The following is a 1,146,753-nucleotide window of genomic DNA, read 5'->3' as shown; positions in this document are numbered from 1 at the left end:
TTTTTTTTTTGTGAGGGCATCTCTCATATTTATTGATCAAATGGTTGTTAACGACAATAAAATTCTGTATAGGGGAGTCAATGCTCAATGCACAATCATTAATCCACCCCAAGCCTAATTTTCGTCAGTCTCCAATCTTCTGAGGCATAACAAACAAGTTCTTACATGTAGAACAAATTCTTACATAATGAATAAGTTACATAGTGAACAGTACAAGGGCAGTCATCACAGAAACTTTCGGTTTTGCTCATGCATTATGAACTATAAACAGTTCAAATATGAATACTCATTTGGTTTTTATACTTGATTTATATGTGGATACCACATTTCTCTCTTTATTATTATTATTTTTAATAAAATGCTGAAGTGGTAGGTAGATACAAGATTAAGGTAGAAAACATAGTTTAGTGTTGTAAGAGAGCAAATGTAGATGATCAGGTGTGTGCCTGTCGACTATGTGTTAATCCAAGCTAGACCAGGGCAATAAAACATCCACGTATGCAGAAGATTTCTCTCAGAACAGGGGGGGTGAGGTTCTAAGCCTCACCTCTGTTGATCCCCAATTTCTCACCTGATGGCCCCCCTGCGACTGTGCCTGTCTTAGGTTGTTCCTCCCTTGAGGAATCTTACCCGTCTCTGGCTAACCAGTCATCTTCCGGGGCCATACAGGGAAATGTGAAGTTGGTAAGTGAGAGGGAAGCCTTATTGTTTGAAAAGGTTAGCTTTTTACTTCTTTGCATATTTATGCCCTGTGGCTTCTATGCCCAGCATTTGTCTTGAGGTATCTTTACCACTTGGAGGAGCTTTGATACTCGGTAAATTTGATATGAGGCACGAATTCTATTTAAGGGTTGTAATTAGGAAGGAAGAAGAAAAGCTATAGAAGTAGCAGACGGAAGAAAACATGGGAAGATTGATTATTTCTTTGACATATCTTCTTGTAGAGTTACTTCAGCATATATAGGTTTTAAGCTACTACTTAAATTGCACACACACATTAACATAATAGGAGTATAGTTACATAACCAAAGCATATCTGTAATTACCAGCCATCTCCAGTGAAACCAAGAAAACCATTAAGGCACCTTAGGCATTTGTGAAAACTTATCTATGATATGGTGGATATTGTCCAACTGAACTTGAACAGTCTGAGAGAAATCAGACAAATTAAAACAACCCATTCCTGGGGACTGTTCACATGCCATATGTTCTTTTAACAGTAAATAGTCTGTAGTTGTAAGAGTTTGGAGCGCTACAATTTGCACTTCTCCAAATTCTTGGTTGAGTTCCAACAGTATAGATCCAGTCAAATTTGTTGTTTTACTGTATGCACAGGCCAGCTTAGATATCTCCTTCCTCATTCCCATGGCAAGTCCAGGAACTGGTGGGATGAGTGCATCTACAGCTGTAGCAGTGCGTGGATCTTTGTTGGGGTTTTTTGATGATCATCTTCTGGCATGAGTCTTCCAGAGAGTGCAGATGTTGGAAGTTCTTTTTCATATCGTATCTTAGTTCATTTTCGGGGTAGCCTAATTAGGCTTTGATCCTCTGTATAAACACAAACAGACCCTTTGCCTACACTTTTATATGCCCTTTATACCCTTGTGTAGAACTCGTTGGAGGTTACCACACAGGAACTGCCCTTTTTTTTTTTTTTGCTTTGTTTTTGGTATCACTAATCTACACTTACATGACGAATATTATGTTTACTAGGCTCTCCCCTATACCAGGTCTCCCCTATAAACCCCTTTACAGTCACTGTCCATCAGCATAGCAAAATGTAGAATCACTATTTGCCTTCTCTGTGTTGTACAGCCCTCCCTTTTCTCCTACCCCCACATGCATGTTAATCTTAATACCCCCCTACTTCCCCCTCCTTATCCCTCCCTACCCACCCATCCTCCCCAGTCCCTTTCCCTTTGGTACCTGTTAGTCCATTCTTGAGTTCTGTGATTCTGCTGCTGTTTTGTTGCTTCAGTTTTTCCTTTGTTCTTATATTCCACAGATAAGTGAAATCATTTGGTATTTCTCTTTCTCCGCTTGGCTTGTTTCACTGAGCATAATACCCTCCAGCTCCATCCATGTTGCTGCAAATGGTTGGATTTGCCCTTTTCTTATGGCTGAGTAGTATTCCATTGTGTATATGTACCACATCTTCTTTATCCATTCATCTATCGATGGACATTTAGGTTGCTTCCAATTCTTGGCTATTGTAAATAGTGCTGCAATAAACATAGGGGTGCATCTGTCTTTCTCAAACTTGATTGCTGCGTTCTTAGGGTAAATTCCTAGGAGTGCAATTCCTGGGTCAAATGGTAAGTCTGTTTTGAGCATTTTGATATACCTCCATACTGCTTTCCACAATGGTTGAACTAGTTTACATTCCCACCAGCAGTGTAGGAGGGTTCCCCTTTCTCCACAGCCTCGCCAACATTTGTTGTTGTTTGTCTTTTGGATGGCAGCCATCCTTACTGGTGTGAGGTGATAACCTCATTGTAGTTTTAATTTGCATTTCTCTGATAATTAGCGATGTGGAGCATCTTTTCATGTGTCTGTTGGCCATCTGTATTTCTTTTTTGGAGAACTGTCTGTTCAGTTCCTCTGCCCATTTTTTAATTGGGTTATTTGTTTTTTGTTTGTTGAGGTGTGTGAGCTCCTTATATATTCTGGACGTCAAGCCTTTATCGGATGTGTCATTTTCAAATATATTCTCCCATACTGTAGGGATCCTTCTTGTTCTATTGATGGTGTCTTTTGCTGTACAGAAGCTTTTCAGCTTAATATAGTCCCACTTACTCATTTTTGCTGTTGTTTTCCTTGCCCGGGGAGATAAGTTCAAGAAGAGGTCACTCATGTTTATGTCTAAGAGGTTTTCGCCTATGTTTTCTTCCAAGAGTTTAATGGTTTCATGGCTTACATTCAGGTCTTTGATCCATTTTGAGTTTACTTTTGTATATGGGGTTAGACAATGGTCCAGTTTCATTCTCCTACATGTAGCTGTCCAGTTTTGCCAGCACCACCTGTTGAAGAGACTGTCATTTCGCCATTGTATGTCCATGGCTCCTTTATCAAATATTAATTGACCATATATGTCTGGGTTAATGTCTGGATTCTCTAGTCTGTTCCATTGGTCTGTGGCTCTGCTCTTGTGCCAGTACCAAATTGTCTTGATTACTATGGCTTTATAGTAGAGCTTGAAGTTGGGGAGTGAGATCCCCCCTACTTTATTCTTCTTTCTCAGGATTGCTTTGGCTATTCGGGGTCTTTTGTGTTTCCATATGAATTTTTGAATTATTTGTTCCAGTTCATTGAAGAATGTTGCTGGTAGTTTCATAGGGATTGCATCAAATCTGTATATTGCTTTGGGCAGGATGGCCATTTTGACGATATTAATTCTTCCTAGCCACGAGCATGGGATGAGTTTCCATCTGTTAGTGTCCCCTTTAATTTCTCTTAAGAGTGACTTGTAGTTTTCAGAGTATAAGTCTTTCACTTCTTTGGTTAGGTTTATTCCTAGGTATTTTATTTTTTTTGATGCAATTGTGAATGGAGTTGTTTTCCTGATTTCTCTTTCTGTTGGTTCATTGTTAGTATATAGGAAAGCCACAGATTTCTGTGTGTTGATTTTGTATCCTGCAACTTTGCTGTATTCCGATATCAGTTCTAGTAGTTTTGGGGTGGAGTCTTTAGGGTTTTTTATGTACAGTATCATGTCATCTGCAAATAGTGACAGTTTAACTTCTTCTTTACCAATCTGGATTCCTTGTATTTCTTTATTTTGTCTGATTGCCATGGCTAGGACCTCCAGTACTATGTTAAATAACAGTGGAGAGAGTGGGCATCCCTGTCTAGTTCCCGATCTCAGAGGAAATGCTTTCAGCTTCTCGCTGTTCAATATAATGTTGGCTGTGGGTTTATCATAGATGGCCTTTATTATGTTGAGGTACTTGCCCTCTATTCCCATTTTGCTGAGAGTTTTTAACATGAATGGATGTTGAACTTTGTCAAATGCTTTTTCAGCATCTATGGAGATGATCATGTGGTTTTTGTCTTTCTTTTTGTTGATGTGGTGGATGATGTTGATGGACTTTCGAATGTTGTACCATCCTTGCATCCCTGGGATGAATCCCACTTGGTCATGGTGTATGATCCTTTTGATGTATTTTTGAATTCGGTTTGCTAATATTTTGTTGAGTATTTTTGCATCTACGTTCATCAGGGTTATTGGTCTGTAGTTTTCTTTTTTGGTGGGGTCTTTGCCTGGTTTTGGTATTAGGGTGATGTTAGCTTCATAGAATGAGTTTGGGAGTATCCCCTCCTCCTCTATTTTTTGGAAAACTTTAAGGAGAATGGGTATTATGTCTTCCCTCTATGTCTGATAAAATTCCGAGGTAAATCCATCTGGCCCGGGGGTTTTGTTCTTTGGTAGTTTTTTGATTACCGCTTCAATTTCGTTGCTGGTAATTGGTCTGTTTAGATTTTCTGTTTCTTCCTGGGTCAATCTTGGAAGGTTATATTTTTCTAGGAAGTTGTCCATTTCTCCTAGGTTTCCCAGCTTGTTAGCATATAGGTTTTCATAGTATTCTCCAATAATTCTTTGCATTTCCGTGGGGTCCGTCGTGATTTTTCCTTTCTCGTTTCTGATACTGTTGATTTGTGTTGACTCTCTTTTCTTCTTAATAAGTCTGGCTAGAGGCTTATCTATTTTGTTTATTTTCTCAAAGAACCAGCTCTTGGTTTCATTGATTTTTGCTATTGTTTTATTCTTCTCAATTTTATTTATTTCTTCTCTGATCTTTATTATGTCCCTCCTTCTGCTGACCTTAGGCCTCATCTGTTCTTCTTTTTCCAATTTCGATAATTGTGACATTAGACCATTCATTTGGGATTGCTCTTCCTTTTTTAAATATGCTTGGATTGCTATATACTTTCCTCTTAAGACTGCTTTTGCTGTGTCCCACAGAAGTTGGGGCTTAGTGTTGTTGTTGTCATTTGTTTCCATATATTGCTGGATCTCCATTTTGATTTGGTCATTGATCCATTGATTATTTAGGAGCGTGTTGTTAAGCCTCCATGTGTTTGTGAGCCTCTTTGCTTTCTTTGTACAGTTTATTTCTAGTTTTATGCCTTTGTGGTCTGAAAAGTTGGTTGGTAGGATTTCAATCTTTTTGAATTTTCTGAGGCTCTTTTTGTGGCCTAGTATGTGGTCTATTCTGGAGAATGTTCCATGTGCACTTGAGAAGAATGTATATCCCGCTGCTTTTGGATGTAGAGTTCTATAGATGTCTATTAGGTCCATCTGCTCTACTGTGTTGTTCAGTGCTTCCGTGTCCTTACTTATTTTCTGCCCAGTGGATCTATCCTTTGGGGTGAGTGGTGTGTTGAAGTCTCCTAGAATGAATGCATTGCAGTCTATATCCCCCTTTAGTTCTATTAGTATTTGTTTGACATATGCTGGTGCTCCTGTGTTGGGTGCATATATATTTAGAATGGTTATATCCTCTTGTTTGACTGAGCCCTTTATCATTATGGAGTGTCCTTCTTTATCTCTTGTTACTTTCTTTGTTTTGAAGTCTATTTTGTCTGATATTAGTACTGCAACCCCTGCTTTCTTCTCACTGTTTTTGCTTGAAATATGTTTTTCCATCCCTTGACTTTTAGTCTGTACATGTCTTTGGGTTTGAGGTGAGTTTCTTGTAAGCAGCATATAGATGGGTCTTGCTTTTTTATCCATTCTGTTACTCTGTCTCTTTTGATTGGTGCATTCAACCCATTAACATTTAGGGTGACTATTGAAAGATATGTACTTATTGCCATTGCAGGCTTTAAATTCGTGGTTACCAAAGGTTCAAGGTTAGCCTCTTTAGTATCTTACTGCCTAACTTAGCTCGCTTATTGAGCTGTTATATACACTACCTGGAGATTCTTTTCTTCTCTCCCTTCTTGTTCCTCCTCCTCGATTCTTCATATGTTGGGTGTTTTGTGCTGTGCTCTTCCTAGGAGTGCTCCCATCTAGAGCAGTCCCTGTAAGATGTTCTGTAGAGGTGGTTTGTGGAAAGCAAATTCCCTCAGCTTTTGTTTGTCTGGGAATTGTTTAATCCCACCGTCATATTTGAATGATAGTCGTGCTGGATACAGTATCCTTGGTTCAAGGCCCTTCTGTTTCATTGTATTAAATATATCATGCCATTCTCTTCTGGCCTGTAGGGTTTCTGTTGAGAAATCTGACGTTAGCCTGATGGGTTTCCCTTTATAGGTGACCTTTTTCTCTCTAGCTGCCTTTAACACTCTTTCCTTGTCCTTGATCTTTGCCATTTTAATTATTATGTGTCTTGGTGTTGCCCTTCTTGGATCCTTTCTGTTGGGGGTTCTGTGTATTTCCGTGGTCTGTTCGATTACTTCCTCCCCCAGTGTGGGGAAGTTTTCAGCAATTATTTCTTCTAAGATACTTTCCATCTCTTTTCCTCTCTCTTCTTCTTCTGGGACCCCTATAATACAGATATTGTTCCTTTTGGATTGGTCACACAGTTCTCTTAATATTGTTTCATTCCTGGAGATCCTTTTGTCTCTCTCTATGTCAGCTTCTATGCGTTCCTGTTCTCTGATTTCAATTCCATCAATGGCCTCTTGCATCCTATCCATTCTGCTTATAAACCCTTCCAGAGTTTGTTTCATTTCTGCGATCTCCTTTCTGGCATCTGTGATCTCCTTCCGGACTTCATCCCATTTCTCTTGCGTATTTCTCTGCATCTCTGTCAGCATGTTTATGATTCTTATTTTGAATTCTTTTTCAGGGAGACTGGTTAGGTCTGTCTCCTTCTCTGGTGTTGTCTCTGTGATCTTTGTCTGCCTGTAGCTTTGCCTTTTCATGGTGATAGGAATAGTCTGCAGAACTGGGACGAGTGACGGCTGTAAGGACTTCCTTTCTTGTTGGTTTGTGGCCCTCCTCTCCTGGGGGAACAGCGGCCTCTAGTGGCTTGTGCTGCGCAGCTGCGCGCAGACAGGGCTTCTGCTTTCTGCCCGGCTGCTATGGAGTTAATCTCCGCTGTTGCTGTGGGCGTGGCCTGGCTCGGGCAGCTACTCCAAAATGGTGGAGTCGCGTTGGAGCAGGAGCTGCTGGGAGGCTATTTATCTCCGTAAGGGGCCTCCCTGCTCCCTGCAGCCCAGGGGTTAGGGTGCCCAGAGGTCCCGGATTCCCTACCTCTGGATTAAGTGACCCGCCCTGCCCCTTTAAGACTTCCAAAAAGCACCCGCCAAAACAAAACAACGACCACCAAAAAAAAAAGAAAAAAAATTTTTTTTAATTAAAAAAAAAAAAAAAGTTTTTAATTAAAAAAAAAAAAAAAAAGGTGGTCGTTCGTTTTTCTTTATTCTGCGGTGCCAGCCTCAGGCCTCTGCTCACCGGTCTTTCTGCCCTGTTTCCCTAGTATTGGGGTCCCTATCCCTTTAAGACTTCCAAAAAGCGCTCGCCAAAACAAAACAGCAAAAAAGCAAAAAAAAAAATGGTCACGTGCTTTTCTTATACCCTCTGTCGCCCAGCCTCCAGTGCCTGCTCACTGTTCTTGCTGCCCTGTTTTCCTAGTATCGAGCGCCCTGCACTCTGGCCCGGGTGGCTGGGGCTAGGTGTTCGGCAGTCCTGGGCTCCGTCTCCCTCCCGCTCTGCCTGCTCTTCTCCCTCCGGGAGCTGGGGGGAGGGGCGCTCAGCTCCCGCGGGGCCGGGGCTTGTATCTTACCCCCTTCGCGAGTCGCTGGGTTCTCTCAGGTGCGGATGTGGTCTGGATATTGTCCTGTGTCCTCTGGTCTTTATTCTAGGAAGGGTTGTCTTTGTTATATTTTCATAGATATATGTTGTTTTGTGAGGAGATTTCCGCTGCTCTACTCACGCCGCCATCTTCTGCCCCTCCCTGAACTCTTCTTTACATATATTCTGGATACAAGTCCTTGTTAGATCTATGACTTGCAAATTTTCTCACATTCTATGTGTTGTCTTCACTTCCCTAATGGTGTCTTTTGATATACAAAAGTATTTAGTTTTTATGAAGTCCAATTTTTAAATTATTTGTGCTTTTGTCCTATCTGGGATTCTTTTGTCCAATCCAAGGTCATAAAGATTTACTCCTATGTTTTCTTTTATACTTTTATATTTAAGTCATTGGTCCATTTTCAGTTAATTTTTGTGTATGGTATGAGGTGAATAAGGGTCCAAGCTCATTCTTTTTGCATGAGGCTATGGTGTTTTCCCGGCACTATTTGTAGCGAAGCCTATTGTTTCCCATTTTGGCAGGCTTGTTGCAAATCGGTAGACCATAGTTGTCTGGGGTTCTTTCTGGATTCTCAATTCCATTACCTTAGTATAGAATTTATGTATGTCTATCATGGTGCCAGAACCACCACACTGCCTTGATCAGTGTATGGTTTGTACCAACTTGTGAAATAAGGAAATACGAATCCCACTTTTTTCTTGTTTTTCAAGATTTTTTTGGCTATTCTGGGTGCCTGGCAATTCCATGATTTTTACAATTGGCTTGTCAGTTTATATGAAAGTCTGGTGGGATTCTGATAGAGATTTCATTGAATCTGTACATCAATTTTGGGAGTATTACCATCTTAACAATGCGAAGTCTTACGATCTATGGACATGGGATGTTTTTCCAGTTTTTAGATAGTTTCAAGGATGTTTTGTAGTCATAGTATATGTTTTGCACATTTTTTGTTAACATGAAAAAGAACAGAATACTTAGGAATAGAGTTATTTATAAATGGAATTGTATTTTCTTAATCTTATTTCCAGATTGTTTCAAATGTAGAGAAATAGGATTGATTTTTGTAACTTGATCTTGTATCCTGCAACCTTACTGAACTCATTTATTCTAGTAGTTTTTTTAGTGGATTCCTTAGGATTTTCTATATACACGATCATGTCATCTGCAAATAGAGATTGTTTTCCTTCTTCCTTTTACTTCTTTTTTCTGCCTAATTGCCCTGGCTAGAGCCTTCAATGCAATATTGAATCAAAGTATCAAGAACAGGAATCCTTGTCTTCTTCCTGATCTTAGAGCAACAGTCTTGACCACTAAGTATATTATTCATGGGTTTTTCATAGATGCTCTTTATCAGATTGATGAAATAACACTCTATTCTTAATTTGTTCAGTATTTTTACTCAGATCAGTAGACCACAGCTATCTGAGTTTATTTCTGGATTCTCAATTCCATCACATTAATACAGAATTTATGTATGTCTATCATTGTGCCAGTACCACACTGTAACCTTACTGAACTCATTGATTCTAATAGTTTTTTAGTGGATTCCTTAGGATTTTCTATATACAAAATCATGAGCTAGTGTTGAATTTTGTCAAATGCATTTTTTGCATCTATTGAAATATGTGATTTTTAGTTTTCATTCTCCTGATAGAATGTATTATATTAAATCATTCTTGTAAAGTACACCCAAGATTTGTTTTAATCAGGTATAGGAAGGTGACAGAGACAACTGCCTTACAAGTCCTAAGAGAGTGGCGCATGCTCCATGGAGCCACATGGGGAAATATTAAAGTTGGTTAGAAGACAGGAGAAATAGGGTCTACAGTCTTATTTTGGTTTCTGCCGAAAGAATGGGCTAGACATGGTAGGCAAGTTTGCACTATCATAGGATTGGATACTTTGAGTAATTTCAGTAGGCTGTAGGCTAGAGGTAGTCTCTAGCTGTCAGGGTACCTGGCCTTGGGATGATGTAGGGTAGGTATTAGCTTGGTATGAGTTAGATAAAAGGAGGTGTTTGGGATATGGACTTTTGGTTGGTTGGTTTGCATGAAAGGCAAGTTGTTGGCTATCTAGGATTTATTAGACCTGGGGGTGGGGGTGGGGCAGTCCTTCCAGGCCCCAGGATGTCAAAACTTCATAAAATATAGGAAATAAAAAACAATACATTTTTGGATCTTCATGTGCTTATTGCCCATTAGAAACATCTACTTAGATCCTTTGCTTACCTTTAATTGGATTACTTATCTTTTCATACTGAACTCTTCTTTACATGTAATCTAGATACAATTCCCTATTAGATCTATGATATGCAAATTTTCTCCCATTCTGTTGAACTAACCTTGCATCCGTAGGATAAATCCCATTTGGCTATGATGTATAATTCTTTTTATATGCTGCTGGATTCAGTTTGCTGATGATTTGTTGAGGATTCTTGCATCCATAATAACAGATACTGGCTTTATTTTCTTTTGCTGTATTTTTCTAGATATGGTATTGGGAATACTGGCTTCATAAAAAAAGGGGAGTGTTCCCTCTTCTATTTTGGGGAAGAGTTTATGAAAAATTGATGTTCTTTAAATGTTTGGTAGAATACATCAGTCAAGTCATTTCAGGTTTTATAAGTTTTTTTATTGCTACTTCAATCTTCAGTTGTCATAGATCTATTCAGATTGTCTATTTCTTGAGTCAATTTCAGTAGCTTGTGGCTAAGAATTTGTCCACCTCATCTAAATTATCTAATTTTTTCTTGGTAGTTCACAATATTCCTTCATAATCCTTTACTTCTTTAACCATGGTTTCCTATATATAGTTCTGTGAATATGTTTAAGATGGTTCCTTTAAAATTTTTTTCTGGTAAGTCCAGCAGGTGATCATTCTCATAGATACCTTCTGTTGCTTGCTTTTTTCCTAGGGTGGGAGTCTTACTTTCCTGTTTCTTTGCATACCTATAATTTTTTATCAGAAACTGGACAGTTTAGATAATATATTGTAGCAAATCTGGGTACTGAGCCACCCCTCCCATAGCTTTTTAGTTGCTTCTCTAGTGATTCCCACCCTTGTTACTTTTCAGGAAGGCACAACTTTGGGTATGCCCCCTCGCCCTGGGACAAGAGATTCTGGTAGGGCCCTCTTCCTCACTTGACCACACCTAGCTGCTAATTTCCACTACTTGCTGACTGATTGCTGTTTACAACAATGTACTAAGGACATAAATTACTGTACAAACTAATTCAAATTCTGGTTCCTTTAAAAGGAACAGTTTCTGAGATTAGTGATTGATACCTTTGCTGACCCCAGGTGGGTTCCTCCCAGCTGTCTTATATCCCCTGTTCCTCCCTTCAAACCAGTGGGCCTATAATTTTACCCATATCGTGAATCTTTTCCCATTACAACCTCCTCCTCCATCACAACCTCTGCTCTCAAGAATGCCCTTAGGATTCAACTTCTCTGAGGAGACATTTGAAGTCAGTTCCTTTGAAAGAGATTGGGTGCTGTCCTGCTAGGCAAGATCTCTAAAACAAGGGCTCTGGATTTGGGGGTGGGGACAACAGCAAACTGCTCCTAGTGACATTCTGCTCTAGAAGCCTGGGCAGCACTGGGTGAATGTGGAAGAACAGCCTGAGGTCCCCTCAGCAGCTCTCCTGGTGTGGAACCACCACCTCAGGAGCTGGCGAGGTGATTGGCACCCCAGTATTCTCAGCATACTGCAACAAGAGGAGAGCCTCCATTCCATGCATGGGAACTGGGTGGAAGAGAGAATCTCTACCTCTCACCCACTCTCTCCTAGAGCTCAGCTTCGGCAAGTAGATGGGAGCAGGTTGACAAATTTGGTATCCTGTTCTTCCCAGGAAGAAAGCCTCTGGGATCTGGGGAGAGAGGGAGCCCTGTGTTTTCAGCACTAGCAGCCTGGAGTAGTCTCCGCTGGGCTCCGCTAGCAGGGGACAGGGAGGGAATGGTCTTGCTTCAAATACCACAGACTCCTTTTCTTACTTGATTTTGATAGATTTTCTTGCATATATTTTCTTGATTGTCTGCTTACCCTTAGAACCATTTCCAGAGGCTTTAAGTGGTCTTTTTTTTTTTTTTTCGTTTTCATTTTTCCTTAATCATTTTCACCCATTTCACTGGGGAGTGGCACAGTGGAGCCCCTCACTTTGCCATGATAGAAACGGACCTCTCTGCTGCTCGGGTTACTGCTGTTAGGATGGCTGGGTATTGGATAGGCTCTCTTCAGAATATTAATATAACTAGAGAGGCCTTTCAAAAATTCTGAGGGAGAATATGAGCACCTGCTTGTCATAACAGCTGTTAAGAGTAACACAGCTAGAGAACAAAATGAATGAATGGTAAGTTCCTGGCTTAGTTTCTTACTAGATATAATGCCTTGCAGAACAATTAACTTGGAAGACAAAGAACTAAATGTATATGATTGACTCTGGATTTGTAATTTGACTGTAGAGCAAGAATAATTTTGGGAGCAAATGTGTGATTTCTATGCCTTCCAGGACCACGACCACTATACAAGACCCTAAGAATCCAAAACTTAGGATGATATTTACTTTTGACCTGGCATATTGGTCTCACATATTTCAAAAGGATAAAGATGGTGTGTTTATTTCAGCTGATCCTAGCAGTAATTTTGCTGGCCAGGTGAATTGCTTTAAAAGACAACTGCAGTGAAAGGTTTTTTATTTTTTATGTAAAGAGTATAATAATTTTTTATTCAGGCCTGCTGCAATAAATAAAAGTTATAGAGTTTGATTTAAAATTCCTTTTTCATGCCAAACTTGAGATTTAAAAGTGCAGCTATTGCCCACATAATTTTTAGACACTCAGGTCAATTGATTACCCTATGTATAGACATATTTTGAGAAAGGAATGTCAGTCAAATCAATGAAATTTTGCCTGAGATAAGCAAAATATGTGAGGCACTCAGCATTTGAGAACTTCAGTTTTATCAAGTATTTATCATGTGTCTTGCACCATTCTGCTCTAAAGTTGCTCAAAATTTGGTAGGGTGAGACAGGCAAATAAGGGCATTCAAGTGTTACAGGCTCTGATAAGATGGGATACAATGGGGTACAAAAGGGAGGGGGTCATTTCAATATGGACAGACCTCACTGGGCTTCTTGGATCTTTGGGTTTATTGTTTCCATTACATTTGGAAAATTCTCACCCATGATTTCTTCAAGTATGTTTTGTCCCCCCTTATTCCTTCTGTGATTCCAATTGCATGTGCCTGAGGTTATCCAACAGGTCACCGAGCCTCTGTTCATTTCCCCAGCCTTTGCTCACTGTTCTTGTCTGCCTACTCATCCTTCAAAACTCAACTGAAAAATCAGAGTCTTTGTTAAACCACTTTTAAAAATACCCTCTGTCAAACAGTTCTGACTTCACAAATTCACACTGAAAGCCTCTTGTGAGCCCTGAAGTGCACTTTGAGAACCACTGCTCTAAAGCAATCAATTAAAAAATCAAGAGATGTATAACTTATTCATAAATCAATTATGGAGAAATGGAGTTATGAAACATTCGATCCAAAAGAAGGCAGGAAGGGGAGGGAGAAGAGGAGAGGGAATAAATCCAAGACAAATAGGAAAATGATAGATTTAGTTCCAGCCAATTATCAATTATTACATCTAATGTAAATAAACATACCAATTAGAAGGCAGAGATTATCAGATTTGATAAGAAAAACAAGATTCAACTATATCAACAGAAATCCAATCTGAACATAAATAGATGCCTATCAGGTTAAACACTAAGAAAAAAACTAGAGAATATATTCACATCATACAAAGTAGGCCAGAAAAAGGACTATTTCATAATGATAATCAATGCATTAAGAAAACATGCCATCCTAAGTGGGGATGTACCTAATAGCAGAACTTCAAGTGCATGAAGCAGAAACTGATAGAAATTGAACAAAAAATAGACAAATGTGCAACTGTGACTGGTGATTTCATCACTTTTCTCTGAGTAATGGATAGAACAAATAACCAAAAATCAGTAATAATCTAGAAGACCAGAACGCTATCAACCTAACAATTGTATTACAGAACACCTCTGCCACACCTGACCCACCACCACACTGCACACTCCTTTCAAGTGGACACAGAACTTTGTAATAGACCATGTTCCAGGTCATTAAACTTGCTACCATAAATGTAAGATAACTGAAATCATACAAAGTATATTCTCTGACCACAGTGGAATTAAAAGAGAAAGAAAAAGATACCAGGAAAATTCACAACTATTTAGAAAATAACAGACTTCTAAATAATCTGTAGGTCGAGGAATAAACTGCAAGGAAAATTAGCAAGTACTTTGAGTGAAAAATCAAAACCTCTCAAAATTTGTGGGATGCAGCTGAAGCAGGCTTAGAGGAATTTTATAGCATTAATGATTAAAGGAGAACAATTTCAAATCAACATTCTAGGCTTCCACCTAAGGATTTAGTAAAAGCAGATAAAATTAAACACAAAGGGAACAGAGGAATAATTAAGAAAAATAAAAGCAATAATCAAAGTAAAGCAAATAATAGAGAAAAATCAATGAAAGAAAAGCTGGTTCTTTGGAAAGATCAATAAAATTGATAAATCTCTAGCCAAACTGAACAAGAAAAAGAGAAACCAAGTACCAAAATGAGAAATGAGAGACATTACTACAGATACTAGAAACATTTAAAAAAATACGGGAACATTATGAACAAGTTAATGCCAATAAATTCAACAAGAAAAATGAAGTGGGACACAAGTTACTGAAGTTCACACAAAAAGAAAAAGATAAGTCAGCCCTAAATTATTTAAAAATTGAATTTGTAGTTGAACATCTTCTCACAAAGAAAACTCTAGGCCCAGATGTCTTTGCTGGGAATTCTACCAAAGGAAGAAATAATGAGAATTCTATTTTCTAAAAATTTGCAGATGATGGAGAAAGAAGAAACATTCAGTTTTTTGAGGACAGCGTTGCACCAAAACCAGCCAGAGATACTAAAAAAATGCCATAGATCAATATCCTTCATGAACATAGACACAAAAATTTAGCAAATAGAATCAAATAATATATTTTTAAAAATACATCACTACCAAGTGGGACCTTTCCTGGGAATACAAGATTGGTTTAACATTTGAGAATCAGTGAAATTCATCATATGGACAAGATATAGGGGGAAAAATAAATGATCAGAAGCTGAAAAAGCAGTTGACAAAAGTTCAATACTCAGTCATGATTAAAACTCTCAAGCAAACAAATAAGAGAAAGCTTCCTAGAAATAGAATGTCCCTGAAATACATAGGTAACATCACATTTGATGGTGAAACACGGAATGTGTTCCCCCTAAGACTGGGAACAAGGCAAAAAATTCCAATCTCATCATTTCCATACAACATTTATTGCAGGTCATCACTAGGGCAATAAGGCAATTAATGGGAAGTAAATGAAATACAGATTTAAAAGGAAGAAGTAAAATTATTTGTAGATGACATGACTGTCTATGTAAAAAAACCCTCAGAAACCAAAAAGCTATTAATAAGGTTAATAAGTGTATTTAGCAACATCAATATACAAAAAAATCAATAACATTTCTCTATGCTAGCAGTGAACAATTAGAAACTGATATTTTAAAATATCAAACAGGAAATTCTTTAAGGATAAATTTAACAAAATATGTGCAAAAAGTTGAACACTATAAAATATTACTGAAAGGAAGACAATATTATTAAGAAGTCAAATTGATCAATAGGTTGAAAGCAATCCCAATCAAAATTCCAGCAGTAATTTTTTTGTAGCAACTGATACATTATTTCAGTAATTTACATGAGGTTGTAAGTCTTAGAATAGCCAAAATTATTTTGAAAAAGAATAAAGTTGAAGAACTTAAAACCCACTATAGGACTACAGTAATCAAGACAATGTGGGAGGATCACAGGGAGAACAGTGTAGCACAGAGAAGGCAAATAATGGATCTGTGGCATCTTACTACACTAATGGACAGTGACCGCATTGGGGTTTCGGGGGGACTTGATAATATGGGTAAATGTAGTAACCACATTGTTTTTTCATGTGAAACCATCATAAAAGTGTATATCAATCATACCTTAATAAAAAAAAAAAAGACAATGTGGTATATTGGCTAAAAAGTAGATAAATAGATCAATGAAACAGAATAAAGTGTCCAGAAATAGGTTCTCATATATGGTCAAATGTTTCTAGTCTTTATGAAAGTGCTGTAATGGTTGAATAATATACCCAGAACCTTAGAATGTGACCTTATTTGGCAATAGGGTATTGGCAGATGTAATTTGTTAAGATGAGGACACACTGGATTAGAGTGGGCCCAAAGTCTAATCCCTGTGAGATGAGAGAAATCTGGACACACAGACACACAGGGAGGAGGCCATGTGATGATGGGTGCAGAGCCTGGAGTGATGCAGCTATCAGCCAGGGGGGCCCACAAACTGCTGGGGCCACCAGAAGACAGAGGAGGCAAAGAAGGACTCTTCCCCAGAGCCTTCAGAGAGAGCATGACCTTGCCTATCCCTTGATTTTGTACTTCTAGCCTCCAGCATTGTAAAACAATACATTTCACTGGGATTTTTGTCACTCAGTTTGTGGTAATTTTGCTATAGCAACCCTATTAGCAAGTTAATACAGGTGACAAGATTCTTCAAAATTAAGGCCTTTCAACAAATGGTGCTGGAGATATTCATTACCCATATGAAGAAATATGAACTTTGATCCCTTCCTTGCATCATATGCAAAATGAACTCAAACTGGATCATAGATCTAACTGCTAAAGCTAAAATTATAAAACCTCTAAAAGATAAATTAGGAGAAAATTGATGTGATCTCAGATTTGGCAAAGATGTCTTAGGACAGAAACCATAAAGAAAATATTTGATAAGTGGGACTCATTTTTTTAAAAAAAGAAAAAACTTTGCTATTTAAGAGATTCCACTAAGAACATTAAAAGTCAAACCACAAAGAAAGGAAATATTTGCAACACATATACCTGATAAAGTATCAAAATATATAATGAATTCTTACAATTTTATATAAAAAAAGACAAGTCGATTTTTTAAATGGCAAAAGAGTTTTTCAGAGCCTTCACCAAAGATATATAAATTACCTAAAACCAATGAAAAAGTGCCCAACTTCATTCATCATAAGGGAAATACAAATTAATACCACAATGAGATAATGCTGTACATAAGAATGACAGATTAAAAACTGATAATACCTAGTATTGACATGCATATAAAACAACTGGAACTCTAATACAGTGCTTATGGCAATGCATAAAGATTCAGTTATTTTGGAAAGCAGGCAATTTCATTAACATTTAAGCACACACTTAATCATACAATCCCACAGTGCCAAGAGATAAAATATATGTCTTCACAGACACCTATATGCAAATATCCATAGCAACTTTACATATAATAGTCCCAAACTAGAAACTCAAATGCCCATTGAGTTGTGAAAGGATAAAAAATAAAAGGATAATAAAATTGTGCACATTTGTAAAATAGAATACTATTCATCAAAAAAAGGATTGCAAAGGAACGTATTTGCAACAACATGGGTGAATCTCAAAGCATTATACTAAGTGAAGGAAGCCATATACCAAAGACTACACACTGTTCAATCCATTTAGATGACAATTCTAGGAAAAACAAAACTATAGTTACAGAAAATAAATCACTGGTGGCCAGGGTTGGAAGGTGGGAGGAAGGGCCTATGGGAACTTCTTGAAATGATTAAAATTTTTTTAAATCTTGATTGTGATGGTGATCACATGGCCAAATTCATATGTCAAAACTCGTGAGACAGTATACTTTAAACAGATGAATTTAGTGAATATTAATTTTACTTCAATAAAGAATTAAACTCAATACAAGTTATTTCAAAAGAATAAAATACCAAAGAATAAATTTAACCAAGGAAGTTAAAGACCTGTACCTTAAACACTATGACATTGATGGAAAAACTGAAGAAGACACAAATGAAAAGATATTCCATGTTCACAGATTGGAAGAATATTGTTATGTTCATACTACCCAAAAGAAATCTACAGATTCAATCCAATCTGTATCAAAATTCCAATGGCATTTTCCACAGAAATAGAACAAATAATCCCAAAATTTGTATGGAATCACAAAAGATCCCAAATGGCCAAACAGGTAAAGCTGAGAAAGAAAAACAAAGCTGGTGGCATCACATGGCCCAATTTTAAACTATATTACAAAGCTATACTAATCAAAACAGGATAGTATTAGCCCAAAAAAGATACACAGATCAATCAATAAGCATAGAGCACCCAGAAATAAACCCATGCCTATGGTCAATTACTTTACAACAAAGGAGTCAAAAATAAATAATGGGGAAAGGATAGTTTTTTCAATAAATGATGCTGGGAAAACTGGACAGCTATATACAAAAGAATGAAACTGGACCACTATCTTACATCATACACAAAATTTAACTTGAAATGGATTAAAGACTTGAACAGAAGACCTGAAACCATCAAACTCCTAGAAGAAAACATAGGCAGTAAGCTCCTTGACATAAGTTTTGGCAATAAATTTCTGATTTGACACCAAAAACAAAAATAAGCAAGCGGGACTACATCAAAGTAAAAAGCTTCTGCACAGCAAAGGAAACGATCAACAGGATAAAAAGTATAAATATGAAAGTAGATATAAATACATTTTATGTAAAAGCGTAGTCACAGTGTTCTGGGAAACCACTGGTCAACTTTCACATTTTTTGCCTGAAGCTTCCCTAACCCATATAGTGTAATAATTTTTATTCCTTCTTAATGAGAAATGAACAGTATAAGAAAATTTGTTATTGTCTATTGTAATTACATACATCATACAACGTTGGTATGTGCACCTTTTCCAGAAATAATGACTATATAAATTATACAAATGTATATACTGCAACAAATAGAATATGCAATGCTTACTATTAGAGCCTAAAGAATACTGTACTCTTTGAAACAGCCTTGAATAAGAGAATGATTGTTGGTGATGACCATGGCCCAGATAATGAAAGAGCCAGACCACACCCTCTCTTTCAAGCAATAGTGGGTACAAGCATCTGTGTCTCCCACTTTAAAAAAAAAAAACAAATGGGGCCCAATGTCCTGTGTGTTGAAGAAATGCTTCAGAACCACCTAGGCGTGAAAAATAGTTCACCAGCAGAGGTCAAAAATTAGTGTGGGACTTTTGTGATCTTGTTATTTGGGTTAAGGAATAAAGAGAAATTAGAGAATGCTTTGGCTGGTCTCTGTCCCCTGAAACCTTGAAATTTTTGCTAATTCCTGGATTTTAAAGATCTAGTCTGTGTTTTGGCAAGGCTGTAAAATACACAAATTCATCAGTGATGGATACTAGCTTGTTCAAGATCCATGGTGATCAGTGTTTTCCAAACTGACAATCCCATTTTGGTTCCAGCCAGATTCCATGGGCTCCTAAGACAGCATCTGAAATCCATTTCATGTAGGTTTTATGATACTAATTAAGGTAGAATTCATCAAAACCAGAATATTTATTAGATTTTAAGGGTGTGTGAGAAGTCTGCACTGACCATCACACCTGCAATCTTATTTTCAGAGAGATGTTTTCCCTGACCTTGGCAGGGGGATTCTGGACACTGCTTGTCAAGGCTACAATGATACTCTCCTGGCCTATGGACAAACTGGCCCTGGAAAAAGCCATTCCATGATTGGGTTTGGTGCAAACAAGGGTATCATTCCAAATGTGTGTGAAGAGCTCTTACAAGCCATTGAGAACCAGGTAGGACATCAAGAATACCAGGTATGTATCATTCTAGAACACCTTCTTTAAGAAATCTTTTTCTCCATTTTGTAAATCTCCCACCCCAAATGAAAGTCATCACCATCTCTATTTTAGGATAATGTTAATTTTCCATACCAAAATCTTTACAGGACTACAAAATCAAATTGCAGCTAAATAAATGTTGAATTTTACTGGTTCTATGGAGGCAAATCCAAGGAAGTATTTTAAAAGTCATTTTGAGTATCCTAGAAGCTGACTTCTTAAATGCTAACACTAACAAGGGGCTATTGTGGAGACTTATAAAACAAACTTCAGCTGACTCAAATCTAGGGTTTCCTTTCGTCCCTTCTACCAAGGTTGTGGGTGTTCTCACCTTAACTTAGTGATTTTTATTTCTAAATAAATAATGTTATTTTGCTTCTTACTTGTCTTAGTATAGAAGGCCAAGACTAAATTTTAAATCCATTGAAGGCTGATGACATTTTCAAGATGAAGAGTAACCATTAACATCATTAACTTTAAACAATGACAGTAAAATGTCAACAAATACCTCCTGTAAGCATAATCTGTGTTTTTGCTTCTAAATGACAGAAGAGACTAAATTTGTGTTATGAAAATTCAACAAAGTATCATCTTTTTTTCTTAATTTCCTCCCCTAAATTTAAAAGTAATCCACTCACATTGTAAGTGCAGATGGGAGAAGGGTCAGTGTGCACACAATAGCTCCAGGCTTATCCAAAGCCATCTCCTGGACCCCACCTACATACAAACACACCTGCCAGAGGTCCAGTAGTCCCACCAAGGTGGCACAGTGCGCTGCCCATGTGATTCACCCAACCTGTACCCCTTCCATCTCCAGCTGCCTTGTTAGCACAGCCCCACTGGCTCCCACCCAGAGATTCCCCACTGCTACCCCCTCCATCCCCAGCCACACTTCCAGTGCAGTACCCAGCAGACACTTGGACTGCACCCCTCCATCCTTGGCTGCCCCATCAAGATGGGGCCTTATCAGCACAGCTGGCACCCACTCAGGAGACCCCCAGACCATGGCCTGGGAGCCCCAGCCCATGACTGCTTGTCCCCCAGCCAGCAAAACCACCAAGCACATGCAGTCTACAGGATATTCCTACGTAAGGACATGCCTCCAAGATAGGAGAGGTAGCCCTTTCATCTGATCTATAGAAACAGACACAGAAAGTTAAACAAATGAGGAGACAGGGGAATATGCTTGAAACAAAAGAACAAGAAAAGACTTGTGAAAAAAACTAACTGAAATGGAATTAAGCAGTCTGCCTGATAAAGAGTTCAAAGCAAGAGTTATAAAGATGCCCACCAAACTTGAGAGGAGAGTGGATGAACTCAGTGAGAAACTCAACAAAGAGATAGAAAATGTAAAAAAGAACAAAACAGAGCTGAAGAAGACAATAACTTAAATGATAAATACACTAATCAACAGCAGGGAATCAACAGCAGATTAGAGGATGCAAAAGAATGTATCAGTGATCTGAAAGATGGAGTAATGGAAAGCACTCAAGCTTAATAGCAGAAAAGAAAAAATAATGAAAATAAATGAGTATAGGTTAAGAGACCTATAGAACAACACCAAACATCCTATCATTCACAGCATAGGAGTTCCAGAAGAAGAGAGAAAGGAGTGGAAACCTTATGTGAAGAAATAATACCTGAAAACTCCCCTAACCCAGGAAAGGAAATAAACATCCAGGTCCAGGAAGCACAGACAGTCCCAAATAAGATGAACCCAAGGAGGTCCACACCAAGACACATAATAATTAAAATGTCAAAGATCAAAGACAAAGAATCTTGAAAGAAGTTAGACAAAAGCAAGGTGTTATCTACAAGGGAAGCCCCATAAAGCTATTAGCTGATTTTTTTTCCAGTAGAAACTCCTCAGGCCAGAAGGAGTAGCAGGATGTATTCAAAATGCTGAAAGGAAAAAACCTCCAACCAAAAATAGTCTACCCAGCAAGGGACGAACAAAAAAGGTCACATATAAAGAACTGGGAACCAGAATGGCACCAGACTTCTCAGCTGCAACAATGGAAGTTAAAGGAGATTGGAATAATGTCTTCAATATTCTCAGAGATCTAGAATTCTATTCCAGATCAATTTCAGTCAAAAATATTCAAGCCATATTGTACTAGAGCTGGGGGACCTCCAAGATCATGGGCTCCTCTCCCTAATACAAAAAGAGATGCTTTCACCTATGCAAAGATGCAAACAATATACTTTTGATGCACCTTTTCTGAGGGAGTTTCAGCAAGAGGAGAGAGTAAACCAAGGAAGAGAAATATACTGGGTCTAGCAGTCTGAGCAGGCAACAAAGAATAATGCTGAGATGAAGTTCCAGAATGACAGTTTTGCAGTAGCCTGGGAGAAATGACTCTTCAAACTGAGGCAGGAAGATACAAGACCCTTGCTGAAGGTAATCCAAGAAAAACAATGAAAGTAATAAATTTGAGTATATGGAAAATATTAACAGGCAGGTAAAGGTGATTTGGAGCATTTACAAAAACATGTAGAGTCCATCAGTGTTTTCCTCCTTACATCAACAAGAAAAAATATCCGTCTGTTTCTTATATGCTTCCATGAGTCATTTATTACTAACTGACAGTAAATTCAAAATTAAATGCAAAGGCCTCTGATCAAATTTCTGTTTATTTCAAGTTGCTGAACTTGAAAGACAGGTGGCTCCCTTTTCCATACCAATAACTTTAGGAAGACAGTTTAATTACCTTTACAAGTTCTTGTGGAGGAATGGGGAGAATGGCATCTTGTTGTGTCCCGGTACTGTCATCTGTCTGGGACAGGGACCTCTCTGGGATTCTGTGTCCTCATCTCTAAGAATGGTGGACATCCTCAGAACCTTCTCCTTTCTCATGTCCTATGAGTCTCTGGTATTTTTTGTGAGGTACTTTGCAGACATTCAAGTGAAGTTTACTAGATACCTTTGAGGTTTCAGCCATCATATTAGACTCGGGATGAATTAAACCTAAGACCTGGTTCCCACTGTGTTTGGTGGAAGACATGGCACATACTCCAGACTGTATGTGCAGTTGCTGTATGAATGGTGGAACCAAAGGGCTGTAGAGGAACCACTCAGGGATACCACCAGGGCTGTCTGGGGTGTTTGCCAACAGAGGAGTTCGACTCAACGTGAAAGGTGCTCAGGAGTTTGGTGAGGCAGTGGGAGGGTGGGGGCATGCAAACAGGACACCAGGCAGCAGGGTTAGTGCGAACGAATCCAGGAACACACAGAAGGGCACGTCCTTGAAGGGAACAGTGAGTGTGTGGTAAGATACCAGGGGAAGGTGGAGCATCAGGAGCCGAAGCCAGACATTGGGTGCCAAACAGTAAAGGGCCTTTGTTTACTTGGCAATGGAGAATCAATTGGGGATTGTAAGTAGGGAAATAAGGACACCAGATGGGGGTTTTAGAAGGTTTCTCTAAGCAGCAGAGTGAAGGTGGATTTGAAGTAGTGCCAAACAGAGGCAGAATTAGGACATTCTCACTGTGGCCCAGGTGAGTGATGGAGTTCTTGCAATAATCATCAATTTTGATCTCCAGGTACAACCTAGAGGGTCCTGGGGCCGGGAACTGCCCTTGTTTCTGGGCCCCGACACTTCCATTCCATCCAGATAAACCTAGTTTCCTTTTTTCTATAAGCCTCCATCACTTATGCATGTCACTTCCTACAATTTATATGACTCAGTGGAAGTCAGAGAAAAGGCATCCCAGCTAAAGCAGAAGCTGTCTCCACTTTGATGACTTCTGATCTCCAGCACCCATGCCCACTGTCCTACTTTTGCTTCCCTGAACTTCAATCTACAATCTTGTCTTGGCTGCAGGACTTCAAGCCATATTGTACTAGAGCTGGGGGACCTCCGAGATCATGGGATCCTCTCCCTAATACAAAGAGGAAAGTGGGAACGTGGGACATTTTCCAAAGATCTCACAGTTTGGAGGCAGAAGCAGGACTAAGAACCTAGGCCTTCTGATGCCTGGCCCAGAGCCCTCTACACCATGTAACTACTGCCCCAGAGGGCCTCTGGCTGGACCACACTCCCATAGCATGCCCCTACTTTGCCTTGTCAGAAGTGGCTTTCTGGGTGAGAGGTGACACGGGCTTGCACCCAGGGCCGTGGTCTCAGTGAGGGACCACACGGACCTCCCAAGAAGATCCAAAGAACACCCATAGTCTCCTGTTAGGTTTAACTTGTGGCAGTGCTGTTCAAATTGGATTAGATTCCCTGGAAGTAGAGATTTCAGGGTGGTAACGGTCGTGGTAGCGTGATTTGGCTCAGGCAGAACACGCCTTCTGCCTACAATAGGCACTTTGTCGCTAATTTCTGATTTTTACTCTCATTTATCACTGTGCTCAGTAAAGTAAGACTTTATTACTTTGTAACAGACAGTTGGTGGCAATTCAGAAAGGGACCAGGATGATTTATTTTTATATTGTCCACAAAGGAATTGCTAATCAAGTAAAAGAGTTAACACAATTACAAAAATAGTTATATTAATAAAAGAACAATGTTTTCAAGCACAAAAGCTTTAGGAGCTCCTTAACGTCAGGCAACTGTGGACAACTACTCGGATGTATTGTCATGATACAGAAGCTGCTCCTCCCAGTGGCCTCTATGCAGGGTATTGACCACTATCTGTTATCCTTGCTCAGGTTACACTGTTCTGTCAAAAAGCATTCACTAAGTGCCTACTACGTGTCAGCCGCTCTGTTAGGATCTACCAGTAAGAAGACATGGGCCCACCCTAGCTGGGTTCCCAGTCTGTTGGGATTGCCCTAGGTACCTGAAAATGACAAAACTGGATCTCTCACTTCACTAATTACAACAGGTTTCCCTATTTTCGCTTGCCATTTCCCCATTTCTCACTTAGCTAAACTATGTCTTTTTCATCTGGTTTCATTCACTAGGATCTGTGTCCATGAGACAAAGCCATGTTGTTTCACATAGCAATTATTAATTAGTTCTTTCTCACTACTATATAGTATTTCATTGTAGGAATATACTTCAATTTTATCCATTCTCCTATCGATGAACATTTAACTTGTTTCTAGGTTTCGAATACTATGAATAAAGTTGCTATGAACATTCTTGGACATGTACTTTGGGGAAAATAATTATTCATTCCTTTTAAGTACATACCTGGGAGTAGAAATGCTGAGATTTGCTTTTAGATTAACAGTATCTATCCACGGCATGTGTGGCTAGTTAATCTGCTTTCTGTGCTTCCACTACACATTGTGTCTCTGAGATTCCTTGTTTGCTGTATAGTAGCAGTTGTTACTCCCATTGTGGGAATTTGCCATGGTTTTCCCTGCTGGTGGACGTTGGGTTGTCCCAGGTTTTTGTGTGTTGCTGTTAGAAACAGTGCTGGGAACCTTGCAGTACAAATCACTGGGTATCGATATATTAAAATATCTTTGGAGTATAGACAAAAACCTGAAATTGGTGGGTTATGTATAAGGTGTGTGAATACCTAATGCTTCAAGATGGTGACAAACTGTTTTCCAAAGTAATTGGAAACTGACCAATTGACATTCCCAGAAGTAATGTATAAGATACCCCTATGATTTACTTGTTTTCTAAGGCTTGGTAGTAGTGTCTAATTTCTTGATACTTACCAATTTAATGGATGTAAATTTATCTTATTGTGGTCTTGATATTCCTAGTTACTTGCAAATCTGAGCATCATTTGGTATATTTATTGGCAATGTTTCCTCTCAAAATACATGTTCTTTTGCTTTTCCCATTACTCTACTGAGTTACTGTCTTTTTTAAATTTGAGGCACCCTTTACATGTTTATTACTCTTTTCTCAGGTATATGTTATTATACACATCTTTTCTAAGTTGGCAATTTTTTTCACTTTAAGGCAACTATTGAGCAGAAATTACAGTTATGATTTATGTTTTGCATTTTTATGTCTTAAGAAAATTACAATCAGAAAGATATTTACTTACACTACACTTATGTTCCTATTTCTCTGGAATGGAAAGTGCCCTTTTTTATTACTTTACCCAGTTAATTTGGTTGACTAATCTCTTCTTTCCCCCATGATCTTTCATGGTAACTGCCATATCCCCCAAATCAATATAAGCTTGACTTTTTTATCAGTACTGGAATATTCTCAGCCATTATCTCCCACATACTGTCTGTGTCCCCCTCTTCCCCACACCCCGTTCTCTCCTGGAACTTCAACTGGACCCTGTGGATCTTCTCGCTCTGCCTTCCGTGTCTCTTAACCTTCATGTTTCCCATTTCTGTGGCTCTGGGCTGCAATCTGGTAATTTCTTATGAACTACCTAGTTCACTATTCCAGTTATAGCAGTGTCTAATTTGCTGTTAAACCTACCCACCGTGTTTTAAATCTCAATTATTGTATTCATTCCTCTAGAAGATCATTTTGTTTCTTTTCCAAATCTGCTACATTAGCTTTCTACTTTCTTTGCCTGTGATCATAATTTCTCATAGATGGGACTGCCTCCCTCCTCTTCAGCAGTCTCTTTGGTGCCAACGCTGCTGTTTATGTAGCACCTGGGGTGGGGTGGGGACTGAGACGTCTACTTCTCATTCACTCCCACTCTGACGCTGTGGTAAGATTGAGGGGCTCCTCTTAAGGCAGCATGAGAGAACAGCAAGGACCCAGCCCACTCCCCACATTGACCCTCACACTACGGCACACTATCCCTCAGATCACAGCTCTTCTCTACAGAATCTACAATAGCCTGCAGGCTTTGGGGGACCTCCTAACAAGGTCTAATGTGTTAGCTCCTCAGATCTGGGCTACCCTCTCTCTGCTACGATTTCTCCAGGGTTGCCTGAGGACAGGGAGCCATTGCCTGTGCTTAGCTTTCCTGATCCAGCACCTTGGTACAGAAGGTCCCAACTACCAGATATTACCGAGAGTGCTTGAGACGTAAGAAAGGGGATTTGAGGGGTGTTTCTGACTTTTCCCCAGAGAGGCAGATTTCTTCTTAATACATTTTTTAAATTTGTTGTTCTCTATTTTCTTTTATTTTTTATTTTTTGTTTTTTATTGAAGGGTAGTTGACACACAGTATTACATTAGTTTCAGGTGTACAACACAGTGATTCAACATTTATATACATGATAATTCTAGCTACCAGCTATCACCATACAAAGTTGTTACAATATTTTGACTATATTCCTTATGCTATACATTACATCCTGGTTACTTATTTATTTTACAATTGGAAGTCTGTACTTTTTTTTTTTTTTGAGAGGGCATCTCTCATATTTATTGATCAAATGGTTGTTAACAACAATAAAATTCTGTATAGGGGAATCAATGCTCAATGCACAATCATTAATCCACCCCAAGCCTAATTTTCATCAGTCTCCAATCTTCTAAAGCATAGCGAACAAGTTCTTACATGGAGAACAAATTCTTACATAGTGAATAAGTTACATGGTGAACAGTACAAGGGCAGCCATCACAGAAACTTCCAGTTTTGCTCATGCATTATGAACTATAAACAATCAGTTCAAATATGAATATTCATTTGATTTTTATACTTGATTTATATGTGGATACGACATTTCTCTCTTTATTATTATTATTTTTAATAAAATGCTGAAGTGGTAGGTAGATGCAAGATAAAGGTAGAAAACATAGTTTAGTGTTGTAAGAGAGCAAATGTAGATGATCAGGTGTGTGCCTGTAGACTATGTGTTAATCCAAGCTAGACAAGGGCAATAAAACATCCACGTATGCAGAAGATTTCTCTCAGAACGGGGGGGGGTGAGGTTCTAAGCCTCACCTCTGTTGATCCCCAATTTCTCACCTGATGACCCCCCTGCGACTGTGCCTGTCTTAGGTTGTTCCTCCCTTGAGGAATCTTACCCGTCTCTGGCTAACCAGTCACCTTCCGGGGCCATACAGGGAAATGTAAAGTTGGTAAGTGAGAGAGAAGCCTTATTGTTTGAAATGGTTAGCTTTTTATTTCTTTGCAGATTTATGCCCTGTAGCTTCTATGCCCAGCATTTGTCTTGAGGTATCTTTACAACTTGGAAGAATTATGATACTCGGTAAATTCGATATGAGGCACGAATTCTATTTAAGGGTTGTAATTAGGAAGGAAGAAGAAAAGCTATAGAAGTAGCAGGCGGAAGAAAACATGGGAAGATTGATTATTTCTTTGACATATCTTCTTGTAGAGTAACTTCAGCATGTATAGGTTTTAAACTACTACTTAAATTGCGCACACACATTAACATAATAGGAGTATAGTTACATAACCAAAGCAGACCTGTAATTACCAGCCATCTCCAGTGAAACCAAGAAAACCAGTTAGGCACCTTAGGCATTTGTGAAAACTTATCTATGATATGGTGGATATTGTCCAACTGAACTTGAACAGTCTGAGAGAAATCAGACAAATTAAAACAACCCATTCCTGGGGACTGTTCACATCCCATATGTTCTTTTAACAGTAAATAGTCCGTGGTTGTAAGATTTTGGAGTGCTACAATTTGCACTTCTCCTAATTCTTGGTTGAGTTCCAACAGTATAGATCCAGTCAAATTTGTTGTTTTACTGTATGCACAGGCCAGCTTAGATATCTCCTTCTTCATTCCCATGGCAAGTCCAGGAACTGGTGGGATGAGTGCATCTACAGCTGTAGCAGCGCATGGATCTTTGTTGGGGTATATTTTCTTTTTTATTCAGTGCTCTGGCTGACACAGCCATGGGGAAGAAAGCCTTGCACATTCCCTACAGAGATTCTGTTCTGACCAAATTGCTCCAGTCAGCTCTGGGTGGGAACAGCAGAACTACGTTGGTAAAATGACATTCTTACAACTTTACTGACTGAGCTATTGTCATTGCTATTAAGACTGTTCTCAGTATACCACTAATATACTCCTTTCATCCACACAGCACATTCTTTTACAAAGGAGCTCAGACTCCTGGAGCTCTTTCTACTATAGCACTCAAATAGAGTTTCTATTCTGCTCATTTTAATGCTTTATGTATTCTTTTCTGTAGTTTTCAGGTTCTCTACAAGGAAGATATTACTTTTATTATTAGGAAAAACTAATACAGTTTTTACAGTAACACTAACAATGTCATGTTATTCTGAATCAGCAGTCATTTCATTACAAGACTGGAAATCAGTTTGGCTGTTAGACATAAGGCAAGGGTTTAATCTAGAGAGGAGCTGAATTGTGTCATCTCAGCAAAGGCTACAAACTCTTATTAAATGTTGGCCAAGTGTGTGCAATGTGCGATGTGTTCAGGGGGCAGGAATGAACAAAACTGGGTGGACTCCGCCCCAGCCTCCTGCTGGCCTCCAGGCTGCTGTGCTGGTTAGGAGAGAAATGCTCACTGCCAGGCCTATGATATGTGCCTCTAAAATTCACCACAAAACACATCTTACTCTTTATCATTTACTCTTACCTAACCACTTTTAAATATTTCATTTTAAAGATTTTCTGGTTGTCAGAACCTGTGCATCTCAGTGAGGTATCCCCCAGGAACCTAGAGGGAAGGAAGGCCCATAGATGCCTTGTGAATGTTAGACTCCAAAACCAAATCTAACGGTCTGAGATGTGAGTGAAAACCTTACAAAGCAGAGGGCGTGCGGATCTGTGAGCTCAGGCCCTGGGGAGGCGTCCTGGGGCCTTCACAGCAAATGCACACCAGGTCGGTGGGGGGCTGGGCAGGCGGCGAGTGAAAAAGAGAATCTGCTGAGTCAGCCTCTGAGCTCTGGAGTCTCTACAGCTCCCATCCCATTTTCGGCAGTTATCTTAAAACCTCGTTTTCTTTAGCTCTAAAGTGGAGATAACAATACCCACTGGAAAATGTTGCTTGAGGTGATAAAAATGAGCAGCCTTTAAAACCTGCAGAGCTAAGCAAAGGTAAAGGATGACACCCAGCTCGTGTGCTCTGGGTCATGGCCTCCAGGCCCATAGGTTATGTGCCACCACAGAGGCAGGTATGCACTGTCCTGTCCCTTCTCAGTGGCCCTACCACCTCCGGTTCATCAAAATGTTTCTCTCATTTGAAGTCTAGAACAATGAATCCAAAGTCAACAGCTAGACTTGAAACCACGCAAGTGGCTACCCAGGAATGAGCAACTTTTATTGGTCCCTGAACAGCCAGCTGGGATTTCAGTCCCTGAGAAAACCTGCTGAGGGCAGCATGGTGCGGAGAGCAGCAGCCAGGCTTCAGAGTTCCGGGCTGGTTCGTGTCCCGGCCCTGCCAGTTATTACCCGGGTGACCTTGGGCATATGATTTTTCTCTAAGCCTTAGTCTTCTGGGTTGTGAAGTTTGAACAATACTGTAAAATCCCATGATAGTCTCTGATAGCTGTGTGATAGGAATAACAGTAGTAAGCCCCTGTGTGAATAACAGAATCTGATACTGCTTACGGATAGCAGCCGTAAGTCCAGCTGACATCCGCTATGAGGAAACTTTATCCACATTAAGATATGCTGAAAGGTACAGTTATGAATACTTACTATCTGTGTTGGTTCTAAATTGTAAATCTGGCAGATTCATCCAGCACCCTACTTGATGGGCTGGCATTTGGGAAAGGCATCCAGGAGAAGCAGAGCAAAACTATTTGTGGGAGAGAGGAGTGAGGGAAATAGAACTAATAAGGGGAGGAAGAACTGGGGCTCAGCCCCCTGAGCCTGTCTTCTGTCGCTCCGGTCTGGGTGGGAGAGGAGCTGCGGGCTTGAAGCGGAGCAAGCGCAGATCCCAGCCCTGATGAGGTCGGTCGTGTCCTGCATTTCCCCCGAACAGCGTGGCCCCTCAGAGATTTCTCCTTTTGTGGGTGGGCCACAGGCACACACTGCCTGGTGGGGGACTTTTGTGCCCGGAGCAGAAGAGATGAGCCTGGAGGGGTGGTCCTGAGGATGGCAACAGGCATAAGCTCTGCAGCTTCCCCTGCATTGGTCCTTAGGTGTCCTTTGGAGGAGGCCGGAAGGCCCTGGTATGTCTTCCCAGGGAGGGGCTGCCATCCCAGGCTCCTTCCCGGCCACCCAGCTGGAAAACAAGCCCATGTAGTCAACCCTGGCCAGAGGCTGTGGCTAGACTTGTTCCTGCTTTTCGAGGCAGGTGCCTGGACGCTGCTTGCCCTGACCCTTCTGGGAAAGGCGAGAGCACAGGGAGATGGAGCCCGGCCCAGACACAAGTCACACGCCCGGCCCACTCCCTGCATGGCCAGGCAGACATGAGAGCCGGGCACCCGCGGGGCCGGCACTGGGGCTGCGTGTGGGGCATCCTCTTCACTCCTCAGGTGTGCGCTGTCAGGTCTGCAGGCTTGCACGGGACAGAGTCCAGCCCCCCACCTACGTGAGACCCTGAGCTCCAGCGTTGCCCACACTGGCACAGCCGCGGGACCCAGGAGGGCCTGAGGAACCGCTTCCGCCAGACGGTTGGCGCTCAGAAAGGGTAACAGTGGACGCGGCCAAGCCAGGGCCCCTCCTCCTGGTCACCCACCACCCTCTCCTCAGGGACAGGCTCCTGAGCTGGCTGGCGCTCAGGCCCCCGGGCACCTTCTTCCAGCACCTGCGCCCCACGCGGACTGAGGGTGGAGCTGTCCTTAGTGGCCGCTGTCTTCTCTGCTCATCAGACGCAGATCTGGTGCCGCAGTGCCTACGTGAGGGACTGTGGGATGCAGCCGGCCTGCCGCTGACGGTGCGGCCAGCCTTGTAAACGCCGCTCCCAGAGAAAGGAGTTAGGCTGCAGATTAGCAAATAAAAACGCAGGACCGCACCTCACTTCGGATTTCAGATAGAAAACAGTTGCAGTGTAAGTATGCTGCCAGCCATATTTTCTCTGGCAGACCCAGAAGGGAAACCCTGAGCCCCCTCGGAGGCAGGGCAGTGGCGGACGGCCTCCGGGTTCCGGCTCTCACAGGAGCAGCAGTGAAAGAACAGGGTCTTCATGACCTGCGCCAGCCCAGCTGACTGAGTGCGTTCAGGGCCCAGGGCCCTGGCTGAGCTGCTCATGGTTACTTGAACCATGGAAGTCACGGAAGCCCCCTCGGCTGTCGTGCTTTCCTGGAGCCCGATATGGGGGGCCTCGCATCCCCGGGGGTGGAGGGCTCCGGCGGTGGCCCTCTGAGAGCAGAGCAGGCGCGGGTTCCGGCGGCGCTCTGGAGGTGTGGCCCCAGCTGAGGAGCAGCCCGTGGCCTGGGCGTGATCTTTGAACACAAAGGGTGAAGAAGATCCGGAACCAGGCTGTGGTGAACGCCTTGACACTGGCGAGCGAGTCAAGGGCAGAGCCCAGCAAGCTGCTGCTCAGGCGCAGAGACTCCAGAACGGCAGGTAAGCTGGGTCGGCAGTCAGTCAGCGCCGAGTCCAAGCCAGCAGCAGGAAGGCTGCGAGCAGAGGGCCGGGTCTCCTGCAGGCTCAGCGTGGGGAGACCTGGTCAGAATCCGAGGGGAATCCCGGGCCGGGCAAGGGTGCCCTCGGGGCCTTTGTCTAGGACATTTTGACGTAAGTGTAGATTCACACGCAGTTGAACCTACCCTGCCCCTGGCCCTTTTAGTCTCAATTTTGTTGCCATTTTTTATCTGGAGCCCTCTTCCCTGCCACTGGACATCATTCAGCTGGTGGCCTCAGGCGGTATGTGGCGTTTGAAGTTTAGGGAGCCTAAGCAACCATACTCTCTCCTAAGACCCTGCTCAGCCCTGGCTGCACATTAAGGTCACCTGGCACCTGGCACCACCCAAGCCAATCAACCCATCTTGGGGGCAGCAATGTTGGTTCAGGTGCCCAGGTGACCACGCTGTGCGATTGCCGAGAGCCACTGCCTGGGGAACGCCTCAGATCTCAGTTTGCAAGCATGGGGGTATATATAAATTTATGTCCACTGATGATTTAGAATGGGACGGACAAAAAGGCAAAATAAAAAACCATGGAAGTAAAGTTGGTTAAGTTTTCGGCGTCAGAACAAGATACAGAAGGTCCAAACCTGCGCTCATTGCTCATTCACGCAGCATGAGCTCCACAGGCACCACCCAGCCGCTCCCCCAGGGAGGCTTCCCCGGCCAGGGGCCCCTCTGACCACGGCAGCCCCACCCGAGCCAGTCCTGCACCCACGCACACACCCGCTGGGCTGCCGCCACGGACTCTGGCTCCCACGGCCAGTCGCCCGCCGCCCCAGCACACCTCCAGGTTCCCGCCTCCTGACTCACCAAGACCTCAGCCTCAACAAAGCCCTTCCTAAATGAGTCCAGGCCTGCGCGGTCTAGGCCTGGCCCTGCTTAGTCACAAATCTCTTCCATCAAACACTGGAGGCACAGGATGAACCCAAATCCAGCAGCTGATTCCTACTGTGCATAAGCACACTCACAGAAGATGAGAAAAATACCCCGAGTGCGCTGGCCTTCCAGGATCCCCTGGCAACCGTGGTGTGAACGAAACACGCGCACAAATACAAAATAGAGTATTGAGATTCACGCCTCCTCACATAAAGGACCTTGTCGCTCTGGCTGTCTATGAATTAAAGTAGTGCTCTTTAGAACTCACCACGTGATTTCTTCTCCACTCAGAAGTACAGTTCAATGTTCCCCCCTGCTGCTGAGAGTCCTGTTAAGTGGAGACCTACAGCAGGTATTCTGGGCCTCACCTTTGACACGCAGACTTGTTGCTTAAAGTACCTCCCTCCTCCGAGAGCAGCAGGCCTGTTGGAGGCAGAGCACTGGCCCAGGGCTCATGCTCCTCAGCAGAGCTGGACGCAGCACCTGGAGCAGGCGTGGGATGCATGGCTGCGGCACTGTGCGGCCCTTGCCCAGATGAGCTTCACTGCCTCCCCCTGTGGGCAAGGCAGCTCCAGCAGCCTCACACCTTACGCAGCCTGCTCTGCTCTCTGGGCAGCTGTCAGCCGGATGGTTGGGGTGAGGGTGTTTCAGCAAATGTGTAACATGTGAGCTGTGGCACATGCCTTACAATGGTGTTACTGGCAGGGCTGGGAGAGAATGGCAGGGCATGAAGTCGAAGGAAGCTGAGAGGCCTTGGTGCATACTGGCGAGTGAGGCTGAGGACAGAATTCAAGGCAGCTGATAATTAGGGCTTGGGAGAATTTGAGGAATACACAGTATGACCCTGAACCCTATGTACCCACATTCACTGCCAATAGCAGATCATAACTGAGCTGTGATGTGAGTTTTGTACATGGTCTGGGAAATGCCTCTCTGCTTCACCTCAACACCACACCTGCTATGACCTTCCTGTCCAAGGCCACGAGGCTCTGGACAAACCCCACAGTCATGTGCCAGACTTGGAACACTTTGGGGGTGGAAGGCACAGTCCAGTCTAGCTTCTGAAAGGCTCACGATTCCTAGAAATGGTGTGAGCCTCTGGCGGAGGGGGTGCAGTAGGATGGGGGTCTGCGGGATCAGGAGGCAAGGCCAAGTAAGGGTCCAAGGATTCTAGATGTATGGGCATAGCATGGGGTGCACATGGCAGCCAGAAGCTCTATTCAAGTATTAACATCCTATTTACATCCGATGTAAATCTGGGCTTGAGACTCAGCAGCAGGGTGAAGGAGGAATGCAGAGCACGGAACACAAGATTTTGTTCTGCGTCAACAGTAACAAGGGGAAGGATCTTTATCCTCTTTACTCTTTATCAAGAGTTTCAAAATTTAAAAGCTTTCCTCGCGCCTGCAGTTTATTCCTGTTCTGTTTGACTCTCAGCCCCCAGCACAATACCAACCAAAACTATATGAAAGAATTAAGTGCATTTAGGCAACCAGGAGAGGGTAATGCAACATTGCTCATTTGTGGTCAACATCTAATTATGAGTGGCAGGGCCTGGGGACAGTGAGATGTAGGGCAGCAGGTTTAGAGGGGACCCAGGGAAGGACTACCCAGGGGGGTACCAGAGTGGGGCATCCGGACAGCTGGGTTGGCAGGGAGCCTGATATGAGGGTAAAAGAGGACAGCACAAGGGCTGCTGGGAGGAGGAGAGATGGGAGCTGGCACGCTTTGCAGGGTCCTGTGCAGGGGAGCTCAGGCCATTGACAGCTGACTGTCTGCAAAGTCCCCAGCCTGCTCTGCTTTCCTCCTCTGGGTTCCCTTTACAAAGCCGGTCAGTGTGACAGGATGCACAGGCCAATGGCTTGGGAGAGAGTGGGTAGAAGGAACAGTGTCCTGCTGGGTGTGCCAGCCCTGTCTGGTGACAGGACTCTCTCGGCTTCCCCTCCAGGAGCGGCAGATGTTGAAGACCTTCCTGCACCTTGTCAACGTCAATGAGGACCCACAGCTCACTGGGGTCCTCAGGTACTTCATTCCGGCCAGTACTCCACCCTGGTGGCTTATTCTGGTCCTGCTCATGCCCCCTGACCTCTACGTTTCCTTTTTAATTGTTCCTGTTGTGGTAAAATATATCTAACACACAAGTCACCATGTTAACCACTGTTAAGTGGACAGTTCAGTGGCATTAAGTGTACTCATTGTCAGCCATCACCTCCATCCTTTTCCAGAACATTCTCATCTTCCCAAACAGAAACTCTGCCGCCCGCCTGAAACACTAACTCCCCATCCCCGCTGCAGCCTTGCACCCCCATCCATGAATCTGACTACTCAAGACACCGTGTCTAAGTGGAATCATAGAGTATTTGCCCTTTTATTAATTAGCACTTTTCACTCAGCATAATGTCCTCAAGGCTGTAGCAGGTGTCAGAGTTTCCTTCCTTTTTAAGGCTGAATGATACTTCATTTATGTGTAGACCACATTTTGTTTGTTCATCCAGCTGTTGGGATAATGGCGCCAGTACTGTAGTAACATCTGGCTTTCCCCACCCCAGCCCTACACACACCCGAGACAGGAGAGGCTCCCTCAGGCTGGCGTGGGGTCTGGGTCACTGCACAGTCCCCGGGGTCAGTCACTGCGCAAAACAGAGCTGCACAGACCAGGACCTTCTCTGGGGCCAGGCTTCAACATGCCTCCAAAGGCCCAGACTCAACCTTTCTTCCTCCGGAATTCCCATGAAGAAGGTGGAACTTTAAAAAAGTGAAGAATCCCATAGAAAAGGCAGACAGTAAAACAATTACCCCTAAGGCAAGATGATGTCCATGTACCACTATTATTGAAAATCCCAGTGGGAAAACCCCTTCACATGATCCTACAGGAGAGGAAATGGCAGGCGGCCATGGTAACTTCTTAAGGTCAAAACCTGTAACATAAGTTCTCCTAATTCTTCTCAGGTTCATGTGATGTCAGTCAGGCTGCTTTGAACATGGTCAGTCTTCAAGGTTTGGGGTAAGTTTACATGAACCATCTTTGTCCAGCATCAGAGAACTGTGACCACTCAATCCAGAGGAGATCTCAAAATACTCCTGTCATTCGTGGCCAGGCCACAAATCCTGCTGGACCACCAAGAGTAAGAAAGTGCCAGGCCCTCCTGAGTGGCCCTTCTCCTGCCTGTGGAAGGCTTTGGGATGGGCTTCCAAGCTCTCACTGAAATCCCTGCCGCCAATCTTGTGTCTCCTTGGCTCTGACCTTGGGAGGAAAGGGAAAGTTGGTTGCTAGACTCTGAGTAATTTTCCACAAAGAGATATAAGTAGATCTGGCCAGGAAATGGGGAGTCAACAGGCAGACCCACTATCGGTGGCCCACATCTTCCATGGTGTCATCGCTGAAGGCAACAGCACCCTCAGGTCTCTGTGCTCGAGAGGCAAGCCCCTCCTCTGCCCTGCTTCCCTCTCCTTCCAGGACATGTCCTGACTGCCTGCAGATTTCCAGGCAATAGACTTGACCAGCTCTTACAGAGAGAGGCCTCACTGACCAGTGCCCTGACATCCCTCAGCAAGGCACCTGGGCCCCCAGGGGAGGGGCGGGGACCGTGCTGGCTGAGGGGCCGGTTGGCACCCCCACCTGCACCCCCAGCCTCCAGGCCCCTCCTCCTGATTTCTTCTCGGGGGCTCCCCTAATCTTCTTTGCAGATCATTTCCCATGGGAACCCCTCATCCGACACACAGATAAGCTGAGGTTAAAACCTTTCCTGCAGGATCCTGGAGCCCCAAGAATGCAAGGGATATATATGGATGTACCTGTGTCTCAACATCTAGAAATTTCCATGACAACCAAGGAGTCCAGCAATATTCTAGAACAGTTAGGAAGCTGGTCACTCAGGACACACAGATAGTATCTAGGGGGCAGCCAACCTGACACCAACATCCATCCCCAAATCTCGTAACATATGAAGTCTGGATTTGTAATAATAAAGGCCCAGAAACGGATGCACCCTTCCCCATTGTGTTAGCCGTCTCCTCATTCCCCACTACTCAACCTTCCTGGCCTGTGAGTTTTGAGGACTCTAGGGGAGACCCCCGTGTCCGCAGGCTCCATGCAGCTATCGGCACCGAGGTGGCGGTGGTGCCATTAAAGGAAATGCTTTGGTGTCTCCCAGCTCTGTGTAGGGCCTTCTGCCCCCGCTGTGAGCTGCCGCACAGGGGTGCCCCGCACACTAAAGTGGGCAAATAAGAACATCTTGTTCATGAAAATCGTAATTTTGCGGGGACTTAGATGACCTCTTGTCTTTTTAGAATTTCAAGTAAACATGCTTCCTTCACAAATTTGGATGGCAAAGTGGCAGTCACTCCGCACAACAAATGCCAGGTTGTTAACGGGGTGCCCATCACGACCAAGGCAAAGCTGCAGCGTTTGGTAAACTTTCCTGCCCAGCCACGGGATTTCCCAGCTACTATCCAAGAGCTGGGAGAGGGGGCTCTGAGGTGCCCAGGGGCAGCAGCCGCAGTGAGGCCAGGCACTGACCACCTTGTGCCCCCTTGCTGCAGCACCGCAAGAATGACCCAGGATCTCATGCACACTCGCTGTGTGTTCTTGTGCAAGTCACTTCACTTCTCTGGACCTCACCTATGAAACAGAGAGGGGTGGACTAGAAGTTCACCAAAACCCCTTCCAGCTCTAGCATTTTATGACATTTTTAATTTTTTTAAAAACCTGTCACTCAGGGGGACTGCACAGTATCTTGCCAACATCAGGCCTCCATCCCCCTGGCTGAACTGCAGGGGCTCTGACCAGCCTCCCTGTGGACCAGTCCCCTGTTCTCCACTGTCTTCCAGGCCCTTCTGGAAATCCTTTGTGGCCTCCCTGTCAGGACACCATACTTTCACCCATTCTATCATCCTTTGATCTTTGCTGAGATTCATTATTACTATGATTTTTGTCAAATGATGTATTTTAAGATCCACCATCTCTTCTACATTTAGTTGAAAGGTTCAACTAAAAGAAAGAAGTTTTCTCCCCTATTTATTTGTTCATTCATTTATGTACATCAGTATGAACTCATAGAGTTCTATTTTACTCAATAGGTCATGATTAAACGCTTGCAATTTTAAAATGTAGATATTTGATGAACAATTGGATAATGACTGGAGGAAGGATGAGCATGCAAACTTCTCCAAGGCTGAAAAGTATCCCAGAAAGAGTGACTGCCTGTCACTTGCATCCCAATTTTTCCCTAGGTGCTGTGAACAACAAGGATGGGAAGGCTGACCCTGGTGTCCTGGCTGTGTTCCAGGACTACACCAAACTGATGCCACTTGTTGCAGAAGCAAATCAAATGAGTGAAGAGCTGAAAAAGGTAAGAGCTAGAAGACGGGGTAACATCAGTCCCATTAAGGAGCACAAGGCCTTCACTCCCACTGCCCCAAACTGGCTTGGTGGTATAGACCAGACACAGGCATGGAGAGGGGAGGTGCTTTGCCCCAGACCCTGCAGTAAGCTAGTGACAGGGCCTCAGCCTACACCCAGGCCTTACCATCTCAGGCCTTGGCACCATTTCCTGAAATGTACAGAAAAGTTTTGAGAGTAGTGCACAGAACTCTCATATGCAATGCTGGCCCACCACAGACCCCAGGACCCAGGACCCCAGAACAATACTTGCTTGCCAAACCACCCCATCCCAGATTGTCCTCCAGAGGGGCTTTCCTAGGTCCAGGCACCTTGATGGCTTTTATGCCAGAGGCTGGAGTCAGTGCCTGTAGACACAGGATCCAGTCATCAGAGAACAATCAATGAGGTTCCAGGGTGTTGCTGAGCCGTACTGGGGCTTGTCATTTCTCTTGGTGGGAATTCCAAGGAGCCAGAATAGGAGCATCTTTTAGAAAGCCTGGGTGTGGAGAGAATGGAAAAGACGTGGAAAGATGAGATAGGCCTAGTAATGCAGGATTGTGTAGTGAGGTTTTCTCTCACCAGGAGCTAAAAATGGAATTGAAAGTGAAGAATTTGACATTGTCGGATTCCAGGGGCTGTGACCTACGGAAGGAGGTCATGGTGAAGGTGACCAACCAGAGGACTCAGCGGGTGAGGCTGCCCGGGAGTGTGGCCTCCGCAGTGAGAGACAGAGCGAGAGAGCGAGCGAGAGAGCGAGCGAGAGAGCCCAGTGCTGTTCTGAAGCAGGAGGTCTTCCCCTTTCCTCTCCTCCTGCGTGACAGCGTGTCTGTCCTTGGCGTCCTGACTTGTGCGGCGGCTGGGGCCTCTCAGAGTGCTGGCTGCGCCCAGCGCCCCGCTGTGAGCCGCCCGCAGAGGCGATGCCCCCAACCTCCCAGCGACCGGCCTCTCACTGAGCCAGGCGGCTGGGGCACGTTCGCCCACTGGACGATCTGCTCTGCTGAGTGACTCGACTCACTGAGACTTCTCTGGTTTAACTTTTCTGCTCATTGCCCTCAAGTTGCCAGGATTTTCTGTATCCAGTTTTTAACAACGTTTTTTAAATTGTGAAATACGACAGAGAAAAGACTACAAACCTCTATGCTCATGTGGTACTGTAAACACCTGGGTACTCACCATCCAGGTCAAGGGGCTTTGTTCGCATCTGCTGGGGACGGGCTGTGAGTTTAACTGGCCACAGGCCTCGAGGGCCCGGGTTGCAAACCTGGCCAGGACCCTTCTGGAACTCACATGCCGGAGGCGGCTTCCCCTCCTTTCCCTCTGACCAGGGTGGAGGAAACGGGGGGCATTCTTAGTCCATTCAGATTGCTATAGCAAAATACCAAAAACAGGGGTTTAAATAACAGGTGTTTATTTCTTACAATTTCTGGAGGCTGACAAGATCATGATCATGGCCTAGACAGATCCGGTGTCTGCTGAGGGCCTCTTCCTGGTTCATAGGCATCGTCCAGCTGTGTCCTCACGTGTGGAAGGGGCAGGGAGCTCTCTATGGCCCCTTTATAAGGCCACTGATCCCACCACGAGGGGCACCCTCAGGACCTTAATCCCCCACAAAAGCCCACCTCCAAACACCATCACATTGAGGGTTAGGTTCCAACCCGTGAATTTTGGGGAACACACATACCAAGCAGCATGTTTGATTCTGGCTCACCTCACACACCCAGAATAGCTCCCAAAGGTCTCAGGGTGATGGGGGAGGGCCTCCTGTGACACCCGCCCCCCAACTCTGGGGAGTCAGCCTTAATATCTGTGCCATGTCCTATGAGATCTCTGGAACTGAACCCTCAATGTATGTGTGATTTTTTTTTTTTTTGGCAAATGCCAAGAGAGCAAAGCTCTGGTGACCCAGTATTCCACATGCATCTCTGGGGTCACATGTTGGACAGTTTCCTACTGTCTTGTCATACCTTACTTTAAGGAGATTTTTTAAAACTGCTTTCCATGTCACTTTTTTTATTGTTTATTTTGTATTATAGCTTAAGTTGATTTGAAAAATAGTTTATTCAGCCTTTTTATTGTTAGCAAAAGGGTTACCTGAATAACACAGCCTGGCATTACCAGAAACAGAAAGCAGGCTTGTGTTCTCAGCTGTTTTTGTTAGATGTGTCATGTGGGAGAGCCGAGGACTGCTCCAGGATAGGCCCACTGGGCTCTCTTCTAAGAGATTGTACATGAACAGATTTTATGGTGATTTTTTTTCTATTTTTCTTTATCATGCAGAAATTAATTTTACTGATCTGCCACTTGCAAGTAGTCTGTTTTTACCTTTTCAAAGTGATCTTCTATACTCTGGTTTCTCTTCAGACTGCATAAATCTTTCACCTTTCAAAGTGACCTTCCTCTGAAATGCTGTTGGTAACTTCTGGTAGTTTCCTGGACCATTTGTGTATGAACTTGAAGGCTGTAGAATAGATCGCAGATAGTGGAAGTGGGTCTGAGGCAGACACGAAAGGCTCTTTCTTGGTGGAGGGTCTTGTACATGTTCGCCTGGGCTGCATGGACTGTGAATGCTGCCACAGTCCTGGAGGAGGCAGCACCCACGGGTGGCTATGTGGCTGTCAGGAGCAGGCAGGGCCCTTGTGAGGCCTGGGCAGGGCATTCCCACCTGGCTATGCTGCCAGCTTGCAGCTACTTTTCAGCAGTGCCTGCTTACCACCCGTTGCCTCAGCTGGATGGCACCTGCCGGGCATGCAGCCCCCTAGGGTGTGTCAGCACCGTTGTCCCAGCCTGACCCACAGCGCCTCGTTGACCTGCCAAGGGTGACATCAGTTTCACCTGCCACAGCCCGGGTTGGACTGGTTTCATTCCCAGATTCCCATTATCCTAGTTCCCTGGCCTAAAGGCCTTAAAAACGCTATCTGACCAGGATTCCTGCCCCATTTGGCTGCTGTACATGCCCCAGCCAGGCTCCCATCCATTTTTACAGCCCGCTGGCAGTAGAGTACTGAATTCTCCACTCTGCTTGAGGCAAACAGAAAAAGAGCGACATATTTTACTGTCTGGAGAATGTCCTTCTTGTGCAGACACATGGCACTCAGAATGCCCTGCCTCGGTTCTTGTCCAAGTTGCTCAGTGGAGTTGCCTGTTTTACCTGGTAACCACTTCTGATGTGACATTGAGGGCCAGGACATTTTCTGTCTCACTGAGTCCCTCTATGTGACTTATGCTGAGGAACTCATGGAGAAATTGCTAGAGCAGCATTTGAAATCAAAGATTAGTGACCTACCTCTGTGTTTTCAGGTGTGGATTTGGTCAAAAGCCATGTTTATCAATAGGAAATTCCTAACAGAGGAACTTTACCAGCGCTTCCTCAATGAAGAAGACAGCCAAGAGAAGATAGCTCAGGAAGACGGTCCATTCTGGGACCCTGTCGAGGTCATCCACCTGGGCTCAGCTCACCTCTGGCTCCAGTCACTAGCCTACCATGAAGTTGGAGGAGCAGGTGGAGTTTCCGGACTGGGATCAGCTGGAGTCCAGTGCTGCATATCCACATGGCGCCCTGCTCCCCGACGGGGCTATGCGGGTTCCCCTCCCTCCATCATTCTGGGTCTGTCAACCATAGAAAACTCATAGCAAGCCTGAGTTCTCCTGGAGGGGTGGTCAACTTGGCACCCTCGGAAGGTCATTATGAGACAAATGAAAGAGCTCACTCATGAGTGATTTGGCCTCATCAAATCTGATTTTTTGCCATAGCAGCCAAATCAGCTGACCTGGGGTATTTAAAATGCCTGCTGATGAGGCCTGAGAACCAGAAGCAGAAAGCTGATTTTCTGGCTCAACCTTTCTCCATCCTTGGTACAGGTGCTGACCATTTCTTTGTTCCTTTTCTCGAGGTAGGGACTGAGGTGTCTTTGTTTCCTTATCTGGCCTTATTCCGTGTTGTCATCTGACTTCTGCGCGAACAGGTTCTTTTTTAACTCTACTCCATTACCTTCTACCTCCCAGGATATCTCATCTGTTTTCTCTCTTTAGGCCAAAGGCAGTTCAGGCAGTTTTTTACAGAAGCTAATGTCTCTTAGCAATTCTAAGCAAAGAGGCCATTCAGGGGGGCGAGGATGGGGGTTGGGGGTGTCCTGGTCTGGATGCCAGGGTCCTCGTAGGCACCCAGGGCAAACTTTTCATCTTTCTGAAGAGGAAATAGGCTCAAGAAGGAGGAGAACTGCAAGGTCCTATGACCAAGAGGCCAAGCTGACCACCAACTCATCTTTACTGAGAGACTCTAAGCAACTTTCTGATCACTTGGCCCCCTCAGGCTTCTAGGCACCTGAAGGTCATATTTCCCTCTGAAAATTAATAAAGTGACATTCTAGTTTGTAGGTTTCAGCCTTTGTGAGTTTGGTTGATATGGCAGAGGTCACCTGTTAGAAAGCTGTCCACATTAGTTTCTGAGCTTGTAGGCTTGAGGGCTGACTCTGGACTATGAAGAATTCACTTTTTTCTTGGTGCTTCTGGGCATCCAGCTGGCTTTCTCTGGGTGACAGTCCCTCTGTCCTCCTGGGAACCTACTTGAACTGTCAGTGCTAGTTTTTATTTATTGCATGAAGCTATTATAATTCTATCTCCTCCTTGAGAAGGCCGCATGCTTCTTCAGTGAATTCTATAGCTGGTAATATTCCCTATCCTTCCTCAGTGGGCTTGGCAATCTCATAAGGAGTCTATTTTGATACCACCAAATATCCCAAGTTGCTTGGGCCCAGGCAAACCTGTGATCAGTTTTTACCTCCTCCATTTGTAGAGCGTGTGGTGAGGAGGATGTGGTTACTGACCCTTTGGAGCTGCTGGGCAAGGGGATGGATTTCCAGATGCACATTGTGCAGTGCCTTGGCACCAAGTGGCTAAAGGAAGATCCAGAGTGAGGCATGCAGATGGGGCATCAGCCTGCTCTGCAAGGCTGCTATGCACAAACCACCTATCTCCTGGGTGCTCGTGCGAGGGAGTCTGTCCTTATTTTAAAAAGGGGTTTATTATGGAATTTCGTTTCTCTGCTAGCTCAACCCGAAAATAACTATTTCCCCCGAAATGTTTAATAGAGAGAAGCCACACCTCCCTCCAGGTTGCTGGACTCTGATCAATGTGTATTGATCCTTCTAAGTGACTGAAGCAGTAGAGTCAGCAATTTCCTTATCAGAAGGAATATCCAGTAAACTATATTATCTAAGTAGAATGATGGTTGCTGGTTTTTTCCTTTGAGTTGGAAATAAAAGAACTGTAGTACAATGTGGCAGAGGCAACTTAAAATAAGTAGGCTAAAAGGATATTGAGATAAAGCAAAAAAGAAGACTTTGAAGGACAAAACCCAAAATATCACACATGGAAAATGAACAATTTTAGATTATTTGAGGAGAAAGTACATATCAAAATACATTTTTCTTTTTGTTAGACAGTTAATATTATTCATTAGTGATGAGACTCATGTTAATAACACATGTTGGAAGCAGCAATCATGAGAATCAGTTACAGGTCATCTTTTATCCACTAACCAGTTCAGGCTGTAATTCTTTGGCTCATCTGATCCTTTTCTTCACAAATATGTCCCTTCTGGTTTTAAGCTGTGTTTTATGTTCTTTTCTCAGGTACAGAATGTATGATCTTCTAAAAACTTTATATACCAAGTGTGTATGGAAAATTCTGAATCCCCCATTGAAGAGACTGTCCAATTTACAGCCTTACATGCATCTCAGGAGTTTCTGAATTATTTACAGACAAATACTCTCATTGTTGACTTATGAGGTCTTCAAGGTAATGTGCTGACTTCCTCTTTTGCATGGTACATTCTTTAATCAGATCTCATGTCACTCTATCTAGGATGCAGAGGGAGTTGCAGAGGGAGGTGGTCTTAACAGCCAAGAGCAGTCTTCCCTGGGGTCCCTGGGTTCTCGTCCACAGGTGATGACCTGGTTTGAATCTCCTCACACACATGGGGGCTGGGCAACTGAGGTGTTTTTCCCTGATGTCTCCCCCACACCACGGGAGGCTGTGCCAGACAGAGCTGCTCCCAGGCAGACTTCATGTTCACAGGTGAAGGCCATGTCATGGTGGACACCAAGAACATTTCCAGGATACAGGTCAGGTGTCCTTAACATGGTGACATTAACATGGACATCACAGATAACTAAAAAATCTCAAGAGGCCAGCTGCCTGCAGATCATCAGTGTTCCTTCCCCATAACACATGTTTTCTTAATTTACTCCTGTGTACACTTCAGGGCTTAAACCTTGCTCACCACACCCCCACACCATCTACTTTTCTTGGGATATGTAAAAATTGCCAGTCTCAAAGGATATGCAAATAATACAGCAAAAGGCTAAAACTGATGTGTTTTTTTGTAGATTACTCAACCCAGATACCAGAACTTTATCTGAAGCAGCTCAAGTTAGAACAGGAGACGGAACTGCTCAGAAATATTAACAGGGAGATTTTGGGAAGATGGCAGTGTGAGTAGAGCAGTGGAAATCTCCTCCCAAAACCATATATATTTTTGAAAATACAACAAATAAAACTACACCTAACAGAGAGACCAGAGGATACAGTACAACAGCCAGGCTACATCTACATTTGCGAGAACTCAGCATCACATGAAGGGGGTAAGATACAAGCTGTGGCCCGGCAGGACCCAAGCGCTCCCCACACCCCAGCCGACCAGTGGGAGGAGAGGACTTGGAGCAGGGAGGGAGAGGGAGCCCAGGACTGCTAAATACCCAGCCCTAGTCATCCACACCGGGAGCGCAGACACACATTGCATGGTGTGTTGGATATTAGGAAAATGGAAAACTAAAATCTGAAAGCGGGTCCCCACAGCTGGCTCCCCCAGGATGAAGGAAAAGCAAGTGCTTTTTGAAAGTCTTAAAGGGACAGGGGCCTCACAGCTGTGCCCCAGCCCCTGGGCAGGCAATGCAGCCCTGCAGCCCCTCACGGTGATAAGCAACCTGCCATTCATTCCCCCTCCCACGTGGCCCCAGCAGAGCAGCCTGGGCACATCTGCGCCCACAGCAGCTGCTCAGAGCCTCCTCCCAGCGCACAGCCACCCGGGCCAGACCTGGGGCTGCCACCGGCGTGCAGCTGGCAGGGGCAGGGCGCAAAGGGGCGTTATTCACGCAGGAGCGCACAACCGGCATGCCTGCCTCTCCCCGCTCTGGGCTGCCCTGAGTGCTGCTCCCAATGTGCGGGTAACTGGCACAGGCAGCAGAGAAGGGCAGGGCAACCAGCAAGCAGGAAAGGAACTTTGTTCTCCCAGCTAACACATGCGCTACCTGCCTATGACAACCTCTATCACCATGAAAAGGCAGAAGAATTTGGTCCAATCCAGAATCACCCAGACAACCCCTGAGAGAGGCCCTGGGGAGACAGATTTAACAATTCCTCCTGAAAAAGAATTCAAAATAAAGGTCATAACCATGCTGATAGACCTACAGAGAAATATGCAAGAGCTAAAGAATCAAGTTGGGAGAGAGAATACAGAAATAAAACAATCTCTGGAAGGACTTAAGAGCAGACTGGATGAGGTGCAAGAGGGCATTAATGGAATAGAAATCACAGAACAGGAATACAGAGAAGCTGAGGCAGAAAGAAATAAAAGGATCTCCAGGAATGAGAGAATATTAAGAGAACTGTGTGACCAATTCAAACAGAACAATATTCGCATTATAGGGGTACCAGAAGAAGAAGAAGAAGAGAGAGAGAAAGGGATAGAAAGTGTCTTTGAAGAAATAATTGCTAAAAACTTCCTCAAACTGGGGAAGGAAATAGTCTTTCAGATCATGGAAGCCCACAGATCTCCCAACACAAGGGATGCAAGGAGGACAACAACAAGACACATAATAATTAAAATGGCAAATATCAAGGACAAGGACAGAGTATTAAAGGCAGCCAGAGAGAGAAAAAAGGCCACCTACAAAGGAAAACCCATCAGGTTATCATCAGACTTCTCAACAGAAACCTTACAGGCCAGAAGAGAATGGCATGATATATTTAATGTAATGAAACAGAAGGGCCTTGAACCAAGAATACTGTATCTAGCACAATTATCATTTAAATATGAAGGAGGGATTAAACAAATCTGAGACAAGCAAAAGTTGAGGAATTTGCCTCCCACAAACCACCTCTACAGGATATTTTAAAGGGACTGCTCTAGATGGAAGCAGTCCTAAGGCTAAATAGATGTCACCAGAGAAAACAAAACTACACCAAAGAAAGCAGACCAACCAAATACTAACTAAAGGCAAAAAATAAAATCAACTATGCACAAAAGCAATCAAAGGAAACACAAAAGAGTACAGAGTAAAACACCTAACATATAAAGAATGGAGGAGGAGGAATAAGAAGGGAGAAAAATAAAGAATCATCAGACTGTGTTTATAATAGCTTAATAAGTGAGTTAAGCCAGATGATTAGATAGTAAAGAAGCTACTCTTAAACCTTTCATAACCACGAATCTAAAGCCTGCAATGGCAATAAGTACATCTTTCAATAATCACCCTTAATGTAAATGGACTGAATGCACCAATAAAAGGACACAGAGTAACAGAAAGGATAAAAAAGCAAGACCCATCTATATGCTGCTTACAAGAGACTCACCTCAAACCCAAAGACACACACAGACTAAAAGAAAAGGGATGTAAAAAGATATTTCATGCAAACAATAGGGAGAAAAAAGCAGGTGTTGCAGTAATTGTATCAGACAAAATAGACTTCAAGAAAAGAAAGTAACAAGAGATAAAGAAGGACATTACATAATGATAAAGGGCTCAGTCCAACAAGATAATATAATCATTATAAATATATATGCACCCAATACAGGAGCACCAACATATGTGAAACAAATACTAACAGAATTAAAGGAGGAAATAGAATGCAATGCATTCGTTCTAGGAGACTTCAACACACCACTCATTCCAAAGGACAGATCCACCAGACAAAAAATAAGAAAGGACACAAGAGGCACTGAACAACACACTAGAACAGATGGACCTAATAGACATCTACAGAACTCTACACCCAAAAGCAGCAGGATACACATTCTTCTCAAGTGCACATGGAACATTCTCCAGAATAGACCACATACTAGGCCATAAAAAGAGCCTCAGTAAATTCAAAAAGATTGAAATTCTACCAACCAACTTCTCAGACCACAAAAGTATAAAACTAGAAATAAATTGTACAGAGAAAACAAAAAGGCTCACAAACACATGGAGGCTTAACAACATGCTCCTTAATAAGCAATGGATCAATGACCAAGTTAAAATAGAGAACAAGCAATAAATGGAGACAAATGACAATAACAGCACAAAGCCCAATATTCTGTGGGATGCAGCAAAGGCAGTTCTAAGAGAAAGTATATAGCAATCCAGGCATATTTAAAGAAGGAAGAACAATCACAATTATTGAGATTGGAAAAAGAAGAACAAATGAGGCCCAAAGTCAGCAGAAGGAGGGACATAATAAAAATCAGAAAATAAATAAATAAAATTGAGAAGAATAAAACAATAGAAAAAAATCAATGAAACCAAGAGCTGGTTCTTTGAGAAAATAAACAAAATAGATAAGCCCCTAGTCAGAATTATTAAGAGAAAAAGAGTATCTACACACATAAACAGAATCAGAAATGAGAAAGGAAAAATCACGATGGACCCCACAGAAATACAAAGAATTATGAGAGAATAGTATGAGAATCGCTAAGCTAACAAACTGGGAAACCTAGAAGAAATGGACAACTTCCTATAAAAATACAACCTTCCAAGACTGACCCAGAAAGAAACAGAAAATCTAAACAGACCAATTACCAGCAACAAAATTGAATCAATAATCAAAAAACTACCCAAGAACAAAACCCCCGGGCCAGATGGATTTACCGCTAAATTTTATTAGACATATAGAGAAGACATAATACCCATTCCCCTTAAAGTTTTCCTAAAAATAGAAGAGGAGGGAATACTTCCAAACTCATTCTATGAAGCCAGCATCACTCTAATACCAAAACCAGGCAAAGACCTCACCAAAAAAGAAAATTATAGACCAATATCCCTGAAGAACATAGATGCAAAAATACTCAACAAAATATTAGCAAACTGAATTAAAAAATACATCAAGAAGATCATACACATGACCAAGTGGGATTCATCCCAGGGATGCAAGGATGGTACAACATTCGAAAATCCATCCACATCATCTGCCACATCAACAAAAAGAAAGACAAAAAACACATGATCATCTCCAAAGATGCTGAAAAATCATTTGACAAAATTCAACATCCATTCATGATAAAAACTCTCAACAAAATGGGTATAGAAGGCAAGTACCTCAACATAATAAAGGCCATATATGACAAACCCACAGCCAATGTCATACTTAACAGCAAGAAGCTGAAAGCCTTTCCTCTAAGTTCGGGAACAAGACAGGGATGCCCACTCTCCCCACTGTTATTCAACATAGTACTGAAGGTCCTAGCCATGGCAATCAGACAAAACAAAGAAATACAAGGCATCCAGATTTGTAAAGAAGAAGTCAAACTGTCACTATTTGCAGATGACATGATATTGTGCATAAAAAACCCTAAAGACTCCACTCCAAAACTACTAGAACAAATATCTGAATTCAGCAAAGTTACAGGATACAAATTAATACACAGAAATCTGTTGCTTTCCTATACACTAATGATGAACTAGCAGAAAGAGAAATCAGGAAAACAATTCCATTCACAATTGCATCAAAAAGAATAAAATACCTAGGAATAAACCTAACCACGGAAGTGAAAGACCTATACCCTGAAGACTACAAGACACTCTTAAGAGAAATTAAAGAGGACACTAACAGATAGAAACTGATCCCATGCTCTTGTCTAGGAAGAATTAATATTGTCAAAATGGCCATCCTGCCTAAAGCAATCTACAGATTTAATACAATCCCTATCAAAATACCAACAGCATTCTTCAACGAACTGCAACAAATAGTTTTAAAATTCATATGGAACCACAAAAGACACCGAATAGCCAAAGCAATGCTGAGAAGGAAGAATAAAGCGGTAGGGATCTCGCTTCCTAACTTCAAACTCTACTACAAAGCCACAGTAATCAAGACAATTTGGTACTGGCACAAGAACAGAGCCACAGACCAGTGGAACAGAATAGAGACTCCAGACATTAACCCAAACATATGTGGTCAATTAATATACAATAAAGGAGCCATGGACATACGATGGAGAAATGACAGCCTCTTCAAAGCTGGTGTTGGCAAAACTGGACAGCTACATGTAAGAGAATGAAACTGGATCATTGTCTAACCCCATACACAAAAGTAAATTCGAAATGGATCAAAGACCTGAATTCAAGTCATGAAACCATAAAACTCTTAGAAAAAACATAGGCAAAAAAAATGTCTTGGGCATAAACATGAACAATTTCTTCATGAACACATCTCCCTGGGCAAGGGAAATGAAAGCAAAAATGAACAAGTGGGACTATATTAAGTTGAAAAGATTCTGTACAACAAAGGACACCATCAATAGAACAAAAAGGCATCCTACAGTATGAGAGAATATATTCATAAATGACAGATCTGATAAAGGGTTAACATCCAAAATATATAAAGAACTCATGCACCTCAACAAAAAGCAAATAATCCAATAAAAAAATGGTCAGAGGAGCTGAACAGACAGTTCTCCAAAGAATAAATTCAGATGGCCAACAGACACATGAAAAGATGCTCCACATCGTTAGTCATCAGAGAAATGTAAATTAAAACCACAATGAGATATCACCTCACGCCAGTAAGGACGGCCACCATCCAAAAGACAAACAACAACAAATGTTGGCGAGGTTGTGGAGAAAGGGGAACCCTCCTACACTGCTGTTGGGAATGTAAATTAGTTCAACCATTGTGGAAAGCAGTATGGAGGTTCCTCAAAAAGCCCAAAATAGAAATACCATTTGACCCAGGAATTCCATTTCTAGGAATTTACCCTAAGAATGCAGCAGCCCAGTTTGAAAAAGACAGATGCACCCCTATGTTTTTTGCAGCACTACTTACAATAGCCAAGAAATGGAAGCAACCTAAGTGTCCATCAGTAGATGAATGGATAAAGAAGATGTGGTACATATACACAATGGAATATTATTCAGCCTTAGGAAGAAAACAAATCTTACCATTTGCAACAACATGGATGGAGCTAGAGGGTATTATGCTCAGTGAAATAAGCCAGGCAGAGAAAGACAAGTATCAAATGATTTCACTCATATGTGGAGTATAAGAACAAAGAAAAAACTGAAGAAGCAAAACAGCAGCAGACACATAGAACCCAAGAATGGACTAACAGTTACCAAAGAGAAAGAGACTGGGGAGGATGGGCGGGAAGGGAGGGATAAGGGTGGGGGGGAAGAAAGGGGGCATTATGAATAGCATGTATAGCATGTATAATGTGTGTGGGGGGCACAGGGAGGGCTGTGCAACACAAAGAAGACAAGTAGTGACTCTATAGGATCTTACTACGGTGATGGACAGAGACTGTAATGGGGTATGTGGGGGGGACTTGGTGACGGGGGGAATCTAGTAAACATAATGTTCCTCATGTAATTGTAGATTAATGATACCAAAAAGAAAAGTGAAAAAAAGAAATATTAACAGAGTCCTGAGGGAGGAAAACGTGCTTCTCAGAGAACCACTTAAGAAAATTGGTTCTAGTCATCAAGGTGAGAGGCCACTGAAGTCTGGGTTGTTTAGTTTTCCTCTAAACTCCTACATTTGGGATGTGTATTTGTCTAATGTGTATTACTTCTTAATGAGTTCATCTATATTTTGTTTCATTTAAAAAACAAGGCAAAAACCTTGGCCTTCTAAGATTTTTGGATAGGTCTGAATTGATGCGTGATAAAGGTTGACATAATAGATTGTCACTGAAGTAAATAAAAATATAGATACCTGGATAAATAGATGAAATAAATATTATCTTTTCTTGCTACATCAGCACATAAGTGCCCTGAAGGTAACCGGGATGACAGCTTAACTTCCAGCAGCCAGACAGCTTAACCAAGTGCGCCCTCAGCAAGCCAGCTGGGACAGAGTTTGCCAGAGCTCTTAAGGTGCTCTACCAAAGTGTGAACATGGCAAGAGATCAGTTTCTCAGACTGAGGCATTGTAAACCTCCTGTAAGTAGCCAGAATCCAGGGAGTGAAAGGAATCTCCACTAGGTTTAGGCATTTGCTGTAACTGCCTTCCCTGAGTTGGGGGTGGGGGGTGCTGAAGCAGAAGAGCAGGCCGAGGCTGTAACAGTGAGTCTATCTCTGGGCACCCATCTTTCCTCCCACTTTTTTATTTTGATGTACAGCTGGCTGGTTCCAGGCAGCCATGGCCATTGCTGATTGATGTTCATGAACTCTGTGGCACAGAATATCCCAGAAATGCAAGTTTGGTTTATTGTGATAAAATGAAATAAATGTAATTCATGACATTAAGATCTTATAGGAGAAAAATCATGATTCCTGCCATAGATGCAGAAAAAGCATGTGATAAAATTCAGCATCCTACCATAGTAAAAACTCTTAGCAAACTTGGAATAAAATGGACATTCCTTGGTAAACAAATAAACAGTGAACATAATGCTTAATGGTTGATCACGTCACACTTTCCCGCTCACACGAGCAAGAAGCTGGGGATGTCAACTTGCTTCCCTTCTGTTTGACGTTGTACTTCAGGTTCTAGCCAATGCAGCATGGCAAAAAAAGACAAGGTATAAAGATTGGAAAGGTAATAGCAATAATAGTTTATATTTATATGACTTACTAGTGCTTTACAGTCAGTTACTGATTCAGTTCTGACAGCAACTCAGTGTGGTGGGCACTATCCTTAGCCTTATCTCACAGTTGATTGGTCTAAGGCACAAGGCAGGTTAAGTAACTTGTGTGAGGGTACACAGCTAGTAAGTGCAGCGAAGCTCTAAGCCCAGCAGGGTTGCTCCACTGTATTCTTTCCCACTGCACCATGCTGCTTCTGTTACTCCCACATGACTGTTTATTCCAAGAGAAAATCCAGAAGAATTTATAAATAAATAGAATTACAAATTTGCTGGCTACAAAACCAATATTTAAAAATTAACTGCACTTGAATATAATAGCAATAAGAAAAAATTTTAAATACGATACCATTTGGGGGGCATAGGGAGGGATGTGCAACACAGAGAAGACAAGTAGTGAGTCTACAGCATCTTACTACACTGATGGACAGTGACTGTAATGGAGTTTGTGGGGAGGGACTTGGTGAAGGGGGGAGTCTAGTAACCATAATGTTCTTCATGTAATTGTAGATTAATGATAATAAAATGAATTTTAAAAAAGATACCATTTATAATTATATCGAGTATATGAAGTACTTAGGCCTACAGCTAACAGAAAACTATGGACTTCTATGGAGCACATTTTAAAACTTGCCGAGAGGGATTAAAGACAATCTAACTGAACAGAGAAAGATGCCATGTCTCCATGATTTGGAAGATTTGCTGTTATAAATCTGTCACGTCTCCTTGAAATTCAATGTAATCCCAGTCCAATGTAATGGAACCTGACAAGGTGACTCTATAATTTAGATGGAATTACAAAAGTTACAAAAGATAAGACCAAAGCCCCAAAACAAGCTAAGAGGACTTGCCCTACCTGATATCAAGGTTTATTTTAAAGCTATTGCAACAGAAAGTTACTGGCCCAAATACAGATAAGATAACCAAAGGAAAAGACCAGAAAGGCCCAGAATTAGATTCACTCAAGACTAGAAACTTGACCAAGAGAGACCCACAGTTGAGTGTGGCAATGATGGATTTATCAATAAACAGTGCTAGAATTAAGAATACCTATGAGGAAAAATGAACTTGGGTCTTATCTAAACTATACATATATAGAAGCTTCAGATGAGCTGGCATCATAGAAATAGATTCCAGGGCCCATTCCCAGCCTGTGAAATCAGGACCTCTGGGCATGGGGCCCAGTAATCTGTTTTACAAACCCTCCAGATGAATCTGCCTTAATCTGAAGCATGGGAACCACCTCCCAAGGTATCTGATGTATGTAATGAATTAACTTCTCTCCTACCCATCTAGAATGGCACTAGTATACACTATTCTTGAGAGAACTGAGAAATAGTCCCTCAAATCACTTTTTGTTTCATGGTTCAGATGAGGGACCAGCTAAACACTTTTGCAGAAGCCGGTGCACTCACACCATCTTCCGTAAGGGTCCCAGCCTGGAAGCACCCTGATGTATGTCCACAGTGACAGGTAAATTATGGCTCCTCGGTACTGCGGAACACGGCACTGCTGAGAAAGTGAACTACAGTCACACACAACTGGGTGACTCACCGCCAACAGTAGGGAGTGAAACCTTCTAGTCACAAAAGACGCCGTCCAGTATGATTCCAGAAATGGTCAAAGACAAGCAAAAAAAAAAAAAATGCTGTTTTGGGCTGCAGTATAGGTGGTAAGAAAATGATTATCATATATGTCAGGCTAGTGGTTGCTCCTGGGGGACACAGAGAGGGTGTGGCCAGGACCTGGAAAGGGAGATTCTTGAGCAGGTGTGTTCACTGTAACTCTACCTATGGAAAAAACAGCCAAAGTAACAGAGCAGGTATTTCCCTAGCAACCAGGGAAACAGAAACTAAGCAAGACGCTGTGACCTGCCCTCTGCCCTCTGCCCATCGCTCAGGGGCACGCCGCCCACTTCTCCCGTCCGCCTCCCCCATGCCTCCCTACAGGCATCTCTGCAATCTTCTCTCCAGGGGACCTGCTTACAGGAGGCAGGGATACATCAGTCAAGCCTAGTCCTCCAAAGTGAGGATCCCTGCCCCCACGTGGAACCCTAGAACTTTTACGGTAAAGTATACACACCAGTCCACTCTGAAATATCTGGTTATCTCATCAGGTCTCCCTATCAGTGGTAACTAAAGGCCATTCAGGCCACTCTCCTGGAACTGAACATGCTCCTAGGTGACTTATGGTCTCTGCTGGCAACTTCCAAAGGCAGCTTTCCAGCCAGAGGGAGAACCACCGGGCACTGCTTCATGCACACACATTTTATGCCAATGATGTGAGTCTACTAGTAACTATCTTTCTTATTTTTTAGGAAGATTATCAAATGCTTTGACAATTTGTGCATCAACAGTCACAAATGTTAAAGGACTTTGGGGACCTACTTGAATCCAGCTTGTGGAAACTGAAAAATGTTGTGGCTCAGATAGTGAAAAAGAAGAGAATGTTTACTGCATATGAACAGCTAGGGTGTGTTGCTGACACACTTGAGCTTTGAGTGGCAAACATCTGTGCAGTAATGAGCTTAATTAACATGGATACCAGAGCTGAATTGTGGACTCAATTTACTAGACCCACTTCCCACTAAATCTATTTCTTCTACCATTGTAAAGCAAAACTTATCTCCAATTTGATTTGAAATCATGTAAAAATGGGTCTGTATCCAGGCTGAAGGTGAGGTGGGAGATATCCGGCAGCTCTGAGCTCTGTGGGAATGGGAATAGTACTTATGGCAGATGGTTAACAAATATAAAGGAATATAAAGTGGTTAGAACACTGCCTGGCACATAGAAGCAACTGATAAGCATTTGCCATTGATATTTTTACAGTAAACTGACTTCAAATAAACTTCTTGCTGTCAGACTTGAGACAATGGTTATTTCATGCCCTTCATTTTGTATCCTTGCTCTGAACAAATTTGATATCCTATCTCCACTTACTTTCTGTCCTCACAGGTTTATTTGAGATGCATGCAATGCCCCAGGCAGTGCTAGTGCCTGTACCCTGGCACCCAGTTGGGTACAGGCTGTTGAGATCACCAGGAGTTAGTCCATCTCAAAGGATCTTGATTCCACAAAGCATTGATGAAGGGGCCTCAGTTATGGACTGACAAGCAGTGAATACTCTGGTGGGGAAAGGCTGTAAAGAAACCTTTTGTGGCTAAAGACAGACTCCTAATAGCAAAATAGTGGTAATAGTAATACTACTTACTAATCTAAGTGCTTAACATCTGTTAGCTCATTTACTTCTCACCGTGTTTTTGAGTTTGGCACTAGTATTTCCCCCATTTTGAGGCTTTAGAGATTAAATAAACAGGGTTTGTCTAGGCCACTGAGTAAGCAGCGCGCTGACTTAGAAACCGAATTCCTAACACTGGGGGCCTGCTGCCTTCGTGCAGCACTGCCCCAGGGAAAGGCTGGACTGATATGTGTAAGAAACCAGAAGGAGGAAACAGAGGGGACAACACCAATCCTTGCTCCCTAAAATGTGAATTCAGGGAAATCAAATGGGAAGACACTGAAATTCTACTGCAGGAGAGGCTACCAATGTTCCAAAAGGTAGTCTCCCTGGGAAGGTGGGGAATCTGGACTGATGATTTCAGCTTAATACCAGGGCCTGAGGGCTTAAGCAGGAGGCCTGGGTTTTGCATGCAGCTCAGGTCCTGATGGAGCATACAAACATGCCCGAACAACCACCTGCAAGCCGGAGCCCAGATGTGGAGCTCTGCCTGGCAATGGCAGGGACAAGGGTTAGTGAAGCAGCATGGAATCCTGTAAAACGTGTCAGGGAGGCTGCAGGAGACAAGAAGGGCTTCTTCCTCTTTGAGCCTCAAAGTTCTTAGACAATTTGCAGAAAGAGTATTACTTGCCTCAAGTGGGTAATATATTTTCTGAAAATGAGAGCAGGTGGAGATTTGTGAGGTTTAAAAGACAATTAGTGTGAGACATCAGCTGTGTTTCAAACTGGAGGCAGGGTCATGCAGGCTGTAGACATCAGTGGCAATGGTAGAGCAGAGTACAGCAGACATGGCAAAGCTGGAAAGAACACTTCCACAACATGCGGCCTCCCTGGTGGCTCCCAGATGCTGAACCAGGACTCCTGGCCCCAACCTCCAGCCTCCTGAAGGCACGCTGCTGGGCCTGCTGGGGAACATGTTGTCTTGTGATTCTGATTTGCAGCTGGCCATGACATCTGTTGCTCCTGTACATTTTTCTGATTTTAGTAATGACAAAAACTTCTCTAAGTCTCCACAAATGAGCGCACAGCTGAGACCAGATCTCAACTGCGCCAGGACAGAGGAAGCAAAGTTAGGATGAATGGCACTACCACCATGAATTGCCCTCTTCAATTAGATGCCCTCTGTCTTCTGCACAGGCAGTATAGAACCGTCCGCCAACACAAGTAACATTTCTATCTGTCAGGCTCCTCTCTGAGGAACAGAAATTTCTTTAATGCAGTAAAGAGGCTGTCCTCTTTACATATAAACAGCACAGAGCACGACATGTATGTTTATTACAGGCTTATTACAGAAGGAAAAGTCCTTTGCCTTATTTTAGGGCGTCAGTAGAAAACCTAGTTAAAATACAAAAAATAAAATTAGAGAAAAATTCTGCTGAGGCAGTAAAAAATCAACAGAAATTTCCAGTTGTATCCTTCAAGCTAATCTCAGGTAGAGAGCATGGGAGGACAACAGCAAGCCCAATTATTAGCAGTACAGAGGTCAGACCACTGGGGAAGCACATTCCTACCACCACTCAAATACCCAGGCAGGTCCAAACACAAAAGCACCATCTGACAATCCTTTATTATTCAATTTAGGTAAACAGTCCAAAAGCAGTCAGTGTAGATGGGTAAAAAACTAGGCTAAAATGGCAAAAAATGCTATTTCATTTGGCAAAGGCCCACACAGTACACAGAGAAAGTGAGAGTCCCATCAACTGCATTGCAGGGCAAGAGCGGCTCCCACCTCACCTGGATGCCTCACCAAGGAACCCGTTAGCGACACAGACCTACACCCACCTCCCCTCTGATCTGCAAGTTCGCTTATGAAAATTGACCATGAATTCTTCAGTGAAAACATCAAATATTAGTTCTCTCTCACAAGCAATAAAATTACAAAATCAGCAAAGATTTGAAATTTAGGGTTAAGCTAGTACAATTTCCTGCTTTTAATGTGTACACTTTTTAGTTTTGACAATCTTTCCCACATATAATCAGACAGGTTTATAGAAGAATTTCAAATAGCAAATAAAAAAGCTGTTGATTCATGCATTTTATGACTTCAGTTAATTCTTCAAATGTTTAGACTTCAGAGCTGCTAACGACACAAAATTCAATGCCACGTTGGTTGAGTCTGTCAATCAACTTTGTTCTGGAGAAGGCTGCTCCAGGTGTGAAGACCCCGCCACTGTAAGACAGTAAGATAAAACAGTACACAAAACCAATCTGCAGCCCTTTCTTCTATTAGCACAATTTGGACTAGCTACCAAGTCACTGCAGAACTTAAGAAAACCTAATTCTTGATTCTATCATTAACTAAAGTTGGCTCCATTCCTAAAATAAGCCATTTGAGCAAGGAGCTATTTATTATTCAGGAAGAAACCAGTACTCCAGCAAACCCATCAAGACTGGTTCAGCTCCTGGCAAGACATTTCCACCACACTAGTGTGTTTGAGGGTTCCCCCGAGGGTCACTGGCTTGAGTAACTGTTGCTGTTTATAAAGGCAGTCCTCAGGCTCAGGAGGATAAAAAAGACCCGAGTGAAATAAATTTATGTAATCAATTATTACTAAGGCATGAACAGGACAAACTGCATGAAAAAGAAGTTTCTTTAAATATAGGGGCTAACATAAAATGCTAAATATTCTCAAAGGGCATACAAGTATTTGAAAAAAATTTACTTAGGTTTCACTTTACACAATCTTTGTTTACTGTTTACTATTGTTTTGGGTCACATGCCTAAATTTATTTACTTGTAAGCTCATTTGTAAAGTTGGTGTACTTTCAACTGAAAACAGCTAAATGTTCCAGTAAGATAGTTCATTTTATAATCATCTAGCCAGGATGCTGTGAACCAATCACACTTGGTATCAGGGCCCCCACTGACAGGTGGGTATCATTCAGCGATGACCAGAAGTTCCAGGTAATACCACTTAACAAGAGGGACCTTTTTTGAGTAACTAACTCACAATGGATTTGAGCTATTTTTATGAGGAACTAGAACCAACTCACATGTTTCTCAGAGTTTATGTCTCATTTGCCTCTGCATTGTCCCCAGGGGCCATAAGGAACTGCCCTTCTGACAATATTAACTTACCTCTCTCTCTGGAGCAAAGGAACTATAAACAGTATGAGCAAACCCAATACTGAAAACTGAATCAAAATAAAGTATAGCATAGATGAAGAAATCTTTGAATCAGAAGAAAACCAGACTTACGCCTTAGGAAGATCAGAGGCGTCGTTCAGAAGGGTCATGGCCGCCTGGACCATCGCTATGGAGGTGGCCGCATAGCCAGCTTCTGCATCACACCACAGGTCAAAGGAAGCATTTGTGGAACACATACCCAACAACACCCAAAAATTAAACGGTATGTTTTATATCTAAGTCTAGGTATACAGGATTTTTTCAATAAACACTCTGTTCACTTAATAACAAAAATTATAATTAACATTTATATCATACTTGAGTGTTAGGAACTATATTAAGTGCTTTATATCTATTAAGCTCATTTAATTCTCCTAGCAATTATATGAATGTAGTCCTATTTTTATCCCCATTTTACACATGAAGAAACTGAGGCATGGAGAGACTAAGCGACTTGTCCAAACTCACAAAGTTAGGCAGTGGCTGGGCCAGAATCACACAGGGGGCCGGCTCAAGTCCACATTCTTCCCCCTACACTGCACTGCTTCTTGACAATAACTGAAGCCAATGATCCTAGGTTTTTTTGTTTCTCAATTAGTGTACTAAACTTCACTTTTAAAAGACACTCAATTTCTTTTTTTTTTTATTAAGGTATCATTGATATATAATCTTATGAAGGTTTCACATGAGCAACATTGTGGTTACTACATTCCCCCCTATTATCAAGTCCCCCGCAGATACCCCACTGCAGTCACTGCCCATAGATACTCAATTTCTTAAAGAAAAACAAATAACTTAAAAAAAGTCTAACTTTAAGATGAAGTAACTTTAAAAGAAGTCTACAAGCCTCACAGACACTGAGAAGTGACTGGTGGTTACCTGAAGGAAGGGCTGAGGTGGGTAGGTGGGGAGGGGGAGAAAGGGGCACAAAAGTCCTCAATCATAATATAAGTTGGTCACAGGGATGGTAGTACAGCATGGGGAATATAGCCAATGGTTCTGTAACATCTTCCTAGGTTGACAGATAGTAACTGCACCTGAGGGGGTGAGGATTTAATAATATGGGTAACTGTTGAACCACTGTGTTGTACATTTGAAACCAATGAAGATCAATGACACTTCAGTAAAAAGAAAAGTCTATAAGCAAGCAGGACATTAGCATTTACATTTCTGTCAAATAATAAAAACATAGTCACTTTATGTTAAAAAGTCAGATGGGAATTTGGAAAGAAGGTAAAGATATCTTCACCATCTGGCTTGATTAAAACTGCAAAATAGACCCCATGTCATCTATCAGGGATGACAGAAATTCAGCTTATAATTACAATTCACAAGTAGGACTGTCTTTGCATGGTTCTCTCAAATTTATAGTAAAAGTTCTTAAACTGTTTGGGTGACAGATCTTTTTTAACAACCTATCAAAAGCCTTTACTCTCCTCAGAAAAATGCACAAGTACACTCATATTTTACAAACAATATCAGAGTGTTTACAGACTCCAAGGAAACCTTGACCCGCAGCTTTGATTTATAATTATTCTACTTTAAAATTAACCTTGAGTATGAGAATAAAACAAACATCAAACAGCCTCTGTTCTTCTTAATATTAAAATCTGCCATTCAGAATTACTGAATCACAGTGAAAAAGCAAACCAGAGGGAGGGCTAACTAATAAAACTGGATTATAACAATAATTTCAATCATTCTTTGACATAATAATTTTAAATTATTACTTAAATAATTTGTGCAAATTCATTTCTAAAATAATTAAGGTTTAAGAAGACTATATTGTAATCGCAGACCACTTTATAGCCTAGGACACCCCCCAAGCATTCCTAAAGTCATATGTGAAATACCTGGTCCTTTCACCTGAGTACAAATTCTGATATTTGGTTTGTTCTTATCAGGACCAAAGCCTTGACTGTATCCTTGACCAAAGAAGGTCATTGTAAATGATGAGGCATCAATCTGAGAGAGAGAAAGCAAAGGCCTTAGTCAGTAAAAGTATCATTCCTCGCTGAACACAATAAAACTAACTCTTCTACTTCATTTGAGACATTTTCAATAGATAAAAACATCAATGTTTTGCCAGAATGTCCTGTCATCCTCTAAGCATGAGACAAAGATTAATTCTTTGAAGATGCAAGGAGACAAAGATTAATTCTTTGAAGATGCAAGTTTTGATGACTGGGAGAGGGGGATAGTGAGAGAGAGAGAGGTGAGATAAGCATGACTCTGAATGTGGCTTAAAGAAGGACACTACAGATAAAACAAGCAGTTTCAGAGGAAAAGCTGCAAGTTGCTTTTATTTTAGTGTGGTGGTGGGATAATCTGGTCTTAGATATCTGTTTGAGGTGACAAGACAAAAATAGCCCCCAAGTAACAGAAATATGGGCCAAGGACATAGATATATAATTGCTCCACTTAGAGATATAAAAATTTGACTGAAAAAATTAAATTCCAGAACACTTATCCAAGGATCTTTTACGATCACTAAATTTAGAAATTTGGAAACAAAGAATTCAGTCATGGTCAACAAATTTTTATTAAGTGAGAAATAAAATACAGTCCCTGCCTTTCCTGGAGCTGACAGTTTATAGAGGGAGCGATACATAAAAACAGACCATGAATTAAAAGATGCAAGACTAGTTCAGAGGAAGGCATTATTAAATCTACTGGGGAGGATGGCAGGGTTCTGGAATGTGTGTACACACACACACACAGTCTAACAGTTTCACAGAACAGGAAGGTGGGTACCAGAAGGAGAACCACCACTTAAAGGCAAGAAGAGATATGGTAGCATGGACTGCAGTCTAACAGGCTAGAACATACAATTCAAGAGGAACGGGGTGTTGCTAATGCATCGGAGGTGGGGACAAGGTCAGACATATGAGCTAGCACCTATCTCCTCCCTCCCTGTCCTGAAGCACATGTGCTACCTGATCATAATCCTCTAAGGCCAGACACAGCTTCTGAGCAATTTTCAACAGCCTGTCTGACCCATGACTCGATCACAGAGGGCCTCACACCTCCAGAAATGGGCCTCCAGCCAGTGGTGCTCTAGAGTATGAACCAAAATCACCAAACCTGACCTGGAATCTTCCTACCTCTGTATCAGCCATTCACAACCTTGGCAGTGCATCTGCATCCCTGGGAGCTTTACAAAAGCCCACTGTCCAGGCTACATTCCACACCAGTTAAACCCGAGTCTCTGGTCATGAGTTTTGGGCTGTCTCCCAAAGTTGAGAACCATTGATCTAGACTTCCAGACCCCACTCCACACCTGGATCAATCAGAATGTCCAGCTATAAGGTCAGGACATGTACTGGAGAAAAGCTCTGGGTGATTCTAACACATAAAGTCCCAGGTGAGAATCACTACCAATGAAGTGAGCCTGAAAACCCTTTAAAGGAAGCAACGACAAGGTCAGACTGTGGCTTAGGTCTCTTGCACAGCAGTAGGAAGATGGATTAAAAAGAAATCACTGGAAGGCAATGAGCAGTTCAGTGAAGAAATGGGCCCACACTATCAACAGATCAAAAAGCCAATCCACAGAGGAGAGAAAATATTTGCAAATTATACATCAGATAAGGGATTAATACCCAGAATATATACAGAACTCCTAAAACTCAAAAACAAAAACACAAACAATCCAATTAAAAATGGGCAAAGGACTTGAACAGACATTTCTCTAAAGAACATACACAGATGTCCAATAAGCATATGAAAAGATGCTCAATATCACTAATCACTGGGAAACACAAAACCACAATGAGATACCACCTCACGCCTGTTAGAATGGCTACTATTAAAAAAACACACAGGAAATAAAAAGTGTTGGTGAGGATGTGAAGAAACTGGCACCCTTGTGCACTGCTGATGGGAACGTAAAATGGTGCAGCCACAGTGGAAAACAGTTTAGTGGTTCCTCAAGAAGTTAAACACAGGATCAAAACAAGAAGTTAAACACAGGATTAACAGAGGATCCAGCCACTCCACTTCAGGTATGTAAGAGCTGAAAGCAGGGTCTCAAAGAGATACCTGAATGCCCGTATTCATAGTATCATTATTCAAAAGAGCCACAAGGTAGAGGTAACCCAAGCGTCCATGGACAGATGGATGAACAAGCAAAACCAAGGTGGCATATATACAACGGGATATTTTCAGCCTTAAAGAGGAAGAAAACCCTGACATGACACCTGCCACATGGGCGCACCTTGAGGACATCACACTACATGAAACAAGCCAGTCACGGGAAGGCAATTCCTGCATGACAGCTCCCATGCGCCGTCCCGAGTCCAAGTCGTAGAAACAGAAAGCCAAATGGTGGGTTTGTGGAGGAGCAGGGACACCGGGCAGCGGGAGACAGGAGGGAAGTGGGGAGAGATAATGTGGAGGAAAATGGAACATGGAAAACTACAACTTTTTGAGATCGCTATGAAGTAAAGAGAATACGATTTTTGGAGCCAGATGACTGACTTTCACCCAGCTTGACCATTTACTTGCTGTAAGAACTTGAGCAAGTTTCTTAGCCTCTCAGTGCTTCAGTTTCCTCATTTGTAAAAGGGAAATAATACTGCCTCAAGGGGCATTTGAAAAGATTAATTTATGTAAAGAATGTAAAATAGCATCAGGAACATAGGAAGTGCTTCGTCAAGTCTTCGCTGTTCCTGTAACTGCACTGAGGCAGAGTGAAAACAAAATACACACACAGATTGTGTTAGAGACCCAGATACAAATGAAAAGGTTACCTGTTTTTGTGTTGGACCCTGTTTTGAAAAGTAACCAAAGGAGAAGAGCCATGGGAACTACAGGGGAAAAAAAACACTCAGTGATATTTTTTAAAACTGACAGAAAATACTTTTAAAGATCTAATTTAATAAAAATATTACTTACTTTTACGAGAAGTTGCCTTCCAATGCCAAACCTCACAAAGAATAAAAAAAATAGTCCTGCGAACATCAGCTTCATGACAGAAGTGATGCCTCCCACAGTTACATAAGCAGCATACTGGACCTGGATGAAGGGTAAAAGTCAGTGTCACTCCCTGCTTTTTTAGACCAAGAAATACAGGAATGTTAGCTGCTTACAAATTACTCTGTAGTCATAAATACCAAACAAAAGCAGTTCCCATTTTATGAAGTGTTATGTTCTTAAAGCTTGTTCAGAACCCAGAGACTGGGGGATGTTTAGTAAAGAAAATGTTGCAAATGGTAATTAGCTTCCCCCACCTGAACACAAAAGTCCACCATGATCCATATATAAGTCCACAAAAATATACCTGAGCTTAGTGATGACACACTAACATATGCAGACTCCACTTACAACTTCTGCTAGGAGAAAAACGCTTAACTTTTAACTGGAGATACCATTTCTCTACAATGGGAGCAGTTATTTCCCTCACTAAAAGGAGCAGGATGTTACCCCAGAGACAGCAAGGAGAGAAGAAAGGAGAACTCAGACATCTCCACAAGCAACAGAAAGACCGTAACACAGTCTAGGAGCTGAAAGTCTAAAACAGGGATTGTTATACCACGATTTTCTGTACTGAATTTCCTGTTGTGTTAGAAAGGCATTCAGCAGGCCAGATCTGAGTTATGGAGGGCAGCCTATTACCACCCCATAAAATGCAAAATCCTCTACACTACTGATTTTGTATCCTTCCAGAAACTTAAACACACATAATTTAACACTTCTTCTTTTGCTTTATAAACATAAAATCCCTACATTAAACAGGCGAGCTACAACAAACACAGAATACTCCTTATTAAAAAATAAATCATATACACTTACAGGTGATTGCTCTAAATTTTCGTACAAGTAACGCTGAGTGCGCTTCACAACAGACACATCCGCTCCCAAGAAAGGGATGGAGTACCCGTTGAGCTCTCTGCAGTATGAGATTGGCCACCTGCAAGACAGACCCGTGAGTATCTGCACTTCACCACTTATAGTGACCACAGCTTTACCTGGTGAATTTCTGAATAAAAATTCTAACTTTCTTGAGGCAGTAATAACAATAAAGATGGCAGATCTTCTCTTAATTAAAATTTATTTCAATATTTATCCTTTGTTCTTTACACCTACACCCAAACAGGCGACAAGGACAGACTAGTATTCTTCACACCATGGGCTCTTAACACATAGATGACTTAACCGTCTCACCCCATCAGTTTCCCTAGACAATGATAGAAAGAACACTCGTTTCACCAGCCTGACTCTAATGAATTTAGAGTTCTCACACCTAAGTGCTATCAACTGATTAATCTACATAAGATCATCACACTTTAAGATAGTTTTGCTTCATAAAATTTAACTGATGTTTAATTTTGATATTGATAGTGAAAAGTCATAAAATTCATTTTTCCCAGGGTCCAAATGTATTATTAAACATGAAGTACTTAAGCTTAGGGTAATTTTTTATTATATTTTATTTGTCTTTGAAAACAATCCTGAACTTACTTACTACAAAATAGTCTCCAGGTTTTTCTTTGTTGCATACGTTATTAAGAGTCAAATCAACAACAGTCTTAGACTAGATATATTAAAGAACAGATTTTGAGTTAATATACCTTCTTTTCAACTTTGGACCAACAGTTGGGACAGGTTTCAGATTTGACTCATTTCGTAGTTTTTTTAAATGACTCTTATCTCCAAAACCATAAACTGCTGACTTCCAGGTACCATCGTGAATGCACAATCCCTAAAAAGATAATTCAAGAGTTGAAGAAACATGACTTGAGATGATTACTAAAATGTAAAATGAAGTAACTTATAATTATTACAAAGAACATTTCACCTCCATCCGAACAAGACCTAATCCCTAATAACAATCGCGATCATGACTGGCCAGGGAGCAGCAGCACTAGCTTGATCACTTTCAAAGTTTACACCAACATATGCTCTTTCTTCCTCCTTCCTGCCATTTATGCTCTTTTTAATTAGCCACTGAGTTTCACTTCATCATTTTCACTCAACTAACTGAGCACATTCCTTCAAAATTAGCCTAATTCCTATCCCTTTGAAATTCCTCAACATTTCAAGATATGTTCATGAGCACATTTATGTACACATTAACACGCACAGTCCATCAACCCCTTCTCTGTGGTGCTCCATGCCTCTCCTGCCCCAACACCTCTTATTCTAGCCAAAATTACAGAAATGTTCTCCACAGAAGTCTTGTTAAAACTTTAAGGTTCATTAATATGATTTATATTTTAATTTCTTTCTAGAACTGTACCCAGCGAAGAATCCTTGTTTGATCCTACCCAGACTCTCATTCACCCACTTATTTGTTATCTCTTTTATGAGACTCTTGGCTGTCCGTGCCCTCCATCTTCCAGTATGATTACACCCTTCAAACCCTTATCTCCAACTCCAAGTAGAAATGAGTGGCAGGAGAGCCCAGGTGAGGACGTGACCTTGGAACCAACCATGTCTTAGTGCTGAGCCTTCTTTGCCTAACTTCTAGGTGGGCCTTTTGATTCTCTACTAGGTAAATATTTTAAACTTCACTTATAACTTTGATTGTACATAACTGTACTATGTCCTGCTTATATATGGTTTAACTTGTTTGAATGAACAAAGTCATTTAAAAACATTTAAAACCAACGTTGTCACAAGATTTTGAAGGAGGACTATCAGTAAGGCTGTATGAAGATATCATTGGTGGTTAATAAGCAAAATAGGAGAAATAATAAAGGCATCGGAAGACTTATGTTTTTATATCAGAGCTTTGAAGACACAGATCAGAGAGACATCAAATCTGACTTCCATTTTCATATAGATTAATTTTTTCTGTTTCGTTAAAACTAAAACAGAGCTTAAACTCCTAAGGGTTTGATTTGTGAAACCACTCTATCTGAGCCTAACCAATGTGACCAATTTGCAAACATAAAGATTTCCAAACACCAGAAAAAAGCAAATTTTTTAAAAACTAAGAATATCTTCTTATAAAAGTAAGCCATCAAAAAGGCAAAAATTACATTTTTTTATTTCATTTCACTGATAAGTATAACAAAGTATACAAAACATAAATGTACAATTTAAGGAAATTATGAAGCAAACACCCATGTAGTCCAGAAGGCCATCCTCTGTCTTTCCTTTATGGTAATAAAGAAAAATCCCTGCTTTTCCTTAGGGCTTTATCACCTAAGTATTCATTTCTAAAAAGTACAGTGAATTATGCCCTTTTCTAAACTTCATGGAAAAGGAATCATATGGTGTATATTCCTTTGAGTTTGGCTTCTTTTGCTCAAAAATCATCTTAGAAATAACTCATTTTGTAGCTGGCCTTCCCATTTTCTTCATAGTGTCTTTTGATAAACAGACATTCTCAATTTCAAATGTATTCTTTATATTTAATGCCTTCTCTGTCTCTTTTTAAAGAGCTATTTCCTGCACAGCACGGTGATTATAGTTAAAAATACAGATTACATATTTGAAAGTCTGTAAGAAAGATCTTAAAAGTTCTCATTACAGGGTGGATTAATGATTGTGCATTGAGTCCCCTGTACAGAATTTTATTGTTGTTAACCATTTGATCAATAAATATGAGAGATGCCCTCTCAAAAAAAAAAAAAAGTTCTCATTACCAGAAAAAAAATTCTTAACTGTGTGTGGTGACAGATGTTACCTAGACTTGTTGCTATGATCATTTTGCAACATCTACAAATATCCAATCATTTGTTATACAACCAAAATCGTATAATGTCATTGAGTTACACCTCAATTTAAAAAGTAAGAAAATTAATTTCTGGGGAAAAAAAGAAGTCATTCCTGACCTTGCGGCCATAAAATGCACATCACCTTCTAAAAGCTTTTCTAGTCTGCCTTTCATATTTAGATCTATAATTTACTCAAACTTGATTTTTGTATACAATGCAAAGTATGAGTCCAATTTCATATTTTCTTCATATAGACACCCATTGTCCCAGGATCAACTTTACCATAAAGCAAGTGTTCACATGTGCATGAACTACTCTGAGCTCTTTATTCTGTTCCACTCGCCTATTGATATCCCTCTGCCAATGTAACACATTGACGTCATAGTAAGTCTTGATATCCAAAAGCATCTTTCTACCTTATTCTCCCTCAAGAATGTCCTGGCTATTCTCAGCCCTCTGCATTTCCATATACATTTTAGAATTAGCTTGTCAATTTGCACACTAAAACAAAACAAAAAAACCTGTTTGAGATTTTGATTGCGATTTTATGGGATTACAAATCAGTTTGAGGAAAACTGACAACTGAACAACTTGAGTATTCCAATGGAGGACTATTTATGGAAATGCAGTGGATTCTTCCATTTATTTGTCTTACTTAAGGTCTCTCAGTAATGCTTTAGTTTTCTTCATAGAAATCTTGTATGTTTTTCTATTAGTCAGTCTTAGGTAATTGATTTTTTTAATTGAGGTACATACAATGAAATGAGAAATCTTAGTGTACAGCTTGATGAATTCTGACATGTACATATATACTCATTTGACCATTGCCCAGATCAAGAAACCAAACCTTCTAACTTTTTTCCTTTTCACCTATTTCATTCATTCCCCAATCAGGTATTTGACTTTTTTATGCTATTATAAATAGTCTTTTTCAAAAATCCATTTTCTAAATTTTGATGGTATACAAAAATTAGTATGATTTAATGCAAAACAACTGATATCCCTATAGAATAGAGAAATTTGGATATAGACATTCATACAGAAAGTATATCGTGTGGAGATGAAGGCAGAGATCAGGGTAACACACTGACAAGACAGTGAAACCCAAAGATTGCCAGCACCCCACTAGGAGCCAGGACAGATATATAGAACAGATGCTCCCCACCAGCTCTTAGAAGGAACCAACCCTGCTGTACCTTGGTTTCAGACTTCTAGCATACAGAATTGTGAGAACAATAAATTTATGTTAAGTAAGCCAGTTTGTGGCACTTTGTTACAGTAATCCATGGAAACTAATAGACATAAACTATCAAAATTGACTTAAGAGGAAAAAGAAAATCCTAATAAAGTAAAGAAAATCCTATTAGAAGTAAAGAGGTTGAACTGGTAACTAAAAACTATGCACAAAGAAAATCTTAATCCCAGTTAACTTCACTGATAAATTCTACCAAATATTTAAAGAAGAATTAACACCAATTCTTCACCAACTCTTCACAAAAAGGCCATTATTAATTACCAATACCCAAAACAGACAAGGATATCACTAGAAAACTACCAACTGATATTCCTTATGAATGCAAAAATCATCAACATAATACAAGCAAACTAAATCCAGCAATATATAAAAAAGGGATCATATACTATGACCAAGTGGGATTTAGCCCAATAATGCAAAGTTGGTTCAACATATGAAAGTCAAGTGTCGTATCTGTAAGAATAGAATAAAAAACAAAAATGATCAGATCATCTCAAAAGATATCAAGAAGGCATTTAATAAAATATAATACCCTTCACATTAAGACAACTCAAAAAACCAGAAATAGAAGGAAACTTCCTCAACCTCATAAAGAGCATCTATAAAAACCCACAGCTATACTAACAGTGTTCTTCGATGAACTAGAATAGTGCTAAAATTCATACAGAACCACAAAAGACCCCAAATAGGCAAATCAATTATGAGAAAGAAGAACAGAGCTGTGGGGGATTATACTCCCTGATTTCAAGCTCTACTACAAAGCCACAGTAATCAAAACAATTTGGTACTGGCACAAGAACAGACCCATGGATCAATGGAACAAAATAGAGAGCCCAGATATAAACCCACACATATATATAGTCAATTAATATATGACAAAGCAGCCATGAATATACAATGGGGAAAAGGAAGCCTCTTCAACAACTGTTATTGGCAAAACTGGACAGTTACATGTAAGAGAACGAAACTGGATTATTTTCTAACTCCATACACAAAAGTAAACTCAAAATGGATCAAGGACCTGAATGTAAGTCATGAAAACATAAAACTCTTAGAAGAAAACATGGGCAAAAATCTCTTGAATATAAACATGAACAACTTTTTCCTGAACACATCTCCTCAGGCAAGGGAAACAAAAGCAAAAATGAACAAATGAGACTACATCAAACTAAAAAGCTTCTGTACAGCAAAGGGCACCATCATCAGAACAAAAAGGCATCCTACAGTATGGGAGAATATATCTGTCAATGACTTAGTCGATAAGGGGTTAAATCCAAAATATTAATGAGCTCACACGCCTCAACACCCAAAAAACAAATAATCTGATTAAACAATGGGCCTCAAACCAGGCATATTAAATGCCTTCTCAATATCTATTGAGATGATCTTGTCTTTTTTTTTTTATTCTATTCTTAAAAAATCACCTCATACCAGTTAGGATGACCAACATCAAAAAGACTAGGAACAACAAATGCTAGTGAGGATGCCAAGAAAGGTGAACCCTCCTACACTGTTGGTGGGAATGTAAATTGGTTCAACCATTGTGGAAAGCAGTATGGAGGTTCCTCATAAAACTAAAAATGGAAATACCATTTGACCCAGGAATTCCACTCCTAGGAATTTACCCTAAGAAAACAAGATCCCAGATTCAAAAAGATATATGCACTCCTATGTTTATCACAGCACTATTTACAATAGCCAAGAAATGGAAGCAACCTAAGTGTCCATCAGTAGATGAATGGATAAAGAAGAGGTGGTACATATATACAATGGAATATTATTCAACCATAAGAAGAAAACAAATCCTACCATTTGCAACAACATGGATGGAGCTAAGAGGGTATTATGCTCAGTGAAATAAGCCAGGTGGAGAAAGACAAGTACCAAATGATTTCACTCATCTGTGGAGCATAAGAACAAAGCAAAAATGAAGGAACAAAATAGCAGCAGACTCACAGAACTCAAAAATGGACTAACAGTTACCAAAGGGAAAGGGGCTGGGAAGGGTTGGTGGGAAGGGAGGGAGAAGGGGAATAAGGGGCATTACGATTAGCACACATAACATGGGGGGGGCAGGGGAAAGGCAGTATAGCACAGAGAAGACAAGTAGTGACTCTATAGCATCTTACTACACTGATGGACAGTGACTGTAATGGGGTATGTGGTGGCGACTTGATAATGGGGGGAATCTAGTTACCACAATGTTGCTCATGTGATTGTATATTAATGATACCAAAAAAATAATAACATTACAGTCCAAAAATAAAAATAAATAAAATGATGAATACAAAAAAAACCCCAAAAAAACAAAAACTGAAGAAACAAAATAGCAGCAGTGTCACAGACTCTGAGAAGGGATTAGTAGTAACCAAAGGGGAGCAGTTGAGAAGGGTTAGTGGGGATGGAGAAGGGGATTAAGGGGCATTATAATTAGCAATCACAATATAGGCAGGTCACTGGGAAGGCAGTACAGCACAGAGAAAACAAGTAATGACTCCACAAGATCTTACTATGCTGATGGACAGTGACTGCAATGGGGTGGGTGAGGACTTGATAATATGGGTGAATTTGAACTGTGTTGTACATGTGAAACAATCATAAGATTGTATATCAATGATATTTTAATTTAAAAAACTCACAGCTAATATTATACTTAATGGCAAAAGTCTGAACTATTTCTAAGTTCAGGACCAGGACAAGGATGTTATCTCTTGCTACTTCCTGCTCACCACTGTACTAGACGGTCTACTCCCAGCAATCAGGTAAGGAAAAGAATTTTCCCAGCAATTTAGGAAACTATTTTATTGATTCTATTACTATGGCCTGTAAATTCTTTTGAAATTTCTATATTTACAATTATATAATCTGCCAAAAATAGTTGTTTCTTCATTTCTAATCTATACAGTTTCTTTTTTCCTGCTTTACTACTCTAGCTAGGAACTGGATGAAGAATGATAATAGGTACCCAAGTCTTACTCTTAAGCTCAGAGCAGAAAATTTCAATGTTAAACCTTGGGTATCATTTTTGTTATAGCTTTTTAAAAAAATAAATAATCTTCCTTTTTACTCCTAGTTTGCTGTAAATGTTAATTATGAATTGGTACCATATTTTATCAAATGCTTTTTCTCTATGAGATGATAATATGATTTTCCTGTTGTAACCTGTTAATGAGGTGAATTACAGTGATTGTCCAGTGTTCAGCCATGCACTCCTTCTCTAAAACTAACTTAGTCAAAAAGCACTCTTTTTATATATTACTCCTTCCAATTTGCTAGTATTTTGTTAAGGATTTTTACATCTATGTTCCTATGAAACTGGACTGTACTTTTCCATTCTGGAATTGTTCGTGTAGGGTTTTGGAATCAAGGTTAAGTTTGCCTTGTCCACTCAATTCATTCAACAAACACTTACTGAGTTGCTGTTATGTGACCAGTACTGCTCTAAGGGCTTGGTAAATTAAACACAGGAAGATCCATCTTTCTGTGGTGCTCACATTCCAGATAGAGTAATAAAATCAATAAAAAACATAGAATTAAGAAGGTGAGAAGTACTATAGGAAAAAAGAAAAAGAAGAGTAGGTAAAATGAATTGGAAATGAGAGGCAAAGTAATTAATTTGCAATTTCAAATAGGGTGGTCTGGATAGGCTTCATCAGGAAACTGGTGTTTGAGAAAAGACCAAGGAAGGTGGGGGAGTTAGTCATGCAAATATCTTTGAGTACTATTTTCAAGCAAATAATACAGCCAGTACAAAAGCATGAAGCAGAAGTGTGCTGGCATGTTCAAGAAGTGGCAGAGAGGTCAGTGTAACTGGAGAACGAGCAAGTGTGTACAGGCAACAAGGTTGCCAATCTTATTGAGCAGTTACTAAGTGCCATCCACTGTTCTGAAATCTATTCACTGACTAATTTAATTCTCATAGCACCACATGAAGTAGATACTATTATCATCTCCTTTTATAGATGAAAGAAATGAAGAACACAGAGGCTAAGTAAACTTGCCCATGGTCACATAGCTGGTAAGTAGCAGAGTCAGAATTCAAGCTCAGGCAATCCAGTTTCAAAATATGTACCCTTAACCATTCAAGGAAAGATTTTGGACTTGACTCAGTAAGACCTATCCACTCAATGGCCTTTTTACTGCTTTTAGTAAAGGATAAAGACCTTCATTAGCTTTAACTAGTTTTTCCAATTACATCTCCTGTTACTCTCTCAAAAGAAGACTCTTTTGTAGCTCTATCAATTTTCTCACTGTCTCCCTGTAGTAGGCATCTGCTTTCTGTCAGTCCTGCACTAATTCCCTGCAACCCCCTACTACTCCATCTTCTGCTTATAAAACTCCTTTCTATTTGGAATTTGTTCCATGTTGTTCTTGACCCTATGATTTCCCACCAGAAGCCCATAACTCAGGCCTTGGCAATCTGACTACACCATTACCCAGGTCACACTGGCTCAAGAATGGCCAAATGACACAGCAGTTGGCTAATCTTCCCTAGCATTTGGCATATAAACTCTGGTAGCTGTTCCTGGGAAATCATGAACCTTAAAGATGACATATACCTGGGGCTGCCAGCAGCTTCCCTGACATGTCAAGAGCCTATACAGGGACAGAAAGAGAGAAAACGGGGGAAAAAGAGCTCTGATAATACCTTTGAACATCTAGATTCAGTTGTACTATTTACTTGCCGAGGTTTGGTTATATGAATCAGTAAGTTCCTTTTTGTTTTGTTGTTTTAAATCAGGTCGAGTTGGATTTCTAACACATGCTACATGGAGTTCCAAGCACATCTTCGTTCCTGTTTTCTGAGCTTCTGTTCAGATTGCTGCCTCTCACCTTTCAAATGCTCCTCACTCTCAAGGCTAACCATGGGCATCTCTGAGGCCTTTCCAAATCACTTGGGCCCACTTTATCAAAGCTGTTTATTCTGACACTAGTGGATATTCTCTGCAGCCACAAATTCTGGCATGTCTCGTATGGTTCTTTGTGTTTATTAATCTGAACCCACAATCTAGACAAGTTTTCTTGTCTAGATTTTTCTCACTTAAAACATGACCCAGGGATGCCCACACTCCCCACTGCTATTTAACATAGTACTGGAGGTCCTAGCCATGGCAATCAGACAAAACAAAGAAATACAAGGAATCCAGATTGGTAAAGAAGAACTTAAACTGTCACTATTTGCAGATGACATGATAGTGTACATAAAAAACCCTAAAGACTCCACCACAAAACTACTAGAACTGATATCGGAATACAGCAAAGTTGCAGGAAACAAAATTAACACACAGAAATCTGTAGCTTTCCTACACACTAACAATGAACCAATAGAAAGAGAAATCAGGAAAACAATTCTATTCACAATTGCATCAAAAAGAATAAAATGCCTAGGAATAAATCTAACCAAAGAAGTGAATGACCTATACTCTAAAAACTACAAGTCACTCTTAAGAGAAATTAAAGGGGACACTAACAAATGGAAACTCATCCCATGCTCGTGGCTAGGAAGAATTAATATCGTCAAAATGGCCATCCTGCCCAAAGCAATATACAGATTTGATGCAATCCCTATCAAATTACCAGCAACATTCTTCAATGAACTGGAACAAATTATTCAAAAATTCATATGGAAACACCAAAGACCCCGAATAGCCAAAGCAATCCTGAGAAAGAAGAATAAAGTAGGGGGATCTCACTCCCCAACTTCAAGCTCTACTATAAAGCCACAGTAATCAAGACAATTTGGTACTGGCACAAGAACAGAGCCACAGACCAGTGGAACAGACTAGAGACTCCAGACATTAACCCAAACATATATGGTCAATTAATATTTGATAAAGGAGTCATAGACATACAATGGCGAAATGACAGTCTCTTCAACAGACAGTGCTGGCAAAACTGGACAGCTATATGTAGGAAAATTAAACTGGACCATTGTCTAACCCCATACATACACAAAAGTAAATTCAAAATGTATCAAAGACCTGAATGTAAGTCATGAAGCCATTAAACTCGTGGAAAAAAACATAGGCAAAAACCTCTTAGACATAAACATGAGTGACCTCTTCTTGAACTTATCTCCCCGGGCAAGGAAAACAACAGCAAAAATGAACAAGTGGGACTATATTAAGCTGAAAAGCTTCTGTACAGCAAAAGACATCATCAATAAAACAAAAAGGAACCCTACAGTATGGGAGAATATATTTGTAAATGACAGATCCGATAAAGGCTTGACGTCCAAAATATATAAAGAGCTCACATGCCTCAACAAATAATCCAATTAAAAAATGGGCAGAGGAACTGAACAGACAGTTCTCCAAAAAAGAATGAAGAAGGAGATATCTAAGCTGGCCTGTGCATACAGTAAAACAACAAATTTGACTGGATCTATACTGTTGGAACTCAACCAAGAATTAGGAGAAGGGCAAGTTGTAGCACTCCAAAATCTTACGACTACAGACTATCTACTGTTAAAAGAACATATGGGATGTGAACAGTCCCCAAGAATGGGTTGTTTCAATTTGTCTGATTTCTCTCAGACTGTTCAAGTTCAGTTGGACAATGTCCACCATATCATAGATAAGTTTTCACAAATGCCTAAGGTGCCTAACTGGTTTTCTTGGTTTCACTGGAGATGGCTGGTAATTACAGGTATGCTTTGGATATGTAACTGTATTCCTATTATGTTAATGTGTGTGCACAATTTAATTAGTAGTTTAAAACCTATACATGCTTAAGTTACACTACAAGAAGATATATCAAAGAAATAATCAATCTTCCCATGTTTTCTTCCATCTGCTACTCCTATAGCTTTTCTTCTTCCTTCCGAATTACAACCCTTAAATAGAATTCGTGCCTCAAATCGAATTTACCGAGTATGATAATTCTTCCAAGTGGTAAAGATACCTCAAGGGGGCAGAGCCAACATGGCGGCATGAATAGGACAGTGGAAATCTCCTCCCAAAAACATATACATTTTTGAAAATACAACAAATACAACTAATCCTAAAAGAGAGACCAGAAGACACAGGACAACAGCCTGACTACATCCACACGCGCGAGAGCCCAGAGCCTGGTCAAAGGGGTAAGATACAACCCCTGGCCCGGCGGGACCCAAGCACACCTCCCCCCAGCTCCCAGCAGGAGGGAGAGGGAGCCCAGGACTGCTAAACACCCAGCCCCAGCCACCTGCACCAGAGCGCCGACACAGTGCATGCGTGGAGGGCTGGAAACTAGGGAAATAGGGCAGCAAGACCTCTGAGCGGATACCGAAGCTGATGCCCCTGTGACAAAGCAAAGTGAGTGCTTTTTGAAAGTCTTAAAGGGACAGGAATTTAACAGCTAGACGGAAACAACACAGGTCACAGCCCAGTGGCTGGAAATTACAGGGAAAACGGGGTACACTAACCCCCTGGGCAACATCTCTGAGACCCCTCACAGAGGTAAACAGTCAAACAGTACCCCCTGTCCATTACCTCTCCGGGCACTGCGAAAGCAGAGAAACAGCCTAAGGCAAAACGCGTACAGAAAGGAAAATTCTTATACTTCGGCAGGGCAAGACACAAAGACCCAATCTACACGCAATTACCCAACAGAAGCCACTAGGGGTCGCAGTTGTCCCAGTAAAGAAAGGCCAGAAGCAAGTGAAAAGTTTGGCCCTCCCAGCTGACAGTCAATAGCACCTGTCAACATGAAAAGGCAAAAAAATATGATCCAGACAAGATTAACCCAGACAGCTTCAGCGTCTGCTACATCTTCCCCTGAGAAGGAACCTGGGGGGATAGATTTAGCCAGTCTTCCTGAAAAAGAATTCAAAACAAAAGTCATAACCATGCTGATGGACTTGCAGAGAAATATGCAAGAACTAGGGAAGGAGAATTCAGAAATAAAACAAGCTCTGGAAGGACTTCAAAACAGAATGGACGAGATGCAAGAGGCCATTAATGGACTAGAAAACAGAGAACAGGAACGCAGAGAAGCTGATGCAGAGAGAGACAAAAGGATCTCCAGGAATGAAAGAATTTTAAGAGAGCTGAGTGACCAATCGAAAAGGAACAATATACACATTATGGGGATACCAGAAGACGTAGAGAGAGAAAAAGGGATAGAAAGTGTCTTTAAAGAAATAATTGCCGAAAACTTACCCAAACTAGGGGAAGAAATGGCCTCTCAGACCACAGAGGTACACAGAACTCCCATGACGAGGGATCCAAGGAGGGCAACACCAAGACACATAATAATTAAAATGGCAAAGATCAAAGACAAGGACAAAGTATTACAGGCAGCCAGAGAGAAAAAAAAGGTTACCTACAAAGGAAAACCCATCAGGCAATCATCAGACTTCTCAACAGAAACCCTACAGGCCAGAAGAGAATGGCATGATATACTTAATGCAATGAAACAGAAGGGCCTCGAACCAAGACTACTGTGTCCAGCACGAATATCATTTAAATATGAAGGAGGGATTAAACAATTCCCAGACAAGCAAAAGTTGAGGGAATTTGCCTCCCACAAACAACCTCTACAGGGCATCCTACAGGGACTCCTTTAGATGGGAGCACTCCTAAAAAGAGCACAGAACAAAACACCCAACATATGAAGAAGGGAGGAGGAGGAGTAAGAAGGGAGAGAAATAAAGAATCATCAGACTGCGTTTATAATAGCTCAACAAGCGAGTTAAGTTAGACAGTAAGATAGTAAAGACGCTAACCCTGAACCTTTGGTAACCACAAACTTAAAGCCTGCAATGGCAATAAGTTCATACCTTTCAATAATCACCCTAAATGTAAATGGACTGAATGCACCAATCAAAAGACACAGAGTAATAGAATGGATAAAAAAGCAAGATCCATCCATATGCTGCTTACAAGAGACTCACCTCAAACCCAAAGACATGGACAGACTCAAGGGATGGAAAAAGATATTTCATGCAAACAATAAAGAGAAGAAAGCAGGTGTGGCAATTCTGGTATCAGACAAAACAGACTTCAAAATAAAGAAAGTAACAAAAGACAAAGAAGGACATTACATAATGATAAAGGGCTCAGTCCAACAAGAGAATATAATCATTATAAATATATATGCACCCAATACAGAAGCACCAACATACCTGAAACAAATATTAACAGAACTAAAGGAGGAAACAGAATGCAATGCATTCATTCTAGGAGACTTCAACACACAACTCACTCCAAAGGACAGATCCACCAGACAGAAAATAAGTAACGACACAGAGACACTGAACAACACACTAGAACAGATGGACCTAATAGACATCTACAGAACTCTACATCCAAAAGCAACAGGATACAAATTCTTCTCAAGTGCACATGGAACATTCTCCAGAATAGACCACATACTAGGCCACAAAAAGAGCCTCAGTAAATTCAAAAAGATTGAAATCCTACCAACCAACTTTTCAGACCACAAAGGCATAAAACTAGAAATAAATTGTACAAAGAAAGCAAAAAGGCTCACAAACACATGAGGCTTAACAACACTCTGCTAAATAATCAATGGATCAATGACCAAATCAAAATGGAGATCCAGCAATATATGGAAACAACCGACAACAACAACACTAAGCACCAACTTCTGTGGCACACAGCAAAAGCAGTCTTAAGAGGAAAGTATATAGCAATCCAAGCATATTTAAAAAAGGAAGAACAATCCCAAATGAATGGTCTAATGTCACAATTATTGAAATTGGAAAAAGAAGAACAAATGAGGCCTAAGGTCAGCAGAAGGAGGGACATAATAAAGATCAGAGAAGAAATAAATAAAATTGAGAAGAATAAAACAATAGCAAAAATCAATGAAACCAAGAGCTGGTTCTTCGAGAAAATAAACAAAATAGACAAGCCTCTAGCCAGACTTATTAAGAGGAAAAGAGAGTCAACACAAATCAACAGTATCAGAAACAAGAAAGGAAAAATCACGACGGACCCCACAGAAATACAAAGAATTATTAGAGACTACTATGAAAACCTATATGCTAACAAGCTGGGAAACCTAGGAGAAATGGACAACTTCCTAGAAAAATACAACCTTCCAAGACTGACCCAGAAAGAAACAGAAAATCTAAACAGACCAATTATCAGCAAAAAAATTGAAGTGGTAATCAAAAAACTACTAAAGAACAAAACCCCCGGGAGAGATGGATTTACCTCGGAATTTTGTCAGACATACAGGGAAGACATAATACCCATTCTCCTTAAAGTTTTCCAAAAAATAGAAGAGGAGGGGATACTCCCAAACTCATTATATGAAGCTAACACCACCCTAATACCAAAACCAGGCAAAGACCCCACCAAAAAAGAAAACTACAGACCAATATCCCGGATGAACGTAGATGCAAAAATACTCAACAAAATATTAGCAAACCGAATTCAAAAATACATCAAAAGGATTGTACACCATGACCAAGTGGGATTCATCCCAGGGATGCAAGGATGGTACAACATTCGCAAGTCCATCAACATCATCCACCACATCAACAAAAAGAAAGACGAAAACCACATGATCATCTCCATAGATGCTGAAAAAGCATTTGACAAAGTTCAACATCCATTCATGATAAAAACTCTCAGCAAAATGGGAACAGAGGGCAAGTACCTCAACATAATAAAGGCCATCTATGAAAAACCCACAGCCAACATTATATTGAACAGCGAGAAGCTGAAAGCTTTTCCTCTGATATCGGGAACTAGACAGGGATGCCCACTCTCCCCACTGTTATTTAACATAGTACTGGAGGTCCTAGCCACGGCAATCAGACAAAACAAAAAAATACAAGGAATCCAGATTGGTAAAGAAGAAGTTAAACTGTCACTATTTGCAGATGACATGATAGTGTACATAAAAAACCCTAAAGACTCCACCACAAAACTACTAGAACTGATATCGGAATACAGCAAAGTTGCAGGATACAAAATCAACACACAGAAATCTGTGGCTTTCCTATACACTAACAATGAACCAACAGAAAGAGAAATCAGGAAAACAACTCCATTCATAATTGCATCAAAAAAAATAAAATACCTAGGAATAAACCTAACCAAAGAAGTGAAAGACTTATACTCTGAAAACTACAAGTCACTCTTAAGAGAAATTAAAGGGGACACTGACAGATGGAAACGCATCCCATGCTCATGGCTAGGAAGAATTAATATCGTCAAAATGGCCATCCTGCCCAAAGCAATATACAGATTTGATGCAATCCCTATGAAACTACCAGCAACATTCTTCAATGAACTGGAACAAATACTTCAAAAATTCATATGGAAACACCAAAGACCCCGAATAGCCAAAGCAATCCTGAGAAAGAAGAATAAAGTAGGCGGGATCTCACTCCCCAACTTCAAGCTCTATTATAAAGCCATAGTAATCAAGACAATTTGGTACTGGCACAAGAACAGAGCCACAGACCAATGAAACAGACTAGAGAATCCAGACATTAACCCAGACATATATGGTCAATTAATATTTGATAAAGGAGCCATGGACATACAATGGCAAAATGACAGTCTCTTCAACACATGGTGCTGGCAAAACTGGACAGCTACATGTAGGAGGATGAAACTGGACCATTGTGTAACCCCATATACAAAAGTAAACTCAAAATGGATCAAAGACCTGAATGTAAGTTATGAAACCATTAAACGCTTGGTAAAAAACATAGGCAAAACCTCTTAGACATAAACATGAGTGACCTCTTCTTGAACTTATCTTCCCGGGCAAGGAAAACAACAGCAAAAATGAATAAGTGGGACTATATTAAGCTGAAAAGCTTCTGTACAGCAAAAGACACCATCAATAGAACAAAAAGGAACCCTACAGTATGGGGGAATATATTTGAAAATGACACATCCGATAAAGGCTTGACGTCCAGAATATATAAAGAGCTCACACGCCTCAACAAACAAAAAACAACTAATCCAATTAAAAAATGGGCAGAGGAACTGAACAGACGGTTTTCCAAAAAAGAAATACAGATGGCCAACAGACACATGAAAAGATGCTCCACATCGCTAATTATCAGAGAAATGCAAATTAAAACTACAATGAGGTATTACCTCACACAAGTAAGAATGGCTGCCATCCAAAAGACAAACAACAAATGTTGGCGAGGCTGTGGAGAAAGGGGAACCCTCCTGCACTGCTGGTGGGAATGTAAATTAGTTCAACCACTGTGGAAAGCAGTATGGAGGTACATCAAAATGCTCAAAACAGACTTACCATTTGACCCAGGAATTGCACTCCTAGGAATTTACCCTAAGAATGCAGCAATCAAGTATGAGAAAGACCAATGTATCCCTATGTTTATCGCAGCAATATTTACAATAGCCAAGAATTGGAAGCAACCTAAATGTCCATCGATAGATGAATGGATAAAGAAGATGTGGTACATATACACAATAGAATACTACTCAGCCATAAGAAAAGGGCAAATCCTACCATTTGCAGCAACATGGATGGAGCTGGAGGGTATTATGCTCAGTGAAACAAGCCAAGCAGAGAAAGAGAAATACCAAATGATTTCACTCATCTGTGGAGTATAAGAACAAGGAAAAACTGAAGGAACAAAACAGCAGCAGAATCACAGAACTCAAGAATGGACTAACAGGTGCCAAAGGGAAAGGGACTGGGGAGGATGGGTGGGTAGGGAGGGATAAGGGGGTGTAGAAAAAGGGGGGTATTAAGATTAGCATCCATAGGGGGGTGGGAAAAAGCGGAGGGCTGTACAACACAGAGAAGACAAGTAGTGATTCTATAACATTTTGCTACACTGATGGGCAGTGACTGTAAAGGAGTATATAGGGGGGACCTGGTACAGAGGAGAGCCAAGTAAACAAAGTATTCATCATGTAAGTGTAGATTAATGATTAAAAAAAAAACAAAAAACAGTTCCTGTGTGGTGACCTCCAATGAGTTCTACACAATGATATAAAGGGCATATAAAAGTGTAGGCAAAGGGTCTGTTTGTGTTTATACAGAGGATCAAAGCCTAATTTGGCTACCCCGAAAATGAACTAAGATACAATATGAAAAAGAACTTCCAACATCAGCACTCTCTGGAAGACTCATGCCAGAAGATGATCATCAAAAAACCCCAACAAAGATCCACGCACTGCTACAGCTGTAGATGCACTCATCCCACCAGTTCCTGGACTTGCCATGGGAATGAAGAAGGAGATATCTAAGCTGGCCTGTGCATACAGTAAAACAACAAATTTGACTGGATCTATACTGTTGGAACTCAACCAAGAATTAGGAGAAGTGCAAATTGTAGCTCTCCAAAATCTTCCAACTACAGACCATTTACTGTTAAAAGAACATATGGGATGTGAACAGTCCCCAGGAATGGACTGTTTTAATTTGTCTGATTTCTCTCAGACTGTTCAAGTTCAGTTGGACAATGTCCACCATATCATAGATAAGTTTTCACAAATGCCTAAGGTGCCTAACTGGTTTTCTTGGTTTCACTGGAGATGGCTGGTAATTACAGGTATGCTTTGGTTATGTAACTATACTCCTATTATGTTAATGTGTGTGCGCAATTTAAGTAGTAGCTTAAAACCTATCCATGCTGAAGTTACTCTACAAGAAGATATGTCAAAGAAATAATCAATCTTCCCATGTTTTCTTCCGCCTGCTACTTCTATAGCTTTTCTTCTTTCTTCCTAATTACAACCCTTAAATAGAATTCGTGCCTCATATCAAATTTACCGAGTATCATAATTCTTCCAAGTGGTAAAGATACCTCAAGGCAAATGCTGGGCATAGAAGCCACAGGGCATAAATATGCAAAGAAGTAAAAAGCTAATCTTTTCAAACAATAAGCCTTCTCTCTCACTTACCAACTTAACATTTCCCTGTATGGCCCCGGAAGATGACTGGTTAGCAAGAGACGGGTAAGATTCCTCAAGGGAGGAACAACCTAAGACAGGCACAGTCGCAGGGGGGCCATCAGGTGAGAAAAAGGGGGATCAACAGAGGTGAGGCTTAGAACCTCCCCCCCCCGTTCTGAGAGAAATCTTCTGCATACGTGGATGTTTTATGGCCCTTGTCTAGCTTGGATTAACACATAGTCTACAGGCACACACCTGATCATCTACATTTGCTCTCTTACAACACTAAACTATGTTTTCTACCTTTATCTTGTATCTACCTACCACTTCAGCATTTTATTAAAAATAATAATAATGAGAGAAATGTGGTATCCACATACAAATCAAGTATAAAAATCAAATGAGTATTCATATTTGAACTGACTGTTTATAGTTCATAATGCATGAGCAAAACCGAAAGTTTCTGTGATGACTGCCCTTGTACTGTTCACCATGTAACTTATTCACTATGTAAGAATTTGTTCTCCATGTAAGAACTTGTTCGTTATGCCTCAGAAGATTGGAGACTGACGAAAATTAGGCTTGGGGTGGATTAATGATTGTGCATTGAGCATTGACCCCCCTATACAGAATTTTATTGTTGTTAACAACCATTTGATCAATAAATATGAGAGATGCCCTCACAAAAAAAAATATATATATATATATATATATATATACACACACACTTCCAATTGTAAAATAAATAAGTAACCGGGATGTAATGTATAGCATAAGGAATATAGTCAAAATATTGTAACAACTTGGTATGGTGATAGCTGGTACCTAGAATTATCATGTATACAAATGTTGAATCACTGTGTTGCAAAAAAAAAAAGATACCTCAAGACAAATACTGGGCATAAAGCCACAGGGCATACTATCTGCAAAGAAGTAAAAAGCTAACCTTTTCAAACAATATTGCCTCTCTCTCACTTACCAACTTTACATTTCCCTGTATGGCCCCGGAAGATGACTGGTTAGCCAGAGACGGGTAAGATTCCTCAAGGGAGGAACAACCTAAGACAGGCACAGTTGCAGGGTGGCCATCAGGTGAGAAATTGGGGATCAACAGAGGTGAGCCTTAGAACCTCACACCCTGTTTTGAGAGAAATCTTCTGCATCCGTGGATGTTTTATTGCCCTTGTCTAGCTTGGATTAATACTTAGTCTACAGGCACACACCTGATCATCTACATGTGCTCTCTTACAGCACTAAACTATGTTTTCTACCTTGATCTTGCATCTACCTACCACTTCAGCATTTTATTAAAAATAATAATAATAATAATAATAAGGGATAAATGTGGGATTCACATATAAATCAAGTATAAAAATCAAACAAATATTCATATTTGACCTGACTGTTTATAGTTCATAATGCGTGATCAAAACTGAAAGTTTCTGTGATGACTGCCCTTGTACTGTTCACCATGTAAGAACTTATTCACTATGTAAGAATTTGTTCACCATGTAAGAACTTGTTCGTTATGCTTCAGAAGATTGGAGACTGACGAGAATTAGGCTTGGGGTGGATTAATGATTGTGCATTGAGCATTGAGTCCCCTATACAGAATTTTATTGTTGTTAACAACCATCTGATCAATAAATATGAGAGATGCCCTCTCAAAAAAAAAAAAACATGACCCACACCATCCCACAGTTATATTACACTGTTTCCTCTCCCTTATTCACATCTCCACAGCAACAGCCTTTGATATTAAGCCCATATTCTAGCCTGAAAGTTCTTGATCTCTGGCCTCCCAGATAGACTTACTCTCCATTCTCAGAATCCTACAGTATTTCATCTGATCTCTTTAACAACGAACACTTTATGTCTCCTGTCAAGCTAAATTATTATCTCCTTAAGGACATCCTATTCATTTATGCGTCATACTATGCTACATTACTACATACACTTGTACTACTATACACTGTTTGTTAAATGAATATATTTTAAAGAAAACTAATACTTATGAAACCTCAATATAGACCTACAACATAGACAACACTGGCAATAAAAGTACTATCATAAAACATGGTCCTCCTCCCAGACACACAACTGTTTTATGTTCCCAAATAGAATACAAATTCAGTAAAGTTACATTTACAGCACACATTTCTTTTATGGTCACAACAGCACCAAACTCCAAGTTAGGTGCATAATCAAAGTGCACTGTCTTACACTAAGGTGATAATTTTCTTGGCTAACAACATTTACCACACAACAACGATAGGTATGTTAGTGTTGGGTTCATGGCAATTCATTCTAATATAATGAATTGTGCAGTTTTTAAAAATAAATTCATTTTAAGTCAAAGTAATTCTCAGCAACCTAGTGCCTTTACTTTTTAAAATTAAATGTAGTGCCTTTTATGCAATAGAAATTACAAATAAATATTAAATTTAGTTAAACTAAATATTTTTTAAGAGGCATGTATCATTTCCAAAATGTTTTTTAATATTAACTTTAAAAAACATTTGATAAATAGAAAAACTAACCCCAGGTCCTGAATGTATAGTCAGGAAACTTTCCACAGCAGTCAAAGTACCTAAAAGAGTAAGAGAAAGGTAAAAGTAAAATCAAATAAAATCTGTTATCCAGGACCAGTAATAATAAATTATTCTATTCACTTAGAGACCATTTCTGCTGTACTGATAAAAAGTTTTATTATGTTATTATAAACAGACTTAAGAAACCAGGTAGAATGGTAGGAACTCTAACTGCTAGTACTGACAAAATCTTTTCTAGTATTCCAACTCACAATACTAAAAGTCTCTCCCAACAAGGCAGCATTTGAGCTCACTCATTCTGATTAAAATTACATCTATGGGATTTATTCTGTTCCAATATGACGGCTTTCAAGATGGCTTATTAGTAATGACTTACTGTGAATGTACAGAAAACCTATCAAAATGGTCTTTGTGATGGTTTATAAAATACTTAAAATAAGGTTGTTAAAATGAAATAAAAATATAATAAATATAAAAGAAAAAATAGAAAACCAAAGCTGGGAAAAAGGGACAATATCAATTATATTAACCATGATGATTAGGAATTTAATCTTTCAGTTTCTCAAGAGCTGAAAGAACAAAGGAAAACATCATGGACTGCCATTTTCTTAAGAAAAACTTAAGAAAATGAAATACATCTATTTCTTAAGAAATAGTGTTCTTAGTTTCAGTTCAAGAGAAGATTAAAACATGGAGCCTTAGAAAGCTGACATTGAGAAAGATAAAGAATAACCATGAGAACATCAGTAATGATATTACAGCAGAAGAGAACTTGGCCAGACAATGTCAGAAGTCTGACATCTGACAAAAACCAGCCACAGCCCACTGAAGTGTAACTAACTCCCTGGAGATGGTTCTGAGGCTGTGAAGAGCATTGAGCCTGGATCTATGACTGTGATCTAACCCTATCTATCCACAGAAAGAACATGGATCCTGAATATGGTATGTAATAAAATATGAACCACCTTCATCAAAAATCAGCAGGGGACTTGTTAAAAGCTGACTCCTAAGCTTTAGTATTTAAAAAAAAAAATTTTTTTAAACCTTAAAGTAATATATTTCTCCCTTAAAAAGAAAAAAAAAAAAGACCTAGTCTAGATAACAAAAATGATTAAATATTCTAGACTGACCTCAGTAAGGAATACGTAGGACTATCATGAAGAAAACATCTAAACTTTACAGACTTAAAAATCTTTTTAATAAATGGAGACACTCTGGGTCCTGGATTGGAAGACTAAATATTTTAAATATGATCAGTTCATGTTCTTCCTTTTATTGGGAATAGTTCTAGTATTTCATCAAGTATGATGTTGGTATTGCTTTCTGACATTTATTATGTTAAGGAAGTTTTCTATCCTCAATTCCTGAAATTCTGATATCAATAAATGGCATGAATTTTCAAAAAATTTACTGAGATAGGCATAAACTTTTTGCCTTTGATATTCTGATTGATGATTATGAAAATTCCTAATAAATGCTGATCTTGATATGTTCTTTTAAAACGCCACAGGATGTTTATTAAAGTTTTATGTAGCATTTTCTTTTTACTACTAATTTCACACACAGGATTGATTTGTAGCTTTTTTTTTTTGGTGCTACCTTTGTTGGGCTTTGGTTTCAGAATCATGTTAACTTTTTATTTATTTTTACAATCCCACCACAGAATTACTTTTTTTATTTTGGTATCAATCTTAACTTTTTAATATAAACTGAATCTCTTTCTTTCTAGGCTCTAGAAGAGTTTATATGGCATGGGAGTTACCAGTTTCAGGTTATTCCCTAAATGTAAACTTTTAAATTACACATGATATTAGTAACTTTCATTGTTTTATGATAATATTGATTTTTTTCCATTCATAAATTATTGTCTCCATTTTGTAAATGGGGTATAATTATATAGGTGCCCAGAACTGTACAATGTTTTCTAGCTTTGTTGCTTAGAAATTTAAAACCTTTCAATTATAATATCTATATAAATCATAATTTCCATTAATTACCAAACAAAGCAAGTTTGAATTTATAAGGGGTGCCAAAATTTCTTTTTCCAGGAATTTTACAGCTCTAGCCATGAGTAAATCAGACAATGGATAATTTCTCACTTTAGAGCATTTATAGTACTATCCACATCTAAAAAAACAATAGTGTCAATAGCATTTGTAACAAGTATAGCTTATGAAAAGCAAAGCATGTCTTTTAACATTACCCATTTATAACTGTTTCTTTTCCCAACTAGATTTTAGTTCATTGCAATTATAAACATGAAGTCTTTCTATTGTTATATTCAATTATTGCTCATTGATCATTAATTACCATTCATTTTATTTCTGGTATATATTACTCCCAGATCTGCTGGAATGGAGTCAAAGCCACTGCTTCCAATAACATAAACCCCTTTTTCTGCAGCTTTCTCATGATACTTCCGATATATTAGTTCCAGAAACTAAAAAATTCAGGAAAAAAATCTGAATCAGAGCTATATAGAAACATCTAGACCAATATGAAATGATTAAGCTTTAAGGGCAAAGCAATTAAAGTTTGAAATTATTAACCAATGCGGCTCTGTAATGAAATACTAATTATCAAAATATTTTTCTCTTACTCAGCAAATATTTACTGTATACTTACCATGTGCCAGGTGGTATAGGAGATATGCTGATCAGACTTAATGACACTATTAATTTTTTAGAATGACTTTTAAGTGTAAAATACCTATTATGAAAAATGTAGAAAAATACAAAGAAAGAAAAAAATTATCCCATATTACCCTCATGAACATCATTACATATATCTATGCATATATATAGTTAGAAAGATAGAGTGGTAAGAAAGGGGTGGGATGGGAGAGGGAACTAGTCTGTTCCAATCCTTTGCCTGTTTTTAACAATATTTTCTTCCTTTTGGAACAGTTTTAGATTTACAGAAAAAAATGAGTAGTAGAGAGTTCCCATGTACCCTGACCCAGTTTCCCCATTATATCGTTTATATTAACATTTGTTACAATTAATGAACCAACACTGATACATCATCATTAACTAATGGCCATACTTTATTTAGATTTCCTTAGTTTTTACCTACTGTCCTTCTGCTGCAGGATCCCATCTAGGATCCTATATTACATTTAGTTGACATGTCTCCTTAGGCTCCTGTTGGCTGTGACAGTTTCTGACTTCCTTTGTTTTTCGTGACCTTAACAGTTTTGAGAACTGGTCAGGTATTTTGTAGAATGCCCCTCTATTGGGATTTTTCTTATGATGAGACTGGGGTTATAATTTCTGGGAGAAAGACCCTGGGGTAAAATGTCATTTCATGACATCATTTCAAGGGTACATACTATCAACAGTTACAAAGTGAGATTCTGAGAATTACTGTTGATGTTGACCTTGATTACCTGGCTGAGGTGTTTGTCATATTTCCCCATTGTAAAGTTGCTCTTTCTCCCCCTTTTCCATACTGTACTCTTGGGAAGGCAGTCACTACATGCAGCCCACAAATAAGGAGTGGGGAGTTATGCTCCCCCTCCTTGAGGATGGAATAGCTCTATAAATTACATGAAATTCTTCTGCACAGGACATTTGGCTCTTCTTATCTCTTTGCCAATATCCAATTGTATTATTTGAATCTGCCTTGTTGATGTATAAGAGTTCTTTATATATTCTGGCTCTTTATTAGGTTTTGATATCACTTGTATGATAGTTTTATAACTTTCACCATTTTTTTTGCTCTTGAGTATTTAAAATAAAATAGGAATTGTTTTTTGTTTTATCATGTTTCCCACCTCTTCTTGAATCAATTTTGCTAATATAGACTTCCCTTGTATTTTCCAGTATACACTGTCAATTGATAAGCTCTGAGTGCATATAACATTGGTGACAGCAATCAGAAGAGGCTACAGGGAGGGACACACAGGTGGAGTAGCTTAGCGCTTACTGATACCACTTCCTGCAGTCAGGCAAACCTGGGCTCGAGGCCCCATCCTCCTGCTTACTGACTGGCTGACTCTGAGCAAGTCACTTGACCTTCCTAGGCTTCAATTTCATCTGTGCAATAGGCAAGATGATTCCTACTTTAGAAGAATGTTGAAAAAGTTACTTAAAATGCTTAGCAGTGTTGGGCACGTGCTAAGCATTCAGTAAATGTTTTTAGGTTGAGAGGATTTTACATTCACTTTTCTGTAATGTTGTAAAGGTGTCTGACTTTAAAGAAGGAATTCATAAAGGCAGTTACAAAGTGAGATTCTGAGAATTACACATACCACACTATTTTAATTAATTCCATTCACAGCTGCAGTAGCTATAAAAATCAGCACATCCTATATACCAAGGACTTTAAATGCATAAGGTTTAGAGGAGAAAAAAATTTAAGAAAACTAAAGCTAAGACCTTATCATAGTGCTCTCCTTTAGGCTATCTACGGAATACCATCTCTAATCACCAGGGAGCGGGTCATCGACTTCCAAAATGTCTGCAAAATTGCACTAAATGTTTTTCACTTTAATAGAAAATTATGTTTTTCTGTTTTCTTTCTCATTTTACATACCTGAGGCTCTCCACAGATGTCAATATAGCTAGTTCCATTTTCAACACACGCTTTTACTATAGGTTCTCCATAAAATCGATACTGGAGGATAAAGAAAACCAAGTTTACTCTTACCTTGAAAACTTAAATGAATGAAATACTATTGAGTTATGGAAGTCTGGTCTTGGTTATTAAGAATCAAATAAAGAAGCCAAAAGGTAAACTGAGAAAACATAACTGCACCACACCACCTCTCAGTGTAAATAACAGCAAGATGGAATTACAGAGGAAAGTGTGCTCACCTCTAACAGAAGACAACATGGAAGTTTTACATTAATGATTCATTTCAGTTGAATTCTGAAGAGTAGGAATTTGCCAGGAAGAAGAAAAATCCAGATAAAGGAAAAAGCATATGTAATGGAGTAAGAAAGAGGGCTGTATAAGACTCCAAGAAGGGACTAGAGGTTACCAAAGGGAAAGGGTTGAGGAGGGTGGATGGGGAGAGAGGGAGAAGGGGATTAAGGGACACTATAATTCACAATCACAATATAGGTAGGTCATGGGGAAGGCAGCACAGCATGGAGAAGACAAGTAATGACTCTATAGCATCTTACTATGCTGACAGTGCCTGCAATGGGGTGGGTCTCCCAAATTATTTGTTTGCTCAAATTCAAGGAATTAAAACAAAAATTTTAATGTGTAATAGTTATTACATCAGGATCAGGCCTGTTTCAAAGGAAGCTTTGCTAATTTTTCCCTTTGTGAAGATAGAACAGGGAGAAACACAAAGTCCTCTGTTTTTCTCATTCTTGGCAGCAGAAGATGGAGAAAGGACATCGTCTTTTTCTCGTAGCCTCAATAAACAGGCAAAGGAACACGTATAAGATGGGGCAATACGCTGTTGCAGTTGTAGCTGCATTCATCCCACCGGTTCCTGGACTTGCCATTGGAATAAAGAAGGAGATATCTAAGCTGGCCTGTGCATACAGTAAAACAACAAATTTGACTGGATCTGTACTGTCAGAACTCAACCAAAAATTAGGAGAAGTGCAAGTTGCAGTGCTCCAAAATCATACGACTCTAGACTATCTACTGTTAAAAGAACATATGGGATGTGAACAGTTCCCAGGAATGTGTTGTTTTAATTTGTCTGATTTTTCTCAAACTATTCAAATTCAGTTAGACAATATCCATCATATCATTGATAAGTTTTCACAAATGCTTAGGGTACCTAACTGGTTTTCTTGGTTTCACTGGATATGGCTGGTAATTGTAGGTCTGCTTTTGTTATGTAGCTGTATTCCTATTATGCTAATGTGTGTACGCAATTTAATTAGTAGTTTGTTAAAACCTATACATGTTTATGTTACTCTACATGAAGATATGTCAGAGAAATAATCAATCTTCCCATGTTTTCTTCCGTCTGCTACTTCTATAGCTTTTCTTCTTCCTTCCTAACTACAACCCTTTAGTAGAATTCATGCCTCATATTGAAAATTACCGAGTATCATAATTCTTCCAAGTGGTAAAGATACCTTAAGACAAATGCTGGGCATAGAAGCCACAGGGCATAAATCTGCAAAGAAGTAAAAAGCTAACCTTTTCAAACAATATTGCTTCTCTCTCACTTACCAACTCTACATTTTCCTGTATGGCCCCGGAAGATGACTGGTTTGCCAGAGACGGGTAAGATTCCTCAAGGGAGGAACAACCTAAGACAGGCACAGTCGCAGGGGGGCCATCAGGTGAGAAATTGGGGATCAACAGAGGTGAGGCTTAGAACCTCACACCCTGTTTTGAGAGAAATCTTCTGCATCCATGGATGTTTTGTTGCCCTTGTCTAGCTTGGATTAATACTTAGTCTATAGGCACAGACCTGATCATCTACATTTGCCCTCTTACAGCACTAAATTATGTTTTCTACCTTGATCTTGCATCTACCTACCACTTCAGCGTTTTATTTAAAAATAATAATAATAATAATAAGGGATAAATGTGGGATTCACATATAAATCAAGTATAAAAATCGAACGAATAATCATATCTGACTTGATTGTTTATAGTTCATGATGCGTGATCAAAACCGAAAGTTTCTGTGATATGACTGCCCTTGCACTGTTCACCATGTAAGAACTTATTCACTATGTAAGAACTTGTTCACCATGTAAGAACTTGTTTGTTATGCTTCAGAAGATTGGCGACTGTTGAGAGTTAGGCTTGGGGTTGATTAATGATTGTGCATTGAGTCCCCTATACAGAATTTTATTGTTGTTAACAACCATTTGATCAATAAATATGAGATGCCCTCTCAAAAAAAAAAAAAAAAGATGGGGCAATACAAGGATTGCCCTTTACAAGTAAGTCAAATAGGCGGTCCTCTTGACCTGACTCCATAGCCTCATCCCCACCACCCCTCCTCCTCCTTAAGAATAGCAAATGATATTTAAATTATTGGGCTGGGAAGTTCTTTTTCCTCCTCTGCCATTAGCCATGTAAAATTACTGAAGCACTTAACTTCTGAAGCGCCATGGTATGGAGCAATCAAGGGCTTTCAAGGGAGGAACATCTAAGTTTACACCCTGAATCCATCTTCTACTAGCTGTGTGAATTTATTTATAAATCACTTAAATGGACTATGCTAATATACATTCTAAAATAAATAAAGTTGAGATTAAACAGAAGTCAAGGCTCTTTTTCTTTCTGTAACCAAGGATCAACTTGGATAATCCTTAAAATTTACACACATCCACTTTGAAACTCATTTAAAGGCCTTCTTGACTTTCTCTTGGTTATTTTACCCCAGTTTCCTCAGTTGGCCAGTAGTCCACCTGTGTGAGGATCACCTGGGTCACTTGGTAAACATGCTGGTCGCTCAGTTCCACCCCAGATCCCTCCTGATCAGGTTTTCTGGAGTAGACTCCTGTAACACACAATAAATAAGCCTCCCTGATTCTTGCATACATTAGAGGAGGACAATCTCCCCCAAAAATCTCTGGACTATTCCCTGGACTTCAACCACATGCACAGGCTGGTGATTTCCAGCCTCATCTCCAGAGCTGCTCACTGATAAGGTTTCCTCATTTGTGGTTTCTGTTTGAAAGCTCAGGACCAGCAAGGCACAGAATGTGTGGCATGATTCATACATAAACTAATTCTACTCTGGTTTCATTTTCTTGCCTTCATTTTCTCTTCACCCTGATGTCCTCATTGACTTAAAAAAAAAATCCACTATATTGTATGTATTTCCTGTCTTAATTCAAGAATATTTAGCAAACTCCTCTGTTTCAGTATGTCCAAAGTCAAATTCATCATCTTTCTCTCAAAGCCTGTTTCTCCTCCTCTACTTCCTAGCATCAGAAACAGTAAAGCATAAGGCTCAAAAGTGTAGGCTCTGGTTCAGACTGCCAGGGTTCCACCTACGATTATCTTTTCAGGAAGACTCTGAGAGAGTATTGTGAAAGTGGCTGAACAGCACAGGGATCTAGAGCATAGGCTTTTGGAGTTACGCCTCATTTAAATCCAGGCTCTGCATTCACTAGTTATGTGCTCTTGGGCAAGTGATTTTATCTCTCTAAGCTTTAATTTCTTAATCAGAAAAATGGGTAACAGCACCTACTTCACTGGGTTGTAGTCAGAGTGAAATAAGGTAATACAAAGAGCTTAGCTTAGCACAGTGCTGAGCACACAGCACTCAGTAAATGTCAGACTTATTCTTTTTTGTTACTATTAATGGCATCACTCTCAGGTGAGAACCCTGGAAGCTGTTTTTGACTCTGCCTGACCTGGAAGTCACTAAGCTTTATTAAATAGTTTCCTAATAATATCTCAAGTAAGTCCCCTTCTTCTATACATCCAAATCTGAGTTCATACCCTTGTCACTTCTCATCTAATTTGCTACAGTAACTGGTTTCACTGCAGCCTGCCTAGCCCCATCTCCAAAGAAATAACAAACTATTATTCTAGAATAAAAATCTGATGTCACCTTTGTTTCTGTCAACTAGATAGACAGTTGTTAAAATCCACCACTAGCTCTCCAGACTATACAGTATAAAGTCCAAAGTTCTTAGCATGTCCCCAAAACATCAGGATGTACCACATGCCCCGTCCCCATGACCTGGCATTTCTAAACCTCCTACAATTTCCTGAACATACTGTTCCTTCACACACAGGTGTTTTTGCTTCTACTCCCTGAACTCACCTGCATTCTGTGACTGGCTAACTCCCAACTCCATGGTCTCAGCCTCCTGGCAGTAGGTTAACTTCTCAAGCCTCAACTAGTTAGCTACAGGCCATTCGGCTATTCAGTTTATCTGTAAGTGTTACCAACTACACTAAAGCACTAATGAGCTCTTTAAAATAATAACAGCGCCTGTAGGAAAAGTATGCATTTTCCTACGCACACAGTCCCCTGTTCCTTACTGTGTTCTATCCTGTCTGGCCCACTTCTCCTTTGGGTAATCTGAGGTTAAGCCTTCTAAACTAACATCTGTGTGCTATTATGTTTTTAGAAGTTTACTTAGGACCTTTGCGCTTTTATAAGATAAATGTACAGAGTGATAGTAGCAATCTATGATCTCAGAGTAGACATTGCTCCCCCTTAAAAAGCCAATTAGCTTCCATGTCAAACTGCAGTCCTGCTCTCAATGTCTCCTGTTCTAACCCAGTGAGCTCCTGAGTCAGTGTGCTTAACTCAAGGGGGTACACAAAAAATCTTGAGTGTTAATCGAGTATTATTCAGCCATAAGAAGAAAACAAATCCTACCATTTGCAACAACATGGATGAAGCTAGAGGGTATGATGCGCAGTGAAATAAGCCAGGCGGAAAAAGACAAGTATCAAATGATTTCACTCATCTGTGGAGTATAAGAACAAAGAAAAGCCTGAAGGAACAAAACAGCAGCAGACTCACAAAACCCAAGAATGGACTAACAGTTACCAAAGGGAAAGGGACTGGGGAGGATGGGTGGGAAGGGAGGGATAAGGGGGGAAAAAGGGGCATTACTATTAGCAGATATAATGTAGGGGGGGCATGGGGAGGGCTGTACAACACAGAGAAGACAAGTAGTGATTCTACGGCATCTTACTACGCTGATGGACAGTGACTGTAATGGGGTATGTGGGGGGACTTGGTGATGGGGGGAGTCTAGTAAACATAATGTTCCTCATGCAATTGCAGATTAATGATACCAAAATAAAAATAAAAATAAAAATCTTGAGTGCTGAAGTAAATATTAACACTCTTACTCATATGAATTTTTATAGGACACACAAAGAAAAAAATAAGGTGTTAATAATAGTTAATACATGAATTGACTAAAGCATGTCAATGGTCATGTGTAGAATATAGGATATAAAAGGTATCGTTAGGGCAGCATGGAAGAATTCCACAACACAGAGAAAGTGACAGTGGACACCCGCATTCATTCAGTCATTTTCAGTACTTTCAACCAAATGCTTGAATACATGTCTGAGTAGTTTTACAGATATCACTGGGTTTTAACTAAATAAATCCTCACAAAATAGACAAGTTAGTAAAAAAATACCTGCAAAGAAACAAGTTATGACCCCAAACTGGCAAAGTTGACACTTCTATCCCTGGGAGTACCAATTCTGTAACTTATACAACAAACTGAAAATGAAAACCCAAGTAGAGCTGAGGGAGGAGCAGGTTTTGGGGATAGAAACCTAGAGACTGAGATGCCCACAAACATCAAGAAAGCAATTAGCTCTGCCAGTCTGGAGTTTAAGGCGGAGACCCTCACTGGAAACAATGTGGGCATCATCAGCATTTGGGTGATATTAAAGCCATGGCTCTTAAACCATTTGATCACAACCCATGCTAAGTCATTCATTTCACATACCAGTTCCAGACACAAATATTTCTAACTGAAAAAAAAAGTTTCAAGAACAAGTATTTACCTGTATTATGGACAATTCACACTATTTTCTATTCTAGTCTATCCGATTTTTTTCTTTTTAATGCTGAACTTCAACCCATTAAATTGATTTCACAATACATTGTTAAAAAATACTGGCCCAGTTAGAGTTTCTGTTTGGAATGATCAAAAAGTTCTGGAAATAAGATGGTGATGGTTACACGACATTGTGAATGTACTTAAAGCCAATGAAGGGTACACTTAAAAATGGTTAAAATATTTTTTTTATTTGTGTATTTTACCACAATAATAGTAATTTTTAAAAACAGAGTGTAAACAGAGAAGAGTTTCCAAGGCTTGTGCTTGGAGACCTCTGGCACTTGGAGGAGGATAAAAAGATCCAACAGAGACTGAGACACAGGTGGTAAGAGAGGGAAGCTAGGAGAGGGCAAGAATTCAGAAGCCGGACAAAGAAAGGAAAAGTGACCACCCAGAACAAATGCTGTGAGGTTTGATTAAGATGAAGACAGAGAATTGATGACTGGATTTGATAGGATGGAGAGTGTAACAGAGTAGTTCCACTGAAGCAGTAAGATGTATAAAAGCCTGACAAAAGTAGTCTAGGACAGAGTAGGGGGAAGGAAGAAGGGAGAAAGGAAAGAGAATTATTTCAAAGAACTCTCGCTAAAAATGGGGCACAGAAAAATGGAGGGGTTGGAGAGGTATGTGGAACTAAGGGTAGTTTTTTTTCTTAAGGTGGGAGATATAATCATGTATTTGTACATCCACGGAAGTAATCCAGTAAAGAGGGAAATTCTGATAACAAGAACATGTGTAACTGTAAGCATTAAATCTGTGAGTACCATGCCCTGAAGGAGCGGGGGCAGTTTTTCCTTAGACTGAGGGAAGGCAGGGTCAGGGTAACGCAGGTAGACAGCCAGGTAGTTCTGGTGGTATGAAGATGAAGAACTTCTCTTTTGACAGCTTATATTATCATAGTAAAAGAAAATAAAATCATCAGATAAGCGTGAGGAACAAGGGATGGGATGCCAAAAGCATGAGGAAAAAGATGTGGAACTGCTGCTTCAGAGAGGAGGAGAGAGAACAGCCTGGGGAAACAGTGAACGGCTGAAGGCAGAGGTTCCCACGAGCTCTGCAACCCATGGGAAGTAGGACCAGTCAGCACTTCTCTACAGACACATGGGGTGACTCATGTTCAGGCAGAGAGTAAGCAGAAGACCTGGACTAACCAGGGTTGGGGTCTTTTCAGAGTACTGGGCAGGGGAGGGCAAGGGGCTTGGCTGGGCGTGTGTGGAAGAGAGTGACTAGCAACAGACCACAGAATCAAAGGCAGTTGAGAATGAGATAAATCTAATACATAATTTAAACACATTTTTCTTGATAATCAATAAAACATTCTACTTTCATTTAATTCTAGGTGCTTAGTTTTGCCAATCATGGTGACTTCCTCAGATCAGTATATGTCACCCTGTTACTCTAGCCAAAAGCTTCTCTCTCACATCTAGTACAATAGCAAAAGCTGGTGGTTCTCCTCTCGAAGTACACTCTGAACTCACTTCTCACCAACTCTACTATTCCCCTATTTGTCTCTTTTCCCTCTCAGATGCTGAAGAACTTCAAGAAACTGTAAACCTGATAAAAACTGAAATCTTGCTTTCAACCATTCAATGACTGTCATATTTAGGCAAAAACCCAAACCCTGACTTTGACCTGCCAAAACCTACGACCTAACTCCCACAAAGCTCTCTAGTCTAACTTCCCACCTCTCTGCCCTGCTCGCGGCCCAGCCCACTGCCTTCTCTCACATTCTTCAGTCTCCACAAGCACAAGCTCATCTCGGGGCTTTTGCATCTATTCTTCCCTGGCGCTTCTCTTCAAACACTCATGTGGTTCACCCCCAACTTCACCCAGGTCTCTACACAGATGTCAGTTCCTCAGAGACCTTCCCTGACTATTTAATAGAGCGGTGTGCCAATCTCTTTACTTCCTTAACCTGCTTTATTTTTCTTCAAAGCACTTATCACTACCTACTATTAAAACTGTATTTTTCTGTCTCTCCCACTGGACTGTAAGCTCCACAAGGAATTTTCTGTTTTACCACTATGTCGCAGACATCTAGACTACTGCTTATATATAATAAACATTCAATAAATATTTATTGAATAAATGAATGGATCCTTTGTAAGTCTATTTTTGTGCAGTAATACAGGAATCTAATTTATAAATAAATGATATATTAGTGGTACATACTCAAATACTTTTGACTTACGAAGCATACAGTAAAAAAACAAAAACAAAAGGCTTGGCAATTACAGCTGTAATTAATAAACTAGCACACATTTCCTGAGCATGGTGTCACTAGACCATCTGTCACTCTCTGTCTCAGGAGATTTTGGTCACATCCAAACTGCGCTTCTCACAAGAAGTGAAAATTCCCCAGATAGGGTTAAGGCCCTGAACCAACTCTTCTGTCCTCTGACCTTATGTTCCCTGGGAATATGAAACACCAGATTCTGCTAGAAATGAATAGATTGCTTGTTCTGACACAGAAAGGGCTGATTACTTACTGGTCCCACACAGTTGAGGACAACTGTTGCCTGTTGAGCCATTTCATCAAGTGAGGCTGGATTAGTGATATCACAAATTATTATTCCAACTTCAGATGTAAGTGTTGGTCTTCCTGAAAAAAAAACAAATCATTTAAAGAGAATCCTGACACAGTGTTAGATCTTTCAGATATTTTTATAGTAATGAGTGATGGCAAATTTACTGGATACAGGGAAAGCTAACTCCCTCTGAAACAAAAGATAAGATTGTTTTTAACCAATTAATTTTTAAAAGGCTATAAGGAAAATGTAGTTAATACTAAGGGTTACTGAAAAAATTACAAACAAACCTAAAGTAAGCAATGTGTAACTGACAACCCTGTGTAAAATGAGAGGTTAGTTACTGAGTAGATGATTTCCTGACGTCCTCTCACCAAGGATTATACTATGAAAATAGTTTATCATCAACTGCTAAACAACTACATCTGATAAAACTACTGGGGTAGAGGAAGGCTGCTGACATCAAAGTCATGAGGACAAAAAGACTGGGGTGAAAAGCCATCTAGGTAAGAATACTGACTCATAGTAAATAATTGGAATTAACTGAATCAATAGTGTAATGCAGGTTCCAATGGGTAAGGTGTATTCCCACAAAAATCTGATCTGGGCATTGTGAATGGTAGGTAACTAGGCTGTACTGTACAATCTTATTGCGCAGGAAAAAGAAATGGTGAAGAATATATTTTAATAGTAAAAATACTTCTTTCGGAAAAGTAAAGAAAGGCCAAAATACTGTTAGTTGGCAGCAGGAAGAGCTGCAGGAGAGTCTGGCCAACACGGTGTCTTTTATACATATCCATAAACAAAACAGATTCCACACTCCCCCCCATAACAGGGCTCTACGTGGAATTAGGAGGTGAAATGCCCAGACCCCCAACCGGTGCTATTGTGCGCCTAAGGGGAGACTCGGGCGTAAAATTAATAACCAATGTAAAGGCTCCTGCGTCCTCAATGAGACGTTTCCACGACCGTGAGGGCCGGGTCTGTGTGTCCCAAAACTGGCACAGAAAAGGCCACCGGGGAGATACGGGGAACGAACGCTGAAAGAATAAGCGAGGCCCAACGAGCAGCACAGACCGCGGGTGGAGAGCGGGTCAAGAGAAAACCTGCGGGACGACTCGCCCAGGCAAGAACCCGTTCAGCAAGCATTTCCAGAAACGAAAAGGCGGGCGCCCCGCAGCTTATCAGCACGGCTCTCAGGCGTCCCCTCCCAGCTCCAAACCCGGGGCGCAGGGCAGCCTCCCCGGGAAACCCGAGCTCCGCTCTTCGTGCACACCGGGCCAGGGCGGGCGGAGACGCCACAAACTGAGCTCTGCCTGCTTCCCTCTCGGATCTGGGGAAGGGGCCTTGGTTCTTGAATTTGGGGAGCACAGCGAAGCCGGGACTCCTCCGCCCCTTTACCCAGCTTCAGGGCCGCCCTCTCCAGCACGCGTTGCAGCTTCTCCCGAGAGCGGCCCGCCACGGCCCAGGGCAGGCGGGGACCCCGATCCGGGACCAGCTGCTCCCGGGCAACCTCCTCGGTCACGAACTGGCCGGTGAAGCCGGAGGCGCCGACCACCACCAGGTGGAAAGGCCTCTGGTTGGTCGCCATAACTAGCCCACAGCAAGCCGCCGTCCGGGAAGGGCTGAGTCCAGGGCGCCTGCGCCTCAGGCAGCGGCTCCAGCTCCGCTCGCAGCAACCGCCGCCGCCTAGACCGCCGCGCTCCTGAAGGCCCGCGCGCCCACGCCCCGCCTCGCACCCACGCCTCGCCCCGCCCCGAGGCCCGCCCACACGCCCAGGCCCCGCCCACCGTCCTGGGCCGCCCGGGGTTATCGCGGCTCAGAGGAGGCGCGGGGAAAACCTTTGCGACACAGCTCCTGTGAGCAGAGGGTTGCGCACGCTTCGAGACCTGTTGCTTGTTCTCCGGATGCGTCGGCCGCCGGCCGGGTCGGGGCCAACGGCTCATCCCGTCGCAGGCCCTCGCCCCGCGCCGCCCTCGGTGCTGGCGACACCTGGTCACCGTGGGCAGCAAGAACTCAGAGCCAGCCTGGCGTTTGAGCCGTGAGGCAACGGGACTGGTGGGCCAGGAAACCCTCAAATGCAAAAGAAAATCAAAGTTTCTTGAGCAGTGTTGTTCTTATGCCCAAACACTTTAAGTGACTGAATTAGTAAATACATAAATGAGTGGGGAGAAGAGACAGATCTGCCGGGACAGCGGAATTCCAAATAATTACGTAGTGACTGCCGCCTCCGCGAGAGGAGCTTAACTCCCTCCCTTTTGAATACACGCTTTGCTTAGAGACTTGTTTCCAGAGAGGACTCTGTGAAGAGGGGGAAGGAGACAGCTTTACAGTGGAGAACCTGGCAAACACTACCTCAACCCAGTGATCAAGGCGCCATCATCAATGAGAAGTCATGGTGAAAGCATCTGCCCTTGATGCGGTGGGATGAGGATGACACTTCAGCTCTGCGGTCTTCCTCCCAGCACCCATAACCTCAGTCTAGCCATGACAAGTGTTCTACAAAACACCTGATCAATACTCCTCAAAACTGTCAGGGTCATTGAAAACAAGGATGGTCTGAAACCATCACAGAGGAGAGGAGCCTAAAGAGCTATGCTGATGTATTAGTTAATGATAATGAAACAGCATTTGTTTCTTCGTTGAGACAAAGGCACCATGGTGTATTGATGTTAACAATAGGCAAAACTGGTGAGGGGTGAAAGGAAATGCTCTGTACTAAGTCTAAAACTATTCTAAAATAAAAAATATTTTAAAAACCATGTGTGGATAAAAACAACTTTCTATTAAAGATGGCAGCGCGAGAGGAGAGACAGAGGCTTCCTCCTAAAACTGGATACAATTATAAAATACAGTTGGCACAACTAATCCTGAGAGAGAAACAGGAAAGAGGACAGCGCCAGACTGCATACACCTGGAGAAAAGAGCAGACCTCACCAAATGGGGTAACTTACCAGAGCTGTGGCTTGGAGGGACCTGAGCCCTTCCCCAACCCCAGCTCACCGCCTGGAGGAAGAAGAACTGAGCAGGGAGGGAGTGGAAGGCTTGGGACTGCTGAATACCTAGCTCCAGAGATCTGCTCTGGGAGCACAAACCTACATTTCATGGTGCTTTCATCATCCTCTTCTGATTACAGGGTTGGAAAGCTGGGACAGGCGGAGTTCCTGGGGAGACTGGGATTCTGGCCGCTTGTGGAAAGCAGGGATCCATACCCGGCTGCTCTGGGACAAAAGTTTATATCTGTCTGCTTGGCCCACTGGTTCAGGCAGTGAAGACAGGCACAGCAGCCGGGAAGCAGGGAACAGCTCTTTCCTCCCCCCAGGCACCAATACTGCTCCCCTGCGACCCCTGACATTGCTTCAGGGGCTGAGCAGCTCCAGAATAGAGATTTTGGACACTAGAGTGTGCCATATACAAATATGAAAGGCCAAAGAAACCTGGTCCAGAGTAAAATTATTAATACAACTCCCGAGGAAGATTTAAATGATATGGACCTTGTGACTTATCCTGAAAGGGAGTTCAAAATAAAAATCATCAACATGCTAATGGAGGTACAGAAAGATATCCAAGAACTCAGGAATGAATTCAGGTTGGAGATCCAATCATTGAAGAGCATGATGGAGGGTATTAAAAGCAGGTTGGATACGGTGGAGGAGATGATAAATGAAATAGAAACTAGAGAGAAGGAATAGAAAGAAGCTGAGGCACAGAGAGAAAAAAGGATCACTAAGAATGAAAGAATATTGAGAGAACTGTGTGACCAATCCAAACGGACAAATATTCACATTATAGGGATACCAGAAGAAGAAGAAGAGAGAGAAAGGGACAGAAAGTGTCTTTGAGGAGGTAGTTGCTGAAAACTTCCCTAACCTGGGGAAGGAGATAGTCTCTCAGGCCATGGAGATCCATAGATCTCCCAACACAAGGATCCAAGGAAGACAACACCAAGACATATAGTAATTAAAATGGCAAAGATCAAGGATAAGAACAGACTGCTAAAAGCAGCCAGAGACAGAAATAAGATCACATACAAAGGAAAGCCCATCAGGCTAACATCAGACTTCTCAGCAGAAACCTTACAGGCCAGAAGGGAGTGGCATGATGTATTTAATGCCATGAAGCAGAAGGGCCGGGAAACAAGATTACTTTATCTGGCAAGATTATCATTTAAATTTAAAGGAGGGATTAAAAAATTTACAGATAAACAAAAGCTGAGAGAATTTACCTCACACAGACCATCTCTACAGTCTATTTTGGAGGGACTGCTGTAGACGGAAGTGTTCCTAAGGTTGAATAGCTGTCACCAGAAGTAATAAAACCACAGTTAAGAAAGTAGAACAGCTAATTACTAAGCAAATGTAAAATTAAATAAACTATCCCCAAAGTCAATCAAGGGATAGACAAAAGAGTACAGAATATGATACCTAATATATAAAGAATGGAGGAGGAAGAAACAGGAGGAGAAACAGAAAAGAACCTTTAGATTGTGTTTGTAACAGCATACTAAGTGAGATAAGTTAGACCCTTAGATACTAAGGAAATTAACCTTGAACCTTTGGTAACCATGACTCTAAAGCCAGCAATGGCAATAAGTACATACCTATCAATAATCACCCTAAATGTAAATGGACTGAATGCACCAATCAAAATACATAGTCACTGAATGGATAAAAAAACAAGACCCATCTATATGCTGCTTACAAGAGACTCACCTCAAACCCAAAGACATGCACAAACTAAAAGACAAGGGATGGAAAAAGATATTTCATGCAAACAACAGGGAGAGAAAAGCAGGTGTAGCAGTACTAGTATCACACAAAATAGACTTCAAAACAAAGAAAGTCACTAGAGATAAAGAAGGACATCACATAATGATAAAGGGGCCAGTCCAACAAGAGGATATAACCATTATAAATATATATGCACCCAATACAGGAGCACCAACATATGTGAAACAAATACTAACAGAATTAAAGGAGGAAACAGAATCCGATGCATTCGTTCTAGGAGACTTCAACACACCACTCACTTCAAAGGACAGATCCACCAGACAGAAAATAAGTAAGGACACAGAGGCACTACACAAAACACTAGAACAGATGGACCTAATAGACATCTATAGAACTCTACATCCAAAGGCAACAGGATACACATTCTTCTCAAGTGCACATGGAACATTCTTCAGAATAGACCACATACTAGGCCATAAAAAGAGCCTCAATAAATTCCAAAAGATTGAAATACTAGCAACCAACTTTTCAGACCACAAAGGTATAAAACTAGAACTAAATTTTACAAAGAAAGCAAAAAGGCCCACAAACACATGGAGGCTTAACAATATGCTCCTAAATAATCAATGGATCAATGACCAAATTAAAATAGAGATCAAGCAATATATGGAGACAAATGACAACAGCACAAATCCCCAACTGCTGTGGGATGCAGCGAAGGCAGTTCTAAGAGGAAAGTATATAGCAATCCAGGCCTATTTAAAGAAAGAAGAACAATCCCAAATGAATAGTCTAACATCACAATTATCGAAATTGGAAAAAGAAGAACAAATGAGGCATAAAGTCAGCAGAAGGAGGGGCATAATAAAGATCAGAGAAGAAATAAATAAAATTGAGAAGAATAAAACAATAGCAAGAATCAATGAAACCAAGAGCTGGTTCTTTGAGAAAATAAACAAAATAGATAGGCCTCTAGCCAAACTTATTAAGAGAAAAAGAGAATCAACACACATCAACAGAATCAGAAACAAGAAAGGAAACATCACTACAGACCCCACAGAAATACAAAGAATTATTAGAGACTACTATGAAAACCTACAAGCTAACAAACTGGAAAACCTAGAAGAAATGGACTACTTACTAGAAAAAACAACCTTCCAAGACTGACCAAGGAAGAAACACAAAATCTAAACAAACCAATTACCAGCAAAGAAATTGAAGTGGTAATAAAAAAACTACCCAAGAACAAAACCCCCGGGCCAGATGGATTTACCTCGGAATTTTATCAGACATACAGAGAAGACATAATATTCATTCTCCTTACTGACACAAGAACAGAGCCACAGACCAGTGGAACAGAATAGAGACTCCACACATTTACCCAAACATATATGGTCAATTAATATATGATAATGGAGCCATGGACATACAATGGGGAAATGACAGTCTCTTCAGCAGATGGTGCTGGCAAAACTGGACAGCTACATATAAGAGAATGAAACTGGACCATTGTCTAACCCCATACACAAAAGTAAATTCGAAATGGATCAAGGACCTGAATGTAAGTCATGAAACCATAAAACTCTTAGAAAAAAACATAGGCAAAAATCTCTTGGACATAAACATGAACAACTTCTTCCTGAACATATCTCCCCGGGCAAGGGAAACAAAAGCAAAAATGAACAAGTGGGACTATATCAAGCTGCAAAGCTTCCGTACAGCAAAGGACACCATAAAAAGAACAAAAAGGTACCCTACAGTATGGGAGAATATATTCATAAATGACAGATCCGATAAAGGGTTGGCATCCAAAATATATACAAAGAGCTCACTCAACTCAACAAACAAAAAGCAAATAATACAATTAAAAAATGGGCAGAGGAGCTGAACAGACAGTTCTACAAAGAAGAAATTCAAATGGCCAACAGACACATGAAAAGGTGCTCCACATCTCTAGTCATCAGAGAAATGCAAATTAAAACCACAGTGAGATATCACCTCACACCAGTAAGGATTGCCACCATCCAAAAGACAAACAACAACAAATGTTGGTGAGGTTGTGGAGAAAGGGGAACCCTCCTACACTGCTGGTGGGAATGTAAATTAGTTCAACCATTGTGGAAAGCAGTATGAAGGTTCCTCAAAAAGCCCAAAATAGAAATACCATTTGACCCAGAATTCCACTTCTAGGAATTTACCCTAAGAATGCAGCAGCCCAGTTTGAAAAAGACAGATGTACCCCTATGTTTATCACAGCATTATTTACAATAGCCAAGAATTAGAAGCAAACTAAGTTCCCATCAGTAGATGAATGGATAAAGAAGAGGTGGTACATATACACAATGGAATATTATTCAGTCTTAGGAAGAAAACAAATCTTACCATTTACAACAACATAGATGGAGCTAGGGGGTATTATGCTCAGTGAAATAAGCCAGGCAGGGAAAGACAAGTACCAAATGATTTCACTCATATGTGGAGTATGAGAACAGAAAAACTGAAGGAACAAAACAGCAGCAGAATCACAGAACCCACGAATGGACTAACAGTTACCAAAGGGAAAGGGACTGGGGAGGATGGGTGGGAAGGGAGGGATAAGGGTGGAGGAAAAAGAAATGGGGCCTTACAATTAGCATGTATAATGTGGGGGTGGGGCATAGGGAGAGATGTGCAACACAGGAAAGACAAATAGTGATTCTACAGCATCTTACTACACTGATGGACAGTGACTGTAATGGGGTTTGTAGTGAGGACTTGGTGAAGGGGGGAGTCTAGTAAATATAATGTTCTTCATGAAATTATAGATTAATAATAACAAAATGAATAAAAAAAGACATGTGTGCATTTCTATCAAGACTGTAAATATGCTGTCTCATTTAATGCCGTTCAGCAAGCATTTCCAGAAAGCCTATTAGGTGTCAAGCCCTGAAATAGATCTTGAGACTACAGTGATTAATAAGACAAGGCCTTCAACCTCTCTAATTGAGCAATAAATAGTTTAATTGTAGAACATGTGGCAGATAAGGAGAGGAACTATCTCTGGGGTAAAAGAAACAAGATAAGACATTTGTCCTATGTTAGACTGAGTGGTGATGCCCAGCACACCTGCCTGTGTGGTACCACGTACAGCTGACTGAAGAACTTGGCCTTCACTTAAACTAATAGGGCTTAGGTATAAGAGGTTTGAGGGAAGGGTATTCATTTATTCATCGCATAAGCATTTATCAAGTGTGTCAAATGCACCTGGTGCAAAAACTAGGGACAGATTTTTTTAAATTCATTTTGTTATCATTAATCTACAATTACATGAAGAACATTATGTTTACTAGACTCCCCCCTTCACCAAGTCCTCACTACAAACCCCATTACAGTCACTGTCCATCAGTGTAGTAAGATGCTGTAGAATCACTACTTGTCTTCTCTGTGTTGCACATCCCTCCCTATGCCCCACCCCCCACATTATACATGCTAATCATAATGCCTCCTTTCTTTTTCCCCGCCCTTATCCCTCCCTTCCCACCCATCCTCCCCAGTCCCTTTCCCTTTGGTAACTGTTAGTCCATTCTTGGGTTCTATGTGTCTGCTGCTATTTTTTTCCTTCAGTTTTCTTTTGTTCTTATAATCCACATATGAGTGAAATCATTTGGTACTTGTCTTTCTCCACCTGGCTTATTTCACTGAGCATAATACCCTCACGCTCCATCCATGTTGTTGCAAATTGTAGGATTTGTTTTCTTCTTATGGCTGAATAATATTCCATTGTGTATATGTACCACATCTTCTTTATCCATTCGTCTACTGATGGACATTTAGGTTGCTTCCATTTCTTGGCTATTGTAAATAGTGCTGCCATAAACATAGGGGTGCATCTGTCTTTTTCAAACTGGGCTGCTGCATTCTTAGGGTAAATTCCTAGAAGTGGATTTCCTGGGTCAAATGGTATTTCTATTTTGAGCTTTTTGAGGAACCTCCATACTGCTTTCCACAATGGTTGAACTAATTTACATTCACTAGGGACAGATTTTTAAGTGATATTTTAAAACAAGAAGAAGTCACTTGTTAAGATTCAACGTCCACTCCTGATTTTTAAAACTCTCATTAAAGTAGGAAAGATAGTCGACTTCTGGACACCCATCCCTGAGCAATTTCCTTCCCTATTACCTAGGTAGGTTGCCACCTAGGGCAAATTGGGTTGCCTAAATTTGTTGTTTTTATCATTCCTGCTCTTGTCTTTTTATTTCTGCTATGTATTTATGTATTTCTAAACATTATAGTATTGGTTTACATGTTGGCTTTTTTTTATAAATGCTAATCCTTCCACAACTTTACTTGGTCATAGTTCTTCAGCTTATTCTCAAATGGTTCAGCACAAAAAATGATGTGTCATATGCACGTGTAGTGGGAGAGAGTAATATACAATGCTATAATGCTTTTCTACAATTTCATATGCTGCTTTTATACAATAAGAAATGCTATAATGAAATTCTTGTGCATGTCTCCTTGAGCACTTGGTCAAACTTAATTTTTGTCCATCTGGTGGATGCAAAATGGTAGGCGTTTGAGTGTTTATTGAACACCTAGGTGCTAGGAATAAAATGCTTGAGATGCTACAATAAATAGAGCCCCTGCCCTCATGAAATGTATATTCTAATGTAGAAAAAGTAAAAATAATCTTACAGATACGAATGCAAAAATATTTATGCAATAATGCTCATTGCAGTATCAATAAACTAGAAATAACTGAAATGTGCTTCGTCAGAGGACTTGTTATAAAGTGTGGTTTCGTATCCATTCAATAGAGATTATGCAGTTAAAAAGAATGAGGCAGGTCTGTGTGCAGTGACATGGAAAATTGTCCAACATACATTGTAAATAGACAAGTTTCCTAACAATATGGAAGCATAAGTCCTTTATTTAGGATGAAAAGAATGTCTGTATATGCATACAAAATATTGGGGAAAATACTTGGTAAATTTTAATAAAACAATAGCTGTAAAATGCTTAGAAACATGGCTTATGCATAGTAATTGCTCAGTAATTTTAATTATTAGGAATAGTAATAGTGATTATCATTGCGAAGTGGGTTTGTAGGAATTCCACAGGAAGAAAGGAACTTGTACTTTTTACTTCTTAACCTTTCTGTACTCTTCAATCTTCTGGGTTTTATTAAAAGGTATGTACTATACTTTTAAAATAATTTTAAGAAAGAAACAGGGGCTGACTTTGCAGAAGGGGCTGAAGAGCAGCTGTGGGAATAACCCCTCATCATCTGCAGTCCTGCCATGGAGGCCAGGTCCTGTTGCAACCAGGGCATGTGTTTTGGTGTGGTGAGCAGGAAGACCCCTCACTGAACACACACGCGCATGCATGCACACACACATCGCAACTGGGTCCAGGAACCCAAAAGGAGTTCACACCCTGAAGTGTCTGCCTAAGAAAACTCAAGGCTGCCAAAAGAGCTGTTTGTTCCATCCAGCCTTGAAGCCAGGAGCCCCTGTCTGCCAGCCTCTGTGAGAGAGGAGGAGCCTAGCTTTGGTAAGCACTATTTAGCAAACCCAGGTGAGGTTCACGTGGGTCATCCCACATTTGTAAGTTTCCACTCCCTGACTCTGCTGCACCCCTGCTTACTTCCCTCCCTGCTCCTCACCCTCTCTTTAAAATGCCCAGTCACCTCTGCTGAGTTCAATTCATACTAGACCCTGTTTCCTTATATCAGCAATAATATATTTCTAAGTAAAATCTGCCCTTATCACTTTAACTAGTGTCTGGCTTTGTTTATCTTTGAAATACTAAGTCAGAAAGAGATAAATAAAGGAACATGGAGGTAATTGTAAGGGTCCATTTCAAGCCAAAAGAAAGAACTATACTTGGAATGTGTATGGTGTGTGTGTATGAAACCCAGGAGGCAGAAGGCAGGCGTGGGCAAGCCCCACATTCGGAAATGGTATGGAAATTACGGCTAAATGTGAAGGGAGAAAGTAATGGGGAGTCCCTTATAAGCTTTTCTGATCTCAGAACTATTTGCTGACCTCTAATGGATAATGCCATGCCTCTAAATGTAAACAGCAGGAAAGTAGCTACAAGTCAGAGATTCCCTAACGTGCTGCCAACTTTAGAGCACGTCGTTGGTCTCAGCAGACTCAAGCTGCAGAACAGCTCAACACAGGTGCATCTCCCAACAGCCAGTCTTTCTATCAACATCTGCTGAAAATGCTAAAATTACTCCATGAAAGGGAATTAGTCTGGGTTGATCTATTAGGAGAGTAACAAACACTAAATCTTTTTTAGGTCTCTTTCCATTTTTCCTTCCCTTCTCTTTTATGTACCATTTTCTCCTTTTTTCTAACTAAAAATATTTGTTAATTAAAATTGCTTTGTACAAATCCTCAGAAATCAACACATTATTTTTAATGTTTTTATCTTTAAGAAACGAGGTATCCATGGTGCAATGAGGCCACTCTCACTGGCTCATGAGATCCAACTGTTAAATTTGCAGGAATTTTGTGAGCCTTTTGAAGTAGCACTGGTAACTTGAAACCTGCTGTGGTGGGAGTGTTTAGTATTGTAGACCACACAGGTTAAGGGCTTGTTCCCAAAGACAGACCCCCCCCACTTCAGATGCCAGTGGTGGGTCGTGGGCCTCCTGTACTTCTTACCTACTGGCTATAAACTGGGGGTTCCCCGATACCCTCCTCAGGTTCAATAATTTGCCATAATGTTCCCAGAACTCAGGAAAACACTGTACTTGCTATTACCAGTTTACTGTAACAGAGATTATAAAGGATACAAATGAACAGCAAGATGAAGAGGTATATGGAATGCCGTCAGGAAGGGTCCAACTCAGGGGCTTCTGTCCCTATGGAGCTGGTGTGTGTCACCCTCTTGGCATGTGAATGCACTCGCTAACATGGAAGCATACATAATTGATGAAATCATTGGCCATTCATGGTGGGACTGAAAGTTCCAACTCTCTAATGACAAGGTTGGATCCTCTGGCAACCAGGCCCCATCCAGAAGAAGCTACCTAGGAGCCCTCCAGTCACCTCATTAGCATAAACTTAGGTTGGGCTGAAAGGTGCTTATTACTAATAACAAAAGATGCAAACTTCTGTCTCTCTGGAAATTACCAACGTTTTAGGAGCTCTGCCAGGAACCAGGGATGTAGTCCAAACATTAATCACTTATTGTATCAGAAGACCACATGTCAGAGGCACCTTCTGAAGTGCCAAGACCAGGATTAGGGGCTCTCTTGGCCTTGAATGCAAAAATGTAAGGAGCCAGGAAAAAAGTTATCAAGATAAATAATATTTTTAAAAATAAAAATTAATGTAAAAAATTCATGACAAACAAAATATGAACATTTCAAATAAAGATAGGGCCAGTGTTACTGATTTTTTCCTTTGCTTCAGGCTCCAGAATGGCTCAGCTCAGCACTGTCGCTGATGCAGCCTCCAAAACACACCTGATGGTACAAACATCAATTGTTGCACCCCAGGTCTCCTGCCTGCCTTTCCTTCTTTCTTTCCTTCCTTCCTTCCTTTCTAATAAAGGCATCAAGCCCTGTTGTAGGCCCTGGGAATACAGAGATGACCAAGACAGTCATAGCTCCTGATGGCATGGAGCTCTAATCTAACAGAGGAAACAGTAACAGTAAATTTTTTAATTATCAAAAGAATTATGCCTACCATCCCACCAAAGATTAACAGTAGTAGATCTTTATCCACACATGCATAGTTTATGTGGTCAGAAGTAGAATGTGAATACAATTTTGAGTTCTACATTTTTCTCCTTATGTTTTTGATGAGCATTTTTTCTGATTTCATAAGGTAGGGAAGGAATTTGGTTTGGAGGAGCAGGGAAGTCAGAATGAAAGATAAGGAAGGAATTCATTAAGGCGAGAATAGCAGGGAATGGCAGCTGCCTTGGCGAAAGGAAGAACAGAGGGAGGAAAGGGAAGCTCATTGAACTCCTGCTCAGCACAGGACAAATACCTTGCCAACTCCTGAAGCCAGGGTCACCTGGCATCCAATGTCCACTTGAATCTGCCCAGTGTGAGAACTAAGCCCCCATGGGTAAAACTACAACATTTCCATAATCTCTTGCCTGGCCTTAGTGTGTCTCCGCATCAATAGGTGTTTCCAAGGGGTGGAGAGAAGTAGTCCATCTCCATATCAATATGTAATTACAAGGGCAAGGGAGGGCTTATCTGGACCAGAGAGCTTGGGTGGGGCTCTTCTGCAGCCAGGTCACGAGAGATGCCGGACGACTGCTTGCAAGAAATAAATGTGTTTCTCCCACTTTCTCCCTTTGACTGATTTTGATTTCAAAGGTACTTTACTCTGGGATTTTCCCCCTGGAGTTATAGCCCCTAATACCCCAGTATTTGGGGGAGCCATAGAGCACTGGATGGAGTGAGATTATGTTCTGAGAACTTCCCAAAGGCAAAGAAAGGAGATTTTCAGGCAGGCTACTAAAGAGCATGAGCATTCAGCTGCAGTCCTGTCTGAGTCACCCAGGTGATGGAAACTTGCAAGCCCAAATTAGAGACCTCAGTAGCTCCTCCCTACTTATCTGAAGTAGGTCAGAGAGAGTGAAGACTTGTGCTTAAGTCTAGAAAATAAAATGAAATAGCAAAGTAACAAAGAAGCTTACTACTGGAAGAGCACAGAGACAGAGCATAATAATTTGAGCAGTAAGAAGTCTTCATTTAAGGCAAAAGGTACACAGTTGAAGAAAGGGGAGTGTGGGTGTAAGTCCAGGGAAAGGAAATCCCAGGGCAAAATATCTCTAAAACCAAAATCAGTCAAAGGGAGAAATAGTTTAAAACCCATTTATTGCTTACAAACTGCAGTCTGGGCTGTATTTCTTTCCTGCCCCAGCAGAAGCAAAACCAGCATTCCTCCTCACCTCTCAGGTTCAGATAAGCCCTCCATTGCCCAGGTAATCACCCACTGATATGAGATGAACTTTTCTCCACCCCTGAGGAATGCCTATTGATATGCAGATGCACTAAAGCCATACTTCTCTCCACCCCTAAGGATGTAGATGCACTAAAGCCAGGTGAGATATTCTGGAAATATTACAATTTTAGCCACAGTGGGAAATCTTAGGAGGCACTGAGGTAGGACAGGGACATGGGACAAGCACCATGATTAATTTTTCCTGCCTATGATGAAAAATGCTGAGATATAAACCGTATAGTAAAAACATGAGGGACCGCCATAGTAAGGCTAAGATTCCATTTTAGAAAGCAGAGAGTTAAGAAGTAAAATTTTTAACATATTCTTTAGCAAATAGACAATAATTCAGCTCACCTTGGGGGCAGGGCCGGCAGTCTTGATTGATATGTTCCCAGAGGGAACCTGCTGTCCTGGGAAGGAACCAGATCAGTATATTTCTTGTGTTCATTTTGCAGAATTACCCAGAGGACTGATAAATAGAGGAAAGAAGACATGGTGTCTCTCACCAGAGATAAGCATCTTGAGACCATAAGTCAAGCCTATGCCCAACAACAACCTCCTGCCCTTTGCCCCATTCTTGAAAGCCTTAAAAGCCAGAATCACCAACCTTTCTGTGTGCTTCCTCCACTCTAAGGACACCCGCACTCTCCTATCTCTAAGTGCATACTTTCAAATAAAGCTTCTCACTGCTAAGATTATTGTGCTTTCTCTCTTTTATATTTCATTTTATTTCGAAGTCTTCGCTCTGTCTCTGCTTTACTCCTAATAAGTAGGAAGAGGCTGCTAAGAGTTCAGATTTGGACCTGCATGTTTCTGTTGCCTGGGTGACCCAGATGAAACTGCAGCTGTGAGATCTGCTCTTAGTAGCTTACCTGAAAATCTCCTTCCTTTGGGAAGTTCTCAGAACATAACCTCACTCCATCCTGTCCTCCATGGCTCCCCCGAAATCCTGGGGTAGTCCCCAATGCTATGCAGATCCAAGCGGACACAGGATGCCAGGAGACCCTGACTTCAGGAATTGGCAAGGGAATCTGTCCTAGGCCAAGGACTTTCCCTCTGCACTTACCTGTTCTCGGCTGCCTGCAAGGCAGCTGCCATTCCCTGATGCTCTTGCTTTAATGAATTCCTTCCTTACCTACACTCGCCTGACCTGTTTGAGAATTCTTTCTCGTCCAGAGTCAAGAACCCTCCTCCATCCAGGTTGAAGTTTCTCGTCCTGATTCACATAGTGCACAGGGAGAGACCTCCCCAGATGCAGCTGCCCAGCAACAGTGCCCTTAAGGGTGTAGGGTTTGGGGTTCTATAGGGCCTTTTGGTAGGGTTCGGCATAAGGCATGATGTATACAGGGGATTAATAATTCCTTTGAAGTCTTGTCTTAAGAATAGGGTTATTTAAGTGACTGTTGGCCCAGATCTCCATGTTCTTTAACCACATAGGTTCATTTATACTTCAAAAGTCTATCTCCTGTCCTGGTTACAAAGTTGCTTAATTGATTAAGGAGCTGGAAGAAGAGGAAGATCAGCATATAGATTAAGTTAAAGTATAAACTGAGCCTTTTCCTCAGGCTAAGTAGATTTTACAATGGTATGACCCTTGTCCCACTTCATGGGGTAGGGCAAAGAAGTCCTTGATTGACGACCTTTGTCCTTGGCAGTGTGATCTAATTGGTACAATGAAGACATGGGCTGTACTCTGATGTTTTTCTTTATTTGGGGAATTGTTTTTCATCTGGGGAATATCTGGACATTCCAAACCACTCCTGACCTTTGAAACTTCAACTACTTAACTAATTAACTCTGTGAGTCCCTTCTGGCTCTCTGGTTTTATCTGGTTAATTCTTTGAGGCCCTTTTAGTGGGCTTTACTGGCTTGATTCTCTCTTCACCCTGCTTATGTCTATCTTTTTGCCTAACAGTAGTATATTCAGATTTATGAAAAAATTCCACATAATACTGATAGACATAATTTAAATACAGTACTCTGTAGATATGCACTTAGAGTGTTTCCGTTTGTTGCTATTATAAATAATGGCCCTATGCACATCTTTACAGATAAAACTTTTACATTCTTTTAAATAATTTTATTAGGGTAAATTCCCAGACCTGAGATTACTGAGTCAAAAGCTCTTGATAGATATTTTCTGCCTGTGCTGCATAATTAAGGGTCCCTACTGGGAATGGCTAGAACTTATCTACACATATCAGTACTATACGAACCTGAGTTGCTTTGTATAGCCTATGCAAAAGATAAGGTCTGCCCAAAAGCACAATCTTGGTGAATGTACACTGTTTCCTGAATTAGGAGAGGGTTTCTTTGCATATGAATTTTAGCAATGAGGAATTGACTATTTAGCTTTGCTAAGCAGAAAAAAAGATTCTGATTCATGCTTTATGTAGGGGAGAAGGATTCCCACAAAAGACTCAAGTATTGTTTGACATTGTTTAACTCACCAGTGCTTCGTTCAGTGCTGCATTATTAGAAAAAGCTATTTTTTAATAAATCTTTTTTATTAAAGAAGGAGGGCGGAAAAGTCATATTATTAAGATATTTTTACATTAAATTATTCTTCCCCAAACACTTATTTTTTGGAATCTTTCAAACCTGCTGAAAAACAGTAATACAGTAAATAACCATATACCTTCTTCATTCATAAATTAACATTCTGCCACTTTTTCTATCCTCACATATGTGTATTTTTGCTGAATCATTTGAAAGTAAGTTGCAGACATAGCAAACTTCATCCCTAAATTTTCCAGCATTTATTTCCCAAGAACTAAGACCATGTTCTCCAACATAACCATACACTATTATCACACCCAATAAATTAGGATAGTTACATAATATTAGCTAATATTTGGGACCTACGCAAATTTCAAATTGTCCCCAAAATGTCTCATAGGGTGTTTTAAACTTAAGATCCAGTTGAGGATCATGCCCTGCCTTTGGTTGTCATATTCTCTGTAACCTCCTTGATCTAGAAGGGTCACCTCGCCTTTTTAAAAAATCTTTCATGACTTTGACATTTTTGAAGAGTTCAGGCCAGTTATCATGTAGAATGTCACACAATCTGGATTTGTCCGAGTATGTCCTCAGGCCTGGATACAGGTTTTTGGCAAGAATATTATGTTGGTGATTTTGGCAGGCAGAATTCTAAGATGATCCTCACGTGACTCTTGCCCTTGTGTCATTACTGCCTCTTGAGTGTGGGCAGAACCTGTGAATATGAATACCTATCTCTCCTTTGATTATATTATCTTATGTGGTGAGAAGGATTTTGCAGATGTAACTATGGTTCTAAATAGTTGACTTTAAAACACAGAGATCATTCAAGTGGGTCCTGATCTAATCACATGAGACCTTTGAAACTGAGATGGGGAAACCAAAGATGTACATCACTTGGTTTTTTGTTTTTTGTTTTTTTTAAATAATTATTTTTTATTGAAGGGTAGTTGACGCACAGTATTACATTACATTAGTTTCAAGTGTACAACACAGTGATAAAACATTTATATACATAATTCTAGGTTCCAGCTATCACCTTACCAAGCTGTTACAATATCTTGACTATATTCCTTATGCTATACATTACATCCTGGTTACTTATTTATTTTACCATTGGAAGTCTGTCCTTTTTTTTTTTTTTTTTTGTGAGGGCATCTCTCATATTTATTGATCAAATGGTTGTTAACGACAGTAAAATTCTGTATAGGGGAGTCAATGCTCAATGCACAATCATTAATCCACCCCAAGCCCAATTTTCGTCAGTCTCCAATCTTCTGAGGCATAACAAACAAGTTCTTACATGGAGAACAAATTCTTACATAATGAATAAGTTACATAGTGAACAGTACAAGGGCAGTCATCACAGAAACTTTCGGTTTTGCTCATGCATTATGAACTATAAACAGTCAGTTCAAATATGAATACTCATTTGGTTTTTATACTTGATTTATATGTGGATACCACATTTCTCTCTTTATTCTTATTATTTTTAATAAAATGCTGAAGTGGTAGGTAGATACAAGATAAAGGTAGAAAACATAGTTTAGTGTTGTAAGAGAGCAAATGTAGATGATCAGGTGTGTGCCTGTAGACTATGTGTTAATCCAAGCTAGACCAGGGCAATAAAACATCCCATCACTTGGTTTTAATGCTGAAATTGGCCAGTGCAAGCCTCTTGAAGCTACTTCTATACCTTCTTATTTTAATGAGGCAAATGTTATATAGAGTGAAATGTATACATCTTAAGTGTACAATTTGAAGTTTAAAAAAAATTTTTTGAAATTAAAAAAAAAATAACCAACACCCAAACAAGGCACAGAACATTTCTGTCATCCCGGAAACTTCCTAATTGCCCTTGGTCAGTCAGCCCCTTCCTCAGTAGGTAGTCCTATTGTGATTTCTTACACCATGAATTAGTTTGGCTTGTTCCTCCTGTCTGTTCACATGTCCCCATTAGTGTTTGAGCATTTCCTTCATTCTGGCTAGAGATGTTTCAGGCTCACCTTGCATTTTTCTCCATCCCAGCCCTGTAATCAGCCATTTCTCCACGGATCCCTGTTTGTTTTAGAGAGAAAAATTAAAGATCTGAATATTTTCCTTGTTATTGGGACAACATTGCCCGTAAGCCTATTCAATGGAAAGACTTAGGAAAAAGCACTTATAGAAGAATGAGAAGTACATTACAAAACCAATTGAAAATAAGTTGCTGCTTGATGTTGCATTACCCTGAATATTTTTGTGTGTGTTTTCTGCAAATGAGAACGTTCTTCTATATAACTCTACAACCCATTAAAATCAGGAAAGTGACACTGATTCATCACTACTGTCTAATCCTTAGATCCCATTCAAATTTGGTTACAAGTCAAAAACCACCAGAAGCTGGAAGCGGGAAAGAACAGAAATATCACAAGATATTTATGTGTGTATGTGTGTATATATATATATATACACACATTCATATGACAAGTTCATGCTGATACTTCCACTTAGAATCCAATATCACAGGGGTTTCCATCTGTGAAGGGTTAACTGCTATGGGAATTGTTCTCATGCCATAAGCAACTAGGAAACAGGACAAAATACACTAAATAATTGCTCTTGGACTCTGGAAAACAGACAGGACAGGACTATGAACCCTGAGAGAAGGGGAACAAACAAGGCAAGCCAGACCACTGCCTTGGCGCACTGCCTGGGAGCAGCTTCCAGGCTGCAGCAGAGGGCAGGGGACTTGTCTTGCCAGTGGGTTTCAGCCCCGAGCAAGTTCACTATGGATCCAGTGAGATCAAGAAATGACAGTGGAATGTTCTTGGGGTTAAAGGGCTTATACCCAACTTTATTCCCATGGTGGTAGGTCAGTCACTAGAATCTGGTCCACTCAGAGCAGGTCTGCATGCAGCAAGCTGTCTCTGCCTCTGGGCCTCTCTGCCCCCATAGCTGTCTCAGTCTCGTCACTGCCACTCCTCGAGTCTTGTCTCTGCTCTCCTGCAGCTTTACGGCCATGCCACTGTGTCGTCCAGAGCACTGGGCAGAGCTCTTTATATAGAGTCGATAACGATGTGTTGCCCACACGTGTGCAGTGAGCCAGCCGACCAGGGCCAAGTGAGAATTCTGGCCACAGGAACCTTCACTTTCTCCACAGGACTACACACAGAGAAGGGAGCTCAGGGGGCTGGGCTTAGACACAAACACAGTTCATTGTGTTAGCTATTTCTGATAGTAGCTGCCTCATCACAGTAACTCCAAATAATACACTTATACCATTATGTCTTCATTTATTAATTTTGATCATTATCTATTATCCTCCTGCTATGGCATAAAAATTAACTTACACCTTTTTCTCTCCTCCAGCCCTCCAACATATAGAATCCTTTTAAATCCCTCAATTGGTTAACATATCTGTTTATTTATATAACATCTACGTATGATTTAAGGAATTACAAAATTTATACCCACGTACTTATCATGGAGCTAAAGAATAGAATATCACCACGGTCTTCGAAGCTCTTCCTGATGACGTCCATAGATGCTTTGGTGTGTAACTCTAGTAGTTAGAGATTGTCAGGAAAGGTGCAGGGAAGAGTAAAATGTAAAGGGTCTCTACATACCTTTTACCCAGATTCACCAAATATTCACATTTTCCCTCATTTTCTTTATTATCCTCTCCTTCAATAGCTATACATATTTTTCTCCTGAAGCATCTGAGAGTAAATTGCAATATATTCCTTTAACCCTAAGTATTTCAGTGTCGATTTCCAAAGGATTAGAATATTCTCTGACATAATCACAGTATAAAAGTCAAAGTGAGGACATTTATACTGGTGCAATAGTATTGGCTCATCAATCAACTGTATTCAAATTTTGCTAACTGTCTCAGTAATGTCCCTATAAGTAGAGAAAATGAAATCCAGAATCACAAGCCCATTCTGCAGTTCCTCTTTGGTCCCCTCTAATGTGAAACAGTCTGTCAGTCTGTCCTTGTTGTTTGTAACCCTGACATCTGTGACGAGTACAGGCAAATTACTGTGTAGAATATCCATCAGTAAGTGTTTGTCTGGTGTTTCCCGAATAATAGATTTAGGTTATGCATATTGTCAAAAAGACCCCTGAATGATGTTCCATTGATTTTTAGGCCTTGGTTTGTCCTACTCTGGGCACCTTTGGGCTCTCACAGATACACACAGGCACTCACACAGGTGCCAAAACATGAACTTCATTTCCAAAGTAGTATTTATTCCTTTTTCTATATTTTGCATTGTCTCTGAATCCAGTGATATTCTTTTGAACAAGACCTTTTGTGAATTCTGGAAAGAAAAAACCCACAATTACTTCAAACAGGAACATTTCAAATAATAAATATTCTATAACTACAGAGATGATATGACTTACCAAAGTGATAAATACATTAGCACATAATATGTCACATAATATGGCTTTGTGTAGAAAAACTGAAGGTTCCTGTGGCCAGAATTCTCACCTGGCTCTGGTTGGCTGGCTACTGACTCTATATAAAGAGCCCCGCCCAGTGCTCTGAGCTGCAAGGCCGCAGGAGAGCAGAGGGTGGAGTGGTGGCAGCACCAGGGACAGAGACTGAGGCAGCTGCAGGGGCAGAGAGGCCCAGAGACAGAGACCGGCTTGCTGCATGCAGACTTGCTCTGAGTGGACAGGATCCTAGTGACTGACCTGCCACTGTGGGAATAAAGCCCTTTCACCCCAAGAGCATTCCACTGTCATTTTTTCAGTCTCATTGAATCCATAGTGAACTTGTCTGGGGCTGAAACCCACTGGCAAGACACTCGGGATTCCTAAATTAATGGAGATTATTTAATTGCCACTTTTGTTTTATGAACACAAAACGTTTCATTTAAGGAACATGATTCATTTAATTACCAGCACTTTGTGGGTGATTAAAAAGGATTAAAAGGCAATAACTCATTTAAACTAGCAGCACCTTGCGGGTTGGGCACTCGGATCTCTGTTTTACACCTGCCTAAGGCCCCTTGGACTGTCCCCCGGCACTTCGTGTTTCATGTCCAAAGCCTTGGGTTTCTTTCTGGCTCTCTCCCATGAGAAGTGGTTCTTGATTTCTCATGACTGACTAAACAGTTTCGTCAGAATCAGAACTGGTGGTGGTGGTGGTGGCCAGGTGGTGCTTTTGGGTTCCTCTTGCCCAGAGGCTGCGTGTTCTGATGGGCTTGTGTGCTCCCTGGATAAAAGCACCCCTGGGCATTCTCGTAACTCTTCCCACTGTTCTGGCTATAAACAGTGGCTCTGCACACCGCAGCAGCCTTAGTCGGGTTTGAATCCTAGGAAATCTGTGTTTCATTCTCTTCCAGAAATCATTCTTGTAAACATAAAAACAATCATTTTTAGAGCAGCAGAAACATTTACCAAAGATGAGATCTTGCTAGCCTTCCCCATGTGTTTAGTTTGATACCGCGGAAACGCACGTCGGGGCTGTAGGAAGACAGCGCAGCGCTGCAGCCTCACGTGCGTTTTTGTTACCGTTGCGTCTCCCTTGCTTGTCCTACATCATTGCAGGAGGAGCACAGGTGGCCTGCCCTGTCTTCACCCCAGTGGGATGGGGTCTCCTAGCAGTGTAAAAACCCTTATTAATATCTAGCAGTCAACAGTAACATGAAGAGGTTTATTTGTCCTCTCTCTCTGCTCCCCTCTGAATAGCGAGGGTCAGGCAAGCAGGGAAGAGTCTGCCGGAATGCCTGGAATGCAGCAGGCCATGGGAGGTGAAGCTGGTAGGCAGAGAGGAGGAAAGGAAGGGGGGCTTCCTGGTGCCCATCCACAGTGGTCTGAGCACAGGGTAGAAGGTCATCTCAAAGGAATAATAGAGAAATATTTGCACCATCCTCTAGCCCTTGAGTGTGTCCTTGGTCATCAACAGGTAAGAATGAGTTCTGAGTGCTTTGCCAGGAGTACGGGGACACAGTAATACTGAGGGGTAACTGCCATTCTCCTTGGCTGACATTCTACCAGACCGGTCTCCTGCAAATTCCCTCTCTCTCCAGCCACACTGCTTGGAATCAAGACCGAGAAACTGATATGAGTGGCAAAATCTAGGTGAGACATCTTCAAACACATTTCTGAGTTATCTGGAGACCCAAATCATCCATACTAGGCAGAAGAAATCTGTTTGTATATATGACTTAAGTAAGGACAAGAATAAACCTGCGGAGGAGTGACCTCATCCAGATGGAGACATAGATGGCTCAGGACTTCAGTCCCCCTCAAAAGAACACCAGCTGGCAACTAACCATGGACAAGACACAATTGTGGAAATCTCAGCCTGGGGCTGAAGCACCCTCCAGACCACAGACACCAGGGGGTCACATTAGAAGGGTAAGGGATGCAGCCACACTCTAACCATACCACCTCCACAACCGGCACAGCCTGCACCAGAGGGTCCTCTGGACCTGTTGTTTCTCCAAGCCTAAGGTGGGTATCCAACTCTCCTGGGGAGAGGGGAGGCTTCTGGGGAGGCCCCTTTGGGTCTTCCCTCAGAGGGATCACTGGGGGAACCTGTGGAGCTCGACCAGGGCATCAGATAAAGAGGAAGAAGGAGGCAGGGCTTACAGCAGCCAGTGCTTCTAGCTGGAGAACCTCACGCCTGCTCTGGCAAAGAAACCTCTGCCCATCTGCAGGGTGGTAACCCAGTAGGCATTTCTGACTGATTTGGATCCTCCATCACTTGGACTGTAGCAGACATGAAACACATCCTACCACCCTGTCTGGGCAGAAGCAAATTCACAGTCCCACCCAACTGCTCAGCATGGCCCAGTCTTGCCCTTCTGGGAAGCATGGCCACAGATGCCTGGCAGCCTTGGTGGACATTCTGCAGCCCACTGGGGCAGGGAGCCAAGCCAGCGGCCCTACCCAATGGCAGAGCACAGCCAACAGCCTACCCGACTGTGAAGCCCAGCCAGTGGCCTCACCTGACTTTGGGGCACAGCCTATGGCTCTGTGACCTGAATGCAGAGCTGGGCCAGCAGCAGCCAGGCAGAGAGCACAGTCTGAGACCCACTAGGAGTGATACAGGATCTGAACCACAGCTCTGCCCTGTAGTGGAGTCCAACCAGGGCACGGCCACGCCAGGACACAGTGTGGGACCTCACCTGACCTGAGGGGATTGCAGAGCCCAGGTGAAAGCCCCACATGACCTGAGAGCCCAGCCTGCAGCCCTGTCCAGTCAGGGAGTCCATCCACTTGAATGTGGAACTCAGCCTCAGAACATGGCCAGTGGCCTTGCCCAGTGAGACATCCCTGTAGTCCCACCTGCCGTGAATGCTCCCAGCGGACCCATTCAGCACACCTGAGCTGACAGGAGAAGATCCTTCCCTGCTGAAACAAACCTGTAAAATCTAGAAAAGGAGAGTATGTACTCAGATGCACAGATACCAGTGCAGGCATAAAAGGATCAGAAGAATCAGGGAAATGATCCCACCAGAGGAAACTATTGAAGTCCTAATAACTGACCCAAAGAAATGGAGATCTGTTAGCTGTCTGACAAAGAATTCAGAATAGCCCTCTTAAAGAGGTCAGCAAACTACAGGAACACAGACAACTAAACAAAATTAGGAAAGCAATGCATGAGCAAAATGAGAAGTTCCACAGAGAGAACCACTAAACAAAAAAGTAAAAATAACCCCCCCAAAAATCCTAGAGTTGAAGACTAGAAGCACTGAATTGGAGAACTTAATAGAGAGAGTGGCTTTGAGGCTGAGCCAGAAAGGGACTTTCCATATGACTGTGGGGCTCCTAGTGTTCTTGGAGAAGGTGGCTCATTTCCTCTCAGCCATGTCCTCACCTCTGGTTCCAGGGCCGTGTTCTGCCTGTCCTTGAGCCCTCCTGCCCTCACCCTAGGCCTGCCTCCTCCTAATTTCTGAAGGAGATGGAGAGGTGAGGCTGGGCAGGATTGTGGGCATGAGGAGCATTGCTGTGTGTGTGTCTGTGTCCATCCTTACTCATCAGTGCCAACAAATGTGGGGTTTGTCCCAGTCTCACATGATTAGTTAATGAAAATGCAGCCAGAGGATCTCATCTGTTTAACAACAATAAGGTTTCCTGGTTTATAATTTCCATTTGCATTTTTCACAGGATTCTCCCCATTCCCTGTGGGGATGGGACCATCTTTTTTGTTAACTTGGCATTGTTTTCCTCCTGTGAGGCCGGGAACCTCCGTAAAGTAGACAGGTAAATCACCAAGGTGCTAAGGCCCTAGGAGAAGTCTGCAAAGCAGCCGCACTGTTCCTAAGTGAGCCCTCCTCCAGCCCCCCGCCCCGGGTCATCCAGGACCCGAGCCTCTGAGCCCCACCCCGTGAAGTTCCCCTGGGAAACCAGCAGGTGGCGCCGCTGAGCTTCAAGGCCGGAGCGCGCCCCCACCCCACTGCCTGCGCTAAGGCCTCACTCAGCACAGCCTCTTCTGGCTGCCGGCTGCTGCTGTTCCGGGTAATTCCTTGATTTTTCCATCTCTTCTAACAAACGTTTGCAGAGTGCCGCTGGGGACCAAGTACTGGAATCTGACGGTAATTAACAGTGGTATGTTACCTGACCACTTACAAACCCTTTCTTGGTAGCTACCAGTCCTGCAGGCAGAGCAGGAGAAGTTAGGAAAACTAGATTTTGAGGCATGAGCATGTTTTATAGGCTGGTGGGAATACGGGAGGCTTGTGGGTGAGAGGCAGCCAAGCCACGGCAAAAGGTGGGACTGAGAGTGAGAGTGGCCCAGAAGGAGCTTCTCTGGGCCTCAGTGTCCTCGTCTGTAAAATGAGGGCTGGCTCTCCTCAGGAGCCCCAGCAGGTGCCTCTGTGCAGACCCACAGCCTTCACTAAATTGAGGGCAACAGCCAAGATGCCCAAGTCTTTAGAAGCTTCACATGTGTTTGCCTTTCTCTGGTAGGATGAAAGGTGCCTGGGACAGGTTCTCAGGTGTGATGGGAATGCCTGAGATCATGGCACGGAGGGACCAGCATTTAAATCCCAGCTCAGCCAGAAGACAAGTCACTTACCTTCTCTGACCGGCAGCTTCCTCTTCTAGAAGATGGCATTGATGATACTTGCTTTTATTTGGGAGGAGCTATTCTGCAGGGTTTAAGAGCCTGGAGGTCTGGGTTTAAGTTCTGTCTCAGCCACTCACTGACAGTGTGTCCTTGGGAAGTCACAGAGTTGAGTCAGGGTTTCTTCCTCTCTAATATGGGGATGTAAGATCGACCTCATAGGATGGATGGAAATTTAAATAAGGCAATGTTTTTCATCCAGGACCTAGAACACAGTGGGTGCTCAAGCAGTTACTTTTCCCCACTCAACACAACACTTCTACCAGGAACACAGCTTAGCAATAGAACCTGTCTTGCATTGCTCACAAACATCAGGCTTGTACGATTTTGAGCTTTATGAGGTCATGGATCGTGTTGCCCAGCACTGCGCCCAGCACACAGTAAGTGCAGAATAAACAAACCTCCCTGCCAAGTACCTGTGTGGGATACTCAGGCTTTGGCCCTTTGACTTAACCAGCCATTATTTGAGGAGCTACTGTGTTCAGGCTTATAAATTCTGAAACTTTTCCTTTTTGGGACTTAAAGTTTCTCTGGAACGATACTCTGTTATAGAAGATGCTGTTGGGATCAGAGTAGTTCTGTGGCTGCTACTGCTATCACTATTACTACTAACAATAACAGTAATACTAGCTAACCTTTACTGAATGTTTACTGAGTACCAGACAATGCGGTTTATATGCATTAATCCTCATAACATAAGATTAGGTGATTTATTATTATTCCCATTCTTCGACAGGAACACTGAGGCTCAGGAAGGGTAAGTAACAACCTGAGGTCACAAAGGTGTGAGGCCTGGGATTCAAGTCCAGGCCTTCCTGGCACTGGAGCTTTGCGCATGGCTGCTCTGCCACAGAGCCTCCCAGGCAATCTGCATACATGTAAGCACCTCACAGAGTGCTGGGCATATAATAGGCACACAATAAAAGCTGGCTCTCTTCCTTCAAACATGGAGTGTACACATCGACTCTAGGATGACGCAGGCTCTGTGGTGAATAGGGTGGGGATGAAACCCCATCCCTGCCCTCAGGTGATACCCTATCAAGTTGTGAGTTCTAACCTGCTGCAGAAAAGCTCAGCTCATTGGAATTTTTCAGCCGAGTGTCTGGAAGAAGGCTTTGCTTTGGCCAAGATGGGAGAGGGGTCATGCTGTTCACATCCAAGCATGCGTGTGGCACACAGTGGTGTCGTCATTAGGTGCAGCCTTCCCGGGAGGACTGCTTCCCAGAGGAGTACCCGGGGAGGTGAGGAGAAGTCAGAAGGGTCCCATGAGGATTTGGGAGCTAGGCTGGGGTCCTCTGTCCCAACCTGAAACCCAAAGCCTATGAGCCATATGTTGGTATTTGGAACCTCTTCTTTGGGAAAACTAATGCGTGCCTGTCACAAACTTGTTTACAAAACAAACGCAGAGCTATTTTGAGCAACTATCCCCAAGGGTCATTATAGCCCAACTGTGGAACTGGAGCTAGGTCACCCTGTAATCTCACCAGTCAGAAGGACTGCATCTGGGAGGGAGAACACAAACTCAGGGAGGGGAGAGGGAGCCCTTCAAGCGCCCTTATTAATCTGTCCACATGACTGGGGAAACCCAAGGATGGGAGAGAGACAGGCGCTAAATGGACTGAGCATTTTCTTTTACAATTGGCCATAATCTGACCACAAAATAGGTAAAATCTACCAAGTCCTCTGGTTTTTGTCTTGGTGTTATCATGGCTGCTGAGGGTAGTCATGGAAACCAGCAGAGGTGTTAAATCACAACAGCTTTGAGAGAACCTGAATTACTCTGATAGGAGATTTGTAAAAATAGAAACTGTCTTGAACCTGGATGAACAGACCTCAAAATTCTCCCTTTGCCTAACTTGAAATGTTGGTTCTGTTTCTCTTTTCTGGTCACACAGAATCTAATGATGTATCAAGAACTGGCTCTGGTGAGATCTATAAAATGTTAATTTAGGTCTCTTTTCAGTCACCAGAGGAAGAAACCTAAGTCAGCCTAGGTTATGTAAGAAAAAGGGGTGAGGAAAGGATTAAGCTGTCCTGAAAGGGCTGGAGGCCCAAAGGTGGGGCCTCCCATCCTGCTGCCTCTTCTCAGCGCCATCTGTGCGGACCTCAGGCTCAGGCTCAGGCTCAGGCTCCTCCTTGGCAGGGCTGGGACGGCGAGCAGTTCTGACATCACACCCTCACGTTCCTCCTATTTCTGTTCAAGGGGGAGACAGTAGCTGCAGGATGAAAAATATCTGTGTTGGCTCAGGTTGGGCTGGCCCGCTCCTGGGCCAATTGCCACCAGACACGTGCATGTGGTGGGACCAGTCGGGTCCTGGGATGAGGTCAGCCCTCAAAACCATGCCAGTGGAGTGAGAAGGGCCACTCCCCACCCAAGGCTGATCAGCCTTGTCCCCGAGATCTCTCAGGCAGCCTATGCTGTGAAGCATCTAAAGAACTAGTTTGTCTAAGGTGTGTGTGTGGATGGGGGAGCTAGCATCATCCATGTCCAGTCAGGAGAAATCACACGGTGACGGAAACAGGAAACATTCGATGTCAAATTACTCACCATACCGGGTCCAAGGTAATGAGGGAGTGGCTAGTGAGAAACCAGAGAACTCCAGTGAATGTAGAAACAGGAGATGAAAGGACCAGCCTTTTCCCATAGGACCAAAAGAGACCCCTGGGAGACCCCACTTCCACCCTGGCTGAGATTCCGCCTGTGCAGCTGCGACTGCCTGAATGGTGGCATTATGGTGGGGGCTGCAGTGAAGGGCATGGGAGTGTGCTGTCCACAGTGTGGAGGATAGCAGCTCTCTGGGCATGGACCCATCACTGGGACACTGCTCTGACACTGCAGGGCTGGGCTGGGCGGGTGCTGTTGGCTGCCATGCACCACCCAAACTGGAGCCGAGGAAGCTGCCAGCGTGGGAGCCTGGTGCCCACACCGCAGGAACCCTGCAGCCAGCACGCTGGAACTGGGATGCAAAGAAACCTTTCCTTCTACAATGCCTGGAGCCAGATGCTGACAAAACTTCAGTGCCAGCTCTGCAGGTCCAATATGTAAAGGCCAGATACATTTCACAGTCCAAAAGAGTGAATAATTTGGAGCTAGAGTCGATAAACTGATAAGCTGCACAACTGCAGATAATGACTCTCTGTTGGGGACATATTTACTTAGATTTAGATTTAGAACCCACAAAGCAACTAATAAATATTTAATACCTTTTATGTGCTATGTTTAGATTTGAGTCAAATGAGAACAGGGCACTGTAGGTCATTTTGACCATAGCGTGATATGGTGACTGTAGCTCTACCACATGAAGACTCTTTTTAGATATTTAAAATTATCATATAGGAAAGTGTGCTTCCTCCCTGGTAAAAGAAACAAAGTTTAATATTACTTCATTGTACCATTTTTACATCTACTGGCAAACATAACTAATATGTGAAATCCAGTGGTGGGCAGAGACTGAACAGACACAGACACACACTGCTGGCACCTTCAGTTTACTGCAGATGTACAGTCTTTTGGAGGAAAATAACAAAATAGCTTAAAAATAACCACGTCCCTATCTTTTTTCAGTAACCCAACACTTTGAATATGACATATTCCCAAGGAAGTGGTTCAAACTAAGGATTTATCTATATAATAATGTTTATAGTACTATATTAATTCTTTTAACTAACTCTATAATGTATTATATATTAAAATTATTCCTATTGTGATGACTACTGTAATTATATTATACTTACTTATATCATAAATATGATTAATAATTATAGTAGGAAGCCCAAATGTCCAATGAACAGAAAATGGTTATATAAGTGAAGGTATATTGACATGATAGACTGTTGTCTCCCCAATTTAAAATAAATGTGACAACTTCATGGAACCAGGAATATGAGGATACGGTCAGGCAAAATGAAGAAAATAGAGCAAAAAAATGCTTACATATCATGATTATAACTATGGGGAAAATTTTATGTGAACTTTTATACCTGCTAAATGAATATACTAAAACCCGCTCTACTGTACAGTTTAAATGATTAATGATATGTGAATTTTCTTTCCATTAAAAGAAATGCTAAATGAGGCTGCAGAGATAGTTAAAACATTTCTGTGATAAGGTAAGGAGATACTTTAATGTTTTCATCCAAAGTTGTTTAAATGTAAATTTTTTTTAAGTTAAAAGTTTGACTCCTTAGTCTCTGTCCTGGTGCTTGTATTGTGTCAGAGATGTCCTCCTCACCTCACAGCCCTAGTAGGGTCACTCTGAGAGGATAAGGGGTCTTCTCCTCTGGTATAAGAAGTCAGGTGGCAGACGCTGAGCCCAGATCCCAGCTGATGAGCAGTGTTCCCTCAGCCTGAGTCTGAAGCTCATATGGGCAGAGTGGCTCTTCACACCGGGAAGGGTTCCTTTCATTCCTGGGGTCTGTCTGATGCATGCAGCGAGGAGCCTGGAGCCATACTTGCGCAGAGCCGGTCGCTGCACTGGGAGAGCTCAGCAGGCAGAGAGAACCGAAGGTCCCCTCACAAGATACCCCATATTTGCACATAACGGGCAGATATGTTTACAGAGACTTCTGGGGACAGGGACCCTTTGGCTGGGTTGTACTATTCCCCTGAAGGGCTGCACATCTACGTCTGAAACCTTACAAATCCCTTTTTGCAGTGCTCCTGCTTCTCTGCCAGGGACAACGTGAGGAGGGATGAGATGGTAATGGTGATTGAGAGCTGTCAGTCCCTGGAGAAAAGCTATTCCACAGGCTCAGGGTTTACAGACAACACCCTCCCTCCTGTTCCAGGCTTGCAGGCTGTCATGAACACTTTGAAGGCCCCCAGAGCCACTCCTGGGCAAATGAACTGCCCTAGTCACAGACTTGCGAGGTTTCTGCCTCCCTCCAAACATCCATTTTCTCTTCTCCAGACCCTTGGGCTCATTAGTAGGGTGACCGTATGTGCCAGTTTACCTGGGAAAACCCCCGTTTACATCTATACTGTCCTAGTGTAAGTGTGCCAGCTCAAAAGAATCCTGGTTTGTATGATAAGCTCTAGGCCTCCCCACCTAGAACTTACCATGGAGTCAGTCATAGCCGTGCTTCGAGTTAAGTCTGCCCTCTGGTGCTTAGGGATGCGCATTACACATGCTCCAGGCACAGATGGCCCTGGAAGACGCCCCCAGGGGCCCCAAGCTTGTGGGGTAACGTCTGAGGTTGACTGCAGGGGTATGAAGGACAGGTGGGAGGAGAGGAGGTGCTGGCTTGGGGAATGGAGCGAGGGCCTGCTCCCTCGGAAAGCCCGTGATCACCAACAGGCAGCCCCGAGAAGGCAGAGCGCAGGCACAAAGGCAGGCCGTGGAGGACACAAACAGCCGGGACGGCGTGCGCCAGGTCCACGTAGGCGTACATTATTGTTTATTCACTCAGCCAACCCCGAATGAAGTATCCGGGACCAGCTGCCGGGGATATGCCGCCTTGTGTGAGTTACACTCCGGTTGGTAGGCACAGTAAGCCAGAGCTGTGCGGGGCTCACCGGGTCGCACTCCAAAACTGCCTCACAAAGTTCTCACAAAACCCATTCCATTAATTTTCACACGAGAGTGAAAAGCATTCAACCCAACCTCCTGGCCCGGGTGTTGGAAAGGAATGAACCCTCACGGGTTTGATCGGGGAGCGGGGCTCTGGGCGATGAGGCGGGCCGGGGTGGGGGTGCGGGCGGCGCAGGGATGGCGCCGGAGCGCGGGACTCCTTTCCAGGGAAGTTTCGTTGCCAGGGAAGCCCAGCCTGGCAACTCCTTCAGGGAGCTCCACGTTTTGCGATCTCTGAACGTCCAAATGCTGGGAAATAGTAATAATTTCTCAGTAAATGGGTAAATGAAAAGCCCCACGACCCCAAAGCGTCAACTAAACTGTCCTCTGCCACCTGTGAACATTAGGAGGCAAAGGGGCAAACAGCAGGGCCTGGTCTGGCTGCCAGGACGTGCGGAGGCCTCACTGCTGGCCGTTTGCTCCACCACAGGTGGAGGGCAGCTGGCCACGCAGGGTGCGCTGCGGCTCAGCGCCCAGGGCCGCGTGTTTGTTCTGACCCTGAACCCCTGGCACGCACAGCCGGTCCCTGCGCTCAGCTAGACAGAGCGGAGCCCATTCGGAGATGCCCCAGTGGAGAGCAGAGCTTAATGAGAGACGACATCTCAGGAAGACAAAGATCCACTGGAAGGGGTTCACACGGAAATGACAATGAGCCTCTGTCGAATTTAAAACGCTGTGAGCTCGCAGAGCTGACTGGTGAGTGGAGGAGATTCCAAGACCAAGCGTGTTCCCTGGGGTGGTGACCCTTCTCCTGGTGGATACTCAGATCAGGAATTTGCACAACTGGGTCTACTTGTTTCCTTCAGGGTTTGAGGATCCCTCTGAGCCATCCCACTTCTCTTCCCTGGCAGTGACCTGTCCAGCCACTCGCTTGGTGGAGATCAGGGCTGCCTAAAATGACCACAGGCATCTTCTGACCCTTCCTCTCTGTCCCCTTGACCTCACTGCGCTTCTCCACCAGGTCCGCGCTTCCCCCAACCCGTGCCTCTCTCCCTCCTTCCTCCCTGCCCATCACCCTCAACCCCTGTCCCACATCCCTTCTCTCATCCCATGCTTCTCTCAACTCTGCTATTACCAAGTTACTTCCTCTATTTTAACCCCACACTTGAGTTTTTTACTATTTAAAAAGTATTGTTCATTGGAGAATTTTGGAAAACACAAAAGGGAAGGAAAAAATATCTATAATCCATTATCATAAGACAACCACTTTTAAATTAATAGTTCTTTTAATGCCTAAATTCGTGTGTGTGTGCATGTGTTTACAATATACATCTTCATAAAATTGGTAGCAAGTTGCATTTGAGCACCCCCTCAGTATCCCCCTGCTTTTCCAAACACCCTCTGAGGACCTCCATCCAAACTGGGCCTTATCATTAAAAAAAATAGCTGCTAATTTAGTTCTATCCCCATGTTCTCACCTATTTTTTCTTTATCTCTTGTCATTTGACAAGATCTCAAAGCTTTCCTAATCTAAAACTCCTTTTTAGTCCTGACCCTCCCAAGCCTTTGATGAGCTTTTGTTGGCCTCCTGGAGCTCCTCACCCCACCCTGACTGGTGCCCTAAAGTTAACACCCTGCTCGGAATCCCTGTAGCCCTGCAGAGGGCCTCATTGTCAGCCTCCCCCATGTGCTTGACTTCTGGATGGCTGAGGCAGATCTAATACACCCCGTGTCTGGATGGATGATCAATCTGTGTGCTCTGTCTCTGGCCTTTCCTACACCCTCTGCAGCCCTGCACTGACTACATGTGCACCCCTCCCCAGCATGCTCCTCCTTGGCCCCATTTTGGCGCTCACATCTCTGGGTCTCACTCCCAAGTCACATCTCTAGCCAGGGACTCAACCTGAGGCCTGGAGAATTTCCATGTCTGCCGAACATCTCTCTTTGGATGTGGGGCCACTTTGTCCATTCCTGTCAACAACTCTGATATCAAATTCAAGGACTCCCTCTTCCTCCAGGCCCCTTGGTGGGTAAAATTGCATTATCTCCAGAATCTCTCTCCTGGCCTTAGTTCATCTCCATATCAATAGGTGTTTACACAGGGCGGGTGAAAAGGCAAGCAGGCTCTGACAGGAGAGGTTTGTTGGTGTCCCAGCCAAAAATGGGAGAGAAATGGGGAGCAAGAGTGGCAGCCGGAGAAACGGGTGATGGGGAGTAGACGGAAGGAGCCAGGATTCTTGGCTCCTTCTCCCATCTAGTTTTTACCTCAACTGATTTCGGTTTCAGTGGTTTGTGTTTTATTTGCTCCAGCCTGGGAACACATTTCCCCCCGAGTTACACCCTCTTTATTCTTTCTGTACTTCTGTTTGAGGCTAAGTGGCCACGACATATCTGACTGACTCCTGTGCCCTCTTGTTTTCTACCACCAACTGAGAAGAGCACCTTGCTGTGGGTCCCTCCATCCACAGCCCCTTGCCAGCCCCTTGGCCACTGCCTGAGCTCAGGTCCTCATCCTCTCTCTTCTGGTCAGTTTATCTGCTGCCTTCCTGCTGGCCTTCTCCCTGCCCTCTCCCCGCTCCAGGTCAGCCCATCCTCCTAAGGGTACTAAACTGGCTCCTGAACGGCCTCCTTGAAGGCCCTCTGATGCTCTCACTTGGCAGTAGTTCCTCACTGACTCCACACCAGCTACCTCCTCTTCAGCTCATCTTGTAAAGATGCTTCATGTCTTAGCTCCAACCTTGTCTTCTAGTCCTAACAGCCGCTGCACCCCAGCCAAAGACCCCATTCCGCCAGGGCACCTTCCTGCGGAATGAGCATGCCTTGTGGCCGGCTTTCCCCACGTCCTTGTTTACCTCATTCCTTTCACTCGGACTTGCTGTCCTGCAGGAACCAGATTAAATCTTAACGTCTTCCACAAAATCATTCCTCATTCTTAAAAAAAGAAAGTGACCCTTTCTCCTGCGGAATCCCTATGTCACTTACATGAATATCCTTTAACATCCTGATGTAGGTTTTCCAGTACAGAGTGTTGTCCTGAGATGGAGGAGGGGAAACTGGGATCTGTTGGTCTCCGTGCCCTCCGGGTAGGTACCCACACACTGCCTTACTAACAGCTAACACTCATTGCGCATTTACAGGAGAAAACGTGTTGCCTGCATCCACTCATTTAATTTTCACAGCCTAGAAGGCAAACTGGTACTTTGGAGATTTCTGGGTAGGAGGGCCTTAAGGGCTGCCATCTGATATGGAAGAGGGGTATGTGAACGCCAAGTAAACATGCTGTTTTTCCATAGATTCCATACTTATGCAGGCAGCTGTGGAGGGGGTGCAAATGGCAGTTACGGAAGATGGGGAAAAGCTTCCCCAAGACACCATTTGAGGGTGCCAACCGATAAGGTAAGTGTTACTATTATCTCCACTGCATGAAGGAGGAAACAGAGGCTTTTAAAGAGGCTGGGTGATTTGGTCAAGGCCACACAGCTGACTCAGGAAGGAACCTGTCCTCATGACAATGAAGCCCATACTTTAGGCATCATTATGGCAGCTCAGCTTGTCTGACCCAAATGTTCCCTTTGGGGGTGGGATTTTGATTTTTACAAGGTTGGTTTTCCCAAATCAATTAGCACGATGCTTTCCATGTAATTGGAACCCAAGGAATATTGTTTGAATGGATGAGTAAATGAATACTGAATGAATCCAAAAGGTGAAGCCATAACAGCCTTTTTCTTTCTGTACTCAGATGCTATCCCCGGAAAACCCAGTTATCTCATTGTATCTACAAAGTCCTTGTCCCTTGGGTATGGAGTCTGCGTTTGCATGAACATACATTGGTGCAAATGTGTGTGATTGCTTTGACTCCCCTGGCCAATGTTAAGCCTACCTAGATAAAGTACTGTAATATAATGGTAGCCATAGCTACTAGACCCAGGAAGCCAGCATTATTTCAAAGGTTACTAAGTGACTACTTGTTTAGCGGTTAAAATTCTGTAACTGTATGATTACACCTTCAAACACAATTTTGGCCAACCCTGTCTTGTGTAGTTAAATACTGAATTTGATCTTTTATAACAACACTGGGCAGGATGTGTGCTAAAGAGTACTATGTGTCTGGGATACAATAAAACCCTGGAATATTGTTAGGGGCTGAACGGTGCCCCTTTCCCCATCCTCCATTCACATGTTGAAGTCCTAAGTCCTAGTACCTCAGAATGTGACTATGTTTGGAAATAGTGCCTTTGAAGAGGTAATTAGGGTAAAATGAGGTTATATGAGTGGACCCTCATCTATTACAACTGGTGTCCTTAGAAAAGGTGAGGACTCAGGGACAGGTAGCATCTGCAAGCCCAGGGGAGAGGCCTCAGAAGAAGCCACCTTGCCAACACCTTGACCTTGGACTTTCAGTCTCCAGACCTGTGGGAATACTCATGTCTGTTGTTTAGGCCATGCTGATCGTGTATTTTGTTTTGGCAGTTCTAGCAAACTGATAACACATGTTAAGGTGTTGATGTAGGAAAGGGCCTTGTCCAGTCCCTCCACTTAGTTTTTTTCATTTTACCCATTCACTCATCCCTCACCTATCCAATAGCATTTTTCTTGACGATCTCCTCACCCTCACAGGATGACTATTTAATTTCAGGCAGCTTTGAAAAATAGAAAGCACTGCAGATTGAGTAGAATCTTTGTCCCAATCAATCCTGGACAGCACTGCACATGTGATCTAACTAATGCAGAACAGAGAACCGGCATGATTTATTTGCAGGCTGGGTTCCTGGGAGGCAGACTCTGAAGTGCTGTTTTGGTTGCTGGATGTTTATGAAGCAGTGTCCCGGAGTTCAGCCCCTGTGGGAGAGGGGACCAAAGCAGGAGTGGGCAGAGGGACATGCTTGGCCGACCCACAGGCACCTGCAGGCTGGGATGCTCTCCAGGGATGTCCTGATTTGGGCTGAGATGGCCAGGTCTTCATACCCTGGCTTTGATCCATCACTGTGTGTGGGAAGCTCTGAGGAGAGGGTGGTCCTGGAGAGGCAACGCTTGGAAGCTAAGACAGTTCTGGAAGCCTACAACCAGCATGCAGCAGAGCAAGATCTCAGTCAAGGCCTGGTTTTGGAATCTCCCATTTGAGGAAAAACAATGAGCTTGTCACAGAGTTTATTTATGAAATAAACCTTTAGAGCTATCTTGAGTGACTGTGCCTAGGAATCCTCGTTCCCATGGAACTAGCTGAGTCACCGAGTAATCTCACCATGTCCACAAACCCAGCTGTTGAGGCAGCAAGTCTTTCCTCCAGTGTACAATCCTGGCTTTATAAAGTTAAGTTTTTATTAATGCAGCCTAAATCACGTCATTGGCATATGGAGTCATGTATCATTATTGGCTTTTGATGGCTGTCCTTTTAATGCCTAATTCTTTTTCACACATGCAGATCTCCACCTAAGCATAAGTCCTAGAAGCCAAAGCAGTTGTAAGACTTACTTTCTTGGAATAAAAATTATAATTTTCTTTATAAAATTTATAACCTGCACATGTATCTCCCCTTTTCTCATCAAACTCCCCCAAACTAAAACTTCAATTGTACACCAATATTATTGGCAATGACTTAGGGCCTTTAAATGTGGGCAGCAGTAGACAATTTTTTTTTTGATTCGAGATTTCCATTTCAAGGGGAAATAAATTCTACTCACTGAACGGGATTAGGAACAATTTTCTTGCAATATCAGGAGTCTCATGAACATCTAAGTTAGTGTCATTTTTTTCAATTAATGTGCCTTCTTATACAGTGTGCAGGATGGGAGGGGTGATTCCCACCTGCCTCTCTCCACCCTGTACTTTGTACTCTAAACACACAGAGAATTAAAAACAAAACAGAAACAGCCCTGTTAAATTTAAACTCTAAAGATTGTCCTACCTTGCCCTGCTCTCCTCTCTCTGCTCTCCTCTCTCCTCTAAACAACAGGAACCTAGTGACAGAGACCTGCAGGCCCAACTTTCCAGGCAGGGATGTACCGTCCAGCTAGAGGATGCAGTGAATCCACGTGGGCTTTGATGACATCATTCTTTGTCTGAAGCCTTGATTGGTGAGTAGTGGGAAGCTTGTCTCTGGCCTGGGCAGGGCAGGGGGGAAGGGCATGGTGGTGCAAGCCTTGATTGGTGGAGAGGAGGGGAGTCAGGCTCTGATTGGCTGGGAGTTCTCCAGGCAGCCAGGTGCATCTCTGTGCCTCTGGATGAGAATTCTCCTTCCTCTTCCAAGCATCCTCTCTCCGACTCCCCATACCTCCAGCATGGGGTCCACCTTGGACGCGGTCTGGGTGCCGGTTCCTCCCCATCCCAGAGGCGCACTGCAGGACCCTCTCCTGCCCTGTTCCTTCACTCAAGGAGGACTGGCTACGAGACGCCAGGCCTGCACCTGCTCAAGGATGAAGGCCCAGCTTGCCCCCAGAGATCAGCCACAACTGCCCAAGGCGACTCAGTGACCACAGGAAAGATGACGAGCATTAAAATGGCATGTCAATAAATCTGGTGGCAACATATTAGAAAATACGAAAAATAACACACATTCTTCCTCATCATAGGTGGTCTCCAGATTTTAGAAACACTGCTGAGGAAGACAAAAGAGTCTCCAGTGCCTGGCTTCTCACTGGTTTAACGGACGTTTGGACAATGCAGCAGGAATTGTTGCAGGCAGGCTCTGTAGCCTCTCCAGCCACCAGCTCCAGTCCCTCCTCCTCCAGCAGGCCACGTGCTTGCAAGGGGTCTCCCGTTCAGACTGGTACAAAACATTCCTCCTTGTAATTTTGTGAGGCAAGAGCTTAAGAAGGGCATCCAGGAATTTAAGATGGGGGTTCTCTGTTGCTAAAATTTCCTGAGGCTTCTGATTGTCCCGATTAGTCCTTACTTGAATAAGAAAAAACACTTCATTTTTACCATATTATCCCACCAAAAAGTCCTATTGAGTAGTAAGTTAAGGAGGGAAGGACAAGGGCCCAAATCTGGCAACCCCAGAACTCACACGGTGGCTGGCTGTGCATTCCACTCCTGCAGCTAAGACAGCACTCAGCTAGGGAGGCCACGGGAAGGTTGCTGTGGAAGCTTCCCTGGAGAAGTGCCTCTGGGCTCTGGCGAAGGGCAACCCAGGCAAAGGCCGTGGCCACGTGTGCAACTTCTGGAGGGAGGCTTTTGCAGACAGGTGTGTTTCTCATCCCCCAAGACCCTGCCCCCTCTCAGGCCTGCATTTGGTGAGTTTTGTTGTTTCACCATTTCAGCGTTTCCCTTGAGCAGTGTTATTTAAATTATTGATCCCAACTCAGTAGTAGCTAGTTAGATGGGAACAAAAATGTATCCACACACACTCATCAATATACATAATTTCTAAAGTTCTGTTATCTTTTATTGCCTTTCCTGCTCTTCTTTCATGCTTTTTCCTGACAAATCCAGGATGTTTTGCAGATGTGCAGGCACACACAGCATTTCCTGCGTCCTGTATTAAAATCTGCAGTGGCCAAGCAGCTCTGGGGAGGGTTCTTTCCAGGACACACAGAAGCTCACTCTGCACAAGGAGCCTGGCATCTGCGCACACAGGCTGTGGCTCTGCAGGGACAGGCTGCCCTGACCCTTCTCTTCCTGCCCTTTCACCAGTTTATCACTCTGCACAGAAGGGAAGATGGCTTTGGCCACAGCTAACACTAATGCACTTCTATTTATGAGTAATCATTTTTAATAGAAAATGGGGTTTGCTGTCCTGAAGACGTCAGACAGAAAGACTACAGCTGTCATCCTGAGAAGCTGGTCTCACTTTTGAGAACAAATAGAGTAGAAAATCCTTCTTGAGCTGTGAACAAAAAGGCAGAGGGGCTAATGGTTGCTGGTGAAAAGCAGGAGCAATCGAAAGCTAAGCCTAGGAATACATCAAATGAAAAATTTATCTTTTTTCACGAAAGGAGGAAAAGAATAATTTAATTTTGGCGAGGTGCAGCGAGCAATCTTTTATCTGGAACAAGGCCTGAATGAAAACCAGATGACCTAAGAGCTAAAATAAAGTGGGTATTATAGGTCATGTCGCATGTTTGTGGTATTAGCTGGTGCTAACTGAAAACTGGGAGTACATCCAATGTGGACGGTGGAGTGAGATGGACACTAGGGCACACAGCATGCAGATCGGCATTTGGGATATTTTTCACTTCAGGTGAGGTACTATGTTAATTTTCTGCATTACATTCTAAGCTCTAAAGGCTCACTTTTGCAAAACACTACCAGCTTAAATTCTACAGACCCAGAGTTTTGAGTAGCACAAATGCCATCAAATTCTGGCCCCATTCTGCCCTTTGCAGATTTACTGATCTCACAGCTGTGCTAATGCCAGGCCTTTGGCTTACAGACCCAGACATTACAATGCTTAGCAAATCCAGAAAGGGGAGCGGAGCTGAGAGCTGCTCCCAGAGCTCCTTGTGTGCAATCAACCCCTTCTACCTCTCACTCTGATGAACCCCTCCCTCTGGTCCTGTATCTGTACCCACTTGAGCATTGATAGGACTGCCACGTGCAGCAAGAAAAATATGGGATGCCCAATTTGAATTTGAGATAAACAAGTACTTTTTTAGTATAAGTGTGTCTCATGCACTAACTGGGCATACTGTATTTACCTGTCATCCCTAGGCACTGAGTGGGGACGTCAGGGAAGCCCTCTGCCTTGCTGTTAGGACCTCCCAAGTCACTCACACAAGCAATGGAAGGGTTACACACCAACCGCCCCAGTCCTGTGGCTTGCAGATGTGGAGAAACTGCCTCTGCTGTCTTTTCTGTATGTAAGACCCAGAGGAATGGTGAACCAGGCACAACAGTATAACAGAAGAGCAGTAGGAGGAGGATGTAGTGGCAAATCCAGAGAAATACCTTATTTCCAACTTCTTGTTTAGAAGTAGAAAATCCTTGTTTAGCTGTGAACAAAAAGGTAGAGGGGCTAATGGTTGCTGGTGAAAAGCAGGAGCAATCAAAAGCTAAGCCTAGGAATACAGCGACTTACTGAGAAGGAACCGCACTGGCAGTCTCTTCCTCGGAAGGGGCTTTGGGCACAAAGCACAAAGGGATCCTGACCTTAAGGAAGTCATGAAAACTCCCTGGATCCCAGCTTCATTTCTGAAACAACTAAATTAGTGTCCATACTGGCTAGTAGCTCTAAGAGAACATGGATTTAAACAGCCAGGCAATAATTACACACAAGATCTGCTATGTAGCTGGCCTCTTGATTTGTAGGAAATAAATCCTTTCCCAGGCCACCTCCTGTAATCAAGGATAATCCCCCAGTGCCAGGCCGCCCGGAACTCTGTTTGGGACATAGGTCTTGGTGTCTCTTAAGGGTCAGACTTTCCAGCTCCATTCTAGAGGCTCTGCTGTTTGTGGGACTCCATGCTTAGCTATCTCCTGGTGTCCCCTGGACATTTCCTCCTTCCTACTGCTAGGATTGGGTGCAGACTCTGCCCAAAATGCAAATGATCTGAGAGAGGGCTTGCTTGAGCAGATACTATTTACTAAAATTCCCAATTCTACATTGTTTTGGAGACTCAGACCTCTCCAAAGAACCTGTTCTTGTCCAGGTCACTTTCCTCCCTCATGTTCAGGTTCAAGGAGTGCATCAGGTGAGGCTTAGGCAACTTACCGAGAAGGAACCACATGTGGCAGTCTCTTCCTCAGGAGGGGCTTTGGGCACAAAGCACAAAGGGAGCTTCGAAGTCTATGGTGTTTTCCACCTCTTACCTCTATGTACAGGTTCAAAGAGCCCCCATGCAACTAATCTGATGATTGCATTTACCCACCAAGTTGTCTTTTCTCAGTGATGGAAAGTAGAATGCTTTTGGATATTCAAAAAATTGGAGAATTTTAATGTTTGAAGTACTCTTAGAAATTACATAGATGAGGAAACTGAAGTCCAGAGAGGCTGAACAGCTAGTTAATGTGGTCTCATTCACCACTGAGATTCCAACTCTAAGGACTTGCCTCCTTTGTTGGCTCTTATGTACCTCCTAACTTTCCCATATCCTTGGTCTCTTCTCCAAGATTGACCAAATTACTATTCCTGTTCCAGTAACTTAGTTTTTTCAATCAAGAAAAAAATGAAATGGAAAAACAAAAAAGCAGATTGCCTATATTTACAGCCACTTTGGGACGAAGTTCCTATCTAGAACAGAAGCTTAGCCAAGCCTATATTTACAGCCACTTTGGGACGAAGTTCCTATCTAGAACAGAAGCTTAGCCAAGTACTTTTTTCTTCTTTGTTTAATTTGTATGATCTTGTCAACCCCCAATCTTGTACTTGGAAAAATAAGAACCAGCCTTTTATGGGCTGTTGTCATTCCCTTGAATGATGTGAGCTTCTCTGCTCCCTAAGTGCCTATCTCCTTCCTGACCCTTGATCTAAAGCAATTAAGAAAGGCAATAAAATCACAAAACTTCACTTTTGATCAATGCATTCCAGCCAGAGGGAGACTGGGTTGTTCTTACAGAATATCTATAATTAGATTGGTTTTGGAATTTGAACTGTTATATTGAATAAAGTATAGTTTTAAATCATCATCTCAGTATGTCAGAAGGAACTAGAGGGATGTAAAAGCTTTGCACAGAATTAGGAGTGAAATCAAGGCATTCTGAACTAGCGACCTTATTACAAGACTTTACTAAGAAACAATAACAGAGGCATAAGGCATTATGAAAGACACTAGACCTTTGCCCCTCATAATACCTTGATGATGTCATGTAGCTACAAACTGAACATTTTTTTCTTCTTGTGGTATAATTTATGTACATAACTGCATCTATGTAATGTGTATAACTTAATGCATTTTGAAAGACGTATACACCCATGAAATTATGACCTCAGTCAAGATATATAACATTTCTATCAATCCCAAAAGTTGTTGTGATCTTTGAAGTCCAACATCCTGCCATCCTTTGCCCTTCAAGGAACCCCTGATCTGTTACTGTCATACAGATTATTTTGCACTTTCTAAAATTTTATAAAAATGGACACATATGATACATACTCTCTTGTTGCTGGTTTCTTTCATTCAGAATAATTACTTTGAGATTCATCCATGTCACTGTGTATCCATCAGTTTGTTCTTTTCCATTGCTGAATAGTATTCTATTGGATTAGTGATGGAAATTGGGGTTCTTCCACATTTGGGCTATTACAGATAAAGTTCTATGAACATTTGTGGAAAAGTTTTTGTGTGGACACATTTTCATTTCTCTTAAGAAACCAGGTTTGGAATTGCTGGGTCACGCAGTAGATGTGTACTTTATAAGAAACTGCTAAGTTTCTTATATAAAATTATATTCCTGCTAGTCATATAATTCGGTTGTTCCATATCCTCACCAACACTTGGTGTGTCAATCTTTTGGTGTGTAACATAAGATTTGCCATTTTAGTGATCTTTAAGCATACAATTCAGTGGCATTAAGTATAGTCACAATGTTGTGCAACCGTCACCACTTTTTCAAAACTTTTTCATCACCCTAAAGAGAAACACTGTAAAAATTAACAACTCTCCATTTCCCCCTTCCCTCAGCCCCTGGTGACCATTGTTCTACTTTCTGTCTCTTTGAATTTGCCTATTACAGATATTTCATAAAAATGTAGTCACACATTATCTGTTCTTTTGTGCCTGGATTATTTCATATAGCACAATGTTTTCAAGGTTCATCCACGTTGTAGTATGTATATGTATTCCATTCATCGTATTATGGTTTTGATACTAAATTTTCCTAATGATCAATTATGTTAAGCATCTTTTCATGTGCTTATTGGCCACTTGTGTATTTTTTGGAGAAATGTGTATTTAAGTCCTTTGCCCATTTCTTCATTGGGTTTTTATTTTTTGTTGAATTGTAGATGTTACTTATATATTCTGGATACTAAGCCCTTATTAGATACTTGATTTGCAAATATTTTCTCCCACTCTGTGGGCTGTCTTTTCATTTTATTGGTAATTTCCTTTGATGCACAAATTTTTAAGTTTTGGTGAAGTCCAATTTATCTTTTCCTTTGTTGCTTGTGCTTTTGGTGCTATATCAAAGACTCCATTGCCAACCATAATCATTAAGATTTACCCTTATATTTTCTTCTAAGAGTTTTATGGTCTAGCTCATATTTAGGTCATTGATTAATTTTGCATTAATTTTTGTATACGGTATGAGTTAGGGGTCTAATTTCATTCTTTTGCATGTGGAAATCCAGTTGTCCCAGAACCATCTGTTGCAGAGAATATTCTTTCCTTATTGAATGGACCTGATATCCTCATCAAAAAATAACTGGCCAAAGATGAGTATTTCTGGATTCTCAATTCTACTCCACTGGTCTATATCTATCATTATGCCAAGATTACACTATTTTGATTCATGTGGCTTTGTAATAATAACCTTTGAAATTGGGAAATATTTGAGTCTTCTAATTTTGTCATTTCTTTTTTTAAGACCATTTTGGCTATTTGGGTCCCCTTGCAAAGCAATATAAATTTGGTAACTGGATTTTCCATTTCTGGAAAATAAAAAAAAAAGACTGGATTTTTATAGGGATTGCATTGAATTCGTGGATCATCTTGGGTAGTATTGGCAACAATACTGTCTTCCTATCCATGAACATAGGAAAACTTTCCATTTTTCTTGATATTAATTTCTTTCAGCAATACTTTGTAGTTTTCAGTGTCCTAGTCTTCTCCTCCTTGGTTAAATTTAGGTATTTTATTATTTCAGATTCTATTGTAAATCAAATTGCTTTAATTTCCTTTTTGGAATGTTAATTTCTGGTGTTAAGAAACACAACTGATTTTTGTGTGTTCATCTTGTACCCTGAAACTTGTTTTAATTCATTTATTTGCTCTAGTAGGTTTTTTGTGGGTCTCTGGGATAATACATATATGTAGTCATCTGCAAACAGAGAGTGTTACTTCTTTTTTATTTAGGATGCCTTTTTTTTTTTTGGTCTGATTCTGGCTAGAACTTCTGGTACTGTGTTGAATAGCAATGCTTAAAGTAGCATCCTTGTTTTGTTCCTGACCTTCAGGGAAGAGCTTTCAGTCTTTCACCTTACTCACTGTGGGTTTATCCTTCTTCATGTTAACTAGATGCCCTTTTATCATCTTAAGTTCCCTTCTATTTCTGAAAAGTTGGAGGGTTTTTACCATGAAAGAATGTTGGATTTTGTCAAATGCCTTTTCTGCATCAATTTATATAATCAGGTCATTTTCTCCCTCTTACTCTGTTAATGGGATGTACTACATTGATTTTCTCATGCTGAACCACCATTGCATTCCTGGGGGTAGTGTCAGTTTAATTTTAGTCATTCCAGCAGGTGTATGATGGTATCTCCTTGTTTTAAATTTCATTTTCTGGATTACTAGTGATACTCAGCATCTTTTCATGTGCTCATTAGTCATTTGTATGTTTTCTTTTGTAGAGGGTGTTCAAAGTTGACTGGGTTGTCAAAATATCAAGTTGAAAGAAAATTTTCATATTCTGAATACAAGGCCTTTAGCAGAATAAATGTATTATGGATATTTTTCTCCAATCTTCAGGTTGCTTTTCCATTTTCTTAGTCATGTTCAAAGACCACAAGTTTTTAAAGTCCAGTTAATTTTCTTTTATGCTTTGTGTATTTTGTGTTCTAAGAAATCTTTACTTACCCAGAGGTTACAAATATTTTCTATTTTCTTTTACACATTTTAATTTTACCTTTTATATTTAGATCCATTTATCCCAAGTTAATTTTAATGTGTTGTGAGGTAATGTTCTAGGCTTATTTTATTCCCATTGGGATATGCAGTTGTTCCAGCAACATCTGTTAAAGACTCCCTTTTCCCCAGTGAATTACTGTGGCACTTTTGTAGAAGATCATTTGAACATATGCATGTGGATCTACTTCTGGATTATCCTTTTGCCACACCACAGTTTGATTACTGTAGCATTCAATCTGGAAATCAAAAAGTGAAAGTCCACCAATTTTGTTCTAACAGTTTCACTGACTATCTTCCAGGTCACTTACATCTCCACACAAACTTTAAAGTCCACCTGTCAATTTCTAGAAATTGATGGAAATATCAGGATTATGTCAGGTCTATCTATGGAACAATTCTGGGAGAACTGACATCATAGTAATACTGAGTTTTCCCATCCATGAACAGATCACATCTCTCCATTTATTTAGTCATTTTTTTCTTTTAGCAATGTCTGATAGATTTTATTGTACAGATTGTGCATATACTTTGTTAAATTTAGAAGTCTTTCATGTTTTTTATGTTAAGTGGAATAAATCTTTATTCATTTATTCATGAATTTTCAATTTCATGTTCAAGTTGTTCATTGCTGGTATACAGAAATACTACTGATTTTTTGTATATTGACCTTGCATCCTATGACCTTGCTAAACTCACTTTTTCTAACAGCATTTTATAGATTCCTTAGGATTTTCTTTATTACAGTCATATAGTTTGCAAAAAGTTTTACTTCTTCCATTCTAATTGCTATGCATTTCTTTCTTTTACTTGCTATATATAGGACATCCAGTATAACATTGAGCAGAAGTGGAGTGCCTTGTTGGAAGAAAAGCATTTGGTCTTTCTCCATTAAGTATTTGACATTATCTGTGATTTTTTTCGGAAATGCCTCGACCAAGTTGAAGAAGTCCTAATTTGCTGAATTTTTATCATGAATCAGGTATGAATTTTATGCATCTACTGGCATGACAATATGCTTTTTTCTTTTTTCATTGGTTAAAATAGTGAATTACATTGAGTGATTTTTGAATGTTAAAACGATTATATTCCTGGGATAAATCTCTGGGTCATGATTGGTGTATTATCCTTTTTGTATTTTGCTAGATTGCATCTACTAATATATTTTAAGGATTTTTGTGCCTGAGTTCATGAGTGATATTGGTCTTTAGTTATCTTTCCTTATTGTCTTTGTCTGGCTTTGATATCTGAGTAATATTGGCCTCATGAAATGAATTGGCAAGTATACTCTCTGAAAGAGTGTTTTGTAGGATGGGTGTTATTTCTTTCTTTCTTTTTTTTTTTTTTTTTGTGAGGGCATCTCTCATATTTATTGATCAAATAGTTGTTAACAACAATAAATTTCTGTATAGGGTGGTCAATACTCAATGTACAATCATTAATCCACCCCAAGCCTAATTTTCGTCAGTCTCCAATCTTCTGATGCATAACGAACAAATTCTTACATGGAGTACAAATTCTTACATAGTGAATAAGTTACATGGTGAACAGTGCAAGGGCAGTCATCACAGAAGCTTTCGGTTTTGCTCATGCATTATGAACTATACACAGTCAGTTCAAATATGAATATTCATTTGATTTTTAAACTTGATTTATATGTGGATACCACATTTCTCTATTATTATTATTTTTAATAAAATGCTGAAGTGGTAGGTAGATATGAGATAAAGGTAGAAAACAGAGTTTAGTGTTGTAAGAGAGCAAATGTAGATGATCAGGTGTGTGCCTGTAGACTATGTGTTAATCCGAGCTAGACGAGGGCAATAAACATCCATGTATGCAGAAGATTTCTCTCAGAACATGAGGGGGGAGGTTCTAACCCTCACCTCTGCTACTCCCCATTTTCTCACCAGATGGCCCCCTGCGACTGTGCCTGTCTTAGGTTGTTCCTCCCTTGAGGAATCTTACCCGTCTCTGGCTAACCAGTCATCTTCCGGGGCCATACAGGGAAATGTTAAGTTGGTAAGTGAGAGAGAAGCCTTATTGTTTGAAAAGGTTAGCTTTTTACTTCTTTGCATATTTATGCCCTGTGGCTTCATTGCCCAGCATTTGTCTTGAGGTGTCTTTACCACTTGGAAGAATTATGATACTCGGTAAATTCGACATGTGGCACGAGTTCTATTTAAAGGTTGTGATTAGGTAGGAAGAAGAAAAGCTATAGAAGTAGCAGGCAGAAGAAAACCTGGGAAGATTGATTATTTCTTTGACATATCTTCTTGTAGAGTAACTTCAGCATGGATAGGTTTTAAACTACTAATTAAATTGTGCACACACTTTAACATAATAGGAATATAGTTACCTAACCAAAGCATACCTGTAATTACCAGCCATCTCCAGTGAAACCAAGAAAACCAGTTAGGCACCTTAGGCATTTGTGAAAACGTATCTATGATATGGTGGATATTGTCCGACTGAACTTAAACAGTCTGAGAGAATTCAGATAAACTAGAACAACCCATTCCTGGGGACAGTTCATATCCCATATGTTCTTTTAACAATAAATAGTCTGTGGTTGTAAGATTTTGGAGTGCTACAATTTGCACTTCTCCTAATTCTTGGTTGAGTTCCAACAGTATAGATCCAGTCCGATTTTTTGTTTTACTGTATGCACAGGCCAGCTTAGATATCTCCTTCATCATTCCCATGGCAAGTCCAGGAACTGGTGGGATGAGTGCATCTACACCTGTGGCAGTGTGTGGATCTTTGTTGGATTTTTTTTTTTTTGCTGATCATCTTCTGTCATGAGTCTTCCCGAGAGTGCTGATGTTGGAAGTTCTTTTTCATATCTTATCTTAGTTCATTTTCGGGGTAGCCAAATTAGGCTTTGATCCTCTGTATAAACACAAACAGACCCTTTGCCTACACTTTTATATGCCCTTTATATCATTGTGTAGAACTCATTAGAGGTCACCACATAGGAACTGCTTTTTTTTTTTTTTTTTAATCATTAATCTACACTTACATGACGGATACTTTGTTTACTAGGCTCTCCCCTATACCAGGTCCCCCCTATGTACTCCTTTACATTCACTGTCCATCAGCGTAGCAAACTGTTGTAGAATCACTACTTGTCTTCCTGTGTGTTGTACAGCCCTCCCCTTTCTCCCACCCCGCTATGGATGCTAATCTTAATACCCCTCTTTTTCTGCCCCCCCTTATCCCTCCCTACCCACCCATCCTCCCCAGTCCCTTTCCCTTTGGTACCTGTTAGTCCATTCTTGAGTTCTGTGATTCTGCTGCTGTTTTGTTCCTTCAGTTTTTCCTTTGTTCTTATATTCCACAGATGAGTGAAATCATTTGGTATTTCTCTTTCTCTGCTTGGCTTGTTTCACTGAGCATAATACCCTCCAGCTCCATCCATGTTGCTGCAAATGGTTGGATTTGCCCTTTTCTTATGGCTGAGTAGTATTCCATTGTGTATATGTACCACATCTTCTTTATCCATTCATCTATCGATGGACATTTAGGTTGCTTCCAATTCTTGGCTATTGTAAATAGTGCTGCGATAAACATAGGGGTACATTGGTCTTTCTCAAACTTGATTGCTGCATTCTTAGGGTAAATTCCTAGGAGTGCAATTCCTGGGTCAAATGGTATGTCTGTTTTGAGCATTTTGATGTACCTCCATACTGCTTTCCACAATGGTTGAACAAATTTACATTCCCACCAGCAGTGTAGGAGGGTTCCCCTTTCTCCACAGCCTCGCCAACATTTGTTGTTGTTTGTCTTTTGGATGGCAGCCATCCTTACTGGTGTGAGGTGATACCTCATTGTAGTTTTAATTTGCATTTCTCTGATAATTAGCGATGTGGAGCATCTTTTCATGTGTCTGTTGGCCATCTGTATTTCTTTTTTGGAGAACCGTCTGTTCAGTTCCTGTGCCCATTTTTTAATTGGGTTATTTGCTTTTTGTTTGTTGAGGCGTGTGAGCTCTTTATATATTCTGAACGTCAAGCCTTTATCGGATGTGTCATTTTCAAATATATTCTCCCATACTGTAGGGATCCTTTTTGTTCTATTGATGGTGTCTTTTGCTGTACAGAAGCTTTTCAGCTTAATATAGTCCCACTTGTTCATTTTTGCTGTTGTTTTCCTTGCCCGGGGAGATATGTTCAAGAAGAGGTCACTCATGTTTATGTCTAAGAGGTTTTTGCCTATGTTTTCTTCCAAGAGTTTAATGGTTTCGTGACTTACATTCAGGTCTTTGATCCATTTTGAGTTTACTTTTGTATATGGGGTTAGACAATGGTCCAGTTTCATTCTCCTACATGTAGCTGTCCAGTTTCGCCAGCACCATCTGTTGAAGAGACTGTCATTTCGCCATTCTATGTCCATGGCTCCTTTATCAAATATTAATTGACCATATATGTCTGGGTTAATGTCTGGATTGTCTAGTCTGTTCCATTGGTCTGTGGCTCTGTTCTTGTGCCAGTACCAAATTGTCTTGATTACTATGGCTTTATAATAGAGCTTGAAGTTGGGGAGTGAGATCCCCCCTACTTTATTCTTTCTCAGGATTGCTTTGGCTATTCAGGGTCTTTGGTGTTTCCATATGAATTTTTGAATTATTTGTTCCAGTTCATTGAAGAATGTTGCTGGTAGTGTCATAGGGATTGCATCAAATCTGTATATTGCTTTGGGCAGGATGGCCATTTTGACGATATTAATTCTTCCTAGCCACGAGCATGGGATGAGTTTCCATCTGTTAGTGTCCCCTTTAATTTCTCTTAAGAGTGACTTGTAGTTTTCAGAGTATAAGTCTTTCACTTCTTTGGTTAGGTGTATTCCTAGGTATTTTATTTTTTTTGATGCAATTGTGAATGGAGTTGTTTTCCTGATTTCTCTTTCTGTTGGTTCATTGTTAGTATATAGGAAAGCCACAGATTTCTGTGTGTTGATTTTGTATCCTGCAACTTTGCTGTATTCCGATATCAGTTCTAGTAGTTTTGGGGTGGAGTCTTTAGGGTTTTTTATGTACAGTAGCATGTCATCTGCAAATAGTGACAGTTTAACTTCTTCTTTACCAATCTGGATTCCTTGTATTTCTTTATTTTGTCTGATTGCTTTGGCTAGGACCTCCAGTACTATGTTAAATAACAGTGGAGAGAGTGGGCATCCCTGTCTTGTTCCCGATCTCAGAGGAAATGCTTTCAGCTTCTCGCTGTTCAATATAATGTTGGCTGTGGGTTTTTCATAGATGGCCTTTATTATGTTGAGGTACTTGCCCTCTATTCCCATTTTGCTGAGAGTTTTTATCATGAATGGATGTTGAACTTTGTCAAATGCTTTTTCAGCATCTATGGAGATGATCATGTGGTTTTTGTCTTTCTTTTTGTTGATGTGGTGGATGATATTGATGGACTTTCGAATGTTGTGCCATCCTTGCATCCCTGGGATGAATCCCACTTGGTCATGGTGTACGATGGTTTTGATGTATTTTTGAATTCGGTTTGCTAAAATTTTGTTGAGTATTTTTGCGTCTACGTTCATCAGGGATATTGGTCTGTAGTTTTCTTTTTTGGTGGTGTCTTTGCCTGGTTTTGGTATCAGGGTGATGTTAGCTTCATACAATGAGTTTGGGAGTATCCCCACCTCTTCTATTTCTTGGAAAACTTTAAGGAGAATGGGTATTATGTCTTCCCTGTATGTCTGATAAAATTCCGAGGTAAATCCATCTGGCCCGGGGGTTTTGTTCTTTGGTAGTTTTTTTATTACCGCTTCAATTTCGTTGCTGGTAATTGGTCTGTTTAGATTTTCTGTTTCTTCCTGGGTCAATCTTGGAAGGTTATATTTTTCTAGGAAGTTGTCCATTTCTCCTAGGTTTCCCAGCTTGTTAGCATATAGGTTTTCATAGTAGTCTCTAATAATTCTTTGTATTTCTGCGGGGTCCGTCGTGATTTTTCCTTTCTCGTTTCTGATACTGTTGATTTGTGTTGACTCTCTTTTTCTCTTAATAAGTCTGGCTAGAGGCTTATCTATTTTGTTTATTTTCTCAAAGAACCAGCTCTTGGTTTCATTGATTTTTGCTATTGTTTTATTCTTCTCAATTTTATTTATTTCTTCTCTGATCTTTATTATGTCCCTCCTTCTGCTGACCTTAGGCCTCATCTGTTCTTCTTTTTCCAATTTCGATAGTTGTGACATTAGACCGTTCATTTGGGATTGCTCTTCCTTTTTTAAATATGCTTGGATTGCTATATACTTTCCTCTTAAGACTGCTTTTGCTGTGTCCCACAGAAGTTGGGGCTTAGTGTTGTTGTTGTCATTTGTTTCCATATATTGCTGGATCTCCATTTTGATTTGGTCATTGATCCATTGATTATTTAGGAGCGTGTTGTTTAGCCTCCATGTGTTTGTGAGCCTTTTTGCTTTCTTTGTACAGTTTATTTCTAGTTTAATGCCTTTGTGGTCTGAAAAGTTGGTTGGTAGGGTTTCAATCTTTTGGAATTTACTGAGGCTCTTTTTGTGTCCTAGTATGTGGTCTATTTTGGAGAATGTTCCATGTGCACTTGAGAAGAATGTGTATCCTGTTGCTTTTGGATGTAGAGTTCTGTAGATGTCTATTAGGTTCATCTGTTCTAGTGTGTTGTTCAGTGCCTCTGTGTCCTCACTTATTTTCTGTCTGGTGGATCTGTCCTTTGGAGTGAGTGGTGTGTTGAAGTCTCCTAGAATGAATGCATTGCATTCTATTTCCTCCTTTAGTTCTATTAATATTTGTTTCAGGTATGTTGGTGCTCCTGTATTGGGTGCATATATATTTATAATGGTTATATCCTCTTGATGGACTGAGGCCTTTATCATTATGTAATGTCCTTCTTTGTCTTTTGTTACTTTCTTTATTTTGAAGTCTGTTTTGTCTGATACCAGAATTGCAACACCTGCTTTCTTCTCTCTGTTGTTTGCTTGAAATATCTTTTTCCATCCCTTGACTTTAAGTCTGTGCGCGTCTTTGGGTTTGAGGTGAGTCTCTTGTAAGCTGCATATGGATGGATCTTGCTTTTTTATCCATTCTATTACTCTGTGTCTTTTGATTGGTGCATTCAGTCTATTTACATTTAGGGTGATTATTGAAAGGTATGAATTTATTGCCATTGCAGGCTTTAAGTTTGTGGTTACCAAAGGTTTAGGGTTAGCTTCTTTACTATCTTACTGTCTAACTTAACTCGCTTGTTGAGCTATTATAAACACAGTCTGATGATTCTTTATTTCTCTCCCTTCTTATTCCTCCTCCTCCCTTCTTCATATGTTGGGTGTTTTGTTGTGTGCTCTTTTTAGGAGTGCTCCCATCTAGAGCAGTCCCTGTAGGATGCCCTGTAGAGGTGGTTTGTGGGAGGCAAATTCCCTCAACTTTTGCTTGTCTGGGAATTGTTTAATCCCTCCTTCATATTTAAATGATATTCGTGCTGGACACAGTAGTCTTGGTTTGAGGCCCTTCTGTTTCATTGCATTAAGTATATCATGCCATTCTCTTCTGGTCTGTAGGGTTTCTGTTGAGAAGTCTGACGATAGCCTGATGGGTTTTCCTTTGTAGGTAACCTTTTTTTTCTCTCTGGCTGCCTGTAATACTTTGTCCTTGTCTTTGATCTTTGCCATTTTAGTTATTATGTGTCTTGGTGTTGCCCTCCTTGGATCCCTTGTCATGGGAGTTCTGTGTACCTCTGTGGTCTGAGAGGCCATTTCTTCCCCTAGTTTGGGGAAGTTTTCAGCAATTATTTCTTCAAAGACATTTTCTATCCCCTTTTCTCTCTACTTCTTCTGGAATACCTATAATTCTTATATTGTTCCTTTTTGATTGGTCACTCAGCTCTCTTAAAATTCTTTCATTCCTGGATATCCTTTTATCTCTCTCTGCATCAGCTTCTCTGCGTTCCTGTTCTCTGTTTTCTAGTCCATTAATGGTCTCTTGCATCTCGTCCATTCTGTTTTGAAGTCCTTCCAGAGCTTGTTTTATTTCTGAATTCTCCTTCCTTAGTTCTTGCATATTTCTCTGCAAGTCCATCAGCATGGTTATGACTTTTGTTTTGAATTCTTTTTCAGGAAGACTGGCTAAATCTATCTCCCCAGATTCCTTCTCAGGGGAAGATGTAGCAGATGCCGAAGCTGTCTGGGTTAGTCTTGTCTGGATCATATTTTTTTGCCTTTTCATGTTGACAGGTGCTATTGACTGTCAGCTGGGAGGGCCAAAATTTTCACTTGCTACTGGCCTTTCTTTACTGGGGCAACTGCGACCCCTAGTGGCTTGTGTTGGGTAATTGCGTGTAGAGTGGGTCTTTGTGTCTTGCCTGGCCGGGAGGGAGAAATTTCCCTTTCTGTGGGCGGAATTTGTCTCAGGCTGCTTCTCTGCTTTCACAGCGCCCGGTGGGGTAATGGATGGGGGGGCTGCTTGACTGTCTGCCTCCGTGAGGGGTCTCAGAGCTGTTGCCCAGGGGGTTAGTGCACCCGGTTTTCCCTGTAATTTCCAGCTGCTGTACTGTGACCTGGGTTGTTTCCGTCAAGCTGTTAAGTCCCTGTCCCTTTAAGACTTTCAAAAAGCCCCCGCTTTTCTTTGTCACAGGGGCATCAGCTTCGGCACCCACTCAGAGGTCTTACTCCCTGTTCCCCCAGTATCCAGGGCCCCCTGGGCACGCACTGTGTCTGCGCTCTGGCTCGGATGGCATGGCTGGGGCTGGGTGTTCAGCAGCCCTGTGCTCCGTCTCCCTCCCGCTCTGCCTATTATTCTCCCGCCGGGAGCTGGGGGGAGGGGCGCTCGGGTCCCGCCGGGCCGGGGCTTCTATCTTACCCCTTTCACCAGTCGCTGGGTTCTCGCTGGTGTAGCTGCAGTCTGGCCACTGTCCTGCGTCTTCTGGTCTCTCTTTTAGGGCTAGTTGTGTTTGTTGTATTTTCAAAAGTCTATATGTTTTTGGGAGGAGATTCCCACTGTCCTACTCACGCCGCCATGTTGGCTCCGCCTCCGGGTGTTATTTCTTAAGTGATTGATTAGAATTTTTACTGGGGAAACATCTGGAGTTTTGTCAGAAGGTTTTCAATTGTTCTCTTCAGAATTTCAATTTTGAAGAAGGCTTTTGCTGAGAAGCTTTTCACTGCTGGAGTGCCCACCAGCTTTGCCATAAATGCTAACTTGATGCGGAAACTAAATTACTAGAACTCTGGCTGTGAGAAAATATTCCTATCAATCTGCTATACAGGTGGCCTAGATAGTATTTTACTTTTATTCCTAATAGTGCATGGCACCCGGTAAGACAGAATGAACTTGTCCACTCCACTGGTAGCATGATCCTTGATTTCTTCATTTTTATTCCACCTTCATATACATTCACCTCACCAGACACTTCTTTAAACTGGTACCATTTCTTGCTTCTCGAGCCCCAGCAATGATCTCAAGGCAACAGATAAACAGCTGAGTTTAGGAGTAACTCTTAGAAACAGGGAGAAGAGAGGCCCTGTGTAACCACACCTGTTTGCTCAGTAGCCTAAACCCAGGGAGATTTAAATTGTTCTAGAATTCCTCAAGGAGAATTTTAACTCACTGTAGCTTTTACAGGGTTAGTACATGAGGCTTGATAAATGTTTATCTTTGAGGTTGTTAAAATAGCAGAGAGCACTAGAATTTGTGCCATGAAAAATGAAATCATTCATTTTGAAGATGCTTTGAAGCAATATGACAGAATGGAAAGTATACTAGATTTGGGAATTTAAGACCTGGACTTGTGGGATGTGTGTTTACTGAACTAAGCATCAAACAAATAAATATGAAACACTATGTATACTGCATAGAACGTATACAAGGGTGAGTTAATACTAACTGAGCCCATAGAAATGAATAGAGTCAGTGGGAAGACAAAAATTCAGTCTGTCTCTGGATTGGAAGTAAATGTCAAAATCCAAGCTTCAGAAAAACAAGTTAGTAGCTAAAGGATTTCTATGTTCTTTTCCCACCTTCCTTTGTTTAATTCTCAATTCCTACCCTTTCTCCATCCTGCCTCTCCAACCTCACATCCTTCTGCCACTTCAGAAGTTCTTTCACTTCACATCTGTTCTTTCAAAATAAGGCCTACCTTCAAATTTCAAATCTTCTCAGCATAATACACAAATTCACAGCTCCCAGTGGATTTTGATTTTTAAATAGAATTTTTAGAGCAAATTTCAGTTACTACATCAGGCAGACAAGGGAGGTATTTAGAAGCAGAGGAGCCTTTATGTAGAGATCAATTAGACTTCCTAAAATAGATAGCTATCTACTTGAGGGACCAGACCAACTTTTGAAAGTATTTTATTTTCACTTTAGAGCAGTTTTTCTCAACACCCCAGTTTCAAATGAACTCTCTGAGACATTTTGTTGATGTAGATTTTAAATTATGAGCTTGATCTGTTACCCTCAAATACAGTTCTTAAAGATGTTAGTTACAAATAGTTGTCAGTACTTTCAAATGACAGAAAAAATTACATTATAGTAAAATTGGATGAACTTTTTATGTGTGAGATAACAATTCTTTCTTCACCAGATGGAATTACCCCAATTCATGCAATAAATGACTGTTACACTTTTAAAAGTTGCCCTAATTTTTCTAGTTGAGATTTCATGCCTATTTTAAGTCAAGAGATCAATATGCTCCTGAGCTCACCTTACCCACCCTGGGGAGTGGTGTGGACACACATGGTTTTTCTGAGACTTAACTGGGCCCCTGAGTACATACAAAGGTATTATCTCAATCCTTTCATCTCAGTGTGAAACCAGGAAATCATCTGTTACAGAAGTAGTGGCTCTGGTGGCCTATAAGCAAATATGACACTACAGACTATTTGATCTTCAATAGTGATACTAAAGCAGGAGGGAAATTTTGACTTATCTTGACAGAAAACCAGCAGGTAGGGACATCATCAGATTCCTATAACTAGAAATCATGAGGGTAAAACAGAAGACTTTGTCTAGATGGGGATACCCCTCATAGAGGACTTTGTGAATGTCTTTTCTAGAACCACGTAAGTTAGTACCATCAACATTTTATATACAATTTAAGTACAAATTCTTAAAATTTATAGTAGAACATTAAAATAATCTTCTAATTGTAAGTATAAGGAATCTAAATTTCAGTATCTTGTATACTTCTAAATAAATATCTTTGATCTATAATCCTTGAAAATATTACAGTTTACGGTGACATGACAGAGACAAGACAAACAGTATTATAAGTGAAAATAAAACATCAACTTACAAACTAACAAGCCTAAAAACACACTGAATTGAAATTATAGAATATCAAACAGTATGGACATAGTAATTAAATATCTAGCATTGGGATAACCAAATGTATGCCGAACAACACACTGTCAACTTATGTAAAAAGCCCTTTAAAAATTCATAGAACCTACATAAATAAGCAGAAACGCAAAGGGAGGTACTGTACCAGCCAGTAACAACTAGAAAACAATTTCTCCCTTTTTCTTTCAAATGATCCTAACAGAAAACTATGAAATAATGACCACTTGCTAAAAAACTATAATTCATGTGTTTTGTTTCTTTTAAAATGCTGCCTGTGATATAAAAAGCCAAAGCAAGGCCTCCTAAATGCTGGACAACTGTATTTAAGAAAAGGAAATTCCACCTAACTAGCAGATTAAAACAAAAATCAGACATTTGCCTGTTTAAGATATGATTGAACTTTTGCTTAATGACCCCGCAAATAGGTATAAATCAAGTCCATGATATGAATGCATATTCAAAATCTGAGTGCATGATCTGTTAATACTGAATCATATGTGGTGATTTAATTCATGCACCCAAGTATCAGTTTATTTTATATAAGACCAGAATTAAAACATCTAGAGCAGGAACTAGCATCTTATTTCTCAGTGTATTCTGGTTCTGAGCGGCTCAGAGCGTAACAGGTGCACAGTGTTCGATGAGCCGAGCTGAGTCCAGCACTCATCATGCTCCAGGAAGCACCAAACCCCTGATGACACGGTTGCCTGAGACTCAGAGGGAGCTCTGTAATTTTACCTCTAGGCTATGATTAATTTCTGGCTAGTTAATTGAGTTAATTGTCACAGATCTCTCACCATTTCTCTTTTCAGGACCATGATTTGTGAAATTTGTCCATTCCACCATTAAGCCTTTTTTCAAAATTTGTGCCTGCACATCTATAATCAAATTACAAGAATAATCTTTGCCATTTTATGTTGGGGATTTGCTTATAACTGAAACACACATGCACGCATGCACACACACATATGCACACACCCACACATAACCATTTCACAAATGGAGAACAGAATCTGGAAATAATGCACAAACCCTATATTACAGTCTCCAAGGTTAACTAGAAAAAGACACAGAAACCGTAAGGTACCTCCTTTTGATTATACACAAACTTATTGCGTGATGGCTGGAAGCAATGTCTTTGGGCCAACACATGTAAACCAAAAGTGTCTTTTAACCATTAGCTTGACAAGATAGCTAAGAATTGTGTGGCTCCAACACTGCCCTGCTCAGTTCTGCTTGGTGTAGCTCACTACACCAGGAAGCAGCGAGGAGATGGACATGCTCCCCAAAGATCATTCCCTCCATCCACAGTGCTCAGACTAGTATTTGCCTCATTATGTGGATTATTCTAAAAGTTCCTCTGGATTGCCATTTAAAGTTGCTGTTTCTGATATCTGAGGTTCGTCACTGGGGGAAGGGGATGCATGTTACAGAACTCCTAAAATAAAAGCTGTTTAGAAAGTCTGACTCTTTGATTCTTACCGGCAGCGTGCCTGTCCCTCTTGCACGCTGCTAGGAGAGGTAGACCCAGTGTTTAAGTTCTGCCATTCCCTGCAGTAACTTAGTGTAGTAGAAGTCCATGTTGTCTGCAAAGTCTGTACAAACAGGTGAATCCATATCACCAAAAGTGCAGTATAATGCAGTTCCTCCCACACTAAGGAAAACCGTTGCTATGCACAGCAGGACCAGTAAAACACAGGAACCACCTCCAACTTCATCTGCAAACATGAGAACAGAGTAAGGTTAAATTGCACAAAATGGAAATCCTAGCATCTGCTGCCTTCTCACTGATTGAGCCAAGTATGCATTTCTGGTGTGAGTCATCTGGGGATAGGAGTCATCCCTGGGAAGCCAGGACACCTCAAGACTCTGCAAGGACCTGCCTGATTTTTACAAAGCACATTCTTGTGAAGCCTGTTCAATGCTTAAAGTAAAACTAGCTCATTTATACGGTGAATATAATCACTTCCATAAAAAAATGAAGAAAGACATAGACAGTACTTCTCTGATGTGCTCATAGCGTGGTTTTAGGGCACAAATTACAACTTATTATAGTATCTTTGGTGTTCATACCAGGGGACCTTAAAGCAAAATTAATTTGATATTAAACAATAAAAACTGTGGGTGAGATCACTCTTACTTCTTAAGTCTCAATTTTACTCATCACTTAGTGGAATAGTCAAGTTCTAGCTAGCACAGTGACTTCTTTTTATTTTGCTTAACAACTCTGCCCAGTTTGATTTTTAATAAAAATGTCCACATCAATCTTTCTATACTGAAGAAAATAACTACTCTCTGGTTGAAAGTCTTAATGATAATTCAAAATTAAAGAAAAAAGGTATTTAGAAAAGGCAAAAAAGTTTTGTGATCAACACAATGAGGGTGTACCAAAACCTTGGAAAGTACTGACATATTAATTTAATTTATCCTGTTAGCATTTTATTCTCTTGACTGTGACACTTTTGAAAGTGTAACTGACACAATGTTGAGACAATGGGTGTAGAACAGGCCTGCCTCAGCTGGTACCTACCGTTTAGCCCAGAAAACCTAGCTTCAGGAATTAGCCTACAGATTACACAATGTATTTACAAGCATTTTCACTGCAGCAAAGCTCATTATAAGAAAAGCTGAGAATAACTTAGTTATTCTAGTTATGGAATAGCTAAATAATTATGAGACACTTATATAATGGAACACTATGCAATTGTTTAACAGAATGAAGTAAATTTAATGTTTTCTCATAGGAAGATATCCAAGACCAATGGTTAAATTAAAAAGTGACCTAACAATGTATAATGAACCCATTTGTGTTTAAGAAAAAAAGGCACATAGCAAAAAAATTAAAAGGCACAGGATGGAACAGTGCAGGCAGATACACACACACACACACATAAATATATACAAAATGTGCCTTTAAAAGACAATAAGAATCTCCAATCAATAACAGGGAAACTCTCAAGGGAGGGTTGAAGGGCTTACGCTTTTTTGTTTCATTACTGTTTTGAGTTTTTTCATGATTTGCATAATTTACTTTTATGATAAAGAAACATTTTCTAAAACTTAGGAAACATCAAATAGACTTTATTTGGAAGATTTTACAGTAATATGTTGATATATTCTTCCTATGAAAATTCAAACACAAAAGTATCTGAGATTCTAAGGTACTCTCCCTTTTCTGCCTACCCAGTCACATCCCCCTGCCACCCCAGAGGCAAATACTGTTAAATTTGGAGTGCATCCTTCCAGATCAAATGTGTATGGTTTCAGGATTTTTATATAAATGGATTATGCCATCATATTCTTTTGTGATTTACTAATTTATAGTTTAATAGTTAATAGGTGCAAGTTTACATGTATGTACGCACATATATTTTTTATACAAATGAATAAATATGATAATATCATTCATGTTGTGTTTTTTGGGTTTTTTTGTTTGTTTCTTAGTTTGTTTCTGTTTTGGGCCAGTTCAGTATTTTCACCATCTTTTCTTTTTTTGGCATGATTCCTTCCCACCTCCATCTATATTAATAATCTAGTTTATGTAGCTTCCTATACTTTTCTTCAGAATCATATATTTATATACAAACTCTTAAATACAGTTTACTTTAAAATACCTATTTTGTTTGTTTATCTGCATGCGTCGAAACTGTTGAGAGCTGCACTGCCCTATGTGGAAGCTGCAAGGCACAGGTGGCTCCTGAGCACAGGTAGAAGGACTTGGCTTAAGATGAGGTGGTTACTAATCAAAATAGGACTGTCAATTCTAAATCCAGGGTTCCTTCTAGTAAGCCACAATTCGATGTCAATTACTTCAAACAAACAATTGACCATTTTTTCTGGAGAAGACTGTGATAGCAAGGTGCAGAGGTAAAACAATGGGTGGGAACAGATTATTTCCAAGTCTCCTTTGTAACTGTAAAAACTTAGAAACCTCAACTGCAATCACTTTATGACACACTTAGAAAGCATGTCTACTCTTTACAGTGTTGCTGTGGGTAAAATTGTAATATTTCCAGAATATCTCTCCTGGCTTTAGTGCATCTGCATATCAACAGGCATTCCTCAGGGGGTGGAGTGAAGTAGTTCATCTCCATATCAATGGGTAGTTACCTGGGCCACAGAGGGCTTATCTGAACCTGAGAGGTTACAGGGAGGGCTGGCTTGCTTCTGTTGGAGCAGGAAAGAGAAATGGCCTCGGACTGCAGTTTGTAAGCAACAAATGGGTTTTCAACTTTATTTCTCCCTTTGATTTCAGTTTTAGAGGTATTTTGCCCTGGAATTCCCTTTCCCCAGAGTTACATTGCTTAACAATGCAGTTGTTATATAAACACAAGAGACAGACAAACAGGTTCTTGGCTACATTTATACTCACCCTTGTTTACCTAAGCCTCAGGTAAACCTAGCAACCACATTGAATATAGACCCAAGAGGGGAGAGTCAAACAATAGCAACAGTGTTAAATTGCTGCTCTTGAAAGACAGATACTTTCTTCTACAGAGTCAAGAAGAAATCACCAAAGATAACAGATTTGTAATGGTAAAAAGGCTAATTCAACTCAAAGATAAATATTTCCACACCTGTAAAGAAGGAGTATTAATTGCCACTGAAAAGATGACAAAGAGAACCTTAAACAAGGAAACTGAGCTACAGAAATTGAGGACTATCTGTTCTCAACAGGGGCAGGGAGGCCATGAGTTGAATTCTGCAACTTGCTTGCTTATTTGAGCAAACAAAAACCTTAGGAATAATTTAAGAGCTGATAACAGTGTGATTCTATGTATTTCTTTATAGAAGATAAAGAACGCCCATGTGTTTTTTACAAATCCCATTACCAAACATCTATCATACATTAATTCATTCTTTAGCAAAACACTGAGAATCAACTCTGGGTCAAAGTTTACCTTGATCTAAGGTATCATCTATTTCTTGGAATCTCACTCTTCGCTTAGATGGTTTCTGTTGCATCTGGGCAGAATGATCTCCTACAGTATCATTCCTCTTCTTTAATATAGAGACCAATCCCTCAGCAGGAACAACCTGTCAGAGAGTGTAAGAACCATCTGTCACCTTGTGGTGGGATGTAGCAATATTTCACATTAATGGTAAAAAGGCTAATTCAACTCAATGGTTAGTTGAATTTCTATTATAGGTTACCCAATTCCTGCAGGAAAAACATTACAATTAACCATCAACATCTAACAGAATAATGCTTTTACTTCTAGGCAGATGACTGCCAAAAACACACATCTAAAACTTTAACTCCTTTCCTAGAGCCATGAATGTGTGACATGGCATGCAGTAGGCTGGAAACCAGGCGTCTTTTAACCACCTTGCTTTGTAGCACCACTTCCCTGGAAGTCATCTGTAAAATGATCACTTATGGCTCCACTTTGCTTAATTGTTAATGCTGGGTTTTGCTTTATAAGAGAGGCTGATAATCCACCACTGCTTTTATCATTCACCACCAATTTCTAAGCAACGAACATGTGAGACTTAAAATACTTGAAACCAATTTTTAACATCAAAGTGAGTGCTGCCCTCAGTTCCTCTGAGAAACTATGATTTACTAAATAATGTTCTGCTGCACTGAACAGTTGAAGGACTCCTCTGCTAGAACCTCTCTCAGAGCCAGTTTACTAGGGACATATTACTTTGTAGGATGTGGAGGTCAGCAGACTATGGCTGGTAGATCTAAGGCTCAATGTCTAGTTCTGTAAATAAAATGTAACTGGAACACAGCTCAAGCCCATTCATCTACTGACTGCATATGGCAGCTACAGTGGCATAAACTGAACAGCTGCAACAGTCCAAAAATCCAAAATACTTAATTCTTGGCCCTTCACAGGAAAAGTGTGCTGTCTAATGTCTCTTTAGTCCCCCACTTCTACCCATTCCTATACTGTGTTCTGGTTTTCAATTGAGACACCTCTCTCCTGCCTCTGCCCTAGCCCTTATTAGGAACAAAGACAAAAACAAAAACCCTTGCCATTGAGAAGTTAAAAGACTCCAAGATGTAGGAAGAGAAGAGGATCAGGTGGTAGGGCCAGTCTGGAAGCAGGGGGCCTTACCAAAGGCCCTCCCTGCCCCATACAGGAGACTGACTCTCAGAAGCTAACTTGGGAGTTGCCTTGCTTGGCTGAGCTGTAAGTGATGACACAGGTGAGCACTGTGGGTCTAACAGTGGAGATGCCAGTGATTTGCTGTATCAGCTACTGTCAGGCGGAAGACTGCCTGTAATGTCATCTATCTGATCGATGGAATAAAATACTTAATATCATTTCCAGTGCCACTCAGCCATCTCCGATAATGTGCTATGCATAAATATTACATATCTATTAGTTCTTTTTATAACTCAAGGCTTTTAGGGCCAAATAACTCTATATTAGTCTTTTTCTGGGCTTCCCTAAACATGAGTCCATAGAAAACCATTATCTCAAACAAAACAAAATGTCAGCAATTTATTCTTTTTATAGGAAATGTGTATCTGAGATGATGTCCTTCTTCTGAGAAAACAAAAGTACTTTAGTCACATTGAGACGGTAAGTGCAAATATGCAAAGGAATAATCTTCCAAATCTTTCTTTAAAAGCAATAATATTAAAGAGCTCTTTCACAAAACAAAGAAAAATTATTTTATAAGTGCCTTGCTGAAACTGGGAGGGAAAGAAGTCCTGATAATATTCTCAAGAACAAGAGATGGAAAATAGAAATCTTAATGAATCTATTACTACTAAAGATGTATCACTGACATTTCTATTCTCAGTAAATGTAAAAAAAAGAAGGGGGGGCTAGTTTTCACAGACTCATTCGCTATTTTCTCCATAAAATAAAGTCATATATGTACATTTACCAACAGTGAATTCACCTACCACAGGCACTTTCAAGTTGCTTTAACTACTTAGAAAAAAACCAATCCTATTAAGAATAGTTCTGAGGATGAGCCCCAGAAAGGCATTATTGTATATCTTTGTGATATGAATATCTGTATATCTTTGTGATATGAATTTTGACCCAAGTCATAAAAACACATTGCAAATAAAAATAAATGGAATTTGAAAGGCTGAGAGAAATTCCCAAAGTCATTTGGAAAGGCACGGAATGTGCTTCTAAGACCTGGAAGACAGTTCTGGTGCAGCAGTGGTCATCCTCACCTCAGCTTCTGCTTGGCCTCATCTGGGGTGTTTGGCTGTGAAAGTAATGTGGTTAAGGGGTACAAGCCTTCCCAAGTGGCTCCACCTTATTTACTTTGGTTGGCAATGAACTTTGGCAAATTCTTGAAAGAGGGAAGAAGTAGAGGAGAAATTACAGTTGTGTGGGATGGACCAATAATTTGTTTTGACACCCTGTCCTGCCCCACCCTAAACCCTTGGCCCCAAATCTAGTCACACTTACACTTTGCCTCTTCCTCTCCCACCAAACCCTTCTGTTTCAGAGGTCTGCACCAGTGTCTGAAGCAGAGGACCTTGCTCTTTTCCATTATTCCCTTTCAGTCTGGCCCAGGGATCTTTTTTAATTGCCTCCTGGTTCGAAAGTCTGGAGACAAAGAACAAGGGATGGCAGGACTGAGTGTCGGCACAGGAGGTGCAAGCCAAGTGGTAAACTCTCAGAACACAGGTGGGTGTGGTCCTTTCTGTTTTGGCAAGAGTCTGGTCAAAGGTCATAAAATCTACTTCTAGCATAGAAATTCCTACTTACCACACCCAAAGCAGTCAAACATAAAAAGCTTAAGAAATTACTTTGGAAGAGTTGACCTGAATTTCTACGATAAACAGGCAAGTCAAAACAAGGGCATGGTTTTAGTTTGGGGTCTCACGCAAAAGACGGCCAAATGTTTCTAAATAGTTTGGGAAGCTGATTTGGGACACAAAGAAATTTGTCTAGAATTTTTTTTTTTTTTTACCATAATGTTGGTATTAAAAGCTTAAGAATGTTTAAGCTTTAAAAACTAAATTTAGTTTCCCACCTCAATTAACAAATTTCTTTCCTATCCAAACAAAATATACCAAGCCTTTCCACTGGGAACAAAAAGAATCTCTAAGCTATAATTAATGTAATTGTTCCTGGTGGTACTCTATGAATGACTGCAGAAATAAAAACCACCACAGAAACAGCTACTGGCCTAGGCCTGTGTATTTGCAAATAAATAGTTCTTTTGCACTTCCCTTCAAACATCAATTATCATCTCAAATAGCATTTTAAGAATGACCTGGTTCAAAAGGGAAATTATTTTGCAGTTCTACTGGCATAGTAAATGCTAATGTGATGGAAAACTGAGGTAGGGCAGGGACATGGGACAAGCATCATGATTGACTTTTCCTGCCTATGATGAAAAATGCCGAGATACAGGAGGGACTCCATCTTAAGGCTAAGACTCTATTTTAAAAACGAGGGAGTTAGGAGGTAAGACCCCTAACAGATTCTTTGTTAATCAAACAATAATTAACCCTATCTTAAGGCAGGGCAGCAGTCCTAATTGCTATGTTCCCAGTGCTTGAGGGAAACACTATCTTGGAGAGGAATCAGAGCAGTAAGTTCCTTTTGTTAAGTTTATTTTACAGAATTATCTATAGGACTGACTGTGGATGGTAACATAATGTCTCTCATCAGAGAAAGACATCATGAGACCACATGTCAAGCCTACACCACCCACCCCACTTCATCCCCCCACCCCTGCCCTTTGCCCTATTCTTGAAAGCCTTAAAAGACAAAATCCTAAGCCCTTAAGGGCGCCTCCTCTCTGAGGTTGCCCATATTCCCCTTTCTTCAAATGTGTACTTTTAAAATAAAGCCTTTTCACTGCTAGACTTACTGCATTTTGTCTGTGCTCTTCCAGTGGTGTGTCTTTGTTACTTCATAATTTCAGTCTATGTTCTAAGCTTAAGTGCAAGTCTTCACCCTCTCTTTCCTACTATAGCTTCCTTGATCTCTGCTGCCTACAAGGCAGTCATTCCCTGCTACTCTTGCTTTAATGAATTCCTTCCTTACCTACACTCTTCCAACCTGCTCGAGAGTTCTTTCTCATTCAGAGCCAAGAACCCTCTCCCGTCCACACTGAGGGTTCACCTGGTGCGCAGAGAGAGACCTCCCTAGATGCAGCTGTCCGGCAACAGAACCATTCAGAAAGGTCTTGCTGTCATAACTGCCTCCTCACAAAGTTAAAGGAGAAAGTAGACACTAAATATTACTCTTTTAATAATGATGTAGGCTTTACTCAATCCAGAATTGATAAATTGGTTTTATCTTACCTCAAAATTGGTAAACTTTGAACAAGAACATATGGTTTCCAACTAACTTGAGAATTAACATTCATAAATCATATTAGTGTATCATAAATAACTTAAATGCCAGTGATTTCACTGTAGAAGCACATGTCAAACCTATCACTATTGTTCTTCACTGATGGGACAAGTTATGTTGTCTGCCTGCTCCTTTAGATTTTGGTTCCATAATAAGAACTATAATTTGGTGAATCTATATACTTTATGTAAAGACATTCACATAATAAGTCATGTTTAATCTTCACAACTCTATTACACAGGTATACCAGTCCTATTTTACAGATGAAGAAGCCAAGCTTAGAAAACTTAAATAACATGATTACATTTGTAGCACCAGTTACCGGTAGAGGTTAAATACAAACTCTAGATTAAACCTCTTGCCATTTCCCTAATTTAAAAATATTTTATTTCCTATGACTATTAAAATTTTGTTTAGTGCCATCTATTGTAATATATATTACAACTACAGTGAGATGAACAGTTCATTAAACATAATACATGTCTTTTCCAAAGTACTTTGTATCTCCAGCAACAATCCTTACCTGATAGACAGCATAGACAGTGTGGAAGATAGCATATGTGTCCTATAATAACATGGGAAGATTACCCCTGGACAGGACTCTGGGAGGAATGATGCTCAAGCCCCTCCCTCATCTGAAGTTCAGAGGAGTAGTTTGAAAGGACTAAACATTATGGACTTCAGTGATCAGGGGAAAATGGCAGCAGCTCGTGTTTACTGAGTATTGCTTGTAAGTCAGGCTTTGGGGCTGGCACTCCTCATGCTCAAAGGTATGACCTATTATCTTGAGGGTTGAGAAGAAATATGTATGTGGAAAGGAGGCCCATCACTCCAGAGCAGACGAACAGAGAAGTTAAGATCAGAGGGGACAGTATGTAAGGTGTATCTGGGAGGCAGCAAGGAGGCCAGGTTGACTACAGCACAGGCTGAGAACAAAGGGACAGGAGATGATGTTGGAAAAGTAGAGTGGGCCAGATTACCAAGTGTCCTGAATAGCAAGCCTCTGAATACCAGATTACCAAGCCCCTGAATATAGTCTTTATCCTGGAGCCAAATGGACTCTCAGAAGAGAATGACAAGGCAAAAATATTTTATGGCAGAGGTTTAATCTAATAGTCTATGTGTTAGACCAGACCATCAGGTGTGTTTGTTTCATCTATATTTCATATTTTAAAAGCTGAATACCTCTAGACAAGGTGTGGGAGTCTTCTTCCTAGCATTCTACAACTAAGTCATTTCATTTACTTTTATTACCTAATTGGCCCCATTGCATATCAGTTGGAGACCTGAAGTTTATATAGTACTAATGTAAGAGCATTTGGATGGGGAGAAGATGGTACAGCAGATGGGGAAACTTGTTAAGTAACTATTGTAAAAGTCCAAGAAAAGGCAGTAAAGATGTAAGTTAAAAGAATGATTAAATGGAAAAGAAAAGGAGCTGAGCACAATCAAGAGAAGCATTAATTAATTACAAAATTTAGAGGACAGAATAAAAAAGAAAGGCAAAGATGAGACTATCTGGCACAAAGAAAAATTGGGTAATTCCTAGATAACCCTTTGGGGGCTCTTTAGACATGAGCATAAATCCTGGGTCAGCCATTTTCCACGAACCCTATGCTATTGGAAGCCTGCATTTGCTCTATTCAAAGGAAGCTGGATGGACTTCCCCTGCTCTCCTCAAAAGAGCTATTCTGGGAAGATCAATCACGGCTGCTGTTTCTAAGACCCCCTCCTTTGTCTGAGATCAACAGAACAGCTACCTACATGATTTCATAATCCTGCTACTTAGTCTCAAGCCTCCCATCTCTTGGTAAGGGAGTCCCACAGTGTCTAGTCTTAATGTAACTTTACCTCTCTAATCCCAGCGATCTAGATAAGAGACAGGGATGAAGCCTGTCCAGAAGTCACTTAGATTCTTTGAAGACAAACCCAACAGCAATTTTGGGCTGTCATCTTTCTCCCTATCAGAAAGTTCTACCTGTAACACAGGTAGACCTGAAAATATCTAAGTAAATGTTGCCAACATAGATGGAGGGTGCCATGTTTTGCCCTCCTTCAGATTAGAAGCTTTCTAAAGACTCAAGCAGAGGCAAATCACCTGATGACATTATTTCCAAATACAAAAGACACTTGTATCTGAAGCATTTAATACATATGACAACTCCACAAAAAGATTACACACGTGTATGTTAATGAAGAGAAATGAATGGTTCATCTCTATATGGCATACCTTCTTGCTAAACCATGCTCACAAAGTAGATCTCTGAATTACATACTAAGATTATTTTCAACGTGAAAAGATACATTTCCGTAAAATTTACCCAACATTTGATGTGTCATTAATTTAGAGAACAAAACAACTCCCCTCCTCCCACGCACGTAACAGTCCACTGAGTGGACTTTTATTAGCATTATGGGGTTAGATTATAAAGCCACCTTGAATTTGCAGAGCGTATTTCTTCTCCCAGGTTTTCGTGCTAAGAACATCTGAGGAATTCAGAGACAATAATGCAACCCTTCCAAGTTCCAGAACCAAGGAAGTCAATGATTTATTAGTATTACCAGGTTCCTGGGTAAAGGGGTTTGAATTCTCATTAATCATGTCAGCATATTATGGGTATTGCAATAAAATGTAGTCTTTTTTCAAAAATCAAGATACTCAGATTCAGCAAACAGAAAACACTTGCAGTCAGATGTGTTAGACTGTAGGCTTTATACACATGTGATTATGTGTGTGTGATTAAGTGATTATGACCTTACTTTTTAATCACTGTATCTGTAATGTTGTGACACACACACAGAAGCTACTCAAATAAAATTTAATGAATAAGGGCATAAATGAGTGAATCTTTCTAATTTGCTATCTGACACTGCACATGTTATACCCTCTTTTTCTTAAAAATCTGTGAAATGAGCATGTTTTTGATGCTTTTTTTAAAGCAGTGGAGGTATACTTTTGATGATAGTGTGTCAATGCTTTTCTTACATAAGGAAGAACAGCCGTGCTTCAGATACTGAGCTATCATTCTACTTGGCAAAATTGTTCTGGATTTGAAAAAGCTTCCCAAACCTAGAAAAGTTTCATTTATACATGCCTCTGTATTAATGAATTAAATTAGTACAGACACTTTTAGGTCTCTGTAGATTTTGCATGAATTATTTCAGTTTATGTGATGAATCTAATTGTTTAAAAAAAGACACACAACAAATGCTTCCACTGGGCTGATGATGGTTATCAAAGCCAAGTTCCAATGAACCCAGACCTGAGCGATGAAAAATACTTTAAAAACAATTCTGGTAAAATTAGCCAATGGTGGCAGCACAGAGTCCCCAAAAGGCCAAAACTTCACCTGCTTCCTCACTGTATCTTCAGCACCAGACACACGGAAGATTTCTTTAATAAAGTTTTACTGAAAGCATGAAACAAACAGTGTTTGGCTTAAAATAAATTTGCACTTATAAGCAAACCCACTATTACTTGGACATTTTGCTTAATCCCAAACCTCATTCTTAAGGTATTCAGAAAGTACTTCTGAAACTTTAAAAACTCTTCCTGACAAAGTTTGGCATATTTTATTACAGTATATTTCTCAGAATGCTGAAGGAAGTATTCAGAAACAACCTGTTCAGCACTATCATAGGAAGGCAAGTAAGTTTTATTAATCATATGTAGCTTTTGGGGTTCTTAACACAACAGACCAACATTTTAGGAAAAGGGATCACTGCATATGAAAAATAACCTCACAGGAAAGATAACTTTAAAATGTAACTACACATAGTTTTCACCACTAGGTACTACCTAGTAGGAAAAACTGACATTATGAGTTTGGGGAAGGGTATTCCACCTACTTGGGATACAGTGTTAATTCAACAGTAATCCCCAACAGAAATGGTCTTTAAGGGAGGGAAACTCAACAGGAGCTAGATGATCCTTCCAAACAGTTTATGCACAAAAAGGTGGAACCACATGTCTTTCCTACAAGGCCAACTGGGTTATTGGTGTGAAAGATGCATCGGATAATGGTAGTCTTTTGGTATTACAGGTAGATTTGAATATGGGTGTGACTTGCTTGGATAATTCCCCATACCAGAGGTCTGCCGAAAATAAGAGAAGGAATATTGGGTCTGATGCTATTCTATTAGCTTAATTTAACCTTTTTTTTTTTTTTTGACAATTTTTAGGACATGGGGTAAAATACATCACATAAAATTGCCATTTTAACCATTCTCAAATGCACAATTCCATGGCGTTAATTACACTTGCAATGTAATCACCATCACCACTATCTATTTTTAAAGTTTTCATTACTCAAAACAGAAACCCTGTACTCATTAAGTGCTGTTAAATAATTTTAAGAAAGAAATTTAGAAGAAAAATCACAGTTGATGGAGAATTGCCTCTAAGTGGCAACAGAGGAAGCCAAGGATGGAACAGATATTTCAGAAAGCTCTCAGGATTCTGTTTTCATGCATATTTTATTGTCTATTTTGGCTTTATTACTTTCCCATTTTCCACTGAGGTGTTTTTTTTTTTCCCAATGAAAATGCAAAATTAGAAAACATGGATATAAATGGAACTTAGAACCTCACTTAGATAAAAATATAAGATGAAGAAGAAGAAAGTTAATTAGGATTCTAATTTTCAGAGGAGAAAACAGGGACTTAGGTAAAATGGTACCTCCATAAAGCTAGTAACTTGTGGAGTCAGTGTGTGAATTAAGACTATAACACTCTGCTCTTTGCACTCTACTAGCCTCCTTCCTGAGCAGGTATAGATTTGGTATGGCTTTTATCTTTTTTTCTTGAAATTTAAAAAACTGTAGTATCAAACAAAAGAGGATGGATATCTTGAGCCTCTCTTTTTTTAACCTTGGTTCTGATTAGCTTCATTACTGTTAAGAGAAACTTTATAAGTTTGAATTATTTATAGTACTTGACTTAAACAAGTAGTAAGCATTAAGTTTGTTCAAACCTAAAGCATACAAATGAACACTGAAAGAGAAGACTCACAACATACAACTTAATGGCTTAAAAATCCATCCAATATCTCCTAGTCTTATTGTATTTTAAAATGTTTCCTTTACTCTGTTATGCTGTTTTAAAGATAGAAAACATATTAATAATAAGAAATAGTGAGCATATATTATATTTTATCTTCTAAATGTATGAGAAGAAAAATGAGATTTCCTTACCAGCATGTAACTAATCTTGTCTTGATCATAATTGCCAGGACTGCCAAATAAAAGTCACAGGAATATAAAAAGTGGTGTTCATAATGCTTACTGTACCCACAAGAATGCAATATAACTTCCTGAAGTATAAACATCACGAACATGATGAATATAAATAAAAAAGCCATTTTATTCAGTACATGTAAATAAATAAAACTGCTAATGATTAAAAGCTTATGTTAACTAAAATTTCCCCCCATGTTTGAGATCTGGGAAAATTAAAAAAAAAAACGCAATATTTAGCATACATGTACTTAATAAATTTTCACTTTAATTTTAGCTGTGCTTTTATGAAATCTCAAATTTACCTCTGCAATCTCTATCCTTTTTGCAAGATCATCGAGAGAAAGACAGCTATCATCGGAAGGCAGATTCTCCTGCAGACTGTAGGATGCTTCTTCAGGGGAAAGATCTTGAAGGAGATCAGAGTCTTCCTCTTGGTTATCTTCACAGGAAAGGGACTCTTCAGTATCTTTTAAGCATCCTTCTAGAAGGCTGTTCAAATAGTCTTCGGTTTCTTTGCTGACGTGTTCCTCAGCTCCCTTTTCCTCTGGGGCCATATACACCTCTGGAAGCAGTGTACTTAACTCAGATAGTTCATTATTTCCACAAAGCACACCCTCAGAGCACTCTGAGTCAGCCTGCCCCTGTGGTGATTTTCCATCACAGTCTGTGAGGCCAGGTTGCTGCAGCTCATTTATTTCATTGTTCTCAAGCTGGTCCGTGGGCCATGCCTCAGAAGCACCCTGAAGTGGCAAGTGGAGTTCCTTTCTTTGAGCCTGTGAGTATTTACCATCAGAAATCAACACAGAAGATACGAGGTGAGAGGCTGGTAAAGTCAATGGCTCTAACATGGACCCCCTGGAAAGCGACGCCTCAGGGTCCTCAGCAATGCCCTCTCTTTTGGCTACATTGTGGCAGGCCTCCGTCTGAGCCAGCTGCAAGCTGCTGTCATCCTCACAAGCATTATCGGAAGAGTGTGGCACAGCCCTGCTCCCAGCAGTCTCCAAGGGCTGGGCGTGGAGCTCTGGGGTGGCTCCGGTGCTGCAGAGCAGCTCCTCCGTGTGGCGCTTCCCTGCAGTTCCCAGAAGGCTGCGGAGACCTGCCTGCCCGTCTGTCTGCTGACAGCAGGGGCTGCTCTCCAGGGTCTCCTCTCTGTGTTGGCTTTCTTTACTTGGTTCCATGCCAAGACAAGCTTCACTCTCTGAAGATGAGGAAAAACAAGTTGTTTTAAGATCCAAAACAATACTTTCTACAGGAGGGGAGAAAGAACCTAGGAACAATATGTGTGACATAACAATGTTCTAAACATCTCAAGTAGAAATTCTATCTGGATGACAGGGTCTTCAGGTAGAGGAAATACCGTAAATATTCAGTAAATAGTCCTTTACATATAAAAATTAACAGAGATTATTTGAAAATATGTTAAGAGTATATATACATAGTCTTCATTAATACTGAAAAACATTTTTCAAGGGTTTAAGAGATTCTCCTGAGCTTTATTGACCTTCTATATTTAAATGGGTATTTTGAAGTACAGAAAAATTATTGAGCATATCTATGAAATGGCATATTAAACATTTTCACATAATGAACCTTTGTCATATATTTATGTACTTTAAAGTGTAAGAAAAGCAATATTGGTTATGACCTATTAAGACTAACCTAAGGAACACACATCTGTCCTGTTCAAATTTATTTAAACATGATATCCTTAATAACAACATCCTTAATTAATGTGTTTGAAAATTACTTGCGATTTCTTAAAGGGAGGAAGCATAAAGCAGTGGTATAAAGCATAAGTTTTGGCACCAGGCAGAAACAGGTTTGAATTTTGATCTTTCAGCTTCTATTTTATATAAAATCAATTTTTTTTTTTTTTTTAAATAATTATTTTTTATTGAAGGGTAGTTGACACACAGTATTACATTACATGAGTTTCAAGTGTACAACACAGTGGTAGAACATTTATATACATAATTCTAGGTTCCAGCTATCACCCTACCAAGCTGTTACAGTATCTTGACTATATTCCTTATGCTATACATTACATCCCGGTTACTTATTTATTTTACCATTGGAAGTCTGTCCTTTTTTTTTTTTTTTTTTTTGTGAGGGCATCTCTCATATTTATTGATCAAATGGTTGTTAACGACAATAAAATTCTGTATAGGGGAGTCAATGCTCAATGCACAATCATTATTCCACCCCAAGCCTAATTTTCATCAGTCTCCAATCTTCTGAGGCATAACAAACAAGTTCTTACATGTAGAACAAATTCTTACATAATGAATAAGTTACATAGTGAACAGTACAAGGGCAGTCATCACAGAAACTTTCGGTTTTGCTCATGCATTATGAACTATAAACAGTCAGTTCAAATATGAATACTGATTTGGTTTTTATACTTGATTTATATGTGGATACCACATTTCTCTCTTTATTATTATTATTTTTAATAAAATGCTGAAGTGGTAGGTAGATACAAGATAAAGGTAGAAAACATAGTTTAGTGTTGTATGAGAGCACATGTAGATGATCAGGTGTGTGCCTGTAGACTATGTGTTAATCCAAGCTAGACCAGGGCAATAAAACATCCACGTATGCAGAAGATTTCTCTCAGAACGGGGGGGTGAGGTTCTAAGCCTCACCTCTGTTGATCCCCAATTTCTCACCTGATGGCCCCCCTGCGACTGTGCCTGTCTTAGGTTGTTCCTCCCTTGAGGAATCTTACCCGTCTCTGGCTAACCAGTCATCTTCCAGGGCCATACAGGGAAATGTAAAGTTGGTAAGTGAGAGAGAAGCCTTATTGTTTGAAAAGGTTAGCTTTTTACTTCTTTGCATATTTATGCCCTGTGGCTTCTATGCCCAGCATTTGTCTTGAAGTATCTTTACCACTTGGAAGAATTATGATACTCGGTAAATTTGATATGAGGCACAAATTCTATTTAAGGGTTGTAATTAGGAAGGAAGAAGAAAAGCTATAGAAGTAGCAGGCGGAAGAAAACATGGGAAGATTGATTATTTCTTTGATATATCTTCTTGTAGAGTAACTTCAGCATGTATAGGTTTTAAGCTACTACTTAAATTGCACACACACATTAACATAATAGGAGTATAGTTACATAACCAAAGCATATCTGTAATTACCAGCCATCTGCAGTGAAACCAAGAAAACCAGTTAGGCACCTTAGGCATTTGTGAAAACTTATCTATGATATGGTGGATATTGTCCAAATGAACTTGAACAGTCTGAGAGAAATCAGACAAATTAAAACAACCCATTCCTGGGGACTGTTCACATGCCATATGTTCTTTTAACAATAAATAGTTTGTAATTGTAAGACTTTGGAGCGCTACAATTTGCACTTCTCCAAATTCTTGGTTGAGTTCCAACAGTATAGATCCAGTCCAAATTTGTTGTTTTACTGTATGCACAGGCCAGCTTAGATATCTCCTTCCTCATTCCCATGGCAGGTCCAGGAACTGGTGGGATGAGTGCATCTACAGCTGTAGCAGTGCGTGGATCTTTGTTGGGGTTTTTTGATGATCATCTTCTGGCATGAGTCTTCCAGAGGGTGCAGATGTTGGAAGTTCTTTTTCATATCGTATCTTAGTTCATTTTCGGGGTAGCCCAATTAGGCTTTGATGCTCTGTATAAACACAAACAGACCCTTTGCCTACACTTTTATATGCCCTTTATACCCTTGTGTAGAACTCGTTGGAGGTTACCACACAGGAACTGCCTTTTTTTTTTTTTTTTGCTATCCCTAATCTACACTTACATGACGAATATTATGTTTACTAGGCTCTCCCCTATACCAGGTCTCCCCTATAAACCCCTTTACAGTCACTGTCCATCAGCATAGCAAAATGTTGTAGAATCACTACTTGCCTTCTCTGTGTTGTACAGCCCTCCCTTTTCTCCTACCCCCCCATGCATGTTAATCTTAATACCCCCCTACTTCTCCCCCCCTTATCCCTCCCTACCCACCCATCCTCCCCAGTCCCTTTCCCTTTGGTACCTGTTAGTCCATTCTTGAGTTCTGTGATTCTGCTGCTGTTTTGTTCCTTCAGTTTTTCCTTTGTTCTTATATTCCACAGATAAGTGAAATCATTTGGTATTTCTCTTTCTCCGCTTGGCTTGTTTCACTGAGCATAATACCCTCCAGCTCCATCCATGTTGCTGCAAATGATTGGATTTGCCCTTTTCTTATAGCTGAGTAGTATTCCATTGTGTATATGTACCACACCTTCTTTATCCATTCATCTATGGATGGACATTTAGGTTGCTTCCAATTCTTGGCTATTGTAAATAGTGCTGCAATAAACATAGGGGTGCATCTGTCTTTCTCAAACTTGATTGCTGCATTCTTAGGGTAAATTCCTAGGAGTGGAATTCCTGGTTCAATGGTAAGTCTGTTTTGAGCATTTTGATGTACCTCCATACTGCTTTCCACAATGGTTGAACTAACTTACATTCCCACCAGCAGTGTAGGAGGGTTCCCCTTTCTCCACAGCCTCGCCAACATTTGTTGTTGTTTGTCTTTTGGATGGCAGCCATCCTTACTGGTGTGAGGTGATACCTCATTGTAGTTTTAATTTGCATTTCTCTGATAATTAGCGATGTGGAGCATCTTTTCATGTGTCGTTGGCCATCTGTATTTCTTTTTTGGAGAACTGTCTGTTCAGTTCCTCTGCCCATTTTTTAATTGGGTTATTTGTTTTTTGTTTGTTGAGGCGTGAGAGCTCCTTATATATTCTGGACGTCAAGCCTTTATCGGATGTGTCATTTTCAAATATATTCTCCCATACTGTAGGGATCCTTCTTGTTCTATTGATGGTGTCTTTTGCTGTACAGAAGCTTTTCAGCTTAATATAGTCCCACTTACTCATTTTTGCTGTTGTTTTCCTTGCCCGGGGAGATATGTTCAAGAAGAGGTCACTCATGTTTATGTCTAAGAGGTTTTCGCCTATGTTTTCTTCCAGGAGTTTAATGGTTTCATGGCTTACATTCAGGTCTTTGATCCATTTTGAGTTTACTTTTGTATATGGGGTTAGACAATGGTCCAGTTTCATTCTCCTACATGTAGCTGTCCAGTTTTGCCAGCACCACCTGTTGAAGAGACTGTCATTTCGCCATTGTATGTCCATGGCTCCTTTATCAAATATTAATTGACCATATATGTCTGGGTTAATGTCTGGATTCTCTAGTCTGTTCCATTGGTCTGTGGCTCTGCTCTTGTGCCAGTACCAAATTGTCTTGATTACTATGGCTTTATAGTAGAGCTTGAAGTTGGGGAGTGAGATCCCCCCTACTTTATTCTTCTTTCTCAGGATTGCTTTGGCTATTCGGGGTCTTTGGTGTTTCCATATGAATTTTTGAATTATTTGTTCCAGTTCATTGAAGAATGTTGCTGGTAGTTTCATAGGGATTGCATCAAATCTGTATATTGCTTTGGGCAGGATGGGCATTTTGACGATATTAATTCTTCCTAGCCACGAGCATGGGATGAGTTTCCATCTGTTAGTGTCCCCTTTAATTTCTCTTAAGAGTGACTTGTAGTTTTCAGAGTATAAGTCTTTCACTTCTTTGGTTAGGTTTATTCCTAGGTATTTTATTTTTTTTGATGCAATTGTGAATGGAGTTGTTTTCCTGATTTCTCTCTCTGTTGGTTCATTGTTAGTATATAGGAAAGCCACAGATTTCTGTGTGTTGATTTTGTATCCTGCAACTTTGCTGTATTTCGATATCAGTTCTAGTAGTTTTGGGGTGGAGTCTTTAGGGTTTTTTATGTACAGTATCATGTCATCTGCAAATAGTGACAGTTTAACTTCTTCTTTACCAATCTGGATTCCTTGTATTTCTTTATTTTGTCTGATTGCCGTGGCTAGGACCTCCAGTACTATGTTAAATAACAGTGGAGAGAGTGGGCATCCCCGTCTAGTTCCCGATCTCAGAGGAAATGCTTTCAGCTTCTCGCTGTTCAATATAATGTTGGCTGTGGGTTTATCATAGATGGCCTTTATTATGTTGAGGTACTTGCCCTCTATTCCCATTTTGCTGAGAGTTTTTAACATGAATGGATGTTGAACTTTGTCAAATGCTTTTTCAGCATCTATGGAGATGATCATGTGGTTTTTGTCTTTCTTTTTGTTGATGTGGTGGATGATGTTGATGGACTTTCGAATGTTGTACCATCCTTGCATCCCTGGAATGAATCCCACTTGGTCATGGTGTATGATCCTTTTGATGTATTTTTGAATTCGGTTTGCTAATATTTTGTTGAGTATTTTTGCATCTACGTTCATCAGGGATATTGGTCTGTAGTTTTCTTTTTTGGTGGGGTCTTTGCCTGGTTTTGGTATTAGGGTGATGTTAGCTTCATAGAATGAGTTTGGGAGTATCCCCTCCTCCTCTATTTTTTGGAAAACTTTAAGGAGAATGGGTATTATGTCTTCCCTGTATGTCTGATAAAATTCCGAGGTAAATCCATCTGGCCCGGGGGTTTTGTTCTTTGGTAGTTTTTTGATTACCTCTTCAATTTCGTTGCTGGTAATTGGTCTGTTTAGATTTTCTGTTTCTTCCTGGGTCAATCTTGGAAGGTTATATTTTTCTAGGAAGTTGTCCATTTCTCCTAGGTTTCCCAGCTTGTTAGCATATAGGTTTTCATAGTATTCTCCAATAATTCTTTGCATTTCCGTGGGGTCCGTTGTGATTTTTCCTTTCTCGTTTCTGATACTGTTGATTTGTGTTGACTCTCTTTTCTTCTTAATAAGTCTGTCTAGAGGCTTATCTATTTTGTTTATTTTCTCGAAGAACCAGCTCTTGGTTTCATTGATTTTTGCTATTGTTTTATTCTTCTCAATTTTATTTATTTCTTCTCTGATCTTTATTATGTCCCTCCTTCTGCTGACCTTAGGCCTCATCTGTTCTTCTTTTTCCAATTTCGATAATTGTGACATTAGACCATTCATTTGGGATTGCTCTTCCTTTTTTAAATATGCTTGGATTGCTATATACTTTCCTCTTAAGACTGCTTTTGCTGTGTCCCACAGAAGTTGGGGCTTAGTGTTGTTGTTGTCATTTGTTTCCATATATTGCTGGATCTCCATTTTGATTTGGTCATTGATCCATTGATTATTTAGGAGCGTGTTGTTAAGCCTCCATGTGTTCGTGAGCCTCTTTGCTTTCTTTGTACAGTTTATTTCTAGTTTTATGCCTTTGTGGTCTGAAAAGTTGGTTGGTAGGATTTCAATCTTTTGGAATTTTCTGAGGCTCTTTTTGTGGCCTAGTATGTGGTCTATTCTGGAGAATGTTCCATGTGCACTTGAGAAGAATGTATATCCCGCTGCTTTTGGATGTAGAGTTCTATAGATGTCTATTAGGTCCATCTGCTCTACTGTGTTGTTCAGTGCTTCCGTGTCCTTACTTATTTTCTGCCCAGTGGATCTATCCTTTGGGGTGAGTGGTGTGTTGAAGTCTCCTAGAATGAATGCATTGCAGTCTATATCCCCCTTTAGTTCTGTTAGTATTTGTTTCACATATGCTGGTGCTCCTGTGTTGGGTGCATATATATTTAGAATGGTTATATCCTCTTGTTTGACTGAGCCCTTTATCATTATGTAGTGTCCTTCTTTATCTCTTGTTACTTTCTTTGTTTTGAAGTCTATTTTGTCTGATATTAGTACTGCAACCCCTGCTTTCTTCTCACTGTTGTTTGCTTGAAATATGTTTTTCCATCCCTTGACTTTTAGTCTGTGCATGTCTTTGGGTTTGAGGTGAGTTTCTTGTAAGCAGCATATAGATGGGTCTTGCTTTTTTATCCATTCTGTTACTCTGTCTCTTTTGATTGGTGCATTCAACCCATTAACATTTAGGGTGACTATTGAAAGATATGTACTTATTGCCATTGCAGGCTTTAAATTCGTGGTTACCAAAGGTTCAAGGTTAGCCTCTTTAGTATCTTACTGCCTAACTTAGCTCGCTTATTGAGCTGTTATATACACTGTCTGGAGATTCTTTTCTTCTCTCCCTTCTTGTTCCTCCTCCTCGATTCTTCATATGTTGGGTGTTTTGTGCTGTGCTCTTTCTAGGAGTGCTCCCATCTAGAGCAGTCCCTGTAAGATGTTCTGTAGAGGTGGTTTGTGGAAAGCAAATTCCCTCAGCTTTTGTTTGTCTGGGAATTGTTTAATCCCACCGTCATATTTGAATGATAGTCGTGCTGGATACAGTATCCTTGGTTCAAGGCCCTTCTGTTTCATTGTATTAAATATATCATGCCATTCTCTTCTGGCCTGTAGGGTTTCTGTTGAGAAATCTGACGTTAGCCTGATGGGTTTCCCTTTATAGGTGAACTTTTTCTCTCTAGCTGCCTTTAACACTCTTTCCTTGTCCTTGATCTTTGCCATTTTAATTATTATGTGTCTTGGTGTTGCCCTTCTTGGATCCTTTCTGTTGGGGGTTCTGTGTATTTCCGTGGTCTGTTTACTTCCTCCCCCAGTGTGGGGAAGTTTTCAGCAATTATTTCTTCTAAGATACTTTCCATCTCTTTGCCTCTCTCTTCTTCTTCTGGGACCCCTATAATACGGATATTGCTCCTTTTAGATTGGTCACACAGTTCTCTTAATATTGTTTCATTCCTGGAGATCCTTTTGTCTCTCTCTATGTCAGCTTCCATGCGTTCCTGTTCTCTGATTTCAATTCCATCAATGGCCTCTTGCATTCTATCCATTCTGCTTATAAACCCTTCCAGAGTTTGTTTCATTTCTGCGATCTCCTTTCTGGCATCTGTGATCTCTTTCCGGACTTCATCCCATTTTTCTTGCGTATTTCTCTGCATCTCTGTCAGCATGTTTATGATTCTTATTTTGAATTCTTTGTCAGGAAGACTGGTTAGGTCTGTCTCCTTCTCTGGTGTTGTCTCTGTGATCTTTGTCTGCCTGTAGCTTTGCCTTTTCATGGTGATAGGAATAGTCTGCAGAACTGGGACGAGTGACGGCTGGAAGGACTTCCTTTCTTGTTGGTTTGTGGCCCTCCTCTCCTGGGAGAACAGCGGCCTCTAGTGGCTTGTGCTGCGCAGCTGCGCGCAGACAGGGTTTCTGCTTCCTGCCCGGCTGCTATGGAGTTAATCTCCGCTGTTGCTGTGGGTGTGGCCTGGCTCGGGCAGCTACTCCAAAATGGTGGAGTCGCGTTGGAGCAGGAGCTGCTGGGAGGCTATTTATCTCCGTAAGGGGCCTCCCTGCTCCCTGCAGCCCAGGGGTTAGGGTGCCCAGAGATTCCGGATTCCCTACCTCTGGATTAAGTGGCCCGCCCTGCCCCTTTAAGACTTCCAAAAAGCACCCGCCAAAACAAAACAACGACCACAAAAAAAAACAAGAAAAAAAATTTTTTTAATTAAAAAAAAAAAAAAAATTTTTAATTAAAAAAAAAAAGGTGGTCGTTCGTTTTTCTTTATTCTCCGGTGCCAGCCTCAGGCCTCTGCTCACCAGTCTTTCTGCCCTGTTTCCCTAATATTGGGGTCCCTGTCCCTTTAAGACTTCCAAAAAGCGCTCGCCAAAACAAAGCAGCAAAAAAGCAAAAAAAAAAAAATGGTCGCGCGCTTTTCTTATGTCCTCTGTCGCCCAGCCTCCAGTGCCTGCTCACTGTTCTTGCTGCCCTGTTTTCCCAGTATCGGGGGCCCTGCACTCTGGCCCGGATGGCTGGGGCTGGGTGTTCGGCAGCCCTGGGCTCCGTCTCCCTCCCGCTCTGCCTGCTCTTCTCCCGCCGGGAGCTGGGGGGAGGGGCGCTCGGCTCCCGCGGGGCCGGGGCTTGTATCTTACCCCCTTCGCGAGGCGCTGGGTTCTCTCAGGTGTGGATGTGGTCTGGATATTGTCCTGTGTTCTCTGGTCTTTATTCTAGGAAGGGTTGTCTTTGTTATATTTTCATAGATATATGTTGTTTTGGGAGGAGATTTCCGTTGCTCTACTCACGCCGCCATCTTCCGCCCCCTCATATATAAAATCAATTTTAACTATTTTTCTTTCACTGTAAAACTAAACAGTTAAGAACCTTCCCACATACACTAGTGTATAGAGTGGCAGGTAACAGAGAAGCTTGTTCATGATTCAGCTAGTTTATTGGTCCATTTAAGCATTCCTTACTACCATGGAACTTGTAACTTTTTAAAAACAGTCACCTTTGATTAGTTTTTGTTTTACTCTTTAATTTATATGAATAATGGGCCAACGTTAAAGACAAAGATGAAATATAGAGATAATTACATTCTACTTGGGCTTTTCATTTATTGGTACTTCCATAATTACCAATGGACAACGGAGGCACATACCAGACCAAAGAAAAGGCAGTACTTCAACACCACCTTCTGATTTTGATGCTGGGGTTCTTGTTTGTGGAGCCGAAGAATGAGCTTCACAAACAGTCAAGGTAGGAGAGCAAGGTACAGGCTTTTATTTAGAGATAAAGTGAAAGGACAGAGCTCCTGGCTCACGCCAGGAGGGGACAAGAGAGTCCGTAGTGGTGCGTTGTCTAGGGGGTTTTATAGGCAGCTGAGGATTTTTCGAGAACATGAAAAAACTTAGGGGTGTGGACTTGTTAAGTGGTCCCTGAATATTTAGAATTAACTTAATACAAGTAACTTCCTCGATGATTTCTCCCTGAGATACCAGCATCTTGGTCTGGGAGCATATGAAACAAGGCCACCTGCTCAGGCCCCAAGGTGGGCCGAGGTATTGTTTGCTAAAGAGTAAGTTAAGAATATCTAACGTCTTAACTTCTTGGGTATTAAAATGCAATCTTATCTTTAAGGTGGAATCCTTCCTGCCTTTTACTGTGTTGTTTATGCCTGGGCTTACTTGCTAAATTAGTTGCCCAGTTTGCAAAATCTGAAGGAGGAAAGACAGCACATAGGCCTGGGCCTTTTAGTATGCTAAAAAGAACCTTACACATGATTATAAATGGTTAGCATAATAAAATATGTGCTGCTCTTCTTTATTTGAGGAACATTAACTGATTTCACTGAAGAATGATTCTAGAGCTCAATGTTTAACATAGACTTTCAACAGGGGGGTTTCCTTGCATGTAGTTACATTGCTCTGACTGGAAATATCTCGCCCTGCCCCCTCTGGAGGCCCTCACCCTACTCTGACTACCTCCACGGTCCCTGTCTCAATTTGAGAGTCAGATGGAGGACAGTCACCTGTACTCTGGACTGCCAAGTTTGGAGGGTTTGTATTACCGTCTTGCATACCTTGACTTAAATATCAGAGGAAGAGAGGACAAGGAGAGAAAGCTCACATTTGGGACAATACCACATTCCTTCTCTCTTCTTACTCCAAAGAATCACAAAGTTTGGGAGACTAAGAAATCATGGGGACATTTTACCCCCTAGTTGGCTGCTTCTCCACCGAGCTTGCTGGTCTGCCTCTGTCTGAATGGGGGAGGGAGAGCAAACAGCACCACAGCCAGAGGAAAAGGCCAACCCCTTGTCTACAAGTTGCCTGTGCTGACAGAAGATGGCCCTCAAAACATACAGGAGGCAGAGAGTAAATGAGATGGAGAGCCGTGGTCTCATAGATACTTTGTTAAAGCCCAGGAAAAGAGAAGATGGGCACGCTGTCTCCAGCTGAGGGTCAGTTACCTAAGGGACTGCAAGTATCTAGGACAGCGAAGTGGAAACAAGCTCCTCTTCAGCTGGTCCTGCTGGAGCCACAACACATCCCCAAAGAACAACCTGGTTTTAGTCTCATGCGCTAGTCTCGCTAGCTCCACTGAGAGAAGACTGTGCTCCCAGTTCCTGTGGAGCTGGAGGGCAGAGAAGAGCTTTGAATAAAATGAGATTTACGTGTTAAGATGAAGTTAGGAACTGAAAATGACTGAGTCTTAAGGAATCAGAACAAAAGTATTTAACAGCTATGAGAGAATGAAAAGCTGCAAAGTCAGCCTGAGATTTCATGTATGAGTGGAAAAGTGAGGTGTTTGATGGCAGTTACTACACAAAATACAATCATTTTAAGTACTGTTTCTTATGAACCAAGACACCCTTTAAGTGGTAAGTAATAAAGACTGCATGGGTACAATGTATTGTTTACAAAATACCAGCCTGAAAACAGTTGCTTTATTCCATTATTAGGAACAATACAAACTATGGAAAACAAGGTACTAATTAAAAGGCAAAGGGCAAGAGTTCCATAGTTAGATCAGAGTAGTTCCAGTTCATGTTTGATGCCATATAAAATCTAAGTTATTACCATTTACAACAACATGGATGGAGCTAGAGGGGTATTATGCTCAGTGAAATAAGCCAGGCAGAGAAAGACAAGTATCAAATTATTTCACTCTTCTGTGGAGTATAAGAACAAAGAAAAAACTGAAGGAACAAAACAGCAGCAGACTCACAGAACCCAAGAATGGACTAACAGTTACCAAAGGGAAAGGGATTGGGGAGGATGGGTGGGAAGGGAAGGATAAGGGGGAAAAAGGGGCATTATGATTAGCAGACATAATGTAGTGAGGGGGCACGGGGAAGGCAGTATAACCCAGAGAAGACAAGTAGTGATTCTATAGCATCTTATTATGCTGATGGACAATGACTGTAATGGGGTATGTGGTGGGGACTTGATAATGGGGGAGTCTAGTAACCACAATGTTGCTCATGTAATTGTATATTAATGATACCAAGAAAAAAATCTAAGTTATTTTTAATACATATTCAGTCTCCAAGTCAAACATGATGTATACATTTTATAATTGTGTCAAATTATGCTTTTGGAGAAAAGTTAAAATTTGTTTTTATAGATAAGGAAAACAGTCCCCTGCCTTACCCTCCCATCTGTATGATTCCTGTTCTCTAGGGGCAGCCACTTTTCAATTCTTTTAGCAGTTCCCTCTCATTTTTACCTCCCTTTCTAGATAAGACTGACACTGTTATCTATTGATTTTTAAGTTTCAGAAACCACCTACTGACTTTCTCCTATGGAAAAAATAATTAGTTCTCTTAGTTCTTTTTATCCCTTTCCTCCCATTATATATTATTTCAACACAATTCTGGGCAAATCAATATTCAAATTGATTTGATATATTACTATGGCTTTATAAAGATTATTCACAGCTGACCCATACTGTATATTATAATACATTTTCCTTTCTCATTTGTTTTATTTTCCTTGTTGTTAGTAACTGTCTCATTACTTCATTAAAAAATGTATCTTTACTTACCTATGTATCTCTAAACTCTGACAGATATATACAACTATGGCACATATACCAACAGAGCTATCAGTTTTAAAACATATCCTTCTTCAACCCTGATGGGGAGCTGCTCTCCAGGCCTGCCATGCAGGTATTGCCCTGGAACTCCCCTTCCCCGTGATGCTAGGAATTCCCCTTGGCTCTGTGTTGGAAATCTTGTTTTCTGAATCCCAGGTCTTCCTCTTTGCTTATTCTCTCTTACTAGAACATTCCCTAAGAAAAGGTACATAGAGGGTAAACTTTCTAAGACTGTTCACATGTGAAAGTCTTTATTCCTTCCTCCATGACTAAACCTTTGGTTGTAAGGTTTCCTAGGTTAGGAATCACTCACTCTCACAATTTTGAAGGCAGTGCTCTATCATGTCTAGTTTTCAGCAGGGCTATAAAGAGTCTGTCACCATTTTGAATACAAATCCCTTAAAAGTTCGATTTTTGTCGTCGAAGATTTTGGTTCTTTATTTCTAGTGTCCTGAAACTCTGACAAGTTTCTCATTCTCTATGTTGGGTACTTGGTTAAATTTTCAATCTGGAAACTTATGACCTTCAACTCTGGGACATCTTCATGCATTATTTCTTTGATAATTTGTCCCTTGCAATTTTTGTTCTCTCCTTTAGAATGCCTGTGCTTGGATTTTGGGTCTCATGGACTGATCACCTAGACCTTTTCTGTCAAACTGTTCATCTCTTTGTCTTTGGATGGTCTTTGTGGGATACAGCCTCAGTTTTATCCTTCAACGGTTGTAATTGATTTTTTATTTTGGCCATCACATTTTTTAATTCCTAGGAGTTATTTTTAATTCTCTGAATGTTCCTTTATTTAACAGCATCTTATCCTTGTTTTCATACATACAATATTTTCTCAATTCTCTGTGATAATATTGTTGAATCATTAAAAAGTTTTTATTTATTTATTATTTTTTATTTTGGCATCATTAATCTACAGATACGTAAAGAACATTATGTTTACTAGGCTTCCCCCTTCACCAAGTGCCCCCCACATACCCCTTACCCCTTCACAGTCACTGTCCATCAGCGCAGTTAGATGCTGTAAAATCACTACTTGTCTTCTCTGTGTTGCACAGCCCTCCCCGTGCCCCCCCCACTATATATGCTAATCATAATGCCCCCCCCTTTTCCCCGCCCTTATCCATCCCTTCCCACCCATCCTCCCCAGTCCCTTTCCCTTTGGTAACTGTTAGTCCATTCTTGGGTTCTGTGATTCTGCTGCTGTTTTTTTCCTTCAGTTTTCCTTTGTTCTTATACTCCACATATGAGTGAAATCATTTGGTACTTGTCTTTCTCCGCCTGGCTTCTTTCACTGAGCATAATACCCTCTAGCTCCATCCATGTTGTTGCAAATGGTAGGATCTGTTTTTTTCTTATAGCTGAGTAATATTCCATTGTGTATATGTACCACATCTTCTTTATGCATTCATCTACTGGTGGACATTTAGGTGGCCTCTGTATCTTGGCTATTGTAAATAGTGCAGTGATAAACATAGGGGTGCATCTGTCTTTTTCAAACTGGAGTGCTGCATTCTTAGGGTGAATTCCTAGAAGTGGAATTCCTGGGTCAAATGGTATTTCTATTTTGAGCATTTTGAGGAACCTCCATACTGCTTTACACAATGGTTGAACTAATTTACACTCCCACCAGCAGTGTAGGAGGGTTCCCCTTTCTCCACAACCTTGCCAACATTTGTTGTTGTTTGTCTTTTTGATGATGGCAATCCTTACTAGTGTGAGGTGATATCTCATTGTGGTTTTAATTTGCATTTCTCCGATGACAAGCGATGTGGAGCATCTTTTCATGTGTCTCTTGGCCATCTGAATTTCTTCTTTAGAGAACTGTCTATTCAGCTCCTTTGCCCATTTTTTTAATTGGATTATTTGCTTTTTGTTTGTTGAGGTACCTGAGCTCTTTATATATTTTGGATGTCAACCCTTTATCGTATCTGTCATTTATGAATATATTCTCCCATACTGTAGGATACCTTTTTGTTCTATTGATGGTGTCCTTTGCTGTACAGAAGCTTTTCAGCTTGATATAGTCCCACTTGTTCATTTTTGCTTTTGTTTCCCTTGCCCGGGGAGATATGTTCATGAAGAAGTCACTCATGTTTATGTCCATGAGATTTTTGCCTAAGTGTTTTATGGTTTCATGACTTACATTCAGGTCTTTGATCCATTCTGAATTTACTTTTGTGTATGGGGTTAGATAGTGATCCAGTTTCATTCTCTTACATGTAGCTGTTCAGTTTTGCCTGCACCATCTGTTGAAGAAACTGTCATTTCCCCATTGTATGTCCAGGGCTCCTTTATCAAATATTAATTGGCCATCTATGTTTGGGTTAATGTTTGGAGTCTCTATTCTGTTCCACTGGTCTGTGGCTCTGTTCTTGTGCCAGTACCAAATTGTCTTGATTACTGTGGCTTTGTAGTAGAGCTTGAAGTTGGGGAGTGAGACCCCCCTCCCCACTTTATTCTTCCTTCTCAGGATTGCTTTGGCTATTCGGGGTCTTTGGTGGCTCCAAATGAATTTTTGAACTATTTGTTCCAGTTCATTGAAGAATGCTGCTGGTAATTTGATAGGGATTGAATCGAATCTGTATATTGCTTTGGGCAGGATGGCCATTTTGACGATATTAATTCTTCCTAGCCAGGAGCATGGGATGAGTTTCCATTTGTTAGTGTCCTCTTTAATTTCTCTTAAGAGTGTCTTGTAGTTTTCAGGGTATAGGTCTTTCACTTCCTTGGTTAGGTTTATTCCTAGGTATTTTATTCTTTTTGATGCTATTGTGAATGGAACTGTTTTCCTGATTTCTCTTTCTATTAGTTCATTGTTAGTGTATAGGAAAGCCACAGATTTCTGTGTGTTAATTTTGTATCCTGCAACTTCGCTGAGTTCCGATATTAGTTCTAGTAGTTTTGGAGTGGAGTCTTTAGGTTTTTTATGTACAATATTATGTCATCTGCAAATAGTGACAGTTTGACTTCTTCTTTACCAATCTGAATTCCTTGTATTTTTTTGTTTTGTCTGATTGCCGTATCTAGGACCTCCAGTACTATGTTGAATAACAGTGGGGAGAGTGGGCATCCCTGTCTAGTTCCCGATCTCAGAGGAAAAGCTTTCAGCCTCTTGCTGTTCAGTGTGATGTTAGCTGTGGGTTTATGATATATGGCCTTTATTATGTTGAGGTACTTGCCCTCTATGCCCATTTTGTTGAGAGTTTTTATCATGAATGGATGTTGAATTTTGTCTAATGCTTTTTCAGCATCTATGGAGGTGATAATGTGGTTTTTGTCCTTCTTTTTGTTGATGTGGTGGATGATGTTGGTGGATTTTCGAATGTTGTACCATCCTTGCATCCCTGGGATGAATCCCACTTGGTCATGGTGTATGATCCTTTTGATGTATTTTTGAATTCGGTTTGCTAATATTTTGTTGAGTATTTTTGCATCTATGTTCATCAGGGATATTGGTCTGCAGTTTTCTTTTTTGGTGGGGTCTTTGCCTGGTTTTGGTATTAGGGTGATGTTGGCTTCATAGACTGCGTTTGGGAGTATTCCCTCCTCTTCTAATTTTTGGAAAACTTTAAGGAGAATGGGTATCATGTCTTTTCTGTATGTCTGATAAAATTCCGAGGTAAATCCATCTGGCCCGGGGGTTTTGTTCTTGGGTAGTTTTATGATTACTGCTTCAATTTCACTGCTCGTAATTGGTCTGTTTAGATTTTCTGTTTCTTTTTGGATCAGTCTTGGAAGGTTGTATTTTTCTAGGAAGTTGTCCATTTCTCCTAGGTTTTCCAGCTTGTTAGCATATAGGTTTTTCATAGTATTCTCTAATAATTCTTGGTATTTTTGTGGGGTCCGTCGTGATTTTTCCTTTCTTGTTTCTGATTCTGTTGATGTGTGTTGACTCTCTTTTTCTCTTAATAAGTCTGGCTAGAGGCTTATCTATTTTGTTTATTTTCTCAAAGAACCAGATCTTGGTTTCATTGATTTTTTTCTACTGTTTTATTCTTCTCAATTTTATTTATTTCTTCTCTCATCTTTATTATGTCCGTCCTTCTGCTGACCTTAGGCCTCATTTGTTCCTTTTTTTCCAATTTTGATAATTGTGACATTAGACTATTCATTTGGGATTGTTCCTTCTTCTTTAAATATGCCTGAATTGCTATATACTTTCTTCTTAAGACTGCTTTCGCTGCATCCCACAGAAGTTGGGGCTTTGTGTTGTTGTCATTTGTTTCCATATATTGCTTGATCTCTATTTTAATTTGGTCGTTGATCCATTGATTATTTAGAAGCATGTTGTTAAGCCTCCATGTGTTTGTGGGCCTTTTTGCTTTCTTTGTACAATTTATTTCTAGTTTTATACCTTTGTGGTCTGAAAAGTTGATTGGTAGGATTTCAATATTTTGGAATTTACTGAGGCTCTTTTTGTGGCCTAGTATGTGGTCTATTCTTGAGAATGTTCCATGTGCACTTGAGAAGAATGTGTATCCTGTTGCTTTTGGAAGTAGAGTTCTATAGATGTCTGTTAGGTCCATCTGTTCTAGTGTGTTGTTCAGTGCCTGTGTGTCCTTACTTATTTTCTGTCTGGTGGATCTGTCCTTTGGAGTGAGTGGTATGTTAAAGTCTCCCAAAATGAATGTATTGCATTCTATTTCCTCCTTTAATTCTGTTAGTATATGTTTCACATATGCTGGTGCTCCTGTATTGGGTGCATATGTTTATAATGGTTATATCCTCTTGTTGGATTGAGCCCTTTATCATTACATAATGTCCTTCTTTATCTCTTGTTACTTTCTTTGTTTTGAAGTCTATTTTGTCTGATACTAGTATTGCAACACCTGCTTTTTTCTCCCTGTTGTTTGCATGAAATATCTTTTTCCATCCCTTGACTTTTAATCTGTGCATGTCTTTGGGTTTGAGGTGAGTCTCTTGTAAGCAGCATATAGATGGGTCTTGCTTTTTTATCCATTCTATTACTCTGTGTCTTTTGATTGGTGCACTCAGTCCATTTACATTTAGGGTGATTACTGAAAATATGTACTTATTGCCATTGCAGGCTTTAGATTTGTGGTTACCATAGTTCAAGGTTAGCTTCTTTATTACCTTACTGTCTAACTTAACTCACTTATTGAGCTATTATAAACACAGTCTGATGATTATTTCTCTCCCTTCTTACTCCTCCTCCTCCATTCTTCATATGTTGGGTGTTTTGTTCTGTGCTCTTTTTAGGAGTGCTCCCATCTAGAGCAGTCCCTCTAAAATACCCTGTAGAGGTGGTTTGTGGGAGGCAAATTCCCTCAACTTTGGTTGTCTGGGAATTGTTTAATCCCTCCTTCATATTTAAATGATAATTGTGCTGGATACAGTATCTTTGGTTCAAGGCCCTTCTGTTTCATTGCATTAAATATATCATGCCATCCTCTTCTGGCCTGTAAGGTTTCTGTTGAGAAGTCTGATGATAGCCTGATGGGTTTTCCTTTGTAGGTGACCTTTTTTCTCTCTTTGGCTGCCTTTAATACTCTGTCCTTGTCCTTTACCTTTGCCATTTTAATTATCATGTGCCTTGGTGTTGTCCTCTTTGGGTCCCTTCTGTTGGGATTTCTGTGTGCTTCCGTAGTCTGAGCAACTATTTCCTCCCCCAGTTTGGGGAAGTTCTCAGCAATTATTCCTTCAAAGACACTTTCTCTCCCTTTTTTCCTCTCTTCTTCTTCTAGTACCCCTATAATGCGGATATTGCTCCTTTTGGGTTGGTCACACAGTTCTCTTAATATTGTTTCATTCCTGGAGATCCTTTTATCTCTCTCTGCGTCAGCTTCTATGCGTTCCTGTTCTCTGGTTTCTATTCCATCAATGGCCTCTTGTATCTTATTCATTCTGCTTATAAATCCTTCCAGAGATTGTTTCATTTCTGTAATCTCCCTCCCGACATCATCCCTTAGCTCTTGCATATTTCTCTGCAGCTCTGTCAGCATGTTTATGATTTTTATTTTGAATTATTTTTCAGGGAGACTGGTTAGGTCTGTCTCTGCAGATCCTCTCTGTGGGGTTGTCTGAACTATCTTGGACTGGACTAAATTTTTTTGCCTTTTCATGGTGATAGTGGTGGCTGTAGGCAGGTTGCGGGTGTGTCAGCTGGGAGAAGAAAGTCCTTTCCTGCTTGCTGGATGCCTTGCACTTCTCCGCTGCCTGTGTCGTTTACCTGCACTCCTGGAGCAGCCATCGGGTTAGTCCCCTAAGCTACTGTGGGCGGGGTCTCCATCAGAGCAGCACGGAGCCCTGCGGGGAGTGGCAGGCATGTCAGGTGCGCTCCTCTGTGATAGCAGCGCCCCTGCCAGGAAGCTGTGTGCCAGCAGTGGCCTTTGGGTCTGGCCCGGGTGGCTGTGTGTCGGGCTGGGATTTCGGTTGGCTGCTGGGAGTGCGGCTGCTCCCTTTGGCACTGGTGCAGGTGCGCGCGGGCCTCTCCTGTGCCCCTCTGGCGCTGCCGCCACTGGCACGCACAGGCCGCTCCCAGGCTGCTTGGTCGCCGCCGCTGCAGGCTTGTGTGGACCTCTCCTGGGCTCCTATGGCATCACTGCTGCCAGTGCGTGTGGGCCGCTCCCGGACTGCTCAGTTGCCGCCATGGTGGGCTCGCACGAGCTGCTCCTGGTTCCCTCTAGTGCCACCGGTGCACATAGGCCGCTCCCTGTCCCCTCTGGCACCGCTGCCCCGGCACATGCTGCTACTCTCCCACTACTGGGCCAGTGTTTCAGGGTCTGCGCCAGTTGGGGGAATGACTGGCAGGCTGCTTAGTGCCGTGAGGGGCTTCAGAGCTGTGCTGCTGCCCAGGGGTTTAGGGTGCCTAAAGTTCCCTGGGATTCCCAGCTGCTGGCTAAGTGTGCCGGGACGACTTTGGCCAGCTGTGGGGTCCCTGTCTCTTTAAGACTTGCAAAAAGCACTTGCTTTTCTTTCGCCTCAGGGGCACTGGTTGCGGGCACCTGCCCGCAGGTTTTGCTTTTCCATTTCTCTAATATCCAGCACCCTGTGCACCTTGTGTCTGCACTCTGGGTGCGGATTTCTAGAGCTGGTTGTTTAGCAGTCCTGGGCTTTCACTCCCTCCCCGTTCTGACTCCTTTCTTCCCGCCAGGATGGGGTGTGGCGGAGCATTCAGGTCCCGCCTGGTCGCGGCTTGTATCTTACCCCGTTCGTGTGATGTTGAGTTCTCGCAGATGTAGATGTATCCTGGTTGTTGTACTGTATCCACTGGTGTCTCTTTTAGGAATAGTTGTATTTACTGTATTTTCATAAATATATCTGTTTTTGGGAGGAGATTTCCACTGAACTACTCACGCCACCATCTTCCCATGATCCTCTATTAAAAAGTTTTTGATCTGTTCTCTGCATTTTATTTCCTTCGAGTTTCTTTTGGTTTGTCCGATTTGTTCTCTGTCTTTTTTATTTGAGGTTTTCTTAAATGAAGCAACAAGCTGCTCTGTGTTTAAAGGCAAGCCTTCTCCAGAGGTAGTCCTTGTCAATGTGGGACAAAAAGGGCTTGGACCATTTGTTGGGAGGCTTTTAATGTGTGTATCTGGAGGTTTTTTTCTCCTAGACTAGTACCCAGTTTTCCAGAGAGGAGGAGAGAGACTTAGCTGCCAGAGTTCTAGATGCTAAATGTGGGAAACAGAATAAGGGTTTCGCCTTTCAGTTGGTAAGGTTTTCATTCAATCCTCATTTTCTATATAATACCTCCTCCTTGAGTTATGCCTGATCCCTGAGTCCACAATTCCTCTAGTTCAAGTTCTCTAAAAAATAAACCTTCAGCCTGTTGCTTGGTAGGGAGGGAATATAAAGGCATAAATCCTTCTTGTATAGGCTTCCAGCCCAACCTCCTGTTTCCAGTCCAACCCTACATCCTCGACTTTAGAGGGACCATCTGTGCTTCCAACTCACAAACCAGGCAGGAATCAGTATTTTCCCTGTAGACATTTAGCTTTCAGCTTTCTCTGGTGTGTTAAGCCAGTTGCCACCCATCCATCTGCTTTCCAGCTTCCAAACTGTCTGGCTGTCACATCTGCTGCTGTTTCCTTGCCTGTTCTATCCTTGTGAGTTTCTGCCTTTTAAGAATCCCTTTGACATTCTAATGGTGTCCTAAGAAAAACAACACTATGTTTAACCAAAAATATTTTCTGAATTTTCTACAAGTATGTATTATATCATAAAACATACTACTGCTAATGTTTCTGTTAATCTTAACATGAATTTATTTTAACTGGCTCCTCTAATCCCAAAGATCTAGTGAGGTAAGTGTGCTACTCCCTACTGCATTAGCTTCACCCATAGAACAAAAACAACTCTGATGAAATAACAATAGAATAACAGCTGAGTGTGTGACAAATACTTAATAAATACCGAATGAAAGAAGTGGCTCTCAAATGGGAAGTTGAACTTAACTGAAGTTTTAGCACATGCTCCACAGAAAAGGATATGCCTTTGAGTTACTCTTTCATCTCCCAATTTCTCCATGAATTCTCTTAGGGGAAAATCTCACACAAAATTCATGATATGAAACTAAAGCATTCATGAATTAATATATTTCTTATATGTTCAGAGTATCTCACTAATTAAGTATCAACATATGAGTAGTATCAGGCTTGAAAAACATTTTCACAGTTATTTATTTTAGCAGACTGAAAAAAACACTTAAGCTAAGTCTGAAATGTTGATAAGTGTATAAATTAGTACAGTTTCTACCGAGGTTAATTCAAAACTAAAAATGTACATACCCAGTCATCCTAAGTTAAAACCACAATGACATTCATACCCACTAAAATGACTAAAATAAAAAACTGTAAAGAGGACTGGGAGGAAGATTCTGGGTTGCGGAGTATGTTCTGTATCTTGATTGGGGTAGTATTTACATGAGTGTATACAATAGTCAAAACATATCACATTACATACTTAAAATAGGTAAATTTTGTTGCATGGAAATTGTACTTCAGTAAAGGTGATAAACTGTGGAAGGAAATGACAAATTTAAAACTCAGGAGAATCATTACCTCAGGGGTGAGGGGGAAACAGGGATGGGACAGAAAGGAACATAAAAGCAGTTGTAATAGAACTGACAACAATTTAATCCTTAGTTGGGTATTAGGTTCCAACTAATGATAAATTTTGTTATCATTTATTATAATGTATGTATATAACATTATTTTTACATATAAAATGTTACTTAATAAGAATAAATAAAAATATGAATTAATAAAAATACATGGATTTCAGGGTCAGAAATGCAGGATCTGGATTTAAGTTCTAATTAGGTCTCTTCCTGAGTAAGTCACTTAGCTTCGTTGAGCTTCTTAAAATTATTCAGCCTATATTATACTGGTTGCTAAGAGGAACAGATGAAACAATACACATAAGAGCATTTTGAAAATATAAAATACTCTGTAGATTACTTGCAGACTTTAATAATGGTGGGTTAATTAGAAAAGTTGCAGCCATATATAGAGAATATTGAAACATTGATAGAACACTACTGTAGGGGTAGTTATGACAAAAGGCAGAGGAGGGAGAGCAATGAGTCTATACTGAGCTCTCACCTTGTGCCAGGGACTGGTCTAAACTTTTAACATGAAATTACTTATTTAATACTCCTAAGAATTCTATGAGCTAGGTACTACTACTGTCCATATTTTGGAGCTGAAGAATGGGAGGCACAGAGAAGTCAGGCAACTTGCCTAAGGTCACACAGCTTTAAGTGGTAGAGATAGGATTCAGATAAGTTTGGCTCCAGAAACAATTTCTTTAACCCCCTCACAAAAAAATAGCAAGTTACATATAATATAAGGAGCTTAAGACCAAGGAATGTAGAAAGAAAGAAAAAGGACAGGAAAGTCTAGATTGCACTACATGTCAGATTATTAGACATGAGGGATATGAGGTAAAACAAGAAAAAATACATTGAATACAAATCATTTCAAACAGTATTTTCATATTTCTTTTTCTCATGTTCTAACATTTCTATGTATTTATTCACAGAATAACCAATCTGAGGAGACTAATTCTGAGAGCTTTGACCTTTTTCTTTAAAAGATACTGTCTTAACAGACTTGGCAAGATTTCTTTCCCCACAATGTAGTCCCCACACTCCTCACAGAAAATGGCTATCAGTGAGATGTCTGCATCGTTGAAGTCTCTGATAATCCATCAAGTTACTTAGCAGAAGCATGCTGTATGCAACCAGAAACGCACCAAGTAAGGGACTTAAACATGGTGTCTCAGTTTCTCCATCTGTACCACCTACTTCATAGCAGAGGCCAAGGTAGTAGTGCTGAGCTGGTGCAAAGTGTCAAATCAATCAGCATGTGACTGCCCCTCCCTATGTACATAAGGAGACACACCCACACCCAAACTAGATGGATATTTTGTGACTTTTCCCTCCTTAAGATTTTTATGAAGGTCATTTTATTCTGATTTCCAATACAAAAATGACTGGAAATGAGGCAGGGAGAACAGAGTATTATAGCAGGCTTGACAGAAAGCAACATCTCAAATTTGCCTCTTAAGAGAAGATAGGAAAAAGTAAGATTTTGGAAAAAGAAAAAGACTTTGCAAAGAGAAAAGGGCAAATAAAATGAAGGAATCACCACCACCTTAACTCTTCAGGTGAGAACACCTGTTGATCCTAATAGGTACCAGGGCTCTCAGGCCCAGGAAAACAAGCTCAGAAATGGAAGCACTACAATCACATGGGGGAAAAATATACAACCTAAAATGTACTTATTTAGCTTTATTTTCTAAGTTTTTATAATGAACGTACTACTAGTATAAGAAAAAAAGTTTCTAAATGTTTTTAACTTTTGACATAAGACACAAGTGGCATAAAATATATCAAAAGCTTTAGAATTGTATATATGCAAATTAAAGCACATCCCATGTTTGTCAACAAAAAAGGGGAAAGAAAACAGTAAATTGCTGTAGTATATTATCAAGATACACAGCTTTAAAATATCAAGGTTTACAGAGCAAATTTCTGGTAAAGAACATATAGTAATTTTTGATTTTTAAACAGAAAAGGAAGTCTGAATACACCAAAACTAATTCTATTTCAAAGCATTTTTGTACAGTCTTGTCATATTTTGTTAGATACATATTACCACCTACTGAAAACACAGAAAATAACTATGTTTTTATAAGAATTTAGATTTTATAACTTCTATTACTAGATACCTAACAATAGAGTATATAAAAAAACCTCACTTTGCTATTTGTCTAGGAGAGGTATATGCAAAACTGTACATAGAGAGCAATTCCTTCACAGCAATTCAGATATGGCATTTGTAGTATTATCAGAGGCATCTTACATCCCTTTCTAATTTAAAAACATACCCGGCTCTTTGGCTGTAGCTCCTCTTTCCTTTGGATCTTCAGACAATATTAACTGCAGAAGGCATTTCCTTCCCAGGGACTTTTCTACAGCTGCTATCTAAAAAGTTAAAAAAAAACTTTTGGGGAAACTTTGCATTAAATTAGGAAACTGAAAACAATTTGAGAAAGGTCTCATTACTTTCTAAAACAGTTCATACAATGGACTTATACTTACCATTTTTCTTATAAATATTTTCAAAGAAACAATCTCTTACCTTACGTTTGGATAAAAGAGGACTGTAAAAAAAAAATGAGAGGAAAAAAGAATTTAAAAAAATCACAGCAGCAATATGCTTCCAAACAAATGTTACTAAAATGGCTGTGAAAAAAAATACAGCTTCTCTGGATTCTAATATTAGCACAGAACATTTCCACTGCTGAAACATTACCACTGGTTCACACAGTTCAAAGTGCAGCTATATCATGTGTTAATCTCCTTAGATAGCCAATTATTACTGAGAACCCCCAAAGAAGCTACAATTGCTGAGATCCAGAAAAAAAGGATGTTGACCTTTTGGTAATAATATACTTAAAAAGTATTTCACACACACATATTTTTTAAATTTTGGTTTATGTCATTATAGTCTAAAATAGATTATGGGAAAAAATAATTATACTGGCATTAGCCATGGAAACAGATAACAAAAAAGTAACTTTTTGAATATTTTATTTCAAAGAATGCCCAAGATAACACAGAATGTATATACTCACCAAAAGGCATATACAAATTGTTCACAGCCACTTTATGCATAATATTTAAAAACTGGAAACAATTTAAATGTCTATGAACAATATAATGGGTAAATAAATTGCTATACATTCATATAATGAATGGAACAGCAAATTACCATTACATGCAACATGTAACACAGACATAATGATGGACAAAAGAAACTAGATACAGAAATGTGCATTCTATGTCATCAGTCATATGAAATTACAAAACAGGTAAACACACTGTTATAGAACTTAGCTGGTGGTTACTCTGGGGGTGGGCACTGACTTGGTACATGTGTGAGGGAGCTTTCTGAAGCGCAGGACTATTCTGTTTCTTGGTTACAGTGTAGTAACATAGACATACGTGTATGTTAAAATTCATCAAGCTTGTGTACTTCATGTATAACTCAAAATTATTTTTTATATTAAAAAAAACCCAGGAATAATAGTTTGGAAGAATTATCCAAATTTAAAGCATAAAAATGCTATGCTCACATTAGCTCAGTAAATATTTTTAAATAATTAAAACATTTGTAACACATTAAAAAATTATTAGTTCCATGGAAAAGGCAGGGAAAGTGTCTATACTGAATATTTTGCAATTAAGAAACAATCTCCTTTAACTATTTGACAACAGTCCATTAGTTTAAAACTCTATGAAATTGAAAGTTAACCTATTTAACATGCTAAGAAATTAGGTTATAATGTGGAATCCCTAAAAAACACCATTTTAAAGGTTCAAATTGATTAACACAGGAAAACTGTCATCATGAGAGCTGAATGAGTCACCACTTCTGAAACCAGAATCATTCTTCAAAGGCTGGTCTCTAAAATAACCAGACCCAAAAACAATGAGCTAAGCAACATTACTTGAGTCTGTTTCACTGTTAACAGATAGAGCTTAGTTTAGTCTTTGTGATTCTGAAGGAAAAGGAAAAAAGTTATTAACAGAATGGAGTCTTTTAGCTTCTGTGCTGAAGACTCAAGTTGTACATCCCAGAAACCTGCACAAGTTTAACCCTCTCACCTTCAGAATTCTGAGTCTTCAATCATGAATTCAAAAAATAAATATAAGTGCTTTATTATTACTATAATTTAGTTTAGAAATCCAACTCTCGATAACAAATCAAACAATTAAAAATTATCTGGTAAATGGAGTTTTCCTTCTGTAGCATTTTGGTTAAATACAATACTGTGTTTGTTTTTCAGTATTAGACTACTCTTAAAAATATGTTTCAAAACAACATACAAACACTGGCAAATGAATACAATAAAAAATCTTAATACACAACTTTTTCCATTTGAATTGCCTGATCTCTTACCCAAAAAGAGATCAAAATTAGAAGATACATTTAAAAATTTCCAATTAGAAGTTCCAATTTGGACTTACGTAAAGTTGACCATTTACTAATAAGTTCAGCGTAAGAAACAGATAAAAACTGACACAGGAACGTAGTCATTTTATTTTATCCATTTTAACTTCACCAGTAGAAAACATGAACAGAACAAAGAAATGGACCTTGCATTTTAAATATTCAATGCTACAATGCTTTTCAATATTCTATTACGACTCATTCTAAACAATTACTGATGTACTTACTATTGATGTGTTGAACAAAATTTAGTAAGCCGTTCAAAATCTTCACCATTAAAGCCTTTTTCTGAATTCCTTAGAGATGTAACTGTATGTGGTTGTACAGTCTTCCATTTTGTTTCTAAATTTAAAAGATCTGTTAGTCACTGGCTATTACAAAACATATTTAGGAGGGAAAAAATAGTTAACTGGCACCACTGACAAAGATCAGCATCCAAATTATCTTTTCCAACAGACCAAGCTACCACAGAATTAGCTCTGTGATTACTTTTCAATACAAGTAAATATCACCCCAGAGGCTCAATGAGCTAGCAGAGCATGCAAAGAGGAAACACAAATAGTTGGCTTTGATATGAAGAGCAAAAGACAGAGAGAAAATTTTTCTCACAATGATATGGACTTGTGGTAAAAATTCTACTTTCTTTGCAACATTAACTTGACTGTAGGAACATCTACTTCCTGACTTACAAAACCAGGTCAAAGACATTAGTTTCTAGATAGCACTTGTTAGATTACTGATAATTCCATATTCTAACATAGAATACTCACCCCACTGTTCCTGAATGGTAGAAAGATTTACAAGCAATTGCTCATGATACAGTCGTTCAAGCTGAATGAATTTCATTGCTCTCTCATCTGAACAGAAACTTTCAGGAAAATAGAAATCCAGACTATTTACATTTAGCCTCAGTTTTGAAGAAGAATGTCCTATATAAATTGAGAAATTTGAAGCTTACCAAAAACTGAGAGGACTCTAAATATCTTTAAACTTAAACAAATCTTATGTAAGTTTTCTTGAAGTACATAAGTCTTAATGTGGCATATTATTCAGTAGCTACTTGGCTTCCATTCTATCAGCAAATAGTAGAAACTAGAAGAAGGGTTTAATGCTCAAGGAATGCCTGCTTGCTAATATATCTCTAGCAAATGTAACTTAATTGGATGGAAATAGGACTCACATGGAATCCTGGAATCTAAGTGTTCCCCTTTTTTTCCTCTCCTTAAATTATTTTCTGTCAAGCAACTCTGTCACCCTCAAGTCAAATGTTTCTGATTTCAATTCATATTGATCCTTGACTTGTTTCTCACAGCATTTCTCTCACAAGACCAAAGGATTACATGCCTAAAGAAGGACAGAGCAAAACATTTTATCACGCTTTGGTAAAAATTTAATTAACTCACCACAGTGATTTTCATAATTATGTGATTTCACTTTTTTTGTAGATTTTCTTAAAAACTTCTGCTTTCTCCATCTGTATCACATATTTTGCATCAGATGAGGTCATGATAAATTGTCCAACTGTCTACCTTCCTTTGGGCCATGTCCTAAATGTTGACCCATTTAGAAAGAAGGAAAAGAAAAAACTTGCTGTTTAATGCTTTGTCCTTCACATGCTGTCCCCATGTCCTTCCCAGCACTCAGAGGCTCAGTCCTCTCTCTTCATTTGTAGTCTTAAAGTCATGCCAGGGATCACAAAATAGGCCCAGAAGAAACAGGGACAATTCCATTTCCCTCTGCCCAAAACTTAAAGTACACCAATGTTTCTCAAACTTTAGGGAAGACAAAAGTTATCTGAAAAACTTGCTGAAATACAGGTCATGGGTGCACCCCCCAGGAGCTCCGATTCCAAGGGATTTCTAAGAAGCTCCCTAGGATGCTGATGCTGGCCTGCACCACACCATATTCAGTATTTGCTTAGAAAAAAAATAATACAGTTCTAGCTTCACGTCCACAAGAATTAGATCTCATACAAACTCAGGAGTGAACTGCCTTTGTTTGAAGCTGTTAACCACAGTGTGCTTGACAGAGTTTAGGATAGTAACTGCTTATCTCTCGCTCTGCTCAGAGATGTGGTAAAATTCATCAAGGTTAAGAGGAAAAAGAAGTCACAAAAATGGGGAAATACAGGTGTTTAGGACACTTTCTACAAAGCATATATTGGGCTAACCCTGAAAAAGAAAAGCAATTTTTAAAAAGGGTAATTGAAAAACTATGGAAAGAAATCTCACCTTTACAAAAGTTAATATGCAGTCTCACTTGACAGCATTTATTCTGTTTACTACTGGTGAAGAATGCAATCTTCCCTTTGCAGACAGATAGCTGTCACAAGACAGTTGCCAGATTTACTAGTGTAATATGCTTGATAGCCTCTACTGAATGAATATTACTCAACTCACACTTCTGTTTAATTCAGAAGAAAGAAAGTCCAATGGATTAAAACTATTTTTTTTGGCAACATGTTTTTTTCCCCTCTCATAAACATACAGATACTTAGATCTGATAAAATTAGGGCTTATTTATGGAAGGTCAAATTTGGTGGTTCCAGAGAATTTTCTGGAGTGACAAAAATTCCCTACATCTTGCTTTCTGAGGTGGTTACACGGTGCACACAGCTGTTAAAACCCATTGAAAACAGCAGATTTATATATTTCATTGTGTGTAAACCTCAATTTTTAAAAATGGGCAGTTCTCTAAGAGTTCTATGAATTTCTTCTCATAATTAAGAAAAGGATACAGTCCTCCTCCTGGAAATAGGACTCTGCTATCTGTTAAACAAAAAAACAGATTAAATTAAATTAGCATTTGGATGAAAAGACAAATTTGGAATAAGCAACACCTTTAAACTCTCAAAGCTTTGATATCAAACTAAGAAAACCCTTACTTAACTACATTCACCAGTTCAGAAGCAATCTGACTGTAGGCATGGGACACATTTCAGAAGCCACTTATATCATGTAAAGCAAACACAGACCCTCTTTGCTCTTTTTACAGCCTCATTCTTCCTATTGTATTTCAAGTCAAAGCAAATGTCACTGGTTCGTCAGAATTGAGAACTCTAAAGAATGAAGGAAATGCTGAAGAGGTTTATAAAGGTATAACATGAGTGAAAGTATGACTGGTTACTGTAAAAAGTTGAAATAAGTCACGTTACATGAGACCTTAAAACCCCACTCATTTCATTTCTGTTTCACAAACTACCTCATGGGGCAATGACTTCTGGTACTCTTTTGATATTCCAGAAAAAAACAAGTGTTAATAATTCAGCAATAATGTCTGGAATATATATAATGTGCTGCACAGTATAAAGGGCATTGGATGGGGATCCAGAAACTCAGGATCTATTTCCTGTCGAGGCTTATCACTTATCAGATTCATTCTAAGGCTCATTTAAATTTAAAAATTCTTTGATTCTAAAAAATTTGACACCTTTCACTTAGATATTTTAGATATAACATTTATAAATATCGCAGTAAAACTGAAAGTGTTCACTGAGAAATATTTGCATAAGTTAACTGTTATCATATTCAGAATATTTCATATTGTAATCTACACTTCTAAAAGTTTCCAAGGGTTCTGGCTAAGTGTCTAGTAAAAGAGACGTTCCATTTATAGATCTCCATTTTCCAGGTAGCTGCCAATGCAAAGAGCAATAAAGTGCTTGTCAAACCTACCAGCTAGAAATAAAATGGAATAGTTTTCCCAAGTCCCACAGTGGAAACAGCACACTTTTAAAGGAAACTATTAGCTTAAAATTTATCCTACAGATCTATCATTTTTCTATGAGCAATATAGATAACTGGACTTAATTACCTCTTTTTAAACTTTTAGTTTGAGTCCATACTGATTTTCTATTCTGAGGACAGGACAGAAAGGATAAATTTCATGATTCTGATTGTCTTTTATCATCTCATTGTTCTAAAAGTATGTGATAATAATACTAGTTTGAACCAAATCCAATTGCTGACCACTTTTTTTACTTACAAAATGAGAACTTCATATACTGCAAGGAGAGTGTTGATAAATATTTGGGGTGAGCTCTGATTTGTAGCATTTGTTCATTTCTGTGGTGTTGATACTCCCTTCATAGCCAATTTCAAGCTACCAATGTGACAGACATCCCTGAATACGGTTCTCACAAGCTAGTACTAGCAGTTTCCAGCACACCACTGGATCACATGTCTGGCTCTTCAAAGCCATTGTCCTTGCCTTTCTGTGTCTGCGTGCCATTGGCACAGAGTCATTTATCAATAGCTCTCACTGAAGGAGTATTGATGGGATCTATACCTATTATGAACCACATTTTCTGGCCCTACAGAAATAGAAACTTCAGTTACCATAAAGACAGGATTATGAAACCCAATGCCTCATAAGCAGTAAAAGCCATTTCCAGGTGAAAGAGCAGCTTAAAAAATAAATATAAAAACCTATCCCTGGCAAGTCTGGCAGGGCAAGGGATGTGATTATCTTTGACATCTCATTACTCTAAATCTGGGAGGGAGCCTCGTGGAGCAGAAAGAACATGGGGTGTGGAGGTGAATAACCTGACTACTCCTGTTCAAACTTGGCGACTACCAGCTGTGTGACTTTGGACACATCATTTCACATCACAAGCCTCAGCTTCCTTATCTGTAAAATAGGGACAATACTGCTGACAATTCCATGAGGCTGCTGTAGGTATTAAGTGAGGGAATGTGTATTGAGCACAGAGCCCAGCACATGGCAGCAAGTGCTTAAAATCGTTTTTGAGTCTGAGTCTGAATGAGAAGCACAAGATGCAGAGTAGAATCACGTGAAGATGTTATATTGAAAATCACTTCATTAAGGCAAAGCTTGAAGGGTATCCTGACTTCAGGATTCTTTTACCCACCAGGAACCAAACATAGGGAGTTAGGAAGGCATATTTTGCAGCCACAGTCTTACAGAGTTGTTTTGAGGATCCCAGGGGACCCATTTCCTGCCTTCGGACGCTTGCTTCTGTGTGAGCTCACCAAGCAGCGGAGGACAGCGCTTGGTGGTGTTCCTACCTGTGTGTGAAAAGCATCCAAGTTGATGACTTCAGCTACACACTTCATGCTGACCTGTAGTCATGTGAGATAAATTGGTGTACGAAAGACTACTCATACCTACAAACAGGATTCTTAAATGGAATCCTCAAGAGTTCCAAGAGCTAAAAATACAAGGATTTACTTAAAGTGACTGTAGGCTTACTTCCAACCACCTTTAGCACATATTCATCCACATAATATCACTTCAAAAAACACTGTCCTCAAATTGACTATTCCTAATTCCTTAGTTCTGTCATTGGTACTACCAGTCCTTTGAACAGGACATCCTAGAGGCATCTCTGCTGCTTCTCATCCCCTCTTTACTATCTACATCAAGTCCCAGCGTGCTTCCTTTGAGATGGCAGACTCCCTCTCCATTTCCACTGCCATCAATGGAACCTTGATGCTTTTCTGACCTTATGCTTGAGTTATAAATGTCTTCTTTCTTATCTTTATTAAAATTACACATGTACTTGGTCTAAGGAGTTAAACAGTTCTCTAAGGTGTGTAAAGGAAGCCCCAGCCCTCTTAACCCATTCTCCTTCAGGGGCAAGCACTTAGATTTCTTTCACATGTTCATTTTTTTTTAACTTCCATACCTCTAAACATTATGCTTTTATTGACTATTTCTTGGTTTTTCAATTTTAGAAGACAAGGGTTGAGTCTTTTGCTCCCCCTGCCCCAGCCCTACAAACACACACCACATACACTTCCTGTCACACACACACTGACCCCTTACACTCTAGTAATGGGTAGACAAACATTTAATGTTTCCCTTATTAGGAGCCAAGCCATGTAGAAAAATCATTTATACAATCCCAAAAATACCACCAAGAGTCTAAATCTTCTCAATACATTCAGACACAGTAAATATTAGAAACAGGAAAGTGATATAAAAGTTTCTCCTCAGACTCTTTTGATCAGTTCTAAACAAAAGTGGATACTCTTGCCTGTTGGCACAGAGAGCTCTCCTACCTTCCTGCCCTTTGGTTTACTCCTTTCTTTTGGTGGCTTCTTGAGAAAGGGCAGAAAGGAAATACCAAAGGCCCTAAAGTAGGAACATCCTTGATATATCTGAGTGTACCTGGAAAGGATGAGTTAAGGAGAGTTTTAGGAATTAAGCTCTAAGAGGTAACAGCACCAGATCATGTAGGGTCTTCAGGCCATGGTATGGATTTTGGCTTTTACTCCGGATGAGAAGAGAAGCCACCAGAGGGCTTTGAGAAGAGAAGTGACATGATCTGCCTTTTTATCTGGACCACGATGACTGCTGGATAGAGGGAAACAACTAAATGTCAGTAAGAGTGAAAGCAGGGAGGTTTCTACAGTGAAGTTTACTGCAAGAATCCAGGTGAGATTTGGTGGTGCCTCGTTCTGAGATGGTGGCAATGAAGGAGGTGAGAAGAAGTCATATTCTGGATATATTTTGAAGTGGATCTGCAGGACTTGCTGATTGGAATTAGATGTGGAGAAAAGTAACTAAAGGATTAGTGTTTGGTCTCAGCTATCAGAGGGATAGAGTTGCCACTTAACAAAGGGGGAAGATTAGGAAACAGCTGATTGCGATGAAAAACCAAAGTTTGATTTTAGACATCTTAAGTTTGAAATGCCCATTAGACAGCTTGGAAGCTGGATATTTAAGTCTGGAGTTCAGGATGAACCCTGAAGCACTCCAATGTTCAAAAATTAGTAATATTTGGAGGACTCAACAAATGAGTCAGACAATTCATAGCTAGTGAGGTAAGACATAAAAGCCAAGAATGAGGAATCCCAAAAGGAAATAAAGAAATTGCCTCAAAATAGAGTATGTGATCAACTTGTCAAAGCTTCTAATACCTCCAGGAAGATGACTGAGGACTGAGTACTGGATTCATACGGATGGGCAACAGGAAGGTCACTTGGGACCCTGACAATGAAATTTTGGTGGCTTAACAGGGGCAAAAGACAAACTAGAGCGCATACAAGAGAGAACTAGGTATGGAATGTTACCTAAGTGGAATTCTTACCCAAAATGTTTTAACCTGAATCAAATCACAAAGACATACTCAGACAAATCTTAATTATGAGACATTCTTCAAGAATTCTTTGGCTCTTCATAAGTGTCAATGTTATGAAAGTTAAAAAAAAAAAAGGGAGGGGATTATTTTGGATTACAAAAGACTCAAGAATCTTGACTTGACAGCCAAATGCAATGTATGATTCTTCACTGGGTCCTGGATTAGGGGAACATTTGAGGAACAACTAGAGGGAATTTTAAATATAGGCTGTGTATTAAATAACATTATTGTACCAATGTCTCATTGCTTAGAGTTCATAATGCATTTTAGGTTATGTAGGAGCATGACCTTGTTCTTGGGAAACACATGTGCAAATATTTAGGGGGAAGTGATAAAGTAATTTTTCTTTAAGATGTTTCGATGGAAAATATGCATCTGGAGGTGGGGAGGACACAGAAATTTGGCACAATGCCAACAACTGGCAAAATCCAGGTGAAAGGCACAATGTGAGATGTTGGGAATTCTAAAGTGAATAAAATGGCACTCCATCGCTCCCTGATTTGGGTCTTCCTTGGGAAGTGACAGGATATTTTGTATTCTTGGTCTGAGGAGGGCAACCATCAGTTGACTACTATTGCCCCGGTGTCTCAGTGTACTGCAGGCTTCAGCATCTCTTTGGTGACCCCAGCCTTCATCTCTAACAAGCAATCTTTGCGTTAGCAACAGTGAGGAAACAGTTACAATGCTTCATATTTATTTGGCTTTTTTCTGTGTACCAAGTGAAGGGCCCCCACCCATAAGATGGCGAAATTCCTGCTTCTCTTGCGGGTCCTCGGTTCCTGCCAGCGCCATCTGAACCCCAATCACCCCTTGCCCCCCTAATTCCAGCACCTAGCCAATAGCCACCAGCCCCGTAGAAGTGACACCACAATCACCCCATGCCCCTTCCTATATAACCCAGCACCTTTCCCTAATAAAGCGGAATTCTCCGGTGAATTGCTGCTGTGTCGCTCCTTTCCTTTCACCAAGCCCTATGTTAAGTGCTTTTACATGCATTATTTCACTTAGTCCTCTACAACTTAAGAGAAGAAACTGAAAGCCACTTAGCTTGTTAGTGGTAGGGCCAAAGCTCTCACTTCTAAACCACCACTATACTCCCTAAGCTCCTTTGTCAGGAGAGGACAGATTGCAGAGATATTTAAGAAGCATGACCTATAGAACTTGGCAAATTGGTATGTTCCTGGAGAGTGGAGGTGGAATTTTGTTTTGAAAAATAAAAAAATTAAATGATCTACAGGCCTGTTCAAGATTGTTATCATCTTCCTGCTTAAAATGTGATTTTCTACTAAATATGCTTTCGCTAGAGGATCCCTGCCAGTGGAAAGAGCATTCTTCTTATCTTTAATGTAACAACAGCGCAGAGACATAAATCCCTTGAAAATGTCTGACCACATGTGCTCTTTCCATCTTTACTCCAAATGCCCTTTTTCCCAACTTTTCATTGAAAGTCTACAGAATAATTGGAAGAACAGCACAACCAACAGCCATATACCTTTCACCTAGATTCCTCAATTGTTGATGTGACAAATTTGCTTTCTCTCTCTTGCCTGTCTTACATTTTTTTCCCCTCTGCAATACTTTAAGTTGTAGGCATTATGTCACTTCACTTCCAAATACTTGCATATGTATCTCCCAAGAACAAGGGTTCTCTCCTATATAACACACAATTTCGTTATCAATCCCAAGAGACTGGACATTCATGCAGCAACACTATTTAATGTATAGCCCATATTCAAATTTTGCCCAAGTTGTTCCAAAAGCAGGTGCACTGAACAGAATAAACAAATTCTAGCCCCAGAATTATGAGGAACTTGCTTTGCAAGGGAGTCTTAGTTTCCCCATTTGTAGACAGATGATGGTAATACTTGTCTAGGTTTTTTGGAGGATGAATGAACAATAAATGTGAATACCCTTTGCAAACTCAATTCACTGTATGAATCCAAGGAAGGCTGAAAGATCAGAAAGCTACCCGGGTGCTGGTGCTTTCTTAACTATGGCAAAGGTAGTGTATTTTAGAGGTCAAAACACAGTACACATTTTCTCAAAGGCATTCCTCAAGTCCACAAAGGAGGTATCGTAAACTTGTCAGAACATAAAATTTTCTTGCCTTGGAACAAAAATTATTTTACTTCTTAAAAACTGAAAGTGACTGCGCACTACAAAAGTTAAAATGAGACAGAAGTCAATGAAATAAAAAGTGAAGCTTTTCCCATTTCCATATATCAATTATTTTCAATTTAAGGGAAAATAAAATGCAGCTCATAAATATCTTAATTTTTTCTGAATTCAGTCTTGTATAGAAAAGCTTCCTCATCACGGTCCTAAATGCCTCTTAGTCTCAGGCTCTCCATTTCATAATTTACCCCCCAATCATCAGAAGAGCACATTTCTAAAATTTAAATCTGATTTGACACTCCCATAATTAAAAACTCCTAGACCCTACAAGTAAGGCCTTAATGTCTGTCACCAGCTATTCAATCTCAATGCCCACCTATTTTCCATCTTAATGTCCAACAATATCCCCGCCATGCTTTGAGAGGCAGGTCTTTCCTTTTGTAGCAACTTACTTTGTTCATACAATAAGTGCCTATACATCTTGCAATACCCAGCTCAAGGGTCACCTTCTCTCTCCCTAATGCCCACAGAACAGAGTTAATCATACATTACATGCTTTTGCTGAGCTTAAACATAGGTCTACTCTAACACTTAATACAGACTTCCATAATCATTTATCTATACAACTATTTCTCCTATTCCACAGTGACTCTCCTAAGGACATATGTTTTAAAGTAATCTTTGTTTCCCCGGGGTCTAGCATAATTTTTGGCATCTAGATGGTATTTACTAAGTGCTTGCTACACTGACTCTTATCCATGCACAGCTCTTCACTAAATAAAAGAAGTTAGGTTATTGCTTGAACCACAGATTGATTATTCAAGGCCAATGTGTGGCCACGAGTCAGTAATATGCCAAACTTCCCACAGCCACTGATTCAGGGTCACCTCCTGGGCTCACCAATGACAGGTGAGGAGAATCAATTACAGAGAATTGGATTTTAGATTATTATAAACACTGGTTCCACAACTTTAGTGGGGCTGAAAGAGAAGGGTTTAACAGTACCTGATGAAGGCAAAGGGGAAGGGCTCTTGAATCCAACTGCTCAACTTCACCTCGTGTAAGTGAGAACAGAGATTGAAGAACTAGCTTTGGGGCTTCTGGCCGATCATTAGCATTTACTTCTGCAGACTCTTCATCACTAACTGCATGTGTGGCTGCATTTAGTATATTTTCTTTCATTAAAGGTGTGGCATCTCCTGAAGAAAGGCCTTTAAGAAATAAAATAACTATGTTAGGATAAATTTCCATCATGATGGAATACCTTAAAACAATTATGCCTGTTAGCCATAAAATTTTCAAATAAAACTATGTGGAAAAAAAAATCCCAGAAACCACAAGTTATTGTCTTCATTAAATTAAGATTTTGCTGACATCTAATTGCTTCTATTAGCACACACATAAACTGTTTTTCTTTTTTTGCAAATAATTAAGAGTATTAATAAAAAGAGAGCTAAAGAAAAGTATGCAGGTTAAAATTTGATTCTCCTAAAGGAAAATGGATTAGCTGCAATTTGAAGTCCTGGCTTGCCCCAAATAAAACAGAATTGAACAGGAAGGGTAAATGCATTTATTATACGAAACAACTGAAGAAATTAAGCCTTCCTATTTAAACTATGGTCTGATAACTTTAGAAATACTTCTGGATCACAGGAGACCAGCAGGAATTCAGATGCCAAAGCTAATGGCCACAGAAACTTTTCTCCTAATGAAAGGAAGTAACACAAATTTCTTAAAAAAAAAAAATCAGTGAATAAATGATTAGCCCATTTGTCTGAAATAACACTCTGAACTTAAAAAATGTATTCATTGTGCATTTTAACTCCACCCTTTGCTGAAACCTCAGTATCAGTTCTAATTTTCATATTCAAATTTAAAAGCTGTCAGCATCTATATATACATTCAGCCAAAATGCCTCAGAAAGGATCTTTCTCAGTAATTTAGTGTATGTACAACAATAGAGGATACCTGCTGCAAGCCCTCCAGAGTGTGCCCAGAACTCGGTCTTCCACTGCCTTCTAAATAAACCCACTGCTCTAGCCAGAGTGGCTAGTCCTTCATAACTCTAGTAAAGTACTCTGTACTTTTCTGAGCAATTACAGATTCTAACAGGTGGAATATTTTTCTCCCATCTATGCCTATTTATGTTTTACTCTAACAAAATCTTTGTATTTCTCTATAATATGAGCCTGAAGTAAACTTACTTTTCTCTGAATCCTGTATATATTATATTAAGCTGGATTGCATGACAGTAATTGGTGAAAGGTCTTATCTTTAATTAGATCATAACTCCTGCAGCACAGGGATTAATTTATGTTCTTTGGTTGCAATTCTATCCAGCAGTATCTTTAACATTAAAATTCCAAGTGCTGTGCTTTCTAAAAATGATCATCTACAGTGATTTCTTATATTTTAGAAAATCATCTTCTATGAATATTATCACTTGGGCTCTGAAGGTACAAGGCCTGGTGATGGCCTGCTATTTTGCAGGGACAGTATTTGTGAAAACATAGATGGTTCTTCTGCTTTCTAATTTTCTAACCACAATTGTAGTAGTGCCAGTGTGGGAAGAGAAGCTTTCCACAGAGGACTACAAAGAAACTAAGAGAACCACTGCTTTTCTTTCCCTTTTCCCCAGCCATGATACTATCCCCAAGACATTTCATCTCATACAGACTATGATAACACTAGCCTCCCAAATTCTATACTTGATTAACTTCTTCCCACATAGTTATCAAATATTATTCCATGCTCTTCCTTCAAAAAAGGTGAAATTTTATAATGCTTATTTTCAGTAAAGGGAAGTTAAATAAAATTCTTGAAGAATATTACCAAAGAACAGAATTATCAAGGGTCAGGAAAAAGGACAGAATTTATGATTCCCTTATCTAAAGGGACCTTGTTTTAAAACTTAGCAAGGTCAATCAAATTAGCTCTGTATGTCCCTAACAGTGGATTTGGAGTTCTACGAATTTTTAAAAAATGCACAACATAAAACTTACTATTTTAACCATTTTGAAATGTATAATTCAGTGATATTAATTATATTCACAATGTTGTGCAACCATCACACCCATCCAGCTCCAGAACTTTTTTTTGAGAGGGCATCTCTCATATTTATTGATCAAATGGTTGTTAACAACAATAAAATTCTGTATAGGGGACTCAATGCACAATCATTAATCAACCCCAAGCCTAATTCTCAACAGTCTCCAATCTTCTGAAGCATAACGAACAAGTTCTTACATGGTGAACAAGTTCTTACATAGTGAATAGGTTCTTACATGGTGAACAGTGCAAGGGCAGTCATATCACAGAAACTTTCGGTTTTGATCACGCATCATGAACTATAAACAATCAAGTCAGATATGATTATTCATTTGATTTTTATACTTGATTTATATGTGAATCCCACATTTCTCCCTTATTATTATTATTATTATTATTATTATTATTTTAAATAAAATGTTGAAGTGGTAGGTAGATGCAAGATAAAGGTAGAAAACATAATTTAGTCAGCTCCAGAACTTTTCATTACCGCAGACAGAAACTGCTCCCATTAAACACTAACTCTCCCCCCACCAACGTTCTCCTCCTGCTTCAGCCACTGGGATCCTCTATTCTACTCTCAAACTCAATGAATTTGCCTATTCTACATACCTCACAGAGTATTCCTCAGGGCTGTACAATTTAATTCCATACCTCTGGGTATAAGTTCTTGTTAATGGGAAACCTAAAGTTAAAAGGCCTTGAGTGACAAAAGCAAAATCATAGAGTAAGCCACACCAAACTCCCATCCTTCCAGAAACATAAAAAAAAAAAAGCCAGAACGACCAAAGTCAATTTTGTCAAAACTCAGGAAAAATAGCCATAGGTATACAGCCACACAGTAAATGCTGAATCAAGAGAAGGGCAATGTGAAACTGGTAGGGAATCTTTGTGGCATTTTAAAATCCTTGCCTTAGCCTCAGCCCCTCTCCAGCTCAACAACAGCCTTTACGACACCAGCACATGCTCCCCATGTGGGACCCTGGTCTCTGGTTCCAAAGGGAGAAGAGCAGACTTTACTTGCAAATGATTGAGTTTGTAAACTAAACTGTATGCTTAAAATGGCAAATTTAAGTTATATATTTTACTTTAATAAAAAAAAAGAAAAATGCCTTCATTTCTGTAATTTCATGTTATGATTCTCTAAGCTACTGTATAACTGAATTCTTCAAACTGCCTTACTCGTTTATGCTTATGGAGTATCTTGGCCATAATTCTGGAAGATGGATCAGAACTAAATTTTAATAATAGTTTATGTAGTTCATATGCCAGACTCTCTGGGCTTTGCTCCTAGTTTTCCTGCCAAATCTCCTCACTCTAAGATTCTGGTTAGTGACATGCAAGTAGACAGGAACTTACCATTTAGTTGGCTGAACACAGTTAAGTAGTAAAAAGGAAATATTCCTTCCCCTTCCCCTCTTCCTCAACACTTAAGCACTAATATTATGGGTGAGATAAATCTGAAATGAGCCTACATCCTTCTGACCTGACCTGGGGTCAAAGGCATACCTTATGTAATAATAGGGCATAACTTGCCCTTTGCTTCACAAGGCATGGTCTCCTCTTGTGCCCTCTGGTGGCAGCCTCTGCCTTCAGAGGAGCAGCACACTTAGGAGCTCTGGCTGCAGTCAAGCTGGCCCAAGGCTTAAGGTAAGTGACCTGACTATTCTCACCCTGGCTGTTCATGGATTAATGGTGAAGGTGAAGTACACCTGCACACACAGTGCAGTCAGCGCTGGGAGGCACTCAGAGCGGCGGCACTGATCTCTCCACTGAGCACTGGGTAAGTGGTTTCTATGTCAGTACAGGTATGGAAAGACTTAGAACAGCCCCTGGACTTTATTTTAGGCAGCTTCTTAACAATTACTATTACTATTTCAGGACTGGTTGGAGGGACACAACTCAAACAAGGCTGAAGGACCACCCCTTTTATTAACTAAGGCATCTATGTTTAAGTGCTTTAGGAGAAATGTGCCATCACAGCAGACTCTGAAGGATAGCAACATATAAACCTTCAAAAGAATATTCTTATTTTCCTATCAGGTAGATGCCACGAAAGGCATCTTTCTTGAGTGGAAGGAGTGGCCCATTTCATAGCTTGTTTGCTTTGCTGAGCTCTAATTACTCATTAGAAATTTTAATGAACCACACTCAACCTCTGTCTAGATCTAGAAGCCTACATTTAAGCACCTCTGCCTCCAGCCACAGTGTCTAGAACTCAAAGACCATAATTTATTTTCTCCTTTCATATAAAAGGCTCACTAAGGATACACACTGAGTATCCTAAACTCAATATTTAGATTTACGGATACACAGTGGATCTGAAAAAGCACTTCAAAAAATGAACTTGGTGAAACACAAAGGGAATTTAGCAAACACATGCCCATAAGTGCTCCCCAGGCCTGTTTAAGGCCAGAGTCTGCATGTGTATCACTCTAAGTGGTAAAAGTGGCCACTCCCAAGGGCAGTTATCCCCTTTCTATCACAGTGCTTATAGCTACTCCCTCAGGTTTGACCACTGCCTAGAGTTGCTCCAGGCTGTTTTCAATTCATATGCAAGGCACAGTTGGCACACAGAAATACTGCTGGGATTTAGGCTCTAAATTATGTGTAATATGTCAAGTGGCATCAATGTTCGGATTCCCTAATTTTCCTCTTAGAAGTTTGACTAGACCTGATACACTTTAACACATTTTATTAAAAACTAAAAATATGCAAAGGATTCCCTTAAGTATGCAATTGATTATGTTAAACTTCTCATCCAAATCTACAGACAGCTCGAGCACCAAAGTTTCCAATCCAATTAATACATTAGTTTTCCACGAGAAGTGCTGCTAAAACCCAAATGGCTGAATTTTACTTTAGCTTCCGGTTCATTCCAAGCATACTGAATCTATCAGCTATCAAATACAATATACTTCTTGGTTCTTCAGGACAAATAAAAAGATAAATAAAATTACCAATTTGATGTGACCTTATAAGAAACCTATCTTCTTATAAATTGAATTACACATACTTTGTTTAACAAATATAAAGGCATACACTTAAATTCAAAACTTAAAAATAGTGTCTATCTTTGGAAAAAGGGGAAGAATCTACATATCCAAAGCGTAAGGTTAAAGGCACCAGAGGGAGGAGTGAGCACGTGGGACACTGATGACGTGCCGAAGTCCCCAGCTGCTGCCCCCTCCCAACCTGAAAAACGTGCCTTAGGTTAGCTAATTCTCGCACCGCTAATAAATTTAAGCTCTGCCTCCTCCTACCTTCTTTAAAAACTCGCTGCCTGCCCTGCTGAGTGTGACTTCCCCAGCCTCCATTTCCGTAGACTGGGGAACATCACCCGGGAATTGTGCTCAAATAAACTGCCTGGCCCTCTGTTGCCGCTCATCGCCTGCTTTTTTCAGCTAGAATTTATCTTACATTTGGTGCCGAAACCCAGGAAGGAGCGTGAGCATGTGGACCTGACCAGCCATCGGCAGCCCTGTCCCCTCCTTCCCTGACCCAGGACCTCAGCCTGCTCTCTGCTGCGTGGACTATTTTCCAGTGAGTCCCTCAGTTTTCCCCAGTCTGTCTCCCTTCCTAACTCTGTTTCACCTGGTCTGTTCAAAATCATAGCTACGTCCAGGTTAGGGCATTCGGCCCACCCTCTGCGGGCATCCAGCCTGCCCCTGGCCCTGCGATGTGGGAGATGTCCCTCACCCAGGCTCCAAGGACGTCTCCCTTGACTTGGTGCACTTGGGACGCTGGGCGCTCTTCTCAGCGGGATTAGTTGGGAGGGTGACACAGACATGGGGAACCAGCCCTCAAAAGCAGAGGCTCAGACCCCACTGCGGTGTCTCATTTCTAATCTGGCTACTCTATATTTGTCCCGGGAAGCTCGCAAATGGAAGCTAGTCTTTCTTTGCTCTGAGGCCTGGCCTCAGTATCCCTTGGACAACCAATCTCACTGACACCCTGAGGGAACTTTCAATTTCGGCCTCCTCACCGACTTGACTAATTATTGCCACCGAAGCGGAGAGTGGAGTGAAATCCCATATGTGCAGGCTTTTTGGACTTTGCGCTCCCGCCCAGACCTTTATGTTAAGTGTTCAACACCTAACGTTCTCCTGGCCTGATATCCAGTTAAATATTTTCAGCCCCTACTCTGCCCAGTCCTTCTTCCTTTTCAGAACCACCAGAAGACCTTAGCAAAGCACATTTTAAAAATCCCATGTAATCAATTACTCTTCTTGCTGTACTTATGCAAATAATCAAGCCAACTGTTAATTATTCTCTTAATCTAGCTACTTCTAATAAAAAGAGGGTGATTTTAGAAGTATTGTTTCAATAATGCAGTCTTATCTATACTAAATCCTAATACTAGTCATTGAGATGTAAACTCGATCCAGAATTCTAGTTTCCCCGTGATACCTGGCTATGATTCTCAATTAGACTCTTCATATTTCTAGTTCTCATATTTAGCCATGCATTCTTAATCTCATCAAATTTGTTCTTCCAGAATAGAAGCGCCAACCTTCCGAAGCCCTCTCAACTAACTGACCAGTGATAGAAACCTAGCTGCACCCTTTACTGCGCCCCCTCTCAGCATGAAGCAGCCAGAGCAGTCGTTGCCCCTTTTCCCTAGCAGCAGCTAGAGTCTCTATTTTTAAAAGAGAAAATGAGACAAAAACTGTGGGCTAAGACAGAGTGAAGTGAAAGCCTCTAAAAAAGGCAGAGCAAGATGTTTGCAGTCAGAGCAATGTAACTACATGCTAAGAAACCACCCCCCCTCACGACGCCCCTTGTCAGCTGGAAGTAGCCAGATCAAGTCATCGCCCATTATGACCAAAAGGCTGGAATGTAAGGTTAGAGGTACCAGAGGGAGGAGTGAGCATGTCAGACACTGATGACATGCCAAAGTCCCCGGCTGCTGCTCCCTCCCAACCTGAAAAATGTGCCTTAGGCTAGCCAATCCTTGCGCTGCTGTAAATCTAAGCTCTGCCTCCCCCTACCTTCTTTAAAAACTTGCTGCCTGTCCTGCTGAGTGTGACTTCCCCGGCCTCCATTTCTGTAGACTGGGGAACATCGCCTGGGAATTGCGCTCCAATAAACTGCCTGGCACTTTGTTGCCTCTTGTCACCTGCTTATTTTGGCTAGAATTTATCTTACACAAAGGAAATCAAATTGCTAAATTTTCCTTACAGCCACCCCCCCTTAATATTCTATAATCTCCCAAAAGCTACTAACCCCATAAATTCTCTTTGCATTAGTGGAATCATAAGGAAGATTAAGAAAACTAGTAGTTAACTCTGAACTTGCAATAAGTTAAAACACAGAGAAACATGCTAAATGGCATTTAATTATTACATCAGTGTAATTCCAATACAAATTCCATTACATCAGTAATCTTTCAATTTTGCAAAGACAAAAGACTATATCCCAACTGTTTATCACCAAGCCAAATACCACCTCTAGTTGTGAAACAGTTTTATGGAGATATAGTACACATAAATGCAATTTACCCACTTAAGGTGTACACACGGTTCAACTAGCATACTCAGTGCTGTGCACCCATTCCCACAATCATGGTTAGACTCTCTTCACTACTAAGAAAGAGACCCTGCACTCCCTTCAGTATCACCTCAATCTATTTCCGCCAACTTCCCCAGCCTGAGGCAGCCACAAATCTCCTTCCTGTCTCTACTGACTTGTCTCTGGGCACCTCATTCCAATGGAAGCATATAAAATGTGGCCTTTTGTGACTGCCTTCTTTGACTTGTGAAGTGCTTTCACATTGTAGTATGTATCAGCTTTATTCATTTTTACTGCCAAATAAGATTCTATTGTATAGCTGTACTCTCTACCTGCTCTTGATTTGTGTCGTTACATTTTTCACATATTTACTTATGTGCTTTTTTCAAAATTAGGGAGTCAGATGTATATAATAACTTCATGGAAAATAAAACAATAAGGGAAAAATACTTTTAATGAATTATAGCTCTGATTCTAGGAATGATGTTTAGAAACTATTATTTTAAATAAATAAAGAAGATATCCACTCTTCATAGAAATCATGATCAAGCAAAAAGTTGCAGTTAAAAAAAAAACCCAAAAGGAGACTAATCAGAAAATTATTTAACATGGGAAAGCTGAACTTTAACAGTATAGAATTGAGAATCTCAGCTAAAGTCCCTAAACATCCCACGTAAATTTATGCTTCCATTAAGCTGAGTTCCATGAGATCAATAACAAAATATTCTCGATTTTTAAATAAAATTAAGACAAAGCCTTCATTCATGCCTGTGTTAATATATATTTAACTGTACTAATACTGAAATTTTTGGAGGTGCATTATTTCTTAAATTTTTAATATAAATATCACCTTTCTATATAGGCATCACATTTAAGCGCATGACTGAACTCATGAAAAAATAACTAGGCAAGGAGCAGAAAACTGTCTGACTGTCCTGCCTATACCACCATATGTCCTGGGTTCCACCAGGCACTCTTGAGAAAAATAATGTGACGAGAGCTACTGTTACCTTCTCTCAGGGTGCTTGTCACACTCTGAGACATGGCCAGGCCAGCTGCGGTAGGCAGCCTCTGTGGTGCCCCTGGGACCCCTGCCTCTTGTATTCATGCCCTTGTAAAACCTTCTTCCAGTAAGTACGTACTGGACTTAGTTACCTGTTCTAACTGATGGAATATGGCAGAAGTGATGGGATGTCACTTTGAAAACTACATTGTGAAAACAGTGTGGCCTTTAACTGGAATGCCCTCTCTCGGATTGCTAGTCCTGGGGAAAACTACCTACCTTGCTGTAAAGCACGGTAAGGTATTGTGAGGCCAGCCACATGGGGAGGGACTGAGGCCTGCCAAGTGCCATGTGAGTGAGCTGAGAAGCACAGTCCCCAGGCCCAGTATAGCCTTGAGATGACAGCAGGCCTGGCCAGCAGCTTGGCCACAACCTCAAGAGATACGTGGGACAGAGGCACCAAGCTAAGCCATGCCCAGATTCCTGACACATGGGAATCATAAAATAATAAATGCTTGTTGTTTGTTGCTGCTCAATTTTTGGGAAATTTATTATGCAACAATAGATAGGTAATGTGAGATAAATAATATATAAAACAACTAATACACAGACCATGCAAAATTCTTCAATCTTCTGCTTTTTGATTTTATTCTCTTCTTCCCTTTCCCTACATGGTTGTGTTTTACTCACAATGAACAGCATGCCAGGAGTCCTGAAACGGAGTGGTCTACTGCAAAGAGCTAGAGAATATGAAATTCCACCATTCCAGCTATCAAGCTGGGATCATTCTGAAAAGTAGGTGATATGTTACCCCAAACTATTAAGCCTTAACTGAGCTTTCCAGTTTTCTGGAAAATAGGGTTTTCTTTCTTTAGCAGTCAGAACACCCAGGAGATCATATTTCAAGTTCATCTCCACCATCCTCCAAATTCTTCTCTCTGGTCCACACACAATGACCTGGTGTCCATTCTACAAGCAAGTGGTGCTCCCTCCTGCCCCAAGGCACACCTCTCAGAACTGACTGAAAAGTATTTTGCACCACTGTAATGTTATTGTTTAATGCCTGCCTTCCCCCTAAACTCCATGAATAGTACATAGGGTTAAGGCAAGATCTGTCTTGTCAGATTCAAACATTTGCAACAGTAGAAACTCAGTGAAAGTTAGTGAATCACCATCATCATTATTATTAATCTTATCAAGAGAACCTCACTGCATAGCAGAAGTGGCACAGAAAACACATTTGGCTCATCAGGAGTCCTGGATTCACATCCTAATTCTTACCCTCTCCTCTGCAAAGAAGGGCAAGTCTCCTTCTGGATTAAAACCTTAACTTTCTCATCTGTAAAACTTATAGGGTTAAAGTAGGTCAACTTTAAGATCCTTTCTAGCTTTCTGAAATCTACATCTTTAGCCAAAATCACAGTCCTGAGATCTAAACCAACTGTCTGTCCACATGTCCACTTGGGTGCTAAAGGACCTCAAACACCTTACCTCAAATCAATGCCTTCTGCCCTCTTCTCCCCAGACGTACTCCTTGTCTCCCTGTATTCCCACCTTCAATAAAAGGCATTAACATGCATCTGGGCATACACTAGACAACTGGAGATTATCCCAGACTTTTTTTTTCATACCTAATCTATGATTCAGTCCAGTCAATTCTACCTTTTTAACAACTCTGAGTTCACTTACTTCTTTCCAGCTCCATAGCCTACTCCCTTGGTGCAGATCACCAGCATCCCTTGTTTTTACAAAGGGATTTTTTACAAAAAAAAATCCACTGATTATTACAAAAGCCCCTTAACCTGTTCCACTGCCTCTGATCTATTTCCCCTAGATTCATCCTTACCTTTTATTCTGCTCCAGCCAAACTGCATGCTGACAGTTCCAAAACCCAGGGTCTCTCCTTGTTTTCTGGGTTTTAGTCCATGGTATGCCTGCTAATCTCTTATGTCCTTCCTCTCCTTGTTATCCCCAGCTCCTACACTTGGTTAGCACTTATTTGTCCTATCTCAGCTTAGATATCGATTCCTCCTAGAGCCTTCCATAACCCTTCTTAGCATGTGTTTCCACAGCCATGTGCTTACTTGGTGCCAGTCATGATTCCCATCTTGAGACTCTTATACTTAAGCATACAAAACTCAAAGTCAGGATCAGCAACAGTTTAAAAGTGCCTGGCATACATTTCTCAACCACTGTCTATTGACTTAGTAACCCTGTATGGTTATACAAAATAATATATGAAAAAATTTTATAAGGGGAAGAATTCTTCTGTTATGTAAAGTCATCATCTAGTCTGTTCTAATAAAATCTTTTTGTGCTAGGAAGAACAATGGACCCCAAAGACATCCATGTCCCATTCCCCAGAACCTATAAATATGCTATATTTTTACATCACAAAGGGGAATTAATGTTGCAGATGGATTTAAGTTTGCTAATCAGTTGACCTTTAAAAAGGGAGATTATACTAAATTATCTGGGTTAAACCCACTGTAATCACAAGGGTCCTTAAACGTGGAAGACTTCAACATGCATCTGCTGGCTTTGAAGATGGAGAAAGGTGCCACAGGCTGAGGAAGGCAGGCAGCCTTGAGCTGTAAAGGGCAAAGAGGCTGATTCTCCTCTGGAGTACTCATGTAGGAATACAGCCCTACTGACACCTTGATTTTAGCTAGTGAGACCATGTCAGATTCCTGACCTATAATGGTGTAAGGCACATCTGTGTTGGTTTTAAGCCAATAAATTTGTGGTAATTTATTACGGCAGAAATAGAAACCTAATACACTTCTGATACTGGGGCTTTTAATTTTAAAGAGAATTTTAGCTAGTTAGCTTAAGTCCCTTCTGATTCTAAAGTTTTTTGAATCTATGTAAATCAGAAATTCTTTTATTCTATTCTTACAGAGGGAACAGCTACCCTTCAGAGGATATATGATTTGTCTTTACTGATTAATTCCTTTAATGATTAATTTCTAAAGAGTAAAGAGAGGCTACTGTTTTAGCAGGTAATTTTCCAAAGAAATTTTAGTCTAGAAGAGCTAGAACGTCTACTAGGAGGAGAGATAAGGTAAACCAGGACTTCAGAGTTACAGAAGTTTAGTGTATAGTCTGTTAAGAGTTAAATTATCCACTTTACCTACTTAATGAACAGAATGGGTTACAATCCCAAAATACCAATCCCAGCACCTTCATTCTTCCTACAGGAGTTTAGCCAGGCTTTTACATTTTTTAATTTGAATGCACTTAGGTAAGGTCTGCACAATTCTATCCATCAAAGCCCACATCAATCCCAGCAATCTTAATTCTGGCCAGAACTACCAGTGTATAATTTACTGGACTGACTCCACTAGGACTTCAGTTTAGAGGCCATATATAAAAGTTTTACTGTGGTTGAAGTCAGGTATGTAAAAATGCAAATATGCCTCGAGGTTTCATACTTTATGGCATTACCAGCTATTACTTTAGATACCAGTCAGCATGCCAGCAGGCATGTTATACCAGAAATTCTACTAGGATGGCACTGGAAATACGTTTTTAGGAATACACATTAGGCGAGAGGGGCAGGAATAGGTAAGCCTGAAAACAGAGTATTAAAAAGTTCCCAGGAGATAAGAAAGATCCTAACAGAAGAGGTAAGATGGACTTAAAATCAAATTGAATAAATTTCTTAATTTTGCTGAATATTGCTCCTAGCCACGCCATTCAAAAATCACTTTGTGACCAAGTGCTTGGGCACATGACAAAGTGCTTTATGTAAAGGATTACTCACTGTAAGGACAGTCTTTGCAAGACATGTAGAATCAGCTCTCCTACAGACAAGGAAAAAAAGGCTCACGGAAATGGAATTACTTTTCTAAGGTCACATACATAGGAGATGCAGAGTCAATATTTAAAACCAAAGTCCTCACTCTTCTCACAAGCCTGACTGACTCCAGGCCACAGATCCACTGCCCTTGTTTTCCTCCAGCTCTCATGCTCTCTCTGGCACCTCCCTGCTGCCACATTGTGAAAGCCTCCCAGGAACAAGTCAGGGCACTGAATAGCATCTGGAAGGGTCTTCCTTTCTCAATTTGCATCTGCAGCCTATCTCTGGCTTCCTGCCACTTGGTGAGCTGTTAGGTCAAATGCTTAGATACTATGGTAACTAAATAAATAACTGAAGTATGTTGTTATGGCAACCACCAGACACTTAATCTGAACTTGTCTCTTCCCACCACACAGAATGTAAGGGCTAGTGGTTGCCAGGAGCTGGCGGGGGGGGGGGAAGGGAGGAATGGCGAGTGGCTGCTAATGGGTACAGGGTTTCGTTGTAGGGAAATAAAAAGTTGTAGAATTAAATACTGGTGATGGTTGTACAACTTTGTGAATACACCAAAATCAGTAAATTGTTTACTTTATATCAATGAATTTTATGGCATGTAAATTACATATCAATAAAAAATTGTAGCTAATAAAGAAATCAGATTTTAACAAGTGTCAGAGATGTAGAAGAATTGTAACCCTCATATATTTGCTGATGGGAATGTAAAACAGCATAGACACTTTGGAAAACAGTTTGGTAGGTCCTCAAAAAGTTAAAAATAGAGTACTTATGACCCAGCAATTCTACTCCCAGGCATATAGAGCCAAAAAGCCCCACATATGTCCATATGAAAATTGTCTGCAAATGTTCATAGGAGGACTGTTCATTATAGTCAAAAATAGATACAGTCCAAATGCACATAAGGTAATGAATAGATAAATGAAACGTATATCTATGTAATGGAACATTATTCAACTATAGGAAAGAATAAAGTACTGTCGCATGCTACAACTTGGGTGAACTTGAAAACATGTTAAATGAAAGAAGCCAGTCATAAAAGACCATATTATATGATTCCATTTATATGAAATGTCTTGAGTAAGCAAACCTATAGAGAAAGAAAGTAGATCACAGGTTGTCTACAGCTGGGTTGACTTGGTGGTGAATGGGGAATGATGACAAATGGGTATGGAGTGGTATGAAACATTCTAAAACTGATTGCAGTAATGGTTGCACAGCTTTGTGAATTACTAAAAATCACTCCATTGTACATTTTAAGTGTATGAATTGTATGATATGTGAATTATATTTCAATAAGGCTGCTAAAAACTTATAGACTCATTTTCATTTGTTTTTAGGATAATATTTACCTAAAGCAATGCCAGATTTAACTATAAGGCAAACTTGACATAATGCAGCTTGAGACCCTGCTTAGTCTATATCAAAGGGATTTAATTCTCTTAAGGAAAAAGAAAATCTCATAATATAATGACAACTGGACATCCCTGGGGCCCAGTTCATGGTTATAGTAGGTCTACAGAAATTCTGCCTCCAGAAAACCTGTAAATAATGACATGTCTTCTAATACTATTGTTCAAAATTTTTCCAAGAACCATCTTTTGGACACATGAAAAATTACTACAAATTAAAGTAAGCAAGCATAAAAGTAAATAAATTCACTAAATGTGTGTTTCAAAAAAAGTTTTGAGAGAGCATTTACCTATAAAAAACTAATTTCTGGTTTGGAATTGATTATCATGCTTTATATTTCATTTCACATTTGACAATCTATTTTATTATCACAAACGTACTCATCTGCAAAAGTCTGAAACTTTATTTGCTTAGGATCACAGAATTTCACAATAAAAAGAAGAGTAAATATGCCCATGTTTAGACCTATAAGCATAAAGTCTGCACTGTTAGTTTGGATTCAGATAATGGATTAGGGAGAAACAAGATGGAAGACATCTTTAGGGGGCTTTTGTAGTACTCCAGCTAAAGATCATGATGCTGAAGAGTGGCAACAGAGATGGACAGAAATCGACCAACTAGAGAGATCACAGGAAGATACAATCACTTGGACTTGGTGATTGGCTATGTACTGAGAAAAGACAGGCTTCAGTGATCTCTTGGGATAAACTGAGGAAAACTCCCCAGGCAATCCTAAAGCTTCCATTCTGGGTCTAGAAAGGGTAGTTCACTCTCAAAAGAATCCTTCTACTCACTTTAAAATTCTTTTGCTCACCCAAACCTACTTTCTTTTAATTTAACAACATAAGTTAAAGTACAAATAAAAATGTACCCCTTACATATTAAAAAACCCTACAGATATAAAAGTGAATTATCAAATAGTAATAAAGTTTACACTCTACCATCTCTATTCAGAAATTGAAGAAATTCACAGCTCAGAAAGGAATTTAATAAATAAATGAAGATGAACATCATCATTATACAGATGAGGAAACAAATACAGAATAGTTTAGTCTCACCAAGTGACCCAGAACCAGAAATAAAATTTGAACTTAGGTTTTACAACTCCTAATTCAGTTTTGTTATACTCTTAAACTCACTTTATATAAGACACATAAAATAATTTTTAAAATATTCTGTATAAAGACTATCCCTAAGTTATATAAATCAAGTATTTCAAATATACTAGGGTAAAGTAATTCTATAACTGCCTGCTCATGGGATTATAAATACTAAATAACTAAATTATATAAGCACACCTAAGGAAACTGGAATATGGTCACAAGAGGAATGAATAAAAGGAGCCATAATCTTGATGCTATGACAGACCCTAATACATATGCAACTAGGTTTCAGGTATTATAAACATCACAAAAATAAATCAGATAGGCACAAATTGTCCTTGAATTAGTTATTGAATAAATTAATTTATATATAAATAGCACTATATACAACATCTGTTTACCTCTGAGTCTTTTTAAGAAAATGTTTTCATATCCTGTCAAAAATTATTTTAATTTTCAGTTCATAAGGGAGAGCAAAGACAAAGGGATAAGTTAACTGGAAAGCCAAATTACAAGACACATTAAAAGTTATCAAATTACCTTACTGAATAAATAAGGATTTATCTGTAGAAACTGTAAATTCTCACCTTTTACATCAAATTAAAAAATACAAAGAAGATTCTCAAGATGGCGGTGTGAGCAGGGTGGCAGAAATCTCCTCCCAAAACCATATACATTTTGAAAATACAGTAAATACAACTATTCCTAAAAGAGTGACCAGAAGATACAGTACACCAGCCAGGCTACATCTACATCGGTGAGAACTCAACATCCCAAGGAAAAGGGTAAGATACAAAGCTGTGACCCTGCGGGACCCGAGCACTCCTCCGATCTCAGCTTAGCAGCGGGAGGAAAAGAATCAGAGTGGGGAGGGAGTGGAAGCACAGGACTGCTAAATAACCAGCCCTAGTAATCTGCACCAGGAGCACAGACACACATTGCATGGTGTATTGGATATTAGAGGAATGGAAAAGCAAAATCCGAGACAGACTGTGAACAGGTTCCCACAGACAGCTGCCCTGGGACAAAAGAAAAGTAGGCGCTTTAAAAGTCTTAAAGGGACAAGGGTTTAACAGGTGGACAAAATCATACTGGCACACTCAACCCAGGAGGCTGGGAACTTTAAGGAACTTCAGGCACCCTAACCCCTGGGTGGTACCACAGCTCCAAAGCCCCTCATGTCAATAAGCAGCATGCCATTCATTACCCCACACGGGCATTGCAAGCAAACCGGCTGACCCGGCATTGCTGGGGAACAGCAGGGGAGCAGCCCTGCCCACAGAAACCACATAGAGGCTTCTCCCTGCGCATGCACCCAGCCCAAACCCAGAAGCTGTACCCTGAGTGCGGTGGACCGGCACAGGCAGTGGAGACCAGCGCAGAGTCTGGGAGACACAAAGGGGCTTTGTTCCCACAGGGAACACATGTTGCTCCCTGCCAACACCCACCAGTGCCCTAGATCATCCCAAGGGCTACCCCGCCCGCAGCAGCTCAGTGCATTAACCCAGAGGTGGCCCCCTGCACGAGGTTCACTGGCACAGGCAGCGGAGAAGGGCAAGGCGACCAGCAAGCAGGAAGGATCTTTGTTTTCCCAGTTGACACATATGCCGCTTGCCAGCAACCACTCCCATCAGCATGAAAAGACAGAAGAACCTTGTTCAGTACAAAATCCCCCAAACACCAGAGAGAGGGCCTGGTGAGACTGAAATCACCAATCTTCCTGAGAAAGAACTCAAAATAAAAGTCATAAGTATGCTGATGGAGCTACATAGAAACATCTACGAGCTAAGAGATGAATTCCAGAGGGTGATAACAAATATGAAACAATGGAATGACTTAAGAGCAGACTGGATGAGGTGGAAGAAATTGTTAATGGAATAGAATTCAGAGAACAGGAATACAGAGAAACTGAGGCAGAGAGAGATAAAAGGATCTCTAAGAATGAAAGAATATTAAGAGAACAGTGTGACCAATCCAAACAGAACAATATTCACATTATAGGGGTATAAGAAGAAGAAGAGAAAAAGGGATAGAAAGTGTCTTTGAAGAAATAATTGCTGAAAACTTGCACAATCTGGGGAAGGAAATAGTCTCTCAGGCTATGGAAGTCCACAGATCTCCCAACACAAGGGACCCAAGGAAGACAACACCAGGACACATAATAATTAAAATGGCAAAGATCAAAGACAAGGACAGAATATTAAAACCAGCCAGAGAGGGAAAAAAGATCACCTACAAAGGAAAACTCTTCAGGCTATCATCAGACTTCTCAGCAGAAACCTTACAGGCCAGAAGGGAATGGCATGATATACTCAATGCAATGAAAAAGAAGGATGTCAAACCAAGAATACTGTATCCAGCAAGATTATCATTTAAATATAAAGGAGGGATTAAACAATTCCTAGATAAGCAAAAGTTGAGGGAATTTACCTCCCAGAAACCATCTCTACAATGTACTTTAAAGGGACTGCACTAGATGGAAGTAAGCCTAAGGCTACATAGCTGTCACCAGAGAAAATAAACCACAGCAAAGAAAGCAGATGAACAAAATACTACTCAATACAAAATAAAATCAACTACCCAAAAAATTAGTCAAGGGAAACACAAAGAGTACAGAATAAAACACCTAACGTATAAAGAGAGGAGGAGGAAGAAAAAGAAGGGAGAGAAATAAAGAATCATCAGACTGTGTTTATAATAGTGTAATAAGTGAGTTAAGTCAGATGGTTAGATAGTAAAGAAGCTAACTGAACCTTTGGTAACCACAAGTCCAAAGCTTGCAATGGCAATAAGTACATATCTTTCGATAATCACCCTAAATGTAAATGGTCTGAATGCCCCAATCAAAAGACACAGAGTAATAGAATGGATAAAAAAGCAAGAACCATCTATAGGTTCTCGTCAAGACACTAACTTCAAACACAAAGACATACACAGACTATAAGTGAAGGGAGGGAAAAAGATATTTCATGCAAACAATAGGGAGAAAAAGCAGGTATCGCAGTACTTGTATCACACAAAATGGACTTCAAAACAAAGAAAGTAACAAGAGATAAAGAAGGACATTACACAATGATAAAGGGCTCAGTCCAAAAAGAGGATATAACCATTATAAATATATATGCACCCAATACAGGAGCACTGACATATGTGAAACAAATACTACCAGAATTAAAGGAGGAAATAGAATGCAATGCATTCATTTTAGGAGACTTCTACACACCACTCACTCCAAAGGACAGATCCTCCAGACAGAAAATAAGTAAGGACACACAGGCACTGAACAGCACACTAGAACAGATGGAACTAACAGACATCTATAGAACTCTATACCCAAAAGCAGCAGGATACACATTCTTCTCAAGTGCACATGGAATATTTTCCAGAATAGACTACATACTAGGCCACAAAAAGAGCCTCAGTAAAGTCAAAAGACTGAAATTCTACCAACCAACTTCTTGGACCACAAAGGTATAAAACTAGAAATAAATTGTACAAAGAAAACAAAAAGGCTCACAAACACATGGAGGCTTAACAACATGCTCCTAAATAAGTAATGGATCAATGACCAAATTAAAATAGAGATCAAGCAATATAAGGAGACAAATGAAAATAACACAATGCCTCAACTTCTGTGGGACGCAGCAAAGGCAATTCTAACAGGAAAGTACATAGCAATTCAGGCCTATTTAAAGAAGGAAAAACAATCACAAATAAAGAGTCTAAATTCACAATTACTGAAACTGGAAAAAGAAGAACAAATGAGGCACAAAGTCAGCAGAAGGAGGAACATAATAAAGATCACAGAAGAAATAAATAAAATAGAGAAGAATAAAACAATAGAAAAAAAATCAATGAAACCAAGAGCTGGTTCTTTGAGAAAATAAACAAAATAGATAAACCCCTAGCCAGACTTACTAAGAGTAAAAGAGAATCTAAACACATAAAGAGAATCAGAAATGAGAAAGGAAAAATCACGATGGACACCCCAGAACTACAAAGGATTATTAGAGAGTACTATGAAAATCTGTATGCTAACAAACTGGATAACCTTGAAGAAATGGACAACTTTCTAGAAAAATACAACCTTCCAAGACTGACCAAGGAAGAAACAGAAAATCTAAACAGACCAATTACCAGCAACGAAATTGAATCAGTAATCAAAAACCTATCCAAGAACAGAACCGGAACAGATGGATTCACCACTGAATTTTATCAGACATTCAGAGAAGACATAGTACCCATTCTCCTTAAAGTTTTCCAAAAAATGGAAGAGGAGGGAGGAGCCAAGATGGCGGCATGAGAAGGGCGGAAGAAATCTCCTCCCAAAACCATACATACTTTTTGAAAATACAACAGATGCAACTGTTCCTGAGGGAGAGACCAGAGGATGCAGTACAACAGCCAGGCTACATCTACATCTGCGAAAGCCCAGCATCTCACGAAGGGGGTAAGATGCAAGTCGTGGCTGGGAGGGACCCGAGCACTCCCCTTGCCCCAGCTCACCAGCAGGAGGATAGGAGTGGAAGTGGGGAGGGAGTGAAAGTGAAGGACTGCTAAATAACCAGCCCTAGTAGTCTGAACTGGGAGTGCAGACACACATTGCACGGTGTGCTGAATATTGGGCAAATGGAAAAGTAAAATCCGTGAGCGGGTCCCCACAGCCGGCTCCCCTGGGACAAAAGAAAAGCGAGTGCTTTTGGAAAGTCTTAAGCGGACAGGGACTGCACAGCTGGAAGGAACTGTTCCTGAGGAACTTCAGGTGCCCCAGCCCCCTGGGTGGCAACGCAGTTCTTAGGCCCCTCACCACAATAAGCAACCTGCCATTCGGTCCCCCCAGATGGCATGGACCTGCCCACAGCGGCAAAGCAACTGGAGAGCAGCCCCACCCATAGCAGCAGAGCAGCAGGAGAGGAGCTCCGCTCACAGCAGCCGCCTAGAGTCCCCTCCCAGTATGCAGCTGCCCAGGCCAGACCCAGAGGCCGCCCCAAGCACCCAGCTGCCCGGCACAGGCAGAGGAAGCTGGGGCATGGCGCAAAGGGGCACCATTCTCGCAAGAGAGCACACCCAGTGCTCCTGCCACTTCTCACAGGGCTCTGAGCTACCCTGATGGCAGGCCTGCCCATGGAAGCTTGGGGGATTGACCCGGAGGCTGCTCCAGGTGTGCGGGTAACCGACACAGGCAGCGGAGAAGGGCAGGGTGACTGGCAAGTAGGGACTTTGTTCTCCTAGCTGACACTCGTGCTACCTGCCTACAACTAACTACCTCATCACCAAGAAAAGGCAGAAGAATTTGGTCCAGTCCAGAATTACTCAGACAACCCCCAAGAGACGGCCTGGGGAGATAGATTTAACCAATCTTCCTGAAAAAGAATTCAAAATAAATGTCACAACCATGCTGATGGAACTGCAGAGAAGTATGGAAGAGCTAAGGGATGAAGTCCGGAGGCAGAATACAGAAATAAAACGATCTCTGGAAGGCCTTAAGAACAGACTGGACGAGGTGCAAGAGACCGTTAATGGAATAGAAATCAGAGAACAGGAATACAGAGAAGCTGAGGCAGAGAGAGATAAATGGATCTCCAGGAATGAAAGAATATTAAGAGAACTGTGTGACCAATGCAAATGGAACAATATTTGCATTATAGGAGTACCAGAAGAAAAAGAGAAAAAGGGATAGAAATTGTCTTTGAAGTAATAATTGCTGAAAACTTTCCCAAACTGGGGGAGGAAATAGTCTCTCAGATCATGGAAGCCCAAAGACCTCCCAACACAAGGGACCCAAGGACGACAACACCAAGACATATAATAATTAAAATGGCAAAGATCAAAGACAAGGAAAGAGTATTAAAGGCAGCCAGAGAGAGAAAAAAGGTCACCTACAAAGGAAAACCCATCAGGCTATCATGAGACTTCTCAACAGAAACCTTACAGGCCAGAAGAGAATGGCATGACATATTTAATGCAATGAAACAGAAGGGCCTTGAATCAAGAATACTGTATCCAGCATGATTATCATTTAAATATAAAGGAGGGATTAAACAAATCCCAGACAAGCAAAAGTTGAAGGAATTTGCCTCCCCCAAACCACCTCTACGGGATATTTTAAAGGGACTGCTCTAGATGGAAGCACTCCTAAGGCAAAATAGATGTCACCAGAGAAAATAAAATCACAACAAAGAAAGCAGACAAACCAAATACTAATTAACAGCAAAAAATAAAATCAACTATTCACAAAAGCAGTCAAAGGAAACACAAAAGAGTACAGAATAAAATATCTAACATATAAAGAATGGAGGAGGAAAAAGAAGGGAGAGAAATAAAGATTCATCACACTCTGTTTATAATAGCTTAATAAGGGAGTTAAGTTAGATGGTTAGATAGTAAAGAACCTACCCTTAAACCTTTCATAACCACGAATCTAAAGCCTGCAATGGCAATAAGTACATATCTTTCAATAATCACCCTAAACATAAAGGGACTGAATGCACCAACCAAAAGACACAGAGTAATAGAATGGATAAAAATGCAAGACCCATCTATATGCTGCCTACAAGAGACTCACCTCAAACCCAAAGACATACACAGACTAAAAGTGAAGGGAGGGAAAAAGATATTTCATGCAACAATAGGGAGAAAAAAGCAGGTGTTGCAGTACTTGTATCAGACAAAATAGACTTCAAGAAAAGAAAGTAACAAGAGATAAAGAAGGACATTACATAATAAAGGGATTAGTCCAAGAAGAGGATATAACCATTCTAAATATATATGCACCCAATACAGGAGCACTGACATATGTGAAACAAATAGTAACTGAATTAAAGGAGGAAACAGAATGCAATGCATTCATTTTAGGAGACTTCTACACACCACTCACTCCAAAGGACAGATCCTCCAGACAGAAAATAAGTAAGGACACACAGGCACTGAACAGCACACTAGAACAGATGGAACTAACAGACATCTATAGAACTCTACACCCAAAAGCAGGAAGATACACATTCTTCTCAAGTGCACATGGAATATTTTCCAGAATAGACCACATACTAGGCCACAAAAAGAGCCTCAATAAATTCAAAAAGATTGAAATTCTACCAACCAACTTCTCGGATCACAAAGGTATAAAACTAGAAATAAATTGTACAAAGAAAACAAAAAGGCTCACAAACACATGGAGGCTTAATAACATGCCCCTAAATAAGCAATGGATCAATGACCAAATTAAAATAAGAGATCAAGCAATATATGGAAACAAATGACAACAACAACACAAAGCCCCAACTTCTGTGGGACGCAGCGAAGGCGGTTCTAAGAGGAAAGTATATAGCAATTCAGGCCTATTTAAAGAAGGAAGAACAATCGCAAATGAATAGTCTAAAGTCACAATTATTAAAACTGGGAAAAGAGGAACAAATGAAGCCCAAAGTCAGCAGAAGGACGGACATAATAAAGAGCAGAGAAGAAATAAATAAAATTGAGAAGAATAAAACAATAGAAAAAAATCAATGAAACCAAGAGCTGGTTCTTTGAGAAAATAAACAAAACAGAAAAGCCCCTCGCCAGACTTATTAAGAGAAAAAGAGAATTTACACACATCAACAGAATCAGAAACGGGAAAGGAAAAATCACAATGGACCCCACAGAAATACAAAGAATTATTAGAGAATAGTATGAGAATCTATATGCTAACAAGCTGGAAAACCTGGAAGAAATGGACAACTTTCTAGAAAAATACAACCTTCCAAGACTGACCAAGGAAGAAACAGAAAATCTAAACAGACCAATTACTAGCAATGAAATTGAAGTGGTAATCATGAAACTACCCAAGAACAAAACCCCTGGGCCAGATGGATTCACCAATGAATTTTATCAGACATAGAGAGAATACATAATACCCATTCTCCTTAAAGTTTTCCAAAAAAATAGAAGAGGAGCTCACTGACCTGAATGAAATAAAGGCAAATAATCCCATTAAAAAATGGGCAGAGAATCTGAAGAGACACTTCTCTAAAGAAGAAATTCAGATGGCCAACAGACACATGAAAAGATGCTACACATCGCTAATCATCAGAGAAATGCAAATTAACACCACAATGAGATATCACCTCACACCAGTAAGGATCGCCACCATCCAAAAGACAAACAACAAATGAACATGTTGGTGAGGATGTGGAGAAAGAGGAACCCTCCTCCTGTACTGCTGGTGGGAATCTAAATTAGTTCAACCATTGTGGAAAGCAGTATGGAGGTTTCTCAAAAAATGAAAAATAGAAATACCATTTGACCCAGGAATTCCACTCCTAGGAATTTACCCTAAGAATTGCAGGAGCCAAGTTTGAAAAAGACATATGCACACCTATGTTTATTGCAGCACTATTTACAATAGCCAAGAAATGGAAGCAACCTAAGTGTTCATCAGTAGATGAATGGATAAAGAAGAGGTGGTACATATGCACAATGGAATATTATTCAGCCATAAGAAAAAAATAAATCCTACCATTTGTAACAACATGGATGGAGCGAGAGGGTATTATGCTCAGTGAAATAAGCCAGGTGGAGAAAGACTAGTATCAAATGATTTCAACTCATCTGTGGAGTATAAGAACAAAGAAAAACCTGAAGGAACAAAACAGCAGCAGACTCATGGAACCCAAGAATGGACTAACAGTTACCAAAGGGAAAGGGACTGGGGAGGATGGGTGGGAAGGGAGGGATAAGGGGAAAAAGAGGTATTATAATTAGCACACATAATGTCGGCGGGGGGGCATGGGGAAGGCAGTATTGCACAGAGAAGACAAGTAGTGATTCTATAGCATCTTACTATGCTGATGGATAGTGACTATAATGGGGTATTTGGTGGGGACTTGATAATGGGGGGAATCTAGGAACCACAATGTTGCTCAAGTAAATGTATATTAATGATACCAAAAAAAAATACAACAAAAAAACAGGCTATGGATAGAATGACTATATTCCTAATCAGCCAAAGCAGCAGAAAAGAGCAGAAGATGCGAGGAGGCACTCTGTGTCGGTCGGGGAAGGCGGTGGTGCTACACTACAGGGTCTCAGTCCAGGATGTACCAGAACACTCCAGTTCAACATGCTTCTAATCCAAAATAACCAGGCTGCCTTTTCCTAAGGTTGCCCTGTGATTTAGGCAAAAAATCCATAGCTCCAAACTTTAATTGCCAAACTATTTACCAAATGATAACTACTCTGAATTACTTTGCAACCGAAGTGATATAGTGGCAACTAAAGGTAGATGTCTTATTCAACATTAGCGTCAGATGTATATTAATATATGTTAATATATGTTATTCACCTACTAAGTGAGATGGAATATCTTATAAAGAGTTGAGTAACACTGTAGTATCACAAAAATTCACGGGTTAGAGATCAAAGGCACAGTAATGACAGAAGGACAGTTTTAAGGCCAATATTGGTAGAAAGTGGTCTAATTTATAGAGGAAAGAGAGTGTACATTTGAAGTATCCAGTGTGAAAACATGCACAAAGAGTATCAATTTCAGCACATCTGCTATAGCAAAATATTGGGAACAGCCATAAAGAGGTGGTTAAATAAATGGTGGTGCACCCATTCAATAAACACTGTGCAAAGACATCACATGCATGGCACAGCACATGGCTGGAGCCATATGTGCTACTTTAGAACCAGCTCCAGAATGTATTCAGAGAAGCAAAACAAGATGCAGGACAGTGTACAGGGTATAGATGGAAAGACCATTTACTTTTCGTAAAAGAACAGCATAAATGGTAATTTTCTAAAAGCACCTGCTGGTGTCTTCTTGGCAGCACCCCTTTTGCTTTTTGCACTTTTCTTTCCAGGTATTACTCTGTCCTTTTCCAAAAAGGCCTGTCCATCTCCGGGGCCTTCACGAGAAATGCCTTTCGAATTCTCTCCCGCAGCCACCTCACAGGGTGGTGTGCAGCCATCATTATTGTTGAGACTGTCCTGTGCAAACACTTCAGGCCTGCCCATGGCACTGTCGCTGCCGGTCAGAGGCTCACGCCCATCCCCACCAAGCTGATTCTCATTTTCGTCTGATGCAGAGGGTAAGTGTGTTACTCTACTTTCCACGCCGTCACCAGGATAACACCCATCTTGTGGTTCTATCTGCAGATTATATGTAGGCGTTTCGCTGTCATCCATTAGAGCATCTTTTGTTGAACCATTTACGTTTCATTAGAGTCCTTCAATGTCTACAATGACAAAAAGAAAAAAAGCAACTTCATTTCCTAAACCCTAGACTCTCAGTGATCTTTCATTTCCCTTTTCTCTTGGGTTGTCCTGCTCTAAGTAGGGAAGAGATGGAAATGACCTAGGCTCTTTCCCACTGGCAACCCTACCCAACCACACCTAGTTCTTGCTCAAATACGGTTGTTCTCAAACCTGGCTGCAGGCTTATTACTTGTGGAGCACATCCAGATTCTCTCCTAGACCAATTAAGCCAGAATCTCTGGGGACTGAGCCCAGGTATGGATATATTTTTTTAAGTTCTCTAGGTTATTTTTACGTGCATTATGTTGGAACCACTGTCTTAACGGAAGAAATTACTGACTAAATAAGCTTATCTCCTAAAATCAATCACTCATGTTATCCCTGAGGACGTATCGGGCAAGTGAAAGTTGTATAAATCCTTGTCTGGAGCAATATTTGCAAATGAAGACATTTAAAGATATTTTTAAATAAATTGCAAAAAGGCATGTGGGGGAAAATTTAGGTAACATATATTATTTATACCATATTCTCATTATATCTTTCACTTCCTAAAAATAAGCCCTGGAAAGTAACTTAGAATTGTCAGTGAATTCCTTTCATACAACAAAAAGGGGTGGAGGTGGTGGGAACATGGTAAACCCTAGGCTATGGACTTTAAGACTTAGAAGAATCTAAATCTGAAAAGATATAAATAGATTCTAGGGACTTTATCAGTCATCTTTTATCCCCTTTTATCATCCCAAAGTATGTTACTATTTTAAGGAAAATTCCAGCAGCCAGATTTAGAAATATTTTGCTTGCCAAACATTGTTTTGGATTTGAATAAAATATAATGTTCCAGTAATTCTGATAAAAACCTCAGTGATAGAACTTTTTAAGTTCTCCAAGTTAATAAACAGAAATGCTTGTTTGTTCTTAAGAACATGTAAATAAGGTACAATTCTTTAAAAACATGAAAACAAAAGTATAAAATAAACATTAGCTCTGCACTGATTTTATCATATGCTTTCAATATATTTTGTAACTGAAATATGTTACTTGATTCAGACATAAAAGTACTACTTGGTAAACATTAAAAAAGTATATAAATCTAGCTGGTTTAATTTTCTTTAAACTATATACCACCTACCTCTACTAATAGGCATGTAATATAAAAAGTAAAATGATTTAACTTGAGCAGAATAACTTAGTTTAGCCCTAAAATAAATTCTTAATAGAGTATATATTTTAATTTTAAAAAATAGCTATTATTTTAATGAAGTGTCTTCAAGATCACTATCATGAGAGAATCAAACTCAAATGATTTTTAAAGTGCATGAGGCTAATATGGTGCTAACAACCCAAATGTACAATAATGGATGACCAAATAAAATGTGGTCTATTCATATAATGGAATATCATTTGGCCACGAAAAGGAATGGAGTTCTGATACATGCCACAACATGGGAGAACCTTGAAAATATCATGCTAAGTGAAAGGAGCCAGATACCAAAGGAGAAGCGCTGTATGATTCTGCTGCACAGATGAAAGAGCTGTAACCGGCAGAGGTAGGAAGTAGACTAGGGGGTGAGAAGAAAGGGAGTAACTTCATTAATGGTTGCGGACAGTTTGCTCAGGGCGATGGAAAGATTTGGAAACTGGTGATGGTTGCACAACAGTGTCAATGTAATTAAAGCCACTTAATTATATACTTAAAAATTGCTAAAATGGCATTTTTTTGTTATGTTATCACAATAAAATAGTGAAAAGAAATTTCTGGCTATACAGGACAAATGTCAGCCCTTAAAACTGGTAACAGTTTTCTAATTTTTAAATCAAGTTATATTCTAATATGTATTGGCAGTTGAAAGGATAAAGGTTTTACTTTTACCTAAAAATGACACAGAGGTCACTTGGCAAAAGGGATAGTGGGAAGTAGAAAGCCATCCAGAGAGCCCCAAACAATGACAATTACTTCTTGTTGACTCTCTAACATGCCGTAGAGACTGTGCCAGGCCAGGCCTTTTATATATTTTATTTCTAATCCTCCAAACAAGCCTACATGGGAAGTATTCACACTGTGTTTTAGATGAAGAATCTGAGTCTCGGAGAGGCCAAAATAACTTGTGTAATATCATATTCCAGGGAAGAAGCAGAACTGGATCTGAAACCAGGTCTCCCTGATCTGAATTCTGTGCAGTAGAGAGTAATGGCTGAGAGCACAGGCACACTGAGGCTCAGTCTGGCTCCAGCATTTGTAACAAACAGTGTGTCTGGCCTTAGGCAAGTTACCTAGAGTCTCTGAGGCCCAGTTTTCTCATTTATAAAAGCACAGACCTGTAATACCTACCTTGGAAGAGTCATTTGTGAGTAGGAAAAGGACTTAACAGAGTATGTGGCCCATAGAAATTGATCAATAAAAGTCAGCCATTACTACTTCCCAAGAAATCACACAGTTTGGCATTAAACACTGGTAGGTTTATACAAGCAGGCCCACAGCCTTATTGCAGGTTCAGAAACAGAGCTATTCCAGAACTCCTGGAAATGCTTAGGGTCTCGATGATGGACTAATGCTAACCCGCATCATTTGAGAATGCTTAAGTATTAATTTATGATGAGGAATATCTCATTCATTTCTGGAATCCTTAAGCATCTGTTCTATGCACTGTTTCAGATGATTAATATAACTAGAAATAAGTGATTAAAATTACAGATCATATTTCACAGCTTTGTTGTGCATCATGTACCAGGAACTGAGTTAAACTTCAGACCAATATTCACATTCAATCCTTAATTACCCTAGCAGATCAGTAATTTTTAGTCCCTTTATACTAATGAAGAAACCATGTCTCCTATCTTGTCAAAAGTTATTCAGCTAGTAAGCTTAGCAATGGACTATGGTTCTAAGGCTGTACTCTTAATCACTATACCTTAAGGATGACAGAGAGAAGGCAAGTCAAAGAATATTTCGGTCCAGCTGTGGGATACCTCAAAGAAAAATCACCCTACAGCAGAAGACACATCTCAAATGACCACAATGTTTAAGTTCTTTTAAGTTCTTTCCTTCCCTGGGAACTGCTAGATCCACGATACACTTTTCCTGCATGATCCACCTTACTCTGCTGAGAACTTTTATAAAAAAGATATACCAGTATACTATTTATGTAGCTATTATCAGTAAAGTAGGTATTCCTTCCTTTGGTCCCTAAAACATTTTGCCTTCTACTATTTTGTGATGATATAATTAGTTTAATTCTTCAAAGGTATCTATCTTTGTAAACTACTTTCTAATACTGACTCTTATGGTCTTTCCAAGGTGTAAATGTCCTGTAATTATTCTTACAAGACACCTACCAATTCTTGCAGGCCTAGCTTAAAAATCACTCCAGTCTGCCTTTCCTACCTTCTCCATTCCAAAAGACCTATACATAAAGAATCCTTCTGCAATACTCTACCACATACAGAGTCCTTCCCAATACCGAGCTGCGCTGTGCATTTTTGAATTTAAACCATTTGAATACCCTAAACCCAGCCAAAGACAATTTTTATTCTTCACAATGTCTAGTCCTAGGCCTTGTGATACATAAAACAGACACAAAAAGTAGTAATAAGGGAACAAATTTTCTTCAATTTCTGAAAAGGGGAAAGCTAGGCATATGGATTCTCATCCACTCCTCCACTCCTACTCGGAGAAATAAAGGACCAATTACATAACATTTCTATCTACATATTCCTACCACATTTCAACTGGAATACATTAGGCAATAGGGTGACTTTCTTTTTTTTTTTTTTTTTGTAGATAATTATTTTTCATTGAAGGGTAGTTGACACACAGTATTACATTAGTTTCAGGTGTACAACACAGTGATTCAACATTTATATACATGATAATTCGAGCTACCAGCTATCACCATACAATGTTGTTACAATATTTTGACTATATTCCTTATGCTATATATTACATCCCGGTTACTTATTTATTTTACAATTGGAAGTATGCACTTTTTTATTGTAGAGAGGGCATCTCTCATATTTATTGATCAAATGGTTGTTAACAACAATAAAATTCTATATAGGGGATTCAATGCTCAATGCACAATCATTAATCCACCCCAAGCCTAATTTTCGTCAGTCTCCAATCTTCTGAAGCATAACGAACAAGTTCTTACATGGAGAACAAATTCTTCCATAGTGAATAAGTTACATGGTGAACAGTACAAGGGCAGTCATCACAGAAACTTTTGGTCTTGCTTATGCATTATGAACTATAAACAATCAGTTCAAATATGAATATTCGTTTGATTTTTTTTTTTGAGAGGGCATATCTTATATTTATTGATCAAATGGTTGTTAACAACAATAAAATTCTGTATAGGGGACTCAATGCACAAACATTAATCAACCCCAAGCCTAATTCTCAACAGTCTCCAATCTTCTAAAGTATAACAAACAAGTTCTTACACGGTGAACAAATTCTTACATAGTGAATAAGTTCTTAACATGGTGAACAGTACAAGAGCAGTCATCACAGAAACTTTCGGTTTTGATCACGCATTATGAACTATAAACAATCAGGTCAAATATGAATATTCGTTTGATTTTTATACTTGATTTATATGTGGATCCCACATTTCTCCCTTTATTATTATTATTATTATTATTTTTAATAAAACGCTGAAGTGGTAGGTAGATGTAAGATAAAGGTAGAAAACATAGTTTAGTGTTGTAAGAGAGCAAATGTAGACGATCAGGTGTGTGCCTGTAGACTATGTGTTAATCCAAGCTATACAAGGGCAATAAAACATCCACGGATGCAAAATATTTTTCTCAAAACAGGGGGGGGAGAGGTTCTAAGCCTCACCTCTGTTGATCCCCAATTTCTCACCTGATGGCCCCCCTGCGACTGTGCCTGTCTTAGGTTGTTCCTCCCTTGAGGAATCTTACCCGTCTCTGGCTAACCAGTCATCTTCTGGGGCCATACAGGGAGATGTGAAGTTGGTAAGTGAGAGAGAAGCCATATTGTTTGAAAAGGTTAACTTTTTACTTCTTTGCATATTTATGCCCTGTGCTTCTATGCCCAGCATTTGTCTTGAGTATCTTTAGCACTTGGAGGAATTATGATACTCGGTAAATTCGATATGAGGCACGAATTCTATTTAAGGGTTGTAATTAGGTAGGAAGAAGAAAAGCTATAGAGGTAGCAGACGGAAGAAAACATGGGAAGATAGATTACTTCTTTGACATATCTTCTTGTAGAGTAATTTAAGCATGTATAGGTTTTAAACGACTAATTAAATTGCACACACACATTAACATAATAGGAATACAGTTACATAACCAAAGCAGATCTATAATTACCAGCCATCTCCAGTGAGGCCAAGAAAACCAGTTAGGCACCCTAGGCATTTGTGAAAATTTGTCTATGATATGATGGATATTGTCCAACTGTACTTGAACAGTCTGAGAGAAATCAGACAAATTAAAACAGCCCGTTCCTGGGAACTGTTCACATCCCATATGTTCTTTTAACAGTAGATATTCTGTAGTTGTAAGATTTTGGAGCACTACAACTTGCACTTCTCCTAATTCTTGGTTGAGTTCCAACAGTGTAGATCCAGTCAAATATGTTGTTTTACTGTATGCACAGGCCAGCTTAGATATCTCCTTCTTCATTCCCATGGCAAGTCCAGGAACCGGTGGGATGAATGCAGCTACAACTGCAGTATCGCGTGGATCTTTGTTGAGGTTTTTTGATGATCATCTTCTGGTATGACTCTTCCAGAGAGTGCTGATGTTGGAAGTTCTTCTTCATATCGTATCTTAGTTCATTTTCGGGGTAGCCAAATTAGGCTTTGATCCTCTGTATAAACACGAACAGACCCTTTGCCCACACTTTGATATGCCCTTTATACCATTGTGTAGAACTCACTGGAGGTCACCACACAGGAACTGCTTTTTTTTTTTAAGAGGAAGGAATATTATCAGAAAAGTGTACCTCCATAGCCGATCATCTGACACCCTTTAGGTGATCAAAGTTAAGGATATTTAAAGCATGCATTAATTGTTGATTTACAGTTAGTTTTATCCTATCATGGAGTAATCCCCCTTTTCTTTCTTTCTTTCTTTTTTTTTTTGTTATCTTTAATCTACACTTACATGAACAATATTATGTTTACTAGGCTCTCCCCGATACCAGGTCCCCGCTATAAACCCCTTTACAGTCACTGTCCATCAGCATAGCTAAATGTTGTAGAATCACTACTTGTCTTCTCTGTGTTGTAGAGCCCTCCCCTTTCTCCCACCCCTCCATGCATGCTGATCTTAATACCCCCCTTCTTCCTCCCCCCCATACCTCCCTACCCACCCATCCTCCCCGGTCCCTTTCCCTTTGATATCTGTTAGTCCATTCTTAGGTTCTGTGATTCCGCTGCTGTTTTGTTCCTTCAGTTTTTCCTTTGTTCTTATACTCCACAGATAAGTGAAATCATTTGGTATTTCTCTTTCTCTGCTTGGCTTATTTCACTGAGCATAATACCCTCCAGCTCCATCCATGTTGCTGCAAATGGTAGGATTTGCCCTCTTCTTATGGCTGAGTAGTATTCCATTGTGTATATGTACCACATCTTCTTTATCCATTCATATACCGATGGACATTTAGGTTGTTTCCAATTCTTGGCTATTGTAAATAGTGCTGCGATAAACATAGGGGTGCACTGGTCTTTCTCAAACTTGATTGCTGCGTTCTTAGGGTAAATTCCCAGGAGTGGAATTCCTGGGTCAAATGGTAAGTCTATTTTGAGCATTTTGATGAACCTCCATACTGCTTTCCACAATGGTTGAACTAGTTTACATTCCCACCAGCAGTGTAGGACGGTTCCCCTTTCTCCACAGCCTCGCCAACATTTGTTGTTGTTTGTCTCTTGGATGGCAGCCATCCTTACCTGGTGTGAGGTGATACCTCATTGTAGTTTTAATTTGCATTTCTCTGATAATTAGTGATGTGGAGCATCTTTTCATGTGTCTGTTGGCTATCTGTATTTCTTTTATGGAGAACTGTCTGTTCAGTTCCTCCGCCCATTTTTTAATTGGATTACTTGATTTTTGTTTGTTGAGGCGTGTGAGCTCTTTCTATATTTTGGACGTCAAGCCTTTATCAGATCTGTCATTTACAAATATATTCTCCCATACTGTAGGGTTCCTTTTTGTTCTATTGATGGTGTCTTTTGCTGTACAGAAGCTTTTCAGCTTAACATAGTCCCACCTGTTCATTTTTGCTGTGGTTTTCCTTGCCCGGGGAGATATGTTCAAGAAGAGGTCACTCATGTTTATGTCTAAGAGGTTTTTGCCTATGTTTTTTTCCAAGAGTTTAATGGTTTCATGGCTTATATTCAGGTCTTTGATACATTTTGAATTTACTTTTGTATATGGAGTTAGACAATGGTCCAGTTTCATTCTCTTACATGTAGCTGTCCAGTTTTGCCAGCACCATCTGTTGAAGAGACTGTCATTTCGCCATTGTATGTCCATGGCTCCTTTATCAAATATTAATTGACCATATATGTTTGGGTTAATGTCTGGAGTCTCTAGTCTGTTCCACTGGTCTGCAGCTCTGTTCTTGTGCCAGTACCAGATTGTCTTGATTACTATGGCTTTATAGTAGAGCTTGAAATTGGGGAATGAGATCCCCCCTACTTTATTCTTCTTTCTCAGGATTGCTTTGGCTATTTGGGGTCTTTGGTGTTTCCATATGAATTTTTGACTTGTTTGTTCCAGTTCATTGAAGAATGTTGCTGGTAATTTGATAGGGATTGCATCAAATCTGTATATTGCTTTGGGCAGCATGGCCATTTTGACGATATTAATTCTTCCTAGCCAGGAGCATGGGATGAGTTTCCATTTGTTAGTGCCCTCTTTAATTTCTCTTAAGAGTGACTTGTAGTTTTCAGAGTATAGGTCATTCACTTCTTTGGTTAGATTTATTCCTAGGTATTTTATTTTTTTTGATGCAATTGTGAATGGAATTGTTTTCCTGATTTCTCTTTCTATTGGTTCATTGTTAGTGTATAGGAAAGCTACAGATTTGTGTGTGTTAATTTTGTATCCTGCAACTTTGCTGTATTCCGATATCAGTTCTAGTAGTTTTGGGGTGGAGTCTTTAGGGTTTTTTATGTACAATATCATGTCATCTGCAAATAGTGACAGTTTGACTTCTTCTTTACCATTCTGGATTCCTTGTATTTCTTTGTTTTGTCTGATTGCCGTGGCTAGGACCTCCAGTACTATGTTAAATAGCAGTGGGGAGAGTGGGCATCCCTGTCTAGTTCCCGATCTCAGAGGAAAAGCTTTCAGCTTCTCGCTGTTCAGTATAATGTTGGCTGTGGGTGTATGATATATGGCCTTTATTATGTTGAGGTACTTGCCCTCTATGCCCATTTTGTTGAGAGTTTTTATCATGAATGGATGTTGAATTTTGTCAAATGCTTTTTCAGCATCTATGGAGGTGATAATGTGGTTTTTGTCCTTCTTTTTGTTGATGTGGTGGATGATGTTGGTGGATTTTCGAATGTTGTACCATCCTTGCATCCCTGGGATGAATCCCACTTGGTCATGGTGTACGATCCTTTTGATGTATTTTTGAATTCGGTTTGCTAATATTTTGTTGAGTATTTTTGCATCTATGTTCATCAGGGATATTGGTCTGTAGTTTTCTTTTTTGGTGGGGTCTTTGCCTGGTTTTGGTATTAGGGTGATGTTGGCTTCATAGAATGAGTTTGGGAGTATTCCATCCTCTTCTATTTTTTGGAAAACTTTAAGGAGAATGGGTGTTATGTCTTCTCTGTGTGTCTGATAAAATTCCGAGGTAAATCCTGCCGGCCTGGGTGTTTTGTTCTTGGGTAGTTTTTTGATTACCGTTTCAATTTCTTTGCTCGTAATTGGTTTGTTTAACTTTTGTGTTTCTTCTTTGGTCAGTCTTGGAAGGTTGTATTTTTCTAGGAAGTTGTCCATTTCTTCTAGGTTTTCCAGCTTGTTGGCATATAGGTTTTCATAGTAGTCTTTAATAGTTCTTTGTATTTCTGTGCAGTCTGTCGTGATTTTTCTGTTCTCTTTTCTGATTCTGTTGATGTGTGTTGATTCTCTTTTTCTCTTAATAAGTTTGGCTAGAGGCTTATCTATTTTGTTTATTTTCTCAAAGAACCAGCTCTTGGTTTCATTGATTTTTTCTATTGTTTTATTCTTCTCAATTTTGTTTATTTCTTCTCTGATCTTTATTATGTCCCTCCTTCTCCTGACTTTAGGCCTCATTTGTTCTTCTTTTTCCAATTTCGATAATTGTGATGTTAGACTATTCATTTGGGATTATTCTTGCTTCTTCAAGTGTGCCTGGATCGCCATATACTTTCTTCTTAAGACTGCTTTCGCTGCGTCCCACAGAAGTTGGGGCTTTGTGTTATTGTTGTCATTTGTTTCTATATATTCCTTGATCTCTATTTTAATTTGTTCGTTGATCCCTTGATTATTTAGGAGCATGTTGTTTAGCCTCCATGTGTTTGTGAGCCTTTTTTGTTTTCTTTGTAGAATTTATTTCTAGTTTTATACCTTTGTGGTCTGAAAAGTTGGTTGGTAGAATTTCAACATTTTGGATTTTGCTGAGGCTCTTTTTGTGGGCTAGTATGTGGTCTATTCTCGAGAATGTTCCATGTGCGCTTGAGAAGAATGTATATCCTGTTGCTTTTGGATGTAGAGTTCTATAGATGTCTATTAGGTCCATCTGTTCTACTGCGTTGTTCAGTGCTTCCATGTCCTTACTTATTTTCTGCCTGGTGGATCTATCCTTTGGGGTGAGTGGTGTGTTGAAGTCTCCTAGAATGAATGCATTGCAGTCTATATCCCCCTTTAGTTCTGTTAGTATTTGTTTCACATATGCTGGTGCTCCTGTGTTGGGTGCATATATATTTAGAATGGTTATATTCTCTTCTTGGACTGAGCCCTTTATTATTATGTAGTGTCCTTCTTTATCTCTTGTTACTTTCTTTGTTTTGAAGTCTATTTTGTCTGATATTAGTACTGCAACCCCTGCTTTCTTCTTGCTGTTGTTTGCCTGAAATATGTTTTTCCATCCCTTGCCTTTTAGTCTGTACATGAGTTTGGGTTTGAGGTGAATTTCTTGTAAGCAGGATATAGATGGGTCTTGCTTTTTTATCCATTCTATTACTCTGTGTCTTTTGATTGGTGCATTCAGTCCATTTACATTTAGGGTGACTATTGAAAGATATGCACTTATTGCCATTGCAGGCTTTAAATTCGTGGTTACCAAAGGTTCAAGGTTAGCCTCTTTAGTATCTTACTGCCTAACTTAGCTCGCTTATTGAGCTGTTATATACACTGTCTGGAGATTCTTTTCTTCTCTCCCTTCTTGTTCCTCCTCCTCGATTCTTCATATGTTGGGTGTTTTGTGCTGTGCTCTTTCTAGGAGTGCTCCCATCTAGAGCAGTCCCTGTAAGATGTCCTGTAGAGGTGGTTTGTGGGAAGCAAATTCCCGCAGCTTTTGCTTGTCTGGGAATTGTTTAATCCCGCCATCATATTTAAATGATAGTCGTGCTGGATACAGTATCCTTGGTTCAAGGCCCTTCTGTTTCATTGCATTAAATATATCATGCCATTCTCTTCTGGCCTGTAGGTTTTCTGTTGAGAAGTCTGATGTTAGCCTGATGGGTTTTCCTTTATAAGTGACCGTTTTCTCTCTAGCTGCCTTTAACACTCTTTCCTTGTCCTTGATCTTTGCCATTTCAATTATTATATGTCTTGGTGTTGTCCTTCTTGGATCCTTTCTGTTGGGGGTTCTGCGTATTTCTGTGGTGTGTTCGATTATTTCCTCCCCCAGTTTGGGGAAGTTTTCAGCAATTATTTCTTCCAAGATACTTTCCATCCCTTTTCCTCTCTCTTCTTCTCGTTCCCCTATAATACAGATATTGTTCCTTTTGGATTGGTCACACAGTTCTCTTAGTATTGTTTCATTCCTGGAGATCCTTTTATCTCTCTCTATGTGTGCTTCTATGTGTTCCTGTTCTCTGGTTTCAATTCCATCAATGGCCTCTTGCATCTTATCCATTCTGCTTATAAACCCTTACAGAGTTTGTTTCATTTCTGTAGTCTCCTTTCTGGCATCTGGGATCTCCCTCCGGACTTCATACCTTATCTCTTGCGTATTTCTCTGCATCTCTGTCAGCATGTTTATGATTTTTATTTTGAATTCTTTGTCAGGAAGACTGGTTAGGTCTGTCTCCTTCTCTGGAGTCTCTGTTATCTTGGTTTGCCTGTAATTTTGTCTTTTCATGCTGATAGGAATAGTTTGCAGAGGTGGGATGAGTGACGGCTGGAAGAACTTCCCTTCTTGTCGGTTTGTGGCCCTCGTCTCCTGGGAAAACAGTGACCTCTAGTGGCTTGTGCTGGGCAGCTGCGCGCAGACAGGGCTTCTGCTTTCTTCCCGGCTGCTATGGAGTTTGTCTCTGCTGTTGCTGTGGGCGTGGCCTGGCTCGGGCTGCTGCTCCAAAGTGGTGGAGTCATTGGAGAGGGAGCTGCCCGGAGGCTATTTATCTCTGTAAGGGGCCTCCCTGCTCCCTGCAGCCCAGGGGATTAGGGTGCCCAGAGATCCCGGATTCCCTACCTCTGGATTAAGTGTCCCGCCCTGCCCCTTTAAGACTTCCCAAAAGCACTTGCCAAAACAAAACAAAAACCACACACACAAAAAAATTAAAAATAAATAAATAAATAAATAAATAATGGCCGCTCGTTTTTCTTTATTCTCCGGCGCCAGTCTCAGGCATCTGCTTACTGGTCTTGCTGCCCTGTTTCCCTAGTATTGGGGTCCCTATCCCTTTAATACTTCCAAGAAGCGCTTACCAAAACAAAACAACAACAAGAAAAAAACAACAATTGGCCACTCACTTTTCTTTTGTTCTCTGGCGCCGGCGTCAGATACCCGCTCTCCGGTCTTGCTGCCCTGTTTCCCTAGTATTGGGTTCCCTGTCCCTTTAAGACTTCCAGAAAGCACTCACCTCAACAAAACAAGAACAACAAAAAAAAAAAAAAAAAGAAAAGAAAAGAAAAAATGTCCGCTCGCTTTTCTTATCTCCTCTGGCACCAGGCGTCCAGTACCTGCTCACCATTCTTGCTGCTCTGTTTCCCTAGTATCCAGGGCCCCATGCACGCACTGTGTCTGCGCTCTGGTCCAGATGGCTGGGGCTGGGTGTTCGGCAGTCCTGGGCTCCGTCTCCCTCCCGCTCTGACTCCTCTTCTCCCGCCAGGAGCTGGGGGGAGGGTTGCTCAGTTCCCGCCAGGTCGGAGCTTGTATCTTACCCCCTTCGCAAGGCGCTGGGTTCTCACAGGTGTGGATGTGGTCTGGATGTTGTCCTGTGTCCTCTGGTCTTTATTCTAGGAAGAGTTGTCTTTTGTTATATTTTCATAGATATATGTGGTTTTGGGAGGAGATTTCCGCTGTTCTACTCACGCCGCCATCTTGGTTCCGCCTCGTTTGATTTTTATACTTGATTTATATGTGGATACCACAGTTCTCTCTTTATTATTATTATTTTTAATATAATGCTGAAGTGGTAGGTAGATACAAGATAAAGGTAGAAAACATAGTTTAGTGTTGTAAGAGAGCAAATGTAGATGATTAGGTGTGTGTCTGTAGACTATGTGTTAATCCAAGCTAGACAAGGACAATAAAACATCCACGGATGCAAAAGATTTCTCTCAGAACAGGGGGGGGTTAGGTTCTAAGCCTCACCTCTGTTGATCCCCAATTTCTCACCTGATGGCCCCCTTGCGACTGTGCCTGTCTTAGGTTGTTCCTCCCTTGAGGAATCTTAACCAAGGATGACTTTCTTAATGGGCTTTCTAAACAGTATGTATTTAATGCTTTTGGAAATGATTGCTATTCTTGTCTCTTCTTCCTCCTCTTTCCTTTCCTTCAATGCTACAACAATAGCATTTCAAAAGGATGATCTTTCAGTAGACCCCTATCTCCTTATATAAAAGCACTTGGGCAAGAGAAGGAGGCCCAGCTGATACACAGTATTTTTAAATATATCCCTACATTGCATGGGACCCTACAGGTTAGAAGTATAGTTGAAATGACATCGAAAGTCATTAGCTGTATCTCACTGTATGTCTACTCTGTACGAGTCCTTAGTCAATACCAACTCTCATGAAAGAATCAGCAACACACTGCAGTCACTGCTCAGCACTGACTCTGTCATATTTTGCCTTTCAAAAGAATGAGAGTGAATGTTGCCCAAGTTCCCAGCCTCTGGTGGCAAAACAGCATTCCAAGTATGTACAGTGTATACAAGTTATTTGGCATGTTGACTCTGTATAGATGAAGAATTTCAAGCAAACATATTCAAGTGAGGTTTATACAAAACCAAAAACCCACAATACTTTGAGAAAGAAGGTTTAAATAAACAAATAACTTAAGAGTAGCTGGACTAACAAAAAGAAATCTATATTTTGTCAAAAACATAATCTCAATCCCAAGTATGATTTGACTTCATTTTTAGATATATCTTAATAGACATCTGATGAGATTAAACATCAGGTGTTACTAAAATTAAAAATGTATAGGAATGGTTAAATGTATAATATTATTCAATTATCTTATTAAATGCCTTAAGGAGATACTGAGTGCTATTTTTCTGCAATCCACACAAATCAGGCCATTTTTACTTTTGAAAGAAGCCAAGATTCTTAAGAACTAAGATGTAACCCCAAGTTTAAATTGATGATGTATAGCCAACCCAAAACTTAGAGGAAGAACAGTTACCAAACCAGTAAGTTATTCTATTAACCCCAAATTCAAATTTGGCTACGGCTACTCACAGTCCACTTAGAGTTAAAGAAGCAAGTCACCATACCCCTATGTTGTTTATTATGGTGATTATACATGACTTTACATTTTACCATCTTACTCACTACACGTTTTAGTACCACTTACATCTCATCACAGGTCTACTGTTTTCTGTGATTAATGCTTTGTTTAGATAGATGTACCTGTAGGTAATATTCAGAATATTAGGAATCAAAAGTATGCCTAAGAAGAATGATTCTCAAAAATTTACAACCCAAAAGAAGAAACTCATTTTTCATTGAGATCTTGTACACACAAAATACATATATATAACTGAAAACAAAGGTTTCTCAAAACTTAAACACACATGATACATTCCCTTATTCAATATTGTTTCATATTTTTATAAAAATGCTTATCAAGGTATAACAACAAAGCAAAACTGAAGGAACAAAACAGCAGGAGACTCACAGATGCCATGGTTACCAAAGGGAAGGGGTTGGGGAGGGTGGGTGGGAGGGAGGATGAAGGGGATTAAGCAGCATTATAATTAGCACACATAATATAGGTAGGTCACTGCTTATGTGAAACCTTTGTAAGATTGTATATCAATGATACCTTAATTAAAAAAATGCTTTACAAGATCCACTAGGTTGACTTCATACCCTGCTAATAATAAGCATTGGCACAGCAATATGTTATAAGGCTTTAAGGGAACAGCAAAACAATTTCTAGTATCTTGAAATGTTTTTCAGAAACATGTTTTTTAGAAAATAGGTTGTGGCAAAATAAAATAAAACCACAAGTAAGACTATTTTTGCTGTATTCCTTAAGTGTGATTAACTAATTTCCTTTTTTTTTTTTCCTCGATAATTATTTTTTATTGAAGGGTAGTTGACACACAGTATTACATTAGTTTCAGGTGTACAACACAGTGATTCAACATTTATATACATGATAATTCTAGGTACCAGCTATCACCATACCAAGTTGTTACAATATTTTGACTATATTCCTTATGCTATACATTACATCCCGGTTACTTATTTATTTTACAATTGGAAGTGTGTTTATATATATATATATATATATTTGTGTGTGTGTGTGTGTGTGAGGGCATCTCTCATATTTATTGATCAAATGGTTGTTAACAACAATAAAATTCTGTATAGGGGGGTCAATACTCAATGCACAATCATTAATCCACCCCAAGCCTAATTTTCGTCAGTCTCCAATCTTCTGATGCATAATGAACAAGTTCTTACATAGTGAATAAGTTACACGGTGAACATTACAAGGGCAGTCATCACAGAAGCTTTCGGTTTTGTTCATGCATTATGAACTATAAACAGTCAGTTCAAATATGAATATTCATTTGATTTTTATACTTGATTTATATGTGGATACCACATTTCTCTCTTTATTATTATTATTTTTAATAAAATGCTGAAGTGGTAGGTAGATACAAGATAAAGGTAGAAAACATAGTTTAGTGTTGTAAGAGAGCAAATGAAGATGATCAGGTGTGTGCCTGTAGACTGTGTTAATCCAAGCTAGACAAGGGCAATAAAACATCCACGTATGCAGAAGATTTCTCTCAGAACATGAGGGGGGAGGTTTTAAGCCTCACCTCTGCTGATCCGCATTTTCTCACCAGATGGCCCCCTGCGACTGTGCCTGTCTTAGGTTGTTCCTCCCTTGAGGAATCTTACCCGTTTCTGGCTAACCAGTCATCTTCCGGGGCCATACAGGGAAATGTTAAGTTGGTAAGTGAGAGAGAAGCCTTATTGTTTGAAAAGGTTAGCTTTTTACTTCTTTGCATATTTATGCCCTGTGGATTCTATGCCCAGCATTTGTCTTGAGGTGTCTTTACCACTTGGAAGAATTATGATACTCAGTAAATTCGACATGTGGCACGAATTCTATTTAAGGGTTGTAATTAGGTAGGAAGAAGAAAAGCTATAGAAGTAGCAGGCAGCAGAAAACATGGGAAGATTGATTATTTCTTTGACATATCTTCTTGTAGAGTAACTTCAGCATGGATAGGTTTTAAGCTACTACTTAAATTGCGCACACACATTAACATAATAGGAATATAGTTACCTAACCAAGCATACCTGTAATTACCAGCCATCTCCAGTGAAACCAAGAAAACCAGTTAGGCACCTTAGGCATTTGTGAAAACTTATCTATGATATGGTGGATATTGTCCAACTGAACTTGAACAGTCTGAGAGAATTCAGATAAATTAAAACAACCCATTCCTGGGGACTGTTCACATCCCATATGTTCTTTTAACAGTAAATAGTCTGTGGTTGTAAGATTTTGGAGTGTTACAATTTGCACTTCTCCTAATTCTTGGTTGAGTTCCAACAGTATAGATCCAGTCAAATTTGTTGTTTTACTGTATGCACAGGCCAGCTTAGATATCTCCTTCCTCATTCCCATGGCAAGTCCAGGAATTGGTGGGGTGAGTGCATCTACACCTGTGGCAGTGCGTGGATCTTTGTTGGGGTTTTTTTTTGCTGATCATCTTCTGTCATGAGTCTCCCGAGAGTGCTGATGTTGGAAGTTCTTTTTCATATCGTATCTTAGTTCATTTTCGGGGTAGCCAAATTAGGCTTTGATCCTCTATATAAACACAAACAGACCCTTTGCCTACAGTTTTATATGCCCTTTATACTCTTGTGTAGAACTCATTGGAGGTTACCACACAGGAACTGCCCTTTTTTTTTTTCTTGGTATCACTGATCTACATTTACATGACGAATATTATGTTTACTAGGCTCTCCCCTATACCAGGATCCCCCTATAGACTCCTTTACAGTCACTGTCCATCAGCATAGCAAAATGTTGTAGAATCACTACTTGTCTTCTCTGTGTTGTACAGCCCTCCCTTTTCTCCTACCCCCCATGCATGTTAATCTTAATACCTCCCTACTTCTCCCCCCCCCTTATCCCTCCCTACCCACCCATCCTCCCCAGTCCCTTTCCCTTTGGTACCTGTTAGTCCATTCTTGATGATTAACTCATTTCTTTAGGTTTAGACATTATTCTATGTAACATCCTTGTTAGACATCATCCTGAAGAATTTTACATGTACCTTCATACACACAGAATGATTTCTACTAGGCAGATCACAGCTCCAGAAGGGGAAATAAAGAGCAAGAGTCTCCATACTTTGAAAGTACCGCTAATGAACAAAGAAGTTGATAATGCATATACCATTTTATGTGAACTTGTTCATAATTTATATGGACACATTCTAGACTAATACATATGTATATATTCATTTTTAAACATATGAATAATAAATATTAAGAAAAGATTGAAGAGTCCTACCTCTGGCAAGGGCTAACTAGTTCACTTCAAACAAACCCCCCTACTGATAAAACTAGAAAAGCTGGCAATTTGAAGGCCAAAAAAGTTGAATAGAGCTTTCAGCAGATGTTCAGAGCTTGTGGAAAAACAAGTATGGGGCTTGCCAAGAAGGAGGTAACCTTGGCTTTCAAGTGGGACCTAAAAGGGCTACTTCCTAGTGGTAAAGGTAAGTCAAAACAGACCAGTCTTCATAGGGAGAAAGCCCAGTAGAGTCATCTTCATCTCTGGTTGAATTAAAGTGATCTGCCTTAACTTGGTTGCCCACCAGCAATTTATTTTTTATTTTTTATTAATTTTGCTATCATTAATGTACAATTACATGAGCACATTATGGTTACTAGACTCCCCCTATTATCAAGTCCCCACCACATACCCCATTACAGTCATTGTCCATCAGCGTAGTAAGATGCTATAGAATCACTACTTGTCTTCTTTGTGTTATACTGCCTTCCTCATGTGCCCCCCACTACATTATGTCTGCTAATCATAATGCCTCTTTTTCCCCCTTATCCCTGTCTTCCCACCCATCCTCCCCAATCCCTTTCCCTTTGGTAACTGCTGGTCCATTCTTGGGTTCTGTGAGTCTGTTGCTATTTTGTTCCTTCAGGTTTTTCTTTGTTCTTATACTCCACATATGAGTGAAATCATTTGAGACTTGTCTTTCTCCGCCTGGGTTATTTCACTGAGCATAATACCCTCTAGCTCCATCCATGTTGTTGAAAATGGTAGGATTTGTTTTTTTTCTTATGGCTGAATAATATTCCACTGTGTATATGTACCACATCTTCTTTATCCATTCATCTACTGATGGATAGTTAGGTTGTTTCCAATTCTTGGCTATTGTAAATAGTGCTGCGATAAATATAGGGGTGCATATGTCTCTTTCAAACTGGGCTCCTGCATTCTTAGGGTCAATTCCTAGGAGTTGAATTCCTGGGTCAAATGGTATTTCTATTTTTTGTTTTTTGAGGAACCTCCATTCTGCTTTCTACAATGGTTGAACTATTTTACATTCCCACCAACAGTGTAGGAGGGTTCCCCCCATCAGCAATTTAAATAAATCCTTGCTGGAAGAAGAAATCCAAAAAGATTCAAATTTTCTCCTTAAGTTTTCCTCTATAAGGCTCAGTACATAAATCCAAAATAACCAGGCATATACGAGATCAAGATTTTACAAAAAACTGGAGGAACTTAGAGGATTTTATGCTAAGTAAAATGAGTCAGGCAGAGAGATACAAATACCACATTGATTTCACTTCTACGTGGAATCTAAAAAACAAAACAAATAAATAAAACTGACTCACAAACACAACAGACTGGTAGTTGCCATAGAAGAGGGGCTTGGGGAATAGGTTAAGTAGATTAAGGGGGAAAAAATTAGTGAGAACATTTGATATCTTAATCTGCGCGATGGTCAAAAGAGTGTATACACATGTCAAAATCCATCAAGTTGTGCACTAAGATGTATGCACTTTACTGTATATACCTTAATATAAAAAAAAATTTTTTTAAGGGAAAAAAAAAAACTGGGAGGAAAAGCAGTTTCCAGAAACAAACTTATGAGATCCATATATTGGAGTTAACTTATGGGAACTTTAAAATAACTGTTATTAAAGTGTTCAAAGATTTAAAATGGATAGGAGAAAAGTTTTCAGAAGAGAACTAGAATTTATAATATAGTGGCAATATCAAATAGTTTATTTTGTTTTTTAATAAAATCACTAGATTTTATTTTATTTAAATCACTAGGTTTTTTCTAGATTTAAAAAAATACAACTGAAATTACTCTAGATATAGAGCTCAAGAGTAACATTTATTAATTTCTAGAAGATTTTAGAATAATGAGATTAGTGCATGACTTTTGAAATCATTCAAAATGGTGTCTAATAACTTTTTACTCAATTTGAGAAACTTTATTTAAATGAGTTGCTAAGGGGAAAAAAACAAGAAGTAACTTTTCTAAACTTTCTTCTATTTTTTGAATCTAATCTCTGATATGCATGAGGCCTAGCTTTAAGCACACTGTACAATCATATGCACATTTTTGCCTATAATATCTATTTCTTGTCATACACTGATTTATGAATATTTTCTCTCCGAGGTAGTTTTAGAATAAATGTGAGACTTAATGAGAATTTATACTCCTAAACTTCTAAGCTATAACTAAATTAATGTGAGTTTAATACCAAATGCAGTCGTTTAACACAGACACAACAACCTATATATTTGTACTACTGCCACCAGGCCTGATATATAAGAGCTGATACACTGCTAAAAGGCCCAGCTGTCTTGTTTGTTTACTTATTTCAAATCTCTTAGGTATTTTAAAGTGCTATCTTTCAATCTCATGGTTTATTTTGCAGGTACTAAGAAACAGAACTAACACTGAATTCAATGATAGCAATGGATAGCATGGCATTATATTCAAAATAGCTGAAAAAATTTTTTTCACTACATTTAACTTCTAACAAATAAATAAATGTGGTGCTGTACTTTATAGGGAGAGAAAGCAAGACAAAAAGAAGTTGGCTAATGGCTACAATAAAACCATACCTCCAAATCATTAATCATTAGTGGTAATCATTAAACATATTAGTAGGGATACTCTGAAAGATTTTAAATCAGAGGAGTGATATGATCAGCTTTACTTATTAGAAAAATCACTAAGTTGATCTTTAATAATATGAGGTTCCTTTTTCTCTTTCCAGGATGAGACCTAAGATGCTGACAGGAAAGGAAAAAGCCAATTGAGAGAGAGAAAGTTAAGGGTACAGGAGAAAGAACACTAAAAAAAGGGTGGTGCAAAGACTTGAGGAGGTGGGATGGCATGCTGGAACCAGGCAGAGGGTCAACCCTTAAACAGGAGAAGGGGTGAAGGGCCCCCACCCATAAGATGGCGAAATTCCTGCTTCTCTTCCGGGTCCTCGGTTCCCGCCGGCGCCACCTGAACCCCAATCACCCCTCACCCCCCTAATCCCAGCACCTAGCCAATAGCCACCAGCCCCGTAGAAGTGACACCACAATCACTCCATGCCCCTTCCTATATAACCCAGCACCTTTCCCTAATAAAGTGGAATTCTCCGGTGAATTGCTGCTGTGTGTCGCTCCTTTCCTTTCAAGGGGTTTGCTACCCACTGTGACCCACTGGAGTTAAACTGGAGGCACTTCCATTTTATAATGTATTTTTCTCAGGGAGTAGGGAGTAGGATAACTGCTGAAGGGGAAGGGAGGGAAAGCTGAACCTTGGGAAGCAAAGAGGTTTTAAATAGCCAGTGGAAGATTACAAGGCTGCTCTGAGCTGGCACTGAAATTAGTTCCACTGTAAATCCAGTTTCCATTCTACCTACCTATATACACTGTCTTCAAATCAATCTCAAATGTCTATTTTGTTGCAAATAGACAAAAAATAGCAGCTAAAAGAAGACTTTCACCATAACCTTCTACATGCATACAAAGTATCAACAGAATGCTGGGATTTTCTCAGTGTAATGGAGAGAGAGATTTCTTCAGTCTGTCTCAACATCAATTTTCACTTGTACTCATGTTCTTTGTTCTGCACAATCCTGCCATTCTTCTTCCTGCCTTCTTAGGGAATGTAGGAACAAACAAGGGAATGGTGTTTGTAAAATCCTTGCCTCTGGTTTATTTCAGTTAAAGGAAATGAATTCTTAAAATCCTGACCTATCACAATTTTAAAAAAATGTAGTGCCTCATTTTAACCTGTCACTTAGATTTCAGATGCTGTTCACTAAACTTCTCTGTTTTGCAGTTTACAGATGCCATAATTCTAACATGTAACTTCTTTTGTTAAAGTTAGTTTCAAATTTCATTTTATTTCTTTTTAGCAATTTGGAGTTTTTCTAACACAGATAAAAGACTAAATTCTTACCTACATAAGAAAGTCAACATACTGATTTAGTGAATCAGAAAACCTGAGTTCTGATATTATCTCATTTCCTGGGATGTAAATTTCCTCTATGATTCCTCTAAACTTTAAAATTTGATGATTCTGGCTATTTCCCAAGTTCTGTGTTATGTGTATTTACCACTTCAAGTCTACAACAAGAACACTTTCTAGTTCATTATTACATGAACTGAAATCACTTATCTACTCAAAAAGTATAGTTACAGGGACAGGCAAACTCACACTTTCTTCTGTCACTTTTATTGTTTACCTTTACTTATCTTGAAAAAGAATGATATAAAGTTGCTCTCTGAATAGGAATATGATGCTCCTGCCCCACACCAAGAGAATACTAGTTTTAACCTTCTTATACAATACAGGTGCTAATTCTTTGCTTTTTATCCAGTGCTCTTTGTAACCAAAAGCACATATTTGGCCAGCATCAACAGTTTAGTATCAGGACATGAAACAAAGCAAATAAATCTCACATAGAGACTGAACTTGGACTTTGGAAATGGAGTGCTTTAACTGAGCTAATCTGATGTTAATATAATCAATCATACTGTCTACTATGAACAAGATATACTTAACTAGATCTAGTGGGGGAAACAGAGAACAGATGAGATACAACCTGCCCTTAAGAGTTTATAGTCTAAAGGATTAGTATCCAAAATATATAAGGAACACATACAACTCAATAGCAAAAAAAAACACAAACAAATAACAACCCAATTTAAAAATGGTCAACAGAACCTGAATAGACAATTTTCCAAAGAAGGTTTATGAAAGGCCAAAGTACATGAAAAGCTGCTCAACATTACTAATCATCAGGGAAATGTAAATCACAATGAGATATCACCTTGCACCTGTTAAACAGTGTTATAAAAAGGCAAGAGATAGGGAGAGGGGAGGAAGATGGCGGCATGAGTAGAGCAGTGGAAATCTCCTCCCAAAACAACATATATCTAAGAAAATATAACAAAGACGACCCTTCCTAGAATAAAGACCAGAGGACACAGGACAATATCCAGACCACATCCGCACCTGAGAGAACGCAACGCCTCCCGAAGGGGGTAAGATACAAGCCCCGGCCCGGCGGGAGCCGAGCGCCCCTCCCCCCAGCTCCCAGCGGGAGAAGAGCAGGCAGAGCGGGAGGGAGATGGAGCCCAGGACTGCCGAACACCCAGCCCCAGCCATCCGGGCCAGAGTGCAGGGCCCTGGATACTAGGAAAACAGGACAGCAAGAACAGTGAGTGGGCACTGGAGGCCGGGTGCCGGAGGACATAAGAAAAGCGCGCGACCATTTTTTTTTTCTTTTTTGCTGTTTTGTTTTGGCGAGCGCTTTTTGGAAGTCTTAAAGGGATAGGGACCCCAATACTAGGGAAATGGCAGCAAGACCGGTGAGTAGAGGCCTGAGGCTGGCACCGGAGGATAAAGAAAAACCAGCGACCACCTTTTTTTTTTTTTTTTAATTAAAAATTATTATTATTATTATTATTTTTTGGTTGTCGTTATTTTGTTTTGACGGGTGCTTTTTGGAAGTCTTAAAGGGGCAGGGCGGGACACTTAATCCAGAGGTAGGGAATCCGGGGATCTCTGGGCACCCTAACCCCTGGGCTGCAGGGAGCAGGGAGGCCCCTTACGGAGATAAATAGCCTCCCAGCCGCTCCTGCTCCAACGCGACTCCACCATTTTGGAGTAGCTGCCTGAGCCAGGCCACGCCCACAGCAACAGCGGAGATTAACTCCATAGCAGCCGGGCAGGAAGCAGAAACCCTGTCTGCGCACAGCTACCGAGCACAAGCCACTAGAGGTCGCTATTCTCCCAGGAGAGGAGGGCCAAAAACCAACAAGAAAGGAAGTCCTTCCAGCCATCACTCGTCCCAGCTCTGCAAACTATTCGTATCACCATGAAAAGGCAAAGCTACAGGCCGACAAAGATCACAGAGACAACACCAGAGAAGGAGACAGACCTAACCAGTCTTCCTCAAAAAGAATTCAAAATAAGAATCATAAACATGCTGACAGAGATGCAGAGAAATACGCAACAGAAATGGGATGAAGTCCAGAGGGAGATCACAGATGCCAGAAAGGAGATCGCAGAAATGAAACAAACTCTGTAAGGGTTTATAAGCAGAATGGATAAGATGCAAGAGGCCATTGATGGAATTGAAACCAGAGAACAGGAACACATAGAAGCACACATAGAGAGAGATAAAAGGATCTCCAGGAATGAAACAATACTAAGAGAACTGTGTGACCAATCCAAAAGGAACAATATCCGTATTATAGGGGAACGAGAAGAAGAGAGAGGAAAAGGGATGGAAAGTATCTTGGAAGAAATAATTGCTGAAAACTTCCCCAAACTGGGGGAGGAAGTAATCGAACAGACCACGGAAATACACAGAACCCCCAACAGAAAGGATCCAAGAAGGACAACACCAAGACACATAATAATTAAAATGGCAAAGATCAAGGACAAGGAAAGAGTGTTAAAGGCAGCTAGAGAGAAAAAGGTCACCTATAAAGGGAAACCCATCAGGCTAATGTCAGATTTCTCAACAGAAACTTTACATGCCAGAAGAGAATGGCATGATATATTTAATACAATGAAACAGAAGGGCCTTGAACCAAGGATACTGTATCCAGCACGACTATCATTCAAATATGACGGTGGGATTAAACAATTCCCAGACAAACAAAAGCTGAGGGAATTTGCTTTCCACAAACCACCTCTACGGAACATCTTACAGGGACTGCTCTAGATGGGAGCACTCCTAGAAAGAGCACATCACAAAACACCCAACATATGAAGAATCGAGGAGGAGGAACAAGAAGGGAGAGAAGAAAAGAATCTCCAGACAGTGTATATAACAGCTCAATAAGCGAGCTAAGTTAGGCAGTAAGATGCTAAAGAGGCTAACCTTGAACCTTTGGTAACCATGAATTTAAAGCCCGCAATGGCAATAAGTACATATCATTCAATAGTCACCCTAAATGTTAATGGGTTGAATGCGCCAATCAAAAGACACAGAGTAACAGAATGGATAAAAAAGCAAGACCCATCTATATCCTGCTTACAAGAAACTCATCTCAAACCCAAAGACATGTACAGACTAAAAGTCATGGGATGGAAAAACATATTTCAAGCAAACAACAGTGAGAAGAAAGCAGGGGTTGCAGTACTAATATCAGACAAAATAGACTTCAAAACAAAGAAAGTAACAAGAGATAAAGAAGGACACTCCATAATGATAAAGGGCTCAGTCCAACAAGAGGATATAACCATTCTAAATATATATGCACCCAGCACAGGAGCACCAGCATATGTGAAACAAATACTAACAGAACTAAAGGGGGATATAGACTGCAATGCATTCATTCTAGGAGACTTCAACACACCACTCACCCCAAAGGATAGATCCACTGGGCAGAAAATAAGTAAGGACACGGAAGCACTGAACAACACAGTAGAGCAGATGGACCTAATAGACATCTACAGAACTCTACATCCAAAAGCAACAGGATATACATTCTTCTCAAGTGCACATGGAACATTCCGAGAATAGACCACATACTAGGCCACAAAAAGAGCCTCAGAAAATTCCAAAAGATTGAAATCCTACCAACCAACTTTTCAGACCACAAAGGCATAAAACTAGAAATAAACTGTACAAAGAAAGCAAAGAGGCGCACAAACACATGGAGGCTTAACAACACGCTCCTAAATAATCAATGGATCAATGACCAAATCAAAATGGAGATCCAGCAATATATGGAAACAAATGACAACAACAACACTAAGCCCCAACTTCTGTGGGACACAGCAAAAGCAGTCTTAAGAGGAAAGTATATAGCAATCCAAGCATATTTTAAAAAGGAAGAGCAATCCCAAATGAATGGTCTAATATCACAATTATCGAAATTGGAAAAAGAAGAACAGATGAGGCCTAAGGTCAGCAGAAGGAGGGACATAATAAAGATCAGAGAAGAAATAAAATTGAGAAGAATAAAACAATAGCAAAAATCAATGAAACCAAGAGCTGGTTCTTCGAGAAAATAAACAAAATAGATAAGCCTCTAGCCAGACTTATTAAGAGGAAAAAAGAGTCAACACAAATCAACAGTATCAGAAATGAGAAAGGAAAAATCACGACGGACCCCACAGAAATACAAAGAATTATTAGAGAATACTATGAAAACCTATATGCTAACAAGCTGGGAAACCTAGGAGAAATGGACAACTTCCTAGAAAAATACAACCTTCCAAGATTGATCCAGAAAGAAACAGAAAATCTAAACAGACCAATTACCAGCAACGAAATTGAAGCGGTAATCAAAAAACTACCAAAGAACAAAACCCCCGGGCCAGATGGATTTACCTCGGAATTTTATCAGACATACAGGGAAGACATAATACCCATTCTCCTTAAAGTTTTCCAAAAAATAGAGGAGGAGGGGATACTCCCAAACTCATTCTATGAAGCTAACATCACCCTAATACCGAAACCAGGCAAAGACACCACCAAAAAAGAAAACTACAGACCAATATCCCTGATGAACGTAGATGCAAAAATACTCAACAAAATATTAGCAAACCGAATTCAAAAATACATCAAAAGGATCATACACCATGACCAAGTGGGATTCATCCCAGGGATGCAAGGATGGTACAACATTCGAAAGTCCATCAACATCATCCACCACATCAACAAAAAGAAAGACGAAAACCACATGATCATCTCCATAGATGCTGAAAAAGCATTTGACAAAGTTCAACATCCATTCATGATAAAAACTCTCAGCAAAATGGGAATAGAGGCCAAGTACCTCAACATAATAAAGGCCATCTATGATAAACCCAAAGCCAACATTATATTGAACAGCGAGAAGCTGAAAGCATTTCCTCTGAGATCGGGAACTAGACAGGGATGCCCACTCTCTCCACTGTTATTTAACATAGTACTGGAGGTCCTAGCCACGGCAATCAGACAAAACAAAGAAATACAAGGAATTCAGATTGGTAAAGAAGAAGTTAAACTGTCACTATTTGCAGATGACATGATACTGTACATAAAAAACCCTAAAGACTCCACCCCAAAACTACTAGAACTGATATCGGAATACAGCAAAGTTGCAGGATACAAAATCAACACACAGAAATCTGTGGCTTTCCTATACACCAACAATGAACCAACAGAAAGAGAAATCAGGAAAACAACTCCATTCACAATTGCATCAAAAAAAATAAAATACCTAGGAATAAACCTAACCAAAGAAGTGAAAGACTTATACTCTGAAAACTACAAGTCACTCTTAAGAGAAATTAAAGGGGACACTAACAGATGGAAACTCATCCCATGCTCATGGCTAGGAAGAATTAATATCGTCAAAATGGCCATCCTGCCCAAAGCAATATACAGATTTGATGCAATCCCTATGAAACTACCAGCAACATTCTTCAATGAACTGGAACAAATAATTCAAAAATTCATATGGAAACACCAAAGACCCCGAATAGCCAAAGCAATCCTGAGAAAGAAGAATAAAGTAGGGGGGATCTCACTCCCCAACTTCAAGCTCTACTATAAAGCCATAGTAATCAAGACAATTTGGTACTGGCACAAGAGCAGAGCCACAGACCAATGGAACAGACTAGAGAATCCAGACATTAACCCAGACATATATGGTCAATTAATATTTGATAAAGGAGCCATGGACATACAATGGCGAAATGACAGTCTCTTCAACAGATGGTGCTGGCGAAACTGGACAGCTACATGTAGGAGAATGAAACTGGACCATTGTCTAACCCCATATACAAAAGTAAACTCCAAATGGATCAAAGACCTGAATGTAAGTCATGAAACCATTAAACTCTTGGAAGAAAACATAGGCAAAAACCTCTTAGACATAAACATGAGTGACCTCTTCTTGAACATATCTCCCCGGGCAAAGAAAACAACAGCAAAAATGAACAAGTGGCACTATATAAAGCTGAAAAGCTTCTGTACAGCAAAAGACACCATCAATAGAACAAAAAGGCACCCTACAGTATGGGAGAATACATTTGAAAATGACACATCCGATAAAGGCTTGACGTCCAGAATATATAAAGAGCTCACACGCCTCAACAAACAAAAAACAAATAACCCAATTAAAAAATGGGCAGAGGAACTGAACAGACAGTTCTCCAAAAAAGAAATACAGATGGCCAACAGACACATGAAAAGATGCTCCACATCGCTAATTATCAGAGAAATGCAAATTAAAACTACAATGAGGTATCACCTCACACCAGTAAGGATGGCTGCCATCCAAAAGACAAACAACAACAAATGTTGGCGAGGCTGTGGAGAAAGGGGAACCCTCCTACACTGCTGGTGGGAATGTAAACTAGTTCAACCATTGTGGAAAGCAGTATGGAGGTACATCAAAATGCTCAAAACAGACTTACCATTTGACCCAGGAATTGCACTCCTAGGAATTTACCCTAAGAATGCAGCAATCAAGTATGAGAAAGATCAGTGCACCCCTATGTTTATCGCAGCACTATTTACAATAGCCAAGAATTGGAAGCAACCTAAATGTCCATCGATAGATGAATGGATAAAGAAGATGTGGTACATATACACAATGGAATACTACTCAGCCATAAGAAAAGGGCAAATCCAACCATTTGCAGCAACATGGATGGAGCTGGAGGGTATTATGCTCAGTGAAACAAGCGAAGTGGAGAAAGAGAAATACCAAATGATTTCACTTATCTGTGGAATATAAGAACAAAGGAAAAACTGAAGGAACAAACAGCACCAGAATCACAGAACTCAAGAATGGACTAACAGGTACCAAAGGGAAAGGGACTGGGGAGGATCGGTGGGTAGGGAGGGATAAGGGGGGGGGAGAAGTAGGGAGGTATTAAGATTAACATGCATGGGGGGTAGGAGAAAAGGGAGGGCTGTACAACACAGAGAAGACAAGTAGTGATTCTACAACATTTTGCTATGCTGATGGACAGTGACTGTAAAGGAGTCTATAGGGGGATCCTGGTATAGGGGAGAGCCTAGTAAACATAATATTCGTCATGTAAATGTAGATCAGTGATACCAAGAAAAAAAAAAAAGGGCAGTTCCTGTGTGGTAACCTCCAATGAGTTCTACACAAGAGTATAAAGGGCATATAAAAGTGTAGGCAAAGGGTCTGTTTGCGTTTATACAGAGGATCAAAACCTAATTGGGCTACCCCGAAAATGAACTAAGATACGATATGAAAAAGAACTTGCAACATCAGCACTCTCTGGAAGACTCATGCCAGAAGATGATCATCAAAAAACCCCAACAAAGATCCACGCACTGCTACAGCTGTAGATGCACTCATCCCACCAATTCCTGGACTTGCCATGGGAATGAGGAAGGAGATATCTAAGCTGGCCTGTGCATACAGTAAAACAACAAATTTGACTGGATCTATACTGTTGGAACTCAACCAAGAATTTGGAGAAGTGCAAATTGTAGCGCTCCAAACTCTTACAACTACAGACTATTTACTGTTAAAAGAACATATCGCATGTGAACAGTCCCCAGGAATGGGTTGTTTTAATTTGTCTGATTTTTCTCAGACTGTTCAAGTTCAGTTGGAAAATATCCACCATATCATAGATAAGTTTTCACAAATGCCTAAGGTGCCTAACTGGTTTTCTTGGTTTCACTGGAGATGGCTGGTAATTACAGGTATGCTTTGGTTATGTAACTATACTCCTATTATGTTAATGTGTGTGCGCAATTTAAGTAGTAGCTTAAAACCTATCCATGCTGAAGTTACTCTACAAGAAGATATGTCAAAGAAATAATCAATCTTCCCATGTTTTCTTCCGCCTGCTACTTCTATAGCTTTTCTTCTTTCTTCCTAATTACAATCCTTAAATAGAATTCGTGCCTCATATCAAAGTTACCGAGTATCAGAATTCTTCTAAGTGGTAAAAATACCTCAAGACAAATGCTAGGCATAGAAGCTACAGGGCATAAATATGCAAAGAAATAAAAAGCTAACCATTTCAAACAATAAGGCTTCTCTCTCACTTACCAACTCTACATTTCCCTGTATGGCCCCGGACGATGACTGGTTAGCCAGAGACGGGTAAGATTCCTCAAAGGAGGAACAACCTAAGACAGGCACAGTCGCAGGGTGGTCATCAGGTGAGAAATTGGGGATCAACAGAGGTGAGGCTTAGAACCTCACCCCCCCGTTCTGAGAGAAATCTTCTGCATACGTGGATGTTTTATTGCCCTTGTCTAGCTTGGATTAACACATAGTCTACAGGCACACACCTGATCATCTACATTTGCTCTCTTACAACACTAAACTATGTTTTCTACCTTTATCTTGTATCTACCTACCACTTCAGCATTTTATTAAAAATAATAATAATAAAGAGAGAAATGTGGTATCCACATATAAATCAAATATAAAAACCAAATGAGTATTCATATTTGAACTGACTGTTTATAGTTCATAATGCATGAGCAAAACCGAAAGTTTCTGTGATGACTGCCCTTGTACTGTTCACTATGTAACTTATTCATTATGTAAGAATTTGTTCTCCATGTAAGAACTTGTTTGTTATGCCTCAGAAGATTGGAGACTGACGAAAATTAGGCTTGGGGTGGATTAATGATTGTGCATTGAGCATTGACTCCCCTATACAGAATTTTATTGTCGTTAACAACCATTTGATCAATAAATATGAGAGATGCCCTTACAAAAAAAAAAAAGGACAGACTTGCAGTGGTAAAATAAATAAGTAACCAGGATGTAATGTATAGCATAAGGAATATAGTCAAGATATTGTAACAGCTTGGTAGGGTGATAGCTGGAACCTAGAATTATGTATATAAATGTTTTATCACTGTGTTGTACACTTGAAACTAATGTAATGTAATACTGTGCATCAACTATCCTTCAATAAAAAATAATTATCTAAAAAAAAAAAAAAGGCAAGAGATAATAAATGCTGGTGGGGATGTAGAGAGAAGGGAACTTTTGCCAGGTATCCTAGGTTGTGTTGCTAACCAGGGCCAGTTTTTATATTATTTCTCATCAGAGGAAATATGAAACCCCAAACCTCAAGGTTAATAGACACATGGTTACAAATTCTTAGGAAAGCCCCTCTCTTCAACAGAATATCAAGGAAAGGCAGAAAAACTTATTAACTCTTTGCTTCTAGGCAGAATCTTCTCCCAAATCCATCATTTTTAAGAACACAGATCTTCAAGGATCCTGTCTGTATGTGGAATTCTCAGTTCTAACACCACACTCAGGTTCCTTGGCTCAGTGCTAGATGCACAGTAACCACTCAAGGATTGTCTGCCGAGTGAACATATACTCCTTCCAATGTGTAAGCTTGTTATGGGAAATCCTAAGAATAATTATTTGATAGATTTCTAAGAGAAGAAATCATATTGGGTGGTACTTCCAGTCATGTTTTATACTTGAATTACAATATTAAAATGTCTGATTTATTATTTGTGAAATCATGAATTTTCTAGTGATAGCAAGATACATGGCATTAAGTGTTCAATAATGTTACATGTGTCATCCTTGTTCTCCTCACCATCATCAAGACAGAAACCTTTCCTGAGAAGAATTTATAAGCTAGAGGAGAGCACACATAGGTAGCGAAGCATAATAAATAAATGTTTAACAGAAAAACTCAAAGAGCGAAGAGTACAAGCTGATTAGGGTTGGCCAAGTCACAGGATGACAAATGCACATTTTCTGGTAAATCAATTCACCCCAAAAACTGAGGAGGGCAAAGCAGACACTATTTTTATGCTAAAACAGACATTATGGAGTACAGTATAAAAAATGTAAAATTTCAAAAAATCTTTAGGTTCAAAAAGACGATCTCACAGAATATTTAAGTTTGTTGTGGGAATAACCATAATGACAAAGTACGAGAATAAAAGCAATTATTTACACTATGTTTACTCTGTGCCATGCATATTTTAACTCATTTGTCCTCACAACAATCCTGTTAGGAGGTTATTATTAGCACCACCATTTTATGGAGAAGCAAACAGGCACTGCTAGGTTAAGCAACTGATCCTAGGCCAAAGAGCTGTTGGAACAGAGACGTGGACCTAGGTTGGCTGGCAGCAGAGTCTGCGCTGCCTCTGGTGGCCACACACAAGACAGAATTTGAGCTAGGTGTTGAAGATGAGAGTGGACAGGGTAAGAAGAGGAAGAAGGGAAATTGTGAGAGTCTTTATCCTTTGGCCCTAGAAAAGCCTAATCATAATTTGAGACAACAGAAAATTTAAATCTACACTAAAACGTTTTCAGAGGTTTTTTTTAAAATTAAATAAGCACTGTAATTTGTAGAGTATCTAGTGGACACTGTCTCGAGTTTGCTTATTCATTTGCTTTAGGCTTTTTCACAAGTTATTTCTGCTTGTATATTATTTCCCAAGTAGAATTCAAGTGACTGAAGCAAAAGAATGCATGTTACTTCTTTCACAACTCAGCCCTAGGCATGTAATAGGTACTTAATAAATGCTTGTTTATTTGAACTAAAATACTAAAGTTTCTCACTACTTCTTACCTAGGAAATAAACTTAGAAAAAGGTTACATCCCTGAGGGTGATGTCTAAAATTTATTTAACAACAAAAACCACAAATATTATCTGGTAGGAAACAGTAATAGAGGAGAAATTCTAAAACAGAGAGTATTTTTGTCACTGAAAGATTGAATATCATGATGACAAATCAGGAAATTCCAAAAATGCATGAATTGGTTAAAAAAAAAATTAAACAGGCCCACTCCACTTTCTGACCTAGAAAATTTTTAGTCTGTAATTACAAATCCTCACTGTTCATGCTATGCTAGTTAAAGGATAAAGTTTAAATATTGAAAGAAAATACATAAGAACTATTTTATCTGTTTGGTAAATCTGGTAAAACCTAAGCTTGACTAGCTCAGCCATGTTCCTTCTCTTCCTTCCTCAAGTGAGCCTGCCCACAGAGAACACACTCTGATCGCTTTGTTGTTTTAGCTGGGCAGGCCTCCTGGACAGGAAAAGATACAGAGGAGGTAAGACTGAATGAAAAACAGAAAGAAATACTAGATAGATGGAAAACAAGGAGAGGTGGGATGGGACAGGCACTTCAGTGTAGACACAAAGACCAGGAGTTTTTAGAGGATACTGAGTGTGCCAACTTGGAGGGATGGGAGAAGCGTGAGGAGGAGCTGAAAGGCCTACCGCAGGTGCCTTTTCACACTGCGCTACTCCAGTTCACGCCCCCACCCCCTCCAGCCTTTCCACTATCTTGCAGCAACCCATCTCTAACTTTATTCCCTCCTAGTTGTCTGCAAAACTTCTGCCCTAACTAAAATGGGCAATTCATTTGCCTCTCAAATGAACAAAGATTTTACAAAATGAGATCCGTAAAACTGGTGAGGGCTCAGTGAAATACACATTGTCACATGCTGCTCAATTTGAATGTAAACTGGCACAACTTAGAGCAATTTCACAACATGTGGCAAGAATATTAAGACCTAGTAGTTTTATTTCTTTAGATTTATGCTAAAGAAATATTCTGAATACCAACAAAACAGGAAGAAAAAAAAAGGAAAACCTTTTGTGTACAAAGATGAACACAGAGGCACTATTTTGTTCCAGGGACTGTTCTATATATTCTTTATATTATCTCAATTAATCCTTGTAACTCCTATGAAATATTATTTCCCCCATTTACAAACAGGAAAACTAAGAAGGCAGTTAAATACAGATTTACCAAACAGATAAAATAGTTCTTATGTATTTTCTTTCAATATTTAAACTTTATCCTTTAACTAGCATAGCATGAACAGTGAGGATTTGTAATTACAGACTAAAAATTTTCTAGGTCAGAAAGTGGAGTGGGCCTGTTTAATTTTTTTTTAACCAATTCATGCATTTTTGGAATTTCCTGACTTGTCATCATGATATTCAATCTTTCAGTGACAAAAATACTCTCTGTTTTAGAATTTCTCCTCTATTACTGTTGTCCAGGGTCACTGAGTAAAAAACTGGAAACTTAAACATTCAATAATAGGGGAACGATTAAGTAAATTAGCTCATGGCCCAAATATTACAAGGTCACCAAGTATGTACATTATGAATCCATAAAAAGTTAGGGAAGTAGAATCTAAAACAAATAATAAATATGACCTCAACTATGTTCACACATACTCCAGAGACTGAAAGTAAATAAACAAAAATGTTTACAGTTCCTGCTCTTGGCTGATGGATGTACACATTAATTTTTCCCCTGCTTTTCTATACTTTGCATAAACATGTTTTTAGACTCAAAAAAAATTGAAAGCATGGAATAAAGGACACATGTTTATTTAAATCCCTAAAAATGTTAGTTTACCTAAATATTAATATCATTCACTTCTTTGAACAAAAAATAATACAAATAAATACGAGGCTATTACAAAAGTTAAGGAAATTAAAAATAAAACACATCATTTATTGCTTTCTGTGTGCCAAACCCTGTGGAAGGTTAGCCACTTCCACATGTATTACCTCATGTAATAAACATGTGGGGTTTTCTTTTGGAAAGTGTTTATCCACCATTTCAGAGGTCACCATTGCCCTAGGACCCCATTTTAGAACATAAGTCACCTGATTTATTTGCCAATAACCTACAGAAGCAAGAGTTCCTACAAAGGCACTTGTCAGGGGCACAAAGTAGAGACCTCTATGGTGATACTCTACAGATCTTACACAGGAACTCATCTGAATTGTTACAGAATTTTCTCCTGGTGTTTACCAAACCCTAGGTCAAAAAAAAGTGGCATTTAAAATTCTGGTAACAAAGAAATAAAAGTCTATACAGTATTTACTGAATTATTTATAAATGATACTAGTAAGTTTTTAATGTATATTTCCTTTTCACTCTAAATAAATTAAAACAAATCTGCATAAAGCTGTCATGACATTAAGATATAAAATTATGTATAAATATTTGGGACTTGTATTTTCATAAAATGTTTTGGTGAAAGGGTTAATTTCCACTGCAATTTTGTTCTTAGCACAATGCTGATGACTTATGGACTCAAACAGCCATTAAACTGATAGGAACTAATGCTAGAGTCAGCGTCATTCACAAGCCACCATATTTCAAAATTATTCACCAAAATGTCTATGGATGTTGTAATGTTTACATACGTATGTATATTGTAATGTGTAGGTACATAGTGATTATCAGTAAATGAAAATTATGAATTCAACCAGGATAAAGAACATAATAATCAATATGGCATCAAACACAATTATAGCACTATTTTTAAATTACAAAGCCTAAGCTGGGACCTAGCTTACTTTCTATTCTTCTTTTGAACAAGTAGCAAAAACTCATTAATTCTATCATTTCAGAAGTTATGAAATTTCAAAATGAGTTTGGACTGACATGTTTACTATTAATTAAAGTTCTCATCATCTCACATAGCCTTTCAATCCATCCTGCACACCATGGGCAGATTACTCTTCAGAAAATACTAAAATGTATTTTAAATAATAAAAATAGTAACTTGATATATTGTGAAATGAATATTTCTTCATATTCAAAGATCAATAATGACATCTGTCTGGTCAATTTAGCAGGTGTCTGGTCAATTTAGCAGGTTTTACTCCAGTCATGTTTTTATTGAGCTCAAAACAATCTATTTAACTCTGATGAGTCTCAACATTTCCATCATCTGACCACCAGTATACCATTATCTGGCTCTAAATTCCTATTTTTCTTACTCTCAATCCCTTACTCCCAGCTGCCACTATCTAGTTCAACCACATTAACTCTGGACTCCTGCCTTTTTCTTCACAGTAGTCAGCCTCTTCCTGACATTACTTTCTTATCTTGCACCAAATCCATGTATCATCTCTAGCTACTTCCTTAGGCCTCTTACTTTTACTGTGCCCACCCTGAAAAACCCCAGCCCTGACGACCTAACTGCTTCTTGGTTTTATACTTAAGTTACTACCTATTGCTAAAGAAGTCACATCTATGAAGACTGGTAACACTCTATGAAAGCAGTATCTATCCAATCTCAGGTAGAGCCTTCAAAGCAGCCAGACAGCCTGCCTCCCAGGACCACATCTTCCAAAGCTATACTAACCCTTTACCACCAGCCTCCAGTCCCCTTCCTATTCCTAGCTCAGCAGACAGTCTTACCTGTACAAGTAAATAGAGATATGAGATGTTAGCTGGTAATCAGTATTTCCTCCTCTTATCTCAGGAGAAGAATGTCTCTATCTGCTATTAAAGGACACTCTTTTCTACCTGTACCCAGTCTCTCTTACTCTCTTCCACTTTATCAAAGTTGTGTAGTCAACCTATCTATGGACTCATTCCTCTCCCTGGATAGGGAATCCTTATAAAATGCAGGTCTCCTTTACCTGATCCCAAGTGTGTTAACAACTCTTTAGATTTCCAGGAAAAAATTCAACTGCAATAATTAATCATCTTTCTCTAAAATTTACAGAGGGCAAACAAATGATAAAGAACAAAGTATCCTGCAAGGTACTAAATAAGTATAAAGAGTAATTCTAAAGGTATAAAGAAAAAGGTAAGATATTTGAGGGAGCTTTGTTTTTTGAAAGAATCGCTATGCTTTTCCTTATAATCCTTATTCTGATTGTTTGACATAAAAGTGACATACTGATTTGTATCTCGAGCACACTGAAAGCTAACAAAAAGGCAGAAAAGGAGAAAGACATAAAATTGAGTATGTTTTATTGTAATTAGCTATTCAAGAGAATGCATTTTGATGGAGTTTTGGAAAAAGAAAAAATTTCAGAATAAGGCAGTTTATTCTAGGTTAGAAAGTCTTAGAACAGAATAAGCCAATAGAGAAAAAAATTTGTCCTTTCCAATGCTTAAGACTGTGGTAGAACATACTTTTCTCCCAAAGATGTCTTATTTCAGTGGAGACTATTCCTTAAAGAAAACATACATGACAAAAAGAGACATTATTAAATATATTCTACTATGGTCTCAGAGGTTTCCTTCATTCCAAGTTTCTTCCTGGCAAATCCATTAGACAGTATAAGAAGAATGAGAGAGATCAATGGATTTTGACTGCTAAAGTAAAGTTACTGTTGAACATTCATTAAAGAAAAGAACACTCATTTTTAATAATCATATATTCTTCAAGTTAAAATTTATCTACTTTTTTCTCTTTTGCAGCATTATACTTTTGTAACAGAGAAAGAAGGAGAAGAAGGAAGCATTAAGCTTTATACTCCTCCTTGCCACCATTTCAAGTTTATAATAAAAAACCATGACCTGTTCTGACTATTGAACTTTCCATGCAAGACAGAATAGGAAAAAAAACAAAAGGTGAGGTAAGGCAGAATAAGCTTTAGAGGCATCTTGGATAGCTTTTTACACACTCTGAGGAGCTACAAAAAATGGAAACTCTCCAGCAAAGGGTACACAAAACACAAAGTTTTATATAAAGTATTTACACAAATACATGGAAGTTTTAATTATAAGACAGACATGCTTAAAATACGTTTCCTCAGCCTAGAGAAGTGCTCCTGGAGCTGAAATTTTTCTCGTAAGTTTTTGCAAACCTAGTATACTTTTTGAGACTGTCAGGGAGGGCAAGCCATATACACAAAGGTCAAAGCCCTGTTAGAGTTCACTAGGAAATCCCCAGACATCCAGTTGAAAAAGGACGAAAAGCCTGGAGGCATCAAAGCCCACAAAATTACAATTAACTGCTTCATATTACATAAACTATCTCCTGAATTAAATACTTTTTTACTTTAGGTGAATTTGAAATAGATCTCTCTCTGACTAGTGAAATTATGAGCTTTGGTGGACATAAAGACCTATTAGATCAATTTTGAAGCTGGAGTTCAAATGTAAAACTAAGACAAACCATCTTTCTTCTCCTTAGTCACAAAACAATTACTCTATGATTAAAAGAAGGAAGTCACATGACAGACAATGCTTCTAACTGTGGCTCTTCACAGCTTACCCAACGCTATAGGTATAACTCTAATGTGCATGCAAAGAACTCCACAACAATTTTTTTAAAAAACTATTGGAGGAAAAGGAACCTAGTGATAACTTTGTAAATGTTGAGGAAAAAGTCTGATGACTGAATTTGGGTTAAGAAGTCACAAATGGATATAAATAGAGCTTATTTCAGAAAACTAAATTTCATCATTTTCTAATCTGCATAGTTTCTACAAACTTCCACTCCTCTTTTCATCGGAGTTTAACTTGAAGGGATAAATAATGTTGGTTACTTGATATGAATACTTTTAAGGCCTGATTTAAGTAAAACTTTTTCATGCTCCACAAGTGGAAAAATGAAAACTAATCTTTGATGGTTCATAAGGTAAAAAAGAAATAACTCCAATAAACATCAATAAATAAAATACATTTCACAAAATAAGTCCTCATTAAAAAAAGTTAAGCAATACTTTTTAATTCATCTAAAATTCTTTTAAAATTTACTTGTACAGTATAGTAACTACAGAGGAAAGAAACTGTGAGCAAAAAAACAGTGTATGCATAAAATAAAACTATTAAGCGATATGCTCTAAATACCCAGGAACAACAACATTCTTTATCTTATCATAAAGTTCACTTATTTTAAGGAAATTATTTCAAAATCTGTCATTAAAAAGGTGCTTTAAAATGTTTGCTTGTTCAAATTAGAAAACCACAGCCACCTAATTCACTGTGGTTTCAAAAATCCAAGTGATGTACAAAAAAATGTAATTATTTAGTTATGTAGTAGTTTTCCAGGAAAAACAGGCTAAGTATTCACATAAGATAATTTAATAGACACAACAATTTAAAAATACTGTTAATTCCTGAATCTCCTAGGTACCATCAATTAAAATGTCAAATGCCCAAATGTCAATAAATCTATCAAAATTTGTTACTTACTGCTTCAAAATTCTTCCTACAGTCAAATGGGAAAAATAAACTTCATTTGTCAGTATTTTGACAGACACACAGTATAACTTTTTTTCTGTATGACTAGTGATGAAAAACGGGAAGTCCTAAGAGATAGCAGGGAGGAGTGGTATAATGGCAAAAAGTTTCCATCTCTAAAATGTGTTAAAGAGCAGAATCTCAGAACTGTGACTAAAGCAATTTAAGAAATCTCAGGGTGTTATAAGATCCAGAATTTTTTTAATGATGTATTTTATTTAGATTGTTTAGACAGATCTTTTTTAACTGAGGTAAAATTGACTAATGATATACTTCTTTAAAGAATTACAAATGATTTATTTCAAATGCAGGAAAAACAAAAGTATTCCCTGGTTAAAAGGAAATATTATTTCTCCTAAGGGAATGACTCCTAAATAAAGGAAAGCCTGTATTCATGTGAATCTTTAAGGTGCTAACTGGAGAGCTCCATAACAGTAATCAAGACATATACTGAATACAGAATTTCTCAATAAAAATATAATCCTTATACAGGCCACTTCATTCTGAAAGAGCTTTGTTAAAAATTGAAAATTGACAGACTATTAATTATCCTTCCTCAAAAAACTAGAAAAAAAGATTTTGTGAAGACTGATTCGAAGGAGTAAAACAATGTTTTCTTCTTCAACAAACATGGTGTCAGTGAATCGGTATCTAGATTTATATACAAATGAAAACATCTACTTTCCTATATTACATGTCTCATGCAATACGCACCATCCAGTAACTCCTCCTTTCCCTAATTCTGTCTTCCATCTTTCAATATGCCACATACTGCCAACACTGTGCCAGGTCTATAAATTACTAGATTTTACAAATGGAGTTTGTTTACTGACCAAGTAATTAAAGATTTCTTTGTATCATAAAGGTTGGGAAGGGGACCTTTTCTTTTACTAGATTACACTAAATATTAATTAGGCCTTCAGGTGAATTTTGATACTGAATTTTGACATTAAATGTAGATGTACAACAATACAGCTAAAGTAGCGTTTAGAAAAGTTTTAGAGTACAGAGATCAAGATAAGAACAATAATGGGCCCTACTGAGCCCTAGTGAGGTCAGTCAGCTGAGAAGTTAGCTTTCCAACAGGGTTATCTTTCAGTTTTGACAGCTCTGAACAAGAGATGGTACCATAAAAATCACCATCCCTGCTCCAAAAACAACTTAAAGCACATATTAAATAATGTGTCAGTAGCTTTCTATAAAAACTGCTTTATTTCCTTTTTAAATGTACCTAAACTACCATACACATGTTACTTTTACTATATTTAGGATCCCAGCATTTTAAAGCCAAAAACTAAAACCTCTTCCTTTCTAAATTTTGTTCAAAAGATTCTGTCTTTCCTTTGATAACACTATCATATAGAAAAGCACATTTACAAAATTCTTAGCCATCCCTGAAACTGACTCAGAAAATAAGTCTACAACAGCAGGTACTCTACCTGGACACTGTGAAAGTCAATCTTCTTGCAGGTCCTCAAGTTCTCCCTACTTAATACTAATACAGTAGCAGACACAGACTCACACAGTGCCTTGATACACTGTTGACATGCAGATGTAAATAACTCTAACAATGACACCCCAGGAAATGACTGAGCACTCTACTCATCTTAGAACCTCACTAAACAAGCACTTGGGCATCTGTTTATTCTCCTCAATATTGATACAGTCAACACAACTAAAAAGAAAAGACTCTTCGGAACTTTCTTCCTGCACAGAAATTTTTTAATACTGCAGCCCTTCAGTATTTTTTTTTTTAAGTTTACCCCATAGAATTTACCCCAGAGGAGAAAAACATCTTAAGAATCATACACTAATCCTATAGATATGTGCTGACTAATACGGTCCTAACCATTTTAGTGAGCTACAGGTAGCTACTGAGCACTTGAAATGTGGCTAGTCCGAAATTCAGATGCACTCTAAGTGTAAAACACAGACCAGATTTCGTAGATTTAGTAAATGTAAAATATCTCATTAACTTTTAAAAATCATTACATGTTGAGATTATACAGGATTAAATAAAATATATTAGTAAACTTAATTTCAGCTCTTTTTTACTTTGTTAATGTGACTAGAAAAATTTAAATTGTTTATGTGGCTTGCACTATATAGTTCTTTTGGACAGCACTGCTATAGATCTACACAGCCTTAATTCTAACAACAAATAAGAACTATCACATGACATTTCCCCATTAAAACTGACATTTAAAAGCCAAAAGAAAAAACAGTATATTCCCTTTTCTACCAATTGAGATAACAGTTAAAAAATAACTTAAGACGGGGTCTTGATGATGGGGGGAGTCTAGTAACCATAATGTCCCTCATGTAATTGTAGATTAATGATAGCAGAAAAAAAAAACCTTGAGTGTAAAATAATCAGCAAAATCACTTTGCCCTGACATGATTTTAAAGAAAGATTACTTCAGAACGGCAAAAATAGCACAGGATGCAAAAACCACACCTCTCAAGATGGGAAACATACAAAACAAAATTTTTTCTAATAAAGTTAAGTCTAAGTGCAGATTACAAGGATCATCCTTAAAGTGAAATAAACATTTATTTCATTTCCAGCACCTGGGGCCTCATAAAATAAAGCATATTAAGATTCTCTTTATTATTCATGCAACCTTCAACCACAAACAAGCCATGAACACTAAGAAAATATAAATAATTACTACAACCTAATTCTCTTTTCCAAAGCCAAAAGAAAACAACACTGCCCAAAAGCAAAGTAAAAAACTACATCAGTTTCTCTAGGGCTGAGCAGGCTCCCTTTGGTACACAAATAGTATGAAACAGTAAAGTATATTTTAAAATATGTATTTTTTAACCACAATTTTTTAAAGTGTATTTTAAAAGTGAAATATTTAACAACATATTTCTATCAATGAGCCATTTCTTCCTCTAGCATAAAACATCCTTCTGCTTTATTTGATTTAAAAGTAGACCTCTAGGGCTCTTGGGGGGAAAAAAATCTAGTGTATTCTTGAATCTATGAAAATATTTTTTTAAAGGGAGACAGGGAGAGCGTTTAGTAAAGAATTGAGGCGTTGGGGATGGGGGAGCTTTCTCAGGTGTTCAGAGGATGCAAAAGTCACTTATAGAAAATTGTCAATGGGGAAACTATACAAAAAAAGAATTGAAGGAAATTTAGACCAGTGAGTCCTCAGGACTTCCACAAAAGTTGACCAGATACTTCCTATAATGTCCTAACAAATTTATAGTCCAAAAGAGGCCATGTTTGGTTGTCAATTCTTTACCTATTGGAAATTTGTCAGCTGAGCATAATCTTCAGACTTCTATTTTCTTTGCGATGCATTCCTTAGAAACCTTTTCCTTGTGCATTTAAACGTCAAGCTCAATTATGCTCCCAGTAAAGTAAACAGAAAGGGTTGTACTTATTTTAAAATAAGGAGTTGATTGGCTGCAGTTTCCTGCCTTGGTGGAAAGGGTAATAAAGCTCTTTCTGAGTATAATCCTTAAACATCGAAATCACTCTCAAAGAATCAAGTCTTCAAACGTTGCCCAATAGGTAAAGTGACTGCCAAAATTTCCATTAGTACATCCTATTTTTAGAGTCTTTGTAATTAGTCTTTTAAACTGAATTCCACAGTACGTGTTTAAGTTTGCACAGGGAACTAAATAAGCATCCTAAGGTATTAATCTTTTTAAGCTTAGAAAGGAATTTTAAGCTTTTAAATCTTAATTTTTTAAATCTTCACTTTAAATCTTTTAAACACACCAAGTAAAAATTAAAACTAAGACAAATACAGGCACAGAAGGAGGAACGGAAGGGAGACACTAGGCGGTTCGTAACCTAAGTGGTGGGGGGAAACGGGTGTGAGGGAGGACGAGCCCACCAACCCGGTGGAGGCCTCGGCGGCAGGACCCAGGCCAGAGCCAGAGGGGCCGAGCAGTGGGCACGCTGCGCACGGGCAGCCCTCGGGTACCAGAGAGGAGAGGACGTGGGGCCGGAGAGGGGCGGCGGCGAGCATGGGTATCTGGCCGGGGACAGCGCGGGGCTCCGAAAGGTCCCCGGCTGGGAGCCGCCGGCACCCGCATCCCACTCTTTTCTCCTCACCTGGGAGCTCAGGCGCAGGAGCTACAGCCAGGCGCCGGGTCGGCCTTCAGCCCCGCTCGCTGACATGGCGGCCGACGAGCTGTCACAGAGCCTGCTCAGGTCTCCCGCCGCTCCGGCCCTGGGGAAACCTCCGCCGGCCGCCCCGCCTCCCTCCGCGCACTCCTCCCGGCCGGCGGCTGGCAGCTGGCCACCCGCGACCGCGGGGCATCGAGCGCGAGCGGCTAGAGGGGCAGCGCAAAGAGCGCACGACCATAGAGTACTCGTCCAGTCGCAAGCCAGAAGGCCGGCTCTCCTCCCCGTCCCCGGCTCATCCGTCCACTCACAATCCGCGGACGTCGCGGGAAGGAACCGGAAGTGGGGGTAAAGAAGGAAGGGGCGGTCGTGCGCTTGCGTAGCTTGCAGTGCTTGCTTATTCCCGGCGTGGTCCTGCGGCGGGGAGGTGTAGCGGTTTGGGGTGCTGTGGACAGTTTGCTGGCATTGTAACGACTCAGGGAGACACTGGGACAGACCTTGGAGGGTGACGATGTGGGCCCCAGTGTCCGGGCTTCCTCCGCGGCAGACGTTGTCAGCCTTGACTGGAGCTGTTCGCTTTTGCATTTTGGGGTCCGGCGTGGCGAGGCGGAAGGAGGCCTCGCAGTGGAACTGCCGTGGTCTGTCAGACTTCCATCCTCAGCTATTGCCCAGTCTGGACCTCAGAGAATCTCCCTCGTGGGTGTTCAAGTACCGTTCAGAGCCCAGGCGTTATGTAACCAGTCCGAGACTGGCTGAGACCCTGGCGCAGGTCCTGCGGGGGAAAGGAGAAGACGCTTGCCAGCTATTGCTGGAGTGCAATCCAGGTGAGTCCGTCGTGGATTGCATTTTCTTGGAAGTCCAGCAAGCTTTCATTGACCACCCGTGCTAAGGCACGGCCCCTTCCTTTAAACAGTTTATATGGCCCGTATTAATCGTGACGCCACAAAATATTTCCGTAGCAGTTTGCACTTCACGTATTTTTACAAAACATGCTCTTCCGTCTCCCCCCGCAAATTGCAAGCTTTGTCTCCCAAAAGAACTTTTGTCTTAGCCTTTCCTTGCATCTGCTATAGACCATAGGATGCTTGAGAACACACGATTTATAGGCGTTTGAAAAAGAATTTTTTAAAGCACCGTTTACCATCATAAGGAGTTAGTTCTGTCTAGCTTTGACAGTATCTTCGAAGGTTAAAGCATCCAGATAGTCCATGAGTAAGTTGTAGGCTAGAGGCAACCTTTTTTTTCTTGGGAGGTGGTGAAACATTGTTTTTAAAAGTACAGGTATTAACCCCGTCCACTCTCCGCACTGCTGCTGGCCCCCTTCAAGTTGCAGTTCCAGTTGGTGCAAAGCCCATCACAGCGGTAGCCTCACTTCTTTCCACCCTCCCAGTGCTGTCCCTACATTCGCCTTTGGTAATCAAAACCAAGGGCGTCGTCAAGAAGTGCAGCAAAGACTGGTAACGCATGAAGAGAGGCGTAGGTGGCGGCTCATTCTTTGCAGACGGAACCCAAAGCACAAGCGGAGACAGGTGTAGGTCCTGTGAAATAATGGGCAAAATTGTATCATTTCCTTGGGAGGTGGTGCTACTTATCGAAAGAAAAATAAAATTTAAGCATTCTGTTATCTAAAACAAATTGACAGGAGCAGAAGGTAGAATAGTGGTTGCCAGGGGCTAGGCAGGAGGAATGGGAACTGTTTAATGAGTACAGTTTCAGTTTGGCAGGATGAAAAGTGTTGTGGAGTTGGATGGTGGTGGTAATAGCACAGCAGTGTGAATGTACTTAATGCCACTGTACACTTAAAAAGTGGTTAAGATGGTAAATTTTGTGTTACTTAAATTTTATCACAATTAAAAATAATTTTTAAAAAGAAAAAAGTACAGGTTTTTCAGTCTTTGACTGATGGATTCAGATCCAAGCAGCACCACTTAAAAGTCGTGATGTTGGAATCAAATGACTTTATCCCCAGTTCCCTCATATGTAAATAAATATTCCTCAAAGTAATATCTACTTTGGGGATGTTGTGATAACGTTAGGTAATACTTGTAAAACATCTAATTCCTTTGATATGGAAAGAATATATGTTGTTTCATGTGCAAATAAACTTTTCCTTCTGTTACTATACCAGGTCCTGGAATCCTGACTCAAGCATTACTTGAAAGTGGTGCCAAAGTGATTGCCCTTGAAAGTGAAAAATTTTATATTCCACATTTGGAGGTACATTTCTAGTTTATAAAAATGATTTGTTCTATCAGTTACCTTTGATTTAGGGAAGCAAAATTAAGCACACAGTTTATTCTTACAGAATCACTTTTAGGGGCCAGGTCTTAAATATCTGTTTATCACCAGTGGCTAAACCATGGTTACTGTCAGTGATTGTTGAATGATTAAAGATTGGAGTTCTGAGACTTGTTTTCTAGTTCTAGCTCTAGTGTATAACTCGCATCTCTAGGCTTGTTTCCTCATCTCTAGGAGGCTGTGCATTGCCTCTGCTTTCTCTGATCTTAGAGTCTTATTGGAATGCTAAGCTTGGGGAGATAGGACTGTGTTAACTCTGGATTTAAGGGTTTCAGAAGCAGGAAAGGTTTCTTACATTCTGATATAATTGCACGGAGTGAGGGCATTATTCAGATGGGTGTTTTGGTTAATTCTGCTTGTTATATAGAAAACAAGTGCACATTAACAGTAAACTGGAAGTTCCTTGCATCTTTGCCAGCCTTTTTATCTTTCTCTTCCTCCCTCCTTTATAAATCTCTAGATTCAATTTAGGAAACTTAAACTTCTGTGTGCCAGCTTCCTGAAAACATGCACAGCCTCCTAAAGATGAGGAAACAAGCCTAGAGATGCGAGTTAAAAGTGCAGGATAATGACAGGAAAGCTATGAACATGACTACCAAAGCCAGCTATTTGTTTATTTTTAATAAAACTATGCACATTAGATGGTGGTTATTCCATAACCCACTGCTTTGAAAAGAATTCGATGTTTTAGCCAGGTCATTTAATTGGTGCTAAATCTTCTGAAATTTCAAAAACATGAAAAGAAAACACATAAAATGGTTCAGTGATTCAAGGTTGTGAAATGTGATGTAATAAACCTAGTCATCTGTCATTTCAACTTAGGAATTAAAAATAAAGTAACTTTTATCTTGATCTTTTAAAAAAGGCCTGTTTTTGAAGTTCTGCCCAGTTACCTTGTAACTCAATAGTTGCTTTTCTATAAGATCAAGATAACAGGGCTATAAGATTTAAAAACTGATTGATTTAATGAGAAAAGGCTTAGAGGCTAGAGAATTCTACATACTTTTCAAGGGCCTTATAAATAAATGGTGCTCTTAGCAGACAATGCATCTAGCCACCCAAAGGCTCTCAAGTTTGCTCCTAAGAAAATGAAAGAATTTTCAAGAAGGATGCTTGACTCTTAATTATTATCTAACTTTGACCTGCCCTTCCCAGCCTTCCTAGATAAAATTCCTAGGACTTCCAATGTTTCAAGCAGAAACAGTTTGTTTTATCTGGCTGTAGTAGAGATACACATGTTGCAAATTGTGTTCTGTAATAATAAATCATGATACATCTCTGTTTGAAAACTGTTGTAGAAAAAGCTGTACATGTTCAGTTGAGAAGGCATTAGTTTTTGTGGTAAACTTCTTTCAGCAAGGCTATAATACAGTCTTTTCAAATCAGGCTGAATCTCAGCTCTAACAAATACTACCTTTAAAATCCTTGGGCAAGTAAGTAATTTAACCTGCCTGAGCACTGTTTTTTCTCACATGTAAACTAGAGACTGTAATGTTCCACCTTTAAAGGATCTTGATGCCCTTTGATAAGATGACCTATGTAAAGGGCTTAACATGATGACTAGTGGAGGCTTAGGGGTTACTTCTCTTTCCTCTGTACTTTTGGTTACTGTTTTTGAATTTGAATCCTAAATACAGTCAAGTATTAAAATGATTTTACTATTTTCATATGAGTTCTTTATTCTGGAATTTGGGCTGTTACTGTGTTTGAATTATTGAATGGTAAGTGACAGGTGCTAAAACAAAAATATATGTGCTCTAGAAAAGTGTAATAAAGTCTTAAAGTATACATTCTTTTTCAATTTGATTTCATTAGCTTCCTTAATTACAAAGATTAAAGTATGACTCTTGGAATAACTTTTGAGATTATTTTATTGCTATACATGTAGAAGAATTTGTAAGAGTTTAAAGATAATCAGTTTTTAAGGTATGCATTATGGGTGCCCTTTTTCTTTAGTGTACATACCACCACATGTGTCTTGCCAGTGGGTTTCAGCCCTGGACAAGTTCACTGTGGATTCAGTGAGACCGAAAAAATGACAGTGGAATGTTCTTGGTGTGAAAGGGTTTATATCCAACTTTATTCCCACAGTGGCAGGTCAATCACTAGAATCCTGTCCACTCAGAGCAAGTCTACATGCAGCAAGCTAGTCTCTGTCTCTGGGCCTCTTTGCCCCTGCAGCCGTCTTACCCTGCCCACCACCACTCTAGTCTCTGCTCTCCTGCAGCCTTGCAACTGTTCAGCTGTACAGCAGCCCCGACACTGGCAGAGCTCTTTATATAGAGTCAGTAACAATGTATTGCCCACACGGATGTAGTGAGCAAGCCGACCAGGGCCAGGTGAGAATCCTGGCCATAGGAACCTTCACTTTCTCCACAACACTCTTCTGGTTTCCTTCTGTACTGTTTTGGCTTATTCTTAATTTCTCGTCATGAGACTTTGGAGTTACTGCATTGTAGAGAAAATGAAAGTTCCTGTGGCCAGGATTCTTACCTGACCCTGGTCTACTTGCTTACCACAAACATGTGGACAATATGTTGTTACTGACTATGTAAAGAGCTCCGCCCAGTGCTCTTGGCTGCATGGCTGCAGGGGAGCAGAGGCTGGAGTGTTGGCAGCAGCGAGGACAGAGACCATCTTGCTGCATGCAGACTTGCTCTGAGATGGATGTGATCTTGTGCTTAATCTGCCATTGTGGGAATAAAATTGGATATAAACCCTTTCACCCCAAGAGTGTTCCACTGTCATTTTTTTGGTCTCACCAAATCAAGAGTGAACTTGCCCAGGGCTGAAACCCATTGGCAAGACATCCATCCTCAGCCTTGGTCCTCTGTACTCCTGCCTAGCGATCCATCTACACTCATGGCTTTAATTACCTTCAACAGCCCAGATTCTTACAAATTTTTATATTCAGCCTGAACCTTGCCATTCATGTCTAGAGCTACCAACCTGGCATCTCCACTTGGATTCCCTAATCGGCATATCAGAATTGACATGACCAAAAATGTGATTTCAATTCTCAGTCTGTTCTTTCCACTATTTTTTTTCAGTGGTCTCCTTACAAGTGATCATTACAATTTACAAGACTTAGAAATAGAATAATAATTAGGTCGAACTCAAATACTAAGAAAAAAAGTTTTTGAATTCATAACTTTAAACTGCAAATTTGTCAAAACCTTGATAAATATTGATAGAATAAAATATTCTATCAATATTCTGTGAATGAGAACCTCAGTATGCACATCAAAACATACCACTCTCTTCTGTTGGGTTTTCTGTAACTTCGAATTAAGTTTATGGAGTCTGTAGGAAATACTTGCTCAGTGCTCCTGCAAGGTGAGCACATCAGGGCAGTGAAAAGATTGAGGTTTGTTGGACCTCTTCCCAGTGAACAAGGTGCTTTCCTGTAGCTGCTTCTGTTTTTGGAAAAAGTAAAGGAAAATGAAAGGGTAAATGGAGAGTGGCCTACACAATGAACTAAGTTCATTTGGTGAAGGACTAACTAAACTGCTCTAGAAAAAATAATCTGTTGAATCTATCCTTCGTTCACTTTAATATTTTCAGTCTTTGCCCAGGGCTCCAGGCAGCCACTGCTAAGCAATGAGGGATGAATGTAAGGGAGGTTTTTTTGTTTTTGGGTTTTTTTTTGACCAACTGAAGCCATTGAGATAAAGTAAGAAAGTAAAAGGGTAAGAATTTGTTGAAGGTTTTTTGTTTTGGGGGCTTTTTCTTGGAAATACTGTATTTTCATAATTTTCCAGGCATTAATTGATTTCTATTAACTCTGTTAAATCTTAGGGTACAATAGTAGTGTTTTCTTTACATCTTTACTGAGGTAGTAATATTTTTATAGAATTATTTTTTGAAGTAGATCTTTGAATTGTTAGTCTGCATAACACTGAAATTTCTAAACATGTTATTGCCGTATTTCTTTAGTCCCTAGGGAAAAATGTGACTGGAAAACTAGAAGTGGTCCACTGTGACTTCTTTAAACTGGATCCTGTAAATTGTGGAATAGTAAAACCTCCCATTATGATGTCAGAGGTGCTTTTTAAGAATTTGGGAATAAAAGGACTTCCGTGGACAAATGGTAATTTTTGTCATTCACCTTGTAATTTGCCAGGTCTCTCTAGTAGTACAGCTGGTTTATTGAAGAGATTTGTGTACAATTTTTATTATATAATTTACTGGCAGTTGCTCTGAAGTTGAATATGGCTCTCCTCACCTAGACACAAATAATCAGCAGTTCCACAGAGGCCAAGTTCCATATCAAGGAAAGATGCTGAGGCTTCGTTCTAATTGGAATAAAATTAATGTAGTTAACTTCGTTTGATTCAATAATGTAGGTTCTTAGGAGAAAGTGTTAGGAACTTACTCAAACATTTTTGCTTGTGTCCTTACAGATATCCCTTTCAGAGTAGTTGGAACATTCCCAGTTAAAAATGAGAGAAAGATACTTTGGAAACTTTTACATGACATATATTCTTGTACTTCTGTATATGCACATGGACGAGTAGAACTAAATATGTTTATTAATGAAAAGGATTACCAGGTAGGTTATTAACAATAGGTTTGAAAGAGTTCTGCAATTTTTATCCAAGTAGTCTTGTGATTTTAATTTGGGCTCATGATATTTGAGAGTACTGAGAATGTTTTTAAAGTTCTGTAAAGCCATCTTTATGTTTGATTTTTTTTAAGGTTTCTTTTTTAGTATTATGGTAAAATATCCATAACATGCAATTTACCATTTTAACTATTTTTAGGAGTACAATTCAATGGCATTAAGTACATTCACATTGTGGTACAGTTATTACCACCATCTGTCCCGGAACATTTTCCTTCCTTCATACTGAAACACTGTATTTTTAAACATTAACTTCCCTTTTCCCTCCCATCGAGTCCCTGGTAACTACTATTCTACTGTCTGTCTCTGAATTTGGCTGTTCTAGGTACTTCATACAAGTGGAATTCTACAATATTTCACTTTGTGTCTGACTTATTGCACTTTTTTTTTGTCTTTAGGATTCATTCAGATCATAGCATATGTCAGAATCTCATTCCTTTTTTAAGGCTGAATAATACTCTTTTGTATATATACACCACCTTTTATCCATCCATCAGTGGACACTTGGGTTGCTTCCATGTTTAATTATTATGAATAATGCTGCTTTGAGCTTTGATGTGCAAGTATCTCTTCGAGTCGCTGCTTTCAGTTCTTTTGGGTGTATACCCAGAAGTGGAATTGTAGAATCATGTGGTAATTCTATTTTTAACTGTTTTGAAGAACCAGCATACCATTTTCCATAGCAGCTGCACCATTTCCTGTTCCCACCAGCAACACACAAGGGTTCCAGGCTCTCCACATTCTCCCTAGCACTTGTTTTCTGGCTTTTTTATGATACCCATCCTGATGGTGCAAAGTGGTGTTCGATGAGTCATGTTGCGCATCTTTCCATGTGCTTATAGACCATTTGTATCTCATCTTTGGAGGAATGTCTGTTAAAGTCTTTTGACTGGTTTTTAATCAGGTTCTTTTGTTTACTGCTGAGTTTTTTAGGAGTTATTTATATATTTTTGGTATGAATCCCTTCTCAAACATATGATTTTACAAATATTTTTTCCCTTTCTGTGGGTTGTCTTCTTTTTACATTGTTGATAGTGTCTTTTGATTTTCAGCCTAATTATGATGAAGTCTACTTAGTGTTTTTCTTCTTTTGCCTGTACCTTTGATGTCATATCTAAGAAATTATTGCCAAATCTGATGTCATGAAGCTTTCGCCTGTGTTTTCTTGTAGGAATTTTATAGTTATAGCTCTTAGGTTCAGGCCTTTGAGCCATTTTGAATTACTTTTTTTTATATGTTGTTAGATAAGGGTTCAGCTTCATTTTTGCATGTGGATATTGTTTTCCCAGGATCTTTTATGGAAAAGACTGTCTTTCCACATAATGCTCTTGGCACACTTCTTGAAAAGTCATTTGACCATATACATGAAGGTCTTTTTTTGGGTTCTCTATTCTGTTGGTCTATATGTCTGTGCCAGTACCACACTATTTTGATTGCCATAATTTTTAAGTAAGTTTTGAAATCAGGAACTATGAGTCATCCTATTTTGTTCTTTTGAAAAAATTGTTTAGGCTATTCACTCAGCATTCCTTGAGATTCCATATGAATTTTAGGGTAGATTTTCTATTTCTGCAAAAAAACATTGGGATTTTGATAGGATTTGCATTGACTCTGTAGATCACTTTGGGTAATGTTGACATAACGAAATTGAGTCTTCCAATCCATGAATAAAGGATGTTTTTCCATTTGTGTCTTTAATTTCTTTCAGCAAAAATGTTTTGTAGTTTTCAGTGTATGAGTCTTTCACCTTCTTAGTTGATTGCTGAGTATTTTATTACTTTTGATGCTGTTGTCAATGGAATTGTTTTCTTAATTTTCTTTTTAGCTTGGTCATTGTTAGTGGACAGAAATACAGCTGATTTTTGCATGTTGATTCTGTAACCTGTAACTTTGCTGAATTCATTTACTAGTTCTACCTGGTTTTTGTTTGTTTTGTTTTCGGTGAAATCTTTAGGATTTTAGACTCTGCTCTTTATTCTGGGAAATTGAAGGCCTTCTGAAATCCTTTATTTGCCTTAATAGTAGTATTTATTTTCTACCCACAATGCTTCAGATCATTAATTGTTTAATCCAATATAATGGGAGTTGCTTATTTGTATTTAAGAAAGCTATGGGCAAGGGAAACAAAGCAAAGATGAACAAGTGGAACTATATAAAGCTGAAAAGCTTCTGTACAGCAAAGAACATCATCAACAGAACAAAAAGACATCCTACAGTATGGGAGAATATATTCATAAATGACAGATCCAGTAAAGGATTGACATCCAAAATATATGAAGAGCTCACGCACCTCAACAAACAAAAAGCAAATAATCCAATTAAAAAATGGGCAGAGGATCTGAACAGACACTTCTCCGAAGAAGAAATTCAGATGGCCAACAGGCACATGAAAAGATGCTCCACATGGCTAATCATCAGAGAAATGCAAATTAAAACCACAATGAGATATCACCTCACACCAGTTAGGATGGCCACCATCCAAAAGACAAACAACAACAAATGTTGGTGAGGATGTGGAGAAAGGGGAACCCTCCTACACTGCTGGTGGGAATGTAAATTAGTTCAACCATTGTGGAAAGCAATAAGGAGGTTCCTCAAAAAGCTCAAAATAGAAATACCATTTGACCCAGGAATTCCACTCCTAGGAATTTACCCTAAGAATGCAGGAGCCCAGTTTGAAAAAGACATATGTGTCCCTATGTTTATCGCAGCACTATTTACAATAGCCAAGAAATGGAAACAACCTAAGTATCCATTAGTAGATGAATGGATAAAGAAGAGGTGGTACATATACACAATGGAATATTATTCAGCCATAAGAAGAAAACAAATCCTAACATTTGCAACAACATGGATGGAGCTAGAGGGTATTATGCTCAGTGAAATAAGCCAGGCGGAAAAAGACTCAAGTATCAAATGATTTCATTCATATGTGGACTATAAGAACAAAGAAAAAAAATACTGAAGGAACAAAACAGCAGGAGACTCACAGAACCCAAGAATGGAGTAACAGTTACCGAAGGGAAAGGGACTTGGGAGGATGGGTGGGAAGGGAGAGACCAGGGGGGAAAAGGGGCACTACAATTAGCAGATATAATGTAAGGGGTGGGGGGCACGGGGAGGGCTGTACAACACAGAGAAGACAAATAGAGATTCTACAGCATCTTACTACGCTGATGGACAGTGACTGTAATGGGGTATGTGGTGAGGACTTGATGATCGGGGGAGTCTAGTAACCATAATGTCGCTCATGTAATTGTAGATTAATGATACCAAAACAAAAAAATTACAAGAATAGCAAAAAAAATTTTTAAAAAGCTATGGGTTAGGATGGTGGGGCAAGAAATAAGGGATGATTTATTCACCAAGTCCCAAATAGTAAGTAACTGCTTATCCATGGAAAGGGAACAGGGGGCTTAGAACCTTGAGACTAAACACACAACATATACATGAAAGGATGGAGAAAAATAGGAAATGCTTCGTCAGATTTCGCATTGCTACTAGGAGAATGTCCTAATACTTCTTTAACCATGGACCTCTTCACATGTGGTTTCTTCTTTCTGTAATGGTGCCCTCTCACTCAAGTGTCAGCCTAAACAACTCTTGACTCAAAATTTAATAGCTCACTTGGTGCATACTTCTAACACACTTACTCTTCTCAGTAATTTTACATTTTTGTTTCAGTTTTTCTTTAGTGAGATGTTCCTCTGAGAGGTGATGTAGTTAAGGGAAATCAGTCTCGAATAGATTGTGTTTTGGGTGTTCATGATAATATAGTTCAATATGAAAGTTTAAAAAGACTTTCTCTTGAAACAGTTACAGTTAAGATTTTGCATGTAGTTCTCATTTTTAATTTCTAGATACTGTTAAGATTCAACATTAGATTTTGATTGATTATAGTTATGTATAACATGTAACTTCTGTTTTCCTTTTACTAGAAAATAACGGCAACTCCTGAAAATCCAAAGTTGTATCAGGCATTAAGTGTGCTCTGGCAAGTAGCTTATGAGATTAAGCTTCTGCATATGGTGAGTAAAATCCTTCTAAATGTAAGCAGAGAATTTTATTGTTTTCAAAGAGGCTACATTTCTGTGACCAGTAATTGGAGAAAAATTAAAGATTAATTTTATTAGTTTTTCCCAATGATTGAAGATAACAGAGCAAGGTACCTTTGTGCTGATTTTTTGGTCATAAACCTTATATTATTCTCTGATTATAAAAATAACATAGGCCCCCTGTACATATGTGAGATAATGTTACAGAAAGAAAGAAAAGAATTAAAAAAAAAATTGCCACTAGAATTCCACCATCCAGAAGTCATGACTATTGACATTTGTGGCATATTTTTAGTCTTTTATTTTTCCTATGGGTTTTTTTTTCTTTAGGTAATCGAGATTATTTTGTATCTTATTTTTAGCAGATAAGTACAAGTTTCTTCCTTTGTCACTGAACATTTTTCTTAACATTTTAATGGCTATTTAATATAATACCTTATTATATAGCCTTCCCCTTTTTAGTTTATTTCATTAGGTGAGATGAGTTTTCTAATAGAAATAAAATGTGAGCCACATAACGTAATTTTAAATTTTTTAGTGCTCACATTATAGAAAGTAAAAAACAGGTGAAATTTTTGTATTTTATTTAACCTTTCCATGCATAATATTATCATTTCAGTGTATAGTCAACATTTAAAAATACTTATTACATAAAATATATTCTTTTTTTGTGTCTTAGGCCTTCTTACTACATAAAATGGTCTTTGTGTGTGTGTCCTAGGCCTTTAAAATCCAGAGTGTATTTTACAGTTACAGCATCTCTCAATTCAGACTAGACACATGTCAAGTGTTCAATAGCCACATGTGACTAGTGGTTCCCATATTTCATAGCAGCAGGCTAAAAGAGCAAGAAAAAAAAATAAGTGCCATTTCTTTCATACTATTATTTGCTCATTCTCTTTTTATTCTAGTACACTGGAGTCTATTTCAAGTAGTTATTAATAGGTTATATGTGTATATGTTTTATGAGCCCTTGTTCTTTCAAGGATATATTGGTTTAATTTTTAAATTTTACCATGTGTACCTTCATGTAGTTCTTCATTGGATTTGTCCAGGAACACATCCAGCCCTTCCATGTGTATGCTTAGTGGTTAGAATGTTACTGCATTTGATTTTAGCTTTTGTTCTAATTCTGTTTTTTTCCTCCCAAACATACAAGGTTCTTAGGTTGTCTCTCATGGCTATCATGCACTCCTTGTTTTTCTGTGTTCCCAGAAACCCCTTCACACTCAGCCTTTACAGCACTGACCCTGCACTGCACACTGGAATTTTGGCACCACAGTTCTTGGTCACCCTATTGATGTCTCCTACTCAGCCTTTTCGCTCCTCATGGCTTTCAGCTGGTTTCTTATTAGCGACCTCCTGAGGACTAAGCTTTCAGGATGGTTTTCTTTTCTTGTTCTGCAATACTTTTTTTCAAAGGCCCTGTGCATTAGTTTTGCCATTTACTAACCTGCGGAAAAGAGAGGTCTTTCTGGTCCCGGCTTTTTTAACATTTGTCTGATATATAGTCTACAGCTGGAGGGTTGCTTGTGGAACTAGATTCCCAAGTTGTGCAGGTTTTCCTCTCCTGTGGCTTTGGTACGTGGGGTGAGGTCCTGTCTGTGCCCACTCCTGGGCCCTAAGTTGCTGCAGACAGACCCTGTGTGCAGGAACCTGCAGTGCCTGCCACAGCTGTTGCTTTACCACGTCCACTTAGTCACATACCTAGAATTGCTTTAATTTCAAAGGTGGGCATCAGTTGCATTTTTATTGCATTTTAGTTGCCACTCTGTACTTAGTAATAAATTACCATTCTGACAATAGTCTTTCAAACCTTACGTCCAGTGTTAAGTTTTAGTCTTTTAAGTCTGTGTCAGATGCTGTTTGAATCCAGTCTCATTTTAAAATGTAATATGTGTGTGTTTGACAGTAATTTTCAGATGGGTCATCTTTTAAAATTGCTTCACATACTAAATTATAGGTACAAAAGTTAGATACCAAAAAGTAAAGGATCCTTTTTAAAACTGACACAAGGATCTTTATTTGTGTATCTCTTTACATGTCCTAACATATTTAAATGAATTTGATTTATATGTTTTACCACTCAGGTAGGGCAAAAATATCCTCAGTATTGATCTGATAGCTCCTAAACTGATTATGATTCTAAAATGTAAATGTTGGCTGTTAAAAATTACAACTTAACCTATTTGTGTAATTATATTAAAAGTAACTTTTATCTAAGGAAGTAATAGAGTTACAAGTATTGGGGTAGGTCTTTGATTATCCTTTTCTTTAAGAAAAGCAAGAAGAAAGGCGAGAGGTGTATATGATTTAATACTGTTTTTCTTAAATCCAGTTAGACTGGTGACTTGGAATTAATTCATGATGTTGTTTAGGCAAGACATTTTTAAAGGCAGAAATAATTTGGGGCACTTTGACCAAAAAGAATTACAAGAAGTGTTTTGTTTTTGTTTATCGTCCCTCAGGAGCCTAGATCATCATTTGACATATACTCCGAAAATGGACAACTGGAAAAGCCAAAGCATAATGTAAGACTGGGTGACACCTTCTCTTTTTCTCTCTAAGTGAAATAGCCTGTTTTCTTTAAGATTATCTGGTGTTCTGTATTTATTTAAATTCTTAATTTTAGAATATCTAGAAATGTTCTTGTAACACATCTTACTGTTTTTAACAAATTCGACTTCGGAAGAGTCTTGTATTTTTCAGTGCTTTACAATGGATGGTAGCATAGTTAATAGGCTTAAACAGGGAATCTGACTTCCATTTTAATCTCTCTGGAAATGAAGATACATCTCAAATTTGAAAAATACAATCATTTTAATATTCATCTAATTTGATAAACTAAAAACAAAATTTTGTATCTTATTAATAATACAGAAATTTGTAATATTACTAGTTATGATGGTTGAATTCACCAACAGGTACATTTTGTTTCTTACCCAGGGGTAGTGCTTTTATTTTCGTTCATTTTTTCCCCCCATTTCTAAACAACCAGTGATGATATTATAAAATCATCCTCCATTTAGTTTATGTCAGGGCTTCTCATTGTGGAAATTGTAATACCACAGCTGAAAGTTTCAAAGATGATTTTTGGACTCAATTCAGTTTGCACTTCAGAATTAAATGCTGATGGTGCCCTAATCCCAGCATGTCAGCTCAATCTGAGGTTTCCATTTGCTTGCTGCTTTGTTTTTCTCACTCTTGCCACTAAAGGAAAAAAGGAAAAATATCAACTTAGAAATATGATCTGATTTTAGAGTGATCCGTCATTGTTATCATTGTGATTATAGTTGTATTTTATTGTTCATAAGCATAATTTATACAGCCTCACAAAACAGTATAGGAGTAATACATTTTGGCTTGAAACCATGAGGAACTTACCCAGATGTCCCCAAAATGAGCAACCCTATATACATAAGATACATTTTATTTTCTCAATGACAAAAACGCTAAAGCAGTGTTTTGGCCAAATAAATAAATCAGCTTTTAGAGATGGAGATGAAATAAGCAAAGTCCATATTTCCTCTATCTACATAGAGAACCATTAGGCAATGTTATTTGTTCTTCTACCATCAAATTAAAAAACTAAAAGGAAAAAAAAAAAAAGAAATAAGCAAAGTCATGTTTTGTGAGAGAATTTTATGCAGGTATTTCACGTGTATCCTTGATGTCAGCATGTTCATAATTGCTGCGGAAGCACTTTGCAGCATTTAAATTTCTTAGAGCATATTGCCTTCATCTGCATCCAAGTTGAGATTTCTGCTTTTTGAAGCCATGTTTTTATGCTCTCACTGGACTTTTGTTTAAGCAAATAACCATTCGTTTAACATCAGAAAAATTGTTTTCTTCCCTTTTTATCAGGTAAATCTGTATATGTTACCATGTAGATTCCATCTATATCTGTATCCAAAACTGTTTACCAGGTCACATTTTAATGTTACCTTTGAAAGACTTGGTAACAGTAACATAATGAATACTTTCAGTTGCGAGGTTCTCCCTCTCCTAAGTAATAATTACTAAATATTTTAAAATTTCATTGCCACCTTTTTTTTACCATTCCTTTCAGCTATTGGCATCAAAAACTAAAAACTAGAATTAATTGCAGTTTTCTTTTTCTGGCTAATGTTCCCCACAAAACAGTATTTATTTATTTATATTTGTGTATGAAATAAATAAGGAATTGCTACCTGATATGTGAGATTTCCTAAGGACTCAAACATAAGGCTCCTCCTTTTTTGAGGAATAATTTTGGGGGGGGGATATCTTAACCTTACATCAAGTTTACAATTTTTGTTTAAATCTATATAGTACTGTATACTAATCTTAATAGTAGTGTATACTAGGGTAGATTGGCAACCTTTTTCTGTAAAGGTCTGTAGATAGTAAATATTTTTTGCTTTGTAGGCCACACATGGTTTCTGTCACTTATTTGTTGGTTTTGCTTTTTAAAAAAAAAACAGTCCTTTACAAATGTAAAAACCATTCTTAGCTCCAGACTATATAAAAGCTGGTAGGCCATGGACCATAGTTTGCTAACCTTGTATTTTTTTTAGAATATCCAATTAAAAATTATAGGTCATTTTAAAATGATATAAGTCATTATAACTATTTTAAATCAATTATATAATTTATATACAAATTATAAATTATCCTTAGGATCTGGTGTATTTGCCTCAAATATGGAAGAGACTCAGTACATGTTAATGTCACGTTTGGGATTTGAGTTTATCCCACTTACCAGTTAATAAGCTGTTACTTTTTCATGGGTGCTGGCCAAAGACACAGCCTTCTGGATCAGACAAAGGCTTTTATTTGCCAGTGGGGTCCTGTGGTGGGACGTGACATGGCTTGGTTTGATGCTGTGCGTGCAGTGGGTTTTTTTTTTATATTATATTGTGCCTGAGGAACACAGAGTGAGGGAATCCACCTCGTGTGTATAGCAAACATTAATCAAATCTGCTTTTTATACTGGAGAGAGAAATTACCTCACCCCTCAAAGTGGCCACCATAGACAGCTGTGAGAAGTGGCCCAGGTAAGGAGCATTAGCACCTCGTGTTGTGTCCTCGGCACGCTCCACAGGATCATCCCGGACACCCAGGAGCGGAGGTAGTCGCCTCTTCCAGCAGGCAGCTGGAATGAGTTAGGTGAACGATTTCATGCCCTGGCAGTATTTTATGACTAACACAATCTATTTTCCCTTCTTTCCAGGAATCATTAGACCAACCACAACAAAACCTGTGTTTTGTTCAGTTGATTCCTCGTAGAAATTTATTTACAGAAAACTTAACACCTATTAACTATGATGTATTTTTCCACATGGTAAGGCATTTTTTTATGAAGCGCAATGCCAAGCTGATAGACCATCTACAGTAAGTAAAAAGAACAAAAACAAGTATAAAAGTAGCAGTTGAATGTGAGGTTATACGTTCATGTTAGTGGTCCATTTTTTATGTCTTGTATATCTTGATTCCCAGTAAGGTACTGTGTTTTCATCTGTTTCATCAAAATACTTCCTTCTTCCTGTTGCACATTTAGAGTAAAATCGAATTATATTTTCCACATAATCAGGGATGCCTACAAGTTGCTTATCTTTGTCGGAGTGTGGCTCAGGGTTAACCCACATGAAGAACTAGCTGTTTGCCACTGGTGGGGTGGAGAAGGTCAGCACTGGCGTTGGCATACCCACCCTCTCCCTCTTGTGTTGCCTGTCCTTGGTGGCTCTGTTTCCTAACCAAAGTAGGCATGAATCATAACACTCTACTCCTGCCCCGGACCAATCTTTATGTTTCTGCCTAAAGCTTTATAAAAAACATAGCTGTTACTACCTACTTTGTATCTGTATGATTTTTACATATGGCCGATGTGTACGGTTTTTTTTGTTAATGCTTTGCACTTCATAATGAGCAGTGCATAGTCATTCAAAGTGTTGTCAGAGGATGGGCAAAATGTGGTATAATCATTTTGGTTAATTTGATCATTAATAAATAACTGAGTTATTTATGTCAACAATGGACAGTATTTATGTTAAATGTTAAAAATGGCAAGTCTGGGAAATATTTTCCACCAGAATTTTTTATTACAGTTTTTAACTTATTATCAGAGGCTCACTGATGGTTTTTTTCTAGGCTAATATATAAGGCAGTTTTCTGCTTTGTCATTTACTCACCAGTAATTGTTAACATAAAAATGTGAAAACTCCCTCCTTGAAAACTGCCAAACCGCAGTTTCTTCTGTTTGTACTTATTGAACTTTTACATGAATCTGAATGGAGTTTATGTTTTTGAGAGGAGAGTTAAAAGATGAAGTAAGTGAGAAAAGTTTTTTTAAAGAGCAGCATTAAAGTATAATTTTGTGTAAGAATTGATTAGAATATGCTAAAGCCTCAGTCTGCTCTTTTCATTACAGCTAAGCCATGATACTTCAGGAATAAGCAAAAGTTAAAACTATGTATTTATTATGTGCAAGCTCTTAAACTAAAGAAGATTAATTATATATAATAAGTTAGACATTTTAAATTGGGCTTAGAGGCCATCTCTATAAATATTAACAGTTGGTGTGAAAAATAATTAAGCAAATTTACTTTGTATTTCTTTTGCAGGTTACTGAGTCCAATTGATGCAATGGATATATTGAAGCAAATAGATGCAAATAAAAAAACAAAAATAGTAAATATGTACCCTCAAGGTTTTAAACAACTTTTTGAAACAATAGAGTGTTCCAAAGAGCATTCCTGTAACTGGCTGTATGATGACTTCATGGAATATGTAATCACTTAGGGAAGTGGGCTACCAAGACATTATTAGCTGGAGCTCTTTATTTATTTGGAAATTATGACACAAATGAAAAAGAACAAAGTTTGAATAGCTCACATCTTTACAACAGAAGATAACTGTTCTTTTGCACAGACTAGGCAAGTCATTTCTTCCGGAGTTGATACCATTAGTATATTGGATTAAAACAATGGCTGCTATTTTATTCACAGTTGAATGAAATGAAAACTTTGGATTATATTAATTTAAATATTCCACTTTCACTATTGATTTTTGCATCCTCCCAGGGTTGGGATGGGGTATGAGGGGCAAAAGAGTTTGTATATTATTAAGCTTAAAAAGTTAACTGATTTAAGTGGCTTTATTTTTTATTTTTTCAAGATATACTATCAATTACTGTCAATTAAATTATTTAAATTTTAATGTGGTTTAAGTTTTATTAGAAATTAAAACATTTCAAGTAACAGGATTTTGTCATTTCTTTTTTGTCTCTAATGACACATTAAATTGACCCCAACTTACTCGCTTTAAATTCTGTCATGTTTAGTCATTGTACTTTCAGTGAGTAATTGAGTCTGTGTTATTCAGAAGTCTCTAGCTTTTTTTGTTACATCAAGAAAGTTCATCTGAAGTGAGACCTTTACATGAACCTAAGTGGAATTAAGAATATTTTCTTAGAACATTGAAGAAGCTACTAGATTTTCTTCAGTTAGATTTGTTTGCTGTTATTAAACTTCATTAGACCTAAGGCATATCAGTAAGTTGCTCTTTGTAGGGCACATTCGTAATAGCACTTGGCCAAACCAGTCCTTCCTGATTTCTCTTGTTATTTGTTTACCTTTCAGTCTGGCTGGAAATCATGTTCTTTCTCTTGTAATTCCTATCCTGCCTGTCACATAATCAGCCTGATCTTCCTAATTTTGTTCCGGTCTCCCATTTCCTTCCTAATCCTGTTCCTTAAGTTCAAATTTCTCCCCAAGCTAAACTACGCTTCCCCCCTCTTATTTATTACTGCCATATTAATCTTTCTAAAATATCTCTCTCTGTAGACTCTTCTAGGGCCTTGGTTTCCAAGTGGGTAATAGCATCTATCTCTTACGGTTGTTGTCAGGAGTGAGGAAAGGGGCTTAGAGCAGCTGACATTGTAGTAGCTATACATTTTGGTATTATATATCTTCCCTCACTCGCTCCTATATAGGCAGCCAGAGGCCTCTCTATTCTCTCCATTCTGCATTCAAAAAAGTGGAATTTTAAAAGGAAGTGTTGGTGGAGCGTTGTGAATGTTCCTTGGTCCTTGTCACCACCGCAACAAAGAATTGAAGGGCAGAGACACGGTAGTGAAGTAGAGTAAAAGTTTTATTTAAAGTTACTTAAAGAGAAAAAGTACAGGCCACCTCAGCAAAGAGAGGCACCCTGAAAGGTTTGGAGAAAATTTAAGATTAAAAGGTTTCACACTTAGAAAGTGGGGGTGACCTCAGGGAGGAGTGCCTGGAAAGGTTGAGGGTTCCCCCTTTTAAGGATTCTTTAGGAATGTGACTAAGGCCTGGGGGTGCAGACCTGTTAAGTGGTCTTTGAGAGAATTAACAGTACAAGCAACTTCCTACTCTGATTTCTCCAGAGTCTTGGTCCAGCTGTATATCAAACAAGACCGCCTGCCCAGCCCCCAAGGTGGGCTGAGTTATTGTCTGTTTGCTAAAGAGTAAGCTAAGAATCTTACATTTTTAACTTCCTGGATATTAAAATGCAATCTTTAAAGATGAAATCCTTCCTGCTTTTTACTGTGTTGTTTATGGCTGGGCCTACATGCTAAATTAGTTGCTTAGGTTACAAACTACTTAATTAGTGCCAGAAGGAGAAAAAAAAAACAGCATATAGGTAAAGTTAAAAAATAAGTTGGGCCTGCATGATTAACACAAGGACATGCACTATGCTGAGGTACCCTTCTTTATCTGGGGGAATATTCAAACATTCCAGACCAAGTTGCTCCTGGCTTTTTGAGCTTCAATTGATTAACTTTGGGTCTTTTTAGGGGACTTTCCTGGCCTTTTTCCCTTTCCACTCCACTCATATCTATTTTCCTGCCTAACAGAAGTTTACAATTGTCCTTGCATTAAAATATGTAAATAAATAATGAAGCTTAATATGTGGACATAGTTGTTTAGGGTAGCAGTAAGGTACCCTAAGAATTTGGAATTACTAGCTTTCCTGTTACATATTAAAAACCCACAGGAGTAATTGTGTCCAAAGCCTTTGGAGAGGTCAGCTAAGTTAACTAAAAATGTGTGATCTGTTACAATTTAGCAATTAAGAAGTCAAGTTTCAAAGAAGTAGTGAAGGCACAACCCTGATGGGGGTGTGTGATGTCACTTGTGATAACCTTGGCACTGTGAAGAAAGGAAAAAAAAAAACGCATCGTTCAAAGTAGGTTTCTATGTTTTGATTTTTTAAAGATGAGACATCTAAGCATACTAGTTAAAGTCAGCTGAGACATTTTAAATACAACTTGGGAGGGAAAAGGGATACCTCCTATGCTGTTGGTGGGAATGCAAATTGTTTCAGCCACTGTGGAAAGCAATGGAATTTTAGCCATAAAAAATGAAGTCTTGGCATTTGTGACAGCATGGATGGACCTAGAGGATATTGTGTAAGATAAATTCTAACCGAAATAAGCAGGTGATGAGAGGCAACAAAGGGCCAGGCAGTTTATTTGAGCACAATTCCTGGGTGATGTTCCCAGGTCTGGCTATCACAGGCCGGGGAAGTCACGCTCAGCAGGGCAGGCAGCGAGTTTTTAAAGAAGGTAGGGGGAGGCAGAGCTTAGATTTACAGCGGCGCGAGGATTGGCTAGCCTGAGGCACATTTTTCAGGTTGGGAGTGGGCAGCAGCCGGGGACTTTGGCACGTCATCAGTGTCCGAGGTGCTCACCCCTCCCTCCGGTGCCTCCTACCTTACATATTGTACTAAGTGAAATAAGTCAGACAGGAAAAGATAATACCGTATGAGTTCATGTAAGTGTGGAATCTAAGAAATGAACAAAGAAATAGAACCATAAACAGAACAGACTGGTGGTTGCCATAGTGGAGGTGGGTGGGGGAATGGGTGAAAGCTGGAAATAAGAGGTACAAACTTCCAAATATAAATTAACCACAGGGATGAAAGCATAGCATAAGAAATAGAGTATCTTTGATGATGGTAACTTGACAAGTGGTGGGAAGTTAGTAATGTATATAATTGTAAAAACACTGTTGTAAACCTGAAACCAATATATATCAACTATACTTCAATAAAAATATGGCCCAGAGGGATTAACTGATGGTTTTAGGAAAGGGAATGTGGTCAAAAGACCAGAGAAGCGGCTCGTAGATAAAAGGAGTTGAGTATGGATGCTTACATATGTAAGAATCGAAAGGTGAGTTAATGCCTTATAAGTGGTATATGCTCTGAGAAGTATCAGGTATGCAGACAGTGGAAGAGGGGACTTGAGAATGACAGATTTGTTAACTGCTGTGGGCAATTGGAGTTAGGGAGGGCCACTAAATGATATGGAAGGTCTAGCTAAGGATGGAGGTAAAATTTACAGTGGCATTCTATTGTATATACTATTATCATTTTAGTCCTGGAACAATGGAGAGCATGGATGATTAGATTAAAAAGGTAAAACTGTGTTAAGGAGATTAGCCTTTAGGTCGGTGCATGTGAATGATTTCCATTATGTGTAGAATGAGAAATTAGTCTGATGTTCATTGTCTTTCAGATGGGGTACAAGCAGCCTGAAAGCAGTGGACTTGGGACCAGATCTCTTGAGGGAGCATAGCTGACTGATGTTCCCAGCTTCTTCCGCACTGAATCTACCACTATGTATATGCCAGGGCTACACTTCTGCAGGCTGTCCCAGACAATGACTAAGCATGGTGGAAGTACTAAGATACCGAAGGTTGAGTGATTCTCGGTGATGACAAGGTCCAGTACCAAGTAGTTCAAGGTTAAGCTTTTACAAACATACGTTGTCAAAGGACCTTTCATTTTTGCTAGTGGTTGAGGGTAATGGATGGTCATTTAGTTCGTGGAATCTCCCAAAGCTGAAGAGATTAGTAGAATGGAATATTGGGAACATGGCCTGGTTTTCTGAAGAAGTTTTTCACCAGAAGAGATAAATAACTGTCCATGCAATTAGTTCTCCAAGAGATCATGGGAACTAGAGAGGGCCAGGAGAGCTAAGAGCTTGTGTTAACGGCTGACTCTTTCTATGGTATTTAAGGATTTTTTTTGGTCTTATTTTTGGAACACTGTTAATTGTCCAATAAGAAAACAGATGTTTTTTCTCTAGAATGTGCAAGAATACAGTCAGTGTAAATTCAGAAGGTGACTGGGACCAAAACAGGAATATTCTATAGTAATAGGGTAAGAAAAATGTTCTGTGTCATTCTCTTATCACTAAATTATAGAATAGCATTTAGCAGTTTACTTACATGGACCTTGGCTTTGCATGTGCAAAATGGAAAGGATTTAACTACATGATCTTATCTGTGATATCCTATGCTTAATCTTTCACTGTTTTCAAAAATGTACCTCCTATAAGGCAGAAAACTTCTTATTTACCTACCAGATGGGAAAGATCTTCTGGAGAATGAAGTCAAGGTAAAGAAAGCAGAGCTAACACATGGAAATAGGGAGACGTCATTCTTTCTTTTTTTTATTAAAGTATCATTGATACACAATCTTATGAAGGTTTCACATGAGCAACACTGTTACTACATTCACCCATATTATCAAGTCCTCCACAACATACCCCATTACAGTCACTATCCATCAGTGTAGTAAGATGCTGTGGAGTCACTAGTTGTCTTTTCTATGCTATACTGCCTTCCCTGTGCACACCCCCCTACATTATGTGAGCTAATCATATTGCCCCTTACTCCTCACTCCCCTTCTCCCTCCCTCCCTCCACACCCACCCTCCCACCCTCTTTCCCTTTGGTAACCGCTAGTCCTTCTTGGAGTCTGTGAGTCTGCTGCAGTTCCTTCAGTTTCTTCTTTGTTCTTATACTCCACAAATGAATGAAATCATTTGGTACTTGTCTTTCTCCACCTGGCTTATTTCACTGAGCATCATATCCTCCAGCTCTATACATGTTGCTGCAAATGGTAGAATTTTTCTTCTTATGGCTGAATAATACTCCATTGTGTCTATAAATCACATCTTTATCCATTTATCTACTAATGGACACTTAGATTGCTTCCATGTCTTGGCTATTGTAAATAGTGCTGCAAACAGGTGCATAGGTCTTTTTGAATCTAGGTTCTTGTTTTCTTCAGGTAAATTCCTGGGAGTGGAATTTCTGCGTCAAATGTTATTTCTATTTTTAGTTTTTTGAGGAACCTTCCACAATGGTTGAACTAATGTACATTCCCACCAGCAGTGTAGGAGGGTTCTCCTTTCTCCACATCCTCACCAGCATTTGTTGTTGCTTGTCTTTTGGATGTTAGCTATCCTAACTGGTGTGAGGTGATATCTCATTGTGGTTTTAATTTGCATTTCCCTGATAATTAGCAATGTGGAGCATCTTTTCATGTGCCTGTTGACCATCTGGATTTCTTCTTTGGAGAAGTGTCTGCTCAGATCCTCTGCCCATTTTTTAATATGCTTATTTGCTTTTTGGATGTTGAGGCATGTGAGTTCTTTATATATTTTGGATGTTAACTCCTTATCAGATATGCCATTTATGAAAATATTCTCCCATACTGTAGGATGCCTTTTTGTTCTACTGATGGTATCCTTAGCTGTACAGAAGCTTTTAGCTTGATGTAGTCCCACTTGTTCATTTTTGCTTTTGTTTCCCTTTCCCGAGGAGATATGTTCATGAAAAAAGTTGGTCATGTTTATATTCAAGAGAGTTTTGCTTGTTTTCTCTAAGAGTTTCATGGGGTCATGACTTGCATTCAGGTCTTTGATCCATTTCAAGTTTATTTTTGTGTATGGAGTTATACAGTGATCCAGTTTCATTCTCTTACATGTAGCTGTCCAGTTTTGCCAACACCAGTTGTTGAATAGTCTGTCATTTCCCCATTGTATGTCCATGGGTCCTTTATCATATATTATTGGGCCATATATGTGTGGGTTTATATCTGGGCTCTCTATTTTATTCCAGTGATCTATGGCTCTGTTCTTGTGCCAGTACCAAATTGTTTTGATTACTGTGGCTTTGTAGTAGAGCTTGAAGTTGGGGATTGTAATCCCCCCCTGCTTTATTCTTCCTTGTCAGGATTCCTTTGGCTATTCAGGGTCTTTTGTGTTTCCATAGGAATTTTACAACTATTTGCTCTAGTTCATTGAAGAATGCTGTCTCTATTTTGATAGGGATTGCATTGATCTGTAGATTGCTTTAAGCAGAATGGCCATTTTGACAATATTAATTCTTCCTATTCATGAGCATGGGATGTATTTCCATTTATTGGTGTCTTTTTAAATTTTTCTCATGAGTGTCTTGTAGTTTTCAGGGTATAGGTCTTTCACTTCCTTGGTTAGGTTAACTCCTGGGTATTTTACTCTTTTTAATGCAATTGTAAATGGTATTGTTTACCAGATTTCTCTTTCTGCTAATTTATCATTAGTGTATAGGAATGCAACAAATTTCTGTGTTTAATTTTGTATTCTGTAAGTTTGCTCAATTCAGTTATTAGTACTAGTTCTGGAGTGGATTCTTTACGGTTTTTAATGTGCAATATCATGTCATCTGCAAACAGTGACAGTTTAACTTCTTCCTTGCCAATCTGGATGCCTTTTATTTCTTTGTGTTGTCTGATTGCCTTGGCTAGGACCTCCAGTACTCTTTCGAATGAAAGTGGGGCGAGTGGGCATCCTTGTGTTGTTCCTGATCTTAGAGGAAAAGCTTTCAGCTTCTTGCTGTTAAGTATGATGTTGGCTGTGGGTTTGTCATATATGGCCTTTATTATGTTGAGATACTTGCCCTCTATACCCATTTTGTTGAGAGTTTTTATCATGAATGGATGTTGAATTTTGTCAAATGGTTTTTCAGCATCTATGGAGATGATCAGATGGTTTTTGTCCTTTTTGTTGATGTGGTGGATGGTGTTGATGGGTTTTCAACTATTGTACCATCCTTGAATCTTTGGAATGAATCCCATTTGATCATGATGTATAATCTCTTTTATGTATTTTTAAATTTGGTTTGCAAATATGTTGTTGAGTATTTTTGTGTCTATGTTCATCAGGAATGTTAATTTGTAATTTTCTTTTTTTGTGTTGTCTTTGCCTGGTTTTGGTAATAGAGTGATGCTGGATTCATAGAATGAGTTTGAAAGTATTCCCTCCTCTTCTACTTATTGGAAAACTTTTAAGGAGGATGGTATTAGGTCTTTTGTAAATGTTTGATAAAATTCAGCAATGAAGCTCTCCGGCCCGGGGCTTCTGTTTTTTGATTACTAATTCAGTTTAATTGCTGGTAATTGGTCTGTTCAGATTTTCTGTTTCTTCCTGGGTCAGTCTTGGAAGGTTGTATTTTTCTAGAAAGTTGTCCATTTTTTCTAGGTTATCCGATTGGTTAGCATATAATTTTTCATAGTGTTCTCTAATAATTCTTTGTATTTCGCTGAAGTCTGTAGCAGTTTTTCCTTTCTCATTTCTTATTGTGTTTATGTGTATTGACTCTTTTTTTTTCTTGATAAATCTGACTAGGGGTTCATCTATTTTGTTTATTTTCTCAAAGAACTAGCTCTTTGTTTCATTAATTGTTTCTGCTGTCTTATTCTTCTTAATTTTATTTATTTCTTCACTGATCTTTATTATGTCCCTCCTTTTACTGACTTTGGGCCTCATTTGTTCTTCTTTCTCCAGTTTCATTAATTGTGAATTTAGAATGTTTATTTGGGATTGTTCTTCTTTCTTGAGATAGGCCTGTATTGCTGTATACTTTCCTTTTAGAACTGCCTTCGCTGCGTCCCGGAGAAGTTGGGGTGTTGAGCTGTTCTTTTTATTTTTCTCCATATATTGCTTGATCTCTGTTTCAATTTGGTCACTGATCCATTGGTTACTTAAGAGCATGTTGTTAAGCCTCCATGTGTTTGTGGGCTTTTTAGTTTTCTTTGCACAATTTATTTCTAGTTTCATATATTTGTGGTCTGACAAGCTGGTTGGTACAATTTCAATCTTTTTAAATTTACTGAGGCTCTTTTTGTGGCCTAGAATGTCATTTATTCTGGAAAATGTTCCATGTGCACTTGATAAGAATGTTTATGTTGTTGCTTTTGGGTGGAATTTTCTGTAGATGTCTGTTAGGTCCATATGTTCTAATGTGTTGTTCAGTGCCTCTGTCTCCTTACTTATTTTCTGACTGGTTGGTCTGTCTTTTGGAGTGAGTGGTGTACGGAAGTCTCCTAATGTATAGGGATTCTTTTGAGTACTGAACGTTAGCACCATCCCAAAATGGTTATTATGGTTGGTTACCTCCATGCCACAAGCCTGGGCCTTTGTATTAACAGAGAAGGAAGGGATTAGTTTCATTCTGTGCCCTGTGAGTATATTATTTGCATCATTCTAAGGCTTGAAAGAGTAATTCTAGTTCCTGGGGAGAAATGTAATAGACTTAAAAAAATCCAGTAATTCTTGGTTTTATTACTAGAACTGCTGGGTAATTCTGTATTAAACATTTATAGGTACTACTTCATTGTGTCTTGCTAATAAAATAGTGTGTTAAACTTCCAATCATTGTTCATGGGGAATTGAGGCACAACATTCTATGCTCTTGGTTTTTATCTGCTCATTAAAAATGAGGCTATGAAAGTAATGGAACAATTAGGACAAGGAAGCATTTATCTTTTGTGTATTTTTAAAATTCAACAGATTCCTGATGAAAGCTAATTGTGAAGCAAATTAGTAAGGATTTTCATTGGGAACATCAAATCTTCTCCAGGACTTGGATAAAGATGGTTGGTTTCAGGATCTTACCCAGGATGTCCTTAATATTTGTGGTATAGAGACCTCTCCTCCATGTATCCCTCTCTGAACATCCTTTATTCCCTTTAAAATAAACTTTTAATGTTTGCACACAAGAGAAACCTTGAGAAGAATTTGTTGAGTGAAGGACAGGACTGAGAGCCTTGGGATTCTGGACTTCTATGTTTATAATACATTTAAATCAGAACACAGGGCCTCCCCAGCACTTTTTAAAGACATGGTATATTATTATTATGGAATTGTTTATTCCATTAATGGGAACAGATCGAAGTTTTGTGGGTCTGTGGCTTACACAGCTTTAGGGAGCCCCCTTTTAAAATCATGACTATATAGATAATCACAAAACTCACCATTTAAAGTACTTTTCTATTTTTTAAATATTTCCAGATTTGTTTTTTTGTGAGATACAAACAATAAAATGCACACATCTTACTCTACAGCTCAATGAATATTTAAATATGTATACACTTGTGTAGCCATCAGCCAGATCAAGATATCAAACACTCTAATTTTTTCCCGTTCACCTGTTTCACCTATCTGCCCATTCCTCTCCCTTAGGGCAACCACAAGTCTGTTCTCTGTGTTTATGAGTCTACTTCTGTTCTGTTTGTTCATTGATTTGTTTTGTTTTAGAGTTCACATAAAAGTGAAATCTTATGGTATTTGTCTTTTTCTGTTGACTTATTTCACTTAGCATAATTCACTCTAGGTCCATCTATGCTGGCAGAAATGGCAAGATTTCATTCTCTTTATGGTTGAATAATATTCCATTGTATATATTTAACCCATCTTCTTTACCCACTCATCTATCAATGGACACTTAGGATACTTCCATATCTTGGCTACTGTAAATAATGCTGCAATAAACATAGGGGTGCATATATCTTTTTTAATTAATGATTTTGTTTTCTTTAAGTGAATTCCCAGAAGTGGAATTACTTAGTCCATATGGTATTTCTATTTTTAGGTTTTTTAGCAACCTCTATACTGCTTTACATGGTGGCTGTATCAATTTGCAAGCCCACCAGCAGTGCACAAAAGTTCCCTTTTCTCCACATCCTCACCAACACTATTTATTTCTTGTCGTTTTGATATTAGTCATTCTGACTTGTGTGAGGTGACAACTTACTGTGGTTTTGATTTGCATTTCCCTGATGATTAGCGATGTTGAACATCTTGTTATGTGCCTGTTGGCCATCTGTATGTTTTCTTTTGGAAAAGTGCCTATTCAGGTTCTTTGCCTATTTTAAATCAGATTATTTGCTTTTTTGGTGTTGAGTTGTATGAGTTATTTATATATTTTGCATATTAGCCCCTTATTGCACATATCATTTGCATTTAAACCATGTTAAGTGTATAATTTAGTGGCATTAAGTTCATTCATTGTTGTGCTACAACTACCATTATATGTTTCCAGAACTTTTTCATCATCCCAAACAGAAACTCTATACCCATTAAACACTAATTCCCCACCACAGCCCCACCCCACCCCCCATTGTCTCCAACCCCTGCCCCATCCCCTGCTAACTTCTATGTTTTGTCTCAATGAATTTGTCTGCTCCTCGGACCTCATATAAGTGGAATCACACAATATTTGTTGTTTTATGTCTGGCTTATTTCACTTAGCATCATGTATTCAAGTTTCATTCACAATATAACAGGTTAGAATTTCCTTCCTTATTTTAAGGCTGAATAATATTCCATTGTATGTATATACTACATTTGTTTATCCTTTCATCTGTATATGGACGCTTGAGTTGTTTCCATCCTTTGTCATTACTGTGAATAACGCTGTTATGGGTGTGTGCATCTCTTGGAAGCCCTTCAAAATTCTTTTGAGTATTGGGGAACCTCTATTAAGAAAGAGGATACAAAACAATGAATACAAATTTAAGTATGAAAGGGAATATTTGGAATGAGAAAATAAATCACTACAAATTACAAATTTTAAAAACTATATGCTAAATACCACAAACATCACAAAATCCAGAAAAATACCATATTATTATTAACTGTGATAAAGCCACATCATACTTCCTTCTTACTGATAGTGATAAAGCCATATGATATTACTTTCTTACTTACTTATATTTTTTCTGTATACTCTGATCATTTCTTCATAAGAGAATAATTTTATAATATCAGTTTCTACAGAGAGAATAAAAAGATAATTCAGTCTTTCCTCTAACATAGTTGATTTAAATCGGTTTTTTCTTATTAATAGTTTGAAGGTTTTCTTTCAGCCTCTCAAGTAATTATTGGTGATTCTGTCTCTAACTTCCACTGCAGTGCCTCACAGTGGCGATGCTTCCTGCTTAATGGCAAGGCCCTGGGAGCTCCATCTCTTTGGTCTTCCTCCCCACTGTCACAGGTCCAGCTCAGCCAAGTCCTTGAAGTGTTAGGCAGGAAAATAGATATGAGCATATGGAAAGAGAAAAAGGCCAGGGAAGTCCACTAAAAAGATCCAGGGTTAATCAATTAAAGCTCAAAAAGACATGAGCAACTTGGCCTGGAATGATTGAATATTCCCCAGATAAAGGAGGGTACCTCAGCATAGCCCATGTCTTTAGTGTGTTAAACATGCAGGCCCAGCTTATTTTTTTAACTTTACCTATATGCTGCTTTTTCTCCTTCTGACCCTAATCAAGTAGTTTGTAACCTAGACAACTAATTTAGCATGCAGGCTCAGCCATAAACAACATAGTAAAAGGCAGGAAGGATTCCATCTTAAAGATTGTATTTTAATACCCAGGAAGTTAAGTAAGATTCTTAACTTACTCTTTAGCAAACAGACAACTCAGCCCACCTTGCGGGCTGGGCAGGTGGTCTTGTTTGTTATGCTCCCAGACCAAAATGCCAGTTATCTCTGGAAGAAATCAGAGCAGTAAATTCCTTGTGCTGTCAATTTTAAATATTCAGGGACCACTTAACGAGTCTGCACCCCCTAGCCCTTTGTTACGTTCCTGAAAAATGCTTAAAAGGGGTATTCTCCAACTTTTCAGGGTGCTCCTCTCTCTGAGGTTGCCCACACTTTCTAAGTGTATAACCTTTTAATCTTAAACTCTCTCTCCAACCTTTCAGGGTGCCTCTCCTTGCTGAGGTTGCCTGGTTGTACTTTTTCTCCCTTTAAGTAACTTTAAATTAAACTTTAACTGCTTCACTATTGTGTCTCTGCCCTTCAATTCTTTGTCACGGCAGGGACAGGGACTGAGGCAAATATACAACGCTCTCCCAACATAAGTACCTGGTCTTTCTCCACTCCGTGGACCCTACCTCTGCCAGGTTGGTCCTGGGTTGGTGAGTGAAGCCAGGGTCATAGTGGCTCCCAAGCAATGATATATTTAGATCTTTCTCCTTGTGGTCAAAGATAACTGGACCATCACTGAGGGCTGGTGGATGTATAGGTAGTGCTGGTAACTTTGAGACTGTCACCAGGGAATGGAGGTGATCCCCAGGTTAGGGCAGGGCTCCATGGTTTGCACATACCTAAGGCTGCTGCTTCCTTCCTTTGGCTATTGAGGAAAACAGAGGTCTGTGGAACGGGGCTTTTACAGTGAGGGCCTCTGATTCTGAAGTTTCCTTAGCTTTTGTTCACAGGGTCAAGCATGGGACAGTGAGTGACCTGCTTGGTAAGAAAAATGCTAGGCCTGGAGTAGCCTTCCCAGTTCTCAAAGCCCTCTTCTCTCCCAGAGTTAGGGCCCAAAGATCCTCAATTTCAGGCTTAGTGCCCTAGACCCAAATCAGGAAATGTTTAACTCATTCCAGCTTTACATTCTGTGGCTCCTCATGGTGTTGTCCTGGCCTCACAAAGCATCTGGATAACTGAAGCCCTACATTCTTTTTCTGCCTTGAACCACCAGCTGGGGAGCTCATGCCTTCCTTGATGGTGCACTCCTTAGTCACACAGTGCCACACCAAATTCCAAGACAGATAACCTAGAAGAATAGGGACTGAGCCCTGCCATTCATTCATTCGTTAAATCTCTACATGTTAATTGTGAGCAAAGCACCATTTACTAGTGGAAGAAGATGGGAATTTGCACACCTGAAATTGTCCCCCATGTCTGTGGATATCTGCTGATGGAAATTCCTGATGCCCAATGTTCGCTTCTGAGATCAAAAGTCTTGGGTCCCTGTTGCAAATATGGGTCCAAATAGAGACCTCTTTTCACAGCCTCTTGGACACAGCTTTTCTGGCAGTACATGATCTTTTCTAGTGCAAGTAGCTGAATCAGAGTCCCTAACTTCTTTCTCTTGACTCTGTTGAAAAAACTTGGCCCTTAGTTCAGGCATCTCTTTGCTGTTCTGGGTCCTACTGTACCCCCAACAATAACAATGAGCAGGGAATGAAAAAACAATATCAAAGATATATAATATATTAACCACATGTGGTGTGCAAACCTCATTTGAATTCTGAATTAAACCAACTCTAAAAACATCCCCCAAACAAACCATTGATGAAACTATTATAAGAATTTATAAAGGTGATATATTTTCCCTTCAACATTTTATTCTGAGCCTTTTTAAACATACCATAAAATGGAAAGAATTTAGAGTGAACACTGTATTCCATCACATAGATTCTGTCTGTATCATTTTACTCTACTAGCTTTATTCTATGTCTATCCATTTATCCATCTATTAATCCATCTTATTTTAGGTGCATTCAAAGTAGTTGCTAGCAACTAGAATTTTCAGAGCTCCTCAAGGTCTCCACAACTCTGAAATGGGTGGGTTTGATGGGCAGAGCTCAGGTCTTTTACTAGCACTCTAGCTGCAAAAGAGGCTGGCATATGATGACATTTGTTCTGTCTCTTTAACATAGAACAAAATAAGGGTTATTTAAATAAGACATGTTTCCCATGGAAAAGTCCAACCAGGTGAAAAATTAGGGTATAGGGATCTTCCTTTCTAATTCCATCACTTTCTGAGATAATGCTCTTTTCTTCATGGGAGATGGCTCACCACCATCCCTACATCCAAGTTCCAAGAAATGGGAAGTGAAAACCACATATATGCACAGGCTAGGAGGTTAGACTGAAGGAATAGGACATTCCTATACAATTTGGGCACTTGGCTTTCTGGGTCATGGGGAGGAGGGGAAAAAACATATAGTAGGGGATATAGTCCTGTCTAGGTAGCTGGAAACCACATCCTGGAATGTGAAAGACTGGATCATCTTATCTCTTAGTACAGGGTCCAGCATGATGTTTTCCTTGAAAACTCTCTCACACTCTTTAGTAATTGGAAATATTCCATGGTAGAATTAGCCCCTGGTTTTAAGAAACTCCATATATATGCTATTTATATTTAGTTCAGTAAACAATTTTTGAGTTCCTTCTATATATCATGCTTAACACTAAGCATGGGTATGAAATTATTATACTAGTAGTGCTGGTAGAATACTGTGTGCAGGCATGATCCTACACTTACAGTCTTAAAAGTTTTACACAAAACAATGATTCCTTACATTTGTATAGTGCTTTAAAGATTTTTCAAAATACTTTCACAGGATTTATTCTCATTACTCTGAAGGTATTATCATCTTCATTATAAAGTTAATAAACATGATTTGAAAAGTTAACCTAAGGTCACATGGCAGAATCAGGACTCACTTCTATGTTCTTTGAAATCCTGGTCCACTCCTCATTCCACTACACCACAGCCAGCTCTAGACCACCTCAGGAAGTGTCTGTCTCTCCAGGTTGTTGGACTCAGACTATTCTTAGTGCCAGAGTATCACCCCACAGACTACCTACTAGCTGCAATGGTAAAATGTACCTTTACAATTAAGGCTTCTAGCAGCACTGCTTTAACTAACTGATCATTTTTAGTTTTATTAATAATGGGGCAACCTAACATCATGCCCATTCGGATGTGATGTGATGTAGTATGAAGTGAATCTGTACAGCTAAAAACAAAAACAAAAACACACAACCTGAATCAATTGAGGCCTCAGACTTCAATGCATAGCTCTGGCTTGCAGTTTCCAGGAAATACAGGGAATAGAGAAACAAGTTAAAGGACACCATGAGAAAACAACCAGACCCACAGAATGTGGAACATTTTGCAAACTCCCAGCTTAGAATTGTTAGGCAGGAAAATAGTTATGAGCAGGGTGGAAAGAGAAAAAGGCCATAAAGTCCACTAAAAAGAACCAAAATTAATCAATTAAAGCTCAAAAAGCCAGGAGCAACTTGGCCTGGAAGTTTGAATATTCCCCAGATAAAGGAGGGTACCTCAGCATAGCCCATGTCTTGTGTTAATCATGCAGGCCCAGCTATAAACAACAGAGTAAAAGGCAGGAAGGATTCCATCTTAAAGACTGTGTTTTAATACCCAGAAAGTTAAAAATCTAAGATTCTTAACTTATTCTTTAGTAAACAGACAAAAACTCAGCTCACCTTGGGGGCTGGGCAGGCACTCTTTGTTTGATCTGTTCCCAGACCAAGATGCCGGAATCCCAGGGAGAAATCAGAGCAGGAAATTCCTTGTGTTAAGTTAACTCTAAGTATTCAAAGACCACTTAACAAGTCTGCAGCCCCAGCCCTTAGTCACATTCCTAAAGAATCCTTAAAAGAGGGAACCCCCAACCTTTTGGAGTGCTCCTCTCTCAGAGGTCTCCCACACTTTCTAAGTGTGTAACCTTTTAATCTTAAGCTTTTTCTCTCCAACCTTTCACGACACCTCTCCTGGCTGAGGTTGCCTGCTGCACTTCCTCTCTAAGTAAGTTTAAATAAAACTTTTACTCTGCTTCATTACTGTGTCTCTGCCCTTCAATTCTTTCTTGCGTTGGGGACAAGGACAGAGGAAAATACAAAACGCTTACCCAACAGAATCTTAAAAGACTCAATGTCATGAAAAAGAAAATTAGTGACCTTTGACTGGATCCTGGTTTTTAGTAAAAAGTTACAAAAGCCATTCTTAACATGAATATAGTTTTGCTTGCTAGTAAAGAATAATTTTCTTAGATGTGATAATATTGTAGTTTTATAGGATATCATTCTTTATCTGAGGAAATGTATGCCCCAGTATTTAATTATGACGTTATGATGTAAAGTGTTAGTTATGAAATGTTATGATGTCTGCCACTTTTAAATAACCCAGCAACATAGAATTAACTTTCCAGTGTTTCACCAACAATACAGACTGGGAGAGAAATGAGCAGAAATAGCAAAATGCTGATAACTGCTTGATTTACATGGAGGGTGTACAGGTGTTCACTGCACTGTTCTCTCAACTTTTCATCACCTTAAATTACCATAACAGGAAAAAAATCCCGCGGCTCCTCGCAAAACCGCCTAGACAATTGAGGCTAGGTTGGCAGAGGAGCGTCATCGTTCCAGCTCCCGGTAGCCCGCTAGTTCCGCTCTCCGACTGCGCATGCTCAGAGCTCTCCAGCCGGCCCATCTCGGCCTCATCTGGGCATGCTCAGAGCCCTCCAGCCCGCTCGCCTCGGCCCCATCTGGGCATGCTCAGAGCTCCACCGCCTGCCCGTACCCTCGGCTACGTGTGCGCGCAGGGCGCCGGTGCGCTACTGCCGCCCGGGAGACGCGAATTGCGTACGCGTCGGACGCGTCGGGAGCGGTGCTGCAGGGCGATGGAGCAGCTGAAGGTGGAGAAGTTCCGTACTGCCGACCGGGGGAACGGGCTGCGCGCCGTGGTTCCGCTGCGCCCGGGAGAGCTGCTGTTGCGCTCAGACCCCTTGGCGTACACGGTGTGCAAGGGCAGTCGGGGAGTCGTCTGCGACCACTGCCTCCTCGGGTAAGTACGGAGCGCCCTCGCCCCCGGGTCCCGAGTGGCGCGGGTCTGGGGGCGTCGTGGGCGCCTCCCCGGGTCCCCGCCTGGCTGTGCCGCACGGGTGCCTAGCGGCGCGTCGCGGTGACAGCCGGGGACTGGAGCCCTGGCTGGCCCCTGCAGCTCTACCCCGCGCCGCCTGCTTCGGCGGGAATGGGGGAGCAGGGGCAGACTTCGGAGGAGGGTTGGGCAATTTTGCTGGGGAAAAAGTCTGTCCTGCGCTACAGGCTTCACTGGAGAGGCTGTGGAAATCTCAGGTGGCGGGGCGAGCGGGAGCAGGGAAGGATCGGCTAGCGCGGGGCCGAAGACCTGCTGTTGGGTACACTTTCTAGGGTCCAGGTTCTCTTGGGCCTGGGGATACGAAGATGAATGGCGTTCCTTAAGAATCCTTAACGAGCAGATAAGCGAGGGAGAGAATTAACAACAGTGTATCAGAAGGGCAGTCCTGTGCTGTGGGAGCAGCAGTTACTAAATTCCGCGGTGTGCTTCGCATTTAATGACTGGCCGGCAAGTCTAACTCTCAACTACCCATCTAAGGTGTGAGAACTCACGTGTAACTGTTTATAAGCCTGGAAGCAGTGGCATAATGTAAAGTACTATGTGAGCGCAGTTTATGGCAACGTGTAATATATATATGCACAGTCGTAGGAATTGTATCCAAACAGCAAATGTTACTGCGCTCCTTTTGTCAGCCAAGGAGAAGGGCGCTTCTTGAGACGGTGGGGGTGATTTTTGCCTGACTGCTCTTCCAGACCTGTTAGTCTGGGATTTGGGTAGTTGGAGGTGAGGAGGTAAGTGCAGCGCTCCTATCAGTAGCTTGACTATTAACGTCCTTATTTGATTCATACTTGACAGATTGATTTAAGTTTGTATTTTAAACCAACCGAATAATAGTTGTATCTGTTGCTTCCTGAAGTAACCATAACAGCAAAAAAACATATGTTGAGGAGTGAGCACTGTAAACTGTGCTGTTAAAAGCAGCTCATTCCGTTCAAGAGCTAACTTTTGCTGAGGGCCTCCAGCATGGAAAGTCGTAGGTCTTTGATTCTAATTCATACAAATGAGAGAAAGCTGGTCTCTTTATCCTGTTAAGTCCTTTGCAGGTGGATCTGGAGTCAAAGTCCAAAGTAGGGAACTTACTGTTACTTAGGTCCTATAATATAAATTGGTGGAGAAGATGTGGGTCATTTTGCAGATAAAAGCAGAGTGCCAAGTTATTTAGTAGTCGGAATAGAAAAGTTTTGGAATGAATAGTGGTGGCAAATTAGTAGCTGAATTAACAGAGCTATCATAGGAGACTTGGAGTTGACCAAAACAGACTACACAAACCTAGCTCTTGGTGGGTGGGGTGCGTCTTGATTTACCATATTGTTTCATTACTGCTGTCCATTATCCACTTTTTTCATTAGCAAGACAGGTAATGATTTAAGCCAAAAAAGTCAGTGGTGGGGGGATTGAATGAAAGTATTGGGGCTTTCTCAGCATTGCTTTTAATTCTAGAGGCAACCCAGCTCCAAAAATGGGCAGGAGCCAAGGGAAGTTCCACTTTCCAAGGAAAGTCATAATCGCACTTGAAAAAAACCAGCTGGGCTGGGGCCAGGGGAGTACAACACTCTCGCCTCCTGGTAATGCCGGATTCTGCAGCATGTATGATCAGGACTATGGCAGCAGCTGCCACTGTGCTGGCTGCCACTGCCATGACCACTGCTTCTGCTGCTCGGGAAGCTGGTTATGGCCAGGAAGTTGCTTTCTTAACCATGCTTCTTTGTGATCGCATTTATTAGCTTCTGATTGGACTCCTCAGTGGGTGTCTGGGATTGGCTGCCTGCACCCGAGCTGCAAGGGAAGTTGAGAAGTGAGTATGGACCTTTTTGGCTTTTAAGAATGGAGGCAGGCTCTACTTCTCACCAGTATTCCTATAGTGGGAAATCAGCACACCTAAACAGAGGCAAAGGGATATCAGTAATTGCCAAGCATCAGAACCAAACAAGCAGATTGGTTTTTCATACCGACAAACACTTATGTATGAGTACTTTACACAGAAAATACACTTGCATTTGTTAGGGGTTGGGTGGGTGGAGTTCACCTGTGCTGTGGTAGGAGGCTCTTTGTGGAAGTTTCACTTCAGTAATTGTGTTTCTGAAGTGCCTACTTGGAATCACTGAAGCCTGAAAATAGCATTGGAGAAATCAGACTTCTGTGCATTGTTTCATGCGGTTTTCTACTGCTGTTGAATGCCCATCATTGGAGGATACAGTTTTGTGTAACTTACCACCTCCTAAGTGAAAACAGTTGTGAAGTTCTGAACAGTAAATAAGACATCAATGTTAGTAGCCCCAGTACCTGGCAAATAGTAAGCTCTTCATAATGGGAATGTCTGGCAGAATTTTCCTCTAGTTACTCTTGCCTTTCTGCCCTTCCATTTGAATTAAGAAAGGGAAAGAAAATAATGAGTTTGTAACAGTTAACAGCAGTTCTGTGTGTGTGTGTGTTGGTGGAGGGGATAAAATAAAGGCAAAGTATTTCAATTACTTCATTAGTCTCCAACTGATTTATTGTTATGAGATTCTGCCTGACCTCCTTTAGCTTTGCGCTGGTTTGATTAGTGTCTTAGTTCTTGGATATTTACCTTTATTAATAGAGAAATTTGAACCTGTTTAATGGCTTCTCTCACTTTTTCCCTCGTTAAGGCTTGGCATCTGGTTTTTCGTGTTGTGAGTGGAAAAGAAAATGATGTAAATTGCAGAAAGTTTAAAGGGTAGTGAAGCTGTGACCTGAAATGACTTATATTATCCTTTATCTGCTTTTGCACACATTTTTAGATTCATGGAGCTGGAAAAGATTGACAGAGGGGCTATTTGTGTTTTCTGTTTGTTTTAGTAAATGTAGAACATAAAATTGCACTGTAATTATTTTGTTTATAGGTCTCCATACTTTAGCGACCTGATGTCTAATCTTTGCTATATCCCTGGAGCCTAGTACACAGAAGATGCTAACTGTGAAGTTGTGTAGGGTTAATATTTTCAAGAATTTTAAGGCACCGTGTATTTGTTTTTGGTTTTCTATGAAGTTCCAAGTTCCCTGCAATTTTCATAACAAGTGTTAACTCTGCTAAACTCTGATGATAGTTTCTTCTGTAGGGTGAAGAAATCTCTTCCATCATTAAGACTGAGCTTGAGCCTTAGTGCCTCTCAAGAGGAAGGAGGATGACTTGTAAGTGGAAAGTCTATATTTTTGAGCTCTGGTAGATTGTGGGAAGGAGGGGGACAGAGGTAAGGAGAACAGAGTGTGAGAAACATAAGTTTTGTCCCTCCCTGTCTGGCCAAAGCTGTGGGGTTGGGGTGAGGGTGTTAGTGGATTGAGCGGACAGTCAAAAGTAGGCGGCCTTTGGCTCTGCTCCTTATGTGGACTCTTGAGAGGAGGTAGCTATGTAAGCTGGTGCTGTGCCAGATGGGAGCAGCAGTGGCTGAAGGAAATGGTAGCGGGAGATTCTGAGATGCTTTCCTACCACTATGAGGGATGTTGGGGGAGCTTGGAGGCCTGCTGAAGCAGCAGGCTTCATGACAAAGGGCTGTGTGAGTCTAGATGGATGCCAGAGATGGGAGTCAGCATGGTGTCCCAAAAGGTGAGGTGGCACTATTGCAGCCATGAGACTTGATTACCTCCTTGTAGTGGAGACTCCTTGTAGCACACCAAGTCTCTGTGGTCTTCCAAGGTCTCCTTGCCACCAGTGTCCCATAAGTCCCATTTGGAGAAACACTTACCTGAGAGCAGCTATTTAACCAGGTCTGGTAAAGAGTTAAACTCAAGTGTCTGAATATTGGATGGAGAGAGGGAGAAGGAAGTGGAAGTTGTAGGCAAGGGAGGGTGTAATCAGGAACCACAACTTCTGAGCTAGGGGCTGAGTCATGAGGAGAGTAGTGTTGGACAGTGAAATGTGGTACAATCAGTGGATTAAAGGAGCAAACGTGGTCAGAGAAGTCGTGGAGTGGTCAGAATGGGATGACTTGACACACAGGAGCTCTAGAAGTAATGTATGTGTTGGAATGACAAGGTTTACAATGTGGCAGAAAGTGGCCTAGGTGGGGAATAGGTAAAGATTGTTGCAATGATCAGGGAACTGAGAGATAAGTTGTTAGATGCGTTTTTCTAAATAAAGTTACCAAGAATGTTAGGCATTGGAATGAGTACAGGCATACCTTGTTTATTGTGCCCCCAGATACTGCGTTTTTTTTAAAATCAACTGAAGGTTCAAGACTTCAGTGAAGATGTGAAAATAGCAAGAGAACCAGAATTAGAAGTGGAGCCTGAAGATGTGACTGAATTGCTACATTCTCATGATCAACTTTAATAGTGAGTTTCTTCTCATGGATGAGCAAAGAAAGTGGTTTTTTGAGATGGAATCTACTCCTGGTGAAGATGCTGTGATGATTGTGGAAATGACAGCAAAGGATTTGGAGTGTTCCATAAACTTAGTTGATAAAAGAGCAGCAGTGTTTGAGAGGACTGATTCAGATTTTGAAAGAAGTTCTGCTGTGGGTAAAATGCTATCAAACAGCACTGTATGCTACAGAGAAATCCTTCATGAAAGAAAGGGAGAACTGATGCAGCAAATGTCGCGGTTGTCTTATCGCCCCAGCCACCCCAACCTCCAGCAGCAACCACCTGATCAGTCAGCAGCTGCCAACATGGAGACTAGACCCTCCACCAGCAAAAAAGATTACACTTGCTGGAAGCTGAGATGGTGGTTAGCATTTTTTTAGCAGTAAGGTGTTTTTAAATTAAGATATGCACATTTGTTTTTTTTTTTAGACATGATGCTATTGTACACTTAATATACTACAATATAGTGTACACATTAACTTTTATATGCACTGGGAAACCAAAAAATTCATTTGGCTCTTGCAGTGTTTGCTTTATTGCAGTGGTCTGGAACTGAATCCAAGTATCATCAAGGTGTGCCTGTAGCTTAAAAGCAGAATTCTCAAATTAGCTCCCTAATCCAAGACAAGTGCTGAGAAAGAGCCAAATGGAGACAGGGAGGTACTTCTGTTCAAACAAGGGCTAAAAGGCATTCTGTGGGTTTGCAGCTGATCTTGTGAGCTATGTCAGCACCGGGTGCAAGTGGACTGTGGCAGTGTGGTAGACTCCTGGGGGGTGTGTGAGGGGCTGGGCTCTGAAGGTGGAAGGACTAGTGAAATCTTCCAGGAGGGAACCTTGAGAGCTGGCTTGAAGTCAGGATTTGCAGATTCCTGGGCAATGGTAATGGGTTTACCTTAGGACTTGGAGTAAAGTGGAAGGATTGATAACAAGGTGGGTTGGGAAGGAACTCTATGGATATGACTTCTATTTTTTTCTGTTTAAGTGGGAGTTATAATTCCTGTTTCTTTTGCTTCTTCCTTTTCTTCTGCAAGGGGGTTTGGGAAAGGGCTGTATGGCAGAGCCCTGAGCCTGAAAACATTTGGTCCGTATGAATGCCCCGGCAGAGGACGATCTTAAGCAGACAGGATGGCCTGTTCTGTGGATAGCAGTACATTGTTCTCCTTCTTCAGACAGCCTGCTGCTTGCTCAGAGGGCTCAGGAATAGCAACTGTGGGGACAGGGATGGAGGCTGGTGTCCAGAACTCAGCAGTACAGACTGCACCCCCACTGTGGCCATTGTGGCTTCCCCTGGAACAGAGTGCCCTGGTTGCTGCCAGTAGTAAGGGATCCTGAGTTCTCCAAATGGCAACACATCTTTGGGACCGGCCAGCCAACTGTTTTCGGGTTTTTATTTTAGACCCTTTGTCATGGAGGGATCACTGATTTGTTCTCATTGGAACACTCATTTTTTTTTCTGCCCTTGGATTTGTTTTTTTTGCCTGAACTACCACCTCTGAGACCTACTGAAAATCTTCTGTAGAGCTGAGGTGTTCCTCACAGGTTGCTTCTGATTCACAGAGAGAGAATTGAAGTGTGGGCCAGTGCGTGTGGTTTGACTGCTCTTGACATGTACTGTCATTTGAGGCAGCTGGTTTCATAGATGGGTTCTCAAACATTTCAGTCTCAGGATCTCTTTATACTCATAAAAATTATTGAAGAGGATTTTGTAGAAAGGGTTTTAAAATGTTATTTGGGACTCTGAAGAGGTTTTGCTTATGGTTGTATCTGTTGATTTTACTGCATAAGAAAATTGATAAGTTTTCAAATATGTATGTAAAAATAATAAATTATTACATTTTAACAGTGTTTTTAATGAAACAAACTATATTTCCCAAAACAAAAGAAAACTTGCTGAGAAAAGTTTTTTGCTTTACATTTTTGCATATTTCTTTAATGTCTGGCTTTAATAGAAGATTTTTGGGTTCTCATAACTTTTCTGCATTCAGTGTATTGCAAAATCACTTGTCACATAGCCTCTGGAAAACTCCATTTTATACTTAGAAGAGAATGAGAATAAAAAGGGCAAAAAATGTCTTAATATTATTATGAATATTGTTTTGACCTCACAGGTCTCCTGAAAGGGTGTCAGGTATTCCCAGGGGTCCATGGACCCTACTTTGAGAACCGCTGTTATAAAACACACGACATGTTTTTTGTATCATTTTGAGAGGCTGGGGTTTGTTCTCTAGTAGATGTTGTGAACCAATGAATAATATTTGGTTCTGGTTTTCTTATAACCTGTCAGGATATATATTGGGGCAAGGAACCAAGGTATAGAGTTAGTGCCTCTGAGGATGAATCACTCAATTTTTGCTTCTCATCTTCTAACTCTGGGCTGTTTCTAGTTGTTTAGGAGTCAAGGGGGAGATATTCCTCTGAATTGCATAGGGTCAAATATGGGATGGTGATTAACCCTGATTATCTAAAGAGAACCACTTTCCCTTTACTTGTTACCACAGTACATGACAATTGAATGTTATTATTCAGTAGCTAATATTTATTACTACTTACTGAGCAATGCCAGGTATGACTGTAACTGCTTTACCTTGTGTACTACTTAATTTATCTCATCATAACCTTACAAAAGTGTCTTTTCCTTATAAATGCAAACACAGGCCAGAGAGCAGCTGTACACTTGTAGGAGTATAAATTGGTGCTGCTGCTTTGGAGGGTATTCTGGTGGTATTTATCACCAAATTGAGCACTATGTTTTCTTGACCCTATCTTTGGGATTCTGACAAATAAAAATGACATGGTTGCACAGGATACTTAGCATAGCATTTTGGTAATTAAAAAAAGTGGAGAAGAGAATTTTCAATGTCTACTAATAAGGGACTGGTTAAATTATAGTGTAGCCATATTATAGAATACAATGCAGCTGTTAAGATTGAAGTAGATTGTACAGATGTGGATGGCTTTCCATGACATTGTTGGGTGAATAAAGTTGTAGAACAATGTAGGTATTTTAAGTAAATCTTTGTGTATGTATACATATACTTGTGAGTATAGGTAAGGTCTGGAATAACACTCTAGATTACTTCTAGATAATGGGATTTGGAGGGGGCAGGACATCTGTTTGTGCTTCATATATTTTGTATTATTCCCCCAGTAAAACCTGTATCATTTTTTTGTAATAGAGATTTAAATAAATGTCTTTCTTAGACTATTTCATTTGGAATTGTATAAAAAGTTGAACTGTTTAGGAATGAAGATGCCTTTGAAGTGCTTGCCAGCTTATGTCCACTTTTTTTTTTAAATTGCTAGCTGATTAAACCAAGAGTGAACCTCTTGATAGGAGATGAGTCAGTTTACTTGGCAGGCCATTGGCTTTAGAACTGAACTGAGAGGTAGAACTCTGTTAATTGTCCTAATTCTAGCTCTGCCTTTGCTCAAGCCTGGTTATTCAACGTTCCCTTGGTATTTCTGAGACATCACAGTATCCATTAGTAAACGATTAATTTTCCTCAGTGGGCACACAGGACAATTACATTTCCCAGCCTCCTTGCAATTGGATGGGGGCCTGTGATTCAGTTTTGGCCAGTGGAGTGTGGGCTTGAGTTATGCAAGCCATTTCCGGGTTGACTGTAAAATAGTCTGTCATCTTCCTTGTTCTCTCTTTCCCTGTCTTGATGATGTGGAGGCCTTGAGTTGAGATGGAGAGACAAGAAATTGGTCATGGCATGGAGAAGGGCTCTCCTGGAGAATTGCCTTACATGCGTCAGATTTAGTGGGAGCTAGAAATAAACTTGAGTTAGTCTTAGAGCAGAATTTTAATGTGAATATGATTCACCTGAAGATCTCGTTCAAGTGAAGATTCTGATTCAGTAAGGTCTGGGTTGGGTGTGAGATTCTGCATGTCTAATAAGCTCCTAGGTGTTGCTAAAAGCTGGCTGTTGGTTGATCACATGTAAGTAGCAGAGAATTAAGAGTTAGGTGAAATGACATACAGCCCACTGTAAGCACTTACCAAATGGGTATTACAGCATCCTGAAATAGCACTAACTGTGATGAAAAGGAATTAGGGACTATACATACATACCCAAATTTTAAATTATTCCTAAGCACACATCTACTCTTTTATGTATGATGGACTGGGATTTAGTATAAGTATTATGTGTCCAGAAAATTATGTGAAATTAGAACCTGGAGTCATTTTATGGTAATTTTGAACATTTATCTTTAGACATACCATCATTTTGAAATAGTAATATGCTTCTCTAGGTACCTTGTTGGAGAAATAATCTAACCTCTTCCTACTACAATTAAAAAAAAACTAAAAACTTTCATTTGGGAATAGTTTCAAATTTACAGAAAAGTTGCAAGAATAAGAATAGTACAAAAGAAATCTGTGTACCTTTTTTTAATATATATTTTTATTTTGGTATAATTTGTCTACAATTACATGAGGAATGTTATGTTTACTAGACTACCCCCTTCACCAAGTCCCCCCCACATACCACATTAGTCACTGTCCATCAGCGTAGTAAGATGCTGTAGAATCACTACTTGTCTTCTCTGTGTTGCACAGCTCTCCCTGTTTCCCCCCCACATTATACATGCTAATCGTAATGCCCCATTTCTTCTTCCCCCTGCTCCTCCCTCCCTTCCCACTCATCCCCAGTCCCTTTCCGTTTGTTAACTCTTAGTCCATTCTTGGGTTCTGTGATTCTGCTGTTGTTCTGTTCCTTCAGTTTTTCCTTTGTTCTTATACTCCACATATGAGTGAAATCATTTGTACTTGTCTTTATCCACCTGGCTTATTTCACTGAGCATAATACCCTCTAGCTCCATCCATGTTGTTGCAAATGGTAGGATTTGTTTTCTTCTTATGGCTGAATAATATTCCATTGTGTATATGTACCACATCTTCTTTATTCATTCATCTACTGATGGACACTTAGGTTGCTTCCATTTCTTGGCTATTGTAAATAGTGCTGTGATAAACATAGGGGTGCATCTGTCTTTTTCAAGTTGGGCTGCTGCATTCTTAGGGTAAATTCCTAGAGGTGGGATTCCTGGGTCAAATGGTATTTTTATTTTGAGCTTTTTGGGAACCTCCATACTGCTTTCTACAATGGTTGAACTAATTTACATTCCCACCAGCAGTGTAGGAGGGTTCCCCTTTCTCCACAACCTTGCCAACATTTGTTGTTTGTCTTTTGGATGGTGGGATTCTTACTGATGTGAGGTGATATCTCATTGTGGTTTTAATTTGCATTTCTGTGATGACTAGTGATGTGGAGCATCTTTTCATGTGTCTGTTGGCCATCTGAATTTCTTCTTTGGAAAACTGTTCAGCTCCTCTGCCCATTTTCTAATTGGGTTGTTCACTTTTTGTTTGTTGAGGTGTGTGAGCTCTTTATATATTTTGGATGTCAAGCCTTTATCAGATCTGTCATTTATGAATATATTCTCCCATACTGTAGGATACCTTTTTGTTCTATTGATGGTGTCCTTTGCTGTACAGAAGCTTTTCAGCTTGATATAGTCCCACTTGTTCATTTTTGCTTTTGTTTCCCTTGCCTGGGGAGATATGCTCATGAAGAAGTTGTTCATGTTTATGTCCAAGAGATTTTTGCCTATGTTTTTTTCTAAGAGTTTTATGGTTTCATGGCTTACATTCAGGTCTTTGATCCATTTCGAATTTACTTTTGTGTATGGGATTAGACAATGATCCAGTTTCATTCTCTTACATGTAGCTGTCCAGTTTTGGCAGCACCAGCTTTGAAGAGGCTGTCATTTCCCCATTGCATGTCCATGGTCCCTTTATCGTATGAAAATTGACCATATATGTTTGGGTTAATGTCTGGAGACTCTATTCTGTTCCACTGGTCTGTGGCTCTGTTCTTGTGCCAGTACCAAATTGTCTTGATTACTGTGACTTTGTAGAGGAGCTTGAAGTTGGGGAGCGAGATCCCTCCCACTTTATTCTTCCTTCTCAGGATTGCTTTGGCTATTCAGGGTCTTTGGTGGTTCCATATGAAGTTTAGAACTATTTGTTCCAGTTCATTGAAGAATGCTGTTGGTAATTTGATAGGGATTGCATTAAATCTGTAGATTGCTTTGGGCAGGATGGCCATTTTGACAATATTAATTTTTCCTAGCTGAGAACATGGGATGAGTTTCCATTTTTTAGTGTCCTCTTTAATTTCTCTTAAGAATGTCTTGTAGTTTTCGGGGTACTAGGTCTTTCACTTCCTTGGTTAGGTTTATTCCTAGGTATTTTATTTTTTTTGATGCAATTGTGAATGGAATTGTTTTCCTGGTTTCTCTTTCTATTAGTTCATATTAGTGTATAGGAAAGCAACAGATTTCTGTGTATTAATTTTGTATCTGCATCTTTGCTGTATTCCGATACCAGTTCTAGTAATTTTGGAGTGGAGTCTTTAGGGTTTTTTATGTACAATATCATGTCATCTGCAAATAGTGACAGTTTGACTTCTTCTTTTCCAATCTGGATTCCTTGTATTTCTTTGTTTTGCCTAATTGCCGTGGTTAGGACCTCCAGTACTATGTTGAATAACGGTGGGGAGAGTGGACATCCCTGTCTTGTTTCCAATCTTAGAGGAAATGCTTTCAGCTTCTCGCTGTTCAATATGATGTTAGCTGTGGGTTTGTCTTATGTGGCCTTTATTATGTTGAGGTACTTGCCCTCTATGCCCATTTTGTTGAGAGTTTTTTTCATGAATGGACGTTGACTTCTGTCGAATGCTTTTTCAGCATCTATGGAGATGATCATGTGGTTTTTGTCCTTTTTGTTGATGTGGTGGATAATGTTGATGGATTTTCAAATGTTGTACCATCGTTGCATCCCTGGGATGAATCCCACTTGGTCATGGTGTATGATCCTTTTGATGTATTTTTGAATTCGGTTTGCTAATATTTTGCTAAGTATTTTTGCATCTGCATTAATCAGGGATAGTGGTCTGTAGTTTTCTTTTCTGGTGGAGTCTTTGCCTGGTTTAGGTATCAGGGTGATGTTGGCTTCATAGAATGAGTTTGGAAGTATTCCCTCCTCTTCTATTTTTTGGAGGTCTTTAAGGAGAAAGGATATTATGTCTTCTGTGTATGTCTCATAAAATTCAAAGTAAATCCATCTGGCCCGGGGGTTTTTTTCTTGGGTAGTTTTTTGATTACCGCTTCAATTTCCTTGCTGGTATTTGGTTTGTTTAGATTTTCTGTTTCTTCCTTGGTCAGTCTTGGAAGGTTGTATTTTTCTAGGAAGTTGTCCATTTCTTCTAGGTTTTCCAGCTTGTTAACATACAGTTTTTTGTAGTATTCTCTAATAATTCTTTGTATTTCTGTGGGGTCCGTCGTGGTTTTTCCTTTCTCATTTCTGATTCTGTTGATGTGTGTAGATTCTATTTTTCTTTTTCTAAGTCTGGCTAGGGGCTTATCTATTTTGTTTATTTTGTCAAAGAACCAGCTCTTGGTTTCATTGATTTTTTTTCTATTGTTTTATTCTTCTAAATTTTATTTATTTCTTCTCTGATCTTTATTATGTCCCTCCTTCTGCTGACTTTAGGCCTCATTTGTTCTTCTTTTTCTAGTTTTCATAATTGTGTCTTTAGACTATTCATTTGGGATTGTTATTCCTTCTTTAAATATGCCTGGATTGCTATATACTTTCCTCTTAAAACTGCTTTCGCTGTGTCCCACAGAAGTTGGGGCTTTGTGTTGTTGTTGTCATTTGTTTCCATATATTGCTTGATATCTATTTTGATTTGGTCGTTGATCCATTGATTATTTAGGAGCATGTTGTTAGGCCTCCATGTGTTTGTGAGCCTTTTTTGCTTTCTTTGTACAATTTATTTCTAGTTTTATACCTTTGTGGTCTGAGAAGTTTGTTGGTAGAATTTCAGTCTTTTTGAATTTACTGAGGCTCTTTTTGTGGCCTAGTTTGTGGTCTGTTTTGGAGAAAGTTCCGTGTGCACTTGAGAAGAATGTGTATCCTGTTGCTGTTGGGTGTAGAGTTCTATAGATGTCTATTAGGTCCATCTGTTCTAGTGTGTTGTTCAGTGCCTGTGTGTCCTTATTTATTTTCTGTCTGGTGGATCTGTCTTTTGGAGTGAGTGGTGTGTTCAAGTCTCCTAGAATGAATGCATTGCAGTCTATTTCCCCCTTTAGTTCTGTTAGTATTTGTTTCTCATATGTTGGTGCTCCTGTGTTGGGTGCATATATATTTATAATGGTTATATCCTCTTGTTGGATTGACCCCTTTATCATTACATAATGTCCTTCTTTATCTCTTGTGACTTTCTTTGTTTTGAAGTCTATTTTGTATGATACTAGTTCTGCAACACCTGCTTTTTTCTCCTTGTTGTTTGGATGAATATCTTTTTCCATCCCTTGACTTTTAGTCTGTGCATATCTTTGGGTTTGAGGTGAGTCTCTTGTAAGCAGCATATGGATGGGTCTTGCTTTTTTATCCATTCTATTACTCTGTGTCTTTTGATTGGTGCATTAAGTCCATTTACATTTAGGGTGATTATTGAAAGATATGTACTTATTGACATTGCAGGCTTTAGGTTAGTCGTTACCAAAGGTTCAAGGTTAGCTTCTTTACTGTCTTACTGTCTAACTTAACTCAGTTATTGAGCTATTATAAACACAGTCTGATGATTCTTTATTTCTCTCCCTTCTTATTCCTCCTCCTGCATTCTTTGTATGTTAGGTGTTTTTTTTTGTGTGTGCTCTTTTGTGTTTCCTTTGACTGCTTTTATGCATAGTTGATTTTATTTTTTGCCTTAAATTAGTATTTGATTGTTCCGCTTTCTTTGCTGTGATTTTATTTTCTCTGGTGACTTCTGTTTAGCCTTAGGAGTGCTCCCATCTAGAGCAGTCCCTCTAAAATACCCTGTAGTGGTGGTTTGTGGGAGGCAAATTCCCTCAACTTTTGCATGTCTGGGAATTGTTTAATCCCTCCTTCATACTTAAATAATAATCATGCTGGATACAGTATTCTTGGTTCAAGGCCCTTCTGTTTCATTGCATTAAATATATCATGCCATCCTATTCTGGCCTGTAAGGTTTCTTTTGAGAAGTCTGATGTTAGCCTGATGGGTTTTCCTTTGTAGGTGACCTTTTTTCTCTCTCTGGCTGCCTTTAATACTCTGTCCTTATCCTTGATCTTTGCTATTTTAATTATTATGTGTCTTGGTATTGTCCTCCTTGGGGCCCTTGTGTTGGGAGTTCTGTATGCTTCTGTGGTCTGAGAGGCTATTTCCTCCACCAGTTTGGGGAAGTTGTCAGCCATTATGTCTTCAAAGACACTTTCTATCCCTTTTTCTCTCTCTTCTTCTGGTACCCCTATAATGCGGATATTGTTCCGTTTGGATTGGCCACACAGTTCTCTTAATATTCTTTCATTCCTGGAGATCCTTTTATCTGTCTGTGTCAGCTTCTGTGCATTCCTGTTCTCTGATTTCTCTTCCATTAATGGCCTCTTGCATCTCATCCATTCTGCTTTTAAGTCCTTCCAGAGATTGTTTTATTTCTGTATTCTCCCTCCTTAGCTCTCGCATGTTTCTCTGCAAGTCCATGAGCATATTTATGACCTTTATTTTGAATTCTTTTTCAGGAAGATTGGTTAAATCTATCTCCTCAGATTCCCTCTCAGGGGAGGATGTCTGGGTTAGTCTGATCTGTAGCAAATTTTTCTGCCTTTTCATGATGGTAGATGTAGTAGTAAGCAGTTGGCGCGTGTGTCAGCTGGGAGAACCAAGACCCTTTCCACTTGCTCCTGGCCTTCCTTTCCTGGGAGAACGGCGACCCCTAGCGGCTTGTGCTGGGTAGCTGCATGCAGACGGGTTGTCTGATCCTTGCCTGGCCGCTGTGGAGTTAAGCTCCGTGGTTGCTGTGGGCGTGGCCAGCCTCAGGCTGCTACTCTGCTATGGTGGGGCCGTGCCGGAGGGGTAACGGGCGGGAGGCTGTTTATCGCCATGAGGGGCCTCCAAGCTGCGCTGCCGCCCAGGGGTTAGGGCGCCCGGAGTTTCCCGGGATTCCCAGCTGCAGGGCTGATTGTGCCGGGACGCTTCTGTCCAGCGGTGAGGCTCCTGTCCCTCTAAGACTTTCAAAAAGCACTCGCTTTTCTTTTGTTCCAGGGGCACCAGCTGTGGGAACCCGCTCACAGGTTTTACTGTCCTGTTTCCCTAATATCCAGCACACCATGCACACTGTGTCTGCGCTCTGGTGCGGATGGCTAGGGCTGGGTGTTCAGCATTCCTGGGCTTCCTCTCCCTCCCGCTCCGACCCCTCTCCTCCTGCTGGGAGCTGGGGGGAGGGGCGCTCGGGTACCGCTGGGCCAGGGCTTGTATCTTAACCCCCTTTGTGAGGTGCTCGGTTCTTGCAGGTGTGGATGTGGTTTGGTTTATTTTCCTGTGTCTTCTGGTCTCTCTTTTAGCGATAGTTGTATTTGTTGTATTTTCAAAAATATATGTTTTTGGGAGGAGATTCCCACTGTCCTACTCATGCTGCCATCTTGGCTCCTCCTCCTGTGTACCTTTTAACCCAGATTAAATTAACATTAACATTTGACCTCAACTGTTTTATCACTTGCACACTGTCTTCCCTCTCCTCCTTTGAACCCCCATCTTTATTTATACACATCTTTATTTGTACCTTTCTTTCTGAATATGTAAGCTCCATAAATCCTGGCCCTTCATTCCTAAACACTTTAAAGTGTATTTCCAAAGAATAGTGGAAGTTATCACACATATCTATGTCAGTAAATTTAATGTTACTATAATACTTTACTGTCTGTATTTCAATTTTTTCAAGTCACCCAGAGTTTATGTTTTTCTTTTTAGTACAGGATCCAGTCAAGACTCAAGTATTTAATTACCTTATCTTCGGTTCTCTTTTATCTGGAACATTTCTACAACTTTGTCATGTGTAACACTGACATTTTTGATTTTCTTTTTAATAGAACTTTCCTCATTTTGGGTTTAATGAATGTTTCTTCATGGTTACATGCAGGTCATACATTCTCAGCTGGCATAGTACATGGACGATGCATCCTCAGGGTATCATATCAGAGAGGTTCACAGGGTCCAGTTGCCTTTCAGTTGTTGGTGTTAATTGTGACCATCCAGTCAGGCTGTTGGCCTATTTTTCCATTGTGCCCTATTTGTAGCCCCACCCACCCCTGTAATCTGTGGGGAGACAGACCATGGAAATATCCTGCTCATTAAAATTTACACTTAGATTTGGCATCCATGGATGATTCTTTCTTGGTTGAATCTTTGGTGTAATAGTTGCAAAATGCTGATTTTCCAGTTTACACCCTTGTTCCCACCCCCCTGCCCTGCCACCTACACCTGCCACCAGTTGGCATTCAGCTCAGCATTTTACCAGGGCAAGAGCCTGTCTTTCTTCTTCATTATTTATTTTAATTTACCAGGTGATCAAACTTAATGTTACTAATAATAGACAAACTTACATCATATGTCTCTTGTTATACACTGAGTGGGACACAGTATCACTTCTGTGATGGGCAGATGCCAAAACGTTTGTGCAGCCTGATCAGTCATAAGGAAAAGTGACAACCAAATTGAGGGACAGTCTGCAAAAATAACTAGACAGTATATAAGTGTGAAATCAGTATGTTGTGTACTTGAACCCAATATAATACCATGTATCAACTATACTGCAATAAAAAGGTATGCAAATAACTAGACAATACTCTGCAAATGTGTCAAGGTCATGAATGACAGAGACTGAAGAATCTCCCGATGAAAGGGGGCCAAGGGATCATGACAAGTAAATGCAGAGTTGGTCCTGCATCAAAAATTGGACATTAGTGGGACAATTGATGACATTTGAATAAAGTCTAGATTAGATAATAGATTTGAATCAATTTTAATTTTTTGATTTTGATACTTTGATTATTTAACATAATAACATTTGGGGAATACTTGTGAAGGACATATGGGAATTCTTTACTATTTCTTACACCCTTTTTTTATGAGCCTGAAATGATTTCAGAATGAAACATTAGAAAGTAATAACAATGAAAGGTTTTATATTTTGAGATAGCTAATGGGTGAAGTGACAGGTTGGGGTTTGCTTTGAAATAATAAAGTTGGGAGGTATTGGTGGGGGAATTGAGTTATGAGCTTGGCCATATGTTAGTAATTTCTGAAGTTGGTTGATGAGTATGTGGGGTTTCATTATACTGTTCTCTCAACTTTTGGGAATGTCTGAATTTTCCATGAAAAAAGGGAATAAAAAGGATAAAAAGGCTATCTGTCCTCAAGTGACTGGTCATTTTAGGAGTGAAGTGCTAAAATACTTAGGTTAAAAAAAACCAACTCTGGGCATTTGTACAGATTCTTGCCTGCGGGGCGGTGTCTGTATACATATAATCACCTCCTGTCTCTCAACTGTCCGGGCTATTTTCAGGGGCTGGTCAGTTCTTCCAGAAAGGGGTTTTGTCAGTTAAGGTTTGACCAGAGAAGCTGAATCGCTGAAGGACAAAGGAAGGGATTGCAGAGATTAGACCTTACATCACTGTGGGACTTTGTAAAGATGTTGGTGCTCTGCATTGCCTGGTGGGCCTGAAGACGCTGTAAGACAGCTGAGCTGGCAGAGAGGTGAGCTGGATGTCAGCTGGGGGAAAGTAAGACCAATTTGAAATCCAACAGGAACTAGTAAGGACCATTTGGAACCTGTGTCTATCTGCCCTTTCAAGGACAGTGATGGCCTGCAGAAACTGCTAATGCCCTTTGCTGTAGAACTGGTCCCCATGACTTGGAGAGGGAAGGTACACAGCAGGAGCTGGAGGAGCAGAGGGCCAATGGGGCCAACAAGGAGAGCCATTAGATCAGTGGCAATATACATAAGCTGCAACAGTACCTGGCACTCTATGCTGTCTTCAGAATATCACAACAGTTGCTTCACTTCTGCCTTCCAGACTGCAGACATTCTTTTGTGGCCAGCCTTAACCTAGAATCACAGAGAGGGAATTTGGGGAAATGTAATTCCAGCTTGCTATGTTGATCTACTGTAGAAGCCACCACAAGATTAATCCCTTGTCAACTATACACTGTTTAACTATACACAGCCATACTTAGTGACTGTCACTAAGCTCACTGTCACCTATCCTTCACATAACCAAAAACACACACAAAAACACTTCTCCTGAAAAGAGTATATCAAATAAGGAGGATATGAGAGGAATCACCACCTTTGTGTCTCAGATCATTGGTGGTGGAATTAAGCCCTCCAGAAATGCAATACTGGTTTTGGTTACGGTTTAGGTAGTTAAAGGCAGTTCTGAGTGTCTTCCACTGGGACTTACATACAACATAATAGCCATTATGGGTAAAGGAACATGAGAGGGGATTCTGACGGTTGCTGAGGATGTCTGTTCCAACTGTGCATTCTGGAACTGGACAATACGACCATAGGGTGGCTTGGGTGCCTACTGAACCCACTGTGAGATGAATCTGAGCCTAAACCCAAATGATCCCCTGACTTCCATTAGTTCATATTCCTAGAGGTGGGATCATGGTGGTGTTTGGGTCTTTAGGAATTTACTTTAGCTCAGACCAATGTCCAGTAATCCTTCCAAGGTCTGATTATTTCTTCTTCCCCACTGCAGAGTCATCCTTGTAAATGGGCATAGGTCTCTTTTGGGAAGCCTAGAAGAAAAATTTGTAGTATCCATATCTAACCCTATGGTAGAGTTCTTCCTCAAGGGGTCCTGACCTTCTCTTCAGTCAAGAGAGTCTGTGTCTGTGATGTGGTTCAAATCTGGGAATTCGTAGTGGGGCACAACTCAATTCTTTTGGTGGTTTAAGTCATACTTCTGTTTACCAGGCAAGCTTTTCCACTTATACTAACCAAGGTTTAAGTAGATGGCTCATCTCCATCTCTTCCAGTTCTAGTAACACTGTGATTAGGCGATGTCCAGAATCTCTGAAGTTCCAACCTCTCTGGTTACTATTCTGGCTGGAATATGGTATGTGCCCCCACCCAGTCTGTGGTGATCCAGTGCAGCTTGGTCCCTGTCACCATGATAGGGGATCCCATCATCCACTCAATTGAGGGGGCCCAGTTTGATGGCAGGAGTCTCCACTTTGATTCCAGTACAGAGAAGAGCCATCACAGCTCTTAGAGGATGCCAGGGCGCCTTCCATCTCCCATAGCTTGGTGCATGGAGTGTTTTGGGATCTTCCCAGGGACATCATTAAGGGGTGGGTAAGCAGGACTTGCCTAGTAAATCAATCGCTCAGCGTTCTGGTCTCCCTAAGCCATCAGTATCTTCTTATTCAGGACACCAAAGTAGTTGTGGTGGTTCAGTTCATCTTTGGGTCCAGCTTTCAGTCAGCCAACCCGGTGAACTGTTAGAGCCATTCCCAGCTGCTAGAACGAACCAGTTGAATCCACAGTCTTTGCTCACTGCACCCATATTAGTGAATTCTGATTAATGCAGCATTACCTTCCACCTGAATGCAAACTCCACCACCCTTAGGATCCTTTCCCATATGTGGCCCCTCTGTTTTGTTGACACAAGTCAGCAGTATCTTGCAGTTCTTCTGGTATGTAATGCACCTCGTAATGGGTTTCACTTTTTAGGTTTATCCTTTGGGGACTTCCAGGACTTGAGTCTGTTCATACATCTAGAAACACTGAGGTGATGAGGGTAGTTTCTGAGGAGGATCAGACATTCACAGGTCACTGAGCTTAGGAGCTGCCATTCTTCAGGCAAAGGGAGACCAGCCTCTTCAGAGTCCCTTTACTGGTAAAGGGAGTTCAGGATTTTGGAGCTCAGGGGACCAAGTTTCTTAGGTACTTTCCCAAATGCCTGCTCCAAATGTAGGATCCCACTCCTTACCAGTTTCCTAACTTTATGTAAGAGTTAAACATGTGAATCTGAAAATTCAGTTCACATTGTCATTCAGTCGTTGCTGAACCAAGTGTGGTCTGTGGATGAGCAGCATCTTTATCAACTGGGAGCTTGTTAGTGAGGCAGAGCTTTATGCTGCCCACACACAGACTTACTGAATCAGATTATATGCATTTGCTGTCTGTATTTCAAGATATGTGCATAGCTTGCGTTTACATTAAATGGAGACAAACTGATTTCTGTAAGTACTTTTTAAAGTCTCAGCAGTCTAGTCATTTGATGAATATTTCCTTTGAGATTCTTTTGAGGATTCAATGATTTGATTATGCTACATCTAAGGTTTTTGCCGCTCAAGGTTTAGACAGTTTCGGCTTTCCATCTTGAAGATTCCCCATGAAGTCGTAATTAGATGTGATACTCCCTCTGGTGGACAATGGGGAGAAAAGCACACAAACATTTCCCAGAATAGTAACCTGGTTTTCAGCTGTTAAAACTTGTATCTGTGAGTGATCATCTTCATGAACCTCTTTTCCAAACCGTTCTCAACCTCTGGCTATTACCATAACTTTTGTTTCGAATTTGAACCAAAACAAGCCAAAACGTCAAATTTTGTCATAAATATCTATATAAAACTCACTATAATGAAACAGCACTGCACAAATTCATGTGGTAACAGTGCTTTATTAATAATGACCATGTTCACATTAAGAGTCAAAACTCATGTCTGAAACTGATAGATAGATTTGAGTGTGTGACAATCTGGGGGAAAAATTGTACCTGTTGATCCACATACAGTGGGATTTATTACTGCAAAAGGTTTTGTTCAAATGATTCCTCACCCTTCCCCCACCCGCCTCCAATCCCTGGTTTTTGCTATAATAATAACTTGTTAGGATGAAAATAATAGATGTGACTGTGTGGAATAACCTTGTCTTTTACATCTCACTCTAATCTTAGAACTCACATGATTGTTTTCCCAGCAACACAGCTATATTTCTGAGTAGTTCCTGAAAAGGCACATAACCCATGTGATAAACACCTTAGACATTTTATTTTTAAAGTAAAAATTGACAAATACAGTAAAACCAAGAAAGTATACTTTTAAAAGTTAACTTGTTGCTACTTTTACTATTTTTTTTACTACTTTGACTATTTTGCATATGGCCTATTCATGTTTAATTTTAAACATTTAGGGGGCATTTATACTTCAGGGTTAATATTGCTTTTTTATTCTTTATTGTGGCTTAGAATCCTAATGTCAGGAGGTCCTTTGTTTTTCATTTTGTTTTTATTGTTGTGGTTAACCTTCAAGTCAAAATTATAAGAGCAGCCACACAAGGGAAAAAGATGGATGGAGAGACTGACAGATTTCACTTCATAAAGGTTAAAACATCTATATGTCAAAGAACTGTTTTATAATGGAAAAGCCAAGAAACTGGAAAGTATTACAACATAGAAAGGTATACATATCCTTAATATATAAAAATCATTTGTAAGTTAGTAAGAGAAAGCAACTTACTTATGAAGTAGTACCTGCTTTCTGGGACTTTTTTGCCCTTTATCTCTGAATACTTTTGACCTTTAGATATTTCTCTGAGAGATTCTCTTCTGATTCATTGGTTCTCAACATTGGCTACATATTGGAAGTCCCTGGAGAGCTTTAAAAAATACTGATGCAAGGGTCCCAGAGATCTGGTTCAATTGGATTAAAGTGTGGCTTGATCATAGAAATTTTAAAAGCTCCCCAGGTTATTGTAATGTGCAGTCTGGGTTGACAACTACTGTCTTTCTTTTTCATCCTAATTGACTCCCCTCTCTGCGTTTTTATATTCAAGGGCTAAGGTGAAGTTGCCACAGCTGGGTTCTCTTATGCTACTTATGATATCCATAAACAATTCTGCATGTTGAAGTACAAACTGGACATTTACATCAGCATGTTGTGTTCCCATTAAAATGCATGTCATATGTAGGGCAAACAATATTAAATGGAGTTTTTAATTTGATTGGTTGTGATGTTTCTCTCAAGTGAATTTGAAGAGTATATCAAAATTCAATTGCTGTTAGCATTTTTCAGCTACTGTGTTTACCTCTTTGTAGGAAGTAGGTGTTAATTAGAAAGATTTATGATACACAGATGACCAGGAAAAGAATGCTTGGATATTTAGGTAACAGTTTCTCTGTGCAGTTTAATTTCTTACTTTTGGACTATATAGGATACTCAGTTTAGGTGCTGCAAAGTTAACCGTCTTAACAAAAGATTTTCTTAAAACCCATGAATCATTGGTTTTCACTCTTTGTGCAAATTTACCCACAGAATTTTGAAAATATCCAGATGTCTGGGCCACATCTTTAAAGTTCCACAGTAAAGCTAAGCAGAGCCTGAGTTGAGAACCTTTGGGAAAGGAAAAAAGAAAGAAAAACAGTATGACAGATAATAACTGGGGGGGAATAACTAGTGGGGAAATGCAGACAGGTTCTATAGCAGACCATTGGACTTCATCAGAATATTGTTTGTGTAGGAGGCTAAGGGGATAGGATTGCAGCAGATTCTGGAATACAGAAGGCCTTGACAATGAGGCTAAAGAACTTGAACTTTATTTTGAGAGTATGGAGGAAACCATAAAGATTTTTGAGAAGCAATATGAAAGGCCACAAAATTATAGGTTAGTGCAGGAATACTGATTTGGAGAATGTGACTGGGGAGAGAAGTTGAAAGGTGAGGATGAGCATTCCAGTAAGGAACATCTGCTTCCTCAGGGTGGGAAGAAATGAAGGCTGAGTGAGGAGGGCCTGGAGGTGGAACCAGTTCTTTTGAGAGAAGAGTTGACCCACTTTGCTGACTGTAGGAGTGAAGGAGGCATGTGGGGTTTGGAGGTCAAATTGTTGGAACAATGGTGATACTACTGCTCCCGGAAGCTGTTATGTGTGAGATTTCCAGGTGCTACATTACTTGGCAAAAGATGGTGCTGCTAAGGACCAGGTCAAGAAAGCTCTCCTCAGGATTGGGAGACAAGAGAAGGCTTTAAATAAATTAATAGTTCTCTTTTTTTTGACTTAGGTTTTACTGTGTAGGTCAGTTGGGTAAGTAATCTAATCTTCTGAGCCTCAATTTTACCTTTTTTTGAAGAAAAAGGGATTGAAAGGAAGGGATTGAATGATTTGATACCCTTTAATTTTCTACAGTTCTTATGATGACTTCTGTATTTGCCTCCTCTTCATCCCTTTTTGTAACAGCTTTATTGAGATCTAATTTATACACAATACCATTCACCCATTAAAGTAACATGCAATTTACCATTTTGATTATTTTTAATTGTATAATTCAGTGGCCTTAAGTACTTCAAAATGTTACACAACCATCCCTGCAATCAATTTTAGAACATTTTCGTCACTCTCCCGAAAGAAACACTCTACCGTAAGCCTGTCTTCTTCTCTAAATAAACAGAATAAAACATTAGGATAAAACCCGTGAATTTAGCTCTTTACCACCTGCCTTGTAACCAAGTGAGTACAGAGCCTCCTAGAAATCACTTCCAGGTCAAATCGGCTCCTTGCCACCCTGACCCACTAGATGGCAATGTGGGAACTCCAGGTAGGAGAGTGGATGGAGGGACCCCCCTCTGCAGTCGCAGCCCCTTGTGCAGGGACATCCCTTTGTAGCAGTGGGTGTAGTTGTTATGCAGGCAGCCTCGGAGGACTGAAAGTCTCCTACCTGAAGATTTTGCTAATGCAGAATGTCATCCTTACCAGTTGACTGGGTCCCCAGTCATCTAAAACCTACTTAACATTCCTGTCTGGTTTCTGCCTCTCACTTCACGGTGACCCCTCATCATTTTCATTACTCTCACTATATCAGGGAATCTTTTTCAGTCTTCAAGCCTTTTCAGTTTTATGCCCCAGTAGTGGGTCTCTTTCCCGCTGTTCTGTTGCTTTCCCTTTTTCCTCCCAGCTGTGAGCCAGGGGCATTCTCTGAGATACTGATTCTCCTCTTGGGCTGCACCTTAGAATCACCTGGGGAACTTAAAAAAACCCCAATGCCCATGCTACACTCAAGATCTATTAAACCAGGGTCTTTGGAGATGGGACCCAGGCATCATTATTTTTTAATCTCTGAGTTTTCTCATAATATTTTTCCATCTTCCATTTATTCAGTCTGTGAAAGATGAATGAATTTAACTAGACCCACTCTATGTGCATAATATTTCTGATGTCATCTACTCTCCCAAGTGGTGCATGAATTTGACTTTTTACCCTCTATTTATCTGTAACTAGTTCTTTTCATTCTTACCTGGAAATGTCTCTTTCCTCCACTCCTACTGCCACCAGCCTAGTACAGGCTCCCATGTCTGTCAGTTCCCTCTAGTGAAAGTCTACCAGGAACACACCTGTGGTTGAACAAAGTCAGGTTTATTTCTCATTGCAGTGAGAGAGCTCACACACCATGGCGAATTATGTGGTGTCTCAAGAGATGTTAGAAGGGATTTATTATAAGATATGGCTTGTGTTAGGTGATTTGGGGAGGGTTTGAGGAAGTAAGATTTTGCTCTGGATCGGATGCTGCCAAGAAGTGGTTGTACTTCCATGACTAGGTGTGTTAATAAATCTTAGCTAGAAGGCAGGAGAAATGAAATGAGGCCAAAGCTGTGATTGTTGAAGAAGCAGCAATCACCTGTATTAGCCAGGATGGCAAATGTTTGATCTTTTTGTGGCTTGGACAATATTCATGTTTGTGCATGTTTAGGCATTATTATAGAGAGGCCTTGATTTTGTCTTGATCCATCCTGGCCACAGAGTGGCCTTGTCTGATGCCAATGTTCTGTGAAGTTTATGTTCAACAGCGGAACACCACAGCCTACCTGTGAGTGTCCGGCAGCTCCTAGCAGCACCAAAGCATAGCTGGTAGTGCCAGGCCAGGCAGTTAGGGGCAGCTTCTTTCCAGATCTGTTTTATAGCTGGTTCTCTCTCTGTCAAAATCTTCCCAACTTCATCCTGTTCTATGAAGCCCTGCCATATGAGTCTTCCTTAAATATCTGTTTAATGAATGACTCCTATCTCATCAAACATAAATAATGGTCCTTTCTAATGTGGCCCACCTCTGGCCAACGTTGTTTCCCACTGTACCCCGGGTTAGTCCCTCAGGTTTGCTCTGCACCTTGTGAACCAGTCACCTTCGCTTTGGAGCTTTCCCTTGTGTTGTCTTTGCTGGTTATGTGGGTGGGGACAAGCTGCTTGGCTGCTCTGAACTGTGTCTTCTTCCTCTTGAACCCCACCTCTCAGGGCTCGTAGGAAAGAGAACACATGTGAAAGTATTTGGTATATAATAGGCACTGGTACTTTATGAATATTCTTCCCTTGTTCCCCTTTGTTCTCACTGATTTCCCTCATTGATCTGTGGCATTAGGTCATATTACATAATTTTGGCTTTAACCTAGTTTTATTTTTTTTGTGTATTTCCAGGGCCTGCACCTTTCTGAGCATACACAGATGCTCAGTAAATGTTCAGGGACTGAGATTGGTGGGCTTATCAGAGCACCGTGTCTGCAGATAGCATCTGGAACATTTCCCTGATACTCTTTGAAACTTCTCTTAATTAAGTATGACTCTTAATCAGTTGGTAGTATTGGTCAGGCGAACTAGTATAATTTGGGACACAGGCTGAATTCGTAGTTTCAAAACTATAATTCTATGTAATCACCAAAAAGTTTATATCAAAATAAATGTAGATGAACATTTAATTCACCTATTAAAAATGTCTTAAAGCCCAAAGAATGTAAATTTTAAACATAGGTAACATCATACCAGTATGCGTTTACTTCAACCTATGTGGAGCTAACTACAAACATTGTAGAGTTGCATTTTAAATAATTATTTAAACAGTTTTTTTATAATTTCCAGTAGTGGCCTTTTAATTCTCTGTACCTTTGAGTGACACAAGAGAATGAAGCTCTTTCATATATTGTTATCTTTATTTTTAATGATTTTTAGAATGCCAGCTTCTTTATCTTGGTTACTCTGAAGTTGGTATCTAATAAAGCAAATTTCTATTCTGTCCTTTTTATTTCCCTTTAGTTGTTTAACTTAGGGCATCATGACACCTGTTTTCTGTTTCCTTCTTCATAACATAAGGACATCTGCCTCTTGTGATTTTTATGAAGATTAAATGAGAGAACACACGTGAGAGGACCTAGGATAGTGCCTGGAATATTGCATTGCTTCTCAAAGAAATGACCCACATTCCTTCCCTAAGAATTAGATGGGGGCAGGACTAGTAAAAACTGTTTTCCTGGGCTCTCCTCAGAATATCTACTATTAGACGCAGTAATCGACATGGGTGGTGCTGGTACCCAACATATTTTGAGACCTACTTACCTACAGGAAAATACTCCTTTTGGAATCTGACCTTTGCCCACTTTGTCTTATTGGCACTAAAGTTTGAGAATACTGGGGTCAAATAAATACTACTTCAGTATGAATATTTACAGCAGTTCTCATTAATAGCCTGATTAAAGTCTTAGTACTTTTTCAGAGCTTAGTTCAGACTTCTTAGCCAACTTCACTTCTTCCTGTCTTATATTTGCTTTTTGACTGAATTTCCTGAACTTGACCTTTTTGTATCAGAGATCCCCAGTAAGATCTTTCTTCTCTTGGTTTCAGTTAGGGTAAACAACTCAAGCTGACAGATGATTCTAGAAGCCTATTTTAAATTCCCAGACTTATTTTGAATTAAATTATCCCTGTAATAACTGTATTTAATTATTAACTTATCAGCCATAGGTCAAATGAATTGATTTAATTAATTTGGAACCCAGCCCTTAATGAGAAGGACTTAATGAGTAGTGTACCTGTGGAAGATCAATACATTAAGAGGTCAAATGATTTGTGTAGCATCTGTCCACAGGAAATGGTAAAAGACTAATAAGTAGAGCCTAAGTCAGAAACTGAGCATGGTTTCCTCCTGTAGCTATTTTTCTTGTATTTTGGGGCATCCCCTATTTCTTCTCTTTCTTCTTTCTGTAGATGAACAAATTATTAGATTATCCTGTTTGTTTAGAGTGGTACTCTGTCTTGCATGCACTCATAGCATGTATCTTTAATCCCATTTACTACATTATATGCAATTAATAATTGGAACCAATAGTTGTTAAATAATTTTCTGCTTCCCCTTGGAAGCTCTGGATGCAGGAACTATGTCTTATATTACCACCAATATATGCTAGTTCTGCTGGTTCTTCCTTATGTGGATTAAATCCCATCAGTATAGTTCTAAGCAACATTGTATTTTAGAACAAATAGATAATTTTATTTATTTCATTATCTTGGAGACTATCTTCTCTCTTCTAGGCCCAGTTGCCATTCTTTTTAAACAGTGCTATGCTTCTCTAAATCTGTTCTTTCTTTAAATGTAGTTGGGACAACTTTGTCTCTAAGGCTTTGATCATTGATGAGGATGGGTATGACATGTGGATTCCTTTTTTGTTGTTGTTGTGGGGGTAGCTTACCTTTTTTTGAAATTAGTTTTTAATTAGTATTTTTAATCTGTTCGTCTACATTATTCTTGGAGCAAAAAGACTTAGTTTTGAGTCCTTCTTCCATTATTAACCAGATTTGTGAACTTTCTTTTTCTCATCTACAAAATGGGGGTGATAATTCCTATGTGTACCCATGGGATTGTAGCAACAATCCAATTAGTTAATAAACCAGTGTATTATATAAATGTGATGTACTATCATAATCATCACTCTCATCCTTTAAATAGCTTTTAGAAAAGAAAGATTGGTTAATAAATCCAGAGTTGGAATTGGGTTTTGTTTTTTTCTTTTTTGGCTGAGACATTTAGAAGTTAGTGTAGTTGTTTGTAGAATAGTATCACCTATAACGTCTTCTGGGTAATGAACCTTCTGTGACCCATTCTGGAGGAATCTGAACCTGTTAATACTTACGTCATGTCTGTTATGGAGCTTTGTTGTCAAGTAGATTCTGGTTCATGTTCTGGGTATGCTGTTAACTAATTGTATGTCTTGGGAACTTACAAGCTGAACCCAGTTTCCTCATTGATAAAATGGAGTTAATAATAGTAGTAATAACAACAACGATACCTACCTGACAGGGTTACTGAAAGGGATGAATGAGAAAATCTATAGCAAAGGATCTAGCATCCTGTGCAATGGCTGGGATATTGTTTGTGACAGGTAAGTAAGTAGTTAATGACAGCAGTAACCAGAATAGGGACTAGCTGATCGTCAGCCCAGTACTGCTTTGGGTCAGGAACTCTGCCAGGGGCTTTAATGTGCATCATCTTATATAATCTTGCAAAATCCTGTGAGGTCTTTATAGTATACTCATTATTCCCATTTATAGATAAGGAAACTGAATTTTAGGTAAGATATAACTTGCCCAAGTTATATGGGTAATTCGACCTGAATTCAGAGCCTGTGATCTCTATTACTAATTAAGTGTTTCATTCCTGTTGGAACCCTGATGGATGTTAACAATAATTATACATTCTGCAATGCAATAAAATTGTTAATAAAATAATATCTTTCTTAGAGATTAGAAAATGCGTACAGATAAGAGTGAATATATAAAACCCTCTCTGGTAATGTGTAGCTAGTCCAATAGTTTAGAGATTTAGGTTGAAACTATGTATTTTTGTGTTCTTCAGTATCTTTAACATTTTTTGGTGAAAGGCATCTGTTAAAATAGTGAAAAAATAATGGTAGACTCATTAAAATATCAAATGTCTTGGAATTAGCCACAAAGCTACTTGGACTGCATTGAGACTTTCTCTTCCTTTTACCAGAAAGGTCCAGAATAACAGAGTGGGTGAAAGGGAGAAGAGAGAGAGGTACAGCTCACTGTGTGTTCTGTGCATGCTTATTGCTGGTGTGTATGTGTATTTTTCTGTATTGTGCTATCTTAATTGCTGCATGCTCTTGTAAGAAAACTGATGTGAGAATCACAGCTGTATGAAAAGACATAATCACATAATCACACATCCCTCTTTCCCACAAATGATCCTTGAAGCCTTTAGGTCAGAAATAGAGATAACTTAGTGACTGTTCTTCCAAAGAAGTTCTTCAGTTTCATTTTTAGAGAAAGAATTCTTTGTATTTGCATACAGCTGTGCTTTGGTAAATGTTGTGTGTTTAAGGGGAAGAATAGGGTACCTTTGAAGGCTCAGGTAAGTATTTTGATGTTAGTCTTAAAACATATTTTCATGCTGTGAACATTAACTCGTGATAAACTGATGCTCTGGGTGTCTTAATGGTTGTTCTTTTCATTGCCATGTTAGTATGACTCATGATGTAATGCTCTTTAATGTTTTGCTTGAATTAGTGTGAATGTTTTATGAGAATACCAGATTTCAAGGGCTTATCAACAGCTTACTTCTTAGTTTGATGTAAAGCACATCAGCTGAGGTATACATATCATCAAAGGGGAATTCCTCCTTTGATTACCTTAACTTGGTAACTTTAAAAGGAACATTAAAAAAAGTCATGTGGGTGCAGTAGAAAATCAGTTTTGTTGCTGTGAGCAGTAAATCCTTTGTAAGTACACAACTGGGTTTTGTTTAGGTTCAAGAGAGGGGCAGTGAGATCAACCTGGTGGTATAAGAACTTGTGGTCTAAGTTAGAAGAACCCTGACATTTGGGGTGACTAGTTTTATCCCTTTGGGAAATTTACTTAAAACTATAGACTCTTGGGAATCTTAGAGACTGGTCTGTCCTTGCTTGTGGTGCAATGTTTGCTTCTCTTCATCCTTGCCTGCAGTTTTGTAGTATCTTACTGGCCACATCCCCCATGAGAAGTACATGGTTTTCGTTTCCTTGCACCTGAAATTGGAGTGATACTTTCTTCTCACTGTGTCCTAAATTATTTTGTTTTTAAAACACATGGAACTTATTCCCTTAATTTTATTAGCTAAAGTTATGTGTCTCTCAGGGGCTGACCACATCTTTAGAAAGAGTTGCTGTACTGAGATTGAGTGGCTGTTTGTTTATCCCTTGATACGTGACGGGGCGGGTGCTTGAGCCTCCGAGTGAGGGTTTGGAGAGCCCACTGTGGCTGCTCATCGGAGGCAAGGGAGGTGGTTTGTACTTGGCCCTGATCTAGGCCAGGAAAGGGGATGGGGTGGCTTCCATCAGACATTGTAGCTGCGAAAAAAATCTGAGTGACAAAATACCAGCTTGTACTACATGCACGTGATGGATACAGGTACGTGATGGCTGAGTTTATAGGGTGATAAGAAGTGCCAGATGTGTGTCTGCACCACTGAGGACTGGATAGGTGGGGACTGCTGTGGCTGCACACACAGCGCCCTTGAGTGAGACCACGAGGGTGAAGGGCCTTCACCCCGGCCTGCCCCAGAGTCACGGCCTCTCCACAGCACTCTGAGAATTGCTTTGATGAGACAAGTCATGCAAGTTTTTGAGCTCAGAAACAAGATGGCATATTGACCTTGAAGGCATTTGAGGCACAGTTATTACATCCATATTCTATATGTAACACTACTCCCCTGTTGGTTATTTAAAATCTGAAATACAAAGAGATGTTTAAAAAAAAAACAGGGTACTTGGGTTGCATTGAGATTTGCTCATTTTATCAGAAAGTCCTCAAATAGCAGAGTGGAAGGGGGCAGGGAAGTACTGAGTACTGAGTTTTCTGTGAATGCTAATTGCTAGTAAATTTGTGTTCACCGTGCCGTGCTGTCTCATAGAGAGAGCTCATTTGAGAGCCACAGTTGAATCAGAGAACCTAAACACACACTTCCCCCTTCTCTTAGCCTAGGAAGTAATAGGTATGTCTGAATAGGTAGGTGTTTATTAGTCTTACCTTGCTAAGGTTTTTGAAACACCTTAATACAGTAAAAAATGTGTTGATAATTGTTGAAGCTGGTTGATGAGTGCATGAATTATGCTTTCCTTCTTTGTGTCTTTGAATGTTTTATTCTACAAAATGCTCAGTTAGGAGTACTTTAAACATGAGTGACAGAAAATCTCATGTGGAGTCTCTGGAGCTAGATTTCTAACTCTTATTGAAAATAAGAGAGGAGACTGAACGTTCGGCAATGCTTACAAATGCATATGCTTGAGAAGGCAGGATCCAAACAGGGATCTGTGGGAGGGGATAGTTTCTGACCCACCTGACACTAAACAGTTTATTCCGTATTTACTGCGAGCTTCTGTGTGTCAGTCTGTGTCCTCGGTGCTGAGGGCATAGCAAGGACAGCTTGGAGAAGAATGTCAGCTTTTTGTTGATGCAGGTCAGGCATGTTATATGGCTTTACTCCTAATCCATGGTGCCCCGCAAGATGCCAGATGGCAGGGTGTGGTGGCAGCAAAAGTGTGCTCAGTGAGTAACCTTGTAAGCTGTGTGTGATCTTTCTCCTCATCTGACAGTTGAGGTGACTGAGGCTTAGAGAGGTTGCTTGACCAGAGTCCCACAGCTGTGAGTGACAGAGCTGGGTATTAAGCCCAGGTCTTTGTAACCTCAGACCTGAACTATGAACCATTATCCTGTCCTGCCCCCAGGAGAGAGGACAGGTGTGCACGAACACTGTCTCACCCACTTTTATACAGAGCATCTTTAGTATTTAGCTGTACTTTTAGGTGAATGTCCTGAGATGCAGTTAAATCTATCATATAAAGCATTAGTTATTAGATACTCTTACTGTGTTTTAGGTTAGTTTATTTTTGTTGTTTTAAGTTGTCCTGATCTTTATTTGGTCTCAATCCCTGTCATAATGTGTGGTAAGGTATAACTCAGCACCCAGCTCCATGTTCTTACAGTTGGTTTTCAACAGATGTTTGTTAGAATGAAAAACTGGGGGGGGCCTCAGCAGTTGATTTTCTCAGTCATCTCTGTTCCTAGCTACATGTATATGTATTAGGTCTCTTGAGATTGACTTGTATATTTTTTTCCTCCAGTTAGTTGATATTTAATAATTGGTTGTCTCACCACGATAATGTAGATGTAGGTGGCTTTTGTGTTATAGCACAAGTGTGGGCTTTATAAAATTAGAGATCCATTCTTAGTGTGAGAAGGACTTGTTATCTCAGTTAAGCAATCAGTAACTCCACATTAGAAATGTAATATATGAGTCAGAGAAGAAATCCTGGGCTTTGGAATCAGATAGAGCTTGACTTCAGCTTTTCCAGTTACTATATGACCTTCAACAAGTCGCCTAAATTCTATGAACTTTAATTTTTTCTTTTTAATATCTGTTGCCATAACTATGTAATTGAGTGTTTAGTATATGCAAAACAAAGAATTGTGACATAGTAAATTTAGATAAATCTGCTTGTAAGTCACCCAGTCACAAAGAGGGAATGTAAACCCAGAATGTAAATCCAGGTCTGACTAAATGCCAAGTGTGTGCCTACTTTCTTGTAGGTATACCATCAATAATAGATGCCTTCTACATTTTTTTTCAAGCCGCTTCTCTAGGTTTCAAAAAAACCATTAGAATGTATTCATGTTAACAGGTTATTTTAGAATGCAGGGATATTTTTTTGTGTTTTGTTTTGTAATTATGTTACCTGTTGGAGAAACCTATTGTAGTTCATTTGGTCAGTAAGACTAAAATTAAATTGTAAAGTCTAATAAATTCCTTGGCTACATTTATTCAAGTATCACACCAGCATGAAAAATAGGATGCATAAACAGAAAACTCTGAATAGTCCATAAAAGGGCCTGTACAAATTAATTTTTAGAAACAGCATGATTTTGAGAAAGCAAAATGAGATTTAAGTATATTAGGGACTAATATTTTACTGTTGGTCTAGATTCAAACAAGCAAATAGGTTTCAACTTATGTCAAAGATGTCTTTAAATGTCAGGGCCTAAAGCATGTTTTTTTAAATAGAGAAGCATGACTAGTTGGAACAATTTCTTTTTGTAATCCCTCCTTTTAAAAGTTGCTGAGCTGGAGTAATCCAGAGACAAGCTGTCTTTTGCAGCATTTTTGTGGCATATTTGAGGACTGAATAGTCAAGAGTTCTGTGTCTTAATGATGTGTCTGTTTTTACATGTAATGTTCGGTCAAATGCTAAGTTGAAAAGCTTGTTTGTTCCCTCTGCCTGCCCCCCCAAAAAAGACTTTTCTTTCTTCTGTGTATTTACATGGGAATAGGGAGAAATACGTTTTGGTCCTAAGAGTAGACAAAACAATGTTGCACTAATCGAGTGTATTTTAGGTGGGTCCTAAACTTCATTGCAAATTGAAACTATTCACATAGCTGGAAAACAGTACCTTGCTTCAGTACTTGACATTAGGTTATAAATGCTTTTTTGCCTTGGTCACTGGATTCTAAGTTGTCATCACTCTCTTCTTAGTGCTTAGCTGAGCAGGCAGAGCAGAGTGGTCTAGAATCTCGTAACTAAAAGTGTGATCTGTGGACCCAACAGAACTGGTAAAAACTAGATTCTTTTTGGAAATAAATCTCAGGCCCAACCCTCTACCAACTTAATCAGACTGTGCATTTTAACAAGACCTCCAGGTGATTAAGTCTGAGAAGCAGTAGTTGAACATGAGCTATGGAGCCAGACTACCTGATTTAAATCTGGAATCTGACACTTTCTGACTTTGTGACATTGGACACATTGTTTCACTCCTGTGTCTCTGTCTCTTTGTGGGTAAATCAGGGATAATGAAGGTGTGATGTGCAGTGCTTAGAGGAGTGTAGTTCACAGAAGTGCTCCATGAGGATTGCCGAGATAATTAAAAAATGTAGGGTATACTACATGTCCATTCACAGATGAGTGGATATGTTGTGTATATATACAATGGAATATTACTCAGCCATAAAAAAGAATGAAACCTTGCCATTTGTGACAACATGGATGGATCTAGCAGGTATTATGCTAAGTGAAATAAGTCAGACAGAGAAAGACAAATAGCATATGATCCCATTTATATGTGGAATCTAGAAAATAAAACAGGTGAACAAACAAATAGAAATAGACTCATAAATATGCAGAACAACTGGTGGTTGCCATGGGGGGCTGGGGGAAGGGTGAAGTAGGTGAAGGGGATAAAGAAGGACAAATTTCCAATTTTAGAATAAGTAATGGGGATGAAAATACAGCACAGGGAATATAATACTGTAATATCTTTGTATGGTGACAGATGGTGACTGCATTTATCATGATGAGCATCTTGCAATGTATATAACTGTTCAGTCACTATGCTGTACACTTGAAGCCACTATAATGTTGTATATCAATTATACTTCAAAAAAAAAAGGTAGGGTACACTACATTTATGTATACATGTATACATATGCACTGTGTGTAAGATGTGTAATTACAGAATAAAATATCCATATTCATTATCATGAACCCTAGTATAAGTTATTCATGAAGTTTTAAAAAACAGTTAAAAAAATTTTAGGACCATATACTAGTACTGTTTTTCTGTGTCATATTTCTATATTACTTATGTGTATGTAATACATAAGTTATTTCAACAAAGTGAAATCTAGATAATGTAATGACTTTTGAGCATGAATAAAGTCATTTAAACTATTCCTTCACAGTAAAAACTTTTGATATACTATGAATCACTGTGAGGTAGTGGTTGAGGATTTGCCCATCTCTGCCTAACGACCAAAGACAGGAGCTATTTATTCTGATAGCACAGATGGGGCCGGCTTGCTTACTTCTGCCTTAGCAGTCCTAGCACCCAGGTTCAGCTCCCTTCCCTTTCTGACAGTTGACTGAATCGCCTTATGTAACAGTAGCTTCCTGAAAAGGGCTGGAGGGAAGGGAAGGAGGGAGTGCCCTGGAGATGGCACAGTCAACCCATCTCTCCTCCCCTTTCCCTCCAGGAACCTGGAAGAGTTGCTAACTTCTGCTCTGAATGTTGGAATCCTCTGTGTATATTAGCGATTTAAAAAAGAAAACCCCAGTGCTTACATTTTATGATTCTATATGTAGAATTAAGTTTTGCTGTTAATAATTGTTTAGTATCAGTTTTTAAAAAGAGTAGTCAAGCCTCAGTACTCCGGAATTTCTGTGAGAACTATGTAAAGTGAGTGTTTTCTTATCTGTGGTGGGGGTAACTGTGGACTTCAAAGTTGAAGTAAAAGCTGAAAGCACCCTAATGTAAAATTAGAATATTTTGCATTTTATCCCAGTTAATTAATTTAGTTATTATTTGCGATTAAGCATATATAAGATTAGGTGAAAAATAAGTCTTTGGTAACTTTTGGTAGGCTTCAGGTATAGTTTGAATGGACCTACAGATTTTTTTTTTTGAAAATCAGAATTTCAGCTTCATTAGTGATAGAGCATGTGGAAAACATGGCTTTGGTGTATGGCAGCATGCAGCTTCAGGATAGGCACAGAGGCAAATTCACTTAGTCTCTTGGCAATGCTCCACCACCACAGGCTTTCCCCTGAGGTCAAAACCCACCTCTCTAAAACTTGTACACAGAGGCATTGTCTCCAAAAAGATTTCTAACAGAAATGAGTCATGTGTATCCAGCTTCCCAAACTCACTAATCATATAAGTCATCAATGACTTTTGGATTGTCAGGATACAGTGTGTGTGCCGTGGGAGGGGTACAATTTTAGTACATAAGAAATGTTTTTCAAACCCTAGAAGGCCTGTTGGAAAGGCAGTAATATTCTGAGCTGAAACCAAGTGAACATGTAAAACAGTGTGTTTAGAAAAATCATTCTGAAATAAGCCTAGAGCAGCAATTTACAGAGCTAGTTATAAAAAAATTCTTCTTCCTCTGAGATGAACAGAACATCTATCAGCAAAAGTAGTAAGGAGCCAATGTACTTTTCCCAGTTAAAAAATATGTATCTGTGTAAAAAGATATGTATGTAATAAGGTAAGTAATACCATAATAAATCATATTTACTTAAATATATTCTGGACCCAAACTGGTGACGTGCTATTACTGGCTTTCCATATTGCTGGAACCAAAACCATGTGAAAAGATTAACAAAAAAATTAAGATACATACTAAATAAGAGAATGAAAAAGATTCACCAGAGAAGACCAAACCAACCAGGAAGTCTTGTATGAATTTTTAATAATAATAAAGCTGTAGAAAGCATGGAGAGGCTTTAAAGGAATTGTCTCACTCATTCCATCACCTACCAAGTGTAACAACATTCAATTAAACATCCAGCCTTGTCAGCTCTTCCTTCAAGTGTAACTTCAATCTGTACATTCCTGTTTTCATCGCAGCCAAACTCATCAGAGCAGACACACACACGCATACACACACACGCACACACACACACATATCTATATATCTGTATCTGTATGTATATACATGCATGTGTGTATTTTAAGAGAAGAAATGGACTATATATGCACTATATTTGGGTTTGGAGAAATAAGCTTAAAACAATGTATTCTGTTCTCTCCCAGGCTTTGGTATTTACTTAGAGCAGAAAGCAGGGAGTCAAAACACACAGGGGTGGATGTGTCATCAAGAAGAGTGACTCCACAGTGTACAGGACTCTGGATTAGCCTTATGAAGTGTGGAGAAATCATGAGTTGATCTTTTAGATTAGAAATGTCAGATCATGTCATGTATGCTACTACTCCTTTCCTCTGAGCAAACTCGACTAATCTCCTTTGATATTTTGGAATTGGCCTCAAAATCTTAATACCTTTCTCTTCCTAGCAAGCCATTATCAGCTGACTTTAGGATATAATATGAAACTCTTCTGTACTTATTCTATAAGTGAGGGTCCTCGGCGGTTTCCTATCTCCCAAGACTTCACATACTGGTACTGTGTAAGTTTCAAATCTTTTCATCTTTGATCACAGTTACAATGCTGAACTGAAGCTCTAGGCTCTCTCCTGTGTGGGCAGCAGCTAAAATCTCTGCGTGGTTCCTTTAGCTACTTGCCCTATCCATGTGTACTTCGGGGGATCAACCCAAAAATTGGGGCAGAGTTTATACTTACAATTTGGGGCACTCACTCCCTCTGGGTCTCTCCTATTTTGACTGTTGTGGTTGCCCCAGACTTTGGTTCTACAGCCAGTAAGACCGAGTTTTTATCCTGGTTTCAGCTGCCTGGCATAGCACAAACTGGGGCCTTTGATATGAAGTCATTTAAGTCAACCAGCTCATCTGGAAATTCACCCCATGCTGGTCCCTTCTTCCAAGTGTGACCTCTGTTCCTCACCTCCCCACTCCTCTGCCTTCTCCTGTGAGTTCTGCTTTTGGTTGCTCCCGGGGCCTTCAGGTAGTTGTTTTTAATATTTTGCCGAGTTTATAGTCATTATCAGTAGGAGGATTGCTCCATACGGGAGCAATTACTCATGACTTTTTGTTCTTTCATTAAAAAAAAAAAATTGAGGTGTGGCTTACATACCATGAAATTCACCCTTTGAAGTATATAATTCAGTGTTTTTTAATATATTCACCAAACTGTGCAACCATCACCACTATGTTCTAGAACATTTTCATCACTCCAAAAAGAAATCCCATTATCACTCCCCATCCTCCCCTGCCCCGCGTCCCTAGCAGCCAGCTGTCTATGTTCTTTCTCTGGATCTGCCAATTCTAGATCTCACATGTATATGGAATTATATGATATACAGCTTTTTATGTCTGGCTTCTTTCACTGTAGTGCTTTCAAGGTGTGTCCATGTTGTATCATGTGTCATTACTTCATTCCTTTTTATTGCTGAATGACTCCTAGAATATAGATAGACCACATTTTGTTTATCCATTCATCAGTTGATGAGCATGTGGGTTGTTCCCGTTTTGGCTGTTAATGGATAATGCTGCTCTGAACACTGATGTACAAGTTTTGGTATGGACTTACATTGTCAACTCTTGGGAAACCATAACTTTTAAATCTTTATGTGCATTCCATGTGCCTTCCCTGAGTTCCAGACTCATATCTGAAGTAACCTATTGGTCATCTCTTCTTGGATGGCTCGTAGACACCTAAAACTCCGTCTAAAATTCAAATCCTTATCTTTTCTTCAAACCAATACCTCCTCCTCTTTTCTTATATCAGCTGCTCAAGTCTTAACCCTGGGTATTAACTTACCTTAACCCTGGGTTTTTATCTCTTCACTCTCCCTCACCCACCACTCGCAGGCATCACGAAGTTCTCATTATTCCTTTCCACAAATACCTCTCAGAGCTTTCACTTTGTTCTACCTCTGTTGCTGCATTGTTAGCTCAACTCTCTTAGCCACTTCTTCCTTTATCATTGCACAGCCAACTGGTCTTCCTGCCTCCGACCTTGCTCTCTTCATTTACTTTTTCCTACATCTAGAATGATCTTTCTAAAAATAAGAATTGGTCACTCCTTTGCTTTCAGCCTCTTCTATGGTTTTCCATTGGTCTAGGGGTAATTTGTAATGCAAATCTGGCTTCTTTTACCTCCCAGCTGTACCTATTGACCCTCTTTACCCCCATCTTTGTACTCCAGCCATACTGAATTACTTCTAAGTCCATAAATGGTTCATGCTTCTCCGTGTCTTTGGCCCTCATATATATTGTCTTTTTATCTCCTCCCCTACCTTATACCCTTCTACCTATCTTTCATGTGTCACCTTACATGTTACTTCTGCCAGCAGCCTTCCTGCACCCTCCTTATCTGGGTTAAGTGCTCCTCTCAGTGCTTCCATAGCATCCTATATTTCTCCCATGATAGCTCACTTTGCATTATATTGGGATTTCTCATTTCTTTATCTATGTCTTATAGCATACTGTAAGCAACTGTGTCTAGTTTATTATTAGAGGAATTCTTAGCTCTTAGTTCAGGGACTGGCACAGTAGGTCCTCAGTGAATATTTGAATAAATAAATGAATAAAATAGGGATGGGGTGTAGAAGTAATGGCTGTATTCAAATCCAGGAGTGTCTGACTCCAGAGACTGCATTTATCACCATTAAACCAAACTGTCCACCTGGAAGCTGCTGAAGGGGTTTGCCTGCCAAGGAGAACTTTCCAAACTGTCTCCAGGTTCCAGCCCTCCAGCCGTGGCCTCCATGCATCTGGGAGAGCCTGGGCTGCACCATGCAGAGCCAAGTCATCTTCACCATCTCACACTGTGGATTCCTGTTGGTGACCCAGGTGGAAAGGCCCAGACTTCAGCTCTGGCACATGCACTCCACTCTGTGGTCTGTTAGTACAGCTGATAGAGTCAGAGACTGCAACTCCTAGCATGGCTTCTGTCCTGTAGGCTATGGGATGGATAAATAAAATAATCATTATTAATTTAATCAGTGAATTAATAGATCATTAATTAAATAGGTTAATAAATAGATTATTAGTTGAATAAATATTTAGTAAATGTCCACTATAGGCAAAGAACTATATGAGATGTTGGGCAGGACATTAAACAAAGGGGAGATCGAGTGCCAGACATCAGTGACAAGCTTATGTTACACTTGCAAAAGCAAATGAAATGATTAGAAGACTATCATGAATGTTGGTTCTGTTGTACAGATGCTAAGTGCAGTGGTGACTGGTTATTGGAGTATTCAGAGGTGTGTGTGGTGCAGAGGGAGGCTCTGATCAACTGGGGCAGAATAATAACCAAATTAAAGAGCAATAATCATTGGTTAGTTTGAAATAACTCCTAATGCCTTCATTACAAATGGAGTGCTATGAAACTATTAATTAAGCCTAGAAACAATGCTTTTCATGAAGTAATTCCTCAATAAATACTTTAAGGTTGATTTAAGTGGAAAACATGAAATTTAAGTAATTTCATCTTTTTATGAGAAGTCCTGATGATTATTCAGGCAGCTGGAGTATTGTTTAATGAAACGATTTGAATTGGTGATAATAATAAAAACATGACAGTTTTATAACTCTCCTATAATTTTGACAAGAGCTTAATGACATTTATACATTAAATTCTTTTCAGCTAAGAAAGATCTTGAGATGTTTGTTTAAAGCATGCAAGGCACAGAATTGAGAGATGACGGCAGATGTGTAGTTGCCTTTAAGCTAGCAGTGTCTCTGGTGCGTAATAAAGCATCTGAACTCACTGATCTCATGGGAAAAACATGGTAGGATGAAAGGATATGGTTGTTAATTGAATTATCCTTTGTGTGAGTTCATTATAATTACCAGTGTAAAACTAAGTTCTTTGCAAGGAAGACTGTTCTTTGGATTTTGGTGCCTCTTACCTATTTTGTTCCCTTCTATCTTCTTACTAGAGTTTCTGTCATTTACTTGGAATAGGTCTGCTTTCTGCTCCTACTTCTGTGTTTGGTCTCTGTGCTGCTTTTGCCAGCTCTGCATTGTCTGCAGGAGTGTATTTATTTCAACAAATATTTGTTGAGCAGTGTGTTAGGTACCGTGGGCATCATGGGCTGGCTGAGAAAGCCCAGGGGGCACCTCAGGGTGAGAGCAGTTAGGTGTGGGGACCAAGTCTAGAAGGGAACACTGTGTTGTCCAAGCATCACAGAGGAAGAGCCAGCAAGAGACAAACAGAAAGAAAATAAGGAGATGGTGACAGAGGCCAGGAGAAGACAGAGTTTCAAGCAAGATGTACATTGTGTAAATCCTTTAGAGACTACTGTTTTGGATCTGAAAATCCTGAGGTTATTGGTGGTTTGCGGGGAAGCAGTTTCATGGAGTTCTTGGCTGGGTTACGTTAGATTGGGTGGGAGGGCTCAGGTTTGGTGAAGATAACTTGTAGTTCGGAGGCAAAGGGGAGAGTTTGGGGATTTACGCTGACTGACTCCCCTTCTTGGCATCAGGAGGTTAGCTGATAGGGTTAGAGTTGTACACTAAAGAGAATAGGAAAGTTTATCCAATAAGCATGCCTTGCTCTTGTGCAAGTGTCAGTAGAGAGGTTGGAGTTCAACTAACCACACATTGATTAGTCTGCTGCTATTCATGAGTGGTTTCCCTTGCTACCTCCCTTTAGTTTAGGAACTAAGTCTTAAGCATCAATCATTTGATCTATAAATATTTTCATATATATCTCTGAGCTATATGAATCTTTTAAAGAACAGTCCAAATCTTGTCATAACTAAAATAACTGTGTAATTCTTTAATATTGCTTAACATTCATTCATTGCTTAAATTTCTCCAATTGTCTCATTTTTTTTGTTTGCTCCACTCAGGATCCAAATAAAGGAATACATTGCAACTGGTTGGTATTGTGTTATTTTTACTTTTTTATTTAGGTGAAGTTTACATGGCAAAATTAACCATTTTAAAGTGGCATTTAGTCCATTAACAATGTTGCGCACCACTGCCTCTTGATACTGGTTTTTAATTCTATTAATTCACTCTTGTTCTTTTCCTTGCAATTTATTCTTTGAAGAAACTGGGGTTTTTGCCCCTAGAGTATCCCAAACTGGGGAGTTTTAGACTTTCTGATTGTATCCCCAAACTGTCACTTAATATGTTCTTTTTTCCCTGTAAATCATAAATTAATAGTTGGATCTAGACTTGATCCTTTCAGGTTCAATGTTTTGCAAGAATATTTCATGGGAAATTTTGTGTTTTATTAGGCAACATGTATGTCTGTCAAATGGGAAACTCCTGTATTCTCAGAGTGGGCTTCATCCACTGTCTTCACTGCAGTCTGCACATCTGATGGCATTGCTTGTAGTTGAAAAGGCATCATTTTGGGAGACTTGTACTGCTCCCCACCTGGCATTTCCTACTGGGGCTAAACCCATTGCTGCTCTAGGGAGTTGCCCCCCTGGTCTCACAGCTGTACTACTGGGAGTAGCCCTGAGTGTATAGCCTTCATCTGTCTCTCTCTTTCTTTTGCTTCACTGTAGTCAGTCCACTAGCATAATCTGTTTGTTGGTTTTATCACTTAAAGATACTGAATCCACACATTTTTCTCCATCTCCACTGGTTGCCTGAATCCAAGTCATAGTGTCTCTTGCCACAATAACTGTAATAGCTCCCATTTCTCTGCTTACATTCTTGCCCTTAGGCGTTTTTCCATAGTTGCCCATTGATCTTTATTATTATTTTTGCTGTTAAAATAACAAAATTTATTTTAACCATTTTTAAGCATGCAACTCAGTGGCATTAATTACGTTCACAGTGTTGTACAATCATCACCATTATTTGTTTCCAAAACTATTTGAATCATCCTGAACTGAATCTCAATAACCATTAAGTAGTAACTCCCCACTCCCCTCTTCTTCAGCCCCTGGTTACCTCTAATCTAATTTCTGTCTCTATGAATTTGCCTATTCTAGGTATTTCAGTTAAGTGGATCATGCAATGTGTGGTCTTTTGTGACTGGCTTCTCTCATTTAGCATAATGTTTTCAAAGCTCGTCTATGTAGCAAGTGTCAACTTCATTCCTTTTTATGACTGAATAATACTCCATTGTATGTTTCCATATTTTTTTAATCTATTCATCTGTTGATGGATGATGAACACTTGGGTTGTTTCCACCTGTTGGCTATTGTTACTAATGCTGCTGTGAACATATGTGTACAAGTTTTTGTGTGGACATACATTTTCATTTCTCTTGGGTATATATCTAGGCTGGAATCATATTCTGTGTTTAATCATTTGAGGAACTGCCAGGCTATTTTCCAAAGTAGCTGTGTCTTATTATATTCACACCGACATCTGTGAGGGTGGGAATTGCAATCTGAATTTTTCCACGTCCACACCAACATTTGTTATCTGTCTTGATTGTGGCTATCATGTGGATTAGAAGTATATTTCCCTGTGGTTTTGACTTGCATTTCCCTGTGGCTAATGTGTCCCTTATTCTCTTGACTTGTGCATAACACCACACTTTCTTGGTTTCTCCCTTGCCTCACTGTCTACTTCTTCTTCTTTTCTTTTGCTGCTCCTGCCTCTTTTACCTGCCCATGAAGTATGGAGTACCCCTGGCTATAATCCTGGGTCTTCTTGCCACTCTCTGTTCTTTTCTTAGGTGATATCGTCCGTTGCATGCATTTAAATACCTTCTGTAGCAGAGGCAACCCTCCAGGTCTGTTTTCCTTGGCATTTATGATGCAATGTGATTCACTGAGGATGATCACCAGGTGATCGACCAAATTAGAATCTGTGATTCTAAAATTGTGGGCATTTTGCTTAAGGTATTGTTAAGTGTTGGTTTGAACTTTGGAGGAGTGTGTATATGGTAGTAGGGTAATGGAGAGGGAAGCTTTTGGTCACTTCTGGTGGCAGCTGGAAATTCTGAGCATTTTTCTGGAGCACCTCTTTTCTGGAGTGGGGAATGTGCAGACCTGCTAGGATCTCCTCACTGTGCAGAAGAGCTGTTGCTTTCTGACCAAAAGAACCATGAGGAGCCAGGGTGACAGGTGGCTCACTGGCTGCTGAGACTTGGCCAACTTTCTTCCCTTCGTGTGCTGGCCTTACTGGTTATGAGATTGTGGGGCATTCCTTCTGACCAGGATGCTTCCTTCTGCCTCCTCTTGGGTTGAGGAGAGGTGGGAGTAAATAATAAGTGAGTTTGCATATTCAACCTGCAAGTGTTTCTCGTCATTCTGTTATATCACATGGTAAAGAACCTGAGACAGACCTATTACCAAGCTTACACCCTAGTGAGCTCTTAAAACATTGCCTGTAAGTTGATAACTCTCAACTGTGTATCTCAGTTCTAACCTCTCCTCTGATCTCCAGGAAACAATAAAACTACCCTGTAGTGCAATGAAATTCCAGAATGACTGCTTGTAACATGCATTTGATTCAAATTAGAAGCGAAGGACATTAGTTTTCTAAGCTATAGATAGAATGAGTAAAAAGCACACAAAAAACATACAGGAAAACAAATTCTAAAGGAGGAAACAGTACAGTATATTGTGACCTAAATATGAATCACATTAAAAAGCTGGTGCACTCTGGAATAGTTGGTAGTAGGCAAAAGGAGACTGCATTTAATTGTGACACTTGGAACATTCTTTTCTGAGTGGCAACAGGGTCATGACGTCACAGCTATGGAGAATGAAATGTTAACACACTGTTTGATCCTTTGGTGAGCAATGTTCTCTATTGGTTTTCAACTTTAGAATCATCCTGTAAACCAGTGGTTCTCAAAGTTTGAGAGCCAGACCAGCAGCATCAGCATTACTGGGAGCTTTTAGAAATGCAAAGTCTCAGGCTGTATCCCAGGCCTGAGTCAGAAACTCACTGGGTGAGTCCCTCAGTCTGTTTGTACAAGTTTTCCAGATGGTTCTGATGCATGCTGCAGTTTAAGAACCACTGCCACAGACAGTGCACAGAAGACTTTTTAACTAAATAACAGACAGTAAATCTTGACAGTATGAAAACCCAAAAAGTACAGCTGACAGAAGGTGGGAGGAGATGTAGGAGAACAGGTACAGGTTCTGATAGTCTTATTTTATAAAGGATAAACCAAGATACTGATAGAACAAAAAATTAATTGGAAGTATATCTTAGAAGTAACAGCAGAAGAACTAAATTAGTGATGTACATTGAGAGCAAGGGAGGAGGAAGGATTGTTCATGTGAGTGCAGGTTGGCTGAAGCATCATGTCCTGACAGGTCATGTCTCATAGAAAGCTCAAGGTGATAAATGAAGAAATATTGATAAAAGTGTATTATTTAGAAAATTGAGAGTAACTGCCAGAAGCCCTCAAAATGAAATGGTTAAATATGATTGCCTTTTGGGGAGCAGGACAACAGAGCCCTTTTGTACTTTTTTTAACTGTGTGCTATATATTGTTTTGATTAAAAATTTAAAAATAAAATGTGCTTCAATCTGTTGTGGAGGAATAGCCACTCATTAAATTGCAGAAAGGGCTGACTTTCTGGGTTCTCACAAGATTTGAAAGCCTCTGATTATTGTAATTATATATGTCACTTTATGTATGGGAGCTAGGTGAGTGGGTTTGGAGAAATGTAGGTGTGTGTGTCTGTTTTCTGAGGCCTTTTGTGGCTTGTGCTAGTAATTAACCTTTAGTTTGTATTCTCCCCATATTTTTATTACTTAAAGAATATTAGGGATTATTTGGAAAACTAAAATCAAGTATTTTGGTTGAATGCATATATTAAAAAAAAATTGAATCCTTCATAGCTCAAGACATCATAGTAACACCTTCTTTAGGTGTTTGATTCTCAGGATGGTCTGAGTATCCCCAGCTTTCGTATTTGCATTGTGCTTCCTGCTACTTGGCTTTTAGAGGCTAATAAGATTAGGAGCCAAATTTGGTGCCTGTGCAGTTGACGTATGTAGAACTTCTTTTTATCCAAATATAATGATCTATTTATAGATAAGAGATGAGTGTTTTAATCATACTCAGGGGATCCCTGATGAGCCCCAAATGAAATCCAAGTGAAACAATACACTGAGCACTAGTGCAAAATTGCTCCACTAGGAGAAACTTTAATCCTCCCATAAGATATTTATCTATGCTTTATATCATGTTGATTTTTAGATCTTTTTCACTGAAAAGTATATTTTGTAAGCTTGCTAATTATGGTTGAAATAAAAGATGAAATGTAAATGCAGTCTCATTTTCAAATATTTTTAAAAAATTGGTCAAACCACTTAAAAAAGCTTTATTTTGGAATAATTTCAAAATTATAGAAAGCTAAAGGAATAGTACAGAGAACTCTCACATGTCATTTACCCAAATTCAGCAGATTTTAACTTTGCCACATGAGCTTAGTCATATTTGTTTTTTTCTCTGTCTACACACACACAATTTTTTTCTAAACCATCTGAGAGTAGTCTGGATATATGATGTCCCTTTACTTAATAGTTTAGAGTGTTTCCTAAGAACAAGGGTATTCTCTTATATAACCACTGTCCACTTAATTAGCTCCAGGAAATTTAACATTCACAGAATACTTGTGTTATAGGCCACATTTCCAAATTTGCCAATTATTCTTGTAATGACCTTTGCTGCATTTTCTTCTTCCAGCCTAGAATCTGGTCTGGGATCATATGTCACATGTACTTGTCATGGCCCTTAGGTCTCCTTTAATCTGCAGTAGTTCCTCAGCTTTTCCTGGTCTTTTATGACACTAATGTTTTTATTATTTTTGATGATAATATTTTTGAAGAATGTAGGCTGGTTGTTTTATGGGATGTTCCTAAATTAGGGTTTGTCTGACGTTCCCTCACAATGAGACTCGCGTTCCCCATTCCCAGCCAGAGCCGCATGTCGGAGCTGCTATGTCCTCCTCAGGGTGTCGCATTAGCAGGGATCAGCATCCATCTGGTCCTTGCTGGGGTAGTTGTGGTCATCGGGTCAGGTGCCTGCCTGGCCCACATAGTTGCTGTTTTTCCTTTGTGACTAAGAAGCCGGTCTGTGGGGAAACCCTTTGAGATCATGCAAACATGTATTCCTTATCATTTTTTCTCCCTATGCTTAGCATCTGTGATTGGTTCTTGCCTGAACCAGTGTTTACTGTGATGGTTCTAAAATAATTACTTTCTACCTCCATTAATCCCTTCACATTTATAAGTGTTTATTCTCTTCAAAGGAAGAGTCCACCTTCTCACTGATTATTTATTTTTATCAATATAGACTCATAGTAATAGGTTAAAGAAGTAAAAAACCCTATTTTAGTCAGTGGGTTGATCCATTATTGTTCTGTTTGTTTTGATGCTGAAATCATCGGCCTTGACTCCTGGGAGCCCCTTGAATCTGGCTCCTGTGTTTTTGATCTGCCTCTATAATTCTTTGGAACACTTTTATTACCTCTGGCATAACACAGTGTTCTAGGTTTATCTTGTATCTTCCTTTCCCATTCGCTTAGCTTCTATTGATAAACCCAAACATGTACTATGAGGTAGTGAAACTTACAATATTTTAGGGCTTTTTCCAACTGAGCAAAATTGTGGGGAAGAGGGAAAAGACCTAGATTAGAGAAGTACTTGGTAAGATGTCGCCTCCTTGGGAGATTGTTAAGCAGTGGTGGTGGTGGTGGTAGTGGTGGAGAGAAGATGGCCAGCAGCAGGGGCCACTCCAGTAGGGAAGTTGGCTAAATGTAATACTCCTGGTTCTTCATGGCATGTATTTGCCATTCCGGAAGTTCCCTCTTGCTCTAGTGATGGACTACTGCAGCTACTCGGTGGGCCAGTGGTAGGCGGTGGCCTGGGCTTAGAATGAGAAGGCTACTGTGTAAAGACTTAATGACTCACTCTCATCAGGCAAACAGTTATGGTTGTGGGTCCTGGTAGTGTGAGACACAGGGTCCCCAAAGGCTGTTTGGCAGACATAGGAGGTGAAGAAAAGGAGTCCCACAGGGAATTTTGGGGATGATGGGACTGTTTTATATTTGTGCATTAATGAAAAATTATAGGATTGTATATCAAAAAAGTGAATATAACTGTATGTAATGAAAAAAAAGCATATTGGGTAGTTTTTGTCAAGGCAAAGGTGCCATCCTACACATTATGAAAACTCAGTTTTGTTAAATGTTTTGTCTTTCTTGTCCAAATAGAAAGATGCCAACTTCCACATGTTTTAGTGATAGATACTCTTTCTCCCTTCTTTCAGACTTTTGAACTTCCTTCATCAATTTATATTTTATGGTCAGCACTGGCTCTTTGTACCATAGGTAGAGTTCCAGGAGGAGGCGCTGTCACGTTTTGATCATCTGCAGAATGATGGCTGTTTACAGCTCCTACTGCAAGTGCATTGCTACCAGATTTGTGAAGTAGCCTGTTTTTCCTGAAACAATTCAAGTCGTTAGATAGAGAATCCAAAATCATTGGTAGGATACCATCTCCTGCCACATCCACTGGGTCTGATGAAACAGATTTTGACAGGAAATCTTCAATTGTGTTTGGTCATTTCCCCCATTTCTTAGTGTTGTTGAGGGTATTTTTCCATCTTATTACTATCTTAAAGGATAGTAGCATCTGGAAAACAAAAACAACATAAGAGGTTTAGTTGAGATACTTTTATTTTATTCATATTTTATCCTTGCATTTCATTCTCCAAAGATAAACCAAATGACAATCTCAGATCCCTCAAATCAAGTTAAAAAAAGATTATGTAACAAAACCAGTGCCTTTATTTTTTTGCTTTAACATACAGGACCAAGTTAGACATTACTGATAATAAATAAACGTTCACAGATCCCTGAAAAAAAAAAGGGAAAAAAAGCCACACAAGACCATTTATTTGTACCTCAGTGGCCACCAGTGTAGATAAGTCCACATTAGCCTTCACACAATAGGCTGGGACACTGTGGCTCTAAGGTGGCTGCGCCAGCCACCCCCCTACAGCCACACAAACTGTTGTCTAGCCAGACAGCATCTTGGAGGGGGGTTGATCCCTCCATGTGGGTGCTGGAGCCCACAGTGTTCAGCCTTTTTGGGATTTACACTATTGAGTATCACATCTCTCTTGTATCTTTTTTTAAATAAACCGTTTATTTTAGAATTATTTTATGTTCACAGAAGGATTGCACACATAGCAGAGAGAACCCGTGTCCACCCCCACACCCAGTTTTCTCTGCTATTAACATTTGTGCATTTGTCACAACTGCGCACCAACGTTGATTTATTATTATGAACTAAAGTCCATACTTTATTTGTATTTCCTTACTTTTTACCTAATGTCCTTATTCTGTGGATGGCACAATCCAGGATGTCACGTTACATTTAAGTCTTCTTAAGACTATGAAAATTACTTGGACTTTGTTTTTGGTGACCTTGACAATTTTGAGGAGTATTGGTAGGTATTTTGTAAAATGGCCTTTAATTTGGATTTGTCTGATGTTTTTCTCATGGTTAGATTGGGGTTATATGTTTTTTGTCACATCACTCTTGTATCTTTAACCTTTCTCTCTATACTGATTCATTCCCAGCAGCACTTAAATATGTTATGTCATCTTCCATCAAACAGATAAAACAGCACCCCTCTCCTTTAGCCTCACATCTCCCCTTCAGACTACTTACTGTGTTATCTCCTCTCCTTCCCGACTTCACAGCTTTGTTCACAGTTGAAGAGTCCACTTCAGTGTCCATTGTAGGCTCATCCTAGCATCTCTCTAATGTTTAGATTTTAGACCTTTTCGGTGCCTGCTCCTGGGCATTTCCAGACCTTTACATTCAACTGTCCACTTGGTATTTCTAGTGGCATATTTCAGAGGTGCTTGAAATTTAGTGTGTTTAAAATGCTGAATTCTCAGTCTCCCTTCTTAAATCTGCATCTCCTTCCATTTCTTCCAGAGACTGGTAGTACTCTTTCTCCACTTGAGGTATCTGGGAGATTCCCTTGCCATCTCTCTTCCTCTCCCTGCCACATTCAGGTTTATAATCAGCAAATTCTATTGATTTTGGCAATGAAGTATTTCTCAAATATATGTTTCTCTCACTATCTCCACTATCAGCACCCTAGTCAAATCCATGACACCATTATACCCTCACCTCTTGCCTAAATCTCTGTAATACTTATGTGGCTGCTGACCTGGCACCCATTCTAGCTCCCCTCTTAAGCTGCTGTTCTTAGTTTAGGGCTTAAAATCACAGCCCTGCCTCACGTTTCTCCCTGCCTCACGTCTCTCCCTGCCTCATGTCTCTCCCTGCCTCACGTCTCCCCCTGCCTCATGTCTCTCCCTGCCTCACGTCTCCCCCTGCCTTCACATCTCTCCCTGCCTCACGTCTCCCCCTGCCTCACATCTCTCCCTGCCTTCATGTCTCTCTCTCTTCGTGCCTCATGTTGAACCACCTCTTGGTCATTTCCTTTTCTCACTCATTCTGGTCAGGCAACAAGTGCAGCTAGTGTTACTTTCTAAGTTTTTCTTAAATTCTCCGCCTTTCAGGGCCTGCTTCCTCTGTCACAGGGCAGGCCTCCATCCTGTCACCTGGATATCATCCCTGCCACGGCCTGTGCAAGTGGTGTCCTACTGCCTTCTTACTCACCGGTCCATCCTCCGTCAGCTTCGGAAATGATCTGTCCACGATCTCCCTGGATCCTGATTTCTTCTGACACGAAGTCTGAGCATCTTAGTGCGTTTATGTAGGTCTGCAGTTCTGGCCCCTCCCTCACTTCCAGGCTCTGCCCTGGGCTTGTTTCAGCTGCAGCGGGTCGCCGGAAGGAGATCCTGCCCCTCCACACCCAGCGGGCGGACTCTTCTCTGTGCTGCACTCACAGTGCCAGGCTTCCCACATCTCCGCGCGCACACCTTTACCTGGACCTCTAAACTCCGGTTAGCTCTATGTGTTTGCTCCTTTTCTAAACCACGAGCACCTTCATCTTTTTGTCTCTAGAATTAGGCAGATGTGCAATTAATTTAGAATAAATGAGAATGCATGAACTTGGGTGTTCTGTGAATTATATATGTGCCACTGCAAAAATCAAACAATGGCAGGACTTTCCCTGTGGCAGAAAAAAATGTGTTCATGAGTGCACTTTCTCAATTTCTCATCTTTTTCCTAACCTGCAGTTACATACTTCTCCCTAACAAAATGAGTGAATCAGTGACAAGGGGATATATTAGAAAGAACGTGGAAATAGGCTGCCATGCTTTGTATGGTAGGTGTTTGGCAGGGCAGAGACAGGAAGAAACTTGTGACATAACTTCCTGCTGCTATAAGTTTTCATGCTAGATTTTAGCATACCAGGATTCCATGACACTGCACATTGTTTAAGTGTTCTGCATAATTCCTTGGGTGGCATTCAGTGGCTGTTCAGTAAACATTCTTGTGGATTAATCAAGAGCATCATTACTTCTACCTGATAAAGATTGGTAGCCTTTAAATTGGAGAAAAAATGTGATACTTGAAATGAAATCAGATTCTTAGGCTCAAAACGCTTGGAAAATACAAAATACAACAATATGCCCAAGGCTGATTGATATATTATTCTTACATTCTCTTCAATCAAATTTTTTGTAAATTACCTTAAACAATTTGTAGTCATTGCCTGTACACGCCTTTGAGCACAGCTGTCTTGTGCCTCATGGTCTCCTGTTTTCTGGGTTCACTGTCGTCTCTGCTGGCCTCACCATCACCCTGATAACTGCTGGGCTTTGCCCGGTCAGCATTCATTGTGAGTATGGCAAAAACTTACTACATTTATGCTTAGCTAATTAAGAGTTTCTCATAATTCTGACATGCTGACTTGAACTTTCTTTGTCCTGTTTACGGCAAAGAGAAAAGGATTTGCTTGGCTAATTAAAACTAACAAGAAGAGATGTTTAATCTACTTGAGGCAAACTGATAACTGTTTTCAGGCATGTACAACGAACACAAACCATGGATATGCCAATAAAATTATTTTTTATTAATTAAACCACTCATGGATTCCCTAGGGCTTACATTTTGTCTACCCTCTTATTTGGCATTTGTTCAAATTGTTAGGAAATAGGGACCCACTGGTATTTTTCAGACTCTGTTAATTACTCACAGTAAGAAATGCGCATTATATTGCTGTGCAATACAAACGTGTGACTGAAACAAATGTCGTAGAAAAGCAGTATTTAACTTTACCTCTTCTTTACAGAGTTCTTCTTGGGACCGACTAAGTTGGTTTTACAAATTGATCAAGACCCATATTTTGAAAAAAGTTCTGTACTAGGTCATGAACTTGAGCACAGGGACCATGGCTTAGCCATCTTTCTGTTGCCAGGGGCCAGCAGTGCCTGGCGTGACATAGGTGCTCAGTTGATAGGAACTGAATGAATTGGTGGTTGGAAAGAGGAGTAAGAAATGAAGCAGGAGTTATAAAAGGAGTAGATATTTTTGGCAATGAAGTTCTTGGATGTAATCAAGGCAACAGAGGCAAAGCTCTCGTAGTATAAATGTTTTGTTTAAGATTTCTTGTTTTCTGGTAACAGACACCAGCTTGGGGTAGCTTAAGCCAAGAAGAATATAGGAAAAAGGACTCAGGGTATCTCACAGAACTGAACTGAAGGGTGTGGTGTACTTTGCGACTTGGGGAGGGATTGAAACCAGAGCTAGGAATCCGTCAAGAGCCCAGGCATGTTAGGCTCTGTTCTTTCATCTCCACTGGGCTGCTTGGGGTTGTTCTGTTGTTGCAGAATAGTTTCCTCTGATGTTCGGTCTTCATGCCAGATACTTTATGTCCAAAGCTCCTGATTTTATATTTCAGTCCACCCTGTAGTACTGCATGGGAGTTGTATATGGTAGAAATAAATTAGTTCTTTTGATATACATTGTATGCTAGGTAGTACTATTTATTTATTTATTTATTTTATTAAGGTATCATTGATATACAATCTTATGAAGGTTTCACATGAGCAACATTGTGGTTACTACATTTACCCATATTATCAAGTTTCCCCCCACACCCTGTTGCAGTCACTGTCGTTCAGCGTAGTAAGATGCCACAGAGTCACTACTTGTCTTCTCTGTGCTATACTGCCTTCCCTGTGAACCCCCTACATCATGTGTGCTAATCATAATACCCTCAATCCCGTCTCCCTCCCTCCCCACACATCCTCCCCACCCACTTCCCTTTGGTAACCACTAGGTCCCTTCTTGGAGTCTGTGAGTCTGCTGCTGTTTTGTTCCTTCAGTTTTGCTTTGGTTTGCTTCAGTTTTGCTTCAGTTTGCTTCAGTTTTTCACTCCACAAATGAGTGAAATCATTTGGTACTTGTCTTTCTCTGCCTGGCTTATTTCACTGAGCATAATACCCTCTAGCTCCATCTGTGTTGTTGCAAATGGTAGGATTTGTTTTCTTCTTATGGCTGAATAAAGATGTGTATATGTACCACATCTTTATCCATTCATCTATGGAGGGACACTTAGGTTGCTTCCATATCTTGGCTATTGTAAATAGTGCTGCAATAAACATAGGGGTGCATATGTCTTTTTGAATCTGGTACCTTGTTTTTTTTGGGTAAATTCCTAGAAGTAGAATTCCTGGGCCAAATGGTATTTCAATTTTTAGTGTTTTGAGGAGCCTCCATATTGCTTTCCACAATTGTTGAACTAATTTATATTCCCAACAACAGTGTAAGAGGGCTCCCCTTTCTACACATCCTCACCTGCATTTGTTGTTCCTTGTCTTTGGATGTTGGCCATCCTAATTGGTGTGAAGTGATCTCTCATTGTGGTTTTAATGGTAGTAGTAATCTTAAGTCACTAGCTTTAGATTAAATCTCCTTGTGTTAAAGTTTAGTATTTCTAATGGTTTTGTTTTACCTTCTGGGTCATATGAATACTTATTGCATGTATGTGTGTGTGTATAATCATTGTTTGCAAAAGTGTGAATTAATTTGCATACATCACAGCATCCATTCCTAGTACTAGGTTAGGCTACACAATGGTTACAAGATGAATATCATGTATTTAGAATAGTTTTGTCCCTTGAAGGTTATGTCCCTGTTCCAGCAAAGTGAGCTGTGATAAGCTGTGGTGATGACGTTAGTTCAAAGCTCGTCTTCAATTTTTCCCCATCTCACTTGCATCTCCACTCGCTCTGCCTCTTTACCTCTCACCTTTTTCATCTGATGAAACTGCTTTGACCTTTTTCCGCCTTTTGTTTCATTATTTGTATTCTCCATGAGGGCTCAGACCTTTATCCCAATATCAGCCCTTGTAGCCTGATCCGGGACCTCCATAGCTACGAGCTGCCCTCAAGGAAGTGTTTACTCAGCAGAGTTTGGCATCCTGGACCCCTCTTGGACCCAAGTCAGCAAAACAAGAGAGCTGGACCAGAAAATATGGTTCTTGTCTTCAAGAAAAGCATAGACTGATGGAGAAGATAAAATCACAAATGCTTTTAATACAACATTATAATTATCATAACTGAGGTTTCAACAAAGCAGTATAAGGGATGTTTATGCCAATGGCTGTCACATAGTGGGGTCTCTAGAAAAACTCTTGGAAATAATCAGTAAGTTAATGGGGGGGTGTTAATCTGCATTTGAGCTGATTTTTGCAGGCTTGTAAAATTTGGGTGATGGATCAGATGTTTTTATTGTAAGCATGGCCTGTGTACAGGACTAGAGTTTGAACCAATGGAGAGCAGTTGGGTGTGAAGTTATCATGGGGGAGAATTGCTGCAGGACGGGTACAGCCGGGTTGAGAAAGGCCTTTTAGGCCACTGCAGAGAATCTGGACTTCAGACTCTAAGAGCTACATGAGCATTTCCAATGAAGGAGTAACCAGGGGGACTGGCTCATTTAAAGGTACCTCTGGTCAGTGTTAGCCTGGAGTGACAGAAGATGGTCCATATGGACATGAACTAAGAAGCCATTTTAAAAGTCTAGGCAGAAGATGATAAAGTCTCCACCTAAAGGCCGTAGGACTGAGGGTGAAATGAACTTAAATTTGATATACTTGGCGGAGGTAGACTTTTCAGGGCTCTTTGCTCCAACTCAGAGTCAGATTTAATCAATCTCATCCATTGAGTGTAGGGTGGAGGCTGATAAAGCTGAGCCTCAGGTACACAATCCCCTTCATCTGTGTGTCCTCCTTCATGAGTCTGGGCTGTGTCTACCTGACTTATCATCCTGTAGCCATGTCTGCAGTTTTCTAATTTTGCAGCTACTTCTGAGACCTGACTATAGACATTTGGTTAGTCTCTTTGGCTTTCGGCTATCACTCACCATCTGGTGTCACTCATTTAGGGGTGCTGTAAGTACTAAAATGAAATAGTCTTACATGGGAGAGATAGACATATACACAGTCAGACGTAATAGGTGGTGACAAACACTTTACTGGAAGCATGCATAGAAGACTGTGGAAGCTAGGAGGAAGGACTACCTTGTGGTCTTGTGGTCACTTAAGGAAGAGGAGGAGGAAATGCTCTAGCCTGGTGCTGGTGGATAAGAATGTCAAGGGGAAAGAAGTCTGAGGGGCCTGTGGCTAGCCGGGGAGTGACCAGGAGAGGGGTGAAGTGATGGGCATAGAAGGGCAGTATTGGTCTGGACCTGAACTGCATTAGGGAAACTAAAGGAAACTAAACAATGAAACTATGCCCTGGTGCTGCTCATGGAGATTCTGGTTTAATTGATCTGGAAATAGGGATTCACTTTAAAAGTGACTGAGGTGATGCTGATGTGCAGCCTGGCTTGACAGTCACTTTAAGTCAGGGGAGAGGTTTTCCTGGAGATGGACTATAGGTGACAGCTTGAAGCCTTAGGTATAGATCAGTTTGGGAACAGGGAGAATTAGAAGAAAATAGAACCAGACAAAAATCCTGATTAGGGGACCCCAACATTGTGGTAGGCAGCAAGGAGGTGCCAGCCAAGGGGAACCTGCAATTATCCCTAAATCTTAATTGCACCCAGTTTTAATTTAGGTTATTAATGTATATTTTGCATAATCTTCCCTATTACGATCCAGAGTGGATTGTCTATCAGGATATACCCTAAGTGCCTGATTCACACATATATTTTTGATTGATGGACTGATGCAACTGATAAACATTAATCCTTTTATCACTGATGTAGAAAATCATGACCTTTAATTCTTATCAGCAGCAAATACCTGTATCTGCCTCCAAGTTTATTTAAAAGGAGAATATATGAAAGTAACAATTTCCAAGAATCCATTTTATTTTCTGAATTCAAAGTCACCTGTCATTTTTGCCATAAATTCTTTGAGGCATGAAATAGCCTGCCAGTTGTCTATTGCTCTCAAAGTTAATGAATGGTTATCAATTTATCATGGGTAATAACCTAGCTGCAAATTACAAGGAAGGCGTTCTCTTACTTCCTAGCATTTTTGCCTCAAGGGTGTATCTGCCTCTTCTACAGTATCTGCCTTTTCTACAGGATTTGGAGGCTCAAGCTTTTAAGAGAGCACATTTCTTGCTTGGACACCTCTTTACACTTGGTGATAAATAGCACAGTGAAATATTAGCTGGTAATATCTTGCTTTGTGTAATAGATTTTGTGTAAATGAAACTCCCTGATGTAGAATGTCACAGTTTTACATTGAGCCAGGATGGTGTTATGGTGCAGAAGGTAGTTAAGGTGGTGGTGGTGGGGTGGGCCTTTTGGGGGTTGGTTTACTTCCCACTCCAGCAACTTCATTTCTGTGCTTGAGGAGCCCTTGGAGCCAGCCAGCCACTTCCTATAAATCTGGAATTTGTATTCACTGGTAAAGTAGCAGAGTTGTAAATTTTTATTCAAGAAGGAACTGTATTTTATTTCCAGTTAGCTTTTTTTGGTCACCAGTGTAAATGACATCTTTGTTAAAATTATTTTTTCTAATTCTTATTGTTAACAGATGGAAATACTGTTGATTTTTAAACATGATTTTGTAACCAACCACTGTACTAAGTTCTTGTTTCTAACAGAATTTCAGCTCTTTTCTCCTTGGGTTTTCTAGCTACCTTAATGTATCTGTATATATGGATACTGTTGCCTTCTTCTTCGCACTGTAGAATTTCATTGTAGCACAGCAGTGTAGAGCGTAGGCTCTCGAACCACTGCTTGGGTTTTAATCCCATCTCTACTAACTTGCTAGCTGGGTGACTTTGCACAAAGTACTTAGGTTCCCTGTGCCTTGGTCTCCCCGACTGTAAAATGGGATGCTAATAGTACTACCTTACAGGATTGTTACGAAGATTATATGAGTTAGATGATTCAATATCTATGCAGTGTTTAGAACAGTGCCTGACACTTAGTAAACACCACAAAAATATTTAGTAAATAAAAATATAACATCTTTTTTTCCTTGCACTGCCTAGTACTTCTAGATCAATAGTTAAAAATGATGGCAAACTTTCTTTATTCCTTCTAGATCACAGTAGAAATGCTTCTGATGCTTCATTTTTCATGTTTTAATAATGTTTATAATGAAATGTTAGGAAGTTACAGACCCATATAAAGTTTTTCATTTTTCAGTAATATTAAGGAAAATATCATCTATTGCTGTCTTGCTAAAGGTTAAAAATCAGGACTGGTTTAAAAATTTTGTCATATGCTTTTTGGCATATACTGATATGGTCATTAACTTTTCTTTTTTGACCCATTTATAAGGTGATCTGAATGAGTACATTTCCTAATATTTAACTATCCTTGCATCCTTATCTTTCATTTAGAGCACTTCTGAGTTCTTTTGGTCATTACTTTTAAGGTTTTTACATTAATATTCACAGTAAGATCTGACAGTAATTTTTATTGTGTTTGCTAGGTTTTGGTGTCAGTGTGATGGTGTAAGTATTGGACAGTTTTCCAACTTTCTCTATACCTGGAAAGTTTAAATTATTTCTTCTTGAAAAATTAAAAGAATATTAAATTAGGAAGGGAACTGAGTGATTTAGTCTAGCTGTCTTAATTTTACAGATGAAGAAATAGTGGCTTGTTTATAGCTTCTTACTGGAAGCTACTTGGGAGTAAGGGTTAGGGGTTATGCCATGGAGGCGAGGAAATAACATTTATTGAGGATTTGTTTAAGGTCTTTAAAAACAGTACCATACTTCTGAGGTACTCATTACATGTGGGTTTGCTTATTTGAATATCTAAAGTCAGAGTAAAAAATTCTGTTGATTTTTAAAAAATAGGCTTAAAAAAAGCAGTTTTAGATTCATAGCAAAACTGAGTGGTGCTCAATTCCACGGCATACATACTTAAGTTGGAATACAGGGCAGATTAGCATGACTCTGCGCAAGGGTGGCATGCAAATCTGTGAAGTGTTCAATATTTTTTAAAGAATATGACCAATAATATTTTAATGTCTTGGTATGGTAGCAGGGGGTAACTACACTTACTGTGGTGAGCATTTAGTAAGGTATAATTATTGAATCACTATGCTGTATACTTGAAACTAATACAATAAAAAAAAAAAGGAATATACACAGAGAGTTCCTTTTCCTCTGCTCCCTGCCCCCACATACACACAGACTCCACCACCATTAACATCCCTATCACAGGGGACATTTGTTAAAACTGATGAACCTACATGGACACCTCATCATCACTCAGAGCCCATGGTTTACATTGCAGCTCGCTCATGGTGTTGTACATTCTATGGGTTTTGACAAGTGTATAATGACAGATGTCTACCAATTACAGTATCGGACAGCATAGTTTCGCTGCCTTAAAAATCCTGTACTTTATGTCTGTTCATTCTTCCCTCCCCACTGGCAACCATTGATCTTTTTACTGTCTTCATAGTTTTGCCTTTCCCAGAAAGTCATATAGTTGGAATCATATAGTACGTAGCTTTTTCAGATTGGCTTCTTTACTTCGTAAATATTCAGTTGTGTGGCTAAAATTATATTGGTTTTGGGTGTCTTAATTTCTTTCCTGAAAATCATGTCTCAGTCTCCTTTGAATCCTCAGATTCCAGTCAGTCAGCTAACAAATATTCATTGAAAGTTAACAATGTTTTGTCACTTTCCTAGGCTCTGGTAATACAGCAGTGATCAAAACACATATGAGCTATGCCTGTCCTCATGGAAACTGCCATGATTTCTAGAGCCTAACAGGTGCCTGGTGGACGTGGTTGAAATGTGTTTGCTCAAGGCCCGTCAACCCATTTGGAGATTCTTTTGTCTCCTTTAAGGAGTTTCCAAACATGGTAATAGACATTTTCTTCCACTAGGTGGCAGCAGAGTCATGTATATGGAACAGTTTGCACCATAATTAAGTCCCTAATTGCTTATTAATATAGTTCTCTTTATTAATATGTAAAATTTAAATGTTTATATTAATTAATTGAAAGGTAATCTCTAATTAAAATGAAAAGTGAACACATCTTTCAGAATGAATCGCAATAAGTAAAACTTCTAAAGTTCTTACATTTGTCTTCTTTTGTTTAATAATCAAACATTTATTGAGATTTGACTACATGCTAGGCATTGTGTTAGTGTTGGGGATTCAGGGTTGAATATAATTCCCTTTTTGCCTTTGACATGTCACAATTTAGTGAGGGAGACAGACATGAAAAGAGATCCAATAATACAGTGAAACGTATACATCTTGAGTGTACCATTCAGTGAGTTTTGACAAATGTGTACACCTGTGTAACCAAAATCCCTATTAAGTTGTTGATCATTACCATCTCGGGGTGGCTACTTAAGGGCTGTGTGGAGACTGAGTAAGTGGAGGAAGCTAGTTGAGAGAAAAATGGAGATGATCAATCATTTTCTGAGAGAGTAACCTGGTTCTTGAGTTGTTTATCAGTTTAAATTCAGTCCTTATGGGCCCTGGATGTACTCTGGGTCCATGAGATTTTACAGTAACTGGTTTCAGTGATTCTTATGTCACTTGTAGTCAGAGAAGTCCATCCACGCTCTTGGAATGCCCATCCTTTACTTTCTAAGATGAGGGACTTAGCTCTATACTCCTAGTAACATAACTTAAACAAAACCAAAAATTACTCCCAAACCTAATCGCAACAGGTTATTGAATGGCAGGATTAAATGTTCAATGCTGACAACCACAGGCTTATCAAAGCAGCTGCCATCGCTGGGCACATACTCTGCTCAGGCCCTGTTCCTCTTTGTGGGCATCATCCCTCTGTGCAGCTGTCCTAAGAAGTAGGTGGTTATTGTGTCCTTGGTGGGGAACATCAGTGAGAAAAAATGATGTGCAAAGAGACTGTAGAACTTGCATAAGATCATAGCTCGAGGAGTCAGATTTTGAAACCTAGGTCTCTCTTGTTCTGAAGCAGGGTTACCCCTGTCTCCCAGCTATCCTGTGTTGTCTTAGAAAAAGGAATTGTTATGTTACAGAGCAAAAATACCATAAAAAATAAATGAGGATTTTAACTTATTTTATCCCAGTTGTGGCAGTAAATGAAGACAACCAAATGAGAATGGCCAGCGGCCTTCAGAGCTCGTGTAGCAGGGGAGTCAGCCACCACCACTTGCATTTGGCAGAGGTTCAGAGGCAGGCAGAGAAGTGGGAAAGCTTTGGAGTGGAGAAAAGGGAAGTGTTCAGGTGGCCTGACTGGAGGCGTTTGTGTGGGGAAGCTTTAGGCAGGCTAATTAGAGGTGACATCCTGTGTGGATGGTTACAGGTACATTTCCGGCTTCCTGTGTTGGTCCTAAATTGAAGAAAGGGCAAAAATGAGGAAGCTGTCAGTTATTAATCCAGTCCTGGCCACTTGGGGCTGTTTGGCTTCTTGGACTGATTGTTAGAGAACGTGGTCTGACCTTGTTCTCTAACAATCAGACTACTGTCCATTTATTTGTATATTGAGTGTTGTAGTAGATGAGGATGGGCGTTTCTTGCTAAATGATTGATTAGATTGTGTGTGTGTTTGTGTGTGCGTGTCTATGTGCATATATTTTCAACTATATTTAATTTTCTTTGGATAATGACCATTTGACTTCAGGGAAGAGAAGAATAGAGGAAGAAGAGAGGAGCACTTCAGAGCATCTGTTTATCCCAATCGCTGTGAGTTTGTTCTCTTGTGTTCTCAAGAGCTGCAGCTTCAGCATCCTGTGCGGCTTGTTAGCGACGTAAATGTCAAGTGCCACCCCAGACCCACAGAATCAGAAACTCGGTCGGTGGGACCCAGCAACTGATGTTTTCACAAGCCCTACAGCTGGCTCTGGTGCATGCTAAAGTAGAGAACCATTCTTTGTGGTTAGACTATGTCCCCATTGTATAAGTGAAACATTGCTGACTGGTAAGTAGGAACTGATAGATGCAGGAGTGGAATCCAGGCCAGTCTGACTCTTAAACTCATGCTCAGGTGAACGTTATATTATGTGAATTTTACCTCACTGAAAACCAACCAAGCAAGCAAAAACCTGTATTAGTGTCCTACGGCTTCCTTAGCGGATCAACACAATTTGGTCACTTAGAGGAGAAATTTCTTCGCCCACAGTTCTGGAGGCCAGGTCTGAAATCAGGGTGTTAGCAGGGCTTTCTCTGAAGGCTGTATGGGGAGCCTGTCCCTGACTCTAAGAAGCCTGTGATGGCCCCCAGCAAACCTCGGCAATTCTTAGCTTGTTGCTGCGTGACTCCAGCCTGTGCCTGTTAAGTGGCATTCTTCCTGTGTGTCCTCTCTGTGTGTTCTTTTCTTGTAAGGACACTAATTATTGGATTTAAGACCCACCTAATCTAGTATGATCTCATCTTGACTGATGACATCTGGAAGACCTTATTTTCAAATAAGGTCACATTCTGAAGTTCTGGGAGAGCATGAATTTTGAGGGCACGCCATTCAATCCATTACAACACCATTGGAGAAAACCGACTGACAGTATGTGAGAGTCTGTTGCCGGACACTGTTCTGCTCCATTGATGGATATATCTATATGTCAGTGCTACCTAAAATAATCACTCTGGCTTTATAAGTCTTGATAGGTAGTGGAGTCCTCCAACTTTGGGCTTGGTAAAATTGTTTAAGCTATTTTAGGTCATGTGCTTTTCCATATAAATTTTAGAACCAGTTTATCAACTTCTTTAAAAAAGCCTGCTGGGATTTAGATTGGGATTGCTTTGACTCTATTGATCAATTTTATTTCTTAATACTAATTGAGTTTTCTGACTCATTTATTGAGGTCTGCCTTTCCCTAGTGTTTAAAAATGGCTTGAGGTTTATTTAAAAGTTTCTTCAGTTGTGGGTGCATAGCTACGATCTTGTCTCCATGTTCACATGCCCTTCTGTCCTCTCTCTGTCTTCTCACAACTGCTAGTGACAGTTGTCACGAGATTTAGGGCACACCCAGATAATCCAGGGTGATCTCACCTCAAGACCCTTAACTTAATTATATCTACAAATATTCTTTTACCAAATAAGGCCACATTTCACAAATTCCTGGAGCTAGGACATGTTTGTATCTTTTGGAGGGCCACCATTCAACCTACTCTGAGAACCATGCTCAGTCAGTCCCCTGCTTGGAAAATTGTTACTTTATGGTAAAAAAACATAAACAGAAATGAATCATGTTTGCACAGTGAATATATGAGGATGTCAGGCTGCATTCTTTCCTAATTGTGCCTCACACTACCTCCAACACACTGGACTCCAGCCACCTGTGTTCTTGCTGTTTCTCCAACACTCTAAGCGGGGCCTTTTCCCTGTCCCCATCACCTGGGTTTGTCATCCTGCAGATGCTACAAGCTGTGCCTCAAATTCAGTTGGGTCTCTGACCACTGTCCTCTTAGTGGAGGAGCTCTCTCTATCTTATCTAAAATGTCAGCCATCTCTCATTCTTCATCCCCTACACTGCTTTGTTTTTCTTCTACACACTTACCACCATCTGATACATTACTAATTATTCTCTATTGTTTGTGTTCATAAACTATAATATAAGCCCCATGATAGTAGGGACTGTGATATATATATGATTAATATATCCCTAACACCTGCATCTGGCACATTGTAAATACTTAGCAAATATTTTTGAATTAATTTAAATGAATGAGTGGGTGATTTTCTTCAGTAGAGAAATAACCTTTAAAAAAGGAGATGACCTTAATCACATTGTATTAAAATCCAGTTTTTAAAACACAGTAGATGAAAGAAGCTACTATTTGTCAAATTTGGGACAGTTTGAGTGTTAAGAAAGAATAATGACTAATTGGTTGTGACATTTTGAATAAGTAAAAATCCATTAAATTAATCCATAGTGGCACTCAAAATGGGTAGTGGGGTGGAAGGGAGGAGAGAGAAAAACAAAAAGCAAAGCTCTCCTTACAGAAGAATGCCTTCTACTATGTATTGATGAATGAAAGAAAATCGCCATTTTGAAGTATTCTTGCAAAAATGTTTAACCTGAATCTAATCAAGCCTGTACTGAACTTCAACATTTTAAGGACCATAGGAGATAGAGAAATAAGGTAAATGGAAGAACAAGAGGAAAACAGTCATATAAGTTCAAAATGCATGACATTTAATAAGACAGTTTTCTGGGACTTTTCAAAAAGTCATTGTCATAAACAGTGTGTGGGGGGGGGAGAGAGAGAGAGAAAGAGAGAGAGAGAGGGAGGACGGGAGAGAGACTATTCTCTAGGCTAAAGGAAACTAAAGAGACATAATTACAGTTGTGATGTATGAACTTGGATGGGATCCAGGTTGACGGGGGAAGGTATAACATTCTTTCACTAGTTGTTGAAATTTGAACACAGACTGCATGCTAGATAATGTTATGTAATTATTGTTTATTTTCTTGGGTGGGATACTAGTATGTGATCACATAAGAGATGTGGTTCTTAGGAATCACATGCTGAAGGATTTAAGGGATGAGTTACCATGATTTCTTTAAAAGGATGAGCAAAAGAACATACACATTTATGTATATGTAGTGAGATGAAGTGAATATGACAAATTGTTAACCAATGTTAAATCTGGGGGAGGGTATATCAGTGATCATTGTATCTTTTTCCCCTCAACTTTTTTACTTGAAAAAACTTTTTTACTTGGAAAAAGTGGGAGGAAAACATGGGAAAAAAAATCAGTTCTTTTAAAAGAACTCCATAGTCTAAATTAACTAACATGGCAGTTAATTCCCCAGAGGAGATGAGGCTGCCTTGAACTGGGAAAGGGTGTCAAATGAAGAATTGTCTAGACATGAAGCGGACCTCTCTGCCATGATGTATTATGTCATGTTCTTCTAGCTCTCCTTTTGTGGGTATTTCTGTAGACTATAAAGTTGAAAAAGAAATATTGGAAAGACAATCATCCCTGTATTGAGAAAATCAATCTTAAAAGACAGGTGAAACAATTCAGGTATGTGGCCTGTAAGTTGGTGTCCCCACCCCCAACCCCTCCTTGGGGTTGTAAGAGAAACTACTGGGTTAGGTGTATTTTCAAATATCAAATATTTTTCATATTTTCAATGTCATAATCCTGAAACTTTCCTCTGGCTTTTATAGCTGGTAATAAATTTTTTGGTCTCAAAGCAATAAATTATTTGCATTACATACTGATTTTACAAATATACTTTTAAATACTGCATTTTGTTACTCACCATTAAGTGTAGTACACACTCTAGTTCATTTATTTAATCACCCAATTTCTCAGGAAAAGCATTGCAGATCAACATACAATTCAGTCTAGTTTCCAAAGGAAACGTTATACTGATGATAATGCATTTAACACTTTAATAAAATTTTCATTTATAGGATTTGGTAATGCTTCTTGAAAGCTGTGTAGCTTAAAATAGAGAACTTGCTCTAAGTTATGGTGTGATAAAATTAGCCGGGATGCCATTTCTAAATTACTGTGCTACTGCAGTAATAGAAAATTCCTTTTACTAATGCAGTGTCATCAGATGCTTCAACTTATAGAGGTTCATAAAATTTACCCCATATGCTACCAATCAAAATCAGAGATAAGTTTTAATAGAATTTTTAGCAATGAAACCTCTCATAGACAGAGATCCTGTTGCAAGCTGAAAAAGCTTGTGTGAATGGATTTAGAAAAGTAGCACCTGTTAGATAATATATCTAATGTGAAAGTTGCATTTATTAAGATTAGTACATTTTCTCCCCCAAATCACAGAATTTACTGGATAATATAACCTTTTAAAATCTTTGACATTCTCTGAAGGAAAATGTTGTTTACATATATGAAGTTGTCACATGTTTTCATATTAGATAAATAGAATTATGTCTAGAGTTGTTTTTAGGACAAATGAGGTAACGCATTATCTTGTGGGCATGGCACTGTGATGCCTTGATTCTCTGCTCTGCGTGGTGTGGGTTACTGTTTCATGGTTTGTCAGTAGTAAAATAAGGCATGATTTGGGCTGTTTCCCCAAAAGCACTGGGAGACTATGCCGTATCCTCTTCACTATTTCAGTATTTGCTCCTTCTTCTTAGAGACATTTGATAGAATTACATCCTGGGTCTTCTGATTCACCTTAGCAAGTGGGGAGCTAGAGATGAAAAACAAAGTTGTAGCAAAGTTTTAAAAGTATGAAGTGGAATCAACCGCTTATGATCTTGAAGGAACTTGATCTGTTGGGCAGTTCATTGGTTATGTGTTTAATGTTAACAGATGTCTAGTAGTGGTTTGTTTTTTGTGAGTCATAAGGTTAATACCTTCATTTCCAAGGATATATATATGTATATATATTTGGATGTCCAATCAAAGGCAAAGCTCTAGGCCTATTTCGGAAGTGAGAATGTTTGTGAAATTAAGGCTAGGCTATTCAGGCAAATTAAGTTCTTATCTGCACTAAACTCTCCCAGACCAGTGACAGGAAGTCCCCTGCATAGTTGCACAGATTAAATTCCTAATCTCTTGGTTTGCAAAAGACTATGTCTAAACACCCATAGGGGTTTTCTAACTCAGCTCTCGAGTTCATTTTCTTTGTTGTTAACTGTGTCCTATGCTGTTAGACTCTGGGCACCTTAAATGCAATTTGAAATTCAGATAAAGATTTGACAGTGGCATAAAAAATAGCAAAATCTTATTAGTGCTGTTTATCCCTTAGGTTTATAGTAAGAAGGGAACATTCCTGTGTGCTCCCTGCATGGTGCTCTGGTTGGGGTCACATTCGTGGAAGGCTTTTTAAGAGGCACAGAACAGCCCTGTGGTTGAAAGAATCCATCTCCATTTTGTCAGAGTAGACTTGGTGCTGTCGACAGTCCCCTGCTTACTCATAGCCGAAACTGCTGGCTGTTGGTGTTTATCGAATGTTTACCATGTGCTAGGTTTTATGCGAAGTGCCTCATGTTATCTAATCCTCACAATTCAGTGAGGTAGTAACTTAAAACATGGTTGTCATGTCATCACTGTCATCACCGTCACCACCACCACTCCTGTTTTATAATTGGGGAAATGCCTTAGGGAGATAAAGGACTTGTTGTAGATGGCCTTTGTTATGGTGAGGTACATTCCTTCTGTATTCAGTTGTTTGAGAGTATTTTTCCTGAGTGCATGTTGAGTTTTGTCAAATGCTTTTTCTGCATCTATTGAGATGACTGTATAATTTTTATTTTTTATTAATATGATATATCACATTTTTTGATATGCTTATGTTGAACATCATACTCAATGGTGAAAAGTTGGAAGAGTTTCCTCTAAGATAAGGAACCACACAAGGTTGCCCACTCTCACCACTCCTATCCAACATGGTACTAGAGGTCCTAGGCAGAGCAAGTGGGCAAAAAAAGAAATGAAATGTGTCTGAATCGGAAAGGAAGAAATAAAATTGTCTCTGCAGATGACATGACCTTATATATAGAAAATCCTAAGGACTCCACTAAAAAACTGTTAGAAGTAATAAATGAATTCAATAGAGTTGCAGGATACCAAGTCTAATCTAATCTAATACACAGCATGGTGACTATAGTTAATAGTACTGTATTGTGTATTTGAAAGTTGCTAAGAGAGTAGATTGTAAAAGTTCTTAAAAAAATTGTAACAATGTGAGGGGATGGATGGTTAGCTAAGCTTGTGGTAGTCTTTTCACAAGATACACTTATATTAAATCATTATGCTGTATACTTTACACTTAAGTAATGTTTTATGTCAACTATGTCTCAATATAGCTGAAAAAGATAAGGAGATAGAGGAATTTATTCAAAGTCACATGACTGGTAAATGGGAGAGCTGGAATCCAAAGCCTGGGCTTTAAGATGCCAGAGTCCAAGCCCTTTACCCCTGTGCTGAACTTACATACCCTGGAGCTTTCACCATGTTGCTCTGTATCTTGATTCTACATGCTTAGGCCCTTGTGATTGACAGGTTTTGCTGTTTGTGTGCCTGGCTTTAAATTTTGAGTTAATCTCTGGAGCTGTTTCTTAGATTAGTGGTCTTCAAACCAGAGTATATGTATGCCTGGGACTTTATGAAAATGTTCTTGGGATTTTGCATGCAAAAATAGTTTAAGTGGTATTTACATGCTCAAGGTCCATATTTCCTTTCCTAGTACTGGTTGCCCGAGAGCACCTGTGGCTGGCTGGTTCCCCTTTCCTACCTTTCCATTCACAAATTGCTTTTCTCCCAAGTGACAAAGACAGTCAGTCACGCTCTTGTACCCAGCATGAATCTTTCAAGAGGTGATTGCCTCAGGGAGTAAAAAAACCTCTGGTTCACCCAATAAAGGCACCATTAAGAATTCTTAGCTCCTGAGTGAGAATTTGTAAATAACAAAGCAAAGAGAGCTTTGGTCAGAATCATAGATGGGGCAGAGCCTTATTTTATCTTGGTAAGAAGTGCATGGCAGAATTCCATGCCTTATTTATTCCATTTAGAATTGGACTTGATCATTGTGTGTTTGTAGAGGGGGAGGGGGGCTTACAGGGAAGGCAGATTAGCACATTTATTTGAATTGAAAAATGAAGTCAGGCTTTTCTGACAGAAAGGAAGTGTGATTTGGCTTACTGATTTGACAGTGAGGACAGGCTTAGCAATTAGATAGTTTGGTGCACATATTTCATTAAGTGAGTGAAATCTATGGGTTCCAAGGTTGCAACAATAATATATTTAAAATACATATATACTGTGGTACTTAATATATAAATATTATTCAGCCATAAAAAAGGAGGAAATCCTGCCTTTTGAGACAACATGGATGAACCTAAGGACAGTGTGCTAAGTGAAATAAGCCAGAGAAAGACAAATACTGTATGATGCCATTTATATGTGAAATATAAAAAAATTGAATTCATGGAACCAGGGACTAGAATGATGGTTGCCACAGGCTGAGGGATAGGGGAAGTGTTGAGATGGGGAGATGTTGGTCAAAGGGTACAAACTTTCACTTATAAGATGAATTAGTTCTGGGTGTAAGATAAATTCTAGCCAAAATAAGCAGGCGATGAGAGGCAACAAAGGGCCAGGCATTTTATTTGAACACAATTCCCAGGCGAGGTTCACGAGTCTGCAGGGACGCAGTCTGGGGAAGTCGCACCCAGGAGGGGAGGTGGGGAGTTTTTAAGAGAACAGGGAAGGGAGGGGTAAGTGGGCCGTGCTAGGGGTATGTGGGGAATTTTTATTGTCTCAGGGTCGGATGATGGACAGCCAGAGGTCTCCTCTTTCCAGATGGAGGGGGTCTGCATCCAGGGTTTGTTGGCATGTCATGGGACTGGAATCCAGGAAGAGCTATTTGTTCCTTCCCCATATGGCACAGAGCTACTTGGCGCTGTCTCTGCTCTGCCTGCATTGTCCTCACCCTTCTCCCTCCGGTACCTCCAGCCTTACATTCCAGCCTTTTGGTTATAATGGGCGACGACTTGATCTGGGTACTTCCGGCTGACAAGGGGTGTTGTGGGGGGGGGGTTGAGGCTGGTATTTGGCCAAAGGAGAGGGTTTAGTGGGGAGAGGTGCATAACGATGGAGCGACATCTGATTAGTGGTGACCTGGGTCATCTCAGTTAGCTTCTGTTGGAGGAACTTGAAGACACAAGGGGCAATTAAGAGTAAACCACAAATCGTTATTAAGGGGCCCAGTAGAGGCATTTGCCAGGCCATCATGGGGGACTGAAGCCACCCATAAGGGCTGCCTTCAGGTACTCGTGTTTTGTAGAGGTCTTTTTGTAGTTCTTGTAATTTTTTAACGCTTTGTTCTATGGTCCCGGATTCATTGATATAGTAACAGCATTCTTCTTGTAGGTTTCCTGGTATCACCTTTCTAGGCTCAGATGGGCTCCCAGACATGATGATTGGGTGTCTTGTGAGGTGGGTCCTCTTAAGCTGTGGGTTAGTCATGTCAAGTGCAAACAGCCAGGTGAATAGCCCAGTGGTCTCCAGGCAGAGCTACTCTGCATGGAAGTTTAAGCTCCAACTACCTCTTCCTCACAAAACTGAAGTCTGAGAAGTAGGCACCCATAGTTGCCCACGTGCGGGTTGTCAGACATCGGTTCAAATACCAGTACACATAGACGTCTTAAACACCTTCTCAAACCCAACGCTGTGCTTTCCGTATGACCAAACTTCTCATACATGTACTTTCCAGTCCAACATGTATGGGGGATGTCATCCTGAATTAGACACATGTAGGGTTCATGCAGTAGGAGATACAACAAGAGGAGTCTCTGACAACATGTTCGCCAGAATACAGGATAGGCTATACATTACCATTAGTGACCCATGGGATCAATGCTGGGAGAAAGGAGTACAGAGCAAGCTATACGATAGTTACCAGGCACAGTATACATCAAGAGGGAATGGACCTTCTTGTAGGTTCCGCCCTTTTCTGCGGTAAGCAGATCTAAAGCCTGCCTATTTTGAAGGGTGACTTGGGCAAGGGAAGTAAGCTGCTGCTGGAGGGAAATAAGAGAGGTTGAGGTTTCTCCCAGGGTCAGGCTCACTCTATCATCTAATGCTGCCAGTTGACTTGCGAGACCTTGAGAGCTGACTAGGCTATGGCCTAATGCCCCTGCTCCTGTGGCGGCCATGGCTACTGCGGTGACCAGATTTACTCCTAGTAGTATGGGTAGGAAGACAGCCCTCTTTTGCCTAGCTCTTGGATACATAGACCATCTGTCTAGTGCCTGTTTTACCTCAGGTTTGTTGTATAATGTCAATTGGGGAACTAACATCACTGAAAAGCAGGGTCCTACTGTGGTGCTGCTGATACACTGGGTAAGTGTGTTGTTGCACCAGAAAAACCCACCCCCTTGAAGGGAAATTAGTGTCTATGGTCACCCGTCATCTTCATTGGCTTCTCATTGACAGTCCTGAGATGGTGGAACACTGGGTCAGGTGGCAGGTCAGTGGGGACGATGATTCCTCACGCCGTTTTTTGGTGGCCCCGGACCTATGTCGAGCCCTGGGCTCAAGGCTTGTCTTCCACATTGGTATCTCATTCAAAAGGAGTCCACAGTCCTTTTCAGAGGAGTTTACTGGTTGAGCCTGGAAGAAACTAATGGGAACCACCACCACTGGGGGGTGTTGGAGGGAGGCGCAGAGGAAACAATCGGACACATTGCTGAGGATATGTGAAGCATTAAGAAACTGCGCTGTTTCTCCAATGACTCCAGCCTAGGAAAGTGGTGCTCCTGCTGGTCGTGGGGAGCGGGGATAGGGGTCCGACTGAATCTTCTGTTTTAGTGCCTGTTCTGTCTGTAGAATATTACTTGATACCTGTACCTGGGTGTTTAGAACCTCCGTGAGAGTGGGATTCACAGTGGTCCATTCCCTCTTGATGTATACTGTGCCCCGTGGCTGGGCTTGGTAACTATTGTATAGCTTGCCCTGTACTCCTTTCTCCCAGCATTGATCCCATGGGTCACTAATGGTAATGTATAGCCTATCCTGTATTCTGGCGAACATGTTGTCAGAGACTCCTCTTGTTGTATCTCCTACTGCATGAACCCTACATGTGTCTAATTCAGGATGACATCCCCCATACATGTTGGACTGGAAAGTACATGTATGAGAAGTTTGGTCATACGGAAAGCACAGCGTTGGGTTTGAGAAGGTGTTTAAGACGTTAATGTGTACTGGTATTTGAATGGGTGTCTGATAACCCGCACATGGGCAACTTTGGGTGCCTACTTCTCAGACTTCAGTTCCGTGAGGAAGAGCTAGTTGAAGCTTAAACTTCCATGCAGAGTAGCTCTGCCTGGAGACCACTGGGCTATTCACCTGGCTGTTTGCACTTGACATGACTAACCCACAGCTTAAGAGGACCCACCTCACAAGACACCCAATCATCGTGTCTGGGAGCCCGTTTGAGCCTAGAAAGGTGATACCAGGAAGAATTCCCGTGTAGTTTGACTGCTGAGGGCATAGTGAGGATTACTGTATAAGGCCCTGTCCAGTGAGGTTGGAGGGATTTTGGCTGAAGTTCTCTTAGAAGTACCTTGTCCCCTGGCTGAAGGATTGCTGTGTCTCCTAGGTTGTTGAATGATGTAGGTTGGGGTAGGAGCTGGTCTGCATGTTCCCTGAGAAGATGTCTCAACAGTGAAAAGTAAGGAAGGTAGGAGGCCAAAGGAGGAGAGGTAGCGGGCAGGCCTGTGCTCAGTAAGAAGGGCCTGCCATACATCAGCTCAAATGCGCTTAGTCCAGCCGGTCCCTGGGGGGCATCACGCAGCCGAGCGAGAGCGATAGGGAGAAGATCGGGCCACGAGAGCTTTACCTCCAGAGACAGCTTAGTTAGTTGGTCCTTTAGGAGACCGTTAGCCCTTTCGACCTTACCCGACAATTGGGGGTGGTAGGGTATATGGAGGTTCCAGGTGATATTGAGAGCCCTGGCTGTTAGCTGAGTGACCCGGGGGATGAAGGCAGGTCCATTATCAGATTGGAGTGAAGTGGGGAGCCCCAAACGAGGAACGATGTGTTCCACCAGCACCTGCACCACCCCTGATGCAGTCTCTCGGTAGGTGGGGAAGGCCTCGATACACCCTGAAAAGATATCAACCAGAACTAGTAAATACCGGAGCTTTTTATGCCTATGTACATGGGTGAAATCGACCTGCCAGTCCTGTCTAGGGATCGTTCCCCTCATCTGGTGGAGGGCCGTCTAGGTCTTCAGAGCACCTTGAGATGAGACGTGATGACAAGTAGTGCAGGTCTGGTGCACCTGATCTATTGCCTTGCGGAGACCATAAGGGGCCAATATGGGGGAGAGAAACCGGTGCATGGCCTCCGGCCCAATGTATAGAAACTGATGAATTTTGGATATGATATCTCTGCCTTGGGCTTGGGGGAGGCCAATTTGTCCCCCAAGATATATCCATCCCTGATCTCTCAACATCCCCCCTTGATGTAGAAGCAGTCGCCATTTGTCATTGGGGTGTTGGGACAGTAGAGAGGGTGAAAGAAACAGCACAGAGGGTTGGCTAGATCCGGATGTTAACTGTCGGGCTGTGGCGTCTGCCAACGCATTACCCCTGGTTACTGGATCGTTTCCAGTCTGATGTCCCTTACAATGCACGATGGCCACCTCCTTGGAGTCTTGTAGGGCCTGTAGCAGGCGGCTGATAGCTCTGTTGTTGATGATCGGGGTTCCCTTAGTGGTAAGGAAGCCCCTTTTCTTCCAAATCGCAGCATGAGTGTGTGTAATTAGGAAGGCATATTTAGAGTCAGTATAAATTGTGGCCCTCTTTCCAGCTGCCAGCTGTAATGCCCAGGTAAGAGCTACTAATTAGGCTTTCTGGGAGGTGGTCACAGATGGGAGTAGGTTTGCTTCTATCACCTGTGACAGAGTCACCACTGCATAGGCCACCCTTTGCGCCCCGTCACTCCCCTTCACCGAGCTTCTGTCCACGAAAAAAGTCAAGTCAGGGTCTTCGAGGGGCGCGTCTTGTAGGCCCTCTCTAGGTTTCCTAAGAGCCTCTACAACTTCTACACAGGAATGAGTGGGCTGATCTGCCTGATCGCTGATGGGAAGCAAGGAGGCTAGATTAAGGGGTGGAGAGACTTGTAGGGTTACCTGTGGATGTTCAGTGAACAGAAGATGGAATTCCTGTACCCTTGAAGGACTCAAGGAGGCCCGGGATTTATGACTCAAAAGATCTTGTAACCGGTGTGGGGAATACACAGTAATGGGTTGTTGAAGAGTTAATTTCAGGGCTTCTAGGGCCAGACTTCCCACAACTGCCAGGGCTCGGAGGCAAGGCTGCCACCCCCTGGCGGTGGTATCCAACTGTTTGAAGAGAAAGGCAATGGGACGGTACTCCAGCCCCACTGGCTGTACCAGCACTCTGGTTGCCACCCCTGCCCTCTCTGCTGTATATAGGGTAAAGGGCTTAGTTAAGTCAGGGAGCATCAATGGGAGGGGGTGAGAGCAACGCATCCCCCAACTGATTGAAAGCAGAAGCCACCTTGGTGGGTGAAGTTAGCGGCCCAGTAGGAGTCTCTGTGGCAGCCGCATAAAGCAGTCTGGCCAGAAGGGCAAAGTTGGTCACCCAGTGTCTGAAAAACCCTACCAATCCTAGAAAGGATAGTATCTCGGCTCCTGAAGTAGGTGGCAATAGAGCTTTAATTGCAGCTGCTTGGTCCGCTAGTAGGGCTCTAGTGGTGGGAGTTAGAGTCAGCCTGAGGTATGTAACCTGGGGTAGAGAGAGCTGTGCTTTGGCAGGGGTTACTCTGTATCCCATGTCTGCCAGGAAATTAAGAAGGGGTGTGGTGTCCAGAACCGAGGCCTCCTTTGAGGGGCTGCAAAGTAAAAGATCATCTACATATTGGAGGAGAGTACTCTTGCCCATTGAATGTCACAATAGGTCCTCTGCCAGGGCCTGTCCAAAAAGATGGGGGCTATCTCTAAAACCTTGAGGTAGAACTGTGCAGGTCAATTTTCTAGATCGACAGGTGTCAGGGTCCTCCCACGTGAAGGCAAATAGCGGCTGTGAGTCTGAGTGGAGAGGTATAGTGAAAAAGGCATCTTTAATTTCCAGTACAGTAAAATGAGAGGTTCCAGAAGGGACCTGAGACAGAAGAGTATATGGGTTAGGCACTACTGGGTGTAAGGAAATAACAGCCTTGTTAATTATTTGGAGGTCCTGAATGAGGTGATATGCTCCAGAAGGCTTTTTTACTGGCAAAATGGGAGTATTGCATGGAGAGTTAGCCAGCACTAAAAGCCCCTGCGAGAGCAGACAATTAACAATAGGCCGTAGTCCCCTTCGGTGAGCCTGTGAAATAGGAAATTGAGGCCAAGAAGGGAAGCAGGATGGGTCCTTAAGGCATATTAAAACCGGGGTGTGGTGGGTTGCCACCACAGGGGTGGAGATGTCCCACACGACCGGATTGACAGCAGTCCAGGGAGTTGGGATACTCAGGTCTCTGTCATCCAACCCTCCTTCACTGACTAATGCAATGAGAGAACCTAAGCATTCAAAAGGTGGGAGGGAAATAGAGGCTCCTAACTTATAGAGCAGATCCTACCCCAACAGAGGGGTAGGACAGGAAGGCATGACCAGAAAGGAATGGGTAAATGGGATGCCTTGAAAAGTGCAGGCCACTTGGCCCATCTCTAAAGGCTTGGAGAGGGTTCCCATGATCCCAACTACGGAGACCCTGGCAGGGTATAAAAGCCCTTTAAAGGAGGGGAGAACAGAGTAGGTAGCCCCTGTGTCCACCAAGAAGGAGATTGGCTTACCCACAGCTTGGCCCTGGGCTCGGCAAGGGTGATCGGGGTGTCCGAGTCCAGGCATCTTCAATCTTCGAGGATGCCCGGCAGGTCTGAAGGGTAGTCTTTCGAGGGCATCCATCCTCCACAGGGCTCTGCCACCGGAGGAGGACCACCCCTTAGTGGACAGTCTACTTTCCAATGACCTCGCTTACCGCAGCTGGGGCATGGTCTGGTCCGTCTGTATGGTTGGTTGGGGCACTTCCGTGCCCAGTGCCCTTCTTCACCGCACTGAAACCAAGGGCCCAGAGGTTCAAGTCGATCTTCAGGGACACCCCGATGATCCCCACAAGCCGGTTGCAGAGCAGCTGTTATGGTACAAGTCTGTTCTGTCATTTGGGCAGCTGACCTCTTCTCACTCTCATCCTCTTGGGCATGAAAAACTTAAAATGCCATATCTACCAGGTCTCCTAGAGGGGTCTGGGGACCATCTTCAGCCTTTTTAAGCTTGCCCCTGATGTTGGAAGCTGACTGAGTTATAAAATGCATGGCCAGGAGAGAGGAACACAACGCTGAGGCTGGGTCAATCTTAGTAAAAGCCCCTAGGGTTTCCTTGTGGCACTTGAGGAATTCTGATGGGTTTTCATCAGGCCTCTGGGTAATTTCTCTAAGCTTATTGTAATTGATGGCCTTTTGGGCAGTTGAGTTCATACTTGCTAACAAGTAGTGAACCATGTGATCCCGGCACGCCTCACCCTCGGGAGAATTATAATCCCACAGGGGTTCCTGTAGAGGAACAGTCTCCCTGCCCATAGGTTCCCGTTAATCTGTGGCATGGGCCTCATTGGCACAGTGCTGTGCTGCTGCCATGACATGGTCATATTCTTCTGGGGTTAGAGTGGATTGGAGGACTACATGTACATTGTGCCAGGTGAGCTTGTAAGCTCGAGTGAGATATTTAAACTGTTTAGCGAACATTACGGGGTTGGAGGAAAAGGACCCCAATCGCTGTTCCACTTGGGACAAGTCTGCCAGGGAAAAGGGAGCATGAACCTGCAGCACCCCTTCAGCCTCCACCACCTTCCTCAGAGGAGCCATCACACCAGCCTGAGACCGCTGTGACTTAGAGCGGGTTACAGGGAGGCTAGACCATTTGGGTGCCAGCTGCGGTGAGTAGGACGGTGGCGGGTTTGAAGGAGGGGATGGAGGAAGTGACACTGGCAATGGGGGATACAACCTGGGAATTGATGCGGAACTTGAAGGCAGGGGACCAGGATATGGGGGAGTTTTATCCATTTTTTCCAAAGTGGAGTCAGCACCTACAGAGCAAGATGGCAGCGCGACCAGAAGAGAAGGGGAACAAGATGGTGGAGAGACTGGAAGAGAAGGGGAACAAGGTGGTGGAGAGACCGGAATAGAAGGGGAACAAGATGGTGGAGAGACTGGAATAGAAGGGGAACAAGATGGTGGAGAGTCCGGAAGAGAAGGGGAACAAGGTGGTGGAGAGAGAGAGAGAGAGAGAGAGGAGGAGGGGTGAGGACATGAACATGGAGGAAGGGAGCTGGCCCCCGTGGTGGGCCTGGAGGAGCAGGAAGGGGGGTAGCCAAGATCCTCCACCAAGTCCATCAGAGAAGAGCCTCCCAGTAATAGGAGTGGTGGAGATTGGCGGTCCTTGGCGGAGGCCTGGGATAACAAAACTTGGGAAGGAGTACACTTAACACATAGATCTAGGCGGGTGAGCAAAGTTCAAAAGGCCTGCACATATGGGATTTCACCCCACTTTCCGCTCCAGTGGCAATAATTAGTCAAGTTGGTGAGGAGGCCAAAATTGAAAGTACCCTCAGGGGGCCAGCAAGATTGGTTGTCCAAGGGATACTGAGGCCCGGCCTGAGAGCAAAGGAAGACCAGCTTCCGTTTGTGAACTTCCTGGGACAAATATAGAGTAGCCAAATTAGAAATGAGACACCACAACAGGGTCTGAGCCTCTGCTTTTGAGGGCTGGTTCCGCAAGTCTGTGTCACCCCCTCCCCCCAACTAATCCCGCTGAGAGGAGCGCCCAGCGTCCCAAGCATGCCAAGTCAGGGGAGACATCCTGGGGCCTGGGTTACGGACGTCTCCCACACCGCAGGGCCAGGGGCAGGCCGGATGCCTGCAGAGGGTGGGCCAGATGCCCAAGGGGCCAGATGCCTCTTGGATGTAGCTACAATTTCGAACGGACCAGGTGAAAACGGGTTAGGAAGGGAAGCAGACCGAGGGAAACTGAGGGACTCACCGCAAAATAGTCCATGTAGTGGAGAGCAGCCTGAGGTCCCGGGTCGGGGAAAGAGGGGGCAGGGCCGCCAGTGGCCGGTCGGGGCCCTGCACTCACGCTCCTTCCCGGGTTTTTTCGGCACCAAATGTAAGATAATTTCTAGCTGAAATAAGCAGGCGATGAGAGGCAACGAAGGGCCAGGCAGTTTATTTGAGCGCAATTCCCAGGAGAGGTTTACCAGTCTGCAGGGACGCAGGCTGGGGAAGTCGCACCCAGGAGGGCAGTCGGGGAGTTTTTAAGAGAACAGGGAAGGGAGGGGTAAGTGGGCTGTGCTAGGGGTATGTGGGGAATTTTTATTGGCTCAGGGTCGGATGATGGGCAGCCAGAGGTCTCCTCCTTCCGGATGGAGGGGGTCTGCATCCGGGGTTTGTCGGCACATCATGGGACTAGAATCCAGGAAGAGCTGTTCGTTCCTTCCCTATATGGCACAGAGCTACTTGGTGCTGTCTCTGCTCTGCCTGCATTTTCCTGGCCCTTTTCCCTCCGGAACCTCCAGCCTTACACTGGGGACCTAATGCACAGAATGATGAGCAGAGTAAAAAGACTATATTATATGCTTGAAATTTGTTAAGAGTAGATTTTAAATGTTCTCACCACAGAAAAGAAGATAACTATGTGAGGTGATGGATGTATTAATCAGCTTGATTGGGTGAGTAATCATTTCACAATGTATGTGCATATGAAATCATCATGTACACCCTGAATATACAGTTTTTACTTGTCAGATTATATCTCAATAAAGCTGGAAAAATCAAGTAAAATATGTATATACAAGGCTGGAAATTATATTGTCTGTCTCCATTGAATTTATGATGAAAATTCAAGATGACACCCTAAAAATGTCAGAGGAGTACATGATTCTTTTAGGAGGTGCAAAAGCAAAGATATTGAAGTACATAGTTTCAGGTCACTTACCCCTATACCAGTTTAACCTTCCTGACCCAAGACAGGATAGAACCCTTGTTTGTCCCAAGTGTTTTACAATTAGATAATCTACTTGAAGCTGAAATTAAATTGATCTTAATTGCTGAGTATCTTCCCTTAGAAGCTGCCTCTTACTGTTACATTTCTATTGATTCTGTAGGAGACTGTTGAGGAGTTATGTTCTCCCCTTGACTCTCTGGATTCAGATTCAACTAACTTTCACTGATGTTCAATGGTGTATTAAGTTTTGTTAGAGAAGTTGGTGAATATAGTGCTGTACTTATAGTAGATGGAGAAATGTCTAATTTGAGGATCAAACTCAAAGGTATTAAAAATTATAATCTCACTCCTTGATGAAACCAGTAAAGTTGATTAACAAGGGGAAGTTGAGCAAAATTTCTCATGCCAAAATATGTGTAGGTGAGCCCAGTGATAATGCAAGTAGTAAGAGAGTACAGAACAAAAACGACTACATGGGATACACAAAACCCCAAGTAGACAGAGCTTCACGTTTTTCATTTAAATAAGAATATTTAAAACCCAGTAGAGCTTCAAGTCTGAAATCAGGTGTCTGGAGCAGTTTGTATGGCAAGGGTCACAGGAGGTAGAGAAGGTAGCCTGAGGTTAGGTGGCCACTATGAGGTGCAAAGTGGGAAAACTAACCTCAAGGGATTGATTGCTGCCCGTGTTTATCTGCCATGGCCATCCGTGCATTAACCAGAGTTTGCCTCAATGGTTCTGCTTCCACAGAGAGCTATAGCACGTGTTCATGTGGAAGCTATAAACCTCTGGCCTGGTTCAATACCCTGTTAAAAAAAACTTTTTCTTTTGAAACTTAGCCTTCAACTGGTCTCCAGTCCCTATCAATAATTTCCTTATTATAAGACTGCCTTTCCTGTTCTCATTTTATGTGTGACTACTTTTATTCTTTTCATTAAACCTTTTCAATACTCTTTTAATGAAAAATATGCCTTAAGGGCCCATTATTTTTGTCTCCTATGCTCTAGCTATGATGGATTATTACATTATCCTTTCCTTGCCTGATGAAAAGGTGCTTCATAGTATGACTCACCTCCTCCATTGTGCTCACAGAACGCCCATATGTTACAGCCCTTTTCATAGGGTGTGGTATATGGTGGTGTATAAATCGGACTGCCCGGCTAAGTTGTGAGAACCTTGGGAGTGTGCATTATCTATGACTCTTCAGTGCTTTCTGTAGACCCTAGCACATGGTAGGAATTTTATGCTTGTTGACTGAATGAATGGATATATGAACATAAAAGACATTAAAAAGGAAGTGAAAAAGAAAAAAAGACCAGTCATAGTATTAGCCAACATTTATAGTGTGTTTATTATATGCTGTAAGTGCTTTGTGTGTGCTGACTCACACAGTCCTTACAGCCACTCTGTAAATTACTTCTCAGATTTTATTTCATAGATTAAAGACAAGTTAGAATGACTTGGAGACTCAGCTTTAATCCATTCTTAAGTGAAAATACAAAATAAGCTTTCACAGTCTATTTGACTCCAGGTGAATTATAGCATAGGGCTTGAGACTATGGCCTCCAGAGCCAGGGTACCTGAGTTCAAATACTGACTCGGACTTCAGTTAGCTGTGCAAGTTAACAGGCAAGAGTGCCTTAATTTGCTCTTCTGCAAACAGGGGATGACAATAAACTGTGCCTTACATAATTTCTGGGGACACTCAAGAAGTTAATCTGTGGGACATGCTGCAGTTCTGCCTAGCAAAAGTAAACAGCCATCAAGTGTTAAGTGTCATTGTTCCATAATCGACTTTATCAACACTTGTACTTAACACAATTAAACGTCCTGAATGTCAGACTTCTGGCTCTTCCTTATATCCTTTTTCAGATGAGAAGGCTTTAGGGGAGTATATTCTATATACAATTTAAAAGTTACTTAGACCCCAAAGTATCAGTGTTACTAATTTAGGGAAAATGAGAAGCCATTTTTTTGTCCTTGCTTCATTGCTTCTACTGAGCCACTAAAATGTATTAAAGTTTCTTGTAAATTTTAAAGTTCCAGTGACATCAGAGAAGGAGTGACCTGGCCAATTCTTAAATAGAGATCATTAGTAACAAGTAATGTCAGCTTACTGGTTTTAAATTTGTCTCAATTTGCTCAAAAGCATTGTGGACCAGTGGTGTACATCTTGCAGAATTCTGATGCAGGTGAAACGGTGTAACATGGGGACACTGTCACCACAGACCTTCAGCATTGCTACAAACCATGACCTTGCCCTGTAAGTGAAGTGACCTTGAAACAAAGCAATTTTCGTACTTTAATAAGTAAATGCCTGTAAGTGAGATCTCAGAAAAAAACCACCTTAGAATAAGTTTTACTTACAATGATTGCTCCTTGGAGGTCTTCTGGGCCTCCTAGTGAGGTCTTTCAAAGTCTTGGAAAATGCTCCTCCCTCTGTGTCTGGCATATATGTATGTGCTTATGAATGGCAGGCCAAGGCCCGAAACTGAGATTAAGGGTTACCTGTAATTTACTTCCGCATGATCTGACCAGACTGGAGGACATGTTTCTTCCCTAGCAGGTGTGCACAATTCCCAAAGGCTTTAAACCGAGCAACAGGCATGGATAGTCTTACTGCACATGGCACCGGGGGTATTATTCCATTCACGGAGGGATTTCTTCCTCTCAGGAAAATACAAAGGAAGGGTTATACCAGGACATTCAGAGAACTCCAGCCCTGTCATTATGAAAGGGATTTTGGGATCGTTTTCTCTGAAAGCTCATGCTGCCTGTCTGAACTGCCCTTCTCTAGTCCTGTATAGTAGTAGAGAAGGAAGATTTCCAATTGAGTCACATTAAGGGCAAGATTTCAACTTCACCTTAAATATGTCTGCATACTTATTTTAATTTAATTCTTGTATCCCCAAACTTTTTTTTTTCTCCCATAGGCATGTGTTTGTTGATTTGAGGAGAGGGTTCTTATATCACTAGGTTCTGCCTGAAAAGACTTCTATAAATTTGACTTTGTAATAACAAAATAGTACTATGGTGATTATTTGCCCTGTAACTCTAAATATCATTAAATATTAACACTTAGTTTGTTCATCAGTCTAATGGCATGCTAATACCTTCCTCAGGTTTTTTTTGTGAGAGTGAAAGAATGTACAGAAATGCTAAATCTAATGCTCAGCAAATGGTTAAGTACTCAATATGTGGTAGATATTTTTCATTGTTCATTTTAATTATATTCCGTGACATGGGACAAATAATCCTATTGAGTGATAAAATCAAATTACAACACCTTATCCCGGGTTTTGAAAAATAAAATTATATATACTATATATTGTGTGTGTGTTCATTTAATAGCGATTGCCTTTCTGGGTGATGGCATTATTTTCTTCAGTTTGTTTTTCTAACTGTTTCACAATTGAAACAATACCCCAAACATGCTTATTTATTTGAGTGAAAGCTACTTCTTTTTTTTAGGAATTCTGTTGAAAACTGTCAAAACTGCCTGCAGAAAAAATGTTTAACTCTATTCAGCCAGAGGGCAAATTGAAGATATCCACCCTCCCTTTGGGGTAGGATCTGTTTGCTTTATGGGGTATATGGGTGACATTTGGTATTTGGGGCACTGCTTATATTGACAAAAAATGGAGAATTGTAGAATGGCTGATCATCATAAACCTCTTTCCAAATCTATTTTGACTTCTTGAAAAATTTCTAAATTAGATTTTTGACCTGTCTGAGGTAATATTAGATGATCTGCCGATCAAATTTTTATTTCTCCCATATTACATTTGGGTTAAGAGAAGATAAAATACTGACTGATCCTATGGTGATAACATTTCTGTCAGAATTTAACATAAAAAGTACAAAGTAGCAATTGCTGTCTCCATGTCAAGATATTAAAAAATTTAAGATATATAATATAGCCACTTCATTTTCAGCATTTGTTAGCGTGTCTTTAATAAAATACAAACCGCATTCACTATAACAGTAGGAAACTATGCAGTATTGCTGGACTAAATTAAAAAGTGTAAAGTTTAAAGGAAAAGTCAACCTTTTCTTTTTATTTACATAATTCAAGAAATGGTAGTTGTAGATTCGGAGACTAGAAGCATAATAAATGTGCTGAAAGTACTTAAGAAAATTCTTTGATTTCTTAAGTAGAGCATGTATATTCTCTGTGTGTCAGTACACACTTTATAGTTACAATAATTAGGGGGAACTGAAGTTTTTCCTTGGGTTATTATAAATTCCAAATGAGCAGAACTGTAGGAAATGAAATCATTTTAGTCCTGGGATTTGCTGGGCCTATGACTATATTTGTATCCGTACCTGGCTGTCTATCCTCAGTGGCAGGGGTGGTGGTAAGGACAATGGCCTGGCAGTCAGGAGGTTCCAGGCTGCCTCTAGCACTAACCTCAGCTGTATAACCTGTAAGTTCTGATAGTCTGCTTTTTTTCTTTTTAATTGTAGTAAAATACACATAACATCAAATTTATCATCTTAACCATTTTTAAGCATATAGTTCAGCTATATTAATACATACACATGGTTATGCAGCTGTTTCCAGAATGCGTCTTGCAAATCTGAAACTTTGTACTCATTAACAATAACTACCCCCTCCCTGTGTTCCCCCAACCCCAACTTTCTGTTTCTATGAATTTCACTCTTCTAGGTACCTCATATAAGTGGAATCATACAGAATTTGTCCTTTTGTGACTGGTTTATTTCATTCAGCATAGTGTCCTCAAGGTTCATCCTTGTTGTAGCACGTCACAATTTCCTTTTATTTTTAAGGCTGAACAATATTCCATTGTATATATACAACATTTTTTTAATCCATTCATTTGTAGGTGGACATTTGAATTGCTTCCACCTTTTGACTATTGTGTATAATGCATTTATGAATGTGGGTGTACAAATAGTTTGAGACTGTGCTTTAAATTCTTTTGTAAGAATGTCCAGAAATGTAATTGCTGGATCATATGGTAGTTTTTTTTTTTTTTAATGTTTTGAGGAACTACCATACTGTTTTCCAAAGTGGCTGCACCATTTTACATTCTTACCAAGAGTGCATGAGGGTTCCATTTTCTCCACATCCTTGCCAAAACACTTGTGATTTTCTGTTTTTTTTTTTTTTTTTTGTACTCTGGTTGCATGTATGTGTGACAGCCTGTGTAAGTTTGTGCATATATTGTTGTAGATTTTTTGGATACCTTGAATGAACTAGACCAGTGTTTTCTAAACTTGCTGGACCATACGACTTACCTGGAGTAAGATTCCTTGCCCTAGACTTGTTGAATCAGAATCTCCAGGCCTAGAAATCTCTGTATGGTTAACCAGTGAACACACACAGGATTTAGGGGCACAACCCTTGCCGACCTATACCCTCCCCCAACCGGGAGTTGAAAATCTACACCTAACTTTTAACTCCCCAAAATCATAACTAATAGCCTACTGTTTACTGGAAGGCTTACCTATAACGTAAACTGTTGATTGATGAGTATTTTGTATGTTATACGTGTCATATACTGTATTTCTACAATAAAGTAAGCTAGAGAAAAGATTTTTTTTTCAAATGGTCGCAAATCTCTACCAAATTTTCCAATACAAAAAAAAAAAAGCCTGTGCGTAAGTGGACCCACGCACTTCAAGCTCCTGTTGTCGAAGGGCCAATTGTATTCGCCAAACACCCCAGGTGATTCTTCTAACCAGGCAGATTTGAGAAGTAACTGTTCAGAGCTTTATTTTCCATGATTATTGGTCAGATAGGTTTCATAAACCTTCCATAATCTCCCTCTTGGAGATTCATAATGACCATTAGCTTAATAAAGGATATGTACACATTTCCCCAAGAAAAACTATTTTATCACTATTTAATATTTCCCAATGTAACCATGAGTATTCTTTGGCAGCATATATAACTCCTTATGCTATTATTCCTTAAAACATAATTTGGTAAATACTAATTTAGACAAATGTTTCTTAACTTGCATTCCCTGGAAAATTTTACCACTCTGAATATTCTACTACAGAAAGGTTTTATTAGACATAGTGATTTATAGTCTTACTTAGCATATTCAGGCCTTAACGATCAATTAATTCACAGTGTGAAAGAGGTCTTTTGTTTACTATGTACATACCAGAGCCTGTCTGCTTATTATTAGTGAGTTGTTCTTTTTAGTGTTTTTTCTAGGTTGTCTTATTTCAGTTTTATTCATTGCAGTCTTTTGATACCAGTGAAACAGAAGGATGATTTCCAAATGCAAGGGAGAAAATATCCAGAGATCCTTGTTTCTGTGGCTGTAATAGTTAAAATGAGGCAGGTCTTTCAGAATGTTCTATGACTAACAAAAGTGAAGCACAGCATGTTGGCAAAGCAGAGCCTGCTAGGTGTTATTTACAGCCACCATGTCCAGCTCATTAGTACTGTCCCCTTATGGTTATTTAAATTTAAATTAATTTAAATTTAAACATTTAGTACTTTGATCAGATACCTACATTTTAAGTGTTCAATAGCCACGTATGATTAGTGGCTTTAGTGTTGGATAGTGCAGATAATAGAACATTTCTCTCCTTGCAGAAAGCTCTTGAATACAGTGTCCCTCTGGATGATCTATAAAATATTATTAGGGTTTGTTGGGTGACCTACATGAAGTATGTCAGAAAGGCCACGTGTCATCTGTAGAGTTAATTTGCTGAGTAAAACCACGGGGCTGGAAAAGTTTTCTCCATGTCTGAAGATAGGTATTGAGAATTAGAAATTAAACCTGTCCAAGAAACAAAACAAAATGACAGGCACAATATACTCTTCAGAAAACTCAAACTCTCACATATGGGATTTGTTTATAAACCTGTAAGTTCCTAAAAAACTTTTTATTGAACTAATATATATATATATTACCTATAACCTAAACTGTTGATATATGTGTATTTTGTATGTTATATGTATCATGTACTGTATTCCTACAATAAAGTAAGCTAGAGAAAAAATTTAGGTGTTATTTAGAGCCACCATGCCCAGCTCATTAGTATTGGCCCCTTATGGTTATTTAAATTCAAATTATATATATATATGTTGTGTATGGTTTTTTTTTTTATCTTTTATTTATTTATTTTATTTTATTTATTTTTCTTTTTTTTTCTTTTGGTATCATTAAACTACAATTACATGAGGAACATTATGTTTACTAGACTTTCCCCATCACCAAGTCCCCCCCACATACCCCATTACAGTCACTGTCCATCAGCATAGTAAGATGCTGTAGAATCACTACTTGTCTTCTCTGGGTTGCACAGCCCTCCCCCTGCCCACCCCCTACATTATATCTGCTAATAGTAATGCCCCTTATTCCCCTTATCCCTCCCTTCCCACCCATCCTCCTCAGTCCCTTTCCCTTTGGTAACTGTTAGTCCATTCTTCGGTTCTGCGAGTCTGCTCCTGTTTTGTTCCTTCAGTATTTTTCTTTGTTCTTATACTTCACAGGTGAGTGAAATCATTTGATACTTGTCTTTATCCACCTGGCTTATTTCACTGAGCATAATACCCTCTAGCTCCATCCATGTTGTTGCAAATGGTAGGATTTGTTTTCTTCTTATGGCTGAATAATATTCCATTGTGTATATGTACTACATTTTCTTCATTCATCTAGTGATGGACACTTAGGTTGCTTCCATTTCTTGGCTATTGTAACAGTGCTGTGATAAACATAGGGGTGCATATGTCTTTTTCAAACTGGGCTGCTGCATTCTTAGGGTAAATTCATAGGAGTGGAATTCCTGGGACAAATGGTATTTGTATTTTGAGTTTTGTGAGGACCCTCCATACTGCTTTCCACAATGGTTGAACTAATGTACATTCCCACCAGCAGTGTAGGAGGGTTCCCCTTTCTCTACAACCTTGCCAACATTTGTTTTTGTTTGTCTTTTGGATGGTGGCGATCCTTACTTGTGTGAGGTGATATCTCGTTGTGGTTTTAATTTGCATTTCTCTGATGATTAGCTATGTGGAGCATCTTTTCATGTGTCTGTTGGCCATCTGAATTTCTTCCTTGGAGAAGTGTCTGTTCAGATCCTGTGCCCATTTTTTAATTGGATTATTTGCTTTTTGTTTGTTGAGGTGCGTGAGCTCTTTATATATTTTGGATGTCAACCCTTTATCGGATCTGTCATTTATGAATATATTCTCCCATACTGTAGGATGACTTTTTGTTCTATTGATGGTGTCCTTTGCTGTACAGAAGCTTTTCGGCTTGATACAGTCCCACTTGTTCATTTTTGCCTTTGTTTCCCTTGCCTGGGGAGACATGTTCATAAAGAAGTTGCTTATGTTTATGTCCAAGAGATTTTTGCCTATGTTTTTTTCTGAGAGTTTTATGGTTTCATAACTTACATTCAGGTCTTTGATCCATTTTGAATTTACTTCTGTGTATGGGGTTAGACAATGATCCAGTTTCATTCTCTTACATGTAGCTGTTCAGTTTTGCCAACACCAGCTGTTGAAGAGGCTGTCATTTCCCCATTGTATGTCCATGGCTCCTTTACCGTATATTAATTGAGCATATATGTTTGGATTAGTATCTGGACTCTCTATCTTGTTCCACTGGTCTGTGGCTCTGTTCTTGTGCCAGTACCAAATTGTCTTGATCACTGTGGCTTTGTAGTAGAGCTTGAAATTGGGAAGCGAGACACCCCCCACTTTAGTCTTCCTTCTCAGGATTGCTTTGGCTATTTGGGGTCTTTTGTGGTTCCATATGAAGTTTAGAACTATTTGTTCCAGTTCGTTGAAGAATGCTGTTGGTATTTTGATAGGGATTGCACTGAATCTGTAGATTGCTTTAGGCAGGCTGGCCATTTTGACAATGTTAAGTCTTCCTAGCTAAGAGCATGGGATGAGTTCCCATTTTTTAGTGTCCTCTTTAATTTCTCTTAAGAGTGTCTTGTAGTTTTCGGGGTATAGGTCTTTCACTTCCTTGTTTAGGTTTATTCCTAGGGTGTTTTATTCTTTTTGATGCAATTGTGAATGGAATTGTTTTCCTGATATCCCTTTCTTCTAGTTCATCGTTAGTGTATAGGAAAGCCACAGATTTCTGTGTGTTAATTTTGTATCCTGCAACTTTGCTGAGTTCATATATTAGATCTAGTAGTTTTGGGATTTTTTTTTTTTATACAAAACACCATTTATTTTTACATTTTCAGATCAAAACATCCCTGTGAAATAGACAGAGGTATGTCTTCTGCCATTTCTTCCTGAAGCTGAGGAAATACTGCAGAAACAACTAAAATGCTTGTTTCTAAAAGCCCTACTATATTCCATATCTACTACTTTAGCCCTGGAGCTTTGATTTAAGGTCCAAATGACTATCTATGAATTTGCTATGGAAATGTCATGCTCATGCTAGCATGAGCAAAGCATTTTCCAGGCAATAAGCCTTTCATCACCTGTCAGGCCTGACCTGAAGGCCTTCAGACAGTTTTTCTTTTTTTCTCGATAATTATTTTTGATTGAAGGGTAGTTGACACACAGTATTACATTAGTTTCAGGTGTACAACACAGTGATTCAACATTTATATACATGATAATTCTAGGTACCAGCTATCACCATACCAAGTTGTTACAATATTTTGACTATATTCCTTATGCTATACATTACATCCCGGTTACTTATTTATTTTACAATTGGAAGTGTGTTTATATATATATATATATGTATATATATATATATATTTTTTGTGTGTGTGTGTGTGAGGGCATCTCTCATATTTATTGATCAAATGGTTGTTAACAACAATAAAATTCTGTATAGGGGGGTCAATACTCAATGCACAATCATTAATCCACCCCAAGCCTAATTTTCGTCAGTCTCCAATCTTCTGATGCATAACGAACAAGTTCTTACATGGAGTATAAATTCTTACATAGTGAATAAGTTACATGGTGAACATTACAAGGGCAGTCATCACAGAAGCTTTCGGTTTTGTTCATGCATTATGAACTATAAACAGTCAGTTCAAATATGAATATTCATTTGATTTTTATACTTGATTTATATGTGGATACCACATTTCTCTCTTTATTATTATTAGTTTTAATAAAATGCTGAAGTGGTAGGTAGATACAAGATAAAGGTAGAAAACATAGTTTAGTGTTGTAAGAGAGCAAATGTAGATGATCAGGTGTGTGCCTGTAGACTATGTGTTAATCCGAGCTAGACAAGGGCAATAAAACATCCATGTATGCAGAAGATTTCTCTCAGAACATGAGGGGGGAGGTTCTAAGCCTCACCTCTGCTGATCCCCATTTTCTCACCTGATGGCCCCCTGCGACTGTGCCTGTCTTAGGTTGTTCCTCCCTTGAGGAATCTTAGTGTTTTGGGATTTTTTATGTACAATATCATGTCATCTGCAAATAGTGACAGTTTAACTTATTTTTTACCAATCTGGATGCCTTGTATTTCTTTGTTTTGTCTGATTGCCTTGGCTAGGACCTCCAGTACTATGTTGAATAACAGTGGGGAGAGTGGACATCCCTATCTTCCGATCTCAGAGGAAAAGCTTTCAGCTTTTCACTTTTAAGTATGATGTTGGTTGTGGGTTCATTGTATATGGCCTTTATTATGTTAAGGTATTTGCCCTCTATACCCATTTTGTTGAGAGTGTTATCATGAATGGATGTTGAATTTTGTCGAATGCTTTCTCAGCGTCTATAGAGATGATTTTGTGGTTTTTCTCCTTCTTTGTGTTGATGTGGTGGATGATGTTGATGGATTTTCAAATGCTGTACCATCCTTGCATTCCTGGGATGAATCCCACTTGATCATGCTGTATGATCCTCTTGATGTACTTTTGGAATTCGGTTTGCTAATATTTTGTTGAGGGTTTTTGCATCTATGTTCATCAGGGGTATTGGTCTATAATTTTCTTTTTTTGTGGGGTCTTTTCCTTGTTTTGGTATTAGACTGATGCTAGGTTCATAGAATGAGTTTGGAAGTATTCCCTCCCCTTCTATTTTTTGGAAAATTTAAAGGAGAATGGGTGTTATGTCTTCTCTATATGTCTAATAAAATTCAGCTGTGAATTCATATGGCCTGGAAGTTTTGTTCTTGGGTAGTTTTTGGTTTCTGATTCATCTTCTGCTGGTAATTGGTCTGTGTAGATTTTCTGTTTCTTCCTTGGTCAGTCTTGGAAGGTTGTATTTTTGTGAGAAGTTGTCCATTTCTTCTAGGATTTCCAGTGTGTTAGCATATAGATTTGCATAGTATTCTCTAATAATTCTTTGTATTTCTTTGGTGTCCATAGTGATTTTTCCTTTCTCATTTCTGATTCTGTTTATGTGTGTAGACTCTCTTTTTTTCTTGATAAGTCTGGGTACGGGTTTATGTATTTTGTTTATTTTCTCAAAGAACCAGCTCCTGCTTTCATTGATTCTTTCTATTGTTTTATTCTTCTCAATTTTATTTATTTCTGCTCTAATCTTTATTATGTCCCTCCTTCTACTGATTTTGGGACCATTTGTTCTTCTTTTTTCAGTTTCATTAATTATGAGTTTAGACTGCTCATATCTGGTTGTTCTTCTTTCCTGAGGTAGGCCTGTGTTGCAATATACGTTCTTCTTAGCAATGCCTTAGCTGCGTCCCACAGATTTTGTGGTGTTGAATTATTGTTGTCATTTGTCTCCATATTGCTTGATCTCTGTTTTTATTTGGTCATTGATTCATTGGTTTTATAGGAGCATGTTGTGAAGCCTCCATGTGTTCGTGGGATTTTTAATTTTCTTTGCATAATTTACTTCTAGTTTCTTACCTTTGTGGTCTGAGAAGCTGGTTGGTACAATTCCAGTCTTTTTGAATTTACTGAGATTCTGTTTGTGGCCTAGTATATGATCTATTCTTGAAAACGTTCCATGTGCACTTGAGAAGAATGTGTATCCTGCTGCTTTTGGGTGTAGAGCTCTATAGATGTCTGTTAGGTCCATTTGTTCTAATGTGTTGTTCAGTGCCTCTGTGTACCTAGTTATTTTCTGTCTGGTTGATCTGTGTTTCATAGTGAGTGGAGTGCTGATGTCTCCTAAAATGAATGCATTGCATTCTATTTCCCCTTTTAATTCTGTTAGTATTTGTTTCACAAATGTTGGTGCTCCTGTGTTGGGAGCATACATATTTATAATGGTTATATCTTCTTGTTGGATTGACCCCTTTATCATTATGTAATGGCTTTCTTTGTCTCTTGTGACTGTCTTTGTTTTGAAGTCTATTTTGTCTGATATAAGTACTGCAACTCCTGCTTTTTTCTCTCTATTAGTTGCATGAAATATCTTTTTCCATCCCTTCACTTTTAGTCTGTGTATGTTTTTGGGTTTAAAGTGAGTCTCTTATAGGCAGCATGTAGATGGGTCTTGTTTTTTTATCCATTCAGTGACTCTATGTCTTTTGATTGGTGCATTCAGTCCGGTTCCATTTAGGGTGATTATTGATAGGTATGTACTTATTACCATTGCAGACTTTAGATTTGTGGTTACTAAAGGTTCAAGGTTAACTTCCTTACTATATAAGTGTCTAACTTAACTCACTTAATATGCTATTACAAACACAATCTAAAGGTTCTTTTCTTTTTCTCCTCCTTTTTCTTCCTCCTCCATTCTTTATATATTAGGTATCATATTCTGTACTCTTTATCTATCCCTTGATTGACTTTGGGAATAGTTAATTTAATTTTGCCTTTGCTTAATAATTAGCTGTTTTACTTTCTTTTCTGTGGTTTTTTACTTCTTGTGACAGCTATTAATCCTTAGGAACACTTCCATCTACACCAGTCCTTCTAAAATAGAGTGTAGAGATGGTTTGTGGGAGGTAAATTCTTTCAGCTTTTGCTTATCTGGAAATTGTTTAATTCCTCCTTCAAATTTTTTATTTTATTTTATTTTACTTTACTTTATTCTAATCTATTCTATTCTATTCTATTCTATTCTATTCTATTCTATTCTATTCTATTCTATTCTATTCTATTCTATTCTATTCTACTCTACTCCTACTCTACTCTACTCTACTCTACTCTACTCTATTCTATTCTATTCTACTTTTTTTTCCCTCCTTCATATTTAAATGATACTCTTGCTGGGTAAAGTAATCTTGATTCGAGGCCTTTCTGCTTCATTGCATTAAATATATCATGCCACTCCCTTCTGGCCTGTAAAGTTTCTGCTGAGAAGTCTGATGTTAGCCTGATGGGCTTTACTTTGTATGTGATCTTATTTCTCTCTCTGGTTGCTTTTAATAGTCTGTCCTTATCCTTGATCTTTGCTATTTTAATTACTATGTGTCTTGGTGTTGTCTTCCTTGGGTCCCTTGTGTTGGGAGATCTGTGGATCTCCATGGCCGGAGAAACTTTCTCCTTCCCCACATTGGGGAAGTTTTCAGCAATTATCTCCTCAAAGACACTTTCTATCCCTTTTTCTCTCTCTTCTTCTGGTACCCCTGTAATGCGAATATTGTTCCGTTTGGATTGGTCACACAGTTCTCTCAATATTCTTTCATTCTTAGAGATCCTTTTTTCTTTCTGTGCCTTAGCTTCTTTTTATCCCTCTTCTCTAGATTCTATTTCATTTATTGTCTCCTCCACCATATCCAATCTGGTTTTAATACTCTCCATCATGCTCTTCAGTGATTGAGTCTCCAACTGGAATTCATTCCTGAGTTCTTGAATATCTTTCCATACCTCTATGAGCATGTTAATGATTTTTATTTTGAAATCCCTTTCAGGAAGACTCATGAGGTCCTTGTCATCTTTCTCAGGAGTTACATTAATTTTACTGTGAACCAGGTTCCTTTGGCGTTTCATATTTGTATATGGCGCCCTCCAGTTCCCAGAAGCTCTACTCTCTGGATCTTCTCAGCCCCTGAAGGAACGTCAGGGGTTGCAGGGAAGTGGTATAGGTGCCTGGGGGGAGGAAATAGCTGTTTCCTGGTTCCCGGCTGCTATGTCTGTGTCCACTGCCTGAAGCAGTGGGCCAAGCACACAGGTATAAACCTCTATGCTTTGCATTTGTATTGGCTGTAGGTGGGGCTTCCCTCTGGTTGGCCTAATGCCAGGGTAGGGCTTGCCGGTTTGCAATCCAGGTAGGGCTGGCCAGGGAAAGGCACAGTAGGCTGTGCATCATGGAGGGGGTCCTTGGAGCTGTGTAGCCAGCCAGGAAGCTGGAGCACCTGGAAATCGTGAAAGCTCCCAACCTGCGGGGCAGAGTGCACCCAGACAATTTTGTTTACCTGTCTTTTGTCCTGAGCAGTAAGCTCTGTGCAATCCTTGCCCCTTTAGCAGCCCTCTTGCTAAGGGCTTCCTTGTTAGGAAGTCTCTCAGCTTGCCTGCCTTTCTTTTGTCCCAGAGCAGCCGGATATAGATCCCTGCTTTCCACAAGTGGCTGGAATCTCAGTCTCTCCCAGAATTCTGCCTGTCTTAGCTTTCCAGTACCCTAATCCCGAGAGTATCATGAAAGCACCATGAAATGTAGGTTTGTGCTCCCAGAGCAGAACTCCTGAGTTAGGTATTCAACAGTCCCTGGCGTCCGCTCCCTCCCCTGCTCCATTTCTCTTCCTCCAGCCGGTGAACTGGGGTGTGGGAAGGGCTTGAGTCATGCCAGGCCACAGCGGTCTCCTCTTTTCTCCAGGTATATGCAGTTTGGCGCAGTCCTCTTTCCTGTTGCTCTTCCAGGATTAGTTGTGTTAATTATGTTTTCGTATTATATGCGATTTTAGGAGGAAGCCTGTCTCACCTCTAATGCCGCCATCTTTAATCCTATTCATGGAATCTGTTGTGTTATGTTTTTTGTATATACAATATATAATATATATAAAAGCATATAAGTTACAGGCTGATGAACTTTTTACAGGTTGAACACCACAGTGTCACAAGTACCCTATATTTTTTTCTTCCTTTTGTCTTGAAAGTATTGCAGAATCTGCTTATTTATTAATGAATGTATTCTAAATATTAAATGAATTTGAGACATTGTGTCACAGGAACATTCCCCTTCCATTTGTGAAATAAAAATTGAAGTTTGAAGTAAAATTGAAGTTGTGTCTCCTACCCTTTGTAGTAAATACTATCTTTAATTTGTGAAAAAAAATAGACATTTTTTAAAAATAAAGATTTTAGTTGAAATGAACATAAAAGAATGACTATAAAATGCAGCTTTAGAAAATTATCTTTAATAGACATGAATATAAGAAACAAAAGCACTATTTGTGAACATTTGGGGAAACTTTCTTGAATATTTAATATCTATTGTGTACTGGAGGACTTGTGTTTGGGAAACATGGGGATTACCAGTTATTTTATTAATCGCCAAAATAGTCACTTCTTGTATACTGAAGAAGAAAAATTCACAGAATTATCTTCAGATTTAGAATTACAATAAATATTTAATAAATGAATGTGACAAGTTGGAGTGATTAAACTCTCCCAAAATGGGACAATAAAAATATTAGTCATTTTTCTAGTTGTAAAGCAAAGTTTGGGGCTTTGATGATGATGAAAACTAAAGCATAGAAATGGGTTGGTTTCTAGACTTTTTGTTTCATATGTACATATTTAACTCCCCAAATAGGAAAGTTAGTAGGAAAATGATAATCACATGAACATTTTTAGTTTCAGCAACTTATTTTACAGATATTTCATGTAACAGGTCTTTAGACACAACATCTTGCATATGTATGGGTTAGTTAATGTGTAAATCTTTTATCCTATTTGCTAAAGAAGTTAATAGATTGTTTTATACCTATGTATTATTAGTGGTTCTGTAGCAGAGACTTATACCAGCTATTGTAGACTAGTTTTTCTTCAGATTTTTTTTGACTAGAATTCACAAAAATATATTTTGCATCTTGAGTTAGTATGAACATGTATATATTTATAACTGAAACCAGTAAATAACCCTTTACTGTACCTATTATGATCTGTGATGTATTTTATTCCATTTATCTTTCATCCCTTGTTGAGTTCATTAAAAAAAATGCCCTAAGTTGATTTTACAACCCACTGACGGGTATGCATGTGGTTATGTTAAAGTCGTAATCTAACCTTCTACTGAAGCTAAAGTTCAGGGGCTGAACTTGAAGGACTCTGCCTTCTTCCACCTGCATGTGGGAATGATAGTATCGGTGCCCCTCTCATGGCTGCAGTTTACTGTCTGGATTCAGGTCTGCCTGAATTTGGTAAACACATGAACTTCCACCACCTTTTAGATCTTGTGGCCATCACTTCCCACTCCCGCTTAACCCCCGTCTGCTTAAAACTCTGACAATGGTGGGAGGTGTGCCCAGTGTCCCCGGGTGCTTATTGTGACCCCAGAGAAGAGCCATAGTGAGGGCAGTTCTCAGGAGTCAGCAACCTGGCTACCATCACCCCATTCTCCATTTTTGTTTTAACTTTTTAAAAAACTGAGATAAAATCCACATAACATACAACTTACCATTTTAACCATTTTAAAGTGTACAGCTTTAAAAAAAAATCATATTCAGTGTTGTGCAAACATCACCATGATCTAATTTGAGAATATGTCCATCACATGCTGTACCTCCCAATTTTTCTGTTCCCCACCCCCCGGTAACTACTCATCTACTTTCTCTAGGGGTTGCACATTCTGGACAATGCATGTATAAATGGAATACACAATATGTGTTCTTTTGTGACTGGTTTCCCTTAGCATGATGTTTTCAAGTTTCATCTGTGCTGTACCATGTGTTTATCCTTCATTCCTTTTTTAGTGAGGTATAATTGACATATAAAACCATATTAGTTTTAGGTATACAACATAATGATTTGATATTTGTATATGTTGTGAATTCATTCCTTTTTATGGCTGAGTATATTTCATATATATCACCACATTCTGTTTACCTATTCATCAGTTAATGGACATTTGGGCTTTTTCTACTTACTGTTGTGAATAATGCTTCTGTGATATTTGCGAACAACTTTTTGTGTGGGCCTGTGTTTTATTTCTCTTGGGTGTATACCTTGGAGTAGAATTCCTGGGTCATATGGTAACTATTTTTATCTTTTTAATGAATTGCCAAATTCTTATCCACAGAGGTTGTACCATTTTATACTAGCAGTGTATGAGGGTTCCAGTTTGTCCACATTCTTAATAACACTTGTTATTTACATTAAAAAAAAGAAAGTTGTTATAGTTATCTTAGTGGGTATAAAGTGGTATCTCATTGTGGTTTGATTTGCATTTCCCTAATAATAAATGATGTTGAGCATCTTTCATATAAAATGGTTTATTGGCCATTTTGTGTCTTCTTTGAAGAAATGTTCATTTTTAGTTTGGGTTGTTTATTGTTGAATTGTAAGAGTTCTTTATATAGTCTGGATATTAGACCTTTATCAGATATATGATTTTTCAAATATTTTCTCCCATATTGTGGGTCATCTCAAAACTTTCTTGATAGTGCTCTTTAATGCACAAAAGCTTTTAGTTTTGTTGAAGTCCAACTTATTTACTTTTTCTTTTGTTATTTGGTGTCATATTTAAGAAACTTGTCTAATGCAAGGTCACTAGATTTATGTCTGTGTTGCCTTCTAAAAGTTTTAGCTCTTTTATTTAGTTCTTTGATCCATTTTGAGTTAACTTTCATATATGAGGTGATGTCAGGGTTCACATTCATTCTTTTGCTTCTGTTTATTAGTTGTCCCAGAACCATTTGTTGAAAAGATTATTCTTTCCCTTTCTCCATCATTTTTGAGACCTATCTATATTCTGTATACAGGAAGGAGAATGGGAATTTGTAGATTTACTTATTGATTCACTAATACTGGCTCCAGTAATATTTCTTTTTTTTTTTTTAAAGTTACAGTTGATATACAACCTTATATTAGTTTCAAGTATACAACACAGTGGTTCACCGATTACCCACATTATTAAATCCTCACCCCAACTAGTGCAGTTACTATCTGTCAACATAGGAAGATGTTACAGAATCATTGGCTGCATTCTCCATGCTGTACTACCATCCCCGTGACCAACTTGCATTATGATTGAGAATTTTTGTGCCCCTTTACCCTCCCCACCAGTCCATCCCAACCCCTCCCCCATGGTAACTACCAGTCACTTCTCAATGTTTGTGAGTCTACTGCTATTTTATTTGTTTTGTTTTGTTTTTAGATTCCACAAATTCTTTTTTTCTTAACTTTATTAAAGTATCATTTAAATACCATGCAATTAACCCATTTTAAGTGTACAGCTCAGTGATTGTGAGAGGAGAGAGAAGGTACCAGGAAAGTTCCCATTCTAGAATACTTTCATGGATACCAAGGCCATAATCATAGGTATGCTTATGAGCATTTATCTCAGGAGATGGAAAGTGCTGCTGCTGTTCTAAAAAATATGCTGTATCATTTGTCTTCTGGAAATTTCTTAATTGTTCCCAAGGTGAAGACATAGAACAGAGCTTCTAGGTTTTTTCATGAAGGGAAAGTCCAGGGAAGTTGTGAATTGTTGGCCTATACCAGGAAAATAATTTCTCTGGGCCCGAGTTAACTACATCTTTTACTACTTTGTTCCAGCTGTCTCTCATCATCCACCCATAAGCTTGTGCTTGCTTATAAAGTTGAAAATGTATTTGCTATGTGTAGTTTTGTAATAGAAATCTGATCATGTGATACATTTTCAGTAAGAAAGATGTAAGTAGGAGAGTACTTTACTGACTTGATTTTATATTCCTATTGTTGATATTGTTTATATTTTGACAAAAGAAGGTTGGATCTCATACAGAAAATTTCCCTGTGAACATTTGCCAGAAATCAGTTTACTGTCATTTCTAGTTAAAAAGGTTTTTTTTTTCAAACTTAATCTACATCTCCTTTTTGCATAGCAGATGGGAAAGATCAATGTGCTGCTATAGAGAATTACGTTTTTTTTCCTCTTTTTGATCTTTGATCTTATGTCAGCTTTAACCCTGTAGTGATCTCCCAGGAGATTCAAGAAACTAGTTTGTGAAACAGAATTATGGGGACCATGAATACATAATTGGTGTTCTCAGAGCATTCTGTCAAAAGTAAAGTAAATGGTTTTAAGAAAACATTATCAGCTGTTAAGTGTTTTTTATTAGGCTGAATTCTCAGTGTAGTTTTGTCTAAATGCATTATTGCAATTTAGTTTTGAATTTATTATATTTGTTAGTGAAATAGTGAGACTTTTCTTGATATATCAACAGTTGGTAAACATGAGTGTAAAGCCAAAATCTAATTAGGGTTTTATGACTAAAATTATATTAGAGCACTTTTATTTGGAATTTGGAGTGTTGCTTTTAAGTTGTTTTTCCAATAAGCTTTAAATTTATTTCATTGTCTTATCTTCTAGCAAACAAGTTTAGTTATTACTAAAAAGTAAAAACTAAATTGTGGTGCAGAAAGAGCATTGTTTCTACCCAAAACAAAAAAAGCCAGACAACTGCAAATTTATGACTTTTTTTGAACCCAACAAACTAGCTTGAGGTCTAAGGAGAAACAGGTGTCTGCAGAGAGAGACTGGAGCACTTGCTTGCCTGCGCAGACACTGCTGCGCACTGGTAGGAAGTTATACAGAACAGTTAAAGAAACTGATAGATGCTGAATGTGGGCTGGCAAGAGAATGTGAAGTTCTTGGAGGCTGTGCATGTAGGGGGAGTTTTATCCATTCGTAGGCTTTTAAAAAAAAATTCTACCAGGTTATGGCTTCAGGAGGAAGGGGGTTCCCCACCTGGGCCATTTCCCTATGAATTTGATTAGACCTAAGGAAGACAAGGGTGAGAGTTTGGGGAAAGGGTTGTTTTTTATTTCTCACAGCTCCATCTCACTTCTGGAACACTCCCAAGTCCTCCCTCTCCTGCCCTGGTAGCAAGCCAGCTCCCTCCATCCCTGTACCAGGGCACATGCTCTTCTTCACCCCCACCCCTTCCTCAGAGGAACTCTGTGAGTGGGTCCCTAGTGACTGGAGGGCATCTGACCAATTATGTACCAGCAATGGAGGGGAGGAGAGAATGGCTGTTACTCTCCACGTCTTACCCCGGATTGACTGGAGGCTCTGCTGTGGTAGACATCCCATCAATATGCAAACAGGCCCTTATATGCGTATCACTCAGGACCAGGTGGGAAATTCTAGTTGAAAACTTCCATTTATCCCACACAGTGTTCCCAAAAAAGACAGGTGAGATTACTGAGAAAGTGTCCTTTGGTCACACAAGGCTTGGGGAGGAGGGCAGCTGCTGCAGATGGAGCAAGGATGCTGCCAGGCCCTTCTTCCCTATCTTCCCTTTCTCCTCTACTGAATGAAAGCAGGAGGAAGGATAGAAAAATAACTTTGCCTTAGGCACTGGTGCAAAATCATTGCACCTGTGGGTACAGACTAGTGTCAGGCCTACTGTTGGGTGGTATGTTGGGTCTAGAACCACAGCTGGAGAAGGGGCAGGAGCTCTGAGAGGGCCACATCTCTGAAACCCAGGGATACAGCCACTGTTTAAGATTGATGCTTAATCAGATCAACAGAAAATCCCTATTTCTGTAACTGTCACTGGTGTAGTAAGTGTCAGGTAACAAATAACAATGGGATACTGCTGGGAGAGTGACCAGACCATGCAGACAGACCTTCTCTGAGGTGCAGCACAAAGCTGAGTAGAGCAGACATTGAGAAGAAACCTTGGTAAATCAGTCCCCACTCTAAACACAACTTACCAGTAGAGGAGCTGAAGACTTGTGCACAGGTGGTAACCATATTCATAATAAGCCTCAAACCCAATCCATCTTATGACTAGACTAACTTAAATTCCCTCCTTAAAGACATAGTAAAAAAAAGGCATGTTAGTTTCTAGGCATACACACTATTACTTTCTCAAGATGCTCAGGAGGCATACAGAAAGGCAGCTCCCCTCTACCCCACCCCCCCCACATTGCCAAGAGACAAAGTAATCAACAGAACCAGATTCAGATATGACACAGATTTTGGAACTGACTGATAGAGAATTTAAAATAAGTATGATTGCTATATTGAAAGCACTAAAGAAGAAGGTTAACAGCATGGTAAATTAGTTTTATCAGGAAGATAGAAACTTCAAGAATTAAATAGAAATACTAGAAGTGGGAAAAAGCAGAAAGAAAGAATGCCTTGATGGGCTTATCAGTAGTTTTGACACGGCCAAGAAAAGAATCAGTGAGCTTGAGAAGAGGACAATAGAAATTACTGAAAAAGAGGAAAAACAGTAAGGAAAAAACCGAAAACAGAACAGAGCATCTAAGGGCTGTGGAACAATATCAACAGATCTAGTATAAGCATAATTGGACTACTGTAAACCACTAAAATTAAACCAGAGAAGGTGGACCTAAAGGGAAGGAAAACAGATCAGGTGCTTTGAGGGTTGAGGATGGGGAAGAGGTTGATTCCAATAATTTTTTGGGTAATGAAGCTATTTGGTATCATGAGGTGGTAGATACCTGACTTTATGCTTTGATGAAAGCTCATAGAACATACTTGAAAGAGTGAATTTTACTCTATGTAAATTAAAAAAAAAAACAGGATGTGAGGGGAAACCAAAATGAAACACAAACTATTACTGACAAGCCCAACAAATAAATAACAAAACTTCACTGAAGGGAGTGAGGAAGAAAAGAACTAGCCTTATTTATGTTGAAAAATAGAATTTTGACTAGCTATTTTAAGGCTAAAGACAAAAAGAGCCACACACAAATACTGTGGTTAGTAAATTTATTCCTCACAGAAGTAGGGATTAGCAATTCTTGAACTATATATACAGTATATAAAACAGAAATACAGGTTTCTGACTGTCAGAGAAATTACAGCGCAGGAAAGGTTATTACATCAATGATAGTATTACATCAATGTTTATTTCTTTGTTTTGACAGGTTAGAATGAATCTGTGGTGTTGGATTCATTCAGGAATATCTGAAATCATTCTGAATATTTTAGCTGTTTATGTAAGTAGATAGATACAGAAATAAATGTGTATGCATGGGTTAGTACACATACATATGTTTCTTGTCTGTCTGCTGAGAGGGTCTAGAAGCAGAGATACCCTACTGGCAGTGAGCACACCTGGTTCCCACATCTTGCTTCTAAGTACTATTCTCCATTAAAAGGAACCAGGGTTCCTTAGAGAGGTAATTGATTCCAGGACTGGGTTAAAGAGAATGTAAGATGAGGCTGGGGCATCTTGTGGTGCCAGAACTAAGGAAATTCTTAAAAAAAAAAATGGGGGCATGTTGAGAGGCACAGGGGCCAACCTGAAAGAGCTCTTGGTGGCCAAAGCTGGAATGCATTGAGCAACAAAATGTCTCAACAATTTTGGGTTATAACTTAAATTGAATACCTGTGAGTCCCTTCTGATATATGTAAATGATGAAATGAATCAATAAATGGGGAGGTAGCATACAGAATTTGAATTACAAATGTAGAAGGAACGAGGAAAATAGAAAATCACTATTCGAATACCACAGTAGTAATTGTTACAGGGAAGATCCGATGATTGTGGCCAAAATTAGCAGATGAAACAGGATACTTGCAGAATCTTAGAGTATCTCTTCTAAGATATTAATTATAAGGGAAAGAGTAAATTTATAGTGGATAAACCTGGCAGATACCACCTTCACCAAGAGAAGACCACATTACTTTTGTGGTATTCTGACCAAAATGCATAATATCAACCTAATTGTGAGAAATCATCAGGCAGATCCCTAAATATTTGATCATCACTCTTCAAAAATATCAGGTGTCAAAGACAAGGAGAGATTTAGGGATTGCCACAGTGGAGATAAAGTAGACAGGAGACCTAAATGCATTGTAGACTCCTGGACAGAGCAGAGAGCAAGGACATTAGTGGAAACATTTATTTGGATGAAATCTGAATAAAGTCTGTAGCTTAGTTGATAGTATTACATCAATGTTTGTTTCTTTGTTTTGATACTGATGGTATGTTTTGACAATTGTGGTATGGTTAAGTAAGCTGTTAATATTAGGGGAAGCGGGAGGCGGAGCCAACATGGCGGCGTGAGTAGGACAGTGGGAATCTCCTCCCAAAAACATATATACTTTTGAAAATACAACAAACACAACTAGCCCTAAAAGAGAGACCAGAAGACGCAGGACAGTGGCCAGACTGCAGCTACACCAGCGAGAACCCAGCGCCTCGCGAAGGGGGTAAGATACAAGCCCCGGCCCTGCGGGACGCGAGCGCCCCTCCCCCCAGCTCCCGGCGGGAGAACAATAGGCAGAGCGGGAGGGAGACGGAGCCCAGGACTGCCGAACACCCAGCCCCAGCCATCCGGGCCAGAGCGCAGACACAGTATATGCCCAGGGGGCCCTGGATACTGGGAGAACAGGGGGTAGACCTCAGAGCGGGTGCTGAAGCTGATGCCCCTGTGACAAAGAAAAGCGGGGGCTTTTTTGAAAGTCTTAGAGGGACAGGGACTTAACAGCTTGACGGAAACAACCCAGGTCACAGTACAGCAGCTGGAAATTACAGGGAAAACCGGGTGCACTAACCCCCTGGGCAACAGCTCTGAGACCCCTCACGGAGGCAAACAGTCAAGCAGCCCCCCCATCCATCACCCCACCGGGCGCTGCGAAAGCAGAGAAGCAGCCTGAGACAAATTCCGCCCACAGAAAGGGAAATTTCTCCCTTCCGGCCAGGCAAGACACAAAGACCCACTCTACACGCAATTACCCAACACAAGCCACTAGGGGTCGCAGTTGCCCCAGTAAAGAAAGGCCAGTAGTAAGTGAAAATTTTGGCCCTCCCAGCTGACAGTCAATAGCACCTGTCAACATGAAAAGGCAAAAAAATATGATTCAGACAAGACTAACCCAGACAGCTTCGGCATCTGCTACATCTTCCCCTGAGAAGGAATCTGGGGAGATAGATTTAGCCAGTCTACCTGAAAAAGAATTCAAAACAAAAGTCATAACCATGCTGATGGACTTGCAGAGAAATATGCAAGAACTAAGGAAGGAGAATTCAGAAATAAAACAAGCTCTGGAAGGACTTCAAAACAGAATGGACGAGATGCAAGAGACCATTAATGGACTAGAAAACAGAGAACAGGAACGCAGAGAAGCTGATGCAGAGAGAGATAAAAGGATCTCCAGGAATGAAAGAATTTTAAGAGAGCTGAGTGATCAATATAAAAGAAATAATTTAAGAATCATAGGCATTCCAGAAGAAGTAGAGAGAGAAAAGGGGATAGAAAATGTCTTTGAAGAAATAATTGCTGAAAATTTCCCCAAACTAGGGGAAGAAATGGCCTCTCAGACCACAGAGGTACACAGAACTCCCATGACAAGGGATCCAAGGAGGGCAACACCAAGACACATAATAATTAAAATGGCAAAGATCAAAGACAAGGACAAAGTATTACAAGCAGCCAGAGAGAAAAAAAAGGTTACCTACAAAGGAAAACCCATCAGGCTATCATCAGACTTCTCAACAGAAACCCTACAGGCCAGAAGAGAATGGCATGATATACTTAATGCAATGAAACAGAAGGGCCTCGAACCAAGACTACTGTATCCAGCACGAATATCATTTAAATATGAAGGAGGGATTAAACAATTCCCAGACAAGCAAAAGTTGAGGGAATTTGCCTCCCACAAACCACCTCTACAGGGCATCCTACAGGGACTGCTCTAGATGGGAGCACTCCTAAAAAGAGCACACAACAAAACACCCAACATATGAAGAAGGGAGGAGGAGGAATAAGAAGGGAGAGAAATAAAGAATCATCAGATTGTGTTTATAATAGCTCAACAAGCGAGTTAAGTTAGACAGTAAGACAGTAAAGAAGCTAACCCTAAACCTTTGGTAACCACAAACTTAAAGCCTGCAATGGCAATAAATTCATACCTTTCAATAATCACCCTAAATGTAAATGGACTGAATGCACCAATCAAAAGACACAGAGTAATAGAATGGATAAAAAAGCAAGATCCATCCATATGCTGCTTACAAGAGACTCACCTCAAACCCAAAGACGCGCACAGACTTAAAGTCAAGGGATGGAAAAAGATATTTCAAGCAAACAACAGAGAGAAGAAAGCAGGTGTTGCAATTCTGGTATCAGACAAAACAGACTTCAAAATAAAGAAAGTAAAAAAAGACAAAGAAGGACATTACATAATGATAAAGGGCTCAGTCCATCAAGAGGATATAACCATTATAAATATATATGCACCCAATACAGGAGCACCAACATACCTGAAACAAATATTAACAGAACTAAAGGAGGAAATAGAATGCAATGCATTCATTCTAGGAGACTTCAACACACCACTCACTCCAAAGGACAGATCCACCAGACAGAAAATAAGTAAGGACACAGAGGCACTGAACAACACACTAGAACAGATGGACCTAATAGACATCTACAGAACTCTACATCCAAAAGCAACAGGATACACGTTCTTCTCAAGTGCACATGGAACATTCTCCAGAATAGACCACATACTAGGACACAAAAAGAGCCTCAGTAAATTCCAAAAGATTGAAATCCTACCAACCAACTTTTCAGACCACAAAGGCATTAAACTAGAAATAAACTGTTCAAAGAAAGCAAAAAGGCTCACAAACACATGGAGGCTAAACAACACGCTCCTAAATAATCAATGGATCAATGACCAAATCAAAATGGAGATCCAGCAATATATGGAAACAAATGACAACAACAACACTAAGCCCCAACTTCTGTGGGACGCAGCAAAAGCAGTCTTAAGAGGAAAGTATATAGCACTCCAAGCATATTTAAAAAAGGAAGAGCAATCCCAAATGAACGGTCTAATGTCACAACTATCAAAATTGGAAAAAGAAGAACAAATGAGGCCTAAGGTCAGCAGAAGGAGGGACATAATAAAGATCAGAGAAGAAATAAATAAAATTGAGAAGAATAAAACAATAGCAAAAATCAATGAAACCAAGAGCTGGTTCTTCGAGAAAATAAACAAAATAGATAAGCCTCTAGCCAGACTTATTAAGAGGAAAAGAGAGTCAACACAAATCAACAGTATCAGAAATGAGAAAGGAAAAATCACAACAGATCCCGCAGAAATACAAAGAATTATTAGAGACTACTATGAAAACCTATATGCTAACAAGCTGGGAAACCTAGGAGAAATGGACAACTTCCTAGAAAAATACAACCTTCCAAGACTGACCCAAAAAGAAACAGAAAATCTAAACAGACCAATTACCAGCAACGAAATTGAAGCGGTAATCAAAAAACTACCAAAGAACAAAACCCCCGGGCCAGATGGATTTACCTCGGAATTTTATCAGACATACAGGGAAGACATAATACCCATTCTCCTTAAAGTTTTCCAAGAAATAGAAGAGGAGGGGATACTCCCAAACTCATTCTATGAAGCTAACATCACCCTAATACCAAAACCAGGCAAAGACACCACCAAAAAAGAAAACTATAGACCAATATCCCTGATGAACGTAGACGCAAAAATACTCAACAAAATTTTAGCAAACCGAATTCAAAAATACATCAAAACCATCGTACACCATGACCAAGTGGGATTCATCCCAGGGATGCAAGGATGGCACAACATTCGAAAGTCCATCAACATCATCCACCACATCAACAAAAAGAAAGACAAAAACCACATGATCATCTCCATAGATGCTGAAAAAGCATTTGACAAAGTTCAACATCCATTCATGATAAAAACTCTCAGCAAAATGGGAATAGAGGGCAAGTACCTCAACATAATAAAGGCCATCTATGAAAAACCCACAGCCAACATTATATTGAATAGCGAGAAGCTGAAAGCATTTCCGCTGAGATCGGGAACTAGACAGGGATGCCCACTCTCCCCACTGTTATTTAACATTGTACTAGAGGTCCTAGCCACGGCAATCAGACAAAACAAAAAAATACAAGGAATCCAGATTGGCAAAGAAGAAGTCAAACTGTCACTATTTGCAGATGACATGATACTGTACATAAAAAACCCTAAAGACTCCACCCCAGAACTACTAGAACTGATATCGGAATACAGCAAAGTTGCAGGATACAAAATCAACACACAGAAATCTGTGGCTTTCCTATATACCAACAATGAACCAACAGAAAGAGAAATCAGGAAAACAACTCCATTCACAATTGCATCAAAAAAAATAAAATACCTAGGAATAAACCTAACCAAAGAAGTGAAAGACTTATATTTTGAAAACTACAAGTCACTCTTAAAAGAAATTAAAGGGGACACTAACAGATGGAAACGCATCCCATGCTCATGGCTAGGAAGAATTAATATCGTCAAAATGGCCATCCTGCCCAAAGCAATATACAGATTTGATGCAATCCCTATGAAACTACCAGCAACATTCTTCAATGAACTGGATCAAATAATTCAAAAATTCATATGGAACCACCAAAGACCCCGAATAGCCAAAGCAATCCTGAGAAAGAAGAATAAAGTAGGGGGGATCTCACTCCCCAACTTCAAGCTCTATTATAAAGCCATAGTAATCAAGACAATTTGGTACTGGCACAAGAACAGAGCCACAGACCAATGGAACAGACTAGAGAATCCAGACATTAACTCAGACATATATGGTCAATTAATATTTGATAAAGGAGCCATGGACATACAATGGCGAAATGACAGTCTCTTCAACAGATGGTGCTGGCAAAACTGGACAGCTACATGTAGGAGAATGAAACTGGACCATCGTCTAACCCCATATACAAAAGTAAACTCAAAATGGATCAAAGACCTGAATGTAAGTCATGAAACCATTAAACTCTTGGAAGAAAACATAGGCACAAACCTCTTAGACATAAACATGAGTGACCTCTTCTTGAACATATCTCCCCGGGCAAGGAAAACAACAGCAAAAATGAACAAGTGGGACTATATTAAGCTGAAAAGCTTCTGTACAGCAAAAGACACCATCAATAGAACAAAAAGAAACCCTACAGTATGGGAGAATATCTTTGAAAATGACACATCCGATAAAGGCTTGACGTCCAGAATATATAAAGAGCTCACACGCCTCAACAAACAAAAAACAAATAACCCAATTAAAAAATGGGCAAAGGAACTGAACAGACGGTTCTCCAAAAAAGAAATACAGATGGCCAACAGACACATGAAAAGATGCTCCACATCGCTAATTATCAGAGAAATGCAAATTAAAACTACAATGAGGTATCACCTCACACCAGTAAGGATGGCTGCCATCCAAAAGACAAACAACAACAAATGTTGGCGAGGCTGTGGAGAAAGGGGAACCCTCCTACACTGCTGGTGGGAATGTAAACTTGTTCAACCATTGTGGAAAGCAGTATGGAGGTACATCAAAATGCTCAAAACAGACTTACCATTTGACCCAGGAATTGCACTCCTAGGAATTTACCCTAAGAATGCAGCAATCAAGTATGAGAAAGATCAGTGCACCCCTATGTTTATCGCAGCACTATTTACAATAGCCAAGAATTGGAAGCAACCTAAATGTCCATCGATAGATGAATGGATAAAGAAGATGTGGTACATATACACAATGGAATACTACTCAGCCATAAGAAAAGGGCAAATCCAACCATTTGCAGCAACATGGATGGAGCTGGAGGGTATTTTGCTCAGTGAAACAAGCCAAGCAGAGAAAGAGAAATACCAAATGATTTCACTCATCTGTGGAATATAAGAACAAAGGAAAAACTGAAGGAACAAAACAGCAGCAGAATCACAGAACTCAAGAATGGACTAACAGGTACCAAAGGGAAAGGGACTGGGGAGGATGGGTGGGTAGGGAGGGATAAGGGGGGGAGAAGTAGGGGGGTATTAAGATTAGCATCCATAGCGGGGTGGGAGAAAGGGGAGGGCTGTACAACACAGAGAAGACAAGTAGTGATTCTACAACAGGTTGCTACGCTGATGGACAGTGACTGTAAAGGAGTATATAGGGGGGACCTGGTATAGGGGAGAGCCTAGTAAACAAAGTATTCGTAAGTATTCGTCATGTAAGTGTAGATTAATGATTAAAAAAAAAAAATGCAGTTCCTATGTGGTGACCTCTAATGAGTTCTACACAATAATATAAAGGACATATAAAAGTGTAGGCAAAGGGTCTGTTTGTGTTTATACAGAGGATCAAAGCCTAATTTGGCTACCCCGAAAATGAACTAAGAAACGATATGAAAGAGAACTTCCAACATCAGCACTCTCGGGAAGACTCATGCCAGAAGATGATCATCAAAAAACCCCAACAAAGATCCACGCACTGCTACAGCTGTAGATGCACTCATCCCACCAGCTCCTGGACTTGCCATGGGAATGAAGGAGATATCTAAGCTGGCCTGTGCATACAGTAAAACAACAAATTTGACTGGATCTATACTGTTGGAACTCAACCAAGAATTAGGAGAAGTGCAAATTGTAGCGCTCCAAAATCTTACAACTACAGACTATTTACTGTTAAAAGAACATATGGGATGTGAACAGTACCCAGGAATGGGTTGTTTTAATTTGTCTGATTTTTCTCAAACTATTCAAATTCAGTTAGATAATAACCATCATATCATTGATAAGTTTTCACAAATGCCTAGGGTGCCTAACTGGTTTTCTTGGTTTCACTGGAGATGGCTGGTAATTACAGGTATGCTTTGGTTATGTAACTATACTCCTATTATGTTAATGTGTGTGCGCAATTTAAGTAGTAGCTTAAAATATATACATGCTGAAGTTACTCTACAAGAAGATATGTCAAAGAAATAATCAATCTTCCCATGTTTTCTCCCGCCTGCTACTTCTATAGCTTTTCTTCTTCCTTCCTAATTACAACGAATTCTTAAATAGAATTCGTGCCTCATATCAAATTTACCGAGTATCATAACTCCTCCAAGTGGTAAAGATACCTCAAGACAAATGCTGGGCATAGAAGCCACAGGGCATAAATATGCAAAGAAATAAAAAGCTAACCATTTCAAACAATAAGGCTTCTCTCTCACTTACCAACTTAACATTTCCCTGTGTGGCCCCGGAAGATGACTGGTTAGCCAGAGACGGGTAAGATTCCTCAAGGGAGGAACAACCTAAGACAGGCACAGTCGCAGGGGGGTCATCAGGTGAGAAATTGGGGATCAACAGAGGTGAGGCTTAGAACCTCACCCCCCCTGTTCTGAGAGAAATCTTCTGCATATGTGGATGTTTTATTGCCCTTGTCTAGCTTGGATTAACACATAGTCTACAGGCACACACCTGATCATCTACATTTGCTCTCTTACAACACTAAACTATGTTTTCTACCTTTATGTTGTATCTACCTACCACTTCAGCATCTTATTAAAAATAATAAAGAGAGAAATGTGGTATCCACATATAAATCAAGTATAAAAATCAAATGTGTATTCATATTTGAACTGACTGTTTATAGTTCATAATGCATGAGCAAAACCAAAAGTTTCTGTGATGACTGCCCTTGTACTGTTCACCATGTAACTTATTCACTATGTAAGAATTTGTTCTCCATGTAAGAACTTGTTCGTTATGCTTCAGAAGATTGGAGACTGACGAAAATTAGGCTTGGGGTGGATTAATGATTGTGCATTGAGCATTGACTCCCCTATACAGAATTTTATTGTTGTTAACAACCATTTGATCAATAAAAATGAGAGATGCCCTAACAACAACAACCAAGAAAAAGTACACACTTCCAATTGTAAAATAAATAAGCAACCGGGATGTAATGTATAGCATAAGGAATATAGTCAAAATATTGTAACAACTTGGTATGGTGATAGCTGGTACTTAGAATTATCATGTATATAAATGTTGAATCACTGTGTTGTACACCTGAAACTAATGTAATGTAATACTGTGTGTCAACTACCCTTCAATAAAAAATAATTATCTAAAAAAAAAAAAAAAAAAAAAAAAAAAAAAAAAAGTTTGAAAAAAAAAAAAAAATAAATGTTGAATCACTGTGTTGCACACCTGAAACTAATGTAATACTGTGTGTCAACTACCCTTCAATAAAATATAATTATCTACAAAAAAAAAAAAAAAAAAAAAATATTAGGGGAAGCTAGGTGAAGAGTATATGAGGATTATATGTACTATTATTACAGCTTTTCCATAAGTGTCAAATTATTTTAAAATACATAGTTAAAGGGAAAAAATTGTAGGTTTTTTTCCCCTGCTGCATGCTACCTGAGATAGTCTGTAAAAAGAAAGCTCCCACCCCAATTACTGGAGATTTAAATCTGTAAATTTTAGTTCCCTTCAGGAAAATTAGGTTCTTTTTCATTCCCCTACTATTGTTTTATAGGTTTATTAAACCAAGGAAGATGGTTTCATAAAGAAGTTTTCTGCTGAAATTTTAGGGCCTTTACATTTTCTCTCCGAAGTTAGTGTGGAGGAAATCTGAACATGTAACTGTTACTAAAAGCTTCAAGTTTAAAAACAATTTGGCACCTACTTCCAACTCTTATTTGCATTATTGATTCATGAAATGTTGAGTAGCAACTATGTGCCAGGTGCTGAGCTGGGATGCATTGTACAAAGCTTATCAAGGTAGGTCTCTCCCCTTGATGAACTTGCAGTTTTTGGAGGATTGTAGAAAAAACTAAAAGTTTAATGTCATGGGAGACATCCTAATCACTGTGGTTTCACTGAGTGTGTTTTCTATGGTTTTCTTGTACCTTCTGCTTGGAATTCTTCTGTCGTTTAGAGTCTCAACACAATTATTCCCTTTGTGGCTCCATTAAAGCCATCTTGGCTCTCTTATACTTCCTGAAAATTTTCCTAACACAGGGAAGGGTGGTAGTCCTTTGCCTTGGCTGTGCATTTTCCAGTGGTACGGATCTCAGAACTCCTTCTTGCGAAACACACTACTCTTACCACCAAAACTTTGGGAGAGTAAAGAAAATGCCTTCACTTCACATTCTGCTGGTTTGTTTGCTTTGTTCCAGTTTGTTCATGGAATAAGAAAATAACTTATGAAACTGTGGACTCTTTTGCCAGAAAAAGATGTATCTACACATTTTGTGATAATTTCAGAGAATCAGATCTCACTGAAGCTTATCCATTGGCCCTAGGTAAAGAACCATGTTTTTGGGCAAAAATGAAGTATCAGTTTATCTTGGTGCTTGGTTTAGTTCTTACCACGTTAGTAAATAATTTTTGAGGGGTGATTATGATAACTCAAGCAATGAAAAGTTATATAAAAAAAGATTATGGAATGTGGTTTAATAATGGCCCTGAAGGCATGCAGCAGAATCATTGTAAAATAGAAGGCTGCTTTCAGAGTAGGAATATAATTTAGCAAAAGGTCTGCCATTAATTAGGTAGCCAAGACCAAGCAAATGAATGCTCTTCTCATTTCTTCAGCAGAATGAAAAAAGGACTATAGTTGAAGGATGATCCACCTGGGGCCCTTTTACATTATCCTGGTGTCTCACCTGTAATCATGCTGTGAAGTCAAATTTCTCCATTCTTGATGTGTTCCATTTACCCAAATGCTATTGCTATGACATTGTTCTAATTTGATGTTAAATGTGAACCTTCTCGTTCTTAATATTTTGGTTTCAGAGGGGTATGCTGAATTCAGATTCCAGGTGTTTATTAAATGTCTACTATGTTGCAGACTGCAAAATCCACGTTCAAATACCTTATTTCATTTGATCTTAATTAAATGGGACGTTGAGATAGAGTTGGGGCACAATGCCATTTTACTGTGGGCGCTAAATTGTCTTGAGAGAGGATGTGTGTGGGAAACCTGAATTGGTATTTTAAGAGTTACTAATGGGATTATGGGAGGCAGTGGAAGAATGGCATAACATTTATATAAAATAGCATACAGCAAGGCCATAATAGTGGAAGGTAAGGTTTTGTGTATGATTTTAAAGTTGACTCTAACACTAAATGCTAGTGTTGACACATTTGCCTACATAAAACCATAATGAGTTTACATTTTAAGATAGAATACTCATCTATAGAAATAAATTGCTTATTATTAATGAATCTTGGATGAGGAAAATGTATACTACAGTTGTAGCACATGATTTACTTGCTGATTGGTAATATATTGGATTCTATTATGAGACTTTTCTTACAGTTTAATTTGTAATGTGAGCTCATTTTGAGCTTTGTTAGTCATAGATCATGATTTTGTTTACTTTTGTCTCTTAGGAATATTCTACAAAAAATTCTAGACTAGTCATTTTACTATGCTGAAGTCTCATGGTATATTTGAAACTCAACCTGACATAGTGAAGTGAAATTTTTCTTCATAAGTGAACATGAATTAAACTCATTAAAGAGAATCTCATGCTGTTCCTGACTCCATGCAGATTACATATTTTGAGTTTTTGGTAAACTTTATTTTCTGGATGATCTCTCTTACTGGGCACCCTCTAATTAACTTTCAAAAAGCACCAACCACTCCCACCTCCCCACCTCCTTTAAAATCTTTCTGTGAGAACAAGGAGAATGATTAACTTTCTAATTGATGTGTGGTAGCATAGCTATCTAAAACACTTTCACTAAAGCAACTTAATTTTTTTCAAGATAACCAAATTAAATATGCAATCACTCTCTGGAGTAATTAAAATGAAAGAATGGATATAATTAGAAATTGTGTCTGTCCTTTTATGGGGCATCCCATTACTGACAGTTTTGCTGAATACATGCAGTTGATAATAGGTGGTTCTGATAGTTTCTTGCAGAAAGTGCTAGAAGAGGTGGTATATCCACACTTACATTCCAATCCAAGTCTGATGTAACTTTTGCATTACTCTTGTCTTGCATCTGTGGTTATGCAGTGAGGTCAAAACTGTACATGTATATCGTGCTATTTGTTTTTTCTCTTCTAGTATAGTCAGAAATATGAGTTGTTAGGAACTTGGATTTTCTCAAGTCCAAGAAGTAAAGGCAATTAAAAAATTTTTAGTGGCTCCTTTTATTATAAAATATTAAGTCCCTCTTAAGAAAAGAGGAACTGAGTAAAAATGAAGTATAAGGTTGAATTTTGTTGCCTAGAGTCAGTTTGAGTGGAGTGGCTGAACTGGAGACTAATTTATGTAGCAGATATGCAGAAATGTGCTCCTGTTAGAAAGTAGTCATACAAAAGATGTGGCCTCATTTACATACTTTTTCATCATATTTTGCTGAGCAGTGTATTTGCCAGATTTTTTATTGTTTTTTTTTTTCTCAAAAAAGTTAACATTGTAATTAAGACAAAAGATTAGTTTGTTATGCTTGTTAGATTTGGAGACCTCTTATGTGTGCCTCACAGCTTCTTTCTGTTTGGGATAAACACCTTGGAATTAGAAGCAGCCCATCCTTTGCAGATGCTATTTTCCTTTCCTTCCACCTGATGACTCTCCCTGTCCATCTGGGTGACTTCAGCTCAGCTCAAGGGCAGTCTTTTCTGACCTGCCTGTATGCACTTCACCTCCATTCCTGCCACTCTACTATACATATGCTGTCAGCTGACAACCTGCTTTTATCCACAACCTAAATCCTGGGGGATATATTTTAGTTCTTATTCTGCCTTGTGAAGTTTGTCACCATGGACTTCTCTCTCTTTTTCTTAAACACTGCTTTCCTACTCTGCTGATTCTCTCTCCTTACCTGGTGGCTGCTGCTTATTCTTTGTGAACTCCCCTTCTGCTCATCCCACTAAGGTTCCTTGGGTTATTTCTCTGGTTCCATTATTTTCTTATGTGTCAAATCCTTTCAAGGAAATGTTTTTTATTTAATAGGTTCAACTATCAACTGGCCCTGATGACTGTCAAATAAAAATTCCCAGCCAGATCTTTCTTCTGGATACCTGACTTCTATATAGCTGGCTTCTGAGCAGTTCCAATAAATGAGAAAAATCATTAACATATCCCATAACCCCTTTAAACCCAGGGTCTCCAAACAGCTCCTTGGGAATTGTCTCCCAGTTCTCTTTCTGCTCATGGCATTTCTCTGCTTGAAAACATTCAGTGCCTCTTCTTGCCTACCAAATGCTCTGTCCCCAAACTGTATTTCTAGCTTCGTTTTTCATTGTGCTATATAAATGTTTGCTTTAGTGAAAGTAAGATACTTGGCTTCCTACCACTGTACCAGGAACCACCATATCCCTGTTATTTTCTCTGTGCCTGTCTTTGATCCTCATCTCTTATAGGTGCTCAGATAGCTCTGGTGCCAGCTTGATACCAGAATGTTCCCTGATCCAGTTACTCTGTTACTTTTTGTGAACTCCTATATTTTATCAAAACCCATTTAATAACATTGCCTCATTCTGCTAGTTGTGCATTTAGTACTTGCCTTTTCTCCTCCACAAGTCTGTCATATCTTTGAGGCTGGAGTTAAGACATTTTCCCTTATAGGACCCGGTCTGGGGCCCGGTCTGTGGTGGGCATGTCCTGGCCAGGTGGATTGTTTGACTGGGGTGCTGAGGGCTGATACTTCTGACAACTCTTAGTCACCATTCATGTTAAGTCCTGGGCCACTGCCGAATTGATTTCTGTCCATTTTTCAGGCTATGAAGTCAGACTAGACGTGTGCTAGATATATGTAGGGAAGCACTTGTGGAATTTTAGAACTCTGTTTGATGGCATTTAAATATTATTTGACTCTAAGATGAACATTTCTCCCCACATTTTAATGTCTTTGAAATTAGGATGATTTTTTTTTGTTGGTGACCTCTCACAATGATAATTGGCAATGTTACACTGTTTGCTGTAGATATTTAATAATGACATGTCATATAATCCATTTAGTAAGTAGTCTGACTTCTTCACAACTACATATTTTACATAATAGGTTAAAGGAACTCTAAAAATGGGAAAACTGTTATTTTATAGACTACAAGAATCAGTCTTAAGGTATTTTAGGGGAACTAACTGAATTTGTCCCCCAACCCCTTTGAAAAATAAGCATTGATAATGGTATTGGCTTTTAGGACTTACATTATAAAGAGATTTCATTTTATTTTTTTATATTTAAAAGTAGAAAACCAGATATTCCCAATTACTTCCTGTGTCATGCTGGTATACCCATCTCTATGTTTGTACTTAGAGATGTTGGAGTCCATATATAATAAGGATTTAAGAATCTTTTAACCTTTCAGATACATCTCTAAATTCTAACTCTTTGAAATGGAAATTCCTTTACCTTTTCTTTTTTCAATTATATTTGGTTCTTACAGTGTTTACTATCTTACAGGTACTGGATGTAACCCTTGGTAAACATGTAGTCACATCTTGTGAGTCAAGCTCTCTAACGACATGGTTTTTGACTTTCTGTTTCTTCTGCAGTTTTATTGAGATATGATTAACATGTAACATTTATTAGTTTTAAGTGTACAGCATGACTGATTTTTTGAAAACATTCCTTTAAAAAACAGCCCTTCCTTATTGCATTAAAAATTTTCTTCATTTTAGAAAAATTTGACCAACAGGTGTGATTTGGGAAAAACACCCATTTTGATTGTAAGTTGTCTATCAATTACTATCATACTTGGTTTACATAAGAATATAAGGAAAATAGACTATACCATTCTGAGGAGGGTTTAGAAACTAAAGTATTCCATTGCGAGGTTTGCTGTCCATAGCCAGCTTCCTTCCTTCCTTAGACACAATTGTGAGACCGAAGGATCTAGGTTCCTGGTGTCTTGTCTACTCACTCCTTTCTCCTTGGTAAGTTGCTAAAAATATGTCCTTTCAAAAGAGTTTGGTAGTTTGTAAATTTTTTTTTAATGGATAACATGGGTTTTTAGATGTATAGAAAGTTTTACTGTTTGTAAAGCATTTCATACCAATTATCTTTTTAGGATCTCTGAAGCATAGGTAAGGGGACATTGACTTACCTGTTGTAGACTTCTAATTAACACAAGTGTGGATGATGACATAGGTAGAAATAAGGTTGTACTCTCAAAGAGTTGAACTGTCAAATAATTACCATCTTACTTTAATAGGAAAGCATTAGAAGTATTCCCACTCAGATTAGAAACATTGTACTGGAGGTATTAGCAAGACAAGAAACAACTGGAGGCATCATAATTGAAAACTATTTCTATTTGCAGTGGATAGGACATTTTACTTAGAAAACCCTAGGACAGCAGTGGTAAAACTGACTCAGGTAGTGAACCTGAAGCATTTTGCTAAATGAAAGAAGCCAGACAGAGATGACCACATGTTACATGATTCCATTTATGTGAGATGGTCACAGCAGGCCAATCTGTATAGAGGGAAAGTAGTTTGCTGGTTGCCTAGGGCAGGGAGGTGTGGGTAGGGTGGGGATGGGAAGTGACATCATGTGGACACAAGGTTTCTTTTTGGGGTGATAAAACTGCCTTAAAATTAGATTGTGGTGTATTGACTATACAACTTGGTAAGTATACTAAAACCTGTTGAATTGTATACATAAAAGAAGTGAATTTATTTCCTAATAAAGTACTTAAAAAAAACCTAAAGCAGTAAAATAATTCAATAGGGTAATAGGATATAAAATTAACATACAAAAATCAAAAGCCTTCATATACATAAATAACCAGTTATAAGATACAATGGAAGAGAAAATCCTATTTATAATAGCAACAAAAAAGATAAACTACTTAGGAATTATACTTTCAAAATGTGTAAATATTATATGAAGAAAACTTTAAAACACCCCTGAAAGGCTTGAAGGCAGAACTGAACAAAACTAAAGTCAAGCCTTGTTCTCGGATAGGATGACAGCACTATGAAGTTGGAAGCAAGGGTTGTTTGAGTGCAGGAAGTTCATTTGGGTGATGCTCCCTAAGTACCTGTGAGGGGGTTGGGGTTGGGAGGAGGGACGGGATCCTGTACAGGGTATGTTAACGGTAACGCTATTGGCAGCCGGTGCTCAGACTTCTGTGTAGAACCCACCTCACCCCCGGGCAAGAAGTTGGAGGGTTTAGTCACCAGCTCCTGTCCGGCTTTTGGCAGCTTCTCCCTGATATCATGACTGCAGTAAGAAGCCATAATCCTGTGAAGGAATGGGACTTGCTGAGCAGATCTATGCTGCGTGGCAGTCCTGCCCTGGTCGGTGCTGCTGCGATGTGCATGACACTCTAGTTGCCAGCCAGACTGAGCAAATGGGTGAACTCTGGTCTTTGCCATCTATTTGGCATCGTATCTCCAGTACCTGAAGAGCTATGATCTTCCTTGGGTGGGACTATAAATGAGTCAGGGAGCAGTTTTGCAGTTTTTGTGTTGAAGAGTGGGTGGGCTCCTTGCTCTCCACACCTGCCCTGTCCGTGTCTGCCCAGAAGTCTGGACTGGCCTTGGGAAGGGAGCTGAGCTATTCTTGCTGTGACCAGTTTTATGCTGAGCCTGGGGTTTTTGATGATTAAATTAAATCAAAAAGGATAAATTGTAACATCAACAGGCCAACTATTAATTTTAAAAAAGCAAATAAATTTTGTTTTTGCTCCTGTAGGCTCTGCCAATAGGAATTCTAATATATTTGGTACTCAATCCACATTATCACAGTATGAAAACAGGAGAACATAATTGCATTTTGCAAATAGATATACTGATGTATATTTGTATATCTATTACACAAATTTTTATATGCTGATTAAGAAACTATATAATGTATAAGATATATACTAGTTCTATGTGCCAAAGAATCAGGATTTTGCAAATAAATTGTTTTAATTCAGTATTTTACCTGATTTTCTTTCTTACAAATCCTCAACTGCTGTTTTTATTTGATGATGCCTATTATTTCAAAAGGCTTATTTGAATGAAAAGATATCAGTAAACCTGTTAACTATGTAAAAATCTCTCCTGATTTTGAGAACCATTGCACAGATATTTTGTAACAGATTGAAAGGGAAGCAATGCAAAATGACCATATCACAGTAAATCATCTGTGAAACCTATAGGCAGACATTTATATCCATTAGTAAAGATGGTGTTTTTTCAGCTTTATTCCCAGCAGACACACTAATACAGAATACCTGAAATATGTTGCTTGGTAGGCAATTTTCTTGCCAACTTGATTAAATATACTTACTTTCTGTTTTTGTTGTCATTTCTGTCCTCTTTTTTTCCTACCTTCCTTTGAATTGAGTATTTTTTAATATTCCATTTTATTCCTCCTATTAACTTTTTATTGTTGTGTAATTTAAACTATTTCTAATTTATCAAAATCTGTTAAATGATGTTATATACTTAATGTATAACGTAAGGCCCTTATAATAGGATGCTTCCATTTCCTCCCTCTCATTTTTTGTGCTATTTTATCATACATTTGATTTGTACATGTTATAAACCCCACAGATTATTGTCATTATTTTTTCTTTCAACAGTTAATTATCTTTCAGTAAAAATGCTTCACATTTTAAGATGTGAAACAAAGATTTTTATATTTGCCCACATATATAGTAAGTCTAATGCTCTTCACTTGTTTGTGTTTATCTGATTTATCTGGTATTCTTTTCTTCAGTTTTCTTGAAGTTTTTTAGTTTCAGATCTGCTTGCCCCAAATTCTCTTTACATTTGTCTGAAATTTTTATTTTGCTTTCATTTTTAGTGATTGTTTTTGTCAGGTTTAGAATTCTGGCTTGACTTTTTAAAAATGTTTGCCAGGGGCGGGGTGGCTGTTAGCATTTTAGGGATGTTCTGCTGTGTTCTGGTTTGCATTGTTTCTGAGCCAATTCCAGTGGTAAAGTCTTTACAGTGGCCTGTAAGGTCCACAAGATCTGAAACCTTCTTTTTGACCTCATTTCCTCTTCCTCCTCCTTCTTTTATGCAAAGAGGCTAAGTGCTTGCCTGTTCTGGGTTTTTGCATTTATTGTTCCATCTTTGGGGACCACTCTTCTCTCAGATATTCCTGTGATTCAGGCTCTCACGCCATTCTGGTCATCTTCTGAAAAAGGCATATATAATGGCAATACCATCCACTCTGCACTTGTTTTCCCTCTGACTCTACGTTATTTTCCCCATAACACTTGCCACTGTGTGTCATACTATGTATTGATTTGTTTATGTCTTAAACTTTAGACCCACTAGAGAGTTAATTAATTTTATCTTTGTCTTCTAGAGCAGTGTCTGGCACTTAGTAGGGATTCATTAAGTATTTGTGGAATGAATGAATGAAAGACTTCAGTTCATTAAGGAAGAGATAGTATATATTTGGGGGATTAAAAAAAAAGCTACCTTTTTTCTTTAAGTCATATGAAATATAAGGTGCTTATGAGTTCATTATGTGGAAACCTTGTAGCCTCTGTTACTAATTCTCCAACTTGCCATGAACAAATTAAACTGAGCCTGATAAATAAAGGAATGGGGTCAGGCAATGCCTAAAGTCCCTTTCAACTATTATATATATTATTAACATATATATAATAGAATAAAGACTAATAACATATATTATAAATAAGTTCCTAACTTCCTAATGAGGTCTTCTTAGTTTTTTCAGCAAAAGTCCATTGTAATCAGGTTAAATATACAGTAGGGAGATTATGCCATCTTCCTATAGAGAAAACCTTTATCAGCTTCCCGTTGCCCTAGAATTCTTTGCTCTTGGGTCCATCATCAAACGGCCTTCACAGTGTCATTTCAGCTAGTCTCTGGTATTCTGTATCACCATTCCTTACTGTATTTTATGCCTTGTGTCCCATTTGTATTTTATATTTTCTTTTTTCTGTTGTTGGTTTTGTTCCTTCCATTAGGAACTCCTGCTTCCCATTCTTGTTTGTCAAAATCTTACCTGTCTTTCAAGTCTAATACCAAATTCTGTCTTCTTCATGACATCTTCTGGAATGCTTAGAATTCAATGTGATTGTTTCTTAATTGGAACTTCTTTTATACTGTGTTGAAGTGAAATTTTAAATTTGAATATGCCTAAAAGATAACAGGGCCTCAAAACCTTCTTACTGAATTTAAAGCATTAAATAATCTCATTGTCCTTGACATAGGTGAATACATTGGTGTAGCCCAACAACTGACTCCAGGAAAATTATGAAGCCAGTGAAATTTATTTGTTAAACTCTTGCCCCTCTTTTCATTTTGAAGAGCACTGACCTCTCCTTCAGGGTCATGCCCTACTGTGTCCTTTGTGCTTGATGATGGGGCTTGGCACTGAAGCCTTCCTCGCCCTGAATGGAAGAACCAACTCCTTCTTTCATTGATTCATTCTTCTAGATTTTGTTATTTTTATTGTTTCATTCTTCTAGATTTTATTTATTTCTGCTCTAATCTTTATTATGTCCCTCCTACTGACTTTGGGTGTCATTTGTTCTTCTTTTTCTAGTTTCATTAATTGTGAGTTTAGACAGTTCATATGAAATTGTTCTTCTTTCCTGAGGTAGGCATGTATTGCAATATACTTCCCTTGTAGAACAGCCTTCACTGTGTCCCGTAGGTTTTTGTGGTGATGAGTTGTTGTCATTTTCTCCATATATTGCTTGATCTCTGTTTTTATTTGGATTAGTCAATTGTTCCATTGATTATTTTGGAGCATGTTGTTAATCCTCATGTCTTTGTGAGCTTTTTCATTTTCTTTGTGTAATTTATTTCTAGTTTCATACCTTTGTCATCTGAGAAGCTAGTTGGTACAACTTCAATCTTTTTGAATTTACTGAGGCTGTTTTTGTGGCCTAGCATATGATCTATTCTTGAAAATGTTGCATGTGCACTTGAGAAGAATGTGTATCTTGCTGCTTTTGGGTGTAGAGTTCTGTAGATGTCTGTTAGGTCCATCTGTTCTAGTGTGTTGTTCAGTGCCTCTTGTGTCTTTCTTATTTTTTGTCTGATGGATCTGTCCTTTGGAGTGAGTGGTGTGTTGAAGTCTCCTAGAACGAATGCATTGCATTCTATTTCCTCCTTTAATTCTGTTAGTATTTGTTCCACATAAGTAGATGCTCCTGTGTTGGGTCCATAGATATATTTTTTTTATTATTTTTATTTTGGTATCATTAATCTACAATTACATGGGCAACATTATGGTTATTAGACTACCCCCATTATCAAGTCCCCAGCACATGCCCCATTACAGTCACTGTCTATCAGCGTAGTAAGATTCTATAGAATCACTACTTGTCTTCTCTGTGTGGTACAGCCTTCCATGTGCCACTGCCACTCCCTCTGTACATTATGCGTGCTAATTGTAATGCCCCTTTTTCACCCTTATCCTGACCTCCAATCCATCCTCTGCAGTCCCTTTCCCTTTGGTAACTGTTACTCCATTCTTGGGTTCTGTGAGTCTGCTCCTGTTTTGTTCCTTCAGTTTTTTCTTTGTTCTTATACTCCACAGATAAGTGAAATCATTTAATTCTTGTCTTTCTCCCTGGCTTATTTCACTGAGCATAATACCCTCTAGCTCCATCCATGTTGCTGCAAATGGTAGGATTTGTTTTCCTCTTATGGCGGAATAATATTCCATTGTGTATATGTACCACCTCTTCTTTATCCATTCATCTACTGATGGACACTTAGGCTGCTTCCATTTCTTGGCTATTGTGAACAGTGCTGCAATAAACATAGGGGTGCATATGTCTTTTTCAAACTGGGCTCCTGCATTCTTAGGGTAAATTCCTAGGAGTGGAATTCCTGGGTCAAATGGTATTTCTATTTTGAGTTTTGTGAGGACCCTCCATACTGCTTTCCACAATGGTTGAACTAATATACATTCCCACCAGCAGTGTAGGAGGGTGCCCCTTTCTCCACATCCTCACCAACATTTGTTGTTGTTTGTCTTTTGGACAGTGGCCATCCTAACCAGTGTGAGGTGATATCTCATTGTGGTTTTAATTTGCATTTCTCTGATGATTAGCGATGTGGAGCATCTTTTCATATGTCTGTTGGCCATCTGAATTTCTTCTTTGGAGAACTGTCTGTTCAGCTCCTCTGCCCATTTTTTAATTGGATTATTTGCTTTTTGTTTGTTGAGGTGCATGAGCTCTTTATATATTTTAGATGTCAACACTTTATTGGCTATGTCATTTATGAATATATTCTCACATACTGTAGGATGCCTTTTTGTTCTACTGATGGTGTCCTTTGCTGTACAGAAGGTTTTTAGCTTGATATAGTCCCACTTGTTCGTTTTTGCTTTTGTTTCCATTGCCTGGAGAGATATGTTCATGAAGAAGTTGCTCATGTTTATGTCCAAGAGATTTTTGCCTATGTTTTTTTCTAAGGGTTTTCTGGTTTCATGACTTACATTTAGGTCTTTGATCCATTTGAACTTACTTTTGTGTATGAGATTAGACAATGATCCAGTTTCATTCTCTTACATGTAGCTGTCTAGTTTTGCCAACACCAGCTGTTGAAGAGGCTGTCATTTCCCGATTGTATATCCATGGCTACTTTATCATATATTAATTGACCATATGTTTGGATTATTATCTGGACTCTCTATTCTGTTCCACTGGTCTGTGGGTGTGTCTGTTCCTGTGCCAGTACCAAATTGTCCTGATTACTGTGGCTTTGTAGTAGAGTCTGAAGTTGGGAAGTGAGATCCCTCCTGCTTTATTCTTCCTTCTCAGGATTACTTTGGCTATTCAGGGTCTCTTGTGGTTCCATATGTTTTTTAGAACAATTTGTTCCATTTTGTTGAACAATGCTGTTGGTATTTTCATAGGGATTGCATTGAATCTGTAGATTGCTTTAGGCAGGATGGACATTTTGACAATATTACTTCTTCCTACCCAAGATCTTGGGATGAATTTCCATTTGTTAATGTCCTCTTTAAATTCTTTTAGGACTGTCTTGTAGTTTTCAGGGTATAAGTCTTTCACTTCCTTGGTTAGGTTTATTCCTAGGTACTTTATTCTTTTTGATGCAATTGTGAATGGATTTGTTTTCCTGATTTCTCTTTCTGCTAGTTCATCGTTAGTGTATAGGAAAGCAACAGATTTCTGTGTATTAATTTTGTATCCTGCAACTTTGCTGAATTCAGATATTATTTCTAGTAGTTTTGGAGTGGATTCTTTAGGGTTTTTTTATGTACAATATCATGTCATCTGCAAATAGTGACAGTTTAACTTCTTCACCAATCTGGATGCCTTGTATTCTTTGTTTTGTCTGATTGCCATTGCTAGGACCTCCAGGACTATGTTGAATAACAGTGGTGAGAGTGAGCATCCTTGTCTTGTTTCCGATGTTAAAGGGAAAGCTTTCAGCTTCTTGTTGTTAAGTATGATGTTGGCTGTGGGTTTGTCGTATATGGCCTTTATTATGTTGAGGTACTTGCCCTCTATACCCATTTTGTTGAGAGTTTTTATCATGAATGGATGTTGAATTTTGTCAAATGCTTTTTCAGCATCTGTGGAGATGATCATATGGTTTTTGTCCTTCTTTTTGTTGATGTGGTGGATGATGTTGATGGATTTTCAAATGTTGTACCATCCTTGCATCCCTGGGATGAATCCCACTTGATCATGGCGTATGATCCTCTTGATGTATTTTTGAATTTGGTTTGCTGATATTTTGTTGAGTATTTTTGCATCTATTTTCATCAGAGATATTGTTCTGTAAGTTTCTTTTTTTTGTGGGGTCTTTGCCTGGGTTTGGTATTAGAGTGATGCTGGGTTCATAGAATGAGTGTGGAAGTATTCCCTCCTCTTCCATTTTTTGGAAAACTTTAAGGAGAATGAGTATTATGTTATCTCTATATGTCTGATAACATTCAGTGGTGAATCCATATGGCCCAGGGGTTTTGTTCTTGGTAGTTTTTGAATACCTGTTCAATTTCATTGCTGGTAATTGGTCTGTTTAGATATTCTGTTTCTTCTTTGGTCAGTCTTGGAAGGTTGTATTTTTCTAGAAAGTTATCCATTTCTTCTAAGTTATCCAGTTTGTTAGCATATAGATTTTCATAGTATTCTCTAATGATTCTTTGTACTTCTGTGGTGTCCATAGTGATTTTTCCTTTCTCATTTCTGATTCTGTTTCTGTGTGTAGACTCTCTTTTTCTCTTAAGAAGTCTGGCTAGGGCTTTATTAATTTTGTTTATTTTCTCAAAGAACCAGCTCTTGGTTCATTTATTTTTTTCATTCTTCTCAGTTTTGTTTACTTCTTCTCTGATCTTTATTATGTCCCTCCTTCTGGTCACTTTTTGCCTCATTTGTTCTTCTTTTTCCAGTTTCTATAATTGTGAATTTCGACTATTCATTTGGGATTGTTTTTCCTTCTTTAAATAGGCCTGTATTACTATTTACTTTCCTTTTAGAACTGTCTTTGCTGCGTCCTATGTAAGTTGTGGCTTTGTGTTGTTGTTGTCATTTGTCTCCATATATTGCTTGATCTCTATTTGAATTTGGTTACTGATCCATTGATTATTTAGAAGCATGTTGTTAAGCCTCCATGTGTTTGTGAGTCTTCTTGTTTTCTTTATACAATTTATTTCTAGTCTTATACCTTGTGATCTGAATAGTTGATTGGTGTAATTTCAATCTGATTGAATTTACTGAGGCTCTTTTTGTGGTGTAGTATGTGGTCTATTATGGAAAATGTTCCATATGCACTTGAGAAGAATGTATCCTGCTGCTTTTGGGTGTAGAGTTCTGTAGATGTCTGTTAGGTCCATCTGTTTTAGTGTGTTGTTCAGTGCCTCTGTGTCCTTATTTTCTGTCTGGTTGATCTGTCCTTTGGAGTGAGTGGTGTGTTGAAGTCTCCTAAAATGAGTGCATTTGCATTCTATTTCCTCCTTTAATTCTGTTAGTATTTGTTTCACATATGTTGGTGCTCCTCTCTTGGGTGCATAGACATTTATAATAATTATATCCTCTTGTTGGACTGACCCTTTTATCATTGTGTAATGTCCTTTATCTCTTGTTACTTTCTTTGTTTTGAAGTCTATTTTGTCTGATACAAGTACTGCAACACCTGCTTTTTTCTCCCTATTGTTTGCATGAAATATCTTTTTCCATCCCTTGACTTTTAGTCTGTGTATGTCTTTGGGTTTGAGGTGAGTCTCTTGTAAGCAGCATATAGATGGGTCTTGCTTTTTTGTCCTTTCTGTTAGTCTGTGTCTTTTGATTGGTACATTCAGTCCGTTTACATGTAGGGTGATTATCAATAGATATGTACTTATTGCCATTGCCGGTTTTGGGTTTGTGGTTACCAAAGGTTCAAGGCTTGCTTCTGTACTATCTAACCATCTAACTTAAACTCACTTATGATGTTATTACTAACACAGTCTGATAATTCTTTATTTCTCTCCCTTCTTATTCTTACTCCTCCAGTCTTTATATGTTAGGTTTTTTATTCTGTACTCTTTTGTGTTTCCTTTGACTGCTTTTGTGGATATCTGATTTTATTTTTTGCCTTTCATTAGTATTTGGTTGGTTTCCTTTCTTTGCTGTGATTATATTTTTTGTGGTGACCTCTATTTAGCCTTATGGGTACTTCTGTCTGGAGCAGTCCCTTTAAAATACCCTTTAGAGGTGGTTTGTGGGAGGCAAGTTCTCCCAACTTTTGCTTATTTGGTAATTGTTTAGTCCCTCCTTCAAGTTTAAATGATAATCTTGCTGCATACAGTATTTTTGGTTCAAGGCCCTTCTGGTGCATTACATAAAATACATTGTGCCATTCACTTCTGGCCTGTAAGGTTTCTTTTGAGAAGTCTGATGCTAGCCTGATGGGTTTTCCTTTTTGTGTGATCTTTTTTCTCTGGCTGCCTTTAATACCCTGTTGTTATCTTTGATCTTTGGCATTTTAATTGTGATATGTGTTGGTGTTGTCCTCCTTGCATCCCTTGTATTGGGAGTTCTGTGGGCTTCCATGGTCTGATAGACTGTTTCCTTTCCCAGCTTGGGGAAATTTGCAAGTATTATTTCTTCAAAGACAGTTTCTATCCCTTTTCCCTCTCTTCTTCATCTGGTACCCCTATAATGCGAATATTATTCCATTTGAATTGGTCACAGTGTACTCTTAATATTCTTTCATTCCTAGAGATCCTTTTATCTCTCTCTGCCTCAGCTTCTTTGTATTCCTGTTTTCCGATTTCTGTTCCATTAACAGTCTCTTGCACCTCATCTTGTCTTCTCTTAAGTCCTTCTATTGATTGTTTCATTTTTGTTATCTCCCTCTGCACTTCATCCCTTAGTTCTTGCATATTTCTCTGCAGGCCCATCAGGATGGTTATGACTTTCATTTTGAATTCTTTTTCAGGAAGATTGGTTAAATATATCTCCCCAGGTCCCTCTCTGGCATTGTTTGAGTGATTTTTGACTGGACCAGGTTCTTCTGCCTTTTCATGGCAATATAAGTGATCACTGACTGGTGGCGTGTGTGTCAGCTTGGGGAACAAAGTCCCTTTGTGATTGCAGGTTGCCTTGCTCTTCTACACTGCCTGTGCTGGTTATCTGCATACTAGGAGCATTCTGTGGGTTAATTCCTTGAGCTGCTGTAGGCAGGGTGGCCCTCGGGATAGCTTAGGGCACTGTGGGGGGTCACAGACACTCTGGGTGTGTTCTTCTGTGAGAATGGCACCCCTTCGTGCCTTCCAGACCTTGCCCCAGCTTCCTTTGCCTGTTCCACACAGCTGTGCATATGCAGCAGCCTCTGGGTCTGGCCCAGTTAGCTGCATGCTGGGAGAAGACTCTGTGTGGTTCCTGTGGCCAGGGCTGCTCCCTGTCTGATCTGCAGCAGTGGTGTTCAGCCAATTTGTTTGAAGTGCCGGTGGTGGGGATGAATGACAGGCTGCTTATCGCCATGAGGGGCTTTGGAGCTGCGTTGCTACCCAGGGTTTAGGATGCTGGAAGTTCCTTAAGATTCCTAGCCTGCTGGGCTGAGTATGCTGGGACGATTTTGTCCACCTGTTATACCCTTGTCCCTTGAAGACTTTTAAAGCACCCATTTTTCTTTTGTCCCAGAAGAGCCAGCTGTGGGGACCCACTCACAGTCTCCATATTGAATTTTACTTTTCTGTTTCTCTAAGATAAAGTACACCATGTGATGTGTGTCTGTGCTCCCAGTTCACATTACTAGGGGTGGTTATTTAGCAGTCTTATCCTTCCACTCCCTCCCCACTCTGATTCTTTTCCTCCCACTGGTGAACTGGGGTTGGGGGAGTGCTTGGGTCTCACTGGGTCATGGCTTTGTATCTTACCCTTTCTGTGGGATGCTGAGTTCTCGCAGATGTAAATGTAGCCTGGCTGTTGTACTGTATCTTCTGGTCTCTCTTTTAGGAATAGTTGTATTTGCTGTATTTTCAAAAGTATATATGGTTTTGGGTGGAGATTTCTGCCACCCTACTCATGCCAGTGTCTTGAGTGCCTCCCTGAGCACTTGGGGTTCATAGATATTCATAATGGTTATATTATCTTGTTGGACTGACCCCTTTATCATTATGTAATGTCCTTGTTTGTCTGTTGGTACTTTCTTTGTTTTGAAGTCTATTTTGTCTGATACAAGTGCTGCAGCTCCTGCTTTTTCTCCCTGTTATTTGCATGAAATATCTTTTCCCATCCCTTCACTTTTAGTCTGTTTATGTCTTTGGGTTTGAAGTGAGTCTCTTGTAGGCAGCATAAAGACAGTCTGTTCTTTTATTCATTCTGTGACTATGTCTTTTGATTGGTTCATTCAGACCTTTTATATATAGGGTGATTTTTGAAAGGTATGTACTTGTTGCCATTGCTGGCTTTAGATTCGTGGTTATCAAAGGTTCTAGGGTAACTTCTTCTTTACTACCTAACAGTCTAATTTAACTCACTTAGTATGCTATTACAAACACAATCTTAAGGTGCTTTTTTCTTTCTTTTCCATTATTTGTATATTAGGTATAATATTCTGTAGTCTTTGTCTATCCCTTGACTGACTTTGGGGGTGGTTGATTTGATTTTGCATGTGCTTAGAAATTAACTATTCTAGTTTCTTTACTATGGTTTTATTTCTTCTGGTTGTAGCTATTTAACCTTAGGAACACTTCCTTGTATAGCAGTCCCTGCAAAATACACTGTAGAGACAGTTTATTGGAGGTAAATTCTCTCTCAGCTTTTGCTTATCTGGGAATTGTTTTATCCCTCCTTCAAATTTAAATAATAATGCTGCCAGGTAGAGTATTCTTGGTTCGAGGCCCTTCTGCTTCATTGCATTAAATATATCATGCCACTTCCTTTTGGCCTGTAAAGTTTCTGTTGATATATCTGATGATAGCTTGATGGGTTTTCCTTTGTGTGTGATCTGTTTTCTCTCTCTGGCTGCTTTTAATGGTCTATCTGTGTCCTTGATCTTTGCTACTTCAATTATTATATGTCTTGATGTTTTCTCCCTTGGGTCCCTTGTGTTGGGAGATCTGTGCACCTCCATGGCTTGAGATACTATCTCTTTCCCCAACTTGAGTAAGTTTTCAGCAATTACCTCCTCAAAGACATTTTCTATCCCTTTCTCTCTCTCTTCTTCCTCTGGTACTCCTATGAGGCGAATATTGTTCTGTTTGGATTGGTCGCACATTTCTCTCAATATTCTTTCATTCCTAGAGATCCTTTTTTCTTCTTGTACCTCAGCTTCTTTGTATTCCTGTTCTCTAATTTCTATTTAATTTACTCTATCCTCTACTTTATCTAGTCTCCTTTTAAATCCCTCCATTGTATGTTTCATTTCAGATACTGTATTCTTGAACATTTGTATCTCATTACTAAATTCCTCCCAGAGTTCTTGAATATTTTTCTGTAGCTCTGTGAGCATGTTTATGATTTTTATTTTGAAATCTCTTTCAGGAAGATAGATGAGTTCAGTTTCCCTTGGCTCTGTTTCTGGTGTTTCTGGGATTTTGGTTTGAACCAGGTTCCTTTGACATTTTCATATTTGTATTTGACATTTTGTATTTGTAGGTGGGACCCTGTATTGCCCAGAAGCTCTACTGTCTGGAGCTCTTCAGCCTCTGGAGCAATGGTGGGTGTCATAGGGGAGTGATGCTTGTGCCTGTTGGGAGGCTAGAGGTCTTTCCTGTTTCCCAGTTGCGCTGTCTTTCTCCACTGTCAGGGTCAGTGGGCCGAGCATGCAGGGGAAGCTTCTATGCTTTCCATTTGTGGCTGCCATAGGGGCTGCCCTCTGGCTGGGCTGGCCCAGTGGTGGGGGCAGCCGGTTTGTGAGCTGGTGCTGGCTGGGAGGAAGGCACAAGAGGGTGTTTTTCACAGTGTGGGGGGGCTTGGAGCTGTGTAACCAGCTAGGTTTATCAAGCGCCTGAATCTCCCAAGAATTCCCAACCTGCTGGGCAGAGTGCACCCAGACAATTTTTTTCCACCTGTCCTTTTTCCTGAGCAGTAAGCTCTGTGCAATCCTTGCTCCTTTAGCAGCCCTCTCGCTGTTAGGAAGTCTCTCAGACTGCCCACCTTTCTTTTGTCACAGAGTGGCCGTATGTGGATCCCTGTTTTCCACAAGTGGCTAGAATCTCAGTCTCTCCAGGTATTTCCCCTGTCTTAGCTTTCAACTCCACTAATCTCCAGAGCACCATGTTAAGTAGGTTCACATCTCCAGGGCTGGGTGTTCAGCAGTCCTAGGCTTCCACCATGTCCCCACTCTCTTTCCCTTCCTCCCTCCTGTGAGCTGGGGTAGGGGAAGGGCTTGGGTCCTGCCGGATCATGGCTTTGGTACATTACCCTTTTCCTTGAGGTATGCTGATTTTCCCAGGTGTAGACAGTCTGCTTTCCTGTTGCTCTTTCAGGACTTGATGCATTTATTTTATTTTCATATTATATGTGGTTTTGGGAGGAGATTTCTGTCTCACCTCTCATGCTGCCATCTTTAATCCAACCTCCTCTTTCCTATATTGCTTTTAATCATCTTCTGTTATTTTCAGATACCTCTAATTTTTTCTTATGATTGTTTTTAGTATTTTAAAGTCCTTTAAGATTGTCTTTAATGTAGACCATGGAGCTCTATGACTTTCCATAAAATAAAATCACATTAGAACTCTAGTTTTAAGGCCATCTTATTTTTTTCTCCCATCTCTCTGAAAGTTTTGAAGGTTGCCTTTTCGATTTTATCATTATTATACCTTATTGCCTTAGGTGTTTTTATATGAAGGGCCTCTTGTGATAGCCCTTTATTCAAGCTCTTTTGATAATCTTTCCTGGTTTTCCAATATCAGCAAAGGAATCTTTCAAAAAGAAAAGGAATTTACCAAGACATTTACCATACTTTATTGTGAGGTTGTGTGTACATCTATTTTACATTTATCAGTAGTTTTGTTTGTTTAATATAGTGACATATTCAATATAACCTTGATATGAATTGAAGAAGCTTCTTCCTGTAAGTAGTAATTTGGATTACTCTCTGTTAATGATGGAGGCTTGACCCTTGCCTATCAGAGATAACAATATAAATATTGGAGAAGATGGATATTTGAGGAGGTTAGAGTGTGTTTCAGTGTAGGATATCACACTGTTACAAGACCACATCTTGACAAGTAGTAACTGGAGCGCCTAAAAAGATCTGTCAGATAGAATAGGCATGGTTCAGAATATGGACAAGCAAAATAGTAAAGTTCATCAAATAATCTATTCCTACCAAGTACAATTGATTGTCTTTGCAGTTAATCATTTTTGCTGTTTTCTACCACTTTCTCTTCTCTCACCTATGCTAAAATTTTAATGGGTATTACTCTGCCTATTAACATTTCCATTTTAATGGTCTTTCTGGAGACTTATTATCTAGAAAGCTTTCTGTTAGTGGGAATTTGATGCGTTAGAGTAAACTGATAGATGAGATATTTTTGAGCAGCTGAATTTTTAAGCTCCTTGGGAAGTCAGGCAAAGGATGTGGGTGTCTTCCCTGCCCATTCTTAAGATCAGCTCTGAATGAGGGTGACATATTCTTGGAAATAAAGCTATAGTTCTTCATGTATCCTTTCCAACCTGTTAAATTATTTATGAATGAACCTTAGATGAGGATGATTCCAAACTGACTATAGTCTGAATTACCACTGATCACAGTGTGCCATAGGAAGAAGTAGGTGCTTAATACATGTTTATTGCATGGCTGTGGTATGATGGCTCACTGTGCCTGTAATGGTGCTGTGTTTTCTAGCCCCAAGCTATAGGAGCATGCTGGAATCAGTTTCTTTTTGTTGTGCTTTCTGAGAAACTTCAACTTTATCTTCTAACCTTATTGAGCTGTTTGTGGGTTAGTTTCTTATTGCTGTTCTAACAAATTACCACAACTTTATTTGTTTAAAGCATCACACAGTTATCCTTTTATGGTTCTGGAGGTCAGAAGTTGCCCTCACGTTGCTAAAATCAGTTGTCAGCAGGCTGCATTCATTTCAGAAGCTCTCAGGGAGAATCTGTTTCCTTATCCTTTTTAAGCTTTTAGAGGCTGCCCGCATTTCTTGGCTTGTAGCCACTTCCCCCATCTTCACGTGTAGTGTCTTCAAATCTCCGACTCAGACCTTTTGCATCCCTTTTCTGTCTTTAAGGGACCCTTGTCGTGATGCAGGGCCTACCGGGATAGTCCAGGAGTAATCTCTTTTTTAAAGGTCAGATTAGCAACCTTTATTCCATCTGTGTTCTTCACTGCTCTTTGCCATATAAGGTAACATACTTATAGGTTCCAGCATTAGGATGTGGTCAACTTTCAGGGTGTTAACCTGCTCACTACTGCTTGCTTCTGCTCTTGTGCTTTAATTTCTAAGAATAGAGGTTTCTTCAGTGTATTAAAAAAAGACTTGCAGTAACTCCCTGAAGATAACAGGATAGTTTTTTGCTGTTTTTCTTTCTGTCTTCTTGCAGCAGAGACTCTTGGGGGAAGGCTTCACTCTAGAGCATTGCTGTCCAATAGAAAAATGTCATTTTAAGTTTTCTGTTGGCAACATTAAAAGGAAATAGGTCAAATTAATTTTAATGAAATATTTTTTAACCCAGTATATAAAAATTACTTCATCTTGTAATCAGTATAACAATTATTATGATGTTTTTTACATTTTTATATCACTACACTTTTAAAGTATAGAGTAGACTTCATACTTATAGTCCATCTCAATTCAGAGTACATTGCAAAGCTTGGTAGCCCTGCATTGCTAAGTGGCTACCATATTGAGCAATGCAGGCCTGGAGTGATTTGGGGAAGGTCTGACTGTTGGATTTGGGGCTGGCCAAATTCCCCAGAAAAGCAGAAAAGTCTTCCCATCTTCTGCTGTGGGAGTAGAAGCCTGTCTGCCGTTGTTCTGAGATTCAAGCATGGGGAGGGGGTGGGGCTCAGGTAGACTTGCTCCTTCCCCCGTGTTTCATCCAGGCACCCTTATCCTTAGCTATGCTGATGTCCCCAGAGGGTTGGGCCCAGGCTGGGAGCATCAGGGATTGCTGGGGTGGGGGGTGGGGCTGGTCCAATTAATCTTCTGTTATTCTTTCAACAAATCTTTAGCCTTTTTTCAAGATTCTTTTAACATTCCTCACTCTTGCATAGATTCAGGGTGCTACTAATCCCTTGTTTTCTGCAGATTTTCAGTTTAGATTTCAACTTCTTTTTCCTTCTGAGTGAGTCTCTGGATTTAAAGCCAGCTTTGGCAATTATTTTACATTATCTCCTCTCCTGTCATCTGTTTATCCATGTTCTCCCCTCCTTCCCCCTTAAAAAAGACTTTGTTAGTTTTAGTGGAAGTTTGAGAGAGTTGAAAGTAGATGCAGGTATTCACTTAGCCATTTTAAACTATCAACTGCCCACAACCTTTTCAGGTAGCTTCAAATGTCTCTCTTGGTGGTTGTTTGAGCTGCCAGAATCTGCCAACCGGAACTCTGTGATAAACCTTCCCTTAGCCCTGGTCACTTCACCCTGATTTACTCAGTTACTGAGTCCCTTTTATGTTGCAAACTCTGAGAACACAGAAGTGGATATGACCCAGTGTTTGTCTGTTAAGGGTTTCAGGTCTAATGGAAGAAAAAGGCTTAAACAGTACCGAGAGGAATGAACAGTGATAGGTGCTCGTCCAGCATCCCAAGGCATGTTGCCTTCCTCCACTGTCTGTTATTATTTTTTTCTTTAGCATCAGTTGTCTTATTTTCTTTTTCTTCTTTCTTTTCATTCTTTTAAGACTTTAAAGTTGTAAATTTTCATCTCAGTCTCCTACTCTGGGTCAGCCAGCTCCTTTCTCAGCCCACAGCATTCCTGAAATCGTTCACTTTTAAATTTCGTCTGTCCTTCCGAGCACTCTCCTGTCTCTGGCATCAGCCCTGAGGCATGCCATGCAAAGCCTGCTCCTGGGCAGAGAGTATGCCTCGGGCCAGGGGCACACACCTGGTTCACTGTCTGTGAAATCCCTTACTTTCTTAGTTAAGACGTTGAAGAAAAAGTTTATATTTCCATCCCAGTAATTCATGGTTTTAATTGAGGTAGAATAGATATACCAAATTTGCTTTTCTAACCACTCTTGAGTACAGTTCAGTGGCCTTAATTATGTTCATAATGTTGTGCAGTCATCACCATTTCCAATTTTTTTTCATCACTCCAAGCAGGAAAACTCTTTAAGCAATGAATGCCCATTTCCTCCTCTTCCCCGCACCCCAGCCCCTGGTAACCTCTAGTCTGCTACCTGTCTCTGAATTTGCCTATTCAAGTTATTTCACAGAAGTGGAATCGTACCATATTTGTCCTTATCTCACTTAGCCTAATGTTTTCAAGGTTTATCCATATTTTAGTATATATCAGGAACTTAATCTATTGTTTTTTGATCTTGGGGAGTCACAGTTATTTTCTGTTGAAACATTTATATGATTTTCAATGCAAAAATGAATTATTTTCCTCCTTTTTCTTCCATGTTATATGACCTTAGTAACAGCTTTTTTTTTTACTTTTCCCAGTGGATACTGTTATAATTGTGGGCTTGTTGATTCATGCTGATGAATAGTAATTTCTTGCAAGTTATCCTGGCACGTAGGGTTCATTTTTCATGTGATCTGCATAAACATAGTGGTGGTGAATATTAATCAAGTAGGAATGCAGATTTGAATGCTTAACTTGGAGTGGGGGTAGCTTAATTAGAATACACAATTCACATTAGCAGTCCCTCTGCAGGAAAAGTATGTTCTATTACTTTTGTAGCTTAAAGTTTTTTCTTGTTCTGTCCTGTAAGTTGTTAAGTGTCACTGTGTGGATGAGAAATGGGGGTGGGATGGGGCAGAACTGCTGTGCTCATGGAGTTCTCAAGATTGTTTGCTTTGGTCAGTAAGTAGTATATTTTATATAAAATTAAAATTGCTTTCCCCAGGACAAAAACTACAGGTTTATTCAATGAGTTAAGCCTAGCTTGCTTGTTGAAAATTTATATGTGAAGGTACTGCGCTGGGTGCCACAAAGGAGACACAAAGAATGTAAGTTCTTCAGGAACTTCCAGTCTAATGAACTTAATCTATTGGGAGTTTATACCTAAATGGATGCAGTCTAAGACGTAATTGTGTCACAAACATGCAGAAAGTTAAACAACAACACAGAATTAAACAGTGCATTCAGATTGCAATAAAAGTGATATCTAACAGTAAATAATAATAACTAAATGAACAATGTAGGCTACGGTGTTCAATGTTTTTATTTTAAATAGTGGGACCATTTTTTCTCCAAATAAAATCTTAAAACTAAACCCAAATATTAAAAAGAAAAAATGCAAGCAAAAACTTTCTTATTGCCAGAAGCCAGGGTTCCAGACCCAGTTCTGCCACTATCACCTGGGACATTTACCTATATTCTAGGTCAATTTACTTACTAGCAAACAGTATTTATAATGGGACTGTTATGAGGATGAAAAATAACAGAGTAGCTAAAGCATTATGTCTGGAACATTCTAAGTACTAAATACATTTTTTGTATTAATGTTTCTGTTATATTAGAAGAGAATGGGTGGGTTGACACCACTGTCCTCTCTCCTCCCATCTATGGCTTCCTAAGTCCAGAGCAATAAGTGCTGTATGAGTCTAGGGGAAAAAAAGATCACTTAAATTGGCATGGGACTTTTTGGGCAAAAATTATTAAGAGAATAATTGTGTTAACACTTCCAAAGATTTATTAGTTTTATTATCCTCTTTTGGATATTATCCTCATTTGTATCAATTTTCCAAGGTGGGTGTCGGGAACTTGGCTCCAAGATTCAGGAATGGCATATACATGTATCTGATTCAGATATATATTTTCATTTATTTATGTGTATATGTATCTATGAATATATATATATGCTCTTACATATGTGTAAGAACATCTATGTATGTATTCTGTCCACATGTAGTTATGTAAATAAAATGCACACATAAAACCTTCAGAATGATGGCAATGAGAATCCTTTACATCACACACACATTACAGAACTTTCGGTTCTTCTAGCATCTTTATCGTAAACCCTAACCCCATGTGGAGAGGAGAATGGTTCTTCTGTCTGGATTCTTCTGTGTCCCACATGGGTTCTGAGTCTTGCTTCATGGGTTTATTAACTTATCAGATAATATTTTTAGCTTTTCCTTACTTAGATATTTTCCAACAACAATCTTTAAATGACTTACAAACATTGGTGCATTTGGCATCTATTGCTTCCCTCTAATTCTGACATACCCTTCACATTTCTCTCTGCTGGTTCTGTACATGGCAGTGCATGATACCCCAGCCCTGGTGTTCTCTCTCAGAAGATGACCTACTCTATTTTGCATTTGGTAGCCACTTTCTGACTACTGTAGGAATAGGAGGGGGCTGGAGTCAAGGAAAAAATGTATCTATAACTGGGCAGATAAAGGGAGACCATTAAATATCACCCCCCACCTGCTTTTCCACCCATAAATAGCAATTATAGGAATTATTGTTTAATCACTTCATAGTCAGTGTTTACATTAGCACATTAAAAGAAGATGTTTCATTCTTAAGGTTAATGTTTTTTTTTAAAGAGTTTTAATCATTTGTGAACTAAAAAGATCCCACTTTGATTTGCTAATGCACCACATGAAGTTAGCTACTGTTAAACCACTCTGTTGGGAACAGAACTGTTATAATTTCATCAGTAACCTTTACTAATGAAAATTAGCTATTTATTCAGTTTTTGCCTAGTGAATTTTAGCCCCTGCAGAGAGTATAGCTTAATGATTAAGAGGATAGGTTGTGGAGTCTGACTGCCTGGGTTTGAATATAAGCTGCACTATTTATTATGTGACTTTGGGTAAACTAACTTATTTTCTTTAGGCTCAGTTTTCTCATTTGTAAAATGGGGCTAAATTTGGTACCTACTTCTTAGGGTTATTATGAAGATTAAACGAGATACTTGGCACAGTTCCTAGCATGTTGTTAGCACTAGTTATAATTACTGTTGAGAAGCAACATGATGTAATGGATTTAGACAAACATGGTTTATAATCCTAGCGTGGGGCAGTAGTTGGGGGGAGGTATCTTTATACATGACCTGGAGCAAACTGTTTAAACTCCCTATATTGGTTTCTTCAGCCTATAAATTGTGGGTGACCTTCCTTATTGGGTAAGGTCTGGTACATAGCAAAAATGTAAAACTGCCACTGTATTATTCTTTTCTCCCTTTCTTTGCAGGTCTTAGTTCAGTTTAGGAATGCAAATTCCAAAAACTTTAATTTCCTGAAAAAATAAATCAGGCTAGTTTACTTTAATAACGCTTGTGAATTAGTTGTTATTCAGTAAGTTTAGCTTTATTGGAATCTGCTTTTTTAATGCCTGCCTTATTCTTTAACTGAATTACAGAAAACAGAAGGCATTGGAAAGAGGTCAAGTATTAAAGCACTTGAAGGTTTTATATTTAAGGAATTAGAAAATGAAAGAACAGGTGATTCAGTTTTGTTCTCATTAGCAGGTCTCAGGGTGAGAAACTAAACCTATGCCACGGGGATGGGGAAGTGAGGAGTCCTGTAGTTTGTCTCTGATTCGCTGATGGAAACATTACAGACATTAGGAAACTATATTCAGACTGGGAGAGTGCTGCAGGAGCACTACCCGAGGGATTGTGAAATCCTCCTATTCACTGGGTGGGCGAAGATGCTGAGAGGTTTGAGAGGATCTGATGGTGATCAATCCAAAATTATGGGCTTTTTCTGTAGCCTTCTGGAGATGTGCTGAGAAGGGTAGTTAAATCAAGTTGACTCAGCCGGGAGGGGGTGGGAATGGGCAGGCAGATAATAGATGTGAGAACAGTGGCACTATTCTCCAAGACTTGCTTCAGGGTAGAGATGAATACAGGGCAGGGCCAGGACCTTATGGAGAACTCCTGAGTTTCATTTTTCCCTCTGTTTAACACTTGTAGGCAGTCAGAAAGCTGGCATTGGGGACATGATGCTCTGATTTTCTCATATAGTAAAATATTTATTGATGGGAAACAGCAAGGTGAGGTTACTAGTTTATGTGAACCACCAGTTTTTTTCACAGATCATCAACCCTGTAAGTTCCCTTTCCTTTTTTTTTTAAAATTTTTATTTTGGTATCATTAATCTACAATTACATGAGGAACATTATGTTTACTAGACTGCCCCCATCACCAAGTACCCCCCCCACACCCCATTACAGTCACTGTCCATCAATGTAGTAAGATGCTGTAGAATCACTACTTGTCTTCTCTGTGTTGCACAGCCCTTCCCATGCCCCCCCCCGACATTATATATGCTAATTGTAATGCCCCCTTTCTTTTATCCTGCTCTTATCCCTCCCTTCTCACCCATCCTCCCCAGACCCTTTCCCTTTGGTAACTGTTAGTCCATTCTTGGGTTCTGTGATTCTGCTGTTGTTTTGTTCCTTCAGTTTTTTCTTTGTTCTTATACTCCACTTATGAGTGAAATCATTTGGTATTTGTCTTTCTCCACCTGGCTTATTTCACTGAGCATAATACCCTCTAGCTCCATCCATGTTGTTGCAAATGGTAGGATTTGTTTTCTTCTTATGGCTGAATAATATTCCATTGTGTATATATACTACCTCTTCTTTATCCATTCATCTACTGATGGACACTTTGGTTGCTTCCATTTCTTGGCTATTTTAAGTAGTGCTGCAATAAACATAGGGGTGCATCTGTCTTTTTCAAACTGGGCTGCTGCATTCTTAGGGTAAATTCCTAGAAGTGGAATTCCTGGGTCAAATGGTATTTCTATTTTGAGCTTTTTGAGGAACCTCCATACTGCTTTCTACAATGGCTGAACTAATTTACATTCCCACCAGCAGTGTAGGAGGGTTCCCCTTTCTCCACAACCTTGCCAACATTTGTTGTTGTTTGTCTTTTGGATGGTAGCCATCCTTACTAGTGTGAGGTGATATCTCATTGTGGTTTTAATTTGCATTTCTCTGATGACTAGCGATGTGGAGCATCTTTTCATGTGTCTGTTGGCCATCTGAATTTCTTCTTTGGAGAACTGTCTGTTCAGCTCCTCTGCCCATTTTTTTAATTTTTGTTTATTTATTTTTTCATTTTGGTATCACCAATCTATAATTACATGAGGAACATTATGTTTACTAGACTCCCCCCTTCACCAAGTCCCTCCCACAAGCCCCATTACAGTCACTGTCCAGCATAAGTGACTGTAAGATACAATAAGATGCTGTAGAATTACTACTTGTCTTTTCTGTGTTGCGCAGCCCTCCCCGTGCCTCCCCAAACATTACACATACTAATTGTAAGGCCCCCTTTCTTTCTCCCCCCCTTGTTCCTCCCTTCCCACTCATCCTCCCCTGTCCCTTTCCCTTTGGTAACTGTTAGTCCATTCTTAGGTTCTGTGATTCTGCTACTGTTTTGTTCCTTCAGTTTTTTCTTTGTTCTTGTACTCCACATATAAGTGAAATCATTTGATACTTGTCTTTCTGCGCCTGGCTTATTTCACTGAGCATAATACCCTCTAGCTCCATCCATGTTGTTGCAAATGGTAGGATTTGTTATCTTCTTTATCCATTCATCTACTGATGGACACTTAGGTTGCTTCCATTTCTTGGCTATTGTAAATAGTGCTGTGATAAACATAGGGGTGCATCTGTCTTTTTCAATCTGGGCTGCTGTATTCTTAGGGTAAATTCCTACAACTCTATTTTTTAATTGGATTATTTGCTTTTTGTTTGTTGAGGTGTGTGAGCTCTTTATATATTTTGGATGTCAGCCCTTTATCGGATCTGTCATTTATGAATATATTCTCCCATATTGTAGGATGCCTTTTTGTTCTATTGATGGTGTCCTTTTCTGTACAGAAGCTTCTCAGCTTGATACAGTCTGACTTGTTCATTTTTGCTTTTGTTTCCCCTTGCCCGGGGAGATATGTTCATGAAGAAGTCACTCATGTTTATGTCCAAGAGACTTTTGCCTATGTTTTTCTTTTTTTTTTTAGATAATTATTTTTTATTGAAGGGTAGTTGACGCACAGTATTACATTACATTAGTTTCAAGTGTACAACACAGTGATAAAACATTTATATACATAATTCTAGGTTCCAGCAATCACCCTACCAAGCTGTTAAAATATCTTGACTATATTCCTTATGCTATACATTACATCCCGGTTACTTATTTATTTTACGATTGGAAGTCTGTCCTTTTTTTTTTTTTGTGAGGGCATCTCTCATATTTATTGATCAAATGGTTGTTAATGACAATAAAATTCTGTATAGGGGAGTCAATGCTCAATGCACAATCATTAATCCACCCCAAGCCTAATTTTCGTTAGTCTCCAATCTTCTGAGGCATAACAAACAAGTTCTTACATGGAGAACAAATTCTTACATAATGAATAAGTTACATAGTGAACAGTACAAGGGCAGTCATCACAGAAACTTTCGGTTTTGCTCATGCATTATGAACTATAAACAGTCAGTTCAAATATGAATACTCATTTGGTTTTTATACTTGATTTATATGTGGATACCACATTTCTCTATTATTATTATTTTTAATAAAATGCTGAAGTGGTAGGTAGATACAAGATAAAGGTAGAAAACATAGTTTAGTGTTGTAAGAGAGCAAATGTAGATGATCAGGTGTGTGCCTGTAGACTATGTGTTAATCCAAGCTAGCCAAGGGCAATAAAACATCCACGTATGCAGAAGATTTCTCTCAGAACAGGGGGGGTGAGGTTCTAAGCCTCACCTCTGTTGATCTCCAATTTCTCACCTGATGACCCCCCTGTGACTGTGCCTGTCTTAGGTTGTTCCTCCCATGAGGAATCTTACCCATCTCTGGCTAACCAGTCATCTTCCGGGGCCATACAGGGGAATGTAAAGTTGGTAAGTGAGAGAGAAGCCTTATTGTTTGAAATGGTTAGCTTTTTATTTCTTTGCATATTTATGCCCTGTGGCTTCTATGCCCAGCATTTGTCTTGAGGTATCTTTACCACTTGGAAGAATTATGATACTCAGTAAATTTGATATGAGGCACGAATTCTATTTAAGGGTTGTAATTAGGAAGGAAGAAGAAAAGCTATAGAAGTAGCAGGCGGAAGAAAACATGGGAAGATTGATTATTTCTTTGCCATATCTTCTTGTAGAGTAACTTCAGCATGTATAGGTTTTAAACTACTAATTAAATTGCGCACACACATTAACATAATAGGAGTATAGTTACATAACCAAAGCATATCTGTAATTACCAGCAATCGCCAGTGAAACCAAGAAAACCAGTTAGGCACCTTAGGCATTTGTGAAAACTTACCTATGATATGGTGGATATTATCCAACTGAACTTGAACAGTCTGAGAGAAATCAGACAAATTAAAACAACCCATTGCTGGGGAATGTTCACATCACTTATGTTCTTTTAACAGTAAATAGTCTGTAGTTGTAAGATTTTGGAGCGCTCCAATTTGCACTTCTCCTAATTCTTGGTTGAGTTCCAACAGTATAGATCCAGTCAAATTTGTTGTTTTACTGTATGCACAGGCCAGCTTCGGTATCTACTTCATTCCCATGGCAAGTCCAGGAGCTGGTGGGATGAGTGCATCTACACCTGTAGCAGTGCGTGGATCTTTGTTGGGGTTTTTTGATGAGCATCTTCTGGCATGAGTCTTCCAGAGAGTGCTGATGTTGGAAGTTCTCTTTCATATCGTATCTTAGTTCATTTTCGGGGTAGCCCAATTAGGCTTTGATCTTCTGTATAAACGCAACCAGACCCTTTGCCTACACTTTTATATGCCCTTTATACCCTTGTGTAGAACTCATTGGAGGTTACCACACAGGAACTGCCCTTTTTTTTTTTTTTTTTTGTTTTGTTTTTGGTATCACTAATCTACACTTACATGACGAATATTATGTTTACTAGGCTCTCCCCTATACCAGGTCTCCCCCATAAACCCCTTTACAGTCACTGTCCATCAGCATAGCAAAATGTTGTAGAATCACTACTTGCCTTCTCTGTGTTGTACAGCCCTCCCTTTTCTCCTACCCCCCCATGCATGTTAATCTTAATACCCCCCACTTCTCTCCCCACCCTTACCCTCCCCACCCACCCATCCTCCCCAGCCCCTTTCCCTTTGGTACCTGTTAGTCCATTCTTGATATCTGTGATTCTGCTGCTGTTTTGTTCCTTCAGTTTTTCCTTTGTTCTTATACTCCACAGATAAGTGAAATCATTTGGTATTTCTCTTTCTCCGCTTGGCTTGTTTCACTGAGCATAATACCCTCCAGCTCCATCCATGTTGCTGCAAATGATTGGATTTGCCCTTTTCTTATGGCTGAATAGTATTCCATTGTGTATATGTACCACATCTTCTTTATCCATTCATCTATTGATGGACATTTAGGTTGCTTCCAATTCTTGGCTATTGTAAATAGTGCTGCAATAAACATAGGGGTGCGCTGATCTTTCTCATACTTGATTGCTGCATTCTTAGGGTAAATTCCTAGGAGTGCAATTCCTGGGTCAAATGGTAGGTCTATTTTGAGCATTTTGATGTACCTCCATACTGCTTTCCACAATGGTTGAACTAACTTACATTCCCACCAGCAGTGTAGGAGGGTTCCCCTTTCTCCACAGCCTCGCCAACATTTGTTGTTGTTTGTCTTTTGGATGGCAGCCATCCTTACTGGTGTGAGGTGATACCCCATTGTAGTTCTAATTTGCATTTCTCTGATAATTAGCGATGTGGAGCATCTTTTCATGTGTCTGTTGGCCATCTGTATTTCTTTTTTGGAGAACCGTCTGTTCAGTTCCTCTGCCCATTTTTTAATTGGGTTATTTGTTTTTTGTTTGTTGAGGCATGTGAGCTCTTTATATATTCTGGACGTCAAGCCTTTATCGGATGTGTCATTTTCAAATATATTCTCCCATACTGTAGGGATCATTTTTGTTCTATTGATGGTGTCTTTTGCTGTACAGAAGCTTTTCAGCTTAATATAGTCCCACTTACTCAATTTTGGTGTTGTTTTCCTAGCCCGGGGAGATATGTTCAAGAAGAGGTCACTCATGTTTATGTCTAAGAGGTTTTTGCCTATGTTTTCTTCCAAGAGTTTAATGGTTTCATGAGTTACATTCAGGTCTTTGATCCACTTTGAGTTTACTTTTGTATATGGGTTTAGACAATGGTCCAGTTTCATTCTCCTACATGTAGCTGTCCAGTTTTGCCAGCACCACCTGTTGAAGAGACTGTCATTTCCCCATTGTATGTCCATGGCTCCTTTATCAAATATTAATTGACCATATATGTTTGAGTTAATGTCTGGAGTCTCTAATCTTTTCCACTAGTCTGTGGCTCTGTTCTTGTGCCAGTACCAAATTGTCTTGATTACTATGGCTTTGTCGTAGAGCTTGAAGTTGGGGAGTGAGATCCCCCCCACTTTATTCTTCCTTCTCAGGATTGCTTTGGCTATTCGGGGTCTTTGGTGTTTCCATATGAATTTTTGAACTATTTGTTCCAGTTCATTGAAGAATGTTGCTGGTAGTTTCATAGGGATTGCATCAAATCTGTATATTGCTTTGGGCAGGATGGCCATTTTGACGATATTAATTCTTCCTAGCCACGAGCATGGGATGAGTTTCCATCTGTTAGTGTCCCCTTTAATTTCTCTTAAGAGTGACTTGTAGTTTTCAGAGTATAAGTCTTTCACTTCTTTGGTTAGGTTTATTCCTCGGTATTTTATTTTTTTTGATGCAATTGTGAATGGAGTTGTTTTCCTGATTTCTCTTTCTGTTGGTTCATTGTTAGTATATAGGAAAGCCACAGATTTCTGTGTGTTGACTTTGTATCCTGCAACTTTGCTGTATTCCGATATCAGTTCTAGCAGTTTTGGGGTGGAGTATTTAGGGTTTTTTATGTACAGTATCATGTCATCTGCAAATAGTGACAGTTTAACTTCTTCCTTACCAATCTGGATTCCTTGTATTTCTTTGTTTTGTCTGATTGCCGTGGCTAGGACCTCCAGTACTATGTTAAATAACAGTGGAGAGAGTGGGCATCCCTGTCTAGTTCCCGATCTCAGAGGAAATGCTTTCAGCTTCTCGCTGTTCAATATAATGTTGGCTGTGGGTTTATCATAGATGGCCTTTATTATGTTGAGGTACTTGGCCTCTATTCCCATTTTGCTGAGAGTTTTTAACATGAATGGATGTTGAACTTTGTCAAATGCTTTTTCAGCATCTATGGAGATGATCATGTGGTTTTTGTCTTTCTTTCTGTTGATGTGGTGGATGATGTTGATGGACTTTTGAATGTTGTACCATCCTTGCATCCCTGGGATGAATCCCACTTGGTCATGGTGTATGATCCTTTTGATGTATTTTTGAATTCGGTTTGCTAATATTTTGTTGAGTATTTTTGCATGTACGTTCATCAGGGATATTGGTCTGTAGTTTTCTTTTTTGGTGGGGTCTTTGCCTGGTTTTGGTATTAGGGTGATGTTAGCTTCATAGAATGAGTTTGGAAGTGTCCCCTCCTCCTCTATTTTTTGGAATCTTTAAGGAGAATGGATATGGGTATTATGTCTTCCCTGTATGTCTGATAAAATTCCGAGGTAAATCCATCAGGCCCGGGGGTTTTGTTCTTTGGTAGTTTTTTGATTACCGCTTCAATTTCATTGCTGGTAATTGGTCTGTTTAGATTTTCTGTTTCTTTCTGGGTCAATCTTGGAAGGTTGTATTTTTCTAGGAAGTTGTCCATTTCTCCTAGGTTTCCCAGCTTGTTAGCATATAGGTTTTCGTAGTATTCTCTAATAATTCTTTGTATTTCTGTGGGGTCCATCGTGATTTTTCCTTTCTCATTTCTGATACTGTTGTGTTGACTCTCTTTTCTTCTTAATAAGTCTGGCTAAAGGTTTATCTATTTTGTTTATTTTCTTGAAGAACCAGCTCTTGGTTTCATTGATTTTTGCTATTGTTTTATTCTTCTCAATTTTATGTATTTCTTCTCTGATCTTTATTATGTCCCTCCTTCTGCTGACCTTAGGCCTCATCTGTTCTTCTTTTCCCAATTTTGATAATTGTGACATTAGACCATTCATTTGGGATTGCTCTTCCTTTTTTAAGTATGCTTGGATTGCTATATACTTTCCTCTTAAGACTGCTTTTGCTGTGTCCCACAGAAGTTGGGGCTTAGTGTTGTTGTTGTCATTTGTTTCCATATATTGCTGGATCTCCATTTTGATTTGGTCATTGATCCATTGATTATTTAGGAGCGTGTTGTTAAGCCTCTATGTGTTTGTGAGCCTCTTTGCTTTCTTTGTACAGTTTATTTCTAGTTTTTTGCCTTTGTGGTCTGAAAAGTTGGTTGGTAGCATTTCAATCTTTTGGAATTTTCTGAGGCTCTTTTTGTGGCCTAGTATGTGGTCTATTCTGGAGAATGTTCCATGTGCACTTGAGAAGAATGTATATCCTGTTGCTTTTGGATGTAGAGTTCTATAGATTTCTATTAGGTCCATCTGCTCTACTGTGTTGCTCAGTGCTTCCGTGTCCTTACTTATTTTCTGCCTGGTGGATCTATCCTTTGGAGTGAGTGTTGTGTTGAAGTCTCCTAGAATGAATGCATTGCAGTCTATATCCCCCTTTAGTTCTGTTAGTATTTGTTTCACATATGCTGGTGCTCCTGTGTTGGGTGCATATATATTTAGAATGGTTATATCCTCTTGTTTGACTGAGCCCTTTATCATTATGTAGTGTCCTTCTTTATCTCTTGTTACTTTCTTTGTTTTGAAGTCTATTTTGTCTGATATTAGTACTGCAACCCCTGCTTTCTTCTCACTGTTGTTTGCTTGAAATATGTTTTTCCATCCCATGACTTTTAGTCTGTACATGTCTTTGGGTTTGAGGTGAGTTTCTTGTAAGCAGCATATAGATGGGTCTTGCTTTTTTATCCATTCTGTTACTCTGTGTCTTTTGATTGATGCAGTCAACCCATTAACATTTAGGGTGACTATTGAAAGATATGTACTTATTGCCTTTGCAGGCTTTAATTTCGTGGTTACCAAAGGTTCAAGGTTAGCCTCTTTAGTATCTTACTGCCTAACTTAGCTCGCTTATTGAGCTGTTATATACACTGTCTGGAGATTCTTTTCTTCTCTCCCTTCTTGTTCCTCCTCCTCGATTCTTCATATGTTGGGTGTTTTGTGCTGTGCTCTTTCTAGGAGTGCTCCCATGTAGAGCAGTCCCTGTAAGATGTTCTGTAGAGGTGGTTTGTCGAAAGCAAATTCCCTCAGCTTTTGTTTGTCTGGGAATTGTTTAATCCCACCATCGTATTTGAATGATAGTTGTGCTGGATACAGTATCCTTGGTTCAAGGCCCTTCTGTTTCATTGTATTAAATATATCATGCCATTCTCTTCTGGCCTGTAGGGTTTCTGTTCAGAAATCTGTTGGTAGCCTGTTGGGTTTCCCTTTATAGGTGACCTTTTTCTCTCTAGGTGCCTTTAACACTCTTTCCTTGTCCTTGATCTTTGCCATTTTAATTATTATGTGTCTTGGTGTTGTGCTTCTTGGATCCTTTCTGTTGGGGGTTCTGTGTATTTCCGTGGTCTGTTCGATTATTTCCTCCCCCAGTGTGGGGAAGTTTTCAGCAATTATTTCTTCTAAGATACTTTGCATCTCTTTTCCTCTCTCTTCTTATTCTGGGACCCCTATAATACGGATATTGTTCATTTTTGGATTGGTCACACAGTTCTCTTAATATTGTTTCATTCCTGGAGATCCTTTTGTCTGTCTCTATGTCAGCTTCTATGCGTTCCTGTTCTCTGATTTCAATTCCATCAATGGCCTCTTGCATCCTATCCATTCTGCTTATAAACCCTTCCAGAGTTTGTTTCATTTCTGCGATCTCCTTTCTGGCATCTGTGACCTCCCTCCGGACTTCATCCCATTTCTCTTGCGTATTTCTCTGCATCTCTGTCATGTTTATGATTCTTATTTTGAATTCTTTTTCAGGAAGACTGATTAGGTCTGTCTCCTTCTCTGGTGTTGTCTCTGTGATCTTTGTCTGCCTGTAGCTTTGCCTTTTCATGGTGATAGGAATAGTCTGCAGAGCTGGGACGAGTGACGGCTGGAAGGACTTCCCTTCTTGTTGGTTTGTGGCCCTCCTCTCCTGGGAGAACAGCGGCCTCTAGTGGCTTGTGCTGCGCACCTGCGCGCAGACAGGGTTTCTGCTTCCTGCCCGGCTGCTATGGAGTTAATCTCCGCTGTTGCTGTGGGCGTGGCCTGGCTCAGGCAGCTACTCCAAAATGGTGGAGTCGCGTTGGAGCAGGAGCTGCTGGGGGGCTATTTATCTCCGTAAGGGGCCTCCCTGCTCCCTGCAGCCCAGGGGTTAGGGTGCCCAGAGATCCCCGGATTCCCTACCGCTGGATTAAGTGTCCCACCCTCCCCCTTTACGACTTCCAAAAAGCACCCGCCAAAACAGAACAATGACTACCAAAAAAAAAAAAAAAAAGAAAAAGAAAAAAAATTTTAAATTAAAAAAAAAAAATTTTTTTTTTAATTAAAAAAAAAAGATTGTCGCTCGTTTTTCTTTATTCTCCAGTGCCAGCCTCAGGCCTCTGCTCATTGTTCTTGCTGTCCTGTTTCCCTAGTATTGGGGTCCCTATTCCTTTAAGACTTCCAAAAAGCGCTTGCCAAAACAAAACAGCAAAAAAGCAAAAAAAAAAAATGGTCGCGCGCTTTTCTTATGTCCTCCGGCACCCGGCCTCCGGTGCCAGCTCACTGTTCTTGCTGCCCTGTTTTCCTAGTATCGAGCGCCCTGCACTCTGGCCCGGATGGCTGGGGCTGGGTGTTCGGCAGTCCTGGGCTCCGTCTCCCTCCCACTCAGCCTGCTCTTCTCCCGCCGGGAGCTGGGGGGAGGGGCGCTAGGCTCCCCCCGGGCCAGGGCTTGATTCTTATCCCCTTCGCGAGGCGCTGGGTTCTCTCAGGTGTGGATGTGGTCTGGATATTGTCCTGTGTCCTCTGGTCTTTATTCTAGGAAGGGTTGTCTTTGTTATATTTTCATAGATATATGTTGTTTTGGGAGGAGATTTCCGCTGCTCTACTCACGCCGCCATCTTCCGCCCCTTGCCTATGTTTTTTTGTAAGAGTTTTCTGGTTTCATGACTTACATTCAGGTCTTTGATTCATTTCTAATTTACTTTTATGTATGGGGTTAGACAATTATCCAGTTTCATTCTCTTACATGTAGCTGTCTAGTTTTGCCAACACCAGCTGTTAAAGAGGCTTTAATTTGCCCATTGTATGTCCATGGCTCCTTTATAATATAATAATTGGCCGTATATGTTTGGGTTAATATCTGGAGTCTCTATTCTGTTCCACTGGTCTGTGGCTCTGTCCTTGTGCCAGTACAAAATTGTCTTGATTACTGTGGCTTTGTAGTAGAGCTTGAAGTTGGGAAGCCAGATACCCCCTGCTTTTTTCTTCCTTCTCAGGATTGCTTTGGCTATTTGGGGTCTTTTGTGGTTCCATATGAAGTTTAGAACTATTTGTTCCAGTTCATTGAAGAATGCTTTTGGTATTTTCATAGGGATTGTACTGAATCTGTAGATTGCTTTAGGCAGGCTCGCCATTTTGACAATGTTAATTCTTCCTAGCCAAGAGCATAGGATGAGTTTCCATTTGTTAGTGTCCTCTTTAATTTCTCTTAAGTGTGTCTTGTAGTTTTCAGGATATAGGTCTTTCACTTCCTTGTTTAGGTTTATTCCTAGGTATTTTATTCTTTTTGATGCAATTGTGAATGGAATTGTTTTCCTGATTTCTCTTTCTGTTAATTTGTCATTAGTATATAGGAAATCAACAGATTTCCGTGTATTAATTTTGTATCCTGCAACTTTGCTGAATTCAGATATTAGTTCTAGTAGTTTTGGAATGGAGTCTAGGGTTTTTTATGTACAATATCACGTCATCTGCAAATAGTGACAGTTTGACTTCTTCTTTACCAATCTGGATGCCTTGTGTTCCTTTGTTTTGTCTCATTGCCGTGGTTAGGACCTCCAGTACTATATTGAATAACAGTGGCGAGAGTGGGCATCCCTGTCTTGTTCCCTATCTTAGAGGAAAAGCTTTCAGCTTCTCGCTGTTCAGTATGATGTTGGCTGTAGGTTTGTTGTATATGGCCTTTATTATGTTGAGGTACTTGCCCTGTATAACCATTTTGTTCGGAGTTTTTATCATGAATGGATGTTGAATTTTGTCGAATGCGTTTTCAGCCTCAATGGAAATGGTCATGTGGTCTCTGTCGTTCTTTTTGTTCATGTGGTAGATGATGTTGATGGATTTTCGAATGTTGTACCATCCTTGCATCCCTGAGATGAATCCCACTTGATCATGGTGTATGATTATCTTGATGTATTTTTGAATTTGGTTTGCTGATATTTTATTGAGTATTTTTGCATCTATGTTCATTAGAGATATTGGTCTGTAATTTTCTTTTTTGTTGGGGTTGTAAGTTCCCTTTTGATAAACATTTATTTTGAAAGGCACACACACAGTATCCTGAAGAAAAAATCTTAGCTGTGAAAACTACTTGTGCACACAATTTCAAAATATCAGTATAGTGCCCTTATGATAATACAAAGAAGAAATAAATGGGAGGTTTAAAAATTGTGTATGTGTATTAGTGTGCTATGTTGGTGTTTCTAATAACATGACATTATCATCTGAAATGATGGGCAACTCTTGGTAGAGTTTTGGACAAAAAAGTACCAATTTCCTGCAATATACCTAGTAGTTGCAATCCTGGAAAATTCAGCATGTGTTAAATATACTAAACAATAAAAGGGCTGCTTTGGTTTGCATGTAAAAAGGAATTAGGTCCTAGACCTAAATGTCCTACTTGGGCATTTGAAAGCTGTTTGGAATTGGGATGTGTATTGTAGGATGTGCCAGCACCCTTGTCTCCTTCAAAGTGGGAACCACACTAGTCTCAAAACTTTCTACCACCCCTCTCAGAGGTCAGGGCCAGCCCTTCTGAGAAGCAGAACTGGGTTCCATCCACATTTGCCAGGGGATTGAGAAGACAGGATGATGGTTACTACTATGGTCACATTGAAATCCCGAGAGACTTCCCCGTCTTCTGTCACTGCCAAATCCATTAAATAAACTGTTTCTAATAACATTACCTAACAAATAGCTTGGAAATCTTTTGTGTTTTAGAAGGGAGAGGTCAGCATAGAGAGATGATATTGCATAATGGCTCTGAGCAGGAAATCTGGACCCAGACGGTCTGCAATCCAGGTCAGTCACTTCCACTGACTAGCTATATGTGTACTTGCACAAGTTACTTGATCTGCAGTGTCTCAGTTTCCTTGCTGAAAATGAATGGGTGCATTGAGTTAACTACTATATAGGGTTGCTCTGGGGATTTAATAAGCTGCTGGGTGTCACATGCTTTGACATATAGCACTGTGTACACAGTGTGTGGAAGAGACTTATGAGATTAGTGATTAGGCAAGGGCAGGCTTTTTAAAGGTTAGAAAGGGAGTTACTAAGTTATAAACATACAGTGCAGAATATTTAAAAAGATAATATATTTTCATTTTCTCTCATGGTGTAACTTTACCATAGTGCTATATAGATTTTAATGGATGGAATTCACCATCATTTTTTTCCTTTTCTACTGTTATGACAGGGATCATAAGGGTTAGTAGTTGACAAGTATAATGTCCTTAACATGTGCCAACATGGTACCGACAGGTTTCTAAGTATCATTTAATTTTGAAACAAACCTATGAAGTTCTTACTAGTACTAACTCCCCTTTTTTTTGTACAGAAAAACCAGACAGGTTATGCAATTAACTCAGAGGCTCTCGGTTTGGAGAGTCAGCCTCAGATCCATTAACTCGGAGTCTGTTCTCTCATCATGCAGCAACACTAAGTAATGAACTGGGCAACTGCAGACCTGGCTCAAGAGCAGCCTCAGCATCTGAGCCTGGGGACTGTCAGTTTAGTGGTGCTGGGCTGCTGACCCTTGACATTTGCTGTTCACTCAAGTATTCTTAGATTCAGCATGCTGTGGAGGTTTTGTTTTTGTTTAAAAGTGTATTAGTGTCTAGATGAGGATAACAGAACTTCCTGTGGTGATGGAAATATTACATACTTGCTCGGCCCACTACAGTAACCTGCCACCAGCCATATGTTGCTGTGGAGCACTTGGGACATGGCTAGTGTGACTGAGGATGTTAATTAAAACATTTTATTGAATTTTAATTAGTTTACTCTAAATAGCCACACATAGCTAGTATTGAACAGCACAGGTGTCTTGCCAGTGGGTTTCAGCCCCTGGGAAGTTCACTATGGATTCAGTGTGACCAAAGAAATGACAGTAGCATGTTCTTGGGGTGAAAGGGGTATACCCAACTTTATTTCCACCATGGCAGATCAATCGCTAAAATTCCATCCACTCAGAGAGAGTCTGCATGCTGCAAGCCGGTCTCTGCCTCTGGGCCTCTCTACCTGTGCAGCCACCTCAGTCTCTGTCCTTGTCTCTGCTCTCCTGCAGCCATGCTTTTTTACTTTTTGAGTTCTGAACACTGGGCGGAGCTCTTTATATAGAGTCAATAACAACGTATTGCCCACACGTGTGTAGTGAGCTAGCTGGCCAGGGCCAGGTGAGAATCCTGGCCATAGGAACCTTCACTTTATTCACAGCAGGTCTAGATAAGTCGAGGGGAGGCAAAGAGAAAATGCTTATGGGGCATTCTGAATTTTGCAGTTCTGATGTCTTTCCTGTTTCTGGACTTGTAATAGTCAGTCTATTTGAATAGGAGCCAGAGCCTGCTGTAAGGTGTAGAAATAATACACATAGGTAATGGGACTGACTTCTGCCTTTTTGGATATAGAAACCTTAGTGCCATATTTCTAGAAGTGGCCTTTGTTGAGCATGTGGGTGTCCGTGTGGCATCCTCTGGTGTGCTCAGGTCACTGAGTTCAGCAATCCCGTAGTGCTGAACCAGGCTTGGCTCAAGAAACCTTTTAATTACTGCAGCATATGTACTAGTTTTCAGGCTGGAGGAAATTTATTCCCTTCCGCCTGAAGTCAGCACAGATGGGATCTTGAGACAAGGCCTCAACATGAAGGAACTAAATTGCTCACCCTTCCACGCTGCCATCATGCTGCTGACCTCAGCAGCTGTGGTTGCCACGGTATGTGGGAAGGTTTTCTAATAAAAAGCAAAAAATTTCCATTTATAGCCATTACTGTGATTTGAATTCAAGGTAGGTAAATGAAGGGTAGCATGTGTTCCTGGCTTTATTTATTTGTTAAAAAAAATTCAAAAGCATTAAACAGAAATAGGTTGTTTATATTTGGTATGACCATGTATATAGCAGTAAACATTTCAGTTCAGGTGTGTAGCCAAACATTTTTGGGGAAATGCTGACTTTGAATCAGGGATCCAAGATGTTCCTGTGCTTGGTTTTTTCACAAATGTACATTTAGACATAGTTACAGATTTTTATTTTATTTTATTTTTTACTTTTGGGCTCTATGAAATGGTATTGCTGAATAATTTTATGGGATTTCTTTTTAATTCAACATTACATTTTCAAGGTTCATCTGTAATTGCACATAGCTCTAGTTCATTTATTTTTCACTGCTATATGACTTTCCAGTGTGGGGCATATACCACACTTTATTTACCCCTTTCCTGCCGGTGGATTTCTGTGTTGTTTCCTAGTTAAATGTTGATGTTACTTTCTGTTGCATTATTGTTTGAAGGTAGCAAGGATAGGGAATAGATTATCCACATCTCAGAAGGAGGGCCCAGGAGGAAGAGGGATCAGGAATATAGGATATATTTAAAATAGGGAGAAGAGAGGGGAACTGGCATATATTATTTTCTGGATGTCCAGAACTGTCCCATATGCCATCTCTTTTAAACTCTTATAATCATCATGTGAGAGCTTTTATTATCTCCATTTAATAAGTGAAGAAGCGGATGAATAAAGAAGAAAAGTAACTTTTCCAAGACTATGCAGCTTGTAGAGATGGAGCTAAATGTTCAACCTGAGTTTTTCTAATCCAAGTCCTTTATGCTCTCTATGCATGGCTGACTGGAATAAGCAGGGTTATATGGCAGGAGGGAAGACAGAGTATAAATAGAAAGTGGTTACATTGAGGGTGTGCACTTAAAACAACAAAGTAAACACAGATCCAGGAAAATTTGGAGTCAAGGTAGACAAGTGAAAGAAAGCGAACAAAAGGAACTTCACATTCGAGGCTCCTGCATATTGCTCTCCAACACGAATCCCTGTGACCCTACATGCTGACTTGGGCTCCGATTTATCCAACTGCTATGTAGTCCTTACTCTTGTAGTAAATTCCCTCTACCAGGGATGGATCAAAAAGCCACATTGTCCCAGTTTCACCATTAATCAGCTGCAAATAGAATAAGTTGACCCTGATTTATCAGCAATCTGCCGTGTGAGGTTGTACATGTTTTTAATGGTGAATCTTTATGGAATTAGGATAGAAAACCAGCCTAGCAAATTAGAGAACTGCTTTTTTTGGTCTGTAACATTTTTGACTGCTACCAGTGCAATCCATAATGGAATGTAAGTCCATTTTCAAAATTTATTCCCATGACTTTAAATTATTGACTTTTACTGCTGGCCCAAGGCTCATAGAGCCAGAGTGATTGTGCAGCTGAATAGAGAAAAACCTCCTTTGGTCAACAGAGGCTGGAAGTGGGCATTGCTCTTTGCAGGTGGCTATTGTACTTGCTCATGTTTTATTTAGGTGTTTAGCAGTGCCATTTGAGTTTCTAATTAAAGTTGTGCCTGCACTTCAATTGTTTATGAAGCCTCATATAGATTTAACCATCAGATTAGCTTGATGAGGATTTGCAAAGGCAAGCTTTATTGCTTCACACAGTGGCTTCTAGCCTCTGTCTTGAGTGTGAGGAGAGCATTGATTCATAAGAACATTACAAATAGCCCAGTGATCATTGGAGTATATTGAGTGCAGACTGAAATGAAGAAGTCTATTACAGATACTCTGTCTCTATTAACCTCTCTAACCTTTCCATTTAGTTTGATGGATAGAGGGATTTGTGCCCTGAAATCACAGAGGTATCACGTGCTCAGATGAGGAATCATCTTTAGGATTGTGGTATTAATCATTTTAGCAGATCAAGATTCAGTTTGACTGTTCTTTAACAGTTTTATTTTGCATTTTATTATGGTAATTTGTAAATTGGGGAAATAAGTCATCAGCAAACTAATCTTGAATTTACTCATTAGCACAAATAAACATCTATTTTGATGCTGACTTTTGTATTTTGATGTGTTAGCCCTACATATATTGAGTTAATGTTCCTATGATTACAATAAAAATAGTGCAGTTCTGCTTTTTGCCATTCTTTTGGAGAAAGAAATGATAAAGGCAGTTTGTCCTATTTAGAGAGGTTATTCTTATCCTAAGCTAGAATATATTATAGCAGTAATCTTAAAATAACATGAGTTATCTGGCTTTAAAACATCATTCTTGGGATGTTTTGAAATTCTACATGATTATTATACACCTTATTTTTGGAGTTTAATGTTAGTGTTTTCATTATAATGAGTCTCCTTGGTTACTATGAAATATTTCTTTTAGCTTTCAAAGAAAGCTTTGTTTAGCAATGCTCATTAAATTAATCTAAGGCAATATGAGTATTAAGATACTACGATGATGTTCAGCTGCCTCACTTTTTAAAAAGTTAATACTGTATTCATTGAGTAAGACCAGTTTCTTTTGACTTTAGATTTTGTGAAAGTTTTGAATTTCAAGTGTTTCTGAAAAAAGAAAGTGGTTGGACTAAACAATTTTTTTCCACAAGAATGTTTTTGTTTTTCATTGTTTTCCAAAAAATGCACTTCTGGATAGCATGTAATTCATAGTGCTATTTTATTTTCTGTGCCTAGGATAATTAAATATTAAAGTACACTGGGTCTCTTATCCTCTGGCTTATATTGCTTCCATAGCTGTTTTGTTTTTGTTTGTGTTGTTTTGTTTTTAAAAATATCTTAAGTTTTCCATCTCAACTGCAGTAGCCAAAAAAGGCAAGAAATCATCTTTTGGAAATGGCTAGGGAAAACTATACTGTCAAAATATTAGAAAATATTACATACTATAGTAAAGTTTACATTATAATTATCATAATATAATTTGTGTTATAAAATAGCATAATTAATGACTGACACCGACCATGTTACTGTTTGTTAAAGTTGTCTGAATACCTCAAGTACTTTTGAAAAAATGGATTTGAAGTGAAACGTTGAAATGCAGGTGGTTGCTGGCCTAGCTAGAAAGATTGTGGAAAGCACTTATTATGCTGTGTTTTAGTTCCTTGTTATTTTCCTGCTAGAGTAAGCTGTGTGAAGGCAAGTACTCTTTCTGTCTTGTTTTGTGGTTATTCCTTACTCATTCCTTACTGCCTATCATGGTATCTGGCTTAATAAATGATTGTTTGATGAATACATGAATGAATGACTTCTTAAACAGATTAGTCACTTAGCAGCTGAGCATTTTTTGCGGGGGTCATTTATCTAACATACATAGCTTTTGATCCTGGAGGGGTTTCTTTGCCTTTTCTTTTCTTTGAAAAATAATTTAAGAAAAAAAAAGGACAAAGATGAAAATTGTAACATAAAAACATGACTGTAAACTTAGTGGTGGCTTATTAATGTCAAAGAGTTTTGAGTATTTGGATGCCGTGAGAGTATTACATAAATTCATAATTATCATGTGCTGATTTTTAGATTAGAATCATTAATTTCTGTGCTGGAATTTCATGTTTGTTCACACAAACAATTTTAAAGTTGATGTTAATGTATCTTATTTGTGGACACTAAATGTCTCATCTGTAGTCTCTGTAATAAAATTTACCAGATGACATATTACTATAAACCCACAGATGACTTTATAGTCTGGTAGGATATGAGACCCTTAGGGTTCGGCATGTGTCTTTCTTGTCTTTGTTTTCTTTCACAGGACCATTTTTAGTAGTAGTTGACTTAAAATATATGAAAAATAATTGAAATCTCAAGAGAAAATCTATGACTATCTCAACATTAGTCATTTATGCTGTGACCAGTTATGTGAGGCAGTTGGCTACATGTAAATCAGTTTTTTCTCTTAATAGTTGAAAGATGGTTGGGTATGAGATCTATATTGATTCCACCTATTTTATACGGCTGTGTCTAGACTAAATTCTCCATTTCCTTGACTTCTGTGAGTGATCTCACCTGTTTGTCTTCCTCCCTTGGTTCTTGTCTGGCCTCCTCCTCTGTGTGGCTCCTGCCTATCTGATTAACCTTGGCCCTCAGTGTCCCCTATTCATGTTCCGTGTGTTAGTCATTCTAGACTCGCTACAGTTCCCTGAATGGACTGTGATCTGCCTCCACAGCTTCGCACATGCTTTTCCTTCTGCCTGGAATGTCCTTCCTTTTCCTTGTCAGCTTGGCGGAGAACTCTTACCCTTTAGAAACCACCCCAAGTATTTCATCTGTGAAGCTTCTCTTAACCAGAGTTCATCACCACTGCAAGCTTTTACCAGGCTTTACTATCATTTGTGTGTAGGTATAGTTTTCCTGTTGGACCATGAACTTCTTGAGGACCTGGCAATAATAAACATTTATCATTTTTGATAATGAATAAGTAAAGGGTTTAGGGCTTGTCTTAAAAGAGCTCTGGCCTTCCAGACAGTTTTCCAATTCAGATTGCAAAAGGTATCATCTCAAGTAGTTAAGAAGACCACAGAGCTAGTATATGCTGTAGACTGTGTCCTTAAAATTCATAGTCCAACTGGTAGATCAGAAATTGAACAGTTTTCCTAAGAGACTGTGAATTCTAAGGATTCCTGGTAATCTCTGGCAGATTGGGATTGTGACAACTCCCTTCTTACATTATTTTCAGCCACACTTGGGGAAGAAATACTTTTGCTACCTGTTCACTTGGTTAAGTAGTTTTTATTAAGATATTTGTGAGTATATAAATGCCCAGCTTATCTTATAAATATATCCAAATAAACTAAGATTGCGTAATGGTTGATTTTTTGGTTTTATGGAAGTTATCCTGAAGTAGTTCAATATGTAGAAAATGGAGAGCTCATATGTGTTAATGCCATTTACCCAGTTCTAATTCAGAAGCTCTCTGATGACCCAAATAGGGTGATAAGGAGAAGCAGAAACTCAGAGCTTTATGGCTCAAGATGTATTTGTTCCTGTGGAACAGCCCCTTTGAATAATAAATAATCAACTTGCTGAGAAGATAAAACCAAAATTCCTGGAGGGCGTAGGATAAAGAAAACTGGAGACATGTTGTAGCAGTAAGATACAGATGTCAAAATGCCTATACAGCCTGATTTTCAAAAGTAAATACATCTGTATCAGTTAGGTATACTTCCATCCCAATCTTAATAGTTTTTTCCCAAAGGCTTCTTCTATTCTGGGTGTCTTCCTAAGGCCCCCACATGATGAAATGCAGAGATCCTCCTGCCCAGGCACTCTCTTCACCAAGCTCTTACTTGCTCCAAGCAGCTTCCTTTTTCCTGGCAGACTATCTCATACATTTTACTTACTTTATGTTCTTAAAATCAGGTTTAAAAAGCTACTTCTACACTCTCATATACCTGACATGCATGTCTTGACATCTTCAGGCTCTTGGCCTGTGATGTTCTTGCTCATATTCTTCAGGTGGTGGCAGAGTGTAGAGCCCGCCATTGGGGTCCCCTTCCCGGTTCCACAGTGGTCATCCCCGTGGGGTAGTGATGCACACAGTCCATTTGTGAAAATGGGGGAACTTTTCAAAGACACACTGCCACCCAGTGATTTGGCTCTGTCTACTGTTAGAGAACCCCGTAGGGCAATCCAAAGGACTCTTTGAAAAGAGTCAGTTTGTTAGAGGCTAAAGGGAAGTAGAAAAACTTCCCCTTAGGACGACATGAGTCATGTTGGTATTGAGGTTGGCATTTGGCTGATGCAGAACATCTTAGGGATGGAGCAAAATGACACAGTTCTGTATTGTACTTGGCCTATATGTATGAATTTGTACATTAATATTTTTAAAGTTTGCCTCATTCCAAACACTTATGCTTTAAGATCCATGTTGGTTATAGATTCTTTGCTTGGGGATAGTGGTTGAAATTCAGTCTTTTGTTTTGTTTTAAAATAGGGGAGTTTGAGCCCCATTATTAGTGTTAAGACAGGTCATCCCAAGTGGTTCTACCTAACAAGCGACCACATTGTCACCATTACATAGTAAAGCCCATGTAAAGTCATGATTTGGTTGTTGCTGTTTATTGTTCAATCTCTTTGCAGCATAGAACTTGGGCTTGATTATCTGATATTGGTCATTTCCTGTTTTGATATTCTGATCTGGCATTCACAGAATGATTCTGAAGGTTGGTGGAAATGATTAGGGCTCTGCCTCTGCCAAATTGTAGTTGTTCAGGTGATGTATGGCCCACTGTATGTTTGTGTTGTAAGGCCCCCTGTTTTGTTGTGTTGACATCAGGGTCTTTTCTGTGCAGTCAGGTTTGTGTACAGTGAGGTCAAGCTTCCTATCGTTATGGGGAGGAGGTGCATGGGAGGTCCTCGCAGTGTATATTGGTTAGAACTGGCTGTTTGGGTTACATTCCTCAAGGAAATTAGTACTTGACTCAGTTTCAGATGCATTAGACATTGTTGGTTTTAATAGTTACACACCTGTGTTACATGAGTTAGTTTGTCTAATATTTTACGTAAATACTAGTAAGAGCAATAAAAACACCACACACCATTTGTCTACTAGTATAACCCCTCCTGGATGGACACAGGGTAGCAGTTGTTTATAGGATGTGCCATAGGGGAGGAGTAATATAACTGATTAGATATACTTGCTTTCTGTTTCTACAAAATAAGTAAATAAAACCAAGTAAGGCAGAATCCATCTGGAAAAATCATCTGCTTTCGAACAGTTGCTGCTAGTTTTTATTTGTTAGTATAGGATGTCACCAAGTGAAGAATGTAAGTTGGAAATAAAGTAACTGTTTCTTTTAGAATTTTCTTTAATATCATAAATTTTGTCTTATGCTACTTAGCTTTTAAAAACATTACACCAATAGAAGAATGCTTATACTAAAATTTATTGCTTTGCTTTTGTTATTTGGATGAAGTTCTTTATGAAGATGTGCTGATGACATTGCTTTTCTTTTTGACTTTGTGAAGTATTTTATTGATGTACAATTCATGCCGTCTACAATTCACACATTTAATTGTACCATTCAGTGTTTCTTAGTGTATTCCCAGAGGTGTGCAGCCACTGCCAATCTTAGGACATTTTCCTTCCCCTTAAAGAACACCTGTAACTGTCAGCAGCCACTGTGTCGTCTGGTGGATCATAGGGTACCTCTGTGCTGAATGTTCTGAGGAACTGCCAAATTCTTTCCAAGCCAGTGCATCATTCTGCTGTCCTACCAAGAGTGTGTGAGGGTTCCAGTTTCTCCTCCTCCTTGTTAATGCTTGTTACTGTCTGGCTTTGTCATTAGCTTGCCTAGTCTGTTTGAAGTGGCATATCACTGTGATTTTGATTGATATTTCCCTCCCTCATGGTTAATGATGCTGAGCATGCTTCTCAGCTTTTTTGTATTTTTTCTTTGGGAAAATGTCAATTTATTGTAGTTGATTTCTTGTTGCTGCTGAGCCTTCTCTAAATGGTGAAAAAACTACTACCTGTCTACTAATGGAGTTAATAGGAAGATTAAAAGAATTACTATAGGCAGAATGCTTAGAACAGTCCTTGACACATGGTAAATGTTCCTTTAATGTTGGCTAGTATTATTGTTATTATCACTTATAATAATTGCTGCCTGTGTAACATGCTTCCTAGTTAGCCTGATCTAATTCTTCTGATGGGAGTTGTGGAAACTTGATCTTCAATGTCCAATTCTACCAACCATGGTCTTTGCTACATATGTTCAGTTGTTGATTCATTCTTTCATTCAGCAGGCATTTGTTGAAAACCTATTATGTGCCATATTTTGTGAAAGAACCTGAAAATTCAAACAAAAAAAAATGCTGTTTTTTTTTTCCCATAAACTCTGGAGAGAGTGATACCAAAATGATCGTCAAAGAGCGGTGAGAGCATTAATCCAGGTGTGTGCATAGTGTTCATAAAAGGTATACTTCCATCCCAATCTTAATAGTTTTTTCCCAAAGGCTTCTTCTATCCTGGGTGTCTTCCTAAGGCCCCCACATGATGAAATGCAGAGATCCTCCTGCATTCATATTACATATGGTTTTAGGAGCACACTCATAAAAGGCTTTGTAGGCAGGCTGAAGCTTGGAGTTTCAAAATGTTGGGTCAGTGTTCTTGATGGTGCAAGGGTCGTTCCAATGCACAGGAATTTGAAAACACTGATGTCCAGGTAAAATCAGAATTACAGGACTGCTGCCCACTGCAATGCCAAGAGGGAATGGTGGTATAATGCCATCAGCACGAGAGAGGGCTGCAGCAAATAGGAAAATACCTCTCTTACTTCTGAACCTTTAATGTTCAGAACATTCCTCTCTCTCTTCTTAAGCACTCAGTTTTTCATTATGAAATGTCTTACTTTTTACTATCAAATGTTCTTCTTTATCACTAGTAATATTCTTGTCTTAAAGACTGTTTTGTCTAATGTTAATATAGTCATTGTAGTGCTCTTATGATGACTGTTTTGTTTTCAGCCTGCTTGTCTCTTTGAACCCAGAGCATACCTCCTCTAGATAGCATATAGTTCCATTTCTAAAATGCAGTCTGGAGGTTGAAAGATGGTGGCTTGAGAAGTGAGACAGAAACCTCCCAAAACCACCACAAGGAAGACAACACATGCCCACGGAGCTACAGAAAAATATTCAAGACCTCATGAAGAAATTCAAGAAAGAGATAGAAACTTTGAAAAATACAGTATCTGAAATGAAATATAAAATGGAGGGATTTAAAAGTTGGGAACTTTTGGGAGCTTCAGGCGCTCTATGCCCCTGGCTGGCAACTCACACCATGATATGCAGCATGCCACTCCTTCCTCCCAGTCAGCACCAGCTCACAAACCTGCTGCCCCCACTATTGCAGTAGACAAGCCAGAGAGTGGCCCTGCCTATGGCAGCAACAGGGGCATAGCATACAGGCTGCTCTCTGCATGCTTGGCCCACTGGCCCTGGCAGTGGAGTCAGGCACTGCAGCCAGGAAGCAGGAAAGAGCTCTTTCCTTCTGGCAGGCACCAGTGCCACCTGCCTGTGATCCCTGCCATCAGTCTAGGTGCTGAGCAGCTCCAGAAAGGAGAGCTTCTGGGTACTAGAGGGCACCACCTTCGTAAAGTGATTATTCCATATTATTCACTACAAACATGAAACATCAAAGGAAGCCAGTACAAACCAAAATACCACAAACACTAGAAAGAGGGCCCAGTGAAACTGAAATCACCAATCTTCCTGAGAAAGATTTCAAAATAAAAATCATACACATGCCCACAGAGCTACAGAAAAATATTCAAGACCTCATGGAGGAATTCAAGGAAGAGATAGAAAATTTGAAAAATACAATATCTGAAATGAAATATACAATGGAGGGATTTAAAAGCAGATTAGATGAGGTAGAGGAGACGGTAAATGAAACCGAAATTAGAGAAGAGGAATACAAAGAAGCTGAGGCACAGAGAGAAAAAAGGATCTCTACGAATGAAAGAATATTGAGAGAACTGTGTGACCAGTCAAAATGAAACAATATTCGTATTATAGGGGTACCAGAACAAGAAGAGAGAGAAAAAGTGATAGAAAGTTTTTCTTTGAGGAGGTAATTGCTGAAAACTTCCCCACTCTGGGGAAGGAGATACTTTCTCAGGCCATGGAGGTGCACAGATGTCCCAACACAAGGGACCCAAGGAAGACAGCACCAAGACATATAATAATTGAAATAGCAAAGATCACAGATAAAGACAGAGTATTAAAAACAGCCAGAGAGAGAGAAAAGATCACCTACAAAGGAAAACCCTTCAGGCTATCATGAGACTTCTCAACAGAAACCTTAGAGGCCAAAAGGGAGTGGCATGATATATTCAATGTAATGAAACAGAAGGGCCTTGAACCAAGAACACTCTAGCTGGCAAGATTATCCTTTAAATGTGAAGGAGGAGTTCCAGCTTTTAAAACCTTAAGTCAAGAGAGGATTAAAGATGGCGATGTTAGAGGTGAGACAGAGACCACCTCCTAAAACCATATGTAATATGAAAATATAATTAATGCAATTAATCCTGAAAGAGCAAAAGGAAAGAAGGCTGCGCCAGACTGCATACACTTGGAGGAAAGAACAGACCTCAGAGAACAGGGTAATGTAACAAAGATGTGACCCAGCAGGACTCAAGCCCTTCACCCACTCCAGCTCACTGGTGGGAGGAAGAGAAAGAGAGTGGGGAGGGAGCGGAGGCCTGGGACTGCTGAATACCTAGCCTTGGAGATCTGCTCTGCAAGCACCAACCGACATTGCATGGTGCTCTGGTGATTAGTCGGGTTGGAAAGCTAAGACAGGCGGAGTACATGGAGAGACTGAGATTCCAGCTGCTGGTGGAAAACAGGGATCCATATCCAGGTAATCTGGATGGGCAGTCTGAGAGACTTCTGAACAGTGAGAGGGCTGCTAAAGGGGCAAGTATTGCACAGAGCTTACTGCTCTGGAGAAAGTACAGGTAGACAAAATTGTCCAGGTGCACTCCGCCCAGCAGGTTGGGAACTTCCAAGATCCTGAGGTGCTCCATCCTCCTGGCTGGCTATGCAGCTCCAAGGCCCCCTACCGTGATATGCAACCTGCTGTGCCTTCCACCTGGCCGGCCCACAACTGGCTCACAAACCAGCAAACCCTGCCCTGGTGCCAGAGCAGCCAGAGGGAAGCTCCGCCTACAGCAGCTATAAACACAAAGCAGACAGGCTTACACCTGTCTGTTTGGCCCACTGATTCTGGCACTGGAGACAGGTGCAACAGCTGGGAAGCAGGAAATAGCTCTTTACTCACCCCAGGGACCAACACCACTCCCCTCTGACCCATGACATCGCTCCAGAGGCTGAGCAGCTTCAGAGAGTAGAGCTTCTGGACACTAGAGGGCACCACATACAAATATGAAACATCAAAGAAACCTGGTTCAGAACAAAATCTCAACAACAGCAGCAAAAGGGTGAGTGGGACAGAACTAATAAATGTTCCTGAAAGATATTTCAAAATAAAAATAATAAACATGCTCATGGAGGTACAAAAAAATATTCAAGAACTCAGGAACAAATTTAGGACGGAGATCCAATTGTTGAGGGACACAATGGAGGGTATTAAAAGCAGATTAGATATGGTAGAGGAGATGATAAATGAAATAGAAATTAGAGAGGAGGAATACAAAAAAGCTGAGGCACAGAGAGAAAAAAGCATCTATAGGAATGAAAAAATACTGAGAGAATTGTGTGAACAATCCAAATGGAACAATATTCATATTATAAGGGGATCAGAAGAAGAAGAGAGAGAAAAAGGGATAGAAAATTTTCTTTGAGGAAGTAATGGCTGAAAACTTCTCCAATATGGGGAAGGAGATAGTCTTTTAGGCCATGGAGGTGCACAAATATCCCAACACAAGGGACTCAAGGAGGACAACACCAAGACATATAATAATTAAAATGGCAAGGATAAGGACAACTATTAAAAGCAGCCAGAGAGAGAAAAAAGATCATATACAAAGGAAATCCCATCAGGCTATCATCAGACTTCTCAGCAAAAACCTTACAGGCCAGAAGTGAGGGGCATGATATATTTAATGCAATGAAGCAGAAGGGCCTCAAACCAATAATACTTTATCTGGCAAGATTATCATTTAAATTTGAAGGAGGAATTAAACAATTTCCAGATATACAAAAGCTGAGAGAATTTACCTCCCACAAACCATCTCTGCAGTGTATTTTGGAGGGACTGCTATGGATGCAAGTGTTCCTAAGGTTAAATAACTGTCACCAGAGGTAATAAACAGGGATAAGACAAAGAGTACAGAATATGACATATAATATGTAAAGAATGGAGGAGGAAGAAAAGGAAGGAAAAAAAAGAACCTTTAGATTGTGTTTGTAATAGCATACTAAGAGAGTTAAGTTAGACTTTTGGATAGTAAGGATGTTTCCCTTGAACCTTTGATAACCACGAATCTAAAGCCTGCAATGGCAATGAGTACATACCTATGGATAATCACCCTAAATGTAAATGGTCTGAATGCACCATTCAAAAGACATAAAGTCACTGAATGGATAAAGAAACAAGGTCCAACTATATGCTGCCTACAAGAGACTCACTTCAAAGCCAAAAACATACACAGACTAAAAATGAAGGTATGGATAAACTAATGATGAACTAGCAGGAAGAGAAATCAGGAAAACAATTCAATTCACAATTGAATAAAAAATAATCAAATACCTAGGAATAAACCTAACCAAGGAAGTGAAAGACCTATACTCTGAAAACTACAAGACACTCATGAGAGAAATTAAAAAAGATACCAATAAATGGAAACACATCCCATGCTCATGGATAGGAAGAATTAATATTGTCAAAATGACCATCCTGCCTAAAGCAATCTACAGATTCAATACAATCCCTTTTAAAATACCAACAGCATTCTAAAACGAACTAGGGAAAATAGTTCTAAAATTCATATGGAATGACAAAAGACCTCGAATAGCCAAAGCAATCCTGAGAAGGAAGAATAAAGCTGGGTGATTATGCTCTGACTTCAAGCTCTACTACAAAGCCACAGTAATCAAGACAATTTGGTACTGGCACAAGAACAGATCCATAGACCAATAGAACAGACTAGAGAGCCAAGATATAATAAACCCAAGCATATATGGTCAATTAATATATGACAAAGGAGCCATGGACATACAATGGGGAAATGACATCCTCTTTAATGACTGGTGTTGGCAAAACTGGACAGCTACATGCAAGAGAATGAAACTGGATTATTGTCTATCCCCATACACAAAAGTAAACTCGAAATGGATCAAAGACCTAAAAGCAAGTCATGAAACTATAATACTCTTAGAAGAATACATAGGCAAAAATCTCCTGAATATAAACATGAACAACTGTTTTCTGAATGCATCTCCTCGAGCAAGGGAAACAAAAGCAAAAATGAGCACATGGGACTATGTCAAACTAAAAAGCTTCTGTATAGCAAAGGATACCATCAACAGAACAAGAAGGCATCCTATAGTATGGGCGAATATATTCATAAATGGCATGTTCAACAAGGGGTTGACATCCAAAATATATAAAGTACTCCCATGCCTCAACAACCAAAAAGCAAATAACCCTGTTAAAATGTGGGCAGTGTACATGAATAGAGAATTCTCCAAATAGGCAATTCAGATGGCCAACACACACATGAAAAGATGCTCCGCATCACTAAATATCAGGGAAATGCAAAAAAACCCCACAATGCGATATCACCTCTCACCAGTTAGAATGCCCAGTATCAATAAGATCAAGGAAAACAAATGCTGGCGAGGATGTCGAGAAAGGGGAATCCTCCTACGCTGCTGGTGGGAATGTAAGCTAGTTCAACCATTATGGAAAGCAATCTGGAAGTTCCTCAAAAAACTAAAAATAGAAATACCATTTGACCTGGGAATTCTGCTTCTACAAATTTACCCAAAGAATATAATTTCTCAGATTCAAAAAGACACATGCACCCCTATTTTTATTGCAACACTATGTACCATAGCCAAGATATGGAAGCAATCTAAGTGTCCGTCAGTAGATGAATGGATAAAGAAGAGGGTACTTATACACAGTGGAATACTACTCAGCCATAGGAAAGAAACAAATCCTACCATTTACAGCAACATGGATGGAGCTTGAGTATATTATGCTCAGTGAAATAAGCTAGGCAGAGAAAGACATGTACCAAATGATTTCCCTCATTTGTGGAGTGTAACAATGAAGCAAAACTGAAGGAACAAAATAGCAGATTCACAGACTCCAGGAAGGGACTAGTGGTTACCAAAAGGGAGACGTCAGGGTGGGCGGGTGGGAAGGAAGGGAGAATGGGATTGAGAGACATTATGATTGGCACACATGGTATGGGGGTGGGTCACAAGGAAGACAGTGTAGCCCAGAGAATACAAGTAGTGTCTCTGTGGTATCTTTCTATGCTGATGTACAGTGACTGCAATGTGTGGGGGGACTTGGTAATATGGGTGACTGTAGTAACCACAGCGTTGCTCATGTGAAACCTTCATAAGAGTGTATATCAATGATACCTTAAAAAAAAAAGTTAAGCAGAGGCCTGTGAGAAGCTAAGAAAGGAGACTTGCACATATCTGGAGAAGGAGCACATGGCAAAGAGTGTTATAGGAATGACTTCTTATATACAAAAGCCTTTTAAGTTACCTTCTGGAAAGAGGCTATATATAAATCAATCATAAGAGCTTTACCTACCCAACATGGACAAACAACGTAAGATGAGGAAGAAATGAGGTGAATATGGAGGAGTTTTTTAATGCATGAAAGACTATATAAATAGAAGGTAATGCTATTTACTAGTCACTTGTTTCTACTCCACAGTCACAATCAAGTATGCATGTATGTTTGAAGGCCTTATCCACAATAAAATTGTTGTCTGAGTTCAAAAGCCAATTCAAATGCAAAAATAAAAATAATGAAATGTAGTCTGACAATATCTTCCTTTTAATTAGAATGTTTAGTCGATTCACATAAATAAAATTTTTGATATGGTTGAATTTATACTTTGATTTATTTTGCTCTTTGTTTTCCATAGGTCTCATGTCCTTTTCTTCCCATCTGTTCTTTGTAACTTCCTTCTTTTGTGTTAAATAAATAAATATTATTTATATATAAATATATTTTTATATTTTTAATATAAATTTATAAATAAAATTAAATATTTAATAGATATTTTCTGAGTGTACCATTTCAATTTTCTAATTTTTTTAAGTCACTTTCTTTGTGTTATTCCTTTTAGCCATTGCTCTAGGGCTGTGCTGTTTAATGCAAGAGCCACTAGCCACCTGTGGCTTTTGTGCACTTGCAGTATGACTAATTGGAATTGGTAGATGCTAAAATGAAATGCAAACCAGATTTCAATGACTTGGAATGAAACGCAGAATGTAAAACATCTCATTAATAATTTATATATTGATTGCATATTGTAATAGTATTTTTGTTAAGTAAAACTATCAAGATTTTACATAAAACACCTTAAAATATGAATAGAAAGACAAAAATTACATATTTGACTTTCATTTGTGGTGCTTATATTTGGACAATACTGCTTTAAAAGGTTGCAACATGCATTTTTGACATATCACAATCTATTTCAGTGTAATAGTGATTTAATTCTGTTCAAATATAGCTATTTTGCTCCAACATAGCTCCATTTTCTCTCCCTTTCTTTATGCTGTTTTTGTCATATATGGTACATCTATATGTCAAAAAACGAAGCAATACATAATTTTTACTTTATGTGCTTTTAAGAGTCAAGAGAATGAAACATTATGTGTCTGTATACAGTTTTTGACATTTGCCTACATACTAAGTATTTCTAGTGCTCTTCATTCCTTCCTCGGTCGTTGAGTTACTGTCTAAAGTATATGTTAGGTTTTCTGTAGTATTTCGTGTAATTCAGGTCTAGTTGGAATGAATTCTTCCACTCTTTTGGTTATCTGGGAATGCCTTTACAGCTTCTGCACTTTTGATGGATAGTTTCACTGCACATCTGTTAATTGGTTGAAATTCTCTTTTTCTTTCAGCACATAGAAAATGCCATTTCATTTCTTACTGGCCTCTATTGTTTGTGTTGAGATGTCTACCATTAATTGTGTTGCAGTTCCCCTGTACATGAAGTTGTTTTTCTCTTGTTGCTTGCCAAATTATCTGTTTGTTTTTGACTTTCAACATTTTACGTATGATATGCCTAGGAGTGGTATTTTTTGTGTTCATCTTATTTGGAATTCACTGAACTTCTTTGATGTGTAGATTTTCCAGCAAATTTGGGACCCTTTTGGTCATTATTTCTTAAAGTACTTTCTGTGTCCCTTTCTGATATTGCCCCCTGCTTCCCACACCACTGAGGTCGTGTTCATTGTTCTTAATTCTTTTCTCTCTGTTCTTGACATTAGATAATTTATAATCATCTGTCCTCAAGACCAGCAGTTCTCTGTCTGGTACATTAGTGTGCTGTTGAGAATATATAGTGAACTTTTCATTTAGGCTATTGTACTATTCTGTTCTAGAATTTCCTTTTTTAAAAAATAGCTTCAAGTTCTTCATTGAGAGTCACTATCTACTGAGTCATTTGTCATATTTCCTTTAATTCTACAAGTATAGCTTTTAAAATTCTTTGAAATCAAACATCTGGGCCAACTCATGTGTTGGTTTCTATTAACTGCCTACTTTTTCCTGTGTTTGGGTTACATTTTTAGGTTTCTTTGCGTGTTTTTGTTGAAAACTTGACATTTTAGGTTGCATATTTCAACAACTGTGGATTTTATTTTTTTAAAAATAACGTCTCTGAATTGAAACTGAAATATACCTCCTCAGTGGTCTTTGTTGCCAATGTTTGTCAGTTCTTTTGTTTTTATTTTCATTTTTTGGGCTGGGTTCTTCAGGGTCGTTCCTGTGCCTGCATAACGTAGAGATTGATAATGATTTGGGTAGAGGTACTTGGAGCCTTTGAAGCTTCTACCCTCTGGGAATCTATCTCTGTGAGTCAGGGAGCACATTTAAAAGTTGTAGCCAGTTCTCAAGCTCCCCTTGGCTTTTACTGTATTTGAGGCTTCCTTAGGTTTACCCCTTACATACACACAGTTTCCTAGCCAGCCAAGGATGTGTGGTGAGCTTATCTCAGCCTTCCTGTGACTCTCTCATTTCTAGGATTTTTCCATTAAATTTCTGGCCGGTCTACTACTTGCCACAGATTGGACCACATAGCCTTAGCTAGCAAATGTGTGGGTTTTCCCTGTCTGTCTCCGACGTTGTTTCCTACTTTAGCTAGTGTGGATAAAGTGAAGTTTCCTCTGGTCAGGATTCTCACCTGGCCCTGGTCAGGTAGCTCACTACACATGTTTGGGCAATACGTTGCTATTGAGTCTATATAGAGAGCTCTGCCCAGTGCTCTGGGCAACATGGTGGCATGGCTGCTGCACAGCTGCAGGGATGCAAGGCTGTAGGAGAGCAGAGACTGGAGTGGTGGCAGTGCTGAGGACAGAGACTGAGACAGCTGCAGGGGCAGAGAGGTCCAGAGGCTTGCTGCATGCAGACTCAATCTGAATGGATGGGATTCTAGTGACTGACCTGCCTTGGAAATAAAGTTGGGTATAAACCCTTTCACCTCAAGAATGTTTATTCCATTGTCATTTTTTGGTCTCAATGAATTCATAGTGAACTTGTCTGGGGCTGAAACATATTGGCAAGACAGCTAGCAAAGACCTAATGTTTTCCCCCTTCCCCAAATCAAGTTTACCCTTTCTAATAGCATAGCTGCTGGTTTTTGCAGACAGCCCCAACCTTGTCAAAACTAGAGAATGACGGTTCCAGCTGAGGTGATGTAGGATGGGAGCAGTCTAAGCCAAGAAGGCCATAAACTTCTGCTCTTCTTACCTAAACTTCCAGCAGATTTTCAAGAATAAATGCTTTTCAATCTGTTGCCTGCTTTTTGGTATTTATCCAGTACTCCAAAACATTGTTGTTGTTATTTTTAATATAATTTTGCCCAGTTTTACTCCTGTTTTTTGCATCACTGAGTTACTAACTTATGCAGCCATAACTTGAAGTTTCTCCAGAATTGTTGCTTTTCTCCATACCTCTCTGCTGCTTTAGTTCTTTCTGCTCCTTCTTCTGGTAACATATTGTCAAATTAATTGTTTGTCATTATGCTAGATTGTGAACTCCAGGATGACAGGTGCCTTTAAAATACTATGTTTTTCTTGCAAACACAGTGCCTGGCACATAGTAACAAATATTTGTTGAGTGAATGTATGTTGAACTGGCATTTTTAATGTTTTGATGGTATGTGAACTCTAAATGCTAATGAAGATAACTTGGAACATGGTAAGAGCTGCCCTTTATGGAGGGCCAACTATGGGGCTACTTACTGCATTAAATGTTTTGCATATATTGTTTCATTTACTCCTTAATACTGTTAGCAGTATTGCCTCCATGTTACAGATAAGGAGTCTGAAGCCAGAAAAATTAAGTTGTTGGGAATCATGTAGATAATAAGTGTGAAGCCCGGATTCTCATCTTGAGTCCAAAGCCTTTATGATATACTATATGCTATATAATACATTGCCTGACTCACTGTCTATAAGACTTACTTATCCAGAGAGTTCTTTTTATTTAAAGATAACTTCTAAATGCTGTGGTATTTCTTTTATCAGGTTCTTTAGCCATATACAAGGCAGTCTGCTTGCTCTGCTCTGTGCCTGCCTTCCCTTTGGATCCTTTGCCAGATTCATGTGATGTGGGTAGTACACTCTCCCACCCCCAAAAGCATATTATTTTGCTAGCTGGCACCTCAGAACCCTTGTTTATTGTGTTGTACTACCTCCATGTTCTGTCCACAAAAGGTTGATTTTTCTGATGCCAGACCATTAAGTACATAGTATTCACATCATACACAAGAGAAAGGGAATTGTATAATAATGTGGACAGTTCTTCCCACTGTTTCTCTCATTGAGCATCCTCAGTAACACAAGTGACTTTCTATTGCTTCCTTATCAACTCTAGCCCCTGTTTGTTCCTCCTGATTCCAGAAAAAAATTAAAATGTCCAGTCAACAAATTACTGTTGGTTCTTGAAACATCAAATTCAGAATGGGCTTCCTTTTTCTTAACCCTCTCCCAGTCACCCGACACGAGCCCAAAGCCCTAGCAAGTTCATTCTCACTCACACTCACAGAGAAAGCCAGTTTCCTGAGCTGTGTGCTCACCCTTCCTGCAGCAAGCCAGCTAACCTGACTGCTGGCCTTTGGGCATGACTTCAGCAGCTCCAAATAGGATGTGGACTTTCTACTCCCCTCCCACTCAAAAGGCATCAGCATTACTTGAAACCTTGTTAGAAATTCAGAAAAGCCCTGCTCTAGACCTCCTGAATTAGAATTTGCATTTAAAATAAGATTCCCAGGTGATTTGCTTGAAAAGCACTGTGGGTAAAGTGAAGGTTCCTATGTCCAGGATCCTCACCTGAACCTAAACTACTTGATGATGTAACTGGCCTGCTGCTAGGCTACTGATTCACCCCCATAGGCAATAAGCTGTCAGTGACTGAGTCACTACAGAAAGAGCTCTGCCTGGTGCTCTGGGTGGAGGCAGAGACAAAGGAGGATTACATACTTGCAGACTGTTGGATGCAGATGTAATTCTAGTGCTTGACCTATCTATTGCTGGGAGAGCAAAACTGGGTAATAAATCCTTTCACCCGAAGAACGTTCTGTTGTCATTCCTCGGTCTCACTGAATCCATAGTGACCTTGCCTGGGGCTGAAATTCATTGGCAAGACAAGTAGTGTCTACTGGATTACTATTTCTACTGGTTCATGTCTATGTCATTTCTTGTGTTTGGACACTGTTACATAGTTGGGAGAAGGAGTGCTATTTGTACAGGGGTTTTCATTGAATCCTTTCAGGCAGTGTCTTGCCAATGGGTTTCATCCTTGGAAAAGTTCACTCTGGATTCAGTGAGACTGAGGAATGACAATGGAATGTTCTTGGGGTAAAAGGGGTTTATAACCCGGCAATAGGTTGAGCACAAGAATCCCATCTGCATCCAGCAGTCTGCAGGTCCGTAATCCTCCTTCATTTCTGCCTCTGCCCAGAGAACTGGCAGAGCTCTTTGTATAGTGACTCAGTCAATAACAGCTTATTGCCTGCTGGTGTGGAAGCATTAGCCTAGCAGTAGGCCAATTACATCATCAAGTAGTTCAGGGTCAGGTGAGGATCCTGGGACATATTTCTAGTGTTTGTTATAGGTAACAAAGGCTGGCTTCTTACTCTCCAAGGAACATGGCTTACTTCAGTATATCAAGATTTGAGGTGGAAGCAGAATGTAATAAGGAATTTGCTCTTAATATTTTTCTTAAGTTAAAAATATTGAAGTAGAGTTGATGTACAATATTATATTAGTTTCAGGTGTATAACAGTGATATGACAATTATGTATATTACAAAGTGCTCACCACAATACTTACTAGTGTGGGGAAGTTGGGGTTCCTATGGCCAGGATCCTCACTGAACTTAAACCACCTGATGATGTAACTGGCCTGTTGCTAGGCTACCACTTCCACACCTTTAGGCAATAAGCTATTATTGCGCTATATAGAGAGCTTGGCCCAGTGGTCTGGGTGGAGGCAGAGATGCTAGTGCTCAACCTACCACCAAGAGAACAAGCTGGGTAATAAACCCTTTCATCCCAAATAACGTTTGCTGTCATTTTCTTTGGTCACATTGAATCCATAGCGAACTTGTCCAGGCTGAAACCCCTTGGTAAGACAATTGGCAAAGTCAGCAGGGTTCATTGTTAACCAAGGAAAAAGACAGGCTGCCTTTATAGGAAGGGTGCTTCAGCGGGCTGCCCCTGTGAGTGGGAGACAGTGGATTGTCACCCAATGGGTATGTGGTCTGAGGTTGCTTGCCTCCTAGAGGACTGGGACCCACCCCAGGACTGGAGGCAAGTGGAGGTGATAACTGAGGCAGTAGGTATAGTACTGGTATAGTAAATAGGTCTTTTGAGAGACAGAGTTCCCATTAGGCAGCGGGGACTGTGGGTTGGCTGCTTCTCACTATTAAAAATGTCTGCAGAAGAGAATGCTCCTTCATACCCAAGAAATGGTGGCATGAGAAAGCAAGCTGCAAACTTCTGTGGATTCCCTAAAGAAGGAAATAGCACTGATGTGAGAGGAGGCAACACAAGAATGTTGGCAGGAAGGTGCCATTGAAGACGTAAAAGATTCCTTACAGAATGAGATGGCAGTGCTGCCAGGTGCTCTGAAGGAGGAAAAGGCCATCAAGGAAAAAGACAAACTCCTGAGGGAAGCACAGGTGGAGGTGGCACTAGAATGCCAGCTGTGAAGCTGAAGGTGAAGGTAAGAGAGCTGCTGAAGACTGAGCTGGCATTCCTGTGAGGCACAGTAGAAAAAGTAAAGGTTGTAGCAGAGAAGGCATTCAGGGGAGAGGAGAGAAAGGTGCCATCAGCCCCAGAAATGGAGGAGCTGGGGAAGGATGAAGGGGTGGTGCCAGAGGCACTGGCCCCTCCTGTATGGAAAGCATGCCCAGTGGTTATAAAGAAAAGAAAGACCCAGCAGCTGAAAGTTCCTCAAGGAGAGGAGCATCCCTCTCCCTAGGTCGTGGAGCACTCTATGGTCCATCCCTGTACTCAGGCTGAGCTGGTGGATTTGGGCTCCCAGATTAGGCAGAAGCCTTCGGAGTCAATATCATCTTGGCTCCTGCATCTGTGGGACTTAGGGGTGGATAGAATTGTTCTCTCAGGATCAGAGATGGGAAAGCTGGCTTCCTCAGTGCAGCCTGCCTTGAGGCAGTGATTACAAAATGCACATCAGACCCCAGGGAGCCACTCCCTCCTCAATTGGCTTATGGCTGCACTTTGTGCTGTGTGGCTCAATCAGGGTGATCTGCCATCCTCTCCTGTTAGATGACAGACATATGCAGAACTCCAGCTGGCATTACAAGAGCTAGGCATAAGAGATGCCATCTATAGTCCAGAGTATTATGGCCCAGATGAAGAGATTTTCACTACTGGGATGAGAAATATTGTGCTTCAAATGGCTCCCACATCCCTCTTTGGGTCTCTAGTGACCATTCTTTCCCCTCACTTGGGGCATCCCATAAGCAAGGTGACACATTCAGTAGCAGACTTAGGAGAGGCTGAAGCAATGAGAACCCTGAAAGAAATAAGGTCTGCTACTCACAAGAATAATTTAAAGGGCTCCATGAACGTTACAAGGACCCAGATGTAGGTTGATTTAATATGGGCAGGAGCAGATGGAAAGAAATTAGATGGGAAGTTAAATAGGTCCTACTAGAGCTATGGTAACAACTGAAACCAGAGCAGCAGTTCCAGCCATTAAGACCAAAGAGGCAGAGGTCAGAGACAGAGCCACGAGTCCAGCCTTTGTGTTTCCAAGACTTCCTGCTGGAGAGCGAGCCAACCTCACTTGAGCCCACACAGGAAAGTGATTGGGGAACATGGTTTGACTGAGGGGAAGGTCAAGGTATCTGCCCTGAGGGACCAGGAGGGGACCATAGGCCACATGTTGAAATAGCTATCCATTGGTCCCCAGTGAATATACAATATGTCCTGGCTCTGGTGGACACGGGCTGAATGTTCACTGATTCATGGTAACCCTGAGTGGTTCCCCGGGACCCCCATTATCATAGATGGATACAGGGGTAAGGCTATCAGAGTGAAAGAAGCCCAAATCCTTTTGGGAATAGGGCACCTACCCCCAAAAGAGTATACTGTGTATATATCTCCTATCCCTGCGTATATTTTGAGGATTGATATCCTGCAGGGTCTATGGTTGCAGACCACTGCAGGTGAGTTCAGACTGAGAGTAAGTGTGGTGAAGGCAGTTCTGAGGGGACATGCTAGGCACCGCTCATAGCTTTGCCTGTGCCTCAGTGGGTGACTAATACCAAACAATACAAACTGCCTGGAGGGCATAAAGAGATTGGAGAAACTCTCCAGGAGCTGGAAAAGGTGGGTATTATAAAGCCCACCCATAGTCCTTTCAATTTCCCAGTGTGGCCAGTAAAAAACCAGATGGCTCCTGGCGTATGACTGTGGATTACAGAGCACTGAGTAAGGTCATACCCCCTATGCATGCTGCTGTCCCCTCTATTGCAGGCCTGATGCATACTCTCAGCCATGAACTAGGAACATACCATTATGTGGTAGATCTTGCTAATACCTTCTTTTCCATTGACAATGAGCAGGAAAGTCAGGAACAGTTTGCCTTCACGTGGGAAGGACGGCAACGGACTTTCACCATCCTCGCACAGGGATACCTACAGCCACACCGTCTGTCATGGACTTGTAGCCCAGGACTTGGCTACACAGGAGAAACTGCCAACAGTGCAGCTGTACCATTATATTGACAATGTTATGCTCACATCCTATTCTCTTTCACATCTAGAAGGTGCAGCACCTAAACTGCTGCAACATTTACAGGAGAAAGGATGGGCTATGAACAGCACCAAGGTTCAGGGACCTGGTTTGTCTGTCAGATTCTTGGGGGTTGTCTAGTCAGGTAAGACCAAAGTTATACCAAAAGCAGTTGTAGATAGAGTCCAGGCCTTTGCTACCCCTACAACTGTAGTATTGCTGCGGGAGTTTCTGGGTCTTCTAGGCTACTGGAGAGTGTTTATCCCGCACTTGGCACAAATTTGGACGCCCTTATACTGGTTGGTACGAAAGGGTGTCAGGTGGGACTGGGATGAGACATGTGCATATGCCTTTACTACAGCAAAACGGGCAGTCAAGGCTGTGCAGACCTTGAGTGTGATAGACCCATCAAGGCCCTGTGAGCTGGATGTTTATGTGACTGAAGATGGTTATGGCTGGTGTTCCTGGCAGTGACTTGAATGAACTCACCAACCTATTGGATTCTGGTCATAACTCTGGAAAGGGGCAGAGTCAAATACACTTTGATAGAAAAAGAACTGGCTGCCATGTATCACGCCTTACTGGCTACAGAACCCATCACTGGAATGGCCCCCATAAAGGTAATAACCACCTATCCCATCTTGGAGTGGGTATGAGACTGGACCCAAAAGCCAAGGAGTGGTGTGGCACAATCATCCACCTTAGCCAAGTGGGGTTCTTAACTACAGCAACATAGTGCCCTCTCTATGAGCCCCTTGAGTGAAGAACTCCAATGCTTATTGGGGCCAGTGACATATACTAGTGAAAAGCAGAAAGAACTTGCTTTTGAACCATTAGTATCAGAGAGTCCCTATCGGGAGGGAAGAGCCCCTATACCTGAAGATGCATGGTACACAGATGGCTCCAGCCATGGGCAGCCCCCAGAATGGAGGGTCGTAGCTTTCCATCCTAAGACTGAGATAATATGGATGGAAGATGGTGAGGGGAAGACAAGCCAATGGGCAGAGTTGCGGGCTGTGTGGCTTGTGATCAGCCAGGAGCCCCCCCTATAGTTGTGTGCACTAACAGCTGGGCCGTCTATCGGGCTTGACCCTGTGGCTACCAACCTGATACCATGCCAACTGGCTGGTTGATCACCGACCCCTTTGGGGGCAAGAACTGTGGCAAGACTTATGGGCCTGTGGTCAGACTAAAATAATTACAGTATACCATGTGACAGGTCATTTGCCACTGGCATCCCCAGTAAATAATGAAGCAGATAAATTGGCTCAGATACGTTAGTTAGAAGGAAAGCCTGCCTCTGATGTAGCCCAATGTTGCATCAGCGTTTGTTGTATTCGGTGCAGAACACAATGTGGGCTGTAGCCTGTCAGTAGGACTTGCCTTTGACCTTTGAAGAAGTTAGTAGAGCCTGGCAGGGGTGTGTTGTGTGCTCCAAAAGAGACTTACACTGAGTTCGACAGCAACATGGAACAGTAGCTAAGGGGCCTATACCCTTCGTCAGGTGGCAGATAGACTATATTGGGCCTCTATGAGTGTCAGAAGGATATCGGTATGCCATGACTTGTGTGGACACAGCTACTGGACTTCTGGTTGCTTTTCCTATCCATTGTGCAGACCAGCAGGTGACCAAAAGAGGCCTGGAGTGTCTCTTTGCTGCCTGTGGCTGACCACAGGTAATTGAGAGTGATCAGGGCACCCATTTGCCGGTCATACACTGCAAGAATGGGTGCGACAGCTGGGAATCAAATGGAAGTTTCATGTGCCATACAATCCTACCGCAGCAGGCATGATAGAGAGGCACAGTGGCTTGTTATTCAAAGTCTGGACTAAAGTCAGATACCAATAGTCTGTGGGAATGGTCAGTCCACTTATGGACTGTGCTACAGTGTTTGAACGAGAGACCCCAAAAGGGAGCCCTGAGCCCCGTAGACATACTAACACATATGGCTGCCTCCCCTATACACCTGCAAGTACAAACCAAGGAAGAATCACTGAAGCCGAGTTTCGGCCACCAGAATAACATCTTGCTGCCATCACCAACTGCACTGAACCCTGGAGACTCCATTGAGTGGATGTGGCCTTGGACCTTTTGACACATGGACCAATGTTGGCTGGCTCTCCTGGCACCTTGGGGACAAGGCCTGGAAGCTGGCCTCCTGTGTATTCCTGGAATAATGGCACAGTGGTCACCAAAGGTCACAGTAATATATCCTGAACGGCCAGAAGGTAGGAGCATCTTACTGGGGAGTTTTGTTTTATCATTATGGCCAGTGCATGCACCTCCAGTAGCACTATGAATAGACCCTTCAGTCACCCCCATGGGGAAAGGAGTAAAAGTATGGGATACTAGACCTGGGAGGGACCCCCTTCCTGATACAGTCCTATCACAGGACCACTCTCTTACATGCATCCTACCTGATGGACAAGATTTGCCTGTGTTGGTGTCATTAAAACATGTGTCTTATTGCCCCTAAGGTCTTTGTGGATTGGGAATTTCCTCTGGCTTGAAGAGTATTATAATTTTTGTTACCTGTTTCAAAATCTTGTTATATCTTAATTTTTGTTATTATCTCTAAGTTGTTGTTATCCTCTGTTGCTGTTGTGGAATCTGGTTCCAGTGCTCCAGCTTTCTCGTGCAGGGACCATTGCAGAAGTTTGAAAGAGTGTAGATTGTAAGGCGAGAATCTTGGGGGGTGATTTGGGGTTCCTATGGCCAGGACCCTCACTGAACTTAAATCACCTGATGATGAAACTGATGTTGCTTCCACAACCTTTCAGCAATAAGCTATTATTGCGCTATATAGAGAGCTCGGCCCTGTGCTCTGAGCAGAGCCAGAGATGCTAGTGCTCCACCTACTGCTGGGAGAACAAGCCAGGTAATAAACCCTTTCACCCCAAGTAACGTTTGCTGTCATATTCTTTGGTCACATTGAATCTGCAGCAAACTTGCCCATGGCTGAACCCCACTGGCAAGACACTAGATAAATATATATCTGTATTTAGAAAATAAATACTTATATTTATTTTAGTGTTTATAAAGTTCTTTAAAGCTTTAAGATTTTTAAGTACTGTGGGAAAATGGAAATTCCTATGGCCAGAATCCTCATCTGACACTACTCTACAAGATAATGTAATTGGCCTACTGGTAGGTTACTGCTTCCACACCTGTTAGCAATGAGCTATTATTGGCTGAGTCACTATATAAAGAGCCCTACCCAGTGCTCTGGGCAGAGGCAGAGATGAAGGTGGATTACAGACCTGCAGGCTGCTCGGTGCAGACGTGATTCTAGTGCTTCATCTGCCACTGGGAGAACAAAGCCAGGTATAAACTCTTTTAGCCCAAGAACATTCTGTTGTCATTTCTCTTTCTCACTGAATCCATAGTGAAGCTATTCAGGGGCTGAAACCTTCAGACAAGACAAGTACTAAGGATAAATAGAAATATTTAGGACATATGCAAATTTTTTCATATGGTTCAAATGTTTCACTGGCTCAAATGTTTTGAACTTATCATTTATTTGGATCAGTTTGCAATTCTTAGGTACTATGCTATGCATACAGAATTTAAGTAATTTATCAATTAAATTCAGTTTGAAAGATATTTTAGAGATAAATTTTCATTATTTGAGCACATAACAAAAGCCTAATGTTGTAATATCTTTCTCAGTAAAACGTCCATACAGAAGATACCTAAGTGTTGTCTTCCAGAGTCTTATCTTACCAATTTATTTTCTTTCTATTTTATTATTTTTATGTGTGAATGAAAGGTTTCTTTGTTAGAAATTTGGTCAGGTTTTTATCACCCTTTAAGTCTTGGGCGATATTATGTACTGTCCCTTGGGTGAAATATTTCCAAGGTAGAAAGAAAATGAGGTCAGTCCACCTTCTACAAATAATGTCTTTGACAGCTAACAAATAGGAGGATCAATTAATACCCTAGTTTTCTGTTACTGAGCTGTTGAAGTATGTTTTACATTATAATTTCCTTTTCAGAACAAGGCTTTTTAAAGACAGTGAATGGTGATACTTTTCTTGATACCCACGTAGACACATATGTTATATATAAAATATCTAAACAACAGAATTATCTTGTTCATCAGTTACATTTTCTTCCTTTTATATTCATCTCTGTTTGGAACATTATGGGAATTAATTTTTCTGAATTTAGTATCAACTGTAAATGAAATGGGATTTGGAAAGTTTTTGAGATCTGACCTTAGAGAAAGATGACAAAATAAATTATTCTTGTAATTTGTAGTTCCACATGTAAGGAGCTTGGATGACATCACTCCATCTTTTTTTCTAAATTAAGGTATTATTGATATACAATCTTATGTAGTTTTCACATGAGCAACAACACTGTGGTTATTACATTCACCTGTATTATCAAGTCCCCCCACACCCCACTGCAGTCACTGTCCATCCGTGTAGTAAGGTGCTATAGAGTCACTACTTGTTTTCTCTGTGCTATAGTGCCTTCACCATGACTCCCCTACCTTATGTGTGCTAATCATAATGCTGCTAATACCCTTCTCCCTCACTCCCCACCCCACCTGCCCCACTCCCTTCCTTTTGGTAACCTCTAGTCCCTTGGAGTCTGTGAGTCTGCTGCTGTTTTGTTCCTTCAGTTTTGCTTTGTTGTTATACCCCACAAATAAGTGAAGTCATTTGGTACTTGTCTTTCTCCTCCTTGCTTATTTCACTGAATATAATACCCTCTAGCTACCATGTTGTTGCAAATGGTAGGATTTGTTTTCTTCTTATGGCTGAATAATATTCCATTGTGCATATGTACCACATCTTCTTTATCCATTCATCTACTGATGGACGCTTAGGTTGTTTCCATTTCTTGGCTAATTGTAGATAGTACTGTGATAAACATAGGTGTGCATATGTCTTTTTCAAACTGGGATCCTGCATTCTTAGGACAAATTCCTAGAAGTGGAATTCCTGGGTCAAATGGTATTTCTATTTTGAGTTGTTTGAGGAACCTCCATGCTGCTTTCCACAATGGTTGAACTAATTTGCATTCCCACCAGCAGTGTAGGAGGGTTCCCCTTTCTCTGTATCCTCACCAGCATTTGTTGTTGTTTGTCTTTTGGATGTTGGCCATCCTAACTGGTTTGATGTGATATCTCATTGTAGTTTTAATTTGCATTTCCCTGATAATTAGCGATGTGGAGTATCTTTTTGATGTGCCTGTTGGCCATCTGTTTTTTCTTTGGATAAGTTTCTGTTCATATCCTCTGCCCATTTCTTAATCAAGTTATTTGCTTTTTGGGTATTGAGGCATGTGAGTTCTTTATATATTTTGGATGTTAACCCCTTTTCGAATATGTCATTTATGAATATATTCGCCCATACTGTAGGAAGTCTTTTTTGTTCTACTGATGGCGTCCTTTGCTGTCGAGAAGCTTTTTAGTTTGATATAGTCCCATTTATTTATTTTTGCTTTTGTTTCCCTTGCCCAAGGAGATGTGTACAGGAAAAAATTTCTCATGTTATTTGTATTCAAGAGATTTTTGCCTGTGTTCCCTTCTAAAAGTTTTATGGTTTCATGACTTACATTCAGGCCTTTGATCCATTTTGGGTTTACTCATGTGTATGGAGTTAGATGGTAATCAAGTTTCATTCTCTTACATGTAGCAGTCCAGTTCTGCCATCACCTGTTGAAGAGGCTGTCATTTCCCCATTGTATATGCATGGCTCCTTTATTGTATATTAATTGACCATATATGTGTGGGTTTATATATGGGCTCTCTATTCTGTTTAATTGGTCTGTGGGTCTGTTCTTGTGCCAGTACCAAATTGTTTTGATTACGGTGGCTTTGTAGTTGATCTTGAAGTCAGGGAATGTAGTAATCTCAACTTTATGTTTCTTTCACAGGATTGCTTTGGCTATTCGGGGTCTTTTGTGGTTCCGTATCAATTTTAGAACTATTTGTCCTTTTTTGTTGAAAAATGCTGTTGGTATTTTGATAGAAATTGAATTGAATATGTAGATTGCTTTAGGCAGAATGGCCATTTTGACAACATTAATTCTTCCTATCCATAAGCACAGGATGTATTTCCATTTATTGGTATCTTCTTTAATTTCTCTCATGAGTGTCTTGTAGTTTTCTGGTGTAAGTCTTTCACTTCCTTGGTTAGGTTTATTTCTTGGTATTTTATTCTTTCTGATGCAATTGTGAATTGAATTGTTTTCCTGATTTCTCTTTATGTTAGTTTATCATTAGTATATAGGAATACAACAGATTTCTGTGTATCAATTTTGTATCCTGTAACTTTGCTGAATTCAGTTATTAGTTCTAGTAGTTTTGGAGTGGATTCTCTAGGGTTTTTTATGTACAATATCATGTAATCTCCAAACAGTGACAGTTCACTTCTTCCTTACCAGTCTGGATGCCTTTTATTCTTTTTGTTGTCTGATTGCTGTGCCTAGGACTTTCAGTACTATGTTGCATGAAAGTGGGGAGAGTGGGCATCCTTGTTTTGTTCCCAATCTTCGAGGTAAAGTTTTCAGCTTTTTCTATTAAGTATGATGTTGTCTGTTGGTTTGTCATATTTGCCCTCTATACCATTTTGTTGAGAATTTTTGTCATGAGTGGATGTTGAATTTTGTCATCTACTTTGTCAGCATCTATGGAGATGATCATGTGGTTTTTGTTGATGTGGTGGATGATGTTGATGGATTTTCCACTTTTGTTCCATCCTTGCATCATCCCTGGAATAAATCCTAGTTGATCATGATGGTTGATCTTTTTGATGTATTTTTGAATTTGGTTAGCTAATATTTTGTTGAATATTTTTCATGTATGTTTTCTTTCTACTCCACTCTTTATATATTAGGTGTCATATTCTGTACTCTTTGTGTATCCCTTGACTGACTTTGTTGGTAGTTGATTAAATTTTGCATTTGTTTAGTAATTAATTGGTCTACTTCCTTTACTGTGGTTTTATTTTCTCTAGTGACAGCTATTTAGCCTTAGGAGCACTTGCGTCTATAGAAATGCCTCCAAAATACACTGTAGAGATGGTTTGTGGGAGGTAAATTCCCTCAACTTTTGCTTATGTGGCAATTGTTTAATCCCTCCTTCAAATTTAAATGATAATCTTGTCAGGTAGAGTATTTTTGTTTCAAGGCCCTTTTGTTTCATTGCATTAAATACATCATGCCACTCCCTTCTGGCCTGTAAGGTTTCTGCTGAGAAGTCTGATGATAGCCTCATGGGCTTCCCTTTTTATGTAATCTTTTTTTCTCTCTCTAGCTTCTTTAGTACTCTGTCCTTTTCCTTGATTTTAATTATTTTAATTAGCATGTATCTTGGTGTTTTCTTCCTAGTGTCCCTTGTATTGGGAGATCTGTACACTTCCATGGCCTGAGAGAGTATTCCCTTCCTCAGATTGAGGAAGTTTTCAGCAATTATTTCCTCAAAGAGACTTTCCATCTCTTTTTTTCTCTCTTATTCTGGTACCCCTATAATTCAAATATTGTTCTGTTTGGATTCATTGCACATTTCTCCTATTATTCTTTAATTCCTAGATACCCTTTTTTCTCTCTGTGCCTCAGCTTCTTTGTATTCCTGTTTCTGATTTTTATTTCATTTACTGTCTCCTCTATCTCATGTAATCTGCTTTTAAATCACTCTGTTGTATGTTTCATTTCAGGTACTGTATTTTTCAAAGTTTCTATCTCTTTTTTGAATTCCTCCCTGTGGTCTTGAAAATTTTTCTGTAGCTCCATGAGGTGAGCATTTTTATGATTTCTATTTTGAAATCTCTTTCAGGAAGATTGGTGATTGCAGTTTCACTAGGCCCTCTTTCTTGTGTTTGAGGGATTTTGGTTTGTACGAGAATCTTTTGCCTTTTGTGTTTCTAATGATTACTATGGAATAATAAATTTGTGTCAGAGGTGCCCTCTAGTGCCCAGCTCTACTCTCGGAGCTGCCAGCTCCTGGAGCAATGGTGGGGGCTGCAGGTGACTGGTGCTGGTGCATTTCAGGAGGAAAGAGCTCTTTCCTGCTCCACAGCTGCAGTGCCTGATTCCACTGCCAGGGATAGTGGGCTGAGATCACAGGAAGGAGCCTCTGCTTTATGCCCTTGTGGCTGCCATACATGGTGTTGCCCTCCAGGTGGCCTGGCATGATGGTGGTGGCAGCAGGTTTGTGGGCTGTACTGGCTGGGAGGGAGGAGTGGCAGGCTGCACATTACAGTAAGGGGCCTTGGGGCTGTGGTGCGAGCCAAGGCGTTGGTGCACATGAAGTTCCCAACAGTTCCCAACCTGCTGGGCTTCTGTTCTGGGACGATTTTGTCCACCTGTCCTTTCTCCTGAGCAGCAAGCTCTGTTTAGTCCTTGCCACTTTTGCACCCCTCTTGCTGTTGGGAAGTCTTTCAAAGTGCCTGCCTTTCTTTCATCCCGGAGTGACTGGTTGTGCGTACCTGTTCTCTACGAGTGACTGGAATCTCAGTCTCTCCTAGTTTTCCACCTGTCTTTGCTTTCCAATCCTTCTAATCTCCAAAGCAACATGTAATCTGGGTTCATGCTCCCAGAGCAGATCTCTACCACTGGGTGTTTAGGAATCCTGGGCTTCCACTTCCTCCTGCTCCGTTCCTCTTCTTCCGCTGGTGAGCTGGGCTGGGGGAGTGCTTGTGTTTTGTCAGATTGTGGCTTTGCTACTTTACCCTTTTCCATGAGGCTTTCTCCAGATGTAGGCAGTCTGTAGTCTTTTTTTAGGTCACTCTTTCATGAGTAGTTGTATTTGCTGTACTTTGGTGTTACATGTGGTTGTGGGAGGAGGTTTCTGCCTCACTTCTCATGCTGCCATCTTCTTTCTGGTTCTCGTTGTCACTCCATCTTAACAACAAATAGAAAGCTGAACAGAATGAGAAAACAACAACTTTTAATGGATCGGTAGGAAAGGGAGGATACAGGGCAAACTACTGTCCCTAGAAGTGAAAACACAGATAAGTGAATACAAGGAGTCATAGTTACCTGAGCAGGGACTCATGAGTGGAAACCATGCCAGAATAGGGAAACCTGAAGTGTAATTGATGAATTTTTGCATGCTCAGTGTGGACAAATCTGAGTCCAGAGCTCCATGGGAACCCAGTCATCAGTCCTACCTCTTCCACTTTTGTGAGCTTTACCTCCAGGAGCTTGACTAGGTTCTCACAGTAAATAATGGAGAAAAGTCCCTTGGGCTTCTGGCAGAGGGGCAAAGAATCTATTTTGAAATATAGCAGAACCCTCTGTACTGTTTAACAAGGCCTGCCCTCAAGAGAATCTGGTTAACACATCCTAACCTGCTGGAAGGTGGTTGGAGCCTTACTGACCTGGGGTAGGGGAAATGCCCAACTCCAGGCAACTTTAGCTCTCCATGGCAAATGGAAAGTGCCCAATTCCAGGCCCCTCTAGCCATTCTTTTGCATTGAAGGGGGCAGAAAAAACTGAGAAACGTGAAGTTCACAATCCAGAGGCATAGGCTCATCAAAACAGTGAGGTGTAATCATAAGGCAGTAGAACACTTCCCCACTTCCCACATCTCACTGCCTATTTACAGCAGTTTCTTCTACCTGGTGCGTCATGTCTAGCTATCAAGGAAGAAAATCACAAGACATACCAAAGGGGAAAACCACAGTTTGAAAAGAGGGAAAGCACTGGAACCAGACAAAGGAGGGATGTTAGAATTATCAGACTGGGAACTAAAAAACCCTGATCAACACGCTAAAGGTCTAGTGGATAAAGAGACAGCATGAAGAGAAGATGGGCAATGTAAGCAGGGAGATGGAAATCCTAAAAAGGAACCCAAAAGAAATGCTAGAGATCCAGAACACTGTAGGAGAGATGAAGCGTGTCGTTGATGTGTGTATTAGTAGACCGGACGCGGCTGAGGAAACACTCTCTGAGCTTGTGGGATATCTCAGTAGAAACTGAAAAGCAGAGAGAACACAGCCAAACCAAAAAAACCCAGAAGAAACCCAAAACAGAACAGAATATCCAGGCTGTGGGACAACTTCCAAAGGTGTAACATACATGTAAGGGGAATATCAGAAGTAGAAGAGAGAACAGAACAAAAAATTTTTTTGAAAAAATAATGATGGAGAATTCCCCTCAAATAATGTCAGACACTAAAGCATAGATCCAGGAAGCTCAGAGTACACCAAGCAGGATAAATATAAAAAAAAACAAAAACAAAAAAACCCGACACTGAGGCATATCATTTTCAAACTATAGAAAATCAAAAATAAAGGAAAAATAATCATTAAATAAGACAGAAAAAAATCCCCACCACACCTACAGAGGAGCAAGGACAAGAATTGCATGTGACCTCCTCTCAGCAAGTGTGTAGGCAAGACGACTTGCTTGGACAACTAATGGAGTGAAATACTCCAGGTGTTGACGAAAAACCCTAGCAGTCCAGAATTCTGTATCCCGTGGAATTATCCTTAAAAAATGACAGGGAAATAGACTTTTTCAGACAAGGAACTAAATTGCAGGAATTTGTTGCCAGTAGACCTGTCTTGCAAGAAATGTTAAAAGAATGTCTTTAAAGAGAAGAAAAGTAACATAGGTCTGCTCCTTTGATCTCTGTCAAGAAGGGAAAAAGCCCTGAAGAGAAGGAGTAAGGGAAAGTAAAATAAAATCTTCTATTTCTTCTTAATTGATTAACAGATAACAGATTACTCAAAATAAGAATAGCACCAATGTATTTAATTATGCGTGCTTATGTATGTATGTCATATATATACATGTACTTATTTATGTGTTAGTGAAATGAATGGTAGCAATGATAGCAAGGAACAGGATGGAAGAATTAGGGTTATTAGAAAGTACTCGTACTACCCATAAAGTGGTATAATGTTCTTTGAAAGTGGACTTGGATTAGTTTTAAATGTATATTGCAGATTCTAGGGCAACTGCTACAAAAAGTGAAAAACAGAACTACAGGCATACCTCATTTTGTTGTGCTTCACTTAATTGTGCTTCACAGATACTGCGTTCTTTACAAATTGAAGGTTTGTGGCAACCCGGCACTGAGTAAGCCTGTCAGCAGTGTTTCCCCCACAGCATTTGCTCACTTCGTGTCTCTGTGTAATATCCTCATAATTCTTTCAATATTTCAAACTTTTTCATTGCATTATATTTGTTATAGTGACCTGTGATCAGTGATGTGCTGAAAGCTCAGATGATAGCATTTTTGAGCAATAAAGTATTTTTGAATTAAGGTGTGTGCATTGGTTTTTGACATCATAGTGTAATATGCTTAATAGACTACAGTACAATGTAAACATAATTTTTATATGCCCTGGGAAACCAAAAAATCCATTAGACTCACTTCATTGAGATATTCCGTTTATTGTAGTGGTCTGGGACTAAAGCTGCTATGTCTCTCAAGTGTACCTGTAAATAGACAGTGAATTTGGCTTTTGGTTTTCTCACTGTTAATGCTAAAATAGAAACATGGTGTTATTAGTGTCATTTTCTAAATAGAGAAAACATGATAGATAATTCATCAATAGTGACAAACTATTTCCTGGAACTGAAATGAAGGTCAGCATCTTTTTGCCATCTTGAAGGTTCAGGTCATAATATATTGATGCAACTGCTGATAAATATTCTTATGTCTTCTTTGAAATTCTACCCATTAAAAATTTTTTTTATGTATATGCTGTATAATATTTACACTAATAGTATTTACATATTTAAAGAGTATCTGATTTCAGTCTTTGGGGTGAAAACAGATTTTTCTTCTTCCTCCTATTTTTATTACTGTGGATTTTAAGAAGACTTAGGGATATTGAATACATCTCTTAGATGAGAGTTGTATCATGAGACTAGGCTGAAGAGGTTTCCTATTTAGAAACACAGATAACTGTTAGAGCAGATCTTTCTTCTGCAGCTCATTTTGTTCAGAATTCAATTCAGTCTACTCATATGTGCTCTGCCTAAAAAAACCTACAAGCCACCAGTTTTAAGCATGAAGAAGGCCCTCAGCCCACAATGTCCAGTTTTGTAGAGAAACATAGTATAATGAGAAAAGTGTAAATACTAAGTTTCTCCTTAGTTTGTAATAGACATTACCTGGCATAAAGCAAATAGAATATTAGGAGTCATCATTGCCTTTTAATAGTACTGAAGATAGAACAGTCTTCTCTGATTGTAATTTCCACAAATGAAACTTTCACAAAACCTTTTTAGCTTCCTGAACACTACTTCTTTGAAGCTAATCATTCTGATCAAATTAAGAATAATAGTAATTGAAACTTCAGTGGATGTAGACTCGGCAATGAAAAATTTATGAGGCTAGTCAAAATTTGAACTTAGAGCCAAGTGTTATGAGTACATGTGAATTGCCTGTGTGCCTGCGTGGAGATGGAGATTTGTGTCATTTGTGCATTTTGCTTTTTTTTTTAGCAACCATGGACGAGGTGCATAAGAAACTCTCTTCAGATACGGCATGAAATATACAAAATTGTCTTGAACACTTTGAAAATGTACTCAGCAGCCTTAGTTTTAACTTGGTAGATGCTTCATTTGTCACTTATGTTAGCGGGCCCTTTATAGGGGTTATCTTGTAGAGTCAGTTTTATGAGTAGTCATTTCCCATTTTACGGAGGAGGAGATTAAGGCCAAGAGAGGTTACAGGGTTACACAGCAGAGAGGGAGTAGGCTTGGTGTTTCAGTCCCTTACTGTTGCTCTAACAAAATATCACAGACTAGGTGGCTTATAAACTACAGAGTTAATTTCTTAGGGTTCTGGAAGCTGAAAAGTCCAAGATCGGGGTGCCAGTTGGGTTGCATTCTGGTGAGGGCCCTCTTCCTGCTTCATAGCTGGTGCCTTGTCTCTGTGTCCTCAAGTGGGAGAAGGGATATGGGAGTTCTGTGGGGTCTCTGTTGTAAGAAAACTAATCCCATTCGTGAATTTTCCATCCTTACCACCGAAGCACCTCCCAAAATCCCTACCTCCGAACACTATCACCTGTGGAGGTTAGGCTTTTAACGTATGAAATTTTGGGGGACACATACAGACTATAACACTGCCAATTTTGAGTTCTAAACCACTAACACATTTTCCCTCTTAGGTATGGGCACTTCCCTTTTTCCTAGAATAGCCCTCCCCTCCTCTTCTGTTCACTATCAGAAAGTGAACTTTCCTTCCTGTGAACTCGGGTCCTGTAGTTTGTGCTGTTTCTCAAAACATGGCTGAGGAGAGTAGCTGGCTCTTCAAGTGGTCAGTGTGGAGGTGTCCTCCTGCATCTTGAGCTCCCAGCAGCAGTGACTCTGGCGCCCTCCCCGCTGTCAGCCACCGGGACCTTACAGGGAGATGTCCACGTGGTGCCAGTCATGTGTCACTAACAGGGGACTTTATGCTCCTCGGGTAGCAGCCTCCACAGGGACAATAGCTTTAATTTAGGGGACTGAGGATGGTGGGGGATGGAGGGGAAGTACCCAAGTAGGGTGGTGGTCTGCCTCCCTTGGCTAACTTCGCTCAAGTACTTTGCTGTTCTTTTTCCCTAACTGTTAATGTGGATTTAAATTGCTTGTGTTTCTCCCAGGAAGGTAGATTCATTTTCCCTGAAGTAGTAACCATTGCATTTGCTTATTTTGTGGATGCTGGATATGAATCTCTTTAAAAAAAAAAAAAGCCTTTGGACCTATACCAACCTAATTACCAAATCAAAACAAAAATGGAAGAATCCTTTACTGTATTATTATGACTATGTCAAAGGGAGTTCATTATGTTTAGCATTTTTCAGTGTATTACATTTGGTCAGAGAAAAAGTGATTGCACTGCCCTTGATAGAATAACATGACTTTATTTAGGATCATCCCTTTTTCATGGCATAGAAATTCGTTTCCTTCAGAAATTTCCATGGGAAAACAGCCAAGCACTTGGTTACAAGGCATTACAATTCTAATGAATCAGGATTCTGAGATTTCACAGATACTTACAAACATAAATTCTTTAAAGAAATATACTTCTGTGACCTCATTGTTTTAAAAATTATATTTAGCCTTCATTTGTTCATTCATTTAAGCTTTTTGCCAATTAAAAAAAATGGAGCTCTTCATTATTAAGAGCTCACCCACATGATGTTTCTATTCCTCATGCAGCACAGAACATCATGTGTCTTAACTGTGTGCAAAAGAATTTTACTAGGAGTTCTACTCAGAGAGTCTTCCATAAAACTTGCAATAAGGCAAGTGGTATGAAGGCAGACATCCTGTAAGTCAACACTCATTCTTTAGAACTATAAGTGGTGCAGACTCTATCTAATGAACTCTTATCTTTTCCTTAGCTCAGATTCCTCCCCAAAAGTCACAATGATCAGCCGCAAACTAAATTTCGGTCCTGACAATAATGTGCAAAAGATTGCTGAGTAGGAGACTTCAGCTTTAAAGAGGAGGCTGCAAAGACACACACTGGGCTTGGGGGTCGCTTCTGATCATCCGGGGCAGTTCTCCATCCGAACCAGTGTGCTTCAGAGGGCAGGAGGGCCGCGCAGCCTCCCTGTGGTTCTGAGCCTCTGCCTGGTCAGTAGTGAGTGTGGAGGGTGCTAGAGGGAGAGCTTCAGCCATGAGGCCAACTGGGAGATGCTAGGGACCAAGAGCCCTGAATATAAGCACAGTGTGTATGAATGTAGTGTACGTGCACTTTTTCTCTACAGTGAGTTTAAAATGGATTCTGCAGGTGCCAGCTCTCAGGGAAATGTGAGACTAACTAGGATTTGCTAGTTTTCTGTATCTTTTCCAGGAAACCTCTTTCCCTCTGCCTAGAAACTGGCCATATTATTTTAGGGTAGAGTTTCAAGCAGTGCACTAGGTCTCACCCCTGGTAACCAAGGACAGAGAGCTAGTCCCTTAAATAATACCCAAATTGCTGGGATTTGAGGGATCCAGCTAACCCCATTCCTCTTTGATTTCTTAGAGACAGTGGTTTCACTTATGTGCTTGTATAACTTTCAAATTTGTATAATGGAAGAACAAGTAATTCTGCTCTGTTTTTATTTCTTTTCCACATTTCAGTTGCCTAGGCTGTTGGAGAAACTAAGTATGTCCCAGCCCTCATTTGGAAGGGAGGCCCTAACTTTTGCTGTATGAGCTACGATATTTGGAGTACTGAGCAATCTGAGATTTTTCTGGTCTGACACTGTGTTCTATAGCATATCAGAGTTTATATGAGCAAGTGATAGGGGATTCTGTCTTGGTTTTTTGAGGGGGAGAGCTAAAGAGCCCATTAATTTTATTACATAATAATTTGGAGGTAGAAAACTACTATTTATCTCTTGAGTGGAGGGGAAAACAGGAAAAAAATTAATCATGTTTCTGTTAGTGATACATTCCTAACCTGTTTTTTTAGATTGCTCCTCATTCCAAAATTCTAGTTCTGCATGGACTCCTGAGATAACCACTTTGCAAACAGGATGTTCTTGCAGTCTGTGAAATTGCATATTTGTTACTTCTCTACTCCTCTGAACTACATACTTTGCTCAATAACGTGGACCACCTCTGTCATTATCAAATTTAGTTTATATCTGTGGGTTGCCCAAGAGAAGCAGAAACATGCTGGACTTTCCCTCACATCATGCCTAGTGAATGTGCCTACAGGTTCTCCTTGAACGTGGCAAGTGACCTAACCTCCTCTCAGGCACGCCACTGGATTTTTGAACAGTTGCTGTTGCAAGGAAGATCATCTCTACCTTTAGACAAAGTTTGCCTTCTAACTTCCATTCAGTGTTTCTTGTTTTTGCCTCTGGAGCTACCTAAAATACATGGTCCTGCTTCTGTAGGACTGCTATTAATTCTGCTTTTTATTTGACTTGAATATTCCAACTACTTTTTTTTTCTAAGAGAAGTGTGGGTTTATCTTTCATTTGGAAATTCTATGCTGTTTTTTCTTTTAAGATTATCATGATAGCAGTGAGTTCTCAAAGGTGAATTGAAGAATGGATTCCTATGGCATCTTAAGCATGACCTTAGTATTATGTTATCAAGTCACCTCTAGGAATACCCTGAGATGGACAGATAACAAGCCACTAAATCCCAAACAATGTGATTTTTTTTAAGAGAAAAGGAAAAATATTTTCATGAACTGTCTGGGGGCTGTGTTTCTCCTATTTCTTTTCCTCTCTCACTACTGCCCACATTTCTTCTCTGCAGGTAAACCTTGCCAGGATGCTATTACCCAGAACCTTACTCCAAAGAGAAAAGCAGTAACTTCAAAGGCTCAGTGGTTGGTCTAATGAAACATATACAACTTTTCTTTTGGATTCAGTTGACCATGTTTTTTGAAATTTGAGAACTTAAATTTATTTGTTTTGTTATTTGATAATAACCCTAAACATTAAGGAATTTCTTTCACTTATCAAATAGCAACTAAGTTATTTAAGTACTTAGATGCGTCTTGCTATTTACTTTGCTGGATTTTTATGTTAAAATTCATTAAAGCCTGTGGTTGGTAGCTGTGGGAGTCTGAAGATGAAGTTTTAATACTTAATAGTGTGTTCATCCATGATCTGTGTATCTTGATCCTGCTCATCTTTTTTTAAAATAGAGAAGAAACACGTTATAGAGTTGGAGAATCTTCATTTGTGAGCAATGGATTAACCTCTGAATAATTGAGATGAGCAAAAGGGAGATGAGGGATAACCTGAGGAACCAGGTCTGAGGAAGGCAGGATTCAGGGGAGGCGCCTGACCTGGGAGGGTCCTGCACAAGCATCCTCGCCCTGTTGGGGCTGCCCTTCTCAGATTGCATGACACACTTTCCCCTGGATAATTTTTGGCAATTTGAGGCTTTTCATGTTTTTAGGTCCACTGGAAGCCCAGTTGTCCTGTTTATTTTCTCCCACAAATATACTGGTTTCATTTAAGTCCCGGAGTTATCAGTGGTTTTTTTCTGCCCACTCATGTTTTTGTACTTGTTGTAGATGTTTTCCAGGGTGAGGAGTGGTGGGTGGGTTTTGCTGTCCTTGTTCTGTCATTTTCTATGGGAAAACTTAAGAGTTTGAAAATCATATCACTGCTGTCAGCGCCCCAGAGTTCTCACTTCTATGTTTTTAAATCTCTACTGAATGTAATGAATATAATGAATTATATTCCATTTTATTCCTAATATTATTTGTTTGTGAACTTTCTCTTTTTTTCTTAAAGAATCTTGCAAGAAATGTATTGATGTTATTTATTTTGGGTTTGTCCTTGCTATTATACCTTTGTATTCTACTTCATTTTGTAGATTTGTGTTATAATTTCTTATCCTTATGCATTCATTGGTTTTCTATTTTTAAATTAAAATTTTTGACTTGTATGTTTAACTTACTTATTTGCAGTTTTTCTTCTTTTAACATGAACATCTAAAGCTATAAATGTTCCTGCAAAGATTACTTTAGCTTTATCTCACAAGTTCTCATTTTTTTAATTATTTAATCTGATATATTTCCTAATTTCATGATCATTCTTCTTTGATCTGTGCATTACATAGAAGCATTCTTTAAAATTTTCGTACATAAGAGATTTTACTGGGTTTCTTTTTATTACTGATTTCTAATGTAATTCCTTTATCATTGGAGGAAATTATGATATTGATTCTATGGGATTTTTGAGTTTTGCTTTGTGGCCTAGTATGTAGACACTTTTTGAGTGCATGTGAACACACATTCATATCAGCTGTACAAGCGTCTGTGTTTTGCATGAGATCAAGTAAATTATATCCTGATTCTTTATCTGATTGATCTATGAATTCCTGAAAAAGACTTTATACCTTTCTATAATAATAGATAAGGCTTATATGCTACTTATGTTCCAGGCACTATTTTAAAGGCCTTATGTGCATTACCTTATTGTTTATTGTCATTTTTTTCTTAGATCAGTTATTTGTACTTTATATATTTTGAGACTGGGCACATTTGTTACCAGGTACCTAACACCGGGCTATTGTTAATATCTTTAAACTGAAAGTCTTTTTTCTTTTTTTTTTTTTTGTAGATAATTATTTTTTATTGAAGGGTAGTTGACGCACAGTATTTCATTAGTTTCAGGTGTACAACACAGTGATTCAACATTTATATACATGATAATTCTAGGTACCAGCTATCACCATACCAAGTTGTTACAATATTTTGACTATATTCCTTATGCTATACATTACATCCTGGTTACTTATTTATTTTACAATTGGAAGTGTGTACTTTTTTTTTTTTTTTTGTGAGGGCATCTCTCATATTTATTGATCAAATGGTTGTTAATGACAATAAAATTCTATATAGGGGAGTCAATGCTCAATGCACAATCATTAATCCACCCCAAGCCTAATTTTCATCAGTCTACAATCTTCTGAAGCGTAACGAACAAGTTCTTACATGGAGAACAAATTCTTACATAGTGAATAAGTTACATGGTGAACAGTACAAAGGCAGTCATCACAGAAACTTTTGGATTTGCTCATGCATTATGAACTATAAACAGTTCAAATATGAATACTCATTTGATTTTTATACTTGATTTATATGTGGATACCACATTTCTCTCCTTATTATTATTATTTTTAATAAAATGCTGAAGTGGTAGGTAGATACAAGATAAAGGTAGAAAACATAGTTTAGTGTTGTAAGAGAGCAAATGTAGATGATCAGGTGTGTGCCTGTAGACTCTGTGTTAATCCAAGCTAGACAAGGGCAATAAAACATCCACGTATGCAGAAGATTTCTCTCAGAACAGGGGGGGAGAGGTTCTAAGCCTCACCTTTGTTGATCCCCAATTTCTCACCTGATGGCCCCCCTGCGACTGTGCCTGTCTTAGGTTGTTCCTCCCTTGAGGAATCTTACCCGTCTCTGGCTAACCAGTCATCTTCCAGAGCCATACAGGGAAATGTAAAGTTGGTAAGTGAGAGAGAAGCCTTATTGTTTGAAAAGGTTAGCTTTTTACTTCTTTGCATATTAATGCCCTGTGGCTTCTATGCCCAGCATTTGTCTTGAGGTATCTTTACCACTTGGAAGAATTATGATACTCGGTAAATTTGATATGAGGCACGAATTCTATTTAAGGGTTGTAATTAGGAAGGAAGAAGAAAAGCTATAGAAGTAGCAGGCGGAAGAAAACATGGGAAGATTGATTATTTCTTTGACATATCTTCTTGTAGAGTAACTTCAGCATGTATAGGTTTTAAGCTACTACTTAAATTGCACACACACATTAACATAATAGGAGTATAGTTACATAACCAAAGCATATCTGTAATTACCATACATCTCCAGTGAAATCAAGAAAACCAGTTAGGCACCTTAGGCATTTGTGAAAACTTACCTATGATATGGTGGATATTGTCCAACTGAACTTGAACACTCTGAGAGAAATCAGACAAATTAAAACAACCCATTCCTGGGGATTGTTCACATCCCTTATGTTCTTTTAACAGTAAATAGTCTGTAGTTGTAAGATTTTGGAGTGCTACAATTTGCACTTCTCCTAATTCTTGGTTGAGTTCCAACAGTATAGATCCAGTCAAATTTGTTGTTTTACTGTATGCACAGGCCAGCTTAGATATCTCCTTCCTCATTCCCATGGCAAGTCCAGGAACTGGTGGGATGAGTGCATCTACAGCTGTAGCAGTGCAGGGATCTTTGTTGGGGTTTTTTGATGATCATCTTCTGGCATGAGTCTTCCAGAGAGTGCTGATGTTGCAAGTTCTTTTTCATATTGTATCTTAGTTGATTTTCGGGGTAGCCAAATTAGGCTTTGATCCTCTGTATAAACACAAACAGGCCCTTTGCCTACACTTTTATATGCCCTTTATACCCTTGTGTAGAACTCATTGGAGGTCACCACACAGGAACTGCCTTTTTTCTTTTTTTTGGTACTATTAATCTACACTTACATGACAAATATTATGTTTATTAGGCTCTCCCCTGTACCAGGTCCCCCCTATAAACCCCTTTACAGTCACTGTCCATCAGCATAGCAAAATGTTGTAGAATCACTACTTGCCTTCTCTGTGTTGTACAGCCCTCCCCGTTCTCCCACCCCCCCATGTATGCTAATCTTAATACCCCTCTTCTTCTTCTCCCCCCTTATCCCTCCCTACCCACCCATCCTCCCCAGTCCCTTTCCCTTTGGTACCTGTTAGTCCATTCTTGAGTTCTGTGATTCTGCTGCTGTTTTGTTCCTTCAGTTTTTCCTTTGTACTTATATTCCACAGATGAGTGAAATCATTTGGTATTTCTCTTTCTCCACTTGGCTTGTTTCACTGAGCATAATACCCTCCAGCTCCATCCTTGTTGCTGCAAATGGTAGGATTTGCCCTTTTCTTATGGCTGAGTAGTATTCCATTGTATATATGTACCACATCTTCTTTATCCATTCATCTATCGATAGACATTTAGGTTGCTTTCAATTCTTGGCTATTGTAAATAGTGCTGCAATAAACATAGGGGTACATTGGTCTTTCTCATACTTGATTGCTGCATTCTTAGGGTAAATTCCTAGGAGTGCAATTCCTGGGTCAAATGGTAAGTCTGTTTTGAGCATTTTAATGTACCTCCATACTGATTTCCACAATGGTTGAACTAATTTACATTCCCACCAGTAGTGTAGGAGGGTTGCTCTTTCTCCACAGCCTCGCCAACATTTGTTGTTGTTTGTCTTTTGGATGGCAGCCATCCTTACTGGTGTGAGGTGACACCTCATTGTAGTTTTAATTTGTATTTCTCTGATAATTAGCGATGTGGAGCATCTTTTCATGTGTCTGTTGGCCATCTGTATTTCTTTTTTGGAGAACTGTCTGTTCAGTTCCTCTGCCCATTTTTTAATTGGGTTATTTGTTTTTTGTTTGTTGAGGCATGTGAGCTCTTTATATATTCTGGACTTCAAGCCTTTATTGGATGTGTCATTTTCAAATATATTCTCCCATACTGTAGGGTTCCTTTTTGTTCTATTGCTGGTGTCTTTTGCTGGACAGAAGCTTTTCAGCTTAATATAGTCCCACTTGTTCATTTTTGCTGTTGTTTTCCTTGCCCGGGGAGATATGTTCAAAAAGAGGTCACTCATGTTTATGTCTAAGAGGTTTTTGCCTATGTTTTCTTCCAAGAGTTTAATGGTTTCATTACATTCAGGTCTTTGATCCATTTTGAGTTTACTTTTGTTTATGGGGTTAGACAATGGTCCAGTTTCATTCTCTTACATGTAGCTGTCCAGTTTTGCCAGCTCCATCTGTTGAAGAGACTGTCATTTCACCATTGTATGTCCATGGCTCCTTTATCAAATATTAATTGACCATATATGTCTGGGTTAATGTCTGGATTCTCTAGTCTGTTCCATTGGTCTCTGACTCTGTTCTTGTGCCAGTACCAAATTGTCTTGATTACTATGGCTTTATAGTAGAGCTTGAAGTTGGGGAGTGAGATCCCCCCCTACTTTATTCTTCTTTCTCAGGATTGCTTTGGCTATTCGGGGTCTTTGGTGTTTCCATATGAATTTTTGAATTATTTGTTCCAGTTCATTGAAGAATGTTGCTGGTAGTTTCATAGGGATTGCATCAAATCTGTATATTGCTTTGGGCAGGATGGCCATTTTGACGATATTAATTCTTCCTAGCCACGAGCATGGGATGAGTTTCCATCTGTTAGTGTCCCCTTTAATTTCTCTTAAGAGTGACTTGGTATTTTATTTTTTTGGATGCAATTGTGAATGGAGTTGTTTTCCTGATTTCTCTTTCTGTTGGTTCATTGTTAGTGTATAGGAAAGCCTCAGATTTCTGTGTTTTGATTTTGTATCCTGCAACTTTGCTGTATTCCGATATCAGTTCTAGCAGTTTTGGGGTGGAGTCTTTAGGGTTTTTTATGTACAGTATCATGTCATCTGCAAATAGTGACAGTTTAACTTCTTCTTTACCAGTCTGGATTCCTTGTATTTCTTTGTTTTGTCTAATTGCTGTGGCTAGGACCTCCAGTATTATGTTAAGTGACAGTGGGGAGACTGGGCATCCCTGTCTAGTTCCCGATCTCAGAGGAAATGCTTTCAGCTTCTCACTGTTCAATATAATGTTGGCTGTGGGTTTATCATAGATGGCCTTTATTATGTTGAGGTACTTGACCTCTATTCCCATTTTGCTGAGAATTTTTATCATGAATGGATGTTGAATTTTGTCAAATGCTTTTTCAGCATCTATGGAGATGATCATGTGGTTTTTGTCTTTCTTTTTGTTGATGTGGTGGATGATGTTGATGGACTTTCGAATGTTGTACCATCCTTGCATTCCTGGGGTGAATCCCACTTGGTCATGGTTTATGATCCTTTTGATGTATTTTTGAATTCGGTTTGCTAATATTTTGTTGAGTATTTTTGCATGTACGTTCATCAGGGATATTGGTCTGTAGTTTTCTTTTTTGGTGGGGTCTTTGCCTGGTTTTGGCATTAGGGTGATGTTACCTTCATATAATGAGTTTGGGAGTATCCCCTCCTCCTCTATTTTTTGGAAAACTTTAAGGAGAATGGGTATCATGTCTTCCCTGTGTCTGATAAAATTCCAAGGTAAATCCATCTGGCCCAGTGGTTTTGTTACTTGGTTGTTTTTTGATTATCGCTTCACTTTCGTTGCTGGTAATTGGTCTGTTTAGATTTTCTGTTTCTTTCTGGGTCAGTCTTGGAAGGTAGTATTTTTCTAGGAAGTTGTCCATTTCTCCTAGGTTTCCCAGCTTGTTAGCATATAGGTTTTCATAGTATTCTCTAATAATTCTTTGTATTTCTGTGGGGTCCGTCGTGATTTTTCCTTTCTCGTTTCTGATACTGTTGATTTGTGTTGACTCTCTTTTCCTCTTAATAAGTCTGGCTAGAGGCTTATCTATTTTGTTTATTTTCTCAAAGAACCAGCTCTTGGTTTCATTGATTTTTGCTATTGTTTTATTCTTCTCAATTTTATGTATTTCTTCTCTGATATTTATTATGTCCCTCCTTCTGCTGACCTTAGGCCTCATCTGTTCTTCTTTTCCCAATTTCGATAATTGTGACATTAGACCATTCATTTGGGATTGCTCTTCCTTTTTTAAATACGCTTGTATTGCTATATACTTTCCTCTTAAGACTGCTTTTACTGTGTCCCACAGAAGTTGTGGCTTAGTGTTATTGTTGTCATTTCTTTCCATATATTGCTGGATCTCCATTTTGATTTGGTCATTGATCCATTGATTATTTAGGAGTGTGTTGTTAAGCCTCCATGTGTTTGTGATCTTTTTTGCTTTCTTTGTACAGTTTATTTCTAGTTTTATGCCTCTGTGGTCTGAAAGGTTGGTTGGTAGGATTTCAATCTTTTGGAATTTACTGAGGCTCTTTTTGTGGCCTAGTATGTGGTCTATTCTGGAGAATGTTCCATGTGCACTTGAGAAGAATGTGCATCCTGTTGCTTTTGGATGTAGAGTTCTGTAGATGTCTATTAGGTTCGTCTGCTCTACTGTGTTGTTCAGTGCTTCCGTGTCCTTACTTATTTTCTGCCCGGTGGATCTATCCTTTGGGGTGAGTGGTGTGTTGAAGTCTCCTAGAATGAATGCATTGCAGTCTATTTCCCCCTTTAGTTCTGGTAGTATTTGTTTCACATATGCTGGTGCTCCTGTGTTGGGTGCATATATATTTAGAATGGTTATATCCTCTTGTTTGACTGAGCCCTTTATCATTATGTAGTGTCCTTCTTTGTCTCTTTTTACTTTCTTTGTTTTGAAGTCTATTTTGTCTGATATTAGTACTGCAAACCCTGCTTTCTTCTCGCTGTTGTTTGCCTGAAATATGTTTTTCCATCCCTTTACTTTTAGACTGTACATGTCTTTGGGTTTGAGGTGAGTTTCTTGTAAGCAGCACATAGATGGTTCTTGCTTTTTTATCCATTCTATTATTCTGTGTCTTTTGATTGGTGCTTTCAGTCCATTAACATTTAGGGTGACTATTGAAAGATATGTACTTATTGCCATTGCAGGCTTTAAATTCGTGGTTACCAAAGGTTCAAGGTTAGCCTCTTTAGTATCTTACTGCCTAACTTAGCTCGCTTATTGAGCTGTTATATACACTGTCTGGAGATTCTTTTCTTCTCTCCCTTCTTATTCCTCCTCCTCCATTTTTCCTATGTTGGGTGTTTTGTGCTGTGCTCTTTCTAGGAGTGCTCCCATCTAGAGCTGTCCCTGTAAGATGTTCTGTAGAGGTGGTTTCTGGGAAGCAAATTCCCTCAGCTTTTGTTTGTCTGGGAATTGTTTAATCCCATCATCGTATTTGAATGATAGTCGTGCTGGATACAGTATCCTTGGTTCAAGGCCCTTCTGTTTCATTGTGTTAAATATATCATGCCATTCTCTTCTGGCCTGTAGGGTTTCTGTTGAGAAATCTGATGGTAGCCTGTTGGGTCTCCCTTTATAGGTGACCTTTTTCTCTCTAGCTGCCTTTAACACTCTTTTCTTGTCCTTGATCTTTGCCATTTTAATTATTATGTGTCTTGGTGTTGTCCTTCTTGGATCCTTTCTGTTGGGGGTTCTGTGTATTTCCGTGGTCTGTTCGATTATTTCCTCCCCCAGTGTGGGGAAGTTTTCAGCAATTATTTCTTCTAAGATACTTTCCATCTCTTTTCCTCTCTCTTCTTATTCTGGAACCCCTATAATACAGATATTGCTCCTTTGGATTGGTCACACAGTTCTCTTAATATTGTTTCATTCCTGGAGATCCTTTTGTCTGTCTCTATGTCAGCTTCTATGCGTTCCTGTTCTCTGATTTCAATTCCATCAATGGCCTCTTGCATTCTATCCATTCTGCTTATAAACCCTTCCAGAGTTTGTTTCATTTCTGCGATCTCCTTTCTGGCATCTGTGATCTCCCTCCGGACTTCATCCCATTTCTCTTGCGTATTTCTCTGCATCTCTGCCAGCATGTTTATGATTTTTATTTTGAGTTCTTTGTCAGGAAGACTGGTTAGGTCTGTCTCCTTTTCTGGTGTTGCCTCTGTGATCTTGGTTTGCCTGTAATTTTGTCTTTTCATGGTGATAGGAATAGTTTGCAGAACTGGGACGAGTGACGGCTGGAAGGACTTCCTTTCTTGTTGGTTTGTGGCCCTCCTCTCCTGGGAGAACAGCGGCCTCTAGTGGCTTGTGCTGGGCAGCTGCGTGCAGACAGGGTTTCTGCTTCCTGCCCGGCTGCTATGGAGTTTATCTCCGCTGTTGCTGTGGGCGTGGCCTGGCTCCTGCAGCTGCTCCAAAGTGATGGAGTCATGTTGGAGGGGGAGCGGCTGGGAGGCTATTTATCTCCGTAAGGGGCCTCTGTGGTCCCTGCAGCCCAGGGGATTAGGGTGCCCTCAGATCCCCGGATTCCCTACCTCTGGATTAAGTGTCCCGCCCTGCCCCTTTAAGACTTCCAAAAAGCACCAGTCAAAACAAAACAACGATCACATAAAAAAAAAAAAATGGCCCCTCGTTTTTCTTTATTCTCCGGCGCCAGCTTCAGTCATCTGCTCACCGGTCTTGCTGCCCTGTTTCCCTAGTATTGGGGTCCCTATCCCTTTAAGACTTCCAAAAAGCGCTCGCCAAAACAAAACCGCAAAAAAAAAAAAAATTGGCCGCTCACTTTTCTTATGTCCTCTGGCGCCAGGCCTCAGTTACCCTGTCACCGTTCTTGCTGCTAGTATCCAGGGCCCCGCACATGCACTGTGTCTGCGCTCTGGTCCGGATGGCGGGCGCTGGGTGTTCAACAGTCCTGGGCTCCGTCTCCCTCCCGCTCTGCCTATTCTTCTCCCGCCGGGAGCTGGGGGGATGGGCGCTCGGGTCCCTCCGGGCTGGGGCTTGTATCTTACCCCCTTTACGAGGCACTGGTTTCTCGCAGGTGTGGATGTGGTCTGGATGTTGTCCTGTGTCCTCTGGTCTTTATTTTAGGAAGAATTGTCTTTGTTATATTTTCATAGATATATGTGGTTTTGGGAGGAGATTTCCGCTGCTCCACTCACGCCGCTATCTTGGCTGTCCCCTTCCCCCCAAAGTCTTTTTTCTGATATTGATGCATAGTTACACGTAAGACTTTTTTCTTGTTAATATTTCCTGGCCTATCCTTTTCATCCCACCTTTATATGTCCTTTCATTTGAAGTGTGTCTCATAAACATTCTGTGGGTGGATTGTGTTTTGTCCAAGAGTGGTGATACAGTGTGATAGTTAAAAGCAAGAACTTTAGGGCCAGACTAGTCTTGGGTTAGGGTTACCACCTGGAATGTTGGTAACTGTCAGCTTCTATATGGGGGTGGGGTCAGGGTGTGTGGGAGAAGTTTTTGCTTTGCTCTGTTTAGACTTTTAACCTCTCCCTGTATTTTATGCTCTGTATCTTACTCCTGCTCACTTAGGGGCCAGTACATAGCATATTTCAGTTCTGATTGTCTGTGGGATGCTGTTCTCACTCTTTCAGCATCACCTGCACATGCATCTCATGGTGTGTTTCCATAGTCAGTTTGTACTTTTCTCTCTACTTTTTATCTTCTGAATGATGTAGTGAAGCATATCTAAAGTGGGCATAGTAAGACTGCTTACTTACAGCATTGTGTGAAGTTGAGTGTCGACAGCTATCAAGAAAACTTTGAACAGTACCTGGCACATGAGAAGTGCTTAGATTTTTTTCTGGTTTTGTCATTGATGTTAATATTATAGTTTAACTTTTAATGTTCTCAGCAACTCTGAAATTATTCACAGCCTTGTCTTTTTGTCACCATCAGATTTTATCATCAGATTTATATTTTTATTTTATAATTCAGATTTTAAGATCATTTCCCAGGAGGAATATATTCATAATTAACCTCTTTAAGTTAAGACTTATAAAGTTTTTATACTTGAAGGGTTTAGGATACTTTGAACTAACTGATGGACTAGATTCTTAGTTTCATATGCAGAAGTTAAAATCTCTGAAGTGAAATATTTTTGTCTAAATGGGAATCTCTGAATTTTAATTAAATTTATGTTAAAATAAACATTGGTGGTGGTGATGGCTGCACAACAATATCAATGCGCTTAGTGCCACTTAGTGCCACAAAATTTCAACTGAGTAAATTTTAAAGATCTTTATAAGCTTTATTCAGCAGTTCATAAGTTGGGTGGCATCCAATGTAGCAGATAGAAAGGAGCTCTGGGGAGCTGTGCAAAATGACAGATTCCTACCGGCAGAAGGGAGGGGGGACAAGGACGTTATAGTAGCTGGAAAAGCAAGGTGGTTATTGCAGAGTCACCTTCCTTTGGGGGATGGCAGGGTCTGTCGGGCAGGTCACCTCACTCATGCCCATCAGGCGATTCCATTTCTGGGAAAGCAGAAACTGTAATGAAGTCTTGGCTTGATCATGTGGGGCTTAGCATGAATGACTCCATTTTTGGCTTTGAATTGTCATTTCAACACACTTAAAATGTCTACTTAAAAATGGTTAATCAACATAATAAACTTTGTGTATATTTTACCACAATAAAAAAAAGAACGTTAGTTATTATGTACATTTCAAACTTAAAAATGGTATCTACTTAAAAATGGTTAATCAATATAATAAACTGTGTATATTTTACCACAATAAAAAAAAGAAAGTTAGTTATTATGTACATTTCAAACTCAGGTGGCCATGTTCATAAAAGGGAAAAATCTGAATTTTCAGGGACCATACGGATGGAGAGAGCAGAGCATATTGGAGTGAATATGTTAATTCATGTTTTCTTCCTTTAGCCACTTTATGGTTGCACTCGTTTCCTAATGTGAGATGCATTTTTTTTAACAGGAAGGAAAAACTGATGAGGTGCTCTCAATGCCAAGTGGCCAAGTACTGTAGTGCTAAGTGTCAGGTAAGAACGTTCAGCCGTCCAAGTGGGGCCTCCTGGTTCTCTGCTCTTAAATTTGTCTGTTGGCCTGTTTATGTTTCTTCACAATCTTTGACTTATTTTAACTTGTTATTTTACTTAAATTTAAAAATTACGTCTGTGGTTAAAAATTATATATATATATATATATAAGAACTATGTAACATCATGAAAGAAAAGTAAATATTTACTCCTCTCTATCTCTTGTCCTCCTGACTTCAATCCTGTTTCCCAGAGATAACCACTGTTACATTTCTTGTGTGTCTCTAGCATTTTCTAGTGCAAAAATACTCATATATCTCTATTCTTTGTTTAAAAAAAACCACATATAGGTTATATATATATATATATATATAGGCACAATTCTTGTATGTTTTGACTTTTATTTTCATTGCATAATCTGTCTCAGAGAAACTTTTGGTATCATCCCACTGATTTCATTGTATGAATGCACCACAGTCATAATTTCCCCGTTAAAGAAAGGCCTACATTTTTTCCGGTATTTAGTATTGCCGGTAATGCACCAAACAGCCTTTTGTGTACAGGGATGCACACTTCTGCAATTAATTGTATGGTAAATTTTTACCAGTAATATCGATTAGCAAAAGGATATATATATTTAAATTTTTACATGATAATGCTGAATTGCCTTCTAAGTGTCAGTTAATTTATACACCTGACAGTCTATTAGAGTGCTGCTATTAACATCTTTGAAATTCTTTAAAGGATGTATAATTAACATTCAACATGACCTTTTCTTCTAACCTTATGATTAATTATTTAATAGGAGATGTAATTATGTTTTAATGAATTGCATCCTAATAAAAAGTCTAATTGGGGGCTTTGTGTCTGTGTCACCCCCACCACCTCCAAATTTGGTTTCTTATTTGGTGTGTGTGTCTGTGCTCAACAGACCAAAGTTCTTCCTTTGCTTCTTTCAAATCTAGACCATGCTTATCTGAGGGTTTTTTTGCTATCTCATTTCCTTGAAAGTAATTCCTCCAGACTAGAAATAGAGTAATAAATAGAAAAGAAACCAAAACATCCAAAAAGAAGTCAGGGGACCCGAGTTGTAATGACAGTTCTGCCTTTAGCTGGTTAGATCATCCCAGAGAGAGCACTTAACTCTCTAGGCCTTAGTTTCCTATTCTGTCCTACTAGTGAGAGCTAATATTTATTAGACACCTACTATGTGCTAGGCACTATTTTGTCCTATTTACTCTTGCAAGACTCCTGAGAGGATTAGGCACTATTATTAGACTCATTTGACTAATAAGGAGACAGGTATGGAATGGCAAAGAAACTTCTGACCATCCTATAGTTTGTAGGTTCTGGAGTTTGGGACATGAACCCAGCTAGGCAGAACCCAGACTTCTAATTTCCTTTCTAATCCTAAATCTTATTCTTGTTCTAAATTATGATTAGGTGTAGTCTTTCTTTTTCTATTTTATTCTCTTTTTCCCCCTGGCTTTTTATTTTATTTTAAATAAGGGATGCACCCATTTCCCAAGGAACATAAAACAAAAAATACAAAAATAGAAGGTTAGAAATAACACGTTCCTAATAAAAATTTGGAATGTGATAAACAATTGAATTATTTTTGCTTCATTTTGTGAGCAAATTAGGAAGATACCAGTTTTGTTTAAATTCATGATTAATAATAAAACTAAAAAGCAGAAAATGAAAACAAACCCATGCTTTTTTATCATATAAATGCTAGAAAGGCTATTTTATGGTGATGTTTTAGCTCTTCTCTTAGTGTAAAACTGAGCTATATGTTTCAGGGAACTTCAGGTTAAAAAGACTACACATAGAACCAGTGAATTACCATATTATTTGACACAGATTTTCTAGACAAACTTTCTTTTATTCTCAGTGACCTAAACATTTACTTTTATGGTCCCCAGTTTTTATGACTGTTTCTCCCCAGTGCCACTTCTTCCTTGTGTAGTACACTCAAGGAAGAAAATCTAAAAACCCTTTTTCTGATTAGAATGCGTTGAGAGAGTTTGTTGGGTGCGTACGTCATTTTGATTCATTATAGCACATGTATTTTTACCACTTACGTTAGCTGCTTACTATAGCATCAATAATAATGTCATCAGATATGCTGTAGAAAGTAATAGGAAAATAGCTGGTAAGATGAAAGATACACACAACAGCAGCTGGTACATATGCTTGCATGTGTGTGGGTGATGGGTGTGTGTGTAGATGTGGGTTGGGAGTCAAAGTGGGCAGAACATATGCATTTAAACGGCTCTGTTTAGCTCAACTTTTAGGTACAGAATCAAACATTGTAATTATTGTGGATACCTATAAAGCAGCACAAAATTAAACTGACAAGCTGAACTATAAATGGGAGGCAAAAGCACCTGGAATGGAAATTGACATAGAGGATGTGAATTTGTAGCATAACATACAGAATATGTTTCCCCTAAGGGGACTTAGGCTCACTAGCTTAGCATTTGGTGTGCGGGGCCATGGCCTCAATGAATTGTCTGCAGGAGGCTATGAGGAATTACAGGCTGTAATGTCCCCTATGCCCATAAGAACAGTATCACTGCCTCAGTTTTCACACTTCATTTTTAAACATAAGCAACACAAGGATACATTTGCATTATAAAAATAAACAATATAGAGTAAAAAGTACAAGTTTTCCTCCGGCTTCCTTCCCCCATTCCTACTTCCATTTTCCAGAGTCAGTCTCTGTGTATCTGTTTTATGAGTGGAGGCTCCACAGCAAGCTGTTGGTCTGTTCTTTGTATATAGTGTGCACATACCTGTATCTGTTTATTGCTGTGTGTGTACACTGTCTCAGACTGACCAAAATATTTTGTCATCTGTGCCTCTGTGTTCAACCTTACCATGAGGTGTCATATAATGTAACAAGAGGGATTTTATATGAGGTCATCTTGTTTCTATATTGGCAAAATCAGAACATCACAGATGATTATGGGATCAAGAGGAAGAACAGACTGAGTTTTGTTATAAAAAAATCCTCAAAATTTGCGATATTGATAGCCAGTAAATCAATTTCAAGCAGATTCACCAATTATTGTTTCACCTCTGCTGGATTTAATTTGATTCATAGTATGTACATTTCTAACTGAATTAATTGCTGAGCAAAATAAGCATCTGGGTGCTGCATCAAATTGCAGTTTGCATACTTTCAAAAAGTGCTATATTAGCAGAGAGAGGCTCTATTTTATGTTGATAATTATAGACCTCTTTAAAAATGTGAATCATATTTTTGGGTTTACATTTTATGCTTAGTTGTAGAATGATTTGATTAATTTTTGATGAACGTCACATTAGCAAGCACTTAACAGGGTGATTTAATGAGCTGGTTTCTAGAGTATCATCCACAAAGTGGCAGTAATGAAGAAAGCCAAGCCCTTTGTTTATTTCATAAATAGCTGTGGGCCGGGCTTCAGACTGATAGACGTGCGCTGAGAGCTCTGCAGAGAAGTTGGCCTCATATCTAGTTGTAGGCAAAAAGGGAATACCGTGTAAAGGTTAAAATTCCATTAGATTGCATTTTAATTTTTGACTTCTACCTCATCTGGGTTCCTGAGTGTTTCTTTCCTCACTTTACATTTGCTCGTGGAGTAATCCCACCTACTGGTGTGACTTCAGCTGGCGTATGTGTATTAATCATTCTTGAGACTGCATCTCCCGCTGCAACCTCTCTCCTGAGCACTAGCCCTGTGTCTCCTGGGACATGTCCCCATGTGTGTGGAGCAGGCAACTCAGATGCCCTGTCCCACCAGTGCATTCCCCAAACCTGCTTCCCTTCACTTTTTCCAGTCTCAGTGAGTAACCACATCAGCCACCCAGCAGTCGGAGCTGAAAGGGTGCTGTCCTTTCTGATTATGTCCTTTTCTGGCCCCAGTTCCAAATAACCACTGTTTCCTGCTGATCACCACCTAAAGGTCTGAACTGGCTCACTTTCTAGCTTGTCTACCACTGCTCTCATACCTGCCACCCCAATGTCCTTCCTGGAGTAACTGCAGTGTCTGAACTCCTGCCAGCTTCTTTTCTGTTTCTACACAAGAGCCAGTGATTGTTTTATTCTAGAATGTAAGCATGATCTGTCCTCAGTAGCTTAAAGCCCTGGCCCTCTAATCCCTCAGGGTGCTTTTACTTTTGGGCCTTTGCCTCTGTGGGTCCTTGGGCCTGGACCCAGATCTCTTCCCCTAACCCTGCGGTCCTATTTTATCCATTGTAACTCAGATTAAATGTCTCTCCCTCCTTCCCTAAACCCGAGGCGAGATTGTGTCCTTCCTTTATCATACAGAAATTTAAGTATCTTTCTTATTGGTTCAATTGCCTGTTTCTGTAGTTAGGGGGTCAGTCTCCTGGAGGGGGTGCACTGGGTGTTGTCTGCTGCTATAGAGGCAGCAGAACTTGCTGAGTGAATGAATGAATGCATTCATGATGCTTGTTGGTTTGAATTAGATTCTAAAAATTATATTATCTCTAAGTAATCTACAGGTTTATTTAATAATGAAATAAGAGGCAAGGCAAAGAGAATAGTCAGACATGACTTTTAAGTTTGGGTCAATGGTGGTGTCACCTAGTGACTTAAAAAAGTGCTGGGAAGAGCAGGTTCTGAGAGGATAACTCATGTTGCTGTATGTATCAGTTGTTTGTTCCTTTTCATGGCTGAGTAATAGTATATTGCCTGTGTGTGCATGTGCATGGTGTACCTAGGAGTAGAATTGCTGTATCACTTGGTAAGTGTACATTTAACATTTTTGGAAGCTACTGAGCTTTCCCAAAGCAGGTGCACCAGTGCACATTCTCACCAGCAGAGCATGAACTCCAGTTGCTCCATACTCTTGTTAGCACTTGGTAGTGTCAGTCTTTTTCATTTTAGCCTTCCTAGTAGGTGTGGATGGTATCTCATTGGGGTTTTATTTTCATTTTCTGATGATTAATGATGATGACCATAAAAATCATATATCTTATTGTGATGTCTTTCAAATCTTTTGTCCATTTTACTAGGTTACCTTACTACTGACTTGTAAGCATTTTTAATAAAGTCTGGATATAACTTCTTGGTCAGACATATATGTATTGCAAATATTTTCTCCAAGTCTGTAGTTTGACTTTTCATTTTCTTAAATAGTTTGTGTGCAGAAGGGTTTAATTTTGATGAAGTCCAATTAATTAGTATTGTATGATTAGAGCTTTCTGTGTCCTGCCTGAGATACGTTACCTGCCCCTGGTCCAAAGATTTTTCTGCTGAGCTTTCTTCTAAATGTTGTATAGCTTTAGCTTTTAAGTTTAAGCCTATAACGTGAGACATTTTTGGTGGGGGTATTTACATAATTTCTTTTCCATGTGCACATCCTTCACAATTTGTTGAAAGGACTATCCTTTCAGCATTGAATTACCTTGGCATCTCTTTGAAAATCAACTGGCCATATGTGTGTGGGCTGTATTGTTTATGTTTTTTAATTTTCTTTGTATTATTACGGTTTGACATTTTAGAAACTTTTCTGGCTGGGGAGGGCCTGCCTGTCCCTGGGCTAGACAATTCTTATAGGAAAGGCTCCTTGGACAGCGTGTGTTTGATATGCGAACTGAGCATTCCAGAGCCCAACCTCCTCTGCCTCTGAAGCCCTGCATCCCAGTACCAGGCAACGGGGGACCACTCCCAGCCCGGAGTCCTCTGGAATCATTCACACCAGCCAGTCCTAGACTCTTTCTTTACCCTGCCCTGCCTTGCCTTTCCTGAGAAACCTTACTAAAGGCTCTGGGCCCAGTTTCCCCCTTGCTCCTGCTTTCTGCCTCTTGCCTTCCATGAGGCTCCCCTGGGATCCTGTCTGCCAATCCAGGCCTCCTGTTTCTGGGACTGAATATGATCAATTTTGTTTTCCTGTCCTGTGTTGGGGCTGCACCTGAATATCACAGAGAAGAACACAAAACAGGACCTGTTTGGACTCTATTCTGCTCATTGCCTGATGTGTCCATCCCAGTACCAGTACTGCACTCTCTTCATTACTGTAGCTTTAGCATAAGCCTTTAAATCAGGGGCTCTGAGTCCTCAACTCTGCTCTTGTTTTACATGAAGGACTCCGTTTGTGTCTTCTGCATTTTCATGTAAATTTCAGTCAGCCTATCAATCTGTGAGACTTTGAATGGGACTCCTTTGGATTGAATCTATAGAATCATATTTTAAAAATCACTTAATTAAGATTGTTTACTGATTTTGAACTTCTAGAATCAATTAATATAACTTAATTTTGTGTTCTAGAACAAAATGTAAATACTGTTAACCTTGACTATATAGAGGAAAGGTAATCCCAAATCATGGGAAATAGAGGAAAGAGCAGAAACACTACTTCTTCACCTTAAAAGATAGGAAATGAAGAGATGCTTTCTGGACAGCAGATGCCTGAAACCGTGGAGAGCACCAAACCCGCTCTACACTGTTTTTTCCTGTACATACATACCTATTGTATATGACTAACAGGTGGGTAGCATCTACAGTGCAGATTCATTGGAAAAAGTGAGATTCTCATTCCAAGCAGGATGGAGTGAGACAGTGCGAGTTTTCATCATGCTACTTTGAACAGCATGCAATTTAAAACTTACCAGTTGTTTATTTCTGGAATTTTCTACTTAATATTCTCAGACCACAGTGAATGGGGTAACTGTCTTTGATTCTAGACAAAGTGTCTTTGATTCGAGATCCCATTCCTATTGAGGTTCTGCTTGGCAGGGGAACCCCCTTTCTCAGAAGAGACCTTGAAGGTAACTGCTTCGAGGTAGCCTCCTCTGCCCTGTTTCTGCAGCCTCTTACCCCCACTGTCTGCTTTACAGGAATTAGGTCAAACCTGTTGCCCATTGATGGCCTTCTAGTTCATGTTGGGAGTTCACTTGATAATTACTTAGGTTGCGGAGATAAAATGCAGATGCCCTATTGTATTGTTCAGCTAGAATGCAGTGTTGACATTTTGATCAATCTAGCATGGAAGTTTCATTCCAAGAAGATTAAAGTCCACAGAAGTGAATGATTCATTTTGCCCTTCCAGCTAAAATACATCATTAGGTCATTCCATCTTGACATGATCTCTTGCTAGATCAAAGGTTGGAAGTTTTTTCTGTAGTGGGCCAGCTAATAAATATTTCAGGCTTTGTGGACCATGGGATTTCTGTCATAACTACTCAACTCTATTGTCAGAGTATGAAATGAGTGAGTGTGGTTATGGTTACAGAAACAGGTGGCAGAGTGGATTTGGTCGGAACCCTACAGTAAATGACGATTGACTTACTTAGGGGCGCTAATGTTGTTATTTATTATATGGTTCCTCAGTTAACCAGGAGACTGTAATGCCCATTGTCCCATGGCAAGAGTAATGTCATCTTGACAAATCTGCCATGGTGATGCAGACTCACCTTATCCCCTCCCCACATCGTATGAATGCAAGCAGGGAACACTCCATAGGGAAGGTTAACACACCAATGGCTCCCCTGCATGTAAACCCTTTCTCCTTGCCTCTGTAAATCAGCTCCTTTAGCTTTAAATGGTGTGGAGATCTATACATCCTGTGCTGCTCAGGACAAGCTTCTGTAGGTAACATCTCCTCAGATAACCTCCGTGGATTCCAGTTGGACTCGCCAGCCTCTTTCTTTGCTCTCACAGCCCCTTCAGCTTTCGGGGGTTGTTCTACTTATACCTACCCCAAGTGGAACACCATTTTCCTAAGAAATACTAATTTATTCTTATTTCTTTTTCTGTCAACTTCATGCCCTGTGACCATCCTCCTGCCTTCCTCTGTCTTTATATGTGGACCTATCTGTCTAATTTGATTATGGCTAGTGGAAGGCACTCTATTCTCCATCTGATACTTTTTTTTTATGAGAACTATTATTTTTATTGTGTTTGGGGAGTAGAGACAAATAAATGGGTTAGTTGAAGTGTGCACATCATTTCCTATGACTCAATACAGAGACAAATCAATGATCTTTGGGAATTGAAGTGTTACAAATCATCTCCCTATGCAATTTGGACTTGATGAGTCTTTAGATGGACAGACCAACAAAAAAGGATGATTTTTAATGATGGTGGTAAGAGTTTGGATGGGGAATGTACTCAAGACTGTTTGGAATAGCGAAACAATTCAGAGTTGTACATACAAACAATAAAAAGACAGCAAAAAAGAAAGAATAGCCTACCTGCCGAGACCAGAAAGATAAATATCTATCCTTCATGCCACATGTAATGAGCACCTACTACGTGCTGAGAACTGTGCGGTACTGGTCTGTGCTCCTCTTGGGAAGGCATTCCTGGTGCTCAAGACTAAATCGGACATGCCATGGGCTTAGATGGACCTCAGCACATTTCTGTAATGACAATGAAGATGGTCTGAGAGGACCTAGTGTAGCAGAGGATGATAACATGGCTAAAAAGCTTCCAGCAGTAATAGTTGTCTCTATTGGCAACCTTTCTTCTTTTTTTAATTTTTTTTTTTTTAAATAATTATTTTTTATTGAAGGGTAGTTGATGCACAGTATTACATTACATTAGTTTCAAGTGTACAACACAGTGATAAAACATTTATATACATAATTCTAGGTTCCAGCTATCACCCTACCAAGCTGTTACAATATCTTGACTATATTCCTTATGCTATACATTACATCCCGGTTACTTATTTATTTTACCATTGGAAGTCTGTCCTTTTTTTTTTTTTTTTTTGTGAGGGCATCTCTCATATTTACTGATCAAATGGTTGTTAACAACAATAAAATTCTGTATAGGGGAGTCAATGCTCAATGCACAATCATTAATCCACCCCAAGCCTAATTTTCGTCAGTCTCCAATCTTCTGAGGCATAACAAACAAGTTCTTACATGGAGAACAAATTCTTACATAATGAATAAGTTACATAGTGAACAGTACAAGGGCAGTCATCACAGAAACTTTCGGTTTTGCTCATGCATTATGAACTATAAACAGTTCAAATATGAATACTCATTTGGTTTTTATACTTGATTTATATGTGGATACCACATTTCTCTCTTTATTATTATTATTTTTATTAAAATGCTGAAGTGGTAGGTAGATACAAGATAAAGGTAGAAAACATAGTTTAGTGTTGTAAGAGAGCAAACGTAGATGATCAGGTGTGTGCCTGTAGACTATGTGTTAATCCAAGCTAGACAAGGGCAATAAAACATCCACATATGCAGAAGATTTCTCTCAAAACAGGGGTGTGAGGTTCTAAGCCTCACCTCTGTTGATCCCCAATTTCTCACCTGATGGCCCCCCTGCGACTGTGCCTGTCTTAGGTTGTTCCTCCCTTGAGGAATCTTACCCGTCTCTGGCTAACCAGTCATCTTCCGGGGCCATACAGGGAAATGTAAAGTTGGTAAGTGAGAGAGAAGCCTTATTGTTTGAAATGGTTAGCTTTTTATTTCTTTGCATATTTATGCCCTGTGGCTTCTATGCCCAGCATTTGTCTTGAGGTATCTTTACCACTTGGAAGAATTATGATACTCGGTAAATTTGATATGAGGCACGAATGCTATTTAAGGGTTGTAATTAGGAAGGAAGAAGAAAAGCTATAGAAGTAGCAGGCGGAAGAAAACATGGGAAGATTGATTATTTCTTTGATATATCTTCTTGTAGAGTAACTTCAGCATGTATAGGTTTTAAGCTACTACTTAAATTGCACACACACATTAACATAATAGGAGTATAGTTACATAACCAAAGCATATCTGTAATTACCAGCCATCTCCAGTGAAATCAAGAAAACCAGTTAGGCACCTTAGGCATTTGTGAAAACTTATCTATGATATGGTGGATATTGTCCAACTGAACTTGAACAGTCTGAGAGAAATCAGACAAATTAAAACAACCCATTCCTGGGGATTGTTCACATCCCTTATGTTCTTTTAACAGTAAATAGTCTGTAGTTGTAAGATTTTGGAGTGCTACAATTTGCACTTCTCCTAATTCTTGGTTGAGTTCCAACAGTATAGATCCAGTCAAATTTGTTGTTTTACTGTATGCACAGGCCAGCTTCGATATCTCCTTCATTCCCATGGCAAGTCCAGGAGCTGGTGGGATGAGTGCATCTACAGCTGTAGCAGTGCGTGGATCTTTGTTGGGGTTTTTTGATGAGCATCTTCTGGCATGAGTCTTCCAGAGAGTGCTGATGTTGGAAGTTCTCTTTCATATCGTATCTTAGTTCATTTTCGGGGTAGCCCAATTAGGCTTTGATCCTCTGTATAAACACAAACAGACCCTTTGCCTACACTTTTATATGCCCTTTATACCCTTGTGTAGAACTCATTGGAGGTTACCACACAGGAACTGCCCTTTTTTTTTTGTTTTTTTGTTTTTGGTATCACTAATCTACACTTACATGATGAATATTATGTTTACTAGGCTCTCCCCTATACCACGTCTCCCCTATAAACCCCTTTACAGTCACTGTCCATCAGCATAGCAAAATGTTGTAGAATCACTACTTGCCTTCTCTGTGTTGTACAGCCCTCCCTTTTCTCCTACCCCCCCATGCATGCTAACCTTAATACCCCCCTACTTCTCCCCCCCCTTATCCCTCCCTACCCAGCCATCCTCCCCAGTCCCTTTCCCTTGGTACCTGTTAGTCCATTCTTGAGTTCTGTGATTCTGCTGCTGTTTTGTTCCTTCAGTTTTTCCTTTGTTCTTGTATTCCACAGATAAGTGAAATCATTTGGTATTTCTCTTTCTCTGCTTGGCTTGTTTCACTGAGCATAATACCCTCCAGCTCCATCCATGTTGCTGCAAATGGTTGGATTTGCCCTTTTCTTATGGCTGAGTAGTATTCCATTGTGTATATGTGCCACATCTTCTTTATCCATTCATCTATCAATGGACATTTAGGTTGCTTCCAATTCTTGGCTATTGTAAATAGTGCTGCGATAAACATAGGGGTGCACTGATCTTTCTCATACTTGATTGCTGCATTCTTAGGGTAAATTCCTAGGAGTGCAATTCCTGGGTCAAATGGTAAGTCTGTTTTGAGCATTTTGATGTACCTCCATACTGCTTTCCACAATGGTTGAACTAACTTACATTCCCACCAGCAGTGTAGGAGGGTTCCCCTTTCTCCACAGCCTCGCCAACATTTGTTGTTGTTTGTCTTTTGGATGGCAGCCATCCTTACTGGTGTGAGGTGATACCTCATTGTAGTTTTATTTGCATTTCTCTGATAATTAGTGATGTGGAGCATCTTTTCATGTGTCTGTTGGCCATCTGTATTTCTTTTTTGGAGAACTGTCTGTTCCATCTGATACTTTTAAAGTGGGAATTCCAACGTTTATCACTAAGTCTCTCATGTGCTCTGAAGAGATTTATGCAAGATTTTCATCAATTCCTGTCAGTCAGTGTAGCTTGTTAGACAGCCTGCTTTGCTTTCTGGTTTTCCTTTTCTAGATTCTAGCTTTTCAAATATTCATTCATCTGTCAACCTGTGATTGGACTACATTCAAAGCATAAGGGAGGAGATATTATTTATTTGCTATTAAGCAGCCTCTAAGTGAATGGCCAACTGCTTGGTCTCTTCCCTGTCCTGAAGTTGCATGGCAACACAGCTACCCTAAGTTTTGTCCATAGGAAACATCTGTAAATGATTGGGACTGGAGCAATCATGAATCTATGGTAAAAGAAATCATGACGGTATTTCACAGACAAGATGTTCAATTAATGGTAGCTATTAATCACAACTGAGGTTGTTGAATAAGCTGACTTGAAAGAATTCATTTTCTTTTTTCATATTTTAAACAATTTCTTCATTCTTAATGACCCAAAATATGAGGAAAATACTGTTCCAAATTTTCATTTCTATGTAAGCTTAACAGGAAGGTTTCAAGCCTATTTGGATATAATTCTGACATTTGTTAGGAGGTGTTTTACAAAATTAGGGATTTTACCATTGAGAGGCTGCCTCAGATATGAATCTAAGCCATTTTATAAAATGTCTGGTGAGCCCAAATCATGAATTAGATGTGCTTTACCCAAACCAGGCTCTGTGTATGTTGACTCTCCCCATGCTCTAGCCACAATGCTGTAACATGGGCATTTACTCCAACCTAAATCCATGTTCAACAGTATTTATGTTGGGGATTCTTTTGTTCTCTTCGGTTCTTGGCCCCGCTGCAACAAAGAACTGAAGGGTGGAGACACAGTAGTGAAGCAGAGCTGAAGTTTTATTTATTTATTTATTTTATTAACATATCATTGATATACACTCTTACGAAGGTTTCACAAAAAAAATGTGGTTACTACATTCACCCCTGTTATTGAGTCTCCCCCATACCCCATTACAGTCACAGTCCATCAGTGTAGTAAGATGCCACAGAGTCACCATTTGTCTTCTCTGAGCTACACTGTCTTCCCCATGATCCCACATAAACCATGTGCACCAATCATGATATTCTACAATCCCTTTCTCCCTCCCTCCTCACCCATCTTCCCCTACCCCTGCCCTCCCATTTGGTAACTACTAGTCCTTTCTTGGAGTCTGTGAGCCTGCATCTGTTTTATTCCTTCAGTTTTGCTTCGTTATTATACTCCGCAAATGAGGGAAATCGTCTGATATTTGTCTTTCTCTGCCTGACTTATTTCACTGAGCAGAATACCTTCTAGCTGCATCCATGTTGTTGCAAATGGTAGGATTTGTTTCTTTCTTATGGCTGAATAGTATTCCATTGTGTATATGCACCACCTCTCCTTTATCCATTCATCTACTGATGGACACTTAGGTTGCTTCCATATCTTGGCTATTGTAAAAAATGCTGCGATAAACATAGAGGTGCATATGTCTTTTTGAATCTGAGAAGTTGTTTTCTTTGGGTCAATTCCAAGGAGTGGAATTCTCGGGTCAAATGGTATTTCTATTTTTAGTTTTTTGAGGAACCTCCATATTGCTTTCCAGCATGGTTGAACTAGTTTACATTCCCACCAGCAGTGTAGGAGGGTTCCCCTTTCTCTGCATCCTTACCAGCATTTGTTGTTCCTAGTCTTTTTGATGGTGGCCATCCTAATTGGTGTGAAGTGATATCACATTGTGGTTTTAATTTGCATTTCCCTGATAATTAATGATGTGGAGCATCTTTTCATGTGCCTGTTGGCTATCTGAATATCTTCTTTGGAGATGTGTATGTTCATATCCTCCACCCATTTTTTAATCTGCTTATTTGATTTTTGGGTGTTGAGGCACGTGAGTTCTTTATATATTTGGGTGGTAACCCCTTGTTGGATATGTCATTTACAAATATATTCTCCCATACTGTAGGATGCCTTTTCGTTCTGCTGATGGTGTCCTTTGCTGTACAGAAGTTTTTAGTTTGAAGTACTCCCCATTTGTTCTTTTTGCTTTTGTTTCCCTTGCCTGAGGAGATGTGTTCAGGAAAAAGTTGCTCATGTTTATATTCAAGAGATTTTTACCTATGTTTTCTTCTAAGAGTTTTATGGTTTCATGACTTACATTCAGGTCTTTGATCCATTTCGAGTTTACTTTGTGTATGGGGTTAGACAATCCAGTTTCATTCTCTTACATGTAGCTGTCCAGTTTTGCCAACACCAGCTGTTGAAGAGGCTGTCGTTTCCCTATTGTATGTCCATGGCTCCTTTATCATATATTAATTGACCATATATGCTTGGGTTTGTATCTGGGCTCTCTAGTCTGTTCCATTGGTCTATCTGTTCTTGTGCCAGTACCAAATTGTCTTGATTACTGTGGCTTTGTAGTAGAGCTTGAAGTCAGGGAGCATAATCCCCCTGCTTTATTATTCCTTCTCAGGATTGCTTTGGCTATTTGGGGTCTTTTGTAGTTCCACATGAATTTTAGAAATATTTTCTCTAGTTCATTGAAGAATGCTGTTGGTATTTTGATAGGGATTGCATTGAATCTGTAGATTGCTTTAGGCAGGATGGTCATTTTGACAGTATTAATTTTAACTATCCATGAGCATGGGATGTGTTTCCATTTTTTGGTATCTTCTTTAATTTCTCTCATGAGTATCTTGTAGTTTTCAGGGTATAATTCTTTCACTTCCTTGGTTAGGTTTATTCCTAGGTATTTTATTCTCTTTGATGCAATTTTGAATGGAATTGTTTTCCTGATTTCTCTTTCTGCTAGTTCATTGTTAGTGTATAGGAATGCAACAGAGTTCTATGTATTAACTTTGTATCCTGCAACTTTGCTGAATTCAGATGTTAGATGTAGTAGTTTTGTAGTGGATTCTTTAGGGTTTTTATGTACAATACCATGTCATCTGCAAACAGGGACACTTTAATTTATTCCTTGCCAGTCTTGATGACTTACATTTCTTTGTGTTGTCTGATTGCTGTGGCTAGGACCTCCAGAACTATGTTGAATAAAAGTGGAGAGAGTGGGCATCCTTGTCTTGTTCCCGATGTTAAAGGAAAAGCTTTCAGCTTCTCGCTGTTAAGTATGATGTTGGCTGTGGGTTTGTCATATATGGCCTTTATTATGTTGAGGTGCTTGCCCTCTATACCCATTTTGTTGAGAGTTTTTATCATGAATGGATGTTGAATTTTGTAGAATGATTTTTCAGCATCTATGGAGATGGCCATGTGATTTTTGTCCTTCTTTTTGTTGATGTGGTGGATGATGATGGATTTTCGAATGTTGTACCATCCTTGCATCCCTAGAATAAATCCTACTTGATCATGATGGATGATCCTTTTGATTTATAGTGGAATTCGGTTTGCTAATATTTTGTTGAGTATTTTTGCATCTATGTTCATCAGGGATATTGGTCTATAATTTTCTTTTTTCATGGTGTCTTTGCCTGGTTTTGGTATTAGAGTAATGCTGACCTCATAGAATGAGTTTGGGAGTATTCCCTCCTCTTCTACTTTTTGGAGGACTTTAGGGAGTGTGGGTTTTAGGTCTTCACTAAATTTTTGGTGAAATTCAGCAGTGAAACCATCTGGTCCAGGAATTTTGTTCTTAGGTAGTTTTTTGATTACCAGTTCAGTTTTGTTGCTGGTAAGTGATCTATTCAGATTTTCTGTTTCTTCCTTGGTCAGTCTTGAAAGGTTGTATTTTTCTAGAAAGTTTTCCATTTCTTCTTGGTTATCCAGTTTGTTAGCATATAATTTTTCATAGTATTCTCTCATAATTTGTGTTTCTGTGGTGTCCATAGTCATTTTTCTGTTCTCATTTCTGATTCTGTTTATGTGTGGACTCTTTTTTTCTTGATAAGTCTGGCTAGGGGTTTATCTACTTTATTTTCTCAGTGAACCAGCTCCTGCTTTCATCGATTCTGTCTATTGTTTTATCCTTCTTGATTTTATTTATTTCTGCTCTAATCTTTATTATGTCCTTCCTTCGACTGACTTTTGGGCCTCATTTGTTCTTCTTTTTCTAGTTTTGTTAATTGTGAGTTTAGACTGTTCATATGGGATTGTTCTTCTTTCCTGAGGTTGGCCTGTATTGCAATATACTTCTCTCTTAGCATGGCCTTTACTGCATCCCACAGATTTTGTGGTCTTGAATTATTGTTGAAGGTTTAATTTGAATACATTCCAAGGGAGGAGTAGGCTAGATTCAAGGTTGACAAAGGCGGGTTTACTTGAATACGCAGAGAGGAAGGAAAAACAGAGGGAGGAAAGGGAAGCTCATTGAACTGCCACTTGGTATCGAGCATTTCCTTTGCTAACTACTAAAGCCAGGGTCACCTGGTGTCCAGTGTTGGCTTGAATCTGCATAGCATGGGAACTGAGACCCTACCACCCCAGGATTTGGGGGAGCTGCAGAGGATGGATGGAGTGAGATTATGTTCTGAAAACTTCCCAGAGGCAAAGAGAAGAGATTTTCAAGCAGGCGACTAAGGAGCATGATCGTATAGCTGCAGTTCCATCCAGGTCACTCAGGCAACTGGAACTTGCAAGCTTAAATCGGAGCTTTCAGCAGTCCCTTCATACTTACCTGGACTAGAACAGAGAGAGTGACATTCTCAAAGAAAGGCAAGTACAGGCAGCCTCAGAGAGGAAGCATGTTTAAGGGTTAGGGTTTGGGGTTTTATAGTGCATTTTGTGTAAGGGTCAGCTTAAGGCATGATGTGTGCAGGTAATTCATAATTCCTTTGAAATTTTGTCTTAAGACTAGGGTTATTTAGGTGACTGTGTTGGCCTGGATCTCAGCATTCTTTGTCCATGTGGATTTATTTACACTTCTGAGGTCTGTCTTCTGTCCTGCTTACAAGGTTACTTGATTAAGGGGCTGGAAGAAGAGGAAGAACCAGCATATAGTTTTAGTTAAAGACTAAACTGGACCTTTTTTGCTGGCTAAATAGATTTTATAATGGCATGATCTAATTGATACAATGAAGACATGGGCTGTGCTCGGATACTTTTCTTAATCTGGGAATATTTGGACATTCCAAGTTGCTCTTGGTCTTTAAAACTTCAATTAATTAACTCATTAACTCTGTGAGTCCTTTCTGGCTCTCTAGTTTTATCTGGTTAACTCTTTGAGTCCCTCTTAGTGAGTTTTACTGGCCTTATTCTCCCTTCACCTGCTCATATGTGTTTTTCTGCCTAACATTTAGAGGCATTATTGAGCAGTAGTTATTTTTTATCTAGAGGGGAGGGAAATGTTATAATAGTGCAAAGGTGATTTTGTTTAAGAAAGAAGAAATAAATTGATTTTCTCTTTTTATTGTAACATCTCATGAATCCTCTCCTTTCATAATCAAGCAATCAAGACCATCTCAGACTGGCACATAAAGAATTGTTAGGGATTTTACCATCCTTTGTTCTTTCTGGATGGCCTTAATTCGAAATAACCAATGAGAAATATATAGTAAATTATATCTCCTAAATGGTACTGGTTTTAGAATAAATCATCAGCTATCTATTGAACACCTGTTACATGTAAGGTGTACCTAAGTGGTGGTATACTTATTTAAGAAAACCAGATATAAACAAAGCTAACTGATGAAGCCCTTTGCTGAATGAGTCTTTTGGTACTACAAAAGAATTCATTGAAGAGTTTTTTAACATTTAAAAATTAATACAATTAAACCATTCTTGAGTAACAACCAGATTTTCCGAAATCTACATTAAAAAAGTTAAGTGTTCATTAACAGGTAATTTTACATTCTCCTTATATTAAAATGCTTCTTCCTGAATCAGTTACTAGACATAAAAAAGATAATTTGCTTTTATTTAAAAGTATAATGCATGATATTTGTAGGAAATTCAGACAGTCTTAGAAAAGTATAAGGAGAAAGACAAAAGTAACTGTTTCTTTTAAGAAAGCCTAGAAAAATTATTACCCATTTTTCAGTATTTCAAACACATCTACAGTGAGCATTCTTAAGCTTATTCTGTACATCATTTAAATTTGTTAGGATTACTTACTTTACATTATTCCCATGCCAAAAATATGCATATTAAAGTTTTTGATGTTCATTACTAAACACACATGAAAGATTAGAGAAATTTAACAGTTTTACTGACAAGGCCAGACAATCCCCATTTCCCTGTATCCTAGACACTTCTAAATACTGTTAATTTCATTCCTCTTTGCTAATCTAATGCTAAATTAAAGTAATGGGTCATCTATGTTATTTTGCTTCTGTTGGCATATCTTTGATCATTGATTTGGTTTCTAATTTTTGCTTTTTGGTTTTTCTTTTTTAGGCATGAATTTCTTATTCATGTCCTTTACCTTTTTCTACCTTTCAAAAATTGAAATGTAATGCTTTTCTTAGTTACTCTATAAGAACCTCCTCATATTTTGGAGACATTTAAAGCTGTCTGTGTATATATTTTAGATTTTGTTTTCCTGGTTTGTTGTTTATCTTTCAACCTTGCTTTTGTATTAGATTTTCTTCCTACTGACATACAAAAGTTATTAATTTTTACGTTGTTTAATGTATGCATCTTTTCCTTTATGGTGTCTGTGTTTTATGTCCTGCTTAGAAATACTTTCTCCACCTCAATATTCATTCCTGTAGGGCAATGTTTTAATGATAAGTATAGAATACTATTTTGTTGTTTCACCTATTTAATATATATGGCAACCTCCTTTTTAATTTAGTCTAGTTCAGTGGCTTTTCAACCTTAGCTACATATGGAATATCTGCAGTGATTAAAAACAATTTAGACATCTGATCGTATTTTATCTGTACTGTTTGAATCTTTGAGGTTGGTCCCAGGCTGTGTATTTAAAAATGAGTTTTTATGCATGTGTATGATGTGTAACTGTGTAGCATTGTTCCAGACCTGGGGTTTTCAGCTCTCTTTATGACAACTCCACCTTTTTATGATGATTATTTTTATCATTCTCTTTACATCTGCTTACAATTCCATCGGAATTCACTCTACCTCACTACATATGTTCAAAATTCAATATAAATAGAATGCCATAACTGGAACATAAAGGAGCAGAAGAATTAAAACAACTTATAATAAAATTATATATATTTTAGCACATAAATGCTTGGATATGACTGGACTACAAGACTTAATTAAGGAGTTTTATACTTGCACCTCTACAGAGTCACTGTGAAAAGGGCAGTATAAAACACAGATCAGAAAATGTATTACTGGTAACACAAATACTGCAGGTGGTGTTGCCTCAGTGATATGCTTTCATGAAATGTTGAATAACTGGCTAAAGATCTTTAAATGCAGTCTTCCCTTAATTTGCCTAAACAATTCAGTGCTACTAAGACTGTGTACAAATAATCTTTGTTTTTGTATGTAAAAGGAGGTTTAATTCTGGGCTCAGATAATTATAAACAATTCTTTATAGAATTTCTGATGAGACATCTCAACGTCATGCTGTATTTGGAACAATTCTTCACTGTGTGGAACTGTTCTACCCAGGATATCCAGCATCTCTGGTGCCTGGCCACTCAGAGCCCATGGTGCTCCCTGAACACTGTGACAAAAATATCCCTGTACATTCATTCCTCCAAGAACCTCCAAGATTGGGATTACTCACTGGGAACTGCTGGTTCAGATAATCAGTTTGTATTCTGAATCAATATAAATACTGTCAAACATAGGAAAATATATAGATTCTGAAGTTTTGAGTCATGCATGTACTGATCCGTGGAACTGAGTGATAGACAACTGCATTTCCTTTTTTTCCATCTAAAACTTTTCTACCATTGTCTTTGTTTCTTAATGCAATATTGTAATTTCCTGTCTTTTATACTAATTTGTGCTTATTGTATGTCATTGTTAATTTTCAACTATGAGAACAGAAAACATTGCAGCCAGTATTGTGAATGAAATCTTAATTACTTCCTGTATTTGCAGTAATGGAAGAAAATAGGAAAAAGTAAATCAAGAAGGTTGTCTCTGAGAAATCAGCAGATAAATAATGTGCCATTGAGGTCTAGACCAAAGTTAAAGTTTGTAGAGTGAAGGTAATCCCTCTTAATGTATGAGTATGAGGCTGTTCTTCAAAGTCCAGTGCAGTTACTTGAAAGATTTCTTTGCAAGCCTTTTCTGTGGCATGCTCCTGTTGGTAAGCCTAATGGTAAGATGTGATGTGTGAAGCGGAACAATAAATCCTAATAATTAATGGCTTAAAAACTTGATTTTTAATATCATGGTAGGAAATTGAATAGCGTATACAGTTGACAAAGTGTTATGATTGCTTTCTATATTTCTATAGATCTGATTTTGGCTTTCAGATGAAAAGAATGGACATCATTTTTGCTGAAGCAAATGGGAAGATAAGTGTTTCCAATGTCTTTTTGTAGTGACTCAGGAATACGCTTGAGAAACACTGTCTAGCTTCTAGTCACTGTTGAGAAATAAGAGCTCAGTATTAAGTATGTTAAAGACCTAACATTATTTTTTGGTAGGAATTCTCCAAAATTTGGATGCTTAATTCTAAGTAATGTCATCTAACAGATCACTTGGTTTGTTGCCGAAGGGTACATTTTGTAGTTCTTCACCCTGGTAAGTTACCAAGGGGCTGAGCTGCTCAAAGCTGGAGATTTTAACAAAGGCATTATGGATGATCTATTGTAGTTGAGACACCTGTGGATTAAGATCTGCTCTGAAGATCTTTTGGGTCAGACTGTCTCAGCCTTACTAGGTGTGATTCTTTTTCAGCTGGGCACTCAGTCTGAAAAGGGCTGTCTTTTTTTCTCAGAGACTCCTTCCTGCTCTCTGTGCTTCCTTCTTGCTCCACTGTGGCCCGCAGAGGGCATCTGTCAGGCTCTAGAGCTGATGAAAACTCTTCCACCCAAGTTACAGTTCTCCCTTCAGTCAGTAATAAAAAATACTAACACTTCAGTTGCCTGTCAGTGTGAATGACCATGGATTTGTCCGCTTACCCCCGTCTCATTCAAAGACCAGGTAAGGAAGGAAAGTATATAGGGCTGAGACCGTCCGTAGATGCCAGCCTAACTTCCTAATGCCAACAACAGTCATGGGAAACTCTGTGTAACTAATTCATACACGTTTCTTTAATGTGGAGTCTTTTATAACTTCTAGTAAGCTAAGTATATTTCAACTCTCTAAGCAGGGTCTACATTATGTACTGTTTTTCAAATATACTTGAAAATGGAACCATATTTTTTAGAGATCTTACACACTGTGGTAGTTACTAATTGCTAGTCCAAGACTAGCCCCCTGCGCAATAGTCACATTTTCTCTGAGTTATATTTTAATATTATGCTTTTTATTGGGTACTGACATTAGAAGCAGCTGTATGGAAGGCCACTGTAGTTGTGAACTATTGTTGAAAACCTTGTCCAGTGTGTTGATTAGCATTCTTAGAATAAATTCCTCCTGTGATTTAGTACTTGGTAAAATGATGTGTTTTCTTTCCTGTCAGACAAGAATTATATAAGCCTATCCTTTCTTTTTTGTCTTGCCTGTAAGGCAACTCAAACAGATGTAGTGCACAAACATGGTAATTGTTTAGCTCTCATGTTTAACATACTAAGAATTTTTCCTCTTCTCTTTTATATTTATGTAGCTTGGTAGTTAGATCCCAGCTCTTGAGCCTTACTTTTTTCATCTTTAATATAATGATACTGTCTACCATTTGGATTATTGTTAAAGTGAAATGCAATATCCTTTTTTAATTGCTTAGCAGTGTGTCTGACAGACTGTAGAATGCTAAGTAAATGCTAAGGAACTCCCCCTCCCCCCAATTTTAACATTTTATGTTTCTAATTTTGCAGCATTATCCCATATATATGTTTACTTTGAAGCAGCTCAGTCTTATTTAGACATGAGTAAAGTAAAATTCTTAAAAAGAAAAAGATTACAAATGTTAGATTAAGAGTATTATCATAGTGGATTTGAAGGAATAAAGCGAGGCAACCGTGAGTGGAATTCATCAAGGAAATGATGCACCCCTTGTAAACAATGTCTCAAGGTTTGGGTTACTGGGGAATAACAAGGGACACAGCAGGTCCTCACATCTCACCAGGGGCAGCCTTTCTAGCCAAGTGCTGGCCTGAGCCTGAACTGAGTACAGTTTCAAGGTAGCTGCAAGTTTGTTGAAATCTTTGCACTCCACGTTTGTACTACAAGTAGAAAAAGAGTTCCTCCTAGGGGGATTGTATAGGCCCAGAAGTTGGAAAGCAGCTTTACCATTTCTGAAATAAGAAGGAGGGTGAGCCTCAGGCATTTCAATGATGGAACTTCCGCCTCTCAATTGGAATAAAACATGTTAGACATTTGGTCTGTCTCCCACTCACCAGGGCTAAATATTAGGTACTCTGGATTTCACACCCATATAGGAGTAATCATATGTTTAGGGACCCATGGCTTTTCTGGCCCAAGACTCCGGGGGAACAAGTCCTTCCCTTTATTCCTCTCACCCCTTGTGTTGCAAGATTGGTGACTCACTGGTCTTTTCTGTCATTCCAGCATATGGCGAGGATCATGGGTTAAGTGACTATGTAATGTATCATCCAAATCATACTTTTTGGAATGAAAAAGCTGCTATTAATAATTAGGCCAGGACAACATAAATAAACCAAGGTAGTCCTGGGCAAACAAGTCATTTGATCATTTTAGTTAATAACCCCTTTCTGTGTTGTCTTAAAAACCAAAAAGGTTTTATATTTTTTATGTTAGTTCTCCTGATATTTCTATACTTGCCATAGCAGTACTGCAATTCAGAAGGCTGTCTGCCTGCCCTGCTTTGATTTTCCTGAACCCTGTGTTTCATTTTATTTTATATATATTTTTTATTATTTTTTATTGAAGTATTGTTGATATACAATCTTATCTTGGTTTCAAATACACAGCAGAGTGGTTCTGTAGTTATCCATATTATTGAATCCTCACCTCCTCTAGAGCAGTTACTATCTGTCAACATAAGAAGGTGTTATAGAATCATTGGCTGTATTCTCCATGCTGTACTACTATCCCCGTGACTAACTTATATTAGGATTGATAATTTTGTGCCCCTTTTCCCCACCCACCAACTAAACCCCCCTCCCACCATGGTAACTACATGAACACTGTGTTTTCTTTTCTTTTTTTATTTTATTAAGGTATCATTGATATACACTCTTATGAAGGTTTCACAAGAAAAACAGTGTATTTACTACATTCACCCTTATTATCGAGTCCCACCCCATATCCCATTGCAGTCACTGTACATCAGTGTAGTAAGATGCCACAGAACCACTACTTGTCTTCTCTGTGCTTCACTATCTTCCCTGTGACCCCCCACATACCATATGCACCAATCATGATGCCCTCAATCCCCTTCGCCCTCCGTCCCCACCTGCCCTCCCTCACCCCTCCACTTTGGTAACCGCTCGACCCTTCTTGGAGTCTGTGTCTGCTGCTATTTTGTTCCTTCAGTTTTGCTTTGTTGTTATACTCCACAAATGAGGCAAATGATTTGGCATTTGTCTTTCTCTGCCTGACTTATTTCACTGAGCATAATATCCTCCAGCCCCATTCATTTTGTTGTAAATGGTAGGATTTGTTTCTTATGGCTGAATAGTATTCCATTGTGTATATGTACCACCTCTTCTTTATCCATTCATCTACTGATGGACACTTAGGTGTCTTGGCTATTGTAAAAAGTGCTGCAATAATCATAGGGATGCATATGCCTTTTTGAATCTGAGAAGTTGTTTTCTTTGGGTCAATTCCAAGGAGTGGAATTCCTGGGTCAAATGGTATTTCTATTTTTAGTTTTTTGAGGAACCTCCATAATGCTTTCCAGGATGGTTGAACTTGTTTACATTCCCACCAGCAGTGTAGGAGGGTTCCCCTTTCTCTGCATCCTTGCCAGCATTTGTTGTTCCTAGTCTTTTTGATGGTGGTGATCCTAATTTGTATGAGGTGATATCTCATTATGGTTTTAATTTGCATTTGCCGGATAATTAATGATGTGGCGCATCTTTTCATGTGCCTGTTGGCTATCTGAATTTCTTCTTTGGAGATGTGTATGTTCATATCCTCCTTATTTGATTTTTGGGTGTTGAGGCATGTGAGTTCTTTATATATTTGGGTGGTAACCCCTTGTTGGATATGTCGTTTACAAATATATTCTCCCATACTGTTGGATGCCTTTTGGTTCTGCTGATGGTGTCCTGTGCTGTGCAGAAGTTTTTAGTTTGAAGTACTCCCATTTGTTCATTTTTGCTTTTGTTTCCCTTGCCCGATGAGATGTGTCCAGGAAAAAGTTGCTCATGTTTATATTCAAGAGATTTTTACCTATGTTTTCTTCTAAGAGTTTTATGATTTCATGACTTACATTCAGGTCTTTGATCCATTTCGAGTTTACTTTGTATGTGGGGTTAGACAATAATCCAGTATCATTCTATTGCATGTAGCTGTCCAGTTTTGCCAATACCAGCTGTTGAAGAGGCTGTCATTTCTGTATTGTATCAGTATTCTGTATCTGTATTCTGTCCAATATCATATATTAATTGACCATATATGCTTGGGTTTATATCTGGGCTCTTTAGTCTGTTCCATTGGTCTATCTGTTCTTGTGCCAGTACCAAATTGTCTTGATTACTGTGGCTTTGTAATAGAGCTTGAAGTTGGGGAGCAAGATCCCCCTGCTTTATTCTTCCTTCTCAGGATTGCTTTGGCTATTTGGGATCTTTTCTGGTTCCATATGAATTTTAGAATGATTTTCTCTAGTTCATTGAAGAATGCTGTTGGTATTTTGATAGGGATTGCATTGAATGTAGATTGCTTTAAGCAGGATGGCCATTTTGACGATATTGTTAATTTCTCTCATGAGTGTCTTGTAGTTTTCAAAGTATAGATCTTTCACCTCTGTGGTTAGGTTTATTCCTAGGTATTTTACTGTTTTTGATGCAATCGTGAATGGAATTGTTTTCCTGATTTCTCTTCTAGTTCGTTGTTAGTATATAGGAATGAAACCAATTTCTGTATATCAATTTTGCATCCTGAAACATTGCTGAATTCAATTATTAGTTTTAATCATTTTCTGGTAGATTCTTTAGGGTTTTCTATGTATAATATCACATCATTTACAAATAGTGACAATTCAACTTCTTAATTTACCAATTTGGATGCCTTTTATCTATTTGTGTTTTCTGATTGCTGTGACTAGGACTTCCAGTGCTATGTTGAATAAAAGTGGGGAGAGAGGCATCCTTGTCTTATTCCTGATCTTAGAGGAAAAACTTTCAGCTTCTCGCTGTTAAGTATGATGTTGGCTGTGGGTTTGTCATATATGGCCTTCATTATGTTGAGGTACTTGCCTGTATACCCATTTTGTTGAGAGCTTTTATCATGAATGGATGTTGAATTTTGTCAAATGCTTCTTCAGCATCTGTGGAGATGATCATGTGATTTTTGTCCTTGTTTTTGTTGATGTTGTATATGATGTTGATGGATTTTTGAATAGTGTACCATTCCTGCATCCCTGGAATAAAGCCCACTTGGTCATAGTGAATGATCTTTTTGGTGTATTTTTAAATTCAGTTTGTTAGTATTTTATTGAGTATTTTTGCATCTGTGTTCATCAGGGATATTGGTCTGTAATTTTCTTATTTTTTGTAGTGTCTTTGGTTTTGCTATTAGAGTGTTAGAGCCTTTGGTTTTGCTATTAGAGTGATGCTGACCTCTTAGAATATGTTTATAAGCATTCCCTTGTCTTCTACTTTTTGGAAAACTTTAAGGAAGGTGGGTATTAGCTCTTCTTTAAATGTCTGGTAGAATTTGCCTGTGAGGCAATCTGGACCTGGACTTACGTTTTTCATAGTTTTTTGATTACCAATTCAATTTCATTACTGGTAATTGGTCTGTTCAGATTTTCCCAGTGTTTTGTTTTCTACTTTGGATTGGTATTTTCTTTTTGCATTAAAAATCAATGTCTGTTATTGAATCCTATTTAATCCAACAAAAGATTATTTTGTAAATTAAGTAAGCCATAATGATTCTGTTTGGTCTACACCAGCCAGATAATAACCAAGGATGCAAATTAAAGGACTGAGGTAAAGCAATAGCTCTAGATGTCCATGCCTGATAATTGCACACCTGTGAAAGACTTAGTCCTGGATCATTAACAGTATTAGAATACTGCTTTCATTTTCTGTAGTAGTTATATTTAGGCTGTTGAAATTAAGTTAATGTTGATGACTCTTAATGTTCAAAACCAGTGTAAATGAAAGTTAAGTTTTTATGTCTTGTATGCCCTCCCCACTCTTATTGTATCAGAAAAAAGCATGGCAAGACCACAAGCGGGAATGCAAATGCCTTAAAAGCTGCAAACCTAGATATCCTCCAGACTCCGTCCGACTTCTTGGCAGAGTTGTTTTCAAACTTGTGAGTATAAAACCTGTTTTAATTTAACAGAAGCACTTGCTGTTGCCTGTAATATTCAGAGTTAAGGCTAAATTTAAGGTAGGAGGTGGATTATTGAAATACAAATTTATTTCAGGTCATTAAGAAATTCAGAGCAACTTTGTCATTATGTATTTCCTTAGCCACTGGATATTAAAAGTTTAATCACTATTCTATTTGAGTCTGGATTTTTTTTTACTTTATTAATATTGAAAAAATAGAGAACCCTGTTAGAGCAGTAATGCATTACTTCAGAATCACCCAAGGTACTAGTTCTCTGTTCCCACCCCTGACGTACCAAATCAGAATCTAGTAGAAAGCAGTTTTGATAATAGTTAGCCTACACTGAGCAGTCAACTTTCTCCAGGTCCTGTGCGTCCTGGTAACAGTCCTGTGAATCAGGTGCTGTTTTTACTCCTTTGTTTCAGACTAGGAAATTGACTTCTTTTTACTCAAGGTGAAGGAACTTGCCCAAGATTGCGTAGTTTGTAATACCTATTTTTATTTATCTCTGCTTTTCTATGATAATTAGGGTAAAATCCTTACAATGATACACATCTGTGGGTAAAGCAGAGGAAAAGAAGTATGAAAATCACTTAGAAAGGAGTTTTACATTTGGAAATTAAACTGCTGGGTTACCACAACTTAGATTTTATCTTAAAATTGTTCCTGATGAAATAATTCACCTTTAAGAAAGTGATGAAGAGGAGGAATATATAGAAAATGCCTTTTTTTTTCCAAACCAGAGCTATGCGTTATTTAATTTAATTTAATTTTTTTCTTTGTGCAGCAATCTGGCAATTTCTTTTTTTTATTTAGGTATCATTGATATAAACTCTCATGAAGGTTTCACAAGAAAAACAATGTGGTTATTACATTCACCCTTATTATCGAGTCCCTCCCCATACCCCATTGCAGTCACTATCCATTAGTGTAGTAAGATGCCACAGAGTCACTTTTTTGTCTTCTCTGAGCTACACTGTCTTCCCCGTGACACCACACACACTATGTGTACCAATCGTGATACCCCAGAATCCCCTTCTCCCTCCCTCCCCACCTGCTCTTCTCCACCCCTCCCCTTTGGTAACCACTAGTCCCTTCTTGGAGTCTCTGAGTCTGCTGCTATTTTGTTCCTTCAGTTTTGCTTCATTGTTATACTCCACAAATGAGGGAAATCATTTGGTATTTGTCTTAGAAAATGTGTCTTTTAAATAGACTTTTATTTAAATTTCTGTAGGTACTCACACATACTCATTTTTATATTGGGGCACTTGAAATTGTTTTTGCTATTTTCCCCCTTCACAGATGGAAGAAACACCCTCTGAATCAGAGAAACTTTACTCATTTTATGATCTAGAGTCAAGTAAGTGATTGTCTATCAGTACCTAAAAAAATGCATATCATTTATTTGCTAGTAAATTGCTTTCTTTTTAACTTTATTTTTCTGTCTCTTTATTATGCGAGGCAAATCTAACAAAACATTTCATGTTTTTATATGTAACTGACACACAGCTTATTTAATTTATTCCAGGGTACCTTTGGCCAAATAGAAGTTTGTAAAGCACCCTGAAGGTGTTCAGGTTAGGCAGCGAGGGGAGTGTAGCCCTTGGCCAGTTGGCAAAATAATTTTTCTGCTGTTTCTCCTCCTTCTTTCCTTTCTTCCAGCTCTTTGTTTCTTTTTGATGTTGGGGGACAGTGATGTGAACAGGGGTTTTCCAGGGAACATTAAAGTTCATTGGTCTTTTAGATAATAAGTAGAAGGTAGAGATGACTTAGCCGCTCTGATGGCAGTGGGAACTGCTCTTCTGAACTCCCTGGCAGTGGCCAGCCTACTAGAGGTCACGGAAAGGCTTTCCAAATCTGAGTGGTAAGTAAATGTAGGGTTTGTTTTTCTTCTCTATTGGCACAGATCCTCTTCTTTGAGGTTATAAATGACTTTAAACCAAAAGTAGCCAGAGCTCATTGAGTGAATTTGCAACACAGTTTAATATTTCTGGATGGAGACAAGTAAGAAGAAGATCCAGTACAGATTTATGGTTATTGGATCCTAAGTGCCAATGATAATAAATTATTATTTAAGAATTCATTGGGTTAATTGTTCTGTTGAACAAGTAATTTAAAGAAAATATGTAGACCTGACATGAGCAACAGAGTTATGCTACAGTTGCACTTGATGTATCTTTTCAAGTTTTAATAGAGAACTAATTAGTCATTTTTTCTTTTATATTACTGCTAGTTAATTAACATCTCTCCCAGTGAGTTTTACTGTTAACATTAGCCCTGTTCAGTAGCAATGTCATACATGCTGCCTTAAGTGAAATGCTCTCAAACATTACTAATTGAATTGTATACTCTTAGCCTTAACACCCCTGTGTGGTAGAAATTAAACTGAGATTTTTAAGGGCTGGAAGCTTAGGGAACCTTCTCCTTTTGTTTGGGTTGAAGCAGCTCCATATATTGCTTATTCAACCTGGAAATAACTTGAAGTTGAGATTTCTTTGGTTGAGTCATGTTCTCTTCTTCCTGTGCTTCTATATGACAATTTTCACCAATTTAAACTTAGCTGAGCTTTTTATTTCTCACTTCCTTGGTTGTTTGCCTTTGAGATGGCACAGTTTATCAGTCAGTGATGACCTGTTTGGAGATGGGTTCATGGAAAAGTCTGCTTCAGTTCATTGACTTACCAAGCATCTATTATGGTTCGAACCTGTGTACAGGATGATGTAGAAAATTTGGTAACACATCTTAACTGATTTTGGTTTTAATAATTTTTTTCATATGTACATCTGTTTATTTTGTTTTGATAGATGTTTGAGCATATGTTGTAGATGACGTTTAGTAGAACTTAATTAATGTGTGTATCCTGATTTGTAGTTGTCAAAAAATAAAAAGATATACATCTGCTTTCTGTCAGAATAGAATCTGAGACAGGAAATATCTGGTTTAACAGCTACCATTGAACACCTGAAAATTATCCATTAAAAGTTTACTGTGTGATTGTGCTATTTATTTTCTCTTTAAAAAGATATTAACAAACTTACTGAAGATAAGAAAGAGGGCCTCAGGCAACTTGTAATGACATTTCAACATTTCATGAAAGAAGAAATACAGGATGCCTCTCAGCTGCCACTATCCTTTAACATTTTTGAAGCCTTTGCAAAAGTAAGTGTTAAGTTTGGTATCTTTGCTAATGCCATAAATCAGCCCTTTCCTCCTTTTTTTGTTGGTGGGCCATAAAATCCAGGATTCTTTATGCTTTATATCGCTACCCCTGCTTAAATAGTAGAGAATGAGAAAAAGTATTGCTTATTGAAAAGGGTATTACTTTTTCTGTTTTACCAGTGTTCTTATTAGTGGTCCAAGTATTTTCATTGTCAGCTCTCAAAGTGCACTCTTTTCTTAAAAGACAGCAGCATATTTCGTTATCTCACTAACAGATTGAAGTTTGTCATTGGATTCATTAGCTTTCTGGTGGTATTTCAGCAATAGAACCTGTCTTTGAAGTGAAGCATATATTGGAATCCATTTCTTGATTAAATGATTCCTAAATAATATGAAAATATAACTGTTTTTGATTAAGAAATAATTGCCTAAAATGTATTTAATGTTTCAAGTCATTAGAATCCTACATTAGGAATAGAAAATAGGTCTAGCTTAATATTTCATCTGTGGTCTCTTGGTAGTGGCTACCCGAAGTGCTGTTTTTGGAAATAATTCTGAGGGCTGGCTTGGGCATAGGGAGAAAGGATGCAAAGGCTGATTCTTGACGTCTGGCCCGGGATGGGGATGAAGGGTCAGATGTGTTCCATTACTGCCCTGTGTTTGCTGTTCTTGCTCTCTCATATTGTGTGTTTGGTTTGTTTAAACATTGGTCACCTTTTAATAACAAGTAAAATTGTACATTTGAGGGTGGTTTGCCACTTATTTTACATATTTTATAAGACATCTGATGATGTATTTGTCCCATGAATATTTTTAGGGTGTGTTTTTGTAATCTACCTATTTTCTAAGAATTTAAATGTGATTAGTTTGATGGCTAGAGATTTAGTCTTATTTTTCTCATATGTATTTTTATTCCTTAAGGTATGTTTTTATGATTTCCTGGTAGTGTCATCTTAGCATTAAATTCTGGTTTGTCTACAATTTAAAATGGATTTCAAAATGTAATGGTTACTTATAATACATCTGAGAACTTTATCCTATGCTTGTTTCATCTGCTTCTGAAAATTATAGCCTATGGTAGTACCCTGTGTGCAGCGCACCAAAGGCTCTTTTGGTGTTAAAACACTGTATGAAGTAGCACCTGCTGAACTATGACAATATACCTTATGACGACTGTAACTTCATTCCCAGCGTTAAGTCTGAGGCTATTCTGTGACAGTAGCTTCTGTTGTTGAAAAATGTTCAAGTGCTAATTACTGGTGTTAATAGTATCATGAAAAGTATTTAAAAACACTTTCTATTGCTCAGTGTAAAATGTGAATTACTATCTTATTTCTCTTGTTTCTTTTTAAATAATTTCGATTCCATGTATCTTACAAGGAAATTCTCTCCCTGTTGCTAGGAGGTAATCTGTTATGATGATTAAGCGGAAACATTGCTAATAATATGCTCTCCTTCTCCTCACATACTTGTATTTGTTATTGCTACAGAAGTAGACCATATACATCCTTGAGATATTTTTGGACTAAGCCGCATGATTTCTGCCTTAAAATGTAAGTTAATAATCAGAGGAAAGCGATATTAACCTATGGTTCCTGCAGTTCCTTGTGAAAGTTTTGTTAATATTTTATAATTGTTGTTACTTTTCTGCTTATAAATTTGTCCTTAAAGGAGATCAGTCTCCTCCTCGTCCTCCTCTCCCACCCCATTCTTCTTCATTGTCATTGCTCTTTTAAAGAATAGAATAGTCTAAGTTAAGCTAATTGTGTCCTACAAACCTCAGGTATGAGCCGCTGAGCTCATAGCACTGCACGTGTGTGAAGATGTCAGCCATGACGAATGCATTAGAAGTGGGGTGAGAACACGGCAGAGAATTCCCTCCCCATCTACTGCCCTGTCCCTGTCTTAGGGGCATAGAATTCATCAAAGAGAAAAATGGGTGCCATAGAGCCTACTGCTTACAGGAGTTGCTTTGTCTGTGTGCAGACTGTCAGTAGTTCTCTTGTGCTCACCTGCCTTTCTCAACCCGATAAACTAACTTTTGAATTTATGCTTTGAAGAAAGCTGGCCTCAATAAGAAAAACCCTATTTTATATTTTGCTTTTGGTCCCACTCATTTATATTCATTCAGTTTCTGTGCAGGTACTAGATAGTTTAAGCTTACATTTTAACTCATCTCATTGTCATTTAAGGCATGAGGAATTTTGAGAGCTTTTCTAAATTTTCTGATATCTTAATTTTTTTGACTTTTTAATTATGGACTTTTCCAGCAGACACAAAAGTAAAAATGATGAACATAATGAGCCCTCAGGTCTCTATCACTTCATTTCAATAATTTTCAAAATTGGTTTCCAGCTAATAATTTTAATACTTAGACTTCACACAGGTGCTTTCCCCCTTTATTTGGATCTCCGAACATTCCCTCTGACTAGTCTTTTGTTATCAAGCCTTTTGGGCACTTGTGAGATTGTTTGTGAGAGAATTCACTTACAGAACTAACCCGATTTTTTTTTGTGTATGTGGGCCTGCTATGTCCAAAGTACTCTTGATACAGAGTTGTGGAAGTATATGGTTAATTATAAATCTGAAAATTATCTAGGAAGGCAGAAAAGCTAGAGTGAGTCAAAACTTTTATTTGGGGATATGTGTCTATTTATTTATTTATTTTGGTATCATTAATGTACAATTACTTGAACAACATTATGGTTACTAGACTCTCCCTATTATCAAGTCCCCACCACATACCCCATTACAGTCACTGTCCATCAGCGTAGTAAGATGCTATAGAATAATTACTTGTCTTCTCTGTGTTATACTGCCTTTCCCATGTTCCCTTCCTGCTACATTATATGTGCTAATTGTAATGCCCCCTTTTTCCCCTTATCCCTCCCTTCCCACCCAATTCCTTTCCCTTTGGTAACTGTTAGTCCATTCTTGGGTTCTGTGAGTCTGCTGCTGTTTTGTTCCTTCAGTTTTTGCTTTGTTCTTATACTCCACATATGAGTGAAATCATTTGATACTTGTCTTTCTCTGCCTGGCTTCTTTCACTGAGCATAATACCCTCTAGCTCCATCCATGTTGTTGCAAATGGTAGGATTTGTTTTCTTCTTACGGCTGAATAGTATTCCATTGTATGTATGTACCACCTGTTGTTTATCCATTTATCTACTGATGGACACTTAGTTTGCTTCCATTTCTTGGCTATGTAAATAATGCTGCTATAAACATAGGGGTGCATATGTCTTTTTGAAACTGGGCTTCTGCATTCTTAGGGTCAGTTCCTAGGAGTGGAATTCCTGGGTCAAATGGTATTTCTATTTTGAGTTTTTTGAGGAATCTCCCTACTGCTTTCCACAATGGTTGAACTAATTTACATTCCCACCAGCAGTGTAGGAGGATTCCCCTTTCTCCACATCCTCCCCAACATTTGTTGTTGTTTGTCTTTTGGATGTTGGCCATCGTAACAGGTGTGAGATGATATCTCATTTTGGTTTTAATTTGCATTTCTCTGATGTTTAGCAATGTGGAGCATCTTGTCATGTGCCTGTTGACCATCTGAATTTCTTCTTTGGAGAAGTGTTTGTTCAGCTCCTCTGCCCATTTTTTAATTGGCTTATTTGCTTTTTGTTTGTTGAGGTGTGTGAGCTGTTTATATAATTTGGATGTTAACTCCTTATTGGATATGTCATTTATGAATATATTCTCCCATACTGTAGGATGCCTTTTTGTTCTACTGATGGTGTCCTTTGGTGTAGAGAAGCTTTTTAGTTTGATATAGTCCCACTTGTTCATTTTTGCATTTGTTTCCCTTGCCCAGGGAGATGTGTTCATGAATAAGTAGCTCATGTTTATGTCCAAGAGATTTTTGCCTATGTTTTTTTCTAAGGGTTTTCTGGTTTCATGACTTACATTCAGGTCTTTGATCCATTTTGAGTTTGCTTTTGTGTATGGGGTTAGACAGTGATCCAGTTTCATTCTCTTACATGTAGCTGACCAGTTTTGCCAACACCAGCTGTTGAAGAGGCTCCCATTGTATATCCATGGCTCCTTTATCATATATTAATTGGCCATATATGTGTGTGGGTTTCTATATGGGGCTTCTATTCTGTTCCATTGATGTATGGGTCTGTTCTTGTGCCAGTTCCAAATTGTCTTGATTACTGTGGCTTTGTAGTAGAGCTTGAAGTCAGGGAGCGTAATTCCCCCTGCTTTGTTCTTCCTTCTCAGGATTGCTTTGGCTATTCGGGGTATTTTCTGGTTCCATATGAATTTTAGAACTATTTGTTGTAATTCATTGAAGAATTCTGTTGGTGTTTTGATAGGGATTGCATTGAATCTGTAGATTGCTTTAGGCAGGATGGCCATTTTGACAACATTAATTCTTCCTGTCCAGGAGCACAGGATGTGTTTCCATTTATTAGTTTCTTCTTTATTTTCCCTCATGAGTGTCTTGTAATTTTGAGAGTATAAGACTTTCACCTCCTAGGTTAGGTTTATTCCTAGGTATTTTATTCTTCTTGATGCAATTGTGAATGGAATTGTTTTCCTGATTTCTCTTTTTGCTAGATCATCATTAGTGTATAGGAATGCAACAGATTCTGTGTATTAATTTTGTATCCTGCAACTTTGCTGAATTCAGATATTAGTTCTAGTAGTTTTGGAGTGGATTCTGTAGGTTTTTTATGTATAATATCATGTCATCTGCATAGAGGACAGTTTAACTTCTTCCTTGCCAATCTGGATGCCTTTTATTTCTTTGTGTTGTCTGATTGCCATGGCTAGGACCTCCAGTACTATGTTGACTATAAGTGGGGAGAGTGGGCATCCTTGTCTTGTTCCCTATCTTAAAGGAAAAGCTCTCAGCTTCTCACTGTTAAGTATAATGTTGGCTGTGGGTTTGTTATATATGGCCCTTATTACGTTGAGGTACTTGCCCTCTGTACCCTTTTGTTGAGAGTTTTTATCATAAATGGATGTTGAATTTTGTTGAATGGTTTTCCAGCTACTGTGTAGATGATCATGTGGATTTTGTACTTCTTTTTGTTGGTATAGTGAATGATGTTGATATATTTTTAAATGTTGTACCATCCTTGCATCCCTGGGATGAATCCTACTTGTTTATGATGGATGATCTTTTTGATGTATTTTTGAATTTGGTTTGCTAATATTTTGTTGAGTATTTTTGCATCTATGTTCATCTGGGATATTCGTCTGTAATTTCTTTTTTTGTGGTGTCTTTGCCTGGTTTTGGTATTAGAGTAATGTTGGCCTCGTAGAATGAGCTTGGGAGTATTCCCTCCTCTTCTGCTTTTTGGAAGACTTTAAGGAAGATGTGTATTAGGTCTTCACTAAATTTTTGTTAAAATTCAGCAGTGAAACCATCTGGTCCAGGAATTTTGTTCTTAGGTAGTTTTTTGATTACTGATTCAATTTCTTTGCTGGTAATTGGTCTATTCAGATTTTCTGTTTCTTCCTGGGTCAGCCTTGGAAGGTTGTATTTTTCTAGGAAGTTTTCCATTTCTTCTTGGTTATCCAGTTTGTTAGCATATAATTTTTCATAGTATTCTCTCATTATTCTTGTATTTTTTTGGTGTCCATAGTAATTTTTCCTTTCTCATTTCTGATTCTGTTTATGTGTGTACAGTCTCTTTTTTTCTTGATCAGTCTGGCTAGGGGTTTATGTATTCTGTTTATATTCTTGATGAACCAGCTCCTGCTTTTATTGATTCTTTCTATTGTTTTAGTCTTCTCAATTTTATTTATTTCTGCTTTAACCTTTATTATGTTCCTTATTCTACTGACTTTGGGCCTCAGTTATTCTTCCTTTTCTAGTTTCATTAATTGTGAGTTTAGACTGTTCATATGGGATTGTTCTTCTTTCCTGAGGTAGGCCTGTATTGTAATATATTTCCCTCTTAGCACAGCCTTCGCTGCATCCCATGGATTTTGCTGTGTTGAATTATTGTCATTTGTGTCCATATATTGCTTGATCTCTGTTTTAATTTGTTCATTGATCCATTGAGTATTTAGGAGCGTGTTATTAAGCCTCCATTTGTTTGTGGACTTTTTTGTTTTCTTTGTGTGATTTATTTCTAGTTTCATACCTTTGTGATCTAAGAAGCTGGTTGGCAGAATTTCAATATTTTTTAATTTACTGAGGCTCTTTTTATGGCCTAGTATATGATATATTCTTGAAAATGTTCCATGTGCCCTTGAGAAGAAAGTGTATCCTATTATTTTTGGATAGAGTGTTCTGTAGATGTCTGTTGGGTCCATCTGTTCTAATATGTTGTTCAGTGCCTCTGTCTCTTTACTTATTTTCTGTCTGGTTGATCTATCCTTTGGAGTAAGTGGTATGTTGAAATCTCCTAAAATTAATGCATTGCGTTCTATTTCCCTCTTTAATTCTGTTAGTATTTGTTTCACATATGTAGGTGATACTGTGTTAGGTGCATAGATATTTATAATCGTTATATCCTCTTGTTGGACTGACCCCTTTATCATTATTTAATGACCTTCTTTGTCTCTTGTTACTTTCTTTGTTTTGAATTCTATTTTATCTGATACAAGTACTGCAATTCCTGCCTTTTTCTCTCTATTAGTTGCATGAAATATCTTTTCCCATCCCTTTACTTTCAGTCTATGTATGTCTTTGGGTTTGAAGTGAGTCTCTTGTAGGCAGCATATAGAATGGTTTTGGTTTTTTAGTCCATTCAGGGACTGTGTGTCTTTTGATTGGTGCATTCATACCATTTATATTTATGGTGGTTATTGATATGTATGTACTTATTGCCATTGCAGGCTTTGTATTCATGGTTACCAAAGGTTCAAGGATAATTTTCTTAATATCTAACCATCTAACTTAACTCACTTTGTATGCTATTGCAAACACAACCTAAGGGTTCTTTTTTCTTTTTTTTTTCCCTCCTTTTTCTTCCTCTGTCATTCTTTGTATGTTATGAATCATATTCTGTACTCTTTACCTATCCCTTGGGTGGCATCTGTTTAGCCTTAGGAATACTTCCATCTACAGCAGTCCCTCCAAAATGTACTGTAGAGGTGGTTTGTGGGAGGTAAATTCTCTCAGCTTTTGCTTATCTGGAAATTATTTAATCCCTCCTTCAAATTTAAATGATAACCTTGCCAGGTTAAGTATTCTTGGTTCAAGGCCCTTCTGCTTCATTGCATTAAATATATCATGCCACTCTCTTCTGGTCTGTAAGGTTTCTGTTGATAAATGTGATGATAGCCTGATGGGTTTTGCTTTGTATGTGATGTTTTTTCTCTCTCTGGCTGCTTTTACAAGTCTGTTTTTATCCTTGATCTTTGCCATTTTAATTATTATGTCTTGAAGTTGTCTTCCTTGGGTCCCTTGTGTTGGGAGATCTGTGCACCTCTGTGGCCTGAGAAACTATCTCCTTTCCCAGATTGGGGCAGTTTTCAGCAATTACCTCCTCAATGACACTTTCTATCCCTTTTTCTCTCTTTTCTTCTTCTGGTATCTCTATAATGCAAATATTGTTCCCTTTGGATTGGTCACACAGTTCTGTCAATATTCTTTCTTTCTTAGAGATTCTTTTTTCTCTCTGTGCCTCAGCTTCTTTGTATTCCTCTTCTCTAATTTCTATTCCATTTACTGTCTCTTCTACTACATCTAATCTGCTTTTGAATCCCTCCATTGTATGTTTCTTTTCAGATATGGAATTTCTTAATGATTGAATCTCCATCTTAAATTCATATCTGAGTTCTTGAATATTTTTCTGTATCTCCATAAGCATGTTTATGATTTTTATTTTGAACTCTCTTTCTTGAAGATTGGTGAGTTCAGTTTCATTTGGTCCTTTTTCTGGGGTTTATGAAATTTTGGTCTGAACTAGGTTCTTTTGACATTTCATATTTCTATGTGGTGCACTCTAGTGCCTAGAAGCTCCAGTTTCTGGAGTTGATCAGCTCCTAGAATGAGGTTGGAGGTCATAGGGGAGCGATGCTGGTGCCTGGGGGGAGGGAAGATCTGTTTCCTGCTTCCCGTCTGCTGTGCCTGTGTCAGAGCCAGTGGGCCAAGCACTCAGGTGTAAGCCTCTGTGCTTTGCATCTCTAGCTTTTGTAGGGGTGGCCTACCTCTGGCTGGCCTGATGCCAGGACAGTGACTGTTGGTTTGTGAGCCTGTGCTGTCAGGCCAGGAGGAAGTGGCTCAGCAGGCTGTGTATCACATTGGGGGGCCTTGGAGCTGAGTAGGCAGCTAGGGGGATGGAGGACCTGAAGCTCCTGAAAGTTCCCAATCTGCTGGGCCCAGCGCACCCAGAGAACCTTGTCCCCCTATCCCTTCTCCCGTGCAGCAAGCTCCATGCAAATCCCGCTCCTTCAGCAGCCCTCTCACCCCTTGGAAGCCTCTCAGATCGCCTGCCTTTGTTTTGTCTCAGAGTGGCTGGATGTGGATCTCCATCCTCCAGAAATGGCCAGAATCCCAGTCTCTCAAGCACTCCACCTGTCCCAGCTCCCCAACCTCCAGAGCACCACGCAATGTAAGTTTCTGCTTGCAAAGCAGATCTGCAGAGCTAGGTGTTCAGCAGTCCCAGGCTTCCACCCTCTCCCTGCTCCATTTCTCTTCCTCCTGCTGGTGGGCTGGGGTGGGGGAAGGGCCTGCATCCCACCGAATCAAGGCTTTCATACATTACCCTGTTTCGTGAGGTCTGCTCTGTTTGTGAGGTCTGTATGCAGTCTGATTCAGCCTTCTTTCTTGTTGCTGTTTTAGGGTTAGTTGTATTAACTATATTTTCGTACTATTTGCAGTTTGGGGAGGAATTCTCTGTCTCACCTCTCATGCTGCCATCCTGAATCCCTGTATATGTACATTTATTAAACATGCACTTGTCTGGAAAGGAAAAGGGTCACTGGAGGATAAGAATATTCTTCTGTCCTGAAAACATGTCTCATTCCCTGCTGAGCTGATGGCTTTTTCTAATAGGAGACCATGATTAATTCCTAAGAAGATGGCAGTTTATATCTTGAACGCTCTGGGTTTTTCTGTTGGAAAATAGTGTGCATCTCCCATTGGACTGTGTTCTCAGCACTGAATGTGCTTCTGTTGCTTACAAGTTGGTTTTACTTGGAAAACTTGCTCCCTACTCCAAGACATTATTGTGTAGTCATTTTTTTGATCATATTTCCAAGTGTTCCTCTTTTTCCTCCACTTCTTTAGACCAGTATAGGGGAGGGTATTAGGACTTCACATAGGCATTAGAAATGAATGACACTGATTTCAGAAGATGTGGTGTATTGGAAACAGATATGGACAATGGTCTTCACATGCTGGTAGGGAGTGTGGGTGTGCTGACTCCCCATAACCTGTGAGCTGGAGAAAAATAAATTGACCACCTCTGGGGAAGATTTGAAAAGGTAGTTCTTACCTATGGAATACATATTTCAGTTATATTTAGTTACCAGAGTAGGAGTTTGCATAATTGCTTGGTGCTTACAATGTTTGTTTTGCATTAAGTGGTATTAGAAAATTAGTGAGGGAAATCGTATCCCCAGAGGTTTTGTGGAGGGGGCTGCAGAGTGACGATCTGGATGGTTGGGGAAACTGGAGTGATTTGTGGGAAGCTTTATTTACATAGCAGTTTGTTTTTTAAAAATTTAGATTGTATGTTACTTGGGCTTTGTGGCCGAATGGAAATAAAGTGCGAGGCATAAGGAGAGTGACAGTTGTCATGGCAGTGATGATGGCTGAAGGGCAGGGTGTTAGCTGGAGGTACTTGTTTGTGAGAACACAGGGCACATGCCATTATTTATATGTTCATGAAAAATTGAGGTCAAATTCTTGTCTGCTGGCCCTTCCTCAGGTTGTTCAGAGAAGATGCATGTCTCCACCCATGCAGTGGTCCCCTCCTTCTCACCTCACACCTGTCTTCCTCTCACTTGAATCAGAAAATAACATTTCGGGTTAGGTTTCAAAATGGATTTATCTTGGCATGACAACTGCTGTGGTCAATCTGCTGATTGAGTTCTAAACCTTTGCTACAAATAGAGAACAATGTTTATACTACTAGTAATAAGTACCAACTTTATAAGGTGAGAAGATGATAGAGAGAGGACAAATTTAAATGGGATGCTGAGTGCTATGATGGTTAAGTTGTCTTCTCAGACAGTAAATGAAGTTCTCTCAACCTCAGTTTCCTCGTCTGTTAACGGGGATGATAGTACTCTCGACATCACAGAGAAAAGCGAGGATTAGCTCTATAGTACAGAGAGTGTCTGACACATATTGCTGATTTCTACTACTGCTGCCCCCCACCCACCAGCTTCATTAGTATTTGAATATGAAGCTCCTGTGGTTGTGTCTCCCTGTCTAAAGAGCCAGGAGTGCAGCCCATGGCTGGTTGTAAACCAGGCTCTTAGGTGGTTGCTCTTCGTTGTGCAGGAATTGGTGTCTCCTGAGGTGCTGAGAATCACCTGTTGTGCTGAGGAGAAATTTTACAAGCAGGAAACAGTACCTTTCCTTCAGGAACTGGCTTGGTTTCAGCCCATAGCCAATGTGGACAGAAATCATTTACTATTTCATGCATTCATAGCAGCTCCATGATTTCAGAGGAGTTCCTTGGGATTTCACCAAGGAAACGTGCAAATAAGCTTTTTAAGTGATCAATGAAATGTCTGTCCCATGTACATCTTTAAAAGGAAAGTAAATGACAGGAGTTCAGTAGTTGCCATGTTGAAATTCACCGAAATGGCATGGAATATATGGTATTTTTCTATTCCAACCCTTGAGGTGTATATTGATTATTATTGGTAATGGTTATTACTAGCCTAAACTCAGTATCAGTAGACCCTGTTTTGAGTTTATTTTCTATGCAGAGAATAGACTTTTAGAGATTATTGTATAGGGTTCTAGAAAAATATACTTAATTACTTTTCTGGACTTATAACTTCCTTTTCTAAAAATGTATTTGGTAGACTGATTAGAAATGTGATAAGATCTGAACAATAAAATATAAATAAACTAGTTTCATAAAACATTTCAAACCTTAGATTGGAAGCAACAAGAATAAAAATGACCTTCCTGACTACAAAACATATGTCATGACTAGTGTTTTCAGAGCTCTGAAAAGTACTTTTTAACTTTATACTATTGTACAGCCTGCTGAAAAATTTTTTGGTTAGAAATTCCACATATGTTTGAGGACCTATACCCTGAAAACTACAAGACACTTTCAAATACAATAATGATTTTCCCAGCAGCATGTTATTTTTATTCTTTAGGGCACATATGTGACCTCCAGAGTTTGCCTTCCTAAACTCTTATTTAATTTTTAATTCCATTAGTGGCAGCTAGTTTCATAACAATGCTGTGATTGTATAGATTTGAAAGACTAAATATTTTTTAGGAGGTGTTTTTTTGTACTATGATACTTAAATTTTATATTCTGTTTCTTTCTGAGTAAATCCCTTCTTATTGTGGGAGAATTCTTTTTTTATTGGAAAAGCAGTAGAGAATGTGTTAAAACAAGAATCTTGCTAATTCTTAATATGAAAAGATAATTTAATATTTTTGATTGAAATATGTTAGAAATAGGACACAGGAAAACAGTAATGATATTATATTCAAGATTATATCCTTGTATTTAGGCTGGTATGCTCCTTTAGACTGAGAGTGTTAATAATCTATGTAATGTTCTGCCTTAACTTCATAATTTTAGTAATGTGATAAAATCAGCACAAGGAAAAATTACCAAATAATGCTTTTTTTTGGTCCTTTTTGTTTACTAAAGAATGGTGTCAGTAAAAAGCAAGAACAGAGTTGTTCATGACATATTCAGGTTTTAATCTTAAATTTTCAGTCGTGCTAGACCTGTCATTCTGGATATACTGGTGCTTTATGACTTCAGTGTCCCTGGTAGGCTAAGTGGTGGGAAGAATGTTACCTCTCTTGTTTTGAAAGGTCAGGAGTGTATGTGTGTTTGCCACTTGAGTGTTTCAAGTTCATATGGAGCCAGAATTTAGAGCCTTTTTGTTGATCATCTCAGTTGGGTTTCACTACTGTAGCATGTTATAAAGTAGTAAAGAAAGCAATCTTTTGAATTAATAAAGTGATGAATTATCTAATTACAAAGTTGATGTGAAATGGCAGTATGATAACTTTGACTGCATTACTAAATGATCCCAGTGACTGATCAGATGTGCCTGGATTCCATTAAGGAAAAATATGCCATTAAATATTTAATCCTAAAAGCGAACAGACACACCAGGGTTGCTAACCTCTGATCACCGGGGTGCATGGATCTGTATGTTTGGAGGTAGCTGCTAGATGAGACATCGCTCTCGTCTGCTCAGAACAGCTGCTGGAAGACTTAGTTATTGGGGTTGTACTCCTCTGGTTGTAAGTGAAGCAGGCAAACAGCCAACATACTTAACTGCCTGTAGATCCTGGCATTTTAATTATAAGATGCTGATGCATGTATGATTTATATGTTTATTTCTTTATTATAATAGATTGAATCTCTGCACAGATTCAAGACACAATTATTCTCAAAAATGTTCTTCCAAGTAAAGTGATATTTGTAGGGCACTTGGGCTTTCAAAACAAAACAAGTCATTGTGTTTGTGTGTGTTTCATGTTTTTCCTTTTTAGCCATTCACTTACGCGTACTCTTCATTTACGTGTAAATTGGTGTATTCTTATTATAGTTAAAGACCAGATGCTAGGTAACTTCTGAAGTTGGGAAGGATAATTAGTAAATTCTTAATCAGCATTTTTATTTACGCTTGTGTTGGTCAAGGTTAATTGCTTATGTAAGGCTACTGCTGTAATTCAAACTTTGATGGATAAATGTGTTTGCCAAGCCTCGTTGCCATATCTATTTGAGTGTATAACTTGCCATTAATTTAGATGGGGCAATATTTTTTAACTGACAATATGTCATTGTGAAATGACAGAGGTTGCTTTCATTGCTTTGGTCTTCCCTTTAGTGGCAAAAACCTCTACTGAGGTCTGTGGCTACCTACTAGAGTGACTTTTTCAGAGCCAGGAATTACATTTTGTTAATTTTGAATCCCTGGCAGTCAGCATGGTAGGCTCTAGGTGTTTAATTTTGACTGAATGAAGGCATGCATGAAAAATGTCCCCTTTCAGTTTTATGTAGTTTGCTTTGTTAATATATTTAAAAAATTAATATCTTACTATAAATATACAAGGCAAGGTAAAAAGAAATCCTTACTATTATGGTAAAATTCAAGAAATTCAGTAAGTTAGCTGATATGTCAGAATCACAGAGGCAGCCATTATTCTCAATTCTTCAGGAAATAATGAATCATTATATTAATTGTTCTGGAATTCAGCAAACCTTTTCTGTAAAAGCACACATAGTAAATATGGTTCTGCAGGCCAAGAGGCAAAAGTGAATTATTACTGCACCATGGCAATTTGTAGTACCTAATGAGAGAGCTTCTTACGGTGTCTGACAAACTCAACTCTGCCTTTATAGCCCCAAGGCTTCCAGGGCACAATGTATGTGAGTGGGCTTGGCTGTGTTCCGATGAAACTTTGTTAATAGACACTGAACATTCATATTCATATAATTTTCATTTATTCTCAAGTATTCTCCCCACCTCCCCCACTCACAGCCATTTAAAAATACAAGAAAATGTTCTTAGCTTACAGGCTGTGCAAATACAGATTTGGCCCATGGACCACTCTGCCAATAATCTTTGTGGATTTTTCTTTGCAAGCCGGAAGATTTTTTGCCCATGGTAGGAAACAGAATGTATGCTATTAGAAAATTATCTAATTAAAAAAATAGGATAGGAGACATTTTATCTGTTAAGCTCAACAGTTTTACACTGCTGATCAGATCTGAAAGCACAGTATATATGCAATAATTGGTTTTTGAGTTTGTTTTTTTTTACTCCAAGAAGATTTAAATCAATGATGTAAAAAAGGTTTCAGTCCAGTTATATAGCAGAAGAGATGCAATATTTCACTAAGGAAGAGAAAGAAATAAAATTGTTCAATAGAAGAAACTATATTCTTTAAATTACTGTCTTATATACTTAAACTGTTATTCTTAGTTTTTTGTTTAACTACAGCCTTGTAGTTATTTTACCTTAAAATTAAATGTAGAGATATGAGTAGAAATGTTTTCTGGTAGAAAATTTTGTAGAAATTTTCTAGTAGAAATATTTTCAACTAGGAATTTTTTGGCCATAAAACTCAAATTCAGAAAGTTTTTGTTGTATTCTTCAGGTTTTTTCTTAGATTATGAATATTGTCCTTAGACTTTGCATTGTAGTTTGACTATTTTTATTAAGAATGAGAAGGGCCCTCATGAGAGAAAAAATGCCAAATATGTTTTAGGGGACTCATATTAATACTAGTAAAACTTGTGATAAACTGCTCTGTTAAATTTTATAACTGGCAGAAACAGAGTGATATTTTATGACAGAAATTAGACATTGCTATTTGATGTGGAAAATAGGTGACCTGGTGTATCATAAAGATAGCAGCTGAATTTGGGGATGGCTTCTCCAAGCTGGACGAACTCAGGTGTCCTGACCAAGAGAGGCACAAGCCTCATTACAATCTGCAAGGGTCAATTTTCATTAAAATTTTTATTTTCAGCACTTCCTGTTATATGCTTCAAGAGCCCTGCTCAGATAAGTCTTCATTTATGAAACACGATGAAGGAAGGACAGAAGCCCTGTCGCACTGGGCAAGACAGTTTGGCTCTGTATCTTGAAGCGCTTTATCACCGAGTGGTCTTACGATATTCAGGCTGCTCTGGCTTGGCTCGGACCTGCCTGTCCTTGGGAGAGTTTCACCCCTTATTAGAATCATGTGTCAGGAGCTGTCTCTATGAGCCTAAAGCAAGGCTAGATGATAGGTGAAGTGCTCTTTGAGATTGTGCTATTCATAGTATTTCATGGCAGGCCGTGTAGTATATCATCCCCCATCCTCTCTGTCCAAGTCCTGCTTATTCCTAAAGTTTCACCTGAACTCTTTGGTGAAATCCACCTGACTAGGATTGATTCGTTCCTGTCGTGAAATCAACAACCCCTGGTATTTCTAATGCCAACCATCTGGCAACTGTGATGATTCTCTATTTTTAGTAGTCAGATGTCTTCATTTCCTGTGTTCCCATTTAGATTATAAACTTTGTGAGAACAGGAGTCATGTTACCCAATTCCTTCCTCAGCACAGTGGAACTTATACCATTTTAGGGCTGAACAGATCACCAAAACCACCTAGTTCTGTAGCTTCCTTGCTCCCTGTTCTCTCCCTCTCCCTGTGAATCTGCTGTGGCTCAGAGAAGGGTGAGCAGTCACCTAGTGTCATGGCGAGTGCTGAGTTAGGTCTTCCGAGCTCAGTCTACTGCTCTCCTGCTAGTTGACGCCCAGGTGCTCAAACGCTACCTTCTAAGCTGGTGTGACAGTGTGATACAGGGAACAGAATTTATACCATTACAAACAACTTTTCAGCAATGTCTATTCTTTATATGTTTTTTTTTTCTGGCTTTATTGATATGTAATTGACATGTAACATTGTAAAGTTCAAGGTGTTAGTTTGATACACTTGTGTATTATATTGCGAAATGATCCTGCCTATAGGGTTAGCTAACATCTCCATCACATTGCATAATTACCCTTTCTTTTTTTGTGTGTTAAGATCACATAAGATCTATTACCATAGCAACTTTCAAGTATATAATAGAGTATTATTAGCTATAAACACCATGCTGTCCAATAAATCCCCAGAATGTATTCATCTTATAGTTAGAAGTATGTGCCTTTTGACACATCTTGTTCATTTCCTCTACTCCCCTCTGTTCCTTATATTGAAGGTTATCTGTATAAAGCAAGAAAATTAACAGTAAGTTACACCATAGGATTACTCTTACAGCATTTGAAACTAGATTAGATTGTCTCTGTAATGATGAGTTTCAGTCTCAGAGATCCTGCATGGCAGTGTTTAAATGATTGTGGCTTTCCAAACTAGCTGGATCCCTTCATTCAGATAACTCATAAACAGAACTGCTGCACTATATACTCAAAGTATGTGGGTTTGTCTTGGATTCTTTATTTTTTGTCCTATAATCGACCAGAAACCGAGGGAGATTAGACACTGGTCTTTGTCTTACATCGCTAGATCAAGGGACAATTGAGGGATTTATCACAAACTTCCCAGGGCTGTACTACCCCCATTTTATTTTTAAATATTTTTTTTCTACAATGTACTTTAAACAAATGTAATCACATTTGTCTCCTACAATAGCCTTCTGAGTTATTATTGTTATTATTCCTTTTGTAGATTGGGAAATGCTCAAGGTCACACTATTTTTAAATAAAGGATCCAGAGCATTAACTTGGCTCTCTTTACTTCAGGTTTTCCCCTATTCCTCCATACTATAGTCTGGATTATATTAGTTCAGAGAGAGAGCTCTAATTATGAACTGTTACAAGCCTTGGGGCAGGATCCAGAGTGAGAGAAATGAGAATATTTGATCAGATTTCTATCACTGATGCTAAAGCATTGCTATAGGCAAGGCTTTAAATTATTTAATTAGGATTCTGCTATTTTCATACAGGTGGTGTGTTTTACACAGTAAACCTCTCTCCCTCATATATTCAAATCTAAATAAGTGCTGGCAGTGTGGGTGGGAGGAGGGTGGGTTTTTCATATCAAATGCTCTGGACTGATGCTGCCACGTTCTATGTGAAATGAAGGTGACTGAATGGAATTCGCATGGAATACTTTTTGAAAACTGGATTCCACAGCTTTGAAGTACTGATATTAAAACATTAATTATTTAAGGGCCTTCAGCTTGGGTCTGTCTAGTTTTCAAGCTATTATTGGACATGCTTTTTTCTTATGATTCTGTAAGTATTTGCATTTATAGATTAAAATATTTTATAATGCAGTAGAAAGTATATGCAATATAGAAGAATATCCTCTTTGCCCTTATTGGCACCTATGTTTCTTTGAGGGGTATTTATTTGGCCTTAAAATTTTTACCTGGTATTAATGGCATAGGTTAACTTAGAAATACTATTTTTGAGCCAATACTTGTCAAGTAAAATAGAAGCATCGAAACTGTGTGTGACCAGACTCGGCAATTGTGGATCCTGTTTTGAGTTCCTATTAATATTTGGCTTTAGTTTTGATGCCTATTGGAAATATTTATCAATATTTATGTTTATGCAGAGCTGTTTCATTAGGATCAGGATTAAAAATACCCTCACTGCACTTTATTTCCTGCCATCCTCACTCCTATGGCAGCAGCATTTTGTTGAGATAGCAGAGCCAGCTCCACGTCTGAAAAGGTCCACGTGACTTGCTGGTTGATGTCCTGGGCCCTGTTTCATCCTGCACAGCCTTTCCGCGGCTCTTGCTATTTCAGGTTTAGAGCAGAAATTGCTAAGGTAGGTGGTTTTGGGGCCTGAGCAGTCTTTTGTAACAGTGTGTCAGTGGGTTTTCTTGTTTTCCACTTGTCCAGGATTCCATAGAACAGTACCACTTACCCTCAATCATGCAAATTTAAGGTGGGATACCACCCAACCTTTAGAAAAGTCTTTTAATTGGCTCTTGTGTCATGGCCTGCCCCTGATACTCCGGTCTTTCTTACTATTTCGTTTAAACAGTTCTCATTTGCTGGCCCTCTTTTTACCTGTGGCATGGCAGTATTCCCAGGTCCAGCTTTGCTCTGCCCGCTTGTGTGCGGGGCACCAGCACTTCTCTTCAGCCTCGCTGTTCCTTCTGGTTTCCAATATTTTCTACTAACTAATAGAAGTGAGTCCGCCGAGCCAGGCACCTCAAGGGTGTCTGATTCTCCCCTCTGCTTCCTTCTTTATGTCCTGCTTGTGCTGCTTTGAAGCATCTCTTGACTCTGCTCTTTTCTGTTCTTTGCCACTGACCTTGTTCAGACACTTTAATCTCACCCAAGTGGCTCTGCCTAATCGTTTTGCCTCTTACCCTTTCCCGATATCTCAACCTCTTTTTATGTCCTGCCACTAGGGTTACATTATTTCAAAAAGCAGATCCGATCATTTGAATCCCCTGCTTTAAAAATGTTTATTGATTCCCTATTGCCTACTGTATAAAATCAAGGTTTTTAAAATATGGTATTTGAGGACTCTGGGAGCCCTCGCCCTCCCATGCTACATCCCTGGTCCTGGATGTACTGAAGCTGCCTGTGTATCTTGGAACATACAAGGAGAGGTCGTTGAAGCCCCCAGTGAGTCAGTGAGGCCTGGCCAGGGCTGCTCCGTGTGTATGTGTATGTGTATGTGTGTGTCAGAGGCAGGCCATGCCACAAGAAACAATTAAAAGATTTCTAATGATTTGACCATATCGTGCCTTAAATCTGCATACTTGAAGGTAAGTGGGTGCTGTCGTGTGGAATTTTGGACAAATGGAAAACAAGAAAACCCACAGTCACTTGCTGTTACAAATGTGTGAGCAAGGAGGTGGAAATCAGTGTATTCCTTTGGCTCCTAAGGTAGCGAGCTTCTACCTATAAGTCATTCTGATTTGATAGAGGGGGTTTAGCTTTGAATAATAATCAGAGCAGTAGTCAAGCGGGCTTCTGCTTTCTCAATGCTGCTGGGTTTAGATAATTAGATAATTACAAGGATGTGATCAGATTTTGGAAACCCATTCCTGGAAGATAGCCATGTGTATTTGCTAGTGGTTGTCAGGCAGGCTTCTAGCTTTTCTCTAGAGCAATGATTCCTACAATGATAATTTTTTTGTGTTGAAAATATTTTCCTCACATCAGTGAGGTTGGATAACACTGTCACGTCTCACCTCGTCAGTCAGCAGAGAGAAGCCTGCAGAGTCCTTCACATTTTGTGGAAGAAAGGCATTATGATTCCATGGTTAAAGATTATTATCTTTTAGGTTACTGAAGAAGGAAGGGTATTTTCCACATGACAAAAAATGTTTCGACTTGGATGATTTGGGTATTTTAACGAGTTCTTTGGAAAACAGCTTCATGTTCTCAGTTACACAATAATAGGAGTGAGTGTGATCAGTCACATATTTTCTAACAGTCACCAGCAGTAGGTGAGTTGGATACACAGTAGGCTAAAGCTGTGCCATTTGTCAGTCCCCTGACAATAAGGATTGCTTTCCTCACTGCAGCATTTTGCATGGAGAGTTCCTTCCATTCTACCTGGCAAATCCTTTTCATCCTTCAAGATTCACTTTAATTGCTACCTTTTCTAGGAAGCCTGTCTCAGCTCCCTTGGACATGTTGCATTATGACAGGGAGGCAAAAGTAGAAGTGGATTAAAAAAGATAACAGCAGGCACTTCTGTTCTTTTACCCCTTGAGCCAGGTGCTGGTGTCATGAGTTGGCCAGTTCATCACCAAAGGGAGCAGCGAGGAGCGCCAGGACATCAGAGCTGAATGGCCGCCAAAGATGAGTGGCAGCATCTCATATCCAGACGTTTTGGCAACCTTTCTCCAGTCTGTGTGCCAACCTCTCTTTTTAGGAAGTTTTATCTCTTATCATTCTGGTCCTCTGTGAAGAATCAAAGGGTTCATGGTTTTTGAAAAAGCAGATCTAAAACTGCCAAGTTACTAATTGTAATTATTTTTGTAGCAAAATGATAAACACAGGGATTAAATGGTAGATTGCACAGTAGATTTTTTTCCTAAAAACCTTACTTGCAAATCCAATTTCTGTAAATAAGATATTAGGTTATGTGATGTAGGAAAATTTGGAGACTAACTGGGTTCTATCATGAATTTTTTTGTGGAGGAAGATTCAGTTTGATAAGCTCATCACTCTGTTTAAAAAACCCAGATTTCTGCACATTGTGTCTCATTTTCCCTAAAGCAGAGTACATTTGTGATGAGTTAAATCTGCTTTTTTTGTTCTTTTGCAGGGAAAAATTGTTTCTTTAGTGGAATTCACCAAATTCTTGGGGCCTGCTCGCACTTACATTTTTAGGATCAGGGTAGATCTTGTTGCTAAATTGTGACTCCTAGGAAGATGCCTTGGAATCGGCTCTTAAAGCCTTTTGGTCATGAAGATGCTCAGCAAGTTACTTCTCTTTTGCGGAAACCTGGTTGGTGTCCTGGGAGCATGTCTGTGTGGCATATGTATCCCATACTCTAGCTGGCTCTTGTCTAAATGGAATTTCAAAGCCCAGTACCTTTGGCAAGTTTTTAGATTGACCACAGCAGACACAGAATGGAAGAGGCAAGAATGAATCCTAGGACTTTCTACCTGGTAAGTAGAGGAAATAAAGGTAGTGTTCACACTGTCCTTTATCTTCAGATAGTCATTCAACTTATTTCTGCTGTATTTGACATATAGGAGCTTTTGGCTGTTTTGTTCCTTTTTGTGATAAACTGGCCAGTTAACTGTACTGGTGTTTGATTGGAGGCATATAGTAACCCAAGCACTTGTTCTTCTGTTTTCTTTTTATCAGCATATGGTTTATATTTTGACTTTTCTTTCATGTCATAATATGATGTTTTGGTAAATGCTTTGTTTTATTAGAATTTGAGCCTATACTGTGACATAGAAAGCTTGACAGAAGAGTGCAGGCTAATATATGTGTTACCACTATTTTTGAACACTTTAAAAATACTGATTTTAGAAACAATTTTGATGTTCTATTAATTACATTAGTACAGAATGAATGCCTCCAAAAAGTTAAAAAACAACTTTTTAGTGTAATTAAGCTTTTAAAATCTTAGGCAAATAAGTAATCTTACATTTTTCTGGATGACTACAAGTTTGGATGCTTATTTTGATGCTGTTTTTCTAGAATGTCAGCATTATATCCTTTCCATCTGTATTTCTAGTGACAATAGAATCCCAAGCAAAAGAAAATGTAATTAATTCTCTCACATCGAAGTCATTTCATCGTTCTTTGCCTAACAGCTGCTTTTTATTCAGTACATTGAACATAAAATTCTTTGTGCTATCATAAATTTTAAATGTGAACCATTCTCCCTCTTCAGCATCATATGCTATTGTTATTTTGAATTTATCAGTTTAGTGGGTGGTTTTGCTAGAGATTGCTATTGTAGTTGGTGAGGGGGGCATTCTTCTGGGACCAAACTCTTTCCTCAGCCGTGTCTGTCATTATGATGTTTAGCATTTGCATTGGCAATAGAGAAATGGTGGGAAATTGGTTTGGCATATCATTCCTAAGTTCCCTTTATTTCTAGAACATTTTGTAGAAGTGGAGAAATAGAGTCAAACCAAAGAATGTGGTTTTTACTTGAGTATTTGAGGTCAGAAAGAAGCAGCTTAATACATTTCACCTCAACAAATTTGTATTGACTTTCTCCACAGCTTTCTGTGGAAAAAGAAGGGTAATTAAGACTCAGTTTCTGCCCTGTCTGGTGGGAGACATTAAATAAATGTATAAATTACTTAAATACAACTAACTACATTAAAAGTTTCTTGAAAGCAACACTGTGTCATATATATTTTTTTAAATTTTGCATGCCAACTCAGTACATTGTAGATACTCAGAATATCCTACAGCAGACCGTGATAAGCGTGCAAACAGTCTTGAGATGGAGATTTGGTGTGTGAAGATCATTTGTTTTCGGCCTCTAATGAAAGGTATTGTAGGTGGAGGAGTCGGTGCTTATCTAGAATTTAGCAGCTGTTGCTCCAAATTGGCCAAGAGGGTACTTAGAACTAAGAATTCGACTGTTATGACTCCGGATGCCAAAGAATGGAAGCACTCCAAGGAGATTTTTGCTGCTGGTTATGCTTAACGAATGTGACTGTTTTTGATTAGGAGAAGTTTATTTAAGATTTTCCTTGAAATTTGTAGCTGAGGCTGTTGCTGTTTCACTTCCCTGAGTGAGTCTCCTACATGCCACTTGCTCTTCCCGACCCTGAAGGAGTGCTCTCATGCAAGACGGCACTGTTTACAAGTGGCACATGGCTGTACGCTTCCGTTTGCTTCTTCTGCTTCTTGTTGTCTATTTTGCAAAATAAAAGAATAATCTTTTAAAAGACACGGAAAGAAAAAGTAGCCTTACGTGTTTCAGGAGCTACAGTGGTGTCAGGTTGTTTGGGATCCAAGAGAGAAGAGAGTTTAAAGCAGACATCTCCAACATATAAAAGAGTTTGAGAAATTACGGAGGGAAAAATTCAGCATTGAATTTAGCAATGGGAAATTCATTGGTGCAATTTTTATTTTGCATGGACTTAAAGTGTGAAGACGTTTCTTTTTTTTTTAACTTCAGAATAGAAGTTGAGTGATTAGGCCTTTGGTATTTTTACCAAAATAATAAGTTGTTTCTTAGAATGTGTTGCTAAAGAGCTGAGTTACTTTTTTCTCATTCATAGGAAGAATTACTCCCTGCATTTGAACTTGAAATTATGTTTATTGGAATTGGTATGTTGGTACACTGGCCTGAAAATCAGCCAGTACCTTTTGAAGAATTTCATGAGGTGCTCCAGAGTCCTGGTCATCGAGGATTTGACATATTTGGGGACTGTGTAGTGTTCTATAAGGAAAGTATCCAGCATGAGGAAGAAGGAAAGTCAAAATGGTCTGATCTAAGCAGTCCTTTGCTTCAGTTAATCCTTTGTGAAGCATAGTTTTACAATATTAACCTTAAAAGTGGTATGCAATTCTAATTTTGGGATCACTTACACCTTAGTAAATTGGAAGTGTAGGTTTATTATTTATTTATTTATTTGTTATTTTTATTTTTAAAAATAATTTTAAAAATTTTTATTAAGGTATTATTGATATACACTCTTATGAAGGTTTCACATGAAAAAACAATGTGGTTACTACATTTACCCATATTATCAAGTCTCCACCCATACCCCAGTTCAGTCACTGTCCATCAGTGCAGCAAGATGCCACAGATCCACTATGTGCCTTCTCTGTGCTACACTGTTCTCCCTGTGATTCCCCCACACCATGTGTACTAAACATAATACCCCTCAGTCCCCTTCTTCCTCCCTCCCAACATGCCCTCCCACACCCGTCCCCACTGGTAACCATTAGTTCATTCTTGGAGTCTCTGAGTCTGCTGCTATTTTGTACCTTCAGTTTTGCTTCATTGTTATACTCCACAAATTAGGGAAATCATTTGGCACTTGTCTTTCTCCGCCTGGCTTATTTCACTGAGCATAATGTCCTCCAGCTCCATCCATGTTGTTGCAAATGGTAGGATTTGTTTCTTTCTTATGGCTGAATAGTATTCCATTGTGTATATGTACCACCTCTTCTTTATCCATTCATCTACTGATGGACACTTAGGTTGCTTCCATCTCTTGGCTATTGTAAAAAGTGCTGCAATAAACATAGGGGTGTATATGTCTTTTTGAATCTGAGAAGTTGTATTCTTTGGGTAAATTCCAAAGAGTGGAATCCCCAGGTCAAACGGTATTTCTATTTTTAGTGTTTTGAGGAACCTCCATATTGCTTTCCACAATGGTTGAGCACGGGACGTGTTTCCATTTATTGGTATCTTCCTTAAGTTCTCTCATGAGTGTCTTGTAGTTTTCAGAGTATAGGTCTTTCACTTCCTTGGTTAGGTTTATTCCTAGGTATTTTATTCTTGTTGATGTAATTGTGAATCGAATTGTTTTCCTGATTTCTCTCTCTGCTAGTTCATTGTTAGTATATAGGAATGCCACAGATTTCTGTGTATTAACTTTGTATCCTGCAAATTTGTTGAATTCAGATATTAGATCTAGTAGTTTTGGAGTGGTTTCTTTATGTACAATATCATGTCATCGCAAACAGGGACAGTTTAACTTCTTCCTTGCAAATCTGGATGCCTTTTATTTCTTTGTGTTGTCTGATTGCCTCCAGTACTATGTTGAATAGAAGTGGGGAAAGTAGGCATCCTAGTCTTGTTCCCGATCTTAAAGGAAAAGCTTTTAGCTTCTCACTGTTAAGTATGATGTTGGCTGTGGGTATGTCATATATGGCCTTTATTATGTTGAGGTACTTGCCCTCTATACCCATTTTGTTGAGAGTTTTTATCATGAATGGATGTTGAGTTTTGTCAAATGCTTTTTCAGCACCTATGGAGATCATCATGTGGTTTTTGTCCTTCTTTTTGTTTATGTGGTGGATGATGTTGATAGATTTTCAAATGTTGTACCATCCTTGCATCCCTGGAATAAATCCTACTTGATCATAATGGATCTTTCTGATGTATTTTTGAATTTGGTTTGCTAATATTTTGTTGAGTATTTTTGCATCTATGTTCATCTGGGATATTGGTCTGTAATTTTCTTTCTTTTTTTGTTGTCTTTGCCTTGTTTTGGTATTAGAGTGATGCTGGCCTCATAGAATGAGTTTGGAAGTATTCCCTCTTCTTCTACTCTTTGGAAAACTTTAAGGAGGATGGGTATTAGGTCTTCAGTAAATGTTTTATAAAATTCAGCAGTGAAGCCATCTGGTTTGGGGGGTTTTGTTTTTAGGTAGTTTTTTGATTACCAGTTCAATTTCGTTGCTGGTAATTGGTCTGTTCAGATTTTCTGTTTCTTCCTGTGTCAGCCTTGGAAGGTTGTACTTTTCTAGAAAGTTGTCCACTTCTAGGTTTTCCAGTTTGTTAGCTTATAATTTTTCATAGTATTCTCTAATAATTCTTTGTATTTCTGTGGTGTCCGTAGTGATTTTTCCTTTCTGATTTCTGATTCTTTTTATGTGTGTAGACTCTCTTTTTTTCTTGATAAGTCTGGCTAGGGCTTTATCTATTTTGCTTATTTTCTCAGAGTACCAGCTCTTGCTTTCATTGATTCTTTCTATTGTTTTATTCCTCTCAATTTTATTTATTTCTGCTCTAATCTTTATTATGTCCCTCCTTCTACTGACTTTGGGCCTCATTTGTTCTTCTTTTTCTAATTTCGTTAATTGTGAGTTTAGACTGCTTATATGGGATTGTTCTTCTTCCCTGAGGTAGGCCTGTATTGAAATATACTTTCCTCTTAGCATGGCCTTCGCTACGTCCCACAGGTTTTGTGGTGTTGAATTATTGTTGTCATTTGTCTCCATATACTGCTTGATCTGTTTTTATTTGGTCATTGATCCATTGGTTATTTAGGAGCGTGTTGTGGAGCCTCCATGTGTTTATGGGATTTTTTGTTTTCTTTGTGTAATTTATTTCTAGTTTCATACCTTTGTCATCTGAGAAACTGGTTGATACAATTTCAGTCTTTTTGAATTTACTGAGGTTCTTTTGTGGCCTATTATATGATCTATTCTTGAAAAAGTTCCATGTGCACTTGAGAAGAATGTGTGTTCTGCTGCTTTTGGGTGTAGAGTTCTGTAGATGTCTGTTAGGTCCATCTGTTCTAATGTGTTATTCAGTGCCTCTGTGTCCTTACTTATTTTATGTCTGGTTGCTCTGTCCTTCAGAGTGAGTGGAGTGTTGAAGTCTCCTAGAATGAATGCATTACATTCTATTTCCTCTTTTAATTCTGTTAGTATTTGTTTCACATATGTAGGTGCTCCTGTGTTGGGAGCATAGATAGTTATAATCATTATATCTTCTTGTTGGATTGACCCCTTTATTATTATGTAATGTCTTCTTTGTCTCTTGTGACTTTCTTTGTTTTGAAGTCTTTTTTGTCTGATACAAGTACTGCAACTCCTGCTTTTTTTCTCTCTATTAGTTGCATGAAATATCTTTTTCCATCCCTTCACTTTTAGTCTATGTGTATGTCTTTGGGTTTAAAGTGAGTCTCTTGTAGGCAGCATATGAATGGGCCTTGTTTTTTTATCCATTCAATGACTCTATGTCTTTAGATTGGTTCATTCAGTCCATTTCCATTTAGGGTGATTATCGATAGGTATGTACTTATTACCATTGCAGACTTTAGATTTGTGGTTGCCAAAGGTTCAAGGTTAACTTGCTTACTATCTTAGAGTCTAACTTAACTCACTTAATATGCTATTACAAACACAATCTAAAGGTTCTTTTCTTTTTCTCCTTCTTTTTCTTCCTCCTCCATTCTTTATATATTAGGTATTATATTCTGTATTTTTTGTTTATGCCTTGATTGACTTTGGGGATAGTTAGTTTAATTTTGCATTTGCTTAGTAATTAGCTGTTCTCCTTTCTTTACTGTGGTTTTATTACCTCTGGTGACAGCTATTAAACCTGAGGAACACTTCCATCTATAGCAGTCCCTCCAAAATAGACTGTAGAGATGGTTTGTGGGAGGTAAATTCTCTCAGCTTTTGCTTATCTGTAAATTGTTTAATCCCTCCCTCAAATTAAATGATAATCTTGCCGGATAAAGTAATCTTGGTTCCAGGCCCTTCTGCTTCATGGCATTAAATACATCATGCCACTCTCTTCTGGCCTGTAAGGTTTCTGCTTAAAAGTCTGATGATAGCCTGATGGGCTTTCCTTTGTATGTGATCTTATTTCTCTCTCTGGCTGCTTTTAATAGTCTGTCCTTATCCTTGATCTTTGCCATTTTAATTACTATATGTCTTGGTATTGTCTTCCTTGTGTCCCTTGTGTTGGGAGATCTGTGCACCTCCATGGCCTGAGAGACTATCTCCTTACCCAGATTGCAGAAGTTTTCATCAATTACCTCCTCAAAGACACTTTCTATCCCTTTCTTTCTCTCTTCTTCTATTGGTGCCCGTATAATGCGAATATTGTTCCCTTTGGATTAGTCACACAGTTTTCTCAATATTCTTTCATTCTTAGAGATCCTTTTTCCTCTTGGTGCCTCAGTGTCAGTGTAGGTTTATTTTTATGTATGTGTGTCATCTCTTAAGTATGGTCCTAAGGTGCCAACTGTAATGATTATCCATTGAAAAGCCATAATCTGTTAGTGGCTCTATCTATTCACTCATCAGCACGTGATGTAGACAAATGTAAACCAAATCATGCTGTTTTGAATTGGGAGCTGCTTGAATGGCCAGAAATGTTCATATTTGTATATAGAGAATATAGTTTTATTTATGAGCATTGAAATATGATGTATTGGTCTTAGTTTCAGTTTAATAAAATATTTAGAAGGAAAATAATGGCACAGCCAAGGTAAAGCTTAAAGATACATTCTTTTGAATGGTTTTAACTGGATTTAGAAATTTGTATAAAAGCCTTCAATTCTGATCTTTAATGAAGGCAGGAACAGAAATAGCTTTTACGGTGCCTCTGAGGGGGTTCCCCAAACCTGTAGGGAGAGCAGCTTTCTTCCCTGTCAGGTCTCGGTCCTCACGAGCTTGATGGGAGTGAGATCCTGAGTAACTTGGTTTGGTGGAAGCTGCTGTTAGGAGTCGGGGAGAGAGCTGGGCTGTTAAATATCATACTCCTTTATTAAGACAAGATAATAGTTCAAAAATTGTAGCACCAGTTAACGTTGTATGCTTGTTAAAGAATGGGGCCTTCACATGTTTCTGGTTCATATTAGATCATCTAATTAAAGATTCTGTGGTAATTAATAAGCCAAACTTCAGTTAGAATTTTCCTTGTAAATAGGACTATGGAAGTTTATATGTTAATTTCAAATTATCTTTTTCAAATGATTTTGTTCCCTTTATCATCCCTTTTTAATATTCATTTCTTACTATCTTTATGAGAAAGTAGCCCATATCTACATTTTACAAAATGGAAGCAGTCTGACTTAACCATTAAAAATTTTCCCTAATGCAATAAAGCTGTGAAATTACCATGACCCATAATATTTTATGTTAAAAGGGCGATTTGTGTTATATTGAAGATAACAAGGGAGCTTTTAATGCTGAAATGAGGTTTTCTATAATTCTATTAAGTTGTTGTTTAACAGTTTTCTTGAGGCAATTTTGTATCTTCTTGTAATATTTTGGAATTAAATGTGAGAGAGAATCTTTAATCATTGTTTCCCTAAATGAAGTCTGTACTCCTCCAAAAGCCAGCTCTGAACGCTTTTATACCCAGCAATTATTGTGAGAGATTTAGAACGCCTTCTCATATAAGCTTGAAGGAACCCCAGGAAAAGTGAGTTAAGCAGTAGCTTTATTTCTGTAAAATTACACATTACTTACTCAAAAAATTGTATCAAAATTGTCCAACATCGTATGTTCCTATTATAGGGATTCAAGACCAGACAGATAGATGTACAGTAGTTGTTCTGGGCTGAGCTGCACAAAGCTGCTCTCAGTGGCAAGCCCAGAAATATAATTATTTTCAACTAAGATGAAAGTTTCATATCTCACTGGTAACTTTTAAACAAGCAAGAACACGAACCTCAAACTACAGGGATTTATCACAGGGCCATTCATCTATTATTTCAGATATAAATTTATTAATTTGTAGCCTACAGCTCAAAAGCAACAGAGGCATTGATAGAACATTAAATTCAAGCTTTAAGTCACAGGTTTCTAAAGTGGGTGTGGTGTTAAATAGCTGACCCTTGAATGACATGGGTTTGAACTGTTCGGGTCCATTTATACATAGATTTTTTTCAATAAATATATTGGGAAATTGTTTTGGACATTTGCAGCCATATGAAAAAGATATTTTCTTTTCTCTAACTTACTGTATTGTAAGAATGCAGCATATAATACATAGAACTATAAAATATGTGTTAATCGACTCTTGTGTTACTGATAAGGCTTCGGTCAGCAGTTGGCTATGAGCAGTTAAGTTTTGGGGAGTCAAAAGTTATACATGGATTTTCGACTCTGGGAGGGTCAGCCTCTCCCTGAGCCCCGGTGCTGCTCAAGGGTCGGTTGTATTTTCAAGATAATGATGACTTGTCTAAAGCAATGGATGCTGGGAGGGAGGAGCAGTTCTGTCACTTCCAGCCGTGTTGGTTGGTGGGCTTTGAGGCTTTGAGCTGCGATTTACTTGGTTTTAAAAGTGAAGAGAAGGAAACATTTATGATGCTCCTTTCTCACTGTTTTCTTTCTGCATATGTGGTCATGAACATCTGTTTTACCATATTTCCAGTTTTCTGTTGCTTGCATTTACTAATATTCAGAGGAATATGTGCTTTTATGGCATATATGTACAGCACAGTGGAATTTTTTCAAATTCTTCAGATTTCTGTATGTTTTGTACTAGTTTTTTTTTAACTGAAACATATTTCTATATGTACTATAGCTATTTCCATAGGAATTTTTTCACATTTATTGTATTTTGCTGCCTGCTTTGTTCAGATTTTTGCTATAGTATTTCTTTTGTATATGTGCTATATAGGAATTCATTCAAATGTGCTCTAAGTTATAGCTTGTTTTCTTAATTACTGGTATCATCTAAAACATGGTACCATTATGTATGTAATGTGGGATTTCATTTACCAATAAAATTATTATTCTTTTTTTCATGCTAAGTGTTTGTTGACCCAGTATACTTTAAAGTAACTTCATAATGTTATATTTTATTTTTAGGTTAGTAGACTGTCACTGCATACCCTGAACTTGTAATTTCCAACTGGATTCCAGTCTACAGTATATGAACATAATGATTAGTTTTCTCATACAAAGTCACTTTAAAATCACTCTGAACACATGTATTATAAAAAGTATTTTTCTACATTGTCTGCCCTAGTTCCTTGTATCATTGGGATGTATTAGGTTTCACCAGAGAAGTAGAACTAATAAGATAGATTGATCGATAAATCAGTAGATCGATTGATAGGTAGGTAAGGAGGAGATTTATTTTAAGAATTGGTACACTCAGTTGTGGAGGCCAAGAGCTCCCTGATGTGCTGTCTGCAAATTTGATAACCAGGAAAGCCAATGGTGTAGTTCAGTCTGAGTCTGAAGACTTAAGAAACAGGGGAGAATATATTTTAAGTCCAAGCTCAAAGGCCTGAGAGGGGGCGGAGGTGAGTTAATGTAATTCAAGTCCTAGTCTGAGTCCAAAGGCTTGACACCCAGGAGCACAGATGTGTGAGGGCAGGAGGTGGATGTCTCCGCTCAAGCAACAAAACAAACTTGCCCTTTCTTTGCCTTCTCTTTCTATTCAAGCAGATTGGATAATGTCCACCCACACTGGTGAAGGTGACCTTCTTTACTTGGTCTGCCAATTCAAGGCCAGTTTCTTCTGGAAACCCCTTCACAGGCACAACAGAAGAAATGTTTTGTCAGCTATCAGGGCATCCCTTAGCCCAGTTACGTTGACACACAAAATTAACCATCCCGTGATGCAACTTATATACCTGTATATCTTCTGTGCCAGCCAATATGATATGGGCAAACTAAATTTTAGTAGTCAAAACCCTATTTTAAATGCACTCAAAGAGCATTAATGGAATCCTGTAATAATAATAGCTGATATTTATTGAGGACTTTCTCTGTGTCAGGCTAAGTTCTAAATGCATTATAGTGTATTCACTTTTTACTGCGGGATAATGGATTACTACAGACTTAGCAACTTGGAGCGGCACCCATTTATTATACAGAAGTGTGTACAACAGGGGGCAGGAATCTTGGGAGCTCTACTAGGGTTCTGCTTATTGCAGTAACTCTTCAACTCATTTACTCCTTATAACTGCCCTACAAAATAGGCACTATTATTGGTTGTACTTTATAGATGAGAGCACGTCGTCCGAAGACAAAGGTAGAAGTCTGAGAGCTTGGTTACCAACTTTGGCCATGAGTTGAGAGCATGGACCCTTAAGTTATCTTCCTCTAATCAAGCCCAATCATTTCTGTTAGGAGCTCAGTGTCATAGCGATTCCTGCTGCCACTCCTTTCTGTATATCCTTAATTCTCTCTTCCATTCTTTGGTCATAGAATGTTCTTTAGAAGACACACACTTATGTTCTTTAGAAAGCCTTTACTCAGGTTCACATGCCTTTTATATGGATTTGAATTTAATTTCTTGGATTATTGAGTAGACTCTCAAGTCACAAACTCAATGGATCCTGTCCATAGACTTGTTCATTTATAGTACACATTGCAATTAATTCATTTTTTTGATATTAATTCTTGCCAACACTTTTAAAGTCTGGATTGAGCTTTTACTGAAAACTTCGGAGATGTGGCTGGACCGGCTTCATTCCCACATGGCAACAATGCACTTTAGCTGGACAACAGTTACTTCTTTAAGTGAAGTGTGAGCCGTCCACTTTGCATTACTCAACCCACTGAGCTAACCCCAGGCCATTCTTTCAGACTTAATCTAAACTTAAACTTGAGCTATAGATAAAAAAAAAAATCATTATAACTGAAGCAGTCTTCTGTTTCTTTACCTTATTGTTTGCATAATTCTTTCCACCTGGAATCTCCTCCATGTTGAAAACCCACCATATTTTTCAGCGATAAATTCTAATTCGCTCTTCACAGGAAAACCCTTACAGCTTCACATAACAGAAAATTCAGCATCATATTGAAGGATACAAAAAAGAGATTTGTTAGCTATGAATAGAAAAACACCCCCTTTTAGCAGTGCCAAAGCCAGTGGCTCAAATGATGTCATTGGGATCTGGGTCCCCTCCATTGTTAGGCTCTCTTTCCATGAGTTGCCCCCATTCTCAGAGAGGCTCTCCCCTTGTGGTGGCAAGACAGTGGTCAGAAACTCTGGGTTTTCATCTTCTCAGTTCCAACCCCAGCATGAAGAAAAAACCTTGTCTCTTGCTTAGACAAAATTCCCAGTATTAGCTTTGATTGTATTAATGAGCATGGCTTGGGTCAGGTATGCATTTTTGAGCCAATTGCTGTAACCAAGCGGATGTAGTATTTTGATTTGCTTTGTCTAGGTCACACACGCCCCACCCCCGCCACCTGCAGCCCTCCCTGCTCATGGGAATTAGCTCCAGGGAGCAGGAAACTAGGAGCAGGGAGTACATACCTCCATCTTCCTTGCTTACTCTATTTCTAATGCTGCATCCTCGTGATAAACTTCTCTAATCTTGATCATCAGTGGTACATACGATATTCTACTTTGTATTATAGTCATCTGTTTATTCGTTTCCTAGACATATTATTTAGTATCAGTGATGTTGCAGGATTTTGCAAGGGGATGGGAATGCAAAGACAGAAAAGACACATCCGTTGCCCTCAGGGAATTCACAATACAATATGAATGATTTGCACCCCAGCTGGATTCTAAAGTTTAGGAGTTGTTGAAATATTGTGTTCCCTTATGGCCCATAATATTTTCCACAAAATAGGCTCTGGATAGGTAGTATAAAGTGTTTGCATGCAGCTTATTAAAGCATAGTTTCATTTCTTCAGACTTGCTAGATGAATGCGTCTCAGTTCGTGATCATGTTTGTTTGTACTCACACCGGGAAAGCATTCCCCCTGTCGCTCCTTGAGCTCCTTCGCCCTGCAGGAAGGGTACTGTCTTAGGAGCTTGGTCATTCTCGTGTCACGGTTACTTGTTGGTTTATCTTGGCTCCTGTAGTAGAATAGGATATTCTTGAGAGCAATGGATTGCTTAGCATGTTTAAATCTGTTTAATGGTGGGAAGTATGTGCTTTGATCTTGAACAGTGTTAGTCCTTTTTTCACTATGTCTTTATAATCTACTTATTCATAAGACTTTGTCTAGATTTTCCTTCAAGTTCTCATTTATGTTATTAGGCAGATTCAGTTTTTGTTCTTCGTTCCATTTTCTACATGTACATTTTGTAACTGGCATTTTAATACTTGTCACAAAGTCAGGGTTGGTGTGGATAATCAGAGAGGACTTACGTCTCTGGACTATCCTTAGGATGGGTAGTGTTATTAAGGAAAGAAAATAAACTCTGCTGGCAGGCTGGGTGTTTCCTGTTACCCAGTCTGAAGTAAGTATCCCTTGTTTCTATTTTGTTTGCAATAAAATTCAGACATTGATTTCCTGAGGTCTTTGTAATTGTTAATAAAAAAACAAATTTGGTGTGCTTTTGAGAAGGGTAAGAGCCAACATTGAGCACTGACCATATGCCAGGAACTGTGCCTTCTGTGGATTATCTTTTAAATCTTCACAATTCAGTGAGGTAAGTGTTATTATTATGTCTTTATTGCAGGAGATAAACTGAGGCTCGGAAAGGTGAAGGAAACTGCCCAGGTTGCATAGCTAGTCAGTGGCAGAATTGGGCCCCTAAAACCCAGGTGCCTCTGAACCCAGAGCCCATGGTCTAAACACCTGGAAAAGCACAAAGGCATATAAAAACCCCAAATTCACACCTTGTTATCTACACCCACCCTACCCCTAAGGCTAATGGCATATTCATACTCATAATACATTAAACATTTGCTAATTTCCTCGCCTATATTCCCAAGAAGGCAATATTGTGTATTTTTAAAAATTTCTTCTGTAATAATAGTAGACTATAGTACATGTTACCTTTTGTATTCCCAAATATCTTTAATCCTCCTACACAAACAAAAGCATTGTCTAATATATGCTAATATGTATTTTTCAACTGTGCTAATAAATTTCATCACTTATTTCAGATACTTATTTAGGTGTTTAAAGAATTTTATGTGCATTATAAAAAATTTAAATAGTAAATGAAAGCAGAGATCGGAAATTCAAGTGTCTTGGAAATCCTACTTCTTAGAGACCACCATTGTTAACAGTGGGTTGACATCTGCATACATGTCATATATGCACATGCATGCCTACCATGTATAATTTTCTTTGTTGCATACTATTCCATTGGTTATATACTTACTATACCATTGTTTGAAACATGTTAAAATGTAATTAACCAGTACACTATTGGGTTATTTCCAACTTTTTTTTTTCATTGCAAGGAACATCAATATACATGTATCCTTACATCATCAAGTGCTGTTTGCATAAGATAAATTAGTAAAAGTGAAATTGCTGAGGCAGAGTTTGCATTTTTACATATATTGCCAAGTTGTCCTCCAATATATATTGTATTAATTTTCACTCTACCAATACCATATGAGTGCATTTTTGTTACAGTCTTGTTAGCATAAGATATTATTATTCTTTTAAATCCTTGATGATCTTATAAATTCTGTAAGTAATATCTCTTTATAATTTTAATTTTAACTTCTTTAGCTAATAATTCTGGTGGGTGTTATTTATTTATTTGAAATTATTTTATTGAAATATAGGTGATATATTAGTTTTAGGTGTACAACATAGTGATTCGATATTTATATACATTACAGAATGCTCACTATGATAAGTGTAGTTGCCATCTGTCACTATACAAAGTTATTACAATATTACTGGCTGAAGGTGGATTATAAGTTGTGAAACTTTGCATGATAAAACCTTGTGACTTGGACTCTTTTTCCCTGTGAAATTTTTGAGGCCATGGTAATTCTAAACAGATCTAGACATTTTTGTCTGGTTTTTAAAAGTAGAACTGTTTCTTCCTTCTTTATGTGATGGAATTTAACATACAAGGAATATTATATATTCTTGATGGGCTAGTCGTCTTCACTGCATGATGGTAGCTTTGTGTTACAGCCTCATTTTTAAAAGCCATTAGGTCTAGAAAGTTTTAAGCTGGGGAACGTATATCTCTTGGAGCAAAACTACCATTTTGTCTGTGATATTTTATGAAGGAATACTTGGAACCCAATATGGCCACTCCTGCATGGATTCTGAAACGGTACTGCAGACAAGAACCCTTGTACTGTTCACAGATTTCCTTTTTACATTCAAATACTTTGAATTTAAATGAGCTTGTCAGACTTTAGTTGAGTTTGTAAGCTTGGATATGCAATTTGGTTATATAAAAAAGGTTCATATTCAATATTTAGATTTTTTTCAGTTTGCTACCTTTATAGTGCTTGATATTAATATGCAGTTACATTTTACTTACCTCCTTTTCCTGCTGTAATGGCTGCTAATTATTACTTTTTTTCCTCCATAAGCACATTCTTGCCTTTTATGAATACTTCTCGTCGAAGTTCCTTCCTATTTCTCTTTGGCTGTTGACAAAGTGTCTCTGAACCTGCAGGTTTAAAAAGACAAAGGAAAAAGCTGCTGTGATTTATTGTCTTTCCAGAAGAGGGTGTAGCACAAGAGGAAAAGAGCAACTATACTGTACTTTGCATTAAGCATCTCTTAAGAATTAAAGATGATGGAATATTCCTCATACTGAAAAACACTCCTGCAGTTGTAATTCATAAATAATATTGGCAGTTAAATCCAAGAAATCCTGTTAACAGGAAGCAAAAAGTAAAGCTGTCTACCTCTGAAATATGGCAATCATTGTCCTATGAGACATGGATGAATGGCGATAACACATATTTAGGACTAAAATGGAGGTCTTGGAAGGAAAAATCTTTTAATTTAATTAAAAGCATTACTAATCCTTGCTAGATTCATAGCGTCCTCTGATTGATGCAGCAGATCTATGGCACTTACATATCAAAAAGGAATGAACTTTTTACATTTGAGGCATGAGAAAATATTCTTATTTTTGCCAAGAAATCTATTTATACAGCCAGGAAAAGAAAAAGAATGGGTTGCTGCTTCCCAGTACAAGTCAGTAATTTCAAGTTCTTGACTTTAAAAACAAATTGTTATTTGTCTTTAAAAACAATTTTGAAAACAAATTGCTACTGTTACTTCTTTCTCATAAGAAGGGTTTAACATAATCCAGAATCACCAAACTTTATTTTTGGAAGTTTCTGATTTTAGTATTGAGAGCAGAGGACATAGTGTTCGATGCATTATTCCCACCTTCTCACTCATCCAGCCACCTTTTTCTAGGCTAGTCTTGGCCTCCACTACTGTGTTGTGAATGACTTCCCTCATATAATGAGTTGTGACTCAAGTGTAGATTCCCATATTCTTGTCCTGTTCCTGTATTCTCTCTGCACTCTCTGAGACACGTATTGTTGAGCGCTCCCTTCTTGAAACCCTCCACTCATGACCTTCAAGAGATGTTTGTAACCTGGTTTGTTAAAACACCATTGACTTTCAATGTGGTCTCCCTCAAGGATTATCCTTGTTTCTCTTAATTACCCTCTTTTTTACATTCTTTTCCTAAGGGTGTAATCCTCTTCCGTAGATTAATTATTGCTTATTTGCCAATGGGTAAACCTTTTTCTCTATTTCAGATCTCCTGAGTTCCAACCCTGTATTTCCAATTGCTGACTACTTACCACATTCTCATCTTATCATCCAATCTATTTAAAGCATAGGTGATTATTCAGCACTTGGCCCAAATCTGCACTTGCTCAGATGTTTCCTTTACCATTTAATGTGTTGTCCTCCATCTAAATTCCTCATCCTAAAACCTTCTGAATTGGTCTTAACATTTCCAACAGCTAGCTCCATGATCTTTAAGAAAAATAAGCAAAAGTTATGTTGCCTATGCTGGCTATAGATGTTGTGATTTAAGTGGTTAAATTTTGTCTGAATTTAATAAAATTTAAAGCACTTGATTTTATGAGGTTTGCTGTAATCTTAATGGTGATTAAAAAAAATATCTTTAGCTAATCCTTTTCTGGAGACTTGGGGGACAGTTCTATAATTTTACATTGAAAGTAGAAGGAAATTGTGACTCGTTATATGGAAAATTGGATTACACATAATTTTTCAGGACCATAATTCAGAAGTAAATGAGTTATTTTTATATATAAATATATATACTTATTAAGAAATATATATTACCTAAGTAGATATTATAATATTATATATAATATATATTATTCAAAAAAAGTTTTTACATATAAATCTGCACTGACTGTACATGCTGACTAGTGAGGAAAGAAATTTCTTCTATCATGAATGTTGATATTTTCTTACAAAATCAAATTATTACTGAGATGAGGGAATGTGATTTTGTTCTGGTTGTCTTTGAGGACATTGAGCATGCATATGCAGTTCTGTAAAATCATTACAAATAGGAAAAAAAATGATTTGTTCACAAAGTTGTCGGGGAAAGGTTACCATTTCTTGGATAGCTGTAGAAACAAATACTAGAAAAGCTTAACAGGGGAGAAAATTTGTGTAATTTTCATAGTCATGACTGAGTTTCTGCTCATCGTGTAGAAACTGTCCCTGTCTGCATAAGCAGTCTACGTGTTCAGACTTCAGGATGGTCTAATTAATAACAATAACTTCCTTTTTTTGTTTAGAATCAATTCATTTTGAATACGTCCTCTGACATTTTCTAGATAAAAGTGGAATGTTAAGGCATCCAAGATGTCCTGCAGTTCAACCCGCCCCTGCCTCCCCTGCAAATACATACACAGACAAGATACAAAACACTAAAAGTGAAACCTTTGAGCTTTCTGTGAGAATCTTAGTCTTTATAATTCATACTTCCCTTGAGGATTGATTTTGTTCTCCTTTTGATGAATTCTGACTTTCTTGTTCCGTGTCTGTCATCTCAGTTGTTTAACGATTTATTTTTCTTGCTCAGAGAATTGAGTTTTCCAGATTATATGGTTATACCCTGTATTGGTGTCAAGGTCAAAATCTTTTAATTTTATTGATGGAACTGGTATTATAACCTGAGGGTCTCCTGCTGTATATTTAAATCCTGTCTTATTGCCCAGAAATGGTCCTATCTTGGCTTTTGGTCCGGCAGATGCCTTTATTAAATTCCTTGGCTACATGTAGTTTACTTTTCCTTGAGAGAAATACAACAAAATACCACCAGCATCATGATTGCAAATAATTGTTACCATGGCAACCCAACAGTTTTTAATATTAGAATTTTCTTGTTAAAGCCAGACTTAAGACATTGGGGACCTTTCACTGTGAAAACTTACACAATCTCTTAGAGTTGGCCTACTTGTGTCCAGGAAGAAAATCGTTATTTTTTAAATTAGGAAGCAATTAATTTAAAGACTTTGTTTGTTCACCCTCCTCTCCCCACCAGCTACTATGTTGGGAAGGCTTGTGTTTTCTCGATGGTAGTCCCTCTCTTTGGTGTAGGACTTTTATAGTTAGGTGCCAGTGACATTTGTAACAGACACAAAGTAAAGAGAATCACAGTTTTGTATGTGACGCCAGGGAACACCTGCTAACTGCATGAGTAGTCTTGGGAAAATTGCTTAGGTTTCCTGGAACTGGTTTTTAAAATTATAAGTGGAAGTATTAACCCCTGTCTTATTTGTCTCATGGGCTTGTTTTAATAAAATTACCCACAAAGTATTTATCACTACTTTTTATTCACAGTGGATAACAGGAATAGCTAATATATTGCACCATATCGGTTTTATATATTATCTAATTTAACCCCCACAATAACCACATGAAATGTAGATGCATTATTCTTAATTTATGTACGAAGACATTTATAGGCCAAGAGCTTACTTGGTTTGCCTAGATCATACAGCAGTTACGTTGGACTTGGAACCTGAGATGTCTCTTCCCATTTCCAGTGCTTTCCCTACTAATTCTTGTGCCCACAGGAGCCTGACACACAGTAGGCACTGGTTTTTGGTTGAAGAAATGAAAACTGAGCCAAATGCTTGTAGGAAATGGTAGTGTGCCTTTAGTAAGACTGACTGTCTGCAGATAAACTGAGTCTGGACTAGTCAAGAAACTAATCACTAACTCGGCTACAGAGTAGGCTCTAGTTATTTCTACAGTTCTCTTTACAACTGCTCAGTCAGCAGGCCTCCAGCAGGCCTATGTGGCAGGGACTCGGCGCACAAACATGAGGAGCAGCTTCTGCCACCCGTGGCCTGGTTGATGATTTGGGCGGTCAGCCCCTTTTGAAGGTACATGAACCCCTTCAGGAGCAATTTTGCTCAACATTTACTTCATTATCAAGGTAACTGATTCTAAGGCCTAGAGAGTGTTATCTTTTGACCCTTTATTGGTATTTAAAAACAGCAAGAAATATATTACTCTGAAGTTTTGAGTAAATACTGTTTGATGTAGATTCCTTAGGTGCTACAGGTATATATCAGATGCAAAATTCAAGCTAAATTATTATGCATTTATCTTAAATTCTTTGAATAAAAGTTACTGAGTGCCCATTACACAAGCCACTTACTGTCTTTGTGTGAAGATTATGAACTTTTGGTCCATTTCCTAAAATATGACAGGCACAGTGCTATTATGCATAGGGCTCTTGCCCTTAGAGCACACGGGAAGGCCGTCACACGCAGGCCGTGGGCAGCTGGGGAGGCTGCAGGAGGGGCTGGACCTCTTAGCCGAGTCTCAAAGTCTTTGTAGCTGGACAGGGTCAAAAGAAGTGTTGCCAGTTAGAGGAGGCAGTGTATACCAGGGCAGAGATACACAAGATGTTGCTTTGGGAAAGTGTGAAGCCATTCCATATGGCCAGAGCATAGGCAGGAGGCAGGAAATTAGTCAGAAGTGAGGCTAAAGATAAGCAGGAGCCAGGGCATTGGATGTTCTCTTGAGGGGTAACTGTATACAGTGTTTCATTTGACAAGAGACGTGGGATTTGGTGAGTGAGATGTGCACTTGGAAACCTGTTTCTGAGGAGAGTCAAGCTGAGATTGAGACACGACGGTGGCTGTCCCATCCAGAACGATGCAGTCCTGCACTGTGCGGTGGGAGCAGCGGCCGTGTGCAGGGAGGGAGGACTGCTGGTGCTTGGGGGTAGAGAGAAAGGCCTCGAAGAGGATGCCCATGTTCATGACTTGGCAAACTTGGGGAGTGATTGGTATTGCCTTTCAGGAAGACAACATATACCACGAGGACTTGACATGTGGAGAAGTGAGAAAGAGGAGAGGGAGTTGCATGTACAGATTGTGAATTCCATTTTGAATGGCTTAATGAAAACGATGCCATGGCCACACTTGTATTAGGGCAGCCTTCTAAAAGCCCCAGGAGCCCTAGGGTGAGCACACAGGTACACACAGAGGAGGCAGAAGACTTGAGGAATTCGTACAAACTGCAGAGCTGGCTCTGCTCGGGGGCGGCCTGCCAGCGCCGGGCCCACACAAGGAGGTTGTCCACAAGGTCGTGGACCCATAACTTTCTTCAAGGGTGATGTGATATAGTTTAGAGAGCCACAGTCCCTGCTTGATGGCCTCATGGTTACCACTATGTATAGAGTGGAGTCGTACGTGGTCCCGTCGGTCTGCAGCGTCTTTCTGTACAGATGCAGTGGGAGGGACGGGCATTCACCTGCTGGGCGTTGGGGTACGGGGCTGCTGTTCTTCATGGTCTTCCTTGATTTTGCCCACACATTTTCTCAACTCAGGCTTTGGTTTTCAATTTTAGCACTTAATCAACTAAAATTACTTTCTTGAAAATGGTATCTGTCGACTTTTTTCCTTGTGAATTCTCATTATCCCCTGTACTCCCTGCCTAATCTCTCTCTGCTGGGCATTTGCTCAGCAATTTATGATGCTTTCTGCTACAAAGACTTCTACTTCAGCTTGACCTTTTCACCCCCAAATGCTCGCAAGTAATAGTTTGACCATAGCTGCTCACAATATTTACTTTGCTTAAGGTAAGCTTATAATATGTCCTGCTTTTACCATGTCCCATGGTTTGCTGCAGCACATACCTGCAGAAATTACATTGTGCTCTTCTGCAGTGACTAGTGTGCTGGAGTAGATTTTTATTAGCAATATATTTGCCCATATAATGGTCATATCTGCTTAATATGTGACAGTTATTGTAAGTTTAAGATACAAACACCTCAGCTCAGTTTTGAAAGTAGTAATGTCTGTACTACATACCTGTATGATGATCAAATTCTTTTTTTCCCAAGACCAGTATTTTCTTCTTTCTACTGTAATTAGCTTTCTCATCCTGCAAGTTAACTATGATAATAAATACTGAGTACTTGGCATGTTTTCTCAAGTATGAAAATAAAAGCTTATACTTAATGTGTAAATTACAGCTAAACATAGGTCCAGACATATGGTTATTAGTGTTGCTTAAATCACTGGGACTTCTTGCTGGTGCCATTACAAATGTTCTCAAAGGGCCTTCAAATTGCTTCTCTTTCTAGCCTCTGTAAGTAAAATAAATACATTCATAAATGCATGAATTTTGAATTTATGTGGCCCTTTATTTGGAAGTCCATATATAAACAGCAACAACTAGTATCGAGAAGTCCAGATGTACAGGGCTGGCTTAGGTGCCTCTTGGTCTCTAAACATTTGGTCTAGTGTTTCTGGCTAAAAGCCAGCAGCAAATTATACTTTCCATGCAACTATTAACTCACTCTCTCCCTTTTTAGAACATGCTCTGCAAAATGTACTCATAAGACATTGAATTTGAATTGCAAATTTGTGTGAATATTATTTTACAAGTAGTCAGGAAAGAAACCAGAGGGGAACATTTCCTTAATTTGTTAGCAAGCTGTGCACATAATTTGTAAGCGATGCTCATCTTGACCATGTAGTCATCAGTATTCTGCAGCGTCTGGAAATGCCAATATTTTCAAGTCCTTCTTCTCTTTTCATCAAAATCACTTTACTAACCTATGTATTTTCTGTTTTACTTAAAGTAAAAGCTTGTTTAAATGTACCATCACAACAAAATAAATAGTCTCATTTTTTCTTAAGCAGGAGAAATTATATATTATTTTAAAGCATGGAAAATTACCTGTTTTAAAAGAAGTTCTAAGCTCAGAAATTTATTCATTAATTATTACTTTTCTTTCACTGCTTTGTATTTGGTGATAGAGTAGTGGATGAAGATGTCCATGCTGTAAATTATGTAGACTATGTGTGTTTGCTTCAGAATAAAGCTAGATTTTTTTTTCTCCCCCTATGTGGGCAAAACAAAAGAGATGGAGTGAGGAAAAAGTGTAGAGTTTTTCTCTTCATTTCGTGAAGCTCCTATGCTTTTATTCCTTCTGTCGTGCCTGTCAAGGCATTATATATTGCTATTAAGGAAAACTAAACTCCAGATACTTGAAAGAAAAGCAGTGGAATGAAGGATCACCCCATGGCTATGGGCTGGACAGTGTGTTGGTGTGTCTGAAATGCTCACCCTCTCAGTTAAAGTCAAGCCTTGAAGTTCCCTCTAAGCCCAATTCTAAGGTTGTACAAGTTACTGTTTTCACAGGTGCACTTCATCCATCAAGAAACTTCCTCTAGAGAAATCATACCTATGGCATTTATAATTTGAGAAATGAGTATACTATCCTTCTTGATAAGTTTTGCTCCCTCCCTTGACTACTTTCCTCTCTGCTCACATGCTTTTCCTCCGATAGCCAGGATTGCTCACATATGGAGGAATACACTTGGTCTCCAGGGAGATGGCTTCTTGTGGGTCAGTGTACTTGGTTTTGCTCTGTTATTACTTTCATAATCAAATAGGCCTCCACCCTTAATGTGATAAATATATAAGGGATTCTCACCACCTGTATTGATGTATGTGAACTGTTTTGAGCAGAGTGGCCCCCATATTCATAATATTCACAGCTGGCCACTATGTAGGAAGCCTTCAGTGGAACATGCTGACCTGGGTTGCCCCCAATAACTGTGGTGGATCCCTGTTGCAGAGCCAAGTTAAATCCCTTCTAGCCACTAGCAGCTGTGAAAATTAACAGATTTATCGAGCATCTACTGTGTACCATACTGTGCCAAGCACTTTATTTGGATTATCTTGTAAAGTCTAACCATTTGCGATCAATGTCAGTGGGTGCTAGATTTACATACATTATTAGATCTGCAAAGAAAATACAGTATCTAAGTATAGTTTTCAAAAAGCTAGAACTGACTCTAATAGAAATACAGAATGAAATGTGTCAATGATTTGTTACCATACAAGGGAACCAGTAAGGGTTAATGCTGATTCCAAGAGGGTTTCGGCATTAAAAAATAAGTTAGAATAAGGTTGCTAGATTGGAGACAAGAGTGGCCATGATCTGCAGGCAGTAGTAAAACCACAACTTTTAGGGTTATTCTTTCTATTGGAGTCAGAAACCTACAAGTTAACGTGCAGTTGCACTAACGCTGGGGCATTCTTCTAGAGAGGTGAGCCTCGGTGTGACACTGAAAGGGCCTGTGGCTCCCTCACCTTCTCATTTTTTGTGTTTTGGATAATTGCAGTGACAGATCTTTATATTCTGTAAATGCTCTGCTTTGGTCACAAGCCTCCACCTCTGCTTCCTGCGCTGAGGAAGGTGCGCGGCTCTGGCCGACTTGCTAGTTCATGGTGCCTCTGCTGCTTCTGGTTTCAACTGCTTCTCCTGGGTAGCTCAGCTTCTTCCAGGTAAATGCCCAGCCCTTTGCATTTGCCCCTTCCGCTGGTCTCTCTGATGGTGGGGGCAAGGCTGTCCTCTGCCCAGGTGGTTTACCCATCTGGTCCCTGCCCCGGCCTTGGCCACTGTCCCTGGGATCTCTTCACCTTGGCCTCAGACTGCTCTCCGCCCATCCTGGCCACGTCTCCACCTTACCCTTCGGGGTTACAGGGAGACGCAGGATCCCCTGCACACCACACACACGTGCCTGTAGGGGCCTGAGGCCACTGCTGGGTTTTGTTTCCTGATCCATGTTGGTGACAATTTGAACCAAACGGGAAGCCTCTCTCAGAGCTGTTCTGAATCCAGGCTATACATTAGGATCACCTGATGTTGCTTTAAAAAAATTACTGATGCTCAAGTACCCCACTGCAGGCCAATTGACATGTCTGGGGGTGGGGCCAGGCATGAGAGTGTCTGAAGGCTTCTAGGTGATTCTCTGGAGCAGCCGAGCTCAGGCACTGTGGTTCCCGTGCTTTCTTCCTCCCCGGTTGTTAAAACTGATGTTTAAGGGGCTGAGAAAAGGCACTCTCCCGACAAGACTTGGCTTTCAAGAATGTTGTCTTGCTGTTGACTTAAAATAATGATTTCTTCGTGTCAAACTGAACATCGAGCCTTTTTCTTTGTAGTCCTATTTCAACAAACTTAATGTTCTGTAGGCAAATGGATGCCTTTGGCAAAACAGAGTCACTGTCAGGTAGAGGGAAACAAAAAAAAGTCAAACTAATTAATATATTTCAAGAATAATATTCCCATAACTTAGAGCTGTTATCTCCATCTTTGAGGTGTGGTAACTGAGGCAGAGCATTAGTATAACTTCAGGAAGGTCACTTAGAAAATGATGGAACTGGAATTTAAACCAAATTGGCTTCACTCCATCCCTGTTTGGACAAGGAGGTAAGTTTTTCTGGCGTCCTGACTTAGCAGATAAAATGCCACATACATTTTTAGAAAATATAAACTATTAAATAGTAATTAGATTCATGGGCACTTGTAAACTTGTAATGAAATTTAACTTGAAATCTTTAGCTCATCTGACCTAATCATTATTCAAAACACCATTTATATGAGAAAATATATTCTAAGTTCAGAACGACTTTGGACTTTAACTATCAGGCTTTTGGGGATTGTCTTTATTATATTTTCTTATCAACTACTATTCATGAAGTTCTGAAAGGACTGTTGCTTTTTAAAATGTGATTTTATTATGTCTTGGGGTCAGATGTTTTCCATAGATACACAACCCCTCTTTAGAAATGAAAGTCAACAGGAGAACATTTTTCCATTTGAATTTGGAATTCAAAAAATCTGATTATGAAACATTTGAGAGGTAACAAGTCTATTCTTTAGTCAACAAATACTGTGTGTCTGGTATGTGCCAGGCCCTGTGGGTAGGTGCTGAATATACAGGGATGAACAAAAACAATGTCTTTTGTATCCACAGTTACATTTGGTAAATTGTTACTATATACAGATTTCTAAAATAGAGGCTATTTTTCAAACATTTAGGGAATTGGTTGAAAATGAGTGTGGATGTTCTTAGAATGTGAGCACAGAACTTGGCAGTGTTGTGTCATACTCAGAAGTTTACATGGAGCAAAAACTTGGGGAACAATTTTAGCAAATTTTAAATGAATTTGGACTATGTAAGACTGGAAAATATTTGCTAGTAAGAGGCATCGATGGGGGCAGGTTTGTGTTTGTCAAATTAAACAGTGCTGGCAAGCGCCAGAAGGTGAGGTTTTATTGTTATCCTCCGTTAAGCTCTTCGTGCTTTAGAATCAGAAACCTCAGACGATGGAGATTGCTCACGTTTCACATTGGGAGGGTTCACCTTGAAGGCCAGGTGACCCTTGGCAGGTAAGTGTTGAAGCGCTACAGATGGCAGAGTCAGGCTGCAAGGCCCTGAGTCTGCTGCTTTCTTTGTTCTGCATTTGTGACACAATTCCAGATTCTGGATGCAGAAGTACTGCGGCACTCGCCTGCCTAACAGCTGACGCAGCGCTGAGGAGCAGCGCCGGTCGGCCTGTGTGCCCGCGTGCAGCGCCTTCACCAGCGCTCTTGACGTTGGCTCTTAGGAAGTGGTTTAAGGCTGCAGGTGACTTGGAATGCATGTCTTTAGCAGGATTCATTTCTGAGAAATGTTTGTAGGTTTTTTCAAGGGCAGTTTACAGTGTTTAATTTTTCTACCGGTTGGTTTGCTATTTTACTTAAATATTGATGTGTAAGATGTAAACATAACATTACTCTGATGTAAACACCTCCCTTTGTTATTTTTTAATCAATTATTGGGAGCTGGACTGTTATAAATGGTGTGTGTGAAGGTTGTATGTAGGTCACAGGTATCACGGGTCCGAAATCTGGTGTGTGCTGTGCTCTTTGTTTATGACTGCATAGTGTGAAGAGCGGCAGATACAAATTCTAAAGATACAGTGAGCAGGGATCCTGGTGGATTTCTGTGAGGGCTGTAGGTTCTATGCACAAATGATCTTGTGTTTTTGATGTTAAAGATGTTATATTTTTTCTGGTCTCGTAGAAGCAAGTGTCATTAAGGCGGCAGTGGAGGAGAATATTTGAAATTTGGGCCGTATTAGTTAATTTGAGACCTCTAGTTACCAAAATAGGACACACAGTACATGTGAACAAGAGCTTCCTGTGGTGCTGATTGTTATAGGCAGAGAAAAGGGAGGGAACAAGGCAGACAAGTGGGCCCATTTAAGACATTCAAAGCCCAGTTTAGTGAGAGAAAGGATTCTGAAGTCCTGTCTCTTTGTTCAGAGTGAGATTCAAGGACAAGACTTCAGGAGGTAAGTCACAGAGGGGTCGTACTAATGGTCACAGCCCACGTTTATCAAGCACATATATTCCAAGGAGTATGCTAAACTCTTTGCATGGGCTTGATTTACAGTCAGGGCAGTCTTCTTGCATTTGATTTAGAAAGGTTAAGTGACTTGCCCAACATGACAGCTGGAGAACTTCAGTCTGCACCTGAGCAGTCTGAATCCAGAGCCTGGGGGATTGACCACAGCTTTATTTTCTGTTGGGGCTGTATGTTTGCTCAGTAAACTTCAGGTTTTTAAGGTGACATTTGATGAGCAGAAGAACCCAGTTTCTCCTGTTTTGTGCTCTTACAGTACCAGGGAAGGTGCAAGAAGAGAAGGTTAAATTCTAGTTCCAGGAACGATTTTGCAGCAGAGGATTGGTGCAGGCTAAGACAACATGAAGGAATGACAGTCTTGAGAGTCTGGGGTTATTCAGTCCTGGCTGGGAGGAGATGGGATCTTCAGTTTTACCTTAGATGGTTAACAACTACAGCAAACCAAATCCACTCAGAATATTTTCTAGGCAGTTTTTGTTGACTGTTTAGTTTTTAGTCATGAATACATTGTTACCATTTTTCCATAACATATGTTGAAGCAGAAGTCTCATCTGCTAGGAGCAACATTAAAAGTGCTTACATAACAGTAATGTTGATACAAAAAATCATTTGTATATAAACAAAGAAGTTTAACTACTGTACTTCACTTATCTTCATCTGTCTGAAGTGGCAAGTAAAGAGATGTTGAAAAATAAGGAAAAGTAAGGAAAAGAAAAAAAAACATTAGCTTTTGGGGAACATAACAGAAGACCCAGAGCTTCTGGGTCTTTACATTGTTCTTGTTTTCATGATTATCTTTATTTTTTCCATGGTTTCTTTTCATGATTGCCTTTTTTTTTTCTTTTTCCTCCTCCTAATAGGTTTCGGGTTCCAATAAAGTCCAGCATCTATGTGTGTCGCCATCCTGTGATGCAAGAGTTCTTTTTCTGTCTGGTTTTTAACAGACTGGTGTGAAGCTCAATTTTCAGAGTACTCTGTGAACTCATATCTTGGGACTTCTCCTTTTCTTGCCATAGTTATTAAGTTTGGATGCCTGTGCTCAGCAATCAAGACTTTTTCCCCTTCTCTTTTTTCCACCACCACTTTCTCAAGGCTTAAGCACATGTCATGCACATAGTATGTATGCATTCAGAAACAACTTTGTTCAAAAGTATAACCATTCATATGGCTGCGACATTTTGTGAGTGCCTACTATGTGCCAGGTTTGGGGGAGGTGCTAGGCTCTGGGCAAGCAAAGGTGAAGCAATCCCTTATGCTTACAATGCTCACTTTCTTAGGAAATGTCTGTTTAAAAGAAAGACGTTGTAGTGTAGCATAATCAGTATTAGAACACTCCTCATCCATGAAATGAGCATAAGAATACTTACCTCCTAGAGTTATCAACTGGGGAAAATATGAGAGTGCCTTGAAAGCACCAAGCTGCAGTTCCCGACATGTAATAGGTCATCAGTAAATGGCAGCAATTAGTGTTGATAAAGTACAGTGGGTTCACAAAGATGGAAGAGATTAAAAACTTTCCTCAACTGGTTCAGTAAAGAACGTCAATTGAACTGAGGCCCATGAGGCAGGATATGCCACCAACTTTATGGCAGCCTTGCTTCCTTCTCACCTTTGGTATCCAATTGTGATGCTTGAATTTAATTCTCAAATGTATTTTCCCAATGGTTTGTGAATGCCTATGAGTACCCGGTGGGTAGGTGCTGTAATTCTAAGTATCTTCTCTGGTCTTTCAGAAATCTGTAAATATTTGTGGAGTGAATTAATTTTTAGAATAAGTCAGTAGGCTCTAGGGAACACTACTATGGAATACTAGTGAGATTGTAACACGGGCTTTGGCAAATACAGTTGCCAAAGCTGAGGAAGGCAGGCATCCTTCCCTTGCAATGGACTAGCCATCATTTTCCTGTGACATGTTTTTGATCTGGCAGAATGATCAAATGCAGGTTTAACTGCAGGGCACAGTTAGGTGTTTTAGTGTCTGATAATGCTGAAACAGAAAAGATGAGGCCAGCAGGAGTCAGTTTAATTCCAGCTTAAGTTGCAAACACAGTATTTTTACTTTTCTGTCAAGTGGAATGAGAATAGAAACTGAAATGTATAGTCTAAATATAAACTTTATAAATTTCAAGCTGTAGCAGAGAATTGCCAAAAATTTAGGTAGAACTCTTTAACCATTTTTAATGGCCGATAAAGACTACTATTGACAGAAGATAAACTATGGAAACTAAGATCAACTATTGGCTCTCTGTTCTCCAACATGGCAGCATAGCTTGCTTATGAAATGTCAGTATTGCACAGAATTATAATTGTAATAAGAAACTGGACATGAAATGATGACTTCTCGGCACTACAAGTAAAATAACAAAGGAATATTGATATAATAGCTGAAGGTTAATCTTAGAGGATCTGAATGGCCTTTTCTTTGCAACCTAGATGTGTGGAGTTGACATAAATAAGACTAGGCTCCCAAATGTTAAGAATACAATGTGTGCTAAAACTCAGTCTTGCCTGCTAATCTTTGTTACTGGGGATAAGTACTCATAGCAGACAGAATAGTCATTTTCTTGATTGCTTTTTCTTTCCCCAAGATAATAGCTCCTTGTTACTTATTATAATTATTGAACTAGAGATTCTTATGTTAAGACTGGAGAAAGACAGGCTATTAGACCTAGAAGACACCTTAAGGGTCATCTGCTCCTCGTTGTAGGAGGCTGTGCGATGTGTCTTAGGCAAGGCTGTCACTGGCAGAGCACTTCAGACTTATGTTCTTTCCACGGTACCACACTGTCTTTTTTCTGTCCATACTGTGTTTTCCTGTTCACTATGCTGCATATTTGAGTTTATGCTATGTGTATTGTGGGAGTTGAAAATCTGCCTTTGTCTTGCACTCCACTTAGTTGTAGACTAGAACTCTAGGCACGTATGGCTCTTTGAAATTGTTGCCAGCCTGTCCTCTGGGGCCACTTAGAGCCAAGAGAGTGTGTGTCTCCACAGAGGGAAGTAGGGCACTGGCTGGAGGGACAGCAGGTGGCATGCTCCCTGCAGGGCTCCTAGGGACCACTGTGAGGTCTGTGGTCCATGGCTAGAAACATTTTAGGGCCTAGAGGTGAGGGAGTAATGAGGTATCAGGAAGGAGAGTACAGAGCAGCATTACTTGTTGAACCAAGAAGTGGCTGTATGGTCTGGACAACAGGCAGGCAGCTCTGGCCAGCCCTTGTGTTCTGAAAAAGCCTACTTTATGGGGAACCTTAATATTTTTCTCTTTAACTATTTAAGTATCTCCTTCTCTGTCTGCATTTTCTACTGTGACAAATTGCAACAAATTTGTTGGCTTTAGATAATATATATTTACTTTATCTTACAGTTTTTGTGATTCCAGTAATTAGTTATGTTCATATTATCTAAAATTTACAAACCTCTGATATATTCTTCCCTTGGTTTTATTACTCTAAGTTTCACACCTGGGTTTCCTACATTGCTTGACTTTTTTAGAAAAAGACATAGTCATATAATAAAAAAATACTGATGCGAGCACATCGACATTCTACCCAGTTAATGAGTTATCCTGGGGCTGTTGCTTTAAGCCACTGCTGCTGGATGCTATGAACTCCCTTCTCCAAATGTCCAAACTTATTTCCTGCCTTAAAATAGCTGTATTACTGTATGTAATTGAAAACAATGCAGTGACTTTAAAAAACTTCAGTAACTCAGTATTTTCACTAATTCAGGCTTGGAGTCCTTCCATCCAGTCCAAATACACCTGAGTTTTATTGAATAGTCTGTAAGCCCTGTGAAATAAGATGCCTCAGCACAGCCCATGTGGCAGTCATTTGGACCCCATGGGAACCCAACAGAAAGCATCTCTCTCTGACAATACAGAGAGCCAGGAACTACCATCTTAGTCTTTCTCCCCTGATTTCTCCTTACATCAGAATTCAGTTTTGCAAGTACTGTTTTGCCAACACTATTAGGGTTATTCAAGAATAATACTTGGCAGAATAAATTTGAGTGTCATACTCTTAAGTTGTATGGAAAAAAGTATATGAATTAATAAGTTTGATCTAGGTTCTGATTCTGGCTCCATCACTTGCCACCAATTATTTGACTTCTGAGCCTCAGCTTCCTGATCTAGAAAATGAGGATGCAATACCAACATCACAGTATTAAGAGGATGGAACTGATTCTTGTAGTGATAACAAAGAAGTCATTCCATTTGGTATTTGTTGAGTTGTTAATATAGGCTGTTGTTATGTTTTAAGTACATCTACCTAAGTGTAATGGAGATGTGGACAGGTGGTATTGGTCAAAAGTGAACAGGAAACTGTGAGCCTTCATGAAGGAGACAGGGCTTAACTCTGGACCTTGAAGGGCATTCTTTCTAGAGGTGGCAGTGGCATGTGTGGGATGACTAGCATTTAGTAGGTGGTACAGAGGGAAGACTACCAGTTAGGTGCAGATGCACACATTTGTTGGTCTTTATTGTTCCTAATTTAGTACATTGCACTTGAAAATTTTCATTCTTCAGCTCCTTCAGAATAACCAAGTTATCGGGTCAATGGTGATGTTAATTTGGGCCACTTTATTAACAGTGATATGATTCCCAGTTGATAACTGATACCTTGATAAAATGTCTGAGAAATGATAGAGAAACACAAGTTTCCCCAAACTAAAGGTATCTGGAGAGAAATCCGAGTGTGTATCATTTTATATAACCCCACACCAGGGAATGGTGAAGGCGTGAGACCTGCCCTCTATTCTGTTCATAGAAGCCTGAAAGGCTCTTGCTGCTTTGGGGATTGATAGAACAAAGGTGAAGGACTGTAGGCATGGTCTGGGAACAGAAGTCTGTTGAAATGAGGAGAGAGCTGGAATGGAGTTGACTAAAAGCCTATTCTCTTAATTCAGTAAGTGTTGTTGAGCATGCGACTCCATGTTCAGGCACCCAGGGTGCCGTCAACTTTTGGGTTGCATTTCAGGAAGAATATCTCAAGGTTTGTAAGAAAGATACAGAAAGAGTGGTCTGAGGGTTTATAGGCATAATGTACAGTTGGATGGTGAGGAGAATTAGGGATAGCTTCCAAGCCTGTGACCTTGGAGCTGGTCCTTAAAGAATGAGTGAGATTTCAACAGACAGAACAGGAAGATGAGGCTTTCTTAGGTAAACAGAGTTCTTTGATAAGATTTCTGCTCCTATATACCAGGAGCAGTTTGCTGGTATATGTTCAAGTAAAAATTTGAAAGTGTTTCCCCAAACCATTGTTCATACAAGATTTTAGGGATTTGCCTATGGACTGGGAATAATCAAATGACATAAGCCATATCCTTATTATTTTTAGCCTAGCATATATCACCTGATAAAACTTCAACTCATCAACTTCAACTCATATGTTAACATGAATATTAACTCTGTAGATAATATAGATTATATTTATAATTGTGATCCATCTTCTCCCTTGGACCAAGCTTGTACACAGCAATCTCGAGGTTTGTGTTTAGGCTATGCAAATTTATTTTAATACTGCTCTATTCTGTCTTTAAAAGGCAGGAAATATTCTGATAAGTTGCAAAGTGAATTTTGTATTATTTAGTGTTATATGTATATATTCTGTAACTTTGAGGCAATATGTTTGTCAGGTTCATAAAACTAGACATTACTATTCATAAATACCTCCTTGCCCCAAGAGATGTTTAATGGAAGAGAATTAAGAAACCATGGAAAATGAGGGAGATTAGGAGAATAATATTTTCTGCAACTTGTATTTTTACTTGGGGTTACACTCCATTTTGATTTTTTTACTTAAAAAGATTTTCTTGGTAATCAAAAAACTACCCAAGAAAAAAACCCCTGGGCCAGATGGATTTACCTCGGAATTTTATCAGACATACAGAGAAGATATAATACCCGTTCTCCTTAAAGTTTTCCAAAAAATAGAAGAGGAGGGAATACTCCCAAACTCATTCTATGAAGCCAACATCACCCTAATACCAAAACCAGGCAAAGACCCCACCAAAAAGGAAAATTACAGACCAATATCCCTGATGAACATAGATGCAAAAATACTCAATAAAATATTAGCAAACTGAATTCAAAAATATATCAAAAGGATCATACACCACAACCAAGTGGGATTCATCCCAGGGATGCAAGGATGGTACAACATTCGAAAGTCCATCAACATCATCCACCACATCAACAAAAAGAAAGAAAAAACCACATGATCATCTCCATAGATGCTGAAAAAGCATTTGATAAAATTCAACATCCATTCATGATAAAAACTCTCAGCAAAATGGGTATAGAGGGCAAGTACCTCAACATAAAAAAGGCCATATATGATAAACCCACAGCCAACATCATACTGAACAGCGAGAAGCTGAAAGCTTTTCCTCTGAGATCGGGAAAAAGACAGGGATGCCCACTATACCCACTGTTATTCAACATAGTACTGGAGGTCCTAGCCCTGGCAATTAGACAAAACAAAGAAATATAAGGAATCCAGTTTGGTAAAGAAGAAGTTAAACTGTCACTATTTGCAGATGACATGATATTGTACATAAAAAACCCTAAAGACTCCACTCCAAAACTACTAGAACTGATATCAGAATACAGCAAAGTTGCAGGATACAAAATTAACATACAGAAATCTGTGGGTTTCCTATACACTAACAATGAGCCAATAGAAAGAGAAATCAGGAAAACAATTCCATTCACAATTACATCAAAAAGAATAAAATACCTAGGAATAAACCTAACCAAAGAAGTGAAAGACCTATACCCTGACAACTATAAGACACTCTTAAGAGAAGTTAAAGAGGACACTAACAAATGGAAACTCATCCCATACTCTTGGTTAGGAAGAATTAATATCGTCAAAATGGCCATACTGCCCAAAGCAATATACAGATTTGATGTAATCCCTATGAAATTACCAACAACATTCTTCAACGAACTGGAACAAATAGTTCAAAAATTCATACGGAAACACCAAAGACCCCAAATAGCCAAAGCAATCCTGAGAAAGAAGAATAAAGTAGGGGGGATCTCACTCCCCAACTTCAAGCTCTACTACAAAGCCATAGTAATCAAGACAATTTGGTACTGGCACAAGAACAGAGCCACAGACCAGTAGAACAGATTAGAGACTCCAGACATTAACCCAAACATATATGGTCAATTAATATTCGATAAAGGAGCCATGGACATACAATGGGGAAATGACAGTCTCTTCAACAGATTGTGCTGGCAGAACTGGACAGCTACATGTAAGAGAATGAAACTGGATCACTGTCTAACCCCATATACAAAAGTAAATTCAAAATGGATCAAAGACCTGAATGTAAGTCATGAAACCATAAAACTCTTAGAAAAAAACATAGGCAAAAATCTCTTGGATGTGAACATTAGCGACTTCTTCATGAATATATCTCCCTAGGCAAGGAAAACAAAAGCAAAAATGAACAAGTGGGACTATATCAAGCTGAAAAGCTGCTGTACAGAAAAGGACACCATCAATAGAACAAAAAGGTACCCTACAGTATGGGAGAATATTTTCATAAATGACAGATCTGATAAAGGCTTGACATCCAAAATATATAAAGAGCTCATGCTCCTCAACAAACAAAAAGCAAATAATCCAATTAAAAAATGGGCAGAGGAGCTGAATAGACATTTCTCCAAAGAAGAAATTCAGATGGCCAGCAGACACATGAAAAGATGCTCCACATCGCTAGTCATCAGAGAAATGCAAATTAAAACCACAATGAGATATCACCTCACACTAGTAAGGATGGCCACCATCCATAAGACAAACAACAAGTGTTGGCAAGATTATGGAGAATGGGGAACCCTCCTACACTGCTGGTGGGAATGTAAATTAGTTCAACCATTGTGGAAATCAGTATGGAGGTTCCTCAAAATGCTCAAAATAGACCTACCATTTGACCCAGGAATTCCACTTCTAGGAATTTACCCTAAGGATGCAGCACTCCAGTTTGAAAAAGACAGATGCACCCTATGTTTATCGCAGCACTATTTACAGTAGCCAAGAAATGGAAGCAACCTAAGTGTCCATCAGTAGATGAATGGATAAAGAAGAAGTGGTACATATATACAATGGAATATTATTCAGCCATAAGAAGAAAACAAATCCTACCATTTGCAACAACATGGATGGAGCTAGAGGGTATTATGCTCAGTGAAATAAGTCAAGCAGAGAAAAACAAATACCAAATGATTTCACTCATCTGTGGAGTATAAGAACAAAAGAAAAACTGAAGGAACAAAACAGCAGCGGAATCACAGAACCCAAGAATGGACTAACAGTTACCAAAGGGAAAGAGACTGGGGAGAATGGGAGGGTAGGGAGGGATAAGGGCGGAGAAGAAGAAAGGAGGTATTATGATTAGCATGTATAATGTGGGGGGTGGGGGAAAGGGGAGGGCTTTGCACCACAGAGAAGACAAGTAGTGATTCTACAACATTTTGCTATGCTGATGGACAGTGACTGTAATGGGGTTTGTGGGGGGAGACTTGGGGTAGGGGAGAGCCTAGTAAACATAATGTTCTTCAAAAAAATAAAAATTAATTAATTAATTAAAAAAAAGATTTTCTTTTTCTTATTAGTCTTTCAAAGACTAATAATGTTTTCTCTAAATAAAACAAAATTACTATTAGAGATTTTGAGTCACATTAATAAAATTATTCAACAAAATCTGAGTACCCTGTATCATGTCTCTTTGGGCATATAAAGATAATGATTTTTTTTCTTCATATATTTCATTATTTGGCACATAAACAATTTGCTGTAATAAATATATTAGTACCCTAATGAGTGAACAAAGTAGTTTGGGGATGCAGAGGACGGCACTGATAACTCTGTCAGTGTGGTTTGGAAAGGACATCGGAACTGGTCCTTGCAGGGTGAATATCAAGTTGCCTCATGGAAGGAAGATGAGGTGGGGAGAGAAAGGCATTCGGGTTCCTGGTAGAGTTCTCTCCCTGTCCTTAAACACTAAGCTTTTTAGAGGTCAAAAGCTTTGATAAATGGCATGCAAAAAAAAAAGTTCATTAGGAGACCATTAAAGATGGACTAACAGAAGAGCTGCTCAAGTCAATTCGTGTGATTCCCTTTGGAAGTGAGATTTTCAGTGCACAGAAGATCAGAAAAAGTTAGTGGTGTCTTGAGGAGCAAGCTCAAAATTCTGAGTAGATGAGACTGTTGTATCTGCTTTTCCATAAATAGCAAATATGTGGACCTTAAGTATTAAAAACATTTGTGATAGATTAGCTGTTGCAGAACACAAGATTCTCAAAGCCAATACCTTGGGGAAAAAAATCCATTTTCTCATTAGCTAGAAGACTGTCAGTGTAAGGGGTTGGGAGTAATTCTCAGTTACTTTCACATAATCCTGCTTAAAAAAACAAGCACCGTGGGAATATATTCTGTTGATCCTTTGGTTCATCAAGATGCCCCCATAGGAGAAGACTTACCCAAGCTGGACAGTAGCTCATTTATTAAGACATGCGATGGGCACTGAATGGTACCATGTTTTTGGCATGTTTCTTGCTCCTGCTGATTTGCTGGCTTTTCCTTGTTCCATGTTTATATCGAGACTTGCTGACATGCAAGTCTCCCAAGAGCTACCCTCCCTGAAAGATGTGTTCTTTAACAATGAGGGCTGCAGGCTCTCTGGAGTCTGTCTTGTTGCTTAATGCTGGCTCATGTTCATGAAACGAGAGTTATTTATAAGGAAAGAAAAATAAATAAATGTATGCTGACCAGAAGCCTTGTCTGATCCATTGTTACTACAGAACTGTGCACGAGCAATGAACTGGTGTTGAGTTTATGTTCACAAAATCAGGAAAGCAGAAACTAGCAGGATTATTTTTTAGGCATATTTCCTGTTACAGGCACCTTTAAAGAATTTCAAAGTCACTCTCTTCCAGATTTTTATTTCTTCAAAATTATCAGTTGGAAACTGACTTTCTTCATCTAGTACTAAGGTTCTGGTACTGATTGCATCATAGCATTGCAAGAATTAAGCAACAAAGCCCATGTAAAGTGTTTAGAACATGCTAAAACTCTTCGTAAATACTAGTTATTCTAGTGATAACCAGAACACCACTACCATCATCAGCTTTCTTTGTAAATGCTTACTTTCACTTTCTCTTTTACAGCAGAGTCACTGAGAGGTAATGGAGAAAACTGGCCAGGTAGACCTCTGTCCAAAACTTGGAGGGATTCTTAAATCCCTCCAATCTGAGAAGGATCTGGTCCAGACTGCATGCTCTTAGTCTGTGAAGGCAGTGCACACAGTACCCACAGAACGATTATGAAGCCCTGCGTGGCACAAGAGGCCATGGCAGTAAGACCTTAAAAGACATGGTCTTTTAATCGTGTTGAGGTGTGAGAATAAAATATTGAAAAAAAAATTAGAAAACTTACTGTGTTTCATCAATTCTGAGGGGCAGATTTTTTTTCACATTTTTTAAATGTCTGAAGTCAGCATGTGTTGTAAAGTCAATGGCATGTTATAGGTTAACTGACAGCATGTTTTCTTTCTTGGTACATAAATGAGAGTGGGTCTTAATATCAGGGGCACCTTAGGTTTGCTGATATCTGGTGCATGCGTAACCCCAAGGCACTCACAAGAAGGGCGGTGAGAAGGGTTGGGACAAGACTTTATGAGGAGGTCGTGGGACTTGGATATAACTTGTGAGTCTGACTGGGGTCAAACACTCGGCGTGACTTCCACTGTGTAACTCATGTTCATGTCCATCTAGTGCAGTGACCTGTTTCTGTTTTATTTCAGGCCAGGTTTGTCATCTGGGTGTGGGTAAAATTGTAACATTTCCATAATATCTTGCCTGGCTTTGGTGCATCTGCATATTCTCAGGGGTGGAGTGAAGTTCATCTCCATGTCAATGGGTAATTACCTGGGCAACCAAGAGTGTGTCTGAACCTGATAGGTAAGGGGAGGGACTTGCTTTGCTTGCTTGCTTCTTCTGGAGCACGGGAGAGAGACGGCACTGGACTGCAGTTTGTAAGCAATAAATGGGTTTTAAACTTTATTTCTCCCTTTGACTGATTTAGGTTTTTAGAGGTATTTTGTCCTGGGATTTCCTCTCCCCGGACTTACACTGGGTTACTTGGGTAATCTGTTGTCTGTCTTCTCTAACCTGCTCTTTGAAATGCTCCAAGACTCCATTTTAACATTGCTCAGATCTTGTTACTACTCTCCTCAAAAGCCTCCTAAAATTGCCTCCCTCCCCCATTTTTCTTTGGCTCCACAATAAAATGGCCACTATTTTGTCACAGCAGGTGTGATTTGAAAGCATGACCTGGTCCTGGTCCTGTATCTGCCGCCTGCTAATCCCAGGTCTCTAGACAAGTCTCTAAACCTTTCTGAATTTGCTTTCCTAATTAGAAGTTATCATTTGCCATCATGATAACTCTTCACGGCAGAAATTCATGTTTGCCATCACCTTACAGAGAGAGGGCTTGGTGCAGAGTGGTTGTTTAATAAGTGTTAACTCCCTGGTGAAATGGGGGTGATCATTTTTGTCCTGCTAACTTGGTTGGGTTCCTCAGCTGATCAATGGAAATAATTTACATAAAAGCCTAAATTATTTTTTACATAAAAGCCTAAATTATTTTTTATACTTTAAAGTTATTCTTTAAATTACCATTTTATAAACTATAAGGTGCTCTGTCAAATTAGGGGTTATTTTTATTTTGAGGATTCTAGGCTTTTAATTAACTGATTCCAAGGTTTCATTCCAGATTAGTGCTACATTCACTCTACTCCAGCCACAAAGCTGCCTGCACATCCCCAGAATAGCCCAGGTCTTTTGCCACATTCTTGCTTTTGTATGTTATGCTCTGTTGTGCAAGAAGACAAGGCAAGAAGAAGACAAGTGCAAGAAGAGGGCGTGTTAGATTTTTTTTAACTGCTTGATTTTCTTTCTGTATCACCTCAGAACAAGTGGCGGTTTTCACAGATTATCCTGTGGCATACTTTTTCCCAACTCCTTTCAGAGATGCTGTTTCAGTTTGCTAATCTTTCCAAAGGTGTATGGAGCTGAATGCCTAGATGTCTGACTCTCTGACTAAATATTTTCCAGGCTGTCGAGACCTATCCTGCCTGCTGACATAGCAAACCCATGCCAAGCTTTGGCCATGTTTGTAATAGGTGACAAGATCAGTGTGTACCCCTGCTATGTTCTAACTTATGTTTTGTTCTGTACTACTGCTGGCTCAGAAAGTTACTTAAAATGAGCCCTTGGGAAGACGACTGTGTTGAATTATTGTACTCATGACAATTGATATACTAGTTATTAAAAAGGAGATGAATATCCAAGTGGTAGAATAAAAAAAGAGCTGTTGGTTAAGATACAATAAGGTTTGCCTCTAAAAGGGAAGTTTCCCATCTATCCAGCTTCCCTCAGAAGCCTGTATGCTAAACCTGAGTTTTCTCATACCTATATGTAGGTTATAAAGTTAAAAAACAAAACAAAAGATTCGTTTCTGTTGTACTGGGGTAATAAGGTCTTTTGGATAAGATTCAGATATTAAAAACTTGATAGATCTGTTGGTTATATAGGCATCTTACATCCAGTAATAAGCTTGGCTTAATTTGGAGATAAAAGATTAAGTGTGTACCACCTAAGAAGGAGGAATATAATTATTTAAGCCAGTTACAATCTTACCGTTTTTTCAGTTAAGATATGAATGAGTGGTTAATAAAATTTCTTTCTTTTTCTGAGATGTATATTTTTTAAATGTTCAGATTTTTCATCATTCTTTGAATTTGTTTCGTGTCTTTGGAAAGAACTTCTATTTTCTTTTTAGAATGAAAAGGCATAATTTATTGAAGGAATAAAGAATACAGAAGGAAATCAGTAATTTTCTGATTTTTACTACTAAGGTATATCAAATAGTTATTTTGAATGGAAATATGAAAAAGTCTGTATGTTTTAAGTAGGAGATAGTTAAATTCAGAAAAATGAATACAGTGGAGCCCCACGTTATGCAGATCAGCTGACTCAGGAGCAGGCATTTGTTTTTCTGCATACTGAGACACTCCCCTGGTCAGAGAGGAGAACGAAGGTGGTCAGGGTGTAGTCTGCTTGGCCGTCCCACCAGGAAGTTTATTTCCCAGCCTCCCAATGGTTACTCCAATATAGAGCTGACTTGTAATGCACCCCAGCTCCCACCTGGGCCTGTGCTCAGTATTTTGCATGCATCATGCCATTTAGTCCTCACAACAATCTTTTAAGTGTAGACTAGGTTTGATTATAATTATCTACATTTTGCAATACAGAAACAGGCTCAGAAGTGGAATAACTTTGCCAAGATGAGGCAGCTGGGACATGGCAGAGGTGGCATTCAGTCTCACTGATGCCTCACTAAAAGTAATTGTGCATTAATCTGTACCTGCCATACCTGTTCCCTATATTTTTCTGGCCAACATGATGCATTATGTCTGAAGTTTATGAAAAAGCATTCAAAGACCATGCCCATGTGATGTTTGTAATTGAATTGGGAATTCACAGCACACACTCTTGGAATAATTAGATTATGTGTGTGGTTTATTTGCATACTTGGTTGAGGGAATGTGTATGATCTGCCCATTATCAAACTACATCACGCCTCCTTTCTCTGACTTTGTTAGTTTGAAGTGCAGGTATTTGCCACCTGATGTGGGCTATCTAGGTGCCCATAATCAGTGAAATAATTTCCCTTTTTAAAAATAATTTTTTTTTGCCTATAGTATTTATTGCAAATATTTTTCCTATTCTATCTTTTTTTTTGGATTTTTTTTTGTTTTTTTTGAGAGGGCATCTGTCATATTTATTGATCAAATGGTTGTTAACAACAATAAAATTCTGTACAGGGGAGTCAATGCTCAATGCACAATCATTAATCCACCCCAAGCCTAATTCTCATCAGTCTCCAATCTTCTGAAGCATAACGAACAAGTTCTTACATGGTGAACAAATTCTTACATAGTGAATGAGTTCTTACATGGTGAACAGTACAAGGGCAGTCATCATAGAAACTTTCGGTTTTGATCACGCATTATGAACTATAAACAATCAGGTCAAATATGAATATTCATTTGATTTTTATACTTGATTTATATGTGGATCCCACATTTCTCCATTTATTATTATTATTATTATTATTTTAATTAAATGCTGAAGTGGTAGGTAGATGCAAGATAAAGGTAGAAAACATAGTTTAGTGTTGTAAGAGAGCAAATCTAGATGATCAGGTGTGTGCCTGTAGACTATGTGTTAATCTAAGCTAGACAAGGGCAATAAAACATCCACAGATGCAGAAGATTTCTCTCAAAACAGGGGGGGTGAGGTTCTAAGCCTAACCTCTGTTGATCCCCAATTTCTCACCTGATGGCCCCCCTGTGACTGTGCCTGTCTTAGGTTGTTCCTCCCTTGAGGAATCTTACCCATCTCTGGCTAACCAGTCATCTTCTGGGGCCATACAGGGAAATGTAAAGTTGGTAAGTGAGAGAGAAGCCATATTGTTTGAAAAGGTTAGCTTTTTACTTCTTTGCAGATTTATGCCCTGTGGCTTCTATGCCCAGCATTTGTCTTGAGGTATCTTCAGCACTTGGAGGAATTATGATACTCGGGAAATTCGATATGAGGCACAAATTCTATTTAAGGGTTGTAATTAGGAAGGAAGAAGAAAAGCTATAGAAGTAGCAGGCGGAAGAAAACATGGGAAGATTGATTATTTCTTTGACATATCTTCTTGTAGAGTAACTTCAGCATGTATAGATTTTAAACTACTAATTAAATTGTGCACACACATTAACATAATAGGAATACAGTTACATAACCAAAGCAGATCTATAATTACCAGCCATCTCCAGTGAAACCAAGAAAACCAGTTAGGCACCCTAGGCATTTGTGAAAATTTATCTATGATATGATAGATATTGTCCAACTGTACGTGAACAGCTGGAGATAAATCAGACAAATTAAAACAACCCATTCCTGGGAACTGTTCACATCCCATATGTTCTTTTAACAGTAGATAGCCTGTAGTTGTAAGATTCGGGAATGCTACAACTTGAACTTCTCCTAATTCTTGGTTGAGTTCCAACAGTATAGATCCAGTCAAATTTGTTGTTTTACTGTATGCACAGGTCAGCTTAGATATCTCCTTCTTCATTCCCATGGCAAGTCCAGGAACTGGTGGGATGAATGTAGCTACAGCTGTAGCAGCGCCTGGATCTTTGTTGAGGTTTTTGATGATCATCTTCTGGTATGAGTCTTCCAGAGAGTGCTGATGTTGGAAGTTCTTCTTCATATCGTACCTTAGTTCATTTTCTGGGTAGCAAATTAGGCTTTGATCCTCTTTATAAACACAAACAGACCCTTTGCCCACACTTTGATATGCCCTTTATACCATTGTGTAGAACTCATTGGAGGACACCACACAGGAACTTTTTTTTTTTAAGAGAAAGGAATGTTATCAGAAAAATGTACCTCCATAGCCGATCATCTGACACCCTTTAAGTGATCAAAATTAGTGTATTTCAAGCATGCATTAATCGTTGATTTACAGTTAGTTTTATCCTATCAGGGAGTAATCCCCCTTTCTTTTATTTTTATTATCATTAATCTACACTTAAATGAGGAATATTATGTTTACTAGGCTCTCCCCTATACCAGGTCCACCCTATAAACCCCTTTACAGTCACTGTCCATCAGCATAGCAAAATGTTGTAGAATCACTACTTGTTTTCTCTGTGTTGTACGGCCCTCCCCTTTCTCCCACCCCCTCCATTATGCATGCTAATCTTAATACCCCCGTTCTTCTTCCCCCCCTTATCCCTCCCTACCCACCCATCCTCCCCAGTCCCTTTCCCTTTGGTACTTGTTAGTCCATTCTTGGGTTCTGTGATTCCACTGCTGTTTTGTTCCTTCAGTTTTTCCTTTGTTATTATACTCCACAGATGAGTGAAATCATTTGGTATTTCTCTTTCTCCGCTTGGCTTGTTTCACTGAGCATAATACCCTCCAGCTCCGTTCATGTTGCTGCAAATGATAGGGTTTGCCCTCTTCTTATGGCTGAGTAGTATTCCATTGTGTATATGTACCACATCTTCTTTATCCATTCATCTACCGATGGACATTTGGGTTGCTTCCAATTCTTGGCTATTGTAAATAGTGCTGCGATAAACATAGGGGTGCATCTGTCTTTCTCAAACTTGATTGCTGCGTTCTTAGGGTAAATTCCTAGGAGTGGAATTCCTGGGTCAAATGGTAAGTCTGTTTTGAGCATTTTGAGGAACCTCCATACTGCTTTCCAGAATGTTTGAACTAATTTACATTCCCACCAGCAGTATAGGAGGGTTCCCCTTTCTCCACAGCCTCGCCAACATTTGTTGTTGTTTGTCTTTTGGATGGCAGCCATCCTTACTGGTGTGAGGTGATACCTCATTGTAGTTTTAATTTGCATTTCTCTGATAATTAGCGATGTGGAGCATGTTTTTCATGTGTCTGTTGGCCATCTGTATTTCTTTTTTGGAGAACTGTCTGTTCAGTTCCTGTGCCCACTTTTTAATTGGGTTATTTGTTTTTTGTTTGTTGAGGCGTGTGAGCTCTTTATATATTCTGGACGTCAAGCCTTTATCGGATGTGTCATTTACAAATATATTCTCCCATACTGTAGGGTTCCTTTTTGTTCTATTGCTGGTGTCTTTTGCTGTACAGAAGCTTTTCAGCTTAATATAGTCCCACTTGTTCATTTTTGCTGTTGTTTTCCTAGCCCGGGGAGATATGTTCAAGAAGAGGTCACTCATGTTTATGTCTAAGAGGTTTTTTCCTATGTTTTCTTCCAAGAGTTTAATGGTTTCATGACTTACATTCAGGTCTTTGATCCATTTTGTGTTTACTTTTGTATATGGGGTTAGACAATGGTCCAGTTTCATTCTCCTACATGTAGCTGTCCAGTTTTGCCAGCACCACCTGTTGAAGAGACTGTCATTTCGCCATTGTATGTCCATGGCTCCTTTATCAAATATTAATTGACCATATAAGTCTGGGTTAATGTCTGGATTCTCTAGTCTGTTCCATTGGTCTGTGGCTCTGCTCTTGTGCCAGTACCAAATTGTCTTGATTACTATGGCTTTATAGTAGAGCTTGAAGTTGGGGAGTGAGATCCCCCCTACTTTATTCTTCTTTCTCAGGATTGCTTTGGCTATTCGGGGTCTTTGGTGTTTCCATATGAATTTTTGAATTATTTGTTCCAGTTCATTGAAGAATGTTGCTGGTAGTTTCATAGGGATTGCATCAAATCTGTATATTGCTTTGGGCAGGATGGCCATTTTGACGATATTAATTCTTCCTAGCCACGAGCATGGGATGAGTTTCCATCTGTTAGTGTCCCCTTTAATTTTTCTTAAGAGTGACTTGTAGTTTTCAGAGTATAAGTCTTTCACTTCTTTGGTTAGGTTTATTCCTAGGTATTTTATATTTTGATGCAATTGTGAATGGAGTTGTTTTCCTGATTTCTCTTTCTATTGGTTCATTGTTAGTGTATAGGAAAGCCACAGATTTAGGTGTGCTAATTTTGTATCCTGCAACTTTGCTGTATTCCGATATCAGTTCTAGTAGTTTTGGGGTGGAGTCTTTACGGTTTTTTATGTACAGTATCATGTCATCTGCAAATAGTGACAGTTAAACTTCTTCTTTACCAATCTGGATTCCTTGTATTTTTTTGTTTTGTCTGATTGCCATGGCTAGGACCTCCAGTACTATGTTAAATAACAGTGGGGAGACTGGGCATCCCTGTCTAGTTCCCAATCTCAGAGGAAAAGCTTTCAGCTTCTCGCTGTTCAATATAATGTTGGCTGTGGGTTTATCATAAATGGCCTTTATTATGTTAAGGTACTTGCCCTCTATTCCCATTTTGCTGAGAGTTTTTATCATGAATGGATGTTGAACTTTGTCAAATGCTTTTTCAGCATCTATGGAGATGATCATGTGGTTTTTGTCTTTCTTTTTGTTGATGTGGTGGATGATGTTGATGGACTTTTGAATGTTGTACCATCCTTGCATCCCTGGGATGAATCCCACTTGGTCATGGTGTACGATCCTGTTGATGTATTTTTGAATTCGGTTTGCTAATATTTTGTTGAGTATTTCCGTCTACGTTCATCAGGTATATTGGTCTGTAATTTTCTTTTTTGGTGGGGTCTTTGCCTGGTTTTGGTATTATTGTGATTTGGCTTCATAGAATGAGTTTGGGAGTCTGCCCTCCTCTTCTATATTTTGGAAAAGTTTAAGGAGAATGGGTATTATGTTTTCCCTGTATGTCTGATAAAATTTCGAGGTGATTCCATCTGGCCCAGGGGTCTTGTTCTTTGGTAGTTTTTTGATTACCATTTCAATTTCGTTGCTGGTATTTGGTCTGTTTAGATTTTCTGTTTCTTTCTGGGTCATTCTTGGAAGGTTGTATTTTTCTAGAAAGTTGTCCATTTCTCCTAGGTTTCCGAGCTTGTTAGCATATAGGTCTTCATAGTACTTTCTAATAATTCTTTGTATTTCTGTGGGTTCCGTCGTGATTTTTCCTTTCTCGTTTCTGATACTGTTGATTTGTGTTGACTCTCTTTTCCTCTTAATAAGTCTGGCTAGAGGCTTATCTATTTTGTTTATTTCCTCGAAGAAGCAGCTCTTGGTTTCATTGATTTTTGCTATTGTTTTATTCTTCTCAATTTTATTTATTTCTTCTCTGATCTTTATTATGTCCCTCCTTCTGCTTCTTAGGCCTCATTTGTTCTTCTTTTTCCAATTTCGATAATTGTGACATTAGACCATTCATTTGGGATTTTTCTTCCTTTTTTAAATATGCCTGGATTGCTATATACTTTCCTCTTAAGACTGCTTTTGCTGTGTCCCACAGTAGTTGGGGCTTTGTGTTATTGTTGTCGTTTGTTTCCATATATTGCTGGATCTCCATTTTGATTTGGTCATTGATCCATTGATTATTTAGGAGCATGTTGTTAAGCCTCCATGTGTTTGTGAGCCTTTTTGCTTTCTTTGTACAATTCATTTTTAGTTTTATGCCTTTGTGGTCTGAGAAGTTGGTTGGTAGGATTTCAATCTTTTGGAATTTACTGAGGCTCTTTTTCTGGCCTATTATGTGTTGTATTCTGGAGAGTGTTCCATGTGCACTTGAGAAAAATGTGTATCCTGTTGCTTTTGGATGTAGAGTTCTGTAATGTCCATTAGGTCCATCTGTTCTAGTGTGTTGTTCAGTGCCTCTGCGTCCTTACTTATTTTCTGTCTGGTGGATCTGTCCTTTGGAGTGAGTGGTGTGTTGAAGTCTCCTAGAATGAATGCTTTGCATTCTATTTCCTCCTTTAGTTCTGTTAGTATTTGTTTCAGATATGTTGGTGCTCCTGTGTTGGGTGCGTATATATTTAGAATGGTTATATCCTCTTGTTGGACTGAGCCCTTTATCATTATGTAATGTGCTTCTTTATGTTTTGTTACTTTCTTTATTTTGATGTCTGTTTTGTCTGATTGTAGTATTGCAACACCTGCTCGTTTCTGTCTGTTGTTTGCATGAAAAAGCTTTTTCCAGCCCTTGACTTGAAGTCTGTTCATGTCTTTGGGTTTGAGGTGTGTCTCTTGTAAGCAGCATATGGATGGATCTTGCTTTTTTATCCATTCTATTACTCTTTGTCTTTTGATTGGTGCATTCAGTCCATTTACATTTAGGGTGATTATTGAAAGGTTATGTACTTATTTCCATTGCAGGCTTTAAGTGTGTGGTTACCAAAGTTTCAATGTTAGCTTCTTTACTATCTTACTGTCTAACTTAACTTGCTTATTGCGCTATTATAAACATGGTCTGATGATTCTTTATTTCTCTCCCTTCTTATTCCCCCTCCTCCCTTCTTCGTATGTTGGGTGTTTTGTTCTGTGGACTTTTTAGGAGTGCTCCCATCTAGCGTAGTCCCTGTAAGATGCCCTGTAGAGGTGGTTTGTGGGAGGCAAGTTCCCTCAACTTTTGCTTGTCTGGGAATTGTTTAATCCCTCCTTCATATTTAAATGATAATCGTGCTGGATACAGTGGTCTTGGTTCGAGGCCCTTCTGTTTCATTGCATTAAGTACATCATGCCATTCTCTTCTGGCCTGTAGGGTTTCTGTTGCGAAGTCCGATGATTGCCTGATGGGTTTTTCTTTGTAGGTGACCTTTTTTTCTCTCTGGCTGCCTTTAATACTTTGTCCTTGTCTTTGATATTTGCCATTTTAATTATTATGTGTCTTGGTGTCGCCCTCCTTGGATCCCTTTTTATGGGAGTTCTGTGTACCTCTGTGGTCTGAGAGGCCATTTCCTCCCCTAATTTGGGGAAGTTTTCGGCAATTATTTCTTCAAAGACACTTTCTATCCCTTTTTCTGTCTCTTCTTCTTCTGGTACCACTATAATGCGGATATTGTTCCTTTTAGTTGGTCACTGAGCTCTCTTAGAATTATTTCATTCCTGGAGATCCTTTTATCTCTCTCTCCATCAGCTTCTCTGCATTCCTGTTTTCTGTTTTCTAGTCCATTAATGGTCTCTTGCATCTCGTCCATTCTGTTTTGAAGTCCTTCCAGAGCTTGTTGTATTTTTGTATTCTCCTTCCTTAGCTCTTGCATATTTCTCTGCAAGTCCATCAGCATGATTATGACTTTTGTTTTGAATTCTTTTACAGGAAGGCTGTTTAAGTCTATCTCCCCAGTTTCCTTCTCAGGGGAAGATGTAGCAGATGCCGAAGCTGTCTGGGTTATTCTTGTTTGGATCAAATTTTTTTGCCTTTTCATGTTGATAAATGCTGTTGACTGTCAGCTGGGAGAGCCAACCTTTCCACTTGCTACTGGCCTTTCTTTACTGGGACAACTGCGACCCCTAGTGGCATGTGTTTGGCAATTGCGTGTAGACTGGGTCTCTGTATCTTCCCGGCCGGTATGGAGGAAACTCCCTTGCTGAGGGCGTGGGCAGCCTCAGGCTGCTTCTCTGCTATGGCCACGTCCCGGAGGGGTAATGGATGGGGGGCTGTTTGGTTGTTTACCTCCGTGAGGTGTCTCAGAGCTGATGCCCAGGGGGTTAGTGTGCCCGGTTTTCCCTGGGATTTGTAGCTGCTAGACTGTGACCTGTGTTGTTTCCATCCAGCTGTTGTGTCGCTGTCCCTTTAAGACTTTCAAAAAGCACTCGCTTTTCTTTGTCACAGGGGCATCAGCTTCGGGAGCCGCTCAGAGGTCTTGCTGCCCTGTTTCCCTAGTTTCTAGCCCTCCACGCATGCACTGTGTCTGCGCTCTGGTGCGGATGGCTAGGGTTGGGTGTTTAGCAGTCCTGGGCTCCCCCTCCCTCCCTGCTCCGACTCCTCTCCTCCTGCTGGGAGCTGGTTTGAGGGGCGCTTGGGTCCTTCCTGGCCAGGGTTTGTATCTTACCCCTTTCACCAGGCGCTGGGCTCTCGCACGTGTGGATATAGTCTAGCTCTTGTCCTGTATCTTCTGGTCTCTCTTTTAGGATTAGTTGTATTTGTTGTATTTTAAAAATATATATATGTTTTTAGGAGGAGATTCCCACTGTCCTACTCATGCCACCATGTTATCTCCACCTCTAAAAATAATTTTTAAAATATGTGTTCTGGCATTGAATAGCAAAATGTTTTAAGATACTATAAACCTGGAGCCAAGTGTCTGTGTAAATGTTTATTTTGTAGATACAAGTAACTTACTTAACTACATAATTCAGTTAACCATCACTGAGAACCTAATATAGGCTGGACATTGTGCTGGGTGTCAGGACTGGCAACGTGGTGCTGTCACAGAAATAGGTTCTGTGCTAAGCAAAGGATGTGGTGCACATCAAAGGCTCTTAAATATTTATTTAGTAAAGGAAGAGCAAAGTTGGTGTCATGGTCTACCTAAATTAATGTCTCTAAGTTTGTTTCCTCATTAGAAATAAAGAATGATAAAAAGCCACATCCCAGGGATTGGTGTCAAGATGAAATGAGTTAAAGTATGGGAATGTCTCCAGGACTGTGTCTGGCACATATTAGATGGCTGATAATTTTTAGGCAAACAGTGAAAAACACATAACACATTGCCCCTATTCTCAAGGAGCACCAAGGTTAGAACTGGGGGTACTATGCACCATAAAGTTGGACTTGACTTGTCTTATTCCTGCATTTTCTTTAAAATGCTGCTTGACCTTCACTGATAATCCCACAGGCTTTTGGACTCTAAGAAAACACACATATGCAAACATACCCACACCCTCCCCTGCTTCTGCACTCATATTTAATTCTTCTCTTGTTCTGTGAGAAGTTCACAATGTTATTGCTTAATACCATCAAATATTTTTACATTTGGATGCCCTCTATAACAACAAGAACACAGGAAATGCTATATATCATATGTATCATAGGATATAATTTTAGATACAGAAAGAGACATGCAGGTATGAAGACTTCAACAGCTTATTTTTCATTCACTTCCACATACGATATGCTTCTCATAAACAGATTTATTGCATTTTTCTTGTACTTGAAAATCAACAGAAATAAAGCTGAGTGATACCAAAGGATTGTGATGTACATATGACACAGACTGCTGTTTGTGCCATCTGTACAGAATGCCAGTCATCTTAAAGACCTTTTTCCTCTTTCCATGAGGAAGGAAAAATGGTCTGTTTTTCCTTCCAGACAGCAATGTACTGGTATTTTTTAGTCTCTGGTTGCTGTTTTTGTGAGAAATTGCTAGCATGAATATACTAGTTGCAAATCAGTGTTTTCATTTGTTAAGATTAATTCATATTTTAATAATGTATTTTGTGTGTTGTCTATCTTCAGAATTAACAGTTTTTAAAAATTTGATTACTGTTCTGATCATTTTTATATAAAATTGTTTAAATTCCATAAGTCACACTGATGACCTTTCTATATTTTTTGCATGTCTTTGTTTAAAGATTAGTATATCTTTACTGCTGAAAAAAACCTCACATTGTCTGAAATGGATTTGAAACATAATTAAAGGGTAAAAATGCTATGACTATAAGGTGACATTAAAAAGACAGAAACCTTTATTAAAATTTAAAATACTACTTTTGGGCACACATTTTCAACCCTTTTAGGAATCCTTTTGAGTTAAAATTGAAATGTCAAAAAACAAAATTTAAAATACACATTTGGTTTAGTATTGCCATCACACAGTATTAAATATTAAACATTAAGTTGTTTCATGCTGCTGGCAGGTCACAATGATTCAGTGTTTAATGAGAAAGTATTGTCTACTTGATGACATCTATGTACTGTAATAGAACTGTTTGTGTTTATTTACTATAGATTAATAGGTGTTGTTTTGCTAGTGCATACTTAAATATGATGTATAAGTCCTGTATGAATATGCTTATTTTAGACCCAATCTGAAACTGAAATCCACAAATTCTGTAATTTGCGGGAAATAAGTCTTTGTTTCTGAAGGAAATACTCATGAAAAGATTCCTCTACCTGCTATGCCATGTTCCATACAATAATCAAGGCCGCCTCATTAGAACCAGGTGCTTGGCACCCAGTGTTAAGTTTAGTATATGTAGTAAAATCTTGCTATAAATGAATCTGAAAAGAAAGCTCCTTTAACTAAAGGGGCATGACTCTAAAACAATGGAACATATTACTTGGAGCAGAATTAAACAAATGTTTAACAGAGAATAAATTTATTTTATTTTAGAGTCAATGCAGTTATGTATATGGTTTGTTCATACCACCAGCCACGTGACCTTTGCAAGATAACTAATTTCTCTGTGCTTAATTTTTTTAATCTGAAAAATGGGTATAATAACAGTTCCGACCTTATATAGTACAGCTGGAATTATGCTTGGCACTCAGCCAACACTACATAATTGTCTTTTGTTATCGTTATACATGATGTTTGATAAGTCCTACAGTAGGGTAGAGAACAGGATCAGATGGATGAACAACTCAAAATCAACCAAAGTAGCACAGTGTTTTGGGGGCCTGCGGCAGGTGCAGGCTGGGTGATGGTGGGCTTGCCATGAGGCCCACTGGGAAATGGTAGCCTGCTGTGGAAGGGGTTTGATATCTACGGCTTACCTATAAATATCTCAGGGAAGATACTGCCATCTAAAGTCAGTTCAGTTACTTTTCATTATTAGAAATAATTGTTCCCCCATGAAACCTCATCACCCCACCTCCAGAACCCACCCACAGCAACATGATCCTCACCTCAGCCCCAACTCAAGTCTGCGCTGGTTCTACCCTTGTTTTTTTTTTTTTTTTGTATTAAGAAATCACATCTGGAATGAACATCCAAACATGTATGTAGGGGGTATTTAATTTTTAGAAGAGCTTAAGATAGTTGGCTGTCATGTTTTCATTTTGGTTTATTGATGCTTAGAGCTATTAACTTCATTGAAAGATGGCTGCATTTTTAAAAAGTTGAGGTATAATTGGCATATATTCATTTCAGGTGTACATCATAATGATGCTACATTTCTATATATTGTGAAATGATCACCACAAGAAGTCTACTTAACAGCCACACAGTATAGTTACAAAATTTGTTTTTCTTGGGATGAGAATTTTTAAGATCTACTCTTTTAGTAACTTCCAAATAGGCAATACAGTATTATTAACTATAGTCACCATGCTATACATTACATACCCTTGACTTATTTATTTATTATTATTATAATAATAATTATTTTTTTTGTAGATAATTACTTTTTATTGAAGGGTAGTTGACACACAGTATTACATTTGTTTCAGGTGTACAACACAGTGATTCAACATTCATGTACATGATAATTCTAGGTACCAGCTATCACCATACCAAATTGTTACAATATTTTGACTATATTCCTTATGCTATACATTACATCCCGGTTACTTATTTATTTTACAATTGGAAGTGTGTTTATATTTATATATACGTATATTTTTTTTGTGTGTGTGTGTGTGAGGGCATCTCTCATATTTATTGATCAAATGGTTGTTAACAACAATAAAATTCTGTATAGGGGAGTCAATGCTCAATGCACAATCATTAATCCACCCCAAGCCTAATTTTCGTCAGCCTCCAATCTTCTGAAGCATAACGAACAAGTTCTTACATGGAGAACAAATTCTTACAAAGTGAATAAGTTACATGGTGAACAGTACAAGGGCAGTCATCACAGAAACTTTCGGTTTTGCTCAAGCATTATGAACTATAAACAGTTCAAATATGAATACTCATTTGATTTTTATACTTGATTTATATGTGGATACCACATTTCTCTCTTTATTATTATTATTTTTAATAAAATGCTGAAGTGGTAGGTAGATACAAGATAAAGGTAGAAAACATAGTTTAGTGTTGTAAGAGAACAAATGTAGATGATCAGGTATGTGCCTGTAGACTACGTGTTAATCCAAGCTAGACAAGGGCAATAAAACATCCACGTATGCAGAAGATTTCTCTCAGAACAGGGGGGGTGAGGTTCTAAGCCTCACCTCTGTTGATCCCCAATTTCTCACCTGATGGCCCCCCTGGGACTGTGCCTGTCTTAGGTTGTTCCTCCCTTGAGGAATCTTACCCGTCTCTGGCTGACCAGTCATCTTCCGGAGCCATACAGGGAAATGTAAAGTTGGTAAGTGAGAGAGAAGCCATATTGTTAGAAAAGGTTAGCTTTTTACTTCTTTGCAGATTTATGCCCTGTGGCTTCCATGCCCAGCATTTGTCTTGAGGTATCTTTACCACTTGGAAGAATTATGATACTCGGTGAACTTGATATGAGGCACGAATTCTATTTAAGGGTTGTAATTAGGAAGGAAGAAGAAAAGCTATAGAAGTAGCAGGCGGAAGAAAACATGGGAAGATTGATTATTTCTTTGACATATCTTCTTGTAGAGTAACTTCAGCATGTATAGGTTTTAAACTACTAATTAAATTGCACACACACATTAACATAATAGGAGTATAGTTACATAACCAAAGCATATCTGTAATTACCAGCCATCTCCAGTGAAACCAAGAAAACCAGTTAGGCACCTTAGGCATTTGTGAAAACTTATCTATGATATGGTGGATATTGTCCAACTGAACTTGAATAGTCTGATGGAAATCAGACAAATTAAAACAACCCATTCCTGGGATATGTTCACATCCCATATGTTCTTTTAACAGTAAATAGTCTGTAGTCATAAGATTTTGGACAGCTACAACTTGCACTTCTCCTAATTCTTGGTTGAGTTCCAACAGTATAGATCCAATGAAATTTGTTGTTTTACTGTATGCACAGGCCAGCTTAGATATCTCCTTCTTCATTCCCATGGCAAGTCCAGGAGCTGGTGGGATGAATGCGTCTACACCTGTAGCAGTGCGTGGATCTTTGTTGGGGTTTTTTGATGATCATCTTCTGGATTAGTCTTCCAGAGAGTGCTGACATTGGAAGTTCTTTTTCATATCGTATCTTAGTTCATTTTCAGGGTAGCCAAATTAGGCTTTATCCTCTGTATAAACAAAAACAGACCCTTTGCCTACACTTTTATATGCCCTTTATACCCTTGTGTAGAACTCATTGGAGGTTACCACACAGGAACTGCCTTTTTTTTTTTGGTATCATTAATCTACACTTACATGACGAATATTATGTTTACTAGGCTCTCCCCTATACCAGGTCCCCCCTATAAACCCCTTTACAGTCACTGTCCATCAGCATAGCAAAATGTTGTAGATTCAATACTTGCCTTCTCTGTGTTGTACAGCCCTCCCCTTTCTCCCACCCCCCCATGCATGCTAATCTTAATACCCCCCCTCTTCTTCCACCCCCCTTATCCCTCTCTACCCACCCATCCTCCCCAGTCCCTTTCCCTTTGGTACCTGTTAGTCTATTCTTGAGATCTGTGATTCTGCTGCTGTTGTGTTCCTTCAGTTTTTCCTTTGTTCTTATACTCCACAGATGAGTGAAATCATTTGGTATTTCTCTTTCTCCGCTTGGCTTGTTTCACTGAGCATAATACCCTCTAGCTCCATCCATGTTGCTGCAAATGGTAGGATTTGCCCTTTTTTTATAGCTGAGTAGTATTCCATTGTGTATATGTTCCACATCTTCTTTATTCATTCATCTACCGATGGACATTTGGGTTGCTTCCAATTCTTGGCTATTGTAAATAGTGCGGCGATAAACATAGGGGTGCATCTGTCTTTCTCAAACTTGATTGCTGCGTTCTTAGGGTAAATTCCTAGGAATGCAATTCCTGGGTCAACTGGTAAGTCTGTTTTGAGCATTTTGAGGAACCTCCATACTGCTTTCCAGAATGGTTGAACTAATTTACATTCCCACCAGCAGTGTAGGAGAGTTCCCCTTTCTCCACAGCCTCGCCAACATTTGTTGTTGTTTGTCTTTTGGATGGCAGCCATCCTTACTGGTGTGAGGTGACACCTCATTGTAGTTTTAATTTGCATTTCTCTGATAATTAGCGATGTGGAGCATCTTTTCATGTGTCTGTTGGCCATCTGTATTTCTTTTTTGGAGAACTGTCTGTTCAGTTCCTGTGCCCACTTTTTAATTGGGTTATTTGTTTTTTGTTTGTTGAGGCGTGTGAGCTCTTTATATATTCTGGACGTCAAGCCTTTATCGGATGTGTCATTTTCAAATATATTCTCCCATACTGTAGGGTTCCTTTTTGTTCTATTGCTGGTGTCTTTTGCTGTACAGAAGCTTTTCAGCTTTATATAGTCCCACTTGTTCATTTTTGCTGTTGTTTTCTTTGCCCGGGGAGATATGTTCAAGAAGAGGTCACTCATGTTTTTGTCTAAGAGGTTTTTGTCTATGTTTTTTTCCAAGAGTTTAATGGTTTCATGAGTTACATTCAGGTCTTTGATCCTTTTTGAGTTTACTTTTGTATATGGGGTTAGACAATAGTCCAGTTTCATTCTCCTACATGTAGCTGTCCAGTTTTGCCAGCACCATCGGTTGAAGAGACTGTCGTTTCGCCATTGTATGTCCATGGCTCCTTTATCAAATATTAATTGACCATATATGTCTGGGTTAATATCTGGATTCTCTAGTCTGTTCCATTGGTCTGTGGCTCTGCTCTTGTGCCAGTACCAAATTGTCTTGATTACTGTGGCTTTATAGTAGAGCTTGAAGTTGGGGAGTGAGATGCCCCCTACTTTATTCTTCTTTCTCAGGATTGCTTTGGCTATTCTGGGTCTTTGGTGTTTCCATATGAATTTTTGAATTATTTGTTCCAGTTCATTGAAGAATGTTGCTGGTAGTTTCATAGGGATTTCATCAAATGTGTATATTGCTTGGGGCAGGATGGCCATTTTGACGATATTAATTCTTCCTAGCCACGAGCATGGGATGAGTTTCCATCTGTTAGTGTCCCCTTTAATTTCTCTTAAGAGTGACTTGTAGTTTTCAGAGTATAAGTCTTTCACTTCTTTGGTTAGGTTTATTCCTAGGTATTTTATTTTTTTTGATGCAATTGTGAATGGAGTTGTTTTCCTGATTTCTCTTTCTGTTGGTTCATTGTTAGTGTATAGGAAAGCCACAGATTTCTGTGTGTTGATTTTGTATCCTGCAACTTTGCTGTATTCCAATATCAGTTCTAGTAGTTTTGCGGTGGAGTCTTTACAGTTTTTTATGTACAGTATCATGTCATCTGCAAATAGTGACAATTTAACTTCCTTTTTACCAATCGGGATTCCTTGTATTTCTTTGTTTTGTCTAATTGCCGTGGCTAGGACCTCTAGTACTATGTTAAATAACAGTGGGGAGAGTTGGCATCCCTGTCTAGTTCCCCATCTCAGAGGAAATGCTTTCAGCTTCTTGCTGTTCAATATAATGTTGTCTGTGCATTTATCAAAGATGGCCTTTATTATGTTGAGGTACTTGCCCTCTATTCCCATTTTGCTGAGAGTTTTTATCATGAATGGATGTTGAACTTTGTCAAATGCTTTTTCAGCATCTATGGAGATGATCATGTGGTTTTTGTGTTTCTTTTTGTTGATGTGGTGGATGATATTGATGGACTTTCGAATGTTGTACCATCCTTGCATGCCTGGGATGAATCCCACTTGGTCATGTTGTATGATCCTTTTGATGTATTTTTGAATTCCGTTTGCTAATATTTTGTTGAGTATTTTTGCATCTACGTTCATCAGGTACATTGGTCTGTAGTTTTCTTTTTTGGTAGGGTCTTTGCCTGGTTTTGGTATTAGGGTGATGATAGCTTCATAGAATGAGTTTGGGAGTATCCCCTCCTCCTCTATTTTTTTGGAAAACTTTAAGGAGAATGGATATTATGTCTTCCCTGTATGTCTGATAAAATTCCGAGGTAAATCCATCTTGCCCGGGGGTCTTGTTCTTTGGTAGTTTTTTGATTACCGCTTCAATTTCGTTGCTCGTAATTGGTCTGTTTAAATTTTCTGTTTCTTTCTGTTTCACTCTTGGAGGGTTGTATTTTTCTAAGAAGTTGTCCATTTTTCCTAGTTTTCCCAGCTTGTTAGCATATAGGTTTTCATAGTATTCTCTAATAATTCTTTGTATTTCTGTGGGTTCTGTCTTGATTTTTCCTTTCTCGTTTCTGATAATGTTGATTTGTGTTGACTCTCTTTTCCTCTTAATAAGTCTGGCTTGAGGCTTATCTATTTTGTTTATTTTCTCGAAGAACCAGCTCTTGGTTTCATTGATTTTTGCTATTGTTTTATTCTTCTCAAGTTTATTTATTTCTTCTCTGATCTTTATTATGTCCCTCCCGTTGCTGACCTTAGGCCTCATTTGTTCTTCTTTTTCCAATTTCGATGATTGTGATATTAGACCATTCATTTTGGATTGTTCTTCCTTTTTTAAATATGCTGGGATTGCTATATACTTTCCTCTTAAGACTGCTTTTGCTGTGTCCCACAGAAGTTGGGGCTTAGTATTGTTGTTGTCATTTGTTTCCATATATTACTGGATCTCCATTTTGATTTAGTCATTGATACATTGATTATTTAGGAGCGTGTTTTTAAGCCTCCATGTGTTTGTGAGCCTTTTTGCTTTCTTTGTGCAGTTTATTTCTAGTTTTATGCCTTTGTGGTATGAAAAGTTGGTTGGTAGGATTTCAGTCTTTTGGAATTTACTGGGGCTCTTTTTGTGGCCTTGTATGTGGTCTATTCTGGAGAATGTTCCATGTGCATTTGAGAAGAATGTGTATCCTGTTGCTTTTGGATGTAGAGTTCTGTAGATGTCTATTAGGTCCATCTGCTCTTCTGTGTTGTTCAGTGCTTCTGTGTCCTTACTTATTTTCTGCCCGGTGGATCTATCGTTTGGTGAGTGGTGTGTTGAAGTCTCCTGGAATGAATGCATTGCAGTCTATATCCCCCTTTAGTTCTGTTAGTATTTGTTTCACATATGCTAGTGCTCCTGTGTTGGGTGCATATATATTTTAATGGTTATATCCTCTTGTTGGACTGAGCCCTTTATCAGTATGTAGTGTCCTTCTTTATCTCTTGTTACTTTCTTTGTTTTGAAGTCTATTTTGTCTGATCTTAGTACTGCAACCCCTGCTTTCTTCTCGCTGTTGTTTGCTTGAAATATGTTTTTCCATCCCTTGACTTTTAGTCTGTACATGTCTTTGGGTTTGAGGTGAGTTTGTTGTAAGCAGCATGTAGATGGGTCTTGCTTTTTTATCCATTCTATTACTCTTTGTCTTTTGATTGGTGCATTTAGTCCATTTACATTTAGGGTGAGTATTGAAAGATATGTACTTATTGCCATTGCAGGCTTTAAATTCATGGTCACCAAAGGTTCAAGGTTGGCCTCTTTAGTATCTTACTGCTTAACTTAGCTCGCTTATTGAGCTGTTATATACACTGTCTGGAGATTCTTTTCTTCTCTCCTTTCTTATTCTTCCTCCTCCATTCTTCATGTGTTGGGTGTTTTGTTCTGTGCTCTTTCTAGGAGTGCTCCCGTCTAGAGCAGTCCCTGAATGATGCCCTGTAGAGGTGGTTTGTGGGAAGCAAATTCCCTTAGCTTTTGTTTTTCTGGAAATTGGTTAATCCCACCGTCATATTTAAATGATAGTCGTGCTGGATACAGTATCCTTGGTTCAAGGCCCTTCTGTTTCATTGCATTAAATATATCATGCCATTCTCTTCTGGCCTGTAGGTTTTCTATTGAGAAGTCTGATGTTAGTCTGATGGGTTTTCCTTTATAGGTAACCTTTTTCTCTCTAGCTGCCTTTAGAACTCTTTCCTTGTCCTTGATCTTTGCCATTTTAATTATTATGTGTCTTCGTGTTGTACTCCTTGGATCCTTTCTGTTTGGGGTTCTATGTATGTCCGTGGTCTGTTCAATTATTTCCTCCCCCAGTTTGGGGATGTTTTTAGCAATTATTTCTTCCAAGATAGTTTCCATCCCTTTTCCTCTCTCTTCTTCTTCTGGTACACCTATAATACGAATATTGTTCCTTTTGGATTGGTCACACAGTTCTCTTAACATTGTTTCATTCCTGGAGATCCTTTTGTCTCTCTCTATGTCAGCTTCTATGCTTTCCTGTTCTCTGTTTTCAATTCGTTCAATGGCCTCTTGCATCCTATCCATTCTGCTTATAAACCCTTCCAGAGTTTGTTTCATTTCTGCAGTCTCCTTTCTGGCATCTGTGATCTCACTCTGGACTTCATCCCATTTCTCTTGCGTATTTCTCTGCATCTCTGTCAGCATGTTTATGATTTTTATTTTGAATTCTTTGTCAGGAAGAGTGGTTTGGTCTGTCTACTTCTCTTATGTTGTCTCTGTGATCTTGGTTTGCCTGTAGTTTTGCCTTTTAATGGTGATAGGAATAGTTTGTAGAGCTGGGACGAGTGACGGCTGGTAGAACTTCCCTTCTTGTTGGTTTGTGGCCCTCCTCTCCTGGGAGAACAGCGACCTCTAGTGGCTTGTGCTGGGCAGCTGCGTGCAGACAGGGCTTGTGCTTCCTGCCTGGCTGCTATGGAGTTTATTTCAGCTGTTGCTGTGGGCGTGGCCTGGCTCGGTCTCCTGCTCCAAAGTGTTGGAGTCTCGTTGGAGGGGAGCGGCCTGGAGGCTATTTATCTCCATAAGGGGCCTCCGTGCTCCCTGCAGCCCAAGGGATTAGGGTTCCCAGGGATCCCTGGATTCCCTACCTCTGGATTAAGTGTCCCACCCTGCCCCTTTTAGACTTCTATAAAGCACCCTTGAAAACAAAATAACGACCACAAAAAAAAAAAAAATCGTTAAAATTAAAATAAATAAATAAATAAATAAAAAATGGACACTCGTTTTTCTTTATTTTCTGGCGCCTGCCTCAGACATCTGCTTACCGGTCTTGCTTCCTTGTTTCCCTTAGTATTGGGGTCCCTATACCTTTAAGACTTCCAAAAAGCGCTCGCCAAAACAAAACCGCAAAAAAAAAAAAAAATTTGCCTCTTGCTTTTCTTATGTCCTCTGGTGCCAGGCCTTCAGTACCCGCTCACCATTCTTGCTGCCCTGTTTCCCTAGTATCCAGGGCCCCGTGCACGCACTGTGTCTGCGCTCTGGTCCGGATGGCTGGGGCTGGGTGTTCGGCAGTCCTGGGCTCCGTCTCCCTCCCGCTCTGCCTACTCTTCTCCTGGTGGGAGCTGGGGGAAGGGGTGCTCGGGTCCCGCCAGGCCGGGGCTTGTATCTTACCCCCTTTACGAGGCACTGGGTTCTCGTACGTGTGGATGTGGTCTGGATGTTGTTCTGTGTCCTCCGGTCTTTATTCTCGGAAGAGTTGTCTGTTATATTTTCATAGATATATATGGTTTTGGGAGGAGATTTCCGCTGCTCTACTCATGCCGCCATCTTGGCTCCACCTCTCGACTTATTTATTTTGTAACTGGAAGTTTGTACCTTTTGACCCCCTTTACCCATTTCTTTGGTAACCACTTATCTGTTCTTTGTATCTACGAGCTTATTCCTTTTTTGTTTTTTAAGGTTCCACATGTGAGTGAGTTCATACATTATTTGTCTTTCTCTGCCTGACTTATTTCACTTAGCATAATGCCCTCAATGTCCATGTCGTTTGTTACATTTGGCAAAATTTCCTTCTTTTTTATGACTAAACAATATTCTGTTGTGTGTGTATGTATGTGGATGTATATATATTCCCGCCATTGTACAGGATGGTTCCATATTGTCTACATACTCACCAACACTTGTTCTTTCTTTTCTTTTGGATAGTAGCCACTCTGGTGTGAGGTGACATCTCATTGTGGTTTGGATTTGCATTTCCTTGCTAATGAGTGATGTTGAGCACCTTTTCATGTATTTGTTGGCCATCTGTTTGTCTTCAGTGGAAAAATGTCTATTCAGATCCTCTTCCCATTTTTTTTTGCTATTGAGTCATATCTGTTCTTTATGTGTTTTCAATATTAACCTCTTGTATATGATTTGTAAATACTTTCTCCTATTTAGTAGGTTGCCTTTTCATTTTATTGATGCTTTCCTTTACTGTGCAAAAGCTTTTTAGTTTGATGTCATCCCATGTATTTATTTTTGTTTTTGATGTCAAATGGCTGCATTTTTTTGAAGTTTGATTGAGAAGAGTTGTATTTATCTTCCAAAGTTTCATAATCTTCTAAAAGTGTATAGCAAGCTTTTTTCTTCTTTTGTTTGGTAGAATTCTAAGTGCATGAAAATAGCTTTAAGGAAGGGGACTAAACTGATTTACTATTTCTGATGTTATCCGTGGGTTGCTTTTGGATTATTCAAGGTGCTTTATAAATGTAATGATGTCTTACTGGTTTTCTATAAACCCATGTGTTTGGTCTGGTGAAAATTTAGTTTTCAAAATAATATATTCTCTTATGAAGTGTGAACATTATCTGTCTTTACACCTTGCTTATGTGAAGAATTATCTGCACTGTGTGCTATAGTTCTGCAGTTACTGAAAATAGAGTCCTGAGCTTAGTGGCTTTTAAGTAGATCTCCCATGACAATCAAATTTCTCAAGAAACAGTTGAATTTCTGAGTATTAGACTATGGAAATGAGATTTCAAAGAAGTCACAGTAAACACAGGGTGAGGAAAGATTAGATAGTGTTGCCAGATGTGTAGAGAAGAGAGTGTTAGACTGGAGAACCAGTAAGGAGGGATTTAAGAATATTGAGAAGTCCCTTTTTAAATTTCAGATTTCATATGATTTTTGAGTAGTTTTGCAGGTTATGTACCAAAGGAGAAGAGCTAGGGGATATCAGACATGGTGAAAGAGTGAGGAAAAAGAGGAGGGAACGGAGTACGTTTGAATTTACCCTGAAGTGCGTACAACTATTAATGAACTCCAGCATGGTATCATGCCAAAGGTGACTCGATTTGAAAACAAGCTAACATGGGATAGATATGGCTCCTGGGGGAACTGCTTTCAGCAGAAAAACAACAAAAGTTTAATATTATAAGGACAAGATTACTTATCTGAGGGGAAAATAACTTGAGAGTTCATAGAACATTGTATCTAAGAAAGAGTTGCCAAAGCAGATATTGCAATTAAAGGCGAGGGCAGTAGACTTAATGTGACCTTATCTTATCTTATCTATCTATCTATCTATCTGTCTATCTATTTATTTATTTATTAAGGTATTATTGATATACACTCTTAAGAAAGTTTCACATGAAAACCCATGTGGATACTACATTCACTCATCTTATCGATTCCCCCCATAGCCCATTGCAGTTACTGTCCATCAGTGTAGTAAGATGCCACAGAGTCCCTATTTGCCTTCTCTGTGCTACACTGCCTTCCCCATGATCCACCTCACACTATTTGTGCCAATCATAATACCCCTCAATCCCCTTCTCCCTCCCTGCCCACCTGCCCTCCCCTACCCCTCCCCTTTGGTAACTGCTAGTCCCTTCTTAGAGTCTGTGAGTCTGTTGCTGTTTTGTTTCTTCAGTTTTGTACTCCACATATGAGTGAAATCATTTGGTACTTGTCTTTCTCCACCTGGCTTATTTCACTGAGCATAATACCCTCTACTCCATACATGTTATTGCAAATGGTAGGATTCATTTTCTTCTTATGGCTGAGTAGTATTCCATTGTGTATATGTACCACATCTTCTTTAACCATTCATCTACTGATGGACACTTAGGTTGCTTCCATATCTTGGCTATTGTAAATACTGTTGTGGTAAACATAAGGGTGCATATGAGGTCTTTTTGAATCTGAGAACTTGTATTCTTAGGGTAAATTCCTAGGAGTGGAATTCCCGGGTCAAATGGTATTTCTATTTTTAGTTTTTTGAGGAACCTCCATACTGCTTTCCACAATGGTTGAACTAGCTTATATTCCCACCAGCAGTGGAGGAGGGTTCCCCTTTCTCCACATACTCGCCGCATTTGTTGTTCTTAAGTCTTTTCAATACCAGCCATCCTTACTGGTGTGAGGTGATATCTCATTGTGGTTTTAATTTGCATTTCACTGATTAGTGATGTGGAGCATCTTTTCATGTGCCTGTTGGCCATCTGAATTTCTGTTTTGGAGAATTGTCTGTTCATATCCTCTGCCCATTTTTTAATTGGATTATTTGCTTTTTGGTTGTTGAGGTGTGTGAGTTCTTTATATAATTTGGATGTTAACCCCTTGTAGGATATGAACTTATTAAAGGATAAGAAAAACTAGTTTTGGAAATATGTAAATACATACACATGTACACATGTATTTTTTGAAAGGGAGAGAGAAACTATTTCTGGAGTTTCTTTTAGGTTAACTGTTTTTATCATGCTGCACAGTGATTCTCAAATATGACTTTAAATGAAAATTTTTATAGAAGCCATTATTTTCAGAAATATCTTACAGTGCATTGAGGACATGAAAAAAGCCTATATGGAGTCCATGCTGGGTACTTTTTCATGAATTAAAAGCTGGAAAAAAATTCATATTAATTTTATGTCTTTTCTACATTTTGTGTGGAATATTGAGTTCAATAATACCATTATCCTATGTTTTTATTGCACTTTACAAATTTTCACATCTTGTTCATGATCCTTCGAAAAACATTATGAATCAAGTAGATGGTTTCCTCATTCTTTAGATGGGGAAACTGAGGCCAGATTAGTTACATGATTTGCCCAGAGGAAGTGGTAGATGTGGGTCAACAATGCAGGCTTTCAGAGTCTAACTGCAAAGCATGTAAGGAGGAGAATGTAAGTACAAGGGATCCCCAGAGTGGCTTTGACTTAAGAAAAGAAATACAGTTGAACTTGAAAAATGCAGGCATAACGGGCTCCCATCCCCCGCTCAGTTGAACATTTGCGTATAGCTTTTGATTCCCCAAGAACTTAACTACTAATAGTCTACTGTCAATTGGAAGCCTTACCAATAACATAAACATTCAATTAACACCTTTTGGATGTTATATATATTACATATTCTTGCAATAAAGTAAGCTAAGGAGAAGAAAATGTGTCTTTTCCAAACTGTCACAAATCTTCACAAAATTTTCCAGTATATTTGTTGAAGAAAATTCATATATAGGTGGACTGATGCCTTTCAAACCTCTGTTGTTCAGGGTCAACTGTATTTAAATGCTGATCAGTAATTAATTGATGGTGGAAGAAGTGACTCAGGCTAAGCTTTATCAGGAAAACCATGCAGAAGAAGCAGTCTTCGCGAATTAATGGAAGCGTGTGCTTAGATCTGAGCTGCAGTTGTTTCCAGACTGAGATATAGTAGTTTATGTACACTGATTTGGCCAAACTTTACAATAAAAGATTGCCCCTGTGTTTGGAGAAGTTTCAGGTTGGAAAAAAGAGGAATTTTTGGATGAGACAGGAACAATTAAAATCTTGTGAAATGTTTTCAAAATCCCAAAATCAGTGTGCCAGAGCCTGGTGTCTGTTTTGTGACCGGACTTCTCCTGCGTCTGTTCCATGGGCGAGAGGCCGTGATCTGACTGTGGTTGGGAGCAGTCTAGGCAAAATTGTTAAGTCATCAGTTTTTGCCTTACTGGCCCCCACCTCACTTTCTTGTGGTTTTGCAGTTTTGTGAAACACTTTACCCTCAAACACCTCATCAGTGACTCAATGTCCTAATCTTTTACTTCAAAATCTATTCTCAAAAGGGACATTGTTGCACCTCATGATATACTTCCATTGACAACCAAATGCTATGGCAACAGAATGAATCTTCCTTCAACTGTAGGTTTCAGTAAGTAGGAAGGAGGGATGTTGGTGAGGGACAGTAAAAACAGGAAAGGATATGTTCACTTTATGAAAACACAGTCTAGTTCTGACCTAGCGTTTACCCATAACAACTGCCCAGTCAGGCAGTAATTATCCAGATTCTAGCACTACCTGGTTACTTTTAGGAGGAAAAGACTACCAAAATTTTGAAAGCAAACATTGCAACCCACTAGAAGAATTAATTTTGTGCAGAAAATAGATGACACGTAGCTAGAAAATAGTGTTACCATTGCTTTTGTTTCCTTTAAGAAATATGTCATTAAACAAAGGTCATGTATTTAGTAGAAAGAAATGAAACTTGAGTTGTTAGCATTGCACTTGTAATACCTAAAGTTTGAGATCCAGGGTCCACAATATTTCTTCCCAAAGTGTTCACATACTTTGAAATGCTGTTTTAGTCTGGTGCCTGGCAGTCTGTTACACTGAGCAGCTAATTTTTCAGTGCAGTTCCTCTGGGGCTCAGTGCAAGTCACACAATGCAACTGGCACAAGGAGGTAGCAGCCTGATCCCAGAGCAGGTGCCAAGTGAATTTAGGACTCTATGAGCTTCAGGCCTGAGAAGAAAGGTGTTTACAAATCAGCATTTGGTTTACTAATGCATTTAGTAGTTTGTGTAATCTGGGCATTTTAACATCTATAACTAAGACATATGCTGAATGTTACTTCTTAAAAACATTTTAATTATCTGAAGAATTAGAATTTAGATGTCCTCACCCTTATTTGAGATACTGTAGTCTTATTCAACAGAGTGAATATTGGAATCAAGGAAATTTGGTTTAAATTTTGGCAGAAACACTGTTATTTGGGTATCTTTTTTGTGCCTCAGTTTCTATATCTGTTGTGGGGGCTAAAGAAAATCACACATATACTGTTAGTGCACATTATAAGTTGTCTAACAGGTGATATACTTACTTCATTTGATATAATTCATGAGTGTGAAGTGTCAAGCTTCTTTGATCACAATAAATGCATACAACACATAGTATGAGCAATTCTCTTTATCAGTTATACTTGCTCTGAAATAATACAAAGTATCAATTGAACATCTCCACTTAACAATAATAACTCTACTTTGAAACCTCATGACTTGGGATTGATGCCCTTTCCATGATGACAGGAATCCTAGCTACTCAAATAGACTCAACTGCACTGTCCAGTAGGAGAGTGTATATTTACACTCCAGGTAGAGTCTCATTTGAACAACTAGAGCAATGTCCAATGCAATATAATCACATTTCCAGAGCTATAGTTGATGTTGATGAGCTTTATTCAATATGAAGGATACTGCTAAGAAATTCCATTGAGTATACTTCAAGTTCTCCATTTTCCTTTATTTGTACATTATATAAAGTATATTTGTATATCTTTATGACATTGATTTTTCTTCTGTAAATAAGGTCTTAATTATAGGCTGGGCCTTGTGAGCTGGAGATGTGCATTTTTGGACTAAGGGCCATGGTTATCAGGGAATCCGCTTTTTTTTGCTAAGTCAGTGCATGTTCATTTTGGGTAGAGTGCTCTGAGCCTGGTACCACCCTAGGTGCCAACATCAAGAAGGTAATTTTATCAAAGAAATAAAAGTACCTCTTTACCCACTCTACTCCCTGCCCAAACTCCATCTCAAGTGAGCATCATACATCCTGATTAGTTGTCTGTAAAAAACATATTTTTAAGCTGTTGGGAAACAAATTCCTTTGATTTCAAATGACATTTCTCTTTGAGTCAGAACATCTCGTCAGTATTCATGCTGCAGCTCAGATGAGAATGCTGTGTGAGCATGTAATTCATACTGAGCACAGGTGGCAACACGACCTCAAAAAGGTGAAAGCCCTAAACCCCTTAGATTATTAAGTAGAAACCCTTCACTTCCCTAAGTATTTAGCCATTTGTTACCTGCATAGTGGAAAAGATGAGTTCAGTCTAGCCCCTTACATTTGATCTCGTCCTGAAGGATGCTGTATCTTTGACTCTTTCTCATTTGCATTCTGAGTAGGTCAGTGAAGCATGGTAACTTGACCGTCACCTCCCACTCTGCAGTTTCAGATTTTGATAACCTCTCAGGCTTTATCATGTCTTGAATTGCTTGTTCTTTTTTGTGTGCCATGTCAGTGGTTGATCCCCATGTGACCTGTGTCATCCAGGCTTCATGGCTGCAGTTACCTGGCGTAAGCCTTGTTACAAATTATTGATCTTGTGGTAGATAATCAAACACCATCAAGGGAGAGATAGCCACTCCTATTTTTGGGACATGGTCCCAGTAATGAGTTCATTAGATAGGGCTTTGGTGTGTGTACATTTCCATATGTATGTCTGGCTGGAGAAAATCCTCATTCACAAACGTTCTTGACTTACAGAATAAATTAGGGAGATGATTATTTGTGATGGAGGAGGATGCACCACAGTGTTCCCTTAAATTGGAAACTTTGCTGAAACTTAGATGTTTCAACCAACAAAGGGAAGAGGAAAAGAAAGGGAAAGGGAAGTGCGGTATGCCTGGGGTCATCCCACAGTTGTACTGTGCTCATCTGGCACTCTTGAATTTTGGTTAAAAAGAGACGCACAAGGTATTTTTCTTTGCAGTCAACATAAATGCTCTAGGCTTAGTGAAACGAAGGCTTGTGTTCATAGATCGCTCTTACATTGTACTCAGGAAACCACAGCTAAGTTCTGCCCACTGGACGGCAATGGGTTCACCTTGGTCCCACATTCAAGGTCTCAGTCAGTTCCTGCCATGTGACTTCACTCTCTTTCCAGTCCAGCCACAACCGTTTCCCCAGTGTGGTATGTTAATGAAGAGACTGTGTTGAAAATAATAGAAGCCGGCTCTGGCTAGCTTAAGGAAAAGGGGAATTAGTTGGCTGGATGCTGGAACTTTTTATAAAATCAGAGAAATTCCATGGTAGGCAAGCCAGAACTGTGACCTGCCCATCCCCAGAATGCCACCGGAGAGGTGACCCCTCCACTGCTTTCTTGTGTCTGTGTCTCCGTTCCAAATTTCTGCACCCTAGAATTGGAACCTGTGTCGCCCAGCTTGGGTTAGGCATCAGTCAGCAGGGCCATGTGGCTCAGAAATGGCTGGTGGTAAACATTTCCAGAGAAGATGACATTGTTACAGGAAGGCAGCTGTCTCTGGACATGGCTGCTCCTTACCCCAGGTGCTGTCCAGCTTCATCTCTGAGTTTATGATGTTCCATTTGCGTTGTCCCCTCTGCCAGTCAAATGCTTCTCGGTACGGCTTGCAGTCTACCTCCTCTAAGAATGCCTCTCCTGACCATCTGATCAGAATTTCAGCATTCTCCTGCTGTTTCCCCATTACCTGTACCTTTATGTAGCACACCGCTGTGTGTTATATACTTAGTTTTTTACATATGTCTTGTCTTTGTTCCAGCCTGTGCCATCAGGCCTGTATGGTGCCATGTTCTGAAGGGATGACAAGTGGTGGGTTGAACTGAGGATTGAATTAGGTGACAGTGACCAATTATTTATTTGTTGTGTCCTAAAGTTCTCAAGGGCTTTAAGTGGACTGCTGTATGCTAGCTGTAAGACAACACTCGGTTAAGTTTAAAACTGGGATACTTATAAGAGGTAAGAAGAGTAATGCCATTTTGACAAAATTTGCATTACTTATTTTAGAAAAAGGGCAATATTGAGAAGAGGGGATTGGGGTGCAGGTGTGGGTCCCTGGGCCTAGCACTTTTCACCTGTCCCAACTCCTGCCTGTGGCCCTATCAGACCCTGAGCATCTCCTGCCAGGCTGCTGTACCAGGTGGAGCACCCCTTAGCCACGGTGACCCTGGAACAGGAGGGTGCTGTGTTCAGATTCCTCGCTTCTAACTTACAGTCAAACTTAGGTACAATAAGATCAGGATTGTACCACAAAGACAAAGACAAATGCCAGATAGTAAAGGGGAAGGCAAGAGTAAAATCATATTAATTTTTTTTTCTTTTACTAAGGAAAGCTTTAATATTTGAATGTAATCCTTAGCCCTGACTTTCCTAGCAGCTAGAAAGGAAGTGAAATTTCATTGTCTGGTAGCTGTCCACATCTCAGTTTATCAGAAGAACAAAATATTTGCTGAACTCAAGATCTTAAATCTTTGAGTTTTGGGGTTTCTTCTGGTCTTAGTTAAGTTCTATTTTCCTGGTCCTGGATATTTTTAATGCATCATATGATTTTACTATAGATTTTCTCAAACCCTTTAAGGAACCAACCAGAGCACAGATATGATTAAATAACCAAATGAAAGACAAATAAATGCATAAATTAAATTTTATTTTGTTTTGTTTTGTTATCACCATCACCAAAAACAAATGAATTTCCTGGGTAGGAAAGCATTGCTGAGTTCGTAATTGACTGAAACCTTGATCTTCTGTGTTATCTATGGTTGCAAGTTATTAAACTTGCACTTACAGAGTTGTAAACAGCTGTGTCTTCATACAGTTTCAAGTGTTGGTAGCCAAGTATGAGCAAGAGCGAATCGCCTCGGCAGCCTTGAGGAATCAGGCCTTCAGGGGTTGGTTGGTGTGGAACAAATGTTAATTTAGCAAAGGGTGATGCAGGACTGTCATAAGGCTTATTCAGAATCACAACATTTTCAAAATATTCTCTACTTTAAATCTGGTTTTAATTTCTTAGATAAAAGTCTCCGTTATATTGGTGAGGTATTTTAGCCTCTTTTTTTCTTATTTACAAAATGCCTTTTTCACTTTGTCTCTGCCCTTTAGGGGTGGGGATTATCCAGGGGGTTGACTGTTCGTTTCTTAATATGGTAGAAACTATATATCCCAGCATGTTCCAAACTACATTCCCAATTTTTTTCTTATTTTCAAACTCCACTTTGTTTAGAGATGAAACTAAAAGGAAAAATAAAAGCTTGCGGCTGTTTAATTCCTTTAGGAACTTCACAGAGTCCAGGTTCTTGGTATGTTTGGCCACAGCAGCATTTATGAAAATCTAAAACATTAATGATGCCTGAAAGGCAGGCTGCCGCACAGAGATGAACGCATTGCCTGGCCTGATAGCAGGACTATACAAACTTGAAGCCTCAGCATTTTGAAGATCACTGAGATAACACATACCATTTTTGTATGTGTTCAGAATATTTCATGAATAATGCTTAGATGGAGTCCATATGAACCCCAATTCATATTAGAACAGAAATATTTTTTTTCTGTACAGAAAACTGTTGTAACTAGATAGCAAAAGAAGACATATTTGAGTGTTTATAGTAGGCAACAGAAAACGCTGAAAAAAATCCAATGAAAGCAGTATTAGTTGTGCTTCCTGTCCCTTTTTATAGTACTAAAAATAGGAAGCAAAAAGAATTTTGATTATGTATGCAGGAGATCTGCTCTTAGGCTGTATATTTTATATCTGCCATTACAGACCAACATAGCATCTTTCACTGTCAAATTGAGTTAGCTGTAGTACATGTCGTGGAAGCTTTAAAACTATTTTTTCATTAATAATAAGGCATTTTAAAATATGAAAATAAATAATTATAGTATATACCACTGTGCTTTCAGTTTGCTGTTTTGCATGAGTTAAATCCTGTTTATATGGGGGCATTATCCAAAGTGAGGGGGAAAAGTGGCCCAGAGAGTCAGCACCTCTGTCGCCTTCGCAAATGGAAGCCTCGTTCTCTCCAATGAAGTGAGTCAGCCTTTCAGAATTAAACATTCTGATACGTGGATATATAGTCCCAAGATGAATTTTAAAATGGGGTCACTTAGGAATGTGGAAAGTGCAATGAATTTGCATTTTAGTGTCCTTAGACTCTTTCAGGTGTGGGAGGCAAGGGATTAGTAGCTGATTTCATGAACTGTAGCTAACCCCTTTTATAGTGCATTTTAGAGTCTAATAAAAAAGAGGAAAATGTTCTGTGTGAATCTTTCCCATGTGTAACAGATGATAATAAAATGATTTTACATGCAAACTAATTTAACAGGCACTCTCTTAATACATTTCCTTCTTTTTTTTTTTTTCCTTTTCCTGTAATTATCCTTCTCCTAAACCATGGGGTTTAGGCAGAAATCTGTCACAGTGGTTAGTTGACTAAACAGTTGCCTGGATTTTTCAGTTTGACTACCCAGAAGTCTGCATGCACAGAGTATGAAGTCTTTATTGATGGTAGCTACATTTCATGTATTTCACATTAGATTGAGAAATTGGTTGGCTTTTATACTTTAAGAAAAACCATCTTTTACCTCCAAAGCAGAGGAAAAGAAACATTAAAAAAAAAAACTCTAAAACATTTCTTTCTGACTTAACTCTCAATCTGTGGTGTTCTTTGTTTATGAACTGAGTTCTTTCTTCAGCAATTTTTCAAAGTAGGAATCAAAGCAATATTGAAGTAGTTAAAAATTTCCCCAAGAATTGCAGTATGATGTCAGAAATCAAAATGTCAATGTATGGACCAACTAATAGAATAAGTATATCCAAAGCTGGACTTTTAAAGTAAAGCACGGGAAAACTCCAAGAATATGTAGGCGGTGGGGTGGGGGGGGGGAACTAATGGATAATTTTGGAAATAAAAGACTTAGAGGTTAGTGTCTAGGAAGATGAACATCTTTCTATCAGTATTTCCAGAAGCAGGTAGTAGTCAAAATAGAGGGGTAGAAATAATCAATGAAGTCATAGAAGAATTCTTCACAAAGCTGAAAAAAGCCACATTAGTCTTTAGGTTGAAAAGACTCATTATGTGGTGAGCAGATGAAAAAAAAAATACTCAGCTATTCCTATTTTTAGAACTCCATGGATGAAGAAATACATATATCTGCATACTTCTAGACAGGAAAAAATGCATTAAAAATATTAGAACTAGATTAAAATCACATTCCTCTTAAGCTAGACTGGATTCTAGAAGTTAATGGAGCAATACTTTCAAAGTTCTCAGGGAAAATAACCTTGGACAAAAAAATCTAATGTAGCTAAAACTCTGTTAATTAAGAAGACATCAATGAAAATATATTCAAATATGCACAGATATAGGCTATTTGTTATTCAAGCTTTCTATATGAAAAAAATATTTGGGGAGTTACTCCAGTGAAATGATAAAGAATTTGATGAAATAAGATAACCTGAAATGTAAGAAAATTGCAGGTCATGTTAGAAAACCAGCAGGAGCAGCAAGTTAAATCTATTTGACCTCGATTCTTAGCAAATCTTTCTTTAAACAGGAGCGGCTTAGTGACATAGGATTGCATTCCCTCCTCCTTGCGTCTGTCTTCAATAATTAGTTCTGTGGTTAATAATATTTATATAATTATAATATTATAAATTCTGTCTATTGGTTTTTAGTTTCCTAAAATCAACTACTGAGAAAGCACGGAGGACTGAGTTCTAGTAATGGAAATGCGCTTAATGGTTTATAAATAAACCCTGATACCGTAAAATAATACTGTAACAAAAATCAAGAATTATAGGAATATACTATTTAAAACTATAATGGTAGTGATCAGCAGAACAAAAGAAACATACATTTTAGAAGGGGTTTTTTTCAGAGACAGAGTAGAAACGAAAAATCTTTATTTTATGTTTAAAAAAATCCTATGTTCAATATATTACTTTCCTAATTTTAAGAAAAAGCTTAAAAAATTTAAAGAGCACTTTCATAGGGAGGGAATTGTTACAGCTTTTCCTCAGAAACAGCAGATAAAACAAATGAGAGAGATTTTATATATGTACTGAAATCAAGATTTTAAGTGAGTAAAATAAACTAAGTTGTAGTATGGTATGGATGCCATGATGCTAAAATGCTTTTCTGTTTATATGTATTCATGTGAGGAAAATTCTAGAAGGCTACATAGCTACCCTCACTTCTTTTTTCAGTTCTTCACATACTGAAAGGTTTACAGGGGTTTTATCCTTTTGCAGTTTAACCCTCACTGAAGATAGTTTGAGAAATGAGGTTGTTTGAAGTCTAGAGAAGCTAAATGACTTGCCCAAGATCAGCCACGAAACAAGTGGCAGAATCCCGACTAAATCCAGTTAGGAGGATGTTTGGGGTTAGTTGAGAAATTTTAGCCCTCTGCTCCAAGTTTTCATCATCCCCCCTCAGGCACCGTTAATAATAATAATAATAATAATAATAATAATAATAATAGTAACACCAGCAACAGTGATAAATGTATGTGTTACACCTTGTATAAGGTATGAATAAAAGTATCTTCAGGAAGAAAATGTCTGTATCCCTGCCGTCTTGGTGGGGATGATCTGGAAAGACTTAATAAAGGAGGTGGCCATTGAGCAAAGCTTGAACAATGAGCACAGTTTTGACAGACCCAGATGGGAGTGGAGCTGTGGCCAGAGATACTCATTCCAGACAGTGCAAAGGCGCCAGAAAGGACTTGTATCACTAAGTCTTTTCTGTTACTATTCATGTTTCAGTACATGAATTCATTCATATCCACTTGGTAATAGTGGGATGATGGTGAAGTGCTGTGCAGTCTCTTTGGTTTGTAAGCAATTTTTCTTGGCATGTTAATGTTTTGTTACCAAGTGGTCGTAGCTGACCCCAGAGTGTGGCAGCCGCACAGTGCAGCCCAGCCAGCGTTCAAGGACGTCAGTTAGGAAGCGGAGGCCCCTTACAGCCTTCTTTCAGGCGACCTTCTCTTTACTTTACATGTTGTGCTGTATATTTGCTGTAGTACTTATTAAGAATTAAATATGTTTTTTTAATAGTGTTAATATTTTTGTTAGGACTTTTTTAGGGCTTTTGTTACAATAGTGTGTAGGGCTTGAGTGTTCTGCCTTAATCCCTTACATTTCTAGATTTTACAAACCATGAGCTTTTCTAGGAATGTGTAGGTCTAATTATAAACCCCTAGTTTAGCTTATAGAGCAGGGCTGTCCAGTAGAACTTTCTGCAATGGTGGAAATGTCTTTGTGTGTTTTAATATTGTGGCCACTCCCCACATATGGCTATTTAATTTTAAGTTCACCAAATGCAGGCCCTCTGTTGTACTAGTCATGCTTCAATGCCCAGCCATTGCTTGTGGCTCAGGGCTCCTGTGTTGGACACACATCTACAGGGAGAGGTTGGAGCATGTGAGGATCTCTGAGGCCCTTGTACTGACTCCAAACCCTCTCTGCACAGCTTTCCCCTGCCTAGTGTTTAGGAATTTGCTCTAGAAGAGAAAGTAAGTGCAGGTTCTAGGACAGCATGAGGAACCTGGAGCCCAGGGAAGGGGCGCTCTGATAGGAAGAGGCACTGCCCAGGGCCTGGTGGGTGGAGGTGGCTCATCCAGGGTATCTCCCCAGAGCCCTGGTGCTGCCCAGCTGAGACCACACTGTATTTACTTTTCCTTCGTAGTTATGTATGGTTTGTGTCCCTAACCAGATTATAAGTAACTTGAACGTAGGGGTTGCATTTTATATTCTGTGTCTTCCTCAGTAGCACTTGAGTAACATGTAGGGGACATTGTTATCTGGCCTGAAGACAATGTGTTATTCATATTCCCATGGAAACAATAATTCTCTAATGTCAGTGAACTGGAAGGGGTTATATATAGGATGATTAGTTTAGGAACTAGTAGAGAGCTTATGACACTTTCCAATTATAATGGATAAAACAGTGTTAATGCTTTTTCTTCCATGATTGTGCACTTTCTGCCTCAGCCTTACACTTGAGAACAAGTCTGTTAATGAGATGTTTGACTTTTTCTTTTTTTCTAAGTTAGTAGTTCAAAAACCCTACTATTTTTAGAGCTGGGAGAATAGGAACCTAATGCAAAGTAGAATATAAATCTGCATTGTAAAAACCTGATTTAATGTCATGTTTCACTTTGCAGGACTGTCTACATCTCTGTGCTGCTCCTCCCCACCAGCCCTCCTCCCCACTTTTCTCCATTTGAATGGAAACTGTCTCATAGGTTATAATCTGATTTTTCTTGCTTTGTCCAGATTTTAGTCCACTCTTTATGTTAGTTTTGTATCTGTTTAAATAAACACATAATTTAAATATATGTCTAACTCCAAAGGTTTCTTGCACAAGTTTTACCTGATTTATGGAACTGTATTTTTAAGTTAGCATTTACAATGCAGCGTGATTCACTCCTTCAGCTATTTAGCATTTATCATCATGCAGGTTAAATGCAATATTCTATTACATGAGGTATTTTAAGCCACTAAAATGTAAAATGCATAGTGGTAGGATAGGCCAGGAACCATCCTAGTGAGAACTGAGAAGTGCTTTTTCTCTGGATAGTGTATGTGCTCTGAAGGCAGTAGCCATTGCTTTCTACCTAATTGTAATTCACGCTGCATCCAGCCCTACTGGAAAACTAATGAAAATGCTGGGACTACAAGGCTTTATTTTACTGTTGAGAATTCTCAATGGTTACAGTACTATGTAGTGCCTAATTCTCTTGGTGTCACATTTTTCTTAATAGTGATTTTTGCTTTCAGCCCAGTGATCCATTTTGTTCCTTAACCCTCTAACCACTGAGTAAGCTCATGTCACAAAAGAACTTCCAAAGGCAGAGGGCATGCTTTGAATTTATTATAAATGTAAGTGTTCTAATCATTCCTAAATCTCAATATATATGTTCTTATTAGCATGAAAAACTATGGCCTTTCAAAGTCAAACTATAAGAAGATCAAAGTGCTGGAATAAGAGAGTAAATATGGTGTTTCTCCTAAAGTATGATCTCAAGTGTTTAACAGCTGTTGCCATGGCAAAATTAGGTTAAGTTTAATAAAATCTGTTCATTGCTCCCAAGGAAAAGCTAAACTAGGGCATAAGGATTTTACTGTCACTCATTCCCTTTTCATTTGATTTCCCATCCGTAACACAAAATAAACATTGAGTATACCCTTCGTTTGGAAAATTGATTTGCTACAGGAAGTTGACTGGTATTAGGTCCGGTGTGTGATCTGTACAGATTTATACCCCAAACAGTAATTGTCATTCACGCCATGCCTTTGAGTTGTTGAGTACTGGATCTGACGAACCACAGCCCCAGATGACTTACGGCGGTTTTGAAATGTAAGATCATTAGACATTTCATATTTGTCCTATGATCTCACTTTGACTTTTTCTCCCTTGTAATTTAAAGCAGTACTTTCTTTTTCTGTATATCAACGTGAGTGTGTGTGTGCATTTTAGTAACTACCAGAAACTAGTTTAACGTGGAGTTTAGAATTAGTGTGTTGATACTTGTGTGAGCACTAAAAATACTACAGCAGCATTTTGTATGTTATGCTGTGCCCTGTAGCAGGGGTACTTACTTTGTTAAATCCAGGTATTGCTCATGTTGCTGTCAACTGCCGAATACTACAGAAGCTGCTTTCTGGACAGCATCTTTATTACACTCTGCATGTCCACAAGCCATATCAAAAAAGCAGGAAGCAGGAGAGCACACCTCTTTGAAAGTGGAATGTCAGGTGAGTGAGAGAAGGATAGGCATGATTGATAATTTAAGAGAATGAAAGATTGTGTTGAGGAATGAAGACCGGAACTTAGTATGTCAAATACCACGCTTAGCAACAACCCAGGGAGAACTATGTCCATAAGGTGAGAAATTCTCATGAATCAAATGTATTAGTTAGAAACTTCATTAATGTGAAGTATTTAGGTGAAAATGTACTTTATATGAAAAATATTTCTGAGGAAGCTGAGTAACTGACAAAGATACCACCATGGGAGACAAATTTATACATACACACATGTGCGTTAGAGCTGCACGCAGTACCCACCAGCCACATCTGGCTACTTAAATTTAAATTAATTAAAACCCAAATCAAATTAAAACTTAGCTTTTCAGTTGCACTAAGTTGTTTCAGGTGTTCACCAGCCATGTGTGACTACCGGCTCCCATGTGTAATTGTGCAGATATAGAACATTTCCATCATTGGAGAACTTTACATAAGCTAGTGCTGCTCTGGAAGAAATTCTTCTTTATCAAGAGAGGCCAAGGATCATGTACTATTCTCTAATGATGAAAGTAAGCCAAACAGTAAAATAGGGTATCTTTTGCAGCCAACTTTGGGGATGTAATGGTAACCTGAGAATTGTAAACGCTGAAGCCACCCCAGCTCTGCTATAAAACTTCTCTGTGGTATCTTGGTCCTACTACTGGATTTGTGCAAACCTGTGACCTGCCCTGCATGTGTTTTGTACACCAGTCTAGGTCCTGGTTCCCTATTTCCTTTCTCATTTTCCTTAGGTTATGCTTTCTTTATGTACCTTAAAAAAATTTTGTTTTAGCTTATTGTATTGAATGTGTTTATGCAAACTATGTTAAATCTTTTGGCTTTGTGGGGGAGGGGACTTAGAAACGACCCACTCTTTTCTTTCAACCCTAGTTATCCCTACTTGTTACCAAAAAAAAAACGATTTCTCTTACTAACCTATACAGATCATGGCAGTGTAAGAATTGGATTGATGATTTGGAACAGTTGGAAAAATTTAAAACATTACATATAGAGTGGCATAGCTGTCTGGATAAGACCTTGTAAGGAAAGCAATGGTTCTTAAAGGGTTGGTGAATTATCAAATTAAAAAATCCTAAGGCATCCCACAATTATGTGTTTAAGTATGACGATGTTAACATTTTGTTATGTGCCTGGACAATGACTGGAAGTTAATGCCTCATTTTTGGGCTTCATCTGTTTGAACACCTGGTAAAACCCGTGATGCCTAGGTATTTAGGCCTGAAGGTGTGTGTACATGTGTTTCGGTGTTCACAGACGTTGAAATAGTTCCAATAATACATCATATTCTGAAAAGCTCAAAATACCTGAAAGACAAATTTTGAAATGTCTTTATGGGACAGATAAGGGGCAATTATTATAATTATCCTTCTATAAAGAGTTAATATTTAAACATTTTTTCTTAGGATTAAGTTGGTATTCTGTAGACTGAAGAGGTAGACTGAAGCAATGTAACTAACACCTATTACCACCATGAAACTCATTATTCAACAGGTTATTGCTAGTTATTGTATTTAAATGGACACTCATCCCTCTTTTCTTTTTAGTAAGACAAACTGATTTCAAATAATTTTAGTAGAATGATGACATGAAGGACAAAAACCAAATGAAGACTTTCTCAAGAGAAAGAAAGTGTAGAATTTTTGTATATAAGCAAAGAAAATTTATTAGCACATGTACTAATAACATTTATCCCTACAATGAATTCAACTTTTAAATTAATGAACTAATTGAAGACTTAGAATAGTCATCATTAATGAATATAAAAAGAATATTGGAGCTTTGTGCATATTATTTCAGGCCACTAAATTGCTGTTCTTGGTTTAAACAATGTTATGCCATTTCTAAATTTATCTGGAAAATTTAAAATACCAGGTTCAAAAATACCACTTCATTAATTCATTAATTTTTGCTTTTACAATCGATATTTCCAAGGATAATGGGAACTTACTAAAAGCAATGGAAGTATCTAAAACAATATATATGGTTATAAAGAAGGCCTTACTTCTTTTAGAAGAAAGAAATGTTGAGTCTGGATGATAATTTTAATGTTTTTATAAAATCAGGTGACTGTGCTGCCAGAAAACACACATCTTGTTTTTCTCTCTCTGTGAAACTCACATATGAAGGAATATTTGTAGAATAGAGGTTTTTGAATTTTTTAACCCATGGAAAATAAATTGCTACTTCAGCTACTATACAAAAATGGGATCTTCATATATTAAGATTTTCATCTTAGATATTAAGATTTATGGCCATTTGGGATGTTCCTCTGCTGTTCAGCAGGAAGTAAAGGAAAGCCTTGAGATGGGTTTGAGGGCAGGTCAGGTATCACCAGATAAAAATGTAAGAAAGAATGTGTGGGGAATCAGAACCAGGTACTTAATTTTCTCATGCCTCAAAATGTTAGAGATTAGGGTAGAAGGCATGCCACACAGTCTAATAATCTATGAATTTTCCCTTTTCTTAAAAATGATAAAAACCCAAGAGTCCTATGAGATAAACTGCTTGGTGGTAGTTACACATGGACACTTAAATTGCCCTTCTTTAGGGTCTTCTTCTGAAGTAAACTTTGGAATGAGGGAACATATTATGTAAGTGTAAACAGCAGCATGTGATGTTACATGGTATGTGAGGTATGTGGGACCTTAGAAAACTATTTCAATGATCATGTGTAAACTAGTATTATTTTCATTTTATGTGTAAAAGTAAAGGGGCCAGAGAGGTTGTCTGCTTAAGTCAAAACTATTAATAAAGAGCCAAAGGGAGCCAGTTCTCTAAACTGGCATCTTCAGTTGGAGCTTCTCCACCTCCAAAGCTTCATTTAGTCTTTCTGAGGGCTTTGAGTACATGAGCTGGAAAGGAAGCATAGAGGGTAGAATATATAACCACTATTTCCTAAGATAGAAACTCTGTCTCCCAATAGTACAAAGAGTAAAAAGGCATCGAATCATATATTGTGATGTGTTCCAATGAAGGTATTACCCTATTGCTGCTTGGGGTCTACTGTGTACCGTGTGGTGTATGGGAAGTTGGATTTAGTTAATACTCCCCATGAACTAAGATTATTTGAGTTGCTGAGGTATAGAGTTGAATATGTCAATCATCATCACAAGCAGTTATGTATTAATTATTAATATTAAAGAAAATTAGGGAGAACAAATAACTTCACCTAATAGTCAGATGCTAAACAAATTCAAGAATATATTTTGAAACCAAAGAGGATGAACTACATGATTTATAAGGCCTTCTTGAGCTTTAAAATTCAGTGGTGATGATTTTAGGCACTTTTTGTTTACTATCTTTCATATAAAGTATATTTAATTTTGTTGCCTTATGGAACATTTACTCATCTCCAGTTTATTCAAAGATTAGGTTGATATTCTTATAATAGAGTTTCTAGTTTTTATTCCAAATATGGATTAAAAAAATCACAACAATGAAATAGAAGGATGAGAAATCACCCTTTTTCCCAGTTCCCCTCTAACTACCCCATAGGTGAAAGAAATTGGGCACATCAAAGATGTGAATTTCTAGGTATAAATGGTAACAGACGGTGACTGGTGTTGCAGCCCTTGACTTGAGTAAAAAACTTTTAATAGGTTACAAGCATCAAAAGATGGAATCTAAGCAAACTGTACTACTCACTGAATGTTTTATTTTAATATGATTTAAAATTATCCTTGCAGCAATTGTAAGATAAATTCTAGCTGAAATAAGCAGGCGAAGAGAGGCAACAAAGGGCCAGGTAGTTTATCTGAACGCAATTCCTGGGCGAGGTTCCCTGGTCTGGCTATTACAGACTGGGGAAGTCACGCTCAGCAGGCCAGGCAGCAAGTTTTTAAAGAAGGCAGGGGGAGGGAGAGCAAAGGTATACAGTGGCGCAAGGATTGGCTCACCTAGGGTATGTGGAGGTCTCTCATTGGCCTTTAGGCAGGTACTGGAAAGTTGCTACTACTCTTCTAGCTTAGGGGAGGGCTCTAGTTAGGAATGTTGTCCGATCAGACTCTGGAATGTTGTCAGACTGGAACCTGTTGGTCTCTTCGCCTTGTTTGGTGAGGCCTGAGCTTGTCCAGCAGGCTCACCCCTTCCCCTGGAGCCTCCAGTCTTTCAGCAATCATTGGTGAAAATATACCCTATGTCCCACATAGGCTAAATAAACCTGTAGCACATGGCACCATTAACTTGTCTTCAGATAAAATAAAAAAATTCTTTTTAAATTACACAATGTGTGTTTAGTTGAAAAAGAAGGACCTCTGACAAGGTAATGGAAAGCTGTGAAATTACACTTATGTACATTTTGGAGCTCAGTGTCACTATGAGATGGTAATGGGCTCTCCCATCCCACTGATGTCAGTGCAAAGAAAGTCACTTCCTCCCTCGACTTTCTCTATGAGGATAGTGTCCAGTCCATTTATGGAGATGGAAATGCTGCACTTGGTTTAATTTAATAGGGCAGTTGTAGGGAAGATAATTTTAGGGAAGAGGTAACTTTCTATAACAAAATGGGAGCCAGAGAGTGTAAAAAAGAGCAAATAAACATATTATGGATATTTAATCTTGGGAAAGTGACTCGAACATAGATTGGCTTTCATTATTGGAAAGAGGTAATCAGATTCATAATGAAAGCTCTCCCATTCTCAGGTAGAAGAGAATATTTAAATGTTTTTATTGTGTCCCATGAAGTATGTCTATCTTTGCAATCTTTTAATACTCATAAGATTCTGCTAATTTGCATGTATTTATAAAAATGAGGAATATAGTGGATCCTAACCCGTCCTCAAAGCTCCTGATTAGATTTGGTAGAAAAATGTATTATGGATAGAGAGGTTCAATACAAGAAATACTGGAAAGTTGTGTGATGTGGTCTGTTCAGGAAGGATATTTTTAGAATTAGACTTCAGCAGGTAGATTTGAATAGGAAAACAAAGGGAGAGCATGAAATATGTTCCATTTTGTCCATTAATATCCGCTGTTACCTTTCTGAGTGTGCACACACACACACACACACACACACACTTGGTTGATGTTCTTTGCAGTTGCTGCTGTGTTTCTCAACCTCTGTTTCTGTGAATAGTGAAGAACACTTTTTTCCTGATGTGATTAGGATGTATGGAGTGCTATGCACTGACCCCTCTTTTCTAGTACCTGCCACTGATTCTGTTGGTTCTCCAGGCTTCAGGGACAAAGAGGAAATGTCTCAGGAAACAAAAGCTAGTATTTACTAGTTAAATCACTCAGCAAAAATAATTCAAACAATATCTCATTTAAAAAGAGACAAAAAGTGACATGGTCTCTGGTTGGAATTCTCTGCTTTGACCCTGATTTGACCAGTGTTTTCAGTGGAGAATGCCCCAGCTCTTAAACATCACATGAATCCCTCATTGCTCTTAACAAGGTAGCAAAGGTCTGTGTGTATAAAGATGGTGAGGGCAGCCTCCCATACCACTAATGTCAGTGCAAAGACAGATTTTGCGGCAGCAGACCTTGCCTTTGAAAGGAGCCATTTCCGATTTCATCATTTCCGATTCTTTCCAGGTCTTCGGAGCATCTGCCTCTCTTCTTTCACTCTCTGCCTTCTTGTGTCAAAAGCATGAAGTGGAGATTGATGGAGCTAGAGTTAGCTTTTTGTTTTCACATAACTCTTTTGGATAAACTTTGGGTGAATAAATTCAAGTTACTCAACAACTCAGAGCTGCTCTGAGCCTGGTCTGAAGCGAACAATGTTGGGCCAATACAGTGAAACTTTTAAAGAGACTTGTATATAGTTACTGTCTTCTTTCTCACTTCCATTCCCTATGGGGACTCTCCTCCCCCATACTGCATTGACGCTGTGCTAATAAGGTCACCAGACGCCTTCCATCTTGCTGGCTGGGGGTCTCACCGCCATCCTCTGGACTTTGTGGCAGCCAGCCTTCCCCACTGCTGACCACTCCCTTGCCTTTAACAGCTCTCGTGTCTGGACTCCCGCACCCCACACTCGCCTGGTTTGTCTGTCCCTGGATAGCCATTTCTTTTCAATGTGGCTTTTGCTTCTCTCAGCAGCCTTTAAATACTGTAATTCCCAGAGGCTCAGTCCTGGGTGTTCCCCTCTTTTCTTTCTAGTTAAGCCTTTTCCTTAAGGGTTTCAGTTCCATGGGCTTACATGCCCTCTTTTATGCAAATATATCTTGAAATTTGTAACTCCAGGCCTGACTGGTACACTGAACTCCAGATCTGTGAATCCAGCTTCTTACTGGATATCTCCACTTGGATACTGAAAGCATGTCAAACTCCACAGAGCCAGAGTGGAACTGTGATCCCCACCTCCACTCCCCCCTCCTTGCCCTACCCCTCTCATCCCACCAGTGCCTGACAGAATCTGTGCATGAATGCTAAGGGTTGCTTGTGTGTGATGTGGAGCTCATGGCTTAACTGCGTAGAAAACATACTCATGTGTTAGATGTCAAGTAACAATATTAGAGCATAATGCTTTAGTGTCAAATGAATCATAATTAAACTCATGATTAAAACAGTTCTGCCCCTTCTGAACTGCATGATGACCCACTTGTTAGATTCTGCGCATTTCTGTGGGATGTCTGTGAGGAGCTGCCGACGTGTGATATAGTGTGCTCAGCAGCCTCAGTTTTGGGTGTGAACTTTTCTCTTGCCCCCAACCTCTGTCACCTGTGACTCCTTTTGAAGGGATTAAAGGTGAAAATTTTTGGTTTTCTTTTTCTTGTTCATTGGGGCTTCATTTTTAAAGTAAGGATCTATTTATTGAGAACCTACTCTAGGACAGGTACCCCTGTTAGGAACTTTTGTATGTTTTATGTAATTCTCATAGGAAGCTTGTGCATTAGGAGTTATTGTTCCTGTTGACAAACAAGGAGATGGAGGCTCTGAGAAGCTCAGTTGCCTGCTGATGAGGCCCAGAGGAGCTCAGATCCCAGGGCTGGTTTCTAAAATCAGTCCATTTTTGATGAAAACATGGTATCTCCCTATGCTTTGTGCCTTGTCTACATAAAGTCATGATAGTAATATCCCAATATCTATCTCATCAAACTATGAGAGCATACCTACACATACTCCATGCTCTGTTATGGTTATTGGTAGCATGAATTTAATAATGTTGCCAAAGTGTTCTTTTAATTGACTGTCATTTTATACCAAGACTTCTGAATATACGTTGTCATTCTATGAAGACTTCTATCTGCTATGCTGGGTATTTTAATTATATAGACTCCTTGTGGTTATGTTTGGGTTTCTTAGAGAATGAGTTTTACACCCTTCCTATTGTTGGCAAATATTCATACTGGAGAAAAATCATCCATCTGTTCAGCTGCCAGCCAAAACATCACAGTCAGAACAGCAGATTCAGATATAATATGAATTATAATGAACCGGTATAACACAGAATATAAGTCATATCCTAGTCAATAGGTAGGGAACGAGGTAGTATCAGTCTGGGAAAATTTGAGATTTTCATCATACAAAGTTACAGCTGGGTTTAGAACAACATAACACATGGTAGAAAGTATACTTACAGATGCCATTAGAGTTGAAATTAAATATTCAGACACGGTGGGAGAAAACAATTACTAGTAACTTAACTTAAGCCCAGCCTAGATTCCAGATTGGCTTGGCAATGCTTAGCATCCACAGAGGGCAATTGGCGCTCATAGGATGTAGGTCTGCTTGAGAAGACTGGTCATTTACTTTCCACAGTATCCTATATATTCTAGGAGCACATGGATGTTTTGCTATGATCATCCTGAATGTTACTAGTTCTTTTTTTGAAGGCATGTTTCTTGCATGCAGAGGTAGTATAACTATGCTTTTGGCCAGGATACTCATGCATGTTATTGCTTTCTTGTTTTGTCAAATAATTTTTATCATTGAACACATAGAGAAAATGTTAATAACACAAGCGTAAGGCACAAACAACAGTAAACAAAAACTTGTATAGCAATCAACCAGCCTAAGAAATAAAATGGTACCACTACCTCCTTTGTCTTCCCTCCGTCTCTCCCAGGAAGTAACCACTCTTTCAATTCTTCTATCACTTACTGGTTTTCCTTTATAGTACATATGCATTACAATCAATATTTGGTTTAGTTTTATATGTTTTTAGCTTTATTTAAATGAAGTCAGATGGTGCTTATTCTTTTTTTCTTTTTACTTATTTTTTGGCATAGTATTCTGAGCTTGATGGGTGATGGTGAATATGGCTGCAACTCAGTTTCACTGCTGTATAGTTTTCTATTATGTGACTACAGCATAGTTTGCTTTCTGTTTTTAACTATTGCACACTTCACTGCCTTGAGCATTTGTAAACTTAATTCCTGTTGAACATATAGGAGTGTTTATAGCATGGAATTGTTGGACCATGGTTATCTTACTTCGGCTTCACTAGACTGTGTCAAATTGTTTCCTAAGGGACTGTATGCATTTATACCAAACCATCTGTGTATCAGAGTTTGCATTGTTTCAAATCTTTGCCAATATTTGACATTGTAGGATTGAAGGATTGTTGCCAGTTTTTTAATTAGTATTTTAAATTATAATTGTATTTTGCAGTTCCAAAAGTTTTTTTGGCTTAGACATTAAAAAATCTTTTATCCTTATATTCTTGGTCTCTTATTTCTTTAACTATATTAAATATTTAACTTTAAATTCTGACAATCCAAACTATGAGGTCTTTGTCAGCTTAATTCAGCTATATAATATTTCTGCCTAGTCTTCCTTGCTAGTCTTTGCTTCCTTGTTTTATTTGTGATTTTTTTTTTTTTGAACTGTAAGTTCATGCTCTTTTGAAATTCTTTGAGGTCTGTACTGAAGGTGTATTCATGCAGACAGAACTTGCTTTACTTTACATTCTGGTGGCTAACTAGGTCATTCGCAGCCCTCACTCCATCTAAGGTTAATTTCTGTGCTTGAGGCTTCTTGGACCAGAAGGATAATGCTAATTTAGGCTGCGTGCTTGGTTGATTGTCAAGTTATGGTTATGAGTTCTTTGTAAAGAACTTATCCCACTCTATCCAGTGCTAAAGTCTAGATGCAGGACTTCCTTGCTGCCCTTTTGTGGAATAGTTTTACTCTAATTCATTCTAAGGGTGAAGTCCTGTGGAACCCAGGTCTGCTCAGGAGTTTGGCTTTACACCCTCCACTCTGGGCATGGCCCAGGCACAGTCTACAGTGTTTTGCACACAGATGAGCATCAAAATGGAAGTTCAGGGTCCCTGGGTCTCCGGGTCTCCAGTGAGACAGCTAGCTTGACAATTCACTTAACCTCTCTGGTTTGCTGGTTTTGCTTGTGTAATCATCAAGGATATTTTTCTTTCTTGTCATCTTAATGAAGTGTGTCATTTTACTCTTTAATTTTCTTTTTTTCAATAGAATTTCTTATATGCCTTAATTTTTTTTTATTTTTTAATTATAAAAACTTGCACTCATTCTGAAAAGATGAAGGGACAGGATAGGAAGTGTATCACTAGATTAATGAAGTGTTAGCATTTTGCTACATGTGCTGTGCACGCATGTGTGTGTGTGTGTGTGTGTGTGTGTGTGTGTTTGCAGGTGTTTCTTGAACCATTTGGAGGTCAGGGGAAGATATCGGAATGCATGACTCTAGATGTTTTTCTGCACATCTTCTAAAAATAAGGATGTTCTCTATAACCACAATGCTGTATCACACCTTAGAAAATGAGTAAGAATTTCTAATAATTTATCGGTACCTAGTCCATATCAAATTCCCCAGTTGTCCCTAAATATCTTTTCTGTATTCTTCCCCGCCCCCAAATGAGAACACAAGTAATGTAGTGACACATTTTATTTGTCAGTAGGGCTATTGAGTTATTTGGTTCACCGCACTCTCAGAGATGGAACTATGCTTTATTGTTTGGCCTTTGCTGAAGTTTGCTTTTGCCTTTGTTTTTCCTGTGCTGGAATTGCTCCATCTTTTTCTCTCTATTTACTTCCCTTATATGCAGTTAAAGGACTATAATTGAGTTGAAAACGTATTTTGATGTCCTTTTTTAAGGAGTTGTACCACTCAAGTAGAAGATCCAGAGGTTGTAAGCTCATTGGTTTTCATCCAAATAGTTAAAAATTTTAAGTTTTCTTAAATAAATGGACTGACCTCACCTAGGACTCCACCAATGGGTATCCTTAAATAATAGTAATAAAAAAAAAGACATTTGGCTTTATGGAACAAAATCAGTTTGTCCTTGGACTTTTCTCTGGGTAGCTGAATTCTGCTAACCTTTGTTGTATCCTGCTGTTGGTCAACCTAGCTGCATGAAAATAGGACAGAGAATGGTGAAGACGAAAGTGATCCAAATTACTTTGTGGGGAAAAGACAGTTGGATAAAGATTTCGTAATTACAAAGCTAACCTAATGTTGCCATTAATTACTGGTAACTTTCTTTAGGGCTTAAAATGATGGATTTAGGGCTGCCTGACATATTTTTAAGATGGCTCAGGATTAAAAAAATATATTGCTGTTGAATAATAGACACCAAGAAAGAAATATGGTTCTGCTGCTGCTACCAATGATTTCAGAGTTATTTATGTATTTAGCTATACACATGAAACCTTCATGTTTGTATTTTTCTTTGTCACTGACTTTGCAGCAGCTCAGTTGGATTTTAAATATTTATATTTTATGTTTTCCTGCACCTGCCCCATGACGATATGCATAGACCGTGCAAACAAAGATGTATTTAGTGAAGAGATTGTGAAACTGTTCTATTACTGTCCTGATCTCCATCGGAAATGAAGCTGCTTTTTCAAATACTGTTTAGGCCTGCTATCTAGCAGTTAGTAATTGTGCAGATTATAATCATGAGCTTCTCTTCAAAATGTGTATGGCTATTGTGATAATAACTGGTAAATCATTGCATTTTAATTTGAATGAATAAAAAATAGAAAGCTCAGCAGAAACATTCTTTAGAGAGGTAAAAATCTAAAAAAAAAATACATATATATATATATCCATGAATTTTAACTTAGTATATAGTGAAAAAATGACTTTGATAATAGAATGTGTGTGTATGTATTATGCCTTTATGGTACTGCTAATATAAACATGGACATGTAATTTTTTGAGTTCAGCTGGTTTGGCTGCAAAATGCCTTTTCTCCCTCTGTGTTTTTTAATTATCATTCCTTTGTAATCAGGAGGGTCTGTTTCTTGATTTAGGCTTTGAACTCTGATTTACTCATCTATAGTCTGCATTGCAGACACAATAATCCGTATTAACTGAGAAACTACCTATAATCTTCTCTGTTACTTGTATTACTTACTGATGTCACTGTTTTCAATGAGATTGTACAGGGGTCACATTTTACCCATCTTTATGCTGCCCTTAGAGATTTGTTCATAGTAGGTGCTCAATAAATGTAGAAAATAATTATCGCATAATTTCCATCTGGATGGATTCCACCACTTACATATTTGTGCATATACTTTAAGTAAATATTAACTCTTTCTATTGGAAAGTGTCACATAAAGTTCTTGGGTCTCATTCTTGTTTTTGTATGAAGAATCTATTCATTGGTAGAACCTATATTGGTGTATGAGCCAGTCCTAGTATTATGTGTATTTAATTTAGCTTTGTAAAGTATATCAGAAGCACCAGGTCATTTAGCCTGTAAGCATTGCCCATCTGAAAGAAGCCTCTGTCACACTGCCAGGGGAGGGAAAACTGGACAACGGTGCTAGAGGTTAGTAAGGCTGTAACCAAGACATGAGCTATAGCAGAGCTGCAAGATGTATATTAAACCAGCTTCTGAAAATCATTTGCTTTTTGTGCTTTATGGCAGTACCTTGTGGGTCTACATTTAGGATGGTAATTCATGCTAATGGCTTTCATCTCCCAGGAGGTAGCAGAAATCAGCTCTAAAATGGCAGAATGAAAGGGTATAGCCAATAAAGTCAGTGAGCTGTCAAAAAACTCCTCTTCATCAGAAAGGTCCCAAGGCCCAGTGGTTATACTGACCTTCTCTTATTCTTCTTTCCTGGATCTTATGCTGATTTGGTTTATGACTTTTTTTCTTAATAGAAAAATTAAGAAACAGATTTGGTCAGTGAGACAGAAGGTATTTGAAAATAGTACCTTGGAGCAGTGTCTCAGTCTCCAGAAAAACGGTGAGGAGGAAGCACAGCATTGATTTCTGTTGCTAAGCAACGGCCTTTGCAGCAGATGTGCTGGGAGGGGGGCGGCGGCCGCCAGCTCGCTGTGCAGGCTGGAAGGCAGCGCAGCGCCGGACGTGTTCGGGAAGTCAGAACCATAGCCCTGCATTTCCTCTCTCACAATTTTCAGTGATCGATATTTGACAAGTTAGGATCGTACTGTCAAATATACAAGCTGAAAATTTTGGAGCACTTGGGTATTTTTAGAGAGCTGTGAATGGATTTGTAAGTTAGGTCTAATGGAATCGGAAGTCGTTTTACCTCAGAAATACAATTTTCCCATTCATGCCTTTCTCTGTTCATTCACACACATGTTCACACATTGGTTTGCGCAGTGTTCAAGACACTGCACTGCTCTTAAGACGCTGGAGGCTCTTGTATTGCTGACAGGTGCACTGGAGGCCTGATGGTAGGAAATTAGAGGTGCCCCTGGCACAGCGCGGCATGAGCCTCCTCTCGGCCCTTCCTCCTAGGACCACAGCTCCCGAGCTTTAGGGCACATACGAATCTCCTGGGTGGCTGGTTAGAAGATTTCTCAGCCTTGTTCGTGGTGGTCCTGTTACCAGAGGTCTGGCAGGTAATTAGGAATATGCATTTTAAACAAGCTCCCTGGGTGATACTGATACTGGGAGAGAAGGACCACTCTTGAGAAATACTGAGGTACATGGATGAGTGAAGATTTCATCACAGTCACCAGGAAAGATGTTACTTGTCAGGTTTAATTCAGTAATGGGGAAACTATTAATTGTTCAATCTGTGCCTCATCCAGCTTGATTCTTAGACCTCCTCATACTGGAACTGCTGTTGATTCAGTAGAGTTAGACTAGTTTGGGTTCCTTCCAGACTCTGCTCTGTGGATATCCCACTGGAGGATGTTGAAGGGCAGTCCACTGTCACACTTAGGACTCAGCAAGTAAAGAGCATGGGAGTACATGCGTCAAGGACACAAGCGTTGATCCAAATGGTGGGCGACACAGACCCCAAAAACTGAATTTTCAAGCAGCCTTTCCTTGAAAGCAAACAGCAGACTAACAAACACCTGAACTGACTGGCCACCCATTTTTTTTTATTCCAAAGCTGATAACATTTCAGTACTCTGTCAATTGTGAATCTGGCCCATCCTTTAATACAGTTTTATGTGTTTATAAATTATTTGCATAAATTAATGGGTAATTATTGCTTATACAATTTTTAATAAGTTAATTATTTCCTTCTTTCTCCAGTTATATATGCTCCAAAGCCCAGTTTTGTTCTTAGATCATATTTGAGACCTTGGCCTCATGCCATGTCGTAGTATAAACTAACACATGTTTCTTATTAGTTTATGTAGTTCTGTCTGTGAAGCTAAATGATTTACAGATGACTTGTACATTTAAAACTGTTCAAAAGTTATTAAAGTCTGTAATTTATCCTCACTAATATTTCTGACCTTGTTTTTGGTCCCTCACCAGAGTGATATTCATTGAATATATTCAGCACAATAGAAAGAAAATTAAGTTGCACTGAAGGCATTGCCAGTATGAGTGGGGAGATTTAGAATGTTGGCAGTAACCAATAGTATAACTTAATTTATATACTTTATAATGGAGAAATTTTTCATTACATTTATATTTTCCAAATTGCTTCCATTTTTAAATTAGATTCCCCTCATTTCAGACCATACTCAACAGTGAAATAATATATTTTCTGAATCCAAACCATCTCATATGGTTTGACCTTTAGCTGAATCAAGTAGTAAAGATCAAAATGAATTATGCTTGGCAGAAAGGGATTTTAATGTTGCTGTGCACTGTGTTTTCCCTCATCCCACATGCTGTTTAGTATTATTAATTCAGCTTGAATGATGATGAGCCAAAAAACGTCTGCAGTTGGTTTTGGCTAATGTATTTCTGGATGTTATAGAAGTGCCTGTAACACCTGAATGGTTCCACATAAATAGCAATGCATTTTTATTTTGTCCACAAGAGACGGAGCAGAGAACAGTCTTCTAGATGTATGTTCTTCCCTTGGTGCAAATGTAAAACTTCCATTAGCGCTAATAGGGCCTGTGTATTTGCATCTAAGAATTCAGTATTTAGAATATGACAAGCAATATATATTTGAGGAGTTATTACTGAACCTCTCAAATAAGTTGAAAGACATAAATGACTTTTGAGTATTGAGGGAGTGTAGTAATCCCTTAGAAATGAACTATTCAGAATATGTAACTGTTATCAATGAAGTGTTAATGAGAAGGGAACTATCCGCATGTTTAGGTTCATTTCAGCTTAATCAGCATGTCTATGTTGCAGGCATATGAATCACCTCCACATAAAGTCAGTGGAACAGTCTCAGCTTCGTTCCCAATGTCTGGGCCTCTCAAGCTCCCCTTGTTAAAGGGGTAAAGATAACTACCATTCTAGATTATTTCACATCATACAGACATACAGCGGAAGTGTAAGATCTTACCTTATAGGAAAGAATCGAAGTGTTCCTCGTCATCTGAATTTTTGTGTATTGAATTGATTCTCCTTTATATTTTCTTCATACAGCTAGAGAGAGAATCATCCAGATGCCAAGTCATTATACCAAGAGATAGGCAGTATTACAGTTAGAATGCTTCAAGTCTCAAGACTTTAGAAATCACAGATTTACAGGGAAATAATTTTTCTAATAAAATATGACAGCTCCCAAGTAGCTGGGCTTATTTGTACATTTGGCATATTCAAGGACAAATGACTCACTGAGCTGTGCTGGAGAGTCACAAGTGAAAATCTTGCCTGCCTTGCCCTTTGTGAGGCTATGTCCTGGAGGAGTTTGCAGGTCAGCTGGGGTTACGTGAGACAGTGGTTTGAAATGTAGCATTGACTTAACAAATAGGTTCAGGACAATTACTGATCACTCATCTCAGAAAACTTGAAAATTACATGTTTCTTGTTCTGTAAATATTCAAGTTCAATGTTCTGTTTTTAATAATATGCTTGTGTAGTTTAAAAAATGCCTCAAATTTTTCTTAACTGTAGAAGCATAATTAATAGTACTGAAAACAGAAGTTTGAACCTGAGTAGAGTTACTGTGAAAGGTCAGAGCTGAATAGATTGGTGGCTGCCAGAGGTGGGTGTTGCAGGATGTGCGAAATGGATGGAGGGGGTCAAAAGGTACAAACTTCCGGTTATAAAATAAGACATGGGGATGTAATATACAGCATGATGACTATAGTTAAAAATACTGTATTGTGATTTTGAAATTTGCTGGCAGAGATCATAAGTCTTCACCACAAGAAAAAAAATTGTAAATATGTGTGGTGATGGAGTTAAATAGATTTATGTGGTGGTCATTTCACAATATATACAAATATTGCAATGCTGTACATCTGAAACTAGTAAGTTATTTAGAGCTCAATAAAAAAGGACAGGTGAGAGCTGCATTCTAGTACTTGGCTCTCAATCAGTTCAAAAATATTGCAGTTTTCTCCTTGATTATAAAAGTAATACCCAATTTAGAGAGTGGGGAAAATCCAGAAAAATGTTTAAAAATGTTATCCTGTTTTAACCTATGAAAGTAACTGCAGTTGTTTTTCTGTTTTTGTGTTTTTTCTTTTTTATTATGTATTTGGCATCACACTGTATATAAAATTTTATATGCTGCCTTTTCATTTCTCATATTAAAGACATTGTCATATTTCATTAAATTTTTATAAGTATGGTTTTCAATAGCATAAGAAATCTCACTAAAAAGATTTGCTAAAATTAACATAGTTCTCTGTTGTTTAGGTTATATCTAGATTTTTTACTGGTATAATTACCATTACAATAAAGTAATGTTTTTTGGCCTCCTGTTCAATTAATTAATGTATATTTTATTTTTTCCTTACTCAAGATTTCCTTAAAGCCTCTCTCCTCTTGATCACTTGAATGTTTAATATGTTTGCCTTCCTTTTAAAAAATGTTAATAAAAAAAGTCTTTAAGGGTATGAATTTAATTACAATCACAATGTTGGCTGCAACTATACTATGAATTCTTTTTATGGTATTTCCTAAGAAATAGGGTTTTGTAGATGTACTTTCTGAATTTTCAGATGGAATTTTATATTTACTTTTAATAATTTCTGGTTTTCAGAATCCATTCACTGCATTTATGCTGACTTACAGGTGACCAATTAGTTGTTCACACTCTTTCATGGACATTTTTTCAAGAAGTACGGTTTTGTTTGGTAGGTAGAGTTGGTGTAGTTATGATCCACCTTTGCAGGTGAATCGTCCCAGCCATGTTTGTGGATTGATTGCTGTATTCCAGTCTTTCCCTACAATTTGGCTTTTGTTCTTATTTCCACCTGCTTTTGATTTTCATATCTTGATGTTATATTCCTAAACTATAAAAGATTCATTGTTTCATTATAGGATTAGTATCAATACAAATTGACCTATAGTCTTGGTTTTTACTTCAAGTTTTATGTTTAATTTTGTTAACCCTGCTTTTGTTCTGATTATGCTTGACATATCTTTGCCTGCTCTTTAATTTTTAATTTTTCCATTTCATTTTGTTTCTTGACCCTATTTTAAGTTCTTTATCCTGGTGAAAGAAGAGTTAAAATAATTTACATTTATTTTAGCAACTGCTAGGTGTTTTATGTTTTCTATGTTCAATGTTCTCCTACTGTTTTGCAACATAAGCTTTGTTTTGTTTGCTTTTAACATTTTTCTGTGATTAGAAGTTGAGTCTAATTATGAAATATAAGAACTAAATTTAGTTTTTCAATTTACATATTTAAAAAAATCTATTTATTATGACTTTTCTGCCCTAGTTCCTAAAAGTTTATCTTCTAAAACCACATCATTACTGAATTTTGATTGTTTATTATGTATTTTCTCCTCCAAGAATTATGTTTCTACTTTACCACATTTATAATCATCATCTAGACTTCACTGTTTAACTGCCTTGTTGACCATCAGTGCTTTAACACTTGAAATTCCTGATTTTTCTAGTTCTTAATTCCCTTTTATTGGATGGTCAGCCAGATAATAACAGTGACAACTCCAGGTAGCTTGAATAAGTATTTTACAAAGTACCGCCAGCACCTGCTCATCCCTTTATATGTTTAACCAGCTCGTGTTTAATTCTCTCCACATTTTTCTAAGGTAGTTTCCCTTCATGTCTCCACTGTATAGATGAAAAAATGGAGGCACCGAGAGCTGAAAAAATTTGTCCGTGGTCACAGGTCTTCTGGAAGATTCTTCATAGGTACCCTGTCCTCTCTTCCCTGCCCCAACCCTGCCTCTATGTTCTTAGCACTTTTTTCTTTAACCTTAAAATTAAAAAATTTTGCTAAGGTTTATCCAAGTATGAGTCTCTTTGAATTATTTTTGCCTAAAACTCTGAAATCCCTTTTGAGAGCAGATTTAGATATTTTTTAGATCAGAAAAGGTTCTTTATTATATCTTTCTTTTGTTCATTATCTCCACTTTGGTTGGTCTTTGGAAATACTCATTACTGTTGGTTGGATTTCTTCTCCCTACTCCATAGCCTAGTGTGGAGCTCTCTTTCTTTCCTCTAAAGCAGAGACTGGAAAACTTTATCTGTAAAGGTATATAAAATAGTAAATATTTTATGCTTGTGGAGCAAGAGGCAGAGTTGAGAATATTATGTGGTTACTTATATAATAAGAGAGAAAACAAATTTCTACAGATTTTTATTGATTAAATTTAAAAGATCTGGACTATAAAAGGAGGAATAAACCTATGAGTGACTTAGACCCAGGAATTCATATTTTTGTGATGTTTCATGTAAAACATTCATATAGTTGAGTATGGCCAATAACTCAAATCTAATTTTTATGTCCAGTGTGCATTGTATAGAAGTGACCTGTCATTATGTTCATTTTAGGTAATCTGGAGTCTGAGTACCTCATGGGCATAGGGTGGCATTCCCTGCTAATGCCCAGTGTGGAAATGTTTGGGAAACTCAGTTGTGTTATGTTAGTTAGTGTCTAAGTCAGCCTTATCACTACTGGCAAATCACTATTTGTGAAAAGTGAATTGAAAAATTAATATGGATTATATTACTATGAATTTGGCTCTTTATAGTTGTTAAATCAGCTGACATGATATAGTTTGTCAAACTATATTAAAATATAATTACTTGTTCTAAAGCAGCTAAGGTTTTAAGGTCTTCCCAACCTTTCCTGAGTTTTGCTAAAGCATTAAATTAACAGAGTTCTCTTTGCCATTATATGAATAGCTATATATTGGTCAAAATGACATATTTACTTGTCTGAGAATATGCTGAGTTAGGAGTTCTTATTCAGAAAGTGCCCAAATTGACTCTATGCACTTCCATGGATAAAAATCTTGAAATAAAATTGGTTATTGATTTCACTTGTTTTGCATTTGTTGGAATAGAGAAATAATACTTGCACTCTTTCTTTCAAGCATGTAAGTGATGTGTAGACTTTTCTGCTGTTGGTTTTCTGTGGCTTTTTGTAGCACTGGAACTTTATGTATGATGCGAAGTCAGTTTCCAGCATGTGACATTCATCATGCCCAGCCAAATACCTGTTTGATTTATTCAACTACTTCATTTACCTACAGAACTCATGTTGCTTTTGCTTAAGAGAGAATTCAGAACACCTTGTATCTACTTATAAGAAATTTTCATTTGTAGGTTTATGGTGAAATATTGACCTCAAGTGGATTTACCCCCTATTTTCTGCTTAGTTTTGTATCATCTGGATTAATTTTTCTTTTTAATTTATCATGTTTTTTTTATTAAGGTATCATGGATATACACTCTTATGAAGGTTTCACTTGAAAAACAATGTGGTTACTACATTCACCCATATTATCAAGTTTCCCCCATACGCCATTGCAGTCACTGTCCATCAGTGTAGTAAGATGCCGCAGATTCACTATTTTTCTTCTCTGTGCTACACTGTCTTTCCCTGAGCCCCCACACAACATGTGTACTAATCATAATATCCTTCAATCCTCTACACCCTTCCTCCCCACCCACTCACCCCCACCCCTCCCCTTTGGTAACCACTAGTCCCTTCTTGGAGTCTGTGAGTCTGCTGCTGTTTTGTTCCTTCAGTTTTGCTTAGTTGTTATACTCCACAAATGAGGAAAATCATTTGGTTCTTGTCTTTCTCTGCCTAGCTTATTTCACTGAGCATAATACCCTCTAGCTCCATCCATGTTGTTGCAAATGGTAGGATTTGTTTTTTTCTTATGGCTGAATAGTGTTCCATTGTGTCTATATACCACCTCTTCTTTATCCATTCACCTACTGATGGACACTTAGGTTGCTTCCATATCTTGGCTATTGTAAATAGTGCTGCAATAAACATAGGGGTGCATATGTCTTTTTGAATCTGTGATCCTGTTTTCTTAGGGTAAATTCCAAGGAGTGGAATTCCTGGGTCAAATGGTATTTCTATTATTAGGTTTTTGAGGAACCTCCATATTGCTTTCCAGAATGGTTGAACTAGTCTACATTCCCACCAGCAGTGCAGGAGAATTCCCCTTTCTCTGCATCCTTGCCAGCATTTGTTGTTGTTTGTCTTTTGGATGGTGGCCATCCTAACTGGTTTGAGGTGATATCTCATTGCGGTTTTAATTTGCATTTCCCTGATAATTAGCGATGTGGAGTATCTTTTCATGTGCCTGTTGGCCATCTGAATTTCTTCTTTGGAGAAGTGTCTGTTCATATCAGCCACCCATTTTTTAATCAGGTTATTTGTTTTTTGGTTGTTGAGGCATGTGAGTTATTTATATATTTTGGAAGTTAACCCCTTGTCAGATACGTCATTTACAAATATATTCTCCCATACTGTTGGATGCCTTTTTTTTCTACTTTGGTGTCCTTTTTCTGTACAGAAGCTTTTTAGCTTGATGTAGTCCCATTTGTTCATTTTTTATTTTGTTTCCCTTGTCTGAAGAGATGTGCTCAGGAAAAAGTAGCTCATGTTTATATTCAAGAGATTTTTGCCTATGTTTTCTTTTAAGAGTTTTATGGTTTCTTGACTTACATTCAGGTCTTTGATCCATTTCGAGTTTACTTTTGTGTATGGGGTTGGACAATAATCCAGTTTCATTTTCTTACATGTAGCTGTCCAGTATTGCTAACACCAGTTGTTGAAGAGGCTGTCATTTCCCCATTGTATGTTCATGGTTCCTTTATTGTACATTAATTGACCATATATGCTTGGGTTTGTATCTGGGTTCTCTAATCTGTTCCATTGGTCTATGGTTCTGTTCTTGTGCCGGTACCAAATTGTCTTGATTACTGTGGCTTTGTATTAGAGCTTAAAGTCAGGGAGTGTAATCCCCCCAATTTTATTCTTTCTAAGGATTGCTTTGGCTATTTGGGGTCTTTTGTGTTTCCATATGAATTTTAGAAATATTTGCTCTAGTTCATTGAAGAATACTGTTGGTATTTTGACAGGGATTCCACTGAATCTGTAGATTACTCTAGGCAGGATGGCCATTTTGACAATATTAATTCTTCCTGTCCATTAGCACGGGATGTATTTCCATTTATTGGTATCTTCTTTAATTTCTCTCATGAGTGCCTTATAGTTTTCAGAGTATAGGTCTTTCACTTCCTTGGGTAGGTTTATTCCTAGGTATTTTATTCTTTTTGATGCAATTGTGAATGGAATTATTTTCCTGATTTCTCTTTCTGCTAGTTCATCATTAATGAATAGGAACAGAGCAGATTTCTGTGTATTAATTTTGTATCCTGCAACTTTGCTGAATTCAGATATTAGATCTAGTAGTTTTGGAGTGGATTCCTTAGGGTTTTTTACGTACAATATCATGTCATCTGCATACAGTGACAATTTAACTTCTCCTTACCAATATGGATGCCTTTCATTTCTTTGTGTTGTCTGATTGCCATGGCGAGTATGTCCAGTACTATGTTGAATGAAAGCAGGGAGAGTGGGCATACTTGTCTTGTTCCAATCTTAAAGGAAAAGCTTTCAGTTTCTTGCTGTTAAATATGATGTTGACTGTGGGTTTGTCATATACGGCCTTTATTATGTTGAAGTACTTGCCCTGTATACCCATTTGTTGAGAGTTTTTATCATGAATGGATTTTAAATTTTGTTGAATGCTTTTTCAGTATCTATGGAGATGACCATGTGGTTTTTGACCTTCTTTTTGTTCATGTGCTGTATGATGTTGATGGATTTTTGAATATTGCACCATCCTTGCATCCCTGGAAAAAATCCTACTTGATCATGATGGATGATATTTTTAATGTGTTTTTGAATTCGGTTTACTAATATTTTGTTGAATAGTTTTGCATCTACGTTCATCAGGGATATTGGTCTGTAGTTTTCTTTTTTTGTGGCATCTTTTTCTGGTTTTGGTATTAGGGTGTTGCTGGCCTCATAGAATGACTTTGGAAGTATTCCCTCCTCTTCTACTTTTTGGAAAACTTCAAGAAGTATGGGTATTACATCTTTGCTAAATGTTTGATAATATTCAGCGGTCAAGCCATGTGGTCCAGGAATTTTGTTCTTAGGTAGTTTTTGATTACCAATTCAATTTCATTGTTTGTAATTGATCCGTTCAGATTTCCTGTTTCTTCCTGGGTCAGCCTTGGAAAGTTGTATTTTTCTAAAAAGTTGTCCATTTCTTCTAGGTTATCCAGTTTGTTTACATATACTTTTTCATAGTATTCTCTATTGATTCTTTGTATTTCTATGTTGTCTGTAGTGATTTTTCCTTTCTCATTTCTGATTCTTTTTATGTCTACAGACTCTCTTTTTTTAAATTATAAATCTGGCTAGGGGGGTTATCTGTTTTGTTTATTTTCTTGAAGAACCAGCTCTTGCTTTCATTGATTCTTTCTATTGTTTTATTCTCCCTGATTTTATTTATTTCTCCTCTAATCTTTATTATGTCCCCTTCTACTGACTTTGGGTGCCATTTGTTGTTCTTTTCATAGTTTCGTTCTTTCTGAGTTTAAACTGTTCATATGGGATTTTTCTTCTTTCCTGATGTTGGCCTGTATTGCAATATACTTCCCTCTTACAACGGCCTTTGCTGCTTCCCACAGATTTTGTGGTGTTGAATTATTGTTGTCATTTGTCTCCATATGTTGCTTGATCTCTGTATTTATTTGGTCATTGATTCATTGGTCATTTTGGAGCACGTTGTCAAGCCTCCATGTGTTTGTGGGCTTTTTCATTTTCTTTGTGTAATTCATTTCTAGTTTCATACCTTTGTGGTCTGAGAAACTGGTTGTTACAATTTAAGTCTTTTTTGAATTTACCAAGGCTTTTTTTGTAGCCTAGGATATAGTCTATTCTTGAAAATGTTCCATGTGTACTTGATAAGAATGTGTATCCTGCTGCTTTTGGGTGTAGAGTTCTGTAGATGTCTGTTAGGTCCATCTGTTCCTAATGTGTTGTTCTGTACCTCTGTGTCCTTACTTATTTTCTGTCTGGTTGATCTGTCCTTTGGAGTGAGTGGAGTGTTGAAGTGCACTGCATTCTATTTCCCCCTTTCATTCTGTTAGTATTTGTTTTACATATGTAAGTCCTCCTGTGTTGGGTACATAGATATTTATAATGGTTATATCCTCTTGTTGGACTGATCCCTTTAGTATTATGTGATATTCTTCTTTGTCTCTTGTGACTTTCTTTGTTTTAAAGTCTATTTTGTCTAATACAAGTATTGCAACTCCGTTTTTTTTCTATTAGTTGCATAATATATCTTTTTCCATCCATTCACTTTTAGTCTGTGTATATCTTTGGGTTTGAAGTGAGTCTCTTGTAGGTATATGCAGCATATAGATGGGTCTTTCTTTTTTATCCATTCAGTGATTCTGTGTCTTTTGATTGGCACATTCAGACCATTTACATTTAGGGTGATTATTGATAGGTATGTAATTATTGCCATTGCAGGCTTTAAATTCGTGGTTACCAAAGGTTCAAGGGCAACTTCCTTACTATCTAGCAGTCTAATTTAACTCACTTAGTATGCTATTAGAAACACAGCCTACAGGTGCTGTTTTCTTTCTTCCTCCTTTTTCTTCCTCCTCCATTCTTTTATATTAGGTATCATATTCTGTACTCTTTGTATATACCTTGACTGTATTTGAGGATAGTTGATTTGATTTTGCATCTGCTTAGTAATTAATTGTTCTGTTTTCTTTACTGTGTTTTTATTTCCTCTGCTGACTACTATTTAGCTTTAGGAACACTTCCATCTAGAACAGTCCCTCCAAAATACACTGTGGAGATGGTTTGTGGAAGGTAAATTCTCTCAGCTTTTGCTTATCTGGAAATTGTTTAATCCCTCTCCCCTTTTATGCCACCACCTTTAATCCCCTCCTCTATCATTTAAATGATAATATTGCCAGATAGAGGTTTCTTGGTTCAAGGCCCTTCTGCTTCATTGCATTAAATATATCATGCCTCTCCCTTCTGGCCTGTAAGGTTTTTGTTGAGAAATCTGATGATAACCTGATGGGTTTTCCTTTGTATGTGATCTTTTTTCTCTCTCTGGCTATTTTTAATAGTCTGTCCTTATCCTTTATCTTTTCACTTTTAATTATTATATGTCTTGGTTTTGTCTTCCTTGGGTCCCTTGTGTTGGGAGATGTGTGCACCTCTGTGGCCTGAGAGACTATCTCTTCCCCATACTGGGGAAGCTTTGAGCAATTACCTCTTCAAAGACACTTTCTATCCCTTTTTCTCTCTTCTTCTTCTTCTTCTTCTTCTGGTACTCCTATATTACAAATATTGTTCCATTTGGATTGGTTACACAGTTCTCTCAATATTCTTTCATTCTGAGAGATCCTTTTTTCTCTCTGTGCCTCAGCTTCTTTGTATTCCTCTTCTCTAATTTCTATTTCATTTATTGTCTCCTCCACCATTTTTAAACTGCTTTTAAATCCCTCCATGGTATGTTTAATTTTAGATACTCTATTATTTAATTATTGAATCTCATTCTTGAATTCTTCCCTGAGTTCTTGAATATTTTTCTGTATCTCCATGATCATGTTTATGACTTTTATTTTGAAATCTCTTTCAGGAAAATTGATTCATTCTTTTTCACTTGGCCCTGTTTCTAGTGCTTGTGGGATTTTAGTTGAACCAGGTTCCTTTGAGGTTTCATATTTGTATGTGGCTCCCTCTAGTGCCCAGAAGCTCTACTCTCTGGAGTTGTTCAGCACCTGGAGCAATGGCAGTGGTCTCAGGGCAGCGGTGCTGGTGCCTGTTGGGAGGGAAGTGCTGTTTCCTGTTTTCTGGCTGTAGTGCCTGTCTCCACCACCAGTTCCAGTTGGCCTAGTAGTCAGGGAGAAGGCTCTGTGGTTTGCGCTTGTATCTGCCGTAGGCAGGGTCTCCCTCTGGTTGGTTTGGCACAAGGGCAGAGGCAGCCAGTTTTCGAGCTGCTGGTGGCCTGTAGGAAGGTGCATCAGGTTGCGTATCATGGTGGGGGGCTTTGGATCTGCGTAGCCATCCATGGGAATGGAGTGTCTGAAGTTCCTGAAAGTTCCCAACCTGCTGTGCAGAGTGCGTCCAGACAATTTTGTCCATCTGTCCTTTCTCCTGAGCAGTAAGCTCTGTGCAATCCTTGCCCCTTTAGCAGTCCTCTCGCTGTTAGAAAGGCTCTCATCCTGCCCACCTTTCTTTTGTCCTAGAGCTGCCGGATGTGGATCCCTGTTTTTCACAAGCGGCTGTTATCTCAGTCTCTCCAAGTATTCTGCCTGTCTTAGCGTTCCAACCCCACTAATCTCCAGAGCACCATGTAATGTAGTTTTGTGCTCCCAGAGCAGATCTCCCAGGCTGTGTATTCAGCAGTCCTAGGCCTCTACCCCCTTCCCACTCTGTTTCTCTTTCTGCCGCCAGTGAGCTGAGGTGGGGGAAGGGCTTGGGTCCCACTGGATCATGGCTTTGGTACATTACCCTGTTCTGTGAGGTTTGTTCTTTTCTCCAAGGTGTATGCTGTCTGCTACAGCCTTCTTTCCTGTTGCTCTTTCAGGATTAATTGTATTAACTCTATTTTCATATTATGTGTGGTTTTTGGAGGAGTTTTCTGGCTCACGTCTTATGCCACCACCTTCAATCCCCTCTTCTATCATGGTTGTTTTACAAACTGGGGGAAGGATTCATGCCTCTGGAAACTAAGTAAAACTTCTTAAGGTTGATATGAGGCAGCCCCTCACCAACTCCCTATCATTTAAGAAAATACCAATATTGTCAGTTTTCTGTAAATCCTGCATGTTTTATAGTAGTTTGAATTGATAATATATTTTAGATTTTTTAAAAGGTATCAAAACAGTAGAGTACATATAATTCAAATTTCAAAGAAGGCCCAACATTTAAAAAAGAGAAGAAATTAGGTGGTGGGTTTTTTTTTTCTTTTTTGGTATCACACCTTTTTTCTTTTTAGTAATTTTAGGCTTAAAATTTTTGCAGTTTTTTTTGAAATACATTTTCACAGTGTTCTATTTTTTCCTTGTATTTCCTCATACAAATGAAACTCTCTTTAGACTAGTTAAATAATATTATTTCATGAAAGATTTCCACTAGATAATCTGATTCTTACCATGAATGACACACCAGGGATAAATTTGAGAGTGATTTCCTTTATGTCTGATATGAAAACCTTAACTATGGTGGTGATTTTAATGTGGAAAGCTTGATTTTTCCTTCTGAAATTATAGTGAAGATAGGATGTTAGGTACATTGACCTAAATAAAAGGGTAATCTGAGGCAAGATTAAAATTGTCAAAGGGAAGAGTTTATTTGGGATTTATGGAAGAATTCCATTCTGGGAGAAGCAAACTATAGCAAGCAAGGTACAGGTGCGTCCATTGAGGGTTTGGTGGAGACTGAATTTATGGGCAAGAAATGTAAAGAGGGAAAAGTTCAGTTAGAATTTTTTAACATAAAAAACCAATGGAGACCAGCTTTGAAAATCTCCTGAGCAGAGAAAACCAGTCCAGTCACACAAACAAAGCTCAGTTCAGCTTATTTTGTGAGACCAGCCCCATCTGGGTCATTTCTTATTCATGCCTCTGGAAATTAAGTAAAACTTCCCAAGGTTGATAGGAGGCAGCCCCTCACCAACTCCCTATCATTTAAGAAAATCCCAGTATTGTCAGTTTTCTGTAAATCCTGCATGGAGTAGAGACCTCTCTCTCAGCCCTTAAGCTTCATTTTCCTGAGAGCACATGTGTGAGATTTTCCATTTCCTATCCTCTGGTTCCATTTCAGACTGAAATTGTTTCACATGTAACTAATCGTTTCCCTTAAATTGAATATTTTCTCAAGCTTTGTAGGCTTTAATTTAACATTATGATCTGCATTGTACAGCTGAGGAAGCAGGCTCAGGAAAGCTAAGTAACTTGGCTTAACACTGTAGTGGAGCTGCGGCTATTTTCATCCATTTGGTCTGAGTCCTGCTCTGCAGGAACTGGACAGAAGCAGAACCCTATAAGAGGGTATACTCACTCACATTCCCCTTTTCCCAGAGGGATGTGCTTAGGCTCCTCAGCCTTCTTTTAAGCAGAGAACCCCCTTTACTGGCCTCTTCATGGATCTCTGGAGTGCTCAGACCATTCACAAAGAGGCAGATGAGAGGGTGAATTCAGCCTAGTCCAGAGTGAGCTCAAAAGATACTCCATTGGACTACAAACTGGGGGAAGGATTAAGTTTGGCTTTCAGGCTAATATAGAAGATAGTTCTGGCTAGATATATTTTCCCTCCAATTAAAAGCCAGTAGATTCTGAATGAAGGCCTTGAAGGGTGCACTTATAAGTGAAACTGATGAACCTTAGCTCCCAATGCCTGACTGTGTTCTAAAATGTCAAGTATGTAGACGTATTACTTTCTGAATAAATGAGATGGACTCATATCAGAATTTCCCTCTTAAGAAGCTAAATTTTTCCATTTGGAAGAAAGGTGGGGATTTAAGCTCTCAGCCATGCAGGAGTACGTACATGACATGATAGGCAGGAATCTTGCTAACACAATTAAGTGAAGAGATAAGTAATTGATGAGCCTTTACAATATTGTTCCAGGTAGGATTCTGTGTACTTACTGCTCCTTTGGTGCATTTAGGTTGTTGTGAAGAGCTAAGACAATGTTTATTCAGTAATCACCACACACTCTACTGGACACAGTGCTAATAGTAAGCACTGGAAACACAGAGGTAAAATACACGCCACGTGCCTTTTAGGCCCCCACATTCAAGATAGCGAGGATGACATGGGGACCTTAGCAACAGCTGGTTCAGTGGAGTGTGGGGAAAGGAATCGGTGCGAAGAAACATGGTTTCAGAAATGTGAGAAGTGAATAACAGGAAATGGGGAAAGTAAGAGATCATAGGAAAAGAATGAGATTACAGGCCTTTTTGATGTGGCCCACCTAGAGTTATTTGTTTTTGTCACCAGCATATAAAACGTGGGGAATTTCACATGAATATATTTCTAGGTTCTCTTGAAAGTTGGAAGAACAGGATACCCTGAGCTGTTTTCACCCTTGCCTGGGGTTAGTGACAGTGGGCTGAGGGCCCACCTTTCCATGGGACTGGTGCTCTCTGATTCTCTACCTGGCCCTGATGCTCTGCCCCTCGAAGTGGGGGCTCCTAGTTCAGAGTATTTTCAGATCTTGGCAGTTAAGGGAAGCAGCCAGATGCAACAGGAGGAAGATATGGGCTCAAGGCAGCTTGTTGATGTTTTGAATATGAAAAGAATTTGACAATGTTACTTACTGAGGGAGAAAAGCCAGGACCACATGAGACCCAGGCCCAGGGGAAGTAGGGGGAGTGTTCTGAGCTAAATTGTGTTCTTTCCAAATTCATATGTTGAAGTCTTCATCTCCTGGTACCTCAGAATGTAAATATTCTTGGAAATGAGGTCTTTGAATTAAAATGAGGCCTTTAGGGCAGAGCCTTCATCCAGTGATTACTGGTGTCCTTATAAAAGAGGGAGAGATACCAGGGATGTGTACACACAGGGGGATGACCACGTGGCCAGCCGAGCAGAGACGTCCTGGAGAAACCAACCTGCAAGTGCCTGATCTCAGTCTCCCAGCCTCCAGAACTGAGGGAAAGTCATGTTCTGTTGTTGAAACCACCCCGTCTGTGGTATTCGTTATGGCCATCTGAGCTGATTGTAGTAGGGGAGTCCTGCGCAGGGGGAGGATACCTGAGTAGCAGAGACTGTTGGATCTGTGAGGCCAGGACCTCTGATTGTTCTCTAGAAGGATGCCCAGGACCTGTACGCATCTGACACAGAGCTCACTGAATGTTTATTGAATTAATTTCACTGAAGAGAAATAGCCTCATGGTCAGAGAGGTTCACGCTGGCATAGTAAAGGACACTGGGAGAACTTAGTTTCCAGCCTTTATTTTCTTTGTGAAGAGATTGAGGAGCGATTTGATTGGATTTGTTATCTTGGTTTCCACATACTGTGTCACTAGCCACGGAGACTTGAGGTTTTTCTGTAGGCAAATACCATCCATTTACTGAACAGAAAAGGATTTGGACTATATTCCATTAGATATATGAGGGCAAGAAGTCCTTGCTATCAGGAACTTATTTTCATGGAAAGACTTGCATTTCTGAGACTCTGCCTGGATTTGTGCTTCACATCCTGATGGTTTAGTTGCAGAGAGGTGATGGGTTAGAGGAATCGAGGAAAGGGGACATCTTTGGAAAGGCCTTTAGGAAAAGGGGAGGGAGCTGACTTGGCCCAACAGGACTCTTGCAGGGAGGCTGGAGCCCAGTCTGCTCAGCACTCACTAGAAGTCCTCTCACTGGGCTGGGAGAATGAGGCACTAAGGTATTAGAAGGCTTCAGAGAGGATTATAAGAAAAAATGGATTTGTACGACATTGTTTCAGGAACTTAGGTACTGTATATAAAAAAAAAGAAGATTTAGACATGTATAAGTCGTTGGTTTTTAAAATTAAAATACTTCAACTCATTAAAGTATGTTGTTGAAAATACTAGTAAGAGAAAAATCACCCATAAGCTCACCATCTAGACATATAATAATCATTAACATTTTGAAGCACATATGTCCAGGGTTTTTTCTATGAAAAGAGTTTTTTTGTTATCAGTATAAATCATTAAAAAAATGTGTTTAATAAACCCAGAGGGCCTGAAAGTGAGTGATTTGAGCCAGATTACCTCATTCAGGCTGGCATTTCTTGGCTTGTAATGTGGCAAAGTTAGAGCAGCTGATAGTTTCATGAACAGTCTCTTTTCTAGGTTTCATCTGAACATTGTCATCACAATTTTGCTGATATCTCCTACTTTACCAAGGTCAGCAGGCCATAACAGCTGGTACTAACATTCCTGATGGCCTAATTAAATATTTCACATAAAATGCATATACCATCTGCTTAGGTTACAGATATAGTGACCCAAATAATCAACTGAACTGCATGTTTGTGCTTAAGCTGATCTGGACATGAACTCACATTTTCTATGTAATGGAGAAATGCTGGGCTCACACTGGTTTTAAAAATCCTCCTGCTTCTGACCCTCTGTTAGTAGGACTGACTATTTGCTATTAGAGATTAGTGATTTCTGCTTAGGTGTCCATATTCTCACCTGGTATCCCTTGTTACCAGTACCATATATATGTCCTGGTAGAATTTTTTAGAAGGGCATTCTGAGCTTGTAGAGATGAGCAAATTCATTAAGTGTATCTGTTACCTTGGTATCACCATAAACTGTCAATAGCCATGGAAACTGCATGTTTATATATAAGCAAATAACATATTTTTATTGAATGAAAGGATTCTGTATGTATTATGTGAAAAACTCTGGAGTATATGAGGGTAAGATGTCTTTATCATCTAGAACTGTTTCCATACACACATGAAAGACTGTGTGGATGTAATGTTTCACATCTTAGCTCTTGATAAAAACTCCTATTTCCTTTGAGTGGTAGAAGAGAATGTAAAGATGTAGGTTTGATTCCCTGTGACTTCAGCTAAGTAACTTAAACTCTTTGATAGCTTCGATTTCAACTGTACCATTGTCCCTTGAACAACACAGGTTTGGACTGCCTGGGTCCACTTATCTGTTGGCTTGTCAATAAATATATTGTAAATATTGTTGGAGATTGTGACAATTTGGAAAACTTGCAGGTGAACCATGTAGCCTAGAAATATAGAACATGAAGAAAAAGGAATGTTATGAATGTGTATGGTATGTGTAGATACTAGTCTATCTTATCATTTACTACCATAAAGTCAACAGTGGGTTATTAGTAATCAGGTTTCTGTGGAGTCAAAAGTTATTTGTAGATTTTCGACTGTGAGGGTTTATACCCCTAACTCCTGCATTATTCAAGAGTCAACTATAGTTAAAATGATACTACCCACCTTACAAGGTTGTTTGGAGAACTGATCAGATCTATGAAAAGCAAAATGCCTGCTTGTGTCTGGAGATGGGTTATTCCCATGACCTGCTCCTTCTGCATCAAGATGGACATCTGAGTCCATGCCCTCCTAGCATCCATACCACTCTCTTCTATGAATAGCACCCCCATGTTTGCTTTGGATAACTTCATTCCACCTTGGATCAAAGTGGCATAATTGTCAGTCAGGATCCTTGATGAATATACAGCTGAAGCCAGCCCATCATATACTCTCTTTTAAATCTTGAGTCTGTGACATGACACTGCAAATATGTAGAATAGTGTCCTGATGGGAAGGGCTATCCAGCAATTTCTGCTACATAGAGCCCTGTAACTGCTCTGGACCCTTAGAGTAAATAAGAATAAATGCCTTTTTTTTCTTCTAACTTCAGTTAGCTGGGTTGTCTGTCTCCTGACTGGCACACTTGATTGAAAATTTCATAAGCAGATTCATTCATTTGTTCACTGATTCTTCTCCATTGTACATCCAGTGCTCGGTGCTGGAGTGCATTTGAAGAAGAGAAAGGTCAGGTTTCCTGCACCCTCAGTGCTCAGTGCAGGGCTTTGCAGAGGGTATTTGCTCCTAGCACAGTGGCTCACATAGAATATGGCTGAGGCATATGCCCAAATTAAATTTGGTATTAGGTAGTGATGGTTAACCTAACTCTAAAAAGAATTTTAAGTTAAAAAAACCCCTCTCATGCGTCTTAGTTAATTATCATCTTTGAAAAGAGTAGGTGCCACTGAGCCTTTTTGTTTGTTTCATTTGTTTTTATTTGTTTTGCTTAATTTCATCTTTTTGTTCCATTTGGTCAAGAAAAGATTATCTTAATAGTTTTATATTAAAAGTCGGCGACACTAGAAAATTCTGAGCTTTTGCTGAAAATTGTGACCTTCAATTATTAAAACTGGTAATTTTTGTTTGTGTTTTATGTTGCTGTTACAGCATTTAAAGATGTAGACTAAGATCTAATAATTTGGAAGTGCCCGAGGCATTGTTGGACCAAGGTGACAAGGCTTTAATGATGGTCTTAGATGTTAAAGCCATAGCAGTTGCTTCATGACTATTCATGAAGCATTCGTTGTTAGGAAAGTTGTAAATCCTATAACATGTAAACCTTTTTTTTTTAAACAAATAATATGATAAACCATTTTTTATTTAAAGTGTCTTCAGTTATTTTCACTGAATTCATTTTGCTCCTTTTTCTTATAATAAGCTTTGCTTGTGGAAAGAATATTTGATTTCATTAAGCTCCTTTGAATATTACAAGTAAACAGGTAGTGTTCATATGATGTGAAACTACTGATGACTCATAAAAATCTCTTTGCTCAGAGGCATGAATCACATTTCTGGTTACAGTTATTTTGGGGAAAGAACCTTCCTTGACTGTGCATGGTGACCAGGTTGCCAAAGGCATATTCCTAAGGTTTTTCAGAGCCCCACATTAGCCTGATCATTGCTAGATGTGACTACCCTGTGATAAGGTCAGACTGGGCCTTATTTGTTTATTTGTCTTATTTTCTCTTGCCAGAAATACACAGGTTCTGCTGAATATAACCAAAATCAGGTTGGGCCCATGTTAGCTATGCCCCGTGTACAGGGAAAGGACAGAGCTGCTAAGAATTGCTGTGGACAGTTGAGCTGGATTCCGATCCAAATGGTTTGATCCGAGGCCATATTCCTCACCACAATTACAATGCCAAACAGATATTTTAAAAGTAAACCAAAGATGGTATGTCAGATGATTTAGTGGTGCAAAGTCATATGCATTGTTAAGATAAGCTTTAAGTTTTAGAAGAGTTTTGATTTACAGCCACATTGTGAAGGTGCACAGTGCTCCCCTCTATAACTGGAGCCTTCCCCTGTTGTGAACCCACGTTAGTCAAAAGCCTATACTGATACACTGTTATTAAGTAAAAGCCCTACTTTATCCAGATGTCCTTCTTTTGTGCCCAGTGTCCTTTCCTGTTCTAGGATCCCACACAGGACACCACGCTACCCTTAGTCACCAGGCTGCCCATGGTTCCTCTGGGACAGTTTCTAACTAGTGATATCTTAGTTTTCTGGTATCTTGACAGTTTTAAGTACTGGTCAGGTACTTTATAGAATGTCCCTTAAGTGGAAAGAAAGAGTCGTTCTGAAGTTTTCTTCTGATTAGAGTGGAGTTTTGGGTTTGGGAGATGAGGTAAAGTGCTGCTTTCCTCGTATCACATCACGTCATGTGTACACACAACCAACATGACTTTCTGTTGGTGGTGACCTTGACCGTGTGGCTGAGGAGTGTTTGTGAAGTCCCCCTGCCTTCTATACTATTCTCTTTTAAAGGAAGCCACTGTGTGCAGCCCACACTGAAGGGGTAGGGAGGTAGGTCCCCCTTCTTGGAGGAAGGTATTTATAGAAATACTGTGATTCTTCTGCGCAGGAAATTTGTCTCTTCTCCTTTATTTAGTCTTTCATTTATGTCAGCATGGATTCAGGGACATGCACTTTACAATGTGGGTCATAATCTATTACTGCTTTATCTGTGTTTTTGCTACAAGTGTTCAGCTTTGGCCAGTTCTTTCAGTTGACACCTGTGTCCCTTTGACATATCCCCAACTTTATGTTTTTTTTTTGTGTATTTCTAGCACTTTATCTCTGGTGCTTCAAAGTGCTCCAGGCTCATCCTGAATATTTCCTACTGTAGTTCTTGAATCAGCCATTTCTGCAGTGAGCCCTGGTTTCCAGTCTTAGAGAATGGTGTTAGAAACAAAGAGCTGGAAGCGTGCTGTGCTGGGTACTGCTGGGGTGTCTTTGTCCCTAGGCCTGGTGTCAAAGTTTTAACTCTCATTAAAAAAAATTTTTTTTATTAAGGTATTATTGATATACACTCTGATGAAGGCTTCACATGAAAAAACAATGTGGTTACTACATTTACCCATATTATCAAGTCCCCACCCACACCCCAATGCAGTCACCGTCCATCAGTGCAGCAAGATGCCACAGATCCACTATGTGCCTTCTCTGTGCTACACTGTTCTCCCCGTGATCCTCCACACCATGTGTGCTAAACATAATACCCCTCAATCCCCTTCTCTCTCCCTCCCACCTGCCCTCCCACACCCCTCCCCTTTGGTAACCACTCGTGCCTTCTTGGAGACTCTGAGTCTGCTGCCATTTTGTTCCTTCAGGTTTGCTTCAGTCTTACACTCCACAAATGAGGGAAATCATTTGGCACTTGTCTCTCTCCGCCTGGCTTATTTCACTGACCATAAATACCCTCCAGCTCCATCCATGTTGTTGCAAATGGTAGGATTTGTTTCTTTCTTTCTTTTTTTTTTTTTAGATAATTATTTTTTATTGAAGGGTAGTTGACGCACAGTATTACATTACATGAGTTTCAAGTGTACAACACAGTGATAAAACATTTATATACATAATTCTAGGTTCCAGCTATCACCCTACCAAGCTGTTACAATATCTTGACTATATTCCTTATGCTATACATTACATCCCGGTTACTTATTTATTTTGCCATTGGAAGTCTGTCCTTTTTTTTTTTTTTTTTTTCCTGAGGGCATCTCTCATATTTATTGATCAAATGGTTGTTAACAACAATAAAATTCTGTATAGGGGAGTCAGTGCTCAATGCACAATCATTAATCCACCCCAAGCCTAATTTTCGTCAGTCTCCAATCTTCTGAGGCATAACAAACAAGTTCTTACATGGAGAACAAATTCTTACATAATGAATAAGTTACATAGTGAACAGTACAAGGGCAGTCATCACAGAAACTTTTCGTTTTGCTCATGCATTATGAACTATAAACAGTCAGTTCAAATATGAATACTCATTTGATTTTTCTACTTGATTTATATGTGGATACCACATTTCTCTCTTTATTATTATTATTTTTAATAAAATGCTGAAGTGGTAGGTAGATACAAGATAAAGGCAGAAAACATAGTTTAGTGTTGTAAGAGAGCAAATGTAGATGATCAGGTGTGTGCCTGTAGACTATGTGTTAATCCAAGCTAGACAAGGGCAATAAAACATCCACATATGCAGAAGATTTCTCTCAGAACAGGGGGGGTGAGGTTCAAAGCCTCACCTCTGTTGATCCCCAATTTCTCACCTGATGGCGCCCCTGCGACTGTGCCTGTCTTAGGTTGTTCCTCCCTTGAGGAATCTTACCCGTCTCTGGCTAACCAGTCATCTTCTGGGGCCATACAGGGAAATGGTAAGTGAGAGAGAACCCTTATTGTTTGAAATGGTTAGCTTTTTATTTCTTTCCATATTTATGCCCTGTAGCTTCTATGCCCAGCATTTGTCTTGAGGTATCTTTACCACTTGGAGGAGTTATGATACTCGGTAAATTTGATATGAGGCACGAATTCTATTTAAGGGTTGTAATTAGGAAGGAAGAAGAAAAGCTATAGACGTAGCAGGCGGAAGAAAACATGGGAAGATTGATTATTTCTTTGACATATCTTCTTGTAGAGTAACTTCAGCATGTATAGATTTTAAGCTACTACTTAAATTGCGCACACACATTAACATAATAGGAGTATAGTTACATAACCAAAGCATATCTGTAATTACCAGCCATCTCCAGTGAAACCAAGAAAACCAGTTAGGCACCCTAGGCATTTGTGAAAACTTATCAATGATATGATGGTTATTATCTAACTGAATTTGAATAGTTTGAGAAAAATCAGACAAATTAAAACAACCCATTCCTGGGCGCTGTTCACATCCCATATGTTCTTTTAACAGTAAATAGTCTGTAGTTGTAAGATTTCGGAGCGCTACAATTTGCACTTCTCCTAATTCTTGGTTGAGTTCCAACAGTATAGATCCAGTCAAATTTGTTGTTTTACTGTATGCACAGGCCAGCTTAGATATCTCCTTCATTCCCATGGCAAGTCCAGGAGCTGGTGGGATGAGTGCATCTACAGCTGTAGCAGTGCATGGATTTTTGTTGGGGTTTTTTGATGATCATCTTCTGGCATGAGTCTTCCCGAGAGTGCTGATGTTGGAAGTTCTCTTTCATATCGTTTCTTAGTTCATTTTCGGGGTAGCCAAATTAGGCTTTGATCCTCTGTATAAACACAAACAGATCCTTTGCATACACTTTTATATGTCCTTTATATCATTGTGTAGAACTCATTAGAGGTCACCACATAGGAACTGCATTTTTTTTTAATCATTAATCTACACTTACATGACGAATACTTTGTTTACTAGGCTCTCCCCTATACCAGGTCCCCCCTGTATACTCCTTTACAGTCACTGTCCATCAGCGTAGCAACCTGTTGTAGAATCACTACTTGTCTTCTCTGTGTTGTACAGCCCTCCCCTTTCTCCCACCCCGCTATGGATGCTAATCTTAATACCCCCCTACTTCTCCCCCCCTTATCCCTCCCTACCCACCCATCCTCCCCAGTCCCTTTCCCTTTGGTACCTGTTAGTCCATTCTTGAGTTCTGTGATTCTGCTGCTGTTTTGTTCCTTCAGTTTTTCCTTTGTTCTTATATTCCACAGATGAGTGAAATCATTTGGTATTTCTCTTTCTCTGCTTGGCTTGTTTCACTGAGCAAAATACCCTCCAGCTCCATCCATGTTGCTGCAAATGGTTGGATTTGCCCTTTTCTTATGGCTGAGTAGTATTCCATTGTGTATATGTACCACATCTTCTTTATCCATTCATCTATCGATGGACATTTGGGTTGCTTCCAATTCTTGGCTATTGTAAATAGTGCTGCGATAAACAAAGGGGTGCACTGATCTTTCTCATACTTGATTGCTGCATTCTTAGGGTAAATTCCTAGGAGTGCAATTCCTGGGTCAAATGGTAAGTCTGTTTTGAGCATTTTGATGTACCTCCATACTGCTTTCCACAATGGTTGAACAAGTTTACATTCCCACCAGCAGTGTAGGAGGGTTCCCCTTTCTCCACAGCCTCGCCAACATTTGTTGTTGTTTGTCTTTTGGATGGCAGCCATCCTTACTGGTGTGAGGTGATACCTCATTGTAGTTTTAATTTGCATTTCTCTGATAATTAGCGATGTGGAGCATCTTTTCATGTGGCTGTTGGCCATCTGTATTTCTTTTTTGGAGAACCGTCTGTTCAGTTCCTTTGCCCATTTTTTAATTGGGTTATTTGTTTTTTGTTTGTTGAGGCGTGTGAGCTCTTTATATATTCTGGACGTCAAGCCTTTATCGGATGTGTCATTTTCAAAGATATTCTCCCATACTGTAGGGTTTCTTTTTGTTCTATTGATGGTGTCTTTTGCTGTACAGAAGCTTTTCAGCTTAATATAGTCCCACTTGTTCATTTTTGCTGTTGTTTTCCTTGCCCGGGGAGATATGTTCAAGAAGAGGTCACTCATGTTTATGTCTAAGAGGTTTGTGCCTATGTTTTCTTCCAAGAGTTTAATGGTTTCATGACTTACATTCAGGTCTTTGATCCATTTTGAGTTTACTTTTGTATATGGGGTTAGACGATGGTCCAGTTTCATTCTCCTACACGTAGCTGTCCAGTTTTGCCAGCACCATCTGTTGAAGAGACTGTCATTTCGCCATTGTATGTCCATGGCTCCTTTATCAAATATTAATTGACAATATACGTCTGAGTTAATGTCTGGATTGTCTAGTCTGTTCCATTGGTCTGTGGCTCTGTTCTTGTGCCAGTACCAAATTGTCTTGATTACTATGGCTTTATAATAGAGCTTGAAGTTGGGGAGTGAGATCCCCCCTACTTTATTCTTCTTTCTCAGGATTGCTTTGGCTATTCGGGGTCTTTGGTGGTTCCATATGAATTTTTGAATTATTTGTTCCAGTTCATTGAAGAATGTTGCTGGTAGTTTCATAGGGATTGCATCAAATGTGTATATTGCTTTGGGCAGGATGGACATTTTGACGATATTAATTCTTCCTAGCCACGAGCATGGGATGAGTTTCCATCTGTTAGTGTCCCCTTTAATTTCTCTTAAGAGTGACTTGTAGTTTTCAGAGTATAAGTCTTTCACTTCTTTGGTTAGGTTTATTCCTAGGTATTTTATTTTTTTTGATGCAATTGTGAATGGATTTGTTTTCCTGATTTCTCTTTCTGTTGGTTCATTGTTGGTATATAGGAAAGCCACAGATTTCTGTGTGTTGATTTTGTATCCTGCAACTTTGCTGTATTCCGATATCAGTTCTAGTAGTTCTGGGGTGGAGTCTTTAGGGTTTTTTATGTACAGTATCATGTCATCTGCAAATAGTGACAGTTTGACTTCTTCTTTGCCAATCTGGATTCCTTGTATTTTTTTGTTTTGTCTGATTGCCGTGGCTAGGACCTCTAGGACAATGTTAAATAACAGTGGGGAGAGTGGGCATCCCTGTCTAGTTCCCGATCTCAGCGGAAATGCTTTCAGCTTCCCGTTATTCAATATAATGTTGGCTGTGGGTTTTTCATAGATGGCCTTTATTATGTTGAGGTACTTGCCCTCTATTCCCATTTTGCTGAGAGTTTTTATCATGAATGGATGTTGAACTTTGTCAAATGCTTTTTCAGCATCTATGGAGATGATCATGTGGTTTTTGTCTTTCTTTTTGTTGATGTGGTGGATGATATTGATGGACTTTCGAATGTTGTGCCATCCTTGCATCCCTGGGATGAATCCCACTTGGTCATGGTGTACGATGGTTTTGATGTATTTTTGAATTCGGTTTGCTAAAATTTTGTTGAGTATTTTTGCGTCTACGTTAATCAGGGATATTGGTCTGTAGTTTTCTTTTTTGGTGGTGTCTTTGCCTGGTTTTGGTATTAGGGTGATGTTAGCTTCATAGAATGAGTTTGGGAGTGTCCCCTCCTCTTCTATGTCTTGGAAAACTTTAAGGAGAATGGGTATTATGTCTTCCCTGTATGTCTGATAAAATTCCGAGGTAAATCCATCTGGCCTGGGGGTTTTGTTCTTTGGTAGTTTTTTGATTACCGCTTCAATTTCGTTGCTGGTAATTGGTCTGTTTAGATTTTCTGTTTCTTTTTGGGTCAGTCTTGGAAGGTTGTATTTTTCTAGGAAGTTGTCCATTTCTCCTAGGTTTCCCAGCTTGTTAGCATATAGGTTTTCATAGTAGTCTCTAATAATTCTTTGTATTTCTGCGGGATCTGTTGTGATTTTTCCTTTCTCGTTTCTGATACTGTTGATTTGTGTTGACTCTCTTTTCCTCTTAATAAGTCTGGCTAGAGGCTTATCTATATTGTTTATTTTCTCGAAGAACCAGCTCTTGGTTTCATTGATTTTTGCTATTGTTTTATTCTTCTCAATTTTATTTATTTCTTCTCTGATATTTATTATGTCCCTCCTTCTGCTGACCTTAGGCCTCATTTGTTCTTCTTTTTCCAATTTTGATAGTTGTGACATTAGACCGTTTATTTGGGATTGCTCTTCCTTTTTTAAATATGCTTGGAGTGCTATATACTTTCCTCTTAAGACTGCTTTTGCTGCGTCCCACAGAAGTTGGGGCTTAGTGTTGTTGTTATTTGTTTCCATATATTGCTGGATCTCCATTTTGATTTGGTCATTGATCCATTGATTATTTAGGAGTGTGTTGTTTAGCCTCCATGTGTTTGTGAGCCTTTTTGCTTTCTTTGAACAGTTTATTTCTAGTTTAATGCCTTTGTGGTCTGAAAAGTTGGTTGGTAGGATTTCAATCTTTTGGAATTTACTGAGGCTCTTTTTGTGACCTAATATGTGGTCTATTCTGGAGAATGTTCCATGTGCACTTGAGAAGAACGTGTATCCTGTTGCTTTTGGATGTAGAGTTCTGTAGATGTCTATTAGGTCCATCTGTTCTAGTGTGTTGTTCAGTGCCTCTGTGTCCTTACTTATTTTCTGTCTGGTGGATCTGTCCTTTGGAGTGAGTGGTGTGTTGAAGTCTCCTAGAATGAATGCATTGCATTCTATTTCCTCCTTTAGTTCTGTTAATATTTGTTTCAGGTATGTTGGTGCTCCTGTATTGGGTGCATATATATTTATAATGGTTATATCCTCTTGATGGACTGAGCCCTTTATCATTATGTAATGTCCTTCTTTGTCTTTTGTTACTTTCTTTATTTTGAAGTCTGTTTTGTCTGATACCAGAATTGCAACACCTGCTTTCTTCTCTCTGTTGTTTTCTTGAAATATCTTTTTCCATCCCTTGACTTTAAGTCTGTGCGCGTCTTTGTGTTTGAGGTGAGTCTCTTGTAAGCAGCATATGGATGGATCTTGCTTTTTTATCCATTCTATTACTCTGTGTCTTTTGATTGGTGCATTCAGTCCATTTACATTTAGGGTGATTATTGAAAGGTATGAATTTATTGCCATTGCAGGCTTTAAGTCTGTGGTTACCAAAGGTTTAGGGTTAGCTTCTTTACTGTCTTACTGTCTAACTTAACTCGCTTGTTGAGCTATTATAAACACAATCTGATGATTCTTTATTTCTCTCCCTTCTTATTCCTCCTCCTCCCTTCTTCATATGTTGGGTGTTTTATTGTGTGCTCTTTTTAGGAGTGCTCCCATCTAGAGCAGTCCCTGTAGGATGCCCTGTAGTGGTGGTTTGTGGGAGGCAAATTCCCTCAACTTTTGCTTGTCTGGGAATTGTTTAATCCCTCCTTCATATTTAAATGATATTCGTGCTGGATACAGTAGTCTTGGTTCGAGGCCCTTCTGTTTCATTGCATTAAGTATATCATGCCATTCTCTTCTGGCCTGTAGGGTTTCTGTTGAGAAGTCTGATGATAGCCTGATGGGTTTTCCTTTGTAGGTAACCTTTTTTTTCTCTCTGGCTGCTTGTAATACTTTGTCCTTGTCTTTGATCTTTGCCATTTTAATTATTATGTGTCTTGGTGTTGTCCTCCTTGGATCCCTTGTCATGGGAGTTCTGTGTACCTCTGTGGTCTGAGAGGCCATTTCTTCCCCTAGTTTGGGGAAATTTTCAGCAATTATTTCTTCAAAGACATTTTCTATCCCCTTTTCTCTCTCTACTTCTTCTGGAATGCCTATGATTCTTATATTATTTCTTTTAGATTGATCACTCAGCTCTCTTAAAATTCTTTCATTCCTGGAGATCCTTTTATCTCTCTCTGCATCAGCTTCTCTGCGTTCCTGTTCTCTGTTTTCTAGTCCATTAATGGTCTCTTGCATCTCGTCCATTCTGTTTTGAAGTCCTTCCAGAGCTTGTTTTATTTCTGAATTCTCCTTCCTTAGTTCTTGCATATTTCTCTGCAAGTCCATCAGCATGGTTATGACTTTTGTTTTGAATTCTTTTTCAGGTAGACTGGCTAAATCTATCTCCCCAGATTCCTTCTCAGGGGAAGATGTAGCAGATGCTGAAGCTGTCTGGGTTAGTCTTGTCTGGATCATATTTTTTTGCCTTTTCATGTTGACAGGTGCTATTGACTGTCAGCTGGGAATGCCAAAATTTTCACTTACTACTGGCCTTTCTTTACTGGGGCAACTGCGACCCCTAGTGGCTTGTGTTGGGTAATTGCGTGTAGAGTGGGTCTTTGTGTCTTGCCTGGCCGGAAGGGAGAAATTTCCCTTTCTGTGGGCGGAATTTGTCTCAGGCTGCTTCTCTGCTTTCGCAGCGCCCGGTGGGGTGATGGATGGGGGGGCTGCTTGACTGTTTGCCTCCGTGAGGGGTCTCAGAGCTGTTGCCCAGGGGGTTAGTGCACCCGGTTTTCCCTGTGATTTCCAGCTGCTGTACTGTGACCTGGGTTGTTTCCGTCAAGCTGTTAAGTCCCTGTCCCTTTAAGACTTTCAAAAAGCCCCCACTTTTCTTTGTCACAGGGGCATCAGCTTCAGCACCCGCTCAGAGGTCTTACTCCCTGTTGCCCCAGTATCCAGGGCCCCCTGGGCATATACTGTGTCTGTGCTCTGGCCCGGATGGCTGGGGCTGGGTGTTCGGCAGTCCTGGGCTCCGTCTCCCTCCCGCTCTGCCTATTGTTCTCCCGCCGGGAGCTGGGGGGAGGGGCGCTCGGGTCCCGCGGGCCGGGGCTTGTATCTTACCCCTTTCACCAGTCGCTGGGTTCTCGCTGGTGTAGCTGCAGTCTGGCCACTGTCCTGCGTCTTCTGGTCTCTCTTTTAGGGCTAGTTGTGTTTGTTGTATTTTCAAAAGTATATATGTTTTTGGGAGGAGATTCCCACTGTCCTACTCACGCCGCCATGTTGGCTCCGCCTCCCCCTATCCCTTTAAGACTTCCAAAAAGAACTTGCCAAAAGAAAACAGCAAAAAAGCAAAAAAAAAAAAAAAAATAGTCGCGCGTTTTTCTTATGTCCTCCGGCACCCGGCCTCCAGTGCCCGCTCACTGTCCTTGCTGCCCTGTTTTCCTAGTATCGAGGGCCCTGCACTCTGGCCCGGATGGCTGGATCTGGTTGTTCGGCAGCCCTGTGCTCCGTCTCCCTCCCGCTCTGCCTATTCTTCTCCCGCCGGGAGCTGGAGGGAGGGGTGCTCGGCTCCCGCAGGGCCGGGGCTTGTATCTTACCCCCTTCACGAGGCGCTGGGTTCTCTCAGGTGCGGATGTGGTCTGGATAGTTTCCTGTGTCCTCTGGTCTTTATTCTAGGAAGGGTTGTCTTTGTTATATTTTCATAGATATATGTTGTTTTGGGAGGAGATTTCCGCTGCTCTACTCACGCCGCCATCTTCCGCCCCTCCCGGTTTGTTTCTTTCTTATGGCTGAATAATATTCCATTGTGCATATATACTGCATCTTCTTTATCCATTCATCTACTGATGGACACTTAGGTTGCTTCCATATCTTGGCTATTGTACAATAAACATAGGGGTGCTTATGTCTTTTTGAATCTGAGAAGTTGTATTCTTTGGGTAAATTCCAAGGACTGGGATTCCCGGGTCAAATGGTATTTCTATTGTTAGTTTTTTGAAGAACCTCCATACTGCTTTCCACAATGGTTGAACTAATTTACATTTCCACCAGCAGTGTAGGAGGGTTCCCCTTTCTCCACATCCTCAGCAGCATTTGTTGTTTTTAGTCTTCTCAATGCTGGCCATCCTTACTGGTGTGAGGCGATATCTCATTGTGGTTTTAATTTGCATTTCCCTGATGATTAGTGATGTGGAGCATCTTTTCATGTGTCTGTTGGCCATCTGAATTTCTTCTTTGGAGAACTGTCTCTTCATATCCTTTGCCCATTTGTTAATCGGGTAATTTGCTTTTTGATTCTTGAGGCATGTGAGTTCTTTATGTATTTTGGATGTTAACCCCTTATTGGATATGTCATTTACAAATGTATTCTCCCATAATGTAGGATGCCTTTTTTTTTCTGTTGATGGTGTCCTTTGCTGTACAGAAACCTTTTAGTTTGATGTAGTCCCATGTGTTCATTTTTGCTTTTGATTCCCATGCTAAAGGAGATGTGTTGAGGAAGAAATTGCTCATACTTATATTCAGGAAATTTTTGCCTATTTGTTTTCTAAGACTTTTATGGTTTCATGGCTTATATTCAGGTTTTTGATTCATTTCGAGTTTACTTTTGTGTATGGAGTTAAACAATAATCCAGTTTCATTCTCTTACATGTAGCGGTCCAGTTTTGCCAACACCAGCTGTTGAAGAGGCTATCATTTCCCCATTGTATGTCCATGGCTCCTTTATCATATATTAATTGACCGTATATGGTTGGGTTAATATCTGGGCTCTCTAGTCTGTTCCATTGGTCTATGGTTCTGTTCTTGTGCCAGTACCAAATTTTATTGATTACTGTGGGTTTGTCGTAGATCTTGAAGTTGGGGAGCATATTTCCCCCAGCTTTATTCTTCCTTCTCAGAATTACTTTGGCTATTCAGCGTCTTATCTGGTTCCATATGAATTTTAGAATGATTTTCTCTAGTTCGTTGAAGAATGCTGTTGGTATTTTGATAGGAATTGCAATGAATCTGTAGATTGCTTTAGGCAGGATGGCCATTTTGACAAAATTAATTCTTCCTATCCATGAGCACGGGATGTGTTTCCATTTATTGGTCTCTTCTTTAATTTCTCTCATGAGTTTCTTGTAGTTTTCAGGGTATAGGTCTTTCACTTACTTGGTTAGGTTTATTCCCAGGTATTTTATTCTCTTTTTTTTAAATAATTATTTTTTATTGAAGGGTAGTTGACGCACAGTATTACATTACATTAGTTTCAAGTGTACAACACAGTGGTAGAACATTTATATACATAATTCTAGGTTCCAGCTATCACCCTACCAGGCTGTTACAATATCTTGACTATATTCCTTATGCTATACATTACATCCCGGTTACTTATTTATTTTACCATTGGAAGTCTGTCCTTTTTTTTTTTTTTTTTGTGAAGGCATCTCTCATATTTATTGATCAAATGGTTGTTAACGACAATAAAATTCTGTATAAGGGAGTCAATGCTCAATGCACAATCATTAATCCACCCCAAGCCTAATTTTCGTCAGTCTCCAATCTTCTGAGGCATAACAAACAAGTTCTTACATGTAGAACAAATTCTTACATAATGAATAAGTTACATAGTGAACAGTACAAAGGCAGTCATCACAGAAACTTTCGGTTTTGCTCATGCATTATGAACTCTAAACAGTCAGTTCAAATGTGAATACTCATTTGGTTTTTATACTTGATTTATATGTGGATAACACATTTCTCTCTTTATTATTATTATTTTTAATAAAATGCTGAAGTGGTAGGTAGATACAAGATAAAGGTAGAAAACATAGTTTAGTGTTGTAAGAGAGCAAATGTGGATGATCAGGTGTGTGCCTGTAGACTATGTGTTAATCCAAGCTAGACCAGGGCAATAAAACATCCACGTATGCAGAAGATTTCTCTCAGAACAGGGAGGGTGAGGTTCTAAGCCTCACCTCTGTTGATCCCCAATTTCTCACCTGATGGCGCCCCTGCGACTGTGCCTGTCTTAGGTTGTTCCTCCCTTGAGGAATCTTACCCGTCTCTGGCTAACCAGTCATCTTCCGGGGCCATACAGGGAAATGTGAAGTTGATAAGTGAGAGGGAAGCCTTATTGTTTGAAGAGGTTAGCTTTTTACTTCTTTGCATATTTATGCCCTGTGGCTTCTATGCCCAGCATTTGTCTTGAGGTATCTTTACCACTTGGAGGAGTTATGATACTCGGTAAATTTGATATGAGGCACGAATTCTATTTAAGGGTTGTAATTAGGAAGGAAGAAGAAAAGCTATAGAAGTAGCAGACGGAAGAAAACATTGGAAGATTATTTCTTTGACATATCTTCTTGTAGAGTATCTTCAGCATATATAGGTTTTAAGCTACTACTTAAATTGCGCACACACATTAACATAATAGGAGTATAGTTACATAACCAAAGCATATTTGTAATTACCAGCCATCTCCAGTGAAACCAAGAAAATCATTAAGGCACCCTAGGCATTTGTGAAAACTTATCTATGATATGGTGGATATTGTCCAACTGAACTTGAACAGTCTGAGAGAAATCAGACAAATTAAAACAACCCATTCTTGGGGACTGTTCACATGCCATATGTTCTTTTAACAGTAAATAGTCTGTAGTTGTAAGAGTTTGGAGCGCTACAATTTGCACTTCTCCAAATTCTTGGTTGAGTTCCAACAGTATAGATCCAGTCAAATTTGTTGTTTTACTGTATGCACAGGCCAGCTTAGATATCTCCTTCCTCATTCCCATGGCAAGTCCAGGAACTGGTGGGATGAGTGCATCTACAGCTGTAGCCGTACGTGGATCTTTGTTGGGGATTTTTGATGATCATCTTCTGGCATGAGTCTTCCAGAGAGTGCAGATGTTGGAAGTTCTGTTTCATATCGTATCTTAGTTCATTTTTGGAGTAGCCCAATTAGGCTTTGATCCTCTGTATAAACACAAACAGACCCTTTGCCTACACTTTTATATGCCCTTTATACCCTTGTGTAGAACTCATTGGAGGTTACCACACAGGAACTGCCCTTTTTTTTTTTTTTTGCTTTGTTTTTGGTATCACTAATCTACACTTACATGATGAATATTATGTTTACTAGGCTCTCCCCTATACCAGGTCTCCCCTATAAACCCCTTTACAGTCACTGTCCATCAGCATAGCAAAATGTTGTAGAATCACTACTTGCCTTCTCTGTGTTGTACAGCCCTCCCTTTTCTCCTACCCCCCCATATATGTTAATCTTAATACCCCACTACTTCTCCCCCCCTTATCCCTCCCTACCCACCCATCCTCCCCAGTCCCTTTCCCTTTGGTACCTGTTAGTCCATTCTTGAGTTCTGTGATTCTGCTGCTGTTTTGTTCCTTTAGTTTTTCCTTTGTTCTTATACTCCACAGATAAGTGAAATCATTTGGTATTTCTCTTTCTCCGTTTGGCTTGTTTCACTGAGCATAATACCCTCCAGCTCCATCCATGTTGCTGCAAATGATTGGATTTGCCCTTTTCTTATGGCTGAGTAGTATTCCATTGTGTATATGTACCACATCTTCTTTATCCATTCATCTATGGATGGACATTTAGGTTGCTTCCAATTCTTGGCTATTGTAAATAGTGCTGCAATAAACATAGGGGTGCATCTGTCTTTCTCAAACTTGATTGCTGCGTTCTTAGGGTAAATTCCTAGGAGTGCAATCCCTGGGTCAAATGATAAGTCTGTTTTGAGCATTTTGATATACCTCCATACTGCTTTCCACAATGGTTGAACTAGTTTACATTCCCACTAGCAGTGTAGGAGGGTTCCCCTTTCTCCACAGCCTCGCCAACATTTGTTGTTGTTTGTCTTTTGGATGGCAGCCGTCCTTTCTGGTGTGAGGTGATACCTCATTGTAGTTTTAATTTGCATTTCTCTGATAATTAGCGATGTGGAGCATCTTTTCATGTGTCTGTTGGCCATCTGTATTTCTTTTTTGGAGAACTGTCTGTTCAGTTCCTCTGCCCATTTTTTAATTGGGTTATTTGTTTTTTGTTTGTTGAGGCGTGTGAGCTCTTTATATATTCTGGACGTCAAGCCTTTATCGGATGTGTCATTTTCAAATATATTCTCCCATACTGTAGGGATCCTTCTTGTTCTATTGATGGTGTCTTTTGCTGTACAGAAGCTTTTCAGCTTAATATAGTCCCACTTGTTCATTTTTGCTGTTGTTTTCCTTGCCCGGGGAGATATGTTCAAGAAGAGGTCACTCATGTTTATGTCTAAGAGGTTTTCGCCTATGTTTTCTTCCAAGAGTTTAATGGTTTCATGACTTACATTCAGGTCTTTGATCCATTTTGAGTTTACTTTTGTATATGGGGTTAGACAATGGTCCAGTTTCATTCTCCTACATGTAGCTGTCCAGTTTTGCCAGCACAATCTGTTGAAGAGACTGTCATTTCGCCATTGTATGTCCATGGCTCCTTTATCAAATATTAATTGACCATATATGTCTGGGTTAATGTCTGGATTCTCTAGTCTGTTCCATTGGTCTGTGGCTCTGCTCTTGTGCCAGTGCCAAATTGTCTTGATTACTATGGCTTTATAGTAGAGCTTGAAGTTGGGGAGTGAGATGCCCCCTACTTTATTCTTCTTTCTCAGGATTGCTTTGGCTATTCGGGGTCTTTGGTGTTTCCATATGAATTTTTGAATTATTTGTTCCAGTTCATTGAAGAATGTTGCTGGTAGTTTCATAGGGATTGCATCAAATGTGTATATTGCTTTGGGCAGGATGGCCATTTTGACGATATTAATTCTTCCTAGCCACGAGCATGGGATGAGTTTCCATCTGTTAGTGTCCCCTTTAATTTCTCTTATGAGTGACTTGTAGTTTTCAGAGTATAAGTCTTTCACTTCTTTGGTTAGGTTTATTCCTAGGTATTTTATTTTTTTTGATGCAATTGTGAATGGAGTTGTTTTCCTGATTTCTCTTTCTGTTGGTTCATTGTTAGTATATAGGAAAGCCACAGATTTCTGTGTGTTGATTTTGTATCCTGCAACTTTGCTGTATTCCGATGTCAGTTCTAGTAGTTTTGGGGTGGAGTCTTTAGGGTTTTTTATGTATAGTATCATTTCATCTGCAAATAGTGACAGTTTAACTTCTTCTTTACCAATCTGGATTCCTTGTATTTCTTTGTTTTGTCTGATTGCCGTGGCTAGGACCTCCAGTACTATGTTAAATAACAGTGGAGAGAGTGGGCATCCCTGTCTAGTTCCCGATCTCAGAGGAAATGCTTTCAGCTTCTCGCTGTTCAATATAATGTTGGCTGTGGGTTTATCATAGATGGCCTTTATTATGTTGAGGTACTTGCCCTCTATTCCCATTTTGCTGAGAGTTTTTAACATGAATGGATGTTGAACTTTGTCAAATGCTTTTTCAGCATCTATGGAGATGATCATGTGGTTTTTGTCTTTCTTTTTGTTGATGTGGTGGATGATGTTGATGGACTTTCGAATGTTGTACCATCCTTGCATCCCTGGGATGAATCCCACTTGGTCATGGTGTATGATCCTTTTGATGTATTTTTGAATTCGGTTTGCTAATATTTTGTTGAGTATTTTTGCATCTACGTTCATCAGGGATATTGGTCTGTAGTTTTCTTTTTTGGTGGGGTCTTTGCCTGGTTTTGGTATTAGGGTGATGATAGCTTCATAGAATGAGTTTGGGAGTATCCCCTCCTCCTCTATTTTTTGGAAAACTTTAAGGAGAATGGGTATTATGTCTTCCCTGTATGTCTGATAAAATTCCGAGGTAAATCCATCTGGCCCGTGGGTTTTGTTCTTTGGTAGTTTTTTGATTACCGCTTCAATTTCGTTGCTGGTAATTGGTCTGTTTAGATTTTCTGTTTCTTCCTGGGTCAATCTTGGAAGGTTATATTTTTCTAGGAAGTTGTCCATTTCTCCTAGGTTTCCCAGCTTGTTAGCATATAGGTTTTCATAGTTTTCTCCAATAATTCTTTGCATTTCCGTGGGGTACGTCGTGATTTTTCCTTTCTCGTTTCTGATACTGTTGATTTGTGTTGACTCTCTTTTCTTCTTAATAAGTCTGGCTAGAGGCTTATCTATTTTGTTTATTTTCTCGAAGAACCAGTTCTTGGTTTCATTGATTTTTGCTATTGTTTTATTCTTCTCAATTTTATTTATTTCTTCTCTGATCTTTATTATGTCCCTCCTTCTGCTGACCTTAGGCCTCATTTTGTTCTTCTTTTTCCAATTTCGATAGTTGTGACATTAGACCGTTCATTTGGGATTGCTCTTCCTTTTTTAAATATGCTTGGATTGCTATATACTTTCCTCTTAAGACTGCTTTTGCTGTGTCCCACAGAAGTTGGGGCTTAGTGTTGTTGTTGTCATTTGTTTCTATATATTGCTGGATCTCCATTTTGATTTGGTCATTGATCCATTGATTATTTAGGAGTGTGTTGTTTAGCCTTCATGTGTTTGTGAGCCTTTTTGCTTTCTTTGAACAGTTTATTTCTTGTTTAATGCCTTTGTGGTCTGAAAAGTTGGTTGGTAGGATTTCAATCTTTTGGAATTTACTGAGGCTCTTTTTGTGACCTAATATGTGGTCTATTCTGGAGAATGTTCCATGTGCACTTGAGAAGAACGTGTATCCTGTTGCTTTTGGATGTAGAGTTCTGTAGATGTCTATTAGGTCCATCTGTTCTAGTGTGTTGTTCAGTGCCTCTGTGTCCTTACTTATTTTCTGTCTGGTGGATCTGTCCTTTGGAGTGAGTTGTGTGTTGAAGTCTCCTAGAATGAATGCATTGCATTCTATTTCCTCCTTTAGTTCTATTAATATTTGTTTCAGGTATGTTGGTGCTCCTGTATTGGGGGCATATATATTTATAATGGTTATATCCTCTTGATGGACTGAGCCCTTTATCATTATGTAATGTCCTTCTTTGTCTTTTGTTACTTTCTTTATTTTGAAGTCTGTTTTGTCTGATACCAGAATTGCAACACCTGCTTTCTTCTCTCTGTTGTTTTCTTGAAATATCTTTTTCCATCCCTTGACTTTTAGTCTGTACATGTCTTTGGGTTTGAGGTGAGTTTCTTGTAAGCAGCATATAGATGGGTCTTGCTTTTTTATCCATTCTTTTACTCTGTGTCTTTTGATTGGTGCATTCAAAGCATTAACATTTAGGGTGACTATTGAAAGATATGTACTTATTGCCATTGCAGGCTTTAAATTCGTGGTTACCAAAGGTTCAAGGTTAGCCTCTTTAGTATCTTACTGCCTAACTTAGCTCGCTTATTGAGCTGTTATATACACTATCTGGAGATTCTTTTCTTCTCTCCCTTCTTGTTTCTCCTCCTCGATTCTTCATATGTTGGGTGTTTTGTGCTGTGCTCTTTCTAGGAGTGCTCCCATCTAGTGCAGTCCCTGTAAGATGTTCTGTAGAGGTGGTTTGTGGAAAGCAAATTCCCTCAGCTTTTGTTTGTCTGGGAATTGTTTAATCCCACCATCATATTTGAATGATAGTCGTGCTGGATACAGTATCCTTGGTTCAAGGCCCTTCTGTTTGATTGTATTAAATATATCATGCCATTCTCTTCTGGCCTGTAGGGTTTCTGTTGAGAAATCTGACGTTAGCCTGATGGGTTTCCCTTTATAGGTGACCTTTTTCTCTCTAGCTGCCTTTAACACTCTTTCCTTTTCCTTGATCTTTGCCATTTTAATTATTATGTGTCTTGGTGTTGCCCTTCTTGGATCCTTTCTTTTGCGGGTTCTGTGTATTTCCGTGGTCTGTTCGATTACTTCCTCCCCCAGTGTGGGGAAGTTTTCAGCAATTATTTCTTCTAATATACTTTCCATCTCTTTTCCTCTCTCTTCTTCTTCTGGAACCCCTATAATACGGATATTGTTCCCTTTGGATTGGTCACACAGTTCTCTTAATATTGTTTCATTCCTGGAGATCCTTTTGTCTCTCTCTATGTCAGCTTCTATGCGTTCCTGTTCTCTGATTTCAATTCCATGAATGGCCTCTTGCATCTATCCATTCTGCTTATAATTCCTTCCAGAGTTTGTTTCATTTCTGCGATCTCCTTCCTGGCATCTGTGATCTCCTTCCGGACTTCATCCCATTTCTCTTGCGTATTTCTCTGCATCTCTGTCAGCATGTTTATGATTCTTATTTTGAATTCTTTTTCAGGGAGACTGGTTAGGTCTGTCTCCTTCACTGGTGTTGTCTCTGTGATCTTTGTCTGCCTGTAGGTTTGCCTTTTCATGGTGATAGGAATAGTCTGCAGAACTGGGACGAGTGACGGCTGGAAGGACTTCCTTTCTTGTTGGTTTGTGGCCCTCCTCTCCTGGGAGAACAGCGGCCTCTAGTGGCTTGTGCTGCGCAGCTGCGCGCAGACAGGGTTTCTGCTTCCTGCCCGGCTCCTATGGAGTTAATCTCCGCTGTTGCTGTGGGCGTGGCCTGGCTCGGGCAGCTACTCCAAAATGGTGGAGTCACGTTGGAGCAGGAGCGGCTGGGAGGCTATTTATCTCTGCAAGGGGCCTCCCTGCTCCCTGCAGCCCAGGGGTTAGGGTGCCCAGAGATCCCGGATTCCCTACCTCTGGATTAAGTGACCCGCCCTGCCCCTTTAAGACTTCCAAAAAGCACCCGCCAAAACAAAACAACGCCCACCAAAAAAAAAAGAAAAAAAATTTTTTTAATTAAAAAAAAAAGAAAAAAGTTTTTAATTAAAAAAAAAAAAAAAAAGGTGGTCGTTCTTTTTTCTTTATTCTGCGGTGCCAGCCTCAGGCCTCTGCTCACCGGTCTTTCTGCCCTGTTTCCCTAGTATTGGGGTCCCTATCCCTTTAAGACTTCCAAAAAGCGCTCGCCAAAACAAAACAGCAAAAAAGCAAAAAAAAATGGTCGGGCGCTTTTCTTATGCCCTCTGTCGCCCAGCCTCCAGTGCCTGCTCACTGTTCTTGCTGCCCTGTTTTCCTAGTATCGAGCGCCCTGCACTCTGGCCCGTATGGCTGGGGCTGTGTGTTCGGCAGTCGTGGGCTCCGTCTCCCTCCCGCTCTGCCTGCTCTTCTCCCTCCGGGAGCTGGTGGGGAGGGGCGCTCGGCTCCCGCGGGCCGGGGCTTGTATCTTACCCCCTTCGTGAGGCGCTGGGTTCTCTCAGGTGCGGATGTGGTCTGGATATTGTCCTGTGTCCTCTGGTCTTTATTCTAGGAAGGGTTGTCTTTGTTATATTTTCATAGATATATGTTGTTTTGGGAGGAGATTTCCGCTGCTCTACTCACACCGCCATCTTCTGCCCCTCCCCTTATTCTCTTTGATGCAATTGTGAATGGAATAATTTTCCTGATTTCTCTTTCTGCTAGTTCATTGTTAGTATATCGGAATGCCACAGATTTCTGCATATTAATTTGTATCCTGCAACTTTGCTGAATTCTGATATTTGTTCTAATAGTTTTAGAGTGGATTCTGTAGGGTTTTTGTGTACAATATCATGTCATCTGCAAAGAGGATAGTTAAACTTCTTCCTTGACAATCTGGATGCCTTTTACTTCTTTGTGTTGTCTGATTGCCGTGGCTAGGACCTCCAGTACTATGTTGAATAAAAGTAGGGAGAGTGGGCATCCTTGTCTTGTTCCTGATCTTAAAGGAAAAGCTTTCAGCTTCTCACTGTTAAGTATAATGTTGGCTGTGGGTTTGTCATATATGGCCTTTATTATGTTTAGATACTTGCCCTCTATACCCATTTTGTTGAGAGTTCTTATCATGAATGGATGTTGACTTTTGTCAAATGCTTTTTCAGCATCTATGGAGATGATTTTGTGGTTTTTTGTCCTTCTTCTCATTGATGTAGTGGATGATGTTGATGTTTTTTCGAATGTTGTACCATCCTTGCGTCCCTGGGATGAATCCTACTTGATCATGATGGATGATCTTTTTGATGTATTCTTGAATTCGGTTTGCTAGTATTTTGTTTATTATTTTTGCCTCTATATTCATCAGGGATATTGGTCTGTAGTTTTCTTTTTTTGTGGTGTCTTTCCATGGTTTTGGTATTAGAGTGATTCTGGCCTCATAGAATGAGTTTGGACATATTTCCTCTTCTACTCTTTGGAAAACTTTAAGGAGGATGGATAGTAGGTCTTCACTAAATGTTTGATAAAATTCAGTGGTGAAGCTATCTGGTCCAGGGGTTTCGTTCTTAGGTAGTTTTCTGATTACCAATTCAGTTTCATTGCTGGTAATTGGTCTGTTCAGATTTTCTGTTTCTTCCTTGGTCAGCCTTGGAAGGTTGTATTTTTCTAGAAAGTTGTCCATTTCTTCTAGGTTCTTCAGTTTGCTAGCATATAATTTTTCATAGTATTCTCTAATAATTCTTTGTATTTCTGTGGTGTCCATAGTGATTTTTCCTTTCTCATTTCTGATTGTGTTTATGTGAGTAGACTCTCTTTTTTTCTTAATAAGTCTGGCTAGGGGTTTATCTATTTTGTTTATTTTCTGAAAGAAGTAGCTCTTGTTTTCATTGACTCTTTCTCTTGTTTTATTCCTCTCAATTTTATTTATTTCTGCTCTAGTCTTTATTATGTCCCTCCTTCTACTGACTTTGGGCCTCATTTGTTCTTCTTCATCTAGGTTTGTTAATTGTGAGTTTAAATTGCTCATATCTGATTGTTCTTCTTTCCTGAGGTAGGCCTGTATTGCAATATACTTTTCTCTTAGCACGGTCTTTGCTGTGTCACACAGATTTTGCAGTGTTGAATTATTGTTGTCATTTGTCTTCATATATTGCTTGATCTGTATTTTTATTTGGTCATTGATCCATTGTTTATTTAGGAGTATGTTGTGAAGCCTTCATGTGTTTGTGGCCTTCTTCATTTTGTTTGCATTAGTTATTTCTAGTTTCTTACCTTTGTGATCTGAGAAACTGGCTGGTACAATTTCAATCTTTTTTTAATTTACTGAGGCTCTTTTTGTGGCCTAGTATATGATCTATTTTAAAAATGTTCCATGGACACTTGAGAAGAATGTGTTTTCTGCTGCTTTTGGTTGTAGAGTTCTGTAGATGTCTGTTAGGCCCATCTGTTCAAATGTGTTGTTCAGTGTCTCTGTCTCCTTACTTATTTTCTGTCTAGTTGATCTGTCCTTTGGAGTGAGTGGAGTGTTGAAGTCTCCTTGAATGAATGCATTGCATTCAATTTCCCCTTTTAATTCTGTTAGTGTTTATTTCACACATGTAGGTGCTGCTGTGTTGTGTGCATAGATATTTATAATGGTTATATCTTCTTGTTGGCTTGACCCCTTTATCATTATGTAATGTCCTTCTTTGTCTCTTGTGACTTTCTTTGTTTTAAAGTCTATTTTGTCTGATACAAGTACTGCAACTCCTACTTTTTACTCTGTATTAGTTGCATGAAATATCTTTTTCCATCCCTTCAGTTTTAGTCTCTGTATGTCTTTTGGTTTAAAGTGAGTCTCTTTTAGGCAGCATATAGATGGGTCTTGTTTTTTTTATCCTTTCAGTATCTCTATATCTTTTGATTGGTGTATTCAGTCCATTTACTTTTAGGGTGATTATCGATAGGTATATACTTATTGCCAGTGCAGGCTTTGGATTTGGATTCTTGGTTAGCAAAGGTTCAAGGTTAACTTCCTTACTATCTAAGAGTCTAAATTACTTCCCTTAATATGTGATTACAAACATAATCTATAGGTTCTTTTTTTCTCCCCCGTTTTCTTGCTCCTCCATTCTTTATGTATTAGGTATCATATTCTGTACTCTTTGTCTATCCCTTGATTGACTTTGGGGATAGTTGATTTAATTTTGCATTTGCTTAGTAATTAACTGTGCTACTTTCTTTAGTGTGGTTTTATTTCCTCTGTTGTCAGCTATTAAACCTTAGAAACACTTCCTTCTAAGCATTCACTCCAAAATACACTGTAGAGATGGTTTGTGGGAGGCAAATTCTCTCAGTTTTTGCTTATCTGGAAATTATTTAATGCCTCCTCCAAATTTAAATCATAATCTTGCCAGATAATGTGTTCTTGGTTCGAGGCCCTTCTGCTTCATTGCAGTAAGTACATCATGTCAGTCCCTTATGACCTGTAAGGTTTCTGCTGAGAAGTCTCATGATAGCCTGATGGGCTTTCCTTTGTATGTGATCTTATTTCTCTCTCTGGGTGCTTTTAGTAGTCTGTCCTTATCCTTTATGTTTGCCATTTTAATTACTATATGTCTTGATGTTGTCTTCCTTGGGTCCCTTGTGTTGGGAGATCTGTGCACCTCCATAGCCTGAGAGACTATCTGCTTCCCTAGGTTAGGGAAGTTTTCAGCAGTTACCTCCTCAAAGACCTTTCTGTCCCTTTTCCTCTCTCTTCTTCTTCTGGTACCCCTATAATGCGAATATTTTTCCATTTGAATTGGTCACACAGTTTTCTCAATATTCTTTCATTCTTAGAGATTCTTTTTTCTCTCTGTGCCTCAGCTTCTTTGTATTCCTCTTCTCTAATTTCTATTTCATTCATCATCTCCTCTTCCATATTGAATCTGCTTTTAATACCCTACATTGTCCTCTTCAATGACTGAATCTCCGACTGGAATTCATTCCTGAGTTCTTGAATATTTTTCTGTACCTCCATGAGCCTGTTAATGATTTTTATTTTGAAATCCTTTTCAGGAAAATTCATAAGGTCAATGCCATTTGAATATTTCCCTGGAGTTGTGTTCATAATTTTACTTTGAACCGGGTTCCTTTGGCATTTCATATTTGTATATGGCACCCTCTAGTGCCCAGAAGCTGTACTCTCTGGAGCTGCTCATCCCCTGAAGGAATATTGGGGGTCCCAGAGGAGTGGTATTGGTGCCTGGGGGGAGGAAAGAGCTGTTCCCTGCTTCCTGGCTGGTATGCCTGGCTACACTGCCTGAACCAGTGGGTGAAGTACACAGGTATAAGCCTCTGTGCTTTGCATTTGTAGTTGCTGTAGATGGGCTTCCCTCTGGCTGGCCTAATGCCGGGGTAGAGTTTGCCTGTTTATAAGCCAGGTGGGGCCGGCTGGGAGAAAGACACAGTAGGCTGTGCATCATGGAGGGGGTCCTTGGAGCTGTGTAGCCAGCCAGGGAGCTGGAGCACCTCAAGATCATGAAAGCTCCCGACCTGCTGGGCAGAGTGCACCCAGACAATTTTGTGTACCTGTCCTTTCTCCTTAGCATAAGCTCTGTGCAATCCTTGCCCCTTTAGTAGCCCTTTTGCTGTTAGGGAGTCTCTCAGATTGCCCACTTTTCTTTTGTTCCTGAGCAGCTAGATATGGATCCCTGCTTTCCACAAGTGGCTGGCATCTCAGTCTCTCCCGTAATTCTGCCTGTCTTAGCTTTCCAACCTCCTAATCTTGAGAGTATCATGCAAGCCCCATGAAACGTAGGTTTGTGCTCCCAGAGCAGATCTCTGGAATTAGGTATTCAGCAGTCCCAGGCCTCCACTCCCTCCTGCTCTGTTTTTCTTCCTCCTGCCAGTGAGCTAGGGTGAGGGAAAGGCTTGGGTCCTGCTGGGCTACGTCTTTGGTATGTTACACTGGTCCATGAGGTTTATTCTTTGTCCAGGTGTATACAGGTTCACGCAGTCCTCTTTCCTGTTGATCTTTCAGGATTAGTTGTATTAATTATGCTTTTGTATTATATGCAGTTTTAGGAGGAAGCTGCTGTCTCATCTCTCACCCTGCCATCTTTAATCCAATCCTCTATTCTTAACTCTCATTTTTTACGCTGCCTGAGCTTCTATACTGACTGGTTCTATGTATTTTAAATGTTGTAACCAAAAATGTTACATAGTTTTAAATTAGTTTCTCCTTGGAAAAAGAATATTCTATTGTAGCTGTAGTCAGGAGTTGCCAAAAATGAAATAAAAAAACATATAACTTATAAGAACTCACATTCTCATCTTGGAATTGCATACTTATCTCCATAAATTTGCCTTTGTAGTTTTTCAAGATGTTTTTTAATTTTTTTACACAAAGCAATGATTCCTGGATCGTGACTTCGAAGAGTGCCATTGTGCTTTTCTTTTACAGTAGATGTTCCATTTATTTAACCTGGATGGATTAGAATTAGAAATGCAAACAGGTCAGCAATTGAATATAGCACTTTCAAGTTGGACATTCACTGTCTAGGTTTACAATGAAAAAAAGACAGGATGCAGTGTCTGTGTTTAGGAGTGATTTTCAGAATATTTAGTAGCTAGTGCTGTACAACCACTGATGAGTCAGAACAGCAATGACCAGGAGATCATGTCAGGTGCATTCTGCACAAGTACCATGCCTGTCCAGGCCTAAAGAACTACCAAAGATCTGAGCACTTTTGTCTTATAAATATTTTGAAGTAAAAATCTTTCAATTATCAGTATTCTTAAGAGGGAAGTTTTTTTTTTTTAATGCAGAAATGACAACATTTATTTTCACCAGCTTTTAAGACAGTGTTGTCCTCTGCATGGTGATACATTACTCTTCACTGTTTCAAGTTAAAAAGGCAGCCAACTACTGCAGCAGCTGCTACCGACAGGGCTCCGATAGTTCTGCTAAAAATTCAGTAAAATCAGAGTGCTCATAGAGCTTCCCAAGTTGCTGTTGAGCTATCCGGAAGAACCATTCACCCATCACAATAATCCAAGCATGTGAGGATGTATTCCAGTGACCTGCAGAATAGTAATTTAGTGAGAGGCAGTCTGTGTCAGAATAGGGAAAGTCAGAACCATAGAAGGTAAAAGTTAGAAGCAAGGTGGGCTATATTATAAGTGTGTGTGTGTGTGCTTGAGTGATATGTTACAGGCATAATTCCTTAGCTGGGCGTGAACATGCCTGCACACTGACAGAATGATGGATGGCCTCGTAGGTTATTGGAATAGAGCCCAGATGTGTTTATGAAAATATACCTACTGTCACAGAGGCCAGTGCCACTCTGCATTTGGGAGCCGACGCTGCATACTCGAGGACGGCAAAGAAAATCTAACTAAAATTGAACTGTTTCAAGTATAGTCTTTCGTTTTTTGGTTTGATAATGACATTTCACTCATTTAAATATTCTTTGGTATATTCACTTTATAATGAACTTACTTGCTGTGTAGTCAAGTCCTTTTTGTCTTCTGGGTGAAGCAAAACCTTGGGTAGCCTACGTTTACTTCTGTTGCCACCTGGGAAGCATGCTTCATGGGGGCCAGTGAATTTCCAAAAACTATGATATTGTTTCATATGTCTACAATTTGATGTCCTTTTTGATCCAAATCTTTGCCACATGTTCAGGAGAGGTTAGGATGGGGTCAGAGGTGAAATACTGGCGCCCCCCTCCAGGCAGGTATAGTGTAGTGCAGGGCTCCACTTTTGGATGCAGTGCAAGAGGATTCAGTCATTGGGCCAGAGGGACCAAGGGAAGTCTTCAGAGAATTTGTGGAAAATCTTCAGTAAGGAGAAAGGGCAGCAGTATTGTCCAACAGAACTTTCTGTGATGATGAAAATTTTCTGTCTGTGCTGTACAGTATGGGAGTGACTAGCCACATGCATCTACTGAGCCCTTGAAATATGGCAAATGAGTCAGAGGAACTGAATTTTAATTTAATTTAAAATTTAAATAGCACAGTTCTAGACGGCTTTGTCTGTCACATCTATTTATGAGATAATGTCCAAAAAACCATGGCAGAGTAGATGCTTAAAAAATGTTTATTTTTCCCTATAGAAAGTGTGTAGACCCACATGATACTTGCTTTAAATAACAACTTAGAGGAGAATAAATCTTCTGTTTTAACTTTCCCAATATAGTACCACTGTACATACGTCTCTTAAATTTCAAGGTGGAATCTGGAACCTTTAGAACTTCAACACTAGAGAGAAGTACATGAAAACAATACATCTCTTAATCATGTGTGTCCCCAGGTGAAAGAGGATGTGGATGGTAAATAGTATCCATTTTGTTCCCCAGCACAGAACTGCCTGAGCAAGATTCTGGATGCTTTGCTACTTTTGCTATTTTTGTATATACTCCCCTCCTCTCATGAAAAGGAATGTTTGAAAAGGGACACAGAAATAGGAAGGAGAGAAACAAAGGCCTAGAATGAAGGAATGAGGAAAAGAAGGGAAGTACCTGCAGAGCTCAGGCTAGCTGTTGGCCTCCTGGAAGAGCTGACTGGAGTGGCTATATGTTTGCTGCAGGCTGTCGGCTCCTTCCGGGGCTCCCCCTGGGGAAGAAGGTGGCCAGGGATGTATCTGACATAATGCAGGTCCTGCCTGTGTTTTGTGTCAGTGATGATGAGCAGGTGACTTGGCTGTGGGAAAGAAGCCAGCAGAGAAATGTGCAAAGGACCGAGTGATGGTGGCGGGGTGAGGGGTGGCCTTGCTGCCTCTGTGCCACAGGGCTAACCACCCAGCCGCTGCTGTGGCTGCCTTTCCTGCCGGCCACACACCATGTCCCGGCCATTGCACGGTCAGCATGTTTCCCCGAGGGTGCACTGAAAGATGCCTTACAGATAAGCGTGTTCTGAAGCTATATAAGTCAGCTTTAAGTTCCAAACAGTTGGTAATTTAACTTTTCTGGACAAAACCTTTCATTAGTTATGTCTATTCCTAGATGATCTGACTATTTCAAATATTAATTTATTCTTCACATCTCTTCTTCCTCACTTTTGCATCTCATTTTCTTCAGACGTGTGTCATTAGCAGTGTGCCTCTCAAGTTGTCTCCAGTGTGTCAGGGGCTGCAGGACCAGCTTCCCTTAGCTGGACGTAACAGCTGAGATACGAAGATAAATACAAGCTAAGAATATTTCTAATAAAGGATATTTTTGTTTAACATGTTTTACTGGGCTTAACTAAAATGACCAATGAAAAAAAAATCTAATACCACCTCTCAGTTTTCTTAGCTTATTTTGTTTTTCATTTAGTTTCACTCATTAGAACTCCTCAAAGACTTCCTATAATTATTACATTAAAAAACTCCATTGTCAGTGGAAATGCACTCTTTTTATTTTGACTTTGTGTTTTACTTTTTTAAAAGCAATGAATGTATTACTCTTGTCGAGAAAATGTGAAGATCTCTCCTCAAGGAAAAGCCAATCTTAAATTCATTCTTTTTTTTTTTTCGAGAGGCCATCTCTCATGTTTATTGACCAAATGGTTGTTAACAACAATAAAATTCTGTATAGGGGACTCAATGCTCAATGCACAATCATTAATCCACCCCAAGCCTAATTCTCATCAGTCTCCAATCTTCTGAAGCATAACGAACAAATTCTTACATGGTGAACAAGTTCTTACATAGTGAATAAGTTCTTACATGGTGAACAGTACAAGGGCAGTTATCACAGAAACTTTCGGTTTTGATCACGTATTATGGACTATATACAATCAGGTCAAATATGAATATTTGTTTGATGTTTATACTTGATTTATATGTGAATCCCACATTTATCCCTTATTATTATTATTATTATTATTATTATTTTAAATAAAATGCTGAAGTGGTAGGTAGATGCAAGATAAAGGTAGAAAACATAGTTTAGTCTTGTAAGAGAGAAAATGTAGATGATCAGGTGTGTGCCTGTAGACTAAGTGTTAATCCAAGCTAGACAAGGGCAATAAAACATCCACGGATGCAGAAGATTTCTCTCAAAACAGGGGGGGTGAGGTTCTAAGCCTCACCTCTGTTGATCCCCAATTTCTCACCTGATGGCCCCCCTGCGACTGTGCCTGTCTTAGGTTGTTCCTCCCTTGAGGAATCTTACCCGTCGCTGGCTAACCAGTCATCTTCTGGGGCCATACAGGGAAATGTAAAGTTGGTAAGTGAGAGAGAGGCAATATTGTTTGAAAAGGTTAGCTTTTTAATTCTTTGCAGATTTATGCCCTGTGGCTTTTATGCCCAGTATTTGTCTTGAGGTATCTTTACCACTTGGAAGAATTATGATACTCGGTAAATTCGATTTGAGGCATGAATTCTATTTAAGGGTTGTAATTAGGAAGGAAGAAGAAAAGCTATAGGAGTAGCAGACAGAAGAAAACATGGGAAGATTGATTATTTCTTTGACATATCTTCTTGTAGAGTAACTTCAGCATGTATAGGTTTTAAGCTACTACTTAAATTGCGCACACACATTAACATAATAGGAATACAGTTACATAACCAAAGCAGACCTACAATTACCAGCCATCTCCAGTAAAACCAAGAAAACCAGTTAGGCACCCTAGGCATTGTGAAAACTTATCAATGATATGGTGGATATTGTCCAACTGAACTTGAACAGTCTGAGAGAAATCAGACAAATTAAAACAACCCATTCTTGGGGACTGTTCACATCCCATATGTTCTTATAACAGTAGATAGTCTGTAGTCGTAAGATTTTGGAGCTCTACAACTTGCACTTCTCCTAATTCTTGGTTGAGTTCCGACAGTATAGGTCCAGTCAAATTTGTTGTTTTACTGTATGCACAGGCCAGCTTAGATATCTCCTTCTTCATTCCCATGGCAAGTCCAGGAACCGGTGGGATGAATGCAGCTACAACTGCAGCATCGCCTGGATCTTTGTTGAGGTTTTTTGATGATCATCTTCTGGTATGAGTCTTCCAGAGAGTGCTGATGTTGGAAGTTCTTCTTCATATCATATCTTAGTTCATTTTCTGGGTAGCCAAATTAGGCTTTGATCCACTGTATAAACACAAACAGACACTTTGCCCACACTTTGATATGCCCTTTATACCATTGTGTAGAACTCATTGGAGGTCACCACACAGGAACTGCTTTTTTTTTTTTTAAGAGAAAGGAATATTATCAAAAAAATGTACCTCCATAGCCGATCATCTGCACCCTTTAAGTGATCAAAATTAAGGATATTTAAAGCATGCATTAATCATTGATTTACAGTTAGTTTTATACTATCAGGGAGTAATCCCCCTTTTCTTTCTTTCCTTTATTTATTAATTTTTTCATTATCATTAATCTAACTTACATGAAGAATATTATGTTTACTAGGCTCTCCCCTATACCAGGTCCCCCCTATAAACCCCTTTACAGTCACTGACCATCAGCATAGCAGAATATTGTAGAATCACTACTTGTCTTCTCTGTGTTGTACAGCCCTCCCCTTTCTCCCACCCCCACCATGCATGCTAATCTTAATACCCCCTTTCTTCCCCCCCCTTATCCCTCCCTACCCACCCATCCTCCCCAGTCCCTTTCCCTTTGGTACCTGTTAGTCCATTCTTGGGTTTTGTGATTCCACTGCTGTTTTGTTCCTTCAGTTTTTCCTTTGTTCTTATACTCCACAGATGAGTGAAATCATTTGGTATTTCTCTTTCTCCGCTTGGCTTATTTCACTGAGCATAATACCCTCCAGCTCCATCCATGTTGCTGCAAATGGTAGGATTTGCCCTCTTCTTATGGCTGAGTAGTTCTCCATTGTGTATATGTACCACATCTTCTTTATCCATTCATCTATGGATGGACATTTAGGTTGCTTCCAATTCTTGGCTATTGTAAATAGTGCTACGATAAACATAGGGGTGCACTGATCTTTCTCATACTTGATTGCTGCATTCTTAGGGTAAATTCCTAGGAGTGCAATTCCTGGGTCAAATGGTGAGTCTGTTTTGAGCATTTTGATGAACCTCCATATTGCTTTCCACAGTGGTTGAACTAATTTACATTCCCACCAGCAGTGTAGGAGGGTTCCCCTTTCTCCACCTCCTCGCCAACATTTGTTGTTGTTTGCCTTTTGGATGGCAGTCATTTTTACTGGTGTGAGGTGATACCTCATTGTAGTTTTAATTTGCATTTCTCTTTTAATTAGTGATGTGGAGCATCTTTTCATGTGTCTGTTGGCCATCTGAATTTCGTTTTTGGAGAACTGTCTGATCAGTTCCTCTGCCCATTTTTTAATTGGATTATTTGTTTTTTGTTTGTTGAGGTGGGTGAGCTCTTTATATATTTTGGATGTCAAGCCTTTATCGGATCTGTCATTTACAAATATATTCTCCCATACTGTAGGGTTCCTTTTTGTTCTATTGATGGTGTCTTTTGCTGTACAGAAGCTTTTCAGCTTAATATAGTCCCACTTGTTCATTTTTGCTGTTGTTTTCCTTGCCCGGGGAGATATGTTCAAGAAGAGGTCACTCATGTTTATGTCTAAGAGGTTTTTGCCTATGTTTTTTTCCAAGAGTTTAATGGTTTCATGACTTACATTGAGGTCTTTAATCCATTTTGAATTTACTTTTGTATATGGGGTTAGACAATGGTCCAGTTTCATTCTCCTACATGTAGCTGTCCAGTTTTGCCAGCACCATCTGTTGAAGAGACTATCATTTCTCCATTGTATGTCCATGGCTCCTTTATCAAATATTAATTGACCATATATGTTTGGGTTAATGTCTGGATTCTCTAGTCTGTTCCATTGGTCTGTGGCTCTGTTCTTGTGCTAGTACCAAATTATCTTGATTACTATGGCTTTATAGTAGAGCTTGAAGTTGGGGAGTGAGATCCCCCCTACTTTATTGTTCTTTCTCAGGATTGCTTTGGCTATTCAGGGTCGTTGGTGTTTCCATATGAATTTTTGAATTATTTGTTCCAGTTCATTGAAGAATATTGCTGGTAATTTGATAGGGATTGCATCAAATGTGTATATTGCTTTGGGCAGGATGACCATTTTGACGATATTAATTCTTCCTAGCCACGAGCATGGGATGAGTGTCTATTTGTTAGTGTCCCCTTTAATTTCTCTTAAGAGTGACTTGTAGTTTTCAGAGTATAGGTCATTCAGTTCTTTGGTTAGATTTATTCCTAGGTATTTTACTCTTTTTGATGCAATTGTGAATGGAATTGTTTTCCTGATTTCTCTTTCTATTGGTTCATTGTTAGTGTATCAGAAAGCTGCAGATTTCTGTGTGTTAATTTTGTATGCTGCAATTTTGCTGTATTCTGATATCAGTTCTAGTAGTTTTGCGGTGGAGTCTTTAGGGTTTTTTATGTACAATATCACGTCCTCTGCAAATAGGGACAGTTTAACTTCTTCTTTACCAATCTGGATTCCTTGTATTTCTTTGTTTTGTCTGATTGCTGTGGCTAGGACCTCCAGTACTATGTTAAATAGCAGTGGGTTGAGTGGGCATCCCTGTCTAGTTCCCGATCTCAGAGGAAAAGCTTTCAGCTTAGTTCTTCAGTGTAATGTTGGCTGTGGGTTTATGATATATGGCCTTTATTATGTTGAGGTACTTGCCCTCTTTTCCCATTTTGCTGAGAGTTTTTATCGTGAATGGATGTTGAATTTTGTCAAATGCTTTTTCAGCATCTATGGAGATGATCATATGGTTTTTGTCTTTCTTTTTGTTGATGTGGTGGATGATGTTGATGGATTTTCGAATGTTTTAAAATCCTTGCATCCCTGGATGAATCCCACTTGGTCATGGTGTGTGATCCGTTTGATTGCTTTTGAATTTGGTTTGCTAATATTTTATTAAGTATTTTTGCATCTACATTCATCAGGGATATTGGTCTGTAATTTTCTTTATTGGAGGGGTCTTTGCCTGGTTTTGGTATTAGAGTGATGTTGGCTTCATAGAAAGAGTTTGGGAGTATTCCCTCCTATTCTATTTTTTGGAAATCTTTAAGGAGAATGGGTATTATGTCTTCTCTGTTTGTCTGATAAAATTCCGAGTTAAATCCTTCCGGCCCGGGGGTTTTGTTCTTGGGTAGTTTTTTGAATACCGTTTCCATTTCTTTGCTTGTATTTGGTTTGTTTAACTTTTGTGTTTCTTCCTTGGTCAGTCTTGCAAGGTTGTATTTTTCTAGGAAGTTGTCCATTCTTTCTAGGTTTTCCAGCTTGTTAGCATATAGGTTTTCATAGTATTCTTTAATAATTCTTTGTATTTCTGTGGAGTTTGTTGTGATTTTTCCGTTCTTATTTCTGATTCTGTTGATTTGTGTTGATTCTCTTTTTCTCTTAATAAGTTTGGCTAGAGGCTTATCTATTTTGTTTATTTTGTCAAAGAACCAGCTCTTGGTTTCATTGATTTTTGTTATTGTTTTATTCTTCTCAATTTTGTTTATTTCTTCTCTTATCTTTATTATGTCCCTCCTTCTGCTGACTTTAGGCCTCATTTGTTCTTCTCTTTCCAATTTCGATAATTGTGATGTTAGAGTATTCATTTGGGATTGTTCTTCCTTCTTTAAGTATGCCTGGATCGCTATATACTTTCCTCTTAAGACTGCTTTCACTGCGTCCCACTTAAGTTGAGGCTTTGTGTTGTTGTTGTCATTTGTTTCTACATATTCCTTGGTCTCTGTTTTAATTTGTTAATTGATCCATTGATTATTTAGGAGGATTTTGTTAAGCCTCCGTGTGTTTTTGAGCCTTTTTGTTTTCTTTGTAGAATTTATTTCTAGTTTTATACCTTTGTGGTCTGAAAAATTGGTTGGTAGAATTTCAATATTTTAGATTTTGCTGAGGCTCTTTTTGTGGGCTAGTATGTGGTCTATTCTGGAGAATGTTCCATGTGCACTTGAGAAGAATGTACATCCTGTTGCTTTTGGATGTAGACTTCTATGATGTCTATTAGGTCCATCTGTTCTACTGTGTTGTTGAGTGCTTCCGTGTCCGTACTTATTTTATGCCCAGTGGATCTATCCTTTGGGGTGAGTGGTGTGTTGAAGTCTCCTAGAATGAATGCATTGCAGTCTATATCCCCCTTTAGTTCTGTTAGTATTTGTTGCACATATGCTGGTGCTCCTGTGTTGGGTGCATATATATTTAGAATGGTTATATCCTCTTGTTGGTCTGAGCCCTTTATCATTATGTAGTGTCCTTCTTTATCTCTTGTTACTTTCTTTGTTTTGAAGTCTATTTTGTCTGATATTAGTACTGCATCCCCTGCCTTCTTCTTGCTGTTGTTTGCCTGAAATATGTTTTTACATCCCTTGACTTCTAGTCTGTACATGTCTTTGGGTTTGAGGTGAGTTTCTTATAAGCAGCATATAGATGGGTCTTACTTTTTTATCCATTCTGTTTCTCTGTGTCTTTTGATTGGTGCATTAATTCCATTTACATTTAGGGTGACTATTGAGAGATATGTACTTATTGCCATTGCAGGCTTTAAATTCGTGGTTACCAAAGGTTCAAGGTTAGTCTCTTTAGTATCTTACTGCCTAACTTATCTCGCTTATTGAGCTGTTATATACACTGTCTGGAGATTCTTTTCTTCTCTCCCTTCTTATTCTTCCTCCTCCATTCTTCATGTGTTGGGTGTTTTGTTCTGTGCTCTTTTTAGGAGTGCTCCCATTTAGAGCAGTCCCTGTAAGATGCCCTGTAGAGGTGGTTTGTGGGAAGCAAATATCCTCAAATTCATTCTTTAATTTATTAATAACTGGATTTCAATAAGTATTGTCCAGTATTTACTAATTTAAAGAACATGTAATGATTATTAATTCAATTTCTTTTCCCTTAGGCCTTTTGAAATTAGGACTAAATAATAGTACATTTTAACATTGATAGGTACCGTAATTTCAGATTTCCTTTTATAGTATGTATAGTAACATTTATTAGGAATGTGACTCTGGGCATCAAACACACACACACAGCTTTACTGTATCCAATTATTTATAAATGAAAGTCCTTAAAATCTTCTAACAAATGTAACATTCTTTAATTTTTCTATAATAATACCTTTAAATTTAGTGTTTTAAGATGTTACGATTGTTTTCATTTATATTTTTGTAGTGGTTCTCAAACTTTAGGATACATCAGAATTATAGATTGTTGAAGTTTCTGATTTAGTAGGTATAGAGTGGGGCTCAAGATTCTGCATTTTTAAAAGTTCTCAGGTTGCTGATTGTGCTGGCCATGGGGACCACACTTCAAGAATGACCATTTTTAAAAATTGAAGTTTAGTTGATATATAATATTGCATTGGCTTCAGGTATATAACACAGTGATTTCACAGTTACACACATGATGAAATGTTCACTAGTACGTGTAGATAACATCTGTCATCACACAAAGATATTGCAATATTATTGACTATATTTCTTTTACTTTTCATTCCCGTGACTTTATTTTGTAACTGGAAGTTTGTACCTCTTAATTCCCTTCACCTATTTCACCCATCCCCCTTCCCTAGCAACCCCGAGTTTGTTCTCATTGATTCTATTTCTTTTTTGTTGTTTTAAAGATTCTACATATAAATTGTATAGCAATTGTCTTTTTTCTGACTTACTTCACCTAGCATAATACCCCCAGCTCCATCTATGTTGTCACAAATGGCAAAATTTCTTTCTTTTTATGGCTGAGTAGTATTCTGTTGCATATATGTACCACATCTTCTTTATCTGTTCATCCACTGGTGAACACTTAGGTTTGCTTCCATATCTTGGCTATTGTAAATAATGCTGTAGTAAACAGAGAGGTGCAGATATCTTTTCAAATTTGTGTTTTTTGTTTTCTTCAGGTAAATTCCAAGAAGTGGAATTGCTGGGTCATGTGATAGTTTTCTTTTTAGTTTTTTGAGGAACCTCCATTCAGTTTCCACAGTGGCTGCACCCATTGACATTCCCACCAGCAGCATGTGTGGGTTCTCTTTTTGCATGTTCTCGCCAACGCTTGTTATTTCTTGTCTTGTTGATACTAACTACTCTGGCACACAGTGATACCTCATTGTGGTTTGTATTTGCATTTCTCTGATGATTATTAATGTTGAGCATCTTCCCATGTGAAGAATGACTGTGTTGTTATTTTTGATCCTCACAAGAACCTAGTGTGGTCTTGGGCAGACCTAGATAAGGAAACTGAGGCTTGAAGAAATTTATGATTTTCCCAGGGCGTGTAACGAATTAGTGGTTGAACATAGACTAGAACCTGTGAAGACCTTCCAGATTTTCTCCTGCTTGATGCAAGAGTTCAGTTCCCAAAAAAGGCCTTGTGATTACAAATGTTTGGCATTTTTGTCTCATTCTTTTCAGAGACATTTAAAAAAAATTTAGATACACCCTCTCCTAGATGCACACTTAATAAATATGTTTAAAGTTTTCTTCCCTTTTGAAGATATAACTGATTTTCATGCCTATAAAATGTTCTAAAAATGCAACATTTTCCTGTGGAAAAAAAACGCTTATGTAACTTAAGGACACCCAAAGTTGATCATGAGGAAAGGTGTTGACTTTTTTTTCCCTGTTAGTCTAGTGCTCTGGCATTTTTTTGTGCTAACTTACAGTGATGGTTTTAATCATGGCTGTTATTTGTGGGTCCAGCAAATGAGGATGGATCATGGATGATCCAGGCAGGACAAGGAATCTGAAAACCACACACCAGTTTGAAGGGCCCTGCATTCAAGGGCAGTATGATCTGTTGCAGCTTCCATGGAGAACTGATGGTATGTCTTTCTGTAGTTGGTACTGAAGCACTTAAACTACATGTGTAAACCAGTCTATCCAGAATGAACCATGAGGTTTGCTTTCTCTCTAAACTAGTTCAAGATGTTCAGTAAATAGGGTGTGTGTGGAATGATATCTCAAACTCAGTATTTTTAGGTACCTTCTGAATATTGCACTCTGATCTTTGCTAATATTATGAGGAAAAAGTTGCCGCACTTTTCCAGTACCGTTTTTTCTAGCTCCTGCCTGCTGTTTTCTCTTGTTGTCCTCTTCTGTCCTTCTGTTCTACTTTGACATTGGACCCTTGAAATACCTTAATCCAAAAAAACGGTAGTTAGAGAAAAATGTTGGCTGGCAATGGTTCTGTAACATCCTCCTGTGTTGACAGATAGTAACTGTACTAGTGGGGGTGAGGATTTAGTATGTGGGTAACTGTTGAACCACCATGTTGTATATTTGAAACCAATATGACATTGTATATCAACAATACATTGATTAAAAAAGCAACTGAAAAAAAAGTAGGTGGCGAACACACTGAAAATCATGATCATGACTATCTTCTATTGTGGTTTTTTTTTTTTTTTGCAGGATGAAGGAAGCCGTATGATGTTTTAGGTAGTATTGTTGAACATTAATTAAATCAGTGTGCTTTTCACACAGGAAACTAATTCTGTGTTTCAGCTGCTCTTCCCTTCTTGCCAAGCTTTTTAAAGCTAATATTAAGCTTTCCTTATGGGCTAGGCTGTGTGGTGCTTTAAATGCACTATTTGACTTAATCCTCACTTAATCAGCCTTAGGAGGTGTTATTTTGAGGAAGCAGATTCAGAGAGGTTATGTACCTTGGCCAAGGTCACACAGTTAGTGTGTGGTAGAGCTAGATCTTCTGGGTGTCAAAAGCTTATGCCTCGAAGGACTAGTCTGTATCACCTTCCCTTGAAATCATTACTCAGATTGGAGGTGTATTTAATAATCTAGACTTCTTGAAATTAATTAGGCTTCACAAAAAACAAGATCCTGACTTTAAATAAATCTGTTTATTTCTTTAAACTGAAATAAATACATTTCTCTTGTCACCTGCCAGTTCTTAAAATAAAAAAATTCTTGCAAAGAGAAGCAAAGAGTTAGACTGTTTTCAGAGATAAACGCCTCTCCTAAACACAAACTGATAGTCTCTTGCCTTTGCTGTACTTGGAGTTTTTTATTCTAGCCATTTGATCTTTAAAAGCAGCCTGTGATGGAGTTCCAGTTTCTCTTAAAACCATGGAGTGCTACCATGATACAAACACCCCCAACTGCAGGTGTGCATCAGGCTGTGTCTCTTTATTTTGCCCTTGAGATATTTGGCAGCTTTCAGAAAAAGGCAGCCACCCGAAGTGACTGAGGTGAGCTGCTTGTAGGGAGGTAGAGAGACTATCTCCCAAAGCTCATCCATTTAAACTCACTTCCTAGTCTTTCCTGGGTCTTTAAAAAAACATTTTCATCTGTCCTATTTTTTTCCTTTTATGTCTCTTCTTATTATATCGGTATGTATTTTAACAACTGATTTAATATGATATTCAGATTTGGACCAAGGATTAGTGATTATTATTACTGGTAACTCTATACCCAAACCAAACATGCCTTCTGCCTCCCTCCCTCCTTTTCTCCCATTGCTCCAACATAGAATAACTGGTATTAATGCTTGGATTTTTTACCTTAGCTGAGTAGCCTTGAGAAAAATCATTCATTCCTTAGAGCCTCAGCTTCCTTATCTGTGTACAAGTGATGATAAGGTCTCTCTAGATATTTGTAAGAGTTGGATATTCGTACACCATCCAAGAGAGCCTCTGTGTTGTCTGGGTGGGGTGAGGACATGCCAACGAGGTCTTTCAAGACATAGTGTGCTTTCTGAAAACCAATAATAAAATCAAAAGACAGTAGCAAAAGTAACACACAGGCTCAAGGGACAGGTTATGGGCAGGCCAATAATCTTTTTTTTTTGACAATATATTTTTTATTTTGGTACCATTAACATATAATCACATGAGCAACATTATGATTACTAGATTCCACCCATTATCAAGTCCCCACCTCATACCCAACTACAGTCACTGTCCATCAGTGTAGTAAGATGCTATAGAATCACTCACTACTGTCTTCTCTGGACTATACTGCCTTCCCCGTGCCCACCTTTACATTATGTGTGCTAATTGTAATGCCCCTTATTTCCCTTATCCCTCCCTTCTCACCCATCCTCCCTAGTCCCTTTCCCTTTGGTAACTGTTAGTCCATTCTTGGGTTCTGTGAGTCTGCTGCTGTTTTGTTCCTTCAGTTTTTGCTTTGTTCTTATACTCCACAGATGAGTGAAATCATTTGGTACTTGTCTTTCTCCACCTGGCTTATTTCATTGAGCATAATACCTTCTAGCTCCATCCATGTTTTTGAAAATGGTAGGATTTGTTTTCTTCTTATGGATGAATAATATTCCGTTGTGTATATGTACCACATCTTCTTTATCCATTCATCTACTGATGGACACTTAGGTTGCTTCCATTTCTTTTCTTAGCTATTGAAAATAGTGCTGTGGTAAACATAGAGGTGCGTTTGTCCTTTTGAAACTGGGCTCCTGCATTCTTAGGGTAAATTCCTAGGAGTGGAATTCCTGGGTCAAATGGTATTTCTATTTTTAGTTTTTTGAGGAACCTCCATACTGCTTTCCACAATGGTTGAACTAATTTATATTCCCACCGGCAATGTAGGAAGGTTCTGCTTTCTTCACATCCTCGGCAAAATTTGTTGTTGTTTTTCTTTTGGATGGTGGCCATCCTAACTGGTGTGAGGTGATATCTCATTGTGGTTTTAATTTGCATTTCTCTGATGTTTAGCGATGTGGAGCATCTTTTCATGTGCCTGTTGGCCATCTGAATTTCTTCTTTGGAGAAGTGTCTGTTCAGATCCTCTGCCCATTTTTAAATTGCATTATTTGCTTTCTGTTTGTTGAGATGCATGAGCTCTTTGTATATTTTGGATCTGAACCCCTTATCGGATATGTCATTTATGAATATATTCTCCCATACTGTAGGATGTAAAGTAGATTTTGTTCTACTGATGGTGTCCTTTGCTCTACAGAAGCGTTTTAGTTTGATATAGTCCCACTTGTTCATTTTTACTTTTGTTTCCCTTGCCTGTGAAGATATGTTCATGAAGAAGTTGTTCATGTTCATATTCAAGTGAGTTTTACCTATGTTTTCTACTAAGAGTTTTATGATCCATTTCGAGTTTCCTTTTGTGTACAGAATTAGATATTAATCCAGTTTCATTCTATTACATGTAGCTGTCCAGTTTTGCCAATACTAGTTGTTGGAGTGGCTGTCATTTCCCCATTGTATATCCATGGCTCCTTTATTGTATATTAATTGACCATATATGCTTGGGTTAGTATCTGGACTCTCTATTCTATTCCACTGGTCTATGGGTCTGTTCTTGTACCAGTACCAAATTGTCTTGATTACTGTGGCTTTGTAGTAGAGCTTGAAGTTGAGAAGCGAGATTCCCCCTGCTTTATTCTTCCTTCTCAGGATTGCTTTGGCTATTTGGGGTCTTTTGTGGTTCCATATGAATTTTAGAACTATTTGTTCCAGTTTGTTGAAGAATCCTGTCATTATTTTGATAAGGATTGCATTGAATTTGTAGATTGCTTTAGGCAGGTTGGCCATTTTGACAATAATAATTCTTCCTACCCAAGAGCATGGGGTGAATTTCCATTTACTAGTGTCCTCTTTAATTTCTCATAAGAGTGTCTTGTAGTTTTCAGGGTATAGGTCTTTCACTTCCTTGGTTAGGTTTATTTCTGGATATTTTATTCTTTTTGATGCAATTGTGAATGAAATTGTTTTCCTTATTTCTCTTTCTGCTAGTTCATTGTTAGTGTATAGGAATGCAACAGATTTCTGTGTATTAATTTTGTATCCTGCAACTTTGTTGAATTCAAATATTAGTTCTAGTAGTTTTGGAGTGGATTCTTTAGGGTTTTTTATGTACAATATCATGTCATCTGCAAACGGTGACAGTTTGATTTCTTCCTTACCAATCTGGGTGCCTTTTATTTCTTTGTGTTATCTGATTGTCATGGTGGGTATGTCCAGTACTATCTTGAATGAAAGCGGGGAGAGTGGGCATCCTTGTATTGTTTCTGATCTTACAGGAAAAGCTTTCAGCTTTTTACTGTTAAGTGTGGTGTTTGCTGTGGGTTTGTCATATATGGCCTTTATTATGTTTAGGTACTTGCCCTCTATGCCCATTTTGTTGAGAGTTTTTATCATGAATGGATGTTAAATTTTGTCAAATGCTTTTTCAACAACTATGGGAATGATCATGTGATTTTTGTCCTTTTATTGATATAGTGGATGATGTTGACAGATTTTCGAATGTTGTACCATCCTTACATCCTTGGGATGAATCCCACTTTATCATGGTGTATGATCCTCTTGATGCATTTTTGAATTCAGTTTGCTAATATTTTGTTGAGTATTTTTGCATCTATGTTCTTCAGGGATATTGGTCTGTAGTTTTCTTTTTTCATGGTGTCTTGGCCTGGATTTAATGTTAGAGTGATGCTGGCTTCATAGAATGAGTTTGCAAGTATTCCCTCCTCTTCTATTTTTTGGTAAGTTTAAGGAGAATGAGTATTATAACTTTTATAAATGCTTCACAAAATTCAGTGGTAAATCCATCTGGTCCAGAGGTTTTGTTCTTGGGTAGATTTTTGATTGCCAGTTCAATTTCATTGCTGGTTATTGGTCTGCTTAGATTTTCTATTTCTTCCTGGGTCTGTCTTGGAAGGTTTTATTTTTCTAGAAAGTTGTCCATGTCTTCTAGGCTATCCAGTTTGTTTGCATATAATTTTTCCTAGTATTCTCTATTAATTCTTTGTATTTCTGTGGTGTCTGTAGTGATTTTTCCTTTCTTATTTCTGATTGTGTCTGGCTTTTTCTTGATAAGTCTGGCTAGGAGTTTATCTATTTTGTTTATTTTCTCAAAGAAACAGCTCTTGGTTTCATTAATTTTTTCTATTTTATTCTTCTCAATTTTATTTATTTATTTTCTGATCTTTATTGTGTCCTTCCTTCTACTGACTTTGGGATTCATTTGTTCTTCTTTTTCCAGTTTCAATAATTGTAAATTTAGACTATTCATTTGGGATTGTTCTTTTTTCTTTAAATAGGACTGGATTGCTATATACTTTCCTCTTTGAAGTACCTTCACTGTGTCCCACAGAAGTTGGGGAATTGTGCTGTTGTTGTCATTTGTCTCCATATATTGCTAGATATCTGTTTTAATTTGGTCATTGTTCCATTGATTATTTAAGAGCATTTTGTTAAGCCTCCATGTGTTTGTGAGCCTTTTTTTTTCTTTGTACAATTTATTTCTAGTTTTATACCTTTGTGATCTGAGAAGTTGGTTGGTACAATTTCAATCTTTCTGAATTTGCTAAGGCTCTTTTTGTGGCCTAGTATGTCATCTATTCTGAAAAATGTTCTATGTTCACTTGAGAAGAATGTGTATCCTGCTGCTTTTGGGTGGAATGTTCTATAGATGTCTGTTAAGTCCATCTGTTCTAGTGTGTTGTTCAGTGCCTCTGTGTCCTTACTTATTTTCTGTCTGGTTGATCTGTCCTTTGGAGTGAGTGTTGTGTTGAAGTCTCCTAAAATGAATGCATTGCATTCTGTTTCCTCCTTTAATTCTGTTAGTATTTGTTTCACATATGTAGGTGCTCCTGTGTTGGGTACGTGGATATTTATAATGATTATATTCTCTTGTTGGACTGACCCCTTTATCATTATATTATGTCCTTCTTTTTCTCTGGTTACTTTCTTTGTTTTGAAGTCGATTTTGTCTGATACAGGTACTGCAAAACCTGCTTTTTTTTTCCCCCTATTGTTTGCATGAAATATCTTATTGCATCCCTCCACTTTTAGTCTATGTATGTCTTTGGGTTTGAAGTGAGACTCATGTAGGCAGCATATAGATGGGTCTTGTTTTTTATCCATTTTGTAACTCTACATCTTTTGATTGGTGCATTCAGTCTATTTACATTTAGGGTGATTATCAATATATATGTACTTATTGCCATTGCAGGCTTTGGATTTGTGGTTACCCAAGGTTCAAGGGCAGGTTCTTTACTATCTAACTGTCTAACTTTAATTCACTTATTATGCTATTATAAACACAGTCTGATGATTCTTTGTTTCTCTCCCTTTTTCTTCCTCCTCCACCATTTATATGTTAGGTGTTTTATTCTTTACTCTTTGTATATCCCTTGACTGAATTTGTGGATAGCTTATTTAATTTTGCATTTAGTTTGTATTTAGTTGGTCTACTTCTTTTGCTCTGGTTTTATTTTCTGTGGTGACACTTATTTAACATTTGGCATACTTCCATCTAGAGCAGTCCCTTTAAAATACACTGTAGAGATGGTTTGTGGGAGGTAAATTCTCTCAACTTTTGCTTACCTGGGAATTGTTTAATCCCTCCTTCAAATTTAAATGATAATCTTGCCAGGTAGAGTATTCTTGGTTCGAGGCCTTTCTGTTTCATTGCATTAAATATATCATGCCACTCCCTTCTGGCTTGTAACGTTTCTGCTGAGAAGTCTGATGGTAGCCTGACGGGTTTTCCTTTGTTGGTGATCTTTTTTCTCTCTTTTGCTGCTCATAATACTCTGCCCTTGTCTTTGATCTTTGCCGTTTTGATTATTATATGTTTTGGTGTTGTCCCACTTGGGTCCATTGTGTTGGGAGATCTGTGGACTTCTATAGCCTGAGAGACTATTTCCTTCCCCAGATTGGGGAAGTTTTCAGCAATTATTTCTTCAAAGACAGTTTATTCCTTTTTCTCTCTTTTCTTCTTCTGGTATCTCTGTAATACAAATATTATTCAATTTGGATTGGTCACACAGCTTTCTTAAGATTCTTTCATTCCTAGAGATTCTTTTTCTTTCTCTCCCTCAACTTCTCTGTATTTATCTTCTCTGATGTCTATTCCATTAACAGTCTTCTCCACCTTATCTAGTCTTCCTTTAAATCCCTCCATTGTTCATTTCATTTCTGTTATCTCCCTCCTGAATTCATTCCTTAGCTCTTGAATATTTTTCTGTAGCTTCATCCGCCTGCTTATGACTTTTATTTTGAATTCACTCTCAGCAAGCCCTCTTTCTGGTGTTTGAGGGATTTGGTATTGAACAAAGTTCTTCTCCCTTTTCATGGTGATGGTAGTGGTCGCTGGTGATCGTACATGTGTCAGCTGGGAGAACAACGTCCATTCCCACTTTCTGGTCACCTTGCCTATCCCCGCTGCCTTTGCCAGTTAACCGTGCACATGGAGCAGCCTCTGGGTTAACACACTAGGCTTCCATGGATGGGGCAGCCCTTGGGTTGGCCTTGGGCACTGGTATGGGTTGTAGGCCAGCAACACTTGTAGGAATTGAGTACCTGAAGCTCCTTAAGTTCCCAGCCTGCTGGGCTGAGTGTGCCAGGATGATTTTGTCCACCTGTTAAGCCCTTGTCCCTTTAAGACTTTTAAAGTGCCTGCTTTTATTTTATCTCAGGGCAGCCAGCTGTGGGAACCTGTTCTCAGTCTTAGTCTTGGATTTTGCTTTTCCCCTCCTCTAATATCGAGAGCACCATGCAATGTGTGTTTGTGCTCCTGGGGCAGATTACTAGGGTGGTTATTTAGCAGTCTTGTGCTTCCACTCCCTCCCCACTCTGATTCTTTTCCTCCCACAGGTGAGCCCAGGTGGGGGGGGGTGCTTCAGTCCCACCAGGTCATGGCTTTGTGCCTTACCATTTTCCGTGAGATGTTGGGTTCTTACAGATATAGACTGGCTGGTATACTGTAACTTCTGGTCACTCTTTTAGGAATAGTTGTATTTTCAAAGTCTATATGATTCTGGGAGGAGATTTCTGCCACCCTACTCATGCCACTATCTTTTCCCTAGTTTCCAATAGAGGGCCAATAATCTTAACTGATAAGGAAGATTACTTCAGAAAGAACATGTTGACCAGCAATGTTAGTAATCTGTGGTCCTTTTAAGAAGCAGTTGTTAACAGAGTTTCTTTCTGGGCTGATGAAAAGATCTTGGGAGGAGTGATAATGGTTATACAACATTATGAATTTAATGCCACTGAATTGTATAGTTAAAAATGATTAAAATGGCAGATTCTGGTACTAAAAAAGAAAAGAACGGGGGGGCGGAGAAAAGATGTTGGCGTGAGTAGAGCAGCAGAAATCTCCTCCCAAAACCACATATATTTTTGAAAATACAACAAAGACAACTCTTCCTAAAAGAGAGACCAGAAGACACAGGACAGCAGCCAGACCACATCCAAACCTACGAGAACCCAGCGCCTCACAAAGGGGGTAAGATACAAGCAAGCCATGGCCCGGTGGGAACCGAGCACCACTCACCCCAGTTCTGGGCGGGGTGAGAGTACTCGGAGCAGGGAGGGAGAGGGAGCGCAGGACTGCTAAACACGCAGCCCCAGCCATCCGCACCAGAGCGCAGACACAGTGCATGGGTGGGGTCCTGGACACTAGGGAAATAGGACAGTAAGACCTGTGAGTGGGTCCCTGCAGACAGCACATCCGGGACAAAGAAAAGTGAGTGCTTTTTGGAAGTCTTAAAGGGAGAGGGACCCCATTGCCAGATGGAAGTGTCCTGGGACACTTAGTCCAGCCGCAGGGAATCTGGGGTATGCTGGGCACTCTAAACCCCTAGGCAGCAGGGAGCATGGAGGCCCCTCATGGAGATAAATAGTCTCCTGGCCGTTCCCCCTCCAACGCGGATCCACCATATCGAAGCAGCGGCCTGAGGCAGGCCACACCCACAGCAACAGTGGAGATAAACTCCATAGCAGCCGGGCAAGAAGCAGAAGCCCTTTCTGCACGCAGCTGCCCAGCACAAGCCACTAGAGGTCACCGTTCTCCCAGGAGAGGAAGGCTACAAACCAACAAGAAGGGAAGTTTTTCCAGCCGTCACTCGTGCCAGCTCTGCAAACTATCTCTATCACCATGAAAAGGCAAAATTACAGGCAGACCAAGATCACAGAGACAACACCAGAGAAGGAGACAGACCTAACCAGTCTTCCTTAAAAAGAATTCAAAATAAAAATCATAAACATGCTGACAGAGATGCAGAGAAATATACAAGAGCTAAGGGATGAAGTCCGGAGGGAGATCACAGATGCCTGAAAGGAGATTACAGAAGTGAAACAAACTCTGGAAGGATTTATAAGCAGAATGGATAAGATGCAAGAGGCTATTGTTGGAATAGAAATCTGAGAACAGGAACGCATACAAGCTGACACAGAGAGATAAAAGGATCTCCAGGAATGAAAGAATATTAAGAGAACTGTGTGACCAATCCAAAAGGAACAATATCCGTATTATAGGGGTACCAGAAGAAGAAGAGAGAGGAAAAGGGATAGAAAGTGTCTTTGAAGAAATAATTGCTGAAAACTTCCCCAAAATGGGGGAGGAAATAATCGAACAGACCACGGAAATACACAGAACTCCCAACAGAAAGGACCCAAGGAGGACAACACCAAGACACATAATAATTAAAATGGCAAAAATCAAGGAGAAGGAAAGAGTTTTAAAGGCAGCTAGAGAGAAAAAGGTCACCTATAAAGGAAAACCCATCAGGCTATCATCAGACTTCTCAACAGAAACCTTACAGGCCAGAAGAGAATGGCATGACATATTTCATGCAATGAAACAGAAGGGCCTTGAACCAAAGATACTGTATCCAGCACGATTATCATTTAAATATGAAGGAGGGATTAAACAATTCCCAGACAAGCAAAAGTTGAGGGAATTTGCCTCCCACAAACCACCTCTACAGGGTGTTTTAGAGGGATTATTCTAGATAGGAGCACTCCTAAGACTAAGCAGATGTCACCAGAGAAAATAAAATCACAGCAAAGAAAGCAGACCAACCAAATAATAACTAATGGCAAAAAATAAAATCAACGACCCACTAAAAGCAGTTAAAGGAAACACAAAAGAGCAAAGAATAAAACAACCAACATACAAAGAATGGAGGAGGAGGAATAAGAAGGGAGAGAAGAAAAGAATCTCCAGACAGTGTATATAATAGCTCAATAAGCGAGCTAAGTTAGGCAGTAAGATACTAAAGAAGCTAACCTTGAACCTTTGGTAATCACGAATCTAAACCCTGCAATGGAAATAAGTACATATCTTTCAATCGTCACACTAAATGTAAATGGACTTAATGCACCAATCAAAAGACACAGAGTAACAGAGTGGATAAAAAAATAAGACCCATCTATATGCTGCTTATAAGAAACTCACCTCAAACCCAAAGACATGTACAGACTAAAAGTCAAGGGATGTAAAAACATATTTCAGGTAAACAACAGAGAGAAGAAAGCATGGGTTGCAGTACTAGTATCAGACAAAATAGACTTCAAAGCAAAGAAATTAACAAGAGGTAAAGAAGGACACTACATAATGATAAAGGGCTCAGACCAACAAGAGGATATAACCATTCTAAATATATATGCACCCAACACAGGAGCACCAGCATATGTGCAACAAATACTAACAGAACTAAAGGGGGAAATAGAATACGATGCATTCATTCTAGGAGACATCAACACGTGACTCACCCCAAAGGATAGATCCACTGGGCACAAAATAAGTAAGGACACGGAGGTACTGAACAACACACTAGAACAGATGGACCTAATAGACATCTATAGAACTCTACATCTAAAAGCAACAGGATATACTTTCTTCTCAAGTGCACATGAAACATTCTCCAGAATAGACCACCTACTAGGTCACAAAAAGAGCCTCAGTAAATTCCAAAAGATTGAAATTCTACCAACCAACTTTTCAGACCACAAAGGTATAAAACTAGAAATAAATTCTACAAAGAAAACAAAAAGGCTCACAAACACATGGAGGCTTAACAACATGCTCCTAAGTAATCAATGGATCAATGAACAAATTAAAATAGAGATCAAGGAATATATAGAAACAAATGACAACAACAACACAAAGCCCCAAGTTCTGTGGGATGCAGTGAAAGCAACCTTAAGAGGAAAGCATATAGCGATCCAGGCACACTTGAAGAAGGAAGAAGAATCTCAAATGAATAGTCTAACATCACAATTATTGAAACTGGAAAAAGAAGAGCAAGTGAGGCATAAAGTCAGAAGAAGGAGGGACATAATAAAGATTAGAGAAGAAATAAACAAAATTGAGAAGAATAAAACTATAGAAAAAAATCAGTGAAACCAAGAGCTGGTTCTTTGACAAAATAAAAAAATAGATAAGTCTCTAGCCAAACTTATTAAGAGAAAAAGAGAATCAAAACACATCAACAGAATCAGAAATGAGAATGGAAAAATCACGACAAACTCCACAGAAATACAAAGAATTATTAAAGACTACAATGAGAACCTATATGCTAACAAGCTGGAAAACCTAGAAGAAATGGACAACTTCCTAGAAAAATACAACCTTCCAAGACTGACCAAGGAAGAAACACAGAAGTTAAACAAACCAATTATGACCAAAGAAATTGAAATGGTAATCATAAATCTACCCAAGTACAAAACCCCCGGGCCACACGGATTTACCTTGGAATTTTATCAGACATACAGGGAAGACATAATACCCATTCTCCTTAAAGTTTTCCAAAAAATAGAAGAGGAGGGAATACTCCCAAACTCATTCTATGAAGCCAACATCACCCTAATACAAAACAGGCAAAGACCCCACCAAAAAAGAAAATTACAGACCAATATCCCTGATGAATGTAGATGCAAAAATACTCAACAAAATATTAGCAAACCGAAATCAGAAATATATCAAAAGGATCATACACCATGACCAAGTGGGATTCATCCCAGGGATGCAAGGATGGTACAACGTTCGAAAATCCATCAACATCATCCACCACATCAACAAAAAGAAGGACAAAAACCACATGATCATCTCCATAGATGCTGAAAAAGCATTTGACAAAATTCAACATCCATTCAAGATAAAAACACTCAGCAAAATGGGAATAGAGGGCAAGTACCTCAACATAATAAAGGCCATATATCATAAACACACAGCCAACATTATACTGAACAGCGAGAAGCTGAAAGCTTTTCCTCTGAGATCGGGAACAAGACAAGGATGCCCACTCTCCCCACTGTTATTTAACATAGTACTGCAGGTCCTAGCCACAGCAATTAGACAAAACAAAGAAATATAAGGAATCCAGATTGGTAAAGAAGTTAAACTGTCACTATTTGCCGATGACATGATATTGTACATTAAAAACCCTAAAGACTCCACTCCAAAACTACTAGAACTGATATCGGAATACAGCAAGGTTGCAGGATACAAAATTAACACACAGAAATCTGTAGCTTTCTGATACACTAACAATGAACCAATAGAAAGAGAGATCAGAAAAATAACTCCATTCACAATTGCACCAAAAAGAATAAAATACCTAGGAATAAACCTAACCAAAGAAGTGAAAGACCCATACCCTGAAAACTACAAGACACTGTTAAGAGAAATTAAAGTGGACGCTAACAATTGGAAACTCATCCCATGCTCATGACTAGGAAGAATTAATATAGTCAAAATGGCCATCCTGCCCAAAGAAATATACAGATTTGATGCAATCCCTATCAAATTACCAGCAACATTCTTCAACGAACTGGAACAAATAATTCAAAAAGTCATACGGAACCACCAAAGACCCTGAATAGCCAAAGCAATCCTGAGAAAGAAGAATAAAGTGGGGGGGAATCACACTCCCCAACTTCAAGCTCTACTACAAAGCCATAGTAATCAAGACAATTTGGTACTGGCACAAGAACAGAGCCACAGACCAGTGGAACAGATTAGAGACTCCAGACATTAACCCAAACATATATGGTCAATTAATATTTGATAAAGGAGCCATGGACATACAGTGGGGAAATGACAGTCTCTTCAGCAGATTGTGCTGGCAAAACTGGACAGCTACATGTAAGAGAATGAAACTGAACCATTGTCTAACCCTATACACAGAAGTAAATTCAAAATGGATCAAAGACCTGAATGTAAGTCATGAAACCATAAAACTGTTAGAAAAAAACATAGACAAAAACCTCTTAGACATAAACATGAGTGACTTCTTCATGAACATATCTTCCCAGGCAAGGAAAACAAAAGCGAAAATGAACAAGTGGGACTATATTAAGCTGAAAAGCTTCTATGCAGCAAATGACACCATCAATAGAACAAAAAGGTACCCTACAGTATGGGAGAATATATTTGTAAATGACAGATCTGATAAAGGTTTGACATCCAAAATATATAAAGAGCTCACCCACCTCAACAAACAAAAAACAAATAATCCAATTAAAAAATGGGCAGAGGAACTGATCAGACAGTTCTCCAAAAACGAAATTCAGATAGCCAACAGACACATGAAAAGATGCTCCACATCGCTAATTTTCAGAAAAATGCTAATTAAAATCACAATGAGATATCACCTCACACCAGTAAGGATGGCTACCATCCAAAAGACAAACAACAGCAAATGTTGGCGAGGTCTTGGAGAAAGGGGAACCCTCCTACACTGCTGGTGGGAATGTAAATTAGTCCAACCATTGTGGATAGCAGTATGGAGATTCCTCAAAATTCTCAAAATAGACTTACCATTTGACCCAGGAATTCCACTCCTAGGAATTTACCCTAAGAATGCAGCACTCCAGTTTGAAAAAGACAGATGCACCCCTATGTTTGTCGCAGTACTATTTATAATAGCCAAGAATTGGAAGCAACCTAAGTGTCCATCAGTAGATGAATGGGTAAAGAAGATGTGGTGCTTATGCACAATGGAATATTATTTAGCCATAAGAAGATAAGAAATCCTACCATTTGCAACAACATGGATGGAGCTAGAGGGTATTATGCTCAGTGAAATAAGCCAAGCAGAGAAAGAGAAATACCAAATGATTTCACTCATCTGTGGAGCATAATAACAAAGGAAAAACTGAAGGAACAAAACAGCAGCAAAATCACAAAACCCAAGAATGGACTAGCAGGTACCAAAGGGAAAGGGACTGGGGAGGATGGGTGGGTAGGGAGGGATGCAGGGGGGGAGAAGAAAGGGTGTATTATGATTAGCACACATTATGTTGGGGGTGGGAGAAAGGGGAAGGCTGTGCAACACAGAGAAGGGAAGTAGTGATTCTACAACATTTTGCTATGCTGATGGACAGTGACTATAATGGGGTTTGTGGGGGGGACTTTGTATAGGGGAAAGCCTAGTAAACATAACATTCTTCATGTCATTGTAGATTATTGATAATAAACACAAAAAAAATAGAGAAAGAAAAGGGGGATTACTCCCTGATAGGATAAAACTAACTGCAAGTCAACGATTAATGCATGCTTTACATATCCTTAATTTTGATCTTTTAAAGGGTGTCAGATGATCAGGTATGGAAGTACATTTTTCTGATAGTATTCCTTTTTCTTAAAAAAAAAAAGCAGTTCATGTGTGGTGATCTCCAATCGGTTCTTCACAATGATATAAAGGTCATATCAAAGTGTGGGCAAAGAGTTTGTTTGTGTTTATACAGAGGATCAAAGCCTAATTTGGCTACCCAGAGAATGAGTTAAGATATGATATGAAGAACTTCCAACATCAACATTCTCTGGAAGAGTCATTCCAGAAGATGAACATCAAAAAACTTCAACAAAGATCCTCGCACTGCTGCAGTTGTAGCTGCAGTCATCCCACTGGTTCCTGGACTTGCCATGGGAATGAGGAAGGAGATATCTAAGCTGGCCTGTGCATACAGTAAAACAAAAAATTTGACTGGATCTATACTATTGGAACTCAACCAAGAATTAGGAGAAGTGCAAGTTGCAGCACTCCAAAATCGTGCGACTATAAACTATCTACTGTTAAAAGAACATATGGGATGTGAACAGTTCCCAGGAATGTGTTGTTTTAATTTGTCTGATTTTTCTCAAACTATTCAAATTCAGTTAGACAATATCATCATATCATTGATAAGTTTTCACAAATGCCTAGGGTACCTAACTGGTTTTCTTGGTTTCACTGGATATGGCTGGTAATTGTAGGTCTGCTTTTGTTATGTAGCTGTATTCCTGTTATGTTAATGTATGTGTGCAATTTAATTAGTAGTTTAAAACCTATACATGCTTATGTTACTCTACTAGAAGATATGTCAAAGAAATAATCAATCTTCCCATGTTTTCTTCCATCTGCTACTTCTATAGCTTTTCTTCTTCCTTCCTAATTGCAACCCTTTAGTAGAATTCGTGCCTCATATAGAAAATTACCGAGTATCATAATTGTTCCAAGTGGCAAAGATTCCTCAAGACAAATGCTGGGTATAGAAGCCACAGGGTGTAAATCTGCAAAGAAGTAAAAAGCTAACCTTTTCAAACAATATTTCTTCTCTCTCACTTACCAACTTTACATTTCCCTGTATCGCCCCGGAAGATGACTGGTTTGCCAGAGACGGGTAAGATTCCTCAAGGGAGGAACAACCTAAGACAGGCACAGTCGCAGGGGGGCCATCAGGAGAGAAATTGCGGATCAACAGAGGGGAGGCTTAGAACCTCATCCCCGCTGTTTTGAGTGAAATCTTATCCATCCGTGGATGTTTTGTTGCCCTTGTCTAGCTTGGAGTAATACTTAGTCTATAGGCACAGACCTGATCATCTATATTTCCCCTCTTACAGCACTAAATTATGTTTTCTACCTTTATCTTGCATCTACCTACCACTTCAGCATTTTATTAAAAACAACAACAATAATAATAATAATAATAATAAGGGAGAAATGTGGGATTCACATATAAATCAAGTATAAAAATCAAATGAATTATCATATCTGACTTGATTGTTTATAGTTCATGATGCGTGATCAAAACCGAAAGTTTCTGTGATGATTGCGCTTGCACTGTTCACCATGTAAGAACTTATTCACTATGTAAGAACTTGTTCACCATGTAAGAACTTGTTTATTATGCTTCAGAAGATTGGGGTCTGTTGAGAAATAGGCTTGGGGTTGATTAATGACTGTGCATTGAGTCCCCTATACAGAATTTTATTGTTGTTAACAACCATTTGATCAATAAATATGAGAGATGCCCTCTCAAAAAAGGAAAAAAAGGAAAGAACAAGAAACCTAGACTAGGTGAATACTCACAGCATGCCTTTGGGCTTCATCTCGGTAGATGGAGGCTGGAGCAGGGCTGCGCAGCACAATGTGCAGCTGGTGCACCTGGGCACTGTTCAAGCCAGAGACTGTCACTCCACCAGGATGGGGATCTGCCCTCCTGGTCATGCTAGGCAGCATCTGCTGAAAGAATGGTGTGCCTGCACCTTTCAAGTTTCTATGTTTGCTGTTGACTGCTTTTGCTGTGGTGCAGGGAAAACAACATCCTGAGAGCTGTGTGGCTTCCTCTGCAGGGGGAGAATATGCTGGCTTGAAAATGTCTGGCGCTTTCTCTCATTGTCTTTTCACTGTAAATAATAAATTGTTATTTATGAAACAGTCATAATAATACTAAAATGAATTAAAGGCTTAATACACCCTGCAAGAAACCTATTAGGAACTTTTTACCCCCGCTTTCCTTAGCCCAAATGAGGAGTGGAGTGTGTGCCAAAGGCTGTTATATTTTTTTCTTCTTAGTACAACAGTGAAGACAGCTTTGGGTCAGGGTAGAGGTGTGAAGTAGGTGAAGGGGATGAAGAGGCACAGAGCCTTAGTCATGTATACAATAGTTATGGGGATAAAAGTACAGCATAGAGAGTATAGTCAATAGTTTCATAACATCTTTCTATTTTGGCAGATAGTAACCATGCTAGTTGGGGTGAGCATTTAATAATGTAGGTAACTGTCCAAACACTATGGTTTATATTTTCAACCAATATAATGTTCTATATCAACTATACTTAAATAAAATATAACTGTATTAAAAAAATTTCAACAGCAATATTTCCATCTATAGGTACTCAATGAAATTAATAATTGACTATTTCATTTTTTTACCCCTTCCACATTGCATTATTATTATCTCCATGGAAGTGGTTTCATTTGTTTGCTTGCTTATTCTGTTTTATTTATAGTTTTCAAACAGTGAATATAAGCATGCTTGTTTCAAGAAAGAGGGATAGAAATTCTCTTAGAGCTTCATTCTTGCTTAAGAATGCACTGAATCCCAAAATATTTTAATTAAGATATTTATAATTTTCAAAACTTTAGCTTCAACATGTGTGTGCTCCATGGTAGAGCAACTAGGAAACCTCTCCAGCTGCCCACATTACTGTTGGTTTTCCAAAAGTTGTCTGCAATGATCCTCTTGAGCATTTTGAGAAAATTTTTGAGAAGAAAGAAATAGGGCTAAATTAAGTATTATTCTTGATTCACATTTTCCTCATGTCCACGTCCTGTGACTCACTGCCTCAGTGTGATTCATATGGACAGTCCCTTCTTGTTCCTCTCCTGCCTTTGACTTCTCATGTTTGACCTTCTCTGGCTTTCATCCCCATATTTCTCCTTTCTTAACCATAGATTTTCTGACCAGAGCAGTGGAACTGAGGTCACAAGAAAACGTGATCAACATGTCACTCAGTTGTTTATCATATTACACAATCTTTGTATGTTTGTGTAGTTTTTTATTTCTTCTCTTGTCTTTTTTCATTTTATGTTTTATCTGAAGAACTGTTGTCTTGCCTGAGGGTTTCAACCCTGGGCAAGTTCACTATGGATTCAGTGAGACTGAGAAATGACAATGGAACGTCCTGGGGTAAAAGGTTTTATACCTGGCTTGTTCTCCCAGTGATAGGTCGAGCACTAGTATCACATCTGCATCCAGTAGTCTGCAGGTCTGTAATCCTCCTTCATCTCTGCTTGTGCTCAGAGCACTGGGCAGAGTTCTTTATATAGTGATTCAACCAATAATAGCTCATTGCTAACAGATGTGTAGGCAGTTGACTAGCAGTAGGCCAATTACATCATTAGGTACTTTAGTGTCAGGTGAGGATCCTGGCCATAGGAACTTAGAAATTTTCCACACAGAGATTTAATACTCTCTAAGCCCAAAGTGTACTGTCCTCAGTTTGTTAATAAAATCAAGGAATGTAAGCTTATTTTATTCATATAAAAATTCCAACAAATTCTTTGTAATATTTTTAGCACACATGTACACATAAGCTATCACTACTGAAGATATTTTATTTTGTTGTTTATATTTCTCAAAAGGGGTTATGGTACTTGAATTGCTATGACAATTTTCAGATGTGAGTAACAGAAGGGTGAGCATTCTACAGTCTATTTTTAATATGAAGAAAAATTTGCTTATAAAAATGATGTCTTGGCTCATAACACTCTCAGTACTTAAAGAAAATTGTGGGTGTTATTGTAGTCAGTGGTATTTTTTAATCTAACTGTATTGAAAAAAGCATTTCTGAAGCACCAGCCCCACAGAGCATTGCATTAGAAAATGTGAAAAACAAATTAAAAATCTCCTTCTAGCTGTTTGGGAAGTCACTGTTAAACACTGTGAGTGCATTTGGGTCCTGGTTCAGGCTGTTGTAACACAATACCACAGAATGGGTGCTTAAACAACAGGCATTAATTTTCTCATGGTTTTAAAGCTTAAAAGTCCAAGATCAGGGCTATGGCCAATTTGATTTCTGGTAAGGACTCTCTTTCTCGCTTTCAGGTACTGCGTTCTTGGCTGTGTCTCCATGTGAACTTCACTTCATGTGCACTCATGGTGAGAGAGAGCAAGCTCTCTCTGGTGTCTTTTTTTAAAAAGACACTAATCCTGTTGGATGAGGGCCCCACCCTTATGATGTCATCTAACTTAATTACTCCCTTAGAGGCACCTTCTCTAAATATAGCTGTACTGGGAGTTAGGGCTTCCAGATGTGAACATTGTAGGGGTCACAAACATTCAGTCCATAACAAGGTATGATACTTTAGGAGTGGAAATCACACATCTGAGGTACTTACTGGGGATGGTAGCACGCATTACCCCCGAGGCAGCCAGTTTAGTGTTGAGCACCTCGGCCAAGCCTTGATGAAGTCAACACTTCATGTGTGTGCTGACTTAGAAGATGTTAGTTATTCTTGATGCTGGGGTTTTGTTTGCGGAGTTGAAGAGTGAACTTAGCAAACACTCAAGGTAGGAGAGCAAGGCAGGGGCTTTTATTGAGAGATACAGTGAGAGGACGGAGCTCCTGGCTCACTCCAGGAGGGGGCAAGAGAGCCCGTCATTGTGCCTTGTCTAGGGGTTTTATAGGCAATTAAGGATTTTTAGGAATGTGACAAAAGGCTTAGGGGTGTGGACTTGTTAAGTGGTCGCTGAATATTTAGAATTAACTTAGCACAAGGAAATTCCTGCTCTGATTTCTCCTGGAGATACTGGAGTCTTGGTCGGGGAGCATATCAATTACTGTCTATTTGCTAAAGAGTAAGTTAAGGATCTTACTTCTTAACTTCCTGGGTATTAAAATGCAATCTTATCTTTAAGTTGGAATCCTTCCTGCCTTTTACTATGTTATTTATGGGTGGTCTTGCTTGTCATTATTAATTGCCCAGATTGTAAATCACCTCATCAGGTCTGGAGGAAAAACAGCATATAGGCCTGGGCCTCTTAGCATGCTAAAGTGAATCTTCTTTATTTGGGGAATAGTAACTGATGTCACTGAAGAATGACTCTAGATCTTAATGTTTAACACAGAGTTTTGGGGTTTCCTTGCATGTAGTTACATTGCTCTGACTTTAAATATCCTGCCTTGCTTTTTCCAGAGGCCCTCACTCTACTCTGACTACACCCACGGTCCCTGTCTCATTCTGACCCATTATTATTCATCTGTTCTCATTTGAACTGTTAGATTCCAAGTATTTACCAATAGGAAAAAAAGAGCAGTATATTGCTTTTCTTTCACTTTGAATTTAAAGACTTTCTGGGTCAAGGTATATCTTCAGATTCTTTTGGCATGTGTAATAGTATCTCAGGAAGGACAAATGCTTTGTATTCTTCTCATTCTTAGTTTTTCCACCTAACTGGCTTCATTGGCTTGATGCTATAGGAATACTGCCACGTAGAGAAATGTAGAACATCTTTCATGCATCTTGGGGTGGATTACTTCATTTAAAATAATCTAGTATGGGCATATGTGAAGTTAATTTCAAGTCCTCTGGCTTTACTTCCATGCCTCATGCTTTTTCTCATTTATTAGAGCTAGCTTTTCTGACTTTGATATGTGTCATTTAGGCCCCTTGTAAATCCTTTTAGTAATACCTTTCTATTACTAAGATGTAAACACTGTGTTTCTATCCCATTTGCTTCTCTCTCTCTGTTGTTTTTATAGGGCTCTTTAACCTGCTAATGTTCCAGGACATTAATTTAAAACAGTCAGCCAAATAATGGAAACCTCCTCCTTGCCTATGATGAACTGACCTCTTTTTACCTGTTTCCTTTTTAAATTCAGTTTGGAAACCTCAATTTTCATAATCTTTAGAGTTAGTCCTTTCCTGATGCTTGCAATTTATCAACCTTATTATTTTCACAACTTTTTACCAAGAGCACATACCCGGAGGTTCACGGGAAGATGGCGGCATGAGTAGTTCAGAGGAAATCTCCTCCCCAAAACATACATATTTATGAAAATACAATAAATACAACTATTTCTAAAAGAGACACCAGTGGATGCAGTAAAACAGCCAGGATACATCTACATCTGCGAGAACTCAGCATCACACGAAGCAGGTAAGATACAAGCCGCGGCTAGGCAGGACCTGAACTCTCCCCCACCCCAAAACCTGGCAGGAAGAAAAGAGTCAGAACGGGGAGGGAGTGAAAGCCCAGGACTGCTAAACAACCAGCTCTAGAAATCCACACCTGGAATGGAGATAGAAGGTGCACGGGGTGCTGGATATTAGAGAAACGGAAAAGCAAAACCTGTGGGCAGGTCCCTGCAACCGGTGCCCCTGAGACAAAAGAAAAGCGAGTGCTTTCTCCAAGTCTTAAAGAGACAGGGACCCCATAGCTGGACAAAGTTGTCCCAGAAGCTGGGAATACCAGGGAAACTTAGGTGCCCTAAACAGAGGCAGTTGCAGCTCTGAAGCCCCTCACAGGACTAGGTAGCCTGCCAGTCATTCCTCCAACTGGCGTGGACCCTGACACACAGGCCCAGTAGCAGGAGAGTGGGAGCGCGTGCCGGGAGCGGAAACGCTAGAAGGAACCGAGAGCAGATCCGTGTGCCGCAGGGCTAGCCTGCAGCAGCGTGACCGAACAGCCTGGGCGTGGCTCGCACACACCGGCAGAAGTGAAGCCAGAGCCCAGTAGAAGCCTGCGTGGAAAAGCCCCACGCACACCAGCAGTGGAGCCAGAGGGAGCAGGCGCACTCCCAGGAGCCGACTGGAATCCCAGCCCAACGCACAGCCGCCCAGGCCAAACCTAAAGGCTGCTGCTGCTACACAGTTGCCCGGCAGGGTCGCCGCTAGCACGGAAGAGCGCACTTGGCATGCCTGCCACTCCCCACAGGGCTCTGTGCTGCTCTGACGGACACCCCGCCCACAGCAGCTTAGGAGATTAACCCGGTGGCTGCTCCAGGAGTGCAGGTAGCCGTCACAGGCAGCGGAGAAGGGCAAGGCATCCAGTAAACAGGAAAGGACTTTCTTCTCCCAGCTGACACACCCGCAACCTGCCTACAGCCACTGCATTCACCATGAAAAGGCAAAAAAATCTGGTCGAGACCAAGATAGTTAAACCTGAGAAAGGATCTGCAGAGGCAGACCTAACCACTCTCCCTGAAAAAGAATTCAAAATAAAAATTATAAACATGCTGACAAAGCTGCAGAGAAATATGAAAGAACTAAGGGATGAAGTCTGGAGGGAGATCACAGATGTCCAGAGGGAGATTACAGAAGTGAAACAAACTCTGGAAGGATTTCTAAGCAGAATGGATAAGATGCAAGAGGCCATTGATGGAATAGAAACCAGAGAACAGGAATGCATAGAAGCTGATAGAGAGAGAGATAAAAGGATCTCCAGGAATGAAACAATATTAAGAGAACTGTGTGTCCAATCCAAAAGGAACAATATCTGCATTATAGGGGTACCAGAGGAAGAAGAGAGAGAAAAAGGGATAGAAAGTGTCTTTGAAGAAATAATTGCTGAGAACTTCCCCAAACTGGGGGAGGAAATAGTTGCTCAGACTACGGAGGCACACAGAACTCCCAAGAGACGGGATCCAAAGAGGTCAACACCAAGACACATAATAATTAAAATGGCAAAGATCAAGGACAGGGACAGAGTATTAAAGGTAGCCAGAGAGAGTAAAAAGGTCACCTACAAAGGAAAACCCATCAGGCTATCATCAGACTTCTCAGCAGAAATCTTACAGGCCAGAAGAAAATGGCATGATATATTTAATGCAATGAAACAGAAGGACCTTGAACCAAGGATACTGTATCCAGCACGATTATCATTTAAATATGAAGGAGGAATTAAACAATTCCCAGATAAGCAAAAGTTGAGGGAATTTGTCTCCCACAAACCACCTCTACAGGGTATCTTAGAGGGACTGCTCTAGATGGGAGCACTCTTAAAAAGAGCACAGAACAAAACACCCAACATATGAAGAATGGAGAAGGAGGAAAAAGAAGGGAAAGAAATAATTATCAGACTCTATTTATAGCAGCTCAGTAAGCAGTGAGGACAGACAGTAAGGTAGTAAACAAGCTAACCTTGAACCTTTGGTAACCACAAATCGAAAACCTGCAATAGAAATAAGTACATATCTTTCAATAATCACCCTAAATGTAAATGGACTGAATGCACTAATCAAAAGACACAGAGTAATAGAATGGATAAAAAAGCAAGACCCATCTATATGCTGCTTACAAGAGACTCACCTCAAACCTAAACACATGCACAGATAAAAGTCAAGGGTTGGAGAAAGATATTTCATGCAAACAACAGAGAGAAAAAGCAGGTGTTGCAATACTATTATCAGACAAAATAGACCTCAAAATAAAGAAAGTAACAAGATATAAAGAAGGACATTACATAATGATAAAGGGCTCAGTCCAACAAGAGGATATAACCATTACAAACATATATGCACCCAACACAGGAGCACCAATGTATGCGAAACAATTACTAACAGAATTAAAGGAAGAAACAGAATGCAATGCATTCATTTTGGGAGACTTCAACACACCACTCACCCCAAAGGACAGATCCACCATGCAGAAAATAAGTAAGGACACAGAGGCACTGAACAACACGCTAGAACAGATGGACCTAATAGACATTTATAGAACTCTACATCCAAAAGCAACAGGATACACATTCTTCTCAAGTGCACATGGAACATTCTCCAGAATAGACCACATACTAGGCCACAAAAAGAACCTCAGTAAATTCCAAAAGATTGAAATTCTACCAACCAACTTTTCAGACCACAAAGGTATAAAACTAGAAATAAATTGTACAAAGAAAGCAAAAAGGCTCACCAACACATGGAGGCTTTACAACATGCTCCTAAATAATCAATGGATCAATGACCAAATTAAAATGGAGATCCAGCAATATATGGAAACAAATGACAACAACAACACTAAGCCCCAACTTCTGTGGGACACAGCAAAAGCAGTCTTAAGAGGAAAGTATATAGCAATCCAAGCATATTTAAAGAAGAACAATCCCAAATGAATAGTCTAATGTCATAATTATTGAAATTGGAAAAAGAAGAACAAATGAGGCCTAAGGTCAGCAGACTGAGGGACGTAATAAAGATCAGAGAAGAAATAAATAAAATTGAGAAGAATATAATAATAGAAAAAATCAATGAAACCAAGAGCTGGTTCTTCGAGAAAATAAACAAAATAGATAAGCCTCTAGCCAGACTTATTAAGAGAAAAAGAGAGTCAACACACATCAACAGAATTAGAAATGAGAAAGGAAAAATCATGACGGACCCCAGAGAAATACAAAGAATTATTAGAGAGTACTATGAAAACCTATATGCTAACAAGCTGGAAAACCTAGGAGAAATGGACAACTTCTTAGAAAAATACAACTTCCAAGACTGACCCAGAGAGAAACAGAAAATCTAAACAGACCAATTACCAGAGATGAAATTGAATCAGTAATCAAAAAAACTACCCAAGAACAAAACCCCGGGGCAAGACGGATTTACCTTGGAATTTTATCAAACATACAGAGAAGACATAACACCCATTCTCCTTAAAGTTTTCCAAAAAATAGAAGAGGAGGGCAGACTCCCAAACTCATTCTATGAAGCCAACATCAGCCTAATACCAAAACCAGGCAAAAACCCCACCAAAAAAGAAAATTACAGACCAATATCCCTGATGAACGTAGATGCAAATACTCAACAAAATATTGGCAAACCGAATTCAAAAATACATCAAAAGGATCGTACACCATGACCAAGTGGGATTCATCCCAGGGTTGGAAGGATGGTACAACGTTCGAAAATCCATCAACATCATCCACCACATCAACAAAAAGAAGAACAAAAACCAACCACATGATCATCTCCATAGATGCTGAAAAAGCATTAGACAAAATTCAACATCCATTCATGATAAAAACTCTCAACAAAATGGGCATAGAGGGCAAGTACCTGAACATAATAAGGGCCATATATGATAAACCCAAAGCTAACATCATACTGAACAGCAAGAGGCTGAAAGCTTTTCCTCTGAGATTGGGAACAAGACACGGATGCCCACTCTCCCCACTGTTATTCAACGTGGTACCGGAGGTCCTAGCCATGGCAATCAGACAAAACAAAGAAATACAAGGAATCCAGATTGGTAAGGAAGAAGTCAAACTGTCACTATTTGCAGATGACATGATATTGTACATAAAAAAAACCCTAAAGACTCCACTGCAAAACTACTAGAACTAATATCGGAATGCAGCAAAGTTGCAGGATACAAAATTGACACACAGAAATCTGTAGCTTTTCTATACACTAACAATGAACTAATAGAAAGAGAAATCAGGAAAACAATTCCATTCACAATAACATCAAAAAGAATAAAATACTTAAGAATAAACCTAACCAAGGTAGTGAAGGACCTATACCCTGAAAACTACAAGACACTCTAAAGAGAAATTAAAGAGATCACTAACAAATGGAAACTCAGACCATGCTCCTGGCTAGGAAGAATTAATATTGTTAAAATGGCCATCCTGCCCAAAGCAATATACACATTTGATGCAATCCCTATCAAATTTCCAGCAGCATTCTTCAATTAACTGGAACAAATAGGTCAAACATTTATATGGAACCATCAAAGACCCTGAATAGCCAAAGCAATCCTGAGAAGGAAGAATGAAGTGGGGGGGATCTCGCTCCCCAACTTCAAGCTCTATTACAAAGCCACAGTAATCAAGACAATTTGGTACTGGCACAAGAACAGAGCCACAGACCAGTGGAACAGAATAGAGACTCCAGACATTAACACAAACATATATGGCCAATTAATATTTGATAAAGGAGCCCTGGACATACAATGGGGAAATGACAGTCTCTTCAACAGATGGTGCTGGCAAAACTGGACAGCTACATGTAAGAGAATGAAACTGGATCACTGTCCAACGCCATACACAAAAGTAAACTCCAAATGGATCAAAGACCTGAATGTAAGTCATGAAACCATAAAACTCTTAGAAAAAAACATAGGCAAAAATCTCATGGACATAAACATGAGTGACTTCTTCATGAACATATCTCCCCGGGCAAAAATGAACAAGTGGGACTATATCAAGCTAAAAAGCTTCTGCACAGCAAAAGACACCATCAATAGAACAAAAAGGTATCCTACAGTATGGGAGAATATATTCATAAATGACAGATCCGATAAAGGTTGACATCCAAAGTATATAAAGAGCTCACATGCCTTAACAAACAAAAAACAAATAATCCAATTAAAAAATGGGCAGAGGAGCTGAATAGACAGTTCTCTAAAGAAGAAATCCAGATGGCTAACAGGCACATGAAAAGATTCTCCACATCGCTAGTCATCAGAGAAATGCAAATTAAAATCACAATGAGATATCACCTCGCACCAGTAAGGATCGCCTTCATTGAAAAGACAAACAACAACAAATGTTGGTGAGGTTGTGGAGAAAGGGGAACTCTCCTACACTGCTGGTGGGAATGTAAACTAGTTCAACCATTGTGGAAAGCAGTATGGAGGTTCCTCAGAATGCTCAAAATAGAAATACCATTTGACCCAGGAATTCCACTTCTAGGGATTTACCCTAAGAATGCAGCACTCCAGTTTGAAAAAGACAGATGCACCCCTATGTTTATCGCTGCACTGTTTACAATAGCCAAGATATGGAAGCAACCTAAGTGTCCATCAGTAGATGAATGGATAAAGAAGAGGTGGTACATATACACAATGGAATATTATGCAGCCATAAGGTAAAAACAGATCCTACCATTCACAACAACATGGATGGAGCTAGAGGGTATTATGCTCAGTGAAATAAGCCAAGCGGAGAAGGACAAATACCAAATGATTTCACTCATATGTGGAGTATAAGAACAAAGGAAAACTGAAGGAACAAAACAGCAGCAGAATCACAGAACCCAAGAATGGACTAACAGTTACCAAAGGGAAAGGGTCTGGGAGGATGGGTGGGAAGGGATGGAGAAGGGTGGGGAAAAAGAAAGAGGGCAGCACGATTAGCATGTATAGTGCATGGGGGGCACAGGGAGGGCTGTGTGACACAGAGAAGACAAGTAGTGATTTTACAGCATCTTACTACACAGATGGACAGTGACTGTGAAGGGGTATGTTGGGGGAACTTGGTGAAGGGGGGAGCCTAGTAAACATAATGTTCTTTCTGTAATTGTAGATTAATGATACCAAAGAAAAAAAAGCACATACCCAACTACACTTATTATTGTTGTTTTTTACTAAACACACTCCCCTAGCTCAGTCAAGATTTTTAATTTTCTTTCTTTGCCTTGTAGGAAATGGAATCCATTTGTATTTCCTCTAATTCCCTTGCCTTGCTTCTTCCTAACTTTGTTCTGTTTATATTTAAGGGACTTAGCTTGGACATTTCTGATTTTTACTTCTAAGTCTTATAACCTTCTCATATTTAGCTACCAAATGAAATGATGGCTAATGACTGTATTTGGGTTTGTGCTTGAAAATATTTTTAAGACTCTTTTGATGTTTTTGGTTATTCCTTAAGTTTTACAAGTTTATCTGAAAAGTCCATTTGTCTTTAATGCTGCCTTTTTTGCATACAGATTTCATTAATCACCCTGGACTTACAGAAACTTTCTAATATTTTTGTTGGTGGCTTTTCTCTAATATTAAGGACTCCGTGTACCTGTCCTGGTAGTAGAGTCCATCTTTCCAAAAGCAATATGGAGAAACTGAAGGGGCCTTAGACAAAAGCCTGAGACATCATTGAAATATTGATAAAGTCAAAGGGGCTAAAATTATTTAACTTTCCAAAGGTAAGGCCCTGGGGACATTTCGCCATGTGCTCTTACAAAAGTTCCTGTGTTCTCTGTGTTGATGGTGCCCACATGCCCTGAGGAGCTTGCTAGAGGGCCTTTGCAACCTTGTGATTGCGCTCAATATCACATTTAAGAGTCGAGGGCCATTTCTTACTTTAAGGACTTAAGTTTGATCCATGGAAGATACTCTCCAGTAACAACTGAGCCCTGTAGAATCGTTGGGTGAGGGGCACTGGAATTGACCTCTCAAACCTTACTGCCTGGTTGAGATGAATTAATTTAAGGGTGGAGAAAGTTGAACTTTGGAGATATCTTCCAGGTATAGGATTCTAATCCGATGTGGTCAGTTTTATCTTATTTTTCTAATTGTGACTTGAGGCCCTCCATGTGCTGGGAGAACAGTGAGATACACAGTCCAGGCCTCAGATCCATTTCTTGGGTAAGAGGGGTGCACAGTTCCGTTAGAAGGCAGTGTGGTACAGGTGATACTGGGATTCTTGTTTGCGGAGTAGAAGAATGAATTTAGCAAACAGTCAAGGTAGGAAAGCCAGAGAGACTTTTATTGAGAGATAGAGTGCGAAGACAGCTCCTGGCTTATGCCAGGAGAGGACAAGAGAGCCTGGGGTGGTGCATTGTCTAGGGGATTTATAGGCAGTTGAGGATTTTGGGGAATTGAGGCCTTAGGGTGTGGACTTGTACCACCTGCCATGCCCTCAAGGTGGGCTGGGTTGTCTGTTTGCTAGGGCTGTTCACAGTGAAGTCACGGGTTATGCTGAGATACGCTTGCAGAACACTCAAACATTCCAGGCCAAGTTGTTCCTGGCCTTTTGACCTTTAACTGATTTCACTGAAGATGTCTATATTCCTAGTCTGGTATCTTTACCCTAGAGAATTAGTTCGATAGGGACTTTACATTGTAACATTGCTTTAACTGTAAATATCCTGCCTTGCCTTTTCCAGAGGCCCTCACCCAATTCTGTCTAAGCCCATGGTCCCTGTTTCACAGGGGCAGGGACTCTGTACTAGGAGTCAGATGCCTGATGAGGACCCAGCTTTGCACATGGTGGCTTCCTGAGCCTGTGGCTTTATCACTTCATTTTTACTCTGCAGGAGCTTGATTAGAATTCCGAGGTCCCCTTGGGCTGAGCCCTGTGGGTGACAGTGGGAAGGAGGTTTATAACTGTAGGGGGGAGAGAGGCTAAAGCAGGGGCAATAAAAGTGATAGAGGAGTCAAGAGATAGGAGTGTGTATGTGGGGGGAAGGGGATGCAAAGGAGAGGGGAGGAGATTTTAATTGCAGTGAGGTATTGATGAGAAAGTGTTTGTGGCCACTTATAAGAGGCTGTTTCCTAGTCCTAGAGAAGGGTTGATCTCTCTTTTTCTTTTTATAATTGAGTTAATTGGGTGGGATTTGAGACTGTGTTCAGATTTCTCTTTCTGTTTCCTTCATAATTAGGTTAAAATTGTGCTCTTCCTTTGAAGATTTCAAAGAATTATTTTTCTTATTATTAGGCAATAACCCCTGCAAAATAAGGGAAGGCAATTAGCTCTATAAAATGGAGAATGAAGGTTAAGCAATTTATTCAGGAAGTCAATATGCTCATATTAGAATGAAGTTTTTCAACTCTTTCTATTAGGCTTTTCTGCCTTCATTTGTGTGGATATAGTATTTAGACCACTGGTGCCTGGCACACAGGCAGAAGTAATATTGCATCTCAGAGATGGGTGTCTCCATCCTCTTGAACTCATACTGAGGAATGCATCGCAAACCAAACCACCTTATCTACTCACCTGTTTCATAATTCAGTAACTTGGATTCTGTCTCCTGTAAATAAAACTATACAAATTAAGAAAATATCCATACTCTTGGGGAACAGAAGTTCTGAGATTTCCTGTGTTTGTGTGTGGAAGGGATCTTTGGTTTCCCAAGTGCCATTCATGAAATGATACTGTAACTCAGGGGAGAGGAAATCCTGGGGCAAAATACCTTTGAAACCAAAATCAGTCACAGAGAGAAATAAAGTTTAAGAAACCAGTTTATTGCTTACAAGCAGTCATCCCGTGTCTCTCTTGACCCAGCTGCTGCAGCAGTGCAGGGAAAACCCCACCCAAACTCTCTGGTCCCATGCTGGTCCTTGTTTACCTATTAATACGGAGATAGTACTTCTCTCCACCCCTTGGAAACACCTATTAATATGGAGATGCACTGAAGCCAGGGGAGAGATTCTGGAAATACTGCAATTTTACTCACAGATACCATTCATAGTATTTCCCTTAAATTTCCTGAGTGGTGTGTGTGGCAAATGGGATGTCACATGAACTGCTGTTACTGATCATTTCACCTTTGGTGGGTGGAGAGTATCGGCTGATAGTCTGAAATACTTTTCATTAATTTTGTAGGTAGACAGATTTCTTACATCACAGTTGCATATAATTTCAAGAACACCTTCCCTTTACTCTAAAGTGGAGACCAGGGTGTTTGAAGGTAGGAGTAGGGAGAGGATAGGACAAACGTTTTCCTCCATTCAGTCCCTTGTATTTTGAGTTTGTGTGCTCTGTGCCAACGTCCATCTGCCTCGCTCTCTGGAGACACTGCATTGCCTAGCCGTTTCTCTCAGTGCAAGAACCTCCACGAACTAGTTCTCTCTTCGCAAGAGCATTTGTTTGCACTCCACATGAGCCCATCGTTCCTACCATTTCTCAGTATGGGAATGTGTGTGGAGAGATAGATGACAGTAACGTTCATAGCTTAAGTAATCACTTTACCTCTAGGGGAAAACCATGGAACCCATATGATGTACGTCCTACAGAAGAATACGTCCTTGCATGGCATTTGGTTGCTTTTATCACATCTCTTTAGGGCTCCTTACATCTCATGCCCTCGTTATGTCAGTTCGGCAGTATTCACGGAGGGAGGCATCCCGTGCTCGAACTAGGGATGGGAGTTCTGCGCATTTCTTGTCTGCCCTTGCAGGTTCTACAGTCAGGTGATGAGCATCTGTATCATAACGTTGAGACAGAGGAAGGTCTTAGATACTTAATGTTCTTAAATAAAGACACAGACTCTTTAGTTTATTAAGACTTACTTGGGGATGTTCAAAGTAAGAAAAATGGTCTGTTTGCTGAAGAAGTCCTTAATGAGACCGATGGCCCTAAAATACATTTATATCTTTATTTTTCCCCACCCCCCAAACATAATTGATAATGGACAGTTTTGAATTTCTGACACAGATGTGGGCCATGTTCCCCTCGAGGAAATTTCAGAGTTGAAACTAAAACCCTTTTTGATCATTTTTTAATCTTATCGGGGAATCGCCTCATTGTTTTGAAACCTGGTAATCAAAGGAAAAGAATCCAGTATTTTAGTTGCTCTCCTTTACAAATTGTACCTCAGAATAACCAAACAGTTGATGACAGAGTCTCTCTTTGGAGGAACAGCCCAGCTAACAGATGAGGAAGGCTTCCGAAAGTCAGAGTTCATCATTTTGCGACCCCTGCGGTGTTAATGGCAGCATCATGGGCCAGTATCACACAGAGAGGCAACTAGAGGTGTTTTGTCCGCTGATGAAGTATACCGCCTATGAAATATTCTTGCCAACATTTCAAACTGTAATCTAATCTGACCTCTTTCTCTGACTACCAATTAACAGGAACTATAGAGGACAGGAAATACAGGGCACAGAGTGAATTAAACACTATGGAGATATAATTTTTAAAAGTCTATACTGGGCAGCTCTACAGGGCAAATGACTTTGGCTCATTAATGAATAAACGAAAAAAACAACTGAAGTGAAAAAGAGATGGAGGGGGAAATCTATAGGTTAAAGAACTTCAGAGCCATATCAACTAATCCTAATGTCTGGATCTTTTATGGAGCCCAATTTATACAAACTGCAAAAAAAATTATAATACCATTGGGGAAGATACAGCATGTAAATATTTGATGATATTAAGGAATTCTTGTTAATATATTTAAGCAGATATTACACTGAGGTTTAAAAATATGAGCCTGTAAATATTGAGAGATGTTATGATATCTGGGATTTGCTTCAAAATAAAACAGGAAGGCTAATAATACAGGACATAAATAAAGAAAGGTTCGCCATCATTATTAAAACTAGAAGATGGGTGAATGGGGCATTCTCTCTTCTTATGTGTATGTTTGAAATAATCTGTCATAAGATGTTTCTTAAAAATAATTTTAGGTAAAGATACATAGTAAGGCTTTGGGTAAAATGAAAAGAAAATTGGGAGAAGAGAAAAAAATATAATGTGCTTAGCATGGTCCCTGATATGTCCTATGTATTGAATACTTATTGGCTATAATTATTTTCAAGTCAGGCCTGTACCCATCCAGTTATCTATCCAATCACTCATTTTATTATTTCTGTAAGTATTTATTGAGCTTGTATGTTGTGGCTAGCATCAAAAAAATTCCATGAATCAATTAACACAAGTAGAGCCCACCCCACCCCAACGGTATTTTTGGCCCTTGCTTTTCTGGAGTCTCTGAACTGTGTGTGAATAGCTCCCAGACAGGGGAGTTTAAAGTGGCAGACACTGTGTGGTGTCATTCCCAGACTCATTCAGTTTAGTCTTTAATATTCTTCTCAGGGTAGCTCTAACCATCTGCTGGGGCTTTGCCTTCCTCTTGAATCATCCACCTCTTGAAGGTCATGGGTGCTGCCTCCTTGATCCCAGAAGGACCACCTCTGTTCCCTGGCATGGTTCATCCAAGCAACTGTCAACTGAACAGCCGGCCCCAGATTTCCAGTTGAGGTTCCATTGGAAAGCTCTTCCCCCCCCCCCCCCCCCATACCGCCGTCTCACCTTTGGAGCTGTTGTTACACTCTGGAAGATTTTCCAATTACTACGTCTAATTACAAGGAAGAGTAAATTGCTGAAGCAACTTAAATTATCTAGTGTGTCATAACAGTAATTAACATTCAAATAGGAAACTGCTGCCATTTTTATAAACATCACTAAGTGGAGGCAGCACCCCTTTGGAAAGCAGGAAGCAGGAGGGTGGGTGCTCTGCCACACTGAAGCCTGGCATAAAGTGATGGGAGAGTTGGGAGGTTGACTGTTTAGAAAATTTGTCTGGATGAGATTGATGTCCTTGGAGAGGTTACTTTTTGAATTTCCCCATTTTAATCTAAATCCTTAGAAATAGCAACTTTTCTCTGCATTTATCATCATCTGTTTTCTTCTGTTGGCCCTGTATGTTTTAATCGTACCTCCTTTTCCTCATGTTTCAAGTAGGACTAGACACCATTCTGGCCACAAGACATTTTCTGGAACAGGCTTTTCTTAGAAGACACATTACAGCCTTTTCAGATTCTACTTTTCAACAATTCCATGTGCATTCTTTGCCCAGCCAATGCTCTTCTGCCATGAAAAGGATTCTTCTTCTCCTGTGTGTTCCCTCGGTTCTGTTTACACCCTTGAGCTCCTTTGTAGAGTAAACATGCTTTGCCAAATATAGTTTCTGACATGAGCATTATCATGTATGGTATTTAGTAATTTTTAGTGGTGTTACTAAAGTGATAAACTCAGAGAATATTGGAGGAATGCCTTTTAAATTACAGAGAAATGGTACCTGGAATTAATATAAATGGTACATAGTTACTTTTATCCTTATTTGGCCAGTAATATGGACAGTTAAAACTCAATGAGGTTTGGTAAGATTGTTCTAGTCTGCCATTGGTTGTTGGGATTATGAATTGTTTTTATGTATTCAGTGGACTACTATGTCTATAATTTGTACTATTGACACAGCAGCTCAGGGTATAACTCTGCCTTTGTAATATTGAGTTATTTTCATTTTTGCTCTTGTTCTTTTAAATTTTCCAACTCATAAATGATGTGAGATTGTGAGTGATGGGATATACTTTCAGAGAGCAGTAAAGTTGTAAATTTGCTCATAGCCAGAGGTTACCTTTAACGTATGCTGATATTTTTCTGTTGAAGGGAACAGTGCATCATCAGAGTGTATGAAGGTTTAAATCATTTTTCTTCTTAATATCATATGTAAGTGGCTCTGGTGTTATGGAAAGATTTTACCAAGTCATGGATATAAGCACAAATCTTTGTACTCTCAGTCCAAATACAAATCACAGTGATCCTATAATACTCAAATCACAAACCTGAAAAATTTTTCAAAATTTCTCTCCTTCTTTTCTTTATATTGAAATAGAAATAAATTTCTACCAGTTTTGGTTCAAGTGTGTGGTTTGGGGAACCATACCTTAATGTTTGCCCATTATGCATGTGTTCTTTTAGCTCCAAAGTGACTAACCTTACCACCCAAGGGGGAAAGAGCCGGTCTTTACCAGCATCGTTGATGAAAGGCCAATATATGTATTATTCTCATTGCTTTGAAAATGTTTTTCTGTTGTGGATGGTTAGGCCAGGTATGTCATTTCTTTTTTAAAGAACAAAATAATTACTTTTTGGTCACAGTATCAGTTCAATTTTAAATGACACTGTTTAAAATATGTATATTTTCTTTCTGCCTAGGGCTCTGATTGGGTTACCTTTCTGGATCTGGGCAGCTGTGGGAGAATGAAGTAGGACTGGCCTTTATACACTGCTACTACTTAGTGTCGTTGAGAGAGGCTAATTTTGTTTACTGATTTCCCAGTTTTGCCATGTGACATTTCACATGCCAAGTGTCATGTGAAAAATAAGAATTATTTTGTGGTTACTGGTAAGGGGGTTGTGTTTGGGCCTGGAGGAGGCAGTGAAGAGGAAAGGAGGGTACTAGAATGGAATGAAAAATGATCTTCTTAGTGATTTTGTGTAACATTAACTTAGACCAGAAGACTTATTTTCCATTATCTTGATGCTTTTCTTAGATATCTATTCTAAAAGGACCATGGAAGATGTAGTAACTTGGGTCAATATAAATTGCTATTCATGGAGAATGTTTTTAAGATAGGAAACTCCTTTGAATAAATTATATATTTTGAAAAAGGTTTTTGTTCTGTGTTTTATACAGTATAATACATTTGGAATTCATGGCTAATTTACACATTTCACTTACAATGTGTTTAAAAGCCCTCCTCAATGAATGGTTGGTAATTAGGTGATTGACATATTCTCCCACTTGGCAATCACACACGCTAGAAAATTGCCCTCTATTTTCCAGGAGTATCTCCAATAAATGTGTGAAACTTCCCCTCACAAATAATGAACAGCAAAACTGTAGGGGACTGAAGGATACTTTATTTCTGCTAATTGAGTGAATGTTCATGCTGGAATGCCCCTATCTTCCTGGACGGCTTATGAAGTACTTCCAGATCTGTGATGGGAAGTGTGGTTTGACTGAAGTAGTTAGACTTGAATATACAAAGTGTGTTAATTCTCAGGTAGTGAAGGAATTTCAAAGTTTAGGCTAGTACCTCTATAGTGCACAGGTTACTTATAGAAAAAAAGACCTTGTTTGTTTGTTTGTTTGTTTAATACATGGATAATTGCTATTCATAATCTCAAAGACCAAAGCAGTCATTTTACTTGATTGGTAACGTTATTTCAGGGATATGTTTTGTTTTATCTTATTTGTCAGTAAGAAAATACTGTTTATTGTGATTTATGTAAAAGTCATCTTGAAACCTAATTTTAATTTTTTGTGCAACAAAGGGATAGGTTACCCTATCACAAAATACTGTGACATAGTATTTTTTACTCAAAATACGATTTTATGAATAAAATTAATGTGTATGTTTGTATCAATAATTCCTCTCCTACATGGGGCACAGGTGAAACTAGTCCTCAAGCCAAAAATACATTTTTCTTTTCTTTTTTGTATGGAGTTATAATTTTTGTTCTGTGTTTTATACAGTATAATTTAAACACAATTTTATGAAATTTGAATATTGCTCGTCATGTACCCACACTCCCATCAACACAGAAAATATTTTCATGACCTTAGAAAGTAATATAATATTTTAACTTATAGTATTATAGTATTCCTAATTGTAAAGGTTGCAGAGAACCATGGAGGAATAACCAGAGAAAACCTCACTGCTGTTGATGAGGTGCTAACTAGATGAAAGAATGATGGAGAAAAGTGGATGTATTATAATTAACAACTTAATAATTCTTGAGACTCTGTTCTGTGACGGGTACTCTTTTAGCTCCTTGTAGCCTCCTTCCCTCAAAATATTGTAGTTAAGGTAAGTTTATAGGCAAAGGTGTATCAGGTAAATTAAAACTAAAAGGAAGGGATTGCAATATCAATGTCACATACATAGAATTCAAGACAAAAAGCATTACATGGAATTAACTTTATATCTTTCATAAAGGAAATATAACTTTTCTTCAGTTATCCTTGAAACGTTTAGCAAAATTGATTATTGGTCAGACATAGGCAGTGTTGGGTCAACCCTATTATTGCTTGGGAACTAAGAAACTTTATTGGACCAAAGTGGAAATTAAAACTTCTTAGAAAATAAGACTAGAGAACCATAAAACTGATAGAAAACATGCAAAATAAGATGCAGAAATTCATAATTTTAAAATAGTTTGATGTGATGACTATAGAAAATTTTCTGGTTAAAAAAGATAAGAATTGGAGGATGATTTTTGCATATAAGAAACTCTGAGGAGTCTTGCAACAAAGTAGTTAGAGGCCACAAAGGCCACAAAGAAATTTACAAACATTAAGAAATACAGAAGAGTAATTGGAGAGTAATTGGAACATATATACTTGTTTATAGATAATAAGCATCATAAACATAGCAGTCTTTCAAAACTAAACATTTTTCAGGTGTTTTTCCAGATAATTATTTAGTGTTGATTTGGAAGAATGAACAGACAAGACAGTGCATTATACAATACACAGAAATTCCACAAAAAATTACAGTTAGCTTACAAATATTTGAAAAAAATTAACCATACTGAATAGTCAAAGAAAGGCAGATAGTGAGATGCCATTTGGCAGAATTTAACAAGAGATTTAATGCTCAAGTGTTAGCAAGAATTGAGGAAGACAGGCACTCTATTACTACTGTTGTTGAGTAAATTTATTTATATTTTAAGACAAAGCAAATTTAGAAATATCTACCAAGAGTCTAAAATTATTCACTTATAATGATCCTTGTTTGGTGAAACTAGTAATTGTATTCTTTTAAATAGCAGAAAAATAAAAAGTCTGGCAATGTAGAAGTGGTTAAATAAAAGTAAAGAGGATTTATATGCGACCATTAAGCATATTTAATAATGTGGGAAAATAGCCAGGCGCAGTGTTAGTTGAATGATATATGTATAACGTCATTCTGATATTTTTTTAATTGGACATATTGCTGGGAGGGAGAAAAATCACAGAAAATGTTAAATTCTTAATTTTAAGATAATGCAAAATATGTTTACTTCTTGCTTTTGATAATCAGGAAATACATAAAAAATATTTAAGTTTTAGTGTATCAGATTTCCTTTCTTCCTCCTTTGTATTATTCCATGATTATTCATATTTTCCATAATGGTCAGGCAACAAAAAATGGTGTGACACCCAGAATCAAACTGCAAGAAATTTGGTCGTTACCAAACTTGAAAATCAAGATCATTTCAGTAATCTGTGGAAAATGAGCCTGTAGGTAGAGCTAGTTTCTTTAGAGCTGAAACTCAAACCTGGGATTCCCCCTGCTGTGCATTGTATTATTCTTAAATGTCCTCCTTTAAACTGTGATCAGGGACCAGCAAAAACGATTTGGTAACTAATCCAGGACTTACTGCTATTTATTTGCTTTTCCAGGAACATGATTTTTCTTTTTAGAGTAAGTTCACTTGTTAAGCCTGCCCTTTTCATGTATTATATTATTAGAGGTTTATCAAAGGAAGGAAGTTTTTTGGTCTTTGACAGACTTTCTGTAATTTCTCTCTTCTTGGTAAATTAACTTTGGCATTTTTCCTATTGATTTACTAATTTCTGACCATCTCTTCATCCTGTGCATTTGTTCCAGTATTGAGAATAAACATGAACTACCCATGACTCTTAATTCTTTGCCATTAGTCCTTCTCAGAGCTCATGGATTGCTATCCAAGTTAATTGGTAGGTCAGGGTTTAAATTTGCTGGGTGGAGGGGATATGGAGAAGGACATATAAGCTTTTAGAAAAGCCAAGCTCTCTAAGAAATTCAAGGAAAGAGGGGACTTCATTCCTTATTAAAGCAATCAAAGTGACAGGAAAATTACAGGTATGAAAATTGTATATTACAAGTTAGAAATTTAATTGGATCGGAGTGTAAGGTATATGATGTTGAATCCCCACCCTGGAGCAGAGGCCTTTGTATATGGACATTGGGTTGGTGCCACATGTTATGATGAATGCTCCTTTCTAAAGACTGCGAAGCACAATGGCAGCAATGGGGCAGAACGATCCACAGGACTTTTGGTCCCGAGCAGGTGATTGCTCAATATGATGCCTCTGTGTTTGATGAAACTTTTCTTTGTACAGAGAGGAGAGCCTCTTGGAACTTCTCAACCATATACTATGGTTCACTGTCCTTAAACTCACAGTGACAGATTGGGATTTTAAAGAAAGCATAATTATAAAAAAGAGCAGGCTGCAAACTTTCTCCATCTTGTTTTGTCAGAAGGTTTGGTCCCTGTTTAGTATTTGTATCTCCAAACTTTCTTCCCAGACGTGGGTTCTGCTTTCTGTGCCATTGTGTAAGTGCTTTCCCTATGTTGTTAAAAGATGTGAAGAACAGTATGTTATGTGATGTTTTCATTATTTTGAGATAATTTTAAGTTTAACATGGAGGCAAAATACTGTGATTTCTTCCCTGAAATTCCTCGTCCCCCGTGTGGCTGAATTGGCCCGGGTTCTCTAGGATCTTCCCTCCCCCAAGAATTAACAGAGCAACAGACAGAATACGAGGGCTCTGTGCTGATGGAGCAGATGCTCAGTCAGTCAAATCTTACACTCCCATTAAGCAAAGAGATAACGTGCTCTTTCCACAGCAGACAGGGAGAAGGGAGTCCCCACACCTACGTGCGTGTTCAGGCAGCGTGATGTCACCTTTCTTCTCACCCGGGTGGGGTTCAGCCCTGCGCACTGGAACGTATGACTCAGGTGAGAGAAGTGCTCAGGGCAACCCTACACAGCCTCACCTTTGCTGCCTGAAGGGGACGCTCCAGCCTGTGGGCCTGGGCAGCCTGTGCCCCGGACTCTTCCAGTTCAGCGTGGGTGTTCGGAGATTCTTTTCTAAGTTGCCCAGAGGCTTTAAATACACTCTGCATTTATCACCAGAGTTTCCCTGAGGGGTTGAAAGAAAACACTTAGTACTTTTATTTTAAAGAAGTAAATGGAAACTTGGGGCCCAGTGAGGTGAAGCAGTGCACCTGAAGGGAAGCGGGTGTGGGCCGCAGAGGCTTGCTGGCCTCAGTCCCTTCTCTTCGATTCATATGCACACATGTAGGTACAGTTGCTTCCATACAGTCCTCTTCGGTCCCTGAACTTGTTGATTAGTCAATATCCACATTTCTAGGTTTTCCCCTCAGACTTGGAGTGATAAATGGCAATGTTTACTTACAAATGTGTGAATCATCATGTTACCCAACTATTCTTTACTGCCTGGTTGGACAAATTTTATATCTCCCTCAGTTAAGTAAGTCGAATAATCAAACAATCCACCTTCTTTCCTCCCTAACCCGCCCATCTGCCTTTACTAATTGTCAGCTAACCTAACCTAAAACACCTATTAGCCACCGTTTACAAGAACATAAACTTCAAGTGAGCAGAGGCAGGGTCCGTCGTGTGCCTGGGCATGGTAGTGCTCAGTGTGCACAGACGGACAAGCGGGCCCTCCAGGGCGACCCTGGTGCTGGGCAGCACTCCCCTGCGGGCCTGGCTCCCTCCACCACTGACTTTCCTCCATCCCCTGGTGCTCCCATGGCTGTCACCCAGCACCACGGCCCTGCACTCGTTTCACCCCAGTCCCTCCAGTTCTTCTCCCGCCTGTCCTAAGAAATCTTCCTCCTTCCCTTCCTGCTAAGCCCCCAGCCCCCTGCCTTCTTTTTTGATGAAGAGGAAAGGATTCAGCATAAAGGGTTCATAGAGGGGCAGGACCTGATGGAACTTTGTAATGTCAGACCCCTGAGGCATTCCATCCCCTCACGAGAGCAGTCCATTTCCATACCATCCTCCTCCAAGCCTTTCCCAAAGGGACCTGTTGGGAGAATCCAGCTCAGCCCCTGGTGCCTGTTTCAGCTTTGTGATATGAGGGGGCTCTGCCAGGGTGGGGGTAGAAGAGGAGACCCAGCAGGGAACTTGAACTAAACTGAATAATGCCTCCTCTCCTGAGTATTCCTTTTATCAGAACGATCTCTTCTTGAGATCTCTGAATGTTTGTTCTTCCACTCTTGGAGATTCTGATTTTCTGGGGCCTTTGTCAGCACTCCTGTGTCCTGAGGTCCTTGGTCTGGCTGAATGTGACTTACTGGGCCCGTTCTAACACTGCAGAGAGCACACTCAGTTGTACACAGGGGGTCTGATAACATCCAGGTTTCAAAGTATTTTCTCTCCATCTCATTGTCTGTTTTTTTTTTTAGCTGCACTTGTTCCTTTTATAAAGTGACAGCAGCTAAATTTGTTTATCAAGATGCTTACATGTTCTGTTCTAAAGAGCATTAAATTAATAAACATTGAACAGAGAAAGCTAATCTGAATTTGTGTTTTTACTGAAAGCATTCTAATTAAACACAGGCTGGAAAAAAAAAAATCAACCAGACCCTTAAGCCTCTTGCAAAATCTGATCTTTTTCCCAGTCTCGTAGGCTGAAGCCTGATTGCCTTTATTTCCAAGTCCAGGACACAGGTAAACAAAGATTAGAATGGCCTTGTAGTGAATATGCATAAGCCTGTAAAATACAAATATAAATCGGTTAAAGAGCAATAAAATCTCTATGTCATGAATGCTTAGCAGCCTTATAAAAACATTGCCATATTTCAGTGAGCTGCCTTACCACTTGATATTCTGAATTATTTTCAAGGTCATTTCTTTTTATAAAATCAGGGCAAGCTGGAAAATGTCAAGCAGCCTACAAGGATAGAATGAACCCTTATTTTCATTGTCATTTTATAGTCACATATTGTTGTGGTTTTGAGTTTCCAAGTTACAACCAATCATTGAGTATAGAATCACAATAATTTATAATATTAGGAACATGGCATCCATGATCTCTCCAACCATTAATGTTCCAAGGATCTTATTAAATGAAAGAATGGCAAAAAACCAATTGGTGTGTTATGGGAATATGAATATTTAAAGCATCTGATTAACAATTCAGAGGAAGGGTGACTGTGCAGGGAGTAGCTACAATAAGATAAATGTAATTGAGGCATACTGCTGAAGGGGATTATGTCTTTAGCCCCTAAGCCACTTAGGGTATATATTAAGTAAGCTTCTTGTAACCTCCCATTTCAGCAGAAAATAATTTTTCCTTGCATAAAGCAAATACCTAGTAACATAAGGTCTTCAATGTAAGTTGTAATTGTAACACTTAAATAGCAAGTCTAAGGTGTTCATTATGGGTATGTGGTATGGGTAGCCTTTAGGAGAATCCTGACATGTCAGTGACCTCTGTACATGTGGAATGACCCTCACATTTTATTGTGCTTGGGAGTTTGAGGTGATTCTTAACTAGGCATCGTCACTAAGAAATCTGATCCCAAGATTCAGCTGTTAAGAAGGACCAGTTATTTTGTAATGATGCCTGGAAACTGTGGACTCTTTAGCCTTATGTAAATTTGGATTCAAAGGTAGCACAAACAAAAATTCCAGATCCTTCTAAACAGGAGATAAGAATTTAAAATGACCCAACAGCAGTCACACCCATTCTATTTGTTTAAAAAGAATTGCTATGCCTGGAGTGGCAAGTGTTCAGATCAGCTGGCTACAGTCTTCAGAAATACTTCTCTGTGTGGCTTTATCCCAGTCTAGGGTGTCTCTGAGGGAAACTCCCGCTGTCACTGGGCTGGACTCTGACAGACTTGTTTTATGAGCAGTCTGTCAGCTCAACCTAGTTTCTCAGTGCCAGAGTAATTGAGGTACGTGTCTCTTCATGTGGCCAGTTTAGAGGGGCTGCTTCTCCGCTTGGTCATTTCTGTTTCGCATTGCTTCATGATTATGCTTCTGTTTCACTTGGGAAGCATGGCTCCTGCAGATGTGGCCTGGACGGTTAGTCACCTCCGACAGACTCACCAAGTGTCTCAGCACACCAGGCACAGCACAGCCGCCTCAGCTACACTCACTCGTTCTGGGAGCCCACAGCTCAACCACGCTGGCTCCTCTGTTCCTGGAACTCTCTGGCCTCCCTCAGGCTGCACACAGGCTTTATCTCCGTTTGTAATACTCATCTTTTCACAGTCCCTGAAACAACACGCATATGCACACACACGCACTGCTGCTGGCAAACTCTTGCTTCCTGTCGCTGGCAAACTCTTGCTTCTAAAGGGAATCTTCCCTGCTTTTTATACACCAATACTGGCCAATTTCCTGTGCCTGACCCCGACCAGGTTAGGTCCCCTATTCCACTCTCCATATGGCCCTGTCCCTTCCATCAGAAAGTACTTTGCACAATTGTGATATTTCAGACATCTATTCATTGGTTCAATTCTACTAGGTAAGACTAATGTCACTTTTGTGCACTAGTGTATCCCCATAGCTTAGCACCATGCCTTATGTATGAAACACCTCTTGCATATTTGTTGAATGAAAGAATGTTATTCACAATCTGCCTTCATATTTTTGGTTTGAAGGCTACTATTGGCTTAGCTGGGGAAGAATAATCTGAGGGTCTGGGGAGAGGCCAGAAGATCCATAATTATGTGTTCAAGGAAAATAAGGACTTGGAAGACATATTCCTGTCTGACGTCATGTGAAATATACTCTTCTTGAACAGATCTGTATTTGATTATCATTTTAGGATTTGCAAGAAAAGCTTTTAGGTCAGACATTTATTGTCAAGAATTTATTGAACAATTACTGTGTTGTAGGCACCATGCTGATAGGCTCTGTGGATACATCTACTGGGGAAACATAGGAATAAATTCTTGATTATAATAGAACAGGGTGGGCTGGGGTAGACTTTACTTGGGAGCTGGGGGAGTGGAAAGGATGCCATGTGAATCAGATGTGGAGGCTGTGGGGAGCCATTCTGGAGGCCGTGCTGCCTGGATTGCTCTTTGAAGCCCTATAGCGGATAACTTATGAAAGCTGGTGCAGGTGGGAGAGGGCAGCTCGTGCGAAGATGGAGGACAGTATAAAAGCATGCACATAGAGCTGTCCTGCTGGTGTTCAGGGGACATGTTGGGAGTGGCACCGGTTGAGACTGGAGTATAGGCAGGGGCCTGTCAGAAGCCCTTTGATACACAATGAAATGACTGAAGTTTACAGTGAAAGCCACTGGGCCCCAGAGAAGAATAGGCTTTGTGGGGAAAACAGGTGTTTTTAACTGCAGTGAAAACAGTCTGTCAGGGCATCGTGCAGTTGAACCACACCTGGGTGGCCCTGCCAGCTTCATTTGCATTTGCAGAGGACTCTGCTTGGAGGTGCTGTGGGCACCAGGTGCTGCGGAGTGAGGGGCAGGACTGAGGTTCCTAAAGCAAATGCTAGAACTCTGGGCTTTTCTGATGTCACTGTCTTTTGTCTCAGCCTGCAGGGCAGTCCTGTTCAGGGGGAGAGGAGAAAGTGAACAGCCCCACCTTCTGTCTGCCCCTGCCCTGGAGAATTCCAGAGGAGCCCCTTAGGCCTCTTGGGGTTCTTTCAGACTCGGCATCTCCTCTGAATATTCCAGATTTTTTGATGATGGCTTGTCCTGGGCGTGACCTCAGCATTTTCCCAGGGCCTGCCCACAGGAGTCCCCTGCAGTCCTTACTCCCTGGGCCTTTTCCCTCTCAGGGGACTGGGGACTCACTGGAGCAGGGCCACCTGCAGTGTGGGTCAGCCAACAGCCGCCTCACAGGCCCCTCCTCCTCCTCCTCTTTACCTCGGATTCCTCAGGAGGCTTGGTTACCTTCAGTTCACTATGCAGAGCAATTCAACTCTCAAACGTCCCTCCGCTCTGGGCCCACCTTTGCAAATCCAGAGCATGTTAGGATCTCACTGCGCTGGAGAACTGGCAGGAGCTGGGAAACTTCCATCTTTTCTTCCTCCCCAGGTATCTCAGAGTGCACAGAGATTGACTTTCCCACCAACAAGGACCTCACACCTCCAAACCTGAACATGAGGAAGAGATACAGTTGGTTTCAATTTTGAGAATTTCTTCCCTTCCCGTTCATAGTACATAGGTAAAGGATCACATGGAAATCCCTCTATCTATCTATCTATCTATCTATCTATCTATCTATCTATCTATCTATCTATCTATCATCTATCTATCTATCTATCTATCTATCTATCTATCATCATCTATCTAATCTATCTATCTACTTTATCTTCCAAATAAAGAAGTAGTTCTGAATGTTAGTGACCAGGACATTAGGTAGTAAACAGAATGGATTTGGGAGGGTGAAATCTGTTGTTCAGTGCAGAGGCACACAGGTTAGGGAGGGAGTGAAGACAGCAGGAGACAGATGAGGAACATGGGCCAAAGAGTCAGAGCAAACCAGGTTATAATTCTGTTTCTTCTCCTTCCTAGTCATTTAACCTAAGAGCTTGCTTCCTCATTTGTAAGATAAAGGGAGGTCCGCCTCCCTGGGTTGTGGGCAGGTTTGCATAAGGCGGATCTATAAAAACACCACATCTGGCTAGGAGCCCACCACCCAGTGGCTGTCTTTCACCAGCTGTGTTCCCTGGCTGTGCGCTTCATGTTCCCTGCACCCACAACAGCTGGGATTCTGTTTTACAAGCCACCCCTGTCATTATGTCGGGGACTTCACACTTGGCATTGCCCTGCCTAGAATTGCTTCAGCGGATATTGCTCGTCACAGGCCAATACCATGCAAGCTTTCTCCTACTAACAGAGTTCCAGGGTTTGGGGGGCTACAAAAGTCCCATGACAGGTAAAAGCATGCAACTTTGCAAGCTGCTTTGGGGCAGTTCAGAGCAGACATCAGTGGTGGTTTATGGGCAGGCTTTTGGAAAAGCTCCTTTTTCTGATGTGAAGGAACTGACTAGGCTAGCAAAGCCTTCTGTCCTGCACTCTCTGTTCCTCTTTTCCAGAGTTCCCACTAACAGCCCTCTGGGTGACAGGACAGAGTAAAGCCACATGCCAGGGGTGGTGAGGGGCTGTGGCACTGTGGGGCCCCACGAGGAAAACAGCCACTTCATTGAGAAAACCGTTTTATTTGGTACATATTCAATATGAACTGCTGAATTTAGCTCTCCCTGTGACACATTCTTCCCCCAACATTTTTTGAATTATACATTTTTTTTATGGTTGGCTCCTCATGAGTTAGAATTCAGTTGAAAATGACCTCACAAAGAGCTCCTCCCTGGTCACCCCTCTAGAGTAGCTCTTCCTAATAATGTGTTTCCTTATGTTTCAGGAAACGCTTTACGGTAACATAGCTTTGAACAAACCCACCTTTTTGGACATTGATAAAGTCGTCTTTTCTTCATGTGGTATTTCATATAGGAACACTTCAGATATGCTATTAAAAGTGGCTAATTTCAACAAAGTCCTATTAGTTTGTATGAACTGGTTACATATTATGTTCATAGTCTTTTGTGAATTACCACCTATTTATTTTAAAATGGCCTGCTTTGAGCCTTTGTATAGGTACACTCCTGTGTTTGTGACCAAAACTGAAACAAATGTAATGACTATCAGAAATGTTTGGTTTTAGTGAGTAACCGTCACTGTATTGGTTTAACGTGAAGGTGGACATCTGGCATTCAGTGCTGTCTTCCATAAAAAGTAGTAAGAATTTCTGTTAAAAACAAAAAAATATAAGTAGCTCTTCCTTTCATATTCCTGTGACATCGCTGTCTTATTGTCATCCCATTATTAACATTTCTGGAATTGTCTTGCTTGTTTATTTGGTATTGTACATCTCACTCTGTAGAATTGAGCTGCATTAGATTTAGGATCTTGCTCCTGCTCTGTTTGCTCTGAGAACTGTCTGATTTGAAGTACATTCTCAGTAAGTATTTCTTAAATGAACATAAAATGTATTAATTATCTAGATGAAAGAGCAACTTCTTTGAATAAGTCAGCGGTTTATTGAGAGGGGAAAAGTAAATTGAAGTGGAATTAATGAGTGGACTGATGACATATCTATATATTTATATATTCTGTGCTTGTGTGTATATATATGTAATTCAGATCCATAAATTGAGCACTTATTAGTACGTGCTAAGAATTCCAAACACCTCCTAGCTTTTCATAGTTTTCAATAAGATAGTTTCTATAAGAAGAGAAAATATAAAAATGTATACCTTTACTGGGTGTTTCTACATAACAAAAGTAAACCCAATTTCCTGTTTTGACCATTGTATGTTTGTTTATCCTAAAGTGTTTCCTCAGTGTGAAATTCGAAATGTGTGGTAAACTTTCAAATGGAACTGTATTTCTGTCCCAGTAGAAAATGCTCTTCTATATATATGTCAATGGCTTCATGTCAAAACGTGCTATTTTGCATGTCAAGACGATTTTCTTCCCTTACCATGCATTCAAAGGATGGCAGTACATAGAATGAAATTTTAGTGTCACACGCATCAACTACAAACCAATGGAGCTGTTTCGTTTTTCACCAATGATGGAGAAAGAGAGTCAGGGGAATAATGAGTCTATTTTTACCTTCAAGTGGCAGCATTCAGGAGCCGACATCTTCACTGAGAAATCAGGCGTGCTCTTTCTTGACTGTGGCTCAGCGCAGGCTTTAATAATTCATTCTGAAACCTGCAGTTCCCTGGTCGGTGCTTCCTGGCTCTTTACTTATTTAGAGATCTGCTTACCTCTCAGTTTGCACCTACAAATGTCCATTCCGCCTGTTGTGCATCACCAGTGGGGAATAAGCCCATTTGCCTAGAATAATTTAAGCATCTCAGCTTCTTGCAATATTCAACCTATTGGGATCTCACTGGCAACATATTTCTTTATAAAGCTCACCCTCCATCTGAACCATGGGTCCAGATCTTTAATGCAGTGAGCATGTGGTCCTGTGACACTTGAGAATTCAGAAGCCCCATATATATGGCCTGGTTTGCAGAGTCTCAAAGCAGTTTCAGGAGGAATCGATATAGTTACGCTTGTCTCTTGTGTCATTAACCACAACAACTGATTGTAGCAGAATACAAAAAAGGAAGCAAGACCTGTGAATAGAAGACAAAGCTTGTTGTGGCAAGGGGAGACTCAGTCCTGTTAGGATGGGTTACCCAGGTGAACCTGTAAGGGCTATAGAGGAATCCCGGTATTAGAAATGGCCTTTTGCACGTAACAAAGAACGTGATTAAAAGGAACAACTTGAATCATCCTAACGTGTTTCCTTGGTATCTTAGTGACTGAGGGTGACTGCAGAGAGCATGAGTTCATAAGAAAATTACTGCTGTTGCTTAAACTAGGCAAGCTGGCAGTGCAGTGAGGGCAGGAGGTCCTTGTGCCTGTTGTCTGCTCCTGGGCAAGAGCTCGACCATCTCTCGGCCTCCGTTTGCTCACCCAGAGCTTCCTGAAGCACACGTTGCTAACAGGCAAAAAAAAGCGGAGACTGATCCACGTGGGATTTGGGGGCGAGGGGCCGGGTAACGCCTGTGCACCTCATGGCAGAGGCACCGGCACAGCGCCTCTCCTCTGCCTCACACCACCTGATGCCACAGGTTTGCTGATAGAGGCCCTAAGGGGAAATCCACCGCCGTTCAGACAGAGGTAAGGCCGAGGTCGGGACCGCACCGTCTGCGTGCGGACTAATCATCTTTGCCCTCATGTCTCCTATGAATTCCTTCTCCATGACTGGTGCCCACATTAAATCAAAACCTGAGTCAGTCATTCTGGGCCCCTTTGTGCCACCACCTCCATCATCCATCTGGCCATCAAATCGGGTTCTTTTTACCAACTACCTCCTTTTTTGTGTAGCTAATTCCTACTTGGCCTTCGAATTCAGCTCGAACGTGACCTCTTACTAGGTAGTATTCAATGACTCTCCTTTTTGGGCTGATTTGGGTGCCCCTTTTCTTTGCTCTCCCAAACACCTTGTGAATATTCTAGAACACACGTAGAACACTCTCCTGTAAACCTTAGTTTCTTCCACTGGACTCTAAGCTCCTTTGGGCAGAGACTGGGTCAAATTTGACTTTATATCCCTAACTTTTGGCACAATGCCTCTCAGGAGTTTAATATTTATTGACAAAATCAAAGAAATAGGTCTTTGTGACTTAACCTTGGATCATAACCATGATGTAGAACTTATTTTCACAGGAAATAACTTAAGAGTTACAAGCTTCTGAGTTTTAGCTGATGGTATTCTACAAGTTCCTTGTTGTTTGTAGTCTAAATTATCTAAAAAATGTAATTCTGTGTAATGGTGAATAGCTTGTCCTCTGCCCTCATCAGCAACCTCTCAGTGGCAGGATCCCAGTGGCAGGATTTTCAGTCTTTTTCACATTGTTGTTTTGCTGCTTTTTCCCTTTTTTGTTACCATTTCTCAGATTTCTGGGACTGAGGGCTGTCTGATGAAGGACCATTTGCTGAATTGCTTGAAATGATGAACTGTCTCAAGAAAGTCTTTTTGCACGTAGTAAACTTATAATAATGGAAGTATGTATTTGAAGTTAAGAGTCAGGGGAGACCTCCCAGATCTTAACATTGATTTAAAAAATTCTGTCCCTAGAACTGCCACAGCCTAGGGTAGACAGGTACTTGCCATGTTGTGGTTTGGTTCTGCCTTTCCCACTGACTAAAAATCTTGAGGGCAGGAAGGGGAGCCCAATAAATGTTTGGTGAGAGATGAGTGAGTAAAGGAATGATTATATTGCCTTCTCAGCTTTGATGAGAAATGATTTGATCAAACTCTTTGGTTTGATAACTTTTTTCTTTCTAGTGAAGGCAGTTTTGATTACTATAGAGAAGAACTGGTTCATGGGTTCAATATTTTATATTTTTATTTAATCAAAATATATAAAAACAGTCAGTGGATTGTTCCTACTGGGTTGCTGTGTTAAATCAAGAAAATTGTGGAGCGAAAGAGATGAAAATGATCGGCTCTGTGCTTTTTAGGTCCTAAAAGTATCCGAGTTGGCTGTGGAGAAAAAGCTGAAGATTAAGCAGTGATCTTTACCTTTTAAAAGTAATGCCAGACTGTTTTCTGGAATTATTATGATACCATTAAATTTCTTAGTCCCTTTCAGTCTCTTTATTGGATGCATGGCTTGTTTAGGGTAAAGGAGTTTGGGAGTGAAGAAAACTAGTCCACTCATTCATTTTGCTGGTTCACTGTGATGTTCATTTTAAGTAACTCCCTTTCTTTACTACACTGTCACTGCCATTAGACACTTCTGTAGAAGCAGTAAAGCAAGAGCCCTTTCTGTGTCGTGGTGCATCTTTCAAAATGTGTGGCATGCTCAGCCTTAGGAAATCTTTTTGTTAAACTACTTTGATACTTATAAAATGTAAAGTACTTTCCTATTGCTTTTAAAAGAAAGGAGAAAACATGGGGTCTGAGACTACTAAAATAAAGATTATCGAGGAGGCTGCTGGCTTCAGCTTATAAGATCACTATAACCCCACTGATGAAGGTGTATAGCTTTGAAGCGCGTGCTGGGCATCCTTCAGTGCGGTGAGCTGGGCTGAGACTTTGGAGGCTAAACCCTTTCCCAGAGTGAACAGACTTCCTGCTGGAGCAAAACCTAGAGGTGAATGGAGTCGCATCAGGGAGAACCTTGGTTCCTTGATTCTTACTTTGCTGAAGAAGTCGTTTACTGTACTTTCTTAAGTTGTTAGCAGAGGTGGAACCAGAGTAGGCAGCTCACCAAAGCCTTTGGAGCCGCCGAGACTGACTGTTCACTCCGTGAACACAGCTCAGCATGTTATATCCTTGGATATAGAGACAAAACTATGCAGGATTTTGCTGTTAGTGACCTTGCAGTGTAGTGAGCCACAGACATGCAGAAGAGAGAATTATTCAGGGATGGGAGAGTAAGCAACAATACAGATGCTAAAGTCTTCTGTACTTGGCATGTAAGAGGTCATTGGAAACATAAGCAAGATTAGATTTAGCGCTTAATGATGCACAGTGCATATGAAATACTGAAAATTTGGGAGGCGGAGATAACAAGTACAGAGATTTTTTCCCTGCAGCCTGTCTGTGAAGGGAGAAACAATGTGTTGTAGCCAGAGGTGAGTGGAATTAGAGGCGGGTTGTGTTGAGTTTTGTCTTATGATGGAAGACCCTGATCAGGTTTTGAGGCTGAGGGAAAGTAGTCAGTGGAGGGAGAGAGAGAGACGGGAGGTCAGGAAGCAGGAGTGAGGGTCGCTGGAGCAGGATTCATGAAGGGGTGGGAGGGTGAAATGTAGATAGCGGGCTATGGGTTATCTGCGTGGGAGGAGGGCTGGTCCTCTAAGAAGCGGGAGAACTTATAGGATGGGTGCAGTGCTGTTCATGGGGTTGACAGAGGGTTGTGGCTTCTGTTTTCTCTGTGAAATTGGAACCAGGATCATTTGCTGGGGGAGAAAAGCATGCACAGAGGTTGGAGCTTGAGCAGAGATTTGAGAAAACTTCTGAGGGAAAAAAACCTGGACCATGTGGTAGGTTCCTGGGCCATGAGCAGTTCTAAGGATAGAAGTGGGCATCATACTTGTGTAGCAACACTGATCTACATGGCTCCATGATGCTCCCCGCTGGAGCTTAGCAGCCTGGCATTATAACAAATAAGAATAGCAAACACATGCCAAGGGCCTACCTGGTGCCAGGCACCCACCATGTGGGCCAGCTCGCTCGATCTGCACATTGTATGAGATGAGCTCCTATGAATGCCACCCCATTTTGCAGATGTGACTGAAAGGTTAGCTACGCCGCTCAATATTCCTCAGCTAACGGTGGCAGGGCTGGTGTTCAAGCTCAGGCAGCTCTGCCCCGGAGCTGGCACCCGCCTGGGCCGTCCTGGCTGGAGCAGGAAATACACAGTAGGCCATTCAGTGTTGAGTTCTGCTGAGTAGATGAGACACAAATACAAAACAGCAAACGAGCGGATGGTGCTAATAGAAGGTTGTAGTGATGGCTGTTGGGGTCCAGGTGGGTGGGAGAGGGAGAGAAGATGGGGCAGGATGGGGTTAGGAGTTTGGTGTCCTTGGAGAACAGGGTATCCAAGTGCAAGGGGCATGGTTATGTAAGGGGAGGAAGGTCACAGTGCATCCACAGGGTGGGAGAAGGTTTGTCAGCCAAGATACCTGTTTGGAAGTTAACTTTTTCTGAGGTATTCTATTTTCTTTAAAATGTTTTGGCCATAGTAGCTGTTCTTTTGGCACTGTTTTTGGACTGATGAATCTATACGTGTTTTGTTACCTATGAAGGAAGCACATAGTACTTGAGATATTTCAAGTTGCACTCAGTTGGAGGACCAGGGGCAGGACATGCATCCCCGGGGGAATGTGCTGGCGCTAATGGTGCTCTGTGGGGAGGTGCAAAGTGTGAGCAGTAACCTTGCTTCATGGAGTCCGTCCAGACAGTGGACTGTGTGATGAAGTTATTAAACTTCCTGACCTTCAGACACCTTTCCCCCCTCTACCCCTTCCCCCTGCCTTCTTCACCCACCAGTTTTACACATCTCCTACTGGAGGTGACAGAACAGTGACTTACATGATTGTGAGGTCATATCAGTACAGAATGATATGGGCCAAATTAAAAAATGGTACTTTACATATGAGGAGACTTGGCAGCCATCAGTCAAGAACTCGCTCCAAAGCAATTGAGGACATAGGAGGACATTTTAGACCTCGTTTTATTCGTACTCTCTGTGCAATTCAAGAGAACACTGCATTTATAGAGCAAGAACAGACAGGTTCGAATAAGGAACATTTGGTTTTTTTTTTTACAAGATCATAAAACTATTACAAAGTTTGATCATGCGTTAAATGAAAATCTCAATAATCTACAGCACAGAAAACCTAGAAACTAATAGTAAAACATGTCTCCCCAATCTAACAAGCTGTTAATTTAAAAAATGCTTTCTATGTATCTTAGAAAGAAGTACAACTGGGCTGGGAAAAGCAAATAAGAAATGACATGTGTTCCTTGATCTTTGTGGAAAATTGAATTTCATGTCATCCCGGGCAAAGTCAGCATGGAGTGGTCACACCATTTCTTGATATCCTGTAGTTAGGATTGGGAGGAGAGAGATGAGCTATGGTACCCACTAACGAGGTGCAAACTTTTGATCTCAGGATCCCTTAGATCCTTCAAAATTGAGGGACCCAAAGATACACTTTTATATGGGTATCTATCAATCTTTATCATGTTAGAAACTTAAAAATGAGAAATTTAAAGTATTTAACTCCTTTAATAAATCCATTAAATTTTACTATAAATATCTTTATGAAAAATAACTATTTTCAATCACAAAGTATTAGTGAGAAATGTGGCATTATTTTTATAGTTTCACAAATCTCTTTAATGTCTGGCTTAACAGATGACAATATATTTCTGTCTACTTATGCATGCAATCTCTTGTGATACCACATAACATGTGGCCTCTGGAAAACTCCTGTGTCCACTCATGAGATGGTGGGAGTGAAAAAGACAAATAACATCTTCGTATTATTATAAAAATTTCTCAGGTCCTCTGAAAGGTCTTTGAGAGCTACAGGTATGCACAGTAATTGTTTCCAAATAAATCCATAAAAATAGTTGATGTGAGTTCTAGGGTAGTTTATCTTTTTGGTGATATACTCGAAGAATATAAATCAAAATGAAATATGCTTTCATTCAAAAGCTTTTATTGAAGAGGTATATCTAATCAAATAAAATTGTTTATGTCTTCTGTAGAGCAAAATTACATGAAATTAAATCAGAGAGAGAGACTCACTCATTGCCTAAACATAGTAAGTGCATAGAAAATATTGGTTCCCTTCCTTTTCTGTCTACTTCCCTCTTAATAAGCATCCAGGATGAGGTGACATTAGTCTACAAGCACATAACTCTTGCTTTACCAAGTGACGCTAGTTTAGGACAAAAATAGTAACAAATGGTACTTGCTGTGATCATTCTCCACATATCCAATGGCAAGTTCCTCCAAGTCAGCTCTGAAAGTCCTGTGCCTGTCTGCTGCTGTACACTGTTTACTAGCATCATCACACCTGCTCTCCAGGTGCAAGGCATCCTCACCTGCCTTTTCTCTATGCGAGATGCGGGCTGCCTGCCAGGAGCCTCCCCTACTCCTTGCCCTGGCTCGCTCTCATTTTGTTTCCTCCTCCAGCGCCCATAAGGCTGGTCCTTCTCCTTAGGTGGGTAGGTTTGCTTCATAGGCTCCAAAGGAAGCAGTACTGTCTTTTGCTCCCAGAAACAGCAATTTTAGTAAAGCACTTCTTCATTTTTTGTTGTTTTGCCCCCCTAAGCCCAAGAACACTGAGTTCAGAAGTGGGGGTCAAGGTGGTCTACTTGAAACTCCCCTCTTCTCTTTACTCTTCCATTGTCCCTTGCTCAAATTTGTAAGCATCTAGTTCTTCCCTGAGGGTGACTATTTCTCTCGAAGATCTTGTGTTTGTCTCACAGAAAGATTGTTGGAGGGAAAGTCTGCCAGATCTCAAACATGCCTAGATGTGTCTCAGTTTTTGGGTATATACAACATGGGCTCTTAAAATACCTCCATACAGTACTGAATATACTTCTAAGATAGAAATGGACCTTCAAGATAATTTTACTTAACTACTCAAGTGCTTGCTTATCAAATTAAATAATGTTTGAACCCGTCTACGAGTGGAATGGGGATTGTGGGAAAAAGATCAGCTAGTATTTATTGAGTGTCTGCCAAATGCTGGCCCCTAGGCTAGTTCCTTTTCAAGTCATATTTTATATTTATTCTTCTAGTAGTATTTATGGGTAAACTGAAGGTCAGAAGTTGAAATTACTTGTTCATTCCACTATATTAATAACAGCTGAGCCAGGATTTTAAACTGCTTGGCCTCAAGCCCCATACTTCTGCTCTGTCAGAAAGACTCGCTGCCTAATAGAAACTCCATCCTGCACATAGAAGGGCATAATGGACTATGGAAAGCTGGTGATTATGGGGCTATTTTCCCCCTTCAAAGATTATTCTATGAGTAATAACTTCTGTAGAATACTATGTCAACCTGGTGGAGCCAAGCTTCTAAGCAAAGCCTCTTCCTCTCATATCTTTCAGGACAGTAAACTAGAGGCATTATTTTAAAATCTTCATTTTCTTGACAGGGCTTCAGATGGGGAAGTAAGCCATTAGGGTATAAGCATGGTAACATGGGTGGGATTATTGGTTCTGTTTCCCTTGGGTCTCAGTCTGTCCCCTCCATGGCTGCAGATGAGAAATCCTTGGTTTGGATCCCAGTTTGTCCACATGGGTTATTTTTTTTAATTAAAATATCACTGATATACAATCTTATATTAGTCTCAAGTATAGCACACAGTGGTTCAACAGTTACTCATATTATTAAATCCTCACCCCTTCTAATGCGGTCACTATCTATCAACATAAGATGTTACAGAATCATTAACTGTATTCTCCGTGCTGTGTTACTATCCCTATGACCACCTTATATTGTGATTGAAAATTATTGTGCCACTTGTGTTATTCTTAGGATTTTATAAGAATAAACAGAAACACTGGTATGTCTAGAGTCAGCAATATAGTAGTAAATCATCGTAACTGATAGATGTGAAACATGTTCCATCAGGCCTTCCCACTAAAACTATTTAGAAGATGGGGATGGTCTGTTTCCCTTGTTCCAGTGGGAACTCAGGACAGCAGGCATTAGCAACAGTGGAGAGTAAGATGTAATGGAATCTTCTAGGAAACGGTAAAACATGTGGTTGGCCCCTAATTACAAAAGGCTTAATTACTATTCATTTGATTCATTTCCATATGAATTTAATATTCATATTGATTTTGAAATCTATATTGTACTCTGTTATAAATTTTGGGTACAAAGGATTTTGCAACTGATGTCCTGTATTCCAAATCTGGATTTTTAGTGATGTTTTGGGGGTCGTTGAACATGGCATAGTCATTTTTTGATAGCTGGGACAAGGCTTAGGAATAATTTGAAGTGAGTGGTTTTAATCACAAATCTGTAGGAAAGTGAATTGAACTTTTCTTCCAAGTTTAATTATAACTACTGCTGTGCTCTTGCTGAAATTAAAACTGAGCCTGAGATAGGAGGTTTATCTTGTTGAAATAATGTGTTCAGCATGAGCGAGCTGTCGTAAAAAATACAAAACCTCAAAATAAGTGAAATGCAATTAACTTCACCTCATCAAAGTCATTTTTGTCCCCATAGTCACCTGAATGCTAATTTCCAAGCTCCTTGTGTCAAGACTGTAGCAGAATGATGAGAACCGAATAGCCAAAGAAATGTGACATATTTTGAGAAAGAAGGGTGTACGATTAGAGGTGTCCTATACATTATACTTTATTTAAGTAACATTTATTTGGGCATTCCGGTTGTTTGGGAAATAAAAATTTTGATGTTTTCTCCTGAGACTTGAAACATTAAAATGTTAAACATTTGTGTAGCAAAGTTATGTTTGTGCTAAAAGTTACTATAGTGTTTTCTTCTTGAGAATCAAACCCACTGAGGGGAATTAGAAACTGAATTTCTTTTTCTATAGCTGCTGATGCAAAAGAACAAAGAGGTTAAAATGGGCTTCTCTATACGCAGAAGTAAATGGTTGATTAGGATTTTAAAAAGGCACAGAATCATACATTTCTTAGGACATGATTAAATCGTAGACAGAAATCTTTGGGTTAAATTGTAGACAGAAGAGCCATCTTTGCTTATCAGGAAGCTGTATGTCTTACATATGGTACTTTCAAAGATGGTCCTTAGAATATTGATCTCTATTTTGAAGATGCTCAGCATTTGAAGTTAGTTTTAATATTGTATCTACTTTGCACATTTTGGATTTTGTTTGATGTAGCAGAAAAATTCCTAAACAGAATAATTTTTAAAACATGATTACATTGGATTAGAGCAGTGAACTCATAGCTTATTTCAATAATGCTTCCAGCTTTTTGGACTCATTAAAATAAAGCTTTTCTTTACCTACCTCATTATTTTTAATGTAGTTCTGTCACAGAACAGACTTAATCCCTTTGTTGGTGAAGGTAGTTAAAATTTCCCTTTGGAAAGGAAAAAAATTCACTTCTTCTAGTTAATCTGATACCTTTATCTTTAAAGTCTTTTGAAAATCGTAGTGAAAACGAAGCCAAAATTAAAACTGGGGGTCGGTCGCAGTGAAGAGCAGACGAGGCATGGCGAGGCAGTGGGCGGGGCCGGGCTCCTGGTGTCCGCGCGCTCCCGGATCCCGAATCCCGAATCCAGCCCCTCTCTTCACTCTGTGTTTTGGGCAAGAAGTTCCCTGAGCTCTGGGTCTCAGTTTCTTCATATGGAAAACATGGGCTTTGATTTGATTTAGCTCTCCAGGCTTCTTTTCAGAGCTGACTTTGATCAGATAATGAAAATGCCGCGGCAGGTATTTTTAACCAGATCTTGCTTGTTTTTCATACCTCTTCTGACCTCGTCCTTCACCAGTCACGGCCCCGTTTCTCTAGTTTCCCTCACAGAAGCACTCCTCAGAAGAGGTGTCTCTACCCCTCCACTTTGGCTCTCCCCGTTTTCCTTGGACCCACTCCACCACCCTGTGGTCCCACCAGGCTACTCGACTTCCTATCAAGGTAACTGCATCGCTAAACCCAGTGCGCTGGCCCAGAACCTGCCCTGAGCAAAGGGTTGCCTTGCCACCCACCCCAGAGACATGCCAGGCCCTCAGGTGCCCACAGCTGACAGGTACTGCAGGAAGTCTGCCACAGTGTCCCCCTGATGGCGGTCGTGACAGATGCCTCCTCACCTTATGATTACACAAGCAGAGGGCCGGTCCCAGGAGGTTTAGGGGCTCGGAATGGGAATTAGGCTTCTAATTTCAGATGTCCCTAGGTACCCTGTCCTTTAAGGGCACCTATGTGGCGTGCCCAGTGCTGCTTGGGGAGCAGCAGGCGCTCTATGCCCATAAGAATTTCTTCCATCTTTTCATCCTTCTGTCTTTCCTCCACCTTTTAGTCTTGGCATCTGAATCACAGCGAGGAATTATAAACACCATGCACATCCCGATTCACATTGCTTTCAGCACATAGGAAAGGCATACTCTTCATGGGGCTGTTTCCAGCTTTTCTCCCCCATCTCACACTAAGGAAGGGCTGCTCCCTGGCTGTGCCTGCAGCCCAGGACTTGCATCTTCTGAGAAATGGCCTTTCTCCAGCAATAAATCATCTGTGCTGCTGCTCTTCCTGAAGATAAGCCTTTCCTGGGCCTGGGAAATTAAGAGCACAGGATCTCCTCCTTTCCCTAGGGTTTGCCCAGGTGGTTTGTTTACAGTGAAAAATGTGCTGTGCAGCTCCAGCTTTAACCTGTCCGGTGAACATCCGGATTCAGATGGAAGCAAATGAGGTATTGGAAATATATTGGGTGCTTCTGCCACCAAGGCAGGATGTGAGGGGAGTCTCATTATTCTTGATAGACTGCCCTCTGCCAAGCACTGTCATCCATGTGTGCAGATTAACAAGAGCATGGCCTGAGTCTAACTCTGAAAGCCACACAGAGGTGCCATCCTTCTCCCCTCTCCTCTCAAAGCGTTTTTCTGTCTGGCTAATTAGGTTAATCATATGTCTGTGGCTTGGATAGTGTGGGTGCACAGGCTCCATTACTTAGATTCCTCAGCTGCTTCACCTCCTTTCTCTTCTTCCTGCTTCCAGGTCCCTCTATTCTGTCCTCAAAACTCACTCTCCCGTCAGTCGTTCACATCTTACTGTGCCTCAGGTCTGTGTGCTGCCTGTCCTAAGAGAGCTGTTTACATTTAACATCTCTTCCTTTCACTGTAGAAGACAGAGTTTTGGTCCTTGTTTGAAGAGGCTGGCCCTTGGTGAGGATGATACAGGTGTGTTTGGACAGGGTCTCTTTCTCTAACCCTGGATGGTGCCCTGCATGTACCTAATCTGCTGAGTTCAGTCCATATGCATTTCCTTCTTTTTGGTGCATTTTACACACCTGTGTCTTGAATCCTTGACACATGTCCTGAGCTCCTGGATGTCTCTGGAATGTTGGTTTTGAGAACAGGTCAAGTGTGAGATACTGTAAGCAGTTTTATTACCTGTATCATCGTCTTCTGGCAATTTCCATGCTCATTCGCTTCCCTGTCCTCCCGCATGGTGCTCCCCTCACCCTGTTGTTTCTCCTGCTTGTCCCATAATCCCCCTTCTCCTGTCTGTTTCTCCTGGATATGTAAGTTCCCTGAGGCCAGAGACGCCCTTCAGCTTGTTCATCATATCCCCAACAATGACACTTTGATTACAACATTGTAAATACTCAATAAATATTAATAAGTAATGATTGAGCCTAGTTTAAGAGTAATTTAGTAGCATAAGAATTGAATATGAGTTTCGAAGTCAGACAGACCTGGGATAAAATTCCCACCTCTCCTTCATAGCAGTCAGACTAAACTCTCTGAGCCTTAGTTCCTCATCTGTCGCAGACGTGACTGTCCTGTCACTGATTAGATGACAACAGCTAACATACACAGAGTGCTTACTGTGGGCAGGCCTCACTCCAGGAAATATACATGGACTGTTTCATTTAACCCTCAGAACGTCTGCCAGGTGCGTAGTGTTATTTCCTGCTTTTCAGGGATGAGAGAGTCAGGGCTTTAAGAAGGTGAGCTAGATCAAGGCAGCACAGCTAGAAAGTGCAGATGATCTAGAAGTTAACACTTAGTCATTGGACTCGAGCCTGTGCCAGTTAGCTTGTGGGTTTCTTGAAGGTAGGGACATTTGGTGGGAAAATAACAACTATTCAAAACCACACTCTGATAGTCCAAACAAATGAAGGGCAACTTTAAACATTGCCTTTAATCTGGTGAAACTGAGATGCCTACAGTGCTTTTAATTGTCTAAGCACTTGCACAAGATTATTTAATTTGATTCCAACAACTCTGAGTATTATTAGTCAAGATTAGTATATATCCTTGTGAGATTAACAGTTGCTATTTATTGAGCAGCTACTCACTGCTAAGCACTTAACATACTTTATAACTAATTTTCACAATAACCTTGTGAGTTAGGTGTTTGCATTATGCCTTCATTTTACAGAAAAGAACCTGAAGCTCAGAGAAATTAGTGACCTTGATCAAGGTCAGGCTGTAGCTATAGTGGCAGAGCTCAGATTGAATCTCAGATATGATCCCAAGCCTGTGTTCTTTCCACTACTCAAACCTAATAAATCAGGACCATGACTAGAGACCAGGAGGTCTGACTGTGAGGGATACTTCCTCAATGAAACCACTGTGATACTGGAATCTTATAAGCACAAGAAACCTGCTGCCTAGGGTAACTCCACAAAAACTTGGTCCAGTTCCTACAAAGTTGTGTGTGGATGAAAATGTTATGAATTGAGAATAATTATGTTATTGATATTTCTATTTTAAAAACCTACTTCCAAGGAGCTTGACATTTATAAAATGAGTGAGCATACCTAAACATTATTTTGTAATTTTTCAGTTCCACAGCCTTTGCTTCCTAAAAGAAAATGCAATGGAGTCACACACCCACATACATACCATGTACCCATACTCTCCTACCTCCAGTTCCCAGAATAATAATTATTTTCTAGAGACTGACTCCAAACTATTTTCAAGCAGATTAACTATACATTTTATCTTAAGGCCATGAAATAATATTTGGTGACAATCACATTTCCCCTCTTTTTTTTTTTTTTAAAGAAGTAGTTACTACTCTAATCAGATTTGACAGTCAGTGACAGACTCAGTCAGCTGAAACGCTCCTCATGGTCCTCATGGAGCCTCATCTCTGAGTCCCTCCACATCATTAAGTGAGGCCCATGTGAGGTGGGGGCCACTGACTTTTTGGCAGTTCTGTGCTACCCGGGCACCTGTGTCATGCTTCCAGGATTAGCTGTGCACATACACTACAAGGGAAGTCCTATGTCCCCAGTCTTCAAGTGAAGTGGGAACATAGTGCCTATGTCTGATGGTTTTACATATTTCTATGACATTTCCAAAGGTCTTATTTATGAAGGTTATTAGTTATGCAAAATCTGCCTTTATAGATTATTCTGTGAAATGGTTCCAATTAAAAAGCAGGGGATAGATTGCCAGCCACTGTCAGCTAATCAAATTATGATATGCACTGTCATTAAGAACAGCTGACGAGGGAAAAGAAAGAAAAAGATAAAAGCAGATTCTTCAAATTTGCTGTTAGGGAAGGTGTATTACTTTGTCCATTTCTTATATAATTAGAAGACTAAAACAGCAGCTTCCCATTTTGTATTTGAAATAGGAAGGTCTGTTATTACTTTCTTCTAGGGTGTAATTAATCAATTTCAGCAACAGTATTTTAGATGTTATAGTGAAATGGAGTTTCATTAAAAACTGTAGTTTAGTAATGATGGGTCAATCAAACTGACAGTCTTGCAAACATACAAATGAGCTTCAAATACCAAAATCGCACTGCTTCTTCTGTGTTGCCCAGAGAAGAAATTGCATTGCAAAGGGGCTAGGTTAGAATCGTAAGACTGGTTCTCCCTGAGTTTTGCTGCATCTGAAGGGGAACCCTGTGTCCACAGGATTGCACAGAAGAGTGTCACGTTCAGGCACAGCAGCCTCTAAATCCTCAGTAATACTCTGGCTGGTGTATCCGTCACCGCTTGTCAGCTCTGCAGGGAGGCTGTCTGTCCAGGCAAGGAGCGCCTTGCACGCTGCAGTGCATTAGCTTCCAAGAAAATCTCCAGCTTTTCTTCCAGCTAAAGTTAAAAAACTTTATAGGAGCTTCTAGAGGCAGTGAGTTAATGGTGCCACTACTCTGTGAGCAAGAAATGCCTGGCTGGAAAGGGTAAAAGCCTTGGAAAAGTAACTTTTTCTGCATTAAATCAAAATTTCAGTATCTTGATCCAGTGCCCTGCTGTGGGGTTATGTAGCTGGGTGTTCCTCCAGACGTGCAGATAAGTGATGTTGTCTTTCTTACCAGATAAGGATCCAGGGCAACTCTGAGATGGGTGGTGGTTGCGGAAGGTCTTGGGGGTTCCCAGTCATAACCAAGCAACATCTTGAGAATTTACTAATGTGACATTTATGAACATTCACATAGGGCTGCTTTGACATTTTTTTTTCAAAATGTATTGTAAAGGGATCTTATTTGGAATGCCATTATGAACCAAGATTGCAAGGAGACTGTTCAAACATTCTAAGAAATCCACTTATATTAAGCCTTTGTGGTGATGCATTTCATGCAGTAATATGTGACTTACAAATAGTCCCTATGCTTTAAGCAGATCCCAAGTCTCTGCACTGTGAGTCTGAAGGGTGTGTGTGTATGTGTGTGTGTGTGTGTGTGTGTGTGTGTGTGTGTGTGTGTGTGTGTGTGTGTGCATGTTTCCTTTAAAAAATATACTGTAACCTAGGCTTACTTTTTTGCCTGTTAACACACATTAGCAATATTTTGTTTTACTTTGTGGTGGCAATTATTTCCCATCATATGATTCCTTGGGTCTGGTCTGATTAAGAGAAGCTACTTGCACAACCAGTGTAACTTGCACAGAACTTCCTGTTCTTGTGTTTATCTCCATGAAGAAAAGCTACCAAAGATGAGAGCTAAGATCATTAAGCCCCTCTCCCTTGGTCTTTCAACGTCCTTCCTGATGCTCTGGCTGGTTTGTGCTTTTAGATGTTCAGAAAGAGCAAATCCTTATGAAGAGTCACTACTGAGAGCAGGTTTTGTGATTGCTCACTAAAGCCTAGGCGTGAGGGCATGACAGAAGGTTGAGCAGGTTTGGTTTTAGTGTTGAGAAAGAGTGATTCATCCTTTTGGTGCTAAGGGAAAGAAGAAAAAGGATGTGGTTACACTTAAAGGGTGGTGATGCCTGGTTATTTGTAACTACCTGCACTCAAGCATTCCTTTTTTGCTTTACAGGTGGATGAATTATTATATATTTTAATTTACTATGCTGTGATTTTTATCCCCCTGACTTACTTATTTTATAATTGGAAGTCTGTCCATCCTTATCTCCTTCATCTATTTCATCCCACACTATGGCAAACACCAGTTGGTTCTTTGTGTTTATGAGTCTCTTTTGTTTTCTTTGTTTTTATTTTTTGGACTCCACATGTATGCAGTCATATGGTATTTGTCTTTCTCTGACTTATTCACTTAGCATAATGTTAACAAGGCTGGTCCATGTTATCACAAATGACAAGATTTCATTCTTTTTTATGGCTAAGTAATATTCCATTCTGTAGATATACCACATCTTCCTTGTCCATTCATCTTTCAACAGATATTAGGTTGCTTCTATATCTTGGCATAAAGGTGAATACTTTTTTTTTTTGTTTGTTTGTTTTTTGACTTGTGAATGCTATATTGTTTCAAAGCTGTTGCTTTTTATTTATTTATTTATTTATATTTATTTAGAGGGCATCTCTCATTTATTGATCAAATGGTTGTTAACAACAATAAAATTCTGTATAGGGGACTCAATGCACAATCATTAATCAACCCCAAGCCTAATTCTCAACAGTCTCCAATCTTCTGAAGCATAACCAACAAGTTCTTACATGGTGAACAAGTTCTTACATAGTGAATAAGTTATTACATGGTGAACAGTGCAAGGGCAGTCATATCACAGAAACTTTCAGTTTTGATCATGCATCATGAACTATAAACAATCAAGTCAGATATGATTATTCTTTCAATTTTTATACTTGATTTATATGTGAATCCCACATTTCTCCCTTATTATTATTATTATTTTAATAAAGTGATGAAGTGGTAGGTAGATGCAAGATAAAGGTAGAAAACATAATTTAGTGCTGTAAGAGGGCAAATGTAGATGATCAGGTCTGTGCCTATAGACTAAGTATTAATCCAAGCTAGACAAGGGCAACAAAACATCCACGGATGCAGAAGATTTCTCTCAAAACAGGTGGGGTGAGGTTCTAAGCCTCACCTCTGTTGATCCCCAATTTCTCACCTGATGGCCCCCCTGCAACTGTGCCTGTCTTAGGTTGTTCCTCCCTTTAGGAATCTTACCCATCTCTGGCTAACCAGTCATCTTCCAGGGCCATACAGGGAAATGTAAAGTTGGTAAGTGAGAGAGAAGAAATATTGTTTGAAAAGGTTAGCCTTTTACTTCTTTGCAGATTTATGCCCTGTGGCTTCTATGCCCAGCATTTGTCTTGAGGTATCTTTACCACTTGGAAGAATTATGATACTCAGTAATTTTTGATATGAGGCACGAATTCTACTAAAGGGGTGTAATTAGGAAGGAAGAATTTATAGTATAGGTTTTAAACTACTAATTAAATTGCGTAAACACATTAACATAATTGGAATAAGCTACATAACAAAAGCAGACCTACAATTACCAGCCATATCCAGTGAAACCAAGAAAACCAGTTAGGTACCCTAGGCATTTGTGAAAACTTATCAAGATATGATGGGTATTGTCTAACTGAATTTGAATAGTTTGAGAAATATCAGACAAATTAAAACAACACATTCCTGGGAACTGTTCACATCCCATATGTTCTTTTAACAGTAGATAGTCTATAGTCGCACGATTTTGGAGCGCTGCAACTTGCACTTCTCCAAATTCTTGGTTGAGTTCCAACAGTATAGATCCAGTCAAATTTGTTTTACTGTATGCACAGGCCAGCTTAGATAGCTCCTTCTTCATTCCAATGGCAAGTCCAGGAACTGGTGGGATGAATGCAGCTACAACTGCAACAGCACCAGGATCTTTGTTGAAGTATTTTGATGATCAACTTCTGGAATGACTCTTTCAGAGGATGTTGATGTTGGAAGTTCTTCTTCACATCGTATCTTAATTCGTTTTCTGGATAGCCAAATTAGGCTTTGATCCTCTGTATAAACACAAAGAAACCCTTTGCTCACACTTTGATATGACCTTTATACCATTGTAAAGAAATTATTGGAGGTCACCACACAGGAACTGCTTTTTTTTTAAGAGAAAGGAATATTATCAGAAAAATGTACTTCCATAGCTGATCATCTGACACCCTTTAAAAGATCAAAATTAAGGATATGGAAAGCATGCATTAATCGTTGATTTGCAGTTAGTTTTATCCTATCAGGGAGTAATCCCCCTTTTCTTTCTCTTTTTTTTTGTTATCATTAATCTACAACTACATGAAGATTATTATGTTTACTAGGCCCTGCCCTATACCAAGTCCCCCCACAAACCCCATTACAGTCACTGTCCATCAGCATAGCAAAATGTTGTAGAATCACTACTTGTCTTCTCTGTGTTGCACAGCCCTCCCCTTTCTCCCACCCCCCACATTATGAATGCTAATCATAATACCCCCTTTCTTCTTCCCCCCCCTTATCCCTCCCTACCCACCCATCCTCCCCAGTCCCTTTCCCTTTGGTACCTATTAGACCATTCTTGGGATCTGTGATTCTGCTGCTGTTTTGTTCCTTCAGTTTTTCCTTTGTTCTTATACTCCACAGATGAGTGAAATCATTTGGTATTTGTCTTTCTCCACTTGGCTTATTTCACTGAGCATAATACCCTCTAGCTCCATCCATGTTGTTGCAAATGGTAGGATTTGTTTTCTTCTTATGGCTGAATAGTATTCCATTGTGTATATGTACCACATCTTCTTTATCCATTCATCTACTGATGGACACTTAGGTTGCTCCCAATTCTTGGCTACTGTAAATAGTGCTGTGATAAACATAGGGTGCATCTGTCTTTTTCAAACTGGAGTGCTGCACTCTTAAGGTAAATTCCTAGGAGTGGAATTCCTGGGTCAAATGGTAAGTCTATTTTGAGCATTTTGAGGAACCTCCATACTGCTGTCCAGAATGGTTGAACTAATTTACATTCCCACCAGCAGTGTAGGAGGGTTCCCCTTTCTCCACAGCCTCGCCAACATTTGTTGTTGTTTGTCTTTTGGATGGCAGCCATCCTTACTGGTGTGAGGTGATACCTCATTGTAGTTTTAATTTGCATTTCTCTGATAATTAGCGATGTGGAGCATCTTTTCATGTGTCTGTTGGCCATCTGATTTCTTTTTGGAGAACTGTCTGTTGAGGTCCTCTGCCCATTTTTTAATTGGATTATTTGTTTTTTGTTTGTTGAGGTGGGTGACCTCTTTATATATTTTGGATGTCTAGCCTTTGTCGGATCTGTCATTTAGAAATATATTCTCCTATACTGTAGGGTATACCTTTTTGTTCTATTGATGGTGTTTTTTGCTGTAGAGAAGCTTTTCAGCTTGATATAGTCCCACTTTTTCATTTTTGCTTTTGTTTTCCATGCCCGGGGAGATATGTTCAAGAAGAGGTCACTCATGTTTATGTCCAAGAGATTTTTGCCTATGTTTTTTTCTAAGAGTTTTATGGTTTCATGACTTACATTCAGGTCTTTCATCCATTTCGAATTTACTTTTGTGTATGGGGTTAGACAATGGTCCAGTTTCATTCTCTTACATGTAGCTGTCCAGTTTTGCCAGCACCATCTGATGAAGAGACTGTCATTTCCCCATTGTATGTCCATGGCTCCTTTATCAAATATTAATTGACCATATGTGTTTGGGATAATGTCTGGAGTCTCTAGTCTGTTCCACTGGTCTGTGGCTCTATTCTTGTGCCAGTACCAAATTGTCTTGATTACTATGGCTTTGTAGTAGAGCTTGAAGTTGGGGAGTGAGATCCCCCCTACTTTATTCTTCTTTCTCAGGATTGCTTTGGCTACTTGGGGTCCCCTTTAATTTCTCTTAAGAGTGTCTTGTAGTTTTTAGGGTATAGGTCTTTCACTTCTTTGGTTAGGTTTATTCCTAGGTATTTTATTCTCTTTTGTGCAATTGTGAATGGAGTTGTTTTCCTGATTTCTCTTTCTATTGGTTCATTGTTAGTGTATAGGAAAACCACAGATTTCTGTGTGTTAATTTTGTATCCTGAAACTTTGCTGTGTTCTCATATCAGTTCTAGTAGTTTTGGAGTGGAGTCTTGAGGGTTTTTTATGTACAAATCATGTCATCTGCAAATAGTGACAGTTTGACTTCTTCTTTACCGATCTGGATTCCTTGTATTTCTTTGTTTTGACTAATTGCCGTGGCTAGGACCTCCAGTACTATGTTAAATAACAGTGGAGAGAGAGTGGGCATCCCTGTCTAGTTCCCGATCTCAGAGGAAAAGCTTTCAGCTTCTCGCTGTTCAGTATGATGTTGGCTGTGGGTTTATCATATATGGCCTTTATTATGTTGAGGTGCTTGCCCTCTAAACCCATTTTGCTGAGAGTTTTTATCGTGAATGGATGTTGAATTTTGTCAAATGCTTTTTCAGCATCTATGGAGATGATCATGTGGTTTTTGTCTTTCTTTTTGTTGATGTGGTGGATGATGTTGATGGATTTTCGAATGTTGTACCATCCTTGCGTCCCTGGGATGAATCCCACTTGGTCATGGTTCATGATCCTTTTGATATATTTTTGAATTCGGTTTGATAATGTTTTATTGAGTATTTTTGCATCTACATTTGTCAGGGATATTGGTCTGTAATTTTCTTTTTTGGTGGGGTCTTTGCCTGGTTTTGGTATTAGGGTGATGTTGGCTTCATAGAGTGAGTTTGGGAGTATTCCCTCCTCTTCTATTTTTTGGAAAAGTTTAAGGAGAATGGGTATTATGTCTTCTCTGTATGTTTGCTAAAATTCTGAGGTAAATCTTTCTGGCCCACGGGTTTTGTTCTTGGGTAGTTTTTTGATTACTCTTTCAATTTCTTTGCTCTTAATTGGTTTGTTTAACTTTTGTGTTTCTTCCTTGGTCAGTCTTGGAAGGTTGCATTTTTCTAGGAAGTTGTCCATTTCTTCTAGGTTTTCCAGCTTGTTAGCATATAGGTTTTCATAGTAGTCTTTAATAATTCTTTGTATTTCTGTGGAGTCTGTCGTGATTTTTCCATTCTCATTTCTGATTCTGTTGATGTGTTTTGATTCTCTTTTTCTCTTAATAAGTTTGGCTATAGGCTTATCTATTTTGTTTATTTTCTCAGGAACTAGCTCTTGGTTTCATTGATTTTTTCTATTGTTTTATTCTTCTCAATTTTTTTTATTTCTCCTCTGATCTTTATTATGTCCCTCCTTCTGCTGACTTTAGGCCTCATTTGTTCTTCTTTTTCCAGTTTCGATAATTGTGATGTTAGACTATTCATTTGGGATTGTTCTTCCTTCTTTAAGTGTGCCTGGATCGCAATATACTTTCCTCTTAAGACTGCTTTCGCTGCGTCCCAGAGAAGTTTGAGCTTTGTGTTGTTGTTGTCATCATTTGTTTCCATATATTCCTTGATCTCTATTTTAATTTGTTCATTGATCCATTGATTATTTAGGAGCATGTTGTTAAGCCTCCATGTGTTTGTGAGCCTTTTTGTTTTCTTTGTAGAATTTATTTCTAGTTTTATGCCTTTGTGGTCTGAAAAGTTGGTTGGTAGAATTTCAATCTTCTGGAATTTACTGAGGCTCTTTTAGTGAGCCAGTATGTGGTCTATTCTGGAGAATGTTCCATGCGCACTTGAGAAGAATGTCTATCCTGTCGCTTTTGGATGTAGAGTTCTATAGATGTCTATTAGGTCCATCTGTTCTAGTGTGTTGTTCAGTACCTCCATGTCCTTACTTATTTTCTGTCCAGTGGATCTATCCTTTGGGGTGAGTGGCGTGTTGAAGTCTCCTAAAATGAATGCATTGCATTCTATTTCCCCCTTTAGTTCTGTTAGTATTTGTTTCACATATGCTGGTGCTCCTGTGTTGGGTGCATATAATTAGAATGGTTATATCCTCTTGTTGGACTGAGCCCTTTATCATTATGTAGTGTCCTTCTTTATCTCTTGTTACTTTCTTTGTTTTGAAGTCTATTTTGTCTGATACTAGTACTGCATCCCCTGCTTTCTTCTCTCTGTTGTTTGCATGAAATATGTTTTTCCATTCCTTGATTTTTAGTCTGTGCATGTCTTTGGGTTTGAGGTTAGTTTCTTGTAAGTAGCATATAGATGGGTCTTGCTTTTTTATCCACTCTGTTACTCCGTGTCTTTTGATTGGTGCATTCAGTCCATTTACATTTAGCGTGACGACTGGAAGACATGTACTTATTGCCATTGCAGGCTTTAGATTCATGGTTACCAAAAGTTCAAGGTTAGCTTCTTTACTATCTTACTACCTTACTTATCTCGCTCATTGAGCTGTTATATACACTGTCTGGAGATTGTTTTCTTCTCTCCCTTCTTATTCCTCTTCCTTCATTCTTTATATGTTGGTTGTTTTATTCTGTGCTCTTTCGTGTTTCGTTTAACTGCTTTCAGTGGGTCGTTGATTTTATTTTTTGCCTTTAGTTAGTATTTGGTTGGTCTGGTTTCTTTGCTGTGATTTTATTTTCTCTGGTGACATCTGTTTAGTTTTCGGAGTGCTCCCGTCTAGAACAATCCCTCTAAAATACCCTGTAGAGGTGGTTTGTGGGAGGCAAATTCCCTCAACTTTTGCTTGTCTGGGAATTGTTTAATCCCTCCTTCATATTTAAATGATAATTGTGCTGGATACAGTATCCTTGGATCAAGGCCCTTTTGTTTCATTGCATTAAATATATCATGCCATTCTCTTCTGGCCTGTAAAGTTTCTGTTGCAAAGTCTGATGATAGCCTGATGGGTTTCCTTAATAGGTGACCTTTTTCTCTCTAGCTGCCTTTAAAACTGTTTCCTTCTCCTTGATCTTTGCCATTTTAATTATTATGTTTCTTGGTGTTGTCCTCCTTGAGTCCTTTCTGTTGGGAGTTCTGTGTATTTACATCGTCTGTTTGATTATTTCCTCCCCCAGTTTGGGTTAGTTTTCAGCAATTATTTCTTCAAAGACAGTTCTATCCCTTTTTCTCTCTCTTCTTCTTCTGGTACCTGTATAATACAGATATTGTTCCTTTTGGATTGGTCACACAGTTCTCTTAATATTATTTCATTCCTGGAGAACCTTTTATCTCTCTCTGTGTCAACTTCTATGCGTTCCTGTTCTCTGGTTTCTATTCCATCAATGGCCTCTTACATCATATCCATTCTGCTTATAAATCCTTCCAGAGTTTGTTTCAGTTCTGTAATCTCCTTCCGGACATCTGTAATCTCTCTCTGGACATCTGTAATCTCCCTTTGGACTTTATCCCTTAGCTCTTGTATATTTCTCTGCATCTCTGTCAGCATGTTTGTGATTTTTGTTTTGAATTCTTTTTCGGGAAGACTGGTTAGGTCTGTCTCCTTCTCAGGTGTTGTCTCTATTATCTTGGTCTGCCTGAAATTCTGCCTTTTCATGGCAATAGAGATAGTTTGCAGAGCTGACACGAGTGACGGCTGGAAGAACTTCCCTTCTTGTTGGTTTGTGGCCTTCCTCTCTTGGGAGAACAGAGACGTCTAGTGGCTTGTGCTGGGCAGCTGTGCCAGACGGGGCTTCTGATTCTTGCCCAGCCACTATGGAGTTTATCTCTACTGTTGCTATGGGCGTGTGTGGACTGCCTCAGGCTGCTGCTCTGGTATGGTGGAGCCATGTTGGAGGGGGAATGGCCGGGAGGCTATTTATCTCCATGAGGGGCCCCCTTGCTCCCTGCTGCCCAGGCAGTTTGAGTGCCCAGAATTCCCCAGATTTCCTGCTGCTGGACTAAGTGTCCCAGGATGCTCCATCCGGTAGTCAGGTCCCTGTCCCTTTAAGACTTCCAAAAAGCCCTCACTTTTCTTTGTCCCCAGAGCACTGGCTGTGGAGACCCGCTCACAGGTCTTACTGTCCTGTTTCCCTAGTATCCAGGACCCCACACATGCACTGTGTCTGCGCTCTGGTCCGGATGGCTAGGACTGGCTATTTAGCAGTCCTGGGCTCCCTCTCCCTCCCCACACTGACTCCTCTCCTCCTGCCCAGAGCTGGGTTGTGGGGCGCTTGGGTCCCACCAGGCCGGAGCTTGTATCCTACCTCCTTCGTGAGGCGCTGGGTTCTCGCCGGTGTGGATGTGATCTGGATGTTGTCCTGTGTCTTCTGGTCTCTCTTTTAGGAAGAGTTTTTTGTGTTTTATTTTCAAAAATATATGTGGTTTTGGGAGGAGATTGCTGCTGCTCTGCTCATGCCGCCTTCTTGGCTCCACCCCAAAGATGAATTCTTAAATGAGAGAAGAAAGAAAAAGGAAAACTCTGAAAGACAGAAAGAGTAGACCTAAGCAGAACTTTTCTTCTTTATAAGAAACTTAACGTTGTTCCAAGTAAGTCCTCATTGCTTCTGTGTAAACTCTGCCTCCACTGAATGCTGCACTCAGTAAACAGGATTTTAGCAGAAACTAGTATCGTATTCTTGGTTTTTGAATCCAGAAGATAAATGTGTATTTTGAGTTTTTTTTTACTTTGGTTTGTGAATTCTGGATCAATTAATAAATTTAAATGAAAAATTAAAAAGCATACATTTACATTGCATGCTGATCATTCACTTTGTGAATTCTGAGTATGTTCAGGAGAGCTGTGGTTGTTTAGGACTTACCTCAGTTTTTAGAACACGCTACATGTTTAAGAAACATAAGCTGTTGTTGCTGTCATTACCTGCTACAACTATGAAAGAGAATTTAGGACAGTAAAATGACAACAAGTGGTTACAGATATGTCCCACCTGACCACCTTCTCTCTAACCTGCTGCAAGCCTCCAGGAGGCCTCTCCTATAAAGGTGTGTTTAAGAAGTTCAAATCTGACTATCAGCATGAACTAGACAAGACTGGAGAAGTAATTATCTTCATTTTAGTGTTAGGCTTGTTGGTAGCTGTGGCCTGTGACCTTGTCCAACCTTTTGTCAAATGGAATTCAAATCCCAATGTCTCCTTTGGAGAGTTTCTAGTGCTCTGGTTTGAACACAGTGACAGCAGAGCACAGTATGGAGTCCTGTGTGGAGCACTGGCTCCCAGGCCAGACCCTTTGACATTCAAGTCGCTGACTCCTTGTGTGTTAGTTACGTGTGACCCTGGGAGATCTTGTTTCCTCTGAGCCTTTCCAAGATTTCATTTTCCCCAGAGTCACTAGCTTCAAGAACAGCCTAGCAGTTGAATGGCTAGGCCACTGGAAGCGTCCCCACATAGGTACTCCTGGCAGCCCCTCTGCTCTGTCACAAGTTACATGAGACAGTCACTATTGGTCTTGAATGTGGTCCTGGTTCACCAAGGAAGGTCCTCACCACCCTGTTAAGCCGGGCACTATGATAGGTACTTAGGAAGCATTTTCTTCCAAGTGGTTGGTATAAAAAAAAACCTGATGCTTAAAAAACTATGCTTTAGTTAACAGGAAAACAATCCACTGTGGAGCACTTGGGTCACTGAAGCCGATGGTGTCACGAGGCATCACCGTGAGCACTGCTCAGCCCTCTGTTGTACAATTGCTGGTGGTACAATTATTTGTACTAGTATGATAACAACTGGGAACAATACCAATGAAAGAATATGGGAAAAAACCAGCTAACATTGATTCAGCCATGTTGTTTTCTAGAAAATGTTATGTCTTTTTCATGGGCTCTATTTCTTAGTCTCACAGAATTATACGAGATGAGTAGCATTAATATTTTCCAGATGAGGAAACTGGGGCTTAGAGAAAAGTTTCTTGCCCAAGATGACACATATCAAAAGCAGTGGCGGTGGATTTGAAACCAAGGCCCCTGGTCTCCAGGGCACAGCCTCATCCCTGTTTTACCAAGCACTTCAGGAAGGACCAGATGCCTACCTCATTGGCTGTCTCTCCTTCGGGATATATGTGCTTTCTTCACTTCATTTTTCCCCTTTAAAAGAGATCTTGGCTTTAGGTACTATTCTTATATGATTAAAGAATGATTTATCCATTCTTATGTCTTATTTGTTTTCTAATCGACCAATAAGTAATGAAAAAGCTATCAGAGCATAGCAAAAGGGAGAGCTACTTCACTGAGTAATGAACACAGGTACTTCTCCCATACCTTTGTGAGGATGGTCCAAAAAAAAGCCTAGATCAGCCACTCTACTTACCAGCAAGATTCTTGGCTGCTGCTCCCCTCAGGGTGTGCTGAAATTCAACATCTTTTGAACACCAGAATCAACAAAGTTGAGGAACTAAACCTATCCTTGAGGTCTTCTATAAGCTACCATTGTTAACTGTTTCAGATTTTCTCTGGAACACGGCACATAACAACGAGTTTGAGTTTAAAGATGGGTAATCATTGTTCATCATTTTTGCTTAAAAAATCAGAATTCATCATTTCTGCTTAAAAGTATACATCTCAAATTCAGTGATTCTAATGCTATGGGATACGGCTTGGTTGTTCTACTATTCGTTGTCAAGGGAATTACTAGAAACAGAGTACTCTCAGTTCCTTTTCTTGAGTGTAGGGAGTTGGCATTTGAAAAATGAGAGTGTGATTTAAAGCACCTATAGGACATTTTTGAAAATAATCACTAAAGATGCAAAAATAATCTAATTAAGGATGTTTTAGCTAAGTGTGAAGTGAAGTAAGTTCTATTTCTGGTGTTCTTTGTGATCTGAGCAAATCTCCTAGGTATTGAAATATTCATTTTAGTCTCCTGCTTTCATTAAAAGTGCTTTTTAAAAACTTCTTGTTCCCTTGGGAAAGATCCTTTATAAACATAAGGTTAAAAGGTTAATTTTAGGTCTTTGGTCTATGAAAAATTAAATTTTCCCAAGAAGTTAAGTCAGGTATTAATATAATACCCAATCAGTCTTCTTGAACCTGCTGTGAGTCTTGCCCTTACTCCTCCCTGATTAGACTATGTTGCTTTTGCTGCTCATGAATTATTGATGGAGACCCCCTCTGGGTACCCAGGCATTGTGAAGCAAGAAGATAAAACCTCATCCCCTGAATGGCCCAGGCTGGGGGCTTCGTGGCCGCAGTGCCTGTGAAAGCCACCTTGCCTGGGTCTCTGATATCTCAGCCACCCTACAGTCTTACAAAGTCCACAATGGCTGGAAAGACATTTAAAGGGGACCAGATGGTGCCGAGCAAAATGGATGGACCTGAAAACTATAGGAAAGATTTTCCACCCATACTTGTCTATAGAGAGGGGTTCAAAGAAGTTTAGGTGCTATAGGAAATAAGTATTTAAATGTTTAAAAAGAAAACAGATTTCCCAAAATTAGGTAATTGATGGAAAGATGAACTGACCAAAATATATTCTTAATATTTTTTAGTTTGGGTTTTATTTTTTTCATCCCAGAAGCTGAATATCATTGAAACTTTAAAAAATACTAATATCTTTTATAAGTGGTGTGTGAATATGTATTGGTCCTTAGAGTGCAGCTTTTGGGGGCAAAGTAGGGATGGATAGATGAGAACAGTGTCCAACATCTGTCTACTTTGTAAATTTAGTCTTTTGGGCCATATTCATAGAATGGGGAAAATAAGTTAGACTTACGTATCATTTTTGTTCAGCCTGATTTCATTAACTTGAGAAATCTCTCTTTAAAATAAAGGTATTGTGCGTTTTTAAGAGAATATATAGAGAAAAAGAACGTGTATGTTTGTAGGGATGGGGAGGCATATGTGTAAAGCTGAATGAGATTTCTCCTAAAATTCAGGGTAATAATGATCTTTGAGAGAAATTTGGAGATAGCTTAGTTTAACATGGGCTGCCCAATACCAAAGAATAATCCCAAAACCCAGTAGTAGAATTATATACGAAATTTAGGAGGTGCATTCGTAGTTCACCTTAAAAATGGAAAAAAAAATCAACTAACCTTATAACCCACTAATTCCATCTATGGACTTGTAGAAATACCTGTACATTCTGAGACAGAACCTCCATTTCACTCTGTGGCTTGAAGGAAAAATCAATTATGATCTAAGGCTGCGGTTGCTCAAGTGGGTGATTAGTTTGCACCATCCACTTGAACCGTCTTTTGATCTGGCCTCTATATTTAGGTTATGATATTCAAAGGGGAGAAAAAATCTTAAGCTTTTACAATTGGGAAACCAAACGATATGTTAGAAAATGTAATGAACCTTGAAAATTGCTATGGACCAAGTGAAAGTAAGAATGCCACATCAGGCAGGTAGAAAAAAAAATTGTCTTCTTTAATACTTCCTGAGTTTGGCAGGAATTTTAAAATAAATAATCATTTATCTTTTACTGAGACTCTGCTAGTGTGTAAAATCTCTCCATATATGCACTTTGAGGAGATACAAAAAAAGAGAAATCTATATTAAGATTAAAGCATGTCAATTCCATAGCCTGGAGGTAGGGGAAATGGGGAGTGATGCTAGTAGATACAGGGCTTCTTTTGGGATGATGATAAGTTCTGGGGTTAGATAGGGTAATGGTTGGATAACTTAGTAAATATAGTAAAGCCCACTGAATCATACAATGTAAAAAAGCTTGGCTGTTTTGGAATATAAATTATAATCTCCATTTTTAAAATAATCATTAATTCCAGAATTCTAGTTATCATGTGCATGTCACATTTGGTCTTGTGTAGTCAAAATGGTGACCTAGATTGTAGTTCACGTTCCCAGTGTAAGGCTTCCTTTCTTACATTTTACCTACTGCTTCCTCAGTCACTCATTTCGTAATGATAAAAACTTGCAGTAAACTTGCACTGCTTTTGGGCACATCTGTGAGTACAGATGGCCAGGCTGTGCACTGCATAGCTCTAAAGTATGCCCTTCTCATGACGCTTTTTAGAATGGATTTGAACTCATTGCTTGGCATTTAGGGCTATTTGCATCTTAATTTCAGCCTACCATTCAGCAACCTCCTTCCTTTATAGGCTTACTCATTCACTTACAATTCATTGGTTCCATTCATTCATTCACTTATTTATTAGATAAACTATTCCTTATCCTGACATTGCCCACTGGAGGGTGTGTCCATTTTGCCCAGTCTAAAGAGCTTGTGCTATTCTTCATCCCAGCCCTCTTCCCAACCTCTGCCTTCACCCCTGGTATTCTTGAGGCCCTGCTTACACCCCACCTCTTTTCTGTCACTGTTCTTTGCCATTGATGAGCCAGTATTTCCTCTCTGTAAAGTGCCCAATAAATACAAAGCAGGAATGGGGGCAACAGGAGATTCATTCTTCCCGACAGTCCCTGGGCTCCTCCAGGAGGTGTGTAAAGTATCTGCCTTTTAACTTCCAGATCGGAGCATGAGGGACCTGTGCTTTTGGAACTGATAGTAGATATCAGACTGAAAAATGAAGATGTCCCCCTCACCTGAATAGCTAGTTTTTATGCTAGTGCAGGGTAGTAACTATGAATCAAGGAACATCTACATGTTCACCAGAGCTGGCTTGAGCCTTACACTCAGTGAAGTTGTTCTCTGTATAGTTGTTACCAGAGATCTGTTGAAACTATGTTGAGATGGTCATTTGGGAGTGTGTGCAACTCCTGACATGTTTGAGAGGATTTCAGAATATGAATGCTAGAGAAACCAGTCAGTATCAGGGACTCTGGTCTGAGAGTCCCAGTGGGCACTCCCAGATTTGAAAGCCCTCTTTTCTCAGTTTTCTTTCCTGCTCGCATAAGTGAACAAAGAATAATTTTGGAAAGCTTTATACCTAATAAGGCATTATATCATTGTAGAGGCCTTTCAAAATGACAAGAAACTTACTTTAAATGATAAATGGCTAGATTGGAGTTCAAACTGGATGACTCCTAGCAATTCCTTCTCCTTGCACAATCTTATATGCATCTTTCTTATTTAAAATTTAATTTTGGCTTGAACATGAAAAGAACTTCAACTGTGTTTCTACTCATATACATATATATATATATATATATATAAATCTGTTATTTGTCTATAGATCTTTATATTGGTGACAGTTGTCACATTCATTTTAATTAAGAAGCTTTATATTGATATAGGGATCTCTTACTGTCTATGTATTTTAAGCAAGTTTATGTTCTCTGCCCAGTTACTCATATGTTTGTTAGCACTGACTTAGTATGAAACAATTCAAGGAATGTTACTGGAAGTGATAGTTCTATGGAAGAATTTGACACATGTCCCTAAGATGCTTGTTTTATTTATGACTGTCTGTCATTTTGGAGTATCTTGGAGCTGTCCAAATTGGGATAGCTTTCAAAACTTTAAATTATAGGATTTAATCAGGTCATACAATATTAATTAATCCAAAACTATTTGAATAGCCTGTGGAAGCAGGCACTGTGTTTGGCACTAGATGTGAAAGGATGAAAGACAAGCAGCCCTGCTCTGAGGTGCACACAGAGGAGCAGCATAGCTGTTTAAAATGGTTTGCATGGAAAAGCGTCCAGGTAAGGGCCCGAGCCATGGTAACTCTTCAACACATCAAGGCAGAAGGAAGATTTACTTTTTGAATCTTTATGAGTATGTTAGAGTAATACTAGAGTATTAGTAATTTCCTGTACTGAACTATTGGTACAGTTTTAAGTGAGAGAAGCTCTTTTACAATTCCAGGTCTTACTGCCTACTTCATCACTGACCAAGGGACCAAGAGCAGCCCCTCTAGTGTACGCACGTGTCCAATTTTCTTTGTGGTTTGACTGAACATTTTCTAGGGTACATAATTGGCTTAATGTGAAAAATGAGCCATTGAGAGGAAGTAGGAAAAAAAGAGTATTTGGTAAACCCATTCCGATGGCATATAGGTGTTGTAGTGTATAAATGGGAAGCTATGTGGTTTTTCAAGCCCTCTAAGAGTCATAGAGGGTTCTGTCTTCTTTTCAGGGATACTACTTATAGATAAATAATATATTGGCCATTTGGGAATAACTCAGTGATTCTTAAATATTTTTGGTTTACAAATTCTTTTGAGAAACTCTTAAGAGCAAAGCACGTATACATATACAAAGAAAACATGTATATAATTTCAAAGGGCCTAAAACATTAATGGGACTGCTATGGGCATATAAACAGTAATTTATGTTATAGAAATTATGGATATATAATTTAAAATTTACATTTATAAAGTTTATAAATTATCTAGATTATATATTACATAAATGGTCTAATGTAATTTAAATTCTAAGAGAAAATATTTCCAAGCAAAGGCTATTCCTCTGGATACATCAGTCATATGCCACTTTTAGAAGGAAAGGTGAGAAAATAAAAACATTTTTTGTAATGTAATACAGCAAGTGATAAAGTGAGCTGACATGCTTATGAAGCTAGGCAGGAGATGTGGTTTGTAAAGGAAGATTAAAATGTTATTTTATCTGTAGGTTCACTAGTCAGTTCCCCAGAGCTATCTTTGTCTCTGTAAGGAATGGGTTCTTCTGGTCTAAATATCATGCATTTTAAAATAGTTGATCATAAAAACAGTATGTTCCTTTTGAAGTACTTTTAGCCTCTAGATGGCAGTGGTTTAATTATGGAGTTTAAAATGAAAACTTAAGTTTGAATGTAATTTTAATTATAATAGTAATAGCCACAGCAGTGTCAATTGTTAACTTAGCTCTGGCTGTTATATAATAGTAAAACATTTTTCAAGCTTTATTTTGATAGCAGTTGAGTTTATTGCTGTCTCTTTCTCTTTGCTATTTTTTTAAGAAAACAAGTTCATGAAAGAAAGTTTTAATTTCCTTAAGAGGCTATTTTCTCCTGCTTCTCCCAATAAAGCCAGCCTACCTCCTCCATTAGTCACTGCCCATGTGGATGACATGAATCAAGAATCACAGTTCAGGTGAGGTAGGCAGCTATGCCAGGTGGCCCCCAGGCCCTTCTTTCTGTATTAAGTTCTTAACTAAAGAAAATGAAATGGAAAGCTACCAAAGGGACAGTGAGATGTTACTATGACATAGCAAGCTTTATAACATTCAGGTCTCTGGAAAGTATTTCTTTTGCTTTTTTATTAAAAAAAAAATGAACTCTAACTTCTCCATTTAAATAAAGCATGGAGATAAGCTGTGGAAACCATTCTCATCCTTTCCTGGCTTCCTGGGAATTGGACCACTTGCCACTTTCAGTAATGCCAAGAGCTCCTGGAATGTTCATGATATCCTGCTTTCCCTCAGCAATGCCTTATGAGTTGATTTAAATGACCTGCTTTGGGAGAGTTAGTTTTTCTGCATCAATCAAGTGTTGAATTGTTCTAACTGTTGAGTTTTGAGAATTCTTTATTTATGCTGGTACTAGTCTTTTATCAGATATACGGTTTGCAAACAGTTTCTATTGATCTGATAATTTGTCTTTTCATCCCCTTAGCAAGCCTTTTTCAGGGTAAAAGTTTTTAATTTTGATTAGTCTAATTTATCATTATTTCCTTTTTTTTGGATAGTGCTTTTGGTGTTTAGTCTAAGGGCTCTTTGCCTAGTTCTAGTTCCCAAAGATTTCATCATTATTTCTGGGCTCTCTATTCTGTTTCACTGATCTTTGTGTCTATTCCAGTGCCACATAGTCTTGATCACCATAGCCATCTGATATGTTAAATTGAGTAGACTGAGAGTACTCCCTTTATTCTTTTTCATAACTGTTTTAGCTATTCTATTTCTTTTCCCTTTCCAAATAAATTTTAGAATAATCTTTTGTTTATCTATAAAATTCTTGCTGAGCTTTTGATGGTAATTACACCAAACCTGTTCATTAATTTGGGGATAATTTACATTTTTACTCTGTTGAGTCTTCCAGTGAACATGATATGTATCTCCATTTATTTAAATCTTCTATGATTTATTCACCAGCATTTTGTGGTTTTCATCATACAAGTCCTATACATGTTTTGTTAAATTTATAACTAAGTATTTCCTTTTTTGAGCAATTATAAATGGTCTAGAATTTTTAACTTTGGGTGTTCAAGTGTGCATTGCACACATGTGCACACACACACACTTGATTTTGGTATTTTTGTCTTGTATTGTGAGAAGTCTGTGGTGATGATGTGTATAAATGCTGGTGTGCGAAACCCTATCTTTACCTTTCCTCCTCCTCACTGATTCATTGGTTGATTGATTGATTGATTCATTCTTTCATTCAGCAAAAATTCACTGCACAGCCACCATGTACATAGTTCTCTGTTAGGTACTTCTAGTTATTAGGAGTTAAACAAGATCGGATCTTTGATCTCAGAGAGTAGTGGGGAAGAGTGCATGCAGGCATCCATCCACCTGAACACTAATCCTGGTAAAATAAGCATCATTCTAGAGATAAAACATATGAGGTGGGAATGCAAGGGAAGGAAGAAGTAATTGTGACGGTGAGTATTGGGAGCATCTTCATTCATGGGGCAAGGCTGATTTTAATTTCAGTGGCAGACAAATGGAGGGACTGAGGAAAGCATGTGGATAAAAGTCCCAGACTCATGGAAGGGACTTGGCGGGCCCCAGGCCTTGGAGGCCAGGGGTGCTGAGCTTGGCTGTGCACAGGGGACTGGGAAGGTGGGCAGGCTGTGGTGGTGGGGTTTCATGAGTGCACTGGTAGGACGTTTGGACGTTTTTCAGGAGAATAACATGGTTATGATGGTTTAGTAAGATAAATCTGGTAACGGTGTGAAAGATAGAGTAGGAAGTCAAGGCACTATTGGGAAGAAATCCGACGACCAAGCCATTGTAATAGTGAAGGCAGGAGAAATGGAGATGCGAAACTGGTCTTTTTCAAAAAGGTCAGAAACATCTGAAGTGCAGTGAGTGGCACCTATCTGCTGCTCTTAATCCAAATAACATTTTCTTCTTGTGATTAAGCAGAGATTAAAATTCTCTGTGCTATAAGAAAGGAAAAATTGGATGTTTGAAAACAAAAATGCACCTTTTTTCTAATAACGTTTCTAGCTTTTTTTAAAATAGCAAAGATAGGTTATAACTTTCTTTGACCAGTTTTGAATTTTAAAGGAGCCGTTACTCTGTAAGATTCAATACATCTTAGCATAAGTTTGTCTTCCTCCAGGAGGCAGTCACTTTGAGTTACCTGTTTTGTTAATTTAAAATTTTCAGTTTTTGAGGGGTATAAAATGCATATAGTACTTGTGAATAGGAGCTGAATTTGAGAAAGTTCTACCTCTGTTCACAACACTAAAGGTGTAGAGGTCTGAGGACTACATGAAAGGGCAGACAAGCCTAAGCATTTTGGTGAAATTTTGTTTCTGTATTAAGCATTAAAGCCTTAATCCTAAATGGTAGCCTACTGAAGTGATGCACTCCATCCATTCATAACTGAGATGGATTCTGAGGTGCTAGAAAAACCGAGCACCACCTAAATCACTCTGCTGGAGACTCTTGGTCGCCTGCCTGGAGAACCTGTTTTCTGGGAATACACGTTCCTATTTTGCACTTTTAACTCAGGCTGGAATTCTGGCATCACTTAGTGTTCTGAGTTTCCTATTCTCTCTGCCTTTACATAGGAGTAGACATAGCTGCAACTGTATGTTTGACTCACCAGAACTTTAAGTTTTAAAAATACTTGAGATAATTCAGTGAAGGGCATGCTAAAGAACTATTATCTGTTTTGGGCTCATGACTATTTCTATGGCAAGGATTTACAGTCTTTGCTTTACCAGCTAACAGGTGCTGTGCAGTTGTTACCTCCATTTTCAGTCTTAAAAAAGAGAGGAAAGAAATGTGTTCAGAACCGCCGCAACCCTGATGGAGAAATTGCTCCTTGTATGTGAGCAGATGAGTCCTCCTCTGGCAGCCTCTTCATGGAACCGCTAGCGAGCCCCCTTGGGCTTTTCCCTTTGCTTACGCACATGCGTGCTTTATTCAGGTTTGATTAAATGGCAAAGTAATAGCTGCAGGCTGTCATTGTTCCCTTTGGTCTAGTTTGAATAGTGAACATGCGGCAGAAGATGCTGCGAGTGGAAAGGAGAGAGTGCTGAATGTCAGAAGGTTCATCCCTCAAAGGTAGTTTGGCCAAGTGAGAAAATATAAAATGTCACTTTGGGAAGCTGAGATCAGCCCTGCTTTGCTCTGTTCTTAATTTAGTTTTTACTGCGTTTGATGAAAACATTTCCTTTTGTCTCAAGGATGTTTAGGTGCAAGTATGTCTTTGTTTTAAAGGTGTTAAGTCAACAATTATCTGTGAAAGTTTTCATGATCCCAACATTGAGGTATTTAGAGATATAGCCACATTTTCATCTTGCATATTTTCCCCGAGGGCCCCAGTGAGCAAAAATGGGGTTGGTATTGGGGTTGATTAGTCCAGAGACCTCGCTTATTCCCTGAAGGGAGAAGGACAGTGTCTGAGCCCCACTAAGACCTGCTGCACTGAATAGATTAGGGAATAGGCTTCCCAGGCAGACTGCCCGGACTTCACTGGAATGCTGGTTCCACTGCTCACTGGCTATACCAGATTGAACAACTTTCTTAATTCCTCTAAATTCTAGTTTGCTCATCTGTAAAATGGAGATTAATAGTATTTATCTCACAGACCTATTTTGTAAGGACTAAATAAGATATTCTACGTGATGATGTGTCTAGCACTTAGGAACCATTGAGTGAGTGGTAGGTGCTATTGGTTATTCTTTCTACAAATATGTATTAACCCCTACTGTGTTCCATGCACTGTTCTAGATGCTGAGATATACAGTAAACCAAACAGGCAAAGGTTCCTCCCCTCGTGTGTTTTCTCATAACAGGAGGCAACAATAACTGTAATAAATAAATTACACAGCATGCTAGAAATTTATCAGAGCTGTGGGACAAAATTGTTATAGGGACAGGGAGTGTAGGATTCTGCAGTAGGTTGCAGTTGTAAATAGGAAATCATTTAAGCCTCACTGAGAAGATGACATTTAAACAAAGACTTGAAATTATTTCGCTGTTAATATTACTAATTCTACCAAATAGGGTTTTGCTTTGTGTTTGTATTTCTGCCCTTCCCACGTGTAATACAACTGTATAATTATAAAAAATGAATACTTAGTACTAATCAAATTTAACTCTAATAAGAGAAATTACAATAACTACATATGCATACACCTAGCTGCCTCTTCTCCCCTCTTCATGTCTCTGCCCCGCTGTAGCGAGTTTACAGATTAGACTAGTTTAGAAATGAGTTCTTCAAAAACAAAATAAAACAGAAACTGAAGAGTTGTTCTGCAGATTCAAGGTTTCCCAACTGTCTTTTGTCAAACTCTTTCCAATAGAGCACCATCACACCGCAACACCAGGATTTTTGATAACGCTCGGGTGTGTCTCAGTTGCCCTTGTGGACAGAGAGCTTCCGCCTTTCCAGTGCATGAGGAGCTGCCCCATAGCCGGTTGCTGATGCCCTTTCAGGTCCTGGTAGCGCTCTGATCTGGGAGTGTTTCCCTTTTGTAGTCATGGTCAGGTGATGTTTTCTTTCTCAGTGCCAGTAGCAACGTACGACACATTTGCCCTTTGCCTTTCTCCATAGGAATAGATATCGGGGTCCACTGGGTAGCTTTCTCTGATGCATCTGATGCCATCATTACCAACCCCATTGGACTCGGTGCCCTCTCTTCCTAACATAGTTTGAAATGTTCCCCTTTATTTCCAAAATGAAACTTATAGGAGATATAAATACCTGTGCACTGAGGAAAGTATTTAAAGTTTTAAGTATGCTGTTATCAATATCTTTACCAACTAGAATCAAGTTCTGTAATTACTGACATATAAGAACACCACTAAGGGAAATATGATCAGATTTTGTTTTAAGTAGAAGATCACACTTCACTGCAGTGTTAGGTGAACTGGGGTGAGGCCTGTCCAGGTCTCTGTGTGTGACCATGAGATATATTCTAGCTTGAGACGTTCCATCCAGTTGTTATCCTGTGTAAATTATGCTATTTTGCCCCTCCAGCACTTACCTCACCTACCTTGTATGGGAGTTGTTACTTATCCATCTCCCCCATTGGACTGAAAGCCCTCAGGGATAGTCTTGTGCATTTTTGTGCACTTAGATTGCCCAGCGTAGTGTACTGCACTTAGGAGGTGATCAATACATGCTACAAAATAGGCTCTACTCAAACTTCACCTTCTTTTTGGTGCACAGCATTTTTTAATTTTATGCCATTTAAAAAATTACCTTTACGTGCTTTTAGACACTGATTCTGTTGATGTAGCCTTCTTTAAAAACTCATAGAATTATAGACTTTGTTGCTGTAAAGAATTTTTTTAAAAGTTAACCTGGGCCAACTTTGCATTTAACAGGTGGGAAAACAGAAACCTAGAGCAGTTAGGGACTTGCCCCAAATCAATAACCAGTCAGCAACAGTACTGAGACCAACTACAGGTTCACATACTACAGACAGAGATTATTTTTCACTAAGTAAAGCTGAGTGCTGCTCTCATAATGACAATAGTAGAGTAATTCATCATTAAATAAACAAGTATTTATTGATTATTTGTTATGCACAAAGTGTGGTACTAAGTCTTAGCAGTGAGGTATATACAAAGACAATTAGAAATTTTATTCTGAAAAGGATATTAAATGGAGAGATTTAAAAAAAATTAAGAAAATGCAGTATATTTAGAGATGAACATGGTGACCAAGGATGGTGACAGGGCTGAGATGACCTGTGTGAAGCATTGATAGGAAGAGAGGCTGATGGCAGCAGATGGAGACCTAGTTTCAACCTCTGGTACTGGAGGTACTATTACTTTGGCAGTTCCTATATAAAGCCACACATTTTTGCAGAAGACAAAGACACCAGGAAAATCTGACAGCATGCCTTTCTGTGTGATGGTTTAATTAAGTCTTTTGAGTTACTATACTACCTATGCAAAACAATAAAGGCATGTGATACAATTTTAATAGCTTCAGGCTTGTTAGGAACACAAATAGAAAGCTGAAAACCATGGACTGCCACCGGCAGGAGGTATGATTTTGTAACACAAAATGATGTCAGCTTCTGTATCATATGGCTCTTCTTAGGTTTTGGTCCTCAGATGCTTGCGTTGTGAAATTCTCTAATTTTGGATTGCTTTGAACATATTCAGCTCCAGTTATCTGACAGCTGTTCCGGCACTTCAAAACTTCAAATTTCTGTGGTTTTGAGCTCCATGGTTGACTAAAACCATTTAGTTTGTGGGAGAGAGCAAGGTGAGTGAGGAGGAGAATTCATGGTAAGGGCCGTCTCCTCCCTCCCCTTTATCCACACTTCACTGAGTATTACAGAGATGCTGTTCTGTGGAAATCAAAGTAAATGACAAAACACTCAAAATGTGTTTTCCCTCAACAGAAACTTCCTCTGGATCCATAGATTTTAATTATGCCTCCTTTGGGAACCATATGATTTGCCTGAAGTTAATTGTTATACTCCACATGGTGTTTTTCTTGTACAGATATGAAAACTGTCCTGGATAGCAGAGGGCATGTTTACATGGCTTCCTTGTTCGGGACATCAGCCACATTTTGGCCTAGTCACCACATGCATGTCATAAAATTGGACTGAGAACAACCACCTAGAGTTCAGTGAAAAGATGCAGCTAAGAGTTGAATGAAACATGTCCTTTAGTCAAGTATGTGATATTTTTCTTTAATGAGTTGGTGCATTTTTGAAAATTACTTGGCAACTGGGGGTATTTCATTAACATGTAATGGGATTAATATTTAGTGAATCATTTTTGAAATATATGACAGATGTTTAGAGCCTTAGCAACTTAACATTTAGCAGCAAGGAGTAGTTTTCAAAATCCTTAACTTCAAAATGCACTTTCATAAGGATGTGTGGATGTGTTTGGTTGAGATGAACACATGGTATTATCTTGATATTGTGTCTACTTAATAAAATATTGTAAGTTCTTTCTCCTTTTTTCTTTTCTTCCTTTCTGTGGTTTCAACCTTTCCTCCTGAAACATACTACAGAGCATGCTTATTTTTGAAACTTGCAAGAATAAGAGGAGATTTTCTCTAGAAAATAGAGGTGCTTTTGAATATTACTATAGGTAATTGGAAAGTGGTGTATGTTACTATAAAAGAGGATATACATATCATATTAATTGAAGTTTTGTTCTGAATATGAAAATTTTTAATTAGCTTGTGATATTTTGTTTGATTAGACATCTTTTAGTAAAACTCTTTGTTGTGTTGTGGTCCTCCTGTCACAGGTGGTATTCCCAGATGCCATCATTAATGCTGTATTCTGTATCAGAACGACATAATCAATTACTCATTTTATAGCCTGTTTTAGAATACATCCTTCCTACTTCCTACAGCAGTCATAATGTAGTGACTGCCCAATAAGGCAGATTTTTATCCTACATTAAGAGTCTGCTATTAGCTGCTATTAATTTTAGGACATGAAAGAAAAATAACAATGTTACTTGTCTGGGAAGAAACTGAAAATTAAACATGTAGGCCAAAAATATATTGTATCTCAAGGCAACCTCTGTTTATTTTAACAGACATATTTAGATGAGTTTTGCGCTCTTCCATTTTTAAAAGATTACAATTAAAATGAACAATAACTAGGAAAGCTATGTCCTTGGCAAAATGGGAGGGGTTTCCAAATTCACAGTAATGCTGAAAAATTAAGTAAAACAAACATGAGGGAGGAACCTCAGCTGTGCTCTGACTCAGTTTGTGAGAGAATGAATAATAGCTTCCAAACGGTTCTTTGTTACTACACATTTACTAGGTGGACTTTTAAAATACTCAGAGAACAAGAAATATCATGTATTAGGGTTACATCGTGGTAAAAGATTACTTTTGTTTTTTCTGTAGTATCACAAAATATTTAAAGAGTAGCACATAATACAGGCTGGAGACTGCAGATACAGAGTGATGTTTTGTCTTAAAAGCTGTATTTATGTGTTGTAATTATTATTTGATTGTAGCCTTCTCAAAGCAGGGACTATATCTTATTCATTTTTGTACCCCCGCTGTAGCAGTGTGCAATGAACATGAGTTTAAAGAAAGCCATTCTTCATTTAGTCTTTTTTTTAATCAACACTGAGTAAATATTTGTTGAGCAGGTGGTGTAAGTTGGGCACAGTGCTCTGTGTTGGGGCACCAACTTGTGTAATGCACGGTCCCCGCCCTGTGGATCTCACAGTCTGGCAGGAAAGCCCCTTGTGCAAACAGCTAACCCCAATTACATTATTCAGTGGTATGTACAGAGTGTTCTGGAAGCACACAGGAGGGAGAACAAGTCACATTCAAGCTTGGCTGGCTTGTGACCCATTATTTATAAATCAAAATTATGGTCCTACAGTCAAGGTCCTAAGCCAGGCACTAAGGAAATAGAGATGAACATGCCATTCTCCCTGCTTGCAAGGGTGGGGATTTGTAGCAGACAGACAGACAGTTGACTGAAACCAACAAATGGAGCTATAAATGGGATGCTGATGGAGGGAGAGGATGGAAGAGGAGACCCTCACTTGGGCTGGGAAGAGAGAGCCAGCAAAGCCCACCCAGGAATGATCCTTGAGTTTAGGACTGGAAATTCAGTAGTGGGTGGGTTGGGGTCCAGTTCCAGGCAGAGGAACCTGATCTATGAAAATTTAGGGCACAATGGGAATAGTACCCTTCGGAAGGGTGGTAGAGCGTACTGCAGGAGGTGAAGCTGGATGGGCAGCAGGGTTCAGATCCTCTGACGGGGGATGGAGAGTGCTCAGGAAGACGTGTATTAGAACCAGTGCTTAGCGGCTAGAAGCAGAGACCCAGCCACAGTGGCTCACATGCAGGCCTTTGTACCCTCGCATAAATGAAGCCTGGAGGTGAGTACTCATGGCTGGAGAAGCAGCTTCACAAAGGCCTCAGAGGTTCTGTCTCAGTCTCTCTTTTTCAGCTGTGCTGCACCTGGCTTTCATTTCTAAGGTCTGCCATGGCTCAAGGGGGCCCTTGGATCAGTAGCCATTATTTCCACATTGAGGAAGAGCAGAAAGGTAGAAAACCCGAAGAGGGCACATGCTTCATGCCTTTTAAATAAGCTCCCCTGAAGCCTCACACACTATTTCCATTTAACACACACTAAAAAAAAGTAAAGGTCTCTTATGAAGGAAGATGGGAGACTGGGCATTCAAGAATAACTGATGTTCTCGTGGATTTCCCTGGTAGAGGATGGAGGATCTGTTGGAGGGGGTATAAAGAAAGCTGGCATGAAATTAACAGAAACAGGTTCTCCTTATTTTTAAAAATGTTTTCCTACCATTGACATTCTTGAAGAGGCATGAGAGAGAGTTCTAGCCTGATTCATTTGATCAGTGGCTGAATGTGGACCGGAGTCCATGTGATACCGTCACAATTTAATAGCAGCTTCTAGGGTGTCCCCGTGCATCTTCAGTGTGTTTGAGATGAACGATGCAGTTGAGTTATATTGCTTGTGATTTTATTTTTTGAAATGACCCTCTATTTGGAAAAAAAAAAACTCATCTGTTTTAAAATAATTCTTGCCCTTGGAATGGCCTTCACATTAGCACCTAATTAGGATGTTTTCTGCTTCTCTTTTTTAGTGTAGTGTTTGAATTTTGGAAAAATAAACTAGAAGCTGATTTGTGTTCAGCTACTTTTTCCCCTTGAATTTCTCCTCTATTGAATATTTAAAATAATTATTTGTAAAATTTTTCAGTGTTTTGGGTTTATATATGTGGCTGCTGGTAATATACAGGCATTTTTGGAACCACTTACTGTTCTTGTAGTCCCTTTCCTTTAAAAGTTCATTATCACACAGCAGAACAAAAAGCATCCTACAGTACAGGAAGAGAATATATTTGTAAATGACATATCCAACAAGGGGTTATCATCAAAAATATAAAAAGAACTCACACACCTCAACACCCAAAAAGCAAATAACCCTATTAAAAAATGGGTGGAGGATATGAACAGACACTTCTCCAAAGAAGAAATTCAGATGGCCAACAGGCACACAAAATAATCCTGCTAATCATCAGGGAAAGGAAAATTAAAACCACAATGAGGCTATGGATTAAAGATGGCGGTGTGAGAGGAGAGACAGAGGATTCCTCCTAAAACTGGATACAATTAGCAAATATACTTGGCGCAACTAATCCTGAGAGAGCAATAGGAAAGAGGACAGCATCAGACTGCACACACCTGGAGAAAAGAGCAGACCTCACCGAACGGGGTAACTTACCAGAGCTGTGGCTCTGCGGGACCCGAGCCCCTCCCCCACCCCAGCTCACCAGCAGGAGGAAGAGAAACGCAGCAGGGAGGGAGTGGAAGGCCTGGGACTGCTGAATACCTAGGTCCGGAGATCTGAGCTGGGAGCACAAACCTACATTTCATGGTGCTTTCATCATCCTCTTCTGATTACCAGTTGGAAAGCTGAGACAGGCAGAGTTCCTGGGGAGACTGGGATTCCGGCCACTTGCAGAAAGCAGGGATCCATATCTGGCTGCTCTGGGACAAAAGCTTATATCTGTGTGCTCGGCTCACTGGTTCCGGCAGTGGAGACAGGCACAGCAGCCGGGAAGCAGGAAACAGCTCTTTCCTCCCCCCAGGCACCAATACTGCTTCCCTGAGACCCCGACATTGCTTCAGGGCCTGAGCAGCTCCAGAATAGAGCTTCTGGACACTAGAGGGCGCCATATACAAACATGAAATGCCAAAGGAACCTAGTCCAGAGTAAAATTATTAATACAACTCCCAAGAAAGATTTAAATGATACGGACTTTGTGACTCTTCTGGAAAGGGAGTTCAAAATAAAAATCATCAACATGCTAATGAAGGTATGGAAAGACATCCAAGAACTCAGGAATGAATTCATGTCGGAGATTCAATTGTTAAAGAGCAGATGGAGGGTATTAAAAGCAGGTTGGATATGGAGGAGGAGACAATAAATGAAATACAAACTAGAGAAGAGGAATACAAAGAAGCTGAGACACAGAGAAAAAAGGATCTCTAAGAATGAAAGAATATTGAGAGAACTGTGTGACCAATCCAAGCAAAACAATATTCGCATTATAGGGGTACCAGAAGAAGAAGAGAGAGAGAAAGGGATAGAAAGTGTCTTTGAGGAGGTAGTTGCTGAAAACTTCCCCAACCTGGGGAAGGATACAGTCTCTCAGGCCATGGAGATCCACAGATCTCCTAACACAAGGGACCTAAGGAAGATAACACCAAGACACATAGTAATTAAAATGGAAAATATCAAGGATAAGGACAGACTGTTAAAAGCAGCCAGAGAAAGAAATAAGATCACATACAAAGGAAAGCCCATCAGGCTAACATCAGAGTTCTCAGCAGAAACCTTACAGGCCAGAAGGGAGTGGCATGATGTATTAAATGCCATGAAGCAGAAGGGCCTGGAACCAAGATTACTTTATCTGGCAAGATTATCATTTAAATTTGAAGGAGGGATTAAACAATTTCCAGATAAGCAAAAGCAGAGAGAATTTGCCTCCCACAAACCATCTCTCCAGTCTATTTTGGAGGGACTGCTATAGATGGAAGTGTTCCTAAGGTTGAATAGCTGTCACCAGAGGTAATAAAACCACAGTAAAGAAAGTAGAACAATTACTAAGCAAATGCAAAATTAAATTAACTATCCCCAAAGTCAATCAAGGGATACACAAAAAGTACAGAATATGATGCCTAATATATAAAGAATGGAAGAGGAAGAAAAAGGAGGAGAAACACAAAAGAACCTTTAGATTGTGTTTGTAACAGCATACTAAGTGAGTTAAGTTAGACTCTTAGGTAGTAAGGAAATTAACCTTGAACCTTTGTTAACCACGAATCTAAAGCCTGCAATGGCAATAAGTACATACCTATCGATAATCACCCTAAATGTAAATGGACTGAATGCACCAATCAAAAGACATTGAGTCACTGAATGAATAAAAAAACAAGACCCATCTATATGCTGCTTACAAGAGACTCACCTCAAACCCAAAGACATGCAAAGACTAAAAGTCAAGGGATGGAAAAAGATACTTTGTGCAAACAACAGGGAGAAAAAAGGAGGTGTTGCAATACTAGTATCAGACAAAATAGACTTCAAAACAAAGAAAGTAACAAGAGATAAAGAAGGATATTACATAATGATAAAGGGCTCAGTCCAACAAGAGGATTTAACCATTATAAATATATATGCACCCAACACAGGAACACCAGCATATGTGAAACAAATACCAACAGAACTAAAGGAGCAAATAGAATGCAGTGCATTCATTTCGGGAGACTTCAACACACCACTCACTCCAAAGGACAGATCCACCAGACAGAAAGTAAGTAAGAACACAGAGACACTGAACAACACACTAGAACAGATGGACCTAATAGACATCTATAGAACTCTACATCCAAAAGCAACAGGATACACATTCTTCTCAAGTGCACATGGAATATTCTCCACAATAGACCACATACTAGGCCACAAAAAGAGCCTCAGTAAATTCAAAAAGATTGAAATTTTACCAATCAACTTTTCAGACCACAAAGGTATAAAACTAGAACTAAATTGTACAAAGAAAGCAAAAAGGCTCACAAACACATGGAGGCTTAACAACATGCTCCTAAATAATCAATGGATCAATGACCAAATTAAAATAGAGAACCTGCAATATATGGAAACAAATGACAACAACAACACAAAGCCCCAACTTCTGTGGGATGCAGCGAAAGCAGTCTTAAGAGGAAAGTATATAGCAATCCAGGCATATTTAAAGAAGGAAGAACAAACCCAAATGAATAGTCTAACGTCATAATTATCAAAATTGAAAAAAGAAGAGCAAATGAGGCATAAAGTCAGCAGAAGGAGGGACATAATAAAGATCAGAGAAGAAATTAATAAAATTGAGAAGAATAAAACAATAGCAAAAATCAATGAAACCAAGAGCTGGTTCTTCGAGAAAATAAACAAAATAGATAAGCCTCTAGCCAGACTTATTAAGAGGAAAATAGTCAACACAAATCAACAGTATCAGAAACGAGAAAGGAAAAATCACGACGGACCCCACAGAAATACAAAGAATTATTAAAGACTACTATGAAAACCTATATGCTAACAAGCTGGGAAACCTAGGAGAAATGGACAACTTCCTAGAAAAATACAACCTTCCAAGACTGACCCAGAAAGAAACAGAAAATCTAAACAGACCAATTACCAGCAACGAAATTGAAGCGGTAATCAAAAAACTACCAAAGAACAAAACCCCCGGGCCAGATGGATTTACCTCGGAATTTTATCAGACATACAGGGAAGACATAATACCCATTCTCCTTAAAGTTTTCCAAAAAATAGAGGAGGAGGGGATACTCCCAAACTCATTCTATGAAGCTAACATCACCCTAATACCAAAACCAGGCAAAGACTCCAACAAAAAAGAAAACTACAGACCAATATCCCTGATGAATGTAGATGCAAAAATACTCAACAAAATATTAGCAAACCGAATTCAAAAATACATCAAAAGGATCATACACCATGACCAAGTGGGATTCATCCCAGGGATGCAAGGATGGTACAACATTAGAAAATCCATCAACATCATCCACCACATCAATAAAAAGAAGGACAAAAACCACATGATCTTCTCCATAAATGCTGAAAAAGCATTCAGCAAAATTCAACATCCATTCATGATAAAAACTCTCAACAAAATGGGTAAAGACGGCAAGTACATATAAAGGCCATATATGATAAACCCACAGCTAACACCATACTGAACAGCAAAAAGCTGAAAGCTTTTCATCTGAGATCGGGAACAAGACAGGGATGTCCACTCTCCGCACTGTTATTCAACATAGTACTGGAGGTCCTAGCCACGGCAATTAGACAAAACAAAGAAATACAAGGAATCCAAATTGGTAAAGAAGAAGTTAAACTTTCACTATTTGCAGATGACATGATATTGTACATAAAAAACCCTAAAGACTCCACTCCAAAACTACTGTAACTGGTATTAGAATACACCAAAGTTGCAGGATACAAAATTAACATACAGAAATCTGTGGCTTTCCTATACACTAGCAATGAACTAACAGAAAGAGAAATCAGGAAAACAATTCCATTCACAATTGCATCTAAAAGAATAAAATACTTAAGAATAAACCTAACCAAGAAAGTGAAAGACTTATACCCTGAAAACTATAAGACACTCTTAAGAGAAATTAAAGAGGACACTAACAAATGGAAACTCATCCCATGCTTTTGGCTAGGAAGAATTAATATCGTTAAAATGGCCATTCTGTCCAAAGCAATATACAGATTCGATGCAGTCCCTCTCAAATTACCAACAGCATTCTTCAACGAACTTGAACAAATAGTTCAAAAATTCATATGGAAACACCAAAGACCCCGAATAGCCAAAGCAATCCTGAGAAGGAAGAATAAAGTGGGGGGGGGGATCTCACTCTCCAACTTCAAGCTCTACTACAAAGCCACAGAAATCAAGACAGTTGGTACTGGCACAAGAACAGAGCCACAGACCAGTGGAACAGAATAGAGACTCCAGACATTAACTCAAACATAAATGGTCAATTAATATTCGATAAAGTAGCTATAGACATACAATGGGGAAATGACAGTCTCTTCAACAGATGGTGCTGGCAAAACTGAACAGCTACATGTAAGAGAGTGAAACTGGATCACTTTCTAACCCCAAACACAAAAGTACATTTGAAATGGATCAAAGACCTGAATGTAAGTCATGAAACCATAAAACTCTTAGAAAAAAACATAGGCAAAAATCTCTTGGACATAAACATGAGTGACTTCTTCATGAACATATTTCCCGGGGGAAGGGAAACATAAGCAAAAATGAACAAGCAGGACTATATCAAACTGAAAAGCTTCTGTACATCAAAGGACACTATCAATAGAACAAAAAGGTACCCTACAGTATGGGAGAATATATTCATAAATGACAGATCTGATAAAGGGTTGACATCCAAAGTACATAAAGAGCTCACATACCTCAACAAACAAAAAGCAAATAATCCAATTAAAAAATGGGCAGAGGGCCTCAACAGACAGTTCTCCAAAGAAGAAATTCAGATGGCTAACAGACACATGAAAAGATGCTCCACATCGCTAGTCATCAGAGAAATGCAAATTAAAACCACAATGAGATATCACCTCACACCAGTAAGGATCGCCACCATCCAAAAGACAAACAACAACAAATGTTGGCAAGGTTGTGGAGAAAAGGGAACCCTCCTACATTGCTGGTGGGAATGTAAATTAGTTCAACCATTGTGGAAAGCAGTATGGAGATTCCTCAAAATGCTCAAAATAGAAATACCATTTGATCCAGGAATTCCACTTCTAGGAATTCACCCTAAGAATGCAGCAGCCCAGTTTGAAAAAGGCAGATGCAACTCTATGTTTATCACAGCACTATTTACAATAGCCAAGAAATGGAAGCAACCTAAGTGTCCATCAGTAGATGAATGGATAAAGAAGATATGGTACATATACACAATGGAACATTATTCAGCCATAAGAAGAACATAGATCCTACCATTTGCAACAACATGGATGGAGCTATAGGGTATTATGCTCAGTGAAATAAGCCAGGCGGAGAAAGACAAATACCAAATGATTTCACCCATATGTGAAGTATAAGAACAAAGAAAAGCTGAAGGAACAAAACAGCTGCAGAATCACGGAACCCAAGAAAGGACTAACAGTTACCAAAGGGAAAGGGACTGGTGAGGATGGGTGGGAAGGGAAAAAGGGAAACAAGGGTGGGGGAAAAAGAAAGGAGGCCTTATGATTAGCATGTATAATGTGCGGGGGTGCATAGGGAGGGATGTGCAACACAGAGAAGACAAGTAGTGATTCTACAGCGTCTTACTACACTGATGGACAGTGACTGTAATGGGGTTTATGGGAGGGACTTCGTGAAGGGGGGAGTCTAGTAAACAAAATGTTCTTCATGTAATTGTAGATTAATGATAACAAAATGAATAAATTAAGAAAAAACACAATGAGATATCACCTCACACCAATTAGGATGGCCAACATCCAAAAGACAAACAACAACAAATGCTGGTGAGGATGCAGAGAAAAGGGAGCCCTCCTACACTGCTGGTGAGAATGTAAATTAGTTCAACCATTGTGGAACGCAATATGGAGGTTCCTCAAAAAACTAAAAATATAAGTACCATTTGACCCAGAAACTCCACTCCTAGGAATTTACCCAAAGAAAACTTCTCAGATTCAAAAAGACATAAGCACCCTTATGTTTATTGCAACACTATTTACAATAGCCAAGATATGGAACCAGCCTAAGTGTCGATCAGTAGATGAATGGATAAAGAAGATGTGGTACATATTCATGATGGAATACTATTCAGCCATAAGAAAGAAACAAATCCTAGCATTTGCAAAAACATGGATGGAGTAGTGGGTATTATGCTCAGTGAAATAAGTCAGGCAGAGAAAGACAAATACCAGATGATTTCCCTCATTTGTGGTGTATAACAATGAAGCAAAACTAAAGGAACAAAATAACAGCAGACTCACAGACTCCAAGAAGGGACTAGTAGTTACCAAACGGGAGGGGTCTGGGATGGTGGGTGGAGAGGAACGGAGAAAGGGATTGTGGGGTATCATGATTGATGCATATGATGTGGGGGGTCACGGGGAACACAGTGTAGCTCAGAGAAGACAAGTAGTGAATCTTTGGCATCTTACTATATTGATGGATGGTGACTGCAGTGGGGTATTGTGGGGGGACTCGAAAGTAAGGGTGAATGTAATAACCACATAATTTTTCTTGTGAAACCTTCATAAGAGTGTATATCAATGATACCTTAATTTAAAAAATAATAATAATAATAAGTTCATTATCTCAATGACACAGTTACTCACCTCCTAGGAATTTATATTGTTTGTGCTACATTGTGTTGATAGATAGATACATAAATAATCATAACATTGTTAACTCTCACCTTATAAATTCCTAGCAGAAGGAAATCTTGTCAGGGAGAAATGTGTACATTCGACCAGTGGTGAGAAATAGTATTATTCCATGATTTTTCAGGGATAAAGAAAGCCAATCTTTAAAGTAGCACTGTTTTTACTATAAATGTGAAGTTGCTGACTGCATGCATGACAGAATGGAATTCTAAATTCTTTCGCATTTAGCAGAATTAAGTACAAGGGAGAGGGAATCTTTTCTTTCCTGGGTTTGTACAACCTGACACATGGATCAGATTTCAGAATGCATATGAAATGATCTTGGTTGCAAAATGACGAACTCTTTTTTAAAAAATGCGATAATCAAGTCTCAGTGCCAGCCTGGATTTTGCACTCTTCACCCTGTTTCAGAAATTTTTGTGACATCTGGGGAGCTTGTTGCCTATGTCCTGCATAAGCAGAAGGGGGCAGCAGAGAAATCAGTTGGAAGCCAATGTCCTGGTTTGCTTCCTTCTAATGAAAGTGGTTGTGTGATGTAAATATACTGAAAGGAAATGAAAACTGAAATTAATATCTTTTATTTATTTAAACTTAGAAATTATTAGAAAAAAATAAAGAACGTGGTTCATATTTCTGCTTGTCAGCTTTAGCTTAGTTTTACAGATGTTGCCAAGTGGTTGTAATATTTGTGGGTTTTGGTGTTATTTTAAGATCTGACAAGCAAATATAGAGTGGATTATTTAATGCAGTCCAGCTTTTGATGCGGCTTATTTTCCACAAGATACCCTGTGTGTTTATAGGAAAGCAGATGTTCCAGTGGGTTTGTGAGGTTTGTTCTAATAAGTTTACCCATTGGAGTTAGTGTTTCTAAGGAAAACCATTTCATTTCTTGTTAAAACAAAGAGAACTTAGTGCCTTGTGACTGAATTTTGGTTTTGGAGTCAATGGTCTAATTCTGCTGTTCCATTTAAAAAATATTTCCTGTGTAAGTTTTTTTTCCCTATTTGTTGAAAGGAATGAAAATTAAGCAGGCTGATTGGTTTCATGCCCTTGACCTTTGAAAATGCATTACCTAATTAATTGACACATACATTTTTTTCTGTGAAGGATGGCTTAAGTCATGTAGATGGGCCTAGCTAGCTGTTTCTATTTGCTATGTATGAATGATGTGCTATTTCTCGTTAATATTTGGTATTTCTTTCTCCATGATTAAGGAGAGTAAAACAGCATAGCGAAGGGCTTCTCCTGAAAGGAAATCTAGTATTTCGATGTGTTCTCTGTATAAGATAAAGAATGATATTTAGTGCTGACCAGGTCACCAGTGCTTCTGGTCACTGGCCAGCAAGAGAAAAGAGAAACCATAAAGTTAGGAGGTATCATTCTCTGGAGGAACCAATGAAGATGAAGCCCCAGCTCGGTTTTAAATCCATTATGTGTGTTATTTTATATTGTGGTAAATTTAGCCTATTGATTTCTTTGTGATAGTCCTATTTTATAAGATAAGCAATGAAATAAATAGCCTCAGTGTGGATTACAAAATGAAAAGGTGTTAGTTGTACTCTAATGGTAAGGATGTATAGCACAGCCCAGTGTTTAGCTGAAAGTGAGTGAGTGAGTAAGTGAGTGAGTGAGTGTGTGTGTGTTGCAGCCTGAAGGCGCTGTACACACAGGGTCACGATGTACCATTCCTCAGAGCACTTAGTGGCTCATCTGGTCCATGTCCTCTTGATCCTAGCCCTTCTCAGCCTCTCCCTATGGGGCAGGTGTTATTTGATAAGTGCTAACTGTACAGAAGTAATGGGTTTAAGTTCATCAAGGAACTGCAACCTTTGCTGTAGAGTAGCCAAGGAAAACCATTTCATTTCTTGTTAAAGCAAAGGGAACTTAATGCCTTGTGACTGAATTTTGGTAACAGCTTCACCTGTTACCCCAGACCACATCCTTGTCCACGTCATGGGACAACTATCTGGGGAAAATGTGCTCAAACCCTATTGCTGTGGTGAAGAGATCAGTAAAATCACCTAGAAATAAAGGGAGAGTTTTATTTGAGCCCAAACTGAGGACTAGCACAGGAGACACAGCTTCTCCTACACAGGAGAAATGTGTTCTGGAAGGGCTGCAGTCATATGAAGGCTTTAGATCCTCAAGGAGACAGGCAAGAAAGACAGATGTCAAGGGGGACATTTCATTTATGTGATGTACGTGATGCAGAGTCTGGGTGAGGCGGTTCCATATACATCCCGGTGCAGAAGGAAATAAAAGGAAGGACACACTATCTTTTAGCAGGAATGCACATACCAGTTGGTTTAGCTTTTGACTTAATTAACAGATGATATTACAGAGGTAGAGAGCTGAAGTTTTCACAGGTGGCCATTTTTATTTTTAGTATTTTTTTATTGAAATATCGTTGATATATAATCTTATATTGGTTTCAAATATACAACACAGTGGCTCAACAGTTACCCCTATTATGAAATCGTCACCCCCCTCTAGTGCAGTTACTATCTGTTGCCATAGAAAGATGTTACAGAATCATTGGCTATATTCTCCCATACTGCAGGATGGGTGGCCATTTTTCAACTCCCAGAATTAATGATTCCTTCAATACTGTTAGGCACAGGGCACATTTAAGTTGGAGGCCCTGCCATGAGAAACTGGCCAGCATCCCAAGAAACACCATCGCCATGCCGCCTGGCAGACTTCTCTTCCTTTTGTGGATTCCTAACTAGGTTTCCAGGGAGTTAAGTGGATGGCTCATCTGTGTGTTTGATGGTGGCTCAGTGGAGTGGGCAGTATGAGAAAGAGCAGAATGAGGTGGCCATTTCTAAGCAAATGTTGGTGTTCACCTACCCACTCTTTAAAAAAGGTTCAGGATGATACTATGTTGCTATACTTTTAAAGTCTCTCTGTGCCAGTCTTGACCAGACAGGTGCTGGAGACGGAGGAAGAGGGAGAAGTAGGCCTCCCAGCCGGTAGGAAGCCCACTGTCTAAAGGTGAAACAAATACACAAAGGAAAACTGTGATACAATGTGATGAGCTCTGGTTTTCCTATTTAAAGACTTACAGGGGCCTGAGACATTCTCTGTCCCTGCTTGTGCCATTTTATTAACAAAAGTGAAACTATACATCCTGGTGCTTTTTTGTTCTTTGGATTTCTTGGTGAAAACAAGATTCTCTGTTTTATTATCCACCAACAAACCATCAAAAAAATATTTCAAACATTTCTTCTTACTGAGGCTGACTTTATCTCCAAGTGACACTTTGTACTAATTTATCTAGTTTGCAGCCACCTAAGTAGAACTTGCTGTTTGTTTATAATATTTTTCAGATTGGTGATGGGTTTTATTCTGTTTAACATGTGGAGAACAATTCTAAGCCTTGATCTTTAAAATATGTATTCCCTTTGGCAGCAATTCTAGTGGAAAAATAGGATTGTCTCTTTTTATTAAATTTCTATTTTTTATAAAACCATGAAAAAGGTCTTCATTAGTGTTTTTACCTATGCTTTCAAAAGCAGAATTGTTTCTGTAAAAACACATTAGTGAAGCATTGCTATTTTCCAAGATAGCATTTAAATATAATAGTTTATTTTCCAGGTGTATTTGAAAAAGCACATTAGTATGCCCAGATTTTAATTTCCTTTGTTTTGTCTTTTGATACCAAAACAAACAATATTCTTTTTCACAGCTTGGGGTGTGTAAAGCACCCATAATTCACAATGTAACATTTTCAGTAGCCTTGCTTTATGTAGCACATAAGGGTAGAAAAACTGGACCCATTCAGTTTTGATTCTTTTTTTGGTAGCAATCTGTGTGTATATTGTCATTGATTTCTCTTAAAGAAACTTAATTATTAACCTAGTTCAGGAGACTAGTAAATAATTGGCTTGGGAGAAATCAAAGTAATCTGAATTCAATCATTATACAACCAAAAATTTAACATAGATTTCTTAGAACATTTGGCTACTTTCAAATTTCTTCCAAAGTTGACAGATACTGATTTTGTTTTTTACAACAGTCAATAGAAATCTAGAGAAAACAGTTTAAATTTTGGTGAAAACAAGAAAATAGGGATTGTCTCCTTGTTCTGCCTGGTAATTTATCTTACTATTGAAGGATTAACTCGTAAGTGAAAATTTGGAGGTGCTCGTAACAAGCAATACAGCTTCAATCCTGAATGATTTAGCAGTTAGCCATTTTAAGACTGCAGGGAGTATGATGTCCAGCATCAGGGTAAACACCCCTGATCAAAAACCAATAGAATCCTTTGCAAGGTTAAGTAAGCACAGTGTAATACCAGTGATATTCCTGCAAACTAATTTCTATGCAGTTTGTATAAGAGCTTGTTAGTAAGTAGCGCTTGATGGTCTGTCATAAGCAGGGTCGTGTATCAGCCAGAAGCTGAGCAGACCTGTTGCTGTACTGTTCCCTCCACTGTAAAGTGCTGTGGGAAGGACTGTCACTGGTCTACTCCAGACAGGAGGCTGTAACCGTGGCACTGCGTAACTAGCAGGAAGCTGGGGAGTGCAAAGGAGATACACATTGTTTTGGTGAATGGAGGGCATGCCTCCTTGTCCAGAGGAGTCCAGAGGGAAGGAGCATATAATTAAGTCTGGAGCTGTGCAGAGACACTACCACATGAGTGAAACCAATCCTCCTGATGTAGAGGAGCTTGAATAGAGGAATAGTAGATGTGCACCTTGAGTAAACTCCTTTTTGAGCAAGGATACCCAGAAGAAGGGTGGTAAGGCAGAGCTGAGGAGCCTGCAGACTGCACTGAGCTCTGTGCCCATAGGCATTCCTTGGTTGTGTGGCATGGAAAGGACCTAGTGTGGCTTTTTCATCTCCAGTGGCCCATGGGGGTTACCTTCCGGATCATTTGATCCTGAGTCAAAATAAGCGGGCAGTAAACTTAGTAGACCTGAGAACAGGTCTAACAGTGGTAGAATTGGTTACTATGGGACCCTTTAGAGAGTGTCAGTGATGAAAACATCTGGATTCTCTTAATTAAGAAAAGTCTAAGAGTTGGCTTCTCTTGAGAATGAAACTTCTTAATGAGCTGTTAACGGAAGTTTGAAAGCCCCAGGTGTGTTTCTGCCCTGGGAATGCCATGCTCAGAGAGTGTGGGCAGGATGCTCAGATACTGGGTGAGGGTCTTTGGTGAGGCTTACCTATCACTTCTGTTGTATTTTATATTTGTTTCTCTTTGTGAGAGGATTTGGTGATTTTTCTCATGGGTAATGAAACAGTAAACATCCTCATGAGAGGTTATCTCTTAAATTTGTATTTGAAAAATATCTGTAATCCTAACATCTTCAGTTTTACTTAGACTTAGAACTCTTGCATGAAACAGGAGAAGGGACCTAAGAGAGTATCTGGTTGGGCTCTTGACAGATGGGCCAGAGTCTCTGAATGGTTAACTGACTTGTCCCAGGCCACGCATCTAGCTAGGAGCTAAGCCGAGACAGAACCTGGTTTCTGACTTTTAGAACTGTGATTCTTGCTCACTGGCATGTCTTTGGCACGCAACACAGGTTTTCACATATTAAACAGGCAGGAGCCTTCAAAATAACATTTATCACCATTAAATGTTAGTGACATGTTGCCAAGGACTGCCACAGCTGCTGGTAGGAAGAGGCTTGGGCGTGTGGCCGGTGACAGTTAGTACCTGTTAGTACCAACATCACCTGCTGTTAGTACCAACATCACCACTGCTGGTTTCCACCACTGCCCTCATCCCAAGAACTCTGCCTTCCTGGAGCAGCTGATGGCAGTCCCTGGCAGCCTGCAGGGCAGCCACTACTCCTGAGCCCTCACCTGAGTCAGCCTCTCCCTCCGTGCTTCCAGACAGCGGGTCTGCATCCTCCCAGGGATCTATAATCAGTGGTTTGGTGATAAGTGAGAACTGCTTCCAGAGGCTCCTATTCATTTTCCAGTGAGAGCTGGATGTGAGTCTGTTGATGAAACCTGAATTTTTAAATGCAGGTTATTGAATTTCCTGGAAGCAAACAAACAATTATGATTTTCTTGACCATATGAAGATTTTAATTGCAAAGAGAGGTTTAACAAAACAAATATTCTGTTAGGACACATAGTGTTTTGGTGTTTTTTCCTAGTACAATTTGACCTTTAGCTTAAAAATAACGCTTGTCATATGTCAATCCTGTTTTCCCTGGAGCGAACTTCAAACTGTAAATGGACCAGAAGCTGTGAAGTGACTTCTGTGGGGCTGCTCCTCTGTAGGCTGGCACAGCTGAATTGTGAGCAATCTATTTATAGAAAACCTTCCATTTAGGCGATGTCCAGGACTATGGCTGTATTTTTTAATTAGACCCAGAATAATTTTATCTTTGTAATATGATACAGTATAAGCCTGATAGGCAGCAATTTCCTTTATTAGACTTGTATCTAGGAAGGGTTAGTAATTCTCCTTGTTCATATATCAGATTTTTATCACATACATTCTTTGTGTCATGCATTGTGCTTGGTTCTGGGAGATGATTAAGAAATGGCCTTTGCAGAAGATGATCATCAAAAAAACCCCAACAAAGATCCACGCACTGCTACAGGTGTAGATGCACTCATCCCACCAGCTCCTGGACTTGCCATGGGTATGAAGAAGGAGATATCTAAGCTGGCCTGTGCATACAGTAAAACAACAAATTTGACTGGATCTATACTGTTGGAACTCAATCAAGAATTAGGAGAAGTGCAAATTGTAGCACTCCAAAATCTTACAACTACAGACTATTTACTGTTAAAAGAACATATGGGATGTGAACAGTCCCCAGGAATGGGTTGTTTTAATTTGTCTGAATTCTCTCAGACTGTTCAAGTTCAGTTGGACATTATCCACCATATCATAGATAAGTTTTCACAAATGCCTAAGGTGCCTAACTGGTTTCCTTGGTTTCACTGGAGATGGCTGGTAATTACAGGTATGCTTTGGTTACATAACTGTACTCCTATTATATTAATGTGTGTGCACAATTCACTTAGTAGTTTAAAAACTATACATGCTGAAGTTACTCTACAAGAAGATATGTCAAAGAAATAATCAATCTTCCCATGTTTTCTTCCATCTGCTACCTCTATAGCTTTTCTTCTTCCTTCCTAATTACAACCCTTAAATAGAATTCGTGCCATATATGGAATTTACTGAGTATCATAATTCTTCCAAGTGGTAAAGACACCTTAAGACAAATACTGGGCATAGAAGCCACAGGGCATAAATATGCAAAGAAGTAAAAAGCTAACCTTTTCAAACAATAAGGCTTCTCTCTCACTTACCAACTTTACATTTCCCTGTATGGCCCCGGAAGATGACTGGTTAGCCAGAGACAGGTAAGATTCCTCAAGGGAGGAACAACCTAAGACAGGCACAGTCGCAGGGGGGCCATCAGGTGAGAAATTGGGGATCAACAGAGGTGAGGCTTAGAACCTCACCCCCCCTGTTCTGAGAGAAATCTTCTGCATACGTGGATGTTTTATTGCCCTTGTCTAGCTTGGATTAACACATAGTCTACAGGCACACACCTGATCATCTACATTTGCTCTCTTACAACACAACTATGTTTTCTGCCTTTATCTTGTATCTACCTACCACTTCAGCATTTTATTAAAAATAATAATAATATAGAGAGAAATGTGGTATCCACATATAAATCAAGTATAAAAATCAAATGAATATTCATATTTGAACTGACTGTTTATAGTTCATAATGCATGAGCAAAACCGAAAGCTTCTGTGATGACTGCCCCTGTAATGTTCACCATGTAACTTATTCACTATGTAAGAATTTGTTCTCCATGTAAGAACTTGTTCGTTAAGCTTCAAAAGATTGGAGACTGACGAAAATTAGGCTTGGGGTGGATTAATGATTGTGCATTGAGCATTGACCCCCTATACAGAGTTTTATTGTTGTCAACAACCATTTGATCAATAAATATGAGAGATGCCCTCACACACGCAAAATATATATATACACATACACGCACACACGCACTTCCAATTGTAAAATAAATAAGTAACCAGGATGTAATGTATAGCATAAGGAATATAGTCAAAATATTGTAACAACTTGGTATGGTGATAGCTGGTACCTAGAATTATCATGTATATAAATGTTGAATCACTGTGTTGTACACCTGAAACTAATGTAATACTGTGTGTCAACTACCCTCCAATAAAACAACAACAACAAAAAAAAACTTACATGGAAGTCTGCTAAAAAAAAAAAAAAAAAAAAAAAAAAAGAAATGGCCTTTGCCTAAGAAGAGAAAAGACAAATCAAATGACACCAATATACATTTTTATGGCTTATAGCATATGCAGAGTGTCATAGTTGCACAGGGTCAAGATATAAATTTTCCTGGAACCAGAGAAGACTGTACAGAAGACAGTGCACTGGAAGAGAGAGAAAGAAATGACTGGCAAGGTCAAGGGGAAAGGTCTTCTATGAAGAGGGAACAGCATGTGCAAAGCAGTGGAGGCCTGAGAGATCATGGTGTGGTCTGTTAATACCAAGCTCAGCGTGACTGTCACTGTCAAAGCTTGCTTGGGGGGAATAAAACTAGATTTATTTTACTGGCTGGGCTGAGCAGGGATGGGTAGTTTGAACTTCCATCCTTTACCCAGCAGAAATTATTAGAGGTTTTTAAGAAAGGAACTCAGATTCTTGTTTGTGGAAAATATTTTAGTAACTGAATGGTAAATAAGAAGGGTGTGGACACTGGAAATGAGGCAGTTTGGGAAGCATTGATTATAGAGAAAAGTGTCATGAAGCAGGCAGCCATGGAATGTCAGAATCAATCTGGATGGTATCTCAGAGGTAGGTCTGGAACTCAGGAAAGCAAGGAATTTAGAAGAAAGTGAATGACAGCATCAGTTATGGGAGGGCATAATCTCTTTTTCCCTAGAAAATAACCTAGGGTTATTTTCTGGGATACCTGCATTCATAGCTAAACCATGTCCCTCTCTAGCACAGTTCTTGCGCTTTTGTGTTGTAATTGTCAGTTTCTTCCCTAAATTGTTGACTGTTTGAGGTCAGGGACTGGTTTTAGTTTGTTGTGGTTATTCCACTCTTGGCAGAGTGTTTCGCATACAGTAGTTGCTTGGCAAATACTTCTATGTTGAGATAAGTGCATCAGCCGCCTGCATAAGAATTTCCTCCGTTGAATTCTTCCTGTGCCCAAGATTTTTGTTTCTTGTCAACAATAAGACCGTCTGCTCTAAAAGGCAGTTACAATTTTCATCGTATGGGCAATTTTCTCTGGACTTTCATTTTCCAGAAACTACCCAGGCTTAGATCTGTTTCCTTGGTGACAACTTGCTGAGGTTCTTATTGTTTAGAGATTACAACGTGAAGTGGATACATACAAACATATTTTTTTTTCTTCTTCAACCTTGGCTCTTTGAACCTGTGGCTCTGTGATATAAACAGTAATTCCTTTCTTGATTTATTTATTTGGGAGGTTTTTTTTTTTTTAATCTTGTATTTCTGGTCTTGAGTTAAATACATTTATAATTGCCTTATAATCGTAGTTTTTGCCATAGGGGTTACCCATGGAATTGTCACAGCTCCAGGGCCTTTGTAAATGGCATTTGGAAGAATGATTAGTTTGCCAAAGCATTAGCAATCTTTCATATCATTTCCACCTGCTTTTTGTCTAAAGAGAAAGTGTTGGGATTTTATTTATTTAATGGACTTTGAGTTAGCTAATTTTTCCACTGTCCAAAATTACTGAAGGAGGATATGCAAGAACTGACTTTATCCATTTCTTGTGGGCAGAGCATGGGACATCACTTGTCACCATCAACACTTGATAATTGATCTTTTCTATGATTGAGTTAAAAAAGAATCTCTGTGAACTTGCTTGGTGCTCGTACAAGGCCATAGATTTATAGAGAACAGCAGTGGGCTATGTTGGCTCTATGTTTTGGTTTGGCTCTATGTTTTGGTTTGCTTTCTAAAGAAGGGGAAGAGAGATATATTTATATTTTAGAAGGGTTTTCCTTGAGAGGCTATGATGTGCCTGGCTCTTGGATTATTTTCTCTTATTTTACATTCTCAGGAACCCTCCCTGAGCCCTGTGGTTTATCCTTGCTCATCTGTTTATAAGTTATTTTCAGGGAGCTTAAGAAGTCCGGGAATCTCCCTTAGCAGTTAGTATCAGAAACCCTTTCAGACTCTGGTCCTGGGACACAACACCTGCTCTAGCCAGGCTCCAGGGCTCCCCTGGGCTGATAACACTGGTGAGAACGGAAGCAGATGAACTTGACCTCAGTTGGAAGGGGTGACGGTTGTGCTGTGAAAACCAACCAGAGGGGCACATTTCAATTCTTTCTTGGTCACCATGGAAATCATAAAGGAATTACAGCACTTCATCCTATTAGGGCTTCTCATTTGGAGAAATTAATTGTCTTTTGTCTTTTCTCTGTCAGTACGATGTAGGGACATGCAACCACTGACTAGTTGACTTGCTTGGTACTGCTGGCAGACACGGGAGCAATCAGTTTTACTCCCCTGCTGTTTAAAAACCATGGTAATTTTTGCACCTCTCATTGTGAAATGGATGGGTTCAGAAAACAGTTTGGGGAATATCTGTATTAAACCAAAGCATAAGAGATCTCACCTGTAGTAATTTTAATTCCTAGCTTCAATCCCACCTTGAGTAAATTTAATTCCTGGCTTTGGCTTTAGACCACAGAAATCTTAAATGAGATATTTTGGTGCATGCTAATAACCTCGAGGATTTTATCTGCTGCTGTTGTGGTCTTTTGAGGAGGATTCTCCCATTGCAAAGGTTGCCTAAATATAATGAATGGCAGGAAGTGTCAGGAGTATTTCTGAGTGCTTAAAGCCATCCGAGGTTTATTCATTTTCCAGATGCAGATTAACATGGTTCCATGAATAAGCACGAGGCCTAGAGAGTAGGATTAGGATGGTTTCCAGGGGGCTCCAAACTCATGTCAAGCAAAACTGGCATGCTAGGCAGCTAAGTCAGCTGAATAGGGAAAAGGCTGAAGATGCTTTATCTCACTGCATAATATTCGTAAATTTTATTCAATTAATTTACAGCTGCAGGGCTCATGAAGCTGAAATTAAAGTTTTGTGAAGTTTTGATAAGGAGGCAGCCAAACAACTTTGATTAGCAGTGGGTGTTTTGGAAATGAGTTGGCAGTAATGCAAAAATAGAAGGTTTGCATTTCAGAAGGCATGTTGGCATTGCAGTGCCCATTTGATTAGCCATGGAAAAACCGTATTTTCCACCTGTCATTTCAGGCATTGCTTGTGTCTTCTCCAGGCTAACCTCTAACACTGACATAAGTATCTTTCATAGTTAAGTCTCATCAGCCCAGTGTTCTTAGAAAGCCTGTTGTATTAGTGGAAATATTTTTCTATCCCATTAAACTCTGAATCTTCCTTTTCAGGTTGTGGGCATTTTTTTAAAGGTGTCAGTTCCTCTTCTTGGGGCTCAGGTCTGTCAGTCATGGCTGAAGGGTCACAAGTAAAGGGACACAACACAGGTTTTCACATAATATGAAATAGGCAGGAGCCTTCACAATAACATTTATCACTGTTAAATTTTAGTGTTTTTTGGTGAAAGGAAACACTGCCCTACATGTTACCTGGAAAATTTCACGCTATTTAACAGGGTTTGGTAGCCTGTTTAAAAAGACATATTGGAGGCTGTCTAGAGAGGGAAGGAGGACGCAGGGATTGGGGAAAGACAGAGACTGCTTCAACTATATCTGCACTGTTTTATGCCTTGGGGAGAGAGGTCTCAAGCAAATACAGGAAGTAAATATGGGGAAATTGGTTGTGGTACATGGAAATTTGTTATATCATTCTCTTTGCTTGCTGTTTTCAGACTATCTCTGGTAGAGGCCTTTTTATTTATTTATTTTCTTTTCATTTCCAATCTCTCGGACCCACATACAGTCCCGTGGAGCCTTATCTGCCCTGCAGCTCTCGTGCCATGTGCCACTGACCACCTTGGTTCAACGGGACCCAACTAGCCTGTACCTTCTTTAGGGAGACAGATCCATCGATTGTGTACTTGGGTGTCTCAGTCTTGTCAACTTGCCATAAAAGTTTCTAAATTCTTATTCTTTATTTGAATTTTTATCTCACAATAACAGAATTCCTGGTCAGTGGCATACTCTGAGTGGCCCTGCTTTAATCTTCACATGCCAGAAATAATTCATAATAAAAGTGTTTAAATCATTTTTGGAAATATTTATGTTTCCAAAATATTTCACATTAGCTCATTTACCTGTTCTGTGTAGTGGCACCCAAAGTGGGTCATTCCACAGATATTTCTGCATCTGGGAGCTGTGCTTGGCACCACTGAGAAATGCAGTGATGAATAAAGTTTTGTTCCTGCTTTTGAGTTTGTTACATAATGAAGACAACTTACTTAAACATGCATTTTTTTTTGAGCCCTCATTTTTTTGCCTTAGGTTCGGTCTTAGGCAGTGAATACTCCTGGATGTGTAATCCACAGACTTCTCTTCCATGGAGTCTCCATTTTATAGCGGAGGTAGATCCAAAATTTTGTGAGCCATACAGATGTATAAACTAAGTGCTGTGGAATCCCTGAAAACAGTCATGATTTATAACTGGGCAGGTTGAAAAGTATTATTGAGGAGAAGCTTATTTGAACAGGGTAATGAGTAGAGTTTTTTTCAACTGACAGAGGGATAAAGTCAAAGGAACTGCATGAGTAAAATCGGAGAGATATAGCCCATAGCTTGAAAAGAACTGGTCAATGATTGGCAGATTGGTCAATGTCTCTAGAACTCATTGAGGAAGGTGAGGTTAGAAAGGGAGGATGGGGTGAGATGGTGCAGGGCCTTGAATTTTGGCCTAGAAGCTTGAACTTTTTCTGGTTCACATGAGAAGATTTTAAGTCGTGATCAGATTGTGGTTGGGGCTCAGATGATAAAGAGTGGGTTATTAAGGGGAGAGGCTACAGCAGGGAAGACTAGTTGGGAGGTTGTTAAACTAGTCCAAGTGAGAGATGATAAAGACTCTGAAAATTTAGAGGAGGGAATAAATTGAAGGGCCATGTCTGAGAGGAATGCAGGAAGAGAGAGGGGCCAGGTGAGGGTCAGGAGCTTGTTCACACTGAATCACAGGGGGACACGTTTTCCTGTGGATGAAAATATAAATAATTTTCTCAAGAATGAGGAGAGAGGATAAAAGGATCACTTTCAATGGCCTTGATATTCTCAAAATAATTGAAGTTTATTTCAGGAATGTGAGAAGCAGTGAAAACATTGAAAGTGAGGGCTATGGAAAAAATATAAATTCAGGAGCCAACATGGTGGTGTGAGTAGGACAGTGGGAATCTCCTCCCCAAAACATATATATTTTTGAAAATGCAACAAATACAACTAATCCTAAAAGAGAGACCAGAAGACACAGGACAACAGCCAGACTACATCCACACGTATGAGAGCCCAGCGCCTGGTGAAAGGGGTAAGATACAACCCTGGGCCCGGCGGGACCTGAGCACGCCTCCCCCCAACTCCTGGCGGGAGGGAGAGGGAGCCCAGGACTGCTAAACACCCAGCCCCAGCCACCAGCACCAGAGCACAGACACAGTGCATGCGTGGAGGGCTGGAAACCAGGGAATCAGGGCAGCAAGACCTCTGAGCAAGTTCCAAAGCAGATGCCCCTGTGACAAAGAAAAGCGAGTGCTTTTTGAAAGTCTTAAAGGGACAGGGACGTAACAGCCGGACAGAAACAACACAGGTCATAGCCCAGTGGCTGGAAATTACAGGGAAAACCGGGCGCACTAACCCCCTGGGCAACATCTCTGAGACCCCTCACGGAGGTAAACAGCCAAACAGCCCCCCTGTCCATCACCCCTCCGGGCGCTGTGAAAGCAGAGAAGCAGCCTAAGGCAGACCACTCCTTCAGAAAGGGAGATTCCTCAAAATCGGGTGGGCAAGACACAAAGACCCAGTCTACATGCAATTACCCAACACAAGCCACTAGGGGTTGCAGTTGTCCCAGTAAAGTAAGGCCAGTAGCAAGTGAAAAGTTTGGCCCTCCCAGCTGACAGTCAATAGCACCTGTCAACATGAAAAGGCAAAAAAATATGACCCAGACAAGACTAACCCAGACAGCTTCGGCATCTGCTACATCTTCCTCTGAGAAGGAACCAGGAGAGGTAGATTTAACCAGTCTTCCTGAAAAAGAATTCAAAACAAAAGTCATAACCATGCTGATGGACTTGCAGAGAAATATGCAAGAACTAAGGAAGGAGAATACAGAAATAAAACAAGCACTGGAAGGACTTCAAAACAGAATGGATGAGATGCAAGAGACCATTAATGGACTAGAAAACAGAGAACAGGAATGCAGAGAAGCTGATGCAGAGAGAGATAAAAGGATCTCCAGGAATGAAAGAATTTTAAGAGAGCTGAGTGACCAATTGAAATGGAACAATATCCGCATTATAGGGGTACCAGAAGAAGAAGAGAGAGAAAAAGGGATAGAAAGTGTCTTTGAAGAAATAATTGCCGAAAACTTCCCCAAACTAGGGGAAGAAATGGCCTCTCAAACCACAGAGGTACACAGAACTCCCATGACAAGGGATCCAAGGAGGGCAATACCAAGACAAATAATAATTAAAATGGCAAAGATCAAAGACAAGGACAAAGTATTAAAGGCAGCCAGAGAGAAAAAAAGGTTACCTACAAAGGAAAACCCATCAGGCTACCATCAGACTTCTCAACAGAAACCCTACAGGCCAGAAGAGAATGGCATGATATTCTTAATGCAATGAAACAGAAGGGCCTCGAACCAAGACTACTGTATCCAGCACAAATATCATTTAAATATGAAGGAGGGATTAAACAATTCCCAGAAAAGCAAAAGTTGAGGGAATTTGCCTCCCACAAACCACCTCTACAGGGCATCCTACAGGGACTGCTCTAGAAGGTAGCACTCCTAAAAAGAGCACAGAACAAAATACCCAAAATATGAAGAAGGGAGGAGGAGGAATAAGAAGGGAGAGAAATAAAGAATCATCAGACCACGTTTATAATAGCTCAACAAGCGAGTTAAATTAGGCAGTAAGATAGTAAAGAAGCTAACCCTAAACCTTTGGTAACCACAAACTTAAAGCCTGCAATGGCAATAAGTACATACCTTTCAATAATCACCCTAAATGTAAATGGACTGAATGCACCAATCAAAAGACGCAGAGTAATAGAATGGATAAAAAAGCAAGATCCATCCATATGCTGCTTACAAGAGACTCACCTCAAACCCAAAGACATGCACAGACTTAAAGTCAAGGGATGGAAAAAGATATTTCATGCAAACAACAGAGAGAAGAAAGCAGGTGTTGCAATTCTGGTATCAGCCAAAACAGACTTAAAAATCAAGAAAGTAACAAAAGACAAAGAAGGACATTACATAATGATAAAGGGCTCAGTCCAACAAGAGGATATAGCCATTATAAATATATATGCACCCAATACAGGAGCACCAACATACCTGAAACAAATATTAACAGAACTAAAGGAGGAAATAGAATGCAATGCATTCATTCTAGGAGACTTCAACACACCACTCACTCCAAAGGACGGATCCACCAAACAGAAAGTAAGTAAGGACACAGAGGCACTGAACAACACACTAGAACAGATGGACCTAATAGACATCTACAGAACTCTACATCCAAAAGCAACAGGATATACATTCTTCTCAAGTGCACATGGAACATTCTCCACAATAGACCACATACTAGGTCACAAAAAGAGCCTCAGTAAATTCAAAAATATTGAAATCCTACCAACCAACTTTTCAGACCACAAAGGCAAAAAACTAGAAATAAACTGTACAAAGAAAGCAAAAAGGCTCACAAACACATGGAGGCTTAACAACACGCTCCTAAATAATCAATGGATCAATGACCAAATCAAAATGGAGGTCCAGCAATATATGGAAACAAACGACAGCAACAACACAAAACCTCAACTACTGTGGGACACAGCAAAAGCAGTCTTAAGAGGAAAATATATAACAATCCAGGCATATTTAAAAAAGGAAGAACAATCCCAAATGAATGGTCTAATGTCACAATTATCGAAATTGGAAAAAGAAGAACAAATGAGGCCTAAGGTCAGCAGAAGGAGGGACATAATAAAGATCAGAGAAGAAATAAATAAAATTGAGAAGAATAAAACAATAGCAAAAATCAATGAAACCAAGAGCTGGTTCTTCGAGAAAATAAACAAAATAGATAAGCCTCTAGCCAGACTTATTAAGAGGAAAAGAGAGTCAACACAAATCAACAGTATCAGAAACGAGAAAGGAAAAATCATGACGGACCCCACAGAAATACAAAGAATTATTAAAGACTACTATGAAAACCTATATGCTAACAAGCTGGGAAACCTAGGAGAAATGGACAACTTCCTAGAAAAATACAACCTTCCAAGACTGACCCAGAAAGAAACAGAAAATCTAAACAGACCAATTACCAGCAACGAAATTGAAGCGGTAATCAAAAAACTACCAAAGAACAAAACCCCCGGGCCAGATGGATTTACCTTGGAATTTTATCAGACATACAGGGAAGACATAATACCCATTCTCCTTAAAGTTTTCCGAAAAATAGAGGAGGAGGGGATACTCCCAAACTCATTCTATGAAGCTAACATCACCCTAATACCAAAACCAGGCAAAGACTCCAACAAAAGAGAAAACTACAGACCAATATCCCTGATGAACGTAGATGCAAAAATACTCAACAAAATATTAGCAAACCGAATTCAAAAATACATCAAAAGGATCATACACCATGACCAAGTGGGATTCATCCCAGGGATGCAAGGATGGCACAACATTCGAAAGTCCATCAATATCATCCACCACATCAACAAAAAGAAAGACAAAAACCACATGATCATCTCTATAGATGCTGAAAAAGCATTTGACAAAGTTCAACATCCATTCATGTTAAAAACTCTCAGCAAAATGGGAATAGAGGGCAAGTACCTCAACATAATTAAGGCCATTTATGATAAACCCACAGCCAGCATTATATTGAACAGTGAGAAGCTGAAAGCTTTTCCTCTGAGATCGGGAACTAGACACATGAAAAGATGCTCCACATCGCTAACTATCAGAGAAATGCAAATTAAAACTACAATGAAGTATCACCTCACACCAGTAAGGATCGCCACCATCCAAAAGACAGACAACAACAAATGTTGGCAAGGCTGTGGAGAAAGGGGAACCCTCCTACACTGCTGGTGGGAATGTAAATTAGTTCAACCATTGTGGAAAGCAGTATAGAGGTACATCAAAATGCTCAAAACAGTCTTACCATTTGACCCAGGATTCCACTCCTGAGAATTTACCCTATGAACGCAGCAATCAAGTTTGAGAAAGACAGATGCACCCCTATGTTTATCGCAGTACTATTTACAATAGCCAAGAATTGGAAGCAACCTAAATGTCCATCGATAGATGAATGCATAAAGAAGATGTGGTACATATACACAATGGAATACTACTCAGCCATAAGAAAAGGGCAAATCCTACCATTTGCAGCAACATGGATGGAGCTGGAGGGTTTTATGCCCAGTGAAACGAGCCAAGCGGAGAAAGAGAAATACCAAATGATTTCACTCATCTGTGGAGTGTAAGAACAAAGGAAAAACTGAAGGAACAAAACAGCACCAGAATCACAGAACTCAAGAATGGACTAACATGTACCAAAGGGAAAGGGACTGGGGAGGATGGGTGGGTATTTAGGGATAAGAGGGGGGGAGAATAAGGAAGGGTATTACCATCAGCATACATGGGGGAGTGGGAGAAAGGGGAGGGCTGTACAACACAGAGAAGACAAGTAGTGATTCTACAACATTTTGCTATGCTGATGGACAGTGACTGTAAAGGGGTTTATAGGGGGGACCTGGTATAGGGGAGAGCCTAGTAAACATAATATTTGTCATATAAGTGTAGATTAATGATAACAACAAAAAAAACCAGTTCCTGTGTGGTGACCTCCAATGAGTTCCACACAATGATATAAAGGGCATATAAAAGTGTAGGGAAAGGTCTGTTTGTGTTTATACAGAGGATCAAAGCCTAATTTGGCTACCCAGAAAATGAACTAAGATACGATATGAAGAAGAACTTCCAACATCAGCACTCTCTGGAAGACTCATACCAGAAGATGATCATCAAAAAACTCCAACAAAGATCCACGCTCTGCTACAGCTGTAGCTGCATTTATCCCACCAGTTCCTGGACTTGCCATGGGAATGAAGAAGGAGATATCTAAGCTGGCCTGTGCATACAGTAAAACAACAAATTTGACTGGATCTATACTGTTGGAACTCAAGCAAGAATTAGGAGAAGTGCAAATTGTATCGCTCCAAACTACAACTACAGACTATCTACTGTTAAAAGAACATATGGGATGTGAACAGTCCCCAGGAATGGGTTGTTTTAATTGGTCTGAATTCTCTCAGACTGTTCAAGTTCAGTTGGACAATATCCACCATATCATAGATAAGTTTTCACAAATGCCTAAGGTGCCTAACTGGTTTTCTTGATTTCACTGGAGATGGCTGGTAATTACAGGTATGCTTTGGTTATGTAACTGTACTCCTATTATGTTAATGTGTGTGCACAATTTAATTAGTAGTTTAAAACCTATACATGCTGAAGTTACTCTACAAGAAGATATGTCAAAGAAATAATCAATCTTCCCAGGTTTTCTTCCACCTGCTACCTCTTTAGCTTTTCTTCTTCCTTCCTAATTACAACCCTTAAATAGAATTCGTGCCTCATATTGAATTTACCGAGTATCGTAATTCTTCCAAGTCGTAAAGATACCTCAAGACAAATGCTGGGCATAGAAGCCACAGGGCATAAATATGCAAAGAAGTAAAAAGCTAACCTTTTCAAACAATAAGGCTTCTCTCTCACTTACCAACTTTACATTTCCCTGTATGGCCCCGGAAGATGACTGGTTAGCCAGAGACAGGTAAGATTCCTCAAGGGAAGAACAACCTAAGACAGGCACAGTCGCAGGGGGGCCATCAGGTGAGAAATTGGGGATCAACAGAGGTGAGGCTTAGAACCTCACCCCCCCTGTTCTGAGAGAAATCTTCTGCATCCGTGGATGTTTTATTGCCCTTGTCTAGCTTGGATTAATACATAGTCTACAGGCACATACTTGATCATCTACATTTGCTCTCTTACAACACTAAACTATGTTTTCTACCTTTATCTTGTATCTACCTACCACTTCAGCATTTTATTTAAAATAATAATAATAATAATAAAGAGAGAAATGTGGTATCCACATATAAATCAAGTATAAAAATCAAATGAATATTCATATTTGAACTGATTGTTTATAGTTCATAATGCATGAGCAAAACCAAAAGCTTCTGTGATGACTGCCCTTGTAATGTTCACCATGTAACTTATTCACTATGTAAGAATTTGTTCTCCATGTAAGAACCTGTTTGCTATGCTTTAGAAGATTGGAGACTGACGAAAATTAGGCTTGAGGTGGATTAATGAATGTGCATTGATCATTGACTCTCCTATACAGAATTTTATTGTTGTTAACAACCATTTGATCAATAAATATGCGAGATGCCCTCTCAAAAAAAAAAAAGGTACAGTCTTCCAATTGTAAAATAAATAAGTAACCAGGATGTAATGTATAACATAAGGAATATAGTCAAAATATTGTAACAACTTTGTATGGTGATAGCTGGTAGCTAGAATTATCGTGTATATAAATGTTGAATCACTGTGTTGTACACCTAAATCTAATGTAATACTGTTTGTCAAATACCCTTCAATAAAAAATAAAAAATAAAAAATAGATAATATAAGTTCCCCATGGCAATATACTAGGTTTTTTTTCTTATTGCAGCTACGATCTTTGACTTACCATTTGCTGATATAGATTTTTAATTCTCACTTTTAAACTTGACATATTCATTATTCTTCAGTATTCATTGAAGGCTTACCCTATGAGAAGCCTTGGATTATGAGCTGGGGATATAAATGTCCTGCCGTCAGTAGCTCACAGCTGCCTATGGAATGTGGACACATGGACACAGCAGGTGTCTGGGTGGGCGGCCTCACAGGGGAGATGGCCAAGCTGGCTAATCAGACTGTGGGTGGGGCCTCAAAAGTCACTGGAGGATATGAGTTTTGAGGATTATGTTAAGAAAAGAGTATTTTAGGTGAAAAGAAGTAAGAGGGACCTTTCAAGAAGGGGGGTGGTACAGAGGTTAGAAGGACAGGAAGGAGGGGCCAGGCTCTTGTGGGCTTAGTATTACACATGAGAATTCATGGTTGAGGAAGAGCCTTCCCAAGTTTTAAATGAAGGTGTTAATGGAAGAAATCTAGGTTTAGGAAGCTTGGGCTGGCCTCCATGAGGAGAAGGTGGCATAAATTCTACCTTGAAAAGGCAGAATCAGCCTGGCTGGGCGACACTGCAGGGGTTCTGGTGAGAGGTGGTTGGAATGTGAACTAGGGCAGCAGTAAAGGGGATGTGTGAGGAGTTAGCTTTAGAAACAGTGAGATGGAAACTGATAGGCCACAGAGATTGATTCAGGGCAGGAAGCGAGAGGAAGGGGACAGTCAGATGACATAGGTTTAAGTTTGAGTGATGAGCTCTACTAGGAGCCTGGTGCAATGAACCCATGTTGAGGAGAAAGACAGGTCAGCTTTGGACACCCTACAATGTACCTGGAGATGCCCAGGAGGTGGAGAAGCCAAAGCCAGAGAGGACTTCAGGGAGCCATCAACGTGTTAGAATACAGAACTTAAACTGATAATGGGTGCATATTTCAGAGGCCAAGCTAAGAGAATTTCAAACAGCTTCATCTTGTTTCATGCTTTAGTCAAAATTTACTAACAGCCATAAAAGGTAGGAAGTAGGGCTGATTTCAGAGAATTGGCCTCAAAAGACACAAGTAGCCAATTTAAGTGTAACTGTAGGGTGTTTATCTTCTGCTTATCTTCTGGGAAATGTGCAAAGATGCCAAAGGAGAAGCAGAAGGAAACTTTGTTTCCTTGAACTGTTCAGTTGAAGAAACTTCAAAAAAAATTAAACATGAAATTTGAGAACAGGAACAGTATATTAATGTAATTTACACATAAAATACCATTTTAAATGTACAATTACATTCTTTTTCTAAAATTTATACAAGCCATAATTTTTAAAGTTGAAAGGTACAGTTATAAACTAAGCGTTTACTTGTGATGATTTAGAAAAAGGTAAAAATACTGCAGGTAACATTTAATTGGGGAAATGCCCTGCAAGTTTGAAGGCTGTGTGGATGGGGACGGGCAGAGATTTAAGGAGCACGCACTTTGTGCCAGATGCTTTGTGGGAAGAGGGAAGGATGGACAGGCAGAGTCTGGAACAGTTTTAAACAGTTTTTAAAAGATAATACCCTGTCTTCAACAAACCATTAATATGAACATGACACTGTTATATTTGTTCCTGTTTGTTGACTTTCACCCATAATTGGAACATAATTGTACCAGCATTTTTTTTTCCACAGCCAGATATTATATAATGGCTGGTTCTGAGTAGAACTGTGCTGCTCTAGGAGGAGAGGGTTCCCCACCCAGGGCAAGTTCCCCATGAAGTCCTTGAGAATGAATAACAACAAGAGCAAGAAGTTGAGGGGTGTCAAACAGGGTTCATACTGCATTTATTCTCAGAGCAGTAGGTCCTAGTCTCTTCGGGCTCCAACAGGGTTCCCTCTGGCTCTCCAGTGTGGACTGAATCCTCTCCTAGCACTAGGGCTCCGCGGCCTCCTTCTGCCAGCCGCTGTTCTCTTCTGCTTCTTCCTCCAGACTTCCCTTCTCCACTCTCTTCTGTTCTCATGGCTCGCACTCTCACCACTGTCTCCCCACACCCCCAGCACCTTCCTATCCCACCCCTAGCACCCTAAGGAACTCCATGGGCAGATCTCTGGTGGACACCCGACCAATTATGTACCAGGAACTGAGGGGAGGAGAGAATGGGTGTTTCCTCTCCATCCCTCCCCTGGGCTTGTACTTCTCTGACTGACCAGATGCTCTGCTGGTAAACATCCCATAAATGTACAAATAAGGTCTTACTGTATATGCAATGGGTGCTATTGGGGCCAAGCAGAAATCTTGGTCAGAAATTTCCATTTGCTCTAGTGTAATTTGAAGCAGAGCCAACCTGGGCATCTCAAGAAATGGTTGGCAGAACTTCACATTTTACAAGCTTTTTAATCCATAAAAGACATTGGAATATTTCTGGTAACATATTCATTGAAATAAGTTTTCATAGTTTGGTTTCTGGAAGAGAATGAAACTTAATAATTCCTTTGCTTCAGTACGATGACCTATAGTGTAAGTTCAACGGTAGTTTTTATTGATCTTGCTTTGTTTATTTTGTTTTCTATTCTCAAAGCCTGTTTTCCCACATGATAATATCTGTAAGACTATATGGGGGAAAAAAGGTGCCCAGAGACTAGAAATATTTGCAGGAGTCTTTGTATAACATTGTAAGCAAAGGTGGTGTCAGGTATGCCCATGGATCTTCCTCTGGGCATTGGCATTCACTTTCTCAGAGGACCACAGTCTGAGGACACTCAGCAATGCAAGGAATACAAGACCAAGTACAGAGGGTGCAGCAGAGCTGCGAGAACAGGGGGGTGCTCTATGGCACTGCACTTGTCAGCCTCTCTGCAGATATCTGAGCCTCTCCTGAGTGGGATGATTCAAGTCATCACACTGGCGGGCAGCTGCAGCTCCCAGATGACATAGGCTTTCTGATTCCATCAGTACCAACCTGGCCTTTTCATGTAAATGAACTCTCTCTTAATCAACATTTCTGCACTGTGTATTGAGGGTCTACAACAAGGTTGTGCTAATCTAAATATTAACCCCAGTGAAACAATTAGGAAGGGTGATGTGTTAGGTAAATATAACCTAGTGCATCCCAAAGAAGAATGGAATTTAGTGTTTTTAATACCCACTCCAGTCTTTCTCTTCTGTTGGCATGGAGAAATGCAAGCTGCTTATCTGGGCTGGACAGTCTGTAAATACCTACTAGGCATTGTGCTGTTAACAGTTATTTAATGATTTAATCAGAAAGGGCTGGCTTTATATTTCTGATGAGGTAATGAGAATTGGCATTTAACAAGTTAATTGGAATTGGAAAGAGCTATTAAAAGGCCATGAGAAGGTCTTTCATGGAACTCTTGAATATGCTTCAATCTGAAGATCTTATTAAATTATGCTAAGGGTGTTTTTTCTTTCATGTTAAATCACCCATTAGGATCATCTAATCAACTTTCTGAATGTTGCTGCAGATGAGATTATTATTAACATCCTTTCTGCAGTTTATATTTTCTCTTTCCAATGTCAGTGAATCAGTGTTTAATGGACAGTTTCTTTAGCCCCACCAGGACCAAACCAGAATCAATTCAGATTTTCTTTACATTGTTTTGAGTTTAAAGCTTTATTTTTCTGGATATTGGTGATGGTTTTCTGTGCTCAGTTTCAGCACTGCTTCATTGAAGCCATGGTTCCATTTCTTTTGAACACATGGCTTTGCTGTAGTCACGGGCTGAGTGCACATCAGTTATTGCCACAGAGAAGCCTGTGGGTGGATGATGTGCTTGAATTTTGCTGTCCCTTTATTAATATCTTAGAGAAAACTGTTTATTTCACAGACAGCCTTGGGACAGAGGAATTGCTTGTGTCAAAGTAAATATCAAATTAAATATTATTCTGAGGAAATGGCTTTCCTGTTAGGTCCAAGGGTATTAATTGTAAGGACTACTTTTTGTTGAAGTCATAGGTGACTTGTTTTGGACCTAGATTCACAATGTAAGGCTCTGTCAACACCATGAGACAGCTTACCAAGCAATGAAGCATGAATATGGGTTCTTTTTCAGATCAATAAAGACCTTGGAAAATAGTTTAGCAGACATTTCAGTAGGTGTAGACCCAGCACTACCTTGTTGAATTTAAGATTGTTGGCCAAATGAAGGTTGTCTGCAGTCTCCGTGCATGTTGTAGCATGTGAACTGTTTGGTGATTGCCTTTGTTCTCAACTCAGCCGTCCCAGAAAACCAAATAGATTAAATCTGTTAGTTGAAAATCACCGCCGGTCTTCAGTATTTTAGACTGAGACTGGACTGGTTGGAAGAGGTTGGCTGAAAGTTCACTTTTTGTCACTCAGAGACAGCCTGAAGGTAGTTTGACAATATGGCATTTTAGTTATTTTGGGGACTTCTTTTCAGTATTTTAATATGTGTTTATATTAAGGTTTATGTATGTGTGTGTTTTAATCAAAGGATTAAAATGTATGTGTGTGTGTGTGTGTGTACACACACACACACACACACACATAGACATTCCTGTCATTATATAATAATGTTTCTGAAAAGTTGAATATGATAAAATTTTTATAATTTAAAAACCATCTTAATAAGACATTGGGATCTGACTGTCTGAAGAAATAGAGTGTCATATTCTGAGCAATGAACATAATTTTGTTTTTTAATGTAAAATTCAGAACAATGTAGGTAAAATAAGTTATTCAACATGAAAAATTTTCTGATATTTTCTTACAATCATCACGTATTCATTTCATGAATGAGGTAAAACATTCCAGGACAATTTGAAAATATTTTTAAAAAAAGAAAATAATAACTCCTAATTTATTGACTTTAAACATTTACATGTTCCAACACTAGGCTCTTTCTAAGTGAATGAAATATAAAATACTCTCTCTTAAAGTCTGTGCTGGTTCTTTTGGACCTTCATGAACTCTCTTAACCATAGGAGGTCCTTAAATGTACAGGACAGCTGGAAAAACACAAGTCAATCATATAGAGCTTTTAACTTAGAATTTTTTAGGTTGACGTGGACCAAATATTTGAGATACACTTATTGGTGTACAAGAAGCAGATGAACGTGAAGGTCAGCAGTTTGAAAATGAATCCCATGCTCCTTCTTGTTCTTCATATACACCTTGGCTGTGAATCATGTGTCTGTCTGGGTGCAATTGTAGAGAGAGTTTTCCCCCAATTGCTTATTATTTTTTAGGGCACATATTTGTATCTTATTCATATTTTTGATGGAAATAAAATATATAAACAACTCTAGTGGTAATTTACAAATAAGACACAGGAAGGAAAAACAACATTGCAGCAAAGAAGAAACACGTTCCAATAAAACTAAGAATGTTGGAAAAGCGAGCAGGTAAAAATGCCCCTGGTGTTCATAAAATGCAATAGAAATTAAACTTCTGACTCTATAATTTCAATCACACAGGCATACTTGAAAAAGAAGTTCTTGAAGAAAACCAGCTAGACTTAGAGTTGTCACTAAGGAAAGTCTGTGCAGGTGCCTAGCCAGGTGACCTAGGTCTCAGACACCAAATAGTTCTCCACATCATATGTAGGTCAAAGGGCAAGTCTGATTTGAGCAGAGGGGAGGTGGGATGTGTGACTGCCCAGGGAGTAGTACAGTCCTCCCAGGGGGAAGCGCTGGTTGGGAACTGGGGTGGGATGGAGGTAGAGGTAGGAAGTTAGAATTAACGGTGGGAACAAAGGAACAAGGGCTTTGGGGGCATGCCTGTCTGAGAACACTGGAGTGCTAAAGACTTGGTGCTTTTGCAGCTAACTCTGGTCAGGATGGTACAGTTTGTATATACACATGACAACCGTGAGAAGCCTTTATTTCATGGAGAGAACTACAGCCTGGGAAAAGTGGAGTGGCTCCCTGAGCCCTATGGAAGTTAGCTTGGAACCATCTGGATAGCCTGGTCCTTGCCATGTGCTTCCTGCCTTTGCTCTCCCTTCAGAGGGTTGGGCTCCCTTGGAGTGAGGTATACAACAGGGAATTGACATAGTTATAATAACCCCTCCCTACTTCAGCTCAGCGTTCTGCACAAATTAGGAAAACAGTAAATTTAAAGGGAACGTGTGAAGTGGATTCTGTTCCTGGGGAGAATATATAAGGTGATCAGAGTGATCAGAGTGATGTTCTTTGTTGGAAAAACTACCTTTTTTGTACATTTTATACATTTCCCAAATACTTACGAACTCAAGAAATGAACAATTTATATTGGAAGAACATTTAACTGGCCTTGTGGGGCAACCTTAAATTGTGTATCTGTGTAGTACTCAGATTCCTGGGTTATGTATGAGGAAATATATTGAACACATACATATCAAAGACTTGGAAAACAACTGTTTGTGCACTAGCAGAGAGCCCATTGCTGCTTGCCTTTGATAAGATGGTCAGGACATTTGGCAGTTATTTTAAGGGTCTTCTCTCATAAGCTGTCTTTGTTGTCATATGATTGGAAGTAGAATTAAGATGATAAACACTTGCAAGAGCCATGAACCTTTCTGCTCAACAAAAGTTTGCTCCCATATCTTTTACCTATATACTGTTTTCTTAGGCCAATAAACTCTTATTAAACCAGGTGGAGACTGAGGCTCAAGATTGTAGTGTATTCTAGTTGAGTCTTTGTGGTCCTGCTCCAGGGTGCTCATACTAATCAGAGTATCTGAAAAACCTTCCCATAAATACAACGGCTGAGGTTGCCAGATTTCTTAGGCAGAGCTAAGATTATTGCTGCTGAAAGGATTTAGACCTCATATCTTCATTCTTCCCCCTGTAGTAGTTTTCTTAGTTCTGAGACATTGCAGATCCTGTCTGTGTTGATTCAGTCATACTTTTTTGCCAGCAAAGAGGCCTGGAGTAAGGAGTAGTGGAGCTTCTGCTAAGCCCTCACCTGCCCCTGTCAAGGGCAGTAAGGACCTCGTGTTTCAACTTGTCCGTTCCGCTTGCTCTGAGTTTGCTGATTGAAGAAAGCAAGCTGTAGGCACAAAGCAAGATCTGGACACTTGAGATAATGGGGAGAAGCACGAGGGCACATACATACTCAGTGCAAGCCTTCCACATTGTCTCTTAGCAGTTTCCATGTTCAACAAACAAAAGATGCTTCAGCTTATTTCCCAATTTTAGGGAAGGTGCTATTTGAATATCTACAAGTTTTACTCAGTTCTTACAGAACTGCCTTTCAAGTATTCACATGGAAAATATTTTGTATACTTTCATTAAGGGGAAATACTACCATAACCCTGGTCTGACATGAGGGGTCTTTGTATGAAGAGCTGGAGTGTGGGTTGTGGCCCTGATGCATGAAGATGATAGTGGGAGTGGAGCTGCTGTTGCAGATCATTTCTCCTAGAGAGCCGGGTCTGCAGAGCTCTGTTGTTGGCTTGACTGGCTTGGCAGTGACTGGGGGCTGCGGGCTGCCATGCCCTCATTGCCTGCTGGTGGACTCCACCCAGTGCCGCAGTCCTCTGCTCTGGCATCCAGGCTTTTGCACTGTCCTCTCCAAGTCTTTAGGCATGATTTGTCTTTCCAGTCTGCATCCTCAAGAACCTTGTGCATACCTCTTTGTTTTGCAGTTGAGTTTGTGTGTCTGACTCCTTCACTGAATTGTGCACTGCTGTGTCTTGATCCTCTCTGTCCTCGGAGTGCAGAGCAGGGTGTAAGTTCAATAAGCATCTGTTAAGTAAACTATTCAATCGCTAAGGCCTAAGAAAGATCAAGAGATAATAAGTGAGTAGGGGGCCCTTTCTCCTCCTGGACCTTCTCACACCGTGTTCTTGATTTTTTTTCTTCCTGTTGAGGAAAGACGTGTGAAGTTGTGTTTGTGCTAGCCCCCAGGAAACCATGGTATAGAAAGAAACAAAGAAACAAATTGCAATCCTCTATAGCAGTGAAATGATATGTCTGGGGGCTTGGAAGGCCAGAGGACAGCACCCAGTCCAGCCTGAGGCTCCTGGGAGCAGCTGGTGCCTGAGAGGAAGAGAGGGCTGTGGGCTATTGGATAGAAGCCATTGGAGGGTCTACTAGACACACCAATAGGTTGCTTCCTGCATATATCCAAGACCACAGAAAGAGAGGTCTAACAAAGGAGGTGAATTTGGTAAGGGGGAGCCAGACTGGGGAATGTGACAGGTACAAAATTTCAGTGCTCATTAGAAATGAAAAATGGGAACAGTGACATGTTGGGTTTGTTATGGTATAAATGTCTAATATTTCGGGGGAAGACAGACTTGCAGAAATGAAGTGTAGCTTGTGTGGTGCATAGCTTTAAAGCCCTGAGGGACAGCCAGAAATAGCCAAAAAAAGACACAAATTCTCTGGACATTTGTGTACCTGCCCAGGCCCTGAAGGGCGGTTGTTTGAACTTATGTAATCCAAAGTTCTCTGAGAGTGTGGGGTGGGATGAACCATAGGAGGAAAAATGCCGTCTGGAGGATCAGTCTGCGGAGACTTCAAACAGACACTCCCAGTCATAATTATGCAAAATGTAAACAGTTGGTAGAGTGTGTGCAGTGAGCAGAAATACAAGGGTGGGCCTATGTGCCATCCTCACTGTCACTTCTTACTGTGTGAGCTTAGGAAGTCACTTCACCTACTGAGGCTGCCCAGGACAGCTTGCTGAGCCTCCTGCGTAGAGGTGTGTGGGACTGAAGCAAGCAGTGTCTGCAGAGCCTCAGCCCAGAGCCGGGGTATCCCGGTCGCTTTCTTTCTTAGTTGTGGTATAAGATTATCACCAGCCTTCACAGTAGTATTCTTCCCGTGGCCAGACATAATGTGAATATTAAAAGCGCTGCATAGTCTTGGGGGTCTTTCCCTGGCTGTCACCCCCATGACAGGGGCTGGAGAAGTGTCTGGGGAGAGAACAAGCCATTTTCCTGTGTGAGCTGATTTCCCTTCCCGGTGCTCCAGGCAGCTTTGGTGTTTTGTCACAGTCCTGCCCTGTTCTTTATGGTGGAGCACATGCCACACTTACCTTAAGTAAACCAGGAATTTGGTATAGATTGTGTGTTTCTTCTTTAAAAAACATTTTTTTGGGGAGGAAGGGGGTTGCCAATTAATGAGATTTATTTACATTTTAAGTGTATCCAAATAAGCACAGGGTCCTTTGATAATATTTTAGAATTTTATCCCCATGCAAATATAATTTCTGTTGGAATTGAAAAAATAAACTAGAAAATTATTGCTCAAAGGTACTGTTTTTCTAGTGTTAGAAACTTCAAAATTTTAATGTACAGGTTTGTTTCCCAAAAAGTAGGAGTGTGTTTATTCCTGGTTCTTCAGCATTTTCCTCTTACCTGAGAGGCCCTGGGTGATTGGGAACAGCAGTTTAAGTTTGCATTGGGCCCGAAGATTTTTGAAGCTATTTCAGCATTTTCTCTTTTAGGAGAAAATAAACATTTAAAATGACCCCAACTCTGAAAAAGTAAGAATACACCACAGTTACACATTTTAATGAATCACATTTTATCCTAAGTATAATGCCACACACATGGCTTTTCATCTAAATTAACTTTTTGTGTTTGAAGATTTAACGGATAACGTGTAATTAAGACAGAATTTTGTCTAACATAGGTGAGTAGAAGCTACATATGCTTTTAAAGAAAAAGTTGAACTATTAAATAGTTAGAGGAAATACACAGCTTTTCTTGGTCTGTAATTATTACCAGCTTTGCTGTTGACAAACAGTGATAACTTGATTAAGAAACCTATTTTCTTCTCTGATTTGCCTTCCATGGCCAATAGAAAGGTTACAGGTATTAGGAAGGTTAATGTTTTTATAAATAACCTTTGAGATTAATGTTGAAAGTAGCATTTGAAGCACAAAATTAATATTCCTGCTGCAGAGTTATCACCAAGCTAATTACTCATGCACTATATTTAACCCAGTGAGCACATACTTTCCCAAGAGCTATTAGGACTTCTAGTGAAGCAAGCTATGGTCATACACAGAACCTCATCTAAACCACTCAAGTATGTGTTTAAAAAGAGTTGCCTGTCTGTGTTCAGTGAATGCCAACGCACAAATCAATAGCATATTCTCCTTGACCATTGGGGAAAAACGACCACACCAAATTTAAAGCACATTTTCCCAGTGTGAGCCCAGAACTGATTTCAGTTCTTGGCTGACATCAGGGTTTTGTTCAGAAAGAACACTCCATTCTCCCTGTTTCCCCAGGGCCCATTTAAGGACCAGCTTTTAGCTGTCACTAAAGGGCTGGAAAAGAAGAGCTCTTGTGTGTGATTATAGTAACTTTTTTTCCCCCCCTAGCATTGGCTTCTCTCCCTTTTAGGACACATTGAGTGCTCATGCAAAAGCTTGTATGTTGTTCATTTTTCCATTTATATGCTTCTTTGTAGAATTTTTCTACATTTTTTTTTACTTTAATATTTTATCAGTCTGCCATTTAAGCCTAGACTTGAAACAGTTTCACCTTGTTTGATGGAAAAGTGATCTTATCCAGTGATAGTAGATTGAAAAATGGGTGACTCTCAGAAGGTGACTTATATAGGACCAAGGGAGAAAAAGAAAAGGAAAAAGAGCTGAATAGGTGTTTAGAATCTCAGTCACTGGGAATTGGAAAGAAATTGTCTCCCTACCCACAATTTCCCCAATGTCCCCTGTACAAACACCCTCTCCCCACAGGAGGTACTGATCCTAGAGGTAGGTCTTAAATACGTCACCCTGAGAACTCCAGGCCATGTGGGGGATGAGACGACATTGTCTGTGTGTGCGGCTGGCATTTGGAGTGCAGGCAGGGGGTAAAGGTCTGTCTCGGTGTTGGCTGCCTCCTTTGTTACTCATTCCACTGTAAGAGAAGGGGCGGTTTGTTTTTTCACCAGAGACCTCAGTTGAAAATCAGGAACCTGTTTTCATGGGCATACAAAAGGTATATAAGATGAAATCATGATGAGGTGAAATGGAACTATTTTTGGAAGCTGGTGACATCATTGAGCCTCTGTGAAGTTTTCATGAAGATTGGATATGTTCCTTTGTGGAGGTTTTAAAGGAACTGTTTAAGTTATTTGGGGCAGTTTAAGTGATTCTAACTGGAAATTAGGGTGACTTGGATATACATTCTTTCTAAAATAATAATTCTCTAGACCTAAAATTTATATTTAAAATGGGGATTAGGCAATAAAGTATCTTAAGATATTATTTATGGACATGGAGAATATGACTGATTCCTGATGCCTTGTGTTTTAGTTTAGGAGAAAGAATGTATCAGGGAAATGTAAAATTTAGGCATTGAAATTTCAAGTAAGGTCAAGTAATTATCCACATAATAGCCCAAAAATTAAAAGCCATTGAAACTAACAATGTGGTTAAAATCTTCCTGGATTTAGCATATATGTATATAAGTACCACACACACACACACACACACACACACACACACACACACACACACACACACACGTTCTTTAAGCACGTGACTTCAATTGAAATTATAAACTTTTCTTAAATTATTAAGATGGGTGCGATATACAAAGTATATTATGGCCTATACAAAGCTATTTTTTCAAAACATTTTGGAATATTTTGCCAAAAATACAAATGGGTGATTATCAATCTCCTCAGACATACTGCTTGGGTAAAAATCCAATTTTAGATATAGACTGCTTTGCAGAATTTCTCTCATTCCTCTCAACTTTCAAGCCAGAGGGAACAAGAAATTGAGAACTCCTGAAGACTGTGTGTGTGTGTGTCTATGTGCCTTTACGTGAGGTACATTTCTGTGACAGTTTTGAGCTTTGTCCGGTGTGTATTGACTGCTGACGATTTTCATGTACACCTCTCCCCTTTAGATGTAGACAGCCTGCACTGGAATGTCAGAAGTTAAAGTCAACTTGTGTATCAAAGGGGTCCATAGAGGGACAAGAGTGGGCATTTATTGTTCTAAACCAGTAGTTATTCTATTCTATTTTTTTTTTCCAGTAAAAGCTTGGTTAGTGTACAAAACAGATTAGAAATGATACTTTAATTTCTAAGTTTAAATTTAAACATTAACTCTCTGTAAGTCTAGTCAGATAGAATTGGGAGACTGATTAACTGTTGGAGGGCACAGAGGACCGGGTTTCCTATGGAACCCAGAGCCGCCCTGGTCATTGGTGCTTTAACCTTATGGTGATTTTGTGACCACAGCAGTACTGGAACCTTACCTCACCAAACTGGGGTGTGTTTTTTCTGTGTGTTAAAAACTAAAATCAAGATGGACAAGCAGGCACAGTCACATCCCATTTGTTGGTAGAGTTGCTCTGTCTTTGGGTAAAAGTACTTCTTACAACCACTTTGCTCATTTAGGGGAAAGTATCTTGGGTGCAAAGGAGAACAGTCACTTAACTTTTCTCTCCTGAAGCTTTTCTAAGAGCCTCTACTCCTGAAATTTTTTCCTGTCATTGCTTACCCGTTGTTTCAAAAAGAGAAGAGCAACTATCAAATTCCAGGGGAGAAACCAGGAAATCTTTTTTATTTACTCATTCAACAAATATTGATTAACGAGTCTGTGCTGATGAGCTAGACCCCAGGGATGTGGGGATGATTAAGGGAGGCAGTGGTCCTGACTTCATGGAGCTCACGTCTAGTGTTGGAAGAAAGATATTGGACAAGTAATAAAAAGTAGCAGGAGATGCTTAATCCCTCATGACAAGAGTGACAGAATAGATCTGGAAGTAGGCACATGGAATGTAGACTTGGTGGCAAGAATTTGAGGGCACTTCTGTGAGAAGTACTATTTTCTCTGAGATGTGGGAAGAGTGTTCATCTGCTGGGGATTACAGGGTAAAGGGGGACTTTGGATTTGAGAAGAGTCAGCAAGACCTCAAATAGGCCTTAGAGAATGAGGTGGCTAGAATTGCAAGACAAAATTTAGGGCCAGTTGAGAGTGGTGTCCATGACTGTAGCGGGGTGCTGACATCTCAGACATGTGGTTTCCCAGATTCACTGACAGTCTAGATACAGATGGGGAAAGACATACTCTGAGAAATTCTTGCTCTCCCATCACATGAGGATACTGATATTAGGACCTCTCCTTTGCTAGTCAGTTATGACAATATGCAGAGGGCTTTTTCCTTTGTTAAAAACATTTGAGTCAGAGGAAGTTTTCAAGAGTTTATATGATCAAGTAAGTTGGCAAAAATGGTTAAAATTGACATTGTGTGCAGTATAGAAAGCAGTAACTATTAAGAAAAAATACTTCTAAGGAATACTGGCTAACAATCACTTTTTTGGGAGTTGAGGATAATATTTGCCTGTCTGAGAAGTAAGTTACAAAAGTAGCTAATTTAGAATGTGACTAAATGAAAGAAGACATTTTAAAGATGCTTACTTAATAAATGTACATGCTCAATAAGTTTTTTTTCTTGTTTATTTTGATCTCTTGTTCCCTCTTATATAGTATGAGGACATATGAGGTATTTTGTATAAAGTGTATTAGTAAGTCATGCTATTCTGTGCTGAACAGGTATTCTAAGAGAGCACTCAAAAATGTTCGATTTTTCTTTCCAAATATGAGAATTCATAACCATATTTTGCCACTGAGGACTTATAAGTGCCCTGACCCCATTCCCCTGGTTTTAGTTTCACGTAGTGTTTTGTCTGGGTGCGCCCAGAACCACGTCGCCAGGAGCACTGATCCCAGGCTCGGGGTGGGAGCGGCAAGCAGCTCTCTGAGGCTTTGCTTGGGGTCCTGATCAGAAAAAAAGCTTGTCAAAGCTTGTTAGAACTTGTCATTATTGGCCAGGCCAATCATAAACTAAGGCAAAGTTCAGCTTTAGAGATCAATGTATCAAGGGAAATTTTAAGTTGTGTTTTTCTGTTCCCATAGTTTGAAATCAACTTCAAATCCATGATAATACCTCTTAGGCTGTATCTATGATGTTTTTAAAAAATTATATTCATATTATTTATCTTTTATATTCTACAACATCCTTACTGGTTTTATACACACACACACACACATTTTTTTAAATTTACATAAAATTAGACCTTGTGTAAACATACAGCTTAATATACTTGCCCTAACAAAATATTATTCAAAGTTGATGAAACTGAGGAATTTTTGGAAGTATTTTGGTTCTCTGTGTATTGCTCCAAGGATGTAAGAGTCCTGAGTGACCTTTGCCTGTAAGACGCACACACACGACTGGCGGTGTGTGCAGAGGTGGTAAGGGTGAAGGCGAGAGTGAAGCACTGCGTGTTCGGCACTGTCACGCTCTTAAGCCTGTGGGGTGAGAGAGGCGAGGAAATCCTCCTCGGTGCCTTCATGGAAGAGAGCCACACTCCTCTGAAGAGCTTTAGTGAGCATTCTTGGTAGTCCTGTTCTATTTCATTTATACTGTATTTGGGTCTGTAATTATCCAGCTCATCACAAGATTTCCAGCTCAGGAGTTGATTTGGTTCCCAGAGCTAGAGTTTTTAAGATATTTCACTCATTTTGTTTGTGCTTGTGATGTTGCTGTCTCAGGGACTGAAGCATTTCTCTGCTTTCCACACTGAATTTTTTTGTAAATGTACCATCCCCTTCTGTCACTGTTTTGCCATTCAGCTGTTCTCATGGCTTTTAGTTATAGGTGCCTAGTGGTGAAGTTCATGATATCCTCAAGGTATATCTCTGTTGCACACTGACCTGAGCAGACTGGTCTGTTACTGGTTATTTGGCACTATGTGGCATCCCATAGTTAGAGGTAAAGGAGCATCACAGGGCTTGTCCCCAGCAAGGACAGTGGCAGGCAGTGTGTTACAATGGAAGCAAGTCTCAGACTGGATCATGCACAAATACAATCACTTATTATCAAGAGGCACAAGAAGTGTCACACAACCTGTTCTATAAATTTTTTGGAGCCCCCAGCTCTTTGTCCTTCTAGGTACCTCACAAGGAACCATTTACTCGAAGCAGATGGAACAGTATTTAGCTTCAGGATTCAGCTATTACTTAGTAGCAGTTGGGTGATAAAAATCCATATAGGTTCCAGCATACTATTAACTACAGGGTCCTTCAGAAGGGCATGCTGTATAGGGTGTCCATGTAATTTATTGTCCAAACCAGAATTGTTCCGAGAACAAAAGGGGGAATACTTACACTGGGTAAGTGGTGTAAACTGGGACTGTTCCAGGCAGATTGGAACCTATGATTATCCTACCACTAGGCATACTGGATGCTTATACTCTGCTTAGGCAAAGCAAGCATACCTGTATATGGTTTTTGTCCATATACATATGTTAATCCCCCCTTGTTCTATCATCTATAATGCAAAGTAACAAACCCTTTAAGGTTGACCAGAGACAAATTTATTTGACACCTTTTTGTAGCTATGCCTGGCGTTGTGGCATATGATTAGAGAATTTCAGATAATAACTAGCTACTCCTGGAATAATTCCTCATTAGAATAATACAGCTGCTAACAAATGCCATTAGGATGTGAGTTGAAACTCACTAAAACACATAAATCATACTTCAGTATTGAAATACTTAGGAGTTACTACTGAAAGCCTAATAGTGCCTTTGCTGGAAGATAAAATCAAATGGTTTTTAAAGAGAAAATGCAGTATTCTTTAGTGTGTATGGGTCTGAAGTTGCATCAAGAGGAGAGAAAACAGGTAGTTGAACCATTTAGCAGCAATGTACTCTTTTATATATTCTGGGCACTCTAATCATAAAACATTAATGTGCATCTTCAGGACTAAGGTAATGTACTCTAAAGAATACAGATAGCCACTGATAATTTGTAATTATTTACTATATTTTTTAAGTAAATAATTCAATAACACAATAGGATCAGTAATCAGCCTTGTGAAGCATGAATAAAGCTCTATTTCCATTCTTTTCCTTTCGCTGATGGAGAAATAACAATTTACCTTTTCTGTATTCTGAAGGCATCTAAGAAGAAAATATGTAAAAAATTTAAGGTATCAAACTATATCTTCCCAAGAAATATATAAAAATATGTCAAAATTTTAAGGTATCAAACTATATTTTCCCAAGAAATATGTAAAAATAGGATTCTCATACAAATACAAAGTGAGCACATGTTGTCAATTCCTTTGCCTAATAAGTGTGGGAATCAAGAGGATGGTAAAACTTCTCCCCAGATTCCAGAGATTCAGTATACATAGCACTTACAGAATTCTGGAATAAGGTTATAAGAACAGTAAACCAATTATTATCTTATACAGCAATTAAGCTGTAATCTTTGGGGTTATCTTTCTACTACAGAAAGATCATTTGCATTTGTATATGGACAAAAATCTATAAGCTAACAAGTAACTTAACATTCTGGACCCTGATAGATAATGAATAGTAAGCCAAGCAGCGGGTACGCTACTCCAAAGTGTTAAATAATCCTTGGGTGGGCCTGCTAGACAGTCATCTAGTCTGACTTGAAAGGAAATGAACTTATTCTTTTGACTTATTCCAGTTTTTCATAATTTTTCCAAACAAAGGCTTTTGTTTAGTTTGGCTTTGGTTTACATAGAATTATATGATTCTTGAGCAGATGCCTTTATATGTGTCTGTGTAGTTTTTGTTTATTTGTGTGAATCAAGTAGCAGGACTCAGGATCCAGTAAGGGAAGGGGCTAACAGCTTTGATTTATCTGCAATGGAAGCAGCTGTGTTCTTGGTTTGGCGCTTTTATTCTATGTGAAGGGAGCTTTTCAAAAAATCTAGGAGGAGGAGCTTAATTTGGCCCTTAGGCCAATCTGAGAGAAGTACATCTATTTTAAAGTTTTTCTAACAAAGGAAAAGACACACTCTATTCTGAGCTGGCACACTTGTAGTTACAAGACAGAAGCTAGGAAAAAAGAAAATTGTCCTATTTTTAACCGTATTTTTAGCTTGTAAGAAATATTATCTTCTTTTGTAGCTCATATGCAGGTAACCACAGAGTGAAACAAAAATGCCTGCTTAGGAGCAGAGACGTCTTTAAGATCTTAGGTTTTAGATTTGATTTCAGATTTTAAGGGTAACCACACTCTTCCCAGGTGGAAACCAACTGACTACTTAGATCACGTTGCTCCATCAAAGCTAAGGTCAGGAATTAAATGCCTTCCATTCTTCTTTGCGTGGATTCTATTGTTTTACAGTTTGTACTAATCAAACAGATTAGTAACTTACTTGCATTGGTAATGGACTTCTTTGGAAACAGTTTTGCTTCTGATTAACACACACTAATTATGCTTTTGAAAATATACATGCAGTCCACAAATGGGCTGTTCAGCCATCTAAACTGTGATCCTTTCCATTCAGTAGCCTATTATTTGCCTAGCATTATTCTAGATATTGGGGAGATAGCAGTGAACAACACAGAAAAAAAAAATCCCTGCCCTTAAAGACTTCACATTCTAGTTGAGGAGGTAAATGTTGTGTGTTATATAATGAAAGGTACCCTGAACTTGGACACTAAATTCAAATGTATCATAGGGTTTCCCTCTTTGTGTAGTAAGAAGAGGGTCCTTGATAATCTTTCCTTTAGTTATTTTTCCTTCTGTATCCTCCAGCTTTCTTAGAGGACTTTTCCTACAAAAGTAAGGTTCCCCTAAGATGTTGACTTCAGAGTCAATGAAGAAACTGAAAGGAAAATTTAGAGGTCATTGCCATTGAGTTTTTGTGTGCAGCACTAATATTGCAAATTGCCCCCAAGGACTGAAATTAAGGCCTTTCTCCTCCCCTGCAAATTGTGTGTTTCCTTACTTGATCTTCCCCTTCCTCATTCTACCTCTCCCATCCTTTTGTAGTTACTTAGGTGTTAGACTGCTTTACAGTGAGTCATTAGAGATCACATTCTGTTGTTGACAAAGGTGATTTTAATTAGTAACAGCACTTATGATTTTGTGTGTTTATTAAAGTCTGTTCTTTTATGAGACAGATTTCATCTCCTTGCTCTGTTGCTGACATCCCCTCGTTTGGTTTTGACTGTGGCTTTTTGTTTGTTTTTTCACTGGAGACCAGAATTTGCAATGTTCTATACATTGAGTCTCATCAGTTCCCACTCAGCTGGTGTTTACCGAGGACTTCATATGTGCCGGGAACTCTGCTCATGACCATGGGGATTGTGAAGACATGCAAGACACAGTTTTGTCTTCCATGAGCCTCAAACAACTTAGCTACTGGTGTTATTTTGCATTTAAGGACCTTTTAGTAGATGATGGGTTTTTACTGATCACAGCAAAAATTGATTCCTATAATCTCTCCTTTCTTTTTTATTATTTGAAATTATTTATTCTTCCTTTCATGCATCACATGTAGACCAGAGGGCTTGAATTAGGTAAGGCAGCCCAGTCTTGGCAAGCCTGCCATACTGAGCCATGGTGCACTCTGTTCTCTACACTTCTGCTTGGGAACTGATTCATCTTGACCATGCAGATTTTTCTTGAGATGGGACTTTGTGGGATTCAGTTTTGTACTCCTACTTGTTAGCACAGTTTTGGGCACATAATAAACTCTTAAAGGATAATTGTTGGTCAATGATGAAGCATTTTAATCCACAGTTTAAAAAAATCTCCAGTGAACCCCACTGCCTGTCAAATGAGGTCCAGGCACGTTAGGCCAGCATGAAGACCTAAAATGACAAATTCAGCATTTTCTGTCCCACAGCTTCACCTGTATGCTCCAGTCACATGGAGCTGCTCATGTTTCCCTCAAGTGCCGGACATTCCCCTGATCTCCTGTCTACATTTTGCTTCCCCACCCCATCTCATCTCTCAAACACTCATTCTCCAAGAGCCAGCCCCTGATTCTCCAACTGAAAAAAATGTTTCCTCTTTTCTGTTTCTCTGCAAGTCAGCCTTGTTTTAGATCTATTTGTATATATAGTTTATTTAAGTCTTAGAGGATAAGGGCTATGTTATTCACCTGTATTTGCCAAATAACAGTCTTTTAATAAATACTGTTATGATAAATATATTCAATAAATGCAGACTCATTGTGAAACAAAGCATGTTTTTTCACATAAATCAAAGGGAAGATGATTGAATAGTTTACCAGCTTGACCATGGCAAAAATGAGAGGATGCTAGTGGAAGCAGTTCAAAGAAACCAGCCAGAAAAGGGAAAATGACTGACATACCTTTGACTTATTTTTTTTAATATTCTAGCCAACAATACTAATGTTCTTAAATTATTAGTTCATATATTAGTTAACCAATCATACAATAAATTCCAAGATTTTGAACTCTTGTAAATGAAACTTGATTCTTCCCTGAATAGAATGGGGTTACATTATAAAGACACTGAAACCGAGCAGCATCACTCTGCCTTGGGAGTTTGCATTGGCAGCACGTTTTATGTGGATGGACAGACGGCTCACACTGAACTGAAGAAGCATTGCCTGGCTGCATATGTAGGAAATGAAGTGTGTTGATGTTCTGTTGTTTCTTCTCTTTTCTTTAGCTTTTTCTTTCCTCAACGGGAATTACAAATGGAGCAGACAGTAACACTGAGGTGGATTTGTTATTTTGCCTTTTCTGTGGTTTCATTCTTCGTTAACGGAATGAGAAGTAGAAACAAAAAACATTTTAATGGACTTGTTTGTGTACATGTTTAATTAAATCTGCCAGTGCATCTCATACCACTTCTTATGCAAATGAACATATTGGCAAGGAATTGATGAGGTAATTGCTGGCTGGGATTTTATAATAGCATTTCCAAAAGTATTTTCCCAGGAAAACTAATCCTATGTGACGGTATCAAAGTAAAGGGTCAGGATTTGCTGTGTGGTCTAACCCCTGGCGAGTGCCAGTATATGTTTGTGTATTAAAGGATGAGAAGTTCTCCAAAAACACTTGTTTAACTTTGTTTATCCCAACAGTTCTTAAGCTCACATGATGGCAGAGCACTTTTTTCAAGTAATGCTTATGTTTCAGCTTAGGCTACTGTAACTATTGGCCCAAGAAGGGGTGGCCTACACAACAAATATTTATTGCTCACAGTTCTGGAGACTGAGAAGTCTGAAGTCTAGCTGTGAGTAGAATCAGTGTGGCGGAGGGCTGCAACTTCCAGGGCTGCACATGGCTGCCTTTGTGCTGTGTCCTAACAGGGCATAGACACATACCATCTCTCTTGTGTCTGTTCTTACAAGGGCTGAAATCCATTCATCAAGGCTCCGCCCTCATGACTTCAGTACTTCCTAAAATCCCACCTCCAAATACCATCACCTTGGGGATCAGGGTTTTAATATAGGAATTTTACGCATATGCATTAGTCCATAGCAGTTTATCTGGGGAAGTGCGGCTTTATTTTAATGTGCTTGTTAACGCTTTTAGGTCTACCGGTATGCTGTTTCTTTTCTGTGTGTCCCATCCACTTTTTGTTCCCCTGTTGCTCCTTTCTTGTCTTCTTTGGATTAATTGAAATTTTTTCACTGGACATTATCCTTTGGGTTTCTGGCTCTACGTCTTTATATTCTTTTTTAGTGGTTTCTCTAGGGAATACCTTACACATACTTAAATTTTCACAGTCTACTTAGAGTTAGTATTTTGCCATTTCTTGTAAAATGTAGAATGCTCTCCATCTTTATATGTATTACATTTGCATATTTAAAAAGCTTTACGATGTTTTGTTCTTTGTTTAAATAGTCATATATATACTTTGAAAAAAGGCAGAGGAAAAAAAGCCTTACGTTTACCCACACATTTTACCATTTCCAGTGCTTTTCACATTTGTTCATGAAATTCCAAGTTTCCATCTGGGGTCATTTCCTTCCAGCCTGAAGAACTCCCTTCAGCACTTGTTGCAGTGTGCAGGTCTGTTGGCAATGACATCTCGTAGCTTTCTGTTATATGAACATATATTTATTTTGCTTTCATTCTTGAAGAATATTTTTCCTGATAAAGAATGATGGAGTGACTTTTTTAGTTTTCCATTATTTTTAGTTTTCTATTATTGTTGCTGTGTCAAGTTACCATAAACTTAGTGGCAAAAAGCAATATAATTTTTTTTTATCTCAGTATTATGGAAGTCAGAGATCCAAAAATTGATCTCTCAGACTAAAATCAAGGTGCTGGCAGGGCTGTGCTCTTTGCAGAGGTTGTAAGAGAGAATCTGCTTCCTTGCTGCTGCAGGTTCTAGAGGCTGCCTGCATTTCTTCAATCAGAGCCCCATCATCAAAGCCAAGAATCTCAGGCATAGTCTTATCATGGTCATTTCTCTTGTTCTTTCTCTTCTGCCTCCTTTTTCACTTAGGAAGAACCTTGTGACGATATTGGGACTAGCTGGTGATCTATGACTCGTCTCCCTGTCTCCAGGTTAGAACCTTGCATTCCATCTGTGATCTTGATTACCTTTGCTACATAAGATAGTCTCTTGTTCTGGGGATTAGGACTTGGATGTCTTTGGGGGACCATTTTTATACCTATCACAGCATTTTTTAAATTTTGTTATCATTAATCTACAATTACATGAAGAACATTATGTTTACTAGGCTCCCCTCTTCACCAGGCCCCCCCACATACCCCTTCACAGTCACTGTTCATCTGCGTAGTAAGATGCTGTGAAATCACTACTTGTCTGCTCTGTGTTGCACAGCCCTCCCCATGCCCCCCACGCACTATACATGCTAATCATAATGCCCTCTTTCTTTTCCCTCACCCTTATCCCTCCCTTCCCACCCATCCTCCCCAGTCCCTTTCCCTTTGGTAACTATTAGTCCATTCTTGGGTTCTGTGATTCTGCTGCTGTTTTGTTCCTTCAGTTTTCCTTTGTTCTTAGACTCCACATGTGAGTGAAATCATTTGGTACTTGTCTTTCTCTGCGTGGCTTATTTCACTAAGCATAATACCCTCTAGTTCCATCCATGTTGTTGAAAATTGTAGGATCTGTTTTTTTCTTACGGCTGAGTAATATTCCATTGTGTGTATGTACCACATCTTCTTTCTCCATTCATCTACTGATGGACATTTAGGTTGCTTCCATATCTTGGCTATTGTAAATAGTGCAGCGATAAACATAGGGGTGCATCTGTCTTTTTCAAACTGGAGTGCTGCATTCTTAGGGTAAATCCCTAGAAGTGGAATTCCTGGGTCAAATGGTATTTCTATTTTGAGCATTCTGAGGAACCTCCATACTGCTTTCCACAATGGTTGAACTAATTTACATTCCCACCAGCAGTGTAGGAGGGTTCCCCTTTCTCCACAGCCTCGCCAACATTTGTTGTTGTTTGTCTTTTGGATGGCAGCCATCCTTACTGGTGTGAGGTGATACCTCATTGTAGTTTTAATTTGCATTTCTCTGATGATTAGCGATGTGGAACATCTTTTCATGTGCCTGTTGGCCATCTGGATTTCTTCTTTAGAGAACTGTCTATTCAGCTCCTCTGCCCATTTTTTAATTGGATTATTTGTTTTTTGTTTGTTGAGGCGTGTGAGCTCTTTATATACTTTGGATGTCAATCCTTTATCGGATCTGTCATTTATGAATATGTTCTCCCATACTGTAGGATATCTTTTTGTTCTATTGATGGTGTCCTTTGCTGTACAGAAGCTTTTCAGCTTGACATAGTCCCACTTGTTCATTTTTGCCCAGGGAGATATGTTCATGAAGAAGTCACTCATGTTTATGTCCATGAGATTTTTGCCTATGTTTTTTTCTAAGAGTTTTATGGTTTCATGACTTACATTCAGGTCTTTGATCCATTTCAAATGTACTTTTGTGTATGGGGTTGGACAGTGATCCAGTTTCATTCTCTTACATGTAGCTGTCCAGTTTTGCCAGCACCATCTGTTGAAGAGACTGTCATTTCCCCATTGTATGTCCATGGCTCCTTTATCATATATTAATTGGCCATATATGTTTGGGTTAATGTCTGGAGTCTCTATTCTGTTCCGCTGGTCTGTGGCTCTGTTCTTGTGCCAGTACCAATTGTCTTGATTACTGTGGTTTTGTAGTAGAGCTTGAAGTTGGGGAGTGAGATCCCCCCCACTTTATTCTTCCTTCTCAGGATTGCTTTGGCTATTTGGGGTCTTTGGCGGTTCCATATGAATTTTTGAACTATTTGTTCCAGGTCATTGAAGTATGCTGTTGATAATTTGATAGGGATTGCATCAAATCTGTATATTGCTTTCGGCAGGATGGCCATTTTGACAATATTAATTCTTCCTAGCCAAAAGCATGGGGTGAGTTTCCATTTGTTAGTGACCTCTTTAATTTCTCTTAAGAGTGTCTTGTAGTTTTCAGGGTATAGGTCTTTCACTTCCTTGGTTAGGTTTATTCCTAGGTATTTTATTCTTTTTGATGTTATTGTGAATGGAATTGTTTTCCTGATTTCTCTTTCTATTAGTTCATTGTTAGTGTATAGGAAAGCCACAGATTTCTGTGTGTTAATTTTGTATCCTGCAACTTTGGTGTATTCTAATACCAGTTATAGTAGTTTTGAAGTGGAGTCTTTAGGGTTTTTTATGTACAATATCATGTCATCTGCACATAGTGACAGTTTGACTTCTTCTTTACCAATCTGGATTCCTTGTATTTCTTTGTTTTGTGTGATTGCCATGGCTAGGACCTCCAGTACTATGTTAAATAACAGTGGGGAGAGTGGGCATCCCTGTCTTGTTCCCGATCTCAGATGAAAAGCTTTCAGCCTTTTAGTCTTCAGTATGATGTTGGCTGTGGGTTTATCATATATAGCCTTTAATATGTTGAGGTACTTGCCCACTTTGCCCATTTTGTTGATAGTTTTTATCATGAATGGATGTTGAATTTTGTCGAATGGTTTTTCAACATCTATGGAGATGATCATGTGGTTTTTTTCCTTCTTTTTGTTGATGTGGTGGATGATGTTGATGTATTTCGAATGTTGTGGCATCCTTGCATCCCTGGGATGAATCCCACTTAGTCATGGTGTATGTGATCCTCTTAATGTAGTTTTGAATTTGGTTTGCTTATATTTTGTTGAGTATATTTGCAACTATGTTCATCAGGGATATTGGTCTGTAGTTTTCTTTTTTGGTGGGGTCTTTGCCTGGTTTTGGTATTAGGGTGATGTTGGCTTCATAGAATGAGTTTGGGTGTATTCCCTCCTCTTCTATTTCTTGGAAAACTTTAAGGAGAATGGGTATTATATCTTCTCTGTATGTCTGATAAAATTCCAAGGTAAATCCTTCTAGCAAGGGTGTTTTTTTCTTGGGTATTTTTTTGATTACCGCTTTAATTTATTTGCTGGTAATTGGTTTGTTTAGATTTTGTGTTTCTTCCTTGGTCAGTCTTGGAAGGTTGTATTTTTCTAGGAAGTTCCCCATTTCTTCTAGGTTTTCCAGCTTGTTAGCATATAGGTTTTCATAGTATTCTCTAATAATTCTTTTTATTTCTGTGGGGTCTGTCATGATTTTTCCTTTCTCGTTTCTGATTCTGTTTATGTGTTGACTCTCTTTTTCTCTTAATAAGTCTGGCTAGAAGCTTATCTATTTTGTTTATTTTCTCGAAGAACCAGCTCTTGGTTTCATTGATTTTTTTCTATTGTTTTATTCTTCTCAATTTTATTTATTTCTTCTCTGATCTTTACTATGTCCCTCCGTCTTCTGACCTTAGGCCTCATTTGTTCTTCTTTTTCCAATTTCGATTATTGTGACATTAGACTATTCATTTGGGATTGTTCTTCCTTCTTTAAATATGCCTGGATTGCTATATACTTTCCTCTTAAGACTGCTTTTGCTGCGTCCCACAGAAGTTGGGGCTTTGTGTTGTTGTTGTCATTTGTTTCCATATATTGCTGGATCTCCATTTTAATTTGGTCATTGATCCATTGATTATTTAGGAGCATGTTGTTAAGCCTCCATGTGTTTGTGAGCCTTTTTGCTTTCTTTGTACAATTTAGTTCTAGTTTTATACCTTTGTGGTCTGAAAAGTTGATTGGTAAAATTTCAATCTTTTTGAATTTACTGAGGCTCTTTTTGTGGCCTAGTATGTGGTCTATTGTGGAGAATATTCCATGTGCACTTGAGAAGAATGTGTATCCTGTTGCTTTTGGATGTAGAGTTCTTAGATGTCTATTAGGTCCATCTGTTCTAGTGTGTTGTTCAGTGCCTCTGTGTCCTTACTTATTTTCTGTCTGGTGGATTGTCCTTTGGAGTGAGTGGTGTGTTAAAGTCTCCCGAAATGAATGCATTGTATTCTATTTCCTCCTTTAATTCTGTTAGTATTTGTTTCACATATATTGGTGCTCCTGTATTGGGTGCATATATGTTTATAATGGTTATATCTTCTTGTTGGACTGAGCCCTTTATCATTATGTAATGTTCTTCTTTATATCTTGTTACTTTCTTTGTTTTGACGTCTATTTTGTCTGGTACTAGTATTGGAACACCTGCTTTTTTCTCTCTGTTGTTTGCATGGAATATCTTTCTCCATCCCTTGACTTTTAATCTGTACATGTCTTTGGGTTTGAGGTGAGTCTCTTGTAAGCAGCATATAGATGGGTCTTGCTTTTTTATCCATTCTATTACTCTGTGTCTTTTGATTGGTGCATTCAGTCCATTTACATTTAGGGTGACTATTGAAAGATATGTGCTTATTGCCATTGCAAGCTTTAGATTCGTGGTTACCAAAGGTTCAAGTTAGCTTGTTTACTACCTTACTGTCTGACTTAACTCACTTATTGCACTGTAATAAACACAGTCTGATGATTATTTCTTTCCCTTCTTTTTCCTCCTCCATTCTTCATATGTTGGGTGTTTTGTTCTGTGCTCTTCTTAGGAATGCTCCCATCTAGGGCCGTCCCTCTAAGATACCCTGTAGAGGTTGTTTGTGGGAGGCAAATTCCCTCAACTTTTGCTTGTCTGGGAATTGTTTAATCCCTCCTTCATATTTCAATAATAATCGTGCTGGATACAGTATCCTTGGTTCAAGGCCCTTCTGTTTCATTGCATTAAATATATCATGCCATGTAAGGTTTCTGTTGAGAAGTCTGATGATAGCCTGATGGGTTTTCCTTTGTAGGTCACCTTTTTTCTCTCTCTGGCTGCCTTTAATACTCTGTCCTTGTCCTTGATCTTTGCCGTTTTAATTATTATGTGTCTTGGTGTTGTCCTCTTTGGTTCCCATCTCTCGGGAGTTCTGTGTGCCTCCGTAGTCTGAGCAACTCTTTCCTCCCCCAGTTTGGGGAAGTTCTCAGCAATTATTTCTTCAAAGACACTTTCTATCCCTTTTTCTCTCTCTTCTTCTTCTGGTATCCCTATAATGCGGATATTGTTCCTTTTGGATTGGTCACACAGTTCTCTTAATATTGTTTCATTCCTGTAGATCCTTTATCTCTCTCTGCGTCAGCTTCTATGCGTTCCTGTTCTCTGGTTTCTATTCCATCAATGGCCTCTTGCATCTTATCCATTCTGCTTATAAATCCTTCCAGAGTTTGTTTCACTTCTGTAATCTCCCTCCAGACATCTGTGATCTCCCTCTGGACTTCATCCCTTAGCTCTTGCATATTTCTCTGCAGCTCTGTCAGCATGTTTATGATTTTTATTTTGAATTCTTTTTCAGGGAGACTGGCTAGGTCTGCCTCTGCAGATCCTTTCTCAGGTGTTGTTTGAACTATCTTGGACTGGACTAAATTTTTTTGCCTTTTCATGGTGATAGTGGTGGCTGTAGGCAGGTTACGGGTGTGTCAGCTGGGAGAAGAAAGTCCTTTCCTGCTTGCTGGATGCCTTGCCCTTCTCTGCTGCCTGTGATGGTTACCTGCACTCCTGGAGCAGCCACCGGGTTAGTCCCCTAAGCTGATGTGGGCGGGGTCTCCATCAGAGCAGCATGGAGCCCTGCCAGGGTGGCAGGCATGCCAGGTGCACTCCTTCATGCTAGCGGCGCCCCTGCCAGGCAGCTGTGTACCAACAGCGGCCTTTGGGTCTGGTCCATGTGGCTGTGCCTTGGGCTGGGATTCCGGTCAGCTGCTGAGAGCATGCCTGCTCCGTCTGGCTCCGCTGCAGGTGCGCACGGGCCTCTACTGGGCTCCTCTGACTCCACTGCCACTGGTGCACGCGAGCCATTCCTGGGATGTTCAGTCACGCCACTGTTGGCTTGCACAAGCCTCTCCTGGTCCCCTCCTGAGCCGTTGGCACATGGATCTGCTCCCAGTCCCTTCTGACACCACTGTCCCCGGCACGCTCTGCCACTCTTCCACTACTGGGCCAGTGTGTCGGGGTCCGTTCCAGTTGGAGGAACAACTGGCAGGCTGCTTAGTGCCGTGAGGGGCTTCAGAGCTGCACTGCCTCCCTGGGGTTTTGGGCACCTAAGTTTTCTCGGGATTCCCAGCTGCTGGCTAAGTGTGCGGGGACAACTTCGTCCAGATATGAGGTTCCTGTCTCTTTAAGACTTGCAGAAAACACCCGTTTTTCTTTTGTCTCAGGGGCGCCAGTTGCGGGGACCTGCCGACAGGTTTTGCTTTTCCGTTTCTCTAATATCCAGCACCCCATGCACCTTGGGTCTGCGTTCCGGGTGCGGATTTCTAGAGCTGGTTGTTTAGCAGTCCTGGGCTTTCACTCCCTCCCCATTCTGACTCCTTTCTTCCCGCCGAGTTTTGGGGTGGTGGAGTGTTTGGGTCCCGCCTGGCCGCACCTTGTATCTTACCCCTTTTGTGTGATGTTGAGTTCTCACAGATGTAGATGTATCCTCGCTGTTGTACTGCATCCACTGGTATCTCTTTTAGGAATAGTTGTATTTATTGTATTTTCATAAATATATATGTTTTGGGGAGGAGATTTCCTCTGAACTACTCATGCTGCCATCTTCCTGTGATCCCCTATCACAGCACTTTAAAGATATTATTCCATGTCTTTTAGCTTCCATAGTTTCTGAGATTTCAAAATAATTTTTATAGATGTTTCCCTGTATATATGTAATTTGATGTTTTTCTGTTTTCAAAATATATTCTCATTATCTTTGTTTTTTGCCAGATTATAATTCCTAAATATGTTTTCTTTGTATTTGTCCTACTTGTGGCTTACTGAACTTCTTGAATATATATTTTTATGTCTTTCGCCAAATTTAGAAAAGTTTTGTTCAGTATGTTTTCAAGTAAGTTTTTCTGCCCTGTTTCCTTTCTCCCTTTTTGCTCTTCCTCTAGGACTCCAATTATACATATGTTTGACCTTCTGATATTTTCTCATAATTCTCAGAGGCTTTCAAGAGTTTCTTTAATCTTATTCTCTCTATTCTTTAGATTGGACAATTTCACTAACTTTTCTATTATTTCCAATTTGCTGTTAAGCTATCTAATGAATATTTTATTATAGATGTTGTAGTTTTTAGGTTTAGAATTTCCATTGGATTCTTTTTGAATTTAAAAAAAGTGTAATTCTCTGGTGGTATTTCCTATTTGTTCACTTATTACAAACATACTATCCTTTCCTTTTTGGTCATAATTATGGAAGCTGACTGAAAACATCCTTATTTAGTTATTACAACATCTGGATCATCTTGAGTTGGTCTCTGTTGATTGTATTTTTTTACCCTTGAGAATAGGTCACCTTTTTTCTGTTTCTTCACATGTCTAGTAATTTTGGATTTTATGGTGAACATTTTTAATATGTCTCAGGATTCTGGATTTTGTTATATTTTTCAGAAGAGCATTGAATTTTGTTTTAGGAAGCTATTAACTTGGCTGAACTCATGCTCTACACTTTGTTACCCCTGTGAAGGGTAGGCTTTCAGTTCCTTTAGCCTTATTTGGGCTGCTTAGTATCTGCCTGATGCATGTGGGTTTCAGGATTAACTAGAGATTCAGATGGAGTTTATGTAGTAAATTTAGGGTTTTCCCCCTGTGTTGTCATTGGGATATTTCTTTCTTCTGTTTCTTCGAGTTTTATTTACCTCAGTTGACATAAACCTTCTTTTGCCAAAAAACTTTAAAAACAAGAAACTCATCTAGTGTTATTCATTTATATCAAGTGCTTACTCCCACTTTCTGTCTGCTTTTCCTCACTCTCCAGTGCCTTCAGATAGTTGTTTTTTCAATATTTTATCTGAGTTATAGTTATATCTGGCAGAGTTGGTATGATAGGAACTACTTCACCATAACTAGAAGCCTTATTATAACTTAAAAAAACTATTGCTTCTAATATACATTTACAGCTTTTTGGCACACCAATAAAAAAGGAATTTTTTTCTACTCCTGCTTTTATTTGCAAAAATGTTTTACTCAGAATTAGATGGATTCTCACAGGTATCAAAGTAAATTCTTTGGAACTGCAGACCATTTCTTAATTTAGTGTGATCTTATCTAGATCCTACTCTGGTATTAACAACCAAGGCCACAATCAATTTGCCAATCATTATACTTGATTTCTTCTTGGGAAATTGTCCTGAGACCTGGATCTCATGTGGTTGAACAAGAATGAAATCATATGCTTTAGGAACTTCTATAGCATTTGCCATATTTCTTTCCTAGTGCCTCTATTTACTTGGCTTCCTCAATAGTGAGCAATCAGTATTTGTGATTTGTGACTGTGGGTTGTAAGTAATATGATATTTAATTTTTAATTGCAAGAATAATACATAAACACAATCACTGTGTACATACACACACACCATTCCATACAAAGCTAAAATCCCCCTTGATTGTTGTCCTCCACATTTATTTTCCCCCTTCACAGAGGTAAAGCAATTTCACCATTGCTAATATTTTGGCATGTGGCCATCAAGATTATACAAACACACACATGTGAATATACACACACCCTTTAAGCAAAATAGAGAATTGTTTTGTACTACTTTGATAAGTAGCATCAAATCGTACTTATAACTGTGACTTTTATTTACTAATATGTTTTAGATATCTTTCCATGTTTACTACCTATGATTTACTACATTAATATTTTATACTCCAGTGTTCCTGTAGACAGAACTAATTTATCCTATTGTAATTGCCTTAGGAAACCCTTCAACTAGTATTCGTAATTGAACCAGTAAAGCTTGAGTGTTTTGGAGCCTACTTACTTGAAATTTGTGATAATTAGACCAAGAAGAGAATTGAAATGTATGGTTGCCAATTGATAACTTAAAAGAATATTTTATTTTTTCTAAGAGATAAATAGCTTTTAAACACCAGTTTAAATGTACCAATTACACATAAATTTTTATCTGATTAGTTATCTAGCAAAGTAGTAGCTTCTTCTGCTTACTCTGTGCATCTGAATGTGACAAAAGGTACATGCCATTAAAATAATTTCCCAGCCCAATTTGTCAGTAATTAGGACTTTGCCATTGTAAATTTAAATACAATTATTGCCTCCCTATTTTATCCCACCACTTCCCTTGGTTATGTTGCTTTCTGATTAGAGGTCTGACAGATCCGTTGTGTGGAGTCCTTCCCTTGGAACTGATCCCTGGATGGTTGGGGATATAGGAACTTTCTCTTTTGGTGCTCTAATAGCCTGAAGCATTTTGCTATTTTGGATATAATTTTTAAGAGAGAAAATAGAAATGAATAAAGGTGTCAGGAAACTAATAACTTAAAGCCCATTATTTTGAAATAGATACACTTATAAAGCCTCTTACAAATTGCTACAGAAATGCCCAGATGTATTTCTAGCTAAAATGAAGAAAGTAAAATTGGACCTGATCACTATTAAATGATGCTTCTCTTTCTCCTTCTTTGAGAATTAAACTCACTTGTGGCATCTTTTCTCCTCTTGCACAGAGGTAAGGTGAATGTCATGAGTCCAGCCCTCAGGATGGAGGGGGAACAGGAAGGAAGAGGATCTGAGAGACATGCTGCTGCATGGATTTAGGAACTGCCAGTTCATACCGTGTATTTTTCTGTACGTCTTTGGTTGTTTTGTGACTCTCTAAGGCTTCATGTCCTCTCAGCCTTAACAATAGATTAGGAAGGGAAGGTTGAGCATCTCTCAAAGCTTGGATCTTCTGTCTGAGCATAGATGCAGGCCTAAGAAGTGGACACCCATCCCTGGGCATGCTTCACTGAAGGAGAGAGAAAGGCGTGTTCAGATTTACTTTTCACAGTGAGGATGTGGGGAATGATGGTGTCTGAGGCAGTACCAGCCCAGTGTACCTAAGCTTCTGTTGGAAAGACTAAACCGGTGGCTGTCCAATTCTAACTCCAAGTGGAATTCAGCTTAGCAGGTGGCTGGAGTGGTGAGAGATACAGCTGCCTCTGATTCAGGAATGAGCCTGCAGGGAATGTTGATTTCTGTTCGGGAGAAGCAACAAAGCAGTTCCTACATACTTTGCGGGTTGGAGAGAGACGAGTTTGAAGGCAACATGATGAAAATCTTGCGGTGTTATGGGTTAAAATACCATCTTACTCTTTCATGTTGGCTTTGTTCCTTGATTTGAGATTATGTCTATTTGTTGGCCTTTATTGAAATAATCATGAAAAATAATACATGCATTTAGGAACTTGTCTCATGTTTAATTTCTGGCAACATTTTTGTCTTTAAATGGTTTGCATGGTTTACTTGCAGAGACAAATACAGTGCATCATTATAGGTTAACAGATTAACATCTGCAGACAGACCTGCTTTCAAGGTTTTATCTAATTTAGGAGCATAATTACTATGACGGCATTCTTTTGTTTTATATGAAATGTGTTGATATTCATGTTGAGTTAAAGGTATCTGGTAAGAGGCTTTCCTTAAACAGAAGAAACACTTTACCATCTGGCATATTCTCACTGTTTGTTTTCTTTTATCACAAATGAAAACATTTTGATTTAGACATTGTTTCAAAATTATTCTTTTCATGGCAGAATAAAATGGGGCAGCTACAATGTCATGATGAAGAACACAGGGCCCAGAGTCAGACTGACTTGCTGTGTGACTTTGGGCAAGTGACTTATCACTGTGCCTCAGTTGCAGTATCTGGAAAATGGGGCCAACAATCCAAAAGGTGCTCTACATAAAATGGGTCACCACCATTTTATTTTGAGATGGGAGCTATCTTGTTTCCTGTTCAAAGATGTCCTAGTCTGTGATTCTTCTCCCCATGTTAGTTTTGTTGGCGTTATTTTGGTAGGGAGGTCCCCTTTTCATTCTCTTTTTAGGCAGAGTCCGTGGGCGCAACCACGCACGTAAGACGGCTTCTTCCTGCTGGAGCAGGCGCAGCAATTCTGGATGGATGGCTTTGCAAGCATGTGGTAGTTACGCCTGCCGAACTGGCTCCCTACCAGGAGCCATTTACCCTGATTCCGTATTATGAGGAGATGCTTTGATTTGTTATTAATAAGCCTGGTATTTATTATTGTGGTTTTATTAGCATAACAATAACAAATACTTGCATAGTTCATTACTATTGAGAATATCCTTATGTGCCTTATTGTGCTTTTGGTAGACAAGGCAACGATGGCTGGGAACTGGGCTGGCTGAAAAGACTCTTGGGTGGCAAGTTGCTGGCACACTTTCCCTATTTCTTCCCCAGCCTTTCAGCTGCCCCCCAGCTGTGTCCTCCCCCGGAGCATTCACTGGTCAGCACCTACAGATAAAGTTAAAGCATTTAGTTTTGTTTTATTATTATTTTTGATTTCTCTTTTTCAATTGTCTCAGAAAACTAGGCTTTGTTAGGAAGAAAGGATTATAAAACATGGATTAGAAGGAAGCACGGTGTTCCCCGTAATAAAGGCGAAGTTTACTGCTTCGGTGTTCCTTTTTTGCTGACCTATAGTTTGATTTCCAGTGTCTAGGCTTAATAGATTTAAACACAAGACATATAAACAAAATCATCTGGAACTGATTTTTTTCACACTAACTCCTTTTTGATCCTAGTTTTCAGGAGGCTCTTCCCTCCAACCACACTTTAGATGAAAATCACATAATTAACCAGGAAAGATTTAATTGTCCTTAATTGGTTTTCTAAGGTCACCCATATTGGATTCATTTATGTTGAGAATTGACTAGCCAGTTGCAAGCCACAAATTCTTTCTCATGGGCCCTCCACACAGTGTCTTGTTGCCCCTAAATAGGGTTTTGCTCAGGACATTTGCTCCTTTTCCAGCAGTACCAGCTCAGTCTGGTGTGTGTGGCTTTCTACATGTGCGGTTTGCCTGCCACATGATGCTGACTGAGCTAGACCTCTCCTGGCATGGTGCACATACCATAGTAGGCACCGAAAAGCTCCAGTTTCACCTCCAGGCTGCTGTTATGTATGTGCTTTTCATCCAAACAAAATAATGGGGTAGATTTAAGGTATTTATAAAATTACATGTCTAATAAAAATACTGTCACTAGATTCATGTCTAGGACAATTTGTCCTTTGCCGCAGTTTTGAGCTCTGCCTTCCTGGCAGAGCAAAGCTGTGAGCCATGGGGCGCATTAATGAGCAGAGGAGGATCTGTTATTTGTACCAGGCAGCACTTGTCTGCAGAGAGAACATTAAGATTTAGAACAGGAAGAAACTTTGCAAATCCGGGCACATCAGGTGATAAAATCCAGAAGTTCTCTTCAACCCACACCTTTCCCTCTCCAACTCCCTACACTGACTAGATCTTCCTCTTTTAGCTCAAGAGGTAGGGAAGAGAAGAATGGTGGAGAGAGTACAGTGGTAGGGGCATCAGTAGAGGAATGCTTGGCTTACTTGCGCTTCAGATAAAAATAGTGTGCTAATGAAGAGTGAGACCATTCTCCCCACTGGCCGACCGGGATGCAGGGACACAGGGGGACATGTAAGAAGAAGTGCTGTGTGGGAGCTTAGTGAATTTTAGCCTGATGATAGGGTGAGTTTAGTTTATCTCTGATGATAATCATGATCTTTGTGACATGCAAGTCGCTGTTATTCTTCTAGCTCCATCTTAATTGAATTACACTGTTTTCAAATGGCTGTTATAGAGATCTCAGAAGGACTCTACCAGGTCTTACTCACCAGAACTTTAATTGTCTCTCTCTAAAAGTCCACTAATTCAAAGAAAGATTATTCCTACCAAAATAAAGTACTCAATTCTGTCGTCTTCTCCTCCCATCCCAAACATTAATTATAAAACCACTATCACACCAGTTAGTGATCCTTAAATATTTTAACATTTTTCCAGCAGGGAGGCAGCAGCACAAAAAGCCCATATGCAATTATCCTAAAAGATTTATTTGTCTCTGACCCCGGAGCTGCGTCAGTGTGTTAAGATGATGAAGTCTGCCGTTGCCGCCCTGTGGGAGCTAATGAATTAGCAGATACAGCTGTGAGTAGGTTAAGTATACACAGTGTGACAGGTGACAAGATGAGGACGACTTTAAATAATTAACAAATATTTTAAAACATTGATCTCTCAGATGTTCTGGAAAATACTTGCTTGTAAATTCAGATTTCAGCTCACATTTTATTGAGGAGGTTAAACGGCACCGTCTTTTCCCTCCAAGTCATGGCTCACTGTCAAATTCATTCATCGAAGAGAGTTTCAATATAATCATACTTATTTTATAAGTTCTCATAATTTTGGACATAAATTGGCTAACATCTTTTCATTGTTGGTAAAAAATGATTTGAAGAAGAAATAATGTCAAAAATATTGGGGGACTTCTGAAACTATGAAAAAGAACAGTTTTCAGTTGCTTTCTAAAATGTCTATTTATACCCAGGTTGTTGAGAAGCGAATTACAAATCTAATAACTCATTAAAATGAAATTTTCTAGGATGTCCACGAAGTTACCTTTGATTGTCCCCATTTGACTTACTGTCTTTGCACTTGAGATACACTGAGTTTCTTTGAAAATTCAAATCTGTAATTCATTTAGAATTTATATGCAGTAATTCAAACTAGGAATATTTAGTATTAAGATATTTATGGGGTAATGGGCTTTACATTTCCTTCACAGTTTTCCTGCCTCTACATTCTGTCCTCCCTGTGGGCTCCCTTTGCTCTGGAGTTACTAGTTAGGAATTTCATAAAGCAAATGAATCAAGATTATCTCCTGCCCAGGAGTTTCTAAAACAAAAGCATGTATAAAGGAGAAAAAATATAAAACCTTGGATGAAAGAAGGGAGAAAAGTCTGATGTCAATAATAGATATTCTTGTAATAATGAAAAACAGGGAGACAGAACAGAATGAGGCTGCTCATTAGGTAGCAATAAGTTCCTTGTGGGCAAGAACTGCACCTTCATTAACTGAATCCCATTTGACACCTAACGCAGTGTTTTGCTTGTGATGTTATCAAGGAATGTTTGCCCGAGGTGGGGGCAGGGAATTAACAGGGCTTTGAGGACGTTCTCACATTTGACGTGCTCATAATTTCTGGCGTGAATTTGGTGAGAACAGTGTTTCAGTATTTAATATTAACACGAGTTTTCTGGCTGGTTTTGAATGTGAGTTACATTTGGAGGCGGTGAAACAAATTAAGGAAATTGCATGTTCATATGCAGGAGGGCCTGAGAAGGGTTTTCTAACAGTCCTCTTTTAAATAGCCTCAGTATATAAATATGGGATTACAAGGAAGAGAAATTTGGGGGTATTTACCCCTTTCACTTTGCAAATCCAGACACATCAGGTGATACTTCACTGATTTACCATATAGCATCACTTGAATAGTGAGCATCTCAAATTTAGATGTTGATTCTGTTGACACAACTCATTTTACACATCACCTTTCAGTAACACATTGACCGAATAAAGCAAGATGCACATCTGCACTCACTTCTTTGAGTTTTGTTTGAAAATCCTGTGAGGAAAATATGGGCACACCTGTGCATGCTTTTTATTAGACTGACTTAACTGTGTGAAGTTGAGCTGAAGAACCGAGAGGAAAATACTTCCTTTTGGCAGCTGTACTTCATGGTACACTGGAATCAGCCAGGGATTGGTTACTGAGAAGCCTTGAGAGTTCAACTGCTCAGAGAAAAATGGGATAGTGTTTTCATATCTCTGGGACTGTATAAATATTTATTGACTCTGCCTTGTTCCAGAAAGAATTTACGTTGAAAACAACAAGATGAAGGGTAAGTGAAGTAATCAGGGACAGAGGTTAAGGAAAAGAGGTTGAAGTCAGGAGTGGAAATAGCACACAAATCCCACACATGGCAACTCGCATAGTCACAAGAGGTGGATTGGATCGTACTTTCGGCTGCTAGCTTTTGAACTAAGCCAATGCAAAGAGGGTGACATGAATGATGATGTGCTCCCCAGATCTGTGACAGGATTAAGGTTAGGCTTCTCCCAAAGCCTAGGCGATGGGTCGGCCTCAGCAGAACCCCACTTAATAGTGACACTCAGTCAACACGTCAGTCTGAACACTTTGTCAGTTACCATACTGGGCATTAGGGATGCTTAGACCATCCCTTAAGGAATACTCAGTTAACGAGTGGGGATACACCCATGAAATAGACTAGAAAATTGTGGTGCAATTGAATAAATCTCACAGAAGGGAGTAAAGGTATGGAGACACTGAACCCCTTTGGGAGCACACCTGGGGGGTTCTGGGGGAGTTGGTGTCTCAGCTAAGTTCTAAAGGATCTGTCCTCCTTAACTCTGCCTAAAGTAGAAAATGTTCCTGGTAGAGAGGGCAAGTAGCCTGTACAGAGTGACAAAGGCTGGGGAGCGCCAAGCCTTCTGAGCACTGTGTGTAATGGTTCCATGGGACTGGAATAGAGAGCAGGAGAGGGGAAGGGGTTGAGCACTGAGGCAGATGAGCGGGCACAGTGAAAAGGCTGTCAGGATGTGCTGGGGAGACTGAGGGAGGGGATTCAGACCTCACAGTCTTAGTAGAGGGAAGAGCCTCCGGAAGACACAGGGAGACCAGGGGGAAGTTACTGCAGGGACTCCTGGAAGGAATGGCAGAGCCTGGACCAAAGCTGTGACAGCAGGGGGAGCTGAGGGGGAGAAGTGGGGCAAGGGAGAGGAGGGGTGGGGTGAGAGTTTTTAAGGAGTAAAACTGACGGGTTTGGCCTTGAATAGATGAGGGACAGTAAGAAGGAAATAGGACGGAGGATTTTCTTAGGGTCTTTGCATGGTCAGCGTGTAGGAGTGTGAACACTGCAGGCCTGACTGCTGTCCTTGAAAGGCCTGCCTGCATGTTGGACCTTGGCTGGGCACTTAGATTTTGGGAGGAATTCACCGTATCTAACAAGTGGCTGGCTGTGCCCACATAAACACTATGGTTTATGCTGAACACCTGTCCTTCTGGGGTCTGGAATCAGACAGAGGCAGCCCATGTGGCCAGCCTGCAGTGATAGGCCTGGGCCCTGAATGATTCCCCAGCTGATATTTCCCACATGTCGTCACAGCTCCCCCTGGAGGCACTGAGACTCCAGCACTGCTCCACTGGGAGGCCCCTTGAAAACTTGCACCTGGATCCCCTCCTTCACCCAAACGCCTTTTCTCTTTGTTGACTTTGCTTAGTAACCCTTCACTGTATAAACCCCAGTCAGCCATGAGTACGACTCGGAGTCTCATGAATCCTCAAAACTGGGCCATTTTTGGCTCCCTCGACACAGTCATGTCTTGATTGAGCGGCACCTCGCACAGAGATAAAGAAAAAAAGGACCAGCAGGTTTCGGGTGGTACAGGGACAAGTTTTACTATAAGTTTTCCAATTTAGTTCTTGTATTGTTTTATTAGAGTTATTTTGAGCTAGCATTATAATTATTGGCTGCATGTGGCCTATTATTTCAAAGTTAATTTACCAAGAATTTTTTCCATCATACTCTCATTCATTCATTAATTCAGCAAATATTTGTTGAACACCTTACTGAATGTTTGGAACTGGTAGATATTTTACACGCCACAATGATGCTTAGGAATATGGGTCAGTGTTCAAAGATGTTAGCGTTTCACTGGGAAGATAAGACATTTGCCTTTGCAACATAAAATAGCATTCATTTCAGACATGAAGTGTGGAAATATTTCAGTATGTCAGTATTTTCGTCATTGAGAAAAAACATAACCTGAAAGTATTCCTGTGGTGGTTCATGGGCAAGAGAACGAGTATATGAAATTGGGAAATTGTGCTTAATTCAAAATGGTTGCAGCATCTATCACAAGCATCATGACTTGGTCAATTTTTCCCCCCTTCTGCTGTCACAATGTGTTTAAAACTAAAGATGGGGTTGTAATACACAGCATAAGGAATATAATCAACAAAACAATATTGCAGTAACTTTGTATGGTGACACCTGGTAACTAGACTTCTGGTGGGGATGATTTATAATGTATAAAAATATCTAATCACTTATGATGTACACTTGAAACAAATAGGATATTATATGTCAATTACACTTCAATTTTTAAACATGCCATTATTCACTGAATAACTTAACGTTAAAAAAAATAACAGAGCCTTTTCACTGGTAGTCACTTTAAGAGATACCTTAAATTCAATATGATGTTTTCAAGCTATTTATTCCTCATGGGTATTTTTTCTTGAAGAGAGGTCAAGCAACCTCAAATGGTAGACTGAAAGGAGCCCTAAGTTAGTGACCAACCTCTTATTGGCTCAGGAAACTAGTCATTGTTTCCCTCCTTAGGAACAATGAATAGTGATGGTCTTTAGGTTAATACTAAGTCAGTGATGTGAAACATACATAGATGAACTACAAGTCCTTCCGGAGTGACCGTCCCAGTGAGTCCCTCATTTAACTTGGAGGATTCATTTGTATTGTATTGTACTGCAAAGGTCTGAAGAGTCTGGTTTGTCGTTGTGAAAATCCTACAGAAATGTCAGCCCAATAAGCCAATTTATGAAATAGATGAAAAAATCAATTTCTTTTCTCACTGAGATTTACAGTTATTTGGTCATTTTTTTGTATTTTACAAATTTAAAATCTTTAAATTACATTATTGGGCTTGCATGAATCGTTCAAAAATGAATATTTTTTCCAGATGATATGGATCTGCTTAAACACTCATATGGTACCCCACCCCTCACTTACATATCTTGTTGTAACGATCTTTCCGTTATTTTACCATTAAACTTTTAAAAGAGTTTATAGCATCTATTTCTAATGAGGATAAATACCTGCATAAAATCAGGGTTATGTTAGGAATGGAAAAGAAGGAATGGATACCCAGTTGGTGACCACTAATATACACAGAGCCAATTGGTATTCCCAGAATTGGAAAGTGACCATCTACGCAGGCTTCTGATTGCCTGGCTTGGCAAAGTAACCAGACAAAGTGGGTCTTGGTTATCCTCTTGCTGGGAGCTGAGTGCTTATGTCATAGCTCATATCTAGAACTCATTCTCCAAATGAAAACAATTAAGAATTCGTCAGTATAAATGATGCCTGATAGAGATATGTGTGCCAACCTAGGAAATGACTAAGCGACCATAAAAATATATTAAAATATATAGTTTGTTTCTGTTTGGCTTTTTCTATGTTATTTCTTACTGTATCTCCAGAAATCAAGAAAGATATTCTGCTACTTTGGGTATGTCATTTCATTTTTTTGTTAAATAAAAATATTCAGATTGAAGATATGATTAGGATAGGGGACAACTTTATGATATATTCCTTTATGTAAATATGAAGAACCCAAATCAGCTGCTCAAATGAAATATTTATATTTGGCAGATCATGTCAGATATATGGCATTTTTAAAACTTTGTTTTAAAGCAATATATTTTGTGATGTCTGGAGTAGCTCTATTTGTTAACATTGCCAAATTTGAAATGATAACTTCAGCATTCAGTACTGTCTTCTCTATTTTAACTTTCATATTAATGCTTAAATGCCTTCTGTTCCAACATAAATGGCTTTGCTTAACAAATATTGGTAGTAATTAGATTCTTACCAGTTTAAGCTGGCTTTTGCAAGCAAGGGACATATTTCTTCTTCATTAGTTTTCCTAATTGAATTCTAGAAATTGAAATATTATTATGCCACAGAACAATTGTTTTATTTGCTTTTTCTTGAAACTTCTTATAAAAATTTTAAGACCTTTTAACAGGAGAGGAACTTTTTTTTTTTCCCTCAAATCCGTCTATCCCTCAGCCTCAAGCCTAAGATGACTTCTTGTAACTTCTTTTTTTAATTTTGGTTCTCAAGCCCATGCAACATTTCTGATAGGACAAAGGTCAGATCAACCTGCTGCTAATAAATATGAATAAAAGGATCCGACTTTAGTGGAGTAGCAGGAGATAAACACCTCCAGTTAGTCAACTATCTGTTCAGTTTGAAGAACCATGAATTTACCTAGAGTTTAAAAGTTCTATTATTATAGAATATAGTCATTTTAATTTGAATAGTTCTTTATTTTTCTTCTAAGTGATTGTCTTTTATTATCTCTAACTCTGCTAGTTTGGAAAACCTACTAACAGGATGCCACCCACCTTGGATGTAACAATACCCCAAGGATCTGTTCCCTTTCTTGTGTACTTTTACCACCTGCGTATTTGGAGTTCATTAGAGATGGGGATTTGAGTAGGCAAATGGGCACCTTTGTTCCCCATAAGAAACATTGTCTATACATTATTTGTATCACACTGAGAGTTTTTCTATACTATGATTTTGAAAATTTCCAACAGTTTTACTGTTTCCTTAATAAAAATGGTTTTGCTTTTGTGAGCTGCTACAGTTTAAGTTCCACAGAACAGCAAAATGTTTTTACGTGGCCCTTCAGACTGCCAGCTGTTACACTTGGCTGTAATAAGACTTCCTCAAGTTTCTTCACATTGGCTTTTCAAGAGTAATCTTTCAAGTTTTGGGGAAAGAGTAAAAATTTTATTTCCCTAGAAAGAGGAAGGTGGGGAAGAGACCCAATTCTGCCAAAGTGAAATGAATCATTTATTTTTTCATAAGATAATGTGCTACTTTAGGTTACTGACTGAGGTTTGCATTTTTCGTTCATAGTTTCCATCATACATTTTTAATGTGAAAAACGATTTAAAGATGTGCAGTGCTTGAGGAACGAGGGAGGGAAGGAAAGGAGGGAAGGAAGAAGGGAAGGATGGAAGGGGAGCAGCAATGAATCCAAACGACCACCTAAGTTGCCACATTTTTCTTTTTCATTTTTGTGTGTGACTCCGTGCTTTCAGTACCTAACTCTTACAGGTGGAGTTTATGGAAAGTAAGCTAGTATTTATTGAGAATTTATTATGTCTGCAACATTATGTTATGTGTGTCACATCCCTTCTTTCACTTAAGCATCGCAAAACCCTTTGAGGTGGAAACTATTATAATCCCCATTTTGCAGTTGAGAAAACTGAGGCTAGACAACATCACATCAGGTCACAGCACCAGGACGGGGACCTGGGAAGTGTGACCTGGGGCTTGTGCTCTTGACCTCTGTGCCCTGCTGCTGTTAAGTAAGGAGAAATTGCCAAGGACAAGTTTTGAAAAGAGGTCCTTAGAAGGGAACAGAAGTCCTGTTTTCCACACATGGTATTTTGATGGAGAATGCATGATTGTCCCAGCTGCGCATCTTTCATCTTACCACTTCCCCTCCTCCAGGTGGGACCCTGCTCTGGCTTCATTTCTCCTCACGTGTGTAGTCTGGTGAGATCACAGAGAGGGAGAAAACTTTCACAGCGCCCATCTTTGAAGACTTTGAACCACAGACAGGGGCTGCAAATTGAACTCTGGTGACCTAGTAAATTGCCAGGCTAAGCCTTAGTCACCACATCCATAAATCTGAAATACTCAGTGTTACTGGACTAATAGGTGAAATAGTTGCTCCCAAATATTTGTTGAATAAATGAATATTTTTCTTCGTTACTCACTTCTTCTTCTGCTTCCCATGGTTGGGGGAGAAGAGCGGTATTAGGCATGGCAGGATGTAATGAAGCCAGGGAGGAAAGGCATAAGTTACATTCTTGATTATTTGTTAGTGTCTTTTTTCCCCTAATCAACTTTAATATGCAATAATATTATACAATTAAATGAATCTATTTAATTGGATGAGTTTTGACAATTTTATATACCCATGAAACCATAATTGTGCTCAAGATACAGAACATTTCTATTACTTTTCAAAAGATTCCCTGTGCCACTTTTTTCCTTTCCACTGATATTGTATTGCAGTAAAGTATACATAACATGAAATTCACCATTTTAACCATTTTAAAGTATAGAGTTCATGGCATTAGTTACATTCACAGTGTTGTGTAACCATCACCATTATCTGTTTCCAGCAATTTTCATCACTGCAGACAGAAACTCTGTCCCCGTAAAGCAGCTGCTCCTCATTCTCTCCTTTCCTCCAGCCTCTGGTTTACTTTCCTTCTCTATGAAATTGCCTGTTCTAGATATTTCCTGTAAGTGGCATCATACAATATCCATCCTGTTGTGGGTGACTTCACAGAGCACAGTGTTTTCAGGGTTCTTCCATGTTCTGGCAGCTCTCAGAGTTTCATTCCATTTTATGGTTCAATGATGTTCCATTGTATGTGTAGATCTCAGTTTCTCCATGCATCTGTTGGTGGATAGTTGGGTTATTCCCACTTTTTTGTTGTTATAAATAATGCTGCTGTGAACATCGCTGTACAAATACCTGTGTGAGCCTCTGCTCTCAGTTCTTTTGGTTGTATACCCAGAAGTGGATTGCTGCATCATACAGTAAGTCTGTGTTTAACTTTTTTAGGAACCACTCTACTTTTTTCCACAGCTGAATCATTTTGCATTCTCATTCAACAATGCACAAGTGTTCCAGTTTCTCCATGTCCTACCAACACTTGTTATTTTATTTTATTTTTCATAGTTTTCCTCACAGCCATGAAGTGGTATCTCATTGATGTGCATTTCCTTAATGATAAGTCATGTTGAGCATCTTTTCATGTGCATAGTAACAGCCATTTTTATGTCTTCTTTGCACCTATACCCTTTTTCAGCCCAGCCCCAGCCCCAGGCAACAACTGACCTCCTTTTTGTAACTACAGTTTTCACTTTTTATACATGAAATCACTCACTGTGTTCCCTTACATTTGGCTTCTTTCACTTAGCATAATGGCCTGGGATATACTCCTGGTTAGGTTTATCAGTAATTTACTCTTTTTTATTGCTGAGGAGTATTCTTGGGTAGACATAGCACATTTTTGTTCATCTAGTCACCTATTGGTGGGCATTTACTTTGAATAGAGCTACTATGAACATTTATGTGAAAATCTGTATACAGATACATTTTTTCATTTCTCTTAAGTAAATACTAGGGATATAGTGGCTAGGTTATATGGTGCTTATGTTTAACTTTATTAAAAACTGCCAAGCCACTGTCTGAAGTACTTGTACCATTTTATGTTCTCACTAGCAGTATATGAGAGTTCCAGTTGCCCTAAATCTTGGTAATACTTGGTATTGGCAGTCTTTTTAATTTTAACCATTGTGTGGGTATATGGTATACCTCACTGTGGTTTTAATTTGAATTTCTCTGATTAGCTAATGATGTTGATCATCTTTTTATGTGTGGTTTTTTTTGGAGGGGGGGCACTTGGATGTTTTCTCCTGAAAAGTATCATTTGCCTATTTAGTTTTGGGTTGTTTGTCTTCATATCATTGAATTATGAGTTCTTTATGTATTGCATAGGTACAAGTTCTTTGTCAGATATGCACTGCACACATTTTCTCCCTATCTATGATTTGCCTTTCTGTTTTCTTAATGATATGTTTTGAAGAACAAATGTTTTTAAACTCTGATAAGTTCCAATTTATCAATTTTTTCTTTCATGGTTCATTTTGTTTTGTTTTGTTTTATTTAAGAAATATTTGCCTATGGAAAGTCACAAAGGTTTTCTACTAGAAGTTTTATAATTTAGTTTTTACATTTAGACTCATAATCCATTTTAATTAGATTTTGCATATTATGGTGTGAGATAAAGGTTGATGTTCATTTTCCCTACAGATACCCAATTGTTCTAACATCATTTGTGAAGAGACTTTCCTTTCCCCATTGAATTTCCTTGTCATCTTTGTTGGAAATCAGTTGATCATACATGCATAGCTCTATTTCTAGATTCTCTGTTCTGTCCACTCTTTTTTCCAGTACTACACCATCTTGTCAGTGTAGCTTTTTAGTAAGTCTTGAAATCAAGGAATGTATGTCCCCTAATTTTTTTCTTTGTCTAAAAATTGATTTGCCAATCTAGGTTACTTTTCATGTAAATTTGAGAATCTGTATATTTGGTTTTTTTAAGCCTTCTGATATTTTAATTGAAATGGTATAGAATATAGATCACTTGAAGGAGATTTGACATCTTAATATTGAATTTCCTATCTATCATCATGGTGTATATTTATTTAGAGGTGTCCTTTAATTCTCTCAAATGTTATCTTCTCTTTTGATTGTGGTTTAATTTATTGAACACCTACTTGAGGCCAGGCAAAGTACAAATTGCTCTGCACTAAGTCCCCCATAATTACCCGATGAAGCAAGCATTGTTCTTACCATGTGCAGTGGGCAACTGCAATGGAGAGAGCGTAGGTCACTCGCCCAGAGTCACAGAGCTAAAAGACGTTGGTGCTGGGATTTAAAAGTGGTCTTTTGACCCCAGAGGCCATGCTCTTCCTCACTACTAGTGGAGCGGCTATGCTTGGGAGCCACAGACACTAATTTAAAGAGATCCTTAGGAATTGTTGCACTTATTCCTACCTTTTGCCTCCCCCAACCTACAATAAATATATAAACTACATGAGTGGATAGACATATCCATGGAAGGATGGATAGATCTTTAGCCTGCCATCTCAAATTCACGATGGACTTCCTTATCATGGGAAAGTCACATCAAGTTATCTCTGAAATGTGTTTTAATTAGCATTGATTTTTTTCTTTTCTCTTGTCTGTCCCATCTAGACCCCATCAAGCAGAAAATAAGTCTTGTACCTTCAGTATCATGTGGGAAATCATTAGAATTCCCCACAACTGTCTGATCTCACATGCCGTCCCACTGAGGGGTTGCTCACTGGCACCATTATCAGGCCCTGTGTGTGAGGTCTCGGAACTCAGCAGACTTGGGTTTCACTTGTTAAAAATTGCCTGGAACTTTAGTTGCATCTAATGTTTCTTTCCTCTTCCTTTTAAAAGACAAGAAAAGTAAATGGGCTCTTTTATAACCCCTTTGCAACCCTCTAATCTTAAGAGAAGAAAATGTTGAAAGGCATGGTGCAGCTGTTTTATGTTGCAGCTTATAATCTAATTAAATGTACTTTATCCAGATCACTATGGACTTCATTAGAGCTGGACTTTTAGTAAGAAAGATGATGAGGTAGATGTATGCAGAATCATCTGGGTCTTTGAAATTTTGTGATCATCCCAACAGTGCCTGATGAAAAAAATTCAAATCTTCCCACTTGATTGAGTTGGTCATTTATATTTAGAAAGTTCTTGCTTCCAATCACTTTTTTGTGAGCATACAGTTTTCAGAATGATTAATAAGTAAAGTTTGTTGTTTCAGAGAGAGTGGCATTTGGGCCTGATACATAGTATTCTTAGAGGCCTGTGGTTCATTTGAATATCCTGGTACATATGAGAAATAAAACTTCTCCAGTAATTGGTATAATCTGGGTCAAAGATGAAATTACCTTTTGTTTGCTGTGTTTTTATATGGAAGAGGAAATTAGGTTTATGGTCTTCAGTTTAATTCCTAAATTTACCAGCATCAGGGAGAAGTATCTAAGCTAGAAATTGATTTGAGAAGGGAAAGTGACTCACGTTAGTCTTAGTTACATAATATGTGAATGAAGATTTGAGAGTATTTTTACTGTTTTAGATATAATGACTAACCTCCATGTGACTCCCTAGTCTGTTACATGAAAAAAGGCATTCATATTAACAAAAATCTCATCTTTCCAAAGAATTGTACTTGGGATGTCTTCCTCTTTGTAAGTTTATATTTTCTGAGTCATGTTGTGTCTGTGGCCTTGAACTTGCCTGTCCTTCTAGCTCTGATCATGTGATCCTAATGACATTCATTGCTTTCCCCACTGGATAATTTATTCTATTAGTTTAACCATGTGTAGTTGGTCACAAGCAATCCAGAGTTGCTATTCAGTAAGGGATGATATTAAAATATAATTTGATGGTTGATATTCAGTTGGAACATTGGTCTTGCCCAACTCCTTGGAGCCATAACCCGGCGCTGCTCTCCCTCCCTCCCACTTTGGTTGTACACATGGGGGCTGCAGAACCACAGAGACACCCTGCAGCCCGCCCACTATGACGGAAACCCTCCTCTGCTTCACAAGGTTCGTTCTGAACCGCCTGCACTGACCCACCTTCTTTTCTCCATACCCTTGAACTCCTGGTCTTCCTTGAGTCTGGGCTTGGAATGCCTTGTGCTTTTTATGACCTCCTCATATACAGCAGACCTTATACTCCGAACAACTTCTTCATTTATGTGCTCTTGTTCAGCCCTGACTAAGAGTGTTCCTCCAGGCAGGCAGACTACCTGTGGTTCTTAGGTGCGTCTGGCCTGTCCGTGGAACCCTCCTCCTTTGCCTAGTTTCCTGTGTATGATGCCCTCCTCTTGATTTATCTGGATACTGTTATTTAACAGATATCTTGTACACTGAGGCTCTTTGAATTCATAGTTGGCTAAGATTACATCTAGGAAATGTTTTTTGTGTTAGTCTGGCCTATCTGGCTAGAGACCCTCATGGGGATAGGGCTTTATAATAATACTCTTAATTAAAGAAAGATAAAAATTCTAGACATAACTATGGGTCTGAAGAAAGCCTACAGTGAAACTCTCATCTTTCATTTTGAGATGAAAAGGATTTTGGCTTATAGGTTATGGCTCTAACCTGTGCATTTATGAAATGCCTGTCCATTGGCTGTATTACTGCATTCACTGCTTACTCTCTCATTAATATTAATTTTTATTTCTTACTGGTATTTCTTCATACAGATCTTTTTTTTTTCTTTTTTGCTGTATTTATCCCATGTATCATATGATATGTATTGCTATGCTTTTTGTATAATATCTTTCTTTGAATGTTTCAGTTGCTCAGTGTATTGAAAAGTTAATGATTTTGGGGGTGTATTTTATGTCTATACATCTTGGTATATTCTCTTATTTAAGTTTTTTAAAATTAGACCTAGATTTTCAGAGTATGTCATCTTACCATCTAATGCAGAATTTATCTCTCTCTCTCTCTCTCATATATGTACATAAACAGTTTTAGCATTTAAAAGTCTGTTGACTTTTTCTAAATTGTCTTTATCATGCTTATTAATTGTCATCTTCCCATTTAAGTGTTTTAAATGCATGTATTTATTGACCTAATTTGTTGTATACATACTGGTCTCCACAAGGGGTACCTGCTCTGTTTTTCATAATGGAATTGTGTGTGTCACAAAGAGGTCTGGAAATTTCTACCCCAAACATAATTTGTACACCCAAACCATCCCTTTATATGATATTCTTTATACTGACATAATTATTAACAGGTTTATGCACATTTCTCTGATGGTAAAATGGATGTCATGTGTTATCTCCATTTTATGTAGAGTTCTAATTTTTACTGTAGTATGCATACTTATGTATTCATACAGATGTTCCTTTGGTGTGTATGGACATGGGCCTATTTAAGCTATTTTCTATATATTGAACCATGAATCATTGTAATTTGCACTAAGAACTGAACCCAAAAGTAATGAATTTTTATTGCACAATGAACTCCTAATTTAGAAAAATATACTGTGAATCAATTCAAGTTAGATCTGTGTTTAATTATTTACAAAGCTATTGAATTAGAAGAAAATTGGAATATATATTATTTTGTGGAATGATTTGCTTCCACTTTTCGAGCACAAATCTTGGATGAAAGAGGCTGCATGAGAACTCCATTGAGATCTGGGAGAAAATCGAAACACAGGGCAGCTGCCCTTCCCACTAGGAGCAATGCAAGGACACTGCAGCCATTATATTCAGCCCTGCGTATTCCTAAATCCAGTGTCCTAACAGGTTCTCCATTACCTGGAGATCCCAGAAGTTACTGGTGAGAATCATTACTTAGTCTATTGTCTGTGTTCAGGATTTTTGCCTGTGTTGCTGAGAAAGGGAAAAACAGACTGTAATAGCTTTGAGAAGCTGCCAGGGAAAAACTACCCACTCAGACAGTTATTTTATATCATCCTTTCCTGCACATGTGATATATTACTTATCATTTTCTAAGCATGTTCATTATGAATGCTGTTTAATCACATCTTAAGGGTAAACAGTGTTTATCAAATTATCATTTGACATCCACTCCAAGTCGGCACTGATTCTTCACCACAAACTTGTGCCCTGCAGGGGAACATGTGTGTTCATTTTTTGTCCCATTATCTGTCCAAAGGCTGTGAACCCCACCCATGTCCCACTGAGTGATTCCATGTTGTTCAGGCCATTTCCCCATATTAAAATAATCATCTTGTTTTGGTAATGTTGGTTCTATACCAAGATACATTTCAATTATGTGCAATAGTGAACTCTGCTTTTCTGGACCTTTCTGAATGTCTGATGTTCTTCATGCATTTTATTTTCAGAGTACATTGAGTGTCTTGATTTGCTTTTAGTGTTTTACTTGGTGGTGTGTGCTCAGCGGGCGTTCATGTGACTGCGTGGCAGCGATGCACGGTGATACTTTAGGGGATTATGCAGTTTGTGTGCATTATTGAAAACTGTTAGGTTTTTGACTCCCCTTTGCCTATTTTTGTTATTAATAGTGCTGAGTGAGGCAGTGTTAGTCCACAGAGAAGATAGAAGGGGTGATTCATCATCATGGTGTATGGTGTAGTTGTTGGTGTGTATGTGTGCTCAGGTGCTCATCTGGCATGTATTTATTTGTCCAGAGGTAAGAGTGAGGATAAAAAGGTAGTGAGAATGGCTGAAAAAAGAGAAAAATTTCCCATTGTGTTCCAGAAATGGTTTTAAGTCATTCAGGCCATTTGGTTTTTATCCCTCAGGACACATTTATTAAGCTTCTGCTAAGATCAGTCACTATACAGAGGCCTGAGGATAGCCGCCAAGGACTTAGATCAGCCGAAGAGATAGCAGGGAAATGTGTGGTCAGGCTCTGATAAAGGTGAGAAGTGAGTTCCCTGACTGGTGGATAAAGTCTGGCATCCATCCTGGAATGGAGTTCCAGAAGGCTTTCAAGAAGTGAGTCTTGGGTTTGTTCTTGAAGATTAAGAAGGAAATGACTTACTAAAGAAGGCAGGAGGGGAGGCTCTATGCAAAGGCAGTAGCAAACGTGAATGATTCAGGAACATAGCTTTAATTTTTCTTGGGGGATAGAGGGGAAACGTTTTGAACTTAAGAAGTCACACCAGGTGTCTGTTTTAGAGTTGGGTCATATGGCTTATGTGTCGTGTTAAATCCTCTTGTAGGGGTAGGTAATTGAGCAGTCCCCACAAAGAGCAAACTATTGCTATTGAATATTCTGTGGTTTGGAGTGTACACTGCTTAAGCTGCCATGCTCCTGTTGCTTAATTTGCAATTAAGAATTTATAGACAGTCTGAGTATATGGATCTTGAATTTATGATGATATTTCTGTAAATTCTCCACGGATTTCTTCCCATAATTTTTTCTTATACTAATTTGTTTATAATCTTAATTTTTCTCCATTTGTAGAATATGTAATATATATCAGTGAATATAGAGAAGCATCTTATAAATATTAATTTGCATTGAAGAATATCAGAAATTCAAAGGATGATCTGCATAAGGGTAGAGTTTGGAGGGGAGTAGTTAGGTATCCATTTTCTTTTTAGCTGTGCATTTCAGAACATACAGGTAACCAGTCTCACCAGCCTATTGTAGTTGGAAGACTATGGGCTTTGGAATCAGATGTACCTGGGGCCACATCTTCAGATGTCACTTATCAGTCATACAACCTTGGATAAATTCCTTAATTTTTTTGATCCTGTTTCCTCAATTATGAAATAAGCACACACTAAAACTAACTTTGTAGGGGAGGGTTTCAGAGGAAGTACTACAAAATAGGGGGTGGGGCGGAAGATGGCGGCGTGAGTAGAGCAGCGGAAATCTCCTCCCAAAACAACATATATCTATGAAAATATAACAAAGACAACCCTTCCTAGAATAAAGACCAGAGGACACAGGACAATATCCAGACCACATCCGGACCTGAGAGAACCCAGCGCCTCGCGAAGGGGGTAAGATACAAGCCCCGGCCCCGCGGGAGCCGAGCGCCCCTCCCCCCAGCTCCCGGCGGGAGAAGAGCAGGCAGAGCGGGAGGGAGACGGAGCCCAGGACTGCCGAACACCCAGCCCCCGCCATCCGGGACAGAGTGCAGGGCCCTCGATACTGGGAAAACAGGGCAGCAAGAACAGTGACCAGGCACTGGAGGCTGGGCGACAGAGGACATAAGAAAAGCGCGCGACCATTTTTTTTTTTGCTTTTTTGCTGCTTTGTTTTGGCGAGCGCTTTTTGGAAGTCTTAAAGGGACAGGGACCCCAATATTAGGGAAACAGGGCAGAAAGACCGGTGAGCAGAGGCCTGAGGCTGGCACCGGAGAATAAAGAAAAACGAACGACCACCTTTTTTTTTTTTTAATTAAAAATTTTTTTTTTTTTTTTATTAAAAAAATTTTTTTTTCTTGTTTTTTTTTGTGGTCGTTGTTTTGTTTTGGCGGGTGCTTTTTGGAAGTCTTAAAGGGGCAGGGCGGGCCACTTAATCCAGAGGTAGGGAATCCGGGATCTCTGGGCACCCTAACCCCTGGGCTGCAGGGAGCAGGGAGGCCCCTTACGGAGATAAATAGCCTCCCAGCAGCTCCTGCTCCAACGCGACTCCACCATTTTGGAGTAGCTGCCCGAGCCAGGCCACGCCCACAGCAACAGCGGAGATTAACTCCATAGCAGCCGGGCAGGAAGCAGAAACCCTGTCTGCGCGCAGCTGCCCAGCACAAGCCACTAGAGGTCGCTGTTCTCCCAGGAGAGGAGGGCCACAAACCAACAAGAAAGGAAGTCCTTCCAGCCGTCACTCGTCCCAGTTCTGCAGACTATTCCTATCACCATGAAAAGGCAAAGCTACAGGCAGACAAAGATCACAGAGACAACACCAGAGAAGGAGACAGACCTAACCAGTCTTCCTGACAAAGAATTCAAAATAAGAATCATAAACATGCTGACAGAGATGCAGAGAAACACGCAAGAAAAATGGGATGAAGTCCGGAAAGAGATCACAGATGCCAGAAAGGAGATCGCAGAAATGAAACAAACTCTGGAAGGGTTTATAAGCAGAATGGATAGAATGCAAGAGGCCATTGATGGAATTGAAATCAGAGAACAGGAACGCATAGAAGCTGACATAGAGAGAGACAGAAGGATCTCCAGGAATGAAACAATATTAAGAGAACTGTGTGACCAATCCAAAAGGAGCAATATCCGTATTATAGGGGTCCCAGAAGAAGAAGAGAGAGGCAAAGAGATGGAAAGTATCTTAGAAGAAATAATTGCTGAAAACTTCCCCACACTGGGGGAGGAAGTAATCAAACAGACCACGGAAATACACAGAACCCCCAACAGAAAGGATCCAAGAAGGGCAACACCAAGACACATAATAATTAAAATGGCAAAGATCAAGGACAAGGAAAGAGTGTTAAAGGCAGCTAGAGAGAAAAAGGTCACCTATAAAGGGAAACCCATCAGGCTAACGTCAGATTTCTCAACAGAAACCCTACAGGCCAGAAGAGAATGGCATGATATATTTAATACAATGAAACAGAAGGGCCTTGAACCAAGGATACTGTATCCAGCACGACTATCATTCAAATATGACGGTGGGATTAAACAATTCCCAGACAAACAAAAGCTGAGGGAATTTGCTTTCCACAAACCACCTCTACAGAACATCTTACAGGGACTGCTCTAGATGGGAGCACTCCTAGAAAGAGCACAGCACAAAACACCCAACATATGAAGAATCGAGGAGGAGGAACAAGAAGGGAGAGAAGAAAAGAATCTCCAGACAGTGTATATAACAGCTCAATAAGCGAGCTAAGTTAGGCAGTAAGATACTAAAGAGGCTAACCTTGAACCTTTGGTAACCACGAATTTAAAGCCTGCAATGGCAATAAGTACATATCTTTCAATAGTCACCCTAAATGTTAATGGGTTGAATGCACCAATCAAAAGACACAGAGTAACAGAATGGATAAAAAAGCAAGACCCATCTATATGCTGCTTACAAGAAACTCACCTCAAACCCAAAGACATGTACAGACTAAAAGTCAAGGGATGGAAAAACATATTTCAAGCAAACAACAGTGAGAAGAAAGCAGGGGTTGCAGTACTAATATCAGACAAAATAGACTTCAAAACAAAGAAAGTAACAAGAGATAAAGAAGGACACTACATAATGATAAAGGGCTCAGTCAAACAAGAGGATATAACCATTCTAAATATATATGCACCCAACACAGGAGCACCAGCATATGTGAAACAAATACTAACAGAACTAAAGGGGGATATAGACTGCAATGCATTCATTCTAGGAGACTTCAACACACCACTCACCCCAAAGGATAGATCCACTGGGCAGAAAATAAGTAAGGACACGGAAGCACTGAACAACACAGTAGAGCAGATGGACCTAATAGACATCTATAGAACTCTACATCCAAAAGCAGCGGGATATACATTCTTCTCAAGTGCACATGGAACATTCTCCAGAATAGACCACATACTAGGCCACAAAAAGAGCCTCAGAAAATTCCAAAAGATTGAAATCCTACCAACCAACTTTTCAGACCACAAAGGCATAAAACTAGAAATAAACTGTACAAAGAAAGCAAAGAGGCTCACGAACACATGGAGGCTTAACAACACGCTCCTAAATAATCAATGGATCAATGACCAAATCAAAATGGAGATCCAGCAATATATGGAAACAAATGACAACAACAACACTAAGCCCCAACTTCTGTGGGACACAGCAAAAGCAGTCTTAAGAGGAAAGTATATAGCAATCCAAGCATATTTAAAAAAGGAAGAGCAATCCCAAATGAATGGTCTAATGTCACAATTATCGAAATTGGAAAAAGAAGAACAGATGAGGCCTAAGGTCAGCAGAAGGAGGGACATAATAAAGATCAGAGAAGAAATAAATAAAATTGAGAAGAATAAAACAATAGCAAAAATCAATGAAACCAAGAGCTGGTTCTTCGAGAAAATAAACAAAATAGATAAGCCTCTAGCCAGACTTATTAAGAAGAAAAGAGAGTCAACACAAATCAACAGTATCAGAAACGAGAAAGGAAAAATCACGACGGACCCCACGGAAATGCAAAGAATTATTGGAGAATACTATGAAAACCTATATGCTAACAAGCTGGGAAACCTAGGAGAAATGGACAACTTCCTAGAAAAATATAACCTTCCAAGATTGACCCAGGAAGAAACAGAAAATCTAAACAGACCAATTACCAGCAACGAAATTGAAGCGGTAATCAAAAAACTACCAAAGAACAAAACCCCCGGGCCAGATGGATTTACCTCGGAATTTTATCAGACATACAGGGAAGACATAATACCCATTCTCCTTAAAGTTTTCCAAAAAATAGAGGAGGAGGGGATACTCCCAAACTCATTCTATGAAGCTAACATCACCCTAATACCAAAACCAGGCAAAGACCCCACCAAAAAAGAAAACTACAGACCAATATCCCTGATGAACGTAGATGCAAAAATACTCAACAAAATATTAGCAAACCGAATTCAAAAATACATCAAAAGGATCATACACCATGACCAAGTGGGTTTCATCCCAGGGATGCAAGGATGGTACAACATTCGAAAGTCCATCAACATCATCCACCACATCAACAAAAAGAAAGACAAAAACCACATGATCATCTCCATAGATGCCGAAAAAGCATTTGACAAAGTTCAACATCCATTCATGTTAAAAACTCTCAGCAAAATGGGAATAGAGGGCAAGTACCTCAACATAATAAAGGCCATATATGATAAACCCACAGCCAACATTATATTGAACAGCGAGAGGCTGAAAGCATTTCCTCTGAGATCGGGAACTAGACAGGGATGCCCACTCTCTCCACTGTTATTTAACATAGTACTGGAGGTCCTAGCCACGGCAATCAGACAAAATAAAGAAATACAAGGAATCCAGATTGGTAAAGAAGAAGTTAAACTGTCACTATTTGCAGATGACATGATACTGTACATAAAAAACCCTAAAGACTCCACCCCAAAACTACTAGAACTGATATTGGAATACAGCAAAGTTGCAGGATACAAAATCAACACACAGAAATCTGTGGCTTTCCTATATACTAACAATGAACCAACAGAAAGAGAAATCAGGAAAACAACTCCATTCACAATTGCATCAAAAAAAATAAAATACCTAGGAATAAACCTAACCAAAGAAGTGAAAGACTTATACTCTGAAAACTACAAGTCACTCTTAAGAGAAATTAAAGGGGACACTAACAGATGGAAACTCATCCCATGCTCGTGGCTAGGAAGAATTAATATCGTTAAAATGGCCATCCTGCCCAAAGCAATATACAGATTTGATGCAATCCCTATGAAACTACCAGCAACATTCTTCAATGAACTGGAACAAATAATTCAAAAATTCATATGGAAACACCAAAGACCCCGAATAGCCAAAGCAATCCTGAGAAAGAAGAATAAAGTAGGGGGGATCTCACTCCCCAATTTCAAGCTCTACTATAAAGCCATAGTAATCAAGACAATTTGGTACTGGCACAAGAACAGAGCCACAGACCAATGGAACAGACTAGAGAATCCAGACATTAACCCAGACATATATGGTCAATTAATATTTGATAAAGGAGCCATGGACATACAATGGCGAAATGACAGTCTCTTCAACAGGTGGTGCTGGCAAAACTGGACAGCTACATGTAGGAGAATGAAACTGGACCATTGTCTAACCCCATATACAAAAGTAAACTCAAAATGGATCAAAGACCTGAATGTAAGCCATGAAACCATTAAACTCTTGGAAGAAAACATAGGCGAAAACCTCTTAGACATAAACATGAGTGACCTCTTCTTGAACATATCTCCCCGGGCAAGGAAAACAACAGCAAAAATGAGTAAGTGGGACTATATTAAGCTGAAAAGCTTCTGTACAGCAAAAGACACCATCAATAGAACAAGAAGGATCCCTACAGTATGGGAGAATATATTTGAAAATGACACATCCGATAAAGGCTTGACGTCCAGAATATATAAGGAGCTCTCACGCCTCAACAAACAAAAAACAAATAACCCAATTAAAAAATGGGCAGAGGAACTGAACAGACAGTTCTCCAAAAAAGAAATACAGATGGCCAACAGACACATGAAAAGATGCTCCACATCGCTAATTATCAGAGAAATGCAAATTAAAACTACAATGAGGTATCACCTCACACCAGTAAGGATGGCTGCCATCCAAAAGACAAACAACAACAAATGTTGGCGAGGCTGTGGAGAAAGGGGAACCCTCCTACACTGCTGGTGGGAATGTAAGTTAGTTCAACCATTGTGGAAAGCAGTATGGAGGTACATCAAAATGCTCAAAACAGACTTACCATTTGACCCAGGAATTCCACTCCTAGGAATTTACCCTAAGAATGCAGCAATCAAGTTTGAGAAAGACAGATGCACCCCTATGTTTATTGCAGCACTATTTACAATAGCCAAGAATTGGAAGCAACCTAAATGTCCATCAATAGATGAATGGATAAAGAAGATGTGGTACATATACACAATGGAATACTACTCAGCTATAAGAAAAGGGCAAATCCAATCATTTGCAGCAACATGGATGGAGCTGGAGGGTATTATGCTCAGTGAAACAAGCCAAGCGGAGAAAGAGAAATACCAAATGATTTCACTTATCTGTGGAATATAAGAACAAAGGAAAAACTGAAGGAACAAAACAGCAGCAGAATCACAGAACTCAAGAATGGACTAACAGGTACCAAAGGGAAAGGGACTGGGGAGGATGGGTGGGTAGGGAGGGATAAGGGGGGGAGAAGTAGGGGGGTATTAAGATTAACATGCATGGGGGGGTAGGAGAAAAGGGAGGGCTGTACAACACAGAGAAGGCAAGTAGTGATTCTACAACATTTAGCTATGCTGATGGACAGTGACTGTAAAGGGGTTTATAGGGGAGACCTGGTATAGGGGAGAGCCTAGTAAACATAATATTCGTCATGTAAGTGTAGATTAGTGATAGCAAAAAAAAAAAAAAAAAAGGGCAGTTCCTGTGTGGTAACCTCCAACGAGTTCTACACAAGGGTATAAAGGGCATATAAAAGTGTAGGCAAAGGGTCTGTTTGTGTTTATACAGAGGATCAAAGCCTAATTGGGCTACCCCGAAAATGAACTAAGATACGATATGAAAAAGAACTTCCAACATCTGCACCCTCTGGAAGACTCATGCCAGAAGATGATCATCAAAAAACCCCAACAAAGATCCACGCACTGCTACAGCTGTAGATGCACTCATCCCACCAGTTCCTGGACCTGCCATGGGAATGAGGAAGGAGATATCTAAGCTGGCCTGTGCATATAGTAAAACAACAAAATTGGACTGGATCTATACTGTTGGAACTCAACCAAGAATTTGGAGAAGTGCAAATTGTAGCGCTCCAAAGTCTTACAACTACAAACTATTTATTGTTAAAAGAACATATGGCATGTGAACAGTCCCCAGGAATGGGTTGTTTTAATTTGTCTGATTTCTCTCAGACTGTTCAAATTCATTTGGACAATATCCACCATATCATAGATAAGTTTTCACAAATGCCTAAGGTGCCTAACTGGTTTTCTTGGTTTCACTGCAGATGGCTGGTAATTACAGATATGCTTTGGTTATGTAACTATACTCCTATTATGTTAATGTGTGTGTGCAATTTAAGTAGTAGCTTAAAACCTATACATGCTGAAGTTACTCTACAAGAAGATATATCAAAGAAATAATCAATCTTCCCAAGTTTTCTTCCGCCTGCTACTTCTATAGCTTTTCTTCTTCCTTCCTAATTACAACCCTTAAATAGAATTCGTGCCTCATATCAAATTTACCGAGTATCATAATTCTTCCAAGTGGTAAAGATACCTCAAGACAAATGCTGGGCATAGAAGCCACAGGGCATAAATATGCAAAGAAGTAAAAAGCTAACTTTTTCAAACAATAAGGCTTCTCTCTCACTTACCAACTTCACATTTCCCTGTACGGCCCCGGAAGATGACTGGTTAGCCAGAGACGGGTAAGATTCCTCAAGGGAGGAACAACCTAAGACAGGCACAGTCGCAGGGGGGCCATCAGGTGAGAAATTGGGGATCAACAGAGGTGAGGCTTAGAACCTCACCCCCCCGTTCTGAGAGAAATCTTCTGCATACGTGGATGTTTTATTGCCCTGGTCTAGCTTGGATTAACACATAGTCTACAGGCACACACCTGATCATCTACATGTGCTCTCTTACAACACTAAACTATGTTTTCTACCTTTATCTTGTATCTACCTACCACTTCAGCATTTTATTAAAAATAATAATAATAAAGAGAGAAATGTGGTATCCACATATAAATCAAGTATAAAAACCAAATGAGTATTCATATTTGAACTGACTGTTTATAGTTCATAATGCATGAGCAAAACCGAAAGTTTCTGTGATGACTGCCCTTGTACTGTTCACTATGTAACTTATTCATTATGTAAGAATTTGTTCTACATGTAAAAACTTGTTTGTTATGCCTCAGAAGATTGGAGACTGACAAAAATTAGGCTTGGGGTGGAATAATGATTGTGCATTGAGCATTGACTCCCCTATACAGAATTTTATTGTCGTTAACAACCATTTGATCAATAAATATGAGAGATGCCCTCACAAAAAAAAAAAAAAAAAAAAAAGGACAGACTTCCAATGGTAAAATAAATTAGTAACCGGGATGTAAGGTATAGCATAAGGAATATAGTCAAGATATTGTAACAGCCTGGTAGGGTGATAGCTGGAACCTAGAATTATGTATATAAATGTTCTACCACTGTGTTGTACACTTGAAACTCATGTAATGTAATACTGTGTGTCAACTACCCTTCAATAAAAAATAATTATTAAAAAAAAAAAAAAAAAAAAAAAAAAAAAATATCTTATAAGAGCTCCAGAAAGAGTAGCTACTCTTGTTGGTAGTTTGTCTAGGAATACAAGTTATAGTTAAAGCATCTGTATTTGGCCATATCTTTATTTTTCTCATAAAGTATCATACCATCTAAACGAAGAACATCTGATTCCACTGAAAAAGTGATTCTGACCCCTTGAATTGTCCTTTGGAACAAGAAAGAATGATTTTTCTAATATACCCCGTGTACTTGATGGCTCTAATGGAATGTTTTGCTCTCTCTGCCTTTAAGATTTCTTTCTTGTAGAGAATAATTGTTTGGAATCACCTGCTGGGCATGTCTCAGGCTTACTGTATTCACGCTTTTAGGCCCCCAGTGGCCCTGGGATAAATGTGCAGGCACGTACACATGTATACACTTTCCTTCACAAACAAATTCAATGCTGAACAAGTTAACCAGAAATTTACTATTAGAAACTCCAAAAAGATGTAATGTTAATTTCGGCCTCTGCAGCATTTTGCCTTTTGATAGGTAGCATTGTTTTTGTTTTGAAATCCACACTGGAGAGAGAGAGGGTGGGGAGCACCAAATCTTTTCTCTGAATGGGGACTCTGAAGATTTTATTCCCACCCTCAGGAGGATAGGTATATCTTAATTAGGAGGTCGCTCCTAGCATGTAGTTATTCAATAATTGTATGTCAGAGATGGAAAAAGCTTAGCCATCCGTCTTCCAGTCACTTGCCATTTGTGCAATGCTTCACATGATTTTCACACAAAATTGTAAGCAGCAGATAATAAGATGCAGTGAGTCAGTGAAGTGTAGACCACAAAATGTTAGTGCTCTATAGGATTTTAGGATCAGCTAGTAGAGAAGTTGTCAAAAAATTTTAGCATGGAACACTTCTTTCAAATGAGGAGGATACAGGAACCCACTGAGCCATTTGGTAAGAATATCTAGATGCTTGCTGAGGGGTGTGTGAGGTGTGAGAGCCTCAGGAGCTGGCACCCATTCCTTGGTTGCCCCCCACCTCAGCCTGTTGGGCCCTGGGGACCTTCTGGGAAGCAGAGTGTGGAACTATGGGTTAGTAAAAATAAGCCCCAGCCGAGAACCATGACACCCTGAAGGATATATCCCAATGTAGCTAAACTCCAGGCTCTGGGAGCTGCATTTTAAATGAATTTGGCAAATTCCTATCAGAAAGCAATGTTCAAAGGGCAGTGTCAGCTTTATTGGGATATTTCCTCTGAGGAAAGTAGCGCATTGTGTCAAAGCCCTTTCAAGCCCCAGTTTGTATTTGTGTGAGAGGGAAGATAAGCAACAGCCATTCCCAGACCTGCGGTTGGGAAGGGCAAGCTGGACGGATGAACGGGCTATCATGGGGTGTGTCAGTACCGAGAAGTTTCCATCCTTCTGGTTTCACCACTTCTTTAACCTTTCAGCTGGAGCTCAATAATTCCTCTTCTATTTTAATCTTTTAATGTTAATAATATTTAGGTTGTGTATGTGATGCAGCAAATAGCCGAAACAGCCCCAAATCAATTGTAAAGCAAAACATTTGAATATATCCCTTTGAAAGGTGGATACTTCTCCTGTCTTGTTACAGTATCCTGCAAGGTTAATAGCATAAATTCAGTTTAACATTAGTCAGGAGAAATGTCTTAGTTTTACATAGCCACAGACTGTGTTGGACATTAACTATGATTTCTACTAATACAGTGATACTCGTCCATGCCGATTGAAGGGGAGCTAGTTTTCCAGTACTTGGAGTGAGTCTGGGCTCAACCACTCTTTTCTTCCTAAATCTCTGTTGATGTCGTGGTAAGGTGCTGAGAACTCTCAGGCCTGGTGTGTGTCTTTGAAATACAATAAAGATAATACGCAAGGGGGAGATTGAGCCTGTGACCTTGCCTCCATTACCGCACTACCTAATCAATTGAGAAAACGCCCATCCATAGCTTTTGAGTGTTGTTTTCTCTTTATTGCCATAAAACTGATGTTTGTCATCTTGTGACTCAACTAAACAGTCATCAATTACTCCTACACTTTTAATCCCACATGGTATTCTTGCACATTTGGTGCTTAGTTAAAATTTATTGAGTCAATTAGTAAATGGAGACATGAGGTCTTTAACCAGTTTGTAAGCATCAGTTATTCCTTTGAGGAATACAGCAATATTATGGTCGCATTTCAAAGGCTGCCTCAGATCACTCGTGGTTTTGTACTTACTGCTGAGCTGTGTCTGTCTTGTTTCCCAAAGCCTATATTTGCCTTGGCTACTTTGGTTCCATATGTCAGCCTTTATAAATATATGTTTTCTAATATATATTTTGTAGGCAATATAATGAGATGGAGTGGGTATATATCTGCATATATTTATATGTTTACATCTGGATGAACATATACATAAAATATACATCTGCATATGCACATATATGAGGAGAAGAGCATCTGAAATGAATAAATTTGTTCTGCCATGGACAGAGCAACCCATTACAACATCAAGGATTATTTTTATAACTCAACTGAGAAAGTTCACATGGTTATTACCCATTGCTAGTATTATTATTTAGGATGCAGATCCACATTGAAACCTCCCCATTTCCCCCAGGCTGCATTTTGTTTCTCCCCCTGTAATTGTGTTTACATCTTCATGGGCATAGAAAATATGCAAAAGCTAATTATAGCCTTAAAATATTAACCCCAGTAGGGACTTGCATGTACAATATTTTAAGAGAAAAACCTAGCCTCATTTGTGCAAATACCAAGTATTCAAGTTGGCAGTGTTTTACTTTCCCTCTGTTTTCTACTTACAAAATTTTCCTGAAGATACTCGTTTTTTAACTTATAGAAGGCAAAAACCCATTCAGTACCAATGAGGACTGAGAGACTTTACAGCCTGGAGCAAAGTCCTATGGGCACCAACAGTGGGTGTGAACTGGGAGCACTGAGCCACCACTTAGTGACAAGACCTGCAGCAGGTGCCAGTGTATCACTGCTGATGAGAAACACGGGAGCCGGCAAGTCAGGGCTCTGGACATGATGGAGTGGAAAACCCTTGGAAGTTTTACATGGATATGATGCAGAAAACCCTCTTCTGATTTCTAGAGTCCTTAGGATTCACATAGAGAAGTGGTTTTTAAGGTCTAGAATCAAGTAGCCGGCGAGGCAGCCAGGTACTTGAGGGTATGTACCTTTGCCTAGCCTGGTGCTTGCTCTGTTTCATGTTGCAGCCTTCCATGGGAGGTTTTATGTGAGCAACAGGTTCCACTAATTAAGACATGTCAGAAACATCCCTGGTCTTAGAATGCTGAGGGGTGGTCTCCTTAATAACTCTTGACAGTGGTATAGGCTACCTGATTCCGTTTAAGGTGCCATCTTTCTGCTTTGAGTTTCTTGTGGTTTTACTCTTTGTTCTCTTTCCAAGTGTAACACAAAATCCCAGAGCCATAAAGAGCAGATAGATATCATTATGTTAAAATTTTTTAAAACTCTGCATGGCAAAGCCTTTTTAAGAAAAGAAAAACACCAGACTGGGAGGAAAATATTTGCAGCTCATATCACACAGAAGGGATAACTTCCCTAATGCTGGTGTTGGCAACTACAGCCCTAGGGCCAGATCTGGGTGGCAGCCTGTTTTTATAAATCAAGTTTTATTAGAGCACAGGCACACTCATGTGTTTGCATATTATTGTGGCTGCTTTCACCCTATGGTGGCAGAGTTGGGGAGTTGCAACAGAGACCATATGGCCTGCAAAGCTGAAAATACTTACTGGCTAGCCCTTCACAGAAAACATTTGCCAGCCCTTGCTCTAATGAAAAATAAGCTCCTACAGCTACAAATCAATATGAAAAAGACCAATGACCCAATAGGAAAATAGGCAAGAGGTATGTAAATGTCTCAGCAAAACAAACTTTAACAGCAAACACATTCCTCCCAAATGGTTCAGATGAAGAAGCATAAATGAAAGGGGATTAAGGTAAAAGACAATGGATGGCGAGCTATTCAGAGGCCAGCATGAGCAGGAAGCCATGACCAGCCCTGCGACTGAAGGCACAGCAAGAGCAAAGAGTGCTGCCAGAGCTCAGTGACAGCTGGGCAGGGGGGTGCAGATTGGCCAAAGGGAGCACGGTCACGGAGGGGGGTGGCCTCTATGAGATACGGGGTGCTGGAATGAGACAGAAATAGGAAAGAAATACCCTGACATCTCTCTCCTCCCACCTTCCAGTCTCCTGCTGGTGCCTCCCAGTTATTGAACCTAAGCCGAGGCCACCAGGCAAGGGAGCCCAGACAGTGCTGTCCTCAGGGGTTGGCATCCTAGGATGCAGATGAGAAGATCCTCAACTTCACTGATAAAAGAGCAGTGCAAATGCAAACTGCACTGAAACTTCACATTTTACCAATAATAGAGGAAAAGAACAAGATGTTCCATAGCATTTATGTTTGGTTCATGTCAGTGTATTACCTATTTAGAAATAAAAGTTGGAATAATCGGGTGGGCCTGTGAGTTGCAGTATTAAACAGATAGCTTTCACTGAAAATATAATTAGGAGAATCTCAAATTTCTAGACTCTGACTCGTGACTCATAATAACTTCAAAAACGATCTGAGAAGCTGACTGGCAGATGCCGTGTGATACGATGGCTTTGATGGCTTCAGTGTAGAAGCTCTATCTCCTCCTCCCCCGTTTCAACCTTGGCCAGTTGGTATTGATCCCAGGTACAGCCTTTTAAATCATTGTTTTCCTCAACGTACTTGAAATCAGTAACACTGTTTATTTTCTAAATGTTCTCTATCATTCGGGTTTTCATTGAGTTCAGCCTACCCCCTCTATTGATCCAATTTATGGAAATATCTTTTGTATTTTTCCTTTTTTTTTTATGGAAACATTTTTGTGCATGGGTCATGCCTCCTCTTAAGATAGGTGGATTAGTTATTTGGAGTTGTGTATTTTGAGTATTTATTTTGATACAAATTATGGATTATCAACAAGCAAACATTTGGACAGAAGATCAAAATATAGGAACAAATCTTGACTTCTCAGCTCTGTCTTCTTTTCTTTTCTTTTCTTTTTTCTGGGCAATATTTGTCCAAAGTGGAAATAATTGAATATGGATGAGCTCATGTTGCAAACTGATTTTCAGCTGTGATTGCTCTGCAGTATGAAAATAGGCAAAGAAAGTAGATTGGGAATATAGGCAATCAGAGATGAGAGTCTTACACCTGCCAGAAACCATGAGTAGCACATGAACATCCACAGAGAAATTGAAATGCTGCTCTCTTGTGACAAGAGGTGGTTCCAGTTAATGTGGTTTGGATGCCTCCGTCTGCCAATAGCTCACCTCACAAAATGACAGCACAGGCAAAGGGCTCAGTGAGCGAGTGGTGCGGGAGTCATCCCAGGAACTTTGCTGTGGGGCTGTGACCCTCGTTCCTTTCCATTTACTTCAACTCAGGAGCAGCAGCTTACCAGGAACTCTCCTAGCTGGAAGGCAGGCAACAAGATGGCACTTACCCAATAACAGCCTTTCTGAAAACCTGTGTTGCGCATACACATGGCTGTGGAATCAGGCTTGAACAGCAAACTGCCGGGTTCTGATCCCTGAAATAAAGATACATTTGCTTCCTTAATTTTGGCATGAACAAGATTTGGACAGTGTGTGGACCACTGCAGGCTCTAATTTAGAACTGAAGAGTTTAAACAGGGTCACCTGGGAATAATATATCCTGAGGCAGTGACCTGGAAGAGAACGGATGGTAGTGTTTTCTCTGCCAAAAACTGCTCCTGATTTTCAGGCCAGAACACTATGATGATTGTTCCTCTGCGCATGTGTATTTATATGTGTGTGTGTGCACGCGTGCATGCGTGTGTGTGTTTTCGCTTGCTCATGTAACTAGGAGCTGCCTACAAGCTGATTTATGCAGTAGGATCAGGAAGTAGAGGAGAGAGAACTCTGGGAGAAGTGGGATTACTTCCGAGCATGGGCACAGGACTGCTGCAGTCCTTCAGAAGGCCAAGGTCATAGTCCCAGGAATGGTCCTGTGTGGAGCCAGCATCCTGCTAGACCTGCCCCACCTCCCGGCCACCGGCCACCTGTCTAGCCTCGCTCACCCCTCCCTTCTCTGAAGGCTTCTTTCTCCCAATGACTTGTTCTCTGACTCTTCATATACGAGATCTTTCCTTTCTTAACTAGCTGTGAACTCTTGAGAACAAGAAACTGGATTTCATCCTTTCCATTTTCTTTCATCAGTGTCTATAACAGGACATACTAATTAATTTTTGGCCGTGTTTTTTCTCTTTTGACTATGTATGGCTCTTGCCAACTGAATCACAGTCCACTACAGCCTGCCTCACTATTCACATTTTTGTTGAAGAAATTTGGTGGTGTCTGAATTGCACAGTTTTTCCATGGGAACTGGACTGAAGCTGTTTAGTATGAAATAATACACATTTCCCCAAAAGTCCAGTATACAGAAAAAAAGGCTAAAGGGGCCAGGAAGTGTTTTTATTATGATCAAATCCTTCTCATAGAGTTAAATTTTCACTTGAGCCACAAAAATCCATTGGAACACATTGTCAATGTACAACTTCCTAGAGGAAGGGAAGGGGCATTTAGTGAACCTCTGTTATTACCAAGAACTAACTGGGATAGGTGACCTTCCAAATAATAATTATTTAATTTGATAACTATTTAATTCCTAAGTCCATATATTATTTAATCCTTATAGTGATCTTCTTAAATATGCATTTTTATTTTAATTATAAACCTTTTATTTTGAGATAATTATAGATTCACATGCAGTTGTAATAAATAATAGAGATCTCTGTACCTTTCACCCAGTTTCTTCCAGTGATAACATCTTAGAAAACTATACTGTGTACAGTGTCACAACTAGAACACTGAAATTGATAAAGTCCAGAAACAGAGCATTTCTATCACCCCCAGGAAACCCCCATATTGTGCTTTATAACTATAGCCACTTCCCGCCCCACCCCCTTAATCCATACAACTGCCGGTCTACACTCATTTATGTGATTTTACCATTTCAAGAATGTTGTGTAAATAGAAACACATGGTATGTAACCTCTTGGCTTTTTTTCACTTCATATGATTCTCTAGATACCCAGCCATGTTGTTGCAAATATCAGTAGGTTCTTCCTTGTTTATTATTAAATAGTATTCTGTGGTATATTGGATATACCCCAGTTTAACCTTTCACCCATTGAAGACAACTGGGTTGCTTCCAGTCTCTGGCTATTACAAATTAAGTCACTATAAACATTCATGCTCAGGTTTTTATGGAAATGTAAGTTTTCACTTATGTGGGATAAATGCTCAGGAGGGCGAACACTGCATTGTGTGGTAGTGGCATGCTTAGCATGTCATTTGCAGCAACCCTCTATTTTATTCTTATTTACAGATGAGGAAACTTAAGCTTAGATAGTTGGTTGACATGCCCAGGATGACAAAGCTTGGGCTCAGATCTGACTCTCCAAATCCATGCCTTTTGCAGTCAACGACTCTACTACACTTGTAGCCTTTACATGTAACAGTGTTTGGAGTAGAAAACTGAGGATGTCCTTTCCACCTGACCCTAGGTCACTAAAATTGAGGTGGTGATATCATAGTCGTTCTAAGGTACATGTTTTTATCTCAAAGAGCAGAAAGCAAATATCAGTACAGAAGGCACCAGTGACCACAATAGACAAGGATCACATTAGGACCCCTGACATTTCAGTACAGAGGCAGCAGGCTGTGAGATCCCATCTTTGCTGAGAGGCTGAGGGGCTAGGACTGCTCGTGCAGGGAGGCACGGCAGAGCCAGGACTCGGGTGGCTGGAAGCTCTCCGCCCCTCTTCTGCTGGGTTGCCGTTTATCCTTCAGCTTGGACAGCCTGCAGTGCTGGGGTAGGCAGCTGGTGACTGGTGACCTCCAGAAAGGCTGACACCAACAATTATTGCAGTGTTTGTGGGAGAGGGTGGGGGACAAGATCGTGAGACCATCCTAGGTGCTGGATGATCTGACCACAGCGGTATTGAGCCTCTGATGGTGTTTACAGCTATTAGATGCACTGTGGGGAATCACAGCTCCTTGTAATCTAAAGGGTTATTTCTTGGTGACATCTTGACAGGAAGCTGTCCTTTGGGAGAAGAGTGCTCGCTTATGTGCCTGACCAACAGTTAATTATTAATACTTCATGCCCTGATAAATATAGTGGTGTTACCTGGGCGTCTATTGTAGAACTGTTGTCTATTTGGTTTTCTTCTGATAAAAAGGAGGAGGTTTTATTAAGCAATTTGAGAAAATTGCACATTGCTGCAAGAGTGAAAGGGCCTTTTCCACATAACTTCAGAGCCTGTGTAATTTATACTGCTGCAGGAAATAGCCCTTCTGTTTCAGAGATTGTAAACGAAGGCAGAATGGTTATCATTGCTTTCTGCAGCCTAAATAATTTTTTTCTGAATTAAAATGACTGATTTCAGTTGAGTCCCTGCAGACTGTGATGAAGCCAGAATGAAAACGACCTAATTCTGTGTTGATAGCAGCAAAGCCTTTTGAAATAGGCTTCTTCCATAACTTAACATCCTTTTTAGCCAGAAGTAATGTTTATTTCCAGAGGTCAGTATTATTTCCAGTATAGTAACAGATTGTTCCAGTAAATAATGCATTCAGTTTCTGATCTCAAAATCTAATATATAATAAATGCATAAATAAGATTCCAGAAGTTGGTCTGATTAAGCTCTCACTTCCCCTTCTCTTGGCAGGTCGATACTTTGCTACCAGGAGTACTTAGTGTGTTCTGTTGTAATGACTACCATGCCTATGATCCTTCCTTCATTTATGTGATTTCCTATGAGGACCCTGTGGAAAGTCATAAAATGTTACTGCTAGAAGCATATAGAAAAAAATTCCAGCTAGTCCAGATGGCTCCTTTTATGTATAAGGAAGTTCCTTACCTGGTGGGTGGGTGATCCCCAGCTTAATTTGGTCTGGGAATGAGAAGCTTATCCTGTGTTAGTGATTTTCCAAAGATAGACAGGGCATGCTCACATGCCCCCCAAAACACACACAACATCTTCCTTCTGTCACATCAGATCACTGTTATCTTGGGGTTCCACTGCAAAAAGGTTTGAAAACTATAGTCAAGATGCTTAATAAGGCTTCTTAGAGCTCTGTCATCAGTGACACAGAGTAAGTGACATAATGTGTGTGTGTGTGTATTCTGTGTGACAACTTTGGCAACAGTGGAACATTGAAGAGAGCTTATTTTTTAATATATATTTTTTAGGCTACTTATGTGGGTTGGCTGCCTAGAATATGATGTGCCCTAAGCATCTGCTTGATTTTGCATGTCCCATAGGATTCTGAGTTTTGTATATATGATTAATGTAGATATACTTTGGGGAAAAAACAAAATAAAACAACCAACCTGTCTTCTCCCGAAGACAAACAGGAAAACTATAATTTTGGTAGGTGAGTGTTTTAGGGTTGTGATTAAACTATGTATATCCTATAGAAAAAGTTGATGATTTAAAAGGCACTGATTGATGCTTCAACCAGCAGCATGTACAGGATACACAGCCACTTTAATTATAAGCTCTTTCATCTAACATTCCTATCCTCGTGATTCAGTTAACTCCAGACACCTGGCCTCAAAGTCACTGATGCCTCTTGGCTTTTACATGGACATTAGAGGGTCTCTGTGTTTAGCACACATTTGGATGGCAGAGACGGATCCTTTTTGACAGGTGATCTTGAGTTCAAGGTGATTTGTTTTATTTTGATTTTTGTTTTCCTCCTCCGGCAGATCTGTCATCACTTCCTAGGAGCTGCCTACCAATATAGTCTTTAACCTTTTGTTGTTCAGACATTTTACTGAGGTTCTCCTTCCTCTGGAAAAATGATGAAGTGTTAAGCCGTATCGTGTATCTAGGACTGTATCCTAGAATTCCTGTCGTCCCTCCTCCACATTGGATGGCAGAGTGTGGAATCTGATGTGGGATGGGTGAGAAAATACCAGACTATGATGTGAGACCAGATTTCCATGCCTGCTCTCCTAGGTGACCTGACCAGGACACTGGCTGGCCATACATTCGATGATCTCTGTAGTTCTTTATTTTATCCCTTCTCACTTAACAATGCTAGTCCTGCAGTGATTTGAAGCAGTTAATCTGTCATACTCTTCTTGTTTTCTTTCTTTTTTTTTTAAATTCTGCATTTCTCTCTATTTAGGACTTCAACACCTTTAGAATTTTTTTTATGTTGCTTCTTTTTTTTTAGTAAGGTATCATTGATATACACTTATATGAAGGTTTCACAAGAAAAATAATGGTTACTACATTCACCCTTATGATCGAGTCCCCTCCATATCCCATTGCAATCACTGTCCATCAGTGTACTCAGATGCCACAGAATCACTACTTGCCTTCTCTGTGCTACACTGTTTTTCCCATGATCCCCCACACCATGTGCACTAATTATAATACCCCTCAATCCCCTTCTCCCTCCCTCCCCACCCATCCTCCCCCGACCCTCCCCTTTGGTAACCACTAGTCCCTTCTTGGAGTCTGTGAGTCTGCTGCTATTTTGTTCCTTCAGTTTTGCTTCGTTGTTATACTCCACATATAAGGGAAATCATTTGGCATTTGTCTTTCTCTGCCTGACTTATTTCACTGAACATAATACCCTCTAGCTCCATCCATGTTGTTGCAAATGGTAGAATTTGTTTCTTTCTTATGGCTGAATTTGTATATGTACCATTGTGTATATGTACCACATCTTCTTTATCCATTCATCTACTGATGAACATTTAGATTCCTTCCATATCTTAGCTGTTGTAAATCATGCTGCAATAAATATAGGGGTGCATATGTCTTTTTGAATCTGAGAACTTGTTTTCTTTGGGTAAATTCCTAGAAGTGGAACTCCCAGGTCAAATGGTATTTCTATTTTGAGTTTTTTTGAGGAACCTCCATATTGCTTTCTACAATGGTTGAACTAGTTTATATTTCCACCAGCAGTATAGGAGTGTTCCCCTTTCTAAGCATCCATGCCAGCATTTGTTGTTCCTACTCTTTTCAATGTTGGCCATCCTAACTGGTGTGAGGGGATATCTCATTGTGGTTTTAATTTGCATTTCCCTGATAATTAGCAATGTGGAGTATCTTTTCACGTGCCTCTTGGCCATCTGAATTTCTTCTTTGGAAAACTGTCTGTTCATATCCTCCACCCATTTTTTTAATAGGGTTATTTGCATTTTGGGTGTTGAGGTGTGTGAGTTCCTTATATATTTTGGATGTTGACCACTTGTTGGATATGTCATTTACAAATATACACTCCCATACTGTAGGATGACTTCTTGTTCTGCTGATGGTATCCTTTGCTGTACAGAAGCTTTTTAGTTTGATGTAGTTCCATTTGTACATTTGTGCTTTTGTTTCCCTTGCCTGAATAGATGTGTTCAGGAAAAGTTGCTCATGTTTATATTTACAAGATTTTTGCCTATGTTTTCTTCTAAGAGTTTTATGGTTTCATGACTTTCATTCAGGTCTTTGATCCATTTCGAATTTACTTTTGTGTATGGGGTTAGACAATAATCCAGTTTCATTCTCTTGCATGTAGCTGTCCAGTTTTGCCAACATCAGTTGTTGAAGAGGCTGTCATTATCCCATCATATTCCATGGCTCCTTTATCATATATTAATTGACCATATATGCATGGGTTTATATCTGGGCTCTCTAGTATGTTCCACTGGTCTATGGGTCTGTTCTTGTGCTAGTACCAAATTGTCTTGATTACTGTGGCTTTGAGGTAGAGCTTGAAGTTGGGGAGCATAATCCCCCCAGCTTTATTCTTCCTTCTCAGGATTGCTTTGGCTATTCAGGGTCTTTTGTGGTTCCATATGTATTTTAGAACTATTTGTTGTAGTTCGTTAAAGAATGCTGTTAGTATTTTGATAGGGATTGCTTTAGGTAGGATGGCCATTTTGACTATATTAATTCTTCCTATCCATGAACACAGGATGTATTTCCATGTATTGGTATCTTTAATTTCTCTCAAGAGTGTCTTGTAGTTTCAGGATATAGGTCTTTCACTTCCTTGGTTAGGTTTATTCCTAGGTATTTTATTCTTTTTGATGCAATTGTGAATGGAATTATTTTCCTGATTTCTCTTTCTGCTAGTTTATCATTAGTGTACAGGAAAGCAACAGTTTTCTGTGTATTAGTTTTGTATCCTGCAACTTTGCTGAATTCAGATATTAGATCTAGTAGTTTTGGAGTGGATTCTTTAGAGTTTTTAGTGTACAATATCATGTCATCTGCAAGCAGTGACAGTTTAACTTCTTTCTTACCTATCTGGATGCCTTTTATTTCTTTGTGTTGTCTGATTGCTGTGGTGAGGACCTCCAGAACTATGTTAAATAACAGTGGGGAGAGTGGGTGGGGGCATCCTTGTCCTGTTCCCAATCTTAAAGGAAAGGATTTCAGCTTCTCCCTGTTAAGCATAATGTTGGCTGTGGGTTTTTCATATATAGCCTTTATTATGTTGAGGTACTTGCCCTCTATACCCATTTTATTGAGAGTTTTTATTGTGAATGGATGTTACGTTTTGTTGAATGCTTTTTCAGCATCTGTGGAGATGATCATGTGGTTTTTCCTTCTTTTTGTTGATGTGGTGTATGATGTTGATGGGTTTTTGAATGTTGTACCATCCTTGCATCCCTGGGATGAATCCTACTTGATCATAATGGATGATCTTTTGGATGTATTTTTGAATTCAGTTTGCTAATACTTTGTTGAGTATTTTTGCATCTATGTTCACCAGGGATATTGGTCTGTAGCTTCCTTTTTTTGTGGTATCTTTGCCTGGTTTTGTTATTAGGGTGATGCTAGCCTCATAGAATGAGTTTGTAAGTATTCCCTCCTCTTCTTCTTTTTGGAAAACTTTAGGAGGAAGGGTATTAGGTCTTCACTAAATGTTTGATAAAATTCAGTGGTGAAGCCATCTGGTTAGGGATTTTATTCTTAGGTCGTTCTTTGATTACCAGTTCAGTTGTGTTGCTGGTAATTGGTCTGTTCAGATTTTTCTGTTTCTTCCTGGGTTAGCTTTTGTAGATTGTATTTTTCTAGAAAGTTGTGCATTTCTTCTCGGTTATCCTGTTTGTTTGCATATAATTTTTCATAGTATTCTCTAATAATTCTTTGTATTTCTGTGGTATATGTAGTGATTACTCTTCTTATTTTTACTAAATGGCCAGTATTGGCCATTTACATACAACTTTTTGAAACAGTAGCTAACAGCTACTGGGTGTGTATGGAGAAGTAGGCACTGTTTTTAAGCATTTTATATGTGTTCATGATCCTGAGAGCAGTCTGAGGAAGGGGACTCTGTAGTATCCTCACCTAACTTGTTGAAGACACTTAGCTCTTTTTCCCTGTTATCTGCTGCTCTTTGCCTCAGAGTTGAGGCATTTTCCAGCCAAGACCAGGACCCAAAGTGACACAATTCATTCTCAGTGTCACCCTACACACCGCAAGGAAATGGAATGAAACACGTATCCTTTTTTCTTACAATCGTGAAATAGTAATGACTTTGGAAAATGATAAAGAACATCCCTTCTCCAGTGAAAACTGTTTCAAAAAAAATAATTCAAGCAGCTTCACTTGGTCATTTTCAGACATTCGATATTCTCTACCGTATCTCTGAATTTCATCTTCGAGTAACGACACATTTGATTCATCAGCTATATATTGCTCTTTATCTAATCTCTGTTTTCTACTTGCATATTGTAAAGGATCACAGTTATGCATAGACACATATTCCAACCCATGCTTTCCATCCATGCTCTCAGCATATCATTTCTTGAGACTCTTCTCACTGCTTAGCAAGTGTTTGCTTTTTAAATAGACATTTCTTTAATTCCCAGCATTTGTGCCTCTCACCTGTCTGCATTCACCATGGTTACTCAGTCTGAGATAGTTACCCAGTGGGTTTGAGAGGAACAAAAACCTGCTTGTGTCCCAACTGCAGATGCTCACCTGGTTGGGAAGTTTGGACTATGGGTTGGTAAGGAAGTAGAGTGGGATAACTTAGTGCTGCTTTAAAAATTTCACAGGCCAGCCTGTGACCTCACTCTTCTTAAATTACATCCCACCATCCTTATGTGAAAGGGAAAGAGAAAATTCTTCACAGAATTACAATTCAGATGAGGAAATTTAGACTCGAAGTCATTATTATTGCTGTTTACTATTGTGACATCAGATCACCCTGACTCTGTGGAAGGTGTAAAGTGAAAACCTGCTGTGTCCCCCAGATACTCTGCATTTTCCAGGGGAATCCACTGTGGCTCTGTGGTATGTGTTCCCACACCTTCCACATGCACACACGCAGGCAGGCATGCACACATGGAGTTACATTGCTCACACTCATCTGCAGTTTGTAACTTACCTTTTTTTTTGCTCCACAATGACTGAAGAGCATCTTTCTGTGCTAATAGATAGAGATGCATTTCATCTTTATGTGGCCGTCACATACATAGCATAGTATAAATATAAGACAATAATAATTGCAAACATTTTTGAGCTCTTATCCCATGTCATAGGTTATACTAAATCCTTTGTATACAGATGAGGTGACCAAGATTAACTTGCCCAAAGTCACACAGTAAGTATGTGGTGGAGCCATGTGGCACCAGAACACATTGTATTCATGTAACCAGTCCCCTACTAATGGATGTTGCCTCTCACTTTTCACTAAAGAAATTTCTATAATGAGCTTCTTTATACACATATGCTTGTGAACATATTTCTCTCTGATATGTACCTTGTAATATCTGAGAGCCATCTTCTTTTTTAAAAATGATTTTAGTCCACATTGCCTTGTGCACAGAGGTCGCAGCCTTTCTACAGAGGGGCTGGTGCCTTAAGCATAGCAATGTATCATCTTGATAATGACAATGAATTTTGATTACCTTGTCATTTGATTAGACTTTTATTTATTGAACATGAGACCCACCAGTCTTTGGCTGTGTTCAGCAGTGCACACTCTTGGTGGTGCTGGAGCCCATGTTTTCAATGATCAGTGTCATTCCAGGCTTAAGAGAGGAGATTCTGATTATGTAACAATTTTGGGTACTGCCCAGGAGTCAAACCATCAGAGGTCACAAGCAGAACGTGAAGTCATGTGGTCATGCGGCACTTACAGGGCAGGAGCTGACATTGTATGCTCCGTGTCATGCTGTAACATGCACCTGCATGTTTCTGTTTTCCATTTGAATGGGTTTTGATTTGCTAAAAAGTGAATAAAATATATACAAACAAAGACCTTGGTCTGTGAAATTTTTGCCCCTATTGCTGAGAAAGCAACAGAATTCTAATGTTCGTAAAGCTGAGATGGCTTTTCATCAACAGAGTGATTAATCATAACATCAGAGAGTCTGGTGGCCAATCAATAGCATAATGATTGATAAGTGAATTTCCTGCCTCTGAGAAAGCACATCCTTTCCCGTTCTTTGCTCATATCTACATGACAGATCCTCATACGGGTCTGGTGGCTGGTAGACCAGGTAGGTGTCTGCGGCTGCAGGCTCCAGACCCACGGGCTTCAGTCCTTGTGCGTGTGAAGCCAGTTCGCACTCTCCCCTTGCCTGACTTCAGACTGCCCTGTGGCGGGGGCGCTGTGGGGCAGTGGGGTGGGAGGGAGTCAGAACGCATGGAGACTGACTTGGAGCCTTCCACATGCTGGTAGAGTTATGTTCTGCTCTGAAATAGAAGGACAGTGGAATTCTGCACCCGGGTCACAAGGCTTCAAGGCTCCTGTCTTCCCTGATCTCTGGTAGGGACAGTAAGAGCAGCAGAAGGTGCCTCCTGGTCTTGGCCCCAGGTGGAGAAGAGGAGGTCACAGAGAGGGGCTTTCGCCTGAGGTCACTGAGATACCCCGGCTTGTATTTTTCTCAGATAGCTTGGTGACCACCTTGTGGTAGTCACGTGTTTCTGCTGTTGGCATTGAGAATAGTTGCCCACATATTAACAAGGGAAATGATGTTCTTTTTAGCTTTTGTTTTTGTTATCAAATTTGCCACTGACCTAGACAGACCTATAAAGATCTGTACTGGCAACTTTATAAATGCGAGGCAGGGCCTTGTGGAAAGGGTCTTGCAAAGCATTTCGTGCTATAAGGAAAGCTGAAGTTTCAGATTCAATCAAATATGGAAGTTGAAGAAAGCTTTCATTTTTTTCCCATTAAAAAAGTAACATTTCTTTTAGCATATAAGTTAAGAGAACCTGAAAGAGAAATGCTAAGGCTTTGAAGAGGGTGGAAATCAGAGAGACAGAGTAGTGGTTAAGCCATGGAATTTATGATCAGGCTTTCTGATTTCAATCCTGGTTCTGACCTAGAAAAAGGTATTTAATCTCCTGGCCTCAGTTTCTTTTATCTTTAAAATGGCACTAGTAATTATAATAATGGTATCTACTTTGTAGCTTGCCAAGGGATTATGTAAGTTAACACATACAAAGCATTTAGAATAGAAGCTAGCAGGCAGTAAGCCTTCAATTCAATAAATGTTAGCTACTAGTATGATTATTGTTATTTTGTTAAAATAATTACTTTGTCATTCTGACAGGCTACTTATAATGGGTCAGGAAAGATACCAAAACATTTAAAGCAGAGTGGTTAAAAATTTGACCTTGAAGCTGGGTTTAGTACTTTGGAGGAAAGGAAACAGAATTTACAGACTTTGTAGGCTTTTGAAGCCTAATAAGCCAATAAGAGTTCTCTTCATTATGTCGGTTCCCACAGCTCATTAGGGAATCAGACCCCAAGAAGCCTCTCTGATGAGTTTAGCAGTTTCTCACTGAAATTCACCGTGTCTGAGAACACTGTTTTACACATGGTATTTTCTAAAAGGCACTGTGCTGAAAGAGAGTCAGTGCGGGGTTTGGTTTGGCTGTTAGCGTCTGGGCACGTCTTACTGGATGCTGCACACCGCTCTGCTGCTGTGCAGCAATGGCAGAAAGTAGACATCAAATCTGTCAGTAGGACAGGATTATGCTAGCATGGATCCGGGACCCAGACTTTGCTCTGATTGGGCAGAGGCACTTGTGAAATCCCTTGGTTCTAAGAACTGAATGCTTGTGAAAATGACAGTAAACCATTCTGGCAGGCCAGTAACAATTCTATAAGCAGACGTTATGTGCTGTGTGTGTAATGAGAAAAATGTCTTAAAATCTCCTTTCTTTCTAATATATCTTGCTTCATTTCTTTCATTCCCCCAGCTTTACTGGTGTACGATTGACTCTTGCTATGTTTCTTCATGTTATTCTGCTGTATAAATAATTCCTTTCAAGAACCTGATTCTGAGAAATCAAGGATTTTAGTTTTAATACTGTTCTTCATTTTTAAAACAGATATTTATTAGCTTTATTTTGTTTTAGTACTAAGGTTCTTGGTACTGGCATTACAGGATGTGAAAAAATTACTCATTGCTTTTTTTGTTGGCATTTAAGATAGAGGAAATCCAGACACTCCAGATAGGAATTCTTGACAACATAACACTGATTGAAGACTTTATGGAGCAGATGAATGTTCTTATGTCAAGACCTCAGCTAAGAGAATCTTTTGTGGAAATAATAATGGCAGCTTCTGTCCTTGTGACAATGACTTAGGATTATAGAAGGTTCTATGACCAACATTTATAAACCAAACCTAGCATTTGGACAAAGCCATCATCTACATTAAAGATACTTCCTGTTTAGTCCTTCTTCTTCTCCAATATCTTGTTTCAGAAGAAATCAAAAGTCATTCAACATAATTAAAGTTTCTGTTAAAAAAAAAAAAAGAACCAAAGAAGGCATTGGGAAATTATTTGCAACACTTATGCCAAAGTATCCCTGTACCACACAAAAATCATAAGCCAATCAATAAGAAATTGACAAAGATTCATATAGATAAATAGGCAAAGCATATGAAACCCAGTTTTCACAAAGAAATACAGTACAAACATGAAATGTTCAAACTCATATAAAATTGATAATGTCTCTCATTCTTACTGTTTCTATTCAATTAAGTCCATGAGGCAGAGCACATTAGGTGCTGGGAAGGGGTCCTGGGAGAGAGGAGAGCCACAGTGGCCCAGAGCAGAGGGTCAGGACTCAGGGAAAGTGAGGAGGACATTCACAAGGTCACACTGGAGTGGAACGGGGGAGCACAACAGAGCCGTGCCTCAGGATGAACTTTGTTCATTGGTGATGCTGGTGTGAATTCACACTATTCAATGGAAAGGTGTGTTGAATTAAACATAAATGTAAATCTTCATGTGTTCTGCATACATGTACTTCCTATATCTATCCACTGGGGGAGCCGGGGGCAGTGACACCTAGTGACATACACCTTGTCCTATAGGTTATCTAAATGCTGTCTTCCCTTCAGTGTTCTCCTTGGAGAAATGCTGATTCTAGGGCTGGGACAGGAAAAGCAGGAGATAAACCTGGAATCGTTTTGTTCTGTAAAGTGAGGAAGTGCTCCAAGACAGGGGATTTATAAAAAGGACATAGGAGCCAACTTGAAGGGGCTCCTGCAGCCAAGCCTGGAGCGATTTGAGCATCAAAATAATGATAGTAGTAAGTTATAAACATTAGATAAAATAGGAACTCACACGTCCATACTAACCTGAATAAACCAATGCTTAAAGTTTGATGAGCAATGGGATATTTGCATAATCTCAACTCCCCCTGGCCCCAGATACTTATTAATTACAAAGGGAAAATGAGGAACTTGGCAGTGGCGAAGGCTGGCAGACACCATCTTAACCAAGTGGTCACACTTAATAGCATCAGTAATAAGGCCGACTGAAATTTTGTACCACCTGATAGGATATAATTAGAAGAGTAGAGCATCACTACAGTGATATTCCTGCCAGAGTTGCAAATCTAATCATAAGGGAACATCAAGCTCAAACTGAGGAGCATTATACAAAATAACTGGCCTCTAATCTAAAATGTCAAAGTTGTAAAAGTCAAAGAGACATAGGCTTTGAACGGGATCCATTCACCATGGAGTCATTATGGAATGACTGGTGAACCTTAAACAGAGTGTGAGAAGTAGGTGATAATAATGCTTCTGTGTTGATCTCCTAATTTTCATGGTTATATCATAGGATAATTCTTTGTGTTTGGAAATACACAATTTGGAGGTGATGGGGCAACTCAGTCTCAAATGGTTCAGAAAAACTAAATTATACTGTTTTTGCAACTTTTCTCAAAGCTTGAGATTCTTAAAAAAGGGTTTTTTACAATTAATATTGGCAGTGCTGGCACCTTTCTGACAACACCCTGTGGATGGCAACTTAAGAATATGTATCAAAAGCTTTCTAAGTGGAAAAGTCATATTAGTAAACTTCATGCAGTGGTCTCTTGACTATTTACAAAAATGCTATAGAAAGGCTGGCCCCCCACTCCCCACCTCCAACCCACTTCTTAGTGTCAGCCCATCAAGGGAGGGTGGCTCTGACTGGCCACACAGTGGCTAAACTGTTTACCCATTCTTTCTAGTCAGTGTATATTTGATTTCCATTAAGGCAGCTTACTGTGCGCCCTCACCCTGCCTTCATCCGGCCCAGCCCAGCCCCTCTTCCACAGGAGCTCTGCCTCCTTGCATCTCTCTGAGGACAGGATTTCTTCTGTTTCTTGTGTTGAAATATGTTCAGATGTGCTTTTGTTCTGTAACTTCCACATTATGCCCCCTCTCCCTTAATACTGTACAGACTCCGTGTTAATGCTTTTCTGTGCCTGCCAATGGATGGTCGGGAGCAGCATGGCTGTGAGCAGCTCAGGACACCCACTTCCATGGCAGCAGGGACAACCGCTTGGGCTCTGCATCTTAGATTTCAAAATGCCAGTGGGTTAGAAACTAGAACACTCATTCATCTCAAAGCAAACGGTAGTTAAAGGAAACTCCTCAGTTTGCTGAGTATGGGGTCTCATTTCGGTTTCTAGTGCTGTGGCCAGATGCTATAATGGGAAGTTAAAAGAAGGTATCTGCTGACATCCACAAGGCCTGAAACTAGGGTTTTTTTTTATTATTAAGGTATCATTGATATACAATCTCATGCTCAGGTTTCACTTGAGCAACACTGTGGTTACTACATTCCTCCTTATTATCAAGTCTGTACCATATACCCCATTACAGTCACTGTCCAACAGCGTAGTAAGATGCTGTAGAGTCACTACTTCTCTGTGCTATACTGCCTTCCCTGTGACCTACCTATATTATGTGCACTAAGTATAATACCCCTTAATCCCCTTCTCCCTCCCTTCCCACCCACCCTTCCCCACCCCTCCTCTTTAGTAACTGCTAGTCCATTCTTGAAGTCTGTGAGTCTGCTGCTGTTTTGTTCCTTCAGTTTTTTCTTTGTTCTTATACTCCACAGATGAGTGAAATCATTTGGTACTTGTCTTTCTCTGCCTGGCTTATTTCACTGAGCATAATACCCTCTAGCTCCATCCATGTTGTTGCAAATGGTAGGATTTGTTTTTCTCTTATGGCTGAATAATATTCCATTGTGTATATATACCTCGTCTTCTTTATCCAATTATCTACTGATGGACACTTAGGTTGCTTCCATGTCTTGGCTATTGTAAATAGTGCTGCGATAAACATAGGGGTGCATATGTCTTTTTGAATCTGGGATCTTGTTTTCTTAGGGTAAATTCCTAGGAATGGAATTACTGGGTCAAATGGTATTTCTATTTTGAGTTTTTTGAGGACCCTCCACACTGCTTTCCACAATTGTTGAACTAATTTACATTCCCACCAGCAGCATAGAAAGGTTCCCCTTTCTCCGCATCCTCACCAGCATTTGCTGTTGCTTGTCATTTGGATGTTGGCCATCCTAACTGGTGTGAGGTTTTAATTTGCATTTCTATGATGATTAGCGATGTGGAGCATCTTTTCATGTGCCTATTGGCCATTGGGATTTCTTCTTTGGAGAAGTGTCTGTACAGATCCTCTGCCCATTTTTTAATTGGGTTATTTGCTTTTTGGGTGTTGAGGCATGTGAGCTCTTTATATATTTTGGATGTTAACCCCTTATCAGATATGTCACTTATGAATATATTCTCCCATACTGTAGGATGCCTTTTTGTTCTGCTGATGGTGTCTTTTGCTGTACAGAAGCTTTTTAGTTTGATGTAGTCCCACTTGTTCATTTTTGCTTTTGTTTCCCTTTCCTGAGGAGGTATGTTCATAAAAAAGTTGCTCATGTTTATGTTCATGAGATTTTTACCTATGGTTTCTCCTAAGAGTTTTATGGTTTCATGACTTACATTCAGGTCTTTGATCCATTTTGAGTTTACTTTTGTGTATGGGGTTAGACAGTAATCCAGTTTCATTCTCTTACATGTAGCTGTCCAGTTTTGCTAACACCAGTTGTTGAAGAGGCTGTCATTTCCCCATTGTATGTCCATGGCTCCTTTATCATATATTAATTGACCACATATGCTTGGGTTAATATCTGAACTCTCTAGTCTTTTCCATTGGTCTATGGATCTGTTCTCGTGCTAGTACCAAATTGTCTTGATTACTGTGGCTTTGTAGTAGAGCTTGAAGTCAGCATAGTCCCTCCTGTTTTATTCTTCCTTCTCAGGATTGCTTTGGCAATTCAGGGTCTTTTGTGGTTCCATATGAATTTTAGAACTATTTGTTCCAGTTCGTTGAAGAATGATCTTGGTATTTTGATAGGGATTGCACTGAATCTGTAGATTGCTTTAGGAAGAATGACCATTTTGACAATATTAATTCTTTCTATCCATGAGCATGAGATGTATTTCTATGTATTGGCATCTTCTTTAATTTCTCTCAAGGGTGTATTGTAGTTTTCAGGGTATAGGTCTTTCACTTCCTTGGTTAGATTTATTCCTAGGTATTTTATTCTTTTTAATGCAATTGTGAATAGAATTATTTTCCTGATTTCTCTTTCTGCTAGTTCATCATTAGTATATAGGAAAGCAACAGATTTCTGTGTATTAATTTTGTATCTTGCAATCTTGTTGAATTCAGATTTTTTAGTAGTTTTGGAGTGAATTCTTTAGGGTTTTTGGGTTTTTAATGTACAGTATCATGTCATCTGCAAACAGTGGCAGTTTAACTTCTTTTTTACCAATCTGGATGCCTTTTATTTCTTTGTGTTGTCTGATTGTCGTGGCTAAGACATGCAGTTATATGTTGAGTAAAAGTGGGGAGAGTGAACATCCTTGTCTTGTTCCTGATCTTGAAGGAAAAGCTTTCAGCTCTCGCTGTTAAGTATGATGTTGGCTGCGGGTTTGTTATATATGGCCTTTATTATGTTGAGGTACTTGCCCTCTATACCCATTTTGTTGAGAGTTTTTATCATGAATGGATGTTGAATTTTGTCAAATGCTTTTTCAGTACCTATGGAGGTGATCATGTGATTTTTGTCCTTTTTATTGATGTAGTGGGTCATGTTAATGGATTTTTGAATGTTGTACCATCCTTGCATCCCTGCAATGAATCCCACTTGGTCATGGTGTATGATCTTTTTGATGTATTTTTGAATTCAGTTTTTGCGAATATTTTGTTGAGTATTTTTGCATCTATGTTCATCAGGGGTATTGGTTTGTAGTTTTCTCTTTTTGTGGTATCTTTGCCTGGTTTTGTTATTAGAGTCATGCTGGCCTCATAGAATGAGTTTGTAAGTATTGCCTTGTCTTCTAATTTTTAGAAAACTTTAAGGAGGAAGGGTATTAGGTCTTCACAAAATGTTTGATAAAATTCAGTGGTGAAGCCATCTGGTAAAGGGGTTTTGTCCATGGTAATTTTTTGATTACCAGTTCAATTTTGTTGCTGGTAATTGGTCTGTTCAGATTTTTCTGTTTCTTCCTGGATCAGTCTTGGAAGGTTGTATTTTTCTAGAAAGTTGTGCATTTCTTCTAGGTTATCCAATTTGTTGTCATATAATTTTTCATACTATTCTCTAGTAGTTCTTTGTATTTCTGTGGTGTCTGTAGTGATTTTTCCTTTCTCATTTCTGATTCTGTTTATATGTGTTGACTGTCTTTTTTTCTTGATTAGTCTGGCTAGGGGTTTATCTATTTTGTTTATTTTCTCAAAGAACCAGCTCTTGGTTTCATTAATTCTTTCTATTGTTTTATTCTTCTCAATTTTATTTATTTCTGTTCTAATCTTTATTATGTCCCTCCTTCTATTGACTTTGGGCCTCATTTGTTCTTCTTTTTCCAGTTTCATTAATTGTGAATTTAGACTATTCATTTGGGATTGTTCTTCCTTCTTTAAATAGGCTGGAATTGCTATATACTTTCCTCTTAGAACTGCCTTCACTGTGTCCCACAGAAGCTAGGACGTTGAGCTATTGTTTCATTTGTCTCCATATATTGCTTGATCTCTGTTTTAATTTGGTTATTGATCCATTGATTATTTAGGAGCATGTTGTTAAGCCTCCGTGTATTTGTGAGCCTTTTTGTTTTCTTTATGCAATTTATTTCTAGTTTCATATCTTTGTGATCTGAGAAGTTGGTTGGTATAATTTCAATATTCTTGAATTTGCTGAGGCTCTTTTTGTGACCTTGTATGTGATCTATCTGGAAAATGTTCCATGTACACTTGAGAAGAATCCTGTATCCTGTTACTTTTGGGTGGAGTGTTCTGTTAGGTGTGAAACTAAGTATTTTATTAAACATGTACTATAAATAAATAATCCATTAAAAAATTCACAATAGCCTTATAAGGGATTTGTAATATTAGCCCTTAGTACACTAGGAAGGTGGGGTTCACTGAGGTTAAAAATGTGACTGGTTAACCAGCTTGTAAGTGATAGAGTCAGGATTAAGCCAGATCACTTGGTTCAAAGTTCATGCTGTTTTATGAGACCTCAGTTCCACCAGAAAGCAGACTGCAATGTTGAATGACCCACAGGAGAGCATGTGAGCTACACTCTGAAGTTTATTGCTAAGGGCACATATGTTCTCTCTCTCTCTTCATTTTTTATGCCTGAAGGTTTTTTTAATTGATATCCTATTAATTGAAAAACTAATATCCTATTAGTTTTTATATATAGGTTTTATACCAAAAAGATGTTAATTCTTATGTTTTGTATATAGTTTTGTATATTGACATACAATATTCTATTCTTTTCAGATGTACATAGTAGTTATTTGATATTTTTATACACTGAAAAGATCCCAGGGTAAGTGTAGTTACCTCTGTCAGCATACAAAGTTACTACAATATTACTGACTGCATTCCCCATGCTGGCTGTACATTCATACTTATTTATATTATAACTGGAAGTTTGTACCTCTTTATCTCCTTTACCTATTTATGCATCCACTCCCCCTCCAGTAACCAACAGTTTATTTCCTATTCTGTGAATCTCTGTCTATTTAGTTTTGTTTTTTAGATTCTACATGTAAGTGAAATCATGTAGAATTTTCCCTGGTTTATTTCACTTAGCATAATACTCAGTAGGTTGATCCAGATAGTCACAAACGGCAAAATTTTGTTCTTTTTATGGGTGAGTAATATTCCTGTGTGTGTGTGTGTGTGTATACATCACACCATCTCTTCTTTATCCATTCATCTATCAGTGCACACTTGGTTTCTTCCATATCTTGGCTATTGTGAATAATGTGGTGATAAGCATAGGGATGAATATATCTTTTCGAATCAGGGATTTTGTTTTCTTCAGGTAAATTCCTAGAAGTGGAATTACTGGGTTGAATGCTATTTCTATTTTTAGTGTTTTGAGGAACCTCCATACTGCTTTCCACAGTGACTGCACCCACTGACATTCCCACCAACAGTGCACAAGGCTCCCTCGTCTCCTCATACTGCCAGCTCTTGGTATTTGTCAACTTTGTGATACCAGCCATTGTGACAGGTGTGTGGTGACATCTCATTGCCATTTTGATTTGCGCTTCCCTGATGATTAGTGATGTGGAGCATCTTTCAATGTGCCTGTTGGCCATCTGTTTGTCTTTGGAAAATTATCTATTCAAGTCCTCTTCCTACTTTTTAATCTGGTTATTTGATTTTGGATATGAAGCTGTGTGGATATATATACTTTCTCTCAATGACAGAATTGCTGTGTGTACCCTAGATTTCTCCAATGCCTTTGAATTTTCAGTGATGTATTTTGATTATTTTCCCATATTCTTCCCCCCTTTTCTTTATTTACAAAACAATATAAGATAGTATAAACCATATGCCAGAAGGCCTCTCAGGTGAAAGTTTTCAGCCCTCTGTTCTCAGAAAGCAAGAGTATGGACATTTGATGCTGTATAACAGAGACAGTACAAGAAGAACACACCATCTCTTTGTAGTTCAGATTATGATTTTTCATATAATTTTCCTCATATCTACTCACTACTTCTACACCAGTGATTTTTGAGCACTTTTACAATGAAACATGCCAAACTATCTCATACTTGGATGTCCCTAAAGGTTTGTAAGCTGCCCATCAGTCACTTTGATCTCATTCTTGCAGTATTGACAAGATTTCCATTGTTAGATTGTCCTGATTAAATAAAAAACCAGTATCTTTTACTTTATGGTCTAGAAACCATATAGTAACTGCAGCTACATAATAAAATTATGCATGTGGATAAAAAAATGAGCAGTAGGTGTTGAATGAGGGATTCTTGACATGGCAATTTTCTCATACTTGCAGCACATGCAAAAAGCCTATGAACTATTGTAAATAGTTGGGGGGACTTGGTGAAGGGGGGACCCTAGTAAACATAATGTTCTTCATGTAATTGTAGATTAATGATAACAAAATTTAAAAAATAATAAAAAAAATTTAAAAAGCCTATGAACTGTTATCTGTCTTCTCAGCACATTTGAAACCAGTCCTGAATTCCATGTTTTCCTCATGGAGATGTAATTCCTGTACCTGTTTGTTCCTTCCAAATATAATGTGCTCTTTTGGTGTGGAGGAGTGAAGACAGTGCTTATGAAGAATGGACAACAGAGCATGTTTTCTTCATGTGAATTAAAAAACACAGCAGACTCCTCAGGTCATAGATTTCTCAATCATTTGCCAGAAATGTGACCCAGGACCTCATGATGTTCTCCTCCTCTTGCACATTTGCTGGAGATTGGTGGGGGACACACACATGTACAGTAATCGAAGATCAGCATGTGTGATAAAATCTATTTCCCTTCTGCAGTGTGTCCTTGAAGGAAATGACACCTGTGTGGCAGATCGTGTTGTGAGGGAGAGGGTATGCGGAGGGTGGTGGTTAGTAAAACTGCGTGTACGCAAATTCCAGTGTTTCCCCACTTGTTTGCATTTACCATGTAGGAACATATGCACATACCACCAATAGAGGAGATTGCAAAAACTGTTGATGCTTTCTGGAAGATGAAATCATGAACTGCAGAGGTTTCCTGCCAGGGGAATGTAGAAGTGATACCACTTGTTGTTTAACCAGGAGAATAGCTCCATGTTCTGTTGCACAAATATAGGGGCAAACAGTAGACATAGACGCCCTGTGAGCTTTTCTCTTCTCCCCTCACAGGGGAACTCTGACCCCTTATCTCTGATCTCATATGTTTGTTATAAAGTGGGCTGTCACATGTCGGTTTTTACAGTGTAGAGGAGGATCATTTAAGTTGAAAACATACTGTTGGGTCGTTGTTTACACTGTACATGATTTTCAACACTTTGTTACACCTCGCAGGGCTGAATGCTCTCCATTGTGGGTGCTTTTTCCCCTCAAGGAAACAAAACAAAATGAAAAGAGGGATTTATCTTTCTTATGGCTACTGGTGGATAAAAAAGTAAGAAAGTGTTTGGGACTAGTGTTTCACCTTCTGTCATTGGCAAGCAAGTCTTCCACAGTTTGTGACAGTGAATACCAGTTATTTTTATTGCTATCTGTACATGGACTCATTTAGGTATTAGATAGTTGCTCTGTTACTGGTCCTTCTGCAGGGAGAAAAGGATAGCTTTGGGGGGCATTCAGAGCTGGGATTAAGTTTATGCAGTAGAGCAAATGTGAACTGAGCAGGAAGAAGTGTCCCTCACAGATGACGGGAGATCAGGCAGGTTGCCGTCAGTCTGTGTATTACCAACCCACTTTATTGTTAGGGACCAATGCCCCCTGTACGGATTACCATGGTAATATAATTTGGTGGCCTCCGCAGAGTTAACAGACACCTAGGTCAGAAGGCAGCACAGGCCAGACCTTACAGGATCCCTGTCTCTGAGGCTGCTGCTGTTTTTCTAGACCATTTCACAACATCCTAAATTCTAGTGAGCTTGCACTGGGGTCTTGGCGAGCCAGGATTCCCACCCACAGCAAAGGCATTCTAGCTTTCTAAGTTCTCTCCTTCCTTGCATCCCTATTCTCAGTTTCCCATACGCATGTGTCAGACCTCTAGTGCTACCTGCTGACCTGGCTAACCCACCATCAGTAAACTTCAAGCTGTCTTATTGAGGACTGACACCAATCAATGGTGTTTATCATGGCATTTTAAGTTCAAGAAAGCTAAAGGGTCCTGCAGAGTAGTAAAGGAAATGTAGAAACAGTGTGAAGTAATAGATGGGATGCAGAAGACATTTAAGGGCTGGTTCTCAGCCTCGAGCAAGTTCATAACTCTGAGAGGCCTTGAAATTCCCATCTATAAAGTGGAAAATTTGGATCAGATCAGAAGATTTTGAGGTTTCTTGTACTTGCAATTATGTGTACGATGTATTTGGAATTTATCTTGCAAAATACCATTAGATATCAAAATTTGTAATCCAACTGAAATGCAGATTTCTAGTCCAAATGCAATCTAGAGTCTCAAAGAATGTGACAAGGCAACCTCTCCAGTCACCATCTAGCCTCATGATTCTAGGAGAAAGTTACGTGTTCTTTCCACCTCAACAATCCTCCCGAGTTTTTCTAGGACACTCACAGATAAACTAAGATAACCACAGCTGTGCTTGAGAAATACCATCTTCCCTTAACTCTCTGTAGCCTTATATTTTTGATCTTCAGGACATAATATCCAAACAGACAACCCAATTTTATATCCATAAAGAACATACCGTAGTTCACATCATATGCCTTCTAACAGCTCTGGTTTGGAGCAGTTGTTTCAGAGCTCTGAACCTTAAGCATGGATAAGATTTTGTTAAATCTAAGAAATATTGTATGATGGATATTTCAAGATGGGGACATTAATTTTTCTCCAGCTCCCTTTCTCTTTCCTATTTGGATTTTCTTCACTGTAACTATTAATTCTATGAATCAGCAAAGATAATTTAGTTACCGGCTGGCCAAATGCACTCAGATTTCTCCTGCAAGAACTTATGTTTAAGCAAAACCAAAGTAGTAGGAAATGAAGAAAACTGACAGGGAGTTTATTAAATTATGTGTAGCTCTCTTCCTGACACCACTGGCCTCCGGATGCATGTTGATCTGGCCTCTTGCATCAGTGGACAAGTCTATGCAGGGACAAAAGCTGGGCACAGCTCTCATTGGGAGCATTAGGCCCTTACTACCCTGTACAGGGAAGCTTATCTCTGGGCAGAGGTCTGACAGTAAACTGGTGTAAGGGAGGAGAAAAGAGTAAAGGCCTATTTTTAAAAGCCCACTTCTATCCATTTTATGCATTTTTATACTTTTACACAGCAACCAAATTGTCCCAAGTAGAAAATAGAAAATATGATTCTGTATCATTTCCCACCAGAAATACAGAAAAAGGAGAGAAGCACCTTATAATACCCACAAATAACAACTTCAATGTTAGTTTTAAATTAATGTTATTATTTTAAGCTTATTGTTATTGGGGATAATCCCAATAGAGCTTTATAACAAACTTTATAATATACATGGTCTTGTGTGAGACAGTATCACCTCCAGTAGCTTCTTCCCCTTTGTTCTAGTTCTTCTTGGGGTCACAGTGACGTTCTGGACGTATTTTTAATGTTTCTTTCTTTTTTCAAATGATGAGAGTACTAAGGCGTGATCAGGTGTGCCCGAAGACGCCTGCCATCTTCAGTATTCGAACCCTGTTGTCTAACCTGGAACCTAATATTCCTTCCAGTATTCATATATGCAAACCAATGTTTCATCCTGCTTTGTTACCCTTTCATATATGTGTGTGTACATATACATTGTATAGAATAATCAAGGTTCCAGTTAGAAATACGTCTTCATAAACATTCCTGTGACTTCACAAGGAGGGTGTGGAAATTCCTCGTTTGGTTGAGAATGCATTGAAGTCAGAATGCTTTCAGTGTAACATCACACTGCAGCCCAAAGTCACATGCTCCTGTAGATTTTTTGTTAGTTTTGCCCATTTCATGTAGTTAACATTTACTGAGTGTTATTTCACAGCAGCCCCATTTTCCTTGGTTTTCAACTAAAGACAGGAAACTGGGACTAAATGACTTGCTCAAGGCCACATTGCCAGCAAGGGACTTGGCTGGCACTTGAACTTGGGTCTCTGACTCCAGAGTCTAAATTCTTGGTCCTTGGACTTTGCCTTCATCCTTGGAAAAGATGCTGTGGGGTCTCAGGATTCGCCCACAGTCTGCAGGCCTAAACAGCATCAAGCCTGTGGTTTAATTTCTTACCAGGAATGCTGAGGGCAAAGGAGAGGCTCTTATTTTCAAAACAAATGACTTTGGCATTCACAAAAACACAAGCTAGCAGGTTGCCAGCTCCTCTTTTGTGTGCGAACATTAGGGCTTTATTTCCCCACATGCAGCTCCTGGAAAGCGGCTCCCCCTCCATGTTGCTGGGGACAGAAGGAGAACTGCAGAGGTGCTGCTGCTCCCAAAGTGCTGTTGTTGTCAGAGCTTCTGGTATTTACTTTTCAGAATCTGAAAAATAGTGGTGGCATTCCTCCAGCCTTCCCACCCCCCAGGGTCCCAGTGGATTCCAAGCTCAGAGATGTTCATGGGGCAGGTGGTGGGAGGGCAGCCTCCTCCCTAGACATGCAGGGCCAAGCCTGTGCTCAGCTGGGGGGCACAGGCTTTCCCTGAAGCTGCCTGCAGTTCTTACGCAGCTATAATGCCTACAGGGCCCTGAGACACCATGTGGGCGAGCGGCAACTGCTGTTTTCCCAGTGTGGGCTCCCAGCGTGTATGGGCGAGGATGCACTTCCCATGTTTTCTCTAAGGTCACTTGGACAAGATAATAAGCATAGCCTATGGTTCCTCGTACCCATCAAGGTTTAGAAGCCCTGAGCATTTCGACTTTCCTCTCTTTCCCTGTTCACAGAGAGGGAAAGGCCGAGAGAAGTGAAGGGGCCTTGCTCTTGTCACACAGCTGCAATACCATGAATGACCCCTGCACACAGCCAGAGTCCTAGTGCAGCAGTCGTTCGGGGGCATCACTTTGTTGTAAGCTCCTACGGGCAGGGACCTTGGCTTACACATATTTTATATATAAAAATTTCTTTTTTTGTAAACATAAAAAACATACACATTTCTTTAATATAAAATCACCCCCTTACACCTGGGGAACAGTTTGAGAATAACTGATTACTCATTTTCAAAATTTCCGTTTGGTTCTTTTCGAATGAATTTAATCATGTTTCTCACCTCTGAGCACAAATTGCCCTGGAGTAGAATTGTCCTACCCGTCTGCCTTCCCTTCCATTCTTTTCTTTTTAAAAGTCCAGTTGTGGCAAGAGCACTTAACAGGAGCGGTTGTGAGGGAAGGGCTCTTCACATTATCAGCAGGATTTCCATCCGGGAAGTGGGGGTGCGGCCAGAGCTGCGCTGGGTGGACAAGGCACATGGGTGGGTCTGCCAGGATGTTCTTGGGCTGCACTATCCACACACACGAGCTCTCCACCCCTGTGCCCACTCCCCTAGCTCCCTGCCCGGCACTCACACTCCATCTGTCTGCTCCTCTCCTCCTCCTCTCTCCGTTGTTAGTCAGTTATAAGGTGGAACAACAAGGCTTGCTTTTCCTACGAAGTAGACTTTTACTCCAGCAACTTAAAAATTCTCCTCAGGGACTGTTGCATATGGTTAAGACTTCATTTAGCCTCCAGGGCATATGCCACCATGCAAGCCATGCCGACACCAAGGGCACACAACCTTCGTGTTTTTTAAAGCCAATCTCAAAACATAGAATTGATTCTCAAATGAACAGTCAAGACCCCCCTTTTCTCCTTTCCCTTACCTTCCAAATATCTAGATATCTTTAGAGTACTGTAACCCCACCCCTCACAGAGCTGGGGAACAACAGATTCTCAAAGACCACCCCTAGTGCGGAGAGCAGTGCTCTACTGAGGCAGACTGAAGGTGGGCCTGAAATGTCAAGGACACAGGCTCCGACCTGTAACAGCTGCATCCCTGTGCTGGACTGACAGAGACCCTAAACCAGTGTGGCTGGCTAGAGGACTTGGCCTGCCCCGTGCCTGGTTTCTGTACCCCCTTTGCAGTTTCCGGAGGGTTCTGTTTGTGAGAGGATGCTAGAGTAAGCAGAGACTCACAGTAAGTATCATTTTGAAGGAGCCTCCTCACATCCCCAAACCGTGGCCATGTGGAGCACTCGCAGCAAACTGGAGCTGCTGCCTAGGCCTGCCTCACTGCCATGAGGTGAGTGGGAGCCCTCGTGGGCAGCTCTGGCCCCCTGTTCTCACATCCTCTGACTCGAGCTTCATGGCAGCCCCTCAGGGGTGACTCCCTCTAGTTTACATGAGCAACTGGTGTACAGGGAAGTTGTCCGGGGGCCAGACAGCAGGTAGTTGAGAAATCAGGCCTTAAGTCCAGCTCTGAGTGTAGTCTGCGCTCCATCGTGTGTGACAGCTTCTGAGCTCTAAGCACTGCTTTGCTGCTGAGAGAAAGGTCTCTACGTTCTCCCAGGCCTCAGGCTGAGGACTATCTCAGGCCAGTTAAGAAAAGGTAAAAGATAGGAAGAGCCCACACTTCTGAAGGCTTTCTTTTCTTACATTCTTAGTGCAACCCTCTTACCTTTAAATGTTTTCATTATTATCCCATTTTAACATTTTTGTTACCATCTGTTGTCACTACAAGGGCATGGTGCACGCTTGCCATTTTATGGGTTGGCCCCAGCCCAGCTCAGTTCTGTGGGCCATCCTGCTCTAATTCAAACCCACAGGACCCTTTGTGTGCACATGTGTCTTGGGCTCTTAAGGACAGAGTCTCCTGCATGTGGAAGCTGGATGGACGCCTGGAAAGGTTGTTTTGTTTAAATTCTTTCCTTCAAGTGCCTTTGGTGAAGGAGCCAGGCTGGAAATCACACATGAACAGTTGTGTTTCATAGTTACAGTGTAATCGGGAGACTGTAATTCATGGCCATTAAATTGCTTCCTTTGAAGTATAAGAAAAACCAGAACAACTTTTATGGCCCTTTAACCCGCAGGATTAGAGTACACATGAATTAAAGTCAAGTGTGTTATGAACTCTCCCAGGCACAGGCTGGCAGAACTCCATCTGTACTCTAGTGCTCATTAATTGGTTGACTTTCAACTGAAAACAGGGTGGGGGTATCAGAATCTTGGAAGGCTTTTTCTTCTCTCTCATATTTGCATCATTGTAAGACACATCAGAGATGAGGAGATTTACCACAGTAGCTCAACTCAGAATGAGAATTGTTCTTTCATTGCTGGGTCTCTTTAGGAAAGAGCAACAGAAAAGAATTAATAGATGCTTAGCACTCCTAAGCACCAACACCAAGCCCGCCTCTTCGCACAACTGTTTTCATCGAGTCCTTACAGCAATCCTATGCAGTCAACTTTAGCCTCCCCATTTCACAGATTGGAATGAGACAGGCTCAAGAAATTAAATAACAAGTCTAAGGTCACGTGGTACGTGGTAGTGCCTGGATTCCTGCTGATATCTGAGCCAAAGGTCTGTGCTTTGTTCCCCACCCTACACTGCCTCCAAAATTCATACCTGAGGCCAAATGACAGTCAGTAATTTTGCTAGTGCTCCATGGCCTGGTCCTGATATCCCTGGTGTGATCAGTTGCATGATAAATCATGGAGATTTACATTACTGGGACTGTTCCTAAGGAAATTTCATGGGAAAACTGGAGAAAGAAGAGCAAAACTGTGTATTAGTATTTACTGACTACATACATGACATGTTGATACTGTATATTTAATATGGATGAGAGTATTTGATGATGTCTTTCTATCTAATTTTGAGAGATGCTTAAAAAAGATTTCATCAGAAAAATAGAAGGTGGTTTTATGTTGCTAGAAAAGGTACGTCTCATAAAAGACAATGGTCTTCTCGTTAAAATTTTTGTTGATAGCTGAGCTGATTTTAAAAAGTGGGTTTTGGGATGAATCTTTCAGAACATGGAATATAAACTTATGGTCCACTTGTTCTGGGAGGAGGTAGCCCATAGGATCTAAAACTTTGTGGACTTAAGTTGTACTCCTCAGTAATAGAGTCTGTTTCCTGTTGGACTCTTTCAGGACTACTTTCAGGATGGACTTAGCCTAGACGGTTCCGCTTGGACCATCACGGTCGCACCACTCCACTAGATGGCGCTGTGGTAGCATGGATACGCCTCATGCCCCCTCCAGGGGTTTGAGAAGCGGATGAGAGCTCTGCGTTCAGCTGGGACAACCCAAAGCCTAACGCTGTGTGAATCAGAGCCCCATAGTATAGTAGAATTTTTTTTACATTTCTGGTTCTGGTCCCAGTTCTTCTGTGTGTCTGCACACCTTCACTTGGTATTTATTTGCTCCTTTACCATCTTTCCCTCTATCTCTTCCAATATTCTTCTCCCCAAAGCCTGCCCAGCAATCCCCTTACCTAACCTTCGCTCTTCTCTTCCTTGCCCTGCACACCTTTTCTCTTTGGTGGGCGTACAGCACTCGTATGCTGCGCTGTGCTCAGCTGAGATGATTCTCTGGGAGCCATGCCGGGAACCAGCACCAGGGTGCTTTGCAAGATGATCGTCTTGCCCTTCAGACCGGAGTCTTTCCCCACACCCAGCACGGTCTCGCCAGCGGACTCAGCTTGCTTTTCCCTACAGTGGATTTGGAGCTTTCTCAAAAATGATGGGTTTGGCTCTAGCCAGTAGAAGGACAGGGACTCCGGCGTGGTTGTAGAATGTGGGAGGCGTACAAAATGTCCTCGTGTTCTCGGGCATCACGCGAGCAGAGCTGCACTGGAGCTGCGGGAGCCTGTGTCCAAAGGCCTCCGTCCGGAGTGAGGGAGAGAGCCCCACAGGGCCCCGGTCCCCTCCGGCACTGTTCGGTGCTGTTTCGAGTAGCTGCTGGCCCCAAGGAGGGAGAGCCCTGGTGGGCGAAGAAAGGAACCATCGGTGGGCGTGCGTGTTGCAGGGTCTGAGATACTGAAGATTACTCAGACGTGACCTCTGTTTGACTATCGCTTGTGATTCAGAAGAGGATCATGAAAAACATTTAAAATATTTTCAGTCTTCCCCATAAAGTGTTTGTCGTTGCCATATGGAGTTATTACCGTCTCCATCTTCAAACCACAGTTTTGCAAATCTGGGGATCACGTGATGGGAAACGGGCGTGCTTCTTAGATTTTTGGCAAGGGTGGCTAATGTAAAATCTCCCCATCTTCAAAACCTGATGAGTTCCTCATATCCTGTGGTTTCTAGCATGAAGCTAGACACTGTACCTAGTACTCAGAGTAAGGAAAACTTTCAAAATGTCTGCACCCTGTAAGGTTAAAGATGGGCTGGCAAGAGGAGGAGGTGCTTATGGAATCAAATTTGTAGGTGGGCAGACGTGGCTGGGCTTGCCTGGTGTCTGTTCTGTTTGGTGCAATTCATCTGTTGAAATAAAACTTCCTCACTAGTGAGCAGCGACACTTTCCACCATGTCATTTAATTCTCACTAACAGATTACAGTGAACTTCAGTGAGTAGGTTGGAAGGCACTGTTTGGAACTAGCCTGAAATGATCCTAAATATAGTTTGTCTGCTGACCTGAGGCGTATCCTTTGCATAAACCTTTGCTTCCCTCCTGTTAGAGGTGCAGGGCGATGGCCCCATTTCATAGGACGTGGGTGAAGTCATTTAGATCTGCTGTCTCCTGAGCTTTTCCTGGCCACCACGTGACTTTAAAAACTAAAATCTTAGGTGAAATAAATCAGTCACCATTGAAGCTATCTGGAGAGTCCATCTGTGTATATTTTTTCAAAGAAATGTGATCTTTTTGTTTTTCAGCACTGTATCAACCAAGGGTGAATGTAATGCTCATTGATAGTACGTTGTATTAAAACATGTTCTCTGCCTTCCAGAATCCTAGTTTACAAGATGAACTCAGTGAATAACCAATGATGAGCACAAGGCTCCCAGGCCTACTGTTTGAATTCTCTGTTACCTTGATTAGTGAAGGCTATGGGATGAACCCCTTAATGACTGCTTTGGCCATGATGCACACTGAAGGGTCATAATTTTAAATGTCCAAAGCAGGTTTGAGGGTCTAGAGAACATCTCATGTGATCTTCAGTTTTCGGGGCATGAGTGACGATGCTGTGGGACATTCTAGAGACAATGAGAGGTGGGAACCCCCGACAGACCTCAGGCCCCTCTCTGCCACTGGGAGGGGAGGGAAAGAAGTAATATCCTTTCTCTGTCTCCACATCTGGTTCCCTTTACTTCTCCATGTTCTTTTCTCTCTCCTTTCTCTCCTCTCTTCTTCCCACCTCTCCTGGGAAGAATAGGAAAGAGCTGACACCTTACCAGAGCTCTACCATGTGTCACCATCTGGCTGGCTTGAGCTAGAAAACAGGGAGGGGCAGGAGAAACAGGGAGCTGTTTGTTTCTGTTTGTCTGCAGCCTGGCAGGCGCAGTCTTCTTTGGGAAAACAAGCACCAAGATTATATATCTGATCATTATCAATCTTTATACTGTGGAATTAAGCAAGAGAAAATGCCTACAACTGGCTATTGTTGAGTGTAAGTCAGAGTCAAGGACAGTCACAGCTCATCTCATTGCACTTTCAGAACAACCTGGTGAGGTGGATATAATTATTAATTAATATAATCAGTATATAATTATATAATAATTATATAAATTACATAATTATAACTCCAAGTCCACCACTCTTTCTGCTTTCTTGTTAGTCTTTCTGGGAGGGGCTTGGGTGAGCCTTAAAGATCACTGGCATCCTGTGCCGTTTATTCAACAGTCAGTGTTTGATTTTGAAAGCAGCAGAATATGTCGGTTTCATTCACCTTTATGGTCTCTTTTACTTTAGTGGGCCTGTACTGACTTACACATGCTGCTCCTGAACCTCCTTCCTTTTTGGTCTCATCTTTTATGCCAGCAAGTGGCTTAGTTGTTAAAAATACAGATTCTGAGTCCAGATTTCTGAGTTTAAATCCAGGCTATGCTACTTACTAATTTAGTGATGTTGGGCAAGTTCTTTAACCTATAGGTGTCTCAGAATCATTAACTTTAAAATGGGGATAACAATGGAACCTACAATAAGGGATTATTGTGAAGATTTTGTAAGTTAATATATGTATAGCCCTTAAAACAACCCGTGGTATAGAATAAGTACTCTGTAATTGTAGTGAATATAGCACATTGTGAATATTATCATTATCCTGTTTTCTCTGCCTTTGGAAATAAGTTTTATGATAACAGAGTATGTCATTTATCACAGTCTCTTTTTTAAGAATATTTCTTAAGTAAGCGCTTAATATTGTTCATTTTTAAATTTCCACATTATTTTCTCTCATGTTTTGGCCTATGTTGGTTGATTGTTTTTATTGTGGTAAAATATACATAACATAAAATTTACCTTTTTAATCATTTTAAACGTGCAATTCAGTGGTTATACTTACATTCACAATACTGTGCAACCATCATCACTGTTAGTTCCAAAACCTTATCACAACAAACTGTATCCCGCTAAGCCATAATCCCCACTCCCCTCTCCCCTGACCCCTGGTAACCTCTAATCTACTTTCTGTCTCTATGAATTTGAGACAAAATGAAACCTCTTTTCTATTTATCCCTCTGTGCCTGGCTTCCCTCACTTAGCATGATGTCTTCAAGGCTTCATCCGTGTGGTCGCATGTGTCAGAACTTCATTTCTTTTTTTGGCTGAATAATAGGCCATTGTATGGATATACCACATTTAATTTCTCCATTTGTCTGTCCATGGGCATTTGGTTGTTTTTACCTTTTGACTGTTGTGAAGAATGCTGCTGTGAGCTTTGGCACAATGGCATACATGTATCTGTTTGAGTGCCTGCTTTTAATTCCTTTAGGTATGTAACTAGAAGGGGAAGTGCTGGGTCATACAGTAATTCTGTTTGTTCTGTGGGGAGCCACCAAACTGTTTTCCACAGCAGCTGTACTATTTTACATTTCCGCCAGCAATGCCCAAGGGTTCCGGTTTCTTCACACCCTGCCCAGCATTTGTTATTTTTCTTTTTTTGAGAACAGCCATCCTGATGGGTATGAAGTAGTATCTCATTTGGTTGTCGTGTAATCTCTTACTGCAGTTACAGCTACTAAATGAAATGAAACAAATATGTAATAAAAATTGAAGACATCAAACTGTATTTCAGACATGAGTCCCTAGTTAGGTCACTGACTTACAGCTGTTTGCTCAACAAGACTCATTCATGTCTCAATAAGAGTTATCAGGGTTTTGAAACCATGGGAGTTTAAAAAGTGAAGTTTCATTGTACTTTTTACCCAGAGCTAATGCTGTCCATCCCTCCTGCAAGGCAGTCAAGAGATGGATAGGTGGTCACCTGCGTGGAGCTGTTAGCAGAAGGAACCCCCCTTGTCTTCATGGCTCTGGGATGAAACACTGTGAGCTGAGCCTTAGCGGGGCCAGCATGTGACTGTACGTTTGGAATTCACTTGCTCACAGGTGTCGGCAGCCCTGGTGCAGCTCCAGCACGATGTTTTCCCTGGAAGAATGCCACTCTTAGGATTTCCTTGTCTGTAGACTATGTTACTGTCAAACCTTTCAGCTGGGATCAGGAGGAGGTTGTAGGTCTGGACGTTGCCAGAACAGTGTCTGCACATGGCCTCTTACCTGAGCACTGCCACAGCAAGCGGTCACATCTGCAGGGCAGTCAAGGGCTTGTGGATGCCCTGGGGTGCTGGCCCCTCCCCCCATTCTGCTCACCCCCTGACCTGCAAGGCCTCTGTCCTCACCCCTTCCCTTGGCACGCCTCCCCCTCCTCAGTGCTCCTGGCTGCCTTGGGTTGGGCCTTGCTTCTCTGGTGCTGCTGGATGCCAGGAGGTTCAGGGGAAGGGCTGGGAATCACGGATGTGGGCCGCAGCCTTGCTCTCAATGTGCCATTTGCATAGCTGGGTGACCTGGTGACGGTCCCTCACCGTGCAGCACGCCCTACTTCCCCAGCCCCGCCTCAGTGTTTCTCAGGGAAGATGACCCTGGCCACTGCTGACCCACCCCTTAGATCAAATGAGGCCACATGAGGTGAGAATGCCTTGCTAGCCACAAATGCTGGCTACCATCTATCAAAAGCTCCCTGAGGGGAGAGAGGGAATCTTTGGTGTCTTAAGCTCAAAATGTGCTCAGAGTAGCTGCTGAGGACTCCCCACCCAAAGAAGGTGATCATGCTCCTGAATTCACAATGGAGTCAGGTCTCCAGGGGTCTGTCCCCCAGCCACATCCCCAGTTGCCTGTGGTTAACACTCAGGGGACTCAGCTGCTCTGAGGCGTGTTTTAACAAATCAGTCCTGTTTTCTCTTCCTGTGCCTTTTCTTCTCCATTTAAAGGGGCCTGTCCATATTTGGCATCAATAAGTGTGGCATTGTGTTGGGCCAGTGTGTCATTCCTTTAACGACCACCACCCCTGAGGGCGGTTTGAGAGCTGCTGCTAGGTGCGCCCCAGCAGACGCCGTGGCTTTCTGCACCAGCTGATGTAGTAGTCCTGGTGCCAATTCACAAATCAGAACTCTTCTGGAGTATGGGTCACGTTAGGGCTTCGGAATCTGCTTCATCCAAAGCACAGAGGCATCTTACTAAACGTAGGAAGAAGCTGGAGGAAGTTTAAGCCTGCAGATGGTAAACAGCTCTTTCCTTGCCCCTCTGTCCACTCCCCACAGGCTATGAGCTCTGTGTGTCTCCACTGTCCTGGTGTGATTGGGCTCTTGAACCCTGGGCTTGGCTGCGCTTGGCTGGAACTAACCCACTTCAGATTTCACATTTGGAGGTAAAGGCCTGTGTCTTCTGACTGTCTTTCAAAATTTGTCCAATACCTGTTGAGTTCCTACTATGTGCCTAGCACTCTTCTGGACTCTGGGAACGCAGTAGGTCATGAGACAGCAAGGCTGCCCTCCTGGGGTCATCTGTTTGCTCCATTCTTAAGTGGTTAGATTGCAGGGTTTAAACAAACTTAACGCTGTTATCATGAATTCTGTTCTCTGCAAATCCATTAGCATTGCGTGGAGGAAAGGTCCACTGAGCCCAATGCACTGCACCTCTGATTCCCTGCAACTGGGTGGCAGGTTTGTGCTTTGATCACAAGGGTCTCGGGAATCGGGAGCTGCTCCGGACAGTTTGTCACGAATCAGCTGGCAGGCTTTCATTGCATGATCTCTCTGTGCCAGCTTCATATAGAAAATCTGTTCTGAATGTTCCCTGCCCAGTGCCCTCTTCACTAGAGCACCACACTGTGTGTTCTGTAGTCAGAGGAGAAGGCTTATCTGTATATATTTGTAAAATTTGTCAAACATTCATGACACGGAGCATTGTTAATTACCAGAAAGATATTAAGTGCTGGCAATTAGACATGATAATGGGAATTAATCTCAGTCCCAAAACTATAGGGTGCCAGAAATAACATTAAAATTTTTCTTATAAAGTTGTCCACCTTCTGGCTGACTGGTATGGTGGAAACATAACCTCCCTCTCGAGTCCTGGGTTCCCCCCAGAACCAGGCTCCTGGGGCTTGGGCTTTGTGGCTCGCTGACTCTGGGGTCCCCTGTGAAGTTGCACATGGCTCAGTTTACCCACTTCTCCCCCCGGGGAGGCTGTGCTGCCAGTGTGACAATGCTCTCAGGAATCAGGCCCAGGCGCCTGCTCGTTCAGACCTTCCAGCCTCCTGCTGCCCTGCTGCCTCCCTGAGGCACCGCACAGAGCCAGCACCGTGGCAGAAGAGGAAGAGGCCGTACGGAGAACATGTCTCAGGACATCAGCCAATCCCACATTCACATTGGTATAATCTGCAAAAATTTACCAGACATGTTGGCATAAATTATTTATTGAATCCTCACAGCAGTTGTTTGAGTTTGTTATTGTTCTATTTTTCAGGTGCATTAACAGGCTTAGGTTAAATACTTGTCTTGTGTGTGAGTGGACTTCATGCTGACAGTACATGACTTAGCAGGAGATTCAGGGGTCCGACCATGTGGTTTTGCTCCGTGCACAGGGATCTTGCCAGCGGAGTGCCTCTCTTGTCCTGAGGTTCGTGAAGCTCCTCTGGTGAGCAGCAGGAACAACGGTAGCTTGTTTAGTAAGGGACAGTGGAAGCATCCCAGTAAATGTGTGTCACTTCCTCTATTTGTATTTTTATAGAAGTTAATTGTTTGAAGTTTAGATTTGCCTGTGTCCTGTTACAGTATCTTTTCCTTTTTTAAAAAATTTCTACATCATTTACTTTCTGTCTCACTCTGTGCCACCTCGTATTGTGATCTGCTGATGGATAGGGAGAAATGATTGGTGAATTACACCACGTGTGTGCCTAACTAAGGGCACAAAGCCTCATTTCATGACGAGGGTCTTCCCTGTTTCAGCGATGAGGCCAGAAAGCCTGCACGAAGTATGACTTCTGCCCCAGACTTGGAAGGTGGCTGTGGTGGTGAGGAAGCAGCAAAGCCCCTGCACTAGGAGCCCCTGACTGCACGATGCTCCAGGAGGAACACCCAGGGATGAGGACAGGGAAAGGATGGTGACCCAAAGGGCTGACTTTGAGAGAGGGCAACCTTCCCCTGTCCTCTGTCACATCTACTCAGCCAGCACGTCTGTGACAGCAGTTTAGGAAGAAAAACCCCAATGCCAGGGGCCCAGTATTGTCATGTGCCTTTACCCGAAAGCCCCAGCACCCCTCAGCTGACTCTGCACCTTGCAGTTTGGTGGGCCGATCTCTGACTCTTGAAACGCACAGCAGACGTCTGGTGAAGGGGTGTAGGTGATGCTGATCACGGAGTAGGTCCTAAGTATAGGCTACAAAGCACTTAATAGTGTGGGCAGATTTTCCTTTGGATGGGACTGCAGTTTCCACTTTAAACTGCCACTTACGTGACTTGGGAGATATGAGCTTAGAGAAAACTATTATAATATTTTATTTTTTGTAAAGAAAAGAGCAACCAGAGGAATATGATGGACCAACCATCATCCATTTGGATCCCTTTCCATGCTTTAGAACCGAAGTATTTTCTAAGCTTCTAAAGTGATTAAATATGTGGGGCTTTTCATTTTGAGTGAGCCTCTGGATAGAATGTCAGATCCTGAGTTTAATGTCTGCTTATTTTTTATTGTGGTAAAATATGCATAACATAGAACTTACCATTTTAACCATTTAAGCACACTTAAATGGTTAGGAGCATTAAGTGAATCACAGTGCTGCGCAGCCATCACCTCCATCATCTCCAGAACTTTTTCAGTTTCCCAAACTGAAACTCTGCCCCATTAAACACTGACCCCATCCCCACCCACAGCCCCTGGCGCCCAGCAGTCCACTTTCTGTCTCTATGAATTTGACTCCTCCAGGTCCCTCATGTAAGTGGATTTGCATTATTTTTGAACCAGCTTTTTTAGGTGTGGCTCTTTCTTTTCAATTTCAGTATTGCTTTTATAAATAGTCTGTTTACTTGCACTATTTCCATACTCTTTGTTAGCGAGCTGGGCAGGCTCAGCAGCTGAGGACACGGGTTTGGGGGCTGAACCACCTGGTTCAGATCCTCTGCCTGGGGACAGAGCTGTAGGCCAGTGGTGAGCCCTCCATGCTTCAGGCCCCTCAGCTGTCAATGGGGTGAAAGCAGTGCCCGCCACTCAGGCCACAGTGAGGAGATGTGAGCAATAGGAATGTGGTGCTTCAAACATGTCCGGCACATGATGAACTCTGAGTAAGTGTTAGGTCGCAGGTGTATCCAGTGTTATGAACAACTGGGACAGTTACGGAAAGTGAGGCCTCACAGGTCATGCTGTTGAGAGATGAGCCAATGCATGACTGCTCCCAATCTCGTGACCACCGCTCTAGAGCTGTGTTTCGTCCCCTTGGCATCCCGTGGTGAAGTGTTGGGAAGAACTTGTTGCTCCACGAGCCTGCAGTGTGGTTCCCGCCTCCAGATATTCACATCCTGGCCATGGTCCCCTCCCTCCTTGGACCAGACTTGGTCTGTGTGGCCAGTAGAATACAGCACGAGGGGCAGTATGTGATTCCTACATAGGTTATAGACTACGTTGGCTTCTGTTGGTTCTCCCTCTTCCTTGGGTTGCTCACTGGGTGGGAAGCCACCTGCCTTCTCGTAGCAGCCCTGGGAGAGGCCGGCATGGTGAGTGACTGAAGCCTCTGGCCAACAGCCAGTGAGAAGCTGAGATCTGCCGGCAACCACATGAGGGAGCCGGGAAAGGGTCCACCAGCGTTTGTCCATCCTTGGATTCACTGTGGTCCCTGCTGGCAGCTTGACTGCAACCTCTGAAACACTCTGAGCTGGAAGCAACCAGCTAAGCCACTTCCAGATTCCTGAGCCTCAAATCTGTGTGAAATAATGTTTGTTGCTTACGCTGCTGATGTGCTTTGCAGCAAAAGATCACAAACACACCTGCTTAACTCTTACTGTATATATCTGTCTATAAAAAAACAACATTTAATTGTGGTTCTACTATTGCCTATTTTAGCATTGGTGCACTGAGATGAGAATGATCTACCTGTGCTTGCCCTCGTCTGCATAGATTATAAGCACCTTGAGGGTGGGACAGCTTCAGGAACTTCCATGTGCAAGGAACATGGAAGGCGCTCTGTGAATTATGTGTTGAATTAATGAACAGATGCATTTTATCCACACAAAGTCAAGAAGGCATTTTAGTTAAAGAAGGCATCTATTTATTCAGATCTGTGAATATGATAGGAATATTTGATATTCGTATCTGAGTAGTTATCTGAATTTTCCTCTTGTTTGAATTTTTGATAACTTTTAATATTTTCTTTTTCCTTACTTCATCTCAACTTATGGCCATGATTTATAAACTTAACATGTTTGATAAACTTAACAACTTCTTTAAGTGGTACCACTTAGTTTGGAGAGGGGCTGCATAGCTACCAAAGAGCAGAAGTCAGTATGTTTCTTTTCTGTTACTGTCATAGCAAATTACTACAAACTTAGTGGCCTTAAAAACTGCAAATTTCTTATCTTACGGTTCTGTAGGTCAGAAGTGCAATCCAGGCTCCCCTGGAGTAAAACATGAAGGTCTGCTGTGTTCTTCTTTAGAATCTAAAGGAGAATCTGCTTCCTTTGCCTTTCCCAGCTTCTAAAGGCCACCCTGAACCCTTAGTTTCTGACCCTGTCCTCCAGACCAAGGTGATCTGTATCCGTGAGAAATTTGCATTGCAGGGAATACCCTAGTTACTGAGAATGTGATTGAATGTTAGACTGTGAATAACAAATCCACTCCAGTTTGTGCTGGGTGTTTTCTCCCTTGAAGGAAGGTTCCCTGTGAAATCATGAGAGATCCAGGATTTCCTTAAGGGTCTGGATAGCTGGATGATCAAGTCAAAGTAGGACTAGGGACCAGCTCTCCTCTCTGATTACTTTTCTCACGTTAAAAAAACCACGAAACAAAACAAATGTGGGAAAAACACCTCCCAAATAAATAATCCAAGATGCTATTAGAGTTTAGAGTTGTGAGGTACTAAAGAAGAGGTGGTCTTAACATCTTTTCAGAGATCACTAAATAGGTGTCTTCTTTGGCATGTGTAGTATTTGTAAAAATTGAGTTTTTATACCTTCAGGCAGGGTATCTCTAGGACTTGAGTTTTCCACCTTTTTTGTACATGTTGAGCTCTGAATACATTTAATAAGGTTGGAAAAGGCTATAAACTACCTCCACACCACAAACCCTATCACACTTAAATTGACCTGTAAGCCTCTGGGGGAAAATACCACTTGTAAGTGGAAACCAACTGTGCAGGATGGGGAATGTTTCTCTTTGATTCCTTCAAGGCACGAGGCAAGGCACCTAGGAGGCTACGGTGGTGTCATTGCCTCCTGCTATCCACCTAACCAGTCCTCTGGCATTTAATGAATCAGCAGTAGTTTACTGCATGTTTAGCCCCACATTAAGCATTGGATATACACAGTAGGGTAGATTTGTGCTATCTGCAGCAGAAGGTGCTTGTAGCCTACATTTAGAGGGAGATAGTCATGAGAAAAATTCATAGTGAAACTGGGGATAAAAGGAGAACAGTGACGTGTTTGAAGGAGTGCACAGGGAGACTGGCTAAGTGATTCCTCTCAAAAGGCCTTGCAGCAATGGTGGCGTTCCAGTTGGGCCCTAAAAGGTGAGGAGGATTTTTTAGGAGGAAAAGGGAGACAGGACATACCACGCTGAAGAAACCAGTCTTCATAAGTGTTGTGAGTTTTAAGACAGATACTAAATATGTAAATAGTCTAAGAAGTTGTGGAATCATAAAGCTCAAAATGAACTGAGTGATTTTATCTCACCACTCCCATCTAGACAATTCTACATAAGTTAGAGTGTTTTCAGTCTTGATAATAATATAATTTCAAACCAGTTTAAATTATAAAATAAAGAGAATTTATCAGCGCACAAATCTCAAAAAATAAAAAGGTAGGCCAGGGTTCAGTTAGAGTTTGACAAGGGCTCTTCATAGTAAAATGGCTGCTGAGTGCCAGCCTGCACATTGACATTCCCCACAATCTGGAAAAGGAAATAAATACTCCTTCTCCCCAACTCTCAAAACAAAATTCTTTGGGTTCATTCTGATTGGTCCAATGTAGAGCACAGACCCAGCCTCCTTTCCCAACCAGTCTCTGTGGCAGAGGAACACCACTTGCTGATTGGTTAGGCTTTGCTTATTGCCTATCCCTGTGCTGCTTCTGGTGACGGGGTACCTGGGCTGGGTCCTGCACCACCCCCACTGTCCACTTACAGAGGCCTGCTGCTGGAGCCCGGGGACAGCAGGTCTCACTTGTGTGAGCATGATGAGGGTTATTATGGAGCACCCACCTCCTGCCGATGATGAATTTTACCTAATTGTCTCCATTCTTAATCAGAATAATCTTCTGTAATTTCTAGTTAAGAAAACTGAGACTTAGAGACTATGACTTGGCTGGGGCTGCACCCCTAGAAGATGGCCAAACCAGGGGGGAACCAACAGCCTCTGTTTCCAGAGACGACTGTGTACTTTTCCCTTGTATCATGATGTCCTATGAGGTGGCTGCTGCCATATTTGGGAAACTCTGGCTGTTAGGGCGGGGGTTGTTAGTGTGTGTGTGTGTGTGTGTGTGTGTGTGTGTGTGTGTGTGTGTGTGTGAGATTTGGTTTGGTGTGTCTGTTTAATAATGTAAACTCAAATCTGCCTCCTAGCACCTGTGTATTTGTGCTAGTAGCAGTGGGTCTTAGATCCAGCAGAGCATTCCTTTGGGGGACCATAATAAAAGTACAATTTCCAGACCTCGAAGCTAGCTCAACTGAGTCAAAATTTTGGGGTGGGACCTTGGAAACTGTCTTGTTTTAAAAAGTTCCAGAGCCGGTTCTCTAGTGCACATGGGTTTAGGAACCTCTACTTCAGAGTATAACCAGTCTCTCTTCTCTTCCATCTAAGTCTTCAGATATTAAAAATAGCTGTTGCACTTCCCTTGGCCATTTGCTTCTTCAAGTTCTTGTGTGAAGCTAAAGAGCTATGGCTTGGGGATCAGGAAGAGTTCGAATCCCTTCTGCACTATTTTAAGTCATATACCTTGTGCAAGTTCCTTAATATAACTCTAAGCCTTAGTTTCCTTACTTGTAAAGTGGGAATTGATCAACCTGTATTTAAAAAGTTGTTGTGAGAAATAAGTTTAAAAAATGTGTTCTTAGCCTAATGTTGGCACACAGAAAGGGCTCAGTGAATATTACTTATTAATAATTGTTAAGTTTCCCCTGGTTCCTCCAGCTCTTTTTAATTATGTGTTTCCTAGATCCCTACCTTTACCCCTAACTTCTGGTGCACTGTAATTTTCTCTTCGACTGTGATTCCCCCACATTCTCTAAAAGGGTGGTACAGTGGGAGGGTAGGTGTTTACACAAACCTCCTCATGTCTGATCACATCAGCAAACAATAGGACTGTAATTCCTATGGTCTGAGGGCAGTTTCTGTGCATGCAAATATTCCCTGAACATAAAACATCTAGGGATTTCCCATCTTTTTTTTTAAGTTCTTTTCACTGGGGAAATTTATCAGTGGATGTGTACAGGTACATCTTGATTCTTCAAGATGTTTTGGGCGTTCATCGACTTGGTTTCAGGCCTGAGCTCTTTTTGGAAGCATGGGGTTGAGAATTGGTTTCACCATAAATGTGGTTGTTACTAAGACTGCTATGATCTGTTGTATCTGGTAAAGATCTGTCAGCATTTTCCTAGTCAGCTGCAAGTGATGGCTAATTTGAAAGGAGGTGGTGTCCTTTCCAGCAGCATCAGTTTGCCCCACGACATGTGCATCGACATTTGCATACAATGCAAGTATGTTCATTTAATTCCATTTTATTGTTGTTGTTTCTGGATCCCCAAATGCATGTTTATTTGCTGTGTCCATCTGAACTAGCTTTCTTTAAAACATCTGCGAATAGGACTGTGACTGTTTTAAGCTTGAGGAATGCAGTGCCCCACCGGCCACCGGCACTCAGCACCTGTCCTCCATGAGGCAACTTTACAGGCAGCCCTGCTGTGGGGTGCCGTGGGTCCCCTTTATCCTGGAAGAACCGGGAGCAGGCTTCCAGTCTGCTCTAAGGGGCAACAGGGTGGGCTGTTTAGGGCTTTAAGGCTTCACTGAAGACCATGAACATGCCCAAATGTACGTGTTTCTGCCAGCTAATTGGGGCGTTTGCTACTGGTCTTAAAGTTTCATAGAGTTTTGTTTCTGGTGGCATAATAGTACAGAAGCAGGTGTGCTCACTAAGGGGCTGCTGAAGGAGTCCGTAAAACCGGGCCAAGCCATAGGAATCACAGCATGTTTCACATAGCAGAAATGCACGTTGAGGAGGCCTTCTTTGACTGGAATGTCAGGAAGCAAACTCAGGCACTTACAGAAAATGGAGAATTTCCACCTGCCACTTCCCTTTGCTCCCCTCATCCTTGTAATGAATAGAAGAGAAAAACTTGTAATCAGAAAATCTCTTAAAAAAAAAATCTAACAGAATCCTAACCATCCCCAAGTCCAATTTCAGTGGCTCCTTCTCCAGTTCTCAGAAGGAATGAATAGGAGATTTAACATGCACAAATTGAGCTGATATAACTACCTGACACTGGCTGTCTGAATTTAGTGTTTGAAGTGACCCTGCCAGAGGAATGTGGCCAGGGTCCCTGATACATTATTTAAACATAGTTTTTAGTAGGGCTTGTGTTTTGAGCCAGGTATTATTCTCAGCATTAGGAATTCAAAGTTTGACTTCTCAGGACTTTATAGTCTAGGGCAGGGACAGGTTAGGAGCAGGTAATTGCTTTAATGGAGGCATGTTCTCAGTGGAATGGGGGAGGAAAGGGACCTAAATCCAAGAGGGCTGGGGAAGGTTTGGGAAAGAACAGTATACTGGTGCAGGGGTTCTAAGGATAAATAGCCTTCTAGGCACAAGGAACAGAATATTCATCAGTTTTTAGACATGAGAGAACACAATATGTTCAAAGGTACATATCAGTTTGGTATTGCTAGAGCTTCAAGATCAACTCCTGAAGGGTGAGAGTCTGAGCAGGTGCAACCCACTCATAGCCATATCCCTAAGGCTGGGGCAAAATCAGGCAAGGAGGAGAGGATATGCATCTTTGGACCTTCGGTATCGGTGTCCTCAGCTGGTAACAGGTTGGTGAGGTCATGTTGGGGCATCAGCCTGCCATCATGCACAGCCCAGAGATTCCTTTAAGAAATGCTTGACCACATCTGTTTTGGTGAGACTATGAAAGAAATAGGGAGATCCAACTTCTAAATAGACTACAACCCTCCTCAGAGCAGGTCCAGTAAGTCAATCCTTGTCTGATTTTTTTGCTCATCCAGTAGAATAAATACATTTTCTTAGTACTGTCAAAACAGTTTCTATGGACCATGCATATTTTTTTGTAGTACTTGGGTTTTTTTGTTATGGGGCATATAAATTAAATATGAATGAAGCGGGTTTAGGAAGGGAGGTTAATTTTAAGAACATGTTATATTGAGCTTTCTTTGATATAGTATTCAACTTATAGATAATCCTTTCCCTGTTATATTAGGTTAGCCTTCAGACTGACATTTTGATTGTATCATGTTTGATCAGAAACTGTAACAATAAATGCCACTTTTATTTACATGCGATCTTATGTACTTAAAACTCCCTCTGTCTTTAAAGATGTTGATTCATTATTACCCAAAAAATGTTAAGGGAGGATATGCCTGGATATTGGGGAGTGTTGCAGCATTAGACACCTTGGGAAAGGAAGACACTGCAGATCTAAAGACCATGGATGTACCCAGAGCCAGACTGGAGGGCGACGGGCAGAGTTGCCTGTCCATGCCTGCCTTGAAGACATGGGCATGGAAGCAATAGTTCTTTGAGTGAGAAGAAAAAAAACAGAAAGAGAAAAATAATACTGAATTCTTTCTTTATGCAACAAGTTCTGTGTGATCATTTTCCAAGTTAAAGGACCCGTTCTTGCTTTACATCTAACCATAAACAGTTTTATTGGAGCCAGAACTTGCACATGCTTTTAATGTTAACACTAAAGGATCTTTCTCAGAAATGTCTGGCTCTTCTGTTTCTTTCTTTGCTTTTGTCAGAGTAGGTCAGATTGGGCTTTTTCTTTCAGATCTGAAAATCTTTCTTTGCTCCGTACCTTGAGCATTTGTGTTTATAAATGTTTGGCTTCTGACAGCTGTTTTGGGTCTAGCTATGTAAGGGAACCCTTAAATTTGAACTGCTTTGCAAGTGTTTATTCTCTTAAAACATTTTTAATGTAAATGTATATATATAGGAAAAGGATTTTGAAAGGTTCTTCTTAGTTATGTTTAATCTGTCTTGACAGCTCAGCTTAATTGAGTTCTTATAATGATTATGTCCTGTTGTTTGTCCTGCCTGCTGCTCTCAGAGGCCTTCTAGGTGGTTATCCAGGACCTGCAGGGGCAGTGCCGAGATGCTCATGGCTTCCCTCTGAGAGGGCAGAGCTTCTGGACACCAGCCTGGCCAGGGGGCCTCCATTGGGGCTGGGTGGGCTCCTGGAACTTGCTGTCATGGACTCTCAACATTTCTTTGGCTGTGTCTGCATTCTTACTCAAAGGTTCATTCAGTACCTGCTAGGAACCAGGTATTCTAGGCATTGAAATGGGGGTCTCAGCCAGTCAGGCAGTTTCTGTTCACTCAGAACTTAATTTCTTAGTGTAATCTCAGTGTCATGGTTCAGATTAGGGTTTGGCACACTTTTCTGTAAAAGACCAGGAAGTACACATTTTAGGCTTTCTGGTCTTTGTTGTAACTGTTCTACTCTGCCCTTGAGAATGAAAGCAGCCACAGACAATATGCAATGAATGTACAGGGCTGAGTATCAATAAAACTTTATTTACAAAACAGTGGGCTGGTATACCACTGGCTTAATTTGTCCAGGTAGTACCTGTGGTCCACTGGTCAGCCTCTACATATGCAATCTGGCCTAGGATGTGGTTTTCCGGACTCTTAATGTATCTCTCCAGTCAGCATCAGGCAGCCACACAGAATCAGTGCCTTTCTCAGCATTTGCTAGTTATTGTAAAGTGACTGACTGCTGCATGTGTCATGTTCTTGGAATAGTTTTCTCTGTCTTGGGTTTAATAGGCTGTCTCAGAATCCTCAGTGTGGAACTATCACCCTGATTTTCTCTGTATGTCATGTGTGTGATAAGCAGAAAGGAACCCAGGGCCAAACCCTGAACTTGTAGGGAAACATTTGGTTCCTGCTGTCCTTCCAGGTTGGTAGGAACAACATAGCCACAGATGTCCCTCCAGCAGAAAGGCAGGCATGAGCCCTGTGTGTAGCCTGGCTGCTGACACTGGGCACTGGGATGATCCAGGACCTAGGCTTTGACCCCAGAGAGTTCACATTCACAGACGTCAGATAGCTGGAGTAAATTCCCGCCTTCCTTCCCCAGCTGTGTCTGGGTACCTATCAAATATATGGAAGAAAGTGAGAAGGACCAGGGTCCAGGCCCTGTGCTAGCTGAGTGCCCAGTAAAGCAAACAGGAAATAACGTTCAGTAAAAGGCAATTGAACATTACAGCCTGTGGGAGGGACCACGCTGCTGGGATCACCGAGTTCTCCCTCCTCCATGTGACTCCCCGGGCGCCGTGTAGGCATCTGGGAGGCAGGCCGCATTCTCTTTCCCATTTACAGCTGAGGACTGAGGCGCCTCAGCCCAAACTCCACAGCTAGCAGACCAGCCCAGGCAGTCTGGCTGTGGAACCCATGCCTCTAACCTCCAGGCTCTGGAAGATAATTCTGCCCTGTACAAGTGTGTATACTGGTGAGTGACATCAGGAGATTGCAATTTTGGCCAAAAAGAACAAACAGTTTTACAGCAGCATTTTTGTTTTTCAACAGTGTGACTGCCCCCTGGATAGCACTGACATTAGAGGCAATCTGGCTGCAGGAGCCTGGATCCAGCCCACAGATGTGTTGTTTGGCCAACACAGGCTTTTTTAAAATGTGCATTTGGGCACACTGTTCATTTTCTGGGGTTGCCGTAACAAAGTACCACATGGTGGGTGGCTTGCAACAGCAGAGATTTATTCTCTTACAGTTCCGGAGAATAGAAATCTGAGACCAGGGAGTCAGTCAAGTCTACCCCTACTGAGGGGTCTCAGGGAGGGTGTGTCCCGTTCCTCTCTTGCTCCTGGCGATGCTGGCAGACCTCCATGTCCCTGGGCTCATAGAGGCGTTACTGTCATCTCTGCCCCCATCTCTGTGTGCCGTTCTCCGTGGGTGTCTCCTTGTACACCGTCCTCAGCAGGGTGGCCAGGACACTGGCTTAGGGACAACCTGCTCCACCATGATCTCATCGTAACGAGTGGCATCTGCAATGACCGTATTTCCAAATATGGTCATATTCTGACATCCTGGAGATTAGGACTTCAACTTCTCTTTTTCGAGGGGGTCGTAATTCAATCCATGGCAGGCACCTTCAGACAGGACAGCGCTTCCCTGCTCACCTGTGTCCCCACCGCCGGTACTTTGCCCTGGAACCAATTCATAGTCTTCTGCGGCTGGCCTCCCGGGGCATGTGGGTAGACTGCTCTTGCCTCCAGGATGTGTCTGTTTGGTGGTGTGTTGGTGGTTAGAGAGAAGGGTTAAAGGACAAATATCCAGTCATCTGGATTTTCTGCAGTGTGAAGCTGAGTTTATTCTTTTTACTAAAAGCAATTCCTACCCATTTATGGAGTAGAAAGTCTCATCCCATAAGGACTCCCTAGTCTATTACAGTAGCCCCATGCTTCTAAAAACACACGCCCGTCGTGAGAGGACAGTCTTATCGTGCTTCAGGTCTGGCTGTAGTGCTCTGAATCTGTAGTCCTTCCCCCAGTGTTTCCCAGGAAGGCACTTCTTTATTAACAGAGTGGAAAGGACTTACTACGCAGAGCACTGTGATTTGGTTTCACAGAAGATGGAGTAACAAAGGGCAGTGGGAGGAGACTGGGAAGCAGGGACAGAGGTGCTGATAAGAAACAAGAAAGGCTCTCAGAGGGTGAGGCCGCCCTGATTTCCTTGGAGGCTCGTGGTGGACTGGCCAAGCTCTGAAATGCAGCGCCACGCTGCCTGCCTGCTCTGGAGGATTTAGGGTAGTCAACAGAAAGACTTTTGAAAATAGTTCCCCTCCCCGCTTAATTTTTTCCAATAAAGATGATTCCTCCTCACTCATGGAGTGGAAAGCCACACCCCATAAGATGGCTCTTTAATTTTGGACACCCAGAAAATACTTGTAGGATTAAACTCTGTCAGGGACTAAAATAAACAGTGACCACTGGACTTATTTTTTATAGGGGCGCTTGCTGACTTTCAGCTTTATTGCAATTTTGGTTAATTTCTAGTAACTCCTAAATGCCAGCATGCCTTGGGCAATCTTATCTGAGCACCTGCCTTTATGTTGGAGACATGGGAGACATGGAGAGGGGTACAATGTGCTTCTTGCCCTAGAGGAGCTCAGAGATTAGTAGGGGAGAGAAAATGCATTCCAGCATAAAGTACAGAACTAGGAAAGGCAGGGGAACGCACACTTGAAGGCACCAGCATGCTCTGACGTTCAGGCCTAGAGAGTTTGCTCCCAGACGCTGTGCATGTGGCTCCTGCAGTAGCTGGGCCCAGGCAGGGGTGCAGGGGATGCAGGGACATGCTGCTCAGCTCTGGCTGGGCTCCACTTCTTCCCGGCTATGGGCCCCAGGGAGGTGCTTCAGCACGCCTCACCTCCGCTTTCTTCCTCTGTAAAATGAGGATGGTCTTCCTGTGTAACAGGGTTTTGGAGAGGATTAAGTGAGCACATGTGTGGGGGATGGGAAACAAGCATGGCTGTGGAAGCAGGGTGACCCCTGGCCTCCCAGCTCACCTTCTGAAACGTCACAGGCACGGCAACGTGGGAACGCAGGAGCTACTACAACGCAGGCAGGGGAGGACAAATGAAGGGCAGTAGTGCCACGCAAAGGATGGACAGTTAGAGAGGAAACTACTGTAGCCTTGTGATCAGGGGTGACTCCCTACCTGGGTGGTGGTGAGCCTGGGGGAGAGGGAGAGGAGATGGGGGGGACATGGAGATGAGGAGGTGGGGGGATGGGATGGGCAGGGGTATAGGGGATGGGCCTGGGGTAGCAGACAGACTGGATCAAGCAGAGCCTCATAAGCCATTTGAAGAACTTAGGATTTTACTGCAAAGCAGTGGGAAACCATTGAAAGGGTTGAAAGACGAGTGTGAGAGGGTCTAATTCATGCTTTTAAGAAGGTGATTCAGATACAGTGCAGAGAATGGATCCAAGGGGCCCAGAGTGTAAGCTTGAGGGCAAGGCTGTTACTGCTGCATGGCAGCAGAGGGTGGCTCTAACTAGGAGGTCGGCGTGGAAGGTAGAAAGATGGCAGCAGACTCAGGATGCTTTCTGGAGGCACGACTGCCGAGCCCCTGGTGGACTGAATGCCCTGGGTGAGAGAGAGGAAGAGGAAAGCTTAAACTCAATCTCAGCTCCCTGGCCTGAGCATTTGGGCTGAGGAGAGGGGTGGGTGGGTGAGGCAGGAACAGGTTTGGGGGCAGCACTTTGACATGTTAAATTTGAAAAATGTCATTTACAGCATGCTCACTGAAAAACCTATTTTAGAGCAAAGAAGAGTCAGAGCCAGGGCACCCACAGGTGGAGAGATGTGGGCGTTAAGGAGATAGGTGCCTGAGCAGACTGGCATGGTTTAGCAAGTCAGCGTTTTGGAGGGAGGGTTGTGACATTAGTTTGAACATGATTGAAACTGCTTAGAAGCACTGGCGTTCATAATGATGACCTTGCTGAGATGCCAAAGTCTATTTTACTTTTGCAGAATGACCCTCAGATAAGAAAATATTCTGAAATTGAGTTAATTTTATCCCCAAAACATTCTATAGTATTTAAAACTTATTTTTCTGGGGACTTAATGTGAGAATGATTTGGTAAGAAATAGGTGTGTAGCCAACTCTGTGAGCCAGAAAAGGACCAATACCAGCAGAGTTCCTCATGCAGGTCCAAGGGTGTTGTGGGGAAGGTGTCCCTCAGCCAGGACTCACTGGGGCAATTGCCTTTGCCCTGGGATGGTCTGTGTCTGGTTCCCTGAGCAGCTGATGATGGCATGTATCTCTTCTACTAAGAAAATAAATAGGGTTCCTTGGTATTTTTGTTCTCTCCCTCCCTTTCCCTTACAAGTAGGGTGGTGGTTGCCCCTCTTTCTTTTCCCCTTCCAGATGGACACAATTAGCTACTTCTTTCACCAGGTTTTATTTGGCTAAAACTCCTGTGAAAGTAGAGGAGGAGCTGATGTCTGTACCTCCATTACTTGGCAAACTCTCGGTACCTACTTGGTGTTCAATATTTGTAGATGTGTGACTAGTTGGCGCACAGCATAGACACCCCAGTTATATGGCCCTGAAATTCCTTGTGATCTCTGTACAGACTTCCCTGCAATAACCTCAAAAACCCAGTTATAATCCCAGCAAAGCAGCAACAATCGTAGAGGTTTATCCAAGTGCTATGCACTTTCAGAAGAGCTCGGAGCCGTTTCTTCTGCTGTTGGAAGTTTTGTCTTTGCTTGTCCCCTGAGGCACTCCCATGTTACTGTTTCCTTCTGTCACCATGGGCGGTGGCATCTGTGGCCTTGGGGCCGCTCTCCTGTGTAGGCAGTGAGCTGCTTTGCGCAATGGTCGTGCTACAAGCGCTGTCGTCATCTGTTTACTGGGTGCCTGCTCTGTGCCAGGCACTGAGATAAGTGGTGACTAAGTCCGCTGGTTAAGCTAAGGCCAGGATCCTGAAATGAAGGGCCACAACAATAATTCAGCAGCACTAAGGAGGCACACGTTTCTTTCTTTCTCAACAGTGGTCCAGTGTGAGTGTCCCAGGTCGGGGTGGCTCTGCTCCACGCTATTACTCAGGGCCAGGTCCCTGCTGCTTCTCCACCGTCCCTCAGGCATTGTCGTCTTGGGCTCTCCCCAGCTGTAATGGGAAAGAGGCACAGAGGGGCCAGCCCGGTCTCAAGGCTCAGGCTCCCCGAGCATGTCCAAAGCTTTCACCTGCATCCCCCTTGGAGGGAACTCAGTCACATGGCCACGCCTGACCCAGGGATGGGGATGTGGTGGAAATGTGGTTCACACTGAGCCCTAGGAGCAGGAAGAGCAGATGTCAGTGAACAGCTGGAAACCTCCAGTACCTCTCAAAAAACTGGCATTATTCTGTACATTTGGAAGATAAGGAAATTGAACTTTGAGAGGTTAATTAACCTGATTTGCTGGAGATCACCAGCATGTAAGTAGGAGGGTGCAGATTCTAACTCTGTTGTATCTGATGCCAAATTCCATGCTCTTTTAACCACCACATTGCAACTGAACACTTTATTGTTGTCCCAGAGCCCTTTGGAGTTGACGGCAGGATTTTGGGTATGCAAACCATGCTTATGGCTTCAGAAGCACATCTCCAACCACCGGACTTCCTGATGAAGCTGAGCTGTTTCATGACCTAGTATCAGAATAAAAATACAGTATCCTAATGAATCAGAATTTGATTTCTTTGACCTCTGCTTTCAGGACAAGATATTACAGCCTTATTAAAATGTTCTAGGACATGGCCTGGGGGCAGAATGCACACAGATCAGTGCTCCCTGCTCCCTTGGCCCTATTAAGGTGAGGAGTCAGTAGTGCCCAAGGCCCTGCAAGATCAGCTGGTCATCAAGGAGAAGGAGGCTCGGCTGTGGAAGGCAGTGCGGGCTCATGTCAGACGCGCCTGCCGCCAGGCCTTGGACTCAAAGTGAGTCTCTTTAAGTCACTTACCAGCTATGTAGCCTTGGACAATTTCTTAATCTTCCTAGGCTTGTGGTGTCTCATCTGTAAAGTGGAGCTAATTAAACCTATTTCACAGCATTGTTTTAAATATTAGTGATCATGTAAGCCAAGGGCTTGCTGCAGAGGAGCCTCCATTTCCCCCAGGAGGAAGAAGGTGGTCTGATCAGATGGGAGTGTGTGCCGCATTCACAGACTGTGGGAACTGAAGTTGTACAGTGGCCAGTTTGGGTGCAACTAGGTATGCCAATGCAACACTGATGTTTTTATATGTTGTTTTAATAGCCCTTATGATAAATGTCAACAAAATAATACTTTTTAGAGACACTTGGTTTTTACAGACACATTGAGAGGTCATAAAATCTCCAATTAATGTTAACAGCATTCTGACAGAGTGAAGACTTAGTGGTGTAAAAGCGAGTCTCCTTGCTCTTTCCTGAATGTAATCTGAAGTCTAACACGACACAAAGGAATGCTGTTGGTATCTATCCAGGGATTTGTGTGTGCAGTTGATAGATATCATTTATCTCCAACAGAGGAATCCACACTCCTGGCCTTCTTTACCCCCAGCTAAGTTGGATTTCCTCAAAACCCTTTGCCCTTTGAAGGGTTATGTGCTATTTAAATAAACGAGTGGAGTATATTTCCGGGTTTGCGTCAACTGGTTTACAACAGGATGGCACAAACTCACAGAAAACAGGGTCAGACAACTACCCTGGCTGAGAGAGTCAGCTGTTTGAGATGAGGGCTGTGGCTTAGTGCTCTTCCCCCACAGTAGAGGTCTTGGCTGAGGCCTCGAGTGCAGTGTCCTGTAGCTCTGCAGACCTTCCTACATTATTTGTTGGAAAAAGCAGTTGCAGTTGTTATATTGTTAGTGATCATGTTAATGTGGGCTGACTTTCTGTTCCAGCTGAGGAACAGTTATTAGTTAAGTATTGTAATTCTCAGTAACCCCATGTTAATTTTAATTCAACCAAGGCTCTTAATTTCTTAATTTAAAAAATAAACGTAGCAATTATTTTCATTTTGCCTCCCCTTCTGACTTAACACAGAGAATTTACAAGTGCCTATATTTTTGAGAAGATAGATAGGTTTGCATACTGTTATCAGGGTGACACATTGTCAATGGAGACAGAAATCAGAATCACACAAATTCTAGCGGTCACTTTCATAGGGCACCGAAGCAGCCCCTGAAGGCTAGAAGTCTCACCGCTTAAGAGAGGTGCAGACCACTAGCTTTTCTCGGGACCAGGGTGGGGAGCATTTCCTCCACAGCCTGTGGGGTCACCTTCCACCAGCACTTGGCACTAAGCCTCCATCGGGGAACAGCAGAAGGAAGAGAAAGACCTGATAAGGCCAAAATCTACTACCCAGGACATGGGCCACACAGAATTATTAGATGGAGCACAGAAAAGTGTGTGTCATGTCTACCATCTACATTTGTGATATAAGTATTGCTATGTCCATTTTATTGAAGAGAAAATTCAGTTTCAGAAAGGTTGAATAACTTAAACACGGTCACAAGATTAACAGGTGTCTGAGCCAGGATGTAAACCCACATGTGCCCTCTGCTTCGCCTCACGGCAGTTTATATAACACATATTGGCAACAAAATTGATTTGGCCTTGAACTCTCCCCTCTGCTTTGGATAGTGTCCTTCTTCAAGCTAATGCAAATTCTGAATAATTTCGTTGAAATGGGAAGTTCTAACCATTCCTTCTCCAGAAGGGCGTTTGGGCCTTGAAGGATGGTTGCTGTTTCAGTTGTGCGACAAAGGGCATTGCAAGTGGGAGGCAGCGTGGGCAAAGGCTTGAGGTGCGGGAGGCGCCGGTGTAGCTGGGGACTGAAGAGCAGTTCGGTCTGAGGAGGTCTGAACGGATCAGTTGGCTCAGTGGCTGGTAAGCAGAAAGCTGTTTTTGAAGGGAGGATTGCCCAGCTTGGAGCTGTGTTCTCCAGCTCTCTGATGGCCGTGCACAGAGAGAGGTGATTCTGAGAAGTGACAGAACCTATAGAAGCAGCCAGGAAGCAACAGAAGTCTGGATTCTCATTTATGTGGTTTGGGAATCATCACCATTGTCACAGATGTTTCCCAGAGCTGTGCTGGTCCTGCACATGCTGGTCAAGGATGCAAAGCTTGGGGAAATGAAGGAACACCCTTAAGTGACAAGGTAGAGGCTCAGAAATTAATGGTTCCCTAGAAGGAGTAAGCAGGAAGGAGCAAACATTAGTTCATGGCACCCCTGCCTGTTGTACACCAGCCATTCCAGCGAGATGTGATTTCTGCCATGGCTACATGGGCGACTAGTCACAAATGGAGTTTTCAAGCGGGTGTCATGTTTACTTTGCACTTGATGCTCCACCATCACCCCTCTGTTTAGGCCTTTGATCCCTGTTGCTTTAATTAAGGGGACATTCTTGAGTTATGCCTGCCCCTGGTCTAAGGGCCCCAGGAAGTCTGTCACACAGTTACCAGCCCAGTGGCGAGCCCTCCAGGTGGACTAAGACTATGTTACAGTGTTTCATCTTTTATGGCCAAAGAGCATCATCTCCGTGTAGACACCAGCTGGGGTTCTTTATGGCTTCACAGACTGAAACAAACTCACAGTACAACAGGATTTCAGGGACAACCCCAGGTTTCTGTAGAGGTCCTCTGTGCTATTGACTTCCCCCAGACAGCTTGTTCATAACCACTCAACAGGTACTGATCACCAACGATGTACCTGCCATTATCTTGAAGCTGATGGAGGGGGTTCCACATGTGCAAATGGTGTTCACCACATCTAACTTCCTTCTCGTTCATTTATCTGGAAAGTTGTTCATCATTTTGAAAACAAACAAACAAGGCTTCCAAACAGAAAAACTCATGTTGGAAATGGGTATATTCCCACTAGGCAGTGAAATAGACAAAAAGCTGTAATACAGAATACACAGCACTAGAATATACCGTGTAAGAGCAATTACGGCAGAATAAAGACCTTTCTGCCTCTTTGTTCCCTCAAAAGTCACCCATCCCCCTACATGGACAAGGAAAATGAGGACTAGAAACACACATTCTACCTTTGATGTGACCAGGACTCACCTGTAATATTGCTTCCCCAACAAAGAAGACATAAAACCACTGGAGGCCTGATAGCTGCATTACCAGGACAAAATCAGTGAGCTCTAAGTGCCCACAGGGGTGGCTATCCATGAGTACCTGAAAGTCTGTTTCCCCAAGAGTCAGGTCTTTAGCAGCCAGGTTTATACCTGGTAATTAAAACAGACTTAAAAAAAAAAAAAAAAGCTATCTATGCCTAGAAAACAGATTAGAAGGAAATATTCCATGATTTTAGTCCCAGTTGGAGAACTCTTGGTGATTTTTCTTTTCTCCTTTATTTCTCACATTTTATTTAATGTGTACATAGTATTTTCATGCTAAAAATAGCAAAACAGTGCAGAAAAATAATCATGATGAAGGAGAAAGGAGAAAAAACACTTATTAAGGCTTAATTAATATGCTCTTGAAAATCATCTTTTTTAACATAACTGAACTTTATTTATTTTACTTTTTATTAAGGTATCATTGATATACAGTCTTATGAAGGTTTCAAATAAGCAACATTGTGGTTACTACATTCCCTCCTATTATCAAGTCCCCACCACATATCCCATTGCAGTCACTGTCCATCAGCATAGTAAGATGCTAGAGAGTCACTACTTGTCTTCTCTGTGCTATACTGCCTTCCCTGTGCCCCCCCTACACTATGTGTGCTAATCATAATACCCCTTAATCCCCTTCTCCCTCCCTTCCCACCCCCCCTCCCCACCCCCTTTCCTTTTGGTAACCGCTAGTCCCTTCTTGGGTTCTGTGAGCCTGCTGCTGTTTTGTTCCTTCAGTTTTTGCTTTGTTGTACTAAACTGTATTTTATAGAGCAGTGTTAGGTTTATAGCAGACTTGCTGGGAAAGTACAGAGAGTTCCCACAGACCAAGTCCCTGTCCCCACACATGCACAGCCTGCCCCACTGCTGACATCCCCCCCACAGTGCTGTGCTTGTCCAATCCATAAGCCTGTGTCAGCACATGACTAGGACTCACACTTGGTGATGCTCATTCTGTGGGTTTGGACAGATGTACAGGCATGCTTCCACCAGTATAGGGCCACACAGAGTAGTTTCACTGCCCTAAAAATCTCTGTGCTCTGCCGATTCATCCTTCCTGTCCTGCTAATCCCTGGCCACCACTGATCTTTTTATTGTTTCCATGGTGGTTTTGCCTTTTTCAGAATTGTCATGTCATTGGAATCATCCAGCATATTGCTTTTTAAATTGGCTTCTTCACTTAGCAAATAATGTGCATTTCAGTTTCCTCCATGTCTTTTCATGGCTTGATAGTTCATTGCCTTTTACTGATGAACTCTTTGTCTGGATGGACCACAGCTTATTTATCCATTCACCTGCTGAAGTATGTCTTGGGTTGCCTCCAGAATTTGGCAGTTAGGAATAAAGCTGCATTTTATATGATTCTATTTTCTCTGTTTTCTTAACATGTCAAGTATACTTCTTTTTAAACTTTTTTTAATGGTTGTTCTATAGTTTGCAATATACATTTACAACTAATCCAAGTCCACTTTCAAATAACTCTTTACCACTTCATGGGTAATGTAAGTACCTTATAATAACAAAGTAATCCTGATCTCCTGCCCCTGAATTCATCGCGCTTGTATATAAGCATACGTAATTGAATACATTGTTGCTATTATTCTTTTGAACAAATTTTTGCTTGTTGGATCAGTTAAGATAACTGAAAGTGTTTATTTGACCTTCCTTGTTCCTTTTCTGATGCTCTTCTTCTTTTTATGTAGATCCAAGTTTCTGGCCTACATAGTTTTCCTTTTCTCTGAAAAACTTATTTTGAAAGTTTCTTGCATGACAGGTCTACTGGCAACAGATTCCCTTAACTGTTGCTTGTCTAAGAAAGTTTTTTTCTTTCTTTCACTTTTGGAGGATAATTTCACAGGATAGAGAATTCTAGGTTGGTGATTTTTTTTTTCCTCAACATTTTAAATATTTTGCTCTACTCTCTTCTTGCTTACACGGTTTCTGAGAAGTCAAATGTAGTTATTATCCTTGCTCTTCTCTAGGTAAGCTTCTTTCAAGATTTTTTTCTGTATCTTTGATTTTAGAAGTTTAAATATAATATGGCTAGGTGTAGTTTATTTGGCATTTATCCTGCTTGGTATTCTCTGAGCTTCCTGGATCTGTGGTTTGGTGTCTGGCATTAGTTTGGGGAAAATTCTCAGTCATTATTGCTTCAAATACTGGCTCTGTTCCTTTCTCTCCTTTTCCTTCTGGTATTTCCATTACACCTTTTGTAGTTGTCCCACAGTTTTGGGGCATTCTGTTGTGTTTTTTCCAGTGTTTTTTCTCTTTGCTTTTACATTTTGGAAGTTTCTATTGTCATCTCCTCAAGTCCAGAGATTTTATTATTTGGATCTGTGTCCAAATCTACTAATGAGCCCATCAAAGGCATCTTCATTTGTTATGTTTTTTCATCTCTAGCATTTCTTGTTCTTTCTTAGACTTTTCATCTCTTTGCTGACATCATCCATCTCTTCTTTCATGTTGTCTAGTTTTTTCCATTAAAACCCTTAGTATATTAATCAGTACTTTTGAATTCCTTGTCTGATAATTCCAACATTGCTGCCCTTTCTCCCCTGGTTCTGATGCTTATTCATTCTGTATAAATTGTGTTTTATCTTTTAGTATGCCTTGTAACTTTTCATTGAAAGGTGGACATGATGTCATGGGTAAAAGGTACTGCTGTCAATAGGCCTTTAATACTTTAATAGTAAGTTATGAGAGACTGGGAAGCTTTCCGTAGTCCTATGATTAGGTCACGGTCTTTTGGGTGGGATGTGCTCCCAAGTTGTGCCCTTCACAGGGCCTGTTTTTCCCCTTCTTAGGTGGGACATGATAGCTAGAGTCAGTGAGGCTCTGACGAAGCCCCATAAGGGGAGGTCCTGAGGGCAGGCCTCCTAAGGAACTGAATATGTGGCATTTTTCAAAATGTTTTTGTTTCCCATCCCTCTGCTGGAATCATGAGAGGATTTTTCTCCCATATTAACTCTGAGGGTCTGACAGAGCTCTTGGAGGTAAAACTCACAAATGTGTAGGGTGCCCCCTGGGACTTTCTCTCTCAGGCTTGTCCCCACTGAGCTTACACCAGTCGCCAGTTACAGTTCAGGTTTCCCTCCCCCAGCACTGGTTCCGAGGAGGTTACTCCCGTAAGCCATGATTCCCTGCACCTGTCTCTCCACTTTAGGGGCAGCAGTCTGCCCTGTGACTTCACTTCTCTGATGGCTCTAAGAATTGTTGATGTTTCAGTTTGTTCACCTTTTTACTTGTCAGGCTGGTGTAATGACTTCCAAGCTCCTTACACACTAGGCTGGAATCAGAAGTCTCGTCCTGTTTTTAAAACAGAGCTTTGGACATCTTTATTTTCCTGAACACAGTGCCAGCAGCAGACACTGCATGGCCATCCAGTGGTTTCTAGTTCTATAAGAGCTTATAAAGAAGGACCTCATGACTCCCCTTGACTCTTTTATAGTTCAAGTAAAATCCCAATTTCTGGCAAAATCTGAAACTATAGCCTTTGTTTTTTGTTATGTATTTAAAATACCATACCAGAAGTAAGCCCATGGGAGACATTATCATGTATTAAAGGCCACTGTGATTTTTCCTCTGTGAGTGTTTCTAGAAACAGTAAAACACAGAGATGACTAGTTTTGCAGCTGTTAAGGTCAAAACTTGGCCCAAGATTCTGTGTGCCTGTTTATATCTTTACTGTCCAGGACACCCAACAAGGGTTCTGTTTCTCCCCTTCCACCTCACCTGGATGACGTGTTGATAGGAGCTTGGCCCAGCTGCCTGGCAACCGAACTGGAAGCCATGTTGTTGGAGGTTGAGTTTGTTCTCCTTGGTTCTTGTCCCTGCTGCAACAAAGAATCAGAGGGCAGAGACACGTGAGTAAAGAGAGTTAAGGTTTTATTTGAATACACTCCAAGGGAGGAGCAGGCCAGAGTCAATGTAGACAAAGGCAGGTTTACTTACATAAAGCGAGAGGAAGGAAAAACAGAGGAAGGAAAGGGAAGCTTATTGATCTCCTGCTCAGCATTGGGCATTTCCCTTGCCAACTCTTAAAGCCAGGGTCACCTGGTGTCCAGTGTCTGCTTGGATCTGCACAGCCTGGGAACTGAGTCTCTACCACCCCAGGATCTGGGGTAGCTGCAGAGCACTGGATGGAATGAGATTATGTTCTTAGAACTTCCCAAAGGCAAAGAAAAGAGATTTTCAGGCAGGCTACTAAGGAGCGTGATCTATAGCTGCAGTCTTGTCAAGCTCAAATCAGAGCTCTCAGCAGCCCCTCCCTACTTACCAGGACTAGAACAGAGAGAGTGACACACTCAAAGAAGAGTGAGTGCAGGAAACCTCAGAGAGGAAGCATGCTTACGGGTTTAGGATCTAGGGTTTTATGGGCCTTATGGGTAGGAATCAGCATAAGGCATGATGTATACAGGTTATTTTTAATTCCTTTGAAGTTTTGTTTTAACACTAGGGTTATTTAGGTGACTGTTGGCCTGGATCTCAGCATTCTTTGTCCACGTGAATTTATTTATACTTTGGAAGTCTGTCTCTTGTCCTGGTTACAAATTTACTTGATTAATGCACTGTAAGAAGAGGAAAAAACAGCACAGAGGTAAAGTTAAAGAATAAGCCTGGCTTTTTTGCAGGCTAAGTAGATTTTTACAATGGCATGATCTAATTGATACAATGAAGACATGGGCTGCACCTGGATACCTTTCTTTATCTGGGGAGAATCTGGACATCTAAGTCACTCCTGGCCTTCGAAACTTCAACTAATTAACTCATTAACTCTGTGAGTCCTTTCTGGCTCTCTGGTTTTATCTGGTTAACTCTCCGAGTCCCTTTTAGTGGGCTTTCCTGGCTTTGTTCTCTTGCCACCCCGCTCATGTCTATTTTTCTGCCTAACAGTATGTCTTGTCCAGTCAGAAAGGATGTTCGGGAATAAAAGAGCCATGTGGACAGGGCTGCTGTGTGGACAAGGGTGTCAGTCACAGAGCACTGAGCTTTAGGATTGCGGCCATCACCTGGTGCTTCCCCTGTGTCACAGTTCTGGACTCAAAACTGAATTTCTGATATCAGGATTCTCTAATCATTTCATGTCTAGTAACCTTGCAAGATAAGTGATAAATTGAGATGGAGCCTGAAGCAGTAAGAAATTAGGCCACTTAAAGTCCCAAAGGTAGTGGTAAAAACAGAGCAATAAGTGAGGTTTGTGACTTCCAGCCTTTGGATCTCACCACAAAGTCAGTGTTCTTTAAATGTATTATTTCTCCATTACCAATCCTTCTTTAGCCCAAGTGCTGGAAAATCATGTGTGGGGAGCAGATGAGAAAAGCTGCTGGCCCATGTGGGAGGCTAGGCAGTGTGATTAGTATTTAGGAGGGAGAATCCGAAGCCAGGCTGCCTGGGGCTCCTCTGTAAAGTGACATTAACCACCCTACCTGCCTTAGAGGGCTGCAAAGGTCAGCAAGAACCATGCCCAGCCGTGGTAGGAATGCAACGCATCGGTCCTTCCGTTTGGCCATTCGGAAAGGTTGTACACAGCACCATTCTAGCCCTGTTTTAAGCACCAGATTATGTCAGTGAACAAGACAGAAACCTTGCTTCCATGGAGCTTGCATTCACATAATAAAAATTAATTATAGTAAAATGGGTTTAGGAGATAGGGAGCCTCTCCTAATGACACCTCCCTCATCTTGGCCCCAAGGTTTCCCGAGAGCACAGCGTGAAAGCCACTGCAGAGCCGGACACTGTTCAGAGCTGGAGTGGAAAAAAATTGGAATTATATGACAGCATTTAACTTTTCCATAACTGAAATAAATGCTTCCAGAAATAGCAGTAGGAGAGGGTGACTCCTGTGTTTGAGGGTCCACTCTGCAGAGCCAGTTGGTGGCTTGTCTGTGCCTTACTGAGCCCTCATCAATGCTGGCAGCTGTGTGTCTCACTCCGCATCTTACGCAAGCTGATATGTTAGGGTGAAAGGTGAGATGGAAATTCAGATCCAAAATGCTGACAAGATAAAATGCATTCTCTCAAAACTCATTTCCCTTGAAAATGAAATTATAACCCAGATATCTTTTCTTAGACAACTGATGTGGGGAAAGTGGAAAATGTAAGAAAATTGTTTGATTGAAAATTATGTTCCTAGAAATCAGGGTTGACTCAGTTTATATCAGGAGAATGAGCCTGTGCAGCTCTGCTGAGAGAAACTTCTTTGTTGTAGAGGCTGAGAGAGAATTAAGAGTGGAGAATGAACCATAACTTGTGATTATCTTCAGTTCTTTTCAGATACCTACAAACATTTAAACTATATTTAACTCTGCTCTCAGTAATTTTCAAAGACATCTGGTGAATTTGAATATACTGAGTTGATTTTTGCAGGGAGAAAGGGGTTAGATTTTGTTTTTTGTGTTGCCATTTTAAGGGGTTGAGTACCACCCAGGAGACCTTTGGCATTCATGTGGTATTCCGAATTTCCAAATGTGAAAATGCCATATAACATATAATTCTCCATTTCTCACTCTCTGAAAAATGTCGTAATTGAAAAAGTTAAGTAATCCAGATATGTAAATGATTCTTTATTAAATCAATGTTAAAGTGATTTATAAAGCTAATATCTGACTGTTCTTTCGACTGAGACACTTCTCTCACCAATGCCATCATCATGTCATGATCATTCTCAGGCAGAAAAGAGATTTTTGCCACTTTACCCAAGTTTCTGCCCTTATCACAAACAGCCAAGAATAACAAAGCCTATGAATCATATTCATTAGTTAATGGACCTTTTCCTGTGGACACCAACCTTATCAGAAGGGGATTCAAATAGCTCTCAATAACAGTACAGATGATTATATATCATGTACCTTCCATGTCAAGTGAAGCCAAACATGCAGTGTTAAATCCATGGAACTAAGTGTCTACTAGAATGAGGCTGATTACCTTTTGTGAGTCAATGCTGATTTCCCTTTAGACTCAGAGTTTTCTTGCATTCATTTGTCTTAATAATTTTTTTCTAGAAGTTATCCTGTCCCATGCATGCAAATAAAAGAGGTACATTTTACTCATTTTTTCCTGTGTGTATTACACCTTACTGTTTAGCGAAAGGAACCAACAGACAGAGAAGAAAGAGTGGGTGCAAGATGGACAGGCCAAGGGCTTTGGGCATCAGTGCATCATATTAGAGCCCGGCAAATGACCGAAACAAGCCAGACCCTTCCTTAGACACAGAGCAGTCAGGCATTCAAGAGGCCAGCTAGTTGGTCACCTCTGCCTGACTCTTTCCACCTTTCATTTTATAAATGGGGAAACTGAGATGATATGACTTATATTCTGAAGTCAGAGACAGGACTAGAACCCAGGTTTTCTGATCATTATTGTGCCACCCTAGCTTCTTAGACACTGGCTCATGTCTCAGACGCTTTGATCAGAGCAGCTGGGAGCCGCGTGTTGGGGCCAGCACAGGTGTTCCAGCTCCCCTAGCACCACGGCTCACCCGTGTCAGGAGCGGTTCACCACCCCTGATCGGCTGTTATCCAGCTTCTGCTTTAACGCTGGTCATGAGATAGATGTCTCTGGTTTGTAAAGACTTTCCATATAGGGATCCCAGATGTAATACACTGTGATTTCTGTCCACCTGCCCAGTTTTCTTCCTTGATGTGTCAGTCACGGTGCTGTATGCTAGAGCTGCAGCGTGAAGCACCGTGTGGTTCCTCCATCCCAGAGAAGATGAGCAGTCGTGGTCTGTGACAGGGAAGCACTCTGTCCTGGAGGCGGGGCATTTGTACCCAACTGGAGGCAAGGAAGATCTTCCTGAAGGAGGGGACCCTGGAGCTGAGATCGGAGTAGACGCTGGGGATGTGAAGCTGGAGGAAAGGGCCTTCAGGCAAGGGAAGTGCTGTGGAAAGGCCCAGAGCCGTTCATCAACACAGCTCCTGAGAGAAAGCATGATGCTCTGCGCAGCTGGAGAGGGGAGATCACAGCAGGTGAGGAGGAGAGAAGGTGAGGCAGGAGGGTGGGAGCCAGACAGCAAGGGCCTCCTGGCCGAGCCGTGTGCCTCGTGTGGCCGGAGGGTCAGAATAGTCTCTGGCCTCGTCCCTCCAAGATGCCTTCACATTGAATGCGCAATGCTTTTGAGCAGGAGGGTCAGAAAAACCTGGGTTCAGATTTTGACACCGTTTGGCTTGAGCCTCACTCTCCTCATCGGTAAGAAGAAGGTGGTGGTAACTCCTCCCAACTGCCGGGCAGATAAAAGAATGCATGGCTGTGCCGGGTTCACTGCAGCTGTTGGAAACCATTGGTTTCCCTTCTTTTCCTGAAGTCTGTGATAATCACGTGCAGAATCCCCTGCCTTGGCTGTTTTGCCCTCTAACACTGGATCTGTTTTTTTGCAAGGGCCCCTTCATTTTGTATCTAACTGCACAATTCTACATTTTGGCATTAAAATGTTTCCCTCATTAATTCCAAAAGCTTGAGAGAGAGAGAGTAATTAGGAAGGTAAGTTATGGCTTTTCCAGATACCCTGCTTCTAGCAGGCTAGGCGAGTTGGAGCATGAGGCTCCCTGGAAGAGAAGGGCAGACACAGAAAGGTCAGGGAAGCTGTTGGACTTAATTGAAATATGTGGAGGAGATAGTATTGATAGGACAGATATTTTATTGAAAGAAGGATTTCAAGTCTGCTCAAATACAGTAGCAATATGTCCAGAGCAGAGGGTGTGCAGCAGCTAAACACATGGGAGATACACAGCCACTGTAGGAGAGATCCGGAGCACCAGAGCAAGAGTTGATTCCTTTCCAGTGAAATGGTAGCTCACACTAACAGAAAGGCATGTCCAGAGAAAAGCTGAAGTTAAGGAGTGAGGACTGGCCATCTTCAGTCCCTTCCCAGCATCCTCACCGAGAGGCGAGGGAAATGCACAGGAGGGCATGACAGTGGAGGGATGGGAGGGGGAGAGGAGGGACTTCATTGTGGAAACAGACATGAAAAGGATGATTCTGTGTCTCTTATGTCTCTCGTGTCAGAATAATGGCTCTGTTCCTTCCTTCCTGACTGCCTGCCTTCCTTTTTTTTTGTTTATTTTTTGTTTTTGGCTAAACTGGCAGGTCTAAATTATGACTATGGTAAAATGATGAAGTCAAGTCAGAGTGAGATGAACTGCTGTGAATAATACTCAATTTCACGAAAAATTTGTCTGGAGTTGGCAGTCTTTTCTTTACCTTTGGATTTAATTCCTTTTCATTATTTTCTGTACCAGTTATTTTGAAAGTAATTGGCTGATAAGCACACACTCATTTGGTTTGCTGTGATTTGTCTCCCCTGCTTCTTTACAGGTGGTGTTACCTGAGGATTAGTTTCTATTTCAGTGAAATGAAAAACAGACAAGTAGCATGCTGGAATGGTGATCATTTTTCGAGGGGGTTAGTTCTGTACAGAGCTGACACTGAATATGTTAAAAAGGCAATAGTCAGGGTAGCTCAACTGTCTTACAATGGGTCTGCAGTGTTCAAATGGTGACACAGTGAGACACAAACTGTTGCCCAACAGAATGTAATTATCACTAGACTAATCAGAGCTTGAGGTGGGTAGGCAGAGGAAGGAAATCAAAAAGTCAGTTCTTACACCCTCCCTAAATCCTTCCCAAGTGTACCAGAGCAGACTCATGTCCAGAAGAGCAGAATACCAAAGATGATAAAGGAGGGGGATGAGGGGTACAGGAGGAAGAGGGACATCTGTGAACTGCAGTGGTCGGTAGGGGTTCAAGGAAGCAGTTAGAAGTAACACCGTCGGAAATATCACACTGTCTGCCCAGCTCGTGGGATGTGTACCCCTATCACAGTTCCCATTTTGTTCTCCACCTGTCATAACTCAGTTTTCCTGGGTATCTATCAGCCCGCTGCTGACCTTAGGGGCCAATGTAGTTTTGCGGATGAATGTCAGGTACTTACTATGCATCTAGCATGTACTGGGCTCACAGGAGGCACCATGATGAATCACTTGTATTTTTCTCTCAAGTCCATTTATTCAAAAAAATATTCATGGAGGGCCCACCATGTGTCAGACACATTAGTGGGCATGAGTGTAGAAAATGTCATGATTTATTTGTGGAGCCTCCTGATAGTGAACGTTTGGGTTACTTGCAGTGTTTTACACTTACAGACCATGTTACCATGGACATTCCTCTCCTATGTGCCTTCTGGAGCTCATTTGCAAGAGGTGCTCTTAGGTAGTGAAAGTGAATGGACTCTAGTTATGTGTTTAGCCAACATATGCAAACGGGAGTCTTAGGAACGTGATGTTGAGCCAAAAAAACAAAAGCAAAAACAAGTCACAAAATAATGAATGCCATATGATTCTGTTTATAAGAAACCAAAGCATGCAAAACTAAACAACATCTTGTTTAGAGATACATGCATATGGGTAAGAGTATTATAAAAACAAGGGAAGAAACAAAATCAAGATAGCAATTACTTATGGCACATGGAGAGGGATGAGATGGGAGACAGCACAGAGGTAGTGTTCTGCCAGTACAACAGGGCATGGGAGATTTCTGTTTATTCAGTGGGTGGGAGGTAAATGGAACCTTGACATAAAGGATAAATATTACCCTTTATAATATGCAGGTTTCCTCTGCTATCCGTTCCTATGAAACCTTTGCTAAGCTGAAATGGCATAAAGTGAAGAAGCAGTTACTATTAATTTATATGGAAAAAAATTTTGAGCATTCCCAGACCCAAAATATCACCTCTCTCAGGCTCTCTTTGGACATTTTGTCTTTATAATGTCCCCTGGATATCATCTGTGATTTAATTATGACAATGAATTAACATGTAAAGGTGCCTGTTATACCACATGTTAGTTTCTTTTCACTTAAAAGTAGTACAACCGTTAGGTATTTTATTTTTAATTATCCAAGGTAAAGAGGATTGTTATGTTCAAAATATTCTTCTTTTACTTCAACAAAAAATCATTGTTGAAAATCTTAAGTTCTATAAAGGAGAATTTAATAAGAACTTAGTAAGTACAATTTACTAAACACATTTTAATCTTGCTTGGTGTTTAATGTTTAGGCTTCATCCATGGTAGGTAGCTTCATCCATGGGACTGACAGACAGGCAGAGGACTCACCACATGATACATTGTGGAAAGTGTTAGCAGGCTTTCTACTATTGCTGTTGTTAACTCTTTGCAGCCTAACCCTACATTTTAACTGGTTTTCTGGAGATTTGCTTTGCCTTTCTCCTCTCTGCAGAGTAACATCCTGAAAAATATTTTCAGTTAATTTAGAGATTTCATATAGTTGGGAGTCTAGTACTATATCAGTGTACAGACAAGTTTCCCAATGTAGTAAATTTAATTATGGAAGCAGAAGAGAAAAGGACTCTACTCTTGCTTGTTTGTGTCTCCTACTACACTGATAATAGTTTATATTAGGACCAAAGAGGTTTAACTATCTTGAATTCCTCTTTGGGGAAATAACAGCACTTTACCCAGAGATATTTATCTTTTCCACTTTCTGGGATGTTTGAGGGTTTCATGATTACATGCCTATCAAGTTCCTTTGTTTTAGATTCTTACAGCCTCCTGCTCAGTCCTTAATTGCTACCTACTCTATTTGAGAACTACTTTTCTGTTCGGAATCTAGTGCTTTACTGAGACTAAAGATATTTAGTCTTCACCTTGACATAGCACCTAGATATGCACCAACCCCTACATAAGGATATGTCGTTGGAAATGTTCGAAGGTTTTTGGTAGGACATGATGCTCTATATACAGTTGAAGACATTTGGGGAGTTATGGCTAATCATTTAGTAACTCTCTGCTTCCATGGGTAACCAATGGTGTATCTGCCTTTGGCTTAATAAAAACCTCGTGAGTCTATACATAATAACACAGAACATACTATGGGCACATGTTGACGTTCAATGTTTCTTTTGCATGGAACACTAGCCCTGCTGGAAGCAGGGGGATACCTTTCATTTGTCATTAACAGGAGCGTCTGGGGAGCTAGTATCACAGTCTTCCCAAATCAGTTTTGTCAAACAACGCTAACAATGGTGCCCATTACCCAGTACTCTCTTCATTTGCCTATAAGCTGCCTCTTCACTCATTTGTGTCTGTAAATCAGTTTTTTGATTGACTGGACTGAACTGTCAAGCAGCCGTGTAAAATCATTGTATCTTTTTTTTCTATTCTTGTTCATCTTTTATTTTTCCTCATGACAATCAAAATGCATACTGACATTCAGTGCAGCTCATACTTCTCTTTCCTGTGAGTCTTTGTAATGTTTTTGTTGTCAACCCATTGTCCTTTTAATTCTCCTCTTTTCATGCCTTGTTTACTTCTGTTTCATTTTTACTCCACTTCCCAAAGCAATCCTTGTATTTCAGTGTTGAAGGCTTATCTTTTACTGATAGTGTTTTGGTTTATTTTTCCCCTTCAAATAGGCTTTACAGTAATCTTCACTTAGGGGGTATTTCTGTGTTATTTTCTTTGAAGCCAGCATTTCTTTTCCTGCCATTGATAAGTCACTGAATTTTTTTTCAGAAACAGCAGATTCTCATTTGGACTATTTGGCTATTCATGTCTCTGAATTCCAAGTTGGAAACTTCACATATGCTAATTCAGTTATGCTTGCTATAATGATCACACTCTGATTCCTTTAGTGAATTTGTTCTGTTTTGCATTTAGATGTTAGGGGGAAATGAGGAGAGAGTATGTGCAGACTAAGGCTGGAGGGAAAGGAAGAATGATTTGGAGTTTTATTATTAAAAATAACTAATCCGTGTATAACCCAAGAAAGGGAAAACTGGACTCTCTTATTTGTAATAGTTAGCAGTAGGGTGACTGTTGAATCTCACAAATTAGGAAGTTGAGATTTTTTTTCTTCACTGGGGCAATATTGAGGATGGTCATTATGAAGGAAAATACAGGGGAAGCATGGAGTTTTAATGGTAGACCACAGGCAGCATAATGTCACTTTTAATAGCTAGAATTTGTCTGTAGTCATGAAAAAATATTAAAAGAAAATGTCTGAAGAGCACACGCACATCATGATAAAGTGACCATGGAGTGGATAGTTCACTCTCAGACCTTCGCATAACCATGGAAAGCAGTGGGCTCTTGGCCGCCAGCGGCTCTGGCTGGTGTTCCAGAAGCTTAGCCACCACTGGCATTGCTGTGGGGAGTGCGATGCTGACACAGGATCCGCGTTTCTTCAGGTCCTGGGCAATATCGTCCCGGTGTATGGGTTTGTATCTCTCTCTTCAGTTCTCTTCGATGCAAAATGGACTTGAAGACCAGTGCTCTCAATGAAAAGCAGCAAGCGGGGCTTCCAGAGCACTCAGCACCTGTCTGTGCAATTTGTCAGAATGACTTTGAACTCCACCGTGGCTTCTCTACCCAAATTATCCTCATAGGTGCCTTCAGGTGGTTATTTAGAGAGAGCTAGGTGGTAGGTGGGGGGAAAGTGAACTTGGTTTTTAAAGTCACTAATTTGAATTCCATTCCAAGGGAAACTGCACTGTGTAAGGCAGTATTGAAAGTGGATGCTGGGAACATACATGCATTCAGTCACCTCCGGAGTATAGCTAAATTTGGCAAGATGACTGACGTGGCACAAGCAATGTAACTTTTTATCAGGGCCTTATTTTGGGTTTTGACTGACTTATCATAGTCTGTTCCATGATAACTGCTTCAGTGGATGGTAAAAATGATGGGAAGTGGTGGCGAATGCCCGAGGATGGCACTGGGAGTCAGGAGAGCAGCCCGATCTGTGTAGTGGGAGAGGTTCTGAGAAACGAGGGCTGGTTAGAAACTCAGGCCTAATGTGGCCAGGGGACACAAAGGTCTTGTCCTCAGATCCCAGTTATGTAGATCATGACATGTTCTTCTAGGAACGTGGAGGTGTACATAGTGATATGTATTTCATTAACTCCAAGATGCTTATTTTTTCATAATTTTACATTTCTGAAACTAGGATCTGTTTACAACTGATAGACTGACATAGTTTATTAGTGGTTTTTATTAGGGCACCATGACATAATGGTGCATCTTACTATTTACTGAGTGATATTTTTTAATGTGATCAGATGGGAAGGCAGAATATATTCATGAACTAAGAGAAAACAGCTACATTTATTTGGGGAGGGAATATGGGGGGAGGGGTGGGGTGGGAGGGAAGGGTTTTGACCAATTCTGTTTCTGATTGTTCCATGTATGAAAACCTACAGATACCATGACATTGACAAGACAAAGTGTCAAGCTTCATTTTCTCTTTCCTCCTTTAGCCATGTGCTCCTTTGTAGCTGATTTATCTTCCCAGCCTGAACTGAGGAGAGAAGATCCCTCTGTTTGTGGCACTAATTTGGGAATGGTGTCTGGCTGCAGTTAGACAGTGGGAGAACTCAGAGGCCATGCATTTCACTTCCTTCTCCCAGCTGGTCTTCGTTAATCCCCAGCAATCCTTTGTGTGGATGATCAGAGAGCAGAGGGAGGCCAGCGTGCTTCCCAGGGCCCTGGAAGAGCAGCAGACTCACATGTTTCTAAATTGATCTGACAGGTTAGAGTGCTGCCCTGCATTACGGCAACTTGTGTTTTGACAGAGTGACTTACAGAGAAATATGGCCAATAGTGAGGAAATAATCGTTGGCTGGGGAAGGCTGAAATTTATCAGAATTAGAGAGAAACGTGACATTTTTTACATTCTGTTTTTGCTTGGATCATGAGGCCAAAGGGGGAAAGGGGCCGTTTTCCCTCAGTCCTTCCTAGTATCTAGCACTGTGTCTGGTATATAAAATAGGCCCTTAGTAAGTGAATGAATTAACCTGTTTTAAGGCCCAGGGGTACAACTCTGTGTTCTAGACCTTGTCTTCCACCTAATCCGCCTCCCATTCTGTCCTGTGTGTAAATCCTTCAGGACCAAGTTTTCTGCTAAGAAGGTTATTCTGACAGACTACATTTTGCTGATCTGTGAGGGCAGCCTTGGAACTGTGAATTCACTTCCCTTAGGCTTCCTCTCTGCACTCCTCAAACGATACTGTGTGAATAGCTCTCTGTGAAGTGGGAGAGATGGCAGATGAGAAATGCCCACGACTGTGGCCCCCGAGAGGCAGACGTTCCTCTTAGGCAACACGTTTGGGCTGCAGTGACGGCTTTGCTCTGTTAGCAAACAGTGGGTTTGTTGGGGTGCTTTGCAAGTGGCCCCAGAAAGTGGCTGAGGAAAGCTAGGAGGGCAGGGGCCTCCTAGCTCGGAGCTCTCCTCCTCAGATCCGCCCCTGCTTGCATTCCTGCGTCTCCTTTCTGGCTCTTCAGAGGAAACAGCTAAATTATGGCATTTTTAAGCAATATTGTCTTGAATGATGCTATGCTTTTTTCTCCCCTCCACTTTCAGCAGCAGGGAGTGAGAACAGGACATGTTTCAGAGGTCTGACAGTCCTTTAGGCTGAGGGTGCAATGTCTGGGTGTTGGCTCCTCGGCCCGTGGCAAGCCTATGCCCCCTCTCCCTTCACTTCTCAGTGTTCACTTTGTAATGTCTGCTCATTGTCAGCAGTCACCACCCTCACCGCCTTTGACTTTTGAAAGTCAAAGCAGTTTTCTAGGTATCAAGTTTATGCCAGTTTTCTTCAATCTAATGAAATCTTTTTTTTAGAATTCATAATTAAGTTGGCAGTTTCCTGCTATGTCACATAAAGCATAAGAAGCTGGAGTCCTACGCGTGACTCCGGACTCCAACCCCCTCTCGGGCATCCCCTCTTCAGGGAGCCGGCGCAGCCCTGCCCCAGCCAAGCTCCAGGCCCCCTGCATGGCTTTGCCAGCTGCTGTGGCTCCCTGGAGGGCAGGGCCTTTACCTTACACCTTCTCTTAGCTCCAGAACCTAGTCTGTGTACATCCCCCGAGGAATGTTGCAGGAAGGGATGGAGAGGGAACAGAAGAGAAGAAGAGAGGACAGTAAGAGAGCATTTTTTTTCTTTTTTATGGCTAAATAATGATGATTGCCTTGGTTTATTAATGATTCTAAATAGAAGGCACCAAGGCTAACAAAGCCACTGACACTAAATGGTCTCAGTCCATCTTCATTCATTCAGCAAACATTTGTTGAGCATGCTCAGTGTGTCAGACCAACCTGAGCTAGGGCAAGAAGAAGAAAGATTTCTTCCCTCTTGGAGCTCGGATGTGAGGACACAGCTGTTATCCCTGTGTGAATGTGGAGCAGGTTCTGTAGGAGCACCAGCCGAAGGCCCCCTACAGAGGAACCCAGAGTCTCCCCAGATCCGCGGCGCTGGGAGGGGGACATTTCCAGCAGAGGGCTTGGCCTGCCCTGCAGAGACATGAAGGTGTGACAAGTAGAACATTCAGAGGATGCCATGAGAGGGCAAGTGCCAGAGGAGAGACCGGCAGGTGCGGTCAGGACCAGACCAAACCCACCCGCGGAGGAGGCCAGAGCGTCTGTCTCTTTTGAAGCCATGCTTCTAAGTTGTTTTCTTCCTCAGGAGTCCCGCTGACTAGCCTAGGGGAGTTTGTCACTATCAGCAGTACGTATTGCAAAGAAATGATGTATTCCATCTGAATCTCCAATTCCCTCTTCACATTCTGATGAACTCTGTGCTGGGCAACGCTACCTCCCTTGGTGTCCCTGTAGGTCCCTCCCGAAGTGGTTCAGGGGCAGCGTGCTGGTGTTTTGTGTAGTTGCCAACTCAGGAATCTGGTCAGGAGAGGAGCTGGGAATAGCACCATTGATGTATTCAGTCTGGTGATTAATTTAAAACGGTACCAGAAAATGCTCACGTTGCACCCTTGCTTTGAAATCCCGCCAGTCCTGTTGGTGTACCCAGGTGTCTGTAAGAGTGGCTGGAGGAAGGGGAAAGGGCTAACTATGGGCTCCCTCGAAAGCAAGGGGTGGGGTGGGGGTGGGAATGAAGCATGATTTATTTTCTCTTTACTTCCTTCTCTATTTCTGAGAAGCAGGGAGCACACCTTGACAGGCCACAGGAGGGACTGTCTGACCTCAGAGCCTAATTTCTTGCAGCCTCTGGAATGCATGATTAGAGCTATGACTCGCAGTCTGCCTGGTGCCCTTTCTTCCCTGGCTCCTGCCCCCAGGGGGCACCAGGCAGTGTCCAGGGACGGGTGTGCATGGGTATCCACAGGACTGACCTGTGGAGGGTCTCCCTCATCTGACACCACTGGCTGCCTGAAATAGCCCGGGTGCTGGTCCCCAGGATGCCCTCATGCAGACCCCTGGGCTTGCAGATGGGTTGGCACGTGTCCCTGCTATAACGTGAAATATCTCCGTCTGGGGCTTCTCTCCGTAAGATGTCAAGTGTGATAAGCGTAACAAACACTTGCCAAAATTTCTCTTAGAGAGAATATTCACCTCAGTTTCTACAGAGTGCCAGGAGAGCTTGAACTCACACTTGAATTCATCTTTCATTTGGGGATTACATTAAGCAGTTGATTAGTGTTCATCTTTCATCTTTCACATAGAACCTTTTCTGTAGTTTCCTTTTCTCCACTAACTTGGTGGAAAAGCACAGATGATGTGAGCCACACTCTTGCTTCATCCAGTTCAACCTCAGTCAGGGGATGCATACCACCTCACACACTTCATTCAGGAATTTAGTGCTGGAGCTAAGAAAAATTACAGTGAAAGATATTCATACTAACTTGGGGCAAATTTTTGCACTGATTACCTAGGGAGAGGAGAATGAAACTAGATTATCATTTTTGGAGATTCAAACTGAACAAAAGAATCTTTAAGTGTGATCTATGGGAGAAAGCTGAGTTCATTGTAATAACTTTTTGGATAGGAAGATGACAAAATGAAATTTTTAACAGAAGAGACTCTTATGGCAGAGCTATGGAAACCTACACTACCCTGTAATAAATTATTTAAGAGTATCATAGCAGTTCTAAGCCTCAGGATGTGGGAGGAAAATTAAACAATGGAAACCATGTTACAGAGCTTTATACTTTTTTAATACATATTTGACACACATCTATAGTAAGTGCTTTTTTCATCAGATGACTTAAAGGAGGTGAAATGCCAGATAATATCCTCAAGGCAAGAACAATGGGCACATTTGTGAATATCATCTCTGTTTTGCTCCCTATTATGAGGGACAATTGTTTAAGATATAATAGGTTCTGCTATGGGGAAAGCTCTTAGGAAAATGAAAATGTGAGCGGGTTTTAGAAAGCACACATATTATCTAACAGAGCTTCTCTCTGTGACTCCTCATTTGCTAACATTTGGTAGTTTGACTTGGGAAAAAGGTAAAACAGGAAGCACGATTTGGGGATCACTATTCCCTCATTTATGGTGTAGTGCTCTAGATATTGAGTTTTAGCCTTGAAAGTCATTGTTGAGTATTTCGTATGTCTAGTGTGTACTCCTTGCGACCACAGCCTGAGCTGTGATGGACTCCATTGCAGTTGTAGAAACAGATGGTACTTGAATGTCCCAGGGTCTGGAGGTTGCATTTCCAAGTATATTATTATGTGGGATGTGGTGAAGAAATTTCCTTAAGATTATTTTTTATTTGGCTTGTATTACATGGTATGGTGGCAAAGTCTTTAATAATAGACACACTTTTAATTTTCCCATTTAACAAGTGGCATATCTAGTTTAATTTGCTTTAAGTTAGTTTTATATTAAAGGATTATTTATGAACACGTACATTTTTAAATGAGTATTTTGGGTTTGGGCCTTAGACAGCATCATGTTTTCAGGACCTGATGTCTTCCATTCTTAAAATTTACTCTAAGAAACTAGCTTAATATTCACATTGTGTTTCTAAATGACGAGGTAAGAGAGAAGATTTTATGTGGCTAGGTTTTCAGATAACACACTGGAGGCTCTAATAGTTTTCATGCCATCTGCTAAAAATAAGACTGTATAGTCATCGCACATTCCCTTTCTAACATTTTCTAAATACTAGAGACGTCTTGTGATGCTATGTAAGAATTTTAACTGGATGAAAGTCATTATATGGAGCATCTCGAGTGAAATTTATAGAATCATCATTTTTATGCTCTTCTTTGTTTTCCGACACCCTTGCTTGCTGTCTTTAACCAGTGGCCCATTAGGCTTGCAAATGAATAGCACATGGCTGAAAAACATTAGAAAACTTTATAATGTGAGACCACCCGAAGGCCAGCTGTGGAGCAAGGAAGCAGCTCAGTGGCAGTCATGAGCATAGTCATTTGCCCCCCACCACCTTAAAGCCTGCCCACTGATCGGGCACAGAGGCTCTCCAGCTACTTCCTGAGAGAGGGAAAATATATTGCACTAATTGTTTCATGTATTGATTTTAAAAACATCAAAACAGGTGCCATAACCATCCTTACTGCTGTAAACTTTCTGGAAACACTTGTGAATCCTGGGATTTGTGGCTCTGTCACTTGCGGAGTGCGGTCTCTTGACTCCTAAGCTGACCTCCCTCCCAAGTCTGGTCTCTTCCCATTGTTCTGGTTTGAGACTGCAAACCCTTCATTTTCAGGACTCAAAAAGGATAGTAAATGAAGGACGGAAGGCTGAAGCGGCATATTAGGAAAGGCCAAATTTGAGTCATGAGAGATGGACAAATATTTGCCATGCAGCTGGGAGGGATCAGGAGGTAAAAATTTAAATCTGTAAGGTTTATGAGAAAGATTCTGAAAAAGTAATTTTGTATTTAATAAAATGTCTTATTCCACGAGAGGAGAATATACCCTGACTGAAATACTTACCATGCATCTAAAGTTTGAGAATTACTATCTCTAGGGAGAGGAGGGAGGAGCAATTATTTTGTTTGAAAACCTCTGCTTTTGTTTCTCATACCTGCCAATTCTTCCTACTTCCTTTACTTCTATTCACAGGCTTAATAAAACCAAATGCAGTAAACTCCTTTTTGAAAATTTACCTTTAGTTCCTCTAATTAATAACCACCACATGTCCCATTTCTGTGTCTTGAACATTCTACTTAATGCTTTAAATAGAGAAATTTTAAAGGAGATGCAGATGGTCTTTGAGGAAAGTGGTTGCTCTCTATTTGTGTTCAGACACAGTTCTCTTTCATTTAAGTGTGTTTTAAAATTTATATTTTTTGAATGGAAAGCATTCTTCAAAGGAAGCCAGAAGCCAGCTAATGCTCTGGGCATCCAAGGCCAAGTTCTCTGTAGAAGTGAGCAGCTGGGGGCAGGGGCTGAGAAGTGACTGGGCTGCTTCTGTGGTGTAGAATTATTCTGTTCTGAATGGGTTGTAAGTTCTCTTATGGCTGTTCAACTTTGCTGTTAAAAGGTAATGGTGTGTTGGTGACTCCCTTGTGTCTCAAAGTATCTTAACTTATCTGCTGCTACAATAAAAAGCTTTGGCTGAGAAAATTCGAGAAAAAAATTGTGAAATTTAAATATATATATAATAAGAGCCTGAGGTGTTTACTTTGTGTTTTGGTATTGCTAAAGGGGAATTTTTAACCCCAGAATACAAATGTCAGGTTCTGGACCCACAACCTTAACCAAATGAAATAAGAATTTAGTTCATAGAATATTACTAATTTTACTTTAGTTGTTTTTATAAAATACAGAGGTTCGCTGGCCACTTGTACTAGCCCACTAGATCTTTATGATCTAGAAAGGCTCCAAAGTTATGTCATAAAGGCTTTTGATTATTTTAAAAGAAAAATTATGAAGAGTAAATATAACTTGATATTTAATACATACATATAAAGTAATTTTATACTTTTCAACTTAACTTTATTCAAAATATACATATAAAATAATTTAAGTGTGTTTTAATTGCATGTCACAGAACTATTTTAAAAGCTTATAAATGTTTAAACTAATTACTTTTTTACTGAAATAATCTTATCAAAATGCTTTTCTAAATGTATCCTGTGTGAAGTACTAATTCATTAATTATTTAACCTGTGTAATTTCTTAAGAAAACTGTTTACACACGATAATACTTTGAAAAATGTTTAAACTTATATTTCTCAGCTTTATTTCCATTCTTTTATTTCTTGGTATAAAGAACAATTCCTTTCAATTTTTCATTTGAGCATATATGGACATATATACTCAATTCTTTCATTTAGAAAGAAAAAGCACAAGAGCACCCCATACCCACTATTGCTCTCAGTTATTAATATCAGCAATATTTCCTGTAACATTTTTCTAATTCACATCTGCTGCATGGAGCAAATATTTTTAATAAAAGAGGGACTAGGTTAAAAGTTAAACTTTTTATTCACTAGCTCAGAACACTAGTCTAAAACACCTCTCAGAATAATACAAATGGGGAACTTGCCTGAAATTTGTTCAGTTAAACTTTAAAGCATGCTACCTACACTGTGGAGTGGAGCAGAATGAGAGATAAGTATGACAGATTGATGATTGTGAAAACAGGGAAAGGGAGAGAAGGAAGGAAAGTAAAGAATTAAAGGAAAAGATGCAACAGTGAAAGGGAGGAGGATAATGTGGGGGCCATCATTCATTCATTCTTTCTTTCATTTGTTCTGCAAATACTGCCCTAAGTATCAGGCCCCTGGCATTTTAAGTAGAAGTCAGCAAGTCCTTTGCTCTTCTGATGGAAAAGACTGTCTTCCCACCAACTGGACTAATGGCAAAGAGCATTACAGAAAAGATGAGCTGGAGTGGAGGAAAAGTATGGACTGAGCAATGTGAGCAGGGACATATACAAATTAGATGCCAGAGCATGACAGATGCAAGATCAACTTCTCCTTTTCATACAACAGAAGTACATCCATCTTTCCTTTTCCACACCTACAGGGTACCAATGACTTGTTTCTGGCGTCTTCTCTGAGCCTATTCTAGATCATGATGCTCTGGCATTGCAAGTACCACATCCTGTAACCATCCATCAGAAAAATGTTTGTTAGTGTCTGCCACACGCCAGGAGTTGTGCTGGGAGTACAGTGGTAAATGAAACACCATCACTGTCCTCTGAGCATTTTACCATCTCATGTGTATGGGGTCAAGTATGTGGGTAAACAATGATCTGGTGTGGTAAATGCTGCTAGAGAAAAGTGAAAGTCAGCTAAGTTTACGGATCACGGAAAGTTTCCTGGAGGAAGAGGCAGCCGAGTTGACATTTCCCCTTGTAAGCTCTTCCTTTTTCAGAATTCCATCAGAATAAACCCTATTTTGGAAAAATCTTTAATTGGCTTCATAGTAGAGAAACAACTTTTAAGTTATGGTTTGACTCAGAAGTTAGCAAATTGATCTGTTTGACGTGGTTTTTCATTGGTGGACTGCTTCAGGTAATGTCTTGAGTATGCTTTCAAAACAGGTGTTAAAATTCATATCCTTCCCCACAATTCATACCCATTTAAAAATGTTTAAAGTTTCAAAAAGAAAACATAAGATCTTTTGTCCTGTGTTTTTACCATTCTTTCCATTCACAAATGTGGATAGATAGTATACCATTGCAGCTTAATATGAAACAGATGCCATTAAGGCAATTTAACTAGTATGTGTTTAAATTACGTGTATGTGCACCAATTTATTTCCTGATTTGAAAATGCAGTTTTATCAGACCTTTAGAGGAAAAATGTCAAATCACGATCGGTTACACCAGATTTCATATCAGGGCTATTTGAATCAGTGGAAGTGTCTCAGAGGACTGTGCTTTTTTAAACTCCATATTCCCTCATATAAACCTGCTTTAGAGAAAATCTGCTTCCTCCTTTGTGGAAACACGACAAGGACTCGGCCTCCACTTGTAATCGCTGCTTTACCCCAACTCTGAGTGACCACCTGTACTTTGTTCTCAATGGGCTTTGGTCCTGTTTCATCCTAAATGTGGATCTCCAGCCCTTTCTGCTCCCCTGAACTCCTGTTGCTCATTCTCAGTCTTGGCTTGGACATCTACTAGGCCATTTCAAACATACATTAATGGTAACAGAACCACCAGACTTCGTTCCAAATTTCCTCAACCAAGGGGGATTGTTCCTTCTGCAGCCTTCTTTAGCCTCCCTCATCTCAATAAATGGCACCTCAGTCTTCTTGATCAGGCCCAGAACACTGTCCTTGACTCCTTGTCCCCCATAAGCAGTGGTCAGGAAGTCCTGCCGGCAGCACCACTGACTTCTCCCCACTTAGCTGCCGGTGTTGAGCTGTCATGTCTCACCCTGGCTCCTGTTTCTTGTCTTTCCGCCCTTGTCTTTGCATATCCCATTCTCTACCACAGCCAGAGCGAGCCTTTCAACATGGAAGTCAACCCAGTCACTCCTCAGCTTTCTGTCTCAGTGTAAAACCCAAACATGGCAGAGTCTCTGTTGGATCTCGCTAACCCCTCTAACCTCCTGGATCTCACTAACCCCTCTGACCTCCTGCCTTTCCCCGCCTGTTCTTCCCACCTGTGCAGCCACACCAGTCTTCTTGCTGTTACTCTGCCCAAGAATCTTCCCACCTGAGGGCCTTTGCACTTGCTATTTCTCCTGATAGGAACCTTTGTCACCTAGATGGGCACAGGTTCATTTCCACAGTTCCTTAAGTCTCTGATTAAATATCACCTTATCCTAAAGAGCTTTCCTGAGCACGTTTTCTTCTGTCCCTTTACCTTATTTCTTCCTTAGCATTTATCCACATGTGACATTTTTTCCATCATTGAGTTTTTAACTGTCTCCCCCACCAGACCTTAAGCTCCATGAGGGCAGGAATTTGGGGTTTTTTCTTCACTGCTCTATCCCCTGTGCTGCCTGAGGCAGTGACATGTGGCCAGGACCCAGGTGTCTGATACCAAGACCAGGGCTCTTTCCATGATCTGTGCGGCCTTCATGGTTCTGCAGTTCCCTGGGTACAGTGACTGCGGCTATCTCATTCCTTTTGCCCCATCCCCCTGTAGGGCATGAGGCTGTGCTGCGTGCTCAATGGGGTTCCATTGCCTAATAAATGCCGTGGTTCCTCCGAAAGCCTTCCTGCACTCATTGTGGTCTGTCCTCAACTTGGATCACAGACTCACTCAGGATGCGCTTCACTCTTTGGAGGAATGAAAGGCAGACTGGTGTTACTCACCAGATGCACAGTGGCATGTGGAAACTGCATGCAGTTTGAGTGAAAACTCCAACATAGTGGGAGTCTAGTTCTCAATAAATAATTTGTATGCTGAATTTGGACATTCCGTGTAACTGCATTACTGTGGGGGAGAGGATTAGACTGAAATTAATGACCCTGTGCTGGTTTAAGCCAGAGGTTTTTTTTTAACAGGTGTTGATATTTCTGCACTTAAGGGAAGTGTGTTCCTGATATGTTCTTCTGCAGATGAAAGGACGTCCACATGGGGTTTGGATCTTTCCAAAGCAACTCTTGAAAGGCTTCTAGATTTTATTTTGAAAATTTTTGTGCTCTTGCCGTGAGCTTTCATAGGTGCCTGGTCATCCTGAGTGTCTCCCCCTTGTTCTCACAGGTGATCTGCAACACTTTCACCATCTGCAATGCAGAGACGCAGGAAGTTGGTGTTGGCTTGTATCCTAGGTATGTGGATGGTATTTCATTTACTGGAAGAAACAACTTTAATTCCCACCCAGCTCCCCAGCCTTTTGGAGGTGGTTAGGAAGGCTATTGCAACAGCTGGTTCAAGGGCCAAGCTTGAAACATATGATAAATTACAAGAAAATGGAAAATGCTGAGTTTAAAGAAAATGATTTTATAAGCCCACATTGTATGCTACGGTATTTCTGGAGGCAGACCTCAGACCTAAATCTTGTTCTTAAGGATTTTGGGGTAAGAAGTGGGGGGTTGTGGGTGCTAATAAACCATCAGGATGGGATTTGGTTACTGCCCAACCCTGCCCTTCTGGGCTGAAGCACATGATTATTTCTCCAGACTCGCTGAATTGCACCAGCTGGGTTCATCTGTCTCTTAGCCCAGCAGACTCTGAGCCCCGTTGTCCCAGGAGGTGAGAACATCTTGGGCTTCGGCCTTCTGAGTGTTCTCTCCACTACCTGGAGGTGACCTTCCTCGCTGAGGTTCTAGATGCCCTTCACAAGCACCGCAGAGTCACTGCTAGCTTCATTTTGTTTTCATACCCTTAGAACATGTCCAGATACAAATGTAGTCTTCCTTATAATTAATCTTCAGTGAGAAGTCAGCTACCTTTCTTATTTCTCACAAGTGTTATAAACCTCAGGTCTATTGGTATTGATCAGAAAGCAGTCATAGTGGTTCTGAGCATGGGCTCTGAGTTCGGGCTTCCTGGTTCAGATTCAGTCCCCACATTCAGGGGTGTGTCCTGGGGTATGTATCCTAACTTCCACATACCCTTTTCTTCATCTGCAAGGGATCCTCATAAGATTATTGTGGTGATAACATTTGATAAACATGCACCAGTGCTAAGGACATGCTTTTATGTGGTAAATGCTCACTGAGAGTTGTTCTAATTATTATCAGATTTGGTGGCAGCTTAAATCCCTTGCCTGTCCCAGATGGTAACAAATGCACTCCAGTAATACAATGCCCAGGCCACACCCAGAACATGCCGATCTGGTTAGCGAGGTAACAGGATTTATCCATTTACGAGCAGGTGCTCCTAACTATTCTTTGATCCAGCTGAGGTGGCAGTTCCTCCAAAGGAGCCCAAGAAGCGATACCTAGGGTGGGATGGCCAGGGGGCAACCTGTGTGACTGCTGCCGTGTCCGTCTTCTCAGAGGCTACTGCTCTGCAAGTCTGTTTCTCCCCCATCCTCCTGCTGGGGTGCCTTGTTGGTTGGGATCAGTGAGACAGCTACCTCCCCACATCTACCCCCAGAAAGGGTTCAGAAATGCTTTTATTAACAACTTCCCCAATTAGCCTCAGTCCTGGGCAGCATTTCATTTACATGAAGTGAGCTGGTGCCATGTGGGTGGCTCCCCCAGGACACTCGTCCCCGGTGCACCCAGCCTCACCCAAACCCGCCCCCTGAGCCCACTAGAGTCATGAAATGTAGATGCTGGACTCTACCTGCCAAGTAATGGTCTCCCTTTCCTCTTTCTCTTTCCTCCAGTGTGTCTTTGCTCAACCACAGCTGTGACCCCAACTGCTCGATTGTGTTCAATGGTCCTCACCTCCTGCTGCGTGCGGTCTGTGACATTGAGGCGGGAGAGGAGGTAAGGAACCTGTTTCCCACTGCCTGGCCTCCTCTTCCCTCTCGGGTGGCCCTTTCCTAAAGCCAGCTGTGCCTGGAGGACAGTTTTCTGTTCTCCTTCTGCCAAGGAGGAGATAGGCAGCAGCCGACTTACCCATCATTACTTCTCCCAGATTATAGGTGGGATTTTTAAAATTAATCATAGTTTTTCTAGGTAATAACAATTCCTGTTGTGTGTGAGAGACAGATGCATGTGTGATGGAGTGTGTGTGTTTTGTGTGCATGGCAGCTCAGCAGCCCCTCCCACCTCCGCAGGTGCCCTCCTTCCCTGGCCGGGAGGGATGCAATAGGTCCCAGGGGCTATCTGCTCCCAAGGCCACTGATTGCATTTTGAAGGTGACTCATTTTTACCTTCTTGCCAAGCAAACACATATTCCCCTTTCAGGTTGTCACTGGGCCTTTACAAACCGACCAGCATCTGGGGTGATTGTTTAAGTGAAGATGTGAAGGGAAGAGAGGCCAGAGCATAGCCTTCAGCAGTGAATTGGCCTTGACCCTTCCAGTTTTGCAGGCTGTTAAGCCATTCTCTTTTGATGAGGAGCCTTCTCAGAAGTCTGAGGCCTTGTGAGGCAGCTGCGATGAGCTGCCCCAGGGCTGTGGAACCTGAGCGGCCAGGGTTTGCATAATCACTATCACTGTAGAACCCAGTTTTCTTCTGCCTTCCAGTTTGTTCAAGTAGATATTTACTGCAAGGCAAACAGTGTCATAAGCGTTTACTGGATTTATGCTGCACTTAGCCAATAAAACCTAAACCCAAGGGCGCCATATTTTATGGAGACTGAGCTTTGGCTTTGATAAGACTCGCCCCATACTGGTTTTCAGCAGAATAAGCTGTCTCTTGTGCAGCCACCTACTGAATTTCCAGCTTCTCGGAGAGGTGTACTAAGTACGCGGGGATATCTGTCAACAGTATGGGGACTTAGATTTCTCCCTCTGGGGCCATGTATGACTTCAAGGCAAGTAAGAAAGGGAACCACTGTCCGTTCTCAGCCATTAGTGTGGAGGCTGAGTGTGGCTCTTGTTGAGATGATGATTTGCTCATTTAAAAAAACAACTTGACGACCACACAGAAAAAACATTACAAGTGGCTGGAATTTTCAGAAACAACAAAGAACTGTTCTTATTATCTTGTTCTCTAGGCTTGGCTGCCCATTGTTTTCATTGGTTGGTTTTTCGTTTAGTTGAAAGAACACGGTGTCTTCTGGTGCTTCTCCCTCTGGATCCATGTCCTTCTCTCGCCACCACTGAGGCAGCAAGCAGGCCCCTCTCTCACCCCACACAGAACCCTTCTGCTCAGCGTCCAGTCTTGCAGACTCAGATATTTTCCCCAGGGGTGCTTATCAGAGCAGCTTCTCAACAAAGAGAGGGTTCTCCCATAAGTCTTGCTTATCCCATCTTGTTCAGAAAAAAGTATTTTATTGAGGTAAAATTGATGTGCAACATTCTATTAATTTCAGGTGCAAAGAAAATGATTCAGTATTTGTGTATATTGTGAAGTGATCACCACAGTAAGACTAATTAACATCTGTCCCCACCAACAGTTACAGAATTGTGTGTGTGTGTGTGTGATGAGAACTTTTAAGATTTATCTCTGAGCAGCTTTCAAGTACGCAATATAGTATCAGTAACCATGGCGCCATGCCATAGATCACATCCCCAGGACTCACTCATCTTATAACTGGAGCTTTGTCCCTTTGGACCCCCTTCACCCATTTTGCCCACCCTCCACCCCCACCTCTGGCAACCAACAATCTATTCTCCGAATCTGAGGTCGGTTTTTGGTTTTGTTTTTCTAGAAAATAAAGACCATTACCCAAGTCTTAGTGCAGGACATTTTCTCGCTCGGTGGCGCCCCCTCTCTGCCCGCCCTTCTACCTGTATTAATGTCACAGCCCTCTGAAACACCATCTCTTCCACAGAGCTTTTTCTGATTTCCAAATTAAAGAAAGGTCTTTCCCTCTGTGATCTCCTTTGTAGTTGTTATTAATATTTCTTTGGCACCCTTTCTTCCTCCTTGGTGGCTTCTCTACCCAGGGAGGAGTTTCATGAGGACAGGAAGTCATTTTTCTTCTGTGTCTCCTTAAGTACCGAGCACTTTGCCTTGCAGCCAGAAGCGTTCAGTGAGTTTTCGTTGACTTGACCAGTGGTGTTCCTCTCTGAGTTTGTTCCCTGTGTAGGACTGCTGCATCTCTGAGGAAGGCTGGCATCCGCAGTCCTGGTCAGTTAATGCCCGTGGCCACGCCCAACAGCTAAGACACATCCTGCTCATTTAAAACCAGCCCCTTGATTGCAGAGGGAGGGGAGCGGAAGCACCGTCAGAAAACACATTTTGAAGTTGATTAAGAGGGGCAATTCCTTTTTAATGTGTAAATATTGGCTTTAGTTAAATCAGACAAGAAAGTAAACATAGAAATTTTGGTAATTTCACAGCTTCAGCTTTGTGATTTGACTTTATTGCTCATTAGGGCAACCCCAGTTGTGATGTGTTCTGTTTGGGATTTAAGTACCAGAATGTAGGCTCTGTGGGGGAAGGCTACACTGTGCCTGGGATACGGAAGACCCTCAATCTGTATTTGTTGGCAGAATGAATAAGGTTAGCAAAAGACAAAACTGTAGGTGGAGTAGAATCCTCGAGCCATTTTGGAACTACCACCAACCCTCAGGTGGACCCCAGGAAGAACCAAACATGAAAGCCAGCCATTGCTCATGTGAGATGGGAACGTTTCAGACAGGCGAGCTGGACAATTGCCAAGGGTTCCTCAGTAACAGAAGTCATTGGGGAGGCTTCTCACCTTGTTTCTCTCCACATATAGCTGTCCTTTGGGCTACTTTTGGACTCTTAGTGTTCACACCAGCACCATTTATAGCATTTTGCTATTGAAGAGTTTTCAATGCAATGCTGAGTTGCTGGATTGGGTTTGGGGTTTAGGTTTTTGTCTCCTCATCCAGCACCTCCTTCAGAGAGATGTTTGTTGTTGGCTGAAGTCATGGCTCACGCTGGGTTGCTGGTGGCTGCTGCTTCAGGGTTTTGTTAAACCATATTTGAAAATGCATATTCTCATCTGGCAGTCTTCTAAAACCTGGATCAAGGAAGAAGGCTGGACAGTGCAGGCCACCCTTGGGGGAATTTCTGGCTAGGAGAGGGTGTGGCTGTCACCAGCAATGCCTTTGGCTGCCTGCACCCTCTGGGGGTTGGAACTCTGGTTTGCATAAATTGAGCACATCAGAATCCCTCCCATTTTGATCTAAAGTATTTGGGGATGGAGACCATCTGTTTCTTCTCTCAGTCATCTTTACTTACTTCTGAAGTCATTTAACAAGGCCACGTCATGCTGACTGTACAGGGTATCATGTACTAGAGTGGGCCTTGGGGATACAAGGAGGAGTTTGCACGAGTTCAGAGCAGGGGCACCCAGGCGGTGGTAAGGGGCCGGGGTTGGGTGCCATCAAGGAAGGCTTCCCAAGAGTGACTCCTAGACGTTTGAAGGATCCACAGAGCTAAAGTTGGCTAAGATGGGAAGGCATTCTAGAGCAAGACACAGGCCAGAAACAGGATGGTGAGTTCAAGGGGCAGGTAGCAGTCCTCATCAGAGGACTGAATGATTAAATATGACTAGCAGTTGAGGGAGCATTCAGGACCAGACGATCTCACAGGTGCCTTCTGAAGGAACTCTGTTTATCTGAAGGCTCCCTCACAGTGTCTGGTGTACAGGTGGCACTCAGTAAATATTGGTGGAAGCAGGGGGCAGACAATGGGGCATCACTGAAGGGTTTAAGCAAAGGAGCCCCATGATAAGATTTTCTGTGTGTCTGCAAGGTTGGGAGAATGAACATCAGCGTGGTGCAGTAATCCAGGCCAGAGGTGAGGACAGTGCCTAAAGTCAGGAGGAACTTGGGGAGGAGCATGGTGGAGGATCTGAAGAATATGCTATTTAGAAGCTAAAATGAGCAGGATTTGATAATTGACTGACTATGAGGGTGTGACAAAGAGAAAAGACAAGATTGGCACTCTTAATAACAAGGTCGTCTTTAGTGAGATTCTCAGCCCTTTTGCAGTTCAAAGCCAGTATTAGCAGAAAAAATTATAATTGTGACAATGTAATTCCAGAAATGAAAACAAAGGCCAATTTTAATTGGGTCTTCTTATCCACACATAATGAAAAGATGTGCTTCACAGAAAAGGGGTTCATTTTGCCTTGAAATTCTCTAGTAAGCAACATATTTAATATCCAGCTAATATTTCACAGTATTACTCTAATGTTGGGAATTCTTTACTGCATTTTCCATAAGAGCTGCACTAAAATGGCAAAGCAATGGTCAGTGGCATTAATATTTCAATGTAATTTTGTTCTCTGCTGTTGAAGTATCTACTGATCAATGGCAAAGTTTCATATCTATGTTCCTGCTAAATGAACCCTACATTCAGTGAGCAGATTCTCCATTAAAGCTGGTGAGTCAATGATTCTTTAATAAAGGTTTTTATCTTTGGCTGATGAAATGATTTGGTTGTCATCACCAGTTAGTAATCTATATATATTTTTTTTTCCAAAAGAACTATGAAAAAAAGTTTTTGCCATTGAGACCTGCAGCTGTGATACAGTGTATTTTGTGAATTGCAGTGTCAAGAAAGAGGCCCAAAGTGGCGAGTGGGGCAGACTTCTTTGGGAGAGGGGTGTCTGAGTCAAGCCGGAAGCACGGAGAGTTCTGGATAAGCTGAGAGCAGAGGAAAGGGCATCAGCCAGCTAATGCCAATTAGGTGTGTGAAACAGGGGTGCCCTGTTTTAGATGTGTAGCAATGTACACAACTGACAGATGCAAGACGGGGAGGTGTTGAGACTAGAAATGCAGACAGGATCAGATGGGAGGCATATCCTGTGTGCCTGTAGCCCACAGGCAGTGAGAAACCATTGAAGTCTTCATGCAGAGAGATGACAGGATCAGAAACAAGTGTAGGAAGATCTCTCTCAAAGCAGTTTAGAAGATGGAAGCCAGTTGGAAAGCCATTGCTTGCCTAGGTAATGGTTATTAGCAGTTACCAGATAGCAAGGGAGGTGCTATGAGCATATTTATTGGGGATAAATGAAATATGTAGCCTCCTACTGCCCATTCACTGCCTGGCATCACCACTTGTGGGTTTCAGTCCTTGTCACAAAGTTGTGGCTTTGCCAAGCACGTTTCTCCAGCACCATAGGCCCTAGATCCGTTGGCTTCACGTGGGCACATCGTAACCACCCAGTAGCCACCGCCAGCTGATCCAGTGTGATAGCTCGGGCTGCTGGCTAACATGGGTTGGACTGAGAATTAGCGTCCTAGAGTTAACCCAAGAGGGGACAGAGAGAGGGAAGATTTCGGGGATTAAGAAGTGGCTGTGGTCCCAGCTGAGGGGGCCCTCTTGTCACAGTGCATCACTCAATAGGGCTGGAGCATTTCTGCTGGGGTGGTGCTGCAGTGGCTCCTTGAAAAGCTGGTCCCTCCTGCAGCCCCAGGAGCAGGAGAAGCAGCTGTGTTACTGTGAAAGAAGTATCAAGAGATGTGGGTGCCAAACCCAGAGGAATCCCAGGCTTTTGCTGGTTTCATTGTCTTGTGCTGCCTCACTAGGTGAGTGCCTAGTGCATAGCAGATGTTCAATATTGTCATTGTCTACATTGCTTAAGCACAGATACCCTTGTTTCTGTGTGTGGAGCAGCGCGATATCGTTGCCTCGCACATGAAGTGTCTAGGGAGAGCCGCCAGCCTGATCAGCCTGCGGCCTCTGTCACGCTGGCGAGGGCTGCGGTGGCTCTGACAGCCCAGCTGGCCGACCAGGCCTCCTTTCCACTGCTTCAGTGAGGCCATCCTGAGGTTGTCTTCTGTCAGAGAATGGCCTTCTCTGCTCCACTAGGTTTTCAAACAAGTAAGATCATGCTCTGTAGACATGAGCTGTGTTATTTTAAGTCCATGGAGGGTTTTGCTTCAGGGAGTCTGTGTCATCTCCTTCAGCAGATAATCCGGCGCTCCTTCCCCACCGCACACACCCCCGTCATTACCCTGTACAGGTACAAGTGAATAATGAAGTAATTCACACAGTTGTTGTGGGCTGACATGTTGCAGAAAAAGAAACACTAGAGCAGAGGGTGAGGGAAGTAGGGCCCTGGGGTGCCGTGGGAATCAGATCATTGTTTTAAATAGGGTGGCCCGGTTAGACCTCGGGGAGAACTAAGGTCTGATTGAAATTCAGAGGAGGGGTGGACGGTCACCATAGCAGATTCTGGAGGAGGCACAGAGGAAATGGGGGGCGTGGGAGGGCATGAAGACAGGAGGAGGCTGGCCCGCTGGGGCAGTGGGAAGGGTGCAGGAGGACATGAGTCCCCAGAGGAAACCAGGCTGGGGTCTGTGGAGCCACTGCTGCTCTTACTGCCTGTGATGAGGGCCAGTTTATTATTGTTAGTAGTAGTAGTATCATTCCTAATCCAAGACAGACTGATATTTTTGTAAAATTTAATGTAAATGAATTACTAGAAAAAAATGAAATTTACAAAACATATAAAGTAAAAAGCCCAGTGTTTTGTTATTGGAGTCACCTAAAATTTCCCTTACCAAATTGTTATAAAAGTTTCTAAATCTTAACTACCATTTCCTTGCTCATTTCATCACTGACTAGTAACCCGCAGGGTGTTACCATATGTTGAGTCGCACTGCAGGAATCCATTGTGAGGCCTTGGCCTTTAAACAAAAGGGGAGCTGCTGGTGTTTTGAGCAGAGGAGGGATCTGCTGTGGCTTAACATTTTAAGCGAATCACTGGCTCAGGTTTTGAGTGCAGGGGGCAGAGGGGAGAAGCAGGGAGACTTGCATTTTACAGGCAAGAGATGATGGTGGCTCTGACCAGGACAGTAGCATTGGGAAAGGTAAAGGGGGTTGGTTCTGGATGTGTTATTAATGTCAATGCCACAGAAATTCCCGGTGGGTTGGATGAGGGGTGTGAAAGAGAGAAGGCAAGGATGATCCTGAGATTTCAGCTTGGATGACACAAAGGATGAATTACTGTCAGCTGAGATTGGGAGGCTCTGGCTGAGACAGAACAGGTTGGGGGGAAAATCAGGGGCTCCGTTCTGTATATTTTGAAGTGGACCTTCAGTGCATCGGAGATAGTCAAGTGAGAAATGTTTAAGCGTACTGGTGTTACCTAAAGACCTGTGACTGGAAGTGGAATCTTAGTGCCAAAGAGAAGCCTGAGGACTCCTGAACTGTGCCCTCTCATCTATGACCTTCCCCAGTGACTATATTTGAAAGGGTCCAAGGAAGTCAATTTACAGCCTCCATTGGTGATTGTACTCTGACATTAAATTCTCCCTATTTAGAAACTATTCCTTTTTAAAAAAAAAAAACTAATTAGGAGTAAGAGAACTGTCTCCTAATTTCTGAGATGCCAAATGTGGTTGACCTTAAATTCCATGAGGCAGCTATAGAAATTGATTAGGAGTTAAGAGCAGTGTGGCTGTATCATCTGTCACCCAGTTGGGTGCCAGGATTAATTTGGCTTCTCTGATTGCCAGTGGCTATAGAATTTGTTACCAAACCTTAGTAATACCAAACATACAATAGCTCTTGATACTTTACTGTTTAGTAAATAAGAAGTAAGGCATAAGAGTGTCTAGAGGTCATGAGTCCAGTTTTTTAAAATTACTATATTAATGCACATGTGCTCACCACATTACCAGACTAGGAAGGTAATGCATTAAGATTTTTACACGTGACTATTTGGGTGAAGAATCTTCTATCATACACTTTTTTGGTTTGTAGAGTAACTATGTTCTACTTAATAATCAGCAGTAGTAATAACCATTTGTTAAAGGCATGAGCACACCCACCATGTGGCCCTTCCCTCTCTGGCCTCCACAGCTCACCATCTGCTACCTGGACATACTGATGACCAGTGTGGAGCGTCAGAAGCAGCTGAGGGACCAGTACTGCTTTGAATGCAACTGTGGCCGGTGTCAAACCCAGGACAAGGTATGGTGCGCGGAACCTGCTTAGAGCATCTTGCAGACAGTGTCCCAGTGATCTTTCAGAGAACTCTGCTTTTGTTTCATTAATCTAAAAGTAAATGACCCTCAATGCATAGCAGGAAACAAAGGTAAATAAAGTAAAATAATACATTGTATTTTATTTCTTGGAACTTCAATCACCCACCAAGCAATAAGGTTTAACCTCAATTAAGGATCAGGAAGCTTAGAGTCTAGAGGGAGTGTAGGCATTAAATATGTAATTAAAGGGATGCTACAGGCCAGAGTGCTATTAGAGCTTCTAACAGGACAGTTTAGTTACTGGATTGGTAAAAGGTATTGCTCAGCAATAAACACACCAAGTTGTATCTGGTTTTCTATTTCTTCATAATTTGTCCTGTAAGTTTTTGCTGTGACCCTTCATCAGATGGAGATCACTTACCTGGCAACGTTTACTCTCTGAAAAGGAAGAAGAGCCAAAATAAATGCCATAAAGATAATGAATGGACTTTTCCCATATTACTCCTATACTCATATACTCACCTCACATTGATCCTACTTACTTTTAGTTTGTACATGATCAGATTACTGATGAATTCTTACTTCTGTAGAGTGTTTTACATTTGTTGGAATTCTTATAAATTAGAAGACAGAACTCAGAAAGGTTCAGAGATGTGTCTCTGGGATAGGAAGAAGAAAAAAGTGACAGAACCAAGTCTCAAACTCATATGTTTGACTAAATCCAGTGCCCCTTCTGTTATACCACACTACTTGTGACTTCTGGCGCCAATCAAGGTTAGAGAGGTCACAGGTTTCACTGTATGAGAAAGGATCATCAGCACATTCTAATGATGCAGGTATCAGTGACATGATTGATTCTTAATTAAAGGGGACATTTAGGAATAAGGAATTAAATGGGAAAAGTTGGATCCACTGCTAATAGTTCCCTAAGATTCAGTCCACTTTAGTGTCAGCTTTTTGCCACCAGCAGGGCTGCCAGGAATTATGGGGGATCCCCTGGGATTTCTCCCTGGGCTGTAATCTGGAATGGCAGGCTGCAAGCCAGCTTCCCAACAGCATCTTTGGTTGTTGGGAATGGGAAGGCCTTTGAATTTGGTGCCTCTTATATGTCTTCTATACGGGAGCCCCACAAAAATTTCCTGTATAAGTGTTTACATTTTACTGAAATTGGGTCATGTTCATTTTTGGTTTATTGATGTCATTGAAATCTGGCTGGAACAGTGTATTAGGAAAGAGTTTGGCTACAAATAACAGATAACCCAACTAAAATTGGCTTCGGTCAGTGGGCCCTATTTGTTTCAAGAATTCACGGGGAGTCCAAGGTGGGAGCAGCTACTCACAGATCTCATCGCAGACCCGAAACCCTCTGTCTTTCCCCTTGGCCATCCCGAGCCTGTGTCTCTGTCCTCGTGGTCCCAGGATGGCCATGCCCCCAGCCCCCAGTCGGTGTGTCCAGGCCCTGCATGTGGGGAAGAAGGGGCACTACGGGGCAGAGAACAAAGGGAAGCCCTCCCAGGGACTCCCACCTACATCTTACTGCTTGGAACTGTCACCTGGTCACCTGGAGCTGTAACAGAGGTGAGGAAACTACACTCTAGGTTTTCAGCCTTTATACTTGAGGCAAACAAGAGGAAGGCTGTGTGTGCATGGCTTTGGGCAGGCAATCTACAGTGTCTAATCATATCTGCTGAGACCATTTTCTTTCTTCCTTTGAGCTAAATGTTTAATATGGTATTAGACTTCTCCAGAAAAAGCCAGTAGGATGCTCGTGCACGTGTGTGTGTGTGTAGAGAGAAAGAGAGTGGGGAGAGAGAGATTTATTAGAAGGATTTGGCTCATGTGATTGTGGATGCTGAGGTGTCCCAAGATCTGCAGTTGGTAGATGGCAGACTCAGGGGAGCTAGTGGCAGAGTACCAGTCAGACCCAGAAGAACCAGTGTCTCCGTTTGAGTCTAAAAGCTGGAAAACAAATGTCTCAGCTCAAAGGCAGTCATTAAGTAGCCCCTTCTTACGTGTAGTAGGGTCATCCTCTCTGTGCGTTCAGGCCTTCCACTGATTGTGAGGCTCACCCACACTGGGGAAGGCCATCTGCTTTACTCAGTTTATGGATTTGAATGTTAATCTCATCCAAAAGCAACATCACACACATACCAGGAATAATGTTTAACCAAATCTCTGAGCATGCTGTAGCCCAGCCAGAAGGTACTCGATTACTCTGCTGGATTCAGTCTATTCTGTATCTTAACAGGCTGAGTGATCTTGGGCAAGTCATTCAACCTCTCGGATATGTTCCTTCATCTGCAATAAAAGGCCCTCAGACAACTCAATAGCATAAAAGAAATCTGATTTTAAAATGGGCAAAGGATCTAAATAGACATTTTTCCAAAGAAGACATACAGGTAACCAACAGGCATCTGAAAAGATGCTCAACATCACTAATCATCAGAGAAATATAAGTCAACACCACTATCATATATCACCTCATACTTGTCAGAATGGCTAAAATCAACAAGCCAAGAAATAACAAGTATTGATGGGGATATGGGGAAAAGTTGCACTGTTGGTGGGAATGTCAGCTGGTGCAGTGAGCATGGAAAACAGTATGGAGGTTCCTCAAAAAATTAAAGATAGAACTACAGTAAGATCCAGCAATCCAAGTTCCAGATATTTATCCTAAGGAAACAAAAGCACTCAGAAAGATATCTTTACACCTGTGTCCACTGCAGCACTATTCACAATAGCCAAGACATGGAAACAACCTAAGTGTTCATCAGCAGGTGAATGGATAGGAAGATGTGGTGTTTCTGTCTATGTATATGGACTATTATTCAGCCCTAAAAAAAAGGAAATCTTGCCATCTGTGATAGCACAGGTGGACCATGAGGGTATTATGCTAACTGAAATACATCAGCCAGAGAAAGACAAAAACTGTATGCAATACAAGGGAATTAGACGAGCTGGTCTCAAGACCCCTTCCAGCTCTATTATCTCATGTTTCCTAGTAGAAGTGAGGAGGGTATGTATTTAGATGAGAATATAAACTTGATTGCAATTAGCTCAGCAGTTATATTTTCAAGATTCTATGTATCTGAGAATTTTGCTCTGTTTAGTGCTATAAACATCACTTCTGAAGTCAATGTTGGTGATTTACTTTGAAAAAATAATACAGAGGTAAATTAAACTTGATGCATTCCCCAAAGATCATATATTCAAAATTATTTCAGTTGAAATTAGATTTACTCCAGTTTCTAAATTTAAAGTTTTCAAGATTATTTTCTGCTTTTCTTAAAATCTAGAAAATTCCTCTCAACAGATTTCTGCACCAAGCAATATTTATTGCATTCCTACATCTGCATTTTACTGGACTTGCATGATATCATGTTTCAGGAAGGCAAGAGGCCTTTTAATAGATAGTGTAATTTGCATGTGTGGAGTCATCTGTAGTCATCAGCAGCTTAATTTCTGGAAGAAATAAAACTTACCTTCTAAGGGAGGTTTTGGAGTGATTTGGCCTCTCCTGTGGCTTGCCCAAGTCAGAATCCCAGGAAAGAGAAGCAGAACAGACCAAAGGGACTTGATTGTTTCCATATGTTTGTGGATAGTACGTGCTTTTTTGCAAAAAAAAACTCTATATTTACTTGCCATGTCACTTTTCTTTCCCTAAAGCCTGTTATATTTGATCCTTCTTTTGAAACACAGTGTCCATCAATTTACTCACAGCCCTATCACCTTGCTCCTAGATTACTGAAGGTGGCCCTCACTTTCTTCCCTTTCATCTTGCATACTATTCTAGAGCAGTTTTGTGAAATACCACTGTTTCTATGTCATTGCTTGGCTCTGAATTTTTTAATTATTTTTAGCATTATCTTTGATCTTCAGGACAAACTTCAAACTCTTAGCTGATGTTCTGAATCTTCCAAAGCCGTGACTTCAAGCTCTAGTCCACCTTTTTTCCTCTCCTCTCCCCTCCCCTTTCCTGCCCTTTCCTCTCCCACAGTGTGTTTTATCCCACTCAAAAGATTCTAAAGTGGCTTGCAGGTAACACACACACACACACATATACATATACATGTGTGTATATAAGTATATACATGTGTGTGTGTAATACAGAGCAATGAATTTTATTTCGGTTTGTGAAATAGGAATGACAAGAAATAAGATGAATGCAGGTTAGTACCCAGAACTCATCATATGATCTTGTACAGTGACAAGAAATAAATCACAAATTTACTCTACATTTCCCAGCAGCCAAAGCTAAAAGGCTAATTCAAAGTGTACAGTAGCTGTAAGATTGGACACACTCATGTTTCCCAGTTTTTCTACCCCAAGGCCCGAGGCACTCACGAAGGGTCCCCCTGAGATTGAATGGTCAACGTTCTCGCCAGGCTTTCTGCAAGGATTCAGATCGCTGATTTTTATAATACTCCTCAACATGGCTCCTTGACATAATTTCAGTTGTAACTTAATAAAACAACTGACAGGAAAGGCAAAAATTATGTAATCTTGGTTCTCTCTCTGATAGTTTGCTTCATGTCAAGAATAAAATTGAGGCAATGCAGAGGAAAGGCAGGATTGCATAGCCTTCAGATAGCCCCTCATTAATGCTTCATCTTGCAAGCAGTCTTTTACGGTTTGTATTTTAATTTCTACTAAGGTGATCCACATGTACGGTCTGAAAATCAAAGCACTGGGGCCCAGTTGAGAACATTTGTGCCCTGTCCCTCTCTGGCTCCTGCTCCTGCCCACGTCCTAGTCCCCAGAGAGACCCCTGTCCTGTCTCTTCCATGTTTCCAATCTGACACTCCCGTAAGTCACATTTGAGGGATGCTTTTTGCCACTGAGTTGGCTTAATGACTATTTTTTATTTCCAGGATATCAAACTCACTTTTCTACCATATCGCCCAGCTTGTGTTTCACTGCTGTTGTGTTTCATAACTCTCAGTCCCTCCTAATGCATACAACTCTATTTTTGTCCATTTGAGCATCCTAATGATTCTTGAAGTCTTGGTCAGTCAGCGCCATAGCTTATGTTCAGGAGTGAAATCATGTCCGAATCATGTCCGAGTGTTGGCTTTTGCTGGCGTGTTGCTTAGCACTGCATCTCACTAAGCACTTCAGGATCTTGCATGGCAGGCTCTTTTTTGGTGGAAAGGGTTGAGCTTTTGTCCCTTTCTGTCCTTCTGTGCTCACCTCTTCCGTCTGGTTGCTTTGCACTTGCCTCTCCCAGAGCCCTGAGGTCCCAGTTCGGAACCAGGGCTCAATGGCCCTTGGCCCTGTTGCACCGCAGTGACATTGGGGCTAGTGCAGATCCGGTTACTTAGCTGGTGGGCATCTGGGCATCTCAGCTCCGTACCTAGAGAGATTCTGTGTCTTCTTGCCTTTCCAGGCCCAGAGCTGCCTATAAACATGTCAACCAAGGGAACAGATCCTCAGCTGTATATTTTCAGCCTCTTCATAAACAAGGGAGCTCCAGCTCATCACTGGCTTTTAAGCTTTAAAGCTGACTCCACTCACCTGGCAAAGTGAAGCAGTTTTAGTCTCTCTTAACTGCAGGAGCTGAACTTGGGTCTCTGCCTGCTTGCAGACCCCAGGCCCCAGCTTCTTCTGTGCTTATTGCTTTGCGTCTGTTCTGTGTTTGGTCCAGGGAGATGTTTATCTTGTTTTTGACTTAGTAGAGCTATTTCTGGTTTCTTTTTTTAGACTTTACTTATCATTACTATGGGTCTGAAGTAGAGAGGAGGCACATCAAAGTCTGGGCGTCCAAGCATCCTGACTGGGAGTCTGCAATTTGCCTTTCAAGTACATAGGTAAATGTTCAGGTCCCTGGAAGCAAAGGAAAATGTGAGGAGAAATGATGATGTAATCCTTCGGGCCTTTCAAGCACATGTGTGCAACTCCCACCTGTTACTGGCCTGTCTGGAGAAGGAATCTGTATCTTTTTCTTTATCTCAGGGCCTTACATGGAGAGAGATTGAGTGGAGTCCTTCTGACAGTGGATCTGTTCTGAAAATAGTCTAACAAATAGCTCTGTAGGGGTAAAGCCCCAAATAGCTTCTCATTCCTTGATGCTACACCACTAAGTCCACGCCTTCTTATTTCTCTCTGTAGAAATAAAGTAGTGTTAATTATTGTCTGTGGTAGTTATTTCAGCCTCTTTCCAGAGATACTCTTTCCTTCAGTCCCTTCTGAGGCCTCCACGCCATCTGTGCGTTACAGAGCCCTGGAAAGCCCAGCATCCTACAGAGAAAGGCCTTCAAGTGCTGGACCTCAGTCCTGTGTGTGCTGCCCCTCAACCAGGCTTTTACAGCCCAACTGTGATCACTGGGGGCAAAGGCAGGATTGAAGCAGACGAAGGCACAGTGGATGTCTGAGAAGGCAGAAAGGAATGTTAGTATTAAAGCCGTGTTCACAGGAAGTGAGTGTTCTCTGCCCAAGACAAGTTTATGGTAACTTGAGTCTACTTGAAATATGAGCGACTTCTTAAAGGTCATTAACAGATCAAGACTTTTTTCGGCTGCCTTTGCTCTATTTTGCTAAATTAATTGTAAGCAGAAATTCCTTGTGGTGGGATGATGAGCTTGACCAGCTCTGAATTGTTTTGTATTTCAAGTTTTAACAATCTAAGCAGAATGTATTTCCTGTGTCTAAAGTTTTCACCATAACTGAGTTATGTTATCTTCAGGAAGATTAGGAAGATTTGGCAGGGGATGGAAGAATTCTGTGTGTGTGTGTGTGTCTGTAAGAGAGAGAGCAAGAGAGAGAGGGAACAAGACAGGGAGAGGTTGTTTTTTAGTAGTAAAACCTGAAGTCACTGTGTGTTGCTTGTCTTCTCCAGACAACCGGAAGGATGGGTTTCCCTGGAGTGGACACAGTGCTGCCTGTCATTACTATTTAAGTGGGAAGAGAAATTTATTGACTTCACCACCACATAATCACATCTGCCGTGTCACCATGAAATACTGGGAGAGGTTTCTGTGCACGGCACAAGGGGCCATAAAGGTGGCTGGGAGAGAGACCAGGTGGCTGTTGTGTTCGCCTTGGAGTAGGGCTACTCCCCACCTCACAGGATGCAGGCTCTGGTGCTTCTCCCCAGGGAACCGGCCCCTGTGTTCCCCAGGCTGCTTCAGGGGGCTCTGGTTTGTCCAGAGTCCACCCAGGGGTGAGAAGAGGATCTCTCCACAATTTGTGGTGACATGAATTCCATCACATGGTCTTTCTGATTCTTGCACAAAAATTCTTTTCTTCTGGCTTGTGGTTGACAAGAAGCTCCAGCTCAGGGAGCAGATGGGTGACAACAGCTACTATGTGACACAAGTGTGCATGCTTGTGAGCCAGGCCTAGTCCCCAGCCCAGCACAAAGCACACTGTATTCAAGAAGTGTCGTAGAATGAGGTGATCTTCCTCCAAGAGCGTTATAAGCATGATGCCTGCAAAAGTTCTGGGGCCCCAACGGAGTGCCAGGTGCTCTGCTGACTGACAATACACACCTCTTCCCGTTTAGTCTCCATGACTTTATGAGCTGAGGGCTGCTCTTACTCCCACTTTGCAGATGAGGTAATTGGGGTTTTAAACAGCAGAGGCTTAACCACTCCACTGCTGTCTCTATAATTTTATAAATAACTGATACACTTTCCCTATCTTATTTTTTAAATATTGAAATATAATTTCATACAGTGAAGTTCACTCTTTGCAATGTACAGGTCTGTGAGTTCTGACAAATGCCAGCCTGCAGCCACCACCACTGTCAATGGGTGAACAGTCTGACCACCCACACTAGGTTCCCTTGTGCTGTTTTGTAGTCAACCCTGCCCCCCACTTCCAGTGCCTGCCAACCTCTGATGTGCTTCCTGTCACTATAGCTTTACCTTTTCCAGAATGTCATATAAATTGACCCAAACAGCCATTTGATTCTGTCTCCCTTTACTTAGAACTTAGAATAATGTGCTTCATGTTCAACCGTGTTATTTTTACACACACTTGTAACTCTGTCACCTCATCACTTGGTTCCTTATTATTGCCAAGTTGTGTCCTACTACGTGGATATACCAGTTTCTTTTATCCATTCACCAATTGAGGGACATTATTGAAGGACATTTGGGTTCTTTTCCAGTTTTTGGTGATTATCAATAAAGCCACTGTAAACATTCACATTACAGGTTTTTGTGTGAATATAAATTTTCATTTCATTTGAGTAAATACCCAGAAGTAGGACTGCTGGGTTGATGGTAAATATATGCTGAACTTTATTAGAAGCTGCCAAACTGTCTTCCAAAGCAGTTGTACCATCATGTATTCCCACAGTAACAAATGAGAGTTCCAGGTAGTCCACATCCTTTTCAGCACTTGATTTTGTCAGTTTTCCTCTGTTCTTGTTTTTTGTCATTCCAGTAGATGTGTAACAATATCACATTGTGGTTTTAATTTGCATTTCTTTAATGACAAATGATGCATTTTTAAGATTAAATTGAATTTATTCTTTTTGACATTTTAAGTAGTGTTTATTTCCAGAAATGATGTATTTTTTTATCATACTTATTTGCTATCTGTGTATCTTATTTTATGATACATTTGTTCAAATCTCTGCCCACTTTAAAAATCAGGTATTTTCTTCTTACTGAGTTTTGAGTTTTTTATTCTGTATACAAGTCTTTTATGTATGTTTCATAAATTTTTTTCTTAGACTATGGCTTGTCTTTTCATTCTGTTGACAGTTTTGAAAAGCAGAAGTTTTACATTTGATATAGTCAGTTTTCAATATTTTCCTTTTATAGATCATCTTTTGATGCCATAGCTAAGAAATCTTTGCCTAATCCAAAGCAATAAAGATTTTTCTCCTATGTTTTCTATTAAAAGTTTTATAGTTATAGGTTTTGCATTTAGACTTTTTATCCATGTTCTCTTCTTTTTTTTTTTTTTTATTAAGGTATCATTGATATACAATCTTATGAAGGTTTCACATGAGTAACAGTGTGGTCACTACATTCACCTGTATTATCGAGTCCCCCTGCCATCCCACTGCAGTCACTGTCCATCAATGTAGCAAGATGCCACAGAGTCACTGCTTGTCTTATCTGTGCTGTACTGCCTTCCCCATGCCACCCCTACACCATGTGTGCCAATCATAATGCCCCTCAATTCCCTTCTCCCTCCCTCCCCACTCCCCCTCTCACACTCCTCCCCTTTGGTAACTACTAGTCCCTCCTTGGAGTCTGTGAGTCTGCTGCTGTTTTGTTCCTTCAGTTTCACTTCATTGTTCTACTCCACAAATGAGTGAAATCATTTGGTATTTGTCTTTCTCTGCCTAGCTTATTTCACTGAGCATAATACCCTCTAGCTCCAACCATCTTGTTGCAAATGGTAGGATTTGTTTTCTTCTTATGGCTGAATAATATTCCATTGTATATATGTACCACATCTTTATCCATTCATCTACTGATGGACAACTTACGTTGCTTCTGTGTCTTGGCTATTGTAAATAGTGCTGTGATAAACATAGGGATGCATATGTCTTTTTGAATCTGGGATCTTGTTTTCTTTGGGTAAATTCCTCAGCGTGGAATTTCTGGGTCAAATGGTATTTCTATTTTTAGTTTTTTGAGGAACCTCCATACTGCTTTCCATAATGATTGAACTAGCTTACATTCTCATCAGCAGTGCAGGAGGGTTCCCCTTTCTCCACATTCTCACCAGCGTTTGTTGTTCCTAGTCTTCTTGATGTTGGCCATCCTAACTGGTATGAGGTGATATCTCATTGTGGTTTAAATTTGCATTCTTTTATCCATTTTTGAGTTAATTTTTGTGGATGGTACAAGGCTCATGTTTTGCATCTGCATGTCCCACTATTTTAGTACCATTTGTGGAATCAGTATCTCACTTAAGGCAGTAGGGTATTACAGAAACAGTTCAGAATCAGACACAAGAGAGATTAGGTTCTAGTTCTGGGGCATCTACTTGTGACACCAATGACAATAGCTGGAGATCGAATGTGAGTGGCGGGTAGCTGGGTAGCTGATGCTGTGGGAAGAGCACGTGCTCTACAGCCTGATAGTCCTGGGTTCCACTGCTTCCCAAACATGTGGCATTAGCAAGTTTCCCTATTCTAGTCTTAGCTTTCTTTTTTTGTGAAAGGAGAATAATCTACATGGCAGAGCTGCTTTCAGGGTTCAATTAGGGAATGTAAGTCTAGCTTGGGAGACAGGAGGCACTTAATAGTGTAGCCAGTAAGTATTGTTATTGAATGTCTGAGGAAACAGTCTATATGGAAAGCTCCAGGAATTACAGCGTCCTAAGTTCCCCTCATTTACTGATCAGGGTCCCTGAAGTGCTCACATAATCTTCTTGGTAGCTTTTTAAATCTTCTAACAATTTCGGCTTCCTTCCCTGTTTTGTTCCCAGTGCCTTCTGTGTGCTTCCTGGGGTCTCTGTGCAGGGGTAGTTGGGGTGTCTCACTTTTGTGTTCTCCTTGGCATACCCCTCTCCCTAATGCGCCATCCCCAGGTGGGGCTCTCCTTCCTGAGGAGTGAGCCAACCTTTGTCCAACTCCAGGGGCATGTCACTGCCCTGCAATGCTGCTCATCTGGGCCTGTGCACGCCTCCGTTTCTGACAGTGCTCACTCTGAGGGGTGTGGAAGGGGGAGCTGTACACAGGAGTGGGGACTGTGCAGGAAGATGGAGGGGCACCATGAGGCAGGCTGCCCAGAGCAAAGTGCCAGATCATTTCTCTCCTTCCCCCCAGATCCCTGGACAAAGGAGATGTCATTCTGGTGCCTCTCTTAGGGTTTGCCACGCAGGAATTATTCTCCCTTCCTGAGTGAAAGCACACTTGGAAGCTTTTGGTCATAATGAAACAGCATGGGACAGCAACCAGACAAGGCTTCCCTTGCTGCTTACTCCTCATTCATGCCAGTGCAGGGGACCGTCACCCACATGTCCTTGGCCCCCAGCCTAAAAACAGCCGCTTCAGTGGGCACCTAAGGGCTCTGCCTAAAACCTGTGACTGGTCCTACAGGATTATGGGAAGGATGTCCCAGAGATCAGGAGGGGGACGGTGTTCTAATCCCTTTAATTATCCTACTCTGTGTATAAATTAAGAGCTCATGCTGCCATATAAAATACCTTTTTATTTTACTTGCAAAATGCATTTCCCCCTCATCTACTTGCTAGGCTCAACAGTGAACTTGAAGATTGACATTTCTGGTCCACAGTGCCCAAAGCCCTTGAAATATGACTTCACAGCAGTTTGGACTCCTACAGCTCTCTGCTACCCAAACCTCCACTAACAACTCACTGTGGGACTTCGGAAAGATGCAAACTAATAGTGAATTTCGTGATAGCTCTGTGGGGTCACCATCACCTAGTCATAGATGTTCCCCTGCAGAGACATGCCTCCTTGAAGGGTGGAGCTGGGAATGGGTGCCATTGTGAGCCCCAGGAGAACATATAAGGCAGCTGTGTGGATTGGAGATGGTACCCTAACAAGTGTGGTTCCACTTTCATAGCCCCCTGCTCTGGAAAGTAGCTATTGAGCTCCAGGTAAACATGGCAGATTGAGCACATGCATTTTTCCATGAATCTCCCCAAAAACCCACTGAAGTCACGGTCAGATTGGGCGCTTCCTACCATGCTGTCACTAGCATAACTTCTGAGCCTAAAGGTGGACATGAGAGAGCATAATTTTTACTTAGATCCATAAACAAATATCACAGAGGCTTAGTGACATGTCAGAGGGAGCCAATTGCATTTGAATAGCTGGAGGAAACATTAGACATCGGGTTCAGCATCTTCATTTTACAGAGAAATGACTTGTACCGGTCACTAATTGAGTGACACTGGAGAGTCAGGGCCAGAAAATGTGGGTTTCCTAATTCTAGGGCAGTGGCCCTTTGATGAGGCGAGTGAGCTGGGTGTGGAGGCAGAGGGAAGAGGTCAAAGAATGAATTGGTCTAGAAGCCCTGCTTTTATGATTTTTCTTGCAAGATCATTTACATTTGTTTACTCCTCATTTTACAGTATTTAAAATACTATCTTTATCCAAATCCTCAAGTCCTTTATTTAATAGAGCTATGGAAATGAAACCAGAAAATGTATATATTTTAGATTGGTTTTACCACTAGTTAATTGAGCACATTTTTTTCCATACCAACTTATAATAATTACTGATTGTATTCCCTGTGCTATACATTTCATCTCCATGACTTACTTATTTTGTAATTGGAAGTGTGTACCTCTTGACCCCCTTCACCTATTTTACCCATCCTTGCACCCCTCTTCCTCAGGCAACCACCTGTCTTTCTCTGTATTTATTAATCTATTTCTGGATTTTCATTTGTTCATTTGTTTTGTTTTAGATTCTACTTCTAAGTGAAGTCATATGATATTTGTCTTTTATCTGTCTGACTTATTTCACTTAGCGTCATACCCTCTAGGTCCATCTGTGTTGTTGCAAATGGCAGGATTTCTATTTTATGGCTGTATAATATTCCATTGCATATATGTAGCACATCTTCTTTATCCATTCATATATTGATGGACACTTAGGTTGCTTCCATATCTTGGCTATTGCAAATATGCTGCAGTAAACATAGGGGTGGATATATCGTTTCAAATTAGGGTTTTTTGTTTTCTTCAGGTAAATACCCAGAAGTGAAACTACTGGGTCATATGGTATTTCTATTTTTCTTTTTTGTTTTAAGAGTCTCCATACTTTTTTCCACAGTGGCTACACCAGTTTATATTCCTACCAACAGTGCACAAGGGTTCCCTTCTCTGTACATCCTCACCAACACTTGTTATTTCTTATCTTTCTTTTGAATACTAGCCATTCTGACTGCTGTGTGGTGATATCTCACTGTGGTTTTGATTTACATTTCCCTGATGATTAGTGATGTTGAGCATCTTTTCATGTGCCTGTTGGACATCTATTTGTCTTCTTTGGTAAAATGCTATTCAGGTCCTCTGCACATTTTTTATTCAGATTATTATTATTTGGTGTTAAATTGTAAGAGTTTTTTATGTATTTTGGATGTCAGCCCCTTACTGGATACATAATTTGCAAATACATACTCCCATTCATTAGGTTGTCTTTTCATTTCATTGATGGTTTCCTTTGCTGTGCAGAAGCTTTTTAGTTTGATATAAGTCCTACTTGTTTGTTTTTGCTTTCGTTCCTCTTGCCTGGGAAGACATATCCAGAAAAAAAACTGCTAATGCCAATGTTCAAGAGTTAATTGCCTATGTTTTATTTTAGGAGTTTTATGATTTCCAGTCTTTAATCCATTTTGAGTTTACTTTTGTCTATGGCATAAGACAGTGATCCAGTTTCATCCCTTTGCATGTAGCTGTCCAGTTTACCCAGCACTGTTTATTGAAGAGACTGTTAAGGAGACTGGATAATTCAGCACGTTTTAATTATGTCTATCCAGGGCCCTAGACTAACATTCACTAATGCTTCCACTACCCACCTAGGGGCTGAGACCGAGTATATCTTGTAAGAGACTAAACTGTTAGCTACTGTGGGATGCCAACAGTCCCTGACTCCCACTCTCCAACCAAGACTGTGATTCGGAGAAAGTCTTTTCTGTTCCTAGCTGGAGCATAAGCCCTCAGAAAATCAGGCTTCTGCTATTGCTCAGGGTGTGTGTAGACCTAAGTATCCTTGTTTTGCTTATTGTTTATCTGCAATTACCATTTACCTCCTGTGGTTCAGCAGACCTGCCCCAGTATTTCCTACTCTCCTTCCTTTTTTCCTTCTTTTCCTCCCTTCCTCAAGTATTTAGTGAGGTGAAGCTTACAATACACCAACTGTGGGAATCCTAAGGCCTCACTTCCTGCACGGGGCCTACATACAAGTGTAGACAGACACTAGACACACAGTTCAGTTCATAGTGGCCATTATCTTAATAGAAGCCTGTTTGAAGTTCAGTGGAAGCAGAGGCAAAAAACAATCTCCCTTGTCAGTTAGGGAAGACCTCATAGAGGAGAAGACAGTGATCTGGGATGTAAAGAGTGGGCAGGAGTTTTCAGTGAGATGGGTTCAGAAGGAGCATTCAGACAGGGGTCGCCCCCCGTGAATTGTCCAGAGACTTGGAGAGAGCGGTGTGTCAGGGAGCTGCACGTGTCTCTGCATTCCTGGAGGGCACAGGCTGCTGAGGCTGGTGTCAGGGCCAAGGAGTGAAGCGTGCCAGGCAGTTTGGATGCCCATCATGGGGCTGGGAGCCACTGAAGATAGTGAGGGCGGGCTTTTGACCAGAATAGCCAGAAAGATTGAATAGCATATGTGGAAACAAAGTCAGAGACCACTCCACCAGGAAGGGGAGTCAGAATCCTGAAAATGGCCAGGGAGCTAGCCTGGTGCTCATGCCATTGCCCCCTGGAAGAGGGGCTTCCCGGAGTAGGCATGTCTGTGATGCAGCCTTTCTCCCTCCCACAAAGAATGAGATTTATTGGGTCCAGGTAACACCCGGGGATGTGGCAAATTGTTTGTTTCAAACACTTATCTGCTTACAGTCTGTTTCTGGGTGTTTCAGTTACAGCTGAGAATGTTTGCCGGCTGTGCAGAGTATTAATTGCTGCAGGGAGGGTTGATGGTTCTCCACACTAACAGACACCAGCATATTTTGTTTTCTTTCCTTTCAACCTTTATTGCCAAGTCTTTTTCAGACCCTGAGAACTCTGAAAAGTAAAGGGCAATGTGGGCTTTCTCTGGGCCTTGTTTTGGTGTATAAATTGGAATCCTGTAATTATTAAACTGTTGGTAATGCTTTCCTGTCTGTACAATCAAAATTTGAAAGCTGCTGCTAAAGGCCCAAAAAAAGACCCATCTCCACATTTGTCGTCCAACCCCACTATGCAGTAAATTTACTTACCGGTAATTTAGAATCATCTTGCTTGTTTAGGATTTCATCAATTTTGGCATTTTTTCAGTACCTTCTTATGTTAATTTCTTTATTTATCTCACCTCTTAAGAGGTAACACATAAAGCAGCGGCCAATTAATAAATTATATTTTCTACAACTGAAATAAAAGCATGTTATTTATCTACAAACAATTAGGCTGCATCCAATGCGGAAGAGTTCTTCTGTGGGGCTGACAAGCGTAGCCTCAGAAGATGAGGAGAATCACCTGAGTTCAACATTATATACAATGTACTTGTTACAACTGCTTCATGTTATGAATAAGGTCAACTAATGTCCTTGTACAAATTGCAGCTACTTAACTCCCTTGATGTCATAGCATTGCCTCTTAGCTCAGTGAGACCCTAGTACAGTGCTCCTCATCAGCTCTTCTCTGAGGCTGCAGGTCACTATGTCCAGTAGCCCCCCGACCTATAAAGGGACAGGAGAACCTCTCATGTGCTCAGAGAAGCATCCAAAATAGGATGCATAAGGGATGCTGGAGGGGGCAGGGCCTCTTGGGCCTGCAAGAACGGGGGCGGTGCCCAGGCAGGGAGAGGGCTGAGCCTTCAGGCTGGGGAAGAGGCTCAGCTGTAAGCATTTGGATTAGAGGGACCAGCCTTCTGAACTTTTTTCTCGAAGACCTGGTGGGTTTCTGCTGTAGGGGTCTCCTCTGTGGGGTCTTCTAAGAACAGCCTTTCTCACTTTCAGATTTCTTGAATTCCTAAGATGCTTCCCAGCCCTCAAGTTCTAGAATCCTTCAGTTGGATAAGTTCCTGGATAAGTCTCTGGATAAGTGAGATACTTTGGAATTTTTAAAAAATCACACATTCTAATACTAGAAAAAGAATTTTACCTGATAAAATTAGATGTGCTTTATGTCGTCCACTCTGGGTTTGGGCCATTTTCACCTTTACCTGTTGATTTCCATGACAATCAGCAAGCCTTTGCTGAATACCTGCTACGCTATGCATGCAGGGGCCTAAAAGAAGACCCATTAGCTGGGGCTACCTGGAAGGCAAGACAAAAACAGTCACAGTGAGCCTGCTGGGTTTGTGCCTAAACTCTCACCATGTCAAGCCCATCTCCATGTGGTCCCCATGGGTAAAGGCTGCCTTCCCTGAGGACAGTACCATGCAGGGGGCCGAGTGTCAGGGTACTGCTCCCCCAGGTCCCTGAGCTCTGGCACCCCAAAAGGAAACACATCACCGCACAGGCAATGAAGTTCGTTCACTTCTTGACTTCTGCCCCAAGAAGTTGTTGTTTGTGTTTTGTGTTCTGTGATTTAAGCAAGATAGAGTGGCAAGGAGGAATGAGGGGGGTGTTTAAGAACGAAAGAAAAGTGGTAGGCAGTTCTGTTCCATTTCCAAATCAGTGTGGAGCAGCAAAATTATGACTGGGTGTCTTACGTTTCAGAGTTTGCTTTGGGTGGTTTCAGGGCTTGAACAAGACGCTCCCGTCAAGTTTATTATAGTGTGCCCCTCATTTGCAGTGCCGGGAGCCTACTTCAGATATTATCTGGATTTTTCCGAGGTAATCTAATACCACTATATAGTTTGAAAACTGTTTCCATAATGCTCTTGGTTCAGTGTCTAGTTACCAAGGGTATACACTCAGGAAAGAGCAGGGTTTTTAATAGTACTGGTAGATCAAGGGATTGTTCATATGCTTTTTTTAAAAATTAATTTATTTATTTTGTTGTCATTGATCTACAATTACATGAAGAATATTATGTTCCCCCCTTCACCAAATCCCCCCCACAAACCCCATTACAGTACTGTCCATCAGTGTAGTAAGATGCTGTATAATACCCCCTTTCTTTTTCCCCACCCTTATCCCTCCCTTCCCTCCCTTTCTCCCCAATCTCTTTCCCTTTGGTAACTGTTAGTCCATTCTTAGGTTCTATGATTCTGCTGCTGTTTTGTTCCTTCAGTCTTTCTTTGTTCCTATAGTCTTTGGGTTTGAGGTGAGTCTCTTGTAAGCAGCATAGAGATGGGTCTTGCTTTTTTATCCATTCTGTTACTCTGTGTCTTTTGATTGGTGCATTCAGTCCATTTACATTTAGGGTGATTATTGAAAGACACATACTTATTGCCATTGCAGGCTTTAGATTCGCGGTTACCGAAGGTTCAAGGTTAGCTTCTTTAGTATCTTACTGTCTAACTGAACTCGCTTATTGAGCTATTATAAACACTGTCTGGTGATTATTTCTCTCCCTTCTTATTCCTCCTCCTCCATTCTTTATATGTTGGGTGTTTTATTCTGTGCTCTTTTGTGCTTCCTTTAACTGCTTTTGTGGGTAGTTGATTTTATTTTTTGCCTTTAGTTAGTATTTGGTTGGTCTGCTTTCTTTGCTGTGATTTTATTTTCTCTGATGACATCTATTTAGTTTTAGGAGTGCTCCCATCTAGAGCAGTCCCTCTAAAATACCCTGTAGAGGTGGTGTGTGGGAGGCAAATTCCCTCAACTTTTGCTTGTCTGGGAATTATTTAATCCCTCCTTCATATTTAAATGATAATCGTGCTGGATACAGTATTCTTGGTTCAAGGCCCTACTGTTTCATTGCATTAAATATATCATGCCATTCTCTTCTGGCCTCTAAGGTGTCTGTTGAGAAGTCTGATGATAGCCTGATGGGTTTTCCTTTGTAGGTGCCCTTTTTCCTGTCTCTAGCTGCCTTTAAAACTCTGTCCTTGTCCTTGATCTTTGCCATTTTAATTATTATGTGTCTTGGTGTTGTCCTCCTTGGGTCCTTTCTGTTGGGAGTTCTGTACACTTCCATGGTCTGATCGATTATTTCCTCCCCCAGTTTGGGGAATTTTTCAGCAATTATTTCTTCAAAGACACTTTCTACCCGTTTTTCTCTCTTCTTCCTCTGGTACCCCTATAATGCAGATATTGTTCCTTTTGGATTGGTCACACAGTTCTCTTAATATTGTTTCATTCCTGGAGATCCTTTTATCTCTCTCTGCATCAGCTTCTATGTGTTCCTGTTCTCTGGTTTCTATTCCATCAATGCCTCTTGCATCTTATCCATTCTGTTTATAAATCCTTCTGGACATCATCCCTTAGCTCTTGCATATTTCTCTGCAGCTCCATCAGCATGGTTATGAGCTTTATTTTTAATTCCTTTTCAGGAAGACTGGTTAGGTCTATCTCCTTCTCAGGGTTTGCCTCTGTGATCTTGGTCTGTATCAATTTCTTCTGCCTTTTCATGGCGATAGATATATTTGTGGGGAGCTGGCACGTGTGTTAGGTAAGAGAAAGTCCCTTCTTGCCAGTTTGTGGCCTTCCTCTCCTGGGAGAACAGCGGCCCCTAGCGGCTTGTGCTGGGCAGCTGCGTGCAGATGGGGCTCCTGATCTTGCCCGGCCACTATGGAGTTTAGCTCTGCAGTTGCTGTGGGCGTGGCCTGCCTCAGGCTGCTTCTCCAATATGGCAGAGCCGCGTCGGAGGGGAAACAGGCGGGAGGCTGTTTATTGCAGTGAGGGGCCTCCGAGCTGCGCTGCGGGGGTTCGGGCACCCAGAGTTCCCTGGGATTCCCAGCTGCTGGGCTAAGTGTCCCGGGGCACTTTCGTCCAGCTGTGCGGTCCCTGTCCCTTTAAGACTTTCAAAAAGCACTCGCTTTTCTTTGTCCCGGGTGAGCCGGCTGCAGGGACCCGCTCACAGGTCTTACTGTCCTGTTTCCCTAGTTTCCAGCACCCCACGCACGCACTGTGAGTCTGCGCTCTAGTGTGGATGGCTAGGGCTGGGTGTTTAGCAGTCCTGGGCTCCCTCTCCCTCCCGCTCTGACTCCTCTCCTCCCACCGGGAGCTGGGGGGCGGGGTGCTTGGGTCCGGCCGGGCTGCAGCTTGTATCTTACCCCCTTCGCGAGACACTGGGTTCTCGCAGTTGTGATGTAGTCTGGCTGTTGTCCTGTGTCCTCTGGTCTCTCTTTCAGGATTAGTTGTATTTGTTGTATTTTCAGAAATATATATGGTTTTGGGAGGAGATTTCCGCTGCTCTACTCATGTCACCGTCTTGGTTCTCCTCTCTGTTCATATGCTTTTTGCATTTGTCATTTCAGACCCTAAAGAGTGAACAGACAGGCTTAATTGTAAAATCACTAATACCATCAGTTGTGGGCAATGACTGGATAACAGTCTCAGTTTCTCTGTAATCATCACAGTACTGCAGTGCTAGCATCACACAGGCACCGGCTACCCTTTCTAGCAAGTCTGTCCCCCCACAAGCAGTTGGCCTACGTCGGTCCTGTTTTTGATTGAGCTTTTCCTTCTACCCTAAGCTCATCTCAATAATTTCTACCCAGGAAAATTACTGCTCCTGCCACCCAGCCCTCCAATTAAGTATGCTTTGCTATGAGACGTATCATTTAGATTTTTATTAAACATTTTGTGTCAACAGAAGGTAGATTATTATTAACTGGTGCAGTGTGGCGTCGCACAAAATGTATACATGTCATGGAAAAGTAATTAACTTGCTCATCCCTTTGCCGAGCAGATGTGTAACTGAGTCAGAACTGGGGCCCAGGGGGACTCCAGGACATTTATTTATTTAAGTCATTAAATTGTTGACTCAGAGACTTCATTGCAAGCTTCCCAAACTTGGTTCTGTTTTTTCATCTCTGCATTTCCCTCTTCCCCCTATGGGTGAAAATAGGTTTAGAACCATTGTCCAAAATTACAAATTCATTTTTGGCCTAGTGTAGTCACTTCGAGCTGTGGGTGGGCTGGTTCTCTGGAAGATGAGAGAAAGGTTTGAAGAGTAAAAGTCAGAACATGTGAGGCACACAGGGTTTCTGTTATTGAAAACCTGGGGAAGTCAGCCTAGAACCATGTGCCCTGCAGAAATATTCCTCAAAGGCAGTGACATGAAGGAATTCTCATACAAACAAAAGCCGAGAAAGTTTGCCAAGAACACACCTGCACTGAAGGACATTCTAAAGGAAATATTTCAGATAGAAAAAAAGGGATCATTGTAAGGTCTGAGATGCCAGCAGGAAAGATGGCCAAAGAGTGGTAAATATAAATCTAAAGAGTAAATCTAAAACTTTAATTGTATAGGACAACAATAATGTATAAAGAATTTAAAACAACGAACTAAAATATGTAACTATAACGTACAGATCAGGATATCCTCAGAGCCAGGTTTTGTATTATTCAGGAAGAGAATAAATATTTTCATTAATGTTAAAAAAAAAAAAGAAAAGAAAACCTGGGGAAGGTTTAGCAGCAGCTGTCTAGGGCATCAGGGGCTGAGTTAATAAACCAATGCATGTTTGCAACAAGCATGCCAGACCAGGTTCAAGTCAAGAACTGACCCCACACCATTACCACTCCTTCCTTTCCCATATCAACCCTAAGTCCATAAGCATTTCTTCAGTACCGTTCTCTCTTGCCGGGACTGCTGCAAGACTGTCCTGAAGGTCTGTCTGTCTCTCCCTGCTGCTCTCAGTGTTAAGTTTTGAGTGGAAGCCAGAAGGAGGTTCAGGAGGGACCTAACCAGCAGCTTCCCGCGCACTTGGAAGAGCAGATGCAGGTTTGTGACTGTCTACAAGTTCTTTGACTACCCCAAGGTATAATTCATCTGGAACTAAATGTGAACTTTCCTGAAATACATTGTTCTACTCTGTCCTGTTTTACAATTTCTTTAGGGAGGAAGGAAAGGGGAAAACCAAGAATCAAGTAGCTGTGTTCTTTCTGGATCTACTGATCTTTTGTCACTTGCTCCTTGCAGTAAATCCACCTTTTCTGTGCCGGCTTCCTTGATCTAGAAGTGGATAAAAGAAGTGTGAGCTTAAGTGACAATCAATCTTCCAAACTCGATTTTCCAATCGTTTACTGATGACTATGTCCTCATAATCAAGACTGAAGCTTCTTTGTTACAAAACAAAAACCAAAAACACATGAGAAGTGGAGAGATGGGCAAGCAAAATCTGTTACCGGCATTGTGAAACCTAGTCTCCAGACGTGTCACGAGACTTCCTGGAGGCCATACAAATATGCATCTGTTCCATAGGCTGAACTGTAGCTGGAGAAAAGAAATCATTTGCTCCTTTGAAAATCTCACCAAGTCTGGCTGGCTTCCTCTCCTCTGTCTAATCTCCCGTTTGCTTCAACTCCCTTTCTGCCATCTGTGCGCCCTGATCCCCAACCACGGATGGATTCAGTGGTGTGCTCCTGCTGTTCGGGCACCTGTAATGCAGAGCAGTGCTGGTGAAAATCCCAGGACCCTTCAGAGGACCCTGCGGCGGTCAGGGGCCTTCCTTGGCAGAGCCCCCACCTTGCCCAGTTGTCCTGCATGTCCTCAGGTGACCCCTTCCTCATTCCCCTCCAGTGTTCCCAGTCTTCACTACTGCTCCATCCCCTTGATTTCAAGTAGATACAGAAAAAATAAAACCTGTCAGGCATTTTACCCCTGAGCTCCTTGCCGCACCGCCGTCCTGCTGTGTCTGCTCCTGTCCTCTGTCTGCCTCTTGCCGCAGAGCAGGTGAGTTCCACCACCACCTGTGCTCATGACCCCCCACCCCCAGCCACTTCCTCTCTCTTGTGGGCAGTCCTTCCCTTTCCTGACTCCTTCCCTGTAGTGTAAACAGGCTCATGACATTCCCATTATTACAACATAACCTTGGCTTTTGCCTCTAGCCACTGTTTCCATTTCTTCAGTTCCTGAAATAAAGAGTCATCGGTATACTTAAGGCCCTGTCTCTTCTCTTAACTCTACGGACAGGCTTCCACCATCAACACCCGTTGAAGCCATCTCTCTCCGATGTCATCAGTGAGCCCCCAATTCCACATCTGGTGGCCTGGTTCAGTCTCTTCCCACCTGACCCCTCTGTGGCAGTGCCTGCCACGGATTCCTCCATTTCCTACCTGGCTTGGCCTCTGTACGTTCCTCTACTTCTCCTCCTTTGCTCCTGAAATGGTTCTCCTGGACTGGGTGATTTGCTCTACTCTCCCACCTTCAGGTTCCACTCACATGACAGTGACTTCCAAAAGCTCTTTCTCATCTTTGCTTGTCTTCTGGGTCCATATCCTATTTCCAGCTCTCTGTGGGACAGCCCTATGTGGACTGTGAGCATCTCATAGCCAACATGTCCAAAGGAACCTTGCCTTTCCTGAACATCCTTCTATACCCCTGTCCCCCCCACCCCTCCCCACCACAGCCTCACAATGTCCTCAGTCACCGAAGGCAGGTGCTTGGCAGTCCCTCTAGCTCCTCTCTGCTGACCACCTGTGCCCCCGCCATCATCTTCCCCAGCTCTCTGGATTAGTCCCTTCTTCTGTGCCTCTGTCCCTAAGTGGTCTTCCTGCCTTCATTCCCTCTGCCTGTCAGTGTATTTTCCATGTCAATATTTCAACATTTGTAAGTGGTTATGCTTACAATCTTCCGTGTCTCGGTGCTCCCCATTCAGGACCAGTGTCTCCCATTTAGCTGGCTCCTGCCCTGCTCTTCACCCTCATCTCTACCCTTTCCTTTCCCTCCATTAACACCTAATTCAGCCTCCCATTTTCAGTGTGAACATATTGTAAAGTAGTTCCCCAGGTTATACCCCACAGGCTGCAAAAAAAAAAAAAAAAACAACTCCAAGCAACAAATAACAGCAGAGGCAGGGCAGGGAGGGCCAAGGTGTGCCGCCCGCCTCCCCTCATGCCCCTGCCGCGCAAGCCACCAGGAAGTCAGGGGTGCATCTCCTCCCCACCTGTGCCATCTGTGCCCCTCTATTTGCTCCTGCTCTTCTGCTGGAAGTTAATACTTCCATCGCCTTCAAGCCTGAACTCAGGCCTTGTCTTCTCTATTACACCTGCCCCAAATTCAGGTTGGACAAACAGTCCTGCCCCTTTGCCCACAGAGCCCCTGCGCTTACCTTTCTCGTATCACATGTGATGTTTAGAAATGACAGGCTTACGTGGCTCTCAGTGCCTGGAGTGAGGCCCCTCAGGGCTAAGCCACATCTCATCTGTGCCTTGCAGCCTCATGCCTAGCCCCGGGCACACTGGGAAGAGGTGGCATGTACTGAACTAAGGAGAGTCTGAAGGGCACGGATGATTCATCGTGCTATGGACTTGGTCACTTTTTGTGTCTGTTCTAAATAATTTGTGCAGAAGCAGGACAACATGGGATGCACAATTGTAGATTAAGCAGATGAGGAAAAAAGCTTAAACCACTGAGCCCTTGCAGGACATCTTAATCGCAAAAGGTTGACAGTGTGATCATGGAGATCAGACGTGACCAACTGAGGTGGCAAAAAGTAAGCTGGTGGCCCTTGGTCCTGACTGTGCACTAGAGTAAGACAGGAGCTTATGGAAACACAGGTACCTGCCTGCTCCCAGGAGATTGTGCTGTCATTTGCCTAGATGGGGCCTGGGCCTCTTTTTTTTTTAATTCTCAAAGTGATATACCCACTGCATGGGACCTGACAGCAGAGAAGAGAACCTGAGGTGGAGGAAAGTCAGAGAGCTCAGGATCCCTCCAAGCACGGTCCTGGCTTGGATGCGGGTATGGGGGTGCATCAGGGTATCTGTGTGAGGTACATCGCTGGGAGGCCGAGGAGGAAGTCCACGGTTGGTAGCCTCCTAGAGTGAAGGCCTCCAGTGCGTAAACAGTAGGCATGTCCCAAGCAGTTCAGCTCCCATTGGTGAAGGTTTTCTTCTATGGTAAACTCTCTGATATTCTGTCTACTTCTGCACACAGCAAGAGGGATTTTCTTATGTGTTGACATCCAGAAAAGAAATCCTTACATGTTCTAATTGATTATGAGCATCAACCAATATTAGAATCTTACTTTCAAGCAATCTAGAAAGTTAAACAGTAAAACAGAAATGTTAAAGGAAAACAGTTGGGGCCAAATACTTATGACCCATGGAATTTGACTCAAAAAGAAAATAAACACTGGGTAAGAGGTAGTGATGCCATAAATGGCTGGCACCACAGCATTCCCTGGGGAAGGGGTATGAGAAGAGAGAATTATGCCCCTTTGTACACCCAAAAGGCCGTTTGGGACATCCAGAATTTGCTAAAGACCTTGTCTGACATCAATACACAGATTATGCCTGAACCTAGATGCTTTGGGGCAGATTTGAGACTTCTGTTGCCAGTGTGCTAGGTCCTAATGAAAGATGCCTGTGAGGTGGCGGCTCAGAGAACAGCCTCTCAGAAGCAGGGGTCCTCTGAGTGCACACTTGAGTGTATGTTTCCAGTCCTCCCTGCTGTCTCCAGCCGGCCCCCCGTGAGTCACTTGCCCCTCCCTATACTTCTTACTCTTCTGTGCAGTGGGGACACCTCTGATTATCATCTGGTAATGTTTATGAAGCTCCACCAGACTTTTGTCTGGAAGGCTCTGTTAACAGTAAAGCATGCTTGAGTTATGAGATGGTTACCAGAGAATGGAGGTGGGGGCTGGGTGCCAAACATGGCCAGTGCTTTTATCTTTGACATTGTAAAGTGGTCTCTGGGCCAAGGGCCAGATTGGGGTTTACTGGAATATAAAATGCAGACATGTGCTTTCTGGGGTGCTGGGGGAAAGCTGGCTGTGCACTCAGCCTGCGCTTGCATGGGAGCAGACTTGCCAGGAAGAGCATCTGAGTCCTGGGGATTCTGTGCAGGGTCTTATGGGTATGAAGTGGGGCAAAAGCAAGCTGAACATGAGATTTGGTCCCTCCTCTCCTTCCCTTCCAGACCCTAGAAGGAGTGGAGTGGTCTCCGTGCCAGGCCTTCAGTCCAGGGAATTGCCCTCTGGAATGACCCTCCCACCCCCAGCTTCCCAGAACAGAGCTCCTTGTAGAATAATTCACAGACTACAGAATTGTTTTAGAATAGCTGGAGGAACACTGGTTTTTCTCCACTGAGAGACACATGCAATTCTGAGCTCTTTCTTTTTGAAAATATGACTGAGATATTAGAGCTAGTTATCCCCCTCCAGGTGGGACATATTCCTTTGGAACCTTTTGTTTGTTTTGGCATATGGTCTGGGGGGTTCAGTGATGCCTTACAAGGTATTAGCAAGAGCTGGTGAATTTGTGCAAGCTCATTCTGGAAAGGTAAGGGCAGCTGTTGGAAGTTGCATTAGCTTGTGTTAAGGGACAGAGTCTGATGTCACATGAAATGATTTCCTGTGGTTACCCTTATGAATGCCTCCTTAAAAAGCATGTCTAGACTTCTGTCCAGGACTCATTATCTGAAATTGTTAGCGTGGACCCAAACTGAACTATTCCCTTGGTTTGGGACCACAGATTAAATAATCTGATGTGCTTTGCTTGCTTTAGCAGATAAGCAAATGCCATGTTCTCATGTGAGTTTGGAATGGTGCCCACTGTAATCATTATACACACAAATGTGAAAGGAACTGTGGGAACTCAATAATCACTGTCAAATTCTTGGGTTGGCAGAGCACAGTCCTGGGGTGGGTACAGTCTTTGTGCCGTCCCTTGCACGCTCCCAGTGCTCTGACTAGGGAATTCCATACGTAAGAAATTCCACTTTAGAATGAAGGGGAGAAAACAGAATGAAGGTGTTGCACAACCACAAATTCCCAGGTCTCTCCCATCAAAATCTCAAGTCTCTCTACATGCAAAGTGGATGCCGTAGACAAGGTGATTAAAGGAGGGCAATGAGTAGTTTCATCTCCATGGTAACCTTAATCAAGTTCTCACCTGCAGAAGCTGAGCCATGGGGCAATGTTAGCCTCTGGGTCTCCCCACCGGCCCATTGTAGAGCGGGAAGGGGCACCAGCCCCCTTATTTCCACGGTCCTGTTCCTGCCCGTCACACACTCCTGCATGCACAAGCCAGATAATGCTGCTGTTCATCCTATTTTTAGACGTCTCTGGAGGTTCCTGTAACCTTCACTACCGGAGCCCTGCACCTTCTAATCTAACTCGAATCTGTTCTGCCACAGTTGGAGGCATTTTCCTCTCAATCTGCAGAGGAGAGTAAACACAGCAGTTCCCAAGGAAGGACCTTAGAAGAGATAATGACGTGGCAGGTTGGAGGGGGTGAGAACTGTGGTCTGGGCCTCTGTTAAAACAAAACCTACCCTGAAATTTGAGGGTATCCTGTATCTTAATGACCCTTGTCATTAGAACAATTTTTCCTGTTAAATCATTGCATTTTCCCAGTCTCAACTCCCCTGGCTTGTGGTGCATGCAGGACTCTGCTAGGAGTTGTGAGTTTGCAGCAACACCAGCCATCCATTCGCTAGTCTCTGTACAGCTGGGCAGGGAACTCGCCGGGAGTGCTTCTGTGAGCGAAGCCTGTCGCCTTGTGCTTCCTACTATCCCCATGCTGAGCTCTTAGGGGCCGGTCTGCCCAGGATGGGAGGAGCGTGCAAGGAGGCGCTTCCTTAAATGTCTTCATGTGATTTTTAACCACTGCTGTATCGCAGCTTCTCAGAAGCACTGCTGACACAGGTAGGGTCTCACGTGGCCCCACATGTGTGGATGCCAACTGTTTTTTATTTCCTATAAATTGAGCTGAATGAGCTCCTTTCTCTGAGGAGTTTCAGTCATGGGATAGGAGTACTCAGCACAGAGGGAGGGAAGGCGCTGAGCTTGGAGCTGGAAAGGCCTTTGGTGCCTCTAGATGGTCTAAGGCCACATACTCCAGGCTGTTGTCACTTTCCTGGAAGCCATGAAGGGGATGTTCCCCTTCCTTCCTGCAATTCTGCGTACCTGGTGATTTAACCTTCAAACTGCAGGTGGTTCCTGTGAGTGACCTCGTGGAAACTCGTGGCTGCAGCCGAGTCCTGATTTTGCTGAGAAATAGAGTTAGATGGGTGCTGGCAAATGCTGACAGCTGCAGTGGGGATGGAAGGTTACATGGTAGGGAAGTGGACAGTGCTGCTGAGGCTCAGCTCAGTTCAAGAGTCCTCCTCAGTCAGAGCATTTGTTTGGGGTGGGGTCAGTGCTTCTAACCCCTGTGATCAAGAGTCAACTGTGAATGAAAAAAATAGCCTTGGCAAGGTAATTTTATTTACTCTGTGGACTGGTAATAGCACCTGGATGACATCTGTTCATCTGCATCACAATTACACCCTGTGGATAAAATGAGAGTTCTGTGGCCAGAATTCTCACCTAGCCCTAGTTGGCTAGCTCACTACACATGTGTGGACAATACATTGCTATTGACTCTATATAAAGAGCTCTGCCCAGTGTTCTGAGTGACAGGGTGGCACGGCTGCAGGAGAGCAGAGACTGGAATGGTGGCAGCACCGAGGACAGAGGCCCAGAGGCAGAGACCAGCTTGCTGCATGCAGACTCACTCTGAGTGAACAGGATTTTACTGACTGACCTGCCACCTGGAAATAAAGTTGGGTATAACCCTTTCACCCCAAGAACGTTTTACTGTCATTTTCTTTGGTCACATTGAATCCATAGCGAGCTTGCTGGGGGCTGAAACCCATTGGCAAGATACACCCATTGCTACAATTGTCGTGGGCATAGGGAATTGTGCCTGTGGAGAACAGAGGCCCTTTGGTCTGGTCTTGGTGGGTGAGAGCACTTTGTCTCCCTGACTCAGTGGAGCCTTCCGGGCAGGGAATGGGATATGCAGAGATGTGGGCACATGCTGGGTTCTTGCTACACTGTGATTTGTTCCTTCCCCCATTAGGATAAGACTGTTTTTCTCCCTCCCACCAAACCAAGCAAGCTCCAGTCAGAGCCCTGGTGGCCTCCTCCCCTCTGTGGTGGGAATTCAAACTCAGACCACTGCGCCATTCATGACATTCGTGCTTCCAGAGGGTGCAAAGGAAAGGTGGGGGGTGCATCTCCTCAGATAACTATTACCACTCAAGAAATGTAGCTTCAGGGAGGTTAAATAGCTCACCAAGGTCACACAGCTGGGGCGGGGATTCAGTCCACATTTTATGACCCTAAATCCAGAGTTTCTCTCACTAAGTTCTCATTAATATGTACAGTTGCTTGTTAATTGCTCATTAGAAGATTCTGCAAGTTGAACATGCTTCGTGTCGAGAACATGCCTTCCTTCCCTTCTCCAGTCCCCAATACCCGCTGACTGGTTTGTCGTTGATATGATAACAGTCAATGCTCTATTTTTAACCACTGTTTTTCCACTTTATGAAAGAACCACTTTTTCCCTCAAGTTAAATCTGAACTGCTTTCAATTGTTTCGCCAAAGGAAGTGGAAATTGGTTCCAGCAGAGATGTTTCCTGGGTATTACAAAGGTTTTGAATGATGTTGTGTATTAATCTATTAGTCCCAGTATATTATCCATGAACCAGAGTACCTCAGCCAAAGGCATTGCAAATTAAAGGTTATTTCCCTCATGATTGTGAATTTCAGGACTTCCCCATCTCTTTCCTAAGTGCAGACACCATATTTAAACCTCATTCTGCTTAAAAACAAAATAAAACGCAAAAAACCTCTCCTTTTAAGACACTAGAATTATTGAATTACCAGAAAAGTTTGTGAGTGTTCAGTAATTTTATTTCCCCATCCTCTACTCATCTCTCCCCAATCCAATTTAGAGTTTGCAGGAGGATTGGATAACAGGAAGTACTGGAAAGAAGATTGCCTTTCTCCTTTTCCTTTTAATGTGAACCATCTGAAATTAGCCCAGCGTAAGAGTTTCAACATCAGACACTTATGAGCCAAGTGAACACATGTGTTTAAGTGTTCCAGATACAAAGTCTATCTGGATGGCTGCATCTGATGTTTGCTCCTGATAGAGCCAACGGTCACTTTCCCAAAGATGCTCAGCCAGTCTTGCTGGATTCCGACCTTACCTGACTGAAGAAATTCAGATTTCTAATTCACGGTACCTGCTGGCATCTTGTAGGGATGCTTCCTACCCTGAAACCCAAAGGAAGCATTTGGCCAATTGAATAATTGTGTTGAGTGGCACCCTTCTTTGTAGTGGAGAGATTATATCATATCATCTGGTATACCTATTTTTTACAGTTAAGGGAATGATGCTAGGGTGTCGATTTAGCAGCTATGTGTGATGGCCTTACTGATCCATCCAGGGATGGATCAGGGCTTGGGCCTCTGGCTGAGGGGCAACAGGAGGCTCAGGATGGTGCTGGAGGTAGAAGCCAGGAGGTTCATCAGAGCCCACTCTCAAATGGCCTGCTGTTGTCAGAGACTACGGTCCTGAGCTAGAGTGGGATTTCTTAAGCTGTGGGGAGAGGTCATGTTTAGGTTCTAGATTGATACTGGGGCATTTGGCAAATACCAACAGCTATAGTGGGAACATACCCTTTTCCAACATAATCGTGATATAGTAGTATTAGAAACAAGTCAAGAAAGAAATACAGTGTGAAAAAGAACCTTTTATTTCCATGGTTGGGATTCTCCTCCTTACTTTTGTGGAATTGAAGTGTTTGATTCTTGTAGCACTGTCACTCGTGGATTATAGGTCACTCCTCCATCTCTGTTCATTTACTCTGTTAGCAAACCTTTTCTGAGTAACACACCACCCTGGCTCTGGGGATATAGATATGGTTAGTCATGGTTCCTCAGGGGGAGAGAGGCTACCTGGGGACACAGGTCGATCATTGGTGACAGCTTGGTGTTAAGAGAGAGGCACGCACACTGACCAGGGTGGCTCTGGAGGGTTGTGCTCACTCAGAGGGAAGACTTAGAGAAGATTTTCTGTTACAGTATATTTGAGGTGGCATCCTAACGGCACAAATGGGAAGAAAGCTGAGGAAGTAGGTGCAGCGGCGACCCCAGGAAGGAGTCGGAGGCTGTGACCCAGGTTGACAGAATCCAAAGGGAAAGGGTACTGTTTGGAAGAGTAGGTATCGCAGCGTTAAGACAGAGCCAGGAGTGGGCCAGACTTGGGGAGGGGTGCCGAGATCAAAGAATGAGGGCAGACGTGCAGGAAAAGTAAAGGATCTGCTTACTAGACAGGACAGATATTTAATAAATGATAATTCATGCTTTTATTGGGAATTGCTTTTTGAGTTAGAGGGATTATCTATTGTTTTCATAGTTTTTGCCAAGGTCACACTGGGCTCACTTGAGTGCAACTGTACTCATCTAAATTATATTCTGGTCTCATTTTAATTAAAGGGTTATCTGGAGGTCTCCTAACGAGTGATTGTTTCTCTTGCCCCCTTCCCCTTCCTGATATGTTCAGCTTTGTTGAGATACAATTCACATACAATGCAATTGAGTCTGTTAAAATGTACAGTTCATTGGTTTTCAGTGTATTCACAGAGTTGTGGAACCATCACCACAGTCAGTTTTAGAACGTTTTCATATCTTCAAAGGAAACTCCATACTCATTAGCAGTCACTCCCCAGTTCTCCCTAACCAACCACCATGCCTCTGCCAGTTGCTAATCTCTCTGTCTCTGTAGATTTGCCCCTTCTGAACATTTCATTTCAGTGCAATCATGTAATATGTGGCCCATTTTGACTGGCTTCTTTCACTTAGCATGATGGTTTTCAGGTTCATCCATGTTGTAGAATGTACTAATACTTCCTTTTTTTTTTTTTGCCAACTCATATTCCACGGTATGGATATGCCACATTTTATTTATCTGTTCATCAGTTGATGGACATTTGGGTTTCCACTTTGTTTTCTATTATGGGTCATGCTGCTATGAACATTTATGCACCAGTTTTTGTGTGAACAAATGTTTTCATTTCTCTTGGGTGCACACACACACACACACAAGGAATCAAATTGTTAAATGATATGGAAACTCTATATTTAGCTTTTTGAAAAGCTGCCAGCCTGTTTTCCAAAGTGGCTGCACCATATTACACTCCCACCCATAGTGAATGAGGGTTCTAATTTCTCCACACCCTCACCAATACTTGTTACTATCTGCCTCTTTGATTACAGCCATCCTAGTGGGTGTGAAGTGATATCTCACTGTGGTTTTGATTTGTGTTTCCCTGATGGCTAATGATGTTGAGCATCTTTTCATGTGCTTATTGGCCATTTATCTATCTTCTTTGGAGTAATGTTCAGATCTTTGTCTGATTGAGTCATTTGTCTTCCTTTCTGTTCTTTTAATGTGGCCTGATCAGGATGCTGATATGCTAGCTGGTGATGAGCAAGTATGGAAGGAAGTTCAAGAATCCCTGAAAAAAATTGAAGAATTGAAGGCACAATGGAGTATCCTTTTACTTGTGGATTGTGTTGGATGGCTTCCTTTTTAGTTGGAGCCTGGCGTTTACACAAGTCCAGGGTTTGAAGTCTTCAAGAGCCAGTGAGCTTCATTCTGTTCCATGGCCACAGGCTGATCCCTGACCCCAGCCAACAGTATGGGGACTGGCTAGGGCAGACTGTGGCCAGAGCAGCATGTGTATCTCACCACCATTACGTAAGAATGAGAATCATGGCCAGTAATAGTAGGACAGGAGGAAGTAATCGCTTTAGATGTACAAGGTAACACATTTCTGGATCCCCTTCCTTCCATAACCAACATATCAAGGAAAGAATAGCTTAAAATCCTTATATTTTAACATCATTGACCTTCAAATCTAGAAGCTTCCTATCAAATCAACCATGATTACAGGGGCCCTGAGGGTTACTGCAAAATAAATTTTCTTGACATGAAGAGTAGGGACCAAGAGTGGGTCAGAGTTCAGAGTAAGAGGGGATCATTTATGGTGGAGGTCATCTGGGAAGGCTCCGGGGATACGACACTGCATGAGAGGTAGCCTGAATCAGGGGCAGAGGCTGACAGGAAGGTCACCTCCAGTAGAGGAGTTCACTTGAGCAAGAATGTGACAAGGGAAGCCACACGGTAAGAAGAAATAGACCAAGGAAGATAGAAAAGATTGTTAAAGGTCATTAAGAGGCCTTGGGTAAATTATATCCAAGCTCTAAGAAAATCTGCAAATGAGGTTTCTAATAGACAGTGATTTTTAAAGAATTGTGAAAAGTAGGAGAGGTAATCAGACAAATGCTCCTATTTTTAAAGGTGGAATAAGTTAACTTCTGAAATCTATAGCCCAGTGAGCTTGTTTTTTTTGTTTTTTGTTTTCTAAGCAGTTTTTATAAAGCACCTGGAATCAGGTACTGAAGGAGCGGAGAAGGAAGCTGTGACCCCCAGGTTGCACATGGGTTCACTAAGAGCCAGGGGCCCCTGGATTCATGACTTTCTTTGGTGAAGTTGACATGTAGATTCAGGAAAAAGCAGGCCAACAATGTATGCTAGGTGCTGGTGTAAGCAGATGTCTTTCTAAATGGTCCAGTAGCTATACTGAAAATGACGCCAGCTGGGTCACTGTGGAGCACTTTGTCCCCGTCTCAGTCCTCTTCCACCTTTGCTTCTGTGCCTTGAATGGAGATACAGAACACAGGCTCATCGTGTTCCCGAATGTGTAGTGATGGGGAGGTGGCAGAGGTGGGGACAGCAGATTCCAGAACTCCAAAAGACCCATGATGGTTTGAATGATGCCCACGTCTACAAAGATGAAATTCAGCTAGAGTGTATATAAAATCTTCTAGTTGGGTCAAAAAATTCAAGTATGTGAATAGAACAGAGATAAAGCTTAGGAGCAGAGCATGTGAAAGAATTTTAGGGTCTCAGTACATAGCAAAATTTAATGAATTTTGAGTATGCTCTAACTTTCCCACCCTAAATGACTGTGATCTTGGGCTGCATTAACAGAATAAGAGAATAGAAAATGGAAGCAGTGGTAGGGTTGGTTAATCTGATCACATCTGGAATTTTCTATTCAATTTGGAGTAGGAAATATTAAGAGAGATATAGAAAAATTACTCTCACACCTAGTGGGGAAGGAAATACATAAAATTAATACATGTTTTGGTAAAATATGTATTTGAAGGGCATCAAAGGCACAATATTCGACTTTGGGAGGTTAAAGCAGGTTCCTCGAGGGCGGCCAAGCAGAGATCCTCAGGCCTGCCCAATGGGGAAGGGGAGTCTCAGGTACGAAGGACGTGAGCTAGTGGGCTGCCCTGGAGCTGCCGGGCATGAGGGGAGGGGAGCAGCAAGGCCCCCAAATGCCAGGCACAGGGGCCCAGACTTCCAGGGAAAGGGGGGCTGCACGAGGCTTTGGAGCAGTATGATAGCATGATGAGGTAGGTGAAAGCCCTGTGGTCCCACAGTCTGTGAGTCAACTTGCTGATTAATTCCCAGATGGATTCACTTTGCTCCCCTTTCTCTTTTCTCCTAATCCTCTCATGGACACTTGAAAGTGTTGAGAAAAAGAGGTATGTGTTCTCTCATTGATAGTCCATTCTCTGCTGGGCTGTCAGCCCTGCTGAGGTCCAGAGCTTGGCTCCTCCCTGGATCAGAACAATGAGGCAGATGCCAGTGACTAAACTTTTGAGCAAATGCATGAAAGCATTAGCTTGGGGGAAAAGCCTCTTAGTTAGAATGGTTCCTTTTTTTTGCTCAGTGGGGTGTTTTGCAGGAAAGGTTTGTGTCAGCTGCCAATGTTGTGAAGGGAAATTGGCATGCAGTCCCTTCCAGCTTGCTAGGCAATCAGTCAGGAGACGTATTCCTATCAGTGGCTGCAGAATGTCAGTCTGGTTTTCACTTCTAAAGCTTATCACCTCATGCCTCTTTAAAGTGACTTGGAGCATAAAAATGAATATGCAAATAGGGAGGTCAGACAGCACAATGTTAAAGTAAGGGGCACAGTCTTGCCACAGAACTGTCTAGCATTGTGAAAGAGACAGTCTTACCTCATGACAGTTTTTCAAATATCTAATCCTAGAATGAAAAGTCAGGGAGGTCAGCCCAGCCATGGCCGATACCGCCTCCCCCAGGAGACACATTCACCAAACTTGAAACATGCAGACGAATGCAAAAGACTCACGAACTCGCTGCTCCGCAATAAATGTGCCTCTTCGGAGATCACAGTCAACTCCTTAGAGAACGGCTCACCCTGAAATTGTAGAGTAAGGGACAAGAGGTCCAGTAGAAAGGTCCTCAGCCTTAAATTCTAACTAAGGAAGTGGGGCTTTGGAGGTAAAGGATTAGGCCTCCAGGAGGCCCCCACTGGTGGGTTCATGAAGATACTGTCCCACTCCCACACAGGATTGGTTACTGTAGTGTTTGCTCATGTTCTGGAAAGCAGAGTGTCCTCAGGGCATGGGTGGATTTTGCTGGAGGGAGGGATAAAGAAGCTTCTACTGGGGTGGGTGTGCAGTGTCAGGGCCTCCATGAGGAGGGCTCTGGGTTGGGTCGGGGTGGAGAGAGCCCTGCACTGTGAAGAGGAGGCATGTGGGCATGGGGCAGGGCAGCTCCATCACTCTCAGTCCACTGAACCATTGTTCTTAAGCCTTGTCATGCTCAGAGGTCGTGCTATTGAATGTTTTCTCACTGTGTCCCTCTACCCAGGACTCTGCCTGGCTCACCATGAGCACAAAGAATTTCTTTTTTAATTTTACGTATAGTATCTTACTTAATTCTTACAGTGGACATTAGGCAATTTTATTTCTGGCCTACCTCAAAACATCAGTGATCTTCCCAGAACCTCAAATCTGATCAGTGACAGACAAGCTTAGATTTAAATCCAGCTTTCTCCAGTCAGAGGCCATGCCATTTCTGCGGTATCTGAAATCGGCAAACTTTTTCACCCTCATGGGATCCCAGCCCATGAAAGCAGATGACTTCAGAGCTTCCCAGGTTGAAGGTGGGGAGGGGTGGGAGCAGGGCCAGTCCCATCCCAGCAGCCTCCCGGGCCTCCACCTGGCCTAACACAGCAGGATGGGGAAGAACTGGGAGGCCCCAGGGACTTGAACCCTTTCTTCCAGCTGTGCTGTGTAGGGAATTCATCTCAGAGGGATTCAAGGCATGCTTCCTGTGTCATGTTCTCAATCCTTCGACTGCCTCTGGAAGAGGACAGGGAGTGGCAGTATTAAAAAGTGAGGCCCCACCAAGGCTCCATGAGAGTAAGTTATGGATTCCAGGCTAATCAGAAAGTCAGTAGCTCAAAAGTGGGTATTGGGTCTCCTGCCCATCCTTTTAATGCATCATTTCCCTGTGTCCACCATTTATGTGCATAAGCAATGTTCTTAATGTTATCTTTTATTTTGAGGATTTAAATAAAAATGCCTCTTGGAGCTCTTGGAGGGGAGGTAAAGTATAGGCTTGGATCATTTTTCTTTATAATAAAAAAATGTAAATATCAGATCCAGTGGAAATGAATTTCTTCAAACAGCTTCCCCTAATATGTGCCTGTGGTTGTATATGTGGTTTCAGGTATGTCCCAGATTCGAATGGCACAGAAGCAAAAAGGAATTCCCCCTTTTTACAAAGGAATCTCCCTAAGGCTTTTTAAATTTCAGATCAGATTTGAAACAGAAACTAACAGGGTAAATAATTTAAACTGAACCAAATTAATCTCTAGTTGAGTTTAATCAACAGCTGCGTTCATTTCATGACTGTGTGCCCAGAGAATACATACAGGAGCACAAGGGAAGAATGGATCTTTGGAAATCTTAATCCCCCTGCCAAGCACAGGCTTGGTTAGAAGATGCTCGTTGATGTAAACAGAATTTACTTCTCTGAGATACCACTTACGTGTTTTTGTTTTTCAAGAGTGTTTTCAGGCAGCTCATCTGTGTGAAATAAAGGGCCCTTCCTTCCCTCCTGTGCCTGGAGCTCTTCAGCCTTTTAGAGAATCTCATTTTACTTCTGTGTTTTCTGGGGAAAACAGTGAATCCTTAACCAAGGCTAATAACAGAGTGGGAAGAGGTTCTGGCCATGTGCCAAACGATCATAAGCAGCAACTCTGAACGGCTTCCTGACATCAACATCTACCAGCTGAAGGTCCTGGACTGCGCCATGGATGCCTGCATCAACCTTGGTCTGTTGGAGGAGGCCTTGTTCTACGGCATTCGGACCATGGAGCCCTACAGGTGAGTCCCTGCTGACTGAAGGGGAGGCTGTAGTGTTTCCACTTTGGGCAAAGGTTGGATGTGAGGGGGTCATGGAGCTTACTACTTTCTGCTAAATGTTCCCATCTGCTCCTCCATCAGTAGATACAAAGGTTTTGTAAAACTAAACCTTGTTTTGTTCATTTTGCTCTTTGTGCATATATTTGTTGCTGGTAAAGTTCCTTTCGTGTGTCAGGCCCTGTGGGTGTGCAGAGACTCAAGATGGTGTCTCCACGTGGAGCCGATGTAGCCGGTGCTTACAACACAGCATGCCGCTTGCAGTGACAGGGTGAGGCTCAGGGCGTGGGGGTCAGGAGGTGTGCGCACAGCTCAGCCTGGCTTGGGGAGGCTGTGTCACTAGCCTCTGCTGATCCGGGAGAGGATGGCCAGGTTGGGGCCCTCAGTCTGGCTGACTGATGATGGTCTCTTCTGTCAGTCAGGGCTTCAGGGTTCCCAGGGGGCTTTCACTTAAATCATTGGACTTCATGACCACCTTATGACCCAAGGAGGACAGCAGAGAGTCAGCCCTGCAAAACAAGCCACTGAGTCAGGAGAAGGAACTATGATAATTCATTGTTTCTTGACTGGCCTCAACTCCTCCCAACCCGTGGTGTCTTGACCCTAGATGCTCTTGCAGTTCAGGGGAGTGTTGGCTGCATGGAAGCCTGGTGTTTAGAGTTTGGTGCTGGTGGGTGTGGATCCCTGGTTTGTGGGGGGCTAAGAACATGAGTTTGGAAGTTGAGTCAGATCAGTCCAAGGGGAAGAGCACACAGATACATGTACCATCGTCTGAGGTCAGAGTAACCATTGCCAGCAGGAAACTAGGTCACTCAGTGCTGGGAAGGTGCCCTGAAAGCATCCAGGACACAGAGAGGTCAGGAGAGGTCTCGGGGAGAAGGGGTGCTGTGCTGGATAGTTCTGAAGACCCTGCAGACATGCCAGCCCAGTGGAGTGGAGCAGTGGGAGGATCCAGGTGCACACCTCTGCAGCATGGGACTGCAGGTGGAGGAGAGGTGCAGGCAGACGATTGGTGCAGGTACAGGAGGGGTGCAGGTGGAGGAGGGATGCAGGCAGATGATAGGTGCAGGCGCAGGAGGGGTGCAGGTGGAGAGGCGCAAGTGCAGGAGGGGTGCAGGTGGAGGAGAGGTGCAGGCAGACGATTGGTGCAGGTACAGGAGGGGTGCAGGCAGAGGAGGGGTGCAGGCAGATGATAGGTGCACGTGCAGGAGGGGTGCAGGTGGAGGAGAGGTGCAGGCAGACGATGGGTGCAGGTACAGGAGGGGTGCAGGTGGAGGAGGGGTGCAGGTGGAGAGGCACAGGTGCAGGAGGGGTGCAGGTGGAGGAGAGGTGCAGGTGCAGGAGGGGTGCAGGCAGAGGAGAGGTGCAGGCAGACGATAGGTGCAGGCAGAGGAGAGGTGCAGGCACAGGAGGGGTGCAGGCGGAGGAGAGGTGAAGATGCAGGAGGGCAGGAGGCGGAGCCCAGGGCACTGCCTGTCCCCACTTGAGGAAGAGCCTCAGGAGATGACTGAGAGGGGAGTTACCAGGATCCACATGATAAGAACAGGAACAAGTCCAGGGTCTAGGATACCAGTTTAGGCAAAGGTAGCAAGATGGACACGCGACCCTTGGTCAGGAAGCCAAGTCTGGGCAGGAGTGTGGTGCAAGCCAAAAGGAGCTTCCAGATGGGAAAGACCCCACCAGCCAGGGGGATGGCAGGGGTTCCTAGGCCAGCTGTGCACCAGGGTGTCCCTGAGGGTGTTCTCAGAACTTCAGTAGGTGGTGTCTGCCACTGCCTTGTGGTTGAACAGCTTTGGAATCCAGACTGTGAGTCAGCTTTTAATCAAACCTGTAAGAGATTGCCTTTAGGGCTGAGACTGTAGACTTTCCCATGAGCGTGAAATGTCTCTTTGGTATGATGAATCTTGTGGGTTCTCAGAAAGTATGAATTGAACACAAAGAGATAAGGCTTCATTTTCTGAGCCTCAGTGTTGCAATGAGGGGCAGGTCAGGGATGGTTGGTGTTACCTCTGCGCTCCACAGCCGGGTCTCAGGAAGCCAAACCATGGGCTGCAGGGGGAGTGGAGGCCTCCAGGCTGCTCAGCACAGGGGCCTTGCATTGGCCCCTCTACTGCATAAAGAAGGCCACATGCACTTTGAGGGTGCTCGTTTTGCACAAATTTGTGAATCCTCTCTCCACACCTATCAAAGCTCCTCTGAAGAACTAACATTCCTTAATTGACTGGCAGTTTCACCTACTTAAGCTTGAGTCAAACAAAGAGGCCTTTCTTGTGAGGCCCAGGTCACCCACATATACTCCATGTTCTTAGGAATACAGTTTGGATTCTCTTGGTATTTAGCAGGTCACAATCTTTCTGCGAATGTACACTCTGTAGGCTGGGTGACACATTTCCAAGCCTCCCTTGGTTTCTCTTCCCTGAAGCTTGTTATGGAGTTGCTCTGTGGTGTTCTGTATTTCAGGAAATCCAGTCTGCATTGATCCACTTCAAGCAAATGAGGTCTGAACCATTTGCTTTCAAAGGTGTAGTGGAAGGGAGGGCTGTAAGTAAGCCAGACCCCACAACGAAAGGAGAGGGGTGGTTGCTGGCATGCTCCTTTTCCCCCTCAGCTCAGGGAAAAGAGGAAAGAAGGAGCAAATGGGTGAGATGCCCTGAAAGCCCCTACCAGTCTTAAGATGGGAGGCAGGAACAGGGATTGGCAGTGGTTTCTGGCACCCCAGGTATGCAGGAGGAAATTCACACCGTGGGCACCGGCATCGACAAGGTCTCCCCCAGATGCTCTCGGTGCACCCTGTGTTCCCCTTCCGCCAAGGACACAGGCAGTTAGCTAGCTTTGGGTTGCCATCTGTTGTAACAGTTTTACAGCATTAATATACTGTTGGCAACAAGGAGATTGAGGTCGAGTCTCTAGATGGCTTTGTCACTCCTGACCTCGGCTGACTGCATTTCAGCTCAGAGAGGCTGGTGGCATGTCCCATTTGTCTCCACATCTCTGTGGTGCCCCAGCTCCCTTGTTGCTCTGTTATTTTTACTCAATAGAAGTAAGTTCTTTTCATGATGCAACATAATAACATGTTCTTTATGTTTCATAAAGCAAGTTGGAATTCACATACAGCAAAATTTACAGTCTTTAGCTCATGATAGTTCTTAGAGTATCTGGGTGTGTATTTGTGATAATGTGTGCATGGCATCTGTACTTCAGCATTATAAACATTAAACAGAATGAAAGTAATTTTAACAGTATTTCATACATGTTATATAAAAATTTAATTCAATCAAATCGTAACCATAAGATGAACTGGGTTCCAAAAGTTGGTTTGCCAGCTGGCAGTTTAGAACTTGGACAGCATTTTGGTATTGAAGAAGGTGTTGAGGATTATGGTGAGGTTACCGGCCTAACCCTGGGAAGGCTGCTCAGCCCACAATATCACCAATGTACGCATTTCTTGAAAAACTAAAAAAGGAGAAAGAAATACAAAACCAAAATTGAACACAGCTTGAAAATTAAGATTTAAATTATGTTGAGTACAAATTAAAGCTGATTTTCTTTAGGAGTCAGAGGATGATAGGGAGACACAGAGGCTCTTTAAGGCCTTGAGGAGAACTTTCCTATATTCACACAAGTCCTGTTAATTTCTGTTGGCAGACTAGTGTATACTTCTAGGAAAGGACATTTACAAAAGAAGACAAAGGTGAAAATCACCTTCATCTTACAGACTCTTTCCTGCTCCCTAAAGAGACCTGGGGCATGCTTCTTTCCTGAGCCCCTGGTGCTGCCCGCACGCCACCGTGAACAGTAGACCCCTGGGCTCCTCGGCCGCGCTTTGGCACTGTTTCCCGGCCGCTCTCACCCCCTGGAGGCCCTGCTCCCCCTCCCCGCTCTTCCCCTTGGAAGCGCTCCGTGGGCTCTGCTGCTGCTCCTCTTGTCTGCCTCTCCTCTGCTCATCTGGTTGGGGAGATTCTTGATCTGTTGAATATGCCCAGTAAGGTGTAGGTAGGGAGGCGCGTGAGAAAGAGGAAAGGGGCGGAAAAGCTGTGGACGCTCCTCAGTGGGCAGAGGGAAGGAAAAAATAGGATCATCTCTACCCTGTGTTCTACAACCTGCTTTTTTCACTTTACAACAAAGTGTGGACATCTGTCAAGGTCAGCTCCTGAGTGTCTACCTCATTCTTTTTAACACATGCATGGTGTTTCATCTATGAATATGCCATAACTTGTAGATCAGTCTTCTGTTCCCATTTGTGTTTTACTATGTCAAACAATGCTGTGATTAGCATCCATGTGCTGTGTCTTTGTGTCCGGATGTGACTGAATCCATTAGGTAAGTCTACATGGTAAATTCCCAAGTGCTAACTAGCTACATCAAAGTTAGCTTCCTTTTCAATGTAGGAAACTCTCCCCAAATTGTGTCTCCCGTCCACCAAAATGACACTCTTTTCTCAAAAGAACTGGGAATGGATGGCATGACTTTTATTACATCTGCTCTAAATTCAGTTCAAAATATATAAGGGCCTTTTCCTTTCCCTTGATCAAGGCCTGCTCTTATAGGGTGAGATTTGCTGGTATTGATTTTGTTTTCAAAGAGTATTTTTGTGGTAGTGGGATGACATTTTTATGAGCTTCCTGGAAAAGAAAGAGGAAGGGACCTGGGTGATGTGAGTGCAAGCATGATGGGGGGCAGGGGTGCAATAAAATCCCCCCAGGGAGAAGGGAACTGGAAAGAATGCGCTTTCAGTTCAGTTTCCTGCACTTCGTTGTCAGAAGGTGCCATGGAAGAGGAGAAGTCAGATGCAGCTGGTAGTTTGTGTAAATGACACGTTTATAAGTCAGGTGTTTGTAACTCAGAGATGCCAGTAATTACAGAGCAGCCTTATCCATCTTTATTTGGCAGTGATTTTTTTAACTTTTCCCTCGGGAAGTTGATAAAATATAAGGCTTAATCCCAGCAGTATCTTCCGCTACTGTTTCCAAGCTCCCTTTCTTCTGCAGACCTGCAGTTGCTCTGCTGTGGATCTTTGTCGTCAGTCAGTGTGATGTTCCCTTCCAGAGCGAGTGGGTGTGGTCCCAGCAGGTGTCCCGCTCACCTAGCACTGACCTGGCCTGCCTCTGTCATCTCTCCAGGTGGCACACGGTGGCTAGGCTGCTCTCTGGGGGTGCTGGTGTCAGTGGACATGCCCCATTCCTATAGGGCAGGGTCCGTGGCCGGGGTGCCCAGTGCCACAGCCACAGAGCAGGCCCTGGACGTAAATGCAGCCAGTTCTGTACCTGGGAGGGGAGATGAGTGTCTGCACTTCAACCAGTGTCCTGTTCACTTATCTCGTTTGCCATCTGTCTTCTGTGGTGAGGTTTACAGAATCATTTCAACCAATGAATGAACAAATTTTTTTATTCTCTGCTTACTGATGTGGACAATAATCCTTAGCCACTTAATCACTTTCTTCCACACAGCAATTTTCAATCACAGTATCTTTGGTGGCTAAAACCCTGTATGTGACTTTAGGCATTGTGTGCATTTGTGTAAAGCACTGAGTTACCTGATATATCTGATTCGGGCCTCTTTCTCTCTGCTGCCAATTTCTTCTTAGACAAGAAATGAAGATCTACTGTTCCTTCTCCCGTCCCAAGTTTATGGGGGTGCTTACACATCCACAGCAGCAGATGGGAGCCTTTAGGAGAGCAGATATCTGCAGGAGCCTCAGTCTTATTTGTGACCTTTGGTTAGGCCTTGTTAGAAGGAGACAGACCACAAATTGTGTGACTGCCAAATGACTGAGCATCTCCCACACTCAGTGAACAGCTGGCCCCCTGTGTGCACAGGGTCAGGGATCATGCACATGGAAACTTCTCAAGCTCCTGGTTCAGGAACTTACTCACTTTTTGAACAAAAATATTGAGACCTGCTACATGCACTGTGCAAAACAAATATTGATAAATAAAAGAGCCAAAACAAAACAAAGGCCCAGCTCTGGAGGAGCTTATTGATAGTCCTTGGCTGACCTAAGTGTCACCTGTGGGTCCCTCCAGAAAAGCAGGCATTTGAGCACCTGAGGAGGAATTCTAGGGCCAGATCAGGCCTCACCAGGTTGAACAGGCTTTAATGGTGCTGGAGTAGGAGCCCTTCAGTGGGTCAAGTACTTAACACCTCCTGCAGTTCACAGATTGACTTATTCATCGTGCTCTCTTAAAGCCTCATGCAGAGGAGCTGATGTCTGTTTTCCTGAGCCCTCTTCACAGTGTTCTCGGAGCCAATGTCCCCACTTCATCACACTCCCACAAAACCTGGCTGTTAGTCGTCTAGAAGAGCTGCCATAAAAAGCACCACAGATGCGGGGATTACACAACAGAAATGTGTTCTCACAGGTCTGGAGGTGGGAGTCCAAGGTCAGAGTGCCCGCAGGGTTGATTTCTTCTGAGGCTCTCCTGTGCCTTACAGACAGCTGCCTTCTCACTGTGTCCTCATGTGACTTCCCTCTGTGTACACCCACCCTGCTATTTCTGTGCGTGTCCAAAGCTCCTCTTTTTAACAGGACAACAGTCAGGTTAGGGTCCACCCCCAAGGCCTCGTCTAACTTAATCACCTCTTTCAATGCCCCATCTCCAAATACAGCCACCTTCTCAGGTACTGGGGGTTAGGGCTTTAACATAGGAATTTTAGAGGGACATAATTCAGCCCATGACACTGGCTGTATCTAGCCCAAATATTGCCTCCTGATTTCCATTCCTGGAGAATACCAGTGCCAGGGAATAACTCCCCCAATACTTATTTTGCATTAATTTGGACCCATTGTCTTGGCTTAGTAAAATAAGTCAACTGTCTTGGCTTAGTAAAATAATTTCTTGCTCTCAGGGCTTCTACTTGAGCTCAGGAGCTGTAAGGATACCCAGCAGCCAAGGCCTAGCATGCTCGGGTCTCTAGGAGTCAACCTCAGTACTCTGCATGACCAGCCCAGTACTAGTCCTAATAGTGGGTACTTGTTGGTTACCAGAAGCCAGCATCCTGGGGACATTGATTGGGAGAGGGCAGGGGGCAGGTATATAATAATTTGGCATGGCATTTTTTTTTCCTTTTTTTATACATGCATCTTTATTCATTCATTAGTATACAAATACATACTTTTTGGTTTTTTTAGAAGTGATTATTACTCAGAAATTCTTATTTACATACATTTGAGGCATTACTGCTGTTCACATATCTAACTTTATGCTCGATGACCCAGTAGTCCATTGGTTTGCTTTAGCATAGTTCGTTTTGTGATTTCAGTATCTTCAAACATTTATAGGTCACTTATTCTACTCATAAAAAATGAAGTCACCAAATGAACCAGTACCCATAAGTTAGTGATTTAAGGCGGGAAATTAAATTTTTCTCCTAATAGCCTTCACCAGGACCAACCCTCCATGCAGAAAAAGCTGTCACTTGTCCAATGCTTACCAAGGCTCAGGCAGCACAATGATTCCTGGGACATGAAAAGGACCCCATCTAAGTGGCCATGTAAATGGCCTCCTACCTGCCCACACTGGCATGGCTTTTTCATGCAACAATTTTAATACAGCCTTAAAATCAAATCTTTAAACTCTCAGCTACCTTTATTATAAAATAATGTGTAAGACAGAAATTCTGCTGTGAGAGATAATCTGCCTAGAGCATCTTTAGGTTCATCAGTCCCATTTACAACTAACCAGTATCAACAGAAATTGAACACATACATGCACAGGCATTCTGAGTGCCCTGGAGGCCATGGGTGACACTGAGAAAACCTGGTAGAATGAGGTTAGGTGGTTGTTCATTCTCCTGGGTGATCCATGACATGACACCTCTTGCATTTTACATTTGAGATCTACCCTTACTTCCCATCCTTACTTGGGGCAAGGGTATGAATTCCTCTTTGCCCCAAAACCCCACAGCCATAGGGCAACCCTATCCATTCCGGCAATCTTTCTGGCTCCCCTCAGGCTAGGCCAGGACCAAGGAAGCACGTACCTTTACCCTGTCATCATCAGAGTGTGAATATCAGAGCTTCTTATTTCAAATCAGAACTCATAATCCTACATCACTGCCACCCTTCCATTGAACTTGAACCCAGACCAAGAACTAGACCACAGTCTCCATGCCAAGAGGCATCCCCTTCTGACCAGGGCACACTCATGGGAAAGAGTTACCCTGGCACATGAGTGATGCTGTCCTCGTGGTAGTAACATCTCTCTGCACGGCACTCCTGTCCTTAACACTTCTATCCAGGTCATTTGACCAAAAAAATGTGCTCTGTCTTTGTGGACTTCCCAGCTACCCAGCTGCCAGCTTTGGCCACCTGCTTGGATTTTTGTTTTGAAACGCAGTGCTAAAAGCCGCTCCAGATTCATATCCACCTACCTACTAAGATACCTGAGCAAACAGAGGTCCCTGATCAGCACTGGGTTCTAGAGAAAGCTCCTAAGTGGCTATGCCATCTGACTCAGCTCTGGCCTGTGCTCATTACTGACCTCTGCTGGAAGCTGGAGGATGCACTGGAGCCTCTTAAAGGTAATTGGTAGTCCTCAAACCTTTATTTTAGAGCAATGTGGGAAAACCTGCCTGACACCACTTTCCCCTTGTGTCCTTCCCCAAATCCTGCTGCCTCTTGCCTCCAAGCCCCTCCTTTACCACCCAGGCTCCAGGTGAGGACGAGGCAGGTGTATGGCAGCACTCCAGATGCCCCATGCCAGCGTGACTCATTTTAGCAGTTAGTCTCCTGGGAAAGGCCCAGACCATGAAGAGAGCCACTGGAACCTGCCTCCCACCTTTGGATAACTCCCTGCGTTAAGTTTTTCTCCAAGCAAACCCGTAGGGCCCCAAGCCTTCTCCCTCCCCTGGTAGCGATGTCCAAGGAAAATTCAAGTTCCTGCTGACAGCCTTCATCCAGGGCACAGATGCTCGTGCTACTTGAAAGGCTTCCTGTTCTCTCATCTCTGAGGCTTCCCGTGCTGATTCCCGGATCTGTCTCCAGGTTTCAGCTGTTTTCCTATCTGGGCCTGCCCTCCTTGGAAATCTTTCATTTGGGCCCATATACTTTCTCAATCAAAACTCAAAGGTTTCGCATCGCAAACCCTCCCTTGCTTCCCGTCCTCACCCGGGACAAGAATACCGATTCCCCTTTGCCCCCAAGCCCCACAGCTGTGGGCCAAGCCCGCCCATTCCCACACCTACACCCACCTTGACTCCTGGGACCCTAGGCCAGGACGGAGTAAGTGCTTTCCTCTGTTGCATTTGCTTGATTCCCAGGAAACACCCTCCCTGCAGAGCAAGGTGAAAACCATATTCCCTGCCGGGGACAAGGTCACCTGTGGGGGAAGACACTCAGTCTTCTAGTCATCAGTGTATTATGAGCAATGTATCTGCTCTGATAAGTGGTCTTTAGTTTTCCTGTTTTTGAAAGCATTTCCAGAATATAATCATTTCCCATTGTGGTTCTCTGTCTCTCCCCTCTCTGTCTTTTTTTTTTTTTAACTTTCACAAGCCATCACTGAGCACTTTGACTTTCCTGACAGAAAATCTTCAGTTTCTTATTATAACAAATTGTACCCTAAGCAGCAGGATATCAAATCCTAGGGAATCTTTTGGGATGCATTGAATTTCTCCTGTTGAATCAATCTCTTGCTTGGCTGCCCCTGCAGCTACATGGCTGCTATCTCTTTTCTTTTTTCTTAGCTCTTCGAAGAGAAAGTAGGGGGGAATAAATCCCATTTTCCCCTGTAGGGAGCCAATAGAAAAATCAGGCAGGCCTGAGGAATGGGAAATGATGGATGTAACTGTGAAAGGCTCAAAAAGAATTGATTAAAACCAATTTCAATCTCACATAAAGTATATATTTTGTGATTGAAAATTTTTTTTTGATCAGCATCCTCACATGCTATTTATCTGTGTATTCTGAGAGACATCCTTACTGAGTCTTCAGAAATTCTTAAAGGGTAGATGAATGGACCTTCAATTAAGTTGCACAGTGAATCTGATTATGTCAAACCTCATAAATTTGATCACCGAGAGAGAATGGTGATCACATTTGTAGGGACCAGTAAGAGGTCCTTGGAAGAAATGAAAGAGAGGGAGTAAATGGCCCCCAGAATGACAGCTCCTAGTGTTTGAGATAGTCAAGTAAGTTATTCTGAGCACAAAAAAATACCCTTTGGACTGGATAGTACAAAGCTCGTTGGCTCCTGAGAGCATACTGGCAAGAAACATGTCACGTTCTCACTGTTAGATAGGCTCAAGGGAAGTGGCCCGACAAGGTGCTAGGACACTGGAGCGCAGAGAGCGGTGGGCTGAGACCTCAGGCAGGCAGAGGGAGGGGCTTGGGAGCAGGGAAGGGGAGCGGAGGCACACCCTACAAAGAGTGAGTGGGTTGCAGGAATTGCCCTTCCCTCACGAAGGACACCAGTCAGTACCACGCTGCCCTTCGGAATTAAAGAGGAACAAATCTGCTCTCACTTGTAATGGGAAATATCACAGCAATATCCTCCCAAAGTAAGATAAATCGGCTTCAAGAATCATAAAAGCATCAACCAGTTATTTGTTAGCGTCATCTGTAGAAAGGGGTAGGGGAAAGGACTTTAAGACCTCTCTCTACCTTCTGACTTTCTTAAACTGAAAAGGAATTGCTGTTATTTATTATGTGCCTACTGTGGACCTCATCCTTCTACTCACAGCCATAATGAGGAAGAATTAGCCCATCCCGCCTGGGCATGGGGAGACGAAGGCCAAGGCCTGTGGGGCTGGCCCACCTACAGCAGAGCCGGGGTTTAAACTCAGGCCTCGGGATCATTTATGTTGTTGTAATTTCCAAAGAAGCGTTTGAGTCCATTTGCTTGCAGATTCGCTTGGTTATGAAGGTCTGGACTGTTAGCACTGTGACGGGAAGCGCTCTTTCCAGATACACCACCCTGCCTTCCTACTGCATGAATCTGTTCTTTTTGTCATAAGTGACAGAAGTCCCCTCGGGCTGCTTGCGCACTGGAGGGACTTTGCTGCCACATAATCGCACAGCCTGGGACAGATCTGGTGTGACTGAATTAGGGGACACAGTCTGGTCATCGGGTCCCCCAGCAACACTGCCAGGTGTCTCTGTCTCTGCCTCCTTCTCTCCCAGAGGGCCTCTCTCTGCCCTGCTCCTTCCTCTCCATCATCCTCGTTCTTTCCCGCACAGGCAGCCTCCCACAGCATAGAGAAGGTGGCTTCCAGCAGTCCCCAGGCTATGCTCTTCTAGCTGTGTGACAACAGAAAGGTCTGTTCCCTCCAGTCCCAAATGTAAAAATATGTATTTTGGACAGACTGTTTCGGCCTCTTTGGGTCTCCTGCCCACTCCTGCCTGGACCAAGGGAGGTGACATGCTGGCAGCCCCACCAGTAGCACAGACTTGGAATGGGGCAGAAGTTGTTCGAGAGCTGGGAGGGTGGGTGCATGGCAGACCAACCAGGAGAATAGATGTCCACTGCACTATTTGACTTGGAAATAGTAACATTTTCAGAAAGGAAAAGATTCAGAGGTGGTAAAGAGAATCCAAAGGCTGATAACCTTGCAAGGGAGAGCAGCTGCATGGGGAGTGAGGTTCTGAGTTCAGGTTCTAGAGCAGCAGGGCCCACTCAGGCCAGAGGACAAGCGAGCTGCCTGGGAGGAAGTCTTGTTAGTCGAGGAGGAGAAGATGGGCTGGGAGGCTGGTGAGGCCCCACCCACGGAGCCGTGGAAGGGCCCGGCGTGCCTGAGGACAAGTGTGACGCTCTGTGCAGGCCCTTCGCCCCCATGTACATTACAGATTTCTGGCTGCAGGCAGGAAGGAGCATAGCTGGAAGACTGCACTCATGTTAGAAAAGCTACAGAAAGAAGGCACCTGGATTTCAGCAAGGTGTTTGACCACATCTCTTGCTCCATTTTCCATACATGGAAGCATACGGGCTAGTGAGGTTTATTTATACTTTCTCAACAGCTATTTCTGAACTGTAGTCCTATACAAATTGATAAAGCTGTTGGGGAAATATGTAATGGACTGCTGAAAGGTTTGTTTTTTGGTTCTGAGTCATTTTTTATCAAAGACTTAAGGAGATGAATATGTAGAATTTACATTTATCAAATTTGTAGGGGGTGTGCAAAGCTGAGAAGAAGAAGTAACACTTTGGGGTACTAAACCAAAATTCAAAACTATCTCAGTTAGAAACATTTAACCAATAACAAGATTAACTTAAGCAGGAATTCATGGAAGAGTCTGCATTTGTGTTAGAAATTCAACAGCCTGGAGGATTTTCCCCATGTTTTGTAGCGGATCGTTTGGTTGCCCCATGAGTCTTAATTCTTCCATCCTCTTCCTTAACAGCGCCTCATGCGTCCTAGCCATGCAGTCTGCATGTGACTGACCGCAGGGGCAGCCCATGACTCGCTTAAGCTACAGAATTACATTTCCCTGGTCCCCAGATCCAAGTCACACCAGTTAGTGTGGTCCATTTGTGGACTTTTATTTGAGGTATTAAGAAAGCTGACCTCCCCTCTCCCATTGCTTATAATTGACAAAGCATGTAGCCACAAGAGATGCAGGCTGTTAGGTCTCCTGGGACCACTAAGAGAGGAAGTGGAGATCAAAACCAAGAAGCAGAGGTGAGAAATGTAGAGAGATCCTGGTCACATTGTTCAAGCATTTCTCAAAACCAAATTTACCCCTGTACTATGGGGTTATGTAAACATTTAGGCTGATAAATAACATTTTTTTGTCAGCCAGTTCAAACTGGGTTTCTTGTTCATACAACAGAAAGAGTCCTAACTGATGTGTGTGGGGCAAGGGAAGCTGGGGGAGACAAGCGCAGCATGGCCAGTACAGCCTTAGGCTGCGTTATTGTGTGTATAGCGTCAACATCAAGGGATTGGGCTCAGGCATCCACCGCACTGTGTCTAGAGTTTCTAGTTGAGAATAATCTGGTGAGAAGGATCTGGTAGCCCCAAAATAAGTGGCTGATGAGAAGGCTAGGCTAGGCTGGGCTAGGCAGCAGTGGTCTTTTGAAACCAGGCACATGCTGTCTGTTTGCTGTGGTGCCGCCACGCCCCACCAGGCCGCTCCAGTCATCCGCCTCCTCTGTATTCTCCCGACCCAGTGGGCTCATAGGGTGTGGTCCTGCCCTAAATTCTGCTTTTCCCTACTAGCACTCTGCTGGCAGTTGTCCCAGGGACCCCTGTGAGTGGGAGAACAGTAAGACATGAAGGCATCCTGCTTTTCAGAACCAAAGAACATGAGAGAAAGAAGGCAAACATCTCATTCTCACCCATGGTTTCTATGAAAATATAATGTTTTAATTTAAAAAATTAATAGAAAATATGGAATTATTTGCTCTTAGAGATGGATGAATAGAACAGAGTCTGAAGATTTATGGAAATATAACATCTGAGTCAAAGTTAAGTACCTTTTCTCATTAGTTGCCCTGTCATAAGTTTTTACTTAATATAACCAAAGTTTGCTACTCCCCAGGCCTCAAGGGCAAGCAGCTGAGCCCGCCCTTGTTCTGTAGTGTTTTCCAAAGTATGTTCCCAGAGATAGTTGTTCCACTGATATGACATGAAAAAAGGATCTGGTCAAATGAGTTTGAGAAAAGCTAGGTTAAATAAAAGAGCTTCAGATCAATTTGCTGAAAATCGATTACTGATAGCTCTTTCATCAAAAGTCAGTTCAACAAATACAAATTCCAGGAAAGACTTCTTTGCTGGATATGCTGAATTTACCAGTGGTGACTTAGTAGCTTTTTCAGAATGTTCAGTCTGTATTACTGATAGTGAGAGGTGCTTACCTGAATATTGACTAAATTCATATTGAGATGCTTCCTGAGATACCTGTTTTAAAAAAAAATGCTAAAAATTTTGGGAGGCTGAAAAAATGGAATTGAGTATTATTTGAAATACAATTTTTCTTTGTAAAGATTAGGCATTTCCTATGTAATACAATTATTTCATCTAGGTTTGATTTCTTTATTTTTGAAATGTCATTTTTTTAAAAAAATTAAGCATTTTTAGTGTTTTTTCACCAATTCTCTGTAGCTTATTAGCCTTAATTTTGTATTTTTGGCAATTTAGAATTTAAATTACATTTAGATTAATTTAAAATTATGATATCTTTGGGATGCTTTTGAATTTAAACTTAAGGGTTTAATTGCTAGACATACAAAATTAAGGCTGATCGCCACTAGAGGAATTGTGGGGAAAAGTTTTTTTTTAATGCTTCATATTTTAAACCAAGTTAAAAAGGATATTTGAAAACATCCAAAAGAAACCAAAGGCAGTCTAAGCAATATCATTTGTGGAAAATTATCCATTTATATCAATTTATGTTTTACTAGTTTTTTGCATGTTTAATATGCTTCTGCCACTTGCATATTCCTTTCAAAGCTTTGAAAGCATTCTCATCACAAGTTAATAAATCTTGGAGAAAAAAATGGCAGTTGGTAAATTTATTAAAATCAACAAAGAATTCATCAAATAGATCTTTCCCTGAATTGACGGGTTTCAAGTGAAGTTAAACTGATTTCTTTTTTGCAGAACTTCTCGGAGTTTTTAGTGAATGAATGTACATTTTGAATCTTCAAAAGAGGCATTTAGAATAGATGGCATTTCCCAAACCGAAATAACTGTAACAGCTGTGAACCGTGGAGAAGTTAGTTTCACTTTGGAGCAGCTCTCTGGTGGCAAAAGGGCTGGGCTCTTAGGGGCTTCTGGGCTCTGTATTTAAATCCCATTAATTAGATTTATAAACTTTTTTTTTCACCTCGTATCTCAGTTTTAAGATAAAAACAAGAGGTTCCTGCCTCCCCACATTCAGGCCTGCTTCTTAAGAGCAACTTGTAAAAACCATTTCTGTTTTCAGTGCTTCTAATAGTTATTTTTTACCTCTGAAGAATATTTTTAGACATCAGCTAAAGAAGCAATCAGCTCCAACTATAAAAAGTAAAGCTCTAGCTTATACTACCATTTTTCCTTCCCATTAAAAGATAATAATGATTCTTTAATTCTTTTTGTACCTACCTTGAGACTTCAAACAATGCACTGACATTTCTGTGTGTCTTGTTCATCACTATCAGCAGCGTCCCTTGACTTCCCACTATATTAGGGGATGTAGTCCTCTCGTTCTTGATGGAGAATTAGGATACACAACTCTCAATTCAAAATCATTTTCAATGACAATTTTAAAAGCCTGTTGCACAGTCTTCTGAAATCTATTATTTCTGATGCTGGTTGAATTTGGGTTCCTTTCTGATCACCTATTTCATTTTTCTGGAAGTCTTTAGGTACTATTCTGCCCTTTGATATTCTGAAGGTTCACAGCGATGTGTCTAACATAGGTGGCTTTCCATTCATCTGCGCCCCTTTCATCTTAGGACTCTTGTCTTCCTTTATCTCTGGGGACATTTTTCTTCATTTTTCCCATTTTAATCTCATTTCCTCTACTTTCTCTGTTCTTTCACTCTGGAAGTCCTGGTAGTCAAGTGTTAAGCTTCTATGTTCCCAGCGTCTCCAGCCTTTGGCTTCATGTTCTGAGAGTTTTCCTTGACTTTATCTTTCAGATCTGTAGCAGATGTTTTATATCTTCGAAAATCTTTGTTTTTTAAACTTACAGGAAATTCTTGAATGGTTCCTTTTTCATAGATCCCTGTTCTTATTTTTTGGATGTACCATCGCCTGTCTAACAGTAATTGGTCTTTTAAAAAATTCTCTTCCATTTTCTGAGTGACTGCAGTTTCCTTCAAGTTCATTTTTCTTTTTTCCTGTTTATTCTGGTCTTTTTCTTGCTGTAAACTTTTATTGCATTTTAGATGCTTCTTGTTTGTCCACTCATATTTTTTAACAACTTTATTGAGATAAAATTTGCATGCCATGTAATGACCCATTTATAGTTGACAATTCAGTGGCTTTTAGTATACTCACAGAGTTGTGCATCTGTCACAATTTTAGGACATTTTTATTATCACCCCCTAAGAAAATCCCATGCTCCTTAGCTTTTACCCCCTAGTTCTCTCACCTGTCCTCGCCAGCCCTCTGCCCAGGGCAACCATGTCCATGGTTATAAGGGATTAGAAAGGCTGGCTTATTGCTCTGGAGATTTCAAAATGGAAGTAATAAGACAATGGTTAGGGAGGAGGCAAAGGCAGAGGTTGAAACTAAGTGGAACCCAAGTCCCAGGAAGCCAGGTATGGAAATCAGGAACTTGGCGAGCCTGAGAGGGGCTGGTGTTTCAGGTAAGCAGTCAAACCTCTCTTTGCTGATCAGCTTCAACTTTGTGCTAGGGACTCAGAGGATGTCCCACCATAGATGATGACACAGTGCCAGTAAACTTTAGGTCTCATAGGTGGGGGAACATGTCTGTCTATTTGCAGCTGTCCCTAGCATACAACTTAGCACACTGTTGGTATTACGTGTTTGTAAAATAATTCCGTGTCACATTTATATAATGCCTTACAGTTAGTAAAGCACGTTTGTATGCTCATCTCGTTTGAGATGGGCAGCTGTTCAGAAGTGGATTCACTGTGGAGCTAAATGAGGTTTAAACTGTGGAACCCTCACTTGCATGAGGCCCTAGCAAAATTCTGTTCTCAATTCTTTATTTGTCAATTTTGCGTTCTTTTTCTTAAGGCTTACAAAATTATATTTTGTCAAGTCAAGCATCAGAAAAACTGACCTTAAATCAACCACTCTAATAACAAAAGTTATTAGCACCAGTTTAGAATGGTTAAGGCTGTGGATCAGAGAGTTGAGTACCTTGCACAAGGCCACATATTTAGTAAGTGGCAGAACATTTCATACCTGAATGGTTTCTCCCACTGCTTGTTACCCCCAGCGCCCAAGAGGGTGGCATGACTGCCTGTGCCCAGGTTGTCAGCCATGGGGAGCCACACAGACCTGGGCATTGTATAAACATCTGTTAGCAAGGGCCAGGCCCAGGGCGACGCTGGTGATGGCTGTCAGTGGGCGGTGTCTGGTCCCCCTTGGCTCACAGGCTGCCTCTCTGCCCAACACAGACCAAGCAGGGAAAACCACACACTCTCCCCTCCCACTCCTGTACATTTGAATCTTAGTTATGAAATACCTTCGAGAGTGTTTTCTCTGAACAAGGAGAAATACTGAATCTTCCTTTCCCCTTCTGCATCTGAATGAAACTTGACTCTCATGTTGTTTCATGGGTTTTTTTTTGGTAGATAATTATTTTTTATTGAAGGGTACTTGACACACACTATTACATTAGTTTCAGGTGTACAACACAGTGATTCAACATTTATATACATGATAACTCTAGGTACCAGCTATCACCATACCAAGCTGTTACAATATTTTGACTATATTCCTTATGCTATACATTACATCCCGGTTACGTATTTATTTTACAATTGGAAGTGTGCACTTTTTTTTTTTGGTGAGGGCATCTCTCATATTTATTGATCAAATGGTTGTTAACAACAATAAAATTCTGTATAGGGGAGTCAATGCTCAATGCACAATCATTAATCCACCCCTAGCCTAATTTTCGTCAGTCTCCAATCTTCTGAAGCATAATGAACAAGTTCTTACATGGAGAACAAATTCTTACATAGTGAATGAGTTACGTGGTGAACAGTACAAGGGCAGTCATCACAGAAACTTTCGGTTTTGCTCTTGCATTATGAACTGTAAACAGTCAGTTCAAATATGAATACTCATTTGATTTTTATACTTGATTTATATGTGGATACCACATTTCTCTCTTTATTATTATTATTATTATTTTTAATAAAATGCTGAAGTGGTAGGTAGATACAAGATAAAGGTAGAAAACATAGTTTAGTGTTGTAAGAGAGCAAATGTAGATGATCAGGTGTGTGCCTGTAGAGTATGTATTAATCCAAGCTAGACAAGGGCAATAAAACATCCACGAATGCAGAAGATTTCTCTCAGAACAGGGGGGGTGAGGTTCTAAGCCTCACCTCTGTTGATCCCCAATTTCTCACCTGATGGCCCCCCTGCGACTGTGCCTGTCTTAGGTTGTTCCTCCCTTGAGGAATCTTACCCGTCTCTGGCTAACCAGTCATCTTCCGGGGCCATACAGGGAAATGTTAAGTTGGTAAGTGAGAGAGAAGCCTTATTGTTTGAAAAGGTTAGCTTTTTACTTCTTTGCATATTTATGCCCTGTGGCTTCTATGCCCAGCATTTGTCTTAAGGTATCTTTACCACTTGGAAGAATTATGATACTCGGTAAATTTGATATGAGGCACAAATTCTATTTAAGGGTTGTAATTAGGAAGGAAGAAGAAAAGCTATAGAAGTAGCAGGCGGAAGAAAACATGGTAAGATTGATTATTTCTTTGACATATCTTCTTGTAGAGTAACTTCAGCATGTATAGGTTTTAAACTACTAATTAAATTGCACACACACATTAACATAATAGGAGTATAGTTACATAACCAAAGCATACCTGTAATTACCAGCCATCTCCAGTGAAACCAAGAAAACCAGTTAGGCACCTTAGGCATTTGTGAAAACTTACCTATGATATGGTGGATATTGTCCAACTGAACTTGAACAGTCTGAGAGAAACGAGACAAATTAAAACAACCCATTCTTGGGGACTGTTCACATCCCATATGTTCTTTTAACAGTAAATAGTCTGTAATTGTAAGATTTTGGAGTGCTACAATTTGCACTTCTCCTAATTCTTGATTGAGTTCCAACAGTATAGATCCAGTCAAATTTGTTGTTTTACTGTATGCACAGGCCAGCTTAGATATCTCCTTCCTCATTCCCATGGAAAGTCCAGGAACTGGTGGGATGAGTGCATCTACACCCGTAGCAGTGTGTGGATCTTTGTTGGGGTTTTTTGATGATCATCTTCTGGCATGAATCTTCCAAAAAGTGCTGATGTTGGAAGTTCTTTTTCATATCATATCTTAGTTGATTTTCAGGGTAGCCAAATTAGGCTTTGATCCTCTGTATAAACACAAACAGACCCTTTGCCAACACTTTTATATGCCCTTTATACACTTCTGTAGAACTCATTGGAGGTCACTACACAGGAACTGCCTTTTTCTCTTTTTTTCTTTTTGGTATCATTAATCTACACTTACATGATGAATATTATGTTTACTAGGCTCTCCCCTATACCAGGTCCCCCCTATAAACCCCTTTACAGTCACTGTCCATCAGCATAGCAAAATGTTGTAGAATCACTACTTGCCTTTTCTGTGTTGTACAGCCCTCCCCTTTCTCCCATCCCCCCTATGCATGCTAATCTTAATATCCCCCTTCTTCTTCCCCCCACTTATCCCTCCCTACCCACCCATCCTCCCCAGTCCCTTCCCTTTGGTACCTGTTAGTCCATTCTTGAGTTCTGTGATTCTGCTGCTGTTTGGTTCCTTCAGTTTTTCCTTTGTTCTTATATTCCACAGATGAGTGAAATCATTTGGTATTTCTCTTTCTCCGCTTGGCTTGTTTCACTGAGCATAATACTCTCCAGCTCCATCCATGTTGCTGCAAATGGTAGGATTTTCCCTTTTCTTATGGCTGAGTAGTATTCCATTGTGTATATGTACCACATCTTCTTTATCCATACACCTATTGATGGACATTTAGGTTGCTTCCAATTCTTGCCTATTGTAAATAGTGCTGCGATAAACATAGGGGTGCATTGGTCTTTCTCAAACTTGATTGCTGCATTCTTAGGGTAAATTCCTAGGAGTGCAATTCCTGGGTCAAATGGTAAATCTGTTTTGAGCATTTTGATGTACCTCCATACTGCTTTCCACAATGGTTGAACTAATTTACATTCCCACCAGCAGTGTAGGAGGGTTCCCCTTTCTCCACAGCCTCGCCAACATTTTGGATGGCAGCCACCCTTACTGGTGTGAGGTGATACCTCATTGTAGTTTTAATTTGCATTTCTCTGATAATTAGCGATGTGGAGCATCTTTTCATGTGTCTGTTGGCCATCTGTATTTCTTTTTTGGAGAACTGTCTGTTCAGTTCCTCTGCCCATTTTTTAATTGGGTTATTTGTTTTTTGTTTGTTGAGGCGTGTGAGCTCTTTATATATTCTGGACGTCAAGCCTTTATCGGATGTGTCATTTTCAAATATATTCTCCCATACTGTAGGGTTCCTTTTTGTTCTATTGATGGTGTCCATTGCTGTACAGAAGCTTTTCAGCTTAATATAGTCCCACTTGTTCATTTTTGCTGTTGTTTTCCTTGCCCGGGGAGATATGTTCAAGAAGAGGTCACTCATGTTTATGTCTAAGAGGTTTTTGCCTATGTTTTCTTCCAACAGCTTAATGGTTTCATGACTTACATTCAGGTCTTTGATCCATCCTGAGTTTACTTTTGTATATGGGGTTAGACAATGGTCCAGTTTCATTCTCCTACATGTAGCTGTCCAGTTTTCCCAGCACCATCTGTTGAAGAGACTGTCATTTCGCCATCGTATGTCCATGGCTCCTTTATCAAATATTAATTGACCAGATATGTCTGGGTTAATGTCTGGATTCTCTAGTCTGTTCCATTGGTCTGTGGCTCTGTTCTTGTGCCAGTACCAAATTGTCTTGATTACTATGGCTTGAAGTTGGGGAGTGAGATCCCCCCTACTTTATTCTTCTTTCTCAGGATTGCTTTGTCTATTCGGGGCCTTTGGTGTTTCCATATGAATTTTTGAATTATTTGTTCCAGTTCATTGAAGAATATTGCTGGTAGTTTCATAGGGATTGCATCAAATGTGTATATTGCTTTGGGCAGGATGGCCATTTTGACGATATTAATTCTTCCTAGCCACGAGCATGGGATGAGTTTCCATCTGCTAGTGTCCCCTTTAATTTCTCTTAAGAGTGACTTGTAGTTTTCAGAGTATAAGTCTTTCACTTCTTTGGTTAGGTTTATTCCTCGGTATTTTATTTTTTTTGATGCAATTGTGAATGGAGTTGTTTTCCTGATTTCTCTTTCTGTTGGTTCATTGTTAGTATATAGGAAAGCCACAGATTTCTGTGTGTTGATTTTGTATCCTGCAACTTTGCTGTATTCCGATATCAGTTCTAGTAGTTTTGGGGTGGAGTCTTTAGGGTTTTTTTATGTACAGTATCATGTCATCTGCAAATAGTGACAGTTTAACTTCTTCATTACCAATCTGGATTCCTTGTATTTCTTTCTTTTGTCTGAATGCCGTGGCTAGGACCTCCAGTACTATGTTAAATAACAGTGGGGAGAGTGGGCATCCCTGTCTTGTTCCCAATCTCAGAGGAAAAGCTTTCAGCTTCTCGCTGTTCAGTATGATGTTGGCTGTGGGTTTATCATATATGGCCTTTATTATGTTGAGGTACTTGCCCTCTATTCCCATTTTGCTGAGAGTTTTTATCATGAATGGATGTTGAACTTTGTCAAATGCTTTTTCAGCATCTATGGAGATGATCATGTGGTTTTTGTCTTTCTTTTTGTTGATTTGGATGATGTTGATGGACTTTTGAATATTGTGCCATCCTTGCATCCCTGAGATGAATCCCACTTGATCATGGTGTACGATCCTTTTGATGTATTTTGAATTTGGTTTGCTAATATTTTGTTGAGTATTTTTGCATCTATGTTCATCAGGGATATTGGTCTGTAGTTATCTTTTTTGGTGGTGTCTTTGCCTGGTTTTGTTATTAGGGTGATGTTAGCTTCATAGAATGAGTTTGGGAGTGTCCCCTCCTCCTCTATTTTTTGGAAAACTTTAAGGAGAATGAGTATCATGTCTTCCCTGTGTGTCTGATAAAATTCCGAGGTAAATCCATCTGGCCCAGCGGTTTTGTTCTTTGGTTGTTTTTTGATTACCGCTTCAATTTCATTGCTGGTAATTGGTCTGTTTAGATTTTCTGTTTCTTTCTGGGTCAGTCTTGAAAGGTTGTATTTTTCTAGGAAGTTGTCCATTTCTCCTAGGTTTCCCAGCTTGTTAGCATATAGGTTTTCATAGTATTCTCTAATAATTCTTTGTATTTCTGTGGGGTCCGTCGTGATTTTTCCTTTCTTGTTTCTGATACTGTGGATTTGTGTTGACTCTCTTTTCCTCTTAATAAGTCTGGCTAGAGGCTTATCTATTTTGTTTATTTTCTCAAAGAACCAGCTCTTGGTTTCATTGATTTTTGCTATTGTTTTATTCTTCTCAATTTTATGTATTTCTTCTCTGATGTTTATTATGTCCCTCCTTCTGCTGACCTTAGGCCTCATTTGTTCTTCTTTTACCAATTTCGATAATTGTGACATTAGACCATTCATTTGGGATTGTTCTTCCTTTTTTAAATATGCTGGGATTGCTATATACTTTCCTCTTAAGACTGCTTTTGCTGTGTCCCACAGAAGTTGGGGCTTTGTGTTGTTGTTGTCATTTGTTTCCATATATTGCTGGATCTCCATTTTGATTTGGTCATTGATCCATTGATTATTTAGGAGCGTGTCGTTAAGCCTCCATGTGTTTCTGAGCCTTTTTGCTTTCTTTGTACAGTTTATTTCTAGTTTTATGCCTTTGTGGTCTGAAAAGTTGGTTGGTAGGATTTCAATCTTTTGGAATTTACTGAGGCTCTTTTTGTGGCCTAGTATGTGGTCTATTCTGGAGAAAGTTCCATGTGCACTTGAGAAGAATGTGTATCCTGTTGCTTTTGGATGTAGAGTTCTGTAGATGTCTATTAGGTCCATCTGCTCTACTGTGTTGTTCAGTGCTTCTGTGTCCTTACTTATTTTCTGCCCTGTGGATCTATCCTTTCGGGTGAGTGGTGTGTTGAAGTCTCCTGGAATGAATGCATTGCAGTCTATTTCCCCCTTCAGTTCTGTTAGTATTTGTTTCACATATGCTAGTGCTCCTGTGTTGGGTGCATATATATTTAGAATGGTTATATCCTCTTGTTGGACTGAGCCCTTTATCATTATGTAGTGTCCTTCTTTATCTCTTGTTACTTTCTTTGTTTTGAAGTCTATTTTGTCTGATATTAGTACTGCAAGCCCTGCTTTCTTCTCGCTGTTGTTTGCCTGAAATATGTTTTTCCATCCCTTGACTTTTAGTCTGTACTTGTCCTTGGGTTTGAGGTGAGTTTCTTGTAAGCAGCATATAGATGGGTCTTGCTTTTATATCCATTCTACCACTCTGTGTCTTTTGATTGGTGCATTCAGCCCATTAACATTTAGGGTGACTATTGAAAGATATGTACTTATTGCCATTGCAGGCTCCAAATTCCTGGTTACCAAAGGTTCAAGGTTAGCCTCTTCAGTATCTTACTGCCTAACTTAGCTCGCTTATTGAGCTGTTATATACACTGTCTGGAAATTCTTTTCTTCTCTCCCTTCTTATTCCTCCTCCTCGATTCTTCATATGTTGGGTGTTTTGTGCTGTGCTCTTTCTAGGATTGCTCCCATCTAGAGCAGTCCCTGTAAGATGTTCTGTAGAGGTGGTTTGTGGAAAGCAAATTCCCTCAGCTTTTGTTTGTCTGGGAATTGTTTAATCCCTCTGTCATATTTGAATGATAGTCGTGCTGGATACAGTATCCTTGGCTCAAGGCCCTTCTGTTTCATTGTATTAAATATATCATGCCACTCTCTTCTGGCCTGTAGGGTTTCTGTCAAGAAGTCTTATGTTTGCCTGATGGGTTTTCCTTTATAGGTGACCTTTTCCTCTCTAGCTGCCTTTAAAACTCTTTCTTTGTCCTTGATCTTTGCCATTTTAATTGTTAAGTGTCTTGGTGTTGTCCTCCTTGGATCCTTTCTGTTGGGGGTTCTGTGTATTTCCATGGTCCGTTCGATTATTTCCTCCCCCAGTTTATGGAAGTTTTCAGCAATTATTTCTTCTAAGATACTTTCCATCTCTTTTCCTCTCTCTTCTTCTTCTGGAACCCCTGTAATACAGATATTGTTCCTTTTGGATTGGTCACACAGTTCTCTTAACATTGTTTCATTCCTGGAGATCCTTTTATCTCTCTCTATGTCAGCTTCTATGAGTTCCTGTTCTCTGGTTTCAATTCCATCAATGGCCTCTTGCATCCTATCCATTCTGCTTATAAACCCTTCCAGAGTTTGTTTCATTTCTGCAATCTCCTTTCTGGCATCTGTGATCTCCCTCCGGACTTCATCCCATTTCTCTTGCTTATTTCTCTGCATCTCTGTCAGCGTGTTTATGATTCTTATTTTGAATTCTTTTTCAGGAAGACTGGTTAGGTCTGTCTCCTTCTCTGGTGTTGTCTCTGTGATCTTTGTCTGCCTGTAGCTTTGCCTTTTCATGGTGATAGGAATAGTCTGCAGAACTGGGACCAGTGACGGCTGGAAGGACTTCCTTTCTTGTTGGTTTGTGGCCCTCCTCTCCTGGGAGAACAGCGGCCTCTAGTGGCTTGTGCTGCGCAGCTGCGCGCAGACAGGGTTTCTGCTTCCTGCCCGGCTGCTATGGAGTTAATCTCCGCTGTTGCTGTGGGCGTGGCCTGGCTCGGGCAGCTACTCCAAAATGGTGGAGTGGCGTTGGAGGGGGAGCGGCCTGGAGGCTATCTATCTCCGTAAGGGGCCTCCCTGCTCCCTGCAGCCCAGGGTTTAGGGTGCCCAGAGATCCCCGGATTCCCTACCTCTGGATTAAGTGTCCCGCCCTGCCCCTTTAAGACTTCCAAAAAGCACCCACCAAAACAAAGCAACCACCACAAAAAAAAAAAATTAAAAAATAAAAAATGGCCGCTTGTTTTTCTTTATTCTCCAGCGCCAGCCTCAGGCATCTGCTCACTGGTCTTGCTGCCCTGTTTCCATAGTATTGGGGTCCCTATCGCTTTAAGACTTCCAAAAAGGGCTCGCCAAAATAAAACAGCAAAAAAAAAAAATTGTCCACTCACTTTTCTTTTGTTCTCCGGCGCCAGCCTCCGATACCCGCTCGCTGGTCTTTCTGCCCTGTTTCCCTAGTATTGGGTTCCCTGTCCCTTTAAGACTTCCAAAAAGCACACGCCAAAACAAAACAGCAAAAAAAGAAAAAAAAAATGGCCGCTTACTTTTCTTATGTCCTCCGGTACCCTCTCACCGTTTTTGCTGCCCTATTTCCCTAGTATCCAGGGCCCCACGCACGCACTGTGTCTGCGCTCTGGTCCGGATGGCTGGGGCTGGGTGTTCGGCAGCCCTGGGCTCCGTTTCCCTCCCGCTCTGCCTGCTCTTCTCCCGCCGGGAGCTGGGAAGAGGGGCGCTCAGGTCCTGCCCGGCCGGGGCTTTTATCCTACCCCCTTTACAAGGCACTGGGTTCTCGCAAGTGAGGATGTGGTCTGGATGTTGTCCTGTGTCCTCTGGTCTTTATTCTAGGAAGAGTTGTCTTTGTTATATTTTCATAGATATATGTGGTTTTGGGAGGAGATTTCCACTGCTCTACTCACGCCACCATCATGGCTTCTCTCCCTGTTTCATGGTTTTAAAATAAAATGTAATATCTAAGGGGAACGGAAAAACAAAAGAATGTTGGAGATCATATTTTCAACTGCCAAGTAATCTGGTGATTCTCCCAGGTGGGAAAGTCAGTGTCTGCCCCGTGGAGGCAAGTCATGCGTTCCATTGTTACATGTTGTGCCGTGGCTTTCTTCTTTGAAAATTAACGTACCGTCCATGCTTTTCAACTTTTCATGAGGTATAGTTCATGCTTGCTTTTCCCCAGACACAAGTGTACGTGTTTTAGCTGGGGGTGCCTGGAGGAGATGGTCTCAAGCTATTGGAGGGTTGAACGGAATTCCCTGGAGGTAGACTGGCAGTCTTCCAATGCTCAGGTCTGTCTCTCCAGGGCCTGCCAGTCCCTGGGCTAATGTGGAGCATGGCCCTGGGAGGAGTTTTATTCTTGCTGGGACTTCTTTATTCAGAAGTTATGGATCTGGTAGCAATTTAAGCGGGACCAGACTCTTTTGGGGATTAACATGGTGTGAACAGAAAAGCAAAGGTTACAGAGGCTTCTTTCCTTCTGCGCTTCTTCTGTCCATGCCCAGGCCCTCACCCCCCAAACCTCATCACCACTGAGACCTCCATCTCCTCAGCTTGGTGCTGACTGCTGCCCATCATAGCACTGGGCTACTCTCTTCCCAGCTGGCACACAGCCACTCAGGCTCCTGCATGAGGTCTTTGCCACAATCTACGAACCAGAAAAGGGGAGGGCCCACAGGAGACTCCTTGCTCTGCTTGGCACCATTTCTGATTGGCCAGCAACCATGCTACATCACAGGTCATTTAATATTTTGAAAAATCATGCCAACTCCTGACGAAGTCCGATCATAGGGGGGTGTTGAAATGGGTAACAGGCTCCTGTTTGATGCCCCAGTTCGCTGGCAGATCCGAACCAAAGTTGTTCATTTAAAGGTCAGTTCTCAGGGACCCTCTCAGGGCTCCCTTGCCTTTTGGCTTTGCTCTGTCAGGGTCTCCTCCACGCTGGTCCCACTAAAGACACTGAGGCCTGGGAGTCATGCAGTCTGGGTGGGGATGTTGTGAGCACAGTAGCTGTCCCCCAGCTGTGAGTGAGTGAGTGAACACTCTCTGCGCTCCACTTCCTTATAAGAGCATGCATGCAAACCGAAGAATGTATGCCACAGCAAGGCCAGCTCTCATCTGTCAGCAGCTTACAATGTTTAGGACAGTCCACTCACTGGCTGGAAGTATGCACCCAGTGAGGTGCTCGGCAGCAGATGGAACATGTGAGGCCCGACAGACACACTCCAATGTCAGGTGGCCTCTGCGTGAGCCTGGAATTGCCCTTTGTAAACACACATTCCTCTCAAGATGTCTAGCAAGGAAAGAGTGTTCCCCATGTTCAGCCCAATGCATGGCTAGTCTCAGGATGGAAGAGGGTAGAAAGCCCGATGGCTGAGATAAAGGAGCACCAGAGAGACAGATTCAGCCCAGCTGGAAGCCAGCCTCACTTTCTCGTCAGCTCAGCTTACACCAGGCAGAATCATAGCTCTGGCTTCATCCCATCACCTCTTCTTAATCCCCCGTGTCTGTTTATATCTAACCCGAGTGGTATCATTCTTGTCTCCTGGCTGCAGACGTTTTTTAAACTAACCATACTGGCCAGAATTTCTCTGTGCCAAAAGGTGTTTTTCCAGTGGCTTTTAGAGATTCCTGTGAGGGTCCTACCCTGCAGGGTGACTGTTTAACAGGGAAGAGCTTGACGCCAGGGTCTCAGATGTTGTGCCTAGTAGGCCCCTCTAGATGATATGTGGAGGATTCAAACATTTGAAAATGGAGAGCTTTCAGTGCCTAACAGAAGTCCACTGATAGCCATGGTCTGGGAGAAGGGAGGTCAGAACAGGATGCAGAGCTGAGCCCTGTCAGCACCCCCAGCAGTCAATGCAGGAGTTGGTTCATGAATCCTGGTGCTGGGGGAATCTGTGCAGCAGACCTGGCTGGTGACACCGCCACCCTCGCATTCAGTGCCATTCCTCTTGAACCCTTTTCCCGCCTCCCACTAGTGGTGGCTGCTCTAATCCATCAGGGTCCCACAGCCCCGTTCTTGTCTCCCTTGAGCCCTCTCTAAACCCACTCTTAGGTCCCTCTTTCCCACTGGGGTCTCTTGACCGGCAAGCTGCTTTAAGCTGGCTTTCCCAAGGACCCCTGTATTTCATGGGGAATCAAAGGTGTGAGCTCAAATGTTGAAGCTCTGATGATCACAGTCTGGCCATGAGGCACGAATCAGAGCAATAATCTTGGACCTTGAAATCTCTGCGTGCTAATCTCACCACTTGTGCTGGAAACCCACCTGGGGATGCTTGAAACTGGGGAGTCTTTACTCTCCTTGCCTCTCAAAGCTCTCAGAGCACACTGGACGTGACTATAGTGGCAACACAAGTTGGAGCTGCCCTCCCAATTCCTGCCCATTAGCAGAATAAATGCTGCCAAGCCATGAGGGCAACAAGAGACCAGAGAAGGGAGGCAGGAAGGCCATCGGGGAGAACAGACACCTTAGCCTCTGGGGTGAACGAGACACCTTACCCTCTGGGGTGACATCTGGATTGTTGACATGAACCCGCTTCTGGGCACCGACATCCGTATTTTCCCGATGACGCCTATCATCCAGAGGCTACTTTGAAAGGTCTCTCGCCTCTGTAGATTGTTCAAGGCTGGGGTGGTAGAGCACCAAGCTTGTGTGAAATGAAGGCTGTGACATATGGCCTCAACCATGAAACAATCTCCAGTGAAAAGGAAGCTTTCAGGGAAAGGGAATTCCATGTTTATTAGCCATCTTGTCTGTGCTCGGCCCTGGCTAAGCTTTAGACAAATTATTTCATTTGATCTTTTCCAATATCTTTGTCTTTAGGTGTTATTGTAGCCATTTTACTGATGAGAAAACTGAAGCTCAGAGAAGTTAGGAAACTTCCCCCCAAGGAGCCAGGATATGAACCCTTGGTCTGTCTGACTCTGAGTCTCATGAATTCCTATCATATCATTCTTCTTTTGATAAAAGATGACAGATTTTTTAAATAAAATGAACAGCTGCTCTCCTTGACCTCCAAGTTCCCCTTGTCATATAATTGAAAAGGCCCCCATTTTGTGGGATTTTTTCCCCAGAGACTCCCCATGTGAGTTGTTCATTTGATGGATGGTCCTGCATGCTACCCACCAAATGCTACTGTCATTTTGTAGGAAAAATGTCATTCCATGTCCTGAAAGACCTTGCAATACTCAAGATAGAGCCTGGGTCTAAATGCCAATAGGATCTGCCTATTTGGTCTCCTGCTTATAGGCCAGAGTGGTGGTTATTCCCTGTTCTGCTGGGATCTTCTCAACGGGAAGGTTGTTCCATTGGGTATTCAGAACTAGGCACTGAGCTTGGCTAGGATGTCTATTGTTATTTGCTCCAAATTTTTAGCTTACCAGCCTGCCAGGATGGTGTTCTTCAGAGGGTGTTAATGGTCCCGTGCCATAGAACAGGAGCCTGTCCTGTGATGATGGGTATGAGTCTGTTGGTTGAGGGCAGGAGGTTAGTAGGGGGCTGGGGCACCAGAGCATGGCGTGACTGCAGCCCACCCTTCCTCATAGCAGCACACTGTGTCTGATCAGTTCCATGCCCATTTAGGTGGTTTTTATGTGTCCGTGCCCATCTAGATGACACGTGGTGACAAGGGTTGCCTCGCAGAGGACTGTAGACACGTCCATACACAGCTCACAGAAGTGCAAGCATAGCCTTCCCTGGGATGTGAGGGGTCAAAGAAATCCATATGGTTGCATCACAGATGTGGCTATGGATGTCAGAGGCTCTGAAGAGCATTCCTTTAGGAGGAAACTAAGCCCCAGGTCAGGCAGCTGGGACTCAAGGCAGATTCGGGTTCAGACACAAGGGGCTGGACACCTCCAACTGCCTTCCATTCTGTTCTCCTTTCCCCAGACAGTATTAGTAAGTTTAGGTGAAGAAAGGGCTCTTTAGTGAAAAAGGGCTCTGTGACCAAATTAACTTGAGAAACAGGGAGTTAAATAAGGGACTGCAGGACATCCCAGAGCCTTCATTCTAAAATAAAAAGCGTATCTTTTTACATTCTAGCATTTCTGAAATTGGACTGAGTCCCACTATCAGTGTCAGAAGCAGGCCTGGATGAGGGTGAGGCAGGTGAGGTATGTAGGGCATAGGTTTTAGGGAGGTGGGACCTAAGAGCAAGTGTGCCCAGCCCCGGCTTCCTCGCCAGAATGAACCCATGTGGCACCCAGCTGAGGGTGCAAGGGAGTGAGGACATCCCCATCTCAAGCGGCAGGGCCCAGCCAGCCTTTGCAGAGGCCTGCTCGTTTCATGGGCCCTCAGTTGAATTCTTAAAATAGAGAGCCCACCAGGGTTAGATTTTTCACTTAGATCCTTTCATTGTATCTTAAAATGCCTTCTAAAAAATTATGTTATAAAAGAAGAAAAAGAAAAAGAAAAGATGGTTAATTGCAGGGGGAAAACCTGACCAACACCACTTTCACCAAGCAGGTCAGCGTCATGAGTGGTGTCCTGTGCCTATCATGTCCCCTCTGACATTTTATATAAAACAGGTATCCCCCACTTAGTCATGTGGAAAACCAACCTAGTATTGTACCAGATACTAGGGCAGGGCCCTTCCTGTTGGAGGAAGATTGAGAAACTGCCACTGGCCAGAGGAGGCTGGGGAGACAGGACAATGGAGTGCAACCTCGTCCCCGCGTTGGGTTCAGAAACAGGAAGAGGACACTGACTGGGAACACTGGTAAAACCCAAATGAAGTCTGGAGTTCAATTAATTGAAATATATCACCTTTGGTTTCTTAGTTTTCACAAGTGTTCCATGGTAATGTCAGATCTTAGCAACAGGGGAAATTGGAGAAGGCTTTAGGGAGGGGAACTCTGTACTACCTTTCAAGTTTTCTATTTAATCTAAAATTATCCCAAAACAAAATGTGCATTTCAAAAGAAAAGATTATGAAGTTGCATTATAAAGGCAAGTTTTGTCACACCCCAGGCAGTGTATTTAAAAGTGATAGAAATTGCCAGATTTCTAGGGGTGGGTCTTGGAGCATCCAGTTGAGAGGGTGGTGTGGCAGTTCTTGGCATAATGATTCCTCCATATGAAGAGCCTTCACTCCGCTCCAAGCATCTATCAAAAGTTTCCAGCTGACACATTGATAACCCCTCAGTGATATGTTATTCAATTAAGGAAAAGATGAAACGATAAACAAGTCAAAAAGAAGAGGTACATTAAACTAATACTGCTTTATAGGATTCAACATTTATAGGAAGAGATGAAACTATAAACGAAAAGAAAAGATACATTAAACTAATAATATTGCTTCATACAATTCAAAATTTATAGGATTCAAAATAAAAGCAACTTACACTATGATATTGAACATAACTTCCAAAGGTCAAAAGTAACTCAGAAAACCTTTAGACTCTGAAGTCAGAGTGATCCCAAACCATACTGGGATTCTGAAGAAGAGTCTTACATGCCTGTATAGGCAAATGTAGGCTCTTAGAATTTAAGAACAAAACTGTATACTTATAATTAGGTATTTTTCCCCATCTCCCTACAACCCCAAAAAACTGCTATTAAATCAATGGGGAGCTTACAATTCATCATGTCTTAGAATCCCAGAATTAAGGCAGGGGTGGAATATGTTTTTCCAAACCTAACTTGCCCATGGAACTCTGGAGTCCGCAGGGCACACTTGGGTAAAAGGATTCTACCCTATTTCCTGCCTACCCATTTGACACTGTGTGAATTCTCAGCCTGAAGGCTGTCAAGATTGTAGGTTTTAAATTTGGGAATGAGTGTGCTGCACATGTGCTGATTGAGTTGCTGAACCCAGAAGGGCTCTCCATATATAGAGAAGAACCCTCAAGAGTGAGACCCAACCTCTTGACTGATTACTGAGCCAGGCGTTAGGTTAGATGAGACATCCAGATCCTTCTCAGATCCTTTGAATGTGGTAAGGATGCCCCGGACTTGCCCATTTATTAGCACATATGCCTGAAAAGCACGGCATTACATGTAATCGGCCATGACCTTTCCCACCTCCTGCAAGAAAGTCCGCGAGCTCAGGAAGCCCACATGGGTCGCTGAGGGGAGAATCTCCTCTAACATTGGCTTGGGGGATGCGAGCAAGGTCTCCAATTCAAAACTCCCTAATGAGAGGCACGGTTCTCCTCCTGCACTCATTTATAACCCTTGGCCTCCTCCCCAGTCAGCGCGGTTCAGCTGAGGGCCACTTTGAAGGCCATTTGCCCACAGAGCCTTGTCAGTAGCGCTTTCTGCTCCTTGGCCAGGGAGGGTTAAAGGGTCATTTCCACAGTTCTCCCCACAAGAGCTTTAATACCATCCCCTGCTCCAGACTTGACCTTCAATCACTAGAAAACAAGAAAGCAACTTGAGCCAAATGAAACGTACTGTGTCGGACTCTGCTTGGCAGTTGGCAGCCTTCGTGCGAGTGGTGCAGTGAAGTGCACGGTGCGACAGGTGTGTTTCTCGTTGATGGAGACATCAGGTTATTAATGGCTCTTCCTGCGAGGCTGTAAGGGCAGGGCTGGCCCCCGCTGTGACAGAATAGCAAACAAGGGGCAGCATTACTGAGGTTCAGGCTGTGTCCCAGAATAGCCTTGGGTGGAGGTTCTGAGAGGACCCAGTCCTTCTCAGGTCTATGTCTTGGCCAGGTGCCAGCTCCTTCCCATGGGGGAAGCTGAGGAGAGACTCTGAGTTTCTTGCTGATGTGAGTGTCATGGCTACAGCTCCCTAGCTATGTACAAACAGCTACATTCTAGCGAGTCATCATTTGCGGTCCTCCTTGTAGCTCCATTGTAAGACAATCACTTATTAGCCTCGATGACAGAGAGGACTGTCATCTTAGGACAACAGTAATGGAGGGTGGGCCCTGGCTCAAATACTGAGAAGTGTGTCATTCACATGAACATGTGGACTCAGACTTCTGAAGTTCAAGTACCGTTTACTTGGGATAAGCTCAGGTTTGGTTACGACGCTGTGGAATTGATGGGGCTGCTGATATGGCTGTTTGTGGTGAGAGAAACCAGGCTGACACCTGTGATGTAAAGAGGGATGTTGGGGCATGAGCATGTGCGATGGGGCCACCCACCCAGAATCTGCATGTTATCTAAGTGCCAGTTCAGGAACTCAGGAAGCTTTGTGGGCTGGGGTGACATCTGGAGAGGAAGAAGAGAAAAGGATCTGTCTCTTCTAGTTTAAAGGCAGCTGTTGGCTATCTCACATGAGAGATTAGTGAATCTGCACATGGCGCGTGCCACTGCAGGAACTGTAAATCTTACCAGTGGCTGGGTATTGCCAGGAAAATCAGTCATCTGTAAGCTTTCTACTCTATATTGTGGTCCAGGCAATGTTTTGCTGATTACTCCCTGTCACAGATTTTTTTGGGGGTCCAGAAAGTTCCCCAGAGGAGAACTCTCTGTAGGTTTGTAGGTGATAAAAGACAAGTGGCCTACTTATACACCTAGCGTCTTTCACTAGCTCTCAGTATATATTCATACCAGATTATACCTCATCTTTTCTTTGTTAAAAGTTTTATTGAGATGCAGTTCACATATAATTCATCCATTTAAAATGCATAACTCAGTGGCTTTTAGTGTATTTATAGAATTATGCAACCATCTTTTTTCTGCCGTCAATCATAGAATGTTTTCATCACCCCAGAAGAAACCCTGAACCCATTAGCTGTCACATGCCCTTCCCCGAGTCCCCTGACCCCTAGGTAACTAGAAATCTGCTTTCTGTCTCTCTAGATTTATCTGTTCTGGACATCTTATGTAAGTGGAATAATGTAACATGTCTTTTTTGACCAGCTTCTCTCACTTAGCATGTTTTCAAAGTTTACCCATTTGTAACATGTATACTACATCATTTTTTTGTATTGACAAATAATATTCCATTTTATGGTGCTACTACATTTTATTTACCCCTTCATCAGTTGATAGACATTTGGGCTCTTTCCATCTTTTGGCTATCAAGAATAATGTTCCTAAGATCATCTGTGTGCTAATTTTTTATGGATATATGTTTTAACTTCTCCCAGGTCTATACCTAAGAGTGGAATTGCTAGCTCCTATGGCAATTCTATATTTAACCTCTTGATGAGCTGCTGAACTGTTTTCCAAAGTGGGTGCATAATTTTACATTCCTGCCAGTTAATATGTGAGGGTTCTAATTTCTCCGTACCCTCACCACCACTTGTTATCTGTCTTTTGATTCTAGTCATCCTGTGGGCATATAGTGGTATCTCACTGTGATTTTGACTTGCCTTATTGGCCATTTATATTTCTTCTTGAGAGAAATGTCTGTTCGGATCCTTTGCCTATATTATAATTGGGTTGTCTTTACATTACTGAGTTCTAATAGTTCTTTATATATTCTAGAAGCAATCCCTTGCCCACATGATTTGCGACTATTTTCTCTCATTCTGTGGGTTGTCTTTTTCCTTTTTTTGAGCCCTGTAAGCTTTTTAATGATGTCCGGTTTACTTATGTTTTCTTTTGTTGCTTGTGCTTTGGGCACCTTATCTAAGAAACCACTATCTAATAAAGGCCCTGAAGATCTATACCTGTGATTTCTTCTGGGAGTTCTATAGTTTTAGCTCTTACATTTAGTTCTTTGACCCATGAGGTTCAAACCTACCTCATGTAGATGTGTGTGTGTGTGTGTGTGTGTGTGTGTGTGTGTGTGTGTAAGCTTCATCCCACAGTTAAGGAACAGGTATCAGGAGAGCAGAGACTCTTGACCTCAGAGGAAACAAACACCTGCCATGTGAAGCAGGAATACGCTGGAACCGAAGGAGCTGGAGCTGACGTCCCAATCCCTGGTCCAAGCCCCACCCTCCTGCTCACTAACTGAGCTGCCATGGGCAAATCACTTCGCCCCATCTAAGGCTTAGTTATCTAACCCATGAAAGGGGAGCTAATTGGAATATAAACTCCAGGAGAGCAGGAACTTCTGCTTTGTTTAATCTTGTATCTCTGGGCCTAGAATTGTGCCCAGCACACAGTAGGCACCCACTAAACATCTGATGATTGGTTAAATAATACCTCGATTATATAATTCCCCAGGATTATTATAAGGTTAAGCACTTTAAAAAATAATGTGTTCAAGTATTTTGTAAACTATGAAATGCCACAGAAATGTATGATTTCCTACCTTTGCAGTAGAAAGAGAGAGGTGCGTAGCTCTAACAATACAGCAAACCTGTAAATGAGAGGATATTTATTTTCTGGAAGGCGTCATTTCATTTTCAAGGTACTAAAGAACCAACTGTCCTTTAATAAAATTAATTTATTGAAGAATTTTGAGGTCATAAAATGTTAATGCCCCTCTCTAGATGTTCACACCTCACCCTGGAGAGAACTGGCCTTTCTTAAGAGCTAGTGATATGGGGTGGGAGGAGGCAGACGGAGAAGGACAGAGAGACTGTCTTGTCTCAGCAGTTTAATATCTGAATATGGACTGGGAATCTGCACTACTCTTCATTCATGTTTTTCCTGTTCCGTATTCCTTTCCACCTTTTTTCCCTACAGAAATAAAAAAGTAACCCTTTCATGTCTGTTTAATGTGACTGAATGTAAGATTTAGCCTTTCTTTCCTTGTGTCTGTCCACTTACAGCCTTAAGGCAAAATTCTGATGCAGAGAAATCCTAAAGAATCCTGGTTAGATGGGGCCCAGCACCCAGAGCAGCGGAAGGGGATCCACTAGGAGGCAGGAGACTGGGTTCTGGACCTGAGTCTTCATTATTAGCTGTGTAACGGCAAGTCACTCTGCATCTCTGGCTCCCAGTATCTCATCTGGAAAATGAGAATGTTAAGCCAGATGCTCCCTAAAGGCCCATTCAGCTCTTAAATTACCTAGTTATCTGGTGTGTCCAGTCAAAAAGCATTTATTTGGGCCATGCACACTAGAACGCAGTTAGGTGGTATGGTGGGAAGGGGAGCACATGGAGGGACCCTCCATGGAGGGTCATATGGCAGCACATATATTCTGTAGGTGATTAAATGGGAATAATTCATGTCCATCTCACCCATTGTTACAGAAATTCAATGAAAACATATTTAAAATAACAGCATATGCTCAACACACTCAGCAAATGCCCTTAATATTTTGTCCTCTTGCTCTTACCATCGATTGCTCTCACAAAGGAGCTGACCGTCTCATGGGAGAGTTAAGAGAAAGACATGTCTGTAAGAAAACTCATAATGGCACTGAGAAACGTGGATGTCCAGGGAGGGCCAGAGACGGCCTCATCCACCTCTGAGCCCTTTCAGGCTGGAGACAGGGAGGCCAGGCAGATGAGGGGTCCACTGTTGCAGAGGTTTGTGTGACCCACCCCCAAATTAATTTTGTTGAAGCCCTACCCCCCAGTGTGTTGGTGTTTGGAGGGGTGCCTTTGTAGGTAATTGGTTTAGACAAGGTCATGTGAGTGGGGTTCTCATGATGGCATCTTAAGGAGAGACCAGAGAGCTTGTATGCTCTCTGCCACTGAGGCCACAGCAGGCAGATGGCTGTCTGTGAGCCGGAAAGGGGACGTTCACCAGGAACTGAATTGCTGGCACCTCGGTCTTGTATTTCCCAGCCTCCAGAGCTTCGAGAAACTACTGCCTGTTGTATGAGCCCCCCAGTTTATAGTCCTTTGTTATAGCAGCCCAAGCAAACTAATACAGCCACCTGTAAATTTCATCCCCATGACTCACCAAAGGTAGAATCTCCTTCTGTCAAGATCTAGGACGGGGAGAGACAGGAACAACTGGTGAGGTACTAAACCCAGGTTGAAGTTGCGAAGCCTTCTAGAGGCAGTAGCAGGAGCTGCTCTGCGTTTCTAAGTCTAGGACAGTAAGGGGAGATGGGAGTGTAGGGAACTCAAGGGTGATAGTTAACAAATGCTAACAGGTTATGGGGGGAGATGGTTGAATTTCTTTTTTAAGGCTTGTCTTAAGGCAAAGCTGTCTTCTCATGTGTCTGGCTTGGCTTTTAGGGGGTCCTCCTTAGAGTGACATATCCAGACCCTGCTGTCACTTTGTAGGTCTTCATTCTCAAAGCTAACTCAGTTCATGCCTGGCTCACTTGAGGGAACAATGCCTTCCTTTTGTCTTTCCTGGCATCCATTCATCTACCCACTTATTTACACCACAAACTTTTAGCAGGTACCCACTATGGGAGAGAGACTCCACTGTGAAGCATTTCTTCTTTTATACCATTTACCTAAATGGCAACTGATATTTTGATCAATTGCCAACTGCGCGAAGTTCAAGGGAACACTCGGGGCCAAGCCCATGCAAGGCACCACTGTCTGTCGTCGTCTGCTTTGGGAGCAGTGCTAAATGGCCTGGCAGGGCTCCCAGACATGGCTCACAAGCTGGCTGTGACTAAAGGGAGCAGAACCTACAGCTCCCATAGTCAGGAGCAGGAGAGGAAGCTGACCTGTTAGCTTGTGTCTGTCCACTGAGGGCCTCTGGACCCTTCCACTGGCAGAGCTGGTCCCCTGCTGTCATTTGGCCATGTCGTCCCCTGCATGCTATGCCTGCCTGGCTGCACGTTCTCTCTTTCGTGCAATCAGCTGTGCGAAGCTGAGTCCGGGAACCCTGCCTGCCGCACAGAACCTGCTGCCCTGCCACTTTATCCCAGAGTGAGGCTGCTGCTGAATCAGGGGAGTTCTTGTGGTTTTCTTTCCTCGTTTGGCATTCTTGCTACTTTGCCAGCCCCTCTTCTGCAGAATGAGAAAGCAGAAATCCCTGTCTCAGGCTTCTCTGAAAGGACCTGTGACAACAGAGAGGAATGACCTGGGGGGAAACACAGATGACAGAGAGTCGGCAAAGTGGGCGTGGGTAGAGGGAGAGCGTCTTGAATGAGCTCCTGAGAGAGCTGTCCATGTGGCTGCATTTGACAAGTCCACGGGAACTGCTGACATGAGTGGGAGCTCTGCCCACACAGGGCGGTGGGCCTGGAAGCCACAGTGTGTGTGGCCCCCAAGCTCAGAGGTTTGCACTGAAATGACACAGGCTCTTCTTCCCCAGCTCCAGTGCCTTCCTAAGGTTTGCTGCTCCAGTAAGACACCTGAGGTGCACATGCCCTCATGTGTGTGTGTGTGTGTGTGTGTGTGTGTGTGTGTGTGTGTGTGTACATGCACACGTGTGTGTCTATGCACCTGTGGAGGGGGCTATGCCCAGGTGAGCTGGGGAGAGCATGAGCACACAAAAGCTTTGGGAAGGGGTAGAGAGAAAGGGAGAAAGAAGAAAATGGATTTTTAAATAGTCCTGAAGATGGGAAGGAAAGAGGATCTGAAGCAGATCCTCTAAACAACTCTCACAGCCTTTAACTAGCTGTGTTCCCTTCCATATGTCCTCATCCAGCCCCATTCTCCTGAAGCTGATGGCCTCTATCACTCTGTATCTCACCCCGGGGAACCAGGCTCTCCCTCCAAGGGCTTGTGCCTGTGGGATGCCAATGGAGAATATAGCAGGAGGGGCAGAGAGTGGAAGCCCTTTGCTCTCACCAGTCCGAGCTCCGAGCATCGCCTGCCCAGGACAGGCCAGAGCAGGGACACGTCTGCCCATGCTGTCCAGTCCTGTTGGTGAAGCACCCCCTTTGATTCAGCCCTGTTCTAGTGGAGATTTGAAGGCAGTCTATGTTCAGGGGAGGATTTTTTAAAAATGGGCTTTATACCACGTGAGTAAAAATGTCTTTTAATTGAGGAGTTAGAGGAGGTATTGAGAGCCAAGTACAAAGTGGGCCGGCCCAGGGAGCCACACTGGAGGGGCAGAGGCGGCCAGCAGGACCGCTCAGAGGAGAGTCGGTGGGGCTTGTACTCAGCGGGGAGGTGAACATCATCAGAGGATGCCACAGACAATACAACATCAGCAGTGAAACAGCTGAGCCCTTGGGACCGAGGCAGCAGCTGGCGGCACCTGGCTGTGGCTTTTTCTGCATAGATGCAGAGGACCTCTCAGAGTAGAGGTCACTGGATTGGGCTCTGTCTGGCCTGGCAGTGGCTCAGCTGAACTTTACATTGCTCAGTCTCCCCCTTCTGAAGTGTGTGCGAGGATCCCGTTGTCTGCTGAACTCCTTGCAGCAGTGCAGGCCCCCGCCAGGTCCATCCAGACAGAGTGGTGGTACCATGTTCCCAGGAGCACTCCTACCCCTGCTTTCTGTACCGAAACACACTTGATTTTCTCTTCTTCTGAGCAGATGCTCAGTTGTAACCCATTTGAAGACAATTCTTGATTTCTTGGAATAGAAATTGAGGAGAGGCAGAATACAGGCAGGGGCTTCTGGATCTTCTTGTCTTTCCCCCTTGAGCCTCACTGGACACATGGACTCCTATCCCACACCCAGGGGCTTTGACCAAAGTTTTCAAGGTGCCCAGCCCATCTTCCATGGAGGCATGTTGCTCCTTGAAAGGAGTGATGGGGTGCAGCTCACCCACTCAGCAGAGAAGGGAAGCATGGTGGGGCAGCGACCAAGAGACCCAGGGGGCAGTTCCCGTGGATGGAAGGCTCATCAGGCTTGGAATCACCAGACCCAGATTCAGGCCTCAGCTCTGTGATTTGCAAGCAGCCTGTCCAGTGCTTTTAGGGCCATGATTTCTGAGTTTGTGAAAATAGGAATTCTAACTCCTTCCTACCTCAGACGAGTTGGTGCAGTGAGACAGTGGCTGTGGAACAACTTTGTAGACTGTGAAGTGCTAAAGAAATCACCTTTTATCACTGTCCTTATCTATGAATCATGTTCTAGTGCCACTAAGCAGGATAACAACCACACAAAGGCCATGCTGCAAAACACAGTGGCTTCTGTCCCATTCACGGTTGCTGCTGACAGCAATTCTGAGCACCTTTTGGGTGGGGTGCTCACATCATCATATGCATCAGAACCAACCGGGAGTAAAACCACAGATTCCTGAGGCTCTACCTTTGCAAAATCTCTTTGGCCTGGGGTCTGTATGCAGTCAGCGCCCCATCTGTTCTGGTGCAGGATATCTAAAAGCTACAGTTCAACTACAAGACACTCTTAAGAGAAATTAAAGAAGAGACCAATAAATGGAAACACATCCTGTGCTCATGGATAGGAAGAATTAATATTGTCAAAACAGCCATCCTGCCTAAAGCAACCTATAGATTCAATGCAATTCCTATCAAAATACCAACAGCATTCTTCAAGGAACTAGAGAAAATTGTTCTAAAATTCATATGGGACCACAAAACACGTTGAATAGCCAAAGTAATTCTGAGAAGGAAGAATAAAGCTGGGGGCATTATGCTCCCCAACTTCAAGCTCTACTACAAAGCCACAGTAATCAAGACAATTTGGTACTGGCACAAGAACAGACCCAAGACCAATGGAACAGACAAGAGAGCCCAGATACAAACCCAACCATATATGGTCAATTAATATACTATAAAGAAGCAATGAATATACAATGGGGAAATGACAGCCTCTTCAATAGCTGGTGTTGGCAAAACTGGACAGCTACATTCAAGAGAATGAAACTGGATTTTTGTTAACCCTATACACAAAAGTAAACTTGAAATGGATCAAAAACTTGAATGTAAGTCATGAAACCATAAAACTCTTAGAAAACAACATAGGCAAACATCATCTGAATATAAGCATGAGCAACTTCTTCTGGAATGCATCTCCTTGAGCAAGGGAAACAAAAGCTAAAATGAACTCATGGGACTATATCAAACTAAAAAGTTTCTGTATAGCAAAGGACACCATCAACAGAACAAAAAGGCATCCTACAGTATAGGAGAATATATTTGTAAATGACATATCCGACAAGGGGTTAACATCCAAAATATATAACATCCAAAATATTACATGCCTCAACACCCAAAAAGCAAATAACCCAATTAAAAAATGGGCAGAGGATATGAAGAGACAGTTCTTCAAAGAAAAAATTCAGATGGCCAAGAGGCGCATGAAAAGATGCTCCTCATCACTAATCATCAGGGAAATGCAATTAAAACCACAATGAGATATCACCTCACACCAGTAAGGATGGCCAGCATCCAAAAGTCTAAGAACAACAAATGCTGGCAAGGATGTGGAGAAAGGGGAACCCTCCTACACTGCTGGTGGGAATGTAAGCGAGCTCAACCATTGTGGAAAGCAATATGGAGGTTCCTCAAAAAACTAAAAATAGAAATACCATTTGACCCGGGAATCCCACTCCTTGGAATTTACCCAAAGAATACAACTTCTCAGATTCAAAAAGACATATGCACCCCTATGTTTATCACAGCACTATTTACAATAGCCAAGATATGCAAGCAACCTAAGTGTCCATCAGTAGATGAATGGATAAAGAAGATGTGGTACATACACATAATGGAATACTATTCAGCCATAAGAAAGAAACAGATTCTACCATTTGCAACCACATGGATGGAGCTGCAGGACATTATGCTCAGTGAAATAAGCCAGGCAGAGAAAGACAAGTGCCAAATTATTTCCCTCATTTGTGGAGTATAATAGTGAGGCAAAACTGAAAGGAGGGGTGTGGGAGGGTGGGAGAAGGGGACTAAGGGGTATTATGTTTAGTATACATGGTGTAGGGGATCATGGGGAGAACAGTATAGCAGAGAGAAGGCACATAGTGGATCTTTGGCATCTTGCTGCACTGATGGACAGTGACTGCATTGGGGTATGGGTGGGGCCTTGATAATATGGGTAAATGTAGGAACCACATTGTTTTTCATGTGAAACCGTCGTAAGAGTGTATATCAATCATACCTTAATAAAATAAATAAATAAATAAATAAATAGAAGCTACAGTTCAAGAAAAATTAGGGTGCTCTGTGGGCCTGGGTGACCATAAGAAAGCAGAGCAGAGTCGATGTCCATGTGCACCCTTGCGGGGAGGCAGAGCGCGTTTTGTGCTGAGTTAACCTGAGGCCCCTCTGGCTCTGTCATCAGGTGTCCCATTTGTTAGGAATAGCTTCCTACACACGTTCCTGTTTTTCCCTGGTTGGGATATTTGGCTTCTCCTAATTGTGGGTAAGAAGATCCTGGATCTTTGTTGCCAAGTTTTGAATCTATTTATAACTTCAGAGGGAAGGCTGGAGCACATCCGAAAGCAGAGCTTCAACACCTGGCAGTCAGTGGGAATTCTGAGTGTTCACCCCTGTGCATTGTGGAGAGGGGCTTGGCTCTGGGGACCGGAGGGAGTCACAGGCCGAGAGTGTCTTCTGTTTCTTACCCTGAAGATCCGCTATTTGGTAGCAGGACTTGCCTGGCTGGCCCTCACGTCCTTTTCCTCGGAGGTGTGCCTGGAGACATACAGTAGGGATCAAGGCCGTGGTGCTGCGTGCACCTCCTCCAGCCTGGTGGCTTCTGCAGGCTCAGTTCACCTCAGGCACAACACGAAGGTCCTCTTGTGAGGGAGATGTGTCCGGGAGCCTTTAGTAAAGAGTTTGTGTGATAGAGTCCATGCCATGAGGCATTCCTAAGGATCTGGAAGCCGACGAAAACATACCTCTGGGAATTCCAAAACTCTGTCAGGTGGAAGGTCCAGAAGTTCCACATGGGAGCTCCTAGCCAAGCCAGCATGAGCTAAGTGGCCTCAAATCCCTCACCAAGAGCAGCTCGTCAGCAGCGCCAGTCACACAGCACAGGAGCTCAGACGTCACTTGGATAAAGCCCTGCAGCAGCATCCATCTCCCAGGTCCCTAGGGCCGCACCTGTTTGGTACTAGAAGGACAAGGCTTTAAAATGAGTACAGGATGTAACAACAGAGTTCCCTTTTGCCCCCAATTAAATGAGAAGATCAAGAGAAAGAATCTTCTTTTAAAAAGCCGAGCTGGATCTGTCCTCACCCTTGCCCTGCCTCACAACTTTTCCACCTTAATTTTCTAATATTTTCATGAAGACAATGGCTTGGATAATTGGACATAGCTATAAAGGACATTATTAAATTGTTTCCAGTCAAAGCAGGAGGACACCTAAGTTCAGGTGCTCTTGGTCAGAACCGCAGCTCCAACCACATTTGCTGGTCCATGTAAGCCTCCTTGGAGAGACAGGAAGTGCTCTGACATTGACTTCTGTTCCTTTAGTAGCCCCCACGGTTCACAAAGACAGCAGTCAGCCTTCTGTTTCCCTGCCTTCTTTTTCTTGTTCATAACAGTTATGCTCTCATATTGTTTTTTTAAAAATTGTACAAGGTGAAACAATGAGGACACCTGCAGCCAGTCCCATTGCTTGAAAGCGCCTGCAGGGGCTGCTTTGGCTCCTTTCATATCACCGACTCGTCCACAGGGGGCTCCATGCAGGACCCCGAAGGGGAGAGCTGTGCAGGATCTTTGTGCTCCCACACTTTCCTCACGAGGACCTCTGCTCCGTGGCCCCGGTCCTGGTGGGTTCCAGAGCCTCTCCCCAGCCTCCTAATCCTATGTGGAGGCCTCTGTGCAGCTTCTAGAAATCATAGTAAACTCTCTGACCTGAAGGGCCATTACCCAGCTAGTCTTTAGCCTGGTGTGAAGGTCAAGTAGATTAGTTAGATGAGGGCTTGCCCTTCTAAACCTTGGTTATCTCTTCTCAGATAACTACTATTCAGTACTTCTCCCAAATACCTGAGGATAGAGAATAGCTTCTTTTCTGCTGTCTGTACCGTGTAATTCTTCTGCCTGTGCAACCTCCCTCCCCTCCCTCCAGGGTTGGGGTCATTTAACTCTGATCTTGAGGCCAGCTGCACTCACACCTGAGGGAGGCGGTTTGCCCCTCAGGGCCTGTGTGACCTGTAAATGTGGTCTAGGGAACCTTTTTGCAGGAGGCAAGCAGTCTGGATGCACTGCCCTCCTCCGCCCCTTCCTCCTCCTTCTCACTCTAGTTGCATCTCTGTTCCTTGCTCACATCAAATCCCTGGCTTGCCAGTGGGGTGGGTTTCACTCACTCATAGAAGGTTTTACCAAAAAAGAAAAGCGGGCGCTAACTATTCTATCCCCAATAAGTGGCGAAGTGCTTCTTCCCCACCCCAACCCTGGAGGGAACACCTCTGTCTGTTTTATTCCCAGTACTGGGTGAGTTTCCTGTTCTTGTCAAGTGATGGGAATATTCTCTGTCAGGCTACCGCAACAAAGGGATGGTCCCTGGATCTGACCCCAAGCATGCTTTCCCAGAAAACTCCCCACACCCCTCCCCAGTTCAGAATTGAGTCAGTCTATAGAGGTTACATTGGTCAGGACTGAGGAAACTGAGAGGGCAGCGATGGTCAGCACAGCCAGATATGTGCATGACGCGTTCACTCCTGGCCTCGTCCACTCATCAGATGGCAGGGAGGTAGTGGAGCAGGGAGGTGTTACCACTAGAGCACCTCCTGCATGAGGGCTGGCACATTCAGGGAACCGAGGTAGGCAGGCCCTTGTAAGTGCAGGCCTGTCCCCATCACTGCAGAGGGTGAAGCAATCAGACACCCAGAGAGAGATGGAATTTTAGAATTCAAAGGAATGGTAAAAACCCTCTGATCCATTCTTACAAAAGAGATGCACTGAGGTAAGTGACTTGCCCACACGTGACTGACCGATGTGCCTGCAGCCCAGTCCTATGTGTGGGGTGACTCAGGTCCCATAGCAAAAGCTAATCTCAAGCCACTGACAATAGGCATCACCCACTTCCAGAATGACATCCCATACCCCTGTGAAGGGAAAACCAGTTTTGAAACAGCCTATATAATGCAGAAAGGGTGTCTTCTCAGCTGGTGTGATGTAGTAGAAAGAAGAAGGGCTTGGAGCCAGGCCAACCCACGTTCAAATCCAAGTTCTTCTACCTGCTAGCTGGGTGATCTCAGTGTACTTAATCTCTTCGAACTTCAGTTGTCACCATTTGTGAAATGAAGATGACACTGGCCTTCAAGAGTTCATCCGAAGTGTTAATGAAATAATATCCATAGAATCTCTGTGCCACACATCACCTAATTTTGAACATTCAAGAGATGATGGGTATTGGTGGCCTGTGATTTGAGATGTGTTTGCTCTTCACTGATTTGTGTTTAGGAAGATAGCTTTCTCCAAATATGAAGCTTGTTATGTATCTGGTAGAGAGGGAGGCTGAAACTGAACTGTGTTTGAAAAGGCATAATGACAGTAACACCCAAATTTTATCATTAACTGTTCCAAAAACCTCTGATCGAATGGTTTTCCCAATTCGGAAGCTCCTAAGCCCCAGTCCTTTAAAGAAATAATATTAAAAGTATAGTGTTAAGAAACCCAAGACTTTCAACATCTCAAATGTGTCTGGGAGTACAGATACTAAAAGCACAACAGATATTTAATGGAATCTGTCTTTTTGATGATAATTACAGCATTCTGAAGTAGGCTTTAAACACATCTGTATACATGAACCGCTGCTTCAAAATTACATGCTTCAAGGGGCCATTCAGTCTCTTGCTCAACTTTCAAGTCAGATAACTGCTGTTTAAATTGATGGCAGGTGTCTGATCTATAAATAAGAGTTATACTTTGCACTTTAGTATCTGTTTACCTGTCGCACAGCGTGCATTTGCATCACACCGGGGAGTTCGGAAGGCTGCAGGAGCATGCATCAGTGCATCTGCAGGGCAGCCCCACGCTTGCAGATTCTGAGGGACCAGTTCTCCTTGCAGACAGGAGGCCCTATAGAATTGGAAGCTGCCCAATGAACCTAAAGGGAGGTGGGAAGTTAACATTGGAAGGATAGTGACACTAGGGACTTGGGCCGGAATATCTGATCACTTCAATAGCTACTTGAAGGTCTCCCTGATTATGTAGTTTTCAGTCTGCCTCAGCATGGCAGCTGCATGTCCTCAGTCTCCCAAGCCATGTGCATTAACAGCCATGGAGTTTCAGTTTTCCATTGAGGATTCCTTTGGAAACTGGTGCTCTCTCCACATTTCCCAGTTCAGTTCAGTCATCCCAAGTTCCCCATTGTGACACTGGTCCTGGGCCTCACACAGGCCAGACATGTAAGCTCAACTGGCTTTCCCTTTCCAGCCTCCTCAAACTGCTGTGCAGTCAGGCAGCAGACACCCTTGGGTGCTCATGAAGACAGGGCTGCTAGGAACATGGTGCAGAGGGCAGACTCTTGGCCTAGCCCACCAGGCCTAGGGGCAGTCTGCAGTGGAGCCAGCTGCCCAGAGTCAATGACCACACAGATCAGCCTCGCCAGTTCCCACCCCATTTGTACAAGGACCTTTACATTTCTGGAAATGGAGTATGGAGGACGTGGGTTGTCTGGGTGGGTGCCTGACCTTAAGGAACCACAGTGCGGCCGGTCAGTGGCGTGGGCTGCCCTGTGGGGAGCCCCTCTCACACCAGAGCAGAGCGCCAGGGCCTCCAGACTCTGCATTGTGTTCTATGAACACGAGTCCGCAACAGCCTCTCCCAGCTGTTAGGTGAGAGGCCTCCACTCAGTTCCCAGCAGGGGAGGAGGTGGTGTTGGCTCACCAAAGCTGCTTGGGCTGAGGAGCTGCGCTATCCCAGCATAAACCCACAGAGCACAGGTGAAGGAGGTGAGGCTGCCCGGCGCCCAGACAGCAGGAAAGAGCTGCCGGGCTTGGTGAAACTGGCTTCTGGTGGTGAAATGGGTCATGCCCGAAGAGGGTGGTCACCTAGTCTGCCCCCCGAGACCAAAATCTTGGCTCCAGTGGTAAGTTGGGTGCCTCCACTGGAGCTCCCAAGAGGGTATCTTTATCTTGGGGCTTGGTGAGGATGAGAATGAGAAGAGACCTCCCCATGTATAATGAAGACTTGATCAGTTTACTCCGGAAGCTTATAAATCATAAATTGTCGAGGATCTTCTGCCCCCAGGACCCAGAGTTCCTTGTCACAAGGGAACTACCCCTGAGCAGTGTGGTCTGGGGGCAGCCTCAGCTCTGCGCTGGCCTGGGCCCACTTTTCTGCCCCCACTGCCATCCTGCCAGTCAGCTTGCCTGCACTGGTATGTCTGCTGTGACTGGCTTCCTCAGCCCCGGGGCTTGCAGTGTGCTTGGCGTTCTGAAGAATGGTGTCCTGATGCTGCCCCCCTCTTTCTGTCTAACCGGAGAGTTTTGTGTCTGTGACTAGCTGCCAAGCCAAGGGGGTCAAGGGCACGCACCCTGAGAAGGGGCACCTCTAACTACTGTGCACAAAGTCAGGCGAACTCTACTTCTTTCTCCTTTTGAACCCATTGGGCTCAGGAAGAAAGGGTCTGTGCCACTTGCCCTGTAGTTTGGGACTCACATGGGAGGGGTGGGGGCAGCTCAGCCCTGCTGTGGGGACGCCAAGAGACACAGGCAGATCCCCATCCAGTACAGCAGCATGTGGGGCAGGCTTGTTGCAGAGGCTTGGAGAAAGGAAACAGGTGCACAACTGGAGAAGAGGAGCGGCAGATGGTTCTAAAGGGTTTTTTCTTGTCTTATTTACCTGGCACACAAATTTGTAACCCAGTTACTGAGCGATCACTAATACCAAAGTGTACACCTTTGATGAATCTGGTAGTAATGAGCAGCCAGAGCCAGAGGCAGTGTAGACCTCGGGGTTACTCGGAGATCCACGGCATGTCATGTGTGACCCAGCATGACTTTTAATTTCTTTCCATATAAAATGTCCTGCCCTGGGGTGGGACAGTGTCCCCAAAAGAGGCAGAGGGCCCTGCAGCCCCGATGGATGGACACACACGCGCAGCAAACACCCCAAGACCTTGGACCGTGCAGGAGGCCAGCGTGCGCCTGAGGAAGGACAGACGCCGTCAGCGTCCGCCGCCCACACACACCAGCTCTCACGGCCTGCTCCTTCCAGAGGTGGTCAGTTCTGAGAAAGTCCGAGTGTTTGCTGCCAAACTTGTATCTTTTTGGATTTTCACCAGAACCATCTGATTTCCAGTTTTGCTAGAGGCTTGCATGGTGGTGTCACGTCCTTCCCTTTTTCCTTTTGAAATGATGTTTTTGAAACGTCATGGAAACAGGTGGAAGACGGCACATGAGGGCCTGTGTGCATGTGCTACGTAAGAGCTGTGCCGATGCGAGGACATGCCTACAGGTGTGCAGCTCTCAGAAACAAAGAAGCAAGCAAGGCATCTTTGGATCTGGTTTTAAAAAAGAAAAGAAACACCCCAGCAAGAACCTTTATCTGTTTAATGCACCAGAACTCAACTGCAGGAAACCGGTTTCTGTATTAGCATATCACGAAAATGTGCAGTGCAGCCGCCTGGGAAAGGCCAGTTTATTATTGCTGGGGGCTGTCCTGGGTTATGATCTGGAAGAATTTGAGTCACCCTTTACATTTTTTTTCTGTTCTCATTTTTATTTTGGCAGTGGCAGGAGAATAGAATACTCCCTAGAGATTCAATTATTTCCCTTCAAAATTTTCTTGGAATCATAATGACTATTAAAAATTGAAGGCCCCCATATCTCATCCTCTTCAGCCTAACTGTTAATTAAAGTGCAATTAAATTTTTCACGGTATAGATTGTGTCTGTTTTTTCAGGGAAACTCCAGGCCCTTGAGACTTATGGGATTAATCTATAGACATTTAATAATTCAGCTTTGATCAGATGCAGCCACTGATGGGACTCTGGAAGGGAAGGGAGGATTGTGAAGTATTGTTTTGTCATTAATGGTACATTTTAATTTTATCTGGTTTCTTAAGAGACCAGGAAATAACTACCAGTGCATGAATGAGAGGCCGCTTTGGAGCTGGCTGTTAAACTGCTCTCACCGGTATGTGCCAGGAATTCTCTCTGCTGCCAGGCCTGCTTTCCTCTTGTAGCTTTGTGAAACTTAGGGTACATTCCTGAGTTGTCAGCAATGAGAGGCATCAACATTTGGCTGAAAGTAGAGAGGCTAAATTAAGTGGAAAGGCCTTTCTGGCCTCAGCCAAGTGTTTTCTTCTCTGTCCATCTCTTCATTGCTCTCCTGTTTTTTTGTTTCTTTGTTGGTAAAAATGTCTGCCTTGCAGAGTTGGGCTAATACGTAATTTCTTATCTTGTGATTTCTTGGTCTTTGATCTGAGGTCAGTGACCCTACAGAGACCAGTCAGCTCCTGGGCCTCTGGGCAGCCCTGGTTGGTTCGGGCAGGCGTGGAGGTGAGAGGCATCCACTGCAGCGCCGTAGAGCTGAGCTTCCCACCTCCTGCACCCTGGTGCTGCACCGTGAGGCACTCAGAGCCCTGTCCACAGGGCACCCAACATGGACAGCAGCAGTGGGACCATCCACCGCTCACGGTTGGTAGCAGAGGCCCATCTTCTCAGTGAGGCCTTGTCCCTCATCAGATCCATGTCTCTTTATTCACTTCTAACTTTTGGAAAGAGATGCCTTACTTTTTTTAAACCCATTTTGAAAATGAGAAGGACCGCATGTCCCCAGTTGGCAGGATATGAGTGTAGGACTAAATTGGTACAATGTAACCATGGAGAGTTTAGTTTTGGGGTCAAATAGGTCTGTGCTGGGCAATGCCATTTATCTGACATCTCTTGTCTTAGACATTTTTAACTTCTCAGAGCATCAGTTTGCCCAGCTCTAAAAGGGGTTTATTAACATTACCTGCCTGTAGGGTTGTACTAAGGATTAAGTGAGAGAAATATTAGCAAAGTGCATGGCACAGAATGAGTACTCAGCAGGTGTTATTAACAGCTGAGGTTTTAATGATCTATGGGATAAGAGCATTGGTGATTTTTTTTTTTTGGTAGATTCTAATTCTGCATCCCAACTTTGGAGTAATTTTAGAATACATTGTGACACCTCTCCAGGCCAGAATCCTTCCTGCCCTCATTCCCTTTCTTTGATTTTTCCTATGAGTACTAAAGATGTTGAACAACTTGGAAGACTCTCTTACTGGTCACCATCTTCACAGCAGCTGACTTTTCCCAGGGCACCCAGTAGGCACTCAGTATGTAACAGATGGCTCCCGGGGTGGAAGGGACGTCAGGGGCCGAGCAGTGGGGCAGGAGGGAGAGCACCCTTCTAGGTTCTTCACTCCTCTCTCTCAAACCATATGCTGCCCACACAGGAGCGGCAGCGAGGTGCTTGGGAATATAAATTATGCTAAAGTCTTAGGTGCAGATCCCTCAAGTAATGTGCCTGGGCCTGGATTCTGAAGGCCTATTTGTCAGGTGAGATAGCAGCTACTGAATCTCATATTAGGTCCCAGGATAATGGCACAATGCATCATCTGCCTGAATTGGGAACAGTACACGATGTCTTTTGGTTGTCTGCAGCCATGGGCGGGGTGAACACTGAATATTGATTTTCAAATGGTAACTAATAGATGGTAAAAAGCAAAATATTTTTGGTTCCAACTTATCCTTTGTCTGTGTCACAGATTTTGGCAGTAAATTAAAATCAATCTTTATTTGCCCCAAACAGATAAATTATAAGAGCAGAAGGTGGGCAGGAGGGCTTAGGACACAAATGAGCAGATGGCTATTACTTTATGTCCTGTACATCAGCAAATGTCTGACAGCTCAGAAAAGAGAAAAAACTGATTTGGAATACTGAGTGCTATTCTAATATTTTACTAAATAATATGAGGATATTCTAATAACTTTAGTCTAATAACAATTGGCTCATTTTAATCCAATCTTAGCTCTTTGCTTGTGAGATTTTAAGCAGTTCCCCCAACCTCGAGCTGCTTGCCTATGATGAAGGCATAATAAGCTCCCTTCTGTCTCATATTCTGGAGACTTGGATAACACAGCCCAATTCTTCCCTTCTCATGTCTGCATTGGACATAACGTACTAGCCGAATCTACAGATGTGAGCAGCTTCTCTTTCATTTCTCCTGTTTTGCCAGGCACATTCTTTTTTCTTTGACCCAGAGTCTTAGATAAACATTCTTCTCTGCAGCTACTGGGCCTTGACCTGATGCATTTGTAACTCAGACTAGAGACACCTAAACTTTTGTGAATTTTTGATGTGAAATGTGTCCTGCTTCTTGTGATTCAGTTTAATGTTATAAGACTGTTTGACATAGCACCAGGGGCTTTTAGATGTGTCACAATTGTTACTGTGTGTTATACAGAGTATGTGTTTTACTGGGAAGAACTATATCAATTTATGAAACTGGAAGGTCTGGGGGTGTGTCTGGCTTCAGGCATAGCTGGTTCCAGGGTTCCAAAGATAAAATAGGACTTTGTTCCCATGTCTCGGTTTACCCGTGTGCCGACTTGATAATCAGGCACATTGAATTTTTTGAAACTTTTTAAACTAATAGGGTCATGTGACTTTGTCATTTTCTATTAATCTTTGTTAACTCTAGAAATTATGGATTTGTTTTTCTCCTTAAAAATCCTAACACTTCTGGAAGTTACATTTACACTGTCATCCTGTTATATGAGAACCATTTGGCTTCTGTGTATTCAGGCTCTGTGTTCAGATTGTCACCTGTAATCTTACTGTTGTCACTGTGCTCAGAGGAAGATCTGTAGAACTCCACTTTTCCAGCCATCAGGGATCTTTGCATACATTTAACCATGTGGAACGACTGATAGTCAATCACTTTTAATCTACAAAATTGGCAAGTTCACATATCAGCCTAAAATACCAGACTTAGAATGGCCGATGTTCTGCAGCAGGCGCAATTGTGTCTTGAAAACGTTTCATAAAGTGGTACTGTTTTTTTGTTGATGGTTTTTACTGGCACCTGTCCTGTGCCTCAGTGTGTTGTACAAACAGCTGGAGGCAAATGACAGAGTGCTTGAGCATATGGCATGCCATTCATAACGGACCCCCATGCCCAACATGACCATCTTTCATGCCACAGTCAGAAGGCCTGGCATGCCATCCCAGCGTCTCACTGTTACATTAGGTTCTGTGAATCAGATCATGAGGAAAGATAAGGAGACATTTTTAGATTAGAAACTGTAGAGCCTCTCTGCCAGCCCTGTGAAGCCTTGAACATGCATGCTTCTTAACCCACTTCTGCCACCATTGGTGGGGGGATGTGGAAGGACATGGAGCGTCCATAGGTCCCAAAGGCCTGTCCATCTGTGTGCTGCAGCAGTGACAGAGTATAGAATTTCAGAGCCAGAGAGGACTTCAACGACAGTCTTGCTGTAACCCCTTGCTTTGCTGATGAGATTAACGAATCATCATGAATTAAGAAATTTGCACAGCATCACAGCTAGGACAGGGCTCAGGGCTCCCATTTCCTGGTCCTGTGTCCTTCGTCCTCATCGGGTATTTCAGAGCAGCGCCAGCCTTACAGTGAGGAGTCAAGCTCACTCTCCACCCTCTTCTTAGCTTGCCTTTTGTTCTTTTAGTTACCCTGTCTCACACACACAGTGGTGGGATCGGAATTTTTAGAAAGTCTCAAGTTGGAAAAATGGACTGAAATGAACAAGTATTATATCAGAATAAAAGGGGAATCACAGAATTCCCAGGACACATTTTTTTTAAAAATCACAGCACTTTAGCTCACAGACAGATCCATGAGGAAACATTTGAAACTAGACCACCTTAGAAGTCAGAAACCTTCAGAGCCCAGAGCCAGGCAGCTCTGCTTTCTGGGAGGCATAAGGCATTAAAAAAAGAAAAAATCTTAAAAACCACAACCAATCATTTTGTAAGAGATTAAGTAAACAAAATAGTTTATGGTTATTAAATAGCTAGTTTCATAATTTATAGTAAAAGAAGAAGAAGGGAGGGTCACCTTGTGATCTGGGAAGAAAGAAAGGGGTTAGTATTTAGTTCTCTATGATGCCAGCTGAGAACACACTGGCCTCCTCCCGGCTGACTCCTGCCTGCTTTTGGCCAAGGAAAACTCCTAGAACCCCGTGTCAGTAACATTGTCAGGTCAGATCTCTCCCATTCTGTAAGTTGTCAGTAATTTCTTTGCTTATATGCAGACTAACTCTGAAAGTAACTCATTATTTTTATCATTTGCAGCAATGTTTATATGTTCCTAAAGTCAGTACACCAGGATTCTTTGTATTAACGTAAAACACGCAAACTTCCTTTGACCAATACGACTGATCAGTATAGCAAAGCCTTACTCTGGATTCTGCAAATGACATTGTTATATTTTGGAAGGACATGACTTGCAACACTCTTTTGTTCTGTTTTTCTACAGTCTTTTTTTTTTTTTAACTAAATGCAGGGTTCCCATTTTATCTTGGCATAATACTTATTGTTTCAGCCCATTTTTCCAACTTGAGACTTTTTTTTTTGTAATTTCATACGTATTTATTTATTTTGGAAAAAGAAGTTATGTACATTACTCTTCATGGGGCTAAAACTTTAATATGTCATTTTAACACAACTGTCGACTTCCTTGAATACACAGTTCTACTAAGTCCTAAGAAAAAATAGCATTGATATTTGAGCATAAGATAAAATCTCAGGTAAAAACTTTAGAAGGTGCGGGTAAATTTGGCTTTCTTTCTTTTATTTATTTATTTTTTTTATTATTTTTTATTGAAGGGTAGTTGACACACAGTATTACATTAGTTTCAGGTGTACAACACATTGATTCAACATTTATATACATGATAATTCTAGGTACCAGCTATCACCATACCAAGTTGTTACATTATTTTGACTATATTCCTTATGCTCTACATTACATCCCAGTTACTTATTTATTTTACAATTGGAAGTGTGTACTATTTTTTTTTTTTGTGAGGGCATCTCTCATATTTATTAATCAAATGGTTGTTAACAACAATAAAATTCTGTATAGGGGGGTCAATGCTCAATGCACAATCATTAATCCACCCCAAGCCTAATTCTCGTCAGTCTCCAATCTTCTGAAGCATAACGAACAAGTTCTTACATGGTGAACAAATTCTTACATAGTGAATAAGTTACATGGTGAACATTTCAAGGGCAGTCATCACAGAAGCTTTCGGTTTTGCTCATGCATTATGAACTATAGACAGTCAGTTCAAATATGAATACTCATTTGATTTTTATACTTGATTTGTATGTGGATACCACATTTCTCTCTTTATTATTATTATTTTTAATAAAATGCTGAAGTGGTAGGTAGATACAAGATAAAGGTAGAAAACATAGTTTAGTGTTGTAAGAGAGCAAATGTAGATGATCAGGTGTGTGCCTGTAGACTATGTGTTAATCCAAGCTACACAAGGGCAATAAAACATCCACGGATGCAGAAGATTTCTCTCAGAACAGGGGGGTGAGGTTCTAAGCCTCACCTCTGTTGATCCCCAATTTCTCACCTGATGACCCCCCTGCGACTGTGCCTGTCTTAGGTTGTTCCTCCCTTGAGGAATCTTACCCGTCTCTGGCTAACCAGTCATCTTCCGGGGCCATACAGGGAAATGTAAAGTTGGTAAGTGAGAGAGAAGCCTTATTGTTTGAAAAGGTTAGCTTTTTACTTCTTTGCAGATTTATGCCCTGTGGCTTCTATGCCCAGCATTTGTCTTGAGGTATCTTTAGCACTTGGAGGAATTATAATACTCGGTAAATTCAATATGAAGCATGAATTCTATTTAAGGGTTGTAATTAGGAAGGAAGAAGAAAAGCTATAGAAGTAGCAGGCGGAAGAAAATATGGGAAGATTGATTATTTCTTTGACATATCTTCTTGTAGAGTAACTTCAGCATGTATAGGTCTTAAGCTACTACTTAAATTGCACACACACATTAACATAACAGGAGTATAGTTACCTAACCAAAGCATACCTGTAATTACCAGCCATCTCCAGTGAAACCAAGAAAACCAGTTAGGCACCTTAGGCATTTGTGAGAACTTATCTATGATATGGTGGATATTGTCCAACTGAACTTGAACAGTCTGAGAGAAATCAGACAAATTAAAACAACCCATTCCTGGGGACTGTTCACATCCCATATGTTCTTTTAACAGTAGATAGTCTGTGGTTGTAAGATTTTGGAGCACTACAACTTGCACTTCTCCTAATTCTTGGTTGAGTTCCAACAGTATAGATCCAGTCAAATTTGTTGTTTTACTGTATGCACAGGCCAGCTTAGATATCTCCTTCTTCATTCCCATGGCAAGTCCAGGAACTGGTGGGATGAGTGCATCTACAGCTGTAGCAGCACATGGATCTTTGTTGTGGTTTTTTGATGATCATCTTCTGGTATGAGTCTTCCAGAGAGTGCTGATATTGGAAGGTCTTCTTCATATCGTATCTTAGTTCATTTTCTGGGTAGCCAAATTAGGCTTTGATCCTCTGTATAAACACAAACAGGCCCTTTGCCTACACTTTTATATGCCCTTTATATCCTTCTGTAGAACTCATTGGAGGTCACCACACAGGAACTGCCTTTTTTTTTTGGTATCATTAATCTACACTTACATGACGAATATTATGTTTACTAGGCTCTCCCCTATACCAGGTCCCCCCTATAAACCCCTTTACAGTCACTGTCCATCAGCATAGCAAAATGTTGTAGAATCACTACTTGCCTTCTCTGTGTTGTACAGCCCTCCCCTTTCTCCCACCCCCCCATGTATGCTAATCTTAATACCCCCTTCTTCTTCCCCCCCTTATCCCTCCCTACCCACCCATCCTCCCCAGTCCTTTTCCCTTTGGTACCTGTTAGTCCATTCTTGAGTTCTGTGATTCTGCTGCTGTTTTGTTCCTTCAGTTTTTCCTTTGTACTTATATTCCACAGATGAGTGAAATCATTTGGTATTTCTCTTTCTCCGCTTGGCTTGTTTCACTGAGCATAATACCCTCCAGCTCCATCCATGTTGCTGCAAATGGTAGGATTTGCCCTTTTCTTATGGCTGAGTAGTATTCCATTGTGTATATGTACCACATCGTCTTTATCCATTCATCTATCGATGGACATTTAGGTTGCTTCCAATTCTTGGCTATTGTAAATAGTGCTGCGATAAACATAGGGGTGCATTGGTCTTTCTCAAACTTGATTGCTGCATTCTTAGGGTAAATTCCTAGGAGTGCAATTCCTGGGTCAAATGGTAAGTCTGTTTTGAGCATTTTGATGTACCTCCATACTGCTTTCCACAATGGTTGAACTAATTTACATTCCCAGCAGCAGTGTAAGAGGGTTCCCCTTTCTCCACAGCCTCGCCAACATTTGTTGTTGTTTGTCTTTTGGATGGCAGCCATCCTTACTGGTGTGAGGTGATACCTCATTGTAGTTTTGATTTGCATTTCTCTGATAATTAGCGATGTGGAGCATCTTTTCATGTGTCTGTTGGCCATCTGTATTTCTTTTTTGGAGAACTGTCTGTTCAGTTCCTCTGCCCATTTTTTAATTGGGTTATTTGTTTTTTGTTTGTTGAGGCGTGTGAGCTCTTTATATATTCTGGACGTCAAGCCTTTATCGGATGTGTCATTTTCAAATATATTCTCCCATACTGTAGGGTTCCTTTTTGTTCTAGTGATGGTGTCTTTTGCTGTACAGAAGCTTTTCAGCTTAATATAGTCCCACTTGTTCATTTTTGCTGTTGTTTTCCTTGCCTGGGGAGATATGTTCAAGAAGAGGTCACTCATGTTTATGTCTAAGAGGTTTTTGCCTATGTTTTCTTCCAAGAGTTTAATGGTTTCATGACTTACATTCAGGTCTTTGATCCATTTTGTGTTTAGTTTTGTATATGGGGTTAGACAATGGTCCAGTTTCATTCTCCTACATGTAGCTGTCCAGTTTTGCCAGCACCACCTGTTGAAGAGACTGTCATTTCGCCATTGTATGTCCATGGCTCCTTTATCAAATATTAATTGACCGTATATGTCTGGGTTAATGTCTGGATTCTCTAGTCTGTTCCATTGGTCTGTGGCTCTGCTCTTGTGCCAGTACCAAATTGTCTTGATTACTATGGCTTTATAGTAGAGCTTGAAGTTGGGGAGTGAGATCCCCCCTACTTTATTCTTCTTTCTCAGGATTGCTTTGGCTATTCGGGGACTTTGGTGTTTCCATATGAATTTTTGAATTATTTGTTCCAGTTCATTGAAGAATGTTGCTGGTAGTTTCATAGGGATTGCATCAAATCTGTATATTGCTTTGGGCAGGATGGCCATTTTGATGATATTAATTCTTCCTAGCCATGAGCATGGGATGAGTTTCCATTTGTTAGTGTCCCCTTTAATTTCTCTTAAGAGTGACTTGTAGTTTTCAGAGTATAAGTCTTTCACTTCTTTGGTTAGGTTTATTCCTAGGTATTTTACTTTTTTTGATGCAATTGTGAATGGAGTTGTTTTCCTGATTTCTCTTTCTGTTGGTTCATTGTTAGTGTATAGGAAAGCCACAGATTTCTGTGTGTTGATTTTGTATCCTGCAACTTTGCTGTATTCCAATATCAGTTCTAGTAGTTTTGGCGTGGAGTCTTTAGGGTTTTTTATGTACAGTATCATGTCATCTGCAAAGAGTGACAGTTTGACTTCTTCTTTACCAATCTGGATTCCTTGTATTTTTTTGTTTTGTCTGATTGCCGTCGCTAGAACCAACTTGAGAGTTTTTTAAAATTCTGATTCCATCACTCTGTGCGTGAAAGAGGATAACTAATTTTACCATATTTTTAGCTCCTTAATTCTAAACAATAACCCTATGAGATAGGAATCATTATCCCCATTTTATAGATGAGGAAATTGAGAGGCTGATGGGTTAAGTAACATGGCCAAGATTCCAGAGCTATTATCCCTGCTTCTGGGCTTCGTAGCAGCTGCAGTTTCGTAAACATGTCTTAAATATCTTCATCCAGATCATGGCTAAAAATGTTGAATAAATCCAGGCCAAGGATGGCCTGCTTCCAGAGCCCTCCACGCCGGAGGGAAATGCTAATCAATGTCCTCTGAGAACCATCTTTTCAACCACTGAGTAATCTACCTTGTCAAATCCAATACTCTATTTATTGACATTATTATTGTTTTTGAAAACACTTTTACATATAAAAGCAGCAAACACATTTTTTTAAGTTTAGCTATTTTAAACATTTGTAATTGGTTCTGGTATAATATGTAGCACACCCAGACAAAAATAAACTTCTTTAAGATCGAATTCTCTAAGTGGGGCCATTTATTTGGTTTGTCCACCAGAAACTTGACTTTAAAAGCCAAATTGGCCAAGTAAGTTCCAGGCTCCCCAACATAATAATATCTAGAGGGCATCTTCAACTCAGGCTTTTATGTGATGAACCATGTATTTGTTGAGAATCTCTAAAAGCCATGCTCTTTACGAGAACTGCATTAAATTCCTGCTACATAATTATGGACACCGAGCCACAAACATGCCCCACTATGTTACTTTCTGTTTCTTCCCCCTGGAAGGTAGTGCTAATTCTTAGCCACAGTCTACAAGAAAAGAGTGTTTGTCATCAGTCAGCCTGAATCCTCCTTCCAGGTCTGGGGACCCGCCCCTGGGAGTCTCTCATTTGCCCCTGGGTTGTGCTGGGTTTTCCCCTTTGCATTTTAGAGCCCTTATTACTAATTGCCAAGGACTCCTAGTCTTCTCTTGTGCTTTTGTATATAACATGGTCTTTAAGAATAACATTTCCATCAGCTGTTATCCATAAATTTCATTTGCCCTATCCCGTATGCTCAACAGAAGGTCACTGCATGTCACATGGGCACCTCTGAACCCCAGGACACTGGTCTCTGTTTCAGCTGAGGTCTCTGGTACTGTGTTCTTACTGCCATTCACCTTTAACCTCACAAATATTTAAGTATTTATTGAGTACCTCCTGCATGCCAAGCACTGTTAAATATGGTTGTTTTTAAAAAAGCATATAGGAATCCCTCCACCGGGACCCTAATGGCGTAACTATAAGATCATAGCATGTGGTTATAAACTGTGGTAAAAGCTGTGAGGGGTGGGGGCCGAAGGACCCCCGAGGTCTGAGCTAGCCCCCGAGGGGCCCAGCCAGTGGCAGAGAAAGCTGGCCTGCAGGCCCTGAGCAGCAGGCAGTGAGGCACATTCAAGAACCCACACAAAGTTCAGCGGAGTTGGGCCAGGAGGGAGTGAAGGATGATGTCCAGGACGAGAGGCCGCTTAGGTGGACGTGTGTCCTGGGCCAATGGCTATGTGGCAAGTTTCTCACGGTTTTTGTTATTAAGTACAGATGCCACCCAGGGGGTGATGCCAGCTGCTCACAGTGACGTGGATTCCTGGGTGCAGCACGAGGTGTGCGGGTAGTCAGATGCAGCCCGGCTGGAGATGCCCAGGCCTCCTCCCTGGCTCCCCGGTTCATGAACAGACATCCCAGAGAACTTGATCCAGGCTGCCTCTGTCAGCTCTGTGGCCAAACACAAGGAGAACAATGGTCCCTGCGTGGTTTACTCCCATGATCAGCAAGCAGTTATTTACATGCTACAGCAAAGCATAAAATTCTTCATTTGCATAAACTCACTCATCATTTAGTCAGCTTCAGGGCAACTAAATCCATTTCTGGCCATACCTATCCCAGATGCCATGCATGTAGGTCCATCTGGTTTTCATTCAATTGGAAAGGAGAGGAGAGGGTCTCTGGAGTGGAAGAGGGTGCCACCTGGAGCTACACTCCCTGGTGACTGGGGGATGAGCTGTTTGCATACCCTTCACAGAAATTCGTTTTGGGGTCCTAAACACGCGAGGGTGTGTCCCGCTGTGGTAATCAGCATTCACGGGACAGAGTCTGTGGAAGTGTAGCCCTGACACCTTTCTGCGTGGCCAACGCAGCCTCCCTCCCTGGCCTCCTTGCTGCGCTCCTTGCACAGCGATGTTGGAGGGGGAGGGACTGTTGCCAGCCCCCTCCGGTCTTGTTTCTACAGTAATCTGACTAGCACACACACACAGCTCTGATGCTCCCCAGGAATGCTATTGCTTCTCAGAGGAATAGCAACTTCTCTGATTGTGCAAAGGGCTGCTCTGCTCTGGAAAGAGTCTGGAGTGTGGGACAAGTGGCGAGAGAGGGGAAGGGTGGGTATTAGGTGGATGGCATGAGGATTGTGAAAAGTAACAATAGCGGATACATGGAAACAACCCAAGTGTTTGCTGACAGATTAATGGATAAAGAAGATGTAGTGCACATAGGCACTCGCATGCGCGTGTGTGCACACACACACACACTGGAATATCATTTGGCCATAAAAACATAAGAAAGTCCTACCGTTTGTGACAACCTGGATGGACCTCAAGGGCATAGTACTCAGTGAAATAAGTCAGACAGAGAAAGACAAATACTGTATAATCTCATTTATATGTGGAATCTAAAAAAAAAAAAAAACAAATTCACAGGAAAAGAGATCAGACTTGTGGCTGCCAGAGGCGGGGTGGGGGTGGGGAGAGAGGGAATTGGAGGAAGGTGGGCGAGGTACAAATTTCCCGTTATGAGATCTCTAAGGACGGGGCTGTACCGCACAGCACAGCGACCGTCGCTCCCCCTGCTGTCCGGTGTGTAGGAAAGTTGTTAAGAGAGTAAAGCCTGAGAGTTCTCAACACAAGTGAAAAATCTTTCTCTCCTTTTTGTATGTGTGTGTCTATATAAGGTTATAGATGCTAACTAAACTTACTGTGGTAATCATTTCACAATACATATGAGTCAGTCACTGTGCTGTACACCTTAACCTTGTACAGTGCTGTATGCCAATTGTATCTCAATAAAACAAAGAAAAACGGTAAGGGCATCGCCAGCTGTAATGAGGGACATGGGGGCCTCAGGCAGGGTCTGAGGCCGTGAGGGGCCAGCAGGACTGAAGGGAGAAGTCACAGAGGGTCAGTCACAGGGAGTAAAGGCTGGACTGGCGACCTGAGGAGGTGCTAACAAGGGGAGTGAGGAAGGAGGAGTGAGCGGTGTCTGGTCAAGGAGAAAGGGATGGATGGCGGTGGCTGCCCTGCTCCTGTCCAGCCTCACAGGGTCCAGCCCCACCTGGAGAAAACCCAGCTAGGATGTCAGAAGGAGCTTCAGAAGCCTCAGAGGCCCTGAGACTTGTGTCTCTGTTTCTTGCTCACAGTGGGCAGACGGAGAAGCTAGGTGACTCTGGGCGTGGAGAAGACTCGAGGGGTGTGTGCCGATCTGTCCAGACTCCACCCTCCAAAGGCTTTTCAGACCGCAGTGCCTTGCTGGCTGGGGTTCCTGCTGCTTATGCTGGAAGCTGCCTCCTCTGTGGAGAGTACAGCAGGGCTGAAATGGTGGCCGAGCATAACACGGGCTCCTCTCTGTCCATGTAAGAGGCTAGGCTGGGAGCTGGGGGCTGCCATGCTCTCCTGCAGCAGCTTGATGCAAGAATCCTCTGTGGTTTCCTGGAATTTAAAATAGCCAGTAACAGCCAAGACTTGTATATTTTTCAAAAACTAGAAATGTCTCTAGACTGTGACTCATTTACTTTGGGAAACATTGAACACTTATGCCTAATCTTTAGCTGGTTTCTGTGCCCCAAGCTGTTCCTCTCAGATACTAAGCATCCTTGAACCCGTATCATGAAAAGCTCTTCAGCACTGAACATGGAATTCCCGACAACACACAAGAAACAGACACTAGTAATGAGCATTGACAATGTCTTGGTCTCAGCTCTCTTTTGGACCAGAAGCAGCTGAGAAGACACATCTTGGCACAGTTTTGAAAACCTGCCAGCAGAGGGCATTTGCATCAGACCTAAAATCTCTTTAGAGTTGGCAGTTTCCCATAGGGACACCAGCAGCCACTTGAAGTAAAGCCCTGTTCAAAGGAAGATCCCCTCACAGTCTGTATCCTGCAACTTGAACAGAAAGTTTCTTGTAGTGACTGTTCTGAAACCTTTGCTCCTGCTACCAAATAGCAATTGCTTCCATCCTAGAGTGCACCTGCTCGTCCAGATACATCTCCGCCAGTCCTTCCAACATCATAATTTCTTAGGAGTTTTGCTCCTTAAATTATGGCCTCTCATTTTTAAACAGCTTAATCAGAATAGTGATGCTTTCTGTAGAAGGAGCAAGAAAAAAAGAAAAAGACACACTGAGACCCCTCACTTCACCAGTATTTGCTGTATGTTTGAAATGGACCAAATGCAGCAGTGATCTAGTTGTGGTAAAAGAGCCCCCTGTCTATGCCGACTGTGGCTGGGAGGTGGATGTGTCTACACTATGCTGCCTCCCAAATTCAGGTCAAAATATGCAAGAATGTTGTGTATATCAAATCCCATTGATCTGGCCTCACTGGTTTGAATTTACAGTAGTTTAAAGAGGGCTTGAGCTAATGTTCACACTTCCAGAATCTATACAAGAAAAAATTATGTTTCCTAAGGAAATGATGAATGCATAGGAAGTTATAGGGAAAATACTAACCCATTCTTGCTGCCTCTGCAGTATGCTATAAAAAAAAACATAGTTAATCATAGTTCCTTGCTCTTCATTAAAGCAGGTTCTGGCAGAGTGTCTATGTGACAGTGTCCTATTTTACTCTGTTAGGATACAGTCTTATTTAAAAATATCACTCTCTATTTTACTAAAAGAATCCAGAATTTCACATTTCCATTATGGAAGACATTTTACCATCCCACTTAGTCCTAATTAATAAGGTTTTACTATATTTCCTTTTTGATAAAACTTTGAAACCACAGAATTGTTGCTCATTGGATGTAATACCAATTTCCAGATAATTCTGTCATCTAAGTCTTGAAAAGAAAACCAGACTTCCCAATCCAAGAAGTATTCTTCCTTTCATATCAGGGTGTTCCTGTGTATACTCTTGAACTTTATATTTGTAGATAGCACCATCAGTATAGGTAAGTTCCACCAAAAAGACAGGCATATGCTCGTGGGTGCTGTTTTGGAGATCTTGTGGCTATTTGCAACTTTGCTCTGAAGAAACTTAACTGGATACTGTAATAAATAGTTGGGGGTAGAGGGTACTGACATAGGTCAGAAAAAAATCTCTAAGATGAGGTATTCAAGTTGAAACATGGAAGCATTTGGGGAGAGGAAGGATATGGAGGTTTCAGTGCTTAGCTGTTCCTCTCCAGGCATATGTCTGGTCCTGAGGAAGAGAAGTTTTGGTAGACCAGACAACTGAGGAGATGCTAAAGTAGGCAACTGGAACACATAGGCCATTGGCAAGAAATAAAGGTTATAAAGGCAATCAGGGGATTTTGTGATAAGATGGCATTGCCAGATTGTGCTTTAAGCCACAAGGGACAAAATATAACAAGGGGGAAAAATATATATAATCAGGCTCAAAGCAAGATGAACTTCTCTGTGCATTCTGGAAGTAAAATGCAAAGCAGGGACAGAGCTGAAGCCACTGGCTGCCCTGCTCTGGGATAAAGAAGGTGAATGGCTGGTAATTTGGCTCCTGCAACATTAGGGGACTAGATGTGCACCATATAAAGTGGGAAGTAGAGTCAGGCTCACTGCTAAAACCCAAGGCTGTCTATAAGTGGGAGAAGGCACCCTCACTTCTGACAGGAGGCTAATAAAAGTGACTACCAACCAGTGCCTAGAATGATGGCATATGTGAAGCTTGTCTATCTATGGAGGTATAGACACAGGATCCTGACCAGGACCTGAGCAAAACCACCTGTCAGCTCAGCAACTGATCTGCAATATCCCTATCACTGAGGGGAGGATTCCTGAGCCCTCATTTAAAATTCCATTCAAGATGGGGGCCCCAGTGCTTGTGAGGCTGGGTGCCAATGGGAACAGAGACAGGTGAGACAGGATGCCCCAATGAAAATGAACTTGTACACCAAAATTCCAAAACGTGTTAGGAAACGTAACATCAGTAAAGACAACTGGGTAAATCCACAGTCAGAAGATAAACTCACTCCACAGGGATATAAAATTAAGAGATAAAAATTTTAAGTATATTTTAAATCCTTAAAGGGAAAAATAGTATCTACTGGGACAGGCATTAATGAAACAGGATGGGAGACTAGAAACAGAACCAGTTAGAAACCTTAGAAATGAAAACTATAGTTCTAAAATAAAAACTCAATATAGGTATATTGAATTTAAAGGCAGGCAAATTTGCTCAAAATGCAGCTGAGAGAGAAAACAATTTTTTGAAAATATGAAAAAGCAGCTAAGAGGCATGAAGGATAGTTTGAAACTCTCCAATTAAACTTCTAATAAAATATTCTAAACAAAAGAATAGAACAAATGGACAGCAAATTTTTTATTTGCCAGAATTTCAAAAAGACATGGGTCCTCAAATTCAAAGCATACCCCCAAGTACTAAGTAGAATCAATAAAATAAACGAAAACTGGGACACATTGTGGTGAAACTTCAAAACAGCTGGGACAAAGGATCTTAAAGCCTGATTTCCGTTAGGTTGACAGGCTATCCCTCACCCGCCGCCACTGGCACCAGAACACATGGAATAGTATCGTCAGTATGCTGAAGAAAGTAATTGTCAAGAAAAAATTCTGTCTGTAGCTAAACTATCTTTCAAGAATAAGAATGAAATAAAGATGTTTGAAGAAGTACAAAGAATCACTTTAAAAGAATTGTTGAAGATAATTTTTCACAAATGCTTAGGGTGCCTAACTGGTTTTCTTGGTTTCACTGGAGATGGCTGGTAATTACAGGTATGCTTTGTTTATGTAACTGTATTCCTATTATGTTAATGTGTGTACACAATTTAATTAGTAGTTTAAAACCTATACATGCTTATATTACTCTACAAGAAGATATGTCAAAGAAATAATCAATCTTCCCATGTTTTCTTCCGTCTGCTACTTCTATAGCTTTTCTTCTTCCTTCCTAATTACAACCCTTAAATAGAATTTGTGCCTCAGATCGAATTTACCGAGTATCATAATTCTTCCAAGTGGTAAAGATACCTCAAGACAAATGCTGGGCATAAATCTGCAAAGAAGTAAAAAGCTAACCTTTTCAAACAATATTTCTTCTCTCTCACTTACCAACTTTACATTTCCCTGTATGGCCCCGGAAGATGACTGGTTAGCCAGAGACGGGTAAGATTCCTCAAGAGAGGAACAACCTAAGACAGGCACAGTCGCAGGGAGGCCATCAGGTGAGAAATTGGGGATCAACAGAGGTGAGGCTTAGAACCTCACCCCCCTGTTCTGAGAGAAATCTTCTGCATCCGTGAATGTTTTATTGCCCTTGTCTAGCTTGGATTAACACTTAGTCTACAGGCACACACCTGATCATCTACATTTGCTCTCTTACAACACTAAACTATGTCTTCTACCTTTATCTTGCATCTACCTACCACTTCAGCATTTTATTAAAAAATAATAATAATAGTAATAATAATAATAATAAGGGAGAAATGTGGGATTCACATATAAATCAAGTACAAAATCAAACGAATATTCATATTTGATCTGATTGTTTATAGTTCATAAGGCATGATCAAAACCAAAAGTTTCTGTGATGACTGCCCTTGTACTGTTCACCATGTAAGAACTTATTCACTGTGTAAGAATTTGTTCACCATGTAAGAACTTGTTTGTTATGCTTCAGAAGATCGGAGACTGATGAGAATTAGGCTTGGGGTGGATTAATGATTGTGCATTGAGCATTGACTCCCCTATACAGAATTTTATTGTTGTTAACAACCATTTGATCAATAAATATGAGAGATGCCCTTTCAAAAAATGAAAAATAAAAAAATAAAAAAGAATTGTTGAACAATGTATATTACAGGAAGAAAAGTAATCCAGAGAGAAGTTGTAGGATGGGCAAAACAATGGTGAGTATACAAGGTATTGAAATATCAATAAATATAATTAATAATGACTGCAAAAGTAGCTATGTTTAAATCAAAAAGTGAAATTAAAATTCTAGATAACCAGGACAAGAAAGAGGTTATAAATCCAGAGATACCACCATAATATAAATGGATTAAGATTAGATTTACATATTAAAAGATAGAGATTAGCAGATAAGCTAAAAAAAAAAAAACCAAGTTACATGCTGTATGAGGAGAAAACAACAAATGGTTAAAAATAATTAGAAACAGATACATCAAGATGACATTAACTGGAAGAAAGCTGGGCTAACTATCATTATCAGACAATATAGATAGCCTTTAGGAAAAAAACAAATGCATTAATGGGGATTAAATTCTATGTAGTTATGAAAGAGAAAGAGGTAGGCATGAACCAGGTCATCTGGGGCTTGTGGGCCATAGTTAGGGGTTTGCATATCATCCTACATTATGTGGACTGTCCCTGCAGAAAGTATCTTTGGAGGGCAGGGCAGGAGGGTGACACATGCATCTCATGGATGCCAAGAGGGCCTGTTTTGATGAAGGAGTGTTGGTGAAATAGTGCATGCTGCTGGGGGTGAAATGAGGCATGAATCTCTGGATGGCATTCACTACCACGTGACAGTGTGAGAGGGTCAGGAGGCAAGCTTGAACCTTGCCAATAAGAAGAAAGTTGCTCCAGCCATTTCATTCCCACCCTAAGTCTGATCTGGGAAGCATGGTCAAATTAGTGCTTCCCTATCTGCCACCCCAAAAGATTCACAGGGAGACTTTAGATGGAAGGTGGTTTATTTTCTTTCCTCTTTTTTTATAGACTATTGACTATATTCTGCATGCTATACTTTCATTCCCATGACTAATTTATATTATGATTGAGATTTTGTGCCTCTTTATCCCCTTAACCTATTTCACCTACCCACTCTAACCCCTCCCCCATGGTAACCATCAGTCACCTCTCAGTGTCTACGAGGCTATTGTTCTTTTGTTTTTAGATTCCACATATAGTGAAATCATATGGTATTTGTCTTTCTATCACTGGCATATTCACTTAGCATAATACCCTCTAGGGTCCATTCATATTATCAAAAAAGGCAGGATTTCTTTCTTTTTTGTGGCAAAATAACATTCCATTGTGTATTTGTGTATACACACACACACATTTTCTTTATCCATTCACCTATTGATGGACACATTGGTTGCTTCCATATCTTGGCTATTATAAATAATGTGGCTATAAACATAGGGGTTCATATATCTTTTTGAATCAGGGATTTTGTTTTCTTCTGGGAAATACCTAGAAGTGGAATTAAAGTCATATGGTATTTCTATTTTTAGTGCTTTGAGGAACCTCCGCACTGCTTTCCACAGTGGCTGCACCAATTTACATTCCACCAACAGTGTAGGAAGTTCCCTTTTAAACATCCTCACCCACACTTGTTATTTCTTGTCTTTTGGATAGTGACCATTGTGACTAGTGTAAGGTGATAGCTCATTGTGGTTTTGATTTGCATTTCCCTGATGATTAGTGATGTGGAGTATCTTTTGATGTGCCTGCTGGCCATCTGAATTTCTTCTTCGGAGAAATGTCTGCACAGGTCCTCCACCCACTTTTTAATCAGGTTATTTGGCTTTTTTTGGTATTGAGGCATGTGAATTCTTCATATATTTTGGATGTTAACTCTTTATCAGATATATTATTTTCAAATATATTTTCCCATACAGTAGGTTGCCTTTTCATTTTGTTGATAGTTTCCTTTGCTTTACAGAAGCTTTTTAGTTTGATGTAGTCACATTTGTTCATTTTTGCTTCTGTTTCCCCTGTCGTGGGAGACATATCTAAAAAAAAATTACTCATGCTTATGTTGAAGGGATTTTTGCCTATGTTTTCTTCTAAGAGTTTTGTGGTTTCATGTCTTATATTTAGGTCTACATTCCTTTTCAAGTTTATATTTTTGTATGGTGTTAGATAGTAATTCAGTTTCATTCTCTTGCTTGTAGCTATCCACTTTTCCCAACACCATTTATTGAGGGACTGTCTTTTCCCCATTGTGTATTCTTGCCTCCTTCGTCATATATTAATTTATCATATATGTGTGGGTTTTTTCTGGGCTATCTATTCTGTTACATTGATGTATGTGTCTGTTCTCATGCTAGCATCATACTGTTTTGATTACTGTAGCTTTGTAGTATAGCTTGAAATCAGAGAGTGTGATTCTCTCCCCCTCCCCACTCCATACCAGCTTTGTTTTTCTTTCTCAAGATTGCTTTGGCTATTTAGGGTCTTTTGTGATTCCATATAAATTTTAGGATTATTTTCTCTAGTTCATTGAAAAAATACCATTAGCCTGGTACCCCCCAAAAAGGAAAAACAAATGGAATGTCAAAATTCCATGCATACTAAGAAGTAAAGAGGAATAGAAATTAGTTATTTCAACTTGATCACAGAGTGATCAGGATCTTGCCCATTGTTGTCATCATTAATAAACCAAATGTTGAAGTCTACCATGGCATGAAGAATTAGGCATGTTAGTTCACTGAGTCTGATTACAAAGAGAGTCCCTGTCTGCCATCAGTTTATAGTGTCATAAAAAGATGATGAACTAGAGACAGACTAGTTTTGCACTGTAGTAGTGTATGACTTAGGACAGTGACTTAGCTTCTATGAGCTACTGGGTCCTCAGATATAGATGGGCTAATGGTGTTTAGCTGACTCAGATGTAAGGATTAACTGAGGTGACACTTATCTAGAACAGTACCCAGCACCTTATAGCAATGCTTCAATAAGTGTAGGTACTCAAATATTCCTGGGAGGGATGGGGGTGGATTGTAAATCCCCTAGGCATGTTGCACTCCAGTGTCCATATTTAAGAGCAAACCAACAATATAACCAAACAGAAACAGAATTCCAGTTTTTTGGAAGAATTTACATATGCTGCTAACACACACACACATATACATGTTTAAGGTAAGAATGTTTAAAAAACATCCAAGCAGGTGGTTCTGTCATTGGGCCTAATGATGATAACTAATAAGGAAGAATGGCAGGAGGGTGGTGAAGCAAGTCCAGGGTGGCTCAGAGAGAAGAGAGGCAGGCAGTAATTCTGGATCAAGAAATAGGGAGGAGGAGAAGGGGAGGGGAGGGAGACAGTGAGTAAGGGAAGGAGGAGGCTGGCTGTCCTGCAAAGCTGCTCCGTGTCCTTCTCCAGTAGCTTCAAAACACATGTGACCTCTGAGTAGCAAAACAATCCATCTGGGGGCTAAAAATGATCAGAATTTATGTTTAATAAATTGAATTTCTACAGGACAGATGTCCGTTGATGCTCATATGAGCATGCCCACATTCTCTCTGTTTCCCTCTCTCTCTCCATTTCTTTCCTAAGAGACAGATAAACTCATTAACTATAGAAAATGATAATGCATCTGGCAGAGCCCTGCTCCACAGCCCTACTCAAGAAAACAGACAGAGCTCGTAAACCTTGGTTACCAACAGAGAAACAGTGTCACAATGTTCCCAGTTTGGGACTCCTGCTGTTTCCATATGCTATTCCGCCATGTCCTAGAGTTAGTAGGATAAACCAATCCATTGCGTTAATAAGTGTTGCAAGTAGTACTTGGTTCCCAAGAGAGATTTTGAAAGGCCCTTGCTGTGCTCTCCAGACCTCTTTCCTAGGTGAAATAATAGGTTCTCTTTTTCTCAGCTGAGATCATTCCCCACAGAATGCCCAAAGAAGTTTAGAAAAGACATCCCTTGCGGATGAGGAAGAAGGTGGCCAGTTTGAGGAAATGACTGAGTTCTTGGGTGCTGGGGGGGAGTTGCTCATCTGATTGGGCCATTGCTTTCCAGTGGCACAGCCTACTGAAGACACATAACCTGGTTGGCGAGTTCCACCGTGGCCACCTCCTGCTTCCTGTCTCCCAAAGACCAAATTCACATCCGTAATTACGGAAAAGCTCCATTTGTATCACCCACCTTTATTTTCCCTGGGTTGGCAGAGTAGATGCAATACTTTTTTCATCTGAAAAATCTTTACTCAGAAATGTAGAGTGGATTAAGAAAAAAAAACACTTCATTATTTTATAGTGGAAACAAATCAGCCTGATGGTTAGATGATACAGAGAGCCTCCCTAGTATCTTGGATTCCAATTAGCTTGATCACTAAGATTTCAGTTTTGGTTGAACCACAAAGATGTTCAACTGTCCTTCCTCAAATTAAACATTTCAGTGCAGAAAATTCAAGTGATGGGAATCACTGAATCCCCCCACCTCCCACCATGGCTTGTCTGTGGCAATCCCTGCTTCAAAATTTGGGTCACTGCTCTTACTAAAAGGTCTTTAATTATATGCTTGTGGCTCTCTCCCCCTTGTCTGAGAGCATTCATGTTATTGGGTTCTGGCATGGTTTGGAGCTGGGAGTGACAGGTACAATCTCCTGCCAGCCCCACCCCTGCCCTGGAATAGCTTTGCTGACCCTGACTCTGGCGGTGTCCCTTGCCTGGATCTGACAACAAGTGGGTGGATGAGGGGGAGGCTCTGTCTTGTGTGCCCACTCGTCACCAGGGTTGATTCAGCTGATCTAGCAGATAGGGTACTGTGCCCCTCTGTCCTCCTTGCTGATCAATATCATCTATATCCCCTCACTTTATATCCAGGATTCTCTGGACTTTTTCTCCATTCCTGAATATTTAGTGTTGCTTTGTGCCCAAGGATCTTTGCACCTACTCTTGTTTCTGCCCACAGTGTCCTTTATCAGTGTAATTTTGTCTCATCTATCAGCCACCGACTAAAATGTCTCCTCTTCTGGGAAGTTTCTGCCAACCCTCCAGTCTAGAGTAGGTCCTCTTGTTGCAGACTCCCTTAGAAGCCTACCAGTAACCACCAGACCTATTAATATGTTTCAATGACTAGACTTTCCACAGTGATGTAAACTTATCTATGGTTCCTGGCACAAAATGGGTGCTCAGTAAATGTTGAATGTGTATGTCAGTGGATAAATGGATGAATGAATAAATGAATTGGTAAATGGATTCTCCTGGTGTGTTTCCTCCAAGGGTGTACACCACATCTAATATGAGGATTTTTCTTTGATCAAGAATGTATAAAGAGAATGCTGGGATTAAAAATGGTGGCATGAGAGCTGAGACAGAGGCCTCCTAAAACCACATATAATACAAAAATATAATTAATACAACTAATCCTGAAAGAGCAACAGGAAAGAAGGCTGTGCCAGACTGCATACACCTGGAGAAAAGAACAGACATCATGGAACAGGGTAACATACCAAAGCTATGATCTGGTAGAACCCAAGCCTTTCCCCCACCCCACTCACTGGAGGGAGGAAGAGAAATGGAGTGGGAAGGGAGTGGAGGCATAGGACTGCTGAACACCCAGCCCTGGAGATCTGCTCTAGAAACACGAACCTACATTGAATGGTTCTCTGGTGGTTAGTGGGGTTAGAAAGCTAAGACAAGCAGAATCCTGGAGAGACCAAGATTCCAGCCACTTGGGGAAAACAGGGATCTATATCTGGAAGCACTGAGACAAAAGAAAGGTGGGCAGTCCGAGAGACTTCCTAACAGTGAGAGGGCTGCTAAAAGGGCAAGAATTGCATGGAGCTTACTGCTCAGGGGAAAGGACAGGTAGACAAAATTGTCTTGACTCACTCTGCCCAGCACATTGGAAACTTTCAAGAGCTTCAGGCGCCACATCCCACTGGCTGGCTATGCAGATCCAAGGCCCACCATCATGATATGCAGCCTGCTGCACCTTCCTCCTGGCCAACCCACACTTGGCTTGCAAACTGGCAGCCCTTACCTCTGGCGTCAGGCCAGCCAGAGGGAAGACCCACCTACAGCACCTACAAACACAAAGCACAGAGGCTTATACCTGTGTGTTTGGCCCACTGGTTCTGGCAGTGGAGACAAGCAGAGCAGCCGGAGCACAGGAACAGCTCTTTCCTCCCCCAAGGCAACAGCACCACTCCCCTGCAACCCCCAAAATCGCTCCAGGTGCTGAGGAGCTCCAGAGAGTAGAGCTTCTGGGCACTAGAGGGCGCTACATAAAAATATGAAAAGTCAAAGGAACCTGGTTCAAACCAAAATCTCACAAACACCAGAAAAAGGGTCAAGTGAAACTGAACTTTTCAATCTTCCTGAAAGAGATTTTGAAATGAAAATCATAAACATGTTCATGGAGGTAAAGAAAAATATTCAAGAACTCAGGAAAAAATTAAGGCAGAGATCCAATCATTAAGGAATACAGTGGAGGGTTTTAAAAGCAGATTAGATAAGGTGGAGGAGACGATAAATGAAATATAAATTAGAGAAGAGGAATATAAAGAAGCTGAGGCACAGAGAGAAAAAAGGATCTCTAGGAATGAAGGAATATGGAGAGAACTGTGTGTCCAACCCAAACGGAACAATGTTTGTATTAAAGGGGTACCAGAAGAAGGAGAGAGAGAAAAAGGGATAGAAAGTGTCCTTGAGGAGGTAATTGCTGAAAACTTCCCCAATCTGGGGAAGGAGATAGTCTCTCAGGCCATGAAGGTGCACAGATCTCCCAACACAAGGGACCCAAGGAAGACAACACCAAGACATATAGTAATTAAAACGGCAAAGATCAAGGATAAGGGCAGACTATTAAAAGCAGCCAGAGAAAGAAAAAAGATCACATACAAAGAAAAACCCATGAGGCTATCATCAGATTCTCAGCAGAAACCTTACATGCCTGAAGGGAGTGGCATGATATATTTAATACAATGAAGCAGAAGGGTCTCGAACCAAGAAAACTCTACCCAGCAAGGTTATCATTTAAATTTAAAGGAGGGATTCAACAATTTCCAGATAAGCAAAGCTGAGAGAATTTACATCACACAAACTGTCTCTACGGTGTATTTTGGAAAGACTGCTCTAAATGGCAGTGTTCCTGAAGCTAAATAGCTATCACCAGAAGTAATAAAACCACAGTAAAAAAAAGTAGAACAATTAATTACTAAGCAAATGGAAAATTAAATCAACTACCCCCAAAGTCAGTGAAGGGATAGACAAAGAGTACAGAATATGATACCTAATGTATAAAGAATGGAGAAGAAAAAGGAAGAGAAAAAAAAACAACCTTTAGATTGTGTTTGTAATACATACTAAGGGAGTTAAGTTAGACTCTTAGATAGTAAGGAAGTTACCCTTGAACCTTTGGTAACCGCAAATCTAAACCCTGAAATGGAAATAAGTACATGCCTCTCGATAATCACCCTAAATGTAAATGGTCTGAATGCACCAATCAAAAGACATAGAGTCACTGAATGGATTAAAAAAAAGAAGACCTGTCTATAGGCTGCCTACAAGAAACTCACTTCAAACCCAAAGACATACACAGACTAAAAGTGAAGGGATGGAAGAAGATATTTCATGCAACGAATAGGGAGAAACAAACAGGAGTTGCAGTACTTGTATCAGACAAAACAGACTTTAAAACAAAGTTACAAGAGACAAAGAAGGACATTACATAATGATAAAGGGATCAGTCCAACAAGAGGATATGACCATTATAAAGATCTATACACCCAACACAGGAGTACCTACATATGTGAAACAATTACTAACAGAATTAAAAGGGGAAATAGAATGCAAGGCATTCATTCTAGGAGACTTCAACACTCCACTTACTCCAAAGGATAGATCCACCGGACAGAAAATAAGTAAGGAGACAGAGGCACTGAACAACACATTAGAACAGATGGACCTAACAGACATCTAAAGAAATCTCCACCCAAAAGCATCAGGATACACATTCTTCCCAAGTGCACATGGCACATTTTCAAGAATAGATCATACACTAGGCCACAAAAAGAGCCTCAGTAAATTCTAAAAGATTGAAATTGTACCAACCAGCTTCTCAGTCCACAAAGGTATGGAACTAGAAGTAAGTTATGCAAAGAAATCAAAAAATCCCACAAACACATGGAGGCTTAACAACATGCTCCTAAATAACCAATGGATCAATGACCAAATAAAAACAGATCAAGCAATATATGGAGACAAATGACAACAATAATTCAACACCACAAAATCTGTGGGATGCAGTGAAGGCCGTGCTAAGAAGGAGTATATTGCAAATCAGGCCTACCTCAGGAAAGAAGAACAATCCCATGTGAACAGCCTAAACTCACAATTAACGAAATTAGAAAAAGAAGAACAAATGAGGCCCAAAGTCAGTAGAAGGAGGGACATAATAAAGATTGGAGCATAAATAAATAAAATTGAGAAGAATAAAACAATAGAAAGAATCAATGAAAGCAGGAGCAGGTTCTTCAAGAAAATAAACAAATAGATAACCCCTTAGCCAGACATATCAAGAAAAAAACAGAGTCTATACACATAAACAGAATCAGAAATGAGAAAGAAAAAATATATGGACACCACAAAAATACAAAGAATTATTAGGGAATACTATGAAAAATTATATGCTACCAAATTGGATAACCTAGAAGAAATGGACAGCTTTCAAGAAAAATACAGCCTTCCAAGGCTGACTTCGAAAGCAACATAAAATCTGAACAGACCAATTACCAGCAACGAAATTGAATTGGTAATCAAAAAACTACCTAAGAACAAAATCTCTATACCAGATGGCTTCAATGGTGAATTTTATTAAACATTTAGTGAAGACCTAATATCTATCCTCCTTAAAGTGTTCCAAAAAGTAGAAGAGGAGGGAATACTTCCAAACTCATTCTATGAGACAACCAGCATCACTCTAATACCAAAACCAGGCAAAGATACCATAAAAAAAGAAAACTGCAGACCAATATCCCTGAAGAACATAGATTCAAAAATACTACTCAACAAAATATTTGCAAACCAAATCCAAAAATACATCAAAAAGATCATCCATCATGACCAAGTAGGATTTATTCCAAGGATGCAAGCATGGTCCAATATTAGAAAATCCACCACATCAACAAAAAGAAGGACAAAAACCACATGATCATCTCCATAGATACTGAAAAAGAATTCAACAAAATTCAACATCAATTCATGATTAAAACTCTCAACAAAATGGGTATAGAGGACAAGTACCTCAACATAATAAAGGCCATATATGACAAACCCACAGCCAACATCATACTTAACAGCAAGAAGCTGAAAGCTTTTCCTTTAAGATCGGGCACAAGACAAGGATGCCCACTCTCTCCACTTTTATTCAACATAGTTCTGGAGGTCCTAGCCACAGCAATCAGAAAACACAAGGAAATAAAAGGCATCCAGATAGGCAAGGAATAAGTTAAACTGTACCTGTTTGCAGATGACATGATATTGTACATAAAAAACCCTAAAGAATCCACTCCAAAACTACTAGATCAAGTATCTGAATTCAGCAAAGTTGCAGGATAAATAATTAATACACAGAAATCTGTTGCATTCCTATACACTAATGAACTAGGAGAAAGAGAAATCAGGAAAGCTATTCCATTCACAACAGCATCAAAAAGAATAAAACACCTAGGAATAAACCTAATGAAAGTATCTATACACTGAAAACTACAAGACACACAAGATAAATTAAAGAAGATACAAATAAATGGAAACACATCCTGTGCTCATGGATAGGAAGAATTAATATTGTCAAAATGGCCTTCCTGCCTAAAGCAATCTACAGCTTCAATGCAATCCCTATCAAAATACCAACAGCGTTCTTCAATGAACTAGAGCAAATATTTCTAAAATTCATATGGAACCGCAAAAGACCCCAAATAACCTAAGCAATCCTGAGAAGGAAGAATAAAGCAGGGGGCATCTCACTTCCCAACTTTAAGCTCTACTACAAAGCCACAGTAATCAAGACAATTTGGTACTGGCACAAGAACAGAACCATAGACCAGTGGAACAGACTAGACAGCCCAGATATAAACCCAAGCATTTATGGTCAATTAATATGCAATAAAGGAGCCATGGAATATGATGGGGAAATGACAGCCTCTTAAACAACTGGGGTTGGCAAAACTGGACAGCTACATGCAAGAGAATGAAACTGGATTATTGTCTAACCCCATACAGAAAAATAAACTCAAAATGGATCAAAGAACTGAGTATAAGTCATGAAACCATAAAACTCTTCGAAAACAACATAGGCAAAAATCTCCTGAATATAAACATGAGCAACTTTTTCCTGAACGCATCTCCTCGTTCAAGGGAAGCAAAAATGAACACATGGGATTACATCAAGCTAAAAAGCTTCTGTATAGCAAAGGACACCATCAGCAGAACAAAAAGGCATCCTAGAGTATGGGAGAATATATTTGTGAACAACATACCTAACAAGGGGTTAACATCCAAAATATAGGAAGAACTCACACACCTGGACAACCAAAAAGCAAATAATCCAATTAAAAAATGGGTGGAGTATATGAACAGACAATTCTCCAAAGAATAAATTCAGATGGCCAAAGGCACATGCAAAGATGCTCCTCATCACTAATTATCAGGGAAATGCAAATAAAAACCACAATGAGATATCACCTCACACCAGTTAGAATGGCCAACATAGAAAAGACTAGGAACAACAAGTGCTGGTGAGGATGCCAAGAAAGGGGAACCCTCCTTCACTGCTGGTGGGAATGTAAACTAGTTCAACCATTGTGGAAAGCAGTATGGAGGTTCCTCAAAAAACTAAAAATGGAAATACCATTTGACCCAAGAATTCCACTCCTAGAAATTTACTCTAAGAATGCAGGATCACAGTTTCAAAGAGACATGTGCACCCCTGTTTATCGCAGCACTATTTACAGTAGCCAAGAAATTGAAGCAATCTAAGTGTCCATCATTAGATGAATGGATAAAGAAGATGTGGTACATATACACAATGAAATATTATTCAGCCATAAGAAATGAACAAATCCTACCATTTGCAACTACATGGATGGGGCTAGAGGGTATTATGCTTAGTGGAATAAGCCAGGCAGAGAAAGACAAGTACCAAATGATTTCATTCATCTGTGCAGCATAAGGAACAAAACAGCAGCAGACTCACAGAACCCAAGAATGGACTAACAGTTACCGAAGGGAAAGGGACTGTGGAGTGTGGGTGGGAAAGGAGAGAGAAGGGGAATAAGGGGCATTTCAATCAGCGCATATAATGTAGGCGGGGAGCACGGGGAAGGCAATATAGCACAGAGAAGACAAGTAGTGATTCTATAGCATCTTACTACACTGATGGACAGAGACTGTAATGGGGTATATGGTGGGGACTTGATGATGGGGGGAATCTAGTAACCACAGTGTTGCTTATGTAATTGTATATTAATAAGACATATATAAAGAAAGAAAGGAAGGAAGGGAGGAAGGAAGGAAGGAAGGACCACAGTGAGATATCACCTCACACCAGTAAGAATGGCCAGCATCAAAAAGAGTAAGAACAACAAAATGCTTGTGAGGATGCAGAGAAAAGGGAACCCTCCTACACTGCTGGTGGGAATGTAAATTAGTTCAACAATTGTGGAAAGCAGTAAGGAGGTTCCTCAAAAAACCAAAAATAGAATAACATTTGACCCAGGAGTTCCACTCCTAGGAATTTACCCAAAGAAAACAACTTCTCAAATTCAAAAAGACAGATGCACCCCTACGTTTATTGCAGCACTATTTACAATAGCCAAGATTTGGAAGCAACTAACTGTCCATCAGTAGATGAATGGATAAAGAAGAGGTGGTACATATACACAATGGAATATTACTCAGCCATAAGAAAGAAACAAACCCTACCATTTGCAACAACATTGATGGAGCCAGAGGATATTATGCTCAGTGAAATAAGCCATGAGGAGAAAGACAAGTGCCAAATGATTTCCCTCATTTGTGGAATATAACAAGGAAGCAAAACTGAAGGAACAAAACAGCAGCAGATTCACAGACTCCAAGAAGGGACTAGCGGTTATTAAAGGGGAGGAGTGGGTGGGGAGGAAAGGAGAAGGGGATTGAGAGGTATTATGATTAGTACACATTGTGTGTGGGGGTCACGGGGAAGACAGTGTAGCACAGAGAAGACAAGTAGTGACTCTGTGGCATCTTACTACACTGATGGACAGTGACTGCAATGGGTTATGGGTGGGGACTTGATAATATGGGTGAATGTAGTAACCACATTGTTTTTCATGTGAAACCTTCATAAGAGTGTATATCAATATTACCTCAATAAAAAGAAAAGAATATATAAGGAGTTTTGCTTTCCACCTAGAAAGTTCAAACTCCTGAGCAGGGAAATCTATTAACCCACTGACAATCCTTGTGCCAGCAACATTTGAAAGCAGCTGAGAGGAGTTGGCTATCAGTGTTGAGTGGAGTTAGAAAATGGTTGAAATAGGTATAGTGGAGTGCTTATGAAGTTCTTTTTACTTTAGAGCTCATATGTATGGCACCTGTGTTTATTCTGAAGGCAATTTCCAGAACACAGACCATATGACTATTTAGATATAAGTAAAAATAATACTCTATTGCTACCATAAAGGATCTCAGGTCACTCCCTCCAGTAATCAAATTAGTATTTCATTGTTGACTACAGATTTCTCATTGGTCTAAACCTTATTTTTTTAACTAGAATCTTTCCTTGCCCATAGTTTGCAACGTTGCAAACTACCAATAATTCCTGGCCTGTGCTGATCAGCACTGGGTTCCAGTGCCGTTCCTGCTGCAGTGTGCTTGGAAAGCCCTCGTCCCTTTATAGGTAAGCAGTGAAGACATTTGCTTCATTAGAGGGCCACCTACAAAAATGTTTCTGAAAGGAGTTTCATCCTAACAGGCATCCTAACAGGCATTAAAGATGGTGCGTTATCATGCCATATGACCTAAAGCAACTTTTCTCCACTGTTATATCTTTAGATAGGTGGTGTTAAAGTAGTGATTTCTGATTCTTTCTCACTCTAAACAGGTCATTATTTACTTTAACAATTGTAAGCAATTGTTTTATCCAACCCTTTACCCTAACAGGCATGTGCCCAGAATATCACCTGGCCATCCCAGTCATGTGAAAGATGGGTGAATGGAGGGGAAAGCATTGCCAGAACTCATCTTGTGAAATCTTTGAAAATACCAGTAACATGGAAAGTAGGAGAAGAGCCTGCAGGTACCCCAACACCCTTCCTTCCCACTGACAGTGGTGGAGCCTGGTCATATGGTATCAAGCCTGCAGGCATCTTACATTTGCTTCACAGGACTAAGCTATACAACATGATGGACTTCTCAGTAACAAGGCTGAGAGTGTGACCAGGGCATTGCTCATCTCAATGACACCATGCTTGGTTGTAACTGCCACTCGTGAGCCTCAGCTCGCCACAGTTCTTAAAAATCCTGGGAGGTACTTGCGCCCCAAAATATTTTTCTTCCCATTGATGAAAATTCATCACTTAGTTACAGTGTTTAGATTTTTATCCATTAGAAATTCTTTTGAATTAATGCAAATATCTTCAAAATGCAAATATCTCTATGAAATTATCAATCATTAACAACTGTAAGTTCATCTAATGAGATTGCTTTAACATATTGATGAAATCAGACTATTCTAAAGGAAATTTGGGAATTTTGATTGAGTGAGGAGGGATTTTTTGGAGGGGGTGCAGTGGGAAGCATTTGTGAGGCCCTGCTGAGAAGACCATTGGGTCCTTCAGCCTAGGGAGAAGGGAAAAGACCCTAGGACATGGGAGAGATGAAAAGAGTGAACACAGATGGCCCTCACCTCAGGACCTTGATGTGGGCTGTTTGGCAGAGAACTGGGCTTGAGTTGATTAAGGAAGAGAGCTCACCCCCTACAAAACTTATGAGTGTAAAGTAATGGGAGCTGCATGTAAACAAAGGACACACAGACTGGCAGAGAGAGTTCTTTTCCCCAGCAGCACAAATTAGCCCTTTCTAGCAAGATAGCTGTAATTTGCAGAAGTGCTAAAAATCTACTTCCAACTGTAAAAACACTGAAATATCCAGGGCACTGCAAGAAGACCACTGTGCCCTGTGATATGATGTGTGATCTGGAAAAGCAATGAAAATGGAAGAAGGCATTGTAAAGATATTGCTCTAATGAGCCCAATTCTCTTGGCCAGCCTTTTTTCCTGCTGGTAAATGGTGTTACTCCATCAGCTTGGTGGAACATCAGCAATGTCTTCAGAGAATAGCTTGTGAGAGCCAAGTTACTCTGTGACAGGATTTGTGAAGACAATGTAATTTGGCGTTTCTCAATTTTCTTTGATTTTGTACAGAGAAGATGGAAGACTGTGATAAATATTGTCCACAAATGGTGTCTTAAATGGAAACACAGCTGGTAACAATAGTATTCTATTTATTTGGATGCTGGATTCTGGGTTTTCTTTGCAAAATAACCATGTTGGCATAGTCATTGGTTTCACATTTGTCCACCACTTCTGCCCCCCCACCCCACCCCCCTGCCACCCAATTAGACGGTGAATCTGGTTTCCTCCGTAGGCTTCTGATGGGGAAATGTAATGCCAGGCTGTGGGCATGTCTGCACTCAGTGGAATCAGAGTTGTTTGTTAGGGGCTTTTGAAATTGATAGGAAATGTTTTGGTTACACTCTAAGAGTTAACAAAGTGCACAGACCTAATCTAAAGGAAAACTATTAGACTGGCCAGGGTCAGTGAGGCAGTGAGGTACACTGAAAAGATGGCAGTTTCAGGAAACAGCTGCTCAGTTCTGAACTCAGCTCCTCCCTTTACTGGTTCTACCACGTTGGGTGAATTACATGGCGTCTTGGAACCTGGGGTCTTCATTCATGTATCTGTATAATCAAGATAATTGCACAGTTATAACTATGGATCAGTGAAATCACAGATATGAAGCTGCTTTGTGTTGTACGCAGGGAGTTGTTAGTATGGCCTTTGTTGCCTTGGCACCCTGCTTGGCTTTCTGTGACCTTTATATTCTCTGTGCTCTATTGCCACCAGAGGCTGCTGACAACACCCATCAACTCAGAACTTACTCTGACAGGGCTCTGTTCTCTGGAAGACTTAGAGGAACCCTTGCAGCCTCTGCCTTGGTCCCTTGGAACACTTGCTCTGGAGATGCTCGTGCTATGACACTCCCTTTCAGAACAGAGCCACCATGTTTTGAGAGCTACATGGAGAGACCACATAAGTACTCTGGTCCCTGGTTCCTGCTTGAGCTTTTCCTTCAGCCACTCCAGATCAGGGCTAGAAGATTGAAGAAACCCACCTTGGTATCTTGATGCCATCGAGTAGGTCCTCTGACCCCAGTTGTTCAGCCTTCAGCTATTCTGAGACACCTCTAGCCATTTAGGCCATCCCTGCAGAGGCACCACCTACAAAGTAGAGCTCTCCCTGCTGCACCCTTTCATAATATATGATGTGCAAAATATGTAAAAATAAGAAAATGATTATGTTATACCATTACATTTTTGGAATGCCTTATTACACAGCAGTAAATAACTTGAACAACCATTTGTCATCCACTGACACTCTGATACCTACCCTTCCTGTTTTATTTCCACACTAGGTTTGCCAGGGTACAGTGGGAGCCAGGGAACGGGGGGAAATGTGGTAAGTGAATATGCTGAGGGCTAGGAAGGGAGCTAAGGTTTGCTGCTTCTGGTCTTGATTATTGTGCTTCTAGAGAAATCCTTGAAATCAGATAGTGTGAATCCTCTGTTTTTCTTCCTTTTTCTCAAAATTGTGTGAGCTATTGCAGTTCCTTTGCCTTTCCATGTAAGTTTTAGAATAATCTTGTCTATATCTACAAAAACTCTTACTGGGACTTTTATAGGAATTGTGTTTAACCTATAGATCAATTTAGGGAGAACTGACAGTGTTACTATATTGAGTCTTGTAATCCAGGAACACAGTATGTCTTTCTTTATGTTTATTTAGATCTTCTTTGACTTCTTTTATCAGTGTTTTGTAATTTTCAGCATATAAATACTGTGTGTGGTATTTTTAGATTCATACCTAAGTATTTCATTTATTATAGTAATTATAAGTGGCATTGTATCTTTAATTTTGGTTTTCATATGTCCATTGCTAGTATATAGATACATGATTAATTTTTGTGTGTTAAGTTTGTATCCTGTGACTTTGCTGAATTCATTTATTAGTTCTAGGAGGGCTTTTGTCAATTCCTTAGGATTTTCTGCATAGGTAGTCATGTCATCTGTGAACAGGGACAGTTTATTTCTACCTTTCTAATTTCTTTTCTTGCCTTATTGCACTGGTTCGTACTTCTAGTACTATGTTGAATAAGAGTAATGACAGCAGACATCTTTGCCTTTTCCCCAATTTTAGTCAGAAAACATTCAGTCTTAGTTTTTTGTCAATGGACATAGTATATAAATTGCCTTTGGCCCAGTGTTCTTTGAATCTCCTCATCAGATCTATAAACCCATAGCAGGCTGGTATTACAGCCAGCTCTCATAATCTAATGGGTTTCCATCTGTTGGTAACTAGTGGACTTAAATGGCATCTTCTCTCATCCTGGCCCTCTGGGGCATGAAACAGGTAAAGAACACTGAAAACTAAATGCCCCAAGCATTTGTCAAGGCTCGTCATATCTCAGCCTCCACTTTCCATATGTTATTTAGGGCACTGCTCTTGTCGGTATTCATTGTGACATACCTACTCCTCCACTCTTACCCCTTAACTCCACTCTGTACCCTGTTTTTTGCCTGGGAGTTATAGTCTATACATGGAATAAAGATCTGAATTGGTTACGAAGAGTGAGGGGTTCCAGATGACTGACTTCGGCTGCTAGAGAAACCAGCCCCACACAGTGCATGGACAGTGGCACAGATTCCCGCTTGGTCCAGACCTGGTTTCTGCCTATGATTCAGACTGTGGGAAGGGGCCTTCCTGCCACTTTCAAACAGACAGACTTATCCAGATAGTGCTTCACTGTGCGTTGCACTCAGCAACATTGTGGATAAAACTTCCTAGACTTATTCTAGGTATTATTTGGTTGTCTATTAGTACTAGTTCTAAGTTGTATTGTGACTTTTTAAAATCTATATTTATGCATTGATAGACATTTTAGTAATATATTGGCAGTGTTGTATCAGAGGTAAATTTTCAGACACCATTTTAACTGAGTACATTGACTGACTGCTGATTTTGTCACAGGCAGTCACAATCCCTGCTTTAAATGGGCAAAATTGCCAACAGATCATTAATTATTCTCTCAGAAGAAAAGCATTGCTAGAAGTTTCTTGGAGCCATTAAGTTAAACCCAAATTTCTTTATTCTGTGTTTGAATCCTTTATTCACTTCCCTTTGACAATGGCAAAATAAACAGCTTCCCAAGGAGGAGGAACCCTTCTTTTTGTGAACATTTACTCTTCGCTGATCTCCTTTCCCTTCTTCCTCTCTTTGAAAAACTACCATATGTGCAGTATTTGTGTCTGTGTATAATGTTTGCCTTACTGAAAACTGTCAAAAATCTTGCAAGTTGATAAGCATGAAAAAAGATTAGTCATGGATGCAGTGGCTCTTGTAGAAATAAGATTAAAGGAATAGAGTAATTTGACCTCTAAGTAGGGATTTGATGATGCTCTTAAGTATATAAAATGAATATGTATTCCTGTAGTCTAGATGGAGTCCTGGAGTCTAGATTGGGTTCAGAGGAAGGGGTAAAGAACCAGCCTTTCTGTGCCTTCAATACAGTAAAAGGAGGCTTCATCAGCAAAGAAAGCTTCGCATACACAGGTCTCAGAAAGATATTTCTCTTATAGACTATATACTAGCTATGTGAATTTTAGGAAGTTTTACAGTTGTGCAATGAGCACCACAACCAATTTTTAAAGTATATTTTATCTCCAAAGGTGCCTGCCTGCCGTTGGTTCCTATTTCCACACCCAGCATCCACGTATCTGCTTTCTATCTCCATAGTTTTGCTTTTTCTAGAAATTTCACACAAATGGAATCATACAATATGTAGTTTTATTTGTCTACTTTCTTAGGATGTTTCTTAGGATGTTGTTGCAGGAGATATCGGCACTTCATTCATTTTTATTGTGGAACAGTATTAGATTGTTTGGATACATCCCATTGTATTTATTCATTCACCAACTGGCTATTTGGGCATTTTCTACTATTTTGACTACTTTGAATAATAATGCTATCAACATTTGCATAGTCCTTGTGTGGACATAGGTTTTTGGGGTTTTTTTTTTCACTTCTCCTGAATGTATTCCTTGTAATGGAATTCAGTGGCTGTCTTAGTCCATTCAGGCTGCTATAATAAAATATCACAGACTGGGTAGACCATAAGCAACAAATATTTATTTATCATAGTTCTGAGCTGTGGAAGGGCTGGTTATGCTGCCAGCACGGTTGGGTGAGGGCCCTCTTCTGGTTTATAGCGGCTCCTTCTCATGTACCGTCAAATGGTGGAAGGGACCAAGGACCTCTGTAAGGTCTCTTTTATTTTTCTACTTTAAAATATTTTAATTTTTTTATTGATGTATAGTTAATCTACAATGTTAGGTTGCTTTCAGGTGTACGACATAGTGATTCGACCGTTACATACATTACTGAGTGCTCACCATGCTGAGTGTGGTTACCAGCTGTCACCAAAGATATCACAGTGTTAGCGACTATATTCCCTATGCTGTATTTTTATGCCTGTGATTAATTTATTTTATAATTGGAAGTTTATACCTCTCTATCCCCTTCACCTATTTCATCCACCCTCTGCTCCCCTCCCCTATGGCAACCACCAGTCTTTTCCCTGTATTTAATGGGTCTGTTTCTGTTTTGTTCATTTATTTTGTTTTTCAGATTCCATATTTAAGTGAGTCTTATGGGATTTGTCTTTCTCTGCTTTATTTCACTTAGTATAATACTCCATGTTGCAAATGGCAGGATGGATTTCTTTTTATGGCTGAATAATATTCCATTTTGTATAGGTACCACAGCTTTATCCATTCATCTATCGATGGACACTTAGGTTGCTTCCATATCTTGGCTGTTGTAAATAATGCTGCAGTGAACATAGAGGCACATATATCTTTTTGAATTGTGTTGGGTACATTCCCAGAATTGGAATTACAGGGTTGTATAGTATTTATATTTAGTTTCTTGAGAATCCTCTATATTGCTTTCCGAAGTGGCTGCACCAATTTATATTCCCACTAACAAGAGGTTCCTTTTCTCCACATCCTCATCAACACTTGTTATTTCTTGTCTTTTTGATAGTAACCGTTCTGATTGGTGTGAGATGATATCTCATTGTGGTTTTGATTTGCATTTCTGTGGATGTTTTTTATAAGGACACTAATCTCATTCAGAAGACTCCACTCTCATGATCTAAGTACCTCCCAAAGGCCCCATCTCCTAATACCATCATCTTTAGGGGTTAGGATTTTAACATGAATTTTGGGAGGACACATTCAGATTATAGCAAGGACATATGGTATCTTTTCAACATTTTCTAAAAAATTGAGCTACAACTCACATACTCTTTACTTTAAAGTTGTACAATTCAATGGTTTTTAGTATAGTCGCAGAGTTGTAAACTATCACCACTGTCTAATTCTAGAACATTTTCATCACCCAAAAAGAAACCATATGCCCATTAGCAGTCACCCCCAGTCCTCTTGTTTCTCTCTCCACATCCCCTGGAAAGTACTAATCTACTTTCTATCTCTATGGATTTGCCTATTCTGGACATTACGACAAATGGAATTGTTATAATACACATAAGAATAGTATCTGCCAGACTATTTTCCAAAGTGACTATACCATTTTACATTTCCACCAACAGTGTATGAGGGTTCCAGTTTATCCACATCCTTACCAACACTTGCTATTATCTGTCTTTTTCATTATTGTCATAGTGAGTGTGAAGACATAACTCACTATGGTTTTGATTTCCATTTACCTAATAGCTAGTGATGTTGAACATCTTTTCATGTGCTCATTAGCTATTTGTTTATCTTCTCTGGAGAAATGCCTACTCAAACCCTTTGTCCATTTCAATTGTGTAGTCTTCTGTTTAACATTTTAAGAAATTGCCAAAATGTTTTCCAACATGCTTTGTACCATTTTACATCCAGTAGCAATATTTGGGAGTTCTGGTTCCTCCATATCCTTGCCAACACAAAAAAGTTGTATTGTCAGTCCCTTTAATTTTAGCTATTCTAGTAGATATATAGTGATACTCATTGTGAACCATTTACCTAGTGACTAATTATTTTAAGTATCTTTTCATGTACTGCCATTCACATATCTTCTTTGCCCATTTTTCTTTTTCTGTTTTTGTCTTATTATTACTGAGTTACAAGAGTTCTTTTTATATGTCGTATAGAAGTATTAGATGTATAATTTGCAAATAATTTCACCCAGTCTGTAACTTTTCATTTCTCTTAATAGTATCTTCTACAGAACAAAACTGTTTATTTTTATGAAACACTATTTGTCAGTTTTTACTTTTATGGATCATGTGTTTGGTGGCATATGTAAGAAATCTTTGCCTAACACAAGATCATGGAGATATTCTTCTGTATCTTTTTCTAAAAGTTTCATGATTTTACATTTTACATTTAGATTGATAATCCACTTTGAGTTAATGGATCTTTGTATAAGGTGTGAAGTTCAGGCCAAATTTCATTTTTATTTCTTTGGATGGTTGAAAAAACTATCCTTATTCCCTTGAATTGTTTTTGTGTCTTTGTCCAAAAAAAGTTGGCCATATTTGTGTCATTTTATTTTTAGAATGTCTGTTGTGTCTCATATATCTACCTCTTTCCCAATACCACACTGTCTTAATTATTGTAGCTTTATAATCTTAAACTTGGGTTATTGAGTCATCCAATTTTGTTGTTTTCCAGAATTGTTTAGACTATTCTGGTGTCTTTGAGTTGTCATTTACATTTTAGAACCAGCTTGCCTATATCTACAATTAACATGTTGGGAATTTTATTATAGTTGTACTATATATGTGTATGTATGTATATATAGATATATGTATATTTTATAGATATGTGTGTGTATATATGTATATGTGTGTGTATATATATATATATATATACACACACATATATATATGTCAGTTTGAGAAAAATCAACAACTTTACTACATTCATCTTTGCTTTTGAAGCATAGGTTCTCAATATCAATTTCTTGACTTCTTTTTTTCAGCACTTTTATTCTCCTGTCTTCTGTCTCCATTGTTTCTAATGAGAAGTCAGCTGTTTCCCTGCATGTGATAAGTTGTTTTTCTCTCACTGCTTTCAGGGTACTCTCTTTACTTTAGCAGTTTCTGATGTGTCTAGATAAGATTTTACTTTGTTTAAATGCTAATGAGATTTGGGAAGATTTGGGACATTACTTCTTCAACTCTGTCCATTCCTCTTTGTCCTCTCACTTTGGGATATCCATTGCACATACACTAAAGCAACTGACTTTGTCCCATGGATATTTGACGGTTTTGTTCATTTGTCTTCAATTATTTTTCTCTCTGTCCTGGAGATTTGATATTTCTATTGACCTATCTTTCAGTTTACTGATTATTTCTCCTGCCATAACAAATCTGCTGTCAAATTCCCCTAGTGAACTTTTCATTCGACTCTTCATTTAGTTCTTTTTCATAGCTTTTATTTCTCCATCAAGATTCCTTCCCGCTTTAGTTAACATCCAAAATATATAAAGAACTCACATGCCTCAACAACCAAAAAGCAAATAACCCAATTAATAATGGGCAGAGGAAAGGAGAGGGGTGTGGGTGGTCAGGTGAGGAGGGAGGGAGAAGGGGGTTGGAGGGTATTATGTTTAGTACACATGGTGTGGGGGATCATGGGGAGAACAGTGTAGCACAGAGAAGACACATAGTGGATCTGTGGCATCTTGATGCACTGATGGACAGTGACTGCATTGGGGTATGGGTGGGGACTTGATAATATGGGTAAATGTAGTAACCACATTGTTTTTCATGTGAAACCTTCATAAGAGTGTATATCAATCATACCTTAATAAAAAATGTTTTTATAAAATGGACAGAGGGTATGAAGAGACAATTCTCCAAAGAAGAAATTCAGATGGCCAATAGGCACATGAAAAGACACTCCATATCGCTAATTATCAGGGAAATGCAAATTAAAACCACAATGAGATATCACCTCACACCAGTTAGGATGGCCAACATCTAAAAGACTAAAAACAACAAATGCTGGCAAGGATGCAGAGAAATGGGAACCCTCCTACACTGCTGGTGGGAATGTAACGTAGTTCAACCATTGTGGAAAGCAGTATGGAGGTTCCTCAAAAAACTAAAAATAGAAATACCATTTGACCTGAAAATTCCACTCCTAGGAATTTACCCAAAGGAAACAACTTCTCAAATTCAAAAAGACATATGCACCCCTATATTTATCGCAGCACTATTTACAATAGCCAAGATTTGGAAGCAACCTAACTGTCCATCAGTAGATGAATGGATAAAGAAGAGGTGGTACATATACACAATAGAATACTATTCAGCCATAAGAAAGAAACAAATCCTACCATTTGCAACAATGTGGATGGAGCTAGAGGGTATTATGCTCAGTGAAATAAGTCAGGCAGAGAAAGACAAATACCAAATGATTTCCCTCATCTGTGGAGTATAACAATGAAGCAAAATTGAGAGAATAAAATAACAGCAGACTCACAGACTCCAAGAAAGGACTAGAGGTTACCAAAGGGGAGGGGGAGGGGAGGGTGAGGAGGGAGAGAGAAAGGGATTGAGGGGTATCATGATTAGTGCACATAGTGTGTATGGGGTCATGAGGAAGACAGTGCAGCTCAGAGAAGACAAATAGGGAATATGTGGTATCTTACTACACTGATGGACAATGACTGAAGTGGGTTATGTGGGGGGACTTGATAATAAGGGTGAATGTAATAACTACATTGTTTTTCTTGTGAAACCTTCATAAGAGTGTATATCAATGATACCTTAATAAAAAAAAAGATTCCTTCTCCCTTTCTTATTTTGCTATTTTCCTTTATTTCTTTAGACATAATTTACTTTAGTTCTTGGAACTATTTTAATAGCTTCTTTAATGATTTTGTTTTCTAAATCTAACATCTAAGGTCACTCAGAGTCAGTTTCATTTGACTCTGAGTTTCCACTCTCAGCTGTTTTCCTAAATCTAGTTCCTACATTCCTGTTTTTTTAAAATATATATATGTATTACGTTTCCCTTTGCTGCTGTGATGAATCATCACAAACTTAGTTGCTGAAGACAACACAGTTTAGTATCTTATAGTTTTTTTGGTCAGAAGCCTATCATAGGTCTCACTGGGCTAAAATCAAGGTGTCAGCAAGGCACACTCCTTCATGAAGGTTCTGTGGGAGAACCTGTTTCCTCACCTTTTCCAGTGTTTAGAGGGGGCTCACATTCCTTGGTTCGTGGTTCTCTTCCCGAATCTTCAAAGCCAGCAACATAGCATCTCTGAGACCCTGCTTGCATCATCCCTCTCCTTCTCCTACCGCAGCTGGGACTGGGTCTCTGCTTTTCTGGATTTTTGTGGTAAGAGTGGATCCACTTGGATAATCCAGGATAATCTCCCCATGTCAAGGTTTTTTTTTTTTAACCGTAATCACATCTGCAAAGTTCGTTTTGCTCTAAGGTAACATATTCACAGGCTCTGCAGATTAGATTGTGGATTTATTTGGGAACCCCTTTTCTCCATTCCATAGCATGTCTAGTGATTTTTTTTCTTAAAAACTAAGTGTTTAAAATAACATGTAATTCTGCATTCTGTTTTATTGTTCAGAAGGTTGTTGGCAGTTGTTCAGCTGTGTATTGTTTTTGTAACTTGCCTAGGTGTAAACTGTGGCATGTGCAATACAGTTGGTTTATGCCTTTGCTGAGTTTTGTTTTGTTTTTAGCCTAGCTTCCCAGGGGTCTCCCCTGTGTCTGCGCAGTTTAGTGGTCAGCCAGCAACATGAGCAGAGGCAGTGCTCAGAACACCTTGAGCCCATATGGCTTTCCCCGTCTGCTCTGTGTGAGAAGGTCTATGTACACAGAGTTGTAGCCAGTCCTCAGGTCTTTCTAGGCATGTACTTTTCACCAGGGTCTCTTCTGTTTCCCTTATGTATGTGCAATTTCCTGGTTACCCAGATGATATGGAAAGCTGGCCTCCGGCCTTCTCTGGCTCACTCAGGTGAGAGTAGTGGATGGCAACAGGCCCAGGCAAGCAGGCTGTAGTCTCCCACCCTGCTTACCCTAAGCTCTAGCTGCTTTCCAAAAAGAAACACTTCCCAATTTGCTGTCTACCTGTGGTCAATTTCTCTTGCCCTGAAGCAGTTTCTTTTGTCAGTTTTGTCCAGTTTTGTACTTGTTTTTTGCAGAGAAGACTCTCTGATCACTTCACCTCATCATTGCCAAAGTCTACTTGCACAAGGTTGTTTTAGAATAATTTGAGCTAAAATAAAGCCCTTAGAACAGTGCCTGATATGTAGCAAGGGCTCTAAGTATATTATAATTATCATTCTTATTAGTGACAAAGACAACTAAATAGTCACATTTGCAATACATATTCAGAGTTATCCATTATAGAGTATTTTTATGTATGAGATCTGCTCTCCAGCCTCGTACTTCTAGAAACTCCTTTACTATAGACCAGGTGTCAGCAAACATTTTTTGTGAAGGGCCAGGTAGTAAATATTTTAGGCTTACAGTCAGCTGCTCAGTTCTGCTGATGTAGTATGAAAGCAGCCATAGACACTGTGTAAATTTGTGGCTGTAGGCCAATAAAACTGTTTAAAAAACACCTGTAGGTGCAATGTGACTTTCACACCATAGTTTGCCAACCCCTGCTATAAATTCATTTTCTCATGGTTCTACATCCAAGCAGTGCTAACAGGCACTATATATATATATGTGTGTGTGTGTGTTATGTATTTCTTTTTTCTTTTTTTTTAACCACCAAAGAAGAAAACATCTCTGCTTCCCAGCATTAAATTCCAGTACCTCCCAACACCTATGCTCTGACTTCTTCAAGGCCCACAGGCTCTTGAGTGCTTGGCCTCAGTGTCAGCTGATTTCAGTAAAAGTACCAGTCATACTTCTGGAATACATGTCCACAACAACATTCACAGTGTTGTTAGATATAAACACACTACATTATAGAAACAAACATACAGCTTGGTAAGCTTATTGAAGGCAAACCATACTTTATCTACTATTTAAAACTAGATTATGCAGCTTTTTATTAGTTTTTAATTTTTGTTAATCTCATTCTTTTTCCTTCCAAACAAGGAAAAGGTGTATACATTTTTAAAACCACAATGTTCCCTTTTTGATTTAACAGTCTTCTGAGATCATTAAATCCCTAGGTTATCTATTCATTTAATTGTTCTTTACACACTGGCTTTGTAGATAGAATTTAAAACAAAACATTAAATCAGTTTTCTAAGGTGACTCTATCACACATTATAATTAAATATACAACCCTCAGATATATAAATCATACATGAGCTCTTTGAAGATTATAAAGCAAATATGCATGTAACCAGTTAATGTTCTTCCTGGATATAGAAGGACTTCAGAGTATTTGAATCTTGTTTTCTTCCCTACTGATGTATATGCTATGATTATTACATGTTTTTATTTTTACCATATTTTAACCCCCAAATTAGTTTTGTTTGTCAGTATTCATAGATTGGCCCATACAGAGCATTCTTTTGCTCTGCAATCCTTCTTGCACCTCAGGCCTTCCATCTTGGCCCAGTTTCCTTCTACAAAATGGACACTTGAGAAACTCCTTTTGTTAACATATGCTGTGACGAATTCAGGTTTTCTTTGTCCAAAAATGTCTCTATTTGACCCTTATTCTTTTTTTATTTTCATTAAGACTTAATTTTTTTAGAGCAGTTTTAGGTTCACAACAAAATTGAGCAGAAAGTACCGAAATTTCCTATACTCTCCCTGCCACATGTGCACAGCCTCCCTCACCACACATTATCAAATGCACCATCCCCCACCAACATGATGCATTTGTTACTATCAGCGAAGCTATGCTGGCACATCATGGCCACCCAGAGTCCATAGTTCACATTAGAGGTCACTCTTGATGTCACACAATATTTGGGTTTGGACAAATGTATTGTGGCATGTATCTGTCATTATGTTATCATAGAGAGTATTATCTTTTCACTGCCCTAAAAATCCTCTGTGCTCTGCCTGTTCATCCTTCCCCAACCCCCTAACCCTTGGCAACCACTGACTTTTACTGTCTCTAGTTTTGTCTTTTCCAGGATGCCATGTAGTTGTGATGTAGCCTTTTCAGGTTGGCGTCTTTCACTTAGTAATATGTATGTAAAGTTCCTCCATGTCTTTTTATGGCTCGGTGGGTCATTTCTTTTTAGCAGTGAATAGTATTTCATTGGATATACCATAGATTATCACTTCACCTGCTGAAGGACATCTTGTTTGCTTCCAAGTTTTGGCAATTATGAATAAAGCTGCTATAAATATCTATGTGTAGGTTTTTGTGTGGACATAAGTTTTCAACTCCTTTGGGTAAATACCATGGGACATGACTCTTGGATCGTACAGTTTAGTTTGTTTTGAGAGAAACCACCAAACTGTCTTCCAAAGTGACTGTACCATTTTGGATTCCCACCAGCAATGAATGAAAGTTTCTGTTGCTCCACATCCTTGTCAGCATTTGGGGTTGTCTGTGTTCTGGATTTTGGCCATCCTAATAGGTACTTTGTAATATCTCATTGTTTGCCTTGTCCTGATGACTGATAATGTGGAGCATCTTTTCAAAAGCTTACTTGCCATATGTATGTTTTCTTTGCTGAGGTGTCTGTTCAGGCCTTTGGCCCATTTTTAAAATCAGGTTATTTTTTTCTTACTGCTGAGTTTTAAGAATTTTGTGCATACTTAAGGTAACAGTCCTTTAGCATATGTGTCTTTTGCAAAGATTTTCTCCCAGTCTGTAGCTTATCTTTCCATTCTTTTTTTTTAATTAATTAATTTATTTTGTTGTCATTAATCTACAATTACATGAAGAATATTATGTTTACTAGGGTCCCCCCTTCACCAAATCCCACCCACAAACCCCCATTACAGTACTGTCCATCAGGGTAGTAAGATGCTGTAGAATCACTACTTGTCTTCTCTGTGTTGCACAGCCCTCCCCATGCCCCCCCCACATTATACATGCTAATCAGAATGCCCCCATTTCTTTTTCCCCACCCTTATCCCTCCCTTCCCTCCCTTTCTCCCCAATCCCTTTCCCTTTGGTAACTGTTAGTCCATTCTTAGGTTCTATGATTCTGCTGCTGTTTTGTTCCTTCAGTCTTTCTTTGTTCCTATAGTCTTTGGGTTTGAGGTGAGTCTCTTGTAAGCAGCATAGAGATGGGTCTTGCTTTTTAATCCATTCTATTATTCTGTGTCTTCTGATTGGTGCATTCAGTCCATTTACATTTAGGGTGATTATTGAAAGATATGTACTTATTGCCATTGCAGGCTTTAGATTCATGGTTGCCAAAGGTTCAAGGTTAGCTTCTTTAATATCTTACTGTCTAACTTAACTCACTTATTGAGCTATTTTAAACACTGTCTGATCATTCTTGTTTTTCTCCCTTCTTATTCCTCCTCCTCCATTCTTTATATGTTGGTCGTTTAATTCTGTGCTCTTTTGTGCTTCCTTTAACTGCTTTTGTGGGTAGTAGATTTTATTTTTTGCCTTTAGTTAGTATTTGGTTGGTCTGCTTTCTTTGCTATCATTTTATTTTCTCTGTTGACATCTATTTAGTCTTAGGAGTGCTCCCATCTAGAGCAGTCCCTCTAAAATACCCTGTAGAGGTGGTTTGTGGGAGGCAAATTCCCTCAACTTTTGCTTGTCTGGGAATTGTTTAATCCCTCCATCATATTTAAATGATAATCGTGCTGGATACAGTATCCTTGGTTCAAGGCCCTTCTCTTTCATCGCATTAAATATATCATGCCATTCTCTTCTGGCCTGTAAGGTTTCTGTTGAGAAGTCTGATGATAGCCTGATGGGTTTTCCTTTGTAGGTGCCCTTTTTCCTCTCTCTGGCTGCCTTTAAAACTCTTTCCTTGTCCTTGATCTTTGCCATTTTAATTATTATGTGTCTTGGTGTTGTCCTCCTTGGGTCCTTTCTGTTGGGAGTTCTGTACACTTCCATGGTCTGATCGATTATTTCCTCCCCCAGTTTGGGGAAGTTTTCAGCAATTATTTCTTCAAAGACACTTTCTATCCCTTTCTCTCTCTTCTTCTTCTTCTGGTACCCCTAGAATACGGATATTGTTCCTTTTGGATTGGCCACACAGTTCTCTTAATATTGTTTCATTCCTGGAGATCCTTTTATCTCTCTCTGCGTCAGCTTCTATGTGTTCCTGTTCTCTGGTTTCTATTCCATCAATGGCCTCTTGCATCTTATCCATTCTGTTTATAAATCCTTCCAGAGATTGTTTCATTTCTGTAATGTCCTTCTGGACATCATCCCTTAGCTCTTGCATATTTCTCTGCGGCTCCATCAGCATGGTTTTGAGCTTTATTTTTAATTCTTTTTCAGGAAGACTGGTTAGGTCTATCTCCTTCTCAGGGTTTGCCTCTGTGATCTTGGTCTGTATCAGTTTCTTCTGCCTTTTCATGGCGATAGATATATTTGTGGGGAGCTGGCACGTGTGTTGGGTAAGAGAAAATCCCTTCTTGCCAGGTTGTGGCCTTCCTCTCCTGGGAGAACAGTGGCCTCTAGCAGCTTGTGCTGGGCAGCTGCATGCAGACAGAGCTTTGGATGTTGCCTGGCAACTATGGAGTTTAGCATTGCAGTTGCTGTGGGCATGGCCTGCCTCAGGCTGCTTCTCCAATATGGTGGAGCCGCGTCAGAGGGGGAACAGGCAGGAGGCTGTTTATCACGGTGAGGGGCCTCCGTGCTGCGCTGCAGGGGTTCAGGTGCCCAGAGTTCCCCTGGATTCCCAGCTGCTGGGCTAAGTGTCCTCGGGCACTTCCATCCAGCTGTGGGGTCCCTGTCCCTTTAAGACTTTCAAAAAGCACTCGCTTTTCTTTGTCCCAGGTGAGCCGGCTGCAGGGACCCGCTCACAGGTCTTACTGTCCTGTTTCCCTAGTTTCCAGCACCCCACGCACGCGCTGTGTGTCTGTGCTCCAGTGCAGATGGCTAAGCTCAGTGTTTAGCAGTCCTGGGCTCCCTCTCCTTCCCACTCCGACTCCTCTCCTCCCACCGGGAGCTGGGGTGAGGGGCCTTGGGTCCCGCTGGGCTGTGGCTTGTATCTTAACCCCTTCGCCAGGCGCTGGGTTCTCACGGGTGTGGATGTGGTCTGGCTGTTGTCCTGTGTCTTCAGGTCTGTCTTTTAGGATTAGTTGTATTTGTTGTATTTTCAAAAATATATATGGTTTTGGGAGGAGATTTCCACTGCTCTACTCACGCCACCACCTTGGTTCTCTCCTCTTCCCATTCTTTTGACATTGGTTTTCACAGAGCAAAAGTTTTTAATTTTAATGAGGTCCAGCTTATCAAAAATTTCTTTCATGGATCATATCTTTGGTATATTATCTAAAAAGGTATCAGCATACCCAAGATTATCTAGTTTTTCCCCTATGTTATCTTCTAGGAGTTTTATAGTTTGCATTTTATATTTAGGTCTGCAATCCATTTTTGAGTTCATGTTTGTGCAGGGTATAAGACCTGTATCTAGAATAATTTTTTTTTTTGCATGTAGATGTCCAGTTGTTCCAGCACCATTTGTTGGAAAAACTGTCCTTGCCCCACTGTGTTGCCTTTGCTCCTTTGTCAAAGATCAATTGAGTATATTTATGTCAGTCTTTCAGGGATCTCCATTCTGTTTCATTGGCCTATTTGGCAATTTTTTCACCAATACCACACTGGCTTGATTACTGAAACTTTATAGTAAGTCTTGAAATGGGGTAATGTCCACCCTCCAACTTTTTTCTCCTTCAGTGTTGTTTTGGCTATTCTTACAGTCTTTTGCCCATCTATGTGAGCTTTAAGATCAGTTTGCTGACATCCACAAAATTCGCTTGCTGGGATTTTGATTCGTATTGCATTGAATCTATAAATCAAGTTGGAGAGAACTGATATCTTGACAACATCAAGTCTTCCTAACAGTGAACATAGACTATTTATCTAGTTATTTCATTCTTCAGTTTTGTAATCTTTCTTATATAGATCTTGTATATATTTTGTTAGATTTATACCTAAGTATTTCACTTTGGAGGAATACTAATGTCTCATTCTTTTTAAGAAACAGATTTATTGAGGTATAATTCACATACCATACAATTTACTGATTTAAAGTATACATTGAGTGGTTTTTAGTATATTCAAAGATATGTGCAACCATCACCACAGTCCATTTTAGAACATTTTCATGACTTCAGAAAGTCATGAAACCCTGAATCCTTCAGCTGTTCATCCTGATTCTTGAAAGATATTCCTGAGGACAGAATACTAGACTAGGAACTCTTTCTTCTGAGCACATTGAACATATTGTTTTACTGGCTTCTGGCTTCCACTGTTGGCTTCTCTGTGACTGTTTTGTGTGTAATCTGTCTCCTGTAAGTGACAGGAAGGAAGGATTCCCTATTCGACCCCATAGTGTTGGGTAGACTTGCTTTTCTGCCCCCAAACCTCCAAAAAGCAGGTAAAGCCAGAGACTCCACATACCAGCAGTGTCACCATTCCACTTAATTCCTCTCCACTTAGATTTTGGCCTGACAGTTCCTTACTATCTTGTCAGCATTTTATTACTTTCAAACATGTTTTCTCTAGCATTTTATATCATTTTCAGTGAGAGAATCCGTGTGTCTACCAAGCAGCCATATTATGAAACGGCATGAAAACCAATTTCCATAAATTTGAACTAACGGTCTGAAAAAAAGAAAACAATTGTTGAAAATAAATGTTAAACTTTCTAGTCACAGGTTGCTTCTTGGGAAATGACCTCTGAATTTGATATGCCCATCTGTGTATTCAAATACTTAGGGGCTTCAGAGTTCACATCCAGAACTTCAGGGGTGTCTTTTATTTGCTATATAAGTAGATAAGTAGACCTTATGCAGGAGAAGTGCAACTTTTGTAATGAAAATCTCATGGCCATTTTATTCTTAGGGACCTAATAACTAAATTTCAGTTATAATGTAATTCAGCTGTGCTGGTTGGCTCTTTGAAATATTTCAAAGCATTAAAATATTTCACACCATAAAAAAAGAGTGCTAGAGCATATGAGATAGGCAAAAAGCCAGACAAAGGACAGACCTGTGACCATTATGAGCATTAGAAAGAAAACTATTTGCACACAGTGGAGTACCTGCCTGCCTGCCTGGAAGATTCCCACGAGTTTGTCCCACTGTGTTGCAGGGCCAACTGCATGGAGGGCACGAGGTCTCCCTGTTGCTGAGACAAACTGCAGGTGGTCCCAGCAGCACATGAGCAAGTCTGGCAGGGGCATGAGGAAATTTGTGGACCAGCCCAGCATTAAATGAAAATTATTAAACACACTTTATCTGAAAGTTATGAATGTGATATAGGCAATGTCTTCTCAGTTCATTTATCACAAAGAAAGACAAAACCCCAAGCTTTGAGGGTCAAAATTGTACACTGAATCCTATGTGCCCCATAAGTCTTTCCGTGAAGAGGCAGCTCCTGGTTTCTCACCCAGTGTCCTCTCAACTCCTCTGTTTCCTACCAGGCTTCTTTCTATGTCACTACACACTCAACTTGGATTTCAAAAGAAACAGGAAACATAACAGATGATCCAAGTGGGTCTTTTGGCTGTTGGAAAAGAACTATTTTAGTGCTACTAGGCTATTTTTTTTAACTTTGACACAAAATCAGGTGGATTTTTTCCCACTGTTTATCTCAATATTGATATAACAGTGCCTTGCAACTAGTGACCATACATTCACCAGCCCTGAAAACTTAATACTTGTGTTTATATGTCTGTGTACATTTCCAAATGTTCTCCCAACCTTTTTCTTAACCACCAGGATAACTGCCGGGTGAAGTGGTCACTCCACTAATTACTTGGAAGAGCCAGGCCTGGAACCCAAGTACCCTAACTACTTCATTTTAATTTATCTGTTGGAAAGCCTCTGCTCCTGAGCCTGAATTAGATGAACATTTACAAAGGGCAAAATGCTCTTTTGTTCTTGTTAGAAAAGCCAATGTTGAGCGTCTTTCTGATGCATCACATACAAATAACTATGTCAAACTTCTGGGAGTCATAAAGTCCAGCCTTTTGAGCAAAGGACCTATTTGTGGAAACTAAGAGAAGTAGAAGTGTATTCTTCATGTAAGGAAATGATCCTGCTAACTCATTTTATGGGCTAAAATAAACCCAAGAAAAACCTCATTGCGATGAGACAAAAATCTCACTGCAGCACTCTAAAATCCTGTTGCAACGTGTGGTGGGATTATGAGCCACTGTGAAGTTTATTTCTCACACTCAGGTGGCAGGAGGTGGGGGCAGATCCACCTTCTCAGTCATGTGGGCCAATGACACATAATGTAGGCAAAAAGAGCAGGGGTGGAGGGCTCAGTCGTGGCTGGCACCTAGGATATTTCCCTTTGAGGCACAAGTCCTCAGAGGTGGTAGAGAAGGAAGGACTCATCACCCCACTTGGGGACAGCACCTCTCAGGTTAATTGTGTGAATTAATTAAGGCCATGGTGAGAAATAGTTCTCCTTGTTCAGAAGGGGTTTCTTAGGATGGTCTGTTTGTTCTTTCTCTGGTTTTGTTTCCTGATGTTAGGATCTTTTTTTTTTTTTAACTAACAACAAAAAATGCATCGTATTCCAAATAAAGTTACCCTACCATAAAGACATTTTAAATAAGTTCCATACAACAGCTGGTTTAACTTAAACAGGAACATCAGATGGCTCTCTGTGCCTTTTCATCTTCCTTGTCCTGGTTACCCGTGGTGTATGACACTGAGTTTCTACACGTGAGGAAGACCTACAGCAAAGCCTCTTCATGCTGACTGTGAGCTGCTGCTCTGCCGGCTGTTATTCTAGCTGTCAAGTCAACATCTCTCTGATGTCTTGAAACCGTGTAAGGCCACCATATGCCACTCATTATGTGTGTCCTTTGATTTCTGTATAAGGCTTAGAAGTCAGTAAAATTCCAAAATCTTCTGAAACAAGGCAGTTATCTACCAGAGTCTGTAAGTTCTCAAGGTAAAGAAGTAAAACCCAGTGTCCTGCTATTTTTTTTATGAAAAATTTCAAACATACAGAAAAAATAGTACACAATGAACCTTAATATAGCCATCATCCAGATTCAAGTTATCAAGATTTTGTAACATTTATTTTATCTCCCACCTTCCCCCATTCTTTCCTTTGTTGAATTAATTTATTCTTTATGCAACTCAGCATTTCTGAGTTGTGACTTTGTTGCCTTTCATTACTTTTGGAAACTATCTGCCATTATCGCTTCAAATATTGCTTCTGCCCCATTCTCTTCCCCCTCTCTCATTTCAAATTCCAGTTAACATATACAAGACCCATGTGCCTGATTATTTTCCATCTTGTTGTCTCTCCATGTTTTATAACTGACATATTCTTTTGACCTGCTTCCAGCTCACTAATCCGATAACAAATCTGGTATTGAACTATTGAGTTCTTAATTTCGGTTTTTCTATTTTTCAGCTCTAGAATTTTTATTTGGTTATTTTTAATATAATTTCTAATTTTCCCTAATATTCTTTTCAATTAAGTTTCAAACACCCTTACTGCAGCTATTTTAAAGTCTGTGTATGAGAACCTCAATATTTGAGTACTTGTATCTTTTGTTGTCCATATTTTTCTCTTCATTTTCAAAAAGTCCTTTTTGTTTGCCTGGTTATAATTTTACTAAATGCAGCACACTGTGCAGAAAAAAATGAAGAAATAATTTGAGGTTCATGATGATGTTACCTTCTTTCAGAGAGAATTTGCTTTTGCTTCTGGCAGTCAGGGTAGAAACAGATCACCTAAACCCAATCAGAGTTTGAACTGATTCAGTCTTTGTGAGGACTAGTCCATTTCTGGCTTACCAGTATTCCTACAGTGTAGGAGCACAAATGAAACCCAGGGATGTTTACTAGGGTTCTCTCTAATCTTATTGAGTCTTGAACTCCAATTTCCGTGTCTCTGTATCTGTGATACTGCCCAAACCTCTGCTCAGCTGTTGAGCCTTTCTGCCTCTTCTTTCAAATCAGCAAAAAGAAAAATTGCTGTAAATGTGAAGATCACCTTCTTGAGCTTCTGTTCTTTCTGTAATTTTGACTCTTCTAGATCCCTCTGCCTCACTGGGTCTTTGATACCTTCAGATTTAAAAAGATATTCTCTCTAACTTTTCTTTCTCTTAGCAAGTTTGGTCTGAAACAAACTAATCCACCATTGCTGGAAGCAGAAGTTATGCTGAACAAATTCAAATAAAATCTCAGACATATTACATCATTTCATCCATGCATACTTTAATTGCTGACTCTAAAAAATGTGTATATTTTCTTATTTACCCACAATGCCATTTCATGTTCAGATTTCCTAGATTATCCCAGAAATGTCTTTGCATAGTTGTTTTATTTAAATTAAGATGCACAAGGCCTACACATTACATTTGGTTGTTGTATCTCTTAGGTCCCTTTTAGTCTAGACTGTTCTCTTCCCCTGCCACCTTTTTCTTTTTATGCCACTAACCTGATGAAGATCCTGGGTAAAGGCCCTGTAGAATTTCCTGTATCTCATATTATAGCTAATTGTGTTTATTCCTCTAGCACTTGTATTTCCTATGAAATGGGTTTTAACTTTATGGGCTTGATTAAGTTAAGTTTCTTCCCTTTTTTGGGGCAAGGATGCTTTATGAGTAGTGCAAAATAATGCCTGTCGCATCATATCAGGGAGCATGCAATGGCCGGCTGTTCCACTGTAGTGGTGCTGAGATTGCTCAGTGGGTTCAGGTGGTAGCAATCTAATTCATCCATTGTAAGATTCTCCATCATTCTTTGATCTACAGGTTTCATGTAGTAATGCTTTTTTTATGGATCAGTTATTTCTTCAGGAGTTGCAAAGTGGTAATCTTTCTAATTACATTGCCATTTCACATTTATCAGCTAAAATCCATACACTAAAACTCTTTGGTCAGTCTGAAATACAGTTTATATAGACAAGCTAAGCTCTCCTCTTAAATTCAGTAATGTATTTTACATCAGTTCTAAAAAAAAAAAAAGTCCTGAACAATAAATGGATATCCCTGCCCAGTAAATGCCCACACTGCTACCCGTAATGAAACAATGTGTTTGGTAATCGCATCGTGTCGAAAAGCTTCATCAAGGCCAACACTGACAGTCCTGCCATTAGGTATTTTCTTCTTTCCGTCCTGTTAACTTGAGACATTCCAGTTCCCTGGCTCACAGCCTCTTTGTGAAGCGTGGCTGCAAGATCTTGGTGCTCATGGGTCTGAGCTAAAGCTTGGATATGTGCTGCTGCTTTTTCCTGCTTGTTTGAACACAGTCTTTCCTGTGCACTTATTCACTGTAGAAACACCAAAGGCGGTTTTCTGTTTCAGGCCCGGTTCTGGAGCATGTGACCTCTGACTGTGCACCTAAGAGAGGAAAACGTGTAGCTCCCAAACAAGCGGGAGGCTTTGTCTTATGAGTTCATTGTCACATGGTCGGCATGTATTTTTTGTGGTGGACCCCAGCAGTCTGCAGGTCCTGTTGGATCAGCTGTGTAACATTTTTCAACAGGTTCTTCTTTTCTGTTCTCATTGCCACCACCTGCCTTGAATCTGTTTGTCTCTCAGGTCTCTTTTCCAGTTTTTTATTCTTTCTGTTATGTCGAGACACTCTCAGCCCCTGGGGGAGCACCCAGCTGCCTAGAAGCAGAACTCCAAGCTTCCTAGCTTTGTATTTATTAATTTTGTCTGAAATAAACAAGTCCGCCATTGCTCGCCAGGTGTCTGCACAGCCCAGCCTCCAGTACACCTCAGGTCCACATCCCCCTCTGCCACCCAGACCAGTGCACTCACTGGCCCTTGATATTCAGCCTCCTGTACCGTTGCCAGAGCTACCCTTCCCTTCCCGTGCCCCACACACTTGTCGAGGAGCCCATTACCTCTTCTAGGCTGAACCACACAAGCTCTGCCACTCCCAGAAACCTCCCCTGGCCACCGCAGTCCCCACAGCTTCTGGAGCACTAGGGCATCCAGGCCACCATCTGGCGGCTGTCAGTCCTCTCGGCATCATGATTTAATTCACCTCATTTCTGCAGGGACTACAGTAACCAAGAGCAGGGACCAAGCGGACATCCCCATGCAGTGGGCCTGGAACTCAGCATCTGGAGGCGCCCCTCTCCTTCCCCCCTCACCTGGCTGCCATGTCAGGCTCACAGCCCTGCCTTGAACTCTGACAGTTATGTCATCGAAGACCCCACTCAGGCCCTCCTGTCTCTCATGCTGTCATACGGAGGACAGCTGGTGAAAGCCTGCCCTCGGTGGAGAACTTCTCCCAGCAGGGGTGAGCTTCCCCCATCTGGGAGGCCTGTCCAGCAAGTTGTGGTGATTGTTAGCGCATGTCAGCCGGGGGCCCCAGAACAGTCCAGGCACGGTCTGTGCTCCGCCAGAGCCAAGAGGCGGAAGCCACCTGCACACGCTGCCTCTTCATCCTCTCTACTCAACTCCACAGGTACTGAGGCGGGTACCTGTCATGGCATGATTATGCACCACTTCCTCTGCCATCATAGAAGATTTTCATTCCTTCTAACTGACATGACAGACATCCGCTTAGTGGAGTGACTATTAGTATAAAATTACTTTTTGACCTTTAAATTTAATTATGTCACATTCATGGCAATAAAATAAAATACCAAATCCAGGTGGGCTTTTCAAGGAGGGCATCCAGGGCAGTTACCTCCTGACAATGGCACCTGCACTCAAGCCTCTTGTCTGAGGACTTCATTCCTAAGCCTAGTACATAACGATGCTTGTTTTGTAAGGGGTGGGAGGTGCTGCGACTGGTCTCTGGGCACCCTTGGGAGATGAAGGACACTGCTGGGCTCGGGCGTCTCCTTTGTTACCCCGCCCCTCCCTCTTCAGGTCTTTAGAGGAAGCAAGGCCAACCTTCTCTGGATTAAATACCTCCCTCTCAGGGCCTGCATCCCCCTTTTTAAGAGCATGAAGGAGAAAAGTTCCTACAGCACATTTCAAGTGGGTAGAGTTGAGGAGAGGCCCAGGAATGGTTTGCAGGTATGAGAACACTTGTCAGAGAACATACGTGTCTCTCCTGGTAAATCCACATCATCTCTGTGACACAGCAGGCCCACAGGGGGATGCCATGAGTTCCTCAAGGAAGAGAGGGTGGAACAGGGCTTGGCACGTGGCAAGCCCTGTACATGCCGTGACTCAGCATTGCCTTATTGACACCATCAGGCAGGCACCCGTGGTCTCTGGATAAGCAGCATGGGGACTGTGCTCATGGCTGGGGCGCACTGCCCTTCTCCTCACCCAGCCCGGCTTTCCCAGACCCTTGGAGCCCGTTTAAGCCCTGTTTGCCTCATCCAGGAAACCTTCCCTGCCCATCCAGCCATCAGTCCCCCTCGCTCTTCCTAGCTCCTGTGTCATTTTCTCAGCTCAACTCAACAAACTCAACCTGAGCATTACTGTGTGAGAGTTGGGCCCCAGTCGGGCACTAAGTCATGTCTATGCTGTAATATTTTTTAATGTTGTATAAATGTCTGTCTTATGACCAATGATATAGCTGGGCCTTGAGGAAAAGTGTGTATATGTGCATATATGTATATGTACATGAGTGTGTTAATATGTGTGCATATGTATTAAGTATATCTGTAAGTACACACACACATACACATGAGTGCTGTACCCCAGCCCCAGGAACAATCCTGCCCGAGCCCAGTAGACTTGAAGAATAGAGGATGGGGGCAGAAGAAGCCAAACTGTACCTTTTGCTGAACCTGATGTAATAAATTCTTGTTAAATCAAGTTGAGGTAATATCAGTTCTGAAATGTAGCCCTAAACGTTCATTCTTTGGTCCACTACAGCACCCTCTATGTTTCTGTCCTGCAGAAAAGAGGTCCAGTGAGTACTGAGCTCCTCCCACTGGCGAGCCATCATGGCAAGCAGACAGGGTGGCTGAATTAAAAGCTCTATAATACACGAGATGATAAAATAGGCACAGGGGCCTGTGAGAAGGGTGGACCATGCTGAACCTGCAACTGAGATTCAAAGGCTTTGCAGCGCAGAGGGGGGGACATGTTGGCATCCAGATGGGGAGACACGAAAGCTTTTATTGTTCACTTAACGAATGTATATTGAGAGGCCGCCTCCTGTTCAGAGGCCGTCCCTCGTGCTGGAGCTTCAGAGGAGAGGGTGGAGGAAAAGCCTTGCACCTGCTTCCCTAGCCCACATCCAGGTGTCAGTGCCAACATGCAGACTGGCAGTTCTTCCCCCAGATTATTACAGAGGCAATCCAGCCCTCTCACGTTTCCTGAGGAAAAGGCATCGGGGGAGCCGGCGACAACACTGTGCTGACCCAGGCTGCTGTCTCCCAGCCGTGAAGCCCACCTCCTCTCAGTAGCTCACTGACATTCCCAGCCAGCCTTCATCCCCACTTGCAGCCTCCTGATGAAATGCTGATGCAAAGGCCACAGCTCTGACGATTTGCCATTTGGTCTCTTCCAGGATGTTTTTCCCAGGCAGCCATCCTGTCAGAGGTGTGCAGGTAATGAAGGTTGGCAAACTGCAGTTACACCAAGGCATGTTCCCCCAGGCGATGAAGAACCTGAGGCTGGTGAGTGTGCCAAGATCTCAGGCAGTCCTGCGGCATGCCTTTTTCTGGCTGTTACCGGGCCTCTTCCTTGTGGTTTCAGCCACTCTGCATGCATATGCATGCACACATGTGCCCATAAATGTGTAGCAACCAGCTCTGGAAAAAAACATGATTTGTGATGTCTCCTGATTTCTGTGGTATAAACCTGTCCACCATGGCTGATTTTAAACTACCAATGTAAAATCAACCAGCTCACAAAAATCATGAAAATTTAACAACTGACTCTCACTGACTGATGCAAACTGGCCTCAGGACACCACTACAACTGTTCCCTACCCCATGTGACCAGGCACCCTTCTCCGCGCCCTACCGCCAGCTGCCCACGGGGCGAGGCTGTGCTCCCTACATGCTGGCTGGCCTGGCCATCTGTCCTCAGCCCATCTTTGCAGCCTCTGCCACCACCGCCCCCCCCCACAGCGAGGGTCCACGGAGCTGAGGGTCCGCTCAGCATCGCCCAGTACACCCTGAATCTGCTTGCCCATAGATCTTCCCAAGCTATTTCTGCTGCCTCAAATGCCCTCCCCACACACACACCCCGGGGCCTAAGACTACTGATCCTCGAAGACCCAGCTCAAGTGTGTTTGCCCTGCTCTCCTCTCCCTCTTGGCTCACTGCACCAGCAGAGCAGTAACCACGTGGCAGTAGGAGTACCCAACGCCCACTCCTCCAGGGGCCTGTGAGGTGTTTGTGGCACCATGCAAGGCACCTGGAACTTGGGAAGTGTTCATTGTTGGAGGGAATGGGGAGGAAGGGAGGTCAAAACAGTGCCAGCAACATGTGCGAGGAAGCTAAGTGGGAAAACGTTACTAAAGAGTGATGTTTGCTTTTGCCCTCTCCATGGATGTCTTCTGCCCCTAGACACCCAGGGCTCTCTTCTGTCCTGGCCCTCCCGCCCAGGCAGAGCCCCCGTCACCCAAATCACGGCTTCCCACAGCAGTCCCCATGTGCTCACCTAGTCCGGGCGTCAGCAGATCGTGCAGAGACCTGTGGGAGGTGTTTCACAGGGAGCACCTGACTTTTTGATAGGGTCACCTGGGCCACAGTGCCCGAGTCTGCAGAACAGCTGCACTGGAGAGATCCAGGCTCTGTGTCAGGAACTCTCAGGGAGAGCCCAGAGCTGGCTGGGCCCCTAACATACTTACATTTAGATGAGAAAAATAACCAGTGCCCAAGGCATCCTGAGAAATGACATTCCCTAATGCCAGTCATGGTGAGACACTAGCTGTGTTGACTTTCCCTGACCTCTAATTGAAACAAGCCCATGATCAGCAGGAATAGGCCTGCTCCCTGGAGGCACACCGCCCCTCCTGTCTTTGCTCCTTGTCTGGCATCTATACCCAGACTGGCAGAGGGCACCTTGCAGTCTCTTGCTGTCTCAGGAAAATCTCCCCCTTTCTGGACTGACTAAAGCTTGTCAGCCAGTCAGATCAGTTAGGCAGAGAATACTGAGGGTGTACTGTGTGAAAGCTTTGCCAGAAGAACAACGTGGAGGAAATTTCCCAACTATATGATGTGCCCAACCCAGGGTCACCCACAAGGAGGTGTTTTACAAGTGATCCAATTGGCCCTTTGTGTTCATATGGAACTAAAGAGTACTGATACTGCTCTTGCATACCTGATCTGATCTGGTCCTCACGACAGAGGACAGCCATTTGAGGGTGGCGGGCCCTGCATTTTTGTTCCCATTTGAAAACTGCAGGAGCCAAAGCTGGGAGACAGTGGAGCCTGTGTGACATCACACTGAGGCAGAGCCAGGTCCGTCTGTTCAGTCTGATTCAACACGTGTTGATTAAATGCTGCTGTTGGTCTGGATATGGCCCAGTGTCATCCTTACAATTTAGTGGAGGAGACAGATATGTGAATGTGTCATTTAATCCAGCCCGGAATCCAGGGCTCTACTGTTCCTCTAGTCTAGCCTGGTGAGATAGACAAGACTTTCCAATAAGACTCCATGTGCAGAAGTCCCTTCTGATCCCCTGAGCTCCTGATGCCAACTCAGAGGAGAATGTGGGAGAGAAAGCAGAGGTGAGCTGGGTCGGTTAGGTACAGCCTAAAAGTCACCTCATAACACAATGAGACACTATTATGAATTCCATCACTCAGGAAATTCCAAGGGTTTCTGTACCAGAAATGGGGATGAAGACCAAATACATAGTTCTTATTACAAGTCACAGTGTCACAGGGGGGTGGCCTGGACACTGCCCTCTTTGCAAGCTCCTAGGGCCTGTGAGTCAGAAGTGGGTCCATTTTGTTCTGCAGAGGGAGGGCCTCCCTTCCTGAGCTTTGTCAGGGCTCAGGTAACCCAGAGGAGGGAAAAGAAAGGTGTCTTCTCTGCCTTTTGAAACTGATGCCCTCTTTAGACTGGCACCCCTAGATATTCTTTCTTAGAAGCTCTGGAAATAATAGGATGAAAGAACTTGAATAAGGGTTTTGAAGGCTGAGTTTGTAACAGAAATGAGAAAAGCTTCAGAAACAGAAATTTGTTACAGATTCAATTAGGCCCAGCCTTTCCCAGGAAAGGAATCCACTTAGGCCAGCTCTGATTTGGTTTCGGTGCCTGTCTCCACTGGGCTCAGCTGAAATTCTCATGACTGCTGCCACAAGACAGTCCTGGGGTTCCTTCACAGTGTGCTCGCCTGCTTCCCCCTCTTGCTAATCTGTTTTCATTTCTTTCCACTTATTTCTTGGAGGAATTTTGTTAGCCACTCATTTGACTTCTTGGACCTCAAAGGCAACGTCCTTAGCTGGGAGGTCTTGTCAGTGAGCCCGTTTCTTTCCTGTGAGCTCTGCACGCTGCGGGCTCCCTCACCGGGGCTGGACCAGCTGCTTTGTTAGTAGTGGTTTGTTAGCTGAAGTCAGTTGGAAAAAATCAGACTTCTTCCCCCTCAATTACCATTTTTATTTAGATGTAAATTTCTTACATTTCACTTTAATGTTTTTTTTCCCTTTCTGTTTCATTCTGCTGAAGCATTTTACATTTTGAAGATCCTTTTAGCTTTCTCTGAACAGGGAGTGCAGGTCACAAGTCCTGGGTACGGCTCCTCTCACTCGCTCAGTTATTAGCTATCCCAGCACATCCAGGGAAAGCCTACAGCACAGCCAGGCTGGTCTCTGTCTACTCCAGCCCGTACCCTGATTTCAAGCCCCCCAAAGTGACTAAGGGCATGCAATTGTATTGTTCCCATTTCTTAATGTGCTACAGTGATTCTTAACCTCTTTGGTCAAGTTCTTATTTAAGAGTCTGTTGAGAACCAGTAACTCAGCAGAAAAAAATGCACATACACACGACACTTCATGTATTTGGTGCAGAAGGGGTCTTCAGGGACCACCTGAAGCCTCTCTATGGATTCACTAAGTGCCTGTAGCCTCCAGGTTAAAAAGCTCTCTTCTAAATGTGTAATATCTCACTTACATGTGGTCAGATGAGAAGGGGAGAGGGAGGACAAGAGGACATACAAAGGTGACATGCCATAATCATCAATACTGCTTTCAAAGAGTGGGTTCACAAGTCTCTGGCTCTGTTATTTATGAGTGAACCCTGCTGACCTCCAAATAGAGAATATTAGTTTCAAGAATATGTTTCTGAACCAAAAAAGGAGATGATAAATGAGAGAATGGATTGTAAAATGAAAGCATAGTGATTAAAGATGGAAAGAGGCAGAAATTTACCTACCAGAAAGTGTAAGTCCAGTACAAACCAGGAGTCAAGTAGGAACCTGGGCTTATACCTCCTCCACCTGGAAATAACAATGTGTCGTTACACCCATCCTCCTGCGGGGGCAATGTCAGAGAAAGCCAGCTAAAACAGAAGATTTAAATAAAATTCAGAATCTCAGCAGAATACCGAAGGTATCTAGATTTCAACTGAGTATCACTCATCTTACCAAGAGAATCTCAATCTTAATGAAAAAAGACAATCAATAGATACCAACTCCAAGATAACAGAAATGTTAGAATCACCTGACAAAGATTTTAAAGCAGCCATCATAAAAATTTTTCAATTAGCAATTATGAAAACCCTCAAAACAATTGAAAAAACAGAAGGTCTCAGCAAAGAAATAGAAAATATAAAGATGAAGCAAATAGAAATTTAAGAACTGGTAAATGCAATTACCAAAATAAACAGACTGGAGCTTAACAACAGAATGGAGAGGACAGGGGAATGACGTAGTGAACTTGTAGAACAATAGAAGCTACCAATCTGAAAATAAAATGACTGAAAAAAAGTAAAATTGAACAGAGCCTCAGGGACCTGTGGGACCAATAGCAAAGATGTAACACTGGAGTCCCAGAAGGAGAAAAGAAGGAAGGTGGGAGGAAAAAGCACTTGAAGAAATAATGGTGGAGGCATCCAAATTGGAAAGAAAGAAATAAAACTATCTTTGGCTACAGATGATATGATCTTACATATAGAAACCCCTAAAGATTCCACCCCAAAAAAACTGTTAAAACTAATAAATCCAGCAAAGTAGCAGGATATAAAATCAATGTGCAAAAATGAATTGCATTATATACACTGATAGTGAACAATCCAAAAAGGAAATTAAAAAAACAATTTCATTTACAAGAGCATCTAACAGAATGAAATACTTAGGAAATAATTTAACCAAGAAGGCGAAAGACTTACACACTGAAAACTAAGACATTGCTGAAAAAAATTAAAGAAGACATAAATAAACAGAATAACATCCCCTGTTCACAACTGCAAAATTTAATATTGTTAAAATGTCAATGCTATCCAAAGCAATCTACAGATTGACTGCAATCTCTAGCAAATTCCCAATGATTTTTTTCCAGAAATAGGAGAATCCATCCCAAAATTCTAATGAAACCTCATGGAACACCAATAGTCAAAACAGTCTTGAGAAGGAAGAAAGTTGGAAGAGTCACACTTCCTGATTTCAGAATTTACTGTAAAGCTACTGTAATCAAAACAGTGTGGCACTGGCATAAAGACAGACATATAGATCAAAGGAATAAAATAGTAAGCCTAGAGATAAATCCTCACATTTTTGGTCAAATGATATTCGACAAGGGTGCCAAGTCCACTTAGTGGGAAAAAGACAGTCTCTTCAACAAATGGTGCTGGGAAAACTGGATATCCACATGCAAAAGAATGAAGTTGGACCCTCACCTAAAGCTATTTTAAAAAGCAACTCAGAATGGATCAAAGACCTAAATATAAGAGCTAAAACTATAAAACTCTTAGAAGAAAACAGAGGAGAAGCTTCATGATTTGGCAATTTCATAGATATGACACCAAAGGCACAGGCAACAACAGAAAAAAAGACAAATTGAACTCCATCAAAATTAAACACTTTTGTATATCAGAAGGCACTAGTAACAATAAAAAGGCAACCCAAGGATGGGAGAAAATATTTACAAATCACATATCAGAAAAGGGATTAATATCCAGAACATATATAGAACTCTAAAAACTCAATAACAAAAATGCAAACAAACCATTTCAAAAGCAGGGGAAGCACTTCAATAGACATTTCTCCAAAGAAGATATGCAAATGGCCAAAAAGCATATGAAAAGATGCCCAATATCACTAATCATTAGGTGAAATGAAAATCAAAACCACGAAGAGATACTACTTTTTACCCATTAGGATGACTATTAAAAACAAACAGAAAACAACAAGTGTTAGTGTGGATGCAGAGAAATTGGAAACATTCCACATTACTGGAAGGAATGCAAAATTGTGTAGCTGTTGTGGAAAACAGTATGATGGGTCCTCAAAAAAATAAAACAGACTTACCATTTGATCCAGTAGTTCCACTTCTTCTGGGTATATACATAAAAAGAATTGAAAATAAGGATTTGAACAGATAGTTGTAAATGTTCTTCATAGCAGCGTTATTCACAGTAGCCAAAAGGTAGAAACAACTCAAATGCCCATAGATAAATGAAAGGATAAACAAAATGTGGGATATATATATATATATATATATATATATATATATATATATATATATATATATACAATGGAATATTATTCAACCATAAAACAGGAAAAATTCCAATGCCTGCCACAACATGGGTGAATATTGTGCTGAGTGAAATAAGTCAGAAGCAAAGGAACAAATGTTGTATGATCCCACTTACATGAGGTCCCTAGAGTAGTCAAAAACAGACAGAAACTAGAGTAGTTGTTACCAAAGGCTGGAGGGAAAAGGGAGAGGGGAGTTATTGTTTAGGGGGTACACAGTTTCAGTTTGGGATGATGCAGAAGTTCTGGCTCCAGAGAGTGGTAGTGATGGTTGTACAACAATACGAATGCACTTAATGTCACTATACTGTACACTTAAAAATGGTTAAAATGGTAGCTTTTTTGATGTTATGTATATTTTACCATGATAAAGCCTTTTAGAAAAAGAAATAATGATAGAAGATTCCTCAAATTGGACAAAAGACATAAACTTCAGATTCAAGAAGCTAAGTTCATCCCAAACAGGAAGAATCCAGAAAAATCCACACTGAAATTCATAGTCAAACTTCTGAAAATTAAAGGCAAAGAAAGTACCTTAAAAGCAATAAGAGAAAAATGATACCTTGCTTAAAGACAGAAAACAATATGAATTACAGTGGTTTTCTCATCAGAAACCATGGAGGCCAGATTAGAGTGTCACATTTTTCAAGGATTGAAAGAAAAGAACTGTTAACTCAGAAACCTATATTCAAAATATCCTTCAGAAATGAAGGGGAAATCGAGACATTCTCAGATGCAGGAAAATGAAGAGAATTTGTCACCAGCACACCTATTCTAAAAGGATGGCTGAAGGAGTTCTGTGAACAGAAAGGACAGGATAAAAGAAGGAGTCTTGGAACTTCAGAAAGGAAGAAAGGGCATGGTAAACAAAAATATGAGTAAGTAAAATAAGCCGTCCTTCTCCTCTTGAGTTTTCTAGATCATGTTTGACAGTTGAAGCAAACACTGTAACACTGGCTGATGTGGTTCTAAATGTATGTAGTGGAAATATTTAAGACATTTATATCTCAAATAGGGGAGACTAAAAGACATAAAGAGGGGCAAGGTTTCTAACTTCACTTGAACTGATAAAAGAAGGACATCAGTAGGGTGTGGTAAATAACGTGTACATCATGTGAGACCCAGAGCAGTCCCTAAAGAAACTGTATGAAGGGATTCACTCAAAAACACGTGGAATGGAATTCTAAAAACAAAAAGAGTCTAAGTAGCCCACAGGAAATACTAGAAAAAGAAAATAGGAACAAAAAACCCTAGGATAAGTAGAAAAGAAAAAATAAAATGGCAAACTTAAACCTAATATATTAATAAGTGGTCTATGTAAAAAAGGTAAATTGTCTAAATACACCAGTTAAATGACAGAATGGATTTTTTAATCACCTAACTATATGCTATCTATAAGAAAGTCACTTTAAATATAATGGTATTGGCAAGTTGAAAGTAAAAGAATGGACAAATATATCATGAAAAGATTATTAATCAAAAGGAAGCTGGGGATGCTATATTAATATCAGCTAAAGTAGACATCATAACAAGGAAAATTTTCCTAATGACAGAGAGGGACATTATATAATGAAAAAAGGACAGCCTACAAAGAAAGCATAGCAATTCTAAATATGTTTGCACCAAACAACCCAGTTGCAAGATGTGGGAAACAAAAACTGATAGAACTGAAGATATGTGGATACCAGTGTAGCTGGGGCATCAGCACCTCTCTGTCAACAGATGACAAAGCTAGACAGAAAATCAGCAAGGATAGAGAAGAATTTAACACCAGCTACCTACAGGATCTAAGTGACATTTACAGGAGTGCCCCTTATCCACTGGGATATGTTCAAGAGGAAACCAGGAATAGTACTGAACCCCGTACATGCCTGTATTTTCCTGTACATACACACCTATGATAAAGTTTCATTGATCAGGCACAGTAAGAGATAAACAACAATAACTAGTAATAAAATAAAACAGATTACTTTTTGTAATAAAATACTGAACATTGTCTAAAGCAGCTCTAATAATAAAAAAAAATTATACCAATAGACTGTAATACAGTTATGTAAATAGTGGTCTCTCTCAAAATACCTAATTGAACCACATTCACCCTTTTTGTGGATGATGTGTGCTGAGATGAAGTGAGGTGACTGACATAGGCATCGTGACGTAGCGCTGGGCTACTGCTGAGCTTCTGAGGATATATCAGGAGGAGGATCACGTGCTTCCAGAAACTGGAAAGCAAAACCATGGACAAGGCAGGATTGCTGCATAAACGCTGCACCCAAAAGAGCAGAACATGCTATTTTTAAGTACCTACAGAGCATATACCAAGAGGGACCATATTCTGGGCCATAAAAACAAATCCCAAAAATGTAAAAGGATTTAAGGCATACAAAGTTAATTCTCTACCAAAGTGGGATTAATTAGAAATATCAATAACATGATATTTGGAAACAAAACCAAATCCATACCTCCAGGCTCTGGCTCTGGGACTTGGTTTGCCCCTAGAATTTATCTCGTCCAAACTCCTCATTATTCAGCTGAGAAACTGCAGCTCAGGGAGGAGACAGGACTGCTCTTCGGGGTCTCAGGTGCTCAGTCAGTGCTGGCTGGATTGGCTGATTAAACATGGCAGCACAGCAGCAACTCTTCCCTGGAATAGCTGCTAGCACTGGAGGGCACACACCCGAGCTCATCACACCTGCACCCCATCCCAAGGTCCCCCTGGGCCACGGTGGGCCCTCCTCCGGACTCCCCAGCACCTTACATCTTTATGTGCACTTCCTGGAATCATTCTGTCTTGTGACTGTGCCAGAGCCTCCTCCAGGGGAGGGTGAAGCTTGTCTCATTAGAGCTGCTTTAGACAATGTTTAGTGATTGAGTGGATAGTTGTTTTCTTTAAGGGAATTTTGCATCACAGGTAGCTCCTTCCAGCCCATCCGGCCCTGGGAGTTATTCCAGGTGTAGGGCAGCCTGGAGCCCGCAGGGGCGCGCTGTGCTCAGGCTGGTCGTTCAAGGCTCAGCGTTCACCTTGTTGTGGGTCAGGCTTCCTCCATTTCCAACTTTGGATGAACAGCCCACTTGTCCCCTGCCCTCACTTCTCAACTCCACTTTCATCCTAAGGTGGGCAGACGAAGGAAACTTGCATGCATTTTTCCATCTTGTGGTCTGGTTCCAGAGGTTCTTATCATGCATACATTTTTTTTCCCTCTGATTTTATATCCATATTTAAATCATGCTTGGGAAGTCATTTATTGGATTCCCTCAGGCTTGTGGTAGAGAGTATATGAGATCCTTGATAAGCTTAATATATTTGTATTAAAAATTAATAAGAAAGCTATATTGTTTGCAGCCTTAAATCATAATTTGATTTAGTTCATTTTATTTAAAATATGATCACAATTCTAAAATTACTTTAAAAAAAAAGATGTGATGAGATTGAAATCAGTCCTGGGGACCCTGTCTTTATTCCTGACTGAACCACGCCTGTCATGGGGCAATCTGTGCTGCCATTTCTCGTGTGACATTTAGAGTCAGCACACGGGAGCCGCATCCCCCTCGGAGGCTTCAAATGAGTCCTCTGTGGAAGATTATGTGCAGGCTCTTTTTAAATGCTACCATTAAAAAAATAAAATTTAATGGGAAGAGATAAGCTTTTCCCAGCACAAGCCGGCTCTGATTTTATATTTCCTTAATCTGTTTTATATACTGCTGCAGGAAATTAAACCAAAATTGTCCTCTCTGACATGTGCATGTGTGGCAGGGGAGGGGCTGAGAGAAGGGAGACGCAGAGCTGCAGGAACCAACTGCTCTGGTTTGTCAGAGATTCAGTGTAGCTTTATTTGGGGGGAAGAAGTCCTCATCTTCCTGCGGGGCTGCAGGGCTGTGGCCGCTGTGGAGAGCCAGCCTGTGCCTACAGCCTCAGAGGGCTCTCCCCTTACATCACTGAGAACTGTTGTCCCACACGCTGTAGGCCCAGATGACTTCCAGGACAGGGAACAGATGTCCTCCATCACTGACTCTGAGTTACGGCTTCCTGTCCACCCGGTGAGACACACACATGCACGGAGAACAGTCCCTGGCATGTCTGGCTACTTCTGTGTCCTGCTGCTCTCACTTCTTCCTGCCTGTTCCCTTCTACCCGGCCCATCACTCAGAGAAAAGGACGTCTGCCTGTTAATCATACCTATATTTAGTTTTACCTTGCAGAGAAATAATGTAGATTTGTTTTAGTATCTCCAAATTGGTCCTCTGTCCCCAGCTGTACCGCCTCCTCTCTGCTTCCAGCCACTCCTGTGGCTGGGCCCCTCTAATCCAGCATCTCAGATCTTACACACAGATGCCCAGGTATCACCACCGGCAGCATGTGGACTAGAATTCTAGACCTTCAGGGGGTCTCAGAGACACATCTGGGTCTCAGAGATGCCCTGGGCCCTCCCCTGGGCCACTGCAGACTATCTGCCATGGAGGCAGCACAGAGCAGTCACAGAGTGAACACTGGGTTGTGTCCTGAGAGCTGGGTGCTGACCCTGGGCCCACCTTTCAGGCTATAGCATGAGGACGTTTTAAGTACCAACAAGGCATTTCCCAGCTCTCAAGCTTTCGGCTTTTTGCCACTGAGTATGATGTTAGCTGTGGGTTTGTCCTATGGGGCCATATCATGTTGAGACGCATGCCCTCTGCACCCACCTTGCTGGGAGTTTCTATTTAAGGTGGTGGTAGCATGGTGCTCCGTCTTCTGAATCACTTAACCATCTTAGTTCTTCTTAAATGTCTGTAACAATCTACCAAGGCTACATACTGACAGTCCCTGAAGATCACTGTATTCCAGGCCCCACACGGCTCTGGTGCTGAGTCTGCCTTTGGAATGCCACATTAAAAAATCCCCATCACTCCATGGTCTGGCTCAGAGAACCATGGTGCTGCTCACACCTTAGACTGTAGGGCTCCTCAGGCCCCTAGCATCATCCCAGGGAAAAAAACAGGGAGTGGACAAGGGCCCACCTCCTGTGGGATCTAATCTGTCTCCTTGCTTTTCCCTTTAGGCTTTTGATATCATGAGAGTGACACATGGCAGAGAGCACAGCCTGACTGAAGATTTGATTCTTCTCCTAGAAGAATGTGACGCCAACATAAGAGCATCCTAAAGGAGCCCAGTCAGGGGGAGAGATGGCCCACACCTGTGCCGGTTGCCTTACTGAGGTCAAACACTGTATACTTTGCTGTGTGAACCTCCTCTGCTGGAGATGCTATTAAGTGTTTACATAGGGAAATACAGACAGATATGTGGTTTTCAGTCTGCAAGTATCATTAGCTGTAGCAAAGCACGATTATAATAAAAAATTTCATTGAAAATGCCTTCTGGTCATTGTTTTCTTTGCTTACTTATTGGTAATTTCAGTGTTTAAGATCTCAACATGGAAGATCAAAGATCCTATTAAAAACATGACAGAGAAGTTGTAACTTTCTCCTTGGATATATGTAGGGATACTTGGGTAAAAATCAAAGCTTTCACATTTGCTTCCAAGCAAAAACTTAATGTCCATTTTAGCAAGAAACAGCATTTTCAGATGTTGTCTTTACTATTTGTGGCAAATGATATGCATATACATTATTTACTTCCAAATAATCTCCAACACAAGTTTTACGCTAAATCCTAGAAATCATGTTAGGAATTATTAGAAAAGGATTGGAAGTCTTAATGGAAAAGAAAAACATGTTTTTTCAAATATCTCCCAGCTCTTTGTGGAACTCTCTCATTCTCAGCATTTTATATATATGGCTGTGGTCCAACCATGTGCTATGCATATCACAGAGCCCCATTATCCTACAGGAGGCAGGGTTCTGCTATCCCAGCTCAAATCAGGCTGGCTGGCTTTTCTTTTTCCTATTATTTCCCAATTCTGTGGCCTGCTTTTCCACCTTTCTGTGTTAGACAAATAAAGAAAACCTTTCTTTTTCCTCTGCCAAAAAAAAAAAAAGGTAAATTCTTCTATGGCTCAGTGACCTTGTGAGCAATTTAGTCACCATCCACACCGTATAGTACAAGCAAGGAAATGAGATACAGAGAGTGATGGCAGAATCCAGGATCCAGGATCCCTCACGAGGGAGTGGTAAGTCCTCTGGCCACATGGCCACACAGCGGCAGCGGGCACTGTCAGAGTGACACACAGACGGCTGATGAGCCAGAAGGAACCAACCTCATTTTGCAGCAGAGAGAGCTTACCACCGGAAACAGGGCTGCCCGCTGAACACCTGGTGATCATGTTGATCCTGTAACGTGGAAGGTATCCTGCATGCTGACGAGTTCTGCAGCCTTCTCCCTGTGCGCGGCGGCTCGAGATGCCATCTATCGAGTATCAAGCATGTCTCTCAAGCACATGGTATCTCTAATAACCACAGTAATACAACGAGCTGGGTGTTTTGAAGTCCGTTTTATAAGTAAGAAAACTGAGGCCTGGAGTCACGTGCTCTGAAATCCTTCCTGATTACTATCCTTGAGAATGTGGTTTAATTCCAGTCTAAGAGACTAATTCTACCCAATTCAACAAAGATACATTTAGGAAAAAGCAATTCAAAGACTGCATAAGTTGTGCCCCTTGACCTCAGTGTGCACACAGTTTGGTATGGTATTTGTATTAATTAGCTTTTCCTATATAAAATTACCAAAACTGAGTGGCTCAGAATAACACTTCTTTCTTTCATGAATTTGTACATCAGCAATCTGGGCTGGTCTGGCCCAGGCCTGGCTGATCTGGGCCATGTAGCTCACTGGGTTAGTCCAGCCTTTATTCACATGACAGCAGGTCTCTACAAACAGTATGCAGGAGGCCTGATGTGAAAGCATTTTCCAAATCTGCTTGTGTCCCATTTCTCAACATCCCATGGGCCAAAGCCAATTACAAGGCCAGCACAGGAGCCTGTCAATCAGAGGAGCTATGGAGCCCATTGCAAGGGCATGGGTATGTGGAGAGGAATATACTGTGGCCATCTATGTATCCACCATAGCAGTCCTCTGGCTGTTTCGTTGTTATGAAACATTTAGTGACTTTGATGAAATCCACAGACCTTGCTAGAACATACACACAGGAACGATCTGCTTTTAGGATCAGGGATTCTTGGTGAACTCCTGATAGCCCATTAGTGGCCTCCCTGGGGTCCTTCATCTAATGAACAACAGACTTGCTAGTTTTCATAAACTCTGGTGGGAATTGTATTTTTAATTCCTCATTTTTAATTTATCAGGGGGAAAAAAAAAGCCATAACAGAAGGTGGAGGTCGTAACTTACACACCAAATGAGCAGAGTTCATGATAGGACCCTGTGTTTGTCAGTTTTCTGAATGAAATTTATCAGTGATGATCCTGGATTAAGAGATCTGTCTTCATGCCTCCTAGAGAAAACATGGTAGGCTTTTAAATCCCTGTTTTCTGAGAAGAGGGTCCATAAGAGGAAGGGCCCTGCTTTCATCAGGTTTTAATAGAAAGCAAACACTGAAGCTATGGTTGACATTTAAATTGTACAACAAAATAATTTTGGAGAAGGGGGCTGGGGCTGGGGCTGGGGAACGTAATCTGAAATCCGTGTCGCTGGTGGCTGATGAGTCATTGCAGCCCAGGCCTCTACGACCGCTGTCTCATTAATCCTTAGTCTTCTGGTTGCAGGCTCGTTCACATCAGTAACTTGACGCCATTAGTTGCTCCTCTGGGATGAGAACACATTTAAACTGAAAATGAACACGCTGGGCATAATTTATAGCCATGCCACATGAATGCCCGGAGTGTGAGGGGAGGAAGGCTGCACTGTACGGGGGCTCGGGGCAGCCTTCCTCCAGCCAGGCGAGAAGGCCCGGGGGCAGAGGACGGCCACAAACCACGGAGGCCCCCAGTCCAGCCTCACTGCAGGGATGGAAGAGAAATTCATACGTGGGAGCCCACCCCTGAGTTATGTCTTGAAAATTCCTCTCTGGCCCAATGAGGAAGTGATGTTACACACTCAGAGAGGCCCACTGGGACTCTGCAGGGAGGGAATTTCTGCGCATTGTCTGTGGAGCATCATAAAATTCTATGACACACAGTCACTGGCAGAAGCTTCAGGAAAATGCTGGAACCCTCCTTTTGCCTGAGGTCTGTAAGAGATCAAACTGGTTGAGAAGGACCAGCAACACACCCCCAAACTGGGTCACCCCCTTCACCTTTTTGATGTTTAGAAGCATCTAAATGCTATTGGCTCACAGTGAACAAAGCCAAAACCAAATCAAAACATAAAAAGCCAGTTCTGCCCTTCAGAGTCAGCTCAGCACCACCAGCCTTCCACCCTTCACAGAAACGCAGTCATTGGCCCTCCCTTCTCCTTCATCAAAGGAGGGAGTCCTGTCTTTCATCCTCTGAGTGCTTTTTAAAATTTCAGTCACTTTTTTCATTATCTGTTTCCAAGCTTTTTGCAGGACCTCTTCCTCAGCCATGCAAGACCTCTTTATTGAGTTCCTCTCATGCTACCCCTCCCTTCCCTGTCCTCCATCATGGCTGCCCAAGTCATCTCCCCAAAATATCTATTTCATCATTTCGTCCTGTAACTTCTCTGCTCAGAAGCTCACAGTGGCTCCTCAATGCCAGTAGACTCAAAGTTCAGTCTTCACATTGGCTTTCATGGTCTCAGACTGCTGAGTCTTACACTTACTAATCCTGCAGTAACCTGCCACTCTAGCTGGACCAGCCCCCACCCCCTTCCCTTACCCCCAATGATTCCCATCTCCTGAATTCCACGTCTTCTTTATCAGGTCCTTGTGTTATTTGTACGGACTACACTTCCTTCCTTCTCCATCTATCTAACTCCTATTCTTTCTCAAAGATCTAGCGCAAGCCACCTTCTTCCTTTTTAAATTCAATATGCTGTAGTCTGTATTCATTTTGATGCTGAAGTTGTATCAGCTTTGGCTATTGTGATCTTCAACTTGGATCCTATGTCTTATGAGTTGCTATCATTTTGAAAGCCCTTTTTTACATAGAGCCACAGCAAGAAGTCATAGGTTCAGCTTATACTTTCTCACACTAGACCTGGGACTTGCTGTTCTCCAAGGAGCCTGGTTGCTCATAGTAAGGAATGGTACTTAGAAACTCTAATCCAGGCATTATGTTTGCTTATTGCTACTAGTGTGTTATAGCTCTGTAAGTCTTTCTAAAATCATGAGTTCACACTGAAACAATCAATTATAATCCAACATCCAGGATTTTTCTTATCTTTCTGGACTCTTTGTTCAGTTCCATTGAGCTATGTGTCTAATTTTGTGCCAGTATCATACTATTTTGATTATGGTAGCTTTGCAGTATAGTTTGAAATCAGGGAGCATGGTACCCCCAGCTTTATCTTCCTTTCTCAAGAATATTTTAGCTACTTGGAGTTTTTTTATGGTTCCATGCAAATTTTGAGATTATTTTTTTTAGTTCTGTGAAAATTGTCATTGGTACTTTGATAGGGATTGCATTGAATCTGTAGATCGCTTTGGGCAGGACAGCCATTTTAACAAATTAATTCTTCCTATCCATGAACATGGGATAGATTTCCATTTATTTGTAGCATCAATATTTTTCATCATCTTAAAGGAAAAGCTATCATCTTTTCACCATTGAGTATGATGTTAGCTGTAGGTTTGTCATATATGGTCTTATTATGTTGAGTTATATTCTCTCTATACCCACCTTTTTGAGATTTTTTATCATGAATGGATGTTGGGCTTTGTCAAATGCTTTTTCTGCCTCTGTCAAGATGATCATACTGTTTTTTATCCTTCCTTCTGTTAATGTGCTGTATTACATTGATTGATTTGCAAACAGTGAATCACTTTGCATCCCTGGAAACTCACTTGATCTGGTGAATAATCCTTTTAATGTATTTTTGAATTTGGTTTACTAATATTTTATTGAGGATTTTTGCTTCTGTGTTCATCGGGATATTGGTCCATAGTTTTCTTCTTTTGTGGTGTCTTTGTCTGGCTTGGTATCAGTGTGATGCTGCCTTGAAAGAATTTGGAAGCCTTCCTTCCTCTTCAATTTTTTTGAATAGTTTGAGAAATACAGGTATTAACTCTTCTTTGAATATGTGGTAGAACTTTCCTGTGAAACCATCTGGTACTGGAATTTTGTTTATTGGGAGATTTTTTTATTACTGACTCTATTTTGTTAATTGTAATTTGGTTATTCAGATTTTCTGTTTCTTCCTGGGTCAGTCTTGGAAGATTGTATGTTTCTAGGAATTTGTCCATTTCTTCTAGCTTCTCCAATTTCTTGACTGGACATCTGTTTCCTTCCCCAGGTTAAGGAAGTCTTCAGATATTAAGTCTACTCCTTCTGGGACTCCTATAATGTGAATGTTAGGATATTTGATGTTGTCCTAGTAACCCTTCCTCATTTCTTTTCATTCTTTTTTCTTGCTGCTTTCAGCTTGAGTACTCTCCATTACTCTGTCTTCCAGATCACTGATCCATTCTGCTGCATCCTCTAATCTGCTATTGATCCCCTCTTGTGTATTTTTCATTTAATTTATTATATTCTTCATCCTTGTTTGGGTCTTTTTTATATTTCCTGTCTCTTTGTTGATGTCCTCCCTGAGTTCATCCACTCTTCTCTCAAGTCCATTGAGCATCTTTATAACCATTACTTTGAACTCTTTGTCAGAACTGTTAAACTCTGTTTCATTTAGTTCTTTTTCAAAAGTTTTGTCTTGTTCTTTTGTTTCAAACATATTTTTCTGTCTCTTTATTTTGTTTGACTTTCTGACTTTGTTTCTATGGGTTCAGTGCAATGGCTACCTCTCTCAGTCTTGAAGCCATGGCCTTGTATAGGAATGTGCCCTGGGTAGACTGTGTGTGCTTGGTGGTTTTGTAGCCAAGTGGATAAGTGTCTGTGTGTCCCAGTGTTGGGGCTCCCAGGGCATGGTCTGAGGGTCTTGCATGTGGCTGCTGGGTGGGCTACAGTGGCAGGATTGCTGTGGGCAGTGGGGGATGGTCTGAAGGTCTCCTGGGTGGACACCAGCTGGGGCACACTGACGGGGTGGCCGGTGTTAGAGGGGCATGGTCCAGTTGTTTCTCAGAAGGGTGCCCATCAGGGCTGTGCTAATGGGGTGGCTGTGAATGGAAGGGGTGTGGGAAGAGTGAACCCATGCAAGCAGCATACTAGTGCCACCTTGGTGGGTCTGCTGGATCTCTTGTGGGCATGTTTGTGTGGAGGTGGGGGCTGCGAGGCCACCTCAGTTATGTCTGGAGCTGGTGTGTGCACCCTCTTCTCTGGTACACACTATCAACATGCAGGGGGAATGTGAACAATGTTACTCACCAGTACCTCTGGTACCAGAGAGTTCTAGCAGCTTCACTGCTGTTTGGCAAGTTTTTTCGTTTTAAAACTTGGTTTCCTTCACTTACAGTGTGGTTGCCTTTTAAGCTGCAGCTTTTTTTCTGTGCCCCGGGGCAGGCTAATTTGTGCGCAGGTGCCTCAGTGATGTCTCTCCCAACTGCAGGGCTATGCTGGGTGTGGGGTCCCCTTCATTACTGTCTCCATCTCTTCTTTAGTTTGTTATGTGATCATTTTATCCCTCGTTGTGCAAAAGGTATTCACTCAGGCTTCAGTTCTTCCTCAGGAGGAACTGTTCTCTGTGTAGGTGTTGATTCAGTGGGTACATGGGAGGAGGTGTGTTCGGGCTCTTTCTACTCTGCCTCCTTGAATCCACCTCTGCCCTATAGATGTATCTTCAAGCATTAAGTTCACTAATAAATAAATAAATGGTAGGCCTTTTTAAAATAGAGAAAAAGGAATTATAAAAAGTGACATATTTGAAAAAGTCATACTAATTTTAGTGATGAGAAACACAGTAATTGAGGTTAAAATTGCAGTGAATATCTTTGGCAGCAGATTGGTCATTATGGAAGGGAAAATAGTGGACTGACCAGTCAGAAGAACTTATTAATAATACATCACTGAGAGAAAATACCAAAAATACAGTAAATAAGTTAAGAGATAAGGAGGAAATGGTCTACCATACATTTGACCTAAGACCCATAAGGAAAGCATAATGAGAACATGCAGAGATCAGATTTGAACACAGGACAGTTGAAAATTTTCCAAAACTGATGAAAACACTAACACACAGATTCAAAGGTCTAGTGAATCACAAGCATGATAAATAACAGGAAATCCACAACAAAGACATCATTGTGAATTTAAAGAAAGCAGAAGAAAAAAAAAATCTTAAAAGCAACCAGAGTAAACAGACAGAGTACCTTAAAAAAATGCCAGTTAGGTTTACAGGTGATTTCTCATCAGTACCACTAGAAGTCAGAAACAATGGAATGGTGTTCTTATTTGATGAAAGAAAGTTAAATGCTACTGTAAAATATTATAGGCTGCAAAGGTATCATTCAATAATGAGGGTAGGATGAAGACATTTAAAAACAGAACCTAAGCAGGCTTAGTACTAACAGACCCAGACTGAAAAGACCACAGGAATGCATGATCCAGAAGGAGAGGAATCACAAATGGAAGGTCACAGATTGCAAGAAGTGATGGAAGAGAAATAAAATGGTTAATATTTGGACAAATATAAATGACGTTTACCTTTACAGAACATAAATGATAATTGTACCAAAAAAAAATAAGACATAAACACTAGATAATAATAACAGCACATAAAGACAGAGTAAATAAAGTTGAAATATTCAAAGGTCCTTGTATTTTCCAAATTGAAGGTAAAGCTTTTTGTTAACTTAAGACTTTGATAAGTTAATCATATGTGTTTCAATTTCTAGCTCAAGAGGTTAGAAAAAGCTCAGCAAATATACTCAACCAAAATAGAAGGAAGGAAATGATAAAGCAGAGCAGAACTCAGGAAATACAAAGCAAGCACTAAATAGAGTTGATCAACAACAATAACAAAAACACAAAGTCGGGTTTTTGAAAAGACTAATAAAACTGAGGAAACCTCTGACAAAATTAATGGAGAAAGAAAGGTACAAATATCCAGTATCAGGAATAAAAAGGGAGCATCACTGCAGATGCCTCAGCGTTAAAGAAATGGTAAGAGCATATTAACAGCTTTATGCCAATGTTTTTGGAGGTTAGGGAAAATGGACATACCCTAGAAAAATATAACTTACTAAAGCTGACTCAAGAAGAAAATTTTTTTAAATCTGAAAAATCATATAACCATTAATGAAAAGCAATGAACAATTTATACACTTGAATACCCTTTCTGCAAAGAGAACGACAAGTTGAGCTGGTTCCACCAAAATATTTATGGAAGAAAAGAAGTCAACCCTTAACATTCTTTTCCAGGGAAGAAAATAGTAGGGAATATTTCTCAACTAATTTACTCATTTTACCTTAATACCCAAATCTGATGGTACAGAATGGAAAAATACAACCTGATTTCACTCAAGCATATGGATGTAAGAATCCTTTAGAAATATTAGCAAACTCACATTAGCAATGATCATGTTGCTAAGCCAAAGTTAGCAACACACAGAAGGGATTACCCACCCAGTTACCCATTACATGAACGCATTAGAGAGAGATTATCGTGTGAACATCTCAGTATGTACAGAAAAAGCATTTGGTAAGATGCAACATCTTTTTGTGACAAAGAAAAGTTCAGCAAACTAAGAACAGAAAGAAACTTCTTAAAAGGTGAATCCACAAAACCTTTAACAAGCATCATACTTAATAGTGAATGTTGAAAGTTTGCTTTTACTAACAAATAAACAAGTCCTGGAGATCTAATGCACAGCATAGTGAACATAGAAAACAATATTGTATTTAATCATTAAACCTGCTAAGAGGCCAAGTCTTAATTATTCCCACCACAAAAAAAGAAATGATAATTATGTGACATGACAGAGGTGCTAAATGCTGTGAGGGCAATCATATTATAATGCATAAATGTATCAGATCAACATGTACACCTTAAACATATACACTGTGGTGTGCCAAATATATTTCAATTTTTTTAAAAGTTTGATATAAAAAACTACTCTTCTCAGCACTGCATAGGAGGTCCTAGCCAGTGTGGTGTGAGGCAAAAAAAAGAAGACTTGGTGAAAAACACACTTCAAACATGTAAATACAAACCATGAAGTTACAGAAGACTAGTATCCAGAAAGTTGAACAAACTCATTTATAAATATTAATTAAAAAACCAATTCAAATGGCAGAAGGCCTAAACAGATATAGAGGAAATGCTAAAAAAGCATAAGATTTTGTGGTCAACTGCATTAGTAATCTGAGAAATGCAAATTTAAGCCACAATAAGGTAATACTATACATTTATTAGATTGAATAATTTTTTAAAAATCTGATAGTACAAGTGTTGGACAGGAAGTGGAGTAACGAAAACTCCCATACAAAGAAGTGAAATTTATACAACCACTTTGAGAAGCAGTTTATTATCTAGCAAAGTTAACATTATCTTTTTCTAGCCTCTTAATTTCAAACTTTTATTTTTTTATCATTCAGATATATCTCTTATAAACAGCAAAGATGGTTATTTTTCAAATCAAGTCATAACCTTTTTTTAATTGGAGCATATAGCTTATTTAATGTAATTACTGATATATTTGGGATTAGATTTACCTTTTTACTCTTTGCTTTCTATTTATATCAACTGATGTATGTTCCTTTGCCTTCTTTTACATTTTTTACACTGTTTTTATCCTCTCTATTACCTAGAAGTTATACTCTCATACTGCTTTTTAGCAATTACTCAAAAATTACAGCATGCATCCTTGACTTATCAAAGTCTAATGTTTCTCAGTACTTTTTTTTTTGAGAGGGCATCTCTCATATTTATTGATCAAATGGTTGTTAACAACAATAAAATTCTGTATAGGGGACTCAATGCACAATCATTAATCAACCCCAAGCCTAATTCTCAACAGTCTCCAATCTTCTGAAGCACAAGTTCTTACATGGTGAACAAGTTCTTACATAGTGAATAAGTTCTTATATGGTGAACAGTGCAAGGGCAGTCATATCACAGAAACTTTGGGTTTTGATCACGCATCATGAACTATAAACAATCAAGTCAGATATGATTATTCGTTTGATTTTTATACTTGATTTATATGTGAATCCCACATTTCTCCCTTATTGTTATTATTTTTTTTTTTTTAAATAAAATGCTGAAGTGGTAGGTAGATGCAAGATAAAGGTAGAAAACATAATTTAGTGTTGTAAGAGAGCAAGTGTAGATGATCAGGTGTGTGCCTATAGACTAAGTATTAATCCAAGCTAGACAAGGGCAGCAAAACATCCACAGATGCAGAAGATTTCTCTCAAAACAGGGGGGTGAGGTTCTAAGCCTCACCTCTGTTGATCCCCAATTTCTCACCTGATGGCCCCCCTGTGACTGTGCCTGTCTTAGGTTGTTCCTCCCTTGAGGAATCTTACCCGTCTCTGGCTAACCAGTCATCTTCCGGGGCCATACAGGGGAATGTAAAGTTGGTAAGTGAGAGAGAAGCCTTATTGTTTGAAATGGTTAGCTTTTTATTTCTTTGCATATTTATGCCCTGTGGCTTCTATGCCCAGCATTTGTCTTGAGGTATCTTTGCCACTTGGAAGAATTATGATACTTGGTAATTTTCGATTTGAGGCACGAATTCTACTAAAGGGTTGTAGTTAGGAAGGAAGAAGAAAAGCTATAGAGGTAGCAGATGGAAGAAAACATGGGAAGATTGATTATTTCTTTGACATATCTTCTTGTAGAGTAACATAAGAATGTATAGGTTTTAAACTACTAATTAAATTGCATACACACATTAACATAATAGGAATACAGCTACATAACAAAAGCAGACCTACAATTACCAGCCATATCCAGTGAAACCAAGAAAACCAGTTAGGTACCCTAGACATTTGTGAAAACTTATCAACGATATGATGGATATTGTCTAAGTGAATTTGAATATTTTGAGAAAAATCAGACAAATTAAAACAACACATTCCTGATATGTTCACATCCCATATGTTCTTTTAACAGTAGATAGTCTATAGTTGCACGATTTTGGAGCACTGCAACTTGCACTTCTCCTAATTCTTGGTTGAGTTCCGACAGTATAGATCCAGTCAAATTTGTTGTTTTACTGTATGCACAGGCCAGCTTAGATATCTCCTTCTTCATTCCAATGGCAAGTCCAGAAACCGGTAAGATGAATGCAGCTATAACTGCAACAGCACCAGGATCTTTGTTGACGTTTTTTGATGATCATCTTCTGGGATGACTCTTCCAGAGGATGTTGATATTGGAAGTTCTTCTTCATATCGTATCTTAATTCGTTTTCTGGGTAGCCAAATTAGGCTTTGATCCTCTGTATAAACACAAACAAACCCTTTGCCCACACTTTGATATGACCTTTATACCATTGTGAAGAACCTATTGGAGATCACCACAAGGGAACTGCTTTTTTTTTTTAAGAGAAAGGAATATTATCAGAAAAATATACTTCCATAGCTGACCATCTGACACCCTTTAAAAGATCAAAATTAAGGATATGTAAAGCATGCATTAATCGTTGATTTGCAGTTAGTTTTATCCTACCAGGGAGTAATCCACCTTTTCTTTCTCTTTTTTTTGTTATCATTAATCTACAATTACATGAAGAATATTATGTTTACTAGGCTCTCCCCTATACAAAGTCCCCCCCACAAACCCCATTACAGTCACTGTCCATCAGTGTAGCAAAATGTTGTAGAATCACTACTTGTCTTCTCTGTGTTGCACAGCCCTCCCCTTTCTCCCACCCCCCACATTATGCAGGCTAATCATAATACCCTCTCACTTCTTCCCCCACCTTATCTCTCCCTACCCACACATCCTCCCCAGTCCCTTTCCCTTTGGTACCTGTTAGTCCATTCTTGGGTTCTGTGATTCTGCTGCTGTTTTGTTCCTTCAGTTTTTCTTTTGTTCTTATGCTCCACAGATGAGTGAAATCATTTGGTTTTTTTTTTTTCTCCGCTTGGCTTATTTCACTGAGCATAATACCCTCTAGCTCCATCCATGTTGTTGCAAATGGTAGGATTTGTTTTCTTCTTATGGCTGAATAATATTCCATTGTGTATATGCACCACATTGTCTTTATTCATTCATCTACTGATGGGCACTTAGGTTGCTTCCATTTCTTGGCTATTGTAAATAGTGCTGCGATAAACATAGGGGTGCATCTGTCTTTCTCAAACTTGATTGCTGCGTTCTTAGGGTAAATTTCTAGGAGTGGAATTCCTGGGTCAAATGGTAAGTCTGTTTTGAGCATTTTGATGAACCTCCATACTGCTTTCCACAATGGTTGAACTAATTTACATTCCCAGCAGCAGTGTAGGAGGGTTCCCCTTTCTCCACAACCTTGCCAACACTTGTTGTTTGTCTTTTGGATGGTGACCATCCTTACTGGTGTGAGGTGATATCTCATTGTGGTTTTAATTTGCATTTCTCTGATAATTAGTGATGTGGAGCATCTTTTAATGTGTCTGTTGGCCATCTGAATTTCTTCTTTGGAGAACTGTCTGTTCAGCTCCTCTGCCCATTTTTTAATTGGATTATTTGCTGAGGTGCATGAGGTCTTTATATATTTTGGATGTCAAGCCTTTATCAGATCTGTCATTTACAAATATATTCTCCCATACTGTAGGGTACCTTTTTGTTCTATTGATGGTGTCTTTTACTGTACAGAAGCTTTTCAGCTTAATATAATCCCACTTGTTCATTTTTACTTTTGTTTTCCTTGCCCAGGGAGATATGTTCATGAAGAAGTTGCTAATGTATATGTCCAAGAGATTTTTGCCTATGTTTTTTTCTAAGAGTTTTATGGTTTCATGACTTACATCCAGGTCTTTGATCCATTTTGAATTTACTTTTGTGTATGGGGTTAGACAATGGTTCAGTTTCATTCTCTTACATGTAGCTGTCCAGTTTTGCCAGCACCATCTGTTGAAGAGGACTGTCATTTCCCCATTGTATGTCCATGGCTCCTTTATCATATATTAATTGACCATATATGTTTGGGTTAATGTCTGGAGTCTCTAATCTGTTCCACTGGTCTGTGGCTCTGTTTTTGTGCCAGTACCAAATTGTCTTGGTTAATATGGCTTTGTAGTAGAGCTTGAAGTTGGGGAGTGAGATCCCCCAACTTTCTTCTCAGGATTGCTTTGGCTCTTCGGGGTCTTTGTTGTTTCCATATGAATTTTTGAACTATTTGTTCCAGTTTGTTGAATAATGTTGCTGGTAATTTGATAGGGAATGCATCAAATCTGTAGATTGCTTTGGGCAGGATGGCCATTTTGACTATATTAATTCCTCCTAGCCAAGAGCATGGGATGAGTTTCCATTTGTTAGTGTCCCCTTTAATTTCTCTTAAGAGTGTCTTGTAGTTTTCAGGGTATAGGTCTTTCACTTCTTTGGTTAGGTTTATTCCTAGGTATTTTATTATTCTTTTTGAAGCAATTGAAAATGGAATTGTTTTCCTCATTTCTCTTTCTATTGGTTCATTGTTAGTGTATAGGAAAGCCACAGATTTCTGTGTGTTAATTTTGTATCCTGCAACTTTGCTGTATTCCAATATCAGTTCTAGTAGTTTTGGAGTGGAATCTTTAGAGTTTTTTTATGTACAATATCATGTCATCTGCAAGTAGTGACAGTTTAACTTCTCTTTACCAATCTGGATGCCTTGTATTTCTTTGTTTTGTCTAATTGCCATGGCTAGGATCTCCAGTACTATGTTAAATAACAGTGGGGAGAGTGGGCATCCCTGTCTTGTTCTCAATCTCAGAGGAAAAGCTTTCAGCTTCTCGCTGTTCAGTATGATGTTGGCTGTCGGTTTATCATATATGGCCTTTATTATGTTGAGGTACTTGCCCTCTATTCCCATTTTGCTGAGAGTTTTTATCATGAATGGATGTTAAATTTTGTCAAATGCTTTTTCAGCATCTATGGAGATGATCATGTGGTTTTTTGTCCGCCTTTTTGTTGACGTGGTGGATGATGTTGATGGATTTTCGAATGTTGTACCATCCTTGCATCCCTGGGATGAATCCCACATGATCATGGTGTATGATCCTTTTGATATATTTTTGAATTCGGTTTGCTAATATTTTATTGAGTATTTTTGCATCTACATTCATCAGGGATATTGGTGTGTAATTTTCTTTTTTGGTGGGGCCTTTGCCTGGATTTGGTATTACAGTGATGTTGGCTTCATAGAATGAGTTTGGGAGTATTCCCTCCTCTTCTATTTTTTGGAAAACTTTAATGAGAATGGGTATTTGTCTTCTCTGTATGTCTGATAAAATTCTGAGGTAAATCTGTCTGGCCCAGGGGTTTTGTTCTTGGGTAGTTTTTTTATTACCGCTTCAATTTCTTTGCTCGTAATTGGTTTGTTTAACTTTTCTATTTCTTCCTTGGTCTGTCTTGGAAGGTTGTATTTTCCTAGGAAGTTGTCCATTTCTTCTAGGTTTTCCAGCTTGTTAGCATATAGGTTTTCACAGTAGTCCTTAATAATTCTTTGTATTTCTGTGGAGTCTGTCGTGATTTTTCCATTCTCATTTCTGATTCTGTTGATGTGTGTTGATTCTCTTTTTCTCTTAATAAGTTTGGCTAGAGGCTTATCTATTTTGTTTATTTTCTCAAAGAACCAGCTCTTGGTTTCATTGATTTTTTTCTATTGTTTTATTCTTCTCAATTTTGTTTATTTCTTCTCTGATCTTTATTATGTTCCTCCTTCTGCTGACTTATTCCTCATTTGTTCATTTTTATCTAGTTTCGATAATTGTGATGTTAGACTATTCATTTGGGATTGTTCTTCCTTCTTTAGGTGTGCCTGGATTGCTAAACACTTTCCTCTTAAGACTGCTTTCACTGTGTCCCACAGAAGTTGGGGCTTTGTGTTGTTGTTGTCATTTGTTTCCATACATTCCTTGATCTCTATTTTAATTTGTTCATTGATCCATTGATTATTTAGGAGCATGTTGTTAAGCCTCCATGTGTTTGTGAGCCTTTTTGTTTTATTTGTAGAATTTATTTCTAGTTTTATACCTTTGTGGTCTGAAAAGTTCGTTGGTAGAATTTCAATCTTTTGGAATTTACTGAGGCTCTTTTTGTGAGCTAGTATGTGGTCTATTGTGGAGAATGTTCCATGTGCACTTGAGAAGAATGCATATCCTGTTGCTTTTGGATGTTGAGTTCTATAGATGTCTATTAGGTCCTCTGTTCTATTGTGTTGTTCAGTGCCTCCGTGTCCTTACTTATTTTCTGCCCAGTGGATCTATCCTTTGGGGTGAGTGATGTGTTGAAGTCTCCTAGAATGAATGCATTGCAGTCTATTTCCCCCTTTAGTTCTGTTAGTATTTGTTTCACATATGCTGGTGCTCCTGTGTTGGGTGCATATATATTTAGAATGGTTATATCCTCTTGTTGGACTGAGCCCTTTATCATTATGTAGTGCCTTCTTTATCTCTCATTACTTTCTCTGTTTTGAAGTCTATTTTGTCTGATATTAGTACTGCAACCCCTGCTTTCTTCTCTCTGTTGTTTGCCTGAAATATGTTTTTCCATCCCTTGACTTTTAGTCTGTACATGTCTTTGGGTTTGAGGCGAGTTTCTTGTAAGCAGCATATAGATGGGTCTTGCTTTTTTATCCATTCTATTACTCTGTGTCTTTTGATTGGTGCATGAAGTCCATTTGCATTTAGGGTGACTCTTGAAAGATATGTACTTATTGCCATTGCAGGCTTTAAATTCGTGGTTACCAACGGTTCAAGTTTAGCCTCTTTAGTATCTTACTGCCTAACTTAGCTCACTTATTGAGCTGTTATATACACTGTCTGGAGATTCTTTTCTTCTCTCCCTTTTTATTCCTCTTCCTCCATTCTTTATATGTTGGTTGTTTTATTCTGTGCTTTTTCATGTTTCCTTTAACTGCTTTTAGTGGGTAGTTGATTTTGTTTTTTGCCTTTAGTTAGTATTTGGTTGGTCTGCTTTCTTTGCTGTCATTTTATTTTCTCTGGTGACATCTGTTTAGTCTTATGAGTGCTCCCATCTAGAGCAGTCCCTCTAAAATACCCTGTGGAGGTGGTTTGTGGGAGGCGAATTCCCTCAACTTTTGCTTGTCTGGGAATTGTTTAATCCCTCCATCATATTTAAATGATAATTGTGCTGGATACAGTATCCTTGGTTCAAGGCCCTTCTGTTTCATTGCATTAAATATATCATGCCATTCTCTTCTGGCCTGTAAGGTTTCTGTTGAGAAGTCTGATGACAGCCTGATGGGTTTTCCTTTATAGGTGAGCTTTTTCTCTTAGCTGCCTTTAAAACTCTTTCCTTGTCCTTGATCTTTGCCATTTTAATTATTATGTGTCTTGGTGTTGTCCTTCTTGGGTCCTTTTTTTGGGAGTTCTGTACACTTCCATGGTCTGATCGATTATTTCCTCCCCCAGTTTGGGGAAGTGTTCAGCAATTATTTCTTCAAAGACACTTTCTATCCCTTTTTCTCTCTCTTCTTCTTCTGGTACCCCTAGAATAAGGATATTGTTCCTTTTGGATTGGTCACACAATTCTCTTAATATTGTTTCATTCCTGGAGATCCTTTTATCTCTCTCTGTGTGAGCTTCTATGCCTTCCTGTTCTCTGGTTTCTATTCCATCAATGGCCTCTTACATCTTATCCATTCTGCTTATAAATCCTTCCAGAGTTTGTTTCATTTCTGTAATCTCCCTCCAAATGTCTGTAATCTCCCTCCGGACTTCATCCCTTAGCTCTTGTATATTTCTCTGCATCTCCGTCAGCGTGTTTATGATTTTTATTTTGAATTCTTTTTCAGGAAGACTGGTTTGGTCTGTCTCCTTCTCAGGTGTTGTCTCTGTTATCTTGGTCTGCCTGAAATTTTACCTTTTCGTGGCAATAGACATAGTTTGCAGAGCTGGCATGAGTGACGGCTGGAAGAACTTCCCTTCTTGTTGGTTTGTGGCCTTCCTCTCCTGGGACAATAGCAACCTCTAGTGGCTTGTGCTGGGCAGCTGCGCACAGACGGGGCTTCTGATTCTGTCCTGGTGGCTTGGAGTTTATCTCTGCTGTTGCTGTGGGCTTGGTCTGCCTCGGGCTGCCACTCTGATATGGTGGAGCCGCCTTGGAGGGGGAACAGCCAGGAGGCTATTTATGTCCCTGAGGGGCCTCCGTGCTCCCTGCTTCCCAGGGGGTTAGTGTACCCAGAGGTCCCAGATTTCCTGCTGCTAGACTAAGTGTCCCAGGATGCTTCCGTCTGGCAGTGGGGTCCCTGTCCCTTTAAGACTTCCAAAAAGCACTCGCTTTTCTTTGTCCCCAGGGTGCTGGCTGTGGGGACCCACTCACAGGCCTTAGTGTCCTGTTTCCCTATTATCCAGGACCCCACACATGCACTGTGTCTGCGCTCTGGTGCGGATGGCTAGGGCTGGTGTTTAGCAGTCCTGGGCGCCCTCTCCCTCCCCGCTCTGATTCCTCTCCTCCCGCCTGGAGCTAGGGTGTGGTGAACTCGGGTCCTGCCAGGCCGGGGCTTGTATCTTACCCCCTTTGTGAGGCACTGGGTTCTCGCAGGTGTGGATATGGTCTGGATATTGTCCTGTGTCTTCTGGACTCTCTTTTAGGAAGAGTTGCCTTTGTTGTATTTTCAAAAATATATGTGGTTTTGGGAGTAGATTTCCACTGCTCTACTCACTCTGTCATCTTGGCTCTGCCTCCCTCTGTTTCTCAGTACTTTTACACTCCTCCCAGACAATGCAGAAATCTTACAATTTCTTAACCCCATTCCATTTCTCTTAAGCTGCATGCTGTCTTTGATGTGTACACACACACACACACACAAAAAAAAAAATCTTTTATATCCCATGAGATTGCTGCTTTATGGCATTAATGTTCATTTACATTTACCCATTCAGTTGCCCTTTTTGTTGCTTACTGCTTGCGTTTCTGAAATTCCATCTGAGGTCACCTTCCTTCTTTTTGCCTAAAGGATTTCTTAAATGGTGGATCTGTTGATGATGAATTCTCTCAGTTCTTGTTCATCCAACAATGGCTTCATGCACCTTCAGTTCTGAAGTATATTGTCATTGGAATTCTAGATCAGCATAGCTTTCTTTCAGCACTTTGAGGATTTCATTCTATTGTCTTCAACTTCTATAATTTCTGTTGAGAAATCATATATTATTCTATTGTTGCTCCTTTGATGATAGTCTGTTTTATCTCCATATAGCTCTTATATTTTCCTTTTCAGCAGTTTTACTATGATGTGTACAATTTGGTATTTCTTTTCATTTATCCAAATTGGAATTTTTAGGTCTCCTTGAACTAATGGTGTTTTGATCTCTTTTATCTGTTATGGAATATTTTCAGCAAATATCCGAATATTGCTTCTGACCCATTCTCTTGCTTCAGAGACTCCAATTCCATGTATGTGCCCTCTTTTCTTCTTTCTGTGCCCTCTTTTCCCTTGCCCTCTATTCTGTTTTCCATTCTTTTGCCTCTCACTTCATGTTGGATATTTTCTTTTCAGTTCTCTTTCAGTTTATTCTTTTTTCACCTGAGTCAAATCTGTTGTTAGACTTAACCACTTAGGTCTTTAAAAGAAAATGTTATCTTAGCTAGGTGAACTAGCAGTCTTGGATCACTTTAATACAATTTTAAGAATTGAGATGATTTGTAGCTGAGTTTCAGTGTACCCCAGTTCACCCTTACACCTAGTGTGTACCCCTTTGGAGTCTCAACCCAAAGTAGATGGGGTTATTAGGCCCCTCTTGTTGAGCCCTAGACTCTAATCTTTGCCCTGTAGTTCCACAGAGCTATCAAAAGTGCTGCTCATCTTTTCAGCTTCTCACAGCCTCTTTTGAAATAGGTGTAGTGGGGGGAGTTAGTGCCAAAGTATAAAATGCTTTCAACACTGTGATAAAAAATATTGATGTGCTCTCCTGCAAGGAGGATTTTGCTTAATTAAATGTACTCTCACAATTATAAAGTACATCATGATCATACTGTGTCTGGTCGCATCAGATGACCAGATAAGTTATTGGAATTTTTTTTATAGTAGAATCATCTAAAAGTGCCTTGTGTGCTATGGCTTATACATCCTATCACTGGCAATGCAATATTGGCTCTGATCTGTACAACACAACATATGAAGGAATCCTATGCCTGGGTCTTGTAACTTGGGGTGAAGATGGGGAGGTTATACCTGAAAGTGGAGGACAATACAGAAGGGCCTTGAGCAGGCTATCACTCTCTGCTCAGCTAAATTCAGAATCAAGAGAGTCACCATAAAAAGAAAGAACAACAGAAATACCTGTTGTCGAATGCGGCTGCAGGTAGCTGATTTGCCTGAAGTTCCCAATAGAGCCCACAGATGCACAAAGGTTAGTGCTGGCCCACTGTGCAGCCCAACTGGCATTGTAAAGGCGCACAAGTCACCACTGCGTGCTCCACTGGAGACAGAGGCAGACATTCCCCTCACTCCATCTCTGTGGCTCTGCCTGCATCTCCCCTGCACTGGTCTTGAGCTGGCTTACCTAGAACACAGTTACAAGGTAACCACATGAATACCTAGATTTTTCCAGGGCATTCTCATATTTTACACATTTTGGGTTTTGTTCACATAAACAATTAAGATAACTCTGAACTACTAATATTTTTACAAACTACCTTTAAAAAAAGAAATTTGGGTTAAATATATATATATAACATACAATTTGCCATTTTAACCTTTTTTAAATGTATAGTTTTATGGCATTGGGTACATTCACATTGTTGTACAACCAATCCCCAGAACTCTTTTTGTCTTGCAAAACTCACACTCTACCCATTAAACAACAGCCCTCTATTTCTGTCTCCCCAGCACCAGGAATCCACCATTCTGCTTTCAGCCTCTATGAATTTGACCCCTTTAGGGGCCTCATATAAGTGGAATCATACAGTTTTTTTCCTTTTGTGTCTGGCTTATTTCACTCAGGATAATATCCCCAAGGTTCATCTGTGTTGTAGCAGGTGTCAGAATTGCCTTCCTTTTTAAGGCTGAATAATATTCTTTTGTGTCTGTACACCATAAATATAACATTTTGTCTATCCATTCATCTGTCGATGGTCATTTGGGTTGTTTCTACTCATTGGCTATGTGAACAGTGTTGCTATGAGCACTAGTGTACAAATTTCTGTTTGAGTCCCTGCTTTCAATTCTTTTGTGTACATACCCAGAAGTGGAGTTGCTGGATCATATGGTGGTTCTGTGTAATTTTTTGAGGATCTGCTGTACTGTTTTCCCCAGCAGCTGCACCATTTTACATCTGCAATGCACAAGGGTTCCAATTTCTCCACAACCTTGTCAACACTTGTTATTTTCTTTTTGTTTCTTTTGTTTTGTTTTAACAATGGCCATCCTATTGGGTGAGAAGTATCTCTTTGTGGTTTTGACTTACATTTCCTATCGATTAACCAAACTACCTTTTGTTTGTTTGGACTTGACATCTTAAACTGTCTTTTATATCTGGAATCAGAATTAGAAGCCTTTGCTAGTTGACCCAGGAATTCCACCTCTAGGAATTTATGCTAAGAATAATACAGCACCCCAGTTTGAAAAAGACTGATGCCCCCCTATGTTTATTGCAGCACTATTTACAATAGCCAAGAAATGGAAGCAACCTAAGTGTCCATCAGTAGATAAATGGATAAAGAAGATGTGGTACATGTACACAATGGAATATTATTCAGCCATAAGAAGAAAACAAATCCTACCATTTGCAACAACATGAATGGAGCTAGAGGGTATTATGCTCAGTGAAATAAGCCAAGTGGAGAAAGAGAAATACCAAATGATTTCACTCATATGTGGAGTATAAGAACAAAGAAAACGCTGAAGGAACAAAACAGCAGCAGAAACACAGAACCCAAGAATGGACTAACAGTTATTAAAGGGAAAGGGACTGGGGAGGATGGATGGGAAGGGAGGGATAAGGGGGTGGAAAGAAAGGGGGCATTACGATTAACATGTATAATGTTGGGGGAGGCACGGGGAGGGCTGTACAACACAGAAGACAAGTAGTGATTCTACAACATCTTACTACGCTGATGGACAGTGACTGTAATGGGGTTTGTGGGGGGGTACTTGGTGATGGAGGAAGCCTAGTAAACATAATGTTCCTCGTGTAATTGTAGATTAATGATACCAAAATTTTAAAAAGTGAAAAAAAAGAGCCTTTGCTAAGTCACATATGGATATTTGGCTAAAAAGAAGTGCCATTGAAATCAACCACAGAGGTTCTAAGTTGACCAGTCTGTTGTGCTCAGCCTCAGAATATTCACTGGGGAAGGCTCGAGCACTCCAGGGCCCCTTAGGCCCAGCTCAAGGAATATGGGTGAACACCCTCTTCTAAACCCCTATCTCTGAGGCACAGCAAATTTCACATCACAGACAATGGCTAGTGCTTTTTTACTACCGGGGACAATTTAACATTCATTTCCAAGAGGTGCCATCTTTCAGTTCAATGTGTTTCATGGGTCACATGATCTCCAATTACTAGGGTGACACTTAGGACAATTTTATGGCAAATTGAGTCCCAAATTACAGCCCCTGAAGGGGTCTGCATTAATAATGGTCTGTAAGAGCACAGCAGGGGACCTAAGCCAGGTTACTAACGTAACATTTCAGTAAAACCAAGAGGAATGTATTATTAAGACACAATGCCCTGATCTTCTCCTTTCAAAAAAAGAGAAGCCAAATTACCATATAGACACCACTGGATTGTGGAATAATGAAGACAGATTTGTTTTTGCATGAATTAGGATTTCCCTGTAGCTGAGTTAGAAGCATGACCCACTATGAGTGAACTGGAATTGCTATTTTTTCTTTCCTTTTTCCAAAGGATCATGCACTCTGATTGTTTTATTTCTCCCGTAGGCATTTTACTTCTTAGATGTGAGAAACTAGTGCCTCTGGCATAACAGAGTGTGAGGAAGTCTGACTGGGTAATTACTAAGCAAAACCTGTAAAATTAAATAACAAGCACCTCCCAGCGAACACTTTAATTTCTAAGAGATCTCAGGATTTGAATCACCTACACATAGTAACGTGCTGAGTTTTGTAAGATGCTGGAAAGGCAGATAGGTTTCCTGTCTTCTGAAAAGGTACTGTAGAAACCAGATACTAATGGTGATGTCCACATAGCTGTGCATAGATTCACAGTCATGAATGTGAAGTGAAAATAAGAATTAAATAAGATTGATTGTGTCCCATCAAGCAACATTGCCCTGGACTTAGGCAGCTTCTTCACACATTAAATAATTGGACTATTACTGGATTCTTATGAGGTTTCAGGGAACTCAGTGCGTTTCCAGTGCATGTGGACTCTGTTCTGCAGTCCCTCAATGGGCGTGTCCTTCCCTGTACAGAGTGCACATTTCTAATATAGGAGATTAAATGCTATCTGGTTCTTTGCTGTTCTAACTTTCTTTAAAGCCTTCAGATTCCCTGTTATGTGATTCGTGACCCCATTCATCCACTGAGAATATACTGAATATCCCTACTGTGCAAGACCTTGTGCTGGACAGATGCCATTGTGCCCGATCGAAATCACTGTCTAGCAGGGAAGGCACGTTTGGGTGTGCAAAGGCCATAATGGGTGCCAATGGGGCTTTGTCCATCATGCACCCATTCCCTGGGTGCTGAAGAGTTAGCTTCTGGAGACTTTCACTGTCAATCCCCAGGAGACAGAGGGTATTTGATTTATGAGAGGAGATAAGAAAGCAAGAAATGAACATAACAAAGGGCTGAACATAACAATGACAGAAGTGCTTTCTTCTAAATTCATCTGGTAAAGCCTTAACCCCAGGACATCCCAATGTGAATGTCCTTGGGCTGAGCCTTTACAGAGGGGATTAAGTGGAAATGAGGCTACTAGGGTGGGCCCTAATCCAATCTGACTGGAAGAAGAGGAAATTAAGGAAGCAGCAGGTGCATGTGTGCACAGAGAGGCAGGCCTCAGAGACCAGCCTGGCCAGGACCCCGATCTTAAGACTTCCAGCCTCCGAGCTATGAGAAAAGTCATGTCTGTTGTTTAAGCTATCCTGTCTTTGGTTATTTTGTTAGTGCAGCCTTAGCAAATGAATACATTAAGCATCATTTCTACAGGGATTTTTAAAAAAACAACTCCAAATTCCAGAGACATTACAAGGATAAGAGCAAAAATGTTTTTTTCCATAAACTATTTGAGAGTAAATTGCTGGCATGCTAGAAAATCCTTCAGCATTTTCTATAAATGAGGCAAAGATTCTAATTGAGCTGGAGAAATTAGCTTCCTAGAAAAGTTTTTTGTGAGAAGATGAAGGTTCAAACACCACCTGGAAATGGTGATGTGTAAAGGCCAGAGACCTCTTGCGTCCAGTCTTTACTGTAAACTGTGTGCCCCTGGATAAATCACCTCCCAAGCCAGTGACGCTTGGGCTGAATAAATAAGCTACATGTTCACTTCCAACCTAAACATTCTGAGCATTTATGTCTGAGTGGCATTTTTTCCTACCATGAGGTCCCAAAGCAGAAACTATTCAGTGTCCACCAGCACCAGGGGGCCTTGCCGGCCATTTGCCCGTGTTGTCAGCCTGAGGCCTTTCCCAGGGCACCCAGCCTCATCCCCAGCCCTGCCTGCAGCCCTGCCCAGCTCCCCAGGCCATCCTGTCTTCAAGCCTCTGTGTCACACTGCCTGCTCCGCCCAATGACTTTCTCTCTTCTCCTGGTGCCCCTGGAAACTTTCTGCTCCCTCTTTCTGACCTGTCCAGGCATCTCGTCTGTGCTGCTTGATGCCTGTTCATAACCCTGAAAATGCACCACATCAAAGGAATTGCTTCTTTATTTATTTTTCTCCCCAGGAGATACAAATCTCTGGAAGAAAGGCTGAGGTTTCTTCTCTCTCTGTAGCCTCAGCTACTGACACGGTGCCTGGCTCTAGTAGGTCATCACTGGATAAACACGCCCTGAGAACTGTGGTCCAGACTCTGTGCAGGGCTGTGGGGAAAGACCCTGCCCTGTGGGATTCTCAGGCCGGCAGGGGGAGAGACGAGGCGCGCCCACCGTGGTGACTGTGGCGGAGGTGTGCCTTGAGATAAAGGAGCCCAGGGAGGGCGCCCTTTGCACTTGGGAAGCCTTCTGTGAAACAGGGCCGTATGCGTGGGCTTGGCCAATGGTACCCTCCCTGGGGGGCCATTAAAGAAGCATTTGCCAGCTGGAAGCTCCACAAGTGTTTGGTCCATGCCTGTCTTATTCGCTGTCTGCCGTCTCCCCAACTTGTAGCACCTCTGCCTCATGGTGGGAACCAGTGAACATCTGTGCAGTGAATGTATGAATGAAGGAACCAGTGAACATCTGTGCAGTGAATGTATGAATGAACCAGCGCCAAGTCCTCACAGTTTTCAAATGCCTCTCCCACCTCCCCTCCCACTTTCTGACTGTCCTGGTCTGAAGGTCACACTCACCTCAGTGATGGAGACTAAAGGCAGCCAGGAGTAGGAAAGCACTTAGCAGCTTAGCAGGGTACACAGTGCTCTGTAAGCAGGAGTGTCACACGCCTCTCCCTCTCAAGGGGTGCACTGGCTGAAGCTGCGCAGGGCTGACCCGGGTGGGGTTCAGATACCCTCAGGACCTATTCATGCTCCTGTCAGTGCAAGAGACTCAAACACTCGCAGTTTGCCATTCCTCAGAAGTTGCATAGGTTTTAATAAGGACCAGAGAGATTCCTTCCTTTGCCACTGGACAAGAGTGACTCAGGTGTAGTTCTGGGTCGGTACGGGTACTGCAGGCAGATGGTCCTGAGGGGCTTTGCTCTATTCTTGTTGGGCTTTCTCCTAGGCAGTGCTTATGAGCGGACAAGGAGCTCAGGGTCCTGGTGGAGGTGCCTGTATTAGCCAGGGGCCTCTGGAGAAAGAGCCAGGACGATGTGCGCCCATCCAGAGAGAGCGGGCCGCGCACCGCACACCTCCAGCTCTGCAGGGGTGCGGAGGGGGCTCGCCCGGACTTCAGTAATGAGGGGGTCTGCAGGGGCTATCACCCACCTGGAGCCTGAGGTGGCTCAGGGAGCAGATCCCAGGTCTTGTCTGTGTCTCGGTGGCTGAGCCAGGACACCACAGAAAGGGAGATGCCTCCTTCCCCCACGGCCTGGAGCTGAAAGGGGGCTGTTTGTCAGCTGGAGGAGCACAGCTGCTGGGGGGCAGGGAGACAGCTGGTAACCTGACTCCTGGGGCTGCTCAGCTTCCTGGGGTCTTCTTGGTCTCTTGGCCCATGCGGGGAAGAGGCTTCTGAGCTACGGCTGGAGGCCTTGGCTGAGTGCTGGATGGTGAGCCGGGTGAGGCCTCTCCTCCTCCCCAGCACACGGGCCTGGAGCCCCTGGGGGGTGAATGTCCATCGCTGAAATGAAGGGACCTCTTCCCGCCCACCCCTGCCCTCCCAACCCAGCCCTAAGAAGACTTCCTGGAGGTGAGGCCTGGCTAAGGGCCAGGAGAGAGGAAAAGGGGCCAGTGTTGGTGGGCAGGCCTTCACCCCACAGCGTGGAGAATGTGTTTGCCTGTTTGCAGTGGGGTTTCTGTTCCCCAGTCTTGGGAACATAGTTCTTGAAGCCCGGCATCTGCTTTACTTATCAGCAGCGAGAAGAGTCTGGGACAAAGCACATGAGTGCTCAGAGAGGCTTGTGTGATGACTGCCTCAAAACGTGGAGCAGGAATCCAGTGCCTGAGCACCACCCACCTTTACCTCCTGAGCAGAAAATGCTTTAGAAGGCCGCAAGGCCAAGGCTGCTCAGCAGTCGGGGGGTCAAGGCTGTGTACACCATAACCAAGGGCATGGGTTTGGTCTGGTGTGTGCCTGGTGCCCCTTCCCCACTGTGAATCAGGGACTTCATCCCACTGGGCAGCACAAACCCAGAAGTTTCTGTTTCCTGTTCTCCCAAAGGTGATCCTTTCTCCTTCCCTCTATCCTTCCCTTTCATCCAACTAATAGTGTCTGAGTACCCACTGTGTTCTGGGCTCTGTTCTGGGCCTGGGATAGAGCAAAACAGGCAACACCCTTGCCACTGGGAACCGCTGCTGGCAGGCCAATGCATTTACCCTCCCAGCGCACTGTGTGTTTATAAGGGTTTCTAGAAATAAAGCCTTCGACAGGAAGAGGTAGTGGAGCGTCAGACAGTGCAGCAGGCCCTACCCAAGGCATGGAGGCCCTTTCTCCATGCAGATGCAGGAGTGGTGCAGTCTCCTGGGGAAAAGGGTGTCACCTTGCTTTACCTTATGTCTTCCAGTCCCCAGAGGTACCTGGAAGCGTGTGCCCTGGTGGTAATGACCTCCCTGAGACAGAAAGTCAGGATGGAAAGGATGAGAAGAATAAAAGTAATATTAATAACAATTGTGAGAGTTGAATGGCTTCAGAGACACAGACAGCTACGGTCACATATTTGGATGGTTCTCCTGCACCAGGAGGCATGGGGAGCCAGCCCCATGGTGCGAGCTACCTATTGCCCTCCTCTCCAGGGAGCAGCCAGGCAGTGCACCTCCACTTGCTCTTCTACTGAAGGCCTTCTTTCTAGAAACCCTATGACTGATGGTTTTTTAAGAATGTATGACTTCTACCAGAGTGGCCCAAAGGGAGCTCAAGGGAGCCCAAGAGGTCAGGGGTAGGATTTGGGGAGAAGAAAAGCAGGAGCCTGGGAGGTGCACCTGTGCGGCTGCTCAACAGAGTAGGAGGCAAAGCTCAGAGCGGGGCCAAGGGGGCAATCAAGGGTGTGCGTTTGCTGCGAGCCACTGCTGCCCTCTCTCAGGACCACGGAGCACTCAGCTGATGTGGTACCGTATCTCAGGGAGTATCTCACTGCTGCTCAGGGGGACATATCTGTGGGGGAAGGGAAGAGATCGTTCTTATGGAGGCAGGGACCTAGGGGAGCTTTTCCCAGCAGCCAATACGTTTCCACTTTCCCACCCGAGTGCACCCTGTACAGGTGCACTAAGCCGAATTGTAAGCAGGGCTGTGTGTCCAGGCCCAAGAAATCTGCAGGACTGAAAATGCCCCTGTTCTGTGCAATCCCAAAGGCACTGCAGAGGGAGGCTCACAAGGCCTGAGGAAGCACCACCATGCCAAGATTCTCACGCTGTCCCCAGGGCCACCAGCTGACTGCTGGACTTGGAACAGTGCTGGCTCTGTGACCCAGCCCACGTCCACCCACCTCCGGCTGAGCTCCTGAACTTGCTGGGGGCCAGCCCTGCAGTGCTATGAGGCAGACCTCATCCCAGGCAGTTTAGGGGCCCGGAAAGAAGAACGCAACCAAGGTATTGCTCTAGCAAAGCTATCCCGCCCCCAGGCCTTGCATTGCTTCCCCCTCTGTAAAGAAGGATACACCAGATGAAGAGGAATCCGTGACTCTGAGTAGAATAAAAGTGAACATTTAATGCCACCATAGTTTGATTCTTTTAAACACCAGATTCTTTTCTGACAACACTTTACACCTCATATGCCACAAAAGTCAGAGATCATAGCCAGCAAACAATGGCACACAGCTTAACGGGTACATGTCCCCGCTTTTTGAGAATGATAACTTTCTTTTCCAGACTGTCCTCCTGATAGCCTGCTCATATTTATCATGATCAAGCCAACAACTAACTTTTATATAGCAATGGAAAGGCCCACACACAAACCCAGCCTGTTTGCCAGTAGGCTGTTGGGATCTGCCCAAGTACAGAATAGTTAAATTTGATGTTAGTAAATGAACTTTATTTTAAAAAATTTTAACAGCAAACACTTGTAAGTTAACAACTTAATTTTTAAAATGGCACTAATCTTTTATCTAGTCAAATAGTGAATTTAAAACAATGACATTAAATACCACCACTGCATTTTAAAACAAGGTTTTCTGAACTTGTTTGTGAATTCACTGTTTCTGACATGATAAATGCACTTGGGCAGGCCTTGTCTCCAATCTGCAAATTGGTCCATTTCTACGGATGAGTGTATTATATTTACATACATACATTACCAGCGCTAAAGAAACCACAAAGATCATTTAGCACAACATTCTCATTTTACAGATTTAGAAAACTGAGTTCTGGAGAAGTTAGGGAATATGTCCAAGGCCACAGGACCTACTATCCTAACTGGAATTAGAACTCAGGTTTTTGGCCCTCTGCTCTTCCACCACGCCACATACCTTATGTGCACACACGTCAGCACACAGTGGGATGTGTGTTCACATACACACACTGCGCAAAGCACCTCCTGGGGAGAGTCCAAGAGGCTGGACTCAAGTCCCAGCTCTGCTGTAAAACTACTCTGTGAACTAGGGCCAGCTGTGGACTCCTGGCTTCACTTTCTATGTCTATAAATGATTATCCCAGCTCCTATGCAGAGCTTTAATCTCATCACAGTACTCCTACCAGTTATACCATTTTCTCTCCACTGTCACCCAGAAGGGCAGTGATTGTGGCCCCCCCATCTCCCCCTGGGGGCCTGAGGCCCAGCAGACTGAAGCAACTTGCCCAAGGTCACGTGGCAGGTGAGGAACTAGGCCTGGTGCCTGTGTCCCTTACCCCAGCTACGTGAGGAACCAGGCCTGGTGCCTGTGTCCCTTACCCCAGCTCAAGGCTTTTTCTCCTCGGTTGACCTGCCTTTCAAATGAGACTACTGACCCCAGCCCCTCCTGCCTCACAGGGGGAGACAAGATGCCTTAAGTATTACGGGTTATAAGACTCACTAAAGTGCTTTGGTTTTTCCAGGGAAAGCAGGCCCTCCATCTATCCAGGCCAAGGTAGGAGGCTGGATGCAGCCACATTTCCAGGCCCCATTCCAGAAGCAGCAAGGGGCAGGTGGGGGTATCAGGGAAAGGTGGGAGCCTAATACACATTTCTCTCAAAAAGTTAGTGTTGAACAACCAGGAAGAGGCTGGATCTTCTTGCTTCCAGGCTGGAGGCGGATTTTCAAGACCTTTACCATCAAATTCAAAACAAAGGGGTCTTTCCCCTTCAGCTACTTCCTACAGACACAGCTCAGATGCTGAGCCAATCAGCCCCGGGCTCCGAGGCTGGAACCTCTGTTCTCGGGATTTGTTTATCTTTCCTCCCCAGGCCCATGTCTGCTGACAGGCCTCACTAGAGTGATGGAGAAAACAGCCCAGAGCCCAGACTCACTCTTCCATGCACAGCACTGAGAGAGCGTTTCCAACCAGGACGTATAAATAAATTGTAAAACACAAGCGATGCTATAAAACAACATCCTGAGTTCACAAGTAATTCACACCTTCATAAATTGAGTATGACAATGTGGGGGTGTTGGGTAGCAGTGTGGGGGAATGAGGCGGTGAGCCTTTTTAGTTTTGAAGGTGATTTTTATGTCTTCGTGAAGTAGGTATGTGTGTGTGTGCTGGCGTTTCAGCACTCACCCCTACCCCTGTGGGCATGGGAACATCCATATTTAGAGAATATTAATTTTGTGCAGGGAAAGAGAAATACCGTCTCCAGCCTCTATGTCCAATATAACGACGTCATCTTCAGTCCTGAGTAGGGCCACCCAAAAGCAGAATGTATCTGTTCAGGGATGGGTAAACTAGCTTCTAAGAATTTCCAGAAAGCTTTTTTTGAGATGAACTTCTCCTGGATTGGAATTACGCTTTTATTTGGAAATCGTGAACAGTTTATAATTTTTAAAAAAGTATTTTTGTCAGGAAGATTGCTAAGTATCACAATTTGTGAGTTTTCCAGGAGGAGGAAAAAGATCCTATAACTTAAAGGAACACTTTATTTCTACGACCTGTCCCCTGACTGACCCTCAAGACATTTAGACCATTTACTGTGGTGTTGGTGAGACAGAGCCCTTGGCATTGCTTCGCCAGGTGGAAGGTAAGGCCCTGCACCAGCCCATCGGTGTGGCTGACCCCGCACACAGCCATGTTGCAGGGCCCCTGATGTGGAAAGCAGAGCGGGGAGGCCCCAGGGCAGTGGGAACGGATGGCTTAGCATCAATGAGTCAGAAACAGGACTGTCAATCTGTTTCTTACTGGCATGACTGCAGGGGTTAACATATTGCCTTTAAAAGTGAGGAGTATATGCTCAGAGTGGGCTAATATTCCAGGAGGCAGTAACTGAGTAAATTCATGAATTCTTCTGGTTTCAATTTTGAAATTCACTCATTTTTTACTAGTTTCTTTTATAGTCTAAAATCCTTTTTGGTGTAAGGAATTTAAAAACATTCACCACAGTGTTGTCTGGGACATCTCAATGACACATGAGTGGTGGCTGATGACACAGACAACAGTGTTTGCGGTGAACCGACCTGTGGGCTCTCGCCAGCCCCGTCTCCTATCCAGAGAAGCCAGGGCAGACAGCTGCTTTCAAATCTTAACCCCTTGATAAAGGCTATGGATTAACCATGAGTCATGATCAGCGTTAGAATCTGAAGCCCAAAGAAGAACTTGCTCAATGTGATCAGAAATCCAAGAACCAGCAGCTAAATGAGAATGTGTGTGTCAGACTTTTTGAACCATCATCCCGGATGCTATTTGGGCTACAGTAAAGTCACTGCCAGCTCCCAGAAACACAGACTTCAAGCTGGAGGCTAATTTATGACACACTGGGCTGGATTCCTGGCTGCCAAGTTCCTAAACCAGGCTGCACGGCTTCTGCTCCCAGCTGCCATCCCCTCCCCATCCCAGGCTCCCTTGTGGGATCCCCACTACATCAGCCCAGGACTGGTCCCTGCCTTTGCATTCCAAGTTCTCCATGTTCAGAATAGCAACTGGAGATGAACAACAGACGGGTGTTCTAATTTCAAATCTGGGAGAGATGAAAGTTAGCAACAGCTTCCCACCACGGAGAGGGGAATTCAAGGACGAGAAGATGAAAGGTTGTAGCTCGCAGGTGGGGACTGAAAGCCCAGGATAAAACAAACCCTCACTCTGTCGCAGCGTGAAACGCTGTCACGAAATGCAGTATGGATTTACTCCCGGGGAAACAATATCACTGTTCCCCTGCTCTGGATCTGTTTTATTCTGCTATTGATGTTTCCACCTCACACTAACCTATGAGGGGAGGACGGCAGATTTCAGACGAGGAATTAAGGCCTTGGCAACTAAATGTTCATTTCAGATGAAGATGTTTCTGGTCCCTCATTTGTGGATAAGGAGATGGAAACAGGGCCTTTGACATTCTCTTTCCCTTCTTGGGTTATTTGTCACCAAAACCAAGAGACCTGGAACCATGCCCATCTGGTCAGGGAGGCATTCTTCCACTAATGGGACTGCTTCAGAACAGGTGGCCAGGCCTGCCTGCCCTAGTGCCTGAAGATCATCATCTGTATAGTCAATTCACAGACAGAACCAGGGACAAGCACATAGCATAAAATTCACAATTTGTTCACATACTTAATACTCGAAGCATTAACATGTTTGCAGCTTATTTAGTTTAAAAGAAAAAAGGCTAGAATGGACAACCTCCAGGCAGAGTTGTTCTCCTGCCCCATGGCCGATAGTGCCCTGCGAGACATTCCATGGTGTGGCATCTTGGTGAAGTGAACTTGACTTGGTAAGACAGCTTTTGGGTTCCTTCAACCCTTTTGCTGTCTCATAAAGCTGACTGCAAATGAATAAAAGCAAGTTCAGGCAGGAGGGAAGCTGAAGGCCACTCCCTTAGGAAAGACTCCACTGCTGGAGGTTTTAAGTCTCTGAGATGTTTCCAAGAGAGGCACCAGGACCCCACCACTGGCCTGCTAAGGCAGGCAGCCCAGCATGAGACCTCTGGGCCCAAGGAATGTGCCAGGGGCACATGCTAAGCCCACGGAATACTGAACAGGTGAATTTGTTTCCAACAAAGACTAGAATACTCACCTTTGACCATCCCCCCAGTACAGGCTTTCCATGAACTGGTGTGTTTCAAGGTGGCAACCAAAAGGGATGCCATATGGAAAACTCAGAAGGTTGTCATCCCTTGGGGTTCGAAGCTTCTCTAATGTTCTGTTGAGAGGGTGTATTCTTACATGTGTTGTATGTGAGACCACAGGTGTGCCGAGAGGCTTGGGCTGCCCTGCAGATGGGTTAAGGCTACAGAGCCAGGGCAGGGGGTGGGGGTGGGGTGCACCTTCCCAAACTAAAGGTGCAACAATCTATTCCAGAGCAGCCTTTTGCTGTATTTTAGCCTGTGCAGTCATCAGATACACGCATGCCTTCTGTGTGCACCTGTGCACAAGAGCAGCTCTTGGAGAACACAAAGCTGGACTTGGGATCTGTGGAGCTGGCTTCCAGTCTAGGAGCTGCCTTCCTAACAAGCAAGCATTCAGGGCTCTGTTCTGACCAGTGAAGGCTTAGATACAGTACTGATTAGCTTGGTTGAGCCTGCTGTGATGGGCTACATGTGTCCAGCAGACCACTAGCAAAGAGGAGGAGCAGCTGGGACTGAGGAGTTGGTTAACAGGGATGGTCTAGCCTGGAAATAGGCTCATGAAGCTGTGCTGTACTCCAGGGCCAAAATAAGTGCTCTGTAAAACCCTGAGCACCTCATCAAGAGGCAGGCTGTAGGCCCACTGAGAGGGCCTGGCCTAGCAGATAGGAGGTGGCCCTGTGCCCACTCCTGGGCCTTGGGCATCCATCACTAAGGTGAGCATGAATGCCCCTAAAGGAAGTGTGGCAGGGATGGGCAGCACAATTGGAAGGTGAGGTCTGCGTGCCTGCGAGGCTGGACCAGTACATCCATATTCACTAGTCTGTGCTCTGCCTCCAGGGGCATGTGGAGTATGACAGGAAACCTCTCTCCACCTGCAGGTGCCAAGGTTGAGGGGACAAGCCTCATACTTTCTTGGGATGGAGGCTTTGGGACATGGGAGAACTGGGACTTCTTGCCTGTAAGCAGCCCTCTGGCCAACAGAGACGTGCAACCTCTACATGTGTTCTGGTTCCAAAGCAATCCTCCTGGTTCCAAAGGAGTCTGTGCATACGCCAGCTGGAGGCCTCCAAACTGGGGGAAATCACCTGTGCTCTTAAATTCATATAACTAGAGAACAAAAACAATATGGCTCTGCTGAATTGGTTCAAGTTTTCAACCCAGAGTCTTTGGAATAAAAACAAATATGAAAAGTGATTTGAGGGCCATGATGACCGTGGATTTGTGGGTAAAGGAAC

General features: G+C 40.3%; 5 protein-coding genes, 2 long non-coding RNA genes and 1 other non-coding gene across 17 annotated transcripts; 6 read left to right on the top strand and 2 right to left on the bottom strand.

Annotated features, from left to right (window-relative positions):
* The first annotated feature begins 11,369 nt into the window (after positions 1-11,369).
* LOC118928859 (kinesin-like protein KIF28P) lies at positions 11,370-54,876 on the top strand. Its single transcript, XM_057508225.1, is given in 25 exon segments — positions 11,370-11,456; positions 12,225-12,416; positions 19,388-19,591; positions 26,306-26,529; positions 28,303-28,410; positions 29,733-29,860; positions 30,012-30,075; positions 31,801-32,041; positions 33,245-33,484; positions 34,797-34,887; positions 35,798-35,852; positions 37,139-37,327; positions 37,962-38,199; positions 38,814-38,921; positions 41,529-41,710; positions 41,712-41,762; positions 41,764-41,807; positions 43,026-43,158; positions 43,862-43,923; positions 43,926-44,027; positions 44,262-44,360; positions 44,618-44,722; positions 51,290-51,335; positions 51,337-51,424; positions 54,386-54,876. Coding segments are annotated over 25 exon segments (3,264 nt in total). The 3' UTR covers positions 54,569-54,876.
* A 1,980-nt stretch (positions 54,877-56,856) lies between these two features.
* SCCPDH (saccharopine dehydrogenase (putative)) lies at positions 56,857-99,482 on the bottom strand. Of its 2 annotated transcripts, XM_036918396.2 has the most exons (12): positions 99,172-99,482; positions 97,732-97,844; positions 89,289-89,369; positions 87,063-87,192; positions 84,741-84,790; positions 65,005-65,135; positions 64,226-64,343; positions 63,329-63,448; positions 63,184-63,240; positions 60,289-60,400; positions 58,508-58,589; positions 56,857-57,478 (listed from the first exon to the last, which is right to left on the bottom strand). In XM_036918396.2, exons 1-12 carry the CDS (start codon positions 99,359-99,361, stop codon positions 57,373-57,375), a joined length of 1,290 nt encoding a protein of 429 aa, XP_036774291.1. In that variant the 5' UTR covers positions 99,362-99,482; the 3' UTR covers positions 56,857-57,372. The 2 variants fall into 2 exon arrangements, with proteins under 2 accessions (XP_036774291.1, XP_057363847.1); XM_057507864.1 differs by lacking the exons at positions 84,741-84,790; positions 87,063-87,192; positions 89,289-89,369.
* A 31,337-nt stretch (positions 99,483-130,819) lies between these two features.
* On the bottom strand, positions 130,820-272,647 carry CNST (consortin, connexin sorting protein). 5 transcript variants are annotated; one of them, XM_036918392.2, is made up of 12 exons: positions 272,407-272,636; positions 229,768-230,196; positions 205,087-205,292; positions 197,599-197,629; positions 195,632-195,718; positions 195,089-195,203; positions 192,987-193,008; positions 192,733-192,829; positions 168,410-169,305; positions 158,476-158,611; positions 155,057-155,292; positions 130,820-137,466 (listed from the first exon to the last, which is right to left on the bottom strand). In XM_036918392.2, exons 2-11 carry the CDS (start codon positions 230,144-230,146, stop codon positions 155,087-155,089), a joined length of 2,175 nt encoding a protein of 724 aa, XP_036774287.2. In that variant the 5' UTR covers positions 230,147-230,196; positions 272,407-272,636; the 3' UTR covers positions 130,820-137,466; positions 155,057-155,086. The 5 variants fall into 5 exon arrangements, with proteins under 5 accessions (XP_036774287.2, XP_036774288.2, XP_057363838.1 ...); XM_036918393.2 differs by lacking the exon at positions 130,820-137,466 and adding an exon at positions 142,420-142,493; XM_057507855.1 differs by lacking the exon at positions 130,820-137,466 and having other exon boundaries at positions 152,569-155,292; positions 272,407-272,635.
* Positions 272,648-272,796: 149 nt separating this feature from the next.
* TFB2M (transcription factor B2, mitochondrial) lies at positions 272,797-290,633 on the top strand. 2 transcript variants are annotated; one of them, XM_036918395.2, is made up of 8 exons: positions 272,798-273,242; positions 274,547-274,635; positions 278,653-278,806; positions 279,120-279,268; positions 283,279-283,368; positions 285,864-285,926; positions 288,608-288,768; positions 289,998-290,633. In XM_036918395.2, the coding sequence occupies exons 1-8, from the start codon at positions 272,930-272,932 to the stop codon at positions 290,173-290,175; spliced, it is 1,197 nt and encodes a 398-aa protein (XP_036774290.2). In that variant the 5' UTR covers positions 272,798-272,929; the 3' UTR covers positions 290,176-290,633. The 2 variants fall into 2 exon arrangements, with proteins under 2 accessions (XP_057363842.1, XP_036774290.2); XM_057507859.1 differs by lacking the exons at positions 278,653-278,806; positions 279,120-279,268 and having other exon boundaries at positions 272,797-273,242.
* A 15,960-nt stretch (positions 290,634-306,593) lies between these two features.
* Positions 306,594-1,113,944, top strand: SMYD3 (SET and MYND domain containing 3). Of its 4 annotated transcripts, XM_036918389.2 has the most exons (12): positions 306,595-306,905; positions 506,388-506,451; positions 532,154-532,261; positions 533,585-533,642; positions 535,305-535,441; positions 953,323-953,390; positions 954,899-955,001; positions 962,919-963,029; positions 993,933-994,020; positions 998,574-998,748; positions 1,102,455-1,102,563; positions 1,113,635-1,113,944. In XM_036918389.2, exons 1-12 carry the CDS (start codon positions 306,613-306,615, stop codon positions 1,113,734-1,113,736), a joined length of 1,416 nt encoding a protein of 471 aa, XP_036774284.2. In that variant the 5' UTR covers positions 306,595-306,612; the 3' UTR covers positions 1,113,737-1,113,944. The 4 variants fall into 4 exon arrangements, with proteins under 4 accessions (XP_057363840.1, XP_036774284.2, XP_036774286.2 ...); XM_057507857.1 differs by lacking the exons at positions 953,323-953,390; positions 954,899-955,001 and having other exon boundaries at positions 306,594-306,905; XM_036918391.2 differs by lacking the exons at positions 532,154-532,261; positions 533,585-533,642; positions 535,305-535,441.
* Positions 363,621-363,723, top strand: LOC118928873 (U6 spliceosomal RNA). The gene has a single exon (XR_005031382.2). It is a non-coding gene; the product is annotated as a U6 spliceosomal RNA (small nuclear RNA).
* On the top strand, positions 758,954-769,943 carry LOC130684941 (uncharacterized). The gene is made up of 2 exons (XR_008999328.1): positions 758,954-759,917; positions 767,734-769,943. It is a non-coding gene; the product is annotated as an uncharacterized LOC130684941 (long non-coding RNA).
* On the top strand, positions 963,037-971,112 carry LOC130684940 (uncharacterized). Its single transcript, XR_008999327.1, has 3 exons — positions 963,037-964,621; positions 968,744-968,850; positions 968,996-971,112. It is a non-coding gene; the product is annotated as an uncharacterized LOC130684940 (long non-coding RNA).
* Positions 1,113,945-1,146,753: the final 32,809 nt, after the last annotated feature.

This window comes from Manis pentadactyla, chromosome 9, assembly GCF_030020395.1.
Source record: "Manis pentadactyla isolate mManPen7 chromosome 9, mManPen7.hap1, whole genome shotgun sequence".
Classification (NCBI taxonomy): Eukaryota; Metazoa; Chordata; class Mammalia; order Pholidota; family Manidae; genus Manis; species Manis pentadactyla.
This window is presented reverse-complemented; position numbering and strand designations above follow the sequence as displayed.

What these genes read in the sequence shown, in the direction of transcription:
- TFB2M (XM_036918395.2), top strand. Translation starts at nt 272,930, where the DNA reads ATGTGGGCCCCAGTGTCCGGGCTTCCTCCGCGGCAGACGTTGTCAGCC. An exon ending in ATTGCTGGAGTGCAATCCAG is followed by an intron (nt 273,243 to 274,546) that starts GTGAGTCCGTCG and finishes TTACTATACCAG; the next exon opens with GTCCTGGAATCCTGACTCAA. An exon ending in TTAATGAAAAGGATTACCAG is followed by an intron (nt 279,269 to 283,278) that starts GTAGGTTATTAA and finishes TCCTTTTACTAG; the next exon opens with AAAATAACGGCAACTCCTGA.
- SMYD3 (XM_036918389.2), top strand. Translation starts at nt 306,613, where the DNA reads ATGCTCAGAGCTCCACCGCCTGCCCGTACCCTCGGCTACGTGTGCGCG. An exon ending in TGCGACCACTGCCTCCTCGG is followed by an intron (nt 306,906 to 506,387) that starts GTAAGTACGGAG and finishes TTTTTTTAACAG; the next exon opens with GAAGGAAAAACTGATGAGGT. An exon ending in CGGACCATGGAGCCCTACAG is followed by an intron (nt 998,749 to 1,102,454) that starts GTGAGTCCCTGC and finishes GGTCTCTTCCAG; the next exon opens with GATGTTTTTCCCAGGCAGCC.
- CNST (XM_036918392.2), bottom strand. Translation starts at nt 230,146, where the DNA reads ATGGATGACAGCGAAACGCCTACATATAATCTGCAGATAGAACCACAA. An exon ending in TACCATTCAGGAACAGTGGG is followed by an intron (nt 195,204 to 195,631) that starts GTGAGTATTCTA and finishes TTTTAAATTTAG; the next exon opens with AAACAAAATGGAAGACTGTA. An exon ending in TTTTGTTCAACACATCAATA is followed by an intron (nt 193,009 to 195,088) that starts GTAAGTACATCA and finishes TTTTTTTTACAG; the next exon opens with TCCTCTTTTATCCAAACGTA.
- SCCPDH (XM_036918396.2), bottom strand. Translation starts at nt 99,361, where the DNA reads ATGGCGACCAACCAGAGGCCTTTCCACCTGGTGGTGGTCGGCGCCTCC. An exon ending in ACATCTGTGGAGAGCCTCAG is followed by an intron (nt 87,193 to 89,288) that starts GTATGTAAAATG and finishes TGAATTTTTTAG; the next exon opens with TTTCTGGAACTAATATATCG. An exon ending in GCCTCTGATCTTCCTAAGGC is followed by an intron (nt 57,479 to 58,507) that starts GTAAGTCTGGTT and finishes ACTGTCTTACAG; the next exon opens with TGGCGGGGTCTTCACACCTG.